Source organism: Schistocerca nitens, chromosome 1, assembly GCF_023898315.1.
Source record: "Schistocerca nitens isolate TAMUIC-IGC-003100 chromosome 1, iqSchNite1.1, whole genome shotgun sequence".
Taxonomy (NCBI): Eukaryota; Metazoa; Arthropoda; class Insecta; order Orthoptera; family Acrididae; genus Schistocerca; species Schistocerca nitens.
In genome coordinates, this window is record NC_064614.1 from 450671263 (window position 1) to 451824695 (window position 1153433).

Consider the following 1153433-nt stretch of genomic DNA (forward strand, 5'->3'; position numbering starts at 1 on the left):
TTATTTCTATAAAATCCAACGGAGTAAAATTACGAACTATAAAAACTGGGCAAACGTCACCTGGTAGAGAACTTAATAAGATTGTACTGCTTCTCTCTTTTCGAATCCATCGAAAACAAATACCCTCTACGTGTTGACATTGATCATATGTGGTGACCTCATAAACACGTATTGGTCCACTGGGGCAGACGTTCAGAGATCGAAGTTGCGTAAACGGACTGGTGTGAAGTTTTATCGTCTGTACCGGAGGCAGACCCTACCCACAGACAATCAATCAAAGGGAAGGGCTCTTGTGTTGTTCTTTCATAAACAGTTTGATACATTGTTTCTTGGTGTGACACAATGAACCAGTGTATGACTATAGCTGCTTACGCAGCCATACTTTTAGTTTTCTGCCATGACATCTTTTCTGTGTCAGGGGCTAAACTGATATTAACACGTTTCAATTCACTGGTTCTCAGAGAAACTCGACATCGCAAGGTGTAAACTATGATACTCCCACAACACACAAGATGGTTGAAATAAAAGGCAGAAACGCAGTTTTTTATTGACTAAAATGTGAATGACATGGTAACATATGGAAACTGAAAGTGTTTTCGGCATTGTGGAACGTTTCCAAACATCGGTCCAAAGATGATGGAATCTCATCTTTCACAGTAATGGGGTAGCAGAAGTCTCGGCGTTTCGTTTAAGAAGAGATCCAGAGCATTGATTCCTCATACTGGTGCTGCATATTGCACCCAGATAAATGATCACGGTTTCAGTGTCCTAGGTGGTAGCCATCATAACCTCCAAATTCTGGGACACTGCACCTTTCATTTTTATGACTTACAATGCATAATCGCACGTGGAACAAGGGGTACTGTACATGTGTCAATCCCACCGGTGGAGGAGTGGAATGATTTTCATATAACCAGGCGAGCATGTAAGTACTCTTATCCCTCCACATTTTTTGTCGTGTTTTCAGCAATTTTACGAATTTTCCATCAATTTCCGTAATATACCAGGTTTTGCATAATTTCACCGCACCACTGCCGACGAGTTGTCAAGTCAACAAAACGTGTCATCGCGTGGATCTCGTTATGCTATCAGCCAATGACATTGCGGCACGGTTCCCAACTTCTGTATCATTGCTAATCACCCCCCTCCATTACTTTGCGAGGGTCATATACATGTGGACATATGGCAAACCTATTACACTGCGTATATCACATGACAAAATACAATTTCTTGGTGTAGGAAATAGCCATCAGCAGAGAGGAGGTGCAAACATTACGTCCCTTTGCCAAAAGGCTTTATAAACTCGGTAAGATTTTATTACGATTTGCCTTCTCCCCCCTAAAGTACTCGTAGGATAAAGTCGGAGTTTGAAAGATCTAGTACTCTGACCCCTGTTTCGAAACGAGCCATCCTTCGGTCTCCAGATTTCACCATGAGTGCTGTGTCATACCTGATCTCTCTAGATTAGTGTGTGATGAGGAGATTAGCACTCCTTATTAGTGTATGGCAGATAAGAGTCCGATACATTTGCGACTGTTGTGGTGATATAACAGACGTTTAAGAAGAAGAAGCAGAAATGTATGACTGATGCACGATGGAGCTCAAGGGAGAAGCAATTTGAAACATTTTACGTAAGTCACGTGTGCTGTCAATCCTGTAGTATTGTTGGTATGACAATACCAAGAAGGTACTGGAGAGCTCCGTCTCTTCCACACACAACAACTGTCATGAAAATGTATACAAAGCGTTTGCAGTACGTTACGAGCCCCTGTCACTGACAGGATCACTGCAGTTATGAAATTGAAGACTCGATTTATGGACGGAGCGCTCAGTAAATCGATCCATTCTATAGGTGCCACCGTGTCTCGGATTGCCCGGCCCCTCCTGCCAGAGGTACGAGTCCTCCCTCGGGCATGGGTGTGTGTGTGTGCTGTTCGTAGCCTAAGTTAGTTTAAGTAGTATGGAAGTCTAGGGACCGATGACCTCAGCAGTTTGGTCCCTTAGGGATTCACACACATAGTTGCCATGGTTGAATGTCGGAAACACATTCGTAGGGCAACAGGGAACTGACACCCCACCTCACCTGTTCGGAAGAGCCTTGTGGTAGCCCGCACCTTAATCCGGAAATGTCCACTCATTCCGCTCGCGCCACGCTGCAGATCGTGGCCAACAAACAGGTCAATGTGCTTCGCTATATCGACTCAACTTTCTCTCTACACTTTGAAGAACTGTTCAGACCTCATACAGGTAAGAAATGGGGTTGCTATACTTTCGACTACCTGATTTCGACTACTTTTCCAGCGCACCCAACTATCCGCTTACTGCTGATTTGCACTACAACCGTGCAAAATACGCATATGAATTATCTGTTTATGGATTTATGGCAAGGGAAAGTGCTTTTACAAAGCAGCGTGTAGTTACGTGTGCTGGAAAAGTAGTCGAAACTAGGTAGTAGAAACTATAGTAACCTTCGTTTCTTACTTAAAAGTGGCGAAAAGTAGGTAGCCAAAGGTATAGAAGCGCCTTTTCGTACTTACATGAATTGTTTCAATGTTCGACAGAGAACTATACGTGAATTTCAGAATTATTACGTGATTTTTGTTGAAGATAGTGACATTGCACATAATATTCAGTATTAGTTAGACACTGACAAAAGAATACAATTTCCTGAAGCATATACATTTGAGCCATACCATATGCACTGCAGTATGTAACTTCATGCATGCATATTCGGGGCTTGCGTTGTAATTTGTTAATCCGTGAAAAAAAGTGAGTGCAGTAGTTTTCGAGATTTAACTTGACGAGTTTGTAGCAGTTTCCGAGACAAGAAAATTTCACTGGAGTCAAAATTAACTAAACTGTAGTCTTAATTAAAACATTAATAATAGATTTTGGTATACAGAGACTCATTACCATACAGGCATTTCAGTTACTAAACACAATCATGTACTCATTTAGTGCTGAATCCTCTGCATTGTCAGTCCGCATCATTATGAGGACGTCATCTGTCTCGTTAGATATGTTGTCCAATCTTGCAGACAAGAGCAACACTCTGTATTACATCAGACCTCAAAATTACAATTACATCTACAGATGAAAGCTGTTATTTGTATACCACACACACACACACACACACACACACACACACACACACATACATACACAAACACCTTGAAAGAATGGAAATTCTTCTGTATCTGCATTTGAGAGGGTATCCCGCCATGTACTAACACCACCACCTCACATAAGTAAATCACGCTTGGTCTGCATGGAACTGGAAAAGAAGATGAACGAATAACAGTCAACTTCATCGACCTACATAGGTATGTATACGTGTTGCTGCTTTTATGCGAATAATTACAATATCTCCTCCAGTCAATATTCGGGGCCATGACCACTAGGTGACTCCACAAATCCAACTGAAATGGACTGTTTTGATTTGTAGGAGTGTGCCTCAGAAGATGTTGTCATTTGCTAACAGGTCTGGAAAATCAACTACAAGAGCTATTGTATGAAAGTGTCTGTCTATCCCAGGGGAGGTTAGCCCTCGACGGAAATGGTAAGCTGGTATCTCGGCCATGAGCCTGTCGGCGAGAAACCTGAGACAGAAGCCAACAGACGAAGTCCCCCACCGAGTCAGATCCTTTGACACGCTCAGTAAATGAAAAAAGAGCCGATAGACACTAATGTTGGGGCCTTGCACCCACCTACCTCTGATTTATAATGAGCAAAATTGCTTTGATACCTTCCCAGACGATCTCTTGATCGAAAATACGTGTGTTATGTCACTCTCGTTTTCCATTGCTCTGTTTGCTAGTGGAGCTGGATGAGATTCGTCAAAACCAACACTCCTCCTACCACTACTACTAAGCACGGTCTACACTGGAAGTGTGACAGTTGGTGTGAACATTCCCGACTTAAAAGGTGTATAAAACTCACCAATTTCCTAAGAGAGAGAATATTAACTTTCCGTCTTAAAAAGTGGCTTCGTTCTAGTTGCTTTATAAACGATACATTCATAGTGTGAATCAGCTCGGTCACCTCCTACGACACCTGCCTAAAAATTTATTATGGTGGTAGAAAAGGACCAGCAACTACCCATTCTAGACGCGGTGGTTATCTGTGCAAGCTGTCAAACCTTCACCCAAGTCAGGAAAGCTTACAAGCTATATTCTCTCTGCATACAGTTTTAACCTTTTACCTGTAAACTACGTGGAAGTTCTTAACACTGGTGCCAACAAATACAACACAAGTACTACATTAAAGCAAGAGAAACATATTTTCCCACTCTAGGACGTTGTTCCCCATAATACCATCTAATACAGATGTCATTGAATTAGGACTGGTACCCAAAAGCACTGTTATACTGCAAGTCTTAAGAAAAAGAATCAGTGTGTCGAGCAGGCTTAAACCATTCCCCATCAAACAAATAGTCCACCCTTTAAGCGCACGCTGAAGAAAATAGAAAACGGATCAGGCCGAGGTCAAGAAACAAAAACTTGGGTATTTAGTGAAAGAAACAGACATTAGGGATGAATACAAAACCCCAGCAGGAAAAAGAAGATGTACAAGCAAGGTTCACATATTGCTTTAAACATAGTGTACGGAGAAGCCTAGTTGCAAATGGGGATTATAAGATACCAGCATTTACTGTTAAACATTGGTAGGTGGTTATATGTCGGAATACTTACCGAAAATGACGGATTCGAGTGCGTTTACTATATTAAAGGACACAGGATGAATCTGTTGATGAAACTCCATCTGGATCTGCTTAAAAAGAAATGAAAATATTGTACCCAAATGTAATAGATTACACGTTATGCGGCTAGCAAAAGAATAGCTCTTTGAGGAATTTAAGATTGATTCGTCTGCTCATCATTCTGATTATAAATTGGTAGCAAGGGCTTCTACCTGCTCTATGCATGTATGAGTTTGCTTGACAGTTGTTGCATTAGAGAGAGAGAGAGTAGCGAGGGCTTCTACCTGCTCTATGCGTGTATGAGTTTGCTTGACAGTTGTTGCATTAGAGAGAGAGAGAGTAGCAAGGGCCTCTACCTGCTCTATGCATGTATGAGTTTGCTTGACAGTTGTTGCATTAGAGAGAGAGAGAGTAGCAAGGGCTTCTACCTGCTCTATGCATGTATGAGTTTGCTTGACAGTTGTTGCATTAGAGAGAGAGAGAGTGGCAAGGGCTTCTACTTGCTCTATGCATGTATGAGTTTGCTTGACAGTTGTTGCATTAGAGAGAGAGAGAGAGAGAGAGAGAGAGAGAGAGAGAGAGAGAGAGAGAGAGAGTAGCAAGGGCTTCTACCTGCTCTATGCATGTATGAGTTTGCTTGACAGTTGTTGCATTAGAGAGAGAGAGAGAGAGTAGCAAGGGCTTCTACCTGCTCTATGCATGTATGAGTTTGCTTGACAGTTGTTGCATTAGAGAGAGAGAGAGAGAGAGAGAGAGAGAGAGAGAGAGTAGCAAGGGCTTCTACCTGCTCTATGCATGTATGAGTTTGCTTGACAGTTGTTGCATTAGAGAGAGAGAGAGAGAGAGAGTAGCAAGGGCTTCTACCTGCTCTATGCATGTATGAGTTTGCTTGACAGTTGTTGCATTAGAGAGAGAGAGAGAGAGAGAGAGAGTAGCAAGGGCTTCTACCTGCTCTATGCATGTATGAGTTTGCTTGACAGTTGTTGCATTAGAGAGAGAGAGAGAAAGAGAGATTGTAATTAACATGAGTTGTTCTTTGTCTTTCTAATATAGGGTATGAGCTGGATTTTATACATTTCTCATCGAATTTATGAAGTGCTCGGACTAAGGGATAGTGTAGTAGTAAGCTGATATTTGCAACTCCTCGGTGCTGCTGCTAGTTATCCTAACTAGACTGCTTTGGCTCTGCGCCGTGTCCACTAGAGAGCATATTGACCATCTAGAACCTGTAAAGCGGTTTACTTGATAAACTTCGTTGTGTACATTGTGAACCACAACTCCGCCGACAACATTTCGGAGGCTGTTCAGCGATATTTCCTGATATTTTCGTATAAGGGACTTGTGACCTTCTGTGGCTTGTTACGGAGTAGTAATAGGGACGGTTTCATCTTGCGTTACATGGATTGTATTGATATTTATATTTACTCTCTCCCAACGCATACATATAGCTCCGATTGTAATGCCACCACACACAAGCTGATGTGGTTAGAACGAGACAGATGTTTGTGAGTCACGCCACTACATCCTACGCAAGTTTCGATGACTGTTAATTGCGTAGGTTCTGTGTGTTGTTTTAATGGTAATAGTTCATATTCACACTGGTCTAATGTGTAACTTCATTTACTCATGTGCACCTATATTGACACTTGGTCGTTGTTGGCCTGCAGATCAAAAAAATGGCTCTGAGCACTATCGGACTTAACTTCTGAGGTCATCAGTCCCCTAGAACTCAGAACTACTTAAACCTAACTAACCTAAGGACGAAACTTCCTGGCAGATTAAAACTGTGTGCCCGACCGAGACTCGAACTCGGGACCTTTGCCTTTCGCGGGCAAGTGCTCTACCAACTGAGCTACCGAAGCACGACTCACGCCCGGTACTCACAGCTTTACTTCTGCCAGTACCTCGTCTCCTACCTTCCAAACTTTACAGAAGATCTCCTGCGAACCTTGCAGAACTAGCACTCCTGAAAGGAGAGCTTCTGTAAAGTTTGGAAGGTAGGAGACGAGGTACTGGCAGAAGTAAAGCTGTGAGTACCGGGCGTGAGTCGTGCTTCGGTAGCTGAGTTGGTAGAGCACTTGCCCGCGAAAGGCAAAGGTCCCGAGTTCGAGTCTCGGTCGGGCACACAGTTTTAATCTGCCAGGAAGTTTCATATCAGCGCACACTCCGCTGCAGAGTGAAAATCTCATTCTGGTAACCTAAGGACATCACACACATCCATGCCCGAGGCAGGATTCGAACCTGCGACCGTAGTGGCCGCGCGGGTCCAGACTGTAGCGCCTGTCAGATCATTTCATGACGTTAGTGGCGACACTGTTGAGTTACTGAGTCTCTGAGATACGTCCTCCTATGTTGAGGGGACATAATTATTAAGAGAACTGGTGTGTCTTTCAGTTGCTGGCCAAAAGAAACGCAGTACTGCTTATCAGTTTTTTGTTTCAACCTACGGCTAGAATCAGCCTCTGAGATCATGAGACATATTGATAGCATCCAACACCGTATGCGAACTTGGAATTGTAGTAATAACATGAGGTCTGAACAATTGCTTAAAGTGTGACGTCTGAGGGGTTGAATGATAGTCAGTGTGGACGATGAAGTGTGAGTATCGAATGATGGTCATCACCACTTGCATTAAATATGACGATACCGAGAAAGTTGAGTCGATAGAGCGAGGCACATTGACCAGTTTGTTGGTCGCGACTTGTGGCGTGGCGCAAGTGGAGTGAATGGGCATTTCCGGATTAAGGCGTGGGCTGCTGCTGGGCTCCCCCAGACCGGTCAGCTGGGCTGTGAGTGCCCTGTTGACCTACGAATGTGTTTCCGCGATCTCTGTGGTCTCCGACATTCAGCCATGACAACTATAGAATGGATCTATTTACATAGAGCTCTGTCCATAAATCGAGTCTTCAGTTTCATAACTGCAGTGATTCTGTTAGTGACAGGGGATTTTGAGGTGCTGCAAACGCTGTGTATACATTTGTATGACAGTTGTTGTGTGTGGAAGAGACTGTGTGCTGTTGACGGAGTTACTGCAGCATGCCGTGTAATTTCACATGTCAGACATGTTTTCCAGTACCTTCTGGTATGAAATCCGAACACTACAACAGTATCACAGAACTGATAGCACACGTGATTTACGTAAAATGTTTGAGACTGCTTCTGTCTGGAGCTCCATCATGCACCAACCATAAATTTCTTCTTCTTCTTCTTTTTCTTCTTCTAACTGTCTGTTATATCACCACAACACTCTCAAATGTATCGGGCTCGTATCTGCCATACACCAATAGGGAATGCTAATCTGCTCAGCAAGCACGGGGTTGCAATATGCAGCACCACTATGAGGAATCAATGCTCTGGATCTCTTCTAAAATGAAACACCGAAACATCTGCTACCCCATCACTATGGAAGATGAGATTCAATCACCTTTGGACAGCTGTTTGGAAATGTTCCACAATGCCAAAAACGCTTCCAGTTTCCATGTGTTGCGTTGTCATCCACATTTTAGTCAATAAGAAACACCGCCTCTATCTTTTATTTCAACCATCCTGTGTGTTGTGGGAGCATTATAGTTTACACCGTGCGATGTCGAACTTTCTCTGAGAGCCAACGGTTCGAAACATGTTAATGTCAGTTTAAGCCCTGAAACACAAACGAATTCATGGTAGAAAAACTAAAAGTATGGCTGTATATAAAGCTGTAGTCATACACTGGTTCGTTGTGTTAGAGCAAGAAAACGTGTATCATAATGTTTTTGAAAGAAAAACACAAGAACCCTCTTCTTGTGATGGATAGTCCGTGCGATAACGTCTTGTTTCCGTACAGAGAATAAAACTTTACACAAGTCCATGGACGCAACTTCGATCACTGACCACTTGCTTCAGTAGACAAATAGGTGCATATTTAATGGTACCACCACCTGTGATCGATGTCAATACACAGACGATATTGTTCGAAGATGCCCGCATCTCGTGGTCGTGCGGTAGCGTTCTCGCTTCCCACGCCCGGGTTCCCGGGTTCCCGGGTTCCCGGGTTCGATTCCCGGCGGGGTCAGTGATTTTCTCTGCCTCGTGATGGCTGGGTGTTGTGTGTGATGTCCTTAGGTTAGTTAGGTTTAAGTAGTTCTAAGTTCTAGGGGACTGATGACCGTAGATGTTAAGTCCCATAGTGCTCAGAGCCATTTGAACCATTTTTTTTGTTCGAAGAGAGAGAAGCGGTAAAATCTTATTGAGTTCTCTACCAGGTGACGTTTGCGCAGTTTGTATAGATCATAGTTTTACTCCATTAGATGCTATAAAAATAACGAAGAGGGAGACAGACACAGTACTGTCAACGAAGACTCAGACACCATTAAACTCTCGTATTTCTTGCAGGTTAATCATACGAATACGGTAAAGGAGATTAGGACATGTACAGGGGGATATTCACGGACTGGCATTCGACATCGATGAATTGTAGGTGTTATGCTTCTGAATTTCTTTGTACAATCGGCGTATACTCTGCATGGTTGTGAATTTCCTCTTAAGTTACTGTGCTATTTTTCTCGATGTGAGAGCTCTCTACCTAGTCAGTAACAGATTGAGGACTAGACAGCCTTCTAACTGTGGATGAGTGCCGTCGCAGCGTGATTGGATTTCAAAAGAGTAACCAGGGTTTTATGACTTGGTTGGGGATATCAGTTCATCCTGCTCTAGCAAACCCCGACATTGGTGGGGTACTGTCTCTTCTTACCCACACTGTGGGGTGCAAGCATACATTCAGGAATAAACCTGACTGATTCATAACCTTAACCTATTGTTGTGCTAAGTGGTTTGAGACCCCCTGGCGGTTGACCGATGACACATTGGGAATAATCTGTCCTTCTGAGAACCACTGTCCCACTGTCCCACTCCTTCTCCCCTCACCCCTCTGGGAAATGTTCAGTCCCCATCCCCCTCGCTGATACAAGCACACTTTTTATATCAAATTAATTGATTAAGTAATTAAATTGTTCAATTAATTACCCCATCCCCTCCTGAGTAATCCCTCAACACCCCACCCCTCCCCCATCTGGAAATTGGTGGGAAAAGAACTCAATCTGTGATGAAGAGGAAGGATCTCATAACAGGAAATTCACTTAAATAGCAGAGGATGTACTGTTTATAAAATTCAATTTTCAGGGCTTGAATGTCTCATTTATTTGGTGGGAAAAGTTTATATCCAGCAACTACATGTTCTAATACATAATTACACTGTGGTGGATCCATCTACGAGCTCTATCCTGATCCTATCCCAAACCTACACTGTGCCATGTTTAACAATTTGTGGTAAAAAGTCAATGTGTGGAATATTATTTGTTTAAACAATTGCTGGGACACAAGGCAGTGTATGGAATATAGTTATTTCTTTATTTATAGAATTTGGCGGGAAATCTTTACAGTGTAAGGAATATCGTTGAACCAATTTCTGCTAGACAAGGCAATGTGTGGAATATTGTTTGTTTAAACAATTTATGGGATACAAGGCATTGTATGGAATATAGTTTATTTATTTATTTACATAATTTGTTGGGAAATTGATTGCAGTCTGTGGTATATTGTTTATTTAAACAGTTTGTGGGATACAAGGCAGTATGTAGAATATTTAAACAATTTGCGTTCTTTTTTCCAATCGCACAAGCAATACCATCAACATAAAACATTCACCAAGCGTAATTACATTGCGGTTACTTTCTCCTGGGAAAGAAAACTTGCGCTGCACCTGTGGCATAAGACCAGAAGTGCCATGCGTCCCTTGTAGTAGGTGCTTCATCTGTACCATGAGGCGTACACGAGGATCGAAACCACTGTTGGGACCTCACTGCCGGATCCGTGCCCTGTGCCCACTGCAACCACAGCAGCTGGCTATGCTAATCCCCGAGAAACAGAACATCAGGTGGCAGCACCTCTTCGATATTGATATGTGACAAGTTCCTGTCAAAACACATGCTCGCCCTCTCTCCTTTTCTCTCCTTCTCCCCCTCACAAGTACCTGCCCACTGTTTGTATGAACCAACGTATACAAACACACAGACCAATCTGTCCCCCCACCCCTCCACCCTTCCATCCCTCTCCCTTGTCCCTGTCGCCACTCATGCAGACCTGTTGTTGGTAGTCAGTACATCCCTTAGTTCCCACATTCCTCTGCTATAGAAACCAGTAGTGGATGGAATAAAGACATTGAAGAAGTAGATAGCGTCTGTCGCGTCCACACTAACACCATCTGAACAAAGTAGTGGATACCTTGTAAACCTCCCTAGCTGTGAATGCCTTGGAAATATTCCTTCACTCTATCAGACTGATTGACTAATTAATTAAATAGATACCATTTGTGCGAGACAGTTTCTCCCTGGATCCTATGGGTGGATACTATGATTCGAATATTTGGTAGGATTCCTGCAACCACCCAGTTTCCAAACCCTACTGGATTTTTTTCACTTGCCTCCTATTGATGGAGACTGGCACAGTTAGGTCAGTTACTAGGAGGTCTATTACGCTGGAGGTAGCTAAAAATTTCATATTTCGGTTCAGTTGCAAGCTCTCCCCTTAAACAATTTGTGGGAGGGGCTGGACTGGTGTGTGTGCTCGCAATACCACTATCAGAAACAAAAAATTTATCACTTGGGATTTGTTGTTACGATTAGGTTTTTAAAGCACTACATAACCTCTAAGTTGATTCTGTCAGCTACTGCAATGAATGAGCAGGAAGAGGAGGAGGAGGAGGAGGAGGAGAAGGAAGAAAAGTACTATGTGACTGGATAGTACCAACAACAAATACCATTGCCACCTTTCTGCCTCAAGACAGAGTCCACTGGGCTGTATTGAGAAGCAATAAACACCACACAGTTAAACCTTATTCCATTCCGTAGCAGCAGTTGCCATGGGTAGATGATGGAGATTGCTGAAACACTCGTACATTCCACATGCTCATGTCCCCATGTCGACGCACAGTGCCCCAGGCCAGAGGGTCACACAGCTCTAGTTACCTACACATATGTATGCCAGAGTGCATCACCCCCAGCCATGGAGGGCATCCAGGGATGATTGGCATGGTAGGAGTTAGGATGTTATCAACACATCTAGTGCCAGTACATACTGAGTATTAGTTTGCTTTTCAGCTTCATAAATCCAACATGTAGTACTATCATTGTATGAAAAGGCAAACTCTTACTGCAGAACTACTTCAAGGGGTGGATGATCATGCATTTATATCAGAAATGGAAAACAGTTCAAATCAAGACATGACCTCAGTACCATAAGTGAAGACAAACACTTTGAAATATCAGCTATTGAATTAACAGGGCTTGATATCACCAAGAAATTAATCATTTTGTGTATGTATAGATCTCCCAGTGGTAGTGTGGACACTTTTTTCAATAAGTTAACAGAAGTTCTAGATAAAGTCTCAAGTACAAAGGTCAGCATAATTCTGTGTGGGGACATTAACATCAACACTTATATCATAAATGAATCCAGCAGAATCCAGCATCACCTTCATAAACATCCTTCAATGTCTTGGAATGTCTCTATTGGTCAATAGTGCAACAAGGGTTACCACAACGACTTCATCAGTAATTGACCATGTGGCCAAAAATATGGACAGGGAAAAATGTGATGTAACTGTAAAAGATCTCAGACTATCAGACCATCTCTGTCATATAACAACAGTATAGTCAGGCATCGAATCATTCCCTGAACTACAAGCCTACAAACGACATCTATCAGAAATCAGAATAAAAGATTTTTCAAAAGAACTAGAAAAACAAAGCTGGGATGAAGTGTATAAGGAAACCAATGTGAATATGAAATTCTCTAAATTCTCCACATTGTTTAAATTGAACTTTGAAAATGCATTTCCAAAAGTATGCACGTCTGTATTAACATCTCACAAAAACAGATGGATAACAGCAGGTATTAAGAAGTCCTCCCAAAGTCTTAAACACCTCAGTTTCATGAAAAAGATTCGCAATGATCCAGAATTCTTAAATTTCTATCATAGATACAAAAAGATCTATAGGAAGGTGCTGATTGCTGCAAAAAAGTCATTTAATGACAAAATAATATATAATGCAGAGAACAAAAACAAATCAATCTGGGATGTTATAAAAAAGGAAATTGGGAGAGGCAAACAAATGCAGAATAACATACTGCTAAGGAAGGGGGATAAAGTAATAAATGATCTACAGCACTTAGCAAACTATATAAACGAGCATTTTTCAAGTATTGCAGAGAATTTACAGCAAAAATTCCCCCAAACAAATATAACACCTGTAAATAATGCTTCACTAAATACAATGATGCTGCTTCCAACCACAGAGAATGAAGTCTGTAAAACAATTCAAAAACTAAAAAATAAAAAGGCAGTAGGCTTAGATGAAGTACCAATGTATGTACTGAAACAATGCACAGGGATTATACAAGGCCCCTTAACAAATATAATAAATGAATCCTTCAGATCAGGGACATTTCCAGAGCAGTTAAAACAGGCAAGAGTTGTACCTTTGGTTAAGAAAGGTAATACAGAAGACATAGAAAATTACCGACCCATTTCCCTGCTGTCAGCATTCTCAAAAATAATAGAAGCCATTATGAAAGACAGATTAATGAATTACCTGAATAAATACAATCTTTTGAGTATATCACAGTTTGGTTTCTGAAGTGGCAAAAATACAGTGTCAGCTATAGTAGAATTCACAAAAGTTGTACTTGATGCTCTTGATAAAGATGAGCGTGTCACAGGCGTATTTGTGGATCTTTCTAAGGCATTTGATACAGTCGACCACAAAATTCTATTAAATAATTTAGAAGCATTAGGGATAAGAGGGGTAGCTAATGACTGGTTTTGATCATACCTAACAGATAAGGTACAAAAAGTAGAGATAACATACTTCAAATAGATCCAAATGTTTAGTAAAACACTTATCAGAACCAAAATACCATAATATAAGGGCCAATACTGTTAAGATATACATCAATGACTTTCCCATTAGTGTTACTCGTGATGAAAAAAATCCTCTTTGCTGATGACAGCAATATTACAGTCACTGAGAAAATAAGAGCACTCCTTACGGAGAAAGCAAATGAAACTCTCAGGGAAGTTTGTGATTGGTCAATAAGTAATAAAGTGAGATTGAACATAAAGAAAATTAATGCCATGAATTTCAGTTTGAAGAGGAAAAATGACAATGTTAAATTATATGTAGATGGCACCTCTACAGACTGTGTAACAAATGCAAAATTTCTAGGCATGAATACTGATTTTCAGTTGAAGTGGTGTGAACACACAAAGGTACTTGCAAACAGAATGTCATCAGCATGTTATGCCCTTAGAATCCTATCATCAGTGTGTAATATGCAGTGTCTTTTAGTTACATATTATTGATATGTTCACTCAATTCTTACCTATGGCATTCTTTTTTGGGGCACAAATGCACAAAACATGAACACAATTTTAAAACTCCAGAAAAGAGCCATAAGAATAATAACCAAAAATACTAGTCAAGCTCATTGTATGGATCTGTTCAGAATACTGGGGATTTTAACTGCTCCATGTGAATACATTTACCAGTCAGTTGTACACACCAAAAATAACATTGGTAATTAGTGCACAAACAGCTCTGTCCATGACCATGCAACAAGAGATTGACTCAACTTACATTCACCAAGAAAAAATAAACATAAAACTCAAAACAGCATTTTCTACCAAAGAATAAAACTGTACAATAAATTACCAAAAGAGATTCAAGAAATTGCAAAAATACACTTATTTAAAAAGGCAGCTAAAAGGTACCTGTTATGCAATACATTTTATACATTGAAGGATTACTTAGCTCAAACAGAGTAGGGGTTTGATAAAAAAAATGTTATACAAATAAATAATAATAATTATTATAAAATATCCAACATTCCACATAACACCTTCACTTTATGTTTTTTCCCTTCTTTTTTTCCTTTCTAGAAATACTTACACCGAAGCTATGCATGGCACAATACTAACACTTCTTCCTCTTTCTGAGCTCAACATCTAACTCATTATGGAGGGCTGCTGACTCAGTTTTTCAGGATAGCAAATGGGAAGTTCTGGTACAGAAAATAGCCCAGAGATCACCATTGTGTGTGTGCGTGTGTGTTTTTGTCATGAGTGAAGTGTTATGAGACAATGTGTGTATAGTGCGTGCAGTGACTGATAGTGAGATATGAGTGAACAATGTGGCATTAAATTATTTAATAAGTTATTTGTAAAAAAATATTGTGTACCAGGAGTAAATCTAATGATTGTCTCTAACTAGAAGTCTGTAAATAAATGTGTATACGAATTAGCTTATTTTAAATTGATCTAAATTTGTAAATCCTTTGACATGTCCTATATCCTTGTAGAAAGAGATCTACGGATGAATAAAGATACTACTAATACTACCATCCAGACCGCACCGCCGCCAGGACTTGCCCCTGCAGCTGCAGGCATGAACCGACTAACCGGCCGTCTGGAATTTTTCTTTGTTCCCGCGCTCATGGGAGCCTTCAGCCATACATGCTAATTTGTCCAATCACAGGCTACCTCCGCCACTCGCCTTGCACGCCAGACGGTCTCGGCCTCGGAAACCAGCCACATATTTATCACTGCAATTACAGTGACGACATTCGAGAATGAGCAAAGTATCGGAAATACCTCCTCCTGATGGCTGTGGCTCTAGAAATAACAATATCGCTGAACTGAAATCACAGTCCCCCATATCAAATCCATATCTCACTTACGACTGGACATATTCATTTTCTTTACACATGGTGGAACAGTGACCACAGTAACTTTACACACCAATGCAAACATTATAAGCCTGTGGATTATTGGATTATAGCGAATCTATCACAAATCCCTTACTAAGTACATTACTTCGCCATTAATTCAATGCTGGTGGCACCAAATAATACTGAGCGAAAATACTTGATGGGTGGACATGCCTCACTCGTTTTTTTTTTATTTATTTTTTTTTTTTTTTTGCGAGTGGTAGCAGTTTGTCTAAGGAAAAAAGACATAACCGTCTTACAAGCGTGCAGATGTCGTAAACACGATCGCAACGACCATGTTACTGTCACCCCGCAGAAAGGGGTCTTGGTTCTGAAGGTACACACAAGTATCGCCAACGATACCCATGTTAAAAACTACGCATGCTTTATAAATCGAGGTATGGTATAGCTTCAGAATGAAGTGGTCTTCCACAAAAATACCACGACATTGAATATAGACGGTGATCGCGGAGCGAGTATTAACAGACTGAAAGTGCGGGTGTTCGTCGCCAGCGGTGTAAGCTCGTAATAAAATTACTCGTCACCAAATTTAGAAAGTGATTCGGTAAGAAACGTGGTGTTAAACCGGTGTTTGCAACTCCCTCTTCCCGCTACTAGATATTTCTCATGGTAACAAACAGTATTTGTAACACATTCTCTTTCGATGCCGTGTAAACAGTGTAACAGAGATTCCACATTATATCCAAGGGAGGGGATACAGGCAAGGGATGATGATGGTTGATTGAGAACGATCACTTACAGTAGATGGTGTGCTGCGTAAGGAATCACTTCAAAAAACCAAAGCTGGATGGAAGTCGTAAGAAATGTACAAAATCCTATGACCAATGAGAGTACACTGGCTTTTCAGATCTATAGTGTTATGCTTTCTAGTAGAAATGCTGCCTGCGATTTCAAATCAAGTCTCTCCATTCAACCACATGACTCCATTGAATCCTATGGAGATGTCGTTTAATGATTACAGCCACTGATATTCGTGGCACTCTCGAAACGAGCCACCTTTCTCCAATCTGTCTTCCAAGGACCCCATACATCAAAACTCCAGTGAGGTTTTTAGAGAGTCCTCTGCATCTTATAACTGTTCCTCAGTCTCTGCCCCACACTCCATGCAGCTTTGCCCATATGATTGGTCCGAATGAAGTCGGAACTGAGCAGAAGTCAGAGAGCGCTGTATCTAAGACCTTCTGCATCCAGTGGAGAAACAGCATGAGATGAGTTAATGTTGCAGAATCGTGTTTTGACCACATGGTGGAAACGAGAACGTGTCAGTGCTGGCCAGAAGCTTTCCCTTGCAACAAGAGGTAGTAGAAAAGGAAGTACAAGCATTTAAAGTGGCGTTTCTTATCAGGAAAATTAGAAACACTCCACATCATACAGAAATTGGCAGAAGGAGACGATTTTGCTACTGCATTGTGATGCATCTCCAAACTATGTACAGGTACTGCAGTCTGAAGAAGCTGTGCATCCCTCAGGGTGCATTCATAATTGTCACCCTGACATTCTCAATATTCTCATTATTTTGTAACATCCAACAGAAGAAAACTATGAACTATAAAACTTCGCTAATGTCACCCGACAGAGATCTCGATATGATATTACAGCATCCCTCACTTTCGATATGTCATAAACAAATACCGGCTGCATCCTCATTTATGTGGTGATCCTCTGAAATACACAAGTATTGATCTACCAAGGCAGGTGATCAGCGATCAAAGATGCTTCCACAGACCAGTGTAAACTTTTGTCACCCTTATTCTAGAAGGACCATATCCCACAGACTATCAATCACAAGAGAGAGTCCCTGTGTTATTCTTTCATAAGGAGTTTGATATGTTGTTTTTTTCTGTTGTAACTCATCCAAGCAGTGTATGACTACAACTTTGTTGGTTTATCCACCACGACTTAGACGTTTGTGTATGTTGTTAATCTGTCATGAATAAGTTTTGATCCATTGGCTCCTGCAGAAAGATGGACATTGTATGGTGTAAACTATGCTGTTCCCATACGACATAAGATGGTTGAAATAAAAGGCAGAGGCAGTGTTTCTTATTGACAAAAATGTGAAATACATCACTACATATGGAAACCAGAAGAGCTTTCAGCATTGTTGAGCACATCCAAACAGCTACATGAAGGTGATGATCTCTGCATTTAATCTCATCTTCCACAGTGATGGAGCAGAAGATGTCTTGGTGTTCTGTTTCGAAGAGGCCAAAAGCATTGATTCCTCACATTGCTGTCATATACATGATCACTGTCTTGGTGCTGGCCATCCTCAGAATATGTTGCTCTCAACAAGACTTTTGCTATCTCAGACAAGTGGTGCCAGTCAATCATTATATGATATCAGCAATGTACGAGTGGTACGTTAGGATAGAAGTGTCCCAGGGAGGAATGCAGTGTGGCTCCTGGTCTGCTGTCGGCTCCACGCAGAATGATCAGTGCACCGGCAGACAGCAAGTCACAATCGCCAGATATATTTAATGCGATCTGTGACAGTGTCCATGTGATAAATGTTCAGGATGGTATTCCTTTCACTATTGGAATAAAAAAGTGCTGCAGTTGTTTAAATAAGCAGTATTCCACACATTGTCTAAATAGTTTGAACGATGTAAAAGTATTCTGCACTACCTTGTCCCTGTAAATAAACAATATCCGCAAAACTGGTTAAACCATATTCCACTGTCAACATCAATTTCGAGGTTTATTGTAAGTATAGAAATAAATATGAAAATTATATAAATAAATAATCTTTCCCCTGCAAATTGTTTAGACAAAACCTTATGCATGCTATATTAGCATACCATCCTGAGGTCCTCCCAGTCCAACACCCCACCTTTTTTCTTTCTGGCTGAGTGGAGAGAAGGGGAGGGGATTTCCCAGAGGGGTGGTGGTGGGGGATGGGCCATGTGCCAGCCAGGGAAAACCCATGATGTCATCGGGAGGTGGTGGTAATTCATTGATCCATTTAATATGCATAATTAATTTGATATCAGTTTGATATCAAAAGTGCACCAGAGACCCTCTTAGCCTACTACTCATTTTTAAACCATATGAACCATTCATAACACCGAGTACGTCTTAAGCGCTCATCACAGTAGGCTTCCTGCATCATTTGGTGTGTCTCTATAAAGGTCTTCTTGAGTTCCACGGGATATTTAATGCAGACGTGTTGCTCCTCTAACTCAGCCGCCTCGAAATTCGCAAACTGTGAGACAATGTTCTGCTTGATACAGCACTGAACAATAACTAACAGACATACAACCATGAAACTTCCGACAGTTACACATTGAACACAGGCGTGTGCAGGATCCCAACATTTCGCTCTAACACACCACTGGCAAAAAACAACGAATTTTTCGGAATTTTTAGAACAGACCTCGTAGTTTAGACTGAAGTCTGACCAGTTACAATAATATTCATGACTCACTAAATACTGAACCATTCCAGCCAATGTTCAGAAAGAAATGTAATGAAATGAACTATTATTTCGTTTCAATTAGTCGTTAATAATTTCAGAACTACTTCACTTTAAAAAAAACATTTTTTTTGGGATTTTCCCGCAAATCATTTCACAGTTAGATAGGACTACGTCGCGCTATGTAGAGCTATACGTCCAAGGAATTCAACCAGATGGCGATGGCATCGTTTTCACAGTTTGTTGGACTTTAATCCATCTTTTATATATAGATAGAGAGAGAGAGGGATACTACATAACACCCTCTCTCACCCCTATACTGTGCCCCTCCCCTCCCTACAAACTATCGTATGGGCGCCCATGGTTACAAGATGGAGAATTGTTTCATTCATTATTTCTCAGTACCCATTCCTTTCATGACCAACCGCGCGTGATTATTTTTGCTGATTTTATATGTGGCCAATGTCAAACTGTTTAAGTACTACAAACATTGATATGTTGTGATTAATTTTAGATCCAACATTGTTCATCTCCTTTGGCGTCTTTTTTAGACATGCATAAGCGTGCTCGGCGCCCTGGGCCCCAGCGCCTTGGGCGACCGCCCGGGTGTCCACACCCCTCCCCCCACACTCTAAAGCCGGTGCTGGTGTCACTCTTCACTACGGTCCCTTTCGCGATTTCATTGTCACTCATCAGCATTATCAGCATTAAGTTGGAAGCCGATATAACAGCTTTATTTCATCACGCCCTTTCCTTAACCTACATTTTATTCAACAGTGAATATTTTGTGATAACGTAGATTTTTCAGGCGTATAAAATACTGATGATTTTCACGGGTTTGCAGCCGGGTTCCATCGTCCTGACGACAACACGATATTTCGGCGAACCATCTGGCCGCCATCTTCAGGTGAGATTGAGTGCACAATCATGCCGGAACTGAAGAGACCTCAGATTCGGCGGCTCCTTTATACCGCGGGTACTGGCCGTTGCGCGTGCGCGAGCAACGGAAGAGCTGCCCTCTGTGAGGCGAAGAATTGCAGCGGCGCCAGCGGTGAAAACTGTCAAAAGCGAGGAATCGCAAAATTAAAATGCAGCCGGACGGAAACCAGACCGTTGTTGTTTTATCTGTGATAAAATAGGATTCCTCGTCTTATCTCTGTTGATAATATCATCAGACAGACGTATTTCAATTGATTCTTTCAATACACAATCCCAGTAACGGGAAGCCGAGGCAATAATTTGCGTCTCTTTAAACGCCATATTGTGCCCTTCATTAAGACAGTGTTCAGCAACGGCTGATTTTTCCGGCCGGAGCAAACGTGTATGCCGTTGATGTTCCACACATCGATCTACCGATCGGATAAATCGGAAGACCATCTCTCTTATTAAGAAGAGCTCATTGCTTGAGGATATCATTAAAAAACTTCATCCAGGGGCGGCAGTACCACCCAGGTTGTATGGTCTACCCATGGTACATAAACCTGGGGCACCTCTTCGTCCGATCGTTAGTAATCTGGGTGCCCCTACTTATAATTTGGTCAAATATCTTGTTTATGTTCTGAGCCCACACGTTGGGAAGTGTGACCACCACATATCCAACTCGTCCGATTTTATTCAACGCCTGACGTCTCTACGCCCTGGAACATCTGACCTTCTAGTGAGCTTTGATGTTGTTTCACTTTTTACTCAGGTACCTTTGGAGGAGTCTTTATTGCTAATTGGTCAGCTCTTGGATGACAAAACTAGTGAGCTGTGTCGCCATGTATTGACATCGACGTATTTTTTATTTATTATTATTATTATCGTTAATTCCCCATTAAGGAGAGCGTTAAAACACAATCAATATTCACAATGACAATATGGTACATAAATTGGTACATTTCAAATTCATGGCACTTTTTTCTCTTTCTTTTCTCTTCCCAAAAACCTTTCATAAATTCACTGTGTTTCTTCTTCCTCTCTTCTGTCCACTTCTTTCCTGGTTTCTTCTCTTTTGGTGTTTCTTCGAATTTCTGTTTGTTGATTTTTTCTCTGTATTTTCCTCTGTTTGATATTTCTTCTGTGGAGATGTTTAGATTTTTGAGGTCTTCCATGGTTTCCTTTACCCAGTTAGTTTTCACCTTATTCGTCACCACTATGTTAAAAATCTTCTTGGTCAGCCTATTTTCATTCATCCTATGAATGTGCCCATAGAATTTTGCCCTTCTTTTTCTGATATTGTCTGTAATTGTCTCTGCCTGTTTGTACAATTCCTTTGTTGGTCTCTTTATCCAGATCCCCTGTCTCTGATCAATTTTTGAACAAACTGACGGTGTGGCTATGGGGAGTCCTCTTTCCTCTATTGTCGCCAATCTCTTTATGGAAGATTTTGAGCATATGGCAATTAGGACATCTTCTCTTAAACCAACATGTTTTTTGAGATACGTGGATGATATTTTCATCGTTTGGCCACATGGAATGGAATCTCTTCATCGATTTTTAGATCATTTTAACTGCCTTCATCCACGAATCAATTTTACGATGGAAATTAAAAAAGATGGCAAATTACCTCTTTTGGGTGTCTTAGTACATAAGAAAGAAAATGAGACTTTGGGACACAGTGTATTCCGAAAACCTATGCATACGGACCGCTACCTCCATGCCACAAGCTGTCAACGCTTGGGAGTTTTACGCACACTGGTCAAGAGGGCTTATGCTGTTTCGGATTCCGATAACTTGAAACAGGAGTTGGATCACCTTAAGGTTGTTTTCAGGCGGAATGGGTGTTCTGATCACCAAATTACTCGTGCTTTTCAATTTGGACCCCCACGAGAACCAACGGTGGACACCTCCAAATCAGTTGCTTTTTTACCCTTCAAGAATCCTCAGGAAATATGATATTAAAAGTGTCCTTATGCCTTTGGCCAAAACTAGATCCCTTCTTGGATCGGTTAAAGATGATTTGGGACTGAGGAAGCCTGGGGTATACAAGATTCCCTGTCACTGCGGAAAGACATACATTGGACAGACTATTCGTACAGTTCAAGATCGATGTGTGGAACATCCACGGCATACACGTCTGCTTCAGCCGAAAAAATCAGCCGTTGCTGAACACTGTCTTAATGAAGGGCACAATATGGCGTTTAAAGAGACGCAAATTATTGTCTTGGCTTCCCGTTATTGGGATTGTGTATTGAAAGAATCAATTGAAATACGTCTGTCTGATGATATTATCAACAGAGATAAGACGTGGAATCCTATTTTATCACAGATAAAACAACAACGGTCTGGTTTCCGTCCGGCTGCATTTTAATTTTGCGATTCCTCGCTTTTGACAGTTTTCACCGCTGGCGCCGCTGCAATTCTTCGCCTCACAGAGGGCAGCTCTTCCGTTGCTCGCGCACGCGCAACGGCCAGTACCCGCGGTATAAAGGAGCCGCCGAATCTGAGATCTCTTCAGTTCCGGCGTGATTGTGCACTGAATCCCACCTGAAGATGGCAGCCGGATGGTTCGCCGAAATATCGTGTTGTCGCCAGGACGATGGAAGTCGGTTGCAAACCAGTGAAAATCATCAGTGAATATTTTGAGCAAATTGTCGGTGTTGCCATGGGTAGTCATCTCTCCCCTCTTATAGAGGCTTTTTTTATGGGACACTTTGAGGAGAGGGCAGTTGATTCAACGGAAGTTACGCCAAAAGTCTTCTGGGAATATGTAGATGACACTTTCGTAATGTGGTTCCACAGAGAAGAAGTTTCACTCTTTCTGGAACACCTGAATTCAGTGCACGAGAATATTAAATTTACGATGGAAGTGAAGGAGGGCGCCCGTCTGCCCTCTGTGGACGTCTCGGTCAGTCGGAAAGTGGATAGATAACCGGGCATTCGGGTTTACCGTAAGTCCATACATGCAGACCTTTATTTACAGGCGTCGAGCTGCCACCATCCATCACAAACTATGCACCGGACGCATGTTGCGTCTGATAGACTTGCAAAACAGCTGGAGCACCTGTAATCTGTGTTCAAAGACAGTGGATATTCCCCACATAATATCTGCACAGCTTTAAGGGGGAAGAAACGTGACCCCTCACAATATCAGGATGAGTAGAAGCGATTGAAATCCATGTACGATCACAGCGGAAACTGATCAGAAAAATACTGCCAAGGGACATCTTAGTTTGCAATTTTTTTGTATGAAGTGATTTGCGCTTTTATTCGTTATCAAAATCCGATTCTCTTGTGATCGTGTGACCCTGGAGATGGAAACTTGCTCTTCCGAAATGCGTCAATTTCAATATGATCAGGTTTGAATGAGATTAGCATTGTTTACATGGTTGAGTGCAAACTGTTCTCTTGAATCGTTAAGATACAATCATACGGTGAAATGTTGTTGTTATTGTTGTTTTTGTTGTGATCTTTAGTCCTTTATAAGTCTCGTTTGATGCTACTCTTCACACTTGTCTATTCTGTGCAAGGCTCTTCATCTCCACATAACTACTACAAGCTGTATTCATGTATACCTGCTTTTTATACCCAAGCTTTGGCCTCTCTCTACGGTTTTTACCTCTCTCCCCCCCACTTCCTTTCAATACCAAATTCATTGTTCCTCATTGCTTCAGGATGTGTCCTATCAATTGATTCCTCCTTACAATCAACTTGCCCACACATTTCTGTTTCTACAGTTTGATTCATTACCGCTTCATTTGATATTCTATCTATGTATCTACTCTTCAGCATTATTACCATAGCACCACATTTCAGAAGCTTCTGTTCTAAATTGTTTATCGTCCACGTTTCACTTCTGTACAAGACTGCACTCCCTAAAAATAAATTTAAAAAATACCTCCTAAAACTTAAATTTACTCTGCCAGAAAAAAAAAAAAGTTTCCAACCACTTAAGATTCATTATTCTAACAGTGCATATGGACTACATGAATTGACTACATTTAGCACATGGAGTTCTGAAGTACCAGGTATCAACCCATGCGTCCGCAGCTCGTGGTCGTGCGGTAGCGTTCTCGCTTCCCACGCCCGGGTTCCCGGGTTCGATTCCCGGCGGGGTCAGGGATTTTCTCTGCTTCGTGATGACTGGGTGTTGTGTGATGTCCTTAGGTTAGTTAGGTTTAAGTAGTTCTAAGTTCTAGGGGACTGATGACCATAGATGTTAAGTCCCATAGTGCTCAGAGCCATTTGAACCATTTTTCAACCCAAGCTGAAACACTACACCTTGTGTAGCCTCCACGGATGACAATACGGGCAGTGACTCTGGCGTCCAGTCGATCGTAGAGATGGCAAACTTGTATAAATGAATCTTGGAATACGTTATGCCACACCTGCTCGTCCTGTTCGCGTTGTTCTATAAACATTGTAGGTTGGCGGGTCGCACGAGTCACTTCTCGTCCCATCATATCCCACAAGTGCTCGATTGGAGACAAATCCGGAGATCGTGCTGCGCAGGCAAGTTGCTGCACGCCTTGCAGAGCATGTTGAGTTTCGCGGGCAGGGTGTGGGGGAGCATTATCCTATTGGAACAAACACATCACCTTCCTGTAGCAAGAAATGCAAAAGAACAGGTCTAATTACATTCTGCATGCACTGAGCGCTTGTTAGCGCCCCTCCAGAAACACCAAATGTGAATGGGAGTTGTAGCTTATCGAACTCGGACCTTAAGGCCTGGGGTGGGGCCAGTGTGTTTCGGACGAATGCAGTTTACGAGACAGCACTCACCAGGTCTATGTCGTGCGCGCAGCATCACATGCGTGCAGGCAGAACCTGCTTTTATCGCTGAAGACCACGGTGCGTCACTCCAGCTTCCAAGCGATTCGCTGACGGCACCAGTCGATCCGTGTACGTCGATGCTGTGGCGTGAGTGGAAGACGGGCTAGAAGTGTGCACACCCGTAGTCCCACTGCTAATAACCGGTTCGCAACAGTTCGTGCTAACAGGTCTGGGCTCACAAGCCCTGTTATTTGTGCTATGTGGCCGGCCGGGGTGGCCGAGCGGTTCTAGGCGCTAAAGTCTGGAACCGCGCGACCGCTACGGTCGCAGATTCGAATCCTGCCTCGGGCATGGATGTGTGTGATGTCCTTAGGTTAGTTAGGTTTAAGTAGTTCTAAGTTCTAGGGGACTGATGACCTCAGAAGTTAAGTCCCATAGTGCTCAGAGCCATTTGAACCATTTTGTGCTATGTCAGCTGTACTATCTGTCACTGCTGCCCCTACAATACGACGATCGTAGCGGGCATCTGTGCTGTGTACACGTCCAGAACCTCGTTTACGGGTGTGAAAATGTTTGCGCCAGCGCTCACACAAGTATGTTTGCACAACACACACAGTATGTCCAACTTACGTGGCAGTTCCCCGAAAGGACCGTCCAACCACTCGGCAGGCCACATTTTGACCCCTTTCAAACTCGCTCAGTTGCCTGTAGGAAGCGCAAATGCGTCTCCATGGCAAGGTTGCCTGCTTGCTTCAAGTGTTTCCAGCACAATGAGCCTTCTGGCTCTCTCTGCTCTCTGGTATGGACAACCTCCCCTGAGGTGGTCTACAATATCGGAGTCTGTTGTCTGTTGACATTTACTCCACGAATATAAGATAAAATTGACTGGGATTAAAAGGGTTAGCTAAAACTTGTCTGAGCTCGACAGAATAAAATACAATGGGTGTTACGAAACTAGCGGTGCGAGGAAGAGGAATGTTTGTTCTTCCTCTTGTGCTCTTGAAATAGCAGCGATTATGCTCTGCCAGTCACACTCGGTAAAAATAGGGAAGCGGTTTATAAGGTCCAAGTACCTCTTAGGAACGACGGCGGTTAGATTTGTAATTGCCCGACCGAAATAATAAGACTTGTGGGGTAGAGGTAGTTTAGGAACGTTGGAGTCGGAAAAGGGTACGGGGTACTGTGATTCGCGTACGTCTCGTCACGCAATGATTTTGCGGCCACCTTCAGTAGTCGTGGCGCACTCATCTCTGTCTCTGCTGGCGGCGTATTGACTACCTCTTCTGTGTCTTGTTCTTGGATGGGCTCAGCAGTTGTGTCTTCATCTTCCAGCAGCGGCTGTTCCGCCTTGTCCTCGGGAGGGCGGGCGGGCGTTTCGATGCCTTTGGCCACGTCATCACGTGTTGCTGGTGGAGCTGGCTCGGAATCTTGTTCCCGCAGGCCCTCCCCTTTCGAGGAGGGGGCAGACATCTCATTCGCCACCTCCGTGGCCACCCCAATAGCGCCCTTTTACCGCAGAAGCCAGGAGAGCGTCCATCTGCGTGGCGATAGTGGCAGTCGTTACGTCTCGCCCCTTGCGAGACTTGCAGGCCAGCAACTCGCGGAGCTGGAAGCATACCTTGTCCACCTCGGTCCGAAGTGCAGCCCTCTCCTCTTCCACGATAGATTTGAGAGCGGCAACTGCATTGGCGACAGCATCATCGATCTTGCGAATGCTGTCGGGACTGCAGCAGCACGGTCCTCCACTCGCGCCAGCACCAGCAGAAGTGCCAGTGGCGTGATGCGTGGGCGGAGCGTTTACCGCGTCTCGGTCCACTGCCACCTCTTCTTGCGCGGTAATTTGCCGTCGGCGTGTGTGCCGCCCCTTCCAGCGACCACAGCTCTTGAGATAACTGCAGCCACGGTGGCTGGCGGCGTGTGAGCCGCCGCAGTTGGAACATGTAGCGGCGGCGTCCCTAGACTCCGTGCACTCGCGTGTGAGGTGCGATTTTGCACTCTTCGAAGACGGGAGTGGTCCTGTGCAGTCCGCGGCGAGGTGCCCCAGCTTCTGACAGCGGAAGCACTGTACAGGCTTCTTCCTCTTCTGCTTGCTGTCCAGCCTGAGCGCTTGGCTCAGGAGGCCAACGATCGCGGCAACTTGTTCTCCCCGTCTTCCCTTCGGGCGTCCAGGCATGTTGGCGCGGCGAGCGAGAGTAGCAGCGAGCAGCAGCAATGTGACCCACACAGAGTCAGCAGCAGAAGTGTGAGCCTTCTGGCTGTGAACATCCTCTATTAAAGGGTAGACACAGATAGCGCTCTGGTAGCTATGCCACTACGCTATCTGTTGGCGGACGCCGATGAAACCATTATCAGTCCAGCTATTATCCCCCAAGTGGCATATGCCGTCATAGGATCAAAATGGACGTCGTCTTTCCAGGTGAACTAATACTTTTCCGGTAGTGTATATTCGATTTTAACTAATTTCTCTAGTTATGGAACACATTTCTTCCTATCCCCAGTCTGTGCTTTATATTCTCTCTGCTTCAGCCACTATCATTTGCTTTGTTGCCAAAACATAAAATTCATCTACTGCATTTAGTGTTTCGTTTCTTAATCTATCAGCATCACCTTATTTAAGTAAACCTCATGTCTTTTCAAGACAATATCCATTTCATTAAATTGGCCTTCTGGACCGTATGCTGTTTCTGACAGAATTGCAACGTCATCTCCAAACCCCGCTGTTTTTATTTCTTCTCCCTGAACTTCAATTTTCTTTCCATATATCTGTTTGGTTTCGCTTTCTTCTTGCTCAGTGTACAGATGGAATAATATCAAGACCAGTGTAAGGTCCTGGCCGCCACTTGGGGTGCCAAGCTGAGAGGGGCGCGAAACAGAAGGACTTGAATGCAGTTGAGTATCACAATTAGTAGCGGAAAACTAACGGATGAAAGTGTACGAGGAAAATGAGAGAGAGAAGGGGCGGGGGAGCAAATGAAAAGCCGATAGTGTTGAACAATGTTCTCGGACCGGACCTGATATTACTTCAGAGATACGCTAAAACCCTGTATACCCCCGTCTCAACTATTGTCTCCTTTCATGTTCCTTGGTTCTAACCGCAGTCTGCTTCCGTACAGGTAGTAGATAACCTTTTGATCCTTGTATTTTATACCTCCAACCCTAAGAATATCGAAATGTGTTCATTCAGCTTCGTTAAAAGGCTTTTTTACAAAGGAAATATCAACACAATTTTCAAACTGCAGAAAAGAGCCATAAGAATAATAACCGAAAATACTAGTCGAGCTCACTGTAAAGATCTGTTCAAAACACTGCGGATTTTAACTGCTCATGTGAATAGATTTACCATTTAGTTTGTGGTGTCACCGCCAGACACCACACTTGCTAAGTGGTTGCCTTTAAATCGGCCGCGGTCCGTTAGTATACGTCGGACCCGCGTGTCACCACTATCAGTCATTGCAGACTACAGACGCTCTCATTTGCAGAGACGACAGTTTAGCATAGCCTTCAGCTACGTCATTTGCTACGACCTAGCAAGGCGCCATATTCAGTAATTAGAATGAATTCTGAACAGACAATATTGTGAATCATGTACCGTCACGAGCGACGTTCATCATTAATGGATTGAAGTTAAGTATGAAACTAATTACGTCCGCTTTCTGAATTCTAATTCCTTGTCATGTTCCAGACCTCACGTCAGTATAGTTCCTCCCTCCTCACGCCAGCCGGCGTGAGCTAAAACGCGTGCATTTCGGCCTCCTCTAGTAACACGGTGTTGGCTCTTCTGCCAACCCAACACAGGTGTACACATCAAAAATAACATTGGTAATTACTGCATAAACAGCTCTGTCCATGACCATGCAATAAGAGATAGACTCAACTTAAATTTACCAAGAAAAAATAAACATAAAGCTCAAAAAAGCGTTTTCTAAGAAGGAATAAAACTGTACAATAAATTACCAAGAGAGAGGCTAAAGAAATTGCAAAAATACACTTATTTAAAAAGGCAGCTAAAAAGTACCTGTTAAGCAATACATTCTATACATTGAAGGATTACTTAGCTGATAAAAAAATGTAATACAAATAAATAATAATAATAATGATTATAAAACGTCCAACATTCCACATAACACCTTCACTTTATGTTTTTTTCCTTCTTTTTTCTTTCTAGAAATACTCACCCCAAACTATGCATAGCACCATAGTAACACCTCTTCCTCTTTCTCAGTTCAACATCTTACTCATTATGGAGGGAGGCTGACTCAGTTTTCCAGGATAGCAAATGGGAAGTTGCGGTGCAGAAAATGGCCCAGAGATCACCAGTGTGTGTGTGTGTGTGTGTGTGTGTGTGTAGTGAGTGAAGTGTTATGAAACAACATTCGTATAGTGTGTGCAGTGACTGATAGTGAGATATGAGTGAACAGTGTGGCATTACAATATTTAATTAGTTATTTGTAAAAAAATTATTGTATACCAGGAGTAAATTAAATGATTGTCTCTAACTAGAAGTCTGTAAATATGTGTGTATACGAATTAGCTTATTTTAAATTGATCTAAGCTTGTAAATACTTTGACATGTCCTATATCCTTGTAAAAAGAGATCTACGGATGAATAAAGCTAGTACTACTACTACTACTACTACTATTAAATAGGTTTACCTTTCTTCAGTCTGTTTTCTACCATATGTTGTAGGGTAACTATTGTCTTGCGTGTTGCTGGAGGTCTATGAAATCCAAAGTGATCTTCCCCGGAGTTGGTTTCTACAAGTTTTTCATTCCTCTACGAATAATTCGTGACAGTGTTTTACAACATGACTTATTAAACTCAAAGTTAAGTAATATTCACACCTGTCAGCACCTCCCTTCTTTGGAATTGGAATTATTACATCCATCTTGACGTCTAAGGGTACGGTATTTCATCTGTTTAATACACTTTGCACACCAATGGAATAGTTCTGTAATGGCTGGTTTTTTAAGGATCTCAGTAATTTTAAGGGTATGTCGTCTAACCCAGGGATTTTGTTGTGACTTGGTTATTTCCACACTCTGTCAGTTTCTTCTCGCAGCATCATACTGGCTTGCCATGTGAACTGTTGATATTTATACAATTGCTTCTCTTTGCTTCGAAGGTGTCTTTAATTTTTCTGCAGGTGGCATCTATCTTCCCCAAAAGCATGCATATCTCTACAGCCGTGCATTTATCGTCTAGCCACTTGTGGTTTGTCATTCTGCATTTTTCGTCAGTCTCATTTTCTTAGATGCTATATTTCCTTTTGCCTACTAGATTTGTTGGATTTCTATAACTTCTTTCACCAGTTAAATCCAGTATCTCTTGTGTCATCCACGGATTTCTAATGAGCCGTCCATTTGACCCTCTACTGAATAATGTCTATTGAATAATGTCTTTTGCTTCATCCGCACTCAGTTAGTTTGCAAGTTCAGATGAAATATGACCACTGAGCGCTGCACCTGTCACATGCAGTTTGGTGAAAACACACTTGAATCTGGTACTCTGCGTTTAGGAAATCGTGTAACGTATCCTGCACAAGCAGCAGCAGAAAACCATTGTTGTTGTTGTTGTGGTCTTCAGTCCTGAGACTGGTTTGATGCAGCTCTCCATGCTACTCTATCCTGTGCAAGCTTCTTCATCTCCCAGTACCTACTGCAACCTACATCCTTCTGGATCTGCTTAGTGTATTCATCTCTTGGTCTCTCTCTACGATTTTTACCCTCCACGCTGCCCTCCAATGCTAAATTTGTGATCCCTTGATGCCTCAAAACATGTCCTACCAACCGATCCCTTCTTCTAGTCAAGTTGTGCCACAAACTTCTCTTCTCCCCAATCCTATTCAATACCTCCTCATTAGTTACGTGATCTACCCACCTTATCCTCAGCATTCTTCTGTAGCACCACATTTCGAAAGCTTCTATTCTCTTCTTGTCCAAACTATTTATCGTCCATGTTTCACTTCCATACATGGCTACACTCCATACAAATACTTTCAGAAACGACTTCCAGACACTTAAATCTATACTCGATGTTAACAAATTTCTCTTCTTCAGAAACGATTTCCTTGCCATTGCCAGTCTACATTTTATATCCTCTCTACTTCGACCATCATCAGTTATTTTGCTCCCTAAATAGCGAAACTCCTTTACTACTTTAAGTGTCTCATTTCCTAATCTAATCCCCACAGCATCACCCGATTTAATTTGACTACATTCCATTATCCTCGTTTTGCTTTTGTTGATGTTCATCTTATATCCTCCTTTCAAGACACTGTCCATTCCGTTCAACTGCTCTTCCAAGTCCTTTGCTGTCTCTGACAGAATTACAATGTCATCGGCGAACCTCAAAGTTTTTACTTCTTCTCCATGAATTTTAATACCTACTCCGAATTTTTCTTTTGTTTCCTTTACTGCTTGCTCAATATACAGATTGAATAACATCGGGGAGAGGCTACAACCCTGTCTTACTCCCTTCCCAACCACTGCTTCCCTTTCATGTCCCTCGACTCTTATAACTGCCATCTGGTTTCTGTACAAATTGTAAATAGCCTTTCGCTCCCTGTATTTTACCCCTGCCACCTTCAGAATTTGAAAGAGAGTATTCCAGTTAACGTTGTCAAAAGCTTTCTCTAAGTCTACAAATGTCAAATGTCTACAAACTTAGGTTTGCCTTTTCTTAATCTTTCTTCTAAGATAAGTCGTAAGGTTAGCATTGCCTCACGTGTTCCAACATTTCTACGGAATCCAAACTGATCTTCCCCGAGGTCCGCTTCTACCAGTTTTTCCATTCGTCTGTAAAGAATTCGCGTTAGTATTTTGCAGCTGTGACTTATTAAACTGATAGTTCGGTAATTTTCACATCTGTCAACACCTGCTTTCTTTGGGATTTGAATTATTATATTCTTCTTGGTCTGTGGGTATTTCGCCTGTCTCATACATCTTGCTCACCAGATGGTAGAGTTTTGTCATGACTGGCTCTCCCAAGGCTGTCAGTAGTTCTAGTGGAATGTTGTCTACTCCCGGGGCCTTGTTTCGACTTAGGTCTTTCAGTGCTCTGTCAAACTCTTCATGCAGTATCATATCTCCCATTTCATCTTCATCTACATCCTCTTCCATTTCCATAATATTGTCCTCAAGAACATCACCCTTGTATAGACCCTCTATATACTCCTTCCACCTTTCTGCTTTCCCTTCTTTGCTTAGAAGTGGGTTTCCATCTGAGCTCTTGATATTAATGCAAGTGGTTCTCTTTTCTCCAAAGGTCTCTTTAATTTTCCTGTAGGCAGTATCTATCTTACCCCTAGTGAGACAAGCCTCTACATCCTTACATTTGTCCTCTAGCCATCCCTGCTTAGCCATTTTGCACTTCCTGTCGATCTCATTTTTGAGACGTTTGTATTCCTTCTTGCCTGCTTCATTTACTGCATTTTTATATTTTCTCCTTTCATCAATTAAATTCAATATTTCTTCTGTTACCCAAGGATTTCTATTAGCCCTCGTCTTTTTACCTACTTGATCCTCTGCTGCCTTCACTACTTCATCCCTCAGAGCTACCCATTCTTCTTCTACTGTATTTCTTTCCCCCATTCCTGTCAATTGTTCCCCTCTGCTCTCCCTGAAACTCTCTACAACCTCTGGTTCTTTCAGTTTATCCAGGTCCCATCTCCTTAGATTCCCACCTTTTTGCAGTCTCTTCAGTTTCAATCTACAGGAATAGACGTCGACCATCCCATGAAAGCCTGATTATAAAGTTTCGAGAACCAGTGTTAGAGAGATATCTAGGAATATAGTACAGCCCCTACGAGTAGCTCCCACAGGGACCGCAAAGACAACAATAGTTTAGTCACAGCACGATGTTCTGCCCTGTTCCCTTCAGTTGTGGAGCGAGCGAAATAAGTATGCAAGACGTGCGAGGAGGTAAGGTGTACCAGAACTGTTGAAGACTTTTTCAAATATTTCTTTCCAAAAATTCACCCAACATATTTTTTTCAGAACAACATAGCCTTTATTCCAAAGATTCCCACTTAAGGTCCCTGAGCGTCGTAGTTTTTCGTAGCCCGTATCTTCGCTAGAAGGATTCCCCATTCGTCTCTGCTCCGCATGTATACTTTCCTCATCGTATCACGTGTCCGCAACGTCACCACTTAGCCATCAGTCTCGCGGCTGGCAGTGGTCTCAATGTTTTGTCTCATCAGTATATGTGTTAACTAGGTTCTCCCACTCGAAATGGCCGTAATAGTTGTATCAGAGGAATTCAATTTCATACGGAGGCTTTCCGGAGGCAATGTGGACTCTGACCACAATTTATTGGTCATAAACTGTAAATTACACATGAAGAAATGTAAAAAGGTAGGAAATTGAGGAGATGGTACCTGGATTAGCTGAGAGAACCAGAGGTTGTTGAGAGTGTCAAAGGGAGCATTAGCCAACAATTTACTGAAACAGGAGAAAGGAATACAGTAAAAGACGAACAGAAAGCTTTGAGATATGAAATAGTGAAGACAGCATTGGATCAAATAAGTAGAAAGCATCTAGTAGAAATTCTTGGATAACACAAGAGATACTGAACTCAACTGATGAAAGAAGAAAATCAAAATGCAGCTGCTGAAGCAGGTGAAAGCGTATACAAACATCTAAAAAAGATTCTGACAGAAAGTGAAAAATGGCTAAGCATGAAAGCCTAGAGCACAGCTGTAAGGCTTTAGAAGCATATTTCTCTAGGGGAAAGATATCGCCTACAGGAAAATTAAAGAGGCCTTTGGAGACACGAGAAACAGCTATACGAGTATCAGGAGATCAGATGGAAAAACAGTCCTAAGCAAAGAAGGGAAAGCTGAAAATTGCGAGGACTATACAGAGTCTCTGTACAAGGGAGACAAACTTGAAGGAAATATTATAGAACTGGAAGAGAATGTGGATGAAGAGGAAATGGAAGATGATGTAGCGAGAAGAAGTTGATAGAGGATTGAAAGACCTAGGTCAAAATAACGCACCAGCAGCAGGCGAAGTTCCGACAGAACTACTGATCGCCTTGGGCGAGTCAACCATGACAGAGCTCTTTCATATGGTGAGCAAGATATATGAGACAAGCGAAACACTCTCAGACTTCCAGAAGAATGTAATAATTCCAACCAAAGAAAGCAGTTGCCGACATGTGCGAATATTACCGAACTATCAGTTTAATAAGTCATAGTTGCAAAATACTAACACAAATTCTTTACAGAACAACGGAGAAACTAGTAGAAGTCAGCCATAGGGAAGATCAGTTTGGATTCCGCTGAAACGTGGGAACACGCGAGGCAAAAAAAGGCTCAAATGGCTCTGAGCACTATGCGACTTAACTGCTGAGGTCATCAGTCGCCTAGAACTTAGAACTACTTAAACCTAACTAGCCTAAGGACATCACACACATCCATGCCCGAGGCAGGATTTGAACCTGCGACCGTAGCGGTCGCTCGGTTCCAGACTGTAGCGCCCAGAACCGCACGGCCACTTCGGCCGGCCACGCGAGGCAATACTGACCCTACGACTTATCTTAGAAGGCAGGTCAAGGAAAGGCAAACATACGTCGTAGAATTTGTAGACTTAGAGAAAGCTTTTGACAATGTTTACTGGAATACTCCTTTCAAATTCTGAAGGTGGCAGGGGTAAAATACAGGGGCGTAAGGCTATTTACAACGTGTATAGAAACCACACAGCAGGGATAAAAATCGAGGGGCGTGAAGGGAAGCACTGGTTGAGAAAGACATGAGAGAGAGTTGTAGCCTATCCCTGATGTTATTCAATCTGTACATTGAGCATGCAGTAAAGGACACCAAAGAAAAATTTGGAGTAGGAATTAATGTTCAGGGTGAAAAAATAAAATCTTCGAAGTTTGCCGATGACGCCGGAATTCTGTCAGAGACGGCAGAGGACTTTGAAAAGCAGTTAAACGGAATGGACAGCGTCTTGAAAGGGGAATATAAGATGAATCTCAACAAAAGTAAACAAGGATAATGGAATATAGTCGAATTAAATCAGGCGAAGCAAAAGAAATTAGATTAGGAGAAGAGACTCTTAAAAGTAGTAGGTGAGTTTTGCTATTTGGGCAGCAAAATAACTGACGACGGCCGAAGCACAGAGGATACAAAATGTAGACTGGCAACTGCAAGAAAAGCGTTTGTGAAGAAGAGAAATTTGTTAACATCAAATATAGACTTACGTGGTAGGAAGTATATTCTGAAGGTATTTGTCTGGAGTGTACCCGTGTACAGAACTGAAACATGGGAGATAAAACAGTTTAGACAAGAGGGGAATGGAAGCTTTTGAAATATGGTGCTGCAGAAGAACGCTGAACATTTAATGAGCATGTAGGGAAGCAGCCTACTCACGCCTTATAAAATTCACATCAGTCTTTCCATTGTGTGCCAGCCAGTCCGCTGTAACTAGCTCTGACGTCAAAATGTTGCGCAATACTTTAAAAATCAAGTAAATAACCTGAAACGTTTCTAGCATGTCAGGAGTAAAACTAAATCAATATGTGTTGAATATCAGTTCAATAACTTTAACCATTTTCGAAATTTGGACGTTTTTCTGTAAAAATCATTGGCGCAACAGAAAAGAGCTAGAAACTTAAAAATTTATATTTAGATTCCTTTTGCATAATAATTTAGTAGAAACAGTATTCTGGATCTCACAAATTAAAATTTTAGTTGAAATTCATGATTTTCTGGTTTTTCTCTTAGAAATTAAGGAAGCAAGATAGATTAAGTAGGCGAATTAATAAAGCTAGGATGTTTAAATTTAAGTAGAATGGAGATCCGCTATAATCATAAAGATGTGAGAAGTTTCAACTGAATAACTATAAAACTATAGCGATAGCGTATCTCCAAAGGGCAAGTTCAGAGCTCGTCTACTGCGTGTAGTGTAATTAAATTAATTATCTCGCCCAAAATATTTGACTTAGCCACGTCAGACTTTTATTATGATTACTTACCTGTGCGCTGATTGCACATTTAAATTGAGAGCTTCATCGGCCATCAGCAAAGGAAGCAACGATTCATACGATAACTTAAAGTGGTGCATTACTAGCCCAGCGGCTAGTCGGGAGAGCAGATTTGATCAGGCGTTCCCTTAGCCGTCCGCACCGCGGCTTTATACAGGGTGTTACAAAAAGGTACGGCCACATTCCGAGTTAGCATGCCGTGCGAGGAGGACCACGCTACTCAGGCGCAGGGTGCGGCGGACCGCCGCCCGGCGGGACTGGCCCGGGCGACCGGCCCCCCACGTATGACGACGCAGCAACTGATGACTGACTACGCAACGGCACACCCAAGGAGCATTAGCCCGCTCACGCCAGAGCAGGTGTACCTCGTTGTACACCGATTATCACGGGGCAGTGTTTACCCGGAACACGCTGCCGACGAATGAGCACTCCGCTTGTTCCAACAGCACCTGAGGTCACTCGGTTGCGTGGTTTACGAAGAGGCGAGAGTACCGTCGGGAGCCCTGCCAGGCGTGTCGAATGAAGACGACACTGTTCTGCCAGCGGCGGCCCCGATGAGTGTTGCGCCACCAGGCCCAGTTACAGAAGAAACTGGTGCACTGCTGACTGCCACTCCGGTCTCTTCCAGTGAAGAGACCACTGATACACCGATCGCTGTACCGCCAGCCGTGACGACAGAAGACGTCACAGTCCTGCCACGTGACAGCACGATCCCAGAGGCTTACCTCGGCGACCTGCTCGAGGCGGAAGCCATGGACACAACGCAGCCCTCTAGAAAGAGGCCTGCAGCGGCGGAGGACGATTCCTCCGAAATCTCTGATTCTGCTTGCAGGCGGAGTCAGAGGAAGAAGATGCCGGAAGCTCCTGCCCCCCACCGAGGCAGAACAGGGGACCGACGACGGCTTCGTTGTCCCGAAGCGGCGGCACACTGCTCAGGCCAAATGGCTTGAGACAGTGCAGCCGCTACCGACAGCGAACCCATTCGTCGATGTACCTGACGAGCAAGAGGCCATGGATGCTGCTGAGGCACCCAAGAGGCGGGCACCCGCTCCGCCACCGATCACTGTGTCGTGGAGGGACACGTACCAGTCCTTCCTCGAGAAGTTCCAGGCGGTGACGACCTCCGCCAAGATCAAATGTGCTGGTCAGGACTTGTACAGAGTCTCGATCAGCACAATGGACGAGTACCGAGCTGCCATGCGGCTCATAGAGGAGGAGAAGCTTCACTGCTTCACCCACAATGCGGAGCTGGTGAAGCAGCTGAAGGTGGTTTTCCGCCGGCTCCCGCTGAAAATGGAGACCAAGCACCTCAAAAGTGAACTAGCTGGGCTGGGCTACATGGCCAGCTCGGTCACACTCATGAAGTCTCCCAGGACGAGGAGACCCATGCCACTATTCTTCGTTGTCCTTCCGGACAACTTCGAAAACCGGAAGATATTTCAGTTACAGATGGTGGCCAGGATCGGAGTGGAAGTGGAGCCGCTCAAGTCCAAGGGGAGGCGCGCCCAGTGCTTCTCCTGCCAAGGCCTTGACCACGTGGCGCGCTACTGCACGATGCCGGCCCACTGCGTCAAGTGCGCCGACTCCCACCAGAGTCGGGACTGCACTAAGAGGGAGGAGGTGCCCAAGTGCTGCAACAGTAGCGAGGCACATGTGGCGAGCTACAGAGTCTGCGCCGCCTTCAAGTGCCGCCCACGGCAGCAAGGGCGTGCGGCACCCGCACGAAAGGTGCATCCAGGCACCAGCTTCGCCTCTGCCACCAAGGGGAGTCTTCGGACGCCCCCAGGGGGCGGCAGGTGGACTTCCTGGCCATCACGGTGCCTAACCAGGCAGCCGGCACCCAGGACGACCAACACCAGGGCGGACGGCAAACCCGTCCCCCCACCACAGCCACGCCTCAAGCTGCCAGGCATGCGGCCCCGCGAACTGACGCGACCACTCCTCCGCGCCCCGCCGCCCCCGCACCCGCGACTGCGGCGCCTCCAGCTGCAACACCAGGACCGGAAGCAGCAGACCTGGGAGCATTGTTAAGCTCCCTCTCTGCCCTGCTACAGCAACTGCCGGTGCTCGTCACCGCCGTAACGGAGGCCCTCCAGGCCGCTACCGTCGCCACGAAGCCACACCATGGATAACGTCCTTATCCACGGCCTGACCATCTGTGGCTTCAACGCCAACAGCCTGTTTTCGCAACAAGGTGAGTTTCGTCAGTTCGTGCAGGACGAGGCCATCGACCTGTGTCTGATCTGCGAAACTCACCTCAAGCCAGGAGTTCACGTGAAGGTAGCAAACTATGTTTGCTACCGGAACGACAGGCCGACGGCAGGCGGGGGTACCGCCATCTACGTCCGCGCCTCACTCCGGCACCACCAGGTGCTGCTCCCAGCCAATGCCACCCTGGAAGCCACCGGGGTGAACGTCACCACGGCTGCGGGGCAAATAACCTGTGAGGTCAGTCGCCGACGGCGCGTTTCGGCGCGGGCCCGCCCGTTGACGGCGCGCCGTAAGGCACGGAAGCTCGCACTGGGGCGTATCGCTTCCAGTCGGGTGTGCCGCGGCAGTCCTCATTCGGGGAAGTGACGCGTCTCTCATAGCCTCTCCTTCCCAAGTGGCTCTTTCCGCCTTCCCGTGGTGCCAGATGTTAAGCTCGGCATTCTGCCTTGCGACAAAAGGGAGAGCTGCGACCCAACCCGATGCGAAAGCGAAGGGTGCGTGGTACAGGGGCAGCTGTGTCGAGGGACCGAACATCAGTCCCTACTGTTCGCAGGGCACAGACCAGCAGGTGCTCTGCATGCCGGCGACTTCGTTTGTCGGCGTGGGATCACGGCGCGTGTCGGCAAGGGTGCTTCGCCGCGCCCCTGGGTAACCGGGGCGTGTTCTGCCAAACCCAGGAGGTGGTGACATCGCCTGGGCTAGGTTAGATGGGTCCAGACCGCTGAACGACTTGGTGACCGACCCACCACCTGAGTATGAGTGGGTCCTTGGACGAGAGGTGGAAGCTCGGGCTAGTAAGCGGCGAAGGACGAGAGGTGTTTCCGCCTCTCCGCAGTGCGGGGTGCACTTGCCGAGAAGCGTCGGGTGAAATCGACGATGACGGAGCCACCGAAGGGGACCAGTGCGCTGGCAACGGCGCGCTGAACCCTGCAGTTCGAAGAGTGCCCTTGGCCTTGGGGCGAGGCCGGTGGGCGAGCTGCAACAGTCCCCTCCCCCCCCCCCCATGCCAGAGGAGCCGGTCCGGGGTAAGAGACGGGCTCCCAACCTTTTTTCACTCGTCAATCAACATAGCCGAACAAGAGACGAGTGATTCGAGTGCGACTTCGAGGGCGAGTATGTCTACTGTCCCTACCTCGCAGGATGAAATGGGACATGATGATGAAAATGTGTATGACAGACACTGTCATATCAGCCAAATTTTAGACTCCAGCATAAAGAATGGAAAAATAAGCCAGGCTGCGATCCTGGCAATAAAGAATGAGCTCGCTGCCTGGGCTACTGTAAACGCGAAGCTTGAGGGGCGTCTCGAAGAGCTGGAAAAAGAAAATGCCAGACTAAGACAACAGCCAGTCAAGACATGGGCCGGAGTGGTGGCGCAAGCCGCCACGAAGGCTCAAACAACAAAGGAAACAATTGTCAAGGTCTCTAAGAAACCAGACACGGCAGTCTTTTTAAGACCCCTGCCTGGTCAGACTATTAAAAAGGTGCAAGAGATCTTCACAACAACAATCGACCCGGCAAGAGACAAAATCAAAATCAACAAGATGAAAGCCACAAAAAATGTAGTAGTTGTAGATCTTGCCACCGAGGAAGACAGGGACAAAATACTAAATAACTCGAAACTAAACAAGGCTATCAAATGTGAACCACCCAAGAAAAGAAATCCTCTGGTGATATTGTATGATGTACCTGTGGCCTTAACTGAAAGTGACATATATGAAACAATGTACAACCAAAACTTCGAAGACATTGAATGGGAAACGTTTAAAAATGAATTCAAGCTGCGTTTCAAAACGGGACCTCGGGAACGGGATGTTGTCCATCACGTCGCCGAGGTCTCCGGCAAGATGTGGCGTAAACTTACCTCAATGGGGAAAATTTATATAGGATTGCATGCAATCAATGTTAGAGACTACCTAGTAGTCCCCCGATGCCACAACTGTGGCGATCTGGACCATGTCCATAAACACTGTGATAGGAAGCCGGCCTGCTCCAGGTGTGGGGCAGAGGACCACACAAGAAAAAATTGCAATAATAACGCAACCTGCATTCCATGCACAAAAAGGGGAAGAAAACCCTGTAACACCACTGGTAGGAACTGCCCAACGTACAGGATGTTAGAACAAAGATTAATTTCTCGAATTGACTATGGCTGAGGCCATACCTGAACTCAGGAAGCCAAAAAGGAAATCCCCAAGCAAGAGGCTGAGGGACGCCCTGAGGGCGAACAAATTCAAAGAATTTATTCAAAAAATCACGCAATCACGATCTCTGACGATAACAATGAAAGACGTTTCCATACAAACTGACCCATGTGTAGAAGACGCTCCCTCTCCTCCCTGCTGGGGACCTAGGTCGAACCAAGAGCATTCTCGACCACACAGGCATCCTGTACAATCTCACTGCAAAGAATTAGTAACCACCGAACAGGTCCAATGTCATGAAGTGAGCAGCTCAAATCCATCCTCTGACTCACCATCCCAGAGAGGAATGGGAATTGATCCCCAACGAATATACCCCAAGCTGGAGCATGCATTGCAACTATCAAGATTAGAGGAGCCGGCAATCCTCACTACCGCATTGAGACATGTGGTACGTGTCGGCCACGAGTATGGCAGAGATGTCACCTTTCCAGTAATGGAGGCTGTGGACAGAATCCAGCTCAAGACAATGAATCTCCCCACCGACTTCGGAGCCCTGCGAGATCTAGTCAAAAAGGTTTTCGAAAGAAGAAATGAAAAATTCGACATAGATGAATTATACTATCAATCAGTAATAAGAAATGGCAGAGTAGCCCACGACTGGTCCAAAAACTGGCCAGAATCACACATTCATACCTACTTCTCACGTGAGCCAACTAAACGTGGGTCAGATGAACACCCACAATAGTAAACTAGTCTTGCAGGAACTTCGGAAGGTGGTGGAAGAGAAGAGTCTAGATGTACTCTGTTTGCAGGAACCGTACTCCCAAGCGGGGCGGATCCCATTCATGGCTGCCAACTGGCAAGTAATGCACTCTGACATACAGCCAAAAGCTGCAGTGGTAATTATCAACAGATCATTTAGAGCCACAGTCCTTGCACAGTTTTCTGGCGAACACTGCAATGTCGTGGAACTGCAAACACCTACAGGAGTGTTATACATCTCCAACATATACTTCCAATATGGAAGGGAAATAGACGAGTTCTTGGAGACACTTACACAAGTTGCCACGGCATTGCGGGGACGCAGGATGCTCGTGACGGCAGATATAAATGCAAAGTCCCCCCTATGGTTCCGTGGCACGCACGACGATCGAGGGCTAAAGGCTGAGGAGACAATCATGGCATTGCAACTGATGGTTGCCAACCAACAAGGGAACCCCCCCCCCCCCAACTATTCTGGCGGAGGGGGAGAAGGCACAAACATTGATGTTACGCTAGTAACACCAAACCCTATCACAAAAGTCGACAACTGGAAAGTGTGGGACAGAGCAACCACCAGTGATCGTAACTTAATCACATTCACTATTGGGGAAAGGGAGTGCCACTGGGAGATGGGGTGGGAGCTGCAGCTCAATTACAACAAGACCAACTGGGACCGTCTCGTGGAAGAGTGCAACATCCTGACATTGCTGGAGGGTGACGAAAACGTGGAAGAGTGCGCCGAAGAAGTGGTACGGGCGATCACAAGGGCGGTGCGAGCTGCTGTACCAACCAGGAGGCGAGCCGTTGCGGCCACCCCCACACCATGGTCGGTCGAATTAGGACAGATGCGCCAGGCTGTGAGGTGTAACTTTTCTACTTGTTTATTTTTGTGAACTGAAACTGCAGTATGCTGAACTACTATTCTTTATACTCGTGTATCTGTGTTGTTGTCCTGAACTATACAAGTGTTGTAATTACAGAAACGCTATCACCGAGCGAGGTGGCGCAGTGGTTAGACACTGGACTCGCATTCGGGAGGACGACGGTTCAATCTCGCGTCCGGCCATCCTGATTTAGGTTTTCCGTGATTTCCCTAAATCACTCCAGGCAAATGCCGGGATGGTTCCTCTGAAAGGGCACGGCCGACTTCCTTCCCCATCCTTCCCTAATCCGATGAGACCGATGACCTCGCTGTCTGGTCTCCTTCCCCAAACAACCCAGCCCAACAGAAACGCTATCTGGTAAATGAGTCGCCAAAATTGAAATTGTATAACTTTTTAATTAACCATGCAATTACAAAACCAAAACTGTAAACTAAATAACCTAACCGGTGAAACTGCGTATTGTACATGAGTGAGTAGCTCTACATCGCGTAACGTCACGTTGCAGTTCCAACATACAAAGCTAACAGAATGAAATAAAGTACCAATCGAATTTTGAAAGAATAACGAACAAAAATGTTTCTTTAAAAATTCCCTGTAAATTTATGTACTCAAATCCCTGAATAAAGCAAGTGCAAATGTAACACTGCAATGTGAGAATAACAGTTTAGGTCTGATAAGCAAAGCTAACTGAGTGACCTAACTGTAACCTAATTGTACTGTAAAACTGTCCCTAACAGATCTCGTATGGCTTACCTGTGCCAACGGAGACTTACTATTGCCCCCAGTGACGGACATAAAATATGCAGCAGCAAGCAAGCTAAACAGATTAAGAAAACCTGGCACAAGTGTAATGCAAGGACGTGGAACTATCATAAACAGATCATACTTTGTTTATAGTCCATGCAATGCGGTGACATACATAATCAGAAAATAAAATTATTTTGTGAAGAGACGGTTCTGGAATTTGAACTTGTTAAATGATTGAAGGAAACCTGACCAAAAAATTGCACTGCAGAAGGAAACTCATTGTCTATCACAGTCGTCTTTATAAAATCTATCCTTTTACTCTGCCAAAATTATTTACTGAAATGGCAAAGGAAAGGTAAAACCTGTGAGTGCAGGCAGTCTGACAAAGAAACTTTACATATTCTCGTATGAGCAATGAAACCGACTTACCCAAATCAATAAAGAGAGGTTCCAGTAAAACTTTCCGTTATTCATACACATCTTAGTTCAGAGCAAGTAAGTTATGCAGCAACACTTTACCTCGAAAAAAATCTTCTCTTGTCCAATTAATCTTTACAAAAATCATAATTAATCCTTCTCTATATCTATCTCTGAGCTCTACAAGCCACTTCCATCCTCCCAGTAGCACTGTCAGCAACCCCACTCTTTCTTATCTGCTCTTAGAATACATACGGCAACGACAATGCTACTAGCAACCAAAGATCACAATGCTTTTACTTAGAACCTATATCGACTATTGAAAAATACTGTTTGAAAAATATCCAGTGTACACATGTGGCATATGACACATCGAATGAAAATGCAGTTTACATCATTTTTCTTGAATGGCAAAAATAAACTAGAAAACTTATAGAGGTTATCTAAGAAGTAATCAGCAGAATATTGTGAGTAGGCCTACTGCATGTGATTAACTAAAATGAATCGTAAGGTTTATAAATTCTGTGTGTATGTTGGAAAGTATGAGTGGTGTTTCATACAACGGAACAGTCTTCTGTGCTCTATTTCATCTTAAGGCAGTATGAAACAATCCCATACGAGGAAGAAAGTACACATGCGTAAGTCCATATTTCGCGTTTATGATAGCTTGAACACTGCTGGAAACATTTTCAACGAGGTGTCCGAATGTCCGACGAGGAATGGCGGCCCATTTTTGCAGCACAGCCAAAGGCAGCCTTATGCGTCATTTAACTGAAGATTTCATTTAAACCTTTGAATTTACATACATTTTTATCTGTAAGGTAACTGCACAGCAGCAACTCTTAATTTGGAACATGCTTTTTCTGGATGAAAATGGTGATAGTATTGTATTCTCAAATTCGACTGTATGTGTCGTAGAACTCGTACACCATCTGATCGAAAGTATTCGGAGAATTATTAGTGAAAGGTAAATAGAATACAATACAAGAAAACTTCAGTATTTACCAGACCAATACAAGAAATACATTTGCATGAGTCCACCCTCCGCATTTATGACGCCTTCAGCGCCTCGAGGACAGTTTCAGTGAGGTGTTCTGAATGTCTGTGTAGGAATGGCAGCCCATTCTTTCTCAAGAGCCGAAAACAGAGCCTCGCGGAATAGCCGCGGGGTCACGGTCCGCGCGGCTCGCCCCGTCGGAGGTTCGAGTCCTTCCACGGGCATGGGTGTGTGTGTTGTCATTAGCGTAAGTCAGATTAAGTAGTGTGTACGCTTAGGGACCCATGACCTCAGCAGTTTGGTCCCACAAGATCTTACCACAAATTTCCAAATTTCCGAAAAAAGAGAAGGTAGCGACGTTGGACGCTGGGATCTGGAGAGAAGTTGACTTACACTGCTGGCCACCGTAAATGCAACACCCTGAAGGAAGCATCCGAATCGAGTGAAATTTACACCATGAGTTTGCAGCGATGGGATATGCAACTGATTAGAATTTCAGCGCAGACGCACATCACGCGCGCCTGTGGCGCCACCTCATAGCGCCATTTAAGGCTTGGCGATTTCGACGAGTGTACGTTCGGCACGTGTGTTTACCTTGTGGTTGTTTCACAAGACGATCAGTTATGCCTCGTAGACAACAGCGAACATCTTTTGATCAAGTATCCGAGTTCGACAGAGGAAGGATAGTAGCTTACCGAGATTGTGGATTATCATACAGAGAAATCGCTAGTCGTGTTGGACGAAACCAAACAACTGTAATGCGGATATGTGACCGTTGGATGCAGGAGGGTACGACGGACCGACGTGGTCGATCGCATTCACCTCGGTGCACCACTGCACGTGCTGGTAGGCAAATTGTGCGCATGGCAGTGACGGATCGCTCAGTGACATCCCGAACCGTAGCACAGCACATTGCGTCTGTAACGCATCATCCAGTGTCTACGCGTACCATTCGACGCCGTTTACAGCAGAGTGGTCTGTCCGTAAGACGTCCATTGCTTCGTCTACCATTGACGCAGAACCACAGACGTCTCCGTCGCCAATGGTGTGATGACAGACCGATGTGGACGGCAGAATGGAATGACGTTGTCTTTACTGACGAGGCTCGCTTCTGTCTGCAGCACCACGATGGTCGGATTCGAGTGTGGAGACACCGTGGAGAGAGGATGCTGGACAGCTGCATTATGCACCGCCACACTGGTCTTGCACCGGGTATTATGGTATGGGGCGGTATTGGATATTACTCTCGCACGCCTCTAGTACGCATTTCCGGTACTTTAAATAGCCAGCGCTACATATCCGAGGTGCTGGAGCTAGTTGTCCTTCCTTACCTTCAGGGCTCGGCCACAGCCATATTTCAACAGGATAATGCGCGACCACACGTGGCACGCATTGTCCAAAGGTTCTTCGTCAATAACCAGATTGAATTGCTTCCCTGGCCGGCTCGCTCTCCGGATCTTTCGCCGATAGAAAACATGTGGTCCATGGTTGCTCAACGAGTGACCCAGATTACATCCCCAGCGGCCACACAAGATGATCTTTGGCAACGTGTGGAAGCTGCTTGGGCTGCTGTACCCCAGGAACACATCCAACGTCTCTTTGACTCAATGCCGAGACGTGTGGCAGCGGTGATCTCCAACAATGGCGGCTACTCTGGCTACTGATTCTGGCAGGAACCACATGTCACAGACGTTTGTAAACGTAGTCATTTGATACTTGGTCAACATGTTATCTACAAAATAAATTTTGTTGTGCTACCTCTTGTCTTTCTTGGTGTTGCATTTACGGTGGCCAGCAGTGTACTAACTCATTCCTAAAGCGTTCCATTGGGTTCAGGTCGGGATTTCTGGCAGGCTAGTCCATTTCAGGAATGTGGTACATGAACCATTGTCTCACAAATACTGCTTTACGACAGGGCGCATTCTCATGCTGACACTGTCATCTTCTCTGAACTGTTCCTCTACGGTGCGTATTACACAATGCTGTGTAGTGTGTTCATGTACTTCCACATATCACATATTCTTAAACGCAATAGCATCCTCATACTTAATACTATGTCCTCCGTACTTTTGTATTGGCACCGTACATGATACTCGATTCGAGTCATCCACTGCCCAGTGGGCAACACAGGGTGTCGCATATCACTTACTATGAAGTGTGTGGCTTATGAGGAGCACATTCAGTGTGCTGGCTGGACGCTGGAAGCACTTGTGAGCCTTCCGTTGATTTCATGCGATTGTTGTAAGCACCCTCCGCAATGTTCGACGCTCCCTGCCCTTCATTACATGAGGTCCATCTGGTTTCGGTTAAGCTGTGGTTGTTCTTTCGCGTTCCCAAACCAGAGTCCATCACCAACAATCCACTTGAGTAACTTTAGAAGAGTTGAAATTTTCCTGGTGGATTTGCTACTCAGCTGACACTCAATGACTAGTACACGTTTGAAGTCACTTTTCTGACCGACACATTCTGCTGTTTTCCGCTGTTCTATTGACAGCACAATACTCCCCATCTCCTTTTACAATGGCATGTCCGCCTTTCGTAACATCTTGTAATCAGTTCCGCATTATGTTGGGGGTGTCTGGCTACTTTTGGTAAGTAGAGTAATTTAAAAAGTCTGTTTAAGTAATTTATCTCTGATTTAAAATTACACTTTAGGTGCACACTAGTATTTACATAATCTTCAAGCAGGTGTACTTTCTTCCTCGTATTGGGCTGCTTAATACTGCAGTTTTCTCGTATTGCATCCCATTCTTCTGTGAAATTTGTCACCAAATATAGACTTTGAAATAACTGTATGTCACCCTGTAGGGCTGTTCGTGAATTAATGCTTCTGATCTTCCTCTGAGGAGGCGACACATCGACTGCCCATTATAACAGATGAAAATCGACTTCTACGCAGTACCTAGCGCTAGCCCTTGTTATGCACCATGGCATGATAGGTGGGCAGGCGAACAGGGAACTCTGCGGCCCAGATGCCAGAGATTGGCGTCCAGTTCTTCCACTCACCAATCTTCACTCACTGAGAAAAGAATGAGACGCCGTGTGTGTGTGTGTGTGTGTGTGTGTGTGTGAAGGCGACCGCCCCTCAGGCCTCATTAGGAAATTCCAGGCGAGTATCTGGGTGTGCATTGTATCTCGACAGTCGGCGGCAAGCCTTTGTGTCTTATCAGAGAAAGCAGTGCTCTTCGTTTTCGGAAGAGGACCTCAAAACAAATGATAGAGCTATTATTGTCCACGTTTTATATTGTTTGCTGAACTTTTGATCTGTTGAAAAACTGGAAAAAATATAAAGCAGGAGAAGAACGCATGAGAGAAAAGTTCACGACATCGCCCAGTGTCCAAAATATTTTTCCGTATGACATAAAGAAATAAAAGGGTTGGAAGTAAGCAACTTCCAGTACATCACTAGTGCAGGTTATGGACAATTTTCTAACAGTAAAATTTCTGTACAACGTCATGAATATGTGGCTTCCACTACATTTCATATCCTCCCAGACTCAGAACTCTGCTGTATTTGCTATATTAACCATGCATCATAAGAAAGCAGAATGTCCGCGCAGATAGGAATGCTTGAGGGGAACTGTATGCAGTGTACTATGTTTCATTGCAACTAAGAGTCAGTCTATTGGCTTTTCTACAGAATGTAATTTGATGTACTACTACGCTTTTATCATTCGCAAACAAAACAGCTTTAGAGTTATCTGCTACAGTTGAAGGAACGTCATTAATTCATATTAAGGAAAAGAGGAACACTCCAGGTTACTCATCTCCTATGACGTGACAGTGCAAAATAACCATAGTGTGTTTATCAACATGCCTTAGTACATACATACAAATGTATTTGCTACGTCGCGGTAAACAGCGAATAACATCAGATGTTTACAGATACCTCGCACTATTTCGTGCAAGAAGGAACATTTTGCCTGCTCTACTGAAGAGCATACAAAAAACTGAACAATAAGCTGTGTTCACATAAAAAGTAAGTTCTTAATTGAACTTGCTTTTACGAAAATTTTTAATATGCAGCTAAAATGATGTAAAGCAGTAATAACGAACACCATATTTTTTATCTTTGAAACAATGGAGATCTCACTACGGAATATTTACGTCTGTCTGGGAATATACGTAGTTTAAAAGATACGATAGTTAGGGTCAAAATGGTTCAAATGACTCTGAGCACTATGCGACTTAACTTCTGAGGTCATCAGTCGCCTAGAACTTAGAACTACTTAAACCTAACTAACCTAAGGACATCACACACATCCATGGCCGAGGCAGGATTCGAACCTGCGACCGTAGCGGTCACGCGGTTCCAGACTGAAGCGCCTGGAACAGCACGTCCACACCTGCCGGCGGGCTCGTATTAGATGCAGCTGATGGTGTGTCACTTCCAGCCACTCGTCTTCCCATGAACACATACTCTGTACCTCAACAGCGATGCGATAGCATGCAGGGAGTTGGCACACAAATATCTGAGGATCACGACACACCTCCCACAGCATCATCTACGTAGGAAGAAATACTAAGGCTTCCTTTGGAGCGGTACTTCCTACCTGATTTCTATGCAGGGAGTTCGTCGCAGAAGGGAGGAGCGGTGATTTATATATAATGTCTCATTCAAAAGTGTTGACATATTAAAACATAGTAAAGACAAAATATTTGAATGCTGCGCGGCAGAGTTCGAATTATCAAGGAATAACTTTTCATTGCGGGCCTTTACAGATCCCGTAGTTCAGACTAGAGGTTTTTCCCTCCAGACTCAATGTTGTGCTACGATCGCTTCTTACAAAAGACACGAGGTTGATTTTGTGTTAGGATTTCAATAGAAACATTCTGGCTGATTCACCGGAGAAAAGAATGTTAATGGATTTATTTGAATGCTACAATCTGACACTAACAGTGGACTTTCCAGCTGGAGTTCAGCAAAACAGCAGCATGATCCATAGGCTATATCTTCTGTTCTCTAGTTCATGCGTATAGTGTGAGAAAAATTAGTAACAACCTGTCAGACCATGATACACAGATGGTAATTCTGGATGTCAGCCGTGCTCTTTCAAAGGAACCATCCTGGCTTTTGCCTGAAACGATATAGGGAAATCGCGGTAAACCTAGATCAGGATGGTCGGATGCGGGATTGAACCGCCGTTCTCCAGAAAGCGAAGGTATCAAAACAGAGTCATATCCCAACGTAGTTACCGTATTCAATACAGACGTTTAAAGCCAGTCTTGAAGGGCTAACTTGACAAGAAGTCTACAATATCACGTAGGAGGAAACGGGAGCTGTATCTTAACATGAACGACAGTCAGGGACCGACAACGATTTTACTACCGATAATACTGCAAAAGCTGAGAATGTCATCAAATAGGCTAAAACAATGCTTTACACCAAGAGAACAGCAAGCTCCCAGAACAAAATAAAAGAACTATACGGTTATTTGTTTATTCGAGTCAGAAGCAAATGCAACACATGCTAACTTCCACCAAAAACAATATAGAGAAAGAATTATTAAGCTCTACTACATGTAGGGCATAGTAGATAGACTACATCAATGCCCGTTCCCAACTGGCCATGGTTGATTGGCTAATGGAGATGGGTGCCTTCAATAACTGCTTACATAACATTACTGATTTACGTAATTTATTAATAATAGTTTACTGAAGAACAAGTCTTAAAACACTTCATAGAAAGGCTGCCGGCCGCGGTGGTCTAGCGGTTCTAAGCGCGCAGTCCGGAACCGCGCGACTGCTATGGTCGCAGGTTCGAATCCTGCCTCGGGCATGGATATGTGTGCTGTCCTTAGGTTAGTTAGGTTTAAGTAGTTCTAAGTTCTAGGGGACTGATGACCACAGTAGTTAAGTCCCATAGTGCTCAGAGCCATTTGAACCATTTTTGAAATAAGTGCTCCTTTGATTAATCGGGTAATAAGTTCTCAACCAATAACAGTAGCAAACATCACTTCCAAATAAAAACTTACAGAATCATAATGGTAGAAAGGTACCTTACAAACTTCAAAATTCACTTTCATTTAACACGCAGATATAAGTACGTATACAAAACTCACAGTTAGTATATGTGTCAAATTCCAGTATTTATAACCTGCTGAACTACAGCGCAGAACTGGCAGTTTCAAATCTGTCCAGTGAGTAATCCTGATAACAGAAAACTATGTTCTCGAATAAGAAATATAATAACTTTATGACAACGCCCATCCGGCACTGGCCACACTTTTACACAGTCGTAAATTCCGTCGAAAAGTGACAGTTACTGCCCAATCTCCACACAGTTAAGTTCACTAACACCGCAGGAGTCACTGACGGTTAATACACATACCGTATTCCACTGCTTTCTTCTCTAATATCATGACATCCTTATTGTGGCCGAACATGTTACAGCACAGCGTATCCAGGTTTGACCCACGCTGCCTTGTTTATCTGCTGTGGCAAAACACCTACAAACGACATCGTCCACAGCTCGCTGTAAATTGCGTCCATACAATTGCAGAGTCTACGGCTTATCGTTCCACAGCAGCGTTGAATTCCCAAGCGTTTCGGTTTCACCATCAGTTCATTACCACAGAGTGGCAAAATTATTAATGCACAATTCGGACCATCCGGACCCCAACACTCTGCCGTTCTGCCCTTCTCGCTCGGTACTCTCTAACCCACCTCTCCTCGTCGGCAGAGGGCCACTCGCCGCCAACTCGGCGCCTCAGTATCTCTGGCGAGGCCAATATCGACCTTAACACTCGCGGCCGGAACACAATCGTGCCGAAAATCGACACAATACATACCAATAAAAATGATGACTTACATAAGACAAATGTAAGGATGTAGAGGCTTATCTCACTAGGGGTAAGATAGATACTGCCTACAGGAAAATTAAAGAGACCTTTGGAGAAAAGAGAACCACTTGTATGAATATCAAGAGCTCAGATGGAAACCCAGTTCTAAGCAAAGAAGGGAAAGCAGAAAGGTGGAAGGAGTATATAGAGGGTCTATACAAGGGCGATGTATTAAGGACAATATTATGGAAATGGATGTAGATGAAGATGAAATGGGAGATACGATACTGCGTGAAGAGTGTGATAGATCACTGAAAGACCTGAGTCGAAACAAGGCCCCAGGAGTAGACAACATTCCATCAGAACTACTGACGGCCTTGGAAGAGCCAGTCCTGACAAAACTCTACCATCTGGTGAGCAAGATGTATGAGACAGGTGAAATACCCTCAGACTTCAAGAAGAATATAATAATTCCAATCCCAAAGAAAGCAAGTGCTGACAGATGTGAAAATTACCGAACAATCAAATTAATAAGTCACGGATGCAAAATACTAACGCGAATTCTTTACAGACGAATGGGAAAACTTGTAGAAGCCGACTTTGGGGAAGACCAGTTTGGATTCCGTAGAAATATTGGAACACGTGAGGCAATACTGACCCTACGACTTATCTTAGAAGCTAGATTAAGGAAAGGCAAACCTACGTTTCTAGTATTTGCAGACTTAGAGAAAGCTTTTGACAATGTCGTCTGGAATACTCTCAAATTCTGAAGGTGGCAGGGGTAAAATACAGGGAGCGAAAGGATATTTACAATTTGTATAGGAACCAGATGGCAGTTATAAGAGTCGAGGGATATGAAACGGAAGCAGTGGTTGAGAAGGGAGTGAGACAGGGTTGTAGCCTCTCCCCGATGTTATTCAATCGGATATTGAGCAAGCAGTGAAGGAAACAAAAGAAAAATTCGGAGTAGGTATTAAAATCCATGCAGAAGAAATAAAAACTTTGAGGTTCGCGGATGACATTGTAATTCTGTCAGAGACAGCAAAGGACTTGGAAGATCAGTTGAACGGAACGGATAGTGTCTTGAAAGGAGGATATAAGATGTACATCAACAAAAGCAAAACGAGGATAATGGAATGTAGTCGAATTAAGTCGGGTGATGCTAAAGGTATTAGATTAGGAAATGAGACTCTTAAGGTAGTAAAGGAGTTTTGCTATTTGGGGAGCAAAATAACTGATGATGGTCGAAATAGAGAGGATATAAAATGTAGACTGACAATGGTAAGGAAAGCGTTTCTGAAGAAGAGAAATTTGTTTACATCGAGTATAGATTTAAGTGTCAGGAAGTCGTTTCTGAAAGTATTTGTATGGAATGTAGCCATGTATGGAAGTGAAACATAGACGATAACTAGATTGGACAAGAAGAGAATAGAAGCTTTCGAAATGTGGTGCTACAGAAGAATGCTGGGTAGATCATATAACTAATGAGGAGGTATTGATGGTAGGACATGTTCTGAGGCATCAAGGGATCACCAATTTGGTATTGGAGGGCAGCGTGGAGGGTAACAATCGTAGAGGGAGACCAAGAGATGAATACACTAAACAGATACAGAAGGATGTAGGTTGCAGTAGGTACTGGGAGATGAAGAAGCTTGCACAGGATAGAGTAGCATGGAGAGCTGCATCAGATCAGTTTCAGGACTGAAGACCACAACAACAACACGTAATTCAATGTGTATCAGCCACCAGGCACTACACATCGTCACAGGCTGTTGAGCTGAATCGCTCTTGTTGTCTGTACATACCGGAAAATATAACAGAACGTGACAAAAATACATAAAAACTATATTTGGTAGGTGGTATAAAGCTATGAACTTACCTAAAGTAGAAGGTCGTCATGGTTACGTAACTTACAACATTAGCCATGTGTCATATAAAGATATATATCCAGTGTTAATACGGCCACACTTGTGTTTTAATGCAAGGCGACTGACAGTGGTAGAAGTTACGCAATCCACGTGTCGATGTAAATAAGGCGTATCACTCGCAACTCACTACCTAAAGGAACGAGGAAGTATTGTAATAAGGCAGTCAGTGAACTGCCCATTGTTGCTCGAAAACAGTAGCTGCCAGATGGCGGCGCTACAAACAACAAATTTTGATAAAGTCGTGACTCCCTGACAAAATAAAGAATTGTAACGTAACGAAATTTTCTAATAGATTTACGTTTTATCAAATTCAATGAATTCTGTTCAATTTCTACAAATCTGTAGTACCTATATATCGAGCGTAAGCTGTTCACTAAGTAATACAAAAACCACGTCATAGTAAAACAGAAGGAAATTAATACATGGTCACAAATGAAAGCTGTATAATATTTTAAAATAAAGTATGTACAGTGACGATGATCAAAAAATTGTAAACCTGTAATATCGAATGATGAAGGAAAGTAATACTGTAACCCAGGATCTAGCTATCAGTTAATTACAAACCATTAAATAGATGCATAAGACCTATGTGGTACAATTGAGCCATTATATGTTACATTAAGGATGGTTACAAAGTCGAACATCATAAATATTTTATAATCATGACATCTTATGCTTAGGTATTTGCTATAGAACATGTGATCAAACAACAACATATACCCCACATGTCAAGATACGAGTTAACTGATGAACAATAAGCATTATTTTTGTTTAATTTGTAATACATGTTCGTAAAGTCAATCATATTCGAAAATCAACATCTAGAAGACGTAGACATGTCTAATCCAAATGAAGCTTAAGGTCTTGGTGTTACACACACAATGACATACCGAGAAAGATAACTCATAGCTTTAGTGCATCATACAAAAGAAGCGAGCAGCTGAAGTTATTTAATGTTGTAACCTAAGGTATAAGTGCAATGTATTATAATCGCTCTTTCGTTTAGTAAATTGTTAATATTGGTTGTAGTGAATATAAAAGAAAAGTTAGGGCGGTTATAATGATGAAATGAAAAACGAACATCGCTGCAGCCTGTGCTGTAGGCCTATGACAAGTGAACGTAGGAAGATGATTAAGCCGTTTTGAGCGTCAGAATTAACTTTGCAAGAAAATGAAGCGCATAAATCGGCATCAGATTTCGTTACCATGCAACTGAATGAAGATAGGTTCGTTTCCTGGAACGGGCTGTGAGCACTTGTGGCTGTAATTACGGCGGCAGATCCATTGCATCATCGTAGTAAGACGACCAACAACGAACATTTGCTGAAAAACATCAAAAATTATTAGATGAGAACAAGGATTAAATTAAACAATACAAATAAATGAAGTAAATCTTCAGATTTATATAATTCGTGTTATTTAAACAGCCGTAATAAGACACCGCCCTTTAATCCACCCATTCACTAAGAGGGAGAGAGCGTTTGTCTTAAAAACAAATTAGGATCGAAAATAAATCATAAAACATATCTGTGAGGTTGGGAAGCTCTGATAATACTGATAAATAATGCGATCACTATTAGGAAACCCAACAAGTAAGCAAATAATAGCATGCCTACAACAATACTACTATAATGAGAGTATCAGTTTACTAGTTTTAAGGATATTCATCAAAGTTTTATTACTTGTTTTACGTAAAATAATGTTAAATAGGACGTGTAACGAATTGCGAGGAATAAGTGACTACTTGTACTTTAACAATGTATCTAAAGAGATGTATCACAAATTCTGTGAGATTGTTTTGTAAATCATGAAATGTACTTGTCTTTTTGTTTGAGTTAAGACGTAAATTAAACTTCCGTGGACTTGTTGATGCAATGTGAGTTGAGTGATACGAAAAATATTCATTTCTTAGTTAAAACTGAACATAACTTTTCCTTCTGGTAGTTTGTGGAAACACAGACTCCAAAATCCCATTTTTACTAGTTTTCAGCTGTGTAAAATTTATTCTGTTAGGTCATATATCTGGCAACAGTAAGTGGTTTGTACGTTTCAACAGCACACTTGTGTGTGGCCATTTATTAAAAATAGAACCTGCAATATTTTTCAACTTTACGTATTTCCAAGAATAGCTCGATCGCCAATAAAGCACTTAAGCTGTTTTTTTGCATTATCCATTGGTCTTAAATAAAGCGCAAGCCACATACAAATCCCAATCTTAGCCTGAATATATTTTTAAACTGTACATTAACAGAAAGACAGTTTTTCAAAACTTCGGAATTTCGTCGATCCCAGCAGCCATAGACATATTATCGCTGACAGGCAGCGACTACATACTAAAGGTAAGTTTCACTGAGCTTCGTGTAAGCACGAACGAAAAGCAAGTATATAATTCTTTATCCTCCCTCGAATCAAATCGGTATTAACTTTAAACGTATTTACAAATACTTAGACCAAGAACATTAAAGATATGAAGGGGGAGCAACAAACACTGGGTCAATTAGATGTTACTTACAATCTTAAGTAGCCTTCTGTTTGTGTTTGATACTGAATAAGATGTCAACTCATCGTATGTGTAAACACACAAACTGACTGACATATGTTCTAAGACCAGGATCTGAAGACGTGAAACACAGAACAGATTCAGTCCAAATGCAACACAATGTCTAGGTTCTAGATACGCGACGATGCGTCGAGCAATACAGTTCACAGTTAAGTGTTTCATAGAGGAGAAGCGTTTAAGAAGATTAAAACTAAATTGCAACAATTGCATAAGAAAATAAGAAAACTTTTATCAATTCAGACTGCATGTGCTATGAATGTACTCCAAAATTTAGCTGTTTTTCTCCCTGTGACGGAGTTGTAATGACATATTTTGAGTCGTTTTTCATCTAATCATTTTACCTATATTTTGTATAGGGGTACTTCCTTTATTTTTAGGTTTTATGTGCCTGTATTGGTTTGCTTATATACGTTTTAATTCCTAGTTTACGCACTTTCGTTTTTCGAAATTGTACCTTAAAACGCTCACGCGCGCCGCCTGGCTACTACTTGCCGCACAATACCCATACAGGCTAAGTATAAAACAGTGTGACAATGTGTAATTTGGGCCATAGCGTTTAACATATTCACAGATTAATTAATTTTCTGTTTCCAAAGGTCGTCATAAATATTTTCAACAAATTACATAAGAAAAACGTATCTCCTAAAATAAATAATAGTGACCCACGCTAATTACAGAACTTTGAACAGCAGTTTTAAAAAGACCAACTTGTTATTAGATTTCAAAACTGAAAATACTTTGAATCACGATTACAACACCGTGTAGGTCCAAAAATGGATAACTGTAATAAGTCAAGTGTATGTAAGCTTAATTGTGAAAATTGTGAACAGATATACGAGAGTAAGTCACTTATTACCCGCAATTTAGTTATATTTTTGTTTATTTTGGTAGTACTTTCGTTTTAGGTTGATGACGCATGCTTTGTTTATTTGTTGTTATATCTTTGCAATTTTCAAGTTGCTAGGTTAGTTTCGTTATGGCTGCCGTGCTGTTCATCATGGCGGCTCCGCAGTTTATTTGCACCAAAGAAGAGCAGCGTTCAGTGATCCATTTTTTGTGGTCGTAAGGCGTATCAGGGGCCGAAATTCATCGAAGACTTTCGGTACAGTACGGGAACCGTGTTTTGCCACAACGGAGTGTCTACGGATGGACTGAAAAATTAAAAATTCCGAAATGGTCGCACAAGTGTTACGCACGATGAAGGAGCCGGACGATCGTTTACCGCCACAAATGAGGAAACCATTGAGCGTTCACGTGAAATGATTCTCTTAGACAGACGATTCGCTATTGAAGTGGCACATCGTCTGCAAGTTAGTCACGGTGCTGCCTACGAAATCATCCACAACAGACTTGGGTTTCATAAAGTTTGTGCAAGATGGATCCCAAAACAACTCACACAGTTGCATAAACAAACGCTATTGGACTTCTGCAAAAAACGTTTGGATCGCTATGGTAACGAAGAGGACAACTTCTTAGACAAGATCGTTATTGGTGACGAAACTTGGATCCATTGTTAAGAGCAGGAGCGTAAACGGCAGAGTATGGAATGGAAACATCCAAATTCGCCGTGCAAGAAAACGTTCAAGACGCAACCGTCCGCAGGAAAACTAATGCTTACGGTTTTTTGGGACGCACAAGGTACAGTACTGGAAAATTATGGGGAAAGGGGCACAACAATAAACAGTTTATGTTACAGTGAGATGCTTTCTGCCAGCCTAAAGCCTGCAATTCGAAGGAAACGCCGACGATTGCTGTCAATAAGATGCTGTGTTGTTGCACGACAATGCCCGTCCGCATACTGGTGCCTACACAGCTGAAACGGTCTAGAAACTCAAATTTGAAGTACTGAATCATCCTCCATATAGTCCAGATCTTGTCCCTTCTGACTATCACTTATTTGAACCACTCAAACAGGCATTAAGGGGTCGTCGATTTGCCTCGGACGAAGCAGTGAAAGAAGCGGTGCATTCCTGACTTGCAGCTCAACCGAGAACCTTCTTTTATGAGGGCATCAGGAAGCTTGTACAACGATGGACCAAGTGCGTTGAAACGCAAGGAGACTATGTCGAAAAATGATGTTCTTGTAAGTTTCCTATTTGATTACAATAAAATTTTATAATTACTTTGCGGACAATAATTGACTTATCCTCGTATGTTAGGCAGGCAGGCTGTGTCTTTAAAATATTAGGAAACACACAGGCATATAAAAGAGAGCCTTTGGCATGCACTTGAAATCAGTACGTCACACAATTCGAGATATAATTTGTAATATGAAAGTTGTATAATACGTGCTTTCAGGTAGAAAAATTGATCTTCTGGAAGAATTAGAAATATACAGCGATAATAAACATATGCCCGATCTTCCTCGTAGATTAAAACTGTGTGCCGGACCGAGACCCGAACTCAGGACCTTTGCCTTTCTGCAAGGTTCGCGGGAGAGCTTCTATAAAGTTTGGAAGGTAGGAGACGAGATACTGGCAGAAGTAAAGCTGTGAGGACGGGGCGTGAGTCGTGCTTGGGTAGCTCAGTTGATGCCGGCATGGTAGCTCAGCGTGTTCGGTCAGAGTGCTGATTGGCCTCTGTAATAAAAAAACTGAGTGGAACGATCAACAAAACGAACTTTTACGGATGTCATGTGACGTCCTCAACGACAAAAAAAAAAAGTTGGTAGAGCACTTGCCCGCGAAAGGCAAAGGTTCCCAAATTCGAGTCTTCGTCGGGTACACAGTTTTAACTACCAGGAAGTTTCATATCAGCGCACACTCCGCTGCAGAGTGAAAATCTCATTCTGGAAATGCACGATCGTTTATCAGATAATCAACTAGAATTCAAACAAAATATTTATTTCAGTATATTTGATGAATTGCTGTAATCCGTTTGAGTCCACCACATCACTTAATTGTTTTTGTTCTGGCTGCATTTGGATCTTGATTGTAGCCATAAAAACTGGTCACAATACACCCTTTGTATTTATGAATATTTTAGACGTTATGGCAAAATTACACATTGCCACACTCTTTGATACTTAGACATATATAGTTATTGTTTTTAATTATGCAATGGTTTCTACTACCTATGTTTAGGGCATCAGTAAAGTGATGGTCTATGGGGCCTAGACCTTGGGGCACAATAGCAACTTAGACCTTGGCCTACAATTAGCTCCTAGACCTGGGGCTACAGTTAGCACTTAGAAATTGTGCTACGATATAAATTGCCTTTACAAATACAAATATTTTGGGCCACAATAACATCTAGGTCTTTGGCTACAATTGCATCTAGACCTTGGACTAGAATATAAAAAATGGTTCAAATGGCTCTGAGCACTACGGGACTTAACATCTGAGGTCATCAGTCCCCTAGAACTTAGAACTACTTAAACCTAACTAACCTAAGGACATCACACACATCCATGCCCGAGGCAGGATTCGAACCTGCGACCGTAGCGGTCGCGCGGTTCCAGACTGAAGCGCCTAGAACCGCTCGACCACACCGGCCGGCGACTAGATTATAAATTTGCCATGTGCAGATATTGTTATTCCCAAGGAAAGTAGCACCAACGGATTCTAAAAATTTGCACAACGTCTACTTTAGCAGCTTCCAGAAGATGAACCACCTGTGTGAACGACTAATAGACTGCTAGCTTAGGGGGAATGCTGAACAAGTTGCGGTGAACACGGCAGCTATCGCAGCATGAGGGAACGACCGAGCGCCCAACTCTGCAAACGAAGCATGATGTCATCATGGAAGCTAAGAAATACCGTCATACTAGTAACAAAGCAGAGTCTCGTAATGAAGGCTAGGTACAACGCGAGATTAACTATTCGGGTACTGAGCAAGCAGAAAAAAGCCTCTGAAAGGTGAAGCTACGAAAGTCTGAAGTCTCTAAGTGTCCGACATCGAGGGAAAACCAGAATAAATGATGCCATTTCCACCTGCGCCGCCACAGAATGCAAGGGAAGCGCTAACATAAATAGCCTACCCTTTTAACAAATGCCTTATTGCTGAGTGCAGTATATTGATTGCTTAGTGCATAGTCTCTGACGGGGCGCAGAGGCCACCATCACCCCACAGGCCGGCTGGAGACTTGACCTGCGTGACCTGGACGCTGTCCGTCATTCGCCTTCGAGAGAGAGAGTGGGAGGGGGACACTCTGCTGCTGCTCATCCTTTTCCTGTAGCATACACCGATCCCGTTGGGTCCTGTCTCCTAAACGAGGCTGAGAGCCGACCTCTGCGAGCCAGTGGGTACTTCAGGTAGACCTGGGGCCTGACTCCTGAACACAAATCTTCGAGTTTACGTTAGAGATCAAGACGTAGAGCTGAGGCCGCCGGAGTCCGTGAGTCGACGGTCGCCTTGTGACGTAACGGTTGCCACCCGACACTTTGCAGAGCTGGCGGTACTGCGTGCCTTCCACCGCTGACGAGGCGTTGCTCTGCCGGCCCGACTGTGGCAGGGCCTTTGGAAGACAATCCTGTATTATTGCCTAATAAATGTGCTATTGCCAATGATGTTTTCTTGGTGCTCTCGAACGTAACAAGGTCCTCATCACCAATTCCTGCCCAGCTCTCTCCTGACGACTGTAGGAGTGTGGGACAGGATTCCTATTAGATCATGTATATTCCAATAGATAATTCTTATCGTCTTTTGTATATATTGTCATAATATTTCATACAATCTAATTTATGTTGATATTTTTTATGTAATACCTATACCTTGGACTTCTCCGCTTTTTACTCTTATGAATACTGATTAATTTTTATTTCATTTTAAGTTAACAGTTACAGAATTTTAGCTGCTGATATCAAGTTTCTTACCAAACTTTTCATCTACATCTACATGGATACTCTGCATATCACATTTAAGTGCCTGGCAGAGGGTTCATCGAACCACCTTCACAATTCTCTATTATTCCAATCTCGTATAGCGCGCGGAAAGAATGAACACCTGTATCTTTCCGTACGAACTCTGATTTCCATTTTATTTTATCTTGGTGATCGTTCCTCCCTATGTAAGTCGGTGTCAACAAAATATTTTCGCATTCAGAGGAGAAAGTTGGTGATTGGAACATTGTGAGAAGATTCCGTCGCAAAGAAAACCGCCTTTCCTTTAATGATATCCATCCCAAATCCGGTATCATTTCTGTTACACTCTCGCCCATATTTCGCGATAATACAAAACGTGCTGCTTTTCTTTGAACTTTTTCGATGTACTCCGTCAGTCCTATCTGGTAAGGATCCCACACCGCGCAGCAGTATTCTAAAAGAGGACGGACAAGCCTAGTGTAAGCAGTCTCCTTAGTAGGTCTGTGACATTTTCTAAGTGTCCTGCCAATAAAACGCAGTCTTTGGTTAGCCTTACCCACAACATTTTCTATGTGTTCCTTCCAATTTAAGTTGTTCGTAATTGTATTACCTAGGTATTTAGTTGAATTTACGGCTTTTAGATTAGACTGATTTATCGTGTAACCGAAGTTTAACGAGTTCCTTTTAGCACTCATGTAGATGACCTCACACTTTTCGTTATTTGAGGTCAACTGCCACTTTTCGCACCATTCCGATATTTCTTCTAAATCGTTTTGCAGTTTGTTTTGATCTTCGAAATCAGTCATTGCATTACCGACAAGCACAGTGGTGTGGCTAAGCCATGTCTCCGCAACATCCTTTCTTTCAGGAGTGCTAGTTCTGCAAGGTTCGCAGGAGAGCTTCTGTAAAGTTTGGAAGGTAGGAGGCGAGGTACTGGCAGATGTAAAGCCGTGAGGACGGGGCGTGAGTCGTGCTTGGGTAGCTCAGTTGGTAGAGCACTTACCCGCGAAAGGCAAAGGTCCCGAGTTCGAGTCTCGGTCCGGCACACAGTTTTAATCTGCCAGGAAGTTTCATATCAGCGCACACTCCGCTGCAGAGTGAAAACCTCATTCTGGAAGCACAGTGCAGTTAAAATCCCCAGTACTCTGAAAAGATCTTTACAATACGTGTGCTGTCCAGCCAGCCAGCTGTGCATACCACCTGTGCTCGTCTTGTGTTTCCAGTGTCATCCTATACCATCATGCCAAGATATTGGATCTGGATGACGATGACGAATAAGTGCGGGCAACGTTCGTTCTTCTTGAGCTCGACTCACAGATATGTGCATCGTGATGCTGTATACAGAACTGGGACTCATCTGAAAAGGCGACGTGGCACCACTTCTGCGTCCAGCGCTGTCGTTGGGAGCACCACTGCCCGCGCGCTTCTTTCTGCTGCCGAGTCAATGAGAGCCTCAACAATCGTCGCCGTGTCCGTAGTCCGCCAGACGTCATTGCACTGTCCGTGTAGGTTCTTGGCTTGCTGAGAACAAGGATGTACGTGAGGTGGCTTTATAATTGCGCAGGACCGAAGAACAATATATCTGTCCTCTCGGGCGCTAGTCGCTAGGGCTGGTGAGATCTTGGATGACGAGTTTAAACCCACAGATTCCTTATTCGAGGGACAGCCCTGGCATTCCGAACAAATGAAGAACAAATTCACGGAACGAAAAATTCCAGCCCTATTCTGAAAATATCGAATTCCGACTCACACTGGCTGACTTTCTCCTTATACTGGGCACAATGTGATCTTCTGGAAACTATCAACATTCATACAGAATCACCACTCTTGCCACTTCTCCTAATAAATAACGTAATGAAAAGAAGAGATGTCTTCCGAAGTAAGAGTGCCGCAGGAGAGTGTCGTAGGACCGTGGCTATTCACAATATACATAAATGACCTTGTGGATGACATCGGAAATTCACTGAGGCTTTTTGTGGATGATGCTGTGGTATACCGAGAGGTTGTAACAATAGAAAATTGTACTGAAACGCAGGGGGATCTGCAGCGAATTGACGTATGGTGCAGGGAATGGCAATTGAGTCTCAATGTAGACAAGCGTAATGAGCTGCGAATACATAGAAAGAAAGATCCGTTTTCATTTAGCTACAACATAGCAGGTCAGCAACTGGAAGCAGCTAATTCCATAAATTATCTGGGAGTAGGCATTAGGAGTGATTTAAAATGGAATGATCATATAAAGTTGATCGTCGGTAAAGCAGATGCCAGACTGAGATCCATTGGAAGAGTCATAAGGAAATGCAATCCGAAAACAAAGGAAGTAGGTTACAGTACGCTTGTTCGCCCACAGCAGTGTGGGATCCGTACCAGATAGGGTTGATAGAAGAGATAGAGAAGATCCAACGGAGAGCAGCACGCTTCGTTACAGGATCATTTAGTAATCGCGAAAGCGTTACGGAGATGATAGATAAACTCCAGTGGAAGACTTTGCAGGAGAGACACTCAGTAGCTCGGAATGGGCTTTTGTTGAAGTTTCGAGAACATATCTTCACCGAGGAGTCAAGCAGTATATTGGTCCCTCCTACGTATATCTCGCGAAGAGACTATGAGGATAAAATCAGAGAGATTAGAGCCCACACAGAGGCATACCGACAATCCTTTCCACGAACAATACGAGACTGTAATAGAAGGGAGAACCGATAGAAGTACTCAAGGTACCCTCCGCCACACACCGTCAGGTGGCTTGCGGAGTATGGATGTAGATGTAGAAGTAGAAATCTTTTTAAAATACCATTTTTTGGCCTGTATCTTACAGGATTCAACGTCTCCTTCAAAACAAATACGATTATAAATAGCATTTTCTACTAACAATAGTTTGAAAAAAATCTTATTGATAATTTGAAATCGGTGCATACTTTCTTACAAAACTCAGGTGTCTATAAAATTAGCTGTGACATATGTCCAGCCTGTTACATAGGACAGACACGACGAGCAATTGCTGTTAGATTTAAAGAATATCTTTTAGGGAAAAAAGGCATAAATATGTCTAACTCGTGCTTCGATGATCACTTATTGATTACAGGCCATACGCCTAAAGAGATCCATGACGTCAGTATCCTGCACGTAGAAAAGAAAGGCTCCAGACTTAATATCCTTGAAGAATTAGAAATTTTCCAACACCTTTCTCTCAATGACGGCTTCATTCTGAATGAACAGTTGCAGCTACGTAATAAAAATTTCTTTACTAGCATAAAGTGCTTACTTAGAAACGCCTAGAGTAGACTTTCCTTTTCATTTGTTGCGTTGAAATTAGCTTTCGCACAAAATCTTTAGAATATTTGCTATTGCATTCTATCGTATAAATTTATTTTGCATAATACTGGTTGTTGACTTCCGAATTGAACATTTATATGCTATTTAAAATAATGTTGTTAATCTAAGCAGCTGATTTCTTCGGTTGTTAATAGATGGCGCTGCTTGTTGCATGGGGGCTTAATTAAAATGCAATAATTTTAGTAGCTGTGTGTCCGGCTACGAAGTCTCATAACCGGTTGGCCCTGAGTAGTATTAGTACGTAATCTGACTGCATAAAATGACAATAGAGAATGAAAGGAAATTTCCGTTAACACAATTGATTAATTAAGTCCCCTGCAACTATAAAAGCTACGAAACAACAAAGCACAAGCGTAACTGTTCTGTGTGTGGAAGTGTGATTCAACGTACATGTATCTGGCACGGTTCTTCCTCAATACGACAAGATATTTTAAACACCATTTACAATGAACTAATTGAAAAACCAAAAATACTATAGTTGCACATAGAAACCAGAATTACAAGTCTAATAAATGAACACGAGCCAGATGCTTTGTTGACTGAACCTGTGACCAAGAGGCATTGTCATTAAGGAAATGTGAAATAATTTTTTTTTTTACCTCCATATATATTGACGAAAAATACACTGTGATCATTGCAACATCTTCCATCTATACATTACACCAACCGAACAGCATCTACTGTCTCGCCCAACAGAACAACAACTGCACACGACATCCTGTGAACTAGTATTGCTCTCGACATCCTCTCAACAAGTACTGCCCACGGCAACCTCTGAACTACTACTGCACCAGTGGAGGCGGCGGAATAATAATGTTTGGCGCAATCTCTGGCGCTGTGACTCAGTGTAGCCACGTTTCATTGTTTCGTGTCCACGTTGTGGCAACTTCGGCCTGTCAGCGTCTTGGTCTGATGCCCCACTAGAACCTGTTTCCTCTTACAAGAATTAGCGGCGTACAGTGTGCTACGTCACGTAGCTATAATTTTTAATGACAGGTACCATTGTTATGTCAGTACAAATACCTGCAGTTTTTAAATGATTTTAAATTTGATTTTATAAATTTATCTTATATGAAGAGTGCATTTGGCTCTTAAGTCTGTTTTCATCTGTCACTACATGTGGGTATAGTCACCTCATAAATTTGTTCGGTATGATAGCCATCTATTCTTAAGTTTCTCCTATGTTAGTGGCTTTGTAATCTTCGTAGGTAATTGTCTTTGGTTTTTCTGATGAATACACTCATAGTCTTTGTCGAAACCAGCTCAAGTCACATCTTGTTAGAACCGGCTGGCTGTATTATACAAATCATATGAATGAAGTAATAACAAGTAACTACTAACAAAAATCTACCAGTGAGACCTCAACATTTTTGGCAGGATGTTGTAACCGCTCAAGATACCAGCTGACGACGAAAGCCCTGTTCCTATGGTTTTTGTTCGAAGGAGATCGATAACCTTTGAAACTCTTGTGATGGATGTTGGAGTACTAAGTTGTGAGCACGGATGGTGCCCTCATGACAGGATGCAAAATATTTTCCACCAGCTCGCAACCTCTAACTCAAAGAATTACCGCACGGAATTCCCAGCAAAGCAGAAAAACTCAGTCACAACAACTTTAACTCATTAGAGCAGTGGCACAACCGGTAGAACATGTTTGTCCAGAGCATCATCTAAACGGTGCATTTACAGGACTTCCTTCAGGGTCAGTACGACTGCTCAGGCACTTAATTAAGACTGATCATATTCCAAGCTTCTCCGGGAAGACATTCGAGTTCTCTTCATAAGTGGGGCTCTATTCAGATACTTTCATGAAATTGCAGCTCAGAATCAACGACTCTGTGCGTGAGTGTGCCCTTCGAATATATCAGGATGATCGGAAGGACTTATTAGAAGCTACACACGGAGTTCTAGAACAAGATTCGCAATCTAGATTGTTGTTGTTGTTGTTGTTGTGGTCTTCAGTCCAGAGACTGGTTTGATGCAGCTCTCCAAGCTACTCTATCCTGTGCAAGCTTCTTCATCTCCCAGTACCTACTGCATCCTACATCCTTCTGAATCTGTTTAGTGTATTCATCTCTCGGTCTCCCTCTAGGATTTTTACCCTCCACGCTGCGCGCCAATACTAAACTGGTGATCCGTTGATGACTCAGAACATGTTCTACCAACCGATCCCTTCTTCTAGTCAAGTTGTGCCACAAACTCCTCTTCTCCCCAATTCTATTCAATACTTCCTCATTAGTTGTGTGATCTACCCATCTAATCTTCAGCATTCTTCTGTAGCACCACATTTCGAAAGCTTCTATTCTCTTCTTGTCCAAACTATTTATCGTCCATGTTTCACTTCCATACATGGCTACACTCCATACAAATATTTTCAGAAACGACTTCCTGACACTAAAATCTATACTCGATGTTGACAAATTTCTCTTCTTCAGAAACGCTTTCCTTGCCATTGCCAGTCTACATTTTATATCCTCTCTACCTCGACCATCATCAGTTATTTTGCTCCCCAAATAGCAATCTAGATGTCAACTTAATAATAATCTAAAAGTTTATTTTCTCTCTGCTGTTTGTACACTATCTTCTAATCTTATACACCTTTATCTCTTTTTTTTCATTTGACAATCCTAGATATTCATTTTATACATTTCTGACTATTTAAGTCGAAACGCCATGAAAGCATCTTGAAAAAAAGCGGGAAACTGACGTGAAGTGTACTACAGACTTGGATATGCAAATGATTAGCATTTAATGGCAAATACGAGTAATGCTGTCTATATTCTTCGACGTGAAGTGTACTACAGACTTGGATATGCAAATGATTAGCATTTAATGGCAAATACGAGTAATGCTGTCTACATTCTTCGTGTAAGCTAATATTTATCATTCTGAAATTACTTTTGACTGTTGTCTGTTTTTTTGTGAGAAGATCATGTTACACCGGACAAAAGTCATGACCAATATCGTATTGGTCCTCCTTTTGTTCGGCATAGCATAGCAACTCGGCCTGGCGTGGGCTCAGCAAGTCGTTGGCCGTCCCCTGCAGAAATACTGAGCCATGCTGCCTCTATAGCCGTCCACAATTGCGAAAGTGTGCACGAACTAACCTCTCGATTACGTCCCATAAATATCCGAAGGGATTCACGTCGGTCGACCTGGATGGCTAAATAATTCGGTTGACGTGTCGAGGTTGTTCTTCACACGAAACGCGAACAGTTATGGCTCGGTGACAGGACGCATTGTCATCCACAAAAAAATCCATTATTGTTTGATAATATGAGGCCCATGAATGGCTGCAAATGGTCTCCAAGTAGCCGAACATAAGAATTTCCTGTCAGTGATCGGTTCAGACCAGAGGACCCAGTCCATTCCCTATTACACAGCCATACCAGCTTGTACAGTGCCTTGTTGACAACTTGGGTCATGGCTTCGTGGTGTCTGTGTCACACTCTAAAACTACTATCATCTCTTATCAGCTGAAATTGGGACTCATCTGACCTGGTCACGATTTTCCAATCATCTAGGGTCCAATCGATATGGTCACGAGCTCAGGAGAGGCGATGTCGTGCTGTTAGCACAGGTACTCACGTCGGTCGCCTGCTGCCACAGCCCATTAACGCCAAATTTCGCTGCACTGTCCTAACAGATACGTTTGCCGTACATCCCACATTGATTTCTGCCGTTATTTCATGCAGTGATACTTGTCTGTTAGCACTGACAATTCCTCTGCGCAAACGCCGCTGTTCTCGGTCGTTAAGTGATGGCCGTCGGCCACTGCGTTGTCCGTGGTGAGAGGTAATGACTGAAATTTGGTACTCTCGGCACACTCTTGACGCTGCAGATCTCGGAATATTGAATTCCTAACTATTTCCGAAACGGAATGGCCGGTGCGTCTATCTCCAAATGGTACAAATGGCTCTGAGCACTACGGGACTCAATATCTGAAGTCATCAGTCCCCTAGAACTTAGAACTACTTAAACCTAACTAACCTAAGGACACACATCCATGCCCGATGCAGGATTCGAACCTGCGACCGTAGCGGTCGCGCGGTTCCAGACTGAAGCGCCTAGAGCCGCTCGGCCACAGCGGCCGGCCGTCTATCTCCAACTGCCATTCCGTCTTCAAAGTCTGTTAATTCCCGTCGCCCAGCCATACTATCACATGAGAAACCTCTTGGCATGAATCACCTGAGCACAAATGTCTTTTCCGCCAATGTACTGTCCTTTTATACCTTGTGTACAGGATACTACCGCCATCTGTATAAGTGCATATCGTTAGCCCTTGACTTTTGTCACTTCGATGTGTATCACATGTCAGTGGGTGAAATATTTACCGATAGGTGTCGGAATTTCATAGTGGCCCTATCAAGGCTGGAACTTATTGCTCTGTGATGTTGCTGTTGTTCAGAATTCCACGGCTGTCCATGAATATGGAAGCTGAGCTTTCAGGAAGACCATGCTCAACATCGTACAGGATCGCAATGACCCCAGCGATTAGCGCCCGAGAGCGCTCCTTGGCTGTGTACAGTCTTAGTCACGTCACGTACCTCCTTGCTTTCAGTAAGCCAAGAACCTACGCGGACAGTGCAATGATGCCTGGCGGACTAGGGATCGTCATCACAACGAGCACTGTCGAGGCTCTCGTTGACTCGGCAGCAGAAGCAAGAGCGCTGGCAGTAGTTCGCGCAACGGCATTGCTGGACCCAGGAGTGGTGCCACGTCCCTTTTCAGACGAGTCACACTTCTGTATAAAGCATCAATATGCACATATCCATGTGCCAGATTGCATTCGTCATCGTCACAGAAGCCCAGTACCTAACATGACTGTATAGGACGTCATTGGAAACACAAGACGATCAAAGGTGGTTTGCCTAGACGGCAGCGATAACATAGCCCATGGATGTGCTCTATCTTCGAGGTAGCAATGACATCATCAAGATAACACAAGACTGCATGTTGCTTGTGTTGTCCTGGCATGCCTCGACCATTCGACTGTTGCCGTGGCCAGTTCGTTGTCTAGACATCTTACATTCTCCAGTACATTTCACGAGTGACACCTCTCCTCAGGTCACCGCCATACTCACCGAAGACGATCATCCAGGGTAGAACAGAACCGCGATTCTTCGCAAAACACAATGCGACGCCTTTCGACAGCAGTCCACGCTTCCCGATCACGACACCACACTTAACGGCGCCTTTTGTGTTGTGACGTCAACAGTAGCTTTTATATGTGCCAGTACCCTAGTCTGGCTGCTGCTAGTCCCCAGCCAATACTGTGGGATGACACAGAATGTTGCGACGAGTCCATTACTTGTTCTCGGATGGCGAGCGCAGATGTGAAGGTCTTACGATGTGCACAACACGGCAATCCTCCATTATGGTGGTCACACGTGGCCGACTGGAACCTTGACGTCGATTATACCGGCGCTCACATCTCCACGCTGCCCAACACTGGGCCATTATCTGAATGCCCCCAAAATATGGATTGGACGATTCGACCAGTTGGCAAAGTGCACACTCAGAATGAGGCTCCTGTCAAACTCTGTTGGATGCTTAACGCTTTCTCATACGGACTCGTGGCACCCCCATGTGCTTAACCGTCATCACTCAACATCTGATGCTGTTGATTACCCTTATATACCCTAAAAGGTCTGGTAATAACGCTAAATAGAAACAACACTGATGCACTCTGGTGAGTGTCACAGAGAATTGTAACTCTATTCGTCTATATACCTGCCGATGGGGTGTACGTATACGAAGTTACACTGAAATCCGACCGTGTCTTCTGGACGCTTTACTATTTTTTGTCAGGCAGTGTAGTTGAAAACATAATGACATAGACTCGTAAGAAAATTACTCCAGTATTCATTCTGTGAACACTCGACGGAAAAATTATTTGCATTTGGAAAACTTTTCTTTGAGCAATGAAGAGTAGCGCCGCCCCATTCTGCAGGAACTGATAAATTTAGTGAACAGTCCAAGGTTTCCAAACCTAAATTAAAAGCCCTCGATGTGGCTCACTCCTTTTGTACTTGCCGTACTTCTTTTCAGAGCTTTAGATCTTTTCGCTACATAATCTGCTAATTATTTGTGTATACTGTTACAAATCTTTCGTTTTCGTTTTCCTTGTTTCTTTGTTACATTTTAGTTGTTTAAATTTAGTGTAGTGTCCCACCACATGATCAGATTTCTTTTGATCACATAGTCCCACGAAGTCGTGGAAAATAACATAAAACACACAACTGCTCGGCCTCGAAGATAACTGGATGATAAAAAGTTAAGCATATAATGCGTGGAAGTATCTTGTGCAGCTGACCCATGATCTTCACGATGTATGAACGCCGAGAGGTAAGTGGGTAACTAAGTGTGTAGTGAGCTAAATATGGAGCAACGTCACATAAAGACTGACCATGAAGAACGTAATTCAATGAGGGACCTTTTATGGACAAATCACTAGCTTCTGATAATTCCAAAGATTCTGTTGCATGGACTAGTTCGAAAACTCACATCCGCGTCATCCAGACAAGTTTTTCCTAAAATATATTCGTGTCGAACTACAAGCGACGATATCGTAATTCTGTTTTAACATAAACGAAGCGAAAAACAAATTCTCTCTAAATGTCGTACAGTCTTTTTTCATAGGTATATTCATTATAGGGATATCGGCATCACCTTCGTTTTTTCAAATGGAACTCTCAATCACTTTCAGAAAAGATACTATACGTCGTTTAGTGGGGACTTTCTCTCAGTTCGTATGCGTGAAAACAAAATTACTATATTCTGAATGGTTCTGGAAAAAAATGGTTCAAATGGCTCTGAGCACTATGGGACTTAACTTCTGAGGTCATCAACTAACCTAAGGACATCACACACATCCATGCCCGAGGCAGGATTCGAACCTGCGACCGTAGCGGTCACGCGGTTCCAGACTGTAGCGCCTAGAACCGCACGGCCACCCCGGCCGGCTGGTTCTGGAAACATTTGAGATGGACAGCAAAGCTAAATCATTCTGCCTAGTGACGCATTACGTTGATGTCCCCAATTTCTTAAGGAGAGAGTACGAAGCTGTTCGCTTAGTTACTTTACAGACACACTTCAAATCTTTTCATTACTACTTTACACCCGCTTAATAAATTACACAAATTAACACAAGATGTAAGTGTTGTGTTGTTTAACAACACACACCGAACTAGAGCACATGAGCTTAGAATCATTGTTAAACAGCTCACAAGCCGGCCGGAGTGGCCGAGCGGTTCTAGGCGCTACAGTCTGGTTTAGGTTTAAGTAGTTCTAAGTTCTAGGGGACTGATGACCTCAGAAGTTAAGTCCCATAGTGCTCAGAGCCATTTGAACCAAACAGCTCACAGCACAGCTGCCGGTATAAGCACGTGTAATGAGGAATCACACTACAGGAAGCACCCAGCCGAAATCCATTTTTGGTTAAATATTTAAGTACGAAGCCGAACTGTAATGACACACAGCACTAAAGTGAACTTCACTCCACAACAACGTCCTTTGCGAGGCGCATGTATCGGAGGACGCTCTTACAATCAGCTAAGGAATCTTAACACAAGCGTAGATCATTGTCGTTGTGTTTCGTAACCGCTCGATAGTAACCTGTAATGTATGCAGTGTTGATTTGTTTCGTAACGGTTTCTCGTTTAGAAGGTAAAACCCCAAAATAAATTTGTGTATAATCTTTCCCGCTGTATCGGGACCGTCACCGTTATGGACCTTCTTGCGCCGACATCCCGACAAGACCTATTTTGTACCGATTTTGCAAAATACTGTTACGAGCTTAGTTCAAGCACTGAAGTAATGCCATCTATTAGCGAACATGTAAGCGCAGCCTCAGTTAGTTCTATGTCAATGAGTGTTATGTTGACAAGGCCGTCTCACAGATGGCGTTGCATGCTGCGTATCCTATATCGACGATGTAAGCACCCTCTGGACCTAGCGCCATTATTCGAGAATATAATAGACTTCTAAAGTAGTACGAGGCCAGAACTACTTAAACAGCGCCATACGGAAGAATTACGAAGGTAATCCCAAAAGTAAGGTCTATTTTTTATGAGTACATAGGCCGGTTTGTTTCTATAATGGTTTACATCAGTTTACAACTTGAACATTTAGCTTTTTTTCGACATAATCACCATTTCTGTCGATGTATTTTTGTGGGCGCTGTGGCAGTTTTTGTATGCCCATGTCATACCAGCTCGCCGCCATGCTGTTCAGAAAGTTATGAACCTCTTCTTTCACCTAGTCGTTGGAGCTGAATCGCTTTCCGGCCAAATGTTCTTTTAACCAAGGGAACAGGTGGTAGTCACGGGGCGTCAAGTCAGAACTATAGGGTGGGTGGATGATGATGTTCCACTGAAACTGTTGCAGGAGTGCAACGGTTTGCCGAGCGATGTGTGGGCGAGCGTTGTCATGGAGAATGTGTACGCCCTTGCTCAACATTCCTCTTCGCCGGTTCTGAATTGCCCGTTTGAGTTTTTTCAGAGTATCACAGTACCTGTCAGCGTTAATTGTGGTCCCAGTGGGCATAAAGTCGACCAACAATACCCCTTTCCGATCCCAAAAAACGGTTGCCATGACTTTGCCGGCAGATTGTGTTTGTTTGAATTTCCGCGGCTTTGGCGGAGAAGGATGCCGCCACTGGCGTGATTGTTGCTTGGACTCAGGTGTACAGTGGTATGCCCAGGTTTCGTCACCCGTGACAATTCAGTCCAGAAAGTTGTCCTGTTCGGATGCAAGGCGGTGAAGAAATGCCCGGGAAGCATCAACTCGTTGCCGCATGTGGTCTTCAGTAAGCATGCGTGGCACCCATCTTGCGCACACTTTCCGGTAATTCAATGTTTCCGTTAAAATTCTGTGAGCTGTGCTTCGGGAAACCTCAGGAACAAACGTCCAAAGGTAAAGATCATCTAGGGTGATCCGCCGATCTCCACGCATGCTTTGCTCAGCCTTCAACACTGTCTCCTCAGAAATTTACGGTCTCCCGCTCCTTTGTTTGTCGTGAATTTCGGTCCGACCAGCTGCAAACTCTCTACACCACTTACGAACATTTTTGACATTCGTGCACGACTCACCATACAATTCCTCCAAGTGGCGATGGATTTCAATCGGCGCAGTGCCCTTTGCGTTCAAAAACCGAATAACTGCGCGCAATTCGCACTTGGCGGTGACATCCAACGGCTGCCAAGCCAAGACTGAGCGCCTCAGCGCGGCTTGCGCATGTTTACACACAGCGCGTGAAGCACTCTTCATAACAGTGTGACCAACTGCCACACAAACGGAGTTCTGTACTTATAAAAGAATAGAAGACCATACTTTTGGGCCGGCCGGAGTGGCCAAGCTGTTCTAGGCGCTACAGTCTGGAACCGCGCGACCGCTACGGTCGCAGGTTCGAATCCTGCCTCGGGCATGGATGTGTGTGATGTCCTTAGGTTAGTTAGGTTTAAGTAGTTCTAAGTTCTAGGGGACTGATGACCTCAGAAGTTAAGTCCCATAGTGCTCAGAGGTATTTTGACCCATACTTTTGGGATTACTCTCGTATATTAAATAATTTTTTTTTACTTTATCCCCCTCCCCAATCACGAAGTGTCCCGACTAGGTCTCAGCAAGATATGGCAACGCTAACCATACAGGAGTTGAAATAGTGGTGTACGTATGATCTTTATCATACCCTAAACAACCGTGAGGCAGAACGTCTCCATGTGGTACTTGTCGAATGGCTTCATTTTTCTAGGAATGCCATGCTACAGGGGGCGTATCATGCAGAAATAGCAATCGTTTATGTGAAATGGAGGCTCTCTCTAAGTCACTGAGAAGGCAAACGGCATTTAACGAACGTTTTTATTTAACGATCCACGTAGGTCCATATCATACGTATTGCAGATTGTATGCGATGCACAGAACTTGTCCAGATTTCCTGATTGCATCCCAAAATAGTGGTGATATGCTGTCTTTATATTTGGAGTAATTCGAAGTTTCTGTGGAGAAAATGTCACCTCGCCACACACATGAAAAAAATTGTCAAAGAGTTTGGCAACTACGTGGCATCCTGGATTCTACATAACTTGAAGCAGAAACAAAAACTTGATTTTTTTTTCAGAATAAATGGTGTCTTAAATTTACACCCACAGTAAAATAAATTCAATACAATACCTAAAACTAGCTATATAGAGCTAACATCACGAAGCATAATAAGAATGACAAACTGCCTATTGGCTTCTGTCTCGGGTTCTTCGGCCGACGTTCATCTAATGATTTTTCTGACGTTTCGCCAGCACGAGTGGCTGGCATTGTCAAAGCTTCACCCTCCATTGCCGGTGGTGAACTGGAGGCGAGCTCGCGGCCGCAGACTATATGTACCTGGCGCGCCAACGTCCGAGGGCTTCTCCGCGGTCATTTCCGGTGCGGTTCTCCTCTTGCTACCTGCGACGGTCGTTCGCTGCAGTACGGGAAGCCAGGATCCGTTTACCTTAAGGCTTTCCTCTTTCTTGTTGAAACTGTTCGCGTGTTTTTGGATTTCTACAGCTTCTCTGAACAAGCGCGTGTGATAGTGCTTCTCTACAGCCAGAACTTCCGTGTCGGCGAATTTTATTACGTGGTCGGTCTCATTCAGTGCGTGTTCTGCCACGGCCGATTTCTCCACCTGCCCCAACCTGCAATGTCGCTTATGCTCTTTGATCCTGGTGTTAATGGATCGTCCAGTCATTCCGACATAAACTTTTCCGCATGTGCAAGGTATACGGTATATTCCCGACATTGCAAGTGGGTCTCTTTTCTCCTTCGCCGATCTAAGACACTCTTTGATCTTCCTTGTCGGTTTGAAAATCGTCTTTACGCCGTGTTTGCGCAATATACGGCCGATTCTGTCCGTCACTCTGGGAATGTATGGCAGAAAGGCCGTACCCGACATTTCTTTTTCTGGTTCCTTACTTCGCCGAGTGTTTGGCTCTGTTACACTTCTAATGTAATTTGTGGAGTACCCATTGCTCCTCAGAACAGTTTCCAGGTGTTGCATTTCTCGTTTGAGGTGTTGAGGCTCACATATTCGTCCTGCTCTCGTTACGAGCGTACTAATCATGCCTCTTTTCTGGCTCGGGTGGTGGTTGGACAGTTTGTGGAGGTATCGGTCCGTGTGTGTCGGTTTTCGATACACGCTGTGTCCCAGGTTTTCGCCGTCCCTTGTGACCAGCACATCTAGAAATGGCAGTTTCCTGTCCTTTTCTACCTCCATGGTAAATGTTATGTTGGCATGGAGGCTGTTCAAGTGTCTCAGGAATTCACCGAGCTGTTCTTCACCATGGCTCCACACCACGAAAGTATCATCGACGTACCTGTACCACACCTTAGGTTTGCAAGTCGCCGAGTCCAGTGCCTGTGCTTCGAATTGTTCCATGAAGAAGTTGGCCACCACTGGACTGAGAGGACTACCCATGGCGACGCCTTCCAGCTGTTCGTAGAAATCGCCATTCCACGTGAAATAGCTCGTGGTGAGACATGCATGGAAGAGCTTTTTGATGTCTTGCGGGAACATGGAACCGATGTGCTCCAGAGCGTCGCTGAGTGGCACTTTCGTAAATAACGAAACAACATCAAAACTGACCAGGATGTCGTTTGGCGCAAACTAAGCGCAGATCCGACGCAGCGTATCACTCGGAATACGAATCGATTAATCAAGGCGTCTTCTCTGCCGGCGGACATACAGAGAAACCTGCGCAACACAGAAGCCCTATCACCTCGGCTGTATGGATTACCCAAGATCCATAAGAACAACGTTCCACTGAGACCGATCGTTAGCGCTCCTGGCTCACCAACGTATAAACTGGCGAAACACTTGGCCTCTCTGCTACAGCCACACGTGGGAAAGACCGACACATAAAGGACATTTCATTGAGAAGCTGAAGAAACTGAAACTTGCGCCAAACGACATCCTGGTCAGTTTTGATGTTGTTTCGTTATTTACGAAAGTGCCACTCAGCGACGCTCTGGAGCACATCGGTTCCATGTTCCCGCAAGACATCAAAAAGCTCTTCCATGCATGTCTCACCACGAGCTATTTCACGTGGAATGGCGATTTCTACGAACAGCTGGAAGGCGTCGCCATGGGTAGTCCTCTCAGTCCAGTGGTGGCCAACTTCTTCATGGAACAATTCGAAGCACAGGCACTGGACTCGGCGACTTGCAAACCTAAGGTGTGGTACAGGTACGTCGATGATACTTTCGTGGTGTGGAGCCATGGTGAAGAACAGCTCGGTGAATTCCTGAGACACTTGAACAGCCTCCATGCCAACATAACATTTACCATGGAGGTAGAAAAGGACAGGAAACTGCCATTTCTAGATGTGCTGGTCACAAGGGACGGCGAAAACCTGGGACACAGCGTGTATCGAAAACCGACACACACGGACCGATACCTCCACAAACTGTCCAACCACCACCCGAGCCAGAAAAGAGGCATGATTAGTACGCTCGTAACGAGAGCAGGACGAATATGTGAGCCTCAACACCTCAAACGAGAAATGCAACACCTGGAAACTGTTCTGAGGAGCAATGGGTACTCCACAAATTACATTAGAAGTGTAACAGAGCCAAACACTCGGCGAAGTAAGGAACCAGAAAAAGAAATGTCGGGTACGGCCTTTCTGCCATACATTCCCAGAGTGACGGACAGAATCGGCCGTATATTGCGCAAACACGGCGTAAAGACGATTTTCAAACCGACAAGGAAGATCAAAGAGTGTCTTAGATCGGCGAAGGAGAAAAGAGACCCACTTGCAATGTCGGGAATATACCGTATACCTTGCACATGCGGAAAAGTTTATGTCGGAATGACTGGACGATCCATTAACACCAGGATCAAAGAGCATAAGCGACATTGCAGGTTGGGGCAGGTGGAGAAATCGGCCGTGGCAGAACACGCACTGAATGAGACCGACCACGTAATAAAATTCGCCGACACGGAAGTTCTGGCTGTAGAGAAGCACTATCACACGCGCTTGTTCAGAGAAGCTGTAGAAATCCAAAAACACGCGAACAGTTTCAACAAGAAAGAGGAAAGCCTTAGGGTAAACGGATCCTGGCTTCCCGTACTGCAGCGAACGACCGTCGCAGGTAGCAAGAGGAGAACCGCACCGGAAATGACCGCGGAGAAGCCCTCGGACGTTGGCGCGCCAGGTACATATAGTCTGCGGCCGCGAGCTCGCCTCCAGTTCACCACCGGCAATGGAGGGTGAAGCTTTGACAATGCCAGCCACTCGTGCTGGCGAAACGTCAGAAAAATCATTAGATGAACGTCGGCCGAAGAACCCGAGACAGAAGCCAATAGGCAGTTTGTCAACAAGTGGCCACGAAAGCCTTAACAATTTTGCATAATAAGAATGACACAAATTGTCAAGAGAATTTTGACAGTTACGTGACATCCTGGATTCTGTGTAACCTGAAACAAAAACAAAAGGTTGGTTTGTTCGGGATAAATAATATCTCACATTTACACAGAAACTAAACGAAACTCATTATAATTCAATACCTGAAATGAGATGTCACAGAACGTAGCGAGAATGACAAGTTACGCAAACCATTAGCAAGCCTTACTGATGATTCCTGCATGCAGTTGTGCTAACATATGGCTTATCTCTAGGTTACAAATACTCCTACTAATCACAAAAATTACCCATAACACATCACTGCTGTGCTCAGTTGTGCCAACACTATCTCCAGACGTCTAATTTCGTAAAAATTATCCATATAAATGGGCTGTATCTGAGAAGCAAGAGCTAAATGAAAGTTTTTTTACATTTTCGATTTTTTCCATGATGAAACGCATCAAAAACAGCTATTTTCAAGTGGGAAATATACTCCTGGAAATTGAAATAAGAACACCGTGAATTCATTGTCCCAGGAAGGGGAAACTTTATTGACACATTCCTGGGGTCAGATACATCACATGATCACACTGACAGAACCACAGGCACATAGACACAGGCAACAGAGCATGCACAATGTCGGCACTAGTACAGTGTATATCCACCTTTCGCAGCAATGCAGGCTGCTATTCTCCCATGGAGACGATCGTAGAGATGCTGGATGTAGTCCTGTGGAACGGCTTGCCATGCCATTTCCACCTGGCGCCTCAGTTGGACCAGCGTTCGTGCTGGACGTGCAGACCGCGTGAGACGACGCTTTATCCAGTCCCAAACATGCTCAATGGGGGACAGATCCGGAGATCTTGCTGGCCAGGGTAGTTGACTTACACCTTCTAGAGCACGTTGGGTGGCACGGGATACATGCGGACGTGCATTGTCCTGTTGGAACAGCAAGTTCCCTTGCCGGTCTAGGAATGGTAGAACGATGGGTTCGATGACGGTTTGGATGTACCGTGCACTATTCAGTGTCCCCTCGACGATCATCAGTGGTGTACGGCCAGTGTAGGAGATCGCTCCCCACACCATGATGCCGGGTGTTGGCCCTGTGTGCCTCGGTCGTATGCAGTCCTGATTGTGGCGCTCACCTGCACGGCGCCAAACACGCATACGACCATCATTGGCACCAAGGCAGAAGCGACTCTCATCGCTGAAGACGACACGTCTCCATTCGTCCCTCCATTCACGCCTGTCGCGACACTACTGGAGGCGGGCTGCACGATGTTGGGGCGTGAGCGGAAGACGGCCTAACGGTGTGCGGGACCGTAGCCCAGCTTCATGGAGACGGTTGCGAATGGTCCTCGCCGATACCCCAGGAGCAACAGTGTCCCTAATTTGCTGGGAAGTGGCGGTGCGGTCCCCTACGGCACTGCGTAGGATCCTACGGTCTTGGCGTGCATCCGTGCGTCGCTGCGGTCCGGTCCCAGGTCGACGGGCACGTGCACCTTCCGCCGACCACTGGCGACAACATCGATGTACTGTGGAGACCTCACGCCCCACGTGTTGAGCAATTCGGCGGTACGTCCACCCGGCCTCCCGCATGCCCACTATACGCCCTCGCTCAAAGTCCGTCAACTGCACATACGGTTCACGTCCACGCTGTCGCGGCATGCTAAAAAGTACCAGTGTTAAAGACTGCGATGGAGCTCCGTATGCCACGGCAAACTGGCTGACACTGACGGCGGCGGTGCACAAATGCTGCGCAGCTAGCGCCATTCGACGGCCAACACCGCGGTTCCTGGTGTGTCCGCTGTGCCGTGCGTGTGATCATTGCTTGTACAGCCCTCTCGCAGTGTCCGGAGCAAGTATGGTGGGTCTGACACACCGGTGTCAATGTGTTCTTTTTTCCATTTCCAGGAGTGTATTTTCATTGTTGACCAGTTACTATAACAGGACGGAGTTCACTTTACGCGTATAAAATGAAATACCCAGGAAGACAAATATTTCGTCTATACCAACAGGTCACCTGCTACGAATCCAAAACCTGTTTCGTCATATTATCGCTCAGAGATATATTCAGAGCGTTATCGTTTGTTTCATCAACGATGCTCTGGAGTATATCATCTGTTAAGCAGTATCCTAAAGAAATCCAGTGTTTTATTGCTAGTAGGATGGAATAAATAACCATTCTCGTTCGTAAGCAGATGATACTGGATATCATGTGATTCATCATGCCAACTCTCACTGATTTATTAACATATACGGGCACGGGTTCTTCATTATCAGCGATTACATCACCATCACTGTCCGAATTTTCCGAATCTGCACTTTCACGAAATATATTTGAATGCTCTGCTTCCACACTATCATCACTTTGCAATTTTCTGCGTTCTCGAGATTCCAGCAGTCAGGGGCGCCGACTTATATTGCAGGGGGGGGGGGGGGCATACGGGGGTCTTGCCACGGGAAATTTTCTAAATTTTAGATGAAAAATAGTGAATTTTAAAGTTTTCTGAGCATTTGAGAGTCATATGATCAACATTAGAACCCCGAAAACTGGTCTCTCGATAACTCGACACTCTGCGAAACCCGACAAGCCTGACACATTATTTGGCTTTGGAAAAAAAAAAAACCTCACGGTATTTTCATACAAAGCTAATTTAATTTACAGTAATAATCATGCTTTCAGACTGTTACAGAGCAGTGCATATATAGCTCTGAAAAGACTGAAATTATATTTAAATAAATCCCAAACTATCATTAAAAGAATAAAACATAAAATATTGCTGTCGCACAGTATTAGCACTTTGATTAATAAGTGAAATAGCTAATTTAAACTTACTTTGAATAAGGTTCAGGGTTCATTAAATAAAACAATGTCTCAAAATTAATGCTTTAATACAGCTAATAAAATTAATACAATATGCCTAATACTTTCAGTCAAAAAGTATGTAAATGGCGGGTTTTAATTGGGTCTTACACCCTAAAAGTATTTAAGTATTTGAAAATTACTAATACAGTACTATAGTAATATAGAAATACAGTACTGAACTAGTACTAATATTTGGAAACTGAAAATTTAACATTATGTATGTATTTAATCCTCTATTTTATAAAGATTTTTAATATTGCTGTAAATGCCATTATGAGGGCTAGAGTGTCCTTAGAAAGGTGCAAATGTTGACCGCCTGACTGGATTACTGAATATAAAGTCGTTGATGACTGGTCGGATATCCAATTCATCCGAAACATCTCGGTGGGCATGAAGAGCAGCCAAGTTGTTCAATCGCTTCTGTCCCATTGTTGATCGGATATATGACTTCAGATGTAAGGGCGCTAAATGGCTGTTCTGCTGTTGCTGTCGTGATTGGAACTACTTGGAGAAGCTTAAGCACTTCACTACTTCACATAACATTTCTCCAACTGCAGGCTCTTGTGTAATGTACTTTCTTACATCAGACATGTTTTTTTAAGACCAGTTGTTTTTTATTAGCGATATCGGCTAATATGTTCAAGTGTAAGCGCAGTCTCTCAATGTCTAGCTCATTTCTGAAAAACTCAGTTGATTTTTCCAAATTTGTTTCACCTCTGTTTACTAAAAGCAAGCACTCTTGTTCAACTGCAATGACCTGTGTGAGTCCAGTTGAAGCAAACCGCTCAGTAATGCAAGATCGCTTCGTTTCACAACTTCAATGTAAATAGCTTCGTAGTATTCATTTGGGGTTTTGAAAGTGTACGGTGAGCTGGCTTCGTTGTTTTCATACTTCTTTGGTATACTTCGATTCCGAGGAAGCGAAGGATCATCAACTTGTGAAGGTTTTTCTTTTAAACACAATTCCCAAAAGTGTTCAAAACTATTACGCCTTCCATTCAATATACAAATCAAGCCCTCATATATTTTCTCCGGATCAGCGACACTTAGATGAAGGCATTAACTTTTTCATTGACATCCTCTACTGGTTTCACTGCATGGCAATAAAGACGTAAAAAGAAATAAGTCTTGAATTGTAACATTGACTCAAGGTAGCCTGCACATTTTTAACCTGCCTCTGTTTTGTCCTCTGCAGAAAATGTTTCAAAAACCCTAGAAGTTCTTCAAAGTTTTTCAGTATTCTCAAGATACAAGAAGCTTGCATAGTCCATCGAGTCGGGCAAAGGGATCGTAGACCAGCTTGGTCATTGGCGCTCTCACAGCGTATCCTTTTGATAAGTCCCATCCTTTTGTTGGATTCTCTTACAGTATTTATTAAGTCCTTGGCTAAAGCCGTAATATCCCTCATAGACGTAAGATGGCGGAGACTATCTACAACTGCCAAGTCTAAACTGTGAGCAGTGCAGTGTACAAGCAAGCTTTTGGTTGTATACCCAAAACTAACGTTTTTAGTCCTTTGAACTTACCTCTCATATTCAAGGCACCATCATAGCACTGTTATTGTAAGTTATCCATTGACAAATCAAGACGAGCAAAAACGTCTTTTAAAATACTGAACAGAGGTTGTGATTCAATGTTGGGGGTTTAGAATAAGCCAATAAAGTCTTCATTGTTGATTAAGGAATCATCGACAGTACGAATACAAAACGACACTTGCTCGTAAATCGAAGAATCACTTGTTTCGTCAACCATAATAGAAAAATGTTTCGTCATTTAAACGCTCCAGCTTTTTTCGTTAGTACATTATACTTTTCTGTTATTTGTATCTCTATAGTTTTGTTTTGCTTTCCTTCTGTCAAGAAAAATGCATACTTCAGTGATTGGCGAACCATTGGCCGCTGGAATTCTATCATATGCCTCCGCGATGTTTTCAGATCGCAAGAAAGGACACAGGGTAGAGAATAAGGAAGCAAGGAATATTATAAAGTCATGTGATTAAGAAGCAAGGTAGGAAAGTAAAACAAGGTTATCTTCTCACTGCCTAGTATGCTTGCGTGTCTGTACGATCTGTCAGAAAAATTTGGAAAGCGATAATCTCCACAGGTGTGACCTCTTTGTGCTCCTGGTAAAAAGCGTCCAAGATCTGAAGTAAAGAAGTCTCACAGTGATTACTTGGATATGGATGTAACAATGTAATATAACAATGTTTTAATTGGTTCGCCGTGATGAGAAAAAGCATTTCAATTGTTGCATGCACATGATCAGCATCAATAAACTAATTATACAACAGGCTACACAAATGAAGAAAATGGTTACGAAAGTAAGAATATCCTAAAAGAGTGTCATGATTAGATATATTTAATTTGTTGAAATGAACTGCTGACAAAGGCAGATCTACTTTCATGACAACATTTTTCTAAAACAGCTCACAAGACACACATGGCTGCTTCTGCATTCCTGTCGCGCGCATTATCCTCCGCTGCTGACAATACATTGATCATTGTGTTGTGCGACAGATCAATTGTTTACTTTTTTCAATAACAACTATTTTATTCGGGATCACACATTGTCACTTAGGCAAGCCGTAGGTGAGTTAACAGTATCTGCATGTGCCTATCATTCCACCTGAAGGAACGCTCGTCATTATTTTAATACAGCTCAGATCAAGAGAAGGAATAAAATATTTTGGTAAGTTTCCATTACAGTCGCTCAGTGTTACAAATACGATGGTTTACGGGGATTCCACCAAAATTCCAACTGAATCGGCAATCTATTTTTGTGTGAGTTGTAAACCTTTTCTTATTCGAAGAAGCATCACCGTTTATGAATAACGGCCACATTTCTCTTGGTGACAGGTTTAATTGTACTTTCTTTGTCACAGTGTAATTTGCCAAACTCATCTCACAGCAGCTATTGCGACAGAGTTCCGAAACAGAGTGCCTCATTAAACAAGTAATTGGCAATCACAGTGCTCAATAGGTTACGAAAAAACCTCATAGTGTCGGTTTGCAGTAGCACAAAAAAGAAATTTCTTGTTTATTTTCATACTAGGAAGCTCTTGTTTCGCTAGTTGTTGATAACTGTTAAAAAATTACACTGGAGTGAAATAAATAAAAAGGGAAGTATAAGTACTGATATATCGCCATAGATAAGAAAGTTCCGTGTGTTTAAGAATTGGCAAAAGACTCTCCTCCTTGTGTGCTATCATTCGACAAACTTTCGTTTCGATGTCTCGAGCGGTTTAGGAGGTATGAGAGATGTTGCAAGTATTTCATTCTCGAGGGCGTGAGATCGGAAGTGAGCGCGCTACATAGGATCCATTTTCTAGAGATCGGAGGCAGTTAGAGACCTCCTCCTAAGTCTAAACAATTCAACATGTTAGCTAAATTTCATAGGCAGCAACATACGGTGTAATACGCACCAAATGCAAAATCGTAGCGACCCCTAATTTTCGTTGCAAACTTTTTGAGTTTTGCGTAGTGTCTTACTAAAATGTGTACATCACAATAAGAATGGCCATTAGCGAGATGATAGGCACTACGCCACGAAGCTGACATATAACGCTGCAAGTAAGCAAAAATCAAATATTTTCGGTGAATAGTTTCTGTAAAATCGTTTGAGAAATATAACAGGTTGCGCGCGCTTCGGTTCTGTCAGCGCAGAGCGTCGCCAGTCGGCGCGTGCGAAATAACTTGTAGTGTACGCGGCGCAATATGCGCTGGAGCCGCGCGACTTGTGCAGAACGTGCGTGTCGCGTTGTAGTGTCGTGTCCCGTCACACGTGCTATACGCACTCAGTTTGCGCCTAGCAACACTATCATGATTCACACCACTCGTTTTCACTTAACTTGCTTACTACCGTAATAATTATTTGCCTTAGCTCATTACTGAATGTGTTCTAAAAAGTAACTATCGTCAAACAAGGAAAACAAAAAATTTCCACATAATTTTGTGATGTTACAAAGCATAATATAACTAATAATTTTCTAAAATTATTGGTGGGGGGGGGCTTCGCCTCCCTCTCCCCCAAACTAATTTTTAAGGGGGCTCGAGCCCCCTCAGACCGCATGGAGTCGGCGCCTGTGTCAGAAACCCTCCTCCGATTATTTGTCATCGATCTCAAAATCGCTATTTCTGATACGTTCAGTTACTTATCGGCAGTGAATGTTTTTCTCTTCCTAATCTTTTAGTGTTAGAAGACCCCCATGTAGTTTGATGAGCCACAGTTAGAATAATGTGTATCACAGACAACTAACCCCCCCCCCCCAAAAAAAAAAAAAAAAAAAAAAACCTGTAGGCACAAAAAGTTCCCGGAGACATCGTTCTTCGTAAAACACGTATTCACAGCTGCAAAACTAGACTGAATTATACACCTGTAGACTCACACTCATACAGTGTGTCTACAGCACTGGCTCGTAAGCAGCACTGGGCTGGGCTTATGTGGACGCTTATAAGCGTCAGCCCCAACGAACTTGTTAATCCACTAACGTATAGGATGCAGGACTTATACCATGTAGTTCGACATGGGCAAGATTTTCGGACTGAAAATTCTGTTGCTTTTGTCAATAATGCTGTCTCGGCAACTACAGAATCTTTTGGTGCTGTAGGATCATAAAACTCAATAGCAACAACCACTTCAGTATCAACACTAACTACTTTGACAGCAGAAAAATCTTGAACATAATACATACAATTTCAACAGGATCAGCAGCAATCTCACAAACAGGACCTGCAGACCCTTCCGCAGTAGCACCATCTATTTGAACCATCCCAACGAAAGAAGGAAGTTCAGCAGGTCCAGTTAGAAGAAGCAGGAGCCACCCAAGTCGTCTGAAACACATTTTGTTTCAAAAGCAGCAGCTACAGCGTCAGAACAAGAAAGGCACAAAAGAAAATGAAGGCTGCACTATTGAAAGACCAGGAATTCTGACATCTACACGTAAAAACGAAGTAGAACATAGAAAATAAATTGAAACTATATATGTTCCATCAAAATGTTCAGTATCTTAAAAAAAAGGTAGAGATGACAAAAGTGTTACTTACTGCTGAAGTGCCAGATATATTCACAACGACTCAGCATAATCTGACGGAAAATAAAATAAATATATACAATTTACAGAGTTATGATAGAATGTCACATTTTTGCAGAACTGACTGTAAAAGTTGTAGGGTGGTAGTAAATGTGGGTAGAAGTACCACTGAATGGCCAATTACAAGCTGTAGACAAATGTTTTCAAGCAGCGGGAAGTCAAAGAAATTTTCAGGAGGGCACATTTCTTTTCTGTCTCCGCATATGTAGCATACCCCGTACCACTCATAATATGCTGCACGTCAGACACCGTTGGTCATCTCCAGCGATTCCTTCCCTCAATAGCTCCTTCTTCTTTTGCTCCATTAATGTTATTGCGTCTCAAAATGTGTCCTATGATTTTCTCTCTTCTTGTTTGGATGTATCTCCACAGAGATCAGTTTTCCTATGTTTTTCTCAGTACCTAGTCACTGATAAACCATCTCTCCAGCTGATCATCAACTCCCTGGAGCACCAAATTTCCAGGGCTTCTAACTGTATTCTCTCTCGCACGATATTTGTCTGCGCACTCTCTTACGTTCTTAGCTGAAGTGTGGTGGGTGGTGGACGTATACAGCGGTGCTGTGTTGACTTGTTACTGTTTTTGTTGGATGAAGAAACATTTATTGTAAAGGACAGCAAGGATGAATATGATGTGTACATTGAAAGACAAAAAGAATATAAATTTTGAATAATTTTTAAGAGAAGTAGTTTGAGATAAGATTGCAACAATGTGTAGCTAGTTTGTCGGAATGATTATTGTCAGCTAGTTAACTTCGTATACTTGCTCAGAGCTGAGAGCAAGACTAACCATTCCCCTGAGTCAGACATTAACAGATCAACTGATTAAGCTGTTTGGTTTTATAGAAAGTCCCTGTTAACACTGTACCGTTTTAAATCATTGTTCACTTTGAGAAGTATAGTATTTTTCAATTCATTGTTATTGGTAAAGATCACACGAAGTTTTAATCTGTCCTTTTGAATACGTACTTCATTCTAAAATCGTTGTCTGGAAGTATTATTTTATAGGAATAGTTACTCAATCCATCCCACTATTTAAAGTAGTACGCAACAGTTTGAATATTTTGTTTAAAAATAGAGATTTAGCTTAGCCGATGCTTGCTTAATGTTTGCTGTTTTGCTTTCGAGGAATCTGCAACAATGTTGAATTCTGATTAGAACCAGATAAGTGTTTTACTTCAGTTGCGCATTTAATATAAAGACAAGTTATATTCAGACCAGTTACAGTTCAGTTCAAATTAGGTTTTGTTTAGTCAAAGGACAGCATATTAGCTTAAGTTGGATAACAGTTTGTGGGTACATAGTTTTGGTAATAGTAGACTTTTTATACAGCGGGACGTAAATTTGGGCTCAATTTCATATAGAAACACATAGTGGGGAAATTACAAAATCCAATAATTAATATGTAACCCCCGTGAAATTACGGGATACAGGCCAATAAAAAGAGTTAAATAGACGCAGATTTAACTTAACGAAGACTATTAACTATTTTACAAATGTAACTACATTTTGAAACACAAACACCATAAATCATTACGCAGGCTTGCACTTCCATACTGTTGCATGTATTATGCTAAAAAAAAAAAGTAAAGTCTGTGGCACTCAATCTGTGAACGAGCTTGTTCACCGCGGCACTAGGAGGGGGAAGTTGGCCAGTCTATCAGCCTGGTTACCTTTTATCTACAAGAATTATTTCCCGTACTCAATTTGATAGCAGGCTGGGGCTTTATTGGGCGGAACAGAAGGAGAAAAATTCCCCGTCCCTACCCAGGAGTGAACCGAGAATCTCCAAGGCGGACCTAGTGCTCTTCCTCCTGGACCATCACAACCATACTGGTGGTACAAAATGAGAACGTCATTATCCCAAAGGAAATGAAGACAATATCTGTTTAAATACATCGTTATAGCCATGTGACTTCTTCTTCAGGTGACGTAGAATATGTTTTTAATTGTTCCAGGACTTCTTTGCTGTGCAGATTTTGGAGTCACTAATTCCAGCGAATAATGAAAACCACCGTGACACTGTCATTAATTTGGCATGTATTCCTTTTAGCGATTCAGCTTTTGACCCCTGGCATCGTCCTTTGCCTTAAATCAGGGATGCCGCAGGTCGCATATCTTCACTTTGTCTACGTAAGGCCGCAAAAAAAGACGTCATAAACATTATTGGTTCCGTCATTTGTATCAATTTTGTATTAATTTTATTTAAAGAATATAATTACAACAACATATTTTTATAGAAATGTTTAATTTGAAACATGACGCTTCATTAACTTCACCATTGCCTTGATGTTTGACTTAATTCTTGCCGTAGACAATTGTAAAACTGACTATAAATTGTCATTTATCGTGAGGTTCCTTTTTTCCAAAAAGTTGATGTTCATTATGGAAAACATTTGTTCACATACACATGTTTACCCAAAGCGGCTAGCGCATTTTAATGCACTATCAACCAATAAATTACAATTGTCTCTATCAACACAACGATAGAAACTCAACAGATCTGCTTTATCGAATTTAATTTGTGGTTTCTTATCACTTCCAGCTGCACCACTCCTGGTGTATTTTCACGCAAAAAGGCAAAAGAATTGCTAAATTAATCTAGCAATTGGTTTACCTTACAAAAATCAGTGAAACGAGCGTTGAAGGCATTTTCATCGTATGTCCTCCTGACATTGGATTTTAACTAGTCTTATACTTTCCTGTACTTAGGAAATTGGACGTAAGTACCCAACTTCATTTCAGTTTCAACAGATTTAATTTACACGTCATCTGACCCTTAAAGTTGAGCAATCAACTGATTTTTGCCATGCAACCGCGTGTTTCACTTATTTAAAAGATTAGCAAAGTCAGACAGATACGCTGTCACATAAACAGTCCGTATTTTTTAAATCAGATATATTTCTGTTCTTTTCAGTCAGGAAAACTTCAATTTTATCAGTTAAATTCAGAAATCACTCCAAGGTGTTACTGCAGCTTAACCGTATAATTTCTCTGTAATCAGTCAAATCACTGTATTCGCTGTTAATGACTTCAAGAAAAGTTTTAAACTGTCTGTAACTGAGACTATATTTTAAAAATTAATCGTTGAAACCACAAATTTCATGAAATGTTCAAAACATATTTTCTTTGGCCACAAAGGATTGGTGGATTATACAGTGCAGTTGCAACAAATCATCAACGTTCGCTTCTAAATATTGTTTTAGAATGATATTAGTCCAGAATCAATTCTTGCTATGGAAAGCGTTCCGTCATTCTTAGTACCTGCTAACTTTAGACGGGTCCTAATCAATATTCTAACACTGTTCCAGGGTAAAATCTTTGCTCTTACTGCAGTGTGCGGCCGGCCGGAGTGGCCGTGCGGTTATAGGCGCTACAGTCTGGAACCGCGAGGTCGCTACGGTCGCAGGTTCGAATCCTGCCTCGGGCATGGATGTGTGTGATGTCCTTAGGTTAGTTAGGTTTAAATAGTTCTAAGTTCTAGGGGACTGATGACCTCCGAAGTTGAGTCCCATAGTTCTCAGAGCCATTTGAACCATTTGCAGTGTGCGCTGAACCATACATCCTGGATGGTTAAAACTGTGTGCCAGACCAAGACTCGAACTTCGAACCTTTGCGTTTCATGGCAAGTGCTCTACCGACTGAGCTACCCAAGCACGACTCACGACCCCTCCTCGTAGTATTACTTTCGCCAGTATACCTCCCTCCTTCCTAAATTCAGAGTTATCCTGCAAAACTGACTAGAACTCCGGGAAGAAAGCATACTGCGGAACCATGGCTTAGCCACAGCCTGGAAGATGTTTCCAGGATTAAATTTTCACTCTGCAGCGGAGTGTGCGCTGATATGAAACTTCCTGGCGGATTAAAACCGTGTGCCTGACGAAGACTCGACAGGAGAACTTCTGAGAAGTTTGGAAGGTAGGAGATATACTGGGGGAAGTGAAGATGTGAGCACGGGTTGTGAGTCGCGTTTGCGTAGCTCAATCGATACACCATCGCGAGCCAAAGGAAAAGGTCCCGAGTTCGAGTCTCGGTTCAGCATACAGCATTAATCTGCCTGTAACTTTCACTGTTTCAGGAGTCCCGTGAACATATCACTACCCCTAGTTTGCCCTGACAGTCAAGTCACTGCAATCAACTTTTCACACCCTTCAAACTCGTTCGTTATCCCAGGTGCAAATAAGAACAACTGGGCTGATACATCAATAGCCAATAAAAAGTAAGCAAATTTCTTTGATCAAGTTTTTCACTCATCCTTCATTTTTTTTCAACACTGCAGTAATTCTCCGTTGTTCAGTCATTAGAATTAACTGAATTTTCTCAAAATGTTTAGTTGATTCCAGGCAAATCTCAGCAGGTATCTCGAAACGATTTTTGACCAAATCTCCGTCCATGTAAGGCCGGCATCATTTTGCCATAAGGCGAGATATTTCAAAACTTGCTTTTGTTGCAGTTCCTGAGTCTTCAACCGGTTTTATAAACATCGGTTGCTGACATGACAATTCTCGTGTCAAGGAAGAAGTTTTCTATTTACGTAGCTCTTCTGGCCATTCAGAACATACAGAACGTAGACTTTCGTAGTGCCTCCGTTAGTGGCATTCCATTGGGACGGCTACAACACTTTCGCAAGTAAAGCAAATTATATTATTCAGCCACCGTTATCTCGAAAATATTCGTAATTAATTCTGTTTCTTGAGTCTCTGTTTTGTTGAAGTATAATAATGAGTAAAAGTAAAGTTATTAGAAATCCTCTGAAGGCTTTTAAGAAAAGGAGAAATGTTGGAAAGCCAAAGGTATGTGTTATTACTGTAAACAATAAAGACGATGAAAATCCCCAACATAGCTTGTGTCCCAAAGAAGAAGACAGTTGGTGTAAATATAACAAAGGATTGCTAACTGGTGAAGTGTACACTCATAAGCATAGTCTGCCTCATGCAATAATGGAGGTGATAAAACCTATTTTCAGAGACTTAGCAGCACCTGAACTGTTGAAAAAGTGTATTCACGGAAAAACTCAAAACCCCAATGAAAGTGTAAATAGTGTTATATGGTCGAGAATCCCCAAGACTGTATTTGTTGGAATAGAAACACTTCACTTTGGTGTGTATGATGCTGTTGCGACTTTCAATGATGGCAACATTGTAAGGTGCAAGATATTTAGAAATATGGGAATGAAGATAGGTTCTAACATGGTACGAGCGATGCTTGCTTTAGACAAGGAACGCCTTCGGGCTGCAGACAGGGCTGTAAAGAGTCTAGAAATACAAGCAAGAGTAAACAGGAGGAGGAACAAGAGGAAGCTGGAGGAGGAGTTTGCAGAGGATGAAGATAATCTATCCTATGGACCTGGAATGCACTAAAAAGTTAATCCAATCTTTGTCGCTCGATTCCCAAAACTTTTATTTTTCTCATACTAATTACATGTTTTCTAAGGATCTTCCAAACATATTTGTTTCAAACTTTCAGTAAATGTTACACAGTACCTTCTGCATAATTTGACACAGCCTTTTTCCAAAAACTGTATATTTTTGAATATATAAATAAAAAATTGCAAAAAAATGTTGTGAATTTTCATTACAATTGAAAAAAAAATCATCTTTAATAACTGAACTAAAATTTTGTAAAATCCCTGTGTTAAGTTGTAGCCCATATTCCAATAAATAATCTGTAAAACGTTCAACTTCCTACCTCAAATACTTTGTGAGGAAAGATGTAATTTATAAGCGTTATTTTAACATTGCAAGTATAGGGCGTTCCGGAGCCCCTTAAAGGTTCACAGAAATACATAAAACGTCGCAAGAAGTTCAAAGTATTAATTAGGATTATGAAGCTCACTGACGCAAGGTGCGTACTGTAGAACAAACGAAGCACTGACGACTTAACAATGCCGTTTCCTGCAAGCTCATGTACAGCTGTTGTTGCCGCGACTGCACAAGTTTAAAAATAACGTGCAGTGGGGCAAGTTACTATTCGGAATTGGGATCTCCCTGCTTAGAGTAGCATGGGTGAAAACAGCTAAGTTCTGCAAGGCCCGCCTTCTGCTTTCTGGGAAGGAATGAAAGACAAGCAAAAAAAGAAAAATACTGTACAGGGTGTTCATAAATGTTTACGTTGATAACAAAGCAATGTAACTCTTTATTGGATACAGTAAATGAAACATGCGTTATACCACACATGCCTCCACTCGTTAAGTTTTGAAGCTTACATAAACATGGAATACAGGTAACACTCTTCAACATTCAGATATCTTTAACATATGCACCTCTGGTAACATGCAAAATATCAAGCCGGTTTTCAGTATCTCTTCTGCAGTATGTCTCGTTCGATTGTGCCAGTGCCATCCCTGATGCGTTGTTGCAATGTCACCATATCAGAAACTGCTGTTTTCTACACAATATCTTTCTCATTCCCCCAAAGAAATAAACCTATCGGGGTAATGTCAAGTGATCTCGCGGGCCATGGAATTTGGCCGACTTTGCCAATCCACCTGTTGGGGAAATGTTTCATTAAGAAAATCGCTGACTTCAAGAGCTCAAAGCGGGGAAGTCCCATCTTGCTAAAAGATGATTGTGTCTCGCATATCCTCTAGCTCGAAAAAAGCGTATTAAAAATGGTTCAGGTAAACATACCTATTTACATTAGTTTCATGGAGGAAAAATGGGCTAGCCACTCGATCACACATTAACCCACACCACACATTAACATTTGGACTGTCCCGGATGTTTTACCGTACGGCATGAGGATTTTATGACCCCAGATCCGTACATTATGGCGATTAACTGAGCCATAAACGTGAAATATAGCCTCATCGAGGAAACACATAAGCTTCAAGAAATTATTATCTTCATCCAAACGGTTCAGCATCTCCACTGCCGAATGTTCGCGTTTCTGGCGATAATCTGGTTGTAGCGGTTGAACAATTTGTATCTTGTTCCATAGAATTTCGGGCGTGCAGCCGCAAAAATCTCACTTCGTCTTACGATACTTCGCCTCCATACCGTCCAGATATCTTCGGAGTGAGCCGGGTGACTGACGCTACAGCAACTGCTCCCTTCTTTTAAAGATGGGATCCTATGCTGCGTCTGACGCATGCGGCCGCCGTTGTGCGTCTGTCTCACTGTACTGCTACAGATTGTGTTAAACGGGACTATCTATGTCCCGTGTTGCGTCAGCTGCATGCAGTTGACGCTATGGCGGCGTGCGGCTGCGGCCCAGCCGGTCAGAGAGAAGTCTTGACGCAGCCGCAAAGGAGAACACGACAGCATGTCCAAGAGAAAAGTACTGTTCACGGTGGTGGAAGATGAGAAACTGGTAGAAATGGTTTCTAAATTTCCTTGTATCTACGATGTATCGTTACCAGTATACAAGGACCAAACTGCGAAGGATAATGCTTGGAGAGAGATGGCGGAATTCGTGGAAAGAACAAGCAAGAAAAGTACTATATACTTTCTGTTTATTCATAGTGTTTAGTACTTAGTTGTCAGGCAAATAAAGCATATTGCAATAAGCAAGAATAAGTAGCATTGTCCCACATAAATTCAGTTATTATTATAATAATGAAGTGTACACAAAGTGAATACCAAAACCTAATGTCTGTTATAAAAGTTCAATTTATTATAATGTGCAAACAAATTTTCAGTAACACTAGGGAGTTAAAAGCCTACTGAGTTCTGTTAACGTGATCACTTTACCACGGTGTTATCCCTGCATCTGCACGGCTGTTGAAATATTCTGTAAATGAATCTCGCACAGAAAATCCATCAGCATGTGCATAACCGCCACTCCTTGCCAATGGTCCAAGATTTTCAGTAGGTAGTGGTTCACTTCTATTTAATTCAAAATGAGGCTCGTTATTTTTCTCTAAGAATGCATCTCTAAGTAAATTGTGTAAACAGCAAGCAACAGTAATCAAATTATCAGTCGTTTCTGGCTTCAGACTGATCGCCGAATAAAATATGCGAAATACTTGACTTAACAGAGCGAAGGCATTTTCAGAAACTCTACGAGCTCGTGAAAGGCGGTAGTTAAAAATAGCTTTTTTCGGTCAGTACTAGCAACTCGACGAGAGAAAGGTTTCATCATGTTTGGATGTAATCGAAATGCCTCGTCGCCTACAAAAACATTGGCACTACTATGTCCGAATCCGGCAGCTTAGTAGGCGGAGGAAACATCTTACCACTTGAAAACAGTTTCCCGATATTACCTTTATCAAAAATTCCACTGTCACCTTCTTTCCCATATCACCCGACATCAGTGAAAATGAATTTGTAGTTCGCGTCAACCACAGCAAGAAGGACGGTAGAGAAAAAATGTTTGTAGTTGTAATACAATGAGCCTGACAGTGCAGGGGAAAAAATTCGCACGTTTTCCGTCGATGGCACCAAAACAGTTAGGAAATTGCCATTTTTCTTCAAATTCCTTACATTTTGATTTCAACTGGTTAGATGACATCGGTGGCAAAATGATTGGCAGTAACTTCTTACGTAGAACTGACAGCACAACTTGTATGATTTTACTGATGTAAGAAGTAGATATTCTGAATGCAAATGCCAGTGATCTGAATGTTTCCCCTGTTGCCATAAACCTAAAACAAAATAAAAATAAGAAAGGTGTAGCTTTGAAAATTACTATTATTTTTGCATCTAACGAATATTAACGTACATAATTATTTGAATGTATTGTGTTTTATAGTTGAAGACTGCAAAAAAGATGGAGGAATATAAAAGACACATCAAAAAAGGTAGAGAAATGGAAAAATTACTGGAAGTTCTGCTTTCCGGTAAAGGACATAAATGGCCACTGACTGATATGTTAACATTTTTAAACAAAATGGATCACAAGCGAGTGTAAGTTGCCGTACAGTTTGCCTGTTTACGTTACTTTTTATTCTGTTTAATTTTATTATTGACACTGAATTACCTGTGTTTTTGTAATATATTTCACAGAAGTACATCCAACGTTGAGGCAGATGTAGTGCAAAGCCCACAATATGATGGCGAATCGAGTATCAGAGAGGTGTGGCAGCTGCCGCCCTCGCGCCCCAGCCAGCAGGTAAACACGCCGGCACCAGTTTCTGAGCCGACCCCTTTGCTAAAAAAGTTTCCAGCCATGATCTGGTTAACTTGGCGTCAAGCGCTTTCTTTCCATAACGGTACACAATGTTTCACTGCACAGTAATCGGTGATTTGGTTTCTGCTAGCCACACAACAGACTCACCATTCTCCATGGGGGAAGTCATTTTTACGATACTGATCACACAGCGCTCCTTGTGGCGAAAGTGTTTAATGAGACGCAGCTGTAGGAAAACTTCGTGGGTTCTCTAGTAGACCCATAAGAAAAAAACAAGCGTTACCATTTAATCCTGAACTCAGGCCAAACATTTATGGAAATTCTGTGCAGTGTTATAGCATAAACGTTGACGAGTGGGCCGCCAGCAGATCAGATCGATGGCGGGCCGCATGAGGTCCGCAGGCAGCAGTCTATGCATCCTGGTTTAAATTACACCTTTTTTAAAAGCAAATATATCCCTACTTGTTAGCAGAGACGACACAGTTACAAAACGCCTTTCTGAACATTGTCTCCAAATATACTAAAACTGAAATAACTGATTCGCATTATCACTCTCCGCACAATTTCTTTGTCGTGAAATATGGTAATTACATTTCGACTATCCACGACAGAGTGCGTTTGGCAAAACAGAGGGTAAAATGATGTGACACGCTAAAATTTTAATGACTCCGTTTCATGTGTGTCTCTTCGATCGCGTTACGGCTGTCAGCCCCGCGCAGCGATTCACGGGCTCGCGGCAAGACACCGTCCTGTCGACTGACCAATGAACGCGCGCCGGTCCGCCCCCACCCCGGCCGGTACATACCGGCGCTAGTTGAGTGTGGCCGCCGCGAGATGGCAGCGCGGCAGCTTCGAGAAGATGGCGGCGGGTTGGGGTCAGTTGTGCGCCGTCCGCGATGAAGTTTGCGTGTGCACCGGTCGGCGGGGCCGCCGCGGAACTGGGGCCCGCCGCCAGCTGTTGACGTGACCGCGTGCCATGAGCGGCCGCCTCAAGCGCGGGCTGCAGGCGCTCACCGTGGTCGCCGTAGCCGCCTACACGACGCTGCTCCTGTACCAGGGCGCCGCGCAGCTGCCGCCCTCGCGCCCCAGCCAGCAGGTAAACACGCCGGCCGCGGCGGCTGCACCGGCCCGCCCACACCTGTTGTCGCTGACAGCAGCGCGCTGTCGAATACCGTGATGTGCTTTCGCTCGATTTTAGGCTGTGCATGGATATGCTTCTCGTTCAGGACGTGTTACTGCTAGAAGTAACTCTCACACGTGCTCGTATCGAGTGTTACACAGTGCAGTGGAAACTATTTTTATTGTGTTCAGTTATTGTCTTTTACACTTAAATATGTGATACGAACTACTGCAGGTAATATGGTGGGACACAGCTTCCGCAGAGCCACAAACATTTAAAAGTCCGAATACGTAGCTTTTGTGTCTCACCACCTTCTCTGGCAGTGCATTTTACAAGACATTGTGGGACTCTTGGAAATCAATGTTTTGCGAAATTAGTAACATTACAATTTTTTCTAATAATTTAATACGGCATTTTAACCATACAGGACAAGTGAGACAGTTTTTTAGGACATGCATTTTCTGATGTGTAACAAAAAAAAAAGGTACAAAGGGCGTATCGATTATGATATAGCCCGTGCCTTTTTGGCTACTACCCTTACCATTTGCAAACAAATAATATTTCTTTTAAAGTGAAAGATGGAAAGCGATTAATGACTGTGACGTTGACATGTACTATAAACAGTGGTGGACCAGGTTTTCCTCCCGCATAGCTTTTACGTTCTCGGAAATGACACCGGAGTCGGGCTTGCGTTCAACAGGCTGCAGGCGCTTAGCGTGCGTGAGGGAGCCACGGCTTCGCATGCGTAGGAACGCGCCGCCTTCGCTCCACCTGTTGGTCTCTCGGGGGCTGCCTTCCTGTTTTATTACCCACCTGTTTGTTCGCCCAGCCCTGGTCTGGCTGCAGCGCCCTCGCTCCGCGACACGGAGGCTGTTAACGTCTCTGACACGTATCGAAGTCTACTGCAATAGTTTTTAAGTGACTATTACCGGACACGCTGGGTAAAATGATTGCTGTGTATTGCTTGACAATTCGCGCTAATTATTGTAAATAAACAAACGCCGACTTCATCACAACTTCTTTTATTAGTGACTATCGGTTTCAATCTGCGCTGCAGATCTTCAGATCTGGCGACAGAGTGCAGTTCGTGAACGGTGGTGTAAGCCTAACGTCAGGGTAAATATTGACGAGGTGTGTGTTAATCTGCGTAATATCCACATCGTCTGTAGTTTATTAAAAGCAATTCGTTCAATGTCTGAAACTCTTCCTTTATTACATCTTTCTTCCGCATGTTATTAACCACTTCCGTACATCACAAACAACCGGAGATATCCTGTCCCTCACATGTGGGCAATTAAATTTTCTGTAAAGCTTGTAGCTCCCATCCATATTCTCACAAATTTAAAGTCACATCACCCAATATTATTTCAGGTATGCATAAATGTTAATATTTGTTTCTTCCTTTAATCGGGAATCCTTAATCTCACAGCTTCTTTTGCTCTGACGACACTGTCGACGCTTGTAATTTGAAGAATGTTGTGCGTTTAATAGTGTGAAAATGAGAAACGTTACTTTAAAGTGGTGCTGACCCACAGCTGTTACACATTCATATTTGAAAAACTTATTACCGCCTTGACATGCTGGTAAAATAATTCATTTATACAATCAGGTTCATAAGTGTTCACAGCATCGTATCAAGGGAACTATAAAATCATTATTTTCCGGTGATAAAACCGTAAGTAATGAACAGTTAACATATCGTAATATGAATTAAGTCTTTAATCTATAAAAACTGCTAGGGAGTGTACTCACTTTGTTAAAACTGTAACCGGTGAACAGATTCATACCACACAGAGGCTTAGATTGACGACGTAATTAATATTACGATATGTTAACCCTTTATTATTCATGGTTTTATCACGTGACTATAACAATTTCATATATTTGCTAATATGATGTTTTGAATATTTTTGTGAAACTGACGGAGGTCAGGCCACAGAAACTGGTTGTGTAAATAAAGAATTTTTACCAGCAGCTCAGGGCGGTAATATTTCAAACAAACGTTAGCCCATCGTCATCGATACGTACTGTTTACCTTGCATTTACGGCGCTACGGAGGGGAGGGAACTGTTGACGTACACGCCCTTGCGATTATCTGACGAGGTCAGAAGCCGTCTCTCTAATCCCAAGTACTTGCTACAAAGGCGCATAGTTTATATTCCATTTCGATACGTGTTGTATATGACTTAAGTAGTTTTTTCCTTATCAGGATTTTTACCACTCTCCATGCTCTTTTTCTTCCTTCGGCGAGTGCACTTATGCACCTAAGAACGTGTAGGGAGTATGCAAACAGTGTCGTCTGGAGGTCGGAGATGACAGGTAATGCAAATGTAAATAATTGACATCTAATGTGGTGCTGACATTGTTTGCTTGCGGAATAATGTTCCAATATTGTTTTGGAAGCAATGAGACTCGTGTTAGCAGATTATACGACAAATTCCATCATAATTCGCAGGTATTCACTTCGTGTTTTGTCTAATCTCTCTCCCATTTTCAGTAAGCCTTTGCGCTTAAAGGGGTGTACGGTGCCCCGTTTCGTATTGTTACATTTCTTGAGTTAATGCTGTCTGCCATAGGGATGGGAAAATCCGACCGGTTGAAACATACCATCATTTTAGTTCTGAATCACTGCTGCTTTTCGGTATTCTTTGGTCTCTGTTATAGGTTTTTCATTTTTTGTTAGTAACGGAGGAAAAAACCAGCATATAGTTTGCAATACCAGCAGTATTAAAAGTCGAGCAATGTTTGTTAGTAAAATTTCTGTTGCATTAAAATGTCGGATTATTAAAGTAATTAAGGTAAGCGATCACCCCTGGCTTAATGACAGAGCGTACAGTTAGAAACTAGCAACAAATGCATGGTACAAAAATCGGTACGGCATTGCTGCGACAATGTACTTGCTGCCATGTGGCGTGGCCGGGCCTACTGGGTGGTACAATATACGTGCAGTGTGCAAGACCCTGGCAGCAACTTGTCTGTACGATAGTTTCTCGCTGTCGTCCTCGGACGTGTTTTATTGCAGGATGAAATCATCCATAGTTCGGAAGTATTTTTTCGAAGTGCGGTGACAGTGAAGTGCAGTGCTCCGTTTGCTTTAAAAGACCAAAACCGGGAGGAGGCACTATGAACTTGAGATGCCATATAAGGAGGAAGTATCAGCAATGTTCATTGGAAGAAAAAGTAAATTTGATTGATACCCCTATAATTTTTTTGACGTGCAATAAACTTGGAACAGTAACTGAATCCTTAATTTTGTGGATGCTTCAGGGTGAAAAACTGATTCATCCAAAAGTGACGATGCAGGGAAGTCTCAACTTGCGACACTTCCCTTTCGCTGAAATTGCGCCCGTCTCCTTCACCTTTCCTGCAGGCAATGAGACCCATCCGCATGCTCAAACAAAGGAGTCACTCCTCCACCGTCGTTAGAATCTATCATTCTTGGAATTGTACATGTATTACAGGAAGTAATAACAATAAAAAACGAAAATTGGTTATTTTGGGTGGTTTTAAGTCATCTACATGGATACTCAGCAAATCACATTTACGATTCATAGAACCACCTCCACAATAATTCTGTTATCCAAATCTCGTACAGCGCGCGGAAAAGAACGAACACCTATATAATTCGGTGCGGGCTGTGATTTCCATTATTTTATTATGGTGATAGTTTCTCACCTATGTAGATCGGCATCAAAAAAATATATTAGCATTCAGAGGAGAAAGTTAGTGATTGAAATTTCGTAAGAAGATTCCGCCGCAAGAAAAACGCCTTTGTTTTAATGATGTCCACCCCCAGGTCCTGTATCATTTGTGACTCTCTCCCCTATTTCGCGATGATACAAAACGTACTGCCCATCTTTGAACTTCCTCGATGTACTCTGTCAATCCTATCTGGGAAGGATCCCATACCGCGCAGCAGTACTCCAAAACAGGAGACGGACAAGCGTAGTGTAGGCAGTCTCTCTAGTAGATCTGTTTCCTTTCAATAAAACTGTCTGATTTGCCTTCCCCAGAACATATTCTGTGTGTTCCTTCCAATTGAAGTTGTTTGTAATTGTAATTACTAGGTATTTACTTTACTTACGGCCTGTAGATTTGACTGATTTATCGTGTAACTGAAGTTTAGCGGTTTTGTTTTAGCACTCATGTGGATGACTTCACACTTCTCGTTATTTACGGCCAGTTGCCAATTTTCGCACCATACAGATGTCCTTTCTAAACAGTTTTGCAGTTTGTTTTGATCTTCTGATGACTTTACTGGTTGATAAACGATAGCGTCATCTGCAAACAATCCAAGATAACTGCACGGATTCTCTCATAAATCGTTCATATAGATGAGGAACGGCAAAGGGCCTATAACACTACATTGGGGATCGTCAGAAATCACTTCTGTTTTACTCGATGACTTTCCGGCAATTACTACGAACTGCCTCAATGACAGGAAATCTCGAATCCAGTAACATAACCGATGGTGAGACGATATTTTGTATAAGCACAAAATTACATTACAAGCCGATTGTGTGGTACAGTGTCAAAATCCTTCTAGGAATCTAGAACTACGGAATGAAATTGAAATCTCTTGTCAATAGCACCGAACGATTCGTGAGAGTAAATAGTTGTGTTCAGGTTAAACTCGAGACGAAAATAATCTATGTGACTGAAAACTGGTTCTTTCTGTGATAACCGGCAACCTACGACCTATATGATGACGTAAACAAAACGAAAAAGACATTCTACACTACTGGCCATTAAAATTGCTACACCACGAAGACGACGTGCTACAGACGCGAAATTTAACCGACGGGAAGAAGATGCTGTGATATGCAAATGATTAGCTTTTCAGAGCATTCACAAGGTTGGGGCCGGTGGCGACACCGACGATGTGCTGACATGAGGAAAGTTTCCAACCGATTTCTTATACACAAACAGTTGACCGGCGTTGCCCCTGGTGAAACGTTGTTGTGATGCCTCGTGTAAGGAGGAGAAATGCGTACCATCACGTTTCCGACTTTGATAAAGGTCAGATTGTAGCCTATCGCGATTGCGGTTTATCGTATCGCGACATTGCTGCTCGCGTTGGTCGAGATCCAATGACTGTTGGCGGAATATGGAATCGGTGGGTTCAGGAGGGTAATACGGAACGCCTTTCTCGATCCCAACGGCCTCGTATCACTAGCAATCGAGATGACAGGCATCTTATCCGCATGGCTGTAACCGATGGGGACAACAACCATCTGCACGAACAGTTCGACGAGGTTTGCAGCAGCATGGACTATCAGCTCGGAGACCATGGCTGTGTTACCCTTGACGCTGCATCACAGACAGGAGCGCAAGCGATGGTGTACTCAACGATGAACCTGGGTGCACGAATGGCAAAACGTCATTTTTCGGGTGAATCCAGGTTCTGTTTACAGCATCATGATCGTCGCATCCCTGTTCGGCACCGTCGCGGTGAACGCACATTGGAAGCGTGTATTCGTCATCGCCATACTGGCGTATCACCCGGCGTGATGGTATGGGGTGCCTTTGGTTACACGTCTCGGTCACCTCTTGTTCGCATTGACGGCACTTCGAACAGTGGACGTTACATTTCAGATGTGTTACGACCCGTGGCTCTACCCTTCATTCGATCCCTGCTAAACCCTACATTTCAGCAGGATAATGCACGACCGCATGTTGCAGGTCCTGTACGGGCCTTTCTAAATACAGAAAATGTTAGACTGCAGCCCTGACCAGCAAATTCTCCAGATCTCTCAACAATCTGAAAACGTCTGGTCAATGATGACCGAGCAACTGGCTCGTCACACTACGCCAGTCACTACTCTTCATGAACTGTGGTATCGTGTTGAAGCTGCATGGGCAGCTGTACCTGTACACGTCATCCAAGCTCTGTTTGGCTCAATGCCCAGGCGTATCAAGGCCGTTATTACGGCCAGAGGTGGTTGTTCTTGGTACTGATTTCTCAGGATCTATGCACCCAAATTGCGTGAAAATGTAATCACATATCAGTTCTAGTATAATATATTTGTCCAATGAATACCCGTTTATCATCTGCATTTCTTCTTGGTGTAGCAATTTTAATGGCCAGTAGTGTATCAGTATCAGTATCTACCAACAGGCAGTGAAATGTCTCTATGCAACTTCAGAGTTTTATTTTTTTCTAGATTTCGTGCTCCGGCACGTTTACATTGTATGACGTAATGCTAGACGATTTCATCGGCCCAGACAAGTTACTCAGCGCGGAAGGTTTTGCTTTGCAGTAATTTAGGAGATTCGAGTTGCCCAACTGAAGTATCAGGTTTGAGGGAGCAGGTTGAGGCGCGCGCCCCTTTGTAGTGCGGAGGCTCGCCTGCTTCTTTGTGGCCCTGGCTGCAGCGGCGGCGCGGCCACCCCCCGACCTGGTAAACACACGGCGCGGCCCTCGAGGCGGCGGCAAACACCACAGGCAAACACCGCCCGGCCACCCTCACTCCCGCCTCGGCCGTGCCGCTGCATAACCGCCTTATCATCTCCCGCTGTCTGGCCACGTATTTGTATTGCCCGGCTATCCACCGTGTGTGCGCTTCGTATCCTTGGAAGATTTTATACTTAACATGGCTCGGTTTTTTGTGATACGAAGCTGAAATCATCCAGAGACGTGAAGGTCTTCCACTTTCATTTGTGTCTCTTAGCTTGGCCAGATTAGGACCTTGACTGTCTCTCTCGGTCCTGTCAGTGTGCCAGGGCGGGCATAGAAACTCAAATCAGAATTATTTCAGTAACAAAATAAGCTTATTTACGGATTCTTCCGTTACTTTTTGCTAGAGCAATCCCACATTCGTGGTTGAATAACAAAATGCGTTTGTGCTTCCGATTTTTGTTTTTGTAACTAGTTTCCGAATTCAAAATTTTGAAAAACACAGCCCTCAATCGCGAACACAATTAATTTGTGACCTAGGTTTCGGTGTAACAAGGGACACCTTCTTCGGACAAAATTAAAACTAAAAGTTACAGCATAACGTACCAAAAAAATAGGAAAGCTGCGGTCATACCTGACAGCGTCAGATAGTCAGTATTAAAATAAAATGCAACAGAGGTGCAAGCCACTAGGGGCTGCCATGTGTCCTCTGCTACAGCCAACGCAAAACTGATGCTGTCAGGTATGACCGCAGCTTTCGTATTGTTTGGTACGTTATGCTGTAACTTTGTTTTAATTTTGTCCGACTAAGGTGTCCCTTGTGACACCGAAACCTAGGTCACAAATTGTGTTCGTGACTGAAGGATGTGTTTTTCAAAATTTTGCATTATACAACAGTCGCTGATTGACAGCCATGTTAAAAACCTTAAGTTTTCGAATTATTGGGCCATGTTCAGCAAACAACTGACTTGTGTACGCAACGGACAGTAGTTCTTAGGTAACCTAACATAAGCGAAGATACAATGCATTTGCACAATGTTGTGCATTAAACATGTTTTTAAACATTGTAAATTGCACACGCAGTCCACGATATTAAACACAATAAATAATTAAGATACACGATATTACAGTTTATATGATACACTTTGTAAGGTCGTGATATTTGTTGAGAACTATCTCAACACTGGTCAGGTAACGCAACAAACATGTTTTAAATTGAAACTTCCTGGCAGATTAAGATTGTGTGTCGCACCGAGATCGAACTCGGGACCTTTGCCTTTCGCGGGCATGTGCACTACCAACTGAGCTACCCAAGCACGACTCACGAACCGTCCTGATAGCTATAATTCCGCCAGTACCTCGTCTCCTACCTTCCAAACTTCACAGAAGCTCTGTTTTAAATTGTAAATTGCAGTGGACAATATTAAGCATAGTACATGATTAAAATACACAATATTATAGTTACCTTGTTGAAATTTGTGAGGTAAGGAATATGAAATTGTTTTAATTCTGTGTAACAGCATGTGTCATTGTGAGGTTCCGTGGGTATGTGGCTGGTTGAGTGCATCATGTGAAGCTTTAGTTACCTAACAACTAGAGCCCTTCGCGGGTGCTAGTCAGTTGTTTCCTGAAGATAAGCCAGAAACTCGTCAAAAATAAACAAAAATCAGTAGAACAAGAACAGTTTACATGGTATTCAACCATAAATAACAAAGTAACGTTTTTATTTTTTTCCATGTTAGAATTTTCAAGTGCTGCGTAACTCAATATAGGTGTAACACCTGACGTCTTCGTGTGTAGTGTTTTGCCTCTCTTCCATTTCTGTCGTTTTATGTTCTCGAAGTATTGTGCCTCCTTTACACGAAGGAATTCGCACAAAAAAAATAAATAAATAAATAAATAGAGGTGGAGCCCCTCCACGCCCACACCGGCATGATGGCCAACACAAAAGGTCTACTGCCATTTCTGCATAAGGGTTAGTATTCACTAAAGTGAGGTGTCGCAGGATGTGGGTGCTGCGATGTTTGCGTACGTCTGGTTAGGATTAACCATTAATACGCGCTCATCTGGAGATAGATTGGTCGAAATCTGACGAAGGGTAGCGGTTTGAAGGGCAGAGGAAAAAAAGTGCCAAGGCAAGAGCCAAGGGAAAAAAAACCTCTGCGAAAGTTAGGTCGGGCGGCAAGAGCAGTAGCGGTTGTCTTGCTGCCTGCGATAGGTTGTGCAAGGATAGGCTTTGTTAGTAGTGGGTATCATGCATGTCGATACCTTGATGTTGTGCGTTTGTGCTGCTCGGCGGCTGGCGCTGGGTGCTGGTACAGAGTCCTCGTTCAGCGTCCTGCAGCCTGCAACAGTTAGTTTTGTTATCGGTCTTGTGTCCGATGGTCGTATACCGGAGGCACAGTGTGAGGGAGTGTTGGCAGATTGTTCGTGCGTCTGTGGGCGAGCTCGTCGGTGTCCCTGCTGTGGCCTGTTGGTCGGCTCTAATAGCAGCTGGTGGTTGCCAGTCAGTGTTGCTGATATGCAGGGGCTTACCGACGTTTGTCGCTGTTTGCGTATGTTAGTTTACCATAGGTGGTTATGCCCTAGCTAGCAGTGTCTTTGGCCGCTTGTGTTTCGCACAGATGCAACACATCATTCATAGTGCTTAAGTTAGATTTCGTGACAGCTTACCGCCGGATGACAGACTGCTGTAGGCAATTGCAGCGCACTCCTTTTCTTATCGCTGGTTGTGATGCCGCTTAGTATTGCGCAAACGAAAATCTGTACTTTGCCTTGACTGTTTCAGAGCTTACAAGGCCAAAAAAAGCAGACAAAGCTATGGGCAAAGAAATGGTTAATGCGAATGTAGAGGAAGAAATTACTTAAGGAGTAGGCAGGCGATGGTTTTCGGAATTATTTGATAATGGATGAAACATGCTTCTCGGAGCTGCTGAGTGTCGTCAAACCACATTTGGCGAAACAGGAGTGAAATCACGTACGAAGCTGTAAGGTGCGAGGAGAGGTACGTTTTCTAGCCACTGCACAAGTTACGAGAACCTCAAATTCAATGCAGTCGTATCCCCACAATTATCTAAAATGAGTCCTGAACTACTAACGTGATTTATAGTTGCGTGAGGAAATACATCATGGTACAGCAAAACAAATGTTACGTATTGATCAGTTTGCCGTAAGAGATGTCCCCTATAAGATTAACTCAATTAGAAGCAGAAAGATTGCAAGTGTTGATGGAGCACATCACGTAATAAATACAGCAAGAGATAAGTAAGAAATGAAGCACTAAACGGCTTTTAGAACCGTAAAAGTGTCCTACACTTAGGTCTCCATAGCAGATGACGTGGCGATTGGCTGGATTTTTAACACTTGTTCAAAGAAGCAAGTATATTTTATGACTATAAGTCCATTGATTGCCTGTATGTCTGTTTTAAGGCATTGTTTCCGACGCGTATAGGAAATGTGAAATCTAAAAATTAATCTTAGTGTAATTCAGTTTTTAGATTTCATTTGGGGTAAGTATCTGAAAAACCGAAATACAGGAACGTGACACGACTTTTATTCCTGGAATATGTATCCTTTACGCCCTCTGTGTGCTATATGAAACCATTACGGATTCGTTAATAACTGAAATAAGGGCTTCATTTCTTGCATCTCTATTGCTGTACTCCCCACACGACTTACCCCACAGACATAAGCAGTTTTTAAATTTCTCTACAAACTCTCTCATTAACGTTTCGTCAGTCTCGCCCGTCTGACGTGTTAGCCATATTCCCACGCGCAGTGACAGAAGACGAACTTCGGCACAAGAGCGATACGTACGGCGCAATTTGCAATTCATTAGATAACAAGGTCAGGGGTCGACTGTCGGGTGGCCGTATCCAACATACCGTCTGACAACTTTCTCGATTGGCCAAAACTCCGATTCACGGCCAATTTTTCGTACGTTCGGCGGGTAACTGGTGTGTATGTAGGGTCCTTAGGGGTTCGCGTGACCAATGCTAGGAAGTGAAGACGACGAATCGTAATTCGAATGTGAGCAGCCAATCACATTACTGGTTCCCAAATTCCTATGCTTAGTAAATGAACTATTTATGACAATGAAGGTTAAATAAATTTCGTTGCTGCCTGTTTCACTTGCAACGATTTAATCTGTGCTACGAGGCTCCTAACTACCCACAACCACGCAAATCGTGACGTATTCGGGAAAAACGGCAATTTTTTTTGTGACAACTAGGATTATAAAATTGAACGTTTCTCATTGCCTACCGTCTAAAACACCCGTCTACGACCAACGATAGCGAACTGACAACGGTAGCACGCAACGGAAGAGGAGCCGACACCATAGGTGCTGGTTAGTAGACAGAACTGAAATAAGTCTCTGAATTTATAATGCCTTGTCTGTCTCCTTTCTCATGAAGAAAAAAAAAGAATGCCGCATTATTCTGACTTTGAGACTTCGTGTTCCATACATTTAGTAAGTAATTTTGCGAGTTCCTTTTGAATTAGATTTTCTAAAACTGCAATCATCTATATTGAAAACTCATCATAAAGGAAATTTCCTTTCTTCTGAGGCTGCGTAGGGAAATGGTGGGTGCTTGTCGGAGATTTGGACATTCGACTTTCGGAATGCCTCTGAGGCCGAAACACTTACCACGTTCGACCTACGGAAAAGATACGGTAAAAGGTAATCATCTCTCAGGAATCTCACTTGGGAATTAAAACAGAAAAATTAATGTCTTAGGGAAAGCGTATGCACTCACAACAATTTGATATTGTCCAGTTAGGCAGTCGTTCAATTTAATGGCGAAATGTTTATAAATACAGAATTCATTAATAAATTTACTGCTGGCCTGAGGACTTCTTGCGAAAGTTCGTTTGGAGTGGACGTTTATCGTGAAAAATTGAGTGTACCTCAAAGGTATGTGATGAAATCCCGTGGTTAAAAAAAAAGAGAATGCGAGAAAGTTAACAGTAACCTTACGTGTAAATACGTGCTGTGTTTTACACACGTGTAAATGAGATGCTTGACGGTTCCTGCAATGAAACTTGTCAAACAAATGCACTCAGGTGTATACATCGCATTACATAGGGTGGTCCAGTAGATACTGTATGTGATAATTATCATCTGACTGTTGTCAAGGGATGACTTATAAACCTTAGCACTCGGTAACTCTTTAAGTGTCAAACCAATAATGCAATGGTTTCGGAATTTCATGTCATGTCTCTCCAAAATTTTTCCCCTAGGCTTAACGTGGCTCACCTCACATTTGAACTGTGGCGTCGTGGTTAGGATAGCATTTTGAGCAATGCGATGAGAGCTTCTTAGGAGTCACAGTGGTTGAGAAACTGAATTCGCATTTTAACGGGACGGTGTTCATATATGGCTGTGGTTGTACCGATTTAGGGTTTAGGTGTGTTTTCATGAGCTACACCCTCTTCACTTAGCACAGTTTTCAGTGTTCCGTACTTCAGTCGGTGAAAACTGAACCGTCACAGGGTCACTTCATTGTCCGCCCGTCTCTCTGTCCGACTGTTAATTTTTTTTCCTTGGAAGCGGATAAACCTGTGCAGTTCAAAATGGTCTCATACTAAAGTCTATAGGTCCTGGGCAGTATTATCAAAACCTATTGGGGACTTCCCGTTGACGCAGAATTATGAAATTCGTCAAGGAGCAAGGTTTGACAGTACATCACAGAAAAAGTTTCTTTTGTCATTTGTTACCCGACGTCAAAGTTGATATTAAAACAATATTTCTGCATTCAGGCTGAGTCACAATGGTAGAAATCATACACCAGGCAAGAAATGACTTTATTGTTCTATTTATCCATCATATATCGAAGAGCGATTACTGCACGTAGATAAGGCGTTTCTAGCTGTATGTGAAACAAACATTCGCACACCGTACTCCGTTCATCGTAAGAATAACCTCATGTAAACATTACACTATGTATTCTTCCGCGTTCGCTGGAACCTCTTTGGATTTCGTTTCTTGTGGAACAGAAGCGAAAGTCTCGAGTACAGTCCAGTACGATGATGAGGATACGTTTTATGCTGTGCTGTTCGCGTACATAGACTCAGCGATAATGCCGGACAACAATAATTACTGGCCCGTTTAACTTGGACAGCACTGGCCGGCCGGCCACCCGGGCCAACTAACCTGCAGAGATATGAACAATTGCACGAAAGACGTAAAGAGAGACGAGCAGAGAACAATGCAGCTTTGAAGTCAGTTTTTAAACGGAAGGAAATATTGGTAAAACTATGGCGATACGCTTCTTAACGTGATGTGATGGAAAACATAACATGCTCTTGATCTTAGCTATCATAGTACGGTAATTAAAAACAAGAGCGATGAAAATTCCTGACTTTAACAAGGATAGTTTTTGTGTGTGGGCTATGTGCGGTCATTTCACCATGTAGTTGAATACTGAAGCCACTGAAGGTACTACAGTCAGCCGTCTGGTAATCTCTGAACTCCTTCCATATCGGACTCCGAGGAATACATTTCACTACTGCTACGTTGATAAGGAGGCGATCGGTGACAAAACCCCAAGCCACCAAAAAATCCATATTTCTTCCTCCTCTGTTCTGCATTTCGCCATCCTTCGGCAGTGGCGTGTCATAAAGTTTCGTGCGTTAGTTCCACTACATTTGGCAGCGTAAATGTCTTGTTATTTCTCGCGAAGAACCCCATAACTTGGCTCCAGATCAATTCTACTTAGTTCAGATTACAATGTTAATTAAGGTGACAACTGTAAAAATGCATCATTTTTACAGTGTGCTCGATGCCATGAACATTGTTTTCCATGTTTCTACGGCGCTTATTATATCTGGCTCGCGTGAGACCTCTGTCGTACAAAACAATGGGCATATTCAAACAAAGAGTATTTGATTTTTAACTTTCTCCAAAAAAATTTAACTGTGTAATGTTTTCTTAATTTCAAAATCTTTAACAATCTTGTATAAAATATCTATAATTAAGAACGTGTATTTGCAATGAAAACCAGAATTTTGCGTGCGATATGTAATTAGAAACTAGAATACGTGCTTTTGCCTTGAAATATGATGGTTAAGTACGAATTAATTACTATTTATTCTGTGAATTTCATTTTTAAAAGATTTAGGTATTCAAACAGGAAAAAAACTGTCTAGTATCGAACCGGCACTCGCCAGCACATCCGATTATCAACTAACCATGCTACGATTACGGCACGCATATAACATTAGAAAGTTGTCTCTTTAGTACACAGTGTTCCTCGAAAAACGTCTAAGCTGATTTTGCTCTGTAATGTTGTGAAAAACATTAAGAACAACTTGTTTCTAGGCATTAACGGTGTTCCACGCGCGTGTTTGACTACCAGGAAGCAGTGTCATCCGTTTTCACGGTGCATATGAACAGCGATCGCAGGGGGCACAAGTAGCGCTTACAGACTGTGACTGTACACGATTTTTGAAATAAAAATTATGTAGCTGAACTATGATTCAGAAAAACGTCGATGGCAGTTAATACATCAGAATGTCTTAAAGTTTCATGTACAGTGACACAGTAATAAGATATCTAATACGTAAGTTGGACCCACTTCAAAGAGCGTAAAACCTGTGTACGAGAGCTACGGCTGCTGACCAATCATCGCGTTTGCGTTTGCAAAATTTTGAAAAACACCGCCCTCATTCGCGAAGACAATTAATTTGTAACCTAGGTTTCGGTGTCACAAGGGACAGCTTCGGACAAAATTAAAACTAAGTGTTACAGCACGTCTGTTACATTTTATTTTGATTCTGACTACCTGACGCTGTCAGGTATGACCGCAGCTTTCGTATTTTTTGGTACGTTATGCTGTAACATTTAGTTTAAATTTTGTCCGAAGAAAGTGTCCCTTGTGACACTGAAACCTAGGTTACAAATTAATTGTGTTCGCGACTGAGGGCTGTGTTCAAAATTTTGTATTATACAACAGTCGCTGATTGACAGCCATGTTAAAAACCTTAAGCGGTTGTATTTGTTTGCATCAGGTTTATTCTTATAATGAGACACAGGACTTCAGTCGCCGTCTCGGCGTTCAGTAATCGCTCCTGGATATCTGCTGATTGATGAATTCTAAAACACGTCTTATGAGCATCATATCTCTTTATTTCAGCATTGCGACCTAGTCCGTCTGAATGGCGAACTATAGATTATTTTTATAACGGTCGCCGGCCTCCTGCATGACTGTCTCATTTATATTCTTAAAATTAAAATATTCTCGAAAGCCTTTGAATCCCTGGGACCGACATCTTGCAAGTATGAGTTTCGATAACATGCAAAACTGTTGGAGATTCTCGATTCCCGGAGTGGATGAATTGTGTGTATTTGAAGTTTGTGCAGAACCCTCAATGCGTGAGTCCTGCTCGCACGTGGCCTATTTTTTTCCCTTTTTTTACGCTACCTGCAAGTCTCTTTGGATGACAGCAAATGCTAAATAAAGTCTACTAGTTCAGTTGGCAAGACTCAGTGATCGCCAGGAGCACCTTCGAAAATGTCTGGCGCAGCTCGAGATGAAACGTTAAGAGCCTAAAAGTTTCTTCGACCACGGCCATACAGCCCGGAAGACTTATCAGCATCTATGAAATCTGGTCGTGAAACACTTCATTGTATGATAGTTGGGAAGACTGTGCCGACCAGATAGTACGCATCCGTCTCCACACCATCAATTTGGACTCTTAGCCGCCCATAACGAACAACCGTACAAACGCTCATACACCGTGATGAGCGAAGAAGTGGGTAAGAGAAACACTTAGAATCGCTTGGGATCCGTAGGGTCGGTTTCTCTTCACCGCCGCGTGCGGGATTTGTCAGGTAACTGATGATACTCCTACAATAGTTTTGCGGCTGATATCGTGTACGGATGTCTCGCGTCTCTCATCGCTGTCAAGGTTAACTGCAATGCTGTTCAGTATTTCGACAGCATCGGCGTATAACATCCGGCACTGCTCTCAACATTTCAGTGATAGGTTTGTCATTCAAAACGGTAACGCAGCATCACTTCGTGGCCGATTTTCGCCAGGTAGCGGGAATTGTCCGAATAAAATCGTCAAAAAGTTCCGGAAGACGTGAAATTGGTTGGGCATGTGTGAAATTCGTAGAAAGTTGGTGTGTCGTTCTCACTGGATGACCGCCGTGAGACAGTACGATCATGTCGAGCAGCAGCGTCTCGATCGGCCTGTGCCAACATAATACGAATAAACTTGGACGCGTGTTACAAAGTACAGAGTGCATTAACTTTATAGTGGACATTACTCAGCAGCAGGGTATGATTTTACACATCTACAGTTTAACAGAAACCGCCTTCATTGTGCTTATTCTTGTCATTTTATTTCACAGTAAAATATTTTTCTTTCTTTTCATAAGGCTTATCTTTTATTATCTGCTCACCTGGAATCCAAACCCGCACACTTTCGCATATAAGCGGGCGGTGGAAAATTTCTTTTGAGCCGTTTAAGTTCAAAGTCAGGGGCTCCTTTCTGCCATTTACTTGCGAGACTATCAACTCTACATCGGCGGCTGCGACGTATTAAACCTTGTTCCCTTGAGGACCTTCATAGTATATCAGTAGTATAATCAGATCTACTTTCTACAGGGCGAGTGCTTCGCTTATCTTGGAAAAACTTACTGATCTATTACTTGGCTTCCCTCGAATTTCGACGTTTCGTTGTGAAAACGTACAAAAAATTTGATTCAAAATATCGTCCACAACTTTCTCCCATCATTAGGGCAGCATACGAATCCCGCGGTGGAAGAACTGGGCGTCTTTTGGGGAGCTCCATGAATCGATGCAATTTTGCATTTGTCCATATGACATGAAATGCTGGTCAGCCAGGCCGTGTGCCATTGATCGAAAATGATGGTAGTCAGAGGGAGCAGTGTCTGGGGAATACAGCAGCTTAGGTACGGCTTTCCACTTCAGCAGTGTTCCCAAGACCGTTTTGACGGATCCTGCGACATACGGTCGAGCACTGCCATGCTGGAAAATCACCTTTTCATGTCTATTGATATATTGTGACCGTTTGTCTCTTAATGATCGGATCAGACGCGTCAACTGCTTTTGATAACGAAGTCCTGTGTATTTCTCCGCCGGTTTCAATAGCTTCGAAAACCATCTCTCTGCCACCGCTATGCTGCTCGTCGACGTCAAAATCATCGTCCTTGAAGCGTTCAAACAGTTGTTTCGCTAGTAGATGCATCAACATAGGTTTTACGCAGAATTTTATGAGCGTCAGCCTCTGATTCCTTAATGTTAAAGTAGAAAATTAAAACTACCCGCAAATGACGAGAACTGGCCTCGTAAGTAATATATTCAGTCGAGGATAGCTTTATGATGCAACCACATCTACATGTCCGTAATTACTCTGCAATTCACAATTAACTGCCTGGAAGACGGTTCATACAACCACCTTGACAAGTTATTTCTCTGCCGTTCCACTCTCGAATGGCACGTGGGTAAAACGAAACTGTAAATCTTTCTGTGTGAGCTCTGATTTCTCTTATCATGATGATCATTTCTCCCTATGTAGAGGAGTGCAAAAAATAACTTCGCATTCGGAGGAGAAAGGTGGTGATTGAAATTTCATGAGAAGATCCTGCCGTAACAAAAAAGCTTTTGTTTTAATGACTGCCACTCCAGTTCGCGTATCATATCCATGGCACTCTCTCTCTCTCTCTCTCTCTCTCTCTCTCTCTCTCTCTCTCTCTCCCTCTCCTGTTTCGCGATTATGGAAAAGGAGCTGCCCGACCTCAGTCAGTCCCATCTGTTGCTGCTCCCACACAGTACAGCAATTCTCCGGCTTGTTTCGGTCGAAGAAATCCGTATAGAAGCTGTAAGAGTATTCATTGTCTCGCGCAAAGCCCTGAAAAAGCAATTTGCCTGTGGCTGAGAGAAATGCCATAAAACGCCTGAATGAGGACATAGTGTTACCATTCTCTCCGCCGACAAGGGAAATGCAACGGTTGTTTTGAATGTGACTGACTATTGCAGTAAGATTAACGACTTATTAGATCCACAAACGCATAAGAAACTAAGTAAAGACCACACTGACAAATCTTAGAAATGTTACGCAGTTGATATCGAACAGGGCGTTCGGAAAAGTCTGTTCAATTAAATTGCGCTAGCATAAAGACTTCACGGATTGCCGAAGGTACACAAAGAACATGTTCCTCTAAGACCTATAGTGAGCGCTATTGGATCGGCCACCTATTTAGTTACCAACTTCTTGACAATATTATTACCACCGTATGTGAGCCGATCGGATCCGTATATCAAGAATTCGGCACTTTTTGTCAGTAAATTAAACGGCACAGTGTACAGCTGGAGGACATATTAGTTAGTTTTGATGTGGTGTCGCTATTCACTGTAGTTCCACTCAACGAAATGTTGCAACATATGGGTCGGATTTTTCCTCCCGACGTTGCAGAACTGTTCAAATATTGCCTCACAACCACGTATTTCAAATGGAACGAAGAGTTCTTTGAACAGATGGATGGTGTCGCTATGGGGAGCCCCTTACGACCGGTTATAGCGAACTTCTTTATGGAAAAATTAGAGGATCAGGCACTGGAAATTGCGAACCAGAAACCGGGTATCTGCTTCCGCTATGTGGATGATACGTTTGTTCTGTGGCAGCACGGCAGGGAGGAACTGGTTTTCACAAACGTCTGAATGGGATCAATCCGTAGATTCAGTTTACCAAGGAGGAGGAGGCAGGGGGAAGATTCAATTTTCTTCATGTGCTAGTTTTTCAAGAAAGAAAATGGTAGCTTGGGCCACACGGTTTATCCAAAACCCACGCACACAGAGAGTTACGTACACCTGGGTTTCGAACCACCACCCACAACTAAAGCAAGGCTTCATAAGAACGTTGGCGGATAGAGCTAAGAAAATCTACGAACCAGAGCTGTACTATGCAAAATTAAAACATCTCACCAAAGCATTGCTCAAGAATGGTTACTCGTTTACTGAGGTGAAAAGAGCGTTAAGACCGCGTAGAAATTATAGCGATTCTCAAGCGCCGGTGAAATCTAAAGTTTTCCTGCCATTCATTAAGGACGTGACTGACCGCCTAGGAAATATCCTGAAAAAGCGGAACATCGCGGTGATCTACATACATACACACACGGAAGATACAAGATCACCTAAAATCGGCCAAGGATGCTCGCCAATTGCAGGAAAAAGGTGAAATTTGTAGGATTTCGTGTAGTTGGGGGGGGGGGGGGGGGGAGGTTTACGTGTGCACTACAAAAAGAACTGTCAAAAAACGACTCTAAGAGCACAAGGGTAATTGCAGAAGAGGGGAGATAAACTATTGCGGAACATGCCTTTCTGCCAGGAGACCACCACATACATTTTGATAGGACTCAAGTACTGGCAGCCACAAGCGGATACCATGAAAGGCTATACAGAAAGGCCATAGAGATCGCGAAACATCCCAGGAATTTCAGTAGGAAGGAGGAGGGCGTGAAGTTGAATGAAATTTGGATTGCTTTGTTGAAGATGGTGTGTACCGGACTCGACCATGGGATGACAACGGCAAATGGTGCTCGCATATTCAAAACACGAGATGTCACGCCACTGTGCGGAAGCGGAACTTTGCCTTAGTCAGTAGCGAGCCAGGACGTGAATCGGACATTAAACAAAGCTACGATCCCCCTTGAGAATGTCCATCGCAGATGGGGACGAAACGTCGGTTTTAAAGTGAAATCCATTCGACCACGGCATAATGGTCCGGAACATTTTATAGACTGTGACATTTCCGTCCGTGAAAGTTTACATTTTATATTTGTGTGTGTGTGTGTGTGTGTGTGTGTGTGTGTGTGTGTGTGAGAAAGAAAGCCGGACAAGGAATATGAAGTGAACTATTTGTTGTGGCAGATTGGCAACTGCGAACGGTTCGGACTTGACTTTGAGCGCTCGGATTGGAGGAAACCAGCTCCAGTGCCTGAAGTGTCAACTATCAAGTAATTTTAATCGCACTATAGTCGAGCAGTTGCGGTGTTGCAGACACAATGCGTCAGTGCAACGGTCGCAGATGCAGGTGGAGTCGCGACAGGGGGCGGCCCGTGTTCGACGCCTGTCGCCTGTGTGAGCTGCCATCGCCTCCGTTCCTGATAGCGGCGCCACGCCTGGCCGGTGCTTAATCACCGCCGTAACGGTCCGCAGATAAAGTCCTCACGTTTGAATGCCAGCAGGCAGCAGCCCGCGCCGGCCGCCGAACTGCCTCTCTCGCTCCGACCCTGCAGGGCTACTCTGCGAGGACTGCAGAATGACAGCGAAGAGCGCCCGGCCCGGTTACGTCAACACAGGATTGGTGCGGAAGTTCGTAGCGGTTTTTTTTTTTTTCACAACGTACGCAACAGATACATCCAACAGAGACTTCAGTCATCAATAATACAGAGGGGACGAAAAAAATGTATCCACTGTTTAAAAGTCCATAACTGGCAAACTAATTGACGGAGTTGTCTCATCTTTGGTAGTGTAATAGTTTGTAGTTCCGGCAATCGCCACACAAGCGTTGTATTGCGTTGCTTTGTTGTCAGATGACAGTCGCCAGATAGTGTTTTGTTCTTAGTTGCATCTAATTACTCGAGTAAACATGGCTGGCGCAAGGCTTACATTCGATGAAAGGAACTTAGTTTTGAAGTGGTATTTTAAGTACGAAAACATTAATGACGTTCAGTGGTAATGGCGAAATGAGTATCAAACAGAGCCACCGACACGTTTAACGATTCGTCGCATTAGAGACAAATTTGAAGCCGGAGGCTGTGTTAAAGATGTACACAAACAACGATCTGGACGACCTGTAACAGTAACAAATCCAGCTAATTCCCGTCGTGTGTTACAATAATTCACTCGCTCACAACATAAGTATGAGACAGTGTGTCCGTGAAACTGGAGCGAGTCGCTCAAGTGTTCGGCGAATTTTGAAGACAGCAAAGTGGAAGTGCTACATCCCACGTTTGCTACAAGCAATGAAAGAGGACGAACCAGATCGTAGAATGTAGTACTGCGAGTGGTTTACTGACATGGTGCGCAACGATGAAGAATTTGCAGAGATGATTGTGTGGTCTGATGAGGCACAGTTCAAACTCAATGGTACAGTAAATCGCCACAATTGAATCTACTGGGCCACCGAAAATCCGAACGTCCATGTAGACAAAGCCGTGAATTTGCCAGGAGTAAATGTGTGGTGTGGGTTGTCTTACCGGGGCCTTGATTGGGCCATTTTCTTCTTTAACGGCACAGTTACCGGTGAGATGTACCTTCAGAAGCTTCAGACATTCATTTTACCTGCCACCCGAGACTTGTATGGAGACGGAAGAGTTTAATTTTAACAAGTTGGTGCCCCAGCCCACTACCAAAATCGTGTTAGGGCGTATCTCGACGAAAATCTACCAGGAAGATGGATAGGCCGTAGAGGTGCTGTGGAGTATCCACCACGTTGTAGAGGTGCTGGGGAGTATCCATCACGTTCCCCAGACTTAACTCCTCTGGACTTTTACCTGTGGGGACGTCGTGTATACACAAATTGGACGAACTTCGAGAATCCATCGTACATTCATGTGCAAATATCCAACTGAACACGTTGCAGTCAGTAGTTCGGGCTGCAGTTCGGCGGCATCGTTTGTGTGTGAATTTTAATGGAGACCATTTTGAACACCTACAGTGATATCTCCAAGTAGGACTTTAAGCTACACTTTCACCAAAAAATGAGACAACTCCGTCAATTAGTTTGCAAGTTATGGACTTTTAAACAGTGGATACATCTTTTTGGACCCCTCTGTATATTGCAGTGCCAGTGTTCTGAAGTGCGTTGCATTGTTCCACCGGAAAAGGATGCATGTCAGAAGGAACAGGAGCTGCGGTGACTACAGCCGTTATAAAATACATGAAATGGATACGCACTTGCCAATATGGACAACCTTCAGCTGTATAGTGGATTGATGACAATGAAAATTTGTGCCAGGCAGGGATTCGAATCCGGATTTCCCGCTTATCGCGAGCGGTAGCCTTATTACGTGCTAACCGAGCATAACCCACTGCCAGGCCCAAACATTCATATGTCGCCAACTATGTGTCTACAACCTGCACTTGTATATTTATTATGTATATTCCGATGCAGACATTGAGTCACTTGCCTAGTGTCGGCGGATAAATACGAGATTGCTGTGCCCTTGAAATCCGGGTTCTAGTCGTTGTCCGTATTCGCAAGTGCGAATACATTTCACGTATTTCATAGCGGCTTTAGTCGCCGCAGTACCTTGTACTACGTCGCACTCCTGAACAACACAGCCACTGCAGTATCGTATTTATACGTAGAAGCGACTTTCAATTAAAATGGCTATCCTGTACGGAAATATACATGATCAGTGTCAGAGCGCAGGCGCTACGGTCGCAGGTTCGAATCCTGCCTCGGGCATGGCTGTGTGTGATGTCCTTAGGTTAGTAAGGTTTAATTAGTTCTAAGTTCTAGGCCACTGATGACCTCAGAAGTTAAGTCGCATAGTGCTCAGAGCCAATCAGAGCGCAAGCTGTTGACACGTGGTTGACGACATATGGAAGTTTGGGTGTGGTCATGGGTCGTACTCGGATAGCCTAATGGTACGTCAACAGCTCGGGACAAGCGGAAAATCCGGGTTCGAGTCCCGGTCTGGCACAAATTATCATGTCATGCCATTACGCAGCTGATGGTTGTTCATATTCGCAACTGCGAATGCATTTCATCTATAAAACATGTGGTTGGTTGCTCTATTTCTTCAAGTAATAGGGAGTTTTGTATTTTATACGGTGTGGATAAGCGTGAAACGAAAGAAAAGGGGTATAAAAAATTAAAATAAATTATACTTTTGGCATGTTGCAAAAGAGACGGCATGTATCGGTCGCACCGAAGAGATTTTTCGCGCTTGACAGTGGATACCGTCAACAGTTGATCGAAGCCTCATTGGTTGACGACGTAGGAAGTCTTCGAACTGAGCGCAAGACAAACAGGTGGCTAGAAAATATATTCTTATAAATAAAGTACTTACAGCTGAAGCGGTTTATCTGGCCGCACAAATTACAGCAAAGATAATTTCTTTCACCACCAGGGTTCAAACGAGGTAAACCATTAATAGAGATCTATATCCCGATCTAGCGACCACTTCCTCTGATTCAAAGTTTACATTTACATCAGCTGCTCAAATAGGGCCACTGGTATCAAAGTGAAGCGATGAATCTGTTTCTAATAGCATACCCATCAATACTTCTTGACTTGAAATGACGTAGATCCATGAGGCTGCAGCAGTGTTGACCTAAAGTGTAAAATAACGAGACTCGATTCGCGATTAATGTCTGTGTTTGTGGTGGTGACTTCAAATTCTCGTTTGCACGGATACGCAAGTCCACGGTGACGCTGAGGAGCGTCGTGACTCCCCACCCCCACCCCCAGCTGTATCGACGCCTTCGGCTTTTGAGAAGTGTCAGCGACCTTACTGAGCGTGAGATCCGGATTTCTTTTTAGACATTTGCGCTAAGTTCTGTTTGGAATGACATGTGTGTATTGAAAAGGCTATGACAACATTATTAATTTTAACTTTGAAATCTTCAAAAACTCACTAAGGCTCATTTATATGAAAGAGCAGGTCGGCGAAGGGATGACGAGTGTCAGATATCCAAACGCAGTACAGGCGAATACTACGGACAAATAAATTCCCTCGAAAAACTGATTCCGTACACATAAAGTTAGTGAAAAGTTTTAAGCTCCTTACTCTGCAGGAGATTTAATCACGGTTCACTCCCCAACCATCGTCACCGAGACAAAACCTTGTGACCATCTGTTCAGCGGCGTGTTGTTCCACTTTCGAAACACAGTACAGTAGAGGTTTTGCTTGACAGGATTCCAAAAGTGTGTGGCACCTAATGTACACGCACAGGTCCAGTAGTTCCCGCAAATTACGGGATGGTGGTTTACGGGCACGCAGCTGGCGCCCGGTATATGGCTCTGAGCACTATGGGACTTAACAGCTATGGTCATCAGTCCCCTAGAACTTAGAACTACTTAAACCTAACTAACCTAAGGACATCACACAACACCCAGTCATCACGAGGCAGAGAAAGCCCGGTATATGTTCCAGTGGTTACAGATCAGGCACATTTGCTGGCAAAGAAATCAATGTGAGCTCACTGTAATGCCCCTCAAACCGCTGTACCACGATTCTGACGGCGCAAAGAAGACAGTTACCCTGCTGGAAGATGCCATTGCCGTATGGGGAGACTTCAAGCATGAAGCGATGCAGGTGGTCCGCAGTAATGTTCACTTAGTTCACTGCCGTCGTGACGACTTCGATTACTACTACAAATTCAATGAAAGTCGAACTCACAAGGGAACCTCCCCATCGCACCCCCCTCAGATTTAGTTATAAGTTGGCACAGGGATAGGCCATGAAAAACTGAACACAGATCAATCGAGAAAACAGGAACAAGTTGTATGGAACTATGAAAAAAATAAGCAAAATATACAAACTGAGTAGTCCGTGTGCAAGATAAGCCACATCAAGGTACGTGTACACTGAGGAGCACCGTGGTCCTGTGGTTACCGTGAGCAACTACGGAGCGGAAGGTCCCTGGTTCAAACCTCCCTCGAGTGAAAAGTTTTAATTTTTTTATTTTCAGACAATTATCAAAGTTCATGCACTCAGACATGATCAACTTCGCTCTCCAAAATTCCAGGACATGTTCAGATTTGCTTGGACACATGCAGGATTTGACGGTCTACACACGGAAAAACTTGAAAACGTTAAAAACGTATGTTTTGACAGAGCACAGGGAAAACTGTGCGACTGTGAAACTGTTGCATTCATTTGTTGCCGTTTATGTGACAAACTCTTATGTTTTCATTACTTTTTTGGGAGTGATTATCACATCCACAAGAAAACCTAAATCGGGCAAGGTAGAAGAATCTTTTTACCCATTCGCCAGGTGTGCAAGTTAGGTGGGTCGACAACATATTCCTGTAATGTGACGCACATGCCGTCACCAGTGTCGTATAGAATATTTCAAACGTGTTTTCCTGTGGAGGAATCGGTTGACCTATGAATTTGCGATCAAATGTTTTCGGTTCCTATTGGAGAGGCACGTCCTTTCGTCTACTAATCGCACGGTTTTGCGGTGCGGTCGCAAAACACACACTAAACGTATTACAGTGAACAGAGACGTCAATGAATGAACGGTCAGATCGTAACTTTGCGAAAATAAAGTAAGTAAAATTTTTATTCGAAGGACGACTCGAACCAAGGACCTCTCGTTCCGCAGTTTATCACTCTAACCACGGGACCACGGCGCTCTTCAGCTTAAATAGCCCTTGATGTTGCATATCTTACACTTTTACTACTCAGTTTGTATATTTTGCTTATTTTTTCATAGTTCCACACAACTTCTTCCTGTTTTCTCGATTGATCTGTGTTCAGTTTTTCAAGGCCTATCCACTGTGTCAATTTATAACTAAATCTGAGGGGGGTGCGATGGCGAGGTTCCCTTGTCAGTGTACCCCGTAGCATAATTCTGCCCTCCACGGCTTGCATCTGTGGCGCAGCCATTCGCCTGGATGAAGGCGTCTAAGGACACCAACCATCGACCTGGTGTAACAAGAAATGCGATTAATTCGACGGGCGACACGTTTCTATTGATTTACGGTGAAAACTCAGTTATGCTGTGCCCACTGCAGTCATGGTCGACGATGTCGTTGGGCCAGGACAGGAACACGTAGCGGTCGTGTGGCCTTTCAACGGCGCGCTCGGAAACAGTTGTACCTGCACCAGCGTTGTACCGAGTCGTCAGATCTACCACAGATCCATCTTTCCTGGACTGCAAAGTGGGGGATCTCCGACCTCCACGTTTCGTTATGAGTCGTGGTCGTCCAGTACCATACGACCTACTCGTTAATTCGCCGTCCTTCAGTCTCTTTCCGTAGATGATCACGAAAGCAGTCCGCCAACAGGCGACCATCTTCGCCGTTTCAGAGATTCTCGTTCCCAGCCGCAGCGCCACAACAATGTGCCCTTTGTCAGAACCGCTTGTATCAGGGAATTTCCGCATTAGTGGCCCGTATTTTCGCCATGATGACTGCGTATTTGTCTCTCTTCCGCTTACATTCTTTCCTTGCTGCATCACGTGCCTATAACGCCACTAGGACGCATTCAGCCTCGTGGTGGGCAGTGGTCATAGTGTTTAGACTCCTCAACGTACGCCGGAAATACTTCTTACTGTGAAAATAATGGACTTAAAAATGGAAATTTTCTTAGCATGTAGCCAATATGCAAACTAACAAACGAATTTCTCCTAAGACCTACTCATATATCATAACTATTTTCCACTGTTGCAGTTCACCTTTTAACGTAATATATTAATTATTTGTATTACTAAAAACAACTATGAACTTTTTCTGTAACTGCAACTTCACCCTGTGAAGTTCTACAACATTTTTATAGCAGAAGGCTGGTCGTGTGGCCTGCAGACAAAACAATACAGCAGTCAGTAATCTGGTCCGTAGTGGGAACTTGCCCGCTTTCTCATGCAGGGTTTCCACCGCTGCACCACTTCACCAGGTGCCCTTCGCATATCCCCAACCTGTCAGCGTAGACCATAATTTTGGTACTTGCTAGATAATATATTTGCTCATTATCTCAGACGCCTGTGACTGTTGTAGTTACACTGCGGGAAGAAAATTCATCGATAATTAAAGTTTATTTATCTACTACACTTTGAGCGGAGAAAGTTCCGTTTTAAGCCAGTCGGAGTGGCCGAGCGGTTCTATGCGCTACTGTCTGGAAACGCGCGACCGTCCCGGTCGCAGGTTCGAATCCTGCCTCGGGCATGGATATGTGTGATGACCTTAGGTTAGTTAGGATTAAGTAGTTCTAAGTTCTAGGGGACCGATGACCTCAGAAGTTAAGTCCCATAGTGCTCAGAGCCATTTGAGCCAAAGTTTCATTTCGAACTTCGACGTATAGATTTAAAGAGATTGTAAGAGCTACCAGAGCAACATTTGAAGGGAATTGTATATACAGGTTGCAGAATGCAGACAACAAAAGAAATAGGCAATTACTTAAAATATTGAAATAAGTAGCAATCACTTGAGATTGTGAAGTGTACGGAAAGTTATAACGCTATGTCACTTAGGGGCTCATCCCGAGTGAAAAAGCACTTGGCACCGTTACAAGCACTGTAATAATGCAGGTACGTACCTGTCTTTAATAATAATCTGGATAGTTTGGGCGCATAACGTCAATGCTGGCATGAATAGAATGTGTCGGTCTAGTAACGGCAATACCACTTTCAGAAAGTTGTAAATTTTTCTCGTGTTGGAACGAATGACCGCTCCGCAAAGGATAGTGTGAGAGATCGTAATCAATGCCTGTATTACACTCAAAGAAACTTCGTCAAATATCTATACATGTTAAGAAATTAGTCAGGAACAACTATGCGGATTTTGATAGTTTTCACTAATAGACCGATTGACTAGGAAGGTTTGTTTACATATTCTATTACCGCTACGCCAAACTTGCCATCGCACCCACTACCCGCCCCCCCCCCCCCCCCTTAAAATTTAGTGGTAAGGGGGCCCTTTGGATAGCACGTCAAAAACTGAACACACAGCAAGCATGAAAAGTGGAAGAACGTGTAATGAACTATGAAAAAAAGGTAAAACAGAAGCAATGAACGGTCCAAGGACAGGGAGTGGATTATAGAGCAGACCAGAAGAGAGACGGCGTCGTGGTGAAGTGGTAACGATGTTGGACTGTCGTGTGCGTGGGCCGTGTTAAAACACCCCACCGGTTCGATTCCCGGCGGGGTCAGGGATTTTCTCTGCCTCGTGATGACTGGGTGTTGTGTGATGTCCTTAGGTTAGTTAGGTTTAAGTAGTTCTAAGTTCTAGGGGACTGATGACCATAGATGTTACGTCCCATAGTGTTCAGAGCCAAAACACCCCACCTGCCTTTTTTTTCCCGCTGTTCGCTGTATTAAAATTTGTTTGTGTCCTTGTGTAACGTCCATTTATAACAGCGAGGTGCAAGGAAGGGACCCATAATGACAGATGATTCTGCACAACTACTCTTATTAGCAGCCGAAAGGAAGTGGCTTTCGAATGGGAACCGCAAACGTTTGATGACAAGGCGACAAGTCACCGAATCGCCACTGAAAAACACGTGTGGTGTGTCATACACGGCATTTGTGTGACAGTACTTGTCTCATATGATAGGACTCTCTCATCGACGTACCTAATTTGTACGCCTGCCTCCTTCACCGATTTAGGTGTTCTCATGAATGTCCTCACTCCCAACGAAACGAAATGATGAAAACATAATATGTCAAATGAAAGCAACAGTTTCACAATCATACATTTATTTTGTGTGGTCTGTCAAAACATATATTTTTAACATTTTTGAAGTCGCTTCCCGTTTTGGAAGTTTTGACTCTTCAAATCCTTTGTTGTAACATAGTTCACATACGTTTATTTCTCGTTTCTGTGAGATGTCTATATGGTATTTCGCATGCTCTCATTATTCTTCACGTTTACTTGCGATGGGCCGGCCGCAGTGACCGAGCGGTACTAGGCGCTTCAGTCTGGAACCGCACGACCGCTACGGCCGCAGGTTCGAATCCTGCCTCGGGCATGGATGTGTGTGATGTACTTAGGTTAGTTAGATTTAAATAGTTCTAAGTCTAGGGGACTGATGACCTCAGTTGTTAAGTCCCCTAGTGCTCAGAGCCATTTGAACCATTTTGAACTTGCGACGGTAACGTATTCTTACTACATGACTCATTCTATAACCAGTGTATAATATTACAATGAAATGAATACCTCTAGCTGCATACAGGCGTTGATACAAGTCAACGGGGAAAGTTGAAAACTTATGCCCCGACTGGGACTCGAACCCGGGATCTCCTGCTCACATGGCAGACGCTCTATCCAACTGAGCCACCGAGGACACACAGGATAGTGCGACTGCAAGGACTTATCTCTGGCACGCCTCCCGTGAGACCCACAGTCGCAACTTATTGTCCCGCGCTATATTCATAGTGCCCCTGCCCATTACACTCATTACTCGTGGTTTTACTGCCGATTCCCGTAGAGTTCGGGCACTGTGTGCATCCGCACAGAAGATGGTCAAATGGCCGGTGAGCCATATATGAATGAAGATGGTACTGTTCTTTCGGACACCTCCGAAAGAACAGATACCATCTTCATATATATAATGTATAATATGACACCAGCCAAGACTACAGAAAGAGAATGATTTCAGTGACGGGACGGACAGTTCAAAAAGTTGTGAAAAAAAGAAAAACAAATGGCTGGAGGGAGTTCTCAACATGGCTCGTCAGCTTCACAGTCAAACACCTTGACCACTTAACCACGACGCCGTGGCCGTTTATTTTCGCTGAATATGACAAATCTTGAACTTGGACCGTTCACTGTTTCTACTTTGCTTTTTTTTTTTCCTTCGCAGTTGAGTACACTTCCTTCTTGTTCCTGCTTGATCTGTGTTCAGTTTTTGACGAGCTATCCACTACGCCATTTTATCACTAAGTCCGAGGGGGATGCGATGGGGTGTTTCCCTAATGAGTGCTACCCGTGCGAAGCTGGGGCGGGTCGTTAGTCTATTACGGAATTATCCGAATGGTACGGAAATGGTAGATGTGATGTACATGTAAACACAAACAAATGATCAGAATTTCAGAAAAATTGGATGATTTATTAAAGGGCAAGAGCTTCACAAACTGAGCAAGTCAATAACGCTTTGGTCCAGCTATGACACTTACTCAAGCAGTTACTCGGCGTGGTATTAATTGGTAGTTGTTGGATGTCCTTCTCAGGGGTATCTTACCAAATTCTGTCCTATTGGCACTGTAGATCGCCAAAATCCCGAGCTGATTGGAGGGCTCTGCCCATAATTCCCAAAAAGTTCTCAATTGGGGAGAGATCCGGTTACCTTGTTGGCCAAGGTGAGGTTTGGCAAGCACGAACACAAGCAGCAGAAACTGTCGCCGTGTGTGTGCGGGCGTTATCTTGCTGAAATGTAAGCCCAAGATGGCTTGCCGTGAAGGGCAACAAAACGGGGCGTAGAATTTGGTCGACGTGACGCTGTCCTGTAAGGGTGCCGCGGATGACAACCTAAGGGGTCCTGCTGTGAGATGAAATGGCACCCCAGACCATTACTCCTGGTTGCCAGGCCGTATGGGGGGGGGGGGGGGGGGGGGAAGTCTTGCTGGTATCCCACCGCTGTCCAGGGGCGACTCCAGACGTGTCTGCGCTGGTCCTCACAGCTCACTTTGAAGCGAAACTACTCACTGAAGACAACTGTACTGCCATCATTCAGATTCCAGACGTGTCTGGAGACACCTTGGACAGTTGTTATACTCACTTGACTCTCGAATGAGATTTTCACTCTGCAGCGGAGTGTGCGCTGGTACGAAACTTCATGGCAGATTAAAACTGTGTGCCGGACCGAGACTCGAACTCGGGACCTTTGCCTTTCGTGGGCAAGTGCTCTACCATCTGAGCTACCCAAGCACGACTCACGTTCCGTCCTCACAGCTTTACTTTTGCCAGTACCTCGTCTCCTACCTTCCAAATTTTACAGAAGCTCTCCTGCGAACCGTGCAGGAGTGGTAGTTCTGCAAGGTTCGCAGGAGAGGAAGGTAGGAGTTGAGGTACTGGAAGAAGTAAAGCTGTGAGGACGGGACGTGAGTCGTGCTTGGGTAGCTCTGATTGTAGCGCACTTGCCCGCGAAAGGCAAAGGTCCCGAGTTCGAGTCTCGGTCCGACACACAGTTTTAATCTGCCAGAAGTTTCACCTGACTCTCGTTCGCCAGATGGCCCGACAACCCGGAGTGATGATCTAGTGTGCCATTTCATTTCATAGCAGAACTCCTTTGGTTGTTCACTCAGCTCGGGAGTTTGATGATCTAACGAGCCAATTGGACAGAATTTGGCACGGTATCCCTCAGGACGACTCAACTATCAGTGAATGCCAAGCCGAATAACTGCTGGCATTAAGTGCCATTGCTGGACCAACGCGTTATTGACTTGCTCACTTTGTGAAGCTCTTTCTCTTGAATAAATGATCCAATTTTTCTGAAATTCTAATCATTTGTTTCACTGTAAAAGTACACCACATCTATCGATTTTAGTCCCATTCGGATAATTCCTTTGTAGTATATCGTTTTCTCTGCCTTAGAGCGTATTACTACTACGTATTTATCATTGATGTTGAAATAGTGACAATTTAACCCTGTGTCTGAGGGACAAAGCGAAGATGGCGATCCTTATTGAGACAGTTTTGAGTACAGCAATGCCGAGAGTCGATGCAGGATCGCTGATAAACGTTTGCTCGTGAATCAGTGGTGCAATGCGTCACAGAAGTTGGGTCGCGCGCCGGACACCGCCAAGAGAGTATGGATTATGCCCGCTGACGCGTCTGAGAGTTGGCACGACGCCGCCGAATCTGTAACTAGACGAAGGAATGTTTCAACGCGAGCAACAAATACAGTGTGGTAGCCGTGAGCTTCACATCGCGAGACGTAGACTTCACAGCTTTTGCTTCAAGGCAATCCTAACGTATTAAGTCGTCGAAGAAATAAGGTGGAGACCGAAGCTGTTACCGGCTGTCAGACACGTACGTACAAAGCGTTAAACGCTTCAACATTTGTCAGAGATCCGTAGATCTGTTAGTCTCCCCCAGTAAAGCACAGCTACAGCTGCGTTGCCTAGTGGTGCATTTAACTGGAATGGAAGTTGAATGGAGCTTACATTAGTCCAGTTTTAGTCAACATTAGCGATCTTAGTGAAAAACTAGCCACCAACATATCAACTAACATTGAGACACTAAGCAACGATAATTTTAGAGAGCACAGTTACATACATACATTGTATATAGGCAACCATAGCAAAAATTCAGTTTTGCATTAGCATAGACTTATGGACAAGTGCGCTAATTTCTAGTGAATTGTCAGTGGACGTCTCAGGATAAACAAACAACTAAACGGGCATGGGAAAGGTGCAGGCCAATTATCACAAGTCATTTGTCGCTTCACAAAAGTATAGCAATCTTTTATTGCACAGAGACACCAAAAACACTAATAAAATACGAATTATTCAGGCAGTTACTCCAAATTTCTTCAGTTAGTTGATTAGTTAAACGAATAAGATGACAAATTAAGGAAGGACTAACAAGCAAGTAGAGCAATCAAATGTAACACGAATACGCGCTTAGCGATGGACAAACAATGGCAGCAGTATGCTAAAGATCACAATTCCAACGTTTGGCTGGCCAAAGGAGAGCTTGACATTAATAAATATAACTTAAAAGAAGTGTAGTATCATAAAATTTCACAAGTCTGGTATCAACACAAATATCCAGTATTTCATCAATCAAAGAAGCTCCTTGGGCATAATCAAGATACTGACGTGGAAAAATAATAAAATACCAGTTAACAAATTGAGCACTACACCAATATTAAAACTGTTACGTTGAAACAAAATTTCAGACAGAGAAAACATGGTAGGGGCAGGTACGGCAGGCCAGGTCTGATCAAGGTAGTTTAGAATAACGGGCACTACTGGTTAAATTAACGCCCGATTGCTGTGAGATAAGAACTCACCTTACGGGGCATGCCGTAGCACGCCAGGAGGTCCCAGCGTCTCAGAAGCTACGGTGAGACAGGAAGCGGCGCGCTGCCCGGACGCACATAACACAGCCGACGCGAGCAGGCTGTGCCCGATGAACCGGCGGGTTAACAGATAACACCCCGGGGCAGCGCCTCCAAACACTACGAACAGCTCGGTACGTACAAGGCACACAAGCAAACATATAATTCATGCATAATAATCGTAGATCATATGAAAATGCTCAGACCAAGGCAAGAAACACTGTGAGCGTGGCCCCAAGCCCCAACCAAACCTTATGTATTACTACAAGAATATTACAATATGAACTACTAAAATTATTAACCAGTTAATCTTATAATAAAATGTAAGTTAATGTAATAACCAAGCAATCACAGATTATTCAAACACAGTAACTGAAGTGACTGGAAAGGTGACAGGCAAATCTTGAGGGCTAACACTCAGACAACTAAAATAGTCCAGAATGAGATTTTCACTCTGCAGCGGAGTGTGCGCTGATATGAAACTTCCTGGCAGATTAAAACTGTGTGCCCGACCGAGACTCGAACTCGGGACCTTTGCCTTTCGCGGGCAAGTGCTCTACCATTTGAGCTACCGAAGCACGACTCACGCCCGGTCCTCACAGCTTTACTTGTGCCAGTATCTCGTCTCCTACCTTCCAAACTTGACAGAAGCTCTCCTGCGAACCATGCAGAACTAGCACTCCTGAAAGAAAGGATATTGCGGAAACATGGCTTAGCCACAGCCTGGGGGATGTTTGCAGAATGAGATTTTCACTCTGCAGCGGAGTGTGCGCTGATATGAAACTTCCTGGCAGATTAAAACTGTGTGCCCAACCGAGACTCGAACTCGGGACCTTTGCCTTTCGCGGGCAAGTGCTCTATCAACCATTCTCGAAACATCCCCCGGGCTTTGGTTAAGCCATGTCTCCGCAATATCCTTTGTTTCAGGAGTGCTAGTTCTGCAAGGCTCGCAGGAGAGCTTCTGTAAACTTTGGAAGGTAGGAGACGAGATACTGGCAGAAGTAAAGCTGTGAGGACCGGGCGTGAGTCATGCTTCGGTACTCAGATGGTAGAGCACTTGCCCGCGAAAGGCAAAGGTCCCGAGTTCGAGTCTCGGTTGGGCACACAGTTTTAATCTGCCAGGAAGTTTCAACTAAAATAGTAATTAAAAACAAATATTAATTTTCTTGAAAGGGGTAAAATTTTATAGTTATGGAACTTAATTACCGAAATGAGCCAAGCTTCACTAGGCCGCTAGCGTTTGCCTCCCACGGCAGTATGAAATTTTATAGTCCCTACATCAGTCAGGAAAGCAACAACTTCCAACACAAACAAGACTCAAGACTCAATCTTGCCCTCAGTGGTCACTAATATCCGAGGTGAGAATGACAAGATAAGCAGACGCTGAACAAGTTAAAATTGCAGGAAATTTTAACACACAAATATGGCACTCAAGTACTTTCAAACAGCGGCACCACAAGGTAAATTTAACACTTGAGACAGAGTGATGGAGAACCACAGGCAATCCAGCATAACCAGCATAGCGGGAGCAACTTGAACACAGGAGCACATGTCAGTCAAGTAACGAGTACCTTACCGCCAAAGGGTAGAACAGACGGAACCAGAAAATGAACAGCACTCCAATACCCCGATTAGCAACTATGCCGCCTTAATCCAGGATAAACAGGCTGCGTCGGCATTAGGCCCTAGTATTGCCGACCACACAACTCTACAGACCACCATGTGGTTAACGAGCCGCTCCAAGGAACTAAAACTAAAGACTCAATTATCAGGTGACCAAAGCGCCATCCGGCGACTATATGGAGACGGATCGTGCCAGTAGGCAAAGATGTAAAACATAGAATGAGCAGACAAGGCCCACCTAGATTTCCATATTGGATATAACAGAAAATCTCTATGGTTTTTAATGTTTTAATTGTTAAGCCATACCTATTACAGAAATGATGTACTTTGTATGTATGTGTGTATTGTTCCACATCTTCACCTAAACCACTGGACAGATTTCGGCCAAACTTGGTACGCAATCAGTTATTGTTAGGAAACAGTATGAATCGCATACCTATCATATGTATATCAGGAGATACGTCATAAAGCGTGACATACGTGAAAAATTTCCACATCATGTATGACTTGCAAATGTATTACTTTTGCGCTAGTAACTGTGTTCGCAGTTAGTTTCGCAGACAGTACCGATATGTCGCTAAATTCACCTAAAAAAATTATATCACGGTGCCACACATCATTCAGGAAATATGTAGTCATACACACAGATATGCGTGAAAAAATGCCGCATCATGTATGAAGTTTTAATACATTTGTTCTTTACTGCTAAGTCACTCAAACAAAGCACAAGGAAATCCAGGACATCTGGCAGCGCTCTTAACAGCTTTCAACTGCGAACAGCGATCGGGTGTAGGCAGAAACAATAGTCGTCCATAGAGCTATCAAGAGGTGTGGATGGTAGACACATGTACAAAATCACATTGTAGACACGCGAAGCAGCTGTGCTTATACATTTGTACACTATACGTTTTTCTTTGCACGTCTGTTTTATAATTTCGAAGGTGTTTTCATGAACATTTGGAAATGAAATTTTTCAGTATTCGGTACAAACAGTTTTTTGTTTTGTTTTCGTTTCTAATAGCAAATATGCAAAATAAATTCCCGGACAGTGCCGGATTTGTCAATACAGAATAAAAAAAGTTACTTGTAGTTTTTATTATTATTATTTACTTACCTTCATGGGCAATGACCTGAAACTTTACTTACCTTCATGGGCAATGACCTGACACTTTACTTACCTTCATGGGCAATGACCTGACACTTGTTGGAACCTGATATTTATTTGCGCGAACTTGTTTAATTTAGATCTCGCATGTTCTGCAAGAATTTTATGTCGAAATAGTGCATATCTCCCTGCATTTGCTATGGGTAAATTGTTTGTCTTCATCTAGTTTTATTTTTATAAGGATTCGAGTAATCTCGAATGGAAGGAAAATATGCGTTCTTTCTCGGAGGCCTGAAAGCTTTTTAAATATTTAAGCTTTTCTCTATTGTTAATCCACAGAAGTTAATCAACCTGACCAGTCGTTCGCACAATTAGATCTTGTTTAATGTTATGTATATGGATACCTTCTATGAGCATGCATTCATTTTTGACATATTTACCGTAGTAAATTGAAGTGGCAGTTAAATTTGACTCCGCAGTGTACTGGCGCCTGGAAATGTGTGAAAGGAAAATATCGATCATCAAGTGGGTCTCTTACTTTCAGAATTTCTGAAACTTGTTAGTTTATCAGGAAGAACATAAAAATTTCTAAGATAAAAACTGATCCTTGTATGGTTTCCACAGAATGTCCAGGTTTAAAAGTTGCTGAAAAGGAAGACGAAAAGTTCTCCGTGAACGTTAAGAATCTAGCTGTTGTATGATCTTTAGTTGGAAGACTGATTTGATACACGTCTCCACGCTATTCTAGCCTGTGCAAGTCTCTAAATCTTCGAACAGCTACTGCAATCTATATCCACTTAATCTGCTTACTGTTTTCATGCCTAGATCTCCCTCTACAAATTTTACTTCCACACTTCCGTCCTTTACCAAACTGAAGACTCATTGATGCTTCAGTATCTCTCCTGACATTCAGTCCCTTATTTTAGTGAAGTTGTGGCATAATTTTTTCTGCAGTTCAGTACCACCTCATTAGCTATTCGATCCATCCATTAATCTTCAACATTCGTCTATGGCATATTAAACTGATGGTTCGGTATTAATCACACCTGTCAGCAACCATCTTGTTTGGAATTGATTTCTTACATTGTTCTTGTAGTCTGATCGTATTTTGTCTGTCTCATACATATTGCACACCAGGTTGAATAGTTTTGTCATGGGTGACTCATACAAGGACCTCAATTCTGAGAGAATGTTGTTTACTCCATGGGCCTTGTTTCCACTTACGCTTTTCAATGCTGTGTCATTCTTCTCGCAGTGTCATACTTTCCTCTCACCTTCAACTATTTTTTCTTCCTGTGACACTGTTCTCAAGTTTGTTTCCCTTTATACGCTCTTATATGTTCCTTCCACCTTCTAGCTTCCCCTTCTTTGCTTAATACTAGCTCGCCATAAGGGCTCATAATACTCATACAACTGTTTATTTCTTCTTCAGTTATGTTTAATTTTTCAATTTGTGATATCCTTCTTTCCTCTAGTCATGCTGTTTTTATAGACTTGCATTTGTCCTCTAACCATTCGTACTTACACATTTTACATTTTACGTCAGTTTCAATTTTTTGCCTGCCGACTTTTAGCTGCATTTTTATATTTTCTCCTTTCGTCAGTGAAATTGGATATTTCCTTTATTGCGCAAGAATTTCTACTAGGCCTTGCTTTTCTATTCCTGTGCGATCCCCCGCTGCCTATTTCAGTTCTCACAGCAACCCATTCGTCTTCTACTGTTTTCCTTTTCCCTGTCCTATCCACTCTCTACCACATGCTCCCTCTGAAACCCAACAGTCTCTGGTTCCTTCGATTTACTCATGCCCCATCACCATAATTTATTTCGTGTCTGTCATTTGTTCAGTTTTAATCTGCAGTTCATAACAAATTATGGCCAGAGTCCTAGAAATCTGTTAGTGTAAAATCTGATCTCAAAATATCTATCTTTTCCCCAGCTCTCCTCCACGTACACGATCTTCTTTCATGATTTTTAAACCAAATGTAAGCGATGATAAAATAATGCTTGTGCCAGAGCTCTAACAGGTGGCTTCCTCTCCCATTCCTTTACGCCACTTCGTATTCCATTATTTTTCCTTCTCTTTCTATTCCAGCTGTCGAATTCCAGTCAACCATCACAGTTAAATTTTTGTGTACCTTAATTATCTGAATAATTTCATCGCGCATTCTTCGTGTCTTCACATGCGGAGCTAGTTGGCAGATAAACTTCTAGTACTATGGAGGGTACTGGCTTCGTGTTTATTTTGGCTATGATAATATATTCACTATGCTGTTCACGGAGGCTGACTCACTCTCTTATTTTCGCATTAGCCTTACTTGATTTTGTGTTGATATCCGTTTACTCATATGACCGTAAGTCATTATTCCTGGCACCACACTTCACAAATTGCCGTTATATCTAACTCTAGTCTATCCCTTTTGCTCTGTATATTCTATAGGATCTGTAGAAGGGAGATGAACGAGAAGAATGTCACAGAGCACTGAAAGCCTAAAGCTAAATAAGGTCCCTTGAGTAGACATTACATAAGAACTACTGATAGCCTTGGGAGAGCTAGCCATGACAGAACTATTCCATCTGGTGTGAAAGATCTATGAGACAGGCGAAATTCCCTCAGTCTTCAAATATAAACATCCCATTTAAAGCTAGCAGGTGTTGGCAGGTGTGAATGTTACCGAACTATCAGCTTAATAAGTCATGTTTGGGAAATGGTAACACGAATTCTTTACATAAGAATGGAAAAATTGATAGGAACCGATTCCAGGGAAGATCAGTTTGGGTTCCGGAGAAATGGAGAAATACGCAAGGCAATACTGACACTACGATTTATCTTACAAGACAGGTTTGTAGACTCAGAGAAAGCTTTTGGCAGTTGATTGGAATACTCTGTTTGAAATTCTGAAGGTAGGAGGGGTAAAACATAGGGAGCGAAAGGCTATTTACAACTTGTACAGAGACCAGACGGCAATTCAGAGTCGAGGAGCGTGAAAGGGAAACAACAGTTGAGAAGGGAGTGAGACAGGGTTGTAACCTATCCCGCTGTCATTCGAGGTAGCACTAAAGGAAATCAAAGAAAAATGTAGAGTAGGAATAGGGAGAAGAAACAAAAGCTTTGATATTTGCCGATGACGTTGTAATTTTGTCGCACAGCAAAGGACTTGGAAGAGCAGTTGAACGGAATAGACAGTGTCTTGAAAGGAGGTTATGAGATGAACATCAACAAAAGAAAAACAAGGATAATGGAATGTATTTGAATTAAATCAGGTGATGTTGAGGGGGCATTAGATTTAGGAACGAGACGCTTAAAGTGGTAAATAAGTGTTGTTACGTGGGCGTCAAAATAAGCTTTCGATGGCCAGAGAGATATAAAATGTAGACTGGCAATGGCAAAGAAAGCGTTTCTGAAGAAAAACCATTAAACATCAAATATATACATAAGTGTTAGCAAGTCTTTACTGAAAGTATTTGTGTGGAGTGTAGCCTTGTATGGAAGTGAAACATGGACGATAAACCGTTTAGGCAAGAAGGGAATAGATTCATTAGAAATGCGGTCTTACAGAAGAGTGCTGAAGATAAGACCGGCAGATCGCGTAACTAATGAGGAGGTACTGAATAGAAATGGAGAGAGAAGAAACCTGTGGCACAAACTGTATAGTAGAAGGGATCGCTTGGTAAAACATTTTCTGAGACATAAAGGGATCAGCAGTTTAGTATTGGAGCGAATTCTGGGAGCTAAAAATGGTAGAGTAAGACTAAGAGAAGAATACAGTATGGTGATTCAGAAGAATGTAGGTTACAGTGGTTATTCGGAGATGAAGAGGCTTGTATACGATGGAGTACCGTGGATAACTGCATCAAACCAAGAAGAAGAAGAAGAATAGGAGGGAGAAAGAGAGGGGGGGGAGGAGATGGTAGTCCCTCCCCGGAGAACCGACTGGGAACTATTTTACTTGCAGAATATTTTACCGCAGAAGATGACATCAATTAATCATACAGCTGCACGTGCAGTTTCATCTTGTTTGCAGCCGTTCGTAGTATTAGCACAGCACAGCAAGGCAATATTGGCTAGTGTTACAGTACCAGATCAGTCAACAATCCGTGCTGCCGCTCCTATAACAATTGAGGAGGCTGTTGCTCCTCTTCAGGAGCCAAAGGGCTAGTGAGCTAAATATAGTTGAGAAATAACAGTTCCGAATTTATAGGATCTCTGTTCTAGATGGAGTCCCCCTTCATAAGTTCGGTGTTTGTACTTACCGTCTTTCTGGGGCATTTACACGCAGCACCTCTCACGTCAAACGCCCCCCCCCCCCCCTCATCCTCCTCCTCCTCCTCCTCCTCCTCCTCCTCCTCCTCCTCTCCCTTCACACACCCAAACACCTTCAGAAAACTAAAAGAAAAGTAACCGCATATCACGTTTTCGATCTCTTAAGCTTTAATGTGCGTTTGTCATCTGAGATGTCCGAAGTTTTAGCAGATAACGGCACAGGGTGATGAACGCGTTCTACTCTCCACTTTCCGTAGCAACATGTCGAAGGAAACTGTTTTCGACTGTGGAGACGGACTGTCATAAAAACTCTTACCAACGACCTCTTAAATAGGAGGATCGTTGTAATTTTCCTCTAGAGTTCCAGGTTCTCTGCCATTATTCATTATATTTCTGTCCTCTACTAATGGTGTTTACGGCGCTACGTGCCAATGAACATCAAGAACCACGGAGCCTTTTCCCTAGAAAACGGCCCATTTAGAACTAGAGCTCTTAAGACCTCAGCTGTATGGCACCATAAAGCAAAAAAAGTAGTGCATGGGAACTTAGTGACAAGGGACTGTACATCTGTGTGAGTACCGTACAAAGTGGAAATTTGTATTCATGCAGAAATACGCGGAAATGACACATCACGAAATTTTGTTTTTGAAAAAAAAAAGTAGCTTCTCGAGAAACTGATTTGTTCTCGATAATGAAGCAGCGATATTCATATCATTTGCTTCACGAATAAGTAAAAATGGAATTTATGCGAAGGTCGACGTAAGAAATTAGAATGAAGCGCATTTGGTGCCTGGATGACGTGATGGGTTTTGGCGTTACTCGACTACGACGGTGAATGACGAACACGAGTTTGGAGGGAAAGGGAAAGCCGAAAAACTGGAATCGTGGTTAATAGCCAATCGCCCAGAGCTATGGAAGTAATTATTGCGAAATGATGGTAGGAAACGGCCGGCAGCGGGAAAGTAGGAAAAAACTAATCGGTCGTAATAAAGTTTTACGGGCGCGCATTGTGTAAGCCTGACCCGAGGCCAGCAGCTGGAAGGAGAGCGGCCAGAACGGGTCCGCCGAGATAAGTCCTGGGCGGGGCAGGCGCGGCGAAACCAGAGACGGCCGGCCGGCCACCGGTAATTGGATTTCCTGGCCAAAAGACGCAGAGGAGATCCAGCACGCGGGAAGAGGCGCTCTGAGCCGAAACAGCACTCACAACTTCGTTCTCGAGAGCTACCGCGATGTCGCTTGTGTCGTACTGTTGATGCGAAGATAACGTAGCAGAAATGTACGATGGTACTTGTCTGCTCGTGTAGAAATACACTAACCGCTTACTTGGGAGCTGTTTTTTCCACAAGACATATTTTGTGGCTTTGTAATCAAGCTTTTATGTTTAAATAAACAAATCTGTAGATTTGTTCCTTGGAATCTTCTGCCAATAATCATGGATTTCACATGTTTGTGTACAGGAGGAACATGAATAAAACCGACAAACTGCAGGGTCAGATTCATGACCGGAAAGGGAGAAAAAAAGTTCCTATGAGCATGCGTCTGGAAATGCATCGTTGCCACGGTAGATGGCGCTGACGAATGACAGTCCCTCTCACCACGTGCCGTGTGTTGCGGGCTGTGTGATTGACGCATATCTGGAACAAGCCGAGATGGTGTTCGTGTACGGCCAAGCAGATGGAAACGGTCGAGAGGCAGCAAGGATATACCAAAACAGACGCCAACCACATCAGACAACATTTCAAGCACCAAGTCTGTGTGATCATGAGTCCTTTCAGTAAAACGAACATGCAGGCAGGCGGCGGTCTTGGTTGGACCAGTTTTGGAAGAGCGAGACCTGCAGGATATTGAGACAAACCCAGTACAAGGTCCAGGCAAGCGGCCCGCCAACACCTTTGTCTGTCTGAAAGGACCCATGATCACACAGACGCGCGAAAAGGGCTTGAAATGTCCGGTGATGTGGTTGTTGCCTGTGAGGGTACATCTTTCGGTAGGGCCGTGCTCCCTTCTGACCGTTCCCATCTGCTTCGCCTTACACAAACACCACCTCGGATTGTTCCTGACGTGAATACTGGACCATTCTGTTGCTTACAGTATGCTGCGACAGGGGATGTCTAGTTGATTCCATATTTTTAGATTTCCAGAAGGCTCGACACCGTTCCTCACAAGCGTCTTCTAACCAAACTGCATGCCTATGGAGTATCGTCTCAGTTGTGCGACTGGATTTATGGTTTCCTGTCAGAAAGCTCACAGTTCGTTGTAATAGACGGAAAGTCATCGAGTAAAACAGAAGTAATATCCGGCGTTCCCCAAATAAGTGTTATAGGCCCTCTATTGTTCCTTATCTATATTAACGACATAGCAAGTTTACCGTTTTGTAAAATCATCAGATGATCAAAACGAATTGCAAAACGATTTACATATCTGCATGGTGCGAAAAGTGGCAATTGACCCTGAATAAAGAAAAGTGCGAAGTTATTCACATAAGTACTAAAAGAAATCAGCTAACTTTCGATTACGCGGTAAGTCACACAAATCTGAAGGCTGTAAATTCAACTAAATACGGATTACAATTACAAATAAACTAAATTGCAACCATCGCATACATATTGTGGGTAGAGCAAACCAAAGACTGCGATTCATTGGCAGAACACTTAGAAGGTGCAACACGTCTACTAAAGAGACTGCTTACACCACGCTTGTCCGCCCTATTCTGGAGTATTGCTGTGCGGTGTGTGATCCGCATCAGGTGGGACTGAAGGATGACATCGAAAAAGTAAAAAGAAGGGCTGCTCATTTTGTATTATCGCGAATTAGGGGAGATACTGTCAGAGACATGATACGTGAATTGGAGTGGCAATCATTAAAACAAAGGCGTTTTTGTTGCGACGGGGTCTTCTCATGAGTTTTCTCTTCCGATTTCGAAAACATTCTGTTGGCTCCCACCCACATAGGGAGAAATGATCACGATAAAACAAGAGAAATCAGGGCTCGCACCAAAAAATTTAAGTACTCGTTTTTCCCGCGTGCCGTTCGAGAGTGGGACGGTAGAGAGACAGCTTGAAGGTGGTTCATTGAACCCTCTGCCAGGCACTTTGTGAATAACAGAGTAATCACGTAGATGTAGATGTATACAAGGAACACACGGCACGCGGTGAGACGAACTTTCATTCGTCAGCGCCATCTACCTTTCCAACGACACATTTCCGGGCACAGGCTCATAGGAGCTTCTTGCCTCTATTTCCAGTTTGGTATCCGTCCCTGCAGTTTGTCGGATTTAGTATTGTTCTCTCTGTGTAAATATCAACTTGTACGTAGCTTGCCCGTAACATTAAACTGTGTGTCTCATTAGAAATGGATGGGTGAAACTGTTTTCGTGATGGACGAAGTCAAGGACGAACCACCGCTAATACGATCCTGTCTGGGAAAGCACTGTACTGTTGAGATCAGTCTTCGTGTTGGTGGCTGATTTACATTGAATAATACATTAACGATGTGTCTCGTCCTTCCTCCAAGCCACTCGAGAGTAGACGGTTTACTCACCGAGATAAGAAATTTCTATCACAGGGTGATGACGACGACGAAAGCAGTTGAGAGATCTGGTAGTCAGGCCAGATGAGACAATTAATCCTCGTGCTCACAAAGCCAGTCGTGGTTGATGCTAGCTGTGTGAGCAGGGTCCTGGTCGTCTGGGACCATAGCATCACCATTTGGAGACATCGTATCATGGATCGACCGATCAGCTAAAATGGTCACATAGTCCTTGGTAGTACCGCTACCTTGCAAAGTAACCATGGGACTTACGGAATACCACTACATGGCTGCCATGTTTCGCTGTTGGGACGTGAATTCCACCAGAAGTTGGAAATTGTGAAACAAGACTCGCCTGACCAAATGACTTCCTTCCAGTACTACGTAGTCCATGCCTACGGCATCGGCACCTTGTTTTGCTGTTGAGGACATTTGAATCGGTGATGAATTGGTTCGAAATTCCAGCTCGCCCTGCAGTTCCCTCCTTATGAAGCCCCCTTCGTGTAATGTAGGTGCTGACAGGGTCCGCGAGCAGGACATTGTTCTGCAGTGACTTTCGCAACTGTTGTCACCTTATTTTTCGTCACAATCTTCCACAACGACCGTCTATCACGATCACTCAACACACAGTTTTGTCCGCTTTGTGACTTAACGCACGATGTTTTTCCGCGTTCGCTGTTTGCGATGTGAATCTTCGATATGGTGCCTCTTGGAACACGAAGTACGGGCTACCTTGGCTATGGAAACAATCACCGTACGAGCACCAACAATTTTCCAAAGTTTGACTTCACTTAGCTCCGACATAATGCACTAACAGCCAAGCACAGCAGTGTTCTGACCTTCAGTGGCACTCGCAACGTATTGAGGACATTCTCCGGGTACCGTTCGTGGTCAAATACAACGGCGCGATCTGCAGGCCTGCGCAACATGGCATTTATGTTCAAGCATGCATTCCTCGCTGTTCATCGAGGTGTGTTTCGTCTTTGTAACTAAATGAAAGGCAGTTTGTTTTTCGTCATAGGCGTTTCGCATCTTTCATTTATTAAGCATCTTCAGTGGCGATTTCTGATATTGTATTGTATGTTAACCAGGGACCTAGAAACGACGGAGAGGTTCCGTCCCCGCCGCAGCTGCAGTGGTCCACAACCCCACGACGACTACCGCAGTCCACTTCACCCCTCCGCCGCCCCACATCGAACCCAGGGTTATTGTGGGGTTCGGTCCCCGGTGGACCCCCCCCCCCCCCCCCCCCCAGGGAACGTCTCACACCAGACGCGTGTAACCCCTATGTTTGCGTGGTAGAGTAATGGTGGTGTACACGTACGTGGAGAACTTGTTTGCACAGCAATCGCCGACATGAGGCGGAATAAGGAGAACCAGCCCGCATTCGCCGAGGCAGATGGAAAACCGCCTAAAAACCATGCACAGGCTGGCCGGTTCACCGGACCTCGACTCAAATCCGCCGGGCGGATTCGTGCCGGGAACCAGTCGCTCCTTCCCACTCCGGAAATCCGTGCGTTAGACCGCACGGCCAACCGGGCGGGCTTTCTGATGTTACTAGTCCACATATGTAGGTCCTGAGGAGATGTGTTTACTCGGTTGCGATATTCAAACGGCCGATTACCTACGTTTTTTCACCGATATTTATTACAATACTTCACTTGTACTTTTCATTGTGTGTGAACGTGTGCGTTCAACATATGCGTTCAACTTACAGTGAAAAGTGCAAGTGTGTGCCAGGACACACGTTCAACACACAATGAAACGTGCATGTTAAGTGTTATAATAAAGGTGGGTGAAAAAACGCCGTAAATCGACCATTTGGAGTGTGGGTACAGAGTAGACACATCTCCACGACCCCTTACATGGACTAGCAACATTAGAAATCGCCACTGAAGGCGGTTCATCAATACAAGAATCGAAATGCGTATGGCGGAAAACAAACTGCATTTCATTTACTTGCAGACACGGAATGTACTTCAATGAATATTGAAGCAACTAAGGAACGACGGAAAACTGAAAAAGACGATTTATCGCTTTTTTTTTCATACTTTTGTCCAGTCCCTGTATGTCTTTCCTCCGTACCTTCACGATTTGAGAACAAAAGGAGCTGCCGGAAGTAATTTTTGTCCAAGATGGATTACATATTGCTCGGAGCACTATGGGACTTAACATCTGTGGTCATCAGTCCCCTAGTACTTAGAACTACTTAAACCTAACTAACCTAAGGATATCACACACATCCATGCCCGAGGCAGGTTTCGAATCTGCGACCGTAGCGGTCACGCGGTTCCAGACCGAAGCGCCTAGATCCGCACTGTCACACCGGCCGGCTCGATTTCATAACTCGAGCTTTTAACCCATGGAGCTCTGAGGGTACTGATGTACTCGATAATCGCGAGAAAGATTGCCAGAGACGCTGAAAAATGCCGGTCGGTCGCCGGTGTATAGGTTAAGGCGTGGCGTGCGTCCATTAATTAGCCGTGGGCAGGAGAAGGCGGCTAATTGACTGCCGAACGGCCGGCCCATTACCCGAGAGCAGATGAGAGCAGCCAGGGCGTGTCTGCGGCCGACGGCCGTCGTCCCGCCCACGACATGTGGTCCAGGAATGCCGCGGACCACAGGGGTGCGGGGAGGCAGCAGCGAAAGGGGGCGCGGGTAATTTCTGCAGAGCTCGTTAATCACGGCGCCAATAGCGGCCACGGCGGGGGGTGGGCCCGCCTAATGGGAACGCCGGCCGCAAAGGCGGCGACTGTGTGGTGTGTACACTGCCGCTTCTGGGGGTCGTCGAACCCGCTGCAGCCTGCAGGGGGCTGTTGGGCGCCGGCACTTCTTGTTTGCTTGGCATCTTAGCTCACTTCAAGACTTAACTGGGTGCCAAGTTTACTTTACATTCAGGTGGCAAAAGTCATGGGATACCTAATACCCTGTCGGACCACCTTTTACCCAGCGTTTTGTAGAAACTCGACGTGGCATGTACTCAACAAGTCGTTGGAAGTTCTCTCCAGAAATATTGAGCCATGCAGCCTCTACAGTCGTCCATAATTGCGAAAGTGTTGTCGGTTGGGGATAATGTGCGCGAACTGACCTCTCGATTACGTCCCATAAATAATCGTTGTGATTCATGTCGGACGATATAGATGGGCAAATCAGTTGCTCGAATTTTCCAGAACGTTCTTCAAACCAGTTACGAACAGTTGGGACCCAGTGACACGACATCGTTGTTTGGGAACGTGAAGTCCACGAATGGCTGCAAATGGTGTCCCAAGTAGCCGAACATAACCATTTCCAGTAAATGATCGGTTCAGTTGGACCATGTCCATTCCATGTAAACACGTCCCGCCCACGACATGTGGTCCAGGAATGCCATTATGGAGCGACCACTAGCTTGGGCAGTGCCTTGTTGACAACTTGGTCCGTGGCTTTGTGGCGTCTGTGCCACACCCGAAGCCTACCATCAGCTCTTATGACTGAAATCTGGTTTCATATGACTAGGCCACGATTTTCCGGGCGTCCGGGTTCCAACCGATATGGTCACGAGATTAGGAGAGACACTGCAGGCGATGTCGTGCAGTCAGCAAAGTTCATCTGCTGCCGTGGCCGTTAACGCCAAATTTCGCCGCACTGTCCTAATGCATGGGTTCGTCGTATGCCCCACATTGTTTCTGTCGCTTACTTCACACAGTATTGCTTGTCTATTAGCACTGACAACTCTACACAAACACCACTGCTCTCGGCCGTTAAGTGAAGGCCATTGGCCACTGCGTTCTCCGTGGTGAGGTATTCTCGGCACAGTCTTGACACTGTGGATCTCGGAATACTGAATTCTTAACGATTTCCGAGTGTTGCAGGGATTGGTAACGCGCTTTAAATGTTCAGAACTGTCAGGTTTCGCACTTCACTAAACGAGAAAACATAGTAAACTAAGACTACGATATCAATCATTCACGGTGAAGTTAGTCAACTAATACAAATAACTGCGTGTATCAATTTGTAGGGATTTGAAACAGAACAATCACATTGGCTCAGTCGTAGGTAAAGCTTAAGTTCACGGTGAGCATACAGGGAAAATGCTGTCTCCTCAGCAGATTGCTTACAAAACTCTGGAATGACCCATTCTCGATTACAGCAAGGTTTGAGAGGTGCTGCCAAATAGGTCTAACAGTGAGACTGAACATGTGCAAAGGGTGACAGCATGAATGATCACAGATTTATTCGATCCATAACAGAGCATAACAGAGATGCTGCAAGATCTGAACAGGCAAAAGTCTAAAGGTAGGCACAAACTATCCTGTAGAAGCCTATTTGGTAATTTCCAAGAACCAGCTTCAAATGATGAGCCTAGGAATTACAAGCCCTTACGCATTGCTTCCACTGGTATTGCCGAAACAGGATTAGACTAATTGCAGTGGGCACAGATGCTTTTAAGCAGTCCTTCTTTCTGTCATCTGTAGTTGAACGAAATGGGGAAAAGTCCTAATTGGAAGGGGAAGTATGCTCTGTCATGCACTTAACAAATGTTAGTAGAGTATGGATGTCGATTTAGAAGAAATGTTCTGTGGTTTATGAAATGAGATCCGGTAGCAGACACAAGAGTTCTACATCCTAGAAAATATCAAGTAGGATGTATGTAATGTATGTACGTACCCACGCACACACGCCCAATATCGCCTCCTAACCCACTAGATAGATTTCAACCAGATTAGGTGCAGATACTGCTTGCAATGTGAAAATCACCACTGTGGTGGTTAGACCATCCTAGCTCTCATAGGAACACAGATATGGACAAAAAATGCGTTTCTTTCCTACCATTGAAATCTAGGCTGCCCTGCAAGATGTCATGTTGTGCAGGTATGATCAGCATGCCTGCAGGGGCTACATGTGCGGCGGGGGGGGGGGGGGGGGGGGGGAGAAGAAGGTGAGAGAGAGAGAGAGAGAGAGAGAGAGAGAGAGAGAGAGACTGGGAGTGAGGGCAATGAGGTGGACAGAGACAGAGAAAGGAGGGGAAGAGATGAGGAGATGGGCAGACAGAGAGGGAGGAGGATGTAGGATTGCCGGAGGCAGGTGGAAGGTGTAGGTGGGTACTGGATAAGTGGAAAAGAAAGAGAAGAGGAGCGGGAGGGGGGGGGGATGTGGACATGTGAGCGGGAGAAAGGTCAGGTCGCAGAGAGGAGGGGGTTGGAGACAGTGAGAAGGAAATAGAGATGGGATGATGAACTAGGCACACAGGGTTTGAAAATGGACATAGGTGGGGAGGAGGAATGAATGCGTCGAAAGCCACACAGGTCTATATTTGATTTCTGTTGGAATCCTAGGAAAATGGAATCTGCAGAGCAATACATGTCTCTTAGGTGTGTGAAGAAATTATGGAAACAGCAAGTCTCACGAGGGTGTTTACTTTCGCGAATGAAAATTACTTTGTAAGTTATATGTAGACTGGATACCATCGGGGATAAGCTACAACCCTTTGTTTCCCTTTTCAGTTAATGCTTCCCATTAAAGTCCTTAGACTCCTGCAATTGCAGTCATTCGCATGATGTAGAAGCACACTTCGGCCCTCACTGACGGCTCGGGTCCAGTTACTGACAAATCTCACTCTCTAGAAAATTGCCACGAAAGCGTGGCCCTGCCGGTCAAGCTCAGTATTTAGTAAACGACTGTTTTGATTTCCGTAGCCAGAAGACCCTCCTTGCCGTGATTAAGGTAATGAGACGTGCACTGCGTAAGCTCTAGCATATTAATCCCTTGCGAGAGAGAGGAAGCGAGAAAATGCGAGCTCATCCGCAGTTTACCTCAACTGTTAAACACTGAGGCGGTCTGTCGGTGTATGAGATGAAAAACTGTACTATAACACCAGATTCGCTTAAGATTTCATATGTTCGAGGAATATGTTCTCCAACTATCATGCCATCAGAGTTTCGCAGCCAAGTTTTGTTGTAGCTTCCTGATCAAAACGTGTTGCTTGTGCGGATTACAAGAAGGGCAAATAATGTACAACAGATGGGACCGAAGCCTTTTCAGTCCCTCATTTAGGCGGTTATTCCTGCCGTTATCCGTAGGTCAGTCGGAGAATACATTTCTGTGCCTCTGCGCCAGTTGCAACGCGCGTCATACTGGAGAGGCGGAGAACGCAAGTGAACCGTGGAGCTCTTGACCGAGATTGATCCGCGCATCAGCCCGCCACAGGATCGGTTGTGGAGCACGTAGTCAATTAGGGCCGCTTCGTTAACGCAGCTCTCTGTGACGATGCTATCGTGGAGGCGGCGGCGGCGGCGGCGGCGGCGGGGACACCTTTCGTTGGCCGCTTGCTTTTTGTTTCTCTCGAATATCTCGCCAGAAGGAAGACACGGGTGGTTCCAGAGCGCAAGGGTCGGCATCAAAGGTGCCGACGGCGGCGAGGTAATTGGGCCACCCGATTAGCGGCCTCGACTTGCCGCCTACTGCGGGACCTGGCCGACGTATCACGGTTCCGTCTATTCTGCGTAAAGAGGCTTACACACCTTCATTTAATTGCGCAGTTATCCGGGCCAGTCGAAATCTGTACAGTAACGTGAACTGAAAATGGCTAGTTTTCTCCTCAGTTCTGCTCTCATTTATCTATGTTCTTACATTTGATGGCAGTGTTCGTGACGATTAAAGTAACAGTGGGTGACAGAAAAAGGTGTGCTGCGTTTTGTTGTGTGGTTGCAGCTATGTTTTTGCTTTAACACTTTCCAGAAAGCACATGCTTCAGTACATCCTGTTAATAGTAAATGGCGTGGCTTCTGTGCTGGTGTTTATAACGGTATCAAACGCCATAGCTACACATTTCAAACCTGGCCAACCGCGGACTGCCCTTAAAAATAACTAACCTATTACACATGTCTTCGTACATCCATATTTAAACTGGGATGAAGGTGGGACACAGCCTGTACTATTTTTATTAAAAATGAAATTCCTCCGGCTGTACTTCAGATTTTATATTTATTTCGTTACTAGTTTCGACGTTGCGTCAACGCCACCTTCAGGCCCGTACACTTTGATGAAATCAGTTGTGTGTGGCTCAGTCTAGCAGTCCGCGGTGCTCAACATGGATGGCGGGCAGTAACTAGTGTGAAGTTTAACCCAGTTTGTCAAAGATAGTAAACCAAACTATCTTTGACCCACTGGGTTAAACTTCACACTATTTACTGCCTGCCATCCATGTGGAGCACGTGTTGGCCTCACCGCGGACTGCTAGACTGGGCCACACACAACTGATTTCATCAAAGTGTACGGGCCTGAAGGTGGCGTTCATGCAACGTCGAAACTAGCAGCGAAGTAAATATAAAATCTTAAGTACAGCTGGTGGAATTCCATTTTTAATAAAAAAATATTACACATGTAGTTAACAAATTAAGCATTTTACATAAGAATGGCTATACAGCCGAAATGTCGTAGTACGCAACATAAAAATAAAACTCGAATGAATAACAAACGACGCAGGAAACATTTCGTTTAAATTTATCACGGCTGTGGAACCAGTTATAACTGCACTTTCTGTTTCCCTCACTGCTCTATCACGAACCGCTCCAGGTTCCAGAAAGTTGGTTTTTTTCTATCAAAACATCGTACTCGGCCGCTTTTCTTACACGTTTGGAATATGGGCACATACTGTATCCCAAAGTTTAGAGAGATTCTGATAATCTTCCATAATTTGTTTTTTTCCGGGGGGATCATGATAGCAGCAGGTTGAGATTCAAGTGACTGGCGACAAGACTGGAATTACCGGAGGGGACGGCACAGTTAACCGTCGCAAAAGATGAAATTCGCGCAGGCGAAGACCCTGCGGTAATCGTACAGTTTTTCAACCCTCATATTAATGACGTCACACATGATGCACTGTGCAGTTAAATTGAGGATGTGCAGTATATTTAGTATCGCAGTTTAGACGTTATATTCTTCAGCTTCAGTCTAATACTGCATTTACATGTGCCTCCCAGACACTGTTTTCGTATACCGCTACCGGTTTACAATATGGTCTCTGATTGGCCATGTAAACACTATAGTATCGATTCTGGAAACAAGTTTCTAGTTGCCGGACTTCCTCTCTCACAATAGATATTCGCTGCAAGCATTTATGAAATGTTGTTGTTGTCTTCAGTCCTGAGACTGGTTTGATGCAGCTCTCCATGCTACTCTATCCTGTGCAAGCTTCTTCATCTCCCCGTACCTACTGCAGCCTGCATCCTTCTGAATCTGCTTAGCGTATTCATCTCTTGTGTTTAGATATTCCGGTACTACATACATGGTTTAAAAATTCTGTTTACTGCGGAGGCAACGATTTTTTATGGAAGATATTTGATTTATTTATTAATTCCTAAACATTTTCATGTAAGTGATATGATTAATTTGAAAGAAGTTTAAGATTGGGAATAATACGACAGAAGAAAAGGGATCAGTATTGTATAGTACTACACGCTATTTACTAAAATATACGCAGTCAAATAGCAAATGCTTATACGATAGTGCACTGGTAATAGTTTTATAGCTCCACACAATCTGTAAATATGGGAGAGGAGTTTCACGCTGAGTAGGAAGTTCTTCACTTGAAATGAAGCAAGTGTTATCTATTTTAGTTAGAAAGAGATACATAAATTATATATTTACTAAAATGAAAAAATTGAACTGATTGGCAACAACCCCGCATTTAGCGTAACTGACTAAACTGTAACGTGCTATATCCACACTCTTTTTAGTGACCAAGTTCTTGCATACAAATCAAAGACTATAAAAATACGGAGAAAACGTTCCCTAATTCTATTTACACGAATGTGAACATCTGTACTAATTCGGAAATTTTCTGGCCATTCCAGATCTCCAAAGTGTTGTAGTAGAAAATCTTCCACCAGTGAGTACGTCGCACGTAATTCAGATCGGTTCATAAAACAAGGTTCGAACGCGTTAACTTCCGTAGACAAGATTCTTAAACATCTCTTCTTTAACAGTTCCTTCCTTCCTCCTCCTCAAGAGTTTACGAACATCCATAAAGAAATCTTAATCAATATTTCATAACTTCTGCTAACCTTGTTTTATTGTGGAGGCGGAATCGGGCAGTTGATTTAGTCATGTAAAACAACTAACGCCCAAAAATCAGTTACCAATTATAAGATATAAACACGACAGCGAAACACGGTTTCGAGATTCGTTGTATCTACAGGAGGATTTTTTGCCTGTCAACTTAGCGTGTGTAAATTTATAAACACAGAAGATCGTAATGAAATGTGTGGCATAAAGCAGAGTAAATGTCATCTGTAATTGTAAAGAAACTTCGATGGACCTTTAAGATAGTGCAGTGTACTATATTTTTGGGTCGTCGTGTGAAGAAATCATTCCATTTGTTTATCAAGCAGTACCTTTAGTGACAATACTGTAAGAAAGTTCAGTTGAAAGCTGCCTTATCTGCAACAAAAATTACAGTAACTAGTAAGTAAGTTAACAATAAGTGTCAAAAAACTCATATCGACGTGGAATTTACTTGATATCTTACCTTCCATATCCCACAGAAAACGTTGAAAAGTTAAGAATTTCGCATTGAAGTGCATGTTACGCAACATAAGGAGATGTAGTTTATTAATTTTGCAGTGAATTATGTATAATGGAAAACACATCAGAGTTTAACATAATGCCAAAGAGAACTGAAAGATACAAGAAACAATGTAATATCTTGACTTTGGTGTGTTCGCAACGTACACACGACGTGGGAATGTAACTATTTCTTTTTGCAGCCAAATATTTTATGATTTGTAGGTACGAGTCTTGGTAATATGTAGAAACATGCCTTGTCCGCAATATTACATGTTACTATTGCTTCAGTGTAAGTGTACTAGATTTCCTGATATCCTAGTATCTGGTTGAACTTAGTAGGTAGATATGCCATTATCTAGTATCATGAAGTTACATTCTTCCGGAGATTTACGTCGGTTCCACATACAGCCTTATTGTTACACATGTTAACGTAAACAAGTCTTTGAAAACTTAGAAAATATTTATCTTGACAAGCCTAACGAGACTTACGAACACCGTTCTCGTTTCTAACCCAGCTACCCAGCAGCAGTAAAAACTTGACGGGTGTTATTTCCTTTTTATTCGTTTGCGCAAGTCAAGGTTACTTCAGAAATCATTGTTGACTAATTGCATTGGAATAAGTATATTGTGAACACTGTTTGCGGCAGAAGTAGTTTCACTTAATTACGTCGAGTCGAGTTGCAAAAAAATTGAGTTGTCTGGTTCTGTGCAGCCCGCTTCGGTAAAAATCTTCAGTTTCTCTTTTGTGTGAACCTAATTTTGCCTGCAGTTCATCAGGGAGAAAATTGTGGGTCTGTACCGCGCAAGTGGAATGGAGGTTTCCTATATTTAATTGTATGCGATAGCGTATTCATAGTCCGACTACTGGGGTGCTGATCCCGTAGCACACATCTGCATCTAGGAAGACCCGGCATTCATCGAATCATTCCAGCAGCGCGACTTGTAATTTCCCTCCAGCGTCACTGGCTGCGTCCTGTAAGGCCAGCAGACACGTAGCAGCAAGCCCACGCGCAGCGGGAGAGAAGGCCGATTGCAGCGACAGGGCGCCGTAAACTGGCGGCGGGAGCAGGTGTTCCCGGATATTAATATTTAGAGCCCGGTCGGCCGCCATGTTATTTCAGAGCGGCGGAACGCGGCAATAAACCGGCGGAAGCGAGTCGCGGCTCGGCCGCGCAAATAAACTACGACGCGACGCGGCCGCACTCACTCGCCGCTACCGAGAACACTTATCATCTGGGCAAATAGTTCTGGGCTCGCGAAGGGCACGAGCGCCACAACGGCTTCTTTGAGCGACGGATGGCGCGGCTCGGCGCAGGTGTGTGTGTGTGTGTGTGTGTGTGTGTGTGTGTGTGTGTGTTTAGTGTCGGGACGCGGCACTGCTAATTTGTATGCTCGCGGCGGCTGCGGACACAAGGACCCATCTGTTCACGAGTTAGCTGGAACGTGCTACAGTCGTCTCTGGGAATCCGAAAGACGTGCTACTAGGCGAAAAACGCTCGTTCTTTCATACGTCCCTGTCACAGCGTCGAAATTTAGTGAATACTGTAGACCTGATATGTACGGCAAGTGTCGATAGTGGCGAAAAGGCTTGGGCTAAAGATACACATCTGCGCCGATACTGGTTAAGCCACCTTACGCTGTGTGGCTGATGGCAGTGCTGTGGAGTACCAAGTGGAGAGATCCGGACACACATTATTCTGTTTGAGTTCAACAGAGGGGTGGTAGCAGCAGAGATAGCCAGAAACTTTTGCGTCCTGTATGGGGTTAATGCCATTAGACACAGCACGGAAAGAAAATTTTCTCCTTTTGAGGAGGATCGTTTGACATTAGTGGCTCTCCGCGTGCAGGAAGACGTTGGGGGTTTCATGAAGATTGTTTAAACGCATCCATAATGAACCACGTTAATGTACTCGAGACTTGGCAAACGTGGTGAACTGTGATCTTTCCACTACCGTGCGACACTAGTATGCAATGGGGATGGTTCAAACATCAGATGTATGGGTACCGCATGCTGTGAGACAAAATGAAAAAAATAAGCGGATGGCCGTATGTGCATCTTTGCTTGCTCGTCGTCAATTGGTTCGTGAACAACACCGACCATTCGTATCCTCTGTCGTTACTGGTGACGAGAAATGTGTTGATGCTAACATCACGGAAAAGCATGACTGACAGCAACCCAAGGAGGTAAACCGTACAAAGACCTGTGCACATCCTCAAAAGATGTTACGCATCTGATCACCGATAGTGTGGTGTACGAAAAAAAGCCGGCCGGAGTGGCCGAGCGGTTCTAGGCGCTACGGTCTGGAACCGCGCGACCGCTACGTCGCAGGTTCGAATCCTGCCTCGGGCATGGACGTGTGTGTTATCCTTGGGTTAGTTAGCTTTAAGTAATTCTAAGTTCTAGGCAACTGATGACCTCAGAAGTTAAGTCCCATAGTGCTCAGAGCCATTTGAACCATTTGTACGAAAAAAAGCTTGCCCACGCATCACTGCTGACATTGATTATCAACAACTGAGACGCCTTGGAGGTGCAGTCCAAGACGACGACCTGAAAGACTGCGTTTAGTGACGCTAATCCACGATAATGCCTACCCGCATTGTGCTAGACTGCCAAAAATACCGAGTTGGGGTGGGAAGGCATTCTGGACTCGAGTTTTCACTTGATCTTGCGCCCTCAGATTTTCGCCTCCTCCGCTCGCCACGCAAGAACCTTCAGGGAACATACTTTTTGGATGAAAATCGCCCCGAACAATGCACGACTAGTTCTTAACGTAAAAACCACGTGATTTCCCCAGTTACGGAATCGAAAAAGTTGCTACAGCGTTGGCAGACTGTTGTAAATAGTGAATAACGCTTCTCTTTTAGCGTTTGCCACTGGAGATTTTCGAGCATATCTGTATCGCTTTCGTGTGATCTAAACGTTCCAGTGACGAAAGGCTTCGCTCTTCCAAGGGCTACCTTATCGTATTAATCCTACTATACAAGGGTCCAGAGTAATAAGACACTCTCAAGAATCATTCGAATGCGCGTTTCGAAAGTTACTGCTTTCCTTCATGGGTATCATGATTCTTCTAATCAATCTCTGCATGGCTTCTACTTCCCATAAAGTATTTTTATGTGGTCAGTCCACTACAGATAACTCCGGGCATTTAAATCCGTGTATTTTATGGATTTTGCTGTTTCCACAGCTTTATAGGCAGTAGCTCAAGCAACGGTAATAGATCTGTTCGTTTATCTGTGCGCAGTAAGATATATTTATACGTTCAGGGTCATCTGCCTGTCTCTGTACCAGTCATTGTTGCTGCACATTCTTCCAGCATTTCGCTACAATCTTCTGGAGTTGCTGTGTTTCTATAGTCCGTATCACTGTCTGCGAACACTCGTGGGGCTTCCGATGTTATTTAGTAGGTAATTAACATTGTAGTGTACTGAACTGGGGGACCTAGAAACCACAGAGAGGCTTCGTCCCGCCGTAGCACTAAATGGTTCACAATCCCACAACAGGCTACAGTAGTCAACTCGCTCACCTCCGTCCCACACCGAACCCAGGGTTATTGTGCGGTGTGGCCCCCTGTGGAGCCCCCCTGGGAACGTCTCACACCAAACGAGTGTAACCCCAAATGTTTGCGTGGTAATTATAGTGTACGCGTACTTAGAGACAGTGTTTCCGACATAGTGTAAATGAGACGGAATAAGGGTGGACCAGCCCGCATTCGCCGAGGTAGATGGAAAACTGCCTTGAAAACCATCCACAGACTGGCTGGCACACCGGACCTCGCAACTAATCTGCCGGGCGGATTCGCGCCGTGGCCGACACGCCGTCTCGCCCGGAAAGCAGTGCGTTAGAGCGCACGGCTAACCGGGCGGGCTAGGTAATTAACACACTTGTAAACATTCCTTCGCGGTACTCTCGAAGCTGCATTGACATCTGTTAATTTCGTCCATTAACAACGGTTCGAGTTTTATTGGCTAGGAAGTTTAGATCTGACATTATGTTAGCTCCTATTTTGATTACTAAACGACACAGCGAATCTGTATCGAGTGTCTTCTGGAAGCTATGGAACACATCAACTTGGGCGCTGGTGTCTACAGCGCATTACAACGCGTGGACGAACGTAGCTAGCTTAGTTCCAAATGATCTGTTGTGGAATCCAGTTTGATTCCTTTAAAGACTTTCGTTCTCTTAAAACGTCATTATGTATCTAAAACAGATTGAAGTGAGCGATAGCCCTGTAAGCCAGTTGTCAGCATCTGTCTCGGAACGCAAATTCTGCAAAAAGTTCATTTATAAAGGTTGCAACTGAAATTAATATGAAAATCGCTCATAATGCGAACGACAGTTACTTCATCTTTATTTCATCTATTCATTTGTCAGTGCCTTAAGAGTTTGTAAGAGACACTGATGCAATCGAAAAGCAGTCTCAGCATCTTTAGCTGTCGACAATCGCTGTTCCTCGTCTGACATTGCACTGTGAAAGTGACGAAAAAATATAAAAAGGCCCATGTCGTTCAAATTCCATGTGGTACCATAAGTCTCCTCAGCAAGCCAAACAGGACGTTAGTTACCAGATCGGCGCCACGTAAAGTTAAGAAAAAATGGCTCTGAGCACTATGGGACTTAACATTTGAGGTCATCAGTCACCTAGAACTTAGAACTACTTAGATCTAACTAACCTAAGGACATCGCACACATCCATGCCCGAGGCAGGATTCGAACCTGCGACCGTAGCGGTCACGCGGTTCCAGACTGAAGCGCCTAGAACCTCAAGTTAAGAGCTGTGGTATTTAAATTGAAATTCTGGTTGATAAAAACTTTGCTTTACAACTGTTACCGCATCGAACATTTTATAGTGTAAGAACTTCAGAAGTGTGTCTAAAATTCTATCAGAAATGATTTTTAGAAACTAAGACAATAGTTTGTTAAAGTTTGTGTTATTGTGGATTCGAAGTGTTAAATGACAAATTTACGTTCTGTTTTAAGATATTTCCATGTAAACTATACAGCTTGAAAAACAATTCCAACAGAGCAAAGAACATGAATTAAATTACATCGAAGTTACTATTTCTTTCTGTTTATGACGCGAAAGAAGGGACCTAGCAAGATGGCACAATGGTTAAAGCCTTGGACTCGTATTCGGAAAGAGCCGCGTACTCTTCCCCGTCCGGTCATCAGGATTTTAAGTTTTTCATTGTTTCCCTAAATTGCTTAACATAAGTGCCGGAAATTCCTTAAGTGCCGGGATGTTTTGTTTGAAGACAACATAGCCGATTTCTTTCTCCGTCTTTGCTCGTGCTTCATCTTAAATGGTCTTGTTGTACATGGTCTGTTAAATATTCTTTTCTTTAAATTTAAAATTACGTCTTTAAAATTTGCCTGGCGCTACGACGCGCGGTGATGTGGATTTTGGAAGCCAGGGCCACTAGTTAGCCTTCGGATAGGTGCTCAGTTAGTAGTACCGGGTTACGTGGACCGCCCTGCAATCTTTGTATCAGAGAAGGTCTGGGGATCTTGGTGGGCTCGGGAATACCTCAACATTACGCAGACATCTTGTAGATACACATGCCGTGTGTGAACGAAAATTGTCATGTTGAAAAATGGCACAACGATACTGTCGTACGACTCACGAGACCCGCGTTTGGCAGTCAGAAACGCAGCGTGGCATTCAGCCTATCTTCTGCTATTGCAAATATTGTTTTCTCAATGTTCGAAAATTCCCCGCCAAAACCTGTATTGCCTGACGGAAAGAAGTAAAGCGTCGAGAAGAGGAGTAGGAAACGAAATGAAACTTCGCGGATTGAGGAGCTATGTGATATTTCAGTGACTACAATATCGAGGCAGATCTGCAAAGAACTAGCCAGTATGAGCCCACTTGCCTTAATGACGTTGCAGCCCTCTGGCCTGGATACATGCGCCGATTTGGCTCGGAAGCATGTCGTAGAGGCGCTGTATCCTTCTCTGAGGGAAGCTTGTCCAAAAATGTTGTAACGGCCCTCGATATCGTTGATTCTGGCTCTGAGACGGAGTTGACGTCCGAGCTGGGGATCTTGGTGGGCGCGGGAATACCTCAACATCAGGCAGACATTTTGTAGATCCACGTGCCGTGTGTGAACGAAAATTGTCATAAATAGCATAACGATACTGTCGCGTAAGCGGTAACACAAGGGAATGCAGGATGTGCGTGACGTACCGTTGTGCAGCCAGAGTTTCGTCAATCACTAAGCACGCGTGGCTTAGTCATATCCAGTGACAGTCCACACCATCAGACCAGGAGTGAACCACAGTGCATCACGAAAATGTTGGAAGAATGTGGCTTCTCCCCAGGTCGCCGCCATATTAGCCGACAGAGGGTACTCGGGCTAGTGCAAAACCTCAGTTCATCGTCGAACTCAATGCGACGCCTTGCATCAGTCCACGCTGTCCATTGAAGCACAACACCTAACGCAGCCGTTCGTATTGTGTTGTTAACAGCAGTCTACGTACACTCCTGGAAATTGAAATAAGAACACCGTGAATTCATTGTCCCAGGAAGGGGAAACTTTATTGACACATTCCTGGGGGTCAGATACATCACATGATCACACTGACAGAACCACAGACACATAGACACAGGCAACAGAGCATGCACAATGTCGGCACTAGTACAGTGTATATCCACCTTTCGCAGCAATGCAGGCTGCTATTCTCCCATGGAGACGATCGTAGAGATGCTGGATGTAGTCCTGTGGAACGGCTTGCCATGCCATTTCCACCTGGCGCCTCAGTTGGACCAGCGTTCGTGCTGGACGTGCAGACCGCGTGAGACGACGCTTCATCCAGTCCCAAACATGCTCAATGGGGGACAGATCCGGAGATCTTGCTGGCCAGGGTAGTTGACTTACACCTTCTAGAGCACGTTGGGTGGCACGGGATACATGCGGACGTGCATTGTCCTGTTGGAACAGCAAGTTCCCTTGCCGGTCTAGGAATGGTAGAACGATGGGTTCGATGACGGTTTGGATGTACCGTGCACTATTCAGTGTCTCCTCGACGATCACCAGTGGTGTACGGCCAGTGTAGGAGATCGCTCCCCACACCATGATGCCGGGTGTTGGCCCTGTGTGCCTCGGTCGTATGCAGTCCTGATTGTGGCGCTCACCTGCACGGCGCCAAACACGCATACGACCATCATTGGCACCAAGGCAGAAGCGACTCTCATCGCTGAAGACGACACGTCTCCATTCGTCCCTCCATTCACGCCTGTCGCGACACCACTGGAGGCGGGCTGCACGATGTTGGGGCGTGAGCGGAAGACGGCCTAACGGTGTGCGGGACCGTAGCCCAGCTTCATGGAGACGGTTGCGAATGGTCCTCGCCGATACCCCAGGAGCAACAGTGTCCCTAATTTGCTGGGAAGTGGCGGTGCGGTCCCTTACGGCACTGCGTAGGATCCTACGGTCGTGGCGTGCATCCGAGCGGTGAACCTTCCGCCGACCACTGGCGACAACATCGATGTACTGTGGAGACCTCACGCCCCACGTGTTGAGCAATTCGGCGGTACGTCCACCCGGCCTCCCGCATGCCCACTATACGCCCTCGCTCAAAGTCCGTCAACTGCACATACGGTTCACGTCCACGCTGTCGCGGCATGCTACCAGTGTTAAAGACTGCGATGGAGCTCCGTATGCCACGGCAAACTGGCTGACACTGACGGCGGCGGTGCACAAATGCTGCGCAGCTAGCGCCATTCGACGGCCAACACCGCGATTCCTGGTGTGTCCGCTGTGCCGTGCGTGTGATCATTGCTTGTACAGCCCTCTCGCAGTGGCCGGAGCAAGTATGGTGAGTCTGACACACCGGTGTCAATGTGTTCTTTTTTCCATTTCCAGGAGTGTGTGTGACGTTAGTGCCCTTGCCCTGTTACTGCAATGGCTGATGGTCACGTAGCCTTCGCATATGTTCATGGAGCAGCACTCCTTGCCAGTTGGCTGCCGTGTTTTCACTGCAGAGCTGGCGGCCATATCTCGTGCTCTTGAGTACATCCGCTCATGCCCTGGCGAGTCATTTCTCCTGTGTACTGACTCATTGAGCAGCCTACAAGCTATCGACCAATGCTACCCTCGCCACCCTCTGGTAGCGTCCATTCTGTGGTGTTTGTGTGGATCCCAGGACACGTCGGAATCCCCGGCAACGAACTTGCCGACAGGCTGGCCAAACAGGCGACTCGGAAACCGCTTCTGGAGATAGGCATCTCCGAAGCTGACCTGCGTTCTGTCTTACACCGCAGGGTTTTCCGGCTTTGGGAGACGGAATGGCATAACAGCACGCACAACAAACTGCGTGTCATTAAGGAGAGTATAAATATGTGGAAGTCTTCTATGCAGGCCTCTCGCAGGGAATCAGTTGTCTCTGCCGGCTCCGCATTGGCCATACGTGGCTAACGCATGGTTACGTACTCGTCACGAGGACCCACCTCAGTGTCGCTGTGGCTCCCAAATGACAATCGTCCACCTCTTGCTGGACTGCCCACTTTTAGCCGCTCTGCGGCAGACTTTTAGCTTTCCCAGCACCCTGCCTTCAGTGTTGGGCGACAATGCCTCCACAGCTGTTTTAGTTTTACGTTTTATCCGTGAGAGTGGGTTTTATACTTCTGTGTAGGTTTTAGCGCATGTCCTTCGTCCCCCTCTGTCCTCCACCCTAGTGCTTTTAGGGTGGAGGTTTTAATGTGTTGCAGAGTGGCTGGCTTTTCCTTTTTATTCTCATGGTTGGCCAGCCACTGTAATCTGCTTTCATGTTTTACTCTCTTCTGTTTCTAGCGTCTCTCTGTTTTCTTGTCTTCTTTTGTTCCTTTTAGTGTTCGTTGCCTTCCCTTCGTTCTTGTGGATTTTCCTTTCTTTCCGTTTTGTGTTATATGTTTCGTGCGTTTTATTCTCACCCTTGTGGCATTGTTTTATTAGGAACTAGGGACCGATGACCTCGTAGTTTGGTCCCTTCTCCCGTCTTAGCAACCAACCAACTCTGCTACTACGGGATGACAAAATGTTGCAGGAGTCCGTTAGTTCTTCTCGGATGCCAGGCGCAGTCGTGATTGGATTACGATGGGCGTCGTGCACAATACTGTATCTTCCCCTATGGTGTCAAGACGTGGTCGACCGGAACCTCGAGGACGAACACGCTTGTCCTCGCATTCTCATGCCGTCCACACATCAAGCCATTGTATTACTGTCACGTCTGGATGCCCCACAGAACGACACAGCGCGGTTCGCTGGCCAAGTGGAAAGCGACAGTGAGGTCCATTTCATACCCTGTCGGATTCTCATAACGCTGTCTCAAGAGTACGCGGCATCTCCGTGTCCTTCAGTGATCAGTCAATGTTCGACACAGCCCACTACACACATACTCCCTACCAGCTGCGGTAACAGCAGTGAACACGACAACACTATTGCACTCTGGTGGTCGTTCTACGTATCAACAGATAATTGGGACCCGCCGATGGTGTGTACGTGTACTAAGTAACAATGACATCCAATCATGTCCTCTGGGTGCTCTACTTCATTTTTTGTTAGTTTGTCTTAAGGGAGCATTTTTTCCAGTATTTGATGCTTACAGAATTTAATTCATTTGGACTAAAGTTCTTCTAATCATCAGATGAACTGCTTTGTGGTAAATTGTAATTCTCTGTACATAAATGTGTTGTTGTTGTTGTTTCTTAAAGATGTTTGCGGCCCGGCAGGTGTCCCGCGGCTGGCAGGAGCGCGCGCCGCGCTCGGTGGGCCGCGACTACGACAGCCTGAGCCTCAGCCTGCCCGAGTCGGCACCGCCGCCGCCCACGCCACCCACGCACCGCGGGCCTCCCCCGCGGCCGCCGCCCGCCGCCACCACGGCGCTGCAGGACGTCTTCATCAGCGTCAAGACCACCGGCAGCTACCACCGCGCCAGGCTGCCCCTCATCCTGAAGACCTGGTTCCAGCTCGCCAAGAAGCAGGTCAGTGCAGCCGAATTACCCACAGATCGATGGGGGTGGCAGTGAAAAATAACGTAGATCTTAGTATAAAAGTGAGGGAACAAAATAGCGCAGTGGAACTTCATTTTTAGGTGGGGCCGTATGACAACCGGATAACCCGAGGATTCAGAAGAGAATTAGAATGACATGCGTTAAATGACATAAACATACGCATTAAATACCGGGTGATCAGAAAGTCAGTATAAATTTGAAAACTGAATAAATCACGGAATAATGTAGATAGAGAGGTACAAATTGACACACAAGCTTGGAATGATATGGGGTGTTATTACAACCAAAAAATACAAACGATCAAAAATGTCCGACAGATGGCGTTTCATCTGATCAGAATAGCAATAATTAGCATAACAAAGTAAGACAAAGCAAAGATGATGATCTTTACAGGAAATGCTCAATATATCCACCATCATTCCTCAACAATAGCTTTAGTCGAGGAATAATGTTGTGAACAGCACTGTAAAGCATGTCCGGACCTAGAGATGTCGGTCGACCACGATACACTTGCGACTAACCCCAAAGCCAATAACCGCACGAACTGAGGTATGGGGACTGGGAGGCCAAGCATGACGAAATTGGCGGCTGAGCACACGATCGTCACCAAACGACGCGCGCAAGGGATCTTTCACGTGTCTAGCAAATTTTTTTTTTTTTGATCTAATAAAACCCCATGTCATTCCAAGCATGTGTGTCAATTTTTACCCCTCTATCTACATTATTCCGTGGTTTATTAAGTTTTCAAATATATACTGACTTCTCGATCACCCGGTATTTTCATTTAAAAGCAGAAATAATAAATTATTTTCACAAATTTTGCCCAGGCATAGAAAACCGCATTGAATTTTATACAGTGATAAGAAATGTCTGTAGGTCTGTCTTTCTACAGGACGGTTGATGGACTTAGACTGTTCATTATAAGATGTAAAATCAGTAACACCTTCAAACGTCTGTATTTCGGATGTAGTTTATTTATGCGATCAGTTTCGGCATTTTACGACGCTGTCTTCCGGCCCCCAACCAACATGTAGAAGTAATTCAATCTTCTGTGCAGTCCAGATAGGGGCCAGCATTCAGTAACTGGCATCCGTAGACTCTCTTTTTCCTACAACACGTACCTTCGTTCATCAGTTGAAGTGTCTTCAATTGATAAAGTCTTCAACTGATGAACGAAGCGATCGCATTGTTGGAAAAGAAGTCTATGAATACCAGTTACGGAAAGATGGCCCCTGTTTCGATAGCACATGAGATTGGATTATTCGTACACTTTGGTCAGAGCGCTGAAGATGGCGTAGTGAAACGACGAAACAGGTTTCATAAATTTAATATTCGGAAATATAGGCGGCTGAATGTGTTTTTGATTTTACATTTTGTTTGAAATAAGAAGTTTGTTTGCAACCAGTTTCAGAAGTAGTTCATGTGTATGTGCAGTACGCTGACGTAGGCGTTTTGACAGCAAGCCTGGCGTTACAAGTAAACCATAATTTTGTTCAGTTGCGTCGCTGCCTCTGTGATCGTCACAGTGTCTTCCTAAAGAGAGCCAACTTCGTCACTTAGTCCGTAATCATTATTGTCATTGTCTGCAGACGAAGAAACGGCGATTACTTCATCAGAAACCATCATTTTGAGACTGATCTCCAATTTCTTTCCTGTTATTCTTACAGTCTGACCTTTGCCCCAACAGCAAATTCAGCAGCAGTGTTTTTCAACAATTCTCCTTCATCCATTCCAAGCAGCGCATGTAACTTTGTGATCATGGGAGCTGCTACATTCTTTCTCTGCGCTGTCGCTTTACGCTTTCAACAAACGGAACATTTAAGTTCTGTACAACTCAGTCTTACCGTATTCACAATCCGTGTATTGGGGCTGGCTGAATTTGATTGTAATGAGTGTCATAATCGATTACCACAATTAGTTTGGAGTATCAAGTACTGTACAGATTCTGCACTAAGAAAGAGAGGAATAACCCGATCCGAATGAACCCGAAGTCCGAATTAACCAGGGTCCAACAAAGGAAATTCCTCTGAACCGAGAAACAAAGCCTCGGCAGATGCTTAGAACAGTGCACCAACAATGAGGGATTCATGTCGTAATCAGATGGTTCACACGTGCGCCCAGCAAAAATTTCTCTTCAATGAATGGAAAATGCCAGACTTAGGGGTTGTTAAGGCAATGATGAGCCGTTAAATGATGTGGAAACGTGATAGCAACTTACCAATTTGCTTCATCGACGCCAATTAGCGCAGTATCATTATCGGAATTATAACGGGGCAAAATATTAATCTGTGTTCCACTATCTACTTTGTTGTGTAGAACAGTTGGTACCTACGGTACTGAAAGCAGCGAGTAATATTTGTAGTGTTCGGAGTCAGAATAATTATTTAGAATAATATTGATCTTCTCATACGCATGTATTATAAGATGAAGGGAAATAATTAACGTAGCGTGGAACAGGCAGAAGCACGCCTCACGGTTAACACTACAAATCTCATTGCTGGAACATTTAAGACAAGAGGCAAAGGATCACTGCGAAGAAGCAGGACCTGAACGCTGTTCGACATACGGCTCTCAGAAACAAGATTTATCTTGTCAGATTAGTTTGAAGATGGGGAGAACATGTACTCCTAACCCAAGGGATAGAGGCGGTTGAGGCACAAACCTAATCCCGCGGGAACAAAGTTCAAATCTACTTCAGGTCACACTGATTGACGGGCGATTGAATTCAAGATGACAACGGCAATTCACTTTTCTATTACTACTCCATCAGAAATTAATAGGCCGTCACTAATTATCTGCCACTCTGCGTGAAAAATTCAGTTGTCATAACCCCCAAATACAAATTTTACGCCGTGTGTGATGTTCTACAGAACTAAATAGTGTTCGCTATCACTTATTGTGTCTGATATTGTACATCTTTTCCAGTTTCTGAAGTGAAATTTGCGGTGATGAGTCGTGAGTTACACCGTCACGAGTTTCGCGTACAAAGATTGATTCACGCCTAAGCAGCGTACAAAAGCAATGGTAACGCAAGATTTAAAAAAAGTAACTGTAGAAAATCAAAAATTCGTTTCCACATAAGTAAGCGTTCACTTCATCAAGATACCACAGCATACTAGACTGAACTGCTAACGACTTCCCGCTGCCGCCCCCGCACCAGACCTTGGTGCCCCTTGAATTTTTTTTCTACGTCGTGTTTGTGACGCAGTATTCATGACACAGCCTTCGCGTGCCGTCTGAGCCACATCACCAAATGAAATGAACGATATTCTTCAGCGGTGGTTACGAACCATTCCCTCAACCCCCCCCCCCCCCCCCTCTTCGAAGGTCTTTATAAAGCAGTCGTTACCGTCCATCAGTCAAGACTGTCGCATACCCCCCCCCCCCCTCTCTCTCTCTCTCGCATATTTTTCTCGTTGTTCGAAAATTCGAATGGTAGCCTGCATTGTGCTACTCTCACTAAAGGACCGCATGATCGCCTCGTCTTACATAGTTCCGAATCTACATTTGCTCATTATGGCTGCCTGCTGACGTATCACCAATGTCGTGTATACTCATGTTTGCGTCATCATATTTGCATATGTTTTTGGGAAACCTGTCAGTTTTTGCACGAAGTTTTGATTTAACATACGTCCGCTGGATGTGAATCTATTAATCTCAACAGTTGTACGAATAACATTGACAACAATAGATCTGTGTAACACCGACTACTCATACTGCCTTAGTGGCACACGGCGTTATGATAGTTCTTTGCCATACATCAGACGACCTCGTCATTGATGACGATGCCCTGACTTTTAGGGCGAGTGAATTCTTTAAAGTCGTACCTTAACACTTGTTCAGTCAGCATGTATCTAGTTCACGAACATACAGTGAGGCATTATCTTCAGTGCTTTCCGGATATCAAGTAGCTTGGAGTGTGCCCGACAGCTGTACTGAGAGGTACGGGAAATTTTAAAATTCAGTGTCATTACGTTAAGTAATTGAATTTGTACCTCGGCAGTGTAAGAAACGATTCAGGAAACTTACAGTTGCTGCGCGAAGACTTCGTCTGTGACTGCGCTGACAGGAAGATTTATGTTTATCGGCGTTTGTTTATAACTCGCTCACTCGAGTCTTCGAAGTAACGTACGACACTTAACGGAGAAATGTTAGGAACTCTAGATCCACTGCCATCTGTAGTTTCTGTGTGTTGAATTGCCACACCCAGTAGATCACAGAAACTCTTAAGAGGCCGCACGGCGAGCCATGTCCGTATGCTCGTTCCTTTTCGCTCGTAATTTTATTCAGTGACCTGCATATGGGCAGTCGCCAGCAATTTTCCCCGAGAGTGGCTTTGAAACGCTCGAGCCATGTTCCACATTATAATAACAAATGGCTCTACATTGGTTCTGAAGCGCGGCAAGTGCTTAGAGAATTATTGAGTGGCTGCGCGCAACATTAACCGTTCATCTTTTCGAGTTGCGCAGTTTATTTTAGTACACGAGGCTTTGCAGATTAATAATTTATTTGAATCTTCTATTATGTGTTCCGTCTTCCTGCTATTATAGAGACAGGTTGGATATTATTTCTGCACGACATGCTGCTGAATCTTACTCGAGAATTAACGAACATTATGAAACAAAATTAAATTGCAGTACGCAGTCACGCGCGATAATCGTATTTGCAGTATGCGTTTGTCATTTACTTTGCTTCATGCGCGTCGTTTCGTTGCGCTTCATGACGGGTAATTAACATCGGTAGTTTCTGAATCATTGATTATCCTCATTCAATTATGTTGAATGTATTGGCTTCTCACAAATAAACTTGATGTCAGAAGCATTTGCACTTGTGATACAAATTTTAACTCAGTGCCTTGCTCTTGTTGTTGTTTGTGTACGGCACGTCAGCGGAAGGCGTCATCGTGCTGACGGATAGAAGTTTGCAGTAGTATATGATTTGTTGTCTGAAGTACCCAGAAGCGCCAAAGAAACTGGTATAGGCATGCGTATTCAAATGCAGAGGTACGTAAACAGACAGAATACGCCGGTGCGGTCGGTGACGCCTGTATAAGACAACAAATGTCTGGCCTAGTTGTTCGATCGGTCACTCCTGCCACAACGGCAGGTTATCAAGATTTAAGTGAGTTTGAACGTGGCGTTACAGTCGGCGCACGAGCGATGGGGGACAGCATCTCATAGGCAGCGATGAGGAGGGGATTTTCCCGTACGACTATTTCACGAGTGTACCGTGATTATCAGGAATCCGGTAAAACAACAAATCTCCGGCGTCGCTGCGGTCAGAGAACGATCCTCCCAAGAACGGGACCAACGACGGCTGAAGAGAACCTTTGAACGTAACAGAAGTGCAACCCTTCTGCAGATTTCAATGCTGGGCCATTATCAAGCGTCAGCCTCAGAACTATTCAACGAAACATTATCGATATGGGCTATCGGACCTAAAAGCCCACTTGTGTACCCTTAATGACTGCACGACACAAACCTGTACGCCTCGCTTGGGCCCGTCAATACCGACATTGGGCATTGATGACTGGAAGCATGTTGCCTTGTCGAATGAGTCTAGTTTCAAATTGCATCGAGCGGATGGGCTTGTACGGGTATGGAGACAACCTCATGAGTCCATGGACCCTGCATGTCAGTAGGGGACAGTTATAGCCGGTGGACGCTCTGTAATGGTGTGGGGCGTATGCAATTGGAGTGATATGAGACCCCTGATACGTCTAGAAAAGACTGTGACAGGTGACACACAGGTAAGCATCCTGTCTGATCACCTCCATCAATTCATGTCCATTGTGCATTCCGACACGCTTGGGCAATTCCAGCAGGACAATGCGACGCCCCAGATGCCCAGAGTGACTCCAGGAACACTTTTCGGAGTTAAAACACTTCTGCTGGCCACCAAACTCCGCAAACATGAAACTTATTGAGCATATCTGGGATGCCTTGCAACGTGCTGTTCAGAAGAGATCTTCACCCCTCGTACTCCTACGGATTTATGGGCAGCCGTGCAATATTCATGGTGTCACTTCCCTCCAGCACTACTTCAGACAGTGGGTTCCATCGCACGTCATGTTGCAGCATTTCTGCGTGCTGGCGGGGACCCTACACGATATTAGGCAGATGTGCCAGTTTCTTTGACTCTTCAGTGTTTGTCGTTCATTAAGAAGTCCTGGGTAAGTCTTATAAAATAGAATTGAAAACTAAAAGGGAGGCGCTTTCCTTAAGACACTTGCAGAGGCTACTGTATTCAAGGCCTTCGCCGCAGTCTGTTTTAGAATATAATTTCAGAGCGCAGTGCGCCTAGCGTCTTCTATATTCTCTTTCCGTTTAAAAAAATTACTAAGCTAACATCATTTGTCGAATCCTTTTCTAGCTTTAGCCATTGTTACTAAGGTTATACGACGACCCTTGCTGATTGTTTTGATTTTGGTAGTTCGGTAACATGATTGGTGACAAAATAAGGGATTTTTAATCTCTGTACTAGTTCCAAATATTTTACGTTGAAGCGGAGAAGAGAGTAAAGCGACTGACACCCTCCATCAGCAGCGCACTGGTTTCTTTACACAGAGCGTCAGCTGGCTCTGATATTCGTGCATGTGTGTGTCACCTGGACACTGGGACTACAATTACGCCCCGCAATTAAGCGTCTGGGGCAAGGCCGCGTCCTTCTTTGTGCCCCTGCAGCTGACGCCGTCCGCCACAGGCATGCGGCATGTACACACAGTCCTCCCACGGCTTCCAGCTGCACGTCTTTGTCTGCGAGGAATAAGCGTGCAACACTTTGTCCAACTGCGACAAGAAGTGGAGGACGTGCACACCGGTCAGAGCCGGAGGGATTTTACGCGCAGAGCACACTATTGCCGAAAGTCGCTGTCGATATGCAGGGGGGCATCTACGTAATATCGTCAAGGAACTCAACTGCCGCACTAGTGTAGGAATTCGACGTGGTACCGAGTGTACCACAGGCAGCAAACCACGGAAAGTAAGCTGAACCTTGTTGGTTCGATAGCAACACGTAAATTTGTGGTTGCTGCAGTTGAAGGGATTTGTTTCGACCTGATCATATGAAAATTACCTACAGATTTTTGGTGTAACAATTTAAATGGCATCCAGATTTTCCGGGCAGCTTCGACGTATGAGATGTTAGACCTGAGAGTATTGTGTAAACTGTTGTAATTAGACTGGGTGTTTTTTTTTATCAGTATGCATCTAATACACACCCGTGCGCCTTGTTTCATCTGTAAGAGGCACAGAAATCAGGGACGCGTTTAAGGCCCATTACCGTGGAAGCTCCTGTAGTCGAACCCCTACGACCTGCCCAAGGAGAGTGTCTCGACCAAGTAAAAGCTAGAGATGTTAGACCTGAGAGCTAATAGGTTCTCCTTAATGAAATGGGAAAAATCAGCGTCGTATACATTTATATCGGGGCTGTTGTTATCTTAGTTGAGTGAGAGTAAGCTTGGCTCAGTCCCGTTCTTCCTCCCACCCTAGAGAAGAGATACTGCGGAATTCATTAAACCATTCTGCGGTGTGTGTCAAGAAGAGAAGGGAAAATAATGAATGTGTGGGGGGGGGGGGGGGGCATCAGTGATTGACGTTAGATATGTGAGGACGATTCCGAAAGAATCCCACAGGCTAAGGGCGGGAGAAGTAGATCTGTATTTTAGTTCAGAATAATCGATGTTTTTCGGCATTTGTTTGGTCACCGTACGGCAAGTCGAAAAATAGAAGAGTTAGAGTAAGGGGTGGGATATTTATACGTGTGTATGATAAATCCCGTTCCTGAAAAGTATTTGTCTTCTTCACACCGCGTCTTCTTCATACCTCTTCTGTGTTTGGACAGATAACATGTCACAGATCTCATTTGTACTAAGATTGCAGTACACGCGAGGTGCCAATTTGCTTCCATAGCCCAGAGTGGAATGCATACATTCTAATAAATTTCACCAACCTGCAGTCTTCTATAGTTGTCCCCTGCGTAGAAACAGCACGTACGTTGTGAATCCGTAATCTTGAGGCTGTAAGAAACACTAAGCGAGGTACTGTTTTAGAAATGATTAAATTTCTGATCAGTTTGTTTATACGGGATGCCACGCGCTTGTTATTGGTAGAAGACGAGAAACTGCAGAATTACATTCCACTTCAGAGTCACAAATACTTTCCATTCTTCATGAACATTATTAACTGCGTATTTCTGTAATTAGTCACACTGTTCCCAACTAGACATTGCAAGGCAAGTCTTAAGTGATACGGCGGTAGACATCTGTCTCCACCGAGGCTTCACAACCAGCTCTCACATTCAAAAAGTAGACGTTGAAAATTAACTATTAGCTGACACCGCGGCGGACAACATGTCCACTCTCCGAGAGTGCGGAACGAGCTCTGATCTTACAGCCGAACCACTTCGCCCGCCATCCAACATAGGCGCGACTTGCTTCGTCTGCCTTTTCGTTTTGGAGTTTATTATTTTGCTGGTTATTAATACTTACTAAATAATGCAATGATAACACGCTATTGACAGGTGCTTTGATTTGAAATTCAAGTAAATGCGCTGTTTAATTTTTCAAATGTTAGTAATAGATTACAATTTCGGCGCGCAACTTTCGAACACAGCAGCATCCAATCGCGGAGAAGGACCACAATTTAGGCCGTCTTTCTCACGATATCCGTACCGAACAAACCATCTGTCATTGGTACCTCACACCACGATACGTCATTTTGCAACTGCTGCCTTCACAACTGCTCTAAGAAGAGCTTCTTGTACGTGAATATGAGGGCAGCAAAGCCAAAAGTATTACAACCGTTACAACAGCTGTTTAATTTTTTAGTAATAACTGAGTTAAAAAGGCAATATCAATTAACCTCAGCAGCAATGGTAAAATTTTTGTTTTTAAATACTTCTTTTTGTAAATAAAGGAGTAATATTTATTCGTAATATTTACGTTGGTTTGAAATATTGTCATTTTAGAAAACGGGAAATGCGGTCAGTGCTATTTTAATAACAATGCCGACAGAAACGAGCAAAAACGCATGAGGTAAGAACTGGTGCAGCGTTGCTGAGACAGTAATGCGCCTGTTGCAGTGTGTCTTGGCTTAGGCACGCGTGTACGGGCAGTTTGCAAGACTTGACCTCACCTGGTCGATACGGTGATTCTCGCTGTTGTTACTGGGCACCAGCTGTACTGCAGAATGGCAGCAACCCTAGTTTGGAAAATTTTTACGAAACGACGTAGTACTGACGTACAATGCTTCATTTGCCTTAAAAGATTAAAGATTTATCAACCATTTTTGTGAAATAATAAGAGGAAGGAAATTTTGAGAACAGTAATAAATGAAAAATTTTAATGCATTCATATTATGCCACAAAAACACAAAATAGCGGATCTGCTGCCTTGATCTATACTATAATCCTGTCTCTACTTGTATCCCTTGAAAACGGACAAATTAACACGAAAAAAGAATCCTTGAACCTCGGTTTCCACCCTTTACACTGACTGTGCATAATGCTCAGCTCAAAAATCATGCTGTAATCGCCGATCATACCATTAGTTGAGTTTAACAAAAATTAGAATCAATAGGACATTATGTTGATTTTTTTTTTCCTTAGAATTCAGTCACTCACTACTTTTCGAGTTAAGCAGCGAACGGTGGACGAGCTAAGTTTTCTTTTATTTGCCCGTTTAATTTAATATTTTGATTTTGTGTATCTAGAAACTGAGTCAAACATGTTCAATTTTTGTTCGATTTCTACGTTCATATCAGGTAATTATAGGAATAAAAATCCGAAAATCGGTTATTTCAGTAAACTGTAATTTTGAGCGGTTTTAAGATTCAGGTTAAACTGGTGTAGCTGAAAACCGGTTGTTTCAGCGATAAGCGCCAGCCCTACCATAGGGATTCCGTTGGCTGCTGCCCGGATGCAGGACGGGCCAACACTTATTACCTAGCTGCAGGTTGCAGTCTATGGCGTCGAATCCTCCGCATCATCATCGGGCGCCAGTTCAGGCACAGTTTTTTTAGTAGACCTGCCTACGCAGCTTCGTTGCTGCCGCTTCTACCTCACACCACTTGCCGCTGCACTCTACCCGCCTTACTGCAGTCTCTCTGAAGCCACGTGCCTTTCATCATTGCCAAACCGATGCGTCTGTCATTCCTTGATACCTTTATCTCTGAGTTTCCTTAGACCGGCAAACTCGCCAGTTTTATTTTCTTCTTCACCAGCAGACACAAATTTTCACAGTTGATTCAGTAACTGGGTAGATATATCCATTCATAATTGTTGTAGGATCAGATAATCTCAGCGTGCAAGGAAATTAGACCTCTCTCTCAGGCGCCAAGTTCTCTGTACAAAACATTCTTGTTGGTAACAAAACGGCTTTGGTTACAGACTCTTCGGGGTCGAGTTCGTTAGACACACATCTCAAACTAGGATAGAAGTGCAGGGGAAGAAATAGGTCGTTTTCAAAGGAACTACTAGAGCTTTCGCCTCAGTCTGTTTGGGGAGACTATAGGATACCTATGTCCGGGTGGTGAGACTGGAGTGAGAACTTTATTTTCCGAATGCGAGTCCAGTGTCTTAACTACAACACCTTGCTCAGAAAGTTATTCTAAGGCCTTCACACAGTGTAGTAGATCCTTGAAAAAATTACTGATAGATACGAAGGGGCAGCCTCTTGAAGGTTGACGCCAACTCTACCGTGAAAGTTACAATCGGTGTTAAAGGAATCTAGGCATGCACTACAGCCCCTACGTGTCGCTTCCTTCGGAACCGCGAACACAATATTACACTAATATTCCAGCAAGCACAGATGCATTTAAGCTACCACTCTTCCTGCAATCAATAAGTGAATGTAACAGGAAAACCGCAATAAATGGTACAGTGGTAAATACTATCCTGCACTTTACAGTGGTTTCCAGAGTGCAGTTGTAGATCTCTGCCCTATTAGTAATTGTCCGTAAAGAAAGGACTGCCATTCGTTGTTAAAGCCTGACGAAAAGAAGTGTAGCCTTGACTGCGAAGTGTCATGGAGGTGTACAACGTATCGAAACAGTGTGACACAACTGTCTATTTTATTGGTTTGGTTCGTAGATACATTAGGCCTTTAAACACGGTGAACAGAAACAGGAGCAGCATAGCGGCGTACAGATGGACGGAAACAAGACGCGGTGACAGCGGCAGTGTGCGTCTGACGTCACGTGGGAGTGTGCAGAGCAGCCGCCTGGCCTTCGAGCCGGGAAACCTGAGAGCCAGGGCGGCGGCACCTGCTCTGTCTGCGCCTGCCAACAGCTCCACTACACGAGTGCGTCTCTCTCTAAACCTCCCACATCTCTGCCCTGCTGTGCTCTGTGCTTTCTTCAGAGAATCTAATTGTTTACGGGGAGGTCGCTGTAGCTTCGCTTTGTCGCCTGTAGGGCCTAGGGCTGCCGCAACCTCCCTTTTAATGTGCGGTTTACGGGCTTTTAAATAAAATGAAATTATATGGTGGCCCTCAACTACGCTCCCACAGACTCAAAAAGAGTTGAAATATTAAAAGTTTTGGCTGGTTTCGTTGTCTAGGAGCTGGGATACGCAGTTGCCGCATTACAAGCCAAATACTACTGAGTCTACAGAATATACACACAAATGGAATGGTCGAAGGTTCCAATCACTCGGCAACTGCGAATGTAACGTAGAAATTTATAAATAAAATATTGCAATTAAATAAAATTTGCAAGTCCCATTTTTAACGACTTTAAATGATGAGTACGATAGCAGAAGTACTTCTGAGAATGCGATATATTTCTGAAAAACACGTACTGGTGTCAATGGTCCAGCAATTAAATAAAACATAAGCTGAATAACAGGCAAACAATAGATTCCTACTAAACGTAATTAGTTACGAACAACAACATAGCTCGCGAGATGTTTACTTCTAAACGCATACTAAGTTTTCACTGCAGAAGCCACGGAAATCAAACAAGAGTACAAGTCGGCTCTCCGAAATATTCTCCCGCGACCAGGTGCAAACCGCTCCACGCGACTGTGCGTCCGCGTCCAGCACTCACTCCCGTGTCATCTCCAGTACTGTCCCTACTCATAACTCCCCCTCCATTCACTTCGGTAGTCGCCTCCCATAGTAACGAACACTGTGATAGGCGATAGCGCTTTCGTCATGTCTCCAAGCCAACGCACACTCACACACATTTTGAAACACATTAGAAATGCTGGATTTACATTTAAATAACTTGAAATTAAAAAAAAATATTCCCACAGCTGGACCATAAACACGCTCTAACACACATTATTTAATTTTTTTATGCATTTAATAAACATAAATCGAAAGAATAGAAACAAAGTAGGGCTGTAGCCTAATGTCTCTGTGCTTTCTAAACACAGTAAATATTTAACACATTTCTTCATGAATTGTATATCTCGGATATAAACTAAGACATAGACGAATAAATGTATTTATAAGCAGGCTGCTACCGTTTTTTCGTGTCACTGTGGAGTACTTATGGCCTGACGCAATCAATAATAATCGGCCACTTTGACCTCCAATAATTCACGTACTATTCAAGTTACATACCTGTAATTCATACCAATTTAGGTTTACACTAATTGCTTTCTGAAGACACGTCAATCGACAAAATCGGATGAACCGTTTAGATATTGGAAATTCGTTGCCGGGTGTTACTTGTATAATTTACAGTCAGATACTAAACTTTATTATTTTAAAGATATTGAAAATCTGATTACACCATCAGAATCGGCGTGCAAATAATGGTAATGTACATATTGCTTTTTAAATTGTCATGATTCCTCTGGCTACTATTAATTTCTATACGAACTGTGAAATGTCTGCCATGATGGTTTCACAAAGTGCGCCATCTTTGGCACTCTCGGCATACAAGTCTCTTTCATCGACACAGCGTCACCAAGGAATTCCCAGCCACGTGCTCGGCCTGGACTACGGGCTGGGGCTACCCCTCTTGTCCGGCTAACGTTGGGCACCACGTGTTTGCTGCGGGACCCCGGCTTGCCGAGCGGCCCGTGCGGCCACGTCAACTTCGAACTTAAAATATTTCCAGGGCGCCACAACTCGCCCGTTACCTCACAGGTTCCTATGATGCACCAAGGCCAGCGCAGCGAGAGATGTTCACGGCAGACGCATAAAGAAACAATTCTCTCTCTAAGAGGCTGTTGCCTACGGCTGATACCAGTATATGAGAAAAATGAGTTTACCAACTTTTCTTGCAGAGAGAAATAGTGCGTAAATGAAGAGAAGCTGTACCTGCGTTAGAGTTAGTTTCTCGGCAGAGGTTCCCTTCTCTTTTCCTTTTAAAAAATTCATAATCACATCTTTGCTTGTTTTCTTCGCTATATAATGTGTCTAATTCGATTTTGAGGAAATTAATTCTCGTATCCTAGTGTTTCACACTTCAGTTTGATGAAATGGCTATTTTTTCGATATTGGTCTTAGTTTTCTTGATACCTGGAAATTAAGTAATTCATCTCATAAAATTTGAAACGTTCGCGGTGAGAAGTGTGGTTCACTTAAGGTTATAAACTACAGCGTAAAGAATATAGTAAACATACCCTAATTGTTTTCAGAGCTGTCAGGAAAGCCGTACGTCACTAGAAATTGAGGAAGTACGTAGAAGTATTCTATTTGTTGGTTCAAAAATGGCTCTGAGCACTATGGGACTTAACATCTGTGGTCATCAGTTCCCTAGAACTTAGAACTACTTAAACCTAACTAACCTAAGGACATCACACACATCCATGCCCGAGGCAGGATTCGAACCTGCGACCGTAGCAGTCCCGCGGTTCCGGACTGAGCGCCTAGAACCGCTAGACCACCGCGGTCGGCTATTTGTTGGTGCTACGCGCAATTAGCTTGCAGCTCAGCCTACTGATTGCACACCGTTACTTGGCCCGTGCCTAAGCGGTGGAAGTCGGCTGACTACGTGATGCTTCCGAATGTAACCACTCGTAGCCAACCTTAGCTGCGTAACAGCATTGTGCGCCGAAACAGAAAGCAACCGTCGTGAATATTGTGTTGATCCGTGTGCGGTGTTGTGCGTAGTAATTGTTAATACTATTTGCAGAAATGAGCATAGAGGCTGTACCTGGTTCTTCCGGCAACTCATCAATCTTCGTGTCGCTTCTGCGACGCATTATAAAGCAGTTTCTGCTATAGGCTGGCTGCTGTGGGAGGAAGAGGCGGGGCTTGTCTCGGTAGCCAATGTGTTAAAGAGTCTGTCACAATCTTTCGCCATCAGCAGTTCTTAGCTTCAGTCGTGAGTAGTTAAGAGACCTGGACGCCACTTTCTAAAAATGAGTGCTCAGGATTTATTGTCGTACTTGATTCTGCAAGAAAATCGAGGAGGAGGAGAAGAAAGTCTACGAAATGAAAAATTTGAAACACATCCCATCCTTAGCAGATGGCTTCATGAAGTTTCCTTTATGAGGCATAAATCGTCAGTTATTGATAGATTACTAAACCCTCGTAAAATTTACGATCGCATTTCGTACCAACTGGCGTTTCTTGCTAATTTGGTATTTTCAGTGTGCGGTGTAAAACAGGACATTATGGACATGTTTTGTAAGTGACGTACCCATGGAGACCTTAAAATTGTAATTAACTAGTGCATATGAAATTTCCTGACAAATTAAAACTGTGTGCCGGACCGAGACTCGAACTCGGGACCTTTGCCTTTCGCGGGCCAACTGAGCTACCCAAGCACGACTCACGCCGTGTCCTCACAGCTTTACTTCTAATACAAGGAAGTTTCATATCAGCGCACACTACGCTGCAGAGTGAAAATCTCATTCTGGAACTAGTGCATAAATTATAAGTTAGAGCTTACTTTGAATAAAAGTTGTGTAATAAAATTCCCGATGGTTTAGTAACAATATAACATTTTTCCGCACTTTCGTGTACTGGAGTTAGTTCTTCAGGTTAAATATTACCAAATTTAACTGTGACCTTGATCTGGTCAAAGATTTTCGGAAGACTTCATGAAATGGATATTTGTATCCATCAACACCTGATGATAAATTGGTCATAACTAGACCTCGGACATGTAGGTTCTAAAAATTTTAAATTAGGTACCCGAAATAGGTTCTATCACTTCCAAAAATAGGTTATGAAAATCAGAAAATAGGTGACCAAAATCTGACATTTTATTGTCTAGAAAGATAAATAGGTTGACAAAAATCCACATTGTATTATTCTCCATATCCATGATTACCGTCACAGTAAATAACACTTTTTCCTGATTTTTCGTCGAGCAACTGCATCTCTCGTCTGTTAATAGCACCTTATATGCAGATAATGAGCGTTCCATGTTAACAGGTGTCACCGGAGCATTTTTAAATGTCGGTATTTGGCGCAATGGGACGGTACATTCATGTTCTGTTGATTTACCTGATACGTCAGCCACAGTGCACAAGGTGATCAGTCCTGTTTTTTTTTGTAGCACTGTCTTAATTTTCTCACTAACTTTCGTAACAATAGAACCTTGGACCAAGTTTATTTTTTTTCTGTCACCTCTTCTGTCACACGCAGTTGCGTGTAGACTGGTTTCCCTGAACACTCTAGAGCTTAAAAATAGAGACCAAAAATGCATAATGAGATTTTATGTTTGCAGTGTCGTTGGAAATTGTTGGATACTTCATGAGATCTTTAGCTGAAGTAATGCTCACTGCCTCCTCCCGCAATTTAACAAGAAGTTCTTAATGTCTTCCACATGCTTCCTGTAATATTCCACAGCCTCTAGCCATGTTCCCCAGCGAGTAGGTATGGGTTCTGGTGGAAGTGGCACGTTGGGAAGTTCCTCTCGAAATAACTGGATTCTTGTGGGTGCTTTAATAAAAACCTTTTTGATGGTTGAAACTAGTTTATTTACATGTGGAAGTTAGAGACGTATCGTCACAGCTACACGATTCATGGCATGGGAAAGACATGTGATATGGAGCAAGGCTCCGTAAAATACTTTCAGCAACTTAACAGCCTCAGTCATGTATGCGGCTGCATCAGTGTAGATTACAAGTGGTCTATTTTCATCTCGACTGTAATCTGAAGGCTTTATAAACAAAGTGAGCAATTATTTCCTGGCGAGTCATTTTTAGCGCCTTGCTGCGGATCAGATGAGGTACAGAGCGAGTATCATGATCTAACTTTCCAACAATCAAATTAGCCACATATCGACTTGTCAGTTCCCATCGACAAAGATCCACATGTATGAATCGCATATATCTTCCCTTATCCTGCTCAATGTATTTTCATATGAAATGTCTAAATAATTCTCTCTATGTGGATTCCGATGGAATGGCTATTTTCATTGAATGGTATATTTGCTGCAACAGTGGCTTGATACATGTCAAGATGAAATTTGTTGTTGTTTGTTGCATTTGGTTTCGTTACAAACGTTTTTCTCAAGTATGATTTATTTTTTTAAATTTGCCTTGTGTTTAATCCCTCCAACATATCGACTTAAAAGCGACCTCTGTTCAGAACGTACCTAAAAGCAAAAAGAAATGAGAAATACTGTGTGGAAGAATTTACTTACGAGATGTACTTAGCAAAATTAACCTACATCATTTTTGCATTCACGTGTGCCTGGTCCAAGTTAACTCTGGAAAAACAGTGGCATCACTGTTTTCTGACTGGGCGTAGCAGATGAAAGGTTGACATTTTATTTAAATCTTTGTTGCATACATTGTAGTGAATAATTCTTCCGTCGGTAGAGAAATCAGGAAATACTTGTAACCACTGACGAATCAGATATGATACAGAGCTGGCTACCTTCGGCTTGCTTGACTTTCCACTAATACACTGCCGCTGTGAAATATTTCGCCACATCCAAGCAGCACGCTGACAGAATGAAGACAGCGGCAGGTGTTTTAAACAGGCTGTTACGACAGGGCAGGGAGGCGCCGGAGGCAGAGCACAAGGCCCCTCCGTGGCCTGCCGGCCCATTTGGCGCTTCACAGCGAGCGACAACGCTCTGCGGAGCAGGGCGGGCTGGAAGAGCCTGGCGTATGCTGTTGTCGTCTGGCTCAAGATGGCGTTCACGCGTGCAAACGAACCAGTTATCATTCAACTACTGTTTTCTAAGTAGCCGGGAAGACCAGAATAGTAGTTTTAGTCATACAAATTTTATTTTACCGGATTTTTAAAAATTAGATACAGTCAGGTTCTAACAATAAATTAGGTATTTTTAGGATTTTTAAAATGAGGTAAAATCGGGTTCTGAAATGAAATGAGGTATTTTAGGTACTATAAAATTACAATTCTCAATGAAATATTTGCGTAATTCTTAGCTGGGAAGACCACGAGAGAACGTTAGTCATAAAAATTTTTATTTAATTGGATCTTTAAAATTTAGGTATAATCAAGTGCTAACCTGAAATTAGTGCTATAAAACTTGAGTTTTCGATCATACATTGGCGTAATTCGTGTATGTACAACTTTTATTGCCATCATCTAAAATGGAACAAAATAGGTTTTTACCTAAAATCCGAGGTCTAGTCATAACACTAAGGCAAGAAAAGCCAAAATGCTGTGTAGAATACAGTAGTTTGTTAATGGGGGGAATGAAAACAGTGAACGACAGATTCGAATTCATTAGCCTGTCAGGCTGTTTTTCCGACTTCAACAGTAAGTGATACTTCGGTAGCAGAAATTGTCAGTAAGTGGTTCGGTAACAGCAGAGCACTGCGCTCTGAGCTGTGGCTACACTGCTCTGCGAGCGATGTTGACGCGAGGCTGGTGGAGCCCACCTGTCGACGCAGCCGACAGACACAGATAAGGAACCGCTCCCGATACTTCCAATGGGGCACCTGTCGTAGCAGTCGGCAGCGTGATACGGAAACGCACCTTTCTTCCTCCACATGTTTTTCAGAGTAGCTTCCTTGCGGGGCTACATAATAGATCCCTGTACAGTCCTCCTACCAAGTAAGATTACAAAGCTGTACTGGGTATCGACCTCTGATCGCTCAGCGCGTTGGTAGTTCAGCTGCTGAGGGGTCATTTTGTTGCCAACGCCAGGTTGGAAAAACGACGCCGTCACCAGGTGCCGCCAGAGGGCCTGTAATAAATATTCATGGCGCATTTTCAGGGCGAAAGTCGGCGTGAAAAACCGCTAGCCACCTGGCATACGGGGCACGTATCTGCCTCGGTCTCGGGAAGTACAGTGTGTTCTAAGATGGACGTCCCAACGTCCATCATTGTTAACCTGATACTCATCACACCGTGCTATATCGGATGACCTAGTGTTACAGGCAGCGTTACCAGGTCCAAAAATAGAAAAGCCGAACATTAAACCCTATATGTAGGGTTACCTGTCAGTCACTTTTTTTGCGAGATCAGACATAAACCTGTTTAAGCTGAACAACAATCGGTAAGAGACCTTATAATTTGGCAGTTAAGATAGCAAAAAAGTGCTCAGTCTCCTTCCTAAGATAATTCCTAAGATAATCTTATATCAAAATAAACTAAAAATTCTTCATTAAACAAAATATACCCTTATCTGTTCTTCTGGAAAGGAAAACGAAGAGAAATTAGACACTTTGCCATTTTGTTATATTTATAAAGAAACAACAATCTGTAGTTGAGTTTTAATATGTCTCATTCTAATTCGCTTCATCGAGAACGTATTTTCATTGCAAATCATTCCGCGGAACTCTTGACACGATAATTTTAGATTGCACAACGTCGTCTTTGTGTCAGTTTGCAATTTATAGCTTGGAACGCACCTTATTGTGCGTTCTTTACTCCGTTGCTAAAAATGTGGTCTTACATGTCTTTGGGCGGACACGACCGTAAAAAGCAGCAAATGTCCGGCTAAAGCCGGCCGGAGTGGCCGAGCGGTTCTAGGCGCTACAGTCTGGAACCGCGCGATCGCTACGGTCGCAGGTTCGAATCCTGCTTCGGGCATGGATGTGTGTGATGTCCTTAGGTTTGTTAGGTTTAAGTAGTTCTAGGTTCTAGGGGACTGATGACCTTAGAAGTTAAGTCCCATAGTGCTCAGAGCCATTAGAACCATTTGTCCGGCTAAAGCTGGACACCAGGTAACCAACGCACAGAGGATATTTACGGTTGAGAAAGAACAAGCTGCGTTTTGCTTAATGTCATTATCACGTATACTTTCATATCATTTATGTGTTGGTGTCAGCTCTATTGTTCTCGGCCGATTAGAAATTCGTGTAAGGGGGCTCTTCCAATGGATGCAGGTAAACCCACACGAGTGACGTAAATTGGTTATGGAAAATTGCATTAATTTGGTACCTTACCAGTTGCGAATGTCCATAGAGGTTGAAGCGCTAGAGATAACATTTTGCGTATAATAATAATAATAATAATAATAATAAATCGCTTGTATTATTTACAGCTGCCACCACTTCTCGTTTCCCGTTTTCCATTTCCTGGAAGCTTCTAGCCGCCATTGGCTTCGACGCTTTCCTTCCATGTTTTATGTGGGCATCCTTTCTTCTTTTATCTCCCATGTGGAGTTAATTTCCAAATTAGTTTTGGCCACCTGTAGTCGTCAATCCTACCTTGATGGCCCAACCATAACTGGTTTGTTTCTATTGAACTGATTATCGTCTTGCTGGTTCCCGTATCTCTTGCTGTATAAAGCTGCATATTATCTATCCTCGAAATGCCACTTTTTCTCCCAAAAGTTCATTTCTGGTGCCAGTAGCCTTTGTCCGTGCTACACCATAGATAGCAGTACTTTAAACAGTCTATTTACGAAAGATGTTTCACCTTTTTAAAAAATTGCTATTAAAAATAGAGAATTTTTCTAATCACGAGACGTGACATTGATGTGTAACTTATTATTGATCTGCGCGCACACACACACACACACACAGCCTTGGTAACGCAGTGTGTATAGAAGTGCGGTACAAAACTCAACCTGAGACGGATAGCCTAGTACGTTCGTCCCCCAGCAAACTATTCACTTCTGTCGACCCTACACATACCGCAGACTTTGAATGACGGTCCTTATATCTTTATATACGAGGGCGCACCGATAAGTACTTCCTCCGGATTTTTTTAAATCTTTTTTTGTCCTCTTCTCAAATTACACGGTACACTTTCCGGCCTCGATGACGCAAGTTGCAACCGTCTGCCGCTAGAGGGCTTCTAAATGCAGCGAGAACATAGTGGCGTGTAACGTAACTACGTTGGTGTGTGAAAAATAGCGCACTGTAATAGTGTTTCTAAGTGCAGATGAGTTCCTAGACACATGAGGCTCCCTCTCCTTCAGCATGAAAATGGCTGACGACACACAAGCGCTGCAGCATCTGCCACAATCCGACGCCGTGGATTCAGTGTCATCATTGTCCTCCACACAATCCCGATTTACCCGCATCCGATTTTCAATCAGTTTCCAAAACCTAAATAATATCTTCGAAGTCTTACCTTTCATAGTGTGTGTTGTGGCTCCTTCAACAAAGTCAAAGTTCTACTGGTCTCTCGTTGGAAGAAATTTCGTCGTCGCCAGGGTGACTACGTTGAGAAATAAATGCGTGGACACAAGCAGTAAACAGTTAATAACCTTTGTTTTATCGAAAAAAGCTTTGAGTTTTCACATAAATTCGGAGGCATTTTTACCGTACCCTAATGAAGTAGAAGAAGAAACGACGCTGGTGGAGGACTTCTTTCTTAAAAAGTAGTGAGAAATGTGGTGGGACAAAAGTAGTATCTACCTTAAATGAATTTGAATATGGGCTACTTGACAATTTTTTTCCCTAGTGAAAGCAACAGATTTCGAATTATTGGACTGTGTGGGTTTTAAAATTTCCAAAGATAAAATTTCCTTTAGGAGAACTGTACCTGCAACAGAAAGTCACTCCCAGTTTTGTTTCTCTTTGTCGTTCACGAGGGAAGATGGAAGTAAAAACACCATTTTCTTTATCACCGAGTTACTTCCCTCCAAGCGGACAGTTTTCCAGTTTTTATAATCGTAGTTGGAAGGGGCCCACAAACATTCGCGTTCACGATTAAATTCCATCAGGTTTAAAGCTTTCTTCATATTCCAGTCTATACTTAAGCACTCTTTAAATACAATAAATACACACTATGAGCGAGAGCGGATATTGCCTGCAGGGGAAACGGGGACTGTTAAAGTTTTTTTTCAGGGCTGCCACAAGTAGCACTCAATAGTTGACTGGTTTCGCCCTTTAATTTAACAGCCAACTACTGTACTTTACACTGTAAATAAGTGTTTCTGATGATGATCGTGTTAAAATGAAGAGCGAAAACTGAATGAAACTTAACTGAGTGCGCCGCGCGGGATTAGCCGAGCGGTCTGAGGCGCTGCAGTCATGGACTGTGCGGCTGGTCCCGGCGGAGGTTCGAGTCCTCCCTCGGGCATGGGTGTGTGTGTGTGTGTGTGTGTGTGTGTGTGTGTGTGTGTGTGTGTGTGTGTGTGTGTGTGTGTGTGTGTGTGTGCCCTTAGGATACTTTAAGTAGTGTGTAAGCTTAGGGACTGATCACCTTAGCAGTTAAGTCCCATAAGATTTCACACACATCTGAACATTTTTTAACTGAGTGCGACTTGCGGCTGTCCTGAGATACATAACCGTTAGAGAGACGCAGCAAATCGCTACTGAACCAACCAACCAACGTTCGACGCGGCGTACACACTAGGAGAGGGGTCGCAACGCCAATCAACAGCTAACGCTGTGATGTGACCGCCCGCAAACTGAACCGCATCCAATGCCAATCGCTTCGCTGGCTATGATTGCCGCCCGTACACACTAAGCAAATCTTGGCCAACGAAGCGGTTGGCTGTCGTTTGTTGGGCTTCGTTGACCGTAGTACGTACACGCCTCTATAGTGACGTGGTAAAGTAACAGTTTCCCTGCGATACATCGACACACCTCTCCCGTCCAGAGGTACACAGTGTTCGTCTTTCCGCCTGCAGTTATGTGCCCCCATTCCACGATGAGCTCCAGCTGGCCATCTTCTGTTAAACTGACCATATGCCCTTTCCTTGAATGTAAACGATCGGAGTCGTGTTGCTGAAAAGCCGTGCAACTCGCATTCTTTATCGGCGTATCTACTTCGATGAAAGAGTCTCGTGACCTCTAAAACGGTCTGAATGAAATGAAGCGTAGGAAAATTTCAACATACGTAATGTAGATGTCACCCACCTGGTGTGACTGTTTTCCGTCGACGCTGCCGTTTCCGGGCGCGCCGTGGTCGCTCGCTCGGCGTTGCGGGCCAGGCGTGATTAATTGCAGGCGCGGCGCGATAGTCGCCGCTCTCCGGCGCCTAATAAGGCGGCCAGCATTAGCGGACACACGGCCGCCGCCTCCTGCACAGTACCGCAGATGCTATCGCCAGTCGGCGCCGGAAAGCCTGTGGCCCAGCGACGATTTGCACTGCGCGAGCCGCGGGCGGGCTTCACGCGTCTTGCTCGCACTCACTCTTCCGAAGACTCTTCGTTCTTGCGTTTTCCGCTCATAACCTCGTGGACGCACAGTTTCTATTCGAAAGGAGAGAAAAGTAGGTACATGTGCAGCGTGTCTATCTTAAAGGAGCTGAGCGCTGATGTACACCATTCCTGCGCCTTGTTCTGTACAGTGTAAAAATCTGACATGTGTACGCCGCAGCGCTCTGCATCACTGTCTTTTACGCACGCCTCACGGGCTCCTCGAAGACAGGGTCGCCAGATCAAAAACAAAAGGTCGGACAGTTCGCCCTAAAAGTCTGGTTACATATTTTAAATAGAAATAGTAAACTGAGTATTTCCAATCGTTTATTAATTCAAAATTACAGTCAGCTTTTTGCGAGACCACTCCTAAACGTGCTTAAACTAAAACTTCCACTCTGTGAAGAGCCTTATAAAACGGCAGATACGCCCGCAACTGAGTGTTCAGTCTCTGTAATTGCTCTCTTCTTCTTAACAAAATCTTATGTCAAATTTTAGGGACCATACATTCCAGTAATTCGAAATCTGTTGCTTTCATTAGGAAAAAAATTGTCAAGTAGCCCAATTCAAATTTATTTAATTTTGACCCACCACATTTCTTCCTACTTTTTAAGAAAGAAGTCGTCCACCAGCGTCTCTTCTTTTTCTTCTTCATTGGGTATAGTGAAAAATGCCTCTGAATTTATGTGAAAACTCAAAGCTTTTTTCAATAAAACAAGGGTTAATAACTGTTTACTGCTTGTGTCCACGCATTTATTTCTCAACATAGTCACCCTGGCGACGAGGAAATTTCTTCCAACGAGAGGCCAGTTTGTTGACACTGTCACTGTAGAACGTTGGACTTTGTTGAAGGAGCCGGAACACACCTCTAATTGCACCGCTTCATGACTATGAAAGTTACATCTTCGAAGATGTTATTTAGGTTTTGGAAACGGATTGAAAATCGGATGCGGGTAAATCGGGACTGTATGGAGGACAGTCGATGACAGTGAATCCAAGGCGTCGGCTTGTAACATATGCTGCAGTGTTTCTGTGTCGTCAGCCATTTTCATGCTGGAAGAGAGGGAGCTGCATGTGTCGACGAACTCATCTGCGCTTAGAAACACTATTACAGTACGCTATTTCTCACGCACCGACGGAACACAAAGTGATACTGAATAACTTCGGTCATTTCAGTAAGACTTAATCTGCAATCTGCAGTCATGTATTAATATTTCTCATTGGAACCCACTTTATCTAGAACTTTATTTTATTTTTTTAAAATCGTTTCGTGAAATTCTTGACAGTATAATATTAAAGTTAAGTAACAATATCACCAACATCTTTGTGGCAGAGTCGGTTTGCAATTTAATGCTTTCCTTTATCCATTGGGCGCTTATGAAAGAGAACAGCCTTTCGACATTGGCATCATGGCCGGGAATTGGAAACCTCTACCTTCCCAATTTCAACAGTTCCAAATAAAATTCATTATCCTGTCACTTCAAATATACCGTCCACTTCTTGCGTGGACATGGCGGGTTGGCATCGACTGGATCGGCTCATTCTACTTCGTTTCGCTCGCTCTGCGCGTAGCGAACTTGTGACACAGTGTTCGGCCTACGAAGAAAAACAGGACACAAACATAACAGCAGCACTGGTTGGAATATCTATATATTCTTATCGTATGTTTCATTATTCCTCCTCATACTTATTCCTTCCGCTTACGTCATTAGCGTAAAGTTATGCGGCTGCACGCCGAATTTAATGCATCTGACCCATTGGATCGGAGTCATGTTCAGATCATATCAGTTATTGGTCCGCTGATGGCACAGTACTAGTGAGCACCGTACTTAAGCACAGGGAGGATTCAACCTAGGACACCAGAAACGAGATCGAAATGTTCAAGCGCAGAATGTTTACAGACTGGCGTGTTGTGACACTCAAAGGAATTATACCATAGTAATGGACGACCGAGGGAATCAATCAAGAAACGTTACCTTCCATTCTGTGGACCTTTTTATAGAACAGACGAGAAACGTCTACAACAGTTCTTTTTTTTAAATTATGAACAGGCATCTCCCACAATAATTCTGCTCCTGTCTGAATAGTAGTGGTGCTCAGTCGTCTAAAAGCACATAAACAAGACTGAGTATTTTGTTAACTTCTGGACAAATCATTTTTAAGAGCTATAGAATACTCTGAAAAAGAATTAGAGAGCTAGCAGACTTGATTTGTGCGCCTTTCGGCGGCTCGGCATCTGTACTACTCGGTTAGTTGTTACCATTACCGTTTAAGTTATTTACATTCCACCAGGGCTTTCCCTCGTCATAGCCCTGTGTGACCGATCGTGAAGGTATCATGAGAAAGAGTGGACATTATACGGCAAAAAACGGAAATGTTAATGATTGCTTCAGCCTGAGGTGCCGGATAAATGGTACAAAATTTGAGTATACGATAACCACTAAGAACTGCACTGTAGCATCCATATTTTGCCACAAAAAATCGCTGCAGCTACGATTCTTTCAGAACGAGTATTCAAAAATGGTTCAAATGGCTCTGAGCACTATGGGACTCAACTGCTGTGGTCATAAGTCCCCTAGAACTTAGAACTACTTAAACCTAACTAACCTAAGGACAGCACACAACACCCAGCCATCACGAGGCAGAGAAAATCCCCGACCCCGCCGGGAATCGAACCCGGGAACCCGGGCGTGGGAAGCGAGAACGCTACCGCACGACCACGAGATGCGGGCTCAGAACGAGTATTGCTTCGTCACGGGCTCAGTTAACCTAAGTAATATCAGTATCTATTCATTCTACCAAATGTCAACAAAGGACCATGACAAGGGTGATACAATGTCTCCTGTACTACACTGAAACCTTGCAGCTTCAAACAAATGTGACAGATCAACTTCAGAGCAAGCAGTCGCCGTGGCTTCGGCCCTATACCTTGCATCAGACAACGCAAGCTACTCACATTTCACATGTTGGGATCATCAAAAACACGTAATATTTCTGTCGGCTTGAAAATTCATTCCTTTGTTTGTAATTTCTCATGTCTTTTTTTATATTAAACTGATCTATTTTTTTGCGATGCCCTAGCGTTGACAAACTTTAGTGGCAGAAGTTCTGGTAAATAGATGCATTATGCTAACACATTTTAAATAAATTTGGGTGACAAACCAGCTCGTCATGACAAAGATATAAAGCCTTTTACCTGAAGGAAGACCCAAATGGAAACATTTCCTGTTCCGGCGATCGATATATTCTTTTGTGATGTGGATTTCTCCTTATGCGCGTTTTAATCGGTCGAGAGTGTTTTTTTGTGACTTTGATGTTTTAGAAATCGGGCTACCATTTTATACGAACGAGATGCAGAAGAATCGGGCTCTTAAGGAGATATAAATCGAAGGACATAAAACGGCCGTTAAGTTCTCGTATCAAAAAATACGACCACATCTCTCCACCGGTTCTGGTCTGCCAAGTGGACCACTTTCGAAGAGTCATTTGTTATGTTTCAAGAATCAGATTTCGTCTGAACGATTCTAGTTTTTTGTTTACCGTATTGGGCTTTCTGATGCACAAGGCGGCCATCCGAAGCTGTTCTGTGCAATTGATTTTTATGTTAAAGGAAGATAAGCGTTGTTATTTTTGAAGAACCCTTTTACCGTGTACAGCAGCGAAGATCCTAACACGCAGGTACCCCTAAGTTTCTACAGAAGGAAGAATAAATGTTGTAAGCGAGTGAGGAACGCGAAAATAGTGCGGAAATTTTTGTCTGTCTGCTAGATTTCTTTTTCGAGAATATTTTTCGTATCAAATGGAAGTAAAGCTGTTTAGGAGGAGGGGTCAGTTTCCTCGTAGAGTACCTGTTAGACGCCTCACCATGCGGAAGTCTATTTCAATGTGTCAGAGAAATCGTAATAATTTATGGGAACTTTAATGAACACAAACAAACGCTGTACGAAAAGTGAATGAGACATTCCGTTTTAGGAGAATTGTTGAAAAGAACAAATCCGCGTGCAGTACGCTCCAGCTATTCCAATATTCTAAATTTACTAGCTTCGTGTGTAGGAAGATAGTAAAATGAAACACGGACACATGAGTCTTACGTGGTGGCACAACTGGATAGAATGATGCCGGTTTTCAAGCCGCTTCTATTGAGACTAGAGTTCTCGACGCTATCGAAAGGTCAAGAATTTTTCTCTGACTAGCCTTACCCAACCATGCGTTGCTGTGGCTCTGTCTGGTTAAATGGAAACAAATGTCCTAATGTCATCCTACCCTCTCTGTCCATCTCGACCTTTCTGTTCTGTCAGTTTCCTACCCCCATTCCCCCTCCCCCGTGGCCTTGCACTTTGTTTATTGTTCTTGTAAATTCAGATTCTGCAGTAGTATTCTAATCATAAGCCAGTAAGCCATAAATATGACTTTCCTATCTTCTGTGAAACCGTCCCACGTAGTTAAAACTTGCTGCGAGAAGGAAAACAAAACGGCACTTTTTTACACCAGAGCAATTTCTTTCTCGCTGTCAGTTTTTACCAGAAAACCTGTGGGTAGGAATGTTTAATGGAGTAAATTGAAGAAAAACGGTAAAGACCTTTCACAGATATTTGGGTACAATATTTCCCTTTTATATATTATATAAAGGGTGGGGCAAATAATTGACAAGGAGAACAGAGTTGCAGAGTACAATGAAACACAGCAGGGGAAAGGAAATACAGTACTAACCTGACTATAGAAGAGATTGAAAGTGACAACCATTTATATCTTGGCACTTTTGGCCCCTGGTCAGGAAGTTGCTGAAGGCGGATCGAAGCTGAACTGCTGCAGTCTCATCCGAAATGTTATGCTGCAGGTCTTGACGCTTACGAGGTTTTTTGCTGTACACCTTAGACTTAAGGGTTCTCCCTACAAAGTAATCGCACACTGACAGATCAGGTGACCTAGGTGGCAAGCTAGGTTCGCGACCAGACTGACCTCTGCTAACAACTCTGTCAGACGTGAAGATTGCGTAAATGTGCTCCAGAATTCGGCCGGCTGTGTGGGCATTTGTTCCATCTTATTGGAAGTAACTGTAGGTCATTTCCTCCTCCCTTAATGCCGCCACAAATGGTTTCGGAATGTTAACAATGTAATGCGCTGAATTCAGCGTCTTACGGGAGAAGATGGCACCAACAATGCGGCGTTCAGACACTGCACACCAAACCCCGACTTTCTGATCATGCAGTGTTCTCTCTTGATAGTTACGCGGATTCTCCGCTACCCAGAAGCTGAAAGTCTGTGAATTGACATAACCTTTCTGATGAAATCACCTTTATCAGACATAAAGAACAGATCCATGTCAAAGACATTCATTGTTCTCAGTGAACAGTATTGGTCCACAAGTGCGACGTGATATGCTGGTCTCTTGCGGCTGGCGTCGAGTTGATTTGATAGACGTCTGAAGCATTTCCTGGTGAACTACAGCCGCATTTTTTAGTGTGCGGGTACGTTTCGGAATGATTTTTGGCTTCTTCAAACAGATCCTGTCTGACGCTATTTTCGGACGAAGCGTTTCACGGCTCTTTGACACCATTAAACTTGTCAGAAAACAACTAATCACGCCGTTTTCACCACTTTGTTGTCACGTAACTTCCCACAACGAACATTCACTGCTCCACTTTGAGTACCATCGGCCCCTTTGTTACTGTTCCTCTCACACTGACACAGCCCGCACTGTGCTCTGACCCGGTGTGGATCACGCGACGGGTGTAAAGTGGTATGTGCGTCGCGAAGTGCGGTTATATGCACACATTCACGTCCAGTCGTATCCACTCATTCAAGCCACTTTTGTATGCCCCACCCTATATTAATTTCGCTCTCGCTCGCACTCTCTCCACATCTTCCCTTTAATCACTGAACCGATTTCAACTAAAAGTGGTACACAAATCCCTCATTGCTGTCCGGATAAGACCTACCTACCTGTCAAAGGAGTCGGCGTGAAAAAGAAGCGTAGTCGAAACGTGTGAATTTTCAGACTTTATTCACCCAGTATTGGAAAACGAGAGCACTTGGCGACTTGCAACAAACCTTACACATAATTTCAAATCTTTACGAAATTTTTTCTCGTTGCCCTACAAAATGATGAAAGGAAAAATGTTTATCGATTACTGCTTTCTTGCTGTTTAAGAAGTAAAAGTACCGCATGAGGCATGACATAATAAGTTCTTTACTACTAACTGTATTCGCGACACATGTTGCAGACAGTATGTACATATGCTACTGAATGTACACTATGCGATAAAAAGTATCAGGACACCCCAAAAACATACGTATTTCATATTAGGTGCATTGTGCTGCCACCTACTGCCAGGTACACCATATCAGCGGCCTCAGTAGTCATTAGACATCGTGAGAGAGCAGAATGGGGCGCTCCGCGGAACTCGCAGTCTTCGAACGTGATCAGGTGATTTGGTGTCACTTGTGTCTTACGTCCGTCGCGAGATTTCCACACTCCTAAACATCCCTAGGTCCACTGTTTCCGATGTAATAGTGAAGTGGAAACGTGAAGGGACACATACAGCACAAAAGCGTGCAGGCCGACCTCGTCTGTTGACTGACAGAGACCGCCGACAGTTGAAGAGGGTCGTAATGTGTGTTGCGCAGACATCTACCCAGACCATCACACAGGAATTCCAAACTGCATCAGAACCCACTCCAAGAACTATGACAGTTAGGCGGGAGGTGAGGAAACTTGGATTTCATGGTCGAGTAGCTGCTCACATGCCACATCACGCCGGTATATGCCAAACGACGCCTCGCTTGGTGCATGGAGCATAAACATTGGACGATTGAACAGTGTAAAAACGTTGTGTAGAGTGACGAATCACGGTACTCAATGTGGCCAACCGATGGCAGGGTGTGGGTATGGCGCATGCCCGGTGAACGTCATCTGCCAGCGTGTGTAGTGCCAACAGTAAAACTCGGAGGCGGTGGTGTTATGGTGTGGTCGTGTTTTTCATGGAAAGGGCTTGCACCCCTTGTTTTGCGTGACACTATCACAGTCAGGACAACATGAATGTTTTACGCACCTTCTTGCTTCTCACTGTTGAACAATTCGGGGATGGCGATTGCATCTGTCAACACGACCGAGCACCTGTTCATAATGCACGGCCTATGGCGGAGTGATTACACGACGATAACATCGCTCTAATTGACTGGCCTGCGCAGAGACCATGGACTGGCCTGCGCAGAGAACGGACCTGAATCCTATGGAACACATTTGGGATGTTTTGGAACGCCAACTTCGTGCCAGGCCTCACCGACCGACATCGATACTTCTCAGTGCAGTACTCCGTGAAGAATGGGCTGCCATTCCCCAAGAAAACTTTCGGCACCTGATTGAACGTATGTCTGCGCGAGTGGAAGCTGTCGTCAAGGCTAAGGGCAGGCCAACACCATGCTGAATTACAGCATTACCGATGGAGGGCGCCACGAACTTGTAAGTCATTTTCAGCCAAGTATCCGGGTACTTTCGATCACACAGTGTAACTGGAAAAAATATCACTGTAAGACACTTAGTTCAGGAGGAATGACGTCATAAACATTAAGCACAAGACCAGACGCTGTGGTACAGATGTGGACGCACAGCTGTAAATAAATACCTGGGCAACAGCGGTTTCTCTGCTGGTTTTTGTGTGTAAAGGAGATTTACACAGCTTGGAAACAGAATGCTTCATCCAAATCAAATAATGCTCTGTTAGTTTTTGTAATCGCTCAGTTTTACCGAGTGCATTGGTGCATTTTAGATCCTCAGATGACTCACTTGAAAATACTGAAAGAGGTGCCTCTCCTCTGGAACAGTAACGGAGCAAATAACGCGAGGCAGCAGTAGAAATATATGTACTGTATTCTGCCGAGGTTAGTATACTTTTTGGACAAGTACGCAAAGAAGGGAGAAGGGCTGCCGTATAACCTCCCATCGACGACGGGGTGATTCGAAAAGGAAGAGCTCTCTTATGGAACAGGGAAGGAAACCAGCCGTGGTTTTTACAATGGAACCAACTTCTTGTCGGAAAATTACGGGAATCCTAAATCTAGATGGCGTGACAGGGATTTGAACGCTGCACCTTCCTAATTCCACTCGACTTTACCTACCAGCGAACCCCAACGGTGGGGATGGCGGGCCGCGAACAATGGCTATTCTCATCTCTCTGACCACCCAGAAGCACCACCAAGCTCGGTGAAAGTACTGCACGGACGAGATGAGACAGAGATGCACCGAGTGGTTACACGACAATAACATCGCTCTAATGGACTGGCCTGCACACATACCTGACCTGACGTCACGCGCACTACGAGTAACTGTTGCAGGACACTTCTTTTCCAAGCAAACGTCTTCAATTAGAATACATATTTAACCACCATTTTATTACAACAAATTTTTACCAATAGGGACGGATTTTCGAGAGATCACCAAAGGATTGATGTTTTGAAACTGCATTTATTCGCAGGACATAAGATAAATGAGCCGCTGCTTTAATTCGACTGCTAGAATGGCTGCCCACCATTCCAAATTGCTGACCGACCTCTGAAATTAGTTCCCAGCGATCCTTAAAGTAAGTTTATTTTGTTGAGATACCTTACGAATAGTGTTCACTATTGAATATACACGTTATTGGTTCAGTGCTATATATAATCTCAGTTTGGAATAAGAAAGGCGAATTAAGAAAACTAGAAAAAAGAGAGAAAAATACTAAGGAAAATTCTAGGTCCTAAGAAAAACAAGGAAGATAGGTGGATTAAAATGAGAAATGAAGACTTATACTAAAATACAGAAAAGATCACAGATACAAAGAGGAAGAGACGGCTAAGATTTTATGGACATTTAAAAAGAATGGAAGAAACACGGATTAAGAAAGAAAATTTTTAATTACGTTAGTAAGCTGAAAAGAACTGTAGAATCGATAGAGGCAGTAAAGAAAGACGCCAGCAAAATGTGTTACAGAAGAAATAATACGTGACAGGAATCAGTTCAGGCTACTGATAGAAAACGCAAACTATGAGGAAGATATGCCAAAACCTCGACCCAAGAGAGTGTGGACAGATGAGCAGAGACGAGTAGTTGGCGAGAAAATGAATAAGTACTGGGAAGAACGGAAGAAAAAGAAACACCTTAAGTTGTATGCGGTCCACAGCTGGCAAAATTCACGGGACTGATGAAGGCGTGTTAGGAAAAATAGTTGGTACGACTTTTTCAGTAAGTTTCTCAGTTGAATCTTGTCGACAATTAAATCACCTGTATCCACAACCCAGTCCAAATGACAGTAGAACGTAGAACGTTACAGATTTACAAAAGGTGTAGCTTCGGTTAACGTACGCTGCAGTAAAAAAAAAAAAAAACCCTCAGTTACCTGTATTTAAGGTGAACGTTGCCGTTTTTAGCGTCATGTTTGTTTGGCGTGTTACGAACCAAAGAGTCACGAAAGTCGATGTACAGCTCTCTCCGTCTTCGATACGGCGTGTGACGCCGTCTTACGAACTGCAGAGTCTCTCCCCCCTCTGGAGAGCGAGAGCCCAACAAGAAGCCGGCAGCGCCCGGCGGCGTCCGTTGTTCGGCGTGGTTCCAGCCCATTGGGCGGCGCGCGGCCCCGTGCAGGCGGACACGGCGGTCACCGCTGCAGAAAAGGCGCGGAGAGGAGCGCCGAGGAGCACCGACGGAGCAAGTCCCGGTCTTGCGGCGAGGCAGGCTTTTTACCGCCACGGCGAAGAAGATGCCTCAATCATCTGACAGTTCAGAGGACTCATTGATGGTTAGGTTGACCGCAAAGGCGGCTAGCAAATCTCCGGCGGTACCGTACCGGTGGACTCGAAGAGGTGAGCTGGAGGTCATCTGCGCGTCACAACCGTCATCTAACACACAGGAACAGCCGGTGAAGGTGGCCCTGTGCTCACTACATTGGACTCTCTCACAGACGATTGGTTTTCAAAACCAGCCCGTCCATCGTGAAGCAGATTGAGATTCCATGAGAAACAATTCGGGGAATGGCGGGATGATTTTCTAAAATAGGAAATGGCCCTGTTCAACCACTGTCCTCCTCCTGCTTTGTTACAGTTTCATCGTGGACCGTTCCTACATCGAACAGACTTGTAAAAACCTTCCTCGTGAAAATATTTTATCTGCTCTTATGCTTGTAGGATGCCATGGCTAATAGAAATACGTTAATATCTATGAGTGTAAGACATTCTTTTCCAACTGTGTACCACATACCCAAACATTACCCCGTTCTTCCTCGGAGATTTCGTGTAATCGCTGGAAGTTCCGCTCGCGGTCGCGGCCAAAAATGACACCCATACAGCGCGCTAGCAAGTGACGCGGCATAATGTTCCGTACATTAATTCGGGATCGTTTATTACGAGATGCGGATTTCCGCCGCTATTACAGGGTTAAAATAAATTTAAATAAAGGCCCAGCCTTGTCTTAGTCAATGCTGAATGTTTAAATTTTACTACTGCAAAGTCTATTATAAAAGCGCTATAGCTAACTAACTGTTTTCAGAAAGATTCACAGAAGCGACCACTAGACTAGAAAGTCTACACCGCTGACACTTCACACACAGCTTGTAGCCAGCTACTAGCAACCCTCGCCTATTATAAAGACGTAAGTGTAAAGCCAATAGGGCAAAAGGTAACACAAAGATCATACTCAAATTTCCAAGGAACAAACGTAATTGGCTTAAATTAGACCTCAACTACTCTTTCCTTCGTAGAACACTATCTAGAGCAACGCTGTCTGACCAAAAGTATCCGACGGCGTTGATGACTAGATTTCACGAGAGACGGACAAGTGAGTATAAAAGGAGATGTCGAGAATTGTGTTGTCAGTAGAGAAGCACGTAACAATAGAATAGGAGAACTCAGTGACTTCGAACGTCGAGTAGTCACTAAATGTCACCTGAGCAGCAGATTCATTAGGGACATGTCAGCCCTTTTAAAGCTGCCCCAGTCGGCCGTTGGTGATGTGACTGTGAAGTGGAAACGTGAAGCGTGAAGGAATAACCGCAGCTAACTCATGATCAGGCAGATATCTGCTGACGGTCAGGGACCGTTGACCATTGCGGAGGCTGATTGTATCGGACTAATTCAGCAGAAGGAATCACTAGTGCGTTTGTACTGCTGCCAGCAGTCCACCTAGCATAATGAGTGCGCTTATCGAGTTAAAGGGAATGGCGAACTGTGATCGACCAGCTCTTCGTAAAACATACATTTGTGTACTCAGTCCTGCGGGACGCTTCAGGTGGAGTAAAGGTCGACGCCACTGGACAGTGGATGGCTGGTAACGAGTGATGAGGAGTGATGACCTGTGGCAATCAGACTGAAGGGTTTGTGTTTGGCGAAAGTCTGGAGGACGTCATGTGCGATCATGCGAAGTACAGAGGAGCAGTCTTGTGGTACAGAAGTGTTCTTCGTGATTGGTTCGCGGACCTCTTCTTGAGCTTTAGAAAATACTCCGTCGGAAGATATGAATACATTTTGCAACATTGTGTACTGTGTACAGTAGAGGAACAGTTCATAGAATATTGTTTTCACCAACATGACGATGCAATATCCTCTATAAGGCAATGGTTTGTGGACCAAATCATTTCTGAAGTGGAGTGGCCAGTCCAGAGTTTTGGCCTGAACCCTCTGGAACCCAGTGGAACACCTTTGGAATGTGTTACAACGAAGGCTTCGCTCCAGAACGCAGCGTCCATCTATCTCTTCTGCATTCAGACGTTGAGGAGAACGAGATACCATTCCTCCACTGGCAATGATACCTGTGCAAATGTCCCCAGCAAAGTTAACGCAGTCATAAAGCCGAAGTGTACACATACACCGCTATTAGCGCATCGGTCAAGTGGCTATTAGCGCCGGTCTTATGCGACTGACGGGAAATATGAATAGACGTATCTTTCAGGTGTAGAAACATGCCTGCCAACTTTCGTTCGTGTCGTACAGCTCCTCTTTGCGGTTGCGATTTTTTTGTCAGTGTACTAATCAATAACTGCAGGTTCACTTTTTTGTCAACGTGAGTCTTGCCTGCGTTCGACGTACCAGAGGTACCGGTATGAAATGAGCGTTTTTTGTGAAAATGAAAGACTAATTTTGAATTGAAAAGTAAAAACATTATATTCAAAGTACTGACCATTGCTTTCTATACATTTTGACCTCCTTTCTGGCAATTTGTTGACACCACGGCAATAGAAATGTTAGTCTTTTGAAGCAAACCAATCAGACACCCAATTTCCGACTTCGTCCCATTGATGAAAACAAATGGTAGTCGGAAGGGGCCAAGTCTGGTGAATACGGCGGGTGGGGTAGCAGCTCCCAGCCAAGTGTTTTGATTGTAACCTGAACCAGTTTTGCTTTGTGTGCAGGTGCATTGTCGTGTAAAAAAATTACTTTGCCATGTCTTCTGGTCTTTTTTCGATCAATGCTTAGTTCAAATTGATCATTTGTTGTCTGTAACGATTAGTGTTCACAGTTTCACCGGGTTTTAGAAACTCATGATACACCACACCTTTCTGATCCCACCAAACACAGAGCATTGTCATCTTGCCGAATCGATCTGGTTTTGCAGTCGATGTTGATGGTTGTCCAAGATTAACCCATAATTTTTCCCGTTTAGGATTCTTAAAATAAATCCATTTTTCATCGCCAGTAACAATTCTATGCAAAATTGATTTTCTTTCATGTCTTTGAAGCAAAATTCGACAAATGGTTTTTCGGTTTTGCATCTGTCTTTCATTCAATTCATGCGGCACCTATTTTCCACACTTTTGGATCTTTCCTATAGGTTTCAAACGGTCAAAAATTGTTTGTTGTCTCAACATTTAGCATTGCTGCCATTTGCTTCTGACTCAAAGTATCATCTTCATCCAATATTGCTTGCAATTCGGCGTCTTCTAACGTTTTTGGTGGTCTTCCACGTTCTTCATTTCTTACATCAAAATCATTATTTCTGAACCGTTGAAACCATCTTTTGCATGTTGCTTCTGAGAGCATGATCACCATATGCCTCGAGAAGAATTCGTTGCGACTCTGCAGCACTTTTTTTTTCAAATGAAAACAAAAAATTAATGCTTCCCGCAAATCATCACTTTCAGGTACAAAATTCGACACTGTTAACACGATGAAAACATATGATGTTGTTTGTTCCCTGACTTGATGTATACTAAATATCTTTGACAGATGTCATACCAACCAACCAAACAAAAAAATGTGATTCTTAAGTTTCTCCCGGCGTATTTGATACTCAAAATATCCACGGGTGTACTGCCGGTCTACAGTGTCCAACGGGCACAATATTTCGGCGATCATACATGTCGCCATCATCAGGTGAACTGACGGACTGAGCTCCTGTGAACGTGCCGGCACGGAGATCCGTACACTATGGCTGCTCAGAGGGAACTGGGTTCGGTCGCGGCGGCGGCCGATTTAAATACCCTCCGCCCGCGGCGCACTCCCTCCGCCGACCGCGCCCCGCGCCACGGTCGCGCGGTGGAACAGATTGCGACAGCGTCTGAGATAACGTCGGAGTGATGGCTCTGTCCGCCGTGGTCGTCACAACTGTACGTTTGCTCGATTTACTCTTGATTAACCCAATCGCTGGTTCCCAAGCCTCGCTAAGATTGTAGCCACAGTCACGGTTTATGAGGTCGTCATTGGTGCGAATTTCGATGGCCTCTCTAACAACGCTGTCCCAGTATCTCGACGTCTGTACCAGACTCCTCGTGCGTTCATACTCCATAGCGTGATTTTCCGACAATGTTCAGCGACCGCCGACTTGCTCGGATACATCAGTCGAGTGTGCCTCTGGTGTTCACGGCATCATTCCTCGACGGTACGCATCGTCTGACCAATATACGACTTGCCACATTGACACGGAATCTGGTACACGCCGGCCTTCCTCAGACTGAGGTCATCTTTGGCGCTCCCCACCAGTGCACGAGTTTTATTCGGAGGACAAAATACAGTTCCGACCCGGTGTTTCTTCAAAATGCGGGCGATTTTCCCCGAGAGTGCGCCTGTATATGGAATAAACGCAGTGCCTACCTCCTCCCTCGTGATTTCATCCATCTCCACAGGTTGTGCTGTAGTGGTTGGACGGAGAGCACGTTGAATCTGCCACTCTGAGTACCAAAAAAATAAAGGCTCGTTCACAACAAATGTTCCCTATCGACACATTTGTGTCTTAACGCTTATTTCATACCGGTACACCAGGTAGTTGCAGGACAGCAGTCGACGCGAAGTAAGTTGAGTGTCGCGATGGGGGAAGGCCAGCGCCAGCCGGGAGTGTGGCGAGATGAGGGCGGGATTGTGCCCTGCAGCAGCGCGGCGTGTGTCGGTCACCGCTAGCGCGGCCTGCCGTGCCGTAATGGGACCGGGCGGCGCCGCGGCTGCGCTCGTGAAGCGGCGGCCCGCCACTCCCGGATCCCGCAGTGCGCGTGCGCGGCTCCCCGGCCGGCGCAAGCGTCGCCCTGCGCGCTTTATAGCCGCTTGTCGCCTTATAAACACCCGTTTTACGGTGCCCGACGCGAAATCCTCGGACAGCTGAATATTTCATAAAGCGCTTCACCGAATGCCATCTGCGTTTCTCTTTTGCGAAACTACTTTGCTTTCCTCTGAACTCAAGACTTGTCGGAGCAGTAGCAAGTCGATATCCGACTGTGCATTGTAATTTGGTTTCCCGGTGGGATTAGCTACCGAATCTACGTGTTTCTTCGCATTCGCGGAAGACGAATATTCAGTGAGGCACATAACAGCTTTTATTTCTGCCTGACGGACCGTGCCGTTTTATTTGTGAATGTCCGAGACACACTCGTCCAGACGGGATAAGGTACATTCCTCGACTCCATCTTCTGCGTTGAGATATGTAATAATTTAAATGTGTCTTGTAACTAGCTATACCAAGATTTTCCATGTCGACTGTGCTCTCTCTCTCTCTCTCTCTCTCTCTCTCTCTCTCTCTCTCGTGCGTGTGTGTGTGTGTGTGTGTGTGTGTGAGAGAGAGAGAGAGAGAGAGAGAGAGAGAGCACTGACAATATATAAGGGATAGTCAGTATCTTGAGCAAGCAGTAAAGGAAACAAAAGAAAAATTCGGAATAGGTATTAAAATCCATGGAGAAGAAATAAAAACTTTGAGGTTCGCCGATGGCATTGTAATTCTGTCAGAGACCACAAAGGACTTGGAAGAGCAGTTGAACGGAATGGACAGTGTCTTGAAAAGAGGATATAAGATGAACATCAACAAAAGCGAAACTAGGATAATGGAATGTAGTCGAATTAAGTCGGGTGATGCTGAGGGAATTAGATTAGGAAATGAGACGCTTAAAGTAGTAAATGAGTTTTGCTATTTAGGGAGCAAAATAACTGATGATGGTGGAAGTAGAGAGCATATAAAAGGTAGTCTGGCAATGGCAAGGAAAGCGTTTCTGAAGAAGAGAAATCTGTTAACATCGAGTATAGATTTAAGCGTCAGGGAGCGTTTCTGGAAGTATTTGTATGGAGTGTAGCCATGTATGGAAGTGAAACATGGGCGATAAATAGTTTGGACAAGAAGAGAATAGAAGCTTTCGAAATGTGGTGCTACAGAAGAATGCTGAAGGTTAGATGGGTAGATCACGTAACTAATGAGGAGGTATTGAATAGGATCGGGGAGAAGAGAAGTTTGTGGCACAACTTGACTAGAAGAAGGGACCGGTTGGTAGGACATGTTCTGAGGCATCAAGGGATCACCAATTTAGTATTGGAGGGTAGCGTGGAGGGTAAAAATCGTAGAGGGAGACCAAGAGATGAATACACTAAGCAGATTCAGAAGAATGTAGGTCGCAGTAGGTACTGGGAGATGAAGAGCTTGCACAGGATAGAGTAGCGTGGAGAGCTGCATCAAACCAGTCTCAGGACTGAAGACATCAACATCAGTCAAATGGATATCGAACACACGCCACAACGGGACCATGGAATTTTTCCACACTGAATTAATCACCTCATGCGTTAAGACATTTATTCCACTGGAAGACGAAACGGTCAGTCCGTGTTTAGTGGAAAGCGGTCGGCCGCTGACGGATCCACAACCGCACCAACTCTCGCACCGTCTCGTCGGATTGAAACCGACGTCCACGCATGTCTTTCTTAATGTCGCCAAACATGCGAAAATCATACGGTGGAAGACAAGGGCTGTGCAGAAGACGTTGCAGTGTTCTACAACCAAAGCGATGAAACGTAGCCTTCGTCCGATTGGCTGTGTAGGTGATACTGCAGGGGCAGTCTGTTCCTCGAGCATGGAACCACAACCAATGATTTCAGTGCTATGAAGACACTTCGCAGAATCTGCGAAACGCCATAAAATTCAAACGGCCAAGTTACGACAACGCCCGCCCCCACACCGCCAGTCAGACTAAGGCTACGCTTCAGGGTTTGGGAAACACCTCTACATCCTCCGTACAGCGCGGATCTTCCACCAGGTGATTTTAAAATTTTTGCCGATTTGAAGTAGTACATGCGTAGACGTCGGTTACAGGCGGACGAGGCCGTGCAAGAAGTGGGTGCAGTGTAGACCTGTTAACAGCTGACCGCGTGCTACGAAACAGGAGTTCACGGATTCGTCTCCCAGTGGGTTAAATGTCTTCAGGCGTATGGTGATTACTTCCGTATGGAACCATTCCATGGTCCCGATGTGACGGCTGTTAGGTTTTCATTTGACTGCCTCACACACATTGAAATGGTCGTAAATGAAGGGATGAAACATTTTATGAGTGGCATCAATTAATAAAAGCACCTTAAGATGTTTACGACGAAAACTCAAAACGTTTACGTACTATTGTGTTTTTATCTGGCTTTTGTCGGAAGATGTGATGAACAATGTTGGAACCGAAAAATTCGGAAACTGTATCTTTGACAGTGCAACAGTGACGTCACACAAACCTCTTTAACCATTTGACCAGTGAAGGAACGGGGAAGTGTGTGGGATACGATCAATAGGTGAGGTAGGAGTAAATAAAGTAGACAAATCGGAAACAAAAATATAAAAGAGTTATGCTACTGTAAATCGGAATTCATAAACATAGTTATCTAGTGTTCTAAATTCTAGTATGGATGTGGGAAGAAAAACACCGATCTGTCATTGTCTTTCGAAAGTACGAAGTCAAAAATTATCCGCATTGTAGCTATACGTTTTATTGCAATACGAATAAGACACATATGTTAACATCATTTTTCAGTATAGTCCTTTTGCTCTCCAGCGCACTTGGTTTATCGTTGCACAAGGTTCCTAATGCCCTCAGAAAAGGTTTTCGGCTGAGCAGCGAGCCACGCGCGCACCGCATCCTTCACTTCTTGGGCCGACATGAATCGACGACCCCTTAATGCCTCTTTGAGGGAGCAAAAAAGTAGTGGTCGGAACGAGTTAGACAAGGAGGACGCGTTATCATTACTTTAAACATGAATGCCAGGACCGTTCCAGCGTTGTGTGTTGTGCAGCAAAACACCACCTTTCTGACAATAGTCCTTGGCACTCGCTCGGGGCTTGAGGGCTTTAGCCTGTGAGTAAGCATCCCATTGTAACGCGCACTTTCGATTGTTGTGCCACTCTCTTGATAATGGTCCGGTACTGGGTCTTGTGCGTTCCAAAAAATAATTAAGTATAAGTTTTTCTGTGGATGGTTGGATTTTGAACTTCTTCCTTCTAGGGATACTGCGCGTTTTCCAGTCCATAATCTGCCGTTTACTCTCCGTATCGTAATGGTGGATCTATGTTTCGTCACCATGATTATTCTAACAAGCAGTCACGTTCGTTACCATAGCGATCCTAATGTTGTTAAACGCGTTTGTGCATGCAGCACTGTGAGTTGTCTCGGGAACTATCTTGCGCACTTTATAAAACCCTAGTCTGTTGTGGATGGTTTCGTAGGCAGAACCACGAGTACTTCGCAGACGATAAGCCACTTCATCAATAGCCACTCGTCTGTCAACCAGAACCATGTGCCGTCATTTTGTGGCCGTGGGTGGTCGTCCGGCTCCTTCCTCGTGCATAACACTTGTGCCATCATTTTTTAATTTTGCAATCCATTCGTACACACACCGTTGCGCCAAGACCCGCATTGTAGCGAAAGCATTAGATGGACTGGAGTCCATGATACAGCTTCCGACCATAAAGACAGGATCACCGCTCGTTCCTCTTTGATGGAAACTTGCAATGGACCAGCCATGGTCTAGCTGCAACGAAAGGAAGACAAGTGGAGGAATTATCATCAAACTTTCATATCAGGGCCAAAACAGTGTAACGACAAAATAAACAAGGACAGAGTGAACAATGTAAAAATAGTTTTATATCAACATTGCGGATAATTTTTGACTTATCTCGTACGATCTAACCAGATTGAAAATTAACATTGATGATTAAATTACTGACAATTTAACATTGCAACATCATTTAGCTTAAAAGCATTCCGACTGAACCAGATGGACGACGATCTTTTAAGTTCCACTTGTAAAGCAAATACGACCTCGTACAGTAAAAATAGGGCAGGCACCACCCAGCGCAACGAGTTTGGCACAGATCTCTGGCATGGGAGCCAACTCTCCACTTAGCTATTTCTGGACGGGGGCTATCGATATTGGATGTCAAATTGACTCCATATTCTTATATTTCCAGAAAGCTTTCGACACCGTTGCTCACAAGCGTCTTCTAACCAAACTGTGTGCCTACGGAGTATCGCCTCAGTTGTGCGACTGGATTCGTGATTTCCTGTCAGAAAGATCACAGTTCATAGTAATAGACGGAAAGTCATCGAGTAAAACAGAAGTAATATCCGGCGTTCCCCAAGGAATTGTTATAGGCCCTCTATTGTTCCTGATCTATATTAACGACATAGGAGACAATCTGAGTAGCCGTCGTAGATTGTTTGTAGATGATGCTGTCATTTACCGTCTTGTAAAGTCATCAGATGATCAAAACGACTTGCAAAATCATTTAGATAAGATACCTGTTTCGTGCGAAAAATGGCAATAGACCCTGAATAAAGAAAACTGTGAAGTTATTCACATGAGCACCAAAAGAAGTCAGCTAAATTTCGATTACGCGATAAGTCGCACAAATCTGAGGACTGTAAATTCAACTAAATACTTAGGGATTACAATTAGAAATAACCTAAATTGGAACGATCACATAGATAATATTGTGGGTAGGGCAAACCAAAGACTGCGATTCACTGGCAGAACACTTAGGTGCAACAGGTCTACCAAAGAGACTGCTTACCCCCTACGCTTGCGCGCCCTATTCTGGAGTACTGCTGTGCAGTGTGGGATCCGCATCATGTGGGACTGACGGATGACATCGAATAAGTACAGAGAAGGGGAACTCGTTTTGTATTATCGTGATATAGGGGAGATAGTGTCACAGACATGATACGTGAATTGGAGTGGCAGTCATTAAAACAAAGGCGTTTTTCGTTGCGACGGGACCTTCTCATGAAATTTCAATCACCAGCTTTCTCCTCCGATTGCGAAAACTTTGTGTTGGTACCCACCTACATAGGAGAAATGATCATCACGATAAAATAAGAGAAATCAGGGCTCGCACAGAAAAATTTGAGTTCTCGTTTTTCCCGCGTGGGCCGAACGGTTCTAGGCGCTTCAGTCTGGAACCGCGCGATCGCTACGGTCGCAGGTTCGAATCCTGCCTAGGGCATAGATGTGAGTGATGTCCTTAGGTTAGTTTGGTTTAAGTAGTTCTAAGTTCTAGGGGACTGATGACCTCAGCAGTTACGTCCCATAGTGCTCAGAGCCATTTGAACCATTTGATTTTTTTCCCGCGTGCCGTTCGAGAGAGGAACGGTAGAGAGACAGCATGAAGGTGGTTCATTGAACGCTCCGCCAGGCACTTTATTGTGAGAGAGTAATCACGTAGATGTAGACTACACCAAAATCGATATTTCAGAAGTTGGAAGAAATTTTCATACGAGAAAATGGGCCGTTTAAGAAGCTTGAAGAGTTATAACTTACAATACACAGCCGATAGAATCCTCTGTCCTTTTCAGTTATTGGTTGACGATGACGTACGAAGTGACAGCGTTCCACCAAACACGCACAGCACCCGAGGCGCAGAGTTGTCTGTCATTGTGCCTGAGCAATCTGTGTTAAGATCGTAAACCGCGTGACACGGGCCGGAGCATTCCTGGGCGGGGCTTTGTGGGAGCACAATGCGGCCGGGGTTTGACCCCGGCGAGGCGGTTTTCAGCAAGTGGCGGCCGACGTCTCCAATCTGGCCGTAGTGACGCGCGGCCCGGCCGGCGACGGCCGCCACAAAGCCTGCCCCAGCGCCCAGCGCCCAGTGGCTGGCCGGCCGCGATACCATCTCGGCGCGCGCCATTGTGCGCCTCGCATTCGATTGCCGTCGCCGGCTGCAGCGGCCGTCACACGCCGTCTGGCGCTGGACACGTAATAATCCGGGGGGCCAGGGGGCAGCTGCCGCGTATTAAGCATTCCGTCACGCCAGTCCACCCACGTCTACGTCGCCTGCGAGCGAGTATCCAACGGCTTATGCCAACTTTTCATTTGTACGAGTGATCGCCAGCGCACCGACTAACCATCCTTCACACTCCAACAGAGCAGCGACGCACTGCGGGCAACGTCATGAGGAGCAGACTGGAATACAAAAGAATTTCTGAGGCAGTCACGACTTCTAGCATTTGTGATAAAACTCTTCGTCGAGCGGTATTTAATGTCTCTAGGAGTGGTATTGTTTAAAAAGTAAGAATCTGCCTAAAACGATAATCATAATTCTTTATCATCTTTAAGATTTTCGAAAAGATGCACTAAACTGGACACAGTTAATATTCCAGAATTAGATTTTCACTCTCCAGGGGAGTGTGCGCTGATATGAAACTTCCTGGCAGATTAAAACTGTGTGCCCGACCAGGACTCGAACTCGGGACCTTTGCCTTTCGCGGGCAAGTGCTCCACCAACTGAGCTACCGAAGCACGACTCACGCCCGGTACTCACAGCTTTACTTCTGCCAGTACCTCGTCTCCTACCTTCCAAACTTTACAGAAGCTCTCCTGCGAACCTAGCAGAACTAGCACTAGCATTCTGGAAACATCCCCCAGGCTGTGGCTAAGCCATGTCTCCGCAATATCCTTTCTTTCAGGAGTGCTGGTTCGCAGGAGAGCTTCTGTAAAGTTTGGAAGGTAGGAGACGAGGTACTGGCAGAAGTAAAGCTGTGAGTACCGGGCGTGAGTCGTGCTTCGGTAGCTCAGTTGGTGGAGCACTTGCCCGCGAAAGGCAAAGGTCCCGAGTTCGAGTCTCGGTCGGGCACACAGTTTTAATCTGCCAGGAAGTTTTACAGTTAATATTGCCACTATATGTACATTTTCTTTCAGTTTTCGAGATCTTGTGCTTACTTAATTGTCGTCAGGTTTCTTAGGCCGACGTTTTTAACTATTTTTCTGGCGAGCCACTCGTATTTTCCAAGATTGCTGGCGGCGAACTGGAGTTGAACCCATGCTCGGAAGTTACAATATACTCTCCGTACTAATGTCCGCGCGGGGAGTGGGGTGGGGTACTACTGTTTCTTTGGTCGGACGACGATCCCTATACGAGGGCCAATAGGCAGTACGTATTATATTTTTTGTTTGTAAATTTCAACATGGGCACTTGTCGCTCGGCGGGCCTCAGTACGATATTCTGTTCTTATCTACGATCATATCAGCCGTGACATTATCAAGAGTTTCCCAGGTCATTTTTTCTGTTTTCCGTCTTTCCCTAGTTGCTATAAAATTCGCGGAGGTATGTTCCAACTATGCATCTAATTGAAGGCAGTTTGTTTATTGCCATATGCCTTTCGCTTCTGCTAAAAATGGCTCTGAGCACTATGGGACTTAACATCTGTGGTCATCAGTCCGCTAGAACTTAGAACTACTTAAACCTATCTAACCTAAGGACATCACACACATCCATGCCCGAGGCAGGATTCGAACCTGCGACCGTAGCGGTCACGCGGTTCCAGACTGAAGCGCCTAGGACCGCACGGCCACACCGGCCGGCGTTTCGCTTCTGCATTTGTGAATCATCTTCAGTGGCCTGTAATATACAGGGTGGTCCATTGATCGTGGCCGGGCCAAATATCTCACGAAATAAGCGTCAAACGAAAAAACTACAAAGAACGAAACTCGTGTAGTTTGAAGGGGAAAAGCAGATGGCGCTATGGTCGGCCCGCTAGATGGCGCTGCCATAAGTCAAACGGATATCAACTGCGTTATTTTTTTTTTTAAATAGGGACCCCCATTTTTATTACATATTCGTGTAGTACGTAAAGAAATACGAATGTTTTAGTTGGACCACTTTTTTCGCTTTGTGGTAGATGGCGCTGTAATAGTCACAAACATATGGCTCATAATTTTAGACGAACAGTTGGTAACAGGTAGGTTTTTTAAATTAAAATGCAGAACGTAGGTACGTTTGAACATTTTATTTCGGTTATTCCTAAGTGATACATGTACCTTTCAGAACTTACCATTTCTGAGAACGCATACTGTTACAGAGTGATTACCTGTAAATACCACATTAATGCAGTAAATGCTCAAAATGATGTCCGTCAACCTCATTCCATTTGGCAATACGTGTAACGAAATTCCGTAATCTTCGCACATGCATTGACAATGCGCTGACGCATGTTGTCAGGCGTTGTCGGTGGATCACGATAGCAAATATCCTTCAAATTTCCCCACAAAAAGAGATTCGGGGACGTGCTGGCCATGGTATGGTGGTTCGATGACCAATCCACCTGTCGTGAAATATGCTATTCAATACCGCTTCAACCGCACGCGAGCTGTGTGCTATCCGTTTGACCTATGGCAGCGCCATCTAGCGGGCCAACCATAGCGCCATCTGGTTTCCCCCTTCAAACTAGACGAGTTTCGTTCTTTGTAGTGTTTTCGTTTGATGCTTACGTGAGATATTTGCCCCGGTCACTATCAATGGGCAACGTATTATGTTGTAGTTACAATATGTTTTGTTACATTTTGTCGTGTTTTTCTCTTTTTTTTAAGGCTAGAATCAACTTTCATAGCACAAATTTTGTGATACGAAATTATCGGTCCGTGTTACTTACGATTTCCAGCCCTTTTAGCTCATGCGCGTGGTCCTGGAGAAACTAACGAATACATCTCCACGGCCACACGCATGAACTAACAGCGCTGGAAATCGTAACACCGAACGATAATTTCATATCACAAAATTTGTGCTACGAAAGTTCATTATAACCTAGAAAAAAGAAAAACCACGACAAAATGTAACAGAGCAACATATTGTAACTATAAAGAAACGCGTATGGCAATAAACAATTAGTTTTATAGATGGAAGATACCGACACGAGTTTCCCAGATCTATTCTCAGTAAATTGTTACTTCTGTAAAAGCTAGTTGAACCATGTTGTTTAAACGAGCCTTTGCATGTAGCTGGACGATCTATTCATGCCCGAAATTCTCCACGTGAAACAAAGGAGTGATTATTAGTTATATGGCTGATAACTGCGGGTATGTGATGTTAATGGAGATGGACTACTAGAGAGTGCGCGGGGTAGCCGTGCGGTCTCGGGCGTGTTGCCATGGTTCGCGCGGCTCTCCCCGTCGGAGATTAGAGTCCTCCCTTGGGTATGGGCGCGTGTGTTGTCCTTAGCGTAAGTTAGTTAGATTAAATAGTGTGTAAGCCTAGGGACCGATGACCTCAGCAGTTTGGTCCCGCAGGAACTTACCACAAATTTCCAATTTTTGGACTGCTAGACAGCTCAACGTCTGATTACCTGAACGTTAATACAGGAACGTCCCTCACATTAATGATTCGCAATACAGACACATACTTCATTGACTTAAATAGCGGCTCACGAAGCCCAAGCAAGAGCACTCGCCCTCACACACATTGGCTGCGCTACAAATTGTCAAAGTAAGTAAAGCAAAGTAATGGCTTCCTGCTCTTACCACCAGCAAGCAAACGCATACGCTACTTAGCACTTTATGGTACATCCATTCATTTCGTTATAATGGCTAATGCTGATTAACCACTTCAGTTAGAAGCTACAAAATTACCTTCAGTAATAATTATTGCTGTCTTAACTGTCCATGGGAAAAGGAAAATTGTAGTCTTCCTCTACGTCCTCTACACACTTTCACAGTTAGGAACAAATATACCACCAGCAAAAAATTGAAACCACTGAACGAAAATTTAAATTTTGCGTGAAAAAAATTGTTTTATACTGCTGTTGCGGTATAATTATTGGACAATGGTAGAGTATGGTGTGAATGGCTCTGAGCACTATGGGACTTAATATCTGAGGTCATCAGTCCCCTAGAAAGAACTACTTAAACCTAACTAATCTAAGGACATAACACACATCCATGCCCGAGGCAGGATTCGAACCTGCGACCGTAACGGTCGCGCGGTTCCAGACTGAAGCGCCTAGAACCGCTCGGCCACAGCGGCTGGCAATGGTAGAGTATGCTCAGATATTGAATACAGTGTGTTCTTTATATTAGTCAGTGATTTAGTTAAACAGTGTTGATTTTCAAACTGTTTATATAGTAAGTCCTAAAGAAAACAAGGACGACTATTTCTAAGGAATGTAGTAAGAGACTGAACACCATACGTCACTTCTACAAGGGAGGGTGGCGAGTAGTATATAAATATGACGTGGGCTTCAGTGTAATAATAAATGTAAAATTGAAATTTGAAGTAAAAAAGTTACTTTCGGCGAGAATGAAACAGATGGTTTCGCAGTTACAGGTCTAGAACGCTACGCACTGAACTACAGGCATCGCTATTAAAGTGCCCGATGTGTAATACTTGAACTGGCTGAGAGACCTGGCGTTGCCCAGGTATTTACGAGTATTTATAGCTGTGCGGCCATGCTCGCACCACGCAGCGTCTGGCCTTGGGCTTAATGTTTATGACGTCATATCTCAGGAAATATGGGTCGTTCAATGATACAATTTTTCAGTTACTCGGCGCCGTGTGTGGATATTGCCTGCAAAACGTTTTGCGAATGGAGTTAGTGGCAACGAAGTAATAAATTTAAACATAGAAGCACGATACGGCAGTTTTTCACACATCTCACTGTTCATGGCGTCATATCTTCTGCTGTTTGTCGTGCAGGGATATGATTTTGTAGTTACGTTCAGCGGCATGTGTGGATCAGAGATGTACACATTCCGCCTTTTAACCTGCCCATGCTTGCCTGTTAGTCAGGCTTGCAAGCTGCCGCACGTTATCAGCTGAACGGGCAGGCTGCTTTAGCCCAATTCAAGCCAAGCTATTCCCAACCTAAGCAGGCTAAAGTTATCCGCTTACCTACCCGTCTTCCGACGGTGCTACACTACGTAGCAATTTATTCAGTGCGCTTTCACTGTAATGTCATGAGTAGAGTTCGGATGTTTTCTACGTGAGTATGGCAAGGCGAGGTCCAATACACTACATATATTCGTTTTGGGTCATTGTAGGTCAGAATATTGTGGATTGTTTTGTTTTTTTCTTTTCGCCGTATTTTGGACATATTTATTTACTTAGATGTGAACGATTTTCTCTGCAACTTCACCCTCTTTCGACTAGTACTGACTATTAGCAATTCGAACCATCGTCAGGGCACGTCTAATACATATTTTCTATAGTAAGCAGAACCATCTCTGAAAGTAGATATCCTTTTCCCGGAAGATGTTTATTACACTGCAGCACCAACTCAAGTATATATGGGACTCCTGATACGTGTAAATAACTCTCTCATAGGTGACACATGCGTAAGCATCCTGTCTCATCAGCTCCATCCATTCGTGTCCCTTGCGCATTCCGACAGATCGGGGCAATTCCAGAAGCAAACACCACACACGTTCAGAATTGCTACCTCCGCTGGCCATCAAACTCCCCAGACGTGAACATTATTGAGCATATCTGGGATGCCTTGCAACGTTGTGTTAAGATCTCCACGTCGTAAATTTGTGGATTTATGGATAGTTCTGCAGGATTCATGGTCAGTTCCCTGCATTACTACTTCAGGCATTCGTCGAGTCCATGTCACGTCATGTTGCGGTACTTGTGTGCTCGCGGGGGCGTTACACGGTATTAGGCTGGCGTACGAGTTTCCTTGGGCTTCAGTGTATGTGTTGAAGTCGCTCCAGTGGTTTAGGAGGAACGTAGAAAACACACACACACACACACACACACACACACACACACACACACACACACTGTACGGGTACTTAGCTGTACGGTTACTTAGCAACGTTCGGCAATCTTCAAAGTAGATCTTTTGGCGGGTTTTGATAAATGCGGCGTTGTGCCTTATGGAGTTGATGTCCGGTCACTGAACTTCTGTAACTGTGAAGGAAATGGAAGATGATGTACGTAAGGATACGGTAATTGGTGCGGCTGAGTGCTGGTAGTTTTTTTTTTTTTTTTTTTTTTTTTTAATTCTGTAGTCAAACGACATAAATGATACACACGATTAACCCACTACCTAGCTACATTAGTGGGTCCAAGTATACATTTACGTTACAATTACTGCAACTACATAATTATTTACCGCATGTTGTGTTTATATTTCTATTACTGTTTCACTATGGGCCTCTCTAGGTTTTGCTACTGTTTTAAATCTAGATGTTTCTTTGACTTACTAATTACCTATAAGGTTAGTACATTGAAGTCTATTACTTTTTGTGTACTACATTGTACAATCTAAACTACCTGCAGCGTTCCAGCTGTGCCAGCATGATATACAAACGTACAGTGTCGGTCGTGCCCACCGAGCTAATCCCAGTAGGCATACCCTGGCCCAAATTGTTAGATTCTCTGCGGTTCTGTACTAGCAAATTATGCTTTCTTAGCCTAAATCCAACCTAATTCCAAATTGTACTGTAATGTTCGGTGGTTTGGCAAGATCGGTGGGTTATACACTACCCCTACCCCTAATCCTAGACGTGTCGGATCCCAGACGTGAGGCGGCTGGCCAAGTCGACGTCCCAGCGGAACAGGGTGGGTGCATGGGGTCTAATTAGGGTTTTATACTTGTTTTGGTTGTTCCTTTGGAAGTTCCAAGCACTAAGACCACGTGAGTCAGAGGCAGACACCTACATGCACATGCGGGGAAAAAGGTTCGCGAGCACACACACACACACACACACACACACACACACTCTCTCTCTCTCTCTCTCTCTCTCTCTCTCTCTCTCTCTCTCTCTCTCTGCGGGCAATAAGTGAACAATAGACATACATTATAGTTAGACTACACAGATACAGACATGTATACACAACAATAAGAGACGAAGAACAATGGGCACAATTAAACGTATTGACAAACATTATTTCAAAAACAGCACATGAAGAGTACATGCGGATACGACATAAGACATGCCTATGTGCAACGTAACAACAATCTCCAGAGGGTGGACAGCGATACCCAAAGTAACAGCAAAATGAGTGGCAATCAGGACGAACAGGTGGGGCAAGCAGAGATGTGACAATAAATAAGCGTAAGGTGCTGGCGATCTAGCAATGAACTCACCGAATGCTGTACACGTATGGGCACCTAATGTTAATACATAGGATTGGTAATAAGCAGGAGAAGCAATAATATTTCTCTACTAACAACAATTTGTGTGTGTGTGTGTGTGTGTGTGTGTGTGTGTGTGTGTGTGTGTGTGTGTGACAGTCTGGAACCTCGCCAGCGCTACGGTCGCAGGTTCGAATCCTGCCTCGGGCATGGATGTGTGTGATGTCCTTAGGTTAGTTAGGTTTAAGTAGTTCTAAGTTCTAGGGGACTGATGACCTCAGACGTCCCATAGTGCTCAGAGCCATATTATTTTTAAAAGTATTCTTCGTAAATGTTGTAGATAAACCGAAAGAAAAGAACTGGAAAAAGATGAAAAACGAAAATTGTAAGATGTACGACCTGTTTTAAAAAATCAGGTAACAGGTATATAATTAGGCAAGAAATACATACAAATAAGTTCCCTCGGAAGTTTGCTTGATATTTCATTTGGTAGTTCGTTCAAAATGTGTCCTGTTGGCTGAGCAGATGGTGCGTGTCGCTATGGCGTAGTTGTCGCCTTAGTTGCGATGCAACGTCATCGAAAAGGGGGCACTTGTGCACCACACGGTCTGGAGTGCCCTGTATGGTGCCACAGTCACACGATGGTGGAGCCCACTTCGCGAAGCGGCATAGGTATGCCGGGTACGGTCCATATCCAGTAAGAAAGTGCAGCAGTTCCCTAGTCGGTTTAAAATACCTGAGCTGCAGACGCTCCTCGATAGTCGGCAGCAATTCGTACGTTCTCCGCCCAGTTCCATCCCCAACCCACTGCTCCTGCCGTAGTTCTTCCCCCCTTCTTTCGATTCCGGGAGTGCTGGTAGTTGCAGAAACCCCCTGTAAGGACGCTACCGCTCCGCGTTCTGCACTGGGGCAGCGAGAAGGCCGCGCCGTGCTGCGCAAGCAGCCCGCGGGTCAAGGCGGCGGGCGTGGCGAGGCGAGGTGGCGCCTTTCTCACGGGCCGCGCCCGCCACCAGTTGCGATCGCCGCACAGTAATTACGGCCGAGCCGGCCTTGCCTCGCTTTCACTCTCCCCGCACGGGCAGCCGATATCTGCGCCGCCATCGCCGGCCGCTCATTATGTCCGGACGCGCGCCGACTGCTGCTCGGGTACTGACTGCCTACTCAGCGGACGGAGCCTGCCACGCAGCCAGCCGGAGCAAACAGTCTCCCGGAACTCCCTCCGCGTATCTGTTCGGCCTCGAACGGACCACCTAGGCTCCTGTTGAAAGGATATGTCGCAGCGCCTCCGTTGAAGCATTTAGTGACATGTGGGTAGAGCGACACAGTAGTCACCAGCGTCCTGTGCACACTCAGTCGTAACTAGTGACGTTTAGGTTCAAATGGTTCAAATGGCTCTGAGCACTATGGGACTTAACATCTATGGTCATCAGTCCCCTAGAACTTAGAACTACTTAAACCTAACTAACCTAAGGACAGCACACAACACGCAGCCATCACGAGGCAGAGAAAATCCCTGACCCCGCCGGGAATCGAACCCGGGAACCCGGGCGTGGGAAGCGAGAACGCTACCGCACGACCACGAGATGCGGGCAGTGACGTTTAGCAATTTATTTATTGCTAAATTACAGGCCTGTTACCTGATGTTTTAAAACAGGCCGTACATCTTACAGTTTTGGTTTTTTTTCAGTTTTATTTTTATCTTCAACATTTTACAAAGAATAATACTTTCAAAATAACAATTTGAGGCTGAAATATAAATAAAATTTTGTTTTAAGAAGAATCTAAAAAGGTGATAAAATAGAGCAGAGATTTTTAGTGGTGTCACAGACTATCTGGCGGGGAATGCCTCGGAGTGGTTTCTTAAGCTGTCGGCACACGGACCGTGCACCCGAGCGTTGAGCGTGCCGAGTTTCTGACGTCATAGCGTGGAATACCACGTTCGGCAATCTTTCCGAACGTGCAGAGCTATATCTGGCATGTCAGGTGTTCCGAGCGTGCGTCTGAGCGTTGACCAATGAGATGGCACAACGTCACGTCACACGTACGCCGTCTTCCTTCACTACAGAGTTGTGAGGAGGCGCCATATTGGCATTCATTTCAAGCCTATATGTATATATGCCGTTTCTGAGCACCAGCAAATTGAGAATCATTGGAAAACCCGTTGTTAACTGTGTGATTCGTTCCAATAAAATAATGACAAACATCATATTCCTGGCAAAAGAATTACTGTAACTTGCGTATTATGAGAGTAGGCTATTTCAAGGCAGCGACACACTGAAGATCCACCCAAAACTCATTGTTCTTGGTACAATTTGTTATAATTAAATTTCAATTAGCAACATACATACGATATGGTTTTCAAGATGCTAAGATAATATGATTAGATACCACAAGAGTCTTGTGAGTTTAGCGTTGAGTAACGTCATTGTTTTGTATTGAGTTGTTTGTTGGGGCGGTAGTTCGCGTCTTGGCCCATCCAAATTTTTTTTCCTAACATTCGCGTTTTTATTAGGTTCTGATACTTCATTATTAGTTTAATATAAGTATATACTATAATATTTGATGTTATGTAAATATAAGTTCACCTTTTTTTGAGGGGTGACTTCGAGTGGCTTAATCTACAGGACAGCTTGCGCTACTTGTATAAAGATATTTTGCTCATTTTTCTTTTACGCTTCGTAATTCACGTGTTGCAAAGATTCTGCTGCTGGGTAGTAACAATGATCAAGTAAGACTGACCTTGCGGTTTTACTAAAATGTGAGAATGATGAAATAATATTTATCTTATGCGGAGAAGTATTCCAAATTTGTACCGCAGTGTTTGTAATGGAACTTTTATAAGCCTGTGTCCTTATTGATTCTACATGGTACGTTGCTTTTCGTGGACGATGGAGCAAATGTGCGTTTTAATAGAGCTAACGTGGGAATTTTACGCGCGCCCGTTGAGTAAACAGTGTGATTTACGAACTAGAAACATCCCACAACTGCCGCTGGAGTGCGTTGCGATCGCGCATACCACGTTGGGGCCCACGTACCGTATGCACAAGCCACGTCGTCCCTGAGTGTTCAGCAGCACGCTGAACGAGGCACGCTCGACGTTAACGTTCGACAGCACGGTCCGTGTGCCGACGGCTTTAGAGTTGTTGACCGCCAGTCACGTTCGCAAGCGGCTGGGCCAAGCTTAACGTAGTGACGTGTGTTACCGCTGTACACTGCACAGCTAGGCGACAGAAACGCTTAAAGACCGTGGCCGAAGTCACCTAATTGTTTTAGGTCTGCCTGCTTTTACTTTCGTGGCAATACGTGACTGACAACTAAAATGAGGAAGCAGAAATGGCGTTCGGCTGTCGTTCAATCCACGTGATGTCGCGCTCGCTGTGTGGTGCGATCGTTGTCTTGACTGCAAAATGTATGCCAGAGTTAGTAACGATTCGACCGCAGATAAATATTTGGCAAGCTAGAGAGGTAGTGAATGTGACTCCTCCTCGTTTCATTCGCAGCAATTTAAGCTGCGATGTTAGGTGCCTGTCTAACAACATCCTCGGAAATCGCGACACGGTCGGATGTTTGTGACAAGAGACAATATAAATCTCATTGTTGATTGTGTCACTCTCAGCAGTTTAATCTTGCGTTTTTTAGTCACACCAAAGATACTAAACCGAAGTCTCTCATTCCTGAGAGTGTATGTTCTTTTGTGTGTGAATAACATCGAATACTGCTGTACACAGTTGTGTTACATGAATAAGGAAGTCCCAGAACGTGTTACATGTGCGAACATGGAAAATAAAAATTAGTGTGTGGCAGGTCGCGAACCCACTTCCTTCAACTCCGTCATCGTACGCCTCTAACTACACGACCACAGCAATAGCACAAATAATCGAACACCATAATTGTTTATCATTGTACATGGTGGAACAATAAAAGTGGCCCGGAAGAGCGGGTACCATTTAAGGCAGTACTAACAGAGGAGGAAAAGACCTGCAGTTACTTCTAGCAGGAGCAACTGCCCATATAGCCAGCCGAACTTTGGTGCACGTTTACACAATCTTCACGTCTGACAGTCTTTAGCAGAGGTTCGAATAAATTTTAAAGCTTTATTATTAACTCACCCTAAAATAAGATAACCGAGACCATACTTCTAAAACAGAATCATAGATATTATAGAGCATGGGTAACAAAGACCACATAAAATTTGAAGACCTAGCCGCCGTGGCGTCTATTATACGTTCTTATACTGGCGCGTATATGATGTAAATGAATTTTGCGTACGCGTGTTTGCCTGGGGAGTCTGTTCAGGTATACGCCACTATACGGCATGTCGCTAGATCTGTATTACTCTTTCTTGAGAACCACTAGAGGTCTTATTTGTAATTGGACCAGCGTGTTATGATTATAGATGTCTTGGTCGATGAACCTGTTTCAACTTCTACCGTAAAAGCTATGATCAGCAGGACTTCTGTCACGCTGTTAAAATTACTTATTCACCATAAATAACGTGCCCCTGTAGTACGGCCAAAATTTTATCGGTTGTTTATCGCCCAACGATCGTTGGCACATTAGAGACTCACTTCCCAGGAAATTACACCTCACAGCTCAAATGACCAGTCGTTCCATCAATTTCGGCAATGAATCGGCCCAGAGATCGAAATCTGCACAACGCAGCACAACATCCCGTAGCCAATCGCAAGTAACTCGCCGGCCTCTCAGCATTCCCCGACACACCTGCTGTCCTTTCGCCACATCAGCCAGTTTCAGATCCACTGTTGCTCGATAGGCGTTCACGCAGCTCGCATCAAGATTCGGCATTTCTCTCGACTCGATCTTACAGTCGATTGGGGACTGACAAAAGGAGGGGAGGAACGAGTTTCTGATCACATCAGGACGGCACGTTCGTCGAATAATTCGAAGAACGATGCGTGAAGCTGGAGGAGAGGGGAAGGGTGGTGGTTCGCGGCCAGTTGGCGTGTTGGTGGGCCGTTTGCGCCACCAGATCGACCGCGTCGACAGCCGTAATCGATCACAGTCCACTGGACTGCCGGTGCAGCGTGGATCTTTCGATACGCAAGGGCTCCTGAATTATCGGATGACCGTGACTGATCGCAGTTCACAGAATCGATGCTCTTGGGCATTGCGATATTTATCGACTTACGTGCGTGCATGACAGGCGGCGTTGGATATTTCGCAGTCACTATTGCTAGAAGAGTATTCGTTTACAAGGAACTTTCGAATCGAATACTTTTTTCGAACACACGAAAGAAGTCAGTTAATGCATACTACATTTCATGTGTTCGGTCTACTGGGTGGACAGTACACTAGTACGGATGAGGACTTGTATGCATCAGAAGTCTGTTTCAGTGTGATTAAGTAATTTCTTCTGTTTAGTTTCTTCCTGTAGTTCTGTTAATCGCCTCGGGCGTGTAATAGTATGGTTGCTTGGAAAAGGCACCCATCGATTCCTTATCGCATCATAACATAACTGAAATTATAACCTGTTTCTATGATTAGGAGAAACACTCATTAGATAACGTGACGTACCTTCGTGAAAGGCTACATGTAAAAAATGAATGCTTCTTCCTGCGCTGGTACTTACCAGCAAGTCGCAGGCGATTAGTAAGTTAGTCATGGGACGTTGTGGGATCGATACTGGATGCAACAGAAGTAGGTAATTTTGTTCGATATTCCGTCTTCTTCCTGCTGCGCGGCGTCCTACTTCCCAGAAGAAAAAAATAAAAAAATTATACGAGTACGATTTTACCATGTGAACAGGTCTCTTACTTTCACTTACTTGCAAATTATTTTGGTTTCTCTGTATACCTTAAAGACCTGTGTTTTGCACAGCACAATTCTTACAATGAAATTAAATATTTCGTCCTTTATTTCTAAAATAGCGCGAATGCAGTAATTCAAGTGAAAGTTGAAATATATTACGCCTTGAATGTTCCTCGTGGCATGTTTATATCGCCCAACGTCCTTACATAATGTTATGTGAGTAAATCATATGTAGTGTTTTATTAAGTATTATATTGACTACAACTTAAGATTTATTACCTAGATCATAAAAACAAATAAAATGGCGCATATGCCTGACCGGCGTTGATGCCATAACAAGTCAACATGGACACAAAGCGTCCAAAATGGTACTGTGCGCGATTAAAAATTATAACAGTATTTGTGTGTATCATTCCACAAAGCGAACCACAAACCCACTCGTGGCGGGAAGTAAACTTTATCTTGTTATTAGGTACATACTCCATCCGAATTGAATTAGTGCGCATCGCTACCTCAGTGCCGGAATGCAAAATGATAGTACAAAATGTGTTGGTTGCTGTTAAGATAATTAAATTCATTGACAATTTGAAGGAGACGTGAATGACAGTCTTAAAGGAAAACGTGAGAAACGTGCAAGCAAAATGTGAAACTGAGTAAGTTGATGTTGCGCAAATCAAAGCAGCAGGTACACGATGGTAAGCGGAATGGGATTCAAGAAGCTTTCCAGTGCAAGAAGAAACAAATTAGGCACACTAAGATACAGGTAAATGTGTTACTAGGCAGCAATTTCTCCAATATTATGAACAATACAAATAAATACTTCGCGAAAACAATGTAGTTTTAGTACACGTAACTGGACTGGGAAGCTAGCAGGGAAAATCTGAGAAAAATCGTTGTCTGCCGGATCTCTGAAGACGACGATTTTTTTATGAAAAAATGAAGCATCGTAATTGTCGCGGCCAGTGATTGGTACACCGAAACGTAGCTTCACACACATTACAATATGAATAAAAGTTGACAAAATGTGACAGTAATGTTAATAGTCTGTTCTGTCTCACTGTACGTCTAATAATCTAGTAAAAAAGAAAATTCAAAAATCTAATTTTTTAATATTTCGAGTCTGAAAGGGTGCGAGGTGGTGTTTACTGAAAAGTAAATAAATAAATGAATAAACAAACAAATAAATAAATAACTTTTATCCATAGTGGATGCTGTCGAACTCAGTGACTGTTTCTTTATGGTGTGTAGATAAATATCCGCTACCGGTCACAATAAAAAGTTATTTATTTGTCACACGACCGCTATCGGGCTTGGCCCATCTTCAGGTGTTTATACGTTCATGTACATGTTTGTACTTTCGGAGATCAATAAAGATGAAGCACTATTATTACAGTTATGCTGTGGTGATTAGTTTTGCCACTTAGTTACACACTTACGGTGTAATAAATAAATAAATGTGCGCGCATTGCACTGGCCTGGGTGACATGTTTTGGCTAGCTCGATGGTCTGTATCCAAATGGGCTGCCGAGAGCAAGACGTGAGCGTCGAATAGCCGACCTGCTCCATCGAGCCACCGGCGCACCTGCCGAACGCTCCCTCTTCGAGCCAGTCACTACCTGCGCCGCGCAGCCGACAATAGCCCACCGCCAGACGGTTCCTCACCCCTGCCTCCTTCCTACCTGCCTCCTGAGCTGTCAGGGGATCACTGCCACTCTCATCCCCCTCCGTCTCTCTCACTCACTCTCTCTCTCTCTCTCTCTCTCTCTCTCTCGCACGCACGCGTGCTTATCTTGAATTTGATTGGAATCACAAAAAACACACTTGACCTCAGAAATTCACCTTTCTAATCCCTCCTCAAATTCTTTTTTAAAAATCATTCTGTATTTGCTCAAGTATTACATCTAGATTTTTGAGCTCATCCCCCATTTCCTTCGCAGATTTACTAATGGCTTCTACCTTGTTATTAACAGCTTCTTTCTTTCTACTCATTTCTTTGTTACCAGCTTCTGACTGTCCACCCATTCCTTCCATTTTCGCTAACAGCAGTGCTAACGTATTTTCTATTCCTTCTTTCTCACCTCTTTGTTTTTTGACACATGGTTCCACTTTAATATTTGGTCCTTTATCCACTTTTTCAATAACAAATTCTTCTTCTTTGCTTTTTTTTCCTTGGTCCCCTTCCAATACATTCAATCTACATATTTGTTCATTCTCTTTGACCTTCATATTGTATTTATTATAATGGCAAACACAAACAAAAACAAATTTCACCTATTGCCAAAATTTCGAAACTTCGGTCCTCATATTAAATTTCTAAAAGGCAGCGTCAGTATAATACCTCCCGTCACTGCACAGTCGACATACGTACTGATCCAGCTACACACGGCTAACAAAATTAAGACCCAAACCGCCATGTTATCTAGTTCAGTTATGAATCAAGCCGTCTTTAGTGATTGTGTCTCAGCCCTGCCAGTAAATTTTCGCGAAACTACCATAAAACACTGAATCAATCCTGCTCGTTGCGGATCTGATCTGATGTGGTGTGGAAAAAACACACACAGACTATTACTAACAAAAGTTTGTCAGTTTTGCCTAACATTTATCTCTGCATACACACTTAAGCGAGGTACAACTGCATGCATATATGGTTATGATGATGTGGCAATAGGACATTTACTTCTAAGTGCACACAGTGCTCAGTCTGACATTTGTTACCATGTTTACTCGCATCTGTATATATTGCACCAATCGGGTGTAAGCAGCTCTGCTGTCGTTAGCTATTGGATTCAGCTTAATGGTGGACGCCACAATTCGAACAAATACGATGCCTAAATAACTGCTCATTAAATTCACTCACAGAAATTGCGGTGCACACATCTTTCACTCTCACAAAAAATGCTTAAAATAGCAGGCAACGGCAGAAGTGCTAAAATTATGAATCAAAGAAGTAGGCATAGGATTCGAAACTACTACATTAATGGATGTCAACAATGTCTACAGTAATAACAGAATTTCACTAACATGGCATTTATTTTAAAGAAGCAGCAAATTAAAATTTACTTTCTTTGAACAAGTTGCAAATAGAAAGTTTACAATTTTAATGTTGTTTTAGTCTTTGACGAGAGCTAAAGCAGCTGTTCGTATCTGTTACGATACAGGCAGTGAGCTGCAATGTCGTCGGCAGCGTATCATTGCAGTCAGCGTGTTGAAGTCAGCTCCGTAATGTATGCTGCAGTGGAATTATGTCATGTGGAATTAAGAATCAAAGAAATAATAAGTATTCTGTACCGGATTAACGGATTCGATATGAAAACCGCTGATACGCCTCCAGGACATTGACTGAGCAGTTAACTTGTAAGCAATCCCTGGTTTGCGAAGGTCAAAATCGGTTCCCCTCTTTGCCGTGAGCGCTGGGAAGGTCGTGGTTCGGCGAGTTCATACTGGTGGCTGTTACAACGTGCATAACTGGCACTCGCTAGCTATCAAATACTCACGTAAACGAAATGTCAGGATCATTGGCTCAGACTCATGTTGTCTGAAGATGATCTCATGTCCGGGAAACATTGCCGCATTGTCGCGTGCATTTTCTAAAGTAAATGCAAGAATCGCTGTTAAATAATTCACCTTCCTGTTGTCCTGAAAGCACTTCAAGGATTCTTACAGCGAGAAGACCACGAGCAGAATGCATCTCTTTCCATTCAAACACATGCTGCTTGCGTCCCATATTCGCGGTAGTTAGTCACATTTCGTCACTCCTCGAGGTAGCCTACTGAGGAGAGGTTTGGAGGTTGACTGCTGATCTTGGCTTGTGTTCCGGTAATTATCATACGCTACCATCTTCCCTTTCGTGGTGGCCATCTACTGCTGATAAAAATTCTCCGTTAACGGCTTCGGCTACTGCCGGCCCTGTGGCCGAGAGGTTCTAGGCGCTTCAGTCCGGAACCGCGCTGCTGCTGCTGTAGCAGGTTCGAATCCTGCCTCGGTCATGGATATGTGTGTGTGTGTGTGTGTGTGTGTGTGTGTGTGTGTGTGTGTGTGTGTGCGTGTGTGTGTGTGTGTGTGTGTGTGTGATGTCCTTAGGTTAGTTAGGTTTAAGTAGTTCTAAGTCTAGGGGCCTGATGACCTCAGATGTTAAGTCCCATAGTGCTTAGAGCCATTTGAACCATTTTTGCTTCGGTCACCGATACGGGTTTCATGGTCTCCAGCGTATCGTTACTCAGTTATATCGTGGTATGTAAGATATATATCATCTCTGACACCGTGACAGGTGTACCCGTAATATCGAAATTAATATATTCGTCCGCCATACCGCCGTGGCGACTAATTCTGCGGGTAGAGGGACGAATAACTAAGCTTTCGCAAAACAAATCACTCGAAGAACGCGACAACCTACCACATATTGTTAAGTGTGTGTTCCGTTGCTCCATAAGAACACTTCCAACACTATATTTCTACGGATCACACATTTACTGACGTATTTGTATCCTTTAGTATCCAACATTAATTAAATCCAAGAAACCGCTCCTGTTAGACTTGGCGATGTACATAATGTCTTGTTATAACTAACTTAGGCAAACAATTTTACAGTAATCATAGGGTTAATTTCATAGAAACTATTTCTTAGGCGATACTACTAATGTTTTCCGCACTCTCCTTCCCACTCCCTTTTTACACGATCTTCTTATGATTGTTTTATACACACACAGTTTTTGTTGTAGTGTCTCTAAACCTCGAATGAGTAAAAGGTTATAAAGTCGCGCCATAGTATAAAATGATAAAAAATTACAGAGTAGTTGTTACAATCGAATTTTAGTACCCTGCTACGGAATAGATGTTCTGGATGTTAAAACTGCTGTTTGGGCGTTCCGGTCGAAAGGTCGGCTTTTAAATTGGTTTACGATCTCGGCTGCGGGCTACTTCGTATAACCTGTCCAAAATTGAAGACAATTACGTTGACGCTCCAGCAAGGGTGGCAGGTTGTACACACATGGTCAGACGCATATACTGTTTCAAGTCGATGTGGGTGCTTGCTCTGAGCGGCGACTCGTGGAGATTATGTGCCCATCACCTCTGTCGAAGACGCAGTGCGGCTTCATTAAAAAGCCATTATTCTCTTGACAACGGACCCATTAGCTCTCATCCGCCGCGGTGCGCCGTTTAAGGAGTTTTTCAATTTCGGAGCCATCGTTATGTCGCGTGATTGAATTATAATGTCGGCACTGTGGACCGGAGAAGGCACATGGCGACAAATGGTCTCTTTGTCACCAATGGCATCTTCTCCCGTCCGCCGAAATAGCGCTATCACAAATGTGACTTGAGTGTTTGCATAGCATTTCAGAAAACATTGCCCCTCTAACGCGACGGATAGATTGAACTGCCCGCGTTTTGTACTGTGATAGCTAGAAATAAATTCGTTAAAGATACTTGTCGAAACATGCACGGCGCATTAGTAAATATCATGTTAGATAGAACCATTATTGGTTTGTTTACGACATATCATGACTAACATTTCGAAATAGCCGTTCTTGCGACGGTAGGATAGTAACTGATTTTGATATGCAAAATATGAGGGCAGCTGCTCTATAATCACAAAAAATTTGAACGCACGTTTAAGATCTTTTACTTCCAAGGAAAAGAAAAAAAATTAATGCTGTTCTTCGTATTGGGTATGCACGTGTTTCCAAGAAGAATAACTTATCCTTGTTTTCTTCATTCTACGAAGAAAGAGCGTCAGCTGTTTTCCTGTGAAAAACCTATCGCTGCTGGCAACGAATATCTTGATCTTCAAAAAACTGAGTGGTTCGCCTTCCCTTTTACCAACCTGTTTGACTGCTTCGTTTTCCTATGATGTGGATATAATTTCTGCCCGTTTGTCAGTGCCTGCTCCTTTTTTGCTATACTCACTGTTAGCATAAATTATTCTTGTATCTGATGTTAACAAGTCGCGATTTTTATTGCAGTTACTTGTGCAGCTAAGATGAATCTCTTATTGAGTAACTTGTTAATACTTTTGTCTCTTAAACACAAGCCCGTGCACTTCTTAGTATCCCTGAATGCACCAGACAGCACGCCGTTGGTATGGAGCTAAATATTAGTCACTTTTTACCGACTCGTCACACATCATCCAATCTCGAGACTTTATTTCTGGCCGTAAAACATTTAATAATATAGTCCTAAGATTATGCAACTCCCCATTACGCTGTCGTCTTCTTACATGATGTGCGTCCGGCTGCGAATATTTCTAATGACTGTTCTGTGCCAACAGCCCTCGTAAATTATATCAAGACCATTCCAGATAGTGTAATGTTTAGCTTGTACTTGGTTGGTTGGTTGGTTGGTTGTAATATTGCTGGTGTATAGTTTTGAGTGACTTTTCGAAAGCGATTAATTGGCTGTAACTTTTTTCGTTCAGCTTTAGGTGAAAGTGAAAGTGTGTTTTTCCAACTCCGAGAGTAATAAAGTACATCTGCCTGCGAGTATACATTATTAATTTGGCCATGTTTTATAATCTTTCTAAAAATTTGGAAACTGATTCGTTTCTGAACTTAACTATTAATCTCTTTACTTAAAAAAGTGGTCCCTGTGCGTTAATGATCTGTCTGGTAATGCTGTTCATGAAATGGTCCTTGTACGTTGATAATTTCAGTAGTAAACTGACCTTGAAATATCTTACCCGTGCGCCATTGCAAATTTCCAGCTACAGTTGCTGAGAACTTAGTGCAAAGCTCCAGACTAATCCTAAACTATTTTATACACATCATTGACTGAGACTCTCTTTAAATAAAAATGACTTGGATCCAGAATGTGGACAATGCTCTTAGATGAAATGTTTCTTTAACAAACTGTTCTTAAATTATCTGATTATTATTACTTGTATGAAATTCATGTTATGAGTGTTGTAACATTGACAAAGGGCAAACTCTTACTGTCACAAATGTTAGACGAATAATTAATAAACATGGAAAACACCTTACAGTGAAAATTAGTAAATCTTTAATGAAAAATCGAAAGTTGCCTGATACGGATGTCTCATTCAACACGTGCGTCCGCAATGCAACTAAATAAAAAATGTTACCTTCATTCCTCTTCATATGCTTTTCTAATCTCAATACATCTCATTTCATTCTAAATCACTACTCGAATTGTTCTCCATTGTTTCACAATATTCAAACACAAATCATTTTATTTACACACAGATGCACTTAACTTTACGTCTACATTCCCACGAGTCCTCTGCTCGGTGTCTCTCACGATAGAGGCCGGATATTGTGGCCGAGCGGTTCTAGGTGCTTCAGTCTGGAATCGCGCGACCGCTACGGTCGCAGGTTGGAATCCTGCCTCGGGCATGGATGTGTGTGATGTCCTTAGGTTAGTTAGATTTAAGTAGTTCTAAGTTCTAGGGGACTGATGACCTCAGATGTTAAGTCCCATAGTGCTCAGAGCCATTTGAACCATTCTCACGATAGAAGTCCCGCGCTCCTCGCTGCCGAGCAGCGATGACAAACCAAGCACACCTACTAGAGACGCAGCCGCTCTGACGCAAGACTGCGCGCGAATGATCAGCAATTCAAAATTATCGTTTAGCGTCTGTGACATCCGAAGTATTTGCAGATTCCAGAAATGCAAACAACAAACTCCCGGATAGACCTGTTTCACTATCTCACGGCCTCTCCGGCCATAATTTTGCAGGACGATTTTTTGCATACCGCAAAGATTATACTGAAAGATTCGTGTATACAGTATTTCATAGTAGTAGTATTAAGGTAGGAAGTAGTTCTCCATATCATAGAGAAACACGAAAAAGATTACAGGCTATACAATATATACATGCACTGTAAAGAAGTCATGAAAAACTATTTTGTTTTGTTAGTAGTGTTGCTCAGTCGCACATCAATGAATCTGCAAAAAGCTTTGTACATTTGGTGCTCAGGTGCACTCAGTTACAAATGTTTGCTTACATTGGTGCTCAGGTGCACTCCCAATGTTGCATTTCGTTTGAAGGAGGAGTGCACAAGTTAAAAGGAAATTGTCCATTACATTAGCGTGCACTGGTTACGAAGTCATCAATCGTGGAGAAAAAGGACACTCATGTCATTATTTTTGTACGCATTCTGCACAAAAGCTTGTGAACCAGAATGTGATTTTATTGTCTTCTACTCGTAGCAAATAAGTATGGAAGCAATGTCTTTACGTGGTTGTTGTGCACGAAGCTGTTAACATGAGTGTACACCACCTAGCACATGTTGAAGTGTCATTTAGCACTTACGTTGTTGTAATAACTCCAGTGAAAGCTTTGTATCATGACTGTTTGTGAGGCGGCTAAGAGCAGACTCAGTGGATGCAGTATTCGCCCACAGTACACCAAGTGACAACTCTGAGCTAGACCACTCACGAAACGTACTGCTATGCCATTTTCACCAAATGTCTGTGAAGTCATCTGAAATCATAATAATCGATGTGACATCTCATAGTAAGGAAAACGTTCATAATACGTGGAACTGTCTCATAGCACAGAGAGCAACTCTTGAGTCCATGAATGTGCTGCTTTTACAAAGTACACACATTCTGTTACAATATACTGAAAGAAAAACAAGCTAAAACATTTATCTAAAACCACGTATGGCAAACTCTCAAATTACATGACAAAGAATTACAAACATTTCTTACGAACATCGAAGTTACATTTTATACTGACGTGTGTCGGTAGTGATATCTCAAAAACAAATAGTCATCGAAATCTCTTTTATCCTGTGAGAGGAAAGAAACATTAAAATATAGTAATCATTACATGTACAATGCATTGTGAAAATATCAATAGGCATGAGTGTGAGTGAACTACTCGTTTTGTTATGCGAGAATACAATCGTAATTTCTGCTGAATGTATATTTTTTATGAACTCGAGTAAATGCTCATAAGTATACAGGGAAAAGGCAAGGAAAAGAAAGGAATGTGCACAATATCTTGCTTCTGTAGAAAAAAAGACATTACTTTTGTCTGTCTCCTGTCAGTCACAAAACATAAAGCAAATGAAAATATGCTCGAAAACCTAAACTTACGCACGTACCAGTTACTTAGAAGCCAACCCAAAGTCAAAATTCAACTGGTGTCAAGAAGAGTAAGTAATACTAAAAACAAGCAAAATAAACATACAGAATGAAAATAATCTCTGATGAAAACGATTAACTATATGTGAAAAATAATGAGAAATGGTATTATTCTGTGGATTAGAAAAAAAAAAAACATCTCCAACCCTTCACGTTCCTATTCTCAGAATAAAAAATTCATATTGTTCAAACAAAGTGTTTATCTTCATGTAAATTCATACACTTGTATTTCCTTTTTATAATACCTTATCGTAAACCGACGGCCGGGGTGGCCGAGCGGTTCTAGGCTCTACAGTCTGGAACTTCACGACCGCTACGGTCGCAGGTTCGAATCCTGTCTCGGGCATGGATGTGTGTGATGTCCTTAGGTTAGTTAGGTTTAAGTAGTTCTAAGTTCTAGGGGACTAATAACCTCGGAAGTTAATTCCCACAGTGCTCAGAGCCATTTGAACCATATCGTAAACCATTAGAAATACTACTCATAAGAGAAACACACCAAAACACATTCAACAGGGCATGCGCCAAGGGTAAAATCAACGCGTAATCCCTAACAATCCCTAACATCAATATTCCATACTTCATGCTATAAATCATAAATGTGTGCATAATAATCATAAAAAATTCGCTATCCTCACTTCTTATTTCATCATATACTCATAAAAAACCCTAAATCATCGCTTCACACAATTCCCCAATAATAAATCATCAAGTGTCCATCTACGAGACCTGTAGTAAAAGTCTTATAGTCAATGAAGAAACCTTGGTTATAGGTCAGTTTTAGAATGGAATGCTTTCCCAGTAATCAGAAATCTGAACGTGAATGACAGTCTGTCTGATAATAAACACATGTTACGCAGTGGAAGGTTTTGCTACTATGGAACGGCTTGTAAACTATGTATACTTATTGCTGGGTTTATGAACTGGTTCTTGTTTGTATCTTGCCGGTGAATATCTTTTCTAATGCTGCTGAGCAGTTTCTAAGAAAAGTCCCTTTCCATTCGAATGAAATTACAAAAAGAATCGCGATCGTGAAATCTATGTGGTGAAGTACGTTATTTCGGTGTGATGATAGTCAGTGAAACATCGAGAATATGGATATTATGCGTGCGCAGTCTGACAAAAAACGCTATACCTGAACTAAATTCAGGGTCAAACCGAAAATGGGATGAAAATGCAATTGAGTTAACGAATAACATGTACTACTGTGTGTCCCAGATCGTTGAACAGCATCCTCTGCCAGCAGTTCGCTGTTCTAGCTGTCCACGAGTCCAGAAACATTTTCGCGATTTTCTCCAATCTTCTTAACAAAATTAACGCAACCGTTTTACGCGCGTCCGTTTTCGTAAAGAAACTGTGTGGTTAGAAAGCCAAATAAAGCCGACAACGGCCACCGGAGAGCGCAAACCACGTTAAATAGCTTTTGCCGTGTATCGCCGACGATGTGTCTCGTGAGGTCGGGTGTGATCGTTCACGTTAGATGACTCGTCACGTATGAAGATAGCCGTGGATAAGGAAGACGACGGGTCCGGAGAAGCTTGTAGGGAAAATTAAGAGAAACCGTGTTAAAGATAGCCTTGAAAAGGATCATTATATAATCGTTTTGCACTGCAAGTACCTTAAGTGCATATAAAGAAAGTTTCCCATTTCTTTTGCAAAGTGAAGTAGCTAAGGTGCACAGTAGGCTTCATCTTGTAATAACGGCGTACTCCAGTCACGGCATAGGTTGCCACATTTGGTGGTGGTGGTGGTGGTGGTGGTGGTGGTGGTGGTGGTGTAGTGGTAAGACGGTTGAAGGCTGCTACTAGATTTAGTATATAACGCAAGTTTAAACAAGACAGGTGTGTGTTAGTGAAGAGGGTAGCACGTCAAGATCATAACGACTTTGAACGGGAGAAAGTAATCGGTGCACAATGCTTGGGTCATGCAGACACAAAAAAGTTCGCGTTTCAGAGGTCATGGGAGTCTGGGATGATTGTTGAATATTACAGAGACTGAGCTACCATCACTGCACAAGGTGATCCCAAGTGTTTGATGAACGATCGTCGCGTCGCGAAGCCACAGGAAGCCATTTCTCCTAGGCTTGGTTGCAGATACCGACGACCGGACAAGCATATCCAGCGCTTTTCCAAACATTTTGTCCACTCAGCGTATATGGAGATGTAGGACGTCCCCATAGACGGTAAGATCGATTTCTTTGGTGTCTGCCCGGGGATGCCATGCTGTAGGTAGGACACCGCTGTAAATTTCAGCGATCCTTGGACATCTAGTAACCTAGCCTTTGCAATTTTTTTTATCTTCTGATCCCGAAATATTTGTATTCCTCTTTGATGAGTTAATCGTCGAAGTATCTCGCCTTCTCCTTTCATTCTATTCCAGGTTTTCCTATATACCGTCCAGCGATCTTTCAATTCTTAGGCCGCTGTCGATAGTGTGTCTTGAGAAGTTCTCTTCAGCCATCCTTCATATCCCCAAGGCCAGGCTGTTGTATGCAGCGCTTTTCTCTCTGTCTGCGATTGTCAGCTGATTGTGGAGTTTCGTAGTATCACTGAGGATCTAAGGCTATTGCTAGCAACGGCATTAAGTCATCTACTGTGCGGTAAAATATGGGCATCACTGAGTTCAAATGTGCTTGGAATAAGGGCCGGGGTAACTGATAAGCAATTGGACCTTAAATTGCAGTTCATGGCTCGTGACATGCAATCTAAACTAAGAAGTCAAAGATTCTCGAAGTGCAAGCTCACTTCAAAGAAAATACACCCAAAGGCGCTATCTTACTACAATGTTAAATGGACGCCTATGGTTGACTGTTGAAAACAGAGGGAAGCAACTAACTGAATGTAATAAGCGACTCGGAGATGAATCTGATGAAACCGCATCGGAAAAACTCTAGTTGAAGTCAAGTAATTAGCAAATGTGACTCTGAATCTGGATTCTAAGCTGGAATAAGTGGAGCTTATTGAACATTGCTGTTTGTTCGGTCTCCCGTATTAACTGTTCAGATGCCGAAGCATGAGATGGCTGCATACTGTGAAGTACTACGCCGCCTGGTGTGAACTCATAACCCCGCGAGGACTGCAGTGGGTCACGTCGGTAGACAGCCACGGCAGGTGTCGCGGAGCGGCGCTTTTCGGACGAGGTCAGCAACAATTGTCTTCCTTGACGACAGCAGCAGGAGTGTCATTTCTGAAGTTATGAGAGTTTCCTTTTCAGTTCAGTTTATAGGGGGGGAGCTGCCTCTCAAATTAGGTGGAGTGGACATAAACAAATCAGAATTGTTACTTTAATAAACTACTTCTTCTTATACTTCTTTTTAGTGTGGTTAACCACTAATTTTTCATGTGTTGGAAATGCACCCTCGACTCCCACTTCGCTGTCTCCAGCCTGTGGAAGAGATCGTTTCAGGTTCTAACATTTACTTTCCTCCCTACTACCAGTCCTCTCGGTTAGAAATACTTTCCATCTCCCTCTGACGATCTTCATCGCTTTCTGCTCGACAGTTTGTTGCTGTTAATGAATGGGAGGCTTGCATTTCAAGTGGGGAAAAAATCTCCGGATTCTGGTTTCATTTTCACGTCGCTGAAATGGAAAAATCCTGTATTTCGGGGTCAACTTGCTCTCACAAGAGGCGTCAGATTCGTACTACTGACAGTCTTCCGGCTTGGGAAGCGAGCTTTATGTCGCACTAGAGTGGTTCCGTTAATCTTTCCGGGCGCGTATTGTATCCGAGGAAGCGGGAATGGCCCAGCCAGCTTCTCGCTTTTGATTAGAGTCCAGGGACTGTAAAGCCATCGGCACGGGGACCGTGCTTTTGAACGTGAACGTTGAGCGTGCCGAGTTCAGCGTGCTGCTGATCGCTTAGAAACGATGCGACTTTGGCGTACGCTACGTGTGCCCGGGCGTGGTTGCACGCGTGCGCTATGCGCACCAGCGGCAGTTGTCTCTGTCTATCATACTGTTTACAAAATGGGCACGAGTAAAGTTCCTACGTTATCTCTCTTTATACGCACATTTCTTCATTATCCATATGCTAGTCGCTTTCCTCTGTATGTACTATACACAAATAAACACTTTAATATCCATGAACATGTTTTAAAGCAAAAAAGAAAAGTACCATGCCCAGTCAATAAGGATATCGGCTTTTAAAATTTCCTCTACAAACAATTCGACACACATTTACAATAGATATCCACATAACATAAAAACTGTTTCATTATTCTCACTTTTTGTGAAACCCTAAGATCATTGTAACTTGATCATCGTTGCTACTCAGTAGCAGGACTTTTACAAGTGAATTACGTAATAGAAAAAAGGGTAAAATATCTTACTGCAAGTAGTGCAAGCTGTCCTGTAGATTAAGCCAATCGAACAAACTAACTCTTCAAAATATGATGATTATAGTTTATACTTACATTAGACTAATAAAACATCAGAACCTATTAAAATGCAAAGTTTAGGGGGAAAAACGGATGTAGCACGACGCGAACTACCAACATATCAAATTTTCATTATGAATCTGTGACGCTACTCATTGCGCTAAATGGACAATTCACTATATCTACCATCTTAACATCTCCCGAAAGTTTTAATCGTAGGTATATTTCTAACTGAAATTCAATTATAACAAATTGTACCAAGAACAGTGAGTTTCTAATGCGTCCTCAACACGACGTGGCCTTCAGACAGCATACTCTCATAATTCGTAATTAACTACGGGTTTTCGAGAGATCCTTAGTTTGCCGGTACGTGAAGTCCGAAAGTCCGGGAACACTTTCAATTATTTATTGCACAGGAACCAAACAGTGCACAGATATCATAATGTCATTTTGAAGTGAAACACTGAATTATTATTATTTTTTTTCAATGTATAAGGCTACAGCGTAGTTTGGTAATTTGCCGATAGACAGCGCTAGTCGCAAACATGGCGAGTTCAGGTGCGGAGCGAGCTTTCTGTGTGTTGGATCCCCGATCGCCAGAAGTCACTCCGTGTGACTCTTTTTCTGTAGGGACACATTAAAGATCTGGTGTATCTGTCGCCTTTACCGCGTGATGTAGCAGAGCTCCGGGAGAGAATACGGGAAGCGACTGGCAGTCGACGATGCCACGCTGGGACGCTTATGGCAAGAATTCGATTACCGTATTGACGTCTGCCGGGTCACTCATGGTTCGCATATCGAATGTTTGTAAAAAACAACTTTCCGAGTTTATCTTCAAAATGCAATATGTGTGACATCTGTACAATGTTTAGTTCCTGTGCAAAAAATAATTGAAAGTGTTTCCTGACTTTATGTGACTCAAAGCCAATAAAGCGCCACTTAACCCTGTAGTGAATGGAGATGGCCTGCACGTGACGTACAAAGCGTTCTTCCGTGTCATTGGTCAACGTTCAACCGCACGGTCAGAATATCTGACATACTACATATTTCTTTCCACGTTCGGAATGGCTTCCCAACGTGTTATTCCACCACGGCTGACTAAAGCAGGGCCGGCCAAACGTTGCACAGTGTGCAGACGTGCGGAAGTGCTACACATGTCCGCACATGTGCGACAGCATCTGCTATTAGACGTGTGTCCAAAATGAACGGCGGCGGCTCCACTTCCCTGTGGTACAAGCAAGAGCGCAACATATCCAGTTTCGTTTACCCCTGGTGACCGTAACCTTAACAGAGAAGTGCTGAGAAATGGCATGTACTGTGAAAAAGCAAAGGACTAAAGATACTTCATCAAAGCGCGTCCAGGCAACACTTTCTGATACACAGGCCTCACGGCAGAACTATGACGTCATCAGCGCTAGGCTAACACCCTCTGCCGCTGCAAGACAGCCTGTGCGCTAGAGTCGATGAACGTGTATTTCTTTCGTGAAACCATAACAAATTCACTGATCGTTAAATTTGCCCTTTACAGAGAAATTGTGCCGCCCTTTTTCTTGCAGTGCTTCATATACTCATTTTACACCTTTTGTTGCGTAGTTGGTATGGCTATTAGATCCAGTTTTGGCCACCAGCAGCGCTAGTTGTAGCAAAATCTGCCTTTCCACCACTGGTCTAGTGGAAGTGACGTCTTGGCTGGGAGGCCTGTATGTTAGAAGGTGTTGGTCCAGGCCAGCTAACTTGACTCGGCCGTGTATTCCACGCTATGACGTCAGAAACACGGCGCGCTCAACGTTCGGGTGCACGGTCCGTGTGCCGACAGCTTAAACGTCCACGGCCGCTTTGCCAAGCTGCTTTTCCAGTCACTAATTCACAGGCTAATACTAACTGTAACTTCAACTGAAATAAATGCATCGTAATACTCTTTATTGTAACTCTTCATTTCATTCGTCTCAATTTCGTATAGCTGGGACAAAATAACGCTTTCACGTATTCTGAGGGGTTTGTACGTGGAGTTACTAGGAATTGTGACTCCCCAAGGCTACTGAGCACCCTCTGTAATTAAAAAACTGCAGTTTTAAACGATGCAGCTTGAGAGAAAACAGAACTTCTGAAGGAACAACGATGAAAATAAAAGCGAGGTTAAGTGGTAGATTACAGAAGCAAAAGTACTAAACTCCGTCTGAACAGACCTTGAAAGGCCCAACCGTACCGACCGGCCGCCGTGTCATCCTCAGCCCACAGGCGTCACTGGATGCGGATATGGAGGGGAATGTGGTCAGTACACCGCTCTCCCGGCCGTATGTCGGTTTACGAGACCGGAGCCGCTACTTCTCAATCAAGTAGCTCCTCAGTTTGCGTGACAAGGCCTGAGTGCAACCCGCTTGCCAACAGCTCTTGGAAGACTGCAAGATCAGACGGAGGGGCTCAATTTCGGTATCTAACTGGAACCGGTGTTATCACTGCGGCAGGGCCGTTGGCTTAAGGGGCTCCGGAACGCCCTATACTTGCAATGTTAAAATAACGCTTATAAATTACATCTTTCCTCACAAAGTATTTGAGGTAGGAAGTTGAACTTTTTACAGATTATTTATTGGAATATGGGCTACAACTTAACACAGGGATTTTACAAAATTTTAGTTCAGTTATTAAAGATGATTTTTTTTTCAATTGTAATGAAAATTCACAAAATTTTTTGCAATTTTTTATTTATATATTCAAAAATATACAGTTTTTTTGGAAAAAGGCTGTGTTAAATTATGCAGAAGGTACTGTGTAACATTTACTGAAAGTTTGAAACAAATATGTTTGGAAGATCCTTAGAAAACATGTGATTAGTATGAGAAAATAAAAGTTTTGGGAATCGAGCGACAAAGATTGGATTAACTTTTTAGTGCATTCCAGGTCCATAGGATGGATTATCTTCATCCTCTGCAAACTCCTCCTCCAGCTTTCTCTTGTTCCTCCTCCTGTTTACTCTTGCTTGTATTTCTAGACTCTTTACGGCCCTGTCTGCAGCCCGAAGGCGTTCCTTGTCTAACCATGTTAGAACCTATCTTCATTCCCATATTTCTAAATACCTTGCACCTTACAATGTTGCCATCATAGAAAGTCGCAACAGCATCATACACACCAAAGTGAAGTGTTTCTATTCCAACAAATACAGTCTTGGGGATTCTCGACCATATAACACTATTTACACTTTCATTGGGGTTTTGAGTTTTTCCGTGAATACACTTTTTCAACAGTTCAGGTGCTGCTAAGTCTCTGAAAATAGGTTTTATCACCTCCATTATTGCATGAGGCAGACTATGCTTATGAGTGTACACTTCACCAGTTAGCAATCCTTTGTTATATTTACACCAACTGTCGTCTTCTTTGGGACACAAGCTATGTTGGGGATTTTCATCGTCTTTATTGTTTACAGTAATAACACACACGTTTGGCTTTCCAACATTTCTCCTTTTCTTAAAAGCCTTCAGAGGATTTCTAATAACTTTACTTTTACTCATTATTATACTTCAACAAAACAGAGACTCAAGAAACAGAATTAATTACGAATATTTTCGAGATAACGACAGAGTAAATAAACATGAAACAATCGACAATCACACCAGCGATATATATTGAACCATCACAGGTTAGCCACAACACATACTTTATCTCACATCACTAAAATGTACCTGATGAACACGGACGTTAATAATAACACCATTTGACAGCAGTTTAACAGCGCCACAGTGGGTCACGCCCATGTAGAACACATTTCAAAAAAAATTTAAAAATAGTTGTAGTCTTCGGAATTGAATAAATTATATATCTATTAAAAGGTAATAGTCTGCAGATTCAGAAAACGAAAAAAAGTAAAAATTGAACTTTTCATGATTTTCAGCCTTTCCGGAGCCCCTTAAGATCGTAGGAAGGCGAGGTCTCGTAAAGTCCAGTAGGAGAATGGTTTGTAAAGAGCTGTTGTGTTAATAACCGTATTCGGGTTCGTGGCAGTTTCGTCCGTTACTGTGGATCTGGTCGCCTTCTGTGGGTCGGTGTTGCCGACGTAGCAAGGCGGGAAGCAGTGTGGTGGGTGTGCATGTGTGTGCGTGCGCGCCGACCTCTCGACTCCAGAGGTGAGAAGGGTGGCGATCCAGATCCCGGCAACCGTCGCCCTCGCCTCCAGAGGTTAAGTGATTCCCATGAGAAAGCACCAGTACTTTCCTCGTCCCACGTAAAGAGCTGGAATTTTACGAGGTCGAAACCTCTTATTTTTTCATGTGGGAGGGGAAAAATACTCGTGGGAAATTGTTTTTAAAAGAATACCAGCGTGCTATTAGGGCGCGTGGTTGCGTGCGCCTGCGTACGGGTGCACGGACGGCTATATAATAATGCGATAACGAGCTGCGGGCGATCGCCTAATGCTTGCGTCTGGAATTGGGAGCGGCGTATGACTGTTATTGTGCGTCGCTCGCTGATTTGTATGCGCGTGGCCGGCAAGGCTGTGGCGGAATGCCAGGACCCTCTTGACCTTCAGCGACAGCGCCTCTGCTGGCCAAACTTGGCTGCTGTGTTGTACGCGAAATGAATTTTTCAGCAGTTGCTAATTGAAATTAAAACGTCTTTATTTTCAGATAGGCAGCAACGATAGGTAAATGGGAGATGTTTCTCAGTGGTGGGAAATCGTATTTTCTCGTTGAACTGCGTATAGGTAACATGAAATGATACCCACGAGGAGATCCGGAAAAAGACTGTGGGCAGTAAGGAATTCATTAGAGCTGTTCTAAATTTTGTAAAACGTTACGAATTTTCTGTTGTTCGTTCGCAACTGAATTAGAGCTGGTGGGCAGAACACACGCAGTGCATAAAAAAAAGTCACATTCTTTCTGTTAGATACCTGTTGAGCTTCCGCCCGTCTTGTGCATTAAGTTGTTCCTGCATAATAGGACGTCAGGGACGCTACAAGATTTTTTTATTCATTTATCTGCAACTTATCACTACATTTCTAGTCTACGTGTTTAAGTTTTATACAATATACGTAAGGAACGGGGGCCGTCTACTTCTCTTTTCTGTAACACAATTAGTTGTCGCGTAAGAGGAAAGTGTGATAAAGAAATAAAACGAAGAATCCTCCTTGGCCGAGTAGCAATGGTTAAATTCGCTAGAATCGGACGGAACCGGGCATGATGCACTAGGTGTAATCACTGGTGTTCTTGTACGGCTGTAAGATCTGGACCGTGAAAGCTAATGACACAACCCGAATTGTTGCCTTAGAGTTGGTGGAAGATACTACACGTACCATTGACAGAGAATAATCAGTGCTTCCATTATAGAACAATTTCTCGTGTCAGCCAAAGATACTTCCATTTCATTGGGCACATTTTGCGAGAAGGGGATCATTTAGAAATGAATATCGTGCAAGGCTTAATCTAATGCAGAAGACAAGGAAAAGCACAAAGTAGATATTTGACTCAGGCGATGAAGATTACCAGTCTACATCTTCACATTAAGTTACGAGCAGCTGAAAATCTCTGTGGATGGAGACGTCTGGTGGAAGATTTCATTAGTGAAGGAATGAATCAAGAAATAAGCACATTGCGCTCAGCAGTGAGTTAACCGACTAATGACGACGAGAACGCCTCTCCCGTTATTAAATTCGCAGCACATCCCATACCATTAAGGACTGATACACTGGTTGATCACTCACTACGCACGTACAAACAGCACTTGGGGCTAGCCTGAACTGATGGTAGTAGTACATTAATTTTCGATGATCCGTTAACATTGTTGTAAGAAATATTACACGACTTCGGCAACTTCATGGAAAAAGGATGTTGAACAGTCGGAAAAAATCTTTTGTGATCGTTCCTTTTGTAGCTTCAGCCAATTAACTTCCCCATTTTTCTTTCTATGAGCAGTTTCCTTCAATCACAGGCGAAAGAATCTGTTGTAGCTTTCTCTTCTGTTTCCTCGAGGTCCTTGTTTGGCAAGCTTGTCTGCCAGTTCATTCCCAGGATTTCCTGCATAGGTTTTCTTTTCCATTCTAAGTTAATATTTGCTTTGACGCAGTTCCTAATTTTGTGTCTGATCTATCAAATAAATTTGATTCCTGAATTTTTTTTTAACGAATACAACGTAATTCGATTGGCCGTGCAAATTACAGCTGTCACTCTAACATGTATTTTTCGGAAGGTATCTACTTTCTCTAAAGCTAGTAAGATTGCTTATTGTACTGTTCAACGATAAACCCATTCTGTAGTGTCTACTTTTAACTTACAGGCAAGGTATGCCGTTAATGATTTTTGCCACTGCTCAACCTATTCCGCTCTCCGAATAACTCCCATCGATATAAACTCTATTGGATATTCCTCGAATTCGTAATTTTCTACACAAAAAGATTTGAGGAAAAGCTAAATAGAAGACAAAACGATCTTAGAGCACACGCCTTTTTGTCAAATGTCTTGTCCGTACGAGCGTTTGTAATGTGAGAGTCCCAAGAATTGTCATGTGACGCGGAAGTAATTACGTCCCTAATATGTTTTTAACAAACTGCAGAAGATAGAAACGTGGAAGAAAAGTTGAAGATAACAGTTGCATAAGGATATTTTCTCTGCACAAGTGTGTGACTCAGTAAAACTTAAAATTTTAGAGAGGTGCTTCAGCCGTTAATGATGTCAATAAAATTTCGGGTGATGTGCAAAGTGGAAAAGGTTTTTCAAATACACAGTCTTACATATGATTCCCACATGAATCTTAGGAAGGGCTAATGCTGTCAAATAAATCTTCTTGTTCCGTAGGCAATAACGTGAGCGCGGGATAACCGCAGTCTGTTTACAGTGCGGCTTCGTGACTTGTCGATGGACGTTTCCACCCACATAAATCTGCGGTCTTTCTGAATGCCGCCGGACTTCTTGGTCAGCCAGTATTAAGAAGAAACCGCTTACGATATATGTGCTTTGCTACAGCGATCGCAACCAGTCATTTCAGCTAGAGTGGGGCGTGGCGGGGTAGTGGTGCTTTTTTTTTTTTGGCATTAAAGTGAGGCAATTTCGTTTCTGAAAAAATCGTTCGGTTGATTGCTGTAGACCAAATAAGAGCATTGCAATTTTATTTGTGCTTTGAATGAAAAAGAACCGCAACAGATATAATTAGAGACACGTCTTTGTTAATAATACAGAAGAGTAACGAGGGAGATCGGATGCGTGATTCAAATGTTCAAATGTGTGTGAAATGTTATGGGACTTAACTGCTAAGGTCATCAGTCACTAAGCTTACACACTACTTAACCTAAATTATCCTAAGGACACACACACGCACACGCACACGCCCATGCCCGGGGGAGGCCTCGAACCTCCGCCGGGATCAGCCTCACAGTCAATGACTGCAGCGCCCTGGACCGCTCGGCTAATTCCGCGCGGCTGGATGCGTGGTTGGTCTAATGTAGAGTGACTACAGTAAAGTGTCGATCAGTCCAAAAGAAATGGACTGGTCTGAATGAAACTTATGGTTGAAATGACTAGCGTTAGATGACATACGCCGGCCTTAGTGGCCGAGCGGTTCTAGGCGCTGCAATCTGGGACCGCGCGACCGCTACGGTCGCAGGTTCGAATCCTGCCTCGGCCATGGCTGTATGTGATGTCCTTAGATTAGTTAGGTTAAAGTAGTTCTAAGTTCTAGGGGACTGATGACCTCAGATAAGTCCCATAGTACTCAGAGCCATTTTTGAGATGACATACACTGTTGTATAAATTGGCTTGCAGATTGTTTTTAGACTCCAGCTATTAGCGTCCATATTGCTTTCACATGTTCTCTGTTGTCTGTCTGTCTAATTTACGTTAGGTTGTGGTTTCGAGCTTCTCTTATCACTTGAGATGATCCCATACCGTCCACTCGCTTCGCTATTTATCCGGCCAAATCACCACCTTCTCATATACACTGCATTCATAATCTGCGCCTAGGCGCCAATCTCTTCTGTGATCCATTTGTTTATTTTCTTGTCCTTTACAGTGATCACCAACGCGCATCTCTCCATAGTCCGTTGGAAAAAAATTGTTATTGAACGATTTTTGCATTAAAATCCATGTCTCATGGCCATTGTTTTTACGTCTTGTTGCTGCTCATCTTATGAACTCTTTCGGGACATTATCAATTCATATCAATTGATGTATATGACTGAATTGCGTTGTTTCTGGCAGACCTCAAAAGTTTTTAACTTCTCCATGAACTTCAATTCTCCTTCCAAATTTCTGCTAGGTTTTCCTCTACTGTTTGCTCGATGTACAGTTTAAATAACGTCCGAGATAAGCTATAATCCTTCCTAACTCCCTTCTCAGCTAGTGCTCCCATTTCATATCCGTCGACTCGTACACTGCAGATTGTTTTTTGTGCAAGTTGCAAATAGTCGTTATCTCCCTATATTTTATCTCTGCTACCTTCAGTATTTCAAAAACTGTGTGACGGTCGAGAACGTATAATTTGTCTTACGCAACAACCTTGAAAGCAGAAGACTCTTTTATCTGAGATACTGTTTTCAGTATCTCATCTTAAACTGCACGGAACAACTGTTTCTCAGAAACGGACGTTGAATTAGTCATCGCTATGACAGCGCAGGTTGTACGACGACGCGCCGTGGACTGTACCAGCCCAGGAGATTGGCAGATTGGCGCAGTACTCAGGGGTTTTCATAATCCTAGGAGCGAAGCCGTGGATGTTCCTATTGTCGTCTCCTGAAACAGGCTTGTCTCTTTACGCCAGAAGAAGTTGAAGAAAGAGAACTGTCAAACTTGTGTAGAGATTTACTGGGACAGTCACAGTTATAACCGGTTTCGGCCATACAATGACCGTCTTCAGATTCTAAAGGCGCCATACACTGAACTCAGGTTCATGCGTTGTTGAGTTTGAAAACGCATGAACCTGTGTTCAGTGTATGCCGCCTTTAGAATCTGAGGATGGTCATCCGAAGCTCGTGGTCTAGTGGCTACCGTCGCTGCTTGTGGATCACGGGGTCCTGGGTTGGATTCCCGGCTGGCTTGAGGACTTTGTCTACGCGGGCGCTGGATGTTAGTGTTATTAAAATGTTGGACTTTGTACGAGCGCTGATGAGCGCGCATTTCAGCGCTCCACAAACCAATCATCATAATCATCATTATAACACAATTTTGGTATACAGCCTAGCTTGACTTCGGCCCGGGATCTCTGCTGGTGCCTCATCGGAGAGCGCGCTTTACAAAGGCTGGAACTTCTCTGCCCCGGCTTTGCGACGTGCAGTGTGCGACGGGAGATTCTTGTGCTCGCCGCTTCCCAGAACAGCTTAGCTCAGTGTTGTGGCAGCCTGCCAGTGCAGCGACACGCTACCATCGGGTGGCTAGGTCGCGCGCGACCATCTGGCGTCGAGTTGTACCCAGGCTTTTTGTCCTCTGACGCATCGCCATCTTTCCAATGGCAATTCTGAGCGCCGTGAGTGGATGTCACAGGCATTCGGGCGGTTCTGCCTCCAGAACGAGAGCGTGCTCATATTGGAGAAGCTACAGACAAGTAACATGTTGATGTAATCTTCTCGGGCTTCCACGCGGGTGGCTGCGTTGAAATTCCACGTCGTTTCGATTCGATGAGAGTTCTGGTGAAGTGAATACGTTTATCGAACGCTTATGTCCATGCAACTGGGAACTGTGATGCGTTCCGTGATGTCTCTTAAGAGCAGACGTAGACCAAACTGCATACTGATATTTAAACTTAGATATCTCCTACAACATTACAGTTATAAATTTAAAACTTGACACTATTGTGTAGTACATAATGAACTACAGTCTCTGCAGTTTTTGTTTGATCATGTCCATGGAATTTCATTTTATAAGGATATAAATTTTTAATTCTAATGGTTCTAATGGCTCTGAGCACTATGGGACTCAACTGCTGTGGTCATCAGTCCCCTAGAACTTAGAACTACTTAAACCTAACTAACCTAAGGACATCACACACAGCCATGCCCGAGGCAGGATTCGAACCTGCGACCGCAGCAGTCGCACGGTTCCGGACTGCGCGCCTAGAACCGCGAGACCACCGCGGCCGGCAATTTTTAATTACCAATGTACATGTAATGTACCTTTTCTCATAACCTATTCAAGCATTAAAGCTGAAACTTTATAGTATACTTCCTCATTAAAGGCTATTAAAACGTGTGCACCAGATTTTTGTTTCAGCTCATAGTTACTTTCAAATTAATTTTTCAGTTTTGTGTTACCCGAGACTGCTCCATTTTTCTCAAATTTTAAAGGATAACTTTTCTCAGAGAAAAAATAACGGAAAATTGGTGCACAGGATTATTCAGTAAGTACTTCTTAACAACTCTGCCACGTTTCAGGATGTCAGCTCTTATAGTTCCTGAGAAAAGGTACATTAAATCTAAAACAAATCACTTTACGGGAAATCTCATTTAAAGTTTTTATTTCAATTTTTAGCGCACTAATGCTGTCCATATCCATAATCTTCATTTTCTTCCTTGTCTTGCTGGGGTATTCGCTCTCCCTGTTCCTTTGCCTAGTCATCTTTTGGATATTTTCCTCTGCTGCCTGGGCTTTGTCAAGTCGCACTTCATCGATGCTTCGGAGTATCTTCAGTGCGAATGCACCTGGATGGAAGCCTAATCTCTGCAGGCACTTAATCCTGCCTACATTTCCACTGTTGAACACTAGACAGGCATCACACGCAGCTATGTTCACAACATTTGAGGACACAAACACTGTTTTGGGGCAACGCATCCATATAAGGTGATTGTAGCTCTCATTTGAATTTTGTGTTTTCCCATGTACACATTTTTTCAGCAGTTCAGGATTGGCTAGATATCTGTAAGTTGGCTTTATAACATTTATAACAGCAAGTGGCAAACCATGCTTATGGGTGTATGGCTTTCCACTGACTTCTGCCTGAAGATATTTGCACCACGAAATGTCACAGAGGTCGTGTTGAGGAGTCTGATCTGTGGAAAGTTTGTGGTAGAATATTGCCCACACTGCTTGCTGCATTGTTTTCACACTGTGTACATTGTCCCTGATGGCTTTCCCATAATATATTTCTAATGTGTGAATTTCTTTGTCTGTCAATCTGTTAACATCTTCCAATGGCTTTCCATCTTCTAATTTTTTGCCCTTCATTTCTTTCTTCAGTCTGAGAAGTCTGCCACCCATTCGCTTTTGAACATGTCCCACACATTCAATTTTTTTCAATTTTAACTTGTGAACCGGAAGGATTGCTCTCTAAAACAGTCTTAAAAGCACTAGAATCTCCATCACCTATGTACTTCACATACCTAACTCCATATTGTTCTACTGACCTTTGGAATATTAGTTTCATCCCAGCTGCCTCCATCCCACCACTTGACCCCTGATAATTCTTACAGCAGACTTTCTTGTGTATCTCCTGACACCTTCCTTCTTCACTGCTGTCATAATTCTTTTTGGTGTCACAATAGGAGCAACATTTGCTCATTACTTGGAAGTCCAAGATTTTTCCTGTGTCCACACTGACGACAGATGACTCACCATGAAGTGATGTATGGCCCCTTTTCATCCACATTCCATCACAGGAGTCACACAGATATGTCTTCACATCACAATTACCTTCTGTCCCTTCACTGTTAACGTCTACAGCTTCCTCAACAGCCGCTTGCATGTTTTCCTTGCACTCAACCTTAAGAGCTCTGAGGAGTATTTTGTTGTACTAAGTGAATCTAGTTACTGGTGGAGGCATATTCATCAAGCCACAAAACAAATTCGTGCCTTCTGTTCCTACACCCAAGCATCTCATGGCATAACACAATCTTGTATTAGCTTCATACGTTTTCCCAAAATGAATTGAGCATCATATTTACAGACGTCACAGAAAAGATGTATATTACTTACAATGCCAATTCTGGCATTGTCATCATACAGTCTGAGGCCCTTGGACCCACAATTACCATATGCACATAATTCATATGGGTCAGTTAACCTAAATCCACTACAAAATTCATCTTTAGCACTGTACTCTACATCATTAATTCCTTCACTGATTTTCTTCTTCGACGAACTTGGCGATTTCATCGAAAACTGTTCTTCAGACATACAAGGAACGTTTACAATATTCTTATTTAAACATTCTGTGCTCCTTACACGTGAAATTCGACACTGTCACTCTTTTGAATACACGGCCACTGTTACGAACCATTTTAAGCAAAAAAAGCTAATAAATTGCCAAACTGTAACACGCACTATTCAAAAACAAATCATGTTAATAACAAAGGAACAGCCATGTATAATCTTTGTCACAGCCTTCTAAATACGTCTGCTGTTCGTTTCGATTGTGTGACTGAAAAATAACACAAAAATATATTTAGTGTCAAGAAGGAGTGGAGCACAGCACAGATAAAGGAGACGTGGCAAGCGCAGACGGTCGAAGAAAATTTTTTAAAAATAGTTCTAGGCAGATTTCGATTACGAAACTTTCAGATGTCATTCTTAAAACATCAAGCAAGTAAATTATGTAATAAAAACAAAATCTAATTTTTCACTATTTTGCCCTACGTCTGCCCTTAAGTACCGGCCTAATTATGGGGGAAGTAAACTCCGCCTGCACAGGCCTCGGTAGGCTCAATGGCACCGACTGACCACCGTGTCATCCTCAGCCGGTAGGAATCAGTGGATGCGGATATAGCGGGGTATGTGTTCAGCACACTGCTCTCCCTATCGATGTCAGCTTTCGTGACTGGAGCCGCTGCTTTCCGATCAAGTAGCTCCTCAATTGGTCTCACGTGGGCTGAGTGCACCCTCTTGCTAACCTCAGTCGACAGAATCGGACGATCACCCATCCAAGAGCTAGCCAAGGACGACTGCGCTTAAGTTCGGTGACCAGTGTCAACACTGCGGCAAGGTCGTTGGCAGTTACGCAACCAAAAAAAAAAAAAAAAGTTTCTTCAGTCTTTCCATTCCCGCGTACGTTCAACATCCAATGTCTTCAGTATTCGTTTCTTACTCTGTCTGCCCCCTTTCTTCTGCTTCCAATCCGTAGTTATTAAACGACCCAGTAAATACCCCGATATCCTAGGTGTGTGTGATCTGCTTCAGTAGCCGTAAGAAAATGCACACACTTTCACTGGGAATACGTATATTAAAACACTAATGTTCCAACCTACTAACTTCTATTAAGCTCCATTGGCGAAAATAAGGATTTGCGTCTACCTGTAGTAAGTAAACGTTCCTTTCAGCCGGAAAAGGGACTTCATGCAACATACTGGCGTTGGGAAAAAAATTGAATGGCGTCACAGTGTATTCAGCGTACAGTGGCGTTTCTCCGCTATCCCGGATGGCCATCGTCGGCAAATATGGCGACGACCTGAGAAGAGGTCACATTCTTTCTAGGTTTGGAGAGGCACGCCGATGTTAGTTCTGACGTCATGTTGTGGGGAGCCAGTGCCATTTTTCACCTGGGTAACGCTCTAGCACACTGACTGCCTGATGTTGAGGTACTAGAGTGGCCAGCAGGATCCCCCAGATCTTTTCCCGATAGAACGTGCGTGGGACCAGCTCGAATGTAAAATCCATAGAACCATAAAAAGTTCATTATGACAAACGGCCAAAGTTACAAAGCAGCTCTATTACATGATGATAACTAGTTACGGGTTTTTAGTCATAATCCATTCTCAGATCATCCATTGAGTCAGAATAATATTTGTTCTCAGTGGCTGGATTATCTGAAAATACGTTATGAATAAAAACCCGAAACTAGTCATCATCGTGTAACAGAGAGGGTTATTTCGCAACTTTGCTCGTTCGTCATACTGAAATACACTGCACCGTCAGAGAAACTGGTATAGGCATGTGTATTCAAATAAAGAGACATGTACAGAGGCAGAATACGGCGCTGCGGTCGGCAACGCCTATATAAGAAAAGTGTCTGGCGCAGTTGTTAGATCGGTTATTTCTGCTATAATGGTAGGTTATCAAGACCCAAATGAGTTGAGTTTGAACGTGGTGTTACAGTCGGCGCACGAGCGATGGGACAGCATCTCAGAAGTAGCGATGAAGTGGAGATTTTCCCGTACGACCATTTGACGAGTGTTCCGTGAATATCAGGAATCCGGTAAGAAACCAAATCTCCGACACCGCTGCGGCCGGAAAGAGATTCTGCAAGAATGGGACAAACGACGACTGAAGAGAGTCGTTCAACGTGACAGAAGTGCAACCCTTCCGCAAATTGCTGCAGATGTCAATACTGGGCCATCAGCCAGTGTCAGCGTGCGAATGATTCAACGAAACATCATCGATATGGGCTTTCAGGCCCACTCGTGTATTCTTGATGAATGCACGAAACAAAGCTTTACGCCTGACCTGGACCCGTGAACACCGACATTGGACTGTTGACTGGAAATATGTTGCCTGATCGGACGAGTCTCTCTTCAAAGTGTATCGAGCGGATCGACGTGTACGGGTATGGAGACAGCCTCATGAATCCATGGACCCTGGATGTCAGCACTCTTCAAGCTGGTGAAGGCTCTGTAATGGTGTGGAGGGCTCTGTAATGGTGTGGAGTGATATGGGACCCCTGATAGTCTAGATACGACTGTGACAGGTGACACGTAAACATCCTGTCTTATCATCTGCATCCATTCATGTCCATGTGAATTCCAACGGACTTGGACAATTTCAGTAGGCAAATGCAGCACCCGACAAGTCCACAATTGCTACGGAGTGGCTCCAGGAACACTCTTCTGAATATAAACACTTCCGCTGGCCTCCAAATGCCCTATGCACGATTATTATTGAGCATATCTGGGATGCTTTGCAACGTGCTGTTCAGAAGAGATCGCTACCCCCTCGTATCCTTACGGATTTATGGACAGCCCTGCGGGATTCATGGTGTCAGTTCGCTCCACCACTACTTCACACATCAGTCGAGCCCATGACACGACGTGTAACGGCACTTCTGCGTGCTCGCGGGGACCCTACACTATATTAGGCAGACGTACCAGTTTCTCTGGCTCTTCGGTGTAATATAACTGGTTGCTGACACTTTAATATCCCAACATGTTGGAAATCTATAGCCGTAAAAGCTCGACCACTGCAAATGGAACTGTGTGTGTTTGAAAGCGCGTGGTCCATTTCTGTCCCTGCAGAGTGCAGCCCTCATAAACAGCCCGTTCTCCCACCACAACCACATAGCGACACGCTCTCTCCCACCTCGCTTGTTCTGGCAAGAAGTAGGCTGCAGGAAATTTGTACATATCGAGATCATTTCACTACAAAACTTGTATTCGTTACCAGAGGTATGGTTTGGACAGACGTCGTTAAAAATCAAAGCTGATAACAGCAGCACTCCAGAGTTCTTTTCTCGCGACCTCGGTAAGTGGACCAGGGAGCAACGAGCGTTTCCCGGCTTGACGGGTGACGAGCAGCAGGTGCCTGTGGGGGTGCGGCGCCGCGCTGGCGCCAGGCGAGCCCTGCTGGTGTGGTGGGGACCACCTGCGTGGCGACACCCTGCGGTCGCACACGTGCGTCGCCACCGCCACCGCCTCCAGACTCCAGTTTCAGACGGCTCGCTTCTTCCGTTACAGTCCGGTGCCCTCTGCTGCGCGGAGAGTGCACGAGCCAGTATCTGCACACGGTACACTTCTCGTCAGCTCTACAGGGGAACCTCGGCATTACGTAACGTGCTCAGCGGAAAGGGTGGTCTAGTTACACGGGTGCATTGTACTTCTTCTTTTATCCTGGATAAATTCACTGCTGTACGACAAACGTTCGGAACTTGCATTCCATTTTTTAAATGTATTACTTGTGGCTTACTACCAACCCCAAGTGTGATGCTAGTTCTTACATTTAGTATGCGCTCTAGCACTTAGAAAATAACAGGAACAAAAATTAGTAGCTTAATTGTGAAAAATCCCCACGCCTTCTTCAGAATAAATATAAAACCCCTTCCCTAAACAGTCATAGTCAAAGGCTAAAATCAACACCTACAGCGGCAAGACCCCATGAAAATTTTTAGAAATACACGGTACATATGTACCAAGTCAATAATGTTACTTCTCAACCATGTGTGTGCTGCCTCGCCCCAGCCAACGTACGATGGTCACAGGCTCTCCACCGAATAGAAGTAAGAACAGTTTACATTTGTGTGTGAAGAGAACAGACTATTTTAGATAAAAGTAAACTCGAAGTGTAGGAGCGATGAAGGAGAGGGAAAGGAAGCGTAGGGTTTGACGTCCTGTCGACGGCGATGCTATTAGAGTCCAGTTCGAATTGAGGAAGAAAATCGACCGTGTGGTCTTCAAAGAAAGTATTGCGGCATTTGTGTTACGCGATTTTGGAAGGCCACAGAAAACCTAAATATAGATGGCGGAGTGGGTATGAACCACATGCTTTCCCGACTGGGAGTCAAATGTCTTAGCTGCAGTGCCCCATGACGCTTCGTTTTGTCGGACAGGGATGGAAGATCGTTTGAAGGAAGGCAGCTAGTGGAGAGAAACATGGGATGAGCACAGTAAAGAATACTGGAGGACGAGAGGATAATTTGCTAAATACACAAAAATTTGAGAGAGAACTGTCGAGTATGACGAAAGTAAACGATAAAGCTTAGAATTCTAGTTTATTTAATTTGGAACGCAGTTTGTCGCCAGTAATATGAGAAAGTCAAACTTACTTTTGTATACCAATATGGACTCAATACGGAGAGCAATTTTGCAAGGATAAATAAATCAACGAAAAAGCGCAATAAATAAGTTTCAAAAACAGCTTTAGATTGGCGTTTGTTAACTGTCTGCGCGTATTAACTCCACTAATCGATTACTGCCACTGGGGTGCTTTTAAGATAAACGAACGCAAGCGATCTGTCAGATCTGTTTAATTCTCACGAAAGTGAGTATAACAGACGAAGAAACAGCACAAAAAACTTAATTCTGTGACATTTGCACTTTAAATAATTACGTCAGTCTGTCAGTTACTGAGGCTATAGCATTAAGGTAATTTATCACTCAGCCATCTCTTGTAACTACATAATAATACGCACTCACGTCAGAAATTTTTCGCCAAAGTAGACGAAATTGGCGTACAGCACGAATTCCGTTTGAAGGTGCCTTCTAGAGTAGCACTTCACTAGAACTACCAAAATAGCGAGAAACGTAGACAAATATAGACCATCAGATCTTTAATTACCCACTGAATTCAAACACGCAGCCTTCCGCAGAAAACAAGAACGCGGGGACTGATGCATGGAACTATTCGGACTTCGGTTCCGTGAGTGACCTACAGCACGTTGAGCAAGGCCCTCTGAACTATGTGCTTGCTGGAAATCATGTGGACGGAAGACATATTTATGACGGTATACAGAGTGAGCAACAGTGTCACTTGGAGTGCCGATGCTTCTGTATAGAGATTATCGTAGATAGATTCTTGTGGTTATATTTTCGTTCCAGTCTCAACAAGACGATGTTCCGTTTCGAGGAGGTAATGGAGTGATACCACAAAATGGAAGACATCCCAACCGCTCATCTTGTTTTTGTTCACTGGCAAGTCTCTGTAAATATTCTGGAAGCTCCTATGAATATCTGTGATGGTCTGGCTTTTCCGCCAAAAGAAACTCAACGACAGCTCCGTTACAGATGTCATTTTGAAGACGACGTGTACTATAGTGGCACCACTTATCGGAACACCATGAAACTACAGGGGCTGAAGCGGGAATATTCCACGTCCCACAACAAATTCCGCATCTTTCCAACCAAAACTGGCCCGAGAAAGAAAGTGTTGCAGTACTTATTGAACGCCCTTCTCACATTCGTGTTTTAAACAGAACACAATTGCTCACTCATTTGTAACACCGCCACCTAACAGAATTTAATGCCGTTAAAATAGGCACTTTATTTCCCGTACTATTTTCTCCGTAATGTATATGATGATTTCGCTGGGGCGACACTGTGAATATGAAATTTCTAATAGATCGTCAGTCTGCAGAAATGAAATAAAAATAACAATGATTGGATCGAAAACAGTATAGCATATGATGGGAGCTTCGCAGGGGGCGAGAGGGCCAATCTCACACTGTCGCCAGTGACTTGGGTGCTGCATTTAGTACCCGCAGCTGGATCTTGCTAATGACCCGCATGGTTCGTACGGTTCGCCGCATTCCAGCCGAGCAGCTGATTTCACGCGCGTGATAGAAGCGTTTGCAACAGCGCGCCGTCGTGCGTGTAAGGAATAAGTAGAGGGAGAGAATAGAACCGGGAGTCGCGTATGGAGGCAGCGCCCACAAAGAGCGGAAAAGTGATTATTTTTGCAACAATCTGAAAATACGAGTAAAATGGAGGGGGGAGGAGCTGTATCAAATCGTACAAAGGCCCTTTTCTAGAGAATCGCTGGAAAGCATTTCTTATAACTGAATACTTTCCTTTAAGGACTCAGACTCTTAAAAGAAAATCTCCCTGGTACTGACGGTCGAGTGAGACTTAATCCATATACTGTAAACAGTAAAGTTCAGACGGCTGTCAAAGTGGGCTAACTATTTAGTTTCTTTGGGTGTTTTCTCAGTAACTCTCCATCTTCGTCACATGTATATTGTAAGATACTGACTAAGCAAGTTGTCGAAAGTTTGTGCATAATGTGAAATGAGTCCGGCTGGACATTCACTCAAATCAGTCTTCTGGTAAATGTGCCAGAAAAAAAGATGCAAAACAAAATACATTTCACTTCACACGATACAGCCACCACACCTGCCACGTACTGACACCCTTGTACGTGAATACAAAAACATCATGCGAAATCGAAGCCTGCCAATCCACCAAGACAATGAGACTGCAAACACTAATAGGCTTCGATCTAGGAACTCGCCAACAAGAACAGCAAGGAACTGTGTACAAGAAGGTTTCAGTATCACAAACGCATGGTCTGAAAAATGGAACGCATGGCAAAATCATAACATGCCGTGCATCACACAAAAGCCACCTGGTTTTGACCCACCATTCAAAATGTTGTCCACTCTAAATAGGATTAGAACTCGTCATGGCAGATGTGCTTACTCCCTGTATAAATGGGGTAAAATACCATCCCCTCAGTGTGACTGCGGAGAAAGTCAAACCATCAGCCACATTGTTGAAGAGTGTCCCAGAAGAGCCTATAATGGGAGCCCCGACGACTTCCTGCTCGCAACTCCAGAGTCGATAGATTATATTAATATGCTTGATGTGTGTTTGTAATCCTTAAACTTTGATATATTAGTAATGTTTGTTTGCAATTATTAACTTTTGTTATATTAGTGATTTGTCTGTTTCTTTCTTATGTGTCTGTATTGCAATACGATAAATAATAAGTACAAGTGAATTCGTTAAACTTCCGGCTGAAGAGAGTTTTACATGTCTTTTACGCTGATCTCCTTCCTGTTTTCGCTGGCAGTAGTGAGACTTAAATTGAGTTAGCCGGCGCCTCGAGTAGAAATCTGGAGGAAGTACCGAAGGACCCTTTATGTTCGAACTTTCATCGCCATCTGTCATTAGAGGTGGAGCATTAGTTCATATGGAAAGACGTGACAGTACTAAACGTAGCACCCCTTAATTCGCCTCGAATGATTCAGCGAATGGGTAGGAAACCTAAATCATTATCCATCGTGTGACGGCACGTCGCCCTACCGCAGAGGTTGCATTGACTAGTCTGCCTCGAGCAAAAGTATATCTGACAAATAATAAAATTAATGTAAAAGACTTTATGCGTAAACCGTAATTTTCAGTATGCAGTTAAGCGCTATGACTTAAAAAAATGGCTCTGAGCGCTATGGGACTTAATATCTGTGGCACATCAGTCCCCTAGAACTTAGAACTACTTAAACCTAACCAACCTAAGGTCATCACACACATCCATGCCCGAGGCAGGGTTCGAACCTGCGATCGTAGTGGTCACGCGGCTCCAGACTGACGGGCCTAGAACCGCACGGCCACACCGGCCGGCGCGATGAGTTAGTTTGGATTGTTTTCAACAACCATCTTCAAATCATTACGTCATCATTAACTGTAGTTATGCAGTGAAATGCATTTGTGTTTTGGACCAACAAGATTATGACAGTATCTAGGTAAACAGTTCATCATTAGCGCACGAGGTTGTAAAGCATTACTTCGCAAGACGTAGGTAATAAAGCAGAAAAATTGCCAGTTGTATTAGTAAAATGTGAAGCAAGTTTTACTAACGCAACTGGAAATTTTCCTTCTTTATTACCGTCCTCTTGTGGGATAATGGTTTACAACCTCGCTGGTCATAATCTTGCTGATCTAAAACACAAATGCTTTTCACTGCATGATTACAGTCAATGAGGACGTTTTTCAGTGCATGTGCACCACGTTTTTACGATTTGAATGATCTGGAGATGTTCGTAGGAAACAATCGAAACTAGTCATCGTGCTTTAACTGCATACTGAAGATTGCGGTCTAGGTATAAGATGATTTATACATTAAAAAATTATATTTTTTAATAAATTACATTAGGGTCACCGTCTCCTCCTAATACTGTCTGAACTTGTACTTGGTAAATACAAATATTTGTCTCTTCGGGATATTTACTGGCTGTTTTGTCGCTCGTTCTGCATACTGTTACTGTGTGTGGTTCTTTTCGTATAGCAGAATCATCGCCCATCGTACTTACCACACTGTACGAATACACTCGTCTGTCAAGAACTGTGCTGTAGGGAAGTGGTCTTAAACGGCGTGATACTCGAGAATACGACTTATCCATCTAAACTGAAATGGAAATTACGTCGTCTCGTACAGAATTTGAGCTGCTGTGCGTTGATCGGTACATTGTGACATTCGCGTAAACACGTAGAAATATTTGCGCCACAAAGGAGCTGACACAGGTACCACGGGGTTGTAGAATGAGCGGGGGTCGGATGTGGAGGAGCGGTGGCGGCGGCTCTTGTGGACGCGGCGCGCACGAGCACGCCTTCCGGTAAGCCTGGTCGGGTTCCACGATCACGCCTCCTGCCGCAGATAAGGGGCGCAGGTTGGCGCGGGCGCAGCGGACCCAAGTGACTGCCCTTGTCGTAATCGTCTCGGAAGAACGTCCTGTTAAATTATGCTGGTAGTAAGAACGGCGACCGTTTACCCGCCAGGTTAGCCGAGAGCGCTAACGCGCTGCTTCCTGGACTCGGGTAGGCGCACCGGCCCCGGATTGAATCCGTCCGGCGGATTAACGACGACGGCTGGTGTGCCGCCAGCCTGGATGTGGTTTTTCGGTGGTTTTCCACATCCTCCTAGGTGAATACCGGGCTGACACAGTTACACGACTCGCAGACATTTGAAACACATTTCCACTATTCCACGATTTACACTAGACGCAGACAGCAGGGGTACACTAATTCCGTCCTGGGGGGTATGGGGTGGCGGCAGGAAGGGCATCCGGCCACTCCTTAAAAATTCACCGTGCCAAATCTGTACTTAACCCTGCCGACCCTGCGCACAATGCGGGATAAAGGCGGTAGCAAAAGAAGACAGAACGGCGACCGCTTGTTGCATACGCTGGAGCTAGACGGGCAAGAAATGAATCAGTCAGTTGTTGATAAGGCTCTGGCGGTACCAGGATCCATGTTCTCTCCAAAACGTGCAAGAATTTCACTTGTTTCGACTTTCTAGTTCAAAATATACATTCCTGCGGTTTGTGTGTGTGTGTGTGTGTGTGTGTGTGTGTGTGTGTGTGTGTGTGTGTGTGTGTGTGTGTGTGTGTGTGGCGCACACACACCAGGTTAGCCAGCGGAAAAACGCTCCTATCGCAGCACTAGTAAGACCAATATGCTCCCGATTAAAAGTGAAAAGGGAGGGTAACCAGGTGTCTCATTCTACCTCCCTCAGCACCGAATGCCCTTCCTGCCGCCACCCCATACCCCCCAGGACGGAATTAGTGTACCCCTGCTGTCTGCGTCTAGTGTAAATCGTGGAATAGTGGAAATGTGTTTCAAATGTCTGCGAGTCGTGTAACTGTGTCAGCCCGGTATTCACCTAGGAGGATGTGGAAAACCACCGAAAAACCACATCCAGGCTGGCGGCACACCAGCCGTCGTCGTTAATCCGCCGGACGGATTCAATCCGGGGCCGGTGCGCCTACCCGAGTCCAGGAAGCAGCGCGTTAGCGCTCTCGGCTAACCTGGCGCGCTTACAACTGTCACGAAGATCAAAAGCGTAGCTATACCAGTCGAGGGTGCTGAGCGGTGATTACATTGGACTAATCTTCTACATCACACCTTTGCTCCGCAAGATAACGTACGATGTGTGGCAGAAGGTAGCAAGTGTTCAAATATCCTCCCCCCGCCCCCCCCCCCCCTTACTATTCGAGAGAACTACTACTCGGTACCCTTTAGCTGCTGTCGACGTCAGTCCGAAGACAGATTTGATACAGCTGTACACGCCAGCCTATCCTGTGCAAGCCTAAAACCTAGACTAACTTACGCAAATTACGTGCATTTGAAACTCATTTCCTGTATTCATACCGTAGTTTTTACTCCGCGACGCCCATACTTCACCCTATAGCCAAAGTGACTATTATTTCGCGCCTCACGATCTGTCCTGTCTGCAGATTCCTTCTTTCTGTTAAGTTTTGCCAAAAAATTTCTTTATCCCCCAATTTCATTTAGAACCTCCTCATTAGTTACACCATATACCCATCTGATCTTCAGCTATTTCGTAGCACCACGTTTCAGAAGTTTCTGTTCTCTTCTTGTCTTAACTGCTTTCCGTCCACAATTTTTGGGGAAATTTTAAAGGTGCTGAGGGAGGTAGAATGAGACACCTGGTTACCCTCCCTTTTCACTTTTAATCGGGAGCATATTGGTCTTACTAGTGCTGCGATAGGAGCATTTTTCCGCTGGCTCCCTTCTTTTCCCTGCTACGGCAAAGTATGACACTCATGTGAGAAGAACTAATAGTTCATCAAAATTTTGATAGTCCACTTACATAAAATTGAAATAATGCTGAACTACTTTGACACCTTAGTCCTGATTTTACGTGCACAAAAATTATGCCTCCGCTACAGTACTAAATGATGGGATCCCCAGAACCCTTCTGATGATGACGGAGACACTTTAGAGCATATTTCTCCGTGCTCCGTCACTTTATAAAATATTTTATCGCCCCCACACGGGATTTTACGCTCGTATTTTACGTGTAGAAGTAAGGTAACTTTGAAGCTCTGTATCTCGGAAACTGATGAAGATATCGAGAAAACTTTCAAGATTGTTAGAGATGGGAATCTTAGGAATATATTGTAAAAGCCACAGCAATTAGTTGCGCATAACCGGTGTTGAACCTGCATTTCGGTTTTGGTACCCAGAAACCATACTTTTGGGACGTTTCTCGATAAGGGATAAAAATTCTTGAAGTCTGGAAAAATGCCGAAGGAATATACTGTTAAAATTGGAGCGATCTGCTGCGAGTGGTTATTTAGATATCCGCTGCTGGCAGCGAAAAAATGGTGAAAACGCTTCTTTCCGGGTTCCTCGGCAACCACCCAAGAACTAAAACGGTGCCTCCAAAAGCCCCATAAGGCGCATCGTAGACCGCATCAAATGTGAAAAGAAGCAACCGATTTCCTCCATTTGCCTAAGATGGAGGCAGTATGTCAAAGTTTGTACTGTAGGATGGTTACAGAAAGACGATCTTACTGCTGAGTGTACAAATAGTCCCTAGCCAAAGGGCTATTCATAACACTAAAACCTACCTATCGTCAACAGAATACGAGGTATGAGCTCCGGAAAAATCCTGTTTTTATGCGCGGCGTTTTGTAGTTCATCGTAGCGAATGCTGTCAAATGCGTGCAGACAGCGTATCACATTCAAATAATATACTTTTTTTTTCTTCTTCAGGAGCACAGGTTTCGAAATATGGACCAGCCGACAAAGGTGGCCATTGGGAACTGCTTTCCGATATCAGAATCCTGTCTCAAGAAAAACTAAAAGTGTATTCTGATGTTTTGTTGACTTCGAAGTCATTAGAGATAGTGCATTAGCGCTTTCAGACGTGTATAGGAAAGGAAATCAGCCGTAACTTGGTAGGAACGATTATAACGGCATTCGCCTGATATTTAGAAAAGTCACAGGAAACAATGTGGATGGTTGGATGAAAGTTCAGTTCCGGATCCTCCGGAAAATGTTTCCAGTGTGTTTTTTCACTGCGGCATCTCACTCGGTTCCATCTCGGTGCCGGCAGCTGAGATGCAATACTGGGCTTTCACGGATGCGATAAGAGCCGTCAAACTGACACTTTTATCGTGGCCGAGGCCCTAAGGCGTGCTGTGTGTCGTGTGTGGCTGCTATCAAGAGCTGCGTCACTGGAGCACGTAGGTGCTGAGCACAGCCCGGCGCTTCCGGTGGAGTTTCCGCGAACACCGCCCGTGGCGCAGATAAGGCCAGCAGGTTCGCACAGGTAGTCTGTCCGACCGCCCACGGCTCAGGGACCTGGTGGCTAACTTCGTCTGGATTTCCATCCAAACTCTTCGAAGAATCATTGCGAAGTATCTTACGTACGTATCGGTTCCTCCCTAACAAGTTTTTTTTATTTTTTATTTTTTTTTTTTACCAGAAGTTGAAAATACCGCTACAGTTGTAAGGTTCTTTTATTTAGAAAACTACCGGTTTCGGGCTCTTTTACGTCCATCTTCAGGTGTCGTAGCTCGGTGCTGCGACCCCGAGCGCCCCATTGGACGAGTACAAGACGTGGTGTGCCACAAGCGGGGCTCCTCTGACAGGGTTGTTCGTAGAATTGTTTTAATCGCATTCCACTGCCTTCGCTGCAAACGAAATGTTTGGCATTTAACGTGCAGTAACTAAAAAGCCGGCAGAAGAAAGTGCAAACCCCACAGTTTAAGAATCTGCGATTTTGAATGCAACACATTTTGGTAACAAGTAGTTTTGTAAGTATTGCTGGGAAGTACTACTATCTAAGTTTCATCTTACTGTATTTATGTTCTTGTTCTTGAATTTAATCACTGTTATAATATGAAAAATAAAAACAAGCTCATCTGGGTTAGCACTTTCTCTCGTAAACACATTCATATATCTCAGACATTTAACTGACATTTGATTTCTTTATTCGCTCGCTTTGTATCTAAGCTCGAGTAAGAGTATGGAGTACGGGACAAAGAATGAAATTATTCGGCGAAAAGCACATATTTTCCGCCGTGTGTGTCTCCTAGGATGAATTTCGTACAGTAGTAAAATAACTGGTTGATTTACCCATTTATGTAACAGTTGGCGTGCTTTTCAAAACGTCGTCACAGAGTTCTAATAAGCTTTTTCCGTTGGGTTAGCAGGCTAAACAATAACAAAATTCTGTAAAGCTTTACGACAATAAAAAAATTGGTATCTACAAACTGTTAGTATTCTGTGCAGAACGTTTTCTGTCTTCCTATACGTACTCTGAGGGAATACACCTGTGTGTATCCAAGCTATCGGTTCAAAATTGATATGAATTACACATATATCCTTTAAAGAATCGAACTCCCATGTAGAAAACAGCTTGAAACGTCTGATTACCTTAGAAATGAATAAATTGGTCAAATCTTTGATGTTAAGCATGTAAACGAGGAAAAGTTTAGGAAAGTTCCGAAATTATGTTGTACGGCGCTAAGTGCTATCTTTCTGTAATACCAGATGAAATATTCTGCGTAATTTGCGCGCCGTGAATTGCGCTGTTGGGTTACACCTGTACAAACGATTATACCTCTTACTGAGTAGATTATAACAGCGTTTCGTTTTTTGAATTCGTTCAATAAATGTATGAAATATCGAAAAAAAATTGTTGCCCCTGGACGCTATATCTCATAGATAACTTGCAATTGGAAGTAAGAGCCGAAGGTTTAATTTTCACATAGCCTTTACTTCATCTGCCAGATCCCTATATTCGACCATCTTCTAACTGACGTGTTTTGAGTATAACGATGTATGTAAGGCCACTTGCTTCTTCCTCTTCTTTTTATTACTGCTATTTTCTCTACTGCTACTTCTTACTACGACGGGTAATCTTTGAAATGTTCAAAGGTATTAGAGAATATTAACATTGTCCAAAAGATCGTAGGGACATAGGAAGACTTCGGTACTCATTACAGAGTTTCGAGGAAACTGGCAAATAAAACTAAACAGTTCCACAAATTTGCTACGTTGCATCAAAACTCGCATTGTTTTGCCAAGAAATAATTCAGAGACTTTTATAATTCTTACAGATGCAGAAATATGTTTTCAGAATACGAGATACACCACTGTTTTCCGAATGTCCGCCTGTGCACAAAGTCGGATTGTTGTCGCTGGTCCGTACCCTGCATATCGGAATAATTGAATTTTGTATCGACAGTTACTAGCAAGTCTTACGCTTCGCATCGTTACGTGACCAAACAGCTTTTATGACGTCTTCCCCCTACTAGGAGCCTCCTTGGTGAGTACGTGACACAGTACTTCCCCGTCCGCAGCCCAGTGTCCTCTCAGCAGCGTTGTGGACCGTTACGCAATCAAGCAAACCGACACACGGCGACCGCACGTCGCGCTTCGGGACTCGGATGATCATACGTTGCTAGTTCGCGCTTATTCCTTACCACAGCAGAAAAAAAAGAAATATTTGGGGCTGCAGTAGCGCGTGAAATACACGCCACATGATGGCCCTTGGAGATCAGGTGCGGTCTGACGTTGCGATTCGCTTCCGTTCAGTTTATGCTTAAAAAGTAAGGAGGATGAGCTTCACCACTAACGAAACTGCAATTCTTTTCGGTAGCCGAGTGTAAGAAACTGAACAGATAAACTTCGTTCAATATAACTACCTTCATTCACATAGGATCATGTTGGTATTATGTGAGGAAAACTACGGGTATGTGTTCCCTCAGCCTTATATACATTACTTCGGGATACATGTGTGTAACAAACGTCATCCGAAATAAAGTATAATTCACGATACGAATTTATGAAGTGCTGCAATCACTTCTAGGCTTCCATGAGACTCTCGTGCCCGTCCTCCAAGCTGGTGATCTCGTCCTACCACTCCATTGCTTAAGCTAGATACGGCCTTAATAGATCTCTTGTTTGCATTCTATAGTCACTATTTTTGAGTGGAACTCTAATTAAACTTCAAAATCTCTGTTCGACCACAGTAACGCAGAACTGTTCACCGCACAGTAATGGCAAATGAAACTTCAATAACGAATTAGCTGCAAACATTATAAAGTTGTAGTCACTGTCGAATGCGTGAGAACGGATTTGTGACACCATTGTGAAAGGGGCTGCAGAAAAATGGTTTCTTTACGCATGATAGCATCTTATTTCACTTTGAAAACTGTTGGCATTTCAGTTGTTAATTTTTTTTAAAGTGTACGGTCATAGTTCTAGTCAAGTTGTTGTAAATGATGCGCAGTTTATCGGTATGTTGTGCTGCATCACTCTGGGTTATAACAACTGAAAACACGTTAGTGAAAACTGAAAGAACACAAGACATAAGAAGTTAAAGTAGGTGGAAACTGCAGTAGATTAACAGAAATTTTAGTAGATATTCGCAGATAAGGCGGAGGATACGAAGGGCAGTTATAAAGTTGTAATTAGCACCGAGGAAAAGTAGTCGAGCAATTAATTTTTGCATATACGAAAGGCAGTCGTCTCCAGTTTATCGTTGGGCTATGCCATCTTAGTTTGATTGCTGCAGGCTCTAGCGACGACTGCAGATATGTACCTCCAGACAAACAGAATATTGATTACTCAACTTTATATTTTCGAGGTGATAGTTAAAACATTGATTACCCATCGCAAAGTTGTCATTTGCTGCGTTGGAGCTTACTAGTCCAGAAATACACCAGAATACGCCTTCACGAGATCTGGCAGAGCAGTACCAGTAATTAGGGCGAAAGATGCGAAATGATACTCTTGAAACAAACATCTGCTTACACCAAAATATCACAAAAGTAATGATGTGCTGAAGGAACTTAAAATGGAAGTCATGACACATTATTCTCTGAAGCGTAAAAGAAAGTGATATAGGCATGCGCTTTCAAATACAGATATATATAAACACGCAAAATACGACACTGGTCGGCAACGCCTATATAAGAGAAGTGTCTGGCGTAGTTCTTTGATCGGTTTCTGTTGCCGCAATGGCAGGTTATCACGATTTAAGTGATTCGAACGTGGTTTTACAATAGGCGAACGAGCGATGGGACACAGCATCTCCGAGGTAGCGATGAAGTGGGGATTTTCCCGTACGACCATTCCATGAGTGTACCATGAATATCGGGAATCCGGTAAAACACCAAATCTCCTACATCGCTGAGGCCGGAAAAAGATTGTCCAAGAACGGGACCAACGACGACTAAAGAGAATCGTTCAGCGTGACGGAAATGCAACCTGTCGACAAATGCTGCGCCATCAAAAAGTGTCAGCATGCGAACCATTCAATGAAACATCATCGATATGGGCTTTCGGAGCCGAAGGCTCACTCTTGTACCCTTAATGACTGCACGACAGAAACCTTTCCGCTTCACTTAGACCGGTCAAGACGGGGTGGAGTGTACTGGTATGGAGACAACCCCATGAATCCATGGAGCCTCCATGTCAGCAGGGGGCTGTTCAAGGTGGTGGAGGCTCCGTAATGAGGTGGGGCGTGTGTGATATGGACCCCTGGTACGTCTAGATACGACTCTGACAGATGACACGTATGTAAGCATCATGCCTGACCACCTGCATCCATTTATGTCCATTGTGCATTCCGTCGGACTCTGGCAATTACAGTAGGGCAATGCGACGCCCCACACGTCCAGAATTGCTACAGAGTGGCTCCAGGGAGTTCAAACACTACCGCTGGCCACCAAACTCCTCGCACACAAACATGATTGAGCATATCTGCGATAGCGTGCTGTTCAGAAGAGAACTGCACCCCCTCCTACTCTTACGAATTTATGGGCAGCCCTGCAGGATTCATGGTGTCAATCGCCTTCAGCACTATTTCAGACATTAGTAGAGTCCGTGCCACATAGTGTTGCGGCACCTCCGCGTGCTCGCGGGAGCTCTACACGATATTAGGCAGGTGTTTGTTTCTTTGGTTCGTCAATATACAGGGTGTTACAAAATGGTACGGCCAAACTTTCAGGAAACATTCCTCACACACAAAGAAAGAAAATATGTTATGTGGACATGTGTCCGGAAACGCTTACTTTCCATGTTAGAGCTCATTTTATTACTTCTCTTCAAATCACATTAATCATAGAATGGAAACAGCAACAGAACGTACCAGCGAGTCTTCAAACACTTTGTTACAGGAAATGTTCAAAATGTCCTCCGTTAGCGAGGATACATGCATCCACCCTCCGTCGCATTGAATCCCTGATGCGATGATGCAGCCCTGGAGAATGGCGTATTGTATCACAGCCGTCCACAATATGAGCACGAAGAGTCTCTACATTTGGTACCGGGGTTGCGTAGACAAGAGCTTTCAAATGTCCCCGTAAATGAAAGTCAAGAGGGTTGAGGTCAGGAGAGCGTGGAGGCCATGGAATTGGTCCGCCTCTACCAATCCATCGGTCACCGAATCTGTTGTTGAGAAGCGTACGAAGACTTCGACTGAAATGTGCAGGAGCTCCATCACGCATGAACCACATGTTGTGTCGTACTTGTAAAGGTACATGTTCTAGCAGCACAGGTAGAGTATCCCGTATGAAATCATGATAACGTGCTCCATTGAGCGTAGGTGGACGAAACTAAAATGAGCTCTAACAAGGAAATTAAGCGTTTCCGGACACATGTCCACATAACATCTTTTCTTTATTTGTGTGTGAGGAATGTTTCCTGAAAGTTTGGCCGTACCTTTTTGTAACACCCTGTATACAGAACTACCAGAATAAGTAGAGAAAACACAATGAACGAGCTCAAACAAGATCCCAAAACTCATGCTACATTACCGCCCAAAAAGTGTGCGATCGCTAGATCGACCAATGAAAAGGTGGCAGGAGAATTTCTCGACGAGGTGGTAACAGGTCAATAGGGCTAACACTTGCGAGGGAAGAAGGGAACTTATATAAGATAAATGACAGTACCTGTTTCTCTCCTCCTCTTTCTTTAGAGTATTACTGTCGCCGCCAAGCCGTAAGCAGTGAGTTACTGAGCGTTTAGAGCACGTAGAGCGAGACGTCCTCGGGAGCGAGCACGCGACGGCGGCCGCGATGAGCGCAGCTGCGCTGCCTGCGTCGGCCGGATCGAATGGCAGTGGACGGGCGATGGATGGCGGCCGTGAGCCTGTCGATCAGATCGGCCGCAGGCTGGCCGCGCTCCTCTGGCGACGCAGACGCAGAGGTTGCCGCTGTCATCAGTGTGTGTGTGTGTGTGTGTGTGTGTGTGAGAGAGAGAGAGAGAGAGAGAGAGAGGGGGGGGGGGGAGATGAGGCGATCAATTAGACGTCAAGAAAGAGCCAACTGTCCGCCACGCGTGACGAGGAAAAAGCAAAAAGACGGGAGGGGGAGGAGCAGGGTCTATTACATGTCATTAGGACGACATAAATTCTTGTTAGTTTTCCGACGACCGTAACGGATATCACCAAGACGCTAAGAACGTTGATGTTGTCGTAACTGTCAGGCGCGCTAGCACCAGACATCGAATTTCGCCTTGCTTGACTGAGTTCCTGTTCATAAAAATGCGGATGTAAGATTTACAGGTATGACTTTTATGCTGTTAGTTAAAACGGCCGTTGTAATTTTCTTCAGAATAAATAATTTGTTACTATTGCATTTACTTAACGAATAGAGATAATGAAGACTCAGTGTCTTTCACTTATAGCGTAACTCAGTGTAACGTAATAATTTCTGACAGTTGGTACGGAAAATCCTGAATTTATCCAACTTCCTCAGTTGCTCGTATACCTTCCACCTCCTTTCTAGCTTGTTAGTTCCCCCTGCCCTGACAATCTGCTGGCATATTAGAAAGTTGTTTATCGTTTAACGACACGCGTCAGGAGAATCAGCTACGCATTTGGGCTACCCGCTTAAAGTATTAGACATTTTGCCAGGAAATCTTTTCTTGAAGGTCAGCTGTTCTTAAGTGCATACTGCTTAGGTGTCAAAAGACAATAATAACATCAAAAAGGAATAATTATACTTTTTTCGATGTTCTCAGCGATTCTTGCGTATAGACTAACCGATCTTCAGCTTTCTTGGTCGTGCGCCCCGCACATTTGTTTACTTACCAGCGATTCAGCAGATACTTTCCAGGCTTTTACACTCAAAGAGAATAAAAAAGGCGGCACGAAGGAATTACCTGAATGAGATGGAAGTCAGTAATGTAATGTCATGTACATGTACAGACAGACAAACAAATGATTCCTATTCCAGAAAAATTGGATGGTTTAGTCCAGAGAAAGAGCTGCAAAAACTGAAGAAGTAAATAACGCGTTGGTCAACCTCTGGCGCTTCCGCAAACACCTACGCGGCTGCGCGTTGATTGATAACTTCAGATATCCTCCCGAGGAATAGTGTCAAGTTTTGTCAAATTCGCGCGTCAGATGGTCGAAATCCCGAAGTGGTTGGAGGGCCTTGCTCATCCAAACGTCCGCAATTGGCAAGAAATCCGGCGAACTTATTAACCAAGGTAGGGTTTGACAAGCACGAAGATAGGCAATTGAAAGACTCACCTTGCGCCGGCGGGCATTATCTTGCTGAAATGTAAGCCGAGGATGCCAACAAAACGAGGCGTAGAATGTCGTCGACGTGTCGTTGTGCTCTGAGGGTACCGTGGATGACAACCAAAGGGATCCTGCTACAAAAGCAAATGTCACACCAGACCATCACACCTGGTTGTCGAGGCGTATGGCGGCCGAGAGTCAGGTTGGTATCCCATTGCTGTTCGGGGCGTTCAAATGGCTCTAAGCACTAAGGGACTTAACATATGAGGTCATCAGTCCCCAAGACTTAGAACTACTTAAACCCAACTAACCTAAGGACATCACACACATCCATGCTCGATGCAGGATTCTAACCTGCGACCCTAGCAGCAGCGCGGGTCCGGACTGAAGCGCCTAGAACCGCTCGTCCACAGCGGCCGGCTCGGTGCCTTCCATACAAGTCTTCGCTCATCATCGCAGCTCAGTTCGAAGCGGGACTCATCACTGAAGATAATTCTACTCCAGTCAGTGAGATTCCAGGCCGAAGATGTCCGGAGACGCTCCGGACAGCGGTAGGATACGAACCTGACGAAAGGTTTGGAGAATTATGGGTAGGGCTCTCCGACCAGCTTGGGATTTTGACCACCTAATACGAGAATTAGATTTTGGCACAATATCTCCAGGAGGATATCAAACAGTTCAGTCAGCCAATACTAAGCCGAATAACTGCTTGCATATGGCCCAGTGAAGTAACCAACGCAGTATCTACTTACTCAATTTGTGAAGCTTTTTCTCTCAAATAAATCATCCAATTTTTTCTGAAATTATGATCGTTTGTTTGTCTGTTCATATAAATCACATCTACCGGCTTCAGCCCCATTCGAAGACTTGCTTCGTGGTGTGTCGTTTTTTCCTCTTCATTGTTTAGAGTGTATTTGTTGTTGTGTGGGAAGAGACTCTAGGGTTAAACCCTTGTCCACGACAGGGTCATTGGCTGTGCAAGAACATGGAAGTCAACCATGCCTATTTCAAAGGAACTATCCCTGCATCCGTCTTACGCAAATCCATCTGGATGAACCGAATGTTGTTCCAATGTGCTGATCGCTGCATCACGTCGCTCTGCTGCCTACAGATGAGAAAACCTAGCTGTTGACTCGTGTTGATTTGCTTGTGTTGTCGCGTGCAGTGCTGCTGTGTGAACAACGTACTAAGATTTAGGCTCAGTCTTTCTGCCGGAGACACGCCAAGTGAATGACGCGATTGGTTCGTCACTACGGTAGTGCAATTTGCCCTGCGAAAGCGTTTTGTAAACAGTTCAGTGACGTCGGAGATAACAGAGCAATAACACGTTTTTTATTAGAGATCGGCTAAACTGTTAATTATGAGTAATTGGTTACAAAGATTGTATTGGGTTCAATGTGAAGATATTAATCTTTTTAAAAAGTTCCACGTAGGTCGTAAAACATGGTGAAATCATCGAAATAGCCCGCAATACTGTAAGTTAAGATTCGTTTCGAATTTCCATTTATTTTTGTATTCCAAACATTGTATTCATGCTTCTTCGAGAAATAAGTTATATTTAAAAACAGAATCGTTCCTAAGTGTTTGTTTGGCCGATACGGAGGCACAATAGTGAATCCATAAATTTATCGTTGCATGTATATGTTTTTTCAGCTTATCCACAAGAAAGAGGAAAGTAGGGGTTCAACGTCCCGTCGGCATGGAGGTCATTAGAGACTGAGATCAAGCTCTGATTCTTTCAAGGATGAGGCATCTGGCAGGTTACTCACAGTCCGTTTGAAACATAGTTGACCACCAATATCGCACTGTACAATTTTGCTACATAGAAAACAGATTGTAAAATTTAGTGCACTTTCGTTCATAGGTTAGGTTAGGTTAGTGTTGTTTAACGTCCCGTCGACAACGAGGTCATTAGAGACGGAGCGCTAGCTCGGGTTAGGGAAGGATGGGGCTAGCTCGGGTTAGGGAAGGATGGGGAAGGAAATCGGCCGTGCCCTTTGAAAGGAACCATCCCGGCATTTGCCTGAAACGATTTAGGGAAATCACGGAAAACCTAAATCAGGATGGCTGGAGACGGGATTGAACCGTCGTCCTCCCGAATGCGAGTCCAGTGTGCTAACCACTGCGCCACCTCGCTCGGTTTTCGTTCATATAATACGCAAGTAGAGTAAGTACTACAGCCTAGAACGTGTGAGACACTTGAAGGACACGTGACACAACATTCGCGCTGGAAGATGTTACTGCTTGCGCTGTGGTATGATTTCGCCCGCAATCGCCAGTTTACTCTTTGTACCTGCGAGCAGCAGTTTAGCACATAGTCACGCCTGCAGCACGGAACAGCTGTTCGGAATACGTTGCGGGCGCACAAGTAACACCATGACGGCACTGAGCTATCTGTGCGTAATCTGATACGAGACGGAAATCTGAGGCTGCCTATTACAGTGGCAGGTCGCGAATGGTATTGGTTTGTTCAAAATTACTGAAATTTCAACAGCTAGCAGAAACGCATTGTGAAAAAAAACTGAATAGTTTTCTCACTGCTACCCAGGAACGAGATGGACAGTGAAAACAGGCTTTTGCGTATGTAAGTGCTACCCTGCTAAAAATTTACTAGGATACAGAGCGGAACATCTTGTTTGCTTATTAGGTACGATTCGCTAAATGCGTTGTTTTTTATAGTTCGTTAAATATCGCCCATCCCAGCTAACAGGAAAGAAACTGATGGAGCTGCCGATTGCGATTGGTAGTTTCGCTGGAGCTGTGGTACGAAAAACGACTACGAAACTTAACTCGACTGAGTTGGTGTTTTAAACGCAGGTTGCTATATACTCCTGTCCACAGAGCTAATTGCCGTGCCGATGGCGAGATTGTGCTGGCCGGACGTGGTGGGGCTTGTCCGCCACCTGTGGGAACATTAGCCCTCCGTCCGTCCCTTGTGTCGGATTTGCAACGCAAATGTGAGCCTGGGGCAGGGGGAGAGGGGGCGTACGCCTACTTGTCGGTGACGGCAACAGGAGCAATCGGACCACATGACGTGACGTGATGTGACGTAGTGTGGCAGGCCCGCTCCCATTGTGGTAGCTTCTCTTGAGTTGTCATCTCCCACGGTGGTCGGTGGCGTCGCTGTACATCTGTGGCTGGTCCCGGGAGGTCTGCATCTCTTAGGAAGAATCCCGAAGCTGGTCGCATAATCCGATGAAGCCTGAATGACACTTCCGTTAACCAACGTATTCTCAATCGTGAAAGTTTCTTTTTCAGAGAGTGAACGTATGAATTGCTGGGAGCGGTCACAGGCGGTAACCTATCGTATCCTCTACTGTTCATAGAAACAGAAGTCCCCAAAAATGGTTCAAATGGCTCTGAGCACTATGGGACTTAACATATGTGGTCATCAGTGCCCTAGAACTTATAACTACTTAAACCTATCTAACCTAAGGACATCAAACACATCCATGCCCGAGGCAGGATTCGAACTTGCGACCGTAGCCGTCACGGTTCCAGACTGAAGAGCCTAGAACCGCACGGCCACACCGGCGGGCCCAGAAGTGCCCGAACGAAGTAACAGTGGAGCATGTTGCTGCCTGAGGGTCACTTTGTAAGTTTCATGCTTATAAATTATCACAATTAAATGAACTTTAGACAATCGGAGTATAAATTGGCAGCGTTAATTTTTCCATAGTATAATCGTGTTACCTAACCAATGTGACCACGGCTAAAGTCATTGATATTACTATGCACTATTGTTGATACGGAAAATATTCAGTAATAACTGTTAAAGTTTGTCTACCTTTTCACACATCTAACTCCAGTACCAGCCATGATTCAACGGAAGGTTCATTGGGCATAAATCACTCTCGATATTGTTTAATCTCAGCCCTGTATTATGTCCACTTCAATACCTTTAAAGCGACCACCCGCCTCGTGTCCATACCACAGCTCTCCAGTCCCGCAAGACTGCCAGCGGCGGAGAAAGGGTAGGCTATACTGCCTGGGTAAGGTGAGTTGTACGCTTAAATCACCCTCTGCTATCCCTGCATGACACTACTCGTAAAGACTGACCTCGCAAACCTCTTGCAGAAACGCACTGGCAGTTATATCAAGATACAGGGATCTGATAACGGTCGAAACGTCACGTATCAGATAAACCAATGTTGCAAATAGACCTATGTTTTTAGTCATTTCTGCATTCCACAGTTTCGGATTGGCTCTCGAATTGAAAACTGAGTTGTAACCCTTGCTGATACTGGGCTTGCTTGTTCCACCGTTTACGTGTCAGGGGTAGTCCACTGAAAATTGTTTAACAAAATGGGTTGCTGCTGCTGAATAGTAGCTATCATGCCTGTTGAGGAACTATGGGACAGTGTTCAGTGCCATACAGTAGTTCTTAGACTACCAATACAAGTACAGTAAAAGCCATTCACTGACATCTTCATCCATTGGAAGACGATGTTGATGGGTTTCTCATGGACGACAAAAACAGGAAATTCATTCCTCAAATTAAACTTAACAGTAATTTCTATAGATGTGCTACATAATGTGAAATATGAAAATTTGTTTGCGTCGGTCCAGGGAACGTGTCAGGATAGCCTAAGTGCTAAGGCGACTTTCAGCGATAAGCGGAAAATCCGGGTTCGAGCCCCGAGCGGGTACAAATTTTCATATGTCGCTTTAGCTAATATATGCACTCCTATTAAAGTTACGTTGAATTTCAGTAATAAATTTCAATATTTGAAACGGTTGTTCATCAAATATAAATGCCAAAAATATAACCGTCTCGCCGCCTATAGGCCGTATGTGTTCAATAGATACCAAAGGCGAAACGCCTGGGAATACTGCTGTGTCTAAATTGAATGAATATCTCAACAGTCGGGAAGAATAATTATGAGACAATGGATCTTCATTAACACTCGTTGGTAAATAATCTCCGGTTGCATTCGTTCTGTGACACAGTTAGAGGCAATCATTTCAAGCATAGGTATACCATGACTGGGTGAGAGAGGAAAAAAAAAAAGTGTTAAGCTGCAGCCAGTCTTCCTTCAGTGGAGTACACTCCTGCTGCACGTTTAGAGGTTTAATACCATAATTAGCTCCATTGCGTGTTGTAAAATGGGGAAAAGCTGCCGCCAGTAACTTGAATTGCACCCAATAAAGCATACACGCGTAAAGTCTTACTACAAACTGGGGTATTCCTCCATCAGGAAAATGTCAGTAGCTCAGTGACGGTACACTAAAGTTGAAGATCTTAGAGGTTATGAACCTCTTGTCAGTCATTAGTTTCATGCACTTCCGATGTTTTATATTTGACTAACAGCTAGCTGCAGGTGTTTAAATGTAACTAGTAAATGGTTTTTTTGCGGACTCGTGATAGAGTAACAATCTCAAAAGTTACGACACATATTAAATCGAGAATTGGCCCATTTCAAAAGCTGAAGTTTGATTACTCAGAATACTTGAAAACTGGTCTTTCGATATTTTTAGTACAGCAGAGATTCTGATCCACAAGTAGGCTTCGTTATGTAAATATCACGAGGGCGTACTGAAATGCAATGCCTCCCCAATTCTTCAGGTGAAAACTCTTAATGCTTTCTAAATGAAAAAAACTTCATTAACATTCTACATCCATATTCTTCATGTCTACATTTTTTGCAGTATTCTGCCGCTACAGGGCTCCGAATTGTAACGTGGCGGTGTGTGACGTAAGCATGTCAATGCATGAGCAACAGGATGCTGTAACTGAGTTTCGAATTCGAAGAAATCGCCAATACACGGAGCACACTCTCCTTAAACATGACAATGCCAGAAGACTCAAGAGAGCTGCGACATCTGCAACAATCCGACGCCTAGGGTTCTCAGTCATCAATCGTCCTCCGTATAGTCCCGATTTGGCGTCATCCGATTTTCATCTGTTTCCTAAACTTAAAGAACTCGTGCGAAGACTTTTCTTTAACAGTGACAAAGCGGTGCAAACAGAGGTAAGGTTGTGGATCCGCCCACAAAGCCAAACATTCTACAGTGATGGTGTCAACAAATTGGTCTCTCGTTAGGAGAAATGTGTTCGTCGCCAGGGTGGCGATGTTGAGACGTGAAGAATAAAAGTGTAGAATGTTAATAACTTTCATTTTATTTAAAAATCTTTTCGAGTTATCGTATAGAAAGATTCGAAGGCATTACTTTTCAGCATGTCCACGTACAAACAAATGTGTCTCAATGAAAGTCAAATATATAAATAATGATTCATTCCAAAACATGGATGTTAACTAACCTGAGAAAAGGTGAGTAGTAACAATTTTATTTTGGTAACGGAAACATCACGTTGCCACTGATAGAGCCTTATTCCGTTACCACGTACACACATTTTTTGCGATGATGATAGTAGTAATAACAGCTTTATTTATCTGCGAATCACGTTTTGAAAGGTGTGAAGTACGTTATGGTATTAAGGGGGGTAGGACGTCAGACGGGACGACTTGGAGCAGGAGAGGCACCAGAGGACATTTTAATTTCCACTGTCTATACTCTTACGAATAAATTCATAAAACTTTGTGAAAATGGCCAGAAAGGATTCAGGATTTACACTCATAGCAGTGGAAGTTCAAAAATATAAGAAAATAATTTTTTCTACATTTGAAATTTGACCTTTTTTCACTTACCATTGGCTGCATTTGTTGCTGTAGGTACACTTTTCTTCATAAGTAAGGGAGATTCTTCGATCAATTTTGCACAGCATACCAACCATACTTACAGGTGTATGAAACTCTAGAATTTTCCAAATGTATTGTAAACTGTGGTAAAAATTGAGATAATTAACTAAAATTTAAGTTTTTTCTAAACATGAAGTTTAAAATGTAACAGAACCTTCATTTTTTCATAAATTAAATAATTTCTAGAGTTTCATACACCTGTAAGTAAGGTTTGTATGCTGTGCAAAATTCATCGAAGAATCTGCCTTACTTATGAAGAAATGTGTACCTACAGCAACAAACGCAGCCAATAGTAAGTGAAAAAATGATGAAATTTCACATGTGAAACAAAATTGATTTTGTTGCGTTTTTGAACTTCCACTGCTATGAGTGTGAATCCTGAATCCTTCCTGGTCATGCTGACAAAGTTTTTTTGAATTTATTCGTAAAAGTATAGACAGTGGGAATTAAAACGTCACGTGGTGTCTCTCCTGCTCCAAGACGGCCCGTTTGACGTCCTACCCCCATAAAGATTAAGAAAGGGAAACGATTCTAGTGTAAGACATTCACATCCTTACAGGTCTAGTTTGATTGGAATGGGACACACAGTTGTTCCAATACTTACGGAATTTGTTTCATCTTCGGTGATGTACCGCTTCTGCAGGACCGATATCGTTTTGTAATATTACTTCATCTTCAGCAGAAAAGACGAAAAGTAGAGCTAAAGGTGCTCGACTTTGGCATCCACACTGTCACGGCGCAGAAGCTGTACTACAACAATGCTTCTGACGACCGAAGACTTGGGAAGAACCCGTAAAGTGTAGGCAAACAGCGCGGCTGCAATTACAGCGAGTGACCGGCGACTCGCGTGAGTGCGTTGCGGTTTTCTTTGTACGCACGCACCAGCAGGGCTGCGGCGGAACCGCCAAATTACGGCGATGGGCTTCTTCCCGCATACGGCGCCCTGACGAAACGGAAGGTGCACGCAGCTTTAATTGTCGCAGCCAGTGGGCCACTGTGTCATTACTCGGGGACGTAATCGCGACGGCTGGTGGAAGAAACCGCGCAGGAACTGCGGCCGCGGGGACCCTCGGGGATTCGTGTGTGGGTCGCCGGCGGCTGCGTTTTTGCCGCCCTTTGTGTGGCCGCGTTGCGTGCGGGCCGGTCAGTGGCCCAGGCTCGCTGCTGCTCCACTACCTGCCTCCCCCATGTCGAGGCGCAGCCTTCCGGCTGTGGACAAAGCGCGCAGTAGACACGGCGGTTAATGCACCGACCAATTACGGGAAGCAAGCCCCTTCGTCCTAATGGAATTTAGACGCAACAAATTGTGATATCATTAAGCGACAGTGAATGCCACAGGAAGCAGCCTGAAATCACCGAAAGGATCCGGTGGTAAATAATAGTGACAGGAGAAAGACGCCAGTTCCATCACAAGATTGTATTACCGGATGCGTGCGCTATTCAACGACTTACAGTTGCCCCGCTAAGACGTAATCACTGGTTCTGCATTCAGGGAGCGATGCTGTTTGACGCAGATTCAGGAGCTGTGGTGTGGCGTGGCGTGGCGTGCAAGTTGAGTGCCCCATGGGTGGGGCGTCTCACCTTACTAGCGCTCTTTCCATTTATGGATTCGAATGTATTGATAGTGTGATCCTAGGTCTACAGCACGCAGTTCGAACACACAAATTATCCGAACATTCCACTAGCTGCGCTGCCTAATACCGCAGCAGAATCCACATGTACATCTTAATCTTTACTTCGAAAATCACTACAATGTGAGCCCATAGATGAGTGATTTGACAGTAGACTTAAGCGTGCGTCAGTTTCTGCTTTGGCTGGGCGACGCGGTAATGCAGTTTCTCCACGAACGATTTTGCTTATAAATGGCTTGTGCGACCTATACTCGTGTACTTCTCGAATGTATGAAATCCGTAGGAGGTTGCACGACACGTGAAATAAAGTGTGTACAAAGCGATGGTTACAAGTTCGATTAACAAGAAGCAGATTTACAGAAATTTCATGTATTACGTATTAAGGGCGTTCAAAAAGAAACGAACCGGAGGCATAGTTACAGAAACCAGTAACTGTATGTTAGAAGTATTGGCCCTGGCCGTTGAGACACTTGTTCCACTGTGGCACAAGGCGGTGAATGGCTGTCTCATAAAATACTCAGGGCTGCGATGTGAACCAGTTCCGCACGTACAGGTGGACGTCGTCGTCCACATCCACATCCATACGAGTGCAGGAAAGGTTATGCTGACGTTCTTCTTTGTCCAAGATGGCCCCCTTCTGATTCACTTCCTGCAGCACGGGACAACAGTGAATGCCCAGCGTTACTCGCAAACATTGACCACTCTTCGCCAAGCTATCAAATCAAAACGACCAGGCAATCTCACCTGTGGCGCTATTCCGCTCCACGACAATGCAAAAAGCCTCATACGGCAAACAGTCGCGGCACTCCTGCAGAAATTCAAATGGGAGGTTCTCGGCCAGCTTACATACAGTCCGGACGTACCTCCCTGCAATTACGCCATTTTTGGTCCCCTTAAAAAGGCTCTGATGGGCAAACGATTCACCTCGAACGACGACGTTCAGATGCAGGTGCGGACCTGGTTAACGTCGCAGCCCCGGGAATCTTATGAGACAGCCATTCACCGCATTGTCAGTGGGACTAGTGTCTCAACAGCCAGGGTAAATATTTCTACTATACAGGTACTGGTTTCTGTAATTAAACCTCCTTTTGGTTTCTTTTTGAACGCCCCTTATACATGGCTAAATATGCCTGTTACTTAGCTAACGCGTACGTCGAAATCTTCGTTCCACGCTTTTGCAGCAGGATGATATCAAGGTCAGACTGATTTTAATATCTATTAATAATCTACAGAGACAACTTCATGTGCGAAAAGCGCGAAGCTTTACCTAACAATGTTAAAACATCGGAAGTAATAGTAATAGCTCAAACATGTGATGGTATCTCTGCCTCTCTTCTGAGAGAAAGATAGGGTACTGCAGAACGTTTTTATATACCAGTAATATGGAAATGGGACAGAAGGAATCCCAATTACTGATTTACCTGTGTTTGGAAGAGAATTACCAATTCCGATACTCAGCCGGATACCAAGGGAAAAACAAAATTAATTTTTTACAATTGTCTTTAAATTTGGGTGTAACACCTCCTGCTGTATTTTCACGCGTCGCCGAAATGCAACCTTTTCGAAGTTTACCTTATCCCTCGAGATGCTGAATTTTGCCGTTCTTCTATCAACGATTTTCCGTCGTGTGCAATTCTAATGGAAGACGGTGGGACTTTTTAGCTGTGTTTTCTTCTCTTCCGTTGCTGATTAATATTTGTATACTGGTTTACAGATAACTCAAGGAGATTGCAAACACTCTATATTTCAATAAGATACAGAAATTTTGCCCTGAATTACTCAGACAGGTACCACTTAACGTGCAGCTCATGCGAGAACACAGAATAGATGCAAGAGAGAAAAAAATCGAACACGTTCATTTTAATAAAGAGCCGTTTGATTTCTCCGTTGATATTGTATGTTAAATTCCTTGTCAATAAAATTGCTTTCATCATCTGTCCTTGTACCAGTTCTCATTACAATGATCCAGAAAGAATTACACTGTTCAAAATTTTACAAAGTAATATTTTTTCTCTTAGATTAGTTCTTACGCCATGAATAAGTTCGTTGAGAAATGTACTTGTCGTTCCATCTATACTTGTAAAAGCGAACTTAACTTTAGAATTTGGGAAGCGTTCCTTATATTTAATTACGTATACATAATTTCGATTTTATGTTAAAATTTTGTGACTTATGTTGTAATGCGCAGTTAGATTACTCTGAGGTGACGAAAGTCACAGGGTACCTCCTAATATCATTGTCTGATCTCCTTTTCTCCGGCGTAGTGCAGAATTTCGACGTGACATGGACTCCACCAATCGCTAGAATCCCCTGCAGAAATATTGAGCCACGCCGCCCCTGTTGCGGTTGTTAATTACGAAAGTTATGCTGGTGCAGGATTTTGTGCACGAGCCGATGTCTGGATTATACTCTATGTCGAAGGATCTGGGTGGCCAAATCATCCGCTCCAACTGTCCAGGATGTTCTTCAAACCAATCGCGAACGGTCGGTGTGGCCTTCGTGGGGTATGCACCCCACCTGAACCCTACAATCGGCTCTTAAAAACTGAAATCGAGACTTAACGTGACTTGGCCACTGTTTCCCAGTCGTCTAGGGTCCAGCCGATATGGTCAGGAGCCCAGGAGGGGCGCTGCAGGCGATGTCGTGCTGTTAGCAAAGGCACTCACGTCGGTCGTCTGCTGCCATAGCCCATCAACGCCAAATTTCGCCGCACCGTCCTCAGAGACACGTTCGTCATACGTTCAACATCCATTTTTGCGGTCATTTCACGCAGTGTTGCTTGTCTGTTAGCACTGACAACTCTTCTGCGCAAATGCCGCAGGTCTCGGTCGTTAAGTGAAAGCCGTCGGGCACTGCGTTGTCCGTGGTGGGAGGTATCTCAGCACACTTTTGACACCGGTTTTCGGAATACTGAACTCGGTAACGATGTCGGGAAACGGAATGTCCCGCACGTCTAGCTCCAATTACCATTCCGCGTTCGAAGTCTGTTAAGTCCCGTCGTGCGGCCATAACCAAAAATGGTTCAAATGGCTCTGAGCACTATGGGACTTTACTGCTGAGGTCATCAGTCCCCTAGAACTTAGAACTACTTAAACCTAACTAACCTAAGGACATCACACACATCCATGCCCGAGGCAGGACTCGAACCTGCGACCGTAGCGGTCGCGCGGTTCCGGACTGAAGCGCCTAGAATCGCTCGGCCACTCCGCGGCCATAATCACGTGGAACAAGTTTCCACATGAATAACCTGAATACAAATAACAGTTTCGCCAATGTACTGCCCTTTCATACGTTCTCTACGCGATACCACCTGCCATATCTACGTATGCGTATCGCTAGCCCGTGACTTCTGTCACCTCAGTGTAAGGTACTTGCTACACTCCTTATCTCGTTCTGCTACGTTTTATATTTTGTAATGAAATCAACCTGTGTCAGGTATTAGGTGAAGTAATTGTGTCTAGTGAAACAGCCTCTGTCTGAAACCAAATAAAATAAAATGTAAACCAATTACGCCAATGGGATTGCTAGATATTTCCGTAGATGGCTTGTGCTCCTTGTACTAGAGCAGAGAGGGTTGTTTTGTACTGACGACGACATTGGGCAGTGGTGCAAGTGACTGGAGTTTTTTGTAAGCACATTACAAATGAAACTTGAAACTTCCTGGGAGATTAAAGCTGTGTGCCGGACCGAGACTCGAACTCGCGACCTTTGCCTTTCGCAGGCAAGTGCTCTACCAACTGAGCTACCCAAGCACGGCTCACGCCCCGTCCTCACAGCTTTACTTCTGCCAGTACCTCGTCTACTACCTTCCAAAGTTTACAGAAGCTCTCCTGCGAGCCTTGCAGAACTAGCACTCCTGAAAGAAAGGATATTGCGGAGACATGGCTTAACCAAAGCCCGGGGGATGTTTCGAGAATGGTTGATAGAGCACTTGCCGCGAAAGGCAAAGGTCCCGAGTTCGAGTCTCGGTCCGGCACACAGTTTTAATCTGCCAGGAAGTTCCATATCAGCGCACACTCCGCTGCAGAGTGAAAACCTCATTCTGGAAACACATTACAAATGTGAGGCCAGTAATGATCGTGGAAAGCAGTGCTGCTGTCGATTGCCGATCGAGTGAGCACGTCGGCTGGGTGTTGCCCGACGCCCCTCTGTGTGAGGACAGCGGCAGGCTGACAATGCTGGCTGGCTGTGCCCCCACGGGCAGCAGGGAGCAGGCCGCCCCGTGGCGGTCGCGTGGCGCCGCGCTCTGTGCCGTCGCCCGGCTGTTCCCACGGCCGCCTGCACGCGCCACGCGCCGCACCAGCCTTCGCTGCCAGCTGCCGCGGGACACTCACTGCTGCTCCACCCACCACTCCACTAAACTCGACCACTTCACAAACTTGTCTCTCGACGTTGGTATTGCTCCTATCCTCGCTCGTTTACCGCCACAAATGTTTCAGAACGCCACGAAAAACCGCAAATTGTACACGGCCTTATTTCGATAAAGGGCAAGGTACTTAAAAATAACATGCTCACATCTGCACTTAGCAAGATACCGTGCAGTTTGTATGGCGGACGATGCGTACACCAGACTAATTCTGCCCCCACGCTTCCTCCGCCGTTATTCCATTCTCGAATGGCATGTGGGAAACGAACGAGATCCATGTGGATGCATCTCGTCTGTCACCGTAGTTCCAGCACGCCGACTAAACAAACTTCTGACGAATGTCGTAGCTCCATTTCCGTAGCGTTCATCCACGATAATTTTTTTTTTTAAAAAAAAGGTGAAACTGGAGGATATCGTGAAGTCTTCCATGTGTATGTTAAACTCCCTCGAAATTGTCGACCTAAATATTAAAGTAGAATTTGTCTTCCGCCGTCGCTCGATTTACGTGCTCGTCTGTTATTAGCGAATAGTGCATTAGACCTACATATTGCCGGCCGCAGGTGCGAATCCTGCCTCTGGCATGGATGTGTGTGATGTACTTAGGTTAGTTAGGTTTTTAGTAGTTCTAAGTTCTGGGGGACTGATGACCTCAGGTGTTAATTCCCATAGTGCTCAGAGCCATTTGAACCATTTTTGAGCCTACATATTATCAATTTATTTAACAATTTATCTTTACCCATTGTTCGTCGCCTTCACCTCTGTGGTATCGATAGTAACTATGCCAGATAGTTTCAAAGGTTGGCACTACCACGAGAGACACCGACGACAGTGCCCTCTAGCCGGTGCTGTCGAGGTCTACGAGCTCCGCGACTGCTCCGGCCCTTTTTCATCAGGTGCAGCCAGCCAGGACATTTCGCTTCAGCTTCGCACCTCATTCCAAGTTATGTATTCTTATTGCTTGAGTAAAGGGGATTTAAATTCATACAGCAGTACCGATGTGTTTTACCTTTTCCTGATCCAACCCACGCGCCGCCTTCCAGGCGGGATACAAAAACCTCGATTCCGAAAATAGACCACAAACATCTACAATATTAAAAAAAGTGCAGGTCTGTGTACTTAATCGTCGTTTCATTAACAAGTTGTGCTTTCAAATTTCTATCTCGTAGAGTCATCGAAATTACCTAAAAGCAGCTGTCATAGTACTTAAGTTTACTTTCAGATCATGAAACCATATCTGCACTTACTTATTCGACTCGTAATTAGAAACGAGAAGGTAACAGTTATTAGTAGACTAAATGATAATAAGAAAGTAGCTATAAATTCTGCAAGTGCTTAGTTAATCAGAAAACATTTATACTTGTCTATAGTTGCATTTTCATTTTGTCTACGGACAGTATGTCGGGAAAATGTATCATGGTGGATCAGCCTGTATTATTAACAAGATCAAAAAACTTATTTGCTATTTCTGCGTACTAGTTTCAAAGTGTGTGTGTGTGTGTGTGTGTGTGTGTGTGGCGACGATGATTTTCGCGCCAATTTGAAATACCACGGGACTGTCAACTAAAGAGCAGACATTACTGGATTTCCCTTCGACATTGCGCCATTCTTTAACAAGTAGGTTTTCTTCGCCAGTTCAAACGGCCCTGAGCACTAAGGGACTTACCATCTGAGGTCATCAGTCCCCTAGAACTTAGAACTGCTTAAGCCTAACTAACCTAAGAATATCACACACATCCATGACCGAGGCAGGATTCGAACCTGCGACTGTAGCGGTCGCGCGGCCGTCTCTACGCCAGTATAAAAGATCAGTTGCTTGCACTGCAGTTGAATCAGTTCTTAGTATCGCACTTAGCTGTAAGTCGCTGGTTTGGAGCAGAGCCACGTGAACACTAGCCCGTCGTCGTTTGTCCCCGGGCTGGGGCTGGGCTGGCAGCGCGGTAGCACTCCTGTACCGCCTTCCCCAGCCTGGCACAGCCCACCACCAGCGCTGCCACCAAAAGCACAGGGGCGGTAGTTCCTGGTGCACGTACACACGGTCCGACGTATCCATCACGCTGCACATACGGCTAGTTGACCTTCTACCCATATTGGCAAATGTTTTTAAGTGCGTTCCTTGGAGTATGTCTCCAGCACTGAAACCACAGTAACTCTTGACAATGAGCACAAAACGTCACGCTGTAAAGGCGGGCTGAGTCACAGCGTCAGTGTGGGAAAGCCAGCGGCAACGGGTCGCCACGGCACGCGGCGGTCACGCGCACGGCCTGTGGGGCGCGGCGCTTGACTGCTCGCCGCCACCACCTGCCGTGTCTCCCTGTGGCCAGGGGCGGATTTACGCGTAGGCCAGGATGACCCAGCGCGCCGGGATACCTCGGTAGACGCTTGTATTTTCTGTCGATTTGCAAGTAAGCATCACTGTCGTTAGATTGCCTTTTGCTTATTTGTTGAATAGATTTGGAGGGAGATTAACCCTAGATTACTAAACCCTCGTAAAATTTACTATTGCAGTTGGCATGTCATCGCGATTCTCGCCAATACGGACACATGAGCGATACTTGCACTTACTACCATCATGGCAGACATTGTTGTTAATAATGGTGTAATTATTTATCGCCTGACTCCAGCGGTTTTCTGACAATGATGCCCTTGTCCTAAATATTACGAATGTTTAGTAATGGTTTGCCTAATTTCTAATTGTTGGCATATTTATTTTATCGCATAGAATTTATCATAGCGTGGACTCATAGGTGCACATTGAATGCAGACATGATACAGTAGTATATTGTTGTTCATGTCAACTATTTTTCTGTCTCCGATTACAAAGAAAAAACTAAAAACTCCGTCCGAACAGGCCATGAAGGCCCAGTGGTACTGACGGTACCGACCCGCCGCCGTGTCATCCTCAGCCCACAGGCGTCACTGGATGCGGATATGGAGGGGCATGCAGTCAGCACACCGCTCTCCAGGCCGTATGTCAATTTACGAGACCGGAGCTGCTACTTCTCAATCGAGTAGCTCATCAGTTTGCCACACAAGGGCTGACTGCACTCTGTTTGCCAACAGCGCTCGGCAGACCGGATGGTCACCCATCAAAGTGCTAGCCCAGCCCAACAGCGCTTAACTTCGGTGAACTGACGGGAACCGGTGTTACCATTGCGGCAAGACCGTTGGCCTCTGATTACAAAGAGATCAACGAAATGTTTAACATAGCGCCTCTGTAGCCGAAATGCGATGACATCAGCTCTGATTCTGTTGGTGAAAGAGCTTCTTTAAAATTCTTTGTCACCACATTGTGCCCTGATGCTTTGCTAAAGTTTACTTCCATTAGTTACGGCAGGCATTTCACATGGGATTGTTAGTACAAATGAACGGCGAGGGTCTAGTCCGCTATGCGCTGCGGCGCGTCGCGGCATTCGCTGTCGCGTGGGGCCGGAGGTTATCTGGAGGGTCCGCCTACCGGAGTGATAGCAGCGCGTGCTGTGCCCACCTCCCGCCTCTGTAAACTATACGGACGGGCTGTCTGCAAACAACGCGTGCTCCTCGCCTCCTGTGTTGCCCCGGACTGAAAACATTTTGTGGCCTGCAACAGTCGATACCCAGTTCTGCACGTTTTCCCTTTAAAGCTCTATTAGACGAGTGTAGCGTGCTCACACCGAGCTAATTTCACCCCGCCAGATAAGGCTTCGTCGAGTAGGAACTTTTCTTGGTGGGAAGATTGGAAAGGGGGTGCACGCTGCCTCGCGATGCCAGTTGAGGAATTACTTGACAGAGCAGTAGCCGCTCCAGGTAGCGAAAGCTGAAAACGGCCGGGAGAGCGGTGTGCCGACACCACGCCCCTACTTAGCGCATCCAATTACGCCATTGGTGGAGGATGAGGCGGCGTTTCGGACGGTACCGTTGGGGACCGCCGGGGCCCGTACGCGGAGTCGGAGTTACTATTGTAACACGGCCACGTCGATATTAGCGACAGTGCTACATTAGCCCTCTGAATGGTTCAAATGGCTCTGAGCACTATGGGATTTAACTTCTCAGGTCGTCAGTCACCTGGAATTTAGAACTACTTAAACATAACTAACCTAAGGACATCACACACATCCATGCCCGAGGCAGGATTCGAACCTGCGACCGTAGCGGTCGCGCGGTTCCAGACTGTAGCGCCTAGAACCGCTCGGCCACCCCGGCCGGCGTTAGTCCTCTCCACATCCGTTTCTCCAATAGGCCAATCACACGTATTCTTTCATTAGCATGATATGAAACGGAGTATGAAAGATATAAATGACAACAATATGCCAAAACATACGATGAATTTCTTCATACTGAAACTTCAGGTGCACAGCAACCTTAGCGTGAATAATTAAACTGAATATATCCTCGAGATGGGTGCAATATCGTCCCGGTTGTATCAAAACACAAACGTCTAAATGCGCCGCCGTCCAGCTGGTAGTTACTCAAATTTTAATCCCAGCGAGCGCGCAGTACGACTACGATAATCTAAAAGACGTTGCGAGCAGGCAAATATTATTTCCTCCGCCAGATACAGCGTAACCACGTGTTACTGCTTGACAATCGATACTGCGCATGCAGCCGAACTGAAGAATAAGCTGAGAAAGCGCCAAAATTAAAGTAACTAGCAACCTGCCGCAGCTTGGCGCGCGTAGCACGGAGCTTCTGCGGCCGGACGACTTGTATGTCGGTAGCGGTAATGAATTATATACACAAAACATTCCTTGTGAATTTGCCCATCCAATGATAACAATCGTCCCTAGAGTAGTTGGTGAAATTAGGCTGCACATATGCACATACAAGCAGAAAAACACAGCAGGGAACTTCAATTAAAAATATATACAGGTTTGGGGAGCAAAATAACTGATGATGGTCCAAGTAGAGCGGATATAAAATGTAGATTGGCTATGGCAAGGAAAGAGTTGGTGTTGAAGAGAAATCTAACATCGTGTATAACTTTGTCAGGAAGTTTTTTCTGAAAGTATTTGTATGGAGTGTAGCCATGCACAGAAGTGAAACATGGACGATAAATAGTTTAGACATGAAGAGAATAGGAGCTTTCGAAATGCGGTGCAACAGAAGAATGCTGAAGATTAGATGGGTGTATCACGTAACTAATGACGTGCCACTGCATAGAATTGGGAAGAAGAGGAATTTTTGGCACAACCTGACTAAAAGAAGGGATCGGTTGGTAGGACACGTTCTTGAGGGATCGCCAATTTAGTACTGGAGGGAAGCGTGGAGGGTAAAAATCGTAGAAGGGGACCAAGAGATGACTACACTAAGCAGATTCAAAAGGATTTAGGTTGCAGTCGTTGTGTGTATTGTGTTTTGAACCGGGGACCTAGAAACGACCGAGAGGCTTCGTCCCCGCCGTACCACTTAGTGGTTCACAACCCCAAACAGGCTACGGCAGTCCACTGACCCCATCGCCGACCCACACCGAACCCAGGGGTATCGTGCAGTTCGGCCCCAATGGACCTCCCGGGAACCTGTCACACCAGACGAGTGTAACCGCAAATTGCGTGGTAGAGTAATTATGGTGGACACGTACGTGGAGACAGTGTTTGCGCAGCAATCGCCGACATAGTGTAACTGAGGCGGAATAAGGGGAACAATGCCGCATTCGACGAGGCAGATAGAAAACCGCCTTAAAAACCATCCACAGGCTGGCCGGCACACCGGACCTCGACACTAATCCGCCGGGCGGATTGTTCCCGGGGACTGGCATGCCTTCCCGCTCGGGAAGCAGTGCGTTAGATCGCGCGGCTAGCCGGGCGGGCTTGCAGTAGTTACTCGGAGGTGAAGCAGATTGCACAGGATAGAGTAGCATGGAGAGCCACATCAAACCAGTCTCTGGACTGACGACGACGACGACGACGACGACGACGACGATATAAAGTGTGAAAATGTAGGGTCTTAACGCCAGGCAATCATCAAATTTGAACATAAACACACTTTCTTTTTGTTATCAGTCTTCCGATAAGTTTTTATACAAACCCTCTGCTTTCCTGTATCACCCTAGTCATTTCACCTGGTAATATTTACAACATCCAACATTATCGGTAAGTCGTTGATTATATTGTTTTCCGTTGATCTACCGAAGACAATGGTGAAAAACAGAAACTAATAATAATACTAAGAAAAACGCTGAGCAAATAGAATCTCGGCAGATCACTTCTAAAACTGTATGAAATGGAGAAAAGGCTAAACTCTGTACTCCAAATTTCGGGGAGGGGGGGGGGGGGTGGAAGTACACTCTCGTGCGCCCATCACCCCGATCCGTTCCCTCCCCTCCCCTCCCCTCCCATTGCTGAAGTTTATGCCTGCAGGTTTGGCCTATACTTTTCCTACTGCATCTACGGTACGTCGCAGTAACGTAGCTCTGTAATCGTGTTTTTCTCCTCTCCATTCCACAACCAATTCAGAGTAGTGACACGTGAATACCTATCATGAGTCGACATTGCTCTCCTTAAATTTGTGTTGTTATTTTTACAACAGGTATGTTTTCGTCCAACGAATTATTATTCTTAGGTTTTCGCTAAACCCTTTCACGTGTTTTCGATAAGACCCTTCAAGTGGCTGAAATAACGTATAATTTCGGTCGTTGCGAGACTCGTCTGAACCATCATAAGCCACTGGGCGCTGAAGAACATCAGTGATGCCACCAAAAATACATTCCTCTTCCCTTTCCTTTCCTTTCCTTTCCTTTTCTTACCTTCCTAGTTCCCGTAGCTCTACATGTGCAGTCACATTACGCATGGTTTCCTCATTTCGCTGGGTGAAGCAATTTATTTAGCCGTACTGACAGCATCGTCCTCGAATTAGCGTGAACCGAATAGGGATACTATGTGGGAGCATTAATCATGACGACAAAAGAGGCTTCAACCGAGTTCCCCTTATCACCAGTCTGCTGGGTTACGTTATACTCCACCGCCGCTGCTGAATATTCCAGAGATCGACTTGTAGATGCTGTACACATAATGACAAGAGTTCTCCGTACGAGGGGTGAGAGGATCATCTCTACAGCTCGGTGTAGTAGCGCGAACTTCAAAGCAGGCGTGGAGGCCATAAAGCGGTAGAATGCTCTTAACTTTCACAGTACCCACATCCCTTTCCAATAGCATAGAGCGAGTGCAGCTGATGAGACGGAGAAGCCACGGCCCGGCCTCCACAAAGCGTCCACTGTGCGCTGTGTCGGCGCGGCCGCACTCCCATCAGAGCCAGGCGAGCGCCTGGGCAGGCCCTAAAGCCCGCGCTATCTGCCGTCCTGTGTGTGACTTGGGATTAGGGCTGTCTGCCCAGGGAGTGGCTCTTCTCTCCTCGCCTGAGACTTGGCTCCCAGCCCTGTTCTGCTCTGGAAACAAGGCTTTCCCGCCGTTGCGCTGTACTGCCTTCCTCCGATTCGGCTCTGCCTTCATTAAAGCACATGTACCTACGACTTCACTAATCCCTGAGACGCAGGAAATATTTCTTCTCTCCGCAGCAGTACATCATCTGCAGGAAAAAAGTAAAATATTCCTATATTTTTCTTTGATTAACTTTGGTGGGTAGTATATACAACAGTCATCTTTCGTACACAACCGATCTCTAAACAAAATGTTTCGCAATATTGCCTGCACAAATATAACACTGTCTCACGTCAAGGACGTACATGAGATCTCATAAAAATTGTATTACCATTTAGTCCTGGTAGCGTCGGAATGCTGTGGTTTCGTTTACTGGCGGTGACTTCATTAGCGATAAATACCTTATGTATGGAAGTCACGTACAAGTATTTCTGTCATTTCACATTTCTGCACGTGTATGGTAACGCTGTTTAGCTTCTGGGTTTAAAGTTACAATATAATTGTATCAAATTGTTTTGTTTTATTGTTAGTCATTTGTCATTTTACAAAATGATAGGTGTTTCCCTCAGTATTTGGCACACATTTAAGTCTTGAACTACACGTCTTAAGTTTTCCCAGTTAGCCGTATTGTACAGAAACTTGTAAGACAAAAAGTTACTAACTACGTAAATAAGTTGTTAGTAGGCCAAAACAGTAATCAATAGAGGTGTGCTAGTATTCCAGCTATTCTGTTTACGCATTAGCTGAGAGCATAAAGCGGGTAACTGCGTGATCTATTTTTCAAACTATTTGCTTCACAGTGAAATGGCAAGAGGAAAAATATCTTCCGATCTCGACAATAGTCAGTGATATAAGTGTACAGTTCACCTAAGGCGAAAGGGCAGTAAATTCTTCCACCGATGTGAGAAACACACTGCAGATCGATACTGTTGTAAGTAATACTTACATGAGAGGCAGCAAATGAAAACGGAACACTCGCCACAACAGGACGATAGAATGGTTCCGCTCAAAAGTAATCAAACGCACACAGTAAGACACTTATCCCGCGGGTAGACGAGACGATCAAGTCTGTTTTGTCGAACGCTGTCGGCCGCTGATGGATCCACAACCGCACCCACTTTTGTATTTCCTCGTCCGACCGAAATCTACGTCCACACATGTGCTTCCTCAGGTCGCCAAAGACGTGACAATCACACGGTGAAAGATCCCGACAGTACGGACGATTCTGCGGTGTTTCCGAACCAAATCGCTGAAGTCTAGCCTTCGTCCGATTGGCAATGGGGCGGCGGACGTTATCTTGCAACGGGATGATTACATCAGACAGAATTCCTGGGCGTTCTGACTTAATGGCGCGTCGCAGGTTCCGCAAAGTATCTTCATAGCGCTGCGCATTAATTGTGGTTTCATGCTGCACAAACTAGACGAGCAGTCGAAGGAGGCGATCGTTACATCTTATACGCAACTTATGTGAACATTTTGGATACTGTAACCTGCCCCTTAGTAATCGGCTTATCCTGCTTGCTATATAAAATATGACCGTGGATCTCATGTATACCTAATGGAATTTTTCTAACTGGATAAGGCTATGTTTCCGGAAGAAGTAATACAGATACGTAGGGGGAAAGTGTACAACCGATGTTTCTGATAGAAAAGTTGTAATGTTGTTGCATTAATTTGTTATGGAGGCGGTGCTGATGGACAATAAAAGCGGGTTAAAAGCTGTGAGCTGTCTGGGGAAGTTAACCTTGCATTACTGAGCAACTGTTTCACCAGGTATCCAGTCTAGCTTACCAAATTCCCAACCAGACTAACATTAATTATAATCTTATAACAGTCATACGACAACCGGTGATATATATATATATATATATTATTATTATTATTATTTATGAATTCTCCCAATAACGGAAGACATTAAGCAAATGACATTAAGCAAATGACAATCAACTTTTTTTCTGGTTCTTCTTGTTGCTCCAATAGATCTTCATTCTTTTTGAGAAGGCTTGCTTTCGCTCTTCTGACCACTTCGGTCTGTACTGTTTTTGTTTTGGTTGCTCTGGTAAAACTTTCCACTTCTCTACTTTGTGCTTAAAAGTATCTCTGTCTGAAATATCGGTTGCTGTTATATCCGCGTTGGTGAGGTCTTTTCTAACTTCGATCATCCAAGGTGTTGAAGCTTTAAGTGAGGTTACGTAATTTATTAGCTTTCTGGTCAAACGGTTTTCTGGTAATCTGCTAAGATGACCAAAGAATTTCAGTCGCCTTTTCTTAAAATCAATTTCTATGTTTGAAAACTTTTCTGTTGTTTTGATTGTTTGCAGTCTGTAGCCATCTTTAGTCTGTCTCGCTCCTAAAATTTTCCTAATGATTTTTCTCTCTTCTTTTTTGATGTCTTCGAGTTCTCGCTTTCTGTTCAGTACTAGTGTTTCACTTGCATAGAGGACTGTTGGTTTTATGACGGTATTGTAATGCCGAATTTTAGTTTGTCTTGACAAGGATTTCTTGTTGTAGAGGTTGTGGACTAACCAGAATGCTTTTTTGACTTTTTGTAAACGATTTTGCTGTGATACTATTTCTTGGCCTGTTGGTTCAATGTATTCTCCGAGGTACTTAAAATACGGGATTCTATTGATTTTGCCATATTTTGTTTTTAAGCTTGCAATTTCTACTTTTGAACATAGGAATTCAGTTTTTTCAAATGAGATTTGTAGCCCAACTTTCTCAGCACATTCTTTGAGTGTGTCAATCTGTTTAATGGCGGTCTGCTCATCCTCCGCTAGTATTGCTAGATCATCTGCAAAAGCGAGGTATGGAATGTAAAGATTGTTTTTGGAAAAGCCAAGTGAAATTGGTTTCCAACACTCATTTTTCCGTAGTTGTTTCTCCCATTCCTCCATAACTTTGTCAAGAACGATGTTGAACAAAAGAGGAGAGAGTCCATCGCCTTGTCTCACACCTGTCTGAATGCCGAAGGGCTCCGAAATTTCTCCCATGAATTTTATTTTAGACTTCGTGTCAGTTAGTGTTTGTTTTATTAGTTCTCGTGTCTTGTAATCTAATCCCCTTTCTTCTAAAATTTGAAATAATGAGGGTCTATCTATTGAATCGTATGCTTTCTTAAAGTCTACAAATGTGCATACTAATGGCTTTTGTCTGAGAGCTCGCATTTTGACTATGGTTTTGAGGTTAAAAATTTGTTCTGGGCATGACCTGTTTGTTCTAAATCCTGCTTGGTATTCAGATAATTTTGATTCTAGTTGTTCTTGTGTTCTCTTCAGGAGACAGGCTGACAAAATTTTATAGGTGACTGGTAAAAGCGAGATCCCTCTATAGTTGTTCACATCTGATTTGTCACCCTTTTTGTGTAGTGGGTGAATTAGTGCGATCTTCCAGTCATCTGGGATTTTTTCGGTTTGCCAAATATTTTGGATAATGTGTGTGATTTCTCTGAGTGAATTTGGACCTAAATTTTTCAGGAGTTCAGCTACAATTCCATCTTCACCTGATGCTTTGTTATTTTTAAGCTTCTGGATATGTGAATAAATTTCTTCTTTTGTTGGTGGTGCTGAGTTTTCTGATACGGTTTCTGGTTGTATTTTCGGAAACCTCTCCTTAGGTTCTGGACAGTTTAAAAGCTTTGAAAAATATTTCGCTAGTTCTTCACAATTTTCCTTATTTGTTAAGGCCAGTTTACCATTTGATTTTCGGAAGCAGAGGTTCTGTGGACAGTACCCTTTAATGTGGTTTGCAAAGGTTTTATAGAAATCGTGTGTGTTGTAATTTTTAAAGTTGTCTTCTATCGATTTTAGTTGGTCATTTACATATTTCCGTTTGTTTTGCCGTAAACTCTTGGATGCTTGTTTGCGGACTTCAAGGAATTTCTTGTGGGTTTCTTCTGATTTGTTGCAATTGTAATTTTGAAACGCTTTTTTTCTCTCTTCTAGAGCGTCTTCACATTCCTGGTTCCACCATGGGTGTTTTGGTTTTTTACGTAGTGGGATTAGTTCTTTCGCTGTTTTGAGGATTTTAGTTCGAAATTTTGGCCACTCTTCTGCAGGTTGGTCTTCCCATTTTTCTGTGATCCTCGAATCTTTAATTCTGTGTAGGTCGAACTTCGGGATCACGGGTGTTCTCCTGTTACATTTCCTTTTAGGTGTGAATTTAATTTTAATTCTAGTTAAGTAATGGTCTGAATCAACATTTGCGCCTCTGCGCACTTGTACATCATGAATTTCTTTTTGGTACTCATATGATATTGCAATGTGGTCAATCTGGAATTCTCCTAGATGATGGATGGGTGATCGCCATGTTTTTTGTTTTTTGGGTTTTTTTCGTAATGAGGTTGACATAATTTTGAGATTGTTTTGTTGGCATAACTCCACAAATCGTACACCATTTTTATTTGTAAATTTGTGCGCGGGATAGTCCCCTACTGTCTTCTTATATTTGCGGTCCTTGCCAATTTGTGCATTGAAGTCACCAAGCAAAATTTTCACATCCTCTGTTGGAATTTTTGACATCTCTGTTTCGAGTTCTTCCCAAAATCTTTCCGTTTTTTCGGGCTCTTTTTTGTTGTCCCCATTTGTTGGTGCATGTACATTGATGAAAGTGTAGTTTTTGTTTGCATGTTTAATTCTCATTGTCATAAGACGATTGTTGATGGGTTTTACATCCTTTACTGAATCTAGAACTTTTTTGTCCACAATAAAGGCCATGCCAAATAGTGCTGCTCCTTTACAAATTGTCTTGTTCGTTCCACTTTTGAAAATTCTGTAATTATTATAGTCTACTGTTTCTGAGTCCCTGAAGCGTGTTTCTTGTACGGCGAGGATTTGGATTTTCTGTTTAGTTAATTCTGTCGTGAGGTTGTGCAATTTTCCTGTTTGAATGAGCGTCTGAATGTTAAAGGTGCCAATGTAAGTATGTGTTTTCTGCGGTAGTTTACCAGAGCACTCCGACTTGCTCTCTCGTATAAGTCCAAGCTCCCCAGAATCCGAATGCTTGGTTGCCACTTTGCAGTGGGTGGATTGTCCACCTGGGGTAATTTTGTCTTTACTTGTACGAGTCATGTTTGCTTGTTATTTATTTTCTAGCTTTCGCTAGTGGTTTAGAACCAGGGATTGTAAGTTCCTGGAGCATGTTTGCAGCCGCACCTCCTGGTGGACAGACGCTGACCATACTGCCGCTTGTTCCAAGTCAGACGCAGCACGGGTTTTGGTTGTCATTTGGTCCGCGGGTGGTATTTTATTTCCCACCTACCCGGCATATCTGCCGAGCATTCCCCTATCCGCCACCTGGGGACGCGCCCATATATATATAGTGTGTGTGTGTGTGTGTGTGTGTGTGTGTGTGTGTGTGTGTGTGTGTGTGTCGCTGTCGGCCGCTGACGGATCCACAACCGCACCCACTTTTATATATATATATATATATATATATATATATATATATATATATATATATATATATAAAAGAGAATTTAAATAAAAATAAATCAGTTTATATTTGGAAATTTATTTTAACATTGATCATTGAAATTTCAGCATATTAAACTTGAGTCCTAACTAAGCTGGTGCCTAATTTAGGACTGTGAAAATGTGAGTTTGTAATCTTACGGAACACATCAAATATGGAGCCAAGATTGGGAGACTGCATACAACACTGCATTCATAAAATAACACACGAAGAACGTTGAAACATATGCAAGAGGAAATTAACCACAACCAACCGACTCAATTTTCACCCAAAGAAGTTACGTTCGTAGCACAATCCTGTCCGACATGTAATTACCACACACTGGTATACTAAATTCATAGTAACTCTGTGTGAAATCTTCCCGAAAAGAATAGCTGAGGGCTACTTTGATGCTTACACCACATGCTTCACGTAGTCAACTTGGTTTACACAAAGAGTGTAACTCCACAGTAATTTTGATAATTAAAATAAATTAGATCGAAAAGCAATTTACAAAAGAAAAACCTCGAACTGGTTACTATCGTCTTACTATTAACCTGATGGGTCAAACAATTGTATAAGCACGTGGAACTGGTCTCACAAAGTACACCCCACGTGGGTTGAACATAAAGAAAAGTTGCTATATTGAAAAATATTATCAAGACGAGACGTTATAATCTCACGCTCATTCGCATTTAAGATTGATGATCTTAGTTAGAGTTACTGATCAACACGTGGTTCCACTTTACTCACAAAGTAGTGACAAAGCAACTACCGGAAGATATTCTGAACTGTGACTCGAATTACACTGCGTTGCAATTTAAGATAACATTAGATATTTTAGAGCTAAACCTGAAATAAAGGTGATTAAATTTTCAGTTAGGCTGATCTTAAGAAATCCATTGTCCTACGGACTTAGCAGACTCGCGCTTAGCCGGAGATCTTACCACTTCAGACGCTCGCCGCGGACAGACTGACCTGGGCTCCTACCAAGGGTGCTTCCGTATACAAAACGGAAGTGACCAGAGAGGCAGCTTCCTATACCAACATGACAAAACCTCTCTGCTTTTAGAAAGCGTAGTTACCTGTTCCGACGGTGGTCCTACTGTTCTCTAGCAGACAGGCTTGTCTGCTACCATCCAGCATGCAACTAGAAATACATTTGCTCATTCATCCTCTCACACAGAAGGGAAGGGGGATGACAGTATCTTATCATATACAGTATGTAAAAGAAAGAGGATGTAGGTTCCGTATGAGACTGTGTGACATGAATTACATATAAACTGTGTTTTAAAGTGTAGTAGTGTGACAGATCGTTCTTGTTTGTGTGTAAAAGTAACACGTTCCACTGGTCAGTCTCGTCCCAGATAGTCAGAAACACCACAGTAAATTTAGAAGAGGAATTCATGCCGTAAATGACAACAGATTTAAGAAATTAACATGAAAGGAATCCAACAGAGACCTTTCAAAGTCTACTAAAAATAAAAAGGTAATTAAACCGAACAGGGCTACAATCTGGAAAAATGAAAGTTATTTTGTGCGTTCACTCACGAACAACATTGGACAGAAAAGTGGTACCACTGATCATGAATCCAAAAGTTACACTAATGAACGAAAAGGAAATAATTACGGTGGCCAGCCCACTAGGGCGATTTACATCCAAAATCCTGTACAAGATGATAGGAAAGAAAAACATTTATTATTAAACACTGACGGGGCAACTGAAGGTTGTCACGTTTTTTGACACTAATTTGAGTATGGCCGGCCGGAGTGGCCGTGTGGTTCTAGGCGCTACAGTCTGGAACCGCGCGACCGCTACGGTCGCAGTTTCGAATCCTGCCTCAGGCATGGACGTGTGTGATGTCCTTAGGTTAGTTAGGTTTAAGTAGTTCTAAGTTCTAAGGGATTGATGACCTCAGAATTTAAGTCCCATAGTGCTCAGAGCCATTTTAACCATTAGTGAGTATGTAATGATAAAGAAAACTGAGAAGTCATTTTTACGTGAAGTTTGTCATTAAATTTTGAAAAAGGCAATCGAGTAATGATTTGAAAATATGCACTCAAACTGTATGTTAGTACTGAACATCGTTACGTGAACAATGACGTTCAGAAATCTCAATATAACGTCATCAAAGAAATTTAGAGAAAGGCAAGCACTTTTTACTTTGCAGTTACTTGATTTTCAAATTGTATTTCATATTATTGTCTGAACAACTGAGCCTTTTTTTACTGACTTGAACAGAATTAAATACTAGAATACGTACCAAACCAAACAGCCATGTGCTCCAAACTATATGTAAAATAAATAAAACTTCCGCACTCTTCATTTGCGCATTTTCTTTAGATTTAGATTTTTTCCAGTGATAAGATTCTTAGCATGTTGTTGTTGTGGTCTTCAGTCCTGAGACTGGTTTGATGCAGCTCTCCATGCTACTCTATCCTGTGCAAGCTTCTTCATCTCCCAGTACCTACTGCAACTTACATCCTTCTGAATCTGCTTAGTGTATTGATCTCTTGGTCTCCCTCTACGATTTTTACCCTCCACGCTGCCCTCCAATGCTAAATTTGTGATCCCTTGATGCCTTAAAACATGTCCTACCAACCGATCCCTTCTTCTAGTCAAGTTGTGCCACAAACTCCTCTTCTCCCCAATCCTATTCAATACCTCCTCATTAGTTACGTGATCTACCCACCTTATCTTCAGCATTCTTCTGTAGCACCACATTTCGAAAGCTTCTATTCTCTTCTTGTCCAAACTGGTTATCGTCCATGTTTCACTTCCATACATGGCTACACTCCATACAAATATTTTTAGAAACGACTTCCTGACACTTAAATCTATACTCGATGTTAACAAATTTCTCTTCTTCAGAAACGATTTCCTTGCCATTGCCAGTCTACATTTTATATCCTCTCTACTTCGACCACCATCAGTTATTTTACTCCCTAAATAGCAAAACTCCTTTACTACTTTAAGTGTCTCATTTCCTAATCTAATCCCCTCAGCATCACCCGATTTAATTTGACTACATTCCATTATCCTCGTTTTGCTTTTGTTGATGTTCATCTTATATCCTCCCTTCAAGACACCATTCATTCCGTTCAACTGCTCTTCGAAGTCCTTTGCTGTCTCTGACAGAATTACAATGTCATCGGCGAACCTCAAAGTTTTTACTTCTTCTCCATGAATATTAATACCTACTCCGAATTTTTCTTTTGTTTCCGAAAAAAGGGAACAAGGACCCTGCTTGGTAACAATGTCTGGGGGCAATGACGACACAGTCGCCCTGAATTTAACTGATTATTATTTAAATAAAGTTGATTAACCAAATCACATTCAGTTGTGCTGCTGGGTTATCCGTTAATACTTTCTACCAATGAACAGTCTTACTTCAGTGCTGTGCGTGCGACGAAACTCGGAGCCGACGACGAGTCTGTGTTGCTGGAACTGCTGCTGTTGTTGAAGACGGTAGCATCTTGTGGGGCCACGGCTGATTACAGGAACGGGCAATTGTAATTAATGCAGCCTCTTCCGCCCGTCCACTGTCCTTTCTCCTGCTACTTGTCGTCTGGCCGGCGTGGGTACATGATGCCGCCGAATTGGTACTCTCTACTGCGAAAGCGTTAACGTCTCCCCTCTCTCCGTGCGCTCTGCGCAACTCCCTACCCAAAGATTTTACAACGCACAAGCGCTGCTATTATCGTTGCTAGTCGATGCAAATAACAATTCCTTCGGCTTTTTCCCAGAGCTTATAAGTTTCACAGTAAAACACAGATAAATAGAACGAAACGTAAACAGACTTCTACCTAAATGTACACATACAGCGAAGCAATGTCCTTACTTATTAAAATAAAGCATTTAAATTACAAATATCTACATACAATTCAGAAAAAAAGTATATCTGTAGCAGATGCCATGCAGCCTGCATTTTAGGCGTTACAATACCTTTTGCTTGGGAGATGGGGGATGTTTCCAGTGTTGACTTCGCCGTTTGTCCTCGGGCTCGAAAAGGTGACACCACGTAAACTGATCGACTGCAGGGTTCCTCTGGTCGTCGAATTCCTAAAATGTTGAACCACAATCAATGCACAGCGCTATAAAGACACCGTAGAAAATGCGATGCGCCATAAAGTCAAAACGGCCAGGAACGCTGTCTGACAGAAATCACCCTGTGGCACGCTAACGCCCGCCCCCACACTGCCGATCGGATGGACGCTACGCTTCAGCGATTTGGTTGCGAAACACTGCTGCCCGGATCTTTCACCGCGTGATTTCCACATCTTTTGACGAGCTGGAGAAAGACATGCATGGACGTCGGTTCCCGTCGGACGAAGAAGTGCTAGAGGGGGTGCGCTTGTGAACCAGTCAGCGGCCGACTGCTCCCTGTGAAACAGGAATTGACCATCTTAGCAATTTTCTTTTTTTTCTTCTTTTTTTCTTTTCTTTTTCTTTTCCATTTAAGAGATGGGGCCCCTCCACGCCCTCACCATCGTGCTGACCAAAGCAAAAGTTCTATTGTCACCTCCGTCAACATGTTAATTATCTAATAGGTGGATCACAGAATGCTGGGCTGTGATGTTATCCGTGCGTCTGGGTAAGATTATGCATTAACACGGTCCATCAGGTGAGAGTGGACGAAACGCGAATGTGGGTAGCAATTTGAAGAATAGAGGGGAAAAAGTGCCAAGGCTCGTGCCGTGGGGAAAAAAACCTCTGCGACAGTGGGATGGGTAGTAAGAGCAGTAGTGGCTTACTAGTTGAGATAGTTAACGCAAGGTAGGATTTGTTAGTGTGGGTATCATGCATCATTACCGTGGCAGGCATGGCGATGTATCGCGGTTTGCTGCAGCCGCTGCATTCCTTGCAATCAGGATCGTTATATATTAGTGGGAGATCGGCCATAGATCATCTCACTGTGTGGGGGGTGTGTGGAGCTTGTCCGCATGTAGTGTACGGTACGGCTTCCCTGTGTGGTGCCAATTATTCGGCAAGTGTGTTCCAACTGGATATCCAGTAATGGTGGCTAATAAAACAGCGGCTCACCTGTACCGTTGTGTTGGCGTGTACTTGGCCATAGATGTAGATGTTACGGCCTTGCAAGTATGTCTTTTGCTCTGTTATGTTTCCATCTGTGGTTGTGCTCGTAGTTCCTCAGATTCAGAATGAACGGGTTCTGCGAATCTGGAGTTCCTGTGTAGTCTTCCGGTGAGATTGTGGATTACCTCCGTGAGAGTCTCAAGTCGGTATTCCCGGTGAACATCCGCGATGCGTGTGTATCGTGGAGCATTGCTTATGATTTTGAGTACTTTGTTTTGTATGATCTGCAGACGGCGCAGGCGTGTGGGCGCAGCGTTTCCCCAGACAGGGTCTGCGTACGTCATCAGGGGTCGAATAAGTGTCATGTACATGGACCTCGACACTCGTCTGTTCAGTGTCCTACGCCTGTTGAGCATAGGGTAGAGATGTTTGAGCCTCGCGCTTGCTCTGTTGGTCATGTGTTGTATGTGGTCCCCCCCCGGAGTAATTTCCTGTCCAGCCAGACACCAAGGTATTTGACTTTCTCGCTGAAACGTATTGGGCGTGCATGTAGAGTTATTGCTCTACAGTATCGGTGTTTGCGCAGTTGCTTCGGTCTTCTAGTGAACAGAACGGCTAGCTCGTATGGTAAGTTTTGAATTGAGCGATTCGGTGGTATCATTGTGGCGGGTGTTCGGTTTTCATCTGACTACCCGTTTATAATAAAAACAAATGACTACGAAATTGATTACTAAGATGAATTTGATTACTCTGAAATAAGTAACAGCCTGCAGACCACAGCGTACATGACAAGAAAAATGTGATGAACACAGTTTTGACTTCTGCGCAAAAATAGCAACGGAGGAGGAGGAGGAGGAGAACAAGGTTTGACGTCGAGGGTAGCATGGCATAGGTAATGCCGTGGGGAATCGACCCGCCATTCCTGTGTAGCGAATTCAAAATGCGATGAGAAAATGAGGAAAAGTCAAAGATATTCATCTGAAGATTAGTGTGTAAATTTCTGTCCGTGTCTGGATCACCGGGGTGTTGATACTAACTAGACCGGTGAAAACAGGCTAAAAGACGTACGAGGGTCACTCCTAAAGAAACGCACACCATTTTTGTAAAAATAGTTTTCATTCTGCATGTGTGAAAGTTTTACAGTGTGTAGATACATCCTTCCCGCTTGTTTTTAAACTTAGTTCATCCTGTTCTCGTGAGTGGTGCCGTCACAGCATGGCTTCAAGATGGCTGCTACACTTGATATTCGTCAGAAGCAACGTGGTGTCATAGAATTCCTGTGCTGTGAAAACGAGACAGTGGGAAACATCCACAAGAGGTTGAAAATGGTGTATCGAGATGCTGCTGTCGATCGCAGTACAGTTAGTCGGTGGGCAAGCAGGTTACGTGAAGAAAGCGGGCACGGCAATATTGAGGATTGTCCTCTCAGCGGCAGGCCTCGTACTGCACACACTCCAGACAATGTGCAGAGAGTTAACGAATTGGTGACTGTTGACAGACGCATCACAGTGAACGAATTATCACGCTACGTTGGGATACGGGAAGGAAGTGTTTGCAGAATACTGAAAGTGTTGGCGTTAAAAAAGGGTTGTGCTAGGTGGGTTCCCAGGGTGTTGACAGTGGCTCACAAAGAAACAAGAAAAACGGTATGCAGCGAACTTTTGGAACAGTACGAGAATGGTGGAGATGAATTTCTTGGAAGAATTGTGACAGGTGATGAAACATGACTCCATCATTTTTCACCAGAGACGAAGAGGCAATCAATGGAGTGGCATCATGCAAATTCATCCAAGAAAAAAAATTCAAAACCACACCTTCTGCTGGAAAAGTTACGGCCTCGTTGTTTTTCGATTGCGAAGAACTCTTGCGTGTGGACATCATGTCAAGTGGAACCACCATAAATTCTGACGCGTATGTGACGACAGTGAAGAAACTTCCAGCTCGACTGAGTCGTGTCCGACCACATCGGCAAAAGCAGGTTGTTTTGCTGTTGCACGACAATGCGCGGCCACATGTCAGTCAAAAAACCATGGAAGTGACCACACAACTCGGATGGACAACGCTGAAACACCCGCCTTACAGTCCTGACCTGGCTCCATGTGACTATCATCTCTTTGGGAAACTGAAAGACTCTCTTCGTGAACAAGGTTTGAAGATGATGACTCCCTTGTGCACGCTGCCAAACAGTGGTTTGAAACCGTAACAGTGGCTGGGAGAGGTTGGTCCAGAATTTTACCGTGCGGGTATATAGGCGCTGGTTTCAAGATGGCGTAAGGCAGTTGAGAGGGATGGAAATTATGTGGAGAAATGAAAGTATTGTCCCTAAAGGATGTATCTACAAACTGTAAAACTTTCAAACATGTAGAATAAAAGATTGATGTAAAAAAAATAGTGCGCATTTCTCTTGAAGTGACCCTCGTACATACGTAGTCACCGTGCAGACTGTGCTCTAAACGGGAGAGGAAGGAAAGAGAATTAAGAGAATTTCCTGATTGCGAATCTGGAAGTCTGTGTGCATTCTAGCGGAATGGAGCAGCAGCGTAGCGTGGGAGAGCAGACGGGTCCGCGGCTACTGTGCAGACCGTCGTACAAGGCGGCGGCTGTGGGCGGCTGCGGCTGATAGAGCGGTCAGCGCCTGTGACACCGGGGGCCTCTGTGTCCGGCGGCGGACCACCGCCGGCGCCGCACACGTGTCTACCAGCAGCAAACGCCGGCCCCGTCTGTCCGGCGTCGGATGTGGGCACCACCTTGACGCCGCTGCTGATGCCGAAATTGAGCCGAGTGACTAATCCACCCTTGGTATTAAAAAAACGCAGAGATCTTCATTTTATTATACAGTGCAAACGGAAAAATCTAGAATCGTCATTTATTATCAAACATACAGGCTAAAACATATAATTAATAATTTCAAAAGTAACAAAAACATTTACTGAAAATGTGCTTTCCGAGCTTTAATATTCACAGAACCATTGAAAACATAAGTTTCAGTTCAAAGATGTAGGTCCAATGGAAATCGAGTTAACTGTTTAGGAGCTTGTGAGTTCTACAAAACGGGTATGTTGTCCATTTCATATGTAAAATTAGATTAGCTAATATAATAGCCATGCGTGCAATTTTATAATTAGTTTCAGTGATCGATCGTACGCCCAGCTACGCCCCACTTCCGTCTTCCTCACTCGTCTCTCTCCAAAGTTGGCCTCCAGGTACAACCGCCTCTGCTACTAACCATGTGGATCCAAGCGGTTGTTCACACCCTTTCATCTTGACGATTCGCTGCGTCTAAAATTCTATCCAACCCCTTCGTGCGGCCGCCCGTGTTCATCTTGGACTTCATTCGCTTGCGAAGGAAACTACTCCGGATTCGACCTATCACTGTAAGTTTCTCGACCTTCGCACGCAACTTAGCGATGCTACCTTCGTGTACACTGATGGCTATAAGGCTGATCATAGTGTGGTGTGTGCCTTCGCCATTGGCACCGACCATTTTCGTTATCGGCTTCCGGAACGCTGCCACATATTTACAGCAGATCCCAATACCCTCTATCAGACTAGCCTGTAATTCGGCGACACAGGCTTTCTGATTGTCATATGCTCCGATTCTCTAAGTGCGCTTCAGAGCCTGTGTGTGCTGTACACAATCCGTCCCTTAGTGCAACTTGCTCACTGTTGAGGGAGCCACTGTGATGTTCATTTGGGTTCTTGATCACGTCGGTCTGAAGGGAAATGAGACCGCTCATGCAGCTGCCGAGGCTGCCGTCCTACCTCGGTTTGTTGGCTCTTCCATTCCTTCGAATGATGGTGATAACGTCTGTCTGCAGGTGATGTCACTTTGGCATCAGTTCTGGTCTTCCCTTCATGGGAACAAGCTCCGGGGAATTAAAACCCCTCACAGCGGTTTGGCCGACCTCCTGCCGGCACTCTCTCCGAGAGATCGTTTTAGCTGGGTTGCATATTGGGCACTGTCTTTTTAGCCGTCGCCAATTGTTAAGTGGTGAACCCCCAGCACTTTGTGCTCATTGTAGTCAATCTTCGACGGTTCGCCTTTCTTGACTGAATGCCCTTTTCTTTTTTTTTAAACCGGCTTACGCTCTACTGCATGTTTGCCGTCTTGAGTTATCGGCAGTTTTAGCGAACGGTGCGCGGGGCTGTCGACCGCGTTTTACTTTTTATCCGTCGTAGCAATGTGGCGAAGGACATTTAATTTTTGGTTCAGGACCTCCGCTGTTCCCACGGTGTATTTTTGTGGACCTTTTTCCTTGAGGAAGACCGTGTTTTTAGCTCTTTCATTCCGTCGATTGGGCTTAACGTGTAGTCGCTTTTAACGTCTTTTTCTTATTAGTGTTCTAAGGTTATGAAACGGACGTTTATGACCTGTCGTTTTTGCGCCTTAAGACAAAACAAAAAAAAATCTATACAACCTGTTTACGGTCTTGTGCTCATTTACACAATGTTTTTCCAGTTTATTTGCGCTTTCTATATCATTCTAGTTATTAAGCCCAAAATGTATCCATAATTGGAAACACGATCCAGAAAATTACATTTAACAGATTGTCTGAAAATGTCACGGAAACAATTTCAATATTTCTGAGAATCTACTCATTGCAAATACTCACACAGTTCCGGTTAACTATCAGCACGTGTATGGCTCCGAATCTGCTGCATCACTTGACAAGAATGTTACACAATGAGACGCAACAATTTGACAATTGCTGCTTTTCATGATACGTGCTTCATATCCATTGGCAGTAGCTTTCAATATGTAAGGTGAACCACACCGACAACTTACAGATGGTGATATGCACCAAAACAAAAAAGTCTCGGAAACATAGGCTGTAATATGCATACGTTAAGAGCTATGAGCACTTGTTTTTCACAGAATCCTAGATGAACATCTGTTCTATTGCAAACGCTATGCTTTCCGTACTTTGGGAGGCGATAGTATGGACCAAAACAAGAAAAAAGTAAACATGGGCTCCAAAATGACTACCGTAAGAGCTATGAGCACTTCTTCAGTAAAAGAGACGCTTCACAGTAGCGAAGATAAAAACGTGCTCATACCTCTTACGGTATTCATTTTAGAACCTATGTTTACTAGACATTTTTTCTTGTTTTTGGTACATACTACCACTTCTGAAAGTGCAAAGGTGCTTTACATTTTAATCCTGTATGATTTCCACACATGGTCCCATTCAATATGACTCAAACAACTAACATTCCACAGTTCTGTAGACCTAGAAAGTAATATTGCGAAGTGAGTAGCCTTCGCGTAATTGCCTTAAGCTTGAAACAATTCTTTTTGTACTCCGTTCCAATCATTGTTCGTCATGTTGCCTCTACGATTGCCTGTGTATTAATTTTCGTATTCTAGAGAGAACAAGATTATGATTTTCAATTTGTTTTATGTTTTAGTTATTTTTATTGGTTTATATTGTCAGCAGTCCGTAATTGTAGGCGCGTTGAGCATTTAGGCTTTACTTCTTTATCGTACACATTTGCTCTTATTCAAGAAAAATGACTATTGCACAAAAGAACGAGCGTGTGTAAAATATTAGCTGCCACAGCTAAACAACACTTAGTCTCTAGGTCACTGCCAAGTGGCTCTTCACGTACGATGAGCTCTATATTTTGCCCATTTGGTGTGTGTCCTCAAAGTTTCGTCGCTGCCTTCCGTCACTATGTTCATTTACAGCACCGTTCACTCCTCCTTAGTTACACAAAGTTACTGACACATACGTTCTCGATTTCTCAGTACTCCTACTGATGAAAAAACAATAGTTAACTGTGAGAGAGGCGGATTCCCCCGGTAGCTGAGTGGTCAGCGTGACGGAATGTCAATCCTAAGGGCCCGGGTTCGATTCCCGGCTGGGTCGGAGATTTTCTCCGCTCAGGGACTGAGTGTTGTGTTGTTCTAATCATCTTCATCATTTCATCCCCATCGACGCGCAAGTCGCCGAAGTGGCGTCAAATCGAAAGACTTGCACCAGGCGAACGGTCTACCCGAGGGGAGGCCCCAGTCACACGACATTCATTCAGAGAGGCGGATTAAAAAGAGCCCAAAAAGGGAACGCGCATCTGTAGTCACTTTGAGTAACGGTTTATTTAGAAATTACAGGCTGCAATTAACAGGACAATACCAGTCTGCAGCAGCTTCAACATGGATTCGCCTGCAACCGGCTCAGAAACCTGGACAGTCTCGGTGAGCGTCTGCACAGCCATCCCATTGCAACATGTAAGGACTCTGATGGGAACACCTCGTCTGCTTACTTGTGATCGAGGTTGGACAAGAAGTTTCGTATGCCAAGTTGCATCACCAAAGAGTGGATATCTTTTCTGTACTTCATAAGCAGAAAGAGAGAGGGAGGGAGGGAGAGGCACGAAACCTGATTTCCCCTCCGTTGTTCGGAGCTTACTCGAAACAGTTTAAAGGACCGATGTGAATGGCAGTTACTTGTGCTGGGAACCGTGCCCCACACGTGCTGTTCCCTGCGGTAGCATTTACATTAGGCGGGGGCGTCCTAAGCAGCCGAGCGACTGCCCCGCGACTGAAGGGTGGTGTCGCGCGCAAACGCTTTGTGCGCCGCCGGCAGCTTCTGCTGTGCATATGAAAGACCACGCTCTGAAAAGGCGGACAACTGCGAGGCTCCCCTGCGCGTGCGTCTCGCTCTCGGAGGGTCCAGCCTCCCCCCGAGGCTGCGGTACCGGTTTAGGCAGCGCTTCGCGGCCGGTTCCTACCGAGTAAGTTCTCGGTGAAGCAGGGACGAGTTAGCGAACGTTGATGTCCACCTGTATGAGTTTTGTGACGTCACTTCCTGTTGTTTAATTTTGAGGAGCTATTGTCTCGCATGAAACACAGAATAAGTTCCGCGATATTTCGGCAGCTTGCTACGGAAGGTTGGACCAGTAAGGAGCGACACCTTTCACGTCACAAGCAGAACTTCTGAGACGCCATATTGGTCTTCGTTAAAGAGAATGAGATTTTCACTCTGCAGCGGAGTGTACGCTGATGTGAAACTTCCTGGCAGATTAAAACTGTGTGCGAACCGAGACTCGAACACGGGACCTTTGCCTTTCGCGGGCAAGTGCTCTACCATCTCAGCTACCCAAGCACGACTCACGCCCCGTCCTCATACCTTTACAGTACTTCGTTTTTAATCTGCCAGGAAGTTTGATCTTCGTTGTTTACAATTGGAGGTCATATTTGCTGAGTTTTATACAACAACTCAAATGTTACGAATATGCGATGGGCGTTTGAAAAGTCCGTGCAAAGTCCGAAAGATGGCACAACCGGCGCGTATCGAGGTTATGTTTAGTTAGTAGCATCTTTGGAAAGAACGTACACCAAGTTGGTCTATTTCTTTGTGTTTGGCATTCGTGTGAATCAAGGAAGTCGAGTGATTGTCAAAAAATGGACGAAAATAAATTTCGTGTGTTGATTAAAATTGACTTTATGAAAGTCAAAATGCCTCAGGAGACTAAAGAGAAGCTTGATAAACATTACGGTGACTCTGCAGCTTCGATTAGAACAGTTCATAAGTGGTTTCAAAATTTTCGGAGTGGCAATATGGCCACAAGTGATGCTGAACTTTCTGGACGCCCTGTGGAGGTTACGACATCGATAAGATCCATGATATGGTGATGGATGACAGAAGAGTTAAGGTGCGTGAGATTACTAGTGCTGTGGGCATCTCGAATGAAAGGGTACATAATATTTTGCATAAATATTTGGACATGATAAAGCTATCCGCAATGTGGGTTTCCGCGATTGCTCACGCTTGACCAAAAGCGGAATAGTGTGAAGTGTTGCAAGGATTGTTAGCAGCTGTTCAGGAAGAATCCGGAGTACTTTAAGCATCGTTTCGTCACTGTGGATGAAACATGGATACATTACTATATTCCTGAGACCAAACAACAATATAAACAATGGGTTACCAAGGGAGAATCTGCACCAAAAACGGCGAAGACCAGTCCTTTGGCCAGAAAGATTATGGCTACTGTCTTTTGGGATTTGCAAGGGATAATCGTCATCGACTATCTGGAAAAGGGTAAAACTATTACAGGTGTATATTATTCATCGTTGTTGGACCGCTTGAACACCGAGCTGCAAGAAAAACGTCGGCGATTTGACCGCAAAAAAGTCCTTTTCCATCACGACAATGCACCAGCACACGCCTCAGAAGTTGGGGTCGCAAAATTAATGGAAATAGGATTCCAACTCTCTTCACATCCCCCCTATTCTCCAGACTTGGCTCCCTCAGACTTGTATTTGTTCCCAAATTTGAAGAAATGGCTGGCGGCACAAAGATTTTATTCAAACGAGGTGGTGATTGCAGCAACTAATAGCTATTTTGCAGTCTTGGACAATCCCTATTATTCGGTAGGGATCAACAGATTAGAACAGTGTTGGACGAACTGTATAAGTCTAAAAGGAGACTATGTCGAAAAATAAAAAAGGTGTACCCCAAACATGTAAGCTTTTATTTTTGCACGGCCTTTTGTGGAGATAACAGCGATTGGTTTATTTATAATCAATTATTCAAAATGACAATCACAATCGCATTATTGGTAACTATGCACAGGTTGGTGTAAATTGCCCTGAAGATAACCCCATCGCGGGTTAAACCGGTTGCCAGCAAAATAAATAATGCGATTTCGAATGATTGATTATAGTCACACTGTGACCAGCAATCGAAAGCATCAGTAATCACATGCTGCAGCGCGGACAGCAGCGAGACGGGCAGGAAGAGCGTCAGTTCGGTTCAGCAAGGCAGCGACAGGGATGTGGAGCCATGCCGTGGCCAGTCGCCCTGTGTTCCCCATTTGAGGTGCCATGGCGCGAAAAGCCCGGTCGAGGTAGTCCCGCAGGTGCTCGATTGGGTTTAAATCCGGAGAGTTTAGTGGCCAGGGGAATACGGTATAATCGTCCTGGTGATCTTCGAACCACGCGCGTATACTGCGAGCTGTGTGAAAGGTTGCCTTGTCCTGCTGGTACATGAGATTGTGCCGAGGGAAAACAAAGTGCATGTAGTAGTGTGTTGATCCATTGTACCTTCCAGAATGACGAGATCACCCATGGTATGCCACGAAAACGCTCCCCGGACCATAAGGCTCTGTCCTCCAGCCTCGACCCTTCTGACGATTGTTGCGATGTGTTTGTTTTCAGACATGTCACGCTTATGAAGCACAAAACGTGATTCATCTTAAAAGGCCTCTTGCTGCCACTCACTGGACGTCCAGTTGCGGTGCTGGTGTGCAAATTACATCCTTCGTGACCGACGAACGGCAGTAAAAAAGGTGTACCCCAAACATGTAAGTTTTTATTTTTGCAGGAGAGGCTGTTGGTAATCCATTGGTTCCTCTGGGCAGTCACTTGCTCAGCACTTGCATGCCTATTCGCCCCTACACATCTGTCGCTGACCTGTGACATCTATGGCCCATGGTGCACTGCAGTTGCCTTGGATCCGGTTTTTGATAGCTCCATTTTGACCTGCGTATAGCTCAACGATGGCGGCACGCAAACCGTTTACAGACTTAACCGTTTCGGAAATGCTTCCACCTTTGGCCCGAAAGCCAATCATCATGCCCGTTTGGACGTCAGATAAATCTCTTCATTTCCGCATTACGACAACTAGTGCAGTGTTTTCCACGTCCCCTAGACACGCTTCATGAAGTCTTCACTACTACTACTGTCACCTGCCGTCTTTGAGTTGTTATTGCACGCTGACGTCGAACACATGCGGTTCAAATGGCTCTGAGCACTATGGGACTTTACATGTGAGGTCACCAGTCCCTTAGACTCAAACCTAAGTAATCTAAGGACATCACACAGCTGGCCGGGTGGCCGAGCGGTTCTAGGCGCTACAGTCTGGAACCGCGCGACCGCTACGGGCGCAGGTTCGAATCCTGCCTCGGGCATGGATGTTTGTGATGTCCTTAGGTTAGTTACGTTTAAGTAGTTCGAAGGTCAAGGGGACTGATGACCTCAGAAGTTATGTCCCATAGTGCTCAGAGCCATTTGAAGCATTTTGACATCACACACATCCATGCCCGAGGCAGGATTCGAACCTGCGACCGTAACAGCTGCGCTGTTCCGGACTGAAGCGCCTAGAACCGCTCGGCGACACCGGACGGCCGAACACTTGCGGTTGTCACATTAATGTGACGAGACCGTGTATTTTTGTTTAGCAGTTTGCGAGTTAAGAAAGTTGTTTTAAGGCAATCGCACATTGAACATTTATCAGAAATTTGTAGTTCTTCGTAGAATCTGTCACAGTTAAATGTCAGTGACAATCGGCGATAAAGTCATCAGCTGACCGTAACGTAAAATACAAGGTCGCTTGTCACATTAGTCCAGCGTAGAGCAATGGATAGAGGCGCCGAGTTTCGGAATCAGAGGTAGTGTGTTCCAGTTTTTTATTCACCTTCGCGTTTTCTAATAGGGTAAGGGACTTCGTTGAAGTTTTTATGTATACTACAGAGAGGACAACATAACTAGCAAATGGACAAAGGAGACAGTGGGCGTTTTAATAGACATAACGTAGTAATTTAGGTGCGACCATTTTCGTAAACAAACTGTGTTGCATGCGAGGCAGATACAGCCGACAGCTGGTACTGGAGAGTGCTACAATCTTAAGTCCGTTAACCAGCACGTCCCATGTGACGAGAGCGCTGTCTTTGGAGCAGTTGGATTTCCCCTCCGCGTTCACGTCAACGTCAGCTGTTTCGTTCGGTGTGAGGATGGGATATAGCTGTTGGCCTGGACGTGGGTGTCCGTCGCTAGCCACATGTTTACAATCGACACTGACCTGTCATCTTGCTTCGTTGAAGGCCATTCTGACAGTGGCCCTTAATTTCCCTTACCTCCACTTTCAGCAGAACTGAAGTACATTGAGGAGCCAAAACATAATGACCATCTGCATAATAGCGTGTTCGTCCGTCTTAGGAACAAAATACGTCACTGATACTGCGTATCGGGGATCCGACAGTCTGTCCGTAGGTGTGTGGAGATGTGTGGCGTTAATTGTCTACGCACAGGTCATGTAATTTGCGTAAAGAACGCGCCGCTGATTTGTGTACGGCGCTGATGGCGCCCGAGAGCGACCTATATCGGTTCCATCAGATTTACATCAGGCGAATTTCGTCGTCGAAACATCATCGTGAGTTCACTATAATGCTCCACAAACCACTGTAGCACGTGTCTGGCTTCGAGACACGGACTGTTTCACTACTGAAAGATGACGTCGATGTCGGGGAAGACACCAAGCATGAAGGAACGCAGGTGGTTCGCAGCTGTCAGCGTGTCTTCGATTACTGCCACAGGCGCAGGAGAGTGTCTCCCATAGCATAATATTGCTCCCGCCAGCCTGCGTCCTTGGCGCGCTGCAGGTTTCGAGTCGCCTTTCAGCTCGATGACGGCGTTTGTGGTGGACGACCATGGAAATAGCGTAGCAAAAATGTGATTTATCCGAAGAGCCGACACGTTTCCATTGATCGACGGTCGAATCCCCATAGTCCCGTGCCCACTGCACTGGTAAATAAGGATTGGGTCAACATGTGAACACACACGTGTGGTCCGCTGCGGAGCTGCATGTTCCAGCAATGTACGATGAACTGTGTGCTCCGAAACACTTGCGCGTACACCAGCATTTTGCTCTTTCGGCAGAGATGCCACAGATCAACATATATCCTACATTACAGAGCAGACAAGTCTCCGAACCCCAGACTCGGTGGAGAGACGTGGACGTCCAACCACTTAGCGCTTAGTTTCACTATCCTACCTCTTTCCGTTCATGCTCGCGACAGTAGCATGTGAACATTCGACCAGCTTCGCCGTTTTCGAGGTACTCATTTACAGGTTCTGCGTAGTAATAACCTGCCCATTCTCAAAGCCGCTTATCTCGATGGTTTTCCCCATTTGCTGCTCATATCTTCCCTAGGGTGAACCCTGTCAGTGTCTGCTCCGCTTAATTACTCCTGTTACGCGTGACGTGTCCGCAACGTCACCAAGCGGCATCCAACGTCGCGGTAGGTAGTGATCAAAATTTTTTGACCGATCAGTGTATGTACTCGGTACTCCATGGTAAATATTGCGATACTGTCTTAGTTCTGTGCGAGGCCATAGCTCGTGCACGGGAATTACCAGCAATTGTTACCCAGGAAAGTCGTATACAAATTGTCTATCATTAATTTAAGGAAAACACCTCATCATGGCGAACTAACCCTCCGAAACGTATCGTGAGAAGGTCAATAAAAGTGACACCTCAAGGTTAATTGTTGATGTGACTTGTCCTCTTTATTCTTGCTTTCGCCAGTAATGAAGGAACGATTACCTACGCTATACAGAGTATTCGAGAATTCCCTTTACGCCGGCCGAAGTGGCCGTGCGGTTAAAGGCGCTGCAGTCTGGAACCGCAAGACCGCTACGGTCGCAGGTTCGAATCCTGCCTCGGGCATGGATGTTTGTGATGTCCTTAGGTTAGTTAGGTTTAACTAGTTCTAAGTTCTAGGGGACTAATGACCTCAGAAGTTGAGTCCCATAGTGCTCAGAGCCATTTTGAACCAATTCCCTTTACAAACTTCTAAGACACGTAGGGGGAAGTGACTACATAATATTTTGAATAGGAAAGCATGTCCGGAAACGTACCCTTTCCGTTCTACGACTGTTTCAATTGAGATGTGTAACGAGCCCACGTCTGCTGAGGGGAAGATAGGTGGTCCCGCGATCTTCTGATTCAACTCCAATGAACAACTTCTTGGGGTCGTATACAAAGTTTAATTAACGGCACTCTTGTAGAGGCTGAGGAAGATCTGCTGTCGAGTTCTGGCCGTCGCACTAGAAATCGAAGGGACACGAGTTGTGATGGAGAGTGCGTACTAGAACATATTTCGTAGGTAACGGTACAATGTCGGTAACAACTTAGATGGTCTTCACATTGAGCCTCTGTTGTAATGCATCAGTGCTGTTCTTTACGTACAGTATGCTGGGTTCGTTTTTGTTTTGTAATAACGTAAACACGTAACGTTTAAGTGTTAATACAGACAGATGTGATCAAGCGATAAATAGGTTTTTCGTTATGTTTCTTTGGGAATTGTTACCTCAAATTCCACTGCGTCACGTATAATTCATTTCCTCAAGCAGAATTGGATGAGTTAAACATCTGATACGAAATCATTAAAGAACGAAAACAGTAAATTTCTCGACATGGGTTCGCATTCTAAATATTGTTACTCTCTCTCCTCTAAAAGTTCGAAAGGCTGTAACGGGAATTTTCGAACATCCTGTACAATCCAGACTGAGTAACAGCTGATCAATTAGATACACGCACATGCCTAGCTCTTCATAAGTTGGAAAAATAGTGTGTGTGAGATTCAGTAATGCGTTAACACTCTTTATCCACGTGGAAGTCCTGTTTCACCCTACAGAGCGAGGTGGCACAACGGTAACACATTCAGAAGGACAGCAGTTCGAATCCCCGACTGGCCAACCACAAGTATCTTTTTCTGTGGTTTCCGTAAACCGCTTAAGGCAAATGGTGGGACGGTTCCTTTAAAAATATGTGAGCTATTTCCTCCCCATAGGCTTCCTCAGCCTGAGAACGTGTTTCGCCTGTGAAAACATCGTCGTCAAAGGGACACTAATTTCTGGTATTGCTTCATTCCTTTCCTGTATAGTACACTGTCACGCTCGCTTGCCTTGGGACTTATTGGTAAGCAAGAGGTCCGAGTCAACCTCGTCGAACGAACAGAGAAGCTGCTCAAATACCGGAAAGTCTGAAAATGTATATCATTTTTACAGGATAATTTGACACTGAACAAGTGATGCATAACTGTAGGTGTTTGGTGTGGGTTTAGATTTCGTTGCAAGATACAATTGTGTGAAGTCATGTACTTCACAGGAATCAGTGTTAATGGCACCCGCTTCGTGTGCCTTTCTTGGTGCAAGTGTCTCCGTAACGACTTCAGAGCCATGCCGTTTAGAAACCATTCGCGTGTTTGCGGAACAGCGTAGCTTTGCAGAGGCGCGGAGAATGGCGAGTGTCCGCTAATGCAGTGTAAAGCTGGGAGCGGCGGCCGTGTGTTCACACGGCAGTGGCAGTGGTAAGCGCCGGCCGCTCACCGCAGGGCCTGGATTCCTGCGGCGCTGCGCTGGCTTCGTTAGGGCAATTAACGCCCTTACGTCGGCGGCGTGGGCGAGGACCGGCCGCGAGATGATCCCGCCAGATAGCTCTGTCCTCACCCTTCTAGAGCTGTGAAATCTAGTCCGCGCCCGGTGGAGATCCGAATCTCAACCTATCCGTATCATTAACGCGACGGACTCAGTACTAAAAGTAACTGTGCTGGATTCTACTGATAGCGTTAACTCAGGTTTGTTTGTATCTTAACGGCCTCACCTGTTCGTTGCTTTCAGTAACACTGTCCAAGATAGAAACGCTTACAAAGATGTGTGTTCGTTGATGTCGTAGGAGACAGGCAGAGCGCCAGATGAAGCAGCTTATCCAGTTGAGATTGTCCCTGGTATCTCTCTCTCTCTCTCTCTCTCTCTCTCTCTCTCTCTCTCTCTGTGTCTGTGTGTGTGTGTGTGTGTGTGTGTGTGTGTGTGTGTGTGTGTGTGTGTGTGTGTGTGCTTTAAAAAAAGTTATTAACATTCTACATCTCTCTTCTTCATGACTAGACATTTGTTTCTCAACATAGGCACCCTGGCGACAAACACATTTCTCCCAACGAGCGGCAAGTTTGTTGATACTGTCACTGTAGAATGTTTGGCTCTGTTAACGGAGCCACAACCTTACCTCGTGTTGCACCGTATCACCGTCAAAGTGAAGTCCTCAAGCTATTGTTCAAGTTTTGGAAACAGATGAAAATCGGATGGGACCTTGTCGGGACTGTGTGGAGGAACGATGACGGTGAATCCAAGGCGTCGGAGTGTTGCAGATGTCGCAGCACTCGTGTGTGGTTAGAATCCCGATTACGGCACGCTGTTACTCATGCACCGACATAGTTATAAGTTACACACTGCATTTTGGAGCCCTCTAGCAGCATGGGGCTGCAAACAGGTAGATTTTAAGAATAAAGTTGTAGAATGTTAACAACGCCGGCCGCTGTGGCCGAGCGGTTCTAGGCGCTTCAGTATGGAACCGCGCTGCTACTACGGTCGCAGGTTAGAATCCTGCCTCGGGCTTGGATGTGTGTGATATTCTTAGGTTAGTTAGGTTTAAGTAGTTCTAAGTTCTAGAGGACTGATGACCTCAGAAGTTGAGTCCCATAGTGCTCAGAGCCATTTGAACCATTTTGTTAATAACGTTTGTTTTATTTAGAAGGCTTTAACAGTTTTCACATAAATTCGGAAGCATTAATTTTCAGCACCCACTCGTAGTTACGTAGCATTCGTGTTGCTCTATTAGAAATATTGACAGGGCGTAGTGTCGAAAGCAAAACTCTGATGAACTTTTCGTTTGATAATTACAACAAAAGATCACTTGTAGTGCATGGCAGGTCGACTTAAATATGGATAAACGGAAGATGGTCTGCATAAACGGGGGAAAAACTACATGTTGTACGATGACAGTATTAATGATAAACATTGGCTTGTGATATATGTAGGGAAAAAGTTTCTAAACTATAAGGAACTGAAATGAGTTCTGTAAATAAACCTATGTATTAGACTTCTGTGGTCGCATTTAATAAGACCTCTCCAAAATATTCCGGCGACCTATTAGTCGATTTTACTACCGAGGGAAACTCCCCATCGCGTCCCTTTCAGATTTAGTGGTTAGAGGGCTCAGTGGACAGCCAGTCAAATACTGAGCACAGATCAAGCATGAAAACAGGAAGAATGTATACTGAAATGTGAAGAAGAAGAAGAAGAAGAAGAAGAAGAACACGTGAACGCTCCAAGTACAAGAAGTACAATATAGAGCAGTCTGCAACAACAACAACAACAGCGTCGTGGTGAAGTGTGTGTGTGTGTGTGTGTGTGTGTGTGTGTGTGTGTGTGTGTGTGTGTGTGTGTGTGTGTGTGTGTTTCCTTGGGTTTTTATTTTTTTTTTTTCCCCATCGCTGTTCTTGGCATTCAGATTTATGTATGTCACGGTGTAAAGTCCGTTCGCAACAGTGAGGTGTAAGGTAGGATCCTACAATGACAGTTGATCCTGCACGACTACTATATTAGCAGCCGAAAGGAAGTGGCTTTGGAATTGGAACCGCAAACGTTTGAGGCCAAGGCGACAAGTCAGCCGAATCCTCCACCGGAAAATACACCTGGTTTGTCACACACGGCATTAGTGACAGTACATGCGTCATACGATAGAAATTTCTTGTTAACGCATCTACTTTGTTCATTATATATATACCTTCTTGCCCGATTCAGGTGTTCGTATAAATGAGAATGTGATCACTTCAAAGGGAATGATAAAAGTGATAGTTTATCAAATAATCTGCAACAAATGAATGCAGGTTTCAGAATCGCACAATTTCTCTGTGTTCTGTCAAAACATGAGTTTTCAACGTTTTTGATGTTGCGTTTCGTTTTGGAGCTTTGTTGTAACATTGTTCACACCCGTCTATTTGTTGTCTGCATTTCTGTGAGACGTTTATGTGGTATCTCGCCTGCTCTCACTATTCATTTCATTTACTTGTGACGGTAACGTATTCTTATCACATGACTCATATTCTATAACCAGTGTATAGTATGACAGCTGCCAAGAGAACAAATATTTCAGTGATCGGACGGACGTTTCATAATGTTGTGAAATAATAATAATAATAATAATAATAATAATAATAATAATAATAATAATAAATTACAAGCTTTGGCGAAACGACTTAGAAGATACAAAAAAAGTGAAAATAGAAGGAAACAAAACCAAACATTCAACACAAACCAAAAGAAATTTTACCAGACAATAGATAACACACACATTAAAATAAACAATCCACCAAACATAACAGACATGGAACACTTCTGGAGCAACATATGGTCTAACCCGGTACAACATAACAGGCATGCACGGTGGATACAAGCAGAAACAGACACATACAAGATGATACCACTAATGCCTGAAGTGATAATTTTGCAACATGAAGTCACCCAAGCAATTAATTCTACACACAATTGGAAAGCCGCTGGAAATGATAAAATAGCAAATTTCTGGTTAAAGAAGTTCACCTCAACACATTCACATCTAACTAAATTATTTAACAGTTACATTGCAGACCCATACACATTCCCTGATACACTTACACATGGAATAACTTATCTGAAACCTAAAGATCAAGCAGACACAGCGAACCCAGCTAAATATCGCCCCATAACATGCCTACCAACAATATACAAAATATTAACTTCAATCATTACACAGAAATTAATGACACATACAACACAGAACAAAATTATAAATGAAGAACAAAAAGGCTGTTGCAAAGGAGCACGAGGATGTAAAGAGCAACTGATAATAGATGCAGAGGTGACATATCAAGCTAAAACTAAACAAAGGTCGCTACACTACGCTTACATTGATTACCAAAAAGCTTTTGATAGTGTACCCCACTCATGGTTACTACAAATATTGGAAATATACAAAGTAGATCCTAAATTGATACAGTTCTTAAACATAGTAATGAAAAATTGGAAAACCACACTTAATATCCAAACAAATTCAAATAATATCACATCACAGCCAATACAGATTAAGCGTGGAATATACCAAGGAGACTCATTAAGTCCTTTCTGGTTCTGCCTTGCTCTGAACCCACTATCCAACATGCTAAATAATACAAATTATGGATACAATATTACTGGAACATACTCACACAAAATCACACATTTGCTATACATGGATGATCTAAAACTACTGGCAGCAACAAATCAACAACTCAACCAATTACTAAAGATAACAGAAGTATTCAGCAATGATATAAGTATGGCTTTTGGAACAGACAAATGTAAGAAAAATAGCATAGTCAAGGGAAAACACACTAAACAAGAAGATTACATATTGGATAACCACAGCGACTGCATAGAAGCGATGGAAAAAACGGATGCCTATAAATATCTAGGATACAGACAAAAAATAGGAATAGATAATACAAATATTAAAGAAGAACTAAAAGAAAAATATAGACAAAGACTAACAAAAATACTGAAAACAGAATTGACAGCAAGAAACAAGACCAAAGCTATAAATACTTATGCCATACCAATATTGACCTACTCATTTGGAGTAGTGAAATGGAGTAACACAGACCTAGAAGCACTCAATACACTTACACGATCACAATGCCATAAATATAGAATACATCACATACATTCAGCAACAGAAAGATTCACATTAAGCAGAAAGGAAGGAGGAAGGGGATTTATCGATATAAAAAACCTACATTATGGACAGGTAGACAATTTAAGAAAATTCTTTATAGAACGAGCAGAAACTAGCAAAATACACAAAGCAATCACTCATATAAATACATCGGCTACACCACTACAATTTCATAACCACCTCTACAACCCTTTAGACCACATAACATCAACAGATACGAAGAAAGTAAATTGGAAAAAGAAAACACTTCATGGCAAGCACCCGAATCATCTAACACAGCCACACATCGATCAAGACGCATCCAACACATGGCTAAGAAAAGGCAATATATACAGTGAGACAGAAGGATTCATGATTGCAATACAGGATCAAACAATAAACACCAGGTATTACAGCAAGCATATTATTAAAGATCCCAATACCACAACAGATAAATGCAGACTTTGTAAACAACAAATAGAAACAGTAGATCACATCACAAGCGGATGTACAATACTAGCAAATACAGAATACCCCAGAAGACATGACAATGTCGCAAAAATAATACATCAACAGCTTGCCTTACAACATAAACTTATAAAACAACACGTTCCTACATACAAGTATGCACCACAAAATGTACTGGAGAATGATGAATACAAATTATACTGGAACAGAACCATTATAACAGATAAAACAACGCCACATAACAAACCTGACATCATACTCACCAATAAAAAGAAGAAATTAACACAATTAATCGAAATATCCATACCCAATACAACAAATATACAAAAGAAAACAGGAGAAAAAATTGAAAAATACATCCAACTGGCTGAGGAAGTCAAAGACATGTGGCATCAGGATAAAGTTGACATCATACCAATTATACTATCAACTACAGGAGTCATACCACACAATATCCACCAATACATCAATGCAATACAGCTACATCCAAACATATATATACAATTACAGAAATCCGTAATTATTGATACATGTTCAATTACCCGAAAGTTCCTAAATGCAATATAACATGTACCTTACAGCAAAAAGGAAGTGACGCTTGATAAAGGTCCGCGTCACTCCATTCTTAACCAGACTTAAAAAAAGTCTGAGAAAGTAAAGAAATAATAATAATAAATGGCACGACGGTATTCTGCACACGGGTCGTTCGGTTTACAGTCCGACACCGTGACCGCTTAGCCGCAGTGGCTGTTCATTTTTTTCTCGATATTGCACTTGTTAAGCTTCACCCGCTGACTGTTTTTATTTTGCTTTTTTCCGCAGTTCAGTACGCCTTGTTCCTGGTTTCATGCTTTATCTGTGTTCAGTTTCATACGGTCTATCCACTGGGTCATCTGACCGCTAAATCTAAAGGGGGTTGCGATTGGGAGTTTGCCTCGTAAGAAGACTGACACCTCCATCGAATCAGTGTGAAGACAAAGGCTGAGTTAGAAAACTGTAGAACTGCAGCCGATTGCTTTATGTGCTTTACGTTTACAAGGGTAAGCAGTAAACCTTTATGAAAGTTTTTTCGGAAAACATTGTCTGATAAAATTTATTAGACTTTCTATGCTGGCCAATGAAAAAAGCCCTCTGCCGTCATGTACTTCCTGTCGGAATAAAACATACTCGCATTGTGTAGGAAGCGGAGGAACGGCGCCCCGATCAGCTGTCTCTCTGTGCAGTGCGGGCCCCGTGGCTTGTCCGAGTCCGTACAATACGGAGGCTGGTTAGGCTAATGAGAAGCGGGGGAGATAGGAATCGGAGCGCGCAGCCGTTGGTCCGTGACGCGGACACACAAGTGTGTCCCGTGGCGGGGAACAAGCCACGCTGCTTTGTGACTACGTCCATTCTTCACTGCACGACCGTCGCCCCAAAACGAAGTGCACCCGCGAAAAAAATAAAATCAGCCTCGATGAGTGTAGTAAGCTTATCAGTAACAACAGAGCCATGTACCAGCTCCAGAGCGAGGAACGCGCCTAGGCGATGTCCGTAGCCCACCAGTTATTTTAAAAGAGTTATTTTTTGTACGAAATTTGTAAGCAGTATAAATTTTGGGTCTTGTAACGGTGGCACAGGGCGCCTTAAGTATGCCTCACGCGAAGGTGCGTCCTGTTTATGTTGGCTATTTTCAGTCCAGAATATAAAAAAGTATCAAGCAAATGTTTAGCTAGCAGAGGAACTTAAACAGAGTCACTGCTTTTCTTGTAACGTTGTAAAAACAAAGCTATGAACAGCAGTAAGTCTTTTTTAAATAGGACCTTACATCTTCTATTCGGTAATACCCTTCCTCTCCTCAATACCTATTCAAAGGCGTATTAAAGCACACCAGGCGCGGAAACATGACGGTACTAAAGACATAAAACGTATTTTGCGCCTTCTTCACTAGGCTACTGGTGGTACCGGCGTAATGTAACGAATCCACTACGCGGAATTTTAAGCAAGCGGAAACTACGAAAATGGAGAATGAGATTTTCACTCTGCAGCGGAGTGTGTGCTGATATGAAACTTCCTGGCAGATTAAAACTGTGTGCCGGACCGAGACTCGAACTCGAGACCTTTGCCTTTCGCGGGCAAGTGCTCTACCAACTGAGCTACCCAAGCACGATCCACGCCCCGTCCTCACAGCTTTACTTCTGCCAGTATCTCGTCTCCTACCTTCCAAATTTCACAGAGCTCTCCTGCTAACCTTGCAGAACTAGGTCCTGAGTTAGAGTCTCGGTCCGGCACACAGTTTTAATCTGCCAGGAAGTTTCAAGGAAAATACACATGGTCAGTCAGTCAATCTTCCTCAGTTGTAGATTTGTCAGAGCGTAATGTACGGCAGCGAACAAACGAGGAGAAGGTAGGAATACTATCCATCAAAGCAGGACTAAAGTTTTCGTTTTCCATGTGTTCCCGTTTGTTTACTCCCAGTTTCCGCTAGACGAGGAGTTTTGTTACTCTTTGTACCTGTACTGTATGTATGGAAAAGAAGTCAAAGCCGGTTTTTGTTAAGTTTTTAATAACGTCATGTCTACGTGAACGATATTCTGTGGCAAGTTTTTCGACAGGTCTTGAGAGAAAGTGCATTACCCATTAAAAAAATATGGTATTATTTTAAAAAGACCTACTGCTGTTCATATCTTCGTAACCAGCGAGCTATAAAAATGGCAGTAATGCTGGTTAGGGATAGCTTGGTAGGTAAACATTTGCTTGTACATAAATCTTTATTTTACTTGCGGACTAAACATTATTTGGGACGGTCAAGATAAATGGAACAACGTATACACCTCTAAAACACGGGCGGAGTTCAACGTGGAGGAGTTGCGTGTTTCGTGTTAAGTGCACGCGCTCCACGCCATCACAGAGCCTCCACCAGTTTGAACAGTCCCCTGCTGACATCTAGGGTCCATGGATTCATGAGGTTGTCTACATACCCCTGAACGTCGATCCGGTCGATACAATCTGAAGAGACTCGTCCAATCAGGCAACATGTTTCCAGTCAACAGTCCAATGTGTTGACGGGCCCAGGCGAGGCGTAAAGCATTGTGTCGTGCAGTCATCAAGCGTACACTAATGAGACTTTGGCTCCTAAAGCCCATACCGACGTTGTTTCCTTGAATGGTTCGGACGCTGAAAATTGTTGCTGGCCCAACATTGAAATCTGCAGCACGACCGCAGCGCCGTATTTTCCTGTTTACGTACCTCTGTATTTGAATACGCATGCCTGTACCAGTTTGTTTGGCGCTTCAGTGTAGAAAATAGTGCGTGATGCGACATCAGAGAGCAGTTACGCGTAAAGGGTGCGACAGGCCACGTTCATGGAATGTCGACACTCGAGAGTACTGTAGTCTCTCTCTGCAAGCTGCTCATGACAGGGTAATGAGATTCATTTTGTTAAAGTAAGTCATATTTACCTTGGAGGATTACTGAATGTAATGGGTAAAAGAGGCGAGTTCTCAACTGTCAGAGTAAACTTCCCGTGCATTTGACAACTGTGTTTACCACGGGGAATTTCAAATATATCAGTACATTTGCAATTTCTAGTATGATAAAAAAAGTTAGGTTAAATCTGAATTTTTTTTCAATTTTAATCTGATATATATTGTTTCATACTAGAATGTCGTGTTCCCAGTTTGGCACAGCTTTGCCACAGGAAACACGAAAGTGGTCGAAGATGTCCGTCTTCTGGTCGGCTCCTGATCGTTGTCAGAAGGAGGCTAGTTTTTGATTACGCAAAGGCTTCTATTATTTGGAAAAGAACAACCCGGATTTCTTTACGTAATCAGTATGAAATTTATAATCACCTAAGGGACAATGAACAATAAAAAAAATTGCATTTGCAAAAGATCATTAATAAATGGGGCAGCTATGAGTTGTATAGAAGACAAGGAGCGGCCTTCTGCCTACGACCAGGATGCCGCATTATTCTCTGCTGTAGTAAAGGCTGTTTGATATTTACAAAAATAGTGTGACATGCAGGTAAAAAAAATAAAGGAAAAGAACGGGATAAGAAATCTGGTAAACACTAAATATATTCAAACAATTTTCACTAGCAAATTAGGGCTTATTTATAAACAGTATAACTTACATAAGTACTTTTCTAACTATATGGTGCGATCAGATTTCAGCCTGCCCTGTGCTGTCTCCTTGGTTCACGTTTTTGTCACAAATTACAGTCATTACTTTCCTCCTTCGTTAAAGACAATTCTTGCACTGTTCAACACCTTCACAACAATAACTTAAGGATTTACAGTTTAGAACATAAATTACTTGAATTTTATTAATTAATAATGCTGTCTGCACGCTGGCAAGACCGCTCACTTTTATAACTTAAAAGTCGACCTTCTTTACGTTTTCACATTACAAGCAGAAGTACATTAAAATCTGAAGATCTACAAAAGTTTTTTTTTTTACTGTGATCTTTTATTTAGATCGAAGTGGAACGTCAGTTCAGCTTCTGTTAAAAATGTTTCTTTGACTGCGCAATCGATGTATTAGCGTCCGCGCTAGATGCGCATCTTTACAGTTACGTAAATTATATAAAACAAATGTCTTTCAAAGAATAGGTCTCATCTCATAAGTTGATCATTTAATATACAGATAGGTGAATGCCTTTCCAAGGGTACTCACAGCTTTCATACTACGGAAATCCCAATAATATTACAAATTGGAAAACAGTGTACGGATGCTGTCGGAAGCAATTTTGTCACGGAGTCGTACTGACTTTCATGTTACTGCAGTTCAACGCGAACAAGTTAAAGGCGTCACGGCTGAGGACGTACGTATCGATTTGGGGTAACAAGAAGGTGAGTTGGCTAGCAGCACGAAATGAAGCGGCGCCGCATTGTGGCGAACAGAGCGCCGGGGCCGCCCTCTTTTGTGTGTCGGCACAGGACACAGCGATCGCCCGCGCTCACCTGGGCGGCCGCGGCCGTTCTCTGCCGTTTAGTCACGCGGCCGGCGGCCTTTTTGTGCCGGAGTGTGCCACGGACCGACGGCTCCCTGGAAAAAGTGCCGGCGGCGCGGGCCTGGGGACTGCGCCCGGGCCGAGCTCCAAACTGATTACAACTTAACTTTTTAATCGGCAGCGAACGCGGGCACAAGGAAAACCGCGGGGCATGTAACTAATTACACGCAGCATTACGGCTGCTATCTCGATGTGACCTCGTTGTTGCGTCGACGAAACAAATTGATAGATCTCTGAAAAAATTCATTTCAGTAGCTACTCAGCGATGCGTGGTAATTAATAAGTGTAGTATCTGAGACAGAAACGTGGAATTATCGTCAGTCGACGTAGAGGTCATTAAAAACGGAGCACTAGCTGAGTTGATCATGACGGGGGGGGGGGGGGGGGGGAAGAAATCGGCCAGAGCATGGCATGTGAACCACAACTAGCTCTTTATACTCATGAAGTAGTGCTATCGACAGGGGATCTCAAATTGAGTGCATGTTTTTAGATTTCCAGAAGGCTTTCGACACCGTTCCTCACAACCGTCTTCTAACACGACTGCGTGCCTACCGAGTATCGCCTCAGTTGTGCGACTGGATTCGTGATTTCCTGTCAGAAAGATCACAGTTCGCCGTAATAGAAGGAAAGTCATCGAGTAAAACAGAAGTAATATCCGGCGTTCCCCAAGGAAGTCTTATAGACCTTCTATTGTTCCTGATCTATATTAACGACATAGACAATCTGAGTAGCCGTCTTGGATTGTTTGCAGATGATGCTGTCACTTACCGTCTTGTAAAGCCATCAGATGACCTAAACGAATTGCAAAACAATTAGGTAAGATATCTGTATGGTGCGAAAAGTGGCAATTGACCATGAACAAGGAAAAGTGTGAAGTTATTCACATGAGTACTAAAAGAAATCTGCTAAATTTCGATTATGCGATAAGTCACACAAATCTGAAGGCTGTAAATTCAACGAAATACTTAGCGATTGCAATTACAAATAACCTAAATTGAGCGGTTCTAGGCGCTTAAGTCTGGAACCGCGCGGCCGCTACGGTCGCAGGTTCGAATCCTGCCTCGGGCATGGATGTGTGCTATGTCCTTAGGTTAGTTAGGTTTAAGTAGTTCTAAGTTCTAGGGGACTGATGACCTCAGATGTTAAGTCCCATTGTGCTCAGAGCCATTTTTGAACCTAAATAAATACGATCACATAGATAATATTGTGGGTAGAGCAAACCAAAGATTGCGATTCATTGGCAGAACACTTAGAAGGTGCAGCAGGTCTACTAAAGAGACTGCTTACACCACGCTTGTCCGCGCTATTCTGGAGTATTGCTGTGCGGTATGGGATCCGCATCAGGTGGGACTGACGGATGACATCGAAAAAGTTCAAAGAAGGGCAGCTCGTTTTGTATTATCGCGAAATAGGGGAGGTAGTGCCACAGGCATGATACGTGAATTGGAGTGGCAATCATTAAAACAAAGGCTTTTTTTCGTTGCGACGGGATCTTCTCATGAAATTTCAATCACCAGTTTTCTCCTCCGATTGCGAAAACATTCTGTTGTCACCCATCTACATAGGGAGAAATGATAATCACGATAAAATTAGAGAAATCAGGGTTCGCACAGAAAAATTTAAGTGCTCGTTTTTCCCGCGTGCCGTTCGAGGGCTGAACGGTAGAGAGACAGCTTGAAGGTGGTTCATTGAACCCTCTGCCAGGCACTTCATTGTGAATAGCAGAGTAATCACGTAGATGTAGATGTAGAAAGAAACCATTGCGGCAGTCTCCCGTAGGGGGTAGCTTTCTCTGAACGCATGAAAAGTGATTTTCGTGATCTTTTCTTCAGGAAAAATAAAAAGTAATGCTGCATCTGATGATGTAGTTACATTCCCTAAACTTTTGTCTTTAAGAAGTCATTTTTGTGTCCACATCGGACTCTCCCTGTAATGTCTGCGCCGAGTGGAAGGACCCTTTCCAGCCGGGATATTTGTCTTGAAACAAATGTCATTTTCTTCGCTCACAAAATCTAGATAAAACCGTGCACCGAAAATAGATTTTTGGTAATATCGCTAAACGGCAACGAACGCCGATAGATAATTCAGTTTAGAATGCCATCATCAAATTCCGATGGAAGTCGTATGTATCTTTCTGAAGTTATATCTGCCGCCAATTTGAAAAATAATGTTTAGAGAAAAATGCATTTAATGGTTTGAGTCACATTTTTGTAGTTAAGTTAAACATACTTGTAGCCAACGATCCCTGGACTACACTGCAAACCTCGTAAATCCGAACGGAGGTTCTCCTCCTCCTTCGTGGCCATGGTGTTCCTTGGCAGCTTCTGTCATCCGCTGTCCTGACCGCACGATATACTTTTCGTCCGATTTTGTGCAGTTGTAAAAGGCTGGTGCGATCTCGAGATCGAGCACGTTCGTAATTTCCATAATACCTTTTTGGCCGTCGTTGAAATTTCATATCGGCTATTTTTTCCCCACTTGGATAATTCGTTTTAAATTTTCAAAGGGAATTCCCCTCTTAAGCTATTCAGCTAAATTACGTAAGATATACACACTACGGATGCAAAGGTCTCGGTTTCCATCCCAGTTCAGTAGTAAGCAATTTCATCTGTCGCTTAACACTGGTTCACGTCTGACAATGTTCGTTAATTATATAAATTCGGAATTACAATTACCTTCCGAGGGCAAGTTAAACTGTAGGTCTTCCTATAAATGGCTTGGGAAGTCTGTTCAGCGTTCGGAACAAGGTAGCGGCATACGACGTCGAATGGGACCATGACTAGTAGAGCACTGTGGTGCAATGTGACCCATCAGGACAAATGGAGATATGGTTGCTCCTGGAGGCGTGTTCGCGCAGCCGAAGTTACGGCGAACGCTCGCGACTAGCTGGAAATCTGCTCGTGTCCCGGTCCGCCCCAGATTTTCTTTTGTTCTGAAACATTCCACAGCTGATGCCAAAGTATAGTCGCAATTTGAGAGTTCATTCGTAGTGAAGGACTCCGGTGTCAATTGTAGCCTTGGGGTCTATGTCTGCGTTACCTTTACAGGAATCTTAAATCAGACCGGACAGGGTTTCGAATCCCACTTCTTTCGAATAAGTGTCTAACAAACGAGTTGAGCACAAACAAACAGACCTCGCTAGCACTATTCAACATTTGTCGAATTTGCTGATACCGGACGCACAGGTGGCCAGCTGATTCTCAGAAATTTTCCGGAATTCTCGTGCAATTAGTTGCAGTTCCATGTGTAATATGGGAGCCATTCCGCCTTTTGCGACTGCGTAATCTTGTTTGGACCAGACGCGTTTAGCTTTACTTAAAATATCTTCAGTCCCTGGGAACTGTAGTCGAATTCCTGGCGCTCTATCTGGGGAGATTTCTCAAATTATTTCGACGCAGACACCCTAAGAAATTGGTAAATTTCTACCGCAGTCGTTAGGAGAAACGGGTAATAATGCGAATGGCACCATTGTTCCGGCTTACGGGGAACCTCATGGTTACCGAACCACTGTGCCAGGGTTAGCGTCGACAGTTCGCCAACGCCCGTCCGCTGTCACGTTAACACGCCCCCAGGAAGTGTTTTACATCCTTGACGGCTGAAGACGATTTAAAGCGATACGTTTCTGGTCCAAATTAGACTTTATACAGTTTCAACAGACAGAGTAACTCCCGTTTTACTTGTGGAATGTATTAATTTAGGACCTACTATCAGGTGAAAGTCACCTTCAGTCCACAATCTTTTTGAAGACGCTTTAAGTGTCTGGGATCTGCAAGCAATGTTCAATATTCGACGCATTCAACTACCCTGTGTAGGAATTCCAGTGGATCCGTTCCCTGATAGTCACGAAACCTCGCTCACGAACATACTCGAAGGTAGTCAACATGTAGTCTTTACAACCGTGGCCGCATTGCTCTTGATAAAGCTCAGATCAGGTAATCAGTCGGAAAAATCTGGTACTGTATAACGACCCTTAGCGACCTTGCGAGGCAAACACAAGTTCTGTTGCATATTTATAAAAGGGGAGCTCTCTGGTGACATTTTTCCTCAAAGATGGCGAAGACCGTCTCCTTTATCGTGCTCGCAACACTAAACCGTGGTTTTCTTCGGTGTCAATTTTAAATTTCTCGAGCCGATTAATACTGTTCATTTTTGTTACGGTTACGAGGTTTCTTTCAACGCTGACAGAGCTGACCTAATTTATGCTACGTTCTGTGTCAACACAGCTGCCATTGCCCATGGAGGATGATCACTGCTTTCAGTCTAGTGTCCTTGGATGACGGCGGAGCATGCAGACATGTTCCCTTAATCCATCCTTATACGGGACGAGGCAGCTGACGTTGACCTGGAAACGGTCATACACTCCTCGTAACGAGGCACATCGCCATCGGCACATGGAACGAGCTGGTTAATGTGATTTGCGCTATTAGCATTGTCAATTTATTTGTCTCGCTTGCCACACAATTTGTTCACGAGAATGGATGCGTTTAAAATTCCTGCGTTAGCTCTATTAACCCTTTGTTGCCTGATGGTACTTAAAAGTACCAGTAAGTTTTTACTCTCATTACTTTCCCGTGGTGCAGTTTCGTGATCTGAGAGGCTGTCGGTACGTAACAGTAACTCTGCTCTACTGATTCATAGATGTTATTATGCAATACATAGACCTCTCTGGCTGTCAGAGCTTGAAATTGTTTTTCGCACGCTGCTGTGAAAACAGAAGATAGTATGTGCTTGTTTACATGGTGTTGCCTGAATTTGTGCGCAATTTATTGAAACTTCCGCTGAGTTTTCCATTGTAAGTACTTACCTTCTTTGTTTTTTTATAATAGTTTGAAGCATTACGTTACAAGTGAATGAGATAAAATGGAAAATATAAAGCGGACTTCTTAGTACCGTCAGGTTGTGCGAACACTTTATTGTAGCAACAGTGCGTTACCTCTCACTAGCTGTTCTGTCCACTTTTTCACACACAGATGGATGAAAATCGTAAAACTGGTGACTACTTTCGACCTTTGAGGATGCAGAGATTGAAGCAATTTTGTATGAGGACTTTCCTTCTGATATTACAGAGGGTACTGACATCGAAGATGATGACGAAAATGTTAATAATTTTGACAAAGCTTTTTCGTCCGATTTGCAAGAGGCAGATTGTGAAACAAACTCCACTTGTTCGAATAATGATGCCTCAGAGTGTTCTTTGCCGTTTACACCTTCACCTCAATGTGAATACCGGACACACAGAATGTGGAGAGACAAACACATAGTAAGGTAAATTTATGCGAATAAAAAAAAATCAGAAATATCATATTTTTGTTAATTAATTTTCTAATGTAAAAATATTTAATATTTATGTGGAATAAAGTACAAGTTATAAAAATTGGAGCATTTTTCTGCGCATGTTGTCATTCTGTCCATGGAGTCTGACGGTACTTCTGAGTACCAGGAGTGAAAAAAGTTGTAAAAAATAAAATAAAATTATAAAAAAAATCCTACCGTCATTTGAGGCCACAATAGCATAAATTCTGCAAAGAAAATGTTAAAAATTAATTTTTTTCTTATGTCGGGAAACGAAGGGTTAAGACGCACATTTCCTCCCTTGTCCATATGCTGGTCATTTTGTTCTGCCTGTAGTATAAGCATTTAAAAACATCTATATCCATGAATATGTTAAAAGCCGAAATAAAAATGCAACGCGGAGTCAGTGACATCACTTCACAAAATCGGAAAAACATATTCCAGCGCACTTATATTTCCGTCACGTAGAGTATTACAAAAGTTATTTCTGTGAATAAGAAAATTCAACTATCTTTCAGAAAACGCGAAGGAGGAAAAAAAGTCTGGATACAGTGGAACATAACTCCTCTCCTCCACCAACTACGATAGCTGGAAATTCCGCAGTTTAAGATCTCATATTTTATATTAAAACACTGTGTGTGTCTCACGTCATTGCAACTAATGGTACCAATAACGACGCGTTTTCGAGAGATCCCCCAACGTGCTGCTGCTCAGAAACAGCATTGTATGTTCATAGGGTGAACGATATAACAAAAAATGCACCAGATATGGGCTTCAGCTGGAAATGCAATAACGCGTCTCGCAAGTTCTTAATGTGTTGTAGAGCTTCTTACAGATTCAAAGTGACGTGACACACTGCCGAAATATCGCAGAACTTATATTTCACGCGACGAAGTGACTACTCAACGTGGAACAGTAGGAAGTGACGTAAGAAAACTTGTACAGCTCCTCGTCAGCGCTAGCTAACTTCCCACGTGTGAGGACGGCTTTAACTTACCAATACCTGTTAGGCTATAGTTCCAGAAAAATGCGTTTAATGTCCCGCTGACGACAATGTTGTTGGAGGTGGAGCTAGGACTGAGGAAGTATGCTGTGGAAGCAAAGAAGTCCTACAGTATTCAAAGGAGCCATTCCGGTGTTCACCTTAATCGACTTACGGAAACCATGGAAGAACCTAAATCTGAAAGGCAGACGGGGTTTGAGCCCCCCCCCCCCCCCCCCCCTCCTGCTCAATGCTGGCCCAGTGTTTGTCGTTCAGTGACAACGCCGGCCGGGGTGGCCGAGCGGTTCTAGGCGCTACAGTCTGGACCGCGCGACCGCTACGGTCACAGGTTCGAATCCTGCCTCGGGCATGAATGTGTGTGATGTCCTTAGGTTAGTTAGGTTTAATTAGTTCTAAGTTCTAGAGGACTGATGACCTCAGATGTTAAGTCCCTTACTGCTCAGAGCCTTTTTTTTTTTTTTTTTTTTTTTCAGTGACAGCGCCGCGCCGCCTTCGTCGATGTCTGCAGCTTCCGTTCCCATCTTGATTATTATAATCCGCTTTCTACTATTTTTGTTCTGCGGGTGCTGTCTGTAGCTTAGCAGTTAAATTGTTTGATACTGACCACCTTATTTCTGTAGAGTTCTGCAGTGTTCGTAAACAGATAGTGTTCTTTGTCATCTTTACCACTATCAACTTCGTCACAACTGCGGGAATATGATCATTCTCGCAGTTCAGTACTGGTGCATAATATGTAGCGTGCACATTCTCATCTGTGCGGTCACTCAGCGTACTTAACACACCCACAACGATGTAGTTTGTATGAAATCGCTCGAAAGCGTAAGCAGATGACGTGTCGTCAAAGAAGTGCCGAACGCGTTGTTGCGAGGGAGGTGGCGTAAGAAAGCGCTCCTGTAAACAGAGCAGCATGTGTGTCGCGTGGGAACGGCCGCCGCAGCCACGCAGCGCGACACATGCGCCTCGTCCCGCCCCCAACCTCCCGATAAGACACGGCGGGAAAAAATGAGCCGCTGCCACAACGAATATCGCAGCCACCCTCTTGGCGCGGCGCCACGAGGGGAGTCTTCGCTCTGAGGGGCGAGAAAGCGACCCGGGCGCGGCCGCTACCGTCTCTCTCTGCTTCTTATTCGTCTTTCATTAGCCTCGTACGGACGACTATCCCCGAAATGACTTGGCTTTAACCTTCCCCATTCCTTCCCCTCTTTCCTTTCCTCCTTCATTTTCATTTGCTTCTCCTCTCTTTCCTCCCTACGCTTCTCCTCTCTTTCCTCCCTACGCTTCTCCTCTCTTTCCTCCCTACGCTTCTCCTCTCTTTCCTCCCTACGCTTCTCCTCTCTTTCCTCCCTACGCTTCTCCTCTCTTTCCTCCCTACGCTTCTCCTCTCTTTCCTCCCTACGCTTCTCCTCTCTTTCCTCCCTACGCTTCTCCTCTCTTTCCTCCCTACGCTTCTCCTCTCTTTCATGGTTATTCTTAATATGTGCGCATCTTCCTCCTGTCGTGAAGGATTTTCCCTCTGTACTTCTTTCAATACCCGATTGATTTCTACTGGGAATAATCACATTTCGTCTGGGTTGAGTGCTTTAAGCCACTGTTGTTTATAATATAAAACAATTTGGAATATAGCTGTCTTCATCTGTGGCATTCGCGAGTGTCACCCACGAAACGCTCGAAACAAGTCGGTGTGACTAACAATAAATGTTTCATACTATGTTCTACCATATTTTCTTTCTTTTTCTTTCCTTTCAAGTGAATCTACATTTCGTACTTTATGGTATATTTATCTTTCTGTATATTTCTTTTCCGTTATTCCTCTGGTCCAGGCTTCATTTCGATTAATTCCTCTCAGACGTAGACCACCGGAAACATCGCCTTCAGTTTCACAGCACGAGTAGAGATCTTAAGTTGGATAAAGCGTTGTCCTCCTGCGCCAATAAGTTTCTCATTGATACGTTAAAAGTAGTTTCTAGCCACAATATTGATACATTCGTTTCAATAAGTGTACTAGATAATACTGTAAGTAGGACAGTTTGTTTGGTACCAGTGGTAAGAGTGTAGAATGGTGCAAGTAGCAGTTAGATGGTCACCTCTCAAAAATGTTTGTCCATCGGAGGAATGTGTAGAACGGATTCCATTCATGAAAGAGACGTGCGATAAAACACATCAGTGAATGTTCCTGAACTGATCGCCGATCAAAAGACATGAACAGTGGTGGCAGTAGAAACATTTTACTATAAAATACCCGTGCGGGATGGCTGCGCGGTTTGAGGCGCCACGTCACGGATTGCGCGGCCCCTCCCGTCAGAGGTTTGAGTCTTCGTGTGTGTGTGTGTGTGTGTGTGTGTGTGTGTGTGTGTGTGTGTGTGTGTGTGTGTGTGTGTGTGTGTGTAGGGAGGGGGGGGGTAGGTGTCTCAGCATAAGTAAGATGTAGTGTGTAAGTCTAGTGACCGTTGACCTCAGCAGTTTGGTCCCTTAGGCATTCAAATAAATTTGAACTAGAAAATATTTATGTACTTTCTCTTAAGTTTTCAGATAAACGAATATATTTAATGAACATATTAATGTAGGTAGTCTTCACTATTTATGTATCGTAGAGCGTACTTAAATATACTTGTTTTCTGTTTTAAAAATTTCTAAAGGAGTTCATGAGTGGCGATAAGTACGTAAGAAGGGCAAGACCAGCAGCGCGTTTGCAGGCTATTGACCCCACAAGAAGGCCGCCTCTCAGAAGCTTTCAGGCGCAACGCGCCAGACATCCATCAGCCATTACTTAGACAGAACTCTCCAGCTGGCTTCGGTTGCTGTCAGGATCCGGACACGGCGCTTTCTTCTAAGGAACTGTCTGGTGGCGGAGAGCGATTCCTTTATACCACGTCCCGCTAGTCATGCGCGCGGAAAATGACAGTTGATGTTCCAAGCATGAGAAGAATCGTTACCTCAGCACACAGCGCAGTTTAAGACATGACAGTTATCCTAGTCGATTCGAACTCACTTTGCACTCGCGAGGTGTTTCCCATTCTTCTGAATCCGAACGCAACTATTATAATTCTGAAGTTGCTCATAAAATAATTTGCCCCTCTTGCTCAAATGATACTGACATCATCATTCTTCATGTGTTAAAGGAAACACTAGTTCAGTAGATATTATATCGTGTTATCGATTTCAGATGACTGTTTGCTTGCACAGCTGTAAAATTTATCGGGTATACGTGAACTTAATTTGGTCTGAAATGCTATATTCATTTGCTGCCATCAGGTATCCTTTGTGCATGCTTAATAATACCGTCATGAATGTTAGCATTTTTTAGTTGTTCTTGACGCTCTCGAGAGCGTTTACTAGTTGGGTCAACATAGCGGCTGTTACTGCAACCAGCTATAAATTATTTCCTCCGTCAGTGAATTATGATAAATATTGAAGAGCCTATATGGTCACCGTATAGCTTTTCTCTCTGTTACTTTTGCTTCATATGATACATTTTGAAAACGTATATGCTTCGAGTGGTGGTGCAGGACTTCAGTGACACCGGATAACCTGCCACTCTCTTTGGAGGAACATTCTAAGAGGCATTCCTTTGACGAATAACGATACACACTCAGCGCTACTGCGGAATCATGTAAATTATCATGAAATTTATAGCAATTAAAAGGTCAATAATTCAGAAGTGTTCCCTAAAGCCGCGTAGCTGTATGGAGGTGATTCATTCGCAACTACCTGTTTGGCGTCAGTATAAGCGCATCTTCAGATGTATCTGCCTAGATGCATATCACTGTGTGAAATTTTATGATATGGTGGAATTATAGAACCATAGCTAGTGTTGGTATTCTACTAAAAACAATGACAAGTACTCACAATGGCTATATTTTCATAATGTACTCGCGCGGGGTAGCCGCGCGGTCTTGGGCGCTTTGCCACGGTTCGCGCGGCTCATCCCGTCGGAGGTTTGAGTACTCCCTCAGGCATGGTTCTACGAGTTCCCCTTAGCGTAAGGTAGTTTAAGTTAGATTAAGTAGTGTGTAAGCCTAGGGACCGATGACTTCAGCAGTTTGGTTCCATAGGAACATACCACAAATTTCCAAATTTCATAATGTAGATCGACAATTATGGAGCCTTAGCATTCGGAAAGTTATCCACGTTGTCCTACCACATTGGTGGGTTGAGACAATAAAACCGCGTACACCCAGATGTTTGTTAAAAAGCGTACACAGCGTAACTGCTAAATGAGCCAGGCCTAAAAAAAAGCGGGTAAAAAAACAAATAATGAATGGGACAGCAGGATGGTTCTCACGTTGCTCTAGCAAATGTGTAATACTCAAATACTACTCCTTTGTAATTTTCTAATATGGAGGTGCTAATGTAAAGCAGATAATGTTTTACCTTTTAATTGGATCAACAATAAACTGAGGATTTTTAAAGTTACGTAATGCGGTTCCCAGGCTTGGGTTGTTTTCCTAGTTCCGATTTTCTCCTTGCAGCGTTTCATGTATTCACTTTTTCCTCTTTGAACTGTGGCCTTCCAGCGTATTTCTAGCTTCCACGGGCTCCTTTATCCACATCAGCCTGTTAGTAATACGGCGTATGTACAAAAACCATACAGAATTTTTACTTGCATAGGTTTTGTGGAGCTGATGTTTACTGAATCCTATGATATATCCTATGGGGTGTTATCTTGTATGCTATTCTTCATATTTCTTTAGTTGTCGACGTCCGGGTCCATACTAAAATATTAATTTTTAGATGATATTTCCCGTGTGCATATAATGCTTTACCTAGAGGTCAGGTTTTCTTTGGGCATCGTATCCCCGTTAACGTTACGTCGCATTCTGTACACTTTCCACAAACATTGTGGGGCGGCGGGTTGAAAAATAATGTTGTTTTCATATATAAATTCTGTAGAATGTAGAAACACTGCATTTCCTTGCCGTTTTAACTATATGTGCGGCGGCGGGTGGAATTATTGTTGTTAAAATTGTTCCTATTATTTAGAATGTTATTTATGCTGTCTTTCGCCGTTCTCAACACTGGCTCTCTAACTACAATATTGGCAACCAGAAAGTGATTCGCAAAACGTGAAGCCTGTAATTAGAATTCCTAGTGCCCACTTCATCTTACAATACACTTATAGTTACAGCTTATAGCTCTGAGGAATTAAGAGATTGTCTGGGATTTATAATCAAAAAACGGTGGTGAGAAAAAAACGTTCTGTATTCTGAAAGTCACAGATGAAAACAAAAGAATCCACACAATCTAACAGAGCAGTTCAGAGTCTAATGCGCTGATGCAACTATAAATGTCCAAATTAAATGTTTAAATGAATGCTCGCCATAATTTGATGATTAGGTTCATCAAACGCCACGCTAAATAATGGTAGAATGTTTGTCCCGCGGCGGCACGTGAAAATACGACAATACGCAAACTGAAGATCGATAATTAAAGTCAACCCAGAATTAACACTTCACTCGAAAATGATTTCATGGTTACACGTATCCCGAGTAACTTAATACGGCATCCGAAGCTGTTTGTAGCAATGATAACGACGCGACGCGACTCCCGACACAGATGACGTGCTATTCAGCGTCTGGAGAGAACTGGGGCCTTTGGATCCTCGCGCAGCGTTCTTATATATAAAGCCGCGGTGCGGACGGCTAAGGGCACGCCTGATCAAATCGGCTCTCCCGACTAGCCGCAGGGCTAGTAATGCACCACATTAAGTTATTGAATAAATCATAGCTTCTTTTGCTGATGGCCGATGAAGCTCTTAATTTAAATGTGCACTCAGCACGCAGGTAAGTATTGATAATAAAATTTTGACGTGGCTAAGTTAAATATTTTGGGCGAGAGAATTAATTTAATTACACTGCACGCAGTAGACGAGCTCTGAACTGGCCCTTTGGAGATACGCTATCGCTATGGTTTTATAGGTATTCAAATGAAACTTCTCACATCCTTATGGTCATAGCGGATCTCCATTCTACTTAAATATAAACATCCTAGCCTTATTTATTAGTCTACTTAATCTATCTTGCTTCCTTAATTTTTAAGTTAAAAACCAGAAAATTATGAATTTCAACTAAAATCTTAAGTTGTGAGATCCAGAAGACTGTTTCTATTAAATAATTATGAAAAAGGAATCTAATTATAAATTTTTACGTCTCTAGCTCTTTTCTGTTGCGCCAATGATTTTTACAGAAAAACGTCCAAATTTCGAAAATGGCTAAAGTTATCGAACTGATATTCAACACACATTAATTTAGTATTACTCCTGACATGCTAGAAACATTTTAGGTTATTTATTTGATTTTTAAAGTATTGCGCAACATTTATGACGTGAGAGCTAGTTACAGCGGACTGGCTGGCACACAATGGAAAGACTGATGTGAATTTACTACGGCATGAGTAGGCTGCTTCCCTACAACATCTTGTGGCTGTAAATTTTGTTATGATAACCCACCAATGTGGTTAGACTCTAAATGTGGATAAATTTCCGAATGCTGGGACTCCGTGATTGTCCATCTACATTACGAAAATATAACCATTGTGAGTAGTAGAAGTCGTTTTTTTGTTTGTTGTTGAATGCTGACACTTTCTATGGCTCTAATTTCCTGTAATTGTACCGCTTCATAAAATTTCACATGATGATTTGTATTTTTGGCATATACTTGTGAAGATGTGTCTGTACTGACATGAAACCGGTGGTTGCGAATAAAACACATTCACACAGCTATGCAACTTTTGGAAACAACTCAGAATTGTTACGTTTTTGATTGTTATAATTCTCACGGTAATTTAAATGGGTGTGTCGAGTGGTTTTTTAAAATTAATAAAGTCTCTGAGCTGTGGTTGCCCTCCCCAGAAAGTTTTTTGTATTCCGGTGGTACTCGTAGATACGCTATTGGTGATGTGGGTGAACTAAGTGCATAAGACACTGAAACTATAACAAACCCACCACATTGTCTTCACTGCTTAACGATTGCTCATTCGGACGAATAAACATTTAGTTTTTTACATTAGCATTGTATAAATGTACAGCTTAGTGATTAGAAAATTGTGTATATCTATGTACAAAAACAAATTTATAAATTTCGAATAGTAAGCAGTTAAAATAATTGAATTATCAATGCAACGCATGATAGTTTCACTGAATTAAGTATAAACACGCATTATTGAAGGAGCTGGGTCGCTGCATAGTTTCACTGAATTAAGTATAAACACGCATTATTGAAGGAGCTGGGTCGCTGCATAAAGTTTTCATGAGTAGTTCATACTCCAGAAAAAATTACACGATGCCAGACTAGATCACTACTCGTTATTCAAAGTAGTTCAAACATCGAGAGCAGCATGTGACGAAATGTTGACAGCTGGTTGCCAGTAACATTAAATCAAGTAAAATCCAGTATGGTGTTCTGTAAGATTTTACCAGTGAATGAGTGGCTGAAGAATTGAATGAGTTTTGGGGAACTTTACTGGACACGTTCAGACTACAGAAAAGATTATTTTTCTCTAATGGTCAATATAGTATTAATATGCTAACGTACTGTGAAGTAGTTAATCGTTGTTGTCCTGTCAGTAAGCCTGTACGTACGGACGATGTAGAAGAGAGCGTGCAAGCGGCGTACGTGGCCGAGCCGGGCACCCGGGAAAGGCATGGCGAGGATGCGTTGCGTTTATGCTGAGCAGGGACTCACGGGGTCAATTGTTCTATTGGATAATGGTGCTCGGTGCAGGCCGCCGGCAGATTGGCGCAGATGGATGCCGATGCGGGCCGCGGCGTCAGCTCGTAAACAGGCCGGCCTGCTGCCTCGCGGCAGGTTGACGCCGCGCTAGGTCCACTCTGACATCACGCGAGCCACCAAGCTGTGAAGCGGTCACCTAGAGGAATTTCACTAGAGTTTCCAGAATGCAGCTGCCCACCGTCTGCATTACAAACAACTTTAGCGGATTTGTTTTGGCCAGGTAAACTACTCATTGTTTGGCAATGCATATTTAATTTTAACAACGAATGTAACTATGACGACTAATCGTGACAGTGCATGCAACAAGTAGTCGAAATCGTGAACGTGGACATACGAGGGGCGTTTGCAAAAACAAACTACTTACGTTGTTGGGGTAAACCTTTTTTATTTTCCGACATAGTCTCCTTTTAGACTTATACACTTCGTCCAACGCTGTTCTAATTTGTTGATCCCTTCCGAATAACAGGAATTGTCCAAGTCTGCAAAATAGCTATTAGTTGCTGCAATCACCTCCTCGTTGGAATAAAATCTTTGTCCCGCCAGCCATTTCTTCAAATGGGGGAACAAATAGTAGTCAGAGGGAGCCAAGTCTGGAGAATAAGGGAGATGTGAAGAGAGTTGGAATCCTATTTACATTAATTTTGCGACCACAGCTCCTGAGGTGTGTGCTGGTGCAATGTCGTGATGGAAAACGACTTCTTTTGCGGTCCAAGGGCCGACATTTTTCTTGCAGCTCGGTTTTCAAACTGTCCAATAACGATGAATAATATTCACCTGTAATAGTTTTACCTTTTTCCAGATAGGCGATGAGGATTATCCCTTGCGAATCCCAAAAGACAGTCGCCATAATCTTTCTGGCCAAAGGACTGATCTTCGCCGTTTTTGGTGCAGATTCTGCCTTGGTAACCCGTTGTTTATATTGTTGTTTGGTCTCAGGAATATAGTAATGTATCCATGTTTCATCCACAGTGACACAGTTGGCACAAAACACTCGTGCGGCCCATCCTAGAACATTGCTGAAGTGTGTGCGACCAGCGCCGTTGGTAGGACCTGAAGAAAACTAACGAGGACATTGCATGTATACAAAGCACGGAAGCATGAATGGTAATAGATTCGTTTGAGCCATCAGTATGTCACGGAGATCCTGAAGAAACTGAACTGGCAGTTAGAAGACCGTGGCAAACTTCACCGAGAAAGCACACTGAGTGTCAAGAACTATCTGCAAGTGATGAGTCTAGGAATATACTACACTCTCTCTTTGTCCTCCGTGTGTTGTACAACTGTGGACTGCGAGAAGGAAATTAGACGAATTACAACGCTCACAGAGGCGTTTAAGCAATAATTCTTCCTCCGCTCGATACGAGAGTGGAGCGGGAAGGAGCCTTAGTAACTGGTAAAACGGGAAGCACCTTCTTTCATGCATGTGGTAGTTCGCAAAGTATGCACGTAAATGCATACTTTGCCAAGCTAGGTTACGGACATTTAGTGAACCAACGACTGACGTTCTTGCGTCACCGTACACTTTCTAGTGCCAGATTTTGAGGGGCTTGCGAGGACCCAATACCGAAAATACACGCTGCCCTGAAGCCGTACAACGGGAGTATCGCGTGTCTCCGTGGACAAGTTTTGAGGATGGATCTACATACAATCTTCTCTTAGTCGTTCACTCCGAAAATTCGGTACTGGAAGTTCGAACACTTGAGGGTAATGGCGTTTCCATAGTTCAAAGATACAAATTACTTTTACCAACTCTTCATTTGTGTCTGACTCTTTTTTTATTAGTTCACGTAAAACTTTGATACCGTGGTGTCACCGCCAGACACCACACTTGCTGGGTGGTAGCCTTTAAATCGGCCGCGGTCCGTTAGTATACGTGGGACCCGCGTGTCGCCACTATCAGTGATTGCAGACCGAGAGCCGCCACACGGCAGGTCTAGTCTAGAGACTCCCTAGCATTCGCCCCAGTTGTACAGCCGACTTTGCTAGCGATGGCTCACGTCTACATACGCTCTCATTTGCAGAGACGACAGTTTAGCATAGCCTTCAGCTACGTCAGTTGCTACGACCTAGCAAGGCGCCATATTCAGTTACTATAATTACTTCAAGAATGTATTCTGAACAGATATTGTGATTCGTGTACCGTCAAGAACGACGTTCATCATTAATGGATTAAAGTTATGTATAAAACTAATTACGTCCGCTTTCTGAATTCTCATTCCTTGTCATGTTCCAGACCTCACGTCAGTATAGTTCTTCCCTCCTCACGCCAGCCTGTTTCAGCTAAAACGCGTGCATTTCGGCCTCTAATCGTAACACGGTGTTGGCTCTTCTTGTAACACAAAAGATACGGCACGACTCTCCTAACCCCATGACGACAGAGTTTCTGCATCCTAAGATGTTATTCTTGTTTACAGACTTTACCTTGTTGTTGGTCAGATGCTAGACAGACTGTACAAAGGTAAATGTCTTTAAGACACTAACATATTCGGAGAAGTTGATTTCAAATCTCCTATCTAGTGTGTGTGTGTGTGTGTGTGTCCTCAGCTGAGGAACAGTGCGGATTCGGCTACCATATGGAGGACCCGGGTTCGATTCCTGGTACTGCGAGGGATTGTTTTCCTTGGTGGTACGACTGAAACGGGGGAGCACTGAGTGTCGTGTCGGCAACTGAAGAGCTACTTGAACGGGTCACGAAAACTGATAATGGCCGGAAGAGCAGTGCGTTGGCCCCATCGCTTCCATACCGCACCCAGTGACGCCATTGGCAGAGGAAGACTCTTCGGTCGGTCCGGTCGGTCGGTCTGTCGGTCGGGACCCTACGGGGCCCGTGGCTGGAGTTCGTTGCGCTCCCAAGTCATTTTGAGGAAATACCAGGGCGAGCACCCAACTAAGACAATTCCTTTTTCATATATTGTCAAACAGTCCTCCGTCTGTGATAACCATATCGTAGATATTACTTCAGAACATCGACGAAAGGGACTGATGACTCTCCAGTTTGGTGCCTTTTCTCTCCCAACCAACCATCAGAGATGGACAAAAAGAAAAACGTTTTCTTGGAGGCGTATACGTGATGCCCGAAAGAAAGCGAATTTCCCTATAAACCTTTGCAGTTAAGGAAATGTTACCGTCTTAGACAACTAAAGTTGTTAATATCAACAGTTGGCAATATCGAGAAAAAGAAAGAAACGCCGCACGGTTAGAGTCGTCGTCTCACGGACTGCGCGGTCCCTCCCGCCGGAGGTTCGAGTCCTCCCTCGGGCGTGTGTGTGTGTGTGTGTGTGTGTGGGGGGGGGGGGGGGGGGCATGGGTTGGAACATGCTTTGTTCAAATACTGCAGAATTGAATCGCAGCATGTGGCTATGTTTTAGTTAAATGGTTCTAGAAAAATTTCGCTAATGCCTGAGCGCGTTGACAGCTCGTTGCATGAAAAGCATGTTTAGTTGTAGTGCCTCATAAGATGATGTGCACTTATAAGACCGTTCGATTCCCCTGAACTGAACGAAAATTTCGCCGAAAGAGGTAAAGCAACCTGGGCGAATAGAACTGTAGAACTCCGGAACCCATGGACGTAGGAGAGCTAAGTCTGGAGTACTATAGTGTACTGCGAGGGTGTTCAGGCCTCCAGCACAGGGCGCGCAGCAGGTGCCCGGCGGGCGAGCTGCGGCCGCGGCCGCGGCCGTGCCTGGGTAATTGGATCAGATAGCAGGCCGCGCCGACATCGAGATGGCGCGTCACTCACGCCGCCACCCAGCGCCGCCTTAATTGAAACGTGGCCGACACTCGCCGGCTCAGGTGTGGGCGTGCCTGGAGCGCGGCCGCCCCCGCACTGCTGTTTGTGTGGCTTGGCAGTCTCGGTGATACTCGAATCACAGTCAGCTGCTGACTGACGCAAGTAATGTACTGGCGGAGAAGGCTGCAGCGATATCAACTTCCACAAGGCGTACACACACCTGCGGGTAGAGAAACCACTCCATTCGAGAGTATCGGCATCTCGACCATCAGGCTGAAAAGTGATAGGGAAGAGCCACGATTGGTTCCTCTAGAATATTCACCTGCTTACGAAGCGACTATGGCGGATGTGCTGCTGTGGGCGGTGGGATTATTGACACAGTACTGACTTGTAATGGAAAGTGCCCCTTAGGACAGACTTGATTTGCAGCGTAATTTAAAATCCCTCCTCCTTCCAGAAAGAATTCAAACACGTTTCCTTGTCAATGAACATCCCGTTACTTGTATTCAGTTTCCGGGATTGCCACGATCTTTCGTCTGACAGCTATTCGGCCACCTTCAGATGAGTGGTTTACAGTGGGGACTGCTAGTGCAGGTTGCTAACTTTGCACGAAAAAATGGTCATGGACGCGCATGCGTGTAGGTTATTGCTGCGTGCGCGCGCTCTGTCGAATATTGCTCCATCTGAGGCGTGCAGGAGCATCCGTAATGGTGATACTGCATGCAAGCCCTCTGTCGACTTGCGGGCCGTGTAATTAAAATTCAGGTGTCAACATAGTCAAATTAATTGTCCCTAGACGTGTCGAAATGGTTCAAATGGCTCTGAGCACTATGCGACTTAACTTGTGAGGTCATCAGTCGCCTAGAACTTAGAACTAATTAAGGACATCACACACATCCACGCCCGAGGCAGGATTCGAACCTGCGAATGTAGCGATCGCGCGGTTCCAGACTGTAGCACCTAGAACCGCTCTGCCACTCCGACCGGCAGACGTGTCAATTTTTTAAAGTGTTCCGCCATTACGATGATTAATGAGATATTCTAATAAACTTATTCCAAAGATTCCGTAATAATTGACTACCAGAAGGATCCCGATTCAGATTTCCGTGGCAGCGTAATCCGCAGAATGCCCTGTAGAGAGACAACGCTCGATTATGGCTGATTTAGTGGGTTACGAAACGCGAGTGTGGCTATCATGTTCTACGCATATTACACGTACTTTGTGTATGCTCTGAACAATCCAGGCTTTGCCACACTGGCGTAGTATTACGTAGGCCACACTAGAAAGTGTCGTCTGCGCGTCACCAAATGACTACTGGTCCCAGTTCCACCTAACAAAGTGTCGCCTCCTCAAAATGAAACTACGCTGGAAACCGGTGGTACGGACTTGTTTGACTACATCCAAAAAATTTGTAAACAAAAACATTTTATGTGTGTGCCGCACAATATACACACAAAAGATATTGGCATGCGTATTCAATTACAGAGAGACGTAAACAGGAAGAACGCGGCGCTGCATTCGGCAGTGCCTACATAACACAAGTGTCTGGCGCAGTTCTTAGATCGGTTGTGCTGCTACAGTGGCAGGTTATAAAGATTTAAGCGAGTTTGAACGTGGTGTTATTGTTGTGTTCCGCCGACTCGTCTAGTATAGGGTGCCTAGGGAACGTGCTTTCTCGGATTGCTAGACAACAATTCAAGCAAATCGTGTTAATGAGATTTTATTACAGTAAGATAATTGACAGTACATCACTTGGAGCATTTACAATGATGGGTCGCAAGCACATGGAGACAAATAAGAAGTCTCATCAGTATAGACAATGCCTAATACAAGTGAAATATAAAAGTCCTATGCCACTGTTGTAGCGTTCGTAGAAGGGCTAGACTTCAACTGGGCCGCAACCAGGCGGCACGGCGCTTATGTGCTCTAAGTGTGGATGGAGCTTCTGTCTCATTGTCGTCCTAGAGAGGGTCGGTCAGCGTACAGTGTGTTAACTGAATGACGGCAGAGTTGCGCGGGGAGAGGAGGAAGCAAGCATTGGCTGGCAAGGGGAGAGGAGCCGTTGGGGGGACAAGGCACGCCTACCAGTTGCAGTGCTGGCACTACAAATTGCGCGTCATGCTTACACGAAAGCAGACGAAAGGCTTGGAAGTAAAACTCGCTTTAAATGTTGTTCGTAAACGAAACTGAAATCGTCATGTACATTAAAATCTATATATATATATAAAAATGAATGTGTGTATGTTTGTCTACTATGCGCTCACAAACCATTCATCCGATTGCCATGAAACTTTGGTCAGTTGTTCTCCGAACACCCGAAAAGGTATTGAACAATGTTTCTACACTTACGTCACAGTAACATGCGTAGTGCAATTGATTAGGTCAAGGCTTGTCATGCAGCGGACCCGGATTCGATACCCACTGCTCGCAATTTTTTTTAAAATTTTATTTCACTCCCTGCAATGTTAAACTATTAATTATAAAATTTAAATATACGTAAACAGATCATATAGTATAACGTAACTGTCAATCTCCATAGATAAAAATGAATGTATGTATGGTTGCCCTCTATGCGTTCCCAAACCATTCATCCGATTGCGATGAAATTTTGGTGATTTGTTCTCCGTACGCCCACAAAGGTTCCTAGCCGAAAAAAAAGAAATAAGACACATTCTTGAGGAGATGTAACGTCATAAGCAACGAAATGCCACCGCGGGAATATACCCAGATTTATGCATCCAGTATTTGCGAATGAGAGCACTTAGCGACTAGCAGCAAACGTTACATACAATTTCAAACCTTTACGAAAATTTTTCTCGCTGACACCCCCCACAAAATAATGAAAGGAAAAAAGGTTGTCGCTTACTACATTTTCTCAGTACATACCGCAAATCCGCCGCAGAAGGCATGACGTTTTAATGTATTATTTCGTTACTATTAACTCTAATCGCAACATATTTCGCATACAGTATCCACATATATCAGTAAATGCGCCGGCAAATTTATATCTCTTTACGACATATAATTCAGGAGATATGACGTGGTAAACATCGAGATGCGTGAAAAAGTGACGCGTCAGGCATGACGTTTTTTTCTATTATTTCTTCACTACTAACACTATTCGCAACACGTTTCGCAAACGTGTTAAAAAAGTATATAAAACCACGCAGAACAGTACATCGCAAAACAATAACGAAGCAGACGACAATGGCTACTTTGTAAAACACAGCTACGTAATGTTGGCAGCAGTCGAAACTGCGTGCCTCCCGAAGCCTCCCGACGTTTACCGACTTCTGCCGACTCAGAACTAGGGAGAGGTCTGCCATCTAAAAGTTTACACACTGTACTATTGGCTGACGATTCACAGCCCTCTCTGCTCCAACGTTCTTGCCTGTCCTGCCGGCGCTGGACTTCACGCAGGAACAGTGATTGTCGGCGCACGAGCGATGGGACTTAACAATCACAAAGGTAGCGATGAAGTGGGGATTTTCGCGTACGGCCGTTTCACCGAGTGTAGTGTGAATATCAGGAACCCGGTAAAACATCAGATCTCCGACATAGCTGCGGCCGGAAAATGATGATGCAAGAACGGGACCAACGACGGCTGAACAGAATCGTTCAACGTGACAGAAGTGCAACCATTCCGCAAATTGCTGCAGATTTCAGTGCTGGGCCATCAAGTGACAGCATGGGAACCATTCAATGAAACATCGATATGGGCTTCCAGAGCCGAAGGGCCACTCCGACATTGGACTGTTGATGACTGGAAACATGTTGCCTGATCGAATGATTCACGTTTAAGTTTGTATCGAGCGGATGGACGTGTAGGGGTATGGCGTCAACCTCATGAATCCACGGACTCTGCATGTCAGCAGGGGACTGTTTAAGCTGGTGGAGGCTCTGTAATGGTGTGGGGCGTCTGCAATTGGAAGATATGGAGCCCTTGATACTTTTAGATACGAGTCTGACACGTGACCCGTACGTAAGCATCCTGTCCGATCTCCTGCATCCATTCACGTCCATTGCGCATTCCGAAGGACTTTGGCAGTTCCAGCAGGACAGTGTGACACCCTACACGTCCAGAATAGCTACACAGTGGCTCCAGGAACACTGTTCTGAGTTTGAACACTTCAACTGGTCACCGGAGTCCCAAGACATGAACATTATTGAGCAGATCTGGGATGCCTTGCAACGTGCTGTTCAGAAGAGATCTCCACCCACTTGTACTCTTACGGATTTATGGACAGCCCTGCAGGATTCATGGTGTCAGTTCCATCCAGCACTATTTCAGACATTAGTCGAGTCCATGCCACGTCGCGTTGTCGCATTTCTGCGTGCTCGCGTGGATCCTACATGATATTAGGAAGGTATACCAATTTCTTTGGCTCTTCAGTGTATGATGTCAAGTCAAAAGGGTCTGTCATGAGGGTGCAAAACTGTGATGCGATTTGTGCACAAGGCAAGGACGGGAAGGAATGTGTTCCAAAACTGACTCAGCAGTAAACATCTGCGTCGCATTCTAAGGACAATAAAACAGCGCTGCGAATCCTTGGGAGACGGGCTGTCCATGAGTCAAGAGAAAGGCGTCGCAGCCAGAACACGGAGTCAGTGCGGGATTTGCGAGCACAGAGCTTTTTTCCCCCAGTCTGGTAGTGCCAAGACGGCCGCGGCGGCGCCGGCACGAACGTTCGCACAGAGCTGCAATTAATCACACCCACCGGCAAAAAGCCTCTGCCGTCTCCGACAATTAGCCCACTTGTCCCGAGCGCCCAGTCTAGTCGGGAAGTGTCGCCAGCTGGGCAGTCGAAGCGAACGTTCGCCGCTCACGCTTCTGTGAAGCGGTCTATAGTGTCTGTGACGACGCGTCCTTGAGGAAACTTAGAGGGCAAACCATTTCAGGAGCGGGCTGTAGTCAACGTTTCGCCGAAATAGACGGGACGTGTACTGTCACAGAAGGGGATAAGTCGTTGGTACCTGCTGGGCAGTTATTAAATAAACTATGCCAGCATTCGCCTGAAATGATCAGAAATCGATGGAAATAATGTCGTGTACTTCTGTGCTGCATATTTTGATTGGAGTTTCTTCTTTGGAAACTCCAACTTCACAGTCGGTGGCACAATTCGCGGATAATTGTTTGAGTAATGCAGATCTTCAAATCGTAAACAGTTTTCTGCAGACATGGATAAATGAAAACAAGAACTAGCTTGTAGAGGTATCACGATTGTTTATTATGCTTCCTTGAGGCGTTGATACTACCTTCTTTGACGTTAGGAGTCTGGTGATGAGAAGACGAAAATGCAAAGTATAAATGAGGATGGAGCCACTCTTGTCTTCAGTTACCTGTACAAGACTTTCTCCAGCCGATGGTGTCTGTCTGTGTGTGTGTGTGTGTGTGTGTGTGTGTGTGTGTAACTAAGGGTGCAAATTGCAATGGCCTGTGTGTTAATAACAAAACAAAAAAATGTTGGATTAAAAAAGCCTTGAGAAGACGAGAGATTGTCAACACTGTGTGGTGTTGCGATGAGGATGAGACACACAGCGTAAACGAACCTGGTCGTTCACAAAATTTGGACGCTTTTTATATTTTTATAAATTCCCTAATGTTTGCAATCTGTGCATGATCTTAAGTTCTTTTTATGGTACGTATACATAATACTCCAGCAACTAGCAGATTCAGTTGACAACATTTGTTTAGTTCTTCTTGCAGGCTGCAGTCATTGTCTGTAAGGTCGCTACAAATCGGTTAGGTACTCGCAATTTCAGGAAATCAGTGAGTCTGGTTAAGTAAAAACATGATGCATGTAGATGAAATAGATATATGGTAATTTTGTTAAAGAAGTAAGCAAGACTGCATAAATCCAACCTCACACTCTAGATGTGGCATTTTTGTTAATAAAAATAAGGTAGAAGGAGTGGATGATTATCAAACTAGATTTGCATTCGCAAGAAGGGGGCTTCAAATTAAGTTTCAAACATGCGTATTCAGCATTACCATCGTTTGTCCGATTGTGGAAAACTGTTTAAATAAAACAGAGCATGGTTAAATGTGAACACAAACAGCAAAAGTGTTAATCTTATTAAATCGATTAGATTTCTGGAAACAAAAGATTCATCTGAAAGGTTCCCCTGAAAGCAAGCAGTTCCTTCTCCTGTCCACCATTAGGCTGAGAGAAGGTAAACAATGGGCTATGACAAATAGGGAACACAATAATCGTAAACTAATGGTTAATGCACATCTTATGCAGTAGAATAATTTATTGCCCAAAAATCAGAGTTCGGCCTGTCTTAATAATATGATACACGTGACTTAATACTGCTCTTGTCATTTGCCAGTATGAACACTGGCGTAGGTAACTGGTACTGTAGTAAATAAAAACTTCTGCGACAGAGCGCCACTTCACATTTTGTTTAGTGGAGAGAATGCATTTTATCTTACATCCGGGTGTATCCCAGGAGCTTTCACTGGAACTATTGCTGTTCATATTGAATATGAATGACCTGGCACACAATTTTAACGTTTATTTCAGTATTTCCGCAGATCTTGCAGTTGTCTGAAAAAAGCTATCACGATATATGTGAGTGCAGGCTTTCTTGCCGAATTTCATATATGAAGTCTTCACGGGTTGTCATCCGAGTGGCGTCGTCGTCTCGTGGCAACGTTTCGATGGAATGCGTCTCCATCATCTTCAGGCGAAGTACCCACTTCGCCTGAAGATGATTGAGACGCATTCCATCGAAACGTTGCCACGAGACGACGACGCCACTCGGCTGACGACCCGTGAAGACTTCATACAAGCTATCATGATGTTTGATGAGGTGTAAACTTTGGCAACTCGCTTTGATTGTTCATAAATTTGAAAGTGTGCATTTCACAAAACGGAAACCGTAGTATTCTATCACTACCTGTAGAATTAACCAGCTCATAAAAAACTTGGCCGTAACAATTGCTCAGGTGTGTGGGACTCTTAGGAAAAAGGACTAACACCGGATACTGTATATGTGGAAGGACAGCACAGCACATATGGTCGAAGGTTTGTTCGATCCATGCCAGAGTGTCGTGGAGCTCCTGAAGAAACTGAACTATCGGACGCTTGAGGAGTGTTTCTAGAACAAGCATTAAGCAACGCATCGAGGAATATACAACCCCTACGTATCGCTTCCATAGAGGGCCACGAAGGCAATACAGTTGTTACAGTATTCACAGAGGCAATTAAGCAATTATTTATCCAGCGCAAATACAACGGGAAGAAGTCTTAATAACTGGTACTATGAATGGTATCCTGTGCCACACGCTTCAGTGGCTTGCAGAATATGGAAGTACAGAATACAATTCAGTGCATGCGTGGGTAATATTCCAGCGACGTCTCTTCAGGTCTTCAGTGTCACAAGTAGTGGTCTGAGAAAGAGTTGAGCGTTTGGAACAACCAGCCACGCATAGCGATCCACCAGCAGCCATGGGTTGGCGCAGCCTCCCCCGTGGCCAGCCGGTACGTCTGCAGACGACGCCGGCGGCGGCTTTTTACCGCGCGGCGTCGCGTCGCCTCGCACCGTTCTCACGGCCGCGGCCACCTCCGCCCACCTCTGGCCACAGCTGTGCCTCCGTTTTTGTCGTCACCGGGATGCGTGCAGCCGTGTGCGCATGCGTGGGCGTGGGCGCGCGACCCGGAGAAGCCTCTCGTCCCGCGACTGCACCTGCCCCTCCCCCGCGAGCATTAATATCTCGTCACCAGTCACAGAGTCACGGCAGCGGCAAACCCTTCCTCTCGCAGCTTACCCGGCTGAGAATTTTAATCCGACCGCCAGATGTTCTGACTCTAAATTAGCACCGTGACAGTCTCTCCTACTGGGGCTCGAGATGACGTGTAACCATAATTTTTCAGTTTTTATTTTCATAAACACGACCAACTGTGAAATAAAGTGACAGACACAAGCTTCTGTCTGCAACCTCGGAAGTAGACTATGCTTCAGGGCCTCGTAGACTGTAGCAGTGGTTATAAACTGAGACCGCGATGAACATGGGTAGCATGCAGTGCCGTTGGGTTACGGGCATCACCCATGAGGACAGTATGTTGCGGTTGTCCAATATTCACACTCGTCCGCTTTGAAAGCGAGCCGAGCTGAATCTGAGGAGGATGTGGCGCAAATTGAAAGAAACTTATATAAAATAGTTTCCACAATGAAATACCATCTCGAAATGTTGCAGAAAATCCGGACAGATTCTGGTCGTGTGTAAAGTACACCAGCCGCAACACACAGTCAATACTTTCGATGCGCAGTACCAGTAGTAATGTGGCGATGACACTGCGACTAAGGCAGAGTTTACTAAACAAGGTTTTTCGAAATTCCTTCGCCAAAGAAGCAGTAAATATTGCAGAATTCGAGTCGAGAACAGCTGTCAACATGAGTAGCTGACAAGTATTAACCACGATGTAGCGAAGCAACTCAGATCACCTAATAAAGCAAGCCCTCCAGTCCAGATTACATACTAGCTAAGTTACTTTCAGAATGTATGGTGGTACAACAGTTTCATACTTCGCAATCACTACAACCGCTCGCTCGACGAGAGATCGGTACCTTAGTCGGGAAAGCTGCACACGTCACACCAATGCTCGAGAAAGGTGGTAGGTGTAATCCCTTGAATTATAATCCCAAATGGTTCAAATGGCTCTGAGCACTATGGTACTTAACATCTGAGGTCATCAGTCCCCTGGAACTTAGAACTAATTAAACATAACTAACCTAAGGTCATCACACACATCCATGCCCGAGGCAGGATTCGAACCTGCGACCGTAGCGGTCGCGTGGTTCCAGACTGAAGCGCCTAGAACCGCACGGCCACTCTGGCCGGCCTATATACACCCATATCACTAATATCGATTTGCAGTATGATTTTGCAATATATACTGTATCCGAACATTATGAATTACTTCAAAGTAAACGATCTATTGACAAATAACCAACACGGATTCAGAAAACACCGTTCTTGTGAAACACAACTAGCTCTTTATTCTTACGAAGTAATGACTGGCAGTGGGATGTCAAAATGATTCTATATTTTTAGAGTTCCTGAGGGCCTTTGACACCATTCCTCACTAGCGTCTTCCAACCAAATTGTGTGCCTACGGAGTATCGTCTCAGTTGTACACGTGAGTACTAAATGGAATCCGCTAAACTTCGGTTACTCGATAAATCATTCAAATCTAAAGGCAGTGATTTAAACTTAAATACTGACGGTTTACAGGCACGGAAAACTCCAGTTGGTGATCACGTAAATAATGTGTGTGTGTGTGTGTGTGTGTGTGTGTGTGTGTGTGTGTGTGTGTGTGTGTGTGTGTGTGTGTGTTAGGGGGGCGGGGGGGGGGAGGGAGAGAGGGAGAAGGAAAGCTAACGACATACTACTTTCTATTGGCAGAAAACTTAGAAAATGCATCAGGTTGACTAAAGAGAGCTCGTACACTTCATTTGGCCGTCCTCTGCTAGAATATTGCTGCGAAGTGAGGGGTCTGCATAACATAGGATTGACAGAGGACATGGAAAAATTTCAAAGGAGGTCAGCTCGTTTTGTATTATCGCGGAGTAGGGGAGAGACTGCAACGGCTTTAATACGCGAACTGGGGTGGCATCTTAAAACAAATGCGGTTTTCGTTGCGGAGGAACTTTTCACAGAAATTTGAATTATCAACTTTCACCTCCAAATGCACAGATATTTTGTTGGCGTGCACCTACGTAGGGAGAAATTATCACTGTTGTAAAATAAGAGAAATTACAGCTCGCACTTAAAGATTTAAGTGTTTGTTTTTCCCGCGTCTTGTACCAAAGTGGGACCATAGAGCAATGGCTTGGTGGTTCGATGAACCCTCTGCCAGGCGCTTAGTTGTGAATGGCAGAGTACTCATATAGAAGCAGATGTAGTCGGGTTCAAATAGAAGTAACTAGAAATCCTATCCTTCGATATTGGGGAGGGGGGGGGGCAGTAATGACGCATTCTCCCATTAAAGTGTGTTTGGATTCAGTTGATCATCCTTGTGGAGCATCATTTCGGTCGAAGAGCTTTTATGCACCTAACTTTTAGACGTTTTTGTAGTTATGGACTCAGTTGAACAACATGCTAATACTTGCCGTTCGTCAAAAATTATCAGTAATGACAAGACGTTGCGTCACGGATATGACGCGGAAACAAAGTAGCAATCGAGCCGTGGAAGACTCATTCAAAACCACGAGCAACTTTGTTCTGTCTATATGATTGAAATAATTTACGTCAAGATACGTTAAATATCACGGAGAGAAAGGATTGCTATAATCAAATGATAAAACGATTGTGCGGGAACACTACGGAAAACTAGCGTACTCTGTGGTGAGCAGAGGATTGGTTTCTGCATCAGCGTTGAGGTATCAGACCGTTTTTGGCCAAAAAGTGACACCTGTTTCGCATCTGCGCTGCTCATCGAATCTGTCTCCCTGTGAAATTTTAATTCTCCTGTTCCCCAGAACGAACGAAAAGAGCCTGAAAAGAGAAACTTTTTTATAACATACAAAACTGAAATAAAAATACGTAGACACCTGAGTCACTGTATACATAAACTACTCTTACGTAACTGTCACTTTCGCGCGCATGGTGGTGAATGAAGTGATTTAAAACCGTGCGTAGTAGAGGCAGTTAGCAGGAAAACCCGGGAGAAAATTTCCGATTACTTCCGGTCTCCCCCCCCCCCCACCATATTTACTTTCCCCTACTTCAGATCTGCAATCCACAGAAGCAAAGTGATGAAATATCTCAGCAACCATCAAGAGAACTAGAGCGTAAGCTGGTCGAGCCACAGTACGGCATAGATCAGCCTATGAGCGTAGACTGACCTGCAACACACTCGTGGAAGTCAAGGCTGATCTTTAAACGTGTACGCAGCATAATGTGTTAAATTTGGAATTCGGACTAACCAAGTGAAATTAACACGTGGAGAAATAATTTGCAGTCCCCAGTCTGACTATAGCGATGCAGCACAGACAGTCCCACACGTAGTGACGGAATAGCTGTTCCTGATCTTTTACGGAAGGTACAAAGCGCTTTATACAGCAATGGACACCGTTGGGAAATGTATGAATACTTATGACGTTAAATAAGACTTTGCAATTACTATCTAACTATATTACTGTCCTACAAGTTATGTGCATACAGCGTTTAGGTTGTATCATAAACGACGACGACGACGATTGTGGTGGTGGTGGTGGTGACGATGATTCATCACCAGCACTACCATTATCTACGAAGTATTTAGCAGTTTCGGACTTCGAAATGGTATATAGTAGGAGGCTATACAAGCTACTGTGAATTATATGGAGCGCTCACTCTTGACAGCATACACGTATGTATGCAATCCGAAACCTGCTCTGAAGCCACGAAGCCTTCGCGTTAATTTTTTGAAGAAGGCAGTGTGTAGAAGATATCGTTTACTGCAAATCACGTAAACTCAGATCAGTATATTATAATATTTAAACTACGACGTTAGAATCACTTCAGATACATAGTTTCCACGTCCTCGGTGGAGTGTTATGCGCCCGGGGTTAATGCAAGTGACGTGCGTTTGTCGAGTGTGTGCGATGGCTCTTTGTATTATGAGTCTGACAAAGATGGCTGCAATTTCCTCTGAATTTTCGGATTTTACATGCTCGAAAAAACGACTGTTCCATTATCCCCTTCCATATTAGGCAGCACTGAACACTGACACAGAATTTTCATTGGTATTTGTAGGGAATAAATGACGCTGAACTGAAGTGTAGATGTCTGCTGTTGAGAAGTTTTAGGTAGACAAAACATCCATTTCGATGAAATAAACAGCACTGTATACTTTTCCACTACTAACAAGGTACCTCGAAAGACGTCGCTTGGCTCTCTTGAAACCTGAAACGTCTCTGTGTGTCTCTCTGTGTGTGTGTGTGTGTGTGTGTGTGTGTGTGTGTGTGTGTGTGTGTGTAGTTCACCTTGCAGCCTCGCGACGCGACATGTGGCTGAGTGGCACTAATTAAGACAACTGCTGGAGGGGAGTGTCTCCAGCGTCTGGAAGTTCGCTCGGCGCTCTGTCCCCCCCCCCCCCCCCCTTCTCCCCTCTCCCGCCTCTGTAGCAACCCTTCCTCCTGTTACTCGACACCCCTCTCCAAATTTTAATCGCGTCTCAGGCTTCTCCGGGCGTGAATCTTCTTATTGAGGACAGTCGTTAAGCACTTCCTGCCTCGTCAGTATCTCAGATGACTTCTTTTTACTAAGCTCAGTGCGCCCCCGAGTTATACCTACTCTAAGAAAACTGTGCGGTGGTACAAACACAAGCTGCCTCGCGAACGACGGAGGAAGCTCAGTGCCATAGTCTTTAAAGCTACGTTAATTTTGTTTAAGTAATGAAATAGGTGCTAACACGTCGTTAAGCATTTTCCGAGAGTCAGACAGTCACAGCGATCTTGTATGTTCACAAACTTACTTAATGCATAATGTGAAACTACCTTCACAGGCCAAGAAACAGTGAACAAGCCAAATTCCATCTGACTTTGCGAACAAGTTGCTCGAAGTACTTCATGGTAGATCACTAATCATAAAACAGCAGCCGGCCGCGGTGGTCTAGCGGTTCTAGGCGCTCAGTCCGGAGCCGCGTGACTGCTACGGTCGCAGGTTCGAGTCCTGCCTCGGGCATGGATGTGTGTGATGTCCTTAGGTTAGTTAGGTTTAAGTAGTTCTAAGTTCTAGGGGACTGATGATCAGAGATGTTAAGTCCCATAGTGCTCAGAGCCATTTGGACCATAAAACAGCAAAATAATCGAACGTGTCTTAGAATGGGCAGCGGTTTTCACGGGGTCATTCTTGCCTACGCTCCTGTTTTGAAGCGTTCACGACGGACTCGCACTTCGCCTTGAATCTAAATGCTAACCTTGTACGTAAACACACAGGTCGACGTATTGTACAGACACGGACGCTATCAGATACTGGATGCAAACTGCACGAAAGCTTCGTGAGATGTCGTGGTCACGTTCTGTTCTTATAATGAAACTCTCGTCCTGATGACAAAATATTACACTTCTTCCGTACGCTTTTCGGTATTTCGTCGTTGTCAAAAGAGCAGAACACTGTCAATACAAGAAGAAAAATAAATATTTTTTTGGGCAAGACGAGAACTTCATTATATTCTAGCAGATATATACAGGGTGAGTCGGGAGGAAAGGTACATGCTTTGAGGGGTGATACTAGGGGTGATTCTGAACAAAAAAAAACTCCTAATAATCATACGCCCTTTCATTAACCGTTTCCGGGTAAACCAATGAAAACAACTAGGAAAGGGAAACGTTTAGCGTCGTTCTTACTAACCGTGTGAGTACGCAGCTCACTTGCGCATGGGGCAGTTGTTTACCTCAAGTCTCGGCCCGACAGTGCTTGTCGTAGTGCACGGTACTGCAGTGGTGTTACGTGAACAACGAATATAGTTTCGTTTAGTGAAAATGCCACGGATCTTGACACATGCAGAATAGTCTGCCATGGTGTTTGTCTATTGTTTGTCCAATGGGAATTACAGAGCTGCTGTGCGAGAATGCCAAAAACGATTTCTGAATCGCAGAGTGCCAAATAGCAGGGTGTTTAGCAGGGTGTTTCACGGACTGAGTGAGAGTGGTACGCTTCCCAGCGTTAATGTTGTCTCTGAACGTCCCGTAGAACAAACTTTCAATGAACTTGAGAACGTTCTTCAAGTAGTGGAACGCAACCCTACTAGCAGCTCTAGAAGAATTGCTGCCCAACTTCGTATTCCACAAATATGAGTGTTAAGCACAGTGCTCTAGCACGGTTTTGTATCCTTTTCGTCGCCAGTGTGTACAACGTCTGCATGAAGGAGATGCTGCCGCCCGTCAAGTACTCTGTCAATGATCGATTAATTCCACGTATTCTGTTCACTGATGAGTAAACATTGACCCGCAACGGAATCAGCAACACACGCAACTCTCGTGTATGGGAAAATGTGCACGCTACTGTGGAAACGAATTTTTAGCGACTTTTCTCAGTCAAGTTATGGTACGGTATTATTGGTGACCAACTCATCGGTCTAGTTGTTTTATACAGCCGTCTTACTGGGACACGGTATCTTGAGTTTCTTCAAAATGTTTTACCAGAATACGTGGATACCCCTTTGGCAACACGAGCTCGTATGTACTTTCAGTATGACGGAGCTCCTACATATTCTGTACGGCCAGTGACACATTATCCTGGTCGTTGGATCGCTCGCCGTAGTGATTGATTGGCCACCGAGGTCACCCGATCTTACCTCGTTGGAGTACTGTTTGTGGGGGTGGCTGAAGAGCCCAGGTAAAGGAATGCAAAACCGAGCTCCGATCGGCGACACAGCACCTATCTACAAGGGCAGCAACATGCATTGAAGTTGACAGTGGACTGTTCGAACATCTTCTGTGAGGAAACGTACACAACTAAACAAACCATAACATAACAGTATGTTAATTTACCGTCACCTGCACCATTCCCGTTCCTATCTGTTTTCATTGGTTTGCCCGGACACGGTTTAAAAAAGGGCACATGTTTATTAGAATTTTTTTTCCAGAATCACCAGCAGTATCACCGTCAGAGCATATGTACCTGACTCACCTATAATAGAGCAGATGACGGCTATATTTAGTTCTCACCCTTGCCGGCAAGTTAAGCATCTCACATAGCAACTGTTCAGTAATCCGTTTCCGCACACGTGTGTTATCCTTACCTGTGCCCTGGTTCCGCTTCTGATTCGACATTAGGCTGCCTCAGCAAGTGAAAAATAGAAAGTTCACTGCGTCTATCTTGGCGCCATGGCACCTGCGCCGACTAATGTTTTATTGACGTAGGTGAACACAACACTACTTCTTATATGACAAATTGCAGTATGAATTATTGTTAAAGCGAATGGGCTTACTCGCCTGAAGTATTTATACTGCAAAAGTAGTAATCTCGCACTCCTTCTCCCTACAACCCTGCTAAATTTAGGCCATTTTGCCGTTAAGGAAACTGAATACTAAATACAGGGTGTACATAAAGTCCGTAAACCCTTCCAATTATTTATCGCACAAGAACCAAAAATTGTACAGATATCATACTTATGTCATTTTGAAGAGATACCCTGAAATTTTTTTTTATGCATACCGCCACAGCATAGTTCCGTAATTTGCCGATGGTCAGCGCTAGTCGCAAACATGGCGGGTGCGGAGCGAACTTTCTGTGTGTTGGAGTTCACTGTTTCATGAAATGGCCTCCCCGATCATCAGATTCCACTCCGTGTGCCGTAACAATGTGACATTGGTTTCATAGCAGCCGATATTCGAAGAGCTTCAGAACTACCGCCGCAGGGTTGAACTTATATGATAGCTTCGAAAACGGCGATACCGAATCGGTCTTACAACCACCCCGTTGTGTGCGTATGGTGAAGAAGACACCAACCATATTTTTATCGGTTGCATTAACTGATTTGATTCCAAAAACGATCTATTGTGAGGTCTGTTAAGAGCGAACTGGTTCCTGCCGACGTCAATTATGTCATTATCAGAGTATAACTGAAATGTATAAAGACTGATGTAAAAGATTTTAGTCCAATCTTTGATACGAAGGCACTAGTGAAGTGTGTGTAATATTGTGTGTTATTGAGAATAGGTCATTTAAAATAGTATTCTGGAAGTTGCATGCAATTTGTATGAATACTAAGTGCGAGTAATATTAGCAATCGGTATAAATGTATTGGCTATAAAAGCTGCCTAAATGGCTATAAAAGCTGCTTAAATGTCAGTTTAAAAAACAGCTATGAAAGAGAAGTTCGTCCACCACTCTGATGACCATTCAGAGGGGGGTGGATGCCTTGGCTCTTACTTTCCACCTCCGGAGCAATTTCTATCTGTACATCGGGCGCGGGAAGCACTACCTACGATAGGGTTTTCCGGAATGTAATCCATACCAGAAAGTGACTTCCACGTTTAGAAGGTGAAAAACCACCGGCAGTAGCTCCTTCAGTTACTTAACGTTTTATTAACTGTATCAGCAGAAACAGTATTCGCTGAAAGTAGAAGGCGAAGTCTGGCAGTTTCTGTGCGAGGTGTAATCAGATATTAAAGTGCGTGATTGGCAAAGACGGTAGAACTGCGTCTAAGAGTAACAGATATAAAGGAATACTCACGCCGTTTTCGCTCTCTCTCTCTCTCTCTCTCTCTCTCTCTCTCTCTCTCTCTCTCTCGCTGTTTTAGCGTGTGGTGGATAAGGGGCGCTTTGCTCCGCTCCACTGCGACTACGTCAGGGACAAACATCTCAGCGTTAAGCGCTCACTGTGGCGCGAGGTTACTATATTTTTAGTGCGCAAGCGCGCTCCGTCACATGTATTTGGCTGAGGGAACTCGGGTTTGTTCTTGCAGTGGCGGCGTAATGACTCCATTGGTGGCAGCTTGCCTTCCGTGGCGCGATATTTTCGTCGAAATCCACACAATAACGCGTCCGTTTTCTTAGCGTTTATAAGAGTCTGTAAGGACTAGCCGTAATTACCACAAAAGATATTCCGATCTTACAACTTTTCTTAATTTGTCTCTATGTACTATGTACTATGTTATTAAATATGTTTTATAGTTATACTAATAAGATACTCTCCCCCATGTGAGTGACTAGTGTCAAACAACTGCCTGCTATCAAAAACTACCATTCAAATATCTCTCGGCGCATAGTTCCAGAGTCACAATTCAGATTAGCATTGACAAGCGGAATTACGGGAATGAATTGTATGTCGAATGTTTATCTAACAAGACCGCGTACAAAATGTCATTTGTTCGATATCAACTATCCATCCTGGCGAACTGGTACTTCCAGTTACTGAATACGTGAAACGATGCCAGTGAAATGTGGCACGCCCTGGCAAGCGATTACTTTGCAGTTTTAACGGATCTATGCAGCAACAGAACGTCGCTAAGAAGGCTCACGAATCTCTTACATGATGTAAAGTCGACGGCATTCTTATGCTACTTGCTGTTGGATTGCAGTCGCCTAATCCTAAACACGTAATTGTCCTTAGCCAACCACAGAGACGTAGGCCTACCATTTTATCCACGGTTCGAATAGGCACACCTGCTTTTAACCTTGTGGTTGCTGTAGAATTCCAGTCTCAATTGACAATATAGTGAAACTTATGAAAAATACGAGGAAATAGAAACCACAAAAGAAATAATACTTCATTTACGCCATTTAGCTACACCTTCCAGTTACTTCTCTACATAGTCGCCGCTGCGACTTAGACATCTGTCGTATTGCGGTACCAACTTCCCAACACCCTTGTCATAGAAGGCAGCCGCCCGTGATTTCCGCCAATTTCGTACGCTTCACTCTAGCTCGGTGTCTTTGTCAAAATTTTGTCTTCCTCAAAATTTTGTCTTTGTCAAAATTTTGTCTTCCTCAAAATTTTGTCTTCCTCAAAATTTTGTCTTCCTCAAAATTTTGTCTTCCTCAAAATTTTGTCTTCCTCAAAATTTTGTCTTCCTCAAAATTTTTTGTCTTCCTCAAAATTTTTTGTCTTCCTCAAAATTTTTTGTCTTCCTCAAAATTTTTTGTCTTCCTCAAAATTTTTTGCCTTCCTCAAAATTTTTTGTCTTCCTCAAAATTTTTTGTCTTCCTCAAAATTTTTTGTCTTCCTCAAAAGCGAAGAGATGAAAATTAGAGGATGGGAATCCTGTATCGAAGATGATCAAACACGTTTCATCGAAAACGTTGCAGGAGCGTCTTCGTTGCCCTTGCAGTGTGCAGCCGAGAATTGTAATGGAGGAGGAGACGCATGACAGTCAGGTTAGGTGGGCTGCATGAAATCAGTCGAAACCCGTCAACTGATACTTCACACTCGTCAGGAGACACAAATGTTGTACCGTAGGCATTTTTACAGACGACTGTGTGCTCAGAACTGAGAAGTGCTACGTGACGCGATACCCTAGCGTACTAGAGACGACGCACAACACGTCCGTGCAAAGCTTCACTGGAGTTTCACAGAAGTTTTAATGTCGCGACCGATCAGAGGCTGAAGTAAAGCGCCTTCACTCTTCACTAGTTTAGTACCGTTCGTGATTAGATATACGCCTAACCGCTGCTAGTAAACGCACCAAGATCATTAGCTCGAATATGAACGATTGGCTGCATTTTAATGGCAAACCTATCCTGCAAGTTAATGTGCACATTTATACTGATTTTCTTTCGGCAAGGCAGACAGGGTATATTTTCTTTGGCGCAAAATAACCAACGAGGCTGGAAGTCATTATGTGAAACGTACCGTAGATCTGGCTCTCAACTGTCATCGCTACTTTCCCTGTTGTGGAGTCATAGTGCACTGTATCATATACTAGTCCGTAGCTTATGATAACCAAGTTGTCCAAATGTGTGGTATCTTTGATTTCAAAACTCAACCTGTTTCGGGCAGACATGATCCCATTTCCAAGTTCTATAAACAGGGAAAACAAGACTCATTATTTCACGTTATTTTGCATACTAACGTACACTACTGGATGTTTGTCAATATTGTTAATGTAAAATACTCACCTAAAAGCACTATGCCATTAGATACAGTGAAAAACTATGAAAATGCATACAAAAGACTATTTTACATGCAGTATAACACTAAAAAAACCTGACTACTGTTCATTGACTAACGAAAAGCCATTTGGTACGGAATGACGCTATATAGGTTTGAATCATGCTGCACCATGTCTGAGTCAACGTTTTTTTCGTTTACAGTAACATTAGTCAGTCACATGAAGACTGATGTTAGTTCCGCCACAGTTCGCCACCTGTCCTGTTGTACCCGTCTGCCCAGCCTACGACATCTGTAACGAGTGGTGGCCGCACAATTCCACGACGTCTGAACATGGTTTCAGCTTGGTTTCGCCATGTGCTGAAGGCGCCACAGCACTCCTCGAACACCTGACAAGTCGTGCAGTTTCCGAAATGCTCGTGCCGAACACCGGGCCATCAGAACGCGCTCACACTCAAACTCAGATGGATGGCGCGCCTTCCTCATTCTACACACGGACAGAACGTTCGCTGATACTACACGCAGAGTGCGTGTGTCCGACTAGCAGTCTTTCGTCCGCCAGGTGACGCTTTTATCGCCTGGACGGGTTTGTATCGATAGCAGGTCGGTGGTCCTAATGTTCTGGCTGCCCAGTGTACATTCTACGATAGCTATCAAGCAACAATTTTTTTTCCCATCCTTTTAGCGGGAGGTCTCTGGGACGACGGTCGTTTACTATCGTGACAAGTAAATGAAAACACCTACAACCGTCCTTATGATTTTATTTTATTTTGTCGCTACCAGTTTTTTTACTGTGATTATGTGTGCTCGCGCTCTCTCTCTCTCTCACACGCACACGCGCGCGCGCTCGCTTTACTGCAAGCGTGCCGAGGGAAAGATATTTATCCTCAAGAACTAATAAACCAGGCAATAAGCCTGAACCAGAAGCGAGACAGAGGGCGCGGTAAAGCGGTGCTGTGGTGGAGGCGGCTCTCCGAGCAGCGGTGGCCGGCACTTAATTGCCGCCTCACGACTCACGAGCAGCCGCGCCGCGCCGGCACACGACTGCCTCCTCCTCCCCCCCCCTTCCTCCCCATTTCCCCCACTCCTCGTACCACAGACATTATCTGAGGCCCCTTTCGCCCACTCCATTCACTGTCCCTCCGCTCCACCACACACCCGTCTCACTTCGTGAGCTGCTGAGTATAATCTCGCTCACCTGCAAGTGTCTCTTAAACCCACGGGGCAGTAAATGCTTTGCGCACTTAGCATTAGATTTTTCTAACCGCCTTATCCTCAACTGCCCGGTTCAGGAGAGGGCGCGCAGATGCTTCGGGACAGTAACCGGAAATGTCGGGATTTCTCTCGCATCATTTTTACCGCCAGTTCAGAACCTGGCCGCAGTTACCGTGCCGCAAAGCTTAAGCTTTATACCTCCCTCCCCCCCCCCCCCCCTCGCTGATCTGCGTGACAGTGTTCTTTTAATTTGCAATAGCAGACTACTTCTGCTGTACACTTACACTCTGCAACGGGTTACGGCTATTGTTATCTCTAAATGAAAGAATGGCCGTCCGCATTTTGATTTCTGTGTCAATACGTACCTTGCTTTTTTAGATACGAAAGTTTAAAGAGCCACATTCCGCAGGAACGATACGAAAAAGTTACTTGGTAATAGAAGAAAGACAGTCAAGGACGATGAGAGAGGAAGAAAGTTCCTAAATCTATACCTTTGTAATGCAGCACTATTCTGAAGCGAAATGTGAACATTGGTAAAACTGTGAGTGAGTGAATATTTGAAATGTGCATTGTATTGGTGTAAAAAGAAAGTGAGCTTATGAAGTACGTAATGGGAAGCTGTTGGACAGAAGCAGCGTGTAACGAAATCTGTTTAATGTCGTGCCGGAAGGCACGGAAAGTCATACATGTAGGCCTATAAATATCGCAAATTACTGTAATGTACGAAGCATATGTTGGGATTCATTCCCGTTCCATACACACTTGGAGCGTGTGGGCAATAACTTCTCCCTTCTGTGTAAGCTGTTAGTCTAATTTTGCCTGCACGATTTGTACGGCATGGATACGTGTGGACTAAAGGTTGTTCTTATTTTCTGCCCTGAAAGACGCCTCTTCGTGTCGACAAAGCGGGTCCGCGTGACATACACGGTCTGCAGCGGAAAAGGCACGGTATATGCTCACGTCGGTCAAAATATTGCGCCCTGTTTATTCTTGGAGGAAGCCCAAGTTTCGTCCTCACCGGAGAGGAAATCTTCAGGTAAGGGGTTCGTAGATTTTAGGAAGGTCAAATTCACACCGACGCGTACTACTGGCTGAGAAGAAAGCCGGGATGCGAATCGGACCTTCCTACATAGAATGTACAGTCCCCGGAAGATGTTCTTCGCAAATCACGACAAAACACTGGATCTCTGCAAAAAATATTTTGTCGACCGAGCGACAATAGACAACAATATTTTAATAGTGTAACACTGTGTGCTACTCATTGTGCATCTTGGAGCTTATGACGTAGTAAACATACGCATCAATCTCAGATTTTACATTTGCTTGCCTCCCTTGTGGTACTGTATTTACGTCGCTATCGATTGATGTTTAAAGGTGATGATCCAAATGGTTCAAATGGCTCTGAGCACTATGGGACTCAACATCTGAGGTTACCATTCCCCTAGACTTAAAACTACTCAAACCTAACAAACATAAGGACACCACACACACATCCATGCCCGAGGCAGGATTCGAACCTGCGACCGTAGCAGCAGCGCGCCTCCAGACTGAAGCGCCTAGAACCGCTCGGCCACAGCGGCTGGCTGGTGGTGATCCCCTTGTGACGCTGACGTGTAGTACCGTTAAGGAATACTCTGCGATCGGTTAGTTTTCGTTGCAAGGTTCAATAGAACTACACGATACACCAATCCGAAAACGAATTTCCGCTAGTCCACAGTAAGCCAATACACAATCATCTGACAAGAACTCTCACAAAAAATTCGCTGCGTCCAAATATTCCTCTTCAATCACGAACTGGACCTATTTCAATAATTAGTCGTGTCGATCAAAATAAACAACAAATGTAAAATAAAATCACAACTAGTAAACAGACAATGAATTACGCCAAAATAACGCACATATTTAGTATAATCACAACTATATACTAAACTGTCGAAAAAGACCTCAATATCAATGAGAATGTAAACAATACGCAATATACTGTACATAGCCGACTGTACGCAATCCACCTAAATATTTTTTGTTTGAACTGTGAACTCCTTAGAAGATTGATGAAATAATAATTCGATATAAAAATTACAATAAGCTATTGATCATCATCTTTGAAGAGGTGGTTATTAGACAGCTTCTCTCACTATGAATCACTAAATTTCAGATTGTTTAAAGATACTTGTTTGAAAAATTAAACTGATAGAAGATACTCGTAATATTAACACAGGACTTCAGTTTCATTATAACACGAAAAGAGGAAGGCTGCCTGAATGTCACTGTTAAGTAATAGCCACAGTTTACAGACTTACGCTGATATTTAACGTCTGCAAATTTTAAGACCTTAAGTCAGCCTCTACGATTAAAATTCAGTTTTAGTTAATACTCCCATAATTTCAGTAACCACGCTTTTTCGCCAAACAAATAAACGAAACAAAACCGTAAAGCCGTCGGCACACGGACCGTGCTGTCGAACGTTAACGTCGAGCGTGCCTCGTTCAACGTGCTGCTGAACGCTCAGGAACGACGTGACTTGTGCATACGGTACGTGGGCCCCAACGTGGTATACGCGATCGCAACGCACTCCATCGGCAGTTGTGGGATGTTTCTAGTTCGTAAATCACACTGTTTACTCAACGGGCGCGCGTTGATCAAGAGTAGTGACTGGCGTATTGTGACGAGATAGTTGCTCGGCCACTATTGACCGGAAGTTTTCAGTTGGTGAGAGATCTGGAGAATGTGCTGGCCAGGGCAACAGTCGAACATTTTCTGTATCCAGAAAGGCCCGTACAGGACCTGCAACATGCGGTCGTGCATTATCCTGCTGAAATGTATTGTTTCGCAGGGATCGAATGGAGGGTAGAGCCACGGGTCGTAACACATCTGAAAAGTAACGTCCACTGTTCAAACTGCCGTCAATGCGAACAAGACGTGACCAAGACGTGGAACCCATGGCACCCCATACCATCACGCCGGGTGATAAGCCACTATGGCGATGACGAATACACGCTTCCAATGTGCGTTCACCGCGATGTCGCCAAGCACGGATGGGACCATCATGATGCTGTAAACAGAAGCTGGATTCATCCGAAAAAGTGACGTTTTGCCATTCGTGCACCCAGGTTCGTCGTTGAATACACCAGCGCAGGCGCTCCTGTCTGTGATGCAGCGTTAAGGGTAACCGCAGCCATGGTCGCTGAGCTGATGGTCCATGCTGTTGCAAACGTCGTCCAACTGTTGGTGCAGATGGTTGTTGTCTTGCAAACGTCCCCATCTGTTGAGTCAGGGATCGAGACGTGACTGCACGATCCGTTACAGCCATGCGGATAAGATGCCTGTCATCTCGACTGCTAGTGATACGAGGCCGTTGGGATCCAGCACGGCGTTCCGTATTACCCTCAACCCACCGATTCCATATTCTGCTAAGAGTTATTGGATCTGGACCAACGCGAGCAGCAATGTCGCGATACGATAAACCGCAATCGCGATAGGCTACAATCCGACCTTTATCAAAATCGGAAACGTGATGGCACGCATTTCACCTCCTTACACGAGGCATCACAACAACGTTTCACCAGGCAACGCCGGTCAACTGCTGTTTGTGTATGAGAAGTCGGTTGGAAGCTTTCCTCAAGTGAGCACGTTGTAGGTATCGCCAGCGGCGCCAACCTTGTGTGAATGCTCTGAAAAGCTAATCATTTGCGTATCACAACATCATCTTCCTGTCGGTTGAATTTCGCGTCTGTAGCACGTCATCTTCGTGGTGTAGCAATTTTAATGGCCAGTAGTGTACATATAGGCTTGTAATGAATGCCAATATGGTGCCTCATAACTCTGTACTCAAGGGAGACGGCGTGCGTGTGATTGAGGTGGCGTTGTGCCATCTCATTGGTCAACGCTCAGAATATCTGACATGCCAGATCTGCACGTTGGGAAAGACTCCCGAACGTGCTTTTCCACGCTATGACGTCAGACACTCGGCACGCTCAACGTTCGGATGCACGGTCCGTGTGCCGACGGTTTAACGCGTGGCTTGTTACGTTACACTTCTGATCTCTGCCTCGCTTGATTCTTCGCTGTTCTTCCGTCTCGTGCTGAAGCCCGGAAGCACCCCCGCAATATGGGAACACAGATATGTGGCGCAGGGCGCTCGAGAGTGCAAGCGAGTGCGGCGGGCGCAGCGTCGCGGCGCGGCCCAAGGTCGTGGCGGGCGGCCAGCGGCGGCCGTCGCGTCCTCGACCGCCTTCTCGTCGCCACGCGTTGGCCGCGCGCCGAGGGGAACGGCCTCCACAGCTGGCATCACGCCTCGCCTCTTCTGGGTACGCGCCCTCCCCGCTGCCTGCCCGTAACGCCGCTGCCCTACCAGAATGCGCGGCGAAGCGCTGTAGCCTCGGAACGACGGGTTCGTCACCGGAATTTGAGGTGACGGCATATACTTACAAGGGAAACTCCCCATCACCCCCTCTCAGATTTAGCGATGAGTTAGCCCGTTGAAAAACAAACACAGATCGAGCGTGAAAACGGGAAGAAAGGGTACTGAACTGTCCAAAATAAAGAAAAACGGAAGCAGCGAACGGTTCAGATTTAATCTGTGCAATATTGAGCAACACAAATGACCGTTGTGTCGTGGTTGTGTTGTCACGGCGTTGGACTGCGCAGCGGAAGATCAGGGTTCAAATTTCACTTGGTCCTTTTTTTTTCACATTATTATGAACTTTCCGTCCGACTATTGACGTGTCTGTTCGCTGGATTCAGGTTTGTGTAAGTTGCAAGATCCCCTCGCTTCTAAACTGATACTGTTTTTACCCAGCTTAGCCGCGAGTCCGTAGAGGGTGATATATGTGACGTACAGTATAACTGGTCAGCATTTCCACCCGGAATTTGCGAGTGTAAGTCGGACCTCCCTTGATCCGCCTTGGTGGATCGTGTCGTCGAATTTCCTCCTACCTGTGCGCGGTGCAGCTCTCGTACATGTCGTTCCGTGCAGATTTTTCATTGGCGCATTGGATGTCTCTGTCGGTGGAAGCTAATTATCTGAAATTGCTGTCGGACAACTTTGGGGTATCTATTAACTCGAAATTAACATTCAGAATGCCGTAGTATCACTTTTATTCCTATTACATCAATAATGAAACACTCATGTAACAAACTACTCGTAACCGAGAGCATAGCTACCATCGAACAAGACAGGTTGGCGCGCAGTCCGTACCTCTTACTAGTTTCGTCACAGTTCGTGGATTTCCGATCAAGTTCGTACTTACTAAGATATGCATTTGTTAATGAACGGGTGCGGTTTTAACGAGGCAAAATTATGATAAATAGCTTTAAACATCCAGAGGCTGCTCCTAGCATTCATGACTTTAATTATTAAATATAAAAAACATAATCGGTGACTTTGGCGCCAAGATGGCGGTACTTTCCGTCATGTATATTTCCCAGGCTGACGCTTGTCGCTACGGTACAGCGCCGCGCCCCACCACACTACGCGCGACATACGGTCGCTTCTTCACCTAGACAGCTAGCGTGGGAAATGCTCTCCGATTCATGGCCGACTAAGGACTACAGCACTTCCTAACTGTCGTGAATACATCAGTGAGAGACAATAATTTATTAAGACTGGTAAAAATGTCTTCATCACGTAAGCGGCACCTTACAAAGTGTCGTGGAGTAATGCCAGAGAAGCAAGTAATAAGATAGGTCATTTACAACGAATGTTCATTAACAGTTAGTAGATAACTGTATCTCTAACCACATCTGTTGTTACCCAGGGAAGGACACTTGGCGTCGCGGGTTTTGAAGTTAATTGTAACTGAGTATGTAAGATCACCATTATACAGTACCCTGACAAGCGTTCTCATATCCGCACTTGCGCTGGACAACTGAAAATGTAACCAGCTATTAAACTAGGTTCTCCCCCCCCCCCCCCCCGACTCCCCATGCAACAGCCCCGAGTTAGATTCCCGGCTGGGTCGGAGATTTTCTCCTCTCGGGAACTGGGTGTTGTGCTGTCCTCATCACCACTAAGTTACCCACTGTTTCGTCAGCTGAAGAGATTGACGGCTCGGTGGTCGAACTTGCCCATGTGGGAACTCCCGGCTACCAGTGCCAGACGATTATTTCATTTAATTCACTAGGTTGAAATTAGATAGCTCGCGGGGGGGAAAAGTAAAGTTGTAAAAAAAGTATTTTACTAACGAAGATAAAGCTTCCAATAGATGCTGTTGTTTCATATTACACTGACTACTGCTTGCCTCTCCATATCTAGCAACAAATAAGCGTATATTCATTCACATCATAAACCGATAGTCTAAAGTAGTGGTGAGGGGAGCCTTGGCACGCAGTATTTACTGCCGGCAATAATTACTTTAGTTAATCACACGGTTAGAATCTTGTAGAACATCCAAGTACGAAGCGAGAACAAATACTCTAATAAGGAAATGTCAACGCTATTAGGAAACTGTAGTGCGTTAGTTACAGAGATGACATCGCGAAGATTGCTGATACAGATTTAAGTTCGGCGATCCGCCGGTAGCGATAGCGCGCGCCATATCCAGTAACCCTATTCCCCGCAGGTGTTCCTAATGGCCAAGCACTGCCGTATACAGCGTGCTACAACGACCAAGGCCATTATGGCCGGCTGCTGCGCGCAGTCGGCCGGCCAGAGGAATGCTGCACGCCGCGGTAGCTCCGCCGACGGATGGTATCGAACTGCTCCGTTCCCCGACCGGTGGATTATCCTTCACCATTGGTCACACATACCACACAGTGCTGCGACGCGCTGATTCAGCACAAGTATTTGAACAGAGTACCTGGAAAGCAAACGGGGGAACTGCAAAAAGTTGGTGGCAGGCACTATCAATGACGCAGCTATAGCTGTTAATGCACGGAACGCCTTTGCATACATATAGTTGGTATCACAGTATGTAGCGGTTTATTCAGGAACTAAAAGCTATCTGTGGCTCTGTAAGTGGGCTGCTCAGGTTTTTATGTTGGTAACACCACGTAGCGCTCTGTATGAAAATCACTGACTGTGCAGTCTGTGGCTGGCTGGCATTGTTCAAATATTCGCTATTGTACTGTTGGGCATTTGGATGTGAACAGCGCGTAGCGTTGCGCAGTTGGAGGTGAGCCGCCAGCAGTGGTGGATGTGGGGAGAGAGATGGCAGAATTTTGAGAGCGGACGGTGTAGACGTGTGTCCATCAGATAGAATAAATTTGTAATATTGGATATCGTGAACTGATATTATTAAGGTAAATACGTTGCTTGTTCTCTATCAAAATCTTTAATTTGCTAACTATGCCTATCAGTAGTTAGTGCCTTCAGTAGTTAGAATCTTTTATTCAGCTGGCAGTATTGGCGCACGCTGTATTGCAGTAGCTTGAGTAACGAAGATATTTGTGAGGTAAGTGATTCATGAAAGGTATAGGTTATTGTTAGTCAGGGCCATTCTTTTTTAGGGATTATTGAAAGTCAGATTGCGTTGCGCTAAAAATATATTGTCAGTTTAGTGTTGATCAGAATAAGTAAAGAGAGAAATGTCTGAGTACGTTCAGTTCTGCTCAGCTGTTTGAAAATCAAATAACGTAAGAGGTTTATCAGCACAGTAATTCATAAATTTTTACAAGGGGATGTTTCAGCTCGTCCATAAACACATGCAAGTTTTGCGTTTTGACGTCTGCGCCAATACTGATTCCATAATTTTCTCAGATTTTTTCATATAAAATGACGCTTGTGAAGTTCTTTCTCCTAAAATTGATTTTGTGGGAGACTGACTGTGCCGTTAATACTCAGCTAGCAACAACGTTGCTTTTGTGTCTCATTCATTAGCAAACGCGTTCATGACTTACATTAAAAAATAAACAAATAAACGGAACGTAGTTTACAGTTCTGTGCTAGCAGTTGTTGTTATGAAATATAATCCTGTATTGTTCACCACTGTCTTCATTAACTTAGGTCTTCTGAAAGCTATCACCATGTAGAAATCACAAACCAAAGAAAAAAATCGAATCAACGTCTCACTGTGTATGGCTAAAAAAAAGGAAGCTTTGATACACAGAAATGCATTGATACTTTCCCATTGGATAACAGCTAGCTTGAAGGATCTGTTACATCGAAATAGTTAAATCGCTATGAGCAGTTCCACAAAACCAGATACGTAATTTTAATAGTATTTGGTTATGAACCCTTCATATAAGAACGACCGAGCCTTACAAATATTGACAAAAAACAAGTCGGCGACAATTACAGTGTCAGAAGTTTACATTCGCCAGCGGTAGAGTATCAACGTGCGCTGCTGTTGCTAACAGAAGTCAGCCCTAACTGTCGCTGTTCCACATTCGTTGGCTCCGTCGATCGTCGGCAGGCCCGTCCTGTATTACGAACGAAATGGCGCCTATTTTGTTTTCCACCCATTCATATCATCTTAAACAATCGCTTCGCTTTTGATTAGTGTATCATCAGAGGGACTCGGCGTAGCACAACAGTATGTGGTTACTGCGCAGACAAGGTAGCGGCAAACGTCTGACTATTCAGGATCATGGTAATCGACTCTCCTCATTACTTCGCAGCGCAGCTTCTTCTTTTCTTTTTTTTTACGTAAATTATACTAGTGCGTACACACAAGCGAGGAATAAGTACTTCAGAAATCGTGTTTTGTCAAACACTGAGTTAGCGCGTAGAACTATTTGCATTAGCTCAGAGATCAATAATTTCATAGACAGCGCATGCTGAACTGGTTCAACACTACCCTAAAAACTCTTGAAAGCAGAGTCTACGAAGACTGTTATTAGTCACCTTCAACGAAATTTGGTTATGAAATAAGCATTTATTTGGAAGCTTTTGTCGACGCGGTGATTTTTAAAAACATCTTCAGTTGGTGTTCTTAAAAGTTTCGAATTTCCCGTCGACAACTTTAAATTACGTTGTGTAGTGGTTCTCTGCGCAGAAGTTGTTCAGAGATGCCGTTGCCTCTGCATTAACGCCAGTCGCAAATTGTGTTTATGCATAATTTTCATCTGAAATTTTGAAATTAGAACCTGAACAACTCTTTGGAGCACGAAACTTCGTGAAGACTACGCCTCTTTTTGTCATCGGCATCGTCCATGTACCTCCTGAAAACTCGTGCAGCGAACGTAATCCCTCTATTATGAGCACGAGGTTCCGAGAAAAGAATAACAGGACGTGTTTTCGCTGACGAGGCGCCCTTGTTTGTGAAGGATTACTGTTCGCGTGACTTTGGAGTTTCCAGCGCTGCGCTTTCTGTCCAGTCGATTTTTCTGAGCGAAGATGGCGCCCATGTAATTCCCTGTGTGTGTGTGTGTGTGTGTGTGTGTGTGTGTGTCGCTCTGGGCAGACAGGAGCTGACCCGTAATTGGCTGCTGCTTCTTGCGAGGGCACGCACGGCCAGACCCTCTCGGTCCCCTCCCGTTGTCCCCACAGAACGCGTGTCCCCTCCGTTCCCGTAAAGCGCCGTGTCATCGCCTGTCCCAATTAGGTAGGTGTCTGCGAGTTATTGTCACCGCGGCCCAGCCACACATCTCTGTGGGCACGTCCTCGTCCCACAATTCTCTTCTTCCGTCTACAATCACAATTTCCTTTCATCTTGGTTGATAACTCCCTCGTTTGTTCTCTACTTCCCTTTCTTTCTCTCTCTCTCTCTCTCTCTCTCTCTCTCTCTCTCTCTAGCTCGCTCACCCTGCTCCTTCTCCTCCTCCTCCTCCTCCTGTTTAAGAAAGAATTAACGATGGTCTTGTTCTTCTGTTGCAGACGTGGTTCTTCACGGACACGGACGATCCAGAGTTTCAGCTGAAGACTAGTAAGTATAAGACATTCTCAATCTTTGTCAGCATAAATGAATTAGTAATACAGAGTGTTCAATAAGTAACTATGCAGTTCATAACTTGCTGTATTAAGCCATGGAAGTTACAAGAGATGTTGGAAATGATCCCCTTGAACTTGCAGACACAGCTGCACACTTTTATGCATGTTCTACAAGACGTGCAGAACATTGAGAGTGATGTTCCGAATGTGACGTGTCAGTCCAGCATGTTCTTGTATGGTGTGTGGATTGCCTTCATAAGCCTTTCCCTTCAACGTACCCCCTAGAAAGTAATCCGATGGAGCCAAGTCGGGTAAACGCGGAGGCCTGAGTCCTCGAGAGACGATGCGGTCACCGAAGATCTCTCTTAAAAAGTTCGTCGCCTTGTGGGCGGTATGTGCAGTCGCCCCATCCTGTTGGAAGCAGGCATTCTCAATCGTGGCCGAGCGGTTCTAGGTGCTTCAGTCTGGAACCGCGCGACAGCTACAGTCACAGGATCGAATCTTGTCTCGGGCATGGATGTGTGTGATGTCCTTAGGTTAGTTAGGTTTAAGTAGTTCTAAGTTCTAGGAGACTGATGACCTCACAAGTTAAGTCCCATAGCGCTCAGACCCATTCTCAATTTCGTCTCCATTCAGTTCACCTAGGAAGGGCTCCAGAATGCAGGTACAATACCGTTCTGCATTTATGGTGTCCCGAAAGAAGATAGGCCCAATGATGCGTTTACGAGTCACGGCGCACCACACACACACACACACACACACACACTAACCTTTTGATCATGCAGTGGGGACACCTTACATTCTTGCGGATTCTCCGTAGTCCATACACCACTGTTCTGGCTACTCACGTAACCGGAGGCATGAAACCATACCTCATCCGTGAAAAACGTTGTCTAGAATTCCCTCATTGTCCTGCGGGAAGAACAGAAATCAGTTGCAAAAGTTCACACGCCTCGGGAGATCGGTGTGTCTCAGTTCATGCACGACCGGTATTTTGTACGGATACATGGACAGTGACGTCCGGAGAATCTTGTGAGCGGAACATACGGACACGTGGGCCTGCTGCGCTAGTTGTCTAACCGATTTCTTTGGACTTTGCAGCATCATGTCTTGCACCTCCGCCACCTTCTCTTCGGATGTGGATGGCCTGTCTGATTTTAGAGCATTAATGCGACTGGTCTTTCGAAACTTGGTGATGAGGTGCCGTATAGCATTGCGGTTAGGCAACTTCACTCCTGGGAACTTTGCTGCAAATGGAGCTTCTACTGCTTAGGCAAACGTGTGTCTATTGCGGAACACATGCTCCACAAGAAACACTCTTCGTTCAGTCATCAGCGTGGTGACCTGGATCACAATGTCACACAAGACGTTGGTCTTCAGTCAAACCGGACCTGCGAACAAATACAAATACCTGGTCAAATACGGTTCAGATATGTTAAACAATGGAAAACGTTGTATTAATAATTGACAATCGTATCAGTCTTTACTTAGAACACCACAACAAGGGACTGCATAGTTAAGATTGAACACCCGGTATTAAAATTTACTAATACTGTTTAGTTAGACATTATCATTAATTTGTTACTCTCACAACCACACTTGGTATAAATTAATTTTATTTTGCAACATACGATCATTTCTCATCTCAGTCCGTTTCTTAAAACATTTTTAGCAACTACATGAATAGTTTGCGAGAATTAGGATCGCCGCGCCTTTACTTCGTCTTACACATGCAGAATGTTTGGTTCGTGCTGTATTGCGTTCACAAATTTCGTGAATAATTGTTATTCTGTATTCATTAGGTCATTAAAAAGTCATGAATTTGGAACAGAAAGACATTGGTGTAGTCCAGAAAAGCGACGTGCAACGTAATATTACACTAGAACAGATTATCGAATTTGATAAATTTTGATCTAAAACAGGCTTCTCAGAAGTGTGTTGTTGTAAAGTTTGTAAACTTCACGCTTATAGGACGGTAGTCAGCCATTTACAATTTTTATCCTTAAAGCATAAACATATAATGCATCCATTTTCTGAGAAAATCACCGTCAAATTTTCGAGGTGGGCCCTACTTCATGTGCATTTTAGCGAGAAAAAGTTTAGCTAAAGCAGTGGCAGAGAGGCTAACGCGTTGAGGCTTGGAGCTTTTACGTCCAGTGTTGGAAACCTGATATTATCTTCATATTTACGTTTCATTTAGGTACTCCCATGTCCGTAGAAGATCATTCCACGAATGTTTTCAAATTTATACTGAAATAACGTTGTCATTATCCGTCTACTACTGGTGAATATATTTCAAAAAGAGAAGAAATCGATCAGTGAATGAGAAAATTATTTGAAAATGTTTTCAGTGAAATTCGTGTAGTGCATCTTCATTCATACTCGTATGCAAGCGCTAGTTCTCGGTAAATTGGTCCGTTATGCGTATAGATTGCCACGAAATTATTGCCAGCGCGTAAAATCTACAGCAGTGTCAACAACGTTTCTTTTCCGAGTGCGATTCCTGCGAAGAAACGTCACTGTGGCAAACCTGTTTTAGCACCATGCTCGTCGTGCTCAGAATTTCTATTTCGAATGTTTCTATGGACGGTTTCACCCAAGGGGATGCACCAAAACGTCCAGTAGAATAATCTTAAGAATAAAATATGGGATGTCATATAAGAGTGAAATATAGGAGTAGGAGTGTTTAAAAATATTTTAACCGATGAAAATATCACACACACACACACACACACACACACACACACACACACACACACACACACATTACGTAATAAATGCGTGACACTTACTCTGAAACCCAGTTGCAATTTTACAGCAACTATCGCACTGGTATCCCCTAACTTGATCACAAACATCCATGTAATAACCTTCTGCGGACATGGGTACACGAATAAAAATAAAATAAATAAATACAATTATTGTCTTTCGAACTGTGGACGCAAAAGTGAGAAGGGACGAGTCGGTAGCCACCGTGCCACCATTTCAGCTGAGATTATCTTGCACCAAACGGCACCTGAATTAAGTCGAAAAGTTTTACCGTCGGTTTCTTAGAAACGATCGAATATGTACGGATAAGCTACACCCCCCTCCCCCCCCCCCCCCACATGAGCCATGGAGACTTGCGTGCCTCAGCGATACAGATAGCCGTACCGTAGGTGAAACCACAACGGAGAGGTATCTGTTGAGAGGCCAGACAAACGTGTGGTTCCTGAAGAGGGGCAGCAGCCTTTTCAGTAGTTGCAGGGGCAAAGGGGCAACAGTCTGGATGATTGACTGATCTGGCCTTGTAACACTAACCAAAACGGCCTTGCTGTGCTGGTACTGCGAACGGCTGAAAGCAAGGGGAAACTACAGCCGTAATTTTTCCCGAGGGCATGCAGCTTCACTGTATGATTAAATGACGATGGCGTCCTCTTGGGTAAAATAGTCCGGAGGTAAAATAGGCCCCCATTCGGATATCCGGGCGGGGACTACTCATGAAGACGTTGTTGTCAGGAGAAAGAAAACTTGTGTTCTACGTATCGGAGCGTGGAATGTCAGATGAAGAAGCTTGCACAGGATATAGTAGCATGGAGAGCTGCATCAAACGAGTCTCTGGATTGAAGACCACAACAACAACAAGCTGAGACACTCTTTTATTTTGACTCGTCTTCCACTACGCAGAATTTCTGGGAAATCTGGTGATAACATGTATCGTGTTCTCGTCAGACTCACCCGTAGATACTAAGACCTCACCGGTTTCATCCGCGGGGTCTAGAGCATCGTTCTGCGTCGCGTAGGCGGTGGCTGTAAATAATGGCAAAGTGAGAGCAGACGTGAGCGCTGCCAGGTCACGACACGCGGCAGAGTCAACAGGTTGGAGCGCGGGCAGAGCGCTGAGGGGCAGCAGGTGCGGCGCCGAGCTCCCTCCCCCGCCACAGCCACGGCGTTCCACTCCGCCTGCAGGGGTCCCCCGCAAACAAACACGACCCTCTTGATTGGGCCCATATGCTGCTGAAGGCCTCCAGCCGCCACTCCGTGGGACGTCACGCAACGCTGGCAATATAACGCGCGTGTGTTAGCTGCGTCCGACGACCTTCGTAAGCGTCAAATGGTATCTCCGAAAAGCTCTGTGCCACAAACAACGAAGCGTTGACAGCTTTACTTACTTCATTATTTCAAGTCCGGAGATCCTACTTTTCAGCACAAAATAAGACCAACACCGTTACTTTCTTGCTTTCCTACCATTATTCAGCGAAGATGCATTTAACGGGATAGTTAGAACAAGTCAGGAGACGTTCCATAAGGTGGTACTCGCCACAAACAAATCTGTTGTCATACTCATAAATACGTCCCTATTTGATTAAAAATGGTGCAAATGGCTCTGAGCACTATGGGACTTAACTTCTGAGGTCATCAGTCCCCTAGAACTTACAAGGGAACCTCCCCATCGCACCCCCCTCAGATTTAGTTATAAGTTGGCACAGTGGATAGGCCTTGAAAAACTGAACACAGATCAATTGAGAAAACAGGAAGAAGTTGTGTGGAACTGTGAAAAAATAAGCAAAATATACAAACTGAGTAGTTCATGGGAAGATAGGCGACATCAAGGACTCTAAGAACACAGGAGCGCCGTGGTCTCGTGGTAACGTGAGCAGCTGCGGAACGAGAGGTCCTTGGTTCAAATCCTCCATCGAATGAAAAGTTTTTTTATTTTCAGTTTATGTGACAAACTATTGTGTTTTCATCACTTTTTTGGGAGTGATTATCACATCCACAAGAAAACCTAAATCGGGCAAGGTAGAAGAATCTTTTTACCCATTCGCCAAGTGTGCAAGTTAGGTGGGTCGACAACATATTCCTGTCATGTGACGCACATGCCGTTACCAGTGTCGTATAGAATATATCAGATGTGTTTTCCTGTGGAGGAATCGGTTGACCTATGACCTTGCGATCAAATGTTTTCGGTTCCCATTGGAGAGGCACGTCCTTTCGTCTACTAATCGCACGGTTTTGCGATGCGGTCGCAAGACACAGACACTAAACTTATTACAGTGAACAGAGACGTCAATGAACGAACGGACAGATAATAACGATGTAAAAATAAAGAAAGTAAAATTCTCACTGGAGGGAAGACTTGAACCTAGGACCTTTCGTTCTGCAGCTGCTCACGCTACCACGAGACCACGGCGCTCCTGAGCTCACATTGTCCATGATGTTGCCTATGTGGCCCATGGACTACTCAGTTTGTATATTTTTCTTATTTTTTCACAGTTCCACGCAACTTCTTCCTGTTTTCTCATTTGATCTGTGTTCAGTTTATCAAGGCCTATCCACAGTGCCAACTTATAACTAAATCTGAGGGGGGTGCGATGGGGAGGTTCCCTTGTTAGAACTACTTAAACCTAAGAACATCACACACATCCATGCCCGAGGCAGGATTCGAACATGCGACCGTAGCGGTCGCGCGGTTCCAGACTGTAGCGACTAGAACCGCTCGCCCACTCCAGCCTGCCTATTTGATTAGGTGGTATGCCGCTTCTAATGAGGTTGAAGCCCCTTCAAATGATCCATCTCGCTGCTGGTCATCTGCTATAGCGAAGGTAATCAGTGGGAGGCTCGATAAGTTCTTTATTCCGTACGAATCTCTTGCGGGATTCGTTTTACCGGTCTGTAGGAACCTCCAAATAAGGACTGGCGTTCATAGAAGTTCTGCTTAAGTTTTCAGTGTGTTGGTGACCGGCTTTTCGGAATTTGAGGGTCCGTAAACCCGGCAACTTTGCATAGTTTACCGAGCGGTGATGATAAAGTTGAAATGAAGATCGAAACACACACACACACACACACACACACACACACACACACACACACACACACACACACACGAGAGAGAGAGAGAGAGAGAGAGAGAGAGAGAGAGAAGCCTTCCTCTCACGCTACACCCAAGACTGAAAATGATAACTTACAGTAAAAAAAAGGGAAACAAACCTCACAGTGATTCGTAGAATGTGTGTTTTTATGTACGGGTGAAGGTAAGAAGTATTCGATGTGGGGTCGCGAGTTACTTTCCTGTGGTTTGATTTGAGAGAAACCAGTATGTTCTGCATACAATTACTCGTCGGTCACTGATTTGCAGAGAAAGTGTTGGCAAGTTTTGATCACAGTCTGATTCCCCGTAAGGGAATGGGCATGTAAATCATTGTCTTTTAAAACAGTTCAGACTTAGAATTCTTTTAGACGTATGTGTTAGAGATGACCTAGATCGGTAGTAAAGTTTTTTATTCTACTCCGGATTTACTTCGTCAGCTAAGTAACTAACTAGGGGTCATGCCCATAACATAGCTACTGTCACATCTTCAACTGTGTTAGTTTTCCGTACTAAATATCGAAGAAGCATATGGCAAATGAAAATGCAAGTTTATGCATGATTCACTGAAAAAGTGTGTTTTAGCTTGGAATCTGATAGTGTTGCTTAAGAAATTCTGCGGCAGTGAGATATCCAGATATCATTAAACGCCGGCCGATGTGGCCGGGCCGTTCTAGGCTCTTCAGTCTTGAATCGCGCGACCGCTACGGTCGCAGGTTCGAATCCGGCCTCGGGCATGGATGTGAGTGGTATCCTTAGGTTAGTTAGGTTTTTCTAAGTTCTAGGGGACTGAGGACCTCAGAAGTTAAGTCCCATAGTGCTCAGAGCCATTTGAACCATTTTGTATCATTAAACCTGGTTTAAACGTATTCTTTTTCTACGTGATGATAAACTCTAGCAAAAGGCCGAATATCATGCGAAGACATGTCCGAGCGAAGTGGCACAGTGGTAAAGGCACAGGACTCGCATTCGGGAGGACGACGCTTCAAACCCTGCGTTCGGCCATCCTGATTTAGGTTTTTCCGTGATTTCCCTAAATTGCTTCAGGTAAATGCCGGGATGGTTCCTCAGAAAGGGCGCGGCCAATTTCCTCCCCTATCCTTTCCTAATCCGATGGCACCGATGGCCTCGCTGTTTGTTTCCCTCTCACAAACCAACTCACATTCGTAAGGGCGAAGGTTCAGGTCCTTCCAGACATCCAGATTTAGGTTTTCCGTAGCTTCATTAAATCTATTAAGGTAATCGTCAGTATGTGCCCTTAGGAAAGGACGCGGCCGATTTCCTTCCCCATCGTGTACCATTCCTAGATTGCGTTCCTTCTCTAATGACCTCGCCGTCGACGCATGTGAAGGGGACTCCACTGTTCTGCTGTTCTCGTAGGCTGTGGTATTGAGCTCCTTGCAATGAGAGGGGGTTTTTATATGTGTAAAAATAGTCCTAGGATGGAAGAGAGTACTTCCTGTTGTTAGCGACACAGCAGTTGGCGACTGTGACACCGGGCGGTGTGAAGGTCGGCATGCCGGTCGCGCCCTTCTGAGGTCCTCCCGCCTCATTGCTTGGGGAACTTGTGCGGGCTGTGTTCAGAGCGAGACCTGGTGACGTAAGCTGGCAGGAAGCTGCCATTGTAAGGTAATTGCAGCTCTGGCGGGGAAACAAAAGAGCGGCGAGGACGCAGCTCCGGAAGTCTGACTGCGGCAGGTGCGGCGAGCGCCCTGTCACTCCGCAGGAAGAAGGGCGAGGAAGCGGGCACCCCATCCTATTCACGCTCTGCCGCCAGGGCTCACGTTTGATTTCTTAATGTCTTGTCTCGAATGATTACTAAAAGCTGCTCTCTAACACTCATTTTTTTTCCTTTTCTTTGCAGATGGTCACATGATTAACACGAACTGTTCCTCTTCGCATAACAGGTGAGTTTTTTTGGTATTAGATTGTTCCTTATATTGCCTAGGGATAATTAGCGTTACTTCTCTGACGATAATGGGAAAAATCTTTTATGGAGCAGTTTCAACTTTCTCTTTCCGTATTCTGGTGAAGTCTTCTAGCTGGAACTACCTGCTCCCATGGCAGAGATCGCCAAGGCACGTTAGTACAAAGAACCACGATCTAGATATAACCCGTTGGTATTTTGGTAATTTAAGAAATAAGTATTCAGAATTTTTGTGCGGAAAGGTAAGGACAAATAGTGGTATAAAATTCCCGAACACAACAGCGTCTTCGGTTGGATCCCAAATCCACGTGCAGTATGCAACGAATATAATTTATAAAGCTCAGTTTGTGGTGACCCATTGATCTCTTGATGCTACGCAAGAGGAAGAGGCTATGTTGTATTTAGAAAAAAAGTCTAGATAGAACAAATTCCATTTATTAGTGACTGGTTTCAATCCAAAGGCGAACCATCTTCAGACTGCACTCCAGAGTTTTGATGTGTGGAGACAGATAGACACAGCAGGAACTGCAGAAGTCTCCAGGTGCTGTCAACGGGTCACACTCAACTTTGTAGTGCGATCTGGTCACCAATACACGTGATTTGTTTGATCTAGACTGGTATTTCTAAGTAAAATCGTGAAATCGATCAGAATTTCCCCAAAAAGCTTCCACAAAAAGACTGCCGTTTAATATGGAAGTGATAAACCAATATGATAACTTGGTTTGAAAGGAGGTATAACATATGAGTGTTGTCGATATCATGATAGACGAGAGTCAACTCAAAATGGGTAAGAATACGGATGGAAATCAGCCTTGTCCATTTCAATGGAACACCGCGGTATTCAGCTAAATGGCCGGACTGGGAATTGAGCTTTGTTATTCCCGAAAGGTAAAGACACTAGAGAGGCATTTTTGACATTGGGGTTGATAATGGAGGCAAGACTGAAGAAAAATCAATACACTTTCATAGAATTTGTCCACCTGGAAAAGCGGTGGAGGTTGTAAAATGGTGCAAGATATTTGAAATTATGTGCAAAATAGGCGCAAGCTACAAGGAAAGACGGGACTAAGCAAGAACATAAAAAGCAGACTAGTACTGGCAAAAAGGGCACTCGTGGTAAAGAGAAAGCTGCTAGTATGAAACATAAGCCGTAATTTGAGAAAAAAATCTCTGAGACGTACTTGTGGAGCACAGCATTGTATGATAGTGAAACATGGTCTGTCGGAAAACCGGAACAGAAGAGCATCGAAGCATTTGAGATGCGGTGCTACAGAATGACGTTGAAAAGTAGCTGGATTTATAAGGTACGGAATGAGGTGGTTCTCCGCAGAAACGGCAAGGAAAGAAATATATGAAAAACATTGACAGTAAGGGACAGGATGATAATGCATCTGTTAAGAGATCAGGAAATAACCTTCATGCTACCACTGGTAGCTGTAGAGGATAACAACTGAACAGGAAGACCGAGACTGGAATACATCCAGCAAATAATTGAGGACGTAGATTGCAATTGCTATTCTGAGATGAAATGGTTGGCACAGGTGAGAGATTCGTGGCGGGCCGCAACAAACCAGTCAGAAGACTGATGACTTAAAAAAAGATGCAAAGAAAATTGTCAAACCGTCAAATGTTATTAAAACATCCTCAATGTAAGACAACGAGATAATTGAAAGGTGCCGTCACAGTCGAATGTATTTGTTTTCGTGTGCTCATTTTACTTTAAGTAGCTGTATTTTTATCGCTAATGTTTTACACACAAAGAATCTTGTCAACTAAATTTGCAGTTGCTGTTCGGCGATCTTTGCGGCGCCGCGTCATCGCTGAGGGAGTAACTCCGTGCAGTTGTTCTGAACTCAGAGCAAAAATACTAGGAAAAAGAACTGTCACATTTCAGTTGTGTTGTTTCGAAGCCCGGCGTGCTACATCCTTCATTCTTGGAACGTACGTCACTTTTATTCCTTTTCTTTTGTCACATAATTTCTAAGATCCCTTGTCTGTGAAGGCCGACGAAATACAAGTTGTGCTGCGACAATCATTTTCTTCAACGAGGTAACTCGACAACAAGAAGAACCATCGTGAGGGTGAACTTTTATTTCTCTTGAATGTGAAATGACATCCGCATTTCAGTACGGAAGGCCATTATGCTAAGCTGCCCGCTGCCGCATCTGCAGCGTCACCGTAGTCGCTCGTTACTGCAGGCTCAAGACACTGGACAGCGGGACGCACAATCACGCTTGCTGGCTCGGCGTGGAGAACGAGCGTATCTACAGGATACCTTCCCCCACCAAACCCGACTCTACTGAGGTGTTCTTTGAAATTGTCTCGACAGTTAGGTGTTTTCCCTATAATTCAGTAGTGCCCTATATAGAGGTGCTCTGTGTATTAAAAGTACAACTGCGGAACAGTATTACAGAAATTTTGATTCGTGTGTCGGAACAGAAATAGTGTAAACAAAGTATTCAAAACTTCAAATGATGGCTAAAAGGCCTTCGGTCTTGCGAGAGCCATCAAGCGCAGAAAGGTAAAAAATGGATTCCGTAGTAGCTGCGGAAAATGGCCATCCAAACAAAACTATATGGTGTGCTGTTGCAGAGGATAACACAGCAGGCGACACAGTTTGCGCAAGCGGAGTTTGTTTAAAGGCGCCTACAGGTCGACTGCGCTGTTAAAATTAGCGCACGTTCGTATGAAATGAAGAACAGCATCCTGCCACGTCAGGAAAAAAAGGAGTCAGAAGGGAGCCATGGTGTCAGAAAGTTCTGTACTTGTTGTAAAGAGGAAAACGCCAACGGCAGATGTGGACTCTTAACAATAGGAGGGTAAATGGAACATCTGAATACGTAGTGTTTCTACACTTTTTCCACCTCTGCCCTTTATGCAAGCAATTATTCGGCTTAGCAGTGACTGATAGCATGTTGGCTGCTCTCCTGAGGGATGTCGCATCAACATCTGTCCAATTGGTGCGTTAGATCGTCATAATCCCGAGCTGAATGGAAGGCCCTGCTCTTAGTCCTCCAGATGTTCTCAATTGGGGAGAGATCCGACGACCTTGATGGCCAAGGTAGGATTTGGCAAGCGCGAAGAAAGCAGTAGAAACTCTAGCTGTGTGCGGGCGGCATTATATTGCTGATATGTAAGCCCATTAAGGCTTGCCATGAGCACTAAGAAAATGGGGCGTAGAATGTCGCTGTCGGACCGCTGTGCTGTAAGGGCGCCGCTGGTGACAACCAAAGGGACCCTACTGTGAAATAGAATGGCAAGAAAGATCATCCCTCCTGGTTGTTGGGCCGTATGGCGGGCAAGAGTCAGGTTGGTACCCCATCGCTGTCTGGGGAGTCTCCAGACACGTCTCAGGCCTTGATCCTCATTGACTGGAGTAGAATCGTCTTCGGTGATGGGTCCCGCTTCCACCTCAGCCCCGATGACCAGCGAAGAGGTCTCTAGAGACGCCCGAGACAGCATTGGGATACCAACCTGACTGTCACCCGCCATATGGCTAGACAACGAGGAGTGAAGGTCTGGGGTGCCATTTCATCTCATAGCAGGACCACTCTGGTTGTCATCCGCGGCACCCTTACACCACAGTGATACGTAGACGATATTTTTCGCCCCGTTTTGTTCCCCGATAAAATGCCCCTGCTGGACAGATGTTGGAAAGATATCCTCAGGAGTAGAGCCAACATTCTGTCAATCAATGGCAAGGCGAATAATTGATTGCATAAGGGCCAAAGGTGGACCAACACATTATTGGCTTGCTCAATTTGTGAAGCTCCTTCTCTTGAATAAATCATCCAATTTTTCTGAAACTGCATTTTTTTTTCTTCTCTGTACATAACATTTACAGATTTCTGTGCCATTTGGGTAGTTCATTCGTGGTGCGTCGTTTCTCTTTTTCACCTTAGTGTGTATTATCGAGGAACGAGATTCAGTAAGTCCTCCGTAGTTTTATTAAATTTTTAAATTTAATTTAATCGTATGGCTAGGGCCTCGCGTCGGGCAGGCCGTTCGCCGGGTGCCGGTCTTTCAATTTGACGACACTTCGGCGACCTGCAGTCGATGAGGCTGATAGGATGTTGATGACAGCACAACACCCAGTCGGTCCGCAGCTCGTGGTCGTCCGCAGCTCGTGGTCGAGCGGTAGGGTTCTCGCTTCCCGCGCCCGGGTTCCCGGGTTCGATTCCCGGCGGGGTTAGGGATTTTATCTGCCTCGTGATGACTGGGTGTTGTGTGATGTCCTTAGGTTAGTTAGGTTTAAGTAGTTCTAAGTTCTAGGGGACTGATGACCATAGATGTTAAGTCCCATAGTGCTCAGAGCCATTTGAATTTTGAACACCCAGTCCCTGGGCGGAGAAAATCCCCCGACCCAGCCGGGAATCGAACCCAGGACCAGAGGACTGACAATCAATCACGCTGACAATTCAGCTACCGGGGGCGGACAGTTTTATTAAATAAGTTCAGACTAGTACTACAATAATTCGTTTATATTGTTTCTCCCGGTCGTCTTCAGTTGACATTGTGTTGCTATGTAATGACCGCGATATCGACAGCAAGCTGACCTGTTTTGTTTCTCTTAAACGACGTACCAAAGAAATGCGCAATAGGACATACAAAAATGAGACTTTTATCCAAAGACAATAATCACTCTGAAGTAACCGGGATTTGTGATGGTGCCCTGGACTTTCCAGAAGACGGAACGTGGTCCTTAACAGGGTTCGTGATCACCACAAGGGCAGTACATGCTCTGTAACGTGCTCGCTTGCTGGCCACAAGCTTGATAAGGAGTTGTTGTGCTAGGGCGTTCCATTCCTCTGACAGTCTGGTTGACAACTGCTCGATGGTCATTGGTGTATGTGGATGCGCTCAATGAGATAATAGTCAGTGAAACGGGAAGGCTACCGTATTCGCCGAATATCCTCTGGTTCCAAGAGTTCCTCCATCTACGTTCTTCGATGCGATCGCGCATTTTCACCCATAAAAGTGAAGACAGGGCTGAATGCACTTCTGAAAAGAAGCACGCAGTGAAGGAGTACAGTGTCACAATAGCGTTGATTGGTGAGTGTACCGTGTGTAAAGATGTGGAGGTCAGTACACTCGCACAACATTACGCCTCCTCGCAGCTGTAACACATGGACCACGAAACCAATCACGTTCGACGAAGTTCCTGGCGCATTACGTGCTTCCACCTCTCCCCATATGAGGATAAGTCCATCAATGTCAGTCATCATCGTTCTGGTGTTCCAGATGTTACGGTGCATGGACGGGCGATGTTGCATGGACGCATTGACTCCCAAATCGTTGGACACGTTACACTCCCTGTACACGTTATTATGACTCTGTACCCTTTTCCTATGTGCGTCTTTCCAGGGGTGCATTCGGCCTTCACTTTATTTTTATGGGTGACAATGCGCGACCGAATCGAACACCGCATTCGAAGGAGCACTTGGAATGAGAGAGTGTTCGGTGACTGGACTGGTCTTCACGTTCTCCCGACTTGATTGAGCGCATCCACATGCACCAACGACCGTCCAGCAGTCGTCAGTGACGCTCATGGAGGAATAGGACGCGCTACCACCAGAACTTTACAAGCTTGTCCCCAGCAACGGAGCGTGTTGCGAGGATGCATTACCGTCCGTGGTGATTACACATCCTATTAAAAACCATGTCCCGCCTTCAGTAATGTCTAGGGGTCATCATGAATTGCCGTGACTCCAGTGTAATTATCGTCTTTGAATAAAAGTGTCATATCCGTTCGTCTCATTGCGAATTTCTTTTCAGTTACCGTCTGTGCTTTACCGCAGCAGTTCTTTCTGTGTATGGTCCAAATTAAATCGTACTAAATTACTTACATAAGAAGGGAAGTATTCACGATCTGAACTACCGCCCCATTAGCTTACTTTCTGTTATATATATAAAGTGTTCACTAAAGTCCTGATAAGTCGCATTAAAATGGTAGTGGAGACTGCACAGCCCATAGAACAAGCTGGATTCCGAAGTGGTTTCCGTACAATTGACCATATAAACACACTGCGTGAGGTAATTAGTCGAGCCAATGAGTATGAAATGTCACTAAGCATAGCCTTCATTGACTTCGAAAAAGCCTTTGATTCTGTCATCCACACTGTAGTCATCCAAGCACTGGCTGAGCAAGGAGTCGGAACGAAATATATAAACATATTGTGCAACATCTATGACACGTCTGTAGCATCTATCAATATAGGAAAAAACAAGTGCGAATTTCCCATTGGAAAAGGAGTAAAGCAGGGCGATTCTATATCCCCGAAGTTATTTATAGCAGTTCTTGAGATGGCTATGTCCAAAATTGTTTGGAGCAACAGAGGAATAAGGATAAATGGTAAAAGGCTCACCAACTTGAGATTTGCTGACGATATAGTGGTCCTATCTAACAGTAAGATGGAAATGCAGTCCTCTATAAAAGACTTAACAGATCGTTGTCAGGAAGTAGAACTTAAAATAAATCACTCTAAGATTATGCGTAATAAGTGGGTAGCTGCAGGACAAGTAATACTGAACAGCAAAATCCTAAATAATGTTACCGAATACGTTTATCTGGAGCAATTGACACAAAAGGGGATTTGAAAACTGAAATTTTTCGTCGAATTAAACTGGGTTGGAGGGCTTACGGAAGGACTGCAACAGTTTTCAAATCTTACATACCAGTCTACTTAAAGAAGACAGTTTTTGATCAGTGTGCCCTACCGGTTTTAACGTATGGGTGTGAAACTTGGACTTTAAATGAATTTTTCAAAAGGAAACTTAATACTGCTCAGAGAGCTATGGAAAGGTCAATGTTAGGTCTCACTAAGAAAGATCGACAGAAAAGTGAAGACATTCGAGCAATAACAGGAATAAAAGATATTATAGAACGGGTTAAGACTCTAAAATGGGAGTGGGCAGAACATATTGCAAGAACGAAGGATGGAAAATGGACAACATCAGTTTTAGAGTGGAGTCCCAGACAAAAACGAAGACCACCAGGTTCTGCACGCCAGTGTACTTGCGGCGTAGTCTGCTCTGGTAGAATAAATATTGCAGCACCTTGAGCGGTGATTGTAGCACTGAGACCCAAGTATGCCAGCATAATTAGAAATCAAGGTACCGTCTTAAGTCACTTGCTAAGAATTCGACACCTTAATATCGCGCCTCAGCGTTTCGTGACGAGAGCCAAAAAAGGAAAAACGGGCGGAGGATAGCAGCTAGTGCGGCCGTGGCCTGGGACAACGCGCCGTGTGTTGCGACGAAGCGGCCCGGCGCTCCATCAATAAGGCAAACGTTTGCTGAGGTGCCGGCGCTGTCGGCTTCCCATTGGCCGCGATTGGAACTTCATACGGCGGCGCGGAGGGGACCTATAAAAAGGGGGTAGCCTCGGCGGCCAAGGTCAACAAGCGCTGCAGAGGCCCTCGTGCGTCGGCTCTACCCTCGCTCGTGACAGCCTAATAAGGGTGACTGTCCGCCGGGAATAAAAGCCGGAAAAAAAGACGGCGGCGACGTTATAAAGCGTTTAGAAGTACATCAGCGATTATCACGTCGTAAAATTAGCCAGTCAGTAATTACGGCCGCGGTACCTCCCCATGCTCTCCTGCGCGGGCAACTCTCACGTTCGGAGTTTTTACGCAGTCGAGCGTGCGCGCGCTATTCGCCGGTGCTTTTTCGTAGGGTACGCGGTGCAGGGCGCTGTTATTACGCAGGTCAGAAGAGCTGCGAGGTCACGCGGTCTTATCGGGGGTCAGCTGCTAACGACGGATGCCGTAATGGTTCCGTGGCCGAAGAGCTGTGCTTCCAGGAATCTGAAGCATGGCGGTGGCTCAGGGTGAAAGCGAAATGAAATATTAAACAAAACAATGGACTGAAATTGTACACCGCGGCCCCCTCCCACCCCCCTCCTCCACACACGAAATAGCCGGCCGCGGTGGTCTCGCGGTTCTAGGCGCGCAGTCCGGAACCGTGGGACTGCTACGGTCGCAGGTTCGAATCCTGCCTCGGGCATGGATGTGTGTGATGTCCTTAGGTTAGTTAGGTTTAAGTAGTTCTAAGTTCTAGGGGACTGATAACCACAGCAGTTGAGTCCCATAGTGCTCAGAGCCATTTTTGAACACACGAAATAACAAATTAGGAAACTGAAAAAAAAATCGACATTCCGTTTAAGGAGACAATGATTCCCTAATTTCTAATTTTTGTTCATTTGTTGACACGATCACTATTTTACGAAACGATCATAACAGGTTTCAGCCACATTGGCCATCTTCATGCACTAAGAGCGACATTTAGTGAACAAATGTTTGAGTTTGACAACGCGTGAACATTTGTTAACTAAATACTGCTCTTAGCATCTGGAGATGGCCAATGTGGCTGAAGCTGGTTATGGTTCTTTCATAAAAAAGCCATAGTTAACAAATAACTAAAATTGTGAATTGGGAAATCATAATACTATAAATTAAGGAGAATATGGCTCGATGGCTCACTTGCACTGGATGAATGAATGTATGGATATACCGGGTGCTTCAAACTGAATATCAGAGTCTTAAGGCTTTGTAACATTTGTTACATTCAACTTAAAATTATAAATAATATTGTACAACAAATGAAACAGCAATTCAAAATTTTGTTTGGTATAACTGTGAGCAAAGGAAGAATATGAAACGACCAAAAGTGACTGAAGAACATCTTGAACTAGTGAGAGTCCTTAAAGAGTAGCCCCAAGAAATTAGTGGTGAATTAGCGATTGGGTACTACCTGCGTACATATTTTAAGAACACGCTTCCAGCTACGTTCTCATCGTTTGAAGCTGTTGCAAGCTATAACGCCTACTTTGCAAACGAATTCTTGCTGAACGACGATGAAGATTTTCTGGATCCTGTCGTCTTCAGTGATGAATTGATATTTCAGCTACGTGGAAATATATGCCGCCCCCCCCCCCACCCCACACACACACACACACACACACTGTGCGCAGCTGGGGTCAGCAAATCCGTACGGGAATGTAATGTTCCATCGAGACTTCCTTAAATTGAATGTTTTTTGTGCCATGCCGGTGGAATGTTTATGGGCCTTACTTTTTCGGTGAAGCAACTGTAATCGGTGGAAGAAGCTGAACCGCAGAACTTCAGTTGGCAGGAAGATGGTGCGCCAGGGCTATGGGTGTTCTTGCTGTACGCGAAGTACCACTGGGCTGTGCCCGACTGACTTCCGAATGCCAGTGAGGGATTGGGGTTGTGTGCGTGTTTTCTGTGCGCGTTATTGGTCACTAAAGAGGGGTGTAAGGGTTAATTTTGGGCGTTTGTGAAAAGCTTCTGGTGTTTCGTTTCCTAAATTTTGTATGAGAAAGTGGGGTGAAGTTTGTTTAGTTTCGTAAAATTTTGTGGATTTTTGCTGAATAAGTGCGTAGATGGTGGGTTGGCCTAGGTCTCTTATGTGTGTGATAGGGACGTATCTGCCCGCGCCAGGGATGACACGGAAAACTTTGTTCTGGAGACGTTGCAGTCGGGAAAGTGTTGTCTGACGTCATAGACCATACTTCTGAGGCATATAGGATGTCTTGAAGTATGAGCTGGCGCCAGAGAAGTGTTTGCATTGGGTGGTTATACCATCACCTTTGAGGAGTGGATATAGCTTACAGAAGAGGGCGCAGCCCTTGTTTCAGCAGTAGTGATGTGCCTGTTCCATGTTAAGCGGCGATCTATTTCGAGCCCCAGGTAAATGACGGAGTTTCTCCAGGTTAGCTCTCGGCCGTCAGTTGTGAGTTGGCGATCTGGGAGTTTGATCTTAGGGGTGAAATAGATCGCTTGGCACTTTGCAAGATTGATTTTAATTTTCCAACTGTTGCACCACTGGTTTATTTTGTCGAGATGTTACTGGAGGTGGCGGTGTATGGGGAGGTGGCTGCGACTGCTTCTGTATATTGCGGTGTCGTCCGCATAGAGAGCAATCTCTCCACGCAACTGCCTAGGGATGTCTTTCGTGTATATGGTATAGAGCACAGGACCCAAAACAGAGCCCTGCGGGACTCCTACCGCAATCCGTCCTGTCTGGCTGGACTTTTCTCCGTTTCTTACGAATAACTACCTCGCTGGCATAATGGGAATGGCTGAATAACGTTGTACCACACCGCTGCGATGACCGCAAGCGGCCTGATGACAGAGCTGATTGTGATCTCCACGTTCATATGCGATATTTACCTTTGGCAATTTTTACCTTCGGCGATTCATGAAGTACCAGGTGTGTGTGCCTCCGCTACCAGCTGATCTACGCGTCTTTACCAACAGCATTGTTGCAACAATTACTCCACACACACTGATCAAGGATTGGGAACAACTCACCTATTATCGACGTGATATTTGAAGATTGGTTGGTGCTCACACTGAACACTTGCAAGAAAAGCTGTTTGAATTGCTCTTTAATTTGACGTATTATCTATAACTGTAAGTTGAATGTAATAAATGCTATAAAGCCTTAAAGTCCATATATTCATTTTCAAACATACTGTATAGTGTATTGATTATAATATCTAAGACTTTCGTAGAGCAACGACATGGTGTATCATAATTAATAGCGAAAATGATCGATAGTTGAAGCAAAAAGTTCACTAAACACTGGTGCGCATACGAGCCGTTGTCGAGATACTTGGGAATGTATTGTTTGCAGTCGCCACTGACTTCAGTATGATATACTCCTGTAGTTAGTAGAAATCTATTCGAAATGTAAACTCTTCGATTAATTCCGCATGTAAATGCTCGCAAATTTCAGCCATTGGCGACTGTAAACAGAAGCACCATACTGCTTCAGCGCCTTTCATCTACCGTTCGTACCTGTTTCGAGCTTGCCCCTGTCTCGCCCTCGGTTCTTAACACAATACTGCAGCTATCGCCGCAGTGTGTTACGCATCCTGTCAAACATCCTCGAATCGCCTCCTAAATCGTGACATGTACCATTCGCTGCTACAGTTCCTCAATCATATCGACGGAAATGCTGTACACTTTGAGGTTGATCTCAGAAATATTCACCGAGCGAGGTGGCGCAGTGGGTAGCACACTGGACTCGTATTCGGGAGGACGACGGTTCAATCCCGTCTCCGGCCATCCTGATTTAGGTTTTCCGTGATTTCCCTAAATCGCTTCAGGCACATGCCGGGATGGTTCCTTTGAAAGGGCACGGCCGATTTCCTTCCCAATCCTTCCCTAACCCGAGCTTGCGCTCCGTCTCTAATGACCTCGTTGTCGACGGGACGTTAAACACTAACCACCACCACCTCAGAAATATTCAGAGGAGAGACGTCAGGCGATGTTGGAGGGCATGGTGTGGGTTCCATTCGGCTAGCGTAGAAGATCGTGTTAAGTTTTGGAAACAAATGAATATCGGATGGGGCCAAGTCGGGACTGTGTGTAGAATGATAGACGACAGTCAACCCAAGACGTCGGGTTGTTGCAGACGGTCCAGTGCTCTTGTGTGGTCAGGCTTTGTCAAGCTGAAGTAGAGGGTACTCTATCTGTGGACGACATTGTATTACAGCCCGCTGTTTCCCATGGAGGACGTAGTTACATCACACGCCACCATGTTACATGCTACAGTTCCGAGACCTCCTTCGAGAGAGGGCTGCAAATACACTGACGGGGAAAAAATCGCACCACCAAACAATTATTAATACAGGGTAATGGAATTTCGGAAATACATTTGTAGACATATTTTCATGATTATTATTGCAAGATCACAGGTTAGTGTAAGCGCGGGGTATGCTATTGCAAATGTGAAATGCCGGTACATTAATAATGAGTGTAACCGCAAACGTGCATGCATGGTGTTGTACACGTGCCGCATGTCAGTCTATGGGATGGAGTTCCTTGCCTGTTACACTTGGTCAGTACAGGGACAGTTTAATACTGTTTGTGGATGACATTGAGGTTGTCGTCCTATGATACCCTATATGTGCTGGATTGGAGACGGATCCGCTGATGGGGCAGGCCAAGGTAACATGTCGACACACTGCAGAGCATGTGGGTTGCATTATCCTATTGGAAAACGCTCCCTGGAATGCTGTTCATGAATGGCAGCACAACATGTCGAATCACGAGATTTACGTACAAATTTGCAGTCACGGTGCGCGGGATAATGCCGAGAATGTTCGTTCTGTCATACGAGATCGCACCCAAGAGCTGGTGTAGGTCCAGTACGTGTAGCATGCAGCTAGGTTGATTGCAGGCCCTCAACTAGCCTCCTTTTAACCAACACACGGCCATCACTGGCACCGAGGCAGAACTAGCGTTCGTCAGAAAACACATCTCCACCCCGCCGTCCAATGAGGCGTCGCTTCACGCAACTGAAGTTGTAAATGGCGTTGTTTTGGGGTCAGTGGCATGCACGCTATACGGCGTCTGGTTCGGAGGTGTCCTTGGAGTAACTGATTTGTTACAGTTCGTTGTGTCACTGTGGTGGCAATTGTTGCTCACATTGCTGCTGCAGATGCAGTATCATGCGCCAGAGCCATATGCCAAACACTTGGCCTTCCCTCTAGGCAGTGCCGCGTGTGTGTCCGGGTCATGGTCTTCTTGCGACCGTACATTCTCGTGACCACCGCTGCCAGTAATCATGTACAGAGGCTACATTTCCGCCGAGTCTTTCAGCAGTATCGCAGAAAGAACATCCAGCTTCACGTAGACCTATTACAGGACGCCGTTCAAACTCGGAGAGGTATTGATAATGGCTTCTTTGCCGCCCTAAAGGCGGCATCAACTCGGCACGGCCGGTGTCAAAGGCAACTAACGCTCACGACCGTTACAGCGTCTGTTTGGAGCAAACTTGATTTGCATCCTCATAGTGTCGCTACTAGCGCCACTCTTACGTGACCGGGGCTATATCTGATGTAGAAACACGTGTACTAACTTTTGTTAGTAACACATGACTCCTCGTCGGTATTCAGATTTGTTTTCCATTATTGTATGTAGATATGAAGAATAAAGATGTAGATTATTAGTAACATTTGCGTTACGTAACAAGCTTGAAGTGTTTCCACACAAAAAATTCGGAGGCATTGCTTTCAGTACTGTTCATAGATACGAGAAACAGTAAGCCAGTCGTCAATAAATGACGTAAGATCATACGAGGTGCATTCAAGTTCTAAGGCTTCCGATTTTTTTTTTTTTTTCTAATTAACTACTCACCCGAAATCGATGAAACTGGCGTTACTTCTCGACGTAATCGCCCTGTAGACGTACACATTTTTCACAACGCTGACGCTATGATTCAATGGCAGCGGCGAAGGCTTCTTTAGGAGTCTGTTTTGACCACTGGAAAATCGCTGAGGCAATAGCAGCGCGGCTGGTGAATGTGCGGCCACGGAGAGTGTCTTTCATTGTTGGAAAAAGCCAAAAGTCACTAGGAGCCAGGTCAGGTGAGTAGGGAGCATGAGGAATCACTTCAAAGTTATCACGAAGAAACTGTTGCGTAAAGTTAGCTCGATGTGCGGGTGCGTTGTCTTGGTGAAACAGCACACGCGCAGCCCTTCCCGGACGTTTTTGTTGCAGTGCAGGAAGGAATTTGTTCTTCAAAACATTTTCGTAGGATGCACCTGTTACCGTAGTGCCCTTTGGAACGCAATGGGTAAGGATTACGCCCTCGCTGTCCCAGAACATGGACACCATCATTTTTTCAGCACTGGCGATTACCCGAAATTTTTTTGGTGGCGGTGAATCTGTGTGCTTCCATTGAGCTGACTGGCGCTTTGTTTCTGGATTGAAAAATGGCATCCACGTCTCATCCACTGTCACATCCGACGAAAAGAAAGTCCCATTCATGCTGTCGTTGCGCGTCAACATTGTTTGGCAACATGCCACACGGGCAGCCGTGTGGTCGTCCGTTAGCATTCGTGGCACCCACCTGGATGACACTTTTCGCATTTTCAGGTCGTCATGCAGGATTGTGTGCACAGAACCCACAGAAATGCCAACTCTGGAGGCGATCTGTTCAACAGTCATTCGGCGATCCCCCAAAACAATTCTCTCCACTTTCTGGATCATGTCGTCAGACCGGCTTGTGCGACCCCGAGGTTGTTTCGGTTTGTTGTCACACGATGTACTGCCTTCATTAAACTGTCGCACCCACGAACGCACTTTCGACACATCCATAACTCTATCACCAGATGTCTCCTTCAACTGTCGATGAATTTCAATTGTTTTCACACCACGCAAATTTAGAAAACGAATGATTGCACGCTGATCAGGTAAGGAAAACGTCGCCATTTTAAGTATTTAAAACCGTTCTCATTCTCGCCGCTGGCGGTAAAATTCCATCTGGCGTACGGTGCTGCCTTCTCTGCGACGTATTGACAATGAACGCGGCCTCATTTTAAAACAATGCGCATGTTTCTATCTCTTTCCAGTCCGGAGAAAAAAAATCGGAGGCCTTAGAACTTGAATGCACCTCGTACAGTGAAGGCTTTCACCACCGTCTGTCTTAAGTTACTTGTGAGTCTTCTGGGTTGCATGCCCGTGATCCAAGAAACTTTACGGTTCTTGGCATTTAGTCTAGAACTGCAGTGGACAACTTCGGAGGTGCTCCTGGCGACGCTGAGTCTTGCCGACTAACGCAGGATCGATGGAGCCTTTCCCTTCGCAGAGAACTCCAGTTCCCAACAGTTTGTGATCGATCAAACGTCGACCAATAAGAGGAGTCATAGATACGAGATCAATGGCAAATGTCAAGATTGGAGGCCTCTTAGTAGGCGAAGTGAAGGAATTTTGTTGTCTTACATCAAGAAAAGGAAACGAAGCAAGGCGATATAAGAAGTAGATTAACACAAACCAAATGAGAATTCTTCGAAAAACAAGTTTGGTACTGCAAAATATAAGCTTTAATTTTAGGAAGAAACGAGTGAGAATGTACGTCTGGAGCACGGCGTTGTGCGGAAGTAAGGAAGTGAATCACGGACTGTGAGAAAAATGTGAAGAAGAGAATCGAAGCGTTTGAGTTTCTTTACACATGAAAATTAGTGATAAGAAAGAAAGTGCTTTGCCGAATCTGAGGGAACACTAACTAGGGGGTGGTATTGGTTGATAGGACGTACGGGACCTGAGGCAGTAGGTGTGTGCCAAAACGCCAGGGAAAAACTTCCTTGATACTACAGCGAGCCGTAGAGGGCGCAAACTGAAGTGGACGAGACACTGGAACATATCGAAGAAATAACTGAGTACGGTGTGTGCAGCTGCTTCTTTGAGATAGAGAGATGGAGAAGAAATCACGCCGGCCGCTGTGGCCGAGCGGTTGTAGGTGCTTCAGTCCGAACCACGCGGCTGCTATGGTCGCAGGTTCGAATCCTGCCTCGGGCATGGTTGTGTGTGATGTCCTTAGGTTAGTTAGGTTTAAGTAGTTCTAAGTCTAGGGCACTGATGACCTCAGATGTTAAGTCCCATGGTGCTTAGAGCCATCTGAAGAAATCACGGCGGGCAGCATCAAGCGAGGGAAACTGATGATCGAATAAAAGGTAGTTATACATCTAGAGCCATCTTGCAAAATAATTTCTGCCCCTCAGTGTTGTACAAATCGATTAACGTGATATCTTAAGGCGTCACAAGCTGTCACTGAATTCCACGGTATCACCCACCGAATTCTTTCTCCTTCTCGGTTTCTGTTTGTCGTGAAATCCTGCCTGTAATCGCGTCTATGCTGGCGTGTAGAGGCAGCACTTGCTAGGCGGTGTAACAAAGGCTGTGCGGCGGCCGGAGGCGCGAGCATGCCCCCGTTTTAATTGGCGGCCTGCGATGCTGCTGCGCGATACCCGCAGACACCTGCCGCTCCTCACGGCCACCGGAAGGAAGCCACTGCTCACCTCTGCTGCCCACTGCCGCCGCTTTCATCTACAGGCGCCTCTGCGCTACATTTCGTAATGCACGGGCAGGGATAGGCAAAATAATGTGAACACCTGTACTTACTTGGGAGTGGCTTATTAACAAGGAGTTGGACCCTCATTTGCCCGTAAGACAGCTGCGCTTCTTCTTGGACTACTGCGAAATAATGATTGTACAGTCTGCAGATGACTGTCATGTCACTCTTCGATCAGAACCTCTTCTAACTACTGTAGTGACGAGGGAGGCGAAAATTGCTTCGAAGTCTGCGATCCAATACCGCCCACAGGGGTTCGATAACGTTCAAGTCTGGGGACTGTGTTGGCCAGGGAAGACGCTGCAGTTCAGTTGCATACTCCTCATACCACGATTGTATTGTCCTGGCTGTGTGAATGGGTGCATTATCCTTAAATATGGCATCATTATTGGAGAACATCATTTGAATCATGGGGTTACCTAAAATGTTCCCGTAATCGTTGGCTGTAAAACGGTCTTTGAGAGTAAAGATGGGACCAACAGAATAGTAGCTGCCTACACCATCACACTTCCACCTCCATGCTTAACCGTTGGAATGCAGCGATCAGGATTGTAGGCTTCTTTTGGCGTTCTCCAGGCGTAAACCCGGCCCGATGTTGGAAGCAACGAAAACGTTGACTCGTCGGTCCATATGATGTGTTTCCACTGAGCAGCCGTCCAAGACTTACGCTTCTGACACCATGTTTTACGCTTCTTTGCGTTGGTTGTCGTCATTAATGATTTCGGTATAGCAGTTTGTCCATGAATAGCCGCTTCATGGAGTTCTCGGAGAACTGTGTCGAAAGGCACGGGGTCTCGAAGATGGCTATTGACCTCTGCGGTCACTTTAGCCGCCATAGTTTTGTGTTGTTCTGACACAAGTCGTGTTAGCGTACGACGATCTCTGTCATTTAGTTTTGATTTGCGCCCAATGTTGCGTTGACGCGATGACTGTGTTTCCATGTTTTGTGTAGGCTGTCATGATTGTTGAGACAGTTGCTCTTGAAACATTACCGAGCGAGGTGGCGCAGTGGCTAGCACACTGGACTCGATTCTGAAGGACGAGGGTTCAAACTCGTGTCCGGCCACCCTGTTTTGGGTTTTCCGTGATTTCCCTAAATCGCTCCAGGCAAATGCCGAGATGGTTCCTTCGAAAGGGCACGGCCGATTTCTGTCCCCGTCCTTTCGTAATCCGATGAGACCGATGACCTCGCTGTATGGTCTCCTCCCCCAAAACAACCCAACCCTCTTCAAACATTCAATAAGTTGGCTGTCTTGGTTACTGATGCTTCAGCTAATCGGACCCCCACAATGTTTCCTGTTTGTAACTCTGTTAGGTCATTCATTGCACGTCGACCTCGGCCTCTGTATGCAAATACGAAGTGTGCACTATTCGTAAACAACCTGCACTGATGCCTAGTCCGTACTGAACACGCACAGTTCAGCGCGACACGTGCCTTACCTGCGTTGTTAGCCGTCAAACACAACCACGGTTCAGATTATTTTGCCTATCCTCTGTACGTGCTGTAATAGTTTTGGATACATTACCAGCTGCTTATAACCATAGGAGAAAACAGGCAATAGAACAACATACAGCGAAAGAAGTGTAAATCAGAAAACAGTTACATACATAAAATTTGTCTTCTACATTTTCACAACTCCCGTGCACTAATTACCGTTTCCGGTTGAAAACAGCCTGAAATTAGCTTTTAAGGCGTTGTTCAGGAGATAACTATAAACTGCATCTCAATGCCGTATTGAAGTTCACATGACGATTGCAGGAAGTAGACATGTGGACAGTTACGAACTTCGGCGTTCATGAATGAGCTACAGTGTATTACATGTGATAGCAAAATGAAGTGATGTAGACGAGGCAAAATGACTGCGTTGACATCAACGAAAACTTTGTTTCAGTCATGATAGGACATGTTTCGTCTTGTGAAAAAACTTAAATGAAAACGTTTTTGCAACACATGGTATTCATGGTACGGCAACCAAAGTACACGAGGAAGAAATAAGTCAGTCAGTCCTAGCTGTAGGGATGAATCTATTATTTATTTATTAGCACTGTCAGGTTTCATCTCTTTCAGGCATTTTCAGACTATCTGAATATAAGATGGTGTTGGGTAAATGGAATACCTATCATCCAATATCTAGCCAATCTGAAGATGCCTGAATCAGACGAAACGCGTCATTGATAAATAAGTAATAAATACAACGCTGCAACCAAGACTGACTGTTTTGTTTCTTCCTAATCGATGATTCAGCGTATTTATTTCCATAAAATGGTTAAAATGGAGTAATTTATCCACAAAATCGTGTTGAACGATTTATTGAGGAGGAGAAGATACTAAAGTTTGGTGAATGTTTTTAAATTGTTTGCCTCTTCGATTGCAACGGGAATAAAAAAGTCGACTGAATTCAAATGAGCGCGTGAAGTTTGTTCCAAAACCGCAACCGTGGAGAAGGTGCACAATATGGTAATGTGTGATCGCCTCCCTCTTAAGTGAACATCTGTCGACCACAGAATCGGGAAAGAAAGAAAACATAGGCAAGAACAAATGAGAGGAAGATACGACATGTGTTAAGACATCAGGTCGATGGTACTGGACGAAGCTGTAGACGTGACAAACTGCAGAAGAAGGCGGAGATAGGAGTATAACCAAGAAATAATCGACGACATTACCCTGAAGTAAAGAAGTTGACATAGGAGAGCTAGACGTGGCGGGCTGCAACAAACCAACCAGTCTGAAGCCTTACGGATGACGAAAAGGAAGACATCAGCAAGTAATCTTAAGTGAAAGAGTGGCGCGTTAAACGTGTTACAAGTTTTCTGAATGAAGAAACCGTTTTTTAAAACTAACTATTGGCCGTAAATTGTATTGTGCAAAATGCCTTTATTGCAGCCAGCAATATATATGACGCAATACTGACCTTACGACTTATCTTAGAAGAAAGATTAAGGAAAGGCAAACCTACGTTTCTAGCATTTGTAGATTTAGAGAAAGCTTTTGACAATGTTGACTGGAATACTCTCTTTCAAATTCTAAAGGTGGCAGGGGTAAAATACAGGAAGCGAAAGGCTATTTACAATTTGTACAGAAACCAGATGGCAGTTATAAGAGTCGAGGGACATGAAAGGGAAGCAGTGGTTGGGAAGGGAGTAAGACAGGGTTGTAGCCTCTCACCGATGTTATTCAATCTGTATATTGAGCAAGCAGTAAAGGAAACAAAAGAAAAGTTCGGAGTAGGTATTAAAATCCATGGAGAAGAAATAAAAACCTTGAGGTTCGCCGATGACATTGTAATTCTGTCAGAGACAGCAAAGGACTTGGAAGAGCAGTTGAACGGAATGGATGGTGTCTTGAAGGGAGGATATAAGATGAACATCAACAAAAGCAAAACGAGGATAATGGAATGTAGTCGAATTAAGTCGGGTGATGTTGAGGGTATTAGATTAGGAAATGAGACACTTAAAGTAGTAAAGGAGTTTTGCTATTTGGGGAGCAAAATAACCGATGATGGTCGAAGTAGAGAGGATATAAAATGTAGACTGGCAATGGCAAGGAAAGCGTTTCTGAAGAAGAGAAATTTGTTAACATGGAGTATAGATTTAAGTGTCAGGAAGTCATTTCTGAAAGTATTTGTATGGAGTGTAGCCATGTATGGAAGTGAAACATGGACGGTAAATAGTTTGGACAAGAAGAGAATAGAAGCTTTCGAAATGTGGTGCTACAGAAGAATGCTGAAGATTAGATGGGTAGATCACATAACTAATGAGGAGGTACTGAATAGGATTGGGGAGAAGAGGAGTTTGTGGCACAACTTGACCAGAAGAAGGGATCGGTTGGTAGGACATGTTCTGAGGCATCAAGGGATCACCAATTTAGTATTGGAGGGCAGCGCGGAGGGTAAAAATCGTAGGGGGAGACCAAGAGATGAATACACTAAGCAGATTCAGAAGGATGTAGGTTGCAGTAGGTACTGGGAGATGAAGCAGCTTGCACAGGATAGAGTAGCATGGAGAGTTGCATCAAACCAGTCTCAGGACTGAAGACCACAACAACAACAAACAACAATATATATGACATTACTGGTCATTTTCGAAAGTACTGCATCAGTGATGAGTGTGTCATATTTAAAATCTGACACACACGTCACCGACGCAGTGCATTTGAAAATGTTGAAATTCATGGTGAAAACCTTTAGCTGTTTCCTATTTCTCACAGTGCTGCCAGTTGCTGTCACAGACCATTGTCAAGCTTAGTATTAATGGCAGGAATGGTATACCATCACGTAAAAGATTATAAGTTGCTGTTGCAGGCCGACCATAGTCAACCAAATTATCAGCGATATAGTAAATATACAAGGCTCTCGTCGCCAGAAGTTTATTCGCATCGAAAGTCAATTACTGACTACGGTTGGCCTGCAACAGCAGCTTGTAATTGTTCCTGCCATTTATGCCTGCTAAGCTTGAAAATGGTCTACGACAGAAACTAGTAGTACTGTACCAAATAAAAGCTAAAGGTTTCGCCATGAATATCAACGATTATTTAGCATCTCAATTGAAGACATAAAGTTTGAAAATGAGCCCGTGATGATGTTTTTGGCACTTTATTTTACAGATCCGTCTTGATCACATAAATTTTTACATTTCGCTATGACCAGTTTCGGCTACTGCCATCTTCAGATCATGAAGTCTCCGGATCATGAAGTCTCCGGATGTAGTATGAACATCAAACAAAACATGTAGGTACATAGTACATGCTTACTTACTATGTACCTACATGTTTAGTTTGACGTTCATACTAAATCAGAATATTTTATGCTCTGAAGATGGTTCAAATGGCTCTGAGCACTATTGGACTCAACTTCTGAGATCATCAGTCCCCTAGAACTTAGAACTACTTGAACCTAACTAACCTAAGGACATCACACACATCCATGCCTGAGGCAGGATTCGAACCTGCGACCGTAGCGGTCGCGCGGTTCCAGACTGTAGCGCCTAGAACCGTTCGGCCACCCCGACCGGCGATCTGAAAATGGCAGTTGCCGAAAGCTGTTATAGTGAAATGTAAAAATGTGATGAAGATGGTCCTGTAAAATAAAGTGATTGCTTAACAGCTGATTATTACCACATATATGCATATATTTGAAAATGGCCACACACCGAAAGTGGCCAGAAATGTTCTATATATACATGGTGGGATAAAGCATCCCGCTTAATAGGACTGACAGGGTAAAAACGGAGCCGTTAAAGGATCACTTTGCTTTTGGCTGTCCGTCCGACTCGTTGAAAACCTTTTTTTTTCTGGAACGGGAAGATGTATCAATTTGAAACTTATTTCACGTGTTAAGTTGCGTGGTTGTTTGCCGCTCGGGATTAGCTGAGCGGTCTTGTGCGCTTCAGTTATGGACTGTGCGGCTGACCCCGGCGGAGGTTCGTGTCCTCCCTCGGGCATGTGTGTGTGTGTGTGTGTGTGTGTGTGTGTGTGTGTGTGTGTGTTTCATTAGGATAATTTAGGTTAAGTAGTGTGTAAGCTTAGGGACTGATGACCTTAGCAGTTAAGTCCCATACGATTACACACACACACACACACACACACACACACACACACACACACACACACACACACACGCACGCACGCGCGCGGTTGTTTGGCGGTTCTATCAAATATAAAGCCATTTACGTCTCAATTTTATAATCGCAAACACTCTCATCAAAACTTATAATGTACTTCCCGTTGACCTGCAGTCACGAAATTTGGCAAGAGGCAAGGTGTTACAGTACAAATAAAGGAAAAATCCGAAAATCGTGGATTTATAATTATATCACACGAAAAAATATATTTTTTTAATTTGTGATAAACATTCTCGGAAGTCTTGGAATTCCCGGAACTGATGTCTTGCCGGTACCGATATCAGTACCAGGCAACAATTGTCACGATCCTCGATTTCCGGGATGGCTGAAATGTCTACATACATAATTAAGTTTGTACGGACCCCTCAGAGTGCGAGTTCTACTCACACGTGGCCATTTTTTTAAAATGCTTGGTCTTTCAGACGAAAAACGTTAGTATGACAAGATGTCGAAGGGATGTAACAGGAATTCCCACCATGTTGATGATAAAAGCAGTGACTATTCCATCATAAAGATCTGCAGATCTGTAGACACATATACGCACGCTTTGTGTGTGTGTGGGTGTGTGACAACATAAATCGGTAATAAAACAGCCACAAAAGCCCATAAACGCCGGCGCTGTACCGGGTTAGACCAGGTGGTGCGAGTCGGCTTGAACGACGGAGCCACGACCTCTGGTGTCGCAGCGCAACTGCCGGCGGCCTCACGCTTCGGGTGTAATTAATTCCCAGGTGAGTCCGGCTTGTTAAGTCGTGCGTGGCGAGTGCTAGTTACGCATGCCCGCGGTGTAATTGGCGACGAGCATCAGAAACGCAAATGACTCACGAAGCGCGCGCTTGGTGTGCTTCCAAGCTTTTGTTTCCCGCGTCGCGAGCAGCCACGCACAGACACGGGCTCGCTCTGTCCCCTCGCTGACGCGACTGCCAAGTAGCAGCGGCGACACACCGCATCTTTTGTCCGTGTCGTTAGTAAAACACCTGAAATCCCAATAATAAGACACGCGGATTTATGTAGGCGACGTGAGCCGAGAAGGCATTAGCCGCAGCTGGTGTTCGGATTCCATACCCCGAGGTTAAGATTTATGTTGCGATCTAGCGTTCCCGTCAGACATGGCACGGTAACCGCAGTCTGCAGCGCCGATTTCAAAACAGCGGCATTTGTGGAAGGTGTAAGTAACAAGTTGTCGTCCTGGAAACCCACTGCTGTCCACACTGAAACTATCATCGGGAACCATGGTTCTGTAGCAGAGGTATATTCGTAGGTTGTAAGTCTTTCATTTCGATCAATAAGTCGATATGTCATGAAAAACAGCACATGACGGTGCGAGCTATAATATAATTAATACGTGGCTGTTTCATACATACGGAGTATAAGAAAAAATACGGAGTTTATGAGAAACTGCCGATTTTGTTGCAGAATACCATACAAAATTTCTTACTCACATGGTCCTGCGTACTATATTGAAGGAAAAAAAAAAAAACAAAACAAAAGAGGTAGTAGTAGCAGCAGCACGAGTCGTCTACGCATGCCTCTGTGGTGACGCTGGAGTGGGAGCAAGCCGTTTCGTATCCCGGCGGTGAACAAAATTTGTATCATGAAGATGGAAAGGAGGCGGCGGCAGCGGAGGCGGTGTAGTAGTAATAGTTTTCAAACACCAGCGCTTATCCTGGATCAAATTCCACAAATTTAAAACCCGTGCTTGATGCCTCGTTCAGCGCGAAGAAATGTGTGACCGCTGATGGTTTCGTCGGGCTTGTACGCTAAGTTCGACAGACGGTGTTGGGAAGCTGTGCGCCATCTCCCTGTCTTTCATCAATACAGCACTACACCGCACAACTCTTCTTAATGGTCGCCAAAGAGCTTGGCACTTCGTATTAGATCATGAGGAGACAAAGACAAATCACTTCTCCCAGAAAGTCAAGGCGTACGTCTCATATCTACCTCCAACGCCCATTTCCCGAGTTAGAAACTGACATTGATTTCCTCGTATGACTTCTTTGCTTCCAGATTATCTGATTGGTGCTTTCCAAGCTCTAACAAACACCACACATGTAGTACCCTCCGCTTATCTACATAGATGGTACGATTCCGGTGGTCATTGTGTAAAAGCTTTATCTTGTAATTTTTTTTCAAAAAACATATTTGAGTGCCGGCCGCTGGTGGCCGAGCGGTTCTGGCGCTACAGTCTGGAACCGCGCGACCGCTACGGTCGCAGGTTCGAATCCTGCCTCGGGCATGGATGTGTGTGTTGTCCTTAGGTTAGTTAGGTTTAAGTAGTTCTAAGTTCTAGGGGACTTATGACCTCAGCAGTTGAGTCCCATAGTGCTCAGAGCCATTTTGAACATATTTGAGTGAGAGAAATATTTTCTCAGCCTGGAGAATGTAAATATGTTAAAAATAATTGACTGCCGCCGAAGGTGAGGTTGTGGCCTCCCTATTTTTTTCCTTTTTTATTCCAACGAAAGAACAGTAACGTGTGACATCATGGAAGAGACTTCAGAAAGATATAACAAGTCAAAAACAAATAAATGATTTTTTTACGTTTCCTAAAATACAGATATTCGTTAAAATGATTAATTTTTTATCCTTGTTTTCGAAATGAAGGGGTGTTAACGCGTCAAGTATGCAACATCCAATAAGATGCATAAAAGGATTTGCAAAAACATTAAAGGAAGCTATAATGTTCTGTATAACGGGCGATCAAAAAAATTTTTGTCCGAAGGCTGGACAGTCCAAAATCTGTGTGCCAATCGGACAAAATCGCCACGGGCATTGAGAAAATCATCTGACTGGCGAACCAGGTTGGAGATACCCGTTTCGTAAACGCTGCGTGAATAAGTCCGTAACTGCCTGTCGGAATCATCGTCCGACAGGAATCGTCGACCCTTCAAGGCCTCTTTTAAGGGACGGAAGGCGAGGTAATCGCATGGGCCGATAGGGCGGGTGCTCGAAAATCTCCCACTTGCTCTTAATGGGTGAGGTTGACCTCCCAGATCGACCGACAGCTGACGTTGAATCGCGACCAGCCGCACCAGTCCACAAAGGTGGTTTTCAACAAACATGCTGCTCCATACACTTACTTCACTCTCCGGCGGATGTCAACTGGTGCTTGCCCTTCGGAAATAAAATGATAATAGCACGTTGTCTGATAATAATAGCGGCATAGTTGACGTTTCCGTATCGGAAAGACACGAATGTGACACTAACACGTTGCCCACATACCGCTGCTTGTATACCCGCTACGTTGCATCGACCTGCTGCAGCATTGCCCTCGAACGGAAGGTTTTTGATCGTCCCATACATCACATCTGCAGGCTGTATTAGGATTTTTAGTAGGTGTAGCGAAGTTTCTGAGACCTTGTTTGGGCCAGCCGCCCACACAAATGGAATGAAACTAAAAGAAACCAATAGGTATTAATAATAACTTAGGCAGCATGCACCAAAAGAATATTTACGTCGTATTGCAATTTTTTTTTATAATGACATCAGCGTGTTCTGTAGCATAGGCTATATATTTTATCGCATCTATCACGTATCCTCAATATTTCTCAATATTTCTTGAAATTTGCCTGTTTGGTCTACGGGGAGGTTAGCAATTGCATGTGCCAGAAAAATATAAGCTGATTTTTTTTTTGTGCGCAACCTCTCTGCGTTTGAAAATAGTATTGTTGCTATTACAACAACAGCTTATATTTGCAGCTAGTTATACGAGCGGCCGATGTGCAGTGTGCAACTGGCTTTCTTTGCACTTCCCTCAAATCGATACTAAGTATAACCACCCTCAAATATTAGATGCCTCGTTGTTTTAAGCAATGTTTTTGACTCCGGCTACAATCATACAAATAAATATATAGCATGGAAGCATTCTCTTAATACAAAATAATCAATTTTCGGTTTATATTTAACCAAACCTTGATAATTGTGGCTGAGGCCGAACATACTCCATAATATTGGGACCACAGTAGTTTCAGAACATTAGTTTCCCAAATTTGTCACGGAACTGGAAGTATGTGACTTTTATTAGATTGATTTTCAGGACATTATCAGCTTCATTTTATTTCATGTTAAATTCTGCAATAGTATGAAAGGTAATATTTACTAAAAAATTGTTGAGGCTTTCGTGGCCACTTGTTGACAAACGACCTATTGGCTTCTGTCTCGGGTTCTTCGGCCGACGTTCGTCTAATGATTTTACTGACGGTTCGCCAGCACGAGTGGCTGGCATTGTCAAAGCTTCACCCTCCATTGCCTCCAGTTCACCACCGGCAATGGAGGGTGAAGCTTTGACAATGCCAGCCACTCGTGCTGGCGAAACGCCAGTAAAAATCATTAGATGAACGTCGGCCGAAAACCCCGAGACGAGACAGAAGCCAATAGGCAGTTTGTAATATTTACTACCAGACACCTCGCCTGTGAGACAAGAATTACTTACGTACCGGGCGGAATAACGGCCAGTGGTTGCGCCAGTTCTTGTCACAAGAGGCGACTTTTGAGAGGGCTGCTGCTGGCCACAGCACAGCCACGGAGCGGCCCTGCCGGCGCTGAGCGGCAGCCGCAGTCGCGGGGTCGCGCCTCGCTTGTGATTCCTGCGACGTGTGGAGGCTCCCGGGGCAACGGCCGTGTATCGCGCTGTATAAATATTTAAGGCGGCGCGCATTAAGCGGGGAAGCGGGAACCTACCTGCCTGCCTTTCTTCCTATCCGTCGCCTTTGCTTGCTTTCGGCGTATGTGCTTAGGTCAACGCGCAAGTAAGAATCACAATGCACAACCCCTGCGAAACGGTTGTTGATTCTGTTCCGGACACCAGCTTAACGACACGGCATCTTAATCAGTAATGGTTCTAGTTGGCACGGTGTCGGGGACCGCACGGAATGACATAGTGCTAGAACACTGCACTCGACACGAGGCGGATTTGTCCAGAATGAGATTTTCACTCTCCAGCGGAGTGTGCGCTGATATGAAACTTCCTGGCAGATTAAAACTGTGTGCTGGACCCAGACTCCAACGCGGGACCTTCGCCTTTCGCGGGCAAGTGCTCTACCAACTGAGCTACCCAAGCACGACTCACGCCCCGTCCTCACTGCCAGTACCTCGTCTCCTACCTTCCAAACTTTACAGAAGCTCTCCTGCGAACCTTGCAGAACTAGCACTCCTGAAAGAAAGGAGAGCTTCTGTAAAGTTTGGAAGGTAGGAGACGAGGTACTGGCAGAAGTAAAGCTGTGAGGACGGGGCGTGAGTCGTGCTTGGGTAGCTCAGTTGGTAGAGCACTTGTCCGCGAAAGGCAAAGGTGCCGAGTTCGAGTCTCGGTCCGGCACACAGTTTTAATCTGCCAGGAAGTTTCAGGCGGATTTGTGTTTGCGTCTTACCTTTTGCCTGACTCCACAAATAACTTCGGGTTACTACTGGCACGCTTGATCCAGCAGTGTTGCTCCTGGTTCTTTATTAACCTTAACTGATCCAGCAAGTGCTTCGTCTCAAAAGATTTCGCTCATCAGGAATGTTAAAACTAACAATAGAGATGACAGAGGGATGCTAGTTGAGCTGTTCACAAGAATATTGTAGAGTGTTGAAAAATTAACCCATTTTCTTAAAAAAAGTGGCATTTGAAAGACAGTCTTTTCTTCATTACTCTTTAAGTGCAACACAACTACTATAATAATAATCCATGGATATAGATCTTTCTTGCACTGGTGCAGTGTCCCGCGCTGACGCAGGGTCGGCATTGTTAGGAAGGGATTTGGCAAGGTAAGTGGAAAGGGGTGGCCGGATGCCCTTCCTGCCGCCACCCTGTACACCCCGGGACGGAATTAGTATACCCCTGCTGTCTGCGTCGAGTGTAATTAATGGAATAGTGCGAAAGTGTTCAGATGTCTGCGAGTCGTGTAACTGAGGCGGAACGTGGGGATCAGCCCGGTATTCACCTAGCGGGATGTGGAAAACATCCAGGCTGGCCGGCACACCGACCGACGACGGTAATCCGCCGGGCGGATTCGATCCGGGGCGGTGCGCCTACCCGAGTCCAGGAAGCAGCGCATTAGCGCTCTCGACTAACCTGGCGGGTCAATCCATGGATATAGATCTACTTAGTTATAAACAAGGAGAAAACACAGATAAAAACAATGGAAGCAATGTACAGGAATCAGTTCTGTCAAAACCATTGCATAATACAGCCAGAGAATGCGATTACAAAAATAAATAAATAAAATTAAAATGAGGGAAGAAAAATAGCCCCCTCAGAGAGAACGGAAGGGCCATATGAAAGAGCAGAGAAACGAACCTGAATGCTCTCCATGATTCAGCTGGGTCCATACGCAAATAATAATAGCATCGATAAAATATCTGCCAACTACAAAATAACACTTTTCTGGCGTCTGCGCTGGTTATCCACTGCTAGATAAAGGAGTGCTAGGCATATTGTAGCTATCCGACTACTGACAAAAATAAAGCCTAGCATACTCATCTCATTTGGTAGTTTTACTGTTTTCTATAAATACTGTTTTCAATAAATAATACGATAGTTGTAATAATTTTGATAATGCAACAGTAAATTAAATTAACTAAAGGAAGTAGCAAAACTAAAGAAGCCGGTAGTGACGACAAAGAATACGACACATACTCGTTAAATCATAATAATAATCTGACGCAGCAGTCGTTAGGCACATAGTGCTGGATAAAGGTCACATCAAGACTTGTCCATGCATTACGATCTTCGGCCGAAGGAACGGCGCTGCTCCTTCATGTTTTCTGTTGTTTTTCTCTCAACTCCTATTAGCTCGCTATCTCTGTTTTGCAACACCAATTATAGAACCGTTTCGGCCTTAGAAATCAAAGTTTCACTCCAGTAAATCACAACTGGGGATATACGCATCGAAGCTCAATTTTGAAAAACCAAAAGCGTTCCACTCAATTCTTGCCCGTCTATTTTTCTTTTACTGCCTTCCGGTCGTTGTCTTCAACTAACCCTTAACACACAGCTCAAGTCGTTCTGTGAGTTCATTGTTAACTTGTACGATTTTCTTTTGTATATTACTTTCTTTTGTGTATTATTTTATTCCTATTGTACGAGTAATTGATTTTATGGCCTCTGTTGATTCCGTGTCTTTCTTACTGAAGATATTATTCAAAGTGATTTAAAAACTTACTGAAATTTTATGATTTGCACACAAACCGATGGTTCACACGCATTGCTCCATTCAGAAGTTTCGTCCTCCAAAAGCAGCATCTTCTTTTGTCCGACAAAAATCTAAAACTGTTTTCTATGCCATTCGTGTTAATTTTAGTCAATGCCTTTTACGTAACATTTCCTGTTTTCTTTCTTGTATAGAAGACTATTTACTGGATAGTTCCAGTTTTCGGTAATAATTACCTTCTTCAGGCCTTTTGTAAATAATTTTGCAAATTCCTTTTGTGTAACTTTTCCTATAGTTCTGCTGTGTTAACGGCGCCCTACCATTTCTGTTGAAACAGTGTCGTCTGCAGACACTTACCCGTTATTCATACTTAGAATGGATTTATGTAGGCACCTCACTTGCATTACTTCTGGAGCGTTATTATTTCCATCAATAACTGTGTTCTTATTCCTCACGTGTTTTTACTAAACCACGTGATGTACGACAGAGGGCATTTTCAGAATTTGGTCTTAGCTTTTCTTTGTCCCCACATTGCTTCACAGCTCCCGTCATATAGGTATCATTTGTTAGTCTGAAAGCTGTTTTCACTTTGTGGCAACGAATTAAATAACCAGTCTTTTCCAGGCCAGTCACCTGAATGGTTTCGCCTAAGTATTTGAACTGAGAAACTCTCGTATTTAGCTTTTAGAAGTCTGGATGTAAGATTGTCGGTAGACTTCTCCAAAAATAATTTGAAAAATAAATAAATAAAATACAACTACCCTTTCTGGTCTCTCTTTATGAATTTCTATTTATTGTGTGTTGTTTAAATGTAGTGAAACAATCGCCAGGGCGTTTGCGAAAACTACGCAGTCTGTTCTTACATTCTTCCTAATTTGATTGATTCGTCAATTTTAGGCTCAGGTTGTAGTTTTCGCCAGCCTTGCAGTACTTACTCCAAGCCAGATCAGAAAAGAAATTGAGTGTGTCTTCGTTTCACTGCTGTTATAGTCTGAAAATGTTCCGAAGTTTCTCCCCTGTTCTTAGATTTCGCACCATTTAGCGTTTCACTAATAACCGCAGTGGTTTCAGGTGCAGACCTTGTTCTTTCAGAATTTTTAAGAAACAGACTCGAAAGATTTTTTAAAATCTATAATGATACAAACTATTTTATTATTCACTTTTTAGTATCTGAGAATTAGTTTCAGGACTAAAATTTTTTCTGGGCAAGATCTGTTTTGTCTGAAACCTACTTTATATTCACTCGTTCTGGACTCAAGGTGATGATATTCTCAGTCCAGGAGACATTTTTAAGACACACCAAGCAGAGAAATCACTCCATAATTGTTATCGGTTCTGTCCTCTTTCTTATGTATTTGATGTACCGTTGCAGTTTTTCGCTAACCGAAATTTTCTCTGTTAGCCAAATGTTATGCATGATGATTATAATTTCTTTGAAGGTTTATTGGCATGCTGATTTCGCGAGCTGTGCAACAATCCCATCTTTATCAGATTAAAAAAATTTTTTTTTTAGCCTTTGAATTTGTCTAGCAATTTCACCTTTACAAGATGATTGTTAAACTACATTGGTTTCTAGGGGAGTTACTGGTGGAAATGTTTCTGTGAGTTCAGGACAGTTTAGAAGCTTTTTAAAATACTTTCGAAGTTTTCTACAGTTTTCTTGACTGTTAAGTGACAGTTGGTAGTTTTCTTTCTTGAAGCAGATAGTTTGGGCTGGTATCCATTTAATTTTCAGTGTTTTACAAAAATCCTCGTATTATTTTTTGATACTCTTCAATATCGTGGAGACTGTTCATCTAAATCTACATTTATACTCCGCAAGCCACCCAACGGTGTGTGGCGGAGGGCACTTTACGTGCCACTGTCATTACCTCCCTTTTCTGTTCCAGTCGCGTATGGTTCGCGGGAAGAACGACTGTCTGAGAGCCTCCGTGCGCGCTCGAATCTCTCTGATTTTACATTCGTGATCTCCTCGGGAGGTATAAGTAGGGGGAAGCAATATATTCGATACCTCATCCAGAAACGCACCCTCTCGAAACCTGGCGAGCAAGCTACACCGCGATGCAGAGCGCCTCTCTTGCAGAGTCTGCCACTTGAGTTTATTAAACATCTCCGTAACGCTATCACGGTTACCAAACAACCCTGTGACGAAACGTGCCGTTCTTCTTTGGATCTTCTCTATCTCCTCCGTCAACCCGATCTGGTACGGATCCCACACTGTTGAGCAATAGTCAAGTATAGGTCGAACAAGTGTTTTGTAAGCCACCTCCTTTGTTGATGGACTACATTTTGTAAGGACTCTCCCAATGAATCTCAACCTGGTACCCGCCTTACCAACAATTAATTTTATATGATCATTCCACTTCAAATCGTTCCGCACGCATACTCCCAGATATTTTACAGAAGTAACTGCTACCAGTGTTTGTTCCGCTATCATATAATCATACAATAAAGGATCCTTCTTTCTATGTATTCGCGACACATTACATTTGTCTATGTTAATGGTCAGTTGCCACTCCCTGCACCAAGTGCCTATCCGCTGCAGATATTCTTGCATTTCGCTACAATTTTTTAATGCTGCAACTTCTCTGTATACTACAGCACCATCCGCGAAAAGCCGCATGGAACTTCCGACACTATCTACTAGGTCATTTATATATATTGTGAAAAGCAATGGTCCCATAACACTCCCCTGTGGCACGCCAGAGGTTACTTTAACGTCTGTAGACGTCTCTCCATTGATAACAACATGCTGTGTTCTGTTTGCTAAAAACTCTTCAATCCAGCCACACAGCTGGTCTGATATTCCGTAGGCTCTTACTTTATCAGGCGACAGTGCGGAACTGTATCGAACGCCTTCCAGAAGTCAAGGAAAATAGCATGTACCTGGGAGCCTGTATCTAATATTTTCTGGGTCTCATGAATAAATAAAGCGAGTTGGATCTCACACGATCTCTGTTTCCGGAATCCATGTTGATTCCTACAGAGTAGGTTCTGGGTTTCCAAAAACGACATGATACTCGAGCAAAAAACATGTTCTAAAATTCTACAACAGATCGACGTCAGAGATATAGGTCTATAGTTTTGCGCATCTGCTCGACGACCCTTCTTGAAGACTGGGACTACCTGTGCTCTTTTCCAATCATTTGGAACCCTCCGTTCCTCTAGAGACTTGCGGTACACGGCTGTTAGAAGGGGGGCAAGTTCTTTCGCGTACTCTGTGTAGAATCGAATTGGTATCCCGTCAGGTCCAGTGGACTTCCCTCTGTTGAGTGATTTCAGTTGCTTTTCTATTCCTTGGACACTTATTTTGATGTCAGCCAGTTTTTCGTTTGTGCGAGGATTTAGAGAAGGTACTGCAGTGCGGTCTTCCTCTGTGAAACAGCTTTGGAAAAAGGTGTTTAGTATTTCAGCTTTACGCGCGTCATCCTCTGTTTCAATGCCATCATCATCCCGGAGTGTCTGGATATGCTGTTTCGAGCCACTTACTGATTTAACGTAAGACCAGAACTTCCTAGGATTTTCTGTTAAGTTGGTACATAGAATTTTACTTTCGAATTCACTGGACGCATCACGCATAGCCCTCCTTACGCTAACTTTGACGTCGTTTATGTTCTGTTTGTCTGAGAGGTTTTGGCTGCGTTTAAACTTGGAGTGAAGCTCTCTTTGCTTTCGCAGTAGCTTCCTAACTTTGTTGTTGAACCACGGTGGGTTTTTCCCGTCCCTCACAGTTTTACTCTGCACGTACCTGTCTAAAACGCATTTTACGATTGCCTTGAACTTTTTCCATAAACACTCAACATTGTCAGTGTCGGAACAGAAATTTTTGTTTTGATCTGTTAAGTAGTCTGAAATCTGCCTTCTATTACTCTTGCTAAACAGATAAACCTTCCTCCCTTTTTTTATATTCCTATTAACTTCCATATTCAGGGATGCTGCAACGGCCTTATGATCACTGATTCCCTGTTCTGCACATACAGAGTCGAAAAGTTCGGGTCTGTTTGTTATCAGTAGGTCCAAGATGTTATCTCCACGAGTCGGTTCTCCGTTTAATTGCTCGAGGTAATTTTCGGATAGTGCACTCAGTATAATGTCACTCGATGCTCTGTCCCTACCACCCGTCCTAAACATCTGAGTGTCCCAGTCTATATCTGGTAAATTGAAATCTCCACCTAAGACTATAATATGCTGAGAAAATTTATGTGCAATGTATTCCAAATTTTCTCTCAGTTTTTCTACCACTAATGCTGCTGAGTCGGGAGGTCGGTAAAAGGAGCCAATTATTAACCTACCTCGGTTGTTGAGTGTAACCTCCACCCATAATATTTCACAGGAATTATCCACTTCTACTACATTACAGGGAGCCGGCCGCGGTGGCCGTGCGGTTCTGGCGCTGCAGTCCGGAACCGCGGGACTGCTACGGTCGCAGGTTCGAATCCTGCCTCGGGCATGGGTGTGTGTGATGTCCTTAGGTTAGTTAGGTTTAAGTAGTTCTAAGTTCTAGGGGACTTATGACCTAAGATGTTGAGTCCCATAGTGCTCAGAACCATTTGAACCATTTTTTACATTACAGGATAAACTACTACTAACAGCGACAAACACGCCACCACCGATTGCATGCAATCTATCCTTTCTAAACACCGTCTGTGCCTTTGTAAAAATTTCGGCTGAATTTATCTCTGGCTTCAGCCAGCTTTTTGTACCTATAACGATTTCAGCTTCGGTGCTTTCTATCAGCGCTTGAAGTTCCGGTACTTTACCAATGCAGCTTCGACAGTTTACAATTACAATACCGATTGCTGCTTGGTCCCCACATGTCCTAACTTTGCCCCGCACCCTTTGAGGCTATTGCCCTTTCTGTGCTTGCCCGGTGCCATCTAACCTAAAAAACCGCCCAGTCCACGCCACACAACCCCTGCTACCCATGTAGCCGCTTGCTGCGTGTAGTGGACTCCTGACCTTGTCTTTTTGTCTAAATAATATAGAAGTTTCTTTACTAGTAGCCAGGAACGTGTCATGTGCCGATTTTAATTAGTTGCAATTCCATGTTTTGTAGGCCTTGTGGAAATGATTTTACAGCTTATTCACAATCTTCGTTCCACCAACGGTGTTTCGTTCGCCTTTGTGAAGGAATTTGGTTTTCGGCATTTTTGATGAACTTGTTTCATGGGTTCCCAACTTGTTTGCTTGCCTTTTGTTGAGTTCTTTTACTAATAGTAGTGGTGCTTTAAATTTAGTCTGTATTGGATAAGAGAGAGATCATGGTGATAGTTACAGTATGTGTTCCTAAATATTAAAAATCTTAAAATGGGCTGACTTAATTTTGAGATAAGAATTTCTACACTACATACTAAAATATTTTAATTTTGATTGGTCCATTTTTGTGCACAGTATTCACTAGTCGCTTTCTCGAGTATTCTTTCCCTATTCTTTCCCCAAATGTGCGTTACAATCACGAATAATAATAATTATAATTTCTTAATATTATTACTGGTGGTGAATTAATCAGCTGGAGAATTACTGAGCAGTTAGGTGTGGAGAGAGCAAGACTTCAACCGATTTTTTTTTTTAATATTCAACTGAAAAGCTTTACCGACTGGTATTAAGAAAGCGGGAAAATTGTGATGAAACCCAAGTTCATACATATTTTCTGTTGTTTTTGCTGTTTGCAGTCCACTGACATCTATTAAGAATTACGCTGTACACGGGATGATAAGAAATAGTCTGAAAAGCTTGAAAGGTGTTGCAGGGTAGCTTGTGACGATAGGAAATTAAGGAAAAAAAATTCAGTACGTTGCACCATTTCCGAGTTAACTAGCACTGAAGTTTGCCAATCAAGCCGTTGGCGCTCGCAAATTCAAGCGGTCTCCAGATACAGTAAGTGTCAGTTGTTCTCAAAGCTAGATCATAGCGTACATGATGGCGGGCCGCTTGAATTCGCGCGCGCCAATTGCTAATTATATCGCGGGGAACGGCGCAGCGTACTGAATTTTTTTTTTCTCTCCATACTTACCTGCCACCAGACGCTGCTCTGCAACACCCTTACAAGTTTTTCACACTGTTTCTGAACATCCTGTACACATGGCATATACAATGTTCATATCATTGTCTGTTGGCACTAGAGATGGGGGATCCGCTCTTGAACTAATTCATAGAGTTCAATCTTTCAAAGGAGTGAACAATCAGTGATTCAGAAAAAAAGAACGGTAGCTCCAAACGTTTCCCAGGCAGAGAGAGAGAGAGAGAGAGAGAGAGAGAGAGAGAGAGAGAGAGAGAGAGAGACGGAGCATATCAGCAGCGCCTCTGCTGGTCAGAGCACAGTGCACGCCACACAACACAGCCAGCGCCGGCCTCTGCCCTGCTTCTACCTTGGCTGCCTGCATTGTGCAGTGCCCCATTGGATTTTGTGTTTCACATATGCCGGGCCGTCTCTGTGCGTCGTCTGCCGTGTGCACTGTGCAGTGTCTGGCGCAGCTTAACTTCGCATCACACTCTGTCGGCGATCGTTTCAGTCGCACGTCCTGCCCTCTGGGCAGTTGATGCCAGCAACAGGACAGAGAGCCACCTAGCGGATAACATAGGAACTACTTGCAAAAACCTGCTCGCAAGGGAGCGGACGATTTGTCTCGGAGCGGGTGAGCTCCCCCCACCCTCGGAACTCGCCCGCTCAACGCTCACCCCACCGTCTCGACTCTAGCCAGAGCGTCGAGCAAAGCGACTCTGGTGTCACTCTGGCCTCTGCGGTCTCAGCTCACGCAGTAATACAGCTCGCGGCTCGACCTGCTCGACTCAGCGCCTCTGCATCGGAGTTTGTCCCCACTGGATATTGTTCTTCGTAGTAATACCGCTATGTATATTACATTATTATGTTATGTATACATCAATTGTTTTTATTTTATTTTTATTTGTTTAAACTGATTAGATTAGGTTCCTGATGACTACTCTTACTATAGGATTTTTATTATGGACACTCGAATTTACGCTTTAATTACGAGCGAACCGATAAACGTATCGCAAAATGTGATACACCAATATTTTCCTTGTTTTATTCTGCGTAAGGCTATATGCAGCACTTTCGTTTTACAGTCAAATTTATATATTTTTTTCTTATTCTGGTACGGATTTTGCGATTTTAGGCGTCTTCGAAAGGAAAAATATATGGCTTGCGATGTATTTGTATGAGGTTAATGAAATTTTAATACATTATAGCCAAATATATTGTTAATGTAAATCTCAAGCTACAACATTTTCCGATCACCCAAAAAACCACGCTAGTGCAAAATAAATCAATAATCAAAAACTTTGTCATATCGTGGAAATTTCAATAAACAATACAAAATTCTTACTCATTATCTATGTTACTTCAAAATAGGATCAAATAAGATCAAAATACAGGTATAGTACTGGAATAAACCAAGTTTAAAGGGCAATGTGCCTTTCATTTATTTTCTTTTGTAAATGAGTGGTGAGTCATGAAAAACAGCTAATTCATTTCAGGGAGTGAACAGTTCTGATCCAATCTCTGAAAAGAACAGTTTTGCCCATCTCTAGTTGGCACGAGGCCATTGACCGTGACCCCCCCCCTCTCTCTCTCTCTCTCTCTCTCTCTCTCTCTCTCTCTCTCTCTCTCTCATTTTCTCTTTCCCACACTTGGTGACACCACCTGTTCGCAGAAAGCAAGAAAACCCTCAACATCCTCATGGCGTATCGGGATGACAGCTTGCACTTAATCCAGCGGCCCCTGTGTCGACTCGCTCCGCCGGAGCAGGTCTGTAAATTCCGCCGAACAATTCCGTGTAGCGTGGACAAACCAGTAACCTGTTCGGTGTTTTTGTTCGCAGGAAGGCGCTGTGCTGCAAGATGTCCGTCGAGTTTGATGTCTTCCTGGAGAGCAACAAGAAGTGAGTAGCCCATTCATTATAAAGCCTTGTTTAATTGAGTCATAAATTGGACCAGCTTATCGAGTTACGCTTGTTACAGCGCCGTACGGACTTTATCATTGCCATAAATACTGCCCCAGGATTACTTTCGCTGGGACACAGGTATCTCCCCGCGCGATGTGCCGTGCCGGCTGTAAAGTTGTTTACGCCGAGAGGAATCCTTGTTTACTTCGGACTATAGCTTAGGGGGGAGCTCGTCTTACCTTACTTTTTGCTCCTAGGGGACCACTGATCAGTGTACTCGTAAGATGGTAAGCTCAGAAGTAAAATGGAATCTGTGACAGTGTGACTATGAACCTACACCCGTCCGTATTCTCATATGGTGAGAGGTTATCTGTTCAAATCTTCTGAATTCCAACTCTAGTTCCGTGCTGTAACTATCACATTCTTTTCCTTGGACGTCCGTGTGTGTTTGGCATGTATCTGACAAGATACTGTACAATAAACAGAACGAAGTATCTATTCTTCAATATATCGTTACTGTTGTCTGCTACACAACAATCTGTAGCAGTGTAACATTTATAGAGAAGTGCTACTTGCTGAACAAATCTTCGGAACACCCTCCTCCCATTTTGGAATTTTGTAGTTACCACCAGAAATGAAACAGATACAGATGCAATCTTCTTTGCACTTAGCTGGCATGTGACAAAAACGTACCTCAGTGAGCAATTTCAGCGACCACAACACTACTTCTTCACATGCGCGAAAAATATTTTATTGGTTTAAAACGCTGTTCAACTGCCTAACGAAAAGCACTATGTAGATAAAATCTTCTGCACTGCCTGTTAAAATACTGTTACTAAAAGAAATCACTACCGGTTTCGCATCAGTGGAGATGAATGTGAGAAGTTTCTTCATTTCTTAAACATCTGAAGATGCATCTCCACCGATGCGTAACCGGTTGTGATTTTTTAAATAAAAGTATTCTAATAGGTATTTAAACAGCCGTTACGGAAGATTTTATTCACCATAGTGCTCTGCCCGACCTCTAAAAGAATTTCTTCAGAAAAGCATTATGCTTTACAAAATGTCATATATCGCATGTGGCAATCTCACACTCTGTCCATAAATACGGAAACATTCTGTAAATGTTTTCTCCTGGTTTCCTACAGCCACTGAAAACTTATATGTATCTTTCCATACGTTTTATACATATAAATGGAAGCTCATTTACGTTTCTGTGTGCAATGTTTCTCGTTTCGAAATTCGTTTAACGGATCAGAAGTGCCGTGTGATGCAACTGGCGTAACAGAAAAGCGGTTGTAGAAGCAGTTAGGTTACTGTATCCCATCTAAAAACTTGTGTACTGCAACAGCAAACCAAACGCTTCTGCTCATAAAATGAGTGTATGTACAGTGACAAAACAACTGTTGATGGAGTACTGAAGGAAATTTTCTCTGTTTCATGAGACAGGGGTAATCGTAGGGTTTGAAAGAACAAGCGAACACACCTTTTCTAATGGTGATTACACTTAATATTTGCTATTTGCTAGTTTTGTTTGAATTAATTTATCAGTAAAAGACATATTACGTAAATGCTGTTAAAGTATCAGATGGTTTGCTTCTCCCCCCTCCCCCCCCCCCCCCCAAAAAAAAAAAATCAGGCTTGTGGATCTGCTGCGTGAAATTGGCTACTGCTTCCAAAAATTTCTTTTCGAGAATAATCGAGTCAAATTTGCTTCAGTCTGAGAGATGGAGAAGTACCGAAAACTCAATGAAGAGCGTTAAAAGTACTTAGCTTAGAAGGGAAATTATTCCTCCGTACTTGACTACTTGCAACCTTTTAACATTACATACGTTTCGCAAATAATTGTTTATTTTCTGTTTAGAAAGCACTACCGAAAGAAAATTTCGTGACCAATGTACAGTAACGTGAGCGCAGTGTTCCGTCTGACCAGTACAGTACTTGACTAGGCGAGTTTCTATTGAGCGCAGCTTGCTTTCTTGCTACTTGCTATCTGATTCATCCAGTCATCCAATCCGTTATGCAGTTACCTGTGAGTCAACACAGACTATGAAGCTTTTCGCAACGCTGGGTTTTTCATACATCTTTCGTATGTTACCAGGAATAAGTTTCTACGGCTAACCTGTAGTTGCAACTCAAGCCTTTGAGTTCATAGTCTACCGTATTGATAGTAATTTCTCTTTGGTCTGTGTGGTAAATAGCGTTCGAAGTATTTATTTCAAATAAATAAATGCTTTTTTTTATTTACGTGACCTCTAGAGTTAAAATTCGATTTTACAGGGCCGGACAAGGAGCGTCCTATACGGACGTCATAACAAGTGCGAACTTTCATTTATGCACTTTCTGAAGTTGCAATAGGTTTTAAACATAAATTGTTAAAAACCAACCACCAAAATGCTGTTCTTCTTTGCTTAGAGAACTGCTGTAATGGTAACGATTGTGTGAAAGCAAATAATTGTGTGAATGTAGGGTTGTTTCTCATATACAATAAATAAAGACATTATGCTATCAACACAGTTATTCTAAAGGAGAATAAATTCTTGAAACCCAACTTTTTAGAACAATGAAGCAGTAACCAAGAAATTATTATAAACATACACTGCTTAACACTTGCTAAGCAACAACAGCCAAATGCTACGAACAACTGCAAAATGCTACAGAACACCCGCCCAGTGATAGTAAAAAGAGGGCGGGACGCCGGCCCGTGTGGCCGAGCGGTTCTAGGCGTTTGTCTGCAACTGCTACGGTCGCAGGTTCGAATCCTGCCTCGGACATGGATGTGTGTGGTGTCCTTAGGTCAGTTATTGCACAAGCGCTCAGCGTATGCAGTAGTATGTTTGGCAAAGGGTGTTGTGAAACCGACCAGTGCGATACTCCGTGTCGTATGGCAACATGTCTGCAGAGCATAAATTGCGTGCTTATGATCGTGTACGAGCCGTTGGGCGACTCGAAGACGGTCAAAGTGTCATTTCTGTGGCCACGGTAATGGGAGTGGCCCAAAGTATCATCTCTCGACTGAAAACGGGCGCAGAAGGTGGAAATGCTGTGCGAAAGCATTCTGGTGGTCGTATTGGCGAAAAGGAACAGACAGGTCACTCCTGGGCAGATCACTGCAGACCTTGCAGCCGCCAACAGTACGCGTCTCTCTGCCAGAACCGTTTCACGGCCATTAAATCAGGCTGATTTGTTTGCTCGGAAGCCTGTTAAATGTATCCCACTTCAACCACGCCATGGTCGACAAAGAGATCGTTGTTGGGATCGGCAACATTGGTCCAGAGTGATGATCTCCGACGAATCCCACTTCCCTGTGGTTACTGATTCTCGACGCTCGTTAGTGTGGAGAGGGAGGGTAACATGTTAGACACGACAGAATGTTCATCAACGTCATGTGTATGGCTTAGTCGGTATGTTATGTGCAGGCATTATACACAGTGGTCGAACACCGCTCTATCTTTACCCGAATACCATTACAGCTCAGCGGTACTGTTGGGAGATTATTCTGGATCATGTTCGTGTGTTCAGAAGTGTAGTAGGTCCCGACTTCCAGTTGATCGACGACAATTCGCGCCCATACTGGACCGCTGAGATGTCGGACACACTAGAAAGTGAAGATAACAAACATATGGAATGGCTGCGTTCTCCCCGGACCTAAACCATATAGAGTATGCCTGTGACGCTCTTAAGAAATGTTTCTCTACGAGCACCCCCCACCCCGAACCGTGCAAGAACTGAAAAAGGCCTTGAGACAGCAGTGGGACAATATCCCCCAAGGACCTCTCAACGGTTTGGTAGCCAGTATGAATAACAGGTGCAAAATGTGCATTAGTGCCCAAGGAGAGCATATTCCTTACTGAAAATCCGACATCGACCTTCATTGTGAGAGTCTGACCTTTCACAAACATGAATGTTTTTAGTGTTTGTTACCCTGCTTTCCCATGTGGTGAAATCTCTACCATTTCTCGTTATAAATACACCACCCCACCTCTGTTACATATGTACAGTGTTTCATGTCCCCCATCATTGTCTGTGATTATTCCTATCCAACAATGTCTACGTTACTTAGTATTTGTCAACCACTGTAAACTGTTTACTCTGAGAGTTTTATGATGTAATGGTGGTAGTGAATCTCCCCCTGCGACCACTTCAAGGAAACTGTGAATATCATTTACAACTTCCGTGGCCAATTACAGGATAAGGCCCCCCTATTTTGAATTTTGATCACAAATTTAAGATTTTCATTTGAGTTAGTCTCGCATCATCTTCTTTCACTAGACGTAATGCCTTTAAACAGAGGGAGAACGCTTCATCAGAAGGATACTGTACCCCTTTCATAAGCGTTGATTTGGCGTTATTGGATATTCACATGGCTTAAGACAAACGCTAGGGTGATCTCTTTGAAAAAGATACGGCCGATTTCTTTCCCTAACTTTGTTTCGTCCTAACTTGAGCCCCATATTTAAACACCTCCGCGCCGACGGAACGTAAAACATTATTTTTTCCTTATTAGTTTCTCTATCAACTCTTTAATTAATGAAAAGACTGCTTCAGCTACTCTGTTTTACGCATGTATACATCCCTCATATGTATGGCAGTTTCAGAGCCACTTGAGAATGGCTTAGCAAAAAAGCTGAAACCGGTAGTGGACTAAATAAATGGGAGCAGCCTTTTCATTAATTATTTTTTCTTCATTTATTCGAGAGGCAAATGTCTGTCATAGAATTTTAGCTTCTACATTGCATTTACTTCTGTATTCATTCACAACTACACCCTGCAAGTCCTCAGCACAGCCGTACATACTTCACACTCTTTGCTGAGGTATTTCAGGGTTCCACGAACACGCATGAAAACAGGTCGCAGTGTGCGGTCTCGAAATGTAGACTCGACAATGTAATCATGCAACCACTAAGTTATGTGTAAATTAAAGCGTTTAACTGTGAGCTGTTTTTTTTTATTATAGCACTGTTTACGAGGCTGCAAATTACTTAAAGCCGCTATCTATCTCTGAGTCGTCTCACAGGTTTGAAGAATGTGTTCATCTTTTTCCAAAAAGGAAGAGGATACACAACTGAGCCTGTTGTGAATTAACTTCAGTGAAAAATGGCTACAGTTGTGGGCGAAGAAGAAATTGCCTCGGACTGAGCGGTGGCCACCGACGCAGGACGTGATGAAGCGGGGCAGAAACAAGAACAATTAACCGGAAATTAGCCGGCCGCGGGAGCAGCGCTCAGCTCCTTTTGGGCGTTAATTAGCGGAGGAGTTTTATTTTCTACGGCGCTGTATCGCGATAAATTCTGTGTGGGCGGGACGCGCGCCGTAAAACACTGGGGCGCGGGCTGACTGAGTGGAACCGCATCAGGCGGACGGTCTGCAGCTGCCCACGCGTTTCTGTCCCAGGGAGCCTCCCGCCTTTTTGGCAGCGGCGTTTTCCATGACCGTGACTTCCTTACTCCGCCGAAATATTAAGACCGTGTACGTTTTCTGTGATAGACAGTAGCCATCACCAGACATGAAGTCACAAACGATTATCTCTTCTTACTTATCTTTCTATTCTTACTTATCTTTCTATTCTTACTTATCTTTCTATTCTTACTTATCTTTCTATTCTTACTTATCTTTCTATTCTTACTTATCTTTCTATTCTTACTTATCTTTCTATTCTTACTTATCTTTCTATTCTTACTTATCTTTCTATTCTTACTTATCTTTCTATTCTTACTTATCTTTCTATTCTTACTTATCTTTCTGTACTTTCTGTCTTTGGTGAATGTACGTCACTGTAAAGTTGCCATTGAGAATTTTTCTGCTAGTTGACACAACAGTTTACACATTGGATTCTTTTTCCGAGAGGAAAATTATTCGGAGTTTGGTAGTTTCCCTAAAAGCTCCAGCTAATGCTAGTTAATTCAATAAAACCACCGGTGATGTAGTTTCCTATACGTATCAAACAGAAATGGCGTGAACGTAACCACCGCTCAAGGATAAGTCTTTGGACCTGTTCCGGCAGGCCGACAAGAACGGAAAACGAGAAGCGATCTGGATCGTGGGGCATGTGATCCGCATATCACTAATGCCTCCAGCCTTTATTCCAAGTAGATGAATTCTGATGATGCCGCTGCTTCTTTATTGAAGCAGTTGAAATAAGGATTGGTTTCTCGAGGCTGACTCGGAAAAAGTCTGAGGCGGCGGTAATAGAACCCAGGTCCTTCCAGACCGAGGACAGAGATGGTAACCATCTGCACTGTTGCTTTTTTCCGGCTACAGAGTCGGTCAGAACTGGTGTTAAGTCACTAAATACGTCTGTGGCTACGATACGTTTCGCCCATACCTCCCTTTCAAATTGGAGTAAATAGACCTTTAAAATTTCTAACAAATAAAATCATCAGACATTCACATCCACTATGTACTTCTGTTAAAAAATGCATACAGTCAATCAGGGTAACTTTCTACCAGTCAGGGTATCTTTGTACCACTTACCATTTCTGTTTCAAATGGCTGCTGCTCCGCCTGCTGGCATTATTTTGTGCTAAAAGTAATAGTTACATTACATCTGTAGTTTCTAGTTAATATTTCAGACGTCTTTCCAACTTTCAATAGGCTGTTAGGCTTGTGATGATCTTTTAATTTCGTTGGCTGTGAAGAGGGATTTTGGTAACAGTGAATTAAGTTAAAGAATGCCAGGTCGATGTAAAATCTTTATATATCAAAGTAAACCTGCAGTACCGTATTAATACAGTTTGTTTACTTCTTATTAATACCTAATTTCGTTCTGGCACGATCTAAATTTCCCCAGAGAATTAGATATAGGAACAATTCTTTGTTTATTAAGACTGGTCTAAAGTTATTCTGTCACAATTTAACTCTGCACCAGCATTAAAACTGAAATATTACTCTACTAGGGCATAGTTAGCATACATTATCACCTACCCAAGCACTCAGTAACTATATATGTAAAACGTTATAATGTCTATTTTAATGTTTATTTTGTGTCCAATATTTTCAAAAAATGGAGGAAAGTTGTACAAAGTTACCCTGATTGACTGTACAGAATTTACTTTATATTTCTTTCTTCCATCTATTTATTCTCCATTGCCTTTATACTCTTCGGTTCCCACTTTTACCACGCTCGCTTTCCCGTGACGTCTTTTCCTCTCTCTCTCACTCCCTCGTTAATTCTTTCTGTACCTTCTAATCTCTTTCCCATCACCACCACCACCACCACCACCTCTTCCTCCTCCTCCTCCTCCTCCTCCTCCTCCTCCTCCTCGCTGCACCCGTCTCCTAATTCCTTCGTTATTCCCTCCTCCTCCTCCTCCTCCTCCTCCTCCTCCTCCTCCTCGCTGCACCCGTCTCCTAATTCCTTCGTTATTCCCTCCTCCTCCTCCTCGCTGCACCCGTCTCCTAATTCCTTCGTTATTCCCTCCTCCTCCATTTCTGGTTCCCACTCCTCACATTCCGTTACTGTTTTTATCCTGTTTCACACCCAAGAGCACTCAAAAGGTCTTATGCCGTTTGCTGACAACAAACTGGAGCGTGGAACGAAAGGAAAATAATGCTCAAAATTACTTGAAAGAAGTAGATTTCTCTGTGGCTACGAAGTGTTTCGCGACTGAGTCATTGAATAACACTTATAGTTAAACCTGCCACATAAAATTTGGATAAAATCCCAATCCAAATTTGACGCGGCAAGTTTACCGATACCTTCTTATCTTACATTTCTTTCTGTGTTCCTCGGAAGTTTATTTGTGTGTGCGAATGGTATTGTGGGTGGAACTGGCTAAGAGACGGTAGAATTCCGAAGCTTTCGTCACGGCGTAGAGGGAGAGGTAGGTCTGAAGATGTGTGTGTTGTGGTGCTGCGGCTTTCTGAAGGCAGGAAACGTTACGCGCCTGGCGGCAGAGTCGCGGGTGTCGGACACGCTCTGGAGCGACAAAGGCGAGACGAATTGGCCGCGAGGGCGGAGTGTGGAGAGCATTCCTGGCGGCGACACGTGCAGCGCTAATCCCGCCGCCCGCTGCCACAGCACGCCAGACCTGACAAGCTTTGTCCGTGGCTGCGCAGCCAGTCACCACCGTCAGGGACTGGACGGCTTCTTCTGCTCGCTGCAGCTGCTGCGTTGTGCGGACAGCGTCATGCATCAGGCTCAGCAAGCTGCTCAGCTAATTCCCATGGCTCTTTACATTCGTCGTCGTCGTCGTCGTCGTCGTCGTCGTTGTCATCCATCAGGACTTTTAGGTGTGAGCTAAGCTGTAATATTCCGATATCAGTTACTTCTGTGAAAGCTGCTTTTCGGTAACTGCGATTTTTAGTTGCAGTTTGTCACAGTTTAAAATGGCAAGTCACGAATTCACAACTTATATTTCTCCGCACTCTACCAACGTTAAAATGCAATTCTTGCGACTAATGATACTTCTGCGACTTCGGCGATTTATCACAGTAGATGTCATACTGTCATTAGTCGCAAGTAGCAACTAACAACCACTGGCAACTACATCTGCTAAATGGAATTTCTGGCCACGTGAACTGTGACAATGTAACGAAAATGATAGGTTCTCGCGTGCAAAGTGACTACTTCTACGGTGTGCCATTAAAGTCGTTACCCGATTTGAGACGGATGATGAATGTGAAATAAACTGAGTGAATAAGGGTCGTCCCCCTCTTGTTAAAGAGGCCCCGTTCCCCTAAATATTCTACCAATTTTTGTGAGGTTGATTTGCAAGTGAAAATATTTGGAGCACAGATTATCCAGTTGAAATTGACATTGGGGATAGTTTTAAGTTCAATACTTGAAGATAAAAAGATTCAGGGCCTACTTGTATATATTAGTGCTGACAAAATTTTCGTCTTACGTAGTGGACACCCCCTTCCATCCCCGCTCCTGCCGCGAGGGGTAGCCGCGCGGTCTAGGGCCCCTAGTAACAGTCCGCGCCCCTTGCCACGGTCCGCGCTGCTCCCCTCGTCGGAGGTTCGAGCCCTACCTCTTGCGTGCGTGTGTGTGTGTGTGTGTTTTGTCGTTAGCATAAGTTAGTTTAAGTTGGATTAAGTAGTGCGTAAGCTTAGGGACCTCAGCAGTTTGATCCCATAAGACCTTACGACAAATTTAATTTTTCTCCCCGCCCCCTCGCATTTTCTGTAGTTTATGTAAAATATATGTGTACAATACGCATCAGAATACTCTTCACAGCCTTGTCAGTTACTAATTCTGATTTGATTCGCAGATTTAATTTTAACGATGAAAAGTCCATTAGTGTGTTTAAATATAGCGCGAACATACACATTTCGCTACACTATAGGTCGATCTGGTACCGCAACCTATGTTAGACATTCACATTCGTCGGTTTCAGCAACTCTGAATCGACCTATAACTTTCAACCTAACTTGGACCTCAGACTTCGCTACACAACCAAGATATCAGGGGTGGGGGTATGCAGTATCACTTTACACTCTAGCCAAACGTATCAGCACTGCTGCCACATAAAATATGAAGTGCAAAATCTTTCTCAGAGCGAATTAGCTTCTTGATTTATTTCTTCGAGAATAGTTATGTTACACACCCCTGGATGAAACACGAAGCTCTTATCACGAAGTACGAACTTTGCCCAACAGATAGCATATGATGTTGAATGTTAAATGTACTGCCGAGGCAAATGAAAGTGGACCGGAGAACAGAGTTCAGGGTACAAAGAAACACAGCAGAGGAAAGGAAATACAATACTAACCTGACTATAGCAGATGTTGAAACTGGCCACCATTCGTCCCTTGGCAGTATTAGGTGGATCGAAGCTGGACTCCTAGAATCGCTGCAGTCTCATCCGAAATGTTCTGCTGCAGTTCTTGAAGATAACGAGGGTCGTTGCGACACCTTACTGTGGAGGGCTGCCCTCGCAAAGTAATAGCACGTTGACAGATCAGGTGACCTGGGTGCCAGCAAGGCCCGCGATCAGACTGACCTCTGCTAACAACTCTGTCAGGCTTGAAGATTGTGTAAATGTGCTCCAAGTTTCGGCCTACTGTTTGGGCAGTTGCTGCCCCTGTAACATGACATAAGGTTCTTAGCAAGAAGTGGGGACTACGGCCAATATATGGCACCCGATGTTGAACTTGAAATGCTACTTTTAGTTGCTACTTGTGACTTATAATTGTGAGTATAATCTGTGCCAGGTACTGCGATGCTGCTGTTGTGAAAACGGCGACTTCTCGGTCAGTATGATTTGTAAAATATACGTGCCTATTCCTTTCGGGTATGCTCCCGTTCTGTGGCTATACGCGGCTATACAAACAGCTTGTTCCATCGACGTCATGGTCTTCCTAAATCTCTCCTTACTTGGAGTTCATATTGGGTAACTTGTGGTAACATATTCTACTGTATCCTAGTAACATGGTAGTGACGCTTAGCTTGGTACGCCTCTGTATGTCACGTAATAATGCTTCTGGATAACATTGTACTATTATTGTTTGCTTTCCACTGTAACCCTCAAAATGCGCTACATAATTAACAAAAAAATCTATGTGTACTGTTTATTCTTATGATTTTGGCGAATTTTCAAATATTCTCCTCTGTACGAAATAATGAAGCAGCGGTTTGTCTTCTATGAACGGCTAGAGAAGTGGTTTCTTTGTACTGAAGATTCCCCGTGAGCGGCCACTGTCTTTCAGGTTTTCAGAATGTTTGAAGTTGACAATCGGCCAATCTGGGACGCTGCTGTGCTCTTTCCGATCTATATCTTGTTCCCTACAATTCTCGTGATACTTTTTCCCTATTTGCCGACCATGACATCGTACATGATAGGTATCCACCATAGAGTGACGTTAATAGCGTTGCTATCTTGGCGAAGTTGTTTTGTGCGTGACCATACCATTTTACACACTTCAGCAAGTGTTTGAGTTTCTGTGTTAGTATCTATGAACATAACTCTCCCCTGTAAAGTGCTTCCACCAAAGTACAAAAATTGCTTCGCATCTTGAGACTGGTGTGCGAAAGACTCTGTGGAAAGATGGTCAAAGTTATCGTTCACACGATCATTCGAAGTAACCGATCCTTTCTTGAGAGTAGCCTGTCAGTAATTTTTGTCAACATTGAAAAAAATATCCAGTCGGAAATAAATGTCAGTGAGCGACTTGTGCTTGGTTTATAGTTACAGTATGGACTTCCAGATCTCCAACAGAAGGAAGAAGGTAACAGTTTGACATTCGAAACCACTCTTATCTGCTGTTTGTGTTCATGTGATTTCACAAGTGGCGGCGATTTTGTTCCTGCACGGCGTCACGTACACGCATTGAAAGGTGTAAAGTTTAGTCTCGTTCGTTGCTTAATACCTGTGCCTTTGCTTGTCCTAGGTATTATAGCATGAAGTGAATGAATAATTTAATATGTGACCGCACTGGTTAGTAGAATTAACGATTTATAGTTCAGACAGACTTTCAGTGGGTATCTTTGAAACTTCAGTGAATCACTAATTTATTTATTAATTTGACTCACGGACATGGGCAAGCGTTTCTAGTTACGACAACTTGAGCAGCTCGTGTGTCAGGTCTCTTAATGTTTCATGTTGGTGACCATAGACAGTGAGAGGGTATTGTAGTGTTGTTATTGCTTTAATTATGTAATCGATTCTGCGATAATACGATGTTATTTGTACTTGTACAATTGCCCTATTCCCTATTAAAACGTGTCGAATACGGCATCAGTAACACGTTCCTAGTGCCACAAACCAAGTAGCTAACGGCAAAAAATTCTTACGTCAATCAGTGGTGAAGTCACTGTTTACGGTTACAAAGGCGGCAGTTTTCTTGATTTGTAATGTTTTAATGTTACGTACATAGTTGCACAACTGCTTTCCAGAAATACCGGCTTGTGTACATCAGTATAATGTGCAGTACTTCCTGGGAACAGAGCACGCAAATCATTGTTCCTCATCGAAGCAGGTTTATTCTCGTGTGTTCTGCACTTGAGCTGTATCGTAATGGGCTTTCCACTCGCACAAGGGAAGGGGGCAAAAGGAAAACGAAGAAAACAGTAGCAGCGGCAGCTGGGGCAGAGTGCAGATTAATCCAGCTTAAGCTAATTTCGGGGTAAGTTATTAAGTCCTACGCTGGCGCGCGGGCCAGAAAAAGCGGTCCCGGACGAGTCGAAAGCTTCCGGAACGGCGAGGCAACCGGCGAGAGCCTGCCAGCCCTGCTCTAATGTACCGTGGACGGACGGCGCCCTGACTGGTACGGCGTAATTACGTTCATCAGCCCGCGGACGCCAGTTACCGTAGCTTCTCGTCATGACTTCTCCTCTGGCTGCCGCTAAAACTTGGTGTCAGTCTTCGTTTCCGGGTAATTTTGGCGTTGAGTCTTTGACCGCGTCCTTGACATGCTAGATGTCCGGTAACTGTTGGGAGGTTACATGCACCATACTCGACTTTCGTAGGTGGCGAATTGCCGATGGCATTACCACGACTTTTCAGTTTCTGTTTACCTGAAGAAAGAAGACGAACGCTCGAGAACTGCAGTCCGCGAGAACAGAGCGCGTGTGTGGCGTGTAAGCACGCTTGCGAAACGCATCGGGGGCCTAGTGAAGGATGGGGACAGGCACATGCTGGGGCGTTGTTCTGCGACAGGCCAGCATGACAACCCAACAAACACACCTACTGAATGTTCCAACCTACCAAAATAGGAACTGTAATCAAAGTCAGTATAGCCTCTTAACGGGTCGTTTTATACACAGACCTTCAGGATGCATGAATGGAGGAACGACTAATTCTATGGGTAACGGTGCGCAATATAGTGCTATTTATGGGCCTGAAAAGCCGAGTGTTTAGCACTTGTCATGCTCCGTTGTAAACGTAGTCGAACTCAGCAAACTTCGCGAAACGAATGGTTTGCAAGATTAACGGCGACTGCCAGAAAACTGGTCAGCGTTACGTCATTTTAGATAACCTTCGCTGAGGTTCGTATTGCGACGAATATTCATAACTTAGTCAATGAGCAGGTGACAGATTACAGATCAAAAGGTGTGATTCATTTCTCGTTTTTCGCTAATATTATTTGTGTAACACATCGACTTTTATTGCGGGCAATCCTGTTTGTGTGCGAGGAAAGCCAATTTGCGCTGCGAATCAGGTTCTACGTGTAATTTAAGACTTACACAGACACGAAAATCTGGATGAATTATACTGTGGGAAAGCAGTAGCCTGGCAAGAGACTGAATATATAATATTGAAGGACACTACGCTGTTGTTGTTGTCTTCAGTCCTGAGACTGCTTTGATGCAGCTCTCCATGCTACTCTATCCTGTGAAAGCTTCTGCATCTCCCAGTACCTACTGCAACCTACATCCTTCTGTATCTGTTTGGTGTATTCATCTCTTGGTCTCCCTCTACGATTTTTACGATCCACGCTGACCTCCAATACCAAATTGGTGATCCCTTGATGCCTCAAAACATGTCCTACCAACCGATCCCTTCTTCTAGTCAAGTTGTGCCACAAACTCCTCTTATCCCCAATCCTATTCAGTACCTCCTCATTAGTTATGTGATCTACCCATCTAATCTTCAGCATTCTTCTGTAGCACCACATTTCTAAAGCTTCTATTCTCTTCTTGTCCAAACTATTTATCGTCCATGTTTCACTTCAATACATGGCTACACTCCATACAAATACTTTCAGAAACGACTTGCTGACACTTAAAATGTATACTCGATGTTAACAGATTTCTCTTCTTCAGAAATGCTTTCCTTGCCATTGCCAGTCTACATTTTATATCGTCTCTACTTCGACTATCATCAGTTATATTGCTCCCCAAATAGCAATACTCCTTTACTACTTTAAGTGTCTCATTTCCTAATCTAATTCCCTCAGCATCACCCGACTTAATTCGACTACATTCCATTATCCTCATTTTGCTTTTGTTGATGTTCATCTTATACCCTCCTTTCAAGACACTGTCCATTCCGTTCAACTGCTCTTCCAAGTACTTTGCTCTCTCTGACAGAATTACAAAGTCGTCGGCGAACCTCAAAGTTTTTATTTCTTCTCCATGGATTTTAATACCTACTCCGAATTTTTCTTTTGTTTCCTTTACTGGTTGCTCAATATACAGATTGAATAACATCGGGGAGAGACTACAACCCTGTCCGACTCCCTTCCCACCCACTGCTTCCCTTTCATGTCCCTCGACTCTTATAATTGCCATCTGGTTTCTGTACAAATTGTAAATAGCCTTTCGCTCCCTGTATTTTACCCCCGCCACCTTCAGAATTTGAAAGAGAGTATTCCAGTCAACATTGTCAAAAGCTTTCTCTAAGTCTACAAATGCTAGAAACGTAGGTTTGCCTTTCCTTAATCTTTCTTCTAAGATAAGTCGTAGGGTGAGTATTGTCTCACGTGTTCCAACATTTCTACGGAAACCAAACTGATCTTCCCCGAGGTCCGCTTCTCCCAGTTTTTTCATTCGTTTGTAAAGAATTCGCGTTAGTATTTTGCAGCCGTGACTTATTAAACTGATAGTTCGGTAATTTTCACATCTGTCAACACCTGCTTTCTTTGGGATTGGGATTATTATATTCTTCTTGAAGTCTGAGGGTATTTCGCCTGTCTCATACATCCTGCTCACCAGATGGCAGAGTTTTGTCAGGACTGGCTCTCCCAATGCTGTCAGTAGTTCTAATGGAATGTTGTCTACTCCGGGGGCCTTGTTTCGACTCAGGTCTTTCAGTGCTCTGTCAAACTCTTCACGCAGTATCATATCTCCCATTTCGTCTTCATCTACATCTACATCCTCTTCCATTTCCATAATATTGTCCTCAAGTGCATCGCCCTTGTATAGACCCTCTATATACTCCTTCCACCTTTCTGCTTTCCCTTCTTTGCTTAGAACTGGGTTTCCATCTGAGCTCTTGATATTCATACAAGTGGTTCTCTTTTCTCCAAAGGTCTCTTTAATTTTCCTGTAGGCAGTATCTATCTTACCCCTAGTGAGATAAGCCTCTACATCCTTACATTTGTCCTCTAGCCATCCCTGCTTAGCCATTTTGCACTTCCTGTCGATCTCATTTTTGAGACGTCTGTATTCCTTTTTGCCTGCTTCATTTACTTATCTTTCAATTTGGAGTCTGTAAAATCACGTGCCGTACTGTTCTGCATTTTCTGCCGACTGAAATACGCTCCTGGAATACGGAGTTCTCTGAGGTACACTGCTACCACCGAATATCTTCTCTCACATTGCCATCTCCTTTGATACTCCTTACACACCACCTTGTGATCTGTAAGTGTATGCTGGGTGATTCTGTGCGTCCCATCGAGAGTTGTGGAGAGACGGGTGTTGCACGCGACGTGTGGGGCGTTGCATGTGATCATCCAGAAGAATCATCCACCAGTTCGGACCTCAGTATTTTCATCATTTCGCGCAATCCCTTCTATGGTTGGTACTAAAAAATGTTTTTCGACAGAAAGCATCAGGTGTAATCAGAGACCAGACATGTCTATGTTCTGACACATTCATACAGAGTGTACGTGATTGCTGAACAACAGGTTACGTTACATGCATAATTTTGTTGTCACTCTCGATATGCAACAGTGCTGTGTCTCTGAATAGTGAAGTGTTATTTCTTTTACCAAGTCTCGTAGTAGACTAGTATTATAATCTTAAGAAATAGTTTGGTTTGGACTTTTTAACTCAAAAGTCGGTAATCATGAATTATTATATTCGGCTTTTGGAAATCAGTACTTTTTGTCGCTATAGACGAGCCTATATTTCCCCGTGAACTTCGATTGAGAGTTGGAACTGTACCATTAATATTATGCGGCAAGGAGGTGAATGTTTTAATCGTTCCATTAGAGAACTGATAACCTACGAGGAGCTAGAACATAATACACCTCTCACATCAACATTTCAAAACTAGAATAAAGGTTCGTTACTATGGGTACGCATTGTTTATGTGTCGTATTGTACCCTGTCAGTTCTAACCAAAATCGTGAAAACCTGCGTCTATGTTGTCTAACACATAATATAAAAGTCGATAAGATGTGCTCTCCGTTGAAAGTGAAATATCGTTTCCAGGGAAAGTAATAAAATACACGTAGAAACGATATTCAGGAGGTAATAGCGGATATGGTTATAACAACCTACACAGTGTGCTGATCTTCATTTTATTTGACTTTCTCGACTATCCTGGAGACTGATTTCAAGATCATGCACAACTCCTCAGGAAAATACAAATTTTGGTGTAAAGTTCATATTGTAATTCAGATTAACATCATCGCAAAAAATAATTAGAAGTAAACTTTACTCCAAACTTGTCAAGGAAGCTATACACTGTCCACGTTAAGATCTATAACCCGAAAGCTGCTGCAAAGTGTATCGCGGATGGCACTTTTCATTGTGCTGTGTAATATAGTGTATTCTGTGTCATTAATGGGTGGAGCATGGGAAAATTCCTCCGTGAAACATGTCAATTGTCTTATTTAATCTTCCAGGTCGAAAGAGCTGCCGGTAGTGGATCAGTAGTGGACCAAAGAGTATTGCTGCATAAAGTGTCCTTACATCCAGATCGTGTAATGCACTTCTCGTCGTTTATGTCTAATTAAAAAAAAGTGAAGGAAGAAAGCAAAACTGAATTGCATTGTAAGATATAATGTGCTGTATATACTAGTCTGTCTTGTTAATTATTCAATCTACCATGTTTCTTCAAATTTTTAAATTCAATATTTTCAGAAAGAAATCTTCAGACTCAATACAGTTAATGTAGCAAACACAGTCTTTATCTGACGCAGTTCTTAGACATTTATAATTTAGTTTGCGGAAGATATATTTCAGATTGTTTTCCAATCAATGTCCTGTTAACAGTCGTTCATGTCCCTAAGACTATAGCGATACCATTGTGCGTAAGTTTTCAACTGCCCAAGTCAGTTCATCTGATATCCAGCTCACACACAGCCGCGCGGGGTAGCGGTTCGTGCGGCTCTCTTCCCCCCCCCCCCCCCCCCCCGTCCCTCCTCCTCCTCCTCCTCCTCCTCCTCCGTCGGAGGTTCCGGTCCTCCCTCGGGCACGTGTGTGTGTCTTGTCCTTAAATGCAAGTAGTGCGTCAGCCTAGGACCGATGACCTCAGCAGTTGGGTCCCACAAATTTCCAACCCACACACTTGTTCAGTACTCCAGTAAAATCTCTAGCGTACAGAAACTGCAGTTTATTGTAGAATCGAACCTGCCATTGACTGAACCTTGCTCATTGCTCAAATGTCATAAAGATGACGTGGCTTACTGCGGTTTTGATTCGTTGTTCTCTATTATCGTAAACACGAAATACCAGCGCTTTTTTTTGCATGGTCATCCTCCGCAGCAAGCACAAAAATGAATAGACGTTAAGTCTCAACATATAATTCATTAGGTTGACAACATGTACAGTCTTAGACAATAAAACTGACCGCCGGCCGGCCGCCACAGAGACTAAGTCCGAGTCATTCACTTAAGGTGGCCAATAAAACTGACCGCCCCTGACAACTCTAAGTCCGGCCATATGCACAATCTGGCAACACTGTAAGATGCGGAAGTGTTAGGAGGAAGTATTGTCTACTTCCGAGACGTTGTCGGACTATGTGAGCCCGTGGTCTCGTGGCAAGCGTCGTGCGTTCTAAGCTTATAGTCGCCTGTTCGCGTCCAACTGTTTTTTTTTTTTTTTTTTTTTTTTTTTTCCCACAGTCGGTCTAAAGTTATGAGTCTGACTGAACATCAAACATAATTCGCTTAACATTCTACCCACCAGCAATAACAAGTATTCCAGAAACAATTCCGCAGGACAGCTCGTGGCTGCGTCGCGATCATAACAGCTTACGCTCGAGCGTTTCCTCGCGCTGCAGCGGCTACCGGCCACCGGCCAGGCGCCACCCGCCGCCTGAAATCCGGCACCGCTCAGGTGAACGCGGCGCGACGCTGTCAGTGTATGTATCAACTGTCATTTTCGAATTTGAAGTTCTAGTTATTATCTTGCAGTTAAGCATTGGATTTTGCATACTTGAGAATCATGAACTACAGTTAAGCATTGTAAAATTGAGTCGCAAGTGGAAATAGGTGTAACATCTGCAACACAACGTTTACTTTTGGCATAACAGAGGGGTGAATGCAGAGGAGGCAGCTAGAAAGATTTGAATTGTGTGTGGAGCGAGTGCTTTTGGGAAAAATACGCCAGAAAAAGATATTCTTGTTTCAACAAAGATCGTTCTGGCATCAATGATTTTCCACATTAAGCAAGTCTCGACCACTGATATATGTGATAGATTACCATTTTACCATCATGCGACATTTGCATTCAACAGGCAAAGTTCAGAAGTCTGGTGTACGAGTACTACATGCTCTAATTCGAAACAACAAAAATCAACGGAGTGACTATTATTGAACGTCATCAGGTCGCTCATTGAGCATTCGTATGCAGTACTGTAACTGGTGACGTGTTATGATGCCTTTATCATTAACTTCCTAAGAAGAAATGAAAGGCTGAGCCCCTCCAAAAGACATAAACTCGAGCAAAGAGTAGTGTGAACATAATATTTTACATCTGATAGCTCCAAAAGTGAGTTTTGGGCTACGAATTCTACCAAAACACAGCTGGAATTTGTTGCCAACAACAGAGACACCTTTCGGTCTCAGCGTAAGAAAATCGAGCAACGCAACTACATCACATGTTCTACTGCATGATAACGCACTTCTTGATTTGAGAAACAAAACTATCCAGGAGATTGAAATTAAAGTCGTCTCTCAGGCATTTGTATTGATAGAGAAGTCCTCTCTCAAGCACTTGTCCCTCTCGTCATATATTCGTCAAGTTTTACCTTTCCCGCTCTTGATCGATCAACCGTCGACGCAATTCATTTCTAGACGAAAATACTCTTAAAACTACTCTGGTATAATTATATCGTTGAAACCAGTAGGTTTCTACTGGCGTAGAATTTGTAAACAACTTTAGAATTGTCAGATCGTTTTAGATGTCGTGAAAGAAAATTCTTTTGCTGATTAATTTCTCATTGATGATTACTGTTGCGTTTAGTAAACTATCGGAAAATCCAATTAAAATATTCACTGTACTAATACAAAATAAATTCAGCTTACTACAGAAACATCACGACGGCAGACTATCTTAATAAAGCATTAAGTATCTGTGAGACGATTGAGCGTATTTTAACACGAATTAGTAGGACACTACCAACTTTTGACTTCGAAAAGATCCGTATTTACTTCATTTCCTGTATCATCCGCTATTATTATGAAAAGTGGCATTTCATAGATATAATTATGTATTCACAACAACAAAAAATATGTCGTCATTATGAATTTGGCAGTACCGTAAGGTTTTCGCTCTGACACTAAGGGTTACTGAAAGTAGCAAGGCGCGTTGTCTTACGATTCCCTTATTGCATTTGTATCTGCCTGATTGTAGCTCTGCTACAAAAGAATTAAAAATCTGGCTTTCAGCGAGTCTCGAAAGGCGAACGAAAGCAGCTTGCACCTGGTAGCCAAACATGTTTCTTGGGTACAGGCTACTTCCTAAGTGGGAAGACATTCTTTTGTGGTTGAATTGTTGGCAAATGTCAGTCAGACGTGTGCTGTTGGTCTAAGCGTTTCGGTGTGTTGAATTTGTACCAATGATTTTTCTACAGGTTTTTTTCTGTCCCAAATAGAGAGTTGAAGCCTCCCATTAGTATTTTCACGTCATCTTGGTAAATTTTGCTCATAGTATTTTCGAGTGTGTTCCACAATTTTTCGACATTTTCGGTGTTTTCCTTATTTTCGATGTTGGTGGGGGCATGTGCATTTATGAGTGTATATTTTTTATAGGGGCTCTGAATGAGCATAGTCATAACTCGATCGTTGATGGGTGTGATTTCTTCGACAGAGTTGTTGATAGATCTGTGTTCGAGAAATGCAATGCCGAGGATTGGTGCGAGTTTCGCTACCTTTTGTTGTATTTTGAAGATGCCATGGTTTCCGTAATGCAAGTTTTAATTGTCAATTAATCGTGGTTCTTGAAGAGCAAGAATGAGAATTTTTTGGCGGACGATTTCTTTTGTGAGATTATTTAGGTTTCTTGTTTGGATCAATGTATCGATGTTTAGTTTTCAAATGAATGTTTTCTGCTTGTAGGGAAATTTACCAGAGATCTTCGATATTCTCTGCCGTGCTAACCTGGACTCCCCAGAGTGCGAAAATCCAACTGCCGCCTATCGGTGGCCAGGTTGTGTACCACCTGGGATAAAGTTACCTTTGCTTGCATAGTTCATGTTTTCTTGTGTTTCATTGGTTTGGCCTGGGTGATACCAGGACCGGACAGGACCAGAGGGTGTTGAAGCCTTTGGAAGCAAATATTTTCAGCCAAGCTCATTGAGCTAACAGACGGTGACCAGAGTAGCGGTGATTTTCACTCAGATGTGTCTGGATTTTGGGTTCAACGGATTGAGTAGCCGTTCAGGATTGTGTTAGTATTTGGTTCACCACAAGTCTTTGATTTCCACGGTACCATCTATATGGGGGAGGGTTTCCCCTATCGGCCACACGGGATTATTATTATTATTATTATTATTATTGTCATTATGTCAACAGCAAATCCGATATGGTGTATCTTCCCTCCACTGAAATAGATGTGTGTTGTTCGATTCAGTATTTCCATCACATAAACATGGTTTATAATTACGTTACATTGCTGCTAGTAGACATATTTCTCACTTTTTCTTAGACAGTTGCTAGCTGTTACCCCATCATAGGAATTTATGTGCGCAGCATTGTTGCAATACAGACGTTCAAATTATCCGATTTCTGTAATTTCATTACGATACAAGATCGTCCTAATCGGATTCAGCCAGTCAGTCTTAATGTGGCTATCCGACTACGACGCTCATCATATGATAGACTGGGTGAACCACATTCTTAATCGGACTGTTGAATCCAGATCACTTATCTATGACAGGGAATGAATTCTTAAACACTGTGCTTATTACAAATACGTTATTTAAATATAAATATATGAACTAACGACATAACAATGTATTTACAGGAGCAGAGACCCATCCATCATAGTAGAGCAGTGCGAGATTGGTTTCAGGGCCAAGAGAGGATGAAGCTGTAGCCGTTTGTTCCACGATCACCGAACATCAACCAGATAGAGAATATGTGGGCAGAGGTAACAAGGTCATTGCCATGTGTCCCTACAAATGCAAGCGACCTTTGGACGAATATAGAAAACGTATGGTGGGAAGTAAACCATCACGCTACACTGTCGACGACTTAATGAAATCAATTTCCCTACGCCCTCGAGAAATCTTACGTAATGATCGTGGGTGGGTTGGTTACTAAAAGTATACTCGTCCACAAAGCCCATGTGGACAGTTATCTGATAATCGGTCAAGCTTTGCTTTGTCGCAGCCCTTTAGCATACATCAAGTCCATTTACTTTCAGTCCCCTCCTTACAATTCTTGCAGTGCAAGGTAATTGAAAAATCTCATCCACTCGACGCCAATTGAGGAACTGACTGGTGCATGTGTTGTTCAACACACAGTAGTTGTCACCCTCACAGGAATCAATGACTGTTTGTGTGTGTGTGTGTGTGTGTGTGTGTGTGTTTTCGTGTTAACGCACGATGTGAATCAATACTATTAACATTAGAGAGACAACCAACAATAAATATTGCATCAAATATGACTGTAAAGTATTTTAATGCGATGGGAAGCTACAAACTGAATTTTTACCCATCCCACATCCTGCGTATTCCGTTAAGTAAGATCTATTAACTCCATAGTATCGTTAGCAGAGACAGTGCGCTCTTGTTGTCGAGGCTCGCGACAAGTGCAGCGATTAGCAGTGCCCAATGCCGCCGCGATTTGTTTATGTTGGCTGAGCGTGGACACTGCAGCAGACGCTTCGCCCTAAACAGAAAGAAATCACCTTGGCTCTGACTCCAGTGAGCGGATATCACTGCCTGCGTGTTCTTATAGTAACCAACGTGAGACTCTACTCACAGGTGCCATGGAGCAATTGCAACGGGTATCATGTCATTAGTCATCAGAATATTAACCAGTGATGAAACGTCCACTCTATTTGAATCCCAAGACAATAGGAACCTTGTCACAAAGGAATGTGAGGTGATATCAAAACTTATCCAACATACAAAAATTAACTGCAGGGCTTTCATGTTTGCAGTAATAGCACACAAGGAAATATTATGTCTTGGAAGCGTATATTTCATTTCCTCTTCTCATATTAACGCCCTTGTTTTAATATGAAGTGAGAAAATAAACACGAAAAACTAAAGTTCCTGAGAAGCATATAAGTCATTTCCTCGTCTCATATCACAACTTTTGTTTTAGTATGAAGTAAAAAAATAAACAGTTTAGAGTTCTGAAGCATAATATGACACCAGATTCTTATCGTAGGCGCTATCGGAAACGCCAAAAGCAGGGAGCTGTCCATTCTTTCGTCCAACAGTCTGTTTCCTTTCATGTATTTATTCCTCCCGCTAGGAGATTATTATTTAAGGACTTGTGGGCATCAAGTTCTTCAGCAGAACAAGCCTTATGTTATTGTGCTAATTACCGTATGGAAAAAATGCAACAAAGACGAGTTCCGCTAGAGCAGTGAGGTTATTTGCACATGTGTGTATTCAGCAATGACTGCCAGCTGCCACAACACTTCACAGAATCCTTGCGGCAGGCAACAAAACTGTGCGTGCACTTCAGACTTCATTCAGTGAGACCTCAGGAGATGGATGAAAACGTCAAATTAACGTCGCTTTCCGAGTCGTATTCACTCCAGAATGAGGTGTTATTAAGGTAGTTGGGTGATCTAGCAATTCCACTTTTATGATTCCCATACGAGTATTTCGATAGCCAAAAGAACCCGTTAGTGTGAAACTATCGGGAACTGCATTATATCAAACTGCAAGAACTTCAGACAATACGTGGACTCTACTCTTCGCTGGGTGACCTATTACTGTTATTTAGCATTCTCTCCGTCCTAGTCAAATGGTTCAATTGGTTCTGAGCACTATTGGACTTAACATCTGTGGTCATCAGTCCCCTAGAACTTAGAACTACTTAAACCTAAGTAACCTAAGGACATCACACACATCCATGCCCGAGTCAGGATTCGAACCTGCGACCGTAGCAGTCGCGCGGTTCCGGACTGAGCGCCTAGAACCGCTAGACCACCGCGGCCGGCCACGTGCTAGTCGTTATGCAAATGGAACTTCAGAGGCGCTTTCCGCTATTCTTGACAAACATCAGTAACCTGTAATCACTGAGAGTCACAACTGCGTTCTAGGCGCTCAGTCAGGAACCGCGCGACTGCTACGGTCGCAGGTTCGAATCCTGCCTCGGGCATGGATGTGTGTGATGTCCTTAGGTTAGTAAGGTTTAAGTAGTTCTAAGTTCTAGGGGACTTATGACCACAGATGTTGAGTCCCATAGTGCTCAGAGCCATTTGAACCATTTGTCACAACTGCGTGATGATAATGGTTCAGGTTGTCAGTAGTTGTGGTGGTGTTACGTTGTCAAACTGCTTACAGTAACGTTAATGGTGGCGCACATACTTTAGCGCTGACTATCTACTTAAGTAAAGATAGTGTTGTGGCGTCGTCGCTTGTCTTTATTTGGCCTCAGCTTGAGTAATCCGATTTAACGAACATGGTACTCCAATCGCGGGCTCCTAATAAAGTATGACTGCAGAGATTATCGTGCGGATATTACATTAATTCTGCAATGAAATGCTTAACAAATCTTACCCTCAGATATGCAGCTGGAATGACTAATTACACAGGTACTCCATGTTGCACTAAGTGATCAGTTCGCTGCAATCCTGCTTGTACTGTTCGTAAATACTCGTATACTTCAGAAATGGTTCTAATGGCTCAGAGCACTATGGGACTTAACTTCTGAGGTTATCAGTCCGCTAGAACTTAGAACTACTTAAACCTAACTAGCCTAAGGACCTCAGACACACTATGTCCGAGACAGGACTCGAACCTGCGACCGTAGCGGTCGCGCGGTTCCAGACTGTAGCGCCCAGAACCGCACGGCCACTCCGGCCGGCTTGCCATATGAACCATTTGAACTATTTAACACAAAATGACATTAAAAATTTAAGTTATTCACGAGCAGCTAGTTGAGAATATGTATGAACATTAAATGACACGACGAACCGTCTTGTTCTGCATATGGATTCAAACCCAGCTCATGCAGACTAAGCAAAGATTTCGTGACTGACGGAAACTAACAGTCATTCCTGATTAGGCATACAGAGAGTGATATACCTCGATTTTAGACAGTATCAGTTAGCAAATATCAACTTTAAATTGCATAACGCAAACATTTTTAACAGACGCGAATTCCTACCCGCCGGCCGCGGTGGTCTAGCGGTTCGGGCGCTCAGTCCGGAACCGCGCGACTGCTACGGTCGCAGGTTCGAATCCTGCCTCGGGCATGGATGTGTGTGATGTCCTTAGGTTAGTTAGGTTTAAGTAGTTCTAAGTTCTAGGGGACTGATGACCACAGATGTTAAGTCCCATAGTGCTCAGAGCCAATTCCTACCCATCATCTATTGTCCCTGTTAACGAACTACGAGAGATGTTAAATATTGCTTCTTCACAAGTAACTTACTTGAAATGCCGTGAGGTAAAGCTGTGTGTTGGACACGGATTCGAACCCGGAACCTAATCGGATTGCTATCGAAGCACAGTCAAATGTGACATATCGGAATTTCGCGGCAGTAGCTAGATGTTTTAACTGAAATGACGAGACGAAACATTAATTTTTTCCTTCCCAGGACTCCAACCCGGCACCTATCGCTGTTATATTCTAGAGAAAACGAACGTTAAATATGGCTTTGTTGCACCAGCAGTGACATGTGAGCATGTTTGAACTGAAATAATATGACGAAGAGTTCAGCGCTCACTGGGAATAGAGCCCCACACATATCGTTGTTGACTACACACAAAGAGACGTCAGCTACCGAATTTTTCTCCACCAGCTGCTTATAATAGCATCTTGAACTTACAGTCATCTCGCAAATAGTTCTGTGTCTCACTGGGAGTTAAAAACGTCAGATATCGTTAGTGTTGACAGCGAATGAAAATACATTAAAAATCGAAATTATTATCCACCAACAGATAGGTGTTCTCATGCTAGAGCTTGATAATACATAATTAAATCTTTAGTGCCGGGCCAGGATTCGATCCCATTCACGCGTAATATGTGAAGGTGTTGAGGAATCTGCAGTTTTGAACAAACAACAAATTGTAGCCGAGCTGTATTGCCACGAAGGGACCAAGTTCCGCGTTAAGGGCGGTCTGAGTTGCATTCCCAGTTCAGAACCAATTTTATCGACATACAGAAGCTCAAATAAAAGATGGAATAAGTGTCCTGTGACCATACGTAGCGTTTGTGTCGTCACTTGAAATAAATAACTAGTATAAGAAAGGTTACTGGTGATAGAGTTTCTACATGTCGCCACTCCAGACTTTATTGTGGTTCAACCTACCGTCTACTTGGTAAAGAAGGAATATCATCTTTAATGTGAATTTCCAGACCACGCAGCCATTATATCTCCTTCACTTGGTGTAGCCAGGAGAGAATGGAATCTGTCTCTCCCTATCTAAAATCATTGACAGAAGTGGGAATCGAACCCAGACCATAGGTATAACAACCTACCATCCGTCCAACAGACCACGAAATCCTCTTCTCTGCGAGTCATTTTTCTATCGTAACGCAGTTGCGCCACACTGGATGAAAATTCTGACACACAGGCTCCCTGTAGTAATTTGCAGCATGTTCAGTAAATTCATTTACTTGGTTGACCGAATCACCATGAACTAGCTGCCTCGCCTACCCAGTGCATACATTCGACTATTTTGTAATCACAGAAATAAAATCACGTAACTGCCACCTACACACAACTGCCAACAGTGTAGGATGCAGAAGTTTAAATAGGAAGTGTTCCTTTCCACTTGAGCTATTCTATTGCGCTATCTGTTACTAGAAAACGTCGTTCAGTCCAAAAGAAAAGCTGTAACTGTTTGTCTCTCAGAAGTCAAGACCTGGCCATATGCATAATCTCACAGTGCTGTGGAACCCAAAAGTTCTGGAGGAATAGTTTGCCGGCCGAAGTGGCCGTGTGGTTAAAGGCGCTGCAGTCTGGAACCGCAAGACCGCTACGGTCGCAGGTTCGAATCCTGCCTCGGGCATGGATGTTTGTGATGTCCTTAGGTTAGTTAGGTTTAACTAGTTCTAAGTTCTAGGGGACTAATGACCTCAGCAGTTGAGTCCCATAGTGCTCAGAGCCATTTGAACCATTTGAGGAATAGTTGCCGAGCTCTGGAGCTGTTGTAGCTACGTGTCAGCTTGTAGCATAGATAAGATGTCGCGAGTTCGAATACATTCAGTGCTACATTTTTTAAAACGCAATTCTGCTCTCTGCTGAAGTTATCAATCTAATGGAACTTTGAACATAATTCCCTTCACTTCTCAACCCAAAGTAGTCGCATGTGGAAAAAGGACTATTAAACCTGAATAGAGCAAAATGTCACAGTAGTTAGACAGCAGGCAGCAGATGCATCTCGAAGATGTGCAGGGAGAGCGCATCGTGCCATAATATGTCAGAAAAGTATTTTCTACATTAGCCGCCGTGTGGTAGTGATATTTTAGTCTTCTTCAAACTTTGTTTGACAGCTTTAACTCAGAACAAGTTTTCTACATGCATGTAATCAATAAACTGCATGTGCATTGTCAGACTGTCATAGGTAACATCAGAGAATTCGCATATATCGTTGATGATTAATGTCTCTCTCATGTTTACTATTGTTTTAACAACACTAAAGGAAACCTTACGAAAATTGTGCACTGTATTATAAGAAATGAAATAAAACTAACCATGATAACCTTACGACGAAAGTATCTGTACACAAGCATGCCTCTATCGACACGAATTAGAAAAATACTACTCACTTAGATTTTGATTGGGTCTGTGTTTAATTGGTATGCAGTGTCGTACTCAAGAGGGATGCAAATGTGGCATTTCATAAATATAGTTACGTATTCCTAGAAACCCAAAATTCGCTTGTCAGCAGTGGAAAGAGGCGTTACCTGTTGTGCAGCATTGTAAGTTTTTCAACATTGTACTATGAGCTGAAAGCATTTTCTTGCGATTTCCTTATTGATGTTTGATCTGACTGCTTGTAGCTCTTTCACAGAAGGGATAAAAACGTTACCAGTCAGTGAGACTGGAACTGCGAACCGTAAAAGACGCTGTTTCACAGGTCAGCACGTTACCACAGAGCTGGCGAGGAGGTATGGGTCTCAGCTTCCTATTACGAGGGCAATAGTAACTAGAACTCGTAAACCGCTATTTAAAGGTCGAGATTAGTTGCGATTTCCACTTGCAACGACTTTCCTGGGCTGAAAACCGTAAATTTTCAATCTTTTGTTACCCTTCAAGCGATAATAACTCAGATTATTCAATGGAAATGACAGGTAAAATCAAGTGAACTTTGAGGCTTAATTCCGTGCACACCAGGAAGTAACTCGTCGATCACAGAGTTGCCAAACATACGTTGCCTTGTTGCCAAATCTCAGTTATAGTACCAGCAGGAAGAAGACGAACCGATGTGATCCTACAGCGGTCTGGGAAGTGACCATAGCTGGTGTCTCCAAGTCGCGGCTGCTACGGCCTGTTATACGTAATGCGTCTGATTGGCTTTCTGTAACTAGGTTTAGGGACTGGAGCGTAGTTACTAATAATACTCAGAACTGACTGCAAACTGAGCATCATAAATCAGCAACTCTCATTGTTGTTTTTATATTTATTTCGTAAGTGTACTCAAAACTAAGAAAGTCATTCACAGGCGTTTTCGTGCCTCGCCGATAGTCGAGCACAACATACAAATAAAAATAAAAAAGAATGTGTGTGTGTGTGTGTGTGTGTGTGTGTGTGTGTGTGTGTGTGTGTGAGAGAGAGAGAGAGAGAGAGAGAGAGAAATAAAAAGCAATGAGAGAGAGTGTAAAAAATTGTTGTAAAGAAATTGAATCATGGTATTTAAAGAAATCTTTCATTAAAATGACACGTTCCACATCATTACGAAATGTCGTATTCATGATCTATGGAACAAGAGTTAATCTAATGTAATCTTCTCACATCATATTGATGATTAGCCATGAAGAGTCATGAATTACCGAAATGTTTGCCAATACCAGTAACCAAATCTAAACTTGACAATAAAAGACGACAATTTTTGTAATAAACCGTGACTCCTATCAAGACCCTTTCGTCCCTGTTATCTAACCACGAAAGATGTCTGATATACCTCCATTCTGAAGTAACAAAGTGTGCATGCATTTAAAGATGAAGTGCATGATGTGAAGTTCTGTGACGGAGATACGAACCCAACACGTAATCCGATTGTTAACTAAGAAAAATCAAATTTTACGTATCGGTTTTTCTTACGGGCCTCTAGGTGTCTGAATCTAAAATAAGGATACAAACTTTTGTGCCTAAGCGACAATCGAACTGCACACCTACCGTGCATCCACGAATATAGCTTAAGTATCAGTTGCCTACTCATGAACAGTAAGATGTGTGCGTGTTTGACCAGAAATAACGACACCTGTTGCGATTGTTGGCAACACATGAACAGACATTGAAATTGCGCGTTAATTTTCACTAGCAGGTGGGTGTGCACTTGATAAAGCTAGAAATGAAATTATGAATATTTTTGTACTGGATCAGGTTTCAGACCCACATACTTAGCTTTGGAGGAGACCTAGAGAAGATTGCAGTCTTGGGAAAAGGAACGAAATGACTGAACTTCTGTTCCGAGAGAGTCAGATCCTCGAAAGAGGAGATACGAATTCGAATCACAGTCCAGCACCAAATGTTTAAACGTCTCTAGTTCAATCAAGTACAAGTAAAATAACAGCCCTGTCCCTTTAAATGGCTATCGGTTCATCAAATAAAATAAAATTTTCTAATGTAAGTAAGCTTACTGGCGACTGTATTTCTGGTTACCATGACTTCCGCTGTGTCATTTCCCAACGTAAACCGGCTCTGCCTAGTTGGTAATGAAGGAACGTGATGTTTAATGCGGATTCTGGATTATAACGTCTTTCTCTTGAGGTTACCAGAGGTAAAATAAATCTGTTTGTGCCTCTTAAAAGTAAATGCCTGAACCCACGCATTGCACCTGTGATAGTTCGTTCCACCAGACCATTGTGGCCACATTACCCAGCCCCAGGAGTGTGCTGTAACGGATGATGTGCTTAGCTTACAAAATTAGTCACCGGTGGAACAAATGCGAGTCTATTAAATGGTCAAGTAGAAGCAAGCTTCTGACGCAGAGATTATGCTATTCTCATGTCAGCAGGATGTAAAGACTCTTCTAGGCATCATAGGCTGGATGTGAAGCCATTTTGATTTTTCACAAATTCAACATATTTCTTAGTTCGAGAAAATCCACTGTGAAGCGTGAAGTTGCCGGATAATTCGATTATTACTGTTATTATTAATTTCATTTTATTCATACCGCCGCTGGAACACGACCGTAGTCTTGAGGTAAAACGCGAGACCAGCTAATATGACGTCTGGCGACCGAAAGCACATATCGACAAAATTTTTATCGCCTCTTTCCTCTCTGTGCTGAAGCTATGAGTGTAATTCAAGCGAATCTACAATATCATATTAGCTGGTATCGCGTTTTACCTCAAGACTACGGTCGTAGTCAAGAGTAATGTACTAAGACCGGAGTCAAGACCGCCTCTGGGAAGTGCCGCAGTCTATATGTTGCCAGATCGAGCATATTGCCAGACATAGATTTCTGAGAGGAGCACGACTGTTTTGTCCACCTTACGTGAACGACTCGGCGGTCAATTTTTTGGTCTGAGACTGTATCTACAACACATATTGCACACTGAAGACCCAGAAGAATTTAAAAAAAAAAGTCGTTTATGAGAGCAACGTTAACCATAGCGTTCGAAGTATCCATAGTATTGTATACGTGTGTGTAAACGCCTTCCAATGACCACTCAAGGAAGACAAGGATACACAGTCTAGCTTCAATATTACAAATACGCCTCAGTTTGTGGATGAACTCAGAATTAGGTTGATAATAATTTTGAAAATTTAGCAGCACTGTACCCATTGGTGTTAAACTCGTTTTCAACCAATGATTCCCATAGCTACAGGGATACTACTTGTGATACCTCTTAGACAAAATACTTAAGCAGTTTTATCAGACGAAAAGATCAACCTGACACAAACTGTGGGACGTTTGTTTTACAACCTTCGTACCTGGATATTCAGCTTTTTCCTATTTGAGATATATGTGAACGTTGCTGCTTAAGACGATTTAAGCAGAAACTAAATTCCCTCAGCTTCGACAATGTTTAAAGAAATCGTCTTATCGGCACTAAATCGTGGTTTGTGAATTGTTTACCGGCCGTACTCTTCCGTATTTTGCCGGTTGGAAGGCGAAAGTATACTGAAAAATTTCACACAGAAATTACTGTTACAGTGTACTTATGGAGCCAAATGAGTGAATTGCGTATTTTCCGGGGAGAAAGAGCACTGGCAAACAGTCTTCGCTACATTAGGTTATTTAAACTGGCGTCACTCTGAGCTAGAATTTATGGTCAGCGACTAAGTGTAAGGTCGACGTTTCGGATGCGAGTTTTGCGACTGGAAATACTTTCCTACATTATAGAAGCGAATATTAAATTTGAACTAATATTGCGAAAATTTTGTACTTGGACAGCTTAGAATGAAAATACTTCTGTTTATTGCAAAGGGAAACAATAGATTTTCTAAAACCCTGTCTGTCATACACAACTTGAAACAGGTCATGTCGACCAAATCATGTGGCAGAACTGACAGCAACGTATATCGGAAGGCAGTAAGATCTCTTGCCTTTTGGTTTGTCAGTACTCGATAGCCATTTCTAGGCGAAAGTAAATGAAGAAAGGCAGTGCGTTTGTGTTACCAAGTAACGTCTTCGTCAATTACTTTAGTTTTATTGTAATCTACGAGAAATTGCTGGTGTTTGATATTAACATGAAAAGGATTCCGTAGACAGGGAAAGAACCTGTTCTTGGGAAACTACTTCTATAGTGACCAAAAGGCATTAAATGATGTTCAAGCACTTGTGTTACAGCAGCGGTATGAATAAAATTATATTAATAATAACAGTAATAATCGAATTATCCGGCAACTTCACGCTTCACAGTGGATTTTCTCGAACTAAGAAATATGTTGAATTTGTGAAAAATCAAAATGGCTTCACATCCAGCCTATGATGCCTAGAAGAGTCTTTACATCCTGCTGACATGAGAATAGCATAATCTCTGCGTCAGAAGCTTGCTTCTACTTGACCATTTAATAGACTCGCATTTTTTCCACCGGTGACTAATTTTGTAAGCTAAGCACATCATCCGTTACAGCACACTCCTGGGGCTGGGTAATGTGGCCACAATGGTCTGGTGGAACGAACTATCACAGGTGCAATGCGTGGGTTCAGGCATTTACTTTTAAGAGGCACAAACAGATTTATTTTACCTCTGGTAACCTCAAGAGAAAGACGTTATAATCCAGAATCCGCATTAAACATCACGTTCCTTCATTACCAACTAGGCAGAGCCGGTTTACGTTGGGAAATGACACAGCGGAAGTCATGGTAACCAGAAATACAGTCGCCAGTAAGCTTACTTACATTAGAAAATTTTATTTTATTTGATGAACCGATAGCCATTTAAAGGGACAGGGCTGTTATTTTACTTGTACTTGATTGAACTAGAGACGTTTAAACATTTGGTGCTGGACTGTGATTCGAATTCGTATCTCCTCTTTCGAGGATCTGACTCTCTCGGAACAGAAGTTCAGTCATTTCGTTCCTTTTCCCAAGACTGCAATCTTCTCTAGGTCTCCTCCAAAGCTAAGTATGTGGGTCTGAAACCTGATCCAGTACAAAAATATTCATAATTTCATTTCTAGCTTTATCAAGTGCACACCCACCTGCTAGTGAAAATTAACGCGCAATTTCAATGTCTGTTCATGTGTTGCCAACAATCGCAACAGGTGTCGTTATTTCTGGTCAAACACGCACACATCTTACTGTTCATGAGTAGGCAACTGATACTTAAGCTATATTCGTGGATGCACGGTAGGTGTGCAGTTCGATTGTCGCTTAGGCACAAAAGTTTGTATCCTTATTTTAGATTCAGACACCTAGAGGCCCGTAAGAAAAACCGATACGTAAAATTTGATTTTTCTTAGTTAACAATCGGATTACGTGTTGGGTTCGTATCTCCGTCACAGAACTTCACATCATGCACTTCATCTTTAAATGCATGCACACTTTGTTACTTCAGAATGGAGGTATATCAGACATCTTTCGTGGTTAGATAACAGGGACGAAAGGGTCTTGATAGGAGTCACGGTTTATTACAAAAATTGTCGTCTTTTATTGTCAAGTTTAGATTTGGTTACTGGTATTGGCAAACATTTCGGTAATTCATGACTCTTCATGGCTAATCATCAATATGATGTGAGAAGATTACATTAGATTAACTCTTGTTCCATAGATCATGAATACGACATTTCGTAATGATGTGGAACGTGTCATTTTAATGAAAGATTTCTTTAAATACCATGATTCAATTTCTTTACAACAATTTTTTACACTCTCTCTCATTGCTTTTTATTTCTCTCTCTCTCTCTCTCTCTCTCTCTCTCACACACACACACACACACACACACACACACACACACACACATTCTTTTTTATTTTTATTTGTATGTTGTGCTCGACTATCGGCGAGGCACGAAAACGCCTGTGAATGACTTTCTTAGTTTTGAGTACACTTACGAAATAAATATAAAAACAACAATGAGAGTTGCTGATTTATGATGCTCAGTTTGCAGTCAGTTCTGAGTATTATTAGTAACTACGCTCCAGTCCCTAAACCTAGTTACAGAAAGCCAATCAGACGCATTACGTATAACAGGCCGTAGCAGCCGCGACTTGGAGACACCAGCTATGGTCACTTCCCAGACCGCTGTAGGATCACATCGGTTCGTCTTCTTCCTGCTGGTACTATAACTGAGATTTGGCAACAAGGCAACGTATGTTTGGCAACTCTGTGATCGACGAGTTACTTCCTGGTGTGCACGGAATTAAGCCTCAAAGTTCACTTGATTTTACCTGTCATTTCCATTGAATAATCTGAGTTATTATCGCTTGAAGGGTAACAAAAGATTGAAAATTTACGGTTTTCAGCCCAGGAAAGTCGTTGCAAGTGGAAATCGCAACTAATCTCGACCTTTAAATAGCGGTTTACGAGTTCTAGTTACTATTGCCCTCGTAATAGGAAGCTGAGACCCATACCTCCTCGCCAGCTCTGTGGTAACGTGCTGACCTGTGAAACAGCGTCTTTTACGGTTCGCAGTTCCAGTCTCACTGACTGGTAACGTTTTTATCCCTTCTGTGAAAGAGCTACAAGCAGTCAGATCAAACATCAATAAGGAAATCGCAAGAAAATGCTTTCAGCTCATAGTACAATGTTGAAAAACTTACAATGCTGCACAACAGGTAACGCCTCTTTCCACTGCTGACAAGCGAATTTTGGGTTTCTAGGAATACGTAACTATATTTATGAAATGCCACATTTGCATCCCTCTTGAGTACGACACTGCATACCAATTAAACACAGACCCAATCAAAATCTAAGTGAGTAGTATTTTTCTAATTCGTGTCGATAGAGGCATGCTTGTGTACAGATACTTTCGTCGTAAGGTTATCATGGTTAGTTTTATTTCATTTCTTATAATACAGTGCACAATTTTCGTAAGGTTTCCTTTAGTGTTGTTAAAACAATAGTAAACATGAGAGAGACATTAATCATCAACGATATATGCGAATTCTCTGATGTTACCTATGACAGTCTGACAATGCACATGCAGTTTATTGATTACATGCATGTAGAAAACTTGTTCTGAGTTAAAGCTGTCAAACAAAGTTTGAAGAAGACTAAAATATCACTACCACACGGCGGCTAATGTAGAAAATACTTTTCTGACATATTATGGCACGATGCGCTCTCCCTGCACATCTTCGAGATGCATCTGCTGCCTGCTGTCTAACTACTGTGACATTTTGCTCTATTCAGGTTTAATAGTCCTTTTTCCACATGCGACTACTTTGGGTTGAGAAGTGAAGGGAATTATGTTCAAAGTTCCATTAGATTGATAACTTCAGCAGAGAGCAGAATTGCGTTTTAAAAAATGTAGCACTGAATGTATTCGAACTCGCGACATCTTATCTATGCTACAAGCTGACACGTAGCTACAACAGCTCCAGAGCTCGGCAACTATTCCTCAAATGGTTCAAATGGCTCTGAGCACTATGGGACTCAACTGCTGAGGTCATTAGTCCCCTAGAACTTAGAACTAGTTAAACCTAACTAACCTAAGGACATCACAAACATCCATGCCCGAGGCAGGATTCGAACCTGCGACCGTAGCGGTCTTGCGGTTCCAGACTGCAGCGCCTTTAACCACACGGCCACTTCGGCCGGCAAACTATTCCTCCAGAACTTTTGGGTTCCACAGCACTGTGAGATTATGCATATGGCCAGGTCTTGACTTCTGAGAGACAAACAGTTACAGCTTTTCTTTTGGACTGAACGACGTTTTCTAGTAACAGATAGCGCAATAGAATAGCTCAAGTGGAAAGGAACACTTCCTATTTAAACTTCTGCATCCTACACTGTTGGCAGTTGTGTGTAGGTGGCAGTTACGTGATTTTATTTCTGTGATTACAAAATAGTCGAATGTATGCACTGGGTAGGCGAGGCAGCTAGTTCATGGTGATTCGGTCAACCAAGTAAATGAATTTACTGAACATGCTGCAAATTACTACAGGGAGCCTGTGTGTCAGAATTTTCATCCAGTGTGGCGCAACTGCGTTACGATAGAAAAATGACTCGCAGAGAAGAGGATTTCGTGGTCTGTTGGACGGATGGTAGGTTGTTATACCTATGGTCTGGGTTCGATTCCCACTTCTGTCAATGATTTTAGATAGGGAGAGACAGATTCCATTCTCTCCTGGCTACACCAAGTGAAGGAGATATAATGGCTGCGTGGTCTGGAAATTCACATTAAAGATGATATTCCTTCTTTACCAAGTAGACGGTAGGTTGAACCACAATAAAGTCTGGAGTGGCGACATGTAGAAACTCTATCACCAGTAACCTTTCTTATACTAGTTATTTATTTCAAGTGACGACACAAACGCTACGTATGGTCACAGGACACTTATTCCATCTTTTATTTGAGCTTCTGTATGTCGATAAAATTGGTTCTGAACTGGGAATGCAACTCAGACCGCCCTTAACGCGGAACTTGGTCCCTTCGTGGCAATACAGCTCGGCTACAATTTGTTGTTTGTTCAAAACTGCAGATTCCTCAACACCTTCACATATTACGCGTGAATGGGATCGAATCCTGGCCCGGCACTAAAGATTTAATTATGTATTATCAAGCTCTAGCATGAGAACACCTATCTGTTGGTGGATAATAATTTCGATTTTTAATGTATTTTCATTCGCTGTCAACACTAACGATATCTGACGTTTTTAACTCCCAGTGAGACACAGAACTATTTGCGAGATGACTGTAAGTTCAAGATGCTATTATAAGCAGCTGGTGGAGAAAAATTCGGTAGCTGACGTCTCTTTGTGTGTAGTCAACAACGATATGTGTGGGGCTCTATTCCCAGTGAGCGCTGAACTCTTCGTCATATTATTTCAGTTCAAACATGCTCACATGTCACTGCTGGTGCAACAAAGCCATATTTAACGTTCGTTTTCTCTAGAATATAACAGCGATAGGTGCCGGGTTGGAGTCCTGGGAAGGAAAAAATTAATGTTTCGTCTCGTCATTTCAGTTAAAACATCTAGCTACTGCCGCGAAATTCCGATATGTCACATTTGACTGTGCTTCGATAGCAATCCGATTAGGTTCCGGGTTCGAATCCGTGTCCAACACACAGCTTTACCTCACGGCATTTCAAGTAAGTTACTTGTGAAGAAGCAATATTTAACATCTCTCGTAGTTCGTTAACAGGGACAATAGATGATGGGTAGGAATTGGCTCTGAGCACTATGGGACTTAACATCTGTGGTCATCAGTCCCCTAGAACTTAGAACTACTTAAACCTAACTAACCTAAGGACATCACACACATCCATGCCCGAGGCAGGATTCGAACCTGCGACCGTAGCAGTCGCGCGGTTCCGGACTGAGCGCCCGAACCGCTAGACCACCGCGGCCGGCGGGTAGGAATTCGCGTCTGTTAAAAATGTTTGCGTTATGCAATTTAAAGTTGATATTTGCTAACTGATACTGTCTAAAATCGAGGTATATCACTCTCTGTATGCCTAATCAGGAATGACTGTTAGTTTCCGTCAGTCACGAAATCTTTGCTTAGTCTGCATGAGCTGGGTTTGAATCCATATGCAGAACAAGACGGTTCGTCGTGTCATTTAATGTTCATACATATTCTCAACTAGCTGCTCGTGAATAACTTAAATTTTTAATGTCATTTTGTGTTAAATAGTTCAAATGGTTCATATGGCAAGCCGGCCGGAGTGGCCGTGCGGTTCTGGGCGCTACAGTCTGGAACCGCGCGACCGCTACGGTCGCAGGTTCGAGTCCTGTCTCGGACATAGTGTGTCTGAGGTCCTTAGGCTAGTTAGGTTTAAGTAGTTCTAAGTTCTAGCGGACTGATAACCTCAGAAGTTAAGTCCCATAGTGCTCTGAGCCATTAGAACCATTTCTGAAGTATACGAGTATTTACGAACAGTACAAGCAGGATTGCAGCGAACTGATCACTTAGTGCAACATGGAGTACCTGTGTAATTAGTCATTCCAGCTGCATATCTGAGGGTAAGATTTGTTAAGCATTTCATTGCAGAATTAATGTAATATCCGCACGATAATCTCTGCAGTCATACTTTATTAGGAGCCCGCGATTGGAGTACCATGTTCGTTAAATCGGATTACTCAAGCTGAGGCCAAATAAAGACAAGCGACGACGCCACAACACTATCTTTACTTAAGTAGATAGTCAGCGCTAAAGTATGTGCGCCACCATTAACGTTACTGTAAGCAGTTTGACAACGTAACACCACCACAACTACTGACAACCTGAACCATTATCATCACGCAGTTGTGACAAATGGTTCAAATGGCTCTGAGCACTATGGGACTCAACATCTGTGGTCATAAGTCCCCTAGAACTTAGAACTACTTAAACCTTACTAACCTAAGGACATCACACACATCCATGCCCGAGGCAGGATTCGAACCTGCGACCGTAGCAGTCGCGCGGTTCCTGACTGAGCGCCTAGAACGCAGTTGTGACTCTCAGTGATTACAGGTTACTGATGTTTGTCAAGAATAGCGGAAAGCGCCTCTGAAGTTCCATTTGCATAACGACTAGCACGTGGCCGGCCGCGGTGGTCTAGCGGTTCTAGGCGCTCAGTCCGGAACCGCGCGACTGCTACGGTCGCAGGTTCGAATCCTGACTCGGGCATGGATGTGTGTGATGTCCTTAGGTTACTTAGGTTTAAGTAGTTCTAAGTTCTAGGGGACTGATGACCACAGATGTTAAGTCCAATAGTGCTCAGAACCAATTGAACCATTTGACTAGGACGGAGAGAATGCTAAATAACAGTAATAGGTCACCCAGCGAAGAGTAGAGTCCACGTATTGTCTGAAGTTCTTGCAGTTTGATATAATGCAGTTCCCGATAGTTTCACACTAACGGGTTCTTTTGGCTATCGAAATACTCGTATGGGAATCATAAAAGTGGAATTGCTAGATCACCCAACTACCTTAATAACACCTCATTCTGGAGTGAATACGACTCGGAAAGCGACGTTAATTTGACGTTTTCATCCATCTCCTGAGGTCTCACTGAATGAAGTCTGAAGTGCACGCACAGTTTTGTTGCCTGCCGCAAGGATTCTGTGAAGTGTTGTGGCAGCTGGCAGTCATTGCTGAATACACACATGTGCAAATAACCTCACTGCTCTAGCGGAACTCGTCTTTGTTGCATTTTTTCCATACGGTAATTAGCACAATAACATAAGGCTTGTTCTGCTGAAGAACTTGATGCCCACAAGTCCTTAAATAATAATCTCCTAGCGGGAGGAATAAATACATGAAAGGAAACAGACTGTTGGACGAAAGAATGGACAGCTCCCTGCTTTTGGCGTTTCCGATAGCGCCTACGATAAGAATCTGGTGTCATATTATGCTTCAGAACTCTAAACTGTTTATTTTTTTACTTCATACTAAAACAAAAGTTGTGATATGAGACGAGGAAATGACTTATATGCTTCTCAGGAACTTTAGTTTTTCGTGTTTATTTTCTCACTTCATATTAAAACAAGGGCGTTAATATGAGAAGAGGAAATGAAATATACGCTTCCAAGACATAATATTTCCTTGTGTGCTATTACTGCAAACATGAAAGCCCTGCAGTTAATTTTTGTATGTTGGATAAGTTTTGATATCACCTCACATTCCTTTGTGACAAGGTTCCTATTGTCTTGGGATTCAAATAGAGTGGACGTTTCATCACTGGTTAATATTCTGATGACTAATGACATGATACCCGTTGCAATTGCTCCATGGCACCTGTGAGTAGAGTCTCACGTTGGTTACTATAAGAACACGCAGGCAGTGATATCCGCTCACTGGAGTCAGAGCCAAGGTGATTTCTTTCTGTTTAGGGCGAAGCGTCTGCTGCAGTGTCCACGCTCAGCCAACATAAACAAATCGCGGCGGCATTGGGCACTGCTAATCGCTGCACTTGTCGCGAGCCTCGACAACAAGAGCGCACTGTCTCTGCTAACGATACTATGGAGTTAATAGATCTTACTTAACGGAATACGCAGGATGTGGGATGGGTAAAAATTCAGTTTGTAGCTTCCCATCGCATTAAAATACTTTACAGTCATATTTGATGCAATATTTATTGTTGGTTGTCTCTCTAATGTTAATAGTATTGATTCACATCGTGCGTTAACACGAAAACACACACACACACACACACACACACACACAAACAGTCATTGATTCCTGTGAGGGTGACAACTACTGTGTGTTGAACAACACATGCACCAGTCAGTTCCTCAATTGGCGTCGAGTGGATGAGATTTTTCAATTACCTTGCACTGCAAGAATTGTAAGGAGGGGACTGAAAGTAAATGGACTTGATGTATGCTAAAGGGCTGCGACAAAGCAAAGCTTGACCGATTATCAGATAACTGTCCACATGGGCTTTGTGGACGAGTATACTTTTAGTAACCAACCCACCCACGATCATTACGTAAGATTTCTCGAGGGCGTAGGGAAATTGATTTCATTAAGTCGTCGACAGTGTAGCGTGATGGTTTACTTCCCACCATACGTTTTCTATATTCGTCCAAAGGTCGCTTGCATTTGTAGGGACACATGGCAATGACCTTGTTACCTCTGCCCACATATTCTCTATCTGGTTGATGTTCGGTGATCGTGGAACAAACGGCTACAGCTTCATCCTCTCTTGGCCCTGAAACCAATCTCGCACTGCTCTACTATGATGGATGGGTCTCTGCTCCTGTAAATACATTGTTATGTCGTTAGTTCATATATTTATATTTAAATAACGTATTTGTAATAAGCACAGTGTTTAAGAATTCATTCCCTGTCATAGATAAGTGATCTGGATTCAACAGTCCGATTAAGAATGTGGTTCACCCAGTCTATCATATGATGAGCGTCGTAGTCGGATAGCCACATTAAGACTGACTGGCTGAATCCGATTAGGACGATCTTGTATCGTAATGAAATTACAGAAATCGGATAATTTGAACGTCTGTATTGCAACAATGCTGCGCACATAAATTCCTATGATGGGGTAACAGCTAGCAACTGTCTAAGAAAAAGTGAGAAATATGTCTACTAGCAGCAATGTAACGTAATTATAAACCATGTTTATGTGATGGAAATACTGAATCGAACAACACACATCTATTTCAGTGGAGGGAAGATACACCATATCGGATTTGCTGTTGACATAATGACAATAATAATAATAATAATAATAATAATCCCGTGTGGCCGATAGGGGAAACCCTCCCCCATATAGATGGTACCGTGGAAATCAAAGACTTGTGGTGAACCAAATACTAACACAATCCTGAACGGCTACTCAATCCGTTGAACCCAAAATCCAGACACATCTGAGTGAAAATCACCGCTACTCTGGTCACCGTCTGTTAGCTCAATGAGCTTGGCTGAAAATATTTGCTTCCAAAGGCTTCAACACCCTCTGGTCCTGTCCGGTCCTGGTATCACCCAGGCCAAACCAATGAAACACAAGAAAACATGAACTATGCAAGCAAAGGTAACTTTATCCCAGGTGGTACACAACCTGGCCACCGATAGGCGGCAGTTGGATTTTCGCACTCTGGGGAGTCCAGGTTAGCACGGCAGAGAATATCGAAGATCTCTGGTAAATTTCCCTACAAGCAGAAAACATTCATTTGAAAACTAAACATCGATACATTGATCCAAACAAGAAACCTAAATAATCTCACAAAAGAAATCGTCCGCCAAAAAATTCTCATTCTTGCTCTTCAAGAACCACGATTAATTGACAATTAAAACTTGCATTACGGAAACCATGGCATCTTCAAAATACAACAAAAGGTAGCGAAACTCGCACCAATCCTCGGCATTGCATTTCTCGAACACAGATCTATCAACAACTCTGTCGAAGAAATCACACCCATCAACGATCGAGTTATGACTATGCTCATTCAGAGCCCCTATAAAAAATATACACTCATAAATGCACATGCCCCCACCAACATCGAAAATAAGGAAAACACCGAAAATGTCGAAAAATTGTGGAACACACTCGAAAATACTATGAGCAAAATTTACCAAGATGACGTGAAAATACTAATGGGAGGCTTCAACTCTCTATTTGGGACAGAAAAAAACCTGTAGAAAAATCATTGGTACAAATTCAACACACCGAAACGCTTAGACCAACAGCACACGTCTGACTGACATTTGCCAACAATTCAACCACAAAAGAATGTCTTCCCACTTAGGAAGTAGCCTGTACCCAAGAAACATGTTTGGCTACCAGGTGCAAGCTGCTTTCGTTCGCCTTTCGAGACTCGCTGAAAGCCAGATTTTTAATTCTTTTGTAGCAGAGCTACAATCAGGCAGATACAAATGCAATAAGGGAATCGTAAGACAACGCGCCTTGCTACTTTCAGTAACCCTTAGTGTCAGAGCGAAAACCTTACGGTACTGCCAAATTCATAATGACGACATATTTTTTGTTGTTGTGAATACATAATTATATCTATGAAATGCCACTTTTCATAATAATAGCGGATGATACAGGAAATGAAGTAAATACGGATCTTTTCGAAGTCAAAAGTTGGTAGTGTCCTACTAATTCGTGTTAAAATACGCTCAATCGTCTCACAGATACTTAATGCTTTATTAAGATAGTCTGCCGTCGTGATGTTTCTGTAGTAAGCTGAATTTATTTTGTATTAGTACAGTGAATATTTTAATTGGATTTTCCGATAGTTTACTAAACGCAACAGTAATCATCAATGAGAAATTAATCAGCAAAAGAATTTTCTTTCACGACATCTAAAACGATCTGACAATTCTAAAGTTGTTTACAAATTCTACGCCAGTAGAAACCTACTGGTTTCAACGATATAATTATACCAGAGTAGTTTTAAGAGTATTTTCGTCTAGAAATGAATTGCGTCGACGGTTGATCGATCAAGAGCGGGAAAGGTAAAACTTGACGAATATATGACGAGAGGGACAAGTGCTTGAGAGAGGACTTCTCTATCAATACAAATGCCTGAGAGACGACTTTAATTTCAATCTCCTGGATAGTTTTGTTTCTCAAATCAAGAAGTGCGTTATCATGCAGTAGAACATGTGATGTAGTTGCGTTGCTCGATTTTCTTACGCTGAGACCGAAAGGTGTCTCTGTTGTTGGCAACAAATTCCAGCTGTGTTTTGGTAGAATTCGTAGCCCAAAACTCACTTTTGGAGCTATCAGATGTAAAATATTATGTTCACACTACTCTTTGCTCGAGTTTATGTCTTTTGGAGGGGCTCAGCCTTTCATTTCTTCTTAGGAAGTTAATGATAAAGGCATCATAACACGTCACCAGTTACAGTACTGCATACGAATGCTCAATGAGCGACCTGATGACGTTCAATAATAGTCACTCCGTTGATTTTTGTTGTTTCGAATTAGAGCATGTAGTACTCGTACACCAGACTTCTGAACTTTGCCTGTTGAATGCAAATGTCGCATGATGGTAAAATGGTAATCTATCACATATATCAGTGGTCGAGACTTGCTTAATGTGGAAAATCATTGATGCCAGAACGATCTTTGTTGAAACAAGAATATCTTTTTCTGGCGTATTTTTCCCAAAAGCACTCGCTCCACACACAATTCAAATCTTTCTAGCTGCCTCCTCTGCATTCACCCCTCTGTTATGCCAAAAGTAAACGTTGTGTTGCAGATGTTACACCTATTTCCACTTGCGACTCAATTTTACAATGCTTAACTGTAGTTCATGATTCTCAAGTATGCAAAATCCAATGCTTAACTGCAAGATAATAACTAGAACTTCAAATTCGAAAATGACAGTTGATACATACACTGACAGCGTCGCGCCGCGTTCACCTGAGCGGTGCCGGATTTCAGGCGGCGGGTGGCGCCTGGCCGGTGGCCGGTAGCCGCTGCAGCGCGAGGAAACGCTCGAGCGTAAGCTGTTATGATCGCGACGCAGCCACGAGCTGTCCTGCGGAATTGTTTCTGGAATACTTGTTATTGCTGGTGGGTAGAATGTTAAGCGAATTATGTTTGATGTTCAGTCAGACTCATAACTTTAGACCGACTGTGGGAAAAAAAAAAAAAAAAAAAAAAAAAACAGTTGGACGCGAACAGGCGACTATAAGCTTAGAACGCACGACGCTTGCCACGAGACCACGGGCTCACATAGTCCGACAACGTCTCGGAAGTAGACAATACTTCCTCCTAACACTTCCGCATCTTACAGTGTTGCCAGATTGTGCATATGGCCGGACTTAGAGTTGTCAGGGGCGGTCAGTTTTATTGGCCACCTTAAGTGAATGACTCGGACTTAGTCTCTGTGGCGGCCGGCCGGCGGTCAGTTTTATTGTCTAAGACTGTACATAAAGAAACCAAAGAGGATGAGACACGTAGTGAACTCGCAGTAGTTGAGTCCTGAAATAACAGCTTTCGATGAAATATTTGTAATTAGTGATAGAAGACTGATAGTGTATCGCAACAGTAAGGGCAAAAAGATGAAAAACGGGAAGAAAAAAAGTTCGGAACATAAAAACATGTTTCGTAAGAAGAACTGTAGTGCGACCTCTTGTGACCAGATGAGAGGAAACGCAGCGCCAACGAAATGCGTGAAGAACTGTTAGTAATCGTTTATTTTCATAAAAAATGAGACATGAATTGTTTCATAATCTACAAATAACACATATCATAAAACTTTATGATTCTAGATCTCACTGATGATGCCTGAAAGTGAAAAAGGCGAAACACGTCTGGGAGAAATAAAATACAATGCTGCAAGAAAAGTCGGTTCTAATGTAAAACACAAATCTGAAGTGCCAGATTTTAACTTTTGTGAAGCGCACGGCTTTTACCAGCTGTAGTTTTTAGCACGCGTTTTCTGTGGATATTCCGAGCTCAAGCTTGTTTTAAAAAAACGCGATGTAATGATTCAGATAGGCTGAGAAAGCTACAATGGTTACATTCCAAATTTTTCTCATTACTTGCAACGGAGACGCGTGTCAGTATTTCGCAAAACGGATAAGTATTTAGTATTCGCTCCGCTATATCACAGTTATGAAAGCGGCAACGCCCGCCGGCCATTGTTTCGACGTTAATTACGTCCAATTACGCCGCTCGCAGCGCCCGCCAGCGGACGAGAGGCGAGTATGAGTTAGGAGGCCGCCGCTTAGCGCCGAGTAGGCTCTCGCGGCTTCCGCTCAGGAGACAATAAGCGGCCGGATTCCTGCTCGGCGCCAACATTAGCATACGAGGCGCTCCCACCCCACCCCACCCCACCCCGCCACCTGCCTTCACGCGCTCGGGCTGCCGTCTCACTGCGGCTGCTCGCCGAACCGCTGCTGCCGCTGACTTCTTTTTTCTCTTCCTCATTTCGCTCTTTCCCCCCTGCGCAGGGATTTTTTTTATCGATTCCTGCTGTACTCTTACTCGTCATCCCTGTTCCACCCTCACGCCATTATGCCGTTTTTGTGTGCTGGACGTATGTTTGCGCAGCGTGTAACACTCCCAGCACGAGCAGTATTTTGTCTCTTAGGAAGCTCACGTCATCAGATCTGTAACACTAAAATGGCGCGACAGGTTAGCAAGCAAAGAATGAAATAATACAGGACAGTGAGAGCAGTCGATCCTTAACGAAGTTCGGATCCAGCCGTACAGTGGAAAAGATTAATTTAAAACTGAGTGAAGGAGAGGGACTGGATGGAAGTAAGTTCGGGAAAAGGAGAGAGGAATCAATTTCAGAAAAAGAAACTGTGGTGTGCGTACTGTAAGACCTTCAGTACACACACCATCAGATTATTTGACTTGTCGCTCTAACGAAGTAGGCGAGTGTCAGCAATATGTCTCATGGTCTTATCGTGGCGTGTTTATCTTCTGCCGTTAGGTCAGACGATAGAAATGCCACTTGCACGCTTACAGTAGCAGATTGACGGTGATCAACTTTAAACAGAACTTGATCAATTTTTACACACATTTATTAAAATAATAACAAGCATAAAAATTACTTAACTTGGTTCGGATGCTATTTACAATTGACAATCTGAAGTTCCTTTGGTATTGGTACGTTAATCTTATTCTAACATATATCTCTGATATTGACAAAAGTGTCTATACATTTCAAAAAATAGTTCAAATGGCTCTGAGCACTATGGGACTCAACTGCTGTGGTCATAAGTCCCCTAGAACTTAGAACTACTTAAACCTAACTAACCTAAGGACAGCACACAACACCCAGCCATCACGAGGCAGAGAAAATCCCTGACCCCGCCGGGAATCGAACCCGGGAACCCGGGCGTGGGAAGCGAGAACGCTACCGCACGACCACGAGATGCGGGCGTCTATACATTTATCTTCATGGCTATGTACAGGAATATGGTAATCTTATTGGGCGCAGACTGAAACTTGACTATAGACAGGTACAGACAAATGTAGAACTCGTACAGACTGTTGCAGACAAATGCAGACTGACAAATCGGAGATCTGTACACTCGTTATAATACCTCGCGTGTTCATGTATCACTGCGCGAGTGTGATCCGCGAGGAGAAAAGGTTCTACATTAGCAGCAGTCTTATTGGTTGTGTTACATATTAATACGCGAATCGGCGGAAGCAGAATTTGGTCCGTCTCTATGGCAGCGCCATCTCGTAGTGCGGAGACGGATGTGCGCTGCGCCTGCGCTGTTGTGCTTAGCGGGGCGCGCTCTAGTGGGAAAGTCGTGTACGCGCTGACTACGCGGAACTATGTACACAACAGAAACATTATAGTCCGTACTAGGATTTGAGGATAAAATAAGTGAAGTAACTTAATTGACACGTTATTTTATTCATTTTCGTTTGAGAACACCGCAACTGTTTTCGTAAATTACACCGTAGGACATATTGCAAGGAGTCACAAGTTTTTCAGAAATGATTTTATTGTATAGTTACTAGTTACTAGCTTGTGGCTGAGCCCATCGTTAACCGATAGCTTTTATTTCATGACAAGTTTTACATCTGTGTCTGTATGAAAAGCTCTCCTTAATATAACAGAGAAGTTTGATTTTCTTTTTCGATCCACGCTATGATCCAAGAGCTATAATAATAATAAAAAAAAAGAAAATTGGACCTCTCTGTTATAATATACAAAGGAGAGCGTTCAATGAAGACACAAATGTACAACTTGCCAAGAAATCAACGCTAGTCTCTGACGACGCGCTCAGGCCCGAAACTAGTAACGGAACGATAAAACCATTCGTAAATACCTTCTGGCTGGTTGCAGTAGTTCCTACAGCGTAAAGTGAAGTGGCCTAAAATAATGCTGAGACGTGTAATGGCATGGTGAAAGAATGTGACTCGGAAAAGCGGAAGATGGGACCTCAACTTCGTGTCGACGGCGAGGTCATTAGAAACAGAACTCGGCCGTTAGCATCGTCAATTTCCTTATGTTTACGTCACTTTTAACCTATCAGAACAATAGCTATTTGCATACAGATTTTTCCTTCGGGTTATCACATTGAAAATTACGGTTGAAAGTTGTAAACATTTAGTAAATCACAGTGTAATTCACTCCAGAATTACGGTAATTCCCCTTCCTTACGAGCCTCGAGCACCAAAGCTTCTCAAACTAGACGTATCCTTGATTACCTGACTCTAAGAGACACGACAGAGGTCATTTAGGCCACCGGCAGACAATTTACCGTCGAACAATCCTTAACAACGGTTTCCACAGCTGCCTTTGCCTACGGTCCTCTAAAGCGAGCGAAACCTCGCGCTACAAAATTAATTATGAAGAGTGAATGAAACCCACTTAATGAAAGATACATGGTTACGCGGCGAAGAGAAGAGTTCACAAGTTATTTCTAAGCATAGCTCGGTGGTGACGGTAGACATGTATAGTGCTTTATTTTCTGATACTCTATGCATCCGAATGCAGGTCCCACAGGAAGCTTGAAACAATAAGACACATCGGCTGAAAGATGGATTTATTCGTAAAATAGTTTGTTTGGTTGATGTAGACAGCCAAGAAACAGCAGCACAACCAGTCAACATCTAGCCGATGAATGAATGGTTACATTATGAAAGGTACCACATTCTGTTAAAAGGTATCAATAGCACATACCGCGCAAAATTTCAAGAAATAGATTTAACGTATTTGATCTGCAACATATGTTACGAACAGATATGGACGTCGGGTAGAAGCATCTGAGAAAGAATGAAAACGATCGCCACCGATTTTGCAATCGCATTGGCAACAGCAATAGCCACTGCCTCGATGGCCTGGACTTGATTTCCTCCCAGAGTGACCGGTGTCGCAGTCGGATACTGCCAGGACTTTTGTCTGTAATGAGGTGCCACGTGAAGTGATATGAGTTCTGTCCTCAGCACGCCATGGAGGGCAGGCCCGTTTTCCGCGGTCGGCGCTTCGCAGTGGGAAGGTGAATGGCGTCTCCTGCGGTTGACACGCGAGATGGGCTGATGTCTGTTTCGCACGCAACGTCCTCTGCTCCTCTCCCTCGCGCTGCTATGTCCCCTTGCTTTTGTTTCCTTTATGATGGTCGCTTCTCTTGCGTTTCCTGTGTCGCCTTCGACTCCACGAGGCACTTCCCACGATATCATATAATGGTGGACAGATGGCCTCGTTTCGTAACACAACAGTCCAGATCTCCATTAACAGCTCGAATAAAGCTTCTCCAGTGAAGAGACATCTGCAATAAAGGAAGACTGAGCCCATACCAGAAGACGCACGCTTAGGCTGCTGTCTATTGGCGGCCTCGTTTAAATGGTGTGAAGAAAGAAGTCAATAGTGATTCAGAAGTAACACATGATTTTACAGTTAAGATAGAGTTAAAACTACTAGTTATGCTGAGGACACGTTGTTGTTGGAGAGGAAAACAGTAAGGAATCTTGCAATACATCTTAGAGTGGATAAAGAAGGGAAGAATGACTGTATATGTACTATATTGTCAAAACGCTTTATCCGCCATGTGTTTCCAAGGTAGCAGAATTCCAAAACTTCGTCTTGCTCGCCAATTTTGATGCTGAGTTTGTCGCTAATTTCATTTCTGGTACTCTTAATTGTTTTCATTTTTCTTCAGTTAAATCTAAATCGGTATTATGTACTCCTTACACCATTCAACGGGTCGTGTAATTCTTCTCCACTAATCTCTGAGAATAACATGTCATAAGCGAATCTTATGAGTGGTATCATTTCACCATGTATTCAGTCTCATTCTTGAATCTTTCTTTTATTTCCGTCATTGCTTCTCCGGTGTACAGATTGAACAGTGAGGGCGATGTACAGATTGAACAGTGAGGGTGAAAGACTGCCTATACCCTTTTTAATACGAGCATTTCGATCTTGATCTTCTATTCTCATATTTCGGTCTTGGTTCTTATAAGTATTGTACATTATCCGTCTTCCCCTACAGCTAACTCCTATTTTTTCATAATTTCGAACATGCTACATCATTTTACGCTGCCGAACGCTTTTTTCAGGTCGACAAATCCTACAAACGTGTCTTGTTGTTTCTTAAGTTTTGATTCCATCAATTGCAACGTCAGAACAGCTTCTGGTGCCCTTAGATTTACGAAAGCCAAAGCGATTGTCGTCTAATATATCCACAGTTTTCTTTTCCCTTGTTTTGTACTTTATTCTTGACAGCAAGTTGGATGCATGAGCCGTCAAACTGAATGTGCAATAGTTCTCACTTTTATCTGCCCTTGCTATCATCGGAATAGTGTTCGTGATACTTTTCCGAAAGTCCGATGCTATGTCTTCAGACTCAAAGATTCTACACACAAATTTGAATAGTCCCTTGTTTGCCACTTCCCATAGTGATCTCAGAAATTCCGAAAGAATGTTATCAGTCATTACTGCTTTACTTCATCCTGAGTCGTCCAAAGCTCTATTACACTCTGATCGTAATAATGGATCCCTTACTTCGTCCATTCCTAACTCAGTTACATCGACAGACAAGATCTCTCCCTCTTAAAAACCTTGAATGTTCTATTTCCACCTACCAGCGCGCTCCCTCCTGCGCATAAAAGTAGAATTCCCACGGTTCTTATTAATGTTTATGCCCTTGTTCTTAATTTCATCAAGCCTGAATCAGTCCTTCAGACATCTATTTCTTTTTGACTTGTTCACTTTTTTTCTGGAGCCATTTCGCCATGGCTTCCCTGCATTTCCAGTTTATTTGTTTCGTAAGTGACATATTTCTGTATTCATTAATTTCACAAAACATTTGTACCTGCTTCTTCCGTCGATCAATTGAAACATTTCTTTTGTTACCCAAGCATTCTTAGCAATTACCTTCCTTCTACATATTTTTGTTCAATTTCCGTTATTCCCCTTTTTAGAGATGGTAATTCCTTATCAACTGAACTGCTTACTGTGATGTTAATTATCAGAATTTTTACACAGTGATCCTTCCGATCGATTCTCAAAAACATCAGTCTACGCTTCATCATAACTACATTGCGATCCAAGTGTATATCTGCTCCTGGGTACACCTACGATCCAGTACCTGATTTCGAAATCTCTGTCTGACCGTGATGTAATCCAAAACTATCTCCAGGTTATCTTCAAGTATGTCTCTTCCTTTTATGATTTTCTGAACCGTGTCTTTGCTATTACTAACTGAAATTTATTGCAAAACTCAGTCTTTTTCCTCTCTCATTCCCACTACCAAGCTCGTATTTTCCTGTAATCCTATCTTCTACTCCTTCTCCTGCAACGGCATTCCAATACCCTGTGAATATTAGATTTTCATCTCCCATATACTTTCTGCACCTCTTTAACTTGTTTGTGATTTCGTCATATATACTTAAAGTACTGTTGTTGGGGATGGTTTGCTGTCGATTCTTATGAAAGCAACACTACGACCGAACTGTTCACATTAACTCACTCCCTGCCCTACTTTCCTATTCGTAACAAATACTACTCACGTCACATACTTTCCTGCTGCTGATAATATTACTCTAAATTTGTCAGACCAAAAATCTTTATCTTTATTCCATTCTACTTCACTGACCCTTTTTGTCTAGATTGAGGCTTCTTATTTTCTATTTTTCAGGTTTCCTGTCTTTCCTGCTACATTGAAACAACTAAAATTTCAGGCTCAGTCGCAATATGTTAACCGTTCATTAGTCATTCATTCTTTATTTCATAGTTACTTCCACATTGGAAGTACTCCGCTTGATATGCCATACTGATGTTCTAAGACGTGTCTCTAGTTCCATCACGTAGTTGGTCCTCTGTTTAGAAATGGCGAAGAACTACACGTAGTCAGATAAAATATTTGTCGCGTGAGGATGCAACTTACGAAACAAGTTTCACGTTTGTACAAAAGATGTACATGTAATTACATGTTTATCAAACATTTTTATTCTTCTTACTTTAATTACAAGGCAGTGCTGTAGTTCATAGCGCTGTTAAGCTAGTGTCTCATTGGGTAAGACTCTAATCTCCCATTCGTCAGCAGCAGGGTTCAGATCCCCTCTTGACTTCTCCAGATTTACGTTTTCCTGTGGTTTCACTCTATCACTCAGTAGGAATGCCTAAACAGTTCCCTTGAGAAAGCCACCACCGGTTTAGTGCTCTATTGTAATTCGATACGAATGAGTGGTCCGTCTCTAATGACCTCATGATCAAACTCAAGTTTCCCTTTTTCATTTTCAGCGTTGGAACTACTGCCAGCGCAGTCATCTGCAACCTTGTTATACAATTATATCTTCACAACCGTTTGTTTAGAATATTCTGAAAATACGAACAGCAAAAATTAGCAAGTTACTGAATTTCTATATCTTCTGCTTCGTGAATGAGTCTAAATTATTCCTAGCTTTGTTTACACTGTATTTGGACTCCTAGAATAGGAATATGAAGCATCCTTTCTACCTCGCGTTTTACCATTTAGTCTAGGCAACTTAAAAACTGAACGTCAGCCACTAAACTATAAAAGAACTCACTTCGCTATACCTCCTATTTCTGTACCTTAAAAAAAAGAGGGTAGTCTGTGATGGAAGACAATTATAATTATAATTAGTATCTTCTACAGCTATTTTCTTTTTCACGACACAATGCAAAATAAGGGAGATCAGAGGTGTCCACACTAGCCCACGTGGTGACCACGTGAAACAACCAACCGAGGTAGCTACTTCTCGTGTGTCAGGTAGCTAGTTTGGCTTGTGGCTAGTTTTTGACGTGAACAAGAAAAGACCCCCCTGCCCCCTCCACACACAGCACGCGTGTGCTCGCCTCTGCTCTGACAATTTCACGCTATTCTTCCATAATGGATTCGATCCGCCTCGGATCAGATCCCGCACGAAAACTAGAATGGGACAGCCTTCTTCGGCGTCAGCTGCAGAAAAAGTTAATTGCCAAAAATTCCTCCACGTCGTAGCGTGAGTCAGACCTCGCACTGTGACGCTCTACCTTGGCCGCAGGACCATACCTTTTGTATTGAGACGCCGGTGGTTATCACTTTCACGCTACTAGTTTCAGCCCCCCTCAAAATTTGAGGAAATGTAGGAAATAGAATTTGCACTGATAAATATATGGAGATAATCTGCAGTTTCTACAATTTGTTGCTAGTATCAATTTCTTTATTGTCGATTTCCTTATGAACTAAATTTTGCTCTTCCGTCAGTAGACACCACTAAATGGTACCTCGTGGGGGAAGTGAGAACATATCCTCCCGACTTCACTACTCTAAGTGCCGGCAGTATCATGAATCGATTCATAAAATTGTGTACATGCGTCAACACAGCAGCTCTAAAAGAATAGATATGAGTCGAATATTTATGTAATAATACATTTATCTTGTTGAAATCAGTCTGGTGCGCAAAGACGTTATTAACAACCAGACTATCGGCGAAGTAGATTTCCATAATTTAATTATGCACCCGATGACGATAGAAAGGCGTCAAATCCCGATAATGTTAAAACATTGAATGAATGCGGAGGTTAATTACCAACATTTTTCATGTTTGGGATTTTGAAAAATCGTAGTTGTCATGATTTGCGGTCTTTTCAAGATGTCTTACTTATTGCATTATCAGTTTCGGGCTTAGGGTCATTGAGGTATGGCTATGACCTGGGTATGCACTTGGTCGTCTTAAAACTGGCTACGAAATATTAAGCAGATTTTTAGTCCATTTGAAGATATTTTCTATTTTTTGTTTTGTAATGACACTGTTGGTAAAAATTTTGCCTTACTTTCTCAGTCAGATTTGCAAAGAAAGTATGAGAAATCAGACATTTGTACTCAGTTCCGTGTGTGCTGTTTACGAAAGATGCAATGATTACAAAAAATTCTGATTGTAAGTTCTGAAAGATTTGGGATTCGATATAATCAAAAGAATTTCATCACGCATCACTAATTTATTGCATTAATGGGTTGTTAAAGCGTCACTCACTTGTTATAACGAGGTTTGTGGTTCTCTTAGGATATGAAACCAAATATCAGTGCCGGCCACGGTGGTCTAGCGGTTCTGGCGCTGCAGTCCGGAACCGCGGGACTGCTACGGTCGCAGGTTCGAATCCTGCCTCGGGCATGGGTGTGTGTGATGTCCTTAGGTTAGTTAGGTTTAAGTAGTTCTAAGTTCTAGGGGACTGATGACCACAGCAGTTAAGTCCCATAGTGCTCAGAGCCATTTGAACCATTTTTTTTGAACCAAATATCAGTGAATGTCGTATTCTGACAAGAGTTCTGGATAGGCGCAGGCAATATTTCATTCTTTGCATTTAACAACCAACACATCCACTGCTTAGCTGTTGTAACGAGAAGCTCTATATAATGTACTTGCTGATATAGCAGCGGAAGCTCGTAAGTCGGAGTCAAAGAGAACACAGTTGTTGCAATACATGCCAAAACCGAGAAAAACTTCAGCAACGATGTATTGGAATGTGTTTCTCTCATCCCCGAGTTGTTGTTCTTTTGCTGCTGCTATAAATCTTTAGTTACTTAGAGATATTAAGCTATGAAACGGATATATAATCTACACTCCTCGAAATGGAAAAAAGAACACATTGACACCGGTGTGTCAGACCCACCATACTTGCTCCGCACACTACGAGAGGGCTGTACAAGCAATGATTACACGCACGGCACAGCGGACACACCAGGAACCGCGGTGTTGGCTGTCGAATGGCGCTAGCTGCGCAGCATTTGTGCACCGCCGCCGTCAGTGTCAGCCAGTTTGCCGTGGCATACGGAGCTCCATCGCAGTCTTTAACACTGGTAGCATGCCGCGACAGCGTGGACGTGAACCGTATGTGCAGTTGACGGACTTTGAGCGAAGGCGTATAGTGGGCATGCGGGAGGCCGGGTGGACGTACCGCCGAATTGCTCAACACGTGGGGCGTGAGGTCTCCACAGTACATCGATGTTGTCGCCAGTGGTCGGCGGAAGGTGCACGTGCCCGTCGACCTGGGAACGGACCGCAGCGACGCACGGATGCACGCCAAGACCGTAGGATCCTACGCAGTGCCGTAGGGGACCGCACCGCCACTTCCCAGCAAATTAGGGACACTGTTGCTCCTGGGGTATCGGCGAGGACCATTCGCAACCGTCTCCATGAAGCTGGGCTACGGTCCCGCACACCGTTAGGCCGTCTTCCGCTCACGCCCCAACATCGTGCAGCCCGCCTCCAGTGGTGTCGCGACAGGTGTGAATGGAGGGACGAATGGAGACGTGTCGTCTTCAGCGATGAGAGTCGCTTCTGCCTTGGTGCCAATGATGGTCGTATGTGTGTTTGGCGCCGTGCAGGTGAGCGCCACAATCAGGACTGCATACGACCGAGGCACACAGGGCCAACACCCGGCATCATGGTGTGGGGAGCGATCTCCTACACTGGCCGTACACCACTGGTGATCGTCGAGGGGACACTGAATAGTGCACGGTACATCCAAACCGTCATCGAACCCATCGTTCTACCATTCCTAGACCGGCAAGGGAACTTGCTGTTCCAACAGGACAATGCACGTCCGCATGTATCCCGTGCCACCCAACGTGCTCTAGAAGGTGTAAGTCAACTACCCTGGCCAGCAAGATCTCCGGATCTGTCCTCCATTGAGCATGTTTGGGACCGGATGAAGCGTCGTCTCACGCGGTCTGCACGTCCAGCACGAACGCTGGTCCAACTGAGGCGCCAGGTGGAAATGGCATAGCAAGCCGTTCCACAGGACTACATCCAGCATCTCTACGATCGTCTCCATGGGAGAATAGCAGCCTGCATTGCTGCGAAAGGTGGATATACACTGTACTAGTGCCGACATTGTGCATGCTCTGTTGCCTGTGTGTATGTGCCTGTGGTTCAGTCAGTGTGATCATGTGATGTATCTGACCCCAGGAATGTGTCAAAGTTTCCCCTTCCTGGGGCAATGAATTCACGGTGTTCTTATTTCAATTTCCAGGAGTGTACTTGCTCTGTGACAATTATTTCGTCATATCAAGATGATTCTATCATTTCAACTGTACTTCATTTACGACAATTAATTTACACGATGACCACTTTCTGAATAGAATAATTCCATTCTCAGGCACCACTTAGTGTGGCAGTGCGTGTCTTCATCGATGTGAAACGAACCACCAGTGCCACTGATTTCGCTGATGCAGATTTTGGTTTGAAAATTCCCTGTCACAACGGGTGGCGTACGGGGTAGAATTGTAATATTCTGAAATCGGTCACATTGTAAATTAATTAGCTGTCGTTACTAAAGGGTGCTTGAATGAGGAGGAATATATTGACATATGAAACCGATTACAGCTGAGACAGCAGTTATTCTATTAATTGCTGATAGAGGCAGCCAACGTTTAGTATTGGCTAGGTGACCCACGAACTCGGAATTGCGCTGTCGTCAATGAAGAAACGTGGATCACAAGATTTAGATGGACAAGACGTTTTTTCCCGATGGAAAACATTCAGAGGAAAGTAGCACGATACTGATGATGGTTCCAGTACATGTCCAGCGTGTAGGACCAAGAGGAAAATGGAAACGTTGGCTCCATTTCTGCACCTTTTGCTTACGTCAGGTCTTGTGTGTGGGGTGAGGCGGTGAAATGGAACTATGAATTCTTCCAAGACAAGTACTCGAAAATCCGCACACTATCTTACAAATGCAGTTCCTAGCACTGAAGATGAGATTCATTCCCCCACACCCATTCTTTTTTCTCCCCCTGTCTAAATGGGCCTCGTTATTCACTACGGTAAATGGGAGGCCGTCACAAAACTTGACCCCTTCGTCGTGGAGATGGCGCACTATATTCTTAGATGATGGTATGTTGTTAAGGAGCTCTGCCGTGGAACTTGCACGTCGTAAATTGGCCTCCTCTTTCTCACTCTGCCTGTTTTGACAGCTCGGCCGCTTGGGTGTTCCCTCCTGTGAACAACTCAACTCATATTCCTGCCACGTGTGTCGGAGTTCCGACCCCGCAGCTGACAAAGCGGCAGGAGCACTGCTGTCAAATTTTTCACTGCGCATGGAAATGAGCAAGGCGTACGCGGCTCCCCCGCGAAAAACGCTGCGGGCGATAAATGAGCTGGAAATGGAGACCCCCACATTCCTACTGCTCCCTATAATTGGAATGTTACGCAAGATACCGGCCAGCTATGGCGCTATGTAACAGTTTTTAGTCTATGTGGGGATCAAGACTTCGGAAATGTTCCTAAAAGAATATGTGTAGTCTGTTTCGTTCATTTTATGTTGAGCCGTGTGCAACATTGCTCGCCTCTGTTGCCATAGTACCTATCGTACGTTAGTTATTTCGTGTCCGACCCGAAGGTACCTGGGTAGCATCCCAGTCGTTGTAGAATTATTTTCATTAGAGATCGCTCGCAACGGAGGGGGTACGGTGCCACTTAGCTGAAACTACGTGGACAGTCAAAAAAATTATCTACACTTGTCGACATACAATAGATTTACAAAACCATGGTGTTCCGACACCTACATTATTTTTCAACATATTGTTCTTCCTTTGCTGCTTACAGGCGTTGACATACGTCAACGGGGTCAGATGAAAATGTGTGCCCCGACAGAGACTCGAACCCGGGATCTCCTGCTTACATGGCAGACTCTCTATCCATCTGAGCCACCGACGACACAGATGATAGCGCGACTGCAGGGATTTGTCTCTGGCACGCCTCCCACGAAACCCACATTCTCAACATATTGTCCCGCACTACATTCGTAGTGCCCCCGCCCATTATACTCATTACTCGCGGCGCGTTGCTGATTTCCGTAAAAGTTCGGGCACTGTTTGTGCATTCGCACAGAAGTAGAAGAAGAAGAAGAAGAAGAAGAAGATGGTCAAGTGGCCGGTGAGCCTTAACTAATATATATATATATATATATATATATATATATATATATATAAAAATCTCTCATGGGTTCGAGTCCCGGTCGGGGCACACATTTTCATCTGCCCCCCTTTACGTATGTCAACGCCTGTAAGCAGCTAAGGGTGCTCATTTCATTGTAATTTCATTCTAACGAGCTGCATGGTCACCGATGGTATCTGTTCTTTCGGACATCTCCGAAAGAACAGATACCATTTTGTCCTTCGTTTTCAATATACTTGGTCCAGCGGTCCACAAGATTGTATATTCTTGCCAGGAAGGTTTTCGGTTGGTCGCGAAGCCACTTTTGCATCACTTTCTGCTCTGATCTGAATAAATCAACCACCTCACAGAGCATCCCTGTGAGGCCTAAACAAATGAAAGTCGCTGGGAGCATTCCAGCAATTCAAAACCCTCTTTCTTGGTGGTTTGAAGCAACAGTCTCATTGACAAGAGAACTCGTCGCTTGCTGAGAATTTACTGGCTTCAGTTTGTTTTCAAACAGTCCCCTGTAAACTATTGAAACGTCCCCTTAGAAAAATTATTGAATTACTGTGCTGGTAAACCCCTTACGTTATTTGATTTTCAAACAGCTGAGCAGAACTGAACGTACTCAGACATTTCGCCCTTTACTTATTCTGATCAACACTAAACTGACACACAGTATTTTTTTAGCGCAACGCAGTCTGAGTTTCATAAATCCCTACAAAAGAATGGCCCTGACTAACAATAACCTATACCTTTCATGAATCACTTACCTCACAAAAATCTTCGTTACTCGAACTACTGCAATAAAGCGAGCGCCACTACTGCCAGCTAAATAAAAGATTCTAACTACTGAAGGGACTAACTACTGATAGGCATAGTTAGCAAATGAAAGATTTTGATAAAGAACAAACAATGTATTTACCTTAATAGTGTTCAAAAGTCATTATATATATATATATATATATATATATATATATATATATATATATATATATATATATATATATAAGTTCATGACATCGTCTTACAAATTTACTGTCTGATGGACACACGTCCAGATCATCCGCTCTCAAAACTCCGCCATCTCTCTCCCCACATCCACCACTGCTGGCGGCTGACCTCCAACTGCGCAACGCTACGCGCTGTTAACAGCCAACGGCCCAACACTACAATAGCAAATTCCGGCAATGCAAACCAGCCACAGACTGCACACAGCACAGTCAGTGATTTTCATACAGAGCGCTACGTGGCGTTACCAACATTAAAACCTACACAGCCTACTTACACTATCTGTTAATGAATGTTCTCTTTGTCATGTACTCAGTCAGTGCAGGCCCATTTGCGTCCGAAAGAAAGGCCAATGCAATGGCGGAGTCCTATTTTTTTTTTTTTTTTTTTTTCATTGGTGATCCGGGGTGTTTTCATTCCATATTCTGATGTTTTGATTGTGGCTGTTAGTCGTGAAACCGCGTTCCATCACCGCTGACTGCCCTGGTCAAAAATGAACCACCTTCCCTGTTAAACGGTCATGGAAGCAGAGTTTATAGTGAGCGATCTGATACGTAGAACCGTGGCTGACGGCTAAAGAAAACACTACCATATCGACGGTATCTCATCCAGTCTATAAAACCATCTCTTCAGCTCGCTGAATCTTCTGGACCTTGGTGGACATTTATGGGCGTCCTGTTCCCTCTTTACGTGTCGCACTCGTCCAGCCACTTTCAAATAAGTCGATCGACAAATCAATATTTTTACGTGACACGACGCTGTCCCCGTAATATGCTGAAAGTTTGCTGTGAATTGTAGCTCGATCCACCGCATCCTACTAAGAAATAAATCACTGGTCTCCCTTCTTGGTGCAAACTGCTAGTGAAGAGGGCATAGGCATACAAGACTTCAGTGTTGCCAACTGTAAACACGCAGCACAGAATACAATGTGAGAATTTTCAAGGTGTGTCATGACGTATGTGTAGATAATTTCTTTACTTTACCTCGTAATTACTTGGCAGAAGGTATGCCACAAAGGATATACTCAACTGGAATTTATTTATGTCTTAAATCTCACATCTTCTGCTGCTGCCATTTAGATTTCTTGAACACTATGCTGTCAAGTTTCATGTTCTTCAAGAAAGAGGTGTTTACAGCTGCAACTTTTATAGTGGATGGGAGAAAGAGGGCAGGATGCAGAGCAGCGTAGGTAGTTGTACATAGTGATTTTACATAGTGACCTATTTCAGATGCTCATCAGATACGGCAAGTGAGTAATGACGCTACAAGTTAATTATATGTATGAGGACCAGCTATTTGTTGGCAAGCACTGTGGGCGAAGTGAAGCTGCTTTCGAAACTCGAAAGTGAACGAGGTGACCAACACACTGGTCTCGCATTCCGGAGGAGCCACGATCGAATCCTTGCCCTGTCGTCCATCTTTACGTTTTCCGTGCGTTCCTTACAATGAATAAAATAGATACCGGACTTCCGTATCCACGATGACTTTTGCTCCGTCTATAATGAGTTCGTTGTCCACGGGGCATTAATCCCTAACCCTGCTCCTTCCCTGTTTGCATCACTTCTACTCTATAACAAATCTTCAGTTGAACGGAAGATCTAATACGATTCACTCCCGTGTAAGAATCTTGAGCTGGAAACATACTGTTACGTGTAAACGTGTCTGAACTATGATTCAGAATTCACGTTTGCATTTGAGGCGTCATCGCCGTTAAACAGGGAAAGGGAAAATCGCCAGCAACTTTACAATGTCGATAAGGAACAGTGTAGCTCAGTACTGAACACTCCAGAATTAACGAACTTGATTAACTACATTTTGAAAGATACGATGTTAAGCTAGTGCGATTTCATCTTGCAGCAGTGTATATCAAACGTCACAGATGTCGTGGATCTGGTAAGTACGAAGCAGTAACAACCTCTACATCAGCAAATGTTTGCCGAAATAGGGCAGTTTCCCTCAAAATTGATAAGATAGATTTTTCATAAGAGATGTGAAGAATTTTCCTTTGCTGTTCCCATTGGGAGACCACGGAAATTGGAAGCTGTTATACTGGTTGCATTGCGTGCAGAAGTATGTGACGTATCTATTTTCGCCAAGCCTAACAGTGACGGCAAAAGAAAGCACGTTCGACTGTTTCAAGCAACCACGTTAGGCACTTCACAGAAAGTTCATGACTGTTAGTAAGGTCCAAAATATCTTTCATCCTGTTTACACGTTTCACTTGCAGTGTAATATTTCTTTCTTTGTTTATGATAACTGTTGTTAGTAATAGCTTAGTACATCGTAAAGGAGTATGATTGCCGCTACTACGGTGGGAGGATGGATACAATTACGTAGGCAGGAACGAATATTGTGGGATTTACAGCCAAATCCTTGTTGCGTCATTTGCAAGTAAAAATTGAAAGCTTCATCGTTGTGCTTGCTGCTAACTGGAACAGTAAACATTTGAAGTTTGCGTGTCTTACCACATCAGACGTGTCGCCTTATGACATGCAAAAAATTGTCAGTTACGCTTATTATGAATTTGCATGTCACAAATGGCCTATGAGTGTACCACGTTAGAGATTCAATTTCGTAGATAAGTTTTAGCGTCCTCCTGGATGAACAAGTAGTACCGTAAGCATTATAAAATGTAAAATTTGTGAACAAATTTTAGTATCTACAAACTGTAATGTAGACTATCGGGTACGCAGGATCTGTTTGGAAGTGTTCTCCAGATCTCCAGATGAAAGTTGCGAAGTAAGAGAGATGAAGTAGTAGTTGGAAAAAAGAGCATATGAAGTTGCACTTTGTCAATGTCCATAGAAATGTGATAAAATAATATTAGTAATTATTATTATAGATTCTCCTTTGTCCTTTGACTTCCTATTTTGTCTCATCCTCAAATTTCCGAGCTGGGTTATCCTGGTAGCCAAAAAATACGTTGCAAGAAATATTTGGTTTGTTTTTCACCGTGGATATTAATCATTCAAGTTTCACTTTAAAAAGAAATCAACGCTTCCCAAAATTTTGTTAATAGTATTTAGCCATAATGTAAATTTTCTTCTGTAAGAATTACACAACGAAAATGTGAGTAATTGACTAGACCGTGAATTTCAATGGTCCAATATGCAACTTGTAAACAGGTACACTTACAGTTGTAAAAATCGCGTGCCTGTCGCATAGTTTCGAAGCCAGGTGATGTACCTAGTTGAGAATAGATCATCACTCGATCGGCTCTTTCCCTAGAGACGCACTTCTTGCGTAGATTTTGTTTCTCGACCCAGCATCCAATACCGTATTAGGAATTGGACGATTTAACACCTGTTTCTTGCAGCTCTGTTTTCCCCGTGGTTTCCTGCAACCATTATAAGTCTTAGTACTTCTAGTCTGAACACAACTACATTATTTTGTTTCTTATATTTATTTTGCTTGCTTACATTAGTTCGACCGATGTTTACACTTTCCAGGCCCGCTTTCAGATAATTGGCCGTTTGTTTTAAATTTATTTCCAAACTCAGGGCACCTGTAACGTTTCGAGTAATGTAACACTGCTCTCTTCCTAGCGTATAATCTTAGGTAGCGATACTTCCAGGATCCCTTCTCAACCTCAGTATGCACTTTTTTGACGAATTACTTAGTTCCGTGTAAAATGTGAAGATTTTCATTTAACTAATTTAAGCCCTAGCATTCTTTTTAAGAATAGCAAGTGTTTTCACAATAAAATTAAAATAAAATGTTTTGAAGCACTACTTACTTAGGCAGTATATACGTGAGAGCTGACGAAGTGACCAGGATGTACTTACTCTAGTTTTCACTAAGAAGGGAGAGTGCGGTAACAGTTGGTTCAGGTCGAATCGGTCGATTTAGCGCCAAGCAGTGCTGATATTGTCAGCTATGTAGGCGCCAAATATTAGCCCAGACTGTCTCCAAATTGTTTACAAGTTGCTCAGCTTAAGTTCAAAAATAGAATATGTAGTTTTGTAAGCTTATGAAGTGTTGCACTTCTGGAAAGAACCCAATATTGCGACGAACACCATAGTTCAATGTAAACAGTAAAGCGTCGCGACAAAGGTTTTATATACGCTGACGGAAGCTGCAAACTTAACACTGCGATATTTGGCAGGACACTGGCGTTTCTGAATGGGCTAGACAGTGAAGCATGCATGATGACTTTATAGGTTATAGATATGAATAGAAAGATGATTAACAAACATACTGTAAATGCACACTACGGCTCAGTTTATAATTATGGAAAAGAACATAATACAATATCGCAAAAATAATGAACCGTATTATCATTAGCCTTAATTCAAAAGAATATCTATCAGACCCCAGGGGTAGTATGAGTGTGAAACTGTTTCAATTTGATGTTTTCGTCGTTTGGGACAGGGGTATAGCAACAAATATTTGTATGTGCACTTGGTGAACAATATCAAGCAAGTAATCAGTGTCTACCACTTCTAACGGAAGTTGGTGATTGCTCACAGCAGGCGACAGTGTAACAGAACACATAGATAACTCTTGAGACAGTTTGTAATAAGTAAAATGCGGTTTAATGAAACCGAATTTCTTAGTACATGTTCATCAAATGTTCGAAAATGTACACAATTTTATGTGAATGAACAATTATTTCCGGTGCTTTATAGATACTACTATTCAGCAGCGCACACATAATCTTAAACAATGTTATTACGTATTATTTTCAGTTCATAACTGCGGACGCTTAATTTCCACCGACGAATAAGGCAGATAGAGAGGAGCTACCGACAGCGAGAGACCCGCAGCGTGTTATACATGTGCTATACGGATAGCAAAGATCAGAAACGGAGTGAATGCGAATCTAATGTTCGGGTTGCATACTTCACAAATTCCTCCGTTATATCAGCGCTAACGGGCGTTCTTCGTTCCCGCTTATAACAATACCTCCACTAACAGTTAATTAGTTCAAAAGTTATCACATCGCGCACTCAAAGTATGATCATTTTATTGCGGAACTAAAAGGTCTTTAATGTGGCAGGTATTGCTACATCAATTGATTACAGTCACTGAAGAAAATTAACAATAATATCACTTATCTTGTATTTGAAATCCAACGACGATCTCGCTCTGGCTTTGGCTCGTAATTAAAATTGTTGTCTAGGTAGCATGACTATCCCCTGGTGCGAAAGGCACTGTGATGTTAATTACGCCGACATGAAGAACTTACGAAGACAATCTATCAGGATTAATTTGATGATTTATGTTTTTCATTGCAATGTGCTTCATACTTTTTTAAACAATGGTCACTTGAAAATAGTTCTTGACACTCACTCTCACAAAAATTTACATTTATGAAACTTTTTATACTTTGGCATGTTCAAAACGTTACTTCATCATACAAATTCGCAGCCGTTACTGCTCTCAATAAAACTCTCAACATTTTTCATTGTCCACAACTCAGACTCATCTTTTCATTTCCAACACAAAGTCAAGACTGTTCATATTCAACACAAAAACTTGATTATTCTGCACGCTTCCGCGCCAAAAGTCACAAGCCAGCATCAAAGACAACAATAAGTACAAAGATATTCACACTAGATATTATATCGATTTCAACATCTCAAAATATCGACGTACATACATATAAAAATGAAACGAAATTTGAATAGAATGAAAAATATGAGGCATTACGTAGAAAAATATTCATTAATCTACGGTATCGAAAAATGGGGTCGGCGGGTGGTAATGGTTTCGCAAATAAAGAACCATTACACGCTGTAATTCCGCGAGTATGACTCGTCTGAGAACTGTGGCGCTGCAGTCGCTTCACGCTCGTAGACTTGTTCTCTCTTCCTGAAGCATGTCGGAGTGTAGGCTAGTCGTGACTGTTGTACGGAAGATGCGTACACGATCTTTCTGCTGCAAAGCAGCACTGACAAGGCGAAAGAATAGATCGCCAGGATCTAATGGCCTTTACCGAAGCTGTGTTCTGTGAGATTGTTGACGGTGTAAGACGAAACTTAAATGATGCGAAGTACAGAATTGCAAATGTGTACCATTAGACGAGCAGCGGTATAAGTTTTACGCTGTTGTCCACGTTTCAGACGAAAAATGTACAAATTTCGTCCCATGCAAACGGAACGGTTGTATTCTTGTTTATACCACCTGCACTGTGATAAAACACATGCGCTGTTCAAACGAAAAGTGAGTAGAGAGCGACGACGCAGTTGTATCCCTGCGACAAAAGAGCGCGATACTTGTGTATTCATTCGATCGTTGGTACTTGCTTTTATTGGCTAAAAGCGAGACGTGTAGCTTATCATTCATTTCTGTAATTTATTTTAATAATTAATCACTGTTTAGAAATTTTACTTCCTCCTCGTGATATGTTTTCTTGTACTCGCTTTACAGACTCGGAAACGCCTCGAAACTCTGTGTGTGTCAACGTAATTGTTACACATTCCCGGAATAGATACTGAAATAAATTCACAGTAGTCTTCTGAAAAGTTTCATTCACATAAATGTACTTATAAACAGAACAGTACTCACAGCTAACTGATCATTCGTTATATTGCTATATATAACTTGCTTTTGTCGCTGACGGAGTTCAGACTTTTTGTAACATTTCAACTTGTACCTGAGAATGGATGTAAAGCTAAAATCATGGAGTAAATGAGTAGCAATTTTCAGTTTAATGTTGTAAATTTCTTTGAAAACCGTGGCGTCTGTAGTGCGAATGCCACGAGTTCGCAGTACATTTGAAAGTTAGTGTTCTCGCTCTCCTTTCTGAGAGAGTCCAGTCGTCCAGTCACCTTGTAGCCGACAAAAGACTCCGGTGAGTGGTGGGCTGCGGCGGTGACTCAAGAGTAGTGTCCACGCGCGCACGGAGACGGCGAGTACGGAGATGACGTCACAGCACTCGCAGGCGAATTTAAAGCGAGTGTACGGAACACATTTCTGATCTCTAAGGGATAGGCAGCTTCTCAATACAGGCTGTAGCTGCTGATCTTCTGTGACGAAGAGACCTGTACGTCAAAGACGAAAACGGTGTGATTTGGACGCGCTTTAAGTACAGTATGCCCTTGGACTACAGTACCATATGGCGTGAATAAGCTTTCTCCAGAGAGGAGAGTAAACCGGAGTATAAAATGTTTTTGATTTGTTCGGAGTGGGCAAATTGTTACATCTGTGTTTCTTTCGAAGAACAACTCGGGGTAGTGATGGCCTTGTGGCGCGACGCGCTGTAAAGCCCGTCTCACACGGAACAAGGTTCGCTGTAAGTTTCCTTGCTGGCTCGCGCGGCGGCTACCTTGCGGGCTCCGTCGTCTGCTAGCGGGCTACCTTGCTGGGAACCTTGTAAGATTTCCAGGATAAGTCCGGTGCTATTTTTCTTGCAAGGTTCCCTGCGTGCTACCTGCGTTGGCCAATCAGGAGGCGTTTCGTTTGTGACGTCAGACGCGGAAAGCTGGGGCAGGAAGCCTTTGTTGATAGTCGCTTTTATGCTGTCGTGAGGTGCGGTAGGACGTTCTTATAATTATTAAATAATGGCACCGCAGTGATCCAAGGAAGCGATCGAAGCATTGATATGTACTTATAGGGAAGAACAGTGTGTGTACGTAGTGAAAAGCGCAAACTATTGTAATAAACACTTGCGTGCAGAGGCACTCGAAAGAGTTGCAAATACCAATATATCCATTCGTATAAAATTTGCAAAGGATGCACGAACTTCTATCCTATAAAATAAAGTAGTATATAACAGTCATTATTGGTATATTTATAAAATCAAACAGTAATGAAATAGTGATACTTTTCAAACAAAAGTAGGTGTTATGCGAATTAACCTCAACTCTCTATGAAGCATGGAGAGCACACCTTTTCCAGCGTTTCTCCTCTTAATTCAGTTTTTCGTCTATTCTTTCTTTCTTCTTCTCTCATTAGCATGCATTTCTGCAGTGTTTAGCACCAAAACAGCTAATAACGCCAGTTTGCTCTGAACATCTGTACCTGAAGCAGCCATCTTCGTTCGATACAACATGCTGCCGATCTTGCACCGTGGGATAGCTTCGGCATTGAAGATAGCCGGCTCCCTTCCCTACAAGCCGGCAGGCATGCACGCCATCTCGCAAACTTGGGGCGAACCTTGCTCCATGTGAGAGGGGCTTAAGCTGAGGCGCGGCAGATCCGTTTAAGCGCTCTGCGCGTCTGGCGCCAGGTGCAGCGGGGCAGCGCTGCCCCAGCAGCGGCGGCGCCGGCAGCCCGCAGCACGCCGCCGTACGGCACGGCTGGGCGGGCGCGTGTTGACCGCGCGCCGCGCCGCGCCGCGGCAGGAAGCGAGCGGCCAATTGCCGGATGGGCCCAATGATGGCTGCCGCATCCGGGGAGAGCACGCGACCGCTCCCCAGCCTCGGCCACAGCCGCTGCCGCGCAAGACCCGGACCTTCCTGGCTGCCGAGTGCGGCCCTGTGCGGGACGGTAACCGCTCAACATTCAACCACGTTCCACTTTTCGGCCGGCCGCAGTGGCCGTGCGGTTCTAGTGCTACAGTCTGGAGCCGAGCGACCGCTACGGTCGCAGGTTCGAATCCTGCCTCGGGCATGGATGTGTGTGATGTCCTTAGGTTAGTTAGGTTCAAGTAGTTCTAAGTTCTAGGGGACTGATGAGCTCAGAAGTTAAGTCGCATAGTGCTCAGAGCCATTTGAGCCACTTTTCGGTAACAGTGCTGTTGCTATACTGTGCCGCTCAGCAGAAGTTCTGTGCTTGGTATATAAGCGACGACCAAATCAGAGAGAAAACATTAAACACACAGTCGTTCTCTTTCCAGGAGGCGTGTCGCGTCCCGGCACAGCCTCACTACACCAGAATGAAGTGCGTAGCGCAATCGGGTCGTTAACGACAATGGGTTAGTTACAAATTGCTGTCGACCTTTATATCGGAGATGAGAGGGAGAGAATCTTCTTGGTTTGAAGCAAATAAGTTTCCTGAAAATGGGTTACAGAATTGCAATAGGCAGAAAAGATTGGTTAGTTTCTATCAAGTTTATGCTCACATATACTTATGTGAGACGTTGGACCATAAACCCCTTAGTAAGATTGTCTATTTATTCGGACTTGCTACTTGAAACCTAATTGCCGGTACATATAAGAAACAAATACAAAGCAGTCATTTGTTCTTGGTTAGCACTGAAATCTCTCTAAGTAATTGAGACAAAGACTGACAGCCTCTGTTCAACACTATTCCAACGAAACTCTAAAAATCCTACTTGACCTGCAGTTTCTGAGTGTCCACCAGAGTCTATCACCGTCTTGTCGTAGTTGAAGTCTCTATCAGCTGTATCGGCTGTATCAGCTGTATCTCGCTGCGGAATCTCCAAACTGCCGGCACGTGCTGTGAATCTGCATCTGAATCTCTGCCTCTAGCTATTCCGCTGCCTGGCCTATTATTTCGTTTCTCATGTACTTGGGTGCACACGAGTTAATTTGTTTCACATGACCCTTTCATTTCTAAGTGATCGGATTGCACAAGCATGCCTATGGTTCCACACGACACTCTCGTTTCTAATTGGTCGGCTTGCGCAAGAATGCTTTCGGTTCCACACGACACTTTCGTTTCTAGCTGCATACAAATTAATTTGGTTCCGCACGAGTCTTTTCCGCACGTGACTGACACTCTCTGTATTACCGCCCTGGTGTTTGCGTCTTCCATTGCGCAAGTTTGATTCGTGCTGCTTCCTCTGGCAGGAAGTCGAACACTAAGTTATTCGATCAAAAAGCCTTACTTGCAGCCTCCGCCGCTTATCTTGTCCCTACGTCCTGGTGGACTATTTCCTAATGTCGGCTGGCTGTTTGCCTATGGAGCCTGGACTCTTATTATCGTCACAAAAGCAAGAATAAAAATTAAAATTTTCTACGGTCACAACAAGTGAGCGATGTGATGCGGTAGTTACATCGCTGGATGCGGTATTCGTCTCAATGCCGGTTCAAATTCCGCCCGGCCATTTCTGTTTTAATTTATGGTAGTTTCCCTGAATAGACGAAAGTGGTCCGTAGCGTGGCTCTTTTACAAAGGCCACGACCGATTTTCTTCCCCATCTCTGTCCCATCAGAGATTTTCATCCGTCTCGTCTGTTCCTGTCGACACTGATAAAAAACTAAACTACCTTACTCCTCTTTTTTCCCTCTGCCTCTAATGCGAATGTGACGTAGATGTTGCGGGTAACGATACATGTCGCTAACTAGTAACCCGGTAACCTTCGTAGACTCCCGGCAGCCACGTCAGATTTTTGTTTGTTGGCAAGGTCAGTAAATGGGTGCACTGACATGTGTTCTGGTGGAATGTCATCTGGGCAGATGTTCAAGGTGGCATCCTTGGGACTGCAGGTGGTAAGGATAGTAGCGGTTGTCATAAGCGTACACATAATCGTACTTTGGCGGGCCACTTGCCTAGAGCTTGCGCAAGGGTTCGTCTCAATAGCCTGTAGAACTCGGTCCTCCATATCTGGTGTACGCCCGCCGCCTGCCTGCACGTCTGAAAGGACCCATGATCACACAAACGCCAAAAAGGGCTTGAAATTTTGTGTGATGAGGTGTGATTTGATTGGTTGTGTGTGTGTGTGTGTGTGTGTGTGTGTGTGTGTGTGTGAGAGAGAGAGAGAAAGAGAGAGAGAGAGAGAGAGAGAGAGAGAGAGAGAGAGTAATAATAACGAATAGCCGTGCTGCCTCTCGACCATTTCCATCTAGGTGGCCGTACACAAACACCGTCTGGACTTGTTCCCGACACGAATATCGGACCATTCTGCTGCTCACAGCCTACAACACAAGAGGAACTTTCATTCGTCAGCTCCATCCACCGCAGCAAAGATGCACTCCCTTCCTCCGTTTCCCGTCAGGAATCCATTCCTGCAGTTCTTCGGTTTTTTTTTAATGTTCACCCCGTACATAAACAATCTGACAGATATGGTGACCGGCAATGTGCGACTGCTTGTTCATAACACTGTAATATAAGGGAAAGTGTCGTCGTTGAGTGACTATAGGAGGAGGATACAGGACAATTCACACAGAATTTATATTTGCTGAGATATATATTGTGTTGCTGTAAATGTGGAAAAAATGTGAGCTAATGGAGATGAGTAGAAGAAACAATCCTGGTACGTTCGAATACAGCATTAGTAGTGTACTGCCTCAGATTCATGCCTATTAAATATCTAGCTGAAACGTTGCAAACCAGCGTTTGTGGTCGATAGTAGGGAAGACGAATGGTCTACTTCCGTTTATTGGGGAAATATTCGGAAAGTGTGCTTCATCTATGAACGTCACAGCGTGTGGAACCAATGCTGGCGTAGTTTGTGTTTGGGATCCCAAGAATGTCATAGAAAAGAAGGACCAAGAAGCAATTACGAGGCGCACAACTAGATTTGTCACCAGTTGGTTCGAGCAACTCGCGATTATAATGGAGATGCTTCGTGAGCTAATTTGGGAATTTCTAGAGGGAAGTCTACGTCCTTTTCGCGAAACACTATTGATTTAACTTGGAGAAGTGGCATTTGTGGCTAACTGCAGAACCAGTCCAGTGCCGCCAGCGTACATTCCGCGTAAGAACCACAAGGATAAGTAAGAGAAATTAGGGTTCGTATAAACACACACAGTGTCTTTTCCCTCGCTTCACTTCTGAGTGTAACAGAAAAGGGCAAGGGCATGGCCAGTAGTGGTACCAGGTACCCTCCGTCATGTACTGTATGGTGACAAAATAGTATTAGCGTGAAGGACGACGGAATGGTCTAAGCCTCTTTCAGGTACAGCCCCCCGGGAATTCATCTACATCGTTTGAGATGTCACAGTAAATTTAATACTCGATGGTGTAAGAGCGATTTAAACTCGTTCTTCTCTGCCATGTATAGTGCCTTAACCATTTCAGATTCACTCGATGCCATGGAATAGGAGAACCACAGGCGAACTATTTTAACTGTACTTCAAATGCCCTTCAAAATGTGCTACATTGCATCTTCACGTTGCCTGCCAATTGTAATTTTTCAAAGGTAATGTTGTGCTAGGAGATGCATGAGTAATGGCATGAAAAGAATTCAGAGCTGTTAACAACCCAGTGATGATGGAATGGCGCCATAACACTGACAGATGTGACTTAATGTACGTACCGCTGGAGAACGAAATGACGTTCTAATTAGTCTTCCATAACCGTGGATTCCTTAAGAGAGGTACGACGTCAAACGGGTGGACTTGGAAGAGGAGAGGCTCCACCGGACATTTTAATTTTCCCTGTCTATACTTTTACAAAAAATTCCTAAAATTTTGTCAGCGTAACCAGGAAGGATTCAGGATTCACACTCAAAAACATAACAAAATAATTGTTTTCGCATGTGAAAGTTCCTTTATTCACTTACTATTGGCTGCATTTGTCGCCATTCTTCGATGAATTTTGCACAGCATACAAACCATACAGGTGTATGAAACTCTAGAATTTATGTATCAAAAATGAATGAGCTGTTACATTTTAAATTTCATGTTTAGAAAAAACTGAAATTTTATAATTAATTACCTCAATTTTTATCACAGTTTTTAATAGATTTGGAAAATTCTAGAGATTTATACACCTGTAAGTATGGTTTGTATGTTGTGCAGAATTCATCGAAGACTCTCTCTTATTTGTGAACAGTGTACCTATAACAACAAATGCAGCCAATAGTAAGTGAAAAAATGATGAAAATTCAAATGTAAAAAAAAATTGTTTTCTTATGGTTTTAAACTCTCACTGCTATGAGTGTGAATCCTGACTCCTTCCTTGTCATGCTGACAAAGTTTTATGAATTTAACTGTAAAATTATTGACAGTTGATGATGATGATGATGATTGGTTTGTGGGGCGCTCAACGGTAGTCCCCGGGCAGAGAAAATCCTCAACTCGGCCGGGAATCGACCCGGGACCCTGTGATCCAGAGGTAGCAACGTTAGCCACTAGACCAAGAGCTAAAATGTCCTGTGGTGCCTCTCCTGCTTCAGATCGGCCCGTTTGACGTCCCACCCCCCCCCCCCCCCCCCTTAAACCAGAGCACTGGATCAGTACTCCTGAAGAATTGCTTAAAGTTTCTGGCTAGCATTTAGTTCTTCATAGTTCGGAGAAATTCAGCTGTATTAAAATAGGACTACCTGGATGAACCACTGCGCAGGACGTGCTCTCAATTTCGTTGAAAGCAGCTGCCGTTATCGTTCGCAGCCCTGTGCTTACAGAAGGGGTTGGTGAAGGAATCTGTGGTACGGGATCGGGGATCGTTGGGAGCGATTCGGAAGCTCAGCAGATGCGTTGACGTTGCTGGGAGGAGCAACGTGAGCCTGGACCCGCCACGTGGCCCGGGGCTCAGGCGTGTATCGGGCGCAGCGTGGTTATTAGGGGCTGTGATGAATAGCGGCTACTGCCCCCGCGGTAGTCGGCCAGAGTTATGCTGCCAGGCGGGGCCGTAATTACGGGCCGCTCCAGAGATACGGAGATTGTCTCCGGGAGGTAGCCGCGCTGCCTGCCGTCCCTTCTTTCTCGGCTGTTCGCTTAGCTTTTTACGACACGTCAGTTAGCCCCTTCCATTAGTGATCGCGGGACCTTCCATTTGTGCGTTACTGCTTGTTGGTCACTTCCTGCCTTTCCTCGTGTAATAGCTGTCGTAAAATATCCAGGATCGACGACGTTTTGCTGAACGTTGTCAGGGTTCTCCAATTAGGTATTTTTCATTTAGACGTATAGACAAACGTCGAGTAGCTATCGGGAAGAGACAGAACCCTTATAGGCTGATATGTGGTGCTTTCTCAGAACTAATTTTGTTTGAAGTACACAGAGAAAGATTGGCGATTTTGTTGTTAACATTGCATATTACTTAAACGTGCGTACGTAGGCCTTTCTCTAAACGTTATCCTGTGTGGATAACTCAGATAGTTCCAAATTTTGGGGGCAAATATTCTTGTTTAAAGAAAACTAGATCACATACACCAGTTTCTCTTTTTGCAAGGATTACGATGTGTAAGTAAAGGAATAAACGCTGGAACGACGGAATCTGTAATACTGCCCCAGTTTTTGCCGTCTGCAGCAAGCAGGTGTAGCACCAGAGTCGCTCTTAGGTCAGCACGATTGAGTAACACAGATGGGAAGTGTTGGAGGAAAGGCGACTATCATTCGAAACCCTGTTGCGAACATTTCAGAGAACCTGTACCGTGGAAATACTGCAAAAGGGTCACGATGCTCCAATATTATCATGTAGGAATGATGAGAATTAGATGAGATTATTGCACGGACAAAGCCGAACGTTCACTGTTACCTCGTTCTATACGGGAACGGTATAAATCTCAGACTCTTATTGCAACGAAATTCGCTCCGCAACGCACTGTGCAGTGGTTGTGGAGTGCATATTTAGATGTAGGATCATTAATGACTTAATTCTGACCTTTTATCCCCTGCGCAAAAAGCATAAAAATTACGCGTTGGTTTTACCACATAGACAAGTAACGCCGGAGCAGTACTCAGTATATGTCTCTAGCATTCAGCACGTGATGTGCTATTCCCCTGAAGTTTAAGCTACAGTAAATCAGAAGTCATTATCATGCTTTAGTGTCAGGTTATCTGTCGCAAGTTTTGAAGGTATTGCCTGAACCTGATCGGACTTCATAGCATTGGACGTCTGATTACTAAGCTTCGTTGGTGTGGTTCACTGTGCAGACGCAATATTACTGCGTTTTCTGAGAGACTAATGTTTCTACTAACTTCTCTTCTATATCGCCCAGAATTGGCGCACTGATGCTGTATTTGCACTTCACGTCGGGAACCCGAGCTTTTAGAATGGCGCTCGGTTCGGAGGAGACGTGTTCGATTTCTGGTGACGAAAGAAAATTTAGTAGCTATTTGACCGAGAAAGGGAGAGAGCGTGAGAGAACGGCCCGGCCTCCGGTATTTGTGTCGTACATAATGTTAAGAAAAAAATGGTTCAAATGGCTCTGAGCACTATGGGACTCAACATGTTAGGTCATAAGTCCCCTAGAACTTAGAACTACTTAAACCCAACTAACATAAGGACATCACACACACCCATGCCCGAGGCAGGATTCGAACCTGCGACCGTAGCAGTCCCGCGGTTCCGGACTGCAGCGCCAGAACCGCTAGACCACCGCGGCCGGCCATAATGTTAAGAAAATTGATTATTAGCCCAGCAAGTTTACGCACAATGGTATTATTTTATTTTTACATAGCTAGATTTATTGCGACGCTGTTCCAGTAACGTGCAGGATCGGTTCTTTTGCGTTTAGCATGTGGAAGGCCATGGAAGGAATTGCGCTGCTACACATCAAGCCATAGCGGAGTCATAAAGTTTTGTCATCTCGAAACGATCAAGCAACAACCATGAAACTTAATGGTGGTTTACTCCGTCTCTACACGAACACCCTCAGTGCGATAAATTCTTCCCAGCGTCGGATGATCTGGTGGAGACCTATTTTGTAGAAATACGATATCGGAGTGCCTGTGTTATTCAGAAGTGCAATGCAGACATTGCAGCGACCACAGCCGTTATAAAATACGTGAAAACTATGCACAGTTGCAAATACAGGCAACCATCATCCGTATAAAGGAATGACGACAAAGAAAATTAGTGCAGGAGTGGGACTCGAACCCGGATTTCCCGCTCTTCGCGAGCGGTTCCACGAGGAACATTGCATCGTACTCCTGAACAACACAGCCACTGCAGTATCGTATTTACCCGTCGTCACCGGGCGAGCTACTTCCAGTTAAAATGTCTCCGCTGTACGGGAATATACATAATGGGTGCACCAGTGTACGTTGTGGACATCTGGTCGACGACGTATGCGACCTTGGGTCCGGCCTTGAGTCCTGCATCGATAGACAAAGCAGTTAAAGCGACCGCTCGCGTAAAGCAGGAAATCCGGGTTGGAGTTCCGGTCCGTCACAAATTTTCACTGTCGTCATTCCATTACACAGCTGATGTCCACATTGGCAACTGCGAATACATTTCATGTGGTTTGTAGAAGTCTGCATTTTGGCCGTTCAGGAAATGTTCAGCCTCGAAAATCACCTCACTACCTTTCTGGAAATGGCTGTTTCGCAACGGTTGCTTCATCCGAGAAAAGAGGGAGAAGCCACTGTGTGGCATGTCAGGAAACAGTGAGGCAAAATTTGGCAGGCTAAAGAAGCAGCATTTGCGGTTGAGTCCTGCGTGAAGAATGAGCTGGAACAAAAATACCATCTTGGACAGTTATCTGTGACACTTCATCTTGGCATCCTCCCGTTAACTACGTCATGATGCTCCTGTGACAGTCTGCCCCTCACGAGCGTATTGTGTTACCATTGTACCATGGCAGTCGTAAGAACCACTGAGCATCGCCTTACCTGGTGATTGTTATGACTTTCCTTTTACGGCAGTGGTTAATGCACGTCTTTCCTTGCTTGGTTTGCTGCCTTATCTCGGGGTCTTACTGACACACCCAGCGCTCGTCCACGGTGGTTAAGGAGGGTAGGACGTCAAACGGGCCGACTTGGATCAGGAGAGGCACCACAGGACATTTTATTTTCTACTGTCTATACTTTTACAAATAAATTCGTAAAACTTTGTCAGCATGACCAGGAAGGATTCAGGATTCACACTCATAGCAGTGGAAGTGCAAAAACATAACAACATAAATTTTTTTAGATATGAAATTTCATCATTTTTTTCACTTACTGTTGGCTGCATTTGTTGCTATAGGTACATTTTTCTTCACAAGTAAGAGATTTTTTGATGAATTTTGCACAACATACAAACCATACTTACGGGTGTATAAATCTGTAGAATTTTCCAAATCTATTAAAAACTGTAGTAAAAATTGAGATAATTAACTACAAAATTTGATTTTTTTTCTAAACATAAAGTTTAAAACGTAACAGCTCATTCATTTTTTCATAAATATATTCTAGAGTTTGACATCTGTAAGTATGATTTGTATGCTGTGCAAAATTCATCGAACAGTCTCTCTTACTTATGAAGAAAAGTGTACCTATAGCAACAAACGCAGCCAATAGTAAGTGAACAAATGATGAAATTTCACATTTAAAAAAATTATTTTGTTATGTTTTTGAACTTCCGCTGCTACGAGTATGAATCCTGAATCCTTCCTGGGCATGCTGCTGAAGTTTTATGAATTTACTTGTAAAAGTATAGACAGTGGAAATTAAAATGTCCTGTAGTGCCTCTCCTGCTCCAAGTCGGCCCGTTTGACGTCCTACCCCGCTTATGCGGATAAGAAAGTAATCTGGAGTGCCCTGACACATCTGAAATATTTCCGCTGCTGCCGCCGGCGGACTTTTTTAATGGATGTGGGCAGTCACGAAACCCAACGGGCGGAGAAATTTGTCATGTTCAAAATGATGTAAAAGATGTTGAACACTGATCCATGCTTGATGTACATTTTGTGCATTATTACAACAGTCGTGATACGTTTGGCTTTGAGCAACAGGGCCCCCAGTCACTTGCGGTTCTCGGCTCTTCAGGAAGACATAGTCTACCACTTGGTTGCGTCACTGATACTTATTTTGTCGCACTGGAAGCGTTATGTTACACTTCCGCCTACTCAGCATGTTACTGCAGTGATGTTCCCGTTCAACAGCAAACAACGAATTACTACTGTACCAAACAGGTACGCCATTTTTTTGGCTTCAGTAGCGGCGTGCTGCGGTACCGTGTCGCCGAAGTTTCAGTGCGTACCAAGACTGTTGACACGTACCAGCAAACAAACACAAATTAATTACATAGTATTATGTTTCGAAGTGGCTATTAAGATTAACACTACTACGTGCGTTGAAGTAGACGCGGCGAGTGTGTTTCGCCTGGCTAGGCTAGTATATCCTAGGCTGCGCTGTCTGGGCGGGACGAGCGGGGGTCAGCGCGGTGTCCGGTTGCCCGCGCCGCCGAGGCGTCCCTCGTGTAAGCCCGACGTCAGCGCAAAAAGCGCCGCAACCCGATCCCGCGCTGCCGTCTCATTGCCCTTAATCGCCGCCGCGCCCATCTCCTCCCACGCACGTACTCAGCTCGCAATTAGCTGCCTCGTTTGCCTACCGCCGCGGCACTTGTCGCAGCAGCGAGAACGGCCTTCCCGAGTCTTTCATTCCATGCGAGGACGGTGGTGAACAGTTCTGCCCACAAACCGTTCGTTATGATTCGCTATCAATTCTGTAGTAGTAGTAGCAGTAGCAATAGTGGTGGTGGTGGTGGTGGTGGTGGTGGTGGTGGTGGTGGTGGTGGTGGTACTACACTACTGGCCATTAAAATTGCTACGCCAAGAACAAATGCACATGATAAACGGGTCTTCATTGTACAAATATATTATACTGGAACTGGCATGTGATTACATTTTCACGCAATTCGGGTGCATAGATCCTGAGAAATCAGTACCCAGAACAGCCACCTCTGGCTCTAATAACGGCCTCGATACGCCTGGGCATTGAGTCAAACAGAGCTTGGATGGCGTGTACAGGTACAGCTCCCCATGCGCCCATGCAGCTTCAACACGATACCACAGTTCATCAACAGTAGTGACTGGCGTATTGTGACGAGCCAGTTGCTCGGCCACCATTGACCAGACGTTTTCAATTGGTGAGAGATCTGGAGAATGTGTTAGCCAGGGCAGCAGTCGAACATTTCCTGTATCCAGAAAGGCCCGTACAGGACCTGCAACATGCGGTCGTGCATTATCCTGCTGAAATGTAGGGTTTGCCAGGGATCGAATGAAGGGTAGAGCCACGGGTCGTAACACATCTGAAAAGTAACGTCCACTGTTCAAACTGCCGTCAATGCGAACAAGACGTGACCAAGACGTGTAACCCATGGCACCCCATACCATCACGCCGGGTGATACGCCAGTATGGCGATGACGAATACACGCTTCTAATGTGCGTTCACCGCGTTGTCGCCAACCACGGATGCGACCATCATGATGCTGTAAACAGAACCTGGATTCATCCGAAAAAATGACGTTTTGCCATTCGTGCACACAGGTTCGTCGTTGAGTACACCATCGCAGGCGCTCCTGTCTGTAATGCAGCCTCAAGGGTAACCGCAGCCATGATCTCCGAGCTGATAGTCCATGCTGCTGCAAACGTCGTCGAACTGTTGGTGCAGATGGTTGTTGTCTTGCAAACGTCCCCATCTGTTGACTCAGGGATCGACACGTTGCTGCACGATCCGTTACAGCCATGCGGGTAAGAAGCCCGCCATCTCGACTGTTAGTGATACGAGGCCGTTGGGAACCAGCACGGCGTTCCGTATTACCCTCCTGAACCCACCGATTCCATATTCTGCTAACAGTCATTGGATCTTGACCAACGCGAGCAGCAATGTCGCGATACGATAAACCGCAATCGCGATAGGCTACAAACCTACCTTTATCGAAGTCGGAAACGTGATGGTACGCATTTCTCCTCCTTACAACGATGCATCACAACAACGTTTCACCAGGCAACGCCAGTCAACTGCTGTTTGTGTATGAGAAATCGGTTCGAAACTTTCCTCATGTCAGCACGTTGTAGGTGTTGCCACCGTCGCCAATTTTGTGTGAATGCTCCAAAAAGCTAATCATTTGCATATCACAGCATCTTCTTCCTGTCGGTTAAATTTTGCGTCTGTAGCACGTCATCTTCGTGGTGTAGCAATTTTAATGGCCAGTAGTGTAGTAGTAAACACGTAAAAAGAACGAATTTGTCATATTGCGAGTCTTGTTAGAAGAGCCAACTTCGTAGAGTTACGACGAAGTGTGTGTAATAAATATGTATATACATAAATCACAGGCCCTGCAGACGAACTGCTTCCATTCTTCTATTTTGTTCTCGGTTGCTCTAGGTGTCTTCAATCCTCAGGAGTGCAAGGTCCTTCGTCCGCCTAGCGCTATTTCGGTCGTCTGGTGCTTTTGTTTCCCCTCACGTACTTCCTTCGCGTGTCTTTCTTCTGGTCTGCACATTTCTTTCTTCTGGTGTACGGGCTACATAGCTTGCTCAATGGGTTCTTTTACTCTTCTGCTTCTGTAGGATTCTTGGTTGTTGCATCAAGAGATACATTACCCCAGTCTTCCTCCTCCTCCTCCTCCTCCATTCTCCTTTATCTAAGATGGGTCCCCATATCTTCCTCGTTACTCCTCTTCCAAGTATTAATAGTTATAACTCTTCTCGTTGCCACGCTGCCGTATACGACTGATGATGAGCATATCATTGTGTTACATATTCTCTTCTCTGTATTCGTTGATATTGATTTTGACCTGAGCTTTACCCTGAGAGATTACATGTATTCATTCCCACAGCTATTCTTTCATTGATGCCCATTTCAATGCTGTTGTCGCCGGTAAAACAAAATCCGAAGTATTTGAAGTGGTGAACTCTCTTGTACCTCATGATATCCCTCTAAAGAAATTGTTACTGCTGTTGTCTCCTTCGTAATTGCATGAACTCCGTTTTGCCTCACTTGTAGCCCAACCTTCTGTGCGTAGTTGCCCATTTTCTGGTACATTTATCACTGTATGATTCACTTAGCAGAATTATATCATCCGCATATGGGAGACAATTGAAATTAGCATCCATCTGCACTCCAGCCCACGTCTGTTGCGTACATTGTCTTATTACTCTTCCTACCATGACATTGCTCAGAACAGATGAGAGAGCATCCGCTTGATGGAAAACTAAGTCATCAGTTTATTGCGTTTCATATGTTCAAATATGTTAGAGTTCTTAAGTGACCAAACTACAGATGTCATCGGTCCCTAGGCTTACAAACTACTTAAACTAACCTATGCTAGGAACACCACACACATCCATGTCCGAGGGAGGACTCGAACCTTCGGCGGGAGGATATTGCGTTTCAGTGACAGCCGTTTGATGCTGCCAATTCCGTGTAGACGATATGAAGCCTGGTATCACCAAATTGAGCACGAACGTTCATCCTGAAACAGTAAGTGGATTGAGAGGAGATACCGTAATTTTTGCGCACATTATTTGTCAGTAAAGAAATGTCAGGATGTTCATCTGTACAGTCTCCCTATTTGTTATTATTTTCTTTACCCTAAGCTATTAATTTTCGTTTGCTCTACAGTACATTCATCCACTTTAATTTTGAGTTGAGAGAGACTCGTGTTTTACTTCACATCGAAACCGATGTCTTTCGAGACGCAGCGCTAGCACGGTTACACAATAACACACAAAAAATTGCGTGATTTCACTGAATCAACAATGCCTCCTTTAGCTTCATCGAACATCCGAAATCATTGTGGCTGTAGCCCGCTCGTTCACAATCATTTGATGATTTAACTAGTTTTTGCGTCTGAGTGCCCGAGTTGGTAGTGGCCGGTTTTCAATACAGTCAGTACGAAGACGTGTTATTCAAGGCATATGTGTTTTATCATAATTGTATCGCTAACCCTTGGCACACGCTTCTTTGTAAAGAGAGTGAGTTTTGGTAGATGTCCCGTTACATACGGCGGATAGCTCAGATTGTACAAGAATGTGGCAGGTAAATCTAGTCGTAGCCTGTTTGACGGGAACCAGTCCGGCGTTCGCATTAAGGATGTGTGGAAAACCTGTATCTGGGCTGCCGGACTGGAATTTTTACTTAGATCTTCCCGACCTTGAGCCATTAGGCACTTCACTTACCACAAAGAAGAATGAAGTGTACCCCCGTCAGCTTATGAGAAAACTGGTTGATAAGCGTACCCTGATTTCGGGGCGGTGTAAGAAAAGAATCCCCATAAGACACGCAGATTGCGGTAAGTGCATTCAGAAGCAAGTGTTAACGTCGGCAACATTGTTTCCGCCCGGGAGGTCGTTGCCTACAAAATGCGGGCCGGCTGGCGGAGACTCGGGTGCGCGCTTGGTTCACGCTTGAGAAAACAAACGCGGCTTCCGGTGCAGCGCGGCCGCGTCAGCGACATTCGCGACACACCCACAGCTGCCGAGCAAGCGCGTCGCAGGGCGGCGGATAAGGCAGCTGTCTGCCTCTCTGGTAAGCGGTGGACGGGAACTCTAAATGGAAAAATAACTGTGCTCACAAACTCTTCTTTCCGAACTACCTACCTTCCGCTTTCTCCAACTCTGAATTTATTGCTGTTGGCTTTTAAAGCGAGAAGAATTCCCTCTTTCTGGTTAATTCATCATACCCCCTTTTTTTTAAATATTCGATCTGTACTATCCAAATATAAAGAGGATCATTTTATAATTGTGGGTGTAAAGAGGAGGTAACTGATTAAGGTTACAAGAGTCGAGGGGCGTGAAAGGGAAGCAGTGGTTGGGAAGGGAGTGAGACAGGGATGTAGCCTCTCCCCGACGTTATTCAATCTGTATATTGAGCAACCAGTAAAGGAAACAAAAGAAAAATTCGGAGTAGGTATTAAAATCCATGGAGAAGAAATAAAAACTTTGAGGTTCGCCGATGACATTGTAATTCTGTCAGAGAGAGCAAAGGACTTGGAAGAGCAGTTGAACGGAATGGACAGTGTCTTGAAAAGAGCAGTTGAACGGAATGGACAGTGTCTTGAAAGGAGGATATAAGATGAACATCAACAAAAGCAAAACGAGGATAACGGAATGTAGTCTAATTAAGTCGGGTGATGCTGAGGGAATTAGATTAGGAAATGAGACACTTAAAATAGTAAAGGAGTATTGCTATTTGGGGAGCAAAATAACTGATGATGGTCGAAGTAGAGAGGATATAAAATGTAGACTGGCAATGGCAAGGAAATCGTTTCTGAAGAAGAGAAATTTGTTAACATCGAGTATAGATTTAAGTGTCAGGAAGTCGTTTCTGAAAGTATTTGTATGGAGTGTAGCCATGTATGGAAGAGAAACATGGACGATAAATAGTTTGGACAAGAAGAGAAGCTTTCGAAATGTGGTGCTACAGAAGAATGCTGAAGATTAGATGGGTAGATCACATAACTAATTATGAGGTATTGAATAGAACTGGGGAGAAGACGAGTTTGTGGCACAACTTGACAAGAAGAAAGGACCGGTTGGTAGGACATGTTTTGAGGCATCAAGGGATCACAAATTTAGCATTGGATGGCAGCGTGGAGGGTAAAAATCGTAGAGGGAGACCAAGAGATGAATACACTAAACAGATTCAGAAGGTTGTAGGTTGCAGTAAGTACTGGGAGATGAAGAAGCTTGCACAGGATGGAGTAGCATGGAGAGCTGCATCAAAGCAGTCTCAGGACTGAAGACCACAACTACTACTACTTAGATACAGATAAAGTTACGTACATGCGAGGGATTTACGTCGTTAAAATGTTTACACAATACTTAGTTTGCTCATTAGAAAAGTTCAACATAGGGAACCACACGGCAGTGGTGGCAATTCTTTAACTGAGTCTGGTCCTCTGTCCTGGTCAGCTGTTGTGTCTAGCCGAGGCAAATAGCCGACAAGATTTCTTTGATATTGTGAAGCCTTACTGTGAGATGTGAAATTAAGAGAATTTATATTTTAGGGATCATCATTTGGCATTTGGGAGTGCTCCATATTTTGTAACCTCAATCTTTTGCCCAATAAAGCGGCTGCAATTCACTTAGTGACATTTTCTGAACTGCGATCATTCGCTGGCTCGGGTCGACAACTTACTTCAAGACATAACTAATTTAAGGACCATCGCTAGATTATCTTAGTTAGGTCCTAGTACTTACTTTTAACCACTATTGGAAAAACTGTTATTTGTGCGTGTACCAGAAGTGAGTGAAATTAAAAGGAAAAAAATATTTGAATACGACCTACGTATACTGTCTGCAATCTAAATGGTATAATGTGTTTGAAAACTTTGTTTTTTGCTTATAACCAGGTACTAATGAAAAGTACAGTTGTTTCAATATATCAGTTGAAGGCAAAGATAGTACTAAGCTTAAAGCAAATATGCGCTCTTAGTTTCGGTATCTCGTAACGGAATACAGCGTTACACAGGAGGAAATGAAACCGAATGATAAACATGACAAATACTGGGAAATATAGTACAAATGTAGCCAACGTTTCGAAGTGCTGAATGAGCTCATGAGTATTAAAAAAAAATGTTGTCACTTGCATGAAAATTCCTGTCAGTTAGTCATATGTAACAAAGCGCAACAACACTAAGTTCAGTACATTTCTTTTCTCTCGTCTGGCTGTGGTCGTCGTCGTCAGCCATTTCACATCCCTTGTTGGATAAAGGCTTCCTTCAGGCTTGTTCATTTACTACAACCGTTTGCTCTCTGGATCCATTTTGATTCTGCGGGTTTTTTGCTGTCGTCTCCTTTGTCTCTTTTTAACTCTTTGCAATTTGGCTCCAGTGCCCATCCATTCACATGGCTATACGCTGTTGCACTCATATTACGCCCTCCGCTACCGTTTTTCCTATCTCTCCATCGCTCGCTGAGCAACCCAGAGATTTTGAACGGTTTTCGCATCGAAAGCCCCTCTCATTTCCAAAAGTTAGAAATGAAGGTAGACACTAGTTGTAAACTTCCAGCGTGTTACATTGGAGACCTACTTCTGAAATTCCTGTTCAGTTTACAACAAACTCTCTATTCCATTATTATTATTATTATTATTATTATTATTATTATTATTATTTCTTTCTTTTCTCAGACGTTATGTATGGTCAGAAATGGAAATTGACGAGGACCTTCATCAAGCGTGACTTCCTTTTAACTGTACGGTATATGTTATATTGCATTTAGGAACTTTCGGGTAATTGAACATGTATCAATAATTACGGATTTCTGTAGTTGTATATATAAGTTTGGATGTAGCTGTATTGCATTGATGTACTGGTGGATATTGTGTGGTATGGCTCCTGTAGTTGATAGTATAATTGGTATAATGTCAACTTTATCCTGATGCCACATGTCCTTGACTTCCTCAGCCAGTTGGATGTATTTTTCAATTTTTTCTCCTGTTTTCTTTTGTATATTTGTTGTATTGGGTATGGATATTTCGATTAGTTGTGTTAATTTCTTCTTTTTATTGGTGAGTATGATGTCAGGTTTGTTATGTGGTGTTGATTTATCTGTTATTATGGTTCTGTTCCAGTATAATTTGTATTCATCATTCTCAAGTACATTTTGTGGTGCATACTTGTATGTGGGAACGTGTTGTTTTATAAGTTTATGTTGTAAGGCAAGCTGTTGATGAATTATTTTTGCAACATTGTCATGTCTTCTGGGGTATTCTGTATTTGCTAGTATTGTACATCCGCTTGTGATGTGATCTACTGTTTCTATTTGTTGTTTGCAAAGTCTGCATTTATCTGTTGTGGTATTGGGATCTTTAATAATATGCTTGCTGTAATACCTGGTGTTTATTGTTTGATCCTGTATTGCAATCATGAATCCTTCCGTCTCACTGTATATATTGCCTTTCCTCAGCCATGTGTTGGATGCGTCTTGATCGATGTGTGGCTGTGTTAGATGATACGGGTGTTTTCCATGTAGTGTTTTCTTTTTCCAATTTACTTTCTTCGTATCTGTTGATGTTATGTGCTCTAAAGGGTTGTAGAAGTGGTTATGAAATTGCAGTGGTGTAGCAGATGTATTTATATGAGTGATTGCTTTGTGTATTTTGCTGATTTCTGCTCGTTCTATAAAGAATTTTCTTAGATTGTCTACCTGTCCATAATGTAGGTTTTTTATGTCGATAAATCCCCTTCCTCCTTCCTTCCTGCTTAATGTGAATCTTTCTGTTGCTGAATGTATGTGATGTATTCTATATTTGTGGCATTGTGATCGTGTAAGTGTATTGAGTGCTTCTAGGTCTGTGTTACTCCATTTCACTACTCCAAATGAGTAGGTCAATATTGGTATAGCATAGGTATTTATAGCTTTTGTCTTGTTTCTTGCTGTCAATTCTGTTTTCAGTATTTTTGTTAGTCTTTGTCTATATTTTTCTTTTAGTTCTTCTTTAATATTTGTATTATCTATTCCTATTTTTTGTCTGTATCCTAGATATTTATAGGCATCTGTTTTTTCCATCGCTTCTATGCAGTCGCTGTGGTTATCCAATATGTAATCTTCTTGTTTAGTGTGTTTTCCCTTGACTATGCTATTTTTCTTACATTTGTCTGTTCCAAAAGCCATATTTATATCATTGCTGAATACTTCTGTTATCTTTAGTAATTGGTTGAGTTGTTGATTTGTTGCTGCCAGTAGTTTTAGATCATCCATGTATAGTAAATGTGTGATTTTGTGTGGATATGTTCCAGTAATATTGTATCCATAATTTGTATTATTTAGCATCTTGGATAGTGGGTTCAGAGCAAGGCAGAACCAGAAAGGACTTAATGAGTCTCCTTGGTATATTCCACGCTTAATCTGTATTAGCTGTTGTGTGATATTATTTGAATTTGTTTGGATATTAAGTGTGGTTTTCCAATTTTTCATTACTATGTTTAGGAACTGTATCAATTAAGGATCTACTTTGTATATTTCCAATATTTGTAGTAAGCATGAGTGGGGTACACTATCAAAAGCTTTTTGGTAATCAATGTATGCGTAGTGTAGCGACCTTTGTTTAGTTTTAGCTTGATATGTCACCTCTGCATCTATTATCAGTTGGTCTTTACATCCTCGTGCTCCTTTGCAACAGACTTTTTGTTCTTCATTTATTATTTTGTTCTGTGTTGTATGTTATTATTATTAGTATTAGTAGTAGTAGTAGTAGTAGTAGTAGTATGTTTAAATAAATAAACTTTCCATCGTAATATAACGAAGGAAAGTAGTAGTACAGTAAGTTACACGTGCAAATAAATTTGCCTCTGATTGCAGGAATCGATCATGACACTGTGAAAAAAAATTGGTCATTTCTGCAGTCAGAGCCAATTTTATTCCTAATATCAGCGTCTGCCTATTTCTTTCACTGGATTCGAGCTTTCGTCTTCAGCTGACCTAAATGCACAAAAAAAGTTATCTGGTAAGATTACGTGTCTGATAATTTGTGCGATTTTCTTGTACAGAGGCGCAGAACAACGAACGCCATTGACAAATACTTTGAAGCACACGCGAACTCGTGCCTTCAACATTCACATCTACTCAGTTAGCCACCTTATTGTGTGCGGCAGTGGGTATTTTGCGTTCTACTGTCACTTGCCCTCTTTCCTGTTCCAGTCGAGAAACGATGATAGTAAACCAGAAGGTGAGCCTCAATATCTCTGTGTTGTTGGTATTTTCCTCAGATTTCAGTAAGAAGATGGAATATATAGGCTGACACTTCAAGGAGCGTACGCACTGCGATGCTACCATTATACCAGAAGCACTACGCTTGTTGTGCCGTCGTCACTGTTGCTGGACGAACATCGCCATGGAGACTTGCCACACGAATCTGTGACGAAAAGCGAAGATGTTTCGATCGTCTGTCTCTTCTATAGAGCCAACCTGGTAAGCGCCCCATACTGATCAGCAATACTCAAGAGTCGGTCGAACTATAGTTTTGCTAGATACGCCTTTCGTGGATGAACAGCACTTCCCGAGGATTCTTCCGTTGAAGCTGTTTGGCATCTGCCCTTACTATGGTCAGTTTCGTGCGTTCAGTCCACTTTAAATCACTTCCTACGAATACTCCCAGATATTTAATTGATGCGACTACTTCCAGCAATTATCTGGCAATCGTGCACTCGTGTGATGAACGGGTATTTCCACAAATTTATTAGCAGTACCCTAAATTTGTGTAGAAGTCAGCATCATCACGCGGCCACGGCTGGGCCATAAGGCAGGATTTCGGGGCCCAGCACTGAGTCAGCGTCAGCTGCACCGGTTGCCTGCCTAGCCAGCAAGCACCACTTCGAGCCATGCTGCTCCGTTCACAAACTGTGGCCGGGATCCTGATAAAACGTTGCCGCCGGTGACTGAGGGTTCGGCGTCCATCCCCTGCTAGTTCTAACCTCGCTGTGACTAAATTTATACCTGCTCCCGCTAGAGCTAGAGAACCCGCACGTCTACGGCGAAGGCCGCCCTGACACGTCTATTCCTGACCCTGCCGCCCTCCAATGGAGTCGACGCTACCCAATACAGTCGACGCCGTTACACAATGTTCTGTTCACTAGCAACAATTCAAACCAGTCTCAAAGCAGGCGTGATATTCTGTACGCTCCTATTCTGTTCATCAGGCGACAGTGCGGAACTCTATCGAACTCTTACTGGAAGTCAATGAACGCGTCATCAACCTGGGCGCCGGCATCTACCACCTCCTTGGTTTCGTGAAGGAACAGAGCAAGCTGGATTTCACACAATAGCTACTTCCGGAATCTACACTACTGTCCATTAAAATTGCTACACCAAGAAGAAATGCAGATGATAAACAAGTATTCATTGGACAAATACATTATACTACAACTGACATGTGATTATATTTTCACGCAATTTGGGTGCATAAATCCTCAGATATCAGTACCCAGAACAACCACCTCTGGCCGTAATAACGGCCTTGATACGCGTGGGCATTGAGTCAAACAGAGCTTGGATGGCGTGTACACGTACAGCTGCCCATGCATCATCAACACGATACCACAGTTCATCAAGAGTAGTCATTGGCGTGTTGTGACGAGCCAGTTGCTCGGCCACCATTGACCAGACGTTTTCAGTTGGTGAGAGATCTGGAGAATTTGCTGGCCAGGGCAGCAGTCGAACATTTTCTGTATTTAGAAAGGCCCGTACAGGACCTGCAACATGCGGTCGTGCATTATCCTGCTGAAATGTAGGGTTTCGCAGGGTTCGAATGAAGGGTAGGGCCACGGGTCGTAACACATCTGAAATGTAACGTCCATCGTTCGAAGTGCCGTCAATGTGGCACCCCATACCATCACGCCGGGTGATACGCCAGTATGGCGATGACGAATACACGCTTCCAATGTGTGTTCACCGCGATGTCGCCAAACAAGGATGCGACCATCATGATTCTGTAAACAGAACCTGGATTCATCCGAAAAAATGACGTCTTGCCATTTGTGCACTCAGGTTCGTCGTTGCGTACACCATTGCAGGCGCTCCTGTCTGTGATGGTTCGTCAAGGGTAACCGCAGCCATGGTCTCCGAGCTGATAGTCCACGCTGCTGCAAACGTCGTCGAACTGTTCGTGCAGATGGTTGTTGTCTTGGACACGTCCCCATCTGTTGACTCAGGGATCGAGACGTGGCTGTACGATCCGTTACAGCCATGGGGATAAGATGCCTGTCATCTCGACTGCCAGTGATACGAGGCCGTTGGGATCCAGCACGGCGTTCCGTATTACCCTCCTGAACAACCGAGCGATTCCATATTCTGCTAACAGTCATTGGATCTCGACCAACGCGAGCAGCAATGTCGCGATACGATAAACCGCAATCACGATAGGCTACAATCCCACCTTTATCAAAGTCGGAAACGTGATGATATGCAATTCTTCTCCTTACACGGGGCATCACAACGACGTTTCACCAGGCAACGCCGGTCAACTGCTGTTTGTGTATGAGGAATCGGTTGGAAACTATCCTCATGTCAGCACTTTGTAGGTGTCGCCACCGGCGCCCACCTTGTGCGAATGCTCTGAAAAGCTAATCATTTGCATATCACAGCATCTTCTTCCTGTTGGTTAAATTTCGCGTCTGTAGCACGTCATCTTCGTGGTGTAGCAATTTTAATGGCCAGTAGTGTATGTTGGTTCCTACAGAGGTCATATTCGACCTGCTTCTGTGTGCATAAAACATGTTCTGAGGTCGTACAGTAGACTGACGTGAGCGATATGGTCTGTTCGACAACCCCTCTTCAAACTGGGAATTACCTATACGTTTTAGCAATGAAATTCTGCAAAGTTTAGAGATTTGAACCCGTGCGCATAGTGAGAGTCGTGGCCGGCTGAAAGGCCGGGGATGGGCTGGCGGGTCCAGCGGCCGCGTGGCCACTTTTGGAAGTGTAGCTGGACCGGATCCTGGCAGCGGCAGCTCTACTGTGCGAAACCGCTCGGCCGCCCCACTGCCCTTATACGCCGTGCGCGGCCGGTGGCTGGCGAGTTTGGCCTTCTGCGTCCAAGGCCGGTGCCGTCTCTCATTCTGTGGGGCTGCTCTCCACTAGAATGAACACCTCAGGACTACATTGCCTCCTTATTCAAGTGTTTAGCGGTGTTGGCTGCTAGCCAGGAGATCCCCGTTTCGATTCCCAGTTATTGTAATTTAGTGACCTGGAGCGTAACTGTACCGTGCTCCATAGAGCCAGCCGATTATAATTGTCTAGATCGCGTGCTTTATAGAATATTGAAATGTGATTAGTTTCAGTTGACGTAACAGCCATCTTCAATTCGTGGTAAAATGAGTGTCAGCATACACCATATTTACAAATCCTGCATATACTATGTGGCCTGGAGCATATCTGTATGTGTGGCACTATCAATAAAAAACTAAATAACAAGTAATGTGAAACAAACTATTTGAGAGTCCTGGTTAACGAGATTGCAGTCAGCTGGTCCGTGCCCCAAACTACATCGACGATGTGGTGTTTCTCACGACGCTGTACACAGACATTTATTTTACTACAAGTGATCTGAAGATGGTTGCTTAGTCTTCTGAATCTAATTAAACATTTTATAGTTTTATAATTTGTAATCCAGACAACTGTAAAACGCTCTTTCTTGCTTTAAGAAATCTGTATTTGATAGTTTTCTGCTTTTATTACGTCAGCTCTAACTCGTATTTGTATTACATTATGAGGGGGCAGAATTTTATCTATTAGAAGGACAAATGGCTTACAGTTTCTACTCGCAGATTCCGCACCAATTAAATTAGCTTAATTCCAGATGTCAGCTCCGTTTATTAGGTAGTAGACATCTAAGACAATGTTCATGGCGTTCTGTATGTCGCGTGGGATCTTACATTCCACAACCACCTTTGGCGCTTTGGAGAGACGTCGGTAGCGACTTTCGGCATCTTTTCTCCCCCTTCCTTCCTTGTTCATACAGTATTCGTCAATCATAATAAAAATTCATTACTAAGCTACAGGATAACTCATTACTGTCATTATCAGAGTACTGCTTCACATTTGAAACAAAACCCCACAGATTGTGGATGTGCAACTGGAAACGGTCTGCCTTGCGACTATCTTTTACCACGAGAGGACTCGCCTCAGTTAAGTTACGGTAATGGTGTGGCGCTAATCCCGGCGGCAGCCAGTTCGAATCCTCGTGGTAGAACACATTTTCATGTTTCTTGTTCGCAGGTGTGGCATAAAGAGCCTCATCATCAGTCTGTTAAAGTATATTAAATCCTAAACCTTTCTACTCTCTCATACCATGAGGGTATCTAAGCCAACATTTGTATCCTGCAACACATCGTGCAGAGTGTAGTGGAGTGCACATAGCGTTTCAGTTTTATCTGCTCCTCCAGTTCACGGAAGCTAAGCGGGAAGAATGACTGCTGGTACCCTTCCTAATGATCCTGAATTTCTGTAACTTCTAACTTCGCAATTATTACCTGAGGTGTATGTGAGAAGACGTGGTATTATTCTTCACTCGTTTCGGAACGTTAGCTTCCACATTTCTGTGCCTGAAGCTTTCCGATATGTAAGGTACTGTAATTAGTGCTCAGAAAAACGCACAAATCCTATCTCAGGACCTAAAATAAAACACCACCTGCCTTCTCCACCCAGCTGCCTAACGCATGCCAAATAACCATCTTGGGAGATGGGGGGAAGGTGGGAGCAATGACTGCAAGTAAAAAATTTGTAGGCACGTAACATTAAACACTTCGGCTTCCTGGGAACAACACATTTTAATCGCTTAATTAAGCCTCGAAAAATTCGTTCGTTGTGACCATAGCCTTCTCCAGCTCGTCGGCAGCTCGTAGTCGAGTGGTTAGCGTTGCTGTCTCTGGATCACGGGTTCGATTCCCAGCGTGGTCAGGAATCTTCTCCGCCCGAGAACTGGTTGTTTGTGTTCTCATTGTCATTTCATCGTCCTTTGGGAAAATGGTGAAACTTGACAGTGAAAAGATTGAGAATCTGTACGAGCACTGATAATCACGCAGTTGAGCGTCCCACAAACCAGAATAATAATAATAATCATCATCATCATCATCCTCCAGCTCGTTATCCAAAGTTGCTGTTAACGGACATCTTACACAGAAAAGTCTATCTCCCAAGAAAAGATAGCTGTAACAACTCTAAAGGGGTAAGGCACAGGACTCGGCTTCGGAAGGTTGGTGGTTCAAATCTGTCCCGCTATCTAGTTTTACGTGTAAGGCAAGTTCTGGGATGTTTCCTTGGAAAAATGACGTGCCCGATTTTCTTCTGTATGCAACGTGATGCTCCGCCTCTAATGACTTTGTCTTCGACGGGACGTTAGTGCCTGATCTTGTTTTGTTCTTTCTGCAGCTCGTCTAAGGGAAACTCTCAGTTACACAGTGTGAAATCTCCCGCTGTAATACCTGCAACATCTTTAACCGTAATACCTGCAACATTTTTAACCGAGCTATTCTAGAGAATTCAAACATCTAGCAACTCCGGAGAATCGTAAACAATTAAGCATTTCAGCCGATCAGTGGCGCAGATGCGGTTCTCATGGTTTTCGCGTCCGTCACTGATGTACACCCATAGTCTCTACCGACCGAGGTGGCGCAGTGGTTAGCACACTGGACTCGCATTCGGGAGGGCGACAGTTCAAACCCGCGTCCAGCCATCCTGATTTAGGTTTTCCGTGATTTCCCTAAATCGCTTCAGCCAAATGCCGGGATGGTTCCTTCGAAAGGGCCCGGCCGATTTTCTTCCCTAATCCGAGCTTGTGCTCCGTCTCTAATGATCTCGTTATCGACGGGACGTTAAACACTAATCTCTTCATCATCCTCATCTTCCTCCGTATCTGCACAGCACTGTGAAATGCAAGCCAGACGCCGTTGCGCCATGTATTAGGGTTCTGTTCGCGTACGGTGGGTGCGAGGAATGACTGCTTAAATCCCGCTGTGTATACTGTAATTAGTGTAATAAAGTTTTCGCGGTCCCTACTGGAGCGATGCATAGGACGTTGTTGTATGTTCCTAAATCCCTCGCTTAATACTGTCTTGAAACTTGGAAGGCAGGCTTTCACGGGATATTTTGCGTCCATCGTAAAGTGTCTGCCCACGCTTCACATATTTCAGCATCTTCGTGGCGTTATGAGATGGGTGAATCTATGAAGGAGACTGCTTACACCACGCTTCTCCGCCCTCTTCTGGAGCATTGCTGTGAGGTTTGGGGTCCGCATCAGGTGGGACTGACTGAGGACAATGAAAAAGTTCAAAGAAGGGTAACTCGTTTTTTACTATCGTAAAATAGGGCTAGAGGGCTACGGATATCCGCACGAGTTGAAGTGGTAATCATATAAACAGACATTTTCTTTCCGACAGGATCTTATCGTGAAATTAAAGTCACCAACATTCTCCGCTGGTTGCGAAAATATTTTGTTTGCGCCCACCTACAAGGGAGAAATGATCATCATAATAAGATAAATAAGAGGTCTCGCGGAATGATTTAAGTACTCGTTTTCCCCGCCGTTGGGCAGTGGAACGAAAGAGAAATAGCTTAAAGGTGATTCGATGAACCCTCTGCCAGCACTTAATTGTGAATAGCAGAGCAGTCATCTAGATGTAAATGTAGATGGGTCAGACAAGCTTGTGAATATTCGTGCTGTCAGTTTTTTTAATGTACGTTCAACATCTCCCGTTATCGCTTGATATCGGTCGTACAACTTGAGCAGTATTGTGGGATGGACCGCACGATTCTTTCGTAAGCAAACTTCTTTATAGACTGCCTGACTTCTCGCAGTATCCTACTAATGAACCGAAGTCTACCTCGTGCTTTACCTATGGCTAAGCTTACGCGATCATTGCATTTTGTGTCCCCATAAATTGTTACAAACAGGTGTTTGTAAAAATTGGCTAATTCCAAATCATGTCTCATTGATCGGATATTGGGTTTCTTCGTTCCATAAAGTGCACAATTCCCATCGTGTCTGCCTTCACCCTCATAATCTCATCTCATTTTGGGGTACTGCCTCCTGGAAGAGCCATTAATAGTGTTGTTATTCCGATCAGTATTCATAAAGATCCACTGGAGTCATGGGAAGACAGAGATCTTAGGGCAGAGAGAAGAAGAAGAGCGTCCGAGATACCTGTCATCCGGCCACATAATCCGTATATCTCCCTTTACTCTCTCCCAAAAATTTCCACTCCAGGTTGCAGCTTTTTATCTTTCGTGCACGCCTAAAATTAAAGTTTTTCCTAGAAGACTCGTATACGATATATGGCAAAATTAACCCTTAAAGAATCCACGCAGGAACGATAGATGAGATTAGGACTTCTTTTTTTCCCTTTTTTGTCCAACAAAACTCCGCCTGATTTATGCATTGGCTTCAAGGTCCGTAAGTGGCTACGGGGGCTACAACTTTGAAAGGAAGGAAGGAGGGGGGTAGCGGGTATGCAGAGCTTCTGTAGGCTGTTAAGCGGTGGTGTCGCTATCGACCATCGATGCGAGTTCGCAGCTTCTTAGTGGTCACTCGGCCGTGTGATTGTCCCCGTGGCTGGAGGCGTGCGCTTTCGGTCTCGGATTATCCGCTGCGACGTGAGGCCTCGTTGCGGCTCGCACACAAAGGCCGCAGCAGAGGTCGGCGTGTAATGTGGACAGGCGCCGGCCGCGGGGGAGCCCGTGCCTAATGGCAGGCCCGTGTCTCCGCCGCCCTCGCGTGTCGGCCGGCGCCTCCACCTGCGGGCTGCAGGGGCAACAACCTGCCCGCCACAGCCGTGGGCTAGGCGTGTCCGCGAGTCGCCGTCAGGGACACAGCACAGGAAAAAGACCAGAGGTGGCGAACAACTATGATCTAGCGAAAGCGACAGTTTCCAAATTATTCAGCTGCACGGAGGGGCTACTGAGCACATACAGTCATGGAAATAAGTATTCATGCAGTAGGTGGTGACAAACTACGATGGTGTGTTGGGATAGTAAATCACCCACAGCGCCGATACGAATAAGTACGGTGATGTAGCGTCAGATAACCGTGTTCTTGGTAATGAAGCTTCCCGTATGCCATGAATCTATTCTGGGAAAATAAAATATGTTACATTCCGTACGGTCTACGACAGGGCAAAATGTATTCATACGGCGGACTACTTTCAACAAAAAAAAGAAACGGCTGACGCAGCCCCGGAGTGCACGCCACACTTGTGTAGTCGTATGGTGGCCGTGTAGCAACAGCACGTCGGAAGTGGGTACCGTGGAACAGCAGAATGGGCCGCAAGGGGAGGGAAACGACCATTGAGGATCGAAACATCGTTGTCGCCCAATATCTTTAACACAAGTCGTATGCCGAAATTGCGAACATCATAGGACGAAGCCGAGCGACTGTACAATCTATCATTAAGCGATATAAGGACAGACATGTAGTAATACACAGTGAACGACACGGTCGTCCACAGAAGCTTAAAACAGGAGAGACCAGAATGCTATTAAGAATCATCAAGAAAAACCCGGAAACGACAGCGTCGGCACTATCCGCATATGTACATGACCACTTCCGAAAGGACATCGCTACTAGGGCAGTTCGTACCAATCTCAATCGTTCGGGCTACAGAGCCAGGGTCCCGAGACGAAAGCCCTACATCAGCAAAAAGAACAGGAAGTAGCGGATGGAATTCGCGAAACAGCCTGTATCCAAGACAGCAGAGTTCTGGGTTACTGTATTGTTTAGTGATGAAAGCAAATTTAATATCGTGCACAATGATGGTAGGAACTTGGTCTGGAGAAGACCGAATACAGACCTCGACCGAAACAACATTCAACCCACGTTGAAGCACGGAGGTGGTGCAGTGATGGTATGGGGCTGTATGTCAGCCTCCGGTGTCGAAAAATTAGTGTTTGTGGAAGGTACCATGGACATATTTGTGTATATGAACATTCTCAAACAGATCTTACAACAGAGTGTTGACGCCTTGGGTCTTCCTAGAAATTATTACTTCCAACAGGACAATGATCCCAAACATACGGCGCAAATTGTCCGGCTGTGGTTGCTCTGCAGCACTCCACCCACTCTTAAAACACCAGCTCAGGGTCCGGACCTGAATCCCATCGAACACTTGAGGAGTAAGCTGGAAACACGAGTGAGAAAACACAAGATCAGTAGTAAGGCCTCTTTGAAAGAGGCTCTCCTCCGAGAATGGGAAGGTATCACGTCGGAAACTACAACAAAATTTCTCCATTCCATTCCACGGAGGTTGCGAGAAGTAATACTTCGGAAGGGTATGCATAGGAAGTATTAAACATGTTCTGGCTTTGTTAGGAGTGTCATTTTCTGTTGGTGTATGAGTACTTAATTCCCAGCGCAGTAGAGAACTTGGCAGACGTTTTTGTATTTTGTTTTATAAAGGTTTGTTCATTCTCGTTCTATATACCAGCATAGCTGCATTGGCGACTGGCTAATGTGTATAGTGCATATCCAATTACTGTTTTTGGTTTCGTATTGTCAATAAAGGCAGTTTACTTTTCCACGCTCTAGTGTATGAATACTTATTTCCATTACTGTAATTTAGCTTAAACAAGGACACAAATACAGTGTGCTTCAGGAAGATTAATTCGTTTTAACAATACTATTCACAAACGAAGATAGAAACTTGGTGTAAATTATAATGTATAAATTAAACTATATGATTCCAGAGACGTTTTCAAATCTCGGGCTTCTATGATAAATACATCCAGACTGAAACAACGAATGAAAATTTCCACCAAGGGCGGGATTTGAACCTGGGTCTCAGACCCATTAGGAAGATGGGCTGACCATTATGCCACCCTGGCACACACGCTTTCCACAACTCCCTCCTCCATCCAAATTCCCATTGATGGCACAGCCCACTTTGCTATTCCCCGTAGAATTTCATTTGATTTGAACACCAATGCCAGGATTGCCCATTTCATTCGATGGTGAGGTGCTATTCCAACAGAGCTGGAGAACGTCTGCAATGCTTTTAGAGTTTAGGAAGAATGCCAAGTGGACTGACATGTGAATGGGATCTTCGGTTCAGGAAGAAAGGTTGCTAGGGTAGTGCGTGCAGTGGTGCAAACACAGTGTGCGAGTGAGGCATAGTGGTCAGCGCACTTGCATAGTGAGCAGGAGACCTGGGTTCGAATCACAAATTTTTATTCGTCACTTAAGTCTCCGTATGTGTAAGTTTCTAGTTTCAAAATAACTATGCAATTTTGCTTTGGTTGTCTTTCACCTGCGTATCTGACCTTGGGATAGAGTAATAGGTGTAAATGTCGACACTCTTTGGTTTTTTAGTTAATGGTACTTTCGTTTGAAAAGATACTAGATTTACGACTTTCGTTAACAACTATAGCATGTTTACTATATGATGGAGGCAAAACAATGATTAATATAAATAGTTTCTATTCTAAAACGAAGTTTCGTAAAAAGCTTGAAAGATACCAGTAAATAAATCAGGTGCCAGAATGGGCTCTCCACAAAAAGTCACGAAAAATCTTAAAATATTAAAAAAACCTGGAGAAAACACTACTTAGTAGTAGACTAGTCTACAAAGAACAGCTCGTTTATTTAAGCTTATTAACTGAACGTAGTCAAAAAATTATTTACAGAAATCACAGTCCTAAATGACTTCTTCACTTCTGGACAATCTTAAGAGTGTCCACGTTCGGCAGATAAATGTAACCCACACTTCTCGATAACTGTCTTTAAAAAAATTCATCACAAAAGATAGAGATTGCATGGAACATGTCTGGTGTATATCCAGTATTGCTATTGTCGATATCCAGGTTGTCATCACTGTCGTAAGAGGACGACTCGCAGGATTCTGACGCATAAGAGGGATGAATTTTCCCTTCTGAAGACCTTGGGTCTTCTCACCCGTGTGGCTACTAGCGATCCTGCAGCCTCGGAGGAAAAACTCGACTACATCTTTTTGGTAGTACTTTCGCCAAGCAATTTGATAAAGTGATCCTTGTATTCCGTACCTGGCTGTTGGTTCTCTTCTTAATATTGGGGAAGTCCCCTGGGAATATTACGGCGTTGTAATGAGGGCCTATATTTACACTAACCTTATCTAAGCTTGACCGCCCCAATCACATGTTACCTACGCAAGTAGATGAGTAAAAGTAGCTGGATTCTGCTTTCCGGATATCACTGTGAAACTAACCATAAGGACATGACAGGAAAACGACTCACGTACGTACCAAAAGTTTGCAGTTCAGAACAAACACCGTTTCACACAATAACCGGCGCTGCATACATGCTACTTGAAAGGAAGGCTGCAATTGCTGTTTCTCTCTTTCGCCAACAAGTGGCACTGTTTCCAGTTCTGGCCCCAGTTTGCAGCAGCTCTCGTAAGACATTGGGGAAGGGTGTCCATATTTACACCTGAGTCTGTTTTTACACCACCCCCTACACTTTCTGGAATTAAGTTTAACATTGCTGTTTTCGTTTATTTATCACAAATAATCCATGAGCCCTCTGTAGGACGCATGACTAACATCAGACGATATTCAAACTCGTTTCTATTTCTGTGAGCATGTATGGAATTATTGTATTCACTGCTGTTGCTATGCGACGACGTGCTTCGCCCGCGTTTGTTCAAAGCGGAGGTGCAAAGACGGAGCCTCTCACTAACCCCACAAAACAAACATCGATACTGTAGATCAGGCGACCTCGGAGGAGGAGGAGGAGGAGGAGGAGTTGATTTTGGGGGAAGAGGGCAAACAGCGAGGTCATCGGTCTCAACGGACTGGGGAAGGAAGTCGGCCATTTACCTGAAGCGATTTAGGGAAATCACGGGAAACCTAAATCAGGATGGCCGGACGTAGGATTGAACCGTCGTCCTCCCGAATGCGAGTCCAGTGAGCTAAACATTGTGCCACCTCGCTAGGTCGACATTGGACAGTAGTACAGTGCGAGATCCGAACGCCTTTACGGCTGATCCATCGTTGAGGCAGTTCATTGCTAAGAAATGCTCTTACACGCAAGTGTCAGTGCGGCGGTGAAACGAGAACGCCGAACTCCTTTTGTTGGTGTGTTATCACCATCTCTACTCGACACTCGCCGAATAATTCACGGGCAAAACACAGAGCTTGCTACTCCAGAGAGACCCTTACCGCCAGCTACATGACCCTGCAACTTGGTTACCGGCAAGCTGAAATCTTGAGTTTTGATGCGAATTTGGATGAAACGACATGTAAGATAGTAGGCCAACTGGATTTCTTTGGAGAATATTCTAGACGTCCATTGAATGTCTAAAGAAAAGAGCATACAAGAACATGTTGCTGCCTATTCCAGGTTCCTGTCTTCGCAAAAAGTAACATATTGTGAAAGACAGTCATGATTGACGAAATGTTTCAGTGGTTTCGTTGACAGATAGAAACAGCACTTTCACATTTCCACAGCTGAATGGTTTTGATCTTCACAAATGATATTCAAAAATTCATACATCAAGCAGCATGCTACGGTGTTTCTTTCATCCGCCCGTAGGAGCTTCCTGGGCGTCCAGAATCCACGCACTCCTAGCGCTGCGCTACGCGTGAGACAAGCGACCTACTGCGGAACAAATTAAAAACGTTTATTACGGTAATCAATAGTCAGATTGACTTTGTAAGCACAGTGGTACAGAAAATTAGTCTAAGTAACAGATGAGAATCTGCCTTTGACTCGCGAGGCTGCGTTAGGCTTCTCATTACTCTGAACACCATAATTAAAGCCCTGTAGCTATGGTAACTACTGTAACGAAGATTCGGGCACAGCAAATAGTTCATACATCGCTTCCAAATGGCTCCTAGCAACGTGCGCCGATGGTCTCCACAACAATAAACACGGAATACAGTTCAAAGTCAATATCGAAAATGTGTCACGAAAAGCACGAAATTGAACTTTCCGCGGAAACAGATGGAATTTACTTGCTACAATTAAAACCAGGAGCGCCCGTCACCCTTAGCGGACACCAGCTACGGCTAGCTAACGGCTCCACACACTGCTCCGAGGTCTCTTCCTACCGAATTTGACCAGCGATGGTTAAAACCAGTCACTTGCGAAAATCATGCAAGTGATTGCGTTTGACAATGAAATTGCTGAAGGTAGAGTTCAGGGTTCTTATCAAGTTATTGTTGGTGGAAGAAATCTTGACAATCGCCGTTCCGATCCTCACACATCAGCAAAGCCCACACCGAAGTCTAACAAATATGCTCATAAAAACATTAGAATGAAGATAGTCTTGTTCCAGTGAAATCGTGTAGGATGGGAGTAGAGAACCAGTATTACTTTCAGTATGTTTGGTAGCTGAACTACATAAGGACCACAACAATGAGACGAGTGAGATTACGGTACTTGCGGAGACCTACATCCAGCCGTTTTCCCCTCGCTGTGGATGGAAATAGAGCAATGTACCGTGTCTTGCATTAGTTGAATGCAGTCATTTACATTTCACACTCGGGAAGAGCACAGGACAAGTACAGATAGATTATGTGCAAAACCATTATTTCGTAAATGAACAGATCGCGGAAGATATTTACTGGGCCTTACAGCGCACATGTATATGTCGTGGCTGAATGAATTCATCTTCATTTCAGACGGTGGAAGAGCACTGGAGAAGTACAGATAGATCACATAAATGAACGAACCGCGGAACATGTTAACTATGTGGCAGACCCTTGACCAATGTCAAGACACTTGAGAGGATCTTTATTTTCACCTACATCATGTGAAATGCTGTAGTACATTGTTCTTGCTCACAGAACAGTTTTATTTGTGGCGTGATGTAACAGAAAATATAAGCGTGGTTGTTAGGTTCAGAAAGACAAACGGACATCGAAACTGAAGTCCCTGAAGTATTCATTGGATACCCAAAGCACTGAACTATACTTCTTTTGCGTTGTAAATCTAGATGAACTCACTATCAGTAATTTCACGATACAATAGTTACTATGTACTGTGTCTTCAGAATCTTAAGTTACTACGGAAAATAGAAAGAGGAAAAAAATGATTAGGAATGTTGACGTTCCTACAAGATGTCTGTCATGGTCTTAATTAAAAGCACGGTTGCAGTTTTATGAACAGTGTTTTCGATAGTTGTGAGTTGATCAACTTGGAGTATTCATCGGCAGGGCAAATCTACTCTGATCCAGGTGTGACAGTACAATAGATAAACTGCAGCTTTACTAGGTCAGTGAACACACTCTCTGTGGCAGGAGGACGTGATCACGCAGAACGGTTAAGGGGGTGGCTTGGAGCAGAGCCAGGGAGTTCTGCGTTTGGAAACTGTCTTTAGAGTAGTAACAAGGGTATTTTACTAACTCAAAAAAAAAAAAAAATGGCTCCTTGCGCTATGGGACTCAACTGCTGAGGTCATTAGTCCCCTAGAACTTAGAACTAGTTAAACCTAACTAACCTAAGGACATCACAAACATCCATGCCCGAGGCAGGATTCGAACCTGCGACCGTAGCGGTCTTGCGGTTCCAGACTGCAGCGCCTTTAACCGCACGGCCACTTCGGCCGGCTTACTAACTCAGTTCAATATCAGTGACACTTAACCTATCATGACAGGCATTCGTGTATTAGAGTATATTTACGGGTTTTATTCTTAAAACTTAGGAAGTGCTTGATAGCATCCGCGTTTCTGTGGCGTTTTTCTCGCAGCAGAGTTCCAGAACGCAGCGCCGGGGGCCACCATTACAAGCAGGCTGCGGAGGGAATCGCCGCTGCCCTATAAAGAGACTGGAGATGTAACTGGCGTGTAATCACACGTTCTCACGGCGTCTGTTTGAGATTCCAGGTGGGGTAACCATATTGCCTGCGGCGGCAGAATAAAATTGCTGTTCACAGGTCACTAAACTCTACTTCGTTATGAGAGTGAAGTGCTATCCACAGAAAGTGCTCTGCTGCTTCTTATAGTAAGCAGAAGAGATAACGTTACATCGCTTCCTCAGTTCCACATATGTTGAGTCTATCTCCTGTTTATCGATCGATATTTTTTCCTCTTTCTGGCCGACGGTGGGAAACTGTTTTACATGGCTCGTCTAGGTTCATTTACACGTTGTGTGTCAGAGGTAACATGATGTACAATTAAAGTTCGACGCCTTTGTTCGTTATTTGACGACAGACGAGACTTCACAAAGTTCCCTATTAAACCATCAACCTTCTTTGACACAAATACAGTATTTGACATATCAACTTTGACAAAGAAATTTGATAGTGCAATGCCGGCCTACTCAGCGGACGTACCGTTGCGACGTTGGCTTGCAAATTACGACCTTCGTCGCCGACGATCAGCAGTCAGCATGGGTACACGAACCAGGCACCTGCTGCGGAGGCCCTCTCATCAGATACACGTCTGTTTAATGGGGCACCCGTCGTTCACCTCTGTCATCTGTGGTCTATGGCGGAGCAGAGTTACCTCGGCGCCTGTAACGGATAGCGCATTTTGCTATGTACGGTCTACTAAAACACGGTGACACGCGAACAGTTTACCGACTTAAATGTTTGCACCATTGCCCCGAAAGCCGATGATGATGATGATGATGATGATGATGGTGGTGATGTCCTTTTGAATGTAAAATAGGACTCTGTTTGCCCATCAGAACAACGATTGCACTGTTTTCCGCCTCCACTTGACAAGCATTATGTGCGCTCCATTGTTAGTGCTACTAGCTGCCTTCTGTGAGGGATTATTACAAATGGTTCAAATGGCTCTGAACACTATGGGACTTAACATCTGTGGTCATCAGTCCCCTAGAACTTAGAACTACTTAAACCTAACTAACCTAAGGACATCACACACATCCATGCCCGAGGCAGGATTCGAACCTGCGACCGTAGCAGTCGCGCGGTTCCGGACTGCGCGCCTAGAACCGCGAGACCACCGCGGCCGGCGGATTATATCACGCTGACGTCTAACGTAGACAGTGGTCACATTAGTATTACTGAACCGTGTCACTTAGAGTATTTAGAAGCTTAACCGTGTCTGGGAGGAGGGGGGGGGGGCGGCAAAGCGGGGCTGACAACCCTTATTTAGACTGACTTCAGTAGTGTAACAGTGCAGAGTGTTATATCGGCTTCACCAGTAAATGTTCCCACGTAAATGTGCGGAGTGGCACGTCGATAACAGTGAGTGGATTCCGGCCGCTGTTGTGAATGGGAATGAGCTCGACGTCACGGAAGCTTCGAGGTACGGCGAAAGAAATGTTTCAACCTTCCCGAAGCAACTAAAAGTGAATCGTGGATCAATTATCGATGACTAACTAGAAAAACCACTTAGATTCGTTATTAGACGGTAACGGTTATTAGACGGTAACGGTTATTAGACGGTAACGGTTATTAGACGGTAACGGTTATTAGACGGCTACCGTTCGTAGACGGCTACCGTTCGTAGACGGCTACCGTTCGTAGACGGCTACCGTTCGTAGACGGCTACCGTTCGTAGACGGCTACCGTTCGTAGACGGCTACCGTTCGTAGAGAGTACCATAATTTTTCAGCAACGTGGTAAAACTGTATATTGAAAATTTGTTTGGTGCTCGCCTTGTGCTGCGGTCGGTGCTCTAGAGGACAGCGAGTGTGGGGGCCGGTTACCCGGCGCGTTGCTGCGTGTGCAGCGCGGCCGGCAAGAAGCCGCAGGCGGGCGACCGGCCGTTCCATCTCATTTGTCGTCCGCAGCCGCAGCCGCAGGCAGCCGGAATGGCGGGACACGCGAACCGCCACCCGCCGCCACCTCGCCTCGCGCTGCGGAAAAACCGGCGCCGTGGAAAAGCGACCTAGGCGCCCCACTTTCACGACACCTTTTTGCGCTCTGCGGCTTCCGCGTCTACTGCACGGAGCCGCCTAGGAAAAACGTGCTCTCGCTGTGGCTGGACAGGGAACTCTCCGTACTTCTGCAGTGCGACATTCCGCGGTCAGCTCTAACAACCGGAGATTACATTTGCTGAATGATCTAATCTGCATTTATCCATAATGAAGGAGGCAGTGTTCGAAACGTAATAAGAAATGCGTCCTTCAGATTCCCTCCAAGCCACAAGCTATAAAGTTCTCTTAACGACATTACCTGTTATTTCTTATGTACCACCTGAGAATGAGTCGTCTCGAAACTAGTGAAAGCAACATAAAATAACAAATTGCGACAGAACACACATTTTCATAAAACGTTGTTTTGGAGCCACATCTTGTTAGTGACAGGGTTCTCCACAATTTGTTGAAATCAGAAGATTAGATATTGCAGTTCTTTTAATAGTCGGTGATATTGGTTGAACCGCATAAACTAAATGTACCTTGATAGTTAAATTACATTAACAGTGTACGGTAATGAAAGTACGTTTTCGTCTCTTGATAATATGCAAAGGCTTAGTTATACCACCTATTTTCCTCAGACATACTGAAGAAATTATGTTTTACCTTCTTTTACACTTGAATATTTTACCATTTTAACGCCAATCGAAAACTAGAGGGAACGAGGACAGTGATATACAACGATGGAAAAAAAAAATCGCAACACCCAGAAGGAATTATGCGACATAAACGAAAGTTGGTAAGCGTATTTCTACATCTGAAGGATGATGTCCATTAAATTTTCGCGCCAGTCGCATAATAGTGGCTCAGGTTTGCTTTAGTTGCGAGCTGTAACGGTCGTGAGCGTTAGTTACCTTTGAGACTGGACGTGGAGAGTTGTTGGTCAAGAATGCCTTTTACGCGACAAAGACGCCATTATAAGCACCTCACTGAGTTTTAACGACGCCGTGGAATAGCTCTACGAGAAGCTGGATGTTCCTTAGCGATACTGCAGGAAGACTAGGTAGAAATGTGGCACACTGGACATGATTGTCGGCAGCGGTGGTCACGAGAATGTACGTTGGCAAGAAGACCGGGCTCCGGATGGCAACGTCAGACTCCCTACCCAGAGGGAAGACCATCGTGTTCGGCGTATCGCTCAGGTGCCTCGTACTGCGGCAGCAATCTGAGCACCAGTTGGCACCGCAGTGACACAAAGAACTGTTACAAATCGGGTACTTGAAGGACAGCTCCGAGCTAGACGCTCTGTAGCGTGCGTTCCACTGACCCCAAACCACTGTCATTTGCGGCTTCAGTGTTCCCAAGTGAGAGTTCATTGGAGAGCGGAGGTCTGTTGTGTTTCCTGATAAAAGCTGGTTATACATCGGTGCCAGTGATGTCCGTGGATTGAGTAGGAGGAAGCCAGTTCAAGGCCTGCAACCAACCTGTCTGCATACTAGACACATTGGACCTACACCTAGAGTTACGGTCTGGCCTGCGATGTGACCGCAGCTGCAGTCCCGCCTTTATCACACACCCTGACTGCAAATTTCTTCGCCAGTTTGGTGATTCGACCAGTTGTGCGGCCATTTGTGAACAACATTCCAGTGGTTGTTTTCCAATAGGATAACGCTCGCCCACATACCGCTGTTGTAACCCAACATGCTCAACAGAGGGTCGACATGTTGCCCTGGCCTGCTCGATCACGAGCTCCGTCTCCAGTCGAGCACATATGGTACATCATCGGACGACAACTCTAGCGTCATCCACAACAATCATTAGCCGTCCCTGTGTTGATCGACCAAGTGCAACGGGCATGGATCTCTATCCCACAAACTGCCCTTTACAAAACAATGCATGCACGTTTGCTTGCTTGCTTGCGTTCAGCAAATTGGCGGTTACACCGGCTTTTATTGTACCAGCATTTCGCAATTGCAATGGTTTTTCTCGCGCTCACATCAACCTATGATCTTCCAATGGTAATCACTTAAATATTTTACCTAGACAAATGTATTACCGAAACTTCATTACTCTGTATTTATTCTTTGGTTTTGCGACATTTTTTCCGCGAGTGTACTGCTTATTAATGTCTGTGGCATAGCGCTTCGAAACAAATGCGGGAAATGTGGCAAATTAGGCGGTACAATCAAGTTCCATTCGTGTGGTTACTGTTAAACGGTGTGTACATGGCAGCCTGGACAAAACTATGCCGAGTAGGATGCAGCGTCAATTACTATCGAGGTTGGACTCGTCGTCTTTGTAAGGTACGCGCCAACTCGCGTTTTCAGTACTCCACGCTGACACCTAATATCTGCTACGCAATTACTGGTAAATGAAACTGGATGCTACACGAATTTTTTTTTACATAGCGTAAGATCAAGCCAGACAGATAGTATATAATTTTAAATATCGTAGATTCTTGAACATCATAACTTCAGACCGTAGAAGAAGAATATTACAGTACGAACATCGTACAGATCGCAAAACAGTGACAAGTTTTTTTAGCAGAAAGTGAATGAGAGGATCGTTGCATTGTGTGGTTAAGCTGTACTTTCGTGAACTAACATATGCTAAAACGGACGTTTTTTCAACTCCTTTGAGTCCTAGTGTATCATTCTAAACAGCAGTTTTCGAATAATCGGTTTTTCCATTTGTATTTATAAAGTTGGTGAACGAGGCAACACAGCAATGAACATCCAGTGATCGAGTTAAGTAGAAGAGCGTGTCATGCTACTGTCCGCTTCGTGATTTAGGTAATCCATGGCTTCTCTGGTTCACTTCAGACAGTTCCTTCAGCAAGGCATTTTCCCACGCATGTCCACTGGAGCTTAGCAAGCTCGTTTGATCGAACAGTGAGCGTTTTTAATTCGTAAATTGTTACCCGCACAGCTACCAAGTAGCGGGCGTGAATTCCCACGACGTCTGACAACCCGGAGAAAAAATGTCGCCTCCAAAGTGCAGCAAATTTTTCAGCAAGCAGCGGCACTTTGTGGCTGTTCACGGACCACAAGTACACAGTGTTAACTGCAAGATGACCGATTTGAGGATGGAGCGGATAGCGGATGAAACAAGCCCAGCCCCCACACCGAAAGCCACGGGGTGAGGACCCGTGCAGAAACTGCGCTCCACGCTTCCACAAAAGCATTAGTCATGCACGTAAATAATAATCTACACCTACATGGATACTCTGCAGATCACATTTAAGTGCATGGCAGAGGGTTCATCGAACCACCTTCACAATTCTCTTTTATTCCAATCTCATATAGCGCGCGGAAAAAACGAACAGCTATATCTTTCCGTACGAGCTCTGATTTTCCATATTTTATCATTGTGTTCGTTTTTTCCTATGTAGATCGGCGTCAACAAAATACTTTCGCATTGGGAGGAGAAAGTTGGTGATTGGTATTTCGTGAGAGGATTCCTCGGCAACGAAGAAGGCCTTTGTTTTAATGATGTCCATCCCAAGTCCTGTATCATTTCGGTGACTCTCTCTCTCCCCTATTTCGCGAGAATACAAAACGTGCTGCCCTTCTTTGAACATTTTTGATGTACTCCGTCAGTCCTATCTGGTAAGGATCCCACATCGCGCAGCAGTATTCTAAAAGAGAACGGACAAGCGCAGTGTAGGAAGTCTCCTTAGTAGATCTGTTACAATTTGTAAGTGTCCTGCCAATAAAACGCAGTCTTTTGTTAGCCTTCCCAGCAACATTCTCTATGTGCTCTTTCCAATCTAAGTTATTCGTAATTGTAATTCCTAGGTATAATAGTTCAAATACTGTTCGTAATCAAAATTAAAATCGCCTTATGTATCAACATGATTAATACCAGTCACGTACACTTGTCACCAGGAAAAGGAACAAGAAAAAGACAATAAAATAGTTCAAATGGCTCTGAGCACTATGGGACTTAACTTCTGAGGTCATCAGTCCCCTATAACTTAGAAGTACTTAAACCTAACTAACCTAAGGACATCACACACATCCATGCCCGAGGCAGGATTCGAACCTGCGACCGTAGCGGTCGCGCGGTTCCAGACTGTAGCGCCTAGACCCACTTGGCCACTACGGCCTGCTCAATACAGTAACACAGCAGTCAACAATCATTACCTCAGACACAACTGTAAGATGAATAACGTTAACTGCAGCCAAAAAGAAATGAGTGCCGGCCGAAGCCTTCAACTTTTACAGACTGGCACCGATTCAGCACTGGGGAGCGAATCGGCCAACTGTAATATCTGGGTCCGCTGCAGAACTGGACAACCTGGGCAGAGCGAAGAGTGGGCGGGGCAGCTCTCTCTCTCTCTCTCTCTCTCTCTGAAACCGGCTTGTGGAGCCAGCTGCTCTCCACTTGCGGTAATACGCTCGCGGGGCAGCGATCTATCCTTACTAGTCTCCCGAAGTCGAGCCGTTCGCGGTTTTCGTGTAATCAGAAGCTCTTCATCTGTCTAGGGGCTTATTGCTTTCACGGTGTTCTTATTTTACGGGATGCTGCAGGTCACTTTCCGCCTCTGCCTTTTCTCTCTGTACTTCCTGTAACTTTTAGAGGTTGGTACGCTGGCAGAACGATTTCATTCTCTACCATTTTCATAAAGTAATTTACTTTGTATCTGATGTGTCAAAATGTATTTCACATTTTCGGATCATATACAATGGAATTTTGAAGTGTTAATGACGTATTGAATGGTTGAAGAACCTCGTAAACGGACAGGAATTCCGCAACCTAATCATTTAATGCTGGCCGTACCTTCTACACAGCAATAAAAAAAGATGTAAGTTTCAGAAGCGTAAGAATAAGTGGCAGTATACGCAGGGCTACTAAACAATGTGACAGCGCTAAAGTAGTAAGTTCTGAACGCTAGACCTTAGTATTACGTACATTCATCTGACAAATATAGAAACTATTTCTACACACGCGAAAACACCAACACTCTGACAGGCTGACCGCGCTGTGGAATTGGTAAATCAGTTATTTGTGCAAGTCGTAACAAATTACAGCTGTGCAGAGCTGGAGAACGTGCTTCTAGAACTGTTAATGCATTGCTAACAGATAAATGCCTCCAGCAATAATTACGACTGGATCCTGAACTTCAGATTGTGCGCGGTGTGGCTGATGAAATCCCAAACATCTCCGCGGCGTCTCATGGATTGAGGGTACGCGACACATTTAAAGTGATGCGTCCGTCGGATGCGGACATTAATCTCGTTCCAGATTTCACCTTTCCTCTTCTCTCCCATTGTGTTTAACAACACGAGTCCTTCGACAGACACAAGATGAAATTGGTACACTAGGAGCAGAAGATGGCAAGATATCTTTGTGTAACATGAAACAGACCTTTTCCAATCAGGGAACTACCTGTTTTGATCTCGCACCCAGCGCTTCCGTGCGATTTTTTTTTTCTTCCACATCGAACAGGCTTTGTGACATTCTACCCCTTAGAGAGGTCAGCTCTCTTCGGCCATAAACGATGCGAACTGGTAGTGCGGCAAAGGTAGCCTCCCGAAGACATTGAGCGAAACGGCGAATGGGAACTGTTTTTGCATTTATGAACCAAATAAAATAAGTCCAGTTCGAAGCAAGGAAGGTATTGACAGGTGTGAATACTTCCGAGCCATCAGTTCAATAAATTAATAATGTAAAATACTGACACGATGTATTTACACAAGAATGAAAGAAAAGCTGATAGTTGACGACCTCAGACACAATTACTTGGGTCCCAGAGAGACTCAGCCGCGCGGAGTGGCCACGCGGTTTGAGGCGCCATGTCATGGATGGCGCGGCCCCTCCCGCCGGAGGTTAGAGTCCTCCCTCTGGGGGGGGGGGGGGCGGCGGGCGCTTTTGTGTGTGTGTGTGTGTGTGTGTGTGTGTGTGTGTGTGTGTGTGTGTGTGTGTGTGTGTGTGTGTGTGGTGGTCTTAGCATAAGTTATTTTAAGTAGTGTGTAAGTCTAGGGACCGATGACCTTAGCAGTTTGGTCCCTTGGGAATTCACGCACACCAGAGAGATTCAGGAACACACGAGGCATTACTGACCACTTATCATACAAGATACAGAAAGGCAAACCTATGGTTAAAGCATTTGTAGTTTTAGAAGCAACGCTTGACATTGTTGACCGGAATGTCGTCGTTGAAATTCTGAAGGTGGTGGGGATAAAATACAGAGAGCGAAAAGTGGTCTATAGGTTTTAGTGAAACCAGACTGCAGTCAAGAAAGAATCGATGGATGTGAAAGGGAAGCAGTGGCTGAGATGGAAGTGAGGCAGGCTTGTAGCCTCTTGCCGATATTTTTCTATCCGTACAGTGACTGAACAGTAAAGGAAAATAAGGATATTTGGAAACGGGATTAAAGTTGAGGGGGAAGAAAGAAAAACGGTTTGTCGATGGCACTGTAATTCTATCAGAGACGACAAAGAATTTAGGGGATTATTTGAAAGGAGTAGATTCCTTGAAAATAGATTATCAGGTGCACACGAAGTAAAGCAAAGTTAAAGCAGTGTATTCGAACTGATTCCTAAGGACATCACACACATCCATGCCCGAGACAGGATTCAAACCTGCGACCAAAGGAGCAGCGCCGTTCCGTACTGAAGCGCCTAGAACTGCTCGGCCATAGCGCCCGGCTTTAAAAAGAGTGACTTATTAACATCGAATATAAATCTAATGTTACGAATTCTTCTCTGACTGCGTTTATGTGGAGTGTATCCTTGTACGGAAATGGAACTTAGGCGATAAGTGGTTTCGATAAGAAGAGAATAGAAATTATGGAACTGTGTCGCTACGGAAGAATACTGCAATAGATGACAGGCTCGAATAACTAATGAGAAGGTACTGAATCGAGGAACGATTAGGACACATTGTGAAGCGTAAGGCAGGCCTGCCTGATATCCTGTAGGGTCCCCGCGAGCCGCAACACGAGGTGGCACGGGCTCCACTGATGTCTGAAGTAGTGCTGCAGAGAACTGACTTCATGAGTCATGCAGGATTGTCCATAAATCCGTAAGAGTACAAGGGGATTTACATCGCTTCTGAACAGCACGTTGCAAAGCATCTCATGTATGCTCAATAATGTTCATGACTGGGGTGTTTGGTGGCTAGCGGAAGTATTTAAACTCAGATGACTGTTCCTGGAGACACTCTGTAGCAATTCTGGACGTGTGTGATGTCGCATTGCCCTGTTAGAATTGCCGAAGCCCGCCGGAATGCACAATGGATATTAATGGACGCAAGTGGTCAGACAGGACGCTTACGTACGTACCACCTGTCAGAGTCGTATCTAGACGTATCAGGTGTTGCATATCAGTCAGACTGCACACGCCCCACATCATCACAGAGCCTGCACCAGCTTGAAACAGTCTTCTGCTGACATGCAGGGTCTATGGATTCATGAGGTTGTCTCCATACCCTTACGAGTCCATCCGCACGATACAGTTTGAAACGATACTCGTCCGACCAGACATGTTTCCAGTCATCAACAGTCCAATGGCAGTGTTGATGGGCCCAGGCGAGGCGTAAAGCTTTGTGTCGTGCAGTCATCAGGATACACGAGTGGGCCTTTGGCTCCGAATGCCGATATCGATGTTGTTTCGTTGAATGGTTCTCCCGCTGACACTTGCTGATGGCCTAGCTTTGAAATCGGAAGCAATTTGTGGAGGGGTTACACTTCTGTCACGTTCTCTTCAGTCGCCGTTGGTGGCGTTCTCGCAGGATCTTTTTCCAGCCGCACCAATGTCTGAGATTTGATATTTTTACCAGATTCCTGATATTCACAGTACACTCCTGAAATTGTCGGACGGGAGAATCCCCTTTTCTTTGCTACCTCGGAGGTGGTGTCCCATCGCTAGTGCACAGACTAAAACACCACGTTCAAACTCACTTAAATCTTGATAACCTGCCGTTGTAGAAGCTGTAATCGATCTAACAACTGCGTCGGACACTTGTCTTATATAGGCTTTGCCGACTGCAGCGCTATATTCTGCCCGTTGACATCTCTGTTTTTGAATACGCATGCCGATATCAGTTTCGTCGGCGCTTCAGTGAAGAACACTTAGGTTTGCCGGTGTACCAGACCATATCTGTTTAATCCGACAAGAGGATTCGATTCGTGTCTCGTACACGTTCCTGTGTCACAAGCTAGCGCGCAACGAGTTATATTATGCGAGCAAAATACCAGAAAATACGCTGTGGTTCGATCAAAACAGATAAAGTTTACAAGACTGCCTAGTGGGGTCGCTGCGATCAGTAATACGTACAAAACGTGTCCCTGCAGAATGCTGTGGGAGTGTTGACCGTCGGCTTAATGCGAGCGCTTTTTCCTGTGGGGGCATTCCGGTAATAGGGCGGCGGTATGCCGGCACTGCGGACCGTGACCGCCTCGCGTCGCGTCGTGTCGCTGCGGTCTGCCACCAACACTTGCCGTGATCTGCCCTGTGCTGCCTTGGCGGCTCTCCTTGGCAAGGCAGCTGGCGAGGCGTTGCGGGCCTCAACACTTGGCACTGAAGCTGGTATGTACACGCGTAGGAAAGGTTTTACATATGATGTGCTGTTTAAAATCTCTCAAAATTCTACTTTTTACCATGGTTCTATTCGTTATCATCAACTTTTGTAGGGCGCTTGGACCACTGCTGCTGTGGGTGGCAGGAGTGTCATCAGTTTTTGGTAAAAACAAATTTTGTCATTCAGCATGTAGTTCATCTGACGCAGCCTGTAAATACACACATCAAAGAAAGTTTTGCACCACCACGGTTCGCAGAACTCCTGAAGATAGACGTTGACTGTGGATATTGTATCACAGACACAGTCCTTTTGACTGCTCAGAGATGTACCTAAACCGGCCCAAAGATGTAACCAACGATGCATCAGCAGCTCCTATTGGACGGTGGGGGTCCGACAGCCGATCAGTTCGGTACACGGCTCCTGTTGTCTGTAGTTCAACCATGCCTAGACGGTCAATACCGCGGTTCGATCGCGTCCGCATTGTTACTTTATGCCAGGAAGGGCTCTCAACAAGGGAAGTGTCCATGGATCTCGGAGTGAACCAAAGCGATGTTGTTCAGATATGGAGGAGAAACAGAGAGACAGGAACTGTTGAAGACATGCCTTGCTCAGACTGCCCAAGGACTGCTACTGCAGTGGATGACAGCTACCTACGGATTATGGCTCGGAGGAACCCTGACAGCAACGCCACCGTGTTCAATAATGCTTTTCGTGCAGCCACAGGAGGTCTTGTTAAGACTCAAACTGTGTGTTGTATGATGCTCAACTTCACTCCCAACGTCCATGGCGAGGTCCGTCTTTGCAACCACGACACCATGCAGCGCAGTACAGACGGGCCCAACAATATGTCGTATGGACCGCTCAGGATTGGCATCACGTTCTCTTCACGAGTGAGTGTCGCATATGCCTTCAACCAGGCGATCGTCGGGGACGTGTTTGGAGGCAATCCGGTCAGGCTGAACGCCTTAGACACACTGTCCAGCGAGTGCAACGAGGTGGAGGTTCCCTGCTGTTTTGGGGTGGCATTATGTAGGGCCGACGTACGCCGTTGTTGGTCATGGAAGGCGCCGTAACGGCTGTGCGATACGTGAATGCCATCCTCCGACCGATAGTGCAACCTTATCGGCAGCATATTGACGAGGCTTTAGTCTTCATGGACGACAATTCGCGGCACAATCGTGCATATCGTGTGAATGACTTACTTCAGAATAACGACATCGCTCGTTTAGAGTGGTTAGCATGTTCTCCAGACATGAACCCTATCGAACATGCCTGGGATAGAATGAAAAGGGCTGTTTATGGACGACGTGACCACCAACCCCTCTGAGGGATCTCGGCCGAATCGTCGTTAAGGAGTGGAACACTCTAGACCAATAGTACCTTGATGAACTTGTGGATAGTATGATACGACGAATACAGGCATGCATCAGTGCAAGAGGACGTGCTACTGGGTATTGGAGGTACCGGTGTGTACAGCAGTCTGGACCACCACCTCTGAAGGTCTCTGTGTATAGTGGTACAACGTGCAATGTGTGGTTTTCATGAGCAGTAAAAAAAGGCGGAAATGATGTTTATGTCGATCTCTATTCCAACTTTCTGTACAGGTTCCGGCACTGCCTTGCTTCGCTGCATGTCAGCCACCTTCTTGCTCGTGGCACGGTAAGGCTCTTAACATTTATTGGGTTTGTACATTGAAATTGCCTAGGTGCGTTACTAGTCTACATTTTTTCCCCGTTTCGTTTGTATCCAGGTTTTGTTTGTATAGGATCTGCTGTCCCCTTCATTTTAACTATGGACTACTACTTTTAGCTCACAATTTGTTATAAGTTGACTTGAATGATGATAAGTGGCTCTAAGACAGTCATCTTTCCGCCATGACTTGTTGAAAAGAATCTCTGTGAGTGTTCTTAAAGTACTGCTGTAGAATACTACTTTGAAGTATCCCTTTATTCTTCAAGCCATGGTTAAGAATTTTTTGCAAAAAATATGTTCCGTAATTATTTTTGTACAGGTCGCCTAATGATGCGTCTTAGATAGATGCGAAACCGGTCGTGACTGCCACTAAAAATTATATGAGCCAGTGCGGATCATTTCATTCAAAATGACCAAATAACCTCGTAATTTCAAATTCCTTTCGTTTAGAAAACTTCTAGTCATTGATTTAGAGCAGATTTTAATGGATTTTTACCATTTCGCTATCTTCCTGTGTGATTACATGTGATGAAAAGACGATGTTAAAAGCACCGAAACAGGGGCGTTCGACATACTTCTTAGGATTATTGAATGAAAGTACAGTAGCTGAAAACATGTAGAATTAAGACGTCCAATACAGGAAAATCAGCTGACTGGCACCGAAGTACCAAAACAAAGACAGGAAGTAGAACCAGTTTCTCAAAAGCAAGAGTAAAGCGCAACCGCCATTGTTACTTGCGAGCGACACAAATAAAAACATACATTTTTTGTCTATTTGGACATATTGAATTTCTGCTTGAAATTTCCTGAACTGTGTGGTCCTCGCCACGTTAACATTGTTTTTCATACTGACAAATAGAAATAGTCGCTATGGAGCTGCACATTGCGATTATCATGACTGGAAATAGCCGTCGTTTAAAACCAGAATCAATTGTACGATGCACAGCGTATTCGGTCTTGCGTTCTCATAATGGAGTAGCTCGTTGTTTGTGCGAAACTCGCCTACATGTTCTCTCCTCACACCACCGTTCAAATGCCTTTAAAAAAAGACAATAAAAACCTTTATTGCTTGCTAGACCGGAGAGAACCAACCCCTTGCGAAAAACTCGTCACAACTACAGAAGCACATTGACATGGACTTACTGTCGCTTCTCTAGTACTTCGGATGTGTTTCACAGGCTGAAGAACGACGAAGGAAGAATGTTCCAGTGCGACAACTGGTACTGGTTTTAATGTCATGAGCATAAACGTTCATCGCTAGTAATAGGGTTTATTTTGTTGATTAGTACGCTCATGGTGTCGCTTTGCCCGTCAGCGTTGCCGGCTTCAGGAAAGGATGGACCATAAAACTGTAGAGGCTTAACATGAAAGCCGTTCAGTCCGCAGCTCGTGGTCGTGCGGTAGCGTTCTCGCTTCCCGCGCCCGGGTTCCCGGGTTCGATTCCCGGCGGGGTCAGTGATTTTCTCTGCCTCGTGATGACTGGGTGTTGTGTGCTGTCCTTAGGTTAGTTAGGTTTAAGTAGTTCTAAGTTCTAGGGGACTGATGACCATAGCTGTTAAGTCCCATAGTGCTCAGAGCCATTTGAACCATTTGAAAGCCGTTCAATGTCTAAGACAGACAACTACGCCAATACCGAAGTTTTGAAAGGAGAGCGAAAATAAATCGCTTAACGTGTCGTTGAATCTCGTGTAACGAGGTACACATTTGTTGTATAAGTACCGATGCTGAATTAGTAATGTTCTTTGTAAGGACAAGAGGAAAATGGAACGGCTCTAGGACACTGTGCAACTGAGCGCTGTGGCGCAGTGGTTAGCACACTGGATCGCATTCAGAGGAACGACGGTTCGAACACACGTCCGGCCATTTAGATTTAGGTTTTCTGTGATTTCCCTAAATTTCTCCAAGCGGTTCCTTTGAAAGACCACGGCCGATTTCTTCCCCGTCCGTGACACAGTCCGAGATTGTGCTCCATCTCTAATGACCTCGATGTCGACGTGAAGTTAAACCGAATCTTCCTTTCTTGAGGACACTATAGAATCTCCAGCGCTGTCTCTCTCTCTCTCTCTCTCTCTCTCTCTCTCTCTCTCTCTCTCTCTCTCTCTACCCCCCCCCCCCTCCTCCCTCTTTTTCAAAGCAAACTTCGTCCAGTGTTTCGGGTCGAGTTGCGCGAAATCCAGTAGCCCGAATGACCATATCACTAATACCTTGCAATAAATATGAAAATGTAGGAAGTAAGCGAATTATGGTAGCGTTAATTTATTCCTCTTTTTTTTATAAATTGGAGGTTTATCCTGTAAGTTTGACGAAACGGGCTCTGAACATAGACTTTTATATATGTCAACTACTACCATTAATGCACAAAGATAGTGACGATGAAGTCCAAGCAACAGTTGTCGCAACCTGACGTGATCATTTCTTTGAGTTAATCAAAATAATGGGCAAAAATAGGGATCTAAGAAGCGTAATAAGACTCTCGAGTACCTCAGAAAAAGGGTGAAAACATTACGAAGTTAATACTGTGCGCTGGGTCGTGACGGACAGCTATCTTTCAAGCTATTTCCTCTTTTAATTCCATCGAGAGGGGCAATATAGACAGACTTGCTATTCCGTCTCTCGTCCCAAAATGTTAAACATATCGAAAAATTGCCGACAGGCAAAATATTTCTAAATAATTAAACGATGTCATTTTTCTCCAAATTCGAAAACGGTCAGCGATGTAGGAATGCAAGTAGACGCTTGCGCAAGCTCTCCTAGCGTTGCGAATGAAATTCAGGGCGGCTGAAAACGTGACATTGCGACTTTACTTGAATCTCCTTGGAAGTATCCCATCCTGTAATCTGAAGGGACGGAACTGGTATTGTAAGTGATGTAGATGTCGTTCTTTTGAAAGATTCCTTGTGGCAATCTGATAGCTGGAAACGGCTAGAGCAAGCGATGTTGTGCGACAGTTTAGAAATGTATTGTATGGAAGTTTTCGCCTGCGCACCGAGAGGTTTCCACGGTCGCAGAAATTATTACTGGTGGCAGAGAACATGACACAGGAGCACGATACGCATCTCGGCCCGTACTTCAGGGGCAGCGGGTTGGGTGTTTCCTGTCGACTTCGCGCCACCGAGCGGCTTTTCGCGCACTCCGTGCCAACGCTAAGAGAGAATCTCTTTATATACACTCTTCTGTGTACTCGCTCCACGTTCAAGAGGCTGTTTTAACACTCTTTCTTCGGTGACGTACAGCTTTATTAGCCGTTTTTTATATTTAGAATATTATGTCGCAGAATAAATGTCAGAGATTCGCGTAAGTCTAATCTTTCCCGTTCGAGACTGATACATTGCCGGAAAAGTGAAGCAACACCACCAAGGACACGGTCATTTTATTGGCAGATGATGTGACAGGTAATGCATCATTATAGGAGTATACGACAGCCAATTCACATCAAACGTAACACGCGTCACAGGAAAATGTCTTAAACAGTCGCATCAATACACAGTACACGTATTCTTGCTTGCAAACAATCATGAAATGCCGAATGGAATCCTGCGATGGATTGTCCCAAACATCTTGCGCCCTTTGTTGCGGTTCGGCAATGGTTCTGGCAGGCTCTGAAGAACGAGTTAATTCCCGTTTCATCATGTTCCACACATGTTCGCCGGCCGCGGTGGTCTAGCGGTTCTGGCGCTGCAGTCCGGAGCCGCGGGACTGCTACGGTCGCGGGTTCGAATCCCGCCTCGGGCATGGGTGTGTGTGATGTCCTTAGGTTAGTTAGGTTTAAGTAGTTCTAAGTTCTAGGGGACTTATGACCTAAGATGTTGAGTCCCATAGTGCTCCGAGCCATTTGAACCATTTGAACCACACATGTTCGATTGGCGAGATATCTGATGTTCTATCCTGGCCGGCAGTTTCGCATCACGAAGAGTACGTTGCTTGCAGCAGCCGCATGTGGATGAGTATTGTCCCGCTGAAAAGGCACATCAGTTTTCTGTTGAACAAATGGATCTAGCACGGGAGTAACAGCCTGTGTGATGTAAGCCACTTTATCGTGGAGTACCCCTCTCCTCTCCAGCGACCAAGCAGAAGTCCTGTCCCTCTCACAATGTAGTGGACACTGGTTACTTTATCCTGCAGAAACACCAGATGTGAGCGCGAGCTATAACTAATGGCTCGCCACACCATTAAGCCTGGGATGATGGAACCTGTGTGTCGTGGGCAAATTTATTCTGGAATAGGCAGCTCACCAGGTCTACTCCATACACGTTATACGTCCACACTCGCAGACACATTCTGCTCGAATCTTTCATGACACCACCGTAGTCGTGCTAGGTTATGACGTGGTGTCAGTGCTATCTTGGCCGACTCACAAGAGATCTCAGTCCTACTGCAAGCGGACGGTTCCCAATGACAGCAGGTGCGACATGTGCCCGGATTTCGTCCCTGGCTGATGTTCGGTCGGACATCGCTGCTCGCATAATGCGTCGCTATTCACGTGCGCCTGTACTACACAGACGTCCAGAACCTGAACTAAGGGTGTGGGAATGTCCCACAGATCATTACTGAAAGCAGCGACCTGTTACCAGTACAATGTGCCCAACATCTGTAGCAATACGTCGACACGTCCGTTTAGCTTCCTGCGGAGCCACAAAGCGACCCCCTTTTAAATGGCTGAAGCATTTCAACAGAAGTACATACTTATCGGTGGGGCTTGGTTGTGCCCTAGAGTAAATGTTGCCAACTCTTTTCATGTCTAAACTCGGCACAGTTACTGCCTATAGAGTCAAAACAGAGGATGCACAGACAGACCCCCAGAGTGGCATAGGATCGCCGATGGCCGTGACAAATGAATCACAAATGCTGCAATTCCTCACTATATATATAATATACCCAGGTGGTTGCCCGTGTTACTTCGTTTTCCCGGCAATGTACGTCGTTAGTTGTTGCATTAACGCTTTTTCTGGACGCTCATTCATTGTCAGTGTCTCGATCAGAATTTGTTAAAGCTTCCATCCTTTTTTCAGAGGTCACTTATGTTCACCACATGGCGCAGTCACTAATCCAACGGACTCGTTTTCGAGAAGAATTGGGTTCAAATCCACGTTCAGCTAACCTAATATAGTTTTCCCATGGATTTCCTAAATCGTATGAGGCTAACTGTGTGACGGTTACTAAAATTTGGTCACTGCAGACTTTTACGGAACAATAAATTCTAATAGACCTTGCTTGTAGACTTTCTTTGCCCTCCGTCCTTAGTGTACCGTTGCCGCTAAGCCGCCATAAGTGCTTCTTGTCGAGTTAATGACTATAGATTCAATGGAGCAATGGAAACGTACTCTTTGAATGCTTTGCCATACGAGATAGCACTTCAGGTGCAGAATACGTCGGAACTGCCTTAGATGCATTGAACGCTTGCCCTTAGAACATGTTGCTAGACCAATAAAGTGACCTGTGCGAGGTACATGCTACTTGACCTCTAACTTCAGGCTGGTATTATGGTGTTAGTTCCGCAGCCATCGACATTTCCACTAAGTTCACTCCTCAATTTTTCTAGCTCTTCCCATCATCACCTCTGAATAAATGTGTGTGTGTGTGTGTGTGTGTGTGTGTGTGTGTGTCTGTGTTTTCTTCGGATAAGTTAGTTTAAGTAGTGTGTAAGTCTAGGGACCGATGACCTCACCAGTCTGGTCCCTTAGGAATTCACACACATTTGAACATTTAGGGTCTTGTTATCAGTTTACACTTGCGGTGTCTGTTCTTTCGGACATATCCGATCACTCAGTGCAGATGTACTCTTCGTCCGACCTCTGACAGGTGTAAGCGTGAGGCTGCGAGCAGTGAGGATAATGTAAAGGGACGCTACGCCAGTAGTGGGCCACAGCTGGGACTTTGGGTAGCACGTGAAAGCGTCCTCGAATAGTCGAAGCGATTAAGGCGAGCGCTCGCGTAAAGCCGGGAATCCGGGTTCGAGTACCGGTACGTCAATTTTCACATCTCGCCAATGAATTTATTTTAATGTCCGATTGCGGCTAAGGTAGGAAATTTAGTTTCGTCATTATTACCAGTTTCGGTCTCGAAATGTCGTATATCAGTCGAGATACTGGAAGTGGGCTGTTATTTATTGTAGCTTTAGATCTTACAGACTTTTTCACCTTGAATGTCATACCCTTTGTTTCATTAGTGGAAATGTTCGTATTGTTTGTGGAAGTCAACAAATTAAGTTTATAAACAGATCATTGAAGATTATCTTAATTTTTTGAATTTTTGTGTGGTCATTTACGTATTTAGTAGAGTCTCAGTAGTTCGAAGTGGACGAGACCGGGACCGCCTCGAACTATTGAAAACTCGAAACATCTAAATTTATTTGGGGAAAAAGAAATAAAATGTCGTTGAAAAGAATAAACCACATGCACAACGTCTCACTGTTTTTTCCAGACTCTGCTTCTGAGTTTTTCTGCTTATTATAACAAGAAAACTGTTCTGATTTCAGTCGGCCTCTTCGCCAGTCACAGACAGTAATTTTGCCAAAACTGCATTCGAGAGGAGTTTTTTTTTAATTGTTTCTCATTTCTCAAGTGGTTTCAGTGATTGTAACTTTCCATTCGAAGTCATACATTTTGTATCGATTATTACAGCACTAGGTTTTACGTGTACAAATAGAAGCACTTGACAAAGAAAACTGAACACAGCACTGTACTGTACTGACAATGACAGACCACCAAAAACACCACCTCCAGCAGAAGGCTTGTGTACACAATTAAAAACACGCAGGAGCGTATGCGTGGTGCCATTGACACCGATACGACGAGGAGCGAGTGGTTCGACAGGTGGTGCGCTATGGGCGTGCGGGGGAAACTGATCGACGAGGCTGGGATTTGCGGGAAACTCGTAAATCCGAGACTCGGGATGTCGCGACTCCAGAGTAGTAGAGTATTAAAATATTTCTCATCGCTGATCTTTATGCCGCAGGTGATTTTTCAAGCTCTGACTAGGTCATTCGCGTAGAAGTTGAGGAGACTTGGAGCCAAGCTATACCGTTCCCTAACTCCGATTGTTGTTAGTTGTTTAGGCATGTTATCTTCATCTACGATTAAAATTTGTCTCATTGCAAAGAGTGTTAACAGAGTTAATTAGATGCGTTTGGGAGCCTTCTTCATAATCTGCCGCAGTAGGTGACGAATGACTTTGTCAAGAGCTTTTTGGTAATCTACAAACGCTGTAAGGAGTGTGTCAGAACTCTACATTACATCGAAAACAATATAGCCAACTTAACGCTATTCTGTGCATTATCTAAACGTGGAAATAACTCAGATATCGATAGTAACAATCTGAGGGCGAAACATGGGAGCGTGATTCTAAACATTGCTGTAAATGATGTCTTTCTGAGAGAGTGGAAGTAGTAGTGTCGGCCGAGAGCTCGGGGACAGAAGACGTGTCATGCTGCCCTCACGTCGGCGATGGCAAATCTTACCACACTCAAGGTCTGATTTCATTTATATAGCCAGGAGAGATTTAGATGGCTTAACTACGCTTGAAGATGGAATTGAAGGTAAAATTCGCAGGCATAGCGCAGAAGCAATTGCAGGGTTAGGCTCGTTATTGTTAGTCAGAGTTTGCAATAATCCCATGTTTTGCTTGTCAGTGAGAGAAGCCTCCTTATCCTCCAAATAAAAATTATTATTCTGCACATCTAATTAATAAATGTGCTGTGGTTATTAAATGTGAAAGTATCTTTGAAATTAGCCCGCCCGGTTGGCCGTGCGGTCTAACGCACGTCTTTCCGGGCGGGAAGGAGCGCCTGGTCCCCGGCACGAATCCGCCCGGGGGGCGAAGCGCACAATAACCCTGGGTTCGGTGTGGGGAGGCGGAGGGGTGAAGTGGACTGCCGTAGTCGTAGTTGGGTTGTGGACCATTGCGGTTGCGGCGGGGACGGCGCCTCTCCGTCGTTTCTAGGTCCCCGGTTAAAATACAATACAATACAATCGTTGAAATTGAAATAATTCGTTAATCTGGCACTCAGCCATTATTGACACCTGTGTCTTGGCTATTATTGGTTCCTGAATTTTTAAATAGACTTAATTTATGAAATACCTTCTCACAAGTTACTTAGTAGCTAACAGGACCCAAGCAAACTTCTGTTATTAAATTCATTCTTAGTAACAAAAAGCTTGAGCCGCTGCTGCTAACAAAAAGCTTGAGCCGCTGCTGCTGCCTGCTGCTGCGAATTGCTGTAAACCACATGGAGAAAGGCAGTCACCTGAAGAGTTGCATGCAAAACATAAGGACAAAACAGACACACTGACACAACACAAGATGTCGTGTACTCTAATCCAGTAAATTCCGTTGCACAAGTCATATTCTGTATCACTTGTAAGTTCTTGTTCAAAAACTCAGGTATTCATTGTTACCGGTTCATTTGTTTTTCATATTCAAATACGCAGTCAGATATGTTATCCAAATGATAGTTTTAAGTTTTTCATGTAACGATCTGTTGAGGGCTGGAAGGACTGTGAAAGTGACACTCATACAACACTCACGCAGTGTTATGCAGGTTAGATTACATTTACTGATAGCTCAAGTTGCTTGTCGGGTGCATTTCCACAGAGAACATACGCAATACTGGTTGTAGCTACATTAAACACGTTGGTTCCATATACGTTACAACGCTACGTGATGCTGTGGGTTGAATTCTTTCCTTTTCTCCACCAGTTGCTTTAGACTGAAGATACCGTATGTGCAGAATCGTCCTTTTCTAAGAGCCACGTGTTCGTCTAATAAAATATTATCGGAGATAGGGCTGTTATTTAAGATTTCCTTTGTTATTACATAGCCAGCAGCATCACGGGAGCAAGGACTCCAATCAGAAATAACTTCAGAGCAGCCAGAGCGGCTTTTCACTGCGAGCGCAAGCGCAACCTCTCAGTGGTGGTGGCTGCAGCACCGGCACCGGCTCCGGCTCTCGGGGCGGCTGGTTCGTGACTGAGAGCAGTTGTCACTGCGCGATCGCGGCTAGGCGGCAGGCGGCAGGCGGCCTGCAGTCACGGCCTCGTTACGCTGCGGCAATGACCCCAGCCGAGCCCGCCGTACCCGGCCGCGGCGCCCCGCCACGCCACGCCCTGCTTTCGCCGCAGCCGGCGGTCACGACGCTTGCAGCTGGGTGGGGCCGCGCCGCGCTGCATCGTGACCGGGGATCGAACGCGGACCCCGCCGGCCGCAGCTTTCGCCGCTGCCGTTCCGCGCTGTCGGGCGTGGCCGTGCTGCCTGCGGCAGATACTGTCCAGAGGGACAGCGCGCCGCAGGAAGTTGTTATGCTAGGGGTGGCGGGGGGGGGGAGGGGGGGGGGAAGTAAATCGGCTCTAGTCTCAAGAGACAAACAGAATACCGCAGTGCATTACTTGTCATGCATGGTCCTACAAGATCCAGGACGCCCCGTAGTTCTCTGATACAGCCATTACAATAACTGTCAATTGCTGAAAAGAATAAAAGAGAGGGGGGGGGGGGAAACAGCCTAGGTGCGAGTAGGACTCGGGCTTCAACTGTTCCGTACAGACGTCATATATGCAGAGCTCGTCCATCACGGAAATCGAGAATCTCGGCGGTTTTTGCCTGTTATCTGTGCTGGCATAAGCCGTCGGCAGCAAACCGGTCGGCAAAGATGCAGCGCGAAGATCGATAGTAGGCGCTGGATCGAGCGAGCCTATCACGAGAGAGGCCAGACACACACTGACAAGCAACAAGCCGCCAACGCCCTCTCGACGCCAAGTATTTACGTCGCCGCTGACTGGAGAGCCTCACTAACTCATTGCCGCTCACTCACCAACTCACACTCCAGTTAGGCGTCTGTCAGTTCACATCGCAGGCTACGACAGTTCATTGCGACCAGATTAGTGTTGATAATGGGACTTGTACGTTACTAAAGTTTGAAATAGCAAGGATACCGATAATGTCCTCAAGAGGACAATTACTGATGAGTTTGTACCACAGCACATGGACACTCTTAAAGTATCCAGTACAAGTAAATAAAGGACAATACTATTTCACGTGTGCATCTGCGTTGTAGGAGGAGGACAGCGGCCACCAATAAGAACATCCTCTCTCCTGCTTCCTACGGTACAAGATTCTACATTACCGATATATATCAGTACCGGGGATTCTAAGACTTTCAAGAATGTTTTGATTTTTAGTGTCAAGTCTGATAACAAATAACGAAAGAAATATGTTTTTCATGTGATATAATTAAAAATGGACGATGCCTTGATTTGTTTTTCCTGTACTTGTACTGTGAAATCTTGCTTGTTGCCAAATTTCATGATTCTAGGTGACCGGGAAGTAGTGGTATCTCTTGATTTCATTGTCTTAGCTTCAATCTTTTACACGATCAAGAACCTTAGTATGTGACATAAATATCAACGTCATACTTCTACCCGTTCGCGAGGAAAAGGTTTTTAACTGTCGGAAAGACAGACAGACAGACAAAGTGATTCTGTAAACTAGACTAACTAAACTCTGTCCGAAACAGGACTTGGAAGGCCCAATGGCCGACCAGCCGCCATGTCATATTCAGCCGATGGGCGTCACTGGATGCTGATATGGAGGGGCACATGGTCGGCGCACCGCCCTCCTTGCCGTTGTCAGGTTTCGTGACCGGAGCCGCCACTTCTGTGTCACTAGCTGGTGAGTGGGTCTCACAACGGAGGAGTGCACCCCGCTTGCCAACAGCGCTCGGCACACTTAGACGGTCACCCATCCAAGTGCTAGCCAGGCCCGACAGCTTCACTTCGGTGATCTGACAGGATTCAATGTTACCACAGCAGCAAGGCCGATGGGAAAGTGATCCTGTAAGGTTTCCGTTTTTACCGATTGAGGCACGAAACCCTAAAAAGTGCTTTGGATGAAGACTGACCACAATTTTACGTCTTCCGATGGCAGAAACGATTCTGTAACGAAAGATTGATTTTCGGTAACGAAAGATTGATTTTCGGTAAGGAAAGATTGATTTTCTGTAACGAAAGATTGATTTTCTTTAACTAAAGATTTTCATAGACTTCTGGTAGTAAACGGATAAATAACGCTTTAAGTTAAAAATTATTAGTATCGGAAGCTTGCTGTAATCTGGGCATACCGTTAAAACGCCGGGTCTAAATTTCTGCATGGGAGGGTACGTAGTACGCCGGTACCAACCCCACCAAATGTCTTTATCACCTGTCACGTATTCAAATTCCATGCCGACGAAACAGATTCGTGGTGTATCTTCCGTATAAGCCACAGTTCCTAGAATTCATTTGTCATAATCATTGCCGGATATGATGCGTCCAGAGGAGTAATGTGTGTCTTGGCTCGTTTTAGAACGCTCGGCCTCGAAATCTTGAGACCAAGCTTTTTTTCCGTAATACATCAAGTGTTTCTTTCAGTGTCTCGTTCAGGAAACGCTTGAGCATTAGCGTGTCTCTCTCGCGTTGATTTCGCAAACCAGTAACCAAAACTATAGCTGTAGTATTAACCTTACTTCGCAATGGTACCAAAGTGAGGATTAACACCGAAAACTGTACCGAACTTACGTTTCATACTGAATAAACTTCCTGAAGATTTTTCTTCTGGACCTATCAGTCATCTCCCTTAAATAAGATAAGACTAATTATTTCTTGACATTTGCGCTTGTGACCCATTCCACGGAGTGACTGGAGACGTGAGTTTTTCCCGGTATTTGCTCGACAATTCTGGAGGAAAAACTTCCGGCATTACTGCAACAATGAGTTCCGGCGCTACTGCAACAATGAATTGAGTATTGCTACCAACGACTTTAGCATCCCTTCTGGTCCACTTTACCGTTACCACTTCCTTCGCCTTTTCCTTGTCCTCTTTCATATCTTCTGTTACTTTTATCTTTATTCGAATACTATTGCTTCAGTTGTTAATGAGGATGTTGACGTTTCGATAGCTCTTCCGTTAGTTTTACTAAATCCACATGTTGATACAAAAGTCTGCTGCATTTTTCAGAGACGAAAGCTGTTGCTATAGATTTCTTACAGTGCTGCGTTCGAACTTTCGACAAGAGATACTGGCAGTTTTTTTGGGGGGGGGGAGGGGGGAGGGGGGGGTTGGAACAAGGCAGCAGCTTTCTGAGAAATCGACTTAGTAGCAGTTTGAGAAGTATGTGGATGTAAGTGGTGGGGTTTATTGGAGGGCCCCTTCTCCTTTTGAAGTCTCTTTCATCGTGGAATCAAGATCAGATCAGTCTACTTCTCAAGAAAATATTACTGTTCGTGATTTCCGTTCCGTGTAGTGTCGCTTTCCTCCTGTGCAAACGGATTGCGGACGATACCTTGCAGGAATACTGTACTGTGGAGCATGCGCGTGCGCCCCCTCCACCACTCCCCCCCTCCCAACACACACACACACACACACACACACACACACACACACACACACGGAGAGAGAGAGAGAGAGAGACGCACGCAAATAATTTGCGGTGAGCGAGTGGCAACGCATTTCTGGGAAACGGTGCTGCTTTGGATAAACTGGGTGCTACACATACGAAAGCAGCTTAAAAGCTACACTCCGGGTCCATTTCTTTTTGGACATTTTATCGCGCGTTCAGACCGAAATTTCAATGCTTAGAAACGGGAGAAACCAGCATCTTCTCATGAAAAGTTGGCATCATTGTGTAGCTCGCTTTTAGTGGCCTTGTCCGAGGGCAGGCAAGCGGACTGTGGGCGGGATTACTTGTCCCCGCCGTCGTTTGCGACTCGGCGCTCAGCAGGTACTTCCGGCGCGAAACTCGATACTTCGGCTGGCCGCCGTTATTGAATTGTGTAGCGGCCCGGGCCCTGGAGCCGTGCGTGCGTGCTCGGGTGCGTGCGTGGACGGCGGGCGCCAGGTGGCAGGCGATGCCCGCGGCCTATTCAGGCCCGTTACCTGCACCTGGGGCCGGCCCGCGGGTCATTAATTACCCACTCTTAAAATGGAAATGTTAGAAGCGACTTGATGGGGCGGACGGTCGCTTCGGCCAGCAGCGGACGCTGCTTTTTGATCGAGGAATGTAACAGCGGTAAAGCTATTAACAAGTGCCTTCGTAGGAATACTGAGTGTCCGTGAGTATTTCAGCACACCGTAATGCACCAAATGTGGGTACAGCCATTACAGTTACTACTTGCATTTCGAGGACCATTCGGTGGGTCTAATATTTGAGTGCAGCGCTGCGGTATTTCAGCAGCCGAGTTCGAACTGTTGCGGTTGCTGCTGCTGCTGTAGTGCTAGAGGTCAGTTAATAATCACCTTAAGGAAATAAGGAGATGGGACCTGGATAAATTGAAAGAACCAGAGGTTGTAGAGAGGTTTAGAGGGAGCATTAGGGAAGGATTGACAAGAACAGGGGAAAGGTATACGGTAGAAGAGGAATGGGTAGGTAGCTCTTGCAGCTGAAATAGTGAAGGCTCCAGATGATAAAGTAGGTAAAAGATGAGAGCTATCAGAAATCCTTGGTAACACAAGAGCTATTGAATTTTTTCGATGAAGGCAGAAAATATAAAAAGGAAGTAAATGAAGTGGCGGAAAGGAATACAAACGTCTCAAATGAGATACACACGAAGTGCAAAATGGCTAAGCAGGAATGGCTAGAGGAGAAATGTAAGGATGTAGAAGCATATGTCACCAAAGGTAAGATAGGTGCCGCTAACAGGAAAATGAAAGAGGCCTTTCGAGAAAAGAGAACCACCTGTATGAATATCAAGAGCTCAGATGGAAAACCAGTCCTAAGCAAAGAAGTAGAAAGGTGGAAGGAGTATATAGGGGGTCTATACAAGGGCGATGTACTTGAGGGCAGTATTATAGAAATGGAAGAGCACATAGACGAAGATGAGATGGCAGATCAGCTATTGCGTGAAGAATTCGACAGAGCACTGAAAGACCTATGTCTGAACAAGGCCCAAGGAGTAGACAACATTCCGTTAGAACTATCAGAATCCTTGGAAGAGCCATCCTTGACAAAACTCTTCCATCTGGTGAGCAAGATGTACGAGAGAGGCGAAATACCATCAGACTTCAAGAAGCATATAATAATTCCAATTCCAAAGAAAGCAGATGCTGATACGTGTGAAACTTACCCAACTATCAGTTCAATAAGTCATGGTTGCAAAATAGTAACACTAATTCTCTACAGACTTACGAAAAAACTCGTAAAAGCCGACCTCGTGGAAGATGATATTGAATTCCGTAGAAATATAGGAACACGCGAGACCCTACGAATTACCTTAGAAAATAGGTAAAGGAAAGACAAACCAACGTTTATAGCATCTCTTGCCTTACAGGAAGTCTTTCAAATTCTAGAGGTGGCAGTGGTAAAATACAGATAGCGAAAGGCTATTTACAATTTGTACCAAAATCAGATGGCAATTATAAGAGTCGAGGAGCACGAAAGGAAAGCAGTGGTTGAGAAGCGAGTGAGACAAGGTTGTGGTCTATCCCCGATGTCATTCAATCTGTGCATTGAACAAGCAGTAAAGGAAACCAAAGAAAAATTTGGACTAGGAAATAGAATCCAGGGAGAAGAAACGCGAACCCCGAGGTTTGCCGATGACGTAGAAATTGTCAGACAGCAAAGGACTTCGAAGAGCAGTTGAATGGAATGGACAGTGTCCGGAAAGGAAGATATAAAATGAACATCAACAAAAGCAAAACGGGGATACTGAGGAAAACACTTCAGACAAGAAGAGAATAGAAGCTTTTGAAAAGTGGCGCTCCAGAAGAAATCTGAAGATTAGAATGGTGGATCACGTAATTAATGAGGAGGTGCTGTATAGAATTTGGAGAAAAGGAATTTGTGGCACAACTTGACTAGAGGCCTCAAGGGACCACCAATTTAGTTTTGGAGGGACGCATGGAGGGTAAAAATCGTGGAGGGAGACCAAGAGATAGTAAGCAGATTCAGAGGGATGTAGGTTGCAGTAGTCACTCGGTGGTGGAGGCTTGCACAGGATAGAATAGCATGGGGAGCTGCATCAAACTATTCTTTGGATTGAAGGCCACAGCAGCAGCAACAACAAGGGATTGCAAATTTATGCCATTTCTGATATATCTTATCCATAACACAATCATCGCTATTGTACATGCGCCAGTTGTCAACTGTTTAATAACCTTGCTCTACAATGCTAGCTGCAAACTCTCACAAGGTTGTCTTCTCGAGAAACACTGGCGGTATTTTCCAGCTTTTTGCACTTGCACCCCCGTGTCCACCATGAGCAAAGAGTGCTGGCTGGCCTTCAGAGCGCAAGATTCCCTGTCGCTCTGTTGCGACTACCTCATGGCTCCGCGGCTGGACCATCCAATCTCTCATATAGACCATGGATAGACAGTTTTAACTTTCGGCAGTTGTCACGCGTCATCGTTAACACGTCAGAGTCGGCTACGTTCAGTCGAGTCAAACTGGTGAGCACCATTCGTTCCAGAACCGTTAAGTGTCGATTGGTACTAGACTTGACGGATGGAACGGCAAAATATTGTATTACGCATTCCAAAAGTCTGCATTCACATAGACCTTCAACGGAATTTGAATGCCAAGGATTCACGAGAAGGAAGTTCTCAAGTTGATGAGGGATGGTAACGGCGACTGCTAACGTTAGTTATTAACCGTTTTCGCCGCGCTCGCTAATATAATAGTTCTGGTTATTATGATTTTGGGGCGTCTTAGTGTTTATTTTATTGCATGCTTTGTTCTCGAAACATACTATCAAGGTTACACGACGACTTCACAATTTGCGTACGTGCGGTATCCCATGAAGAAGACTAATGTCTGGAAGAGATAAGCGATTTAAAAATTACAATGTCTGTACACAGGTAGAAACTACACGATGTAGAAAAAAAGAAAATAGACGCAAAAGATTATTTGGATGAACATTTTTTTCTACAATTAAAAAATGAGCTCTATTGAGGGAGGAAAATAGTTTTCATCGTTATTTGATTAACTTAAAGAAAACAAGTTGAAAAGGCTAAAGTAGAAGTACACTATGCAGTGCCTTCGATATGTATTTATAAATGTTGTTTTGAAATGTTTGAACGACACTTCACCTATTCTTTCTTGACCCCCAGCATTTTGTAAACTTAGTCAGAAACATAGATTCTGAATTTTCCTTTGATCATTCATAAGCTGTTCTACTATTGCTAGTTTTTACATGATGGTACTGTATTCCGATATTTCTTAGATGGACAATCGCACATAAATTCACTTCGACCTTTCAGTACTGGGCTGAGACAAGAGGCGTAGTAAACGCCCCGTCCAGTGTCGACAGACCACACTTCGGTTCCGCCCGATGCCGTCCAGTGTGAATCGAAGTCGAACCTTCTGGATCGTAATGGACGCCTGGCTGCTGGTGGTTGTTGTGTGTGTGTGTGTGTGTGTGTGTGTGTGTGTGTGTGTGTGTGGCGACTTCAGCATTTTCTTAGCAGAACACGACAAAGCAATTTAGAAGCGTGCAGCTAGATTTGTTAACGGTAGATTCGATTAAAACACTAGCATTAGAAAGTTCAAATAGATTTCCTTGGAGGGAAGACGACGTTATTTACGTGAGAAACAGGCACAGGCATTTGAAGCTGACTGCATAACACCAATGTATATTTCGCGTAAGGACCACGAAGACAAGAGTAGAGAAATTAGGGGCAGTACGGAGGCATATGGATAGTCGTTTTTCCCTCGCTCCATTTGCGAGTGGAATGGGAAGGGGAATGGGTAGTAATGGTATGAGGTACCTTGCTCCACGCACTATAGTGTGACTTGTGGAGTATAAATGTAGATCTTTAACAGTAAACTGCAGATGCATACGCAAAGATCCAGCAGATGTCGAATTCCGGCATGTGCTGGTAGAAGTTTCTCGTTATTATGCGTCATGCTACGTGTAACACAAACATTATTCAAATTCGAATTACGAATGAGAGAACCTCTGCATTACCTTTCTTATATACAGAACGCTGACAACGTTACTGCTACCCACTTTGTGCTGCTGCACTGAAATCCTAATTTTGGCGTATCCAACCATGTAGTACACTTCACGCCAGTCTGACGTTTGTTGCATGCCGCCGCCATTCTGCTGCAACTGTAATGACAAGCAATGTAATATGTTCGTTTGCATGGCCATCTGCCGCAGAGGCTGTTGAAATCAGTTACTGGTTTCTCCGTCTTACGCTTACTGCAATTTAATTAGCGAGAGTTTCACACCAGATTCGTTTCGTTTCTATTTATAAAGAATCTTCTGTTGTTATTCTGGAAATTGGATACATATGTTTGTATATTTTGGTTGTTTTTGATTAAAAATAGCATTTTGTTTATAATTTTGGTGTGCAATTTATTTACTGTGTGTGTGGGGGGGGGGAGAGAGAGAGAGAGAGAGAGAGAGAGAGAGAGAGAGAGAGAGAGAGAGAGAGAGAAAATTAGGTGAGGGAGGGCAGAGTGTGAATGTGTCTGTAAAGTAGTGAAAATATCTTGTATGATAAGCGGAGATGTGGGACGATGTGGGAAGGGGGTGATTATACGAAAGAAACTGGGAGGATATGGTAACAGTAAATAGAGCCTGTGGCTGTATATGTATATTTGTTACATTATGGGGTCAATCAGTTTAATTGCAGAAAGTCAAATCTGCCAAGTGTAAATGTGAAAAGAAGTCTTTAGACGTCAAACTCTGCTAACAGAGAGAGAAGAAGCAGTTGTTTGGAGAATATGTAAAGAACCTGCAGAAACACCGTAAATAAAGTGCACACCAACTTTATAAACAGCAATGCTGTTTTTTAATCTAAAACTACCAAAAATGTACACACATAAGTATTTAATTTGCAGAACAAGCACAGAATATGCTTTATGAATAAAAACGAACAGCGTCTGGTGTACAACGCTAATTGCAGTAACCTTAAGACGGAGAAACCAAAAATTACTGACCAGCAGTGTATTTTATAATGTATGCACGGGAGAACGCTTACCAATGGGTAATTAATATACGTTTCCGCCGGCACTTGGCGGCGACAGCGACGTGAAGTGAAAGCGAATCGGCGGGCCGGAGCACCTGTTGCAGGCACCCGACACCTCCCCGCGGCCCTGAATGGCCCTGCAGGAAGTGTGCGATCGGCGCGGCGCGGCTCGGGTGACGGCCGCCCTGGCAGGCAGCTGTCGCGCCGCCCGCTGTCTCCCGTGTCCGGGGAATCCCCTCCCGCTCCTTACATTTTCCCTGCAGTCGCTGACCGGAAGTCCTTTGTCTGAGGGGCGCTGCCACTGTTGACCTCTGGCGTCACGCTGTTGTTTATTTGTCTTGTAGTTAAAGGGTGTGGAGCTGCGCACTGTGTCCAGAATGTCGTTTTGCTTCCCCCTGTTTAGTCCTTGTGCATATGGCTCGTTGTAAATAGGGTGGAGGAGGAGGTCAGGATGGACTGCTGCCTTTTATTAAAAAAGTGGAAAACAGACTTCATGTTACTGGTTTTGAAATTCCTGTACTGTTGATTTACACTGATGTAACAAAAGTCACGAGACACTTCTTAATATAGTGTCGGATCTCCTTCTGCCTAGTGTAGTGCAGCAACTCGACGTGGCATAGACTCAACAAGTCGTCGTAAGTCCCCTGTAGAAATAGTGAGCGAACGCTGCCTCTATGGCAGTCCATAATTTTGAAAGTGTTACCGGCGCAGGTTTTTGTGCACGAACTGACCTCTCGATTACATGGCATAAATGTTTTTTGGGATTCATATCGGGCGATCTGGGTGACCAAATCATTCGCTCGAATTTTCCAGTATGTTCTTCAAACCAATCGCGAACAAATGTTGCCCTGTCCATGAATGACTGAAAATGGTCTCCAAGTAGCCGAACACAATTTCCACTCTACGATCGGTTCAGTTGGACCAGAGGACGCAGCACATTCCATGTAAAGACAGCCCACACCACTAGGGAGTTACCACCACCTTGTACTACGCCTTGTTGAAAACTTGAGTCCACGGTTTCGTGGCGTCTGCGCCACACTCAAACCCTGCAGTCAGCTCTTACCAGCCGAAATCGGGACTCATCTCATCAGGCGACGGTTTTCCAGTCGTCTAGGGTCCAGCTGATAGTGTCAAGAACCCAGGAGAGGCGCTGCAGGCGATGTCGTGCTGTTAGCAAATGTACCCGCGTCGATCGTCTGCTGCCACTGCCCGTTAACGCCAAATTTCGCCGCTCTGTCCTGACGGACACGTTCGTCTCAAGTCCGACATTGATTTCTGCGGTTATTTCACGCAATGTGGCTTGGCTGTCATCACTGGCAATGCTACGCATACGCCACTGCTCTCGCTCGTTAAGAAAAGGCTGCCGGCCACTGTGTTGTCCGTGGTGAGAGGTAAAGCCTGAATTTCGTTATCCTCGACACGGTGGTTCTCGAATATTGAATTGCCTAAGGATTCCGAAATGGAATGTACCATTCCGCGTTCAAAATATGTTAATTCCCGTCGTGCGGCCATTATCTTTTCACATGAATCAAATGGTTCAGATGGCTGTGGGCACTATGGGACTTAACATCTGAGCTCATCAGTCCGCTAGAACTTAGAACTACTTAAACCTATCTAACCTAAGGACATCACACACATCCATGCCCGAGGCAGGATTCGAACCTGCGACTGCAGCGGTCTTGCGGTTCCAGACTGTAGCGTCTAGAACCGCTCGGCCACCCCGGCCGGCTTCACATGAATCACCTGATGACAAGTGACATCTCCGCCATTGTAGTGCATTTTGGTGCCTTGTGTACGCGATGCTACCGCCATTTGTATATGTGCATATCGCTATCCCATGACTTTTGTTGCCTCAATGTACTTCCCCCCCCCCCCCACCCCCTCCCCTCGAAGTCGCCAGTCTTCAGATAGCCATCCTCATCCGTGATCTCCATCAAATATCCACTACCGGCGGCGCTTTCAGTCGTCAGTACTACAGCTGGTTCGTTCACTGTTTCCTCCCTTTATAACTCACTCAGGTGCCAACGAATGAACCAATTTTATTCTTAGCACCCTTAAGTAGGAACACATTTCATAGTTTTTTTTTTAGTTCCTCTCTTTCCCAGTTCCCAGTTTTATCACCATTCACTTCAGCTTTGATAAGATGCAGTGCTTACAAAAACGATGCCTCGATTTTAGGCCAGTGTAGGCTCTCTTACATTTATCTTTCTGAAGAACATACATCTTGTTTCATTAAGTATATTGTTTATCTTTCTTTCAAAGATAACCACACTTGGTGTTAGTCTATCCTGTGGCGCAACTACGTAAAATTTTCTTTCGGGCGGCGGTGAACACACAAAAATAACGATTGGGGATTTTCACTTCCAGTCAATGTGCATTGTCCGCCACCGGTAGCTGAGTGGTCAGCGCGACAGACTGTCAATCCTAAGGGCCTGGGTTCGATTCCCGGCTGGGTCGGAGATTTTCTCCGCTCAGGGACTGGGTGTTGTGTTGTTCTAATCATCATCATTTCATCCCCATCGACGTGCAAGTCGCCGAAGTGGCGTCAAATCGAAAGACTTGCACCAGGTGAGCGGTCTACTCGACGGGAGGCCCTCGTCACAGGCCATAAATAATAATAATAATAATAATAATAATAATAATAATAATATCAAGTGACGCTTGATAAAGGTCCGCGTCACTCCATTCTTAACCAGACTTCTAAAAAGTCTGAGAAAGTAAAGAAATAATAATAATAATAATAATAATTTCTGCCAGTCGTAAAAGGCGACGAAAAGAACAAACCACTAATAGGGCTAACCCCCCTTTTAGTGTGATTAGTTGGTTCAGGACAGAACTAAAGAAGCCTCGGACAAGCGCCGTCATGGTCGGGGACGACGCTTGAACCCTATGCCCGCCCACAATGGTAACGACACAGCTAGCCAACTGGAAAATGATTTAAATCCAAATAGAGGTGTTTTGCAGCGTATACTTCCTGCAACCACCCTAGAAGGAAAACAAAGACAGAGGATGAGATGGTCAGATGAAGATAATCGACACCTCATGTTCTGTTATTACCAAGCAACAAACCTAGGAACCAACTGGATACAGATCACAAGTATACACAACATTTATTACCAGATACCCAGAATTAAAATTTTTAACAGAACAACGACTAGCTGATCAGATCCGTGTAATAATCAAAAATAACAGGATACCCCAGTCAGAATTAGAAAACATCAAACAACAAGTACAACAAATACTGGAACAAAATAATGTGCAATCAGAAGAAGAAGAAAATACAGTAATGGACTCAAACATCCCAGAGCAAACAAACAAAGAACAACACGCACCTATTAAACAATCAGAGGAAAACGAAATCTTAAGACAGCCACCAGAACAAGCACAAATAGAACACGAAGTCACACACATGTTAGATATAGAAGAAAAATTTCAGCTAACATATATAGAATATAAAGACACAAATACAGACATTAGACCATTCTTGCATAGACCACCAAATAACCCACAAGTCGAAACAACAATAAAAACTATCAACACAATCATACACAACAAAATAAATGAAAACACAACTATGGAAGAGTTACAACTACTGGTTTATATAGGAGCACTCACTACACTAAATATACACACTAGGCAGAGATCAGAACCAACCAACACACAGAAGAAACCCACAAAACCAGCATGGCAACACAGGCTACAGATCAGAATAGAAAAATTGAGAAAGGACATCGGACAGCTAACACAATTTATAAGAAATGAAATCTCGGAAAAAAAACGAAAAAGGTTAGGTAAAATCTCACAACAAGAAGCGACAGAGCAATTAGACGAAAAGAAGCAGAAATTACAAGCATTAGCCAAACGACTCAGAAGATACAAAAAAAGTGAAAATAGAAGGAAACAAAACCAAACATTCAACACAAACCAAAAGAAATTTTACCAGACAATAGATAACACACACATTAAAATAAACAATCCACCAAACATAAGACATGGAACACTTCTGGAGCAACATATGGTCAAACCCGGTACAACGTAACAGGCATGCACGGTGGATACAAGCAGAAACAGACACATACAAGATGATACCACAAATGCCTGAAGTGATAATTTTGCAACATGAAGTCACCCAAGAAATTAATTCTACTCACAATTGGAAACCCTCTGGAAATGATAAAATAGCAAATTTCTGGTTAAAGAAGTTCACCTCAACACATTCACATCTAACTAAATTATTTAACAGTTACATTGAAGACCCATACACATTCCCTGATACACTTACACATGGAATAACTTATCTGAAACCTAAAGATCAAGCAGACACAGCGAACCCAGCTAAATATCGCCCCATAATATGCCTACCAACAATATACAAAATATTAACTTCAGTCATTAAACAGAAATTAATGACACATACAACACAGAACAAAATTATAAATGAAGAACAAAAAGGCTGTTGCAAAGGAGCACGAGGATGTAAAGAGCAACTGATAATAGATGCAGAGGTGACATATCAAGCTAAAACTAAACAAAGGTCGCTACACTACGCATACATTGATTACCAAAAAGCTTTTGATAGTGTACCCCACTCATGGTTATTACAAATATTGGAAATATACAAAGTAGATCCTAAATTGATACAGTTCCTAAACATAGTAATGAAAAATTGGAAAACCACACTTAATATCCAAACAAATTCAAATAATATCACATCACAGCCAATACAGATTAAGCGTGGAATATACCAAGGAGACTCATTAAGTCCTTTCTGGTTCTCCCTTGCTCTGAACCCACTATCCAACATGCTAAATAATACAAATTATGGATACAATATTACTGGAACATACCCACAAAAAATCACACATTTACTATACATGGATGATCTAAAACTACTGGCAGCAACAAATCAACAACTCAACCAATTACTGAAGATAACTTAAGCATTCAGCAATGATATAAATATGGCTTTTGGAACAGACAAATGTAAGAAAAATAGCATAGTCAAGGGAAAACACACTAAACAAGAAGATTACATATTGAATAATCACAGCGACTCCATAGAAGCGATGGACAAACAGATGCCTATAAATATCTAGGATACAGACAAAAAATAGGAATAGATAATACAAATATTAAAGACTAAAAGAAAAATATAGACAAAGACTAACAAAAATACTGAAAACAGAATTGACAGCAAGAAACAAGACAAAAGCTATAAATACTTATGCCGTACCAATATTGACCTACTCATTTGGAGTAGTGAAATGGAGTAACACAGACCTAGAAGCACTCAATACACTTACACGATCACAATGCCACAAATATAGAATACATCACATACATTCAGCAATAGAAAGATTCACATTAAGCAGAAAGGAAGGAGGAAGGGGATTTATCGACATAAAAAACCTACATTATGGACAGGTAGACAATTTAAGAAAATTCTTTCTAGAACGAGCAGAAACTAGCAAAATACACAGGGCAATCACTCGTATAAATACATCTGCTACACCACTGCAATTTCATAACCACTTCTACAACCTTTTAGATCACATAACATCAACAGATACGAAGAAAGTAAATTGGAAAAAGAAAACAATACATGGCAAGCACCCATATCATCTAACACAGCCACACATCGATCAAGACGCATCCAACACATGGCTAAGAAAAGGCAATATATACAGTGAGACGGGAGGATTCATGGTTGCAATACAGGATCAAACAATAAACACCAGGTATTACAGCAAGCATATTATTAAAGATCCCAATACCACAACAGATAAATGCAGACTTTGTAAACAACAAATAGAAACAGTAGATCACATCACAAGCGGATGTACAATACTAGCAAATACAGAATACCCCAGAAGACATGACAATGTCGCAAAAATAATACATCAACAGCTTGCCTTACAACATAAACTTTTAAAACAACAAGTTCCTACATACAAGTATGCACCACAAAATGTACTGGAGAATGATGAATACAAATTATACTGGAACAGAACCATTATAACAGATAAAACAACGCCACATAACAAACCTGACATCATACTCCCAATAAAAAGAAGAAATTAACACAACTAATCGAAATATCCATACCCAATACAACAAATATACAAAAGAAAACAGGAGAAAAAATTGAAAAATACATCCAACTGGCTGAGGAAGTCAAAGACATGTGGCCTCAGGATAAAGTTGACATCATACCAATTATACTATCAACTACAGGAGTCATACCACACAATATCCACCAGTACATCAATGCAATACAGCTACATCCAAACATATATATACAACTACAGAAATCCGTAATTATTGATACATGTTCAATTACCCGAAAGTTCCTAAATGCAATATAACACATACCGTACAGTTAATAGGAAGTCACGCTTGATGAAGGTCCGCGTCACTTTCCATTCTTAACCAGACTTAACGTCTGAGAAAGTAATGAAATAATAATAATACGCATTAAGTATCTTCGTATAATGGATGTACTACTATATGGTATTCCTCATATTACTATATGATATTCGTCAAAGCCAGTTGCGTCATTCGTCAATTGTTGTTCAGAAAAGGTGAACCGTTGTGTTGCGTGGCTGACATGTTTTGTCAACATGTGACACAGGTGCTAAAGGAGATGCATAACTGAACGTAATTAGTCAAAAGATTGGTAGATGCCTTTAAGAGCTTGCGTATTACCGGGAGTCAGAATGTTATAAGTTTCAAAATAATAGCAGTATTGGTAGAAGGGAAGCGCAAATTCCTTACAGCGTAGTGCAAGTGTTCAGTCTGCATACCACAAGGACACGCTATACATCCAGGCAGTGATTAGATACCTCGCAGCCCGTAACACTGCTACACCCAGCGTAACAGAATGCGTTCTCATTCAGCAGGAAGCAGCAGCTGCGATCGCTTACCGCCACTGTAGCTACGAGCATGAAGGGCAAAGTATTTCGTGTTCTTGTTGTCGTAAACACGATTTTGTTACGAGTATTCGGTGTTATTTCGTGACAAAGGCATTTCCAACTGAATAACCGAGTGGACGTCTCCCGATAGTAAGACAAGTGGACAACATTCGACAAACTTACAGAGTACTCCCAAACTCTCACATTAAATTAGGCGAGAGCATATTGAAAGAAAGAAGGGAAAAAACACAGGTCGGTGAATGCTGCTCGTATACCTGTACGTTAATGAAGACCTACCATCTGCAGTCGGCATAGCACTGAGCCTTTCTCTGTGGATATGCTCAGACTAAAAGTTCGGTGAAAAGTTAGTGTTGAACGAAGGAATAACGCACACGCACAAAAAATACGGATTCAGTGATGGAGGTTACCTGAACTCGTTAGTGAAACTTGAAATTCTCCAAAACCCCGTCTGTTTTGCGTCTTCTATCACCAAGATGTTTACGGGCCAAGTTTCTGCGCTGAAAACTGTGTGAAAGGGACTAATTGCCCTACTGTGCTGCAGCTGTGGATACTTCCACAGGTAAATGAGAACATTGTTCACTCAATTTTTCATGTTAGGATTGCCAAGTGGAGGACCATCTCAGTGAGTGATTGCTTCAACGACAGACTAGACATTGATCTGGTGGATATAACTAGATCCTCCACAAACACGTTCATCTCATATCCTGTCATTTCTTTTTATGGGACCAAATGGAGCGGACGTTTGTAGCAACAGAGTGTGACCTACAAGCCTAAATCTCTGCAGATGTTACATTCACTGGAAAATACTTATTATGACAGATTTTGGGTATGGTAGATTATCATTATGATACGTTTTGTGTGACCGATGGTTGTCTTCTGTTCACGGAAATTACAGTCAAATATTAAGGGTTAGTAAAAGGGAAAGCTTCACAAGCTTAAAAAGGGAAAAGTTAAAAGGATACGGGACCACAGCTCCCTGACAACAGGATTACATAAAATTTAAGATGCTTAAAGTCGCATAGAACGAATCTTCCCAGCCGGTGGCGCCAAAGATATACCAGCCGCCCTTAACAAATAACAGTGTGAGACGTATGTATCATTTCAGAACGAGAATAAGACAGGGATAAGGGAGAGTGTCTCTGGAAGGGGCACACATACATCATGACGATCCTTTTGTGGGCCCAGGAAATGTATTTACAACAGGTGCCTTGCTATCTCGACTCACCTTTTGAAAAACAGTGCGAAATTGGAGCCATTGAGGTGGGGGAGGAGGAAATTGATTAAAACTCGGATGCAGACGCTCAGAAGATAGTCAAGAGAGTAACGGAAGTTAGAGCAGACAGGAGTAGAGGATGGATAGAACAGACACGTCCTAGTTGAAGTGAAGATACAGCAGTATTGGCAGAAGCAGCCAAAGTTATTAGTCGAGCAGGGCTGAGCGGAATTACATGCACTGGTTCACAACAGTAGATGGAATTGTAGCTAGATATGAGGATTCCTGCGTATCGTGTCGTGGATGCAGACGCAGTTCGTACTCACAGGTTCTTTTAATAGACGGAAATGTGCTGGTTAGTCACCGTCGCTGTGAAACGACTCTGTCTTCCGTGGATATAACTCATTTAGATCAAATGTATACTGGACTGAGGGTATTGTCTCAATAAAGTCGGACATTGTGAAACACTCAGTGATGTCAATATTCATTCCAATCCTTACCTTCTGTAATATGGGGATTTTAACGACATAGTCAGGTCAAGACTCCGTCTCCCAAATCCTGTCGCCCAGTTCCAAGCACATTCACCTATGGGATGCGACATGGTGCATAAATAAAACCTTTGTAGTACGCTGGGAAAGAGGTTTTGGTTTACGGTTTACCAACACATCTTTTATAGTGATTTGTTACATTATACATTAGCAGTATTTGAAATTGAGACAATTTTTCTCTCTGTGTAATCTGATAGTGCCTAAGTGCAGAAACGCTTTAGTTGTAACGGTAGTAATGTGTTACATCTGTTTCAGAGAATCTGTTGGTTTACCATTTTTTCCCTTACGGCCTCGACGATTTTCAGATGAGTTTTAGATTTCTACGATCGCTCATATTCCGTGTAGATGCGGTCGGGTAAGGAACGTTTGATGATAGTCATCTTCGACCGGAGTCACAGGGTGAGGTCATCCCAATTGATTGGCAGGTGTAATTGTTAACTGTGGAATGCGTTCTCACATCCTTCCCTTTTAGCTGATATATCTCGAGGCCCCACGATGAAGGAATTCCAAGCGCTTCGCGACGGTCCATTGGATTTGTAACAGAAGATAATGTGATCAGATAAAAGGTATTACGCCGGCCTTAATGGAAGACCAGACACAGTTTCAATGACTGTTAATTGCCCGTGAACGGCTACGAGGAGCAAAAGGAACTCCGGAGCGGGCGCAGCAGGGGGCGTTTATAAGCAATTTACCGCCGGCCACTCGGCTTGGTTCCGTTGGCAGCGCGTCGGCGCATTGTTCGCACATAATTGCGCATAATGGTACAGACAGCGCCCCGTGGCGCAGCCAGGGGTCGCGCAAGTGGGTTAACGCTGCCAAATTACACGGGATGAGCGCCGGGCAGCCGCTACCCCGCGCTGGCAGAGGTCGCCAGCTGCAGTGGGCCACGCCTGCTGCGCACCAAAGCCACTAAGGTGGGGTTTTCTTTTCGGAAAGTGGATAGGCATGTTGAGTATGAGGCGGCTAACGTGTAAGTAACAACTCATAAATAGTTCTCACAAACACTTCTGATTAAAATAGAGGGATTCACGTGGAAGAATAGTGGGAGTAAAATGAAATATAAATTATTAGGGCAACAGGTTCAAACGATGCTCAGTGAACTAAATAGTGATCCCTCCATAAGAGTACACTGCTCGCTTTGGAGCCTCATACATTGTGCAGAATTCATAGGTGGTGTTTCCTTCATGCTATTGCTCGGTGTAAATCTCCCCACCCTTTGGTCTCTTCCACCGACGACCTTCTCGCCGATTTTGGCGCTGCTGCTTGTTCGGTTGATTCCCTTTGGTTTCCCCGCCACGTACGTATCCCGGGTAGTGAACGTGCTGATCGTCTGCATGGGTTGGCGACCAGCTACCCCTCCCGTCCTCCATGGACTGCTTTCGCCTTTTGGCCCGTTGCACTAAATATGCTCTTCAACTTTGCTTGTCCCGGATGTTAGCGGACGATCCTGGCATGGTTATGCTTGTCCTCCGTTTTCTTCACGAACATGGTTTGTCGCCTCTGGTACTAGTCCTTTAGTTTTCGTCTGGAATTGGAGTTCCTCATCGTCTGGAATTGGAGTTCCTCACCTAGCACTGGCGTTGGAGTTCCTCACCTAGCACTGGCGTTGGAGTTCCTCACCTAGCACTGGCGTTGGTTATGGAAGCCTTGGCCATGCCTCCACACTGGCCAGGTTCTCCCCGCCTTTTCCCCTACGTTTTGTTTGGTCTTTTGTGCAGTTTTATTATCCCTTTCCTTGTGCTTTCTTCCCATGGCACTGTCCCCGTTGGGTCGTGATCATGGTACGGTATGGGAATAAGGAGGGCTCGGCGGCAGTGCTGATGCCCCACAGCGCGTAACGTTTCTGGAGCACCCTGCTCTCCCGATTTCCCCCCATACCCTTCCTGTTCTTTTCCCTTCCCGATTGCTGCCCTAACATTCCTTTTTCCTCTTTGTTTGCCCGTTTTTCTTTCCCCTTCACGGGACGGTGGTGTTTGTATTGTTCCACCCTTAATTTATGCCACCTTAAATCGTGGCACCGATGATCTCGTTGTGTGGTCCCCTCTTCCGACCAACCAACCAACCGTACGCATTGTTCGTGTCGTGGCAGTGAAGTGGGTCAGTGGGTTGTATAGAAACAGTGCCGTGGAGAGGTGAGAAAACGGCACGAATGAGACAACGTGTTTGGAATTGCCAATGAACACCTCGCGAATGAAATTGCCCAATTTGCTGCTCTGTCGGCGGAAGCTGTCCAGCGTGACTGTAAGGATCGGTGTACCACTCGCAGTCGTGTAACACAACGGAAGAGCGTGTGCTGGTAAAAATAACCTAATCAGCAGTGCTGAAGACGGAGCGCCACGCCTTGTCTATTGCAGCTTGTTTCAAACACGGCAGGTTCTTGCTGCTGTCAGTGAATGGAGCTCCTTGTGAACCAGTGTTTGCGCGAGCAATGGACGTTTGGAGTTGTGTACCTCTCCTAAGGCCACTGGTCACTGCGACACAAAAAGCAGTACGCCTTTGAAGGATACACAAAGTGAACAGTAGCTGACTAGAGGCACGTACTGTGGTCCGACGACTCGCTACTTTGCCTCTTTCGAAATGCTGTAAGTCTTCGGGTGCACCGACTGTCCAGTGGGCCGTTCAAGCCGCAGCGAGTGTAAGGTGCCCTAAGGATCCTAGTGAAGGAGGATACCTATTATTCTCTGCATGCATAAATGATCTGACAGACGGAGTGAGCACCAATCTGCAGCTGTTTGTTGATGACGCAGTGGTGTGCAGAAAGGTGTTGTTGAGTAACTGGACGATGATACAAGATGACTTAGACAAAATTTCTAGTTGGTGTGGTGAATGGCAGCTAGATGTAAATGTAGAAAACTGTAAACTAATGCGGATGAGTAGGAAAAACAATCGCGTAATGTTCGAATACGGTATTAGTAATATGCTGCTTGACACAATGAAGTCGATTAAGTGTATATGCATAATGTTGCAAAGCTGTATGAAGTGGAACGAGCACGTAAGGGCGGTGGTAGGGAAGGCGAACGATCGACTTCAATTTCTTGAGAGGATTTTAGGGAAGGCTGGTTGATCAATAGAGGAGACCGCGTATACAACAATGCTCGAGTGTTTGGGATCCTTACCAGGTCTGATTGAAGGAAGAATCCTAACAAATTAGAGCCAGGCTGCTGGATTTGTAACCGGTTGGTTCGATCAATACAAAAGTATTACCGAGGTGCTTCGTGGACTCAAGCAAGCATCCGTGGTGGGAAGACGACTTTCTTATCGCGGAACATTGTTGAGAAATGTTAGCGAACCGGCGTTTGTAGCTGACGGCTGAACAACTCTACTGCTGCTCATTTTGCGTAAGGAGAGGACTACAAGGATAAGAAAAATTAGGGCTCATACGGAGGCATATAGACTGTCGTCTGTCTGCGAATGGAACGGGCCAAGGAAGTGACTAGTAGTGATGCCAAGACACCCTTCTGCCAGTCACCATACATGGCTTGCGGAGCGTATATGCAGATGGCGGAGGTGTAGTTGAGGCCAGAGGTGCCTGTTTGTTGTTACTTTGGGCGTGTTCTTCACACCTTGACTTCGAACCACCGATTCAGGTTACCGCCGGCAAGAAGCGGAATGTGTTATTTCGATGGTGCCCTTTTATTACACCTTAATAAGTATGGTGTGGTCCTTCCCGTCTTCAAGATGGCAACAGCGACGTTCAGAAGACGGCGCGCATACGTTCCTGGTTTGACGGGAGCTTAGGCTCTCTGTCACATCTTTACTGGCCCGCTAACTCACCCGTTCTTTGTCTCACAGAATATGTGGGGGAATTTTTGGAACAATGGAAACGTAACAACCAACGTAACAGCGATTTTGTATTTCTACGGAATTTAATCATTTGCGTTGCTTCAGGCGGATACAGCATACCTGAAGAAAATCGAACTTTTTCTCGCCGAGTTGAGGCCATTGTGATGACTAGAGGCAGTGTTGCACGGTATTAGCCTTATGTCCCCTGAGGACGAGTAATTTATTGTCTGGTGTCCATACATGATGCTGATGCCATAAATTAAAGTTAGTAGATGTAGCACCGTTCTCTAGAGAGCGACAGATTCGTTAGTACAGTCTCATAGTGCCTAGTAGCTTGCAAATAGCCCTCTTACAAATTACTAGTGCTGCGGTGTTATCCGTACACTACTCAGGTGTGTCAGGAATCGGCATTTGTGGCACTTTGTCTCTTTCCCGTGATTGCGAGCGATGTGGCGCAGTGGTTAGCATACTGCACTCAAATTCAGGACGACGGTTCAAATCCACGTCCGACCATCTAGATTTACGTGTCTCATGATTTCCCTAAATCGCTGCTGGCAGATGATAATTTCTTCAGAAAAGGCACAGCCGATTTCCTTCCCCATACTTCCGTAATTCGAGCTTGTGCTCCGTCTCTAATGAGTTCGCTGTCGGCGGGACCTTTAGTTCTAATCTAACCTTCTTTCTTTCGTGTGATTATTCCATTTACATCTTTGTAATGTTATAGTCGTACAAACCCACAGTGCAGTTACCTTGTTTCTGGAGTGCGGAGGTCCTGTTGAGCGCCATCAGAGTGAATTGGAGTCAGTGGTGGGTTGAGCTGCTCGTGGTAAAGCGCAATCCTCTTTCTAAAAGCGGCGTCACTTGCACGCTTGGACGCGTGGTAGGCGGCGGGCGGCCGTTTTTGGCGCGTGTGACCTCGCCTGGACAGTGTCTTCAGTTGGGGCGCGTCGCGCGAGTTCGGCGGCCACGTCACGTACCGGCACTCTTCTTGCACGGGCAACATTTAGCGCAGCGAAGGCTTCTTGTAGGGCCTTCCCCCGCAAAAAGGCTTTCCCGGTAGCGGCGCGCGTGAGCGCGTCACCAAGTCATTCGTCTCGCGCGGCGCCCGCGTCGCGCTGCCCCGCCATAACACTCCGGTTGCTATGGAGACGGCGCAGCAAGCCCTCCGGAACGCCGAGGGAAAACTAAAACATGAAACAGCCCAAACATTTTGGTCTTGTTTCAGTCTTTGTCATTGCATAAAATTGTGCGCGCGTGCATGTTTGTGGGTTTCCGAGATAAATACGTTTGCCTCTAAACGTTAGCTACTTTTTTCACGTCTAAAACTTCATTGCACTGTAGCTGCCGTGGAACTATTAAATCAACCGTCGTGTAGTCAATGATGAGATGTCCCCACATCGGTTCTCGACTGATTCCTTGACAAGGAGCAGATTTCTAGTATCGACGAACTAAATGATTGGTAGAACATTCCGAAAGTTGTTCCCAGAGACTTGATGACTATGTTGAGAAATAGTCATGTATCTCTGTCATTTTGAAATGCACTGCTGTATTGAATAAAAGTTACTTTATCAAGGCAGGCAAAGTATAACTAACCTTCTGAAGTGTCGTCGTAGTAGGTACTATTTACATCACGACTTCGCAAACAATTTACCTGGAAATCTGATTTGGATATGATGATGATGATGATGTGCCTCATGTGATACCTATGACTACAAATTTGCCGAATATTGCGCAATGGGATGCCTTCTCCACAACGATCCGATTTCATGCTATTTCCTAATTTCTTTCAACAAGAGCATATAGGGACATCCTATGAATCATTTAATCTTTGTTTTACATGAAGACAGTTTCACAAAGTGGCAACTGTATAGAGGCGGTCGTTGTGTTGGAAACTTTCCGTAGTTAACAAATACCAAGAAAGAGTCGGCTTTGTATGCAGTCGCATTCCATATGTAGACTTCTTGGAATGCCGTAAGAAGCATTCCAGTTGTCGTTGACCACGGTGCCTTGGAGCGTTGATAGTTCCCGTCTAGACAAAAGGAGGATTTATTGTTAAACATTCCTCACCGACGTGACAGCATTCCAGCCTCTATGGACTCCAGATGAACTCGCTCGTGACCGAGGGTCTGGCGACCTCGCAGTTCAGTTCCTTAACCCCTAACCAACCAGTCTCTGTGGACTTCGGCTGATGATTAAGTGGACTTAGTTAAAAGGACACTTCCGGCGTAGTGCGACTGCAGGGGAGGGGGGGGGGGGGGGAGACAGTTCCTTGAGGCCCTCTCTTCTCTGCTGATGGCTCAATGCGAAGACAATGATTTACCTAGTGTCGGCTAATACACTTGGGTCTTCTGGACAATTGGTGTCGATTGTATAACGTTTTCCTCACTCAATGCGTCTGACATAAAGCATTATTCACATTTGCAGATGCAGAGTTTACACGTGATATATGAAAAAGAGCGATAAATATGTAATAGCACACTTGTGTGCCTTTGGGACATTCTACGCCTTGTAGTGCGTGCCGACGTTCCTTATTATGCTTCCAGATCAGCTGTTACAGCCGATGGCCGACCGTGGCGGTTCCGCCTAACTGGCAGTCCTTATCTTCTTTACCGGCCATGGTGGCGCTGTGATTGAGGCAGCTGACCCATCTACCGAAGGAACTGGGTTCCGAGACGCGTACAGTCATCCAGATTCAGGTTTCCATGGTATCACTAAATCGATTAACACGAATGCCAGGACGATTCCCTCGTAAAGAACCCAATCGAATCACTCCTTCATTCTTCTTCAGTCTAACATTATGTTCCCTGATCGACCACTTTATCGTAGACGAAACATGAAACACAATTGTTGCTTCCTTCACTTTTGCTTAGATCATAATAGGGATAGAATCATGGGAATGTTTTCCTGTGTGGACTGTATACACACACATTGAAACAATTTCGTTGAATTCATCACAGCCGGCCGCGGTGGTCTCGCGGTTCTAGGCGCGCAGTCCGGAACCGTGCGACTGCTACGGTCGCAGGTTCGAATCCTGCCTCGGGCATCGATGTGTGTGATGTCCTTAGGTTAGTTAGGTTTAAGTAGTTCTAAGTTCTAGGGGACTGATGACCACAGCAGTTGAGTCCCATAGTGCTCAGAGCCATTTGAACCATTTGAATTCATCACAAACTGATTTTATGTTGAGCCGAGCGTATGCGACTGCTTCTGTCTGTCTGTCTGTCTGTCTGTCTGTGCTGTTTTATTACTAAAATGTGGCGATTCACGATATAATCTATTTTGCAATTGTGTAAATTTTATTTTCGCGTAGTTGGTGTTCGCGTCAAGTGTCTTCTTTAGAAACATCTCTGAAACGAAAGGAGCGTTTAAATGCTTGCAAGAAGGTACTTGGAAGAGATGAGCATGCTTCTGCGCCTGCTAGGTCTTCAAAGGACACAATAGACATGGAACTATTGAAGCTACTGACTGTAGTATGAGAATAATCCCGCGAGGTCGTCAGTACTGTTTTTGCTGTAATTTAATGTTTCGCCCATTTTGACACGGTATTTATACAATGAGGACGGCTTAAACAAGAAATTGTCACTATGTTCACGATTCGGCGAGAACCCGAAGAGGTATCGTACAAGTGTTAAGTACAACTGTCTTCTGCACTTGCTAATGAAATGAAGAATACAGCTTTAGGTCCTGTAGGCTCTTCACAGTACGTTTTAGGATGACACCGGTGTCCGATATTTCCACAGGTGTTATTATTATTATTATTATTATTTATTATTATTATTACTGCGAAAATAAAACAAGGATAATGCAATGTATTCGAATTAAATCAGGCGATGCTGAGGGAATTACATTAGGAAGCGAGACGCTGAAAGTAGATGAGCTTTGCTGTTTGGGCATTAAAGTAACTGATTGTGCCCGAAGTAGAGAGGATATAAAATATAAACTGACACTGGTAAGAAAAGCGTTTCTCAAGAAAAGAATTTTTTTAATGTCGAATATAGAATTGTTTCAGAAGTTTTTTCTGAAGGTATTTGTGTGAAGTGTAGCCGTATATGGAAGTGAAATATGGGAAATTTAAAGGTTACACAAGAAGAGAACACAAGGTTTTGAAACGTAGCGCCGCAAAGAATGCTGAAGATTAAATGGATATATTACGTAACTAACGAGAAGGTAGTGAATAGAATTGGTGAGACGAGAAATTTGTCGCAGCCACTCTGTAGAAGAAGGGATCGGTTGATATGACACATTCTGAGACATTAAGGGATCACCAGTGTAATATTGGAGGATTTAGGTTGCAATGGTTATTCGAAGATAAAGAGGCTTGCACAGGACAGAGTAGCCTGAAGAGCTGCGTCAAACTACTCTTTGGACTGAAGACAACAATAGCATTGTTATTGTTTATTTATTATTATTTTCGATTATTCCCATTTAATAGAGCGTTTGAACTTGAATTCCTTTATGATGATTGTTTTTTCTGAGCCCAAATTTTCTTCATGTGTTCACTGTGTTGTTTCTGTCGCTCCGCTGTCCATTTGCATCCTGGTCTCTCCTGTGTTGTGGTGTCAAATTTATGTTTTTTGATGTTGTTCCTGAATTCAGTTCTATTTTCTGCATCGTTTACTGTTATGTGTGCTTGTCTGAGGTCCTCTTCAACTTCTTTTATCCATTTCGTTTTTCCTCTGCCTGAGTTGATGACTTTAAGAATTCACTTTGAAATTCTATTTTCATTCATCCTGTGGATATGTCCGTAGAACTGCATTCTTCTTTTCCTTATTGTATCCGTAATCTTGTCTGTGTATTTATATAATTCTGATGTTGGTCTCTTCTTCCAGGTTCCTTGCTCTTGTATCGGGCCAAAAATTTTCCTGAGAATTTTCCTTTCTTGTTTCTCTATTTCTTTGATTTTAGTTTGCCCATCTGTTTGTGTTGTTTCAGATGCATACAGTGCCTCCGGAAGTACGACAGTGTTGTAGTGCCTCAATTTTGCGTTAGTGGATATGGACTTTTTGTTATAATAGTTCCACGTGAGTTTATATGCTTTATGTAGTTTTTTTATTCTTTCCTCATTGGCCTTTAGGTTGATCCCTGATGGCTGGATGATTTCTCCCAGGTACTTAAAATGTGGTACTTGTACGATTTTCCCATGGGTTGTCACAATAGGCAATTTGTCTTGTGGCACTCTTTCTATGTACTGGGTTATTGTTTATTATTATTATTATTATTATTATTATTATTATTGCTGCTGCCACTGTTAGGCTCTTCCTCAAAAACTGAATCTTTGGCTATTAAAAGCCCAGCAGAATAGTTTCAGCGTTCTGATAGGTTGAGCATCCCCCTCAATGTCATCATTTATGTAACAATGACATTGTGTAACGTTAGTCTAAATATAGAATCAAAGCTACAATTTAATGGCCCCGTTAAGCTGTAGGTCATTAGACAGAACATTACCTCCGCTGGATAGATATAGTGTATGTAGAAAAGACGATACACGAGTTAGCCTTTCGAGATAAACATTGCAAAATGTTTATATCAGTGACACGAAGGTGCAGGAGACGATGCATGTGGGGCACGCGTGCTGCAGCAGCAGAGGGCGGAGCGGAGGGCACGGCAGCGGTCGAGTCACTGCGGATAATCAAGCACGGGCCCCCAGAGGCGGCTGCGTCTGTCACCGCGGCAACAAGTCGCGCGCCGTAATGAGCGGCCCCGCCCCTTCCTGTCTGCGCCGCTGGCAGGCCGAACCGCCGCCGTCGCCCTCTCTCCTGCTGTCAATGCGTCTCTCGTCGATTCGCTGACCAGCTCAGCCAGAGTTTCCATCTCAGATTCTTCTCTGCTCCCTGGCCTAGGCGGATCAGACACTTCCGAATTAAATTGACGAAAGTCGCTACGAAGTGACTGGAACGAGACGTATCAGACGACGGGGAAGGGCAGTGAAATCGCAAGTAGACGACAAGGCGTAGGGCATTCGTGCACTAGCCAGTAACGTAGTCCCCGAATACTTGTATCTTCTGAAAAACAGACTAGATGACAGTCCCTCTCTGCTGCAGACGGAAACTGATTGTAGTGCGTAAAACGCACAAGTGTCTAGGAGCGTGATGTTCATAAAAAGTTGAAAATAGGGCTTTCAAGGAGAAGAGCAGCCTCTGTGCTTTCTTTACCTTAAGTTACCGTCATTTACGAATGCAGCGAGTTTTGGAATATGATTTTTGACCACGAAACAGTGGAATCAAGGTAGATGGCTTATGGTTGAGTTAGGAAACAGTGTTTTACATCAAAACTACTTCAGTATCTGTACCCCGTCAGTTCTTAGAAAATCGACATCAAATAATTAAACGATGTAGAATAATTGCTTAAGTTGGTCATAAGGGGCTTGTGTTAGTAAAGTTTGAAATGAATAGTCACGAACTAACAATCATCAGACATTTTAAAGAAATAAGATTTATAAGTGAATTTGTTCATTACTCAGGACCGCCAGCAAGATGGGATGCATATTTAAGTTCCAGTGGGGGAAATAAAATTCTCTCCAATAACGACTGTCTGGCACCCTTTGCAGCAGTGTCGTTGGGCGAGTAACTATCAAGGCACTTGAAAGGAGGCTGAGTGGAGGCAACACATTTGGCCGTTCCGTTTTGCGCCGAGCCGCTGCCGGTGGTGATGGCCGAACCTCGGACTGTGTTTCAGGAGCCTGACACTTCGTGCTTGATACGCACTACCTCTCTCCGTACATTAAAAGAAGATAATTGAAGCGTTTGAGAGATGGTGTTACAGAGCGATGCTAAAATTGACTATTAAGGAATGAGATGTACCTCCACAGAATCGGCGAGGAAAATATGTGGAAAGAGCGACTGGATGATAGGATATGTGTTAGGAATTGGTGGCACACAACTACTCCCTCTTCTGTGCCAAGAAGTGCTGAAATATGTCTGGGTAAAAACAAAACTACAAAGGTGTCCTGCATAAGGCGGATTTCCTCCCCAATTTTCTCGTCAAGCACGGAAGTAAGAAGAATTGCAAAATTCACATGATGATTAGTTGTCACTATAAACTCTGCGGAAAGTAGTCCGACCTTCAGCGACGGTATTCGGCTTACTAGCGCTGGATTATACGCTCTATGCGCTCCTAGCGGCAGAAGGCGGTACTACAGAAGCTCCGACCATCAAAAAATTAGTTCCGTTTTTTTTTTTGGGTATCCTCTCGTATACCTTTCCTCGCTGATTCTCCTACTTCCTGTATTCTGAAGTGCACAAGGAGCCAATCGCATAACCGAAACTGATGGTCACATTCAGTAGACACAGTGAATGGACTATTTCGCTCTAAAAATGTAAAAAACATTTTAGATGTTTAATATCGCTACAGTTCGTTTTTAAACAATCGTCTCATGTAGCTCTGCCCGAATAGCCTCTCCTCGGTTCGGAGAATTAGGGACGCCCTGTTCGCTGTAAACAAATGTGAGTCCTGGTTGCCGCAGTCCCGGCGAGGTTTTTTTTTTTTTTCCTTTATTGTTATTTTAACACCTTATACAAAGGCGGGCTGTCAGCGGCACAATACGCCGCTCTTCAGCCTTGAGTTTGGCAACAAGTAGTACAGAAAGGTGGCACAGAGCAGACAGTAAAAACGGTGGTCAAAAAAGGTAGACACTAAAAATCGAAAAAACATGGAGCCGTTCACGCTGGACGAGAAACAGCACTAACACTGGGCGACACGATGCACTGAACACGGATGATGATGGCGACGGCACGTGAACGGTGGTGGCGTGACGGCGAACAACACTACACACAAACGAAGGCACACACACGAAACACTGACGGCGATGATCTCCGGCGCGCGAATGTTCACTGAGCGTGTACGAGTCCGGGGACCTGCCAAGAGAGGAGGTGGAGGAGGAGGAAGGGGAAGGGGAATGGGAGAGGGGAGAGCAGAGATGCCATGGGCAAAGGAGAGAGGAGGAGGGAGGAAGGGGGAGGGGAAGCTCGGGGGAGAGGGGTGGAGGGAAGGGGGAAAGGAAGGAGAAGGGAAGGGAAGGGAGGGAGGGAGGGTGCCTAAAGGAGAGGACACAGGAGGTGGGGGGGTGGATCAAAGTTGATAGGAGGGGTAGATGCAGGGAAGGAGGACATCATCAGGGAGGGGGAGCTGGCGGAAGCCACCTAGGGAGAGGGTAAGGAGGGTGGAGAGATGGAGACCGGGTGGGACATGGGAGTATAGGCGCGGCAGCGGGCGGGGGTGGGAGAGGAGCGGGGAGACGAGCGGGTGAGGAGGATCGAGTTTACGGGAGGTGTATAGGATTCGTATCCTTTCGAGGAAGAGGAGGAGGTGGGGGAAGGGGATAAGATCATACAGGATCCGCGTGGGGGAGGGGAGACGGATGCGATAGGCAAGGCGGAGAGCATGGCGTTCAAGGATTTGGAGGGATTTATAAAAGGAAGGGGGGGCGGAGATCCAGGCTGGATGGGCGTAGCAGAGGATAGGGCGGATGAGGGACTTATAGGTGTGGAGGATGGTGGAGGGGTCCAGACCCCACGTACGGCCGGAAAGGAGCTTGAGGAGACGGAGTCGGGAACGTGCCTTGGCTTGGATTGTCTGGAGATGGGGAGTCCAGGAGAGGCGACGGTCGAGGGTGACGCCAAGGTACTTAAGGGTGGGGGTGAGAGCGATGGGACGGCCATAAACGGTGAGATAGAAATCAAGGAGGCGGAAGGAAGGGGTGGTTTTGCCTACAATGATCGCCTGGGTTTTGGAAGGATTGACCTTGAGCAACCACTGGTTGCACCAAGCGGTGAACCGGTCAAGATGGGATTGGAGAAGGTGTTGGGAGCGTTGCAGGGTGGGGGCAAGGGCAAGGAAGGCGGTGTCATCGGCAAACTGGAGAAGGTGGACGGGGGCTGGCGGCGGCGGCATGTCCGCCGTGTACAAGAGGTACAGAAGGGGGGAGAGGACGGAGCCTTGGGGCACACCGGCGGAGGGGAAAAAGGTGTAGGAATCTGCGTTATGGATGGTCCCGGCGAGGGGCCAAGGGGGCCCTTTATTCATCGGAGCGGTGCAGGGCGTCGCCTAGACCGGACTCGCGGGTTCGCTTTCGCTCGGAAACCGGTCGCGGGCACGGCGGAACGAGCGGGTACGACTGTCACAGGCCGCCGCCCGATCCATCGCTCACGGCGGCCTATGTGTAGCAGACGGCGGGGCGCTGCCCGCACTCCGCCACGTGGTCACCGACCGCCACCTGAGTGAGGGCCGGTCGCCAGAGGCCGGTCCGTTCGTCGCGGAGAGCAACCGACCTCACCTGCTAAAGCGGCTCGCTGGCTGCCCAGCGCTTCGCAACGCGTCGCCGCTTGCGCGTACTTTTGCGTAAGCATTCCACGGCAGCCGCATCAACTTGCGTCCGTCACGCAAGGCGACGCGCCCTTTCGGAGCGGTGACGGCTCGAGGCCCCACCCGCGCTACACACACACACACACACACACACACACACACACACACACACACACACACAAAGGGTGGCCATTATTGCTGAAGCAACCGGTTTTCGGTTATATCGGTTACATCGAGTAGACGAGTGGCAAGCGAGCGAGACTCCCGTCCAGGGCGACCCTGGTTCCAGACCCATCTATGCTACTTTCGTTTCCTTTTTTCTCAAATGTCTGTTTTAATTTATAATTAATCATGAAAATTCCGCAAGGAATTGATTAAAAAGAATTACAAGCCTCTATAAATCAAAATTACACGTTGAATGACTAATTTTGCTTCAATATTTTGTGTTTTTCTTTATTTTAACAGGAAATTAACCTAATGTAATTTCTTGAAATATTTTATTGTTGTTCAATTTTTTTCCTTGTATTTTTAATTTTGTTCCGTTGAGGCAGAGAATATTAAAAAAAAGTACCAACGAATGAGGGATTAAAAATGTTTTCTTTACTGGAAAGTTAATCGATATTTCCTATATTTTGACGAGTACATTCCTACGGATGATACTTGTTATAAAGGCAATCAAAACATTTGTACTTTTGACACCGCGAACATTGTACGAATGCACATTCATTTTCGTCGCAATCGCATCTGTATTTTCTCAAGTCCGCAGGAAACGCCACTGCATTTACGTTATGGAATTCTGTTAAAATAAAGAAAAACACAAAAGATTGAAACAAAATTTGACATTCAATGTGTAATTTTGATTTATAGAGGCTTGTAATTCTTTTTAGTCAATTCCTTGCGGAATTTTCATGATTAATTATAAATTAAAACAGGCGTTTGAGAAGAAAAAAAAAAGGAAATAAAAGTAGCATAGATGGGTCTCCAACCGGGGTCGCATGGACGGGTGTCTCGCTCGCTTGCCACTCGGCTACTCGCTCACTTGGCACAACAGTGAAACTTTCCTGTATATAGAGATCTGCCCAAACATTTTTAACAGACAATATTTCAAAAAACGAGGCTGCATTGGCACCTACAATTTTAGGGTGTGATAGGTGCGTACCCACATTATAAGCAGGCGAAGTGGGAGCTCATAACTCGATGCACATCCCAGAAGGTCCCCTCGTGAGACTTACATAATTATGCTGAAAAGTAATGCTGTAATCAGCGATCATACTGCTATTTGGGCATTACGAATAGTCAGGGCTAAAGGGTGAAAACTGAGGTTGAATACACTTCGTGTTAATTTGTCCGTTTCCAGCGGCTACAAGGAGGTAAACGTAAGTTATGTAGACACAGGCAGAGGACCAGCTACTTTCTATTTTACACTATGAATGAATTTGTTGGTTGGTTGATTTGGGGCGAGAGGACCAAACAGTGAGGTCATCGGTCCCATCGGATTGAGCAAGGATGGCGAAGGAAGTCGGCCCTGCCCTTTCAAAGGAACCATCCCGGCATTTGCCTGAACCGATTTGTTGAAATCACGGAAAACCTAAATCAGGATGGCTGGAGACGGGATTGAACCGCCGTCCTCCCGAATGCGAGTCCAGTGTGCAAACCCCTGCGCCACCTCGCTTGTATGTGTATGAATTGTACAGTTTTTAATTTATTAATGTTACCATAAGTTTTTTCCTCTTTTCTTATTTCACAGAAATGGTAGACAAATAATTGTTTTGAACCAAGTGAAGCAATGTAATTCATTACTAAGTTGCTTCCTAAAAATAAAGACTGGGGCCTGTGCCATTCTGCAATACAACGGACATCCGGTGATGACAGCGAGAAACTACCATATAGACTAGGTTGGTTGGTTGGTTGGTTGGTTTTGGGGGAAGGAGACCAGACAGCGTGGTCATCGGTCTCATCGGATTAGGGAAGGATGGGGAAGGAAGTCGGCCGTGCCCTTTCAGAGGAACCATCCCGGCATTTGCCTGGAGTGATTTAGGGAAATCACGGAAAACCTAAATCAGGATGGCCGGACGCGGGATTGAACCGTCGTCCTCCCGAATGCGAGTCCAGTGTCTAACCACTGCGCCACCTCGCTCGGTATAGACTAGGTGGGAGCAAGTCTTGAACGTTGTACGTACACACGAACCTCAAGCCACAAAATATGGCAACACCGACGTTACTGTCTCAGCAATGTTGTGCCAATTCTTAGGCTATGCGTTTGTTGGTAGTTTCTGTCGGCATTGTTGCTAAAATAGCACTGACCATTTTTTCTCATTTTCTACAATAACTAAAAATTATAGCACTGCTTCTGTAGCTAATTGATATATCGTTTTTTTTATTAGCTTATTAATAAAAAATAAAAAGGCACCTATTACAACCGAGACCAAAGAAATACCAACAAATACCGGTCATTCAGACCGAAAATACCGGTAACGTTTTAACCAGTCGGTTGTTCCCCATCCAAAAACACGCACATGCAGCCACGTTACTGGAGGAGAACTTGTATTCCAGGAGTGCTGGCTCTTTCACCAATAACGCACATGCCTGTTACAGAGACATTTCTTCGTAGTAGCTTGTTTCAATCGTGCTCTGCTGTTTGTGTTGCCGTAGAGTGGAGTCCTTTCTGCACCTTATTGCTCTGGACCCGTTGTCTGATTTAAACCAGTTGACATTTGACAGCTAGCGCGATTGACTGCGGCTCGCACTGTGCTCTGAACCAGCAGCGCCAGGCGCTGTGCCTACCGTGGCATTAGGAGATATGTGTAACGTTCTTTCTTGTGTCGCTTAAGATGTGCATTGAAAGTAATCGAAAAGAGGAGACACTACAGATGTACATACAAAATCTGAACTTTAGAATCCATACTTGATTATCAAGGAGATACTTGCAATTTCATACTTATATATAAGAAACTATCAGCCTCGATTGCGGTAATAAAGCCAACCATTACCAGGTTTCAGCCCAAATAATTGAGCCATCTTCAGCAGATATACCTCAATCTATAATTTGTCTAAGAGGGCACGGTCTAGAAGTAAAACTGAAACAGCCTGAATAGGCGTAATCACATAAGCTTTATTTATAGATTCAGGTTTATCTTCTGAAGAAGGCTCAATTATTTGGGCTGAAACCTAAGTAAAGGTTGGCTTGATTACCGCAATCGAGGCTGATAGTTTCTTATGTATTAGATTATCACGATTGCTGACTGTGCAGCAATGTTGAAAGTACAATTTCATACTTGTTAAGAGTTAAATATTGACAAACTACAAAAATAGGTCCTCATCCGAAACTTACACACAGCAAACGCAGTGTGATACGCAACTTTTCATAGATCAATTTCTCAGCGAGTTATTTTGGTGATAAAACGCAAGTTTGAAGCCGTTCATGAAGCGGAAGCTTTCACCTGCTTCAGAAAATATATATAACAGTGACATTAGTTTCAGTGTAGTTTTCTTAAAAGATGCGGACGGGCAATATGAACTAGAATTGCTATTTGGCTGTTTCAGTCTGCTTTGAGTAGTCAGTTTTCCCACTCGTATGCAGCAAGATAGCAGGATACTGATTGGTAACATTTTTATCGACAGTGCTCAGGCCGAAAAAATTGTGTGCCCAGTCGCTAATGGGCTAACTTAGCATGATACACAGTTATTGTGGCACCTAAAAACCGTGAGGCTAGTTCAGACAAAGCAAATTTCTGAGTGTACATCTTGATGAAAACTTGAACAGGGAGAAACATATTACCGAACTTCTCGCCGGCCGCGGTGGTCTCGCGGTTCTAGGCGCTCAGTCCGGAACCGCGCGACTGCTACAGTCGCAGGTTCGAATCCTGCCTCAAGCATGGATGTGTGTGATGTCCTTAGGTTAGTTAGGTTTAAGTAGTTCTAAGTTCTAGGGGACTGATGACCACAGAAGTTAAGTCCCATAGTGCTCAGAGCCATTTGAACCATTTACTGAACTTCTCAGTTAATTTCAGCTACTTTTGCTGTTCGAATAATTGCTAATCTTAGAAATAAACGAATCAACCTCATCAGATATTTTGCTTATTTCCAACCAAACATCTCTTATAAAATGATTTTCTGGGGTCACTCATCACTTCGAAAGAAAGTATTGACTGCATAAAAGCGAGCAATAAGAATATTATGTGTTGTTCACCCCTGGCCGTCACGTAGATACTTACCTCTTCAAGGAGGCAGGCAGGCTTTTCCACAGAGTCGTCTTCGTCACAAATATCCATCTCAATTTGAGAAGAACAGTGATGGCCATCCTTACAATAATGGGAAAATGACCTTTAATACTCATTGTTAATGCTGTCGGTGGCCCAGAAAAAGAGTTCAGTATGCAGCAACAAAATTTCATCATCATTTGCCCAATAAAATAAAATGTCTGACAAGTAGCAAGTTTTAAATCTAACTTAAAACCGTTTATCTTTGGCAGCTCATCCTATTTCACTGATGAATTTCTACTTAAAAACTGATGAAGTATATATATATATATATATATATATATATATATATATATATATATATATATATATATATATACCCGGACTTGTTTTTAGGTGTAGTTGCGTGCATAGGATGCATACATATACTGTAAACTGACTCGTTCCATATAATTTAGTTAAAAGAATTGTTCAAATGATCTATGAAATATGCAACTTAATTATAATCAAGAAGAGATTTTTTGACAAGCTTAACGATACCTTAAATATCGATTCCGCACATGAATTCAGACATTTTATGTAATTTTTGTAAGAGACGCAGCGTTTAAGCTAATTTCCTGTCGCAAAGCGTAGCGATCTGGCAGCTGCTTGTCTATTGTACTAGTAGCCACAACGTCGCACCTTTGGACGTTAAATGTAAGACGCCAGCTAATTTAAATCCGACTATAATGACCTCATGGCTTTGAGCTTCCCACTCCGTAGGGAAGCAATGCGCAGTGTCACCGTGTTCGTATCACAGTGTTGCTGTTCCGAGCGAGGTAGCGACGTCAAGCAGTAGCTAGAACGCTGGACTCGCATTCGAGAGTCTTAACTCTTCTAATGTCCATTCTACCATCCATATTCCATTAAAATGCGTAACGCAAATGCCACGATGGCTCATTAGATGAAAGTCATTCTTAATTTCTTTTTTCATCTTTCTCTCATTCCGACTATGTGCTATTGCCGTTTCGTGGAATAGTGCAATAATGTTGAGCGGGTGCATTCAGGAAGGATATAGCGATGGCTGGAACAGTCGTGATTTGTTCTGAGGACATGAATAAGCCCTGTTTTCCTTATAAAAATAAAGCTCCGTTCAATATGTCGGACTGTAAAATGCCGCAGCCTGTTCAGTGAACACCATAATTGATTTTTCTGTAGCCAAATGTAGTCGTCATTGTCATTCAGTAACTACTGTCCATCCACAGATTGGTGTGCAATATGTAAATGTTGGATTAGTAGACGTTTTTCTTCCTCCGGGCATCAAAAAGGTATATTCGTTACCCCAGTGCGATGTTCGTTGATTAATTAGCGCGGGGACGCGGATGACACAGTAAGATGTTCCACGAATAATTCGTAAGTGCGAATGCACTCAGCCTAAACCTTGCGGACTATATTTCCGGACTGTCCGCTATTGATTTAGATTGTCAGTTTCTTTATTATACTGCACCATTTTCCATAGACGTTCACCGAAAAATATGTTGTTCTCTTCTATCAATAGATGTCTCTTCGAGGTGTGTCGATGGTTGCTTCTTTCTCTCAATCGACGGATACAGGCAGGACTTCCTTCGAATAGCCACTGTTTAAGTATCGTATCAAATACCAGTACATCATCTCGTAAGCACACCACGCTAGAGTGCATACTGCGCACTATGCGAGACGTCCTGTTTTTGTGGGGAACAGTCATCTACGTAAGGAAGGCAGAGGACTGAGTCATGTAACGCAGATGACAGCGTTAAATTTCATAATGTTGAGGAGGAGTTACCTAGAGCAATGTCCAGTCAAAAGTTACAGGAATGCAGATGTAGAACAGTGGCTTACGATCACATGTGTCATTTAATTCACTTTTTGACAGTTGGTTGGGTTTGTTTGGGTTGTTTGGGGAAGGAGACCAGACAGCGGGGTCATCGGTCTCATCGGATTAGGGAGGGATGGGGAAGGAAGTCGGCCGTGTCCTTTCAGAGGAAATATCCCGGTATTTGCCTGGAGTGATTTAGGGAAATCACGGAAAACCTAAATCAGGATGGCCGGACGCGGGATTGAACCGTCGTCCTCCCGAATGTGAGTCCAGTGTCTAACCACTGCGCCACCTCGCTCGGTTTTTGACAGTTTGTGTCCTATCCACTCCTTTCGAATTAGGCGAGAACACTTACACGAAGTGGACTCGGCCACAGGAGAAGCTGTGTAATTGAAAAAATAACATCGTGTGACCGAGCCACAGGGCGCAATCCCACTGTTGTAAGATACACTCTCTCCAAATTATGAATGTGGCAGGGACAAAATGGAGAGAGTGGAAGACTCTCTACAGCTTGTAGAGAAACGGAGGCCGTAATTGACAAATGTCAGAGACAGGGTAACAAACTTAGTCTGTCCCCCCGTGAACTCATCAGCCTGTGACGGCATCTGAGGACAAATTTGGAAAAGGAATCAAAGTACAGGATGTAGAAATTAAAACTTTGCGATCTGGTTATATCTTTGTACTTCTGTCAGATGGCTCTGAGCACTATGGGACTTAACAGCTATGGTCATCAGTCCCCTAGAACTTGGAACTACTTAAACCTAACTAACCTAAGGACAGCACACAACACCCAGCCATCACGAGGCAGAGAAAATCCCTGACCCCGCCGGGAATCGAACCCGGGAACCCGGGCGTGGGAAGCGAGAACGCTACCGCACGACCACGAGATGCGGGCTCTGTCAGATGAAAAAGACTTGAAAGATCAGATGATTAAACTTTTACATAGTTTCTTGAACAGAGGTTATAAAATAAACGTCAGCAGAAGTAAAAGAAGGTAGTATAATATTGTTGAATTCAAAGGGGCGACGCCGAGGGAATTGAGTTAGGAAATGAAACAGTGAAAATAGTAGACACGTTTTGCTATTTGGACAGCAACGTAACTGATAAGCCGAAAATGAGAGGATGCAAACTGCAGACTGCCTTATGGCACGAGCGTTAGACTGGTATACTGAATAGCTAATAATGATCAGCTAAATCGAACGGGGGATAAAAGAAAGTTATGGCACAACTTGACTGAAAGGAAGAGTTGTTGATAGGACACATCCTGAAGCGTCAAGGAATCGTTTCTTTCGTAAAGCAGGTGTGTGTGTGTGTGTGTGTGTGGGTGTGGGTGTGGGTGTGGGTGTGTGTGGGTGTGGGGGTGGGGGCTGCTATCAGGGTGTGCGCGAAGGAGAATATGCGCAGACGCTACAAATATCGTAGCACCTACATTTACTTAGACAGCCAAGCAGTTTCGGTATGTGCATCAGTCCCTGCGACGAGATCAAAGATAGTTGTATTATGCCACAAAGCACTTCCGAGACAAGGAGATAGCAGCAGGGTAAACTTGCTGTGGGTCCCGTGTCTCTCAGAAATCAGTGGCAATGCACAAGCTGATAGGCTGGCCAGGACATACGCGACTACTCGGTTTACCGGACCGGAACCTGTCCTAACTATTCATAAGGGGATGGTTAAATCAAAGCTATGAACCTGGATCAGGCAGTGGCTTGTAGGATATAGGACTATGATCACAAAAACAAAAATGTGACACGCTAATGATGCCAAAGCTATGTTTCAAAAGATTTTCTGTATTACTGCGGTTGAGCAGGAAACAGACTACACTAATTGTAGGAGTAACGACAAGGGATGGGAACTTCAAGAAACAGAAACAAGTCCGTTGGTGCAGGCTGTGTGGTGAATGGGATCAAACCACATCAGACCTAATCTTCCAGTGCCAAGTTATAACATATCTAAGCTGTTATATTACGAGAGTTCCTTGTTCACCTTTCTCTGTGAACATAATAACTAACTGACTGCAAGTGCTGATCTTTCAGGGAAGCGGATAATGACGGAATCGATTGAGAACAATGTTAAGAGATCACGAAATGTGTGTTTTATTATGGATACTCAAGAATTTTGAACACCTAATTACACGCGGCTGAACCATATTCCGCATGCCACGAGATGTTACAGATGGAGTTCACATTGCAACTAGTAGGATAACAGACCGCGGCGCGGATAACCATTTTATGAACTCATTAGCAAAACAGCCTAACAGTGCACTGCTTCGACTCAAACCCCAGACTGTTCCGCTGCAACTACTGCACGTCGGTATGCAGCAGAATTTTCGAACATATATTGTGTTCGTTGTGTTCCAACATTATAAATTACCTCGAAGAGATCGGTCTGTTAACACACAGTCAACACGGATTTAGAAACCTTCGTTCTTGTGAAACACAACTAGCTCTTTACTCGCACGAGATATTGAGTGCGATTGACAAGGGACTTCAAATTGATTCCGTGTTTCTGGATTTCCGGAAGACTTTTGACACTGTACCACACAAGCGCCTTGTAGTGAAATTCATTGCTTATGGAATATCGCCTCAGTTTCATAACTGATTTCCCGTCGGAAAGAGGGTAGTAATTGTCGGAAAGTTATCGAGTAAACGAAAGGTAGTAAAGGTAGTGTTATAGGCCCTTCGCTGTACCTTATTTATATAAACGATTTGGGAGATAATCTGGGCAGCCGTCTTAGGTTGTTCATCGACTAGTAAAGTTGTCAGAAGGTCAAAACAAATTGCAAAAAGATTTAGAAAAAATATCTGTATGGCGCAAAAGTTAGCAATTGGCCGTAAATAACGAAAAGTGTGTGGTCATGGACATGGGTGCTAAAAGGAATCCATTATACTTCAGTTACACGATAAATCGGTCAAATCTAAAGGCCGTGAGTTCAACTAAATACCTAGGAATTACAATTACGAACTTACGTGGTATCCTTACCAGATAGGATTGACGGAGTACATCGAGAAAGTCCGAAGAAGGGCAGCACGTTTTGTATCATCGTGAAATAGGGCTGTGTGTGTCATTGACATGATCCAGGATTTGGGGTGGACATCAATAAAAAAAAGAGGTTTTTCGTTGCGGCGGAATCTTCTCACGAAGTTTCAATCACCAACTTACGCCTCCGAATGCAAAAATATTTTTCTGACAAATACCTACATAGGGAGAAACGATAACCATAATAAAATAATGGAAATCAGAGCTCGCTCGGAAAGATACAGGTATTAATTTTTTCCGCGCGCTATATGAAATTGGAATAATAGAGAATTGTGAAGGTGGTCGATGAACCCTCTGCCAGGCACTTAAATTTGATTTTCAGAGTATCCATATAGATGCAAATGTAGACACTCATGCTCGTGTAAAGCGACAGCAGTTACCGTCCCCTGACAAGCATTGTCTGCGACCACAAATTATTTCGTAACATTGACCTCTGCTAAATCAGAGGTAGCTGTAGTAATCTCTTTATGACGTGGCGGATCGATGACTTTGCCATTTAAATAAGTAACTGGTGTTAAATAGCTTTGACATGTTATGGTACAAAGTGTTGGAGATCAAAAGGTACAGAATATTCCAATCACGGAGTCCTGAAGAAATTGTGTCCAATAAGGATCTGTTTCTCTCTCACTGCTCAGATCAAATTGAATCGTGTAACTCGAGTTTTAGGATCGACGACAGGGAGTGTAACGTATATGCTTTGATTGTACTGACAAGGGAACCTCCCCATCGCACCCCCCTCAGATTTAGTTGTAAGTTGGCACAGTGGATAGGCCTTGAAAAACTGAACACAGATCAATCGAGAAAACAGGAAGAAGTTGTGTAGAACTATGAAAAAATAAGCAAAATATACAAACTCAGTACTCCATGCGTAACATATGCAACATTAAGTATCATGTGAGCTCAGGAGAGCCGTGGTCCCGTGGTTAGCGTGAGGAGCTGCGGAACGAAAGGTCCTTGGTTCAACTCTTCCCTCGAGTAAAAAGTTTAATTTTTTGTTTTCAGTTTATGTGACAAACTCTTTTGATTTCATTACTTTTTTGGGAGTGATTATCACATCCACAAGAAAACCTAAATCGGGCAAGGTAGAAGAATCTTTTTACCCATCCGCCAAGTGTACAAGTTAGGTGGGTTGACAACATATTCCTGTCATGTGACGCACATGCCGTCACCAGTGTCGTATAGAATATATCAGACGTGTTTTCCTGTGGAGGAATCGGTTGACCTATGACCTTGCGATCAAATGTTTTCGGTTCCCATTGGAGAGGCACGTCCTTTCGTCTACTAATCGCACGGTTTTGCGATGCGGTCGCAAAACACAGACACTAAACTTATTACAGTGAACAGAGACGTCAATGAACGAACGGACAGATCATAAATTTGCGAAAATAAAGAAAGTAAACTTTTCACTCCGTAGAAAACTTGAACCAAGGACCTCTTCCTCCGCAGCCCCTCGCGCTAACCACGGGACCACGGCGCTCTTGAGCTCACATTATCCTTGATGTTGCCTATCTTGCGCATGGACTACTGAGTTTGTACATTTTGCTTATTTTTTCATAGTTCCACACAACTTCTTCCTGTTTTCTCGATTGATCTGTGTTCAGTTTTTCAAGGCCTATCCACTGTGCCAACTTATAACTAAATCTGAGGGGGGTGCGATGGGGAGGTTCCCTTGTGAGAGCCAGTAGCAGCCGCAAGGTCTTCACTTCCGCTTGCGCCTGCAGAACAGCAGACTGGCCACCCGCGCGACTTGCAGTCGGCGGCAGGGCGGAGCATCTGTTGTTGTGGAGGGGCGGACCGCCGGCAGCCCCAGTCTACAACTAGATAACATAATAGGGCGGCCGTGAAAGGGAGATGAGGGAAAATTGAGGTGCCATTGTTGGCGGTCCAATTCAGCGCGAGATCCTTACAAAAACGCTGCGGCGGCCGCGAGGTGGAGCGAGGCGCGAGGTGGCCGAGCCGAGGCAGAGCCGCGCCGCGACGCGACGTGACGCGAGCCGTGTGGTGGCACTAATTGGGAGACAGCGGGAAGCGCGTGCTCCGCCATTACTCTGCCCCGCGGAGGTCGGCCGCCCGCCAAATGAGCTGTCAGGCAGGTGCTACGGACTCTACTGACTCGGCAGGTACCAGCCACCGAGCTCCTGTGTGCGGGATCTGCACCGAATGCACACCTTCCCCATTAAGTTCCCGTCTGTCAAACAGCGTACGGGACCAGACACTGTCACCGTAGTACAAGGTGCATTCAAAAAGAAACGAGCCGTAGGCTGTAAAGTGAAAACGTCTGAAGTGGTCGGAAAAGCGAGGTCCCACAGTCGACGCTAGAGGGCACGGGCGCACACCCATGTGACGACAGAGTGACCACGTCCAAGCGTCGACCGTCCACTGCATTCAGTAGAGAAATGCAGGCTTCGAAAGAAGAGCGAAGAGGTGTAGTGCGTCTTACGACAGTGGAAGGAGAGCGGGGATCGGAAATTCATCGAAGAATGACACCGGTCTACGGAGCCCTCGCAGCGGCAAGTCCGTTAACAGCGCTCTTATTTAATCAAGGTCATACGCTCAGTATAAAAGCGGCCAACGCAGAGCAGCGGAATCATTCCGCTGTGATCTATATCTGCAACAGCATTGAAGCACTATGCCTCGTCGACGTGTGTATCGTCAACGTCGCCATCGCATGCCAGTCTACAAACACATAATAAGTCTGGATAATAAACTTGGCACAAATGGAACTGCGCAGTGTCATATTGAATGGACCGATTTTTTTTTGTGGATGTCAAGTTAATTTTAGTCTTGACGTTGCCACAGGGAGTACTGGAAGTGGATGGTTTACCCTCGCTGTCGTCCGATGTGAGAATGCCTCTCTACCTGGATTGGAATCATTCCCCGACCGAGATGTTATCACTTACAAGACCTGGCATTGTTGAATAGATGCTAAGGCCCAATGAAGACCTAGTTATGTATATAGTAATATGCCTTTTACATTATATACCAGCTCCTGTCGTAAAGTTAGAAATGATGAGAAAATACACGTAAGGATGAAAGGAATTGGTGTACTTGCTCAGAATGTAACTGTAACTGATGATGTAACCCTGTACTATAATTATTAATAAAGTCTGATCTGTAGCGTCAGCCGCCAATCGCTAGACGTGCATGTGGTGAACGGGGGCATGCAAGGGTCAAAGCGTGACACGAGCGATTCAGGGAAGGACGGTCTGGAACGTCACACCGCATTATCTATGCCACTGTCCAGCAGATGGATGCTCTAACTATAAGACCGGCTAATTACGACAGTAGCTCATTTTGCGGCGTCTGGCTCGTTTCTTTTTGAATGCACCCTAAGATTTCGATGACGGGGAAAATGTTTGCAAATTTTAGACCTGCGTCATCGACAATCTTATGAAGTCATTGTTATGTTTGTTGCAACAAAGTGTTCCAGCATCCAACATCAGTGGTAGAACATACACGGATCAGCCAGAACATAGCGACCACCTATCTACTAATAATTGGTACGTCCACCTTCGGCACGGATAAGGAGGGAGTTGGAACCACACACACACACACACACACACACACACACACACACACACACACACACACACACACACACACACACACACACCTAATTCTCGTAAATTCGGGGAAGGGGGACGATGAGCTGTGACGCCACGTTCAGTAACATCCCAGATGTACTCGATCGGGTTCAAATCTGGCAAGTTGGGGGGCCAGCACATCAATTGGAAATCGCTACTCTGTTCCTCGAAGCTGTCCAATACACACTCCTGGCGTTCTGACATGGCTCATTATCTTGTTGAAGAATGCCACTGCCGTCGGGAAACATGATCGTCATGAAGCAGTGTACGTGGTCTGCAACTCCTACGATACTCCTAGGCCGTCATGCTGCCTTGGACGAGCTCCACTGGATCCATGGATGCCCACGTGAATGTTCCCCAGAGCACAGTGCAGCTGCGCCCAGGTTGTCTCCGTCCCGCAGTGTAGGTGTCAAGGAGCTGTTCCCTCGGAAAACGTCGGATTCGCGCCCTTCCATCGGCATGATGATGAGATATCGGGATTCATCAGACCATGCAACGCTCTGCCATTGCACCAACGTCCAGAGCCGATGGCCCCGTCTCCATTTCTGTCATATTTGCCGATTTTGTGGTGTTGACATTGGCACATGAATGGGTCGTCGGCTGCCGAGGCCCATCTTTCTGTGCTCATTGTATTCACACGTACTCTGCCCAGCTCTGAAGTCTGATGTTAGTCCCGCCACATTTCGCAGCCTGTCCTGTTTTATCAGTCTGCCCAGCCTACGACGGCCGACATCTGTAATGAGTGTTGGCTGCCCAACCCCTCGACGTCTGCACATGGTTTCACCTTATGTGTAAGACACCCACCGAAGCATTCCTCGAACATCCGACAAATCGTGTAGTTTCCGAAATGCTCATGAAGAATCTCCAGGCCATCACAATATGCTTTCGGTCAAACTCAGATAGACCGTGTGCCTTTCCCATCCTACCCACTGACAGCACGCTCACTTACACGACATGCACCCGTGGGTGCCGCTGCTATCGTCTGGACGGGTTTATATCGACAATAGGTCGGTGGCAATACTTTTCTGGCTGATCAATGTATGTTGACACAACATCTTCAGCAGCCAAAATGTAGTGTGTTTACATAACTGTTCTGAGTCCATAAATTATGGCTAAGCTGGGCTACTGTGGCGCTACATGTTATTTATTCGCTTGTTCCTCTAACAAATAGAAGCCGAAGAAAGAGATTCTGTTCCGTCTTGCCTCGACGTAGTACTTCTCGATTATACTTCCAGTCGTGAATCAAGCAATTAATTGTCGTATAAAAATAATCTTTGTTGTGTGGGAGGCCCTTACCACAATCACAACACTGGGAAGAAACCAAATTTGACTGGATAATTGAAATAGTTTGTGCACCAAATCTTCACGTTTACTTAGGCAAATATTTTTCAAAGGACTCTAAGGAAGTCACCAGTTAAGAGAGGTGTAATTTAAGAAAATGTTACAATGGAAAAAATACCATCAGCTAAGAAATTATTAACAAAGTTTAACTAAAAGAAGAAAGCTATGGATTCCTTTTTTGAAAGTAGGCAGTGAATAATGATAACCTCTGTACGTTTGTAATTGTATTTCGGCTCCATCTCGAACTGATGGGGACGAGTCACTGAAGTGGCGGGTCCATACACGCAATTAACCCTAGAAGGGTATTGGAAGGAAAATATTAGGTTACTGCTGAGCCATTTTATTCAAAGGAATACCTAATTTATACGATACTGCAGTGCCTTTGTTGTTGAGAATTACGATGCATCGTTCCTTCAGACAAGCATTCATGCTTGTCAACAGGCACTACTGCGACTACAGCCGCTATGAAATACGAGAAATGTATTCGCAATTGCGAATGTGGACAACCATCAGCTGTGTAATCCATGTCCAAAGGAACATTCTATCGTAATTCTGAACAACACAGATTCTGCAATATCGTATTTATTCACCGACACCGGGCAAGTGACTTCCTATTAAAGTGCCTCCCCTGAACAGGAATATACGTAATGAATGTACAAGTGCAGGTTGTCAACATATGGTTGAGACATACGGAAGCGTGATCGGTTAATCTAATAAGGCTACTGCTCACGATAATCGGGGACTCCTGGTTCGAGTCTCGGTCCGGCACAGATTTTCATCGTCCACATTCCTTTATGAGCTGATGGCTGTCCATGTTCCCAACTGCGGATACATTTCATGTACATAATTTAGTTCATTACAATTATTAGTTCTCCAATGGTATGTTTCTCATCAAATTAAGTACAAAATGTTCTTTTGTAGACCCTACGGTGATCGTAATTTTTTGCGAGCGTTTAGCAATCTAATGTTAAGAGTCAGGCCATTACCATTGGCATGGGCCTAATTTGTTAGCTGTGTCATCCAGGTTCGGTTCACATTACAAGTTATATACAACGCAGCGTGCGTGGTACGCTGTGAAGAATTTTCCAGCAAGGGCCGCGCCTGCTGTCTCACTAGTTTCGTTGCCGACCGGACGGAGACTGCGTGACCTCGGCGTCTCCTGCTGGGCAGGGTGTAGCCCGCCAGATTGCGGTGCGGCGGTAACTCCGGGTCACCTGGGGCAGCGCAGCGCCAGCGCCGCACACTAATTACGGCGGTAGGTTGAGCGCCGAGAACGGGGCGTGAGACGCCGGCCAGCGGCCAGCTATCGGCGAGGGCATCGGCGCCGTGACGTCAGCGTGCCAGGCCGGGGTGCGGCGGGCGCCGCGGCGCTTTCAATTACGGCCTGCCGTCCCCCGCTGCGGCCCGATGGCATCTCATCTGGAGCCGGCCCGGCCCGGCCCGGGACAGCGACGGCAGACAAATTGGCCGCGCGCGCAGGTGGCCGGCAGCCATTAGCGATAAGGGACAGTCCGGCGTGGGCCGGGCTGCGGGCTGCGGGCTGCGGTGGGTGTCCGCCCGTCGAACGGGTCCGGCCGCCATTCATCACGCCGCTCGCTCGGCCGACCTGTTGCTCTCGCCCACAGCGACCAGCTTCTCTGAAAACTGCGCCTCACCAGCTGCTCGTGCGCGACACGGCACAGCGCTCTCAATGCGATACCTTCATAACAACCACAGGCACTGCTTCCTTCATGGAAGGAGCGAGTAATCGGAATGCTTCAGTGATGGGGAAGAAAATGGGTCGTTACAATGAAATGAATACCCCCGAGCTGCATAAAGACGGTGATGCAAGTCAACGGGGACAGTTGGAAATGTGTTCGCCGACCGGGACTCGAACCCGGGATCTCCTGCTTACATGGCAGACCCTCTATCCAGCTGAGCCACCGAGGACACAGAGGATAGTGCGACTGCAGGGTCTTACCTCTGACACGCCTCCCGTGAGACCCACATTCCCAACTTACTGTCCCGCACTATATTCATAGTGCCACTGCCCATTATGCTCATTACTCGCCGCTTTTTGCCGATTGCCGTAAGAGTTCGGGCACTGTTTGTGCATCCTCATAGAAGTAGTTGATCAAGTGGCCGATGAGGCTTAACTGTCCGAAAGAACAGATACCATCTACATATTTAAAATGGGTCTTGCCCGTTCAAAGGAACCATACGCGATTTGCCTGGAGCGATTTAGGGAAATCACGGAAAACCTGAATCAGCATGGTCGGATGCAAACTTGAATCGTAGTCCTCTCGAATGCGACACCTCGCTCGATACTGTCTTCAAGCAGCTGGCAACATCTTCACTCACATCTCACTTTATGTCCGTTATCCTTCAGTAGAACTAAAACTTCGTTGACAGTGTTCCAGACAGTGCGTTTGTTATGGCGAGACGTGAAGATCAGAAACCCGTCCGGCCATGCAGATTTACATTTGGACTGAAATTATTGCTGCAATAACTTCTTCTTGTGAATTTAATAAATTAGGCCTTTGAATGTTGCAGTGTCTTTTCTCTTGGCCTTCTGGATTTCTTCGGCCTACTGGGTTATAATTTTCGACTTCTTAAGGTAATCTGCCGCAATTAACTCTCTGAAGATGTTCACCCCATTTTCTTCCGTTCTCCTCAATCTGCCTCCTCTGGTACATCATTCCATAGCTCTAAGAAAACTTATTTCACTTGTGAATGGTACGCGGGATATGTCAATGTCGTGTGACTAGGGCCTTCCGTCGGGTAGACCGTTCGATTTGACGCCACTTCGCCGACTTGCGCGTCGATGGGGATGAAATAATGATGACTAGGAAAACACAACACCCAGTCCGTCAGCGGAGAAAATCTCCGATCCAGCCGCGAATCGAATCCGGGCCCTTAGGATTGACATTCTGTCGTACTGACCACTCGGCTACCGGGGGCTGACGGCGGGAAATGAAATATTACTGTCTGCAAGTTATCTGCTCGTCCTCATCTTTTCTTTGTGGTTCTCTCGTGAGGAAAACGACTCCAAGCAATCGATCACAGTTTAAAAACAAGTTCTGCAACATTTTTAAGCCATCGCCTTCACATCTGCCCTTAACGTTTCCAGAACGCTCTTGCTGATCTCAAGTTGTCCATTCACTCCCATAAAATTTAGTTACACATTCGTGTTGTTTCATACTGCTTACACGCCATTTTCAATATAATGTTACCGCTTTTTTTTCTCCTTTTAATCATATACACTGGTTTGAAATTATTCATAGTTAAGCCAAACTGTCATTCATTTCTGTGTTAACTCGAAAGTCATTCAGTATTAAGACGAGTGCACTGGAAACGTACTGCAAACTGGTTGGATTGTGTTTTCAATCCTTAAGTGTTGGTTGGTAATGCTTTAGGAGCATTTTTTAAAATTTCATTAAATTTGTTGAAACTGACCAAATTCCGCAACGCTCGCGAAAAAATTCATAGAAATTTACAAGCGCTGCCCATGTTTTCTTCGTGAGAATACTTCCTACTTGTAAAACATTTCCGATATGTCTTTTATTTAACTTCTTGAATTCTATAATCCTTGGCGCAAATAACTGATGTTCTTCATTTATAGTTTTTCTGATAAACGGACCATTCCGATATTTTTATCTGGTACGACTAAATTTAAGATCATAACTATAAAACACTGAAAAAATTGACAGTAAATCGGGCTAGTGCTTTGTCAGAAATGAAATTAAAGTTGCTTCTTGTCCACTAAAATAGTTCGTGGATGTGTGGAACGTGAAAGTAATTCTCGTTTATCGGATTGTAGAGACTGTATCAGAACTCGTTTTGGACCACGCATTTATATTCACAAATAACCCGTCATTCTTGTGAAGTTGTACATAAACAATTGAAAATATGTTAAATTTACAATTTTCAATGATACACGCCCGTTTGCGCGGTATTAGCCGTGCGGTCTAAGGCGCCGCAGTCATGGACTGTACGGCTGGTCCCGGCCGAGGTTCGAGTCCTCCCGCAGGCGTGTGTGCGTGTGTGTGTGTGTGTGTGTGTGTGTGTGTGTGTGTGTGTGTGTGTGTGTGTCCGTCCTTAGGATAATTTAGGTTAAGTAGTGTGTAAGCTTAGGGACTGATGACCTTAACAGTTAAGTCACATAAGATTTCACACACATTTGAACAACACGCCCATTTAGGGAATAAATTTTCGTAGAAGTTCTTAATTTAACAAGTAAAAAATGAATAAAAATGGGTGAGATTTCTAGCGTATGAAATATTCCTCTAAACATGATTGGTGGTGGTGGTGGTGGTGTGTGTGTGTGTGTGTGTGTGTGTGTGTGTGTGTGTGTGTGTGTCTGTCCACCGGGTTTGACGTCACCGTGCAATAATCACTCATACACAGCAGACGGGAGCGCTAGCAGTGGAGTATATAGAAAGCGTGTCGGGAGGAGGCGGAAAACAGGGCATCCGTTGTCGTAACGCGGAAAGGGAACAATTCATCTGACTTCCAAAAGGGGATGATCATCCCTTTTCGAGCCAAGGGTGGAAACATTCCCGAAACGGCTAAGTTTGTACACAGTACGCATGCCGCCATGGTTGCCGTATACCGTGTGCAGCGCGAGCCTTAGATGACAGGGATGAACGACGGCTGCGGAGATCTGTACGGGCGAACAGACGTGCATCTGTTGAGTAACTTTATTTTATGCTCCATGCCGAAACTGGAGGCCCACTGAGTGGCGGCAGGCGACCTTTCCCGATGGATTACGTTTTATGCTCCATACGACAGGTGGCCGTAGGCACGTACGGCCTGAAACGTCTGAAAGCAAACGCCCTGCAACAACCTTCGGAAGGGTGCAGTCCGGAGGAGGAAGCGTTATGGTGTGGGGAGTGATCCGTGGCATTCTCTGGCCGATCTCGTCATTCTGGAAGGCATAATAGATGAAAAGAAGATTGCATCTATCTATAGAGGACCAGGTCCACACCTACATGCAGTTTGATTTTCCTCGGTACGACGGCATATGCCAGCAGGACAATGCAATTTGTCACGGAAGTTGGTACACAGTGTGTCCAAGTTCTGTTAGGACGTGGCAATGAAAAATAAGTCATGAATTATGTTCACAGAATCGTTGTGTTTATTCAAAACAGTCGCCTCCTGAATCAAAACACAGCTGAAATCGTTTTAGCAGTTTTGAATGAGCCACTGTAATCCTTTTTTGGAGTTGAATTTAGTACTGCAGCACAGTTTTCTTAGATGTCCTTAGTTGCGTCATAACGGTATGCTTTCATTGCCATCTTCAATTATTTAGGAGAACAACCAGAAGTCGGCTAAGGTCAAGTCCGGCGAATACAGTGAGTCATCCAGGACTGTAATCCATTTGCTGGCCACAGACTCTTCGTTGGCTGGGGTGTCGTCATGGAGAAGCAACCAGGAACCTGCCTCTCGCTATTCAGGTCGACGTTGACGAATGCTCGTCCACATACGTTGGAGGACTCAAAAACCTTGATGTTCCCTCACTGCCCCATGCCATTTTCTCACTAATGTCAGACATACACTGTTCCATTTGCGGCCAGGATACCTGCTGCAGCAGGGCTAGCGCCTTGACTTTCTACCCAGCTGTTTTTTAAACTTAAAACATCGTAACGCCGCAACTCGCCATGAGGTAGGATTGCAGTTTTTCAAATTTCACATAAGCAGTTCTAACGTAACTGGGACACACTATGCGCGTGCGTGGTTCGAAGAGCTCCAGGACGAGTTAACCATACTACTCTGGCCACCAAACCTGCCAGTTTTAAACCTAATTGAGAATCTGTGGGACCACCTCAATCGGTCTCTATGCGTCATTGATTTTCAGCCGAGAAACCTAGCGTACCTGGCCACGGCACTGGAGTCGGCAGGACTCCACATCCCTGCCGGTACCTTCCAGAACCTCACTGACTCTCGTTCTGCACGTCTTGCAGCTGTATGCTGTTTGTCAAAATACCTACATCAAGACACATCCAATTAAAAAAACTGGAAACAAACACTGATAAAGTTGGCAACACTTACAAAAACAAATGAAACTGTAGAGTCTCCATACAGAAAATGGAAGCAACAGTGCTATGTTTCGAAAACAGTGCGATCAAAAAAAAAAAAAAAAAAAAAAAAAAAAAAAAAAAAAAAAAAAACCTGCAAGCTTTCAACCTGTCTTCCACATGAGGGAAAGCTGCTTGATTTACAAATAATGATTTAGACGCTGATCTATCTTTCCATTTAATAATAAATATTTCCATGAACTGATTTTTAAAACTGTAAATAACATGTGAAAACGAAAATATCATGTAATGTTTCAGGACATCCGATGAAGCTGCCTTGTAAAAACAAAAACAAAAATTAATGTGCAGTACGCAACAGGCTTTTTTTTTTGTAAACTACTGCTTACTGAATGTTGCCTCAGTAGATTCGAGACACAACTTGGAATTCCCTATAGGAGCAGCACATTCAATCAAGATAAGAAATAGTCGGTTGACACCTACCAGTATTAACTACTGACAACTTCCGTTGCCCTGTTCGAACGCTCGTACGTCGTTAGCGGGGGCCTGTCAGGCAACCAGGCGCTCACAGATGACCCACCAGTCAGTCCTGCGCAGCGGGTGGCCTAGCGAGGCAGGGGATTGCGGTTACGCTTCGTAGAGTTGTCTGCGCTCACTCGAACTGCAGCGTCCTTATACGAATATCATTGCTATCTTGACATTTCGCTCAGACTCTGGTCGACTAGTGATAGTGGTAAGGTCATTCATATTTGGTGAGTAATGAGGGTAATGGACAAGGGGCACTACGTTAGTAGTGTGTGAATTAGATGAGACTTTGGGTCTGACGGGAGGCGTGCTAGGGTAGTTTGTGCAGTTGAAAGGGCCACTGTGTACCGGATAGCTTTGTGACAAAGCATCTGCCTACTAAGGACACGATCCGAGTTCGTATCCCAACTTTCCCCATTGATTCCAATCATGAAATGTCCGAAAGAACAAACACCACATATCATTCATATCTGTCGTAATACTGAATGCAATGGTATACTATTGTTCTATTATAAGTAAAAGTGATCAATTTATTTTTATTTATGTCAGTTTTGCATCTATTGTATTTGAGTGACATTAAATAGCCCTTTGTAAGTAATGCACATAGTCTTTCTGGACTCATTTCACTTTTCGACAGTTGCCATAGATTTGCACTTGTGCTTAATAATATATTATTGTGGCTTGCTGGTTTCGGAGAGGACTGAAAGACTAAACATTCGCTTGGTGTACATGGAAAAAATAAGTTGCAATGTGGTCGTGCGAACTTTCGGGTTAATGACTGCTTTGCTTTCTTCGTAATAATGGTTAAAATGGGTCTAGTAATCAGTTTGCTGCAGTAAAACCATAGCAACGATAATCCTATAGTACTTCCGTATTTCGAAACGGTAATATTTCATTAACAATTTCCGCATATACTAAGTATTCTTCTAAGCTATTTCTATTACCAGTAAGATGCCAACATTGTTTAAGGAGGAGATGTATTTAAGTACTGGTTATAGTGGTTTGACAGTTACTCCGGTTTGCTTAGGATTATTTTATCGGTAAACAATTTCAGTCGTACTATCGTATATTGCAGATGGATTTTGAGAGTGCTACACTACTGTGATTTCCAGACAGTTCATATTTCCGGTGTGTTTTCATAATCTGTCTGTGGATGATATTGAGAGCTTTTAACTGTTGAGACGAGAAATAATATTGTACGGTTCATTTTCTCCACATATTTAAACGACTTATCTGTTAAGAATAACAGCAATTTGAGATTATTTTTGGTGACGACACTGTTTTGTACGGGAAAGGGTAGACGTTGAGTGAGAGTAGGGAGATTCGGGATATTTTGGACGCAATTTCCATTTCGTATTAAGAGAGTAGCAGGTCACATTAAATGTGGGTAGGTGTAAGTTAATGCAGATGGCTAAGAGAAACATTGTTGCGTTGTTCGAATTCAGTATCAATGGTATGCAGCTTGATTCAGCCTCGTTGGTAAAATTTCTAGGCGTTACATTGAAAGTTTACATGAAAAATAAGCACAGTTGTAGGGAAGAAGAATAACCGACTACAGTTTATTCGGTGAGCTAGTTCTGGACATGCATAGCCCACCTGCAGAGGAAACTGAGCACAGAACGCTCGTTGCGATCCACGCTTGGTCGGATGAAACGAAATTATCGAAATGAGCGCTTGTAAATCTGCCAACATGTCTGTGGATTGCTTCGGTTAGTACAAGGTAGACGGGAATTTTCGGAAGGCAAAAGACACTCCCTTCGCGAAATACTATTGAGGAATCATCTCGACGTTGAAGCTCATTTGTCTGTTTGCTTTAACAATAATATATGTTTTTGAGTGGGGTCCGCCTTTAGCAAAACCTGCTGTTCCACTGCCCGCCATCTTGTTATCGCAGCTGATAGACAGTTACAACTCAAAACACTGAACTTGACAACTCAAAACACTGAACTTGACAATGAAGAAGATGAAAAAAGAAACCGTAAGTGAAACATAATGTAAATAGATACACACACACACACACACACACACACACACACACACACACACACAACCTTTCACAAAAAATTATTCATCTCAGGCATTGCCACAACAGTTTAGAAATGGTAATTTTTTGCGTAAATGTTTTGCCTACATGAAGTTGTATAGTTGCAGGGGACAAACTATAAAGAAAGCAGACACTATAAAAACGTAATACAGCAGGAAAACTACACCATGTGGTAAGAAGATATGAATACACAATTTAATATGCTCCTCAAAAACTCGTAATTACGTTTTAGAAAGTAATATTTATAGGTATTTTAACAGTAAAGAACATTCCTTATGTTTAACAGCCATAACAATAAAAAAACCACTGATGCTGCTGCAGCTGCAGTGAAAAATGTCTGAGACAAAAACAAAATTGTGTTTTGCTAAAGGCGGACCCCACTCAAAAACATACGCTATTGAGGAAGTTCGGGACAGACGGCTGCCAGCGTTCACCTCGCTTAAGCAAGAAATCAGGAAGATACGATGTCCTGCAGAACCGCGCAAGCAATCACTTTTCCCCTCTCTATTTGTGAATATGGCAAGATTGTAATGACTAGCAGTGATACAAAATACCATCCGCGACGCACGGAACAGGGCCCTGCGAATCGGGAATGTGCGTGTATCTTAAGAGCTATGGGCACCTGTTAAACAAAAAAGATGTTTCATAGTAGCGGAAATGAACAACTGCTCAATGCTCTTAAGGTATGCATTTTAGAACTCATGTTTACTAGACTTTCTTCTTTGCTTCGAATGATCGCTGAACATTGACGGTTCCTCCTGCAACACCCGGTTTACTGAGAACGCGCTTGCTAGTACAGTCTACGTTACGGCTACCGCCAGGGAGCAGTTGGCGGCGAGGCGACGAAGGTTTCCGCGTGTGGAGCGCCAGTGCGAGGGCCTGCGAGCGCAGAGGCGCGATCACGTATTCGGAGAGCGCGCGGCCGGCCCGGCGGTAATTTGTGGCCATTATATGCAGACGCCGAGGGGCCCTTATACCAAAGTCTCACTTAATAAGGCCCGCTGCGTCTGGAGACATTAGGTGGACAGCTGACAGCCGGGGGCCTATTTATAAACCGAAGGTAATAGATTTATCGTAATTGACGCGCAATTATGAAGATGACGGCGGAGCGGCGGCCGCGGCCATTACACGGTGCCCTGTCATTACGGCCGCGTCAGCAGGGCCGTCGCCTAATGAGAAGCCGCCGCCCTCCGCCCCCGCCGCCTCTGCCGTCCATTTAATCACGTGCTCTCTGGCTGCCGCCGCCGTCGCTGCTCGCTCAGAGCTCACGCGTGCCCCTCGCGGCCGACGCCAACGCTCCCTCCCCTGACCCTACGGCCGCCTGCGATCACGTACCAGCCGGGGGTCTGGATTCTCGACAGTAGCCTACGTCATTGCTTTGTCTCTCTAGAGACAGATCGGATCGAGGCCGTCAAAGGCAGTGCCCGTATTTCTGTGCACCACCGGTCTCCTCGGTAAGATTCAGTTTTAAGAAAATCTGTGCTGCGATGCGATAACAGTACTACGCAAGAAGAAACTCATTTACCTTTTAATTTAGTTCTGTGCATGCTGCACACGTTTGTATGCCGGTCACATACATAAGCACCCTTCTTTGAGCAGTTTTATGAAATGCGTAACGGGTAGCTACCTATACAGGGTAAACACTAAGGAAACCGAAAAAAATGCGGGGATGGATTCCTGTCTGGAAATGGAGGGAAAAAGATGAACTTGTGACCGGAAATACAACGTTGCCACGGAAGATGGCGCTGACGGATGAAAGTTCGTGTGACCACGTGCCGCGTCTGTAGCCCACACATGACTCTTATGCAGACCAGTGATCCCAATTCTGGTAAAAGTTGCTTCTTCAGTAAAGAGGACTGATGACAGAAATTCCAAAGTGTAATGGTGTGGTTCAAAAATGGACAAAATGCTTTCCGTAGAGGGAAATCGGCTGCTGATAATCATTGGACTCGTTGTAGGTTATAGGGACGGTAGCGGTTGTCATGAGGGATACACCTAACCGTGTTTAGGCTTACACCATGTTGGCGGGCCACTTGGCTGGAGCTTGTACTAGAAATCGACTCAGTGTCCTGTAGAACTCGGTTCAAAAATGGTTCAAATGGCTCTGAGCACTATGGGACCTAACTGCTGAGGTCATTAGTCCCCTAGAACTTAGAACTAGTTAAACCTAACTAACCTAAGGACATCACAAACATCCATGCCCGAGGCAGGATTCGAACCTGCGACCGTAGCGGTCTTGCGGTTCCAGACTGCAGCGCCTTAACCGCACGGCCACTTCGGCCGGCGTAGAACTCGGTCTTCCAAATCTGGTCTACGCACAGTCCGCCGCCTCCCAGCACGTTCCTCTGTCTGTAAGGGCCCTTGATCACAAAAACGCCCAAAAAGGGCTTGAAATGTTGTGTGATGTGGTTGGTGTCTGTGAGGGTACTTGTTTTGGTATAGCCGTGGTGTCTCGACCGTTTCCATTTACTTGGGAGTACACAAACACCGTCTCGGCGGGTTCCAGATATCAATATGGGACCATTCTGTTGCGTAGTCGGCTGCACAATCTCACATCCTGCAACACACAAGTAGCACACGGCACATGGTCACAGGAACTTGCCCTCTTCAGCACCATCCATCGTGACAACTACGCATTTCCGCGCACATATCCGTAGGACCTCTTTTTTCCATACAAGAATCCGTCCCTGCAGTTTGCTGGCTTTATTATTGTTCACCCCGTATGTCCTTTACTAGTAGTACTGGTTTCGGTTAGTAACCATCAGCACAGTATAAAACGTCACCATATCATCGTATTTCGTGTGAGTATGGCAACGTTATTAACCCTTCTGCTAGCAGGATGTGTCTGTTCGCCGACTGCTGTGGCCGAGCGGTTGTAGGGGCTTCAGTCCGGAACCGCGCGACTGCTACGGTCGCAAGGTCGAATCCTGCCTCGGGCATGGATGTGCGTGATGTCCTTAGGTTAGTTACGTTTAAGTAGTTCTAAGTCTAGGGGACTGATGGCCTCAGATGTTAAGTCCCATTAGTGTTCAGAGCCATTTGAACCATTTCTGTGTTTCACTGAGTACCACTGTGATCATAGACTTCAAGCAATTTACACGGAATATTTTGCCAGTATTTTAATGAACTAACATAAAACATCCATTACAGCTGTTCAACATAAGTTACAATTCTGTTAACATTCGACACACGATCAATCAATTTAAATTGGAGTCATATTGACTCCAGTAGTTTCCAGTACAAAAATGCTGAAAACATTTTGTGTTGTAATTATAAAAATGAAGAATCATTGGATACAATTGACTCAAACGGAAAAAGTCATGTGTTTGTGAGAACAACGGAGACCTGTGTTTCCAAAATGCTTATGGAGTACCTATTGACCCCCAGTAGTACTGGGAGGAGTAGCAGCCCCATCAGAATCGCTGGACATCAAATGAACGAACAAGTATGCTTACTCTTGAAGTCATGTCACAGACCATGTGTTTCATAAAATAATTGACAGCTGCTGGCAATTGCCTTCAAAAATTTTTGGTCTTTTCGATAAATCCCGTAACACCTTTGTTAACTAACATTCAGTTCGTCAATTATCCTCTAGGATACAGCTTCCAAGAAATATGTGGGTCTCAGGAAGTCGTGTTTTTGGATAAAATTAAAAAAAAAAGTATTTCGGTAAGAAATATAAGAGCATAGTTTCACATATTCGTCCACACACACACACACACACACACACACACACACACACACACACACACACACACACACACACAAGGTGGCACAGCGTTGGAAACTAAACGTCTTTCGGTCACCCCTGCGCCAAAACATCATTTTATTTAAAATTCCGGCTGATCAAAAAGTCAGTACGAATTTGAAAACTTCGGAATAATGTAGATAGAGAGGTTAAAGTTGACACACATGCTTGGAATGACATGGGGTTTTATTAGAACCACCCCATATTCTAGATGCGTGAAAGATCTCTTGCGCGCGTCGTTTGGTGGTGATCGTGTGCTCAGCGCCCACTTTCGTCATGTTTGGCCTCCCAGGTCCCCAGACCTCAGTCCGTGCGATTATTGGCTTTGGGCGACCTGAAATCGCAAATGTATCGTGATCGTCCGACATCTCTAGGGATCCTGAAAGACAACATCCGACGCTAATGCCTCACCATAACTCCGGACATGCTTTACAGTGCTATTCACAACATTATTCCTCGACTACAGCTATTGTTGAGGAATGATGGTGGACATATTGAGCATTTCCTGTAAAAAAAAAAAAAATAAATAAATAAAAAAATCTTCTTTGATTTTTCTTACTCTGTTATGCTAATTATTGCTATTCTGATCAGATAAAGCGCCTGTCGGACATTTTTTGAACTTTTGTATTTTTGTGGTTCTAATAAAACCCCATGTCATTCCAAGCATGTGTGTCAATTTGTACCTCTCTATCTACATTATTCCGTGATTTATTCAGTTTTCAAATTTATACTGACTTTTTGATCACCCGGAATTTTAAATTAAATGAAGTTTTTGCGCAGGGGTGACCGAGAGACGTTTAGTTTCCAACGTTGTGCCATCTTGTCACTCTGTATATAGATGTATTAAATGCTTCAGTTTAAGTTGGCTTAGTAAATAATTCATGCATGGAAGCTTTACAGTTTTATTTACGAGTGTCAATGTATAAATAAAAGAGAGAATATTAATTGACTGAAATTTTTCGGACAACCAAGATCAACTCATTGTCATAATCAGTAGTAGTTCGCTCTGGGAACAGAGGCGCTTTGCTATATACAGGGGCTTCCAGGTGGACAGACCTTGAGCTGTCTTTCCTGGCTGCCTGCCGTTTCCTCAATCCGGATTCAGTCTTACTTCCTCGAATAAAATACCGAGACGACCCCGCTCCTTCCTATTGCAACACCGCTCCTCACTACTGCTACATACATTTTCTCGTACCAGTGAGGGGTAAATTCCCAACACAATTTTCTCTGATATCTTTCTTTGGATTTGTCATGTAGTTCCTCAAATCATAATCCGATTGTTAACTGGGATTTTAAAGACATTTTTTTCCGTCTTAATTGTTGATTGGAGGCTGTAATGGTGTTGACAGCGCCGAGAGGCCATACTGTAGCCGGAGTACACTGCTGACGGTGATGGTTTTCCTTTGGTGCCAGCCCTGATTCCCATCTGGTAATAGTTACGCACGGTAAGAAACTAGCTGAGGATTTGTCCCAGTTACGGCAGCTTCTGCAGGCTCAAGCTACTGATATCGACGTCTATTATCCCAATTACGTATGCTGTTCTCGGATATGTAGGTGCCTTCTGCTACTATGCCACCGCCGATGACTGTGAGAAAAAGGAACGATGTTCACGTTGCCCTCACAACTACGCTTCACAAATAGTCTCCTCCATACTTTCCTGGACTATAGCCCCTAAAACAACGATATTCCAGAGAAAGGGTTTAAGCGTCGCTAAGGGATAATTTCAAACTGAATTACCCGCAAAAGGCAAGGTTTTGGGTTCGAATGTGTGTGTGCCCGTTTGGCACGCACTGCTGAAGAGCGATGGATCCATTTTGGGAAAATTTTCCCCAAACGGTGGATAAGCCTTTCTCCCAGGAGGACTAGTTCAGTAAGTTATGCAAGACAGTTTCTTTCAGGTTCGAATGGGAAAAGTCACTGCCAGGAATGAAGTTGACTCGGTAGAAGTATTGACGCAAAAGAAAATATTCAGAGTTCGGGTACCAGTTCGTTACACAGTTTTCATCTGACAAGAAGTTGCCAGACAGCGGACACTCTGTTGCACGGTTAGAGATTCGTTATGGAAAGTGGTTTTGTGATTCGTTGTTCTTTTTTCACTGCTACTATTCTGTACAGAGTGAAATAACTTAAAGGTAATAGAATAGGAAACGTTACAATTTCGACAGTAACAGGAGCACCCTCTGCTGTACAAACACGAGAAGGTGGCGCCCGTGATATTTTTGAAGGAATCACGTGCACTCACTTGTTTCTCGACAGTTCAATTTAAAGAAGGCTCTAAGAATTCTAACTCATGTTGTGATAACAAGAACTCTGACGCTCCACTGCGTGCATGTGGTGGATGACAGCGTTGAATAAAGGGTGCTGTGCAGCAGTTGTAGCAGTCCTAGTCGAATGACTAATACGGGGCTTTCGGTAATTGTATGGTGTCTCGATAAGCATTTAAAACAGAAGTAAGGCAGTATTTGCTGCTGCTTGGATAGAGGCGCTCGAGCGGCGAGTAGCAGTGCGCCTGGCCACAAACTGGTGCGCCCTGTGCACGCGGCTGCACGACCGATAGCGGCGAGCCGGTCTACCGGAGCAGACCGACCGCTTAAATCATTGCCACGGCGGCGGCAGCAGCGGCGGCCGTGTTTCCTTATAATTGCTCTTGTTTGTAATTGTTTGTAAGAGCGCGTGACCGGCCGCGGGAGGCGTGGCGGAGCAGCCAGGCCCGTAATTACACCGGCAGCAGCGGCAGCGGCATGAGCTGGTGGGGCGGGGGCGGCGGCGGCGGTCGCCGACCTCTGTCCAAACACTGTGCGCGAGCAGCAGTCCACTATCCACGGACGGGGCTGTCCACTCGCACCCTTGTAGCGCGCGTCTCGCTGCGCTGAAAGACCAACATAAATAGCAAAGTTCTAAGCTTTTTGAAGAAGCCTACTTTAGCGACAAACACCATTAGACCGTAAAAGAGTTAACTATGTCATATTCTCATATGCGTACCAGTTCAGGTAAGCAGGGGATAGGACCCGTCAAACTGAAGCTGTGAAGTCGGGCCGTAAGGGTTGCTCAGGTGGATCACTTGGTACGAATACTGCCTGCGAAAAGCAATGGTCTCTGTTCGTGCTTTGTTTTGCTAAAAGTCTTTGGTAAATATCTTCAGTATGGCACGAGGTTCCATTACAGCATAAACTTCGCTGTGTAGGGTACATTCTTTTTCTGTGTACATATTTTGTGCCGAGAACATGAGAAAACGAATTACAGTAATAGTTCTGGGTCCTTCAACTCGTCAATTTCCTATGACTGAATACAAAACAAGAACATACACACAGTTTGTGGGTACTAATTAGAAACGTCGAATTGAGTAATACCGTACATTTTTGAGCTGAAAAATTACTTCACATTTGGCGAAGGTAGGATTGACAGAAAACCGCAAAACATTATCAACGGAATGGTAATCCCTCGCACTTCCTATTGAACTGTGCGCGCTGAACGATGTGAACAAGTACCTATCTCTGTGCACTTACAGAAAATGATGTATAAATGCGGAATAGTTTTGATAGTTATAAAATTTTTCGGGCGTAACTAAAAAGAACTTTGCTCAAGATTTTGTATTTTCGCGTAGGAATGTCAGTATGTAGTGGAATGACTAAGGGCTCGCATCGTGGAGACTTCATATTGAATCCATTTATAGGTTCCCTACGATTTACGTGAGTCTCTTCTGTCGACTGCAGGTAATGATGATTTAATAAAGGGACGGGTTATGCCTCCCACTTCCTACCGAAATACGTCCTCTTCTGTGATTACCAAAACACTACACCCAATGAATACACATACGACACAATTCTCAAATATCAGCAAGAAAGGGGCAATGTGCGAGGAGGAAAAACGTGTTTTCCGGCTGAACTCAGTTCATGGCATTTCCCAGCCAACATTGCATAACATATTTACATTATTACCATTGCACAGACGGGCGGGCGGTTCAGAAATACTTGGGCTCAAGTCCGTACATCATACGAAACAGCATTTTAATTGCATCTCCCGTCATGTGACGGGGACTTCAGAAGTAGCATACACACTGAAACGGTGTTCAGTGATTCGGGGACGTTGTCTGAGGGTAAGGTCTATGTTACAGGCAAGAGAGACTTTTGGTTGGAAGTAAGCACATCTGGTGAAGAACGTGATGGCTTTGGGTTGGATGAAAGTGACTGGATATTTACATTGTCGTGGATGGTTTGATTGGAAAGAAACAATGGGGCATTGGTGATGATACGTAGGGCCTTGTTTTGGAAAGTTTCGGTGTGATGAATGTTGTATGAGGCCATAAACCATTCGCATCTTAAATAAGAGTGGATAAGATAACTGTTCCCGTAATATCAGTTTGTTATGAATATATAATCCTTATACTCTCATCATGGGATTATAAAATTGAAAGAGACGAGCTGAGGCTATTTTGCATGCTTTGCTGAAGAAGGAATTAGATGTGAGGTGACGATCAAGGATTGGACCATGATAAGTCGACATCGTGTAAATGTTTCAATATACCAAAATATCTACGTTGGGTGGTGAATATGATGGCTTGGTTTTTATCGGCATTAATATTAGTTTTCCATGATGTGTAACATTGTTTGGTGTTGTTTTCAATATGTTGTTGGTTCGTGTTTCGTTTACGCGACAGACTTTGACCGTCGCTAGTTCGCACTGCGTATCTTATATTTGGTGTGCTAACATTTATTCTTCCCGCAAGGGAGTAATGGCGCATTCTTGTTCTCGACAAGATAAACAGGACTCGCGATATACATATTCTGCAGTGGAAGAACGGGAAGATTGTAGGATGTAGAGGACGGAGGTACGAGCGACAAGAGAGTGACGACGAGATAGGGAAGATGCAAGAGCTTCCCAGATACCGAACTGGAGAGTCAAAATGGTTGAAATGGCTCTGAGTTCTAAGGGACTTAACTGCTGAGGTCATCAGTCCCCTTGAACTTCGAACTACTTAAACCTAACTAACCTAAGGACATCACACACATCCATGCCCGAGGCAGGATTCGAACCTGCGACCGTAGCGGTCTCGCGGTTCCAGACTGAAGCGCCTAGAACCGCTCGGCCACTCGGGCCGGCCTGGGGAGTCAGTTTAGCATTCTGCGTTCTATATGAAACTGTCGTCAGCGCAGTGCTTTGCTGGTTTCGCGTGAACCCATGTTCTCCGTGGCCGCCGCGAGTGTTCTTGCTTGCAGTAGCCGGTGTTACTGTTTCACGTTACTGAGGAAAATAAGTGCAGTGTGAAGAGGGAGACAGGATGAAGAACAACAATGGTACGCGCCGAAACCTTTTCTCTGGAAGCAATATCAAGTGTGTGAAGCGGACCGCGACGCACGAGAGGTGTGTTCAACCGCGGCCGGCTGGTACATTTTCCGGGCGCTCCCAGAACCGGCTTTAATGAAGTGAGTCGTAAAAAGTAATTAGAGCCGGGAGCGGGCGGCCGGCAATTGAAGGGAGGGCGGGGGCAGGGGCCGGAGAAAGAATGGCCAGCGGGGGTATAAAGCAGCAGCCGCGATGGCCCGGATAGCGGCGAGGCCTATTCCAATTATCTGGACAATATCTGCCCGCCGCCATCTCCACACCTGCGCGCCTCCGTCCTGCTGCACACGCCGCCCTCCCCAGGCGACTGCGCTGCTCGTGTTGAACGCTAGAGTATCGGCGGGCACTGTGTACAATCTTGTTACCACTCAGCCGCCACAGTGCCACGGTGCAGCTTAAGAGCGGCAGGTGTTTCAGGAAACACCTACGTCTATACTCGGCACACAACTGCAGAGTGCATGGCAGAAGGTACTTCCCGTGCCAGTCAAGTACGGAGTGGAGGTCGAATAATCGCGTAAACATCTCTGTGTGCTGTGCAGCTAGTCTGATTTTGCTTTGCGCGCTGTTACGAAAGCGACACGCAGGACTAGTATTACACTACTGGCCATTAAAATTGCTAAACCACGAAGATGACGTGCTACAGACGCGCAATTTAACCGATTGGAAGAAGATGCTGTGATATGCAAATGATTAGCTTTTCAAAGCATTCACACAAGGTTGGCGCCGCTGGCGACAGATACAACGTGCTGACATGAGGAAAGTTTTCAACCGATTTCTCATACACAAACAGCACTTGACCGGCGTTGCGTGGTGAAACGTTGTTGTGATGCCTCGTGTAAGGAGGAGAAATGCGTACCTTCACGTTTCCGACTTTGATGAAGGTCTGATTGAAGCCTATCGCGATTGCGGTTTATCGTATCGCGACATTGCTGCTCGCGTTGGTCGAGATCCAATGACCGTTAGCAGAATATGGAATCGGTGGGTTCAGGAGGGTAATACGGAACGCCGTGCTGGATCCCAACGGCCTCGCGTCACTAGCAGTCGAGATGACAGGCATCTTATCCGCATGGCTGTAACGGATCGTGCAACCACGTCTCGATCCCTGAGTCGACAGATGGGGACGTTTGCAAGACAACCATCTGCACCAACAGTTCGACGACGTTTGCAGCAGCATGGACTATCAGCTCGGAGACCATGGCTGCGGTTACCCTTGACGCTGTATCACAGACAACCTGGGTGCACGAATGGCAAAACGTCATTTTTTCGTATGAATCCAGGTTCTGTTTACAGCATCATGATGGTCGCATCCGTGTTTGGCGACATCGCGGTGAACACACATTGGAAACGTATATTCGTCATCGCCATACTGGCGTATCACCCGGTGTGATGGTATGGGGTGCCATTGGTTACACGTCTGTCATCTCTTGTTCGCATTGACGGCGCTTTGAACAGTGGACGTTACATTTCAGATGTGTTACGACCCGTGGCTCTACCCTTCATTCGATCCCTGCGAAACCCTACATTTCAGCAGGATAATGCACGACCGCATGTTGCAGGTCCTGCACGGACCTTTCTGGATATAGAAAATGTTCGACTGCTGCCCTGGCCAGCACATTCTCCAGATCTCTCACCAACTGAAAACGTCTGGTCAATGGTGGCCGAGTAACTGGCTCGTCACAATACGCCAGTCATTACTCTTGAAGAAGTGTGGTATTGTGTTGAAGCTGCATGGGTAGCTGTACCAGTACACGCCATCCAAGCTCTGTTTGACTCAATGCCCAGGCGTATCAAGGCCGTTATTACGGCCAGAGGTGGTTGTTCTGAGTACTGATTTCTCAGGATCTATACACCCAAATTGCGTGAAAATGTAATCACATCTCAGTTCTAGTATATTTGTTCGATGAATACCTGTTTATCATCTGCATGTCTTCTTGGTGTAGCAATTTTAATGGCCAGTAGTGTATATTCGTAGATTCCTCACAAAGCTGGTTCAGTTATTGAGCGTATGTTAGTTCAAGTTTCTCAGTAGCTGTTAGAGGCTCTCCCATGGATCAAACTCATCTGCGATCTTACGTAGATTGGAGATGGCGGCGTGGGGGGGCAAAAACGAAAGGAAAGGAACTCATGATGCCAGCTGCATGGGGACTTTATGCGGAGTCAGCGGCGCAGAGCATGTTTTCACTCGTCACCGCTGACTCCGCATAAAGTCCCGATGCAGTTGACATGATGAATTCCTTTTAATGGTCGTACTTAATGGTCGTACTTAATGGTCGTACTTAATGGTCGTACTTAATGGTCGTACTTAATGGTCGTACTTAATGGTCGTACTTAATGGTCGTACTTAATGGTCGTGATATTTGCACTTAAGTAAGAAACTGCACGTAATTCGAAAAAAATTTCTGTGAAAAACAGGAGTCGTTATGATTTTACGTTTGGTGCATATTAAGTAATATGTTGCTGAACAGGAAATTTGGCTACCATATTCAATTCTTCTTTAGACCTGGGTGGAGGTCTCTTTCTTCTACCAATCTCAAGAAAATTGATCTTTTGTTGCACACTTATTTATGATCGAGCACACCAGCAATAAAGCTAGAATGAAATATCCACGACATTCCTCTTATTTCATAAAGGGTTTGACGTATCGAAATGGGATTTTTGCAAATGATAACATGCAAAGAGGATAGTATTTTGCAGCACGGTAATTACGCAGACCGTCGTCATCTGTTTTGTTATTCTACTAACTACAGACTTTCGATGAAAGAATATAATTTTTAAGGGCCATAGATAGCTGGTCAAATGAGAAGTGCTGTGGGTTTTGGAATGACATAAATGAAGACATCATACGTATATTTTTGTACTGAGGATGTGCTTTCTCATACGCTTTTGACCTTACTTTTCCTCAGTTATTCACTTAATAAACCACTGTCGCAGAATTATCGCACAGTTGCGTATACGCAACACTTTAGTGAGCTGAAATTCTGTAAACTTCTCTGTTTTGGCAAAAGAAGCAAATTTTAATGTGGCAACAAGAGATAAGAATGTTGTGCTCAAAATTCTCCACTCGTAACGCTTCTTTGATGGTTACAATGGTTAAGAAGCCAGGCGAAAATTAATCACTGCTTTTGTTGCGTTTTCAGCGGAATTCTTTTTAGATACTAACCAAAGGAGAGGTGAAGGTAGATCTTCTTGAATGTTCACCATGCAAGTGTGGGTGTGGAGGGGCTCGACTTACATTGTTGAGCGTAGGCTTCAGTTTATAATGGAACTTCGCGTGCAGTGCCTGCCCCGCAACCCTCAACACACCGCTCTCCCCACTCGTGCCCTGCCGAATGCGCATCTGATGGCCACATTATTCTGCGGGTACTCTGCGTGGAGGGGATACAAAACGTGGTGCAATATCAGTATCTTGGCTAATTTGACAGCTAGAGTAGATGGAGAAGATAAGTCTCAAACCAAATAAGAATGCTACCTGGTGGAAAATCTGGAAAACTGAAATGACAATCGTGACAATTGGTGCTCCTTTCCTGCACGTCTTCCTCGTAATTTAGGGTTAGGGGCGGGGGACCAGCCGACGAAAAAAAAGATGGTGGGCAGAATTTTGTAAAAAGACAGAAGCACGGAGAGCAGATTGCAAAGTATCTGTGGTATGTTTGCGCTGCGGGCAATTCTTAAGTAGCCGGAACCTGGTGCACGTTTAACGGGCGGCAAAATTTTCACGGTTCGACAGTGAAATTGGCGGGCGGCCCGAGAAGCGCACCTCGCTAGTCGGGCGGCTTCAGGATTAGCGGCGGGCGGCCGTGACCGACTCCAGGGCAGCGGCAGGTGTTCCCTGGGTCGCCGCGTTTCGAATCATATCGTACCCCCCACTGAGTCGCGGGTGGCCCTCCGCTCTGGCGTAATGGCCGGCGTAGTCTCGCTCTGTAATGACCGACCGGCGCGTGATTGCAACGTGCGCCGACTTCATTTGCCGCGGGGTCCCGCATTAGCTGTAATTACGCGCTCTCGGTGTTCGTGATCGTGTCACTTTTTCCGTCTTCTCTTCCAAGACGTCCCCCAGCCTCCTCCGCCAGAAGCCGAGGAACTGACGCAAAATTCGCCGGATACATGACGAATTGCTAATAATCTACAATGTAGGCAAGACGAGACTAAGTTCAAAGACAAGTATGTCGGAATTGTTTTTAGGTTTGTTGTACCTGCTGCTTTAGAAACACGTGGCTACCGTAGTTCTCTCCAGTGGCAAAGGCTGAATCGAGAGAGAATTTTTCGCTATCGTTGAATGTAAAACTATTCAATAAGTAGCCGGTCTATAATAGCGACGTCGGTAGCTTGCAAAATTCTAGACCGATTTACTAAAATCGCCACCGCCTCCGCCTGCGCTTTAGTAATCTCTTCGTACCCATCTTTCTTGCTAAAATATCTCCCTTGGACCTGAAATGGTGGTTATTTATCTGCACTTCGATACTCCACGATCTCCCACTTTCTACCAAACGTAATCTTCACATTCTAGTCCCCTTTTGATGCGTTTAGCCTGACACTCCCCTCGAACATTTCGTCTGCTGAGAAGAAATAGCTTACCGTTATGCTTTAGAAAACTGACATCTGCGTGACACAACCCGCTCTTTTTAAACACGAAAGGTGTATTATACGTTTCTAGATTTGCAAACATTTCTGCTAGTTAAGGTACTGCCACTTCGTAGTACATACATTACATGTACCAGAACATACAGGATGGACTATTTTATGTGGCAACTTTTATGTATTAGTGTGAGAGAGTAAAACACAGTGGAAAGCTCTGCAATCGCATTGTAGGTTTACGCTGTGAAAAATTAAGTCGCTAGATTACTTCGAGAAACGCATTCCCGCAGCTTAAAGAAACAAACCCCCACGACACGCTACCGTAATGAAATTAACAGTAATGCGCTCGATATTGCGTGATTTTTCTTTTGTTTAATCACCTTCAGAAGACTGTCCGGAGTTTTCCGGTTTTGAAGATCACTTAACCTTGAAACCGAGCGAGGTGGCGCATTGTTATTACATTGGTCTCTTATTCAGGAGGACGGCAGTTAAAGCCCGAATCCGGCCATCCACATTTAGGTTTTCTGTTATTTCCCTAAATCGCTCCAGGCAAATGCCGGGATGGTTCCCTTGAAAGGACACGGCTAATTGCCTTCTCAGTCATTGACATAATCCGATCTTGGGCTCAGTCTCTAATCATCTCGATGTCCAAGGGACATTAAACCCAATTTTCCTTCCTCTTTCTTTCTTAACCTTGAAATATTTATCTCCGAAAAATGGGTAGCGTTCGTTGGTTCCGTTTGTTGCAGTCGGAGTTCAGTTATTAGTCTGAAAAATATAAAGTAAAGTTGTTACTGCTTATGGCCAAAACCTACAGAGCACACGATAAGAGGAATCTGTGTCAGACAGTGCGGACAGGCGAACTGAAGTTTCTCCCCCTCAATTAGTCTACACTCAAAAGATGTACGCCAAGTGGGCACGGCGCTTCTCCAGTAAATTCACCCAGTCGACTGTCAAATCAAACGGCAAAGGCTGCGTTCTCGTGTGATGTACAAGCATTCAACTTTAACCATGCCCACCAAAATAAAAATTTTTACTACAGACTGATTACTGAAAGCAGTTCAGCCAGGTGTGAAGTGAACTCGACGTAAAGTACCAATTATATAAAAAAGGTCTGTAATTCTAGGAAGACTCAGTATTTTTAATATTCTTCTACAGCTCATTCTCAAATACATCTTTTTCGCTTTCTCATAGCTCATCAGAAACTCGAGGTTGGAATAGATCTAAATGGCGCGCTACTGTTTTAGAACAGGCCCTCTTGGTAAATAATTTTTAAATAAATACACGTCACTTAACCCATTAGCTTATACACGAATCAGCCAGAACATAATGACCACCTACCTAATAGCACGTATGTCCACCTTTAGCATGGATAATACCGTCGGTGCGTCGTAGCATGGAAGCAGTGAGGCCGTGATAGGTCGCTGGGGGGAGCTGATACGCATCTGCACATATGAGTCACCTAATTCGGGGGAGGGGGGCGATGAGATCTGACGCAAAGTTCAATCACAACCCAGATGTGTTCAGTTGGGTTCAGATCTGGCATTCTAGGGGCAGAACGTCAATATGAACTCGCCACTGTGTTTCTCGAAATTCTCCATCGCACTCCTGGCTTTGTGACATGGCCCATTATCTTGTTGGAAAATGTCACTTCCGTCGGGAAACATGATGATCGTAAAGGGGTGTATGTGGTCAGCAACCAGTGTACGAACTCCTAGGCCGTCATGGTGCCTTGCACGAGCTTCACTCGACCCGTGGATGCCCACGTGTCTGTTCCCCAGAGCATAATGAAGCCGCCGTCAAGTTGACCCCGTTCCACAGTATAGGTCTCGAGGAGCTGTTCCGATGGAAAACGACAAATTCGTGCTCTCCCAACGCCATGAAGGAGGAGGTATCGGAATTTATCAGACTATGCGCGTCTGCCCCTGCGCCAACGTCCAGTGTCGATGGTCACGTGACGATTTCAGTTGTGGTTGCTGATATCGTAGAGTTAACATTGGCTCATGGCTGGGTCGTCAGCTGCGGAGATCCATCGTTAGTAGCGTTCGGCGCACTCTCTCTTCAGACACACTTGTACTGTGCCCATCGTTAAAATCTGATGTTAGTTCCTTCACAATTCACCCCCTATCCTGTTTTATCAGTCTGCCCAGCCTACGACGGCCGATATCTGAGGGGTGGCCACCCAACCCCACGACGTCAGCACATGGTTTCACCTTCTGCTGAAGACACTCACCACAACACTCCCCGAACATCCGACAAGTCGTGCAGTTCCCGAAGTGTTAGTGTCGTGCCTCCGGGCCGTAACAATCTGCCCTCGGTCAAACTCAGATAACCGCGCAGTGTCCGCATTCTACACAAGGACGGTACGCTCACTGATAGTACGTGCAAAGTCTGACTAGCAGTAATTCCTGGACGGGTTTATATCGATAGTGGGTCATAATGTTCTGGTTGATAAGTGTACAACCGGCTCACTGCCGGTCGCAGGTTTCAAGTCCTTTATTACGTTGCCGGCTGTGAGACGGGCCGAGCAGCTATAGTTGCTTCTTGGTGTTTCTTCTTCTGTGGTAATAGATGGCAAAACATGTTCTATACCATTGGAAAGCCGAGAAATTGATCTATTTAGTGGTATACAACACGCTCGATTTCTTTTGATGTTTTGCTAGTTATAAGCAATCATTTTCAGGTTTTGTTAGGTATATCCTTCTCCCAGACCCATCAAGAAAACATCATCCAGAAATCGTGTAGTGTGCAAAGCAAGGAACAGGAAAAGTGGTACACGATATGAGAAATATATAGTGGCGTTGCACATGGCTGTAGATTTTCTGGTATGCCACACCACCAAAAACTTATAAAATAGTATTAGATCTTCACTCTTCAACACTTCAATAAATAGCAAGGATAGATTTATAAAGAATTTCTATCAAAAAAGTATATAATTTTGACAAAAATGTGTAAGTTATAATATGCTGATTTAAATAGCAAATGTATGGTCGATTATGAGGAAAAATATTAGTAAGTCAATGGGTTAATAAACTTTTGAAGAGCGTGTCCACCAATCTCGGGAAAAACTCCCGGCAAAATTCTGAGAGCAAATGTTCGCGATAGACCGGATCACTAACGTACCTCTTGGGAAACTATGGAAAGGACTAGATAACAGAAAGTAGCATGAACGGAAATGTTGGGCCGGTGTGCCTGCAGCGTGCGGACGCCGGCAGAAAAACGCCTCGTGGGAGCGGCCCCAGTAAAGTATCCGGCTCATTAGCGTGGCTCGAGATGGCCGGCATAGTCCCGATCTGGAGCGCCTCGTTACGGCCACAATTCGGCATTTTAATGACGGCCGCCCGACTGACAAAAGTCCTAGCTCTCTGATGTGCGGCATTCCGGCCGCAGCCGTTACGCTTTCGGGGCACTCCATGCGACCAATTAAATGCGTCCTTGGAATTCTACATTTTATTGAAATGAAATGTACTGAAGAATGGAGTTTCGTGGGGAATGTGTGGCATCCCGCTACTCAGTGGAAGGCTGTTTGAGAACGAAACTAATCAAAAGGAAAAAATAACTTTCTTCCTTTTATTTTCATCGTATATTCGAAATTCTTACTTTAGAAACAAGAGTATTACGTTTATCTTGACCTTCTAAATGGGAGGCGATTACGTTAATGTAAGTTGAGCAGTTAACAACCTTCACCCAGAATTTACGAGAGGTCGTAGTCTACACTGTGTCTTGATAATTTCATTCGGGATATTGCAAACCAAATAGTGAAAGAAATTTTGATATTGCGGCCCGGTTTAAGCCAATGACTCAAAGTAGTGCTGGTGAGGTAAAAGATTGAGCACCCATCCCTAGTTAAATATTGAGGGCAACTTGAAGTTCTCGGGGATCTGCTTCAGTGTTTTAAATCTGGAATCGCTGTCACAAATGATAGGATCAGTAGTCCCCCCCCCTCAACCGCACCCCACCCCCCGTTTCGAATATAGAATTCACAGTGAACTGGTCTAAAACTAAAAGTTCTTCGTCCCCTTGGAGTTCATCAGGAGACGAGATGAAATAATAAAGTCGAATACGGTGGGCAAACATCTATTAGGCGCACAACGAATGTAGTGGTGTGGACATGTTGGGAATGTGGGTCTCACAGGGAGTATGCAAGGGATAAGTCCCTGCAGGCGCACTATCCTCTGTGCCCTCGGTGGCTCAGATGGATAGAGCTCTGCCATGTAAGCAGGAGATCCCGGGTTCGAGTCACGGTCGGGGCACGCATTTTCAATGTATCCTCAATGATGTACATCAACGCCTGTTTGCAGCTAGGGTGCCGGCCGGAGTGGCCGTGCGGTTCTGGGCGCTACAGTCTGGAACCGAGCGACCGCAACGGTCGCAGGTTCGAATCCTGCCTCGGGCATGGATGTGTGTGATGTCCTTAGGTTAGATATGTTTAATTAGTTCTAAGTTCTAGGCGACTGATGACCTCAGAAGTTAAGTCGCATAGTGCTGAGAGCCATTTGAGCAGCTAGGGTGCCGATTTAATTATCAATTCGAATACGTTGATGGTAGCGATGGTCGCCAATTTGTGAAAAACATCTTATTTCTTCCGACTAATACGCTTTCGAACAGTACCTATCCACGACTAACGCTTGTAATTATAGTGAGCTTTTCGTGGAACATAGATGCTTCTCTTCTGTACATACGTAGATATTCCAATAGACTTCATATCCAAAAGCATGCAGGATACGCTGGAAATAGCGATATACCACTAGATTTAAGAAATGTATTTCACACACTGTTGAGAATTTCGAGGCATACGTTTAGTTGGGCCAAAGAAAGAATTAGGACCTTGTTATAACGCGTCATTTCCCGTGTCTCGGACAGAACGTACGAATCTGTTTGTTGCTATAAGCTGTATGCCCTTGAAATACGTAAACTTTTACAGAAAGCGATTTGTCATTTCTGCTTCTGTTACACTGCCTGTTAAGACATTTACGTATATATTTCCTCAATCCTAAGAGATAGTGGCTGAAACTAATGCAGTTTACTTAGTGTTTTCAGTGCAGTGTGCAGATGGAGACAGGATGGTATCTTGTTTCTATTGTTATTCATTCTATTTCTAAACTACCCAAGAAATTGTATTAATTTATTTATGCGTCACTTTTAAGTAGAAACTGCAACTTTCGAAAATTTGTACGCTCTTCATCTTCAGGAGATGACTGACTTCCAGGACTGATGCCTCTTCATGTGGTGGCTGTGTGGCTTACCTAAAGATGGAGCGACGAGTGGCGGAAGGCCTCAGCTGGTTTCGCATTCGCAAATTGACAGGAGCTATGGAGTGTAAATGACTAGAATGATAACTGACCCTAATACCATCACTCCTATTTGTTTTGATGACAAAATGGAGAAAAATCTTCGGAATCTTGGGTTTCCCCAACCCATAGCTTGGTCGCAGAGAGAGGGGAGGTCCTATTCACGAACAGTGCTACGACGAACTTACCAGATCGCACATAGGAAACGTGCTCTTGGTCTCACACACACAGATCTTTTGCTATTCGTTCAATTTTCTTGATATCGCAGTAGCTACGATTTCAGAGCCTTGCTGACGGTGGGCAGAGCACAGTGAGACAGAAATGGTCAATCGCAGCGGCAGAACCGACAGCTTCCTGCTCCGCGACTTCCGCCACGTCGCCTTGCCAGCTTGTACCGAAGCCCCATCGTGGACGCGGCTGTCTCTTGCGGCTGCCACTACAGTCAGGGCTGGGTTCGCGTGCCGGCTCCGCTTCCTGTGTCACTGGCAGACTTTCTTGATCCAAAGGTGAACGGGTAATCGACTGTGTTCACACGCCCGCACTCCGCTTGCTGTCTCTCAGCCGAATGTCATGACGCAGTGATATGGACGCTGTACCCTTACTATAGAAGAGTGATACTCAATTAGCCATCCGGCCATACCTTTGGTCGCATAAATGACATGAACATGCATTTTGGAATGGTTTCTTCGTAGAGGCTATTCATCACAGTTTCTTTCGCTTCTCTCTCCAACGTAATCATAGATACGTGTTAAATAATCCAATTTAATCATAAGATGTATTGATTGTAGTGTCAAAGCTAGTGCGCTTTTGCATAAACGAGAATCGTCTTGTCGCTCGAGAGGCAGCCGAAATACTGCGAGAACATAATGGCTAGACTTATTTAACTAATTTACAGCCATTCAACCGAAAGTTAGTGTCAAGCCAGGTAGAGGGAAAACAATACTTTCGTTTCATTCTTTGTTACTACAGAGCACAGGACTCACCCTCATGGAAGTTAAGATTCAAGCAAACCTGTCATTGATCTGGATGTTAGTCCAACGCCTAAGCAGCGACCAGATCGCAGTAGTTCCTTATGTGATGTAACTGGTTCAAACTGAGATAGTTACCACCTACATCCAGTCTAGAACGAAACTGTGACAGATAGAATCTAGGTCAAAAATAAAGGCCCAATAGAGACGTTCAACATTTAATAATGATGAAGACAAATATAATATCTATATACTTATCTGCATTAGGTGATACGTGTGGCAGAAGTAATTTCATTGAATGTTTATGTAGTCCCTACCTCGCTTATGTCAAAGCAACAGATTCGTGTTGCAAGTAGGTTCATAGGCATATTTTGAAAAATATCCAGCAGCCAGATTTTCATAACTGCTAGAGTTCTCATGTCTACTCAAGTACTCCAAATTGACCCAGGCTTGAAGATAGGTAACATTGCCGTCGGTACCATAATGAAGCGACAACTCTTAGTTTAGTCCGCTTATGTTACGTATTGAGCTTCAAAGTATTTAACTCTTAGGTGAAACGAAATGATCGCATGGTGTTACTGGCCGGAAGATCCCGTTTACGATCCTTCGGCTCATCTGGAATTTTTTATTATTATTCTTTTTTTTTTAAGCATATGCGGCAAGGTTTTAATTCCAACTTCTGCTCTTGATTATTTTAGTGGGTTGTGTGCTCTAAATTCAGCATTCGAATACGGGTGAAAGTGTAGCAACGTGAATGAGTTTGCATTTACATACTTTAAGAGGTAACTTCCGCGAATATTAACGTCGTAAATGCTTTCCTTGTAGTGTTATTGCGGCATTAGGTGAACAGCATGCGCTCATAGTCTGTGGCTTAACATTTTCGCCTCCTTTCTGTGAAGTTTGATATGACGGAATAAAAGCATTCCGAAAAAGCGTAATTTACAGGGAAGCAGCATAACACATCAAGAAAATTTTGCCGTGCTAACTTGTTAAGAAGATGAATATTCGCATTTAGGTGCTAACTTATACCTCTTTTCGTTGCGTATTTCTCCTTATACCGCCGTTTTCGGGGCTTCGGGCATAACTGTATTAGGAACTCTTGTTTGGCAGTTACGACGTAATCGCTCAAGCGGCCCATTCTCAAAAACGTGCGGCTAAACGGCCGTTTTGCACAAGAGGAGCCAGTTTGTAACGGGCGGCAACCTTAAACAAATGACGCTGCCTCCAGCATATGCCGTGCCTTTATCGGCGGAAAAAGTGCAGCATCGTAAATATGACAAGTTACAAAACGGCGCACGAATTCCTCCGAAAAAAGGTACTTCCTTTTTTTTCTTTTTTTGCTTTGTACGGAAAAGAAATTAGTGTCGGTGATTTCGGTTGGCGCGTACGGTCGTAAATTGCGCTTAATTTCGGCTTAATCGGCCGCCACGAGAGGCAGCGATGCGCGCCGCGGGGGAGCTGCCGTAAATCACGTACGTGTGTGTGTGTGTGGGGGGGGGGGGAGGGGGTCAAACGCACTCCCTGTCAGGGGCGCCACGGGGGGCCGGAGTAACCCAGAGAGGGCATACCTTCCTCAAGCTTCCGCGGCGAGAGGCCGTGGTCGATATACGCATTGGTCTCAGTCTGAAAAGCTTGTAAGGGTGTTGCAGGGTAAGCTGTGCTGAGGAATAACTGCTACGGAAAAACTTCCATACGCTGCGCGGTTTCCTGGTTAATTTCCATCGAAGTGCCGGCCGCGGTGGTCTCGCGGTTCTAGGCGCGCAGTCCGGAACCGTGCGCCTGCTACGGTCGCAGGTTCGAATCCTGCCTCGGGCATGGATGTGTGTGATGTCCTTAGGTTAGTTAGGTTTAAGTAGTTCTAAGTTCTAGGGGACTAATGACCACAGCAGTTGAGTCCCATAGTGCTCAGAGCCATTTGAACCATTTTTTTTCCATCGAAGTCAGCGAGTCCCGCTGTTGCGAGGGGTTGGGGGGCGGCAACTCTAGCAGCCCACTAGAGACGGTGTCGCCAAACGTCTTCATTTGCTTTCCTAAAACCGAGTAAGAGAGTGATACAAAAATTGGACATTCGACGGTAATAAGGATCGAACCCGAGCCAAACGTTGAGCAGTCTGATGCGCCATGTCTATGAAAACAACTGTGACAACTGACACCGCTTGAGTCTGTGCGCGCGGCGGACTGATTGGCTCTCTTCAATGCTAATTAACGCGCAGAAAGAGCAATGTATGGATGTTTTCTTTTTTTTTTTTTCGTAACAGTCATTTCTCAGTAAAACCAATTCTTCAGAACCCTTACAAGCTTCTCAGGCTGTTTCTGATCATGCAGTATACAACTATTCAGTGACATTTCGTCCTCGTCTACGGCTGATCTCTTCGAAGATGTAGCTACAACTGGCGTCTCCGTAGATGTCTCCCGCAGAGGAGGACGAAACGTCGGTGAACAGCAGTATATATCGACCACGGCCTCTCGGCCCAGAAGATTTAACCGTGAGAGAATACACAGTGTGTCCCAGTTCGGTTAGGACTGCTTGTGTGAAGCTCCAAACTGGAATGGTATCTCATACCAACTTGCGCGTTACGACCCTTCGCTTTTCAACAACAGCGTGTTGATCGCTGCAGCACACATTTTGGCTGCGAATGTGATCATACTTGTGTGACACTCGTCGTAAAGAGGCGGTGGAGCAGTGACGCAACATCAAGTTTTGTGTTTGTGGTCGAGAATTCGTCGAATTCAAACCTAACCTACAGGAAGATCGCTTCTTCCCGCCGATGTCCCAGCGCCCAAAGCGAAGATCGTTCACGAGTTTTTAGGCAGCAAATGGACCACGGTCCTTGGATCAGCCGCCAGATTTGGCCCCAGCCAACTTCTGGTTGTGTTCCAGATTAAAGATGGCAATGAGAGGACAACGTTAAGACGCAGTTAATGACGTCCAAGAAAGTTGTACTGCAGTACTAAATGCAACTCTATCAGAGGGCTACAGTGACTATTACTAAACACTTTTATAATGATTTCAGCTGTGTTTTGACTCAGGAGAAGCCTGTTTTGAATAAATACGATGATTTTGTGAACATAATCCGTGACTTTTATTTTTTATAGCCACAGTCCTATCGGAACAGGGACACACTGTGTGCGTTGTATAGGATACGAATTCTTTTGTGACGGAGTCCTTAGACAAAAAGTTCTGTGCTATTTGGCACATTAAATTCAGATAAAATCGCAAGTTTTCGATGGCTGCCCTCATCATCATCATCATCATCATCATCATCATCATCTCACACCCAGCTGTAGAGGGAGATTCTCTACGACGGCCCCTGACGAAGATGGAGATAAAGTGTGGCAGTGCTCCCACTTTTATACCATACACGGGCAAGATGGGTTCCCAACAGGCAAGGGGGGGGGGGGGGGGGTGTACCACCTTGTGAACGTGGGAGCAGGTACATGGGGTACTCTCTACGGACAGTTGTCGATCGATGTTTCGATCATCACCTTTGTATATGAATTTTGAGAAATCAGTGGTGACGTAGTACAGCCTAATAAATAAAGACAAGGTTATGTCTGAACATGAGAGAACTCTCGCTTACTCTTCCGAATATTCGGATTGTGTGATTATGGAGGCAGTGGAAATACATTGGGGGTAATCTCAGTATGGGCATCGGCTATGCAGTTAGAAATGCAGGGAAGCGGGTGTTTGAGAAAGAAAAGGCACATAGGGATGATTCACCGAGTTTGCCGCCTGATATGACTGATGGCGCAAAAAGCTGGCGCAATCGTAAACTTCCGAAGCAGAGGGCACGCACATCTCTGTGATATTGTAACGACATATAGTTGATCAGATGCCTTTCTATGGGCATAAAAGTGGGAGCCTCGCCAGTTCACAACTGCCATGCTTTGCCTCTATCTTCGTCAAGGGCTGTCGTAGAAAAACTATGAAATTTCCCTCTGCAGCGGGTTATGAGCTGATTTTAAACTTCTTGGCAGAGTAAAACTGTGCTCCGGTCCGGGACTTGAAGGTGGGAGGTACTTGTTGAAGTAAAGTTCTAAAGACTGGTCGTTGAAGTAAAGTTCTGAGGACGGGTCGTAAGTCGTGCTTGGATAGCTCAGTCGGTAGAACACTTCCCCGCCAAAGGCAAAGATTCCAGGTTCGAGTCCCGGTCCGGCACGAAGTTTTAATCTGCCGAGAAGTTTCTAACCTAGAACTTTTTATACTACAGTGTATTATTTTCATAATAGCTAGTCATTAACAGACCTAAACAGACAGCAATTAATTAAAAGTCGCTTACATAGAAACACTCTATAGTATTTCATGTGAATAGTTGGATACCAAACGAATTTCGGCGTACAAGGGAGTAAGATAAGTTTTTGGTGCACTCTTCACATTATTAATATTTTCGAATACACGGAAAGTACACCAGTGGCAAGACGCAATCGATATCTTCACTGCATGATAACGATGGTAATAATACTGATGACAGAGCCACTAAAGCAGAGTTACTGAACATGATTTCCCGAAATTCCTTCTCCAAAGATGATGAAGTAAATATTCCAAAATTCGAATCAAGAACAATTGCTAACATGAGTAACTTAGAAGTAGATATCCACGGTGTACCGAAGCAGTTTAAATCATGTAATAAAGGCAGGATCTCAGTTCCAGGTTGTATACCAATTACGTTCCTTTCAGAGTATGCTGATATAACAGCTCCTAACTTACCAATTGTGGGATGCGTACTATAAGACCTTCGGTACACACACCATCAGATTATTTGACTTGTCGCTCTAACGAAGTAGGCGAGTGTCAGCAATATGTCTCGTGGTCTTATCGTGGCGTGTTTATCTTCTGCCGTTAGGTCAGACGATAGAAATGCCACTTGCACGCTTACAGTAGCAGATTGACGGTGATCAACTTTAAACAGAACTTGATTGATTTTCACACACATTTATTAAAACAATAACAATCATAAACCTTATTAACTTGATTCTGGAAGCTATTTACAATTGACAATCTGAAGCTCCTTTGGTCTTGGTACGTTAATCTTATTCTCACATATCTCTGATACTTGACAAAGTGTCTATACATTTCTCTTCATGGCTATGTACAGGAATATGGTAATCTTATTAGGCGCAAAATGAAACTTGACTATAGACTGGTACAGACTAATGCAGACTGACTAATCGGAGGTCTGTACACTCGTTATAATACCTCGAGCGTTCAGGTATTACTGCGCGAGTGTGATCCGCGAGGAGAAAAGGTTCTACGTTAGCAGCGATCTCATTGGCTGCGTTACATATTAATACGCGGATCGGCGGAAGCAGAATTTGGTCCGTCTCTAAGACAGCGCCATCTCGTAGTGCGGAGACGGACGAGCGCTGCGCCTGCGCTGTTGTGCTTAGCGGGGCGCGCTCTAATGGGAAAGTTGTGTACGCGCTGACTACGCGGAACTATGTACACAACACCAATCATTTACAGCAGCTGGCTCGTCTAAAGAATACGTGTCAAAAGACTGAAAAGTTGTACAGGTCACACCAATACCGATGGTTGGTTGGTTGGTTGGTTGGTTGGTTGGTTGGTTGGTTGGGGGATTAGGGAAGGATGGGGAAGGCAGTCGGACGTCCTCTTTCACAGGAACCATCCCAGTATTTACCTGAAGCGATTTAGGGAAATCACGGAAAACCTAAATCATCAATACCGAAGAAATGAAACAGGAGTAATGCACTGAATTACAGACCCACATCACTGACGGCGGTTTGCAGTAGGGTTTTAAAACATACTCGTATTCTGTGTTCAAGCATTATGAACTACCTCGAAGAAAAAGATTTATTGACAAGTAGCCAACACGGATTCAGAAAATATCGTTCGCCTCGAACGCTTGTTACGCTCCCAATGTAGCAATGTTGTTTGTAAAGTGCCGGACTACAAATACAAAGAGCTCGGGTTCGAACAGCGAACTTTCCTAGGATTTTTATCACCCATTTATCACCTCTGGCAGTGTTTATGTGAAAAACACCGAGAGTTCTTGTTAAAGTATTTTGTTCATATAACTGGGCTTGATAAAACATTTCAGATGTCGGATTACGGAAATGGCATGCCATCAGCAATAAGACCACGCCTAGTAAAGCACTGTGGTGGTTAAACCGACCCTCGGATTGATGGCAATTTTACCTCATAGTTTCCCAAAATCACTTTAAATGTATGACCTAGTGAGATGGCGCAGCGGCAGAGACACTGTACTCGAATTCGGATACAGTTCAAATCGTCGCACATGTCGATTAAGATTTAGGTTTTCTGTAGTTTCCCTAAATCGCTGTATGCGAATGACGAGATAGCTCCTTTTGATTTAAATCCCCAACTGTGCATGTCTTCCGTCTCTAATGACATTGTCGCTTGTGGGACTTCAATCTCCAATCGTTTCTTCCGCTTTCAGATAGTATGATGGCTTCTTTATCAGTAGCTTTGTCAAGCTGCGATAGGTTTCGTAGTTCAGTTCACATCGCAGGACGCTGCATCACTTCGAGAAGAGTATCTCTGATAATTATGCCAATTTATTTTGTTCTTTGAAATCCTGAACGTTGTAACCTCCCTTTTTTGTTTATAGGAAAAAGGGTTCACTCAACTCGACAAATGTAAAGTAGATGCGGTACATCATTTACGAAGTCGATTATTGTGTGAACTGTGTGCCTAGACCAACCTGTAAGTTGTTCCCTTTCTATGTAGGGAACTCGTCTTTCCCCAGATCTTAGCTCACATCTCTCTCTCTCTCTCTCTCTCTCTCTCTCTCTCTCTCTCTCTCTCTCTCTCTCTGTCTGTCTCTCTCTGTCTCTCTTCCCCCCCTATCGCTCCTTCCCCCGTCTTGTCTGTCTGTCTGTCTGTCCGTCTTCCCCATCCAATTCTCTGTCCAGCTCGTTTCTCCGCCTCTATCCACTCAACCCTGCTCATCCGCACATGTAACACCTGCGAAACATACCGATAATATCTGCACAACATGATTGTTGTGCAGGGCAGCCCACATTTCAAGTGTTCAAAAACCCTCTTTGGCCGTATTTCCGCTCCTGTGGAAGTGTCGATTCTCAGTCTGTCCCCGATTTTCCGAAATCGCATAAGCTGGATACCAGGATGGTATCTTTTAAACGTCACGCCCTGTTTCATTCCTCATCCTTCCCCAGTCCGGTTTGTGCTCCGTCACGAATTTGTCGCCGATGAGACGTTAAACCCTCATGTACCTACCTACCTACCTTCCATCCATCCTTTCAATTTCACACAAGACAGGAACATGCCAAGTTGGTTGGCTGGGGCACAGAGGTGCAAATTCAATTCTGATCTACGTTAAATATAAACGTGAAAAGAAAAGATGTAGAAATGTGTACACAATTAAATATTCGAAGGAAGTAATTTTGTATGTAGAACACAGTAGGAAGCAACAGATATCTGTGGGTAGAGTGCTGTTCAAATGAAACAACGTGATGAACTATAAACTGTCATCGAATGCGTTAATAAACTATATTTAATAGGAAGACGTTCATTTCAAGAATACCATTAATTATAATCCTACAATCAGGACACTCCCACAAGAGCGGAAATACGAACAAAAGAGGGTTTTTGAACAATTGAAATGTGGGCTGCACCTCTGTGTCCCAGCCAGCCAACTTGGCCTGTTCCTGTCTTGTGTGAAAGTGGAAGGATGGTTGGAAGGAGTGTAGGTACATGGGGGTTTAACGTCTCATCGGCGACAAATTCGTGACTGAGCACAAACCGGACTGGGGAAGGATGAGGAAGGAAACAGGGCGCGACGTTTAAAAGATACCATCCTGGTATCGAGCTTTAGCGATTTCGGAAAATCGGGGACAGACTGAATCTCAGTGGCTCGGCGAGAATCTTAACTCGTCGTCGTCGTGAATAAGAGTCCGCTGCGTCACCCACTGTGGTGAAAGTGGAAAAGCCCCCGTCTCGAGATGTGATACACTGATTTCCAGCCTGTGCTGGGTTGCGGTCAGAACGACAGCGAGCAGGTAGCCCACAGAAGCGCCGGCCCTGGAGTGGGCGGCTGCCGAGAGCCGCGGGTATCCGCGTGGCAATTAAAAACGCCGCCTGGCGGGAAACAAAAAGACCCAGGGGGCCGGCCCTCCAATAAAATGCTAATCCTCGGCTCTGGCCGCCGTGTCTTTTTGTGGCTGTGCTCTGAATTACTGCCCGCGCCGTTTCCAGCTAAGACGATCGCCTGTCCGGCCCGCCGCCACCGCCACGGGGGAGGGGCTGTTCTTTATTTGTTATTTCCCTGCCCCCTTATAGAGATATTTATCTCGTATTTAATTGCTGTCACGAAAGAGGAAGGATCGCTCCTTCCGCGAGCTGATGCGGAGAAGTGAGTGGGGCGCCGTGCTTTCCGGACGGCGCCACGTTTCACACAGCTTCGCCCTTAATAAGGACCGCAGAAACTGCACTATCCAGTGCTCTGCATATTGTTCCAGACACTTCGCTGTACTTTCATACGTGCGTAGCATCTGTCAGTCTTCTGGGCTAACGATACATTCCAGATTTGCTGTTGGAGACGAGTCTTTCATCGGTTCTGTGAATTGTTATTAGATTCTTTTACGGATGCCAGCGCAAGGATAATTCAATAGAGGTAGTCTAACGTTAAGAGCTGGAACAAATTTTCGTGTGTGCACTGCGACTCAGAACTGGACACGCATCACGACAAGACAGGTGGCAGGCAGACCACCCGGCAAAGACTCGCAGGTTGAACTGGGGTAGGTAGACGGCTAAGTAACTGGTGCAGCAAATGGCTCTGATAGCCCCTTTCTGGACTCCAAGTACGTCCACACAGTGACTATTCTCTTAAGCAAGTGCTAAAGACAAGGAACAAAGCTAATTATCACTTAGGGGTGAGACCAATGTCAATTTTGATAGTTCCCGTCCCCAGCAACAGAAGGCAACACGTATCTCTAAGCTTTTACAGTTGAGGGTTAGACCGTTTTTCCGCGCATATCTTCAGTTAAATCCGTTACAAAGTTATGTGATACTGGGGGTTGTTCGGAAATGTTAAAGATCATATTTCGTACACATTTAGCCCCTCGACGACGACGACGACGACGACGACGACGACGACAACAACGAAAGCGTACATTCGAAATTTGTTTAATCAGTGCGGAGAGTTACCAATTCAAAATCTTTCATTTAAAATTTTAGTGAGCGCCATTTTTCACTTAAATTTCAAATTTTTTGGTTAACATGTCACCTTATTTTTAAGGCGTTTTAATGAAACGGACTCCGAAAACTTTCCGGACTCCTCAAGAAACATGTGAGCACCTTATGTTAGGTGTTAATCCCAAGTAAGTAGTTAAAACAGAAAAATGACATATAGGCGAATCCACGCACATTTTAAGGCATATTTTGTTGGAAGATAAGTCGCAGGCAAATGTACCTGTACCTTACGTGGTATATCATTTACATTCATTACATTTCATATTATTTATATTTAGTGACAGTTGATTTTTACATAGGCTATCACGGGGAGCAATGAACAAAAAACTGAGCTATGCAGCACTACATTGCTATTTTCCACTCCCCTCCCCATCCTACCCCTCGACTCTCACTTTACCCACTGTCAGATACAGATTATCACCATTAAGACGAATAAATGAAAGTTACCCATTCAGTCCAAAAAGTTTCTAAACCGAATTAATAAAAAATGGTGAAATGTCAAGTTGGTGATTTTAATGTTTAAGTGTTCTTCACAGTTCCCTCCCGCCCGTCCCACACTTGAGTGTAACGCACAGAAGGTCCATAAAACTACCTGAAACTGTCAGGAAAGTAATTTGTGATAGTGTTCAACTCGCGCATCACATTGGCTTGAATGCCGGTTATGTCATCAAAGCATTGACTCCTCATGTGTATTTCTGCACTTCACCGATTTTTGGTGGTTTGGTATTGATATAATACACATTCTCGTCAGTCGCGATGATTTTTTTTTTCAGAATAGATTTGTCCACTTTTTAATTTCAATTAAGTCGTGGCAGGTTTCCAGGCGTCGTCGTTTTTGTTCGGGAATCAAGGAGCGCGGGGCAGATTTCGCACACACTTCTCTACTCAAAACGTTCTTGAAATTGTCAGACGGACGTGGTTTACAGATGTTGTTGCATTGCGGTTTGTGACACGACGACGTTGGCAAACTACGGTCGCATGTCGACTGTTCAACACTGGCTGGTCGAACACACGTCTGTTGTTCACAGCTGTTAGTTCAAGCTTGTGCCGTAATTACTGCACTGACGTTCGTAGACTCCAGGAATGAAGTGGGTCTCGGAACATTTTGGACGGGCTGTGTATACTGTAAGATTATAAATCCCTTTTCTAAGACCAGTGTTTTGTCACGTGGCCCATGTGATCAATAGCTAAAGTTGAGTAGCTACTTTCGAACAGTTGCAGTTCACTGGAGTATTGAAGATAGCGTTTGACAGTGCCAAAGAAACAGGTGCACCTGCCTAATATCGTGTAGTGCTGCAACACGACGTGGCATGGACTCGACTAATGTCTCAAGTAGTGATGGAGGGATTGACACAATGAATCCTGCAGGACTGTCAATAAATCAGTAACAGTACCGGGGGGGGGGGAACAGACCTCTTCTGAATAGCACGTTGCAAGGCATCCCAGATATGCTCAATAATGTTCATTTTTAGCGCGTATGGTGGCCAGCGGAAGTGTTTAAACTCATAAGTGTGTTCCTGAAGCCACTCTGTAGCAATGCTGAACATATGGGGTTTTCATTGTCCTGCTGGAATTACCCGAGTCCGTCGGAATGCACAATGCACTTGAATGGATGCATTTGATCAGACAGAACGTGTCACCTGTCATAGTCGTATCTAGATGTATCAGGCCTCACATATCACTCCAACTGCACACGCCCCACCGCATTACAGAGCCCCCACTAGCTTGAACAGTCCCCTGCTGACATGCGGGGTACATGAATTCATAAGGTTGTCTCCATACCCATACAAGTCCATCCGCTCGATACAATTTGAAAACGAGACCCGTCCGACCAGGCAACATGTTTCCAGTCATCAACAGTCAATTGTCGGTGTTGACGGGACCAGGCGAGGCGTTAACGTTTGTGTCTTGCAGTCATCAATGGTAAAGAAGTGTGCCTTCGTCTCCGAAAGCCCATATCGATGATATTTCGTTGAATGGTTCGCACTTTGACATTTATTGATGGCCCGACATTGAAATCTGCAGCAGTTTGCGGAACGATTGTCTTCATCGTCTTTGGTCCCGTTCTTGCAGGATCTTCATCCGGCCGCAGTGATGTCGGATATGTGATGTTTTACTTGATTCCTCATATTCACGGAACACACGTGAAATATTCAAATGTGTGTGAAATTTTATGGGACTTAACTGCTAAGGTTATCAGTCCCTAAGCTTACACACTACTTAACCTAAATTATCCTAAGGACACACACACACACACACACACACACACACACACACACACACACACACACACACACACACACACACACACACACGCGCCCGAGGGAGGACTCGAACTTGCGCCGGGACCAGCCGCACAGTTCACGACTGCAGTTCAGCTAATCCCGCGCGGCACACGTGAAATGGTCGTACGGTACGGGAAAATTTCCACTTCATCGCTGCCTCGGAGAAGCTGTGTCCCATCGCTCGTGCGCCGATTATAACCCCATGTTCAAACTCACTTAAATTTGATAACCTGCCATTCTAGCAGCAGTAACCGATCTAATAACTGCGCCAGCGGTTCTAGGCGCTATAGCCTGGAACCGCACGACCGATACGGTCGCAGATTCGAGTCCTGCCTCGGGCATGGATGTGTGTGATGTCCTTAGGTTAGTTAGGTTTAAGTAATTCCAAGTTCTAGGGGACTGATTACCTCAGATGTTAAGTCCCATAGCGCTCAGAGCCATTTGAACTGCGCCAGACACTTGTCTTATATAGGCGTTGCTGACCTCAGCGCCGTGTTCTGCCTGTTTACATCTCTCTGTGTTTAAATACACATGCCTATACCAGTTTCTTTGGCGCTTCAGTGTATAAGGGAAATAACCGGAGTTCCTGTTGCAGTTTTGCGGACAGGTAAACCGTAGCCTAAAAGAAGGCACAGCCAGCGCCCGGCGTTACAATACAGAGACAGAAAAAATAATTATCTGGAACTTTGGCCCACCGTTAATAATTCGGCCGTAGCTATCGGACGGCCCCGGCGAACTGGGTGTCACGGCAGCTGTGATGAAACGAATGGATGGTGCGCAGTCGAGAGCAGTTCCCGGTACAATTTATCAGCGCAGGAGCATTATTTTTACGTAAAGGGCTGACAACCGTATTAATGGTTATTAATGAGCAGCGAAGAGTCGGGCCTAAGTCGGGGCGTTTTTATTTTGGTCGGCCGTGCTTACGTAATGGGCGGGCAGAGAGGCGGCTATTAGGTGGTGAGCGGGGCTGCGCTAGGCGCCTGGACGCGCCGTCGGCTACCGGACGCGCTGTCCGCTGCTGACAGCCCGTGGGCGGCCGGCGGCCGGCGGCCGGCAGCTGGGTGCGGCACCGCCCCGGCAGCTCTGCTGCTGTCTGCGTGTCAGCCACTCTGTTTCACAAACACGGCTGCACTTGCTGAACTACTCTGAGTAGTATGCGAATATGGGATGCGGATAAGGAATAAAAGAGGAAGTCGGCTGGTGGAATTTTGCACAGAGCATGACTCAATAATAGCTAACAGTTGGTTCAAGAATCATGAAAGAAGGTTGTATACGTGGAAGAGGCCTGGAGACACTGGAAGGTTTCAGATAATTATATAATGGTGGTGGTGGTGGTGGTGGTGGTGGTGGTGGTGGTGGTGGTGGTGTTGTTGTGGTCTTCAGTCCTGAGACTGGTTTGATGCAGCTCTCCATGCTACTCTATCCTGTGAAAGCTTCATCTCCCAGTACCTACTGCAACCCACATCCTTCTGAATCTGCTTAGTGTATTCATCTCTTGGTCTCCCTCTACGATTTTTACCATCCACGCTGCCCTCCAATACTAAATTGGTGATCCCTTGATGCCTCAGAACATGTCCTACCAACCGATCCCTTCTTCCAGTCAAGTTGTGCCACAAACTCCTCTTCTCCCCAATCCTATTCAATACCTCCTCATTAGTTATGTGATCTACCCATCTAATCTTCAGCATTCTTCTGTAGCACCACATTTCGAATGCTTCTATTCTCTTCTTATCCAAACTATTTATCGTCCATGTTTCACTTCCATACATGGCTACGCTCTATACAAATACTTTCAGAAACGACTTCCTGACACATCTATACTCTATGTTAACAAATTTCTCTTCTTCAAAAACGCTTTCCTTGCCATTGCCGGTCTACATTTTATATCCTCTCTACTTCGACCATCATCAGTTACGTTGCTCCCCAAATAGCAAAATTCCTTTACTACTTTAAGTGTTTCATTTCCTAATCTGATTGCCTCAGCATCATCTGACTTAATTCGACTACATTCCATTATCCTCGTTTTGCTTTTGTTGATGTTCATCTTATATTCTCCTTTCAAGACACTGTCCATTCCGTTCAACTGCTCTTCCAAGTCCTTTGCTGTCTCTGACAGAATTACAATGTCATCGGCGAACCTCAATGTTTTTATTTCTTCTCCATGGATTTTAATACCTACTCCAAATTTTTCTTTTGTTTCCTTTACTGCTTGCTCAATATATAAATTGAATAACATCGGGGAGAGGCTACAACCCTGTCTCACTCCCTTCCCAACCACTGCTTCCCTCTTATAACTGCCATCTGATTTATGTACAAAATGTAAATAGCTTTTCGCTCCCTGTATTTTAGCCCTGCCACCTTCAGAATTTGAAAAAGTATTCTAGTCAACATTGTCAAAAGCTTTCTTTAAGTCTACAAATGCTAGAAATGCGGGTTTGCCTTTCCTTAATATAGTTTCTAAGATAAGTCGTAGGGTCAGTATTGTCTCACGTGTTCCAATATTTCTACGGAATCCAATGGTAAGACACAGATTTAGGAACTAGGTTTTAAACTGTAAGACATTTCCAGGGGTAGATGAGGACTCTGACCACAATCTGTTGGTTATGAACTGTAGATCAAAACTGAAGAAACTGCAAAAAGGTGGGAATTTAAGGAGATGGGACCTGGATAAACTGCAAGAGCCAGAGGTTCCGGAGAATATCAGAGAGAGCATTAGGGAACGGTTGACAAGAAAGGGGGAAAGAAATACAGTATAAGAAGAATGTGTAGCTTTGGGAGATGAAATAGTGAAGACAGCAGAGGATCTAGCAGGTAAAAAGTCGAGGGCTAGTAGAAGTCCTTGGGTAACAGAAGAGATATTGAATTTAATTGATGAAAGGAGAAAATATAAAAATGCAGTAAATGAAGCAGGCAAAAAGGAATACAAACGTCTCAAAAATGAGATTGACAGGAAGTGCAAACTGGCTAAGGAAGGATGGCTAGAGGACAAATGTAAGGATGCAGAGGCATACATCACTAGGGGTAAGATAAATACTGCCTACAGGAAAATTAATTACAGCCTTGGAGAAAAGAGAACTACTTTTATGAATATCAAGAGCTCGGATGGAAATCCAGTTCGAAGCAAAGAAGGGAAAGCAGAAAGGTGGAAGGAGTATATAGAGGGTCTGTACAAGGGCGATGTACTTGAGAGCAATATTATGGAAAGGGAAGAGGACGTAGATGAAAATGAAATGGGAGGAAGACACACGAGAAAGAAAGTTAACCACTTGCAAGAGACATGTAGCCTGTGACACCGCCTTGATAATTCTGAGAGGAAGACACCAGATAGATACACCGTATCAAGTCGTTCTTGATGGCTAGATACCGTCGAGCTAGGGGAATGCGGGCATGTTGCGAACTTCACGCCGCTGTTGCGAACAGTCCCAGACATTTTATGTGGGATAATTGGCTCAATGGTCCGGCCAGTCGAGGTGCAACAGTGCAGCTGAGTGTTCATCAAACCAGGAATGTATCTGCTGGTGCTGATTGCCGTTTTACATTTCCTGTTGGTTTATATTTTACAAATATTATGGTTACTTTCTGTAAAAGAATGAATTATCGTGTGGTTAGGGCCTCCCGTCGGGTAGACCTTTCGCCTGGTGCAAGTCTTTTGAGTTGACGCCACTTCGGCGATTTGCGTGGCGATTTGCGTGTCGATGAGGATGACGATGATGATGATGATGATGAAGACAACATAACACCCATTCCCTGAGCGGAGAAAATCTCCAACCCAGTCGTGAATCGAACTCTGGCCCCTTTCCATGGCATTCTGTCACGCTGACCACTCAGCTGTCGAGGCGGACTTTCTGTAAATGAGATATCATTACATATGCATCTCTTCACATAATAAGAAACCACTCATTTAGATCCAGTTTTCTTATTGCAGCACGAAAACTGTTGAGAAGAAGTTCAAATTAATCCAGTCGTCTGCCCAGAGTTCGATAGCAATCACTGCAATAAGGAGCTTTATTGAGCAGTATCCGAGAATTCTAATGCCGCTTGGTAATAGAAAGGAGTAAAAAATTTTATCTTGTTGTCATCATCGGTTCTACATTCTTTATTGATGAAGAGTATTTGTGAATGCATCTATCCGGATGTGCAGTAAATTATAGACGGTAACCGTCCGCTCAATAGGCAGTCTCCGTAAATCAACTGAAGCTAGTATCGCGAAGGGCCCCCCCAGATAAAACCACGGCCGGATTAGAATATCACACCAATCATTGCTACTACTCACTCTGTAAGAACCTCGACATCTGCTCGCAGTTGAAGTATCTTTCCTTTCCAAAGATCTTACAATCATAGACAGTCTTTCCCTCTCTCTCTCTCTCTCTCTCTCTCTCTCTCTCTCTCTCTCTCTCTCGTACAGCCCGCGCTAGTCTGAACAAAAGAGCTGGTAAAAGTTAATTGTTCTGCGGCGGGAGTTATTACAAGACCTGTAGCGGGAGTGCAAATGACTCGGATTAATTTTGAACTGAAATACGTTTTGGATAAAATTCCCACTGTAGGTGACTCTGCGCGTGTTACTGTGTTTGGTCCTGCTCTGAAGAAGTTAGGCGCAGAGATTGTTGTGGGATAGCGATAACTTGTGTTATACGTGCAAAATGCAGTACGCGGCAATATGTGAAAATGCTGTCCACGGGAAGAATAATCACGCTTCATATTTAAGACAAATCAGACTGCACGTTCTAAAATAAATTATGTAATTAAGCACGCGGCAGTGCGCGGATCGCGCGGAATGATCCCAACATTAAACTCATGCTTGGCAGCGGTAATAAGTAACTGAAATGTAGAATGCACTTATAAAAGGAGGTTACACATGACGCGAATATCTACTGAACATGTACTCATTGTATCTCAGAAAATATAGTTATTATTAGCAACTAGCTGAACAGTACAAATATGGCGTCTTACTTCTAAGAAAACAGATTAGAGGAAGATCAGTCCAAAGGTTTCGGAAGATTCTCTTTTGTTCTATATGAAGGGCTTATTTCAATAGTGGTAAAGTCCATTTTTGTTCATTTTGAGATACAGAGTCCTTAAGTTAAAAGAGCGCTGAAAAATCTGCAGTTGAGATACCAGAAATATTCAAGTATATATACATGAGCGCTCTCAACTGCATATTTTTCAGCGCTCTTTTAACTTTAGGACTCTGTATCTCAGAATGAACAAAAATGGACTTGTACCACTATTGAAATAACCCCTTCATAAACGTGGGGCGTTCCACAAGTAATGCAACACCTTTCTTTCTGAAAGCAGGTTGGTTTCACTCAGGATTACTGTACACGATATTATGACACTCTTGTCTACAAAACCCAGTTTTTCAGCATAATCTCCGTTCAGTGTTGTCCATCCGAGTTTTGTGATCCCTTCCATGGTTTTTTGACTGACATGTGGCCGTGCATTGTCGTGCAACAGCAAAACATCCTGCTTTTGCCGATGTGGTCGAAGACGACTCAGTCGAGCTTTAAGTTTCTTCAGTGTCGTCGCATACGCGTCAGAATTTATGGTGGTTCCACTTTGCATGATGTCCACAAGAAAGAGCCCTTCGGAATCGAAAAACACCGTAGCCATAACTTTTCCAACGGAAGGTGTGGTTTTGATTTTTTTTTCATGGGTGAATTTGCATGATGCCACTCAATTGATTGCCTCTTCCTCTCTGGTGGAAAATGATGGAGCCATGTTTCATCACCTGTCACAATTCTTCCAAGAAATTCATCTCCACCATTCTCGTACTGTTCCAAAAGTTCGATGCATACCGTTTTTCTTGTTTGTTTGTGAGCCACTGTCAACATCCTGGGAACCCACCTGGCACAAACCTTTTTTGACGCCTACACTTTCAGTATACTGCAAACACTTCCTTCCCCTATCCCAACGTAGCGTGACAATTCGTTCACTGTGATGCGTCTGTCAGCAGTCACCAGTTCGTTAACTCTCTGCACATTGTCTGGAGTGTGAGCAGTACGAGGCCTGCCGCTCCGAGGACAATCCTCAATATTGCCGTGCCCGCTTTCATCACGTAACCTGCTTGCCCACCGAATAACTAAAGGCGCTGCAGTCTGGAACCGCAAGACCGCTACGGTCGCAGGTTCGAATCCTGCCTCGGGCATGGATGTTTGTGATGTCCTTAGGTTAGTTAGGTTTAACTAGTTCTAAGTTCTAGGGGACTGATGACCTCAGCAATTGAGTCCCATAGTGCTCAGAGCCATTTGAACCATTTTGAACCACCGACTAACTGTACTGCGATCGACAGCAGTATCTCCACACACCTTTTTCAACCTCTTGTGGATGTTTTCCACCTTCTCGTTTTCACAGCACAGGAATTCTATGACAGCACGTTGGGCCGGCCGCTGTGGTCTAGCGGTTCTGGCGCTGCAGTCCGGAACCGCGGGACTGCTACGGTCGCAGGTTCGAATGCTGCCTCGGGCATGGTTGTGTGTGATGTCCTTAGGTTAGTTAGGTTTAAGTAGTTCTAAGTTCTAGGGGACTTATGACCTAAGATGTTGAGTCCCATAGTGCTCAGAGCCATTTGAACCATTTTTGAACAGCACGTTGCTTCTGACGAACGTCAAGTGTAGCAGCCATCTGAAGACATACTGTGACGGCGCCACTCACGGGAACAGGTTGAACTAAGTTTGAAAACAAGCGGGAAGGCTGTATCTGCACACTAAAACTTTCACACATGCAGAATGAAAACTATATTTTTACAAAAATAATGTGCATTTCTTTTGGAGTGACCCTCGTACATAGAGATCAGAGATAACTAAATCGATAAAAATTTATGGTACATGATACACACACACACACACACACACACACACACACACACACACCTGTGTTCTGCAGATTACCCAGTGTATATTAAAGGATTTGAGTGGGTTAGAGAGACACGTGAAGCGGATTTCCTGTGCCCTGTGGGGGGGATTGGCTTTTCCAGTCATCAGCTAACAGTTCCACAATCTCTCGCACCGTATCTCGGCGTATCCACCTCGCATTGTAATTAGGTGTAGTAAACAAGGATTTTTTTGCGCCGCCCTGCTCCGTATGTTCTGGCTCTGTGTGTAATTACGCGCCGGCGTAGCGCGCCCTTCGCCGGGTGCAGCACTTTGCAACAAGAACACCTCGCCACTAGGTAATCGCAGTTCCAGCGGCCTCGTTACGTATTACACACTTAATCTCCTACTCCTCGCGTTTCATTTTTTCCCCGACGCTCTGGCGGATCCGAAAGGATAATATTTCTGCTGTCCCTCGCCCGGCAGAGGGGCCTGTAATCTGTGTCGTGCGTGGAGCGGCCGGTGGCGGTTTGCGGGTTGCCGCTACGCGCGGCGCCCGCGGTCTGCGGTTCGGCCAAAGAAAATGAACGCCGGCTGGTCGGCTGTACGCGTTGCGGCCCGCCTGCGTCGGGCGCGCGGCCGCTCGCCTTCCAGGGCCTACGCGGCCCGCTCGCCGCAGCAATCAGCGAGCAAAGCGTCAATAAATCATAGGCGCTGTTAATTACGGCGCTTAGCCGACGCCGCGGCGCGCGCCACGACTCGGGTAATGCGCGGCCTCTCGCAGCCGACCCCGGCCGCGATCGAAATGGCGCCGGGCAGATAAGCGGCACGGGTATTTGACCTCACAGGGACTCGGCATTTATACGGGGGGCGTCGAAAAGTTCATGCCAGGATCCGTTTACAAATTACGTGTTCCTGTAGTCTTTCATGGCGGCGCGACTGAATAAAATCGTCTCGTGGCTTGAAAGTCTACATTATTTTATTCGGTGATGTATACGATATGGCAGTGATAGTCAAACTGCGGCCCGAATGAAGTACTCTTGCCGCGCGCCGTTTTCAATTTATTGTATGCCGCAGTAATATACATCTAGCAACTAACAGAGTTCGGAAACGTTCAATAACGTTCTGGAGAGTTTTGTTTTCCTGCTCTGTAACAAACAAAATGGCTCTGAGCACTATGGGACTCAACTGCTGTGGTCATAAGTCCCCTAGAACTTAGAACTACTTAAACCTAACTAACCTAAGGACATCACACAACACCCAGCCATCACGAGGCAGAGAAAATCCTAACCCCGCCGGGAATCGAACCCGGGAACCCGGGCGTGGGAAGCGAGAACGCTACCGCACGACCACGAGATGCGGGCTGTAACAAACAAAAATGCTTACACAAACAGCAATATTTAAAGATTTGCTTCATTTCAATTGAAGCTTCTGGAGGAGGAGGAGAAGAAATGTTGGCTGGTCACCTCAGAAGCGGAGCTAGGAGCAGCAACAGGTAGACTTCTCATTTCGTCGTGAGCGGGAATGTTTTCTTTTCTTCCAGGACTGACAACTCATGTGCGTGTGTGGCTAGTGCTGATTAGGTGTTCTATAAATTTCAAATGGAAGTAACGTGGCTTCGTGGAGACGGTCATCTTCAATCGCGGTATATATTTGTAGCGTGGAATATAAAATTAAGGCCGTGAGAAGAAGAAAAACGACATTCAAAACATTTATACTTATATGGATATGGTGTCTGTTCTTTCGGACATAGTTCTGCCAATTCCGGCCATGACCTCCTCCTGAGCGGATGCATACATATTCCCCGAACTCTTATGGGACTTGGTAAGAATGTCTTCCACGAGTAATGAGTGTTTTGGGGTGGGACACTACGAATGTGGTGTGTGGACATACAAGGTGGGAATGTGGGTCTGGCGGGAGGCGTGCGCGAGATAGTCCCTGCAGTCGCACTATCCCCTGTGCCGTCGGTGGATCAGATGGATAGAGCGTCTGCCACGTAAGCAGGAGATCCCGCGTTCGAGTCCCGGTCGGGGCACACATTTTCACCTGTCCCCGTTGATATATATCAACGCCCGTGAGCAGCTGACGGTATTGATATAATTCTAATTTCGTTCAGAACATGTAGTGAAAATTTGTGAACGTGTCTCATGTTGCATAATGCATTTAAATGTAAACACTAGTACTGTTATGAATCATCCGCTCACATACATTCAACAATAGCAGGCAGTTTCGGTACAACAGCTCTGGGCTCGCTGAGTGTGGCAGCATTTTGAAACCGACAACAGTCGAAACGATGTGTTCCGAATAGTCCCGTGTTAACGTTCAGTACTTGGGAGCCGATGGCCAACTTACCGCGTCACCATAACTAGTCTGTTCGGGGCTCGTAAAATAGTAATTCATGTAGATAAGCAAATAATAAGAAGATTAGTACATGTGTGGCTCGTCGTGGCACCCCAAAAGGTCAGTATCGGCTCTCCAGCAAAAATTTTTGGGAGTCGTTGTCTTATTTTATTACACAGACGGGGGCGCCGGCTCCACACATGGCCTGAAATATTGACCTGACGATAGTTACTATAACCGAAATCAGTTACCTCCAGTAAAGCGAAAACAAGACTATTTAGATTGGTACTTTTGTTTTTATACCCAGTGGAATTGCTGAAGTTCCATCGTGATGAAAAAATTCTTGACACTAAAAGTACTTTCGTTTTGTACAGCGCCATTTCTGCCATTTCGGCTATCTCGAGGCTATTTACAGCCGTTCATGGACGTCGGTGATCCCAAGCAGTGGCATTTTTATGGATGACAAAGCGCCTTTCATCAGGCCACAGCTGTTCACGGTTGATTTGAAGAACATTCTGGACAGCGAATGATTTGGCCACCCAGATTGCCCGACATGAATCCTGTCTAACGTTTATGGACGTAATAGAGAGATCATAGAGCTAGCCAATACTTACGTCCTGCAAAGAAAGCAATACGGGTAATCTAGTACTGCCTTGCAGCAAACTTATCGAAATGGATCAATGTGGACAACCATTAGAGATCATTTCCTCTAGAAGATATTGCCGGCCGGTGTGGCCGAGCGGTTCTAGACTCTTCAGTCTGGAACCGCGCGACCGCTACGGTCGCAGGTTCGAATCCTGCCTCGGGCATGGATGTGTGTGATGTCCTTAGGTTAGTTAGGTTTAAGTAGTTCTAAGTTATAGGGGTCAGATGACCTCAGATGTTAAGTCCCATAGTGCTCAGAGCCATTTGAACCATTTTATTCTAGTAGATATTAAATTTGGGCAACAGGTTCTCGCTCTGTTTTTTTAATTACAATCTTTCTAACAGTGAGAAATAAACACTTCCTTTTCAGTAGTCCTAATGTCGCGTTCTGGACCTATAATCTCGTAACTCTGCTGTCATCAATACACACGTCGATGGCAACCTTTATCCAGGCCCAGGTAGAAAATAGATGACATCTTTATTTCTCTCTTGCCTCCTCCTTATGAGCGAAGAGTGGAGGAATGAACATGCAGACGTGAAACTAACGTTTACATATTCTACATCAGTTATTGCGTAATTGATTTGTTTCGTTCATAGAATTTACTATTGAAATTAGTAGAAGTTCATTACTGCGTTTCAGTTTAATTGTACACGAAAACTAGCTCTGAAAAAGAATCACATCCAGCATACATGGCTTGCACGTAACTGTTCTATCATGTGCTGTCTGTTCTAAAACTGAGTGCGTCCTGTGACTTAAATATGTTGTGTTAAGACAAAGATCTGTGATTTTTACTTTGAAATTTGTATTAGTCCTTAAACTGTTGCATAACTTACGGTTACAATTATGGATCTTATTATACCTTCTCTCTGATTCGCACTTGAGAATGTGGTTTCGGTAGGCGGTTACCGCATCTATTTCTTCCTCGCAAGCGGACTCATTTCCAAGAACAGATTTGTTACTAAGTTGACAAATGTATTCAGGGAGCATTGATTTCTGAAAGGGTGGACGGAAAAACCTTTTCTTTGACGTGAAGGGTGTTATTACGTGCAGTCTGCGAACAAGGAGAGCATTAATGACGGCAACAATAGACAGACAACTGCTAGGTAATTTCGTTTCCTGACAACGCACACACATGCGTGATCTGTGGTGGCACGGTGGTGGACGGGTCTCCATACTGCCACAACGTTTTGTGCACGCTAACCCTGCCAAGAGACCGTGAATCGTCATGCGCTCATTTTGTGAAGCTCTTCTTTTACAGTTGCTGTAACTGACGAGTGAACTATGTTTGCTAGAAGGTATTTGCCAGTAAAATACCCAATGCAGCTGTAGTCATTCCGTACAAAAACTACAGTCAAGTAGCAGCTAACTCGGCAGCCGGAACTTAGTTGCATTGTCTTTTCTTTGTTTACGTGTTAGCAACACCGCAAACAAGTAAAAGGTTTGACGGTTTACAGTGTAAGAAATTTTGGTAATTTCCAAGAATGATTGCCTATCGAAGTTTGAGGGGTCCAAACGATACATATCGATTATAGAAGTCTCGTGGCGCGCGTTTAAGTATGTTTCAAATTGTCACTACAACAACGACAAACGAAAAGCGTTAGGGAAGCACTTTGTCTCAGGACAATACCCTCACAACGAAACACTTGCGGGACTCTTTCTGTCCCGCAGAAAACCCAAATATGATCTACTTCTTTTTTAGAAGGTCGTCCTCTGTAGTTCTTTCGTCTATCAATATGAGATTCGTCTACTTCTGTTTTATTCGTTCCGCCAATTGGCACACTGTCATTTGTCACTACCACGTAACACAGTTCTCGGCAAAACCCGAAATAGTTACACACGGTATTTGCCGGTAACTCAGTTTCTCTTGCTGTGTCTTTTAACGTGTAATCTCGAATCCAGCACGATATAAAATTACGCTCGTCTGAATCGACAATTTGGAGGACTCGAACCACGTATTTTTCTTGATGCTGGTTCGCTGTCCGCAATGAAATTGCAACGGAATCATAGTGTCCACACTCCTCTCACTAAATTTTACAGACTTCGCAGCACCACAGTCAACGCAGTCCCTCCTTTCCTCGTCCGGCAGAAGTCCATATTTGCGACAAAAAGTCCAACATTTGTCTATGCTGGATTTGCGTGGAATTAGTTTTCCATGTCAGACAATCCGCAGAAGAAACATGAGAAGCAGCAGACATTACACTCGCTATCAACAGAAACCGTTTGGGTTTCTCAATCAAGTCACAAATTATTATGGCGGGAATGTAATGTACACGCACTGAAGAAACAACGGAAAACTGATAAAAATTACGATCACAAGCAATTAATCATAACGCGCGCCACGAGACTTCCATAATAGATTTACTAACGCACGTTCGATATGTATCGTTTTTTACCCCTCCAACTTCGATAGGCAATCATTCTTGGAAATTACGTAGCTGCATTGTTTTTTTCTTTGTTTACATGTTAGCAACACCGCAAACAAGTAAAAGCTTTGACGGTTTACAGTGTAAGAAATTTTCATCTGTGTTTTGTGTGGATAAAAACACAAAAAAAACCACATATATGACCTAAGGTGCCCGTCCCTGTTTCAGGTGGTTCTGTCACGTAGACGATGACAACTACGTGAATGTACCACGGCTGGTGCGCGTCTTGTCGGGGTACAACCCGCAGCAAGACTGGTACCTCGGCAAGCCCAGTATTCGCGCGCCACTTGAGATCCTCAACAGGGACAACACCGCTGTAAGTACTTCAGCTCCCTACTCAAGTGTGTGTGTGTGTGTGTGTGTGTGTGTGTGTGTGTGTGTGTGTGTGTGTGTGTGTGTGTGTGTGTGTGAATATATATATAAGCATGATATTTCCATAGACAACGCATCCTGTATAACAGAGAAACAAATTTGGTGGGAACTTCGACGAGTGAACAAGAGACGAACACCCTTAGTAGTTGCTATATCTTCGTGTTGTAAGATTTAAAAAAGAAATGGAATGGATTTTCTTGCATGAAATGATATTTCAGACTGAAAGTGGCTATACATACCGAGAAACACAAAGACGGCACCTTACCTCGTAGCACCGAGACTTGCACATTTTAGAGACGGGACTGAAAGAAGCACATGCCGATGTTGGTTTGGCAGTTTGCTGGTTAGTTTGAGCGTACTTCGAAACCTACACGTTCTTTCCTCTGTTCAGCGAAGGCAGGAAGGGCGGAATGTATGTCGAGATAGAAATCTACACAACAATGTTAGTTGGTAACGACCTGCCAAATACTTGACAAGTTGTCTGCAGCTATCGCGGCGTCCTCCAGGAGTGGTTCAGGGAAATCGTAGAAAATCTAACAAGCATAGTCACGGGAGAAGACAGGCGTCCTGTCAGGCTGAAGCTGAGGCGGCTGTCATGAGAGTTCGAAACGTTTTAAGATATTCATTTGCTCTCATTAGTTTGCTTTTAAGATGTCATTTTTTTTTAAAAAAAGACATCTTGGCCAAAACAAGCCAACCTTACAAATGTGTTAGTACATCTCATATTTCCAACATCAAATTATTTGTCGTTCACTGGTGCTTAACCTCGTAAGGAGGTAATGATTTCCATTCTTAACGTGTGCTGGATAGTTATAACTGTTCATTCTTATTACAGAGCAAATACTTCGCTAACATAACTAACACACCTAGAATTTGACGTTAGTACTAATGATAATTGGCTATAGGTTTCGATATTCCAGGAGTGCTTTATTACTTGCGGTATTTCGAAATCCAGACTATACGGCAATCCAGAAGACCCTTGTTACCTGGTAGGCAGTTCCACACTGGTTACATATAAACTCCGTCCCGGGAAGGATTCCAGATCGTCGCCAGCATTAGAAGGTAAGCGTATAGATTAGCAACAACTCGTGTCGCCAGGACGTAATAACGAAACTACCGTCGTATGAACGGCTCTAAACGAACTTAAGTAGGCATTACGATCACAAATGTTCGTGAAAATCGAAACAGTTCATACGTGCCTAATTTATTGAGAACATGGTAGCGTTGGGGGCGGTAAGTCACTTCTGGTGTAACGAACATGTCAATCGTTTCCTGAGTGATACCTTGGTCTAAGTCTGCAAAATGTACTTGACCAACAGCACTTAAAAGCACTTCGCACGCGCCTGTACGTAATTACAGATAAAGACAAAACTTATTACGCAAGTGATGTGGAGCTGCGGTTTGTCACTCGTCCTAACTCGCTTTCTCTCGAGCAGTGGTCCGTCACCCCCACTTCTAGCTGTCATTGGCTGCAGTGACGTATCATCATCATCATCATCATCATTTAAGACTGATTATGCCTTTCAGCGTTCAGTCTGGAGCATAGCCCCCTTATAAAATTCCTCCATGATCCCCTATTCAGTGCTAACATTGGTGCCTCTTCTGATGTTAAACCTATTACCTCAAAATCATTCTTAACCGAATCCAGGTACCTTCTCCTTGGTCTGCCCCGACTACTCCTACCCTCTGCTGCTGAACCCATGAGTCTCTTGGGTAACCTTGCTTCTCCCATGCGTGTAACATGACCCCACCATCTAAGCCTGTTCGCCCTGGCTGCTACATCTATAGAGTTCATTCCCAGTTTTCTTTGATTTCCTCATTGTGGACACCCTCCTGCCATTGTTCCCATCTACTAGTACCTGCAATCATCCTAGCTACTTTCATATCCGTAACCTCAACCTTGTTGATAAGGTAACCCACACTGATTTTCATCCAATTGGTCGTCAACTAATACTCGCACTTTCCTTTCAACAATACCTGAGAAGATTTTACCAACAACGCTGATTAAAGAGATACCTCTGTAATTGTTACAATGTTTTCCGGAAATAAATAAATACTGGAAATAATTTTCCACCCAAGTTAACTCTTCCATAACGTAATTTTCTGATGAAGAAATTTTCCTGCCGTGATCTGCGCAGCCTGGGATGGGTCCTACGGTTCAGCGCCAAGGAGTGTCTGCTACTGCAGATTGCGTCGGACTTTTTCTTGCCCCTTTGCCTTCTTTGTAGATTTCAAGACAGCGCGTCGCGAGCCCCCGCCACTGTGATTTGACGTTTTCGGCCTCCGTCTCGCCACACCATGCGACAATGGCTGCTTGCGGCCGTCGCCCACTACGTCAATTCTATCGCGTTCAGTCAGAGCTGAAATATCTCACGATCCCATGGTTAGATCAGGATGCGATAACACCACTCTCTGTCTAATAAAGAGCCGCACCAATACAACTTGTGTTCCGATTTCTTACCTTAATTGACTAGGAACTTTCAAACGACCGAAATCAGTGAGAATACATGTCGCTGGAATTTCTCGAGTAGACTTGGAGGATGGCGGAAACGTCGGTTGTATTCAGTGACTTATTTGTAAGTTGACGTGTCACCGTACCCGGGAAGCTACACTAAAACCCCAAAGAAACTGGTATAGACATGAGTATTCAAATACAGAGATATGTAAACAGTCAGAATACGGCGCTGCGGTCGGCAGCGCCTGTATAAGACAAGTGTCTGGCGCAGTTCTTAAATCAGTTACTGTTGCTACAATGGCAGGATACCAAAATTTTAGTTGGAACGTGGTGTTACAGTCGGCGCACGAGCGATGGGGCACAGCATCTCGGAGGTAGCTATGAATGGGGGTTTTCCCGTACGACCATTTCGCGAGTGTGCGTGAATATCAGGAATACGGCAAAACATCAAATCTCCGACAGAGCTGCGGCCGAGAAAAGATCCTGCAAGAACGAGACCAACGACGACTGAAGTGAATCCATCGACGTGACAGAAGTGCAACCCTACCGCAAATTGCCGCAGATTTCATTGCTGGGCCATCAACAAGTATCAGCGTGCGAATCATTCAACGAAACACCATTGATATGGGCTTTCGGTGCCTAAGGCCCACTCGTCTACCCTTGATGACTACACGACACAAAGCTTTACGCCTCGCCTGGGCTTGTCAACACCGCCATTGGACTGTTGAAGACTGGATAAATGTTGCCTGGTCGGACGAGTCTCGTTCCAAATTGTATCGATCAGATGGACGTGTACGTGTGAGGAGAAACCTTCACGAATCCATGGACTCTGCATGTCGGCAGGGGATTTTCCAAGCTGGAGAAGGCTCTGTAATGGTGTGCGGCGTGTGCAGTTTGAGTGATACGGAACCCCTGATACGTCTTCACGCGACTCTGACCGGTGACACGTACGTAAGCGTCCGGTCTAATTAGCTACACCCGTTCGCGTCCATTGTGCATTCCGACGGACTTGGGCAATTCCAGCAGGACAGTGCGACACCCCACACGTCCAGAATTGCGACAGGAACACTTCTGAGTTAAAGCACTTTCGCTGGCCACCAAACTCGCCAGACATGAACGTTATTGAGCATGTCTGGGATGCCTTGCAACGTGCCGTTCAGAAGAGATGTCCACCTCCTCGTACTCTTACGGATTTGTGGAGGGCCCTGCAGGATTCATGGTGTCAGTTCCCTCCAGCACTAGTTCAGACACTAGTCGAGTACGTGCCACGTCGTGTTGCGGTCCTTCTGCGTGTTCGCTGGGGCGCTACACGAAATTAGGCTATGATCGCGGAAGCCTACATCAGCGTTTTCCATGCTGATCAGATTTACATGCCAACGTAGTTTCAGAGGCTTCACCGCCGTTGTGGACGCACTACTACAATGGTTAGAACGACACGCGCCCCTTTTGTAGGACAGTCTTGTCCCTCATACAGAGATTCCCTGCTTGAGTTCGTTTGGCCGGCCGCTGGTGGCCGAGCGGTTCTAGGTGCTACAGCCTGGAACCGCGCGACCGCTACGGTCGCAGGTTCGAATCCTGCCTCGGGCATGGATGTGTGTGATGTCCTTAGGTTAGTTAGGTTATTCTAAGTTCTAGGGGACTGATGACCTTAGAAAGTTCAGTCTCATAGTGCTCAGAGACATTTGAACCATTTGAAGTTCGTTTGAGAAACAACAGATCACATTTGAGAAATGACAGTGAATAAAGTTCCATATTTTTCCTATTGCTTATGGTGAATACATTGAAGTTGAGCGCGTATATTGCTGTCGCCAATACCCTACAAGGAGGCAGCTGTAGTGAGAAGCATTGGCAGGTGGGATTGTACTTGGGGAGAGAGGTTAAGGGGTCAGCGATTTTGCGCGTGTCTTTACGTCGCTTGTAACAGCCGCGCTTATTGGCGGCCGCGGAGCTGCAGGTGCCGGGCCGGGCTGTTATTGTTTTTCCCGGTGACGCAACGCAACGGCCGCAGCATTCCCACAGCAGTCGGCTGCTGCGCGGCCGCCGCGGGCAGCCGCTCGCATTGCCACGCCCAGCCGCAGCCGCACTCACGTACACACACGTGGCTGGCCGGCACCGCGTAACGCAATCACAGCGTCGCTGCCCCGCGCGCTCCTCTATTTTTCTAGGCCCGCGGCCGAAAGGTGAGCCTTGTCTTGTGGTTTTATTATGTCTCTAAACAACGCCCTCGAAACTCTGTTTTTGTTCGGTACGTGATAGATTTCAGTTTGTACAGCCGCCGCGTACTTCGGCCACGCTCTGCCTTGGACTGTCTGTACTGCAAACCTTTATGACTTCTGCGAGCCTGACCTGATGCAGTTCCAACATGTCAGCTTAGACGGTTCTGTATTTCAATCGGTGAAAACCAAACCCTTCGGAAGTCCGTCCCCGTCTGTCCATCAACAAACATCCCAATTTTTAGGGACCCCAAAAACGTACTTGTCAAATACTAAGGTCTACGATCGCTTGGCGATGTAAAAAATTTAAGCTTCTGAGGCAAAGCAGCCAAAGGGTACGGCCATGTATGTTAAGTATACTGATACTGACAAACTCACCCACCAAAACCTATACAGGGTGAAAAATATTTAAACCGACAAACTCTGGGAGCTTGTAGGGGACACCAAAACAAATATTTTCCCCTGATGTCATTTTTTCCTATGAGTAGTATTTAAACCGGAAGAGGAAGATTTCTCTGGCGGCAAATTAATGAAACCAACAAACACTTTTCCGTTTTTTTATGACCAAGAGACAACAACTAGGTAGCAGATACGGCCCAATTAAACAGTCGCCAACAACACCGACCCACACATTATCGAAGAACCGCACTTGATGAGCGCTAGTTACTGTGGCATGTGGGTTATCCTCACTCCAAACATGCGAATTGTGCAAGTTGAAGACTCCATCACGCCCGAACGTTCCTTCATCGTTAAACAACACAAAGGATGGAAATGTAGGATGCATTTCACACTGTTCCAAGTACCACTGCGAAAACTGTGCTCTGGGTGGATAATCAACTGGTTCCAGGTTGTGGACACGCTGTAAGTGAAATGGTCGTAACAATTGCTCTCGAAGGACTGTTCTTACATTCGTATGATTCGTCCCCATGTCCCGTATCACCGTTGAAGCGATCATTATGCTTTGCTGAAGAACTCCGTGGGTCTATCGTAAATAAAGTAGGTGTGGACTGCGAATCCAAACAGGAGGCGCTGGCAGTGTTTTAACGCTTTACAGTGTGGAGGAGACAGTTATAGAGACCACAGTGTGTTAACTTTTTATATGTATTTCTCTTATGGCCCACAATCTCGGGAAGGTAAAAAGTGTATTCAGCGAGCTGACTGAAAGTAATATCAAATTTAATAGCAAAATATTGACTGGCATTGCAGGCACGGAATTTTGTTTACTTGTATGATTGACTGGCACTGAGGGATGGCAGCAGACTGGGCGATTCTGAAGGCACTGCTGCTGCTAGTTCTTTGCAGCCTGACATAGTGCGGAATAATATCTTCTGTTTCTGCCGACAGTTCGCTGAAGCAGAGCTAGTTTGAACGTGTTACATTTACGGCGATAAAGTCTCGCGATAACCGTTCATCGTGGATTTCGATTGTAGATATGCTGACGTGGGAAACTCCCCATCGCACCTCCCTCAGATTTAGTGGTAAAATGGCCCATTGGATAGCCTATCAAAAACTGAACACAGATCAAGCATGAAAACAGAAGGAAGGTGTACTGAACTGTGCAAAGAAGTAGTAAAGCGTGCAACATTGAGCAGCTTTGAATGGCCCTGGTGTCGTGGACTGCGAAGGGGGAGATTTGGGTTCAACCCTCCTTCATGCCCCTCCTTTTTTTGTCCATGAAATTTTGAACTGTCCACTCGGTTATTGACGTGTCTGTTAGCTCCATTCAAATTTGTGTCTGTATTGTAGGGTAACGTCCGTTTGCAACAGCCACGTGTAACGAAGGGCTACCCACATAAGTACCTCCTATTCGCTCTACTCAAGTACCATATGTTAAGCCTCTTGCGTTCCGTTTTGGAAGTTTTGACTCTTGAATTCCATCGTTGTAACACGGACCGTATCCGTTTATTTGTTTGCATTTCTGTGAGCCGTCTATGAGGCATCTCTTCTGCTCTCACTATTCATCCCATTTACTTGCGACAGTAATACGTTCTTACCATTTGAATTATATTCCATAACCAATGCATAGTATGACAAGTTCCAAGACAAAGAGACCAGACATGTCACTGACAGGACGGTAAGTTAATAAATTTGTGAAAAAAATCGGGTACGATGGAGATTTAAACACGGATCTTCCGTTTCGTAGTCCAATGCCGTGACCACATGATCACGACACCGTGGTTGTTGCCATTCACTCCATGTTGCAGGTCTAAAGCTTGGACCGATCACTGTTTCTGTCCTACTGCTTTTTTCACAGTACAGTACACCTTCTTTCTGTTCTCATGCTTGATCTGTGTTTCGTTTTTGACGGGCTATCCTCTGGGCCATTTTAACATCAATTCTCAGGGGGCTGCGATGGGGAGTTTCCCTAGTCTGTAACTACGTGTGCTTGTGTTTCCTAGTGGAGACACGTATAGTTTTCAGACGCTGAATTTAATTACTGTTCATAGTGGGGGCTATAAAGAACTATATGAAGGCCTTCAGTTACAATCTTCTGCTCCCAAATCTAGCTACTACAATGGACTGTAACAAGTTACAGTGTTTCACGTCTGCAACAAATAAATGATAGTAAGAACGTTTCGCGCTGTTGTGGTAGTAAACAACTGCACTCCTGGGAAAAGAGCAAGACGTGTAAGAGACTGCTGGTAGACAGTGATACTCTATCTAGACTTACCGTGCATGCTGGCGCCTCTGCTGCTTCTCTTACAACGTGCACTTCGGATTATTTGTGCGTAGAGGACTATGTACGAGGTGTACTCGTAAAGTTTTAATTAACATCTTGAGAGAGTAAAGTTATGTATGTGTTCTTGGTTTGCAAGTACCTGTATGCGGTCGTGGTACGCACTGAAAACCCCGCTTCACAGAACCGTAGCACGCCGCTAGAGGAACGAAACAGGATTGCCTTGCCCTTTGGTACAGTGGAGACGGGCTGTGCCGTTTTACTTTTGGCGTCTGTAGCGGCGTTGGCTTCAGGGAAGGTAAATGCACCAGAGGAGGCAATTCTGAGATTGTGATTGATAATGTAAGCAAGACTAAAGAAAAATCAAGATACGTTCATAGAAAAGTCGATCTTGAAAAAGCGTTCGACAATGTCAAGTGGTGCAGGATGTTGGAAACTCTGAGAAAAATAGGAGTAAGCTATAAGGAGAGACGGGTTATTTACTGTATGTACATGAGCCAACAGGGAACAATACGAGTGGAAGAACAAGAACGAAGTGTTCGAACTAAAAAAGGGGTAAGACAGGTATGTAGTTTTCGCCCCTACTGTTAAATCTATACATCGAAGAAGCAATTACGAAAACAATAAACATTCAATAGTGGAATTAAAATTAAAGTTCGAAGGATATCAATGGTAAGATTCGCTGATGACATAGCTATCCTCAGTATAAACGAAGAAAAATTTCAGGAGTTGCTGAATGGAATGAACAGTATAATGACTACAGAACATGGATTTAGAGTAAATGAAAGAAAGACGATAGTAATGAGAAGTAACAGAAATCAGAACAGCGAGAAACGTAACATCAGTATTGGTGTTCACAGAGTAGATGGTAAGGAATTATGCTACCTAGGCAGCAAAATAACCCATGACGGACTTAGCAGGAATGACATAAAAAGCAGACTAGCACGAAAAAGGGCATTCCCGGTCAAGAGAAATCTGCTAGTATCAAACATAGACCTTAATCTGGGAAGAAATTTCTGAGAATGTATGCTTGGAACACAGCATATGGCAGTGAAACATGGACTGTGGAAAAACCTAAACAGAAGAGAATCGGAGCATTTGAGATGTGTTGCTACAACGTTAAAAATTATATGGACTGATAAGGTAAGGAATGAGGTGTTTCTCCGCAGAATTGGTGACGAAAGCAATATATGGAAAACACTGACAAGAAGAAGGGACAGGATAATAGGACATCTGTTAAGACATCGGGGAATAACTTTCCTGGTACTAGAGGGAATTGTGGAGGGTAAAAACGGTAGAGGGAAACAGACTGGAATACAGCTTGCAAATAACTGAGGACTTAGGGTGCAAGTGCTACTCTGAGGCGAAGAGGTTGGCACAGGAGCTGTGGACCCGCGATTTCAGTATGTACCACGACAGCAGATATGTACCTACAAAAAAATTAACCCCACAATACCTTTTTTCTTCGATTATAATTGAAACTTCGACCAACCCTCTTAATACCATGAATGTCTCTCGTAATATGATAAGCGTGTATTCTTATTACAAAGGCTTGGTCTGCAAAGAATACTCGCCTTCCAAGAGGAGTACCCGATCCCTAACGGATAAAAGTGAATAAAAATTATTGTAAAATAGGGAAGTGAATGTGTTCTGTGACCCATTGAGGTCGTTTATCTGTAAACTTCTGCGTTTGGGTACAGTCGATGTCTGAAGATTAACAGCTTTGATGAAACAGATGATGCTTACGAATGCAGTTTTATTATCGCCATATCGAAGAAGATGGAAAGGATAATAGCGAAATGAAACCTGCCGGTAGGGCACTGCTTAGACTGTTCCAATAGAACTAACATTTCTGTGACAGATACCTGTACACTTGTTCTGCAAGCCACAGAACAAAGCAGGAGCCGGCACCATTCTGAACCAGCAGAATATTTCTAAGCTTGGTAATTTTTGCCACTGATCCGATGCAGTATGCAATCCATAGCAGTGACGTGACCGTCAAATAGCAGTTTCTCCGTCGAGACGGCATTAGTCTCATGACTGTTAAGATAGGTCATCACACGCCCGCACTGCGCATGGTAGACTGTTAAGGCAGAGCGGGTTATCTGCGGAGACTATGGGTCTTCAGGTGCAGGTTTGTGATACAGTCTCTGACGTTGCACTGACGCCAGTAGTAAGAATACCGAAACGATCGTTAGTTCCCATTAGTGCGAGTTAGCTTGCTGTAGCGAACTGCGCAGTGGCGTCAGAAGGTAGAGAAATAAGAATAACAGGCGAGCTGCTATTGCTCAACCACGATATTGTTGCACTTGGCGGTTAAAGGAAACACGCGGTGACGAGTACAGTGGTGACTAAGGGAAACTCACCTGACTGTCAACGTATGAAGGTCAGTTGTGCAGATCCTATCAACTCCCATTACGCGCTGACTCAATATTAGCCAACCGAAGCGCTCTGACTCCCAGGTGAAATAAAAACAGTCAGTCTTTCTGTTTAACATGCGTGTTAATGCGAGTGAAGTAAAGAAGTACCGGAGTTCGTGACGGTTTTAACAGCGCGCAGAATAAGAAAAATTACATACGTGGCCGGGTCCAAATTGCAAAATACATACAACTCGCAGAGTGTCGCTCCAAAGTAACCGAAACATGTACATCAAACTCTACAGAACAAAACATAGAATGGGAGGCAACTATCTCAACTGGTTTAAAATATCTCCTGGGACTATATAGCCGTAAGAGTTGGCACTACTGATTTTCTTTCTTGCCTGCTACGTCTTCATCACTCAGCTATCAAACACCGAGCTGGCTAGTCTTAGTGCATTGCTTCATTTAATGTGCACAGAGTTCTGTATCTGCTTCTCAGCCAGAAACATTACTACTAATATTTCATTTAATTTTGCCATTATTGTCTGCCGTCAAGAGCTGATTTGAGACAGTGCGCCCGCAGAAACTGGCTTAAGGTAGTGTTGACTTCTCAGTTGTCGGTTATAATGGTGCTGACAAATCACTGCTGGGAAAGAGGCGTGTACATTATGTGGAAATTACGGATCGGGAGATACGCACTGAAAGTTACTGAATCCTGTAAAAGTATTTTAACGCGTTAATACCAATAATATTCTTGAGTTGACTTACTGTTAAAACTACCGCCATCAGCATTGTTATAAAAACCATTCTTAACCACAAATCTGAAACACTTGGTATTTGTAAATGAGCTGAGTAGCATTTCGGACCAGTGTCCTCCAGAATTTTTCCGGTTATATTAACGTCGCAACATAAAAACCCACCCACAATAGTTGTTTGTGAACAACTTATAGGCGCAGGAGGGCTTGAATTGGAGTCACGCACAGTGTGTGATGTCCTTGGCCGCGCTGCTGAGGTCCCTCTGGTGGGAGTCACGCTTGTTCGGCTGTAACTGGAGACGCCGCGCTGTCGCTGACACGGCCAGCAGTCGTGAGCGGCACTCGCTCGCCGCTGAGGCTGCTGCCGGCACGTAGCCGCTACGGCACTCGCCATGCACATTCCCAGGTCACCTCTACGGTGGCAAGACGCGCACGCTTCCTCTGCCACGGAAACTTAACACGAAGTCCCCAACAGTATTATAACCCGCGAATGGATATTTGCCAGAAACCTAATTCGTGCTTTCACTACCTTATTGTTGAGGCGACGTAAAGTTGCCATTCTCCACTTGAATAATTACATACGTACGAGGAACGCTCAATAAGTAACACAATACTCCTTTTTCATTCTGAAAGCGGTTTGTTTAGTTTTACCCAGGATTCCAATATACTATTTCGCAATCTTTTTGGGACAGCCGTTGTGGCCGAGCGGCTCTAGGCGCTTCAGTCTGAAACCCCGCGACCGCTACGGTCGCAGGTTCGATCCTGCCTCGGGCATGGATGTGTGTGAGGTCCTTAGGTTAGTTACGTTTAAGTAGTTCTAAGTTCTAGGGGACTGATGACCTCAGATGTTAAGTTCCATAGTGCTCAGAGCCATTTGAACCATTTTCTTGAAGTCTTTTTGGCTACAAAGTCGTACTTCTCAACATGTTCTCCGTTCAGTGTGATTGCTTTACGTCATCTTATTGGAAGAAGGCTATCGCAGGCTATCACTCCACTGGTCGGCGTCGGAGCCAGCGTCGTCATACATCAACAATCTCCCCATAGTCCACGCACTGCTTTCCACAGTGTGCGTCCTTCATTGAGCCAAACAGACGGAAGTCAGTATGGGCGGGACCCGGGTTGTAGGGTGGATGAGGAAGAGAAGTCCAATGAAGCTAAGTGAGCTCCTCTCACAAGGGAACCTCCCCATCGCACCCCCCTCAGAATTAGTTATAAGTTGGTACAGTGGATAGGCCTTGAAAAACTGAACACAGATCAATCGAGAAAACAGGAAGAAGTTGTGTGGAACTATGAAAAAATAAGCAAAATATACAAATGAGTAGCCCATGTGTAACATAGGCAACATCCAGGTGGGTATGAACCCATGCGCGCCGTGGTCCCGTCGTTAGCGTGTGCAGCTGCGGAACGAGAGGTCCTTGGTTCAAGTCTTCCCTCGGGAGAAAATTTTAATTTTTTGTTTTCAGACAATTATCAAAGTTCAGGCACTCGCATATAATCAACTTCGCTCTCCAAAATTCCAGGACATGTTCAGATTTGCTTGGACATATGCAGGATTTGACGGTCTACACACGGAAAAATTTGAAAACGTTAAAAACATACGTTTTGACAGAGCACAGACAAAACTGTGAAACTGTTGCATTCATTTTTTGCAGTTAATGTGACAAACTCTTATGTTTTCACACTTTTTTGGGAGTGATTATCACATCCACAAGAAAACCTAAATTGGGCAAGGCAGAAGAATCTTTTTACCCATTCACCAAGTGTACAAGTTAGGTGGGTCGACAACATATTCCTGTCATGTGACGCACATGCCGTCGCCAGTGTCGTATAGAATATATCAGACGTGTTTTCCTGTGGAGGAATCGGTTGACCTATGACCTTGCAATCAAATGTTTTCGGTTTCCATTGGACAGGCACGTCCTTTCGGCTACTAATCGCACGGTTTTGCGGTGCGGTCGCAAAACACAGATGCTAAACTTATTACACTGAACAGAGACGTCAATGAACGAACGGACAGATCATAACTTTGCAAAAATAAAGAAAGTAAACTTTTCACTCTAGGGAAGATTTGAACCAAGAACCTCTCGTTCCGCAGTTGCTCACGCTAACCACGGGACCACGGCGCTCCTGAACTCGGACTCTCCTAGATGTTGCCTATCTTGCACGTGGACTACTCAGTTTGTATATTTTGCTTAGTTTTTTCATAGTTCCACACAACTTCTTCCTGTTTTCTCGATTGATGTGTGTTTAGTTTGTCAAGGCCTATCCACTGTGCCAATTTATAACTAAATCTGAGGGGGGTGCGATGGGGAGGTTCCCTTGTCAGGTGCGCAGAATTGTGTAAGGCCTTTTTGGAGGAGGAGGAGGAGGAGGAGGAGGAGGAATAGGAATAGGAATTCCTTTTGCACGTATTTGGCGAGTTAAACGCTGAATTTCTTGGGTTAGCACAGTACACGTCAGAGTTTATCGCTGCACCATGAGGAAGTACATGAAACAGAATAGCCCTTCAGAGTCTCAGAAGATAGTCGCCCTCACTTGCGGCTTGGAGCGTTTTCTTCGGAGGAGATGTGGTGTGGCGCTACTCTGTGGATTGCTGTTTTGTTTCCAGTTGGAAGTGGTGTTTCATCGCCCGTGACAGTGTTCGACAAAAAACTGTCAACGATCAGCCTTGTAACACCCAAGACAATCCGCACAGACTTTCCTTCGTCGCTGTTTGCCTTTCTTTAGGCTGCGAGGAACCCAGTGGACGCACTCCTTTGACTGCCACAACTGATGGACGGGTGTGTCAGCACTACAAACAGAGAGGTCCAGTTGTGCAGCGAGGTGCTCGATTGTGATCTGTCGATCTCGTTGAGTGAGTGTGTCCGCACGTTCCAGTTTTGCAGGAGTTACAGCAGTGTGCGGGCGGCTGGACCGCGTGTGGTCGTTCTTGTTTACGCGACCTTGTTGCGACGATGACAGACGTCTCGCCGAACGACTCACCGTGCTTTTGTTAACTGCCACGTCTCCGTAGAGATTCTGCAAGCGCCTATGGATATCTGCGATGCTCTGGTTTTCCGCTAAGAGAAACTCAGTGATGACCCTGTACTCCGTTACAGACACCATGTTGAAGGCTACGTTTAGCGCCGCCACCTATCGAAACCTCATGGAAACCGTTGGGGCTGAAGCGGGAATATTCCACGATCTTCCACAACAAAGTTCGCATTTTTACAACTGAAATTGGCCGAGAAGAATGTATGTTGCATTACTTACCGAACGGCCCTCGTACTTTGCGGGGAGTACTTAGCATTATATAACGTTTTGGGGTTTCTTTCCGCTTCATGCGCGTGTGGATCACAGTAAGAATGCCTTCTTAAATGCAGTAATTAGTGTAATCTACTCTGCCGGAGCGAATCGTTGGAGCTGAAGTACATTTCTAGATACTGTACCTAATACTGGGTTATGAAAACGTGAGAGTAGGTTTTCACAGGATAACTGGTGTGTATCTTGAAGTCTGACCAGGTTTGTCAGTATTTCCGTGACACTGTCCAGAGTCTCCGACAAATCTGTGTCCATTCGTGCTGCCCTTCTTTGGAGACTTTCAGTGTCCTCTGTTAGTCCTACTTGAGTAATATTCTAAGATAAGACGGCAAGTGTTATTGCAAGAAATTTCCTTTGTAGGCTGACTGTATTTCGCCATAATGCCACGAGTGAACCGAAGTCTGCAACCAGCTTTATCTACCACCGATCCTATGAGACCAATGTAGTCAATATACCTAAAAATTGTTATACCCAGGTATTTGTATGCGTTGATTGAGCCCAGTGGCGCTTCGTTTTTGATGCAGTCATAGAAAACTATTTGTCTGTGTCTTTTGAAGTGCACACTTCTACATTTCTGTTCATTTAACTCAAATATTGGGAAGGAGTGAGATTCAGACCCCGTTCAGGCACCCTGTTCAGTGTTTACACAGATTATGTAAATTAATTTAAGTCTCTTGTCCTACGTCAACCTTTATCCTTGGTCCCTAATGAGCTAGACGTCGACAAAACTTAGAGCTGTCATCACAACTTCGTCTTTCACTGGATTGTCAGACGGCTCATCCAGCTGACTATGGACGTATTTACGTCTTCTCTGCGTATTGCAGTTCTTTTCACAGACACAAAGCATGCTAGAAACGATTATGGGACCAACAGGGAATCGATCACAAGACCTCTAGATTTGCAGACGCCGCTTACGTACGGAATCCCTGTACGTCTTTCTCAGCTATATCCTTAAGAATGTGTAGTTATGTAAAACGGAACACATTCAGTACCCTGTCACAATTTGCTAGGTTCTCTTCATAGAACATTTTAAAATCAGATTATTCATTTTGTTTCATGGGCGTTCCGGAATATAGCGCGGGGTAAGATTTTGTAATAATACTTTTATATGTCCAATATTTTCTTCGTTTTCTTTTTAAGAATGATGACCACATTTTGTAATCGTTTTATGTTTCGTTTGACTTTCTCAACTCAAAGATGTTGCTGAGTAACTAACGAAGACGGGATCTATTATGAAGACGGTTTCCGCTACATTTTAATGTAACAAATACGTGCTGTTAATAAAGTGGTGGCCTGAGATAATATTTCGACATCAAAGCGCATTGAAACAGATGTACATTCATGAAGTGAATGGTATTTTGTATCCTATTTTAGGGTTCAAAGTGCTGCCAATTCTTGACAAAAAAGTTCACATTTGTTTTAATTGTATGGGAAATACATACATCTACTTTCTTAGAGATCTTTGTTAAAGTAGTTCATGTATATAGACTTGCACTGTAATGTTGCACGAGTGACACAGGTAATTTCTCAAAATCTGAACATCCACATTCGTTCACACTTATTTGCGCTGAATCTAACAGGAAAGTTGGAACGTAGCAGAGAAATCACTGAATTAATTGACGTATTGACGACATACATTTGATAGAGACCAGCGCGTAATAACAGGAGTAACAACGGTGGAGCAACAGGGCACGCTCCGGTGGTTGCCCCCCCCCCCCCCCCCCCCCCGGACGGTGACAAAATAATGTTTTCAAGCTGTCATCTGGCAGAGTTAAATTGTTTGAAAAATGTTTTACAGCTGTCTGCAAGGAATGCGCAAAATAATTCACACGTTGTCGATAGAATGTTACATTTATGATTTGCCAACGAAAAAAGGCCAAGTACTGGTTAAATGAAACTTCAGACAGAACCATACTCGGAACAGTTGAAAAACACGTGAATAAAATTTAAATAAAATATAACTGAAGTGACACGAAAGTCTGATACAGATATTGCACAGTAGATGCAAGAGGACTAGAGCGTTTACATTCACACACCTAAGAGGAAACATAAATCTAATGCATGAGGGACATTCACATATGCCGAACCATTCATTCATGATAAATAAGGACGAGTGGTGTTATTTCCCAGGTACTTTAGATGCAGACCGAAATACAGTGGCTCCAGCAGGTAGCAGTATTAAGCGTAATTGCTCAAGAATCTGAGTCGAATCCTAGGCGACACAGAGACGTCCACATAGTTTCATGCACGCTGTTATGAACTTCAGACTTTGCTAACATTCTATCCATGAACAGCTACAACTTTACAAACAGCACAGTCCACTCTTCGGAAGTAGTAATGAAATAGTATGTCTAAAGACATCCAGATTTTGCGATCTTTCACCCCTAATCTTGGCTGTATCTAGAACCAATAGTATATGTGGCTAATAGAGATCATTAAAAACTTAGTCAATTTCAAGGTGACAGTTTGCAATGAACACACAAATTATATCGCCTGCGGACAAGGAATAGTATTGCCATAATGGGGATTAAGTTCACTTCGCCATACTAATGATTACCGGCAGTGTTACTCCATTCGCGAGAGCTTAGGTTGTGCAGTTTATGTTCACTTACCGCTGAACGGCATAGTGTGTAATCAGTGTTACGGGTCTATCAGTAGGAAATGAACTAAAGGGGGGGCGGAGGTGGGGGGGGGGGAAGAGGAGTTTCCGTGACCATTCGGACAAGTTGTGAGCAAGATCATAACGGCCAACCACAAGCGTCTTGATGAAGACATTAAACGCATGACTGGTGCTTAGTGTCGTGGAACTCTTGTCATCTAAGAGGACAGTAAAAACCTTTGCAGGACATTGACAAGGCATAGACGGCACCACGAAGTTTCACAGGGATGTTGGAAAAAGACGGAGGGCAGTTACGGCGACTGGTTTTGTGTTTGCGAAGGACGTGCGGATAAAAATCGAAGACACAGAGTTAGTGTAAGACTTGGCGGTTGTTTTTAATAGATAATTTCCAGTCTAGATAACATCGTGCTCGTGGGACTACCTAGACTGATAATCGCCAAAAAAACACAGATAGGGTGCTTCGACAGTTTACTTGAATGAATACTTTGTTTTGCTCTTTGCTCTAAGAGGGTTTTACAGCAGCTGCCCAGTACACAACCTGCCAATATGGTTTGTCAGCTGATTAAGGGAAACAATTACCAATGTGTGGCTTCGTTTTTTAAAGACGCTATGAAAACCATTGGCAAAAAAATTGCTATATTGAGTTCAAAAATGAATTTAAGAATTTTTGATTGTGCCACCCCCGCCCCCTTGTAGGAGTTGCCTGTCAACAACAAGATCACTGCATGTGGATCACTTTCAGGGGGAAGAGAATAAGTCGAGCGAGAAATCGCTCAACGAGATACCTCGGTCTTCTTCTCAAATAATTTAGATGAATTTAAAGAAACACTAAAACTGTAATGACAGACTGGGAACTGGACTGTTAATTGGGACGGATTGGAGTCAGTTTTGATACTGCGCAACGATACTGGTGATAGCGTAGATGGTCAGATAGTCATGAGCAAGCGGGACTGTCGTTTGCGCTGTACTATGACCTCGTTGCATGCCAGTGAAACGTTACGTAACATAAATTTTGCTTATAAAATAGACTCGTATTAAAATCAACTGGTTTTCCGCAGTGTTTGTCAGTATTAGCATGTTCGGCTGAAATTAGCTCGTGTTCTGTAACAAAGTTGATTTTGGGTTCCTGCAGATATATTCGCTAAATGGCAGGAAAAGAATTGTATTTCCACATAAAAACAAAACCGTTAAAACCAATTTAGAGAATCAGTGATGGTTCGTGTGTTCAAGTTGTTACACCAGTCTACAAACTTTGATAAAATTGTGGTTTTTTTTATAGTTCGCGGGAGAAACCATTAATTTAAATTACAGTAAGTGACGTAATCGAAACCTAACTATAATGTATTTAAGCAGACTACTATAGGGATAGACACCTGAGAGAGCATACTAAGCAGCTCATAAAAGACGTTCGCATTCTTACTGGAGCGATGGTGCCAAGTGTAGTCTCCGCCGAGGCGACATGATCCTGGATTGAGAAACATCCTGTATCACATACGTTCCCATAGTACCGTCATTAATGTCTCTTAGGCCATATCATCTCCTTACATACGATACGTAAAATATACAGATACGTAGTATTTTCTTTTACAGTTCATTCAAATACTTGTTTTTCTAACTTACTCAAAGGTCTTCTCGAGAACAACACAGCTTTTTTTCATGAGAAAACATAATCCAGACACTAAAGAGATCATCAGAAACCGGATAACGCCCTACTGGGTATTAAAGCAGCAGTTAGTTGACAATAAAGTGCGAGACGTGGTTAATAGCAACATCGAATTTTTCTGGATCAGTTATATAACGTGACCAAAATATAACTTCGAACAACTGCTATCGTAGAAAACATTTTTGGATCATTTATAACATTATCTCTGTTTCTTATGAACACCCGCCTTCGATGATGAGCCCGCATCTCGTGGTCGTGCGGTAGCGTTCTCGCTTCCCACGCCCGGGTTCCCGGGTTCGATTCCCGGCGGGGTCAGGGATTTTCTCTGCCTCGTGATGGCTGGGTGTTGTGTGCTGTCCTTAGGTTAGTTAGGTTTAAGTAGTTCTAAGTTCTAGGGGACTTATGACCACAGCAGTTGAGTCCCATAGTGCTCAGAGCCATTTGAACCATTTTTTCGATGATATATGGTTTCTGAGTTCCAAATACTCATCGAAACAGTTATGTCAGACGCAGATTGTTTTACCACCGTAACTTTTAGTTTCAACCACGAAACGGGTTTTCGCCTGCAGGGAACAGAATCAAAGATTGTGGAGTTCAAATAGTCAAAAGCTGATGTTCCTCGTTGAAAGAGCCAAAATATAGCTCAATTTAATTTGAAGAACAGCATTACCAATCCTACAATATGTCAGTTCAAGGAACAATGGGCCTGCATTGCATTCAGTACGTGTTTCCCTGGGCTTCTTATACTGGTGTCAACAACGTTAAGTATTAATTTTAATGAGGGATAAAGACTTAGTTTGCCGCAACAGATAATGGAACTTGTTTTATTGAATATGATGAAAAAAAAGTTTACCTCTTATTTGTGCACCGAATGTGACGATTTCCATTTTCTTTTACACTGCAAGACAAAAAGGAAACGACGCACCATTGAGGAGATATCCGAATAGGACGGAAATCGATAGATGTGACGTACAAACAAATGATTACAATTGTAGAGAAATTGAATAATTCATTCAACAGGAAGAGCCTTGCAAATTGATCAAGTCAGTAACGCGTTAGCCCACTTCTGGCCTTTTGCAAGCAGGTACTCGGCTTGGCATTGATTGATAGAGATGTTCAGTATCCACCTGAAGAATATCATACAAAATTCTGTTCAATTGGCGCGTTAGATCGTCAAAATCCCGCGCTGATTGGAGGGCCCTACTCACAATTCTCGAAACGTTCCCAGTGGGGAGAGATGCAGTAACCTAGCTGGCCAAGGCAGGGTTCGGCAAACACGAAGACAATCAGTAGATAGTCTCGCCGTGTGCGGGCGGGCATCATCTTGCTGATATGTAAGCCCAGGATGGTCTGCCACGAGGACACTAAAACGGGTCGTAGAATTTCGTTGACGTAGCGCCATATGTCGGGCCATATGGAGGGCGACAGTCGAGTTGGTATCCCACCGCCGTCTGGGACGTCTCCAGACACGTCTTCGGCCTGGAATCTCATTGACTGGAGTAGAATTGTCTTCAGTGATGAACCCCGTTTCGAGTTAAGTCCCGATGACCTGCGAAGACCTGTCTGGGTACGCCCCTGACAGCGATGTGACTCCAAGACTCCAACCTGACTGTCGCCCGCCATCCAGCACGACAACCAGGAATGACTGTCTGGGGTGCCGCTCCTTTTCACAGCAGTATCACTTTGCTTGTTATCCGCGGCACCCTTACAATACAGCGGCACCTCGACGATATTCTGCGACCCTTTGTGTTGCCCTTCATGGCAGGTCGTCCTGGGCTTACATTTCAGCAAGACCAATGCCCGCCCGCACACGGCGAGAGCTTCTAATGCTTGTCTTCGTGTTTGCTAAGACCTACCGAGGCCAGCGCGGTCGCCTAATCTGTCCCCAGTTGAGAATGTTTGGAGCATTATGGGCAGTTCGGGATTTTGCTGTCTAAAATGTCAGCTGTGCAGAATTTGACAAGATATATCTCAGGAAGACAAGCAAGTCTTACCAGCGCTTTATTGACTTGCTCGGTTTGTGAACCTTTTTCTCTTGAATGAAGCATCCATTTTATCTATAATTGTAATTATTTGTTTGACTGTTCATCACATTTACAGATTTCCATCCTACTCTGATAATTCCTTCGTGGTGTGTCATCAGTCTTCCGAGTAGTTAGATGCGGCCCATTAAGACTTTGTCTCCTGAGCTACCGACTTCATCTCAGAGTAGCACTTGCCCCCAATTATTTGCTGTATATAATCCAGTCTCTGTCTCTGGCTACAGTTTTTACCCCTTACAGCTCAAACAAGTACCATGAAAGTTATTCCCTGATGTCTTAGCACATGTCCTATCATCTGTCCCTTCTTGTCAGAGTTCCTGCAGAGAACATACTCATTCCTTATCTTATCAGTCCACTTAGTTTTCAGCTCCCTTCTGTAACGCAACATGCTAAACGCCAAAATTCTCTTTTTCGGTACTGTTGTTGTCTTCAGTCCAGAGACAGGTTAGATGCAGCTCTCCATGCTACTCTATCCTGTGCAAGCTTCTTCATCTCCCAGTACCTACTGCAACCGACATCCTTCTGAATCTGTTTAGTGTATTCATCTCTTAGCCTCCTTCTACGATTTTTACCCTCCACGCTGCCCTCCAGTACTAAATTGGTGATCCCTTGATGCCTCAGAATATGCCCTACCAACCGATCCCTTCTTCTAATCAAGTTGTGCCACAAATTTCTCTTCTCCCCAATTCTGTTCAATACCTCCTCATTAGTTATGTGATCTACCCATCTAATCTTCAGCATTCTTCTGTAGCACCACATTTCTCTTCTTGTCTAAACTATTGATCGTCCACGTTTCACTTCCATACATGGCTACACTGCATACAAATACTTTCAGAAACGACTACCTGACCCTTAAATCTAAACTCAATGTTAACAAATTTCACTTCTTCAGAAACGCTTTCCTTGCCATTGCCTGTCTACATTTTATGTCCTCTCTACTTCGACCATCATCAGTTATTTTGATCCCCAAATAGCAAAACTCATTTACTACTTTAAGCGCCTCATTTCCTAATGTAATACCCTGAGCATCACCCGATTTAATTCGACTACATTCCATTATCCTCGTTTTGCTTTTGTTGATCATCTTATATCCTCCTTTCAAGACACTATCCATTCCGTTCAGCTGCTCTTCCAGGTCCTTTGCTGTCTCTGACAGAATTACAGTGTCATCGGCGAACCTCAAAATCTTAACTTCTTCTCCATGGTACTACGTAGTGTAGGCGCTTCAGTCTGGAACCGCGCGATCGCTACGGTCTCAGGTTCGAATCCTGCCTCGGGCATGGATGTGTGTGCTGTTCTTAGGTAAGTTAGGTTTAAGTAGTTCTAAGTTCTAGGGGACTGATGACCACAGCAGTTGAGTCCCATAGTGCTCAGAGCCATTTGAACTATTTTTTTTTTTTTTGTAAATTGGCGGCGCAGCAGCTTCGGCTAGATGCACCGCAGACCCACGATGAGCCACCAGACCCTCCGCGTGGTGTAGCGAGGCGAGCGGCGGAAGCGGCAGGCCAAGCATTCGCACACCACGGGAGAGCGCTTGGACGGCCGGCAGCTGGCTTTCACTGCTGCTCTTTTTCCTCGGAGCAGAGTGCGGACTTTCTCGTGTCCCGTCGCCATCCATCTCGGCGGCGGCGCGGCGTACCGGCGGGCCGCGGACGTAACCCGGCCGCCGCTTCCTGCGCTAGCCTAATGCGCTCGCTCGCATTTGTCTTCGCGGACTGCCTCTAAAAACTGCCGCGCTACTCATTAACCGGCGCGTCTATTCGTCGGGCTTAATGAAATGCGCTCCTCTGAGCTCACAAAGAAACGACGTCCCCTCTGGCCTCGCTGCCGCGGTACCTGCGGAGCGAATGCTCTGTTGCAGGTTGCTCTCTATCAGGCCGTTCAGTATGTCCGCCGCCCCCGCCATTCTCCGTGTGTACTCTGCTCTGATTCACTCAGTGCTCCATATCCGGTCCATCCCTTGGTGCAACGGATCCAGCAATCCCTCCATTCTTTTGCTGAGGTTGGCTCTCCTGTTAGCTTTATGTGGGTTCCAGGCCATGTAGGAGTGCCTGGGAATGAGGATGCTGATGCTGCGGCCAAGGCTGCAGTCCTCCTGCCTCGGCCAGTCTCCCTTTGTGTCCCATCGTCTGACATTAGTGGGGTTGTTAGTAAGAGATTTGTGTCATTATGATGGGATACTTGGTCGTCACTTCAAGAAAATAAGCTCCGGGCCATAAAACCGTTCCCAACAGCTTGGACAACCTCATCCCGACCATCTCGGCGAGAGGAGGTCATTTTGGCCAGGTTGCGGATTGGGCATTGCCGGTTTAGCCACCGCTACCTGCTATCCGGGACCCCGCCCCGCCCCGCAGTGCATTGACAGTACGCAATGTTTCATTGTTGTGTCCCCGTTTTAATCAATCTCGTGTTGTCCTGTCTCTGCCATCTACCTTACAGGAAATTTTAGCTGATGACGCTCGAGCAGCTGCTCGTGTTCTTCGTTTTATTACTTTGACGGACTTGTCCAAAGATATCTAACTCTTTTAATTATTTTATCTGCGTCTTTGTAAGAACTTTCTGGTGTGTCTCCGCCCCCCCCCCCCCCCCTTGAGTTTCACCAGATCATAAGTGCACTTACATTTGTAACTGGGCGCTAATGACCTTAGTAGTTCAGCGCCCTCAAACCCCACAAAAAAAAGTTCCAGGTTGAAACGGGATTTACGCTATACCGTATGCCCACCACCACCACCACCACCACCACCACCACCACCACCACCACCACCACCACCACCACCACCACCACCACCGCAACAACAACAACGTGCGGAGCTATCGTAATCAGTTCTCACACATGAGTTGAAAGGCATACGTAAGTCTCATTCGAGTTCCGGTATTTTACATTTTCACTTCACTCTCTGATTCTGTTTCCGTCGCTGTTTGAGATAGAGTTAGCCGCAGCGATTAAGGGGAGACTCCACCCTAAAACTTCAGATTCTTTTCAAGACGAATTCTAATGGCTATGTCACATCTTTGGAATGTTTACTCTTAGATCCCAAAACGATTTGGCTGTACTTGAATTGCAAGCACGTCTAAGAAATGTCTGAAATGGGGACTGCTCGAGGGACCGTGGCACACTGAGAGCTGCCAAACTGGTCAAAATAGTACCAGGCTATCACGGACTTGCATCTGATGCACAGGAACTGATGGCAAGACAAAAAATACAAATGAAAGTTTCTTCGGTGTCATTTGGTCCCAGTGTCTCAAACTACAAAAAAAAAAATACTTTTGGCTCTTGTAGAAGCTGTATCTCAGTTCAACACGGGTTATTTGAATACTGAGGAAAGCAGGAATCCAAGCACTCCTTTATTACACACCCAAAAGATGATCTACTTATCTAGTGATCAACGACGGGTCAAGCAGTCCACAATGCCTGGAGAAAGAACAATTCAAGAAAAAGACTACTCTGGTTTTGAAATTAAAACAAGGAGTCTTAGGGAAGCGGGGAGTGAAAAGCTATGCGGCCGGTGAATTTTAATGGGCATGTGTCGTGTACTAGCATTCATTTTTTTATAAAATTTTGAAATCCATAAGCATTTTTATGTACCGATAATGAAATAAAATCAAGTCTGAAACTTGAAAAAAAATACTGAAAGCAAATTAAAATCTTTCATCATAAAATGAATGCATAGAACTGTTAAACAGTCGTCATAGCTAAACATTCTGGAATGTGAAAATTGTCCGAGCAGCACAAGTTAGTTTTCATAAATTTTATTAAAAATCATATTACAAATTCGGAACAGGAAAATCAAACAAGTTTTAGACTCCAAAGCTTGAGTATTGCTACATCTTCATGTCACAGCCATGATTTTAAAATTCAGTTCCAATCAGTGAAGTGGAAGAAAAGTTAAATTTTTGGGAGGAGTCTCCCCTTAAGTCACCGGATAGGATTGAAATCTGCATTCGACATCTTTATTTCATTTTTCCATAGATTCCATAAATAGCTCCAGGAGAATAACCGGGTTGTTCTTTCAAGACGTGCAAAAAAAAAAAAAAAATGGTTCAAATGGCTCTGAGCACTATGGGACTCAACTGCTGAGGTCATAAGTCCCCTAGAACTTAGAACTACTTAAACCTAACTAACCTAAGGACATCACACACATCCATGCCCGAGGCAGGATTCGAACCTGCGACCGTAGCGGTCGCGCAGTTCCAGACTGTAGCGCCTAGAACCGCTCGGCCACTCCGGCCGGCCCAAGACGTGCACCCCGATTTCCTTCCCAATATTTGTGGAACTGAGCTAGCCACTCAATTTTAATAATCTCGACGGGGACCAGCCGTTAAAACCTATTTCTATTTTGCTTTGTCGGATCTTCTTTATTTCATCTAAAGTGTCGGCCCTGCGCCTGCTCCAACATCACACACCCATAAATTAGACATCCTGTATTGGATGATGGGTCCAGTTGACGTGTACGGAAATTGGTTTTCCATAGGATCGATACGCAGAGTCCTGACGTCGCAACAAGCAAAACACAAATACCTCGTCTACCTGCTGCCTTAGACGTAAGGCCGGCAATGGAGGGCAACATGTCCCTATTTGTTGGGAGGAAACGGTCAGTTAGGTAAAAGCCAGCCACTAGTTCAATCAGAAACACGTGACCTCGGACGCCAGTTACTTGCCTGCAGTGATTGCGAACGGGGACATCCATAGGAAATTAATAATGAGTTTTCAGATTCATGAGACAAGTGCATTGGCTACAGAACGTCCCAGTAACCTGGGGGAAGAACACATGCCTTCCACACTTGACATCAGATGCAGCACGATTTTAAGATTTGTGCAGAAACACATCCCTCTCCATAGTGCGCCACAGTAAAATGTAAAAGATTCGGTTGAAAGCTATCACTTCTCCTCTCAGTCTCGTGGCTAATATTTACTGTTCTCTCGTACCATTTAGCACATGAGAGACAGAGCACAAAGACATAACGTCACATTCGTAATTACGAGAAGTATACTTTTCTATACGTCAAAATTATTCATACGAGTGCAGTTCGTCACGGAGAGTTTCATACGTAAGGGAATATGCTTCGAATTCTGTTATGTCCAGACTTCTCTCAGTTTAATGTGGCAACTAAACGCAGAGGGACGCCCCTAAATAAAGCAAATGATGGTTATTGCCTCAGTCTCAGATGACATGCAGACGTGGTGCTGCAACGGTGGAAATGTTTCTCGATTAGTTTTCTTTATTCGTACCACATGCCAACACAAACGCTACGCAGCTTTGCAGTGCATCCAAAAGTCTTTCTGTGTATGATCTACCCCTATTGCAAGCTTAGTGAGTTAAGTGGAAATGACAGAATGCTTTGTGTCTGCTTTCTTGAGGAACTGAATCACTGTTCCCTTTCTCTGACCTGTGCGTCATGTGTTAAATGCGTAACTGTGCAGCGTGACTAGCTACCGGTGGTTAGAATCAAAGTGCAGCTGAGGCTCAGTGTGGGCTGCAGTTGTCGTATGGCAGCGGAACTTGGTAGATATGCTGATGCATTAACGCGGAACCCATTTGCGCTGGTAACATTAGCTCCAATTTTGGCAACCAGGTGCATATTTAGCGCTGTACACTTTGTGCGACGCTCTATGACATTCACGGTGTCATTTGACAAGCCATAACGCGAGTCAACAATATGTCTATTGAGAAGTGAGGCCGTGGACTGTTAGTGAAACTGTTTTATGTGAACGGCAGCAATTACAGTGCTGCACTCAGAGACTATCGCCGACTGAAAGGTCTGAGGAGAAGCTCGATGTCATTAAATGGTTTGATGATGAATTCGCAACAAGGGTGAGCTTCCTGTGGAACTTGGAAGAGGAAGTCGTTCTGTACCAGTGGAAGTAACTCTCGAGGTTGCTGCAGCTGTAATTGACCATGTAACACGTGCCCGGCTGTTGATAGTGCTCGTGCAGTGGCACGAGAGTTGTCCATCCCATGGTCAACAGTACTGAAAGTTTTGACGCCTGTTTTACACTGGCACCCGCACAAGATCCAGACAGTGGAGCAACTGAAACCTCATGATCCGCAGCAGCGTTCTTAATTCGCTCTTCGGTATCTACCACGATTCGAAGTTGATGACATATGGCTGGGCAATATTCTATAGAGTGGCGAGGTACATTTTGCAGTAAAATGTCCAGTGAATGTGCAATTGACGAATTTATGCGACTGTGTGGTGTGGATTCACAAGCACCTGTGTCGTGGACCCATTCTTCTTTGAAGGCCTCTCAGAGGGCCTCTCGGGTATACCGTGACGTCTGCACGTTATCGACACCTCCTTTTACAACATGTGATTCCTGCTTTGGAAGAGCGCGACTGAATGAGAACTAAGATTTTCATTCAAGTTGTTGTAACACCTCATCTCGCTCGCAAAGTCAAAAATCTGCTTAATGCAACCTGTCATGAACGTGTTGTATCGAGAGGTTTTACAGCTACATGGCCTGCAGAACCACCTGATCTGAAGCCATTCGACTTTTGGCCCTGGGGGTATCTAAGAGAACGCGTATAGCAGGAAAACGTTCGGTCTCTACGACGTGAAGGTCGGTACACTGATAGTGTTGCTCAGATTCCACTGAAACTGCTGCGAGCAAATGTTAAGTCATGTTACGGGTACATCATCACGTCGACGTTTCCGGCACTCAAATTGTGTAAGCCGCGGTTAGTAATGAAATCGACGTTATGCCTTTCTCACTTGTCTGAACTTCCCTGTCCATATCCCGTTCCTAGTCCATTACACGTAGAAGCATGTCTATACGTCTTGCTTGCATACACAGCGCCAGATTTGCACCTGGTGGCCAAAATTGGAACTAACGTTTTTCTAGGGCAGATCGGTTACGCATTAACGCATTTCACTGCCAAACGATAATTACAGCCCACACTGGATCTTCGTGAGTAGTTGCACTTCACTTATAACCAGGTGGTATGAAAATACTGTAGTGTTATGTGCGGTGGTGTGCTCGTATTACCCTGAGTTTTGAGCAGACATCGTGAACCCTGATACATCACATTGCATCTGAAAGCGTGAAGTCGAACGTTGAGCTAATTTACTCAGCAATTAGCATTGTGCCCTCTCCTTATACCTAATCGAGGGACTTCGGTATTCTAAGCTAGGACACGGAGGCGCAATTCGTTATTCGCACACTGTCATCTCTCCTGCCTTTGCTGATGAGACCCGGCGATTAAAAATTTCTTTAATGCCCAGCTTCGGAAAGGTGGTGATGTCGTCTTCTCTGACGACTCCACCCTGATTACAAGCACATCACACACAGTTCTGGATGGGCGATGAGGATGGAGTACGAAAAGCTGTCTATTTAAATCGTTGAAAAACTGTTTACGTCGAAGCGCGTCGGAGAAAAAGTGATGAAAAAACCACGAAATGAATTTCGTAAACTTGTGCCACTCCTGAGGGCGTTACAAAAACACGGACAGCTCCTCGTCCGAGGAGAAGTTGCGGCCGTGCTGGCCTGCGTGCTGCACGCGGCTGCGGCGCGCGCACCCAGAACTCGCCCATTATTCCAGCACGGCTGCCCACTGCCCAAGATCCAGGACGGCCTCTTGCTCTTATTTGCTGTGGCGCGCAGCCCTCGCAGGGAAATTACGAGGAATATCGATTAACCGATGTACCGGGCCGCCTTAACGTCCGTTATTTGAGTATAAAGTCGGCCAGGGAGCCCCGGAGATGCTATCGCGGCTAACCATATAATGGACGGCCTGATGAATGGTGTGGCGTGTAGCGCGGACCGCCGGCCTCCGAAAGCGCGCAGTCACGCCACCGCCGTGCTCTTGCTGCTTTGGCCGGCGCCCACCCCCGCCCTATTACCGTGATGTTTTCATTCAGGCCTTCTGCCAGGAGCGTCGCGTTAGCTGTAGCCACATATTTGACGACATTAAATATGGAGATCAAATCAACAGGCGAGGCGCATTAGATGAAGTTTGGTTTTCGTTGGTGTTTCTTCAGTATACAAAGCGTAAGCAACGGTCGAAATTTGTGTCTTGAAACTGTTCCTGTCGCCGGAGTTATCTTGTTCCAAGCTATACAGAGCCATCAATTCGTACTTGCTTGTGAATTGTTTAAATTCTACTATGATTTTTGTTAGTCTCTTCGTCAGGTAGAGAACGGACCTCTGCCTGGCACAGCAACACTCCCGTCATATTTCTGGTGACTCGTTATTAACAGACAAAATTTGGTCTTTCCGCTCTCTACATCTCTCCCTTTCTCAGCTCCTTCCACCAAATTATCACTGATCACTCCGAACTGTGGTAGATTCTTGTGATTTTAGAAGGTAGGAAGGAACTTCAATGTTCAGTGTTACGTCCATTCACTGGTCACTAGAAACGGAAAAAAAGGACCGCAGTGTTTTCGCCGAGAACCCCAATGGCAAGCAATTGATATGGCCCTGTATGGGCGAGAAGAGTGGTAGAGTACGAAAAGCTTTCTATGAGGGGGCGACCAGAGTGTTCCCGTTGGAAGGCCACACTAGCATGTCGGTACTTAAAAACACCCGCATTAGAGTCGCGCTGGGTTGCATATACACTGCAGAAACGCTCTCAGACTGAAACTTTTATATCGCCCGTTACATTTTGGTAGCCGAAGACATCAACCCCAGTTGGAAAAGAATATATCAGGAACTTGTACGCGTATTTTCTGCAGGAATCATCCCGGCATTTGCGCGATTGTTAGAAGTGCCAGAGGACAGAGCATTCCTACTTCCCCTAAATATGAATCCACTTCCTTAATTCCTTGGGATTGCCGCTCGACATTATCTTAGAGATAAGTCTTCTTGACATTCTGAGTAGGTCTTGTGGGTTTTTTTTCTGACGAGTATAATACTACAGAACCAGGTTAAAAGTTAATGCATATTACTGCAACCTCTCATACATGTGGCTGAAAGTAATGGACACAGCAAAAGATATGCTAAATGAACTAAACAACTATCATACAATGGAATACAACTTGTGAATGAGAAGAACGAAGACTTAAGTAATTTGGTGGAAAATAAACGGAAGTGACAAATTTAAAGTAGAGTGAAATCAGATGTTTCTGATTATTATTAGTCTTCTTTGACAGAGTATGCTTAGTGCTCATATGTCCAATAAAACTAAAAATATTGAACCTCATGGAAAGCAATTTTGGCTGCTGTTCAGTTAACAGAATTGTGTATGGTAACTGAGGGAGCGTAACTCGCTGTAGAATAAACGATTATTTGGTAACACGGCTTTAATTCTTCGTTATGGAAATTAAGGAAGTAACTGTTAGTGTTGCATTTTTTAGTTTTTGCTCCCACACAATGCTGTGTTCCAGTGTAGTGGATTCGGGGAAACAAGTAAGCTTATTTTAAAAATTATGCAGGACTGGAAGGGGATTCGCTAGAATCTGCCAAAAGAAGGGATAAGATTGGAGGCATACTGGGCTAGTCAACTCGATAATGGAGGGCTATCCTAACGGGATGGTGGAAAAAGGCTAACGAATCGCTCAGTCACGAGACACTCTGGACAAATTTACCATGCATTTGAGAATGAGTCTTTAAGAGGAGCTCTTTTGGCGAAATTATCGAACAGAGAAGTTCTTTTTTCCAGTGGAAAATGGGTGTGCCAGAACAATTAACGGTAGTGAGGGGAGAAGAGACCACATACTACTCGATGTGTCTCGGTGTTGCGAAAGAACGTTGTCTGTTGGAAGCGACGACAAAACCAAAAAAGTCAAGTTTTACCACAACGTAGGAAGAAGAGCTGCCCTCTAATTTCCGAATTCCGGCCGGCGTATTGTTCGAAATTCATAGCCAGCCGTTTACTAAATTTGTCCCCCTGTGTGTCACCATACGCCAAGTTTCTCGAGACATTTAGCTACGAACGCCATGGACTGCGTCGTTCGGCGATAAGAAGCCTACAGCTATCGCCTGCAAAGCGTTGTTCACCAGTAGAGACAACGACCCGGAGTATCCCTCCTTGGTGCCAGCCAGATGCGCCCCCGACATCGGCGTGCTCTGCTGCCGCAGCGCCCACACGAGACCCTGCGCCCGCTATCGGCAAGAAATTGGTGGAGCCCTGCGGTCGATCGACTTGCAGGGTACGTGAGCGAGTCGCGGGCCACGCAGCAGACTCAATCACTGTCTGATTAGGGGTCCGGCCCTCGGTCCAGGCTGCCAGTATAAACCACGTTGACGCGCCGCTGCACACACAAATACGAACACGTACAGTGCGTGACTGTCGATATCTCACGAATGACTTACGTGTATGACTTGCCGTGGCGCTGCTGTCGGAGGTCACACGTAATGGCACTCGCCGAATGAGAGGGCTTGCCAATAAGAAAGCTCTCCCAGTGGCATGATAATCATAACATGTCGGCGTGGACCAAATGCGACGCGAAAAACTGTTCAATTTCTGGCATTCTGTTCTCTTTGTGTTACACCAGGACGTGCATACGTCATCACTAATAAGAAATGGTCAACGGCACAGCGATGATCGCATTGGTGGATCGTTATATTCGAGGCGACGATGTAGTAAAAGTCATCAAAGGTACTTTGTACAAAGGAAGTTTATAGTGTGTCTCTATATACGGCACACCAAACTGTGTAGTTACGCATGTTTTAGTAACAAAGCTTGTGTGTTAGATTACTGAACGTAAATTTTCAGTTTTGGTCTCTCATAAACCTGACAATTTTTTTCAGGCACCTGACCACACGTCCGTCCTAGGAAAGCTGTTTTTAAGCGAAAAATATCTTGCTGTGTACTGAACCCCCTGCCACTTTACACGGGGTGTCCCACGTAAAACCGGTACGACTCACGTACCGGCTAATCATCTCTAGTCGAATTGCTTGTGAAGTGGCAACACTGACTGAGAAAGTTGGCTACACTGCATTTTATCACAAAATTGATTGCAGATGTATGTCGGTGCTTCAGGTGTTTTGAGAAACTCGTACTGTTGAGCTGTTACAGAAATGGGGCGGTTTGCATTAGAATAGTGAACTGATATTGTGGAGTGTTACGTAAAGACAGGTTCCATCAAGGAATGTAAGGAAATGTTTCAAGCGAAGTATCGTGGTACGAAACTATCCACGACCAGCACTATTCACGATCTGTAAAAGAAATGGAGGGCTGTAGGACCGGTTCAGGATGTGCAGAGGAATGGACGCCTTGAAACTATTCGCATGGACCTTGCGAGAAGTCCCCGCAAGTCGGTAATTAGATTATCGCAGCAGATTGGTCTATCTCGTACATCGTGTCATCATCTAAAAGATGTGAAATTAATAGGCAGTCGTGCGAGTGAGATGCAAGAGCTGCAGTTTGAGGATCAGGAAGGAAATTCATTTTGTAACTGGCTGTTAACATCAATTGCTAACCGTTACTTGGACCCTTTACTTTGCTCCATGTCAGATGAGGCCTCGTTTCAGTTATCAGAGTATATAAACTCCCAGAACTGCAGATATTGGTCGCCGGAAAATCCACATACTCTGCGTGAAGAACCTATCCACTCAGAGAAGATAGGTGTTTGGTGTGCGTTGCCAGCATGCGCATTATATATTTCAATTACATCTTAAACAGGGCCAGGTATCTACATCTTAAACAGGGCCAGGTATCTACATCTTAAACAGAGTCAGCTATCTACAGATCTTTGACCCTTTCCATGCACAATTGACATGCAGAAAAGCTGTATGCGATATTCCAACAAGAGGGAACAAAATCCCACACATCAAATCAAAGTATGGTCCACATCACCAACGTATTCCCTGGAGACAGGAGTGTCAGTAGAGATTTCTGGCCAGGACTTAACGTCGTGTGATTTTTATTTATGGGGCGCACTAAAAAGCAAAGTGTATGCTGTCAATCCTCGCACAGTAGGCGATCTTAAACGGAACGTTACTAGAGAAATTAACATCATCACGCCTGCTGAATTACAGCGAATTGCTGGTAACGTCTTTAGACGATGTCAGCGATGCCTGGTTCCCCATGGTCATCACTTCTAGCATATCTTATAAAGAGGCAAATACGTTTTTCTTTAACGTTACTATCTATTCGTTTTTAGTTAGTTTGTTACTTGCACCTCGGACTTGTAGCGTACCGGTTTTATGTGGGGCACACTATAGCCATAGGTTCCTTTGTATTTGATGGGGATCTGGTTCTGGAGGAGGATAAGCCATAGACAGCCTTGTCACGTTCAGATCAACTTTTGTGCTGTGGGCTATTTTGCAATTATTTGTAAGTGATAGGAAAGATAAATTCTCGCACGGGGTCTTCGATTGGTGAGTAAGAATGTGTAATATGTGGCTCTAGTTATTTTACGGTTGTGGTGGTGCCTGGAGTTAGTGTGATTTCCAAAGCAGGATACATAAAAAGTTGTAAACATAAGAAGCTATTCGTCAAGAGGATTTTTTATATGAAAAAAGACGATAGTGTATGGAAAGTTCAAAAATGGTTCAAATGGCTCTGAGCACTATGCGACTTAACATCTGTGGTCATCAGTCGCCTAGAACTTAGAACTAATTAAACCTAACTGACCTAAGGACATCACACACATCAATGCCCGAGGCAGGATTCGAACCTGCGACTGTAGTGGTCGCTCGGCTCCAGACTGTAGCGCCTAGAACCGCACGGCCGGCATGGAAAGTCTGACGACTGAAATTTAAATAATCATTGTGATCAATATTAAGAATGATCAAATAGTAATCACATGCGTCTGACAATTGGCCATGGTTAAAATATAAAGTGGCGGAATCAAAATTTCTAAGATAGCAAGTAGGTTTAATCAAGGCGTTATTTAGTTACTGGTCTTACCTTTGACGTAACCTAAAACTCCATATTACATCGATTTATTTCTTGATTACTCATGTTATATAGTAGCGTTGATAAATTTCTCAACGGATGAATGATTTATGTATTGTCTTACAAAAATGTATTTTTCGTAATCCAGAATATTTGCAAAGGAAACGTGAATGTTAACGCTTATGTATTCTACAGAACGAGGTGGCTCAGTAACAAAATCTCTGGACTTATATTCTGGCCGTGGACTGCTTCATCCTTGTTCCGTTCGAGTTTGATTGAACTTCATATTCTTCTCCCTCTTCGATCTCCAAACATTCGATTTTTTCCCCCTTCACTGAGCCTCCCGAGACATGGAGCAACACTTTTTGTGAGTCCGCGGTTAGGACGTTTCTTTTTTCGCCTTAGGGGATGAGGTATGCGTCTTGGATCGTGCGTGAGCGCACTGCTGTTGAGGAAGACCACTCACTTCCATGTAAGGAAGCGGAGAGGTGTAGAAAGTAGTCCACTGATTGAAAGATGTCAGAGGGCTCCGCCGTCCCTACCGGCATCTCCTTTCTCCATTGATATCTGCTCGTGTAGACCAACGAAAGTACACATCCATCGTACGTGCTTCCTGGTTTCGCTAACTTCGCTAGAGGGAAGCAACGTGTCGTCTTCTGCGCTCACTCTGCTATGGACCTGACAAGAGGGCTAACGCTAACAGTCACGCCTACTCGTCCTAAGAGATGTGGCGGAGAGTGCTAGCAGTGGAAACAGAGGCGTTTGCCAGTTTAACTTGGATTCCGGATCGGCGTTAACGTTACATTTTCCATCTGCACAAAACCGTGCCAGAGGCGAATGTCACCTGAAGTATCGTAAAGTAAGTGTGAAACACAGACCAAATACTGATCCTGATTATGATTCTTGGGCATTTATACGCCACGCAACTTCTGTCACCTTCCCCCGATTTAAAAAAGTCGGACTTCAGGATTGGGAAATCTTTTTCTCGGTGAACCTTTGACGATCCACATTTTAATAAGTCGTATATGAAAAGGGCAATCTCTAGATCAGAAAGTTAAATAAGTCATGGCAATCGCTATCGAAAAGAAGATGTTCTCGTTAAGTGTTTTAGCCCATTCTGACAGTGTTTGTGGCAGTAACTATAGGACATGTGAGCAGTGGCGGATATATTGGAGGAGGAGGGGGGGGGGGCGACATGAAGTCCATGAATAGCCTCAAATGGTCTCCAAATAGCCGAAAATAACCAGGGTCCAGTACATTCCATGTAACCACAGCGCACGCCATGATGGAGGCACCACCAGCTTCCACAGTGGCTCGTTGACACCTTGTGTTCCTGGATTTGCGGGCTCTGCTCCACACTCGAAACCTACCATCAACTCTTACCAACTCTCGTGGTCGTGCGGTAGCGTTCTCGCTTCCCACGCCCGGGTTCCCGGGTTCGATTCCCGGCGGGGTCAGGGATTTTCTCTGCCTCGTGATGGCTGGGTGTTGTGTGATGTCCTTAGGTTAGTTAGGTTTAAGTAGTTCTAAGTTCTAGGGGACTGATGACCATAGATGTTAAGTCCCATAGTGCTCAGAGCCATTTGAACCATCTTACCAACTCAAATTGGGACTCATCTGACCAGGTCACGGTTTCCCCGTCGTCTAGAATCCAACCGATATGGTCACGAGCCCAGGAGAGGCGCTGCAGGCGATGCCGTGCTGTTAGCAAAGGCACTCACGTCGGTCGTCTGCTGCCATAGCCCGTTAACGCCAAATTTCACGACACTGTTACACGGATACGTTCGCCGTAGGTCCCACAATGATTTCTGATGATATTTCACGCACTACAACTTGTCTTTTAGCACTTACAACTCTACGCAAACGCCGCTGCTCTCGGTCGTTACGTGAAAGCCGTCGACCACTGCGTCGTCCATAGTGAGAGGTAACGCCTGAAATTTGGTATTCTCTGCACAGTGTTGACTCTGTGGATCGCGGAATATTGAAATCCCTAACGATTTCCGAAACGGAACTTCCCATGCCTCTTACTCCAACCCATTCCGCGCTCAAAGTGTGTTAATTGTCGTCGTGCGGCCGTAATCACGTCGGAAGTCTTTTCACACGGATCACCTGAGCAGAAATGACAGCAGTGCCGTTGCTCCTCCCTTTCACACCTTGTGCACGCGCTACTGCCGCAATCAGTGCATATGTACACTCCTGGAAATGGAAAAAAGAACACATTGACACCGGTGTGTCAGACCCACCATACTTGCTCCGGACACTGCGAGAGGGCTGTACAAGCAATGATCACACGCACGGCACAGCGGACACACCAGGAACCGCGGTGTTGGCCGTCGAATGGCGCTAGCTGCGCAGCATTTGTGCACCGCCGCCGTCAGTGTCAGCCAGTTTGCCGTGGCATACGGAGCTCCATCGCAGTCTTTAACACTGGTAGCATGCCGCGACAGCGTGGACGTGAACCGTATGTGCAGTTGACGGACTTTGAGCGAGGGCGTATAGTGGGCATGCGGGAGGCCGGGTGGACGTACCGCCGAATTGCTCAACACGTGGGGCGTGAGGTCTCCACAGTACATCGATGTTGTCGCCAGTGGTCGGCGGAAGGTGCACGTGCCCGTCGACCTGGGACCGGACCGCAGCGACGCACGGATGCACGCCAAGACCGTAGGATCCTACTCAGTGCCGTAGGGGACCGCACCGCCACTTCCCAGCAAATTAGGGACACTGTTGCTCCTGGGGTATCGGCGAGGACCATTCGCAACCGTCTCCATGAAGCTGGGCTACGGTCCCGCACACCGTTAGGCCGTCTTCCGCTCACGCCCCAACATCGTGCAGCCCGCCTCCAGTGGTGTCGCGACAGGCGTGAATGGAGGGACGAATGGAGAAGTGTCGTCTTCAGCGATGAGAGTATCTTCTGCCTTGGTGCCAATGATGGTCGTATGCGTGTTTGGCGCCGTGCAGGTGAGCGCCACAATCAGGACTGCATACGACCGAGGCACACAGGGCCAACACCCGGCATCATGGTGTGGGGAGCGATCTCCTACACTGGCCGTACACCACTGGTGATCGTCGAGGGGACACTGAATAGTGCACGGTACATCCAAACCGTCATCGAACCCATCGTTCTACCATTCCTAGACCGGCAAGGGAACTTGCTGTTCCAACAGGACAATGCACGTCCGCATGTATCCCGTGCCACCCAACGTGCTCTAGAAGGTGTAAGTCAACTGCCCTGGCCAGCAAGATCTCCGGATCTGTCCCCCATTGAGCATGTTTGGGACTGGATGAAGCGTCGTCTCACGCGGTCTGCACGTCCAGCACGAACGCTGGTCCAGCTGAGGCGCCAGGTGGAAATGGCATGGCAAGCCGTTCCACAGGACTACATCCAGCATCTCTACGATCGTCTCCATGGGAGAATAGCAGCCTGCATTGCTGCGAAAGGTGGATATACACTGTACTAGTGCCGACATTGTGCATGCTGTGTTGCCTGTGTCTATGTGCCTGTGGTTCTGTCAGTGTGATCATGTGATGTATCTGACCCCAGGAATGTGTCAATAAAGTTTCCCCTTCCTGGGACAATGAATTCACGGTGTTCTTATTTCAATTTCCAGGAGTGTATAATGCTATGTCATGACTTGACAAACTCCCTGTATTTTCCTATTTTTATTCACATTCCTTGTAAAACACGTAGTTCAAATGGTTCAAATGGCTCTGAGCACTATGGGACTTAACATCTATGGTCATCAGTCCCCTAGAACTTAGAACTACTTAAACCTAACTAACCTAAGGACAGCACACAACACCCAGCCATCACGAGGCAGAGAAAAAACACGTAGTCACAGATGCTATAACAGCCTTATGATCACTGATACTCAAGACATTTTCTTCTGTTAATGTCTGAAAAACGAAAGCAGCTTTCGAGCCCTCGTCCTGTATGTTGAAAAAATATCCTGAACGTGGGGTGTCATCTGCACAGTTATACAGCCGGCTTTTCCAGCGATTTGTGGACTGTGGGTCCGTAGCTCTAATAACGGCGTATCGTAACAGACCTCGCACCATTTCTGATACTGTTGTGAACGACTGGGTATTGCAACGAGTGGAAGAACATCCTGAAATTAGTGCACGTGGAATTTCAGGCTATGTTGGGGTTAGTTATCTTTCAGCTTGGACGATGCTTCACGAACAGTTGCAATACCCATATCCTATACAGCATCTCGCTGTACCCGTATCGTGTAAATTTTCTCCAAGCTCTTTGGCCATAAGATCAACGTGCCATAGACAAGTTATACCAATGGCTGTTACAAAGATGTAGTGAAAAATGTACTTTCCATAAGAAATACATTGTTCACAGACACTGCTGATTTCGAGTGATTTGTAATTGTCATGTTTCATAACCAATGAGTTTGGGAGCGATGCAGATCCACAGGCAGTTTAATAAACAAGTCATTCACGCCGATTTTCAATTAATGTATGACCTGTAATTATTGACGATAGACTACTAGGGCCTTACATGCTACCAACAGGTTGACTGGTACAAGATATCATCAGTCCCTGTCAAAAGACTTGCCACTCCCGCTAGAGACGGTACCATTCAACAACGGCTGGAGATGCTTTGCCTGCATGATGGCGCAACATTTTCTCCGAAATGTCCGACAAAGCTTCACACACACACACACACACACACACACACACACACACACACACACACACACAATGGCCAGTGGGTTGGTCGGGAAGGTCCAACACTACGGGAACGCACCATCAATGGCTGCAAGTGCGTCCTTGACCAATCTGAATTTTTTCAGAGAGAGTATCATGCCCTAAGACGAAGAACAGAAGCATGCCTTAGTATGAATGACTCCATATTGAACGCCACCTTTAACGATGGCTCACAAGTGCAGGTTGTGTGTAATAGCGAACAGATAACGTTAGAAACTGTGCTCTTTCACAGTAACAGAATATGTTCTCAACTGTTTACTGCATTCCGCATGTAGTTCGTAATAACAAGGAGTTTGCAATAGAATAGATGTTTTACAATAGCGAGGATGAAAATGTGTTCATAGCTCTTAAGGTATGCATTTTAGAGTAGTCCATGTCCACAGTACCACCATTGAAACTGTGGTACATAGTCTTTCAACAGCATGTATTTTCCTTTGGAAGGCTGTTACTCAATTCTTTGTGTCTTCTACATAGTTATTTCTCGATCTATCTGTTCCTTTAATTATGCCTTTATAAGTTTTTTACTTTCTGTAGCCATACAGCATGGTAATTATACTTGTAAATAGCGCACAGTTATGGTTACTTAACGTACATATTGTAATACTGTGATGTGACCTCTGTATGACATCAGTCTTGATTTATAATCGACTATGTACTTCTGAAGGCGGTAATGGAATGCTGCATCAATTCCCTGTAGCCCTCTAATTTATAGACACATAAAATTTGCAACGCAACTGCTTGGAATACTGAGGGATAATTGCATTACGAGTGAGACTGAATTTTCTTCTGAACTGCGACTACGTATGGGGTGAAACAGTATTCTGTGGTCTGTGACAATAGTGACTTGGCGACAAATGGATGACAGACCAATCTGTTTTGTTTCGCGCTTGCAGAAATTCGTCATAAAAGATACCGAAATAACGTTTGTTTACGATGGGTCTAGTGATAATTCTAAAACTGATAAGTTGCTGTTGTCTAGCTACCATGTTTGAGACAGTGAAAGGAGTCGAGGCGTCAGCGATTTGGCGACACGAGACGTACGGCTACCCAGCTCCACATGTTAAAGGCGGATGTGCAAATAGCCGCAGTGACAAGAAACTGCCCCAACCGGCCGGGTCATTCCCCGCGAGCGAGCACCTTGCGGGCAGAGTGGCGCTCGCTTTTTGTTTGTGGGAGCAGGTGTAGGTGTGTCCGCCGAGGGCAGGGTTAGTGACCGGGGAGGACTCGGAAGTCTGTGGCAACCTCCCACCTCTCAGCCGTCACCTCGCGACACTCGCTGCACGTGCCGCGGACGACACAGTAGCCCGTCAGCGCTTCCTGCAACTTACTTCCTGTTTGGAAACCCGCCTACAATAACCGTCCCGTGATAGCTGTAGTTGCTCAAAAAGCGACAAAACACCTTGGTTCACATATGAAGCTCAAAGTTCAGATCTGTCCATTCAGATAAGTTGCTTTGTTTTTTCTGTGAACCACCTAGGAAAATTCACGACTGGACTTCTCCAACATGGTCGTGGCAAATATTCTTCGTTCTGATTTTCCAGATGTGATACTGCTTCGTCCTTAATATCATGCAAGTCGTTAAATTATAACGTTTTTGGAATGAAATGTTAAGAGTATTTTACACTTTCGCGCGAACCATTTCAAGACAGTTTTGGAACTGAACATTTAAGTAACATTCGTACATAAGTGCAAACAACGTGGAACTTATTGTTATTATTATTATTTCTGTTATCGTACTGATCCGTTGGGTTCACATAACATCAATTCCCCTTTCTGTGTCTCTTCATACGTTTCTAGTTCTCCATGTTCTCCCTTCTCTGTTTCATACGTGTTGTTACTGATTCCTTGTTTTCTATGCCTTAAACGCCTTCTAAATGCGCTATTTTATTCTTTAAATAATTTATTTCTGTGATTTATGGTTCTCTGACATTGTTCATTTCCAGTTCTTTCCTTTTTTCCTATAATCCAAGCTATTTTGTCTCATTTTCACCGTAATACAGGAATGTTTATTTTGTTTGCCTGTTCCCATTTATTTGGTTTAGATATCCGAATAAGGTTAACGTTCACTCTGCTGTTACTACTGATATTTTCTATGATTCAAAATTTCTAGTTCTCTCTTTTTTTGTGTTGTATCTATTGTTATTGTTGTAAAGTAACGCTATCAAGTCAAAGTTGACGCTACTATGGTATAGTAGCATGGATTTGCACATCTAGAGATGCTTTTTCTTACTATATGTTTCTTAGTTAAACCACATGCTTCACTAGCTCTTAAATCTGTTGTAAATATTACTAGGTCCTCTTGCCACGTGATCTTATGCACCAATCACTACCTCTTTAACAATCGTTATTTGGCAAGTGGCGCTAACCCACTACTTTGCACACATTCCGCTCAAGTTTCAACTGCCCATCACTTACAGACGGAATGCCCATTTTTTTTTTTAACCGTGTACGTTCCAGCTTGGGGTTGCCGTCAAAGTTATCGGCGTTTTAGCAAATGATGCGCGGGCTGCCGACCACGTTTTACTTTTTATACGCCAAAGCAATATGGCGAAGGCCATTTAATTTATAGTTTTGGACCTCTGTTTCTATATGCTGTCTCTTTTAGCCCTTTCTCCACTTTAGCTGTCTTATGTCAGTTGGGGCTGACGTATAGTCGATTTTTAACTCGTCTCTGTCTTCGTGAACTGTCTAGTGCGGTATACTGAACATGGGCACAATGCTCCTCCTCTGTTTATAGTACTGCTTGATCTCGAGAGATCTTCATATGGAACCAGAAACGAATTTACATATTTAAGAGCATTGTTCAAAATTTCGTGAGAACTCCTTCACAAAGCTGTAAAATTACTCTGGACGAAGGAATGAACTTTCGGGACGGCGGAGTTGTCAATGAATAATCGGTTCTCTTGTGGATGTTGAATGCTTGCTGGTTGTGGCACTGACCGTTATGATAGCGCGTGCGCGCGCGTGCGCGCGCGTGCGCGTGCGCGCGCGCGCGCGCACACACACACACACACACACACACACACACACACACACACACACACACACACACACACACACACACACCGAACAATATGTTTATTGGAAAAACTGTAAAAATTTTATGCAGAAGTTTCGAAATAATTCGAAAAGCATCTGGCCGTAGACTGTGGAGCTTGTACAACATCAGCGTGCATAACTAAACTCGTCCTCTGCATGCAGTTTTTGCATTCACATCACAATCCTTTCGAAATGCCCGCCACTAGCAGTACGGCGATCGCGCAAACGATCTGTGAAATTTTCGATCACATCCTCTAGATTCTCAACGGAAATTGATTCAGATGCCACACAGACCGCCGATTGATGCTCGTCTAGCGAGGTGGGATGGTGTCGGTTGATAGTGTCTTCTCAATGTCACCCACAAAACGTAGCCACGAGGAGTCATATCGGGTGACTACGGAGGCCAAACTATACCTGAGCCAGTAAATTTGCAATAATCCAACGCAGTGGCTCTATTCTCTAAGAATTCATCAAGAAAGCGAAATATTTATTCAGTGCAATGTTGTCTGCCCTCGTCTTGCATGAACCACTCGGTGCCTGGTCGATCCTCCAACGTTTGCTACTTGGCGACAAACCCTATCGAAATTGCAACGTACCATTCGACAGTGATCGTTTCTCGCATGAAAAGAAGGATGAATAATGCCGTCGCTGCATACCGCAGCCCAAGCAGTAACCTCGGGACAATACAGTGGTTGCGCTTCACGCAAATGGGAATTTCCGGAACCCGAAACTCGCCAGTTTTGCTTATTCATGACTCCATTCAGGTGGAAGTGTGCTTCATCTGTGAACCAGATGCAGCCAGCGTCAAATCCTTCATTACCAATCACCGAGAGAATCTGGTTCGCAAAGCCAGCCTTGTGTCGCACAGCTCTTACAGATACTGCCTGGTGGCGATGGTTTTTGAATGGAAACGTGTGTAGGCGCTGCCTCAGTATGTCTGCGTACAGGAAAGCTTCAAAGCAGTCTCTGCTGCACTTGTTCGGATGGATTTCCTTGGAATTCGCGAATTAATTGCAAAAACCGTAGCAGTATTTTCAAGAGTAAGTACAATTTGCCTGCGGCCAATATTCCGCCCTAATTTGTCGGCTACGCGGGCCGCCCATTAGAACTTGGCTAAGAATTTGCGAATGGTTTCCACATACGGTTCTTTGGAACATTACATGGTGTTTGAAAACTGCGACCTTTTGCCGTAGGGTTGTTCTAATCTTAGGTATGCCAATACAAGAAAAACACGTTGTTCAATGGAATACGTGATTTCAGTCTCTCTCTTCAGTACGCTAACATCATTTCATGTATCAACGGTGGAAATGATCACTCTGAGCTGCGGCGCACTATTTACAGACACTACATATTACGGTTACAGCGCCATCTATCAGCAGGTTTTAGAACCACGTCGAAAATTCGTATTAAACTCTGAAAAGTTTCCCAGTAAACATACCGTTAACTGCATTCGTCTATCAGTCTTAATTTTCGAAATATTTAATTCTGAAATTAGGGGCTCCTTCGCTGGACACTCTTTAGTAGTAGAGTAGCTTTTTCATGGTGCTTTATTTTTACTAAATACTCTGTTTACAGATGCTGTCAGATACGCAGTTTGCAGCTGTGAGTCTGCAAAACAAATTACACGTCAACATACTTTGGAAACAGGTTCACGGAAGGAGCAGTTAATAAATCTGGTGCATCCAGAGTTGAAATTTACCACCACGTGTTTACATAATCACGTGCCGCCCGGATCGGAAAGACCGACCGGTCCACTATCGAATGCTCTGGACATTACTCGGATGATTAGTGGGTTCTCCGCCCGCAGCCGCATTCGTAACCGTGAAATTGGTCAGTCGTCGCCTGGCTTCCGCGAGGCGGCTTCCCTGCAGAGCCCCACCGGGATGTCACTTTTAATTTTCGGCGACGGCACGTCAGTGTGGGCCGCGGCGCTCGTGCTGCTCCATATTTGGTGGATTAATACGGGCCGGCCGGACCTGCGTGACGCGGCGGAAGCATTTTTACGACTGCTGTCAGCCTGCCGCGGGCCCGCTTTAAATTTAAATTAAGAGCGCAGTCCCGGCTCGACTCGTCTCGGAATGCCGACCGCGTCCGCTTTTTCCCTGCCGCGTCTACACAATTCTTGCCACTTCCTAACGCCCGCGCCCGCAACAGGTTCCCGTCTCCATCTGTGGACCGCCCGGTTTTGCTGCAAGAAGCGTTCTCGGTCAGGTAACGGACTGACATCCTGCTGCGCGTAGGTTAATACCTGTTTTCTTCTCTTTATTCTCTCTATAGTGTGTCCGAAACCAACACATTACCAACAAAATACAGCATTTAAAGCCAGCACAGAAGTATATGTGGGGGGAAAAACTTGGTTATCAGAGGAAGGCACAGATAACACAATCAAAGGAATTGTAAATATCGAAAGTCACGTCGTAAACTATGTGATCTGAAGTATCTGGACAACTGTTACTGGATATTAATATGGGGTAGTCTACCCTTCGCCTTTATGACGGCCATTTCAGAAATGGTATTGTCCAGAAACCTTCGCCTTCCTGATGCTGCTTCGTAACAGGGTGCATTGTAACGCCGTAACAAACCATCGTCGTGCCGCGCGGGATTAGCTGAGCGGTCTCAGGAGCTGCAGTCATGGACTGTGCGGCTGGTCCCGACGGAGGTTCTAGTCGTCCCGCGGGCATGGGTGTGTGTGTTTGTCCTTAGGATAATTTAGGTTAAGTAGTGTGTAAACTTAGGGACTGATGACCTTAGCAGTTAAGTCCCATAAGATTTCTCGTGATGACTGGGTGTTGTGTGACGTCCTTAGGTTAGTTAGGTTTAAGTAGTTCTAAGTTCTAGGGGACTGATGACCATAGATGTTAAGTTCCATAGTGCTCAGAGCCATTTGAACCAGTTTGAACCCATAAGATTTCACACACATTTTTTTTAATACCATCGTCGTCTCCGAACTATTCTTCTAACTGTGCGCAGTACATAGTGCGTTAAAATGTGTTTACATCCTTCACATTTAGCATTTTCTTAAGTGCTGTAACGGAACCGCACCCTAACCACGAAAAACTCCCCCACATCATAACACCACACTGTTCTTCACTGTTGGGTTTATCCATAATAGCAAGTAATGTTCTTCAGGTACCCACCAAACCCAAACCTTTGCATGAGTTTGCCATAGGGTATAGCGCGATTCATCACTCCAAATCTCTAGTGTCAAGTCATATGCTTTCAGGGACGTAGCCTATTGCGCAACCTCAAGCGTCGCTTATCACTGAGTACAGGAATGTGTGGCTTATGAGGAGCTGCTCGTCGATTGCATCCCATTATTTTTTTACTCCATAAGCAGAGTCATAGTGCTAGTTCGCCTGCTGGTAGCATTTTGGGAAATCGAGAGTGATCCCTTCCGATGATTTCATGCTTATTTTTACAAATTTTTCTTACTACCACCATCTGCGGTGTTCGATGACCTGTGGCCGTCAATGTATGAGGTCTTCATGGTCGTCGTTTTGCTGTGGTTCTTCCTCGTTGTTTCCATAACCGCCATCACATCCCCAAAAGTCAACTTCGGGAACTTCAAAAGAGTCGAAATGCCCGTGATGAATTTTTTACTCAGGTGACATTCAATAACTAGCTTGCATTCGAGATTGACAATGAGATCTGACCTTCACATTCTGCTGTTAACTGCTACTCAACTGGTAAGACAATACTCCCCGTCTCCATTTATATTGAAGGTTCCTCTCTCGTGACATCTAGTGGTAAATTCCACATTACTTTAGGGTGTCCGGATACTTTTGAACAGATAGTGTATTTTAATTATTTACTGTTAATTGGAATTTGTAACTCATTATAACGACATATAGAAATGTTTGAAGAAAGGGAAATGTAATAGGGCTTCACTACACTTCGTGTAGACCAAAACTTCAGTTAAGTCATTTCGTACACAAACCAGGCAGTCAGAGTGAGTGGGGTTATGAAGTCATAGGCTCACTCATATGTAGACAAAGTAATTGGCATATCTCGATACATTAATATGATGCTGGGAAACTACAGTTCGTGTACGAAACAGAATACTTACAAAATACTTCTACGACTAATTTTCGCTGGGGCGCTTCAGTCTAGACGCGAGGTGGTCCTCCCAATCAGGCAGTGGCTGACTACTCCCCACAGTCAGTCGCGGTCTGTTTCTAAGCGCGTTGACGAGACGTTAAGTGCTACCCTGTCTCCCTGCGAAGATCCTGTTGGAGGAATCCCGTTGTTGCAACGTACAGACAGTGGAATTTTATCTTTGTAGTTCAAAAGATGACAAAGTGAGCACAGACTGAGTCGTCTTACGCGAGCAGATGTGCGAGAGAAAAGGATAGCTTGAAACCCGTTCTTATTTCCCAGACCACCAATAGCGTACTGCTGTATGCTCTCTTTCTAAAGTTTCAACTTTATGAGTGATACACCACAATGACTACTCCCCTTTCCGCACGTATTTTGTTGCAGTAAATTCCTTGCAGTATCAGGATTCGTAATTGGTACTACCAGGTCGGTTTGTACTGCGTTATGGCGAGTTAAGTGCAGTGCCCATAGATTTCGGTATATTATTTAACATATAATAAATAAAAGCTTCACAAGATCAGTGCTAAGCAGATTAAACTTAGCGATTTCATAAACCGCTGTTCGATAAAACCGTGTATCAAGTCGTAAAGTCAAGATAAGACTTCAATGTTACTATCAGAGAATGCAAAACAAAGAATAGGGTTTGCAGACTCTAATATTGCAAACGAGTGAGCCGTCAAAAACGGAGTAATAAAGCATTCTTCGTCAAATATAAAGGGTAATAATGCAGTGCAGTTACGATAGAGAATCGTTGGATCCACCCACAGGTATCGAACTGACGTGGTCTTAACAATATTCTTCACAGCAAATGTGTACTACGCTCTCCCGTCCTTACACAGAGCTAACCGGCGGTGTCTTTTGCCACCGAAATCGGAGGTGAAGTTTCAGAACGATATCATCGATAAACATTCTCCACATAGTCTATAGGAGTACTTGCAGGTAATTTCGAGATCCAGTAGAATGTAGCCTTATGCCAGTCACGATTTCTTGCGAATTTTACGTTGCATATTTAACCACAGTGAAAGTAATCTACTGCAACTGTCCCTCAATGTTTCCAAGTTTGCAAGTCGAAGTTCTTGTTTTGTAATTCCCTAAGTTTTCCGTTTGACTTCTGTTGAACATTATGTATAAAATTGGTGAAAAATTCTCTGGATTCTTCAAATAACATTTTACTTTTGTCGAACCCTGTATCTACAAAAAAAAAAAAAAAAAAAAAAACCTTACGCGAGCACAAATCATACGTTGTTTGTATACGACATTAGGTTCCTTTCGCGTAAGGGATAGCACCCGCTTATGACAGGGAAGTTGGTGCAGGTGACTTACGAGGAGGGAAGGACCCAACAGTTCTATATGGTTGGCTTCTGGGAACAACAGGATGAAGTCCACGTCCAAACACCACGAATACGGGTACAGAGGAGTTAGCATGCTGGCAGTGTGTGGCCGCTGGCTGGTGCCGGGATGCTGCCCCGTAAATCAGCAGCGAACGGCCGACCTCTCCCTACAAGGCTCGCTGCACGGACGTGCCCAGGGAAACTGCACACCTTCGCCTATGTCCCTATCGCATCTCACATGGCACTGCGCGGAGCTCTCACTTGGGTTAACCTCGATACTAGCTGTCTCGAGGAAACTACTTCCACTTTCGCCGGCGTTAGAATTCTGTATAGTGTACCGACTCTGTTCCCAGACGCACTTGGGGTCACGCAGCTAAGTGCCTTGAGAAACTTCCCTGAATCTGAAATACGGGGCAAAGGCTACTTGCTGCTATACCGCAAGCGTTGGGCGTGTCAACAGTTCTAGTCACGAAGTGAGGCGAACGACTTCTGACGCATCTGTACGTCGAGTGACAAGTCTTTCTGCGTAATCGGTACATATTAAAATAATGGGTAAAAGAAGCACAAGAATACAGGACCCCATCGTACATGTCATTACCTACGGCACTCTTTCTTTGAGGATAGCAGAGTAGTGACGACCGGAAGTTGTATTACTGGATGGAATTATTGGAAAGTAAAGTACTGGTGACTTTAGAAACCCGATCTGCTGCTGCTCCTTAAAGTTCCTCCTTAGTTTCTGTGAACCTGACTGCAGCCCGCTCCAGTCTCCCCGAAAGAATTACTCCATATCAGAAATGAGGATATAGGCCTTACTCTGTAGGGATGAGAGATAAGTATCCGAAAAGCACTTCGTAACTCAGTCCGAATTTTAACTAGGGAATTGATATTACGCACATTAAACGTTGTGTGAGATACAGCAGGGGATGCGGCATAATTTTGGGTCTCAAGCATGCTGTGGACCGTTGGTGGCCATCGACGAAAGGGTGTCCTTAAGCTACGTCAGTGTGAAGCATCTGCTTAAATGGATGGATGGAATTCCTGCGAGCCAAGCAGACCTAGTTGACTTCAGATATGTTGCCATTTCTCTTCGACTGTCCTTACAAGAGTTTCTGGGCTGTTTTAATTTGTCCAAAGGAGTTCTTATGACACTACCGGGATTCAAGGACGTCGGAAGGTATTGTTTAGAGGTTATGGGGAGACTGGTAGAGGCATACAATTTCCAGTGCAATGCTCAAGCTTGGATTTCTCATGTGTGCTATCAAACGGCAGCACAACTCAAACCAGGGAGGATGATTTCTGCTTAATCTTGACTCGCGCGCCAAAGCGAGGTTGGAGATTCATACTAAGAAAAATTCACAGGTAAAGAAGTGTACTAGATAAGACTGAATCTATAAAATGATGCATTTTCCAGCCGAAGATGTCTTGGGTTGGTTATTCGGCTAGATGGGAACAAAGAAAAATAACATGAGACATGTAACTATAGACTTCAATTTTCCTAAAGGTCATAATACGAAAACGTGTATGATTTATTCTACGTAGTCTCAGTCGATTTTGTCCCTCATTTTCAAATGAGGTAGGTCTCCATAAGATTATTAGCGATGGAGTATGAAGGCTTAATTAATTGAAGAAACAATACTGCGTAGCTTACTGAGTCAATTTGCCGCATAAATGCAGAAAGTGCGAGCAGGAATTCTACATTGCTATTTCTTGTTTCGTATCTTTCCGTGTTCGAAAAGCTGTTCTTGAGTTAATGTTTCGGTTGATGGAAATGGAGACAATAGTATTTTAAGAAATACAGCAACTAGACACTTTTATGTATATTTGTATCCCGATACGCGTTTCGGGCTATCACCCATTTTCATTTGGCGTAATATATATTTGAATCTTCAGCAACTACATCGTTAAAACATGGACAGCAGTTTCTTTGCTGCCGATGGTCCTTGCAAAATTAACAATTCTGTTTAGCTACTACACTTAGCGAGTTGTATTTTTACGATGTGTTATTACTTTCTACTCCGCTTGTTGTTCCGATTTGCGCGTTGGTAGATGAGACACAAACACTTTTTAACTTTTATCTTGCACAAAAACAGCGCAGTATCCGCCTTGTTTGCGACTGACATCTTTCTTTATATCAGAAAATTATATCTATGGTCAAAGTTACATTTTACTTACACGGTTTGAAAGTAACATTTCTAGTTTAATCTTTCTGTATGACTAAAAAAAGGCTATACTGAATATTATAAAAATTATGTAATACATTTTGTATAAAAGAATAAATATTACATTTTTAACAGTTTCAATTTTTTTCTTTGTAGTCGTGCAGAAGCTTAAAACAGAAACAGTAATTTCAGATCCTGTAATTAAATAGACCTCCGATCACAGCTATAATTCTCTGACGTAAACAAAGATGTCAGTCCCAAACATGGCGGACACTGCACTGATTTTGTGTAAAATACAGTAGGAAATATGTATACCTAACCAGTAATACGTTGTAAATATACAACTAGGGAAGTGTAGTAGCCAAACAGAATTGTTAATCTTGCACAGAACAGCTGCCGCATCCAAACTGCTGTCCATGTTTTAACAATTTGCTGAAGATTCAAATATGTATTGCGCCAATTGAAGATTGGTGAAAGCCCGATATAAAAACAATGGGATGCAAAAATACTTGAAAAGTGCCTGTTTGCTGTATTTCTTAAAATACCATAGTCCACAGCCACGGACCTCAACGACAAGTAAAATGGATGAATTAATGGGGAAGAGTTTCAGAAAACGAGTCTTTCACTGTAGAAGAAATAATTTAACTTTAAAGTAGCGTATGGGAATGGATATTTGTTTTTGAGAGTGACTGAAAGCGGCCAGCCACAGAATCAGTCGTCGATCCTCTGCGTATCTTCATGAATTTCTGACGTTGGAACCTCACTGTAGACAAGAAAATCGTGCTCAGACAGCCTCCAGAAACTTCCGACGCTCCCGTTACGGTGTGTTTCATTCTTCTGCAGTTGCGCTGAAGTTAAGTATTTTCTACCTTGTGAGACCTTAGTTTCTCACGCCATACAGAATGTTCAAGTAACTTAAGGGAATTCATCTGGATGACGTCGTCGCCTACGTATCTGAAGAAAAAAAAATGCAGGTTTCGGAGTCTGCTGCTGTGAAACCTGCGTGTTTTTCAGATACGCAGACGAGACTTTTGTTTTTGATCTCATGGCAATGAGAATTTCAGGACATTTAGAACACCTGAATTCAGTCCAACCGAATGTTTGTTTCACGATGGAGGTGGAAAAGGATGGGTGTCGTTCCTTCCTTGATATGTTGATCAGGGGGAAAGATAGGTCAATTCGACTATCTCCACTAACCTAAGAAAATGGCGGGAAATGAAAGTCACTTGGGCTACCTCCACTAACCTAAGTCATCGGACTGCCACCTTATCCTAAGAACTGGCGGGAAGTTTGAATTTTGGAGGAATGATAGATCTACATCTACGTGATTACTCCGGTGTTCACAATTAAGTGCCTGTCAGATGGTTCAATTAACCACCTTCAAGCTGTCTCTCTACTGTTCCACTCTCGAACGGCGCGCGGGAAAAACCAGCACTTAAATTTTTCTGTGCGAGCCCTGATTTCTCTTATTTCATTTCGATGATCATTTCTCCCTATGTAGGTGGGTGCCAACAGAATTTTTTCGCAATCGGAGGAGAAAACTGTTGAATGAAATTTCATGAAACGATCCCGCCGCAACGAAAAACTCATTTGTTTTAACAATTGCCACTCCAGTTCACGTATCATGTCTGTGACACTATCTCCCCTATGTCGCGATAATACAAAACGAGCTGCCCTTCTTTGTACTTTTTCGATGTCATCCGTCAGTCCCACCTGATGCGGATCCAACACCGCACAGCAGTACTCCAGAGTAGGGCGGACAAGCGTGGTGTGAGCAGTCTGTTTAGTTTTTGAACCATTTTTCATGACAGTAAAGAGCTAGTTGTGTTTCACAAGAACGATGTTTTTTAAACCCATGTTGACCGTTTTCTTGGAGTAATTCATAATGTTCGAACACAATATATGTTCCAGAATCCTGCTGCATATCGACGTTAATGATATGGGCTCGTAATTTAGCGGATTACTCCTAGTACCTTTCTTGAATTTTGGTGCGACCTGTGCAACTTTCCAGGCTGTGGGTACGGACCTTTCGTTGATCGAGCGGTTGTGCATGATCGTTAAGTATGGAGCTATCGCATCAGCATACTCTGGAAGGAACCTAATTTGTGTACTGTCTGGACCGAAAGACTTGATTTTATTAAGTAATTTAAGCTGCCTCACTACTCCGAGGATATCTACTTCTAAGTTACTCACGTTCTTGATTCCAGTTTTGCCCGCATCTCGTGGTCGTGCGGTAGCGTTCTCGCTTCCCACGCCCGGGTTCCCGGGTTCGATTCCCGGCGGGGTCAGGGATTTTCTCTGCCTCGTGATGGCTGGGTGTTGTGTGCTGTCCTTACGTTAGTTAGGTTTAAGTAGTTCTAAGTTCTAGGGGACTTATGACCACAGCAGTTGAGTCCCATAGTGCTCAGAGCCATTTGAACCATTTGATTCCAGTTTTGGAATATTTACTTCGTCTTCTTTGGTGAAGGAAATTCGGAAGGCTGTGTTCAGTAACTCTGTCTTAGCAGCACTGTCATTGACACTATTTCCATTGCTGTCAGGTAGAGAAGGCATTGATTTTGTCTAGCCGCTATTATACTTTACATACGACAGAACCACTTTGGATTTTCTGCAAAGTTCCGAGACAACGTTTCGTATGTTTTTTCGTTGTTTCTTCGGTTTGTGATGGGCGCTAGTGTTTACTCTCTCTCTCTCTCTCTGTGTGTGTGTGTGTGTGTGTGTGTGTGTGTGTGTGTGTGTGTGTGTGTGTGTCACGGTGCTTACTTGCTGCAGTTTTGCCTTCAAAATACGAGGGTCACTCCAAAAGAAATGCGCACTATTTTTTTTAAACCCATCTTTTATTCTACATGTTTGAAAGTCTTACTGTGTGTAGATACATCCTTTAGGAACAATATTTTCATTTCTCCACATAATTTCCATCCCTCTCAACTGGTCTTACGCCATTTCGGAACCAGCGCCTATATAACCCGCACCGTAAAATTCTGGACCAACCGGGCAGCGTGCACAAGGGAGTCATCTTCAAACCTTGTTCCACGAAGAGATCATAGTCACATGGAGCCAGGTCTGGACTGTAAGGCGGGTGTTTCAGTGCTTTTTGTAGTTTTTCTCGTTTCTTTGTGAGCCACTGTCAACATCCTGGGAACCCACCTGGCACAAACCTTTTTTAACGCCAACACTTTCAGTATTCTGCAAACACTTCCTTCCCCCTATCCCAACGTAGCGTGACAATTCGTTCACTGTGATGTGCCTGTCAGCAGTCACCAATTCGTTAACACTCTGCACATTGTCTGGAGTGTGTGCAGTACGAGGCCTGCCGCTGTGAGGACAATCCTCAATATTGCCGTGCCCGCTTTCATCACGTAATCTGCTTGCCCACCGACTTACTGTACTGCGATCGACAGCAGCATCTCCATACACCTTTTTCAATCTCTTGTGGATGTTTCCCACTGTCTCGTTTTCACAGCACAGGAATTCTATTACAGCACGTTGCTTCTGACGAACATCAAGTGTAGCAGCCATCTTGAAGACATGCTGCGACGGCGCCATTCACGGGAGCAGGTTGAACTAAGTTTGAAAACAAGCGGGAAGGATGTATCTACACACTGTAAAACTTTCACATGCAGAATGAAAACTGTATTTTTAAAAAATGGTTCAGATGGCTCTGAGCACTATGGGACTCAACTGCTGAGGTCATTAGTCCCCTAGAACTTAGAACTAGTTAAACCTAACTAACCTAAGGACATCACAAACATCCACGCCCGAGGCAGGATTCGAACCTGCGACCGTAGCGGTCTTGCGGTTCCAGACTGCAGCGCCTTTAACCGCACGGCCACTTCGGCCGGCACTGTATTTTTACAAAAATAGTGTGCATTTCTTTTGGAGTGACCCTCAGAGCAACGTGTACTGCTGTTTAAATATCGGCGGCGTTAGCGGGCAACATTCCTGTAACTTATTTGAATCTTTTTTTGAGTTACACGATATTCTTGGCTTCAGTTTCATTCTCCTTGTAAGGAACTTTAAATCTTAGAATATCGCAGTAACAGCAGGTGCGCCGAGTCAAGTGCGTCAACTGACACAAATCTGGAAAATCATTACGAAGTACTGTTTGTTCAACGACGCAACCGCCAGTCCTTGGCACGCAGTGTTGTGGAGATGTACCAGGAAAGAGGTGGCTAGCGCAGAGAGAGCAGCCAGCCTCTGAGTGAGGTGTTGCCGGGAGGGTCGGTGGCTGGAGAGAGGCGCTGGGCGTGTCCGCGGCCAGGGGTCGCGGTCGTGCCGGCCTCGCCCCGGCCAGCGCTCGCCGGCTCAGCCACATTTCTATCCCGCCAGCCACTGGGCGGACGCTCACTGCTCTGCCCGTTACCTCGGCCAGGCCCCTTCTCCATTCCCGGCAAACCGCTTCATTACTGCCGTACTGTCCCTAATTCGTCCGGCGTTGTAGTTCACAGGAAGCCCTGTCAAAAATTACACGAAATATACATTTGAAGAGTTCGGAGAAGGTATTAAAATGTCCGCAGCTCGTGGTCGTGCGGTAGCGTTCTCGCTTCCCGCGCCCGGGTTCCCGGGTTCGATTCAAGGCGGGGTCAGGAATTTTCTCTGCCTCGTGATGACTGGGTGTTGTGTGATGTCCTTAGGTTAGTTAGGTTTAAGTAGTTCTAAGTTCTAGGGGACGGATGACCGTAGATGTTAAGTCCCACACTGCTCAGAGCCATTTGAACCAGTAGGTATTAAAATCCATGGAGAAGAAATAAAAACTTTGAGGTTCGCCGATGACATTGTAGTTCTGTCAGAGACAGCAAAGGACTTGGAAGAGCAGTTGAACGGAATGGACAATGTCTTGAAAGGAGGATATAAGATGAACATCAACAAAACCAAAACGAGGATAATGGAATGTAATCTAATTAAATCGGGTGATGCTGAGGGAATTAGATCAGGAAATGAGACACTTAAAGTAGTAAAGAAGTTTTGCTATTTGAGGAGCAAAATCGTAGAGGGAGACCAAGAGATGAATACACTAAGCAGATTCACAAGGATGTAGGTTGCAGTAAGTACTGGGAGATGAAGAAGCTTGCACAAGATAGAGTAGCATGGAGAGCTGCATCAAACCAGTCTCAGGTCTGAAGACGACAACAACAACAACACATTCGAAGAGCCAAAGAAACTGGTACAGCTGCCTAATATCGTGTAGGGGCCCCGCGAGCACACAGAAGTGCCACAACACAACGTGGCATGAACTCGACTAACGTCTGAAGTAGTGCTGGAAGGAATTGACACTATGAATCCTGCAGCGCTGTTCATAGCTCCGAAAGGATAAGAGGGGGTAGAGATCTCTTCTGAACAGCACGTTGCCCAAGGCAACCCAGGTATGCTCACTAATTTTGATGTTTGGGGAGTTCGGTGGCCAGCGGAAGAGTTTAAACTCAGAAGTGTGTTCCTAGAGACATTCTGTAGTAATTCTGGACGTGTGGGGTGTCGCATTGGCCAAGTCAATCGGAATGCATACTGGACATGAATGGATACAGGGGATCAGACACAGTCCTTACGTGTCACCTGTCAGAGTCGTATCTAGACGTATCAGATCACACCAGCTGGTCACGCCCTGCACCATTACAGAGCCTCCACCAGGTTGAACAGTCCCCTGCTTACATGCAGGTCCATGGATTCATGAGGTTGTTTCCACACCCGTACGCGTCGATCCGCTCGATACAATCTGAAACGAGACTCGCCCGATCAGGCAACATGTTTCCAGTCATCAAACGTCTAATGTCTGAGTTGACGGGCCCAGGCGAGTCGTAAAGCTTTGTGTCGTGCAGTCATCAAGGGTACACGAGTGGGCTTTTGGCTCCGAAAGCCCATATCGATGATGTTTTGTTGAGTGGTTCGCACGCTGACAATTGTTCATGGCCCCGCATTGAAATCTGCAGTAATTTGCTGAAGAGTAGATTTATGTCACGTCGAACGATTCTCTGCAGCCGTCGTTGGTCCCGTTCTTGCAGGATCTTTTTCCGGCCGCAGCGATGTCGGAGATTTTATGTTTCACCAGAGTCCTGATATTTACGGTACACTCGTGAAATAGTCGTACGGAAAAATGCCCAGTTCATTGCTACCTCGTAGATGCTGTGTCTCATCGCTCTCTTAAGTCTTGATAACTTGCCATTGTAGCAGCAGTAACCGATCTGACAACTGCGTCACACACTTGTCTTATATACGCATTCTCGCCCGCAGCGCCGTGTTCTGCCTGTTTACATTTCTCTTTATTTGAATACATATGTCTTCACCAGTTTCTTTGGTGCTTCAGTGTGTATTTGCAGTTGCGAATATGAACAACCGAAAATTTGTAGCGGACGAGGACTCGAACCCTGTTTCGCGCTTATCGCGAGCGGTCGCCCAGCCATTCGGCTATCAGAGCACCACACACTGCCAGACCCAGCTTCCTTATGTCGTCAACCATGTGCCTACAGCCTGTACTCGTTTGTTGTTGTTGTGTTGGTTCAAATGGCTCTGAGCACTATAGGACTTAACTTCTGAGGTCATCAGTCCCCTAGAACTTAGAACTACTTAAACCTAACTAACCTAAGGACATCCCACACATCCATGCCCGAGGCAGGATTCGAACCTGCGACCGTAGCAGTTACGCGGTTCCAGAGGGAAGCGCCTAGAACCACACGGCCACACCGGCCGGCTGTTTTTGTGTTGTTGTAGTCTTCAGTCCAGAGACTGGTTTGATGCAGCTCTCAATGCTACTCTATCCTGTGCAAGCTTCTTCATCTCCCAGTACTTACTGCAACCTACATCCTTGTGAATCTGCTTAGTGTATTCATCTCTTGGTCTCCCTCTACGATTTTTACCCTCCACGCTGCTCTCCAATGGTAAATTGGTGATCCCTTGATGCCTCAGAACATGTCCTAACAACCGTTCCCTTCTTCTTGTCAAGTTGTGCCACAAATTTCTCTTCTCCCCAATTCTATTCAATACCTCCTCATTAGTTATGTGATCTACTCATCTAATCTTCAGCATTCTTCTGTAGCACCACATTTCGAAAGCTTCTATTCTCTACTTGTCTAAGCTATTTATCGTCCAAGTTTCACTTCCATACATGGCTACACTCCATACAAATACTTTCAGAAACGACTTCCTGACATTTAAATCTATACTCAATGTTAACAAATTTCTCTTCTTCAGAAACGCTTTGCTTGTCATTGCCCGTCTACATTTTATATCATCTCTACTTCGATCATCATCAGTTATTTTGCTTCCCATATAGCAAAACTCCTTTACTACCTTAAGTGTCTCATTTCCTAATCTAATTTCCTTAGCATCACCCGACTTAATTCGACTACATTCCATTATCCTCATTTTGCTTTTGTTGATGTTCATCTTATATCCTCCTTTCAAGACACAGTCCATTCCGTTCAACTGCTCTTCCAGGTCCTTTGCTGTCTCTGACAGAATTGCAATGTTATCGGCAAACCTCAACGTTTTTATTTCTTCTCCGTGGATTTTAATACCTTCTCCGAATTTTTCTTTTGTTTCCTTTACTGCTTCCTCAATATACGGATTGAATAACATCGGGGAGAGGCTACAACCCTGTCTCACTCCCTTCCCAACCACTGCTTCCATTTCATGGCCCTCGACTCTTACAACTGCTATCTGGTTTCTGTACAAATTGTAAATAGCCTTTCGCTCCCTGTATTTTGCGCCTGCCACCTTCAGAATTTGAAAGAGAGTATTCCAGTCAACATTGTTAAAAGCTTTCTCTAAGTCTACAAATGCTAGAAATGTGGGTTTTCCGTTCCTTAATCTTTCTTCTAAGATAAGTCGTAGAGTCTGTATTGTCTCACGTGTTCCAATATTTCTACGGAATGCAAACTTATCTTCCCCGAGGTCAGCTTCTACTAGTTTTTCTATTCGTCTGTAAAGAATTCGCGTTAGTATTTGCAGCTGTGACTTATTAAACTGATAGTTCGGCAATTTTCACATCTGTCAACGCCTGCTTTCTTTGGGATTGGAATTATTATATTCTTCTTGAAGTCTGAGGGTATTTCGCCTGTGTCATACATCTTGTTCACCAGATGGTAGACTTTTGTCATAACTGGCTCTCCCAAGGCCGTCAGTAATTCTAATGGAATGTTGTCTATTCCCGGGGCCTTGTTTCGACTCAGGTCTTTCAGTGCTCCTGTACTCGTACACTATGCATATTCACCTACAGGAGAACCATCTTATGTGAAAATTGCTTGCCATGTGTAGGCGGATAAATAAGTCAAATACGGTACTGGAGTGCGAAGGCATGTTCTTTCGAATATAGCCTAATGGTAAGCGACAGTTCGCTATAAGCGGGAACTCCGGGTTTGAGTTCCGGTCTGGCACAAATTTTCACTATTGTCTTTCCATTATGGTTGTCCGTATTAGTAACTGCGAATGCATTTCGTGTATTTCAGTATTTCATCATGGCTGTAGTCGCCGCAGTGCATCGTAATTCGGAGTAACACAGGCACTGCAATATCGTACTATAAAGAATTAAACACATGCGCAGGAAAACGAGAGAACCCTCAAATGTAAAAGCTTAGAGATAAGTGGTACCTTCCGTTGCTGGATACGAGAACTATCAAAACTGACATTGGTCTAACCCCTAAATATCACTTGGGGGTGGGGCCAATGTTAATTTTGTTAGTTTCCGTACTCAGCAGACGATAGGCACACTTACCTCTAAGGTTTTACATTTGAGGGTTAGCTCGTTTTCCCTTGCATGTGTTAAATTGTTCTTCGAGCGCACGATTCGCGAGTGGAACAGAGGAAGAGGTTACTGGCAATGTTGCACAAAGTACCCTCCGCCAGACATCACGTGAGATCATTTGTAGTTCACATGTAGACGTATTTACGCACGTCTGCTCTACGTAGAATGGTCGTAAAAATTAAGCTTTCACTGCCCACAATGGATGTTATGAAGCGTTTCGGGTTATTGAACCTACACAAAGAAGGGCTATGCCGTCTCTCGATTGACTTCGTAGCTCTCTGAGTGTCGCAGAGGTCCTGGAGAAAACTTTGATATTGCAGCACTGATTCTCAGTACCACATAAGAAACGTACTCAGATGATCATAAGTACAGATATTGTGCATATTCGTCGGCACCACACTCACTGATATTGTAGACATTGTGAATATGAAATTAGGCTAATAAAGACTCGCGCGCAAGCGTGCGAACACTCTTCCTTCGTTTGTTCAGTGAGTCAGCCGCTAAGAAGCTTATGTAAATATATAATAAAAAATGCGCTCTGCCACGCACTTGTCATTGTTCTCCAGACTGTAGACATGGCCGTGTATGTAATTAAAAATAAAAAAAAAATGTCAGCTTCTGTCTCAAGAAAAGGACTTGCCTATTGACTTGTGATGAAACATACAAATTAACGTAGAGTCTGGATCACATTTAAGCATAGACGTACCTGTCTGAGCAGCGGGCATCAAGCAAGTGTGACTTACAGGAGCTACAGGACATGCGTTACTTTAGAGTTTAAGAGAACGGTGAACACAAAAGTGATGTCTGCTGTTGCTTTTACATTTTATTGTGGTGTTAGACCATATTCCCAGAAAGTCTTTCATTTTGCGTAAAGGTACGCCGTAGGGAGTAAAAGAATTTATTTCTTTTTGGTCTCAAGAAATTCACCCCAAGTATTTTTTATACGTCCTGTAATAAACTCTCCATCCATCACATCTTGTATTGCACATCATGAAATGAAAGCTTTATTTAAAGAGTAGAACGAAAATTTTGCAGTAGCAATTGAACGTGATCACTATTTTATAAAATGACTCACTCGGAAACGGCTTTCATCTCGAGTTTAGGATATGCCTTTGGTCATTCCAGTGAAATTTTTCATCTTTCGTTGTCGTCGTGATAACATAGAATGTTTTATCTCTAGAAGTTACTTTTTCATTGGTGCTCAAGAAAAACCAGAAAGTGAATGGATGAGGCTATTGGAGTGTGAGAAAATTGCGACCTCCACTGGATGAAACAGATGACCACACAGTTTGCTGGCTATCAGCAGCAACCAACCATGCCACTTGTGTTAGTGGCGTATGCGTCACCCACTCTCTCAAGGCCCCGGAGTAATAGCAGACGGATGCTCGCATCGACGAACCCGCCCACACAGCGACATTCACACGTCTTTTTTTTCTGTCCTCCTCCTCCTCCTCCTCCTCCTCCGACGTTAAAGGTTCAGCTCGTGTTTATTTTAGCGCCTGGGTCAGAGTGGAGTTAGCTATTAGGCGTAGATTTAGCGGACGTAAAAAGTGTGAGAGTTGTTGCAGCGTGGTGTGACGTCACGGCCTGTCGAGCACCCATTGCCAACCGCGCATGGCCGCCAAGTGCAGTGGAAACAGCAACGTCCCTTTCTGGCTGCATCAGGCGGCTCCTACCCTGATAAGCACATTAATATCGCAATCGCCGCATTTCGGCCTGAACAGTCTATTTGGAGGAGCTACTCGATCGTAGACAAGAAGTTTCGCCTTGCGGTTTCACGTACCTATACGCTCTCGATAATAGCTCATTCTAAGTACTTCCTTTACTCATAAAAAAAATATTGAAGTGTGGGGAAATTGTACACTACTGGCCATTAAAATTGCTACACCACGAAGATAACGTGCTACATACGTGAAATTTGACCGACGCGAAGAAGATGCTGTGATATGCAAATGATTAGCTTTTCAGAGCATTCACACAAGGTTGGCGCCGGTGGCGACACCTACAACGTGCTGACATGAGGATAGTTTCCAACCGATTCCTCATACACAAACAGCAGTTGACCGGCGTTGCCTGGTGAAGCGTTGTTGTGATACCTCGTGTAAGGAGGAGAAATGCGTACCATCACGTTTCCGACTTTGATAAAGGTCGGATTGTAGCCTATCGCGATTGCGGTTTATCGTATCGCGACATCGCTGCTCGCGTTGGTCGAGATCCAATGACTGTTAGCAGAATATGGAATCGGTGGGTTCAGGAGGGTGATACCGAACGCCGTGCTGGATCCCAACGGCCTCGTATCACTAGCAGTCGAGATGACAGGCATCTTATCCGCAAGGCTGTAACGGATCGTGCAGTCACGTCTCGATCCCTGAGTCGACAGATGGGGATGTTTGCCAGAAAACAACCATCTGCAACAATTGGACGACGTTTGCAGCAGCATGGACTATCACCTCGGAGACCATTGTTCGCGGTTACCCTTGACGCTGCATCACAGACAGGCGCCCCTGCGATGGTGTACTCAACGACGAACCTGGGTGCACGAATGGCAAAACGTCATTTTTTCGGATGAATCCAGGTTCTGTTTACAGCATCATGATGGTCGCATCCGCGTTTGGCGACATCGCGGTGAACACACATTGGAAACGTGTATTCGTCATCGCCATACTGGCGTATCACCCGGCGTGATGGTATGGGGTGCCATTGTTTACACGTCTCGGCCACCTCTTGTTCGCATTGACGGCACTTTGAACAGTGGACGTTACATTTCAGATGTGTTAAGACCCGTGGCTCTACCCTTCATTCGATCCCTGCGAAACCCTACATTTCAGCACGATAAAGCACGGCCGCATGTTGCAGGTCCTGTACGGGCCTTTCTGGATACAAAAAACGTTCGACTGCTGCCCTGGCCAGCACATTCTCCAGATCTCTCACCAATTGAAAACGTCTGTTCAATGGTGGCCGAGCAACTGGCTCGTCACAATACGCCAGTCACTACTCTTGATGAACTGTGCTATCGTGTTGAAGCTAGATGGGCAGCTGTTCCTGTACACGCCATCCAAGCTCTGTTTGACTCAATGCCCAGGCGTGTTACAGCCGTTATTACGGCCAGAGGTGGTTGTTCTGGGTACTGATTTCTCAGGATCTATGCAACCAAATTGCGTGAAAATGTAATCACATGTCAGTTCTAGTCCAATGAGTACCCGCTTGTCATCTGCATTTCTTCTTGGTGTAGCAATTTTAATGACCAGTAGTGTATATACAGATAAAGATACGGCCAATGCATCTCAGTTAAAAATGTTATTCCTCATCTTAAAAGAGCGCATGGCGTTCTGGATGGTGTAGAACTTGTACTAGATGGGCATGCCAGTCTCCACCGCTGAGATAAGCAGCGTCATTTAAGTAGTGTGGGTGTATATCAGTCGTTTATATGCAGTCAGCGCAATGAAATGGGGTCAGCTTTGATACTTGACAGAATGGCAGGAAGGAACTATCGTGTATGGACTTGCCCATGAGCTGCCAGATTTGTTGATGTATCAACGCCAACTATCCAACGTGTGTACAAGGAATGGGGTACCACTCATAGCCATGTAATACGGCGTAAGAATTGTGTTAGTGAAAAGATCATCGACAGGAACCGGAGACGTGCTCACTTGCATTGTGAATGACAGTCGGTTCATACTCGAAAGGAACAGCCGCTGTCAGGAAATGCAGGTTCGTCTCAGACTTTTTCCGACCGAACATTACGATGGAAGCAACATAACAATGGACACTAGGAACCTCGCAAGCGGCTGTTGTTCACAGCACTACGTAAGCTGCTCGTCTTCAATGAGACAAACAAGAGATAAACTGAAAACTGGTTGATACGAACTGTGCCGTGGAGTCAAACCAATCGCCTTTTAGCACATTCTCACATGGTGCCACGCGTCGAGTGCAACGACAGGCAAATAAAGCGTCTAATCCGCAGTGTGCAGAATGTGTTGTTCAGGCCGTACCATGATTTTGGCCGACTAATTCAGGTTACAGTGAACATGAACCACGGCGTTGAAACAAATATTCTCGGTGAAGAAGCGTTGTCCATCTTGTAGATTTTCACGGTGGGTACCCTGTGACACTCAAGTCTTCCAGAGTTAATAGCCGTGTTCACAAGGCTGTACACCAATGCTCCTGGCTTGACGAACACTTGGCTACCCTATCGCATTTCGACTGTCTCGCTAAATTATTGTTGTTGTTGTTGTTGTTGTTGTTGTTGTCTTCAGTCCTGAGACAGGTTTGATGCAGCTCTCCATGCTACTCTATCCTGTGCAAGCTTCTTCATCTCCCAGTACGTACTGCAACCTACATCCTTCTGAATTCGCCTAGTGTATTCGTCTCTTGGTCTCCCTCTACGATTTTTACCCTCCACGCTGCCCTCCAATACTAAATTGGTGATCCCTTGATGCCTCAGAACATGTCCTAACAACCGATCCCTTCTTCTAGTCAAGTTGTGCCACAAGCTCCTCTTCTCCCCAATTCTATTCAATACCTCCTCATTAGTTATGTGATCTACTCATCTAATCTTCAGCATTCTTCTGTTGCACCACATTTCGAAAGCTTCTATTCTCTTCTTGTCTAAGCTATTTATCGTCCACGTTTGACTTCCATACATGGCTATACTCCATACAAATACTTTCAGAAACGACTTCCTGACATTTACATCTATATTCGATGTTAACAAATTTTTCTTCTTCAGTAACGCTTTCCTTGTCATTGCCAGTCTCCATTTTATATCCTCTCTACTTCGACTATCATTAGTTATTTTGCTCCCCAAATAGCAAAACTCCTTTACTACTTTAAGTGTCTCATTTCCTAATCTGATTCCCTCAGCACCACCCGACTTAATTCGATTACATTCCATTATCCTCGTTGTGCCTTTGCTGATGTTCATCTTACGTCCTCCTTTCAAGACACTGTCCATTCCTTTCAACTGCTCTTGCAAGTCCTTTGCTGTCTCTGACTGAATTACAATGTCATCGGCGAATCTCAAAGTTTTTATTTCTTCTCCATGGATTTTAATACCTACTCCGAATTTTTCTTTTGTTTCCTTCACTGCTTGCTCAATATACAGATTGAATAGCATCGGGGAGAGAATACAATGATGTCTCACTCCCTTCCCAATCACTGCTTCCCTGTCATGTCCCTCAACTCTTATAACTGCCAACCGCTTTCTGTACAAATTGTAAATAGCCTTTCGCTCTCTGTATTTTACCCCTGCTACCTTTAGAATTTGAAAGAGAGTATTCCAATCAACATTGTCAAAAGCTTTCTCTAAGTCTACAAATGCTAGAAACGTAGTTTTGACTTTCCTTAATCTTTCTTCTAAGGTAAGTCGTTGGGTCAGTATTGCCTCACGTGTTCCAATTACATCTTAAGTCCACAGAAAAGGTATTGGGCTATTTGGAATAGTGGATGAAATATAGCAATCAAGATCCTCGCAATTTTGTAAGTCTACCGCGGGATCTAAGCGTCAAAAGATTAGTTTCAGCAGGACGCAGCGTACCTGAAGAAACTTGTGGACTCTTCCTCCTCACCGAATGGAGGCAGTTATTCAAAATTAGACCCGTAGTTAGACGGTATTAGCGCCCGACGTGCATGTAATAGACGCGACTGGTGTCACAGTGATCGTAATGAAACGTGCCGGTGTTCAGCACGCTTCCCTCACTGCCGTTGCTGAGCCGAGTACCGCTTGTCGGCGGCTCGGCTGCCGCCTGCCGCCTGCTGGCTGCTGAGCAGGCGTGGCGTCCGCCGCAGATGGGGCCGGCAGATAGCCGCGGCTTTCCCCGCGTGACCCCGCCCTCGCCCTGCCGCCGCCACACGCCTACCCGCCCCGGACACACCGGAGCCGCTCACCGCTGCCACCGCCCGGCACACCTGACAGCCTCCCGTGTAACGTTCTACGTACTCCAGCCGCGTTAAATAAACTACACGACGTTTCCAGAATTACGTCCCGCTTCAGGATGTAAGCACACATCTTTCTGTTCAGCACACCTGCTGCATCCAGAGTCTGTTATAGTTTGCATCTTCCCCTGTCTTGCTCCTTGACTTGATCGCTCTGCGGCTAGGAATCGTTAAAAACCTTTATGACCTTGGGGAAAGAGACCTCAAGGTGTGACTCTCAAATTTGGCAGAGGTGTTAATCCTCTATATTTTAGGCCTTCAGTGCCAGAAATTTCAACGACGGATAACTTGGCGGAGACCTTGATTGTAGAAGTCTGTGTTTTGGCTGTTCAGGAAACGTTCCACCTCGAAAATAATCTCGTCGTCGTTCTGAAAATGCTTGCCATGCAATGGTTTCTTCACCCGAAGCAAGAGGAGGAAGTCACTGGTTGCCGTGTCAGGTGAATGATGGCCAAAAGGCGTCGCTTGTGTGATACTGTGCCGGCCGGGGTGGCCGAGCGGTTCTAGGCGCTACAGTCTGCAACCGCGCGACCGCTACGCTCGCAGGTTCGAATCCTGCCTCGGGGATGGATGTCTGTGATGTCCTTAGGTTAGTTACGTTTTAAGTAGTTCTACGTTCTAGGGGACTGATGACCTCAGAAGTTAAGTCCCATAGTGCTCAGAGCAATTTGAACCATTTTGTGATACTGTTCTGTGGAGAATACGCTAGGGCCATGTCATGGAGCACAAACACCCCCCTTGGACAGCTTTGTATGGTGCTTCGTCTTGAAACCCGCCCGTAATCTCTTCAGGACATTTCGGTAGTATACTTCTGTGACAACCTCCAAATGAGCTTAATGTGATAGCACCACACTATGGCAGTTCCTACATACACTCTGTATCACCTTTTTGGCCGCAACTCATGGTCAAGTGGCTAGCATTGCTGCCTGTGGATCACAGGGTCTCGGGTTCGATTCCCGGGCGGGTTGGGGATTTTCGCTGCCCGGGGACTGGGTTTTTGTATTGTCCTCATCATTTCATCATCATCATTCGTGATAGTGAGTAGATTGGGACTGTGTAAAAACTGGGACTGTGTAAAAACTGGGACTGTGTAAAAACTGGGACTGTGTAAAAACTGGGACTGTGTAAAAACTGGGACTGTGTAAAAACTGGGACTGTGTAAAAACTGGGACTGTGTAAAAACTGGGACTGTGTAAAAACTGGGACTGTGTAAAAACTGGGACTGTGTAAAAACTGGGACTGTGTAAAAACTGGGACTGTGTAAAAACTGGGACTTGCATGGGCGCTGATGACCATGCTTTGAGCGCCCACAAACCAGTCACCACCACCACCACCACCACCACCACCACCACCACCACCACCACCACCACCTTGTCCGATGATAGTCGGGTTTCCTCCATATTCGGCGTTGGTGAATCCACACGTTTGTACTGGTTACTTTCCTCCTCTGTCTTGGCGTCGTGGTAGTACATAGATCACTTGTCCATGGTGATCAGGCGGCTAAAGAATTCTGGATTGTCCTGACACAGCTGCAACATTTCCGCTATTGCCTCATTTCCGTGGGGTTTTTGAATCGGTGTGAGGAAACCCGGAACTCGACGGGCAGTATCCATGTCGTCCAAGATGTTGAAAACTCATTTCCACTTTTTCCACAATCACGTCGATTGTGATACGCCGTTCTTGGAGTACCAGAGTCTCCAGTTCTCTTCAGATTCCTGGTTATTAACAGAGAAATGACCTACCACGTTATTCTTTTTCATTTGGTCTTGTTTCACCACACTGAAAACGTCTGAGGCATGTAACCACTGTGTGACGTGATGGTGCTTTGTTGCTATACACTTCCACCAACTCAGCATGCAATGTTGTTCCCCTTCAAATGCAGGAAACAAATAACCGCACGAAAGCTGCATCTAACAAGACTTCGGACCGCCACCAACTCCGCTTTATAAGTGAACGCCCGCAGTTTTCTTTTGATTCTTCCTCATGCGAGCTGCGCCGTTGTTGCTTGAGAATTTTATTGTGAGCAAAAAGCTTAGCATTGTTTTGAATTAAAACCACTTAATTTGAATAAATATAATTTCATACACGATTAGCTAGACCTTCGCAACTTCTAAGGCAATAACTTGTACTTGGCTTGAGCCACATCTGGAACCAGTTTCACGATCTTTGGTTAAAAAATAACCAACTGTCAGGACTTGTTCTAGGGGGTTTTCCACACTAATTTGGTGAATGTTGTGTTGGTTTTTCTCACTGCCCCGTGATTTTCAAAGTAAGAAATCTTTTTTTCGACTTTTGTGGAGGTGAGCTGCACTGGTGTGGTACGGGGATTTTATTGCGCTCAAAGACTGCAAAAAAAGCTGATTCCGTAATGTTATTTTTTCGAGGTGATAATTACTACTATAACTGCGCATCTCACTTCTGAATATCCTAGCGCACTCCACAACCCTGCCCATATTTCTGAAGAACCACCCTCTTTCTCTCATACCCATACACTGAACTCTTGACACCCTGTTGGATTACAATGTTCCAAATATCTCTAGTTGTTTTCCCTTCGATTTTCTCACCGCCTCTATTTCATTGGGACACACTGTAGTACACAAAAACCCACTCTTTTATAAATTATTTGACAATTACCTGCTGATGTTCAGCAGGAGCAGGGCAGTCTGCGTCTATAAGACTGCCTTGATACATGTACTTCGTTTCACTTTGCATCCTACGTAGTATCACAGAAGTTCTTGTTCTGCTTTCTATGCTACTTCTTTTGACAGTGTCAGTACCTTTGCCATTTTTTAATCTAGAGTACACTCCTTCCTAGAAAGCGTGTCATTGCACTTGACAATTATCGTGACTATTATCTCCGTGTAGCGCTTGAGACCTCCGTAAAACGGATGGCATTTTCTTTTCTTTGAGACGAGAACCATACGGCGGGGTGATGCTGCACAACTTCCTTTTGAGTGTGGGATGGATGCTGGCCTTCGTCGATATACTCAAGCGGAAAGGTGAAATTATCTAACTTGAACAAAGTTTGTCTGCGCAAAGCTTTCCACCCGGCTCTGAACGCTTTGTCCCAGTTTTTTGACTGGTGTGGCCGACAGTGGGTTTCGGTTAGTAACCATCATCACACTATAAAAGTTCTTATATTACAAACGTTACCAGTACGCCGCGTCTTGCAGCTCTCAAATATTGGGAAAAGCCATTTTAAATTTTTAGCACCGGAGGTGCTATTATTTTTTGCATGACTAGCCACGCATTTTGTACTTAGGAAATGCTTCGTGTAGACAGCTATATTTGTCGTCACACTTAAGTATATCTCAGCTCTTCATTATCCAGGATGTGATCCACGTGACAACGATATTTTATATACAATGGAAGATTTGTTCTCGTAGAACTACAATGTATGTCACGCAGACTTATGGATCGTAGGTGCCATCGTAATTATGACGCATGTGTAATGATGTAAATAGAACTGTTCATACCAAACAGACCCTAAATACAAAATACGTGGCTTGTGAAGATTGGCAAACCCCGAAACTAATCACCCAGTAAATAAATATCAGCTTTGGTGTTAAACATTTAAAAATGTCTTTCCTTCAGTTCATATATTGTGTGTTATGACATGTCTTACGAATACGGCAATATTATTAATATATGCTCATCAGACCCGCTGAACGTCAAAAGAACAAACAGGTATGTGGTGTGTGATGTGAAACCGCAGTTGTAACTGTGTAATTGTTGCAGCTGTTTTAAAAACATTGTCCCACTGAGTTGTAAATAATATGAACTGAACAGAGTAAAAGTTTATATTCTGTGAAGAAGGTTACTAAACGAAACCAGTAGTGATAATAAAGGAGGACAGCTAAACAACTGTGTGGGATTTCATGAAGTAAACGACAGCGATCAAAGGTTTTCCGAAGAGGAAATAATATGCAGAGATATGGCGGAAGGGGGCAGGGAGATGCCAGTGTCTTGTTACTGAGGCAAAAGCCAATCTCTCTGTAGCCACAACGTTAATACAGTGACGTAATGTAGTTCAGACACTTAGTACTCGTGTGAAATGGTAATTACGTTCCCTTTGCAGAGATCTGACTTGTGTTTCATCCCAGGTACGTGGATATTTTCTGCAGCAGCGTTATGTCGTGATAGCTTTTGTTGAAAACTGTTTTAAAACTGAGTGTTGTGATTTAGACATGGTAAGTTTTGTGTTTTGTCAGTATGAACTTTTTTTTACAGTTTAATACTCATACTTTTGAACAATTAATCAGATAATCCTGTCTTCAGAAATTCTTCTACAGGAGACCGTTCTCGCTGTATAATTTCTAGTTATGTGATTGGACGTTTAAAGTTTTCAGAATGCCGTCACGTCATAACATTAGTGTAGGGGTTGTTACCTTGTCTCACTAAATGGTTATGTAGACAATCTCTTTGGTATGTTAGTTTAGAAAGCTGATCAGCGCCTCGCCGCAAATATTTCCTCTCCCTGCCATGATGTAAGTAATTCGCGTAGCGAAATCACTCGATTCACATACCATCGCCACATAGACGGCGGCAGCAGACGTTGTTTCGCAACTTCTCGCAAGAAAAGCAGACAGAACGTTAGATTTATAAATCGACCCCATAAGCTGCTAAAATGACGACACTATTAGTCAACCTTTGGATTGTAATTTACGACACTTCACCGTAGGAGTGCCGTGTGTGTGGAACGGACAAAGTGCAGTTTTTCTCCATCTTTGTTCCCATCCCCTCAAAATCTTCACGTGTAATTCCTCTACTCCGTATTTCATTGTTTTATCTTACATGTTTTCTCGAGACGGCCTTTATTTGTCTCCGCTTACTCTCATTGTATACTTAACCCCTTACCGCATAATGTGCCAGATATGGCACATACCAAATTTCTCTTTGTCAATCTCATATCTGAGAATATATTTCCAAACTGCATGTTGGGACAGATATGGCACACAGTCAAGAGCAGCTGTGCAAGTAGTGTATGCCATCTGTTGGGAGAGTAAGGAATTACGTGTTATGAATCTTTGCTTTGTGTTGCTAGCTGTTTACATCCAAGTTTGGTCACACAAACAGTTGCAATCAGGTACAGTAAACGATTGATTTCAGTGTTTACATTATTTGCAGAGAAAAAAGGACATCTGTGGACAGTTATAAAGAGGTAAGTTTATATATTTGTTCATTAGAATAAATATAATACTGAAAAATAGGTCTGTGACGGATATGGCACAACATGCAGTCCGGTCCAATCGAGTACGTGGCTGCATTTTACCTAAGGAGGCAGCAATGAAGAAGAATGGTCGAGGCAGCATGGAGGAAAAGATAGCAACAGTAGACGGTGTGCAACTGTCAGTAGTCAGTCTCCTGGTTTGATAATAAGTAGTCAACACTTTGTCAACTTACATTGGATGTAAACCAGAAGGCGAGATCAAGAGGCTTTTCAGGGAGGAAAAAGAATACAAAATGATACCTCGTCCACACTCTGTGATGATCTACAATGACTACATGGGGGGTGTCGATCTATTAGATTCTATGCTAGGATATTATAGAATTCAAATCAGATCAAAGAAATGGTACTTGAAGATATTCTTTCATATAGTTGACTTGGCTTGTGTGAACAGCTGGCTGTTATGGAGAAGAAGAAATACAGACTACATGCCCCTTGTTGATTTCAAGGTCGCAGATGCAGAGGCCCTCTGTAAAATTGGGAAATCCTTATCCAAGAAACGTGATAGGCCAAGCAATGAAATACAAAAACAGCTTGACTGCAAGAAGAAGAGAGGCCCTACAGCAGATCTTCCACAGTGTCAGGTGCGACTGGATGGGATACATCACATGCCTATCTGGCTGGAAAACCGTGGTCGTTGCAAGTATCCAGAATGCAAGGGAAAATCCTATATAGCGTGTATGAAGTGCAGTACAACATTGTGCTTGAATAAGGAGCGAAATTGCTTCATCAAGTTTCATAATGAATAGAGAAAAATGGAAACAGAATGTGTGTTATTTTCTCAAAATGTGCGTATTGTAATGAATAGAAAGTGTAATTGTTTTACGTAAATACAGTTCTGCTAGTTCATGTACGTATCTTACTGTGTATTTTCCACATTGTGCATCATCAATCCCAAAACTGGTATCACATGGTATTAGTTGTTACTGCATGCTGTCCCATATATGGCACACACCCTTAATTCTAACATAGCCGCCCCTACATAAGATTTAGAATTTTTTAAGCATTTTTTATGAAATCAGAACATCGAACATAACATGCAACATTTTTTTCAGAAAAATAAAAAAAAAATCATGCAGTAAGGGGTTAAATTTGTTGTCTCTAAATTGTGAGAGAGAATGCTCGTTAGATGATAAGTGAGCCGGCGCGTGTGTTAGACGCTCCTCCTCGAGCTATGACGTATCTTCACTCGCACAAGCGGTTACAGTTTTCATGAAAGCACGAACAGCCGTTTCTCATTAGTGAGAGCATTGTCCGGCTGCTTGGTCCGTATAACTGTTCCACTAAACAAAGGCGCTGTTCTGGGCCTATGCTAATCCCGACACATTCCTTGCGCCCGACTCTTTCTCGGCAGGGAGCCACCGTAGCTGTCGGGCCGCGTCGCCTTCCCTAGTGTAAGCAATTCATTTACGACTGTTTCCGTGACCGGTTCGAGTCCCGCTTATGGGAATTATGCCCTCTTTATGGCCTCTCTTAGGGAATATTTCAGTGCCGTATGCGTCCGTGCGCAGCGGGAAACCGCTTTTCCTACGCACACACTCCTAACCACGTGCACATACGGGCCGAACAGTATTCTGTCGAGGCTGCAATACAGAATCATAAGTTTCTGTAGCAGGCGACTGAGGTGGTGATGTGGGCGGACTGGAATAGGAAAGTGTTTGCGGGCAGCTACGTCTGCAACTATTGTAACAACTTCTGTTCAGTTACAGTTTCGAAAATCGTGATCCACAGTACGATGAACCCACTGTTATAATTACCAAGGACTTGAATTGGGATCATGACACAGAAACCTTTGTGCGGAAGGCGAACGAAAGTTTGCGTTCTATTAGCAGAACACTTTGAAGATAAAGATGAAAAAAATGCACTAAAGAGACTCCCTATACTATGCTTGTCCATCCTCTGCTAGAGTATTGCTGCGTGGTGTGTGATTCTTATCGGATAGGACTGACAGCGGAGAGTGAAACAGTTTAAAGAAGGGATGTTCGCTTTATATTATCACGAAATAGGGAGTAGTGTGCCACGGATATGATATGTAATTTGTGGCGGCAGTCAACAAAACAAAGATGCATTTAGCTTGGACGAGGTCTTTTCGACAAATAATAGGCGACTGAGGTAACGTGGCCGAACTGCAATGTGAAAGTGTTTGCGGCCACCTATGTCTGCAACTTTCTCTTCGTAACGAGAAAATATTTTGTTGGCTCCCACCAACATAAGGAGAAATGGCCATCGTAGTAAGGTAAGAGAAATCAGAGCTTGCACGGAAATGTTCAGGTGTTCATTTTTCCGACGTCCACCTCGAGCTTGGAACGATCGAGAAATATTCCGAAAGTGTTTCTACGAACCCTCTGCCAAGAACTTGGGTGAACTGCAAAGCATTCATATAGACGTAGATTTCGTAGTTGCTCATTGTTGAAGTTTTCCTTCTCATCTAAATAGTCACATACGTCACCCCACTGCTAATCATTTGCATGTGTAGGAAATTGAGAGGTATTTCGTCGTTTTGTTACGAATAGAGAAATTTTCTGTACCTCCTCGCATTTCGTCTATGACTCGTTAAAAACAGTTACGTAAATAGTGTAACGCTGCAAACTAAAATCAGCATAGTCACTTGGTTCTATCTCTGCCTCCATGTGGCTTGTACATTTCCATTAATCCGAAAATACATACTAGCTTAAAATATTTTCCAACAGTTGTTAAACTTGTTTGTGTTTTTTATCTGATGGAATGATTTTTTTTCTGTCTTGCAGCAAAAGATCTCGTTCTGGTTCGCGACTGGAGGAGCAGGGTTTTGCCTGAGTCGAGCGCTGGCGCTCAAGATGATGCCCGTCGCGAGGTAAGTTCATCCATTACTCAAATATTAGTAATCAAAAACTGGGGAAGGCATGTGACTGAGTAATTTACTTAAGGTGATTAAGTGGTGGCATAAATAGCTCCCATTGCCCATCTCAGTGCCAGTAAACTTTTGATACAAATTTTATTTTGTGCGTCCAAACGAAGAGAGACCGGTTGTAATCATTCGTACGACTGATAACGAGATCAGCTTCTACACAGTACAAAGATTGCGTTAATGATGGAAGAGTGCACATGGTAAAATAGTGCTGACGCAAGAAAATTCAAGCACGTAAACGAATAGAATATCAAAAGCATTAGACATACTGTCATTTCGTAACGTCTCATTTCCTGGCCACACCTTTGTGCTAGTGGTATTAGTCAGAGACAGTGTGCTGTTCCCCAGTCTGGAGGTGATGGACTTGTTTTTCTACAGTCATCTGAAAAGGTCGTCACCAGAGCTCACACGTTTGCTTGAGAGGATTGTGATTTACCGTGATGGCCAGTATTTTCCGATGCCCTTTGCAAAGAAACTTCAAACGTTTCGCCAGCAATCAGCGATAATAGCAGGAGCAGGAAATGACCAGCGAAAAGGCTGCATTCTGCTCCTGGTTCTGACTGGACGGGGTGCCTTAAAGTTCAACAATTTTGTGGAGCGTATTGGGAGCTCGTGAAATCTGAGGAGCCACCCGGAAGTCCTCTCGGGATGTAGAAGTCTTGTGCCCTCTGTGCGCGGAGCTGACGTTTGCGAAGTGTTTCTGAAGTCTGGGGAAGGTGATCAACTGAGTTATTTGGTGCTGTGCAGGAAATTGAGAGAATACGCAGTGCATACCCGTGCATCGGCTTCGATTTCGAGTGGAGTCATTCCGATTTTCTAAGCGTATGTTACCTGTAAGTGAATGTGCACGATAGGCAGAGTTCTTAAGTCGGATCGTAGAGCCAGTAGCTAGCTGGATAGTTCTATCTTAGTGAAAGATACGGACTGGGCGAGGTATGAGAGAAGCCTTTTAATTATTTTTGTCTCCGTGGAAATTCAAGAGATGTTCAGTGTGAGTTTTTCCTTTATTGACACTGAAGTTATGTGAAAATTATCAGCGGAAAAGCTGTTAAAAGCCAGTTGGAGGCTGTGTACATATTCCATGCCAGTGGTCGGATCTCGGTATCTTTATGAAGGTGGCTGGGTTGCTTTAGGACTTTTAAGCCCTTGCCGTACTTGGATGAGTGCGGTTCGTAGAAACAAACGTAAAAATTAAGAGTCAGACTCGTGGAAACGAAAGTCGGGCCAAACTTTTTCAGAGTTGGGTATTGCTCTATTCAGGATGTACATTAACCAGAAAACAATAGTACAGAGAAAGAAAGCATGTATTGATTAGCATGTAAATAAAGCAGAAGTAATGTTAAGTGTCCAGTTGCCGGAGAAACCATCACTAGGTGAAACACCACCTCTGCTCCAAGCACAATATTGGGGCCCCTTTTCACAAAACATGGGAAAGCACGAAGAGGCACTAGATGTACCACAACTCTTTCGAAACTACCATGCCATTTTGGATTACCAATTTTTAGAATTATAGGTATTTTCCTATTAGAAATTCATTCAAAGTGAGTATTTCTTCAAGTAATTACATTTTTATTGATAGTAACTACGGTTATACGTCGTGTTATTACATTTCTCCTGAAAAAGTCACACCTGAAGAAGCCCACGAAGACTTTGATTTCTATTGACGTGTTGTCTCTGTGTAAAAATTTATACTGTGAAGTATTATTTGAAATATTGTATTATAGAAATGTATATTAAAAAGGAACAAGAACTAAATTAGTTTAATACCTAAAAGGGGCCCGCATCTCGTGGTCGTGCGGTAGCGTTCTCGCTTCCCACGCCCGGGTTCCCGGGTTCGATTCCCGGCGGGGTCAGGGATTTTCTCTGCCTCGTGATGGCTGGGTGTTGTGTGCTGTCCTTAGGTTAGTTAGGTTTAAGTAGTTCTAAGTTCTAGGGGACTTATGACCACAGCAGTTGAGTCCCATAGTGCTCAGAGCCATTTGAACCATTTTGAACCTAAAAGGGCAGCGTCACAGAAACAAACCTGTAGCTACGTAACAGGTATCCTCATGTCAACTTGTATTGCGTGTGTGTCACGCATCACCTGTCCCGTTTCGGCTGCATGGTTTCCAGTCGCTTGGGAACCGATTTTGTCGAATTAAATGGTACAGCAAGGGATTAATCAACGACTTCGGAGCGCTGAGAAGTTTAACACTTGCTGGTTAAAGCAAGGCTGGCGACCCATATTTAAATTGCTTTTACGTGCGTAGCTGTCCAAAGAATTAATCCCGGTCCGCTACTAAATCCGCGGAGCGGTACGTCGCATAGTTTATCTCACGCGCCGCATATCGCCAAGATTACGTGGATTCTGACTATGACCAGAGCCGGCCGGTGTGGCCGTGCGGTTCTAGGCGCTTCAGTCTGGAACCGCGTGACCGCTACGGTCGCAGGTTCGAATCCTGCCTTGGGCATGGATGTGTGTGATGTCCTTAGGTTAGTTAACTTTAAGTAGTTCTAAGTTCTAGGGGACTGATGACCTCAGAAGTTAAGTCCCATAGTTCTCAGAGCCTTTTGAACCATTTTGAACTATGACCAGAGTTTGTTTTCGCGTAGCACTACAGAAGCTGCGAGGCGCAGACGAAAGGAATGTTAGCAAACTTTCGGAATACGCTCATCAATGAGACATATTGAAAGCAGACATAAGGTACCTTGCTATGAAATCCATAATACTGTAAATAAAATACGATGAGGTCACTAAAGTTATGGGATAGCGCACATACGAGGTGCGGCTAGAAAAAAACCGGACTGATGCTGGAAAAAACATTTATTTACAATTTCATGTTATCTCCTTCAATGTACTCTCCTCCTCGGTCTCTACGCCGCTCCATACGAATTTTCCACTGTTCATAGCAATGCTGCAGATCATTTTCGGTAAGTCCATACATTACTTCCGTCGCTTTTTCTTTTACTGCTTCAACAGTCTCAAATCTAGTTCCTTTCAAAGCTGACTTGACTCTAGGGAAAAGAAAAAAGTCACAGGGGGCCAAATCAGGTGAGTAGGGTGGATGATCTAAGATGGGAATGTTGTGTTTTGCCAAAAACGTCTTCACTGACAACGCACTGTGAGTTGGGGCATTGTCTTGGTGAAGGATCCATGACTTTTTTCTCCACAAATCGTTCCGTTTTCTCCGTACTCGCTCACGTAGGGTAGCCAGGACGCTAATGTAGTAATGCTGATTCACTGTTTGTCCCTCTGGTACCCAATCAATGTGCACAATCCCTTTGATGTCAAAAAAACAATCATCATTGCCTTGAATTTCGATTTTGACATTCGTGCTTTTTTTGTCGTGGAGAACCAGGAGTTTTCCAATGCATCGATTGGCGTTTAGTTTCGGGATCGTAAGTAAAAAACCACGATTCATCGCAAGTAATAACATTTTGTAAGAAGGTGGGATCACTTTCACTGTTTTCCAGGATGTCAGAACAAATCATTCTTCGGCGTTCCTTCTGTTCAATTGTGAGACACTTTGGAACCATTTTTGAACACATTTTGTTCATGTTGAAACTTTCATGAAGAATCTGCCTAACACTTTCCTTGTCAACTCCTGTTAACTCAGACACTGCTCTGATTGTTAAACGGCGATCTTGTCGAACAAGTTTACCGATTTTTTCAATGTTTGCATCAGTTTTTGCTGACAATGGTCTGCCAGTGCGAGTGTCATCACTGGTGTCTTCGCGGCCATCTTTAAATCGTTTAAACCACTCAAACACTTGTGTACGCGACAAACAATCATCGCCGTACACTTGTTGTAACATTACAAACGTTTCACTTGCAGATTTTCCTAGTTTGAAACAAAATTTGATGTTAACACGCTGTTCTTTCTGTACACTCAACATTTTCCGACGCACAGACAAAACGTCAACTACTTAAAACAGACGCCACGGGCAGACTGAGTGCAGGAGGCAGATGAAACTCGAGCAGTAGGCGGAGCGAGAGTCACGTGACAGGCCACGCGACTTTCAGCCTTATTGCATTCGTTTTATTGTTTCACCAGTACTAGTCCGGTTTTTTTTTCTAGCCACACCTCGTATACTGACGTCGCGTGCAAAAGGTATAGAGGGGCACTGCATTGGCCGAGCTGTCATTTGTACTCAGGTGAGTCCTGTGAAAAATTTTCCTACGTGATTATGGGCGCACGACAGCAATTAACAGACTTTGAACGCCGAGTGATAGTTGGAGAGCTAGATGCATGGGACATTCCATTTCGGAAATTATTAGGGATTTTAGTATTCCGCGATCCACAGTGTCAAGAGCGTGCCGAGAATACCAAATTTTAGGCATTATCTCTGACCACGGACAACGCAGTGGCCGATAGCCCTTCACTTAACGACCGACGGCAGCGGCGTATGCGTAGCGCGATAAGTGCCAACAGAAAAGCAACACTGCGTGAAATAACTGCAGAAATCAGTGTGGGACGTGCGACGAACGCGCCCGTTAGGACAGCGCGGCGAAATTTAGCGTTAAAGGGCTATGACAACAGACGACGGTCGCGAATGCCTTTGCTGACAGCACGACATCGCCTGCAGCGCCTCTCCTGGGTTCGTGACCATGTCGGTTGGGCTCTTGCCGACTGGAAAACCGTGGCCTGGTGTGCGTAGTTCAGATTTGTTGGGCGAGGGTGAGGTGGGTTTCCAGTGGGGAGCAGAGTCCGCGAAGCCATGGATCCAAGTTGTCAACAAGGCACTGTGAAAGCTTTTGGTGGCTCCATAATGTTGTAGGCTGTGTCTACATCAACTGGACTGAATCCTTGGATTTGCGGCCATTCATGGACGTCTAGTTGCCAAACCACGACGGAATTTTTATGGATGAGAGTGCGCTCTGCCGCCGGGACAAAATTGTCCGCGATTGGCTTGAATGAAATACTGGGCAATTTGAGCACATGGTTTGGCCACCCAGATCTCCCGACATAAATACCATCGAGTATTGATGGGACATAACCGAGAGATCAGTTCGTGCACGAAATACTGCAACAGCATAACTTCCACAATTATGGACGGCTATAGAACCAGAGGTTCAACATCTCTGCAAGAGAGTTGCAACGACTTGTTGAGTCATTGCAACGTAGAGTTACTGCACTACGCCAAGCAAAAGGAGGTGCGACACGATTTTAGAATGTATCCATCCCATGGTCACTGTAATGTCGAAGCCAGTAACATTTAGTCCTCCTGGAGACAGCTGACGATGGCTTGCAAATAAAATTTTTTTATCGGCGCCTCCAAAGGCGAGTGGTGAATATATTCCCGTATTCCGTGCACCTGCGGTGCGTCCACGGTGACCGGTTCCATCAGGGACAAGTGACAGTGTCGCGAACGAAACTGGTACTATTCGTTTGCCACCTGCCGCCTCAGCCCAGTCCGCGTAGCGAACCTGCTGAATCTCCTTCTGGAACTGAAATGGACCTGATTATGCAGGGAGATTAAGTACTCTGAAAATCATTAACCGTAGCTCGTGGAGATAGCTGCGGCAGACTTGCGTCGTGTTGCTGTTCCTAAACCATAGCAAGAGGCAGTAAATTTGGCACTTGGACGCGAATGAAAAAGTCCCGTATGTCATTATTCTCGGATTTCACAACATAAGTCTCACGGAGGATGGCTCTTAATAATGTTGGCGTGCAGAAGAACTAGAAACAGGCACGTGGCAGTATACTGAGTCGTAATTGGATTACGGGAAAGAGGATGGAATAATAGAATCCAATAATGCGACATGATCTTTCATGAAATAATGGAAATTTGTACTTTCATTTTACAGTTTTTTTTCTGTGTCACATTTTATTTTCACCTGTTTAATTCCCTGGAACAGATTGCAGTTTAACGGTGAACGCCACTCGCCGAAAGCTGTGCTGTGGCGTCAGTTCCGAGTAGCGTACCAGGATTTCACTCCACATCTGAGTTTCACTGCCTGTTTCTTTATTTGAAGCAAAATTTGACGTTGCGAATCAAAACATTCCTTTCACTGTCTACTTGTAAGATACACACCATGCCTACCACCTAGCCTTGAAGCGTAAATGTTCATTGTCTCCCAAACTGGACAGGTTTGAGGTTTACGTGAAATGGCTGTGGATGATATGGCCAGACGAAAGTAGTTTCGTCTGGTCACAACTGCGGGCTCTTTGATTGGTGTGGGAGAACGCTCATCAAACCAGAACACATGATATATTAGTTCACTTTATTCATTAATGAATAGAAAATGTACTTAAATTTGACAGACTTCATTTGCCACATGAAGTAATGGATGATTTACGTTGACTAGTAAAGCATAACGGGATGCATTAATTAAACTGTTATATTCAGGTACAGTGGCCAAGCTTTACGAAACTAAAAGTTCATCAGAATCTTTAACAACTCGTTGGCTCTACGCGATGATGTTGACCCCTTCAGGTGAGGCCAAAAACTACCGAACTCTTGCATGCTCGACGCTATATTGACCTCAGAGTGGGGGCGCTGCTATGCTGGAGGGCAGGAGGCGTGGTCTTGTGGAGTGCCTCTCATGGGTTGTTATGGATTGCAATGAGCCCCCCCTCCCCCTTTCTAATGTACGTGGTATCCATTCTTGCCGACCCTGATGTGGCACCACGATCTCTGGACAATACCACTGGGGTAGCATGTCCATTTAGGAACTAAATAAACTGGCTATAAAATCGAAAGCTCGAAATATCAACTCAGTACGAACTCCCTGTATGAATTTCATAATCTCGGTAACAGGACAATGAAAATGTCAGAAAGGCCACGAATTTCGAACAATTTCTCAATTCAAAACCACTTCTGTAAGCTATGTAATTGTTCGAACATCTCTCTCTCTCTCTCTCTGTCTGTGTGTGTGTGTGTGTGTGTGTGTGTGTGTGTGTAAATTCCTAAGGTACTATACTGCTGAGGTCATCGGTCCCTAAACTTACACACTACTTAAACTAACTTACACTAAGAACCACACACACACACGCTCTAGGGAGAACTCGAACCTCCGACGGGAGGGGCCGCGTAATGCGTGACATGGCGCCTCCAACCCCGCGGCGAACAATATGTGCAACAACCTGTGTTAAAAATCAAAATATGCCTTTGGAAAGAATTTGGAACATCAGAACTTGAGATGAAAATGACAGCGTAATCAGTCCAACTAATTCAAGTTATGGGATGATATGGGTGCAAAAGCAGAGAAAACAGAGTATACTTACCGTCGTGCTATTACATTCACGCCGGCCGCGGTGGTCTAGCGGTTCTAGGCGCTCAGTCCGGAACCGCGCGACTGCTGCGGTCGCAGGTTCGAGTCCTGCCTCGGCATGGATTTGTGTGATGTCCTTAGGTTAGTTAGGTGTAAGTAGTTCTAAGTTCTAGGGGACTGATGACCACACATGTTAAGTCCCATAGTGCTCAGAGCCATTTGAACCATATTACATTCACGGTAATTCAACACCTTCTTGTAACTGTAAGCAAATGCTGTGTGGTGGTTTATGATCTAGGAACAAGTATTTCTCAGAAATCAAATAAATGCCAGAAAATGAAACAAGATCATGTCAAAGACTGCAAGAAAGTGGTCCTGGTGTTAAATCTGTAACACTCTTAAAAAAATAAAACAAAACTGTTAGGACTCTTTGTTGCGTGGAATTCACTAGTTAATGTCTCATGAAGGTGTCTTCTCTCTCTGTCAGTGATTAACGGAGCAAACCTCTTACCACTGTTTTGAATTAAAACCACTTCATTTGACGAAGTATAATTCCACACACGATTAGGTAGCCTTCCGCAGCGTATAAAACGGTAACTTGTACTTCGCTTGAGCCACATCTGGAACCAGTTTAACGACCTTTGAACTAAAAGTTACAGTAAGAGAATACCAAAATGGATTCGTAAACGATCATTTATAATAAACGATGGAATTTTTCGTAAGTCACCGACAAATGCCATTTCCAGTCGTAGCCCGTTTCAGGAGATTGTCACAAGGATAACGTATGCATGAAGCGGAAATTAATTTAAAACGTATTTTTTATCGCTGTGAATTGTGAAGCAATGTACGTGCGAACGGATGTTTTACACAGCATTGCTCGTTGCCTTGCCATGCTGTCGGATGTTGTTACCAGTCGTGCTTTGCCCAAATGGCGACTGCAAGTAGGGACTTCTGTCACACTCGGCTGGTTTCTGGGGGCCGGAAGCCTTCTGTTAAACCAAGAAAGGAAGCACGGCCTAGTTCCGGAGGCGCATTGTCTCGGCCGCTGTGCGGGCACGGAGAGACAACTTTTTCTCGACAAAAACTTGGAACGTTCTTATACGGCTTTTCACGCTCAGTGGGTTTATTGTTGTAATGTGAAGATCAGAAAGCGGAAAGATGAACGAATCTCTTAAATACTTTCCGCATCCTCATCCTTACTTGCCTCCTCTCGTTATTACCTAATACACAATTAATTCAAGAGTACCACCACACGTCGGTTCATTTTCGTCATAATAGCTCATGCCGTTAATGCCAAAACAGTCTCTCTCTCTCTCCCTCTCTCTCTCTCTCTCTCTCTCTCTCTCTCTCTCTCATTTATACATGGCTAATGATATTGAAATCTGTCGTATTTGGACTACATTACTCCCACAAATGCCCAGATAGCTATTTCTCAAAGCCACGGTCGTTTCCTTTAGTACACTGCGAGAAGTATCACAGTCGATAAAGTAAAACTGGAAAAGTCGAGTAAAAGGCCTATACCTTCTCATGAACTACTGGCATGTCAAGGTGAACATGATTAGGTCGAATATTTTTTGTCGAATGGCGTGTTTTTGGACTTTATTAGTTTCTGAGAAAACGAAAATCTGCGTTTCTGCACACCTGAATCGAAGTGAAACGGTATTGTTTTTGCTTCTATGAAGCAGGAATGGGTTCAACGTGTTGATACCATGTCTTTAATGTACCGTTTCCTTTTATTTGGAAATCAGCTTTGTGATACGCCACGATCCTCTAAAAGTACTGTTAATGTTGCATTATTTTTCAAACCATTTGTCTTGTATGGCGGCCGAAGGTCTTTAGACTCTTTGAGTCATCCATACATCCTCATGTAACTGTTACACTTGGAATGGGGTTACCTCTCAGGTTTGGCGGTAATGGCGTGGTAGCTACAGGTTGTTCTACTGTAAGTGCCCACATGTCAGCCAGTGTATGCACACGTTACTTATAAATCAACTAACTTAGGAACCTGTAATGTCTTCCTCTGGAATACCCTAAACTTGTGATACACCATCAAAATGCTAAAAAAATATGCTCAGCTTATAACACCCCCTTCTTCTTCGGGTGGTAGACTAATTAAAGAATTATCGTGTTGCTAATGATCTGATATTAATTTGGGATAAGGTCCAGAATCTGAAGTGAAAGTATTCTCCGGAAGAAGTCAGGTGCCGTCATAACTTGATCCTTATAGCGCGAACTAAATCGCACAATAACGATCGGCAGAAATAAAAAATGTGCGAAATAATACGGAAACTACCTAGTGAAACCTTGGTCCGAAATGATGAATTAATTTTGACTCTGTTTGTAGGTTACTGTAAATGGACGGTCGCCGGCTCACTTAATGTGAGCGAAATCAATTAAAACTCTTGGCTTTGAAATTAAATCACGTTACTATTGTAGCATGTTGGCAGGCGAGGACAGTCGCAAAGGCACTGACTAGCGCTCATTATCAAAACACAATGGTCACCCAGAAAAATTTCTCATGGACTAAAAGCAAACTTGCAACTACTTCATGAAATTAATTACTACTTCTTTACACTAACAGTTACGTGGCAGCTGAACTGCGTTTCTCACTGTAATGCTAACTGTTTTGCAAAAGGTAAACTTCCCGAAAAAAATAATTTTAGTATTTAAATTGACTGTTCTACAATAATCACTGGTTTATAAATGATTACGGAGTTCGCTGCTGTGACTTACTGTTACGTAAATTACTTCCCATACAAAACTGTCTGAAAGTGTTGTTGAATATACTTTGTCATATTACTTGTCAACAATCAGCACTTGATTAGCAAGTCTAAAAAATGTTTTGTTCACTTTCATTTAAACTATTAATCAGTTCGATAAATTTCACTCTTCTTATGATTTCCATTCAGTTCATTAATGACACACTCGGTTAATTAAGGATACGGAGAGGATGCTGTTAGGTTGTTGTTACTGAGAATTACGCACCTTAGGATAAATAAGTTGCTCAAAATTGGTTCAAATGGCTCTGAGCACTATGGGACTTAACATCTGAGGTCATCAGTCCCTTTGAATTAGAACTACTTAAACCTAAGTAACCTAAGGACATCACACACGTCCGTGCCCGAGGCAAGATTCGAACCTGCGACCGCGACTCTGAAGCGCCTAGAAACGCTCGGCCACAGCGGCCGGCGATAAGTTGCTAAAGTATTTCTTGTTGAACGATTCGCAGCTAACCCTGGCAAGCCTTTTACAGTTCTAAATGATAAACTGGTCGGGTGTTACTTCATAGCGGTGCGGCGTCCGTTATCCCACGACGATGTACGGGCACAGGCTCTTCATCACAATTAACTTTAGGCTCCCAGGTCTCTTCTTAAACACTGGTTAACCTTGATGCTATGCTCTGTGCCCAATTACTTCTCTACATTATGCCTGGCTATTCCGTACGTGTGATGTTGCAGTGAAACAAGTCTTGCGTACTCTCGCAGTAGAATTCCTGCTTTGCGTCCGACTCGCTCACTCTCTACTAACCGCCTATCTCGACTCACCCGATAGTGCCACGCTCCTTGCGCCCAGCGACAGTACGACAGTGACAATAACCTCTTTGGTTAACATAACTAAAGCCCCTGACTGGGCCAGTGCGTGTACTACTGTTCTTTACATTCTCTTTCATTCGTTATTTTGCAAACAAGAAATAATTAAAACATATATGCATGACAATAATATACACAACGTATTTATACACTTCATTTAAATGTAAATAGCCAGTAAAGCACGAAAAAAAATTGTGGGCAATTGTTGTTGTGTTAAAAGCTGACTCTTAATTGGTGGTTAAGATGGTGTTCTGGGTATCGCTTTTTATTTCTACCACACCTCAGCATGTGCGCCTTACGTAATAAATACGAAATCTCGTTTACGGAGGGTACGGAAACTATACATTAGTGGTGACGCGTGTTGACTATCGACCTGAACTGACCAGCCCTTCTGCTGGCGCAGTAGTTACCTCTATCGCAGTACAAAGCAGCACCATCTGGCAGCCAGTACGGTGTCCATTGCGACTCTCTGTAAGGGCTCGTTGTGGCCGTTCCGAGAAGAAGAGCCTGCCTCGCCGGTCAGATGGAAGTCGTGGCCGTCCACAATGGAGGCGCGCCGAGTGCTAACTCGCTTTGTGGGCTAATTCCCGCACAAAAGGCGGCGCTACGGCCGCTCCGCGGCGACGCGGGCGCGCTTCGTGGAAGGCGGGTGTCGCGCGGCCGCGGCCGGCTAGCTCCCGGCGGGGCGCCGCTGCACGACCGCCGAGATGGTTCCGCTCGCTGGTCGCCGGTCGCTGCTCGCTGCTCGCCGACGCATTGTGTTTGCTCGGCGCGGAGTTTGTTTTTCTGGACAGAGGCCACCGCAGGGCGCTGGACCGCGCACAGTCTTTTTCCGCGGCTACGTGAGCGACCTGCGGCGGGTAACGAGGGGCAGCTGACGGGAGCAGGCGCCGGCGTAGGGTGCGTGCGGAGGCGAGGGCTCCGACGCGTCTCTGTCGACAAGTCAGCTGGACAGCAATATACATCTACCGGTTGATCAAAACGTCAGTATACATTTGAAAACTTAATAAACCACGGAATAATGTAGAGAGAGGTAAAAACTGACACACATGCTTGGAATGACATGGGGTTTTATAAGAACAAAAATAAAAGTAAGTTCACAAAATGTCCGACAGATGACGCTGGACAGCAAAACATCAGTGACTGCGCATGAGAATCGTGTATAAAAGGAGCTGTAATGAGAGAGAGAGAATCAGATGCGCCAGCAGTCGCAGCTTGTTGACGTTACCTGAAAAGGCGCTTTTAGTGAAGCTTTATTATCAGAATGGGGAATGTGCTAGTTTTGCGTTACGATCCTATCGCCGTAGGAAGGGGATTCGAACGGGTAAAGGTCCGTTGACAAATGCAGCTGTGGCGAGAATGGTTTCGAAGTTCGACGCCAGGGGTTGTTTCGACGATAGACCCCGTAGTGGCCGACCGAGCACAAGGCGTAATGCTGTGGAGACAGGAAGAAATGGAGACTGTAGCGGGTTCGTCTATGCACGGGGAAGTCAGCGCTCGTGCAGTCGCACGTCGCACCGGCGTTCCATACACTACTGTTTGGTTGGCACTGAAGTGTACCCTCCGATGCTATCCTTACAAAATCCATCGGCATCATGAACTGTTACCTGGCGATTTAGTGAAGCGGAGGGCATTTACGGTGTGCTGTTTCAAAAGGTGGCGGAAGATGACGATTGGTTGAGTAACGTGTTATGCACCGACGAAACTAATTTCACGCTCCGAGGGTCTGTCAGCGCCCGCAGCTGTAGAATTTGATCTACCGAAAATCTTAGAACTTTCGTGGAAACTCCATTGCACGACGAGAAAGTCACGGTATGGGTTGGATTTACCACATCTACCGTTATCGCGCCTTTTTTCTTCGAGGAAATGCGTGATTCTGGTTTTGTAACTGCTACCGTCAGGGGTGAGAAGTACGTCGATATGTTACAGAATCGCATCATCCCCAGCCTGGCTGATAAACACTTGCTGAAACGTACGATGTTTATGCAGGATGGCGCTCCACCCCATATTACTAGACGAGTGAAAAATCTCTTGCGTGCGTCGTTTGGTGAAGATTGTGTGCTCAGCCGCCACTTTCGTCATGCTTGGCCTTTCAGGTCCCTAGACCTCAGTCCGTGCGATTATTGGCTTTGATGTTACCTGAAGTCGCAAGTGTATCGTGATCGACCGACATCTCTAGGGATGCTGAAAGACAACATCCGACGCCAATGCCTCACCATAACAACGGACATGTTTTACAGTGCTGTTCACAACATTATTCCTCGACTACAGCTATTGTTGAGGAATGATGGTGGACGTATTGAGCATTTCTTGTAAAGAACATCATCTTTGCTTTGTCTTACTTTGTTATGCTAATTATTGCTATTTTGATCAGATGAAGCGCCATCTGTCGGGGACATTTTTTGAACTTTCGTATTTTTTTGGTTCTAATAAAACCCCATGTCATTCCAAGCATGTGTGTCAATTTGTACCTCTCTGTCTACATTATTCCGTGATTTATTCAGTTTTCAAATTTATACTGACTTTTTGATCACCCGGTACATCCCTACCTCGCTGTCTACCGTAAATTGCAAATAAAAGTAACTTGAAAGGTGCTGTTAGCAAGGAAAAAAACCAGCCACTTCCTGATTACTAAGAGGGCCGCTCAATAAGTAATGCAACACATTTTTGTCTTGGCCAATTTCGGTGGCAAAAATGTGTAATTTGTTGTGCGACATCGTGGAATCCGGCCTCGGTGGCCGAGCGGTTCTAGGCGCTCAGTCCTGAACCGCGCGACTGCTACGGTCGCAGGTTCGAATCCTGCCTCGGGCATGGATGTGTGTGATGTCCTTAGGTTTAAGTAGTTCTAAGTTCTAGGGGACTGAATACCACAGATGTTAAGTCCACAGTGCTCAGAACCGTTTGAACCATTTGGACATCGTGAAATACTTCCCGCTTCAGGCCCCTAAAGTTACATGAAGTTCCTGTTGACAGCGCCATACGTAGCCATGGCGGAAAACCAGATTATAAGACATTCATAGGCGCTTTCAGAATGTCTGCGGAGACCTGGCAGTGAACAAATGCACGGTGAGTCGTTGGGCGTGGTGTCTGTCATCATTGCAACAAAGTCGCGCAAACCTGTCCGAACTGGCGTGTGCCGACCGGCCGCACACGGCTGTGACTCCTGCAGTGTTGGAACGTGCGAACAAACTCGCACGAGGTGATCAACGAATCACAGTCAAACGCCTCGCATCTCAACTGGACGTCTTTGTTCGTAGTACTGACCTACTTGTCCACCAACTGGGCTACTCAAAGGTTTATGCTCTCCCTAACACAAAACCGTAAAGAGGAACGAAGGACGCTCTGAGTGGAATATCATGCGCATTACTAGGCGATGAAACATGGCTTCATCACATCGAACTTGGAACAAAACGTCAAGCCAAGGAGTGGCGTCGCATCACCTCTTCGCCGAAGAAACAGGTAAAAGCCGCACCCGCAGCCAATACAGTTAGGGCGACGGTCTTCCGGGACTCTGGAGGGGTTATTGTGTTCGATATACTACCGCATGGTCCAACAAACAACTCTGAACTGTATTGCATCACTCTCAGGATATTGGAAAATGATTTCAGCGTGTTCGTTGCCACAAAAATGCAAACGAACTTCCCCCTTTCCACGACAACGCAAGTGGAGCCCACAGAACTTCACTGGACTGTTCTTCCTCGTCCACCCTACACCCCGGATCTCGCACCTCCCGACTTGCGTCCATTTGGCCCAATGAAAGGGGCATTCCGCGGGAACCAGTACGTGCGCTATGGGGAGCTTATCGGTGGAGCAAGACGTTGGTTCCGACGTCGACCACTAGAGTGATAGCTTGCGAGCATATCGGTCGCACCAGTACGGTAGCGTAAGGCCGTCGACTTGAACGCAGATTATGTTGAGAAACAAGGCTCTGTAGCAAAATGAGTGGCGAATAATGTGGTATAGTGGAATCCTCAGTAAACCAACCAACGTGCTTGCAGAAAAAAGTGTTGCTTTACTTTTTGAAAGCTGTTCGTATAATTTTATGCGGACACTAATTTGCCGGCATTTACGTGCTTACTGGCGGTAAGAAATATTCTAATCTTCGAAGGCGATTTTTCTGAGTTACAGTTATGACTTCAAGAAGAATATAGTACTTCAAATCCCAAAGAAAGCAGGTGTTGACAGATGTGAAAATTGCGGAACTATCAGTTTAATAAGTCACGGCTGCAAAATACTAACACGAATTCTTTACAGACGAATGGAAAAACTGGTAAAAGCCGACCTCAGGGAACATCAGTTTCGATTCCGTAGAAATGTTGGAACACTTGAGGCAATATTGACCCTACGACTTACTTTAGAAGCTAGATTAAGGAAAGGCAAACCTACGTTTCTAGCATTTGTAGACTTAGAGAAAGCTTTTGACAATGTTGACTGGAATACTCTCTTTGAAATTCTCAAGGTGGCAGGGGTAAAATATAGGGAGCGAAAGGCTATTTACAATTTGTACAGGAACCAGATGGCAGTTATAAGAGTCGAGGGGCATGAAAGGGAAGCAGTGGTTGGGAAGGGAGTGAGACATGGTTGTATTCTCTCCCCGATGCTATTCAATCTGTATATTGAGCAAGCAGTAAAGGAAACAAAAGAAAAGTTCGTAGTAGGTATTAAAATCCGTGGAGAAGAAATAAAACCTTTGAGGTTCGCCGATGACATTGTAATTCTGTCAGAGACAGCAAAGGACCTGGAAGAGCAGCTGAACGGAATGGACAGTGTCTTGAAAGGAGGATATAAGATGAACATCAACAAAATCAAAACGAGTATAATGGAATGTAGTCGCATTAAATCGGTTGATGCTAAGGAAATTAGATTAGGAAATAAGACACTTAAAGTAGTAAAGGAGTATTGCTATTTGGGGAGCAAAATAACTGATCATGATCGAAGTAGAGAGGATATAAAATGTAGACTGGCAGTGGCAAGGAAAGCGTTTCTGAAGAAGAGGAATTTGTTAAGATCGAGTAAAGATTTAAATGTCAGGAAGTCGTTTCTGAAAGTATTTGTATGGAGTGGAGAGATGTACGAAAATGAAACATGGGGATAAACAGTTTAGACAAGAAGAGAATAGAATCTTTCGAAATGTGGTGCTACAGAAGAATGCTGGAGATTAGATGAGTAGATCACGTAACTAATGAGGAGGTACTGAATAGAATTGGCGAGAAGAGAAATTTGTGGCAGAACTTGACTAGAAGAAGGGATCGGTTGGTAGGACATGTTCTGAGGCTGCAAGGGATCACAAATTTAGCATTGGAGGGCAGCGTGGAGGGTAAAAATCGTAGAGGGAGACAAAGAGATGTATACACTAAACAGATTCAAAAGGATGCAGGTTGCAGTATGTACTGGGAGACGAAGCAGCTTGCACAGGATAGAGTAGCATGGAGAGCTTCATCGAACCAGTCTCTCGAGTGAAGACAACAACAATAATAGTTATTAAGAATTGCGTTGTACTGCTTCCGGAAATCGATGTCCGGGCACTGGCCTTAAAATTCAAAAAGTATGGAGAAAATGGAAAAGGTGCGATTCGTGAGCGCTATTTAAATTGTTGGTTTAAACATGAGGCATGCCTCAAGAGTCTCTCGGCAGCAACAGACTTAGACGGCGGCGGGGCTCGGCCTGGTCTGGATGGGAGCACACCTGCCGGCGCTATCGGCCATCAGCATCAGCATCAGGTCTAGCTCGAGCGGGCGCACCGGGGCAATCAGAGGCAGACGCGGGGAACAAGTTCTCCTTGGCCGGGGCTGCGCGCGGGCCGGTCTTCTTACCGCCGGAATGCCTGCTCCAGTGGCCGCCCCGGGCCTTTTTGTGCCCTAATTGGAGCTCCGGGAGCACCATCGCCGGCTCTCCAGATATTCGTCCTTGGGCTCCACCCTGCCGCGCGCCTCCACGCGTGTAGTTTCGCTCTTTAATTGCGGCCACCTAATCTATCGGTACTGCAGGGGGGCATTCAAATCCCCTACTCGCAGTCGTTCTGGAAACATTGGATCACGCTCACGTCCATGTCTACGGGGTTTCTCGGCAGTATAGTACCTATACACATTTTTAGTCCTTAAGAGTACTCAGTAAACCATCAATTAGGGCGGTTCACAAACAACTACTCAAGTACAGATGGTATTCCAAAACGTTATCGTGGGAGTAGGGGCCAGGTGGTGCTGGTGAAATAACACACACTGCTAAAGGTACCTTTTTATTTTAAAAGACTTTCTCAATAAATTTTTAAGTCTGGCATTTTAAAATTCAAAAAACAATTTCCAATAGCTGACAAATTTTCTTTATGAAAAGGAGATTGCAAGGTATGACGTTAACAACTTCCCAATAATAAGATTTTAAACTTATATACATACAAGAGAAAAATTCCTAAAAAAAAACCTTTAAGTAGCTAGTTTGTACTAAAGTTAAAATAGTTATGTCTTGGCAATTAAATAACTTATATTACACCTGTCAGTTGTTACAAGATAAATGTGACTAAGCCAGCACACAAACCTTCACATTAAAGGCAGTTCCAAAAACAAAACAAAAAGAAATTTCCTTAGCTCGGTAAGGGAGTGACACGTCTAAAGGGGCCCAGATCACAATAGTCGGATTAGTTATTGGTGGTCTACACGGCCACGGCAGATCAGCCCCAAAACTTGCATTACAAGCCACCAAGCCACCATATCCCGAAGTTAACCAAAACCAGAAGATGTAGCAAGGGCGGTGCCTGTACGGACTCTGAACCACAGAGACACACTACACCGACCCCAAATCAAGCAATCAAGGTGCGAATGAAACTGCCCGACCAAGAAGCAGTTACCACATTCCCGCGGAAAGGCAAACGAAAACTGTGGTGGGAAGACCCTATAAAAACCACTGGTGAAGAAACTCGTACACTTCACTAGAACTTGAAAAAACCCTTATATAACTCTGTAGCGCCGAGAACACGTTGCACTTCCTTATGCTCGACAGAGTCAACCGCTGCCAGTGGTTTCAACGGCCGATAAGAAGACACACGGTCCCACGCGCTGATCCCCTGCACCGCGGCTTCTAAGCTTCATAAGCCACGTACATGCGGGCAAGGCAGACTTAGCCCCTGACAGCCAAGAGGTCGGCCAAAGCACGTGGCGAGCAGTTGACGACCCCCAACAGCAGGGCCCCGCTCGCGCCACCACCTCTCTTGGTCACAGCCCAGAACGTACTCCTCGATCGTCACGCGACCGAACACTTGCTCCACCTCCCGCCAGAGGGCGGTAGCGATCCAAACAGCGCACCAAACCGAAAGAGCCACCACAAACACTAGACGAGAAGCGAAAGCACTCCGCCTGACGCGCTTTTCGAAGAGCCGGACACAACTACGGCTCACTCAGCACTACCTCTTGTATTTATCGTAAGACTGAGCACGGTTTAAAAAGCATGTAGCCAACGTCAGACTGGGGCCATTACGTAACTTGTGTATAACGCTCTTTATTCACAGGGGATGAACAGTAACATTGAAACACCGCGAGAAATGTATGCTTAAACATAAGTGCAGATGCTACCCAAGCCAGCGGGCTGCAGTGTTGTATTTGAGCGTGAACCATATCTGTGCAGTGTCCTCACTACGCTTCAAGTATCAGTCGTGGTCAGAACAGCTTTCTTTGTAGATGTGAGTGGATTATATGGAAGATCAGAACATTCAAACGTTGGCAAATTGTTGGTGCTCGTCTAGTGAAAGCTTCCCTAACCAATATAGCCTATGTGTGGTATTTCAAGAGGCACCTTATCCAAGGTATATATTGCGTGCAGGGGACGCGGAAAAACATCATGCGGCAAGTCATAATGCGGACGAAATTCTGTGTTGAATGAACTTGATAGATGATCATTGAAGAAGCTTGTGGCAGAAATAAGGGGACGACAGCTGGAAGTGTCACTGCAAAACTCCGGGTTCCCGGGTTCGATTCCCGGCGGGGTCAGGGATTTTCTCTGCCTCGTGATGACTGGGTGTTCTGTGCTGTCCTTAGGTTAGGTAGGTTTAAGTAGTTCTAAGTTCTAGGGGACTGATGACCATAGATGTTAAATCCCATAGTGCTCAGAGCCATTTGAACCATTTCACTGCAAAACTCAACGACGAACTCGCGAATCGCGTCAGCACGAAAACAAAAGGAAGGGAACCCCGTAAGGGCAGCGTGAGCTGGAATTCCAAAACCACTCATAAGTGATGCCAATGCCCGTAAAGGAGAACGTATTGTCAAAGCCGTAAAACCTGGACTGTGGAGCAATTAAAGAAAATCATTTGGTCGCATGAGTCTTGTTTCACACAGTTTGACTTCTGACAGACTTTACGTCCCAAAAGTGAAAAATGGCAGGGGTTCTGTGCTGATTTTGGCAGCCACATTGTGGTATTCCATGGGCCCCGTAGTTGCTCTGTAAGGTCGCATTACTGCCAAGGATCATGTGACCGTTTTGGCTCATTGGACCAATCCCGTGGTATAGTGTGTTCCCGAATGGTGATGCTGTGTTCCAAGACGACAGGGAACCTGGTCACACAGCTCGCATAGTCCACGACTGGTTTTGTGAGCGCGAAGATGAATTGTTGCATCTCTCCTGGCCACTATAGTCACGTCATCTCAATATCATTGAGCCTTTGTGATCTGCTTTGGAGCTAAGGGTGCGCAATCGCTGTCCATTTTGCAGGAAGAATGGTAGAAGTTCGTGCAGCAATGTCATAGTGCTGCGGTAGTGTAATGGGCAGCATTCTTGTCTAGTAAGCGAGGACACCCGAGTTCGTCCCTGCTGCGGGGCAAATTTTAATTCATTTATTCAGCTTCCATCATTATCTTAGGTATGAGATTCACTTCCAAACCATGCAAGACATTTACGAGTATTTATCCATTCCGACGCGACTAAAATCTGTTTTGATGGCCACGGTTTTCCTGCACCGTATTTTGCACGGTAATGAGTTATGTTTTTGGTCTTTCCATATTTTTTGTCCACCCTCATACATTTCATTGTAACTAAAGCCGTCATCAAACCAAAGGTTGGTTTCAACATCACAGTGTTTTATAAGGCAATGGTCCCATAGGACGTAGTTCATGTTATCTTCTGCGGTCATACTAACTACGAAAAGATTGTTTTGGCTTTAAATTTTTATGACCGGTTGCTACCTGACGCCAACGAGAATCCTACGAAGGATTGTAAACGCCGCCGTTGGCTTAGTACAGGCATTTCCGCCGGCGCCTCTTTTGTGCACTACGTCCTAAACACACAGTCCACCTCCAGCCCAAACTCTAAATATGTCGGAAAAGCCTTCCGATGTAGTTTTGTCAACGAAATTTATTTCTCCAGCCTTATTGTTCCGTGGCAGGTGTTTCATTTACCTGCATCTCTCGCAGAATCACACATTAGGACCCTGGACGAGCACTCCTTGTCCGCCTCCCGGGTGGAGGCGTCCTCGAGAGCCCACGGCGCTACAACTTAAGAGACCAAAACGGTGGTATATGAACTGTAACGTCTCAAGAACGACCACCAATTCTAAACCACAGCTACACCCAGGTAATGCCCCTTACAGCACCAACCGATTAGTTCAAGTAGGCCGGCCGCGGTGGTCTAGCGGTTCTGGCGCTGCAGTCCGGAACCGCGGGACTGCTACGGTCGCAGCCTGCCTCGGGCATGGGTGTGTGTGATGTCCTTAGGTTAGTTAGGTTTAAGTAGTTCTAAGTTCTAGGGGACTTATGACCTAAGATGTTGAGTCCCATAGTGCTCAGAGCCATTTGCACCATTTGAAGCCCAAGTAGCTCGGATCGGTAATAACATTCGCAGCTTCCTCAGATAAGGACATTGAATAGCTTATAAAAAGTGCTGGTTGAAATGGAGGTCATTAACAAGAGTTAGCTGCGGTGCAAAAATGGCAGTGGAAATCAAAAGAAACATGCAAGGTGGACCAGAACTCCATCGATAAACTATCAGAGGTGGCACTAAGGACCAAGAAGAGGAAAAAAGTCTGGTACACATGGGTTGTAAAATCCATACCTTAAGACCTAAGTTTGGTGGACATTTTTCTCATTCTTTGGTCCATACTACCACATCTGAAAGTTTTTCGGTGGAGTTCTGGTTTATCATGTATACAAACGAGCAATAAGACCAGCTGTATATCATATTGACGACACAATTATTTGTACGCTGTTAAGCTTAAGGATTTTGCAAGACAGCAAAGGCATTCCAAGATAGAAAATCAGCGACACAATGCAGAGGGAGGGCAAAAGTGGTAACATTTTTTTTATCACCGGAGGGAAACAGTAACGCTAAAGCCTTCCCGGGGGAGAAGTTTCACTTCAAAGAATTAACTGATAACTTCACCCACCGCCTAGACACTATTGTAAGGTGCCACAGTAGATTGTTACTAAAGGCACATCTTAACAGAGGCAGCAAGCTTGATACTTGCCCATGAGAACGGCGCAGTAGATTTGCGCAGGTTAGGGTACAACAACAGCGATCCCCAGTCACGAAAGCCCTCTGCGCGGGGCCAAGTGACGTGAAACACTGTTTTTGCTAGCCATAAGAGGAAGGGCAGTGACATTTGGCTTTCAGCTGAACTCTGTAGCTACCAAACTTGGAGTTCCTTAATGTGAAGTCCAGAAGCATTCCTACCTACCGAGTAGGAGAAGGGGAGGAATCTGAATATGGGTGGCCAGAAGCGCGCTGGAAGTGCAAAGCCACTCGTCAGATTGACCGAAGCCTGTAAAATGAGGGTGGATTGGTGGACCGACTGTAGGAAGGAGGAAACAGTGCGCCGCCACAATCATTGAAAGACCCATCCATGTTTTTGCAGTCAGAGTTCTCTGTCAGAACGTTGGGGCTCCAACAACGTCTCTCTCATTGCCATCCTCGGTAAGCCCCCTATAAATCTGTTTTTCTCACTTGGAGACCATGCTACGCTGGTTTGTAGGAATTAAAACGTTTTTAATATTGATGAGATGACTAACCAACTAATACTGGAACACTGACCTTTCGCTACGTCTGTATGAAGAATATACTAACGCTCACTGTTCTCAACCAAAACTCAGATGACTGTCTCTTCACTGACTGCTGATCATTCGTAATAAATCTCAATTAAACAGATGTCTTCTTCGAACCAGTATGTGGCCAAATAACAATTGCTAATAAAACGTAATACAATAGTGTTCGTATATTCAGGTAGATAAAACGGATCATATCCTACGTGAAGTTGTAACTGTTTGACTTGCTTTTGAACCTGTTCAAACTCTGTTAAACATCTGTGCTTCATCTGTAACTAAATTGGAATCATTATTTGTAACTAAATTGGAACCGTAATGTGAAATAGCAATAACAAGGTTCCTATTGGTATGTATATAGTCGTGCACGACAAGCGTGGCCCTTCATTAAATACAGGGTGGTCCACTGATAGTGACTGGGCTAAATATCTCATGAAATAAGCATCAAACGAAAAAACTACAAAGAACGAAACTCTTCTAGCTTGAAGGGGGAAACCAGATGACGCTATGGTTGGCGCGCTAGATGGCGGTACCATAGGTCAAACGGATATCAACTGCGTTTTTCTAAATAGGAACTCCCATTTTTTTTTTACATATTCGTGTAGTACGCACGCACGCACTTCTATTCGATATGCTCACACCTTTCTGACGACAACTCCGTAATTCTCGTTCTTCCGGTGAGCCTGTTTCTTCGATCCTGACGATCGTATGCGTCGAATCTCTTTTGAGAAATGTTATATCTTCTGTTCTTCTCCTGGTCTTCTGTATTGTTCAGCTCCTGCAGGATTTGAATAATTTATGTTCGTAAGAGCTTATATCAAAAATTACTCGTACAACAATGCTCCGTGATGAGCCTGCGGAAGTTTCTTCATTACTTTCATGGTGATCGCCAGAAAAATGTTTCACTTTGTTTCTTGAAATTGTCTTCTTTCTAGTTCCAATACTCTGATCACTGTCCGTTTCTTGATTCAAGAATTAACTTGCCATTGTGTAATTACGGAACCCGAAAATTCCCGCGAACGCGACAAAGACAAAATTCGCTTCCTCTTAGAGTTCTCCCTTTCAACACATTCTCTACTTTTTTTCTTTAATTGCAGATATTTACTTTTACCCTACCAGGCCATAGCACTTTTCACTTGCGGTTAATATTACATGAAATACGATATACATACATTTACATATGGCGTTGGACTCATGCATATTTCTATTTATGTACTAGTCTAGGATTTGTATGCTAAAAAATTAAAACACATTACATTTGAATTTGTATCAAAATGATAAATCTCAAACGAAAGATGTTGCAGTAACTCGCAATGGAGAGTATCTCCGTCACAGACTGACCGTTAAAAGACAGGGTAAGCAACAACCACACCCAGGGTTCGTTTAAGATAGCAAACGTAGTCTTAAAGATTCAATAGGATCGCCTACGCCGGTATGGGTACGTCTTGCGCCGTGAAGCTGACATTATAAGGACCTTAAGTAAATGGGACTGCATCCTGAAATGACGCAAATATGTTGGGAACAGAGTAACAAAGCGAGGAGGGCAGAATCCGAGTGATTTGGGAAATAAAGCGGACGAGGAGGTCGTATGGGGTGTGTTATGTCGTTGCCTCCCTACGACCTTCAAACTGACATACCCAGTCTGTCAGAGGAGGACCTACAGTTTAACACAGACTCTGAGCCACGACGTAACTCGCCATTGATCGCATTAGTAAACATTGCCAGAGACGATAAAAGGGAAAAGTGACAGACAAAAATCGTCATAACTGACTGGGTGTCGAACTCCAGACCTTTGCATCCACAGTCTGACGCCTTGCCAGAGAGACCAATCGCGAAACTTTAGTAATATGTGTGTGTGTCCTGTTTTCACGCATTTGTTAGTAACAGCAGTGGTGGATAACTGTTGCTGTTTCAACTCGAAATGTGTCAGGAGGAGGAAGATACTATATGCGTCTAATCATGGCTACCATGCACTGTGTGTTTAAAAATCAGCCAGTGTAATAATGAATTAGTACCATGACGCTAATTTATGTGACTGCGTTACCGTATTTACGAGACAAGTGATAGATGATTACTGTAATGTGGAAGACATCACTTCGGACGTGAATATGGCTGTACCTTCCTTCCTGCAACGGACAGGAGGAATCACACTTGGTTTCCGTAACGTGCGAATGTACATAGTGATGATAAGTTTGTTTTCATCGAGTTATTATATACTAGACTTCTTTGATTGCGCGATAAATACTCACGCAGGTTCCGCGGACATTTAACTTTTTGTAGGTCCACTGTGTCTGTTGTACACCGCACGAGATGTACTTCTGAGCAGCTGCAGACAGCGCTCTGTCCGGCCACGCCCACTACTCGATCGTGACCAGTGGCGTTTAACGAGAACAGTTCCAAACAACTGACAAGTCGAGCTGACTATCCTGACAGCAGAATTTAGTGCTGGAGAATCGTGACGTATATCCAAAAGGGCAGTGAGCCGTTCATTAGCTTTCTAGAACGACCAGAATGCACTTACTAAGAACGACACGGCCTCATCTGGGCTCGTTACGGCGCCCACATTCTCAGTCTGGCGTACGTAGCACGGCACCTCCTGTCTACGAAGGTCGCAGTCTATAAAAGATATACTCTCAGGTTGCTTCGCCACCTGTGTTGCTACTGATGCGTCTATACTGAGAACCCTGACCATGGTATAACAACAGCTGTAAAATAGCTCTTTAAGCGCGAAGTAGGCAATGACAGTCGCATCACAAAAATATTGTAAAGATGCGACTTAAAACAGACGCTGTGTTATAATAACACTTCGAACGGCATACAGTGTTCACTCGAATGGCGAAATGTAATAATCGATTTGTTCGTCTTAGCTCAAACATGTTTGTTCCTACAGCTGACATCTCATTTCTAACTATTGGCTCGCCACCTCGCAGGGCCTAAATTAAGAACTATGCTCTGCCTCATATAAATATTTGTTTGTTCCTACAGTAATTCGGTTCGATGCTATTCATAGGACTTCACAAGCCTTCCTCCTTAGAATAATTGGTTTAGAGGACGACGATGATTGATTATGACGATAATACCAAAACGTAACGAGAGAAGTTACGTTATTTGGTGGCACACAGGGTCCGTCATCTGTGCAGTCAAAGTGGTTACCTAGAATTTCTAGAAGAACAATAGCACATGCTTTGGCTGCATTGATAGCCTTGTTCTCCCCCTCTCTCCCCCTCTCTCTCCCTCTCCCCCCTCTCTCTCTCCCTCTCCCCCCCTCTCTCCCTCTCTCCCCCTCTCTCTCCTTCTCTCCCTCTCTCTGCCTCTCTCTCCTTCTCTCCCTCCTCTCTCCCTCTCTCTCCTTCTCTCCCTCCTTCTCTCCCTCTCTCTCCCTCCTTCTCTCCCTCTCTCTCTCTCTCCTTCTCTCCCTCTCTCTCTCTCTCTCTCTCCTTCTCTCCTTCTCTCCCTCTCTCTCTCTCTCCTTCTCTCCCTCTCTCTCTCTCTCCTTCTCTCCCTCCCTCTCTCTCTCTCTCTCCTTCTCTCCCTCTCTCTCTCTCTCCCCTTCTCTCTCCCCCTTCTCTCTCCCCCTTCTCTCTCCCCCTTCTCTCTCCCCCTTCTCTCTCCCCCTTCTCTCTCCCCCTTCTCTCTCCCCCTTCTCTCTCCCCCTTCTCTCTCCCCCTTCTCTCTCCCCCTTCTCTCTCCCCTTCTCTTTCCCCTTCTCTCTCCCTCTCCCTCTCTCTCCCTCTCCCTCTCTCTCCCTCTCCCTCTCTCTCCCTCTCCCTCTCTCTCCCTCTCCCTCTCTCTCCCTCTCCCTCTCCCTCTCTCTCCCTCTCCCTCTCCCTCTCTCTCCCTCTCCCTCTCTCTCCCTCTCCCTCTCTCTCCATCTCCCTCTCTCTCCCTCTCTCTCTCTCTCCCTCTCCCTCTCTCCCCCCTCTCTCTCCCTCTCTCTCTCCCTCTCTCTCCCCCCCTCTCTCCCCCCCTCTCTCCCCCCTCTCTCCCCCCTCTCTCTCCCCCCTCTCTCTCCCCCCTCTCTCTCCCCCCTCTCTCTCCCCCCTCTCTCTCCCCCCTCTCTCTCCCCCCTCTCTCCCCCCTCTCTCCCCCCTCTCTCCCCCCTCTCTCCCCCCTCTCTCCCCCCTCTCCACCCCTCTCTCTCCACCCCTCTCTCTCCACCCCTCTCTCTCCACCCCTCTCTCTCCCCCCCTCTCTCTCCCCCCCTCTCTCTCCCTCTCTCTCTCCCCCTCTCTCCCCCCCTCTCTCACCCCTCTCTCTCACCCCTCTCTCTCCCCCCCTCTCTCCCCCCTCTCTCTCCCCCCCTCTCTCTCCCCCCTCTCTCTCCCCCCCCTCTCTCTCCCCCCTCTCTCTCCCCCCCTCTCTCTCCCCCCCTCTCTCTCACCCCCTCTCTCTCACCCCCTCTCTCTCACCCCCTCTCTCTCACCCCCTCTCTCTCACCCCCTCTCTCTCACCCCCTCTCTCTCCCACATCAGTCCAGTAGCACATGCTTGCAGTCTCATACTGGCTAAAGACGTGGAAGAAAATTGGCAAATTTCTTTTAAAAGGAACCATCCCAACATTCGTCTTCATCGATGTAGGGAAACAGCGGAAAATTTCAATTAGAATCAAAAATGTTCAAATGTGTGTGAATTCCTAAGGATCCAAACTGCTTAGGTCATCGGTCCCTACACTTACACACTACTTAAACTAACTTATGCTAAGAAAACAAACAAACACACACACGCCCGAGGGAGGACTCGAACCTCCGGCGGAAGGGGCCAGGCAGTCCGTCACGTGACGCCTCAAACCGCGCGGCCACGCCGCGCTGCAAATTAGAATTCCCTGTCGTGATTCAAACCGCACTCCTATCAAATGGCAACACGAGTTACATCGAAAATGTTAAAGCTGAAAGCTCTTTAGTAATTTACTCAGTTTTCAATTTCAGCCAAAAAACGGACCCTGCAGTAACAAACTAAAACATTCCGCATTCCCGATAAAATTCAGTCACAAAAATAAATTTTTAACGAAGTTCGATAAGGAAGATTTAAAAAGTAGTTGGATCACATCTGCACGAAGAAAATAAACTTCGAGCAACGAAACACCAATGCCAGAAAGAAAAGAGAACCAGACGCACAGGTTAACGGAATGTACTTGGGAAGTTATTACTGAACAGTTACTTTTCTTTATTCCGGTTCATAGTATCCAGTACGCTCGCGTGATCTTTGTTGCCATACGAACACAGAATTCGAAGTTTCGCACATACACAATTACGTCTAAGAGGTTTACGTGCTATCAGAAACACAACTGCAGTGTCATAAGTCAACCGAATAAGAAATGTCCTGCAATCGGCGAATTACGAACTAAGGGATATATGAAAAAAGATCGTAAAATGTTTGGTTTGTTGCTGATCTACTTGTACATTTTCTCCTCTAAGGAGAAAGATTCCGACTGCTTCAGTTGTCATTCGCATTGAATACCTGATTACCTTGCTCACGTACCGTGACACGGCACAAAGACCCCGACTTCCTCCCTCCCAACAAACACACACACACACACACACACACACACACACACACACACACGGCGTATACACTTGGGCGAGCAGCTTAACTGAGGAGTTATCAACAAAGAAAATACAAAGTCACAATGATCTGACGTAATCTACGTGAGTTTCCTTTGCAACAAAACTGTTCGTGGTCAAAATCTTTCATCTCGAAGTACCTGGAATCTAGAGTATATTTACAGCACATAATCTTAGTCCTACCCTTTTTCTTTCTCCACCACCAGCTCAGAGACAAATGCGCACAGTCTAGATCTTCCACTCTTTTTTTTTTTATTTCTGCGTCTGTTTGATCTTTCCTGTTTTCCGCGCCATTAGGGTGATAGCTGAAAGGTTATTAGGAAACTTGCCATCCTCCATTCACATTTTTTCCCAGATTTTTGTGTAAAAGTCCACGATCAGAATTCCGAGTCTCCGCAGATGTCCCTCGAGAGAGCCGGGGCAGACACGCTAATGGGCGGGTCTAGGGACGACTGCCACGCACCGCTGCCGGACGCTAATTGGCAGGATTTATTCGGTGACGGCCGAGACGGCGACTCTCATGGGAAAAGCTTCTTGTTTCCTGCCGCTGTTATTCCAGCTTTCCTATTGATTAACCCTTCCGCTCCTCTGCACTGCCTCACAAGCTCGCCGCCGCATTCACCACTCCGCATCGCGTCCGTAGTGTTTACGGAACAGCTAGAACGAGTTTCTTTCACGTAACAAATTCCACGCAGTGAAACGTCACGAAGTGTCTTCGAACGTAACCTCGTCCGATTTGAGCAGCGTACTGAAATGACCCATGACGGAATCCAACATAATGTTGTTGCAACAACGTTCTCGTAGCTTCAACTGGGAAAAAACATAAAAATATTTACTGCAAAAGCGACAGGGTTTCTGCTGCAAACTAAAAGAATCTAAGGTTAAAGATTTCTCTGTACAATCAGATCCAATATTTTACAGCCTATAAACCTAACTTTATATTCACTATTTGTTTCTGATGGGTAAATTTTAACGTTGTACGGTTCTATTAAATTTAACGTCCCTTAGCGATTAAATTCGTATGGATCGAAAACGAGGGTATAGACGGGTTATCCTGAGTCTCTAGTGTGGAATAGTTCACTTCAGCTGTTACAACTTAAACTACCAGAAATATCTAAGATTGCAAGAGCTCCTTTCTTTAATTATGGGAATTTAATACTAAAATCCTGTTAGATGAACTACGTATCGTTCTTTTATTCAGAACATATCAGAATTTCCGCAACATTTTTTGCCGAGGTCGCTTTGACTTTATAGAGTTATGTCGCTTGTCCCGATGATGTTTCGCGGATTAAACTTAAGACGTTTTCTTCCTGCAGTTGCTGTAACAGGATGTTTCTCGCGCGTGTTGTGCTGTCTCCTTGCTCCTGTGATGCCTGTTACTTCCTCGATACAAGTGCACCTCCCTGTAGTAACTGCTGCAATCAACCTCTGGTTTAGCGTACCGGACAAACACAAATATCATTCAATACCACGTAAAACACTCGAATAAATCACATGCAGCCACCGTAAAGCATTCACATTTTCGATATCAATATAGTTGATGCCCAATGCGACATAACGTAACAGTATTTTAAGCTGCTGATTGCGAACTCGCACACCAAGCCGTGCACCATAGAAAGGCGGTATCACCGATTGGCTAAGTGACACAATTTTACTGCTTCTTTTTATCATGAAATCAAAAACTTTATTTGATATGTATATTAAACACTCGAATTTGTTGTGATTTCATCACACTCCGTCCTACAAATTATCATCTATGCAGGGTGTACAAAACTACGTATACAAAATTTTAGGGTGTTTATAATCTCTAGACACTTTCTATGTGATAAAAATGTCACAAGCGCACCGTTTCCCCCACAAGGGACACATGAAAGTCTTGACGCTATTGAAATTCGTAGACTTTGTTCAAACCGTTGTGTGATGGGTACTGTTTTATAGGTGTTGCCTTGTTCCTGTGTATTTCTTTATTTGGGTGGGAGGAGGGGTGAGGGATGAAGCGTTTGGTGTAAGAGACGGTGTTAGACACTTCACGAGAGGTGGTTGCCTGTTTGCCTGAAGCTGCGGCCATTAACCGTGAAACACCTGGCTCTTTTGACCTTTTAAGACAATCACCACCACGCAGATGCATATTAATGTAAACGGACGAGATTTTCAGCAACGTCTCTAAAACAATATTCGGCACACGGCATTTTGAACAGCGCCTCTAAACATGACTAGCGTTAAAACCCTCATGGACGTCTAGCGAGTAAAGAGTACATCTGTAGCATTTTTCATCAAACAGCAAAAGTTTCTTTTCACCTCCTCTAAACAATCTAATGATTTGTATAACAAAAACTAGGTCAACGCACGCTGCTTCGCTCGCGTGAACTGTATGGTCTCTACAGATTTGTTTTCCTTCAGTCGAATTTTAAGTTGCTACGCCCTCTTTTATAGAGTTAGTGATCCTTTACATGGCTGCGAATCTTTGGATTTAATTTCATATAGCGAGCTTATTTGAATCTAGAAGCTAAATACCAATTTTCACCAGTTTTCAAAGACGTAGCTTTAAAAATGCTTTAGTAGTTCTGTAACAGTGATTTATTAAAAAAAAACTTTCACCTAGTATTTCACCCCCTTAGGGATTGAATTTAAAAAAAAAATGGTGAAAAGCGTACTTTTTATTTCTCACTAGCAAACAAAATATCAATTTTTGTAGTTCTAGCTTCAAAATAGCGTTAATAATGACATGTTTTCAAAATACCTTATCTCCTTTTTCATCTCCTTAGGAGCGAAATTCCGAAAAATCCCTTCTGAAACGATGCCTACAGTATAATATCCTCTCAAAATTTCAAGTTTAAGAATAAGTTCAAGAATAAGCGAAAGCTTTGGGATGATCGATGATGAGTTAGCGATATGTCTTTTCCTTCTTTGCAAGGTCTCTCGTAAGATAGCCAGGTCTTTGTTCTGTGGCGTTTCGGCACATATTTACAGTTTCATTGTTTCAATGTGTAGCTGTAGTTAGCCTAAACAAATACTGCTCATAGCGTCTCTCATGCGACTGCCAGTGAGGACATAAACCGTCCGTTTGTTTCCCGTTACAAACAAAACGATTCTGAAGCGGAATGTTACGCGCCAATTCGATAGAGCGGTCGCATGTTAGTCTAGTGCGCTATTTGTTCTATCGATATGTATTAACAGGGACAGTAAAACATGAAGAATAATAAAGTACTCCAGTAGCGGCAGCATTGCCCTGGCCTGCACTGACTGCTACTCACATGCAGTAGCAGCGCTGCTCAGTCGCTACCAGAGTACTGAGTACTCTTCTTGTTCTACAGCTCCTGTTACTAAAGATTGATAAAACAAATATTGCACTAGACTAACATAGGACCGCTCTATTGAATGGGCACGTAAAATTCCGCTTCAAAATAATTTTGTTTTTACCAGGAAACAAACCGACGCCTTCCGTCCTCACTGGCAGTCACATGAGAGACGTGATGAGCAGTATATGTTTGGGCTGACTTGCAGCTACACAATGAGAAAATGAAATTGAAATATCTGGCGAAACGCCGGAGAAAATGCACCTGACGACTCTTACGAGAGACGCGCTGTATACAGAAACTGCAAGTGTCTAGGGGAGAGTTTTCATGTACCCTGCATCCCTACTCGATATTAACTGTTAGCAAACCACCAAAGTTCTAAATCCTCTAACTTTGCTGCTTCCAAATACAGCTCAGGCCCATACACAGTCCTGAATCTCCAATGCCCTCAGTATGGTAACTATGAAATACCAATTTCACCACTACTGCTAACCGAATGGCTCAATACAGAACCACCGACAGACTAACAGCATTCCTATGTAAGTGCCGCCAAACAGCGAGAGTAATAAAAAGAAAGCTTGAAGAGATCTTCTACGAACGGCGCCGTTGACGTTTCGAAAGCGGTAAGCAGCGGCGAATGGACGCGCTGGAGCCTGCGGAGAGTGCCGTCCGGCGCAGCGAGAGAAACAAATCGTGCTTCATACATGTTTAAAAGGCGGATCAATCACCACAGTGGCTGGCCGAGAAAAAACGGGTAGACCGCCGGACGGAGTGGGCGGGGCAGCCGGCAGCGGTAGCGCTCGGCCTCAGCTGTCGCGGCCGGCACGCGGCTGATGGATGGGCGGACGCAGCCCGCGCCGAGCGCAGGCAAGCGCTAACCCGCGCCCCGACAGCTGCCTTCGCGCTATAAAAACTGCGATGCTCGACACGTTTCTGACACTACTGGTAGCGAAATACTGGGTTTCATTCTTTGGAAATATTGTCCCTGCCGATACCACCCATACGCTTTTGACCCACTGCGTCATCGGAATGTTGTTGTGGTCTTCAGTCCTGAGACTGGTTTGATGCAGCTCTCCATGCTACTCTATCCTGTGCAAGCTTCTTCATCTCTCAGTACCTACTGCAACCTACATCCTTCTGAATCTGCTTGGTTTATTCATCTCTTGGTCTCCCTCTACGATTTTTACCCTCCACGCTGCCCTCCAATGCTAAATTTGTGATCCCTTGCAGCCTCAGAACATGTCCTACCAACCGATCCCTTCTTCTAGTTAAGTTGTGCCACAAGCTTCTCTTCTCCCCAATCCTATTCAATACCTCCTCGTTAATTACGTGATCCACCCATCTAATCTTCAGCATTCTTCTGTAGCTCCACATTTCGAAAGCTTCTATTTTCTTCTTGTCCAAACTATTTACCGTCCATGTTTCACTTCCATACGTGGCTACACTCCATACAAATACTTTCAGAAACGCTCCCTGACACTTAAATCTATACTCGATGTTAACAAATTTATCTTCTTCAGAAACGCTTTCCTTCCCATTGCCAGTCTACATTTTATATCCTCACTACTTCGACCATCATCAGTTATTTTGCTCCCCAAATAGCGAAACTCCTTTACTACTTAAAGCGTCACCTTTCCTAATCTAATTCCCTCAGCATCACCCGATTTAATTCGATTACATTCCATTATCCTCGTTTTGCTTTTGTTGATGTTCATCTTATATCCTCCTTTCAAGACACTGTCCATTCCATTCAACTGCTCTTCCAAGTCCTTTGCTGTCTCTGACAGAATTACAATGTCATCGGCAAACCTCAAAGTTTTTATTTCTTCTCCACGGATTTTAATACATACTCCGAACTTTTCTTTTGTTTCCTTTACTGCTTGCTCAATGCACAGATTGAATAGCATAGGGGAGAGGCTACAACCCTGTCTCACTCCCTTCCCAACCACTGCTTCCCTTTCATGTCCCTCGACTCTTACAACTGCCATCTGGTTTCTGTACAAATTGTAAATAGCCTTTCGCTACGTAGGTTTGCCTTTCTTAATCTAGCTTCTAAGATAAGTCGTAGGGTCAGTATTGCCTCACGCGTTCCAACATTTCTACGGAATCCAAACTGATCTTCCCCAAGGTCGGCTTCTACCAGTTTTTCCATTCGTCTGTAAAGAATTCGCGGAGAACATAAACCAACAATCTAAATCTAATACGCGTGAAATACACGTCTTAGCGGCAAAATTGTGCAAGCAGTAGAGGAAATCAAGGAGAGTATGGAAAGTAATTAAAGTTCAAGAAGAAGAAACTGAAACTATAAGTACGGGAACGCAGCTGCGAATATGAACCCTCATCGGCTGTACATAGGAATTCGAACCTAGATTTCCAGCTTCTTCGCGAGCGGTCTCCTTAATTGCTTCGGCTATCAGTGCACGAACGACGGCCAGACCTAAGCTTCCATATTTCGTTGTCCGTGTGGCACAATCTGCACTCTTATGTTACACATGTTCCCGTCCAGGAGAGTCGACAGCCTGGCATTGGCGAATAAACACGAAATAGCAGTCAGTGCCTGTGTTGTTAAGAGGTACGAAGCACACGCATGCATGTATGTCCGCAGGAATACTGCTTTGTACCTCTTAATAATATAGTCTCTGTTATTTCGTATCAAACGTTAAGGTTTGCTGCCGATACTGCAATCCTGTCAGAGACAGAAAAGGACGTTGAAGATCTGTCGAACAGAATGTACAGCGTCTTGAAAGGAGGTTTTAAGATAAACAATAACAAAAGTAGAACGAAGGTTGTTGAATTAAATCAGGCGACCCTTGGAGAATTATATTAGAAAATAAGGCACTAGAATCAGTAGAAAAGTTTAGCTTCAGTATTTGGACAGTTAAGGTGGTCGTACTAGACAGGACACGTAAGGGGTAGCCAAATCAAAAAACGAGACAGATGGGGAAAAAGTTAAGTAAGCTGTTTATTATTTCAAAAGTAATCGCCATAACTGTTAAAACATTTAACCCACTGTGAGGCAAGGCGGTCAGTGCCTTCTTGGAAAATTGTATGCGATTGCCAACGGAACCAAGAGTGTACCCAGGCGTGCATCTCTTCATCCGAAGCAAATCGACGGGCATAAAATGTCTTTCTTGAGAGCTCCAAAAATATGGAAATCGCATTGGGAGAGATGGGGACTGTGTGGAGGGCGTGTAAGGGCTCCCGGCGGATGCTGCGTCGTAATCCAAACAACTTTGGCAACATGTGGGATGGCATTTCCTGCAACAGATGCTGCCGTCCGTCAAGATTCGTGAGAGTTTAGATTTCATTGCGTGCTTTAATTTTCAAGAAGTATCCACGTATCGCTGTGCGTTAATCGAGGCGCGCCATGACGTCCAAATGACCAGGAATGTTGACGCATGGTATGATTCTGTTGTGGGATAACGCCCGTCCAATGTTGCCAAGGTTGCTTCGACAGAGCTGTAGAACTTCAGTTGCGAAGCGTTTACACATCCTCCTCACAGTTCCGTCTACCTTTGCGATTTCCACATTTTTGAAGTCCTAAATAAAGACATTCGCGGCTGTCGATTTGCTTTGGACGAAGAGGTCCACGCCTGGATAAAATGGTGGTTTCTTAGGGAACCGCAAACATTTTGCCGTGAAGGCATTGACCATTTTGTTTCACAGTGGGATAAATGAATTCATAGTTATGGCGATTACTTTTGAAATAATAAACAGTTTACCTTTTTTTTCCAATCCGTCTCCTCTTCATTTGACTACCCCTTATAAAATCTAGACTGGCAATGACAAGAAAAGCGTTTATGAGAAAAGAGCAATTTGTCAACATCTAATATTAGTATGATTGTCTGGAATGTAGCCTTTTACGGAAGTGAAACGTGGGCGATCAACACTTCAGCATTTCAGACAAAACTACAATAGAAGTTTTTGATGTGCGCTATGCAAGAACGTTAAAGATTAGATGGGCAGATTGGATAACTAATGAAGTAGTACTGAGCTGTTTTGAGAAAGAAACGAATTCTACATGCCACGCCTAAAAGAAGGGACTGGTGGATGGGACACACATCCAGGGGCATAAAAAAGAACTAAAGGGGACCAAAGTTACAAAGTTATAGCATGCAGGTTAAAATGGATGGATATTGCAGTAGGTATGCAGAGATGAAGGCGCTTGCACAGAATAGGCTAGTGCAGAGATCTGCATTAAACCATCATTATTCTGACTGACGACGAAATTCAATAACAGGTACTCCTTCCTATAACATAACTTTTTAACCTAACCTAACCTAACCTAGACATCTGGCTTCGCTGCAGCTAATGATGTCACCACACGCACAACATTCCAAATAATAGAAGCAAAATGATTATTGCCAGAGTGTTCTGTTCTGTGTTCTTCGCTCTCTCTCTCTCTCTCTCTCTCTCTCTCTCTCTCTCTCTCTCTCTCTCTCTCTCTCTCTCCACCCCCCCCCTCCCCTCCTCCTCCCTCCCTCCACCCCCACAAATTTATGTAAGTAGATGAGCGGCACATAGTAGTTAACACCAGATTCTAAAAGTACGTCATAGTAACAGGCAAGGTCACTGTGATGAAAAAGGTTAAGAACAGTCTAATGCCGTAATTTGTTCTTGGGTGATATTCCGTATTAATGTGTTGAAAGAGGGCTTTTGTGAAGTAAATATGAAGCAAGAGGATGGACCAGTAGAGAAAAAAATGTGAAAGTGCTAAACAGTCCAAAGTATGTTACAGAAGCAATTAGAGGGAACAGGCATTCAGTTACATGTTCAAGGTTCAAGCTATAATCTATTGAAATGTTCATGAAAGTTCTGCAAGCTGTAGCATTTTTTGATGAAAGGATACTGGTGCGAAATTGATGTATCGACGTCGGCTATATGCTGATGCGATACGACTCACAAGGATAGAATATGTGAATTGAATCACTTTATGATGTTGAGGTTGCGCGAACAGGTTGAAGAGTCTCTAAGGTCTATTCTGTGAATGTAATTGTTGAAGTTCAGATGATGGAAAGGCATCCTTATGCTGAAAGATACGTGTCGTCCACAACACGTAGCTTCCATCATTACTGTGTGATTTGCGAGAATTCTGTCATGTACAGTCGAGAAAACATATCAATTCTGACAATGTTCTCGATTCCTGTCGATCTTCGGGCCTCAACTGCTATATTAACGGGGAGTGTTTGTCCCTGCTGTCATCCTTCTTCCCAGCCAGGGTCGACACCAGTGTGTAAGTCTCGGGACCGATTACCTCAGCAGTTCGGCCCCTAAAGAATGCACACATATTTGAACATTTTATGAGTAAATTGTAGCTTCAGGGCAACATCAACTTACGCACTCAACGACGTAACAAACGTAAAGAAGCCGATATTTAGGAATATTGGGACATTGGTGCAGACTTAAAGCATTAGGTGTATCGTGTAATAGGGCTAACGAAATGTTGACTGTTCCGCTCTAGTACGTAAGGTGCGTTGGTGCAGACTTGGATACGACATGTGTGACGTGTAATATTGGCTTCAAGGTTTCGGGGAATTGATGGGATGTACTGAATTCGGAGATATTTAAGTGTCTCTTACGTGCTGCGTCCTTTGCGGCGTGTCGATTTTTAAAAGATATTGACTGTCAAACTGAGACTGAACGATTTGGATCGTGATGGTAACGTGTGTGTGTGACGATTCCGCGGACCACAACTTGTCTGCTTAAACTGCTTTCGTCAGAATCATACTGATCCAAAGCAGAGTGTCGTAAATTGGAGTAATTGGGTACGTCGGGTAAAGCCTTGTTGTAATTGCCCCCCTTTCATCGTTTTCTGTGCTCTGAATCTAAGTGCAGAGGAAAAAGTCCACACAGACAAAGAGGGGTTGTTGCACTGCTGCCAACCTTTTTTGGGCCTTTTTTCTGTTTCTCGTACCGATCATCCAGTGAGCTACATCTGACTTCGCGTGGCGGAGAAATAGTTCAAATGGCTCTGAGCACTATGGGACTTAACTTCTGAGGTCATCAGTCCCCTAGAACTTAGAACTACTTAAACCTAACTAACTGAAGGACATCTCACACATCGATGCCCGAGGCAGGATTAGAACCTGCGACCGTAGCGGTCGCGCGGTTCCAGACTGAAGCGCCTAGAAACGCTCGGCCACTCCGGCCGGCTGTGGCGGAGAAAAATGTTACGTACAACAGGTGCGAAACTGCTTCTTCGAGGATTAATCTTGGATCAAGAAAATGCTAATGCATGGATGTTCTAAAAATCCACCACGCTGTTATTTTAGGTGCATTTGCTAAGCCATTCTATACGAACATCCTCCGATAACTGACAGAAATGTGCGAGTGTCATTATTTAAATTTAGCGTTTTTAACAGTGATACTAATCAGCTGTGGAGGAGCAACGTGATAGTGTTAAGGAATGCATGTTGGAATTTAGAGTGTCGTCGTCATCGTCGATAGATTAAGCGCTGTGGTAAACATAAGAGGACGACGGACGGGGTAAGACGTAGCGTTTGGCATGTTTCAGGACAACGGCGGGAGACAAATATGACAATAAGGGGCAGACTCCACTTCCTTCAGAAAACGTGCCCATGTCTTCAACACTGAGCCATATTACGTCTAGTCGTGGAAGGTAAAGGACTGTCTTTGATCCCAGTAATCGGGAGTAGTACAACAGGAGCACAGCAGTTCAGCACAGGTTAGCAGTAAAGGAGGGCGAGAGTAGCGCAGTGCACCTGCCGTGCGGGCTGAAGCTGTTCAGAAGGTGAGCATAATGAAACAGTGGGGGTTAGCGGTGGAAATCGGCTTCAGGAATGTAAAAGCTGGTAGTACAAGCCGGGGAAAAAGGAGGATAATGCGAGGAGGAGATGGCTTGGTAGCCGGGAGTGACGGGTAGAGTGCGGCCCAGCAGGGAGCCGGCAGTCCGTGGTGGCTGTGGCTGTGGGCTCGCTCCATAAATTAAAAAACCGGCCGGGCGGAATGCGGCCAGCAGCCGCGGCGGACCGCCGGCGCCGTAAATCCGCGCCCGCACGCGACCATCGCGTGGCCGGCTCTCTCCAGCGTGCCTCGCGTCTCACCTTCCAGTATAGCCGCTCATATCGTGCACCAGCCATTTACCTGATAATGATCAGGATCTACCGAGGGCGCACCACAATCTTCAACGTATACAGTCGCGACACCACTGCTCTGGCCTAATGCCCGCTGGGTGCGTAAACTTGCGGCAAAGCGTCTCACGATATTTTACGTCATTGCGTGGATAAAACAAACAGGTGCGGAGGAATGGCGGCACTACCACTGCAGACGATCCGATTGTCCGTTGTCGTGCGACCATGCACAAGCTTCAAATCAGTACGAATTTTCCTAGCCAATCACGTGACATGGTGATGCAGTGCGAAAAGTTAAAGAGCCTGGTACAAGCAAGTAGTTGGTTGTGGGACCAGAAGAAGCCTCGGTATCACATGAGCAATGTTGCTTGCAAATTGTGGGAGGATGTAGTACTGGAATTAGAACAGAAACGTAATTTTCTTTGCTCTTGTGTGTTTAGTGCCTGACGAAGGTTTTATGAAATGTGATTCCTCCTAGTTTGCTTCAAATTCATAAAAGCGTTTTGTATTATACACTACTGGCCATTAAAATTGCTACACCAAGAAGAAATGCAGATGATAAACGGGTATTCATTGGACAAATATATTATACTAGAACTGACATGTGATTACATTTTCACGCAATTTGGGTGCATAGATCCTGAGAAATCAGTACCCAGAATAACCACCTCTGGCCGTAATAACGGCCTTGATACGCCTGGGCATTGAGTCAAACAGAGCTTGGATGGAGTGTACAGGTACAGCTGCCCATGCAGCTTCAACACGATACCACAGTTCATCAAGAGTAGTCATTGGCGTATTGTGACGAGCCAGTTGCTCGGCCACTATTGACCAGACGTTTTCAGTTGGTGAGAGATCTGGAGAATGTGCTGGCCAGGGCAGCAGTCGAACATTTTCTGTATCTAGAAAGGGTCGTACAGGACCTGCAACATGCGGTCGTGCATTATCCTGCTGAAATGTAGGGTTTCGCAGGGATCGTATAAAGGGTAAAGCGGTGGGTCGTAACACATCTGAAATGTAACGTCCACTGTTCAAACTGCCGTCAATGCGAACAAGAGGTGGCAGAGACGTGTAACCAATGGCACCCCATACCATCACGCCGGGTGATACGCCAGTATGGCGATGACGAATACACGTTTCCAATGTGTGTTCACCGCGATGTCGCCAAACACGGATGCGACCATCATGATGCTGGAAACAGAACCTAGATTCATCCGAAAAAATGACGTTTTGCCATTCGTGCACCCAGGTTCGTCGTTGAGTACAACATCGCAGGCGCTCCTGTCTGTGATGCAGCGTCATGGGTAACCGCAGCCATGGTCTCCGAGCTGATAGTCGATGCTGCTGCAAACATCGTCGAACAGTTCGTGCAGATGGTTGTTGTCTTGAAAACGGCCCCATCTGTTGACGCAGGGATCGAGACGTGGCTGCACGATCCGTTACAGCCATGCGGATAAGATGCCTGTCATCTCGACTGCTAGTGATACGAGGCCTCCTGAACCCACCGATTCCGTATTCTGCTAACAGTCATTGGATCTCGACCAACGCGAGCAGCAATGTCGCGATACGATAAACTGCAATCGCGATAGGCTACAATCCGACTTCTATCAAAGTTGAAATCGTGATGGTACGCATTTCTCCTCCTTACACAAGGCATGACAACAACGTTTCACCAGGCAACGCCGGTCAACTGCTGTTTGTGTATGAGAAATGGGTTGGAAACTTTCCTCATGTCAGCACGTTGTAGGCGTCGCCACCGGCGCCAACCTTGTGTGAATGCTCTGGAAAGCTAATCATTTGCATATCTCAGCAACTTCTCCCTGTCGGCTAAATTTCGCGTCTGTAGTACGTCATCTTCGTGGTGTAGCAATTATAATGGCCAGTAGTGTATTTAGAGAATTATTATGGTAACAATTCTTCCTGATGTTGAGAAGGTGGTGTAGTTTGAGTCCTCTTCCCCTGTGCTATAAACTATCCTAAGTAAAAATTAACTAAAGATGTTGCGACGTGCTAGCGTCGCATGTCAAAACTGAAGATGAATACGCGGGTGGGGCCTCATCATCAGGTAGTTTCATAGACAGCTTCTGAAGGAATCTGACAAGTTTATGTTAAATCACATTTGTTTCTAAACAGTAAAATTCGAGAGGAATTTTTTAATAATGTAATAACAAAAATGATGACAAGTAAAATGAGATTTTATCCGTAGAAGATACGTCTACATAAGCAATCTACTTACTAATTTCAGATAATAGGAGAATTAATTGTCTTGTAAAACCATTGCTAATGTCCTCTGCAATGTCCTACCGCAGTATTTTGTTCCCCCTATCGACAAATAAGTTCCATTTTACAGTACCATGAGTATTTAAATGATTATTTAATAACAATAAATCACTAATACACTACTGGCCATTAAAATTGCTACACCACGAAGATGACGTGCTACAGACGCAAAATTTAACTGACAGGAAGAAGATGCTGTGATATGCAAATGATTAGCTTTTCAGAGCATTCACACAAGGTGGGCGCCGGTGGCGACACCTACAACGTACTGACATGAGGAAAGTATCCAACCGATTTCTCATACACAAACAGCAGCTGACCGGCGTTGCCTGGTGAAACGTTGTTGTGATGCCTCGTGTAAGGAGGAGGAATGCGTACCTTCACGTTTCCGACTTTGATGAAGGTCGGATTGAAGCCTATCGCGATTGCGGTTTATCGTATCGCGGCATTGCTGCTCGCGCTGGTCGAGATCCTCTGACTGTTAGCAGAATGTGGAATCGGTGGGTTCAGGAGGGTAATACGGAACGCCGTGCTGGATGCCAACGGCCTCGTATCAATAGCAGTGGAGATGACAGGCATCTTATCCGCATGGCTGTAACGGATCGTGCAGGCACGCCTCGATCCCTGAGTCAACAGATGGGGACGTTTGCAAGACAACAACCATCTGCACGAACAGTTCGACGATGTTTGCAGCTCGGAGACCATGGCTGCGGTTACCCTTCACGCTGCATCACAGACAAGAGCGCCTGCGATGGTGTACTCAACGACGAACCTGGGTGCACGAATGGCAAAACGTCATTTTTTCGGACGAATCCAGGTTCTGTTTACAGCATCATGACGGTCGCAACCGTGTTTCGCGGTGAACGCACATTGGAAGCGGGTATTCGTCATTGCCATACTTGCGTATCACCCGGCGTAATGGTATGGGGGTGCCATTGGTTACACGTCTCGGTCACCTCTTGTTCGCATTGACGGCACTTTGAACAGTGGACGTTACATTTCAGATGTGTTACGACCCGTGGCTCTACCCTTCATTCGATCCCTGCGAAACCCTACATTTCAGCAGGATAATGCACGACCGCATGTTGCAGGTCCTGTACGTGCCTTTCTGGAAACAGAAAATGTTGGACTGCTGCCCTGGCCAGCACATTCTCCAGATCTCTCACCAATTGAAAACGTGTGGTCAATGGTAGCCGAGCAACTGGCTCGTCACAATACGCCAGTCACTACTCTTGATGAACTGTGGTATCGTGTTGAAGCTGCATGGGCAGCTGTATCTGTACACGCCATCCAAGCTCTGTTTGACTCAATGCCCAGGCGTATCAAGACCGTTATTACGGCCAGAGGTAGTTGTTCTGCGTACTGAATTCTCAGGATCTATGCACCCAAACTGCGTGAAAATGTAATCACATGTCAGTTCTAGTATGATATGTTTGTCCAATGAATACCCGTTTCTCATCTGCATTTCTTCTTGGTGTAGCAATTTTAATGGCCAGTAGTGTAACATAGTAACTTATTAAGTGCCTGATACCTCGGAGTATAATCTTATTTATTCGTAACATACCTTTGTGGACAAAAAGTGCTGGAAGCTTTTCTCTCGCGTGTGATGCCACAGCAGTACTTCCATTATGCGATCCACAAAGTTGTTTATGTCTGTACGCGTTGCTTGTTTCATCTGATACCGTTAGAAGTCTGGAGAGCCTTCTTTGTATATCTCTGTGTTGTATACCAGAGTAATATATTGTACAATGTAACGAAGGAAGCGAATACGCCTGAACAGTGGCCTTTTTCACTTACGTGTTCTTCCTGACGGATGCCATCAATCCAAACACCACTCGAAGCAGCATTAACGATGAAACGCAAAGCTGTGCTTCTGATCACGAGGATACAAGGAATAATGTCATTGGCTCAAATGCATCCTGTCGTAGTGGAGAGCAGTTTACTAATAATGGCGATCATTTAGATGAAATAGATGATACTCTAAAGACAGGAGTTCCAATCTGAAACTCGGGCAACGCGTACAATACAAGAAAAAAGTTTAAGTGCTCGTGCAGAAATAATATTCATAAGATTATGATGAGAAACTACTTGAAATTGAAAATAACAAGCATTCCTTTTTTTTTTCAAGAAAAGGCATCACAAAGTAAAGATAGTTAATACCGATTTTTTATGAGTACGTTGCTACATTTCCGTGACGTTTCTTCGTCTAGCAAGCCATAGTGTGCCCAACACATATATAGGTAGTAAACCGTATGTCTATGGCAACCTCACTCACAAAAAGGTCGACTGTACTGATTCGGTCGGACGTCATCGTCGGCAAAGTACGCGGTTTTGTCGCACGATACGGGAATGCACGACAAGGGGCGACGATCTGTCGCGTGTGTACGCTTGCGGTGGACACACAGTTACCTTTTTGTTGTACTCTGCGACAGCAGCGCTCCAAGCGACCATCAAGCTAAATTTCTCAATACGATATCGGATGAGCGCGAATAATATCGTTTATACTGATTTGTAAAATATCTACGTTGGTGACCGGATGTAATGCCATAAAAATCGTCAATAACGAAATTTTCACGATATCTGTCCCAAATTTCGGTTATACCAAGGGTCCCCGTAGATCTTGATTCGTTATAACTTAAACCTCTGTCAATGTAGCGGGACAGGATTAGACTTCGGTTCGTGAAGATAATTCCTTTTTCTAGAGGTGTAGATGGCAGTTGCTCCCCTCTGGGTACATCCATGAGGTCTGCAGATAGCCCGAAATAATGAAAAGTCAGAGGGCGCGTCATACTTCTGGAAACCATAATACTTGCGCATTTGACGACACCAACTAGCAGGAAAGCAAGGGATGAATTTTGCAGTGTGACCGTTTCATGTTCACCGGGTATAATGCTGAAGTTTTAGCACTGTAACTAGTTTGTTAAAGGTGCATACTGCTCAGAGAGTAATCAGTATAAGCACTTTTTAAGAACTGCAGCTGGCATATGTGAAGTCTCCAATTTGGCGATATCATTTCTTCAAGTAACGTTCTGTATTCTTATTTAGACTGTTAGGAAAATGTCATATTAACATTTCGAATCCTCCAGGTTCGAACTTCGGTTGCAGTGCGGCTTTTTTGTGTGACAAATGCCGGATATTGAAGTGTTTTGGATTGTACGTAATGCTGAAGTTCTCCACATAAAGGTTGCACAAGCGCATTCGTTTTTTTAAATATTCCGTAGAACCGTGGTTGGTCAAACATTGTGGAGGTAAAGCGTGATCGTATCCGTGACTGCTTAATTTATGCGTATTTATCTACCTTACATCGAATCTATTTACCAGACACAGAATACAAAGCAGAAAACAAACTGCAAGTGACAAACTATTTCATGGATTGCATTGCAGAACTAACTGAGCGGCCGTAGAGCAGAAAAAGCAGATTTTCCTGTAGGATCTTCTCGATGGAACAACGTTAGTTTTGATAGCAGTTTTAGGGCCTTCCGTGGTTGATAGAATTTCGTGAAACCGTGCTGTTATAGCCGTGACGAAAAATTGCGAAAAATGATTTATGTATCGTATCCAAAGGCAAAAGAAATACATGTGTAGTGGCGACGGATATTCTCAGATCGTCAGTCAAATCCATTCAGAAAATATTTCGTTCAGCTTCAAATGGATCTGAGCACTATGGGACTTAACATCTGAGGTCATCAGTCCCCCTAGAACTTAGAACTACTTAAACCTAACTAACCTAAGGACATCACACACATCCATGCCCGAGGCAGGATTCGAACCTGCGACCGTAGCGGTCGCGCGGTTCCAGACTTAAGCGCCTAGAAACGCTCGGCCACACCGGCCGGCCGTTCAGCTTCAACAGTAACATACATTAAAAGTTATATAAAGCGGACTGAATGCCTCCTTTGATGGAAACGTAGGCACAAACTTTTGGTCTTCGGTAAGAGAGGAGAATAATAGAAGGGTTTACCCTGTAAAACTATGTTCGGTAATCTTTTTCTAGAGGAGTGTATTGGGTAAAATGTTAGTATCAAAATTTTGTAAAATGAGCCATCAACTACGCGGATCCCTTGATGCTGTTAGAATGTGTGTAGTAATATGTCCTGACAGAAGGGAGCCTCTACTACAGGGACTGGTAGTGTGGCCCTTGTCATAACTCTTTAAGAGCTTTCAGAGCTTATCGCCAAAACAGGCAGGCGGGGGAAGGTCGGTTCTGGCGCCGCAGGCTGTTCCGTAGGAGCGCTCTGTCAACTCGTGCCCCAATGTATGAACCGCTCTTATTTTGTAATTCTGTTTGCGGCGGAAAAGCGTGCGTATCTGAAGCGATGAATCATGGGAAAAGAGGAACAAGAAGCTGGACCAGAGGATACAAATAACCTCAACATAGCTCCATTTTGAATATCATGCCATCTTCGACAATTTAGCCCCAGTTTTGTTATAGCAGTCAGAAGCAGCTGTCACCTGCGTCTAACTTGTAGAGTTCGGAAACACGAAACTATCGTATTTCCAGCCGATGAATATATGGCCTTTGTTTGAATATTGCCAGGGGTACACGCAGTTAAACTTGGGTAATGTGAGACAATTATACGAAATCGTGCAACAAAGTTATTAGAGCATATAACAACATTCGTCTCATCGGTTTAAATGAGAAATAAAAGAATTAATTTGAGACTCAGAATGCTGTCACTGGATGAGAATATGAACGGAAGTGCCGAGAACTTACGCGAAGTTTAGGCCTATATATAGAACTAAAAATTTGACGGCACGTCCGCAAGGAGAAGGGGGGAGGGGGAGAGGAGGGGGGTAGGAACGAGACGATACCTTGCCACTTCTTGGTATGTGGAACACAGAATTTTCTTTTCTTCCCTACAGAATTCTCGTATAATTCTAGATATTGTTGTCGTTGATTCTACTTAACTGCAGCTTCAGTCTGTTCTGGTAATATACTGCAGAAACAAATCAGAAATGTTGTGTCTGCTTTTTATGCTGTTCACAGCAATTAATGCAGTTTCCTTTGGTTCGGCAATGGTTTACATGTTGTCCTACACTGAAGACAAATGTGAACTTGTGCAGGACAACACCAAAATAGAATTCCTAAACTTTTTTTCGTTGCTCAGTTGTGCCCATCCTTTTTGCACAGCTGGAAAGGATGTGTGCAACATACACAGTATGTTACCAGTTTCCATGGGATTTCTCTCTTCACCCTACTACAACAAGCATGACTGTAGTATGAGCATAGCTGGCTAATACTTTTCAGCAACTCCAACCCGCCTCCCTCCACAAACTTGTAGTACACACTGCAAACCATGGCCATTTTATTCCTTTCCTATGCTTCACCTGTGGGTACGAATGCATCTGCTGGTAATAAAGTATGTAATTTTCTGCACTTGAAGTGCAGTTTTTATCAAGTTTGAAGAAGTGTCACCTCTGGGAGTTCTCTAAACCAACAGCGTCCCAATACCCCACAATATGTAGTGTTGAAATGAGAAATGTCTGACAGCAAATGACCGTATTATCCTTCACTTGTATATGTACTTGCATAGACTCGTTGACCCATAGACATCTGCAAGCTTTCAAGCACATCTGGATTGTCAAATGATTTTGCAGGAGTCCATGACACCTTGGTTACATATGTGTGCATTAGGTAATAGCAATGACAAGTACAAATTGTGTTACGTGGTCCCACATATAACAATCAGATGGACTGAGTTCAGCTGAGCACGCAGATCGTAGAACTGGTCCTCCACAACCCATCCATATATCATCACAGAAGTCGCTCTCTAGTCTCCCAACAATTTGACTGAAATATACTGAAACCCCAAAATGCATAAAAAACTTGCTGCCTCTTATGGTTAGGTGCTCGTATGGCTGAAAATTTGGAAGAGTACCTGAAGTAAAGTTCTTCTAGAAAGCAACTGTTAGGTGTGTTGGAAGAATATATGAACCTGAGAATTTTCATTGTCTCATAATAATTATTTGTGAAAGTTTGGGTATGTTAAGCTGAGCCGCTGTTGGTGATGCTATCATGGATTCTATCGCGGCAATGCAATGATAACTATAAGCAACTAGCTTCTACTTAGAAACGTATTTTGATACAGTCCAATGTCTAGTAATTATTCTGCAGCATTACATAAAAATTTTCTATTGCATTTATACTTACAATATTTTGCTATATAGTACTTACTTACACTACCTGTACAAAATGTTAACAACACAATGTATTTAAAATATACAGAGTGATTATAATTAAAATCCCAGTTTCAAAACACTGAGGGGAACAAACCACTGCTCTGGATGACATCAAATTTGAATGGAATGTAATTGAAGAAGGGGAAAACATTACGGGGAAAAAAAAAATTATAGCAGAAAATTTTACCACTGGATGGCACTTTGAGCGGCGGAATATGTAAAATGAGACACAGGGTACACTGTTTCGTACTTTGAGTCTGTCACAATGACACACGTGGAGGAAAGTGCGCTGGTGGTAGCTCTTTTACGAAAATAGTGATTGTGCGCCAGTAGCTCTCCAGAATTTTCAAGGATATAAAAAAAAAATCTAATGTCTGCAGAAGGCCCGGAGGAAGTGAATACCAAGAAACAGGTCTCTTGAAGCACAATTTGGCAGGGGGAGGAAAACAATTGATGGGACGTCAATAGATGATGTGGCTACATTGTTGCAGATGGAGTCGAGCGGTGGTGTGCAAACATGCAGTGCATGGGAGTTGCCCAGACGTTGGACATACTGGGAGTGTGGTGCATAAAATTCTCCGAAACATCCTGCATTGCTATCCGTACAAAATTACTCATGTTCAAGAGCTGCTTCATGCTGACGTTCTAGCAAGACAGACATTGAAACTTCCTGACAGATTAAAACTGTGCTGGACCAAGGCTCGAAACTGGGACCTTTGCATTTCGCGGGCAAGTGCTCTACCAACAGAGCACCCAAGCATGACTCGAGACCTGTCCTCACAGCTTTACTTCTGCCAGTATGTCATCTGCTGCCTTCCAAGTTTCATATAAGCACACATTCTGATACAGAGTGTAAACTTCATCCAAGACAAATGTTTACTCTACAATTTCTTGTTTGCATGAAAGTGGATGATGAATGGCAAAGGAACATTCTGTGCACAGACAAAGCCTATTTCCACCTCAAAGGATATGCCAGTACAAAGAATTGTTGCATATGGGCAGCAAAAAATCTGCTTGCACATCAACTGGTACTACTACATTCTGCAAACATGTGGTTTGGGTTGACAGCATCGTTTATTGTACGGCCATATCTTTTTGAGGAGTTAGGTCCTGTGGATCCTGCTACCTATACCATCGCTGGTAAAAGGTGGGAGTGTCTGTTTCACACCTACGTCATTCCAACTCTTCTACAGCATGGAACCAAGTGAGGTTGTGCAGTGGTTAGCACACTGGACTCACGTTCAGGATGATGACAGTTCAAACTTGCATCCGGCCGTCCTGATTTATAAGTTTTCCATGATTTCCCTCAATCACTTCAGTCAAATGCTGGGATGGTTCATTTGAAATGACACAGCCAATTTGCTACCCCATCCTTCTCTAACTCGATGGGACTGTTACCTCAATGTTGGTCCCCTCCCCCCAAACTAATCAGCCCATAGCATGGGTTGGTTGATAGGATAATTTTTATGCGAGATGGCACACCTGCACACATTGCACAGCCAGTGAAGCAGCACTCGCAGAGGCATTTTGGAAATGCTAGAATTTTCAGCCATTGTTTCCTTACAGCCTGCTATCCTGATAACCTGATCTTAATCCAGGTGACTTCCAGCTGTGAAAGATGCTGTGTTCAGTGCTCTGATTACAAATGTAGCTGAACTGAAGGCACACATTGCACAACACATTCTGAAAGTTACCCCTGAGACACTCTGACATGTCATGTAACATGCTGTTTCTCTATTTCAACTTGCAGCAGAGGGCAATGGACAGCATGTCTTGTGCCAGTCTCATAACAAAAACAAGATTTCATTCTTGCTTTAGCAACATGCCATCATTAAGTGTGAAAGAGTGTTGCCTAATATTGATGTTATAACAAAATGCATTGTTATTTATGGTAATATACTTCATTGGTTAATTTATTACATTGAACATATTAATCGTACCTTGTAATTATAACTCAAAAACAGTGGATTTTTGGAAGCACAATTATCTGGCCTGGTTTGCGTTGTTTTGATAAGAGGAATAAGCCACCAAAAATTGTAAAACTATTTCAGGGATATTCTGTAGATAGCATTAAACTTTATTTTATAAGCCACTCCATAATAGTACTTTTTAAGTGACATAGTACTTTAACTATGATAGGTATTGAGAGGGAACTATGAATCATTTGGGTTATAATTAGTTTTGTGTACTTTCTGTAAGCTCTATTTCTTGGGGAATGACATGTCATCAGTCTAATCGAATCATTACACAAAAAAATATGCCAGTTTTAGAACACATCTCACTTGGCGAGTGAGCAGATGTAGCCAGAACATGTTTTTTGAACAATAGAATTTTTATTGTGTTTAAAATTTCATTATCAAATGTAGCTGTACCAGATAATTGATACTAATTTTCTTATGTTTCAGTGGTGGCAAATTCATTAGTATTGGTGAGAAGATTAGATTGCCAGATGATGTAACTATGGGTTACATAATTGGTGAGTAGTACTCCTACCACATATTTGTAAGCAGTTATATAACTGTTTGTATGTTGTTAATTCTAGCTGTGTTGCTGAGTTTGTTTGTTATATTTATTTACACAAAGATTCATAATATCTCATGTTAAAGTACTCAATAAATAGTTCTCATCCACAGTGGCACTACATGTGCCAATTCTTTGTTATTTGACAACTGGTGATGGTCATTACGACCATACAATTATAGAGCAAAATAAAAACCGTAGTTCTTATCACAATAATTATTCTTTATTTTCAGAGCATATGCTTCAAAAACCTTTGACTGTAATAGAGCAATTTCATTCTCATCTTGAGCCTATGAAATTCTTGAGACCTGACACAATACAGGATCAGGTGAGTAGATACATTGTACAATATATCTTTATATTCAAGTTTTAACATGTGCTTTCTTCCCATGTTGTTCAGTTCCAGCAGTAGTTCTAAATTTGGTAGTCTAAGATCTAGCAGATATTAGCCAAGGTTCAGTGTTTAAGGCATACAGGTAGTAATGACGTTAAAAGTAATTTTTATAAAACTAATGGAATGAAGTATAGATTGTACTCCCCCCTTACCACAGAGTAATACTGAGGGCATGGTGAGATATGACCCCACAAGGGTGCAGAAACAGGGAGGTGGAAAATAGTCTGGAGATCAAAATTAAGTATTAACAAGTAGAGAATCGCAAGTTGTTCTTTCTACCCATCATGTTCCTGCAGTCTGCCCAAGACAAGAAACCTTACGCTCAGCTCATGACTGTAAGTGCACACTGTTGTCATTTTATCCAAGTAGTACCGTGAAGAAATGACTGTTACCAGACACATAGCTATTGATAACATCACTGCATTTGATGCACACAGTGGAGTTCCTGCTGCCACTTCGCTACAGTATTCGAGGATCTAAATGGTCTGTAGGTGGGTGCCAAAGCAAATCTGCTGTTTCAATTAAGGCTTCAGATGTTGCCCTGATTTCTGCCAACTGATGACTGGTGAGAGGAGCAACAGTGGAGGAAGCAAGAAGAAAAGGTGGAGAATACATGTAGTAAACTAGACCCTCCTGCCAGAACTTTTACTCTAAAACTTGATCTTCTCCCATTGTACTGAATGTTCAAATAACTTACGGGAATACAACCCGATAACGCCCTTGGCAACCACTGATATTTTGACAGGCGATCACTCCATTGTTTCCAAGACACAAATGAAATAAGAGATTGCTATGCATGGCAGCTGATGCCAGAGTACTTTCCAAATAATGCTTCACCTATCACCATCATCACCATCATCATTTAAGACTGATTATGCCTTCCAGCATTCAGTCTGGAGCATAGCCCCCTTATAAAATTCCTCCATGATCCCCGATTCAGTGCTAACATTGGTGCCTCTTCTGATGTTAAACCTATTACTTCAAAATCATTCTTAACCGAATCCAGGTACCTTCTCCTTGGTCTGCCCTGACTCCTCCTACCCTCTACTGCTGAACCCATGAGTCTCTTGGGTAACCTTGCTTCTCCCATGCATGTAACATGACCCCACCATCTAAGCCTGTTCGCCCTGACTGCTACATCTGCAGAGTTCATTCCCAGTTTTTCTTTGATTTCCTCATTGTGGACACCCTCCTGCCATTGTTCCCATCTACTAGTACCTGCAATCATCCTAGCTACTTTCATATCCGTAACCTCAACCTTGTTGATAAGGTAACCTGAATCCACCCAGTTTTCATTCCCATACAACAAAGTTGGTCGAAAGATTGAACGGTGCACAGATAACTTAGTATTGGTACTGACTTCCTTCTTGCAGAAGAGAATAGATCATAGCTGAGCGCTCACTGCATTAGCTTTGCTACACCTCGCTTCCAGTTCTTTCACTATGTTGCCATCCTGTGAGAATATGCATCCCAAGTACTTGAAACCGTCCACCTGTTCTAACTTTGTTCCTCCTATTTGGCACTCAATCCGTTTATATTTCTTTCCCACTGACATTACTTTCGTTTTGGAGATGCTAATCTTCATACCATAGTCCTTACATTTCTGATCGAGCTCTGAAATATTACTTTGCAAACTTTCAATCGAATCTGCCATCACAACTAAGTCATCTGCATATGCAAGACTGCTTATTTTGTGTTCACATATCTTGATCTCACCCAGCCAGCCTATTGTTTTCAACATATGATCCATAAATAATATGAACAACAGTGGAGACAGGTTGCAGCCTTGTCTTACCCCTGAAACTACTCTGAGCCATGAACTCAGTTTACCGTCAACTCTAACTGCTGCCTGACTATCCATGTAAAGACCTTTAATTGCTTGCAAAAGTTTGCCCCCTATTCCATAATCTCATAGAACAGACAATAACTTCCTCCTAGGAACCCGGTCATATGCCTTTTCTAGATCTATAAAGCATAGATACAATTCCCTGTTCCACTCATAACATTTCTCCATTATTTGCCGTAAGCTAAAGATCTGGTCCTGACAACCTCTAAGAGGCCTAAACCCACACTGATTTTCATCCAATTGGTCCTCAACTAATACTCGCACTTTCCTGTCAACAATACCTGAGAAGATTTTACCCACAACGCTGATTAAAGAGATACCTCTGTAGTTGTTACAATCTTTTCTGTTTCCATGTTTAAAGATTGGTGTGATTACTGCTTTTGTCCAGTCTGATGGAACCTGTCCCAACTCCCAGGCCATTTCAGTTATCCTGTGTAGCCATTTAAGACCTGACATTCCACTGTATTTGATGAGTTCCGACTTAATTTCATCCACCCCAGCTGCTTTATTGCATTGCAATCTATTGACCATTTTCTCCACTTCCTCAAATGTGATCCTATTTCCATCATCATTCCTTTCCCATTCTACCTCAAAATCTGAAACATTGCTGATTGTATTTTCACCTACATTGAGCAACTCTTCAAAATATTCCCTCCATCTGCCCAAGGCATCCACAGGATTCACCAGCAGTTTTCCTGACCTGTCCAAAATACTTGTCATTTCCTTCTTAGCTCCCTTTCGAAGACTGCTAATTACACTCCAGAATGGTTTTCCAGCAGCTTGACCCTTAGTCTCCAACCTGTTTCCAAAGTCTTCCCAAGATTTCTTCTTGGATGCTGCAATTATCTGTTTGGTTTTGTTTCTTTCTTCAACATAACTTTCTCTGTCTACCCAAGTTCTAGTATGTAGCCATTTTTTATACGCCTTGTTTTTCCTTTTACAGGCTGCCTTGACTGTGTGATTCCACCAAGCTGTTTGCTTCATCCTACTTTTACACACTACCGTTCCAAGACATTCTTTAGCCACTTCTAGTACTGTGTCCCTTTACCTTGTCCATTCCTTTTCCAATGACTGTAATTGACTACATTCAACTAACTGGTACCTTTCTGAGATCGCTGTTATGTACTTGTGCCTGATTTCCTTATCCTGAAGTTTCTCCACTCTTATCCTCCTACATATGGACCTGACCACCTGCACTTTCGGCCTCACAATCCCAATTTCACTGCAGATTAAATAATGATCAGTGTCATCAAAGAATCCCCTGAATACACGTGTGTCCCTCACAGCCTTCCTGAATTCCTGATCTGTTATTATATAGTCAATGACAGATCTGGTTCCCCTGCTTTCCCAAGTATACCGGTGAATGTTCTTATGTTTAAAAAGGAGTTTGTGATTACTAAGCCCATACTGGCACAGAAATCCAAGAGTTGTTTCCCGTTCCTGTTGGCCTCCATATCCTCTCCAAATTTACCCATAACCTTTTCATACCCTTCTGTTCGACTTCCAATCCTGGCATTAAAATCACCCATGAGCAGAACACTGTCCTTGTCCTTTACTCTAACAACTACTTCACTGAGTGCCTCATAAAAACTATCCATCTTATCCTGATCTGTCCCTTCACAGTGCGAATATACTGACACAATCCTAATTTTATTGCTAGACACTGTCAAATCTATCCACATCAGTCGTTCGTTTACATACCTTACTGCAACTACGCTGGGTTCCATTTCTTTCCTGATGTAAAGCCCTACACCCCATTGTGCTATTCCTGCTTTGACTCCTGACAGGTAGACCTTGTATTCTCCCACTTCCTCTTCTTTCTCACCCCTTACCCGAATGTCACTAACAGCTAAAACGTCCAGCCCCATCTTACTTGCAGCCTCTGCCAGCTCTACTTTCTTCCCAGAGTAGCCCCCATTGATATTAATAGCTCCCCATCTCGTTACCATTTGTTTGCCGAGTCTTATCTTAGGAGTCCCTGGTTTGTCAGTTAGAGGTAGGACTCCGTCACCTCCAAAGGTCCGAGGCATTTTGCTCTGATTGTTGCCAGCATCATATTTAAAGTACCAGGGAAGCAGGTTGCTAACCTTACTTGCCCCGAGTCCCATTGAGTTTTACCCCTAACGGTTGAGGGACTAACCGGTGGATTTGGTAGTCTTTGCCGTATGAGCACAAAGGTGACCACGACTCAGAATATGTCCGAGATGCCGAGCCTTATTCCAAAGTAACTGGTATCCCGACTGTCGGGACCACTTACTTGGCCACTCATATGTTGCCCATGGTTCATGAACTAGGACATGACTACAGGAACCCACACCATGAACCACTGCTTCACCTTTATTAAAGCTATTTACAAAATTAAATTTTTTAGATCTGTAGGAAAAATTACCAAAAGGTAGTTTTGCAGGAGAGGAGGGAACAGCTTTGTCACTTCAGCCAAAGGTACTAGGTGACCTTGCTATGGCTATGCCTCCTTTTCCCCAGGGAGGAGGTGGGGAGGGGAGGGGAATTTAAATTTCTGTAACGCTTGGAGATACTCTTGAGAGCTACCATAAATTTTAAAGAAAAATTTATAAAAGTCATAATAGAGGGTGCATATGTTACTTCTTTTCACATTCTAGAGACTAGGTTTCATGGAAATTGCCATGAAATTTGCCAATGAAGTTTACTGTGTTCATCGTTGTATTTTCTAAATACCATATTTTTATCTCTAGGGCTGACTTAGAATGTTGTAACAAGAAATTCAACTTACCCTTCAGTTTTTTTTTTCTTGTCTTACTGACACTTTCGTGTGTCTATCACTATGACAATTGATGTTTTAGTCCAAAACTGGATTTAGAGATTGAAGATACGCGATAATAACAATGAGAGGGAAACTGAAGTATTCAACAAAATTTGCTAGGACACAGTATTGTTAAGGCTAAGCATAGGAGGATAATAAATAAAGAAATTTGGAACTGTAATTTTGTACTGTATGGACAGAACAAGACCAAGAGAACAAAACAAATAATTCAGAATATAACTATAAGAATTCCACACGTTAGTCTCTTTTCTTTCATGAATACAAACAACTTGAAGTACGAAATTTTACACAAGATTTCTATAATCATTCTACAGCTGTTTGTCTACTGATCATAAAAAAAGTCATAGACATGTGATAGGATAAATTACGCTTCATGGTGATATGTTTTTAAAATGTTCCTTCTATGATTGAGAAAAGAATTGTACAACAGGTAATACTAAGAGTTTTAATTTCTTTCTCATCACTTGACTTCATTTCAGTATGTACTTAGAACAAAGGAAGTTAAAAATTCTGTGACTTATTTTGTTTATACTCTGTTGTTTGAATTCCTCTTCCTGTTGCCATTACTCTGATAGTCATACCTTCCATACATCACAAATTTTAATGTTGTCCTCATGTTGGTCCAATATTAATGTATCAATTTCCAGATAGGACAAACATTTGAATTACTCTTGATTATATGCTACGTTCTAATAGATCATGTTGAAGTGATACTGCAGTGATATTCTTACTGTAAAATTCGAGCAGTTGCTGTAAAGAATTTGCTGTCAACATGAAAGTATGTTATAATGTATTCTGATGTAAAAGTAGTAAGTACCTTAAAACAAGATCTTGTGCACAAACATAGTATTTGGTAGGATATGAGTAAGTTACTCACTGGGACCAATGACCTCAGCAGTATGGTCCCATAGGAATTCACACACACACACACACACACACACACACACACACACACACACACACACACACACACACACGCTTGAAGTTACTCATTTAATGTCAGGTACAGTGTTTAATACCCAGTTCATATTCCGATTTTTCCTGTCACCAAACCCAAGTTTTACAGCAGGCAATGGTTGTATTGCCAAGTTGCGCTGTGGTTCATAGTGCACTTTAAACTGTAGGTCACCCTATGACTGGGTGTGCAAGTAATTTCTGAAGTCAGAGGCAGACACCTCCAATAAGACCATGACTAGTAAAGCATTTCAGTTGGATGGACTATTCAATAAATTCAGTCTGTGTATTGTGTAGTTGCTGGAGTTTCAAAGTACATACAACATAACTGCTGATGTTCAGGTGAAAACAAAAGAAACTGTAGAAAATGGTGAATGCAAGAAAATGTCAAGGACCTGTAGTGAAATTTACCAAAAGTTTATATTATAATCCATTTAGATGGTCACTAATCAAGACTGTAGGCATGTTTACACTTGGTGTTCAGATAGCATGGGAATGTAAAGTCCTGGAAATAATGCGGTTGTAGTTGTACCAGATTATTTAATAAAAGAAAACTTGTGAATGTTATAGGTGGTTATTATTTATTGTTCCATTTACAATATGTAGTTCACGACACAATTTAGCAATGTAAGAATTTAGAAATTTCAACTTATCAATCCAATCGTTTGATTATGAACAATTCTACCTCTTCAACTTAAGACGCCATTTGTCAATGTCTACATCCAATTTATTTTTTCCTTTACTACTAATAACTACTGTATTAGTTTGACAGATTCCAAAAGAGTTAACTTTTGTCATTATTTTTTTTTACAGATCACATTTAGCTACTCACATTATAGCAAAGATGAAATGAATGTTGTGAAAATTGATGGGTTTGACAAAAGGATAGACCCAACCAGGTATGTGAACTATATACTATGCAGATGCCTGTGCAGTAGCATAGATTCTTATTAGAAGACAATGTTTCATACTAATAACCATTAAAAAATTGCTGAGACTAGAAATTACTTTTGCTGCTGAAAGTTTGTCACCGTAAGTGGTTCTCAGATCATCTGGATTGGCTAACTACCATTACTGCTAATACTAGCTGAGATAGTACTTCTGACAACGTGCATAATATTTATTATAATTATGTAGTTTCAATAGACAGAAAATATAATCACTAAAATGAATAAAATTTAATTTATTTATAATTGTACCCTAAACTGTGGACAATAACACTTCATTTTGTAAAGAGTTCCGGTAAATGTTAAAATGACATCAAATACTTCATTTGAGGCAACTTGTTTTCCAGTTAAGTTATTCAGATTCCATTCATTATGTTATATTATCCAAAAGTATAGACCCAACCAGCTCAACTAGCCTACAGCTGGTTTATGATAGTTTAAATTTCACTCTCAAAGAATCATTTTGAGCAGTTTGGAACAAATAAAACCAAGCAAGAGGTTCAGTTTGGCAGATTTTTCACTTTGAAGTGTGGTCTGTCAGTTTTGAATACCAGGGTACCTTTTTTTTTTATCTTCTGGATAAGTAAAGTGTCCACATATTGAAAGTATCAACAGATCCCAGCTTAAAGGTAATATTTTACAGTAAAATGTTCACAGGCACAAGGAATTTATAGAAAGGATGTAGAAGAAATGATGAAGAAAAGCAATGATAGGTTCACTGAAGGAAATCACAATATATGCAAGGCAGCTTCGGACATGATGAATGCACACAGAAAGAAACCTTTCACTTCTTTAAGTTTATGTGGTTCAGATGACTTTGACAAACGTTTTTTTGACATTGTGAAAAAAATTACTGGTACAGTCCTAGAACTGAACGTAGATCCAAATGATTTAAGCTCTCATGGACAGTTCTTGCAATTTGCAGATAACTTTGTACTTGAATGGCATCAGTGTTAGCAAGGCTAAACAAATGGCCAGAAGTTTCATATGATGTGATAAAGGAGTGATTTGTTATAAATAAGATAAAAATCAATGAAGAAAAAATGCAAAAATTGGTGAGAAAGGAGACTGGGACTACATAGGGACTGTGAAACTTGTGAGTTTTGCGGTGGATAGCAAACTTATTTGGCATGAAGACACAGCACATGTGATGAACAGAAACTGATTGGTATCTGCTAATGGCACTGTTTCACAACCAGGTCAGCTATGGTCTGTTACTATGGGATAAGTGTACAGGCTGCAAGATCTTACTATTACTAAAAAAGCAATAATGATCATAACATCAAGCAGGAAACTGGACCACTGAAAACTCATCTTCACATGTCTAGGAGTGATCACAATTTACAGTCTATAATATAATAAAATAATGGAATAGATGATAATAAAATGTTGAAATGCGTGGCTTTTTAAAATGTATTGAATTAATGAGATTAATTTTTCGCCATGAATGACAAGCACAATAAGCTGAGCTATGCCTGGAAATAAGTTCGTATTAGTTCATATTATTTTGCAGGGCGAAGTAGTTTCTTTCTCTGCTGTAGATTTGTGATTACCATTCTTTATAATGCTACGTTTGGTCGCCATGTTCACCTTTGAAGTCTTGACTGTGTTCCCATTAAGCTTATCGGATCTTCGTAATTTTCCAAAGTACACAGGTGGGCTTCAGTTCTTGTAATTATTGTACTATTTGAAATAACAATTCACACGACTTTTCTGTTAATAAAACAATACTGTATTTTTCCAAACGGTGCACATATGAAATACATACTCCTCACTTATTCATAGCGACCCCAAAATGGCGGTCTACAATTACTCGCTAAAAATGGCGTGCTTCTCACTCATTCACTAGCTGAGCGCGAACCCTTCCTTCCTCCTACTGGTACCAGAAAAAAATCCTCTGTTTTTTAACAACTGAAAGTAAAAAAATACATGACGGTAGGCATAGGCTCTATGATGGGCTACCGCTTCATCTCCTCTCTTTGCCTTTAAAGAAGACGAAAACATAAAGGAAATGCAAGAGGTTTATCACAAGTCTATCTTCAGCTGTCTCATATACATGAAGGAAAATTATGAAACAGTCAGCAACCGGAGTGATATACACAATTATAACATGCATAATAAGGAATACATAGAAATGCTGAGATGTCAAATCTTGATGGCAGCATACAGTTTTCCTGTAGTGGTTATTAAATCATTGTCATCTACAGATTGAAATGTAGTCCTTAGAACCAGTGGAATTTTGAGGAAAGATATCACACAATCCATGCCAAAAACCACTGTACAGTTTGAATGAATTTTTTAACAGTAAAACAGCAAGTCGAACTGCATAAACAATTGTCACTTTATATGTTACTATTCTATCACACATCACTAATTTGTTGTTGTGTTGTTGTAATCTACATGTTTGTGTAACCTTAACTTTGTAATACTGGTGCAATCTGTCCAACCATAGCTACCAAATGCTGTAGCCATGGTAATAATGGTAAATACTATTGAAAGTGAGCACTCTGCTGTGTAAGCAGCACCTTTTGCAGAAGCCAGCTAGTCCAAAGATCCTGGAATTCATTACTCCCTAATGGTATTTTTTGCTAATGATGATGTGTGCTTCAGTTAAATTATGATTTACCAAACCAAAATAAAAGTGAGAGAAATTACCCACAGACTTTTGGTCCCTTTCCTAGGCTCAAAATGTGTTTGTTTATTCCTGTGCAAAAATCTTTAGCTAGCTCTCATCGGACATTATCTATGCATTGAAAAATATTGTAGTAACCACACTTTTTAGAAATTATCTGCTCATCTGGACTTAAGGTCTGCAGATCCATTTTAGCTTCACAACAGAAAAATGCTCATTGTAAAAGAGTCATACAGTGAATATTAATGTGCCCGTGTAGACATTAAGTAGCAATAGTAGATAAACTATAGCTGTTGAATATAAATAAGGAATTAGAAGCTTCCATATCTATTTTACAATATGATGTTCAGCATGAAAATTAGTAAAAACCAATTAGTGCTTCACTTTAATGTACACCATAATTTTTTCTACACCCTTGAAGATTCTCCTTAAAGATGGAATCTATAGCATGTCATGAATGACTTGTTCTTCATGTTCTGTAGATCCATTCTGAAGGGAAACCTTCAGGGATAGAACAAGTCAAGGTACATATAAATAAATAATAGTCAACTGACATATTTCATTAGTGAATTAAACTGTGATAAATACACATTGTTGCTTTTGTGCACACTGGTAACAAATTTGTTTGTTTCCTTTTCCAGGTTCCTATCAATACACTGCTTTTTATTTCCATACTTCAGTTTCTGCCCAAGGTAGCAGAAGAATGGGCAAAAAATCCGTGATATGACATTTATGGAAAGACTGTGTTCAATGAACAGCTTCTTTATAGGTCAACATTATTAAACCTTATCAAGTGCAATGTATTTTCAAAGCAAATTTGTCAGCATTACATATTATTTTGCATTCTGAGAGAGAATTAGTCATATTTTATCTGTTCACACTACTTAGTAGTTATTAAAAAAGCTTGATTTATTAAGGCAGTGTTATTAATAATAGATCTGATATTTTTGAGAGGCTATGTACAATTTTGCAAGTGTTGGTGCTGAGTCCATTACTCTGAACTGTGACACAATGGTTGGTTTAACTGTTGGAAGTCTTTCTTGAGCTTGAGGTGCTGTGATGGAAATTGTATAAAATTCTATAAATATATAAATTTATGTGATGTTGTATTAGATGTATATAGATATATTTATTGAAGTTGGTGTTCATATATGGTAAAAGTTATATTTTGATGCAACATTTGTTTGTCATTCAAAGTAATAGCATGTTTTAAAATTCATAGCAATTGCTAAATGTGCATCATTATTCATTAAGGGAATGATCTCAGTGGCAGAGTATTCTGTTGGAGTCTGCTGATATAAGTTTTATTTTATGGTAGTAGTGACCTCCAAAATTAAATTTTAGTATGTCTTCAAGTTGCCTATGAATTCAAATGTAGGACATACTACGTTATGTATCCTGATTATCTCTAATACAGTTACAGGTTCTTGAAAACATGTGAAAAGGGCCCACATTAGCACAGGTTTTTATGTATTTTAGTAGTGTACCATTTAGGCATGCACAGTATAATCTGTATTCGAAAAATGTATTACATTTCATGAGAGAATAATGGAAGAGTGTAATTTGTGTCATTTTATGAAATTTCTTTTCACTCTGTATGTTCAAATCGGCACCTTGTTTTACATTGTGAAAAGTATCAATGCTGCTGCTGTGTCAGAAGAAATGCGAATTGTTGATTTGAAAAAGATTTACTAGTTATAGAAATGCAATGTTTGAATGTACTGAGAATCCGCTATTAAGGTCATAAAATTAGAGCATACTGATGGTTAAAATAGACAAAACAAATTTTTGGTTAAAATGGGAAATAGTCAAGTACATTATACTTAATGAGATCTCACTTAAAATACCATATCATAGAACACATTTATTGATAAGTCCAGCAGAAATTTGGGCTTCAATTTAGGTTGTCATTGCAGACTATTAATTTTTAAAAAAATGTGTGAACCTAATTTTTGAACATTGAACCTAACAGTTAAAATACTGAAAAAGTAAACTCTGTCTTGTATGCATGATTTTTATCTTCAGTATTTGTACACACCTTTACATTAAAAATGAGTGGTTCATGCTTTTCATTTCTCCTTGCATATAAATATTGTTGTAAATTGAAATTTGATTGTTTTATTTTTCTAATAATAAATGCTGAAATTATGTGAGAAACAAATGAAATCTTTTGATGGAATTGTCATGAGCTGTACATAAAATATTGTGTAATATTTTGTAAATAATGGTTTGTACATTCATTTTTATTTTGGTGATCCAATAGTGGTAATTCACCATAAGGTTTAATGTGTACCATGGAAATACTGAAAATTATTAAACAAATTTTCTTTGTTTGCAATAGAAGTCTATTCTGATATGCATACAAATGTTTCATTCACTCTAGTATTATTTTTGTAAAAATATGTTGCTCATAAAGATCTATATATGGAAGTTACAAATAAAAATGTTTTGTTACCTTTCTCTGACTTTTTATTTCAAATTGTTTGTATGGAGTGTAAAATTTTATTTTGCAGAAATTTAGCACGCAGATACCATTATGAAATACAGATCTCTTATAAAATATTCTAAAATGGTGGAAGAACAACGCAAGTTAATGAAGATAATTAGTTAGTAAATAATGCCTGTCGTAACACTGTTTCAAACAACGTAAACTCCAGGTACGAATATCAACAACGTAGGAAAAGACAGATTGCTACGTACCATAAACAAGACACACAGAGTTGCAGACTGGCATAATTAAGACACTCACATATGGCTTTTGGCCACATAGGCTTCATCAGTAAAAACACACACACATGCACGCACAAGTGTGATGTGCTGATGAAGGCTGTGGTGGAAAGTTATATGTGAGTTGACATATCTTCTTTACAGTAAGTAGCAATCTGCCTTTTCCTATATTTTTGGTACTCATAACTCTTTGTTTCGTGGCTAAGTTCTGGGAGAGAGCTTGTTTGAGAAGAATGAGTGTACACACAATCGCATTACATTACTTGTCTGCACTTTTTAAACAAATGGCAAAACAGAAGTTTCAGTGAAGCTGGTTAGTGAAAAAAAGAATAGAGTACTTCATAGAAAGTTTTATTAATAAATAAGGCAATATGTATGATACTTGTAACCTGTGATAACTACTGGTCTTCGTCCATCTCAGAAATAAAAAAGGGGTAAAACAGAATAAGAATGAGCAATGCTCTCAAGATACTTTTTAAGTGTGAACGCTAATGAAACTTGTATTAGAAATTCAAGCACACACGTCACCTTCACAAAAACAATACTCAAATCAATTAACTGCCACAGCCAATTCCTATCCGAGAGGTTTTGGTTGTATACTAAGGTTGAAGTCCCTCAAAAACCAGTGTCCAGACACAAGACGTTGACACAATATTCAAAATGGATAAATAAAAAAATGAAAGCTGACATTTTTAATTGCAACATCAAATATTCCTTCAAAAAAGAACTTAGCAATTTTGCCATCGTACACATGCTGTTCCATAATGAGGATGAATAAGAAAAATATCAATATTAGTGGCATTAAAAAGTAGCTAAAAGCCATTAAAATTCAAAAGAGACTTATAGACTCTTAACAGAATGCACAATTTTATCTGCTATTACGTATAATTTATCGAATTTCTTTTAACATGCTGACTGCCACACAGTTAGATATGGACCTAGGCCAGGTGCAGAGCATGAGGTGTGAGGTTCCACTGTGGCAGCTGGCAGCAACACAACAGTCGACATGATAAGCAACCAATGTTTCCCAGTAAATGGAACAGAGCTTGTGTTATACCAGTCTGCAAACTGGCAACCAAATTAAGCAATGAAATACTCTGCTACAACACATCTCTACGTGCAGTATAATTTTTAAAACATAATTTGAATTCAAACACAGTGACTGATCTGAGGGGAAAAAAGGTAGCTGCTACATGGAAACCAGGATGGAATCACAACTCAGCTCCTACTATTCACATGTAATATCCAGTGGGTTATCACCCTCTCTGTCTATGTGAATTCTGCATTTCTAAATATCAGAAAAGCATTTGATGTGGTACCATACCAACTCCTATTAAATAAAAGTCTCAGGGTGTAGATAAACAGTGTGAGAGTTGAATGTTTTGTCTTGTCAGTTGCAGTTTTGGCTATTTACACTTCTGTACAGCCAGTTTAAATACTGAAAAATGTGCAATATTTATAAAAAATGCCTTCTGAGGTCCATTAAGAAGCTATTTGGTTTGAACAGGGCAAACTGGATGCTTCAAGAGGAGAATGATCCAAAACATCACAGCCATCTCTGTACAGTGTGGGAAAAAGACAATGGATGTCCACCATGAATTGGCCTGGCATCTCCGGATGCAAATCTGACCATAAAGGTTTGGTTGTGTTCTAAGATGAAGCTTAAAGGAAAGCCAGTTTATACTTTGAAGCAGCTGTCATATAAAATCAGGATGATGTGGAGATCATTACTGAAAAGGTGCCAAGCTGTAATCGATAATGGCGGTGATTGGAGTAACAACTAGGTAACTGTGCAATTGGTAAGAACACATGGCTCTGTAAACTTTAAGGGGTATCCTTTATCCTTTAAGTGAGAGTTGGAACCCTGTTCTGTTCGACATTAAGAAACAACAGTCCTTGTCCCAGTCTTCAAAAACTGTCAATAATGTTTGTAATTGATTTATCATTTCCATGAGCTTTTACCACTGGTGCACTGTTGTGCATGTCACTGGAGGGCAGTTATGTTTGCACACGTGTGGTGGACCCATGGTTGGTTGTTTGAAGGAGCTGCCGCGGCATGTTTGATTTGGTTCCGGGGAGATAGTGTGACTGTCTACTCACCTGAAGGTGGCTGCCAGGTGGACCGCTGAAATATTGTGTCCAGATGACGAGATGTTCCAGCTGGAGACCTGATATGAATACAACCAGTAATAACATGTATTTTCATGTAAACATATATTTAAAATAGTGTCTTTATTTCATACAGATAACAATGGACGCTTTCTTGTGGAACTGACTGTTTATTATGAAATCATATTAAAAGGTTCAGAGTTATGCACATCTTGACAGAAATGAACAATACTGAAAAGAAATATGAGGGGTGATCAGAAATTAAGATTACAAAGTCTGCAGTGAAACTTGTACATTTTATTCCATACAACCAATATAGCCAACTGATAGTCATACATTAGGCTCTTCTTTGACAGTTTCCATACTGATTTAAGCACTTGGAATGAGTTTGAAATACCCTCTGGTAAAATTCATGTCCTCACATGTTTAAGGCATTGTTATGAAGTGCTTCATCTCCTGGTTCAAAGCAAATCATTTGCTAGATTCTCCTTCAAGTGATCCTCTGGTTGTCCTGAATCAGCTCCCTCACTGTGGTCCCTTTGACATCCTTCTGTGACATGCTGGGCTGGTGAATTTCAGCTATAGTTAAACATTTTACCCAAAGAAATTTATTAACTGAGCAGATTTCTTCATAAAACCAGTTTTCCAAACAAGCTGCTATTTGTATTTACCTAAACCAATGCTAAAGGTGATAAGTGGCCAAAATTCTGCATAATTGCCAACCACAGGTATTAAAATTACGGCACATTACTAACTCCTTTGTAACAGATGAAACTCCAGCAATATCAGGCTTGTAAACTTACTTTCTGATCACCCCTTGTACATTTGCAGGCCACCTTAGAGTGTGTTTGTTGGACAATACATACTGCTATCAGTACTGATTCCATTTGTGATACACCGAGCGAGGTAGCGCAGTGGTTAGCACACTGGACTCACTTTCGGGAGGACGACAGTTCAATCCCGTCTCCAACCATCCTGGTTTAGGTTTTCCGTGATTTCCCTAAATCGTTTCAGGCAAATGCCGGGATGGTCCCTTTGAAAGGGCACGGCTGATTTCCTTCCCAATCCTTCCCTAACCCGAGCTTGCGCTTCGTCTCTAATGACCTCGTTGTCGACGGGACGCTAAACACTAACAACCACCACCACCACCACCACCACCACCACCTCCATTTGTGAATGGTGCATAGGAAGAATGACTCTTGAAAATCCTCCAACTGAGATCAGATTTCTCTCATATTATAATAATAGTGTTTTGGCAAGATGTATATGGTGGAAACTAATGTGTTGGCTCTTCAAAAATGTTCGCTCTCATAATTTTATCAAATTCAGCAAATCTTTTGCTGTGTGGAACATTGGGTTTGAATGAGTATCTCTGTGACATTGCTTTTACTAAGTCAATCTGACACATAGCTCCCACCTTTTTCTTGCATTTCCTTTATCATCTTAATTAGTCCCCCATGGTAAGGGCCCCAGACTGACAAGCAGTATTCAAGAATCAGTTTTCTTTCTTTATTTCTTTTCATTGTTTTTATTGGTATTTGTCCATTGTCCTATGGCCTTCCATTACATTAATGCCCACTCTACTGTGCATTTTAATAATTGGCATTTATAGGAAGTATGAAGACGTGAACAAATAACTGTGACGTGAGACCACAAGAAAACTGTGCATTAAGTAATTGCATTGTAAACAAAAAGAAACACAGCTAACATGCAAAACATCAAAACACATGTACAAATTATCTCTAGATAATTAGATCATACTTATTATGTGGTTGAACATCACATTTAATGATAAAAAACCCTCAGGTTTCCTACCAGGTAGCAGCATTAAGATGCCATGACATTTTGACAATTGCTGTATTCCTCTCCTTCTGGCAAAGAATCGAGATACTGTGGATGTCTGTCTTCATACTTAAGCTGGGTCCCATGAGGCCAGTGAATGAGAAGGGGTGTGGAGCAGGTGCACTGGTGGGGTTGGTGGGTGGATCAGAGCCTGTGCCCTAATCTCTGCATAGGTATTTTGGATGTGTGTTGTGTATTGGACACTGCAGGGTACATTCCTTTCATATTGCCACTAATATGAGATTCCATGCCAGAACATGTTGAAGAGGCACATTGTTGGTATTCTTAGTATTAGGTTTGAGACGTTCCTGTGAAGAGTTCATCAACTTGAAAGACACGTTTTCATGTATTCTGATGTAAAAGAAATACTGTCCTCAGCATGTATGTCTAAATATTCAAACAATTCAAGCTGTGACTGCACCTCCTCATACTTCTCCAGTATCTTTGGCACTGTTATAGCATGTCACATTGAATTTTTTTGCAAACATTAACAACAGCATGAGGCTTGCTTTCACCACCAAGCATGCCGCAATCGGTTTCTTTCTTAGGACTTTGTCCATCAGGGAGAGTTAGTGGTGGGGAGCTACAGCAGAAGCAGCAGTTACAATGACTTCGAATTACAAGCCCAAGGATAACCAGATCAGGTTCTTACCTCGTAGATGCTCTGTGGTGATGTGGCTAGCTGCATCTATGTGCTGCTTTGATGGAACTCATCAATGCCGTTTCACCAGTGGCTGTCTGCCACTGCACTTTCTTCATTGAATGCATCATGACGTGGCCCAGAAGGGCCAAAATGTTTACATCCACAGAAGAAAATGGAAATTGCAAATGTTAGCAGAGGAATATGAATTTAAAGGGTTGTATAATGTTTCAGATCCGTTCAGATTATAATGAATGAAGACAGCTGTAAGAGTATCTCTTACCCTTCACGTTAAGTTAACACTGACAAATAAATATGTATATGATGCCCTTGGAGGGGTAGCTTGCTGGATATTGGCCCTCAGGTACAAAGGACTCAAGAGAGGGCGGCACCTTCCAGTAACTCAGTTAAATGCAGTGATCGAGCAGATTGTATGTAGCTGGTCACAGATGCTACACACCAATTTGGTTAGCCATTTGGTTGCTATTTTTCCCCAATGATTTTAAAGATTCCAATGGAATGTTATCTGTCTCATCAAATCTTCCAAAGCTCTTTTAAGTTCTGACTCTAATACCGGATCCTGTATTTCTTCCATTTTGACTGCAGTTCCTTCTTTCATCACATTTCAGACAATTCCTCCTCTTTGCAGAGGCCTTCGGTGTACTGTTTGCACACAACTGCTCTGTGTTCAACAGTGGAATTCCCATTGCCCTCTGAATGTTGTTGCCTTTGCTTTTTATTTCACTGAAGATTGCTTTGAGTTTTCTATATGCTGAGTCAGTTCTTCTGATGGTCATTTCTTTTCCAACTTCTTGAAATTTTTCCTGCAGCAATTTCACCTTGGCTCCATGCACTTCATATTTATTTTGTTCTAAGTGATTTATGTTGCTATATTCCTGCCTTTCTGTGAAAATTTTTGTACTTTCCTCTTTTGTCAATCAATTGAAGTATTTCAGCAGTATGTTGTTGCAATGCCTGTGTTGTTAAGCACAATGTTGCTATGTTCCTTTAGTTTAGACATGCATGTGTATCTGAAAGAAAATGCACTAAGGCAACTACAGCTATGAAACTACGTACACGAAATGTATTCGAATTAGCGAATACAAACAACAATCAGCTGTATAAGAGAATGACAACAATAAAAATTTATGCCAGACCAGCATTATTGTCATTCCCTTTCTCATGATGGTTGCTCGTATTCAAAACTGTGAATACATTTCATGTACTTCATAATGGCTGCGGTCACCACTGTGACTGATCATTTGGACATGGAAAACAACACAGGCACTGCAATATATCATATTTATCCTCCAATACTGGGTAACAACTTTCAATTAAAAATGTCTTCCCCTGTACAGGCACTATATAATGTGTATATGAGAACAGCTTGTGAATCGGGGAAGATAACCTACAGAAGTTTGGGCCTGACTGTGAATTGTGCACAGACAGCCAAAGTGGTTAAAGTGACTGCTCATGTAAAGTGGGAAATCCAGGTTCGTGTCCCTGTCTAGGACAAATTTTCTTTGTCATTGTTCCCTTATACAACTGATGGTTGCTTGTATTCACAAGTGTGAATACATTTTATATATTTCATCTGTTACCCAAGGCTTTTTCGCCGTTACCTTCCTAGTACTTGTGTTTGTCTTTCCAACATCTGTGAGTGCTCTATTCAGAGATGTCCGCTCCACATCAAGTGAACTGCTTACTGTGATATTTGTTATCCCAGGACCCACATCCTTAGCAAACTTCAAACTCGTCTCTTTATTCCTCAGTACTTCTGTATCCCACTTTCTTTCCCAGTGATTCTTCCACACAATCTACTCTTCATCAGTACTAAATTGTGATCTGAGTCTATATCTGTGCCTGGGTACATCTTACAATCAAATATCTGATTTTGGAATCTTTGTCTGTGTGACAGCAGAATTGCAGCCAATGTTAACAGGGCAAAAATTGCTTTAATCAAGTCGCATATGAAGATGATTGTTGTATCTTTCTTCATTGCAGGAAATGCATAATGGAGATTCTTTCTATCCTATACAGAACAGGCAGAATGGAAATTTGCCACAATTTAATTGCATACACGTAATCGCCGGTGCCTTCTATTCCAAGTAGTAACTTATGGAGATATACTATTTTAGGTTGCAGCTTGCAATTGTACACTATACTTGAGATATTCGTCTAATCCAATTGCATCTCCCAGTCATCGTTTCACCCTTTGTTATTGGTTAAACTCAGCATTTCCTTGTAACAAAGTCTCTCATTTAGGATTTTGACTAATTTGTTGCTCATTTGGCTGAGCTGTCCAGTGTGTCATTATGAAAGATGCCACTGTCAGTTGGAACCCACAAAAACTTTTTACCATTTCTGTTGGTTCCTTGCAGTGACCTCTTTAATGATACAGGGTGTACATAAAGTCCGGGAACACTTTCAATTATTTATTGCACAAGAACCGAACATTGTACAGATATCATACATATGTTATTTTGAAGAGAAACCCTGAAAGTTTTTTTTATGTATACTGCCACAGCATAGTTTGGTAATTTGCCGATAGTCAGCACTAGTCGCAACGATGGCGAGTGGAGGTGCCATGCTACAGAAGGGGACAGTTGTTTCACGAAATGGCCTCCCCGATCACCAGATCTCACTCCGTGTGACTTTCTTCTGTGGGTACACATTAAAGATCTGGTGTGTGTACCACCTCTACCACGTGATGTAGCATAGCTCTGGGAGATAATAGAGGAAGTGACTGCCACAGTCGACAATGCCCTGCTGGGATGGGTACATCAAGAATTCAATTATCATATTGACATCTGCTGAGTCACTCATGGTTCTCATATCGAATGTTTGTAAAAAACATTTTCAGAGTGTTGCTTCAAAATGCAATATGTATGACATCTGTACAATGTTTAATTCTTGTGCAATAAATAATTGAAAGTTATCCTGGTCTTTATGTACACCCTGTATATATATTTGCAGCTGTCATTATTTTTTTTTAGGGTCATCTGTATGCTCAGAAAATTGATTAAAATTACGTGTGGGAGATTTCCCATCTTGTACTGCCTTCCTAGGCTGATCATTGCTTTCTTAGTCAAAGAGAATAGGGCAAGAAAATTTTCAGCAAAGTTGTCAACATAGTGGTCTTCATTCCATTTTCATAAATCTGCATCAAATCCAAGAAGATGGTATTAAGCAAAATGGATATTTCAGTCTTCAGGTTTGGAGCATCTTTAAATTGGATGATGTTATTGAGGACTAATATATTTACCTCTTGGTAACTAAAAGGGCTATGGTTTCTGGTAAGATTTTGTGCTCCATTTTATTTTCATGCTAATTCCATCATTCAAGCGATTTTATAATCGGTGACCCTTTTATATGTATTTTGTATTTGAGATTTGTTTAAACAGTGATTTGATTGCAGGGTTTTTCCCCCCTGAGACTCAGTGATACTCCTGCATCAACAAGAACTTGATGTGAATCACAAGGCTCTAATGCATATTCAAATACATTGATCTTGAAGTCAGTTCAGTTTGGCTACCAAATTTCTTGCTTTGTCATCAGAAAATGATCATTATCTTGTGTGTTCATAAGCTAAGGCTGATCTCACTATGGTCTTATTCAAGGTGAGCAGAGTTTCTGATCTCAGTGCATTCGTCCTTGCTCTTACTAGAAATACTATTTCCACACATAAATTTCAAGTCAGTTTTCATTCCTAAAATCAGCTTGACTCCTGAATGAGACAATCATTCCACCAGCTTCTTCTTGGAGTAGGTTCTTCTTTCTGACAACAAAGGTTTCAAGCTACAGGTAAGAAATGTAAATGTTGTGTGACTAGGGTCTCCCATCGGGTAGACCGTTCGCTGGATGCAAGTCTTTCGATTTGACGCCACTTCGGAGACTTGCACTTCAATGGGGATGAAATGATGATGATGATTAGGACAACGCAACACCCAGTCCCTGAGCGGAGAAAATCTCTGACCCAGCCAGGAACCGAACCTGAGCCTTTAGGATTGACATTCTGTCGCACTGACCACTCAGCTACCAGGGGCGGACGCCACAGGGAAGTTTAAGTGATAATCTGGTTGAATCAAGGCTTCTTTGTATAATTTTGCTTTTTCACACAGTCAGAGGATAAATACAAGAAATCAATGGTTTCTGTTACTGAGTTTTCAACAGAATCATCCATCCAAAACAGTACTCACAGAATGCAAACATCCCAAAGTGACAATTTATGAATAGGTGAAGTCATTATTAAAATAACTGACTTGTTAAGTCAGTTGAAAGGTACGAAGTAGGTAAGGACATGCCACATCCAACAAGACCTTGTACAAACCAACTTTTGGCTTGGCAGCAGTTATAATTTACTTACAAACACTATTATTATTTTGCAAAACTGGGAGTAATACTATATGGGTTTTGTTATATCTGTCACCAGAAGTGACCCTCTTTGAACTACTGCCAGAACAGTACCTTTTTGGCTGTGGGAACTAATTACACTCTCGTAATTCATGTAATATTTTGAAGCCCATAACATAAATCCAATTGTTGAGCTGGAAGACACTCTGTTAAAGAGTACAACCCAAGCTGGAATGTAAATTGGCACCCAAAGAAAGTATGTGCGTTACCCATTCAGCTACAAAGTGTATCAACAGAAAATTTTCTATTTAGTTACTATGTATTGTAACAATAGATAATAACAGTATATTCCATTTGCAGAATAGTATTTGTATTTTCTTGAAAAACAACTTGAATACTAATGAGGCCAATTTGTGTAATTTTTTAAGTAATTTTCCTCCTCTCATGCTAATGGAATGTTAATGGAAAAACTGACATATTGCATTTCACTAGTTGCAGTTGAATTCTTTATAGCAATAAATATGCCTCCATAATTGGCTCTCCACCAACTATTACAATATAAATTCCAATCAAAATTTAAGATTTAACTGCTTCTAATTTCTTGTTAAGTGCAAGGCATGTCCAATCTACCTACCCTGAACTTCCTATTCCAGTTCTGTCACAGGCTTATCCTACCCCATAAGAAGACAGGCCACCTGTGAAAGCAGCTATGTCATATACCAGCTCTACTGCAATCATTGCACTTTTTATATGGGTCTGACTACCAACCAATTGTTCAGCAGGATGAATGGCCACTGCCAAACTGTGGCCAAGAGCAAAGTGGACAATGTGGCACAACATGCAGCTAACCAAGATATACATGATTTCAATGGCTGTTTCACAACTCAGGCCATCTGGATCCTTCCCCCCAACATCATCTTTTCTGAAGATGGTAGTTATCCTTCAACACATTCTCCACTCCTGAAATTATCCCAGCACACTATCCACACACCCTCCACAAATCAGTTTCCACACCCTCTGTCCTATCAGCCCCTCCCAATTCGCATCCCCTCACCCTCATCACGTGCCATTCTCTTCCAATGCACCCACCAGTCTTCTCCCCTCTGTGCTCCTCTCATATTCCTCCTCCTCCTCCTCAAATCTCCCAATGCTGCATCTGGCAGCCCTGCCCTGCTGCCTTATAGCCCTGCACACTTTGTTGACAGCACACCCATCTCCACCCACTTGTATACTCGTGTCCCTTCCCATTGCCTGCTCCATTCCAGATTGCTGCTTTCATTCAATGCAAAAGTTGCTATCTGGACAGAGCACTCACAGTTAACGGTCCTGTGTGCATAAGGTGTGACTGCTTGTGTGAATGTGTGTGCATTTTCTCTTTTCTTTTCTGAAGAAGGCTATGTCTGAGAGCTCAGTGTGTGACAGTCTTTTCATTGTGTCTGTCTTAAATGCAGCATGTCATCTGTATGGTGAGAAGCATTCTATCCTTTTCCTTATTGTTGACAAATTATATTAAATAGTCACACTGTTCAAATAATCATTTCATCATTGATAAATTCCTTTATTGTGTAGTAGCATTTTTCCACCAGGACATCATGTAGTTTTCTCTTCAGTGAATCTATCTCCATGCTCAGTAAATTTCTGCCCTTGAGTTTATGGTAGATTTTTATTGCTCTGTTTCAGATATTCCTGTGGGCATTATCATCATTAATGAGTGAGCCTAATTTTGGGGTCTTACCATGAACACTCCTGCAGTTAGCTAATACCACATGGAAATTTTTACCTAGCATATTGCAAGAATGAATGTTGGCTTCTGTACTTAATGTTGCTAGTCTACTTTTCACTCTGAATGGGGCACTTCATTCATAGTGGGTGTGCAAGGGGGTTTTCTAATGTAAAAATCCGTATGTAGATACCACATGACCCTGCTACCTGTGTTGCTGCTTCTGTTTTGTGTAAGGACAAACCTGCCCCATTCAGAGTGCCTGACTATTCTCCTCCTGACTCTAAACCAGACATCCATGCTTGCCCCCCTCATCACGTGCCACTCTCTGTGTCTCTCTCTCTCTCTCTTTCTTTTTCTTAGTTTTTGTTTCTGATTGGTTCATTGTGGCCTACCAGTTATTCTTATCCTGTGCCATCACTTTCATTTTAGAGTAGCACCTGATGCATCCAACGACCTCAGTTATTTGTTGGATATATTTCAATATCTGTCTTCCCCTACAGTCTTTGTCCTCTACAGCTCCCTCTAGTACTATGGAAGTTATTCCCTGATGTCTTAATACATGTCAGGAATTGTGAGGATGATGTCTTTCAAATCTCCTGTCTCACACAGTCTACAACCATCTTAAACAATCATTTGGTTGCCATTTCTCCCAGTAATATTATAAATTACAAAAGAATGCTATCTATGCCATCCACCATATTTGACCTCAAGTCTTCCAAAGCTTTGTTAAACTCCAACTCTTATAAGGATCACCTATATCTCCATATTGATTTCCATTTCTTCATCTATCATGCCATCAGACAGTTCCTCCTCCTCGTAGAGGCCTTCAGTGTACTCTTTCCTCCTGACCATTCTTTCCACTGAGGTAAGAGTGGACTGCTTCTTGCACTTATGTCAATGTCATTGCTTTTAATTTTGTATTTATTTGACTTGTAAGTTAGTTATATTGCTATATTACTGTCTTATTCCTAAAATTTTTGTATTTCTATTGTTTGTGATGAAGCAAGCTGTGATATTTTTACTTCCCCACTTGTTTTGCCATCTGCCTCCTTAAATTCGTTTTCATTTTTGGCTAATTACTGTTAACATATGGGAGTACAATCTGCATGTCCATAAAAGAGAAAGGTTGTTCCTCAGTTTTAAAGAAAATAACACCAGATCTAATTTGGTGCTTAGTTTTATGTATGTAATTGATTTTCTAATTCATTTCGATTATGCCTGGTTAGATCTTTTGTTATACGGTGAAATCAGTAATTGCTTCGTAACTTAAATTCTATTGTTGACTTATAAACAAATATAAATTCTATAATAATTATAAACCATTTGGAAGATGAAACACTAGCATTCTTTAAGTATTTATTTCGTGCTATTAAAAAACATGCTAGCAAAGACATCCCTTAATTAATTCCAAAGTAATTAACAGTTTTGTCAAATGTATTGTCTGCATAACTATAGATGTTAATTTCATGATTTCAACAAATAATTCGGCTTAACCTGTTTAGTAGAAGAAACTGTTAAAAAGAACTAATTTTTCGGTGTATTCAGTTAATTTAATGAGTTAAGTTTTTTTAATTTCTGTAAATTTAACTTGGAACAGTGTGTAGTTTCAGTATCTATTATTGTGAGAATATATAAGGGCCCAATTTTTGATCCCGAGACAATCAGTCCACGGACGAGTTTCAGATGAGAGAAACCTGTGTGGTTAGAACAACAATAATGCTTCAACTTAACTGTGAAATAAGTGTTACACAATTATGCCATGTGTTAAAACAATGACAGTATCTGCTCCATGCATAGCTTTCTATTCTTCAAGGACTATGATCTTTGTGGTTAGGTTTTTGATGCTCGCAGATGTTCAGTAGTAAACTATTGTAGCAGTATGTGGATGTTTGCCTGCAAACTATTAATGAGGCTTATGGAAAGTTAAAACAACAGTGCACTGGCCATATAAATGTGTATTTGGGGGGTTGTGAACAGTGAACAGTGAAAGTAAACAACTGTGAGACACAAATGTGCACCTGTCAGCTAGATAATTTAAAGTAGTCCGTGTTTGACTTCCACCCCTCAGTTTTCATCCAGTATAGCAACGCAGTACATTGACATCAAGGACAACAAATGAAGAAATAAAGAAGGCAAACATCACATGTTGATGAATTGCAGTATCTCTTCTGTTACCCAAGGTTTCTTTGCAGTTACCCTCTTTGTATCTATAATTGTATCTCCAACTTCTCTGATTGCCCATTTTAGAGATTCCCATTCCTCTTCAACTAAACTTTTTGTTGTGGTATTCATCTACAGCTTAGAGAACATCAAATGCACCTCATCATTCCTCAGGACTTCAGCGTCCCATTTCTTCCCACGTTGATTTTTCTGGGCTACTCTCTTGACTTTGTCTACTCTTCATCTACTAAATTGTAATCTGTATCTATATCTGTTCCTTGGGACGCCTTATGATCCACTATGTCATTTCATAATCTCTGTCTCATTGTTTTGTAATCCAGCAGGAATCTTCCCCTTTCCTCCAGGTTTTTTTCCAAGTATATCTCCCCCTCCTTGTGATTCTTGAACAGCATATTCACTATTACTAGCTGAAATTTATAGCAGAACCCCAATTCTTGTTAAATTTATTTCAATTTATACACTGTATTATATGTTCAATGTTGTCATATAATTTCTCTCTCTCTCTCTCTCTCTCTCTCTCTCTCTCTCTCTCTCTCTCTCTCCATCTCCTGCCTGTGACATTGACATGTATACCTGTACTTTTGTTGTTGGAATTGGTTTTCTGTCAATTCTGATGAAAGCAACCCTATCACTGAACTGTTGGCAGTAACTCATTCTTTGCCCAACGTTTCTACTCATAATAAAATGTACTCCCCTTTTATGATTTACTGCTGCTGCTATTATGACCCTGTACGCACCTGACCTGAAATCCCTATCTTCTTTCCATTTCACTCTGATGACCTCCATTACATCTAGATAGAGCCTTTGAATTTACCTTTTGAGATTTTCTACCTTCCCTACCAAATCCAGACTTCTGTTAAATCTTTTTCTTTTAGAATCTTTTTCTTTCAAAACTTTTTGTTTCAGTTATCTCATCTTTGGCAATCCCAACCTAGAGATGCAGCTGGGTCTTAATCTGGAATCTTCTGCCAATGGAGAGGTCATCATGGCTCTTTTTTTTTCAATTACATCCATCTGTCACATAATCACAATTAACTAATACTTAAGGTCAAATAAACTGCTCATACATAACATGCAATCAATAATCAATAAGTGTTATCCCATTATGTAACATTACGAAGTATAACATACAAATAAAAATGGGACACAATAATAGAAAATATCTGGAATTAGCAAATTTTGTAAATTACTACTTCTCAGCCATTGCAGACAAGTTGCAACAGAATCTTTCTAAAACATACGTAGCTCTCACAATGACTTACACAGCAAGCACAGTGATGTTGCTTCCCACAACAGAGTTCGAAGTCAGGAAGACAATACGGAAATTAAAAAATTAAGAAGTTGGCAGATATAGATGATGTTCCACTCTCTATACTGAAGGCAAGCATAGATTAGATTAGATTAGGTTAATACTTGTTCCATAGATCATGAATATGACACTTCGTAAAGGTGTAGAACATGTCAGTTTTACAAAAAAATGAGATAATTCAGTTTTTTAAAAAGTTGTAAAATTACTAATTTATATCTAAAAATTTATTTTTTTAGTAGAAAGAGTTGTCATACAAAAAATTTTTTAATTTGTTTTTAAAAGGCTGGTTGACCTTTATCGTTGTGTTGTAGGTATGCACATTGCTATTGCTTTTGTATTGGGATGGGTTATTAATAACAAATTTCACAGGTGTGCATATATGAATCTTTGTCAATACAGAATGGCAAGAGATTAATGTATATTACAAACGATAAGAGCCCCAAGACTGAACCCTATGGGACCCCATTCTTGATACCTCCTAAGTTTGTGGAATCTATTGATTTTTAAGGATTACGTGAACTGCCTCTTCTTTCCAATCTTCTGCACTCTTACAGTTAAATATGAATTATACCATTTGTGTATTGTCCTGCCCATATTGCAATACTTAAGCTTATCTAGAAGAATCCCATGATTTACTCAATCAGAAGCCTTTTAGAGAACACAAATAAAATTAATATTTGACCAGCGAAAGCAAATATAGCATTTTATGTTAAATAGCCTTTCTGAAAACCAAACTGACATTTTGTTAGTACTTTATTTTTATGTATGTGTTAATCTACTTATGAATACATTAATTTTTCAATAATTTTTGATAAACCTCTCAGAAGTGAGGTTGGCCTGTAGTTGTTGGCAAGGACCTATCCCCCTTTTCATGCAATGGTTTAGCTATAGGACATTTCAGGAAAAATACCCCATTTCAGTGAGCAATTATATATGTATCTGAGAATCCCACTTATCTGTTGGGAGCAAGCTTTTAGTACTCTTTTGGAAATGCCATCTATTCCATGCAAGCTCTCTTTTGCTTTTGAGTGAGTTTATTACACACATCAAAAATAGTTTTGCATCACCTTGGTTCCAAGAGTTCCGGAACCTGTACATAAAATTGGAATAGAGATCAACATAAACATCATTTCCATCATTTTCATTGCTCATTAAAACCACACATTGCATGTTGTACCACTATACAGCGAGACCTTCAGAGGTGTTGGTCCAGATTTCTGTACACACTGGTACCTCTAACACCCAGTAGCATGTCCTCTTGTATTGATGCATGCCTGTATTTGTCATGGCATACTATCCACAAGTTCAACAAGGCACTGTTGGTACAGATTGTCCCACTCCTCAACGGCGATTTGGCATAGATCCCTCAGAGTGGCTGGTTGGTCATGTCATCCATAAACAGCCCTTTTCAATCCATCCTAGGCATGTTCAATAGTGTTCATGTCTGGAGAACATGCTGGCCAATCTAGTTGAGTGATGTCGTTATCCTGAAGGAAGTCATTCACAAGATGTGCAACATGGGAGCACGAATTGTCATCCATGAAAAACAATGCCTCACCAATACGCTGCAGATGTGGATGAATTATCGGTCGGAGGCTGGCATTCACATATCGTACAGCCGCTACAGCACCTTCCATGACCACCAGCGGCATACATTGGCCCCACATAATGCCACCCAAAAACAGCAGGGAACCTCCACCTTGCTGCACTCACTGGACAGTGTGTCTAAGGCATTCAGCCTGACCGGGTTGCCTCCAAACATGTCTCTGACTGTTGTCCGGTTGAAGGCATATGCGACACTCATTGGTGAAGAGAACTTTATGCCAATCCTGAGCGGCCCATTCGGCATGTTGTTGGACCCATCTGTTGGTGCTGCATGATGTCATGGTTGCAAAGATGGATCTCACCATGGACGTCGGGAGTGAAGCTGCGCATCATGCAGGCTATTGCGCACAGTTTGAGTCGTAACATGACATCCTGTGGCTGCATGAAAATCATTATTCAACATGGTGGTGTTGCTGTCAGGATTCCTCTGAGCCATAATTCATAGGTAGCAGTCATCCAATGCAGCAGTAGCCCTTCGGCAGCCTGAGCGAGGCATGTCTTCAACAGTTCCTGTCTCTCTGTTTCTCCTCCATATCTAAACAACATCACTTTGGTTCACTCTGAGATCCATGGACACTTCCCTGTTGAGAGCCCTTCCTGGCATAAAGTAACAATGCAGACGCAATCGCACCGCGGTATTGACCGTCTAGGCATGGTTGAACTACAGACAACAGGAGCCGTGTACCTCCTTCCTGGTGGAATGACTAGAACTGATCAGCTGTCGGACCCCACCAGTCTAATAGGTGCTGCTCATGCGTGGTTATTTACATGTTTGGGTGGGTTTAGTGACATCTCTGAACAGTCAAAGGGTCTGTGTCTGTGATACAAAGGGACTGTGACTGTGATACAGTCTCCACAGTAAACATCTATATTCAGGATTTCAGGGAACCAGGATGATGTAAAACTTTTTTTAATGTGTATACTTTGCTAATTTCAGAAGGAGAGGTGGGTAGAATTTCAGTTTTATCAAATTGCATAGGTATTGGTTCTTCCATACGTAGCTCTGCCTTTTGTAGAGAGTATCTGGATCCTATTTTCTCCACAACATTTAAAAATTGATTATTAAAGTATTTTTGACTTCTGACTCTTTGTTCATACGCTTTTCACTTTGATGATAATACAGTCTTCCTGTGCTGTTGGTTGCCCTGTTTCTCTTTCAAACAATACTCCAAATTGTTTTAATTTTACGATCAGAGGTGTTAATCTCTAACATAATACATATATTTCTGGACTTTTTAAAAACATTTTTCAATATAGTACAGTAGTTTTTATCATATTTGACTGTTTCCAAGACATTACTCTTCCTTGTTATTAGATACATTTCCCTTTTCTGGTTACAATATATTTTATCCCTTTAGTAAGCCATGGCTTTTTACATGGTTTCTTACAATTATATTTCACTGTTTTTCTAGGGAAACTGTTTTCAAATATGCTCATAAATGTATCACAAAATAACTAGCGTCAGGTTCTCCGTACACCCCACCCCAATCTGCTACAAGTTTTCCCTAAAATTTACAGTTATTAAATTGGTAACAGTATGTATCATTTTGCAGCACTGTTTTGTGTTACTGTATGGAGCTATATCATATACTACAATTTGCTCCACATCATAATCAGAAGGACAATTCTTAACAAAATACTTGTTTATTTTATTAAATTTATCTTGATCTACGAAAATATTATTTATCAGTGTACTTATTTCTTGTACTGCCCACATAGGAAAATCAATAACTGATGTCAAATTGAAAAAACTGAGTAATAGTTCAAGGTCATTCTCCCTATCAGACTTTTTCAGAAAATCTACATTGAAAGTCCCACAAAAAATAGTTTGCTCTCTGCTTTCTGACACATAGAGCAACAAAGAAACCAAGTTTTTCAGAAATAGTTGAAAATTTCCCAGATGGAAATGTATTGGGTCCAGTACTGTCCTTAATGTCTATCAATGACTTTCGAGACAGTATAATATAATACATTAACACTGAACATAAAGGAGACAAACAGTATGCACATCAGCATAAAGAGGGAGAAAATTCTGTTGCATTAAGAATAGATGATAAATTTATATGTGGTGTAACAGGTGCAGGTGTTTTATGGATGAATATTGATTGCCAGTTAAGATGGAATGAACACACAAAGATGCTTGCAGAGAGACTGTCACCAGCATGTTTTGCTCTTAGGGGATTCTATCATCTGTTTGTAACAGCCATTGTCTTTTGGGTACATACTATTCTTCACACACTTTATTCTCAGTTATAGGATTCTTTCCTGTGGATAAAACACAGATACAATTGTTAAACTGCCCAAGGGCCATCAGGATAGTAACTACGACTAATAGTGGGTTTACTGCACTAAACTGTTTAAAACAATGGGTGCACTTACTGCACCAAGTCAATACATCTACCACTCTGCTGTTCATATGAAGGAAGATATTACAAAGTATTTCCACTAACAGTTCTACACATAATTATGAAACAAGAGCCCGTTTGGACATAAATTTACAAATTTAGTCTCTCAGGTTTCAATTCTGGGTCCACACCTATTCCTTATATACATACATGTGAATAACCTTCCACTTAACATTCAACGAGTAGTACTGCAACTTTTTGCAGAAAATAACAGTGTTGTAATAAATCCTGTTAGAGGGAGAGCCCAGAAGAGATTGTTTATCATGGTTTTCAAAGAATTATTTAGCTAGTATAGGAAACAAATGAGTTAACTTCCTAACATATTTTGCATATTTGTACTCTGTAATGTCTTATGGAATAATTTTGAGGGTATCTCATCACTTACAAAGCGAAATACTGACTGCCCAAAACTGAGCAGTAAGAATAATGTGGTGTTTACCCACAGTTGTCATGTAGGTTCCTCTCCAAGGAGTTAGACGTTTTAACTGCACCATTGCAATATATGTATTCACTAATGTAATTCATCATAAACCATCCATCAAAATTTGAAAAGAACAGTCATAGCCATACCTATCACACTAGAGGAAAAAAATGACCTTTATTTCCATTACTAAAGCTGTCAGCTGCTCAGTAAGGAACTCGATATATAGCAACAAAACTTATTGATCATTTGTGCAATGCCATAAAATGTCTGACAGGTAGCAAAACAAGTTTTAAATCTAACCTAAAATATTTTCTTGTGGTTGACTCCTATTCCACAGATAAATTTCTGTTTAAAAACTGGTTGCCTGAAGGGAAAAAAAACCTTGATTTAAGTGTACTTACATGAGTAGAACTAAAAAAATAGTGCATTCATTAATGTTAACACTGACTGTGTATACATATTTTGCAAAATGACCCATTCCCTGTCATTCTGACAAGATAATCATTTAAATGATCTATGGATATGTCAAAAGCTAACAAACATTTATCAAGGAAAAATAAACAAAAAGCTTGAACCAGCACTTTCCCTCAGGGAATAAAATTGTATAATTAATTGCCCAAAGAGATGAAAAAAATTACTTCAATAATTATGTTTAACAAGGCTACTGAAATGTTCTTCATATGTAATGCATACCACACAATCAAAGATTGCTTAGATGATTGAGGTCAGTGGTTAATATTGAAAAGGAATAATTACAATACCTCCTCACAGTACAGTGCTCTAATGCTATTGAAAGAAGACCCATATGTTGCCAAGTTTGTTTCAACTATGCTGCAGAAGGTTTGCAGGGAAGACCTTACATATCCTTCATACAGTCCTGATTTGTACCCCATATGATTTCCATATTTTTATTGTTCTGAAGAAAGATATTTGTGGCTGTCAGTCTGCTCCAGATGAAGTGCAGGCCTAGGTACAGTCATGGTTCCGTAGGCAACCCCGGACATTTTTTCATGAAGGCATTACCTATCTTGTCTCACAGTTGGATAAATGTATTAACAGTTATTGTGATTATTTTTGATGAGGTGAAACTTTGAAATATAGTAAGATCTTGATCACACAATTTTTTTTATTAAGCATTAAGTGTTTCAAAATTTCATCATCAGAATGAAGCTGTGGAATGAAGTGTAAAAGAAATTCTCTCTCTCTCTCTCTCTCTCTCTCTCTCTCTCTCTCTCTCTCTCCCCTCCTCATCCATCCTAACAGTCCTACCCCCCTCCCCCTATTCATGATCAGTACTCAAGAACAGGTCAAACAAGCACCTTCATAGATGAATTACACTTCCTTAAGGTTCTTCCAAGGACCTATGAACCTCCATCTGTCATCTGTTTTTCCTCCTATTTGTTTTATATGGTCATTCTACTTAAAGTCCCTCTGGATAGTTACTCCTACCTATTTCACAGTAGATATTGTTTCCAACAGTTTCTCATCGGTAGTGTAGTTGTACAGTAGTGGTTTTTGTTTCCTGTCTATGCTCAGTATCTTACATTTATTTATGTTTTGGATCAACTGCCAGAGCCTGAACTGTTCATCAATCTTCTGCAGGTTATTCCACAAATATGTACTGTCTTCTAGCACAGCTACTTTGCTACAGACAACTGCATCATCTATACACAGTCTTAAAGAGCATCCAATATGTTGTCTACCAGATCATTTGTACATGTTGTAAACAATAATGGTACTATCGTACTTCCTTGGTGTACCCCAGAAATTACCTTTACATCTGTCAATTTTGTTTGATTTAGAGTGGCACGTTGAGTTCTGTCTGCAAAGGAGTCTTGAATACAGTTGCAAATATGATCTGATACTCAATAAGCTTGTATTTGTTTCGCTACACAGTAGTACAGGATGGTGTCAAATGTCTTCCTGAAGTCAAGGAACATAGCATCAACCTGAGCACTGTTGTCTTCAGTGCTTTGGGTCTTAAGGAGGAGCAGAACAAACTGAGTTTTCCAAGATCTCTGTTTGTGGAATCCACATTGGTTTTTATAGAGAAGATTTTCATTCCCCAAAAAGTCATAGTTCATGATCATAAAACATGTTCAATAATTCTACAATAGACTGACATCAATGGTGTAAGTCTGAAATTGTGTGAATCTGTCATATGGCTCTGCTTGAAAACAAAAATGACCTGCGCTTTTTCCCAGTCTTTTGATGGTGTTCGTAGCTCCAGGGATCTGTTGCAAACTGCTGCTAAAAGAGGAGCAAGTTATTTTGCATAATCTTTGTAGAATCTTGTAAGTACCTCATCTCATCCTGATGTCTTTACACTACTAAACAATTGTAGTTACTTTTCTACTCTGCGATAAGTTATCTCAATATCTGCCGTTTCAACATTCATATTGTGACTGAAAGGAAGGACTGTTTTATGATCTTCTGTGGTGAAACTATTTTGGAAGACAAAATACAGTATTTCATCCCTCTCTCTATTATCTTCCATTATGTTGCCAGTGTGGTCTCTGAGTGAATGAATAGATGATTTCAAACTGCTTACCAATTTTACATAAGACCAAAAACTCTTAGGGGTTTTACTCATATTGCATGACAAGATATTACTTTCAAAGGCATTGAACAATTCTCTCATTGCTCTTCTTAAATGCTCATTTTTAGTTCGGTCAATTTTTTATTGTCAGTTAGGTTTTGATTTTGAACTGTGCAACAGCCCAGGGTGATGGATTTATGAGGATTGCAAAATGTTACATTTTAATATGGTCCATAAGGATGAATTAACCAAGACAATCAAAGCTTTGCATAAATGAAGAAATGTGGGAATAAGTTGGAATCACAAATTATTCTTAACATCTAGTGCCTTTACTGGAAATTATCAATGGTATGGAAATGCTGGAGTTGGTCACCTTCAGTGCATCTCTCAACATATCAAAACTTGCTGGTCACAGTGTCACAGACTCAATCTCTACCATTTGTCTGCACAACACTGAAACATACCTATGACAGCGTAAAAGGCCCTACAGAAGCAAAAACCTTTCTAATGAACAAATAAAGATGAATGTCAGTGTATATGACCTAACAGTTCCTATAAGCAATCTCAAACACCTATAGCAGTATCACTGAGAAAAATACTTTGTACCAAATAAGTAAACAAAACAATAAGCAAAAAATGCTCTGCCCATCACGCAGCATAGAGTTTTCAGTCTGGACATTGTGATTAAGTGGTGTTTACCCACGGAAAAGGTGGGAATTTAAGGCGATGGGACCTGGATAACTTAACAGAACCAGAGGTTGTAGAGAGTTTCAGGGAGAGCATTAGGAAATGATTGACAAGAATGGGGGAAAGAAATACAGTAGATGAAGAATGGGTAGCTTTGAGAGATAAAATAGTGAAGGCAGCAGAGGATCACCTAGGTAGAAAGATGAGGGCTAGTAGAAATCCTTGAGTAACAGAAGTAACATTGAATTTAATTGATGAAAGGAGAAAATATAAAAATGTATTAACTGAAGCAGGCAAAAAGGAATAAAAATTTCTCAAAAATGAGATCGACAGGAAGTGCAAAATGGCTAAGCACGGTGGCTAGAGGATAAATGTAAGGATGTAGAGGCATATATCACTAGGGGTAATATACACTCCTGGAAATGGAAAAAAGAACACATTGGCACTGGTGTGTCAGACCCACCATACTTGCTCCGGACACTGCGAGAGGGCTGTACAAGCAATGATCACACGCACGGCACAGCGGACACACCAGGAACCGCGGTGTTGGCCGTCGAATGGCGCTAGCTGCGCAGCATTTGTGCACCGCCGCCGTCAGTGTCAGCCAGTTTGCCGTGGCATACGGAGCTCCATCGCAGTCTTTAACACTGGTAGCATGCCGCAACAGCGTGGACGTGAACCGTATGTGCAGTTGACGGACTTTGAGCGAGGGCGTATAGTGGGCATGCAGGAGGCCGGGTGGACGTACCGCCGAATTGCTCAACACGTGGGGCGTGAGGTCTCCACAGTACATCGATGTTGTCGCCAGTGGTCGGCGGAAGGTGCACGTGCCCGTCGACCTGGAACCGGACCGCAGCGACGCACGGATGCACGCCAAGACCGTAGGATCCTATGCAGTGCCGTAGGGGACCGCACCGCCACTTCCCAGCAAATTAGGGACACTGTTGCTCCTGGGGTATCGGCGAGGACCATTCGCAACCGTCTCCATGAAGCTGGGCTACGGTCCCGCACACCGTTAGGCCGTCTTCCGCTCACGCCACAACATCGTGCACCCCGCCTCCAGTGGTGTCGCGACAGGCGTGAATGGAGGGACGAATGGAGATGTGTCGTCTTCAGCGATGAGAGTCGCTTCTGCCTTGGTGCCAATGATGGTCGTATGCGTGTTTGGCGCCGTGCAGGTGAGCGCCACAATCAGGACTGCATACGACCGAGGCACACAGGGCCAACACCCGGCATCATGGTGTGGGGAGCGATCTCCTACACTGGCCGTACACCACTGGTGATCGTCGAGGGGACACTGAATAGTGCACGGTACATCCAAACCGTCATCGAACCCATCGTTCTACCATTCCTAGACCGGCAAGGGAACTTGCTGTTCCAACAGGACAATGCACGTCCGCATGTATCCCGTGCCACCCAACGTGCTCTAGAAGGTGTACGTCAACTACCCTGGCCAGCAAGATCTCCAGATCTGTCCCCCATTGAGCATGTTTGGGACTGGATGAAGCGTCGTCTCAAGCGGTCTGCACGTCCAGCACGAACGCTGGTCCAACTGAGGCGCCAGGTGGAAATGGCATGGCAAGCCGTTCCACAGGACTACATCCAGCATCTCTATGATCGTCTCCATGGGAGAATAGCAGCCTGCATTGCTGCGAAAGGTGGATATACACTGTACTAGTGCCGACATTGTGCATGCTCTGTTGCCTGTGTCTATGTGCCTGTGGTTCTGTCAGTGTGATCATGTGATGTATCTGACCCCAAGAATGTGTCAATAAAGTTTCCCCTTCCTGGGACAATGAATTCACGGTGTTCTTATTTCAATGTCCAGCAGTGTAGATACTGCCTAAAGGAAAATTAGAGAGACCTTTGGAAGGTGGAAGGAATATATAGAGAGTCTATACAAGGGCGATGTACTTCAGGACAATATTATGGAAATGGAAGAGCATGTAGATGAAGATGAAATGGGAGATATGATACTGCATGAAGAGTTTGACAGAGCACTGAAAGACCTAAGTCGAAACAAGGCCCCAGATTAGATTAGATTAGATTAGATTAATACTAGTTCCATGGATCATGAATACGATATTTCGTAATGATGTGGAACGAGTCGAATTTTCCAATACATGACATAATTAGGTTAATTTAACAACATACTTAAGTTAATATAACAACTTTATTTTTTGTGTTTTTTGTTTTTCTTTATTTTTTATTTTTATTTTTTTAATATTTTTTTTCTTAATTTATATCTAAAAATTCCTCTATGGAGTAGAAGGAGTTGTCATTCAGAAATTCTTTTAATTTCTTCTTAAATACTTGTTGGTTATCTGTCAGACTTTTGATACTATTTGGTAAGTTACCAAAGACTTTAGTGCCAGTATAATTCACCCCTTTCTGTGCCAAAGTTAGATTTAATCTTGAATAGTGAAGATCATCCTTTCTCCTAGTATTGTAGTTATGCACACTGCTATTACTTTTGAATTGGGTTTGGTTGTTAATAACAAATTTCATAAGAGAGTATATATACTGAGAAGCTACTGTGAATATCCCTAGATCCTTAAATAAATGCCTGCAGGATGATCTTGGGTGGACTCCAGCTATTATTCTGATTACACGCTTTTGTGCAATAAATACTTTATTCCTCAGTGATGAATTACCCCAAAATATGATGCCATATGAAAGCAATGAGTGAAAATAGGCGTAGTAAGCTAATTTACTAAGATGTTTATCACCAAAATTTGCAATGACCCTTATTGCATAAGTAGCTGAACTCAAACGTTTCAGCAGATCATCAATGTGTTTCTTCCAATTTAATCTCTCATCAATGGACACACCTAAAAATTTGGAATATTCTACCTTAGCTATATGCTTCTGATTAAGGTCTATATTTATTAATGGCGTCATACAATTCACTGTACGGAACTGTATGTACTGTGTCTTATCAAAATTCAGTGAGAGTCCGTTTACAAGGAACCACTTAGTAATTTTCTGAAAGACAGTATTGACAATTTCATCAGTTAATTCTTGTTTGTCAGGTGTGATTACTATACTTGTATCATCAGCAAAGAGAACTAACTTTGCCTCTTCATGAATATAGAATGGCAAGTCATTAATATATAATAAGAACAACAAAGGACCCAAGACTGACCCTTGTGGAACCCCATTCTTGATAGTTCCCCAGTTTGAGGAATGTGCTGATCTTTGCATGTTACGAGAACTACTTATTTCAACTTTCTGCACTCTTCCAGTTAGGTACGAATTAAACCATTTGTGCACTGTCCCACTCATGCCACAATACTTGAGCTTGTCTAGCAGAATTTCATGATTTACACAATCAAAAGCCTTTGAGAGATCACAAAAAATCCCAATGGGTGGTGTTCGGTTATTCAGATCATTCAAAATTTTACTGGTGAAAGCATATATGGCATTTTCTGTTGAAAAACCTTTCTGAAAACCAAAGTGACATTTTGTTAGTACTTCATTTTTACAGATATGTGAAGCTACTCTTGAATGCATTACTTTCTCAAAAATGTTGGATAAAGCTGTTAGAAGGGAGATTGGACGGTAATTGTTGACATCAGATCTATCCCCCTTTTTATGCAAAGGTATAACAATAGCATATTTCAGTCTATCAGGGAAAATGCCCTGTTCCAGAGAGCTATTACACAGGTGGCTGAGAATCTTACTTATCTGTTGAGAACAAGCTTTTAGTATTTTGCTGGAAATGCCATCAATTCCATGTGAGTTTTTGCTTTTAAGCAAGTTTATTATTTTCCTAATTTCAAAGGGAGAAGTGGGTGAGATTTCAATTGTATCAAATTGCATAGGTATGGCCTCTTCCATTAACAGCCTAGCATCTTCTAATGAACACCTGGATCCTACTATATCCACAACATTTAGAAAATGATTATTAAAAATATTTTCAACTTCTGACTTTTTGATCGTAAAGTTTTCATTCAATTTGATGGTAATACTGTCTTCCTCTGCTCTTGGTTGACCTGTTTCTCTTTTAATAATATTCCAAATTGTTTTAATTTTATTATCAGAGTTGCTGATTTCAGACATGATACACATACTCCTGGATTTTTTAATAACTTTTCTTAATATAACACAGTAGTTTTTATAATTTTTGATAGTTTCTGGGTCACTACTCTTTCTTGCTGTCAGATACATTTCCCTTTTGTGGTTACAAGATATTTTTATACCCTTAGTAAGCCATGGTTTCTTACAAGGTTTCTTACGAGTATATTTAACTATTTTCTTGGGGAAGCAGTTTTCAAATGCATTTACAAAAATGTCATGAAATAAATTATATTTTAAATTGGCATCAGGTTCACGGTACACCTCATCCCAGTCTAACTGCTGTAGGCTTTCCCTGAAATTTGCAATTGTTAAATCGTTGACTGAACGTACCACTTTGGAGGACTGTTTAGTATTGCTGAATGGAGCTATGTCATATATTGTAACTAGCTGTGCACCATGATCAGAAAGACCATTCTCAACAGGCTGAGCATTTATCTGGTTAAACTTATCTTGGTCTATAAAGAAGTTATCTATCAGTGAGCTGCTATCCTTTACCACCCGAGTAGGAAAATCAATAACGGGTGTCAAATTGAAAGAACCGAGTAATACTTCAAGGTCATTTTTCCTATTACCCTCTTTCAGAGAATCTACATTGAAGTCCCCACAAATAATAATTTGCTTCCACCTGTCTGACAGATAGCACAACAAGGAGTCCAAATTTTTCAGAAATAGATGAAAATTTCCTGATGGGGACCTATATACAGTTACAATTATAAATGTGCCTTTATTTAATTTAAGCTCACAGGCACATGCTTCTATATGTTTCTCTACACAAAACTTTTTTGTTTCTATACTTTTTGCACAATGATAACTTTTGACATATATGGCAACTCCTCCTTTCTCCATATTTTCTCTCATTACATGTGCAGAGAGCTTATATCCACTTACATTTACCTTATCCATATCAGTAACAATGTGATGCTCAGACAGGCATAGTATATCTATTTCATTCTCAGCTTCTAAATCTTCTAAACAAACCAGAAGCTCATCTACTTTATTCTTTAAACTCCCAATATTTTGATGAAATATACTTACATTATTTTTAATTATACCTTTATGAGAACCTTTCCTTATTCTAACATTTGCAGTACTCTCCTGTCTGAGTTTCTCATTGTGCTTAGGCCTAGTTCCTATACCAGTGGTCACACGGTGTTCAGAGAGGCAGATTATGTCAACTGGGTTGGGTGACTTTAATTCATCAATGCAATTACCTAGGACTGAGCTACAACTTGGTGGAAATAAAATTTCTGGTGATTGGTGAAAATTTATAATTGATAGCTGTGATTGGTGATCCAATGTGCTAGAATTGTGCTGTTTAATTTCTTTCCTAAACTGAAGATTTGTTTCAATCCTGACCTCTCGTAGAACTTGACATCTTTCTGTCTTACCTATCCTAAAAAAGGTGCTGCTCCAACACCTGTAACCACTGGTATTTTACCATTCATGGCAGTGCCTCCCCCCCTTAAATTTCCTGCTATTACCCCAGCCAGTTTCCCCTTCCCTTTCCTGTTGAGATGTAGGCCGTGCCTGGTATAGTCCCACCTACTGAGATAATCAACAGGAACCACACCAATATGAGCCCCCGCACCCGACCCAAGCAGCCGTTCCAACTCCAAATTAACTCTCCCAACAGAAGAGTCCAAATGAGGCCGGTCATGACGTCTCAGGACAGATACAAATTCAACATTGGTGTGTCTCGATGCCGACGCAATCTTTACCAGGTCACACTCTATACTGTACCCAGGATCTCTGTCAATGCTGTTCCCTGGCCCTCCCACAATAACCACGGTGTCTTCCCTGGTAAATCCTTTACAGAGTGAACCTAAATCCTCTGTCACCTGATCCAGACTAGCACTTGGTTTGAAAAAATTTGTGACCTGGTATTCTGGTCCTAATTCCTCCTGCAGAAGTTGGCCTACACCTCTGGCATGAGAACTGCCTAACAACAAAACTTTCTTCCTTTTCGATAACTTTCCTACATTCTTTTTCAATTTCCTATTGAAAGTTTGTTGTGTCCTGTCTACACCTACCTCTGCTTGAGGCTCATCAGTTTCTAACTGAAGCAACAGGTCAAACTTATTTTTGACATTCACCACAAAACTGTCAGACTTAGTTCTAGGCCTGTTCCTTCTGCTACCTGTTGCCACTTTCCACCTCTCTTTGCCCTTCTCCCTCCTTAACCTGTCCAGATCTTCCCTAGCCTGATCTAGCTCAGCCTGAAGGGCAGCAATTTTCCCCTCCTGTTCCACTATCTTCCTATCTCTGCTGCAAATCCTACATAACCACTGATGAGCCTGATCCACTTTCCCAACACCCACGCCACTGCAGTCCCCCCAGTGAAAAGAACTACTACATCCATCACACCAAACCCCGGAACTAACAATTCTACGGCAAGTCAGGCACTTCTCACTCATGGCAAAAATAATACTTTAGCTAGAATAAATCAATTAAATTACCGAAAATCAAAAAAGACGTTACAAGAATTAAGCCTATTCACAAATGTATATAAGCAAGTTTCTGATTTAAAATTCCGCTGTTTTTCTGAGATCTGTATTAAAACAATGAAGGTATACGCTATTTATTATATATTTCACTCGATGGAATGAAAAAAAGGACAATTAAACGAGATACTTTAACTTTGATTCTCCAAAAACGTTACGAGAATTAGGCCTATAAACAAATGTATATAGGCAAGTTTCTGATATAAAGTTACGCTGTTTTTCTGAAATCTGTATTAAAACAATGAAGTTATACGCTATTTGCGGTAGTTTACTTATTTGTTACCGAGAAACTAGTTAAATTACCGTGAAACAAGAAACAAACACGTTTACAAAATTTAAGCCTAAGCGCGACTTCGCGAAGTTACGATCTTTTTGTGTTTTCTGGAAAAATACGCAAAGAAAAGTGAAACCTTTAATGGCAAGACTAAACGATACACTAATGCACGTATTTAATTTGTTGTCGGCGTTAAACTAAATTATATTACTGTCTAAATCACTTATCTTTCTGGAAATGGTTTCTGGCGTCACTTACTCGGCGGCCATCTTGGAACCAGGAGTAGATAGCATTCCATTAGAACTACTGATAGCCTTGGGAGTCCCAGCCCTGACAAAACTCTACCATCTGGTGAGCAAGATGTATGAGACAGGTGAAATAACCTCGGACTTCAAGAAGAATATAATAATTCCAATCCCAAAGAAATCAGGTGTTGACAGATCTGAAAACTACCTAACTATCAGTTTAATAAGTCATGGCTGCAAAATAATGACGCGAATTCTTTACAAACAAATGGAAAAACTGGTAGAAGCCGACCACGGGAAAGATCAGTTTGGATTCCGTAGAAATGATGGAACAAATGAGGCAATAATGACCCTACGACTTATCTTAGAAGATAGATTAAGAAAAGGCAAACCTATGTTTCTAGCATTTGTAGACTTAGAGAAAGCTTTTGATAATGTTGACTGGAATACTCTCTTTCAAATTCTGAACGTGACGGGGGTAAAACACAGGGAGCAAAAGGCTATCTCCAATTTGTATAGAAGCCAGATGGCAGTTATAAGAGTCGAGGGGCACGAAAGAGAAGCAGTGGTTGGGTAGGGAGTGAGACAGGGTTGGAGCCTACCCCCAATGTTACTCAATCTGTATATTGAGCAAGCAGTAAAGGAAACAAAAGAAAAATATGCAGTTGGAATTAAAATCCATGGAGAAGAAATAAAAACTTTGAGGTTCACCGATGACGTAATTCTGAAGAGCAGTTGAATGGAATGGAGAGTGGTAGTAGGTTGTGTTCCAAAAATGAACAGCATAGAGACAGAAGTGATGTCAATTTCTGCAGGACCTGACCATCATTTTGCAGGACAATGCTCAAGCACGTATGGTGCAAGCTGTTACTGATTTGTTTGGCTGATGGGGCTGCTAAGTGCTGTAACACCTACTGCACTCCCCTGACTTAAGCCCTCGTATGTTCAACTCGATTTCTAAACTGAAAGAAACACTTCACGACATTTGCTTCAGAACTGATACAAATTCGTCGGGCAGTAGACCACGCCGCTCGAACTGTCAACACAACTAGCACTGCTAAGAGTATCCTACGACTTACACATCACTGGCAATGGGTTATACACAATGCTGGTGACAACTTTGAAGGTCAGTAAAACTTTGAAACACATATCTGTTTTGTACGAGCTGTAAATAAATAGTTGCCACTACTAAAGTTCCAACTCTCGTATAAAATGCGGACTGTCACAGACAAAGATGGAGTTCTTTGCAAAAAGAAGTCTATTAGTATTAAATACAGGCATTTAGTTAAGGAACACATTTCAGGGAATGTATGTCTGGAGCGCAGCATTGTATGGTAGTGAAACATGGACTGTTGGGAAACCAGATAAGAAGACAGTTGAAGAGATTGAGACATGGCCTACAGAAGGATGTTGCAAATTAGGTGGACTGATAAATGAGGAGGTTCTCTGTAGAATGGGCAAGGACAGAAATATGTAGAAAATATTAACAAGAAGAAGGGCCAGAATGATGGGCATGTGTTAAGACATGAAGGAATAACTTCTATGGTATTTGAGGGAACTGTACAGGATAAAAAGTGTTGGGGAAGACAGATTGCGATATATACAACAAATAATGAAGGAAAACTTTTTCCAACTCATAGCAGGGATAGGGATGGTATACCAAACAGTAATATACGATGAAGAAACGAACTGTCTTGGTTGGAGGGATGTAATTATTTACCAAATACAATTCTGCAACAGATACAGTTTTTTAAAGAAGTTTTCGTTACTTTAGTGTTCATTTATCATGTACACTAATGATTTCATTTTTATAGCTATTCTCAAGTGCATGTGAAGTGTGAAAATATATATGACCTGTCTGTGACATGTCATCGTCAATAGACCAGTTGTCATATTACGGGATATGAATACATATCGAAGATACACAATATTGTTGACATTGTGCACCACAAATAACTTAACAAACAGTATATCCAAAATGTCTGCTCGTGCCTGTGTAAGTGCGGATGGATATGTGTGTGTGTGAGTGTATACCTGTCCTTTTTTCCCCCAAGGTAAGTCTTTCCGCTCCCGGGATTGGAATGACTCCTTACCCTCTCCCTTAAAACCCACATCCTTTCATCTTTCCCTCTCCTTCCCTCTTTCCTGACGAAGCAACCGTTGGTTGCGAAAGCTAGAATTTTGTGTGTATGTTTGTGTTTGTTTGTTTGTCTGTTGACCTGCCAGCACTTTCATTTGGTAAGTCACATCATCTTTGTTTTTAGATATATATTTTTCCTACATGGAATATTTCCCTCTATTATTAACAAACAGTATGGCGTATTTAACAATCAGTAGATATTGAGGTGACAAGTGTCATGAAATAGCGATATGCAAATATACAGAAGGCGGTAGTATCGTGTACACAGGGTATAAAAGGACAGTGTCGTGGCAGAGCTCTCGTATGTACTCAGGTGATTCATGTGGAAAGGTGTCGGACGTGACTGGCCGCACGACGGGAATTAAGAGACTTTGAGTGCGGAATGGTGGTTGGAACTAGAGGCATGGGAGATTCCATTTCGGAAATCATTATACAATTCAACATTTCAAGAGCCACAGTATCAAGAGTGTGTCGAGAATACCAAATTTCAGGCATTGCCTCTAAGCACGGACAACGAAGTGGCCGGCAGCCTTCACCTAGCGACCCACAGCAGCAGTGCTTGCATAGAGTTGTCAGTGCTAACAGGCAAGCAACACTGCAGGAAATAACCAAAGAAATCACTGTGGGATGTGCGATGAACATATCTGTTAGAACTTTGTAGCGAAATTTAGCGTTAATGGGCTACTTCAGCAGACGACAGACGAGAATGCCTTTGCTAACACCAACATCACATGCAGCGACTCTCCTAGGCTCGTGACCGTATCGGTTGGACCCTAAACAACTGAAAAATCGTGGCCTGTTCAGACGAGTCCAGATTTCAGTTGGTAAGAGCTAATGATAGTGTTAGAATGGCGCAGACCCCACGAAGCCATGGACCCAAGATGTCAACAACGCACAATGCAAGCTGGTGGTGGTTCCATAATGGTGTGGGCTGTGTTTACTTGGAATAGACTGGGTCGTCTTGTCCAACTGAACTGATTATCGACTGGAAATGGTTATGTTCGGTTATTCGGAGACCATTTCAGCTATTTGTGGATTATATTCCCAAACTGCGATGATACGTCACCTTGCCACAATTGTTCACAATTGGTTTGAAGTACATCCTGGATGATTCGGGCGAATGATTTGGTGACCCAGATCGCTCAGTATGAATCCCATCGATTATTTATGGGATATAATCGAGAGGCCAGTTCGTGCACAACTTCCTACACTGGCAACACTTTTGCAATTATGGAGAGTTACAGAGCCAGCATGGCAATATTTCTACTGGGGACTTTCAACGACTTGTTGAGTTCGTGACATGTTGAGTTGCTGCACTACACCGAGCAAAAGGAGGTGTGACACGATATTAGGAAGTATCCCATGAGTCGACACCTCACTGCAGTCCTATGACCTGCATTTGTCACTTCTGTTAGCTGAGTTGATGTACAGAAGTGTCGAATGCGGGTCACAAGAATATATTGGCTGTTAAATACGCCATAGTGTGTATAAATGGTTGTTCCTTGTACACAGTATCATGCATATTACATATCTTCGACATGTACTCTTCCCCTGTAATACGACAACTGGTCTGTAAGACCAGAAATGGGTTTTTCGACGATGGCATGTCACAGACAGGTCGGACATATTTTAACATTTCAACATGCACTTGAAAATATCTATAAAGCCAAAATCTTAGCCCGCATCTCGTGGTCGTGCGGTAGCGTTCTCGCTTCCCACGCCCGGGTTCCCGGGTTCGATTCCCGGCGGGGTCAGGGATTTTCTCTGCCTCGTGATGGCTGGGTGTTGTGTGCTGTCCTTAGGTTAGTTAGGTTTAAGTAGTTCTAAGTTCTAGGGGACTTATGACCACAGCAGTTGAGTCCCATAGTGCTCAGAGCCATTTGAACCAAAATCTTATTTGTGTAAAATAAATTAACAATTAACAGCCAAATATCGGAAACTTCTTTCAAAAAATTCTACATGACTAGTTCTCCACAAAGGAAAGATCAGTAGTGGTCTCTGTAAAATTACACAAGGCTTTGTTTGACGTATTAGATAAAAGTAGCAGTGAGTGGTAGAATAAGAAAAGCATTAGATCTGTTTGGACGTAGTTCTCTCTCCTAATGGACGAGGTGTGTTCAATTTATTCATCTGCATCAATGTTATCTCCTCCAGAAGAGTCTCCATTAGAATTTATACACATTAGACAGCGGATTTTCCGATCCCACAGGCACTTCTCGAACGCGTCTTTGAGAATAATTTTAGTTCGCTAAGTGGTGTTTTTCTTTAATTTTTTGTTTTTAAAATGGCGGCCCTTTATTTATTTTTGGGAACATAAAGTCACATGTACCATGACTACCGAAGATGTAGGCTGTGGAACTATTACGTTATTGTATTTGGCCAAAAATTCGCGAACAAACACCGAGGTGTGAGCAGCTGCGTTATCGTGGTAGAAAAGCCACGAATTATTTCGCCTCGAATCCAGGCTTTATTTCGGACTTTTTCACACAAACGACATTGAACTTGGAAGTAGAACTCTTTATTGACAGTTCCATCTTTTGTCAAGAACTCTTTGAGCATTAGGGCCTATGAGTTAAAATCGAAGAATACATTTGATCGCATTTGTCGAGCTTTATCCTGGCGATTCAGAATGCTTCCACTGGGACGACTGAGCCTTAGTATCGACGTTTCATTGCCTTTTATGATATGTTTCAGTAGTTCTACATCGCTGACTTCATCTAGCGATACCTGAACAACTTGCACTAGCCGCTGTTTTTGTTCTTAATTCAACAGTTTTGAAACAAAATTAACTGCAAAGTTTCAAATGCAAAACGTGTGAAAAAAATGCATGTTATGAACCAGTTGATACGTCAACATACTCAGCGACTTCTTTGATTATGATTCAACGATCGTTCATAATCACTTCTTTCATTTTTTCATGATTCCATCGGTCGATGATGTGCTCGGCTGTCCATAGGAGCTCGTTATCTTCAACATCTTCACGGCCTTCTTCGAAATGCTTATGTCACTCAAATCTTAGTTTTACTCATAGTACAGGATGTTTCAAAAAGAATGATCTGATTTTTGACAGTAATAATTACGAAACATAGGAAGTGCCGCCAAGGAAATGTGTGTTTAGATGGACGTGGCCTAGAGATTCAGAAAATCGCCGTTAGATGTCAGTCAATGCGTCTTCTCAGTTTGCAATCATTGAGAATTTAGAAGGCGTCCGTTCAAAAGAAGGCGATACAGCTTGTGGAGAGTCAGTCAACGATTTCGGCCCAGCGTGCTTTTCGGCACTGATCCGCATGGACCCAGAAACATTCGTCGTTGTTATCGCCATTCTGAAGGGACAGGATGCTTGTGCAAAGGTAAGAATCCAGGTCGACATCGCATTTCTGATGACATGGTGGAAAGAATTCGGCAAACATTTGAGCGGAGACCACTACAGACTACTCGTCGTGCAAGCAGGGAACGGGTAATGCCTCATACGACTGGAGCTTAACTACACCGTCACAACGTAAGTGACTCGCAGTGACACTCGGCCTCAAAGGTGGATAGGGTGCACGGTGCCCCGAGGCCTTGTCCTGCATTCTTGGCCCCCAAGAACTCCCCATGCTATTTTTTGTTAGGATATGGGAAGGAAAGTGTGTTCACCTCACCTTTACCTAGTGACATAGAAAAAGTGAAGCACACAATAGCAGTCGTCATAACTTTTGTAAAAGCAGATATATAGTGTAAAGTTTATGACGAAAGCTGCTGGTGGTGGTCAAAACATTTGTAATAGCATAGCAAAAACTAAGATTTTTGTGAGTATTTTGCAATTCGTCCATGTTTATAGTATGTTTGTATAATAAACATGGAGTTTTGAAATCAGACCATTCCTTTTGAAACACCCTTTAGATTCGGCAAAAGCCATATTTGATATTTCTAATACTTTGCTGCATATTGTTCTGACATTACAGCAAAATTTAATATAAATTAATCCTTTTTATACAAAATAAATAATCGTCAATACTACCATAACACATGTTGCCTTTTTGATGGCTGACAAGATTATAAATCTGATACGAATAACACTATAGAGATATTTTTGGACATGTTTACCAGCACAATAACTAAAAAATGTACGAATCTGATACAACATGCGATATTACGTAATCCCATTATTTTTTTAAAAACCTCATACAAAAATTCCGCATTCTGGCTCTACACGTTTTGAAATGTAATGAACATGTAGGGATTGTAGTGAAGGCGAATGGTCGACTTTGGCTTATTGGAAGAAGAAGGTGTGGTTCATGTGCAGAGGATGCCACACGCAGAACATTACTGCGACCCATTGGTGAGTACTGTTCGAGTGTTCAGGATCCGTAGCAGGTCGGATTAATGGAAGACATCGAAGCAACTCAGACACGAGCTGCTAGATTTGTTACCAGTAGGTTCGAACAACATGCAAGTATTACCGAGAAGCTTCGGGAACTCAAATGGAAATCAAGCGTCGAAAAAAATTTCCATTCCAATGTATTCGCGAAAACAACTTTGAGATTATGAAACATTCATACAAATAAATATACATAATAAATATACATAACGTGCATATACAGTACCCAAATTAAGAAACATGATCTCGGACGGTTTCTGTATGTCAGGCGCAGCTGCTTCGTCTGTCTATAACGATTTTGTAAACGTCTTTGTGGCAACGCCTGTTCGTAGCTCTATAGACACACGCACACTATACATCCATTTTTATAGTATGTATGATTCAAATAATTTCCAAGCGTTTGTCACAAACAGACTGTAGTTTCTAGAATGACAGCCACGGTCATACCGATATGGTGCTAAATTATTACACAGCCATTCGGCTTACATTTGCGAGTTGTACTGACTGATTGATGCTGCAAATGCGTGCACACAGCAAGCTAAGGATTTTATTTTTCATTTGTTTGACCATAGCGCCCGTGCTTGCTTTTCAGTCATTACAGGTATTTCGTACCCATCTTTGCAAATACTAAAAAATGTGTATATGTGTATTTATTGTATCACACAAGTTCTTTTTCTTTCACTTAAAGCATAGCAAGAATAGTTTTTAGATACAGGAGCGAATCAAAATTGTAAACATGTTTCATTCCACACTACTGGCGATGTTTTAAGTGAATGAAACGAGATGCGTAGGATAAAATAAGGATGCATTTTTAGTAGTTGCAACGACTGATTGGAAATACCTGTAATGATGATTATATAACGAAAAATAGCGTTGTACTTCAAGGAGGTATGATCATGTGAAATTCTTTAACAGCAGTCAGTCAGCGGGAGTGGGTAGTCAGAACTGACTTTCATTAACACATTACAGTTAAGAAAAAAACATTTTTTTAATTATTCGTTTATACTGTAAGTGCTACAAGAAGTATTTGTGCCATACAAATACGTGTTTCAAGTACGTAGTTTTTTGGTGTGTATACAGAAAATCTGACACTGGTAGTTTACTTGTACTTAGTACAATCTCATGTCATATTACTAATATAGTGGGTGTTTTAGAAGTCATGCCCCATAGGACGAAGTCTTAATTAGTGGATATAGCGAAAATACAAAGCGATGAACACGTGTAATAAATGTGTCTTAATCGTACAAACAAAACGTGACATCATCGGTCAGTGACAACCTGAAACTCAACTGTACAATGCAACCATCATCCTCTGGCAGTTCACACATAGATCTAAAGTACAAGGTGATCAAACTGACTGTCATCCTGCAGACAATACATCTGAACAGGGCGATGGGCACTGCTAGACACCGATCATAACATTACTGTTGGCATTTCAGTACAGGAAAACTACTCCATGATCAATTTGCAACACATTGGCCTGTTCACGCAACCTGATCAAAAGTCACAACAATTCCAGTAACTGTTCAGTGCTATCTACACACAAATCCGACGCCGCTTTTAGAATTGCCATGGGTGGATTGGGTAACAGGTTGCTACGTTTGCTTTCACACCTCTCCCCATTGGTATTAACGTCAACACCTTGTTCCTGCCCCCCCCCCCCCCACCCCAATTAAGAAACAGCATTACTGTTGCAGGGCCACAACTCCATTCTGCAATTTTTGTACTACGGGCAATGCTCAAGGATTTTTAGTATCACTACTTATGTCGCGAATTCTGTTTGCTAGATGGTCTGACAGAGCTTGAAGCCGACATACTTGACTTTTAGATGGGGGGCCAACTTCGAAAGCTGATATGTCATTCAGATCACCCAACAACTCCTTACAAAATTCAACAGCTTCACTCATCTCCCCGACGGATTCGATGGTAATTTTTAGCAGAATCGTCAAAGCAACATGTAAGCACTGGGAAAGTTCAGCCATGCTGTCCTCTTAGCTATGTGCGCATATGCGGAGCTCATGCTGTGGACAGGGTTTTCTGAGGTTTGCCACGCCAGTGACCTTCCTAACCGTTGGAGTATCCACGCTGTAACGCTACCACCACCACCAACAACAACAACACGATATTCCACTAAGGTGCCACCAACACAGAAATCACAAAAAAATTAATATACCAGTTGAATCACTGATTGGAAGAAGGAAGTAAGTCCAATCACCTCTGTTTAGAGAAAACTAAACAAAAAGCGCGTTAACACTTCACAATACTGTTCCTACAATTTTGTGATCCATTACAGACTTGTAGAACTAAGTTATCTGTACACAGTGATGAGTCGTTCCAGAGCATTCGATAAATATTTTTGAAGCTATCCTCTTTGGTAGTTGGTGGACATTCGTCCCTTTTCCAATAAATGATCCTCTTGTGGGGAGTTTGCGAAGAATGTCACACTAAAATAGTTTCACACAGCTATTTATTTTTATTTACGTCACTAACCATTTGAAAACACTGATATTTATTTGGTAAAACAGCTTGAGAACAACAATGGACTGCGATACAATATAAAAACTTCATTCAGGAAATTAATTTTGGCCAGAAGCTCTTCACAGACAGAACTTGTGGGCGACCGAATATATGATGAAAATTTTCATTGAAGTATTTGAGGTAATATTCGTACTTCATTGTCAATTCTGGGTTTTTGTCACAAAACAAGTCACGTTTAAGTGTGAATCCAAATATACAATACTTTTGCCACTGTAGTGTGACTGGTGGGCTGGAAAAGATCGAATATGAACATCAGTCTTAGCAATGACATCAGATTCAACTGCATTTCCTCTGTTAATATGCTTTCCTCTACGGTCATCTGGAGACTGGCCATTAACAAGGAGCGATGTTAAGCGTACAACAGCCTTATCACTCACAACATGCAAACTACAAAATGCTTTGTGACATACTTGTATCCTTTCAGTCTGTTTCATAACAAGGAATCTGTATGTACCTTTCTTCACAAATGTCTGATTTTCTTTTTTGGTCCTTCTCCTTTGTACAGGAGAATGCTGTATCAGTCCCATTAAATATAGATCTTTCTCGCTCTTAGTTTTACCATCGTACAATCTTATAATTATTTCCATTTGATCCTCATCTTTGAATCGTTCAAAACACATTTTGGAACAACTGCAATAAAACATAATTTTGGAGCAAGATACAATATACCGGTACTTCACTTAAATATTTAACAGTAAAATGGGGGCAAATATCACATGAAAACATTTATATAAAACTTACTTGCATGGTGGACCAGACAGTTTTGCTGACGCAACTAATCCTTTAGAGGTTACCCAAGTGATCTACCTATCTTGCGTCTTTCTTTGATATAGTCACCTACATTTCTTACACCTTTTCTTCCCCCGTGAACTTTTTCAATTTCAGAGTCACTTTCACTCATTATGTTACGAGCCTACAAACGGCAAATTACGTAAACACATTGACAGTAATGTGGGACAGTAAAACTGAAACAATGTTTTTAATTGCCACTTAGTAGCATTGTTGCAACATTCTTTGCCTGACATCTGGTGATGCTACTCACACTAGTGAGTGGAAAACAGAAGAATGTCCAGACATTCTTCTCTATTCCACTAATTACTAACTTTAAAATGCTGTACTTTCCGTGTTATTACTGGTGTTTTCTTCCCGTTTCCACTCTACAATGAGAGGACAGCTCGAAAATTAAATGTATATCTCAGCTTATTTTCGAAAAAAATAGACTTTCTTCCTTTTCCCAGTAGTGATTTAATTACTACTGCTGCTACCAGTGTTCTAAACCTCACACCCATAAATATCGCAACCATGGACTGCTGCCAATGATATGTTGTTAGCAGGTCTCAAGCCTGTGGGGAATGAAAGGACCAACCATAAAGGATTCTCAACAAGAAAGTTTATTTACCATAACAAAATAGTTTAGCATAGACATTCAGACTACAGTAACTGGTTCTTAGCTGGCGAACTTTATTTAAATAAAATGTAACAAAAGGAAGAACTAAAATAGACAATATATTGAATTTATAGATTGGAGCCACCGGCGATTAGCCCGTGAAATATAACACAGGGAGTAATTGAAATCGTAAATTCTTAAGAAAAAAATAGAATGTCTATGAATGCCCCAGTGTAAAACAAAATCAATGCTAGGCACGGCTAGTGAAATTTTATCTCAACTTAATTTAAATTTCAGAATCAAATATCGCAATTCCATAAAAAATTAATTATCACAACGATACAACCAATCCCTTGTAAAGGGACTTAAAGCAAGAAAATTTTATAGCACATAAATAAACTTATTTTAGTGACAAATAGAAAAACACCGAATCCTTCAAACAGCAATTTTAGTTTGTCTATTCTGCAGCCTGATGAGCCCAGTAGAATCAGTACCCTCTACTTCCTCTTACTTAAAATAGCATGGTTTACAACTAAAAATTTATTTTTTAAAGAAAGCAGTTCCTGATTATTGTGTTGTTTGTTACAGCACAGTATCCTTGAGAGAGCGTAGACCCGACGGCGGCAGCACGTAAGGTAGCCCCGAACGACACATACAACACATGGAAAACCAATAAATTTATAGCCAAGCGTAGTGACTCTTGTGAAGCCATGAGCCTTTTACATAACACTAAATTAAGGTAGCAAACACTGAATTAACCGATCAGAGGAGTCAATTATTCGGTAAATACCACACATTTCGTTGTGTGACTCATAAATACCAACTTTCAGGCAAGGAGGTTAAAATTAATAAAAAAAATTGTGGTAAGGTCTCATGGGACAAAACTACTGAGGTCATCTGTCCCTAAGCTTACACACTACTTAATCTAACTTAATCTAACTTAAACTAACTTACGCTAAGGACGACACACATACCCATGCCCGAGGGAGGACTCCAACCTCCGACGGTGAAAGCCGTGCGGACCGTGACAAGACGCCCCAGACCACGCGGCTAAAGTTAATTATGATTAATCCGATTCTACCTATACTCTTTGGACAATCACAGTGAAAACTGCGAGATTATTGGTATTTAATTACACAATACAAGTTATAGAAGCACTGGGCGATTAGAAGGCTTAATTAACCTAGGTAACACCGAATACCAGTAAGGTTCAGCAGAAAGATTTGAAAATTTCAATGTGTATAATGACAATCCAAATTCAATGTAAAAGTTGCTCTTCATCTTTTTGACCGAACAAAAACTATTGCTCTCGAGGAATTAGGTTCCAGACATAATACTGAATATGATATTGCAAATTTAGTTGAGATAGTTTGGAACTGGTGGGATGTAATTAATGTTCGAACTTCGGTAGAAGATCAGAGGTTGTTAAATAGGTTTCAAGAGCCAGCAACCAAGAATTCTAAAGGCACACTAGAGTTCCTATGCCAGTTCGCAAACTGGTTAATGATGAAAAACTCTGAGGATAGACCTTTAATTAGTGTTAGCAGACAAGCTCATTTAGCTCGTAGACGTACAACTCTTCGCTTGGTGGATCTGACTGTACACTGGCTCACCGAGAAAGAGAGACAATACTTCCTAGCAGGTAAGATGCAAACTAATGGCCTGGGAAGCAGGTTTTGGAAAACATCGTCAGTTGAGTGGTAATAATTACCACGTCTCAATCGGATAGATTTTTGAGACAGAAAGTAAATTGAGGTTACTAAGCTATGTGTCATTAATATCAAAGTCACAAAAAATGGATGATGATGCAGTTTCCAAGGATGATATTTTGTCTAATGAGTCAGATATAAATGACCTTTCACAAGTGATATTTAATGAAGGGTTAAATTTAATTGAAGACGATGCTGACATACAGAAGTTAGATAAGAACATGTTGCCTGTATCACATTACATAAGTGGCTACTGCTCATATCGAGTCTTTAAGAAAAATAAATATATATAAAATGTTTCTAATAGCAGATGATGAGGACGGAAAAGACTACCGACATCTTTTAACAGCTGTTACTAGTAGAGGTGGAATGTGTTATCCTAGTCAGGATGTTGTAACATGTACAGCATACGTATATGTTAATTGCAGAGAAATTGCTTACTGAAAAAGAAGAATTGTTTCTTCGGGAAAGCTGCCAAAGAAATGTATTTTTTTGTGTATGTTGTAGCAACTTGCCTGTTATCGTATTTGTTGGGTTTGACTATACTGCAAATCACACTGTGCATGAAATCTTGACGGTATACTTGGTCCTGCAGACAATATTCTTTTGAATAATTATACCAAAAGGGCCAATGACATTGAAAATGCAAATAGTGTTACAACAGTCAAGAGAAACACATATGTGTACTGAAAATTTGGTTCTGTGAAAGTTTCTGTATTTTTAAGCGGAAGTAAAAAATAAATAATTATGTAAACATAAGTGCTAATTCTTTGTTATCGATTGCCAAACCTTTCCTTGAATCCCCGAAACAAGTATTGGTACAGATAACTCAAAATTTCACTTAACTTCAAATTAAGTTTCAATGTGATTTTACGAAAAACAGGCAGTGCATCACAAAATTTAGGCAACAAATATTCATTATTTAAAGTATCAGAATTTTTATTTTAGATAAACATTTGATGAACGTAAAGTTCAGTATAGGCTGGCAGCTGAAAGTACCTCGTGTAATAGTATGACCCCTACTGATGACAACACGCACGGACTGTTGAGGTCTTCTGGGTGGCTCTGGTTAGACTCACTATCGCCTTAGCTGATACGGCTGTTGGCTGTTGATCCCCTGTTGCTGTACATGGTCGTCTGAAACGTCTATTATCGTGAACTTGCCTGTAGATTTGAATCGTTTCATTAAACGGCCAATGATTACGGTTACGTTGGTTTGGATGTCGTCTGTGGCATTCTGCTAATGCTTCCGGTTGACTCAAGGCTGCTACCTGTATGAGAAACATTTCCGCCTTTTCCTCGTGTTTGTACATTGCTGTACGACTCACTACAGACCACACTACAGAGCTGTGGTAACTGGTGCACCTTCAGTACTCTCCAGTCGAACTAAGTTATTCAATTGCCTCACAGAAGAACCGGCCATGTGGCACTACGCATTGCACACGATTAATCATTACGGCGGTGTGGCTGTTGTGGTGGGTCGTTCCTTTCGTTGCAGTTTTCGTTACCTCCAATAAAGCCGAATTTACCCTACGGGAGATGTCTTTTGTATCATAAGTATTAGACTTAAAGAAAACAGAGATTCGATAGGGAAAATGTTACTACGTCCAAAATATTTCACGTCTTTATTGATAATATGCAGTACATTATATGATATTACAGAAAAGTATGCGATAAATGGTTACAATTGATAAAATCAGAATAAATAAGTAAATTATTAAATACAAAGAATATCACACAAACCTCAAACAATTAACTTAAAATTTTGATGTATGAGGAAAATATATGTTTCTTTTTTATTCTAATGTCTGACAACTGCAGAAGCTCATTTTAAGTAAGTTGTCTTTACTGTTTTCCCTTAAGACAGTATGCCTAGCCTGCGTTATTTTAAGTAATTCTGAAGACGTTTGCAATAACACACAGCTTCCAAAAGCTATCACTTGGCTCATTTTCTTTGAAGAATACTTAACTGTGAATTCATGACATCAAAATTTTATAACAATAACCATCAACAACGTATTCAACTAAATAATGAAAATAAATATTATATAAGCTTAACTGTATCACTGGTTCTAAATTAATTTTCCCCTCTATAACAAATCATTAGTAGTTATATCTAACCACATATGCCAGTTTTTACAAAAATCATATTGTACACACGTGTGTCAGCAACACACACACACACACACACACACACACACACACACACATTGAAGTACTGGTATATATAAAATGAGCCATGATAGAAACTTCTACAACTAGCATGTACTAATGCTTTGTGATTCCGCCTCACTCAAATATTGAAATTACCTTAAGTAGTTCTTAGACTGAACCAAAAAAAAAACATGTTTATCCATCATTTTTATTTGTACTGGAGACTATATTTTTATTACAGCATTTAGAGTCACCAGATGGAACTGTATTAATATCTGGAATATTTTCACTACACTTGTATGTCTTTTTAAGTTTCTTGATATCCTTCTCACTAAGCCCTTTCCGTTGACCAATGATAGCATTTTTGTCCTGTCAACAAAAATCTGTGGTTATTAGAACGACAGTTATTGTTTCGCATAACTCTGACTTTTGTGAGTAAGAAAAATTATTACATAATTTACAACTGTTTTTTGGAAACAAAAATGCCTCTACACGGTAAATGATGACAGCCAAAACAGTTGCAGGATAAAGATTTATTAAAATTCTTGACCAAGGTTTCGATATATATAAATATACCTTCATCAGAAGTAAAAAATCCTGAACAGGAAGACACTTTCATTAGCAAAAACTTAGCATCGGAAATGAGAAATAAAACACACTGAAGCTTAAGTAACTGTAAAATTGCCAGAGTATTACAGGCACACAATCTTTTAGTTACTTACTAAAATTATATCCTGCAATGGAGATTAATAAAACAATTATGCCAAAGGCGTCGTCAGTAGTTAAGACATCATCTCCATTCATACAACATGATTATGGACACAGGGTCATTGCGAACACAGTTTAGCTTCAGTACTTCGCCTATGAACTATCGTGACGAGAGTGTGAAAACACTAGTGCAGATGGTTTCTCCGAGAGAGGGCACTTGTATGTGCCAGACACTCGCGCATATTAAAATCCATGGATGCATACACAAGCGCATCAGAATTATTAAAAGTTGTGTTAATTCAAACCTTCTGTCATAATAAAACATATCAGACCATTTAAAAAACATCTATGTACAATAGAAAATATGGGGCCAATTTACCTGTGTCCTAGTGTCAAACAGATGAAGCTTGCGCTATAGAACACATCTACCGAGAGAGGGCACTTGTGTAATGCGCGAGTATCTCGCGTAACGTATGCGGTAAAATACACTCCTGGAAATGGAAAAAAGAACACATTGACACCGGTGTGTCAGACCCACCATACTTGCTCCGGACACCGCGAGAGGGCTGTACAAGCAATGATCACGCGCACGCCACAGCGGACACACCAGGAACCGCGGTGTTGGCCGTCGAATGGCGCTAGCTGCGCTGCATTTGTGCACCGCCGCCGTCAGTGTCAGCCAGTTTGCCGTGGCATACGGAGCTTCATCACAGTCTTTAACACTGGTAGCATGCCGCGACAGCGTGGACGTGAACCGTATGTGCAGTTGACGGACTTTGAGCGAGGGCGTATAGTGGGCATGCGGGAGGCCGGGTGGACGTACCGCCGAATTGCTCAACACGTGGGGCGTGAGGTCTCCACAGTACATCGATGTTGTCGCCAGTGGTCGGCGGAAGGTGCACGTGCCCGTCGACCTGGGACCGGACTGCAGCGACGCACGGATGCACGCCAAGACCGTAGGATCCTACGCAGTGCCGTAGGGGACCGCACCGCCACTTCCCAGCAAATTAGGGACACTGTTGCTCCTGGGGTATCGGCGAGGACCATTCGCAACCGTCTCCATGAAGCTGGGCTACGGTCCCGCACACCGTTAGGCCGTCTTCCGCTCACGCCCCAACATCGTGCAGCCCGCCTCCAGTGGTGTCGCGACAGGCGTGAATGGAGGGACGAATGGAGACGTGTCGTCTTCAGCGATGAGAGTCGCTTCTGCCTTGGTGCCAATGATGGTCGTATGCGTGTTTGGCGCCGTGCAGGTGAGCGCCACAATCAGGACTGCATACGACCGAGGCACACAGGGCCAACACGCGGCATCATGGTGTGGGGAGCGATCTCCTACACTGGCCGTACACCACTGGTGATCGTCGAGGGGACACTGAATAGTGCACGGTACATCCAAACCGTCATCGAACCCATCGTTCTACCATTCCTAGACCGGCAAGGGAACTTGCTGTTCCAACAGGACAATGCACGTCCGCATGTATCCCGTGCCACCCAACGTGCTCTAGAAGGTGTAAGTCAACTACCCTGGCCAGCAAGATCTCCGGATCTGTCCCCCATTGAGCATATTTGGGACTGGATGAAGCGTCGTCTCACGCGGTCTGCACGTCCAGCACGAACGCTGGTCCAACTGAGGCGCCAGGTGGAAATGGCATGGCAAGCCGTTCCACAGGACTACATCCAGCATCTCTACGATCGTCTCCATGGGAGAATAGCAGCCTGCATTGCTGCGAAAGGTGGATATACACTGTACTAGTGCCGACATTGTGCATGCTCTGTTGCCTGTGTCTATGTGCCTGTGGTTCTGTCAGTGTGATCATGTGATGTATCTGACCCCAGGAATGTGTCAATAAAGTTTCTCCTTCCTGGGACAATGAATTCACGGTGTTCTTATTTCAATTTCCAGGAGTGTACATACTAGCGAAAACAACCAGAATGTTACAGTAAAGAAACCATCTGTCGTTGTAAATAACTACTGACGACGCCTTTGGCATAATTGTTTTATTAATCTCCATTGCAGGATGTAATTTTAGTAAGTAACTAAAAGATTGTGTGCCTGTAATACTCTGGCAATTTTACAGCTACTTAAGCTTCAGTGTTTTTTCTTTCTCATTTCCGATGCTAAGTTTTTGCTAGTGAAAGTGTCTTCCAGTTCAGAATTTTTTACTTCTGATGAAGGTATATTTATATATACCGAAACCTTGGTCAAGAATTTTAATAAATCTTTATCCTGCAACTGTTTTGGCTGTCATCATTTACCGTGAAGAATTTCAACAGTTGCTGTTTCAGCCATGTTTAAAATCTTGAAAAATGCCTCTAATTTGATATTGATTCATGTTTGCGTCCTGCATAAGATTGGACCAATTCATTGTTGCATAAAAGGACGAATGTATCGTGTCAGTACAGCGGACTGGAAGAATGATTTCTACTATACATTGATCAGCCAGTACATCATCATCACTGATCTACTATCGATATAAACCCTCCAGGCGATAGCAGCTTTAGCTGGCGAGGAATAACTGTAGTGAGACATAACTACGGTGCACGTGCTGTCCGTGTGTAGAATGGGAAAGGCGTGCTCTATCTGAGTTTGACCGAGGGCAGATTGTGATGGCATGAAGGCCCGGCAATAGCATTTCGGAAACTGCACGTCGTGTGTTCGAGGAGCGCTGTGGTGAGTGTCTTCAACACATGGCGAAACCGCGATGAAACCACACACAGAAGTCGTGTGGATGGGCGGCCACCCATCGTTACAGATGTCGTAGGCCAGGCAAATAGGCAGCGAACTGTGGCGGAACTGATGTCAGACTTTAATGCTGGGCAGAGTACAAGTGTGTCTGAACACTCCTAGCGATGGGCCTCCGCAGCCGACGATCCATGCGTGTGCCAATGTTAACACCACGACATCGGCAACTACGACTGAAATGGGCACGTGACAATCAGCGCTGGACGTTGGCGCAGTGTCAGAGCATCGCATGGTCTGATAAATTGCCATATCTTCATCATCATGCCGATGGGTGGGCGCAAATCCGTCGTCATGTAGGGGAACAGCTCCTTGGCGCCTGTACTGTGGGACAGAGACAAGCTAGCGGCGGCTCCATTATGCTCTGGGGAACATTCACGTGGGCGTCCATGGGTCCAATGGAGCGCTTGAAAGGCACCATGACGACCAAGTGGTATCGCTCACTGGTTGCGGACCACGTACACCACTTCATGACGATCGTGTTTCCGACGGCGGTGACATTTTTCAGCAAGATAATGCGCCATGTCACAAGGCAGGAGTGTGATGGACTGGTTAGAGGAAGACAGTGGCGAGCTCCAGTTGATGGGCTAGCCCCCCGACACGCCAGATCTGAGCCCGATCGACAAGTCTGGGATGTGATTGAACGTGACGCCAGAGGTCATCGCCCCCTTCCTCGAAATTTACGGAAATTAGGTGACTTCTGTGTGCAGATGTGGTGCCAACTCACTCCAGCGACCTACCAAGGCCTCATTGCTTTCATGCCACGGCGGGGAGCCGCTGTTATCTGTGCGAAAAGTGGACATACCGGTTATTGGGTAGATTGTCATAAATTGTGTATGTTGAGCCGAAATTCTGGTACAGCAAAGTTATGTATGTTGAGCCGAAATTCTGGTACAGCAAAGTTCTGATTCGCTTATGCACTCTGAGCGTACATTTCTCCATAAATCTATTTGTTGGGTCATATCCACCCTATTTTCTCTTTTGCTTACATTAATAACGGAACATTCCAAATACACAACAAATACCCGCTCAGTAAGAAAGAAATAAAAGATTATATCACTGGTGTAGACTGATCTGTTACTACAAAAGTGGGCAACTTTGTGGCTTAGATACTACTAGGTGACAACAGCCCACTGTAACTTTTTATTCTTAAATTCTGTAACTCGGGTCAACACTCGACATATAGTTCTGCTGCAGTGTGGTCTTCCATAGTGCTGCCGTTAGTGAATGAATCTACAAATACATGCATTACACTTGAGCTGGTCACAATACCATTATTTGCGGCTGGAAGAACGTATTTACAGGTTTTTTGGAAACTTTCTGCTACTGCCGATAATTTTGAAGAACTAACTACCTTAAGGTAAGGTAATATAAATAAGTCGCATATGTTGACCATTCTGTACAAGAGCTAAATCTTACATAAAATTTTCTTTAGCAAGTGGAAAGCAAAAAGAAATTATCTACCTATAAGGCAGAAGAATCAACCATGTGGATGCAGAAGGCAATGCAAACCACTACATGAAAGACACATAATGTATATCGATAGGAAATGTGGCCGGTAATTTAAAAGTGTAATGATGATCTCTCCTTTGACAAAAGATTATTGATTAGTCCCTCATTCGTATCTCCGGGAGGAGAATGCGAAGGGGGAGAGAACCACGAGAAAAAGATTCAGTAACCAACGAAAGCATAACATTCTACGAGACAGAGTGCAGGATGTCAGAAGTTTGAACGTGCTAGGGAACCAAGCAAACAACTGAAGAGAAGCGAAAACGCTCGCTCTAGATATAATGTGGGTTAGCGAAATAAAATGGGAACAAGATAAGGATTTCTGGTAATAAGAATATAGAGTAATATCACTAGCAGCAGAAATTGGTATAACTGGAGCACTGTTCGTTAGGAATAGGAAAGTAGGGCAGATAGTACGTACTATGAACAGTTCAGTGTTAGACTTGTTCTCATCAGAATCGATGATATGCAACGCCAACCTATGCAGTTCAGTTAGACATGCCGACGTCACAAGCAGAAGATGAAGAAGAGCGGAAGTATATGAGCTTACTAAACATGTGATTCAGTATATATGAGGAGAATATAATCCAATTATCATGGGGATTGGAATGACGTAGTGGGAAAAGGAATAGAAGACCGAGACAGAGGAGAATACCGGCTCGGAAGTAGGAATGAGAGAGGAGAGAGACTGAATGGGTTCTACAATAAATTTTGCTAGTAACAGCGAAGTCACGGTCGATTCCACTTGGATTACTACATGGCCCGATATTCTGCTCTGGGGAACATTTACGTGGGCATCCATGGGTCCAATGTAGCTCGTGAAAGGGCGTCACTATAAGCAGATATAGACTCGAATCACAACGAATTTAGTAATGAAGAATAGACTGAAGTTTAAGAGATTCGTCCAGAAGAATCAGTGTGGAAAGACGTGGGCTACTGAAATGCTGAGGATTAGTGACGTACGTTTGAAGTTCTCTAAGGCTGTAAATATTGCGATAATGAACACCACAGTAGCTAGTTCAGATGAAGAAGAAAGTACATCTCTAAAAACGACTGTCACAAAAAGTTGAACTGACGAAGATAGGTACAAGGAAGGTAGCTGCAAAGAAATTTTGGTTAACGGAAAAAGTACTTCAATTAATCGACAAAAGGAGGAGATACAAAAATGTTTAGTGGAAGGTAACGATAAAGCAATGGAAGACAACAGTAAAGCAATATATGTTATTTGGGAACGAAAAAGTGCTGAGAAGCCAAGGCGAAATGCTGTGGGAAAAATGTAAAAACGTGAAGAAACTGGAAAAGTAATGGTCGTCTGAATATTAAAAACAAGAGCTGCAACATTAAGAATGCCATGTGAATTCCATAGTTAAACACAGAGGAGGAGCGAATACGCGGAACGAGTGAATTGAAGACATCTACGCGGCGGAGGACTTGTCTGCTGATGTGATGAAATAAGAAACTGCAGTCGATATGGAAGACATGGGGCATCCAGTATTAGAGCCAGACTTTAACAGAGCTTTGGAAGATTTGCAATCAAGTAAGGCTGGAGGGACAGGCAACATACCTTCGGAATTTTTAAAATCATCAGAGGAAGTGGCAACCAAAGGGCTATTCAAGTTAGTGTGTAGAATTTTTGAGACTGGAGACATATCATTACTCGGCAAAATAGCATTCACACCATCTCGAAGATAGCAAGGGGAGATAAGTGCGAGAACTATCGCACAATTAGCTTAACGACTCATGCATCCAAGTTGCTCACGAAAACACCATACAGAAGAATGGAAAAGGAAACTGAGAATCTGTTAGATGAGGACCAGTTAGGCTTTCGGAAAGGTAAGGGCACCAGAAGAGCAGTTCCGACGATGAGGTTGATAATGGAAGCGAGACCTAAGAAAAATCAAGACACGTTGATAGGATTTGTAATCTTGGAAAAAGCGCTCGACAGTGTAAAATGGTGCAACATGTCCGAAGTGCTGAGAGAAGACGAGTAATATACAATATGTACAAGAATCAAGAGGGAACAATAAGAGAAGTCAGGGATGCCGTCTTTCGCCCCTATTGTTCAGCCAATAGATTGAAAAACTGACGGCAATACAAGAAAAATCCAGGAGTGGGATTAAAACTCACGGTGAAAGGATATCAAGGATAAGATTCGCTGATGGAATTTCTATCCTCAATAAAAGTGAGGAAGAATTACAGGACATGTTGAATGGAATGAACAGTCGATGACTACATTGCATGGATTGAGAGTAAACCGAAGAAAGACGAAAGTAATGAGGAGTAGCAGGAATGAGATTAGTGATAGATTTAACACCAAAAGTGATGAATTGAGAATAACTTAATGAGTGATTTGAAAGAAAATTAAGCTATGGATTCTTGTCCGAATTTTCAGAGACAGAGAGAGGGAAACGGACAAATGGGATATCAAACTCACCAGCGTGAGTATGTAAATGAAGTGTCAAATAGGTGATCTCTTCAAGGCCTAGACATTTTGGACATAAAAAAGTTGCAGTGGTGTGATATTTAACTGTCAAAGTGGGTTCCTTCTAACAAAGTACTGACTTCAGGGCGTTTCAAGAACAGAAGATGGTATGTAAAAGTATCTAAATTTTGTCTGAGATTGTTCTGGTCTCCTGGTGTCGAAGTTCATGATAGAATCAAGACAAAAATTTCAAAATTTTCGGGCTACTAGACAACACAAGAAAAAGAGACAATAACCCCGTTCCAACAAAAAAAAAGGAAGAAAAAGGAAAAAAAGGATCAATGGTGGAGAGAGAGGCAGGAAGACAAAAATCTGGAAGACTGACACGTGTCAAAAAACTAGCTTTCTGAGCTGTAGACTCCTTTGTGAGAAATATATGGTTATTACATGTATAGAAAAAGGATTTTTGTACTGTCAAATGCAAGCTACTTGTAAAAGAGTGACAAAGTTTCATCATTACACAGGGTGTTACAAAAAGGTACGGCCAAACTTTCAGGAAACATTCCTCACACACAAATAAAGAAAAGATGTTATGTGGACATGTGTCCGGAAACGCTTAATTTCCATGTTAGAGCTCATTTTAGTTTCGTCAGTATGTACTGTACTTCCTCGATTCACCGCCAGTTGGCCCAATTGAAGGAAGGTAATGTTGACTTCGGTGCTTGTGTTGACATGCGACTTATTGCTCTACAGTACTAGCGTAAAGCACATCAGTACGTAGTATCAACAAGTTTGTGTTCATCACGAACGTGGTTTTGCAGTCCGTGCAATGTTTACAAATGCGGAATTGGAAGATGCCCATTTGATGTATGGATTAGCACGGGGCAATAGCCGTGGCACGGTGCGTTTGTATCGAGACAGATTTCCAGAACGAAGGTGTCCCGACAGGAAGACGTTCGAAGCAATTGATGGGCGTCTTAGGGAGCACGGAACATTCCAGCCTATGACTCGCGACTGGGGAAGACCTAGAACGACGAGGACACCTGCAATGGACGAGGCAATTCTTCGTGCAGTTGACGATAACCCTAATGTCAGCGTCAGAGAAGCTGCTGCTGTACAAGGTAACGTTGACCACGTCACTGTATGGAGAGTGCTACGGGAGAACCAGTTGTTTCCGTACCATGTACAGCGTGTGCAGGCACTATCAGCAGCTGATTGGCCTCCACGGGTACACTTCTGCGAATGGTTCATCAAACAATGTGTCAATACTCATTTCAGTGCAAATGTTCTCTTTACGGATGAGGCTTCATTCCAACGTGATCAAATTGTAAATTTTCACAATCAACATGTGTGGGCTGACGAGAATCCGCACTCAATTGTGCAATCACGTCATCAACACAGATTTTCTGTGAACGTTTGGACAGGCATTGTTGGTGATGTCTTGATTGGGCCCCATGTTCTTCCACCTACGCTCAATGGAGCACGTTATCATGATTTCATACGGGATACTCTACCTGTGCTGCTAGAGCATATGCCTTTACAAGTACGACACATGTGGTTCATGCACGATGGAGCTCCTGCACATTTCAGTCGAAGTGTTCGTACGCTTCTCAACAACAGATTCGGTGACCGATGGATTGGTAGAGGCGGACCAATTCCATGGCCTCCACGCTCTCCTGACCTCAACCCTCTTGACTTTCATTTATGGGGGCATTTGAAAGCTCTTGTCTACGCAACCCCGGTACCAAATGTAGAGACCCTTCGTGCTCGTATTGTGGACGGCTGTGATACAATACGCCATTCTCCAGGGCTGCATCAGCGCATCAGGGATTCCATGCGACGGAGGGTGGATGCATGTATCCTCGCTAACGGAGGACATTTTGAACATTTCCTGTAACAAAGTGTTTGAAGTCACGCTGGTACGTTCTGTTGCTGTGTGTTTCCATTCCATGATTAATGTGATTTGAAGAGAAGTAATAAAATGAGCTCTAACATGGAAAGTAAGCGTTTCCGGACACATGTCCACATAACATATTTTCTTTCTTTGTGTGTGAGGAATGTTTCCTGAAAGTTTGGCCGTACCTTTTTGTAACACTCTGTAGTTGAATCAGAGTTACCAGCTAATTTCGATTGTTCCCTGTTCGAAACATTTCATAATAGTTTACTGAAAAAACTGGTATGCATGTTCGCATAGCCATCTATTAATAACTTTTATGCTGCGTTTAGGAGTTTTGTAAGCATAGGTTGATAATACTTACTTTTGGCACGATTGTAGGCTCACGATTTTTCGAGAATGCTCTCTTGCTGTAATGCATTACGCTATTGTAGTCGTAACCGATTCCATAATCCGTTACGATCGTCTCATTGTATTTCTTAAAATTGTTTTCGTGACCTGTTTAGAAAAGAACCAGAAAGATATTTTTTAATCTTAAGAAAAGTCATTTCTATTGCAACAGGTGACATACTAAAACATCTCGTGCAAGCAGACTAAGGGAGACAAGTAAATGAATATTTTATTGCTTTGCATAATACCCCTCGCCTTACTGAAGGACAATTCTCTTAGCTCTCACCTAAACTATGCTAATCTTTAATGGCATTGATGTTACTTTCAGATAGATGTGCATCTTTTTTCACAGAAATCTTTTGTGGATACTAGTTGACGCGTGAGAATAATGCCCACTCTGTCCTGATCAGTCACCGGTAGATAATATAGTAATGGAGAAATAAGTAAGTGCAAGCATTTATTAATAAAAGGTGTTGTATTTTGAATAGGGGTAACAGATATTAGTCTCACTGTAAAAAATCGATATCATTATATACAATATGTTTAGTTGTAAAACTTATAAAAGGCAGATATTGTCTTGGTCGTACTGATTTTCTTTTTTTTTTAAACCTCTTTATTTTACAAAACTTCTTTGAAAACAATGTTGAAAGTTATAACAGCACAAATATAAATATCAATAAATGCGTGGACTCGTGAAAAAGCCAAGCGAAAAAAATTAAAAAAATTCTGATACATGCAATCCAGCCCTTTGAAGCGCCTGCCCTTGTGCTATTAATGGTCATAGCGAAAACCACTTTTATTGGGAGTTGTTTTCTTATCTTTTGAAAAGGCATGGTGGATCAATGGTATGAGTTTAATGCATGCTGTTAGCACAGTTTTATCGGAATCAGTGACTATGGCAGTGATGATGTACTTGTCTAAATGAGTTATCACTAATCTTGCACCATTAATTAATACCTGATTAGTGTTAATACTTATAATTAACATAATAATAACATTTTAAAGCAGCTGACGAAATGGTAAACTGGGCGGATTTAGTTAAAGAGGTCAAGAATTCTACAGGAGGAGATTTTCTGAGAGCATAGCACGCGCGAATAAATCGTGTACCAAACGTCTACAACTGGCGTCAATAATACAGACCTGTAGTTGTGTGCAATTGTTCGACCGATCTGGTTCGTTCACATAGCAATCTACGACAGTTTGCTGCCAAAAGAGGAACTTGGTTCAAATTACGAAACTCTTACAGGATCATTCTGTTGTTCATCTGTCTGTCTATTTGTCTCTCCCACTGTTAAAACCATTTTTCTCAGGAACGAGTGAACGTATAAAGTTTAAATTTATGTCTCACATCAATGTCTACGGTCCCTTGGCGGTTCATAAAAGTGAAGCTTCTAACAAGGGAACCTCCCCATCGCACCCCCCTCATATTTAGTTATAAGTTGGCACAGGGACAGGCCTTGAAAATCTGAACACAGATCAATCGATAAAACAGGAAGAAGTTGTGTGGAACTATGAAAAAAATAAGCAAAATATACAAACTGAGTAGTCCATGCGCAAGATAGGCAACATCAAGGAGCGTGTTAGCTTACGAGCGCCGTGGTCCCGTGGTTAGCGTGAGCAGCTGCGGAACGACAGGTCCTTGGTTCAAATCTTCTCTCGAGTGAAAAGTTTAACTTTTTATTTTCAGATAATTATCAAAGTTCAGGCACTCACACATAATCAACTTCGCTCTCCAAAATTCCAGGACATGTTCAGATTTGCTTGGACATATACAGGATTTGACGGTCTACGCACGGAAACATTTGAAAACGTAAAAAACATATTTTTTGACAGAGCACAGGGAAAACTGTGCGACTGTGAAACTGTTGCATTCATTTGATGCAGTTTATGTGACAAACTCTTATGTTTTCATCACTTTTTTGGGAGTGATTATCACATCCACAAGAAAACCTAAATCGGGTAAGGTAGAAGAATCTTTTTACCCATTCGCCAAGTGTGCAAGTTAGGTGGGTCGACAACATATTCCTGTCATGTGACGCACATGCCGTCACCAGTGTCGTAAAGAATATGTCAGACGTGTTTTCCTGTGGAGGAATCGGTTGACCTATGACCTTGCGATCAAATGTTTTCGGTTCCTATTGGAGAGGCACGTCCTTTCCTCTACTGATCTCACGGTTTTGCGGTGCGGTCGCAAAACACAGACACTAAACTTATTACAGTGAACAGAGACGTCAATGAATGAACGGACAGATCGTAACATTGTCCTTTATGTTGCCTATCTTGCACATGGACTACTCAGTTTGTGTATTTTGCTTATTTTTTCATAGTTCCACACAACTTCTTCCTGTTTTCTCGATTGATCTATGTTCAGTTTTTCAAGGCCTATCCACTGTGTCAATTTATAACTAAATTTGAGGGGGGTGCGATGGGGAGGTTCCCTTGTAAGTAAATCCAATCGAAAGATACAGCCACTTAAGTCACATATTTTGATACTCGAAAATTCTCATCAAAACTTGTAGGGTACTTCCATTGAACTAGGTCATGAAATTTCTCAAGAAGCAAAGTTTCACAGTACAAGTAACGGGAAAAATCCTAAAGTTGTGAATCTTGAATTATACCATGGGAAAAAAAGTGTTTTGTTATCCGACTGCCTGTACGTCCGTCCGTCTATTAATATCCCTTTTCCTCAAGAACGGGTAAACGTCTCCAGTTGCAATTTATGTCACATACCAAGTCTATAGTTCCTTGGCGGTGTAATAATGTAAGCTCCAAAGTCAATGCAGTTATTTATATCACACATTTTGATAGTCGCAAACTCACTCATTAAAACCTGTAGGATGATCTAGAATCATGAAATTTGGCAAGGAGCAATGTTTCACAGTATAAGTAAATGAAAAAAACCAGAAAACTGTTAGTTTTCAATTATATCACACAAAGAAATATATTTTTTTTCTCTTTTGTTGTCCGACTTCAAACTTAAAATCAAAACAATCTCGAAACTCTTGGTATCCCCGGGCCCATTATCTTGCCAGTTTCGATGTCGATAGCATACAAAAAATCGTCGAGATTCTCCGTTTCTGGGATAGATGAACTATCTTTATGCATAATTAGGTTTGTACGGAACCCTCGGAGCGCGAGCCCTATTCGCACCTGGCCAATTATTTTTTCGGTATACGAGAAATATCTCATAAAACACTACCTAAGTGGATAGGCTTCTGTGGTGTGGTCATTGTCAACTTGAATAAACGGACATTAGGCCGCGTCATCCTATAAAACCAGAACTAACCTATAAAAACAGAAACAGCTCTTTGACAGACTTGCAGCGGTCCTTATTAGAGCGAGAAAACTGCTAGAATCTGGTAGTATTACGTCATTTTTCGGTTATCACTTGTTGGTCGGCTTCATAGATCAGGGATGTCTATAGACTGTCCATAGTCGACTCGCCTGAGATGGGGGAGTTGTACGGGACGAAGAGAGCCGCTTGGCTCAGGAAGTGTGCAAATGGGCTCCCTGCATCTTCCATCCTCATTTCACCTACAATCTTCACTCTAATGGTTACCTAGGGTTTCACAGAAATTTGTCAAACAATTATAGAGTGGATGAAGGGCGATGCTTTTAGTCTGTCAAGTTGATATTGCGACAGTGAGTTTTGTGGCAATCTCGACTGGTAGCTTTTCTTCTTCTTCTTCTTCTTCACTTCAAAGAGTTGACTTATAGCCATCTTTCCCTCGCTCTTCCTAGATCTCTCTTTCCTACAGTCTCATGTCTCTTCTGTCCACAGTCTTTCAGTATGCTTCCACCATTTTTCATCTCGTTTTCTATTCCTTCATTTATGCAGAATATATTTAATTCTCTCCTTCCAGAATGAGATTTTCACTCTGCAGCGGAGTGTGCGCTGATATGAAACTTTCCTGGCAGAATAAAACTGTGTGCCGGACCGAGACTCGAACTCGGGACCTTTGCCTTTCGCGGGCAAGTGCTCTACCATCTGAGCTACCCAAGCTCTACTCAAGCCCCGTCCTCACAGCTTTACTTCCGTCAGTACCTCTTCTCCTACCTTCCAAACTTTGCAGAAGCTCTCCTGCGCAGGAGGCTTAACACAGTAATAGAAGTGTTACACTTGGAAACTGTGTATATGTCTTGAGGCAATGGAACGCACGGCGCGTAAATACCCGGGCTGTGTTCGTTCAGTATTTGACAATGAGAGCACTTAGCGACTTCCAACAAACTTTAAGCAGAATTTCAAACCTTTGCGAAAATTTTTATCGCTTGCTCCTCCCACAAAATGACAAATGGAAAAAAAGCATCGGTCATTAGATTTCCGCTCTTGACGCTGTCAGTTCAGCGTCAGACATGACGTTTTAATTTATTACTTCTTTACTACTAAGTCTATTCGCAACACTTTTAGACAGTATCCACAATACCACTGAATGTACCTGTAAAATCATATCACTGTACTACACATAATTTAGGAGATATGACGTCATAAACAATGAGATTCGTGAAAAACTAGCTTTTGCTTAACACGGAGCACAAATTACGCACACTATACTCACGCAGCATTTAATAATAAGAGCACATAACGACTTGCGACAAACATTAAACATAATGTCAAACCTTTTCTAAACTTTTTCTTCCTTACATGCTTAATGTCAAATATTTAACACATTAACTAATTTGCAATCAGATGTTTAAAGCTGTTTTATACAAAGGAGTTCGATTCTTCAAAGAATAGGGGCTCTACTGGTAGCTCTCTAAATGAAGTTTTGTTCGTGCTGGTTTATACCGCAGTTCAATTAAGAATCCAGTATTTTAAATTTCACTCGTCAACGTCTATTTGTGTTAAATCACTCTCTGATTTTCGAGTTCCGTCTCTACAAGTTCTTGGACGTAAACAATATCGTCTTAGTTTTTTTTATTCACTTCCTTTAAAGTGGAGTTCTGACCCACTTTAGAATCAGAATGTTTTGAGCCAAATACCAAAGGAGTTCCCCAGTTGGGAATATTTTGGAGGGGATTTCCAATTTCGGCTTTTATGTTACAATGTCCCGAAAAACCTGGTCAGAAGCGGGGAATGGAAACTATTTTTGGTTTTCCTGCTGCCACAGCCTTATGAAACTCCTGAAATGAAAAAATTTTCCGCTTTCGACTGTGGTTATAATTTACTTTCAGCTATTCGCCAGTTCCGGCTGTTATACCATTTCCGAGTAGTTGCTGACGAGCAAGGGTACACGCCACTAAGCTATCTAGTTTGTGGGCAAACATAAAACGCGCTAGTAGTCATGCCCAGCCTTTATGTTTGTCCGCTGTATGCTGCTGGCTGAATAGCTTCATAGGTTGTGCTCAAGCATGTCAGATACCACTTGGAAATACCAGAAAAGTGAAACCTGTCGAATAACTAAAAGTAAATAATAACTACAGTCGAAAGCGAAAAATGTCATTCCCCGTGAGCCCAAAAAGTTTCGAGAATGGATTAATAAAAACTGCAGAAAAGTTAAGATGGTGGTTTTAATGCTTTAGGTGTTTTACAAAGTCTCCTACCTGTCAGAAAAGGCCTTCTTTGTGATGTTCTTCAAATGACACGTCACGGTGGATTGAACGTCGGTCATATCGTCGTAGCTTTGACCCTTCATGTGAATTTCTACACTGTATCGTTTTATGGTAGGTTTGTATAACACCAAGGTTCCACACTCAAGATAGTTTTTTTTTTCAGGAAATAATTGTTTGCATTTTGGATTTCAATCCAGTTGCTGTAGGAGACCATGCCTCGTTGTTTTTGTCGATGTGGGAGAATCTTTTGCACATACTTTTTATCTTCTTTAAAACATTCTGGAGAATGTCTCGGTCACTTGATTTAGAGACTATGCTCCATTGTGATTTGTGGCACAAAGATGTTGACACACTACGGCCGCTTGTCCACTACTTCACACTGCCTGCTCACAATTCACTGGTCGAATGCAGATCTGTTGTTTACAGTTGGTAGTTTGAGCTCCCACCCTACTTACTGCGCTAGCCGGGAATAAAAACATTCTTTGACTTTTTGGGGGCCGTGTATTTTTAATTTAATTCTGGCACATAGGGTACCACGCAAAAATATGAAGCCTAGTGTATGTGCAAGTGTACTTGTCTATGTGTGAACAAAGTAAAGCCGATCACTTGCTAATACGTCTTCCCTTATGAGTAGAGCTAGCTGTTCGTTATCCGATCCAGCCCGGTTCTTTACACTCAAATACCAGATCAGCTGAAAGTGGTGCAGAGGACGCTGCAACTGGAAATATTTTGGAGAGATTTTCCAGCTATGTCATTTGACTGACATGCAAGGAAAACAGTCCAACAGTGTGGTCCGATCCGTGGTGCCTCAACTACCTGTAATTTAATTTTGATGTGACACATCTGAGACAAAATACACTCTAAGACGGAAACAAAGGACGCACTGCGAACGAATTACCCGAATTGGACGGAAATCGGTAGACGCGACAGAGATTCAGAGATAGGTGACGGCCCTGACAGCATGAACAGACAACAGGGCTACCAGCGGCAAGCTGCGAGGTTGCCAGCGATCTCAGGTCATCTGGCCGCTGATGTTCGCCCACCAGCAGCCACTCAAGACCGGGATACAACGGAATAAAGAGCGGCTGCTAGGGAACTGTCGTGCTGAACTCACTTTTTCCCGCAGGAAAACGCTGTCCCTGGCTGTAAGGTGCTGCCTCGCTGATGCCTGCTAGTCGCCTGGTAGGGTTAAGGCGCCTCCACACTATGCCGCACAATACGCTTGGCATGATAGGCAAAGCCAACATGTGGTATTACGTCCACAATACAAATGGCTTTCGGTCGCGATGTGTACCGATGAGACTTGCTTCCCGCAGCTACTACTGTAGTAATTGTTAGTCGAAATGTTGGCGTCATATATCGTATAAGCCAGGTCAGTCGATCTCATCGCCTTGTGATCCATGGCGACACAGCACAGGTGCACTACTCGTGTGCACCAAGTCATGAGGTTGACTGCGTATATACATTAACAAATACAGTTTGACAAAACAGACTATCGTATACACTCTAAGACAAAATAAAAGACACACCACGAAGGAATTATCCGGATAGGACAGAAATCGGCAGAAGTGATGTTCATGTACAGGCAAACAAATGATTGCAATTTCAGAAGAACTGGGTTATTTATTCGAGAGAAAGACCTTCACAAATTGAGCATGTCAATAGCGCTTTGGTCTACCTCTGGTCCTTATGCAAGCAATTATTCGGCTTGAATGTTCGATGTCCTTCTGGAGGATATTGAGCCAAATTATGTCCAAATGGCGCGTTAGATCGTTAAGCTACGGAGCTGGTTGGAGGGCTCCGCCTGTAATGCCCCGAAAGTTGTCAATTGAGCAGCGATCTGGCGAGCTTGCTGGCCAAGGTAGGCTTTGACAAACACGAAAACAAGCAGCAGAAACTCTAGCCGTGTATGTGCGTGCATTGTCTTGCTGAAACGTCAGCCCGGGATTGTAGAGTTTTGTACCAAGAAAGCAAGGAAGATGATGTTGTTATTTGGTGGCCACTATCCTCTTTCTACAACAAAAATACACGCGTGGATTAATACAGTTCTTTATTTACATGAACTAGAAACTTAACTTCAATAGAGTCCATGTGTTGTTGTACAATATCATCAGCAATGGTTCTGCTATAGCCACTAATCTGGTCGCTATGTACTGTTGTAGCCTATGATGTGAACTCAGCCCGCTCAACGAGGAAACTACCAGACGCCAAACTAGATGAGTGAGCCAGTGAGACCCTCCAGTCAGCAGCAGCGGCCTAAATACTTACTGTCGATAAGACGTTGGCGGCTTGTTGCTTGTCGGTGCGACTCTGGCCTCCCTCTTGGTAGGTGCGCTTGATCCAGCGCCTACTAATCGATCTTCGCTCCATCTTTGCCGAACGGTGTGCTGGCGACAACTTACGCCAGCACAAGGATGGCTTACCATGATGGGCAACATAATGGACCGTAGAATATCATCGACGTACCGCTCTCCTGTAAGAGTGCTGCGGATGAGAACCAAAGGGGTCCTGCTATAAAAATAAATGGCACCTCTGACCATCATACCTGGTTGTCAGGCCCTCTTACAGCAGGCGACAGTCAGGCTGGTATCCCACCAGTGTGTCTCCAGACATTTCTTAGTTCTGTAATCTCATTGAATGGAGTAGGACTGTCTTCAGTTATGAGTCTCACTTAGAACTGAGTCCCGACGACCAGTGAAGACGTGTCTGGGGACGCTACGGACAGGGATACCAACGTGACCGTCGCTCGCCATACAGCTCGACAGCCAGTAGTGACGGCCGGGAGTGCCATTTCGTTTTGTAGCAGGACCCCTTTAGTTGTCATCTGTGGCACCCTTATAACACAACGGTACATTGACCATATTCTACGCTTCGTTTTGTTGCCCTTAATGGCAAGCCATTTTGGGCTTACATTTCAGCAAGATAATGCCGCCGGCCATTGTGGCCGAGCGGTTCTAAGCACTTCAGTCCGGAACCGCGCGACCGCTTCGGTTGCAAGTTCGAATCCTGCCTCGGGCATGGATGTGTGTGATGTCTTTAGGTTAGTTAGGTTTAAGTAGTTCTAAGTTCTAGGGGACTGATGACGACAGCTGTTAAGTCCCATAGTGCTCAGAGCCATTTGAACAATTTTGCTCAGAGCTATTTGAACCAAGATAATGCCCGCCTTCACACAGTGAGAGTTTCTACTGCTTGTCTTCGTGCTTGCCAAACACTTTCTTGTCCAACTAGGTTACTGGATCTCTTCCCAACGTCTGGAGTGATCTTTGCTGTTATTTCTGTGATACATTGATCGATTTCCGCGTATTCACGGCTGCTTCGTCTGCACAGTGTATCTACCTGAGACCTTTGAGGCGTGCAAGGCTTTGGCTGACGTCTAGTGAGGGCGTGACAGGGGCGTGACAGCCATACACGGCTTGCTTGCCTTGAAGGAAAACAAGACGTCTGCTACAGTCTATTCCGTTTGAGCTGCTCTGTACTTTGTAGGAATGGAATGTTTTGCTTGTCTCGTATGGTGAAACTTCGTACTTCCGCCAATGCGTTAATGTTGAACCGATTTACGTTGGAAAAAATTAGTTGCAGTTTCAGCCACTAGGTGCAAAGCTGGCGCTGTACATCATCTCACCGACTTCTCATGTGCTCATACTGAATAAATTATGTAAGTGACGATTAATAATGAAATCAACATTATGCCTTTGTCACTTGTTTGACTCATTCTGGTCACATCCTGTTCCTAAACCATTACATACGGAAACATTTCTCTAGGTCTTACTTGCATTCACAGCGCCAGAAGTGCACCTGGTGACCAAAATTGGAACGAAGTTTTTCCTTGCCCGAATCGGGTCAGCATTGTCACATTAGAATATCTACCAAGTTTCGCTACCATACGATAACTACTGACCTTTGTGAGTAGCTGCACTTTAATCCATTATAAACACACATCCTATTTACAGCTCCTCTCTATGCATGTATTCTGGAACACAAGGTACAACATTTCTTCTCTACACGACATGCTGAGCTACACCGAAGTGACAAATGTCAAGGGACAGCGATATGCACATACAGGGTGAAAATTGTTTAAACCGACAAACTCTGGGAGTTTGTAGGGGACATCAAAACAAATATTTTTCCCTAATATCATTTTTTCCTATGAGGATTATTTAGACCGGTGGAGGCCGTATTACGCTCGTCAGTTCTTAGAGGCCGTATTACGATTTTCAGTTGTTAGAGGGCGTATTACACTCTTCAGTTGTAGACAACTGCTGTCCACCAGTGTAGTAGCGCATTGTCTCTGTTTACTAATGGAGCGATACACCTGGAGTGAGTACAATGATATGGTTGGTGCGTACTACGTAGCGCACCACAACGGACGAGCTGCACAGCGGGTTTATCAACAACAATATCCTAATCGCCGTATCCCGCATCATATTCCCTTTGCTGCTGTGTACCAACGTCTGCGTGAGACCGGGTCATTTAGCAGATTACCTGGACAGGGACGCCGTCGCACGGTAGAACGCTGCATTTTGAGGAAGCTGTCTTGCAGGATGTGGAGCGGGATCCTGCAATCAATGCAGTTCTTCGTTAATGTGTGGGTCGGTGTTGTTGGGGACTGTTTAATTGGACCGTATCTGCTATCTAGGCCATTAAATGGCAGGCACTATTACAAATTTTTCGCCAGAGCATTGGCAGAATTGCTGGAAGACGTCCCGCTCCCTACAAGACAACGCATGTGGTTCCAACATGACGGGACGCCGATACATTTGGGTCGTCATGTGCGTCGATTCCTGTACCGACGGTTCCCAGAAACGTGGATTGGCAGAGGTGGTCCTGTACCATGGCCTGCTCTTTCCCCAGATATGTCCCCTCTGGACTTTTTTGTGCGGGGAGAGATGCGCAATCCTGTTTACGCAACTCCTTTTGCATCAGAAGAGGATCTGGTTGCCCGGATAGTAGCAGCAGCAGGAACAATTCAGGATACTCCTGGGGTTTTTGCCCGTGTCAGACAGAACATGATCCGACGGTGTAACATTTGTTTACGTGTCAATGGAGGCATTTTTAAAAATCTAATGTAATTGAAATAGGGTTGTGTTAATGTGTTGTCTCTTGGTCATAAAAAAATTGAAAAGTGTTTGTCGGTTTAATTAATTTGCTGCCAGAGAAATCTTCCTCTACCGATTTAAATACTCCTCATAGGAAAAAATGACATTAGGGAAAAATATTTGTTTTGATGTCCCCTACAACCTCCCAGAGTTTGTCGGTTTAAATACCTTTCACAAGGTGGCACCAGTCTTGCACCTTACATGAGTCCATTTAACGTAACTGTAATCACCTTGCGAGCACTTCAGGTCAATAAAAACGACTGACAGCGGCGCAATCGCTTTGTAGATAAGTAGTTGTTGTTTGTTGTAGTAATACTCTAAATTACGGTGTAGGAAATCTATGTGGAAATGCATTGGCACGCTGATTAGGTAATACAGCGAGAATTACGCAATTTTGTAACTATACGATTTTGCGGAGATGCAGTATGCGAGACAGGGCTCGGCTACCTCTCCGGCTAGCCGTCGAAGGCCACAGCCTGTCGGCATGAATGGTGAACTGGGGAAGTCCTGTAATGCGTTTAGAGAGGCTACAGCAGCCGCGAGCCTCTGGGGGACGCTTGGCTGTAGGTGTTCAAGTGTTTACCAGAACAGAGCAGTGGATAGCTGGACAGGCTTTCCTGTGCGTGCTCTCGCCTATGTCCCACTAATTTTACACCTTCGAGTAACTCAAGTGGGGCAGACCAGGAGTTCTGAATAACAAAACTTTCAATGAAGGAGTCTATGTTTGCTACGACGTGGAATCTTGCCGGGAAAATCTCGAATGGTCTCTTAGGAGAAAAATTCCAGTAAACGTGTTAAGGCCCACAGCTGTGGTTCTTCCCAGGCGGCGTGGACGGAGTTTACTTGTGACATTTTGTAGAAAGGGAAGAATTGTGGAAAAGAGTTCTATTCCCAGGCTGTACACTGGTCGGCACTGGAAAACTGGGTATTTTGAGAGCTTCTAGTGATGTGATTCGCTCGGTAAAAGTTGAGGTGGGAAAACAGAGGTAAAGAGCGATCTTGCTCGACTCTCTGTAGAGGTCTTCCGTTCTGGGATCCCGTACTTGGTTCAAAAATGGCTCTGAGCACTATGGGACTTAACATCTGAGGTCATCAGTCCCCTAGAACTTAGAACTACTTAAACCTAACTAACCTAAGGACATCACACACATCCATGCCCGAGGCAGGATTCGAACCTGCGACCGTAGCGGTCGCGCGGTTCTAGACTGAAGCGCCTAGAACCGCTCGGCCACACCGGCCGGCGATCACGTACTGACAAGAGAACCTCCCCATCGCATCCCACTCAGATTTAGTTATAAGTTGACTCAGTGGATAGGCCTTGAAAAACTGAACACAGATCAATCGAGAAAACAGGAAGAAGTTGTGTAGAGCTATGAAAAAAGTAAGCAATATATACAAACTGAGTAGTCCATGTGCAAGATATGCAACATTAAGGAAAGTGTAAGCTCAGGAGCGCCGTGGTCCCGTGGTTAGCGTGAGCAGCTGCCGAACGAGAGGTCCTTGGTTCAAGTCTTCCCTCGAGTGAAAAGTTTAACTTCTTATTTTCAGACAATTATTATCTGTCCGTCCGTCAAATGTTTTCGGTTCCCATTGGAGAGGCACGTCCTTTCGTCTACTAATCGCACGGTGTTGCGGTGCGGTCGCAAAACACAGACGCTAAACTTACTACAGTGAACAGAGACGTCAATGAACGAACGGACAGATCATAACTTTGCAAAAACAAAAAGTAAACTTTCCACTCGAGGGAACACTTGAAATGAGGACCTCTCTTTCCGCAGCTGCTCACGCCAACCACGGGACCACGGCGCTCCTGAGCTCAGACTCTCCTTGATGTTGCCTATCTTGCGCATGGATTACTCAGTTTGTACATTTTGCTAATTTTTTTCATAGTTCCACACAACTTCTTCCTGTTTGCTCGATTGATCTGTGTTCAGTTTTTCAAGGCCTATCCACCGTGCCAACTTATAACTAAATCTGAGGGGGGTGCGATGGGGAGGTTCCCTTGTGAGAGGACGTTAGCCAAGTCTTGGTCTTCCGTTCTGATAAGACGTTAGTCGCGACAGCTCTTTGCTGCCGGGAAAATTGTTGCAATTAGAGAAGTTTACGGGCAGCGGTCTGTTGTCCGAGTAGTATTGTAGGAGTGTACTTCCCGAGACGCGACACGCCGACCGCACATTCGCGCCGTCGCCGTCAGAGACCGCCGCTGCAACAGGAATATTACGGTGAGATCGCTCCCACTTCGGCCTGTGTTAGGTGTAGCCTAACGTTAAATGGTTGGATCAGGTGCAATTGCTGTTTCCACAGAGGTTTCACGATACTTTGGGGTGTAGTGGTTCTTCGTATTTTACGTTTTGTGTCGATGTCAGTCGGTCAGCCAAGTTATAAGAGATCGCGTTTTGGACCGATTTTAACACAGTTCACTGCCAATGCCAGTTAGAAGGGTAGTGTGTGAATTGTTCATTGTGTTTAATTGAGCATTGATCTGAAGGTTATAATAAAATTATTGTGATTCAGTAGAGCCTTTACATTCAGTAGTTGATCCTGAATTCACCCTTATGCTTATTTTTTTTATTTTTGTGTGTGTGTGTTTGATGTCATTGAACACCCTAAGTGTTCGTGATCGTTCATATTTGGGAGTAAAAATAGGTGTGATTCTTCGCCAACACTACCACCGCAGATTAATTAGGGGTGACAGGGCCACATTTAAATCTAGCGTTATCCATTTTTGCGTACAGTTCCACTCCCAATTTCTCTGTAAGTTGTTTGTCAGTGGCGAACACACGCAAAATCCAGACAAGCAACGGGTGGGGTGTTACAATACAAATGGCGGCAGTATTGCGTACACAAGGTATAAAAGGACAGTGCATTGGTATTGTCATTTGTACTCAAGTGATGTGAAAAGGTTTCCCACGTGAATATGGCCGCACGACGGGAATTAAACAGAATTTGAACGCAGAACGGTATTTGGATCTAGACGCTTGGGACATTTCATTTCTGAAATCGTTAGCAAAACAAATATTCCGAGATCCACTCTCTGTCACGGACAACGCAGTTTGCGTCGAGATGTCAGTACTAACAGACAACCAGCACTGCGTGAAATAACCACAGAAATCAATGTGGGACGTACGACGAACGTATTCGTTAGGACAGTGCGGCAAAATATGGCGTCAAAGGGCCATGGCAGCAGACAACCGCTGCGTGTGTCTTTGCTAGCGCACGACATCGCCTGCAGTGCGTCTCCAAGGCTCGTGACCATATCGGTTGGATTGGAAACAGTGGCCAGATCAGATGAGTCCCGATTTCAGTTGATAAGAACTGGTGGTAGTGTCTTGAAGATCCCACGAAGCATGGGACTCAAGTTGTTAACAAGGCACTGTGCAGGCTGGTGGTGGTTCCATGATGATATGGGCTGTGTTTACACGGATGACAATGCGCCATATCACCGGGTCACATTGTTTGCGGTTGGTTTGAAGAACATTCTGGACAATTCGAGCTAATTCCCGATGTGAATTATATCGAACATTTACGGGACATAATCGAGAGATCTGTTCAGTTCAGTTGCACGGCTCGCAGACATCTGAACACATTCGCACTATTCCATGTATTACACTAAACGCAGACAGTTGAGGTACAGTAATTCCGTCCCGGGGGGGGGGGGGGGGGGAGGGGGGGAGGGGGGGGGCGGCTTACGGGTGGCGACGGGAAGGGCATACGGCCACACCTTAAAATTAACATGCCTCATCCGATTAACCAGCAGACCTCACGAGTCGGGATAAATGTTTGGAGAGAGAGAATCGAGAGGTCTGTTCGTGCACAAAATCCTGCACTGGCAACAGCTTCGCAATTGTGGATAGAGGCAGCATGGCTCAATATTTCTGCAGGAGACTTCCAGGGAGTTGTTGAGTCCATGCCACATCGACCTGCTGCACTATGCTAAGCAAAAGCAGTTCCGACGCGACAGTAGGAGGTGTCCCGCGGCTATTGTCACCTCTGTGTATGTTGGAACGGTGTGGTCGCTTACTAAATTTCATCGAATAAGTAGCAGGGTGAAGCTTACGATTACGATCACTGTAAGACACGTTCCGTTTTGGTTATATGTGTTCCTGATTCATGAACGGGTTTAGCATGCCGCTGACTTATTCACCAATTAGGTTTTACATTTTCTATACCTTTTCAAACGTAGGTAAACGAACTAGTCTTTGTATCACTTTTATTGTGAAAATAAAAGTGCTAAAAATAAAATGATCGCGGACTCATATACAGACTTTATGTCTTCAATTGATAGTCTTTGTAGGACTGCGTTGAGAGCAGTAACTGTTTTGAGCAACCTTGATCGACCTGCGCTATGTAAGACTTCAATAATTTTGAAACACAATAATAATTATAAAGTTAATGCAAATCTCTATCCTTATTTCAAAATCACACTTTTGATAAATTTAGTTAACTGACGTACTAATTTTATCACATAGTAGAATCGAGCACCCATGAGGCGTAGCACAATGCCTATGGGGAAGTAATCAACCCTTTCTGCGTCTGCGATTCCAAATGGCATCATTAAGTATTCCTGGCTTTTTTGAGCTTCCCAATGCTTCAATGATACCGTTTGGCATCGATTCACGTAGTTCCAAGTTTGGCCAACAGATCACAGTGGCGTTTGCTTTCATGACTCGCCGTTTGTTTCAAGTGCAGAACAGAGAAGCGTCGTGTTGTGCTACTGCATTTGTGAGTGAACAATAACTGCTGTGTTTAGTTTTATTTTGTGTATACTGTATACCGAAATTCTTGCTTATGGAACCAACTTTACCTAGTACCTCAAGGGCAAGGGAAAGAAATACGGTAAGTTTACAATACAGTTATCTATGAATTTTTTTGAGTAATTATTATGTAATTTCAATTGATGCCATTTGGAATCATTATTTTATTTATTAACCAATAGCTTCAAAATAACTTTTGAAATGGATATGGCATATGTGCAACATATACAGTAAATATTCATCACAAAAAAATTTTTCCCCAATTTATTTCTAAATGTGACGCACAAACGGTTAACTAAATGTTCTCGTGTCTAATCCAAATCAGCTTTTACAGTCAAAACTATTGCTGCTCGGAGTAGATATTAACAAAGACGGCAAGTTACCTCAACAGCTCTGAGACTGCGTTTACTCGACATTTTATTTACTGACTTTGCAATACTGCGGTGCTACAAGATCATTGGAATGAAATTTACCAACTTAATATATGAAAGCATTAATTTAAGTTTCTGTATTGCTTGCTATGTAAATATTGAACATTGTCAGGAAATCTTCTGGAATAAACAGCCTGTCGGTTGGAAATGGAAGGTTTATTTAAACCCCTTGACCATGGTTTCAATGTTTATAAAAACGCCTTCTTCATAAGGACAAGGTGACAAAAGAATTACATGTTGTGGCGGAGGTACATTAAAATATAGCCGAAAGGCTTCGAAAAATATAAAATTTCACCTCCATAATAATTAAAACGTGAACAACGTGGTGGCTGTCATTTAGTATTATCTTGCCGCTCTACAACTAGAGTAATTTTATATTTTACAAAGCTTTTCGGTTATATTTTAACGTACCTGCGCCGGATCATGTAACCCAGTTTCTATGTTCTCCTGAAGAAGACGTTTTTATAAACGTTGCAAACCATGGTCAAGGGGTTAACATAAATCTTCCATTTTGCAACTGATTGGCTTTTTATTATTTCTTCAACAAGTTTCATCTTACTGTTGCTGCTCCAGCCATGTACAAAATTTTAACATCGTTGGGAGCATTGAAGTTGGATTCAGCAATGGGAAGGTTAACCAATATAACACTAAAGTCTTACAGATACTCGAAAGATGTTACGTTGCGTTGTATAGGAGCCTGCAGAACCATAACAGTGAATAGGCAGAGTGATTTTTTTTTAATTTGGGCCTTATTCATTTTTGAGGGAAGCGTAACCTATAAGTGGGACTTAGTACCACAAAGGGTTGCAGTTAAGATCATAAGTAACATTCATTCACTGTCGCGACACCATACAAGGTGCTTACTTTCTCACCTGGTCTAATATTTTCCCAATGTATGTCTATGAAGGAGTCGCGGTCGTGCGAGCTATGCTGATGGTGGAATCCAAGGACGTGAAGAAACTCGTGGATGACAGTACCCTTGCGGAGACACGCAGGAGCTTGCAGGTTGACTACCTGCCCACCACGTTTCCTTCCTATGTAAGACCAGCAGCCTGTAGCATTTCCTTTTATTTTAACGAAGTCCTCGTCACCTTTTTGAAATTCACGTATGACTACGCAGGTACTGTCGTTGATTTCTTTTAAGGCACTGCGAATTCGACTTCTTTCTTCTTCCGCTATAATATAAGAATAATAAAACAGAACTTATTAATTTTGTATAATAGTAGACATTCTAGAAAGTTAAGATCTTTGAATATAATGATTGATTACAGTGCTGCGTAACAACAGTAACGCTATTTCCCATGACTTCAGGCGTTCCCCAAGGTAGTGTTATACGCCCTTTGCTATTCCTTACCTATATAAACGATTTGGGAGACAATCTGAGCAGCCGTCTTCGGTTGTTTGCAGATGACGCTGTCGTTTATCGACTAATAAAGTCATCAGAAGATCAAAACAAACTGCAAAACGATTTAGAAAAAATATCTGAATGGTACGAAAAGTGGCAGTTGACCCTAAATAACGAAAAGTGTGAAGTCATCCACATGAGTGCTAAAAGGAACTCTTTAAACTTCGGTTACACGATAAATCAGTCTAATCTAAAAGCCGTAAATTCAACTAAATACCTAGTTATTACAATTACGAACAACTTAAATTGGAAAGAACACATAGAAAATGTTGTGGGGAAGGCTAACCAAAGGCTGCGTTTTATTGGCAGGACACTTAGAAAATGTAACAGACCTACTAAGGAGACTGCCTACACTACGCTTGTCCGTCCTCTTTTAGAATACTGCTATGCGGTGTGGGATCATTACCAGATAGGACTGACGGAGTACATCGAAAAAGTTCAAAGAAAAGCAGCACGCTTTGTATTATCGCGAAATATGGGAGAGAGAGTCACAGAAATGATGCAGGATTTGGGCTGGAAATCATTAAAAGAAAGGCGTTTTTCGTTGCGACGAAATCTTCTCACGGAATTCCGATCACCAACTTTCTCCTCCGAATGCGAAAATATTTTGTTGACACCGACCTACATAGGGAGAAACTATCACCACGATAAAATAAGGGAAATCAGAGCTCGTACGGAAAGATGTAGGTGTTCATTATTTCCGCGCGCTATACGAGATTGGAATAATAGAGAATGTGGTTCAAATGGCTCTGAGCACTATGGGACTCAACTGCTGAGGTCATTAGTCCCCTAGAACTTAGAACTAGTTAAACCTAACTAACCTAAGGACATCACAAACATCCATGCCCGAGGCAGGACTCGAACCTGCGACCGTAGCGGTCTTGCGGTTCCAGACTGCAGCGCCTTTAACCGCACGGCCACTTCGGCCGGCCTAGCGAATGTGAAGGTAGTTCGATGAGCTCTCTGCCAGGCACTTAAATGTGATTTGCAGAGTATCCATATAGATGTAGATGTAGATGATAACAGCCACAAGATGAAATATGGGCAGCCTAAAGTTAGAAATATTTAAATCCATATGCAGTTAAACTGGAGCGTACCCAATATCTATACTGAGGAAGGAGCGGAAGAGATTTACACTGACGGAAAAAAAAATCGTGACACCAAAAAACAGAGTAATGAAATTTCGGGAATACGTTTGTCTAGGTGACTTATTTAAGTGATTAATATGGCAAGATCACACTTTAATTTAAGCGCGAGATAAGTCATTCAAATGTGAAATGCTGGTAAAGTAATAACCGATGTAACAACCAGAACGTTGTATGCAAACATGTAAACGTGCCGTGCATGCATTGTGTCGTACAGGTGCCGGATGTCAGTTTGCTAGATGGAGTTCCACGCTGTTTCACTTGTTCGGTCAATACACGGACAGTTAATGCTGGTTGTGATGACGCTGGACTTATCGTCCGATGGTGTCCCATATGTGCAGACATATGTGGTCATCGTGCAGGCCAAGGCAATATGCCGACACTGTGTAGAGCATATTGCGCTACAATAGCGGCATGTGAGCGAGCGTTATCCTGTTGGAAAATACTCTCTGGAATGCTGTTCATTGTTGTTGTTGTTGTGGTCTTCAGTCCTGAGACTGGTTTGATGCAGCTCTCGATGCTACTCTATCCTGTGCAAGCTTCTTCATCTCCCAGTACCTACTGCAACCTACATCCTTCTTAAACTGCTTAGTGTATTCATCTCTTGGTCTCCCTCTACGATTTTTACCCTCCACGCTGCCTTCCAATACTAAATTGGTGATCCCTTGATGCCTTAGAACATGTCCTACCAACCGATCCCTTCTTCTGGTCAAGTTGTCCACAAACCCCTCCCCGATTCTATTCAATACCTCCTCATTAGTTATGTGATCTACCCATCTAATCTTCAGCACTCTTCTGTAGCACCACATTTCGAAAGCTTCTATTCACTTCTTGTCTAAACTAAGAAACGACTTCCTGACACCTAAATCTATACTCGATGTTAACAAATTTCTCTTCTTCAGAAATGCTTGCCTTGCCATTGCACAGTTTACATTTTATATCATCTGTACTTCGACCATCATCAGTTATTTTGCTCCCCAAATAGCAAAACTCCCTTACTACTTTAAGTGTCTCGTTTCCTAATCTAATTCCCTCAGCATCACCCGACTTAATTCGACTACATTCCATTATCCTCATTTTGCTTTTGTTGATGTTCATCCTATATGCTCCTTTCAAGACAATGTCCATTCCGTTCAACTGCTCTTCCAAGTCCTTTGCTGCCTCTGACAGAATTATAATGTCATCGGCGAACCTCAAAATTTTTATTTCTTCTCCCTGGATTTTAATACCTACTCCGAAATTTTCTTTTGTTTCCTTTAATGCTTGCTCAATATACAGATTGAATAACATCGGGGAGAGGCTACAACCCTGTCTCACTCCCTTCCCAACCACTGCCTCCCTCTCATGTCCCTGAAGCCACCTGATTTCTGTACAAATTGTAAATATCCTTTCGCTCCCTGTACTTTACCCCTGCAACCTTCAGAATTTGAAAGAGAGTATTCCAGTCAACACTGTCAAAAGCTTTCTCTAAGTCTACAAACGCTAGAAACGTAGGTTTGCCTTTCCTTTGCTGTTCATTAATGGTAGCAAAACAGCTCGAGGAAATTCGTAGTCGAGGTGCGTGGGATAGCCACGAGAGAGCTCCTACTGTTATACGAAATCCCACCACGCGCCATGACTCTAGGTATAGGTCCAGTCTGTCCAGCACACAGGTTGATTCCAGGCCCCTCAATGGGCCTCCTGCTAACCAACACACGGTCATCACTGGCACCAAGGCAGAATCAGAAAACACAACAGACCTCAACCCTCCCTTCAATGAGCTCTCGCTTGACACCACTGAAGTCGCAAATGGCGGTGGTTTGGGATCAGTGGATGCATGTTACAGGGCGTCTGGATCGGAGCTGTCTTTTAAGCATCCAACTTGTAACAGTTCGTTATGTCACTGTGGTGCGAGCTGCTGCTGAAATTGCTGCTGCAGATGCAATACACTGTGCCAGAGCCATACGCTGAACACGTTGGTCTTCCCTCTCGGTAGTGCCAAGTGCCCGTCCGGAGTCCGGTCTTCTTGCGACCGTACATTCTCGTGACCACAGCTGCCAGCAGTCATTTGCAGTGGCTGCACTCCTGCCAAGTGTTTCTACAGTATCGCAGAGGGAACATCCAGCTTCTCGTAGCCCTATTACACGACCTCTTTCAAAATCAGTGAGGTGCTGGTAAAGGTGTCTATGTCGCTTAAAGGCATTCTTGACTGACATTAACTCCCACGTCCAATCTCAAAGGTAACTTGCACTCACGACCGTTACATCCTGTATTTTGTAGCAAACTTCATTGGTATTCTCATAGTGGCGCGACTCATTCTTACGCGACTAATGCGAAGTTTCAATAGACGTCATCTTTCAGTTATTGGAACATGCCTACCAACTTCGCTCACGTCGCACAACTCCTTCCTGGTGTTGCGATTTTTTTCATCAGTGTAAAGTTTTTTCATGATTAAAACATCCGCTGCAGTTGTACAGTTACTCACTGACTGAAGGTTTCAGGGACTCTGCCTTATCTTCAGGTGTACCCAAATGTTTTCAATCTGATGAGCCATGTACGACAGATGTGCTGCGTTAGCTTTCACGGACGCTTCGACTTACTATTTATAGATACACTCCCTGAGACCTAGTAGTTTACAGACTTCAGTCGATAAACTCGAAATTTAGCGCGAACGCCATGCTTCGTCCCACGCTTCGGTGTGGGTAGGCACATATTTTTCCAAGCTAGTTTCCTGTGTCTAACGTTCTGTTTTATCTTATTGTTCTGAGTCTTTTCTTGACACCCATCTCAATCTGTTACTGAGCGGGCGCTGAAGACCTTGCCGTCGTGCGCCCTTAAAACCCTCTCCATCCATCCATCCATCTAAAAGTTGCCACAACAAAACTCTGTCTCAAAATCTGGCAGAAAATCCAAAGAGACTCTGGTCATATGTAAAGTACACCAGCGGCAAGACGCAGTCAGTACCTTCAGGGTGCAATAACAATGGTTATGTCACTGATGACAGTGCCACTAAATCAGCGTAAATAAATACGGTTTTTCGAAACTCTTTCATCAAAGAGGACAAGTAGATGTTCCAGAATTCTAATCTACAACGACTGACAACCTCGTAGATTTCCTCAGTGTAGTGAGGCGGCTTAGATCACTTAATAAAGGCATGATTTCCGGTCCAGATTGCATACAACTCAGGTTCCTTTCAAAGTATGCTGACACAATAGCTCCATACCTAACAAAGATTACAACCGATCGCTCATCGAAAGATCTGTACCTGAGGAATGTAAAGTTGCCCAAGTCACACCAGTATCCAAGAAAGGAAACAGGAGCAATCCGCTGAGTTACTAACCCATATCACAACGTCGATTTGCGGTAGGGTTTTGGAGCATATTCTGTGTTACAACATAATGAATTATCTCGAAGAAAAAGATGTATTGGCAAATAGTCACCACGGATTCAGGAAAAATCGTTCTTGCGAAATACAAATACCTCTCTATTCTAAGTCCGCAGCTCGTGGTCGTGCGGTAGCGTTCTCGCTTCCCGCGCCGGGGTTCCCGGGTTCGATTCCCGGTGGAGTCAGGGATTTTCTCTGCCTCGTGATGACTGGGTGTTGTATGCTGTCCTTAGGTTAGTTAGGTTTAAGTAGTTCTAAGTTCTAGGGGACTGATGACCATAGATGTTAAGTCCCATAGTGCTCAGAGCCATTTTTTCTATGTTCTAACGAAGTAAAGAGGCTATTGACAGGGGTTGTCATATTGATTCGGTATTTTTAGATTTCCAGAAGGCTTGCGACACCGCTACGGTCGCAGGTTCGAATCCTGCCTCGGGCATGGATGTGTGTGATATCCTTAGGTTAGTTAGGTTTAAGTAGTTCTAAGGGGGACTGATGACCTCGGAAGTTAAGTCCCATAGTGCTCAGAGCCATTTGAATCATTTTAATCAAATTGCATGCCAATGGAGTATCGTCTCACCTGTGCGACTGGATTCGTGAGTTCCTGTCAGGTAGGATACATTTCGTAGTAATTGACGGAAAGTCATCGAGTAAAACAGAAGTAATGTCCGGTGTTCCCCAAGGAAGTGTTATAGGCCCTCTATTGTTCCTGATCTATATTAACGACATACGAGGCTATCTAAGGAGCCCTCTTAGATTTTTTGCAGATGATGCTGTCATTTACCGTCTTATGAAGTTATCAGATGATCAAAACCAACTGCAAAATGATTTAGACACGATGTCTCTATGGTGAAAAAACTGGCAATTGACTCTAAATAACGAAAAGTGCGAAGTTCTCCACACGAGTACTAAAAGAAATCCGCTAAATTTCGGTTACACGATAAATCACACAAATCTAAAGGCTGTAAATTCAACTAAATACTTAGAGATAACAAGTACGAATAACTTCAATTGGAACGATCACATAGATAATGTTGTGGGTAAAGCAAACCAAAGACTGCAATTTATTGGTAGAACACTTATAAAATGCAACAGATCGACTGGAGACTGCCTAAACCACGCTCGTCGGCCCACTTCTGGAGTAATGTTGTGCTTTGCGAGATCTGCATCGGATGGGACTGACGGAGGATGTCGAAAAGGTCCAAAGAAGGGCAGATCGTTTTGTATTATCGCGAAACATGGGAGAGAGTCTAACGAACATGATGCGTGAATTAGGGTGGCAGTCATTAAAACAAAGGCGTTTTTCGTTGCGGGAGAATCTTGTCGTGAAATTTCATCACCAACTTTCTCAAAATGGCTCTAAGCACTATGGGACTTAACATCTCAGGTCATCAGTCCCCTAGACTTAGAACTACTTAAACCCAACCTAAGGACATCACACACATCCACGCCTGAGGCCAGGATTCGAACCTGCGACTGTAGCAGCAGCGTGGTTCCGGACGGAAGCGCCTAGAACCGCTCGGCCACAACGGCCGGCACCACCTTTCTCCTCCGAATCCGAAAATATTCTGTTGGCTCCCACCTACTTAGCGAGAAATGATCGCCATGATAAAATAAGAGAAATCAGAGCTCTCACGGAAAGATTTAAGGGGAGTACGTATGGTGAAATTGGTCAAAGAGTGACTTTTCTGATTATTATCTCTTAGTAATATTTGATCTCTCCTGAATAATTTGATGCGTCATTTGTCGATTAATTCCAATTGGAAATATACTTTTTATCATTTCAAAGTTAATAGTGCAAGTGTGAAAGCATAATGCTGATTATAGACCTGGCTATTTCTAGGAGCTGGCATGTTTAAACTTGATTTCCCAGAAGGCATTTTTTAAAATATTTGATCCATCATCTCAGGAATTATTACGGATATATATGTCTTATTTTACACTATGTTACCTCTTAGTTTACCGCACCTGCTGAACCAGCAAAACATTTCTACTTGTAAAGGTTTTTACTTAGAGAAAGAACAGGGGACATTTTTTTAAAAAAATTTGAACATAATTTTTGAAAAATCATAACTAGCCAGTTATTTGTCTGTATATTCTGATCCTGGTTCAGCAATCAGATAAGGAGTGAAACTATACTTCCTAAAAAATTCAGATCTCTATCTCTCAAAGGATTTGAGATAATGGGTCATAAATATTGCAAATTTAACACTGTAGGTATAGGACGTACGTACTCCCCTCCAGTGCTCGTTTTCCCGCGTGCTTTTAAAGAGTGGAACCGTAGAGAAATAGCTTGGAGCTGGTTCGATGAACCCTCTGCCACGCACTTAATTGTGAATTGTAATCACGTAGATGTAGGTAAACGACTTTACAACTGTAGTGGATGTATTAATCATGAACATTACACATAGTAGTTGTGCATGTTCTACCAATACAAATATGCCATTTTAGTTCTTCTTAGAAAATCAGACTGAAAACTATTGAAAAAAGCAGAGACTATTAGTCACCAAATATACTAATGCTACCACTTTGTTACTGGTAACTACTACTTACGATGCACTTAACTGAGACGGAATACTTTTGTATGAGATTGGTACGTAACATTCAGACATATGAGAATATTTTATGCACACACATATTTAATAGTTTTTTGCATTGTCTGACAACACGAAAAAAAACACCGCAAACTGAAGGTACAACATCCCTGAAATCTTTAATAACCCATAGGCATTTTCTATTACAAGAACAATAGCGGCGAACGGCGAAATGGTTTAGAAATTTCCCGGCAAATAACTACGATATGTCTATTTGTGTGGCGGAGCGTGATGCGACTTCGGTCTGGGAAGAGCACGTTTTTCTTTGTTTTTTTTTGGGGGGGGGAGGTGGCGGCGGGGGGTGGAATTGGAGCAGGTAAGTGGTATTCGTCCCGCACCGCTCGTTCGGTATGCGCTTGTTGCTAAATAATATATATGCAGGAGAAGATTCACTTACATAATGGAAAAAGCTATAGTTATTCCAATTTTTTTAAAAAAAGGAAGTCTGAAAGTCTATGAAAATAACAGACGTAGCTTTTTGAACAGAATAAGTTTGACACACAAAACTCACAACGAAAATGGTAGGTAAAGAACAAAATGGTTTTCGAAGAGAGGTATGCTTTACTCTAAAAGCTTTAAGTAAAAAGCATAAAGAATTTATTAAAGAAACACTGATCGTGAATATCTATTATAAGAAAACATTGATCGCGAAGACAGATAAGGACTTACTGAAATTTTAGGACCTGGCGAAACGTCTAATCATTTTATATACTCTGTTTATAAATTATTCGGAAAAAATATGATCTGAATGAAATGAGCAGAATTTACTAAATTGAATTGAATTAATTTTGGAGCATGGTTAAGTTCCATGATCATTACATCTGTTTGACATTCATATCAATTCTGTTGTGAGAGAATGGAAATTAACAATTTATATCAACACTCAAGTTTACGGTATAGATACCATACGACAGGCAGGTTCGCTTTACTGTTACTAAAGATGCAATACTCTACTCACCATTTAAATATTTCAGCAAAAAATGAATAAAATATGATAAATCTTAAACATAGAAAACTAAAGCAATAGCATTCAATGGCAAATGCTGAATATAAAATTTGATAACAGAGGAAATTAATTATTTTAAACAATTACGCAACCAACTGTCTTATAACAATACTCAAATATACAACATAAATTCATAACTACAATAGAACACCAAGAATCATCAGTCAACTTTTCAAAAACAATAAAATCCAAAATTAAAGAAGCTTAGCATATCAATTTTAATAAGAGTAACCATCTGGGTTTGCATGGACCATATGAAATCAATAAAGATAATGCTGAAATGAAATTTCTGAGGGAAACTCCTGGCTATAAACTTTTAAACACAATGAAATCATAACCAGTAAGTTTGACATAACAACTATAACACATGTCCTTCAGGAATAGAGACAAAAGTAGTTGCAGCTAATTATACCGTCACGATAAATTCTACATTGCGTACCCATACAGTATATCAACATACGTGAAATGGAAGGACACCACAGCAGGCCACTACGCCACATACTTCAAAGAATGGTGCTGTTTATAGGATGAAACACGAAGAGAGAGCCAAACTTAACGAGAATTGCTTTCCTATGAGTGGAGAGGCGTTATTAGCGGGTTCTGCAGCTAAGTTCCTCTACTACACACTGCTTTGAGTCTGCTGACCAGTCGTCGTCTGTGTGGCAGTATCAGTTCCGTTAAAGTGTTTGCATTTTTTTTCAAACGTTGTTTCACGTGACGGGAGATTTTGCAGTAGAGGACGTGACAGTTTAACACGCTAAACTCAAGTTCTGTTTTTTGTTCTCTCCCTCGTCAGATGTACGACTGGGAACCTTTTTCTTCATTACCACGAACAAAGAAAGTAAAACAGGCGAGAACCAAAATGAAAACAATGATGGTTGTTTTAGCTTGAAAAGCAAGAGTTCGAAACGATCATCTGCTAAAATTAGCGTACGTGGTATTGCAAAGCAAGCAGTGTACACTATTACAATCAAGGTCTGCCTTCTTCACCATGACAATGCTTCAGGTCACATGACGCTGCATATCAGGTGTCGTTTGGCAGCAAACAAAATGAGGCTTCATCCACACTCATCAGATCAAGAGCATTGCGAAGTTCTCCTGTTCTCCAGAACGTAAAGGGATCTACAAGGCAGGCGTTTTCAGGTGAAACAAACGTCACTGAATGTTCTACGCAATAAAACTTCCGACGACTTTAAAAACTGTTTCCACCAATCAGTAAAACTGCAGAACAAGTGCATTTTTTTGAGTTGGTGCATAATTCACAGCTTTTCCCTTAATTTTAAGAAACACAATAGACACACATAACAGAGTCTTTAGTCATCAGTAACACTTGTGTATCCTCCTGCATTATTTACAACAGTCTGCCAACGCTGGGGTAACTTTTCTATTTCGCGAGTGTAGAAATCATGTGGTTTGGGGCGAAGAATTCGTCGAGCCATATTCGGAACGCATTTTCACCCGGAAATGGAGTTCCTTGAAGGTTGTTCAATAGGGAGCGGAAAAGGTGAAATCTGAGAGCGCAAGATCGGGTGAATAAGGTGGGTACGGAGAGCCTTCCCAACCCAACTCCAGTGTAGTGTTTTTTTGTTAGTATAGCAGAACGCGGGCGGGCGTTTTCCTGGTCGTTGTTCTTGAATTGCATCTGCAAGATGTCTCATTTGTTGACAATAAATGTCAGTAATAATGGGTACACCTCGTGGAGGCAATTCGTAATACACCACATCATCGCCATTATACCAGAATACAGAATTACAAGTCGCTGAGGAATGAAATAAACAGGAAGCGCAGGGAAGCTAAGATGAAATGGCTGCATGAAAAATGTGAAGAAATCGAAAAAGAAATGATTGTGGGAAGGACTGACTCACTGTGTAGAAATGTCAAAACAACCTTAGGTGAAATTAAAAGCAGGATGGTAACATTAAGAGAGCAGTGCGAATTCCATTGTCAAAGGGAGTGGAGAAAACAGATAGGTGGAAAGAGAGGCCTCCACGAGGGGGAAAGACCTGTCTGATGACGTGATAGAAGAAGAAACAAGAGTCGACATAGAGGAGATAGATGATCCAGCATTAGAATCTGAATTTAAAAGAGCTTTGGAAGACTTAAGATCAAATAAGGCATTATGGGTAGATAACATTCCATTAGAATTTCTAAAGTCATTGATGGAAGTGGCAACAAAACGAGTACTCACACTGGTGTGTAGAATATATGAGTTGGAGATACACTATCAGAGTTCCGGAAAAACATATTCCACCCAGTTTTGAGGGCTGCGAGAGCTGACAAGTGCGAGAATTATAGCACAATCATCTTAACAGCTCATGCATCCAAGTTGCTCTCAAGAACAATACACAGAAGAATAGGAAAGAAAACTGGGGAAATGTTAGATGATGATCAGTTTGGCTTTAGGAAAGGTAAAAGCAAGAGAGAGAGAGAGAGTCAGTTCTGACGTTGTGGCTCATAATGGAAACAAGACTAAAGAAAAATAAGACACATTCAAGGGATTTATCGATTTGGAAGAAGCGTTCGACAATGCCAAGTGTTGCAAGATGTTCGAAATTCTGAGAAAAATAGGGGTAAGCTATAGGGAAACACGGGTAATATACAATATATGCAAGGGGCAAGAGGGAACAACAAGAGTGAAATACCAAGAACGAAGTGCTCAGATTAAAAAGGGTGTAAGACAGGGACGCAGTCCATCACCCCTACTGTTCAATCTCCTCCACTCTTCATCGAAGAAGCAATGGCGCAAATAAAAGAAAGGTTCAAGGGTGAGATTAAAATTCAAGGTGAAACGATATCAATTATAAGATTCGCTGATGACATTCCTCAGTGGAAGTGAAGAAGAATTACAGGATCTGCTGAATGGAATGAACAGTCTAATGTGTACAGAATATGGATTGAGAGTAAATCGAAGGAAGACGAAAGTAATGAGATGTAGCACAAATGAGAACAACGAGAAACTTAACATCTGGATTGGTGATCATGAAGTAGACGAAGTTATGGAAGTCTCCTACCTATGTTGCAAAATAACCCACGACGGACGAAGCATGGAGGACATTAAAAGCCGACTAACATTAGCAAAAAGGGCGTTCCTGGCCAGGAGAAGTTTTCTAGGCCTTAAATTTGAGGAATATATTTCTGAGAATGTACGTTTCAAGCACGGTGTTGTATGGTACTGAAACATGGACTTTGGGAAAACCGAAACAGAAGAGAATCGAAGCATTTGAGATGTGGTGCCACAGAAGAATGTTGAGTTAGGTGGACTGATAAGATAAGGAATGAAGAGGTTCTCCACAGAATCGGCGAGGAAATAAACATATGGAAAACACTGACAAGAAGAAGGGATAGGGTGGTAGGACATCTATTAAGACATCGCGGAATAACTTCTATGGTACTAGAGGGAGCTGTAAACGGTAAAACTGTAGAGGAAGACAGAGAAGCCGACCGGGGTGGTCGAGCGGTTCTAGGCGCTTCAGTCTGGATCTGCGTCACTGCTACTGTCACAGGTTCGAATCCTGCTTTGGGCATGGATGTGTGTGATGTCCTTAGGTTAGTTAGGTTTAAGTAGTTCTAAGTTCTAGGGGACTGATGACCTCCGATGTGAAGTCCCATTGTGGTCAGAGCCATTTGAAGACAGAGATTGGAATACATCCAACAAATAACTGAGGACGTAGATTAAGTCGAGATTGTTCTATAATGGTCTCGAGGTTTCACGAATATTCTCGAATGTTAATTGTTGTAAAATATTCTAGAATGCTGTAGAACGCAACATGGAAACGGCCCATATCGCACTGATCCGCACTCCGACAAAATCATGTTAACCGATGAGTTTCCCAACGTAATAAAGTGAGATAACGAACTCACTGAAAAGTGTATCCGCCTGTAGATACTCGTATAGTATGACTACGAAGCTCAAGAGCAAGCATTCCAATGGTAGTTAGTGAATTTAAAAGAATCGTGTATCTTGCACGAAGTACTGTCTGTATGTAGCGTGTTCACGTGTTGGACAACCACAAAACTTATTATGTTTATACCCGAAAGCAAAACATCTGTGTAATTTACAACAATATGCATAGAACAAGTCAGATGCTATACAAATGTGCGAAAGACCAAGTGAAGCGGGTCGTTTTGAGCCAGTACTTGATAAAGGCAGAATTCAATAAGTAACTTTCACTTGACTATTAAGAAAGTGGTACTGTATGTAACGATTCTGTGCTATGCACATATTAAAGCTACAACCCTGAGCTATACCCTGAACTTCATAGAGGCGGACGGCCTACTGATAACTTACGTCGTTGAGCTCTGTTGCCGCTGTAATTCAAAGGCGTCTTGAAGCTCTTCATCATTTTCTTCGTGTAGGGGAGGAGGTGGCTATCTTTGGGAACCTAAAAAAATCTATAGGCTACTGAAGAGGGTCAAACTACTCCATCTGAAACTTACCAAGAGTTCGTGAATTTTGATAACAGTAGATGAACAAGCGTTGTCGTGCACCAGGACCATTCAGAAACTATAGTAAGTGTACAATGTTGCTTATTATACAGGGTGTTTCAAAAATGACCGGTATATTTGAAACGGCAATGAAAACTAAACGAGCAGCGATAGAAATACACCGTTTGTTGCAATATGCTTGGGACAACAGTACATTTTCAGGCGGACAAACTTTCGAAATTACAGTAGTTACAATTTTCAACAACAGATGGCGCTGCAAGTGATGTGAACGATATAGAAGACAACGCAGTCTGTGGGTGCGCCATTCTGTACATCGTCTTTCTGCTGTAAGCGTGTGCTGTTCACAACGTGCAAGTGTGCTGTAGACAACATGGTTTATTCCTTAGAACAGAGGATTTTTCTGGTGTTGGAATTCCACCGCCTAGAACACAGTGTTGTTGCAACACGACGAAGTTTTCAACGGAGGTTTAATGTAACCAAAGGACCGGAAAGCGGTACAATAAAGGATCTGTTTGAAAAATTTCAACGGACTGGGAACGTGACGGATGAACGTGCTGGAAAGGTAGGGCGACCGCGTACGGCAACCACAGAGGGCAACGCGCAGCTAGTGCAGCAGGTGATCCAACAGCGGCCTCGGGTTTCCGTTCGCCGTGTTGCAGCTGCGGTCCAAATGACGCCAACGTCCACGTATCGTCTCATGCGCCAGAGTTTACACCTCTATCCATACAAAATTCAAACGCGGCAACTCCTCAGCGCCGCTACCATTGCTGCACGAGAGACATTCGCTAACGATATAGTGCACAGGATTGATGACGGCGATATGCATGTGGGCAGCATTTGGTTTACTGATGAAGCTTATTTTTACCTGGACGGCTTCGTCAATAAACAGAACTGGCGCATATGGGGAACCGAAAAGCCCCATGTTGCAGTCCCATCGTCCCTGCATCCTCAAAAAGTACTGGTCTGGGCCGCCATTTCTTCCAAAGGAATCATTGGCCCATTTTTCAGATCCGAAACGATTACTGCATCACGCTATCTGCACATTCTTCGTGAATTTGTGGCGGTACAAACTGCCTTAGACGACACTGCGAACACCTCGTGGTTTATGCAAGATGGTACCCGGCCACATCGCACGGCCGACGTCTTTAATTTCCTGAATGAATATTTCGATGATCGTGTGATTGCTTTGGGCTATCCGAAACATACAGGAGGCGGCGTGGATTGGCCTCCCTATTCGCCAGACATGAACCCCTGTGACTTCTTTCTGTGGGGACACTTGAAAGACCAGGTGTACCGCAGGAATCCAGAAACAATTGAACAGCTGAAGCAATACATCTCATCTGCATGTGAAGCCATTCCGCCAGACACATTGTCAAAGGTTTCGGGTAATTTCATTCAGAGACTACGCCATATTTTTGCTACGCATGGTGGATATGTGGAAAATATCGTACTATAGTGTTTCCCAGACCGCAGCGCCATCTGTTGTTGAAAATTGTAACTACTGTAATTTCGAAAGTTTGTCTGCCTGAAAATGTACTGTTGTCCCAAGCATATTGCAACAAACTGTGTATTTCTATCGCTGCTCGTTTAGTTTTTATTGCCGTTTCAAATATACCGGTCATTTTTGAAACACCCTGTAATTACTCCTAATAATGCGCCTTATATACTGGAAGGCTGTCGGTCATTAGGCACCGTTAGAAGCAGAAATCCCGCAGTAAACATGCATTGACAACCATAAAACTCTTCTAAAATATCTCATGTTGGCGTTTTATACTCTCTAAGCACAGCTGCTGGGATTTTACTTCTGGGGTGGCTAACGGCGTAGAAGCTTTAAGCATTTGATAATGTGATAACGTAGCCCCAAAACATGTTGTGCTAAAAATATCACAAATTTTACAACTGTTGGCGTAACATTCTCGGTACCGACACATCAGACAGATGTAAGAGAGCTGCACAACAGATAAGACAGAATTAAATAATTTGTAAAAGGCATGTTGGCCAAAGAAAATAGCTGACAAAGGCGCGATCTATGGAACAAGTGAAAAAAGACAGAGAAGGAGGAGGTAGCACATGTGGAAGCGAATAATCTTATGGAGCCGAAAAAGGAAATGTATTTTAAAATCAGTGGAAGTTCAGCACTACAGCACACGTGCTTTGGGCTTTTATGATTATACGTACAATTATTTTCAGAGATGGAAAAGTGTTACTAAGTAATCATTTGATTGTTTCAGTGGAGAGTAAAACTGTGGGAGGAGGTGAGACTTGATAATAACAGCGTATCATTGTAATTTGCCAAATACTAATTTTGTGGGGATTAATGTTTTCCTATACATTACAGTTTCCACGAAATGTAACGAGCCATCTTCGAACTCATTTATAAGTTTTTAATTACCCTTTTCCTAGCCTTAATTTGATTGGCGTGCTTGTTCAGAGTAGATATGAATTGTCTGAATCTAACTGGAGTGGGACTGCGAAATAGTTTGACATCCAGAATACTCCCGAAGTCATGACAAATAATAGTCTGAAGTAAGGTACCGGAAGAGAATATGATAATCTAGCTTACTAAGTGTTGTCGAGAAATCTTGTTTTACGTTTCTCAGTAATTTTGATTTCAGGCACAGTGATTAAAAGTATTTTTTCTCTGTCACTTTCAATGCATTTCTAGCCAGTTCTCAGATATAGTACTTCGGCACTATTACCCTTAACTATGTGCGTAGTAATTCTTCGCTTCTGGGAGCAACTTAAGGCTGGCAGCACTCCGAAATACAGAGTAGATATGAATTGTCTGAATCTAACTGGGGTGGGACTGCGAAATAGTTTGATATCCAGAATACTCCCGAAGTCATGACAAATAATAGTCTGAAGTAAGGTACCGGAAGAGCGTATTTCTCCGCTTCTGGCAGCACTAGTAAAACGGTCAAGTTATCATGAACCAACAGTACACTGGTGGGCTCTTCTGTCTCGCTGAGTGTCACACAAGGCTGTAGACGTAGGCCCCAGGCAAGGGCGTAGTCACTGAGAGGTCGCAAATAACTATCGAAGAAAGGCAGTTTTAACAGAGAGAACAGAATAAAAATATAAATTTTCTGATTTTTTTTTTTTCAGTTTACAGTGAGTCTTACAGTTATATAATTTACAGATCATTTCGCTTCCCATTGGCGGAAGTGCGGAAATACAAAACAAATGTCATAGTGTTTTGTTTAAATCAACGAAAGACACTGTTTAACCGTGTAAGCCGCATGTTAGGTCTGAGGAAAACTCACCAGTAAGTAGTTATATTTTAGAAAATTAGAAAATTTGTCATGAAAGTGGTTGACACGTGATAAACTTGGTCAAAATATTTATGTATACAACAGTAAAGGAAAACGCATATTTATTTGTGACTCGAAAGAGAAATATTTTATACGTAAAGTTATGTATAACTTCTGCAGGTGTTAAGAATACAATATGTACGGTGCTGACTTACATTCCCTGAAATAAAATCAGCATATCGAAATTTAAATCGTGTCTTTCTCAACGGGACAAAATGAACATATGTAAAAGTAATTGTAATCTTTTGTGATGAGTCAATGTTAAATGACTGAATTTAATATTTCACTGTGGACAAAGGCGTCCATTTTGATGCCACGTTCATTGAAATTCGAAAGACATTCAACATAGTTCTGTCCTGTCATTTATTCACTGGATTTAGGATGCCTAGGAATTTAATTCTTTGCTGAAAATATTACTGCCGGCCACTATGGCCGAGCGGTTCTAGCCGCTTCAGTCTGGAACCGCACTGCTGCTACGGTCGCAGGTTCGAATCCTGCCTCGGGCATGGATGTTTGTGATGTCCTTAGGTTAGTTAGGTTTAAGTAGTTCTAAGTTTAGGGGACTGATGACCTCAGATGTTAAGTCCCATAGAGCTTAGAGCCATTTGACACATTTGAAAATCATACTAAATTTCAAATACATTTGTATTGAGGAACTTCATACTGAAGTCAGTGTTGGCTCCTAACCAAACATTCTTAATTTTCTTGCAAACAGTTCATTTGCAGACTTTTGTTACTTGGCATGTTCTTGCTTCTGATATCGTGTACTTAACCTGTGTCAGTATTTTGTACTAATTTTGGTATGCCCTGTATGTAAATTTTGCGTTTGGTCCCCTCTGGCGCTCTTCTGAGTAAGGCACTCCAATTGGTCACTTGTCACTTGGGCCTAAACAAACTCTGGATAGGCCCTACTCTTCAGCCCCTCTATGTATTACTTCCTTAAGGACTTCAGGATTAGATTGATTACAACACACATGGAGACCCATTACTTGATAGATAAATAGAGCCATGGTAGAGGCATGCGACCATGAATGGCAAAACTTTGAAACATGGAAGTCATGATTGAACAATTCTTTGTAAAGCGTTACTAATTTCAAAGCTTCATCATCAGACAGAAGCTGCAGCATAAAGTGTACAAAGGAGATAATGACAACAAATATGTAGCTTAACATACTAACATAAGTACCAGTATGCATAATAGTGAGTAATATTCAGAATTTTCAGTTAACACCATACATTTAAATCAAACTTTAGTTAAAGGCTCAAGAATGTGAGCTCATAGACTGAATGTAATACAAGATCTTAACTCATAGGGATATTTGACAATGCTATTGTGTATTTGAAGAGGACCAGTGCCAAAGTGACTGTGGCAATTAAGCTATCTCTGGTTCTGTTCTGTGTCATTTATTATATGTTCAAAAATTGTAATATGACTACATTTGATCATATTTGTGTAACATTTTAGCTTGTTATGGTTGGAAATTCATTCTTTCACAATTTATATTTTATTTTTTGGTTACATTGTACTACACCACTGTAATGGTTGCAACTATGTCTTCTGTTTTGATTATTAACCGACTATTTCAGTTAAGTTGTTCATGATGTAATCTTTCAACACAAATTTTATTTATTTATTTATTTAGCCATCCTTGGACATTTAAAAATGTATGGATGTTGTCAGTTCGTGTACATTCATATGTTTATACAGTTTGCTGTTGCATGTAGTTAAACATTGTGACATATAAGTTATTTACAATCCTTATCAAAATGTTACATATAGTTAAATATTGTGAAACAAAAGTTATTTACAATCATTTTGTACTAAGGAATTCACTTATAGTGTAAAAGCAGTGTTCCTGCAAAAACTGTTTAAGATTTTCCTAAAGCAGTACATGTTATCTGTTTCTTTTATTTTCTACGGCAGTTTATTATACAGTTTTCCACCTTCATACAACAAGCTATTTTGAGTCTTATGTTTATTTTTCCTGTCTATGTGAAAACAGTGACTTGTTCTTGTACTATAGTTACGAAAACTGCTATTTGTGCTATAATTTTCTATGTTTTTCTTGATGTACTCTATGGTTTGGAATATAAATTCACAAGGAACAGTTAGAATGTGTAACATTTTGAGAAGTTTTCTGCAGTGGGCCTGCTTACTGCTTTTCATTATAATTCTTACTGCCCTCTTTTTGCATTTTAAATACTGTTTGTAAATTCTGAGCGCTGTTACCCCAGAAAATAATACCACAACTGATAACTGAATGAACATAACTGAAGTATACAGTTCTCAGACATTCATTACTGCATGCGGATACAAGGACTCTAAGTACGTAACATGTTGTGGATATCTTTTTCGAGAGTTTCATAGCATGTTCATTCCACTTCATTTAGCTGTCAATGTGCAAACCTAAGAATTTGGTTGTAGGTACATCATCTATGGAGATGTTATCTAGTTTTAAATTTAAGGGACTCTAAATAACGTCTTTTTTCATTGGCTGATATGTTGTGGGAAATCACTTACATACACCAGAAACCGTACTGGGCCCAGTACACTTCCTTGTGGGACCCCAATATTGATATATTGTGGATCAGATATATGTTTCTCAATGTACAGGGTTATTACAAATGATTGAAGCGATTTCACAGCTCTACAATAACTTTATTATTTGAGATATTTTCACAATGCTTTGTACACACATACAAAAACTCAAAAAGTTTTTTTTTGGCATTCACAAATGTTCGATATGTGCCCCTTTAGTGATTCAGCAGACATCAAGCCGATTATCAAGTTCCTCCCACACTCGGCGCAGCATGTCCCCATCAATGAGTTCGAAAGCATCGTTGATGCGAGCTCGCAGTTCTGGCACATTTCTTGGTAGAGGAGGTTTAAACACTGAATCTTTCACACAACCCCACAGAAAGAAATCGCATGGGGTTAAGTCGGGAGAGCGTGGAGGCCATGACATGAATTGCTGATCATGATCTCCACCACGACCGATCCATCGGTTTTCCAATCTCCTGTTTAAGAAATGCCGAACATCATGATGGAAGTGCGGTGGAGCACCATCCTGTTGAAAGATGAAGTCGGTGCTGTCGGTCTCCAATTGTGGCATGAGCCAATTTTCCAGCATGTCCAGACACACGTGTCCTGTAACGTTTTTTTCGCAGAAGAAAAAGGGGCCGTAAACTTTAAACCGTGAGATTGCACAAAACACGTTAACTTTTGGTGAATTGCGAATTTGCTGCACGAATGCATGGGGATTCTCTACCGCCCAGATTCGCACATTGTGTCTGTTCACTTCACCATTAAGAAAAAATGGTGCTTCATCACTGAAAACAAGTTTCGCACTGAATGCATCCTCTTCTATGAGCTGTTGCAACCGCGCCGAAAATTCAAAGCGTTTGACTTTGTCATCGGGTGTCAGGGCTTGTAACAATTGTAAACGGTAAGGCTTCTGATTTAGCCTTTTCTGTAAGATTTTCCAAACCGTCGGCTGTGGTACGTTTAGCTCCCTGCTTGCTTTATTCGTCGACTTCCGCGGGCTACGCGTGTAACTTGCCCGCACGCGTTCAACCGTTTCTTCGCTCACTGCAGGCCGACCCATTGATTTCCCCTTACAGAGGCATTCAGAAGCTTTAAACTGCGCATACCATCGCCGAATGGAGTTAGCAGTTGGTGGATCTTTGTTGAACTTCGTCCTGAAGTGTCGTTGCACTGTTATGACTGACTGATGTGAGTGCATTTCAAGCACGACATACGCTTTCTCGGCTCCTGTCGCCATTTTGTCTCACTACGCTCTCGAGCGCTCTGGCGGCAGAAACCTGAAGTGCGGCTTCAGCCGAACAAAACTTTATGAGTTTTTCTACGTATCTGTAGTGTGTCGTGACCATATGTCAATGAATGGAGCTACAGTGAATGTATGAAATTGCTTCAATCATTTGTAATAGCCCTGCACTTTGATCCACTGGAGAAATAGGTGGTTCTACTGACTGTACTCTGTTTTCTAGATATGAACGAAACCATTTGAGAACCACTCCCTTTGCTCTTAGTGCCTCTAATTTATGCAACAGCTTCTGGTGGTTAATTGTATCAAATGCCTTAGACAGATCTAGGAAAAGGCGTTACATAGCTGTTCGCATCTAGTGCTTCTAAAACTGTTTTTGTAAATTGTGCTATTACAGATCCTGTACATCTACCAGGCCTGAAACCATGCTGGTCATTGCAGAGGAGGTTGAATTTACTTAGATAGCTCATAAGTCTGTTTTTCATTATTGTTTCTATCACTTTGGAAAGCATGACAATAGGGCTATTGATCCGTAGTTCTCAACATTTTCTGTGTCACCTTTTTTGTGAACTGGTAAAATTTTGGCATGCTTCAGATAGGCAGGGAAGCAACCAGGATTCATTTATGATTTCTGTTAGTGGAGCTTTGATACCGTTTAAGCATTTTTTTCAGCACACACATTGGGATTTCATCTAAACCTGCCGAGTTTTTTTTCTTTAATTGCCTTACAATATTGCATACTTCCTCCTCAGTAGTTGGAAGCAATACCATTGAGTTTGCTATATGCTTCTTTATTGGTTGATTAGCACTTTTTGGAAAATTTTTTGTAACTTCATTGCAATGATGCTAAAGTAGGTATTCACATAGTTTGCTAATTCTTTCGGGTTACTTTTTAAGTTGTTCTTGATTAGTGTGTTTCTACCTCTCTGTTTCACAGTTCCTGTTTCTTGTTTCACTACAGCCCATGTAGCTTTACTTTTATTTTTGGCTAAATTTATGAACCTATCATTGGCTGATTTTCTTGCAGTGTTGAGTACCTTCCTGTAAATCCTTTTGTAGTTTTTGTGGTAGTGCAAAAAAAACTGGATCACTATTGTCCTTTTCAGTGGAGTTTAGGTATTTACAAGTTTGAGCACATTTTCTAATTCCTTTGGTAATCCATTTATTGTTGGTGGGTGTTCTGTGAATTAATGCTTCAAATTTTAATTTAAACTCAGACATAAAATTGGAGAATTTGCTATTCACTTTAGTTTCTATATACACTCCTTCGCAACTTTCAAGTGTTAACTTTAAGGAAAACTCTTGCAAAGCTGATGGAGAGTGGACTCTTTTATAAACATGCAGTTTTGATTCTTTTTTTTTTACACAAGATTTAATTTTATAATCTAACATAGATGGTCAGACAGCCCCAGATTTTTAACAAGTACATGGCGCAATTTCCTCTGCCTACATCTGTAGCTACATGGTCAATGGTAGATGATGAATGTGTTAGATTAGATTAGATTAGATTAATACTAGTTCCATGGATCATGAATACGATATTTTGTGGTGATGTGGAACGAGTCAAATTTTCCAATACATGACATAATTAAGTTAATTTAACAACATAATTAAGTTAATATAACAACTTTTTTATAATTTTTTTGTTTGTTTTTGTTTCTTTTTTTCTTAATTTATATCTAAAAATTCCTCTATGGAGTAGAAGGAGTTGTCATTCAGAAATTCTTTTAATTTCTTCTTAAATACTTGTTGATTATCTGTCAGAGTTTTGATACTATTTGGTAAGTGACCAAAGACTTTAGTGGCAGTATAATTCACCCCTTTCTGTGCCAAAGTTAGATTTAATCTTGAATAGTGAAGATCATCCTTTCTCATACTATTGTAGTTATGCACACTGCTATTACTTTTGAATTGGGTTTGGTTGTTAATAACAAATTTCATAAGAGAATATATATACTGAGAAGTTACTGCGAATATCCCTAGATCCTTAAATAAATGTCTGCAGGATGATCTTGGGTGGACTCCAGCTATTATTCTGATTACACGCTTTTGTGCAATAAATACTTTATTCCTCAGTGATGAATTACCCCAAAATATGATGCCATATGCAAGCAATGAGTGAAATTAGGCGTAATAAGCTAATTTACTAAGATGTTTATCACCAAAATTTGCAACGACCCTTATTGCATAAGTAGCTGAACTCAAAAGTTTCAGCAGATCATCAATGTGTTTCTTCCAATTTAATCTCTCATCAATGGACACACCTAAAAATTTTGAATATTCTACCTTAGCTATATGCTTCTGATTAAGGTCTATATTTATTAATGGCGTCATACCATTTACTGTACCGAACTGTATGTACTGTGTCTTATCAAAATTCAGTGAGAGTCCATTTACAAGGAACCACTTAGTAATTTTCTGAAAGACATTATTGACAATTGAATCAGTTAATTCTTGTTTGTCAGGTGTGATTACTATAGTTGTATCATCAGCAAAGAGAACTAACTTTGTCTCTTCATGAATATAGAATGGGAAGTCATTAATATATAGTAAGAACAACAAAGAACCCAAGACCAACCCTTGTGGAACCCCATTCTTGATAGTTTCCCAGTTTGAGGAATGTGCTGATCTTTGCATATTATGAGAACTGTTTATTTCAACTTTCTGCACTCTTCCAGTTAGGTACGAATTAAACCATTTGTGCACTGTCCCTCTCATGCCACAATACTTGAGCTTGTCTAGCAGAATTTCATGATTTACACAGTCAAAAGCCTTTGAGAGATCACAAAAAATCCCAATGGGTGGTGTTCGGTTATTCAGATCATTCAAAATTTGATTGGTGAAAGCATATATGGCATTTTCTGTTGAAAAACCTTTCTGGAAACCAAAGTGACATTTTGTTAGTACTTCATTTTTACATATATGTGAAGCTACTCTTGAATACATTACTTTCTCAAAAATTTGGGATAAAGCTGTTAGAAGGGAGATTTGACAGTAATTGTTGACATCAGATCTATCTCCTTTTTATGCAAAGGTATAACAACAGCATATTTCAGTCTATCAGGGAAAATGCCCTGTTCCAGAGAGCTATTACACAGGTGGCTGAGAATCTTACTTATCTGTTGAGAACAAGCTTTTAGTATTTTGCTGGAAATGCCATCAATTCCATGTGAGTTTTTGCTTTTAAGCAAGTTTATTATTTTCCTAATTTCAGAGGGAGAAGTGGGTGACATTTCAATTGTACCGATTGCATAGGTATGGCCTCTTCCATTAACAGCCTAGCATCTTCTAATGAACACCTGGATCCTACTATATCCACAACATTTAGAAAATGATTATTAAAAATATTTTCAACTTCTGACTTTTTGTTCGTAAAGTTTTCATTCAATTTGATGGTAATACTGTCTTCCTGTGCTCTTGGTTGACCTGTTTCCCTTTTAATAATATTCCAAATTGTTTTAATTTTATTATCAGAGTTGCTGATTTCAGACATGATACACATACTTCTGGATTTTTGATAACTTTTTTTAATATAGCACAGTAGTTTTTATAATGTTTGATAGTTTCTGGGTCACTACTCTTTCTTGCTGTCAGATACATTTGCCTTTTCCGGTTACAAGATATTTTTATACCCTTAGTAAGCCATGGTTTGTTATATGGTTTCTTATGAGTATATTTAACTATTTTCTTGGGGAAGCAGTTTTCAAATGCATTTACAAAAGTGTCATGAAATAAATTATATTTTAAATTGGCATCAGGTTCACAGTACACCTCATGCTAATCTAACTTCTCTAGGCTTTCCCTGAAATTTGCAATTGTTAAATCGTTGACTGAATGTACTACTTTGGAGGACTGTTTAGTACTGCTGAATGGAGCTATGTCATATATTGTAACTAGCTGTGCACCATGATCAGAAAGACCATTCTCAACAGGCTGAGCATTTATCTGGTTAAACTTATCTTGGTCTATAAAGAAGTTATCTATCAGTGAGCTGCTATCCTTTACCACCCGAGTACGAAAATCAATAACGGGTGTCAAATTGAAAGAACCGAGTAATACTTCAAGGTCATTTTTCCTATTACCCTCTTTCTGAGAATCTACATTGAAGTCCCCACAAATAATAATTTGCTTCCCCCTGTCTGACAGATAGCACAACAAGGAGTCCAAATTTTTCAGAAATAGATGAAAATTTCCCGATGGGGACCTATATACGGTTACAATTACAGGGTGTCCACAAAAGGACTCCCTGATTTCAAAATTAAATATCTTGAAAACAATAGAGGAATGCAGTAAACGGTATGTTTATTGTGAAAGCTGTAAGATTTTATACAACAGTTTGAAATAATAGTTACAAAAGCTGCTAACAGATGGCGCTGTAATCGCCATATGTAATGCCTAGTATAAATAGTGATCCGAAGCCCAGAGCGATCAGTTCCACTATTGAAATGTGAAAGGAGGTTAGTGTACCGAAGGAAGAGATTAAAACCATGTACTCCATTGAACAACATGCTTTTCTGGTGCTAGAGTACCACAGGTTAGAAGAGAGTCCTACGGCAACAAGGCGAAGTTTTCAAGCACGATTTAATGTTCCAAAAGGACCCAATGCAAAAACCATTCGTATGCTCTTCGCAAAATTTCAACGAACAGGCAGCGTAACTGATGATCTAGTGGGGCATGTTGGCCGCAAGCAAACCGCAGTTACGCCTGAAAATATCGCGACAGTTTCTGGAATTATTCAGCGAAATCCAATGTCATCAGCCCGTAGAATTGCATCTGAGACTGGTTTGAAGCGAAAATACTGAGAAAGAGCCTACACATGTTTCCATTCAAAATTCAAACGCGCCAGGCCATACCCGTACGAGCTGTGCAACAAAGGGTTGCCTTTGCTAATCAGATGCTCACAATGATTGATAGTGAAGGATTTGATGTTGGCTGCATCTGGTTTACAGATGAAGCACACTTCCACCTGAATGGATATGTGAATAAGCAGAACTGGCGATTTTGAGGTTCCGAAAAGCCATATTGGTGTGAAGCAAAACCCCTGTATTCTCTTAAAGTTACTGTGTGGGCTGCAGTATGCAGCGGAGGCATTATTGGCCCTTTTTTCATTCAAGAAACGGTCACTGGTGCACGTTACATCACATTTTTGGAACAATTTGTCGCCACACAGCAAGCGTTAGAGGATCGACCAGGTACTGAATGGTTTATGCAAGATGGAGCCCGACCACATCGGACCGAACAAGTGCTTTCTTGAGGAATACTTCGGGAATCGAGTCATTGCTTTGGAATAGCCCAAATTTACTGGTGCAGGCATGGATTGGCCTCCATATTCGCCGGATTTGACTCCGTGTGCCTTTTTTTTGTGGGGCACAGTGAAAGACATGGTCTACCCGAAGCATCCCGCCATGCTGGACGAGCTTGAATCAGCGATCTCTGTGGCATGTGAAGCCATTTCAGTTGAGACACTACGAAATGTGATGGCGAATTTCATTCTTCGTTTGCGCCACCTCTGTTGTGCCAATGGTGAACATTTTGAAAACATTCTGATGTGATTGTTTGCAAAGATTGTTTTCATATGATTATTTCACTTATGTATGCTGATATGAGCTGTACAGCTTTCACAATAAACATACCGTTTACTGCATTCCTCTGTTGATCTTTGTTTTCGAGATATTTAATTTTGAAATCAGGGAGCCCTTTTCTGGACACCCTGTATAAATGTGCCTTTATTTAATTTAAGCTCACATGCATATGCTTCTGTATGTTTCTCTACACAAAACTTTTTTGTTTCTCTACTTTTTGCACAATGATAACTTTTGACATATATGGCAACTCCTCCTTTCTCCATATTTTCTCTAATTACATGTGCAGAGAGCTTATATCCACTTACATTTATATTATTCATATCAGTAACAATGTGATGCTCAGACAGGCATAGTGTATGTGTTTCATCCTCAGCTTCTAAATCTTCTAAACAAACCAGAAGCTCATCTATTTTATTCTTTAAACTCCCAATATTTTGATGAAATATACTTACATTATTTTTAATTATACTTTTATGAGAACCTTTCCTTATTCTAACATTTGCAGTACTCTCCTGTCTGAGTTTCTCATTGTGCTTAGGCCTAGTTCCTATACCAGTGGTCACATGGTGTTCAGAGAGGCAGATTATGTCAACTGGGTTGGGTGGCTTTAATTCATCAATGCAATTACCTAGGACTGAGATACAACTTGATGGAGATAAAATTTCTGGTGATTGGTGAAAATTTATAATTGACAGCTGGTGAGATACAACTTGGTGGAGATAAAATTTCTGGTGATTGGTGAAAATTTATAATTGACAGCTGTGATTGGTGATCCAATGTGCTAGAATTGTGCTGTTTAATTTCTTTCCTAAACAGAAGATTTGTTTCAATCCTGACCTCTCGTAGAACTTGACATCTTTCTGTCTTACCTACCCAAAAAAAGGTGCTGCTCCAACACCTGTAACCACTGGTATTTTACCATTCATGGCAGCGCCTTCCCCCCTTAAATTTCCTGCTATTACCCCAGCCAGTTTACCCTTCCCTTTCCTGTTGAGATGTAGGCTGTGCCTGGTATAGTCCCACCTACTGAGAGGTTATTCGTGTTGCACAGTTGACTAGTGATGACATGCGAAAACTACGTAGGATATTCATAAATGTGTTACTGGTGTCATCTGTTTATATAGTTAGTTTCTTGGTCATATTTATACCAACTATGTCTATTGCTGACACATCAGAGTCTTTGTCTACACTTAGCACGATAATATCATTCCTGACTTTAAATTCAATACTGTTCTTAACATAAATAAATGATGCTCCAGCTTTCATTGCGTTTCTGCAATAAGAACATTCTTGGACATATGAGGGTAAATTGGTATAAATGATTTCACTTTCTTTACACCAGTGCTCTGTAATATAGATAACAGTGCTGTCAGATTTGTAACTTGACTTCCAGCTGTTGCACTTTGTTTTTTACACACATAATATTTTGGTGGAGTACTGTTAGACATTTAATATTACTTATATTGGTGGCTTCTTTTTCATCATCTCTGCAATTAAAAAATCCTTCAGGTGCGAAGGAGGTATCCTTTTCTGTCTACTTGCTGCCCCGTGGATGGTTGTTTCCATGTCTGCTGCTGCTCCTGCTATTGCTGGGACTTCTTCTCTTACTGTTGTCTGTGATGTTGCTGTTGATAGTGATGCTGTTGTTGGCGTTTCTGCTCTGATTATTGTTTGTACTGCTGCCTTTTGTGTAACTACTGCTGGTTGTCTTTGTTCTGATGTTTTTTTGTTGTTGCTGGTATCATCTGTGATCGCGACCATGACTGTCTGAGTAAACAGCTAACTTGAATTTCCTAAGATACATATTTCTGCCATTACTGCCTTTTGGGGCAATGCTATTGCTATATTTTTGTATATCAGCAGTGTCTGTTAGATGGCAATCAGTATCATTGAAGTCTTTTCTTGTTTGCCTTTCCACCGTCTATAATGGCGAAATTGTTCTGTAGTTTTTTAGGCCTAGGCCTGCTGTAAATACTTTCTGATTCACAGCTTTTGTTTTCAAGAGGATTCCTCAGTACTTGCTTTAAATTCTCCAGAAATTCTATGTATTTTCTAGTTGCATTTATATCACAATAAAGCTCATGTAACACATTTAGTTCGATTCTGGCACTCCACTTTTCCGTTGCTACTTGGAGACCGTTACACAGTTGACCACAATCGCACAGGATTCTATCAGAGTTTAATTTCACAAAACAACTTGTGTGGTACCACTTATGTGTTAGTGAGCATGCTCTAATACACTGTAATATCACATGAACGGCACTTTGCTGATGATAATAACTCAACATTTATGGAGCAATTTACCATAGTTTGTATACATGCCACCATTTTTACACAGAGGCATGCCATGTAAATTTTATCTAATACCATTATGAGTTTCTTCTTTATATAAGTAGCATAACTGTATTTCGTCAAGTTGTCCATGGTGTTCCAACTTGTTCTTCCTCCTTATGTGCAGTTTCTTTGTATTACTTTTTGATTACATTTCTATGGTCAATGCTGGTGCCACCTACCAGCCTTCACTTGCTTCTTAGATATCTTGATCAGCACTGTCAGTTTGACACTGGTTCTCTTCGAATAGACAATAGCATTGTCAAATATGCCTATGTAAGATGAGTTTATATTATATACAGTCTATGTGCTCACTTTTGTGAGCCTTTTACTAAAGTTTGAATAATTGAAAATTCTGTGTATGGATCACTAATATGAATAGTTATGTTAGTATGTATAAAGGTGTTAGAAAATTTCTAATCCATGTTCAGAAATGTGCCATTTCTGTGCTACAGCTGTTTGAAAACATATTTGCTTGTTGGGTATGCAACAGGGTAATCATGGTGGGGGAGGGAGTGGGGAGGGGTGGTTACATTGGATCAGCTATGTCATTTGAAATCTGTCCTACCTCTCTGATCTGGGTTGAGCCTCATTCATGTGTCTGTGATTGTCAGAGCAACATAGTTGACTACACGTTTTCAGAATACACCGACATAATCTTTCTGAATGGCGAAGCTCACAGCAATGAAAGAGCTGCCCATTGCCTTTATCTAGAATGTTCTCTGCAAGGTCTGACTCCACCGCATACCTACAGTTAAGCAACGTCATCGAGAAAGGGTACCTTCACTATCACAAGATACTGCACACCTGAATTGGAAGAGGCCATACTGCACCACATTGAAGAGAAACTGCCAATGAGTACATGAGCAGTTTCTTTGGCTATAAGTAATGGAAGTGTAGAACAAGTGATGTTCTGGGTTATGCCTAATCAGTTACTTGTAAAAGTGGTTGTCTTACCAGCACATATTCAAATGGTTGTAGCATGGAAAACATTGGGTTCCAATTAAAAACATTATATACTCACCCCCCTCTACAAATACTAGAAGCTTATAATGGGAATTTCCAAACACACTGTATATTTGTTATCAACAATTACTTAGTACACGTTATCCCACAGCTTCTGCCTGATGATGAAATTTTGAAATGCATAATGGTTAATAAAGAACTGTGCGATCAAGACCTTTCCACATTTCAAAGTTGTGACAGTCATTATTCCTATGCTCCATTTGCTATTGGAAATAAACTCTTAACATGTGGTACTGTGCTAAGTAAACTGGCTGTGCACATCACAGTGGTTTGCAGCATCTGTGTGGGGATGTAGACCAAAGCATTTACATCATAATCACATTATTGTTCATTAACAAGCTACTGGAGACCATAGGTCACTTATACAAAAATATTTAAAAATAATATCACTGTCTCCCATGTGAAAGCATGAGCTTTTTAAAACCTTTGGAAAATATTTGTATATTTTATAAAGACCAAATTGCAGCCTGATTTATCATATATGTTAAACTGTAAGTCTCATATACACTGTCCAGTCAGATTAATGTGACCATATGTCAAAATCCTAAATAACCACCTTGGGCAATGCAGACTTCTTTGAGACATGCAGAAACAGCCACTGAAGTTCTGAAAGATACAGATACGGGTCTGGAGCCATACCGACTCCAATGCTGTGGCCAGCTGGCTAGGTTTTGAGGCTGAGGATCCATGATGTGAAGATGTTCACATAAGTTCTTGATTGGGTTTGGCCGCGTGAGTATGGTAAACTCATCCTGGTGCTCTTCAAAGCATGCACATACGCTGTGAGCTGTGTGACAGGTGCATAATCCTCCCAGTAGATGCACCATCATACTGAGAGAAAACAACTTGCATGTAGGGGCGTACATGACCCCAAGGATAGACGCGTACTTGCGTTGATCCATTGTGCCTTCCAGAATGAAGAGATTAGCTTGGGAATGCCACAAAAACATTTCCCCAACCATAACACTCTCTCCTCTGGCCTGCACCCTTTAGACGATTATTACAAAGCATTAGCTTTAAGACGTTTCACACTGTACATGCCAATGGTCATCTGTATGATGGGATGTAAAATGTGATTCGTCTGAAAAGAAACTCTGTCACACTCAGTGGATGGGTGAAAAATTTGTCACAAATGAACAGCAGTCAGATAGGGTGCATGAACCAGATACCTGCTGCAGAGCCCCATATGCAGCAGTGTTCACTGAATGGTCATTGAGGAGATGTTAGTAGACCTTGGTTCATCTGGGTGGTCAGTTGCTCAACCATTGCATGTCTATTCACCTGAATCATCATTCATCCCTGTTATCTATCTCTGCTGATCGATTATGGATGCAGGACAGCGGCTGGCCCAATATTTAACAAGGAAAATTGCCGCACAGCCATGCAATTTGAGAAGTTATTTGATTTTATTTTCACAACTAGTTTCAACGATTCAATATGCCATCTTCAGGCCCTCTATGCACCTCATCTATAGATACTGAAGCATATCAATATTGGCATACTGGAGTTATCAGTTTCTGGATGTCACAAATTTATGTTTCAAGTGCTTCCTTCGAAGACTTGACATCTCAAACAGCTGTTATGAAGTCTTTGAAGGAAGCACTTGAAATACGAATTCATGACATCCAGAAACTGATGGCTCCAGTGAGCCAATATCGATACATTTGAGTGTCTATACAAGAGGTGTATATGGTATTTGAAGATGGCATATTGAATTGCCGAAACTGGCTGTGAAAATAAAATAAAATAACTTCTCAAATTGCACGGTTGTTTCACAGTTTTCCAGGTTAAAAACCTGTCATTTATGGCTTGTGGTCCACCACAGTTGCCTTAGTGCTGGTTTTGGATAGTGCCATTTTTCCATCCACGGTAGACATTAATCATGGTGGTATGTGAACAGTTTACAACTGTAGCCTTTTCTATTTATAAATGTAGCCCTTGGCCCAAAATGCAATGACCATGCCATTTTAGACATCAGATAAATTCCTCTGTTTTCTATGTACCCTTCACTGCTAGTGCTGCCACCTGATATTTGTAAGTGGTTACTGCATGTTGACATCAAACAGAGGCAGTGGTCACATTAGTATGACTTAACCGTTTAATTTACTGACTCAGTTGATAGATTAGAGGAAGACCAAGATGTATCATCTCCAGCAGAAACGTGTATTGTTCAAAAGAGCCTCTCTTTTCAGCGTGAAATATAGCATGAACTACCAGAGGATCAACAATCTAATATGTGTGAAGTCAAACAACTGTAAAATTATTCTTGAGGCGAAAACTTAAAGATTAAAAATTAGTAAGTACTTATCAGTGGAAATACATGCAACAGCAACTTTCAAAGAAAGTAACAATGTTGGAAAAGATAGATTGTCACTTAATGTAAAGAAGACACATCAAGTTACAGACAAACACAATTAAAAGACACTTGCATAAAGCTTTTGGCCACAGCCTTCATCAGTAAGAGAGAGAGAGAGACACACAATTCACACACACAGGCAAGCACATCTCCTGCAGACACAACAATCAACTCCAACATCTCGGGCCACAATACAACTATCATGTGAGATGCAAGCAGCAAATGTAACCATACTGGACTTGGCAAAGACCTACTCTCCTTCTTCTGATCCCTGCAATGGAAGCACTTTTTTGCCGCCAGTCTCTCCAACCTAAATACCCAAATTCCAACATTAAACCCTGCCTCTTCCTGTTCATATCACCATTTAACTGTGACCCTCCATCCTCCTACCTAACCACCTGCTGGTCGCCTTCCATGAATTCGTTACCTCCAACTTAGCTTCACTGTCCTTCCCCAGGTCCCTTCCTCAGAACATCAACCTTTTAGTAGAAGAAAGAACAGCCATACATTAACTCAGAACAAATCCTGACCTAATCATCCTACTTGCAGACAAATGTTCCACCACTGTCGTTATGAATCACAGTGACTATTGGCAGAAGGCCTTTGCCAGTTTTCTGACTCCTCCACATACAAACTCTGCCACAGTGATCCTTTTACAGAAGTCCAATACAAAGTCCAATCCCTGCTTAAGGCCTTAGGATCTTTCCAGAACATCTCCCCTGAATCCATTTCCCTCCTCACCTCTATGACATCCTGCACACCCGTCTTCTATGTGCTCCCCAAAAACCGCAAACCCAACAATTCTGGATGCCCCATTGTGGCTGGTTATTGTGCCCCTACTGAAAGAATTTCAGCTGTCATTGACCAACACCACCAACCAGTTGCTCGGAATCTAGTCTCCCACATCAAAGACACCAACCACTTCCTTCACCGACTCTCCACCATGCCCACCCCTTTACCTCCTGGATCCTTACTTGTCACTTTTGATGCCACCTCCCTATACACCAACATCCCTCATGTCCATGGTTTTACTGCTACTGAACACTATCTTTCCCAACATCCTTCAGACTCTAAACCAACTGCCTCATTCCTCATACACCTTACTAACTTTATCCTAACCCACAACTACTTCTCATTTGAATGGAAGCTATATCAAAAAATAAAACGCGAAGCTCCAGTCTGTTTCAGGTTCATTGATGATATCTTCATTATCTGGACTCAGGAGCAAGACACCTTACCTTCATTCCTTCCTATTGTCAACACCTTCTTTCCCATCTGCTTCATGTGGTCCTCCTCAACCCAGCATTCCACTTTCTTGGAGGTTGACCTCCTCCTCTCTGATGGCTCAATCTGCTCCTCTGACCACATTCAACCTACCAACCACCAACAGTACATTTTGATGGCTGTCATCCTTTTCACACCAAAAAATCCCTCCCCTACAGCCTGGCCACGTTGGGACAGTATATCTGCAGTGACAAAAACTCACTTGCTCATTATCCTGAGGGTCTCACCAAGGCCTTTGCAGACAGGCACCATCCCCCAGACCTAGTCTGCAAACAGATCTCCAGTGCCATTTCTCCTCACACCCCGATCCTCCCACTATCCTCAAGAACCAGCCATAAAGGCCAGTGCAACCCTTGTTGAACAATATCCTTTGTCAGGGCTTTGATTACCTTTCATCATGCCCTGAAATGTGGTACATCCTGCCCAAGATACTTCCAGCCCTCCTAAAGTGATGTTCCATTGCCCACTCAATGTCCACAACATTCTAGTCCACCCCTATGCCACTCCTAGCCCCAATCGCATGCCACAAGGATCATATCCCTGTGGAAGGACCAGGAACAAAACCTGCCCAATCCACCCACCCAGCACTCCCTACTGCGGTCCTGTCACAGGTTTAACCTACCCCATCAGGGGCTGGGCCACCTGTGAAAGTGGGCATATCATTTACTGGCTCTGCTGCAATCATTGCACAGCTTTTTATATTGGTGTGATTACAAACTAGCTGTCCACCAGGATAAACAGCCACCCCCAAACTGTGGCCAAGAGCAAACTAGACCACCCTGTGGTGCAACATGCAGCTGAACATAACATACTTCATTCCAATGGCCTTTTTCACTACCTGAACCTTCTGGATCCTTCCCTCCACTACCAGGGTTTCTGAACTACCCAGATGGGAGTTATCCTTACAACACAGTCTCTGCTCCTGTAATTATCCTGGCCTCAACCTACAGTAACATACTGTCCCTACACCCTCAACCTAACAGTTTCCACCCCCTCTGTCCTATGATCACTTCCTCATTCTTATCTCCCACCTCGTTCATTGGCAGGCCTCTGCCAATGTATCCTCCCCCCTTTCTGTGCTCCTCTCCTTTTTTCCCAACCTTTCTGCCCCACAGCCTCCTGACACAGCACTTGTTGGCAGTCTAGACCCACACACACCACCAGACAGCGTTCGTCTCAGTCCCCACCTGTATACTACTACCCATTCCTCTTACCTGCCCCCTCCACACTGCTGCTTGCATCCCAAGTGATAGATGTATTCCGGCCCGAGATGCTAGAGTTGGCAGTCATGTGTGCTTGAGGTGTACTTGCTTGTGTGTGTGTGTGTGTGTGTGTGTGTGTGTGTGTGTGTCCCTCTTTTACTGATAAAAACTGTGTCAGAAAGCTTTATTTAAGTGTGTTTTAATTGTGCCTGTCAGTAACTTGACGTGTCTTCTTTATGGTAAGTAGCAACCTGTCTTTTCCTACATTGTTGATATTACAACCTGGAGTTTCAGTTGTTTGGTTTCTAAGAAAGTAGCTACATTCGCATATCTCATCGAAAGGCAAAACCAGTATTTTGCATTGACGGGATCTATCACTGGTAAAAATAGGCAAAAATAAAACAAATTCCACAGTTGGTCTCTGATAACCATGTGATGCCAACTGGTTGTTGTCAGCAGATGCAAAATGGGGTTATGTTGTCAACACACTGCTCTCCTAGCCTTTGCAGGTTTCCACACCTTAAAAATGGTTCTCAATTTGCTTAATGAGACTGAGTGCACTGTGTTCTAGTCTCCCTATGAAGGAGAAATCCCTGGCAGTACCAGGTGTTCAACCTGGTTTCTCAATGTCACATTCAGAAACACTGTAAATAATTTAGAAGTAAAGGAGACCAATTGCTAAATAGCAGAAGCATTGAGTCATCGACAGCATGCACAAAAAGAAGGAAAACTTACAAGGTTTTGGTGTAAATCCTTTCTCAAGACAGAGTACAAATACATATAAAAAGCACACATGCACACATATGTCAGCTTCTACAGCTGTTTTGTGTGTGTGTTTATGCTCTAGCTCTAACTGGCAAATTTTCCTTCTGCTTTGCCTGTTAACGACTCATTGCTTCAGCTGTTTGGTGAGGGATAATCTTTACAGCTAAATTATTTACATCCTCCCAGAACTTTCATTCTATATTCAGAAGCACTGACCTCTCACAAGGGGACCATTAAACCTATTAAATCTGGATTTTGATGGTCTTAGGCTTCAGTTTGATATACATGTAGCTGAGAAAATTGATAATTAGTGAAATAAATGGTGTTTCCCACTGATTAGTTATTCCATAGCAAGCAGAAGTTGTGGTGTTTCATTTTATTTTAGCCTGACAACATGGAAACATTTGATAGATAATGTTTTAATTGTTTTATTGTCTGTGTCTATCTCTTTAGCTGTCAAGGGACCCTCAGGCCTGTTAATTGCAAATTTTGATGAGCCATAGGTATATTGCAGGAGTACCTGGCTAGGAGCTTTCCATGTCAGCCCCAATTTTTTTCGAGAAAACTGATGTGAAGTTTTATGCATGCTTTCCACCCCAGTAATGTTAGCCATGTATCAAGTAAGGTAGTATAGCACAACAGTTAAGATTCACCATACTGGTGGTAAGGGTTTAATTCATACCAATATATGATTTATTTTGTATGTAATGCAAAATTATTCAAAAATGCTCATTTTCACCATAGTAATTTTGTTAATAAATCAATCATTACATCATACTTTTTTCAAATGTATATTCCTTTAGTGGTTGGTAGATAAAATTCTAAATGTTTGGACAATGTTTGCTTCCTGAATCTCCTATACATGACCTCAACTCTTGCCGTCCTCTCTCCCTCACGGACATGACCTATGATATTTAATGATTTTCTGCATGATGAAATTAAAAAAAAAAACTTCACGTGTGAGTTGAATGCTTACTTCCAGCATGGTAGACTTGAACCTTAGCTACTATGCTACACTACCTTCCTCAGAACATGGCTAACATTACAGGTATACAAATTAGGTATGAAACTTCAACATCGATTTTCTCAGAAAATACGGGCTGTTGCATGAAAATCCAGTAGCCAGATACTCAGGTCAGATCCCTCTGCAACATACCTAGTTTCATCAAAACCCATGATTAATAGACTGAGGATCTCCTTATCAGCTACAGAGGTAGACAGCAATACAATTAAAACACTATTTAACCAAAAGTTTTCATGCTGTCAAACTTAAAATGAACTACTGCAACTGTTATTTGTCCTGGAATAACTATTCAAGGGGAAACACTATTTATTTCAGTAATGAACAGTTTTTGCAGCTACACATGTTTCAAACTGATTCCTTTTCTTGTTAGTTTGACCATTTGATTTCTTTTGTCTTAGATATTCTGGAGAGACTTACTATTAACAGATCAGTAGTAGCAGTTTCAACTGACAATACAAATATCAATTATGGTTAGAAGAAATGGAAAGTTCACACTCTTTCTTATAAATCACTAAGGTGCAAAGCTAAAGGTTGCTTGCAAAATGCTGTTCAAATGACAGCAGTCTGCCGCCCCATTACTATAGAGCTGCTAATAGTGGAAATCTACCAACATTTCCCTCATTTATGTCGAATGTTTTGGGGAATTAATATCAGCTTTTTAACTTGCAGAAACAAAATGCACTTGTAAAATCAGATAATTATATGCCTTACTAGCTCATTAAACTGTTAATAATGTACTTCAATCTTTAAAATATAACAAGTGCCATGGTACGCTGAAGAAAATTTTTTCAGAAATCCTTTCTTCTTCACTAAATACCAATTACTTTCAAGTTAGTTAGGTATTTTCCAACAAAATTATCTGTTTTTAAATGATGAATTAAGTAAATATTTTGTTGGACAAATTATGACAGAAAATATTAAGCTTTTTTACATTCTGCAAAAAAGCAATTACAGAAATTGGAAATTCTGTTCAACAGTTCTGCTATAAATTTACATGAAATCAGCTTTGAATATCCCTGTGAATGATGTGAGCCATTTCAGAAATCTTCTCAATCAATGGACTGGGTCGTCATAAGTAAAACTATCTTAAGGTGATTTTCTTCAGAAAACTCACATTTTCTGTTTATGTTTCCTGCCATTTTTCACTGATACAAACAATGAATAATAGCCTGTATTTTGAGGAGTACACCTTCAGCAAGAAACAGTCTGTTGTTTTCTATTTCCCATTCATGTTTTGTTGTTTTGTCACTACATTGGTGGGGTTTCCTTTAGTTTACTTCACACTATATTTTGTTGTTCACGTGCCTTGTGCAGCACATGTGTTCTTATACACAGTTGATCTGCAGTACTACTAAGTTACTTGCTTATACTTCTGCCAGATTGCTCCTATTCTGCTTACTACTATTTTTCTCATTTGTTCTAAGACTTATGTGATTGCTTGTGAGAATGTGCTTCTGTTGTTTATAGTGGTTGTAACAACTCTTATCAACTGTTTGCTCAACAGCTATTGTTACATTGTGTAATAAAATACAAATTAGACTTGTGTAGTTTTAGTGACAGTAGCTTTCAGTAATTTTCCTTTAATGCCCTTATGTACATTGTTGTAAACTATATCATCACCATTACAAAATAACAAATGACAAACACAGATTCTTGTGTGAGTAAGTGTTGTGAAGACATATTGTTGTACTAAGAACAAATTAGCCATTAGTATCAATGAAATGACACGGGAAACTTTTAGACATTTTTCACAATGGTTGGTTAACTTCCCTGTAAAATTCGAGTTCCAGTGCACGTGTAGAGAGAGTGTTTTACAATAATTAATTATTGTTGCTTTGTTTACAGATTAAAACAAATATATAAATTTAGGAACATTCTCACAATGATAAAAAATTTTTTTTAATGCTTACTTGGATTTCAACTCATACATAAGGAATGGGATTGAACTTCGAGAGCCTACTATATTAATTTCAGTAGAAAAACTGTAACACTTGTGTTACTATCTGAGCTGTATGCTATCCTCAGTGGTGTTATTAATCTCTATTTTATTGTAATAAATTACTGAAATGTGCGTATGCCCAAAACTGAATCATTTTTACTTGTTGGGAATCTTTTATTGTAATTTTGTTTGTCTATTTTGCTTCTTCAGTAAGTTGGTAATTAAAAGTTTGAATATGTAAGAAAAAATTCTAAATAAAGTATTAATAGTAACAATTCAGAAAACTGAAATCAAATGTGCTTGACAATTTCTTCTACCAGAGAAAGAAAAGAGCAAACCAAGAGAGGAAGACGGAGATTAAACATAGTTATCTATAAATCGCTGTATGCAGGTTTTGTCATGTTTTCCACAGAGAAACTGTGGTATAATTGTAAAACTGACTCATTCCACAACCTAGGGAGAAGTCAAATTATGAACAGAGGTCATTGTACGTACGAAAACTAGAAGATTGAAACCTTAAGACTAATGTGATTTTCTGATCTTTATGATGTTCCTATCTGCTACACATCATATATCTGTAGATGATATGTTGATATATTTTGATATGTTGTTACCGCCTTGGTGTGCTGATTTATGTTCATTTTAACAAAGGGACAAGGGAAGGTGTTCATGAACTTCTGACTGATTCGATGTTGCCTACCATGATTTTCTTTCTTGTGCAATCTCTCCATCTTAGAGTAACACATATAGCACTACTAGGAGTACTCAATTTTTTTGTTGTATATATTCCATTTTCTGGCTTCCCCTACAGTTTTTGTCCTCAGTGGATTTCTGTAGTACTTCTCTAGTAGTTCTGTGGTCTCTTTACATGTAGTCTATCATGCTGTCCCTTCTTCTAGTTCATGTTTTGCCAGTATCTCTTTCCTACCCAATTCCATGGATAATCTTATTTCTTTTCTTACTGATATATTCAATTTTCATCATCCGTAAAATGATAGTTTTCTTCTTTTCCAGTTTTCCTGAAGTCCATGATTCACATTATACAATACTGTGGACTCGTAGAGGCTAACGTTGAGGAAAGTAAGTTTGGGTTGCAGGGCAATGTAGGAACGTGAGGGAAGGTTTGCACTGGCCAACTGACATGTCTTAGAAGATAGACTGAAGACAGACAAAGCAATTGTGCATTTAGAGCAAGTTTTTTATAGTGTTGACTGAAATTCTGAATGTTGCGGGGACAAAATACAAGGAGTGAAATGTTATCCACTGCTTGTGCAGAAACCAGATTTCAGTTATAGGAATGGAAGGACATGAAAGGGAGACAATAGTTGAGAGGGGAGTGAAATAGGGGTGTAGCCTATCCAACCTGTAATTCAGTCTGCACATGGAGCAAGCAACAAAGAAACCAAAGGGAAGTTTGGTAATAGTTCTGAAGTTGAGGAAGATGTTACAAAAAGTTTGCTGGTGACATTGTAATGCTATCAGAGATAGCAGAGGTCTTACAAGATTAGTTGAAAAGTAAGGATAGTGCCTTGAAAACACTTTATAAGATGGTAAACAAAAGTGCTTCAGGGTAATGAAATGTAGGAAAATTCTTAGAGGATTAGATTAGGAAATGAGACTCAACAAGTTGTAGAAGAGTTTTGCTACTTGGGCTTTGCAGACTGGCAATACCAAGAAAAGTGTTTTTGAAAAAGAGAAATTTGCTAATACCCAATATTAATTTAAGTAATAGGAGTCTTTTCTGAATGTATTTTTCTGGAGGGCAGCCTTAAATGGATGTGAAATACAGATGATAAGTAAAATAGACAAGAAGAGAACAGAAGCTTTGAAAATGTGAAATTAGTGAAGGCTGTTGAAGATTAACTGGATAGATCAGATAACTAACGAATAAGTATTGAATCGAAGTGAGGACAAAAGAGCATTATGGCACAGCTTGTGTAAAATAAAGTATCTGTTAATAGGAATACTCAATTTGGTTACAGGGGGCAGTCTGGGATGGATGGTAGTGTGGAAGATAAACACTGCAGAAGGAGACCTAGGCTTGACTACAGGAAGTGGGTAAAGTGGATGTAGATGCAGCAGCTATGCTAAGACGAAGAGGCTAGCACAAGATAGGCTAGGAGAGCTGCAACAAAGCAACCTTTGGACTGAAGATGACAAGAACAAGAACAACAAACAACAACAACAATTATGATGATGTGCTCCAGAAATTCTCTGAAATTTATTTGCCAAATTTAAGGCTATGTTTGATACTAGTGAACTTTATTATGTTGCACTAGTCAGTATCTTACGTCAGTGCATCATTTTGCTCCTGTGGTAGTAGATTTTCTTCACTTTGTCTACTACTTCTGCTTGTCATTAACCTTTTTCTTTCATATTGAGTGGTCGACAGACTGTTCATTCCATTCAGCAGATCCCATAAATTTTTCCTCAGCTTCGCAAAGGATAGCAATGTCATCAGTGAATTTTATAATTGATTTCCTTTCACCCTGGTAGTTAATTCTATGTCTCAATTTGTTTTTTAATCTTTTCATTACTTCTTTGATATAAAGAGTGAAAATAGAGTCCGAGAAAGATTTTGTCCCTGACCTATGCTGTATTTAATCAGATTATTTCTCTGACTTGTCCATTTGTATTTTTCCCTTCTACTATATGATGGTATTATACATTACCCATTTTTCTTAAGGCATAGACATATACCTTTTTCCTGTGGATTTCAAACTCTTTGCAACAATTTATGTTATCACCTTTTTTTTTTTTTTCTGTCTTTCCTTAGTTGCTTAAAAATTCATGGAGGTATGTCCTGTCTAAGCAACTAACTGAAGGCAGTTTGTTTATTGCCATATGCATTTTGCTTCTTTTATTTGTGATGCATCTTCAGTGGCCTGTAATACATGTTACTTTTTATATGTATAATAAGTGTATTATGTGGTAGTTACACTATATTGTTACAAAATGTAACATAGCAATATATTGTAACTACGACATAATACATTTATTATATGTATAAAAAGAAACATGTGTTACTGGCCACCAAAGATGCTGCAAAAATAAAAGAATTGAAAACTATATGGCAATAAACAAACTGCCTCCAATTAGTTGCATAGATGGAACATACGTCCACGAACTTTATGTTAGCTAATATTTTTTCTGGAGCAATGAATCCTATGGGATTGTCTATATTTCTGATGAATCTTGCTTCCATTATCAAGTGTAATACCAGAACTGCCCCTCTAGTATCTTTACCATTTCTAAAGCCAAATTGATTTTCATGTAATAAGTCCTTAATTTTCATTTCCATTCCACTGTATATTATTCTAGTCACAACTTGGATGCATGAGCTGTCAAGCTGATTTATCTGTCCTTGCTATTTTTGGTATTGTGTGGTTGATTTTCTTCTTGCTGGTATGTTTCTGTTGTAAATTGGACACAAACACAACTAAGAACGTTAGTATGACTTTATTAGACAGTGGCATGTATGCCAATCACCATAATATACACTGAAGATAAGGCAAATGTATACAAGCAGTAATAACATGATAAGTGAGTGCAAACATAGTGCGGCAGGCTTTACATAGGAACTCACGGGCTCTTTCGGAAGTTCACATTATTGCTCTTTCATGGCTCACTCTTATGGATGACAACACACTGCTAACGCACTCAGCTTTCAAATGTGTGCACATTACTTCAGTCCCCTGTGTCACAGATTCAACACACAAACTTGAATGCTCATTTACATTTATTTGATGCTTCTCCTAACAAGTTTAGAAGTTCTGAGGCAGTGTTTAGCTAATAATAATAGTAGTAAGAAAGTGATAATTATTTATGTTGTTCAATGGAGAATATGTCTCCTATTAAGAAGTGGGTGTACGTGTGTTCCTAATATTCATTTACTATTCCAGTACAACTGGAGTCAGAATTTTTATGAGATGTCTCTTTCTTAGAGAAATTATAGTTTTGAAATGCCTGCCAATCAGTAATCTTGCCACGTGCCATAACCATGACTTAATGTGGTTGTTTGTCCTTGTCCCACTTGAAGTTTTGCTCCATCTCTAGCAAGCTAATTAATTATGAGTCATTACATTCTAATCTTCCATCTATTATTGTACTTCATTGCCTTGTGTACTGTTTGTGCCTACAGTTATTTTGTGATATGACTTATTTCCAAGTGTGTCTCACTGTTCCTGTAGTCAAATTTTACTGCCTCTTTATATTTTATAAAATCTAAATTTATCTGCTTTTAGATACAGTGAATCTAGAAAACAACATATTCATAAATATGATAAGGGAAGTTCTGGCACAATGTAAATAATTTAGTAGTAAAGGAGATTACTCACTGAATAGTAGCAGTGTTGAGTTATCAACATGCACACAAAAAAGAATGAAAACTTAGCTAGCTTTTCAGTTGAACATATAATGCTGAGACTGAAGTTTGGCGGGTACACTATGGTGAGGGGTTGTATAAGCTGGAGTGGGTGGCGGGAGAAATAGAGTAGGAAATGGGAAAAGGGATTGGGGAGGGGTAACTATCAGCTCGGAAGGAGGCAACAGATGTGCAGCACATGATAATGGTGATGGTGATGATGATGGAGATGTAGACTGGGAAAGGGCAACAGGGCAGAGGAAGGGGTGGTCAACTCTGTTACTGGCCACAGTTTGATATTGGACATTCATTCTGTTGGTTGGTGGTCGTGCCAATATAAAATGCTGTGCAGAAATTGCAGCAGAGCTGGTATATGGCATTGCTATTTTGCCAGGTGGCCCTGTGTCTGATGTGACAGGACTAGAGTAGGATGTCCTGGTAGATGAATAGGGAAGGTCTTGCATCTGGATCATCCATAGGTGTATGATCTCTGTGACAAGGACTTGAGAATATGACTGAGATAGGGACCAGGATGCTGTGTGGGTTGGGTGGGTCACAGAATTCCACTGTAGGAGCATGGGACAGATCAGGGATAGGATGTACCTCATTTCTGGGTATGATCATGGATAGTCAGGACATGGTTCAGTTGCTCCAGCCCAGGATGATATTGGGAGACAAGAAGGTGTTCCTTTGCAGCTGTTTTTCTGGAATGGATGGGAGGGTTAGGGGTGTGTGAGGATATGGCACAAGAAATCTATTTGCAGGGTTTTGAGAGATAGTGACTGTCTATGAAAGCCTTTGAGATGCCTTCAGCGTACTGGGCAAGGGAATTCTTGCCACTGAAAATATGGAATCCATGGATGGAAGCTGTCCTTGCAATACATTCTTCACTCCTGTATTCCTCCTGACCTCAATCTCCACTGACCCACTGCACCCACATCCTCTACCCAACACTTTCCCCTTACCCTGTCCTGTCATCCACTTCCAGTCCATCACTCCATATCATCGTCATTGTGTGTTGCACGAACTCACAAGCATCCTGTACATTGTCATATTCCTATCTTGTGCACCAGCTGCCTCTCCTTCCCTCAATCCAATTCTGCACACCTGATGCCTCATGTTAAACAAATATGAATTAAAATTTTATTTGGTCCTTGTTGTAATGTTCAGCTTTTTTATCCTCAAAGAAGTGTTATGGATGCATATTAATTATATACTTTTCATTCTTTGATAGATAAATAGTTCTAGCACATTCTAAACTCGTAATCATATATGTCCCCCAAGACATAATACACACATTGTGGATTCCTAACTACATTGACCTATCCAGTTGACTAAGTCATGCCAGCGACCACTATTGACACAACATAGAACAATTTGCAGACTTTGGTCATGTAGAAGACAATTTCATGTGTTACTGAGATGTACTATAACATTTATATTAGTTTGTAGATGGCAATCAGTCAGTATCACATGTGCTGTGTGATTTGCTGTCACTTTAATCTGAAGTGTTAGAAACATTGATTTCCGAATCTGATGTTTGACTGCTTCTTGTAGGAGCTTTGAGAAGCTTAAAACATAATTTACATATGTTATATGTATTCATTCTTGCAGCTAACTGGATCATAGTTTCTTTGAATCATTCACATAAAGCATAAATGCCCATTCATTTGCCTCTCAACTACTGAAAGAAGAAGAGAAAAATTTCTTATGATTTGTAATAATCACCCACTTCACATTGTATGTATTCATTGGTTAGAAAGTAGTCCATACATCCTACAGCACATTGTGCTAATGTGTTTATAGATGTAGTGTATACAAATTGACAGAAATTTTGCTGACTTACAAAAGTGGTCTTTGGCTATATAATATGGAACAACTCCATTGGGCCAGTATTTGTCTTCATCCCGAATGACATTTCTCAAATCATCTACCTTTGCTATCATGATATCACCTTCGAGCAGCCCACTTGCTTCCCAGGGATTTTCTTCATTATCTGGTGACCATAATGACAGGTCTGCACCTGAAAGAAATTAAAAAATATCATTGATATTACATAATATGGATACGTAGTAGTAGCTGTATGTGAAGTGAACTAACATAGGAGAAATATATCATCATTCTTACTGTCTACTTGTATCAAAACAAAAAATACTCTAACATGAGAAATGACTGATCAACTCATTCATAAGCTGGATTAATACCTATTTAATTCATTTCATAGAGAAGTAAATCAAAGGAATACAGTTTCTATAACTTGATCTCATGCTAAAGCAGAGATTATTGTCTTAATTTTTTTCATGCACATGAAATTGTGACAGTCTTCTTATATTTTACTTCTCTACAGATTACAAGATACAGTGGCTCAGCAATAGTTTATAAAATGTAACCAAACAAAAATGAGGATGTTAATTTTTGGTAACAGATGAACTTTGATGTATAAAAGAGAAAATGCTATGCCAGGAAATATCTATAAATGATCTCACATTTGCATGACAGCTATCAAAGTATGTGTCTAGAAAATAATTTTCAAATAGGAAATATGGGTACGGCTGAAGATCAGAACCATTAGTGATTTGTGATGACTGCTGTGTAAATACTTTGTTGTTGGGCAGGATAAAAAAGTGAGGATAATATCATCCTAAATGTGATAATGAAAACTTGTAGATGCAGTACAAACAAGGGAAAGAATAAAGATTACCACCTGCCATACAAGTGAGCCATGAAGAGATGCACAAACAAAACTGAACTCGCAGTTAGATTTTCAAACAGTGTCCTCCTTCAGAGCTAACAAGCAAACAAAACACATATACACATGCATTGCATGTGTGCATTGTTCTGGCACTGCAGCCAAATTGGTATGTTGGTCAAATAGCAATCGTAAAACTCAGCAACAACTCAAGTTGCGCATGTTGGAATAATAAACAACAAACCCAGCATCATGTTTAGAAATAATCTACAATAGGAACTAGTGGAAGAAGTCTGCCGTGAAGACACTATGGGTAATGTGTGCACATGCGGTAATGTGTTCCCAGCCACTATGATTTATATACCAGTGTTTGTGTCAAGATTGGAAGTGTGACCCTTTCTAAGCATAGCTGCATGTCTTTGCTGAAGGTGCACATCAAAATTTTGACTGCTTATGACTAATGCATTACTTGCAGGTCCTGTATGATTTTTGAAGAGGCCTCAAAAAGGTGAAACATATCTATAAACTGTATACTGTTTTTGCAACCTAGAATGTTTTTTCCTATTGAAAATATATCACAGTTGCTGCACCATGTACAAAGAGGGGGACAATTTATATAAGAAATTTAACTTAAACCTGTTTCTCAAACACTTTAAAGCTAGCTTCCCCCAGAGACTAATCAAAACCAAATCAAATGTAAGTAGTTGAAAAGATTGATGTGCACAGTCAATTAATAGACCAAACAATAAAACAAAAACCACATGGAAAATCTGAAACAAACAGGGGCAGAAAATTAGAACAGTCAGGAGAAGCAGACTTCACAAAAAATTAGGCAAACCATAACAATCTGAAAAGTGCATCTTCCGAATTCAATAAAGTTTTCCTAGCAGTAGGAACACAAAACACTCATCCTCCCTCAGAAGCCATAAAACTACTTAATTTTACCCACATACACCAGTAATATGAGCAGCAGTCAGCTGGCACCACAGTGATACAGCGAACTGTTACAAGTCTGTTACTTCACGGACAGCTCCGAGCCAGACGTCGTGCAGCGCGCATTCCACTGATGCCAAACCACTACCATTTGCGATTTCAGTGGTGTCAAACGAGAACTCTTTGGAGGGCAGGGTGCAGGTCCGTTATGTTTTCTGATGAAGACTGGTTGTACCTCTGGGCCAGTGATGATCGTGTGTTGGTTTGAACGAGGGCCTGCAGCCAACCTGTCTGCGTGCTAGACACGCTGGACTTGACGTTGTGGTCCGCGATGCGATTTCGTATGACAACAGGAGCATTCCCATGGTTATCCCACGCACCCTGGTTGCAAATTTGTTCGTCAGTCTTGTGGTTCGACGTGTCGTGCTATCACTCTGAACAGGATTCAAGGTGGTGTTTTCCAGCAGGATAACACTCGCCCACATACCGCTTTTGTAACCCAATGTGCTCTATAAAGCGACGACGTGTTGCCTTGGCCTGCTGGGTCACGAGATCCGTCTCCAATCGAGCACGTATGGGATATCATCGGAAGACGACTCCAGTCATCTACAAATAGCATTAACCGTCCATGTATTGGCAGACGAAGTGCAACAGGCATGGGAATCCATCCAACGAACTGTCATCTGCTACCTGCACAATACAATATGTGCACGTTTGCATGCTTGTATTCAACATTCTGGCGGCTATACTGATCGTTGATGTACCAGCATTTCAGATTTGCGTTGACTTACCTTGCGCTTACGTTAATCTGTGATGTTGCGTTGTTAATCACTTAAATACGTTACCTAAATAAATGTATTCCCGAAATTTCATTACTCTACATTAATTATTTTTTGGTATTGCGATTTTTTCTGTCAGTGTTGGCTAGAGGCGTAAGTCTGACAAGTGTTTCAAGGTTCAGCTATGCTCCCTTGTCCTACTGGCTTCTTCGTTCACCTCGTGGTAGAGCTGTTAGGGATGTAAAATGTGTTCCGATACTATTGAATTAATCATTGTTTATTGTGATATTTGGATTGTATGTTTACGGATTATCAGTTTGGATTCCGTAGAAATATAGGAAGACGTGAGGCAATACTGACCCTACGACTTATCTTAGAAGCTAGATTAAGGAAAGGCAAATCTACGTTTCTAGCATTTGTAGACTTAGAGAAAGCTTTTGACAATGTTGACTGGAATACTCTCTTTCAAATTCTGAAGGTAGCAGGGGTAAAATACCGGGAGCGAAAGGCTATTCACAATTTGTACAGAAACCAGATGGCAGTTATAAGAGTCGAGGGGCATGAAAGGGAAGCAGTGGTTGGGAAAGGAGTGAGACAGGGTTGTAGCCTCTCCCCGATGTTGTTCAATCTGTATATTGAGCAAGCAGTGAAGGAAACAAAAGAAAAATTCGGAGTAGGTATTAAAATCCATGGAGAAGAAATAAAAACTTTGAGGTTTGCCGATGACATTGTAATTCTGTCAGGGAGAGCAAAGGACCTGGAAGAGCAGTTGAACGGAATGGACAGTGTCTTGAAAGGAGGATATAAGATGAACATCAACAAAAGCAAAACGAGGATAATGGAATGTAGTCGAATTAATTCGGGTGATGCTGAGGGAATTAGATTAGGAAATGAGACGCTTAAAGTAGTAAATGAGTTTTGCTATTTGGGGAGCAAAATAACTGATGATGGTCGAAGTAGAAAGGATATAAAGTGTAGACTGGCAATAGCAAGGAAAGCGTTTCTGAAGAAGAGAAATTTGTTAACATCGAGTATTGATTTAAGTGTCAGGAAGTCGCTTCTGAAAGTATTTGTATGGAGTGTAGCCATGTATGGAAGTGAAACATGGACGATAAATAGTTTAGACAAGAAGAGAATAGAAGCTTTCGAAATGTGGTGCTACAGAAGAATGCTGAAGATTAGATGGGTAGATCACATAACTAATGAGGAAGTATTGAATAGGATTGGGGAGAAGAGAAGTTTGTGGCACACTTTGACTAGAAGAAGGGATCGGTTGGTAGGACATGTTCTGAGGCATAAAAGGATCACCAGTTTAGTATTGGAGGGCAGTGTGGAGGGTAAAAATCGTAGAGGGATACCAAGAGATGAATACACTAAGCAGAATCAGAAGGATGTAGGTTGCAGTAAGTACTGGGAGATGAAGAAGCTTGCACAGGATAGAGTAGCATGGAGAGCTGCATCAAACCAGTCTCAGGACTGAAGACCGCAACAACAACAACAACAACAACACCAGTAATAACACTGCAACTCCACAACACCAAATGAGGTTAAAAGAATCGTCAGATCACTGAAAACACCAGCTCTTGGGTAAAATGGAATGTCAACCAGAGCACTGTAATTTGATCTCCTAATTAGCAACACATTGTGCTATTTGTGAACTGGTCTATGGAAACTGGGGGATTTTCTTACAGATTAATACAAGCTACAGTTGTGCCAATACGCAGAGATGGGGAGAGACCTGTAATATCGCACTATTGGTCTATCTCTCTGTTGCCAGTTATTTGAAAAATGTTTGAGATGGTAGTCTACAACGAGCTATGTGATCACCTAACAAAAAATGGCTCACTGAAAACCTTCCAGTTCAGCTTTTGGAAAGGGCTCTCCTCAGAGGGAACTACATTTAGCCTCGCAAAAGAAATTGTAGATGAACTGAACTGTAGAAGGCATCCTGTAGGGATTTTATGTGATCTCACTAAAGCTCTTGACTGTGTAAAACAGAACATATTAATACAGAAACTACCACACTGTGACATTTATTTATTTATTCTGCTTTGGTCATGCAACAACTTGTAAAAATGTAGGACAAGTCAATAACAAATACAGAAAGATAAAGAGTATATGTAATGACAATAATTAACAGAATTTATTCAAAGTTGACTGCTTTGGACAAGTGGATGAGTTTAATGTCAATGTAAATGGATATGCTAGTACAACAACATCATACATACAGTTAGTGTGACTTATCACACACCTAACTGCTGTAGTATGTCTGGTTATTGCATATTATAAGATTCCACTTAAATGAGTGAGGGATTATTTACAAGTAGAAACTATGGCTCATCTGAAATGACTTCATCTCTTTTTGAACAAGCTTTCTTCCTTAAATAATTTGTAGTTGTTAGGGGGGGGGGGGTGGTTATATGAATGTGTGCTTCTATGAAGGTCATTTTTATGATAGGTTGATGTCCTGGCATAGGAGTCATAACTGTTATTGCCCTTTCTTGTTCTCTGACTGTGCACTGAGCTATTTTGCTGATATGCATGGGAGGTTCCTAAATATTCTCTCATGAAGATTATTGTTTTAGATATGTACAGGCATGGAAGGTTCAGCATTTTTAAGGATACAGTGTACTTTTCCGGCTCAATATTATGTAAAAATCAACACCTATTTCTTTCAGGCACTGTTTATAATGTATATGTTTTACAGATTTTTTGTTGATATCAGGTAATGCAGCACACTTTCTAAACAAATTAGAAATATTTTGAACATTTTTGAACATGCTTAGAAGTATTTAAAAAAATTACAAAGAAATTGATACATTTTTTTTCCAAAATGCTTCCTCAAATTGAGATGCCATTTAATCCAATGTTATACATTTGATGGAGACAAAATTTTTACCAGATATGCATGACATGATAGCTGAGGTACTAGACCTATTTAATTCCACCTATTATGTATATTACAAGGATAAAAAAATATCACATCTTACATTTTCATTTTTGTAATTTTTTCCTAACAAAAATGTTATTTTTCTATAATTTAGTTGATTCTGCAATAAAGTTTAGGTCTACTACATAAGTATGTACTATTGTAAGTTACAGAAAAAAAATAGAGCAATGCTTTATAAACTTAAGAAATATTTGTACCTGAATTCTGAAAAATACAACTTGCGAGAAATTGCGAATGAAGATATTAGTCCAATTAAACTGTGCCTCAGAACATTCCTGAAGCACAGTCTTCATCCTGCAGCATTTCTTCATCTTCAAGCTCCCTCTTGGCATTCCTTTTAGCACTTCTTGCTTCTTTGGTAACATGAAGAGTGAATCTTTTAGCTTCATGCATCCATTGTGTGTCACACGCAAGCAATTGATCTTCCGTATTAGAGCCATATTTTATGCCTAAATTTCTCAGGACTTCCAACCTTCCTATCACTCCATCATTGAAACATATCACTGCATCTATTACACCAACTTTTATTGTATTTAGTCCTACAAAAACGTTCGTGGGCAATCTTTCACATATGCAATGGCTGAAACTTTCATTTGTTTTCTGGGTGCCCCCATGAAGCAAAACAGGGTCACTCAGGTCTCTAAAGATTGGTTTTATTTCATTCATAACAGGCTCAGGAAGAGAATGCTTATGATAGTATACTTGACCTCTTTCTTTTGCTTTATGGTAGCCTCACCAAGAATCTGCTCCTTTAGGGCAAAGTCCATGAACAGAGTGGTCATCTGTGGACAACTTATGAAAGTAGGTGGCCCATACAGCTTTTCTCATTGCTGTAACATCATTCAGAGGCGCAGTTCATCTAATGGACAGTCCATAATAACTCTGAAGAAGGTCTATTTCAGTTTCTGTCAATCTGCCTTCTCCAGACAAAGATTTTCCATCAGATAGCAACTTTCATTTCTCTTCGTAGCTTCCTCAGTCTAGCACCTATCCTCTTTTGCACATGTCCATAACACTCCAGTTATTTTACCAAGATATCACCATAAATATTGAACACATTAATTTTATCATAAGCTTTAGAGCCCCATCGCCTAGGTACTTCGTATATCTAACATTATGAACAGGCACCGACCTCTGAAATATTTTTAGGCCTCCATCATACTCCATACCTCCACTGTAACCATCATAATTCTTAGATCACTGATGTTCAATATGTCCTTCAGTGTTACCATGGCAGGTGTGGCAGTACTTAGATAAGCACTCAACATCAACAACTTTTCCGTTCTCCAGAGTAGCAGCACTTACAACACCATTCAAGGAATGATGTCCTCAACGTTGCCTTGTCCCATCAAGTGCAACAGCACTGTCCCTGGTTCCACAAATATTTACAGTTTCTTCCACTGCACTTTTCATAGAAGCTTTAGACACAACCGTCAAGGCACCTAAAAGTATTTTTATGTACTTGCTGAACCTACTGGGAGGAGGAGTAAGGTCCATCAAAACACAAAACGTTTGAGTAGCCTTTTTTGCTTTTCCTATTGTGTGCATTGCATACACTAACTTCAAATTCACATCATATGAATTATGCACAATGTTTGAAGTCATTTTTGAGGTAGATTTATTGCAGGATCTAGACAGAACAACTAATTTTGACACTAAACTGTGGTGTCACAGCCAGACACCACACGTCCTAGGTGGTAGCTTAAATCGGCCGCGGTCCTGTAGTACATGTCGGACCCGCGTGTCGCCACTGTGTGATCGCAAACCTAGCGCCACCACAAGGCAGGTCTCGAGAGACTGACTCGAACTCAGCCCAGTTGTACGGATGACAGAGCTAGCGACTAGACGTACGAAGCCTTTCTCTCTCATTAGCCGAGAGACAGAATAGCCTTCATTTAAGTTCATGGCTACGAACTAGCAAGGCGCCATTAGCCTCACAGTGATTGTAATTAAAGTCTCCTTTGTGCGATGTACCACAATGAGTTATTAAAGATAAGTATTATACCAGCTACGTACTTTTCTTCATAGCATTAATTACTTATCCTGTTCCAGTACTTCACGCCCGTCTGCGTTAGTCTCGCGTGCCGCATTAAGCCACCTCTATCTACAAGGTGTTGGCCCAGCTGCCGACACATCACATGGCGATGAGTCTACAACGGCTCTTGTGTTTTACTTTGCCCTAATTTCATTGTGTCATGGCTTCGCCACAATCTCCAGATGTACTGTCCGAATTTTATCGCTTGCAGAATCAGCAGACGCAGGCGTTATTGGATGCTCTTGGACAGCTCGTCCAGGGTCAACGTGCGCTGCACACCGATGCGGCCGCCGCCGCTTCATCGCTACCGCCGCCACAACATGCTGTTGCACCTCAATTCAGACCCTTTGATGCCACCCACGAGTCATGGCACGAGTGGTCCCGTCAGTTCGACTTCCACCTAGCAGCCTACAGAATTCAAGGTAATGAGCGGCAGCCGTTTTTGCTTTCTTGTGTCGGTGTGTCCACCTACCGAGTGATAGTGAAGTTGTTTCCCCGGCGCGACGTAGCAACTCTGTCCTACGAAGAACTTTTGTCTGCTTTAGATGCCTATTTCAAGGAAACAGTAAATGTCGTTGCAAAAAGGTATACGTTCTTTCGTACAAAACGTACGGCCGGTCAGACTAATAGGGAGTGGGTTGCGACATTGCAAGGACTTACTAGGGAGTGTGCGTTTGAATGCGAATGTGGACTTCCTTATTCAGATACTATGGTGCGTGATGCAATAGCACAGAACGTTTCTGATGTTCGCATACGGGAACAGATTTTGAAACTAGTTAATCCCTCCCTTCAACAAGTGCTAGACATATTGGACAGGCAAGACACACTTGACTTTGCTCAGGACTCGTTTGAAACTTCGCCGGCAGTGTGTCACATTAACCGGCCCGCTGCACGGGACGCTAGGCGGCCCTCGCGCCCGTCAGCGCAGCGGCAGCCTAGCTTGCAAACACGTGCGCCGCGTAAGCAAGCTAATGCAGTGAAATCATGCCCGCGGTGTGCAACTCGACATTCGCGTGAAAATTGCCCGTCACGCCAAGCTATTTGCTTTTACTGTCATAAGAAAGGACATGTCCAAACTGTTTGCCAGAAAAAGCTCAGATCAGACACTCACACCAATTGCAGGCCCTTTGCTTTGCGCCGGAATCGAACCAAGGAAACTCAGGCTCGTGAACCTTCGCCCATGGATATTCATGTAGTTCATTCCACCCCATCCGGTGACAGTGTTCATTCCACAACAAGTGTGCGTCAACGTCGACGGAAGTCCCGTCACGTCGCACGTGATTCTGTCCCAGTGTCTGTTCCAGTTGCACAACACAGTCGCTTTTGTCGTCAGCAGGACAATAAACTTTTTGTCGACTTAGACTTTGCAGGCAAAGTGATACCATTCCAGCTCGATACCGGAGCTGCAGTTTCATTGCTCAATCACGACACGTACAAACAACTGGGCAAACCTCCGTTGCGTGCCGCAAATGTTCAGCTCAATAGTTACTCAGGCCCGAAAATACCAGTGTTAGGACAGTGCAGCCTTCTTGCAACATACAAGGGACAAACAAAACTTGTGTCATTTTATGTTCTTCGTTCTTCTACTGCAGTGAACTTGTTTGGTTTAGATTTATTTCAGTTGTTTAACTTGTCTATAGTAAATCAGGTCCTCTCAGTGATTCAGACTGTGCCTTCCGCCAGTGTTTCTAGTCTATGTGAAGAATTTGCGGACATTTTTGCACCGGGCCTTGGTTGCGCTAAGAACTATGAAGCACATTTGGAACTGAAAGCAAACGCGCAACCGAAGTTTTTCAGAGCGCGCAATGTTCCCCACGCATTGCGTGATGAGGTCGCAAGAACATTGCACGATTTAGAATCTCAAGGTGTAATTGAACGTGTGCAGGCTTCTCTCTGGGCCTCACCCTTAGTAATTTTGCCAAAACCTTCCGGTAAATTGAGACTTTGTGTGGACTTCAAGGCAACTGTGAATCCACAACTTGTGACTGCAACTTTTCCTTTGCCCCGCCCGGAAGATCTTTTTGACAAACTGTGCCTGGGAAAATATTTTTCAAAGTTGGACCTAGCAGATGCGTACTTGCAAATACCTGTGGACGAAGAATCCCAGCGCATCTTGGTGGTCAACACGCATCTTGGCTTGTATTGCTTCAAAAGACTGCCTTTCGGGTGTGCGTCCGCACCTGCATTGTTTCATCAATATTTACTAACTGTTTGTGCGTCGGTCCCTACTGCTGCGAACTATCTGGACGATATTGTGATCTCCGGACAGACAGAAGCCGAACATTTGCACAATCTCCGAACATTATTTCAGGTCTTGCGACAAAATGGTCTTCGCTTGAGGAAGGACAAATGTGTGTTTTTTGCTCGGGATTTACCCTACCTGGGCCATGTAATAAATGCCCAGGGCATCCATCCGAGTCCGGAGCACCTCCGTGCCATACAGGATTTGCCTTCACCGCAGAACTTGAAACAACTACAGAGTGTGCTGGGTAAAATCAATTATTATCATCAATTTTTGCGCAATGCTTCTTCCATTTCAGCTCCGCTTCATCGCTTACGCCGTAAAGGTGTTCCGTTCGTCTGGACGACGGAATGCGAACGCGCCTTTTGCCAGTTGAAAACGGCGTTACTTTCAAATACTTGCCTTACGCCATTCGATCCCCGCAAACCCCTTTTGTTGATGGTAGATGCATCGGATTTCGGGATCGGTGCTGTGCTTGCGCACAAAGATGGATCGCATGATCGCCCTATTGCCTTTGCGTCAAAATTGCTCTCATCTGCGCAAAGAAATTATTCACAGATAGAGAAAGAGGCTTTAGCTCTCGTGTTTGGTGTTACTAAGTTTCATGATTTCTTGTATGGTCGTCACTTTACCATCATCACGGACCACAAACCTTTGACATCGCTTTTTCATCCGAACAAGCCGGTACCTCCACGTACAGCGCAGAAATTCATTCGCTGGTCTATTTTTCTCTCGCAGTACCGCTACGATATCTTGTATCGGTCCACTGCTAAGCACGGAAACGCTGATGCGTTGTCCCGTTTGCCTGTTGCTGAGGATAAAGCATTCGATTCTTCCGAACTTGCTTGCATGTTCATTGATGCGGAAACCGATGACGTGGTAGAATCGTTTCCGATTGATTTTCGTCGTGTAGCTACAGCCACGGCAGCTGACCCTGTCCTTGCTCCCGTTTTGCGTTTTGTTGCTACGCAATGGCCCTTGTCCAAGTCACGGATCGAGGATCCGCTGGTTCGCCGATTTTTTGCTCACAAGGAGAGACTTTTTGTACGACGTGGTGTTTTGTTGTTGCGTTCTGATAATGATCAGTCCCGAGTCGTGGTCCCACGTTCGTTACAGTCCTCTGTCTTACGGCTTCTTCACCACGGACATTGGGGTATAGTGCGTACGAAACAACTTGCTCGTCAGCACTGTACTTGGTTCGGAATCGATGCTGCGATTACGAATATGTGCTCCTCTTGCGTGGCGTGTGCCGAACAACAATCCGCACCGCCGCGGAAATTCTTTGCATGGCCGAAAGCCACTTCCCCTTGGCAATGCTTGCACATCGATTTTGCTGGTCCATTCTGGAATGCTCGTTGGTTGGTTGTGGTCGATGCTTTCAGTAATTTTCCTTTTGTTGTCCGGATGTCTTCCACGACGTCTTCTGCCACAATCCAAGCCTTGTCTGCTATCTTTTGCATTGAAGGTCTTCCGCAGACTATTGTTTCCGACAATGGCCCACAATTCATGTCCGCAGAATTTCAGTCCTTCTGCAAGGCCAATGGTATTCAACATCTGACGTCTGCGCCGTTTTCGCCTCAGTCAAACGGTGCCGCGGAACGATTGGTCCGGACTTTCAAGTCACAGATGTTGAAATTGCAAGAGTCGCATTCTCGCGAGGACGCATTATTGCTCTTTTTGTCCTCGTCTCGCTCTCAGCCCCGCGATGGTCGCTCGCCGGCTGAGTTGCTCCATGGTCGTTCTCATCGAACCTTGATGTCTTTGCTGCATCCGTGCATCAGGTTCCTGTGCAGTGGCAGACTCCTGCTTTTGCCCCTGGCGACGTTGTCTATTATCGCAACTATCGCGGTTCACGGCGTTGGCTCGCAGGGCGCATTCTTCGCTGCCTCGGCCGCGCGATGTATTTGGTTTTGGGGGCCTCTGGTGAGGTGCGTCGGCATCTCAATCAGCTGCGCCTCTGTCGTCGCCTGGGTTCTGCCGCTCCCCATCTGCTTTCAGCGACGGAGCCGTCAGGTCAGCACCCTGGGGACCCATCTACTGGCTCGCCTCATCCCCAGGTGTTCCCGACGCTGCCTTCCATTTTGCCTCATGGCGTCGCGCCGCCGCCGCAGCCGCCGCAGCCGCCGCAGCCGCCTCCGGTGCTGCCCGCAGTGGACGCTTCGCTGCAGCCGCCACGCGCCTCCCTGGGTCACGCGCCGCCGATCGCTTCCCGTGACCAGCTGTCCTCCGCCATGGAACTCTTGCCCGCTCCGGACCAGATGTCGTCATCGTGCGTCGGATTCTCCGACCACATGGAGGTCGACCCTTCGGCCCCTCCTGTCTCTTTACAGGCGCATACACCGCATGTTGACGTGCACCCTAGACTAGGTTTTCAGGCGTTTCCTAGCTCCCCTCGGACCGAATGGCCGGGTGCGGGTGGCACAGCCTCGCCTGTTGTTAGGCTCCCCACCTCATCGCATACGTCAACATGGGGTCCTCCCCACGGCGGGCGGAAGCCTTATCTCACGACCATTCGCCGATTTGCGGGGGAGGAATGTGGTGTCACAGCCAGACACCACACGTCCTAGGTGGTAGCTTAAATCGGCCGCGGTCCTGTAGTACATGTCGGACCCGCGTGTCGCCACTGTGTGATCGCAAACCTAGCGCCACCACAAGGCAGGTCTCGAGAGACTGACTCGAACTCAGCCCAGTTGTACGGACGACAGAGCTAGCGACTAGACGTACGAAGCCTTTCTCTCTCATTAGCCGAGAGACAGAATAGCTTTCATCTAAGTTCATGGCTACGAACTAGCAAGGCGCCATTAGCCTCACAGTGATTGTAATTAAAGTCTCCTTTGTGCGATGTACCACAATGAGTTATTAAAGATAAGTATGATACCAGCTACGTACTTTTCTTCATAGCATTAATTACTTATCCTGTTCCAGTACTTCACGCCCGTCTGCGTTAGTCTCGCGTGCCGCATTAAGCCACCTCTATCTACAAGGTGTTGGCCCAGCTGCCGACACATCATAAACCCTTCCTCCTACTTTGTTGTTCAGTTATTTCCAGATAGTCTACACCATCACATTGTTTACAATTTGCCACTTCCTTTATCAGAGAAGATAAGATGCCCACATCAATAACAACAAATCCACTACAAACAGTGTCAATGTTAACACAAAAACTCGAATCACCAGGAGGCATGTCATGTGGTACTTTCTTCCCTGAAGAACTGATACATAGGTTACTTCAACAGTGTGGCTTTCCTTGTTTGTAAACTGGTTACCAAGGAATTTCCTTTTATTGAATTTCTCGATAAGTGGCATAGTTCGTATTTTTGCATACTAAAGGATATGTACTTCCGCAAATATATGTTGCACTTGGGCAACAAACATTCAGTAACACATGAACAAACTGCTTCAGCAGAACAAAAGTAAATACTAACAAATTTAATCATTTACAGACACTGGAAACCTGCACTGTAACCAACATATACAATGGACCAGATTTGGGATTATCAGACCACAATGCTCTTATCCTCAAAATTCCTTCAAGGCCACTGTGAAAAAAAAAAAAAAAAAAAAATGCACTTCATGTATAAAAGAAATTTTTCTACAGAAAACTGTGTAGAATTCATAAATATGCTAACTAATGAGGCTTGGGCAGAAGTACTATCCCTAACAAATACAAATGATGCATATAACACATTTTCTTCCATTTTCATGGGATATTTTGAAATGTGTTTTCCAAAAAAGCTGTCAAAAATCAGGTCACATGGCAATACAAAGCCAAGTTCTTGGATCACAGCTGGCATCAAAACTTCCTGTGTAACTCTAAAGAGACTAATTTCTAAAATGAAAACATCCACAGACCCACAATTCATAGAATATGTCAGGAATTACAAGAGGGTATATAGAAAAGTAATTGCTAAAGCAAAATTCATGAGTAATGATAGCTTTATAAGACAGTCTGAAAACAAATCAAAAGCCATATGGGGTATTGTGAAGACTGAAATGGGGAAGAGTTGTGAAAACCAGGACATTAGCCTCAAAAATTTGTCAATATTAATAAACAAGATTTGCCAAATTATATTAACAGTTATTTCATAAACGCAACAACTTCATTAAGCTTAAAATTTACAAACGAAGAAAAACCTGAATATCCAAAAACGGCTTGTAAGATGAGGGTAGAGCCAACAAGTGAGGGTGAAGTGTTGAAAGTGATACAAAGCTTGAAACCCAAAATGTCGGCTGGCATAGATGAGGTGCCTGTGTCAATCATAACAAGGACAGCACCACAAATCGCAAAGCCCTTTGCACACATAGCCAATTTATCATTCAGTGAAGGAGCTTTTCCAGAAAGGCTGAAAATTTCGAAAGTGAAGCCATTATTTAAAAACGGCGACAAGAATAAGGTAAAAAACTATCGCCCAATATCTCTCCTCCCAGCATTTTCAAAAATATTAGAAAAACTGATGAAGCACCGAATCAACAAATATCTAAATGACCATAATTTACTAAACAGAAATCAGCATGGCTTCCAAGCACGTAAAAATACCGAAACAGCAGTAATGTGCTACACTGAACAAATAATCAAAAATCTAGAAAAAGATTATAGTGTAGTAGGAGTAAATTTAGACCTCTCCAAAGCTTTTGACAATGTGAACCAGGACATTCTTTTAGAAAAATTGGAAGCGTTGGGTGTACATGGGACAGGAAAAAAATGGTTTGAACCATACCTAAAAAACAGAACACAGGTTGTAGGAATGACATCAACTTACTCCAACCACAAAATAAATTCAGTATCAGAGGCAAAAAATGTAGAAATGGGAGTACCACAAGGCAGCATCCTAGGGCCCATATTGTTTCTTGTCTATGTAAATGATTTTCACTCCTCAGATGATGCAGCCAAAGCAATAATATTTGCAGATGATACTAGTGTGATAATAAGTGCACCAAAGCATATGCTACTAACACCTGCTGATAAAGTACTAAATTACATCCACTCTTGCTTCAATGCAAACAGGTTGGCATTGAATGTAAATAAAACAAATTATATGCAGTTTGGGAAAAGATGTCAAAATGTAAATCTCGATCTGGTGTGGGGTGACAAAGCCTTAGACAGAGTGACATCCACAAAATTGCTGAGGATTCATGTGGATGAAAACCTAAATTTTAATGACCACGTAATAAAATTTGCACAGAAACTTAATTCAGCCTGTTTGGCCCTCAGAATTATTGCAAATGTTTGTACCTCAGAGGGTGCCAGAATGGCATATTTCGGCTATTTTCAATCTCTTGCCACATACGGAATAATATTTTGGGGTTCCACAACAGGGTGCCTAAAACAAATTTTTTTGTTGCAGAAGAGGGCCATCCGAGTAATAACTCACAGTCATCCACAGACACACTGCAAACCCATATTCAAAAAGCTTAGAATACTTACTATATCATCATTATACATATACAAATGTGTATTGTATGTCAGGACCCACATTGCAGATTTTCAGACAAATGCCAACTTTCATAACTACAATACCCGTAATAGCGCAGCACTCCATCCCCAGCGAACAAAAAGAACGAATACACAAAGGCATGTGAGCCATATCGGTGCAAAACTGTACAACACACTGCCACCAGTCAACATCAGGCAGTTAGAAGATGATAACAAATTTAAAACAGAATTTAAAAAATTTCTAGTAGAACAATGTTTTTATTCTGTAAATGACTATGTAGGTCAATAAATTATTTCAGATGATATTTATAAAGGCAAAATGGAAAATACTCTATCTGTACCTAATCATTCATTACCTAATCATTCATTACATTTACATACCTAAAGGACAGCTGTTGTGTGATGTAAATATATACTTAAGCAGTATTGTGTATATAAGGACTTGCCGTTTAGGGAGGACAAAACTAAAGCCTTATGAAAAACGAGACTATGCATTTAAAATAACAAGCAGGGATGTATATAGGCTATATTAATTTCATTGTATTATTATTAACTTCATTGTATTATTTTGTTTTGTACTTTTTTACGTATATATTGTTTGTGTCCCATTTCTTTGAAATGGCTTACATGTACCCTTGACAGTATCCAAACAATATTTATTGTCAACGGATGGATAAATAAAATAAATAAATAAATATAATCGCTGTCAACAGAAAGTTCACAGTTCTTTTTGAAATAATACTGCTTTCTGTACCAGAAATAAAGGGGGCATGGTGGCATACATGACCGTAACTTTAAAATTTGGTATGTGTAGGTCATTTTTCATTTGAAACCATATAGTGTATATATCAATGTAATTAGGAAAGAATATAGAACATAATAAAGTCATAAAAAAGATTTCGATTTTTCCACCATTTATAAGTACCCTGTATCCTTAATGTTAGGAAGAGAGTGGGACACAAATCTTGTCTCTTTATGTTGCATATGATTCTGACTGCTTGTTTTTGGGTTTTGAAAACACAAACAGTCAATGTGAATTCCCCTGGAATATTATGATGAGATGCCTGCATTTCTGTATCTTTGTATTCATTGCATATAACAGATTGATGGCACTTTAGGTGTAAAAACATTAATGTGTGTGTTCCATTTTAAATCTTCTATGGATGTATTGCTTGAACTTTCACATAATTAACCAATTTTAAACTTTCGTTATTTATTTTCAATGAGTGGTAATTTTCTTCTTAGGATGGGATCAATGAAAGTTCATGGCTGCTATTTTTTCTATGTTTATTAGAAGTTTACTTCTGTCCAACCAGTGTATTACCTCCAGCAATCGTATGCCTGCAGTTGACTGAAGGTCTTTTCGGTTTAACCATGTAACAACAATACTGGTGTCTTCATCAAATAATGTTTCCTGTTTGGCATTAACTGTTTCATTCAGGTCATCTACGTACAAAAGATGATGATCGGATGCAATTTTTACCCTTGTGGCATACCATATTTCATTGTACCCTTTTTAAATGAGTATCAAAGACCAACCACTAGCTTGGCTAGAATCCTTCTTACTTAACAGGTAAATCAATAAAATCAGAGTGGGGAACTATTAAATAAGGTGTTCCTCAAGGCTCGATCTTTGAACCACTGATCTTCTTAGTGTACATTAATGATCTATCAGTATCTGTAAGTAACAGTGCAAATATAGCTTTGTTTGCTGATGATGCAAGTACCTTGAAGAAGGGCATGAATTCCTCAATGTAGATTACAACTGGAAAAATAGCACAAGTATACAAATAGTTCACAGCCACTAGTCTATCATTGAACATTTAAAAAAGAAATTTAATGCAGTTTCAGGCAGAAAATAACAAGATACAAGCTCTTGAAATACATATGGATGGTCAGAAAATAAACGAAATGTCACATGTAAGATTTCTAGGAATACAAATGGATAATAAATTAAAATAGAATGAACATGTTGATCATCTGCTCTATTCACACTATGTTGACAGCAAAATAATAATGTTGTACTATTTCACATATTGCTACCTTCTGAGCCAATAAGTAATAATTATCCTCAGTCTATGCTGCAAAAGTGGAAAAAGTTTTTAAACTACAAAAAACAAATTGTGAGGTTGATCTATGGTGTTGCGTATGAGACGTCATGTAGGCAGCTGTGGGATATTGACACTCACCAATCAGTGTGTCTACTTACTGATGATATTTGAAATATTTGTATGATATTTTGTAATATTTGCAACTTTGATGACATTGATTTCATGCAAATATGCTCAAAGGTGAAATAAAACATTTATATTTGTCGTGCATAACATTACAACCTTTTTTCACAATGTAATAAAAAATAAAAATAAAAAAAGAAGTCTGTCAGTCAGATCATAGTGCTGCTGTCTACATTTGATTTTTTCTTTTCTTTTTTTAACTCTAAGGGAGGATATTGTTTGAAATCTTAGCTGCATTATCTTATTTACATATCTCTATACCTCTCAGTGACTCAACTACATGTTCAATGGTTACCTTTGCTTTTTCCATGATATATCCATTGGTACTTTTTACACCTGTTTGCACATGAATAGTAGAGAAAACAGTAGCAGGTTGCTTTACTAGTTATGTTTCTATAGATGATTTCAAGGACACTTTGCCTATCCTTGTCATCCCTCACTTTCTAGACCGTGAAATGCTGTTCATGTTCTGCACTCAGCTGGTTTTCGAATTTGCAGTGTTATCTACATTTGTGCAATATTCCACAGGTAAGTGCACAGAGTGAAAGAGAGAGAAAAATTGAGAGGAAGGGTGTTGTTGCATATGTAACCATTGCTATTCTCTTTTAAATACCAATCATGTAAGTAATAGCACATATATCCTACATTTGCTGCTGTTATAGCATTTAATATTTGGACCAAGCTATCAATTAAGTTTTTATACAGTTAATGTAAAACTGCTTTCCACTTTTACGAAGCTTCACAACTAATTCTTGCCAAGTTTTCAGATAAATTGATCTGTTTTGCTGTTGATGCTCAAACTTACCCAGAATTGTTTGGTTGGGTACATGTTCACTCTAGACTAGAAATCTACCCAGTTTTCTTTGCATTATGATGTAGTGGGCTTTCTGTTATGGACAGGAACATTAAATTGCTATTACACAAAATGTATGTTTCTAAATTGTTATAGTTGTGTGAAGAATGCTATTATCTAAAATGCATTCACAAACATTGAAGTGCCTTTTGTCATCAGCTGTAATGAACGACTTCAGTGTACACATAGAAAAGTAGTCATAATCTCAAGTAACCCCACTACATCTGCCATATTTCATCTTCAGCATAATAAACCTGGATACACACTTTTCACTAGTAACTGCCAATTCACACTTACCCCACTTAATTCCACATCATTCACTATTACTCTTTGTTTCATAAAATCATTTTACCCCACTCTGCAGACCAATGGGAGCATTGCCTGAGATACTACTAGTCACACATACATACTTGTTATCAGAGGCATATGGGTAACAGCAGCAATATGAAAATTGGGAGATCACTTCACAGGTTATTCTGTCAATGCCTGACTAAAGTATGTAGTAGTGAAATACAGCTATATAAACAGAACTAAGCAAATTACTTCAAATGACATACTGTTTAACATTATTTCCACTTTTTAAAGAATTGAAACCATTGAACACAGCAGAATAATGAGAAACCTCTTTCAAACATTAGCACAGTCATATGGTGGTTTTCCCGTAGCAAAACTGCAGAAGTGTTTTTTGCAGAGGCTCTATATGTTTTTTTGGTGTGATTAATCTGAATTTCATGTTTGCTACCTTGTAGGAGATTTACTTCACAATAAAAAAATGCAAAAAACCTCAAAATTATCACACTTTTTTCAGTTTTTCATTTACACCTACAAAACTAAGTGCTTTTCAAAGACGATCAGTCTGTACAAAGTTAAAGTACACAAAATTTCCTATAAAATCTGTTAGTGAGGTTTGATTTTCTGTCGATTGGTAATGGTGCTACAGAGTGCTGACAAGCAGTGATTTTTTTTGGCCCTTCTGCGAAAATGCCAGAAATGCCAAATCCCACCCTCCACAATTCAAAAAATATATATGTTATCACAAAAACACCTTTCCCATGTGAAATTACATTAAATTTCCTATGAAAGACGTCCATAAGATAAGATTTTCTCATAAGGGTGCAAGGAGCAAAGAAAAATTACAAAAAATGCCTTCTGCCTCCTATAGACAAATGAAACCTCCAATCTGGCACTATTCTTTACATGTATTTTTATGCTTAAAAGAGATTGTTTTGATGTAATTGAAGGGAAAATGTTTTTATGAAAATATTGAGAAATCGTATTTACAAAATACTGCGTACATGAGATCAAATAGGAAGATGACTTTGGAATCTTTATGTTGTAATGCACATGTGTTACAAAATGAGTGAACATCAAGCCCAGGATTGGGTCATCACTTGAAGTAGGTTCTCTATCTGGAATAGAAAGAAGGTATTTAGTGATAGAATATGGATACAAAAGACAGATGAGTTGAAGCTCAACAGTAGTATTAAAATTCGAGGTGGAAGGATATCATTGATAAGATTTTCTGATGACATTCCTATCCTCAGTGAAAGTGAAGAAGAATTACAGGATCTGTTGAATAGAATGAACAGTCTAATGAAGAGAGAATATGGATTGAGAGTAAATCAGAGAAAGACAATAGTAATGAAAGTAGCAGAAATGAGAACGTTGAGAAACCTAACAGACCACGGAGAAACTTAACATCGGAACTCGGGATCACAAAGTAGACAAATGCTACGTAGGGAGCAAAATAGCATATGATGGACAGAGCAAGGAGGATGTAACAGGCAAACTAGCCCTGGCAAAATGGATATTCCTGGCCAAGAGAGATCTACTAGTACTAAACATAGGCCTTAATTTGAGGAAGAAATTTCTAAGAAAGTAAATCTGGAGCACAGCATTGTATGATAGTGAAACATGGACTGTGGGACAACAACAGTGGAGGAGAATTGAAACATTTGACACGTGGTGCTACAGAAGAATGTGGAAAATGAGTTGGACTGATAGGGTAAGGAATGAGGAGGTTCTATGCTGTGATTTTTATCTTAATTTTATTGTAACTTTATGTGAATGTAATAACACATACATAGACACAAAGTAAAAAAAAAAACCTCTATACATACTTGATATGTTGCATATGTTGCTATGTCAACCTATCTTATTTTTATATAAACTCTTAGATGTTAAGCACTTTTTTTTAATTTTTTTTTTTAAAGCACACACAGTAAACATTGTATTTTACTTGCTCCTCACCTGTCAACATTCCCTGCACTATCATCAAGGAAAGGAATATATAGAAAACACTGACAAGAAGGAGGGACAGGGTGATAGGACATTTGTTAAGACATAGGGGAATAACTTCCAGGGAGCTGTAGATGGTAAAAACTGTAGAGGAATAAAGAGATTGTAATACACCCATAAAATAATTGAGAACATTGGTTGCTCCAGCAAATAATTGAGAACACTGGTTGCAACTGATATGCTGAAATGAAAAAGGTTGGTACAGGAGAGAAATTCATGGTGTGGCTGCATCAAACCAGTCAGAAGACTGATTAAATTAATTATTTATTTATTATAATGACAAGTGTAAGTAAACAGCATGCAGCTATGAAGTTTTGTTTCCTGCTCAGGGAAGAAACTGCAGAAACTGTTGTGATTAAAACAGCTTAAAAAAGCTAATCGTATGGGAAAAACTCAAGTCTAAAAGTAGTTTTCTTGTCTCAAAAATGGTGACATGTTGACTGATGAGAAGTGTCATTCTGCACATCCATCAACTGTCCAAATAGACAAAATATTTTGAGAAAAATTTGTGAATTTGGTCTGACGACAGACAATTGACCATGTCATAGAGTTATCTGGATTCTCTTGGAGCTGGACTCTGCAAATTTGGCAGAAGGGGATCTGATTGTTCCACCAAGATAATGCTCCCGCTCTCACAGATATGTATGTGTACCAGTTTTTTGAGCACAGTTGTAAGATTCTATTTTAAGACTACATAATTCTTAAAATCATTTCCCAGTATGTGTACCCCTTCATAGCGTGTGTGTTTGTACAATGGAGCAATGGTCAGTGCAGTGATACAGGTATTCCAAACTGCTCATGTAGGCTTAATTTATTGCAGTTTAGCACATTACTGAAAGCACTGCTTTGTATGCATTGATAGCCATTAGTCAGAAGCAGTTATTCATTGCAAAACTGGTTTACATATTTCTTACAATAGCAGATTTTGTGTTAAATCTATTATGTTAAACGTATCCCATGAAAGCATCAGGAGGTGCACAGTATAAAGCACTGCACCAATTTACACATATGGTGATTAGCATACTTTAATGTTCCACATATGTTTAATTAGAAAATTGGCTTTTGGTCTTGAAACTGAGCAGCTTAGGAAATAGCCCACGGCAGTCATGTACTTAATGAAACTTGTGGATAGATGCATTAGTACAGTTGCTGATTTTGTATGGATGAGATGTGTCTGTGCTGCTGTTACATCACACTTTTGTTGTTGGACATGGTCACACTTGAATTTTTACTAGAAAATTAACAATTTGAACCTTAAGTGCATTACTTCTAAAGCTCATTGGTGAACACAGTGACTTATTCCAGTCAGTCATCTAGCAAACTGCTGTTAACAGTGAATTTTCAGTATTTAAATGCTATCTGAGGCTACATCTATAATAATTTGAAAGTATTTGTACATGTGAATGAATGTTCAACACCAAACAAACAAGGTGAGGTGTATATTTGATTTTAAATGGTAATGTAGGTTATTGTCCACTGCAACATCTAGCACATCAATATTTTTGCCTGAGTAATTGTTGAGCTTCTGTTTCCAGATGTTGTCCACTGCTACATCTTCACATCCCTCAAAATGGTTCACTATTGTAAGGAAAGTTTGCCCGTGTCCAATGCGAAATTTACTTTCTAGTTCTTTTTTCCCCCCAATGAGTTCTTTTCTTTACCATCAGTAGAGTAGTTTGGCAAAACATCCAAAAATTGCATGTAGTCTTAAACATAGCTGCAGGTAAGCAAGCTGCTTTTAACCAAGTTCTCCATCTAGCATTGATACAGAAGGTGCTAAAGGAACTTATTTGGGTTAAACATTAAAAATAGAGTAGTTATTGGTGGAGAAAGTCCTGTGATTCTGACATGCTTCATTAATTCATTGCAATTTTTTGTTTTCATGATTTTCTTAACAAAAGATACAAATTCATTCAAATATGAGTAACCATATTTTAGTCTCAGAAACCTGAAAAGTGTGCACAATGCACGTTGCATGTTTTAAATTACAGTAGATAGACTTCAGATTGGAAAATAACAGTAGTATGTAAAATGTTTGACCTTCAAGATCTTTCCATGTTTTGTTTTGTGAGACTACAATGAAATACATGCATTAGTCAAATTTTATGCCTTGTTTGCTTTGTCAAGAAAGCAAGTTAATTAAGTCTGCATTTCATTTGTTCTCCACTCTGGGATTTCACTAAGATATGTAACAAAGTATCAGTATAATAAAATACTTATGTCTCACTGTTGCCACATGTAGTTCCTTACTCATGATGTACTTTCAGCTTTCAACATGCTAATGAACATGATTATGTTGGTATTTTTCATCTCTTGTAATAGAGATATAACAAATCACTCCCAACTCCCATGAATTATGGACCTTTCCGAGGTTGGATGGTGGCTTGTCATGATAATACAGATAGCCATACTATAGCAGCAACCACAATAGAGTGGTTTATGTGGAGAGGACTGTAGTACCTGAAAAGGGACAGCACCTTTTCAGTAATTGCAGAAGCAACAGTTTGGATGACTGCTTGAAATGGCCCTGTATCACTAGCCATCATGACATTGCTCTGATGGTACTGCAGATTTCTCTGAATGTGGGTAAACTACAGCCATTATTTTCAGCAAGGGCATGCAGGTTTACTGTAGGTTTTAATGATGATGGCATTCTCTTGGATAAAATATACCACATGTTAACTAGTGCCCATTGGATTGCCTGGGAGGGAGTGCTCAGGAGGTTGTTGGGAAAAAAAAGTGGCATTCAGATGGGTCAGAATGTGGAACCTTATATCTCTTAATTACAAAGGTAGATTAGAGAACTTAAAAGAGGGACTGAATAGGTTGAAGTTAGATACAATGGCAATTAGTGAAGTGCAATGATATGAACAACAGTACTTCAGGTCAGCTGAGTACCACGTCATAGCACAAAATCAAGTAAGAGTAATGCAGGAGAAGGTCTAACAGTGAATAAGAAGCTAGGAACGCAGTAAGCTACTAAAAGCACCATGGTGAATACATTATCATAGTTATGATAGACACAAAGCCAACAACCACCACAGCAGTACCAATTTATATGTCCACTAGCTCCATAGATAATGATGAGATGGAAGAAATTATTCATATAATTACAGGAGATGAAAATTTAATTGTGATGGGAGGTGGAAACCAATAGTCAGGAAAGGATGAGAACAAACAATAGTTGGATTACATTCACTGTGGGAAAGGAGGGAAAGAGAAAGCTGCGTGGTAGAGTTTTGCATGGAGCATAACTTGATAATTACTAACACTTGGTTTAAGAATCATGTAAGAAGGTTGTATACATATGAGAGTCCTGGAGACACTGGAAGATCTCAGATAAATTATACCATATAATAGTAAGAAAGATTTCAAAACTAGGTTTTAAACTGTACTGAATGTAGCAGCATTACATATGGGGAACAAAAGGGTATTTAAAACTTGTACAGTAAATATATTGCTGTTATAAGAGACTAATGACATGAAAGTGAAGTAGTGGTTGAGAAGGGAGGGAGACAGGGTGGTCACCCATCCCTGTATTATTCAGTATGTATGTTGAACAAACAGTAAAGGAAATCAAGGAGAAATGTGGAAGGGAAATTAAAGTCCAGGGAGAAGAATTGAAAATTTGATGACTGATGATGACTTTCTAATTCTGGGCAAGCAGCATAACAGCTGCAATTTCTGCCCCCGTTTCAGGATGACTAAATGATATTATAGCGCAAGATCAGTGCTGTTGTTTTGTTGAAGATTTTTCTCTATTTCACTGTTGAAAGTTTCTAATATTTTAAAGGGTCACATTTTACTACTATTTCAGTTTTGACCACACAAAGCACTGAAGTGCCCCTTCAGAATTTTTTAAATCATATTTAACAATGATGGTTGCCAGTTCCATGCAAAGAACACTGGTAGGCAACACCAGCTGTGGGAGCACGTCTTCTGTCAAATTCCTTTGCTGTACAGTCAAAATATCACTATTCCTTTCCAGATATACTTATGAGAAATACGTTCATAGTCCTTAACTTCTAGCTGTAGAATTTTCCAGTCCATTGTGTTACTGCTACCCTTGTAAAGATTCCGAAAATGAGAAAGGAAAAAGAATTGTAGAAGGTGCTTGCACTGAAATTACCACCCTTTTAATGAAACTTTCTGCACTGCTTTTCAGTAAATGGTAGCAAAAAGTTTCAATTAAAATCTATTTCATGTTCTCTTTTCTTGAGAAATCAATGAAGGCTATTTCAGTACAAGAAGTTTTTGCCATACAACACCTAAAATTACTAATTCCATCTGTTTGATACTGACCATGAAGTTTGTGTTTAACTGGTTTGTTTGCCACTGCGTGAGTCTTTTACAAAATAAAAAAAATATTTGGAACTTCCTGGCAGGTTACTTTTGTGTGCCAGGCCAGTACTCTAACCTGGGACCTCTTCCCTTTGCAGCCAAATACTCTACTAATTGAGAAGTCGAGCGTGACTTACAACCCATACCCCCTTCTGCCCCTCACAGATTCACTTCTGGTAGCACTTCTCTCCTGCCTTCCAAACTTCTCAGAAGTTTTTCTTTGCAGGATTAACATTCGTTTTTCTTCTACAAGGCAAGCAGGAGAACTTCTGTGAAATTTGGAAAGTAGTGAGAGGTACTGGTAGAAGTGAACCTGTGAGGGCAGATCATGAGCCATGGTTGGTACAACAGTTGTTGCAGAAGGTAGAGATGCCAGGTTTGAGCCCTAGTCTGGCACACAGTTGTAATCTGCCACAGAATTTCAAATCAGTTCACACTCTACTGCAGAGTGACAATTCATTCTGGAAGTAGAATATTTATTTTCAATGATGATATAGGTATATTGGCAAAAGTTGGCTGGCACTGATAATTCTTTTGACAAACCACTGTGTATTTAATCAGTAGCATGTACATTTATGTCTACATTCGGACTCTGAAAATATTTGTGACATTCATGTAGCAGGGTGCTTCCCATTGTACCATATATTCGAATTTCTTCTGGTTCCATTCACATACGGAGCCTTGAACATTAACTGCGTAAAGGCTTTTGTGCACACTGTAATTTGCTGTTCTTTGAGCAGGAAGGGTATAAGCCCAGAAGTTGGAAAAGTTTGAGTGCATTATGCTCTTTCAGGGAACAGTGACAACTTTATTTGAGCAAAAGGGTATAAGGCTACTTTGAATACTTTAACTACACGGATTTTTGCATTCTTGGATACATGCACAAATATAAATAACCTTCAGGCAGAAGGATTAAGTGCCTACCATTAAATTGTGTAAATTGGATTATACCTTTCTGCCCAAAGAAGCATGACAGAGTTTAATTTTCTCTCTCTGGTTGCTGTAGGGGAATACATAGAGGGCTGTAGTATGTTCTTAGAATCCTTGCTTAATATTGATTCTTGAGACTTTATAAGTAAGGATTCTCAGGACAGTGATGTCTATCTTCAGATGTCAGTTCAGTTTTTTCAGAGTTTCCGTGACATTTTTCTGTCAGATAAATTGTGACATATGTGCTGTGCTGCTCTGTATATGTTCAATGTCCTATGGTGGCCCTGTTATATGTACACTAGTGATTTTAAGCATTCTCTATTGCAGGTTGAGTGCATTTTCTCAGTCTCCTTTGTTCACTGACTAGACTGATGGAGGTATAAAAAGATTGATACATGAATCATACAACAACTTCCACTGCCGTACTGTACTGAGAGATCTTGCTGAGAACCCAAGAAAATTGTAGTCCTCTGTAATATCACTACCAGGGCAAAGGCTTCTACCCAATCACTTGTTGCCCAGTGTGGTGTGACAGTAGAGGCCAGCAAATAAAAAGCTGAAGTTTTAATTTTGCAGTTTAAAAAATAATTCACTCAGGAGGATATACAGACAAGCTTTTTTCTGACCATCACACAGGTTCCTATATGGAGGACGTTGTAAAAGGCATCCTTGCCATAGATAAACAACTGAAAGAGTTGAAAACAAATACGTCACCAAGTCCAGATGAAATCCCTGTTTGAGTTTACAGAGAATGCTCTATTGGCACTGGCACCATACTTAGCTTACTGTTGTCATGAACCTCTCATACAGCCGTAAGTTCCAAGCAACTGAAAAAAGATGCAGGTGATTCCTATGTACAAGAGCAGTAAAAGAACAGACCCACAAAATTTCAGAATTCTTGATCACATTCTAAGTTCAGATATAATAAATTCCCTTGAGACAGAAAAGCTTATGTCCACAAGTCAGTGTGGATTTAGAAAGCATCGTTCTTGAGAAACTCAGCTTGCCTTTTCTCACATAATGTCATGTGAACCCTGGATGAAGGATGACAGTAAATTCCATATTCCTAGATTCCCAAAAAGTGTTTGACACAAGTGCACCATTGAACACTGTTAATGAAGGTCAGAACATACAGAATACATTCCCAGTGAGTGGCTTGAAGACTTCTGAATTAAAAGAACACAGTTTGTTGTCCTTGATGGTGCATGTTCATCAGAGGTAAGTGTATCATCAGGAATGCCTGAGGGAAGTATGAAAGGGTCACTCTTGATCCCTATATATATATAAAAGGGTCATTTTTAAAGTAAGAACTGAGTTGTAATTGAGTAAGAGAAAACTTTACTTATGAATGTAAATTGTATTACAAACTACAATGTGCACATTTTTTTTCACTTTTTGATATAGTAACTATGAACATTTAAATATTTGTCAAGCTGTGCCACCAGCTTTTGGATCCCAGCATCAAAGAACTGCACTGCCTTGCCATTAAGCCATTTAGTAACAGTTTCTTTCAATATGTCATCATTTTCTAAGCACTTTCCACCAAGAAATTCCTTCAGTTGGGAAACAGATGAAAGTCTGATGGTGCTAAGTCAGGGCTGTATTGTGGATAATCCAGTAATTCCCAATGAAACTTGTCCAATTGTGTCTTTGTTCTTCCACAATGTGAGGCCTAGCATTCTTATGAAGCAGAAATGATGCTGCTGGATAGCAGTCCCCACTGGTGATTTTGAATAGTGTGTCTAAGCTTTAATAATATTTCTCAGAACCTCTCAGCATTTCTTGCCATTCCTCTTGGCAAAAAAAAATCGTACAGAAGAATGCCTATCTAGTCCCAAAACATGGTGGCCATGATTTTCCATGTTGAAGGTTCTTATTTGAATGTTCTTTGTTTCTCTAGGAGTTTGAATAGTGCTGTCCACTGGACTGATGTCTATTTTCTGGAGTGTAGCACACAATCCATGTTGCATCACCAGTTACAGTGTGACTCAAGTACTCATCACTATCCTCATGATAGCATTCCAAAATGGGCAAAGAAGGTGCCATTCACTTTGTTTTATGTTTTTCTGTCATCATTTTTGGCATCCGTCAGCAACAATGTGAAAAACTACTGATCTTGAAACTTGTGAAAATTTCTCATACAGCTCGTCAATAGTGGAGCACCTGTTTTGGCGAACTGCCTTCTCATCTTTCTGTGTCAAGTCTCCATTCATGGCAGTAGGCCCTTCAGATCGTTTTTCATCATGAACATTTGTTCTTCCTTCATTAAACAGCCTATACCATTTATGCACATTTCCATCATTCATTACACTTGCACCATATACTTTAACAAGCTGTTGGCAAATTTCAGCAGGATGAACTTGTTTCACATTTAAGAACTGAATAACTGAGCGCACTTCACAAGCGGTAGGATTACTGATTCACACGGTGACAAATGAAGCAGTGTAACCATATAACCAGCAACGGCAGAGACGTGAAACGTAATGGCGGTGTAGTGAGTGACTGGCCAAGAGTGACTGACCATGAATGGATGTCACATGTCAGGATGCATGGACATGATGGGCTATTTGTTCTTACTTTTAAAATGATCCTTGTAAATGGTCTGAAGTGTGGGGTGAGCAGCAATCTTTGACTGTTTACTGATGGCATTGTAGTATATTGGAGAGTGTTATTGTTGAGTGAGTGTTGAAAGATACAGGATGGCTTAGACAGAATTACAGTTTGACATGATGTATGCAGCTAGCTATAAATGTAGAAAAACTTTAAGTCACTGCAGATGAGTAGAAAAAAACAATCCTGTATTGTTTGAATACAGTATTAGTGATGTACTGCTTGACAAAGTCATGTCAATTAAATATACAGATGTAAAGTTGCAAAGCGATATAAAATAACAATGGTAGTAGAGAAAGTGAATGGTCACCTTCAGTATATTGGGAGAATTTTAGGAAAGTGTAGCTCATCTATAAATGATATCATGTATAGAACACCCGTGTGACCCATTCTTGAGTCCTACTCAGGGACAACTAAAAGGTAGGCATTGGAGCAATTCTGATGCTTGCTACATTATTACCAGTAGGTTGATCAGTGTGCAAGTTTTATGGATATGCTCACAAAAGATGCCCAGGACAGGTCTGCAGGTTGTGCAGCACAGCCACCAGCTGCCACCTCCACGTCTGCCAGTCGCCGCCATGCCTGACTCGGCACAGATCTGCCGGTAGTTGGCTGTGCATGCACTTCCCCTGAGTTAAGCATAAACAACATTGCCATCTGATTTACTTAAGCTTACCTTTATTTACAGTAGGTGCTCAAAATGATGTCCCTCTGTGGTAAGAGCAGCCCGACATCTGAACACGTTGGTAAGCACTCAATTAATTTTGGCTGTTTAATTTTGTTGTTTACCAACTCCTTAAGCATGTGGGGATTGTTTGCATACACCTTCCCCAAAGATAAAAATCACACAGGTTTAGATCTGAAGAATGAGGAGGCCCGTCAACTATTCCGTCAGCAAAAACACGTCATAGAAGCATTAGCGATGTGTGGTCTTGCATTGTCCGGCATGACATAACTGTACAGCTTTTCGTTAGGTATTAGTTCTCGAAAAAAGGATGCAGGATATTGTTCACATATTGTTTTGTGGAAAAAGATTGGTCCAATAATTCGTCTTGCACTTGACAAATACAGCCATGCTTCATCAGAAGGAAAAGGATCTCAGGATCAGCTTCCCCATCATGCACAGACTGTAACAGCCAGCTGCAATAACGATGTCAAGTAACAGTATCTGAGTTCCTTAGCTGATGCACTACCATTATTTTGTACTGTTTCAGTTTCAGTTTGTGCACAGGTTCCATGAGCAGATGCTCTTGACACACCAGTCTGAAGTGCCAAATGGCGCAGAGATTTTCTCGGACTTCATTCCAAGGCCTCCCCTGTCTCATCTAATTTATTTTCAGTTAAAACACTAGGTTCTCTAGGCCTTCATTTGTGTAACGCAGGTCCAGCCTCTTGAAATTGCTTCACTAATCTGCATATCATCAAATCATTGGGAACGTGCCTACTGGAAAATTTTTGTATGAATTCAAACTGATATTCCATATACGATTTTGTTTTTGTATAGTTCAACACAAGAAACACATGTTGATTCCTCATGTGTACCATACCAAATGGAAACTAGACAGGAAACTCAAAACAAAACACTCGAACACTCACTTGCACAATATAGAAGACACGTGCATGGTGTTTCTGTCTCAGGACCGGGCCCAGCAACATGCTGGCAGAGAAAATCCAGACTTGGCGCAGTTGCAATAATGACATCTAGCAACAATATCTGAAGCAATTAAACTTGACAAAAAACTCAAAAGAAAACATCAGTCAGCAGTCACACAGTGTAGTGAGCACACGCAAAGTATTGGTGTCCGAGAACTACACATAGTGACAGTCGGCGCCACACTACCCATGGACCCCTCCTAGGTGTCTTCCATGAAAGAAAATTAGAGAACAGGCATTTTTAGCTGACTGCAGAGATTTTGGAAATTTGTGGTAAGTACCTATGGGACCAAACTGCTGAGGTCATCGGACCATAGGCTTACGTACTGCTTACTCTAACTTGAACTAACTTACGCTAAGGACAATGCACACACCCCTGCCCCAGGGAAGACTTGAACCTCCAACAGGGGGAGCCGCACAAACCGTGGCAAGATGCCCTAGACCACTTGGCTACCTTGCACGACTGACTCTCATTCAAAGCTTAACACTTTGAGGAACAGCTACATAGAAAAATTTCGGACACAGAAGACTAAACATTTTCGCCATTATTTAAAATTTGATGAGCACATTCATGTTTGTATCTTAAAGGGCAACACATGCTAAAAAAGATCAATATTATTGGTGAAAGCTTAGCTTTCCCTGTAGTTATACTGTATGTTTATCAATTTAAACCATTAATTTTTCCCATTTGTGTGTTCCCACTACTTAACAGTGATTTTGCCGTTGGATGACTGCATCATGTGTCCTATGCTCTGAATTCTGCTTTCATTGGCTGGCAAGATCATGTGACTTGAGCTATGACTGGCTGGTGAAAGAATATTGCAATCTAGATTCCAGTGCTTTGGGAGCTGAGCTACCACGCTGTATTTAGTGGAATCTGTATTTATGCTTTCATAATACAAAAATATGCAGCGTACATGTTACCATGCATCAAAATTCTTTCTGAAACACATTATTTTTTGCTGTGTTTAGTTTCCTAAAGTGCCGGGAAGTTCTACATGAGTATATAAAACTCTTACCATTCAAAGGATTGATACGTTTTACAGCTCCGAGGGAGAATATATTATCACTTAACACAGAAAAAATGTACTTTTACCTGGGAAAAAATGTATTTTCATCTGGGAAATCCAGGAAAATCTAGGACTTTTTTTCTTGTCCATTTATACACCCAGTGGCTATTTCCTGTTCACTCCAGCAAGGAGATGGCGGTGCTGGCAGTCGGTAGTTTGAGTTAGCTCCATCAGTAGTCAAGTGCTGTGTTGGATTTTGACAGTGATACATTGAACAAAGTTTTGAACTATGTATTTTGTGATATCTGACATGAAAATCTCAGAAAAAACACTGTCTGTTGATTGCACTTCACATACTATTGGTTTTGTGACGGTGGTGGTCATCATAACCTGAAATCACCTCTTCTTCTTCTAGGCTAGGTGACTTTTCTTCATAAAAGTGTCTCTAGAGGTGAGTGAGAACAGGCAGGTGTAATTCATAGTTTTGTCGAGTTGTTTGAGATTTTCTGTACAGTATTTGAAGCCTACAATTGGCTGTGATTGTGTCCATGCCAAAAGGTGGTTCATAGAAAAAACTTTGACTGTGGTACAGAGAACGTATTTTGACTGTAGCACAGAGAACATGCTTTGATTGTGGTACAGTGAATGAACAAGGATTATGACATAACTTTTAGTGGTGCACAGATTGAAGATTGTCATATAAACATCGAATTTTGATCGTGGTACACAGAATGGACTAAGATTGCACCATAACATTGCAGCTTCAGCAGCCAACAAACATCTTGTTGTTGAGTAGCATAGCTGCCATTAGGCTTTTAAGTCAGTGTGTATTCATGTTGCTTCCATTAACAAAGTAACTGGGATGCCAGTGCATCACCTTTGGCTGCGTACTGCTCTACTCTCACACTTAAGTGTGATACCTGGAGAAATAAATGCAGCCCCAACCTGCGGCAACTGCGTCTTCTGCTCCGTTTAGGGCAGATCAAGCAGCACCTTGTCAGTGGCAGAAGTACCATCAACACAACCACTTGAGACACTGGCAAGATTTACATGCTCTGTATTGCAGATAGGTGGTCAGAAAATGGAGGACTAGCAGCTTCTGAGCACTGAATTTGCTACCCTAGACGTGAAACTAAAAGCCATAGATGAAATAGTCAATGAACTTTCCCAGAAACTGGGGGCTAAGAAATTGCCACTGGCATATGCAAAAAAATTGAAAGGCAGATTACTCATATTCACTCTCACCCTGCCACAACTGAAAGGGAGGTCCAGGCACTAAATAATGAGAACACCAGACAGCATGCAAGTTTAGAGGTACAGATTGAGGCCACAGCACAACAGGAGGTTGAGTCCTTGGATGCCCTAGGATGACCATGCCTAGAGGGACCAAGGCAAAGAGACCAAGGCAAAACAGAATACAACTCTCTCCATTAAGTCATCAGAGAACAAAGACACAAATGAAGTGTTAAACAGACTGATGACAGCCATAGTTCCAAAACAAGAAAGAAAAACTGTAGATAAGATGAATTAGGAAAACACAATCCATTGTCATAGAGGAAACACAGATGCAAGAAGACTGTAAAGGAATTTTGGAGAAAAGTCATAACATTTCAGAAAATAAGTGTGAGACCATAAAAAAGAGAAGACCACAAGTGGCAATCTATCAGGTACCAAAAATTTATAAGGATGATGAGTTCTTGGACTAACTATGTGATCTAAATTTATCAGAATGCATATCCAGAGAAAAATTGGCAAATGAAGTGAAACTAGTATTTAAAACAGCGGCTACGGGATAAAGGTTTTGAAAATAACATTGTAGAGCTACGTTCCAGAGTAAGAAACCAGTTATTGAGTCAAAATAGAGTTTGTAGGTTTCCAATGTCTAGGAGTCAAAGATTGCAATGTCATTGCAAAATGTTTTAGGTATTGCGGTCTGGGACACATTGTGAAGGGTTGCAGAGCCCCTCAAATTATTTGCAGAACATGTGGTGAAGAAGGAAATAAAAAGTGCAATGCCCATCACTGGAGCATGAAATAGGAATGCAACCCTGTAAGAAACAAGGCAAGACCTGTACCAAAGGTGGAACAACTGAATGCCTAATTTACAAACTCTTATACAATCGACAAATTGAGAAGACTGAATGTGACCTCTAACCATAATATGAATTCCAACCAACAAACACAGTACTTTTTAAATCCAGAGTTGGACATTTTTACATCAAGGATGAAACAACAATCTGCATCGACAAGATCTAGAAGCTGGCACCTTGCTGTATAATGGCGATGGCAGCATGGTTTGTAGCAGCAGAAAATGATAACAGTGAAAATGAAATAACTTCATTAATGTACACACTGGCCATGCAAAATACATTTCTTGATAATACAGATTATCCAGCTGAAATGCGTAATGTAGATAAGGTAGATCCGAAAGTTGCATGTTTGCTAAAACTTGAACTCTTACAATGGACTACATTTCAGACTGCATTAATTTTAAGGATGGGAGAACTGGAACATGAACTAATTGAGAGAGAGACTCAAAACATCATACATACACAAGCAGATCACTCACAAAATATAGAGTGTGAAAATGCATCTTGCAACAGCATCTACAAAATGCAACATAAGCAATTATATCTCACAGGCAAATCCCAAACAAGCAGATCAGTATGACACAACAAAATGTAAACAATACATAAAACCTGTTATACCAGAGGAGGGATAACACAACCCAGGGGAAACCCCCTCTGTCATCAATGAGAGGCCATCACATCCACCCAGCAATGGCCATAGAGTGAGACCAACAGTTTATCATGTAAAGAATCTAAAAATGATGTAGCAAGTGATTGTGTAGGGGTACCTCCATATAATAATGTGGCATGTAAAGAAGGAGGGAGACCTCCACCAATCCCCAAAGACATGGCTTTTGATGAAGTAGGAGTACCACCATCAATCCCCTGGCTACACTAAAACAGTATGCGGAACTATGGCATGGGGATGGAGATACACAGCACAATATCTGCTTGACAAACTCCTCCCCAGTGATGATCCACCAACAGATACACAAGCACACATACACCTCAGGGAGATAATGAATAGGGATTACACAAGAAAAACTGTAACTGGCCTGTTTGCGCGAGAGGAAGTTGGGCTAACAATTGCCAGCCTGAAAAACAAGAAAGCACCAGGACCAGACCATATCCATTCAGAAACATTGCACCAGGTCTCACCACAGATAACCTCATATTTAAAGAATTTAATAAATGATGCCCTGAGGTTGTAACAGGTGCCCCTAGCCTGGAAAACAGCTAACAAAGTAATTATTAAAAAAGCTGCAGATAGGGATCCATCAGAACCAAAATCGTACCGACAAATTTGCTTGTTAAATACATTGGCTAAGGTCCATAAGAGGCTTCTACATACCCGCCTTCAAGCTCACAGGGAACTCCATGGCCTTAACCACCATAACCAGTTTTGCTTTAGACCAGGAAAATCTATTGACTACGTGATTAATCGGGCCTTCCAAATTGTAGAACAGATGTTACAAAAGTACACAATTATGATTCTCATTGACATTACTGACGCCTCTGACAATCTTTGGTGGCCAGCAATGCTTGCATGATTTTGAGAACTGTGGGTAACCGGATCCCTGTATAATAGTCTTTGAGACTATTGGAGGAACAGAGTGGCTGAGTAACAAGAAGGCAACCACAAGGTTGGAAATGTTCTGCTGATAAGAAATTGATTACACAAATAACTTAAGATAGAACTCATCTTGCATGAGCACTCTTTGATTAACTTTGTTGATATGTTATCATACCTACTAGGATACTTAGATTTTAAGGATTTTATGATGGATGCTACTTCTTTGGGAGACATGAGTGTCATTTCCGTTTTACTGAAGTTATTTTTAGACTGGTCTCAGATACTCCACTGCACTGTTCACTGAACCTGATAATCCCAAGCTGTCAGTAACAGAAATGAAGTACTTGCTTAAGAGGTTTGCAACACTATGTGCACTTGTTGCCAAAAGCTCATTTTTTTTTTTAAATCTATCTCTTCCTCTTCCTTTTTGGCCCCACCTGTCTCTGTTTTCACTATATCCCATGCAGTTTTTATTTTGTTGCCCGATGTAATTATCTTTTTTTCATAATAAAGCTGGTTCGATTTCTAAATTACTTGCTTCAATATTTTACATTGTTCTCTGTAATGCATTACAATGCAAACATCAGAGCTGTTCCTAGGTAGTAAATACAGTCTCCTTTATGTCCCACATGATGTCTTTATTCCTTGTGTAATCCGTGGTTTATTTTTTTTGTCTTCTGTGTGATTACCTTTAAGGGAAAACAGTTTTCAAAAGTGGAAGTAACTTTATTAACGAATGCTTTGTATTTTCCATTTGAGTCAGAAGTATTGTAAACATCTATCCAGATCATGTCTTTGGGCAACTTCTTGAATTTCTCAATTTTTGACTGATTTATTACCCTCCTATACTCAGATTTAATAGATTTTTTTATCCTGATAAGTTTCAAAATTTAACACAAGATGCTGCATGTCATGATCAGGTAGCCCATTTACTATTGGTTTTGTGATATGACTTTTTCCCTAGATTTGTCTATGAAGATATTATCAATAGCAGTCTCAGACCATTTGCATATTCTAGTTGCAAATTTCATAGTAGGAACTGAATTGAATGATAGTGTTACTGATTGCAATAATTGTTCACTGACAGAGCTTCTCAATAAATCCACATTAAAATCACCACTCGCCACCATTTTCTTGTTTTTTACTGTGAGATGGGACAACAGAGATTCCAGATTTTTTATAAAGAGGTTAAAATTTCCTGAAGATGAAGTGTATATACTTATTATTGTAAAGAACATATTATGAAATACTACTTCTGTTGCACAAGCTTCTAAGTGCTGTTCTGAGCAAAATTTATTAATATCAATATTCTTAAAATCAACACAGTTTCTGACAAATGTGGCAACTCCTCCTTTCTCCATATTTTCTCTCCAGAAGTAAGAATCTAACTTGAATCCTGTAACATTTAACCTATTTATACCAGTGGTCACATGATGTTCAGAGAGGCAGATTATATCAACTGGTTTGCTCAACTAATTCTTCGACAAAATAAGCATCTCATTAAGCTTACCCCTTAGTCCTCAGATATGCTGATGCAATAAAGATAACTGATTTTCTGCACTGGCTGAATTGAAACTTGATGAACCTAATTTTCCAGTTAGTTTTTGAGTATCTATACTTTCAATCAGAGGTTGTATATATCAATTGTGTACATTAAAATTTGCTTTCTGGCTGCCTGTTTTATCAATGTGAATGTTATTTTCAACCTGTCTCTGAGCATCTTTTGTTTCTGCCTGCCCTACCCTTAAAAAACTGCTGTTAATCAAGGGAGATGAATGTTCAGATGGGATCGTTGCATATGCTGGTGCTGTTAGTTGTGAATCAGCCAGTGCAAGAGCAATATTGCAAAACAAGGTCAGTGGTATGTTACACACAATACAACAATGGTGCAACCAAAGCAAATTATCCATAGCAACACAAAAAAACAACGTACACAACACTTAAAGGATCACTACAAAGACACTTGGCAATTAAAATAAACAACATGAATGTAAAACATGAAATAGTAGCTAGATGTCTTGGGGTACACATTGATGAATGTCATAGCTTCAATGAACACATTTACATCTACATTTATACTCTGCAACCCACCCAACGGTGTGTGGCAGAGGGCACTTTACATGCCACTGTCATTACCTCCCTTTCCTGTTCCAGTCGCGTATGGTTCGTGGGAAGAACGACTGCCGGAAAGCCTCCGTGTGCACTCGAATCTCTCTAAGTTTACATTCGTGATCTCCTCGGGAGGTATAAGTAGGGGGAAGCAATATATTCGATACCTCATCCAGAAACGCACCCTCTCGAACCTGGACAGCAGGCAACACCGCAATGCAGAGCATCTCTCTTGCAGAGTCTGCCACTTGAGTTTGCTAAACGGCTCCATAACGCTATCACTTGCTAAACATCTCCATAATGCTATCACGCTTACCAAATAACCCTGTGACGAAATGTGCCACTCTTCTTTGGATCTTCTCTATCTCCTCTGTCAACCCGACCTGGTACGGATCCCACACTGATGAGCAATACTCAAGTATAGGTCGAACGAGTGTTTTGTAAGCCACCTCCTTTGTTGATGGACTACATTTTCTAAGGACTCTCCCAGTGAATCTCAACCTGGCACCCGCCTTACCAACAATTAATTTTATATGATCATTCCACTTCAAATCGTTCTGTACGCATACTCCCAGATATTTTACAGAAGTAACTGCTACCAGTGTTTGTTCCACTATCATATAATCATACAATAAAGGATCCTTCTTTCTATGCCTTCACAATACATTACATTTGTCTATGTTAAGGGTCAGTTGCCACTCACTGTACCAAGTGCCTATCCGCTGCAGATCTTCCTGCATTTTGCTGCAATTTTCTAATGCTGCAACATCTCTGTATACTTTCTATGCATTCGCAATACATTACATTTGTCTATGTTAAGGGTCAGTTGCCACTCACTGCACCAAGTGCCTATCCGCTGTAGATCTTCCTGCATTTCATTGCAATTTTCTAATGCTACAACTTCTCTGTATACTACAGCATCATCCACAAAAAGCTGCATGGAACTTCCGACACTATCTACTAGGTCATTTATATATATTGTGAAAAGCAATGGTCCCATAACACTCCCCTGTGGCATGCCAGAGGTTACTTTAACGTCTGTAGATGTCTTTCCGTTGAGAACTACATGCTGTGTTATGTTTACTAAAAATGCTTCAATCCAGCCACACAGCTGGTCTGATATTCTGTAGGCTCTTAGTTTATTTATCAGGCGACAGTGCAGAACTGTATTGAATGCCTTCTGGAAGTCAAGGAAAATGGCATATCGCAACCAAAGCCGAAAGTGTACTACACAAACTAGTGACATTAAATTTGACACGATACAGACAACCACTCACACATATAAGAATGTACCACTGTGCACTTTTTGAGTTGGTATTGAGATTTGCAGCTAGTATGTGGCACATGGACTTGCTCTCTCAATGAATATGATCACTGTTAGGTGGGGGCAAAGGAGTGTGCTACTTAGACTATTTGTGGTTTTCAGCACCACATCAGTCGATTCACTATATGTGGTGCTTGGAATATACCAGATTGAAATAGCCCTTAGTTATCAGCCTGCAACATAATGGCTGAAGATGAGTAGACCTGAGAGAGTGTTGCAGATCGCTGGGCAGCACATAGAAGATAGGCACCAAATAAAAAATTGACAAGTGGACACTTGGCAAAAAGAGTGGGACAAGAATGATAAGCACTGCCAAGTCTATTCATTTTGCCTAATATCAGGGAGCAGTTATGGTTGCACTGTCAAGTCTATTCATTTTTGCCCAATATCAGGGAGCAGTTATGGTTGCACCATGTTAACCCCAGCTGAGGCATGGTTTATTTTGTGACTGAACATAGCCCTTATCAGATGAATTGGTTCCCAAGAACACTTCCTTTTGAAATGCGTTAGACAGAGGCACTTCAGTAATAACATAGAACACATAATAGAAACAACATTATATGATGCACTGAGGAAAGATACACGGATACACTTGAACGCGATTGCCAACAACATCTCAAAAGCAGAACATGAAATATACAAACAGACTCATCACTACAGGAGGCACAGGAGATGAAGACAGGCCAACATGGATAGCTCGAGTAGCTCCAGTACTGATGATGATACAAGTGACAGTGACAGTATTGATATAACATAGACACACAGAATATACATAACATAAAACATGTCTAACCTGCACAACCACTCACATAAAAATTAATCAAAGATTGCAATTTATATCTTATTATGAATGAATCTAATTAAAAGTAGGAGTACTAAGAATAGTCCATGGATGGATATTATTCTGGAATCCATGTTAAACCTGCACCCAACATTGTTAAGTAGTTACATAAATGAACACTTCATTGTAAATGTAATAATATGAATGTAATATAAATTTAATATAAAGCAAGCAAGCAAAATCAAAGAGTGCCAATACATATCAGAAACAGATTACGCATATTACACAATTATACAAAATTGGTGGATCACCTACTTAAATAAGTCTAGTTTTATTCTATAAAAATGTATTTAAAAATTAATAATAGTTTAGTGATGGCTTCTTATATCTCCTACAGCTATGCAGGAACATAAATAACTTAATTAGATTACACTGAGACTGGATATTGTTCCAAAGATATGCGGAATTTGTTTACTAACCAACCTAGTGGTAGTAGTTGTTATGTAACCTAATGAACATCAACTCACGCAGAACTCTAACAAATCAACATAGATTAGATCTGCATGGACTGAATAAATTGTTGTCCTATAGAGGGATGTTCATGTGGATAGAGCATGTAGAGGCTGCACTTAAAGTTCAATAGCAAGTCCTCTTGCCTGGGTGGGGCTGGTGAAGGGATATCTATGTCTACTCTTTCCTGTCTTCTTTTATTCTCTTCTTAAATTATACCATAAATTTATAATTTCCTGCTTCAAAATTCCTGTATTTTTCTTTTAAAAAAGTGTAATTGCTGTAAGTAAATAAATGATAACACCAAAATACAGACAAAAGAACTCCATGCAGCCCCATCTCCACTTGGTGCTGCATGAGCAACAGTGCCTATGGCCTCAGCTGGAATTTTTTGTGTAGTGGTGGTTATGGGTACTGGATAAGACGTCTGTATGGAGTACTATGGCCTGCATAAATTAATAAGATGGTAGGCCCTCATAGTCATAATGCAGCTTGGAAAAAAAAAATTGCAGCTTTTCCACTCCAACTATTACTGCTATGTGGTGCAGGTTTCATTGCGCACGGCTAGCCTGCCTCGCAATCTTTTTGAGTACATGTTGCTGTAACCTAAATGTCACCATGCTATGCTTCTAGGTGGCGGTAGCTAATGCAATACTCTACGGCATCTTTCTTTCACATTCCTATAAGTTTTACTTTAAACTAGGTAGTGCTGCTACATTTCCTCCTTCTGTGGGAAAGACTTTGCCCCTCAGGTCTTGCTCAGGAGTGGTTCTCCACCATAACTACCTCCCCTGTTGATTCATAAAATAAGTTGCACACTTCCAAGATTATACTAGACTGGCAATGTTGAACATTATACATTTACTACATTAAATTTTATGGCTGCTTCCTTGCAATTCCTTCAGTATTTGTATCATCTATTGTGTCTGTGTAGTGGGCACATCCATGCTTCCAGTGTTCCTTAAACTGTAACAAATTAATTTTTTTCTGATATTTACACTACAGTACTTCTCACACAGTTACTATGGCTCTCGTCACCTTGGAGTCTCTCCTTGTACTGTTTAATCTCATAATATTCTCAAATACTTTGAAACATATTTCATTACTGTGCCTATTTCCATGCCTTTGCAAAATTACTGCTAATTCTCCATTCCCCAGTTACAAACTAAAAATGACACTCTTTCTTTCTTAATAAATTATCCTTAACCTATCAACATCAAGAAAACGTGGTCTGGTTCCCTTTAACATTTGTGCTTGGCATCTAATCTGTCTATCTGGTCGTTTTAACCCTTTGTTTTGGGACAGCTTTTAGAGTTTCTTCCCTATGCTATCCCAGCAAATATACTCCCAGAACTATCCTCACAAGAAAGCCACGTACACCACTACCATTCACAACACTTCAAGAGGCAGTCCCACTTATTTCTCAGAGTGCAGCACTGCTAATTCTCCATTCCCCAGTTACAAACTAAAAATGACACTCTTTCTTTCTTAATAAATTATCCTTAACCTATCAACATCAAGAAAACGTGGTCTGGTTCCCTTTAACATTTGTGCTTGGCATCTAATCTGTCTATCAGACTGAATTACCCTTGAAATGCTTGGTTTTCCTGTACTTATGCTCACCCAAAACAACTTTCTAGTGCCTGGCAGCAGCATGCCATTTGAATCATGCCTTATTGTATTTGTACACAGTTTAACTCGTTTATTCCATATGTTAGATGCACATTGTGACAGCTTTATATTGGCAACATCTTTCTGTTGCCAAATGATAACATTGGCTTGATATTCAGTGAGGACATTTAGTTTCTTGCCTGTGTTGTACCTTTCACCCACCTCATACTTATAGTGTACATCAGACTTCAGCTGTGCTGTAAACAGCCTGCCTGCACACATCAGCTGCTTGCCCTGCAAGTCCGTGATCCAGTACTTGTGCTCATGCTACATTCTGAACCTGTGGTGTGCACTTTGCAACAGATTCAGCCCTGTTGACTTGATAATCTGCTCCACAAACTCATCTCTTTCTTTTCCTCCCTTCACTCTGCTTCTGAAGAAATGTATGTGCCTGAACCATTTCCGCCACAACTTCTTGTGCATTTCCTGTAGAACCTAAAACAATGTCACCATCCACAGTTCCATTCTGCATGATGCAAAAATAATGTCCACCTGGTCCAGGTTCTTTTGCGCAACAAAACACCTACTGTCACCCACTGGGGCAGAAACTACTACACTTATGTCACCTATGTTTCTATCACAGCAATTAATCACTTTGGTACAGCCCATAGCCATTCCTGCACCACATACTCCACTATTTCTCTGGGATTGGAGCTGGTACTTCTACATTACTCATCTTAACTTCAACAATATCATTACCCTGTCTTGCTTAAATTCCCAGGAACTTTTATTATGACACCATCTATAATTAATTTAATCTTCTGACTCAAAAGATTGTCCATCTATTGATGACATTCCACCTTTACACTTCACAGGATCAACAGGTTTAACTACATTAATAACAGTCAGATGCTCTGCAGGAACAAGCAAACTATCTAAAAGCCTGCACCTCTCCCATCCAGCTTCCTACTCCTCCCTCCTCTCTGCTTCCTCTCTTTCCCTTCTTTTCATTCCCTCCATAATCAACATTTTCCTCCCACGCTGAGGCCGATTTTCAATCAACCAGTCATTGTGCTCTCCCCACAGCTTGTCTCTATTTTTGATCAGCTTTTTTCTTCTCCTCAGCATCAAGTGTTTCTAATCTCTTAGACACTCAACCTTCTCCACTCGCAACTTACCTACTTCACCTATTAAAATTTAAGCACTTCCCTTGAAGTAGCTCTTTTGGTATTGACAACCCTGATGCTCCCTGTGGTACTGGTGACATGATTACCTCTTATCAGTGACACAAACACAAAGGGAAAAGAAAATTGAAATATAACACTATCCCAACACTTCTCACATCTTTACATCCTTAAGTACCATTTAGCTTCACCTCCTGAATCACTGCTCATGATTAACAGCTTATATACTCTAGACTCTTGCTGAGGTGGACATTTCTGGTACGTATGGGTGCTGGATTAGCAGTAGTGCTGGATTATTGAGAGAGTCTTAAATTTAATGTAAACATGTAAGGATTGTATTTTATTAAATCTTAAGATGCATTCATTTTCACAGAAAACTTAGTCCTTGAGTATGTACATATAAAATAGCATTACTAGCTATGAAACACGTCCCAAATTTTTAGTGATCTTGATGATGATAGATGAGAACAGTATGCTCTATTACAAACGGCTTTTCAAGCATTACATCAATACTGCATAATTCTGATTGTTGCTTAATGTACTCCAAGGGGATGTCTGCAGCTTCAGCACAAGCACTGTGAGGTATCTTCATGTTCTCTCCTCCTATTCCTCTTATTCATCACTTTCATCATAATTTTCCTGAATGCTTTTGATTATCTCTTTATTTGTTAAATTTTGGTCATAATTAGTTCCTCATCCAACATTGCACTCTGCAGCAATTTTCTGTGAGGAAACTCAGTTCAACTTATCTCTATTTTCAAGTTTCTACTTGAGACCTAACATAATGTGTTTCCTTTTAAAAGTCATTATACTGAACCATAAAGGAAGCCACAATTTCAAACATGTATAGCATTGTTTAACATTGTAATTAACTAACAACATTGTTGCACACGAGCATTCATTTTTGTATGCATCATTTCTGCTTGAGTGACTAGAGCTGGATGCGGACCAGATTACTGAGGGGCCAGACTACTGAAGGCCGGATTAGTGAGAGTTTAGTGAACTGCTAGACAATGAGCCACACCTCTTGTTTTTGACACCCGTACTACCCGTATCAATCAGGTGAGAACTAACGCTTATGTTTTAAGTCTCCTCAAAATATGTCTGTGGTCACCTGTTACATACTGAACTTACAAGCACAACTAAACTCCTGGAAAACCCACTGACTTGCCATGACCTTGCAGTCAAATAAAAGTAAAACTCCACCATGTGTGGATGAAACAGTACCCCTGCAATGTCGAGTCATCTACTTCATCCATGGGTGGCGGTTGTAGGCTATGGTTCAGATGTCATGCTGTTGGCACATGATCTGGAAAACTTAAGTTTCTGATTTTGATGGTCCTTTTTCTGCACTTCTGGTTATGGCCACTGCTAAGAAGAATTGATTGAACTTTGGAGTCAGTGATTTTAACTTACATCCTCTTGAAGGCACTTCCAAATAGTTTTGTGTAAGTCAGCATATTCCATAGAATCTATAGGTCATAATTCTGTTTGACATTTGATTGAAACTCTTCCCTTCTCTTTACTAACTACCTTGTTTCTGTTATCATGCACATTTTTCATACTTGCAAGCTCTGTAGCTGTTTATTAAATAATTATACACTTCTTCTATATCTCTGCTGTCTTCATTTTCTAAGATGCTGCATGTGTTGTGCAATTTAATCTGTGTACCAACTTCTTATTAAATAAATTCTCAAAATCTACATTTCTTTGGTCATGCCTGATGCACCTGATTTCTTCTAGTTTTATATCTATTTTTACTCTGTACATTATGTGTCTATGAACACTTCCCATTCAAAAATGATGTATTACTACAGTTTCTTTTTTTTTATTCTTTGATAAAACAGAGAATTTCATTTTTAGTTCCAGTTGTATGTTGCCAAGTACCTTGCCAATTCCATTTTCTATTTGTTCTTGTCTGGAAGTCTGGGAGTATGTGTTAAGGAGGAACATATTACTCTTCTCAGAAATTCTACTGATGTATGACCTATGTGATTTCTGGAATCATATCCAAAGTTCAACACTGAGTTATTATTTTTTAGTTTTGTGCTACTTTCACATTAAAATCATCTTGTAGTTCAATATTATGTTATTTTTCCACGTCTAAAACTTTCTAGTGAGATCTTCTACCTTCTTATCAGACTGTGAGCAGATTGATGCAGTGATTTTAATTATTTCCATGGAAACAATTTTTCAAAACAAGTGCTGCTATTGCCTGTCATTCCTTCGGTGTCTGTAATGTTGTTGTTAATTTTCTGATCAACAGTAAATTCTATAGCTGAACTTTCCCTGCTTTTTTTCTCTGTAGTAGAACACATGGCCACATTTTAAGTACAGTATATTTTATCTCTGTCTTTTTGTTGCTCTTCCATTAGCCCTTGCATTTCCTATTTTATTAAGTTATTTAAGTTCTCTTGTAACTAGATTAATTTTGATTTTGTCCTAGAGTTCTGCAATTTATGGTTTCTAAATAAAGCATTGAAGAAGTTGTTGGATTTGGAAGGTTCACGTTATTGTCTATTTAGTCAGACTTCATGTAATTTGGTGTGGGCGCTGAAGTAGTGTGACATGCTTCTTGGTTTGAAGCCATTATGTGATGTCTCTCAGTCTACCACTCCCATACACCTCCTCACTCAGATGACCCAAGAAGGGCTATTACCAAAGAATGGAGCAGGCTTGAGGAACAACATCTCAATCACCGTGTAGACAGCATGCCAAGAGGATCTAAGCACATTGAAATATTCATGATAGAGCAATACTGAATTGAATGTTATGAAGTAGCAGTTTTTAAATCCAAATATGTACAAAGATATGCAGTTTTGAATGGCTGTCTATATCTGGATTATTGTTTTGTTATGTCTAACAGTAAAGTAAATTTTTATTTCTATTGTGCATTTCTTTAATTTTCCTGCTTTCCTTGAATCTAAGCCCATACACAGATATGCAGGAGGTGCAAAACCCTTTTTGAACAGTTTTGACACATTTGGCCTATGTGACTAAAACAAGAAAATGAGGTTGATAATGTTGTCATCGAGGTTTGGTCTCCTTCGAAGGATGACTGTGTAGTAAGTGTTACTGTGTCAATTGAATAACAAAACTTGTGTTTTGGAACTTATTGCAGAGGCTTTTTATGGTTCTCATTATTCACCAAGCAATATTTTTGTCATTCTCCGAGCTGGCACCTTAAATACTGCCTCAGTAGCTGCTCTCTTTTTGCTTTTTCAGATACCTACTAGTGTAATATGTGTGCATTCCATTTTAAAACAGAGTATCATGTGTGTGTGTGTGTGTGATGAACTACACTTGTTCTCTTGAAATCAATATAGGAAACTTAATATGAAAAAATAAGACAGTGGATGAATTATACCTGATTGTTTGATTACATCTAGGTCAAAGTAGAGTCCTTTGTGGACAGGTTCAGGAGGCTCAATTTCTGCAGCCATCAGTGATGCAGTGACCAGTGCCATTATGGACGTTAATGTTGATGTCATCCTCCTATAAAAAAAGGACAAGAGAATTTGACTAACATACAATCTATTGCATGAAAAATATTACTCTTTCACAATTATAGTAGAACTAATTTTGTAATATTACTGTTGTTTCTGTAATCATAAAGAAACAGATATCAAACTTATGTTACAAAATTTTGTGTATTGTGTATGAAATTATAATAGAAAATTAGAAAAGACAATGACTCACCTATAGCTGAATGATTTGTGGTGCATAGAAACACCTAAGAGTGTAGACTGCAGAATGAAGACACATTACTAACTTCTGAACTATTGCACTTCTTTTAGTACACACACTCCTATGAAAGCCTAGTTTAGTGAGGAATATATGAATGTACTACAGCCCCCTATATATTGCTCCCATGGGAATTGAAAAGGCAAGTTAAGATTAATTTTAGTACACACAGAACACTTAAGTAGTAATTCTTCCTGTCTTCATATGCAATTGGAAAGTGCAGAAATTTCAACATATGAAACATTGGTTTGCACCTTTTGGATGTAGATGCAGACTCTGACACACACTGACACACAAGTTAACCAAGCATGGCCACGAGTAAGTGTAGGGGTGTATATACTTAAAATAGAAAATGTCAGTAGCTTGAAAGAAAGTAATGTTCTATGCTGACATGTACACTACGTGGTCAAAAGTATCCTGACACCCCCAAAAACATATGTTTTTCATATTAGGTGCATTTTGCTGCCACCTACTGCCAGGTACTCCATATCAGCAACCTAGGTAGTCATTAGATATTGTGAGAGCGCAGAATGGGGCACTCTGCGGAACTCGCGGACTTTGAATGTGATCAGGTGATTGGGTGTCACTTGTGTCATTCGTCTGTACACGAGATTTCCACACTCCTAAACATCCCTAGGTCCACTGTTTCTGATGTGATAGTGAAGTGGAAACAGGAAGGGACACGCACAGCATAAAAGCGTACACGCTGACCTCGTCTGTTGACTGACAGACTGACAGAGACCGCCAGCAGTTGAAGAGGGTCGTAATGTATAATAGGCAGACATCTATGCAGACCATCACACAGGAATTCCAAACTGCATCAGGATCCACTGAAATTACTATGACGGTTAGGCAGGAGGTGAGAAAACTTTGTTTTCGTGGTCAAGTGGCTGCTCATAAGCCACACATCAAGCCGGTAAATGCCAATCAATGCCTCGCTTGGTGTAAAGAGCGTAAACATTGGATGATTGAACATTGGAAAAACGATGTGTGGAGTGAGAATCATGGTGCACAATGTGGCGATCTGATGGAAGGGTGTGGATATGGCGAATTCCCGGTGAACATCATCTGCCAACATCTGTAGTGCCAACAGTAAAATCTGGAGGCGGTGGTATTAGGGTGTGATGTGGTCATGTTTTTCTTGGAGGGGGCTTGCACCCCTTCTTGTTTTGCATGGCACTAACACAGCACAAGCCTACATAGATGTTTTAAGCACCTTTTCACTTCCCACTGTTGAAGATCAATTTGGGGATGGCAATTGCATCTTTCAACATGATTGAGCATCTGTTCATAACGAATGGCCTGTGGTAAAGTGGTTACATGACAATAACATCCCTGTAATGGACTGGCCTGAACAGAGTCCTGACCTGAATCCTATAGAACATCTTTGGGATGTTTTGGAACGCTGACTTCATGCCAGGCCTCACCGACAGACATTGATACCTCTCCTCAGTACAGCACTCCATGAAGAATGGGCTGCCACTCCCCAAAAAACCTTCCAGCACCTGATTAAACATATGCCTGAGAGAGTGGAAGCTGTCATCCAAGCTAGGGGTGGGCCATCACCATATTGAATTCCAGTGTGACTTGTATGTCATTTTCAGCCAGGTGTCCAGATACTTTTGATCACATAGTGTACTTTTTTGCATACACAACCAATCAGGAATACATGATGATTATCTTTCCTCAATTTTATATACTTTTTCTGCCTGGAATTTTTGTATTTTAATGTGGATAGAAATAAATACACTGCCTGGACACAAAAAAGAAAAAGTATCCAGATTTGTGGGGCATTTAGATTTGACAGATTTAAGAAGATTTAACAAAACATAAAAGATTGCAACATAAAATACAATGAATAATGTGTTAACAAACACAGAAATGTAATATACTGAAAATTATACCACTTACTTATCCTTCTCTATGGAATGTTGGCAGGTGCATTAAAATGATTTTATAGTCTGGCAAAAAGTGAAAACAATGGGAATTGCTGCAAGACATTTTTCTGGCACTGTGTTGCTATTCAGTTGGAACATTGGAAGCAAGATCACAATAGGCAGATGTTCTGAGATGACCAACATGTTCATTTTGCAGAATTAAATAGGCTGTTGAAGAATTTACAGTTAACATAAAATGCCCCTTGAGGATGCAGTAGATACTGAAAGCATGCGTGATCAACTGCTGGTAACTGGTACCTCTGTATAACTACTACCAAAATTCAAATAAATTGTATGTAGCCATTGTGGCTGTCACTGACCAGCATTTACTCACAAGTATGATTTGCATAAGTGTTTGTGAAGATAGCCTATGTGTTAGCAATGAGTGATATGTGTAGCTGTTACTTAACAATACAGACTGAGTGAGCTGGTACAGTGATAAGACATTGGATTTTCATTTGGGAGAATGGTGGCCAAAATCCACATCTGGCAAATCTGCAGTTATTTCCGTAACTCAACTAAGATAAATGCTGTGATGGTTCTTTTGAAAAACATGTGACCAATTTCCTTCCATTATCTGAGCAAGTGCTCCATCTTTATTGGCCATGTTGTTGATAGTACATTAAACCCTAATCTTCCTTCCTTCTAGCAGTACAGACATTGGCGTTTGAAATGTGATTCAGAACATGATGGGATGGAATTCACCAGTCACTATCACCTGAAGGCGTTCGGGGGCATTTTATTATCTATCCAGTGACAATGAAAAGGAGTAATACAACACAAAACAAATGAGGCTTTTAAATTACTATCACTAGTAACTGCTGAGCTGTTAGCAGAAATCACAGAAGTTCCATGTCAAAGAAGCCATAGGTATTATTTAAATTCTTGATAATGTTATTATAAAACCTACCATCTCACTGATTGAGGACTTCCTTGCAACTGATGCGGGTGGTAAAGAATAATGCTCCATTCAGGGGTTTGTCAGTGGTGAACAGATTAAGTGACTCTTTTCATAATAAAACAATATGTAGACACACAACACCACTACACAGACTTACAAATGATTTACTGTTCTTTTATTTGTATTTATTTATATGCAACATTTCCTATTACAATGTTTGTAATACTACATACTACTGAGGCAGTGTTAAGATAAAAGTAATAAGTTACGTAATAAAATGCACATGTTGTTAGGTCAACTCCAAAGGACCTTCCTTATTTTCCAAGATGGCATTTGGAAAATGTAGACAGTAGCTATGTACATTTTTTTCCTGTGATGGTCTGCTGTACCACTTACTGTGATGTAGTGACCCTTTATTTATATGTACTACAGCCAGATGAGGTGGCTCACTGTTTAAGACCTAGAATTCATATTCAGTATTCCCAACTACTTGCACTGACTTTGGTTTTACATAGTTTTCCTAAATCATTTGATGAGAATTACCAGATTGCTTCTTCAACATGTAAATATTCAATGTCAGGCATTTGGGTGAGCAGCAATCAGCTACAGTGGTATCAGGCACACAAAAGATTAATAAAGGTAGGCATCATTACAGCACTATTTGCCTCCACAGCTGAGTGATCAAGGTGGCAGAATGTCACGTGAGGGTCCTGTGTTCTATTTCCGACTGGGTCAGAAATTTTCTCTGTTCAGAGACTGGGTGTTGTGTTGTCTTCATCATCATATCATCCCCATCATAATCAAGTTACTGAAGTGGCATCAGTTAAAAAGACTTGCACCAGGTGACTGATCTATCCAATGGGCAGTCCTCACAACACAACATTTCATTAGACTCAGAGAGTAATAAGGTAGCAAAATTCACATGATGTGTGAGAGCGCTATGGAAGGATGTATTGGTGTTTTCTAATGTGTTCAAGGTAAACTGTCTGTGTATCTGTGACCATCTTCATGCCCATCAATTCATTTCACATACTTGGGTAATTGGTATTGCTGCACAGATGCCCTGTATCCATGTGCACTAATAAATTTTTGAAGCCATTGCTCAACACAGATGGTGAAAGAAACAAGTCCAACTTATACCATGTGTTGCAACTGTAACTAGAGCACATGAAGACTGCCAGTATTGCAAAAGCAGAGCAATGCCTGTACCTCATTGCTACACAGCACACACAGCTATAGAAAGGAGTGTAAATGGCACAGTATGATGGCACCCAGAATGTCATTCTGCAAACTATACAATATGGAGTAATAATGTGCAGTATCCGAGCTCCACCACGCCAAGGCATGCCAGTACTGATGAGAAGTGCAGAGGCAGGGAAAACTGTCTGTACTTGAGACATCATGTTGCAGACAGGATCATTGACACCTCTGTTTAAACGTGGTCAAGTTGCCACCTAACCTGCTACAATGACATTTTGGCTTTAAATACCCTTGTTTTGGACAGCTCATCCTCACTGTGTCTGATCATTCCATCTGCATCACCAATCCCAATTGCAAGTTATCACTGCTGGTAAACCATGATGTGCTGCTTGCTGCCTATCTGAAGACTTAAACGATGAGACTGCAGCCTGACAGCTGTGGGTGGACTTTGTCACTCTGTGCTAGCATGACTGGTAGAAGGTGCAGACCTACAGGGCCTAGCCAACTGATTACAGGCCGCCATCTTCTACTGTTGGGTGGGAACATGAGTACTGTCTCTCAGGTGGTATGTGTATCACCTTCCTGGCTGTATGCTGTGTATGCTGAGGGGGCCCTGGGCTTTCACCTACATAACAACTGCCATCCGGAAGATGCTGTGGGTACAGGTGTAAGTGCGCGTCTCTCTTTGAATGTGTTGAGGCCTTCGAGTCCATCGCAGTGCATCCATGAGCTGTCATGTGGTTAACACTGTGTTCCCTGCACTGTTTTGCTGTCAGATAGGTTGCCTGACCTGCCACAAAACTATGCAAGCTATTTGGGTACTGTGTCCAGCATTTCTCACTGATGCCTGGGCAGGCAGTCTAGCCTGTTTCCTGAGCATCAGAGAAGACAATATTCACTGTAGCAAACACATTGATAAAATGTTATTTCAGAAACTGCTGTTGCTCTGGCACCTTTGGGCATAAGACGGAAACACTCAGCAGCCCTTGGAGCTCAGCCTCTGATACGCTGTAATGTCACCGCCTCACATGTCCAATTTCAACACCCACTGACCTCCTGAGCCAAGGGTGAGCGTTACAGTATTATCAATACATACAAAACACCAACTGAAATTTAGGAGTTGGCTGACAATGTTAGCAACAATAAAAAGGGTCACAGAACGTACTGAAGAATTGCACTAAAGCAGATAAAGTGATTATTAGCAGAAGATAGCATGTAGAATATTGTATGAAGCAGATGACCAGACATGTTACAGAAGCCTTTTAAAAATCTTGTAACTCACACACTTACATCCTAACACATTGTACTTCTTAATCGTTTTTGTTACTGATATTAAAAATCAATTACAGCTGAACCGTGATTCATAAGTCGCAATACAAGACACATAGATAATATTCATGTACTCTTTACTTCCTTGTCTATGGTTTAGAATGGCTCAATGTTCTCTCCCTATCAGTTCAAAAGAATCCTAAAAACATATCTCATTAGTCACTCTTTCTGGAAATTATCTGAATATTTAAATTCTGGAATTGAAAATGCTTGTTAGCTACTTGCCAAGTAGCAGTGCTTGTTGTAAAATTGCATGACGAGCAATAACGTACTGTATATGAGACTCAGTGTTTACAGATGTAGGTACATATTTTCTGTGATGAATACCACTGTAATCAATTAAATATTAAACTATTAATGACGGATAAACAAGGAGATACATAGTATAACTGAGGAGGCAACAGCTTTTTCCTGAAACAGCAGTTTTCTGTCTAATTTACTTGATTTAATTTAGTTGGTAGAAGCCTGAATAGCATTACACAGAATAGTGATGATTTATTGTTAATATACTGTACAGTTTAAGTTTCTGTGATTTTCTTGTTATTTGTTAATACCTTGACAAGTTCCACATCCCTGAGTGTTCTTCTTCTTGATGGGATCTATGGAACATGGTGGATTGACGGATGAGTGAATAAATTAATTATTGGAAATATGCAGTACCCCTCGATTAGCCTACCGTCATTTGTATTTAGTAGCAAGTGTGAACAATTTTTCACCTTGATAGACATTGCAGTGTAAGAGGAACTAAGTTGGGCTGTTTTCTGAAAAGTTATTGGCAGATGTTCTTATTTTTATATTCATTATTATATTGATTATGATGATTGTGATATTGCAGTTTTGGCATAACAGTTTGTGTCACTGGCTGTTGTGCTGTGGATTGCCAATTCAGTTATTTGTTATTTAGTATTTATCATTCCTGGAAGGTTCACAGAAGTTCTTGTTTTTGCATATTCTAGAATACTTTATGTTTGTACAAATAGCAGTAGTTCTCTCTGTTCTGGCTGTACACTGGTGTTTGTAATAAACATGTTTTTAATGGTAAATGCTGTACTTCACTGATGAACCTGCTTTATGATTTGGACTTGATTGTGTTTATGATGTGACAATATTTACCTTTGACTTCTGTCTGTGCCCTAGTCAGCAGGTAATTAATGGCAGCTTCACAAAAACACTAATTTGCTGCAGCTGCAGGGAGACATCCAGCTAGTGGTTCACTGAATCTGATAGCAACAATGCAAATGTAGTAGTTGATTTTAATTAACTGTATCTGACCAATTATGATTAAAACAGCTGGCAGAAGCTTAACCTAAACCCACAAATTGACAGACTCAAGATAAGGTGCTTTGAATTAGAAAACAGTTTTTTATATTAGTCATGTCAGTTCATGTTTTCAGATATTTAATTTGGATACGTTTTTGTATCATATAAATACAACTGTTCACACATTCTAAAGAAACCAGCAGTATGCATTATGGTTTTGTTCATTGCCTTGTGTAATTCTTTAAAATAACAAAACTGTATCCAGAATGAGATTTTCACTCTGCAGCGGAGTGGGCGCTGATATGAAACTTCCTGGCAGATTAAAACTGTGTGCCCGAACAGAGACTCGAACTCGGGACCTTTGCCTTTCGCGGCCCGGTACTCACAGCTTTACTTCTGCCAGTACCTCGTCTCCTACCTTCCAAACTTTGCAGAAGCTCTCCTGCGAACCTTGCAGAACTAGCACTCCTGAAAGAAAGGATATTGCGGAGACATGGCTTAGCCACAGCCTGGGGGATGTTTCCAGAATGAGATTTTCACTCTGCAGTGGAGTGGGTGCTGATATGAAACTTCCTGGCAGATTAAAACTGTGTGCCCGACCGAGACTCGAACTCGGGACCTTTGCCTATCGCGGGCAAGTGCTCTACCATCTGAGCTACCGAAGCACGACTCACGCCCGGTACTCACAGCTTTACTTCTGCCAGTACCTCGTCTCCTACCTTCCAAACTATACAGAAGCTCTCCTGCGAACCCTGCAGAACTAGCACTCCTGAAAGAAAGGATATTGCGGAGACATGGCTTAGCCACAGCCTGGGGGATGTTTCCAGAATGAGATTTTCACTCTGCAGCGGAGTGGGCAATGATACGAAACTTCCTGGCAGATTAAAACTGTGTGCCCGACCGAGACTCGAACTCGGGACCTTTGCCTTTCGCGGGCAAGTGCTCTACCATCTGAGCTACCGAAGCGCGACTCACGCCCGGTACTCACAGCTTTACTTCTGCCAGTACCTCGTCTCCTACCTTCCAAACTTTACAGAAGCTCTCCTGCGAACCTTGCAGAACTAGCACTCCTGAAAGAAAGGATATTGCGGAGACATGGCTTAGCCACAGCCTGGGGGATGTTTCCAGAATGAGATTTTCACTCTGCAGCGGAGTGTGCGCTGATATGAAACTTCCTGGCAGATTAAAACTGTGTGCCCGACCGAGACTCGAACTCGGGACCTTTGCCTTTCGCGGGCAAGTGCTCTACCATCTGAGCTACCGAAGCACGACTCACGCCCGGTACTCACAGCTTTACTTCTGCCAGTACCTCGTCTCCTACCTTCCAAACTTTACAGAAGCTCTCCTGCGAACCTTGCAGCCCCTGTTTTAATTATAATCTTATGCAAATCCATTGAACAAACAGCATATGTTACCCATCTACAAAAAGTGTAGCACAAGTGACCCACAAACCTCTCATCAAATATCTTTGACATCCATTTGATGTAGAATCTTATATACTGAGCTCAAACATAATGAGGTATCTTGAACAGAATGACTTCCTCCCTGCCAACCAGAATGGATTCTGGAAACATTAGTCATGTGAAACGCAACTCGCACTATTCTCACATGACATTCTGAAACACATGGATCAGTGCAATCAGGTAGATGCAGTATTTATTGATTTACGAAAAGCAATTGACTTAGTATTACATCTACAATTATTACCAAAAGTACAATCAATGGAATATCATTTGAAATTTGTGACCTGCTTGAGGATTTTTGGTGAGGAGGAAGATCATGATATCTTGGATAGTGATTCATTGACAGATGTAGAAGCAACATTGGGTGTGAATCAGTAAAGTTGGTTTGGATCCTTGCTGTTCATATGATATATTAATGACTTACAGAAAATATTAATAATAAATTGATACTTTTTGCAGACGATGTAGTTATCTGTAATCAAGTACTGTCTGAAAAAACTTTCATAACTATTGAGTCAGATATTGATAATATTTTAAAGTGGTGCAAAAATTGACAACTTGCTTTAAATTCTCAAAAATATAAAATAGTGCACTTCACAAAATGAAAAAAAAAACATAGTATCCTTTGAATATAGTATTAAAGTGACACAGTTAGAATCAGTCAACTCGTGCAAATTTCTGGGTTCAGCACTTTGTAGGTATATGAATGCAACAATCACATAGGTTCAGCTGGACATGAAGCAGGTAGCAGACTATGGTTTATTGGTAGAATACTAGGAGAAATGCAGTCGCTTTACAAATGACATTGCTTAGACATAATTGTGTGACCCATCCTAGAATATTGCTTCAGTGTGTGAGATCTGAACAAATAGGAATAATAGGGGACAATGAACATATACAGTGAAGGGTAGTGTAAATACTCACAGCTTTGTTTGATCTGTGGGACAGTGTCACAGAGATGCTGAAAAAACTGACCTAGCTGACTCTTGCAGATAGAGCCAAACTAATCCGAAAATGCCTGCTTAGAAAGTTTCAAGAACCAGCTTTAAATAATGATTCTAGGACTTTACTACAACCTCCTATGTATTGCTCCCACAGAAATCATGAGGACAGGATTAGATTAATTACAGACATGCACAGAAGCATTTAAACAGTCATTCTTCCCATGCTCCACATGTGAATGGAATAGAAAAAGGCTCAAACAATTAGTACAATGGGGTGTACCTTCTACCATGCACTTGACAGTGGTTTGTAATATACAGATGTAAATGTAGATGTTGATGTAAGATTAAATAAGTCAGGTTGTGTGTGATGTCATTAAACTGATGTTGGAAATGACTGATGAACACACAACTATTGCCAGTACTTAAATTGTGGTAACTTGCAAATGTTTGTCCACCAGAAATTATATTAAATACCATGTAAAATAAACTGAGATGACAAAAGTCATGGGATACCTCCTGATATCATGTTTGACTTCCTTTTGCGTGGCATAGTCCAGCATCTCAACATGGCATGAACTCAACAATTCATTGAAAGCCCCTGCAGAAATATTGAACCATGCTACCTCTCTACACATCCATAATTGTGAAGCTGTTTTCAGTGCAGGATTTTGTGTACAAACTGACATCTCAATTATATCCATAAATTTTCATTGGAATTCATGGATGCCCTGGGTGGCTGAATCATTCACTCAAATTGTCCAGAATGTTCTTCAAAACATTGTGAACAGTTGTGATTGGCGCATCATTGTTTGGGAATGTTAAGTCCATGAATGGCTGCAAATGGACTCCAAGTAGCTGAACGTAATCATTCCCAGTTCAACTGAACTGATCAGTTCAGTTGAACCAGAGGACCCAGACCATTCCACGTAAACACAGTGCATACCATTATGGAGCCACCACCAGCTTGTTGGCACCTCGGGTCCATGTCTTTGCAGGGTCTGCGCCCACTTAAACCCTACCACCAGCTCTTACCAACTGAAATTGGAACTCATGTGACCAGGCCATGGTTTCCCACCATCTAGTGTCCAACAGATATGGTCACAAGCTGAGGAGAGATGCTGCAGGCAGTATTGTGCTGTTAGCAAAGGTACTCACATCGGTCATCTGCTGCTATAGCCCATTAATACCAAATTTCACCATACTGTCCTAACAGATATGTTCTGTGTACATCACACATTGATTTCTGTGGTTGTTTTATGCAGTGTTGGTTATCTGTTTGCACTGACAACTTGACACAAATGCCACTGCTGTTGGTTGTTAAGTGGTCATTGGTCACTGTGTTATCTGTGGTGAGAAGTAATACTGAAATTCGGTATTCTCAGTGCACTTTTGAGATTGTGCATCTCTGAATATTGAATTCCCTAATGATTTACGAAATGGAATGTCCCATGTGTATAACTCCAACTACCATTCCGTATTGGAAATCTGTTAATTCCTGTCCTGAGGGCAAAATCATGTTGGAAATCTTTTGACATGAATCACCTTAGTGCAAATGATGGCTGTGTCAGTGCGTTGCCCTCTTATACCTTATTTACGTGATACTGCTACCATCTCTATATGTGTATATCGCTATCCCATGACTTTTGTCACCACAGTGTATATCTGTGTGTAAAGCAAGTTGATATCATCAAAGACATGAAGGTGATACATAGCAGATTAATACAAAGTTGAACCACTGTTTAGAAAAAAGAAAACTATTCAAGGAAGTTGTAACGAATGTAAGGGCAGCTATGGGAGAATCATCTTTGAATCTGAAAATAAGATCTTACCTGCTGTGTTGTCGCAAGCCCTAAAAGTTTTGATTCTAGATAAAATCTGTCAATGGAACAAAGACTCAATGTACATGATTACAGCAATACAAAAGATGATAAAATGAGGATGAAATGCTAATTTTGATCTTCTGTAACTGTAGACAATCACAAGAACTTTCCATGTTCGATCAGAAATATGTGACTGCATGATTAAAAAGAGCTCACAATTGAGGAAAGGCCATATGAAATGATTATGTATCTGTCAGATTTTATACTGAACTTGCAAAAGAACTATCCTCTACACTAGTACTAGTTTACTTTAGATCACTGAGCATGTCACATGACTAAAAAGGCACAGTTCATTTCAAGTTATAAAAAGGTTGCAAAACAGACGCACAAAGCTGTAACATCAGTTTTTACAGAATTATAAAACACATACTGTGCTTATGTAATTGCATAGGCTTCTGTGGCCAAAATCAGGTGATACAAAAGTTTTCTGAGTCATAATGTAAAAAACTGTTCTGGAGAAGCAAACAGTATCATTCACATGCTCTTATACTTGTAGTCTTTCATCTTTGCAAAACTTTTTCCTGTGTTTCATAAAAATAAATTTCTTGAGTTATTGTTAATAATTTGGCTTTGTTGCAAACAATAAAGGGCCATCTCTTGTTTTCAGTGATCTTCGCTAGTTTTTCAAGCTCTCAGATCTATATGTTAACTGAATTGTTCCCCCACTTAACAATGTGTTCTTTGTTTGCTGAAAGTCTTATTTTCTTTCATTTACAACAGCAGATTTGCCAGAATTTTGGTTTAATCTGCCCTACTTTCTCATTTTGACTCTGTATACCAAAGGTTTACTTTAATGTGTGTGCACTTCATTTCATTGTGTCTTGTGCTTGCTTTATCCTCCGTTTGCAGCTCACAATTTGCCATTATCAAGTCTCTGTCTGAATCTGAGAATGCTCCAAGACTCTCCTAGGATGAATAGTCTCCTGACACCCAAAAGAAAGAAAGCAAAAAGTGAAGAAACATGAAAATGCAAAAGAAATATGAAAATGACTGTTAAACACATGCTCTCAAATGTCCATAATTGTTGGTGTTCAACATCTGTGTTCCCAGTAAACAGATATAGGCCATACAGACTTAATGGAACTTAAGGCACTTTATAACACATTTTTACCATTAAAGAAATGGAGGGTACTAAAGGAAGGTAAACGGGTTTCCAAATAATTTAGTATACTACATTGTGGCACACTATACTCTGCTGATGAAGCCATGGCTCCACTTCAAAAAATGTTACAATACTTTTAAGTGGAATAATGTGCCATACCGATACGAATTGCTGCAACAAAGATCTGAATCATTAAATCTCTGTATAGAAAGGGTGATACAAAGTGAAAGTAACTAATTACTGTCTGGTATCCGTTTTATTATACTTCTCAAAAATTCTACAAAATCATGTTCAGCTTGGTTAATCGTCAAAATGACTACACTATACTGGAAAAAAGCCAGTTTGGCCTCCATCATGTTACATGAATTGAACAGACCATACTTTTATCTTAGAATTCATTAATAATAGAATATCTCCAATTGGAATCTTCAGTGATATATCGAAAGCCTTTGATTTTGTCATCCATCAAATTGTTTTAGTAAGGGCAGAATTTAATTGGTTAGATGTAGATATGAATTAATGTTACAATATTTGAGTAGTGATCAAGACCTAATGAATGTGTAACATTCCGAGTTCCTGTATGTACATATTTCCTGTAATCGTAAGTGAATTGATCGTATTCTTTACGTTAAAACAAAGCTTAGTTCAGCCTCTTATGCTGTCCATATTATTGCTTCTATTTATGATATTGATACTATTGAAACTACAAACTTCACCTATTTCCATTTACTGATATCTTAAAGTATTACAGTCTGAGGGAACCAGCCAGGACAACAGAAAGAGAATAATTAGAGTCATGTAAAAAGTTCACCCTAGACATTCAGGTAAAAACTGCCTTGAAAAATAGGAATTCTGACAACACCATATCTGTATATATATTGACTGCGTTTTATTTGCAATAATCAGTCTCTGTACAAACCAAGTCTATCTGAAGAGGCCTCAGAGGCCCAATTGTGCCTACTGTCTGCAGGGTCAACTCAGCTGATAGGCATCACTGGTTGCGAATATGGAGGGCATGTGGTCAGCACACCGCTCTCCAGGCCATTGTCAGTTGTCCTGACAGGAGCCACTACTTCTCAACCAATAGCTCCTCAATTGATCTCACAAGGGCTGAGTGCACCCCACTTGCCAGCATTACTCGGCAGCCTGGATGGTCACCCATCCAAGTGCTAGGCATGCCCAGCAGAGCTTAACTTTGATGATCTGATGGAACCCGTTGTTACCACTGTGGCAAGACCATTGGCATACAAAGCAAACAACTCATATAATAGTTGCAGTACAAGGAGAAAGCTTTATTTACATTGTTAACTAAAAACCACAGCATGGTTTTGAAATGTGTGCATTACATTAGCATAAAAGTGTACAGTGTTCTCCCTCCTCACATAAAATCTGGTGTCAATGAGGTGTCAATGTTTCAACTGTCCCTAATAGGAAATCAAAGTTTCAACAGCTTCTTAAGCAGTCCCTAATAGGAAAATCCATGTGTACTTTAGATGAATATCTGAAACAACAAGAATAATGTATCAGTTGCTGTTAGGAGTAACACAGTACCCATGAACGTTTGTTCCCTAATTTGGAAGGGAATATGAGAACAACTTGATGACAGCTCATTTTTGACTGTTACCCATGTAACTGCTTAATAAAACATAATCTAATGTTCTTCAATAGAATCTATTAATTATCAGTTAGATATTTATGTCTAGTGATTGTTCATTATTTTTACAAAGTCTCTATTTTATTTTAAATATCTGTTGACCTTGTCATTTTTTGTGACATTGCATTCATAATTTTAATAGCATTGTGTTAATTACATTCTGTACCACAATTTTGTTGACCATGCAGTTCTTTATTTTGTATTTCTTACAGTCCATGTACCTTTTAACAACATTTGAAATCATCTTTGCTCTATATCCAGGAAAATAACTTGCTAACTTGGTGTACAGGATTTGAAATAAATAAACTTCATTTATTATTTATTCAATAGCCCATAAGACAGCTTTGAAGCTGCATAAGGCAACATATAATTACATACATATATGTTATATGTTTTTGAAATACAGGTTTGTTTGCATAGTGTAAAATTGGAAAATTTTATAATTACATTATGTTAAGTTTGGTAACACTACCTACACAAAGTTGTTCTGCTCTAACTTTGAAGAATAATAAGGGTTGAAGCTGTTTGTTTTTTTATTAAATTAATGGTTAATAAGGAGAGCAGTAATTTGTTTATAACTAAATTGCCAGATCACTTATGTAACTGTTTACAAATTCATCAACAGTGTAGAAAGCTTTCTCTTTCATCTACATCTACATCTACATGATTACTCTGCAATTCACATTTAAGTGTTTGGCAGAGGGTTCATCGAACCACAATCATACTATCTCTCTACCATTCCACTCCCGAACAGCGCGCAGGAAAAACGAACACCTAAATCTTTCTGTTCGAGCTCTGATTTCTCTTATTTTATTTTGATGATCATTCCTACCTATGTAGGTTGGGCTCAACAAAATATTTTCGCATTTAGAAGAGAAAGTTGGTGACTGAAATTTCGTAAATAGATCTCGCTGCGACGAAAAACGTCTTTCCTTTAATGACTTCCATCCCAACTCACGTATCATATCTGCCACACTCTCTCCCCTATTACATGATAATACAAAATGAGCTGCCCTTTTTTGCAACCTTTCGATGTCCTCCGTCAATCCCACCTGGTAAGGATCCCACACCGTGCAGCAATATTCTAACAGAGGACGAACGAGTGTAGTGTAAGCTGTCTCTTTAGTGGACTTGTTGTATCTTCTAAGTGTCCTGCCAATGAAACACAACCTTTGGCTCACCTTCCCCACAATATTATCTATGTGGTTTTTCCAACTGAAGTTGTTCGTAATTTTAACATCCAGGTACTTAGTTGAATTGACAGCCTTGAGAATTGTACTATTTATCGAGTAATCCAATTCCAATGGATTTCTTTTGGAACTCATGTGGATCACCTCACACTTTTCGTTATTTAGCGTCAACTGCCACCTTCCACACCATACAGCAATCTTTTCTAAATCGCTTTGCAACTGATACTGGTCTTCAGATGACCTTACTAGACGGTAAATTACAGCATCATATGCGAACAACCTAAGAGAACTGCTCAGATTGTCACCCAAGTCATTTATATAGATCAGGAACAACAGAGGTCCCAGGATGCTTCCATGGGGAACACCTGATATCACTTCAGTTTTACTCGATGATTTGCCATCTATTACTACGAACTGCGACCTTCCTGACAGGAAATCATGAATCCAGTCACACAACTGAGACGATACCCCGTAGGCCCGCAGCTTGATTAGAAGTCGCTTGTGAGAAACGGTGTCAAAAGCTATCCGGAAATCTAGAAATACGGAATCAACTTGAGATCCCCTGTTGATAGCAGCCATTACTTCGTGCGAATAAAGAGCTAGCTGCGTTGCACAAGAACGATGTTTTCTGAAGCCATGCTGATTATGTATCAATAGATCGTTCCCTTTGAGGTGATTCATAATGTTTGAATACAGTATATGCTCCAAAACCCTACTGCAAACCGACGTCAATGATATAGGTCTGTAGTTTTATGGATTACTCCTACTACCCTTCTTAAACACTGGTGCGACCTGCGCAATTTTCCAATCTGTAGGTACAGATCTATTGGTGAGTGAGCGGTTGTATATGATTGCTAAGTAGGGAGCTATTGTATCAGTGTAATCTGAAAGGAACCTAATCAGTATAAAATCTGGACCTGAAGACTTGCCCGTATCAAGGGATTTGAGTTGCTTCGCAACCCCTAAGGTATCTACTTCTAAGAAACTCATGCTAGCAGCTGTTCGTGTTTCAAATTCTGGAATATTCCATTCGTCTTCTAGTGAAGGAATTTCGGAAAACTGCATTCAATAACTCCGCTTTAGTGGCACAGTCGTCGGTAACAGTGCCATCGGCACTGCGCAGCGAAGGTATTGACTGTGTCTTGCCGCTTGTGTACTTTACATACGACCAGAATTTCTTCGGATTTTCTACCAAATTTCAAGACAATGTTTCATTGTGGAACCTATTAAAGGCATCTCGCATTGAAGTTCGTGCCAAATTTCGCGCATCTGTAAATTTTAGCCAATCTTCGGGATTTCGCGTTCTTCCGAACTTTGCATGCTTTTTCCGTTGCCTCTGCAACAGCGTTCGGACCTGTTTTGTGTACCATGGGGGATCAGTTCCATCTCTTACCAGTTTATGAGGTATGAATCTCTCAATTGCTGTTGCTACTATATCTTTGAATTTGAGCCACATCTCGTCTACATTTGCAGTCAGTTCGGAAGGAATGGAGATTGTCTCTTAGGAAGGCTTCTAGTGACACTTTATCCACTTTTATAAATAAAATTATTTTTGTTTGTTTCTGGTGGATTTGGAAGAAACGGTATTGAGCCTAGCTACAATGACCTTGTGATCACTAATCCCTGTATCAGTCATGATGCTCTCTATTAACTATGGATTGTTTGTGGCTAAGAGGTCAAGTGTGTTTTCGCAACCATTTACAATTTGCGTGGGTTCGTGGACTAACTGCTCGAAATAATGTTTGGAGAAAGCATTTACGACAATCTCGGAAGATGTTTTCTGCCTACCACCGATTTTGAACAAGTATTTTTGCCAACATATCGAGGGAAGGTTGAAGTCCCCACCAACTATAACCGTATGAATGGGGTATTTATTTGTTACGAGACTCAAATTTTCTCTGAACTGTTCAGCAACTATATCATCGGAGTCTGGGTGTCGATAGAAGGAGCCAATTATTAACTTAGTTCGGCTGTTAAGTATAACCTCCACCCATACCAATTCGCACGGAATATCTACTTCGACTTAACTACAAGATAAACCACTACTGACAGACACAAACACTCCACCACCAATCCTGCCTAATCTATCTTTCCTGAACACCGTCTGAGACTTCGTAAAAATTTCTGCAGAACTTATTTCAGGCTTTAGCCAGCTTTCTGTACCTATAACGATTTCAGCACATGAAGCTCAGGGACTTTCCCAGCGCAACTACAACAATTTACAACTACAATTCCGACTGTTCCTTGATCCAAGCATGTCCTGTATTTGCCATGCACCCTTTGAGATTGCAGCCCACCCCGTACTTTTCCGAGGCCTTCTAACCTATAAAACCGCCCAGTCCACGCCACAGAGCCTCTGCTACCCATGTAGCCGCCAGCTGAGTGTAGTCAGGATTCTATAATGTGTCTGAACTTATTTGTATTTAACTGTCTCATCCCATTTGGTAATTTGTTACAAAGAGACCTTTCTGTGTGCAGAAAGTTGTTTGAATTTTTATAAGCCTGGTCCAGGGAATATTCAAAGAGAACCTGCTCCTAGTTCTGAAAGAGTGAATGTTCAATCTTGTGTCGTGTTAATCTCAATTGTTACTGGTGTGCATAAGGGTGTGAAATATGTGTAGACTTGGGGCAATCATTATTTTGTTATCAGTGAAATACATTTTGCATGGCGTGTTGGTTCTTAGACCATACATACATCTAATTGCCAAATAAAGACTCTTATGGCTACTGCAGAACTACACCACACCATTATTCCATAGTTATATGTGTGTAGGTAAAGGCATAATAGGCAAGAAGTAACTATTGTGCATTAACACAGGTTTTTAATTTCCTAAATAAGTACAACACACCGGATAGTTTGCTGCATAAATTATCTGTGTGTGTGTGTGTGTGTGTGTGTGTGTGTGTGTGTGTTCCAGTTCAGTTTTGTATTGAAATGGATACATTATTTGACAGAGCCATTGCCATGGCAGTCATTATCTTTAAAGGAGAATATTGTACTCTTGGTTTTGCTAATGTTTCATTTTTAATTCATTTGCCTTAAACCAAGTTTATTCATTTCCTGCGTAGTGTTTTTGTCACTATGGGAAGTAATAAATGTAGTATCATCTGCATGCATTATTGCTTTGAAAGACAGCATGTTAGACAGATTATCAAACAATGAACAAAAATTGTCCAATCATTGATCCCTGAGGCACTTCTCTTATGAATTTCAGGGAGCCGGACTTCTCTTTGAATCTGTTAGGACCATTTGCTTCCTAATGGACAAGTATGGTTGCAGAATGCCAGCCCTGTTATCAGTTATTCCATACTGTTTAAGTTTATTTATGAGAATATTATGTGATAGTATGTCAAAGGCCTTTGCTGAATCTACTAATGTGGCACATGTATATTTCTTATGTTCACTCCCCTTTAAGATAGGTGAAACAATATCCTGAACTGCATTAACTGTGGACTGACCTCCATGAAATCTATATTGGACCTGATTTAAAAGGCATTTGTTCTCGAAATATTCATTTAGTTGCTTTTTCATTATCACTGCAATGATTTTAGATAGTATTGAAAATATGGCAATGGGTCTATAATTTTTTGGTGATTCGCTATCTCCATTTTTGTGCTCAGGTAAAATTACACTTAACTTAAAACATTCAGGAAAGGCATTTTCCTCAAACAACTAATTTATAAGGTAGCACAGGGGTTGGGTTATTATTTCTATAATTTGTTTTACAATAAATTTGGAGGGGCCATAATAGTCTTCAGTTTTTGAGCTACTGAGTTTTGCTATTACATCTACTATACCTTTAGAAGAGACTGGTTTCCATTCAAACTCACCATTACTGTGGAGTTGGTTTCGAAGTCTGCACCCAATAAGGCAACTAAGGCTGGTTCAAGGTGATTATTGGTTACTGGATTATCATTATCATTGTATTCCCTGAACTGACAAAGCAGAGATTGATTTTTCTGGGCTTACAGGAACAGGTAGTGTTTTTGTAAAGATCCCAGATTCTGCTTTTATATCTTCCATGCTGCCATACATTTGTTACTTGATTGATCTATATAATTATTAGCTTGACTTATTCCCTTTCTGTAATATCACTTCAGTTCCACATATACTGGCTTGTACATATTGTTGGCTCATGACATTTCATAGTAGGACATTAGCAGTATTTTTAGTTTAGGTTTAGTTTATATAGATAAGGAGTGCACCAGCTAGTTATGCTCCTGTAGGTAGCATTTTCCAAGAACAGAAGATTCTTTGAGAATGGTCAGGAGCATAACTAGCTGATACACTCGTTATCTGTATAAACTAAACCTAAACTAAAAATGCTGCTAATGTCCTTTCCTGTTTTTCTTTGACCAAGTCCTCTTGGTATTTGAAATAGGACTGCATTAATTAAAGGAGAGTACTTTAGTCTGTAAGAAATTTTCATATGCTTCACAGGAGGACTGATACTCATTGAGAATGGAGTTCCAGTCAGTAGTCTACAGATTATATCTGATATTCGTTATATGTCTGTCATGCAGTAATCTCACTGTTCTGGTTTCAGCCTCATGTTTGTGAATATTTCCAACTCCAGACAGTTTTAAGATTAGGCCATCATGGTGAGACAGCAAGGGCATAATGATGTTCAAGTGAGTCCCATGTTTACATATATCTGAGATGACATTATCTAGGCTAGCATTTTGTCTGGTAGGTTTGTCATTGAGGCAGTAAAAGTTATGTGACTTTTGAGCATCTAGAAAGAGCCTAGTCATAGAAATTTTTGCTAACACATCTAAGTGAATATCGCCAATGATTAATATTCTATATGTCTTCTATTCAAGTAATGATAATAATAAGTAATAAATTTTCTATGCTCTCCATAAAATCTATAAAGACTATTGTGGGCGGACAGTATATGGACATTATTGTCACTTTGCAATCAGCAAATTGAGTAGCAGCAGCCCAAACTTTTCTTTCTGCAGATAAATGTTTAATATATATTTCTTTGACAACTGTTGTTTAATCCTGCTGTTCTGTTCAGGTCTATACGACCTGAAATGGCTATAAATTTCATTTGTAGATGAAGATCATTGGAACTACTGACGGCCTTGGGAGAGCCAGTCCTGACAAAACTCTACCATCTGGTGAGCAAGATGTATGAAACAGGCGAAATACCCTCAGACTTCAAGAAGAATATAATAATTCCAATCCCAAAGAAAGCAGGTGTTGACAGATGTGAAAATTACCGAACTATCAGTTTAATAAGTCACAGCTGCAAAATACTAACACGAATTCTTTACAGACGAATGGAAAAACTAATAGAAGCCAACCTCGGGGAAGATCAGTTTGGATTCCATAGAAACACTGGAACACGTGAGGCAATACTGACCTTACGACTTATCTTAGAAGAAAGATTAAGGAAAGGCAAACCTATGTTTCTAGCATTTGTAGACTTAGAGAAAGCTTTTGACAATGTTGACTGGAATACTCTCTTTCAAATTCTAAAGGTGGCAGGGGTAAAATACAGGGAGCGAAAGGATATTTACAATTTGTACAGAAACCAGATGGCAGTTATAAGAGTCAAGGGACATGAAAGGGAAGCAGTGGTTGGGAAGGGAGTGAGACGGGGTTGTAGCCTCTCCCCGATGTTATTCAATCTGTATATTGAGCAAGCAGTAAAGGAAACAAAAGAAACATTCGGAGTAGGTATTAAAATCCATGGAGAAGAAATAAAAACTGTGAGGTTCGCCGATGACATTGTAATTCTGTCAGAGACAGCAAAGGACTTGGAAGAGCAGTTGAATGGAATGGACAGTGTCTTGAAAGGAGGATATAAGATGAACATCAACAAAAGCAAAACGAGGATAATGGAATGTAGTCGAATTAAGTCGGGTGATGCTGAGGGAATTAGATTAGGAAATGAGGCACTTAAAGTAGTAAAGGAGTTTTGCTATTTGGGGAGCAAAATAACTGATGATGGTTGAAGTAGAGAGGATATAAAATGTAGACTGGCAATGGCAAGGAAAGCGTTTCTGAAGAAGAGAAATTTGTTAACATTGAGTATTGATTTAAGTGTTAGGAATTCGTTTCTGAAAGTATTTGTTTGGAGTGTAGCCATGTATGGAAGTGAAACATGGACGGTAAATAGTTTGGACAAGAAGAGAATAGAAGCTTTTGAAATGTGGTGCTACAGAAGAATGCTGAAGATTAGATGGGTAGATCACATAACTAATGAGGAAGTACTGAATAGGATTGGGGAGAAGAGAAGTTTGTGACACAACTTGACCAGAAGACGGGACTGGTTGGTAGGACATGTTCTGAGGCATCAGGGGATCACCAATTTAGTATTGGAGGGCAGCGTGGAGGGTAAAAATCGTAGAGGGAGACCAAGAGATGAATACACTAGGCAGATTCAGAAGGATGTAGGTTGCAGTAGGTACTGGGAGATGAAGAAGCTTGCACAGGATAGAGTAGCATGGAGAGCTGCATCAAACCAGTCTCAGGACTGAAGACCACTACAACAACAATTATTGAAATATCAAAATAACTTTATGAAATTTGGTGACTTTGAAAATACAAGGGCAGTATGTGGTTAAAAAGTTTTAAAATATTTTAAGTCATCTGGTCATAAACCTTAAAGAGTTACATATGTAATGTTTGGCTCAGTATGAACCGACATAATCATGATTACTGTAAAGTCAAATACTTTCTGGTTGTCTCATATTTTTTAATAGTAATAATTTCCATTGTCCATACTTACTCTCAACATTCAACAAGTCAACAAAGGTGCTGCGATTACAATAATGGACTTGTCATTATGTCTTGTAAACTCTTCAAATTGTCTATTGTTTCTGCTCAGTTTGTGTTCTCTATCGTTTGTGATCAATCTGAATAGAGACATCATGGCGATTACATCATTAACTGACTCTGAGTTGGCAAAATTAGTAACTAGGTCAACAGATGGATGATCACTTTCCTAGTTCAAAGAGCATGTCAGTAATGCATCTGAAAGCGATTGTTCTGATGAGATTGCCAAAAATCCACAACCGGTTCAAAGTGACATACAGACTTCTATTTCTAAAAATTGGAACATAGAATGGCAGTTGCAACCACCAGTTCAACATGGCCAGCTGCCTGTTTTGAACGTCATAAGGAGTACCTCAAGAGTTACACAGTATGTAAGCAGCAGAATATAAGTGAAGTAAAAAGTTCATTTGAAGTATTATTTTCTACAGTACTTCAGAATGAAATAATAGAGATGTCAAATATTGAGGGGCAATGAGTTTATGGTAGACAATGGACAATCATTGATGATTCTCTTTGTTACGCATACTTAGGACTCCTATTCCTTATGGGTGTGTATCGTTCACATGAGGAATCTACAGATTTTGTAGGATAAGGATACTGGGCGAAACACATTTTGAGCAACCCTAAAAACATTCTGTAAAATATCTCATATCTTGCGATTTGATAAGAAATCCATAAGTTCACAAATGACACTACGATGGTCAATTATATTTCTAAGATAAATAAGAATGTTGTACAAATGAGCACTTACCACCATCGTGTGGAGGTAACCGACAGGGCTGATAAGAAAACAAAAATGATTCTAGATTGTAATTCAACAATAGGGGCTGTAGGCATGGTCAGTCACCTAGCAGGTACATATTCTTGCTAACAAAAAACTGATAAATGGACCATGATAGTTTTCTGCAATATTCTTGATACTGCTGCTTATAATGCGTAGGTTTTGTGGACTTCAACTGACACTAACTGGAATGCAAGAAAATTGACTATAAGGAGAATATTTTTGGAGACACTTGTTTCAGAGCACATTGCATCAAGGAAGCATTTTCCAAGAACAGAAGATTCTTTGAGAGTGGTCAGGAGCATCCAGGACCTGAAAGAGTGACAAGTGTGGCTAAATCAGTAACAACAGGAAACTCTACTAAATGTGTACACTGTAATTTTCTTTAGTGAAGTTCTGTGTAGTATTATTATTATTATTATTATTATTATTATTGTTATTGTTGTTGTTGTTATTATTATTATTATTATTATTATTATTATTATTATTATTATCATTATGATCATTAGCAACATATTGTAATATAACAACTGTTGATGGCTTATAACTGTACGAGAAATTTGTGTGACTAGAAATTTTTTTGAAGCATTTTTTTATGTCAGGTCATACTGACACAAATAGTACATTTGTTGTCCTCCCATGAACCATGGACCTTGCTGCTGGTGAGGAGACTTGCGTGCCTCAGCAATACAAATAGCCGTACTATAGGTGCAACCACAACGAAGGGATATCTGTTGAGGGGCCAGAAAAAAGTGTGGTTCCTGAAGAGGGGCAGCAGCCTTTTCAGTTGTTGCAGGAACAACTGTCTCGATGATTGACTGATCTGGCCTTGTAACATTAACCAAAATGGCCTTGCTGTGCTGGTACTGAAAGCACGGGGAAACTACAGCTGTAATTTTCCTGAGGACATGCAGCTTTACTGTATCATTAAATGATGATGGCGTCCTCTTGCGTAAAACATTCCGGAGGTAAAATAGTCCCCCATATGGATCTCCCCCCCCATGAACCATGGACCTTGCCGTTGGTGGGGAGGCTTGCGTGCCTCAGTGATATAGATAGCCATACCATAGGTGCAACCACAATGGAGGGGTATCTGTTGAGAGGCCAGACAAATGCATGGTTCCTGAAGAGGGGCAGCAGCCTTTTCAGTAGTTGCAGGGGCAACAGTCTGGATGATTGACTGATCTGGCCTTGTAACACTAACCAAAACGGCCTTGCTGTGCTGGTACTGCGAACGGTTGAAAGCAAGGGGAAACTACAGCCGTAATTTTTCCCGAGGGCATGCAGCTTTACTGTATGGTTAATGATGATGGCATCCTCTTGGGTAAAATATTCCGGAGATAAAATAGTCCCCCATTCGGATCTCCGGGTGGGGACTACTCTAGAGGACGTCGTTATGAGGAGAAAGAAAACTGGCATACTACGGATCGGAGTGTGGAATGTCAGATCCCTTAATCGGGCAGGTAGGTTAGAAAATTTAAAAAGGGAAATGGATAGGTTAAAGTTAGATATAGTGGGAATTAGTGAAGTTCGGTGACAGGAGGAACAAGACTTTTGGTCAGGCGAATACAGGGTTATAAATACAAAGTCAAATAGGGGTAATGCAGGAGTAGGTTTAATAATGAATAAAAAAATAGGAATGTGGGTAAGCTACTACAAACAGCATACTGAACGCATTATTGTGGCCAAGATAGACACGATGCCCACGCCTACTACAGTAGTACAAGTTTATATGCCAACTAGCTCTGCAGATGACGAAGAAATTGAAGAAATGTATGATGAAATAAAAGAAATTATTCAGATAGTGAAGGGAGACGAAAATTCAATAGTCATAGGTGACTGGAATTCGATAGTAGGAAAAGGGAGAGAAGGAAACGTAGTTGGTGAATATGGATTGGGGGTGAGAAATGAAAGAGGAAGCCGCCTGGTAGAATTTTGTGCAGAGCATAACTTTATCATAGCTAACACTTGGTTCAAGAATCATGAAAGAAGGTTGTATACATGGAAGAACCCTGGAGATACTAAAAGGTATCAGTTGATTATATAATGGTAAGACAGAGATTTAGGAACCAGGTTTTAAATTGTAAGACATTTCCAGGGGCAGATATGGACTCTGACCACAATCTATTGGTTATGAACTGTAGATTAAAACTGAAGAAACTGCAAAAAGGTGTGAATTTAAGGAGATGGGACCTGGATAAACTGACTAAACCAGAGGTTGTACAGAGTTTCAGGGAGAGCGTAAGGGAACAAATGGCAGGAATGGGGGAAAGAAATACAGTAGAAGAAGAATGGGTAGCTTTAAGGGATGAAGTAGTGAAGGCAGCAGAGGATCAAGTAGGTAAAGAGACGAGGGCTAGTAGAAATCCTTGGGTAACAGAAGAAATATTGAATTTAATTGATGAAAGGAGAAAATATAAAAATGCAGTAAATGAAGCAGGCAAAAAGGAATACAAACGTCTCAAAAATGAGATCGACAGGAAGTGCAAAATGGCTAAGCAGGGATGGCTAGAGGATAAATGTAAGGATGTAGAGGCTTATCTCTCTAGGGGTAAGATAGATACTGCCTACAGGAAAATTAAAGAGACCTTTGGAGAAAAGAGAACCACTTGCATAAATATCAAGAGTTCAGATGGAAACCCAGTTCTAAGCAAAGAAGAGAAAGCAGAAAGGTGGAAGGAGTATATAGAGGGTCTATACAAGGGTGATGTAATTGAGGACAATATTATGGAAATGGAAGAGGATGTAGATGAAGATGAAATGGGAGATATGATACTGCGTGAAGAGTTCGACAGAGCACTGAAAGACCTGAGTCGAAACAAGGGCCCGGGAGTAGACAACGTTCCATTAGAACTACTGACGGCCTTGGGAGAGCCAGTCCTGACAAAACTCTACCATCTGGTGAGCAAGATGTATGAAACAGGCGAAATACCCTCAGACTTCAAGAAGAATATAATAATCCCAATCCCAAAGAAAGCAGGTGTTGACAGATGTGAAAATTACCGAACAATCAGTTTAATAAGTCACAGCTGCAAAATACTAACACTAATTCTTTACAGACGAATGGAAAAACTGGTAGAAGCTGAACTTGGGGAAGATCAGTTTGGATTCCTTAGAAATGTTGGAACACGTGAGGCAATACTGACCCTACGGCTTATCTTAGAAGCTAGATTGAGGAAAGGCAAATCTACGTTTCTAGCATTTGTAGACTTAGAGAAAGCTTTTGACAATGTTGACTGGAATACTCTCTTTCAAATTCTGAAGGTGGCAGGGGTAAAATATAGGGAGCGAAAGGCTATTTACAATTTGTATAGAAACCGAATGGCAGTTATAAGAGTCGAGGGACACGAAAGGGAATCAGTGGTTGGGAAGGGAGTGAGACAGGGTTGTAGCCTCTCCCCGATGTTATTCAATCTGTATATTGAGCAGGCAGTGAAGGAAACAAAAGAAAAATTTGGAGTAGGTATTAAAATCCGTGGAGAAGAAATAAAAACTTTGAGGTTAGCCGATGACATTGTAATTCTGTCAGAGACAGCAAAGGACTTGGAAGAGCAGTTGAACGGAATGGATGTTGTCTTGAAGGGAGGATATAAGATGAACATCAACAAAAGCAAAACGAGGATAATGGAATGCAGTCGAATTAAGTCGGGTGATGCTGAGGGAATTAGATTAGGAAATGAGACACTTAAAGTAGTAAAGGAGTTTTGCTATTTGGGGAGCAAAATAACTGATAATGGTCGAAGTAGAGAGGATATAAAATGTAGACTGGCAATGGCAAGGAAAGCGTTTCTGAAGAAGAGAAATTTGTTAACATTGAGTATTGATTGAAGTGTTAGGAATTCGTTTCTGAAAGTATTTGTTTGGAGTGTAGCCATGTATGGAAGTGAAACATGGACGGTAAATAGTTTGGACAAGAAGAGAATAGAAGCTTTTGAAATGTGGTGCTACAGAAGAATGCTGAAGATTAGATGGGTAGATCATATAACTAATGAGGAGGTGTTGAATAGGATTGGGGAGAAGAGAAGTTTGTGGCACAACTTGACTAGAAGAAGGGATCGGTTGGTAGGACATGTTCTGAGGCATCAAGGGATCATCTATTTAGTATTGGAGGGCAGCGTGGAGGGTAAAAATCATAGAGGGAGACCAAGAGATGAATTCACCAAGCAGATTCAGAAGGATGTAGGTTGCAGTAGGTACTGGGAGATGAAGAAGCTTGCACAGGATAGAGTAGCATGGAGAGCTGCATCAAACCAGTCTCAGGACTGAAGACCACAACAACAACATATGGACATCCGGGCAGGGACTATTCAGGATGACATCATTATCAGGAGAAAGAAAACTGGTGTTCTACAACTTTTGCAGTTAATAAGAGCAACTATACAATGTCACATATTGGAAGATCAAAATTTTATGCACTACCACCAAAGTCGGTAATTCCACATCCACCAAGAGATGTCTGTTTATGTGTGTATTGTGAAAATTTTTAACTTTGTGTGGTAACTTTGAAGAACTTACTGGAGCACATGAGATATGACACCTTGGTTGGGCGTGTGAAGTCATTAGAAGTCCGTGACATAAAGCAAGAGGCTTGTTCATTTCAAGAATGTGGTGACTGCCCTGGAAAGGAAGGGCTGTCTGTAAAGACCTGGAAGACATAGCAGATAATTCTGCAGAAATGACATATGCAACGTGGGAGGAAAATAAACTAATTAAGAAAATGGTTGCCTTTTACAGTTTCATTGATGAACTTGGTAAATGGTCAGTGAAAGCAGTAACCACCAACATCTGAAGAAGTTGCAACAACACATTGCAAAAGTGAAAGAGTGTGTACAGGCTGAAGAACTATGTGTAGTGCTTCATTGTGATTTTGCTGAGAACTGGTCTATAATTCTCCCGCAAGAAGTACAAGGGTATCATTGGAGTAATGGTTTCAATTTTTACAAGAGTGACATATTTTCAAAACAAGGCCGCAAATGTTGCAGTTATAAGTGATGACACAGGACATGACTCAACACATGCTTTGCTAGCAATGCACAAAATTCGTCAACTGCAAACATGGGCAGAGAAGATCATCATTGTTTCTGATGGTCCTCCTAGTCATTTTAAAAACCGTTACCAGCTGTTTGTATTGAGTAAGTCACTTCTGCCAACTGACTGGTTATACAGTGCTACTAGTCACAGCAAGGGGCCTTGTGATGGTGTAGGAGGCCTGCTGATGCACCATGCTACAAAACATAATATTTCCAGACCAAATACAGCTGTGATTCAGAATGCTGAGGATTTTACGAGAGTCATGAAATCTTACACATCCACAGCCCTCATTCTTTTGTCCAAAGAGGAAATCAAAGAATTCAGTGAGCAGAAAAAAGAAGAATGGTCCAAACAAACTACTTCTGTGAAAGGAATTCAGAAGACACATTTTTGGACTCAAAGTGATGGGCGAACTCATATTGCATGCACTTTAAAGAGCAAGAAAGAAGAAATTTTGTTCGTTTGGCCAACACCTCAGAAACAGCAGGATAATATTCAGTTCACACCCTGAGAATGGGGATGTTTGTGACGTGTATGTGTGTGACTGCGACTGGTGGATTTCAGAGGTTATAGACATCACTTATGAGTTAAATGAAATTGTAGAATTGTAGTGAACTTTATGCTACCACATGGATCAGCTGCTGGATATAGCTTTCCAGCTGAAGGACAGCAACAACACGATCATTGCTCATTTCCTGTTCACAATGTTTTGAAGACTGTAAGTGCTCTGGTTGCTATTGGTTCAACAGGAAGGTATCACTCTGTATAAAAGGAAGATACTGAAGGAGTGGAACTCATTTTTAGTTCATTGACTGGCTAATTTCAGTACAAAACAGAGCACACATAAGTTGTATAAATTGAAACCTTTAAGTTTTGGACCTTTCACATACATTTTGGAACTACTTAAAATGCTTGAAAACTGAGTCTCTTACTCATCTTTCAAAACTACAGTTATGATAAATAAGGCTAGGTTTTGATTTTTATGAACCTCTTATGTGATAATGTGGTAATAAAACAGTTTTTATGTATGGTAAAAATTTAAATTGTTTATAAAACCTGTTCAACCTAAAAGTGAAAGATCTCCTTATCTGAGAATGTAGAGTTATATGGTACTAATCAATAGAAAAAAATCAAAATTTTATGGATTAGTTTTGTTGAAAAAATTTTTTTTTTCATAAATTATGAAAAAAGTTCAGAATGCTATAGTAAAAGAACTTTGACAGATAAGTCCAAATGGATGATTTCTTTTAATCATAAATCAATTATCTTTCAAATAAAAAAACCCAACAAAATATGTAGAACTGTTCCAGAGATACAGCATTTTAAATTTTTTTCCAAAATTAGCACCTTCAAAATGGTATGCGCAGTGTCATGTTTGGAGTGCTGTATCTCGGAGCAGAAATTTTTTGGATAAAACGAAAAAATACGTATTCCTTACTTTGTCCTTCATTTTAACATATGCTAAATTCAATAATATTCAAGACTTTGATGGTAAGATTTTTTCCTAGGCTGCCTGAATTGATATGGACTATGCCTAGACCTATTCGCAAAAGATATTTATGTTCATACACAAATAATGTTAGTTTGCTCCTGAAAACAGAAAATCTGCAATCCTGGAAAATTGAGAAAATGGTGTTGGTTCCTAAGAAAAACAAGAAGCTAAATTCATAGTTCTATAACAGCATATTGAGCTGTATTGTAATCCATGGAGACTGAGATGGTCCCAAGTTCTGGAGTAGAGAACTTATCTACCTGGAAATATCTAATTTTTTCCTCTCTTCTAATGCAGAAAATGGTATTTTCTCCTTTAGATTGATGGGTCCATGATATTGCAGTATCATGCTTTTCAGAGTTCACTACAGTTTCTCTGTGATTGTGAAATAAGAATGAGGTAACATTGAGCTGTGAAGGGTCTTCTTTGACGATAAACAAATTGTGAACCACTGTCATGATTATGATATGCATTAGCAGGAGGGGGGGGGGGGACTGGAGACAGATACAGATGCTGATGGGCAGGTATACTGCAACCATATTTACTTAAGGCTGAGAATAGATTCCAGAATCTGCATACGACCATGTTGGAATAATACCATTCTACAGCTCAGTAAGGGCTGAGTGAGGAAGTGGTAGAGAATACAATGTTGACAAGGTCATGCAAATCTTCACATTTACCATAACTGCAGGACAGTGCTGAAAAAACCATCACACAAAGGAAAAGAAGCAATTTGCCTTGAATAGTCTAATGACCACCTATCTGCCTTCCCTTAGAACTGGTTTTCCATCTGAGCTTTTGATATTCATACAAGTGGTTCTCTTCTCTCCAAAGGTCTCTTTAATTTTCCTGCAGGCAGTGATATGTGCCTCCACATCCTTGCATTTGTCCTGTAGCCATCCCTGCTTAGCCATTTTGCACTTCCTGTTGATCTCATTTTTGAGACGTTTGTATCCCTTTTTACCTGCTTCATTTATTGCATTTTTATATTTTCTCCTTTCATCAATTAAATTCAGTATCTCCTCTGTTACCCAAGGATTTCTACTAGCCCTATTCTTTTTACCTACTTGATCCTCTGCTGCCTTTACTATTTCATCTCTCAAAGCTACCCATTCTTCTTCTCCTGTACTTCTTTCCCCCATTCTTGTCAGTCATTCCCTAATGCTCTCTCTGAAACTCTTTACAACCTCTGATTTAGTCAGTTTATCCAGGTCCCATCTACTTGAACTCCCACCTTTTTGCAGTTTCTTCAGTTTTAATCTGCAGTTCATAACCAATAGATTGTGGTCAGAGTCCACATCTGCCCCTGGAAATGTCTGACGATTGAAAAGCTTGTTCCTAAATCTCTGTCTTACCATTATACAATATATCTGAAACCTTCCAGTATCTCCAGGCCTCTTCCATGTATACAGCGTTCTTTCATGATTGTTAAACCTAGTGTTAACTATGATTAAGTTATACTCTGTGCAAAATTCTACCAGGCAGCTTCCTCTTTCATTCCTTACCCCCATTCCATATTCATGTACTACTTTTCCTATTCTTCCTTTTCCTACTATCGAATTCCAGTACTCCATGAGTAGTTAATTCTTGTCTCCCTTCATTATCTGTATAATTTCTTTTATCTCATCATACATTTCTTCAATCTCTTCATCATCTGCAGAACTAGTTGGCATATAAACTTGTACTATTGTGGTATGTGTGGACTTCGTGTTTATCTTTGCTACAATAGTGTGTTAACTATGCTGTTCGTAGTAGCTTACCCGTGCTCCTATTTTTTTTATTCATTATTAAACATACACCTGCATTACCCATATTTGATTTTGTATTTATAACCATGTATTCCCTGACCAGAAGTCTCGTTCCTCCTGCCACTGAACTTCACTAATTCCCACTATATCTAGCTTTAACCTATCCATTTCCCTTTTTAAATTTTCTGATCTACCTGTCCAATTAAGGGATCTGACATTCCATGTTCCAAACAACGTCTTGACCTTCAACTGTTACAATTATAGTGTCTTTTTTGTTGGCACTCTGGTGAGTACAGTCCCATTTATCTTCCAGATAAAATGACTGCAGTATTTGAACTTGAGCTGCTTCTACAGAATGACCATAATAGGGATCTGGTCTTCCAAAGACTCCTTTTACAGACCTTAAATTTCTTGATTTATCTACCATGTACTTTGATACTGATGGAACGTGGTTCAGAATTGTTTTCTTTGAAAATGTCTCTGGAATAATAGTTAAAACTTGCACCATTACACTGTAGGATATACAATATTAAACAGCTGAATTGATATTAGTGAAAAATTCCTGGCAAGAGGTGCAAGAGTGCTGTGGTTAATTTTCTTCTGAAGATGGAATTTCTGCTTTGAAGAATGTGGTCAGTTTTGCTGTAGTGTATTCATCCATAGCTTTAGGAATTTCTCTGCACTTTCTTGGTGCATAGAGCTTATGACTTGACTTCACTGATACGGTTTCTTAATAGGATTAACACATACCTCTGTAGTTGACTGATTCATGGTATTTAATATTTTTTCTGTTGATGCAAAATATGCATCATCTGCACCATGGGAGGCTTCACCTTGTTCAGATACTATTATTGTTACTATTCAGTCAAAACATTTAGAACACAAAAAGATGTCACTGGAAACATCTTCACTTTGAAACATGGTCTTCAAATGAGAACACTTATTCCCAACCTGAACAAAGTATGTTTTTTCTGTCTGTCTTATATATCACTCTTTTATGGATATGCAAATAGTTAGCACACTTCACTCCCCTGTGGCCTCAGTCAGAAGGCATTTCTAACAGCCATTTTCACACAACACACTGCAATTGTGTTAACTGGAAAATTCCTCATGAAAACACAGAACTCACTGGGCTGTCTCAGATTTCTTAGATGCCTCTCAAGTAAGCAAATTAGGGTTGAACAACTACAATACAGAAACCTGCAATGAGCAATCATGACAAATAAACTGACAAGAAAGTACAAGCAAGTGCAAGAAATATTTGCAACAATGAATGTGATAAGAAATAACTGCAACAAAGACAATAGAAATAAACACTGTAACAAAGAAATTAGTAAGAAACAACTTCAGTGAAGACATACATTACCCTCAAATGTAAAAAGAAAAAAAAAAGATTTTTTTGAAGTAAAACTTGTCCAACTGAAGTGGAAGCTCTCCTTTACAGAGATTATAGTATTACATGGTATTAATCAGCAGAAAAAATCTAACTTTTGTGGATTGGCATTTTAGGAAAAAAAAATTTTCTGTAAATTATAAAAAAAATTCAAAAGGCAACAGTAAAAGAACTTTGACAGATATTTCCAAACAGTGGCTACCATTGTAATCAAAAGTAATAATCTTTCAAATAAAAAACTCTAACAAAATATCTAGAACTGTTACAGAGATACAACATTTAAAAAAAAATTTCTGAAATAAATTCAGTAACATCCGAGACTATGAAGGTAACCCCCCTGACTGAAGTGGTACAGATTATGCCTCTAGCTTTACTTCCTAACTCTTTGGATGCTCTGGGTTTGATCATATGGCAAATGTAATTTCATATTGTTTAATTGAAAAAGATGAATGTGTATAATATTGATAACACAAAAAGATTAACTTTACATAGTCCTATATTGATGTAGTATGCTTAACTTCTATGTTCCAAAGTAATCCACCTTGAAAAAATATTGAGTTGAAACTGTGAATAATATGCATGCAATACCTTTAGTACACTTACTGTAGGTCTTAAGCTCACTGAATCAATTATAAGTGGCAATTTTGAAATCTTGCCCTTCCTGGATAAATTTCTGCAGACACCTGTGAGCATGTCTGTTTGGGTTCATGTCAGCAGATACTGAACATTACTCCATTTGGTTAATTCTGCCTCTTGTGTAAAAGTGTTCACAGAGACAGTTATATATTGTATGGGGTGATGCTTCTTCCTAGCTGCCTCCAAAAAGCAGCATGCAATTCTGTTCTGTTCTTTTTGCGATACTTACAAGCCATAATTGGTCTGGTATTGTTGACTGTAGATAACCACTATGAAGCATATCTTCAGTGTTTCATGCCTCACAGTACTGTTTGAGTTGTTAAATAACATTGCTATGATGTACGTCTATAAGGTTGGCAGCTTCTTGTATTGACAACAGTTCTGACTATAAAATGACAATATGTGCACTATTGAAACTTAAAAGGACTCTTTGAAGCATGTTGGCAGAATGAACAGTGTACTCCAGCCCCATTGTTCTGACTGTGACGGAGAGACAGTTCACTCTATGGAACTATGTTATGAATACTGGTTTACTCATAGGTCTGTTGTACAGATGGCTCTCTGTAGCAACTGCCTTTGATCAGATGAGTATTTAGAGAAATGCTGCTGGAAGTTGAAAGCTATACAGGATGGTACAAAGTTTACTTTCCAGTTACGGTTCATTGTTGAAAGAAGCTACAGGAACAACATGCCTCGCAAATGTACCTGTGTCCCCTGCCTCAAAACTGCATAATTCAAAACATCCAGGGAGCTCAGTATTTTTCTGTTATATATAATATGAGGAAAGATATTAGTGTAGTCAATAAGGTAATGGAAGTTTTTCACTATCTAAACATAACCAAAGATGATTCTCGAAATTGTTCAGAGTTAAGGATGTGTAAATCATTTACTTTGTTTATTGAAGTCAAAGATCAATCTGCGTTAGAACACAAACGTTGAATAACTGATTCAGTAGAATGAAATGAACTGGTTCTGAGTAAATTCCACACTCAAGTTCAAGACAGTGTATATGTCATGAATGGCATACATAATGATGCAAAAAAGTAAATCAAGAAATTTATGGCTTGTGCCTGTTTTGTCAGTTGCACAGGTCACAAATTCAGTCCTTAAAACCACTGTAAAGGCTAACACAAAACTGTCCTTTTTTAAAAAAAGAAAGAACACCAGATAAGAATACCTACAATTCATTACAAATGATCTCATAATTCTAGCTGGGCAAACAAATTCCTGAAAAAGCATCTTCTGTAGACTTTGTATCCATCTCTGTCTTTGGGTGCACAGCTGGTGCATGTCTCTGCTGCCATGTCTAGGGAGCTGCAACAATGGTCATAATGTTGACAGCTTGTGGTGCTCCATATGCTAGACCATCACTCATATGATATTTGACTTACTGTAAACAAGACCATTTACTGATTTAAAATACTTCATGTGGCTGCAAACAGTTTGTCCGTCCTCTCAGGTGCTAGTCATGCAGGACAGCTGATATCCTGCGTAGTGCTGATTGTGGTCATCCTGAACCCATGGATTCCACATTTGCATAACAGTCATGGAATTCCAACCAGGACAAGCAGCAATGTCATAGATTGATACACGACAGTCTCTATAGGCTACAATTCTGCTGCTGTTGAATTTCACAGAATCCTGGTAGATGTATCTCCTTCTTATACAAGGCATAATGCAATCTTCTCAAAAACATTCAAGTGTGATTTCTGGGTGATAATGTTGACAGTCTTTCCTTATAGACTACTGATGATTAACAATTAACGTGCAGCTACTCACAGAAGTCCAGTGTGCTCTTTAATTATCACATGGCAGCAAAACTTGGTAGATATGCTAATGCATTAATGCAGAACTGATTTACGCTGGGAAAAAATTAGTTCCAATTTTCACCACCAGGTGCAAGTCTGGCATTGTGGATGTGAGTCTTTCTAGAATTACAGAAACGTTTCTATATATATCAAATTAGAAATAGGATGTGTGGAGAAAAGACCAGACATGTGAGAAAGGCATAATATTCATTTTATTATGAACTGCCGCTTGCATAATTTGCTTACTATGAGAACCAAAGACATCGACGAGATGCTTTCCAGCACAAGGTTTGCACCCGGTAGCCAAAATTGAAACCAATTTTTTTCAGGTTAAATCGGTCATTTGGAACATTGTCGTCCACTCTTCACCAGGCTTAAAATACTTACTGTTCTAAATCTATATATATGTGTTGCAGGACTTCACATTAAAAATAATATGACAGAACTTGATGTCAGGGGGGAAGTTCATGACCACAATATTAGGGCTAAGTCGATGTCGGTTATACCTAGGCACAGGTTAGGAATGACTGGAAATTCTCACAAAGTAAGCCCACTCAGAATGTTGAATAAGTTACCAGTCTCTGCTTGGACCATGGATATAATTAGTTTTAAACATAAGTGGTACAACTGGTTAACAGATCACCCTTTTATAATATTAAAGAATACTTTGATTTACCAGATTATTACATTAACTTTTAAAAGCTGTTACTTTTAATTGTATTCTTATGTGCTGCATAAACTTTGTAGAACTAATATTTAATGCTACACATTGTACTACTGTGTATTGTATATACTTTATCTTGTATCAAATTGACAAAACCCATATCATTGTGAAATGATTTATGGTGAATAAGGATTCTTGATTCTCTTGGTTCTGCAGTAATACATTAGCATATCTACCAATTTTCGCTGCCACACCATAATTACTGTCCAATCTGGACCTCCATGAGTAGCTGCACTTTAATTTTAACCACCCAGTACATAAAATGTAGATAGCATTATGCCTACCTACTCTGTGCACTTGCACCAAAACGCTACAACATTCTCATATCCAAATGCACTGTACACTTTAGTCTAATTCGATGTTTGTTGCATTCTTTATTCATAGTGATGCAAATTTAATTTCATTCTGATTCATAGTGTTGCAAATTTAATGGCCAGCAGCATATTTTAATTAGTGGATCCTGTTTCCAGTGGTGTCGTAATTTTAAAACAGTGTAAAATCCCTTCTAGACAACAGTACTCCAGTAACAACAAATGACGGAGTAGGTAGCACCTTGAGGATACAATTTCGTGTGAGGGATCGCCGGGCGGTTCCAGCGGGGACGGCGATTTCTAAACGCAGGTTACTGTGTCGCTGCGGGCGCTCCGGTTTACCGGGAGCTTTCTTCCCGCGCCCGTGCGGATTCATCTTGCATGGCGGAGGTCGGCAACCCGCAGCTGCGAGGTAACTCGGGAAGGGAAACTCGATGATTTTAACTGCCGCCCGCTGCCCTACTAACCTTATTCTGCCTTTGCGCCGTACAGTCATTCTGTGCCCTCGTAGACAGAGACCTCGGTGAGAAATTTAAGACCAGGAGGATAGTTGCTAAAAATCTGGTGTGGGGCGTCCGGCACATCAAACGAAAAGACAGTGATGGAAGAACAGTTTAATACTCTACCTAAAAATTAGGACGATCAGCACTGCAATGTAATATAGTCTTTAATGGCTAAAATCAAGTTTTCGATACAAGCATCACCTATAACCTCTGCTGCATTCAGTCTGGTGATTGTGACCTCACACTTCCCAGCTTTTTTCTTTATTTTAGCGCTTGAGTACAGAACTCACGTCACTTAGCAAACAATACAAATACACTTGAACCAAATCCACGTATTGTAAATGTACAGATCCACAGCTATCACCCCACCTGTGTTACCTGTTTCTCTCTCTGTCTCTCTCTCTCTCTCTCTCTCTCTCTCTCTCACACACACACAGACGCGCGCGCGCTTTGCATATATTAAAAAAGTGAGGTTCCGGTACTGTCACCTTCCTCGGAGTATTTTTTTCATTTCGATGTCTTAAAAACGTCATTTTAACGCTTTTTTTGTCAGAGGTACCAGTACGACGTATCGGCGCGTACCGTTACGAATCAAGCAGTGTGATATATCTATATAAAGAAGGTCCTGGCACTGTGACTTTCCGTGGGGGTGAGTGTTTTCGAAATTTAGACTTCTTAAAAGGTTATTTTAACGCTTTTCTGCGGATTTTAAAAGTGCGAATACAACATTTGTACTGATAAAAAATAAAGTTATGTTGTACCACATCTCAGAATTTCGCCCTGCACAAACCGCTAAGGAAAGAAACTTTAAATTTGGAGAAGTTGCGGATGTAATACTGTGGGTGTCTTTTAAGAACCGGTTTTTCGAAATTCCAAGCCTATGGGGGTGAATAGCGGATGAATAGTTTCTTGAAAACTGTCGCTATTAAGGCAATTTTAAAGCTAGTCCTACGAAAATTGGTATTTGTTTTCCCGGTCAGAAATAAAGAGATACTTATTTAAATAAAGACTTACGTATTTCAGCACTTGAGGAAACTTAACCCTAGGGGGATGAAATAGTGGGTGAATGCTTTGTTTTGATAACATGTCATCATTAAAGAACTACTAAAGTATTTCTAAAGCTACATCTATGAACGTTGGTATTTGACTTTTCGGTTACAAAAATAAAAAATAAAAAAAACGTTTTCTAGTGTTTTTGGAAATTGAACCCCTAATACGTGAAATATGGGATGATACTTTTACGAAAATATTTTATTATCAAAGCATTTTCAAAGCTGAATCTGTGAAAATTTAGATTTGGCTTCTCAGCTAGAAATAAAAAATTCCTGTTTCTCTGCTTTGGGAAATTCAATCCCGAAGCGGGTGAAACGGGGGGGGGGGGGGGATAAAAGTGTTTATGGAAATGTTTCTTTGTGCAAACATTTTCGAAGTTAAATCTTTGAAAATTGATATTTGGCTTCTCGGTTAGAGATGAAAAAATACGTGTTTCACTGTTTTTGGAAATTCAACCCCCAAGGGGGTGAAATAGGGTCAGACTGATTCACTGACTCATCATCTCCCAGCCCAAACCGCCAAGGATAGAAACTTGAAGTTAGGAGAGGGTGTGGATGTTAAAATGTAGGCATCGTTTAGGAAGGGATTGTCCGAAATTGCACTCCTGGGGGCGGGGGGTGAGATAGGGAATGAAAGGCGTTTTAAAAGTATGTCGCTATTAATGGAATTTTGAAGCTAGAACTACGAAATCTGACATTTGGTTTCTCAGTCAGAAAATAAAAAAAAATACGTGTTTCAGCGTTTTTGGAAATTCAACCACTATGGGGGTAAAATGGTGGCAGAAAGTTTTTTGAAAATAAGCAATTACTAAAGAACTACTAAAGGATTTTTAAGGCTATATCTATTACAACTCCTATTTGAGTTCTAGATTAGAAATAAAAGAAATATCTGTTTCTTGTTTCTGGAAATTCAACCGCTAAGGGAGTGCAATAGAGGACGGAAATTTTTAAGATTTTTTAGAAAATATTTCATTACATTAAAAAAGAAATTAAAGCTAAATTTAGAATCGCTTTTTGGTCAGAAGTTCATTCGGAAAAGACCATGCTCATATTGCCTTTATCAGCGTGAAAAGCTTAGAAGGTGTTGCAATTTGTGAACAACATAAAAATTCGATCAAATTAAAACAAAAAATCTCTGCAGGCTATACAGTCTACGCGAGCGAAGCAACGGGCTGGTGTCTTTCCTAAGAGTCGTCAAACACATTTTCTCTTTTTTCAGGTTCTTGAAACTTCGCTTTCGTAATTGTTGCTCATTACGTCTTTCATGGGACTTCCAGTGTCGTCGGAAAGCATCGATTTAATTCCAGTTACTAGCAAAATGAATTTTAAAGCATTTGATAGACCGGTCCCAGATTAGTCCGGTGCAATATCGATATGTATCAAAAAGAGCAATAAAACGCAAAGAATAACCAGCACTCGAGCAGTGACTGAGCAGCGCGCTACATGGCGTTAGCAATCAGCGTGGGTCTAGTCGCTGTGGAGTAGTGGTTATTCTTCCTGTTTTACTGTTCCTGTTTTCTAAGTAGAACGAGCTGATGCGTATATGTTACTCACAATATCAAATAATGCGAGTATTAGTACAATCTCGCTTCTGTACAAATTCAGAGCAGTAATGCGACCATTGTAAATAAGTGTTACAGAACAATTCCTCTGTTGGATAATGCAAAACTTAAGAATTATACACTTCAGTGTGATTTGCATGTTTTGTGACAAATTATTTACTACTGTTCGAATGAAAACATGTTTGAGACATTTTTGCCTTATTCCGCATCCATGAGGACCATTTCACTTGGGATCCGTGGAAGGTACATTAGTATATTTGTTTTCTTTGTAAATGTTATTGTGTATTCTTGTTTTTCTGACACGTTCTACATCCTGGAGGATCTCAATAAGCATCTAGTGGGACGGAAAGTACATATAATTCTAATCTAATCGCATGTCGATAAAGCGAACATTGCCCTAGACTAATTTGGGACCTAGCCGTCGAATGGGCACGTAAAATCCGCTTTAAAAATCGTTTTGTTTGTAACGGGACTCAAAGCGACGCTTTCCGTCAATAGCGGGCGTCTCATGAAAGACGTGATAAGCAGAATTTATTTGGGGTTACTCCAGCTACACATTGCAAAAACGCTATTGGAAATGTCTGCTGAAACACTAGAGAAAATGCACTTGTCGACTCTTAGGAGAAGCATTCGGTTTATATAGAGGGTTTCATAATTCTTACCACAGATCTGTAGGTTTTGTAGAGGGGACTAAGTAGATACAATTTTGGTAAGCATCACATGTCCGAAAACGTACTGTCGGGATAAAAAAAAAAGTGAAAGTCGGATCGTTTTCAAATCTTACTCTGCACGCTGCGTACACAGTAGAGATGGTTCAAATGGCTCTGAGCACTATGGGACTTAACATCTGAGGTCATCAGTCCTGTAGAACTTAGAACTAATTAAACCTAACTAACCTAAGGACATCACACACATCCATGCCCGAGGCAGGATTCGAACCTGCGACCGTAGCAGTCGCGCGGTTCCGGACTGAAGCGCCTAGAACCGCTCTGCCACCGCGGCCGGCCACAGCAGAGACAATGAGGTCTGACCTATGTGCTCTACAAGCGTCCATGGATTGGGAAATGTTTCTAGAACTCGTCATTGAGTGACGAAGGACGTCCTCTTGAAATTCGAGTGAGGCGCATCCGTGGCGCAGCACAGTCAGCCCTCCTAGTTGCAAACGTATATTTCTCGCAGGCGTTGTTGTGACGGGACGAAAATGGTGTATAATATCATAATTAGAACAGGAACTGACGACGGCGCCTTCTTCTCGGTTTTTTGTGCGTGCCATGAAACTGGAGGGTTGAAAGTTATTCGATCTTCAAACTTATTTGATATCTAAACGGTACGTTTCCGGACTTGGTTTCCTCGTGCCCTCTACACTTTCTAGAAGACTATAATGGGAAATGTGAAGCATCCTATGTCTATTATAAGGTATTTAAAAGCAGTGACACACATTTCTACGGAAGGTAGTATTGGTACAACTAGAAGAAAAATTCCCGTAATTATATGCCCAGAAACCAATACCTGCTGAAATATGGGATAATCTGTTCTGTTACATAGAAGCAGACACTATAGATGGTGACGCATGTGGTTACTGCTCATCCTCACACATCCATCAGCCCATCTTCGCAGCGCATCACACATCATTTCTGACATACCTGCCTCCATTCGGATGAAGTCACATGTACACTCCTGGAAATTGAAATAAGAACACCGTGAATTCATTGTCCCAGGAAAGGGAAACTTTATTGACACATTCCTGGGGTCAGATACATCACATGATCACACTGACAGAACCACTGGCACATAGACACAGGCAACAGAGCATGCACAATGTCGGCACTAGTGCAGTGTATATCCACCTTTCGCAGCAATGCAGGCTGCTATTCTCCCATGGAGACGATCGTAGAGATGCTGGATGTAGTCCTGTGGAACGGCTTGCCATGCCATTTCCACCTGGCGCCTCAGTTGGACCAGCGTTCGTGCTGGACGTCCAGACCGCGTGAGACGACGCTTCATCCAGTCCCAAACATGCTCAATGGGGGACAGATCCGGAGATCTTGCTGGCCAGGGTAGTTGACTTACACCTTCTAGAGCACGTTGGGTGGCACGGGATACATGCGGACGTGCATTGTCCTGTTGGAACAGCAAGTTCCCTTGCCGGTCTAGGAATGGTAGAACGATGGGTTCGATGACGGTTTGGATGTACCGTGCACTATTCAGTGTCCCCTCGACTATCACCAGTGGTGTACGGCCAGTGTAGGAGATCGCTCCCCACACCATGATGCCGGGTGTTGGCCCTGTGTGCCTCGGTCGTATGCAGTCCTGATTGTGGCGCTCACCTGCACGGCGCCAAACACGCATACGACCATCATTGGCACCAAGGCAGAAGCGACTCTCATCGCTGAAGACGACACGTCTCCATTCGTCCCTCCATTCACGCCTGTCGCGACACCACTGGAGGCGGGCTGCACGATGTTGGGGCGTGAGCGGAAGACGGCCTAACGGTGTGCGGGACCGTAGCCCAGCTTCATGGAGACGGTTGCGAATGGTCCTCGCCGATACCCCAGGAGCAACAGTGTCCCTAATTTGCTGGGAAGTGGCGGTGCGGTCCCCTACGGCACTGCGTAGGATCCTACGGTCTTGGCGTGCATCCGTGCGTCGCTGCGGTCCGGTCCCAGGTCGACGGGCACGTGCACCTTCCGCCGACCACTGGCGACAACATCGATGTACTGTGGAGACCTCACGCCCCACGTGTTGAGCAATTCGGCGGTACGTCCACCCGGCCTCCCGCATGCCCACTATACGTCCTCGCTCAAAGTCCGTCAACTGCACATACGGTTCACGTCCACGCTGTCGCGGCATGCTACCAGTGTTAAAGACTGCGATGGAGCTCCGTATGCCACGGCTAACTGGCTGACACTGACGGCGGCGGTGCACAAATGCTGCGCAGCTAGCGCCATTCGACGGCCAACACCGCGGTTCCTGGTGTGTCCGCTGTGCCGTGCGTGTGATCATTGCTTGTACAGCCCTCTCGCAGTGTCCGGAGCAAGTATGGTGGGTCTGACACACCGGTGTCAATGTGTTCTTTTTTCCATTTCCAGGAGTGTATTATTTACACGCTCCTTTAACGTTTGCACGTTGTAGACGAGTAGGGCGTACACGAATGCTTTTAAATGTCCCGATAACCAGAATCCTAGTGGCTTCAGGTGAAGGGGCAGGGTGTGCAAAGGAGCCGCCTCGACCATTCCAGCGTCCACTAAATGGTGCAGTGATGCTGTCGCACGACCCGTAGAAAAAGGGGTAATGCCGCGCCGTGCATAAATTGTCGTCGTTGTCTTTCTGCAAAGACAACGTTCTCCAATCTTCTTCTTTTTCTTGCCCCTGTTTCCCACATCTGCGCAGGATTGGCAGTGTTAATTTACGGTGTGACCTTCCTATCGCCACCGTCCGGGACGGAATATGTGTACCTCAACTATCTGCGTGTAGTATGTGAAAGTATGCGAAAGTTTGCGAATCGCGTAACCGAGTAGGGGCTTAGGTACCAACCCGGTACTCACAGAGTCGCTTGTGGAAAACCGCCTAAAAACCACAATCAGGTTACCCGGCACACCAGCCCTCGTCCTTAGACGGCTGGGCGGATTCGATTCGGGCCGGTGTTTTAACACGCACGGCCATCCGGGCGGGTAAAGGTAACGTTTTCCAATAGCACTGGTAATACATCGTGCAGAAATCGGTGATACGGAGAACCTGCAGGCCCTCTGAGTCTGTCACCGTTAATTCCTGCCCATATATTGATGCTGTAGCGATCCCGGTGCCTCGCCTCCAAGATTTCTCGAGAATATGTATGTGTCCACTCTTGTGGTGGTCTACACCACCGAATACTATGCATTTCTCGTCACAGATAAAACGGCCCATATAAGGTATTGGTTTCCGGATATATAATTACAGGAACGTTTCTTCTGGTTTTGACCAATAATACCTCCTGTTGAAGTACGTGAAATTTTTTAACTACCTCATGTGTGTCTTTTACACAACCCTTATCCATCTCACTTTAATAATAAAATACAGTTGCATCACATTAAAAAAAGACCTGCACTTTGAGTGAAAACTAACGTAATAAGTACTAACTAACACTCTAAAGAAATTCTTTCACGCAGTTATGTGAGTCGGCAGAGGGCAGCTCACATTGACCAGATGTTGTGGTACCGTAGTAGCTAAATTGTAGCATTGAACCTGTTCGTTCATTCAGAGAAGTTGTGGTTGACATCCTCTTCTTTGCTGCTATCTGAGTGGGGATGCCACCAAACCAATGGCTTGTAGATATTTCGTATAGCATTTCCAGCTGAACGTGAGGCGTGTTATAGTGTTCTCGAAACATATGGAGCATTGATGTTTCTTCGTTCAGAACTTATGTCATCAGTGCAGGGTTAGTTTTGGCACGATCTTTAACTTTCTATTTGGTTGATTCTTCCCGTTCTGCGTTGCACATTTCTCCGACTACCAGTTTGAGAACATTTAAAAAACTCTGCAGCTGGGACTACTATATTTTCCCTCTCTCCGTATTATGATACAGCATGTCTGCTGTTTCGTTTCCAGGAATGCCACAGAGAGCGATCATCCACCTCATAGTAACACACTGGTTCACAGTTGTATTAATATCAAGCTTCTGATGTATGCTGCTGAATGACTGTTTCCTCCACCATAGAGAAATTTGAGTAATTCTCTAAGCTGGAGTTAGAGAGGATGACGATCTGATCATCCAGATACTTCTCATATACGGTAGTTGTATAGCATAGGCTCAGCTATCCTAATTGATTTCCTAAGGCAGCATAAATTTCTTATCGCTGTGACATCTATAGCGAACACAACCACATCCAACTTCGCTTCTTCAATGCGTGAAGTGGGTGAAACTCAGGTTTCTAAGGCTCTAGAGTTATTCGTTTGAAACACAAATAGTGGAGTATCAATAATAATAATAATAATAATAATAATAATAATAACGATAATAATAATCCCCGTGGAGGCCCGGGAAAAGAATAGGCCTCCGGTATGTTCTGCCAGTCGTAAAAGGCGACGAAAAGAACAAACCACTAATAGGGCTAACCCCCCTTTTAGTGTGATTAGTTGGTTCAGGACAGAACTAAAGAAGCCTCGGACAAGCGCTGTCATGGTCGGGGACGACGCTTGAACCCTATGCCCGCCCACAATGGTAACGACACTGCTAGCCAACTGGAAAATGATTTAAATCCAAATAGAGGTGTTTTGCAGGATATGCTTCCTGCAACCACCCTAGAAGGAAAACAAAGACAGAGGATGAGATGGTCAGATGAAGTTAATCGACACCTCATGTTCTGTTATTACCAAGCAACAAACCTAGGAACCAACACAACTGGATACAGATCACAAGTATACACAACATTTATTACCAGATACCCAGAATTAAAATTTTTAACAGAACAACGACTAGCTGATCAGATCCGTGTAATAATAAAAAATAACAGGATACCCCAGTCAGAATTAGAAAACATCAAACAAGAAGTACAACAAATACTGGAACAAAATAATGTGCAATCAGAAGAAGAAGAAAATACAGTAATGGACTCAAACATCCCAGAGCAAACAAACAAAGAACAACACGCACCAATTAAACAATCAGAGGAAAACGAAATCTTAAGACAGCCACCAGAACAAGCACAAATAGAACACGAAGTGACACAGATGCTAGATACAGAAGAAAAATTTCAGCTAACATATATAGAATACAAAGACACAAATACAGACATTAGACCATTCTTGCATAGACCACCAAATAACCCACAAGTCGAAACAACAATAAAAACTATCAACACAATCATACACAACAAAATAAATGAAAACACAACTATGGAAGAGTTACAACTACTGGTTTATATAGGAGCACTCACTACACTAAATATACACACTAGACAGAGATCAGAACCAACCAACACACAGAAGAAACCCACAAAACCAGCATGGCAACACAGGCTACAGATCAGAATAGAAAAACTGAGAAAAGACATCGGACAGCTAACACAATTTATAAGAAATGAAATCTCGGAAAAAAAACGAAAAAGGTTAGGTAAAATCTCACAACAAGAAGCGACAGAGCAATTAGACGAAAAGAAGCAGAAATTACAAGCATTAGCCAAACGACTCAGAATATACAAAAAAAGTGAAAATAGAAGGAAACAAAACCAAACATTCAACACAAACCAAAAGAAATTTTACCAGACAATAGATAACACACACATTAAAATAGACAATCCACCAAACATAACAGACATGGAACACTTCTGGAGCAACATATGGTCAAACCCGGTACAACATAACAGGCATGCACGGTGGATACAAACAGAAACAGACACATACAAGATGATACCACAAATGCCTGAAGTGATAATTTTGCAACATGAAGTCACCCAAGCAATTAATTCTACTCACAATTGGAAAGCCCCTGGAAATGATAAAATAGCAAATTTCTGGTTAAAGAAGTTCACCTCAACACATTCACATCTAACTAAATTATTTAACAGTTACATTGCAGACCCATACACATTCTCTGATACACTTACACATGGAATAACTTATCTGAAACCTAAAGATGAAGCAGACACAGCGAACCCAGCTAAATATCGCCCCATAACATGCCTACCAACAATATACAAAATATTAACTTCAATCATTAAACAGAAATTAATGACACATACAACACAGAACAAAATTATAAATGAAGAACAAAAAGGCTGTTGCAAAGGAGCACGAGGATGTAAAGAGCAACTGATAATAGATGCAGAGGTGACATATCAAGCTAAAACTAAACAAAGGTCGCTACACTACGCATACATTGATTACCAAAAAGCTTTTGATAGTGTACCCCACTCATGGTTACTACAAATATTGGAAATATACAAAATAGATCCTAAATTGATACAGTTCCTAAACATAGTAATGAAAAATTGGAAAACCACACTTAATATCCAAACAAATTCAAATAATATCACATCACAGCCAATACAGATTAAGCGTGGAATATACCAAGGAGACTCATTAAGTCCTTTCTGGTTCTGCCTTGCTCTGAACCCACTATCCAACATGCTAAATAATACAAATTATGGATACAATATTACTGGAACATACCCACACAAAATCACACATTTGCTATACATGGATGATCTAAAACTACTGGCAGCAACAAATCAACAACTCAACCAATTACTAAAGATAACAGAAGTATTCAGCAATGATATAAGTATGGCTTTTGGAACAGACAAATGTAAGAAAAATAGCATAGTCAAGGGAAAACACACTAAACAAGAAGATTACATATTGGATAATCACAGCGACTGCATAGAAGCGATGGAAAAAACGGATGCCTATAAATATCTAGGATACAGACAAAAAATAGGAATAGATAATACAAATATTAAAGAAGAACTAAAAGAAAAATATAGACAAAGACTAACAAAAATACTGAAAACAGAATTGACAGCAAGAAACAAGACAAAAGCTATAAATACTTATGCCATACCAATATTGACCTACTCATTTGGAGTTGTGAAATGGAGTAACACAGACCTAGAAGCACTCAATACACTTACACGATCACAATGCCACTAATATAGAATACATCACATACATTCAGCAACAGAAAGATTCACATTAAGCAGAAAGGAAGGAGGAAGGGGATTTATCGACATAAAAAACCTACATTATGGACAGGTAGACAATTTAAGAAAATTCTTTATAGAACGAGCAGAAACTAGCAAAATACACAAAGCAATCACTCATATAAATACATCGGCTACACCACTACAATTTCATAACCACCTCTACAACCCTTTAGACCACATAACATCAACAGATACGAAGAAAGTAAATTGGAAAAAGAAAACACTTCATGGCAAGCACCCGTATCATCTAACACAGCCACACATCGATCAAGACGCATCCAACACATGGCTAAGAAAAGGCAATATATACAGTGAGACGGAAGGATTCATGATTGCAATACAGGATCAAACAATAAACACCAGATATTACAGCAAGCATATTATTAAAGAGCCCAATACCACAACAGATAAATGCAGACTTTGTAAACAACAAATAGAAACAGTAGATCACATCACAAGCGGATGTACAATACTAGCAAATACAGAATACTCCAGAAGACATGACAATGTCGCAAAAATAATACATCAACAGCTTGCCTTACAACATAAACTTTTAAAACAACAAGTTCCTACATACAAGTATGCACCACAAAATGTACTGGAGAATGATGAATACAAATTATACTGGAACAGAACCATTATAACAGATAAAACAACGCCACATAACAAACCTGACATCATACTCACCAATAAAAAGAAGAAATTAACACAACTAATCGAAATATCCATACCCAATACAACAAATATACAAAAGAAAACAGGAGAAAAAATTGAAAAATACATCCAAGTGGCTGAGGAAGTCAAAGACATGTGGCATCAGGATAAAGTTGACATCATACCAATTATAGTATCAACTACAGGAGTCATACCACACAATATCCACCAGTACATCAATGCAATACAGCTACATCCAAACACATATATACAACTACAGAAATCCGTAATTATTGATACATGTTCAATTACCCGAAAGTTCCTAAATGCAATATAACACATACCGTACAGTTAATAGGAAGTGACGCTTGATCAAGGTCCGCGTCACTTTCCATTCTCAACCAGACTTAACGTCTGAGAAAGTAAAGAAATAATAATAATAATAATAAAAGGACCAAAGATTAGAGTTTAACGCCCCGTCAACGACGAAGTCGTTAGAGACAGAGAACAGGCTGCGGAAGGAAATCAGCCAAGCACTTTTAGAGCAACTACCCTGACATTTGTCTTAATCGAGTTTAGAAAGTAACGGAAAACCTTAACCTGCAGTCCTCCCCAATACAAGTTCAGTGTGCTGATTTTGAAATGGTTCAAATGGCTCTGAGCACTATGGGACTTAACTTCTGAGGTCATCAGTCCCCTAGAACTTAGAACTACTTAAACCTAAGTAACCTAAGGACATCACACACATCCATGCCCGAGGCAGGATTCGAACCTGCGACCGTAGCGGTCGCGCGGCTCCAGACTGTAGCGCCTAGAACCGCTCGGCCAACACGGTCGGCCAGTGTACTGATCACTGCGCCACCGCGCTCAGTTATAGCCACAGTCTAGGTCTGATACAACATGTAGTTCTAATCTCCTGCTCTCGTAATCTGAATCATAGTCTTCGAGTAGATAAAATTCTTTTTGAGAAATGGACTAGAGGAGGAAAAGTTATGTTTAGCCATACATGTAAGAGGAACACAGGTCCGTTAAGATACGAATATCTTGTATTACATTCTAAGACAAAAGAAACGGCGCACCACGAAGGAATTATTCGAATAGGATAGAAATTGGTGGATGTGGTGTACATATACAAACAAATGATTAGAATTTCAGAAAAATTTGATCATTTATTAAAGAGAAAGAGCTTAACAAATTGAGCAAGTAAATAACACGTTGGTCCACATCTGATCCTTATGCAAGCAGTTATTCGGCTTGGCATTAATTGATACAGTTGTTGGATATCCTCCTGAGAGCTGTCGTGCCCAACTCTGTCCAATTAGGGCACTAGATCGTCAGCATCCCGATATAGTTGGAGGATCCTGCCCATAATGCTCCAAACGTTCTCAGTTTGGGGGGGGGGGGGGGGGAGGTCCGGCGACCTTGCTACCAACGAAGAGTTTTGCAAGTACGAAGACAAGCAATGGAAACTCCCGCCGTGTGCAGGCAGGCATTATATCGCTAAAATGTAAGCCCAGGGTGGCTAGCCATGAAGGGAAATAAAACAGGACGTAGAATATCGTGACGCATCGCTGCGCTGTAAGGGTACCATGGATGGCAACCAAAAGGGCCCTGCTATCATCACCCCCGGTTGTTGGGCGAGCAACAGTCAGGTTGCTATCCCACCACTGTCCGGGGCGTCTCCAGACGCATCTTCGTCTGGAATGTCATTGACTGGAGTAGAATTGTCCTTATTGATGAGTCCCGCTTCAAACTGAGCCCCGATGACTAGCGAAGACGTGTCTGGGCTCAGACAGCGGAGGGATACCAGATCGATTATCGCCCGCCATACGGCCCGACAGCCAGGACTGGTAGTCTGGGGTGCCATTTCATTTCATAGCAGTACCCCTTTGGTTGCCATTCGCGGCACCCTTACAGTACAACGGTACGCCGACGATATTCTACGCCGTGTTTTGTTGGCCTTCATGGCAAGTCATCCTGGGCTTACATTCCAGCAAGATAATGCCCTTCCGCTTATGACGAGAGTTTCTACTGCTTGTCCCCGTGCTTCCCAATTGGATAGAATTCGGCACGATTTTCGTCAGCAGCACATCTAACAACTCTATCAATCAATGCAAAGCTGAATAACTGCATGCATAAGGTTGTCTGTACATGTACATCACATCTATCGATTTCCATCTCATTTCGATAATTACTTCGTGGTGCCTCGTTTTCTTGGTCTTAGAGTGTTTCTGACTTTGTACGAATTGCGACCATTTTAGTTATAATTTCGTAATTAATTACTTGTGATGTAATTTTAGGGATGTCTCATTTGTCTTGACTAAGATTGCCATTCAGGATAAATTACTAGATGCTAACCTATTGTGTCGTAACTTAACTAATATCCATGTATATATGCACTGTTGAAACTTAGTAAGTTTAGAAACAAGTACTAACTAGTCCTTCAATAAAACGCCATATGTTAGTAGAAAATCAACGATCACGTGGTTTCATCCGATCGTGACGATAATAATGAAATACGTGGCATGCCATGTATTTGTAATTACTTCTCGCTTCGTATGTCTAAGGTGTACCATACAAAATATTGAAAACTGATTTATAATTAACATACTGTCGCAAGCACCTTCCATAAAAGTGCGACCAAAAGATGTTTTTTTTTTATCAACCGCTCCTTGGAAAAAAAAGAAAAAAACGCAAAAATACTAATAAAAGTAGACCCTGATTTCGCTATGGAACCAACACAACACATCTTGTTCGTTTTTGTATCACATTTATTTATTAATCGTATCTGCCAACGCCTTGCCACAGTGGTAATTCCCGTCATATCACCGAAGTTAAGCGCTGTTGGGCTTGGATCGGTGACCATCTGGTCTGCCAAGTGCTGTTTGCAAGTGGGGTGCACTCAGCCCTTCTGAGTCAAACTGAGGAGCTACTTGATTGAGAAGTAGCTGCTCCGGTCTCGGAAATTGACATATGGCCGGGAGAGCGGTGTGCTGGCCACATACCCCTCCATATCCGCATCCAGTAATACCTATGGGCTGAGGATGACACGGTGGCCAGTCGGTAACGTTGGGCCTTCATGGCCTGTTCGGGAGGAGCTTTTAGTTTTATTAATCGTATTTACCAAGAAGAGCATCCCCCACCAGAAGTCCCCAAGTTCCCACTGAGTTACCGATTATTACTTTTTTTAATGAATGGAGAAATGCGCCTCTCTCCACACAGGGTTTGCTTACTTCGTTTTTTTAAGGAGAGTTTGACGTGACTCTCACCATATTTACTACAACAGTGGCTCAGACCGACGCTTTGTATCGTATCTTGACTTTACTCTCTTATTTTAAGAGAAGCATGTTCTTTTTTTTTCATTGGGAATGCCACATTGAACCACTGCATATACTGCTGTATGGCCAACGAGCAAGTACATATGCGATTATATCTTGAGGAAAAGCTATGAGGTCCATTTTCTGTTTATTCAGTCGCATGTCATACTCCATTGCCATTGTAACAATGAAGAAAGTTATTTTCACTTATTTCGTCAGTGTTTTCCTAACCTCTTGACTGTTAAATAAACGGTTTATCTTGCCGAAAATAATTTTTTTCTGTCATCCAACTATTAGTGGAAATCAGCCTTTAATGATATATTTCGGTAAAATGACGTAGCAAGCTTTTGAACTAAACTAATTTATTGGCTCCACTTGCACTATGCTGTTAGGCCTATTGGCAATCATTTTCCTATGTATATGGTGACAAACTGCCGGCATCCGGCTTGTTGCTGTGAACAAAAAACATACAGGCAAGCCTTTGACTTTTCATCTTTATTCATGTATATTCATTCAGTAGTATTTTAGGTGATTAAGTGTCTGAGGAAAGTATAAGCTATCTTGTAAAGCACACTTTTAGCTTGTTTCAAGAGGTAGGAGGTTCAGCTAGAGCATGCGGTAATTGGAAGTATCTTGAAGAATCACATATGGCGTTTAAGGCTGAAATGACATATGCCTTTGTAAAATAATACAGTATGCCGCGCGGGATTAGCCGAGCGGTCTGGGGCGCTGCAGTCATGGACTGTGCGGCTGGTCCCGGCGGAGGTTCGAGTCCTCTCTGTGGCATGGGTGTGTGTGTTTGTCCTTAGGATAATTTAGGTTAAGTAGTGTGTAAGCTCAGCGACTGATGACCTTAGCAGTTAAGGCCCATAAGATTTCACACACATTTGATACAGTATGTCTTTTAACCCTAATGTGGATTCCAGTTTTATTTTGTGTGATCTTTGATATTAATTATTCTATTTATTTTATGTATTCATTTAATAACAATAGCAGTAAGTCCCTCTATAATAAAATAAATTAAATGGAACATTACAAGTGATTTGTTAAATGTGTTAATGATAAAAAAATGCGGTGGGATTTAATAGATCTGATATGGTACTGGATTTTCCCCTCACAGATGGGAGGCAGTAATGAGTAAAGTAACGAAATCATCAAGACAATCTCGGGATACAGAGCAGATGCAGCAGGTTATAGATGCTGTTACCACTTTTACTAGAGGTGAGATGGGATGGGTGTTGGCATCGAAGGCGTCCGGAGTTTCCCAGGCTACACTTAGACGATGAGCTAGAAATACGAACAAAATTTTCAGTAGTGATCAAAAGGATTAGTGTAGATTACAGTCAGTTCTCAACAGAGCACCGGGGTATGAACTCATACAACACCGGATACTGTTGGAGCTACGGGTGTTTGGTATGACTATTAGGGAGGTAAGACAAGTTGCATTTCAAATAGCCGAGAAAAATTGTACTGAGCAAGGAAAAGATCATGGCTGGAACGAACTGGATTGCTGGAATTTTAATGCGAAATCTAGACATTAGCTAACGTAAACCTGAGGCAACATCTGCAGCTAGGGCAGCAGGTTTTAACAAAACTGTTGCCAAATAATAATAATAATAATAATAATAATAATAATAGAGTTTTGGTGAAGTAATGAACAGTGAAGGTATTTCACCAAGTAACAAAAACTGAAAGTGTTTGCAGGTAGGAGTATTAACCAGTGCAGAAAGAAGTGCTCATGCCAGTGTAGTATGCTGCTGAGTGCCTCTGGCTTTGTCCCACTAACGCTGATATACTCTAGAAAAACCTGGAAAACGAACTAACAGACAAGGCTCTTTCAAGAGCTGTTGGAGTTGCCAAGGAAATGGACTGGATGACAGGAGACATTTTTTTGCAGTGGTTCAAACATTTTTTTTTTTTTTTTTTTTTTTTTTTTTTTTTTTTTGTGAAGCCCTCTGTAGACAATAAAGGTAATCCTATTGCTAGATGGACGTTCAAGTCACAAGAATATTGAAGCTGTCATCTTTGGTAAGGAGAATGGTATCGTTATATTCTGTTTTCCTGCACACTGCACACACAGGCTCCAGCTTCTAGTGTAAGCCACGATGATGGCGGTTCGCGTAGCTCGAGACACGGACGGACGGGGACTGTATCGTTGCCGGCTCCCGGCTACGGCTGCAGTAAGCGCACACATGTGCTCATCGCTTGAAAAAGCGTGTAAACTGCTAATTACATCTCTCACTTGATAGTGCAGAATTTATCGTTTACCGCCACCATCACCCGTGACAACTCGCAAAAAATGGAGTAAAAATTCACTATTAACTTGCTACGATTACGTTTAATGCTCGCATTGGCTGCAACATTTACAGCAGAGCGCTATCGCTCATTGGCTGTCGGAGTATGCGTGACGTATCTAAACTCGACCGTCGTAGTTAGTGACTCCAACTATAGATGTCTGACTTTTTGGCCCACTAGAAACTTATTTTGATCAAGAGGTAACAAAGACGCTCAAATGTAATCCAGGAAGAACATTTTCCCAGTAACAGGTATACCCTCTATTTAATAAAGGCTGTGGGAAAGCAAGAACCCTTGCTAATGCTGCTAGTAGTTTTCAACATTCTGGACTCTGCCATTGTCATTGTGGCATATTTCCCGAACACTTGCTCCAGCAGCAACTACAATCGTTCCAGATTGTGAAACTCAAAACACATCTAAAGTGTCTAATAAGCCGACCACGTCTCTTTGTGAAACTAAAGACAAGAAATCAAATAAAAATGTTGAAGCTGAGAAACTGAATGTAACTCCCATGCAAGTAGCAAGGGCAGACGTAATTCCCGTTCCTTCCATCTCATTCAGAATGGATGTTTTTAATTTAATTTATTTTTTTTGAACAGATCTTTTCGACGACAGCAATTATGCTTCTGAGATTGTCACTGTTTGTACTGCACTAAACTATACTCACATTCAGAACCTGGAGAACACTCGTTAAGGAGTCAGAAGTGTAATTTGTGGTCACACAATGAATGTGCTGAAGTAAGCTGTAGAACAAAAAACTTCGTGATGTCTGCGAATAGAAATGATTACTGAGAACTATTTTTTGAAGTTAGGTCTTTTCTTTAATGGATCACCATATTTAATTCTGTTTTAAAACTTAAATTTTTGTAAAATTTAACTGGTAAACTTTAATAGATATTGTTGAAGAATTGTTTCAGGAATATTATTTGTTCTTAACCTCAAATCTATTAAATATATCAAATATCTAACTTTTATTTAAATTTGTTACTCCTGTGTCATTTTACCCTCACATAGGCCTATGTCTAAAATGACAATTATCCACATTTTACAAGAATATCGAGAACGTACGGCTCATAGTAATTTAAAAATACGGCTCCAGGATAGCAGACCCTACAACTGAAACAAATTTAATCTCATATGATGGTTTATGGAGCAATGACGATCTAAAAACAAAACGGTATGTCATTTTAGTTCTACTTCCCACGCTATAGGATCAAACTCAGTCTAGCATTTTGTTCACAGAATATAACATTAAGGAAATAAACGAATCTACAAAAGGGTACAGCATTTTGTTCACAGAATATAACATTAAGGAAATAAACGAATCTACAAAAGGGTACACAGCAATACACACTTTATATTTGTCTTCTGTTTCTAGAGAACTAGTGCAAGCAAATAAAGGATCTTAAAATATTTCTCCCAGTGACAGTCGCGTGGTAGGACGGCTCCACAACCATCAAATTGTGTAGTGTTAAAGACCTGATACTATTTTTCCTTACTAGCAGAAATAGTTTAAGCGTATAGGAGAAATTCTGTTATTATATTTATGTTTATACGTTTTGGTGCAATTATCATGTCATCAGAAATACTACTAGAAAATAACGGAAAAATTTGTTTAGTTTCTACTGAGCACTTATTTTCTTGATTTGTTTTTGGGAGACCAATGAATATTCTGGTTTTCCACTACATATCTTTTGTGACACAAACACAAAGAATGCTGTATTATAAGATGAATGTCTAGTAAGCCTATTATACAAGCACGTGTGGTGTACCTGCTTCTGCTAGAGCTTCACAAAACAGAAACAAAAGCAGGGGCGGTAATTAAAATCGTGAGGGTCCCAGGGCACGTTCCCCCTCAATGCCTGCACCTGCCCTTTTTCCAAAGTTACCAAAACATCGTCTACACCTCGTCTCCCGCATCCTGATACCGTGTCATCCACAACAAACCTCGTCTCTCACAGTTAGATAAACATCAGAAAACAAATAAGAAATGCTTTTTAAGAAATGGTCTTTATATTTGTAAAATGAGGTATAATCTTAATAATATTTTTTCTGATATACCAAACCACGAAGCAGCAATTCGCCCCAAATCGTTGCACACAAGTAATATTGCACACTACACAAAGTAAACTTTAATGATGCAAAAAAAAACCCAACAAATATTTTATGAAAATCCTAGTTTAGCTAGGAAGGCATCCTTATTACATGGAGAATAATTTAAAAAAAACATTAGAACTTAATAATCTAACCACAGAATAGTAAAGCAAAAAGTGGAATAACGCCTAATACAGTATTGTTAACGAAGTCAGTGACGACTCGTAACCACACATTGGCAATTATCTCGCAAAGGGCTTGTGTGTTTCCTGGAACGTTTTCGCCTCCGTTATAGTATACTTTCACCCTGCATGTATAATAACAACACTATTAGGAAAATTTTGCTCCAGTCTCCTACCTTGCTTTGATCATACTATCAGGTTGTTGTCTCTTCTTTATATGTTACTGGAAGTGAACATAAGTCTACACATATTCGTTTGCCAACGTTAATGCAACGCAAAAGCTATTTCAATGACAAAATCCCATTGAGTTAACAGCAGTCTGTTGGGTATGAAACTACTGTACCGCAATGGTGCTAGCTTGTGGTTTGATTTCAAGTGAGGGACTGTTTGATGAGAAGAGTATAAAAACGACTATACAGATTGCATCACCATTGCCATAGGAGATTTTATACATAGCTGAATTATTATGTATGTCTGTTTGGGTGCTGCGTTTTGTGCCTTGATTGGTATGTTTTTGTAACGTGCAGCTTTTCTTCCATCTGGAGACACAGACTCTTAAAAATTTTTCCTCTTCTGTATGTCAGTTCTGTTCGTGTGCTGTTGTATGCAATTTTTGTGACAAGTTTATTTTCCGCATATTTGTATTTTTTCTTATTTTATGCAAGGTGTGGATACAAATGTCTGTTATAAGTTCATAGCCAGTGTCAATCTAAATGAATTCATTTTGGATGACAGGGCATTTCGCTTTGTAGTAACTATATCACAAAACTGACGTTTCGACCATCTTCGCAGGGGTACTCTTCAGGGAGACAAAACTGCTCGTTTCTAATAATTGTCTTTCCTGTGTACACCATGTTTCGGTTATTACACGACAACGGACTTTACGGTTATGGAGTCAAGAGTCAAGATGCCTGTGGAGGGATGATTGTACTTATTGCTTGTACTGCTGTAGCATGTGACACCGACTCCGTTTTCGTACAGCGAGAGGTCGATGTCGCATAACACTGTTCTTGTAGTCGCTTGTATATAGTGCTGATGCGCAGCGGAGTAAGTAAACCATTTGTTAGAGCGGCCGCAAGATCTGAGATATGTTCAGGCCCACGAAGGATTCCGTAGAGGTTCTCCGCCCCATAGGCTTCTACAAATTTCAGTATGAGCGATGGCTATGCTGGTGAATCTGGGAGACGGATTAACACTTGCGTTTCGGAACATGGACGTTATTGGCATCTGGGGCAACACAATAAACTACCGGTATGTGAACACTATCTGGAACTGACCGATTTTTAGGCCGGCCGCGGTGGTCTCGCGGTTCTAGGCGCGCAGTCCGGAACCGTGCGACTGCTGCGGTCGCAGGTTCGAATCCTGCCTCGGGCATGGATGTGTGTGATGTCCTTAGGTTAGTTAGGTTTAAGTAGTTCTAAGTTCTAGGGGACTGATGACCACAGCAGTTGAGTCCCATAGTGCTCAGAGCCATTTTTGACCGATTTTTAATTTTCAAGAATCCTTCGTGCTCTTTGTACAATGTGGCTGCAGAAAATAAGAAACTATTGAAATAATCAAATGCTCCCAATAGCATGATCGGGGTGGGGAGCGGGGGGGCGGGGGGGGGGGGGGATGGGGGAGCTGTTTGTCGACCTCTTGGCTGCTAGACCTACGGTTCGGTAGTTTTGGTACAGTACATATATGACATCGGCAGAATTGGTAGGAAAAGAGACATAAATGAATATGTAAGAGAGAAAAGGGAGCCGACGACTTCTCTTTTACACATAAGTAGAACCGCACTTCGTTCAGTGTTAGTCCACTGTGTGTTTTATATCCTTACAGATGATTGGGTCAAATGGCTCTGAGCACTATGGGACTTAACATCTGTGGTCATCAGTCCCCAAGAACTTAGAACTACTTAAACCTAACTAACCTAAGGACATCACACACACCCATGCCCGAGGCAGGATTCGAACCTGCGACCGGAGCGGTCACGCGGTTCCAGACTGAAGCGCCTAGAACCGCACGGTCACACCGGCCGGCCCCTTACAGATGACAAATTGCATTTTGTAAGTAATAAAAATTAGTTTAATCGCGTAACTTCTGCACTTTTATGGAACCAAAGCAATTACTAATATATAATTATAGTAGTTATTTTGCACTCAACAGAACGTTCTTTATTATGGTCAGTGTGAAAGTTGTTTATGCATAACAGAAACATGTTCGATAAAGTATTGAAGCGATGTTTGATATATTTTTGTTTTGCGTTTTTTTTTATTTCACCTTTTTGTTGAGGAAGTTGCGTTTTCTAGCGCTATATGATGAACAACATCGCACTGTTTCATGTTACAAATTAACAATTTTCGAGTAAAACCTGAATTAACCATTGACAGTTTCAGTTTTGCTACAAGTAGTGTTTATTTTTCAGTAATAAACAGGAAGATAGCTATGGAGAACAAATATGATCTGTAGATTGTCCGGCACTTTATATGTTCTTAGTTTCTAGATGGTTCATCACTTCCGGTTTACAGGGGAATCTAATAAGACATTGATCGCACGTGTAAGGAAAGCGATCGTTATGAGGTAACGCCCTATAAGTATGCAACACACCTAATGTACAGATAACGCGGATACGACCTTAATTGATCTAATCTACTATGAAAACTACAGTAGCCGACGCTTAGTTATGCCAGTCTATGGTAGCATTCGGTAGTTTTACAACTCTATATATATTATATGCACCAGACATGATTAACAGTAAAAACAAGCGACCGCAAGAATATAGCTGTGCGATATTAATGTCTTGCTCTAAGAAGCCGCTGTCCGTGGGTACACGCTGCTGATTCGGTATTCTCTGCCAATCATTTGCTGGAGTAGTTTTAGTACAACCACCCCTCCATAGTTAACTGTTTGGACTGCCTATGATTAAAGAATAGTGACGAGGATTGTCATGTGACAACCGAAATAGGATTATGTATAGGGAAGACCATCGAAAGAACACAGCAATTTTACTATCTTGAGGAGGACCGATGCAAATACGGCCGATAAGTCAGTTTTGTTACATACTTGTTTTAGTGTTACCAAATGACACAGAGTAGTACCCAAAACGGATTTATTCAAGTATATTCTGTATTTATTGCTGTGTAAGTGTTGCAGATACTGCTAATCTCATTGTTTTACGTGTGGCTTTTTTTGTTCTATTGTTCAGGTTTTCCATCTACGTTCCTAGTTGTGATTGTGTCCACTCACATTTTTCAAAAACGTTTTTTCACTGATATTGAATGAAAACGATCATGACCTAGTGTATCATGTCTTAGATTACTGCGATGTCTTACAACAAAGTCTAACGAAGAAAACTTTCGGTACCTTAAACTCGCGCTAGTTTCCTATGTGAGGTACATTACCGAAAAACGACTGCGTGATCACATTACCTTTCGGTACAGAGACCTACCCCGACTACAAGATTAGTACATGTTCTATTTGCTTCTTCAATTCTCCAGTAATCATAAACCCACACAGCCGTCCTCAGTTACATTACTCCTGCATTAATGACACTGAATAAGATGGAGGAGTTGGTTTTGCATTCGAGAGTGCTGTAATCAGAAACCCCATCTCAACATCCAGATTTAGGTTTCCTGTAATTTCCCTAAATCCATTGAGGAAAATACCGAATGATTCCTTTGAAAAGGTACGGCCGATTTCATCTACCATCCCTACCCAGTTCGTACTTGAGCTCTGTCTCTAGTGATATCGTCGTCGACCCTAACCGTCCTTCTCTTCCATTTACATCAATACCACTATCGAACCAGGTGATATTCGAACTCTAACTTACAGAAAGAATATGTGGTTATGTCAAGTTCTATATCGTGAGCACTCGGTTGTGAATAAAACTACTCCACAACATCAGTGAATTGATACTTTTCACCAGTTTCGAAAATAAACTATTTTTCTCTTCAAATATTGTAGCTCCTCTTTCAGCCCATACACACTGCAATCTGCTTTGTTGTTACCCTTCCCACTTCTTCATTTTTCTTATTTCTGTAATTTGTCCTTTCTCTCTTGTTATGATTTGACTTTGTATAATAATTATTATAAGTAAGTTAGTTAGTGTAGTGTAAAACAAGTGTAAATCAAATACATACGCGGTAAAGTAACATTAATGTGACAACCGCCGTTGTTCGACATCAAAATGACCACAGTTTGGCACTGGCCATTCACGGAGGCAGATGGCTTGTTAATGGTAGTTCCCACGTAGAATGTAGCATAGTGGTTGCGTCTTTGTTGGTAGATCACATGGCTGCTTTCACAGCTGGCCCTGCCTTTGGTGGGGAAGGAGATGCCTGTGACAAGGCTGGTATGCAGAGTAGTAGGAAGTCGTCTATTGCAGTGATGTGAGTCAGGGGGCAGGGCAAATGACAGAATACCACTGTGGGAGGGATGGAGGGAGTAGTGGGGAGGATATTCTCATTTCAAAGCACGAAAAGGGATAGTCAAAAAGTCTGGCAGAGAATGTAATTCATTTGCTGCATTCCTGGGTTGTAGTGAGTTAGGAGAGGGTGCTGTTCTGTGGCCAGACAGTGGGCATGTGGGTTATGGCAGGTGACTGGGAAGACAAGTCACAGGGGATCTGCTTCCGGAGCACATACAGCAGACGGCGGTACTAGCAGTGGAGGGTATATAAAGCGTGTCGGAGGGACGCGAAAACAGTGGAGCACTTGTAATGCGAAAACGGAGCGATTTACTTTACGTCCAAAAGGGTATGACTATTGGGTTTCGGGCGAAGGGTCGAATATTTCCGAAACGGGTAAGTATGTGAACTGTTCGCATGTCGTCGTTGATAAAGTATACCGTGTCTGATAAAATGACGCTAACCAAAAACCGGCGCCGAGGCCACTGTGGAGCAGCACGGGACATAGATACGGCCCATAGCAGCGAAATGACGTGCAACTATGGAACAACTGCCCACTCAGATGAGCCAAGGGTCTATCAGCAGTGTCTCCTCAACGACCTTTAAGCGAACGCTGCTGCGTATGTGCCTCTGCAACAGGCACCTGGTTCATGTGCCAGTGTTGACTGCTGTTCATCGGCGATGAGGGCTGGAATTTGCACGTCATTACCGCAACTGAGCGTCCACTGAGTGGTGACAGGTGATCTTTTCAAATGAATAACGTTTTATGCTCCATGGAACAGATGGACACTGGCATGTACGGCGTGAAACGTCTGAAAGCGAACACCCTGCAACAGTCGTGGGAAGGGTCCAGACCGGAGGGCATTTATGGGAAATCTAATCATTCTAGAAGGCACAATGGATCGACACAAGTATCCATCTTTCATACATGCAGTTTGTTTTTCCTCGGTGCGATAGCATCTACCAGCAGGACAATGTAACGTGCCACGTGGCTCGCAGTGTACGGGCGTGGTTCGAAGAGCACCAGGGTGAGTTTACTCTGCTTCCCTGGCCACCAAACTCCCCAGATTTAAATGCAGTCGAGAATATGAGGGACCACCTCGATCAGGCTGTTAGCGCCATGGATCCTCAACCGAGAAGCCTGGGGCAGCTGGCCAGGGCACTGTTCATGGCTCCACAGCCGTGTTGGTACTTAACAGAACCTCACTGAATCTCTTCCTGAACGGCTCGCAGCAGTCTGCACTGGATAATGTGATTATTCAGGCTTTTGACAAGTGGTCACATAATGTGACTGCGCAGTTATAGCCTTTAATTCTTGCTCAAAAGTGCAAATGTCTTCAACGTATCTGGCCTGCTGTTAAAGAGTAGTTCTTCTGCCGGCCATGGAGGCCGAGCGGTTCTAGGCGATTCAGTCTGGAACCGCGTGACCACTATGGTCGCAGGTTCGAATCCTGCCTCGGGCATGGATGTGTGTGATGTCCTTAGGTTAGTTAGGTTTGAGTAGTTCTAAGTTCTAGGGGACTAATGACCTCAGATGTTAAGTCCCATAGTGCTCAGAGTCATTTGAACCATTTGAAGTAGTTCTTCTGATTTAAATCATTCGTAGCTATTGCGTTCAACTTTTTTTTTGTTTCTTTAGTAATTTGGTAATAGGACATCTGTCCACCGCCATAGCTGAGAGGTCAGCGCTTCTGACAGCAATGTGGAGGACCCGACTTCAATTTCCGGTACTGCCAGGGATTTTTCTTTGGTGAGAGAATTGGAACAGGATTCACTCGCCCTCGTGATGCTAATAGATGAGACAGTTGAATGAGAAATTGTGGCTCCAAGATATGAAGAAGCCGACAACGGCCGGGAACATGGTTTGCCGACTTGATGCCCTCCCTACCTCATCCGGATGACATTCAGCAGCGGATGATGATAAAGCGGTCGGTCGAGAGCGCACGATCCTCTGTGCATGCTCGTGGGGTTACTTTGGTATGAAACTTACAACTTGTACAGAAACGAGGCTGCAGTTACTAAAGTAGAAAGGCTCGAAAGAGAAGCATTAGCTGAGAAGGAAGCGAGACAAAGTTGTGGCCCATCCTCATGTCATTCAGTCAGTACGCTGAGTAACCAGTAAAGGAAAACAAGGAGAAATTTGGAAATAGAGTTAAAGCTCAGGGAGAAGAAATAAAAACTGTGAAGTTTGCTGATCATATTGTAATTCTGTCAGAGATGGCAAAAGGCTTGGATGATCAGTTGAATGGAATGGATAGTGTTTTGAAAAAAGTTTATGAGATGAATATCAGCAGAAGTAAAATAAGGTTGATGGAGTGTAGTCGAATTAATTCAGGAGATCATGTGGGAATTAGAAAACGAGAGACTACAAGTGGTAGATGAGTTTTGCTATTTGGCCGAAGTAGACAGAATAGAAAATGCGGGCAACTAAAGATTTCCTGAAAGTGGGACATCTGTTAGCATCGAACGTAACATTAATTTTTAAAAAGCCTATTCTGAAAGTGTTTTTCTGGAGTGTAGGGTTGTACGGAATTGAAACGTGAATGATAAACGGCTCAGACGGGAAGAGCTTTTAAAATGGGTGCTGCAATAAGGATGATGAATATTAAATAGATAGATCGGAGAACTAATGAAGAGGTACTGAATTGATTTAGGTAGAAAATAAAGTAATATCGAAACTGGATTAGCAGGTTCAGTGGTTGTAGTTTACAGCGAAGGGAGCTGTATCAGTCTAGGCTCCGGACTGAAAACAACAGGTTGACTGCTGCAACTGCTAAAACGAGTGATGCCCAAAAGTATCCGTATTTGTTATTGTTGAAACCAACAACTCTATCGGGGCGCGCGCTCTCTGTGTTTGTAGGCATAGGTAGTGCGCTTCCCTGATTATTATTATTATTATTATTTTTCGGGACTGCGGAAACAACCAGTCGGTGTCTAGCTGTTGACAAGTGAACGCGTGTAAGTGGTAGTCTTCAGATTTTGTGTTGTGGACAAACTGACAGAAAAAGTGGAACAATGTTATTGCATTAAATTTTGTTTTCAGCTTGCCGATTCTCAACTTGAAACGATGCGTAAGATTTGAAAAGTGTTTTGGGACGAAGCGATGGGCATCACACAAATAAAGGAATAGTATAACCGCTTCTAAGGTGGCCACTCATCAGTGAAGAGTGAAACACATTCAGGTAAGCACTCAACATCTTCAAATGAGGTTATTACTGGTAACTTTAAGACCCTGGTAATCCAGGGCAGATGAATCACAGTCGGAGAACTTGCAGACGAGGTTAAAATTAGTATTAGATCCATTCATTCTGTTTTACAGAACATCTCGCAAAATTTGTGCCAAAGTTGTTGGCAACTGAGCAGAAGCAGCTTCCTTCGGAGATCCCACAGGCCATACTGGATACTACCAACAGTAATCCCAATTTTCTTAACGCAATGATCACCGGTAATAAGTCCTGGTTTTATGGGTGCGACACGGAAACAAGTTCCAGTCATCACAATGGAAGCATCCATCATCCCCAAGAAGAAACGAGGCAGGTCCACAGCAGTCTTTTTTCACTCGATTAGCCTTCTCCATTACGAGTGTGCCCCAGAGGGTACTAATGTCAGTAAGTACTGGCAAGAGGTTCTGCATAGCCTTCGTGCAGCAGTGGGAGACGCAAATGGCCGACTTGCGGGCAGTGGACAGCAGGCACCTTCACCATGATAATGCACCTGCTCATAGTTCTCAATTAAATCCGAGGTTTTTGGCCGAACAGAATAAAACTGTGGTTTGTCAGACTCCTATTGCCCTGACCTAGCATCGAGTGACTTCTGACTTTTCCCTAAATTGAAAGAAAGACTCTGAAATATGACAGATTTCAGGACTGAAAGACATGATGCAAAATTCGAAGTTCAGCTGCGTGACATACAGGAAGAGGCTTTCCAGCGATGCTTCCAGCTTTGAGAGGGATCTGTAGAAGCTGAAGGGTACTGGTTTGATGATGACTAGCGTCAAACTATTATATCTGAATAAAGATCGATTTTACAAATAAAAGTCGGATGCTTTCTGAACAACCCTCTTAATTATATACATGACGTCGAGGAACCTTCCTTTAATTTGATGTAATGGTATCCGTTTATTGAAGATGGTCGCGCGACCGAAACACGTCGTTGTTGTTGTTGTGGTCCTCAGTCCTGAGACTGGTTTGATGCAGCTCTCCATGCTACGCTATCCTGTGCAAGCTTCTTCATCTCCCAGTACCTACTGCAACCTACATCCTTCTGAATCTGCTTAGTGTATTGATCTCTTGGTCTCCCTCTACGATTTTTACCCTCCACGCTGCCCTCCAATGCTAAATTTGTGATCCCTTGATGCCTCAAAACATGTCCTACCAACCGATCCCTTCTTCTAGTCAAGTTGTGCCACAAACTTCTCTTCTCCCCAATCCTATTCAATACCTCCTCATCTACCCACCTTATCTTCAGCATTCTTCTGTAGCACCACATTTCGAAAGCTTCTATTCTCTTCTTGTCCAAACTGGTTATCGTCCATGTTTCACTTCCATACATGGCTACACTCCATACAAATACTTTCAGAAACGACTTCCTGACACTTAAATCTATACTCGATGTTAACAAATTTTTCTTCTTCAGAAACGCTTTCCTTGCCATTGCCAGTCTACATTTTATATCCTCTCTACTTCGACCATCATCAGTTATTTTGCTCCCCAAATAGCAAAACTCCTTTACTACTTTAAGTGTCTCATTTCCTAATCTAATCCCCTCAGCATCAGCCGATTTAATTTGACTACATTCCATTATCCTCGTTTTGCTTTTGTTGATGTTCATCTTATATCCTCCTTTCAAGACACTGTCCATTCCATTCAACTGCTCTTCCAAGTCCTTTGCTGTCTCTGACAGAATTACAATGTCATCGGCGAACCTCAAAGTTTTTACTTCTTCTCCATGAATTTTAATACTTACTTCGAATTTTTCTTTTGTTTCCTTTACTGATTGCTCAATATACAGATTGAATAACATCGGGGAGAGGCTACAACCCTGTCTCACTCCTTTCCCAACCACTGCTTCCCTTTCATGCCCCTCGACTCTTATAACTGCCATCTGGTTTCTGTACAAATTGTAAATAGCCTTTCGCTCCTTGTATTTTACCCCTGCCACCTTCAGAATTTGAAAGAGAGTATTCCAGTTAACGTTGTCAAAAGCTTTCTCTAAGTCTACAAATGCTAGAAACGTAGGTTTGCCTTTTCTTAATCTTTCTTCTAAGATAAGTCGTAAGGTTGGTACTGACTCACGTGTTGAAACATTTCTACGGAATCCAAACTGATCTTCCCCGAGGTCCGCTTCTACCCGTTTTTCCATTAGTCTGTAAAGAATTCGTGTTAGTATTTTGGAGCTATGACTTATTAAACTGATAGTTCGGTAATTTTCACATCTGTCAACACCTGCTTTCTTTGGGATTGGAATTATTATATTCTTCTTGAAGCCTGTGGGTATTTCGCCTGTCTCATACATCTTGCTCACCAGATGGTAGAGTTTTGTCATGACTGGCTCTCCCAAGGCCATCAATAGTTCTAATGGAATGTTGTCTACTCCCGGGGCCTTGTTTCGACTCAGGTCTTTCAGTGCTCTGTCAAACTCTTCACGCAGTATCTTATCTCCCATTTCATCTTCATCTACATCCTCTTCCATTTCCATAATATTGTCCTCAAGTACATCGCCCTTTTATAAACCCTCTATATACTCCTTCCACCTTTCTGCCTTCCCTTCTTTGCTTAGAACTTGGTTGACATTTGAGCTCTTGATATTCAAACAAGTGGTTCTCTTCTCTCCAAAGGTCTCTTTAATTTTCCTGTAGGCAGTATCTATCTTACCCCTAGTGAGACAAGCCTCTACATCCTTACATTTGTCCTCTAGCCATCTCTGCTTAGCCATTTTGCACTTCCTGTCGATCTCATTTTTGAGACGTTTGTATTCCTTTTTGCCTGCTTCATTTACTGCATTTTTATATTTTCTCCTTTCATCAATTAAATTCAATATTTCTTCTGTTACGCAAGGATTTCTATTAGCCCTCGTCTTTTTACCTACTTGATCCTCTGCTACCTTTACTACTTCATCCCTCAGAGCTACCCATTATTCTTCTACTGTATTTCTTTCCCCCATTCCTGTCAATTGTTCCCTTATGCTCTCCCTGAAACACTGTACAACCTCTGGTTCTGTCAGTTTATCCAGGTCCCATCTCCTTAAATTCCCACGTTTTTGCAGTTTCTTCAGTTTCAATCTGCAGTTCATAACCAATAGATTGTGGTCAGAATCCACATCTGCCCCTGGAAATGTCTTACAATTTAAAACCTGGTTCCAAAATCTCTGTCTTACCATTATATAATCTATCTGATGCCTTTTAGTATCTCCAGGATTCTTCCAGGTATACAACCTTCTTTTATTATTGAACCAAGTGTTGTTGTTGTTGTGGTCTTCAGTCCTGAGACTGGTTTGATGCAGCTCTCCATGCTACTCTATCCTGTGCAAGCTTCTTCATCTCCCAGTACCTACTGCAACCTACATCCTTCTGAATCTGCTTGGTGTATTCATCTCTTGGTCTCCCCCTACGATTTTTACCCTCCACGCTGCCCTCCAATACTAAATTGGTGATCCCTTGATGCCTCAGAACATGTCCTACCAACCGATCCCTTCTTCTGGTCAAGTTGTGCCACAAACTTCTCTTCTCCCCAATCCTATTCAATACCTCCTCATTAGTTACGTGATCTACCCATCTAATCTTGAGCATTCTTCTGTAGCACCACATTTCGAAAGCTTCTATTCTCTTCTTGTCCAAACTATTTACCGTCCATGTTTCACTTCCATACATGGCTACACTCCATACAAATACTTTCAGAAATGACTTCCTGACACTTAAATCTATGCTCGATGTCAACAAATTTCTCTTCTTCAGAAACGCTTTCCTTGCCATTGCCAGTCTACATTTTATATCCTCTCTACTTCGACCATCATCAGTTATTTTGCTCCCCAAATAGCAAAACTCCTTTACTACTTTAAGTGTCTCATTTCCTAACCTAATACCCTCAACATCACCCGACTTAATTCGGCTACATTCCATTATCCTCGTTTTGCTTTTGTTGATGTTCATCTTATATCCTCCCTTCAAGACACCATCCATTCCGTTCAACTGCTCTTCCAAGTCCTTTGCTGTCTCTGACAGAATTACAATGTCATCGGCGAACCTCAAAGTTTTTATTTCTTCTTCATGGATTTTAATACCTACTCCGAATTTTTCTTTTGTTTCCTTTACTGCTTGCTCAATATACAGATTGAATAACATCGGGGAGAGGCTACAACCCTGTCTTACTCCCTTCCCAACCGCTGCTTCCCTTTCATGTCCCTCGACTCTTATAACTGCCATCTGGTTTCTGTACAAATTGTAAATAGCCTTTCGCTCCCTGTATTTTACCCCTGCCACCTTTAGAATTTGAAAGAGAGTATTCCAGTCAACATTGTCAAAAGCTTTCTCTAAGTCTACAAATGCTAGAAACGTAGGTTTGCCTTTCCTTAATCTTTCTTCTAAGATAAGTCGTAAGGTCAGTATTGCCTCACGTGTTCCAGTATTTCTACGGAATCCAAACTGATCTTCCCCGAGGTCCGCTTCTACCAGTTTTTCCATTCGTCTGTAAAGAATTCGTGTTAGTATTTTGCAGCTGTGGCTTATTAAACTGATTGTCCGGTAATTTTCACATCTGTCAACCCCTGCTTTCTTTGGGATTGGAATTATTATATTCTTCTTGAAGTCTGAGGGTATTTCACCTGTTTCATACATCTTGCTCACCAGATGGTAGAGTTTTGTCAGGACTGGCTCTCCCAAGGCCGTCAGTAGTTCCAATGGAATGTTGTCTACTCCGGGGGCCTTGTTTCGACACAGGTCTTTCAGTGCTCTGTCAAACTCTTCACGCAGTATCGTATCTCCCATTTCATCTTCATCTACATCCTCTTCCATTTCCATAATATTGTCTTCAAGTACATCGCCCTTGTATAGACCCTCTATATACTCCTTCCACCTTTCTGCTTTCCCTTCTTTGCTTAGAACTGGGTTTCCATCTGAGCTCTTGATGTTCATACAAGTGGTTCTCTTCTCTCCAAAGGTCTCTTTAATTTTCCTGTAGGCAGTATCTATCTTACCCCTAGTGAGAAAAGCCTCTACATTCTTACATTTGTCCTCTAGCCATCCCTGCTTAGCCATTTTGCACTTCCTGTCGATCTCATTTTTGAGACGTTTGTATTCCTTTTTGCCTGCTTCATTTACTGCATTTTTATATTTTCTCCTTTCATCAATTAAATTCAATATTTCTTCTGTTACCCAAGGATTTCTACTAGCCCTCGTCTTTTTACCTATTTGATCCTCTGCTGCTTTCACTACTTCATCCCTCAAAGCTACCCATTCCTCTTCTGCTGTATTTCTTTCCCCCATTCCTGTCAATTGTTCCCTTATGCTCTCCTTGAAACTCTCTACAACCTCTGGTTCTTTCAGTTTATCCAGGTCCCATCTCCTTAAATTCCCACCTTTTTGCAGTTTCTTCAGTTTTAATCTACAGGTCATAACCAATAGATTGTGGTCAGAGTCCACATCTGCCCCTGGAAATGTCTTACAATTTAAAACCTGGTTCCTAAATCTCTGTCTTACCATTATATAATCTATCTGATACCTTTTAGTATCTCCAGGGTTCTTCCATGTATACAACCTTCTATCATGATTCTTAAACCAAGTGTTAGCTATGATTAAGTTGTGCTCTGTGCAAAATTCTACCAGGCGGCTTCCTCTTTCATTTCTTAGCCCCAATCCATATTCACCTACTACGTTTCCTTCTCTCCCTTTTCCTACACTCGAATTCCAGTCACCCATGACTATTAAATTTTCGTCTCCCTTCACTATCTGAATAATTTCTTTTATTTCATCGTACATTTCTTCAATTTCTTCATCATCTGCAGAGCTAGTTGGCATATAAACTTGTACTACTGTAGTAGGTGTGGGCTTCGTATCTATCTTGGCCACAATAATGCGTTCACTATGCTGTTTGTAGTAGCTTACCCGCATTCCTATTTTCCTATTCATTATTAAACCTACTCCTGCATTACCCCTATTTGACTTTGTGTTGATAACCCTGTAGTCACCTGACCAGAAGTCTTGTTCCTCCTGCCACCGAACTTCACTAATTCCCACTATATCTAACTTTAACCTATCCATTTCCCTTTTTAAATTTTCTAACCTACCTGCCCGATTAAGGGATCTGACATTCCACGCTCCAATCCGTAGAACGCCAGTTTTCTTTCTCCTGATAACGACATCCTCTTGAGTAGTCCCCGCCCGGAGATCCGAATGGGGGACTATTTTACCTCCGGAATATTTTACCCAAGAGGACGCCATCATCATTTAATCATACAGTAAAGCTGCATGCCCTCGGGAAAAATTACGGCCGTAGTTTCCCCTTGCTTTCAGCCGTTCGCAGTACCAGCACAGCAAGGCCGTTTTGGTTATTGTTACAAGGCCAGATCAGTCAATCATCCAGACTGTTGCCCTTGCAACTACTGAAAAGGCTGCTGCCCCTCTTCAGGAACCACACGTTTGTCTGGCCTCTCAACAGATACCCCTCCGTTGTGGTTGTACCTACGGTACGGCTATCTGTATCGCTGAGGCACGCAAGCCTCCCCACCAACGGCAAGGTCCATGGTTCATGGGGGGGGAACCAAGTGTTAGCTATGATTAAGTTATGCTCTGTGCAAAATTCTACAAGGCGGCTTCCTCTTTCATTTCTTCCCCCCCATCCATATTCACCTACTATGTTTCCTTCTCTCCCTTTTCCTACTGACGAATTCCAGTCACCCATGACTATTAAATTTTCGTCTCCTTTCACTACCTGATAATTTCTTTTATCTCGACATACATTTCATCAATTTCTTCATCATCTGCAGAGCTAGTTGGCATATAAACTTGTACTACTGTAGTAGGCATGGGCTTTGTGTCTATCTTGGCCACAATAAAGCGTTCACTATGCTGTTTGTAGTAGCTAACCCGCACTCCTATTTTTTTTATTCATTATTAAACCTACTCCTGCATTACCCCTATTTGATTTTGTATTTATAACCCTGTAATCACCTGACCAAAAGTCTTGTTCCTCCTGCCACCGAACTTGACTAATTCCCACTATATCTAACTTTAACCTATCCATTTCCCTTTTTAAATTTTCTAACCTACCTGCCCGATTAAGGGATCTGACATTCCACGCTCCGATCCGTAGAATGCCAGTTTTCTTTCTCCTGATAACGACGTCCTCTTGAGTAGTCCCCGCCCGGAGATCCGAATGGGGGACTATTTTACCTCCGGAATATTTTACCCAAGAGGACGCCATCATCATTTAATCATACTGTAAAGCTGCATGTCCTCGGGAAAAATTACGGCTGTAGTTTCCCCTTGCTTTCAGCCGTTCGCAGTACCAGCACAGCAAGGCCGTTTTGGTTAATGTTACAAGGCCAGATCAGTCAATCATCCAGACTGTTGCCCCTGCAACTACTGAAAAGGCTGCTGCCCCTCTTCAGGAACCACATGTTTGTCTGTCCTCTCAACAGATACCCCTCCGTTGTGGTTGCACCTACGGTACGGCCATCTGTATCGCTGAGGCACGCAAGCCTCCCCACCAACGGCAAGGTCCATGGTTCATGGGGGAAGCGAAACACGTCATTCGTAAAAAAAAAAAAAAAATGAACAAAAATTATGGCAGCTTTTGGTAGTGTCGTGATGCTATTCTTTAAATACACTGAAACTGTGGAACACTCTTTACAGAAAATACGCAGGGAGTATTGCTCGACATTTTGTCTTTACTGTAAATGAAAAAAGAATTACCTGTTGACAGTTCTCTTGACACAGTCATTTGCTATCAGTTTGGAATGATATGCAGAGTGATTCTTATTAACGTTTAAGAACACCTGAAGTGACGTAGGCGCCACCACGACCAGTAATTAATATAAGACACAAGCTCGCCTCATGTGCAGCGGTTGAACTTGACGATCCTACACTTGCCGGTAGGGGGCAGTGCCACAGGTTGCTGCACGACGGCACAAATTTCGAACAACTTTCGTAAAAGTGATCTGTTGTAACCGAAGAAGTTCCAAAACTACTGTCCTCGTTGTGGCCAAAAAAAGCTGTTCGTATTTTGTGTGTCATTAGTTTTGTGCCTTCTTTTTCTGTTTATAGATATTATTTAATAAACAAAACGTATGTCATTTACTGCTAACTACGAAATTCGTAAGCTTATACCGCTTATACTCATCTACTTGTGACGCAATACGGTAGGTTTTCGTTGTACTGTACTTTGCAATAAACCAGCGGAGACCGTGAAGTCGGTAAATAAAATAATGACTCTTACTACAATGTGAACACATAATTGTCTAAAGCAATGAAAAAAATACTGCCTGCCAGACGCAAGCCTCGACCCCTGAACCACGAGTTTTGATGATAAAGTGGGAGAGACCGATAGGCTCATCCGCAGCACATACGGCGACGCTCGTCATCAGGCGACGTCACATGTTCAACATCTGTCATCCACTTTCGGGCTATTTCCCGACATTTGTGGTCCCATGTGTCTTAAACAATTATACTTCGGAGGTTTTTAAACGTTCCTAAGAATCACTGTGTATAATGAAGTGGCCTTCTTCTTTGTACGGCACTGATGGTAAGGCAGTAGCAGTGCAGAATCCAGTCTTGCAAATTTGATTTAATAAACGTTGCACATTTAGCAGACAGTGGGACTGCAAAGGGAAACAGAAGGCATATAGAGAAGGAAAGAAAGGAAGCGTGATAGGCGTATAAGGGGCTAACGAAAGAGCGCTGTAAAGCAGCGCCTCCGCAGGTGCGGACGACGCGATTTGGGAGGCTGCTGGCAGCAAACTGATTGGAGCAGCGCTGCCGTTGCCAGGGGAGAAAGCGACCTTGTGGGTGAACGACCTGCGGCTGGTCACGTGGATGGCCGAGTGCGCCTGCACCTGGAGGAGCTGCCGCCCGGCCACAGCTGATGGCCGGCCGCCGGCCAGCGCGCCGCGCAGCCAAATCCACATATTCTGGGAGCTGCTGCCATATTTCTGGCCGAAGCCATTGCACATTTCGAGGCCGTCAAATACACAAGGCATTCGAGAAAGATTAATCCGATTTTACAAGATTATGCGCAGAGTTGGCTCAAATGGCTCTAAGCACTATGGGACTTAACATCTGAGGTCATCAGTCCCCTAGACTTAGAACTACTTAAATTTAACTAACCTAAGGACATCACACACATCCATGCCCGAGGGAGGATTCGAACCTGCGACCGTAGCAGCAGCGCGGTTCCGGACTGAAGCGCCTAGAACCTCTCCGCCACAGTGGGCGGCCGCAGAGATGGCAAAAAGTTGTGGGATGGCAGCATGCACATACAGAGATGGCGGTAGAATCACGTACAATGAACATAAAACGCCAGTGGATGGTCGGAGTTCTCCATTTGTACTTAGGTGATTAATATGAAAAGGTATTCGACGCTATTATGGCCGCACGACGAGAATACGACTTTGAACACGGAATGGTAGTTGGAGCTAGACGCACGGGACATTCCATTTTGGAAATTGTTAGGAAATTCAAGATTCCGAGATCAACAGTGTCAAGAGTGTGCCGAGAATACCAAATTTTGGGCATTACCTCTCACCACGGATAACGCAGTGGCTGACGGCCTTCACTTACCGACCGAGACAGCGGCATTTGTGCAGAGTTGTCAGAGGGAACGTACAAACAACTCTGCGTGGAATAACTGCAGAAATGAATGTGGGACTAAGACGAACCTATCCGTTTGGACAGTGCAGCAAAATTGGGTGTTAATGGGCTACGGAAGCTGACGACCGAAGTGAGTGCCTATGCTAACAGCGCGACTTCGCCTGCAGAACCTCTACTGGGCTCGTGGCCATATCGGTTGGACTCTACACGACTGAAAAACTGTGGCCTGGTCAGATGAGTCCCGATTTCAGTTGGTAGGAGCTGATGGTAGGGTTTGAGTGCGGCGCAGACCCCGTGAAGCCACGGTTCCAAGTTGTCAACAAAGCATTGTGGAAGTTAGTAAATTGGAAATTTGTGGTAAGGTCTTATGGGACAAAACTTCTGAGATCATCGGTCCCTAAGCTTACGCACTACTTAATCTAAATTAAACTAACTTACTCTAAAGACAACACACACACCCTTGCCCGAGAGAGGACTCGAGCCCCCGCCGGGGGGAGCCGTGAGGTCCGTGACAAGAGGCCTCAGACCGCGGGGCTATGGAAGTTAGTGGTGGCTCCATAGCGGTATGGGCTATGTTTGCATGGAATGGACTGTATCCTCTGGTCCAACTGAACCGATAATTGACCGGAACTTAGAGACCATTTGCAGCCATCCATGGACTTCATGTTCCCGAACATGTCACTGGACCACAATTGTTTGCGACTGGTACGAAGAACATTCTGGACAATTCGAGCGAATTATTTAGCCAACCAAATCACGCGACATGAATCCCATCGAATATTTATGTCACATAATCGAGAGGTCAGTTTGTGTGCAAAATCCTGCACCTGTTACACTTCCGCAGCTTTGGACCGCTGTACAGGCAGCATGAGTCAATATTTCTGCAGGAGAATTGCAGCGACTTGTGTCCGTGCCACGTCGAACTTCTACGCTACGCCGGGCAAAATGAGATGCGACACGATATTAGGAGGCATCCCATGACTTTAGTCACCTCAGTGTACGCAGCCTATCTGTCGCGTTAACGTTAGAAGGCCTTTCCACTGTAGTTCTCCCGTTGTTACTCGCAACGATCGTTCGCTGCAGTACGGGAATACAAGGTTCTCTTTATTTTGAGACTTTCTTCTTAAAGCTATTGTGATATTCGTGGATTTCAGTGGCTTACCTGAGAAAACGCGCGAAGTGACTCTTCTGTACAGTAAGAACCAAAGTGTCAGTGAATTTTATTACGCTGACGGAAAAAAATTGCAACACCAAAAAGTAATTAATATAGAGTAATGAATTTTCGGGAATAAATTTGTATAGGTAACATATTTAAGTGATCAACATTGCGAGAAAATGTGAAATGCTAATACATTAATAACGTGTTGTGGGCCAGGGACAATGCCGTCGAGGTCGCTAGCTTTTGGTGTGATTATATTTAGCGTTTGCAATCTGTTTATATACAACTATTATTATACGGATCTATTTGCCTCACATTGTATCTATATTTCCTTTTGTATGTATTAATTTTATATATTTAGTCTGCTTTTCTCTTTTCTATATTTTCTATGCAACGCTTTTGACATGACTAGATAAAAATACCGGTATAACCGCCAGAATGTTGCATGCAAGCAAGCGTTGCGTTCTACTGATCCCGGACGTCACTTTGTTGGATGGAGTTCCATGTCTGTTGCACTTAGCGGGTCAATAGAGGGACGGTTAATGCTGATTGTGGACGACGCTAGAGTTGTCGTCTGATGATGTCCCATATGTTCTCGATTGGAGACAGACATGGTAATGTAGCAGGCCAAGGCAACATGTCGACACTCTATGGAACATGTTGGGTTACAACAGCGTTATGTGGACGAGCGTTAACCTGTTGGAAAACACTGCCTTGAATACTGTTCATGGCCGGCCGGTGTGGCCGAGCGGTTCTAGGCGCTTCAGTCTGGAACCGCACGACCGCTACGATCGCAGGTTCGAATCATACCTCGGGCATTGATGTGTGTAATGTCCTTAGGTTAGTTAGGTTTAAATAGTTCTAAGTTCTAGGGAACTGATGACCTCAGACGTTAAGTCCCATAGTGCTCAGAGCCATTTTTGAATACTGTTCATGAATGGCAGCACGAAAGATCGAATCACGATATTGACGTAAAAACTTGCAGTCGGTGTGCGTTGGATAACCGCAAGAGTGCTCCTGGTGTCATACGAAATCGCGCCCCAACCATAACTCTAGGTGCAGGTCCAGAGCGTCTAGCACACAGACTGGCTGGTTGCAGGCCATCAATTGGCGTCCTTACAACCAACACACTGCCATGACTGGCACGGAAACAGAATCAGCTTTCATCGGGAGACACAATAGATCTCCACCTTGTCCTCCAATGAGCTCTCGCTTGACACTACAGAAGTCGCGAATGGCGGTGGTCTTCGGTCAGTGGAAAGCAGCCTACAGGGCGTCTGGGTCGGAGTTTTCCTTGAAGTAAGCGATTTGTAACACTTCGTTGTGTCACTGCAGTGCCAACTGCTGTTCAAATTGCTGCTGCAGACGCAGTTCGATGCGCCAGAACTATACGCCGAACACGATAGTCTTCCCTCTCGGTAGTGCCACGTGGCCGTCCGGAGCCCAGTCTTTTTATGACAGTACATTCTCGTGTCCACCGCTGCCAGCAATCGTGTACAGTGGCTACATTCCTGCCAAGTCTTGCTGCAATATCGCAGAAGGAAGATCTAGTTTCTCATAGCCCTATTACACGACTTCATTCAAACTCAATGAGGTGTTGATAATGGTGTCTTTATCGCCTTAAAAGCATTCTTCAGTAACATAAACTCAACAAGTCCAATCTCAAAGGCAACTAATCTCACGACCGTTACAGTGTGTATTTAAAGCAAACCTTATTTGCATCCTCAGATGCAGATTTCTTCGCCTTTCCAGCCTGCAGTACAATTTATGTTCGATGATCCTGGCCCCTAAACGTTATCGTGATAAGTATGTAAAATCTCCGGCCACGGAGTCGACTTGAGTCCGCTACCAATAACGTCCGGCGAATCTTAGACGGTACTAGACACTCCTTCTGGCGAAACGTCAGGAAAGGCATTAAACAAAGGTCGGCTGAAGATCCGAAGATGAAAGCCGCAGGCAGCACCTCTACAAGTGACCACGGAAGCCTTTACAACTTCTTACCTATTATAATCTTCTTCAGAATCCCCAGAAGAATAAAAATCTGCTTCTGAAGACGCAAGAGAAGAACAAATGATTCAAATGGCTCTGAGCACTATGGACTTAACATCTGAGGTCATCAGTCCCCTAGAACTTAGAACTATTTAAACCTAGCTAACCTAAGGACATCACACACATCCATGGCCGAGGCAGGATTCGAACCTGCGACCGTAGCGGTCGCGCTGTTCCAGACTGAAGCGCCTAGAACCGCTCGGCCACACCGGCCGGCAAGAGAAGAACACGTAAACACTTTCTTGACCTTTTTGGTCAATATCACAAGGCATAGATACTTGGGTTAAACTTTATTTGGATCAAATCTCATCTCGGCATTAAGTGAAATGAAACAGTATATCAACAAATGAAAGATACAACATATGTGGACGTAATAATCCTATAGACAAACTGCATCCTAAGATTGTCATGATTACAAAGTTCAGAAAATCAAGGAAAATAGTAGCGCATAGTGTTTGAATGTATCTGGATTGAGGATCAACACCAGCCCACTTTTATAAATTCTTCCTTTCTGGCAGTGTGATGTCTGTCAGTTATTAAACCATATTTCTATTCAGTACTAAACTTAAAGCATTTTTTTGAGCAAGGCATGAAAATTTGTTAGTGCCTTCACCTTTGTACTAATAACGCCATAGCCTGATTTATAAAGAGAAATTACTCGAAAATCTTTTCTGGCAGGAAAAATGAATGTTGACTTAGCAAAAGAACTACATTAAGGACATTGTATGTATACCCGTGTACCCGTAATAGCGTCAAGTAATAAAATTTTCGTTTACCGTGATCTATACTCTCTTTCTTACATTTATTTATATTTCATTGCGTAGGTATGTAATAGTGTAATAGCTTTACAGGGACACCGATATTTTATCTGACAATAAATACTATAGTACAAGTATTTTGCATCTGTTTGAATACGTTAGTATCTAAAAGTGTTCGTTTTAGTCATATTCCGAAATTTTATTTATTATACACACATCAAAAAAAGTTTTGCATCATCTCGATTCCGAGACTTCCGGCACCTGTATAGAACATTGGAATAGAGATCAACATAAACATCATTTTTTATTGCTCATGGAAACCGTACATTGTATGTTGTACCACCATACAGCGAGACCTCCAGAGGCGGTGGTCAAGATTGCTCTACACACCAGTACTTCTAACACCCAGCAGAACGTTCTCTTGCATTGATGCATGCCTGTATTCGTCGTGGCATACTATCCACAAGTTCATCAAGGCACTGTTGGTTCAGATTGTCTCACTCCTCAACGGCGATTCGGAGTAGATCCCTCAGAGTGGTTGGTGGGTTACATCGTCCATAAACAGCCCTTTTCAATCTATCCCAGGCATGTTCCATAGCTTTCATGTCTGGAGAACATGCTGGCCACTCTAGTCGAGCGATGTCATTTTCCTGAAAGAAGTCACTCACAAGATGTGCACGATGGGGGCGTGAACTGTCGTCCATGAAGACGAATGCCTCGCCAATATGCATGCTGCCGATATGGTTGCACTATCGGTCGGAGGATGGCATTCACGTATCGTAGACCCGTTACGACGTCTTCCATGACCACCAGCGGCGTACGTCGACTCAACATAATGCCACCCCAAAACAGCAGAGAACCTCCACGTTGCTGCACTCGCTGGGCAGTGTCTCTAAGGCATTCAGCCTGACCAGGTTGCCTTCGAACACGTCTCCGACGATTGTCTGGTTGAAGGCATATGCGACACTTATCGGTGAAGAGAACGAGATGCCAATCCTGAGCGGTCCATTCTGCATGTTGTTGGGCTCATCTGTAACGCGGTGCATGGTGTCCTGGTTGCAAATATGGACCTCGCCATGGACGTCGGGAGTGAAGTTGCGCAGCATGCAGCCTATTGCGCACTGTTTGAGTCGTAACACGACGTCCTGTGGCTGCACGAAAAGCATTATTCAACATGGTGGCGTTGCTGTCAGGGTTCCTCCGAGCCTTAATGCGTAAGTAGCGGTCATCCACTGCAATAGTAGCGGAAGTGTTGAGTCACAGATAGGCACAATAAAAAGGCTGCTAAACAAGTAAGCTTTCGGCCAAAATGACCTTAATTGTAATCAGACAACACACGCACGGACACTCACGCAGACGCAGCTAACATACAAGTAACACACACGTGACTTTCGTCTGACCTCGGCAGGCGGAGACTGTGGTCATGTGTGTGTTAGTTGCGTTTTCGTGAGTGTATGTATGTTATCTAATTCCGATGAAGGCCTTTTTGACCGAAAGCTTACTTTTTTTGCAGTCTTTTTTTTCTAACTATCTGCGACTCAACACCTCGGCTATATGGTGAGTAGCAGTCTATCCGTTTCATAATATTGACTGTAGAGTCCTATGACACTGTCTTCATTTGCGCGCAGTCTTCCAGTCTATAGCTCTTTTCCGCGTTACTAATTTCGGAATCATACATTTATCACACTACACGTTGGTACTGCTATAATGTGTATTCATATCCGTAGCTTATGAAATTTTGGGGTACACGGAAAAAACTACGCCATGGCGATGCTGCATAGAAGAAACCGACGCTGGGCAACACATAAACGAGCGGCGTATGGACCGCGAGTACGACTTCGTTTAGTGTGGCTGCAACAGCCTACACGGGGTATGATACTCGTTATAGTGGTTCTGTGTGTTGCGTACGTTTGGCTCTCAGTATATGAGTCGTTGGTAAATACATCTGAACCACAGTGTGTGTGGACGTATAACTCGCAGATCAGAGGCGACAAGCAGTTCACACGAGTTGTGTCGGGCGATGAATAATACTCGGACCGTCATTATATGAATGTGAGGAATATTTTAGTGTCGGTAAACTAGGTCATGTGCTACAACTCACGACAAGCTCGTTATCTTCCCTAGTTTTCGAAGGTGTCCAACCAGCTCAGCAACTGGCCTCGCTAGAGGCCTCATGGTAAACTAGTGTCACACGTCTTAATAAGGTTATTTAACGTCGTCATTGGTTGTTTTATACGCTCCCCGACTTGACACATACCCGTGTAGTTCGGTGTATATTGTGTCTTGCTGTGAGTGTACCCAGAAACAATGGTGTTAGTCATACATGATTCATGTTTTATCCTAGAGTGCGATTTTCGTCGTCGTTTCATCGGATCTTCCCCAGAGCAATGCTAAAAATAACTGGTGTCGGCTCCCGTGTTGTTTAGTTGGGAAACATCATATGCATGCATGCATGCATGTACACAGCAGGTTGTTTCCTAGGGGAGGGGGGGGGGGGCTGTACCACAGCAGTTTATATGGAAGATGTCCTGGAACGACGTATTTGCTATTTTAGTCGTTTATAAGGAACTTAGTTCTAACTGGCGGATGATATCGACTATCTGCATCGAGCTGGAATGAACATGTTTGTGGCACTCTTTAAGTCGAAAGTTGCAGCCGTGTCATTGCCACCATAATCTGTTATATTTCTATAATTTTTAGACTATTTCTTGTGGAGAAACAGCGGTCAGGTTCAAAAAACTTAAAATGGATTAAAAACTTTTTTGACCGTAATAAAATATTTATATTCGCCTGGCTGAGCGTCCGCTGTTTCGCTCGCGCAGATTGTAGGACCTGCATAGATGTTTTTGTTTTTATTTAATCGAATTTTTATGTTGTTCACAGATTGAAACACTTTCCAAACTTTTCAAGCTAATTAAGGCAATATAAACATAGTCTTTTCCGAATGAACTTCTCACCAAGAAGCGATTTTGGTAGCTGGAGCCCAAAGTTTTTGTTAATCATGCTTTGTGGAGCTATTTCCTTAGAAACTTCCATCCCCTAACAAATATTTATTCATGTCTACGTGAGAAGTGTATTACCAATTTTCATAGATTTAGTTTTAAAATTTTTTTAATGTAACGAAATATTTTCTTAAAAATTTTCATCCCCTGTTCACCTGGTTAGGGGCTGAATTTCCAAAAACACTGAAACAAGTACTTTTTATTTTTAACTGAGAAGGAAGTACCATAGTTCATACACGCAGCTTTAAAAGTACTTGAGTATTTCTTAAATAATGATATATTAAAAAAACTTTCACCCACTATTTTACCCCCATAGTTTTAATTTCCTAAAAATTCTGAAACCCGTATTTCTTTATTTCTGACCGAGAACCCAAATATAAACTATCGTAGGTCTAGCTTCAAAATTGTCTTAATAGCGACGTATTTTCGAAAAAAGACCCTCATCCCCTATATCTCCGCCTTAGGGATGATTATTGAGAAATCCCTTCTAAAATGACGTCTACAGTATAAGATCAATACCCTGTGCCCCTCTTCAAATTTCAAGTTTCTATCCTTAGTGGTTTGGGCTGGGCGACGATGAGTCAGTGAGTGAGCCAATCAGTTCGGACATTGCCTTTTATATATATGGAGACGGTTACCCGTTTCGATCCGACTGTGACCATCTTCAGACCATTTTAAGCAGTTGACGTTCGTGGAGTCATAGCACCTACTCCGCTCGTCGCCACCGCCTACCATCATGGTGTAAGTGGTCTGAAGATGGTCACATTCGGGCCGAAACTGGCAAACATTGTAAATAAATATTTTATTGCTGTCAAGACTGTTTTTATTCCATTTTAAAGTATTATATTTCTTTTTCGTCGACCAATGGGAGACATTACTGCCAAATATGGTGGAGGGCTTGATCAACAGTAAGGGGAGTATTTATGCACCCTGTACATAAAATAAAAATCCTTTATTGTTTCACGAGGCCATCACAACCTATACCGACAATCGGTATTCTACTGGGGTAAGGTAACCACAAACGGAAAGTGCCACCAACGACCCATGGCCGTGTTTCTTGTATTTCATCAGTCCTTGTAGTGTGATCTCCTATGATTTAAGTAAAGAGGATTTGACAAATGTCTAAAAAATATCAGAGAAAAGAACAGTCACCGAGGCTGGATTTGGAAGTGATTGCATGGAAGAACGACTACAACAGGAAACAGACCGAAGGGTACTCCAAATTTTTCCTCATATTCACCAACGCATAGCCTCCGGTCACGTAAACCCTAGCCAGGGCATGATACATTATCAGGACGCTGAGCGTAACCAGTCCACCTATACAGATTCAACAAGAAAGAAAATGATACCTGTCATTGTGGTCATACGGGAACCCCACTCACATTATTTTTAACTGTGAAGTGTGTAACGTGATTAGGGAACCATATGAGACAAATCAACCCGTATATGAACTAAGAAATCAGAAATGATGGTTCAAATGGCTCTGAGCATAATGGGACTTAACTTGCGAGGTCATCAGTCCCCTAGAACTTAGAACTACTTAAACCTAACTAACCTAAGGACATCACACACATACATGCCCGAGGCAGGATTCGAACCTGCGACCGTAACGTTCGCGCGGTTCCAGACTGTAGCGCCTAGAACCGCTCGGCTACTGCGGCCGGCTCAGAAATGATGGATGACACGAGACAATGTTGGTAAGAATTTTCCGATATAAAAAGATAAAACTGAAATGACGTATGGCATTATTGGCCGGGAGACCCCATATGGGAATGTTCAGCCGTCTATTGCGACTTTTTTCGACGCCACTTCGGCGAATTGCGGGTCGATGATGATTATGAAATGATGATGGGAATAAACAATTTTCTGACAGAGCTTATGCTCGGTCAGGGAGGAAAGCGACGATTAGAGTTTAACGTCCCTTAGAAGACGAGGTCATTAGAGACAGTCCTTAGGTAGATACCGTCCGTGGCACCAGATATGAAACGACGCAGTAGAGTCCCCGAAAAGCAACGGGGAAGTCTCGTGACAGAGGTTCTTAAAATAAACAGCCCACCTGTACTTCAAAGCATGAGTTAATATTGCTGAGTTTTCTTTTATGCTTTGACCACTGCAGTTATGTTTGGATGTTTTTGTACTGTGCAAATGTGTGTAAACTCTTATGGGACTTAACTGCTAAGGTCATCAGTGCTTAAGCTTACACACTACTTAACCTAAATTACCCTAAGGACAAACACACACACACACCCATGCCCGAGGGAGGACTCGAACCTCCGCCGGGACCAGCCGCACAGTGCATGACTGCAAAGCCTTAGACCGCTCGGCTAATCCCGCGCGGCATTTTTGTAGTGACTAAAATATGTCCAATTTATCATATCTACAGAATTCTGAATCCCACGGAGCAGAGATTAGCTCAAATCATTACAATGAAATGCACAATAGTTAATTGTTCAAAAAGGAATGGCTCTAAGCACTATGGGACTTAACAGCTGAGGTCAGCAACCCGCTAGATTTAGAACTACTTAAACCTAACTGACCTAAGGACATCACACACATCCATACTCGAGGCAGGATTAGAACCTGCGACCGTAGCAGCAGCGCGGCTCCGGACTGAAGCGCCTAGAACGGCTCGGCAACAGCAGCCGATGTTAATTGTTCAGTACAAGTAAGAAGGAAGTACGAAATTCCCATGGTATCATCTATTTTGATAACAATAGATAAAGAACTGTTCCTTGGTCAAAGTAACTTAATTTCCATTCATACACATCACCATTACAATCATCCCCCTTTCGCTGCATTTGTACCATACTGAGCTATGATACAGGCTTTCCTCTCATGTCACCTACAAAAAATAAGAATTCCTCCCGAAACAACTGCCAGATAGCTCAACCTCTGTCAGACGTATCTACCAACTCAGTGTAAATTAATATATTTTACAATGAATTTCTCTCAGAAACTCCCGCAGTGGTGGCATATACCTCCATAATCAGTACATTCGCCACTTCCTTTTTACAAAAGTTTCACGGTCGGCAAGAGTTATGTCACTACACTCATTTCACAGCCTCTAGATTCACTTTAAATGTGTAATTCGGCGTTTCTTTAAAAAATATGGTTGCTTCAATATACTGAAAGATGGAATAGTTTTGGGTGTAATTGATAAAGCAAATTTCCCTCAGCTTTACGCTTCGTCAGCTGCTGAAAAGTGGTGGTAACTTGAATCATTCGTTAAATATGAGAGGTATGCACATTAAATAAGTAAACGTATTCTAAGTAAAATAAAGAAAAAGTTTCATAGTCGCATCGTACGATTTTAGATCTCGTTTTCTTTGCAGAAAGAATTTTACAATTTTAAATTGTTCGTCATCTAGAAATCTTTTTGTGCACGTGAAACGAAGTCACATTTACATTGCTGTGGAATTCAGAACGCGAATGTGCACTATTATAGCAACGACGAAATATTAGATCAGTGTCATTTAGTCCAGTGAAAATATTTGATGCAAAGTGATGCGGAGAAATTATTCTCTGACTAAATTATCCTGCCATGCGCTCTCGGTTCTGGAATGAAAAGCTCTCTTCGCATCGGCCTATTTTATGATACCCTCTATGTCGGTACAAACCTCCGTAACCAAGGTTGCTTATACCCACTACCGACGCGGCGATTGCACCGGCGGTCGCTGATTTAAACACCAGTGGAGGAAGAAATTTCCACAGCGTTATTGAGTCAACAAGGGCAGAAAGGCGTTGACATAGTAACCCTACTATGCGCCGAAACCCTATGTTAAATCCCACGTCTTTCGACGAAATTAAAGTTTCATGGAGCGAGGACTAGCGACACTGCTGATAGTAAACCATAAACCGAATTGAACCGGGAAGCTTTGTGGCTCGCCTTGGAGCCATTCAAAAACACACACCTTTTGCCACCAGATTTCACGTGCTCTTTCTAGTCGTCGTCAGTGGCACAAACAAGACACTCATGCTAGTAACATACAGGAAACAGTTAAGCTCAAGATATGAATCACATTTTGCAAAGGAACAACGCGTAATATGTGCCTAATCTTCCTTTCTTCGTAAGCTAAATCCTATTTCCTTCAGTACCCCTAAGTCTACCATGGGCATGATAGTCCAGCCTTTCTTCGGACGTACTATATTTCTTTTACTAACTGGTGATTTATTTCCTCCGATTTTCACAATCATCCTTCCTCCATCATGTCTCTATGCTCGTTCCATTTATGCTTTCCCTCATGTACCCACTCATTAATGGAGCAGAATTTAAATTCTCTTTTAATGTTTTAACTTCTCTCTCTCCTCTCTCTCTGTCTCTCTCTCTCTCTTTCTCTCTCAGCGTTTTTCCTGCAATCCTCTGCAGAATTTTCATTTTCGTGATCTCCAAAAGTCTTTTAGAGTTCGATGTTTCTGGTCTTATCTCAGGTATGCATGACATAATTGTTTTGTATATTCCTGCATCTTTTCCTAGATGTTTGTTTTTCCAAACTGAGTAACTGAAACACCCTATCTATTTTTTAAGAAAGAATGGAGAAAATGTCTTGGGAACTTCAGAGGCAACAAAAACTTACCTTTGAATTTATATCTTTCGATTGTTCACGTTAACAAAGCAATCTTAATCTAACGTGAACTGAAGTAAGTAAGCTTCGTTTAACTTTATTTGTGAACCCAGTGAATTCTGAAACCCAGCATCGATACAAAGCAAACATGCAGTATTGAGAACCATTAGTATTTCGCTCCACAATATTAAAACAAGTAAACGTTACTTTTACCACTTAGTCTTCGCGCAAATTTTAACCTTCATATGGAAAAGGCGTTTTATAAAAGCGAGATGTAGAAATTACTGAAGCAGTACAACTGGTCGATATACTACGTCTCTGACTGAGCAAGTCATAGTCAACAGCAATAGAATTCACTCGATTCGCGATATATTTGTTTATATACTAAGATCGTTTGACAAATGTAGCACCTAAACAGCAAGCAGGTGAATCATGTTCGACACAAGCGCACAATATGCAAGAGCTGGCGCCTTACCTGTGAGTTGCGGCCGTCGGGCGGTAACCTCTAGTCGTCTGGACAGAGCAGAAGCTTATATACTGCACCGAAGACGCGCCTATCTCAAGAAAACCTTCCGTGTCGCAGTACGTTAACGTCAGCTCTACAGCGTTGAGAATACCATGGCAGCCGGTTCAACCTGTGGGCTAACGGCTAGGGAGTAGCCTCCTGACCTCTGCTGGACGGCCACTAAAATGTCTGAGCTACATTCGACATCGACTGTTACTACTGTTTTCAGTAAACTCAAGAGACTTGCTCCATGCGACACTGACAACAATTTTAAGATGTACATTTCCTCTCATTTAACTGCCCACACGTCTATCAGCAGCAGTTTGTCGCGTCAAAGGAAGAAGTCTATAGTGCATAAAGATGGCATTAAAACACTACACTGAGGCAACGGAGCTGTTTCAAACAAGTTAAAGTGTGCTTCATTTGTTTCGCTAAAACTGATCACGAAATGGGAAAAATCAGTACGAACGAGATCTTATCACCGTGTTTTCTATGGTATGAGACATTAGCTATAGTACAGCATAATATACAGGGTGATTCAAAAAGAATACCACAACTTTAGGAATTTAAAACTCTGCAACGACAAAAGGCAGAGCTAAGCACTATCTGTCGGCGAATTAAGGGAGCTATAAAGTTTCATTTAGTTGTACATTTGTTCGCTTGAGGCGCTGTTGACTAGGCGTCAGCGTCAGTTGATGCTAAGATGGCGACCGCTCAACAGAAAGCTTTTTGTGTTATTGAGTACGGCAGAAGTGAATCGACGACAGTTGTTCAGCGTGCATTTCGAACGAAGTATGGTGTTAAACCTCCTGATAGGTGGTGTATTAAACGTTGGTATAAACAGTTTACAGAGAATGGTTGTTTGTGCAAAGGGAAAAGTTCTGGACGGCCGAGAACGAGTGATGAAAATGTAGCACGCATCCAGCAAGCATTTGTTCGCAGCCCAGGAAAATCGACTCGCAGAGCTAGTAGAGAGCTGCAAATTCCACAATCAACTGTATGGAGAGTCCTACGAAAAAGGTTAGTTATGAAACCTTATCGTCTGAAATTGGTTCAAGCACCGCCAGGCAGCCCGTGACAGAGCACTTCATCACTGGCCTCCAAGAAGCCCTGATCTTACCCCCTGCGATTTTTTCTTATGGGGGTATGTTAAGGATTTGGTGTTTCGGCCACCTCTCCCAGCCACCATTGATGATTTGAAACGAGAAATAACAGCAGCTATCCAAACTGTTACGCCTGATATGCTACAGAGAGTGTGGAACGAGTTGGAGTATCGGGTTGATATTGCTCGTGTGTCTGGAGGGGGCCATATTGAACATCTCTGAACTTGTTTTTGAGTGAAAACAAAACCTTTTTAAATACTCTTTGTAATGATGTATAACAGAAGGTTATATTGTGTTTCTTTCATTAAATACACATTTTTAAAGTTGTGGTATTCTTTTTGAATCACCCTGTATATTGATCTAAAAACAAGAGAGGACATACATGTATTTTGGTGTGATTCATCTTCGTGGATGGAACCTTAGAAACGCTCGGAAGTATTTCATTAATATGCTATTGTTGCATAATCTATTCAGCTCTTTTATTGGTATATTTTATTCCCAGAAGTTTTATTTGGGCAGGCACGAAACTTCAGTTACTCTGTGTTTGGCCTTCATATTGGGTGCACACAAATTCTGGAATATTTACTGCACAGAGTGGAACTAATGATTTTCTGTGTAGTTACGTTTTAAGTCACTTTATTCAGTTCACTGTTTGCCTTGAGTTGGACTACCACAAGCACGTCTGAAAATGAAATTGTATAATTTTGAGATCGATCATGTGAATTAAATTCCATGAATAAAATAAATGAATCGATTAATCGATAACAGTGTATTAATGGTATAAATGTGCATTTCGATGACTTTTCATTTACGCGCGAACTAACCCAAAGCACTGAACGCAGTTCCGTAGAAGCTGTGTGGGACAGGTTAAACAGGGAATGCTGCAAAGAAAACAGTAGAAAGCACGATAAAGATCTTTTGCATGTTTTTTGTTCCTAAAGTCCGTATGGGCGACTGAATAAAATTTTCTTTCGATGCATCTTTAATGACTATATTTTATGATCAGTTTATTTATTTCCATAATGCGTCTCGAAGGTTTAAATCTGCATCATCGTAATAGCACTCGTGATGGTGTGATTAACTTTTAAATCACTTTATACACTTCATGAAGTGAATTTATGTGCGTTAATGCATATGTGTGTTGTATTACGACTTTCAGTAACCTGTGGCAATTACCCCAGTCTTCACACACAGACGCTGCTACAGCTTACTTTATAGTCATAATACAATACATACGTGCCATATTAATCCACATAAATCCTCTTGATGATGGAGATTTAAACCTTCGAAAACCGCTGTGAAAATAAATTATCAGTGATTGGTAATAAACATGATGTTTTATTCGACATTCACTGTAAAGCCTAACCGAAAATGTTCGGATTTGAAGTGATCAGTGTACTATATGTATTGTGCTATATCTATTTCGCAGTTGAAGATACATTACTTAGGTTTGTGTGGTTCTTATTCATTGCTGGAGTTGTCTACCAGCCAGACAGTCCACAAAGATTTATTGACTTCTTGGCAAGAAACAAAGAAAAAGGAAAAAAAATGTGGTTTGGAGTAAATTTGCCGGCTGCGGTGGCCGTGCGGTTCTAGGCGCTTCAGTCAGGAACCGCGAGACTGCTACGGTCGCAGGTTCGAATCCTGCCTCGGGCATGGATGTGTGTGATGTCCTTAGGTTAGTTAGGTTTAAGTAGTTCTAAGTTCTAGGGGACTGATGACCTCAGATGTTAAGTCCCATAGTGCTCAGAGCCATTTGAACCATTTTTGAGTAAATTTGACTGCCTTAGCAGACGAGCGCGATAAGTTCAAAATGGTTCAAATGGCTCTGAGCACTATGGGACTTAACATCTGAAGTCATCAGTCCTCCAGACTTAGAACTACTTAAACCTAACTAACCAAAGGACATCACACACATCCATGCCCGAGGCAGGATTCGAACCTGCGACCGTAGCAGCCGCATGGTTCCGGACTGAAGCGCCTGGAACCGCTCGGCCTCAGCGGCCGGCTGCGCGATAAGTCTATGTAGCCTCTTTTTTTGTGCCGTTGGTGCTTCACAGGCCGAAAGTATTTAAAGAAAATCGTTTTTATGTAACACTAAGAACCGCCGTCGTAACAAATGTTTATTTGCTGCCAGTTTCGGTCGAGATGATTATCATAGGGCAACCTTTATAGCATCGGAGAGCAGTGCAGTTCAGTGTTTCTGCTGTTCATGACGAAGTTAGGTATGCGGAAGGTACTTGGAGATTCAGCCAGCACAGGACACGTGGAAGTAGAAGCAAAATAGATGAGAGGAAACTCTTTGGAAAGACTTCATGTACCACAGAGGAAGAAAAAAACAAAAAGAATCGGAACCACATGTATGAATAAAAAAGCTGCTTTTAAACACAGAGGAAAACGGACACCCGAAAAGAAGATACGGAAAGGAAAACCTCGAGTGAAGTGATGGTAATTAACGATAAGCGAGAAATAGGTATCCTATTTCTACGACAGACCAATAAAAGAAATCTAGGTCCTGGAAGATCGTTTAACACGGAATCAAAATCCATGAGACTTCGTACAATCAAGATATCCAGTAATGGCGTTCCTTCACCTTTTCCAAGTTCCAAGGGGTGCCTCCTAGCGACTCGTACTCCTTATACGAGTCAGGTTTCTCAAAGGAGAGAGTCCAAAACAGAAGCGAAGAATAAATTTCTAATAAAAACATTATAGGGCTCAATGACCTACTGTGTCTTTCAACTGGACCCCACTTCGGCGACTTACGTGCCCCTTAAGCTACTCCAGTTATGCAGCCGGGGGAAGGGGACTTACAGCTTAACATGAAATCCGAACCAAGTGTCGTTTCTGGCAACTCCTCACATCGTTGAGAGAGGAAGGCTAGGTGAAAACGCAGTGGTCTGACTGGGATTCGACTCCGCGACCTCCCTCGGTTCCCAGTCACGTGCTTTACCATTTCTTTTTTTTTAAACTTCTTTCCCTTTTGTTCGTTGTTGTTCTCGTCACTAGGTCTCGGCAGACGTCACATGACACCCTTAATGCTCATCGTTCAATGTTTCACTCAATATTTTTTTTATATATTTTTTTTATTTTGCTGTAGAGGACAGCCTGTTTTCAGACCGAACACGCTGAACTACCGTGCCTGCGTACTGCATACCCCTAGGTCCGACTTCTACTTAAGTGATTAAGTTCTAATTCATTAAGCTGCTATTCCTAGTAGGAAGAAGTTCTCAAATCAGTCCTGTACAAAAACATATTAACCGTCATTACTGCTACCACCCCTAGCAAACACGATAGCAGAATGGCTATCATTACAGGCTTATACGACGGCGGGTCAGTCCGGATAAACGGCCACCGTTTCAGGCTCTAGCTGGCCGGTGGGAAACAAAGAGAGGACAAGGAGCCTAGCAAAGCGACTACAGAAGAAACGCGTCGAGAAAGAACGGGGAAATAGAAGAGATAATATACCAGCATATATTAACAAAGAAGAGTGCTTGTAAGGTTCTATATATAATTTATAAATGAGTTATCTCCACTCTTAACCACAATTTATCACAGATTTATTAAGCAGAGCACTGTTTCCAGTAATTGGATAAAAGCATATGGCGTGCACAGCTAAAAACACCAAGCAGAACACTGTTTCCAGTAATTATATGCACATGACGTGTACAGATTCAAAAAGGCAGCAGAACTGCCCAACATAACAACGATTCTAAATTCCTCATCTGTACATATACTGAAATGCTACATCAATTTCTGAGATCAGGTATAATAGCCCACTTGTACCAACTACTTTCCACATGGCAAAATGCAAAATTTCGAGAAAAGTGACCATGAGGAATTTATCTTCCATTCTTCATAAATGCTGTCCATTGTATGCGCCAGGGTTGGAAATAATTAGGTTGATCCAGAGGCGTTACACTTTCGTGAAGTACCACACTTTCAGGAAGCACCACATTAACACCGACTAAAGAAAGTTCGAGGGTGAGTCAAATGAAAACCTTAAATATTTTTAAAAATATTATTTATTGTGCAAAAGTGGCACAAAGCTGTATCACTTTTCAACATAATCTCCCCACGCTCAATGCAAGTCCTCCAGCTGTTACAAAGTGCATAAATTCCTTTAGAAAAAAATTATTTTGGTAATCCGTGCAACCACTCATGCACCGCGTGGCGTACTCTTCATCAGAACGGAACTTCTTTCCTCCCATTGCGTCTTTGAGTGGTTCAAACATATGGAAATCACTTGGTGATGAGGAATGGCACCATTCCTTGCTCGCTCTCTTCGTTTCCGGTTGGTGGAAGTAAACCCAGGTTTCGTCCCCAGTAACGATTGTTGCAAGGAAGCCATCACTTTCTCTTTCAAAGCGCCGAAGAAACTCTTCACAATCATCAACACGTCTTTCTCTCATGGAGTCAGCTGCCGTGTCACCCATCTTGCAGACACTTTGTGAAACTGGAGCACATCATGCACAATGTGGTGTGCTGACTCATGACTAATCTGTAAACATGCTGCAATGTCATTCAGTGTCACTCGGCGGTTTTCCTTCACTATGGCTTCAACTGCTGCAATGTTCTGTGGAGTCACAACTTGTTGTGCCTGACCTGGACGAGGAAGACACACCATTTGCGAACTTCCTACTCCATTTGTAGACTTGCTACTGTAACAAACTTGCATCACCGTCGATGAATTTCAATAGGTTTCACACCTTCACTACGCAAAAACCGAATAACAGAACGCTGTTCTTCCCTGGTGCAAGTCGCAAGTGGGGCGGCCATCATTATACTGATAATGCGACGGTATGTGTGCATCTGCACTATACTGCCACCTACAGGCCATTCTGCACGCTGTTTGTAGCACGCTTACCAACTTACAGGATAACGGCGCGAAATTTCGATTTGTTATTACAAATTTAAGGGTTTCATTTGACTCATTTGTACTGGATATCAATTCTACTTTGTGCCTGGAATGGAAAATTATTGACAGCTGGAACATAGCATGTCCTCGGAGTCTTCCGTAGTGGCCTGCTTCAGTTCCTAGCGTGTATGGTATCTTCCGCGAGTATGGTAGTATCTACATATGACGAACTATTCGGTCTGTTGCTGAGCGTTGTGCAGAGCTCTCACGATATATTAAACAAAGGGAACTTGACAAGTCCGCGGTGCTGAACACTGCCTAGAAAACGGACATAAAATACAATGAGAAAAAACGAAAGTTTGGCTCAAACGTTATCATATTGGGATTCTATTGTAGAAGAAGCGGCCGAAATTAGAACAAACAGTGCCAGACCGGTGGTACGCACTCAATAGGGCATTGGGGGGGGGGGGGGGGGGGATTTTGGACATCGAGCGAAAGGAAAGACGGCAGCTTGACGCTTGTGGGGAGGCGGGAGCGGCAGTTTCAAGCGTGGCGCAAGCTCATCGCACCCCCTGACGTCACTTGGTCCCGCGCCAAGGCCCACGAGAAAGACAGGCCGCGGAACGTACGTCACGAAGGTAGTCCTGAACTCGCTCGGCTCAGCAGACAAAATGCGTTTGTAAACCTGTTAACTCGCAGCTGGGCGTGTAAGTACTAACGAGAATTGCATCTTTCACTGGAATATGCTATTATGAAGTCATACTGATTAACAGTACTACAACAAAATTTAATTTAAGATCAATACTCGATATAAATGGTACGACGGCTTGTTTATAGCATTTAGTCTCTTCTGCTTAACAGTGCTCATTACATGCTGGAAGTGGTGCCTTATGCAACTGATAATCATTTTAGCATTTTATTGTACGCCAGTACGTAACAAATTATAAGTAGGCCCATGGACTTCCCATCATTGTAGATAAGATTCCATAATAGCGGATTCCAGTGGAAGATTCAGTTTTAGTTTGTACGGACACGCCTAGTTACGACTTAACAGGTGTAGAAACGTAGTTTGTCTGCTGATTTGAGCCAGCGAGCGAGCGCAGGACTACCTTCGTGACGTACACGCCGCGGCCTGTCTTTCTCGTAGGCCTCGGTCCCGCGCGAGACCCACGAGAAAAGACGCCGTGGCGCCTACCTGAGTGACTATTTCAGACGAATTTAATGATTACTGACTGCGCGTGCAAATGCATGCAAGCTCTCCACGGCGCACGACAAAAGTTAACACCTTTAGGAGATACCTTTTCAATTACATATTGATTTCCCGTGGGTCCCGCACGGAGTCGAGCTTCGCGAAGTGTGGCGAACAAGCCGACTAGTATGACGTCACAAGTTCGTTGCAGGCCCTGTATTTCTCGTGGGCCTCGACCCCGCGGCGGGACGCAGCGGCTAAGAGCCGACCAACAAGCCTTCCGAGCATGTGACACTTCGATCCTCTCTGGAAGATTCCAGACGCTACTTTTACATCTATATAAGCAGCACGCCGTACTAGCCCCGGCGCTCACTTGTGGCGGGTGTAATCTCCCGCAACGACTAAAGGATTCCCCACAGAGGGGAGTCAGTGATTCCCAGCTTTATGGACAGCACGAGCCAAGATTGGGCTCTTCAGGAAGTGACAAGTGGAAATCCCGGCACTCTGCGTTGTTAACACCTGATGACGATGGCGGAGAATCTGTCCAAAGCGCATGTGTTGTATTCGAAATGACGCGGCTTGTAAACCGAGAAGATTTTATTGGAGAACATGGCATATCATCTTATAAGGATAAATATCCACAGATACAAAAAAATTTCAGACGTGTTCAAAGACGTTTGATAGGTACATAAGGTCAGAAGTTCTAGATCAGTTGTTTAGCCAATAGGATTAGTTATTTTTGGTATGCTAAGCCATGGTTGCAAAACTAAGTTTGCTATGTGTTCGAAAAGGTAAATTTACGACCGGTGTGCAGTATTAGTTTTCAGTTGTCGCTATGAGACGCGGAAATCTTGAGAAATCTAAGAGTTGCTCAGTGAACGATGGAGTGATGCACGTGGGGCATTACTAACAGAGACTGGACAACCAACAAACGTATCAGGAAACAGACTGGTGCGGAAGATGTGATTATGATTATACGGAAAATGAAGTGGAGGTGGCAGGACACTTAACCACAGGAATGGATGTAAGATGGACCAAGAAATTTCTCTGCTGGTTTTCAACAGTAATGACTGAGACGATAAATGACATTAGAATAAGTGCAGAAACAACATCATGCGTAAAGCTGACGACTATGGGAAGGTCTAGAGTTCTTTAACTGTGGATTTTAAATCACTCATGACGATGACACTTCGGAAGAGAATTTCACTGCTAAAAGTCGGTCTTTTTCGATTAACAGTCGCGGAAAGTATCCTTCTCCTGCAGCGAATTTATAACTGATCACATATTGTGTCAGTAGTGAGGGTAATTATCATTATCTTTTAGATGAACAACAGTGATAGTAATTAGTTGCAATCTGTTAAATTTTGCAGTTATGTCCAGAGTGCCAGTTAGCTATTAGTGGAGAGGTTGTACATACAGGATAGTGCACACAGGAACATATGATCTTCCTCGCTCGGTACTCCAGTCTACTGAATGATTTAAGAATCACAAGAAGGAATGCGCACTAGAATACGCAATTTCCGCCATTTCCTACAATATTTTTGTTGCTAGACATGAGGTTGTGTTTTGTCATCATCTGTAAATACTACAAGTTGTACATATTTGTTGTTGTTGTTCTGGTCTTCAGTCCAGAGACTGGTTAGATGTAGCTCTCCATGTACTCTATCCTGTGCAAGCTTCTTCATCTCCCAGTACCTACTGCAACTTACATCCTTCTGAGTCTGCTTAGTGTATTCATCTCTTGGTCTCCCTCCACGATTTTTACCTTCCACGCTGCCCTCCAATACTAAATTGGTGATCCCTTGATGCCTCAGAACTTGTCCTTCCAACCGATCCCTTTTTGTAGTCAAGTTGTTCCACAAATTTCTCTTCTCTCCAATTCTATTGGCTCTGAGCACTATGAGACTTAACATCTGAGGTCATCAGTCCCCTAGAACTTAGAACTACTTAAACCTAACTAACCTAAGGACATCACACACATCCATGCCCGAGGCAGGATTCGAACCTGCGACCGTAGCAGTCGCGCGGTTCCGGACTGAAGAGCCTAGAACCGCTCGGCCACCGCGGCCGGCTCTCTCCAATTCTATTCAGTACCTCCTTATTAGTTATGTGATCTATCCATCTAATCTTCAGCATTCTTCTGTAGCACCACATTTCGAAAGATTCTATTCTCTTCTTGTCGAAACTATTTGTCGTCCACGTTTCACTTCCATACAAATACTTTCAGAAACGACTTCCTGACACTTAAAGCTATACTCGATGTTAACAAATTTCTCTTCTTCAGAAACGCTTTCCTTGCCATTGCCAGTCTACATTTTATATCCTTTGTACTTCGACCCACATCAGTTATTTTGCTCCCCAAATAATAAAACTCCTTTACTACTTTAAGTGTCTCATTTCCTAATCTAATTCTCTCAGCATCACCCGACTTAATTCGACTACATTCCATTATCCTCATATTGCTTATGTTGATGTTCATCTTATATCCTCCTTTCAAGACACTGTCCATTCCGTTCAACTGCTCTTCCAGGTCCTTTGCTGTCTCTTGCTGCTTGCTCAATAGACAGATTGAATAACATTGGGGATAGGCTACAACACTGTCTCACTCCCTTCCCAACCACTGCTACCCTTTCATGCCACTCGACTCTTATAACTGCCATCTGGTTTCTGTACAAATTGTAAATAGCCTTTCGCTCCCTGTATTTTACCCCTGCCACCTTCATAATTTGAAAGAGAGCATTCCAGTCAACATTGTCAAAAGCTTTATCTAAGTCTACAAATGCTAGAAAAGTAGGTTTGCCTTTCCTTAATCTATCTTCTAAGATAAGTTGTAGAGTCAGTATGGCCATTGCAGTATGTTCCAACATTTCTATGGAATCCAAACTGATCTTTCCCGAGGTCGGCTTCTACCAGTTTTTCCATTCGTTTGTAAAGAATTCGCGTTAGTATTTTGCAGCCGTGACTTATTAAACTGATAATTCGGTAATTTTCACATCTGTCAACACCTGCTTTCTTTGGGTTTGGAATTATTATATTCTTCTTGAAGTCTGAGGGTATTTCACCTGTCTCATACATCTTGCTCACCAGATGGTAGTGTTTTGTCAGGACTGGCTCTATCCCAAGGCCGTCAGTAATTCTAATGGAATGTTGTCTACTCCAGGGACCTTGTTTCGGCTTAGGCCTTTCAGTGCTCTGTAAAACTCTTCACGCAGTATCATATTTCCCATTTCATCTTCGTCTACGTCCTCTTCCATTTCCACAATATTATCCTGAAGTACATCGCCCTTCTATATGCCCTCTATATACTCCTTCCACCTTTCTGCTTTCCCTTCTTTGCTTGGAACTGGGTTTCCATCTGATCTCTTGATAGTCATGCAATTGGTTCTCTTTTTGCGAAAGGTCTCTTTAATTTTCCTGTAGGCAACATCTATCTTACCCCTAGTGAAATATGCCTCTACATCCTTACATTTGTCGTCTAGCCATCCCTGCTTAGCCTTTTTTCACTTCCTGTCGATCTCATTTTTGAGACGTTTGTATTACTTCTTGCCTGCTTCATTTACTGCACTTTTATATTTTCTCCTTTCATCAATTAAATTCAGTATTTCTTCTGTTACCCAAGGATTTCTACCAGCCCTTTACTTTTTACCTACTTGATCCTCTGCTGCCTTCACTATTTCATCTCTGTAAGCTACCCATTCTTCTTCTGCTGTATTTGTTTCCCTCGTTCTTGTCAGTTGTTTCCTAATGCTCTCTCTGAAACTCTGTACAACCTCTGGTTTAGTCAGTTTATCCAGGCCCCATCCCCTTAAATTCGCACCTTTTTGCAGTTTCTTCAGTTTTAATCTACAGTTCATGTCCATTAGATTGTGATCAGTCCACATCTTCCCCTAGAAATGTCTTACAATTTAAAACCTGGTGCCTAAATCTGTCTTACCATTATATAATCCATCTGAAACCTTCCAGTATCTCCAGGCCTCTTCCATGTGTACAACCTTCTTTCATGATTCTTAAACCTAGTGTTAGCCATTAGTAAGTTAAACTCTTTGCGAAATTCTACCAGGCTTGAAAGTCTCTTCTGGTTTGTTGCTGGATGCTAAAATCAACTTGACTCGATATTTCGGCGATCCAACTGGTCGCCATCTTCAGGAAAATGCTGCTTCTGCTGATGAGTCCCGCTGAGAACTGACGCCAGGTTGCAAATCTACCAGGCTGCTTCCTCTTTCATTCATCTATTACGTTTCCTTCTCTTCCTTTTCCTACATCGAATTCCAGTCACCCTTGACTATTAAATTTTCGCGTCCCTTCACTATCTGAATAATTTATTTTATCTCATCATACATTTCATCAATCTCTTCGTCATCTGCGGAGGTAGTTGTCATATGAACTTGTATACTGTGGTAGGCGCGAGATTCATGTCTATGTTGGCCACAATAATGCGTTCACTATGCTGTTTGTAGTTGCTTACTCGCACTCCTATTTTTTATTCATTATTAAACCTACGCCTGCATTACCCATATTTGATTGTGTATTAATAAGCCTGTATTCACCTGACCAGAAGCCTTGTTCCTGCTGCCACCGAATTTCTCTAATTCCTACTATATCGAACTTTAACCTATTAACATATTTAAGGACTGTATAATATATTAGACCATAAAACTATTTGAAATATCCTGTTATTTCGTCAGTTACAAAATTTGATGCCAAGGGAAATATTGTATGCTTTTAAAACCAGTTACACTGAGGGAAAGACAATCGCAACACCAAGAAGTGGAGTTGTGTGACAGAAACGAAAGTTGATAGCGTGTTTCTACTTCTGAAAAAGAATTTCACTCAAATTTCGCGCCAGTCGCACGAGAGAGACGCTATTAGCTGCAAGGGTCGTGTCTGTTAGTTACCTTCGAGACTGGACGTGTTGAGTTGATGTTAGCCAAGAATGGCTTTAAGGCGAAAAATAATGGTTCAAATGGCTCTGAGCACTATGGGACTCAACTGCTGAGGTCATTAGTCCCCTAGAACTTAGAACTAGTTAAACCTAACTAACCTAAGGACATCACAAACATCCATGCCCGAGGCAGGATTCGAACCTGCGACCGTAGCGGTCTTGCAGTTCCAGACTGCAGCGCCTTTAACCGCACGGCCACTTCGGCCGGCTTTCATGCGAAAAAGACACCATTATCAACAACTCACTAAGTTTGAACGAGATCGTGTAATAGTACTACGATATTGCAGAAAAACTTGGCAGTAATGTAACCATTGTACATGACTGCTGGCAGCGGTGGTCACGAGAATGAACGGTCGTAAAAAGACCGGGCTCCGGACGGCCACGTGGCACTACCGAGAGGGAAGACTATTGTGTTGGGCGTATGGCTCTGGCGCGTCGTACTCCATCTGCAGCAGCAATTTGGGCAGCAGTTGGCACTCCAGTGACACAACGAACTGTTACAAATCGGATACTTCAAATACAGCTCCTAGCCAGCCGCCCTGTAGCGCGCATTTCACTGACCACAAGGCACCGAAATATGCGACTTCAGTGATGTCAAGCGATGGCTTATTGGAAGGCAGGGTGGAAGTCTATTGTGTTTTCTGATGAAAACTGGTTCTGCCTCGGTGCCAGTGATGGGTTAGAAGGAAGCCAGCTGAGGGCTTGAAATCAACCTATCCGTGTGCTAGACGCACTGGATCGACACCTGGAGTTATGACCTGGGGTGCGATTTACTATGACAACAGAAGCACTCTTGTGGCTATTTCACGCACCCTGACTGCAAATTCTTCTGTCGATCTGATGATCTGACCTGTTGTGCTGCCATTCATGAACAGTATTCAAAAGAGGGTTCAAATGGCTCTGAGCACTATGGGACTTAACTTCTAAGGTCATCAGTCCCCTAGAAATTAGAACTACTTAAACCTAACTAACCTAAGGACATTACACACATCAATGCCCAAGGCAAGATTCTAACCTGTCGCGCGGTTCCAGACTGTAGCGCCTAGAACTGCTCGACCACCCCAGCCGGCCATGAACAGCATTTCAAAGGCTGTTTTTCAACAGGATAATACTCTCCCAGATACCGCTATTGTATCCCAACATGCTCTACAGAGTGTCGACATGTTGCTTTGGCCTGTTCGATCAGCAGATCTGTCTCCAATCGGCCACATATTGGACATCATCGGACGGCAACTCCAGCATCATTCACAACCAGCATTAACTTTCCCAGTATTGACCGACCAAGTGCAACAGGCATGGAACTCCATCTCACATACTCATATCCGACACCTATGCAACACAAAACATGCACGTTAGTATGCTTGCTTTCAACACTCTGGCGGTTATTAATGTACTAGCATTTCACATTTGCATTGACTTATCTCGTGCTTATATTGACCTGTGATCTTGCAATGTTAATCACTTACATATGTCACGCAGAAAAATGTATTCCCGAAATTTCATTTCTCTACATTAATTATTTGTGGTGTTGCAAATTTTTTCGTCAGTAGACTTAAGAACGCTATTGCACGTATATTAACATTTTATAAATCGAAGCGCAGCAGGGGATCTGACACAGGCTATAGCATAAAAATGAGCGCCTTTTTAACGTTAAGGCTGGTATTTCAGTAACGCAGATTATTTCCCAGTAACTACATAAAGTATCTGTTTTAACTCCATGTGATAATGACCAACATAGTAAACTCTCCAAAAAGGCGTGCGATATAGCTATGAATAGTGATGCGTGTGTCGAATGGAAGATATCTATCACCTTAGCCAGCAAAATCTATAGCATTCGAATAGAAAGTTTCGTTCTGAGCTAGAAAGCTCTTACATTAAGGTGCAAAAAAAAATTCTGAGGACCTGCACTTGAGTCTACTTTCTCAGATAATATTAATACATTAGATAAAGCTGCAGTCTGTATCAACAAATCGATACCTGGAAATGGATATATTCTCCTTGAATTGCCACTCCTCAAGCCGCGATGTCTTAACAGGTTTGCTTATAATACAGTGATCTTCTGAGTTGTTGGAGACTGTGTTCTGGTCAGCGATCCCACCACATTAGTCATTTGAATAAGATCTAGATATAATTTGTAATATGTCGAAGATATCTATTAACATCATTTCCATTTTCTAACATACACCTCAAAATAAATAATAAGTGCGACACACAGCAACGCCGATCGATCTCTGTTCTTTCTTTTCCTCTTCTGTCTTTTACTTTGCTTGCTGAAGAAATGGCTAGCATTGACATCGTGCATCCCCATCTCAGAATATGCGATGTAAAAGCGTTAGATTTCTGTAATAAGTGCGACACACAGCAACGCCGATCGATCTCTGTTCTTTCTTTTCCTCTTCTGTCTTTTACTTTGCTTGCTGAAGAAATGGCTAGCATTGACATCGTGCATCCCCATCTCAGAATATGCGATGTAAAAGCGTTAGATTTCTGAATGGGATAATTTGATTATTCTTGAACACTTTAACATTGGAGATGATGATGGGAGAAATGGTATACCTTAAGTGGGTGCTGCCTTACACCTTGAGTTCGAGCATAATAGAGCAGATGCAGCCAGTAAAACAAAGACAATCATCCAGCGATTGATAAAGTATTTCCGAGCAAGTGAAGAATCATGAATATGATCCTTCAGCCATGGGCAGCGGTGAGGTACAGTCAGTGTACAAGTCGCGCGGGATAGACGCGCGGTCTAGGGCGCCTTGTCACGGTCCGTGCGGCTCCCCCCGTCGGAAATTCGAGTCCTCCCTCCGGCATAGGTGTGTGTGTTGCCCTTAGTGTAAGTTAGTTTAAGTTAGATTAAGTAGTGTGTACGCTTAGGGACCGACGACTTCAGCAGTTTGGTCCCATAAGACTTTACCACAAATTTCAAAGTCAACGTACTCTGATGGCCATCGAGCTGTAAGAGACGAACCACTCAGCAGTGAATTCAGTAAGGTGGGTGACAAAACAGCACGTGCTGCGGTGCAGGCTACAGTGTAACTATCGCTGTTGACGCCAAACATGAAATTCTTTTTTATGCAGTGAGTTGGGGGAAGTGCAGACCCGCTCGCATAGCCGTGCGTCTTAGCACGCCGCTTCCGGGATTCGGGCAATTACGCCGGACCCGGATCGAATGGGTGTGCCGGCCAGCCTGGTTGTGGTTTTTAGGCGGTTTCCCACATTTGACAAGGTGAATACCAGGCTGATGCCCAAGTCCTGCCTCAGTTACACGAGCACACGAGCACACTAAGCACAGACAGTATGGAATATGTGTATTCCTTCCTGTGGGGTAGCAGGGTGGCAACAGGAAGGGCATCCAAACACATCTCAAATTAACCACTCCAATTACAGTAGTAAACATGCCGACTCCACATAGATGTGAGACAAAGGCACAAGAAAAAGAAGTGGTGGGAAGTGTGACTCAGCGTCTCAGTGGTAAGTTACCAGACTTTGGAACCAAAGGTCTTGGGCCAATCCACAATTAGTCCCAGATTTTTATCTGTCATTTCCCACATCTTTCACCTATGACAGTGTTTGTTAACGTATAAAATGCCGAGTTGCCCCGTAGTTTGGAGACCATGTTACACAGTATGTCGTACTATAACTGGCTGAGAACATCAGTTCAAAGGTAGGACGAAGGCAACGACATACCACCAGCAACAGCACCGTATCTTCTAAACCACTGTGATTTTCAAACCCATTGTCGAAGAACTTTGCCTTTATTTCAGTGGCTGGAAACATAGATTTGTTGATGGTCGTCATCGATATGTACAAGAAACAAATGGTTAAGAGGTCGCAAGAATTTGGATGGAAGAAATAACTACAGTGAACGCAGTTGGATGAAATGGATGAATAAGTTCACGTTGAGCAATCTCATCTGACCTGATCCTAGTTATGTGTGGGTATCTGAACATTGTGGTCAGAACTGACGGCGTTGGTAGAAAATTCTGAGATAGTGAGTAGGGCCGTTCTTTTTCACAACATATTGTACAAGGTCATTGTAAATGATTAAAGCGATTACACAGATTTTCTGTACCTGTATTATTTGAAGTATTGTCATAGGGCTTTGCACACACAAAGAAAAACTCAAAAAGTTTTCTGACATATTACAAGAGTGCTCCAAATGTGCCCCCTACTGATTCTGAAGATACAAGCGCTATTCGGAAAGTAAGTTCCGATAGGTCGCAGAATGGAAACCACTGTGAAAATCAAAAATGTTTTATTTGCAGCAGTTAGCTACACCTTCCATCCACTTCTCTACATAGACACCGCTCCGACTTCGACATTTGTCGTAGCGTTATACCAACTTTCCGATACTCTCGTCAGAGAATGCGGCCGCCTGTGCTTCCCACCAGTTCCTTACGCTTATCTACAGCTCGCTGTATGTGTCAAAACGTTGCCTTCATAGCCAGCAGTTTATGTGAGCAGTGAAGAAATTCAGCGGGAGCCAATTACGGGCTGTATTGTGGGTGATCAAACACTTCCCATCGAAAACGCTGCAGGAGCATCTTCATTGTCCCTGCAGAGTGCGGCCGAGAATTGCCTTTTAAGAAGGAACCGTATGACAGTTATGCTATGTGACTTACATGTCATCAGACGACATCTCTCACCAGGTCCTCATACTTGGCGGGAGACACTATTTTCTAGGCATCTTTGCTTGTTCACCGTGCGCTCAGAACTGAAAAGAGAGACGTGTTGCGATTGACGGGAATATTGGATACACTGCCTAACACATTTGTGTAAAGCTTCATCGGATTTTCACAATGGTTTCCATGTCGTGACCAATCGGAACTTGCTTTCCGAATAATCCTCATATCAAATGAATAATCAAGTCCTTCCCACGTTTGGCGCAGCATGTCCCCATCAATCTGTCCAAAAGCACTGTTAGCGCGAGCTCGTAGTTCTGATAGGTTTGTTGGAAGAGGAAGCGCAAATAGAGAATGTTTCACGTAACCCCCTCGCCCCCCCCCCCAAAAAAAATAAAAGATCATAGGTTAGGTCGGGAAAGCATAGTGGCCATGACATGAATTGTTAATGATCACCCAAACAAGACCGATGCTTGAGTTTCCCAATTTCCTTTTGCAACTATGCCGAAAATCAAAAGTGTATGACTTTGTCATCGGGACTCAGGTCTTGTAGCAATTGCAAGCGGTAATGGCATCAGCTTCGGTCGTTTCCTGAAGGTCTTCCTAACGGTCGGTTTTGGTATGTTCAATTCTTTGCTTGTTCTGTTCGTCGACTTCTGTGGGCAACGTGCGAAACTCGCCCGCCCGTGGTAAACAGTTTCACCGCTCACTGTAGGCCGACCCGTTCATATCACCTTGAGGAGCCGCGCTGAAGCTTTGAACTGCGCGTCCCATGCCGAATAGCGTTGGCAGTTGGTGAATCTATTTTGAACTTTGTTCTGAAGTGTTGTTGCAGACTGATGCGAATGCATTTGAAGCACAACATATGCTTTCTCGATGTCTGTCGCCACCTTGCTAATCTGCTCACTGCTACGCTCTTGTGGTAGAACTGTGAACTGCGGCTGCAACAATACAAAACGTTTAGAGTTTTTCTATATGCGTGTTTCGTTTTGCGACAATATCTCAATTACTGTAGCGATGGTGACTTTATGAAATCGCTTCGATCATTTTAAATAACCTTGTATTATGCTTGTATCTTTGTCACGTAGATGATTTAAAATGAAAGAAAGTAGAAACCTCTTGGACCTGAGTAGATTTATCATTTATTATAGTACTAAAAGAGCCACCAAAATTTACGGACGGATTACAGGAAACAGTATCACATACACTCTCAATCCAATAGGCAGCGCAGATAGTTTGAGACAGAACTCACATCACTGGCGCACTGTCGTAAGATCCAAGATACACGATCGCCACTCATCCAACTGATGACGAGATATCGGAGATAGAAATAATTCTGCCGCTATCAGGATTCCAGTTTTCTACACCTTGAAACGTTCATTTCTTCCTGCTTCGAAGCTTACGTTGCGTCTCATAAAGCTACACCCGAGGCTGCGGCAAGAGTGTACTAACTATTGGTGATGCGCAGCGCGCTAGGGAATTTAATTGGAAACGTTATTTGACGGACCCGGATTAATCCTCTCCAATGTGACACTGTTCAATCAATTTAAATAAGGGCCGCCAGGCTCGCTTTGACCAGCGAGACTTTTCACAGCTTCAAAGTCACTAATTAAAAGCCCCGTGCCTATCTACTTTCAGGAAATATTTCGAGATATCACTGGAAAATGCTCAATGTTACCAGTTCACACACCACATCCAACAATCAACATACAACTTCCACTGATAATCTTCACAGTAGCAAAACAGGAATGCCATTCAAAGTTCATAGGGAACAGTCACACAAAAGCATGTCTCAAATTTGCCGGAAACAAATGAAATTTATTGGTATCAATTCACCGTAACCAAGTCCGTCACTCTCACCTAAGGCTGCCTCCAGCCAGCTAATAGCTCCACGCTCTGCTCTTAAGACTTTCTAGCGAACAAACCCACACTCACCAATCCGCTACACCCTCCGAGAAAAACAGGAAAGTGCCTAAGCAGATTTCGACGTCTGTGCACGGGAATGCACTTTCGAATGCTTCGTAGGCTTTCCGTAACGAAAGAAGAACCTCGCTGATCAGGAACGATCACTAACTCCACACTTGCAAGTAATATGTAGGGATTGCATGCATTTTTCTGAAGGCTTATATAGTTACCAGTTTTCCGTGCCTAAGCGGCTAATGCGGCCAGTATTATCGCTACTGGATCCCATCTTTGTTTTCCTACTTTCCGGGCACGTTTCTAGGCGTCTTCACGTCCCACTACCTGAAAGAGAACCAAGCGGCTGCAGCAGACTATTCAATCGCACTTTTGTATTAGGCGTACGTAACATATCAGAGGCGGGTTTAAATAATATAACTTTATGGACACAAAATTATCGCAAAGGGATAGAATGACGGATGATAGCTTCACATAATGGGTGTAGAAGTCAGTCTCATCTGTTGTATTATGAGTGTTTTTTGGAAGTAACTACAATGGGGTTAAATATCTTGGCCACTTTTCCCGACGAGTGGTGTGCCCACTTTCCACGATCGGACACCCATGTCGGCTTTAGTGATCCACAGAAGAACCTATCAGACTGGAAGATATAACAAGGAACTACATTTCCAAGTCAAAAGAATTTGTTTAAATATTTATATTACAAATATTACTACTCTCCATACAAGTGAGATAAGAGTAATATAAACGACTTACATCAGACAACTTAAAAAAGGCTTTACTAGAAACTAACGGAGCAACTTTCCTCTGTCACCTCTCTAACATCAATAGCAGTGTATGTTATTGCTAGTGTGAGCACTTCTCGGCAGGTAGCAGCACTGTTCAGGGCGAAAACTATGCAGTGGACACTTTTCCTGTCCTGACTACTTTACCACACCATCCCCTACCGATCTTATTATTGGTAGGTAACCTACATACACAGGTTCATTATAGTAATTAACAACAGTGATTTCAATTTTAGACACTATCACAGATGTTTACTAAATGTTTTGAATGTTTTATTTATTTATTTATTTTTATACTCATTGCTTTGCATTACAACAGCCTTAATTTGATTTCATATTACTTACTACAAAAATGTAGCACATTTGAAGATGACCGTCTCTATAACGCACATTTACGAATACACGCTACCTCCGTTTGACATTTATACCGTAGCAGCTGATCGATGCGAGTTGCGCACTCTCGTGGTTGTCAACACTGGAAGACAAAGAATAAAATATTTTTCCTCTCGTTTCTGTTAACTCCACAGTGACAGCGCGACTTACCACGCTGCCCCTGAAATAAGAGGCAAACTTTATTTAGTTCACGGTCGAATTCATCAACGCCACTTAAAATTAAGCACATCTTCAAATATTACTGTGCTTGTAAGTAATTTCGTTTGTCACGGACAAAGAAAAATACACTCTTAAGAAGCTCTTAACGTTAAATGATATTTCTGGATTCTGTTGTCAGGTAGTCGCTAAAAGCATATTATTATGAAATACGGCTGAGAACCACGGGCTGCACGAACACCATTGTTTGACGACCACTGTGAGTTCTTTTAACACTTGTGCAAGTAGTCGCTTTGAATGAAGAAATCAAATGTGACGGAGGTGCACTGTCGAGAGAAATTTATGAGAAATGAACAAATTTTAACGCCCCACATACTGTGAACTAGACAGCTAACACCGAACACTCTCGACTTCAGAGTCCTGGTCAATCGGCGGCTACGTTTGTTGAATTCGAGCTAACTTTTGGATTACTGATACTAGTAAAAATAATAAGAGAAATTATGATTCATTAAGCTCGTAATGTCGAATTTGTGTCGTTCTTTAAAGTATCAGATGGTATTTACCTATTATTGCGAAAGGTATTAAATCGCGTGCTGCATCTCATTTCCTTATTAGAGCAGGAGAAAAATTTACGTCCAGTTAGACCAGAAGTTGTTGTGTAGCAGTTCACTGAGACACCAGTGAGACAGTATGCTGCGAGACACAGGAAATGAAGATGGACAGAAAATTAGTTTAATTTGTCATTGGCGACAACATTATTGGAGATAGAGCCAAACTCGGTTGGTGAAACTAATGAGAGGAAGCCTAGCACAGCACAGTGATGATTCCTCAGCGTGGCAGAAGTAAGTGCGATGTTAATATCAATTATTATTATTATTCACGTTTGGGCCCTACTGGACCACGCGAAGTACAATCACGGGGCATTCAGTTATTTTCTTTTAGACTTTCTCTCTGCCCAAATTGTTTTCATTCTCTCGGAATGAGCTCTTTTCCTTTCATCAGACCATGTGGTTCCAGTTTTCTTTGGTTTTTCAGCTTGACCAACTACCCAGTCATGAATTTTTTGCCTAAATAATTTTCTGTCTTGAATTTCATCTTGTTTTATATCTGCCTCTTTCATGTCCTCTTTTATAGCAGCAATCCATTTTATTGTCTCAAATTTAGCTTTACTTCGATTTTCGTAGAATTCCACTACTTGTTTAGTTAGTCTGGTAGCATCCATTCTTTTAATATGCCCATAAAATTTTAATCTGCGTTTTTTCATATCTGAATATATGCTGGTGTATTGTTGAATTTCACTATTTGCTCTTAGCCTGTATGTTCCTTCTTCAGTATATTTTGGACCTAGAATTTTTCTGATTACTTTTCTTTCTCTTTTTTGGATTTCTTGAATGTCCTTTTTTCTGTTTAAAATTAGCGTTTCAGCCCCATAAAGGCACTCTGGTTTTATGACCGTGTTGTAATGTCTCAATTTAGAGTACCTCGAGAGACATTTTTTATTGTAGATGTCTTTTGTAAGTCTAAAAGCTGTCTCCATCTTTTGACAACGAATTTCATTTCCAATTTTTTCTAGACCAGTCTCTGAGATTGTTTCGCCTAAATATTTGAATTGCGAAACTCTTTTGATTTTTCCATACTTAGTTTCCAAAAGTTTGGGTGCCAGTTTGTTGCTAGTCATATACTGTGTTTTTTCAAATGAGATTTGGAGACCTACTCTTTCTGCTGTTTCTTTAAGGATTCCTATTTGTTTCTGAGCAATTTGGATGTCCTGCGTTAGAATAACCAAGTCGTCTGCAAAGGCCAAACAGTCTATTCGAATATTTGTTCGTCCTAATTTCACTGGTTGGTCAATTTTGAACTCCAATTTTCGTTCGCGCCACTCTTGTATTACTTTTTCTAGAACGCAGTTAAATAGCAACGGAGAGAGTCCATCACCTTGCCTCACGCCTGTTTTTATTTCAAAGGATTCTGAAATTTCTCCTCTGAACTTTACTTTTGATTTTGTACCAGTTAGCGTGTCTCTGATAATTGCCGTGGTTTTAGGATCCAGGCCTTGTTCTTTCACAATTTGGAAAAGAGATTCACGATCCACTGAGTCATAAGCCTTTCTAAAATCTACAAAGGTACAAACTAGTTTTTTATTGTAAATTTTTTGATGTCTGAGAATTAGTTTGAGGACTAAAATCTGTTCTGGGCAAGATCTATTTGGCCTGAAACCTGCTTGATATTCGCCAATTTTCCATTCAAGTTGCTGTTGTGCTCGGTTCAGAAGACATTGAGAGAGGATTTTGTATGTGACTGGAAGAAGAGAAATTCCTCTGTAATTATTAACATCAGTTTTGTCTCCCTTCTTATGAAGTGGGTGAATCAAGGCGGTTTTCCATTCATCAGGAATTTTTTCAGTTTGCCAAATGTTTTGCATGATTGAAGTAATTTCTTTAACGGTTTTTGGACCAGCTGCCTTTAAAAGTTCTGCAACAATTCCATCTTCACCAGATGCTTTGTTGTTTTTCAACCTATGAATTTCTTTAATGATTTCCTCTTCATTTGGTGCAAGTGAAACTGGATTGCATTGTTGGGGAATTTTTGGTGGAAATCTTTCTGTGGGCTCGGGGCAATTTAGAAGATTCTTAAAATATTTAGAAAGTTCTTTGCAATTTTCTTGGTTGTTAAGAGCCAACTGTCCATTTTCCTTCTTGAAGCAAAGATTTTGGGGGTTGGTACCCCTTTATTTTGGTTTTAAAAGTTTTATAAAAATTTCTGGTATTGTATTTCTGAAAATCTTCTTCAATTTCTAAGAGTTGACTATTCTCATATTGTCTTTTTGTTTGTCTAATTAGTTTTGAAGTGTCTTTTCTAGTTGCCATGAATGTATCATATGTGTCTTCTGTCTTGTTGCTATTCCATGCTTTAAATGCCTCTTGTCTGGCTTTAATTGCATGATCACAGTTTTCATTCCACCAAGCATGTTTCTTGTGTTTTCGTAAAGGAATTTGATCTTGAGCTGTTTTGATAATCTTGTGTTTGAGTTGTTCCCAATTTTGTGCACTTGTTTTGTCAAATTCGTCTGCTAATAATGATGGTTGGATTTTACTGGTGTCAAATTTGGGGATTAATGGTGTCCTTTTGTTGAAATTTTGGGGTTTTAGCTTTAGTTTCACACGGGTTAAGTAATGGTCTGAGTCAATATTGGCGCCTTTACGAACTTGAACATTTAAAATTTCTTTGTGACATGGATACGAGATTGCAATATGGTCAATTTGGAATTCACCTATGTCCTTGTTAGGTGATCGCCATGTCTTTTGTTTTGAAGGTTTTTTCTTAAAATGACTTGACATAATTTTGAGATTGAAATTTCTGCAAAATTCTACCAGCCTCTTTCCATTTTGATTGGTCCATTTATGTGCAGGGAATTCACCGACCGTTTTTCTAAATTTTCTCTCTTTCCCTAACTGCGCATTAAAATCACCCATTAAAATCTTTACATAATTTTGAGGAATTTTGGAGACTGTATTCTCTAACACTTCCCATGACTTATTTACTTTTTCTGGATTTGTTTTATTCTCCTGGTTGATAGGCATGTGTGCGTTAATTAAACAGTACATTTTATTTGCACATTTCATGGAAATTGTCATTAGTCTGTTGTTTACTGGATTTACTTCGATTACGGAGCCAAGAATGTCTTGCGAAATTGCGAATGCAACACCCAGATGCGGAGTGTTTTTAAGAATTCTTTTGTCTGTTTTACTTTTAAACAATCGGTAGTTTCCAAAATCCATGGTATTCTCATCAGGCAACCTTGTTTCTTGCAGGGCTAAAATTTTGATATTTTGTTCTTTTAGTGTGTCTCCTAATTTATAGAGTTTTCCTGGTGTCAAGAGAGAGTTAATATTGATAGTGCCAAAAAATGTTTCGACCTTGGGCATGAGTCGGTCAAAAGATTTCCTCTGGTTTGGGATATAGCGTTTCAGCCTAGTCTCCCCAGAATCCGATAGACTAGTTGCGCCACTGATGGCGGAGGATTTGTTACCACCTGGGGTAATTTTGTAATTACTCAAACGCTCCATAATAGTACTTAGAATCAAAGGGTTGAGCTCAGAAAAGCTCAGTGGTTAAGACTGGAGTGGTTAGTTCCAGAATTTGTATTACGGCCGCACCTCTGGTGAACAGACGCCGACCACAGTGCCGCTTGTTACAAGTCAGACGCAAGGTGGATTTATTGTATTATGTGCCTCTTCCGCTAGTTCCACCGTACCGAGATTCGTTCTCTCCGCCTTCACTACCGTTGAGGTCTTCGCTGTAACCCTAGCAAGGGGCCCTGACAGAGTACTATCACCCGGGCCAGGTGAACTCTGGTTTTTTAAACGAGGTTGTTACTCCTCCCCCTCCTCCTTCCTCATCACTTGCATAATGAGGCCCCGGGCTTGGGACCGGCACAGCGGAGTTAATATCAATTATATTAATATATATATATATATTTTTAACCGAGGTCACTGTGCGGCTGGTCCCGGCGGAGGTTGGAGTGCTCCCTCGGGCATAGGTGTGTGTGTTTGTCCTTAGGATAATTTAGCTTAAGTAGTGTGTAAGCTTAGGGACTGATGACCTTAGCAGTTAAGTGCCATAAGATATCACACATTTTTAACCGAGGTCAGTTAGATTCCATCCCACCCTTTCTTACCCTAATTCACATACAGACCTTATTTACTAACTCGTCTCTGTTAACCTCTTTGCTAATGGTTTATAAACCTCAGTTTACCTTCTTTCTACGATAACCGCGACGAACCAAAATCAAGATGTTTGGACGATAATTTAAGTCCTGCTCCTATAGTAGGATTCCAATATCTCTTACTGCTTAGCCAACTCACTCGATCAGTGTACTATTCGTAACTTTGGGCCAGGGAGGAAAACGAGAGCTAGAGCGACACGACCAGGAATTGAACCGGTTTCCCTGAATGTGAGGCAGCATCTTATCAGTGCACCACATCTGGCGGGGAGAAAGTGCTGATAGGCAGAGATGCATGTGCCCAGGCGAGCACAATGGCGGAGCCCGGCCGCCTTCCGGAAGACGGACGGTGGGCGATCGGCAGGGCGCGCGCCGCGTCGCCGTAACGGTGTGTAACGGCGCGGCCGCCCTGGTCCGAGCTCTCACATCCGCCACGGAGCCGCGGCTGCTGCTGCCTTCTTTCCCTCAACAGAAAAGGCGCACGCCCGCTAACGGTCACTGACCCTGCTTTGTCGAAGCACCGCCCGACTCACGACGGCCGCCCACATTGGGGAGAACATCGCGGCAGAAGCAGCCGTCACGCGTCACTGCTCCCGCAGTGTGTCACTGGGCCTTGCATCCGCCGCGCGCAAATATGTGCTCCCAAATCCTACGTGTTGATCCGCTGATAAAATACTCGGATACGAGTCACATTGTTGACACGATTTTGCAAATATAGAGGTCTAGAAATTATTTTGGAGATGAAATAGTGAAGGCAGCAGGGGGTCAAATAGTTAAAAGGCAAGACATAGCAGAAATCTTTGGAGATATTGAATTTAACTCATCAAAGGACAAAATATAATAACGTAACAAATGAAACAGGTAAAGGGGAATAGAAATGTATTAAAAAAATGAGATTGCTTGAAGTGCAAAATGGCTAAGCAAGAATGTCCAGCGTTCAAATGTAAGTATGTAGGAGCATATTTAACGATGGGAGAAATAGATACCTTCAACAGCAGAGGCCTTTCAAAGAAGCCCTCTAGACAGATCTTACACTACTTTATACTCAATGATTATAAGTATAGGAATATGTAAACAAAAAACGCCGTATAAATGAGCAATGCCACAGACTGTTATTCGGTTTATTAAATCAAAATTTAATTTGGATGTGGTCTGGAATTAGGTAGTAGTAAAAGGAAGAGAGAGAAAAATAGTAGGAGAACATGGACTGGGGGAAACGTATGAAAAGGGAGCCCATCTGCTAGAATTTTGCACAGAACGCAATTTAATTATTGAGAATCACGAAAGAAGGTTGTATATGTAAGTTGACCTGGTCACACCGAAAGGTTTCAGATCCATACAGTTTATCTAATGCTAAGATGGAGACTATCGATCCTAGATTTTGAACTGCAAAATTTTCCTGAGATAGATGAGAAACTGAACATAATTCTGTAGAATGAAAGCTTTCACGACCGGGTGACATGGCTGTTGATATACTTTCCGGGATGTGAGGTCGTGGTCCAAGAACTTTACTGCTCCTTACGTTTCGTCCAGAACTGCGCTGGACTTCCTCAGAGGCGCTGCTCCGCTGAGTCTTGCCGACTGACTGGTCGGGTGTCTGAGAGCGACTTATATATTGTGAGAAAGGGGGGCGTGATGAGCAGTGATAATCCATAGCAAAGATAAGGTTGACTATCGATTACCACCTTGTCAAAGGTAAAAATTGTTAGCAATTTTGTAGAGCCACTGATAATCCATAGCAAAGATAAGGTTGACTATCGATTACCACCTTGTCCAAGATAAAAATTGTTAGCAATTTTGTAGAGCCACTGATAATCCATAGCAAAGATAAGGTTGACTATCGATTACCACCTTGTCCAAGATAAAAATTTTTAGCAATTTTGTAGAGCCACTGTCCATATACCGCTAAGTTTCATAGCCTCCTCTTTCCTATTAAAATTATCGTGATGTTTATAAATTTCGATAGCTTCTCTATATAGCCGTGGATAGTAATTTAACGTTGTAGATAAAACTTCGGTATCCGAAAACTTCACTTGGTGGTTGTCTGGTTGAAGAGCATGTTCCGCTACAGCTGACTTTTCTATTTTTACAAGTCGACAAAGACTTTTATGCTCTTTCAGTCGCGTGTTTACGCTTCTTTTGGTAGTACCAATGTAAACTTTACCACAGGTACATGGAATTTTTATACACACCACATGTCGACAGGGGAGGGCGTTTATCCTTCACAGATCGTAGTACTTGACTTATTTTCTTTGTTGGTTTAAAGATCTTTCACGCCCCCCTTTCTCACAATATATAAGTCGCTCTCAGACACCCGACCAGTCAGTTGGCAAGACTCAGCGGAGCAGCGCCTCTGAGGAAGTCCAGCGCAGTTCTGGACGAAACGTAAGGAGCAGAAAAGTTCTTGGACCACGACCTCACATCCCGGAAAGTGAACATAATTCGTTAGATATAAACTGAAGAAATTGCAGATTAAAGTGGGATACGAAGGAGATACGACAGGGCTAAATAAAAAGAACCACTAGCTGCCGGGAGTTCTAGAGGCGATGATTGACTGAAACGGAGGAATCAGTGCAACAAAACGCATTTTAACCCTTAGAGATGAAACAATGAAGAATCGTAGTATCTATAGGCAAAACGACAAGCCTTAGTAGAAATTCTTGAATAACGGAAGATATATTAAATTTAATTCACGAAAGGAGAAACTATACTCATGGAGCAAATAAAGCACGTAAAAGCGAAAGCGATTGTTTAAAAAAAATGAGTTGACAGGAAGTGCAAAATGACGAAGCAGGAATGGCTAGAGGAGAAATTCGAAGCTATAGAAGCATCTACGACTACGGGAAAGAGAGGATCTGCCTATTAGAATACTAAAAGAGCCGTTGAAGAAAACTGAAGCATGCGTATGAATGAATTCAAGAGCTCAGATGGGAAACTAGTACTAAGCGAAGAAGAAAAAACTGACAGATTGAAAGAATACGTAGAGGGGCTATGCAAGGGAAATGAACTTGAAGGCAATATTATACGAGTAGAAAGGTTAGAGGAACTGGATGAACATGAGATGGGGGATATGGTACTGCGAGAAGAATTTTGCGGAGCATTGAAAAAAACCTAACCCGAAACAAGACGCATGGAGTAGACCACATTTCTTCAGAACTGCTGATGTCCTTGGGAGATTCTTAATCTCTTCTGTGGGGTACGTCGTATGGTCAGAATTACTTCGTGTGTTCCCACATTTCTCCGGAACTCATGCTGATTTTCCCCGAGGTCACTTTCTACGAGTTTCTCCACCATTCTATAAATAATTCGTTTCGGTATTTTGCCTCATTAAAATGGTAGTTCGGTAATAACACTGGTCAACACTCATTTTCTTGCCAAGGATATTTGAGTGGCTTTAGGATGGGTTAGTGGTGCTGAGGACGAATATAGCAACCATTTATGCAGTTTGGCTCTAGTTTTTGAGATAATGCATGATTTATTCAAAAAATTAGAAAAAATTGCTAATACTGAACTCGAGCGCTACAAACTACAATGAAAAAAGAAAATAATCTTTATAAATAGCTTCTATGAAAACCTGATAGGCATTTGTCCACGTATAAAACATAATTGAAAAGTTTCTCTATAAGTATATCATTTTCCGTCCATGACGAACCGCTTCCTGCACGCTTTCCTTTTATAGGTCTCTTCAGAACAGTCACGTTGCAGATTCCAGCAATAATATGCCATCATATGCCTGTCCCATCTTCCTTTATATCTTTCCTCTATTCCTTTCATATCTTGATGGAACCGCTCTCCTTGTTCCTCACTGAAATCACCTAGATTAAGAGGAAATCGATCCAAGTGGCTGTGAAGGAAGTGCAATTTTATGCTCATGTTAGCTCCTAGGTTTTGAAAGTTAGTGAGCATGTTTTTGACCAGTTCCTCGTAATTGGGAGCTTTATGATTGCCCAAAAAACATTTTACAACAGCGACAAAACTGTTCCAGGCCGATGCTTCAGTGACAGTCATGACACTTGTAATATTGGTATCGTTGATGAGCCTGCGAATTTGAGGACCATCAAATATTCCTGCCTTAAGTTTTTCACTACTGAGTCCAGGGAACGTATTGCAGATGTATGTGAAGCAATTACCATTTCTGTCTAAAGCTTTGGTGAATTGCTTCATTAGTCCTAACTTAATATGTAATGGTGGAAGAACAATCTTGTCCCTACTAACCAGAGGTTCATTAATGATGTTTGCTTCACCAACAGCCATATGTTCCCTTGGAGGCCATGTTTTCTGCTTCCAATGTTCGTGCTTTACCCTACTATCCCACATGCAGATAAAACATGGGTGCTTTGTGTATCCACTTTGTTGTCCAAGCAAGAAGTTCACCATTTTCAAATCAACACAAATGAACCACTGGTGCTGCATATACTGAATTTTCTGCAGAACCATCTTGATGTTAGCATATGCTTCACAAAGTTTTGTTGAGTGGGCAATTGGAATAGATGCGTAACGATTGCCATTGTGTAGGAGAACACATTTTAAACTTCTAGTGGAACTGTCTATGAAGAGACGCCAGTCCTCTGGTCTATATTCCGGCAGCCCCAATTCAAGTAAAAGTCCAGGTATATTGCTGCAATACACTATAACCTCTTCTTGGTTGAAGTATGGAAGAAGGTTTTCTTCTCTCGTACGGTAAGCTGTTATTTTAACACTTGGATGAAGACAGTTCTTTTCCTTAAGCCGGGATGCTAAGAGTTCTGATGCTTGCTTTGAAAGATTGAGTTCTCATATCAAGTCACTGAGCTCCTTCTGGTCGAACTGCTGGGGTTGTGTCTCACGTCCTTCGTATTCCGAACCACTACTTGTACATTCCTCGCCGTGCACATCGTCATCTGATGATGTTAGCGTGGGTAATGTTGTGAAGGTTGGTACAGGAACATCGTTGCTGTGCACCACCGGTCTTCTTGCTGACTCCAAATCGGGATATTCCCACTTTCGTTTTTTGAACCTATTAAAACCTTTCACATTAACAATGCAAAAATAGCAATCATCTGTATGGTTCTTCTGCTCTCGCCATACCATAGGCACTCCGAAGTTTAAGCTTTTCCTTTTTCGTTTTGTCCACTGCCGTAAGCACTCCACACAGCATTTACAAACTTTATGGGGTGCCCACGCCTTGTCTTGATCTCCAAGTTTAATTCCGAAATATGCCAGATACGCTTCCTTCACAAAAGGAGTGATATTCTTCCTGTTATTTTGAAGAACGTATTCACCACAAATGTAGCAGAACTCATCTGGATGGTTCACGCAAAGACGGCGTGAAGAACTCATGTTTTCCTAAAACAAAATTGCACAAATACTACATATTATGCAGAACTTTCTTGTATTTGCATGTCAATCACATCCAACAAACATCATTAATTGTTTTGTGTGAAATGAATACTCACCTCTTATTTGCTACGTCACGATGAAAAGGTTCTATCTCCTTGAAGCTGCACTGCACATGTGTGTGACTTTCGACCATCGCCATTTCTCTTGTTTACACTGAACGCTACCTATCGGCTGTTGCGGGGATTACCTCGGCCAACAAATGAATGTCGAGTACCGCCGAATTCAAATCTGCACAACCCTCAATATCTTCAACACACGCACCGCACAACAGGACTGAGCACATGCTGACAGTGTGATGTTTGCATGATGTAATCCTCAACCACACAGATGCACTCCCTGAGCACAATTGTTTAATAAAGATAGTACAATATCACTAATTAAAAAACAGGTAGCAAATACATTACACCATATATAGACCCTGCAGTCGATATTATCCACATGAAACTCTCATTTCCACAAATAACCTATATCTCAAAAACCAGAGCCAATTTGGAAAAAGTACAAATATACTCGGAATGAGTATCATAACAATATCCCATTTTCGTTCAAACTTCCCTGGCAACGAAAAAAAAATTTTATTTTGTAGAGCTGTGTAATCAATCTGCCAGTGCTTGCTTTCTTTGAGACTAGAATTATTAAATTCTTCTTGACGCATGAGTATTGATGTCCTCTCTCATACATCTTTCACACCATGTGGAATAGTTGGGGACATGTTGAAAATGCGTGCCCCGCCTGGGACTCGAACCCGGGATCTCCTGCTTACATGGCAGACGCTCTATCCATCTGAGTCACCTAGGGCACAGAGGATAGTGTGCCTGCAGGGACTAATCCCTTGCACGCCCCCCATCAGACACACATGAAGTATATCAACGCCTGTTTGCAGCTAGGGTGTCCATTTAATTATCATTTCATTTCTAGCAAAGCTGCATGGTCATCAACGGTAACTGGTCTTTCGGAACATATACTACCGTCGTATATAGTTAAAATATGGCTTCCCGGCCACTGACCTTCTTGTGCGAACGCACACGCTATGCCCGAACTCGTACGGGACTTGGAAGATTAATCTGCCACAAGTAATGAGTATGATGGGCAAACATCTAGTAGGCGCACTACGAATGTAGTGGTGTGGAAACGTTGGGAATGTGGGTCTGACGGGGAGCGTGCAAGGGATAAGTCCCTGCAGGCGCACTATCCTCTGTGCCCTCGGTGGCTCAGATGCATAGAGCGTCCGCCATGAAAGCAGGAGATCCCGGGTTTGAGTCCTGGTTGGGAACTAAGAAAAAATCAGTTCTCCATGTCCTTCTGTTTTGAAAAAATTTTCTCCAATTCGATACAAGCCTACATACATTCATATTTATAAAGGAGCTTTAAGGGATCGAGAGTAGAGTGCGATTTTGTGTCCTGTATTTATACCATTTATAATTTTAACGTATGTAAAAAATACTTGATTCTATACTACAGATCGATTTAATTCACTTTCCTGTCTAATAGAGTACCGGAATAACAAAAAAATACATAATGCCCAACACTGGATTGGCAGTAAATAACCAATTTAATATTTCCAACTATACACATTACATATTTATAATCTGTGACAACATCTATTCCCTCACTGCTAAATTAACCAATCTTTAGGACCTACGGATATATATGGCTAATGTTGTTTAAGTGCTTCTACTAAATTTCTTCCACAGTTTCTTCGTCAAGGTTGAGGTAGTTTTATAGCTCTATCACCTGATTGTAATTTAACCTAATTATCAAATATCATCAGTTATTGCTTCTATGATGTATACCAAACATAAGGCATATTATAGAAAACGGTCTAATAGTCCGTGAAATTAGACTTAAGGATAAAAAAATAGTTTTACTAGTACACTTAGAAAAAGTTTTACACACATTCATAAAGCCAAACGGCATTCTTAAAGATTTTTTTTTGTATTTACAGCTTTTCAGCCGTGTTTCGACACATTGTTCATCTCCCGAAACTCAAATGGAATCATCACTACGTATACAACAATATTTTTAGTTGTCGACGGAAAAAATATTCACTGACGAACCAAAACTTTGCGACCACAGCCCACCAGCTGACTGATTGCCCCCTGGACGCGTTGTGGCAACGTGATACAGTAGGGAAAGCTTATAAGAGGAGCAGAGAACGATGGGGAAACATTCTAGCGACTGTACGAAGTGCAAATGGAGAAATGCACTGACAACATAAGCGACTTTGACAAATGGCAAATTGTTATGGCAAGGAGCCTGGAAACGAGCATCTTGGAAATGGCGAAGCTAGTTGAATGTTCGCGTGATACTGTTGTGAGCACCTGTGGAAAGGGGTTGAATGACGGTGAAACCACGAATAGGCGACCAGGTGTTGGACATTCGCGCCTCGTTAACGATAAAACAGGATAGGCAACAATTTGACATCAGAGTATGGTGTCGATGCAGGCACAAGTGTCTGGGTGCGTATGGTCCATGCGCACATTGTTGAACATGTGGCTCCGCAGCAGACGTTGCTTACGTGTTCCCATGTTGACCCAGCAACGTAGTCATTTATGACTGCAGTGGGCACAGGATCATCGAGATTGTACGGTGGATCAGCGGAAACGACTTACTTGGTCGGACGAATCACGTTTCTGGTTACACCAGGTTGATGGTCGTGTCCGGATACACGGTCGCCCAGACGAAGCATGTAGCGCACCACGGACGTACTCCGTTCGGGACAGTATTATGCTATGGGGTACATTCAATTTGGCTTTCATGGGACCTGTGGCAGTATTCGAACGCACCATGACAACTGTGGACTACACATACAATGTGGCGGACCACCTGCATCCCTTCATGCTTGATGATTTTCCCGAGGGCATTGGCAACTTTCATCAGTATGGGCTAAAGGCCATAATCGTGCTACTGTTGTTTGAGGTGCCTTAGCCACAAAATTCATCTGATCTGGAAGCGGCAGAACGCATGTGGAACGCTATAGGGCGCCAGCTCCGAGCCCGTAAACTACCAGCCGGTAACTTACGAGAACTGCGTCACATTTGGGAAGGCAACTGTTACCATATATCTCCGTAAACTTACCAATGTCTTGTCAGGTCCGTATGGCGTAGAATCGCTGCTGTATTGCGTTCCAAAGGTGGACCAGCACGCTATTAACCAGGTGGTTATAATGTTGCGGCTCATCAGTGCGTAGTGTGGGTCTTTGCGTAGTGCATTCTCTGTTGCACTGTGTGTGCCTGGATTGTGCGTCTCCTGCACGTAAGCAAAAACGATGTACACCCGATTGTCCTGAGCTTCTCTGTCTTGCTGAAGTCGAAGTTGTCTTAGTTCGTAACTTCGTCTGACAGTTCTTCTTCTGCGGTCTGTGACACGTTTCAATGGCATGGACCTTCCTCTAGTTGGAGGTCTCCCTCTCGTTCGGCATGTTGTTTCTCGTGGTATGTTGAAACCCTAATTACAGAGGAAAAAAGTTCAGACTTTTACAGTTGTTGATTTTGCAATTACTTATTTGTTAAGAAAAATTAAGAACAAGTAAGAATCCCTGACAGTAAATGTTTTACCTTTGCTAGTGATGCAGATTAAGAGAAATGTAACCTAACGTTGCTATAAAGTAACGACAAATTAAAAGTTAAATAAAGTAAGTTATAAAAGTAAACAGGTTTTACCCATGACGATGACGATGAACGTTGATGTAATTCAGTATATTCGCGCAGTACACAACAATTGCTTGAAGAATGTAACGACTCCAACCGCCGTTGTGCATGATAGTAAAATTAGACTGTCAATGGATGGCGCCTGCTAAATTCTTATATCGAAATGTATGGCCGATATCGCGTGATAGACTATGCTTGCGTAAAGAATCCAAACAACTACAACAGCTGTCGAGCATGTTTGTTAAACAGATAGTTAACGGTTGCCACGTTCTACATACTTTTCATAAAAACGTTTGCAAAATAAATGTTTTGTACCAGAAATGGCGTAATCACAGGGACAACAGCGAATGCCCGGCGTTACTCCCAAACCTTGACCACCCTTCGCCAAGCGATCAAATCAAAACGACCAGGCAATCTCACCTGTGGGGTCATTCTGCTCCACGACAATGCAAAGCCTCATACGGCAAACACAGTCGCGGCACTCCTGCAGAAATTTAAATGGTTCTCGGCCACCCTACGTACAGTCTGGACCTCTCTCCCCGTGATTACGCCATTTCTGGTCCCCTTAAAAAGGCTGTGAGGGGCAAACGATTCACCTCGGACGACGACGTCCAGCTGTATGTGCGGAACTGGTTAACATCGCAGCCCCGGGAATTGTATGAGACAGTCATTCACCGCCTTATGTCACAGTGGGACAAGTGTATCAACAGCCAGTGTCAATACTTCTAACATACAGGTACTGCTTTCTGTAATTATGGCTCCGGCTCGTTTCTTTTTGAACGTCCCTTATATTTGTGTATTTTCTTCGTTAGTGGAGAACTAACTCTTGAAAATTAAGTCTCAATCATTAATTTTTGTTAAGAAATACGGGAAATAATGTGTACCGACAGAAAAATACAGCTGAGAAATAATGCATATGACTGTGCAGATCTTTCCCATGGCTAAGTTTACACTTCGTTACTTACGTCCTATTGATTTGACTTCTGTGCTCTTTGAAGATGATGTGCAACAATTTGATAATACTACCAGTGAATCAAGTGATAAGTGTGTTTTGGCGAACTAAACAATTTTAATTCAAGAGATATTGCATATTCGTAGGCTTTAATTTTTCTTTCATCTGAAGACGAAATTAATAAATATCTGGGTATATAGTGGTATAGATATGTATGTGGCATGAATAAATGTTTGTAATGCTGGTATATAGATACTTAATTAATGAATTATCTGATTATTCAAAACCGTCTCTTTTTTTCACGCCTTGGACATTATTACACCTACACTTTGCTTCATTGGTGATGATTATGTGGTGGTAGCAAAGAACCAAGTCTGTGATAAATCGTAAAAGTAGGCGAAAATACTGGCATTTGACTCCTGCATCCATACCAAATGAATTCATCTGAAAGCATGCTTTATGTTTTCTAATTATCTTTAAAAAACGCCTCAGTTCGTTACATTCGTACAGAAGTAGAGTTTATAAGGTTTCTACCGGCTCACCTAGTACTGGAAGTGATATTTTTCCTCCAGAGCAACACATACCAACCATTTCTTCCTTCCATTTCAACATATCACAATGCATACATTTTCAATTCTTTCTCCCTAAGATGTTTCATTGACGATTAACTTAGTTAGTTAATGAATCACAATGAGATAGAGTCTAATTAAAAATCTCGTACGCTCTTCATTTAAAGGTACAGCGTGTCCCTGTTAGTCGTACCGTATTTAAATGACGCCGTCGTTGTGTCTTCCATTTGTAACGTCCCACTTCCCTTCTATCGACAATGTTAGAAATATATGACCGTGTAAGCATGTGCCTAAACAATTGGAATAAAAGTTTGAAAAGGCTACGTTCCGAAGATTCAATATAAAGTCGATATATGAGGGAGAGGTTAACAACAAGATGCCTTCTAGGACAACTTATTCCGCCTACTTCATTACTATAAAATTTAGTATGGTTGTTCGAAAGCTTTGTGCTATCATTCACGTACTGTGCCAACGAGAAGGGGTACCACGTGGATCGGAACAGAATAATAAGAGTTACTGAAATAATTATAGCTAAAATAAATACGATCGCCATCCCAATTGGGCAAAATTTCTGTTCGGTAGGTGAATTAATGAGCCGAACAGTCAATGTCAAGAATTACTCCAACACGCGTGGCAACAGTGGGCTGCACGCACGTTAGCAAAAACAATTGAAACATTTGCGTAATAAAGCGAGAAAGAAAATAGTTTGCACTCGAAATATCATTAACTAATAGAGCTGAAATTTTGAAAACGTACAAGATAACACTTAGTTAATGGTTACTTACTATTGTAAGTGACAATGGCGCTACCTCATGATAACGTCTACTAATTTCATATGAATTTTGGAAAAATGGCAAAAAATAAATAAAAGAAACTCTATTGACTTCTGAACAGCGAAGTAGGAATTGATAATTACTGTATCAAAAGGTAATTATTATACTTTAGCACGACTGCAAGTCAAAATGTGAACCAGAACTTTACTAACAACAAATTACAATAATCACTGATATTTGCGCTCACTCATTAATTCTAGTTAGTGCTTTTGTTCATAGTGCCATTTTAATTTGATTAGTTGATTTACTATTTGCAACAATTAGGTCGCCTCAGATTAAAGTTCAAATTTAAAATTAGTGAGACTGAAATTAGTGAATGCTTTAAGTTCAAATCTTTAATCTAACTGAATCATTTAGTTCATGAGCAAAATTAACTGGCACTGCAACGGTACTCGGATTACTGTAACAATAGGACAGGACAGGAACCTACTTGGTGAATGATTTTAGGAGAATCACCGGTAAACAGTTTTGATTAAACTATGGTAATTATTCACTCGCAAAACACCACAAAGCTGAGTAACGCCGTTACAAAACTAGTTGACAATAAGCTGTGATGCAACAATTTTACTTCAGTCCATTCTCGCCGTGACGAAGTTGCTGACGACGATATTGCTGCTGGCTCCTTTCCATGATAATTAGCGAGCACGGGAGTTATTGGCAATGATATCATTTGCAGACACTTTGGTGTCAGATCTGTAACATCCTTTGATGGCTGATGCCTTTCCGCTCCGGAAACCAAAGATTGCTTCACAACCAAAGACCATAACCAACTGAGTAAATCAAACTGATAGAACATCCAGAACCTCGATAGCAGTGCAACTGAATGTCTCTAAAATGAATTAACAGCCAAAATAAATCACTCGCAAACTGCTGCAAAACTGGCTACCGAACTGTAGGAGTAGTTAAAGGAAATGTCCACAGCAGCTCAGTGGAATATCTTCCTAGAGAGAGAGAGAGAGATAAGACATGACAATGGTGAAGAAATAGCATAGCAGAACCAAGTAGACACCTTCTTGCGGATGTACTTCGGAACAATAACGTGGAACTGGAATTCATACTGGAGACACGCATAACGACTGTTGCATGTATTCTATTTTTCACACTTAGATTTGAAATGGAACTTTTTTTCTGAGCGACGGATCTCGATTTTCGTCTAAAGATACATATACAAGATTGGTGAGTTTCATATTGACACATGTTTTCGCAAAAATATTCATTGATGGTTTGCATTTGCCGTTTATGGACGCAAATCATAAATAGCAGGATTGGAACGACCTGTTAATTTGAAGAGGAAAAAAATACAGTTAATTCTGTGCATTTTGTACAAACATGGACAGGTCTGGTCATTGTTTCAACATCTTAAATAACGCTACGTCATGTAAAGAAACTGCAGTGCAGTATAACTTTTTAAGAGCATGAGAGAATTAAACTTGGGCGTACAGAAAATTTATGTTGCATAACGTTAACGGACGCTGCGTGAAATGGAATGATCACATAGTCTCAATAGTAAGTAAACCAAGTGGTAGACTTCGGTTCTTTGGTGGGATACTGGGAAAGTGCATATGAGGCGGCTTGCAAAACGCTTGTGCGACTCGTCTTAGAATATGACTCAAGTGTGTGGAAACTATGCTATATGGGATTGAGGAGATGTTGAACGTACACAATGAAGGGTAACAGGAATGGTCAGGTTTATCTGATCCACAGATCTCATTTGGCATACGGTAGAGAAAGGCGTCAAATATCTAGCTAAAGTTAGCTACAAAGTTTAGAGAAACAGTATTAAATGAGGAAGTTAGGATTATATTATCAGCTCTTACGTATCGTTCCCCCAGGGACCGAGGAAACAGGATTAGACTAATTGTAGCGAACGCAGATGCATTTAAGTAATGATTATTCCAGCGTTCCGTACGCGAGTGGAACAGGAAACAACCCTAATATGTGGTGCAATAGGAAGTACCCTCTGCCATGGAGTTCACTGTGGTTTTCAGAGTATTGTTGTAAAAAGATGAAAAGTGGAAAGCCAAGAACATAGCAGTACGTTTTTTGGGGGTTTTTATATCCAAAATGAGAACATATAAAGATGTTTCAGTGAGAACTTTTGCAGCCACGTTTCCTGAGGTCAATTAGTTGTTTTGTGTTACTTACGATTTTCAATGTTGTGAGTTCATATGTGTCCTCTTGGTGACTGAGATGGAGACCGAGTAAACAAATCTCCAGAATGACATACATAAACCAACGACATTGGAAATCGTAACACCAAGCGATAAATTAACCTCACGAAACTTGATCTGCAAAAGCTGCTTCCAACCTGAAAAACAAGAGAGTGACATGAGAAAACGTAACATATTAACGTATTGGTAATTACTGCATAATGTATTTATCATTATACATAAAAACAAATATGTATTACAGGCCACTGAGGATGCTTCATAAAAGAAGCGAGACGTGTATAGAAAAAAAAAAAAACTTCCTTTTATTTAGTTACATAGACGGAACATACCTCCTTCAATTTTAAAGCAACTAAGGAACGACGGAAAATGAAAGAAAATGACAATAATGAAATTTGTTTTCAGGTTTTAATAACAAAATATATTCTATGATTGTCCCTTTAATTTTATATTACGTTCCTATAACACCATCAAGAGGCACTGGGTTAATCTTCGCTTACATGTACATCTACATATACGTTCCGCAAGCAACTGTACAGTGCAAAGCGGAGGTTGAATCGTACCAATATTATGGACTTTCTTTGCTTTCTATTCACCTGTTGGGTGAGGGAAAAATAACTGCATATGTACCACTGTATACGTTCTGGTGTCTCTTATTTTATTCTCATGATCTCCACACGACATATACGATAGTGGCAGAATACTGGTCGCACAGCCTAACAGTTCTCTAAATTACCTCCACAGGTTATCGCAAAACAACATGGGGTGGACAAAAACATGGAAACACCAGAATCATAACGCATTCCGTATCTAATAAGGTGTAGGAAAACCGTTGGCATTCAGAATAACATCCAGTCGTCTCGGAATGGATAAATAGAGGTCCTGTATGGTAAGTTTAGGTAACAGTGGTAGAGATGGATACCGATCACTCACCCTGTTCTCCAAAATAGACCACAAAGGCTCAATAACATTGGGATCTGGTGATTGTCGTGGCCATTGGAGATATGACAATTCATCCTCGTGTTCACAAAACCGGTTCTGGGTGACGTGAGCTGTGTGAAAAGGGACTCTATCGGCTTGGAACACAACATCAGAATTGGGGAATAAACGCTGTACCGAGGGATGGTCTTGTTCTGCCGAAACGGTAAATTAATCTTTGGTAGTAATGCGACCTTACAGAGTAACGGTGGGGTCCATGGAACACCGCGTCATGGCTGTCCAAATCATCACCGAACCCTCGTCATGTTTCACTCGTGGGACGTAAACCCGTCAAGAAGCTGGGAACATTGTGAAACAAGACTCATCCGACCAAATGACTTTCTTTCATTGCTCTAGTCCAGTCTTTATAACTTTAGCACCACGTTTTCCTGTTATGGATATTTGCACCACTGACGAGTGCTTTTAGAATTCCAGTTCACCCCACAGTTCCCTGTTTGTGGTGCTCACCTCGCGTTGATCCGTTGGTAATAGGTGTTACGAGTTCTGAAGTGACTTCTGTCGTCCTTTTTTTTTGTCACAATTCTCTTCAACGACCGTCCGTCATGATAACTCAACATACACTTTCGTCTGCATTGTGACTTAGTGAATGATGTTCCTCCACTGTCCCCGTATGAGATATAAATCTTCGATACTGTGCCTCTTGAAACACCAAACATTTCGGCTACCTTGGCTGCTGAAACACCACAGATTTACCCACGAATAATGCACCCACAACTACACAGAACACTGTTATGAACACGACTGACACTTGCAACATCTTGACGACAATGCACAGGTGTCGTTTGTGGTCACACACAACAGTGCATCCTGCAGGGTTGGCTAACGTCTGGATTTATGTTCAAGCGTGCATTTCTCTCGGTGATTCCACATTTTTGTCCACCACTGTATGTCGTGTGTCTGCCAAAGTATCTCATTTAAGTTCCCCGAAAATTTCTGTTAGGCTTTCGTATGGGCTATCATGGTCAACATTTGGTGGCGGTGGTGGTGGTGTTATTACGCTGAGTTTGACTAGTGGACGGCCGGAATTTTCCGGGGAGGGCACGAGATGCAGGTAGCACCTGCGGGGTCGCTGACCGCTGGCCCCAAAGCGTGGGTGGGCCGTCGTTACACGGTCGCAATTTTTCGGATGTCGGAGGGTGGAGCGCGGGCCCGGTAGCCGCCCCTAGTCAATGCCCTCAGCGACCGTTGTGTTCGGAATGCGACCTCGAGCGGCAAACCGCCCACAATGGTCCGCGAGGCTACCATTCAGCCCCGACACCCCCTGGCCGCATTAAATACCTCGGTGGCTCAGTCTTTTGACCTCTGCCGGAAACCTTGGGCCGGGACGAACAGTTCTATTGTTAGAAAGTTTTAAACGATAAACAACGTGCCAAAGCACACCAGATTAGTGTTCGTCATTTTTCTTGTTATTGTTGTTCTGTTATTTCTAGAGTTGAGAAACGTCAGCTAAATAGTTCCTGATTACATATACTTTTTTGCGCTCTTCTTAGACGACAGTAGTATATTTTTGGCGCTAAAAATAATGGTGTTATAAAAGAGCATCTAAAAATTTCTAATAAAATCTTTTTGGCGTTTTTATAACCAAAGCAAATGATTTACTAGTGTCGATTAAGAGGCACACACACACACGACGAGTTTTGGTAACAAGGTCGGTGTGTCATTTTCTCTTTTAGTATGCAACGTTTTACATTGTTATAATACTTTCTCGCTTATGTACCGCCACGGACAGACTGTAAGGATGTGAAACTTTTCCATGCGAGTCATACGTTGTCATAAATAATTAGAAATACTTATACTAACAACAGTTTAAGTGTGTGAAATCATGGTTCTAAATCACGTGGGAGTGGGGGAGTATTACTTTTAGGCAATGAGTTGAGTTTGCTATGCAAAAGATTATTTACAGACATTGAGTTTAATGTGTGGCTTACATTAAAGATGTGTTTACTTTGTACAAAAATAGCTTTCGCTATGTACCCAAAACATGGTAAGAATTTATTGGGTCTACATTCACATTTTCTTGCGACGGATGTAATTCTTTTAAATAATCCATACATATTTTTGTTTTATCGGATAAAATTTTCGGCTTTACTAATTGTGTGTTATATCTTCCGGGCTATATACAAAAATGTGGTACTCAAAATATTTAATATATTATTTTATCTTCGACGATAATTTCACTTTTTACTAGTGACGTACCTATTAATTTCATTGTGTTTTTATTCTTCTAATCTTTAAAGGGCGTTTAACTGCGCACATCATTCCCGTCCAGTTCTAAGACTTCCAGTACTTTTCCGACTTCTTGGCTTGTAGTCGTGAATTAATTGCGTTACTTCGCGTCCTGTTTACGTGGCCTTCCTCTTATTTCTGCTCTCTTTTATTTTGTCAATGACTCTTTTGAACCTTAAACTCTTCCCCGGCTCCGTTTTTTCTTATGTTACCCGATAATATACCCTCCCTGGCTGACCTAAGCGGAATTTCATCTCTCAGGCTCTGTAGGACTTTCGTCCTCTTAGCGTGCCCCGGATGTGAGATGATAATACCGAGGTGGCAGCAAAGTCTACGGCCATTTTTTCGTTACGCAGGTAGCATTTTCAACAGGATTGGTCGTATTGTGTGGAAATATGATGTGAAATGTGTGCTTCGAAGATCATCTAAGATTAGAGCTCTTTTAGATTCCTTAAACTATGATCTTGGTTTGCGTGCGGCGGGTGTCTGCTGCATTCCTTGCAGTTCCGGCATGTCATAATAATGCTCAGACCACCCAGGAGTGTGGAGGACCGGAGTACAGAGAATAAGCGTCGCACACGCTTACAACACCGGAGAAAATTTACTAGTTCAGAACACTGTCTTGGCACCAGCCATCTTATGGAATATGACAACAACGGACATTATGACGTGCATTTCCAGCTATTGGAATGGTTTTATTAAGGAAGCAGTTGAAATTAAATCGTCAAGTAACTTTATAAATAGATATGATGGGTTTTGTTTAAATGCTGCGTGGAAGCATATTCTCTGCCTTGACAAAAGACAGAGCGGTTCTAGGCGCTTCAGTCCGGAACCGCACTGCTGCTACGGTCGCAGGTTCGAATCCTGCCTCGGGCATGGATGTGTGTGATGTCCTTAGGTTATTTAGGTTTAAGTAGTTCTAAGTTCTAGGGGACTGATGACCTCAAGTCAAGAATTTGAGAGTTAATGCTACCTCACCCGTTGATTATTAATTTAACTATCGATAACTTACGATGTCGATTATCTGTGGTTTGTGACGGCGCTAGTGTTTACTGTGTATGTGTGTGTTTTAGTTATCTTTTCGGAGTTTCTCTTGAAACCAAGGTTTTAAATTCCCTGGCACAGCGCTTTGCTGCAGTTATGCCTTGAAAATGGCAGGGTGTGCCCCGTCGAAATATCTGCGGTTGTCGACGACGTCATTTGGCTGCATTCCCGTATGTTATTTAAACATTGTACACACGGGGAGAAACTGAGGTCTCACGGTAACAGAAGTTCAAACACATAAATAAACCTCTTTGTACCGTATAAAAAAATGTGCCCATATTGACGTGGCTTATATGCACAAGCAACTTACCAAGTGAATAAGTAGAACTAACTGAGCAAATGAACTCGTCCCATTCTAAAGTGTCCCTAGATATATGTTGGCTATGATGAATGAGCGGTGGTGAACACAAGCAATGTAAAGCCATTTCTCCTTTTCACGACCTTCAAACTATATTTATGTTTGAGGGCGAGCCTTTTCTAACTGAGTTGGTGTTCCCACCCGAGCGATCTGGATATCGATGACAGATTCATCACTCGCTATTATTTCTTCCTAACAGTTCCTGTTTGGTACATATTCAGTAGTCAATTTTGTTTTTAGTACACTTATTGAAAATTATTGTTCACATTTTACAAGTTGCTTTCAGGAGTGACTAGCTTCCTCGTTGGCGATCTACGTCGATCCCTTGAGATTTCATATTTCATCAATCTGGAGCAGTTCGGTTGGAATTCCATGCAATCGAGGAAACGTGAAACGTGATATCACGTGCGATATGTAGAAATGTCTCTAGGTAAAGAAATGCAAATTCTGCAGTAGACCCGTGTGCGTGGCATTATGTGTAAAGAGGCAGACTCCATGAAAAGCGGATGAGCCAGCTCTCGATCGAATACTCACATCGGGTTAACGTCCGTGGGTATTCAACGAATTACATTTGCTTCTTGAATAAGGTTGATGTGGTGGCAGAAAGGATATGAGAATAGAGAAAAAGTGCTAAATTCGCAAAGGGTATGGGCCCATAACCTAAGACCCCTAGAATGAAAGTGTAATGACGCCATGAAACTGAAATACCTTACTGTAACGAAAGAATTTGGATTCACTTCCATCTATCGCTATTCAGTGAAATACTCTTCTTATGTTATGTGCCTGCATTTAACACTGAAAGCAAAATAACTTAACTGCTAGTTGATATAGAGCGTTTTCCGTCTAATGGACAGTGCATTCACTTATTCCCGGATGCTGTAACTGATTTTACAATTGCGATTTGACATTCTTGTATTTCTGATTATGCCTATTGATTAAGCAGTTTATGTTTGCTCAAATAGAGGCGCTACGTAAACTTTCGTATGAGCAGTATGGTTCTCTTTCCACTCGAAAGCGGTTATCTGACCCTTAATAAATATGACTAAAACTAGTCGCCACTTATACGGCTTCTCATATAGAAAACCGTCTGTGGCCCTTTATTATTCAGTGGTACTTAACAAATCTCCAGAGCTTGGATAACATTCAGTACGTTAACAAGTGCTTTTTTTAAATGAAGAAACGACTATAAATTTTAACAAACAAGCAGTTTTCTTGGTAACATCCACTTTTATCAGCTGAATTTTCGTCCATTTGTCATTATCAGCAATTTCTAGGTAACGTTAGATTGTGATTATTTTTGTAGTGTTACCAATAGTCCACTTGCTCCGAAAGTGGTAAACATCACGCTTGTTATATGCTCAGGTCCCATTCGTACGACGAAGCAGATTTAACGAACCACGAAAATTTCCCTAAACATGCAGAAAAGTGCTTACGGAAAGCCGGCCGCGGTGGTCTAGCGGTTCTAGGCTCTCAGTCCGGAACCGCGCGGCCGCTGCGGACGCAGGTTCGAATCCTGCCTCGGGCATGGATGTGTGTGACGTCCTTAGGTTAGTTAGGTTTAAGTAGTTCTAAGTTCTAGGGGACTTATGACCACAGATATTAAGTCCCATAGTGCTCAGAGCCATTTGAACCATTTTTGCTTACGGAAAACATGTAACTTCACTTATCATACCCAAGGATTACTGTACGTGACCAGAAGTAGATGGAACAGTTACTTTGGTTGCATTATTAAACGCATATGTATCGTGGGATATGGCGTCCATCGCTGAGCAACGGTAAGTGAATGTGAACAGCAGTACAAAGGCTTCAGATGACGACCGCACAAACAGGGTGTTAGTGGAAACGGGACACGGAATGTGGAGGATCTCTCTCTTTGACAGTGGGACAATGTGTAACGGGTGCCTGGCTAGGTCTCCCCCGTATCCCGTGGGACAACCAGGTAGCAGCGCGCGTGAGCTAAATCCTGTGGCGACAACGGTTATATGTGAGGGCATAGGAAGCAAGCTTGGAGTAAGCCGACCCACGTTCTTATTCCGAACGAATGAGTGTATAGCTGTATTCAATTGGCTGACAGAGGATGTAAGAGTAAGGGAAAAAAAGAAAGAGGAAGGAAATGATATTTAAACGTAAATCGTAAATATCAGGATCATTTGTATGGTGCTTCTTGTAAAAACTGCGGCAGTAGGAAATAATCATCCAAATGAATGGCATTTCTTTGTCATATGACATATAGAGATACAAAAAATAAGTAAATATACGGAGTATTTATTGTTGTTATGGGCTCAGTAACAGCATTTGGTGAGTCTGTTACATACCGCAACAAGAGGCTATGGAAAACGTGACGTCGGATGAGAATGTATTCCTAAGAAAGACAACTACTAGAAATTTCTGTCGGGCTCAAAACATTAGCTGTATTGGGGTGGCTATTGGATCCGTATTACTGCCCAATGAATAAAGGTGACATTGTTCCCTCGAGACTGTAGTTTTATGAAAAAGCTCTTGTTGGCCACCTATACACCGCCAGTTTCAGCTTACAAGGCAACTATTTACCCGCAAATGGTCACGAATGGTAACATATCATACATAGTTTTTTTTTATCATCACGACTGCAGCTATAGTTGCAGTTGGTACGTTAAGTGCCTTGAACACTTATCCTTAGACCTGTTCCGAACTGCTATTCTATATGGTTGGTGAAGCCCATATCCACTTTTTAGTATGTTTGCACTTGAAAGTCGCATTGTGAACTGGAACTAGCAGTTTATAAAGCGAGCGACAAGAACTTTCCAGTAAAATTACAGTCCCCGTAAGGGATGTCACTTTTATTTAACCAGTTTATGGCTAGAGTTCCCTAAAAGAAGAATGTTTACAAGTCAATCGTCGACCGGCGAAATTCATGCTATGCTCAACAGCCCAGTGAGGCAACTGATAAAAAAAAGAGGTACATATCAGGAAGACTACTTGTTTGAAACATTCTTTGCAACACACAAGTACAATTACAGGGCGTGAAGGAAGCATACTAAAAAATAACGGTTCACACATACTGTTATATAAAAATCTGTCCGAAAATTTTCGAAGTGCTGAGCTACCTTGGTTGTCCATGTTTCATAACGATGCTTCAGACCATTACAAGAACTCCCTTTATAAAACTACAAGTACGATGACGTGGGGAAAAGTAACGCCTCGGAATTTTTCATGGGAAAAGTCTTAAGCGTTTAAATGAAACAAACTTTATTAACATTCTACATCTTTATTCTTCAGGCCCACATATTTATTTCTCAACATAGTCATCCAGGGAACGAACACATTTGTCCCAACGAGAGACCATTATGTTGATAGCGTCACTGTAGAATGTTTGACTTTGTTAACGATGCCATAAACTCACCTGTGCATGCTCCGCTTCATCACTATCAAAGTGAAGACCTCGAAGGTGTTGTCTGAATTGGAAACAGATGAAAATCGGATGGGGCCAAATTCGGACTGTATGGAGGATGATCGACGACAGTGAACCCAAGTCGTCGGATTGTTTCAGATCTCGCAACGCTCGTGTGTGAACCGGCATTGTCATGCTGGAGGAGAGGGTGCTCCGTGTGTGGACGAACTCATCGAATTCGTATTTCCGTTTTTTGTACCGCAGTTCTGCAATGATGACGTGTTCACGCTCTCGTGATATGCCACACTTACCTGAGAGCTGTGCAGCAGCGATTCTCTTTGACGAGTTCATCAACCCGATTCCGATGAGTCTCGTAGGTTGCCATCCGCGGCCGTCTCTTCCGAGCTTTCATTCTTCTATGGATTTCAATCGGACGCACGTTTTCTACGGTTAGAAAGTCGATAAAAGCACGCTGTTTCTCACGCGCCGACATAGTTATAAACTCCCTTGTTACACGTTACAATTCGGAACCTTCGAGCGGAAGACGTTTGAAAGTTGATTCATCGAAGCGGGAAAAATGATTGGGTAGTATGCATGACATGTAATACTTCAACCGATATTGAGAACAGAATAAGAAATTGTAACAGAAACTGTGAGATAGCGTTTGCAGTATTAATTCCCCAAGTGTGTTAAGCCTTATTTGGCGTCCAAATCGATGCAAAATTTATTAGGAAATTGGTTGTTAGCAGAAATGTCCTGGAGATGGCTTCGATTTTACGTCAGAGGTATGCTGGATAAAAGAATACGTGCACACTACATGCAGCACTACAGACAGACTACAGCTCTCCTGTAACGACGCATAGATTTTGTGTCAAGACCCAAACGTTGTGTAGCTCTGTATGTAGATGGCATTCATTTAGAGTTACCTGGAACTGCAGGACATGTGACTTGTCTGGCTCTCACCGATTGACGTCTTCAAACCACGCGTAACTGTAGTTGGACACGGAACATGAAACAATGTCTCGAACATCAACCGTCCCATTACGTTTCATCCCATTGACTTGGTCGTATGACGCCCGTCGGTGCCGCAAATTTTGCAACTGATTTCAAACTAACTTACGACATAGCTTTGAACCGAATGACATTGCAATATTAACTTCCTTTATTATCTGATTTGTGGCGAAGAGTACGTTAAAATGCAGAAAATAATTGAACAAAACTCATTTTTATATAACACCTTTTTAAAGCTGACTCAAAACAATAAAATAATTTATCACAGCCCCATACAGGTTCCTAAACCCACACAGATGTTGTTGTGGTCTTCAGTCCAGAGACTGGTTAGATGCAGCTCTCCATGTACTCTATCCTGTGCAAGCTTCTTCATCTCACAGTACGTACTGCAGCCTACATCCCTCTGAATCTGCTTAGTGTATTCATCTGTTGGTCTCCCTCTACGATTTTTACTCTCCACGCTTCCCTCCAATACTAAATTGGTGATCCATTGATGCCTCAGAACATGTCCTACCAACCGATCCCTTCTTCTAGTCAAGTTCTGCCACAAACTCCTCTTCTCCCCAATCCTACTCAGTAGCTCCTCATTAGTTATGTGATCTTCCCATCTAATCTTCAGCATTCTTTTATAGCACCACATTTCGAAAGCTTCTATTCTCTTCTTGTCCAAACTGGTTATCGTCCATGTTTCACAACCATACATGGCTACACTCCATACAAATACTTTCAGAAACGACTTCCTAACACATAAATCTATACTCGATGTTAACAAATTTGTCTTCTTCAGAAACGCTTTCCTTGCCATTGCCAGTATACATTTTATATCCTCTCTGCTTAGACCATTATCAGTTATTTTGCTCCACAAATAGTAAAACACTTTTACTACTTTAAGTGTGTCATTTCCAAATCTAATTCCCTCAGCGTCACCTGACTTAATTCGAGTACATTCCATTTTCCTCGTTTTGCTTTTGTTGATGTTCATCTTATATCCTCCTTTCAAGACAACATCCATTCCGTTCAACTGCTCTTCCAAGTCCTTTGCTGTCTCTGACAGAATTACAATGTCATCGGCGAACCTCAAAGTTTTTATTTCTTCTCCGTGGATTTTAATACCTACTCCGAATTTCTCTTTTGTTTCCTTTACTGCTTGCTCAATATACAGATTGAACAACATCGGGGAGAGGCTACAACCCTGTCTCACTCCCTTCCCAACCATTGCTTCCCTTTCATGTCCCTCGACTCTTATAATTGCCATCTGGTTTCTGTACAAATTGTAAATAACCTTTCGCTCCCTGTGTTTTACCCCTGCCACCTTCAGAATTTGAAAGAGAGTATTCCAGTCAACATTGTCAAAAACTTTCTCTGAGTCTACAAATGCTAGAAACGTAGGTTTGCCTTTTCTTAATCTAGCTTCTAAAATAAGTCGTAGGGTCAGTATTGCCTCACGTGTTTCCATATTTCTACGGAATCCAAACTGATCTTCCCCAAGTTCGGCTTCTACCAGTTTTTCCATTCGTCTGTAAAGAATTCGCGTTAGTATTTTGCAGCTGTGACTTATTAAACTGATAGTTCGGTAATTTTCACATCTGTCAACGCCTGCTTTCTTTGGGATTGGGATTATTACATTCTTCTTGAAGTCTGAGGGTATTTCGCCTGTCTCATACATTTTGCTCACCAAATGGTAGAGTTTTGTCATGACTGGCTCTCCCAAGGCTGTCAGTAGTTCTAATGGAATGTTGTCTACTCCCGGAGCCTTGTTTCGACTTAGGTCTTTCAGTGCTCTATCAAACTCTTCACGCAGTATCACGTCTCCCATTTCATCTTCATCTACATCCTCTTCCATTTCTATAACATTGCCCTCAAGTACATCGCCTTGTATAGACCCTCTATATACTCCTTCCACCTTTCTGCTTTCCCTTCTTTACTTAGAACTGGGTTTCCATCTGGGCTCTTGATATTCATACAAGTGGTTCTCTTTTCTCCAAAGGTCTCTTTAATTTTCCTGTAGGCAGTATCTATCTTACCCCTAGTGAGATAAGCGTCTACATCGTTACATTTGTCCTCTAGCCGTGCCTGCTTAGCCATTTTGCACTTCCTGTCGATCTCATTTTTGAGACGTTTGTATTCCTTTTTGCCTGCTTCATTTACTGCATTTTTATAGTTTCTCCTTTCGTCAATTAAATTCAATATTTCTTCTGTTACGCAAGGATTTCTACTAGCCCTCGTCTTTTTACCTACTTGATCCTCTGCTGCCTTCACTACTTCATCCCTCAGAGCTACCCATTCTTCTTCTACTGTATTTCTTTCCCCCATTCCTGTCAATTGTTCCCTTATGCTCTCCCTGAAACTCTATACAACCTCTGGTTTAGTCAGTTTATCCAGGTTCCATCTCCTTAAATTACCACCTTTTTGTAGTTTCTTCAGTTTTAATCTACAGTTCATAACCAATAGATTGTGGTCAGAATCCATATCTGCCCCTGGAAATGTTTTACAATTTATAACCTGGTTCCTAAATCTCTGTCTTACCATTATATAATCTATCTGAAACCTGTCAGTATCTCCAGGCTTCTTCCATGTATACAACCTTCTTTTATGATTCTTGAACCAAGTGTTAGCTATGATTAAGTTGTGCTCTGTGCAAAATTCCACCAGGCGGCTTCCTCTTTCATTTCTTACCCCCAATCCATATTCACCTACTACGTTTCCTTTTCTCCCTTTTCCTACTACCGAATTCCAGTCACCCATGACTATTAAATTTTCGTCTCCCTTCACTATCTGAATAGTTTCTTTCATTTCTTCATACATTTCTTCAACTTCTTCGTCATCTGCAGAGCTAGTTGGCATACAGAGTTGTACTACTGTCGTAGACGTGGGCTTCGTGTCTATCTTGGCCACAACAACGCGTTCGCTGTGCTGTTTGTAGTAGCTTACCCGCATTCCTATTTTTTTTATTATTAAACCTACTCCTGCATTACCCCTATTTGATTTTGTATTTATAACCCTGTATTCACCTGACCAAAGGTCTTGTTCCTCCTGCCACCGAACTTCACTAATTCCCACTATATCCATCTTTAACCTATCCATTTACACAGATAATCTTTCAAATTTGTATTGTGAATTTTTAATATTTATGACAATAGAGGAAACGAAGAAAGTGGTGAACATGGAGTAACGGGTGGAGAGAGGAGCAAATGTTGAACAAAAAATCACACAACAAAATGGCTCTGAGCACTATGGGACTTAACTTCTGAGGTCATCAGTCCCCTAGAACTTAGAACTACTTAAACCTAACTAACCTAAGGACATCACACACATCCATGCCCGAGGCAGGATTCGAACCTGCGACCGTAGCGGTCGCGCGGTTCCAGACTGTAGCGCCTAGAACCGCTCGGCCACTCCGGCCGGCATCACACAACAGCTCATATGATTTGCATCATTTATCTGTTGCACGCGTTCCATATGTTTCGTTTTAAAATTGAACAAGCGTTGGAACAGTTATCAAAAATTCACAAGAACACATTTTCAGGACTAATGTGGATTGGGAGGAATTATTTTATACCCTTTAGTCAATTTTATAAACGAATTGTATTAAAAAGCTTTTTATTTAAATTATTATTCTTCCTTCAGAACAGCGGTACACAACCCTGAAAGTTCACCTGCAGCTTTTTACGCATACGACCTACGCTCTTGTCTAGTTGGCATTACTCAGACTCCAACGTGTCACCGCTCTATAACTCTAATCACTTACATATCATGCCATGCTTTGACCATTCTACACGATTCCTATCATTTACATGCTTCTTTCAAGCTTCTTCAGTTTTCAAAAGTGACAGTGCAGTGACAGCGTTGAATGTCAATCAGCAGTTATAATTGTAATCGTAACGGATCCTATCGTAGTATTAATTGAAACAATATCGATATCAGTGCGACAATATTTGGCTCTTGGCTGCTGGTACATAGTATGATGTTAATTATTACCTTTTGCAATCACGGTAATTTTAAAACTGAAGTAAAGACTAATTTTCTCCTAATGTTTAGAGGAGCATAAAGCTCTGAAAAGTATGGACTTAGGAAAACACACCGAGAATTATGTGGGAGTTTCCTCTCATTGTAGGAAGCTACCTGATCAGAAAGTAATCTCCTTGCGATTGCACTAATGTAAATTTCTTGGGTTTCCCGTCAGTTGAGTTTCATTGAAGCGGCGCGACTTACATAATCTTGTGGGGACGTCCATATGATGGGACTTAACACTAATCGAACGTCACGCCTTTACAACGAACGCAGCCGACTAACAGCCCGGGAACTTTAAATTTGAACAGCTGAGACTCCCATCGCGGAGGCAACAAATTATTAATTGAAATAATTGAACCAATATGTATTAAATATGCTTTTGTAATGTATCCATAGCCAACGGAAAGTCAGGTATAACATGAGAAAGAGAAAAATTGAGAAATTCACTTACCTCTTCACTCAGTCCGATAGCGGCGTACGCGTTACATAGAAATTCGATGGGCTGCCTCAAATAACATTATGTTGCAGCCACAAACTGCGAAAGAAGGAAGCTTAGGATTATAGGTACAGTGAAGAACAGGTTATTACTTACGACGATAGCGTCGTAATGACAAAAGCGAAAGAAATAAGTGTGTTACCTCGGCGCAAACAAATCAAAACTCCACAACATCAAAAACCGTAAGTAACACTCCAACTAACACGATACATAATGAATCTCGATTGGAAAGGTACACTACTGGCCATTAAAATTGCTACACTACGAAGATGACGTGCTAAAAACGCGAAATTTAACCGACAGGAAGAAGATGCTGTGATATGCAAATGATTAGCTTTTCAGAGCATTCACACAAGGATGGCGCCGGTGGCGACACCTACAACGTGCTGACATGAGGAAAGTTTCCAACCGATTTCTGATACAAGCAGCTGACCGGCGTTGCCTGATGAAATGTTGCTGTGATGCCTCGTGTACGGAGGAGAAATGCGTACCATCACGTTTCCGACTTTGATAAAGGTCGGATTGTAGCCTATCGCGATTGCGGTTTATCGTATCGCGACATTGCTGCTCGCGTTGGTCGAGATCCAATGACTGTTAGCAGAATATGGAATCGGTGGGTTCAGGAGGGTAATACGGAACGCCGTGCTGGATTCCAACGGCCTCATATCCCTAGCAGTCGAGATGACAGGCATCTTATCTGCATGGCTGTAACGGATCGTGCAGCCACGTCTCGATCCCTGAGTCAACAGTTGGGGACGTTTGCAAGACAACAACCATCTGCACGAACAGTTCGACGACGTTTGCAGCAGCATGGACTATCAGCTCGGAGACCATGGCTGCGGCTACCCTTGATGCTGCATCACAGACAGGAGCGCCTTCGATGGTGTACTTGACGACGAACCTGGGTGCACGAATGGCAAAACGTCATTTTTTCGGATGTATCCAGGTTCTGTTTACAGCATTATGATGGTCGCATCCGTGTTTGGCGACATCACGGTGAACGCACATTGGAAGCGTGTATTCGTTATCGCCATACTGGCGTATCACCCGCCGTGATGGTATGGGGTGCGATTGTTTACACGTCTCGGTCACCTCTTGTTCGCATTGACGGCACTTTGAACAGTGTACGTTATATTTCAGATGTGTTACGACCCGTGGCTCTACCCTTCATTCGATCCCTGCGAAACCCTACATTTCAGCAGGATAATGCACGACAGCATGTGCAGGTCCTGTACGGGCCTTTCTGGATACAGGAAATGTTCGACTGCTACCTTGGCCAGCACATTCTTCAGATCTCTCACCAATTGAAAACGTCTGGTCAATAGTGGCCGAGCAACTGGCTCGTCACAATACGCCAGTCACTACTCTTGAAGAACTGTGGTATCGTGTTAAAACTGCATGGGCAGCTGTACCTGTACACGCCATCCAAGCTCTGTTTGACTCAATGCCGAGGCGTATCAAGGCCGTTATTACGGCCAGAGGTGGTTGTTCTGGGTACTGATTTCTCAGGATGTATGCACCCAAATTGCGTGGAAATGTAATCACATGTCAGTTCTAGTATAATGTATTTGTCCAATGAATACCCGTTTATCATCTGCATTTCTTCTTGGTGTAAAAATTTTAATGGCCAGTAGTGTAATTAATTAGAGTTTAATTAAGTACTTGCTTTTGAGCACGTTAGCTGCAGTTATAGATACCTATAAAGACGAGATACACCAGCTGCTGTGAAACATGCATTATACTAGGGCTATTCGGGAAGTAGGGAACGATCAGTCACGAAATGGAAATCACAGTGAAAATAAAAAATGTTTTATTTGCAACAGTTAGCTACTCTGTCCACCTACTTCTCTATATAGTCTCCGCCCCAACTTAGAAAGCTGTCGTAGCGTTGTACCTACTTTCCAATAACCTCGTCATGATTTCCGATAATTTTCTACGCTGGATTGCAGCTCGTTGTCTGTGCTAAAATGTCTTCATATCTGCAAGAGCGTCCTTCTGCCCCTGCAGTGTGCTCAGAGAACTGTCATGTAGAAAGAACTGCTTGGCAGTTACGTTATGTGGGGTTGCAAGAAATCAGGCGAAATGTATTGGCAGACATCCATACTTGGCGAGAGCTACTATTTCCTAGGCATCTTTATGCACTGACCGTGCGCTCATAACTGAGAAGAGCGACATGTCGCTATCTGCCGGCATATTAGAGACAGTGCCCAACATATCTGTGTAAAGCTTCAGATTTTTACAGTAGTTTCTAGTTCGCTGGCCGATCATTCGTTAATTTCCCAATAGCCCACGTAGCTGCATTTAATTTTCTTGAATCGCGTTACGCCATGCTTAAATTTTACTAATCGTTCCTTTTTCAGAACATGATAATCCTAGCTTTTACAATATTACATAACTTGCACTTTCTCAAAATAATCTGAAATTTAATGTCATTATTACCCATCCTATTTACAATCCCAAGGCCTCTTTTCGTTGGCTTTATGTCTTTAGAGCCTTAAGGTAAACTTGGTACATTGGAAGTCTGAAGCATTTTCGTGCATGTTAATGAATTACACTTCCTAGTGATAGAACAATCGACTCCACGCATCACGTACTCCCCGGGGACACCAGCTGCTGGGATGTATCCTCTCGGTAGGATACGACTAGATCCGGTCTCGCCTCGCATCACGTCTGTCAGCGATTTACATCTCATCAGCGCTCACGTTTAAAGCGTGGAACCAAGTCTACAGCAGAAGTCTTCATCACGAAACCTCACACATGTCTTCTGTCGTCCACTTAGTTTACCCAGATCGGAATGTATGTTGCGTTCGATTTCTTACACCAAGAAAATTATTTTTCAGAATAACAGTCGCGTTAGACGTCGTATGTCTTCTTCATTCACACCTTCTTCTCCCCTGAAAGTACGTTCCTGCGAAAAGTATTTGTTTCAATTATTTTCCAAAGATAAACACACACCGGCATAGACGCAGTATCGGAAATCATGAAATGTACAACCTGAGTTAACAAGGAAATACTCCTATCTGTCATATCGAACACTTCATAACACTGGAAAGTAACTATACAAGAATTCAGCACAAAAAAGGTTTGCTATCACTTTGAACTGAAGGTTTAAAAGCGAACATTTTGGTTAAGGCTAAACGCTGATTTTTATGAATATCACTTGAAAATACAAACTATTTTAACTAGTCACTAATATTATTTTTTCCTCATTGTGTTTCGGAGGATTATACCTCAATCACTTGGTGGATTTATTTCAATTAATAAGATATGTAAGACTTGTATGTAAGTCTTTTGTGGGCCGCCTGTGGTACTATCTGCCAACAGAGGACAAAAAACAGTTTTAGTGCGTGTCTGGAAGTTACTTGGCTACTATGATAACATACTTCAACAGTAACATACTTTTCGATATCTTATTACCATTAGAAGCTAAGAAGCGAAAATGATTACAACAATAATGCTGCCAGCAGTGGCGAATATTACATAGCATTTTTAAATATTATATTTATCGTCACTATTATTTTATTATGGCAATAGGGTGTGAACTGGAAATTGCAGTAAGGCACTTAATCCTTTATGCTGTTATACATTAGTGAAAATCGGGTTCTGTTTGTTAAGGGAGTGTGAGACGCAAGTGTATTAAGGTAGCACTTGTGGGGAAACCCAGAAGTCCGGCTTCCATACTTCCGCCAGTTAAGTCTTCCTGCTGTAGAATTCTTTGATTCTTATCAACAACAAGAGTAATATTCAGGCAGAATACGGGCTACATCTTAAATCAAACAAACCTTTAAGTAGTATGCAAAACTTTATTCGTTAAATAGTTTTACATAACTAGTTTGATTCTTTACGAACACACAAATGTACTAACTCTAATAAACACCCATTATATTCTTAGGATTATTTTTTGTTTAATTTTTAGTACATCGTAACAATTATTTGTGCCCATGAAGACTTTATACTCCTGCTTGTGAAGATACGAGGATCATACTACTGTCTCCACTCCGAAATGGCCTTCGTTTCTGAGTAAATAGAAAAAAACAGCTTTCATCGAGCCAGAGGAGGTTTGCTCCGTGTGTCTGCGTTGGCATTTGAGGCGCCTGTCGGTTATGCTAGACGTTTAACGTAGCCGCTCGTTTGGTGGCATGAATTTCACATACGTATGTGAATCTTGCGTTGCGTTTAAATTGAGAAAGAGCTTACTAACTACTAAGAACATCAGTCTGGAAGTAAAGAAAGGGATCATGAAATGATTTATTGGGGGTGTGGCCCTATGCGGGTGTGAAACTTGGACAATAAGAAGACATGAAAAAAGACTGCTAGAAGGCCTGCAGATCTGTGCTATAGAAGGAAGGTATCAGCTGGGGGATAGAGTCACCAATGAAGAGGTGCTGAGAAGAGTACATGAAACCATGTCTCTGTGAAGGCACGTCCAGACAATTAGAGACAAACACATTTCAAGACACAACAACATCATTGGAACAATAGCACAGTGAACTATTGAGGAACAAAATCGCCCTGGACGACCAAGGATGTCACACGTGAAGCAAATTACGTACGATGTGGGTTACATTACAGACATGGAGGGGAAGGCAAACAGAAGTGGGGAATGACTTACTGCTTCAAACCAACATGAGGGTTGAGCACTATATATATGTACAGGGTGAGTCACTAACTGTTACCACCAAGAATAACTGCGAAAGTATGAAAGGAGCTGGAAAGTTTGTGGGGCAAAAGTTGCATGAAACAACGGGGGCCATAATATGACGATGGGTTTTTGTTGCTAGGTGGGGTCGCGTCAGAGATATGAAAGTCAACTTTTTTTTTTAAATTTGATGCTATAGTTTGGTACTTATTTTCTGATAGCGGCTATCGAGATGAATCCAATGATGTGCAGCAGTAAGGTCTTTGAAGGTCAACGAAGGTCACAAAGATGGCATGAACGTCCATTTACAGAAGGTGTTCGAAGTGACGACCATTGGTATCAATATAGTACCGCACTCTTCTTATCATGGATTGAGTGGTATTCCTTGTCACATTGGCACTTATCGAAGCACATGCTCTGACAAATCTCTCTCGCATATCTTCAGGTGTAGTAGGAACGTCTTTATAAACAATGTGTTTTACGAATCCCCAAAAGAAGAAATCCAGAGGCATCAAGTCTGGCGAACGAGTCGGCCAATACGCATCTCCTCCGCACCCAATCCAACGTTTTGAGATTTGTCTCTGCAACTCATTTCTACCCATCAGCGAAAAATGTGCCGGACACCGTGTTAATACCACATTCTGTTACTTGTTCCTAGAGGTATTTCTTCCAGTAACAGACCTAACGTTTCTTGCAGGAATGTGGTGTACTTCCTGCCTTTAAGATTTCCTTCGATGAAACAGGGGCCTATAATTCTGTCCTCCAGAATCCCACACCACTCATTCATCGACCACGGTTTTTGGTATGCAGCTTGCTGCGGCCAACATGGATTTTCAGTTGCCCAATAATGCATGTTATGCAAATTAACATTTCCATGGTTCGTAAATGTAGCCTCGTCAGTAAATAAAATCAAATTAATAAATGTGTCATCCATCTGAATCTGAAATTGAGCCCCTCAGAGGAATTCAATGCGACTCATAGAATCCGTACCAGTTAATTCTTGGTGGAGAGTGATATGGTAAGGATGATATATACGGCGATGCAGAACCCGAACAGCACTACTCTGGCTCATGCCAGATTCCCTTGCGATTTGAAGCGAACTAACACAAGGATCTAGAACCATAGTGACAATAGTACCAATTTCCGCTTCCTCGTTAGTAACTTTCCTTTGCCGGATATGTTTCCGATGCGTAAAGATCCAGTTGTTCTCAATTTATCATATACATATTTAAATGTACGACGTGTAGAGTGAGTACGTTCAGGATATCTTTCAGCGCATAAGTCTCTTGCTCTCAATGAATTTTGTAAATGAGAAGCATATCGACTTGTTCTTCGAAGGAATGGATCAATCACATTCCCTTGATTTGACGATACTAGTCTTACCGTTCCTATTAGCGTTGTATTGCGAAACCGTCGAATGGTGTTTACATGTCAATCGGCCTGCTACTTGTGTCCAGATAAAATCACAGTCAGACTTAATTTCGACCTCGATAGACACAACATTTTTGTTCCCAGAGTGAGATTTTCACTCCGCAGCGGAGTGTGCGCTGCTATGAAACTTCCTGGCAGATTAAAACTGTGTGCCGGGCCGAGACTCGAACTCGGAACCTTTGCCTTTCGCGGGCAGGTGCTCTACCAACTGAGCTACCCAAGTACGACTCACGCCCCGTCCTCACAGCTTTAACTCCGCCAGTACCTCGTCTCCTACCTTCCAAACTTCACAGAAGCTGTCCTGCGAAGTTTGGAAGGTAGGAGACGAGGTACTGGCGGAATTAAAGCTGTGAGGACGGGGCGTGAGTCGTGCTTGGGTAGCTCAGTTGGTAGAGCACTTGCCCGCGAAAGGCAAAGGTCCCGAGTTCGAGTCTCGGCCCGGCACACAGTTTTAATCTGCCAGGAAGTTTCAACTCCCAAATCGTTGGATTGGATGCGGAGGAGATGCGTCGTGGTCGGCTCGTTCACCAGACTTGACGCCTCTGGATTTTTTTTCTTTTGGGGATTCGTAAACGACATTGTTTATAAAGACGTTCCAACTACACCTGAAGATATGCGAGAGAGAATTGTCAGAGCATGTGCTTCGATAAGTCCCAATGTGGCAAGGAATAGCACTCAATCCATGATAAGAAGATTGCAGCACTGAATTGATACCAGTGGTCATCACTTTGGACACCTTCTGTAAATGGACTTTCATGTCACCTTTTTGACCTTCGTTGAACTTCAAAAACCTTACTGTTACATATCACTGGATTCGTCTCGATAGCCGCTATCAGAAAATAAGTACCAAACTATAGCTTCCCATTAAAAAAAACAAAGTTGACGTTCACATCTCTGACGCGACCCCACCCCCCTCAACCCAAGCAACAAAAACCAACGTCATATTGTGGTTCTCGTTCTCCCATGCAACATTTGTCCCACAAACTTTTCAGCTACTATCCTACTTTCGGAGTTATTCTAGGTGGAAATAGTGACTCACACTGTATATGTAAGAATCTACTTTCGATACGGAAGTGAAAGTTAGAAAGTAATTACTAAATTCTGAAACTAATGAAAGTGATTTGGAGGCTCGACTCAATTAACAAGGCGGACTGAATAATTTAGATTTCAAACAAAAGAAAAAAGCCAGTGTGCTGAATATCTTCATCGTTTCTATTTCAACAGAACTAGTCCCCGCAATACGATATACGTAGACACATTTAGAAGCACGAATCAATCGTTGCCATCCACGAAAGTATTACATTAGCTGCATGATGTCATTTGCACTACAAGAATTTTCCAGAAGTACTACCTGGATATCTAATGTCAAGTGCGCCAAAATAAATTTTTGCATTTGACGTAGCTCATCTCTGTTAGGTATTTCAGAGATCATATAAATCACAATTGTGGAGTGATTGTTTGGTATACGTTTTTAACGCAACACATTTTTGCCCTCTCACACATGAACAGGACATGTAATTCATACTTTAGGTTCCTATATACAGTGTGCATTTGGACGATTCGTCCATCGAAATATAAGCCATCCTGTTATGGTTATCGAAGGACGTTTTGATCAATACGCAGCCCTTCTAATTTGATTGTTACTCGGAATAACGATTATGCCAAACTAAGCAGATAATGTTTGGCGGCAATGCTCTGCGTATTTGCTCCTCGCGGAAAGAAAGAAAAATGTAATTTTTGTTTAGTAGTTACTTCGTTAATATAAACTTGCTTTAATTGTACAACGTGATAAGATGCGTATTGTAACAGAAACTAATTATCAACAAAAATCAGAAATATCAGCATGTAGTTAATATTTCCTTTTGAAGTACAGACAGAATTCCAGTCTTCTTAACCTCTGAACATTGCTAGAAACCTTAGGGCACACGTGATAATATTATTTTTCCAACGTAAAAGTGAAATTATTCTAATGGTCATTTTGATTTTGTGCTTTTGCGAAAATTACGTGCGGGACCACGTGTTACATTTTGAAGGCGACTGTTGTCTCTCACCACTTTTTTACTCCTGTGCTTCCGCAGCCCCTCGGTCGCTCCTACTTGACGAAGCATTTTCCCGCCTTCCTGCGACACTGTTCTCGGAAAGATTTTGTCCGGTGCTTCGTTTCCTGGTTTCTTGCTACAGCCACACCGGGTCTGCTTCAGGCTACAACGGGTTATTTCACTTCATGCTTGATGTAATGCTTGTTATTGTCTATGTTAACATGTCTTTTTCACGTTCCCGACAGTAACATGGATTTTCGAATCTCCGCGTTTGCTGTTGTATGCAGTTCGCGCATTTTCTTGTGTAACTATTGAATTTTACGCAGGTACAACAAAGAATTAATAAATATGAACTTAAAGGCGTACAAAGTCGTTATTCACTTACTGAATTAAATTTACAACTTCTCTTACGAATTCGTCTACTCATATACAGGGTGGTCCATTGATAGTGACCGGGCCAAATATCTCACGCAATAAACATCAAACGAAAAAACTACAAAGAACGAAACTCGTCTAGCTTGAAGGGGGAAACCAGATGGCGCTATGGTTGGCCCGCTAGATGGCGCTGCCATAGGTCAAACGGATATCAACCGCGTTTTTTAAAATAGGAACCCCCATTTTTATTACATATTCGTGTAGTACGTAAAGAAATATGAATGTTTTAGTTGGACCACTTTTTTCGCTTTGTGATGGATGGCGCTGTAATAGTCACAAACGTATAAGTACAGTAGAGCGTCGATTATCCGAACGTCGGTCAACCGAACGACCGCTCAACCGAACTGTGTACTCGCTCGCACCTGTTACTCTCCCACCCTACACAGAAGAAAATTCACAAGGTATGATTGAAAATGACGAACAGAATGATATGTCCGAAATTCTCGGTATGCTAAAAGAAATAGATTGCCACGAATGTGATGAGGAAGACGTTCATGAATGGATGAATATCGAAGATGCAGATCCAGGACACCAAATCATGCAGGACAGCGAGATTGTAAACTTCGTCACTGATAAAGATGACGCCGCCAGCATCTCAATCAGTGCTCCAGAAAGTGAAGATGAAAGTATACCAACAGCTTCTGAGGCGTTCACTTGTTTAGATACAGCCTTGCGATGGTTTGAAGCCCAAGATGAAAGTGACCAGTTTCAGATATCTGTAATGAAAAAAGTACATGACTTTGCTGCTCGTAAGCGCGTAGGTTTGCTTAGACAGACAAAAATAAAGGATTTTTTTAAACGTTAATTTTGTATACTGTGTGTATTGTTCATGCAAAATGCGTATGCAATATGTATATATTTTTGTTTAATAAACTGTGCCACATACTATATATTTCTACTGAAGTTGCCTTTGTATGTTACTTTGTAGTACTAAAAGAGATGCCAGTTTTTATGAATGAATTTACTGTACAGTACTTCTTTTTGGGCCGACCGGAGTGGCCGTGCGGTTCTAGGCGTTACAGTCTGGAACCGCGTGACCGCTATGGTCGCAGGTTTGAATCCTGCCTCGGGCATGGATGTGTGTGTTGTCCTTAGGTTAATTAGGTTTAAGTAGTTCTAAGTTCTAGGGGACTTATGACCTCAGCAGTTGAGTCCCATAGTGCTCAGAGCCAATTGTTGAACTTCTTTTTGGCAAATAAACATGACAAGTTCGATTATCCGAACAAACCAGTTTTCCGAACACCCATGTCCCCCAATTACTTCGGATAATCGACGCTCTACTGTACGTGCTTTCACGTAACATTCCGCCTGTTCGAACGGTATTTGCTTCGTGATACATTACCCGTGTTAAAATGGACCGTTTACCAATTGCGGAAAAGGTCGATATCGTGTTGATGTATGGTTATTGTGATCAAAATGCCGAACGAGCGTGTGCTATGTATGCTGCTCGGTATCCTGGACGACATCATCCCAGTGTACGGACCGTTCGCCGGATAGTTACGTTATTTAAGGAAACAGGAAGCGTTCAGCCACTTGTGAAACGTCAACCACGACCTGTAACAAATGATGAATGGCTCAAATGGCTCTGAGCACTATGGGACTCAACTTCTGAGGTCTTTAGTCCCCTAGAACTTAGAACTAGTTAAAGCTAACTAACCTACGGACATCACAAACATCCATGCCCGAGGCAGGATTCGAACCTGCGACCGTAGCGGTCTTGCGGTTCCAGACTGCAGCGCCTTTAACCGCACGGCCACTTCGGCCGGCAAATGATGAATGCCCAAGTAGGTATTTTAGCTGCTGTCGCGGCTAATCCGCACGTCAGTGGCACGCAAAATGCACGAGGATCGGGAATCTCATAAACGTCGGTGTTGAGAATGCTACATCAACATCGATTGCACCCGTACCATATTTCTATGCACCAGGAATTGCATGGCGACGACCTTGAACGTCGTATACAGTTCTGCCAGTGGGCACAAGAGAAATTACGGGACCATGACAGATTTTTTGCACGCGTTCTATTTAGCGACGAAGCGTCATTCACCAACAGCGGTAACGTAAACCAGCATAATATGCACTATTGGGCAACGGAAAATCCACTATGGCTGCGACAAGTGGAACATGAGCGACCTTGGCGGGTTAATGTATGGTGCAGCATTATGGGAGGGAGGATAATTGGCCCCCATTTTATCGATGGCAATCTAAATGGTGCAATGTATGCTGATTTCCAACGTAATGTTCTACCGATGTTACTACCAGATGTTTCGCTGCATGACAGAATGGCGATGTACTTCCAACACGATGGATGTCCGGCACATAGCTCGCGTGCGATTGAAGCCGAATTGAATAGCATATTTCATGACAGGTGGATTGGTCGTCGAAGCACCATACCATGGCCCTCACGTTCACCGGATCTGACGTCCCCGGATTTCTTTCTGTGGGGAAAGTTGAAGGATATTTGCTATCGTGATCCACCGACAACGCCTGACAACGTGCGTCAGCGCATTGTCAATGCATGTGCGAACATTACGGAAGGCGAACTATTCGCTGTTGAGAGGAATGTCGTTACACGTATTGCCAAATGCATTAAGGTTGACGGAAAACATTTTGAGCATTTATTACATTAATGTGGTATTTACAGGTAATCAAGCTGTAACAGCATGCTTTCTTAGAAATGATAAGTTCACAAAGGTACATGTATCACATTGGAACAACCGAAATAAAATGTTCAAACGTACCTACGTTCTGTATTTTAATTTAAAAAATCTACTTGTTACCAACTGTTCGTTTAAAATTGTGAGCTATATGTTTTTGACTATTACAGCGCCATCTATCGCAAAGCGAAAAAAGTGGTCCAACTAAAACATTCATATTTCTTTATGTACTACACGAATATGTAATAAAAATGGCGGTTCCTATTTATAAAAACGCAATTGATATCCGTTTGACCTATGGCAGCGCCATCCAGCGGGCCAACCATAGCGCCATCTGGTTTCCCCCTTCAAGCTAGCTAAGTTTCGTTCTTTGTAGATTTTTCGTTTGACGCTTATTTCGTGAGATATTTGGCCCGGTCACGACCAATGGACCACCCTGTGTATAGATACTAATGTCATAGTATCTTCTCAGATATCTCACACTAAAAGCGAGGTTACTTTCTACTGAAACCATGTCAGAATTCTGTTTTAAACTTTGTTTCTTTGTGGTGGTAGCAATCCGTACTCGAGCTGGCTCCAGTTATTAACCAAGAGTGTACTCTTTGACCTGTACACTGCCGGAAAAAAATTAGCATACTCTTTCACAGGTTTAAAATTCACTCAAGATTCATTGTAGCAACAGAGCATATGGAGTACGTGAAATGATGACATTTACAGGTCAATAGCACAAGCAGTTCTGAGTTACCAAGTAATGACCCATTCTGAAACATCGAAGTTAGTACGTCGTGCAATGCAGACGCTGACTCTGGCATCCAGTCAGTCGAACAGATGGCGAATACTGTCCTGGGATACGTTATTCCACGCCTGATTGACCTGTTCACATATTTCTGTAAGAGTTTTTATTTGAGTAGTTGGACGAGTCATTCATCGTCCCATCATATCCCACACACGCTTGATTGGAGACATGTCCGGAGGTCGTACTGGCCAGGGAATTTGCTGCACATTTTGAAGAGCGCGTTGAGTTTCATGGGTAATTTGTAGGTGAGCATTATCCTGTTATAACAACACATCACCTTCTTGTTGCAAGAATGGCAGAAGAAAGAGCCTAACAACATCTTGGACGTACCGAGCGCTGGGGGGTGGGGGGGTGGAGGCAGTATGTCTTGGACGAATGCACTCTACGAGACATCTCTCATCATGTCACGTTTTTGGTTATCACGCCTAAAGTACCAGTCATCTTGCAGAAAGCCCTCTCATAGTTATTTCACACGTTTTTGTTACCCTTCGCTGTGATACCTTTTTAGCCACTGAACATCTAATACCTTCTTGTTTACTTTTTTGAAGTTTCCACTCGTGGTAGCAGTTTAGCTTCACATGCTTTACCTTTAAGAGAAGTATGGCCACTTTAGACTTCAACTCTCCATTTCTTAACCATTGACGTTAAAGGAGCAGACTCCTTAAAACCTTAACCAACTTTGGATGAGTGTCAGTTGGTACTATTTATTTCAAAAGAGTTGTGATGACACAGTATTCCATTTTATGCGTCAGAACGAAATACGCACTACACCTGTACTTTGAAAAAGACATATAAACAATTCTTTGTATCATGCTGGATGAAATTTTTGTGTAACATGTAGCAACATAACAGAAATAAAATATAACTAATGGTATTTATACCTTGCCTTAATAAATATGTTCTTTTCCTCTGGTGCTTTCTTATGCAACAAGAGAAAAGGAAGAAACGAAGATGTGGGTTTCATGTCCCGTCTACATCGAGGTCACTAGAGACGGAGCAGGCGCTCGGAATGTTTCAAGGATGGGAAAGAAAATTGGCCGTGCTCTTTCAAGGGAACAGTCCCGCCATTTTCATGGAGCGATTTAAGGAAATCACGGAAAACCTAAATCTGGCTGACAAGGCGCTGATTGAAACCATCGTCCTCCCGAATGCGGGTGCAGTGCCCCATCTCTCTCGGTTATGCAACAAGAGATTTTCGTCTGATGCCATACAGTTCTCTTTGCTCAGATCCAGAGACTGAAGTCGTAGTAATTACGTCAAGGATACTTGAATGCCATTGAAGACAGCCATTACGACGTAAACAACTACCTGCGTTGAAGGTTATCGAGCCACGTAATCACAGAGGGAGAATTGTGCTAGAACCTGATCACATATAGAAGGTGATATGTACCTCGCCACTGGAAGTGCAATAGAAAATCACGTCAGATAAACAATGCATGAACTCAAATCTCCTCTTTAGAGTAACTTTTCACTTTGAAAGTAGGGTCTATGTGGTTAAGTCAGAGTTGAACTTGAATTACACATTAACTGTTTGGTGGGCTGTGGGCTGACGGCTCCAAGAAACATCAAAGTTTATTTCTGTGTACACTTCGGAATGAAAAAGTTAATAACACGAAGTCCTACCAAAATCAACACATATCCTTGGTGCATAGGCTACGTCATGTTGAGGCCTGGTGATGGCACTTGGTGCTCTACGCAGATGAGGTTCCTGGCAGGAATATGGCGTCTAAGATCCTTGTTTCCTTTTTTTTTTTTATATTATGGGACTTAACTGCTAAGGTCATCAGTCCCTAAGCTTACACGCTACTTAACCTAAATTATGCTAAGGACAAACACACACACCCATGCCCGAGGGAGGACTCGAACCTCCGCCGGAACCAGCCGCACAGTCTATGACTGCAGTGCCCTAGACCGCTCGCTAATCCCGCGCGGCTAAGATCCTAGTTGTCCCGTTGCGAGACTGTGACTGATGAAGCACTACAGCGATCGCCATCTGACCCAGAGAGCTTGTTAGCGACGAACTGGCCTAGGACTGCCCAGATGCTGGCCCAAATTCCGTGAAGGTGCCATGACACAGCCTGGTCTATTTGCGGCCATGTGACTCCGCAGAGTGGCACCAGTGACGTCATATGGCGATCACACTGCCGTGTTCTGCCCCTGTGGCGTGTAAAAATTTCTCGCTGTCGTCGGTTGGAGTGGCCGCTGCGGATTTGCTGTGTAGGCTACCCACATAGCAGTGAAGTATGATTAGTTGCTATGTGAGAGGGTTAATGGCCCTGGCACAACATCCTCCCCAACGCCTCCCCACGCCATCCCGCATCCCCATCACACCACGAAGGACGGTAGAGTGTGTCACATCTCGATGTCCCAGGAAAGACTGTCTCTCCACCAGTGACCTACAAAACCAACGAACCCAGAGGGCTGCTGTTAATGCCCATGGGTGCAAGTTCCTGGGTAATGAGAGGGCTGACCTCGTTGGCTTCTGGAGACTGCATGGCTTGTTGCAATGATAGAGTTTGCTGTTGATTGTTCAGGTGTTGAGGTGTCCGGCTGTGGAATGAAATGCTGTGCAATAGTTGTTACACTGTGAGGTGTGAGGGTGCGCCTGAATGCTGTGTTTGCGTGTGGAACAGGGTACCCTCCGCCACGCAAAGTGTGGTGGCTTGTGGAGCACCTCAGTAGATATAGATGTAGAATGTGAAGTGCTACAGTTATAAATTACTATTATTTTGCATCTTTAACAGAATATGCTATCGCTTGCCCGAAAATAGCATGATTCTAGCTGTTTTAGGCATCTTACAAAACTCTTCAAACCTACGTATAATTTGTCATGAAGAATTTTGTACACTATGTTATCAATAGTACCCGAACACCCCCAAAACATACATTTTTCATATTAGGTGCATTGTGCTGCCACCAACGGCCAGGTACTCCATATTAGCGACCTCAGTAGTCATTAGACATCGTGAGAGAGCAGAATGGGGTGCTCCACAGAACTCACTGACTTCGAACGTGGTCAGGTGATTGGGTGTCAATTGTATCATACGCCTGAACGCGAGATTTCCACACCCCTAAACATCCCTAAGTCCAATATTTCCGATGTGACAGTGAAGTGGAAACGCGAAGGGCCTACAGGCTGACCTCGTCTGTTGACTGACGGAGACCGTCGACAGTTGAAGAGGGTCGTAATGTGTAATAGGCAGACATCTATCCAGACCATCACACAGGAATTCTAAAGTGCATCAGGATCCACTGCAAGTACTATGACAGTTAGGCGGGAGGTGAGAAAACTAGGATTTCATGGTCGAGCGGCTGCTCGTCACCCACACATCACGCCGGTAAATGCCAAACGACGCCTCGCTTTGTGCAAGGAGCGTAAACATCGGATGATTGAACAGTTGAAAAACGTTGTGTGGAGTGACGAATCGCGGTACATAATGTGGCGATACGATGGCAGGATGTGGGTATGGAGAATGCCCAGTGAACGTCATCCACCAGCGTGTGTAGGGTCAACAGTTAAATTCGGAGGCTGTGGTGTTATGGCGTGGTCGTGTTTGTCATGGAAGGGGCTTCCACCCCTTATTTATTCCGCGTGACACTATCACAGCACAGGCCTACATTGATGTTTTAAGCACCCTCTTGGCTTCCGCTGTTGAAGTGCAATTCGGAGATGGCGAATGCATCTTTCAACATGATCGAACACCTGTTCATAATGCACGGCCTGTGGCGAAGTGGTTACACGAGAATAACATCCCTGTAATGGACTGGCCTACATAGACCTCTGATCTGAATGCTATAGAACAAATTTGGAATGTTATGGAATGCCGACTTCGTGCCAGGCCTCACCGACCGACATCGATACCTGTCATCAGTGCAGCACTCAATGAAGAATGGGCTGCCATTCCCCAAGAAAGCTTCCAGCATCCGATTGAACGTATGCGTGCGAGAGTGGAAGCTGTCGTCAAGGCTAAGGGCGGGCCAACACCATATTGAATTCCAGCATTACCGATGGAGGGCGCCACGAACTTGTAAGTCATTTTCAGCCAGGGGTCCGGATACTTTTGATCACATAGTGTATATGACTTCACATTCCACCACAGAAATGTATCTTCACCGGCGGGAACACGAATTTTACTTTACTGTGAAGTTTTTCTTGTATGTGATAGTATTAATATGCTGGTGGCTGTCGCTGGACAAGGCACACACAATTTTTTGAGTAATTATGCCGGTTTCGACAGACTAGTCGCTGTCATAACCCATAAATAATGATAGTGACTAGGCAGTCAAAATCTAATGAGGATTAATTGAAATAAACGTTTTAGTGAAAATTAATGTCCTCACTGATTCCATGAGCCAATTAATTGATAAAAATAAACAAATCATGGTAGCTCCCGCTCCTAGCTGCCCTCTCGTAGTGTTCGCTAAGGCGCAAACACTGCCGCGCTCGACGTGGTGCATGATATCACACTTCAAAGGTCTCTTATGAAGGACACTCATAATTTGGTGCTCATGTTCTTCAGATCAAGCGAGAAAGACGTCAAACGGAAGCTAATCAGTCGAGAGACTAGCTTGGAAAAGGTATAGATTATTTTGTTCTCATTATCACGGAAGAAGTGAGTCGGACATGTTAGAAGGGAACATATGGCTCTGTCTTACAATGAGAGCAGTTTCTGTACACTCGTTAAGAGGTGAATTTTGGAGAACACTGTGCATCCAACAAACACAGTAACGTGTCGATCTACATATACATAAACAATTTCATCATAGGTAGCAAACCTTTACCGACCAGCGTACAGGTGGCGACAAACGTCACTCCCTGCCATTCTGCATCGCACCTATCAGGTTGATATCTCTCAAAAGTTTTAGAAACAGTTCCAAATCGACAGGAGGTACGAGCTTTCCCCTATATTGTGAAGGCACTCAATCAGGGAAAACGTTCACACACTTAGTGGAAATCAGCGTTTTTATCCAGTAAGGGCAGCGCATCGGCGTGCAGCTAGTCCAGCCGACGATATTCTTATTATCACTCAACTCTAAGTGTCATAGAATTAATACAACCTCATAAATCAATAATTTGACCACCATGCACTGGATAAAAATTTCTCCTGAGTTGACACAAATGTGCTGTAAGTAATCCCACACCCACCGTTATTTTCCACTATTTTAATAACTTCCTTTATTTCTTCCAAGGAAAAGCTGTCTGTTTAATGTTAGGCAAACGGACTAAATTTCAATACGACAGCCAAATGGGACTCTTACGCCCAAAGAACATGTGCTTAACTAAGTAGCCCTGACCGTGTACCTAGTGGCACATATTCTTTCACTTCTTTCCACCTCCTTTACATAAATGTTTAGTTCCTTCCAAATAATTTTCGTTAATGTGGACGAATAACTAAGATAAATACTGAATATTGGAACACCATCATTTTATTGGTTCAAATGGCTCTGAGCACTATGGGACGTAACATCTGAGGTCACAGTCCTCTAGAACTTAGAACTACTTAAACCTAACTAACCTAAGGACATCACACACATCCATGCCCGAGTCAGGTTTCGAACCTGCGACCGTAGCAGCAGCGCGGTTCCGGACTGAGGCGCCTAGAACCGCTCGGCCACTCCGGCCGGCATCATTTTGTTACTCATGCAAATAATACCACACTCACCTTCCATATCTGCCCTAGCTCTTTCGTTCTAACAAACATTTCCACGCAGGATTTCTATTTATTTCGCAGAGATAACCATTGTCGCTATAATCAGCATAATTAGGCACTCACTCCACCGTAGCTTCTTATCACTTCGCTCGCTACCGCCGGAATGCCTTTCCGCGCCCTGCATAACGGTCAGCGCCAAAAGCCTCGTTGCTTCTAGAGTGATGGGGGTTCCGCGAATCAGTGGCGCTACCTCCAAGAGGAAGTGGCGCACAAGAGTAAAGTCGATACTGAAACAGCATCGTCTGTACCATTACAGACCGGCCGGTGTGGCCGAGCGGTTTTAGGCGCTTCAGTCTGGAACCGCGCGACCGCTACGGTCGCATGTTCGAATCCTGCTTCGGGCATGGATGTGTGTGATGTCCTTAGGTTAGTTAGGCTTAAGTAGTTCTAAGTTCTAGGGGACTGATGACCTCAGATGTTAAGTCCCATAGTCTTCAGAGCCATTTGAACCATTACAGTGAACAATTACGTTGGGTCGAATGATAATAGATCAGCACTGAAAACGTGAGTGACAGACAATTGACAAAGTCGAATGTGGCAGAATATCTCCGCTGTTATGTTAGCTTACCTCACGCTACTTTTAACTCTACGTTGAGTAGCAGATCATATAATAATCGATATAGATTTGACAGCTATTTCATTTCACAAAGGTGCGAAACTATTAAAAATGCAGCCCCTATAACTTAAAAAAAACATCTTTCCTCAAACGAGGTTATCCAGGATCTGTTCAGGATGAAAATTTTAGCAGCTCCATTCTATGAGCTCGCTGAGATGAACTTTCAGATGTCAACTATGTGGTATTGGGTTGCTCAAGAATCAAAAGCTAGCGAGGAAGACTTTATGAGCCATTAATTAAAGTTAGAATTGTCGTCGAATATCATAACAAAACTGATAGATGCGGACAGCTGACTATGTAGCCACAGTTACATTTTTCGGAAAAGTGGGTAAATTAGTTCTACGAAGTCCTATAAGAACACTGCTGCTATTTAGTGACTTAGTCTAGTTCAGTACCTTGTCCCTCTCGAATACCCCGAATACCCTATACTCTACATTACCGCATCAATAAATTGTCTGAAAGATGTACAAGAATTTCCATCGTGTAAGGACAGATGGTCTTGGTGTGAATAGTGATTTCTGGGGAATGACTCATGATCTGGTCAATTCACGTTACCTTCATTTCTTGCAAAAGCCAAATAAATAAATTTAAAGAAAGTGTAATTATTATAAATCAGTTTTCAGTATTTAGCAGGCAACCGGTAACATTAAAATTTGGATGTAGCGATCCTTGTTTGCGACTTTATTGCATGACAACTTTCGTAGCTCGGAGTTAGTGCGGTGTATCGTCGGGAAGTTTTGTATCGTGTCCTTGGGCTGTGACAAGTTTCAGTTCGCTCTCATGGTTACCAACGGCACGAACATGTCGACTCATTCGACGTACAATACGAAACCATTGTAGCATCTCTGAATACGGCTGTAAATATGAATGTAAAAAAAAAATGTAAGAAGATATTCTTGCTTAGTAAATGCGACAAGAAACAGATTTTAGGTCAACACGGAAAATTCATGTTTAAGATTGAATATATTGATTATAAATTTAGAAAGTTCAAGAGTATTGTACAACACATCTCAGACAAGTGTAAAGGCTCCCCGTGGTTCGACTGACATGCTAGAAAATTGCTCCGAAGGCAAAGAGTGCAAATTTAAACGTAGCCAAACCACGCGGACAAAGAAACACAGGGCGAAGCCAAAATTAGCGTAAGGAGAGGCATGTATAAAGCGTTGAACGAATTCGAAAGTAAAATTCCATCTATCGACCTAACAGAAAATTCTAACAAATTTTGTTATATCAGTAAACGGATCAAAGCCTTCCGTCCACATACTCTATGATCACTGGTGTCGAAAAGAGGGATGACAGGGATAAGGCCGAAATAATAAATTTCTTTTTCCGAAATTGTTTAACTGAGAAAGATCATGTTCCGGTTCCTTTTTTAAATCGCTGTAAGAAGGTAAAAATGACAGACATCGAAATTAAATCACTGGAGAAGCTAAGTGTTCTCAGTGATTGTAAATAAGCGCAGGTCATTCCTAGTTTGTAGGTAGGTCTCGGACAGCCGCACTAAATCTAGCCTTGTATCGCTAAATTTGGTCTATTACAGAATGTTTTTGACATTTCTGGACACCGGGAATCTCCGGTTTAGGAATCAATGTGGATTCCATAAACAGAGAGCGTGTGAAACCCAGCTCGCTCTGTTCTTCTAAGGAACCGAGGATGCAGCACATACCGGCGCACAGGTTCATGATGTATTCCTTCACTTCCAGAATAAGTTGCCCGAGAAAAGCATAGGTCCCCAGTTCGAGCCTCGGTCCGACACACAGTTTTAATCTGCTAGGAAGTTTCATATCAGCGCACACTCAGCTGCAGAGTGAAACTTTAATTCTAGAGTAGCCTTTTGTTTGGATGAAGGTTCACTAGCAAACAGAACACAGGATAATACTCTTAACGGACAGAAATCTTCAAACATAAGAGTAACATCAGGCGTACCCAAAGTGAGTGTTATAGGACCATTACTCGTCATGTATATAAACGATCCGTTGGATGGCGACGAAATTCCGTAAGGCTTTTGGCGGAGAATGGTGTTATATTCAGTGAAGTCGCAACGCTAGCAAAATTGTAGCAAAATGCAGGAAGGTCTGTGGAAGATCGACGTATGGTGCAAGGATTGGCAGTTGATCCTCAACATAAACGAATGTAACCCATTGCGCATAAACGGGTGCAAACATCCATTATTGTATGGTTACACGATTGCAGGATAGTCACTAGAAGCAGTCACACCCATTAAGTATCTGGGAGTATTCATAAGGAGCAATCTGAAGTGGAGCAACTATATAAAAATAATTGCAGGTAAAGAAGATACAAAACTGAGATTTATTAGGAGAATCCTCAGGAAATGTAGTCCATCTGAAAGGAGGTAGCTTACAAAACATCCGTTTCGCCAATACTTGAATATTGCTCGTCACTCTGAAATCCAATCAGGTGGGACTGATAGAGGAAATGTAGGAGTTTCGAAGAAGAGCAGCGCGTTTCGTGACGCGGTTATTTAATCAGCCCAAAAGCGTCACGGAAATGCAGACCCAACTTCAATGGCAGACGCTTCAGAGTGTTCTTGTACAGACGATGTGGTTTGCGGTTAAAATTTCGAGAGCCTGCACGCCTAGAATTTCAACTGATATATTGCTTAGTCCTATGTGTATCTCGCGGAAAGATAATCAAGAGATTCGAGCTCACACAGAGGGTCACCAATAATCGTTCTTTCCTGCAGACTGGAACAGGGAAAGAGGGAAGTGACAGTGGGACAAAAAGTACCCACTGCCGCGTATTACAAGGTGGTTTGCGGAGTACCGATGTAGATGTAAATATAATGTAAATTGACTGAGTGGTTGTCGACGATCAGCAAGTACATTCGAGTTCTTCGCTAGAAAATAGCGCGTACGAGTTGTGACTCAAATGGAAATACTCCAGACACTGTGTCTACGAAATATAAAAGATAAATTGAAGCAATTATCTGTGCCAGTCTCTTATTTTCTTTGATGATAAACGTTTCGATAGCTAACACTCTCATCTTCAGATGGATCAGTTAAAACGCGTTCTGAAAGAAAATAAAAGTTACTGAAACAGATAATTGTTTTAAATTATTTTTGTATCATAAACAGTCTGAGTTTCCTCAGCACAGTCCAACAGCCAGTCAGTCGACAGTCTTCGTTGTTGAAGCCTCAGGAGACTAGCAAGTCACGTATTTACACTACTGGCCATTAAAATTGCTACACAACGAGGATGACATGCTACAGACACGAAATTTAACCGACAGGAAGAAGATGCTGTGATATGCAAATGATTAGCTTTTCAGAGAATTCACACAAGGTTGGCACCGGTGGCGACACCTATAACGTGCTGGCATGAGGAAAGTTTCCAATCGATTTCTCATAAACAAACAGCAGTTGACCGGCGTTGACTGGTGAAACGTTGTTGTGATGCCTCGTGTAAGGAGGAGAAATGCGTACCATCACGTTTCCGACTTTGATAAAGGTCGGATTGTAGCCTATCGCGATTTCGGTTTATCGTATCACGACATTGCTGCTCGCGTTGGTCGAGATCCAATGACTGTTAGGAAAATATGGAATTGGTGGGTTCAGGAGGGTAATACGGAACGCCGGGCTGGATCCCAACGGCCTCGTATCACCAGCAGTCGAGATGACAGGTATCTTATCCGCATGGCTGTAACGGATCGTGCAGCCACGTCTCGATCCCTGAGTCAACAGATGGGGACGTTTGCAAGACAACAACCATCTGCACGAGCACTTCGACGACTTTTTCAGCAGCATGGATTATCAGCTCGGAGACCTTTGACGCTGCATCACAGACAGGAGCGCCTGCGATGGTGTACTCAACGACGAACCTGGGTGCACGAATGGCAATCGTCATTTTTTCGGATCAATCCAGGTTCTGTTTACAGCATCATGATGGTCGCATCCGTGTTTCACGACATTGCGGTGAACGCACATTGGAAACGTGTATTCGTCATCGCCATTCTGGCGTATCACCCGGCGTGATGGTGTGGGGTGCCATTGGTTACACGTCTCGGTCAACTCTTGTTCGCATTGACGGCACTTTGAACAGTGGATGTTACATTTCAGATGTGTTACGATCCGTGGCTGTACCCTTCATTCGATCCCTACGAAACCCTACATTTAAGCAGGATGATTCACGACCGCATGTTGCAGGTGCTGTACGGGCGTTTCTGGATACAGAAAATGTTCGACTGCTGCCCTGGCCAGCACATTCTCCAGATCTCTCACCAATTGAAAACGTTTGCTCAGTGATGGCCGAGCAACTGGCTCGTCACTCTTGATGAACTGTGGTATCACGTTGAAGCTGCATGGGCAGCTGTACCTGTACACGCCATCCAAACTCTGTTTGACCCTATGCCCAGGCGTATCAAGGCCGTTATTACGGCCAGAGATGGTTGTTCTGGGTACTGATTTCTCAGGATCTATGCACCCAAATTGCGTGAAAATGTAATCACATGTCAGTTCTAGTATAATGTATTTGTCCAATGAATACCCGTTTATCATCTGCATTTCTTCTTGGTGTAGCAGTTTTAATGGCCAGTAGTGTACCTTTTATGTTGTGTTAATAGTTTGGTTCTTAAATTCTTTGCATGTTATTATGTGCTTGCATAGTTTAATTGCGATGTGTAGTATCACGTTTTAGTAACGGTAACTTGTACATTCGCGCAGTCTGCAGCGCAATACTCATTTGTTTGTGTCTTGGTTGGCCAGTAACCGTTGCCCACCACCGTGTGACCACCACACACGAAGAGGTGGTCACTTGCACAGAAGACGTCGTCACCAGGCGCCTTAACGACGCCGTACAAGACGCCATGTCCGCCTTCAAATCCGCCATGGAGGAAGAGAGGGCGGCCATGCTGGCGGAACTGGGCGAGGCTCGGCGTCAGATTGTTGAGCTGACGCAGGAGCTTCGCTCAGCCAAAGCAGCTTCCGCCACAACAGTCGACACCGTCACCCAGGCGACTCCTCCACGGGAGGATTTCGCGACGGTGGCCACGCAGACCGACTTGCCTGCCGAAGGGGAGGCAACACAGCCCAAGACGGACACCGAAGCAGCAGCGCAAGAAGAAGAGTGGGAAGAAGTCCCATTCCTCCCGCTTCCAGACATGTACAGCGCAAGCGCTGTAACAAAGAAGATTGCTGGCTCGCTTCGCGATGGTACATTCCCCCACCACGACAACCCTTATCCCTTCGTTCCACCTAACCATCCTAAACCCCAACTCCCTCATCACCCACATGGGTATCCAGAAGGCCTTATTGGTCTTTCTAGGGAGGAATTCAATCTAATTGATTCCTACCCTGTCTTCACACAGTTGCAAATGCGCTGCGTCATCATCTCTCTGGTCAACGGAGAATATGATAAAGCAGGAATCCTTATGCACGGTATCCCAGCTGAGGAAGAACCCTCAGCAACAGCCAAGAAGAAAAAGAAAAATCGTCATACCGACAAGTACAGGAAATAGGTCATCGGCACTCCTTGCCAGTCCAGAAATACCTACCAGTACAGAAAGAAGATTCGACAAGATTCCCAGGGGAGTAAAGGCCAAACGGCCACAAACTTCCAATAGAACATCCTCACAGTGAGGAAGTCACAAAAGGAGCGCAGTCAGTCAGTCAGCTGCCAGCCTCCGTTGGTGAAGCTACAGGAGACTGGCAAGTCACACATTTAGCTTTTTCTGTTTGTTTCATTGTTCAATGCTTAAGTTTGCAGGGTGGATAAGGTGTGTGCGTGCTGTATGCGGATACTGGAGCAGCTGGCAGCAGTTCGCGAGCAGCTGAAGACGGTTATGAGCACGGTCAGTCGTCTTCAGGCTGCTGCCTCTGGATGTGGGGGTGGCGTAGCATCTCGCGTATCACATGTCACACTTAAGGTATCGCTTGTTTCACCCACGGGCTCTGCTGCTGTGGCACCTTACAGAGTACTTGCCGCGGGGAATCCACGTTCACCACAGGCTGGGTTGCGGGTTGTCATTCTTTCGCATCGCTCGGCGCAGAAAGTCAATGTGTCGACTGGCCGTCTGATCTCGCATATTCACCCTGTGAGTGGACAGTGGCCGGTCTTTCAGAAGGATCAGAACAGGCACACGGGGGTTTCTAGTTATCGGGAGCTCCGGCGCGAGGCGCTTTATGGAGCCCATTAGGGAAATAACGTCCAGGGTTGGAAAGAAAGCCAACGTGCACTCGGTATGTCTGTCGGGGGGAGGGGGGCTCATATGAATGTGGAGGAGGCGCTGCCTGTGGCTATCGAGCGTGCAGGGTGCAGTCGCCTGCAAGTTGCGCCTCACGCCAGCATCAATGAAGTCTGTCGCATGTGCTCTGAGTACAACTTAGTACATCTTTAGTTCGTACGGGCGACTAGCAGAAATGGTGAAGAGTGTGACCTCGCGCGCGTTGTACAAGCAGAGCTTACAATCTGCAGCATCGTTCCTAGAATTTTAAACATGTTTGGAAGGTGACTATTGACAACCTTCAAGTAATGCACAAAATGCATCTTTGACCATCAGCTGCCTGTTTTTATTTAAAACCCAAGTATTGACTGGTTTCAGCCACAGACCATCTTCACGGATTAGGATTACAACAGTTTAAGCCATAACATCACATCTGTCATTCTTAAATAATGGCCACGTCTCATATGCAGAGCATCACATGAATTCCATTACTTACCACAGGGCACCTAAAGGCAAACATACTAATATGTGTTAGTATTATATTATTAGCAGACATGTATTAGTATGTTTGCCTTTAAAATTCCTGTGGTGTATACTGGGATTCATGATATGCTCTACACAAGAGACGTCGCCATTAAATAATGACAGATGTGATGTTGTGGCTTAAACAGTTTTATCCCTAATCCGTGGAGATGGTCTGTGACTGAAATCGATCGATATTTGGATTTTAAATAAAAAAGCAGCTGATCGTCAGACATGTATTTTATACGTTCCTAGAATTGATCAGGGTCCTTTGGTTTTGCAACCGAGTGGAGGTTCACAGCCAAGGACTTTGTCGATTCGCTGACGGTCTTGGCTGCAGATTTCTGTACCTGAGTTGTGGGGTGAAGAATAGTAGCACTCTCCTACCTAGGTCAGGGATGCACTATACAGAGTAAGCAGCTACACAGGTAGCAGAGTACTTTCGGAATGCATATGGTGGTTCTTTAGGCTAGGTGGTAGTTTGAGAGCCTCTTATGAACACTAGTCAGTCGAATCACGGAGAAAGAAATCAGATCGCGCATAAAACAGAGATTTTTCGAATGTCAAAATTTTAACAGTAAATTGTCGAAGTATTCGTAATACAGTTCCTGAAATTACTGTTCTCCAGGAAATTTGGTGTCTCAAAGTATTCTCGGACTCGAGAGCTGTAACCTAAAGTAGAAAGCTCCGAAAAATGTAGCGAGTCGTGGAAAGCATATTGAAAAACAGGTTAGACATCATAGGATGGGCAGTGTTCATTACTGTCAACATAAATGTTGGAATTGTGTTATGAAATGTTTCATATCAGCGCACACTCCGCTGCAGAGTGAAAATCGCATTCTAGAGACATCCTCCAGGCTGTGGCTAAGCCATGTCTCCGCGATATCCTTTCTTTCAGGAGTGCTAGTTCTGCAAGCTTCGCAGGAGAGCTTCTGTAAAGTTTGGAAAGTAGGAGACGAGGTCCTGGCATAAGTAAAGCTGTGAGGACGGGGCGTGAGTCGTGCTTGGGTAGCTCAGATGGTAGAGCACTTGCCCGCGAAAGGCAAAGGTCCCGAGTTTGAGTCTCGATCCGGCACACAGTTTTAATCTGCCAGGAAGTTTCATATCAGGGCACACTCCGCTGCAGAGAGAAAATCTCACTCTAGGAACAAAAATGTTGTGTCTATCGCGGTCGAAATTAAGTTTGACTGTGATTTTATCTGGACACAAGTAGCAGGCCAGGATGAACTCATATCAATTATCAGATGTTTTTACCGGCCAGCTATTTCCTCCGTAACACTTGAAGTTACATTCAAAGAAAATACCTATACGTAAAGAACTTCGGAGATACCCGTATCACGGAATACTAGTCGAAGGCGACTTTAATCTATCGAGTGAAGACTGAGGCGTCTATGAATCCGCTGCAGCTGACCTGAACTTGGTGATCATGACGTCGTCATAGCGACGATGATTAAGCTAATAAATCCATCAAGAAGGCTAGGAGAGTATTTAAGCTAGAAAAGGCAGATACGCAGTCGTTATCAGCTCATGAATGGAGGTCGTTATCAGCACATGACAGGAGATCATTTTGTTCCAGTACGACGGACGTAGAGGAATTACGGTGAAAGTTTAAATTGATTGTTCATCGCACTCTGGGGACGTATGTGCCAAGTAAGTGGATTAAGGATGGATAAGAGCCTCCGTGGTTTAATAATCAAATTCGGGAAATGCTGAGAAAACAGATTTTTGCACTCATGGTTCAAAAACGAGCGCGCAAACATCGACTGGTAAAAGTTAGTAGAAATTGGTGCGTCCATAAGAAGATCAAAACATGATGCATATAACTTCCGCTATCGTACCTTAACGAACGATCTTGTCGAGAGTCCGAAAAAATTATAATCACACGTAAAATCATTAAGCAGGTCGAAGGCTTCTATACAGTCACTTGTCGACCAGTGTGGTATGATATTAGAAGACAGCCAAAGGAAACCTGAAGTTCTAAAATTCGTGCACAAGAAATCATTCACGCAGGTGTATCGTAAAAATATACAGTCGTGACTGTCGCACAGACTCCCGCATGGACATAGAAATCAGCATCCCTAGCGTAGAGAGTTGAAAAAAAATCAGTCCCCAGATCCAGATGGAATCCCAGTTCGGTTTAACAGAGAGTACTCTGCGAGACTGGCCCCTTACTCAGCTTGCACTTATCGCGAATCTCTCTCCCGCCGGCCGCTGTGGCCGAGCAGTTCTAGGCGCTTCAGTCCGGAACCGCGCTGCTACTATGGTCGCAGGTTCGAATCCTGCCTCGGATATGGATGTGTGTGATGTCGTTAGGTTAGTTAGGTATAAGTAGTTCTAAGTCTAGGGGACTGATGACATGTTAAGTCCCATAGTGCTTAATGCCATTTTTTGAATCTCTCAGGAGTGAAAAATAGTGTACGTGATTCATACATGTAGGGAAGGTAAAAGACCGGACCCGCATAATTACACACCGATATCCTTAACATCAGTTTGCTGCCACGGTCTGAGTTCCAATATAATAAATTTCCTCGAGACAGAAAAGTTTCTGTCCACAGATCACATGCGACTGAGAATGCATCACTCATGCGAAACTTTTGCCCTTTTTCACATGATATCCCACAAACCACGAATAGGTTGCAACAGGCAGATTCCATACTCCTATATTTCCGGAAAGTGTTTGTCACGGTGTCCAACTGCAGACTGTTGACGAAGATCCGAGCATACGGAATATGTTCCCAGGTATGTGAGTGGCTCGAAGACATTTTAAGTAATGGAACCCAGTACGTTGTTCTCGACGGCAAGCCTTCATCAGAGAGAAGCATATCGTCGGGAGTGTCCCAGGCAGGTGTGAATGGAGCGCTCTTTTTCTCTCTATACGTAAATGATCTGGCGGACAGGGTGCACAGCAGTTTACGGCTGTTTGCTGTTGACTCTGTGTTGTACGCGAAGATATCGTCGCAGAGTGACTGTAGGGGCATACAAAATGACTTACACAGTGTATGTAGTTGGTGTGGTGAATCAAAGCTGGCTCTGATTGTAGAAAAAACGTAAGTTAATGCAGATGAGTAGGAAAAAGAATTCTGCAACGTTCGAATGTAGCATTAGTAATGTGCTGCTTGACACAGTGACAGCCGGCCGCTGTGGCCGAGCGGTTCTAGGCTCTTCAGTCCGGAACCGCGCTGCTGCTATGGTCGCCGGTTCGCATCCTGCCTCGGTCATGGATGTGTGTGATGTCCTTAGGTTAGTTAGGTTTAAGTAGTTCGAAGTCTAGAGAACAGATGATCTCAGATGTTAAGTCCCATAGTGCTTAGAGCCATTTGGACCATTTCACAAAGTCACATCGATTAAATATTTAGGCGTAACGTTGCCAAGCCATATGAAATGGAATGAGCACTTCAGGTTGATAGTCGTGAAGAAGAATGCTCGACTTTTTAGTGTGGTGAAAGTTTAGCTCATATGTAAAGGAGACGACGTATGGAACGCTGGTGCGACCTATTCTTGAATGTTGCTCGAGTGTTTCGGATCCCAACAGGTCGGATTAAAGAAAGACATCGAAGCAATTCAGAAACGTGCTGCTAGATTTGTTACCGTTAGTTTGGATCAGCACGCAAGTATTACGGAACTGCCTCGTTAACTCAAGTACAGGTCTCTGGAAGGGAGAGGACGCTCTTTTCGCCGGGTGCTGTTGCGGAAATTTAGAGATCCGGCATTCGAGGTCGACTGTAGACCGATTCTACTGCCACCAAAGTAGATTTCGCTTAAGGGCGACGAAGATAAGATGAGAGAAATTAGGAGTCATATGGAGACTTATAGATAGTCGTTTCTCCCTCGCTGTATTTGCGGGTGGAACAGGAAAGGAAATGTGTAGCAGTGATTGAGGATACACTCCGCGGTGAAGAGTACGGTGGCTTGCGGAATACGTGTGTAGATGTAAAAATAAGTTTTATGTAATGCGTTCAGTTAACGGCGATCGCCATCAAATGGCTCAGACCACTATGGGACTTAACTTCTGAGGTCATCAGTCCCCTAGAACTTAGAACTACTTAAACCTAAATAACCTAAGGACAGCACACACATCCATGCCAGAGGCAGGATTCGAACCTGCGTAGCAGTCGCGCGGTTCCAGACTGTAGCGCCTAGAACCGCACGGCCATCCCGTTCGGCTTCAAAAGAGAACCCATTTTAATCTATACACGTATAGTTACATTTCTTTCGCTGTTTAAAACATATATACATTCGTTTTCGGTAATAATGCATATGACATTTGCAGTTTATACCTTCCAGTGGAGCGCAAGAACATGTGTGTAGTAAACTACTCGACCACTCTCTTGGAATCGATCGAGTGAACAGAAACTGTTCGCAGAACAAAGTAATAGGAACAGTCGCCTTTCTGTTTTATCTGACCTGGTATGTTCAGCTCACGTATTTAGAGGAAGGGGAACAATGTTTTCGCGCAAGCAAATAAAACTGCAATTCTACTTCCACATTCTAGTCTGTCTGTAAATTATCCAGTATGGAGAATCACAGAAATGGCAAATATAGTACACTATGGAAATTAATACAAGTAGTGAGACATAGATCGGTTTCTGAGCATACGAAAATAAATGCTGAGTAAAGAGGACGACAGCAGAGCTACAATTGCTGTGACGACGCTGTAACACAAACAGCGAAACGCATCTTGTCATAGTAAAATTATAGCTTGTCACGTACATTCAGACAGCCAAGCCGTGAGCCATGCCTGGATAGCTCAGTAGGTAAGAGCTTTGTCCGATAAAGGCAAGGATCCTGGTATGAGTCCCGATAGGCACACAGTTTTAATCTTCTAGGAAGTTTCACGACAGCGTTCATTCCACTGCAGAGGGAAAGATTAGTTGTGGATAACCTTAATATTATAAACAGTAATTGCAGAAGATGACTACGCACACAAAGAAACGCTGCGGCAGAGTTCAAAACATTCAGGGAAGCGCGCAACAATTAAGGACGAAGCACCTCTTGAAAGGCGGAAGCAAGCAAGTTCAACATCTCATCGATATTGAGAGCGTTAGGTACGGAACAATCCCAGTTGCTCAACGGATTAGCACCAAACAGCTGCGACCTTATTGAACTCTGGTATCAGGCTGATGTGAACGGGGTGGTCAAACGGGGATATGAATCAGGCGCCACTCGAATACGAGTCTGGAGTCTCAAACGCTGTGTCTCCAGTCAGCAGAATTTATTGGACTTGGAAGGCTCATTTTGCCACTCGTAAAGAGGGACAACTGCAATTATTTACGAGAAACATTACCAATATAAATGGGAATGGTCTAATCAGTTTGGAATTTTTCTTGTAGCCTGTGGAATGCGAGTCCTGTAACATATAGTGAGTGATGCGATACCCCTTTCCGCTGGCGTTTATCGCTTGGTGTAGATTATGACTGTCGAAGTGAATATGCTGGCTTTTGGGATGTTTTTGAATGGTTTCTGTAAATAGGAGCTTATATGCGACGAACGCGGCAATGTGTCACATTTAGTAGTGACAGAATGCAATACGTTATGCGTGACACAATGCGCCAGAGCCAACGGCCGGATGCTGAAGTTGTGGTGGGCTCATAGATCTAAAATTGGGCGGCCGTTGGAATGTACGTCAAGTTTGTGCATCCTTCCTGCGGGAGGCAGTTCCTCGACTCCGTGAACAAAGGAGCGGGTAATTCGGTTGCTTAGCATACTGGACGCCGGGCCCCGCAGCTTGCTTCCTTCCGGGCTTTATTCTGGCGGGCTGCCTCTCCCGGCATCCGGTCCAGGCGACAAGCGACGCGACCTCCTACCCAATGGCACCTTGCCCACGGCCGACCGGGTAACGACTTCGAGGCGTCGAGAGCGGCCCTCGCCGCACCTCGAACATTAGCGTTGGCCGTTGCCGCTTCAGAGCCAACGACAAGGACTCCAACTTGAACGACTCGGCCTAAAATGATGGAGCATGCGGCTGTCCGTCTATCGTGTCTCGTTGGCAAGGCTGTTCCGCGACTGGTACTGCAAATTTGTGTACATGCGAAATATATTCAGTTAATGGCATCGCTCTTCTAAATAGGATTCAATTGGATCTACACACGTATAGATTCTTTCCTCCCAGTACTTAATACTTATTTGCCTCCGTTTTCAGTGGTACTATTTTGCTTTCCATGAAGCACAAGAACACGTCCGTTGCCGTTGAGTTCATCAAGTAACTACGTTATAGCTTCTCTTTCATATTGTATATTATTTTTTATTGTTTTATTTAGTCTGAACGATTTACACAAGCAGGCTTTCTCTTAAATCGGATCAGTAACTACACATTTGAAAAATTACTACAAAACGTTCTCAGTTTCTATGCATACTTGTTATTCAGTTATGGTGCGTCTGAAGTGTTGTCATGAGAATAGTTATAATCATCAGTACCAATAACAGACAATAAATAGTGATAAAAAATAACTAAAATAGTGTGAAAGCCTTTAGCACTCTTGGAGTCGTATTTAATGTACAGAAAGAATATAACAGAGGAGAAGATTGAAATGACAGTAGCTCTTGAGAAAAATAAAAGATAAGGTGGAGCAGTGCGGGGAGTGTGTGTGTGTGTCTGTGTGTATTCTGTAGAGTGAGCGGCAGGCACGTATGTGGAAGAGATAGATATTGTGTTAGAAGTCTGATCATTAAGTGCCTTCCAAAGGTACCACTACTGACAAACTCCATCTGGCAGCACCAGATCTAAAGATGATCTGCTAGTCAGATCGAAACCAGTACTTCATTTGTGATTCAGACGGTCTTTTTAATTCATTATAACAATTAAGATTATGATACTCAGACATTTCTTCAATTACGAAATAGTTGGTCCTATCTTCATAATCTTCATAACCAGTGCCGAAGTGGTAAGTACGAAAAAAAGAATGAAAGACAGTAGCTCCCATGTTCTCAAGCAACACGTAATATTGATGACTAAAGAGTTTTACAAAAAAATGGCTCTGAGCACTATGGGACTCAACTGCTGTGGTTATAAGTCCCCTAGAACTTAGAACTACTTAAACCTAACTAACCTAAGGACAGCACACAACACCCAGCCATCACGAGGCAGAGAAAATCCCTGACCCCGCCGGGAATCGAACCCGGGAACCCGGGCGTGGGAAGCGAGAACGCTACCGCACGACCACGAGATGCGGGCAAAGAGTTTTACAAGCAAGCTATTTCGTTGGAAATAGCTATTACTATGTATTCTGCTACTGATTCGAAGCCTTGTAATTACTTTAACTTGAGACAATCTATGTGATTTTCCAGTTTAATATCGTCACACACTGTCAGACTGGTGTACTTTTGAAAGTTCACTAGCTTAGCACCCGCTGCTTCCTCGCTTAGACTGTATGTCCGGCACAGATTTTTTTGTTTTGTTTTTCTGAAATCGAACTTTTGATGTTGTTCACAAATAACAAATTGCAGAACCTTCTAAACTTTTCACGCTAATTAAGGCCATAGAAGCATAGATTTTTCTGAATGTACTTTTGACCAAAAAGCGATGCTGTTAACTGGAGTCTAAGGTTTTCGTTAATTGTGCCTTTTACGCTCTAGTGGTGATATTTCCATAGAAACTTTCGTCCTGTAATACGCGTTTCTTTGTATGTAAGCGAGAAGTGAAATACCAATTTTCATAACTTTAAATTTTTTTTAATATCTCGAAATGTTTTCGTAAAAATTTTCATCCCCTACTTCACTCCCTTAGGGGGGTGAAGTTCCAAAAATACTGAAAAACGTGTATCTTTTATCTCTAACCGGGAAGTTAAATACCAATTTTAATAGATGTAGCTTCCAAAATGCTTTACCAGTTCTCCAGTAATGATTTATTTTAAAAACAAATTTCACCCACTATCTTACCCTCTTAGTGACTGTATTTACAAAAATTCTGGAACATGAATTTTTTATTTTTGACTGAAAAACCAAATACCAATTTTGGTAGTTCTAGCTTCAAAACTGCCTTAATAGCGACATATTTTCAAAGCCCTTTCATTCTCTATTTCACCCCCAGGAATGGGATTTCGAACAATACCTTCTTAAACGATGCCTACAGTATAAGATCCACACCCTTTCTAAATTTCAAGCGGTTTGAGCTGGGCGCTAATCAGTCAGTGAATTAATCTGGCCCTATTTCACCCCCTTAGGGGTTGAATTTACAAAAACAGTGAAACACGTATTTTTTTCATTTTCAACCGAGAAGCCGAATGGCAGTTTTCAAAGATTTTGCTTTAAAATGGTTTTACTATGAAATATTTTCATAGAACATTCGACCCACTGTTTCAATCTCTTAGGGGCTGAACTTCCAAGAACAGTGAAATATATATTTTTATTACTAACAGAGAAGCCAAATACCAGTTTTCGTAGATGTAGCTTTAAAAATACTTTTGTAGTTCAGTCATACTTATTTATATTTAAGAAAACTTTCGCCCACTATTTTACCACCTGAGAGGTTAAATTTCCAAAAATTCTCAAACGCACATTTCTATATGTCTAATCGAGAAACCAAATACCAGTTTTCGTAATTCTAGATCAAAATTGCCTTAATAGCAACTAATTTTCTGAAAAACCTTTCATCCCCTATTTCACCCCCTTGGAGTGTAATTTCGAAAAATCCCTACTTAAACTATGCCTATATTATAAAATTAACACCTCCCAAAACTTCAGGTTTCTATCCCTAGCGCTTTGGGCTGGGCGATGATGAGTGAGTGAGTGGGAGGGTTAGCCAGTCGGGGCCTTTGCTTGTCGAAGAGATTGAAAGCAGCTACGATTCACTTAATCTAAAGTCAAAGGCTCTTAGCACTGATTTCAACGATAGAGTGAATAACTTCAAATTTTGGTAAACGTCTGTGATCTAATTTTGCGTTGTATTTAAATCGGAGTCAGCGTTATTCCTGATTTGCTTTGGTTAATGTTTCTTCTCAGGAATAATTTGCTTTTCAGCTACACCGTGGATAGCAATACAACTGTTATGCCCTGTGTTAAGCCTTCACAAAAAAATACATTACATACAAATCGTTTACAAGATCTTAACCTAAAACCCACAAATTCGATTAATTTGGTGCTGTAAAGTTTGTAAAGACTGGGAGCTTCCGGAGTGACAGTTTCAGATCTACGATGTGTCATGGAACAATGAGGGAGCGATGTACACTAAGGAGAAGAGCAAAGGTGAAATAATGTGGAGGGACAGCCTGGAAGTTCGATATATGAAAATGTTATAGACAAAGTGACGGAATTCCGCCGACACTACTTAACATACTACCTAATGAAATTATCACAGAAATGTACAAAAATTGGATATATACTGCCCTAGATTTGATAACAAGTCTATTAGCATATGCAGACGATGAGACATTTCATTTCCATATGAAGAGCGGGAGACAGCGGCAGCTGGCCTCGTCTCTTTAAGGAGACATAACGCAAATGTGCCTATTAGTAGGATATTGTCAGTTCTAGGAATGAATTGGTGGCTTATAAAGAATTCGTTGATGTGAAAACCGGACAAGTGCTAGTATGACTAATTCCGTACAGACTTAATAATGTATATAGGTAGTTCTGTTTAGGTTTTGATGAGTGGGTTTGCGAGTAACAAAATTTGTGACATAAATTGCCGTATCTTTTGTATGCATTGACGTAGAAGCTTAAAATTTTTACGTCCTAAGCGACCTTAGACGTTAGTATTTGACATAAATTTCAAATCTTTACCCCTTTCTGGGAAAAAGAGGTCTTAACAGACTGAAGTACGGAACCCTAAAAGTGGCCTGTTCCAATGCGCCAAAATTTGTCTCGCCTCATCTTATTATCAAAATTTGCTGTTATGAAAAGAAACTAGCGTCTAATTAATTGTTTGGAAAGTGTTCTTATATGTATTTCTGTAGAGTGTTGTAGAGACTGTCGCAGCAGAATCCGGTCAGAGCGAGCGTGTTTACTGCTCACGGATGACTGTTGTTGGGGAGCTGAGAGGGTAGAGAACTTCAGGTACCTGGGCAACTTATTATATAACAACGACTGAAAGATGCAGATATTAAAGAGTTCATTAATGCATAGAGGATTTATTTCAGTGTGAAACAATATTTGATGTCGGGCTCTATTGCCAGGAAGCTGATGGCTTACAATTCAGTATTGGAACTGAGACCTTAAACACCACAGAGGTACAAGATAAACTAATAATTTTCCGAATAAAAAAATATCTCGGGGAATATCTTTGGGTAAGTGCAAGGTACAGTTGACTGGAGAAGAAGGAAAAAACACACACGATGTGAAGTAATGCTACAGCCCAACACTGTGCAGAAATGAAAGCGGGAAGTATTCAGTGTGCGGGACAAGAGGCTGGTATACCAGAACACATTCGAGCCAAAATCATTGTGATGGGAAGGCGCCAAAAATCACGTCGACTTAGAGAAGCGGAATAACTGGGAGCAGATGGTGAGGACGGAGTATGATATTTAGGATCGATAAATTTCGAAAATTTGCGATTGAAACTTAGTATTTTCCTAAAATGATAATCGTCACTGAAAGTCTACCGTGATAATGATGCATCGTACACGTGATTAAACACAATGCATTTTTGACCAGTCTAATTTGTATATTCTTTCACACATAAGATATTGTTTGGACGTACTGAGCTGTCTGATCTACTACAATCGTCATACGAATCCTATTAATTATTTCAAGGAACGACTATTAAAAGCATTGTACCACTTATCAGCTGTCTGTATTCTTCAATAACTAAATTATAGTTTCCGCACAACATGTCAACAGAAACTGTTCCATATGGAGGTCCAAAGCAGAAAAACGACGCATACAGTAGTGCTAAGGACAGTGGAGCGACGGGAGAGATTAGGATTTCATTGTCAGTATGGAAACTGTACAACAGATGATAACGTATAGTCTTTTACACATCTATACGCTGCAGGTTACCTTATTGCGTGTAGCGAAGGGTACTTCTGCTACACACTTTCCCTGGAAAGAATTATTGGCGGTAAATCTCCGCATTAGATCTAGTTCCTCGGATTTTCTCGTTGTAGTCCCCCGAGAGACGTATGTGCGATTCACGCTTCGCGGAACGATTAGATGCCGAAAAATCTGGCGGTCTCGTTTACAGATGAACTACACTTTTCCAAAAATCTACCAACAAACCAGATTTGACCATTCACCTTCCCTACGACAATCCTTATATGCTCGCTCCACTTCACATCGCTTTGCGATGTTACGCCTAGATACGTATTAAGTAGAGATGGCTGTGTCAAGCAGCATACTACTAATGCTGCATTAGAACATTACAGCTTTATCTTTCCTACTCATCTGCATTAACTTACAGTTTTCTGCATTTAGAGCTAGTTGCCACTCATCGCACCAACTAGAAATTTTGTCTAAGTCATCTTGTATCATCCTAAAGTCAGTCGACGACGACACTTTCCCGTACACCACAGCATCATCAACAAACAGCCGCAAATTGCTGCTCACCCTATACGCTAGATCATTCATGTATGCAAAAAGTAACAGCGTTCCCGTCACACTTCTGTGGGGCAATCCTGACTATACATTTGTCTCTGGACGGAGTCTTCTCTTTAAGGATTTGGCAAATGTTATTTTATTATTTAACTTCGTGGACATATGCCCTGCCAGGCACCACAGTCGTCAAGCGTACCTAAGGGAGGGAAGTCGTGTGCGTCCTCTGTCTACAAATCGCATGTGTGTTATCGTATTTTACCTTTTTGTGGACGGTATTCTCCAAGGCGTAATTTGTAGACCAGCCCAAAATTTGATTAAGCAAGCGTGTGAAACCACCTAAAAACTGTCTTGCAAGCTGAGTATTATGCTGAACGAACAGGTCTTAACTTGTAACGCCGGAAATGCATATCCTCCTATTTCCATCTATTGTACTATAATTTCTTTCCTTATTTTGTTACTTGAAGATATGACATTTCTGAGTCTTTATATATTGTAATTGTTTTACAATTTGTATATATATATATATTTGCATTTATGTCGATTATAATTGGTTTGTTTTGTAAATATTATTTGTATTTTTATGCTGGGCCTTCCCTAGGGAAAACTATGCTATCGAACGATTACATCGATAGCTCGTGTGGAGAACCAAAGTGTTTAGGATCTTGGGTATTGTTAACTCTGCCGCGTGGAGCGCGGGCAGAGCAGAGTCTGGCTGAGTAGGGCGGTGGAGCAGGTGTGTTGAGTGACGCTCCCGCGAGTTGCCGCGCTTTCGGGGTTTGGCAGCATGTAATTGCACTCGATTTGCTATGATAGTTTCTGGCACGGTTTCGCGGACGGGAAACATTAGCTGGTGCACATCAAGAGCCCGTTTCGCCCGGTGACCGTGTCGAGAAGAAGGCGTGCCAACATCCAGCTGCTGTAACAACGACGGCCGACAATAAGTCAGTCAACCAACAAGGAAGACTGAAAGCACGTGAAGTCTTAGAACTGTATAGCAGACCTCAGCTTTTCAAACTGTTCCATTTGCATCACTAAAATACAACAACTTGGCATGAACCTTTGTTGCTCATTGTCCCAATTGCATTAACAAGCAGGGTCCCTTCCTTTTCCGAAATGAACCCGAGTGTCATTGAAATTCAAACGCCAGCATTAAAGTGATATCATCCCGTTTCACTGCTTTAATTTCAAAGTTCAGTTAAAGTATTCATAGCTGGCTACAATGACCAAAAAGAACTTTATGTAGATTATACAAGCACAAATTAAGAGTGCGAGTTTTGTTACCATATTTTAGCTTACCTGTGACTGCAGCTCAGCTTGGTACGTACTAAATTTTACTATTGTTAATTGTTCAAAATCATTTAATTCAAGTTCAAAGTTAAATGTCTTATTTCCAAACTGCGTAGATTCAAGTTGCTTTTAAGATGATTGTTGAGGTAGCCCAAGACTAACCTTATTTTATTTTATTTTGTAGTGCTTCAGAAACAAAGTTCACTATTAATTTCAGTCACTAAATTAACTTTCAATTTTCCGGTTTTATTAATTTTTTTGCTAAATTAAGTCAGTGTGTAGCGAAATTTATTACTTCTGTCAAACATTCAGCTTTCACACAACACGTGTCAGCCTTCAGTTGCCACGCTTTTAGTGCTAATTATTTGTGCATTAACCTTTCTTTTTCAGTTATTATAGTAGTTGTCCATAGGACTGGCGATCGTAATTTTCCCCAAATCTCAAGTATCTAATTAACGCCAGTTAATTTTTAACGTAACGACTGCACATTTACTTTCTTTATTAACTTTACCCTTTTTCAAAATTAATTTCCACCAATTCCCTTTGCATTTCTCCTTTCTTCCCTTTTTTCCGACAGATTAACTTCGGTGACGATTGCGTCGAAACAAGGCCCCCGGAGTTGACAATATTCCATTAGAACTACTGACAGCCTTCTATGAGCCAGTCCTGACAAAACTCTACCCATCTGGTGAGCAAGATGCATGAGACAGGCGAAATACCCTCAGACTTCAAGAAGAATATAATAATTCCAGCCGGCCGCGGTGGTGTAGCGGTTCAGGCGCTCAGTCCGGAACCGCGGGACTGCTACGGTCGCAGGTTCGAATCCTGCCTCGGGCATGGATGTGTGTGATGTCCTTAGGTTAGTTAGGTTTAAGTAGTTCAAAGTTCTAGGGGACTGATGACCACATATGTTAAGTCCCATAGTGCTCAGAGCCATTTGGACCATTTTTTTAATAATTCCAATCCCAAAGAAAGCAGGTGTTGACAGATGTGAAAATTACGAAATATCAGTTTAATAAGTCACAGCTGCAAAATACTAACGCGAATTCTTTACAGACGAATGAAAAAACTGATAGAAGTGGACCTCGGGGAAGATCAGTTTGGGTTCCGTAGAAATGTTGGAACACGTGAGGCAATACTGACCCTACGACTTATCTTAGAAAAAAGATTAAGGAAAGGCAAACCTACATTTCTAGCATTTGTAGACTTACAGAAAGCTTTTGACAAGCTGTGGTTGGGAAGGGAGTGAGACAGGGTTGTTGCCTCTCTCCGATGTTATTCAATATGTATATTGAGCAAGCAATAAAGGAAACAAAAGAAAAGTTCGGAGTAGGTATTAAAATTCATGGAGAAGAAATAAAAACTTTGAGATTCGCTGATGACATTGTAATTCTGTCAGAGACAGCAAAGGACTTGGAAGAGCAGTTGAACGGAATGGACAGTGTCTTGAAAGGAGGGTATAAGATGAACATCAACAAAAGCAAAACGAGGATAATGGAATGTAGTCGAATTAAGTCGGGTGATGTTGAGGGAATTAGATTAGGAAATGAGACACTTAAAGTGGTAAAGGAGTTTTGCTATTTGGGGAGCAAAATAACTGATGATGGTCGAAGTAGAGACGATATAAAATGTAGACTGGCAATGGCAGGGAAAGCGTTTCTGAAGAAGAGAAATTTGTTAACATCGAATATTGATTTAAGTGTCAGGAAGTCGTTTCGGTAAGTATTTGTATGGAGTGTAGCCATGTATGGAAGTGAAACGTGGACAATAAATAGTTTGGACAGGAAGAGAATAGAAGCTTTCGAAATGTGGTGCTACAGAAGAATGCTGAAGATTAGATGGGTAGATCACATAACTAATGAGGAGGTATTGAATAGAATTGGGGAGAAGAGTAGCTTGTGGCACAACTTGACTAGAAGAAGGGATCAGTTGGTAGGACATGTTCTGAGACATCGAGGGATCACCAATTTAGTATTGGAGGGCAGCGTGGGGGGTAAAAATCGTAGAGGGAGACCAAGAGATGAATACACTAAGCAGATTCAGAGGGATTTAGGCCGCAGTAGGTACTGGGAGATGAAGAAGCTTGCACAGGATAGAGTAGCATGGAGAGCTGCATCAAACCAGTCTCAGGACTGAAGACCACAACAACAACAACAACAACAACAACACGTGGTTTAATTTTTCACTGTCATTAAGGTCGATAAGTGAGGGGGAGGTTACAAAATTCGAAAAACAAATACTCTGTAACAATTGTTTGAAGAACATATGGTACTGAGGGCAACGTTTAAATCTGAGCACTGTTGTCTTCTCACTCTCCAAGGCTATTAATTAAGGTGTAATGCACTCTAGACTGTATTGTTTACGAATACTTTCACGGAAATTGCAGTCTTCTGTCTTAATTATAGTATTGCGTGAGGGGACAACTTAGATATTTATATAAGGTAACGCTCCTGGTAACATAGGTTGGAAGTATCCTCAAATGGCTGTAAGGTACTATAGGGATTTCAGATTGCTTAGCTGACTAGCAGATTCCTCGAATCTTAAGCGTATCGTACTGTGAGACAAACTCTGTGGTCACGTTCACACCCTGATTTCTATGCCAACACCTTCAACAGCTAGGGACGACAGTGAACACAACAATAAGCCGTGGAGTATAGCCGTGGAGGCCTATCCCTTCTATCTCGTGTAGGTGCTGTGTCAGCTCCAATAGACGATCACCCTGAATACTAGTAGTTGGTGAAGCTTGTTTTACTCTACAGAGTAAGTGTCGCGGCGCGGTGACAAGCTGACAGAGACACCAAGTAAAGAGACTCTCGGTTTCCCGCTGCGCAGAGCCTACTTTCGCGTGGTTTGTGACATTTGGAGTGAGCGAGCCACCTTTCGCCGCTCGCGCCCATTGCCGGAGGAAGCCAGTGAGTGCCGTGTGTTTCCAGACGCGGACGTTTCGCAAGGCGGGCCACCGACCCTTGGCAGCTCAAGACGCAAATAACCGCCGCAACGGCACACTTCCCACGCCGCCCACGCAATAGCGGTTGCACCCGTACCATGATCACTATCGGTTACATTTCAGGCTGAGAAAAATTAAATGTTTTCTGATTCCATCGGGTGGATACTGTCCGTCAAAACACATACACACACACACGCATACACACGCACTCACTCTCAGAGGGAGAGGGAGAGAGAGACAGAAAGAGAGAGAGAGAGAGAGAGAGAGAGAGAGATAGAGAGAATTATGAACTCTGGTCCTTCCTATACATTCCTGTACATAGTATTGCAACAATGCCTTATTAAAACGATAGTAATACTTGTGAGTGAACGAAGATGAAAAACTGGAAAAGGGTATTAATCGCTAAAAGGCAAACTGACTCGACAGCTGTGGCAAGATTTCAAAATAATTCACTGGAACTCAAATTCCGTGAATGTTAATCCGACTGTACGTTTGTGAGGCCACTTGGATCGTTATGTTTGCTTTGTGAATTCTCTGCAAGTCAGGGAGAATGGAAGTTTTCGCGGCCTCGCACTGAAAGACATATTTTTAGTTCGAAAAATCACTTATTTTTTTCACATGTGTTCCACAATAGCAATTCCATTTTACGTTTTTTTTTGACATGTTTCATGCACAATCGAGAAAACTCGAAATTCGTCGTCTCCATCTAGCCGCTGGAATTAAGTGTGTTTCCTTGGACGCACTGAGAGATTATATCTTCTTAATTAGTGGCTCTGAAGTCACAGACTACCCAACTAAACTTCAAGTTTCAGGAATGTGACCGGTAAGTCCTTGTTAAAAAATGTTCCAGGTCATGTCAGTCACGAAAAGATTAATATGTGGTATTCAGGAAACCCATATTCCACACATGGATATCCAAAACCCAGAAGAATGAATATCTACTCAAGTTAACGCTATATTCAAAGAAGCAGTGTTTCATTTAAAGATGATATAAGGCAGAAAGAAGTGACTGACAAGTAGGGATGTGGACACCTCTCACTGTATACTGCGGCGCCCTAAGATACTATCTACCTCACCCACTCAGCCGATCTTACCCTGTCCCAAAGTGCTTAGGACTACTTTATTCATGCTGTGTCGAAGAAGGAGTCATCAGAGTGACTTCAAAAATACATTACAATACGATCAAAAATCGATACAAAATTTAGTTTATGTTAGTGTCCTCAGTAAGAAGCAACACAATTTTCTAGCTTTTAAAAGTCTTATGTAACAATCATTGGATATTAATTTAAAGTTTTCTTGGCTTTGACTATTCACTTTAAGCATTTAAGTTAACCAGTATGCATGCTCATACAACAGAATCTAGGATCTAGTGAATTTTGCTCGATTAGACTTACCTTACTCTCTATGGTTAATGTTTAAGGTAATCAGGAATAGCTTTGAGATCCTTGAAGACAATTCCGTATGGAAGTATGCACTACGTTGTTTCTCTAATTTGTGATAGGTAATCTGAGTTTTTGAGATGAAATTATTAAGGGCGTTTCATTCTGTGCTTCCTTAATGAAGGAAGCGTGTCGGATCTCATCTAAAGTTACTAGGAAATAAGTAAATACGGATAGCCAAAGCGGCATTTAAGGCAGTTCGTTCCAAATACAGCTCATAGTGGAGTTCCTTCGACTGAGATGGTTAATTTTTCTAATAACATGTAGTTACTGTTTGTGTTGTTCAGTTATTATTGAGGGGTTCTTCCGCTTGGAGAGAGCGCACTGTTTCCTCAGAACAGTTGCAGTGAAAATGCGGTTACCTTTCCCCGACTTGCTAACCCAATTTTCCAGCAAACATTACTTGGAACAAATTCTGAATACACTTGTAACATGATTCATAATTTTCTTTCTATGTAGTACAGTACTCGAAACGCTTGCTTGTTGTAACATACTAACAACTCTGTTTATGGAGTACAATATTGTACTGTGCGGTGGAAAGACGATGGAAAACGTAGAAGTAATTGGGTGAATATATCCGAATGATAGTCGTATAGTAAATATTACGGGGATTATCCATTAAATAAACTTACGATCCACATTTAACGTTTCTTTATAGCTCTTTGAAAGTAATTAAATATGGGGCAGGAACGAGATTTGGATGAGAGACCGGTTCTTCATAAAATTTTTGTTTTTTGGTCAGAAACGTTAATTTGTAATCTCACTCTAATATGAATTAGGCCAGTCATTCTGACTTTTATATTCATAGGCGTTGAAGCTAACGTAAATAGTCAGGGTTTGTAACCGGACTGTCTCCCAAGTGGAAGATCCGTTTTTATTCGTCAATTATGCCGAATATTTTTTCTTGAACGGTAGACTGAAACGAGTTCCAGCAGGGGTAGTAAGGAAGAGAGGTAATATTCAAAAGAGAAGTGTGAAATTATGTTGAGAAATCCGACATTGTCGTCCGGATTAACAGAATGCTAACCGCAGTCCCTCAGCTAATGCTTTCCAGTGATGCCATAACCGGAGTATGACGCAGCTCTTCGACCTAGTCAAGAAATGAGTGGTGTAATACCTAAAAACGACTTACAGGATGAAAGGATGCTATAGTCGATACTCATGTTTTCATTGATCTTTTAAGTTTAGCGATTATAACGAAACAGTGTTCCACAAAGAGACATATATTTGAAAACCACTGCCTTTCGCAGTTATCAAACTCTGGTATGTTAATGAAACTATCTTTTGTAAAGCTGGCGCGCATCCAAAGCAATGGGTATCATTTAGTGTTGGCAGCTCTGTCGCAGACCGCACACACTTGAATATTGAGCTCGTGATAATAAGTAGTTCATTCTGTAATAACTGTGAATTAACTTAATATTACACTAAAAGGAGGTTAATTAGAACCTATTTCATATTACCTATTGAAGGTTTCACCTGATTTAACGCATAACTCGAGAAAAGTCCTGAGGGCCGGTATTAGGGAACTTTAAACGTAGGTTTTCATACAGACCTAAGACGTTTGCGTAATTATTTTATGTTTATCTACTTGTGGAATTAAAGGTTTTAAGTTCTTTTATATTATTTTATTTTTTCTAAAACGCGTGAAGCCCATATCGTGAATACGCGATCTTAGGCCTGATTTTTCGGGTATGCAGGTTTTGAGTTTTAACGTTATTTTTAGTGGATTATGTTAGCATTTTATAGTACACACATATGTTAATATTCCACATGACTTAAGCGACTTTTTTATCTGCAGTTAAGAGAATATTAATGGTTGAGCTGCCGTAGGAAAGTGAGTTCTGGGGTTCTATGCAGCTGTTGTGACAAATGTTTACATTATCGAGGGGGGGGGGGATGTAATGGCATGGGAATTGGGGAAGTAAGTGGGTCTCTTACATGGTAGTGCAAAGTATGTTCAAGGAAAGTAACTGAACAAGAAGGGAAGATTAGAGCCCTTAATTCTGAGCGGACTAATGCTAGGGAGGAACTGATGAGGTTAAGGGCGGAGAAAGATGAAGACAGGTGGGAAGTAGTAACAAGGAAAAGGGGCCACAGAAAGAGAACACTATCTGATAGTTTCATCATTTGCACAAACAATAGATTTACCTTGCTACCTCAGTTACTCAAGTAGATGCAAGTGCAGTTAACACTCAAGAGACCTTCACCAGGAAACCAAGCGACAAAAAAAAAAGCAGAAAGGAGGAGGAAATGTCTGTTGTTAGGCAGTAGCCAGATCGCAAGTTTTTTCAATCTCAGTTCTTGTCTTAGCCAAGTGATAGAGGATGTAGAACTATTGTGCAAGGGTTTTACAAAGCAGGATCGTGTTGTGATAGTGGATGGAGGAGGAAACAGTATTGACAGGGATCAAGGATGCAATATTGAGTGTGACCTGGTAAAAATGGGATCTTCAACGAACCATACAAATATGGGGTTGGGTCCTGCTTTCAAGCGGTATGATCAGCGCCAATTGAACAGCTCTGTCATGACGGTCAATATGGATTTAGGTCAGCTGCTTCGATTGGCTATTTTGTCAGGCATGGGTTTGGTTCCTGTTGATACTGTTGGCAAGTGGGGCTTCGCAAGGCATGACCTGCTTCTCAGTAAGAAAGGGAAGGGTAAATTGGCCAGGGTGATAGCAAAATCTTGAAGGGCTGAGGTGGGAGCGAGGCGGCTGTGAAATTCATGGGAGTACCACTTTTTCAGCCTAAGATCAGTGTCTGATGATTCAACACTGAATGAAATGAAGCTTAATGAGAACCTCAGACAGGCTGACGCTAGAGATGATAAAAAAAAATCACAAGATTCTCATAAACATACAGTGAAAAACGATGTTAGTGTACTGCGCCAGAATATCAGAGGTGTAAAAGACAAAGTATATGAGCTTCTTGTTTGTTTAGCAGATTTAGAAACTGAGGGTGGAATAGATGTACTATGTTTGTCTGAACGTCCTATAGTCACAGATATGAAAAGGTAAATGTAGGTAGATATAAGCTCTCAGCACATGTAAGTAGAGACACTATGTAGAGAGGAGGAGTTGCCATACACGATAAAATTTCTCACAATGTGGAAAATTTAGAAACTAAAAAATATTATGCATGGCAACGTACAGAAATATGTGCCTTTGAGCTTAAACTAGATAATGGTACTTTTATAGTTGCGCTATTTTTGAAAAACTTGGATTCTTTGTTGTGCAGAGGGAAAGTGTTGTTTGTGGGGATTTCAGTGTAGGTTTCTGAGCGACTCTGATAGGAAGAATTACCTTGAAGTATCATATGGTTCTTTCAATTTGGCAACAGTTACTGATTTTCCTACTCAGGTAGTAAAAGAAAGCAGCACACTGATAGATAATGTTTTATTAGACCAAGATCAATTTAATCAAATAAAAACTTTTCCTTTTATGAATGGTCTTTCTGATCATGATGCACAGCTAGTTACAATACATAACAGATCTGTACAGTAATTCGAAACAGCTCTTCAAAATAGTATGTTCAATTAACGATTCAACACTTTCAAATTTTAGCAAAAACGTGCAACAGTTAGACTAGGATGAGGTGTACATGGAAACTGATGTTAATTTAAAATTTAACCTACTTCATGATACCTTCGTGACTATATTTAAAAATAGTTTCTCTAAGAAAACGGTGAAACATAATTGTAAGTAACCATCTTAAAAGCCGTGGCTTACTAAAAGGATAAAATATCCTCTAAACAGAAAAGGGAAATACATCTTATAGCTAGAAAGAAAACTGATGCAGAAACAGTCAAACATTATAAAAACTACTGCACTGTGTTAAGTAAAGTTATTAAGTCGTGCAGAAGTATGTGCATTATGTCTGAGACTGGTACCTGCGATCATAAAATTAAAAAAAAATTTGGACTATTATTAAAAGGGAAACCAGGCAATCAAGAGCACAGGAAGACTGTATTTCTATCAAAATATATGAAAATTTTGTCAACAAAAAGACGGGAGTAGATAATGTTTTAATAATAATTTTTTGCGTGTTTTAGACAAAATAGGATCCATCTGTTCATTAGACAATGCAGGGCCCTATATGGAAGAGGCAATGCCTATGCAATTTGATAAAATTGAAATTCACCCCACCTCTGCTACTGAAGTTAGAAAAATAATAAATTCACTCAAAAGTAAAAGCTCACAAGAAACTGATGGCACTTCCAACAGAATACTAAAGATTGTTCCCAATAAATAAGTAGGACTCTCAGCTACATGTGAAGTAGCTCACTGAAACAGGGCATTTTTACAGACAGACTGAAATATGCTCTTGTTAAACCATTGCATAAAATGGGAATAGGTCTGATGCTAACAACTACCGCACAATCTCACTTCTGACAGCCTTATCCAAAAATTCTTGGAAAAGTAATGTATTCAAGAGTAGCTTCATATTTCTGTAAAATTGAAATACTACCAAAATGTCAGTTTGGTTTTCAGAAAGAATTTTCAACAGAAAATGCTACATATACTTTCACTGATTAAATATTAAATACTCTGAATAACCGAACATCACCGATTGCGATTTTTTGTGACCTCTCAAAGGCTTTTGACTGTGGGAATCGTTGAGTTCTCCTATAAAAGTTTAATTATTGTGGTAGGAGTTGGACAGTGCACAAACGGTTCAATTCATATTTAACTGAAAAAACGCAGAAGATTGAAATTAAGAGTACAGATAGCGTGCAAAAATCAGCAGAGTCCTCTAACAGTGGAGATATCAAGAACGGTGTGCCACAGTGTTCTGTCTTGGGTCCCTTGTAGTTCTTGATATTTACATATGAATGACTTGCCACTCTGTATTTAGCAGAAGCAAAGATAGTTCTTTTTGCTGATGACAAGTACAGTACTCACACCCAACAAACAAGAATTAGTTGAGGAAAATGTAAACAATGTCTCTCAGAAAATTATTAAGTTGTTGTCTCCAAATGGACTCTCACAAACCTATGGAAAAACACAGTATATACAGTCGTGTGGAGTAAATAACGCCATTGACAAATATAGGCTTTGAACAGAAGTTTGTTGCTAAGGTAGGGCATTCAAAATTTCTAGATATGTGCACTGACAGAAATTGAATTGGAAGATTCAAATGGTTCAAATGGCTCTGAGCACTATGGGACTTAACATCTCAAGTCATCAGTCCCCTAGAGCTTGGAACTACTTAAACCTAACTAACTTAATGACATCACACACATCCATGCCCGAGCAGGATTCGAACCTGCGACCGTAGCGGTCGCGCTGTTCCCGACTGAAGCGCCTAGAACCGTGCGGCTACCAGCGGCCGGCGAATTGGAAGAAACACATTGATGATCTGCTGAATCGTTTGAGTTCAGCTACGTATGCTATTAGGGTTAGTGATATTATTTTTGATAAACGTATCAGTAAATTAGCCTACTACGCCTGTTTTATTCACTGCTTTCATATGGCATTATATTTTGGGGTACGCAAATGGAAATGCCACGTGGCTAGGGCCTCCCGTCGGGTAGAGCGTTCGCCTGGTGCAAGTGTTTCGAGTTGACGCCACGTCGGCGACTTGCGTGTCGATGGGCATGAAATGATGATGATTAGGACAACACAACACACGGTCCCTGAGCGGAGAAAATCTCCGACCCATCCGGGAATCGAACCCGGGCCGTTAGGTATGACATTCTATCGCGCTGACCACTCAGCTACCAGGGGCGGACACATTTCGGGGAAATTCATCATTAAGAGAAAAAGTATTCTTGGAAGAAAATCGTGTATTAAGAATAATAGCTGGAGTCCACCCAAAATCACCCTGCAGACATTTATTTAAGGAACTAGGGATATTCGCTGTCGCTTCACAATACATATATTTACTAATGAAATTTGTTATTAATAACCCATGCCAGTTAAAAAATAATAAAGTGAATATCTACAAGACCAGAGAAAAGGATGATCTTCACTATACTGAGTTAAATGTGAGTTTGGCACTGAAACGGGTGAATTATGCTACCAAATTGGATTTAGTCATTTATCAAATAGTATTGAAAGTCTGACAGATAGCCAACCAGAATTTAAAAACAAACTAAAACAAATTTCTGAATGACAACCATTCTTCTGCTCAGTAGATAAATTTTTAGATGTGAAGTAGTAATTGCAAACAAAAAGAAAAAAAAATTATACCCCGTAATCGTGCAAAAATAGTTAAACTGACACGTTCCGCATCATTACGAAATACCATGTTCATGATCTATGGAACAAATATTAACGTAATGTAATGTAATGTAACCACACCCAAACAATATTTTACTAATGCTTAGCGCATCAATAAAAATATTCTCGTAAGTAGATTAATAAAGAAAAAGGTTAAGAACGTGATTTTAATGTTTCAGGTATTCTACATAGTCTTCCCCCGTCCGAGTACAACGCACAGAAAGTCCATTAAAATATATGAAAGAGCCAAAAATGTTTGGGAAATATACGGAGAACCGAAGGAAAACGCCCCACAACGGCACGATGGAATGGTTCCATGCGAAAGCGTTCGCCAAACGCGTTAGGACATTTGCCCCACTGGGAGACGAGGCGATAAATTCCTGTTTCGTAAAAGCATAACCTTTGCTCTATTGGCAATATGGGGGTGGGGGGTTATCGTGCTACAGGACGATTCCGTCCGACAGCATTTCTGGGCATTTCGACTTTATGGCGCGTCGCAGTTGCTACAAAGTACCATCTTAGCGGTGCACATTGATTGTGGTTTCACTTTGCCGTTTGCCCTCGGGCTGTAGAAATGCTGTCGGACGTTCACGCTAACGCACGCCTCCACACTGCCAATCGGACGATTTGATTGGTGAACACTGCAACATCGTCCGTACAGCCCGGATCTTTCACTGTGTGACTTGGACGTGGTTATGAAGAAAGACATGCCTGAACATCGGTTCCAGTCGTACGACGTATGCAAGAGTGGGTGCGGTGGTTGATCCGTTAGCGGCCGACCACGTTGTACGAAACAGGAAATGGTCGAAACAGGAATTGGTCGTCTCGTCTCCCTGTGGGACAAATGTCTTAAGGCATGTGGTGATAACTCTTGAATCTAACCATACAAATGGTGTTTGGTTTCCATTTGACTGCCCATCAATTGGCTTGAATATTAATTATTTCGTCAAAGCGTTGATTCTTAATGTGAACTTCTGCCCTTATACGTTTTGTGGTAGCTTCTTATTCATAACAGGAAGTCTCGTCACCCGTGATGATATTTTCCAGAAAAGAATTATCCTCGTTTTGCATGTCAGTCAAGATACAGAAGGCGTCCATGCGTCGTAATTTGTATTCGGGAGTCAAGGCGTGCGGGACATACTTCGTGCGTACGTTTTTCTTCTTCAAAATTTTCTAGAGAAAGTGTTAAACACACTATTTAGAAATGTTACTGCACTGCAATTTGTGACACAATGTTGGCACCCGACAGCCGCATGTCCACTACTTAACACTGCCTGCTCACAACTGACTGGTCGAATGCACATCTGTTGTTTACAGTTATTGATACGATTGCTGAAAGATTCAGAAGAAATCTGAGTCAAATTTCAAACACGTACCCGACTCTTACAATTATGGTTGGTGGTGACTTCTGTTTACCCTCTATATGTTGGCGAAAATTCATTTTAAAATTGTGCTAAACGCATTATCTGAAAATTATTTCGAGCAGTTAGCTAATGAGCCCACTCGAATAGTAAACGTTTGTGAAAACACACTTTATCCCTTAGCAACAAATAATCCTGAGCTATAACAAGCATCAAAATGGATACAGGGATTAGCGAACACAAGGTCATCGTAGCGACACTGAATACCGTAACTCCCGAATCCTCCAAAACTAATCAAAAATATACCTATTCGAAAAAGCAGATGAAAATTCGCTTGATGCCGTCCTGAGGGACAATCTCCACTCCTTCCAAATTAACAGTATAGATGTATGAGACCTGAGTTCCTCCTGGCGTATACAACTTTCAAATAACTTCTGGGAATTTAGCCAGGTAACAGTTTCAGCTACCGCCGATATTTCGGCGGGAGAACACCCCGCCATTTTCACGGCAACTGCATGTACGTTGCCTGTCCGTTGCAATTGATTTGAAAATGGCGGGGTGTTCTCCCGCCGAAATATTGGCGGTCGCTGAAAGTGTTACCTGGCTGAATTTCCGGAAGTTATTTGAAATGTATATACATATAGACCAAATGTGGCTTGAAACAAACGACGGAGCTGATCCCTCTTGGTACACAATACGGGTCAGAGCACAATTGCAGAAACAACGATAAAAGCAAGTCAAACAAACGCAAAATCTCAAAGATTGGCGATTTTTCGCAGAAGCTCGAAATTTAGTTCGGACTTCAGTGAGAGATGCTTATAATAGTTTCCACCACGAAATTTTGTCTCGAAACCTGGCAGAAAATCCTAAGATATTCTGGTCGTATGTAAAGTATGCTAGCGGCAAGACACAATCAATGCCTTTTCTACACGATAGCAATGGACAGATTATCGATGACAGTGGTGTTAAGGCAGAAAACACAGCCTCCTGAAATTCCGGAATTCGAATCAAGAACAGCTGTCTACATGAGTAACTTAGAAGTACATATGCTCGGAGTAGTGAAGCAACTTAAATCACTTAAAAAAAGCAAGCCTTCCGGTCCAGATTGTTACCAGTTAGGTTCCTCCCAGAGTAAGAACATGCTGATGCAATTGCCCCACACTTAACAATCGTATACAACCGCTCGCTCGACGAAACATCCGTACCCAAAGACTGGAAAGTTGCACAGGTCACACCAATGTTCAACAAAGGAAATAGGAGTAATCCACTAAATTACAGGCCCATATCCTTAACGTCGATATGCAGCATGATTTTGGAATGTATATTGTGATTGAACATTATGAATTATCTCGAAGATAATGGTCTGTTGGCACAGTCGACATGGATTTAGAAAACATCGTTCTTGTGAAACACCACTAGCTCCGTACTCACTCGAAGTGTCCGTAATGCGACTGGATTCGTGATTTCCGTCAGAAGAGTCACAGTTCGAGTAAACTAGGAGTGACTTCCGGCGTTCCCCAAGGTAGTACATTAGGCCTTCTGCTGTTCCTTATCTATATACAAGATTTATGAGACAATCTGAGCAGCCGTCTTAGGTTGTTTGGAGATGATGCTGTTGTTTATCGTCTAGTAAAGTCGTCAGAATATTGAAAAAATTTCAAAACGATTTAGAAAAGATATCTGCATGGTGCGAAAATTGGCAGTTGACCCTAAATAATGAAAACTGCGACGTCATCCACATGACTGTTGAAAGGAATCCTCTAAACTTCGGTTGCACGATGAATCAATCAAATCTAAAGACCGCAAATTAAACTAAATACCTAGGAATTGCAATTGAGAGAAACTTAAATTGGAAAGAACATATAGAAAATGTTGTGGGGAAGATGAACCAAACACTACATTTTATTGACAGAACACTTAGAAGATGAACAGATGTACTAAAGAGACTGTCTATACTACACTTGTCCGCCTTCTTTTGGAGTACTGCTGCGCGGTGCGGGATCATTGTCAGATAGGATGAAGGAACACACCGAGAAAGTTCAAAGAATAGCAGCACATTTTGTATTATGGAGAAACAGGGGAGAGAGTGCTAGGGACATGATACAGAATTTGGGATGGATATCATTAAAACAAAGGCGTTTTTCATTGCGGCGGCATCTTCTCATGAAATGTCAATCACAAATTTTCTCCTCCGAATATGAAAATATTTTGTTGAAGTCGACCTACATAGGGAGAAGCTATCGTCATAGTATAATAAATCGAATCAGAGATCGCACGCAAAGATATAGGCATACGTTTGCTCCGCGCGCTGTTCGAGAGTGGAATAATAGAGAATTGTTGTGAAGATGGTTCGATGAACCCTCTGCCAGCCACTTAAGTGTGTTTTGGATAGTATCCATGTAGATGTAGATGTAAGTGTTAGTTCAAGGTGCCTCCGTAGTTACGGCGCTTACGTCGCTTATACGTCAAGAACAAAATCTTCTCAGAACTCTCTGGACGGACGATGTATATCAATTTCCAAATTTTTCACATTATACTATATCGCTAAAACTGAGTCTAGAAAATGGCAAAAATTAAAAAAATTGCCAGCTGTTTTAGTTGCATTTCTGAAAATTAGCACACGTGTATTGAACAGGCGACTGACTGACTACATAAAATGTCCCAACCAGCTAAAGGTGCTCATCCACAGACTGACCATATCTGTTTCCGACTAAAAAAATGAAACGGTTCGTGAGTCCACTCGTGTAACCAGCAAACCACAGGAAGTTGATAAAAGGCAAGGCAATTGCTCCTCAGAGAAAAAAATGACAGGACTGAATTCCGCGAACGTACACTGTGTGATAAAAACTATGCGGACACCCCCAAAACATACGTTTTTCATTTTAGGTGCATTGTACTGCTGTACAGGCCGACCTCGTCTGTGCCGGCCGCGGTGGTCTCGCGGTTCTAGGCGCGCAGTCCGGAACCGTGGGACTGCTACGGTCGCAGGTTCGAATCCTGCCTCGGGCATGGATGTGTGTGATGTCCTTAGGTTAGTTAGGTTTAAGTAGTTCTAGGGGACTGATAACCACAGCAGTTGAGTCCCATAGTGCTCAGAGCCATTTTTGACCTCGTCTGTTGACTGACAGAGACCGCCGACAGTTGAAGAGGGTCGTAATGTGTATCCAGACCATCACACAGGAATTCCAAACTGCCTCAGGACCCACTGCAAGTACTATGACAGTTAGGCGGGTGGTGAGAAAACTTCGATTTCGTGGTCGAGTGGCTACTCATAAGCCACACATTACGCGCCGGTAAATGCCAAACGACAGCCCGCTTGGTGTAAGGAGCGTAAACATTGGACGATTGAACAGTGGAAAAACGTCGTGACGAATCACGCTACACAATTGGCGATCCGATTGCATGGTGTGGGTATGGCGAATACCTGGTGAACGTCGTCTGTCAGCGGGTGTAGTGCCAATGGTAAAATTCGGAGGCGGTGGTGTTATGGTGTGGTCGTGTTTTTCATGGAGGGAACTAACACCTCTTGTTGTTTTGCACGGAACTATCACAGCACAGGCCTACATTTATGTTTTAAGCACCTTCTTGCTTGCAGCTGTTGAAGAGCAATTTGGGGATGGTGACTGCACCTTTCAACACGATCGATCACCTGTTCATAATGCACGAGCTGTGGCGAAGTGGTCACACGACAATAACATCCCTGTAACCGACCGGCCTACACAGAGTCCTGACCTGAATCCTATAGAACAAATTTGGAATGTTATGGAATGCCGACTTCGTGCCAGGCCTCACCGACCGACATCGATACCTCTCCTCGGTGCAGCACTCCGTGAATAATGGGCTCCCATTCCCCAAGAAACATTTCAGTACCTGATTAAACGTATGCCTGCGAGAGTGGAAGCTGTCATCAAGGTTATGGGTGGGCCAACACCGTATTGCATTCCAGCATTACTGATGAAGGGCGCCACGAACTTGTAAGTCATTTTCAGCCAGGTGTCCGGATACTTTTGATCACATAGTGTAGGTGGAAACGGCAGTAAGATAAATCATTCTCCATTTACATGCTACCGTAACAGTAGTCTGTAGATCTGTATTCACAATTTTAGAGATAAGTGATAAGGGTGAGTGCATATTTTGTACCATATAAATTATGAAGTTATCGAAGTTGTGAAAGGTTATTGCTATCATAGTTTTTGAAACGACTGCATCGTACAAGCTCTTCTCAAATTTTTAGATGATGTTTTTCTCTGAAGTTACGCTGAAGCGGTATAGTAGCCGCTGATGTAAACAATTTATGCGAAATGTTTTGAAACAATAATCTATTATCATTATTTTCAAAATGTTATTCATCTATGGCTCACCAAAAGTGAGGGTGACAACAGTTGTATCGTAAGGCAGGGGGTGGGGGAAGGGGGAGGTGAGGGTGGAAAGGGTGTGGAAGACGGCAGTAAAAATCTGTGATCCTTCCCAGAATCGAACTTTAGATCTGCGCCTGTTACATGGTATTATTTTTATTTTTTCGTAAGACTTCTTGAGAATGAGACTTAGGTGAGTGACGTTTGTTGACACCTTTGCTCCATAGTGTGAGATTTTGCTTTTCGTCGGCACTGTGACCTGCAGATGCACATAACTACCTTGCCCTGAGCAGGGACGAGTTCGCCTCATCTTGCTGCGTCATTGCGGCCTCTCAGGAGTACTGGTTCGCGCGTCGACTTCACTGCACGCCAAGCGACGTTGCTAAGCAACTGGCTTTCGCTTCCAGTGCAAGCTGCAGGGTCATTGCCCGGAGATGGCGTTCGCCAGCGGTTCTCTCGCGATTCTGCATTGCTTTTTGTCTACCTACAGGAATTTGGGGTTCGTAACTGTCTTCACAAGATAACGTGACTTCATTCACCAGAATTTATACATACTAGGACACATTGCTTGCGTGTACTGTCGTTGGTGTTCGCTAAAGCTGTACTTTGAGAATGGTGTGCATGAAATAAACTCGAAGGAAATGTGCTAAATTAATAACTCCAGTCTACCAAAAAGCCGTCGTTTACTTCGTTTGCAAAAAAAAAATTTTTTTTTTTGAAGTTTCTACGAAGTTGGCCTGAAATTGCCCTTCGCATTCTGACAGCGACCTGACGACCCACTTCCTGTACCAGTTGTTGTCCTCATGCAGATTTCTCTTGTGGGTCGTCAACATTAAGAACGAACGATTTATATTAAAATCGTTGGCCGATAATACAATTCGAGTCACATTTCGAGTGAAAATGTACACACACAGTAGACAGAAGATTTCTTTTAAGCGAATTGAGAGTGCACAAGATATAACCGCGTGACCCTGAGTAAACAGTCTGGCTCTTATGAGACATGTATTTACAGTAACAGGTATAACGTGATCTGCTGGCTAGTCACTATGACGAACGGTAGCTTCCTTACTAAGATGTAAATACACAATTATAGCTAAAATAATTAGAGATTTTATTTTGTTTTCTGCATCCTGTCACTACTTAATATAATGTAATGTAAGCGTAACGCCACACTGAAACTGAAAGCAGCTTCAAACATGTTAGCTATAAATAACATGCTCGTATTTAAAACGGCAAATAATTTGTCATATGGTGCGCTAGACTGTGTCGTTGTTGTAATCAGTCGACAATTCAACCCTTCTGCAAACAACTTATTGGTGTAAAGGATGTAAAACATAGTATGACTGATATGAGAAGACTCCAAATTAAAACTAATATTCCCAAGTTCTACAGCTGTTTAATGAAGCGTTACGAAGTAACAAAAGGAATAATATGAAAACTATTAATTACAGAATTAACGTATATTATCACATACTTCGTTTCCTTCGCCTATCACGTAAGGTCCAGATTTCACGTAGACGCCTATAGATAGGTGCCAATTACTGTGACGAAGTAGCAGAGGCGTTGACTCGCGCTTCTATTGAACTAAACACGTCGCACATATAGGCCATTCTGACATAATTTGATCCATGCGCAGTTTATAAATGGTTCTGCAACATTGTTACTGCCAGAAACAAAGCACGAGACAGGACTTAGCAGTGCACAAAAGAAGCCTGAAGCAAGAGTATTTTAACTGTATTGTTGACAGCGAATGTCATCAGTGAGATTATGTGCAGTTGTACGCCAGAGCAGTTTAGCCACGAGGTTCCTTCAAGACGTCATCAATCTGAAAAAGAAATATTAATAAAGACAAGTTCTTTTCCATTTTCAAAGGGAACCATGTTCTAAATCGGTACATTGGTCGGACGACTATCCAACATTTTTTAGTTTAATGAGAATTAAAACAGCTCAATAGTGAAAAATTAGGGCCAGTCTCAGTTTCAGTCCCTTTCATTTTTGACCACTCACATAGTTTCTATTTTCTAACCAAAGGTAATAGTCAGAAGGTAAATGCAGGAAATTGAACAAATGTTGAAGCGCTTTGAAACTAAAATCGTGCTGTTGTGCTGCAACATTTCAGGACACGTGTGTTGCTTGGTGAACGAAAACTTTCTTCTTTGCAAAATTTGAACGTTTAGCCAGAGTGGGATCATTCAGTTTGTACTGCAGTCCAGTTCTCGCGAGCGCCGCACAACGAGAAACTGTGAAAGCGGTAGTCGTATTGTTTCTTGGACATAGAACGGTCTTTGTTCTCTTTGGTGCAGTTTCACCATGTCAGCAACTATTTCGCCTACACCTTCGTCTCAGAACCGTGTTTAAACAAATCTTAACACTCTTCATCGATATTCATTCGGGTACGGTTTTGATGGACAGTTGAAGATATCCAGTCAACGAAAAAGATTCGTTATACCCAGAACATCGTTTACAATGCAGTGGCCACGTTCTATTTCGGTATTTGCAGTGGTGTGAAGTTGTGAACCGTCCATTTGTCATGATGGAGAAGGGGATTGTGAATTTTTCCGTAATTTCTTTGACCGTTACAGCTTTTGTTTGTCGTTTTGACCTTTCTTCATTAGTTGCAAAACCACACACAGGTTCAGCAGCCCACGTCTTAACCGTGGAAATCGAGGAGGAGAGGGTAACTTAAGATTGAAGCCAGCTCCATCTTTATATTCAGTTGGGGTAAGACTTTAGAAAAAAATTATGTTGGCCCATCTCGCAAATGAATTTCACCCATCTTTCACTAAAGTCTAAACACTTGACTGCATACCTGATCGTTAAAAATAGGCTAAAAAATCGTACGTTTCTGAACTGTACAGCGTACTATTTAAGGGGTCGTACTTGTCAAAAGATCAAAGCATTCTGCTCGAGAACATTTAGAACATTTATCACAATTTTGATAGGGACCAAATGAATTACTCCGCAACAAGCCACCGATGGCCAATAATGGTTCATAGACTGCTCAAACAAAGTTTTGCACTACCTCCACGTCTATTCAAGGGAAGCAGGGATGAAAGAAAATTAAAAAAACACATAAATTTATTGTGGAATAAAATGAACAAAATACGTGTCTGCTAAGAGAAACACGTAAATATAGAAATGTTGTATGTGACTTGTGACTGTTCCACAATTTTCTACTCGAATGATTCCTGCCTCCTTGATGAAGGTTCCCAAAGTTGGCACTGTGCGTTCATGCATTATAGTCTTGAAAGACGACCCGTCGCGGAAATGTGGGACAGCAGGTTGGAACATCCTGACCTGGTACTGGACAACACACACTACCATCGACGAAAGGCGTCCCGACACCCCTGCATAATAACGGCCCAAAAGATGACTGACTAGCCTTCCTGCTGAAGCAACTAGCAACATAATTAAATAACGTCAACTGGTGTTAAGAGCAAACTTTTCTTGTTTAGTAACAAGCAAAAATAGCTACAGAGACAGTAATACACAAACCAAAAATAGTTTTACATCACCTCGGTTCCGAAAGTTCCGGAACCTGTACAAAATATTGGAATAGAGATCAACATAAACATCATATCCGCCCTTTTTATTGCTCATGAAAACCACACATTGCATGTTGTACCACCATACAGCGAGACCTTCGGAGGCGTTGGTCCAGATTGCTGTATACACCGGTACCTCTAATACCCAGTAGCAACTCCTCTTGCACTGATGCATGCCTGCATTCGTCGAGGCATACTATCCACAAGTTCATCAAGGCACTGTTGGTCCAGATTGTCCCCCTCCTCAAAGGCGATTCGGTGTAGATCCCTCAGAGTGGTTAGCGGGTCACGTCGTCCGTAAACAGCCCTTTTCAAACTATCCCAGGCACGTTCGACAGGGTTCATGTCTGGAAAACATGCTGGCCACTCTAGTCGAGCGATGTCGTTATCCTGAAGGAAGTCATTCACGAGATGTGCACGATGGGGGCGCGAATTGTCGTCCACGAAGACGAATGCCTCGCCAATATGCTGCCGATATGGTTGCACTATCGGTTGGAGGATGACATTCGCGTATCGTACAGCCGTTACGGCGCCTTCCGTGACCACGAGCGGCTTACGTCGGCCCCACATACTGCCGCCTCAAAACAGCAGGGAACCTCCACCTTGCTGCACTCGCAGGACAATGTGCCTAAGGCGTTCAGCCTGACCGGGTTGCCTCCAAACACGTCTCCGACGATTGTCTGTCTGAAGGCATATGCGACACTCATCGGTGAAGAGAACGTGATGCCAATTCTGAGCGGTCCATTCGGCATGTTGTCGGGCCCATCTGTACCTGGCTGCATGATGTCGTGGTTGCAAAGAGGGACATCGCCATGGACGTCGGGAGTGAAGGTGCGCATTATGCAGCCTATTGCGCACAGTTTGAGTCTTAAGACGACGTCCTGTGGCTGCACGAAAAGCATTATTCAACATGGTGGCGTTGCTGTCAGGGTTCCTTCGAGCTATAATCCGTAGGTAGCGCTCATTCACTGCAGTAGTAGTCCTTGGGAGGCCTGAGCGAGGCATGTCATCGACAGTTCCTGTCTCTCTGTATCTCCTCCATGTCCGAACAACATCGCTTTGGTTCACTACGAGATCCATGGACACTTCCCTTGTTGAGAGCCCTTCCTGGCACAAAGTAACAATGCGGACGCGATCGATCCGCGGTATTGACTGTCTAGGCATGGTTCAACTACAGACAAAAAGAGCCTTGTACCTCCTTCCTGGTGGAATGACTGGAACTGATCGGCTGTCGGACCCCCTCCGTCTAATAGGCGCTGCTCATGCTTGGATGTTTACATCCTTGGGCGGGTTTAGTGTCATCTCTGAATAGTCGGAGTTACTGTGTCTGTGATACAATATCCAAAGGCAACGTCTGTCTTCAGGAGTTCTGGGAACCGGAGTGATGCAAAACTTTTTTTGATGTGTGCATTTTAATGTGGGCTTAATTTTAATTTACGTAAATGAATTCGGTCGTGAGCTCACGACAGGGGCAGAATGGTATGTAGCATGACCGCTGCAGGGTTGATAGAAGTCAGAGGGGGATTATTTTGTTTTTTGTCATAGAATGGTGACACGTCACGACCGTGAGCAAGTAGCACCGATCAGCTCCTGTGTACATATGTCATACGGAAGTAACATGGATCCGTGAATGCGCTTTATACAGACGGTCATCTTCAAATGTGATGCATGTTTGTAACGAGTAATATGAAATCAGATTAAGGCCGTTCTAATACAATGCAATAAGTAAATGAAAAATGATATTCAAAACATTCAGTAAACGTTTGTGATAGTCTCGTATTGCAATTACTGCTATTAATTAATATAACATACTAATTTATGTATGTTAGCAATCAATAGTAAGATCGGTAGGCGAAGATGTGGTAAAGTGGCCAAGACAGGAAAAGGGGCCTTCAGATATCTCTTGATCTGAGCAGCGCTGCTACTTGCCGAGAAATTGCAGACGAATTCTAATATTCATCGCCATTGTTGTCAGTGGTACTGACAAAGGAAGATTGTTCCGTTATTTTTTAGTAATTTTTTTTTAGTAGTGTGACGTAAAATAAATCGTGTATATTGCTCATGTTACCTCTCTTGGTTCAAATGGCTCTGAGTACTATGGGACTCAACATCTGAGGTCATCAGTCCCCTAGAACTTAGAACTACTTAAACCTAACTAGCCTAAGGACATTACACACACCCATGCCCGAGTCAGGATTCGAACCTGCGACCGTAGCAGTCGCGCGGTTCTGGACTGAAGCGCCTAGAACCACTCGGCCACCGCGGCCGGCTTACCTCTCTTACATGAGGGTAATAATTCGTACAATATCGATGATTAAAGAACGTCTTTTGGCCTACAAATGTAGTTCCTTGTTGTGTATTTCAGTTTGATGGTTTCTTTTGTGGATCACTAACGCCGACGTGGCGTCCGATGTGGTGAAGTGGCCACACTACTGGTCGTGAAAAGTGGCCAAGGTGTTCACACTAGTAAGGGTTAGTTACTTCTATATATCACGCAAAATATTACAGGTCAGACTGACTTTTACATTCTTTGGTATATGCAGAGCTATCATCCACCATTCAATCCTTTGCGATAGTTATGAATTAATAAAGCTCTGTTATTTAAAACCGTCTCAGTTCTGTTATATTTGGCCTAATGCTAATGCTCGATTCAAAACTGAGTACTGCGGTCGCTTGGTATTTTTCCAGAGAGTAGGGCGTGAAGATGCGTAGAAAATATTTCCGGAAATCAGAACGATGAACACGACACTAGCCAGAATAGGTGCTAACTTACGGAAAACTGGTCATAATGGAAGCCTTCAGAAAGATACATGTAGTTTCAATCTGTTACATTTTGTGTGATACCTTATAATATTGAGAATCAAAACGTTGAAGTGGTAAAATTCTGTCAATAACTATGGTTTGGTGAAAACTGAATTTCTCTTTTAGTGGTAACTACCCCCCCCCCCCTCCCCCCCGTAGCGGCACGACGCGTCGGTCTCTGTCAATATTGACTCTTAAGCAAAAACGTTTAACGACCTCTGATCCAGATCGTCCCTGCTTGTTGCAGCCCCAAAAAGCAGCGAGCATTTCGGATGGATTCTCCTCAGGGTATCTGTTGGCGTTAATTTGTGAGTAGCGTTCTTCAGGTAGTGTTATTAACTTGTTGTTCTGTTCTCAGGCGCTGAATGTTCGAATGACATCGCCGTTGTGTCCAGCACTTCCTCGCCGTAAAGTGACAATTTGCACAAGGCCTAAGTTTGAAAAACCCTCTTAACAGACTGAATAATGTACATGAGCCACATTGTCCTGAGGACAATGCACACAAAGTTCGCTCTACTTAACTGAGGTGAAAATTTCTGGAAGATTAAAACTGTGTGCCGGACCGAGTCTCGAACTCGGCACCTTTGCCTTTCGTCGGCAAGTGCTCTAACAACTGAGCTACCCAAGCACCACTAACGCCCCGTCCTCATAGCTGTACTTCTGCCAGTACCCCGTCTCCTACCTTCCAAACTTTACAAAAAATGGCTCTGTGCACTATGGGACTTAACTGCTGTGGTGATCAGTCCCCTAGGACTTAGAACTACTTAAACCTAACTAACATAAGGACATCACACACATCCATGCACGAGGCAGGATTCGGACCTGCGACCGTAGTGGTCGCGCGGTTCCAGACTGTAGCGCCTAGAACCGCTTGGCCACTCCGGCCGGCTCCAAACTTTACAGAAGCTCTCCTGCGAACCTTGCAGAACTAGCAGCACTCCTGAAAGAAAGGATATTGCAGAGACATGGCTTAGCCACAGCCTGGGGGATGTTTCCAGAATGCGATTTTCACTCTGCAGCGAAGTGTGCGCTGATATGAAACTTCCTGGCAGATTAAAACTGTGTGCCGGACCGAGACTCGAACTCGGGTGGTTGTAAATAGTGACTTCCGGTGGATATAGGAATCTTGAGAAATAGTCCTTCCGATCGATTAATTCCAATCCGTGCAATTCGTGGAGATGGTGCAAAACGTTAGGAGCAGTTTAGCGAAACACTGAGCGCCCGGCGGCTACGGTTCCCTGCCTCACGGGACAACGGAAGCGCTGTCGATGACTCCGGAGGAAGTGAATGTCTGTAAGACAACTTTCCGCAAAGGAGCACAGCTGGGTCAGTGAAGACAAGAGAGGAGGAAGCGGCGGAGAGGCGCACTGCGGCGACAGTGGGACGCGCGTGCGTGTGGAAGTGGAGCCATTAAGTTCATCCTCGGCGGCGGGGTTACGCAAGAGCGCGGCCGAGCGGCGGCCAATATAGGGCGCGTTGCGCGGGCCCGCCCGACATCTGGGTCAGCGGCCGGCGTCATCCGCGCTGCGCCCCCGGCAGCGCCGCTGGAGCCTCCACTCTCCACGGGTTTCACTGAGGCCGGCGCAGGCCGGCACAGTTCCCCGGCACCTCGGCCGCCCCCAGTACCCTAGCGCCACGTGCGCGGGGAGAAGAAACTGTGGAGGGGTGCACAACAGCGAGGAATTTCTTTCCGTTCGTCCTCTACTCTCTACTCTGATCTCCTTCTCGGGTCACTCACCCGGCTCAAGTATCGTGGATCTCTTCATCGGCCTCGCACGTCCCTGGAGCGTTGGCACAAGCTCCGAGGCGCTCTTTCACTCGTGATTGCAGGTCAAGGACCCTTCGCTATTCACCTTCCGACTTTGTTTTCCTGACGAATATGTTCACAGGAACCGTACAGGAGTCTCCGCCAGAGCATCAGCAAGATCTTAAGTGGTTCTTCAGTGATAACCCAAGTACACTACTGACCATTAAAATTGCTACACCACAAAGATGACGTTCTACGGACGCGAAATTTAACCGACAGGAAGAAGATGCTGTGATATGCAAATGATTAGCTTTTCAGAGCATTCACACAAGGTTGGCACCGGTGACGACACCTACAACGTGCTGACACGAGGAAAGTTTCCAACCGATTTCTCATACACAAACAGCAGTTGACCGGCGTTGCCTGGTGAAACGTTGTGATGCCTCGTGTAAGGAGGAGAAATGCGTACCATCGCGTTTCCGACTTTGATAAAGGTCGCGATTACGGTTTATCGTATCGCGACATTGCTGCTCGCGTTGGTCGAGATCCTATGTTACCAGAATATGGAATCGGTGGGTTCAGAATAGTAATACGGAACGCTGTGCTGGCGTCTTGCAGTCGAGATGACAGGCATCTTATCCGCATGGCCGTAACGGCTCGTGCAGCCACGTCTCGATCCCTGAGTAAACAGATGGGGACGTTTACAAGACAACAACCATTTGCCCGAACAGTTCGACGACGTTTGCAGGAGCATGGACTATCAGCTCGGAGACCATGCCTGCGGTGACCCTTGACGCTGCATCACAGACAGGAGCGCCTGCGATGGTGTACTCAACGACGAACCTGGGTGCACGAATGGCAAAACGTCATTTTTTCGGATGAATCCAGGTTCTGTTTACAGCATCATGACGCTCGCATCCGTGTTTGGCGACATCGCGGTGAACGCACAATGGAAGCGTGTATTCGTCATCGCCATACGGGCGTATCACCCGGCGTGATGGTATGGGGTGCCATTGGTTACACGTCTCGGTCACATCTTGTTCGCATTGACCGTACTTTGAACAGTGGACGTTACATTTCAGATGTGTTATGACCCGTGGCTCTACCCTTCATTCGATCCCTGCGAAACCCTACATTTCAGCAGGATAATGCACGACCGCATGTTGCAGGTCCTGTACGGGCCTTTCTGGATACAGAAAATGTTTGACTGCTACCCTGGCCAGCACATTCTCTAGATCTCTCACCAATTGAAAACGTCTGGTCAATGGTGGCCGAGCTACTGGCTCGTCACAGTAGGGCGGTCACTACTCTTGATGAACTGTGGTATCGTGTTGAAGCTGCATGGGCAGATGTACCTGTACACACCATCCTAGCTCTGTTTGACTCAATGCCCAGGCGTATCATGGCCGTTATAACGGCCAGAGGTGGTTGTTCTGGGTACTGATTTCTCAGGATCTATGCAACCAAACTGCGTGAAAATGTAATCACATGTCAGTTCTAGTATAATGTATTTGTCCAATGATTACCCGTTTATCATCTGCATTTCTTCTTGGTGTAGCAATTTTAATGGCCAGTAGTGTAAATATTTTCATAATTTTATTTACGGAAGTCGTAGTATTTGTATCACCGTTTTATGAGACGTTGGCGATTATTACTTACGTTCTTAAGGAGAACGGTGCAATGTTTTTTTCCGACATACATGCCTGTTAGAAAGAACAGGCATCACGGCAACTAGAGTCGTCATGAAATTCATGAAATGTATTCGCACTTGCGAATGCGTGCAACCATCAGCTGCATAAAGAAATGAAGACAGTGAAAATATGTGCCATACCGGGACTCGAGCCCGGATTTCCCACTTCACGCGAACGGCCGCCTTAACCTGTTTGGCCATCCGTGCATGAATTGCGGCCAGACCCAGACCTCAATATATCCTCCTTTGGTCGTCCAACCCGTACTTGTACACACATTATGTAATGCTCATGCAGGAGAAGACATTTTAATTGAAAGTCGCTGTCTTGTATCGGCGGATAAATACGATATTGCAGAGCCTATGTTATTTAGAAGAATGATGCGATCTTCCTTTGGACATCCATGCACAGGCACTGCGAGGACTACAGCCATTATGAAATACATGAAATGTATTCGCAGTTGCAAATACGAATAACCATCAGTTGTATAAGAGAATGACGACAATGAAAATTTGTGCCGGACTGGGACGCGAATCAGTCTTTTTCACTTTTCGCGAGCAATCATATTAACCGCTTTGGCTATCCCTTCACGACTCACGGCCAGTCCCAAGCCTCCACTGATACTAGGCGGCGACTTTCAATTAAAACGTCGTCCCCTGTACTGGAATTACATGATGTATGTACAGTACAGGTTGTGACAGAGGAACGATGACATATGGGGGTTTTGGAGTGGCCGTGAGTGGTGCACGAATAGCCAAAGCGATTAAGGTGACGCTCGCGTAAAGCGCAAAATCCGGGTTCATTGTCGTCAGTTTCCTATACAACTGATGATAGTTCATATTCTCAACTGTGAATACATTGCATGGTTTATTACTTAATACTGGGTTAACAACAATATCGCTTGCGGAAGAGTTTTAAAGTCACGACAAAATAATAATTGGAGGTTTGCCGTCAGCGTTTAATTCAAATCTTCGTTTGTTTTAGTGTGGAGTAACGTTATATTCCATCAAGAGAACAAAAAAATACGTAGAGTTCACCTTGATTCAGTGAAGTAGCACACGTGAAATTCATTACTCGTTTAATAAGAAGTAATTTTTTTTTTACTTCTACGAGGTGCATTAAAGTTCTAAGGCCTCCGATTTTTTTTCTCCGGACTGGAAAGAGATAGAAACATGCGCATTGTTTTAAAATGAGGCCGCGTTCATTGTCAATACGTCCCAGAGATGGCAGCACCGTACGGCAGATGGAATTTTACCGCCAGCGGCGAGAATGAGAACTGTTTTAAATACTTAAAATGGCGACGTTTTCCTTACTTGAACAGCGTGCAATCATTCGTTTTCTGAATTTGCGTTGTGTGAAACCAATTGAAATTCATCGACTGTTGAAGGAGACATGTGGTGATGCAGTTATGGATGTGTCGAAAGTGCGTTCGTGGGTGCGACAGTTTAATGAAGGCAGAACATCGTGTGACAACAAACCGAAACAACCTCGGGCTCGCACAAGCCGGTCTGACGACATGATCGAGAAAGTGGAGAGAATTGTTTTGGGGGATCGCCAAATGACTGTTGAACAGATCGCCTCCAGAGTTGTCATTTCTGTGGTTTCTGTGCACACAATCCTGCATGACGACCTGAAAATGCGAAAAGTGTCATCCAGGTGGGTGCCACGAATGCTGATGGACGACCACATGGCTGCCCGTGTGGCATGTTGCCAAGCAATGTTGACGCACAATGACAGCATGAATGGGACTTTCTTTTCGTCGGTTGTGACAATGGATGAGACGTGGATGCCATTTTTCAATGCAGAAACAAAGCACCAGTCAGCTCAATGGAAGCACACAGATTCACCGCCACCAAAAAAATTTCGGGTAACCGCCAGTGCTGAAAAAATTATGGTGTCCATGTTCTGGGACAGCGAGGGCGTAATACTTACCCATTGCGTTCCAAAGGGCACTACGGTAACAGGTGCATCCTACGAAAATGTTTTGAAGAACAAATTCACCAAGACAATGTACCCGCACATCGAGCTAACGTTACGCAACAGTTTCTTCGTGATAAGAACTTTGAAGTGCTTCCTCATGCTCCCTACTCACCTGACATGACTCCTAGTGACTTTTGGCTTTTTCCAACAATGAAAGACACTCTCCGTGGCCGCACATTCACCAGCCGTGCTGCTATTGCCTCAGCGATTTTCCAGTGGTCAAAACAGACTCCTAAAGAAGCCTTCGCCGCTGCCATGGAATCATGGTGTCAGCGTTGTGAAAAATGTGTACGTCTGCAGGGCGATTACGTCGAGAAGTAACGCCAGTTTCATCGATTTCGGGTGAGTAGTTAATTAGAAAAAAAATCGGAGGCCTTAGAACTTGAATGCACCTCGTACTTCAACAATCATACACATGTAAAAAGATTATTTCGGGACCAGCCTGTCCGTTATGGGCAGACTGTCCAACAAATTCCAGCAGTGACATCGATCAATAGTATGTGAACTGGTTAGTCAATGTACTACCGTCAAGTCGAAAAGTTTTAGTGTCAGTTGCAGTTCATGCACAGTGCTTTGAGCAGATGATACACCAGTCTGAAGCGCTAATGGAGCCACAATTTTCTCGGACTTCTTTCCAAGCCCGCCCCTAACTATTAAAGTTTAGTTCTCAGTTGAACCCAGTCTTCCACCTGCTACAGTGTCCGAACAACGGGCCCAAAAGGCGATGCTGTTCGGAGCGTGGTTCCCGAGAGAGACCGTAGACAGTGCTGGCTTTGGACGAAGGGCATTCAGTAAGTAGTGGAACACATTCTTTTCCGAAAGCAGGTTGGTTTTATTCAGGATTCCACTACAATCATATTATTCCCAACTCTTTTGGCTACAAAACCATATTTTCAACATAATCCCCGTTCAGTGTGACGGCCGTACGACGCCTTACTGGGAGGACCTGTATGCCCGCTTTGTACCATTCTACTCGTGGACATCGAGGCCAACGCATCAGTAACATCCTCATCATCAACGTATTGCATCCCACGGAGTGCATCTTTCCTTGGAAGTCAGAAGGTGCGAGATCCGGGCTGTACGGTGTATGAGAAAGAACAGTCTAGTAAAGTTTTGTGAGCTCCTCTCGGGTATGCGGAGTTGCGTGAGGCATTGCTTTGTCATGGAGAACGAGAAATTCGTTTGCAGTACTGTGGCGACTAATATGCTGAAGTTGTTTATTCAGTTTCCTTAGGGTAGCGCAACAAACTTCCGAGTTCATCATTGGGCCATGTTGGAGAACATCAAACAGATGTTACAGGTTGAGGATGCGGCTTTGAACTTATTTTGCTAAAGAAAGGGAGTGTGGCGTCACTCCGTGGACTGCCGTTTTATTTCAGGTTTGAAGTGATAAACGTATGTTTCATCTCGTGTGACGAGATTCAAGTAAAAATTGTTACGACCAACCTCGTAATGCGCAAGCAGTTCTGCACATATGGTCTTCTGTTAAACGGTGAGGAATCCACGAGCACACACCTTTGAGTATCCCAACTGGTGCGCGAGCGTGTCAGCATTACCAACAGAGACGTCCGGTTCAGCAGCGAGGTGTTTGACTGTGATCCGTCGATCTGGGCGAATGAGGGTATCCGCACGTTCCAACTTTGCAGCTGTGTGTGGCCGGCCGTCGCGGGATATCGGACAGGTTTGTGTAACCTTGTTGTGATGATGACTGACGCCTCACTCAACAACTCACCCTGCTTTTCTTCACGGCCACGTCTCTGTAGACATTCTGTGAGCGCTTATGAACACATTGCAATGTTCTGGTTTTCCGCCAAAATACTCAGACAGCCCTCTGCTTGGAACGCATATTCGTTACAGACGCCATTTTGAAGGCTACATATATTGCCGCCACCTATCAGAACTTCATGATGTCCTCAGCTGGTGGTCTAGTGGCTGGCGTTGCTGCCTCTGGATCACGGGGTCCCGGGTTTGACTCCCGGCCGGGTCGGAGATTTTTCTCCGCCCGGGAATGGATGTTTGTGCTGTCCTCATCATTTCATTATCGTCATCATCATTCGCGACAGTGACTAGATTGGAATGTGTAAAAAAAATGGGGACTTTGTATGGGCGCTGATGACCGCGCAGTTGAGCGCTCCACAATCCAAACATTATCATCATCGGAACTTCATGAAATTGTAGGGGCTGAAGTGAGAATATTCCTCGATGTCGCACAATAAATTCAGCATTTTCATCCGAAACTGGCCGAGAAAAATAAGTGTTGCCTTACTTATTGAACGCCCCTCGTAAATGCAATCGGTCTAGAATAGAGATAGCATACTAAACCGTCGTGGGATGTAGCCTGGAATACTGCTCGAGTGCGTGGGACCCGTACCAGAGAGGACCAATCGCGGTGACTTCTTTGTATAGAAGTGCAACATGGGTAGTGACAGATTCGTTTCACTCAGGGGAGATAGTCAGGGGGCTGTGGAAAGACATGATCTGGCAGACGCTTGAAAGAAGAAACATGTATAATTTTAATTTAACGTCCCGTCGACAGCGCTGTCACTAGAGACCGGCGAAGACGCTTGAAGATAGGCGTCAAATACCTCACAGAAGCCTACTTGCAGTTCATACAGTGAAGGCCTTCACGACCGGGTGTCATAGTTGCTGATGAGTCTTCTGGACTGTATGGCCGTAGTCGAAGAAACTTTTTCGGTTCCTGCCGTTTCGTCCACAGCTGCGCTGGACATTTTCAGAGTCGGCATGACTTATCGTCACCGGGAGCCTCTCCAAAGATGTCCAGCGTAGTTCTGGAAAAAAGTTCAGGAACCGGGAAAAGTTTCTTAGATCACAACCATACAGTCCGAAGCCTCGTCACCAACCAACTAACAGTGTTTTAAGAAACATCAGTAAGCAAGAAATCTTGGAATGTACTACAGCCCTGTAAGTATCGTTCCCGTAGGTTGGCTGGTTGTTTTGGGGAAGGAGACCAGACACCGAGGTCATCGGTCTCATTGGATTAGGGAAGGACGGGGAAGGAAGTCGGCCGTGCCCTTTGAAAGGAACCATCCCGGCATTTGCCTGGAGCGATTTAGGGAAATCACGCAAAACCTAAATCAGGATGGCCGGACGCGGGATTGAACCGTCGTCCTCCCGAATGCGAGTCCAGTGTTCCCGTAGGGATCGCAGAGAGATGATAAAACCAATTAAAGCGGAACAGAAGAATTTAGACAGTTAAATTATCACGTATCATTCGCGAATAGAACTGGAAGCAACTATAATAGGTAGTACGCCTACAATGGGAAGTGCCCTCTGACATTCACTTTGCAGTATACAAGGTGAATCCGAACTCCATTGACAAAATTTCGGTGGTTTTTCTGTAAATTATAGTATAAGTGACCAGTGGTCTCATGTGGCTCGTTACACAGTAATTGCATTTCCGTTGATCTCTTACCGCCATTTATCTTTGCATCTGTATTTGACTGAAAATATCTGAACAACAATGCAAATGTCAACGGTGTTCCTTGTGTGTCTTTTTCGGAAACAACTTATTCCATTCACTCTCGATCCTTGCTTTGACGGTAGTTACGTCCTCTTTATCTTCGCCCTAGTCGGACTTGGTAGTCTAGAGGCTAAGTTGCGACCTTGGAAACCGTAAGGTCGCGGGATATAATCCCGATGAGACCCCGGGATTTTTCAGTCCGCCCACAGTTTAATGATGTGAAGATATGCTAGGAACGGCATATGGTTCAGATTCCACGTTAAATTCCGGGTCCCGTTACCGCGGCAGGTTGAGGACGGGTAAGTTGGCGAAGTGGCGTTCTGTTTGAAGAACTTGCAATCAGGCAGCTGAACATTCCTCTTGAGGGGTTTCAGGCTATCATGACACACGAATTTATTTTAATTTTATGTTCGCCCTGAAGCTTGTATTCAGTACTGCTCTGTTCTGTCGCAGGTTTGTTTTTGCGGCAGTATTCAGTGTACGTTAACAGAGATACACAGCAATATGGGTAGGTTTACTGACGAAGGGTTTGGACGGTAGTCAGTTCTTGCACTGATTTACTGAACGCTGTGAAAGAGTGTTACAACTACGCAGAGCTGAACTGTTCCCGCAGCGGTAGCAACCACACCACAATACTCTTAAAGACGTGAGTTATACCATTAGTCCGTGTTCTATGTTGTACGTTTTGTTGACTGCGTATTACAGGATTTGTCACTATTGTGGAGTTATTTTCACAGCAACAAGTATAATTGGGGTAAAAATGTAACAAGATTATAAATACATTGTTACTCTGTAATTAGCCTCCGGAACTTCTCAATAATCCCTGCAAAGAAATGGCAAGAAAATGGGGAGTAGAATATCGTCAACGTACCGCTGTGGTGTAAGGGTGCCACGGATGACAACCAAAGAGATCCTGCTATGAAAAGAAATGGCAACCCAGACCGTCACTCCTGGTTGCCGTGTCGTATGGTGAGCAACAGTCCCACTGATGTTCGGGACGTCGTCAGACACGTCTTCGGCCTGGAATCTCATTGATTTGAGTAGAATTGTCTTCAGGGATGAGTTCCACTTCGAACTGATCCCCAATGAGCAGCGAAGACGTGTCTGGAGACCCTCCGGAAGGTACAGGGGTACCAACTTGACTGTCACACACCATATGGCATGACAACCAGGACGGGCAGACTGGGGTCGTTTCATAGAAGGACCCCTTTGGTTGTCATCCGCGACAACCATACAGCACAGCGGTACGTCGACGATATGCCTCGTTTTGTTGGCCTTCATGCGAAGCATCCAGGGTTCACACTACAGCAAGAGAATCCCGCCCACACACGGCAACGTTTCCTTCTGCTTGTCTTCGTACTTGTCAGACCCAACCTTGGCCACCAAGGTCAGCAGATCTCTCTCCATTTGAGAACGTTTGGAGCATTATGGGCAGGACCATACAATCAGCTCTGGATTCTGATGTTCACGCGTGCCAGTTGGACTAAATTTGGCATGATGTCCCCGAAGAGGACAGCCAACAATACTGCCAACAATGCCAAGCCGAATAACTGCTTGCATAAGGGCAGAGGTAGAACAACGAGTTACTTACTAAATTTGTGTTCTTTCTCTTGAATAAATCATCGAGTTTTTCTGAAATTGTAGTGGTTTGTTTCTTTATACATGAGAATCACATCTACCGATTTCCGTCCCATTCGGACAGTTCCTTCGTGGTGCCTCTTTCTTTCCCCTTAGAGTGTATATTCGCAAAAGAACTCCGCGGTCAAAAATGCCTGACTACGTTAAACGTATCTGCAAATGAATGGGGTTAGACCAATGTTTTTGAATGAATCTTCTGTCAATGACATGGAGCAGTGAGTTGCAGCCTGACTTCCCTTGCTGGTACAGTTTCCAAATGCCGTGTCTCGCTCAGTAATGTAATTTTCTGATCAACGGCCAACCCCCAAGGGCAAGGTTCAAAGTCTCGCTGGGATTGCTCCATGTGACATCAGAAGAGAGGTCGCCGCTAACATCGAGAGGCATAAATCAAATACAGTGACCTCACCTCCACTCTTTGGACATCAACCTGCCAAGCCAAGACTGAAGTCCAGGAAGAATTTCATAATGATTTCACAGCCCTTAGAACGATCAGCGGCGGCTGCCCGACTCGCCAAGTGGAAAGAAAGACGCCAACGCCTGTCAAACTGGATAACACAACAAGAAGCCCCGCCGCCTGAACGCATGGAGCAGTGGGTCATGTGGAAGTCCTTGAACAGACTACGGACAGAAGTCGCAAGATCGAGGGACAATCTCCTTAAAATGGAAGTTCCAACTGCCAAATTCCAACACAACACTGTGCGAATGCGGTGAATTGCAGACCACCGGCCATCTCTTCAAATGTAAACAAACCAGCTGTAGCATGAAGGACTTAACGTCTGCAGCACCCAATGCTATCAAAGCTGCCCAATTCTGGGTGAATACTGTATAGTTTTCTTTGTATGTATTGTATACGTGTTCATTTTAGTGTACCTCTGACACGAATAAAGAAAGACCTATCACAGTTCACACAAGAGTAATGTGGTTTTCTAGTCTAAGGTAAATCTTCATTACGTGCAAGAGTTGGAAAGCAAGTCACCTCATGTTATGATATGGACCGGGTTGTCTTCACAATACCTGTTCGGATCATATTATCCTTAGTTGGAAATGTTGCAAACGAAGTCAGTAGCTCCGTGCGAAGGCAAGGGAATTGTGGATCATGTGTAGTCACAGCAGATCGGAGTTATAGCACACTTCGTTATGTAGGTGTGAGAGATCCTTGATGAACATTTATCTCTAGCTCCCTGGAAATGGCTACCACAAAGCTTGGACCTTACCATGCCAAACAACTCTTTGTGGGGAATAATCCGATTCGATGTGGGTCAACGGTGGTATGAGAGTAATAAACTGTACTAAAATGTCGAGGAAGCCTTTCGAAGCGTAACTCGTGGGATATCTGCAAGATGATAAGAAGGACATGGAGATGCATTTTTCTGTAAGACACGGCGATGCACATACAAGTCCACTGGATACACAGTTTTTATATGTAAGTTGTCCAAAGTTAAGCCAACGGTCTTGCCGCAGTGGTAAGACCAATGCCGATAAGAACGCTGAAGTTAAGCGCTGTTGGGCATGTCTAGCACTTGGATGGCTCACAGTCCAGGTCTGCTGAGCTCTGTTGGCAAGTGGGGTGCACTCAACCCTTGTGAGGCCAATTGAGGAGCTCCTTGACTGAGAAGTCGTGGTTCCGGTCACGAAAACTGACAACAGCAGGAAGAGTGATGTGCTGGCCACAGGCCTCTCCACATCTGCAGCCAGTGTGCAGAGGATGACATGGCGGTCGGACGGTACGATTGGGGCTTACGAAGCCTGTTCGGATGGAAAGTACTCCACTATTAAATATAGGGCCTTTCAGCTGCCCCTACCCATGGGTTTTATGCAACCTGCAATGCCTTCAAATATCACACCCAAGAGTTTCAAATTCCCTCACTCACTACGTGCAAATTGTTAGTCCTACAGAAAAAAATGAGCTGGAAATTTAATATAGTTAAATTTTGTACTGGGATAAGTTTTCACTCGAGACCATTATTTGTACATTTTCTTGAATAAGTGACCTTAGAAAAGTGACCTCCAAACGCTTTTTTCTTGAATAACTCCAAAACCATAGCTTCCAGTGAAAACATATACCAGTACAAAATGTAACTAAATTAAATTTCCTATAAAAAGGCCCTGTTCATTCTGTCTGTGAGAGTAATAGTATACATGTAACAAGCAAGCGAACAAGAGAACCTCGTGTGTGGTTTTTGGAGGCATTGTAGATTGCTTAAAACCTGTCAGTAGGGGCAGCTGAATTACCCTGTTTACTGCCATGACCTAGTGGAATGGGGACTTCGCGGACACACTGTAGATGTAGATTTTGCTGTACTCACAAGGGGAGGCCACGACATTTGGAACGCGGATTTACTGCAGACTTCGTACACTCGTAGTACTCCGTGAGAACAACAAAATGTGTAAGGAGTAGCGCGTACTTCTCAACCGTTATTGAGCAAATCGTAAGATAATTTTGGTCGTCAAATATATGTCTGCGCGTGGCTATTTTTGCCATGAAGCGGCGGCAGCCGACTGTGATCGATGGATCGAGTCCCGTTCGTCAATTTCTTTTTTTATTTTCAACATAGTCATTTTCTTTACTATTTATATTACAATTGATATAATGGGAAAAATACGTTTAATCTGATGAACTTTTATTAAATTTACAATGTTATTTGGCTGTCTACAAATTTTTAATATCACAAATAATGTAATATTCATAACTATCGACTAGTAAACGACCAGACGCATAAAGTGATACTGAAAATGTATGCTAGTCCGGTGATTTGAGAAATCCCTTATACCTTGAAGGAGCCCGAAACTACCTGTTACCGGCAAGTTTTGACCGGCACACAAGGCTTTTGAAAGATGTACAATTAATCGTTGCTTTCGACATTACAAGTTGCAGGATGGTATTTTTCATCAAAACATGGAAAACATAAAGTTAGGAATATTATATTATTTGTGATGATAAAAATTTGTAGACTGCCAAATAACATTGTAAATTTAATAGGAGTTCATCAGATTACACGTATTTTTCGCATTATATCAATTGTAATATAAATAGTAAAGAAAATAACTCGATACAGCGATTACGGTGTTTGAACGCTAACCACTCGGTTGCCGCAGCTTCATGATAAAAATGGCTGCGCGCAGATATAAACTCCTGGAAATTGAAATAAGAACACCGTGAATTCATTGTCCCAGGAAGGGGAAACTTTATTGACACATTCCTGGGGTCAGATACATCACATGATCACACTGACAGAACCACAGGCACATAGACACAGGCAACAGAGCATGCACAATGTCGGCACTAGTACAGTGTATATCCACCTTTCGCAGCAATGCAGGCTGCTATTCTCCCATGGAGACGATCGTAGAGATGCTGGATGTAGTCCTGTGGAACGGTTTGCCATGCCATTTCCACCTGGTGCCTCAGTTGGACCAGCGTTCGTGCTGGACGTGCAGACCGCGTGAGACGACGCTTCATCCAGTCCCAAACATGCTCAATGAGGGACAGATCCGGAGATCTTGCTGGCCAGGGTAGTTGACTTACACCTTCTAGAGCACGTTGGGTGGCACGGGATACATGCGGACGTGCATTGTCCTGTTGGAACAGCAAGTTCCCTTGCCGGTCTAGGAATGGTAGAACGATGGGTTCGATGACGGTTTGGATGTACCGTGCACTATTCAGTGTCCCCTCGACGATCACCAGTGGTGTACGGCCAGTGTAGGAGATCGCTCCCCACACCATGATGCCGGGTGTTGGCCCTGTGTGCCTCGGTCGTATGCAGTCCTGATTGTGGCGCTCACCTGCACGGCGCCAAACACGCATACGACCATCATTGGCACCAAGGCAGAAGCGACTCTCATCGCTGAAGACGACACGTCTCCATTCGTCCCTCCATTCACGCCTGTCGCGACACCACTGGAGGCGGGCTGCATGATGTTGGGGCGTGAGCGGAAGACGGCCTAACGGTGTGCGGGACCGTAGCCCAGCTTCATGGAGACGGTTGCGAATGGTCCTCGCCGATACCCCAGGAGCAACAGTGTCCCTAATTTGCTGGGAAGTGGCGGTGCGGTCCTCTACGGCACTGCGTAGGATCCTACGGTCTTGGCGTGCATCCGTGCGTCGCTGCGGTCCGGTCCCAGGTCGACGGGCACGTGCACCTTCCGCCGACCACTGGCGACAACATCGATGTACTGTGGAGACCTCACGCCCCACGTGTTGAGCAATTCGGCGGTACGTCCACCCGGCCTCCCGCATGCCCACTATACGCCCTCGCTCAAAGTCCGTCAACTGCACATACGGTTCACGTCCACGCTGTCGCGGCATGCTACCAGTGTTAAAGACTGCGATGGAGCTCCGTATGCCACGGCAAACTGGCTTACACTGACGGCGGCGGTGCACAAATGCTGCGCAGCTAGCGCCATTCGACGGCCAACACCGCGGTTCCTGGTGTGTCCGCTGTGCCGTGCGTGTGATCATTGCTTGTACAGCCCTCTCGCAGTGTCCGGAGCAAGTATGGTGGGTCTGACACACCGGTGTCAATGTGTTCTTTTTTCCATTTCCAGGAGTGTATATTTGATGACCGAAATTATCTTGCGATTTTCTCAATAACGCTTGAGAAGTATGCGCTAATGCTTAGACATTTTGTTGTCCTCACGGAGTACTACGAGTGTACGAAGTCTGCAGTAAATCCGCGTTCCAAACGTCGTGGCCTCCCCTTGTCAGTGGTATTCGCACTAGAAAATGTTCACTGCTCTCGAATACGAGTCCATTCGCACTGGAATATGAAGTTCACTGCTCTCGAATACGAGTCCAGAGAAGAAAGGAAGAAGAGGTAGTGCAAAATTAGTTTAGGTTCCTTATTGGAAATAGACACGGAAGGAAGCTGCATGCAGTGTAGGGTAGGAAAGTTTTACTTCTGGGCAGATGTTCGAACCCAGGGCCTGCAGCCGGCGGTGAAAAGGCCGATGCTCCGGGGCAGGTTTGAGGCCGCGCCGCGGCACGCGTGCTGCCGCCGCGCCGGTGGAAAGTAGAATTGGCGGCGGCGGCGGCGGCGACGACGACCTTGGCCGTCCCACTGGCCCACTTGGGCCGGCTCGGCCGTGCGCCTACCTTCTTCCTGGAGGCGCGCGGCTCCGCCCGCCTGGAAAGTGCTCGCGTGGGAACACGGGGCCGACGGCCTCACCACCGCCGCCGCCAGCAAACGGCTTCCCTTCCCTTCCCTTACCGCGACTTTTACTCGCGTCGCAGCCCCACCGCGGCGCATCAGCGCCAGCGCTTCCACTTTCCAGGCTGGCGGAGATGCCTGCCGCCGCCGTGGGCGGAATACTGATGCGCGCCTCGGCCGCTGCGCTCGGCGTTCTATCCACCCGATAAGTCACAGAGGGCAGTGACCGTCGCCGTCAACCGACCGGCTACCAGTTCATTGGACTGGTGTAAACACTGAGAAGCCAAAGACGCTATTCTAGTGGTCTTCAGTCCGAAGACTGGTTTGAAGCAACCATCCACGACAGTTCCTTTTTATTTTGTTGCTGTTGTTGTTGTGGTCTTCAGTCCTGAGACTGGTTTGATGCAGCTCTCCATGCTACTCTATCCTGTGCAAGCTTCTTCATCTCCCAGTACCTACTGCAACGTACATCCTTCTGAATCTGTTTAGTGTGTTCATCTGTTGGTCTCCCTCTACGATTTTTACCCTCCACGCTGCCCTCCACTGCTAAATTTGTGACCCCTTGATGCCTCAGCACATGTCCTACCAACCGATACCTTCTTCTAGTCAAGTTGTGCCACAAACTTCTCTTCTCCCCAATCCTATTCAATACCTCCTCATTAATTACGTGATCTACCCACCTAATCTTCAACATTCTTCTGTAGCACCACATTTCGAAAGCTTCTATTCTCTTCTTGTCCAAACTATTTATTGTCCATGTTTCACTTCCATACATGGCTACACTCCATACAAATACTTTCAGAAACGACTTCCTGACACTTAAATCTATACTCGATGTTAACAAATTTCTCTTCTTCAGAAACGCTTTCCTTGCCATTGCCAGTCTACATTTTATATCCTCTCTACTTCGACCATCATCAGTTATTTTGCTCCCCAAATAGCAAAACTCCTTTACTACTTTAAGTGTTTCAATTCCTGATCTAATTCCCTCAGCATCACCCGACTTAATTCGACTACATTCCATTATCCTCGTTTTGCTTTTGTTGATGTTCATCTTATACCCTCCTTTCATGACACTGTCCATTCCGTTCAACTGCTCTTCCAAGTCCTTTGCTGTCTCTGACAGAATTACAATGTCATCGGCGAACCTCAAAGTTTTTATTTCTTCTCCATGGATTTTAATACCTACTCCGAATTTTTCTTTTGTTTCCTTCACTGCTTGCTCAATATACAGATTGAATAACATCGTGGAGAGGCTACAACCCTGTCTCACTCCCTTCCCAACCACTGCTTCCCTTTCATGCCCCTCGACTCTTATAACTGCCATTTGGTTTCTGTACAAATTGTAAATAGCCTTTCGCTCCCGGTATTTTACCCCTGCCACCTTCAGAATTTGAAAGAGAGTATTCCAGTCAACATTGTCAAAAGCTTTCTCTAAGTCTACAAATGCTAGAAACGTCGGTTTGCCTTTGCTTAATCTTTCTTCTAAGATAAGTCGTAGGGACAGTATTATTTTGTTATTATTTTTTATTTATTGGCTTTCGGATCGTGTGCTTACAGCCAACTCAGTTGTTGAATGTCAGTTATGACGATGCAAACGTGAGGACAACAGGATACCCATTCTCCGTCATGGTCGGGTATCGAACCCGGCCCCCTCGGTGAGCAATCCGCCGCAGTCCACGATAGCTCACCCTATGCAGGTCTCTTCATCTCTGCATAACTACTGCACCCTACATCCATTTGAAAGTCGTAACTGTGCTCCTGTACATCTACATCTACATGAGCACTCTGCAATTCACAATTAAGCGCCCGGCGGAGGGTTCATCGAACAACCTTCAAGCTATTTTTCTAGCGTTCTAATGTCCAACGGCGCGCGGGAGTAACGAGCACCTATATCGTTTTGTGCGGTGCGACCTCTGATTTCTCTTATTTTATTAAGATGATCATTACTCCCTATGTAGGTGGGCGCCAACAGAATATTTTCGCAATCGGAGGAGAGATTGGTGATTGAAATTCCACAAGAACATCCTGCCGCAACGAAAATGCCTTTATTTTAATGATTGCCACCGCTATTCACGTACTGTGTTCGAGGCAATTTTCCCTATTTCGGGATAGTACAAAAAAAGCTGCCCTTCTTTGAACTTTATCGATGCTCTCCGTCAGCCCCATGTGATGCGGATCCCGCACCACCTAGTAATCCAGAAGAGGGCGGACAAACAATTTAAGTAGTCTGTCGCTCTTCCTAAGTGTTGTGTCAATAAATCACAGTCTCTGTCTGCTTTCCCCCACAACATTATCTATGTGGTGGTTCTAAAAAAGTTGTTCGTAATGGTAATCCCTAAATATTTAGAGGAATACACAGCCTTCAGATTTGTGTGATTTATCGTGTAACTGAAATTTAGCGGATTTATTTTAGTACTCATGTGGATGACTTCACGCTTTTCGTTACTTAGAATCAATTGCCACTTTTCGCACCATACAGATATCTTATCTAAATCATTCTGCAGTTTGCTTTGGTCATCTGATGACTTTACAAGACGGTAAACGACAGCATCATCTGAAAGCAATCTAAGAAGGCTGCTCAGACTTTCTCCTGTGTCGTTTATGTAGATCAGGAACAGCAGAGGGCCTATAACACTTCCTTGGGAAACGGCAGATATTATTTCTTTTCTACTTGGGGACTTTACGTCAGTTACTGCGAACTGTGACCTTTCTGACAGGAACCCACGAATCCAGTCGCACAATTGACACGATACGTCATAGGCATGCGGTCTGATTAGAAATCGCTTGTGAGTAATGGTGTCAAAAGCCTTCTGGAAATCTAAAAATTTGACATCCCCTTCCGATAGCAGTCATTATTTCCTCAGAATAGAGAGTTAGTAGTGTTTCACAAGAACGATATTTTTTGAATCCATGCTGTTTCGTCAACAAATCTTGTTCTTCGTGGTAATTCATGATGTCTGAACACTGTATATGTTCCAAAATCCTATTGCAAATCGACTTCAGTGATGTGGGTCTGTAATTCAACGTATTACTCCTGTTTGCTTTCTTGGGTATTCGTATGACTTGTGCAGCTTTCCAGTCTTTAGGTACGGATCTTTTGACGAGCGAGCGATTGTATACGATTGCCAAGTGCGCCAGACTGTGGTCTCCGTCTGTGATTTTGCCCCCGTCAATCCATTCAGTACCAAATAAAAAATTTATTCAGGATTTGTCCTGTCAACCGATCTTTTCTTTTAGTCAAACTGTACCATCGATTCCATTAAGTACGTCTTCATTAGTTGTACGATCTACTTATCTGATCATTAGCATTCTTCTGTAGCACAACATTTCAAACGCTTCTACTTTTAGTGAGTGATTTTCAAATATAATATCCACAACTTCTTCCTTCTGTTCAATTGGTTCTTCAAGTCCCTAGCCATCTCTTACAGAATTTGGCCATCTGCAAACCATAGCCGGCTGTTGTGGCCGAGCGGTTCTAGGCGCTTCAGTCTGGAAACGCGCGACTGCTACGGTCGCAGGTTCGAATCCTGCCCCGGGCATGGATGTGTGTGATGTCCTTAGGTTAGTTAGGTTTGATTAGTTCTAAGTTCTAGGGGACTGATGACCTCAGATGTTAAGTCCCATAGTGCTCAGAGCCATTTGAACCATTTTTTTGCAAACCATAAAGTTTTTTTTTCCTTTCCCTGAACTGCAGTTCCTTTTCTAAATTTCTCCCTGGACACTTTTGCTAGTTGCTCAGTGGACAGATTAAATAACATTGGTGATAGGCAACCACCCTATCACTCTCTTATCTACTTCTGCCTCCTTTTAATGTACTTCGATTCTTATAACTGCATTCCGGTGTCTGTATAAGTAATTGATAACCTTTTGCTCCCTACATTTTATCCTGGCTACCTTGTGACAATCAACATTCTCGAGAGCTCTCTCTAAGTCTACAGGTACTATTAACGTAGGTTTGAGTTTCTTCAGTTTTTTTTGTAAGATAAATCGTAGTATAAGAATCATCTTGCGTGTTCCTGCATTTCACGAGAACCGAAACTGATCTTCCCCGAACTCGGCTTCTACCAGTCCTTTCATTCTTCTGTGACTAATTCGAGTTAGTAGTTTGCAACGATGACTTATTAAACTGATGGTTCCCTAACACAGCTGACGCTACCTCTCCTGTTTAGAATTGGACAAATTAGATTCCTCCTGAAGTCCACATCGCTACGCCTACATGACTACTCTGCAATTTGATGCTTGGCAGAGGGTTCTTCGAGCCATTTTCAGATTATTTCTCTATCGTTCCACTGTTTAACAGCGCGTGGGAAAAATGAACATTTAAATCTTTCTGTACGAGCTCTGATTTCTCTTATTTTATTATGACGATCATTTCCCCCTGTGTAGGTTGGCGAAAATACGATTTGGAGGAGAAAATTGGCGACTGAAATTTCGTGAAACTCGCTACAACGAAAAATGCGTTTGTTTTAATGATTGAGTTTGGACTTGAAAGTTAACAAGCAGCGGGTACTTGCAGTCAAAGAAAAAGGTCAGCACGATTTTCCCGGAGATGGCGTACCTATTGTGTCGACTACGCTCCAGAAGTTTCACTGGGAAGCCCTTATACATCCTCCGTACAGTACTGATCTTTCCCTATGCGATTTTGCCATATTTTTGGAGCCCTGGAGAAAGACATGCGGGGCCGTCGATTTGTTTCGGACGAAGAGGGGCACGCCAGGATAAATCATGGGTCCGCGTGCAACGGCAAACATTTTTCAGTGAAGATATGGACCGTCTTGTCTCACAGTGGGATAAACATATTAACAGTTATGGTGGTTAATTTTGAAATTAGTATAGTTACTTTTTCATCTGTCTCGTTTTCCTTTGACGCCGTTATAAGACTGGCTTGCCATCTGTTCACGCAGCTGATTCTCTTTTCACCCGAAGGCGTCTTTAATTCTCGTATGTGTGGCATCTACCTTTCACGTAGTTACGCGTGCTGCTATAGCCTTACATTTCTCCTCTAGCCAGTCCTGCTTAGCCATTTTGCATTTCCTTCCAATCTCATTTTTAGTCGTTTGTATTCCCTTTCGCACCTTAGAAGCACTCATCCACATGCTTTGCCGTGAGCTACAACCACAATTAGGCACCATTTGATAGATTGTACATTGTATATATGAATATTTAAAGGAGACTGACATTGTTATGTACGCCTTGTAAATAATTGTTAGTGCTTACTGCATGAAAGGTGACGGATTGTCTTTATTACCAGAACGGCGTAATGAATGATTGCCTGTACTAGTAGAGGTTGGAACGTGTGAAGGCATTGCTAATTTTTTTTTTTTTTTTTTTTTTGGTCGTCTGTCTACTGACTGGTTTGATGCGGCCCGCCACGAATTCCTTTCCTGTGCTAACCCCTTCATCTCAGAGTAGCACTTGCAACCTACGTCCTCAATTATTTGCTTGACGTAATCCAATCTCTGTCTTCCTCTACAGTTTTTGCCCTCTACAGCTCCCTCTAGTACCATGGAAGTCATTCCCTCATGTCTTAGCAGATGTCCTATCATCCTGTCCCTTCTCCTTATCAGTGTTTTCCACATATTCCTTTCCTCTCCGATTCTGCGTAGAACCTCCTCATTCCTTACCTTACATTGCTAATTACGCATATAAAATTTTTTTCGTGATTTCCTTTAGATTTCTATTCTTTTTCTTTTGTTCATATGGGCATTTCTAATTGTGATTATGTAACATTCTATTGTGGTTTATAAATGTAAAGATGTAATTGTGATTGTTTCGTTTGCCAATGGATAAATATGGTTCTTGCTTTGTACCTGTGGTAAAGTTTGTAAAGTTCTCTTTTGGAATATTATTAATTGTGCAGTCAATAACACTTATAAAGGTTTATGTAATTTACGATAACGATATAACATCTATAGACAGGTGACAGCGATAGTGATATCGAGAGTCGAAACGTTGTTGCGTAGTAGAGGGGATGGTGGATGGTGTGTCTGTGGAGCGTGCGCGGGAAAAATAGTACTGTGTTTTATGAAAAGCATACGTAATTGTATGGACAGTGATACCGAACTATCAGATTGTTGATTCTCTTTACCACTGCAGTATGTAATGCCATCGCCAGTGAACTTTAAGAGCAAATAAACCGGACTGTGAAAGTGCCGCTAACATTACTTTGTTGTGGCCGACACGAACAGTGCTTTTATGCGAATGAACTTTGCTGGTATTGGTTTTGGGTGGTGGAACTGTTGTAAATCACATTCTATCAAGCCGTGAAAGTGAAGACTTTAATTAACTGTACAATATAAATGACTCTCAGTGACGTTGTCGATGTTTGAAATACGAGAACAGAGTGGGCATTGTTTACGGTGTGCTTCACACACAAGAACAATTCTATGAACTGTGTATTTGTGGCTAAGACTATATGAATGTGACGAACTGTGTAATTATGGACGATAGCGTCACGGACAGTATATAAAGTGTAAAAACGAGCGATGTCTACGTCATGTACTTTGAAAGAGAGGACATGTCAACAACGTTCGTATACTGGCGTCTTGTGGTTTGTTAATCACCACGGGGTTAATGATACAGATGTGGCTGAACTTTATTTGCGTTTCGCCGGAGAAGATTAACCAGCGGAACTGCCTGTATCCTGCTTTCATCATCGTAACCCGCCGACATCGTGCTGCCCAACGCAACGATTCGTATGCAACAAAAATTAAGAGATTTCGCCGAATGCTATCCCCTGACCTAGAAACTTTCTTTCTCTATTAAAAGTATAAGAATTACAGACTCTATTTAAATAAATTCTTTGCTTAGTTTATGTTTGCTTTCTGCTAACGAAAATAAAATTACAATCAGTGAATTAAAAGTTGCCTGGTAGTCATTGTTGAAACACCAATAAATATAAACTTCTTCCTCTCATTAGAACTAATTCTCATTGCATGTCAAAATTATTGTAGTTATTTTATGTAGTTTTATGTATTGTTATGAGACTAGATTTATGACTGTGACTAATAAGAGTATTTTTGCCACGAAATATGGCTTCGCGCGAAAATTACGGCGACCGCCATAATTGCTTGCGTTCTGACCAATAACGTAAAAGCTGCATTTCCCGTATTTGTGCATTTCCTGACGTGAGCGGGAATTATAAATGTCAGCTGTCAAATGACGTAGGGCCTGTTTACCCAGTAATAAAAGTTTTTGATATTGTATTGCTACGAGTCTTAGTATTAAGAGACACTGGTTATACTCAAAAGTTGGTAGATGTATAGTGAAACCCCCCAGTGTTCATGCGATTGTTAACAGTATTTTGTGTGATTCACGAAATTTTGTCGCTTTTTCTAATTCCTTTCAGCTATTGCCTTAGATGTCTTTGAAGTTTCAGAGAATATATACACAATTTTGTCGGTTCAGGTTAATTTCAGAGCAGATTCTCGTGAATATTAGAGTTTTCAGTTCATAAACAAAGTGGGATCGTGACCAATTGAGAAGTATGACAAAGAGTGTGGTTTTCCAACTAAAATGTTGGATGACTTCACAGTTCAGATTTTGACAATTATTTTACCTGTGGGTTGAGGTCATCACAAACGCCAGTGGAGATGAAACGGCAGGCAGAACTCAAGCTCTGGGTGGAAGGCCCATACAGGTGTGTTGGTCCTGCTTAACACAGGAAGTAGACAAGACGTACGGTCGGGACACCTGAGCTCTGGAGCACAATAAGGTGACGGCCGGCCGCTATTGTAGCAGGACCGGAAGGACAACAGGGTACTCTGCAAATCTCGGACGCAGGTGAGGGGAACGAAGAAGCGGCACCTCAGAAACCACGCAGGCTGGGTTATTTCCAAGGATTTTTACTCAGAAGCGTACCATTGTACGAGTATAGGTTTTTCCTCGCAAACTTTCCGCACTGGACGACAAAAGACTAAAATATGGTTGGTCGGTGTTCGGAAGAATATGTAGAGAGTGAGAATATTCCGTGGTTTCGAGAATATGATTCGTTTTCGGAATTACGAGGGTGGGCAGTCCAGCCTTGCTAGGAAGCCAGCTGTGGAGAGACGAGGTCTTCCATTGTGAGAGCCCGTGTGTGACGGTCGCTCAGTATCAGCTTTGTTCGTACAGACGGACTTGCTGTCTTTGGTCTCAGGAGAGTTTATAGTTAGAACAGTTAGGCACTGTACTGTTGCGAACCTATACGATTCTGGACTTCACCTCCGGGTTAGAAATCGTCGTTGAGTACGCAGCATTCAGTAATTGAGAGCACTTCTTCTGCCTATACTTACGTTGAGACGTTATCTGAACTCCGTCCTTGTGGCTGGGCGTTCGCGTTTTTCGTCTGTAGAACACAGAGAGGAGAAGACAGTATCAGAGTGTATTTGTCAGAGGACCGCCGTCTGCCGTCCTAGTGTTTGAAGGAGTTTTATTTGTGGCTGGAATTCTTCCATCGTCGCAGACGAGTACGAGAACCATCACTTCGACGCACCGGACGCAGTACATACGGTGATATCGCAAACTGCTTCGACTTATTAGGGCTATGAAGCTAAACAGCTGTGATGACGTTAGTTTATCTCCGCTGAGGTACCACACCACCGTAGATCATCTTTGAAAGTAGTGTCTTCTAGTGTTTGGTCCTTAGATGATGTCAGTCATTTCGCGTTAGTGATATTAGACCGTGCAGTCATAGTAAGGGGCAGAGTTGGGTAAATGGTTAATAATTTTAGTTAGGAAATATAGACAATTGTACTTTAAGGGTTGGTTTTAATCTAATAATTAATATATACTGAACAACAACGCTTATCATTTAATTGTATTAGTTGCCTTCATCATTCATTTATGTTTATATTGTAATTTATATGTTAAAAAGAGCATTAAGAGATCCTAAGATCTGCTTCATGGGGTAGTTAGACAGCGCCAAATCAGCATTTTAGCGTTTATTATTTTCCGTTTCGCACATTCATTTTTACTCCCGCCTGGAGTATCATTTTGGAACTGAACCTGATCTTTTTTCTGTTTGGTCCTCTGCTGCCTTTACTGCTTCAGTTCTCAAAGCTATACATTCGTCTTCTATTTCACTCAATGCTCCCACAGAAAGTCTAAGCTCTTTCAATTCCCCAGGTCCCATATCTTTAATTTTCTACCCTTCTACAATTTAAAAAAAGGCAATGTTAATTGCGAAAATTTCACAATTTACATTTAATGTAAAGTCCTTTCTTTCTCGTAAAGCGAACGGAAGTAATAACTATTAGCTTGATATTTGAACGAAAAATTGGCGAGGGCATATTTATGAACTCCGCTGCGAAAACAGCCACGCAACGTAGCTCGAATAAAATAACTTTGTGATTGACTATTATGAATAATGAGCGGATGCATTGCCTGCTAGTACACAGTATGCCACGTACTCATGTGGTCGAAAGTTGGGCGCTCACTTAAAATGAATCAAAAAATGTAGGCTACTTACAGATTGTTGCCGTCACTGTCTTCGATGTCTGTCGCGGTAAGGGCGTTAGTGGTAGTGGCAGTAGGAGCAGCAAATGCAGTCACTGTTAACAGAGTACTTCTGCTTAGTAGTTACATGTTTGAAGGGGAAAATCACCGAGAAGATGAGTGCTCGTTCTAACTCAGCAACAAATTTCGTAAGAAACCAAACGAAATTTGAAACAGAAACTGTGAATATATACGACCCATACCATATTCTCAAGCAACCTTTACCATCTACAAACTGAAAAACTGCATTGGGCTTCCTCAGAATAAACAATAAACAAAAACTGATCATTCATGAAGAAAATTTCCTCGTACAAAAACTCATAACGAACAGAAACACACACTTATTGATTCGGTACACAAGGAAATGCAGTTTAGAATGACGAAAGGTCCTACCGGTGACCAACTGACTAAAATAAACTATATTTCTGATACCCATTACCTTAGCACAAACAATGTAATCATGTATCAGTACACAACAGGATACACAAAAAATATCGATTACACAACACACGCACCACACCTCAACAATACGTACATAACAAAAAACAAAGAAGGACACGGGGCAGATACTGAAGCTCGCCTAAAACAAACTACATAAGAAGAATTCATAAGATGACAGTACGACAGGTAAACGTTCACATCATTGAAGAAAGATGCAAGAAATGGAACACACACACACAGACCATACCCAGAGAGAGAGAGAGAGAGAGAGAGAGACAGAGGTAGAGAGATTCAGTATTAGGAGAAGAAATGACAACATTTCCACAATTAAAAGACGCAACTGACGCAATGCAAACAAACGGAGTTTAAATCATGTTGTGTAGTAGGACCAGTCTGATTAAATAAGAAAATGAATATTTTTGACCTGACTTCGGCGGAAATGGGTGTAACTGGTAATAGATAGTTTGCTCTTTCAAATTGACTCCTGGTAATTTTTCCCTCGTGTTTTGATTTCTTTTTTGAACCATCCTATCACTGTGTTCAGTTACCGTAAAAAACTCGTCATCCGATCCTATGACTTTTTTTGTTAATTTGTGCTGTTGCGTTTTCGATGTGTTGACTATGCTTGCTCTGTTAACTTCTTCAATTCGTTCATGTATTTCATCTGCACTAGAGGCAATCACAGCAATGTCACCCGCAAACCAAAGATGGTTGAGATACGATCCATTATCATACATTCGTTCTCAATTTACCCAGAATAATGATCTCAAAATTTTAGCACTACGGAGAATAATTTTCGTAATATCGAATCATGTTGCGTGACTGAACTTTCAATTCTTAATTTATCGTTATCCTTATTAAGTCTAATGGAAGCTGTGCTATCGGCTACATTTTTCTGTATTGCATCCTAGGTAGAATCAGCGTGTCGTTTCTCTAGGACTAAGGGCAATTAATGGTCGTATTGAAAAATCATAGACAATTATACTCACTGCGCCCTTCTGTAGTGTGGTAGCTTGTGATTTTGCCTGATTGAAATACATCGTTTTACCTACAGTGGCCCAAATAGAAGATTGTTTGCGAAAATTACAGAAAAGTGGTTCCTCAGATTTTGATTTATTTTACGTTAAATGATGACAGCAATCTTACCGCCGCTGACATCTTTGTACCTTGAACTAAAGACTACACAAGATCTCCAGTTTATTAACAGCAAATTATATTTGCCCAACGTACTACACGCAGACGTGGCTTGTCACTGGACGTAATCACAGCTTCACAAGCGAGTAGGATGTTGTACCACTGCAGCCTGCAATTACCAACATTTGACAAGTAACAGTGGCGTCGCGCTTCATTTTGTTCTTGATATTACTGAAATAAATTACAATATTAAGCTCGAAGCCATGTGCGCTAATGAATCTTATATTTCTAAACAAAGATTTTTTTAAAATTTTGTCCATATTTTGCAGCTTAAAACGTGACTGTATCCATAACATTGGAGCTATGAGTTAAACAACGCCTTCAGTCAAATCTTTTTCGTGTTTTATTAACTACACGATGCATTTCGTACTCTGTGGGTCCATCGTCATGTGTAATTTGTCTTAATAAATGTTTTATTTCTTCTCTTGAATGAGGTGACATGCATATTCTTGTCACGAAAAAGTTTAATGATAGGTTATGAATTTCGTAAGTCGAACGCGGAAAATATGTGCAAAATAGTGGAAAATGAACAGTGTAAACTTACAACGTAATCCAAGGAAAGCATTTTTAACGTTTAGCACCGGCAAACATTCTTTTCTCCGTCGTTTTAGTACATGTTACTTCATCCAAGAGGTACATTTGCACACAAATGTTTATAAACACTTCACAGATGTTTTTGTACATGGTGTTGCCAAACATGAATTTATTCGCAGTGCTAAAAATATAACTATTAAACAATTGACATATGCAAGAAATAATTTTAGAATAGGTCTTAAAAATTACTAAAATAACTATGGCTTGTGAAATCTGTTTGTTCATTTAACATAATTCTGGTTTTTTGATTTCGTGGAGGAATATCTACAGTTGTTCTAACAGACTTAGGGTCTTACCATTGGCTTCGTTATGTAGTATTACCAAATTGTTTTCTAGACTGTTGATGACATGTTCGTTTCCAACATATGTTGTGCAATGACTGATTTTTCGAAATTCTTGAGCCTGAAAGCATTTACATGTTGTTGAAAACGGGTCTTGAAGTTTCTACCTGTTTTCACTACGTTGTAGGCAGGACAACTAGGCCATGATACTCTGTACACTCCGCTGTTGTATGTTTGTGTATTTGATTTTACGTTATGGATGAGTTAGTTTCCTAACTTATTATTGGTTGAGAATGCAACTGTTACATTTGTTTTTCTGGAGAGGTTGGCGATTTTATGTGATATGGGGCCCTGGTATGGGATACTGGCGAATATTTTCTCTTCTTTCACAGTGTGTCCATTCGTTGTCTTGATTTTGTGTATCTGTCTGCTTAAATTGTCAATGGTTTTGGCTGCGTAGCCATTGCTTATGGCAATGCTGAACTTGTGTTTTTGTTGGCGGTTGGTGGTTTTAAGATCCACGTTCTATTGTGAATTTTATGTTTTTGTGGAAAGAACTGAATACTGCTAGTAGTTCTTCGAGCTCATCTTTTGTTCCATCAAATAGCAGCAAGGTGTCATCAACATGTCTCCAGTAATATACTATTTTATTTTTGAGTCCATTGTCTTCGTTAAAGAACTTACTTTCCAGATGATTGAGAAATATGTCTACCAGAAAACTTGAAACGCTACTGCCGATGGCAAGACCGTCATTGTGTTTGCAAACTTTCCCATTAAATGTAAAGTAATTGTGGGACAATATTAGCTGTAACCTGTCCTCGACTTTTGATATGTCTGCAATTGACAATTTTTGATGTTTTATTAAGTTTCCAAAGATTATGTCTATTGTTTCTTCAGTTGGTACATTTGTAAATAGGTTAGTTACATCAAAAGAGGCAAACCTGGCACCTGCAGCAATATTTATGGCCTTAATTTTAGTTGCTACTTCATTTGTGTTCTTAACTGAGTATGATTTATCAAATGTATAGTACTGTTTCAGAATTTCATTCAGTAATTGGGAGACCTTTGAGGCTGGTGTGTGTTTCGAATTAACAATGGGTTTTAATGGAACATGGGGTTTATGGGTCTTAGGTTGAGCTCTTACTCTTGGGGCTGTCGGTTTCATTAAAATGCATGTTTTTGCTTGTTTTTCTATGAAGAACAAATTGCATTTATTGACTATTTTTCTGTTTTTGTTTTGGAAATTTATTAAAATGCATGCAGTACTAGTAATTATGAACAAACATGAATACATCACTAGTACGCCGACTTTCTTTTCTGAAAACAACATAACAAAGCTCAAACAAGATCCAACGGTAAAATTCCATAAATTTCCGTTTTATTTAAAATGATTATTTTCCATAACGATGAACGGAGTTTAGCTGCTTTTTCTACAGTACATTTATCTTCTAAAATCTGAAATCTACAGTTTTTCATAGTCATTATGGACAAGCCTGCAGTTAAGAAAATGTTAGATGTCTCATAGCCGAATTCTTGTTTGACTTTTTTTTTTTTGGTCATCAGTCTACTGACTGGTTTGATGCGGCCAGCCAGGAATTCCTTTCCTGTGCTAACGGACATAGAACTGCAGTCAAGCGAAAGAAAATGCAACACGCTTTAAAATAATGTTTACTTGTTTCGTTTTTGAGTGGTGTAATTTTGTAGAGACACTTTTACTATGTATTTTTGTTATCCATGTGTTTCCAACAGGAAAAAGAAATTTCTGAATATTACAAGTACAATTTATAAATGAGGCGTTGAATAAGAATAACCCTGTCTCTCGCCGATACGGAAACTATCGGACATGGGCATAGCACGCAGTTTCTATTTCTTCATCGGAAGTGCAATAAATTTCAATCGCTGGCAGGAACACGAGGGAGAGGAAGCAGTTCGTAAGATGTGAGGAAATTTATTCATTTTGAGGCCATGTTTCATTTCCATAATTTTGTTGGAGACTTTTCAGTGCACGTCCGCTTTATAAATCCTGCGTTCAAGTCGCGTCGTGTGTGTAACGCGCAGAATTTTACCGAGCGGTCTGCTGTGGGGCTCTGCCGATGCGACAGAGGGCGCTGTCGGCGGCTGCCGCGAGGCCTCCACTCCCAGCAACGTGTCTGCTGCCTTTAAGCATGTTTACACATCGGCTACACAAAGGCTTTGCTCAGCTGTAAGTTTTAATCTATAGAACGTAAATCTGCTAATATCGAGTAAAAGTGTCTTCGGGTCAGCTCTTACAAATATGCTCTTTGCGAAGAATAAGCTTAATTTCCATTAGAGATAAAATATTACATCCAACGTCAGCAGTCCAACTCGTAACCCATACGTATCATAGCTTCCCTTGGCAAACGTTAGTCACAGAATTGTAACAAGTTTCTCAGGCAACTCGAACAGTTATTAGTATTTCATGTGGAATCCAGTCGCATAAACACTTTCCCAGTCTTTCAAAGGCACATAGAATTTTTACGTGAATCTTATAATTTCCTTTAAGTATGCTCTTTAAGTTTTAGCTTCCAGTAACATATTTTAGAATTAATTCAGATGACATAGTGCAAGACGTACTTTTCGTAAATGATTGAGTTAAGAAATGTCCTCCTGGATTCAGACGATTTTATGCTTAGTTTATAATGACGTTGTACAATGCCTTCTTCTTCGTCTTTACGTGGTTGCTGAAAAGTAGATTCACAACTTATTAGAGTAACATTAGTACTAGGAAAAGGCACAGCAGTTGATTTTCGAGCGTATTCCACAGAAAAATGGAAATTGTGTATCAGCTATAACAGTTACCGAGACAGCTTTGTCGAATTCTTATGTCGTGATATGTGCCAGTTACGTAGATAAAATCCACAAGGTACTCAGGAAGGTGACCTCGCTAGTCGTAGAAATTAATTGTGTTTCACTATGATAATATAGACCCACAAACGTTTGCGTTTGTCATTAACAACTTTGCTCCAAATAGATTCCATTGTAACTACTTTTCTTTCCATCCTTTAAGAACGGCTATATTTATAGTGATAAAACACATCACCAGAAAAATGTTACAAGTTAAAAAAAAGGGGATGTTTCAGACAAGAGCAAAGCACAAATAATTCAGTTGAGCCAAGAGTCCTTCGATAGAATCCCGTGAAACACTACTCGTGCTCAAACACGCTAAGTGAACAAGCGATACTTATTGTATTTTCCAACGACAAGGAATAACATCAAGTAAATGGAATCGAGGGAACTCACATTGATCTACACCTATAAGAAACGGAAAGGTATAAATGAATGGTACTACAAAAGATTTTGGACACAGTCTAAAAAATTGTAGAGAGCAGATCAGACCATACGGGAGTATTTGCAAACGAGCTATAAACATTAGACATAAAATTTAGGACAACAAGATATTTCTTTGGTCCGACGCGGTATGATGAAACTTTGTTTACATGATTTCGTAAATAAGTAATGGTAGTTTTTTATTGACTTTTTATTGATAAACTGGATCGTGGTCTTATGATAATAATTTCTGTGCGGTTCAATGCCAACAGGAATGCTTTCAAAGTTGGTGAACATTCATAACTGCTCCACTGTTTCATATTCAACAGTTAAGAAACGGCAAATTGAAGGCAGTCGTTGCCGTGCTTCCGTTGAAAATGATCTACAAAACTGAGAACAGAGATGACAAGCTTCGAAAGAAACATTTTACATTTACAATTTACTCTGAGAAAGGTTTGGGCAAGATGAGTACTGGACCTGTTGAACACCGACAGAAAAAAACACGAAAATAAACTTCTCGAAAATTTTGTGTGCTGATTTAGATGATAGTTAGGTTAACTATTTTACGGCGTAAACGAAACAACAGTCAGTATTGTGCGAGGAAAGGTACATTGCCCTTGAACGGGCGAAATTGAAAGTGGATGAAAAAGGGTATCTTTCGACGTGGGAAAAACGTGGCATATCGATACAAACATTTAGGTGAATGTTTCGCATGCAGCGAACTTGGAGCAATCTATGTTTTACTTGGAAAAAACTTTCAGTAACCAAACTCGCATAGATTAGGCTTTATTGTTAAGAACTGCTTTCGACAGTTGCAACTTTCATCTTCAGGACTTCAAAAATTTTTTGATGTGAAATGTGTTCCATTGTGAGTTAATACCTCATCACATGTTGTCATTATGGTGTATAAAATACAAAACATTAGACACAGGTTTGTCGACAGTACAACCATTTACAGTAAAAAAGCTACGTATACTTCGTCTTCGTGGCCAACGGCGTTGTCGCAGTGGTAACACCGGTACCTGTCAGATCACCGATGTTAAGCGCTGTCGAGCTCGGCTAGCACTTGGATGGGTGACCGCCCGATCTTCCGAGCGCCGTTGGCAAGCGGGGTGCACTCAGTCCTTCTGAGGCGAATTGAGGAGCTACTTGATGTAGGAGTAGAGGCTCCAATCACGAAGACTGACAAGGGACAGGAGAGCGGTGTGCGGACCACACGTCACTCCATCTCCGCATCCAGTGACGCCTGTCGGCAGAGGATGACACGGCGGTCCTCCTTCCGAGGACTGTTCGCACGGAGTATATTTCGTCTGAGGTATACCCACAATGTATGTAACAAGTCACGTAAACATGTACAGATGTGCATTTTACTGTGCATGATGCATGAATGCTACATATGCGAACATGCCCACGTGCACTAGGTACTTTTTAACTGCAAATAGTTTTGCCGTCGATAAACCTGTGTATAATCTGCTGTACTTTATCCGCCACAATGACAGCATAGCATGAGGTGCTAACTCACAATGAAGCACGATTTATAACAAATCAAATGTTCAAATGTGTGTGAAATCTTATGGGACTTAACTGCTAAGGTCATCAGTCCCTAAGCTTACACACTATTTAACCTAAAGTATCCTAAGGACAAACACACAGATCCATGCCCGAGGGAGGACTCGAACCTCCGCCAGGACCAGCCGCACAGTCCATGACTGCAGCTCCTTAGATCGCTTGGCTAATCCCGCGCGGCTCACGTTTTATAACAAAACTTTTTGATGGTCAGAAGATGTCAGTTACAACTGTGGAACCCGGTTCTCAACAATAAAGACTAATTTATACGATCTTAGCTATTGAATGTTCTTCAGAATTAAACGTTTAGGACCTCCTCGTCATATATCGCTCCATCTGTATTCCATCTACTCCTCCATTTTATAAAATTAGTAAGTGGAAAACGTTTGGAATGTACCACAGCTATACACGGAAAAATAGATAGATTTTACAAAATCTCACATACTGGGCTGAATTTACCTATTGGAAAAACGTCAGACGGAAATACACTCACTGAAAGGTGACTACGTCAAAGACTAACTGCATTTATACCATGACTAATACAATTTTTCATTCCCTGGCCGAGAAAGTTTGTGCTGCCCCTACTGTACATGTGGTTTGACTGGAGTTGTAAAACTACTGTAGGCTACCTAGACTATCGTTAGTATGTGTTGACTATGGTAGTTTTCGAGGTAGCTTTGGTCACTTAAGGTCGTACCCGTGCTGTCTTTACAGCAGTTGTGTTGCATACCTTTCGGGCGTTATCTCATACCGATCGCTTTCTTTACCAATGCGATCATAGTCTACTAGATTCCTCTAAAAACCGGCAGTGTCGAGCCATCTACAAACTGAGTTAGTATACACTCCTGGAAATGGAAAAAAGAACACATTGACACCGGTGTGTCAGACCCACCATACTTGCTCCGGACACTGCGAGAGGGCTGTACAAGCAATGATCACACGCACGGCACAGCGGACACACCAGGAACCGCGGTGTTGGCCGTCGAATGGCGCTAGCTGCGCAGTATTTGTGCACCACCGCCGTCAGTGTCAGCCAGTTTGCCGTGGCATACGGAGCTCCATCGCAGTCTTTAACACTGGTAGCATGCCGCGACAGCGTGGACGTGAACCGTATGTGCAGTTGACGGACTTTGAGCGACGGCGTATAGTGGGAATGCGGGAGGCCGGGTGGACGTACCGCCGAATTGCTCAACACGTGGGGCGTGAGGTCTCCACAGTACATTGATGTTGTCGCCAGTGGTCGGCGGAAGGTGCACGTGCCCGTCGACCTGGGACCGGACCGCAGCGACGCACGGATGCACGCCAAGACCGTAGGATCCTACGCAGTGCCGTAGGGGACCGCACCGCCACTTCCCAGCAAATTAGGGACACTGTTGCTCCTGGGGTATCGGCGAGGACCATTCGCAACCGTCTCCATGAAGCTGGGCTACGGTCCCGCACACCGTTAGGCCGTCTTCCGCTCACGCCCCAACATCGTGCAGCCCGCCTCCAATGGTGTCGCGACAGGCGTGAATGGAGGGACGAATGGAGACGTGTCGTCTTCAGCGATGGGAGTCGCTTCTGCCTTGGTGCCAATGATGGTCGTATGCGTGTTTGGCGCCGTGCAGGTGAGCGCCACAATCAGGACTGCATACGACCGAGGCACACAGGGCCAACACCCGGCATCATGGTGTGGGGAGCGATCTCCTACACTGGCCGTACACCACTGGTGATCGTCGAGGGGACACTGAATAGTGCACGGTACATCCAAACCGTCATCGAACCCATCGTTCTACCATTCCTAGACCGGCAAGGGAACTTGCTGTTCCAACAGGACAATGCACGTCCGCATGTATCCCGTGCCACCCAACGTGCTCTAGAAGGTGTAAGTCAACTACCCTGGCCAGCAAGATCTCCGGATCTGTCCCCCATTGAGCATGTTTGGGACTGGATGAAGCGTCGTCTCACGCGGTCTGCACGTCCAGCACGAACGCTGGTCCAACTGAGGCACCAGGTGGAAATGGTATGGCAAGCTGTTCCACAGGACTACATCCAGCATCTCTACGATCGTCTCCATGGGAGAATAGCAGCTTGCATTGCTGCGAAAGGTGGATATACACTGTACTAGTGCCGACATTGTGCATGCTCTGTTGCCTGTGTCTATGTGCCTGTGGTTCTGTCAGTGTGATCATGTGATGTATCTGACCCCAGGAATGTGTCAATAAAGTTTCCCCTTCCTGGGACAATGAATTCACGATGTTCTTATTTCAATTTCCAGGAGTGTATATAAAGGGCTAGTAACCTACGGAACATTTTTGTTGTACATAGTTATGGTGCTGTGAGGTACTTAAAAGTAAGCAGTATTTATAACTTAATTATAAGTGTCAATGGTTAATTCAGTTTTATTCGAAAATTGTTGGTTTGTAACGTGAAATAGAGGGCTACTGCAGTAACTATAAAGAAAACAATACAGATTTATCATATAGCGCTAGAAAATGCAATTTCCTTACCAAATAGGTAAAATGAAAAAATAACAACAAAACAAAAATATATCAAACATCGTTACAATAGTTCGTCGAAATGGTAGAAAACACGTTTCTGTTAATCGTGAAAACCTTTCGGAATTATCAATAATAACAGGGAGCTGGCCTTTGATCATGATTATATATGGGTGGTCCATTGATCGTGACCGGGTCAAATATCTCACGAAACAAGCGTCAAACGGAAAAACTACAAAGAACGAAACTTGTCTGGCTAGAAGGGACAAACCAGATGGCGCTATGGTTGGCCCGATAGATGGCGCTGCCATAGGTCAAACGGATATCAACTGCGTTCTTTTAAAATAGGAACCTCCATTTTTTATTACATATTCGTGTAGTTCGTAAAGAAATATGAATGTTTTAGTTGGACCACTTTTTTCAATTTGTGATAGATGGCACTGTAATAGTCAGAAACGTCTAAGTACGTGGTATCACGTAACATTCCGTCAGTGCGGACGGTATTTGCTTCGTGATGCATTACACGTGTTAAAATGGACCGTTCTTTGTAGTTTTTTCGTTTGATGCTTATTCCGTGAGATATTTGGTCCGGTCACGATCAAATGGACCACCCTATATATAACTCTACTTGCATTAAAAGTAATTGCTTTGATTACATAAAAACGCAGAAGTTACGTGACCGACTAATTTTTGTTACTTACAAAATGCAACTTATATGCTGTAGAGATATGAAATACACAATGGACTAACACTGAGTGATGTGCGGTTCTAATTACATGCAAAACAAAGAACCAAACAAATACAAAACCAAAGAGAAGCCGCTACCAGACCGTGCATTTGTGTCAAAGCCTCTACTTTATCATATGCACCTAGTGCCTGAGCGGGAACCCCTTCAGAGGTAAAGCGAACAAAGAGCGCTATGGAAGCGTGCGTGTACTGCTCGGGCCAGCAACGGCTCCCGACGGCGACGAGCGGCGCGTGGGCCGAGCTGGTCCGGGCCGGGCCGCATTGTGGCGAGATGAGGTGAGGTGCAGGTAGCAGGCAGGCACAGCCGGATGCGAGGGCAGCACGTGGTGCACCACCGGCCGCGCCTGCGCAGTGGACCAGGTCAGGCGGGGGCGGGGATCCGCCCGCAACTGGGTCGCCCACCGCCGGCACATCCCGCATCCGGGAAACCGGCGCCCGGCCGCTCGGCATGCTCCCCGTCATCGAACTCGCACCTTTTGCCACACCAGCTGCCGAGTCGCGACGAAAAGGTGCAAACAGCGATCGAGACCACCCAGGATTATTCACTGGGCCGGCTTTGTGTCTCACATAAGCTGACCAACAGAATGTCAGAGAATTGTAATCTTACGCAAAAAACAAAATAAATAAATAAATAAATAAAAATACCGACACTGCACCCCAAATATTTAATTATTTGGGTGTGACTCTCGAAAGATCCTCGACATTTAGCAAACGCCCAGAACTAAGAGGAAAGAAGCTAAAAATCGAGAAACACATATTAAGGAAACTGGTTGGTGCTAGATGGGGATGTAATGCAAACACCTTAAGAAGTGCAGCACAAGCACTTGTGTACACTGTGGACAAATCTGTGAACGTCCTTCCATGGTCATAAGATATTAGGCAACATTGATCCGACCATCTAACTTCCGGGTGCGACCCAACCAAGAAAAATATGGAGCTCCCTCAGCCATATAAGAACTGGCCACACCGTCACCAAAGCAATGATATACAAATGGAGAATTGCAGGTGGCGACCTATGTGACTGCGGAACATCGGAGCAAAGTATTGAGCACATTTTTGCACGACTGCCCAAAAAGAAAATTCGTGGGTACCTGTAAAGGTTTTTTAGACGCAACACCTCCAGCAGTTAAATGATTGGAGTCTTTTGCTGGATAGCTGTGATGAAAAATGGATCTCAACTTCCTTTGTCTACTGCCGGTTCTTCATCTATCTTTACTACCTATACATTTTACATCCGTATATATAGGCGTACCGGCTTTTGATTCATATCATTCTATCTTAACTTATATCAATTTAAGTGTACGCACTTTTAAATTGTAATTCTGTAAGCTATACGCTAAATAAAATAAATTAATCTTAAATTTCAACAAAGAACAGACATGACCTTCAATAAATGTATGCGGCAAGACAGCTATAGATGTTGCAGAGTATCATGTTATCTGAGCTAGAGAGACTCGGATACAGGCCGTTGCGAGTGGAAATTCAAGTGGTCAGCCATTTGTTATTAATGTCAGTTGTCCTCATAGCGTAGATGACAGCGTACGAGACAACTCGGGAGACAGCTTCTCTCCTTCCACCATCGCGTGACAGAAGTCGCCCACGGACTCGCAGTATTGCAGTTACTAAGAAAGCTATTCTGGGGGTCATACGTCAAGAACCCCAGGGAAGTACACGTAGTATAACAAGGCAGGTGCGTGTCTCGTAATGCACGGTCATTGACGTGCTGCAAGAGCATGGGCTGCACTCCTATCATTATTCCTAAATGCAACACCTTCATATTGCAGTCCGCCGCCTGCTGATGGAATTGTGTGAATGTTTCCAACAACAATAGGAATTCAACGACGACTTCTAAAACACCGTAATATGGCTGGATGAAGCAGCGTTCGCTTGTAAGGGTGTCTTCAATACGGACAATGCCCACCATTGGTGTGAAGTTAACTTGTTGTATATCAAGCTTACGTTGGCATCAACGTCTGGGCCGGAATACTGGAAGACAGGAGTTTGGATTCCTATTTGTTGCCGCACGGTTGACAACACGAAGGTATCATGCATCAGGGCAAACTATTTGCCTGACGCACTGGAAGATGTTTCAAATCATATTCGGCAGGGGTTATGGTTCCAACATGATGGTGCACATCCATACTTTGGAATTAATGTGCGATGGTATTTAGACAGAACATTTCCAAGGAAATGACTCCGACAGTCATTTCTTCCTGTGGGGACACTTGAAGGAGCACATGTATTCTACTTTGCCGACACATGTGGATGAACTGATAGCGCGTGTTCATGCTGCTCGTGCACCTGTTGATGCAGCCGTGTTGCGAAGAGTCCAGAGCTGTGTGACTCAGCGGGCCACTCAATGTTCGAACGAGCAGGCGAGGGGTAGGGTGTGGGGCGGGTGGGGGGGGGGGGGGAGGGGTCGCTTTGAGCATCTGCTCTGAGGAAAACCTATTCTTTTGTAAACATTATGCGGGCAGTAATATGGAAATTGTTACTGTCACTGGTTGCTAATGTGTTACATCTGAGAGGACACACTGCATGTAGTGTAAATGACTAGTAGATGTTGAGTTATCTTACTTGCAATCATCGTTAACATTTTGGAACTGATCATGTTTTTGTGGTTTTTCTGTCCTATGACAGGTCATTTGTTTCAGCTGTCTATTTCTGACTTGTCTAACCACGCTTTCGTTACGTTCACTGTTACAGAACACTGTATTATGTAAATGTCGGATACGTGTGGCTTAATAAACGGTCTATACTACAGTATTGTACGCCAGATTGAAATCGGCAAATAAAGACAAATACGCCTCGATCCAGCAACAAACCATCGACCTCCTGCAGGCTAATTCAAAACGCTATCCTAGACATTTTGTGACAGAGATTTTTGCGTTGTTGTTTGTGAAGAATCGCGCTGCGAAGTGCGAGTGTGCGAATTTTTCTTCTCCCTCTATATTTTTGTGCTTACTACGTGGGTTGAAACTTAAATAGTGGCAACTATTTATTCACAGCCGCTACAAAAGAGTTACATGTTTGCACCTGTTACTGTCCTTCAAAGTAGTCACCAGCGTTGCGTAGAAGCAGTTGCCAGCAAATGTGGAAGGCGTAGTATACCGTTAGCAGAGCCTGTTCTGTTGATGGTGCGAATGGAGCGGTCTAAAGTTATGGTGATTCTCGTGTACGACTGTGATGGTGTTAGCCTAATGCATTACGTTCCTCCACGGCAGACCGTCAATGCACAGTGTTACTGTTCGTTTTTGGAGCATCATCTGCGATCAGCTTTGCGAAAGAACCGGCGACACTTTCTGCGCAACCCACCCATCATTTTGCACGACAATGCGCTGCCGCATACAGCGCACGCTGTGGCTGCTCTGTTCGGTCGATGGGACTGGGAAGTACTGCACCATCCACCGTAATCCCCGGACTTAAGTCCTCGTGACTTTGATTTGATTCCGAGTATGAAGGAACCACTTCGTGGCATTGGCTTCAGAACTGTTCCAGAGATTCGACAGGGAGTAGACCGCTCCATTCGCACCATCAACAGAACAGACTCTGCTAGTGGTATACTACGCCTTCCATATTGCGACAGCGGGTTCTACACAGCGATGGTGACTACTTTGAAGGACAGTAACAGGTGCACACATGTAACTCTTTTGTGTCGGTTGTGAATAAATACACTCCTGGAAATTGAAAAAAGAACACCGTGAATTCATTGTCCCAGGAAGGGGAAACTTTATTGACACATTCCTGGGGTCAGATACATCACATGATCACACTGACAGAACCACAGGCACATAGACACAGGCAGCAGAGCATGCACAATGTCGGCACTAGTACAGTGTATATCCACCTTTCGCAGCAATGCAGGCTGCTATTCTCCCATGGAGACGATCGTAGAGATGCTGGATGTAGTCCTGTGGAACGACTTGCCATGCCATTTCCACCTGGCGCCTCAGTTGGACCAGCGTTCGTGCTGGACATGCAGACCGCGTGAGACGACGCTTCATCCAGTCCCAAACATGCTCAATGGGGGACAGATCCGGAGATCTTGCTGGCCAGGGTAGTTGACTTACACCTTTTAGAGCACGTTGGGTGGCACGGGATACATGCGAACGTGCATTGTCCTGTTGGAACAGCAAGTTCCCTTGCCGGTCTAGGAATGGTAGAACGATGGGTTCGATGACGGTTTGGATGTACCGTGCACTATTCAGTGTCCCCTCGACGATCACCAGTGGTGTACGGCCAGTGTAGGAGATCGCTCCCCACACCATGATGCCGGGTGTTGGCCCTGTGTGCCTCGGTCGTATGCAGTCCTGATTGTGGCGCTCACCTGCACGGCGCCAAACACGCATACGACCATCATTGGCACCAAGGCAGAAGCGACTCTCATCGCTGAAGACGACACGTCTCCATTCGTCCCTCCATTCACGCCTGTCGCGACACCACTGGAGGCGGGCTGCACGATGTTGGGGCGTGAGCGGAAGACGGCCTAACGGTGTGCGGGACCGTAGCCCAGCTTCATGGAGACGGTTGCGAATGGTCCTCGCCGATACCCCAGGAGCAACAGTGTCCCTAATTTGCTGGGAAGTGGCGGTGCGGTCCCCTACGGCACTGCGTAGGATCCTACGGTCTTGGCGTGCATCCGTGCGTCGGTGCGGTCCGGTCCCAGGTCGACGGGTACATGCACCTTCCGCCGACCACTGGCGACAACATCGATGTACTGTGGAGACCTCACGCCCCACGTGTTGAGCAATTCGGCGGTACGTCCACCCGGCCTCCCGCATGCCCACTATACGCCCTCGCTCAAAGTCCGTCAACTGCACATACGGTTCACGTCCACGCTGTCGCGGCATGCTACCAGTGTTAAAGACTGCGATGGAGCTCCGTATGCCACGGCAAACTGGCTGACACTGACGGCGGCGGTGCACAAATGCTGCGCAGCTAGCGCCATTCGACGGCCAACACCGCGGTTCCTGGTGTGTCAGCTGTGCCGTGCGTGTGATCATTGCTTGTACAGCCCTCTCGCAGTGTCCGGAGCAAGTATGGTGGGTCTGACACACCGGTGTCAATGTGTTCTTTTTTTCATTTCCAGGAGTGTAGTTGCCACTATTTAAGGTCCAACCCTCGTAAATGGAGCTGAGTATAAGGGGTTACCAAAAAGTTTCTGTTCGAAGGCTGTAAAATCCAGAAACGGTATGCCAATCAGTCAAAACCGCCATGAGCACTGAGGCAATCATTCCACCGACGCATCAGATTGCAGATATCTGTTTTGTAAAACACCATGTTCTCAGAATGAGATTTTCACTTTGCAGCGGAGTGTGCGCTGATATGAAACTTCCTGGCAGATTAAAACTGTGTGCCGGACCGAGACTCTAACTCGGGACCTTTGCCTTTCGCGGGAAAGTGCTCTACCAACTGAGTTACCCGAGCAAGATTCCCGCACCGTCCTCACAACTTTACTTCTGTCAGTATCTCGTCTCCTACCTTCCAAACTTTACAGAAGCTCTCCTGCGAACCTTGCAGTACTAGCACTCCTGAAAGAAAGAATATTGCGGACACATGGCTTAGCCACAGCCTGGGGAATGTTTTCAGAATGAGATTTTCACACTGCAGTGGAGTGTGTGCTGATATGAAACTTCCTGGCAGATTAAAACTGTGTGCCGGACCGAAACTCGAACTCGGGACCTTTGTCTTTCACGGGCAAGTGGACCAACTGAGCTACCCAAGCACGACTCACGCCCGTCCTCACAGCTTCACTTCTGCCAGTACCTCGTCTCCTACCTTCCAAACTTTGCAGAACCTCTCCTTCGCAGGAGAAAGGCAAAGGTCCCTAGTTCGAGTCTCGGCCCGGCACACAGTTTTAATCTACCAGGAAGTTTCATATCAGCGTACACTCCGATGCAGAGTGAAAATCTCATTCTGGAAACATCCCCCAGGCTGTGGCTAAGCCATGTCTCCGCAATATCCTCTTTTTCAGGAGTGCTAGTTCTGCAAGGTTCGCAGGAGAGCTTTTGTAAAGTTTGGAAGGTAGGAGACGAGGTACTGGCTGATATAAACCTGTGAGGATGGGGCGTGAGCTGTGCTTGGGCAGCTCAGTTGGTAGACACTTGCCCGTGGAAGGCAAAGGTCCCGAGTTCGAGTTTCGGTCCGGGACACAGTTTTAATCTGCCAGGAAGTTTCACCATGTTGTGCTGCGTAAAGAAGTCCTTAACACCGGCCACTGTGACCGAGCGGTTCTACGCGCTTCAGTGCGAAACCGCGCTGCTGCTACGGTCGCAGGCTCGAATCCTGCCTCGGGCATGGATGTGTGTGATGTCCTTAGGTTAGTTACATTTAAGTAGTTCCTAAGTATAGGGGATTGATGACCTCAGATGTTAAGTTCCATAGTGCTTAGAGCTATTTGAAGTCCTTAACTTCCTGCTGCCTATTCTCGCCCGACAGGGGTCGTATGCACCCAAGGCCTTTTTTAAGGGATTGGGGCGTTATAATCGCATGGGGAGGGATCAGGGCTACAGGGCGGGTGCTCGAGTGGCTGCCTCTTGAGTTGGCGTAACTTACGTGGTAGGATATTTGCGATATGGGGACGTGCGTTATCATGAAGCAACACGGAACTTGGCGCACCATTCCATGACGGTGGTTTTCGGCAGGCGTACTACCACAGGCACATTCTTCATTCCCATATGGCGGTGTTTGTCCTTCGGCAGCCAATAGAAGAATAACAGAACGGTGGTCCTGTTTGGATTCTTTTGATAAAAACGTAGCTGTAGTTTACATTTCTACATTTACTGTACGTACAGCCTTCGCCTCCATGTCGCTGCTTATATACCTGAGTCGGAGTCTCACTAAATTGCGTATATGCTGCAGCAACGCCATTAAACGGAAATTTTCTTCCCTGTATTGTCATTTCATCCACCTCCTCCATATGGAGAGGAAGGGGCTGTCAGTAGTACAGTTCTAAACTCTTCAGCCTAGCGAATTAAAAAAAATTCAATAAGAAAATGTAAAAATTTTGGGGTTTTTTCTATTTTAAATTAAAAATGAAAGATGGGCAGTTAAAAAATGGAAATATATACACGTTGAAAGCATTTTGCAATAAGATGGAATTCAGATAAAAACTGAGAAACTTAAAATCTGAAGGGCCTGCACTAGGATGAGAGGGAAGGAAAGAGTGTGTTTCCTGGGATTGAGGGATGCGGGTAGGGATAGGGGTTTGTTAGATACGAAAACCTTTGGAGATGAGAGATAGGAACTGAGATGGGTAGCGATTAATAAAGTCGGACGGAAAGAGAAAGGGTGAGGAGGAGTGTGCCGTGTGGGTAGAGCAGTGGTTGCAAGTGGAAAAGGGGGGGGGGGGGATGGATGAAGAGGAAAAGGGTAGACGAGACCTCATGTGGATTGGGATAGGTGGGGAAGTGTTGAAGTTGGTAGGAGGGATAAATATCGGGGTAGATCTCAGTCCTCAAATGGAAACTTTGTGGTCGGCCCTCATACACAGATGTGACTTATGTCATGGGATAACGATATGGACTTATACAGATCGCGGTAGTATAAAAGGGCAGTTCATTGTCGGAACTGTCATTTGTACTCAGGTGCTACATGTGAAATGTTTCCTACGTGATTATGGCCGCAAGACGGAATTTAACAGATTTTGAACGCGGAATGGTGGTTGCAGCTAGATACATAGTAAGTTCAGTTTCAGAAATCATTAGGGAATTCTTCTCTGCCTCGTGATGGCTGGGTGTTGTGTGCTGTCCTTAGGTTAGTTAGGTTTAAGTAGTTCTAAGTTCTAGGGGACTTACGACCACAGCAGTTGAGTCCCATAGTGCTCAGAGCCATTTGAACCATTTGAACCATTAGGGAATTCAGTATTCCGTGATCCACAGTATCAATAGTCTGCCCAGAATACCACATTTCAGCCCTTACTTCTCACCACGGATAACGTAGTGGCCAACGGACTTCACTTAACGACCGAGAGTAGCTGCATTTGCGTAGACAGACAAGCAATATTGCGTGAGAAACCGCAATACTCATTTTTGGACGTACAGCGAACATATCCTTTAGGAAAATGTGGCGCTAATAGCCGATGGCAGCAGACGACCGAGGCAAGTGCCTTTGCTAATAGCACGACATTGCCTGCTGCTCCTCTCCTGTGCTCGTATACATATCGTTGGCCTGGTCAGATGAGTCCCGATTTCAGTTGGTAAGAGCTGATAGTAGGTTCGAGTGTGATTCATATTCCACGAAGCCATGGACCTAAGCTGTCAACAAGGCAGTGTTCAAACTGATGGTGGCTCCATAATGGTGTGAGATGTGTTTACATGGAATGGACTGGGTCGTCTGGATGTTCGGCAGCCATTCATGAACATCGGAATTTTTATGGATACTAGTGTGCCATGTCACTGAGCCACTTGTTCGCGATTGGTTTGAAGAAAATTCTGGACAGTTGGAGCGAATGGTTTTGCCACGCAGATCGCCCAACATGCATACCACCGAACATATATGAAACATAATCTAGAGGTCAGTTTGTGCACACAGACCTACACTGGCAACACTATAGATGCAGCATGGCTCAATATTTCTGCTGGGAACTTCCGGCGACATGCTGAGTCCGTGTCACGTGCCACGTGGCATTGCAGCACTAAGCCGGCCAAAAGGAGGTCTGACGCGGTATTGGGAGGTATCTCATGACTTTTGTCAGGTCATTGTATAACAGCGCCAGCGCAGTGGTAAATAGAAGGAGGTAAATGAAACACTGAAACCAAATCAGACGCACCCAACAGAAAAACTTCAAA

The 1153433-nt window shown here is 43.0% G+C and overlaps 1 protein-coding gene, 1 long non-coding RNA gene, 1 other non-coding gene and 2 pseudogenes across 4 annotated transcripts; 3 read left to right on the top strand and 2 right to left on the bottom strand.

The window, feature by feature from the left end:
- Nucleotides 1–53678: 53678 nt before the first annotated feature.
- On the bottom strand, nucleotides 53679–94322 carry LOC126235963 (uncharacterized). The gene is made up of 3 exons (XR_007544852.1): nucleotides 93436–94322; nucleotides 84119–84257; nucleotides 53679–53811 (listed from the first exon to the last, which is right to left on the bottom strand). It is a non-coding gene; the product is annotated as an uncharacterized LOC126235963 (long non-coding RNA).
- A 128-nt stretch (nucleotides 94323–94450) lies between these two features.
- On the top strand, nucleotides 94451–752776 carry LOC126251601 (fringe glycosyltransferase). 2 transcript variants are annotated; one of them, XM_049952137.1, is made up of 11 exons: nucleotides 94451–94681; nucleotides 156570–156839; nucleotides 359244–359292; nucleotides 367010–367052; nucleotides 403548–403607; nucleotides 620826–620973; nucleotides 691876–691961; nucleotides 740628–740698; nucleotides 740976–741070; nucleotides 747553–747638; nucleotides 750960–752776. In XM_049952137.1, exons 1-11 carry the CDS (start codon nucleotides 94562–94564, stop codon nucleotides 751012–751014), a joined length of 1083 nt encoding a protein of 360 aa, XP_049808094.1. In that variant the 5' UTR covers nucleotides 94451–94561; the 3' UTR covers nucleotides 751015–752776. The 2 variants fall into 2 exon arrangements, with proteins under 2 accessions (XP_049808094.1, XP_049808103.1); XM_049952146.1 differs by having other exon boundaries at nucleotides 156588–156839.
- Nucleotides 273436–273553, bottom strand: LOC126212040 (5S ribosomal RNA; annotated as a pseudogene).
- Nucleotides 752777–1054895: 302119 nt separating the features above from the next.
- Nucleotides 1054896–1054970, top strand: Trnas-cga (transfer RNA serine (anticodon CGA)). Its single transcript has one exon. It is a non-coding gene; the product is annotated as a tRNA-Ser (tRNA).
- Nucleotides 1054971–1140842: 85872 nt separating this feature from the next.
- LOC126209274 (5S ribosomal RNA) lies at nucleotides 1140843–1140960 on the top strand (annotated as a pseudogene).
- Nucleotides 1140961–1153433: the final 12473 nt, after the last annotated feature.

Coding starts and splice junctions, on each gene's coding strand:
- LOC126251601 (XM_049952137.1), top strand. CDS start 94,562: ATGAGCGGCCGCCTCAAGCGCGGGCTGCAGGCGCTCACCGTGGTCGCC. Junction 359,293..367,009: donor AGAGTTTCAGCTGAAGACTA/GTAAGTATAAGA, acceptor TTTTCTTTGCAG/ATGGTCACATGATTAACACG. Junction 620,974..691,875: donor TCAACAGGGACAACACCGCT/GTAAGTACTTCA, acceptor TCTGTCTTGCAG/CAAAAGATCTCGTTCTGGTT.